This window comes from Macaca nemestrina, chromosome 16 (genome assembly GCF_043159975.1).
Source record: "Macaca nemestrina isolate mMacNem1 chromosome 16, mMacNem.hap1, whole genome shotgun sequence".
Taxonomy (NCBI): domain Eukaryota; kingdom Metazoa; phylum Chordata; class Mammalia; order Primates; family Cercopithecidae; genus Macaca; species Macaca nemestrina.
The window spans coordinates 38,146,642-39,099,285 of NC_092140.1; the positions used below are offsets into that span (position 1 = coordinate 38,146,642).

Below are 952,644 nucleotides of genomic sequence, written 5' to 3' on the forward strand. Positions count from 1 at the left end.
AGTTTGGTATCATAGGTGATAAGTCATGTTAGTATCATAAATCCCCTGATATGATGTAATGAAAAGAAACCAGGACTCTGGAGAAATGATGGATTCAGAGTCTAGGGCAGGAAACGAAAAGAACATACTGTGAAATCGATTATCGTGGAAGAAATCCGACTGTCCAAAGGTGGGATAATTTGAACACCAGTGATATGGTTTGGCTGTGTCCCCACCCAAATCTCATCTTGAATTGTAGCTCCCATAATCCCCTCCTGTCATGGGAGGGACCTGGTGGGAGGTAACGAATCATTGGGGCGGTTTTTTCCCATGCTGTTCTCAAAATAGTGACTAAGTCTCAGGAGATCTGATGGTTTTTTAAAGGGTAGTTCCCCTATACAAGCTCTCTTCCCTGCTGCCATGTAAGATATCCCTTTGCTCTTCCGTCATGTTCTTCCATGATTGTGAGGCCTCCCCAGGCATGTGGAACTGTGAGTTCATTAAACTTGTTTCCTTTATAAGTTATCCAGTCTTGAGTATGTCCTTATTAGCAGCATGAGAATGGACTAGTATAGCCAGTAGGGATAACAACTTCAATAAATTGAAATATATCAAATATATTTAAATCTGGAATTCATAATAACTGACTATATATTTGATATTAAGGAAGTATTATTAACATGTATTATTATGAGAATGATGATTATGAGAATAATGAATGAGAATAGTGACTCTTTAAAAAGAGTCACTAGTTTTGGCCGGGCGCGGTGGTTCACGCCTGTAATCCCAGCACTTTGGGAGGCCGAGGCGGGCGGATCACAAGGTCAGGAGATCGAGACCACGGTGAAACCCCGTCTCTACTAAAAATACAAAAAATTAGCCGGGCGCGGTTGTGGGCGCCTGTAGTCCCAGCTACTCGGGAGGCTGAGGCAGGAGAATGGCGTGAACCCGGGAGGCGGAGCTTGCAGTGAGCCGAGATCGCGCCACTGCACTCCAGCCTGGGCTGGGCGACAGAGCGAGACTCCGTCTCAAAAAAAAAAAAAAAAAAAAAAAGAGTCACTAGTTTCAATATTCAGGAATTTTGAAATATTTATGAATAAAATATGATATCTGGAATTTAATTTACAATGATACAGGAAAGAAGGAAAGTCAGTAGAGGGTAACTTACGCCACTGGCCGTAAGTTGGTTGATGAATACATAAAGTTGATTATATGAGTCTGTCTGCTTATATGTATGTTTAAATTTTCCATAATGATAATAAAATTTTCCAAGTCCTAATGAATTAATGGATCAAGGAAATGATTTTTCAATGTTGAGAGACAGAGAGACAGTGTTTCTTCTGTAAAATACACAACATTGCCTATTAAGTGATTTTGTCATAATAACCAAAACAAAATCAAACAAAAAACAAATACAAATGAAAACCAAAAAAATTCTACCTTCAATCCTATCAGGCTTCTAGCTCTTTGCTTTCTAATTCTATAGCCACCAGCTATCTGTGGCTATTTAAATGTAAATAAATGAATTACATGGAATAAAATTAAAAACTCAGTTCCTGAGCTTCACGGGTAACATTTCCATGGCCACATAGAGAGTGTATTGGATAGTGGATAAAACGTGTCCATCGTAGCAGAATGTTCTATTGGACAGGGCTTAGACATTTTCCAGGACATATAAGAACAGTAGGATGTATTAAATGATACCACCAGGAGGTAATTACCGAAATCTTAACCATAAGAAACACTATATGATAAACAAGCCAGTTTCTAAAATTCTTTTTAATGTAAAACAAAAGATATGATGGGGGAATCAATAGGTTAAAAGAAAATTAAGAGGGGCTGGGCATGGTGGCTCATGCTTGTAATCCCAGCACTTTGGGAGGCAGGGGCTAGTGGATCACATAAGTTCAGGAGTTTAAGATCAGCCTGGCCAATATGGTGAAACCCCATCTCTGCTAAAAACACAGAAATTTGCTGGGCATGGTGGCGCATGTCTGTAATCCCAGCTACTACGCAGGCTGAGTCACAAGAATCGCTTGAACCTGGGAGGCGTTGGTTGCAGTGGGCCAAGATCATGCCATTGCACTTCAGCCTGGGCAACAGAGCACAGACACTGTTTCAAAAAGAAATAAAAATAAAATAAAGTGGAAAGTCAGCAATTTTAAAAAAAGAGAGAGAATTGGCCGGGCGCGGTGGCTCAAGCCTGTAATCCCAGCACTTTGGGAGGCCGAGACGGGTGGATCACGAGGTCAGGAGATCGAGACCATCCTGGTGAACACCGTGAAACCCCGTCTCTACTAAAAAATACAAAAAACTAGCCGGGCGAGGTGGCGGGCGCCTGTAGTCCCAGCTACTCCGGAGGCTGAGGCAGGAGAATGGCGTAAACCTGGGAGGCGGAGCTTGCAGTGAGCTGAGATCCGGCCACTGCACTCCAGCCGGGGCTACAGAGCGAGACTCCGCCTCAAAAAAAAAAAAAAAAAAAAGAGAGAGAATTAACAGATATATCCACCTATTGCAATGCATGGAATTTAAATTCTGATTCAAGTATACTGTAAAAAAAATTGTATAGCAATTAGAGAAATGTGAACACTAGCTGGAAATTTATGATATTAAGTTGTATTTTTAGGAAAAACCAATAATAACTTGTATTTTTAGGAATGACAATTATACTAAAGTTTTAAAATCATTACAGCTGAAATGAAGGATATGAGGAATACGACTTGCTTAAAAATAATTGGGGAGAGGTGAACATGGTTGGAGGTGTAGGTGAAAGATTAGTCATTTATCAATAATCGTTAGAGTTGGGTAATGAGCTCGTCATACTATTGTCTTTTGTGTGTGTGTGTGAAAAATTTCCATAATAAATATTTTTAAATCCTAAGAATTTACCATGTATTATGCAAAATTAAAAGACATTAACCTTTTTAGTTTACAAATGTATTTGTTCATATTCCAATATGGGAAATGAAGATCTATCATAGAGGAATTTTTATGGTGCAGCTGGGCTAAATCATACACACTGCCATAATTAAAGTGTATTTTGAGCCAGACGATATACTTTTTCTATTTTGAATAGTGATACATAAACTGGTTAGCAGCTTGCTGCATAATTACACTGGCAGTGAAAGATGCTTCTTTGACTCTAACAAATTTCCAAAAGTAGCTTTGCAGTCAACTCATTGGGAAATATTAATTTGACTAAAATCTTACATTTAAAAAAAAATTGAGTGAAAGGTAGGACAGAGGAATGTGTTAAGATGAACATAATACATACTCTATACATGAAAAAAAGCGCCTTAGCCATGGTGTACAGTTGAAGGCAGGAATTGTTGCTTGACTATGTGTGAAACATAACGCTGCAAAATAATAAAATAAAGTGGTCATCTTTAAAAAATATCTTCTTACACATTTTATGCCCATTGTTAAAAGTTCAAACAATATCATTTAATAAATAAATAAGTGATTTCCTTCAACCTCAGTTTAAGTGGTCCCACAGCTAGTGGTCAGCAAAAAAATATTTTGCTAGGTCTCCACAATTTTGTAATTATTACTCTGAGATTCCATCAAAAAATGGAAAGACCTGGAAATACTGGGCCTACATTCTCCAGTTCCAACAATTGGCTACAGCTGACTAGTAACTGCTCCTTTAAGATGGAGTTTGAATTCTATCCACATACATGCGTGTGTGCACACACAGACATACATGCAATAAATGCCTTCCCACTTAGAGAAGCCAGCATCTTTCAGTGTCTTTTTCCAATAGGCATTTGAATTTGGAACCCCTCTTCTATTCAATATAATGAGTGAGCTACTTTGTTCATATCTTTATAAGTCTCATCTATGAGGAAATCTCAGTCATTTCAAACTTGACTACTGTTAAGTGTACCTTAATAATATAAAGAAAATCATGCCCATGGTCTATATACTTCACCTTAATTCTGCCATATATTAATGTTATAATTAATACATACGATTTTGATAGAAATAATCTTTGTCTATTTTATTCATTCCTTTTTTCTTTTATTGGTAAAATTTGTATTTCTGATTGAATGGCTCCTTATATACTAATAGCTTCATATTACCCTTAGTAATTCTCTGTTCTCTACTATGAGAAATATTGAAGTTTGCTAATAACCTCTTCTTGCTTCCTATTCTTCTACTCGCCAAGCATCTGATTTGAAGTAATATCCTTGTATTTCCATGTCATAACTGTAAGGCAGTCAGCTAGCTTACTCTCCTGTTTTTTTAAATTTTTTATTTTTATTTAGTTTTTCTTTTTTTTTCTTTTTTTTGAGACAGAGTCTCGCTCTGTCATCCTAGCTGGAGTGCAGTGACGTTATCTCGGCTCACTGCAACCTCTGCCTCCTGGGTTCAAGCGATTCTCCTGCCTCAACCTCCTGAGTAGCTGGGATTACAGGCACCTGCCACCATGCCCAGCTGATTTTTGTATTTTCAGTAGAGAAAATTCTATTTTTGGTCTCGAATCCCTGACCTCAGATGATCCACCTGCCTTAGACTCCCAAAGTGTTGGCATTACAGATGTGAGCCACTGCGACTGATGTCTACTTTTTATATGTCCTTCCCATTTCCCCATTTCCCACTCCTTCTTATTTTTGTCTTTTTGTTTGTATTTTAGAGACATAGTCCCACAGTATCTATGCACAGGTGAAATCCTGGCACACTACAGTGTGAAACTCCTGGGCTCATGTGATCCTCCTGCACCAGCCTCCTTTGCAGCTGGGACTACAGACACGTGCCACTGTGCCTCAGCTCCTAATTTTGAAAGTTGGACTCCCTTCATTATCAGAGCATATGGCAAATTGCATAACATACTCTCCTTTATATCTATTGTTCATAGTCCGAGTTCCACAGGTCAATGGATATTTTGGCTCGCTACCATCCCCGATGTTGATGTTTCTCTAGTCATTTTGGTTGCTAGAAGCTCATTCTCCAGGAGATCCTACGGAAAGGGATATGGAAACAATATTCCTTAAGTTCCTGAATGCTCATAACTGTCTATGATCCTTGACGGTTTGCATGGACATAAAACCCTTTGGTCAGATTTTCTTTCCTTAAGTATGCTAAATATGTTGCTCTATTATCTTCAAGCATAAAAGGTTGCTGTTAAAAGATCTGATAACAATTTATCATTTCCTTTATATGTCATTTGGGCTTTGTCTGGATATAAATAAAATATTTTAAAATCTTTCTTTTATGGGAACAATTGACACTGGGGATTCCAAAAGGAGGGAGGGAAGGAGGGAGAGCAGTAAGCGAAGGCTAAAAGCTTCCTATTGGTTACTGTGTTCACTGTCTGGCAGATGGGAACAATAGAAGCCCAAACCTCAGCATCATGTTATTTACCCTTGTAACAAACCTGTACAGGTACTCCATGCATCTAAAATAAGATACAAATTTAAAAATCAAATCTTTCTTTAAAATGCAATGGTTTTACTAGAATATATTTTAGTGTTGGCCATTTTGAGTCAATTTCTCTAGGTACATGATGTGCTTTGCAATAGGTATTTTCTTTCTTTTTTCTTTTTTTAGTGAGACAGGGGCTTGTTCTGTTGCCCGGGCTGGAGTGCAGTGGTGTGATCATAGCTTACTGTAACCTCAAACCCCTAGGCTCAAAGGATCTTCCTGCCTCACCCTCCAGAGTAGCTAGTAGTACAGATGGCCACCACCCCCCCAGCTATTTTTTTTTTTTTTTGTAGAGAGGGGTGGTCCCGTGGTGCTGTCCAGACTGGTCTTGCACTCCTATCCTCAAATGATCCTCCTGCCTCAGACTACCAAGGTGCTGGGATTACAGACATGAGCCACTGTGCCCAGCCACAAAATGTATTTTCAAGTATCTTTTCATTTTAGGAAAATTTTCTTGAATCATAGGTTTCTAATATTTGTTCTATTCCAGTTTCTTTGGTTTTCTTTAATACTTCTAGTATTTATATGTAGATTCTTTTGTTTATCTTCTGTATCCAACATTTTCTCTCAAATCCTTTCCACTTCTTTATTTCTTTTCATTAATATTTTCCTCGTTCTTTTAATCTTCTGTTTCTTTTGCTTGTTATTTAAGAGATGAGGCCTCACTGTTAATTTTCTATTTTTATTGAGACTTTTTTTTTTTGTCGAGACAGGGTCTCACTGTGTCACCCAGGCTGGAAGTGCAGTGGTGCAATCACGGCTCACCGCAGCCTCAATCTTCTGGGTTCAGGTGATCCTCCCATCTCAGCCTCCCAAGTAGCTGGGACTACAGGCGCATGCCACCACACCTGGCTACTTTTTGTATCTTTTGTAGAGACGAGGTTCGGCCATGTTGTCCAGACCGGTCTTGAACTCCTGGGCTCTAGCAATCCTCTCGCCTCAGCCTCCCAAAGTGCTAGGATTACAGGTGTGAGCCACTGTGCCTGGCCTATTTGTTGTTTTTATTTGCTCTTGTGTACCTAGTTTATGCTTCCTTAAAATTTTTAAACCTTATGTCCTGAGTTTTCTCAGTTTTCCCTACACAAGCTTTGTGTTTTAATAAACAAAGTAAATATACATATGAGGAAGACTTCTAGGACCAAATAGGTAATAGTGAAGTTACTACTGCTAAAATGAATGTTTGCCATGCACATTAAATCAAAAGAGCAGAGACTTCGAGGCACCTAAAACCCTCTAAACTCGGTACCTGGAGGTAGAAAACCATTTTCTGTTTTCTTTTACCTTGTGCTGCAAAACCAAGTGAGAACCGTGTTACTCCTAGAATTAGAGGCATGTTCCCGGTTGTTTAATTGAATCTTTCTAAGTTAACATTTAGAACAGAGACAATAGCTATAGAAGAGTTATTTCATTTACAAATATAGAACAATATCACAACATTAAAGAGGAGGTTACATGGAAATTCTTGTTACTTTCAAATATCAGACACTTTCATATTATAGTACTACAGCAGTGGAATGAACTCTATGTCACAAAGGCTTCATTCAAAAACTTTCTGTTGGTGTTTACACCAAACAAGTCTCACCGTCCTTCTGGCATCATTCTGGAGCTATGAAATCCACTTGGCTTTTTAGATTATCGGAAACATTTACTTCGTGGTTTCCATCAGATTCAATACTGCCAGCTATTCACTCAGACAGACATTCTTTTTGCTGTCAGCCACTTGGGAAAGTGGAGGGATTTAAGCCCTTGGGAGGCTACAGCAGGGAGTTAAGGGCAGACTTCCATTGCCTTTGCTTCTCTCCCGAAAGATGACTGGAGCTCTACAACAAGGGGCTGAGTAGACAATGAAGTAGGCCTACTCCATATCCTAGTTAGCTTGGGCCCCTATAACGAAAATACCATGCACTGCGTGGCTTAAACAACAATTTATTTCTCATATTTCTGGTGGCTGGAAGTCCAAGATCAAAGTGCCAACAGATCTAGTGTCTGGTGGGAGTTTGCTTCCTGGCTTGAAGACAGCTGTCTTCTCCTGGGATCCTCAAATGGCCAAGAAAGAGAGAGAGAGGAAGCAAGCTCTACTGTGTCTCTTCTTATAAGGGCACTAATCCCATCATGAGGTCCCCACCCTCATGATTTAGTTATCTCCTCAAGACCTGCCTCCAAATATACTCACATTGGGAATTAGGACTTTAACTTATGAATTTGGGAGACACAAACATTGAATCCACAGCACCTCACCTCTTATGACTTATTTTCAGTTTGCTCCTTTAAAGGTTGGTGAGTGCCTTTATGGTAGGGTATGTACATGGTAAGGAAGATCTCAGAATTGCAATGAGTTACAAGAAATGTTTTCAAGGTCGAATGATGAAACATTGTCCAGGTAAGGAGGCAGAGTTGTCTGAGGTCATGGAGTCCCAGGGAGCTATCAGTATGTATCCTATCTCGTGGAGCAATGTGAAGAAAACAAAGGAGAGAACAAGTATTGAAATTTGTGCCCTGCAGGGACAAGAAAAGGTGCTAGGTGATGATGAGTTAATCTGACTCAGTTCTGAGGTCCAGCATAGGAACCATCCCTGGGCAACCCCTTTACCTGCCACTGTACATTCTGTGGAGGCTGGCAGCTGCTTCAAGGAGCTCTTCTCTGGAGCATCCTTTCAGGACACAAGAGATTATTTCATAAGCCTTTTTCATTCCTCTTAGTCCTCTCAGTCTACCATCCCTCCTTTATTTCCCTCAGATGGCTTCATTTTTCATTTCACAAAGAAAACAGAAGCCACCTCATGAAAATTTCTCAAGGTTTGGACACCACACTTATGAAATTACCTGTATCCATACTGAGTTCCTCCTTTTTGACTTTCTGATGGAAGAGATACCCTACCTCTGGTCTATAGATAATTCCTTTACCTGGTTTCTGGAGTGAATGCCTTCTTGCCTTCTCAAGGAATCCACTCATTTATTTAATATTACTTAGTAAGCCTCTCCTTTTCATACGGACCATGCTCCATTGAGTGACTAATCCCTTTCTCTTTTGTAGATTCAACCGATTTCCCTTCACTGGTTCCTTAGCACTTAACCATGCCTAATGCTTCCTCTCAGTTAAAAACCAACAAAACCAAAACACACACAAAATTCCACCTTCCACCCATAACCCGTCTTCAGCTGTTGGCTTATCTTTCTTCTTTTCTGTAAAGCCAAGCATCTCTAAAACTTTTTGTATAATTAGTATTTTCATGTCACCATCTCTCAGTCATTCTACAGCCCACAGTAGTCTATCTTTTGCTTCCATTGTTCTCACTAACTTTGGTCACCAACAACCTACCTATGACTAAACTGAATGGAACCATTTTGGTCCTCATCTTACTTGATCTGGATGCAGCATTTTAAAATGTGGACCACTTCTTTTTTTCACGTGGTTTTGGTGACACCACATTACTCCTACGTTTCTGGTTCATCTAGCTCAGTTTTTTTGGCAAGTTGCATTTTTGTCTGTGTTTCTCTTAAATATTGGTGTTCCTTGGGGTTTCCTATGCATTATTTCCTTCATTGTTAGCACTCTTTATGGTTGATGCCATCAGTTCTTAGCACTGTAATTATCACATAAAGGACATGCTTGCTATTGTATTTAGAAATGAAGTTGTTGGAATTGCAAAGATTATCTTGTTTAAATAGGTCTACAGGGACAAAGCCAAAGCAAAATATACTATGAACTCTGATTAATAATGTATTTCATACCAATTAAATATTAGTGGAGTGAAGGAACAAAGTTATTAAGTTTATAGTTAGTGTTTTTGTCATCACAATGCTGGATATACATTACAATTTAGATGGGTAAAGTCCATTCCTACAGCAAAGATTCTAACAGACACAATTTTGTGTAACATTGATGTCCTGCATAAATGCATAATCATAACAAACATGAAAAACAAACTTCACATTATCTTTTGATTCTCATGCCTCAGCCTCCCGAGTAGCTGGGATTACAGGCGCCCATCACCACACCCGGCTAATTTTTGTATTTTTAGAAGAGATGAGATTTAGCCATGTTGGCCAGGCTGGTCTCAAACTCCTGACCTCAAGTGATTCGCCCGCCTCGGCCTCCCAAAGTGCTGGGATTACAGGCATGAGCCACTGCGCCTGGCCCAGTATTTCATATTTAAATTAATAAGACACAGAACTGGTATGTATAAATTGAACATAGCCTTCTCCCCATCTAGTTACCACTAAGTATTCTTCATGCATTTATGGTATCTGATTTACAAATACTGTTAAATCCCCTTTACCTTAAAACCTATACTAATTATTCTCCATTTGCTTATCCAGATACCTTCTCTGCCCTTTTCTCCCTTGCCTTATGCCCTGGGACAGTGTCCTCTGAGGACCGTATGTTGGAGGAATACCAGGAGGAGATGGAAAACAGGAGCACAGGGTCAGGGCATGCCTCCTCTGTCCCCTTCCTGTTCAGTGCTGTATCACCGGCATTAGCTGTGACCTTTCCCAACTACAGGTTCTGTGGGGCAGTGACTCCCATGGGCTTCCAACAACATTTCCCACTCTTGGCTTTTTAGTCCTAGGGCCAATCATGGTTTCCCACTGTTGTAAGTCTCCCAGCACCTCAATATTCCCTGTTTGTCTCATCGGTTCTGCCCATACCTTTGTTAAGAGTTCTTTCATTAAAGTCTTAATTTTAACTCACTTAGGGTAAATTTTTTTATTTCTGAGAACCTGACTGATATGACAATTTTGAAAACTAGCCCAGTGCTTTGCATTCTCAAAAGCACTTGTGCCAACAATTTTCTGCTTCTTACTCTTAAGGATTCTCATTAAATAACACCATGGTATGGTGGGGCGGGGCGGTCCCAAGATTTCACCTATATTTCAACCAAGGCTGAAAGTTCAGAATTTTAATTTTGTATTTTCACTGTGTGCTAAAAGCTCTCAGTTTGTATCTCTAGCCCAGATCTGTCTCCTAAATTTCAGAACTACATGTTCAACTCCTCTGATTTCTTTGCTCTGATATTCCACAGATACTAAAAATTCCAAATGCAATGCCTAATTCTTCTATGCCTTTTAAGCAACTTTCTCAGCCTGCTCCCTGTCTGTATAAAGTTAGGAGCTTAGAAATGTCTTTTGTAAAAAAATTTTTAGAGACAGGATCTTGCTCTGTTGCCCAAGCTGAGTGCAGTCACATGATCATGACTCACCGCAGCCTCAAATTCCTGGGCTCCAGCAATCCTCCTGTCTCAGCCTCCAAAGTAGGTTGTACTGCAGGCAGGTGCCATTATGCCTGGATAAATTTTTTATTTTTGTACAGATGGCGGTCTCACTGTGTTGCCCAGACTGGTATACTCCTGGCCTCAAGCGATCCTCCCACCTTGGCCTCCAAAGTGCTAGAATTACAAGTGCGAGTCACCTTGTCTCGCCCAGAAATCTCTTTACAATCTGAATATTCATGGTTTCTGTTAGTCCCGGGTGGCCATACTTTTGCTGACTCAATTCCTTTAAGAATTTGGGGGGGCTTTATGTATATCAGACTAGAGTTCACTCCATGCTGCAGAAGCCAAACCCACAATTAGTTTCAAGACAGGTTTTTCTTCTTTAGGTTTACTTACTGCTAGTTTGAGATTAGGCTTCCATGCGACTATGTCTTTAAGCTTTCAGGAAGTCATTTGGTTCAGCAATGGAAGCACCAACTTAATTCTCTAGAAACTTTAAAATGTGTCTTACAGTCATACTTTGATTTGATCTTCATCCTTAAACTATTTTTAAATTTTTGAGTATCTTTTATTTGCTTGAGAAGTTGGAAATAAGATATAGTTTATATTCCAGACAGAGAAATTTTAAACCTTTATAATTCTCTGAATTCAACTTTCAAATTGGCCAGGTGTTTAACGAGTCCATCTCTTTCTTAAAAAAAAAAAATGCCTTACTATACACAGCTGGTATAAATCAGCTGACACTCTCAATCTTCTGCTTGGAAATATTCTTACTCAAATCCAAAAGTTCATCAAGTTATTGAGTGAACTATTTTTCCAGTTCCTGCAGGTGATTCTCATACCACTCCACGACATGGGGTTTTTCAGCTTCTATAGCAGCGTCTTCATGACTTTTTCCAGTCTCCTGTAATAGTTTTCTTGCTCTTTTTTTCCAGCCTCCACTAACAGTTTCCTTTCCATCTGCCACATAATCTTGGAATCAATGTCACATATTTTAGAGTGTTGTTATGGCACCATCCCAGTTCTATACACTGTAGAATGTTGGAGCTGCCTTTCACTTGTCTGTGTCTCTTACTGGACAAACTCTGTAAGAATGGCAAAGATGTTTCCAGTCCCTGGACCATAGTAGGTATTCAGTAAATATTACTTAATAAATAAATAAATAAATGCGGTGATTCATCATTCCTAGAGACCTTTTAAAGGTGTCATTGCTTAGTTTGATCTAATCTCTACTGCCTTAATAATGAGTACTCTAGTTCAGCTAGTCTCTTCTTAACTATTCTCTTTAGTATTGTACCTATTAGAGTACAACCTGTACACACATGAACAGTGGCTCTTATTTGAAGCAAAATCTACCCATCTACAAAATGTGATTCCTAAAAAAGATTCTTAATGTCTGTATGACTCAGTCTTCTCATCTGTAAAATAGGATAATAGTAGTACCTACACGATTGTTGTCAGGATGTTTGGTACAGAGTAAAAACTCAACAAATGGTGACTATTACTATTTTTTCATTTTTGCATCCTTACAGAACAAACTTGTAACATAAACTGCTTCTAAAAAAAATGGGAAAGAAGTGGAAAGGAGACTTACATTTTTTGCTGTACATATTTTTTGTAACTTTTGAATAGTGTACCATCTGCAATGACTGAGCTGGGTGTGGTGGCTCACGCCTGTAACCCCACCACTTTGGGAGGCTGAGGTGGGTGGATCACTTGAGGTCAGGAGTTCAAGACCAGCCTGGCCAAAATGGCGAAACACCATCCCTACTAAAAGTACAAAAATTAGCTGGGCATGGTGGTGGGCACCTGTAATCCCAGCTACTCGGGAGGCTGAGGCAGGAGAATCCTTTGAAACTGGGAAGCAGAGATTGTAGTGAGCCGAGATTGGGCCACTGCACTCCAGCCTGGGTGACAGAGGGAGACTCTGTCTCAAACAAACAAACAAAAAAACACACACAAAAAAAACAAAACAAAAAGACAAGAAAGAAAAAGAAAACAATGCCTGATTCAAAAAGTACTACATGTAGGCCGGGCGCGATGCCTCACGCCTGTAATCCCAGCACTTTGGGAGGCCGAGGCGGGTGGATCACAAGGTCAGGAGTTCGAGACCATCCTGGCTAACATGGTGAAACCCCATCTCTACTAAAAATACAAAAAAATTAGCCGGGTGTGGTGGTGGGCGCCTGTAGTCCCAGCTACTCAGGAGGCTGAGGCAGGAGAATGGTGTGAACCCGGGAGGGAGAGCTTGCAGTGAGCCAAGATCACAGCAGTGTACTCCAGCCTGGGCAACAGAGACTCAGTCTCTCAAAAAAAAAAAAAAAAAAAAGTACTACATGTATGCATGTTCATTTTAATTTCCATTATTAATAGCTTGAATGACATATTTTAAAAACAGCAATAAAGACTTGGAATAATTCATCCATGACAAATTTAAGATAGATTTATTTTTATGGTTTTTTTTTTTAGAGCCCATTAGAAATAGCAATTAAACAAGAAGTATTCTTATGGGGGGAAGATTTTACTGTGGCATTAACACTGCTTTTAGTTATAAAGGTTTTTATTAGGTTAAAGAGAAAACAGTCAATAATATCAATATAAGTCCACATAATTCTGAACAGTATAAATGTGAGGTTTCATTCAATGGCAAAGTGTATAGTAAGGGAAATGTTTAATCACTCCACATTAGTACCCTCATACAAATAAACAGTATTTCACAACTTGTGGTTTATCTCACATGCTTGGCTGGCGTGGAACTCTAGCCTGAAAGCATGCAATAAATAAACGTTTGTTTTAACTTTATGTTTCCCTTCACACCTCAAGCAGGTTTTGTGACAATACAGTTTTCAGATCGCTCGAGACCTTAAATGTCAACCACACAGATTCCTGAATTATGCAGTAAGATAAGATGGGTATTGGTAAAATCACACCAGCCTATAATGGGAAAAAATAATCGCTTCCTCTGTAGAAATGTTTAACTTCTGAAACTAACTGATTCTGTTATTTGACGTTCAAGAGAGCTTTAAAAGGATTCATTGGCCAGGCACTTATTAATCATCCTCTCTGTGCCAAGCATTGTGTATTTGATTAGCAATCAGTCCTGGATTCCATTCATTCTCTGCAATGTTCCTTTTTTTTTTTCTTTTGAGATGGTCTGGCTCTGTCACCCAGTCTGGAGTGCAGTGGCATGATCTTGGGCTCACTGCAACCTCTGCCTCCTGGGCTCAAGCCATCCTCCCAACTCAGTCTCCCAAGTAGCTGGGACTGCAGGCACACACCACCACACCCAGCTAATTTGTGTATTTTTGAACAGAGACAGGGTTTCACTTTGTTGCCCAGGTTGGTCTGTAACTCCTGAGCTCAAGCCGTCTGCCCATCTCAGCCTCCCAATGTGCTGGGAATACAGGCGTGAGCCACTACGCCCAACCAATGTTACTCTCTTTATCCACTTAGTTTGTACTTCAATTTCCTCATATTAAAAAAATGGCACTTTTAGATTTTTAGATTTCTTGCCATGCATTTGTCTGTCAGGAACAGTAGTAAGTAGCACCCGTTTGGGGTCTAGGCTGAATTAAATGAATAATTACCTAATTTTTTGTCAAGACGTCTTTGTTTTTTTTTTTTTTTTTTTTTTGAGACGGAGTCTCGCGCTGTCGCCCAGGCTGCAGTGCAGTGGCACAACCTCGGCTCACTGCAACCTCTGCCTCCCGGGTTCAAGCGATTCTCCTGCCTCAGTCTCCCAAGTAGCTGGGACTACAGGTGCGTGCTACCACACCTAATAATTATTATTATTATTTTAGTAGAGATGGGGTTTCATCATGTTAGCTAGGATGGTCTCGATTTCCTGACCTTGTGATCCACCTGCCTCGGCCTCCCAAAGTGCTGGGATTACAGGCGTGAGCCACCGCACCTGGCCTTAAGACATCTTAATGTCAAAAGACAAGATGTGGTTAATTTCTCTGAATATTCCATGAGTGCTTGGAGAAAAAGAAATCTGTATTCTTTTTTGTGTCCACAAAAAATAACGATAAACTGGGAAAAATATGTGAAACATATGTTGGACAAAATGCTGCTATCTTTAATATAGGTAGTTTCTATCATTTGACCCGTTTTAAAAGTAGGCAAAAGAGGAGCATCAAATCCTTCAAGAAGAAATCTAGATGATCAGTAAACATGAAAAGATTATTGACAATTTGCTGTTTTTTTCTACTCTTTTCCCATTCTCTATTTTCCTGATTTTTGGAGTTCTCTTTATTACTTCTTTTCTTTTCTTCTTCTTTTATGTAGCAAGCGCAAGCAGTCTTTCTTCTTTTTTTAAAGAAAATGACAGATAAAACTGTAATATATGTATCATGTTCAACATGGTGTTTTGAAATATACATACATTGTGGAATGTATTGAGCTAATTCATATACACATTACCTGACATAGTTATTATTTTGTGGTGAGAACATTTAAAATCTACTCTTAGCATTTTTCAAGAATACAATATATTATTATAACTATAATCAATATATTGTACAATAGATTTCTTGAATTTATTTCTCCCATCTAACTACAATTTTGTTACTTTTGACCAATATCTCCGCCATTCCCCCTTCTCTAGCCCCTGATAACCACCTTTCTTCTCTCTACTTCTTTTTTCTTTTTTTTGAGATGGAGTCTTGCTGTGTTGCCCAGGCTGGAGTACAGTGGTGCGATCTCAGCTCACTGTAACCTCCACCTCCCAGGCTCAAGCAATTCTCCTGCCTCAGCCTCCAGAGTAGCAGGGATTACAGATGCATGCTACCACGCCAGGCTAATTTTTTCACTTTTAGTAGAGACAGGGTTTTGCCACGTTGGCCAGGCTGGTCTCGAACTCCTGACCTCAAGTGATCTGCCCGCTTTGGCTTACCAAAGTGATAGGATAACAGGCGTAAGCCACCATGCCTGGCCTCTACCCTCTACTTCTACAGAATCAGCATGTTTTGCTCCACTGAATAATATAAAATAACATAAAGAATTTTCTTTTTATTGAACATAGTTAGAACTTACCCTGAAGCTGTCTCCATAGGTGGCCATAAGACCCGGGCTTGGCCAACCAGAATACTGAATATTCTTGGTACCATGATTTCTCCAAGAAAGGACATTTAATTAAGCCGAGCCAATCAAACCCATTCAAAACTAAATTGAAACCTTTTCCTGGGCAACCAGGATGGAAGTGTTCTCTTTTCTGCTGTGTGTGGAGCTGTAAGAACATTAATTTGGAGCTGGTATAAGCTTTTGCAACCTCAAGGAGAGAGGAAAGAGCCTGGTTGTGGTAGGTTTATGGCCAATCCTGATGGATACCTGTGAAAACACACATAAAAATTAGAATGTGCAGCCGGGCACGGTGGCTCAAGCCTGTAATCCCAGCACTTTGGGAGGCTGAGACGGGCGGATCACGAGATCAGGAGATCGAGACCATCCTGGCTAACACGGTGAAACCCCGTCTCTACTAAAAAATACAAAAAACTAGCCGGGCGAGGTGGCGGGCGCCTGTGGTCCCAGCTACTCGGGAGGCTGAGGCAGGAGAATGGCGTAAACCCGGGAGGCGGAGCTTGCAGTGAGCTGAGATCCGGCCACCGCACTCCAGCCTGGGCGACAGAGCCAGACTCAGTCTCAAAAAAAAAAAAAAAAAAAAAAAGAAAAAAATTAGAATGTGCTAGTCTCTAATTGCGAAGCAGTAAGAATTTCTTCTAATGGTAATAGAGTGGTCCCTTAAGATTCTGAGAATCTCTGACCTGTCTGATTCCTCACTTCAGACAGGCTACTAAGAGCATCTAATTTGAGACACACTGATGTGTGTAATACTGACCTTGCAGGGTTTCTTTGCTGGCTTAGTGGTCAAAGGGAAAACAATGTCAATAAATTGCCAGTTATCATCCTTGCCAAGATTTGAACCAAGATCGACCTTTGTAGTCCAGCCTACTTTACTAACTACAAATGGGGCCAACAGAGAGGAACACAGAACTTAGCTATGAAGAAGGACTGGGTCCTCTGGAGACTGGTCCGTGATCCCCAGGGAGATTTTCCATTTTCACCAGTTCAAGGCTGTTTTTATTATCTTCTTAACTTCATTCTCTCCCATGATGCACATAAAGTTAATTTGGGCTCTGCCAGACTCCTCACTGCTTTCCCATAATGGCTGATGAACGTTTTCCACTGTTTGTTTTATAGATGAGACAGCGTGCCAGTCAGCAGCTTTTGTCTCTAATCACGGAGCGCAGTTCCAGGTCCTAACTTCTATTAGCCTCATCTATAATCTTTCATGAAAATATGGTCCCAGCTACCCACCCGTATTTTTAGATCTGATAGCCTCAGAAGCTGTTGGCTTCCGCTGCCACTGACCATTGTGGTTTTGGCCTAACTCTTTGTTTCTGGCATCTAGAAATGTTTCCTTCTAGTTTTCATAGTTGCTTAAGTTTTGTTTTTTTTTTTTTTTTTTTTTTTAAATTTATCTAGTATTTTCCTGTATTTGGTGTGTGGGTGGATGGGAAGCCCTTCTGAATCAAACTAATCATTCACAGTAGCTAGGAATTTAATTATACTCTGTATTCTATGTCATCTTTTCTCTCTGTCCAACACCACCTTTTTGCGGGGGGGTGGGGGCAGGGTAGAATTTCCTTTTGGAGGTTTCTGTCTTCCAGCTTTAGGCAGTAGGCTGGATGAGATGGTTTCTAGACCTCCTGTAGGGTTATCAATCTGAGTCTTTGCTGTATGTCCTAGTAGGTGTAGCAGTGCATCAGCGAACATAGTCACTGCCTTGTCCTCCTTGTCCTGACTGCAAGGGCTTTTCAGTTCACTGACTCTGGTTTGTCTCTGCGCTCTTCCTTGGCTGCATGAGGATATATCCAGTGCTCCCTTTGCCATGCAGGGCATTTCCAGAGGCTGTTTAAGGTCTGCTGCCTAGATGCCCCCTCCCCTTCTTCTGCTCCCTCTCCATGATGGGTGTGGGAGAAATGCTGAGGTCTTGCAGGTTTCCTGGGCTACCCTTGGTAAAGGGCAGCACAGCTTCCGCTCTGGAGAACTATGCCCCCCTCCACTGACTTAACCAGAAGAGATAGAGCCTAGGTCCCCTCCCTGGAGATCCACAACACCCAAACCCTCTTATTCCCATTCTTCTCCTCTATCTCCCAAGTTTGGGGAAATTTTCTTTAGTGTCTAGAGCAAGAGAAACTGACTCTAGGAGCATGTAATATATTCTAAATCTTTTGTCTGCCTTGCCAGGTCCTTGGGTTTTTTCGCCTGAAAGCTAAGAATGAACTCTTTTGTTCTCTGTGTTCTGCTGTGTCATCCTTTCCCTGAAGTGGGAAGATGGAATACCCTGGCTGCCTGGGCTGAAGGAAGGTCACAGCGAACAATGAGGAAAATCCCTGTGAATATCTTGAAATCCTGTTAATCACAAATGCTTGGGTTCTGTGTGTTATCCCCAGCCAGAACTCCACTACATTTTTTGGGAGGCGTTCTATTATTTTCTAGTATTTTATAATTAGTTTATATTTAGAAGGTTAACCTGAATTTAGCTCATTAAATCATTTGGCATATCACCTCTATGATATCAAAACATCCCTCTTTAGTTTCTTAAATTCGAATCTGCTATTTATTCAACTCATTCATTCATTCAGTATTTATCACCTACCTAGTGTCAGTTACTGTGCTTTTTGCTGGAGGAAAGTATGAGACAAACAAATAATCCCTTCAGAGGAACCACTGACTCAGACGTGGGGGAAAAACAATCCCTTCTCTCAAGATGCTCTTGTTGTGGTGGGAATGCAGACAAATCACCCCAAAATTATAAAGAATGATAAGAGTTATAATAGTGAAATGCACAGAAAAGGGGGCAAAGGAGAGAAGGCCATTAGCTCTGGCTGCCAAAGTAAGAAAGATCTTTGCAGAAGAGATGACTCTTGAGGTGGGTCTTGAAGAATATGGGTCTTGAAATAGTGAAGGACGAGGAAATGCAAGCTGTGGGGCAGTGGGAAGAAAAGGCAGCTGGGGAGAGGAAGAAGCTGGTGAAGCCCCATAAAGACATGAACATGTACTGTGGGAACAGAGAGACTGTGTGGAAGAGAGAGTAGGGGAATGGGGAGCAAAAATAAAATAGGTAGAAACAGTAGAGCTTTGTGCTTTAGGAAATCTCTCAGTCTCTCTCTCTCTCTCTCTCTCTCTCTCTCTCTCTCTCTCATCTGGCTCTGTTTCCCAGGCTGGAGTACAGTGGGAATAAAGTAAATACTATATTTATCTTGGCTCACTGCATCCTCTGCCTCCTGGGTTTAAGCGATTATCCCGCCTGGGCCTCCTCAGTAGCTGGATCTACAGGCACCCGCCACCACGCCCGGCTAATTTTTTGTATTTTTAGTAGAGACAGGATTTCACCATGTTGGCCAGGCTGGTCTCTAACTACTGACTGCAAGTGATCTGCCTGCCTCGGCCTCCCAAAGTGCTGTGATTACCAGAGTGGAGCCACCAAGCCTGGCCCTCTTATTGTTTTCTAAATTTAAGTGATCAAATATATAATTGGGAACTTTTCACGTGCATGTAATTTTGTAAAGCTCTGCAAGTGATACAATGGTGGTGAGAAAATAATAGCTTACCATCTAGTTAATGTGTATACTAAGTAAAATATGTATGAATGATTATAAAACAATTTGTATAACACATATTAATGCTAGAGTATAACAATTTTATTTGCAGGATAAGAGAGGTTAATAACACAGTGGAAAACAATCCACAATCTCAGTGGCTTAGTAGAAGAAAAGTTTATTTCTTACTCCTGAGGAGTCTGCTGCAGGCCTGGGAGATTCTCCAGGACAGCTGTCTGACCTGTATTGACTCAGCCTTTGGGGCTGCTTTGGTTACAAGGAGCCTCTACCTGGACATGTCTCCATGCTGGCCACTGGAGAGAAGAGTGGGCAGAGCCTTGACTACTGGCAATTAAATGTTTCTACCCAAGTCACTTCTGTTCACATTTCACTGTCAAAACAAGTCATATGACTGTGGCTAACTTCAAAGAGGGCAGGAAAGGACTATCTGCCCATGTGTGAGGATGCAGAGAGGATCAGACAGTAAAAAATGCTCATCAGCATGCAGTAAGATAAACGTAACAGGGCCGGGCGTGGTGGCTCATGCCTGTAATCCCAGCACTTTGGGAGGCCGAGGTGGGCGGACTGCCTGAGGTCAGGAGTTCAAGACCAGACTGGCCGACATGGTGAAACTCCGTCTCTATTAAAACTACAAAAAAATTTGCCTAGTGTGGTGGTGTGCACCTGTAATCCCAGCTACTCGGGAGGTTGAGGCAGGAGAATTGCTTGAATCAGGGAGGTGGAGGTTGCAGTGAACTGAGATCACGCCACTGCACTCCAGTCTGGGCGACAGAGCAAGACTCCATCTCAAAAAACAAAACCAAAAACAAAAACATAACAATAGAAAGAATAAGGGGCATTTCCAAGAAGAAAGCAATCACACTTCGCATGTCATGTATTAAAAGGCAATTCTGTTTTTCTGTCAATCAGTGAAAGGGTGTTCTTTGTTACTTCACTTTATTATGCCAGTAGGAACTGGCCTGCTGCAGCTATTAATTCAATCCTAGCTCCCAAGCTGGTTGATTTTGTAGAATCTACAAGACTTCCATGCTTTCTCTATATTTTTGTTCCTTTCTTTTATATGTCTCAGATGTGTAGCCTAAGGAAATGGGATCTGTGTAAGAGAGTTTCTGGGAAGGTTTTAGAAGGTCTCAGTCTACCTTCCAAGAACTTTTCATTGCTTCTTTGAAGACATGGGTCTTTTTGAACAAAGGTTTTTTAAGTGGTTAAACCAAATGACTTAACCTAATCAATTAGTAATGTCTCCATCTTGGAATTTAGATACCTATTAATAAGAGAGCCATCAGGGTGCAACCAGAAATTCAGCATAGGAATAATGACAGTTAGTCATATTGACCTTAAATAAACAGAAGGGAAAAAGTGGTCCCAGGGCTTTCTAGAAAGTGAGAACTCATTAAACTAAAAACCAAGAAACTAAAAACCGAGTTTTCATTCTTCTTGTAAGCACTTAGGAGAAAGTCAAGAACTTCTGTGTCTTTCCTATTTGTCTTTACTTCTTACCCAATTCTTAATTATCATTCAGTATGAGTAAAGAGAGAATATTTGTCCACCTGTTTTAAAATTACAATGATCAAATTATTCCAAACTTTTTTTTAGTTCTTTGGAAATATGTATTATCACATATACATAAAAGAACAAGAAATCTCTACATTAGCTCTCAACTGGGAATATAAAATAAATAAAATATAATTTTTCCATATTTTAAGAAGTTGGCTGCTTTAAGAACTAGGAAGATTCAAGTTGTCAATACTATGTTTTAAAGTGAAAATTGGAACTGGAATTTATAATATTGTGATTGAAAACACGAGCGTTTTTTGAGATTATTAGGAAGGATAATTCAGAAATTAATGTGTAGGTTTTAGAAGGAACTGAAACCAAGCAAATACTGTTAAAAAAAAAAAAAATCCCAGTTCTCCATTGCGAGTAGCCCCCTCTCTAGGGGGCAGCAGAGACGCCCGGGAGGAGATGGCGATCGCAGCGACCTAAGAGAGGCCAAGCGGGTCCAGGCAGTGCCCACGCCAGGCTCTAAGCTGCAGCCCCAAGGGCGGGGGTCGAAGGAAGAGGCGGAGAGGCAGTTTCTCAGATAAGCTTTTGCAGGCGACGCTCTCCGCCCGCCGGACGGGAGGCGGGTTAGCAGCCCAATTAAAGAAGCAGCCTGGAAGGAAGGAAGGAGCGAGGGAGGGACGGGAACGCCAGGAGGAGGAGCAGCGAGCTGGGCTGCAGCTGCGGCGGGAGGCGGAGCGGCCCCGCGAGGCCACATTTTGTTTTTGTTATTTTCCATTGGAGTAGTTGTCGGAGGCCTTTCCCGAGGACTGACCGCGCCGCAGCCCGGCAGCCCCGACCTTCCAGGTGACAGCCGGTCACCCTGGTAGGAGTCAGCTCCGCCCCAAGTCACCCCCTCCCGCCCACAGCCCCATTCCCCGCCCAGCCACCCAGTGCCTGCCCGAGGCGAGCGCGGAGGCTGCAGCGGGGCTGCAGCGCTGGAGTCGGCGGCCGCGGGGACCCTCGGCGTGGTCCTCTGACCCTGCAAACTCGCGACGGAGGAAGGGGAGGTCCTGCCCGAGGCGCCAGCCCAAGGAGGATGCCCATTTAACCCACCTTCGCCTATCCCTCCGGCTGCCGGGCGCTTGCCTCGGTGCCCGCCGCCGGAGCCTCCGAGCCGCGCCCGTGGAAGTGCTGCATGGGGCAGGGCTGCTGAAGCGCGGAGTTCGGGGTCGCGCCGCTCCCAGGCGGGCGCGGGGGCCTGGTGCGGCAGTTGGCACAGTTTCGGCGGCGCCTTCTGCGCGGGAGTGGGGGGCGCGGTGCGCCCAGCCGGCCTCCGCGGTGCCTTGGTGAGGTGAGAGTTATGGAGCCGCCCAGCTGCATTCAGGATGAGCCGTTCCCGCACCCCCTGGAGCCCGAGCCGGGCGTCTCAGCTCAGCCCGGCTCCGGGAAGCCGGGCGACAAGCGGTTCCGGCTGTGGTACGTGGGGGGGTCGTGCCTGGACCGCAGGACCACGCTGCCCATGCTGCCCTGGCTCATGGCCGAGATCCGCAGGCGCAGCCAGAAGCCTGAGGCGGGCGGCTGCGGGGCGCCGGCGGCCCGCGAGGTGATCCTGGTGCTCAGCGCGCCCTTCCTGCGTTGCGTCCCCGCGCCGGGCGCCGGGGTCTCGGGGGGCACCAGTCCGTCAGCAGCGCATCCCAATCCGGCCGTGTTCATCTTCGAGCACAAGGCGCAGCACATCTCGCGCTTCATCCACAACAGCCACGACCTCACCTACTTTGCCTACCTGATCAAGGCGCAGCCCGACGACCCCGAGTCGCAGATGGCCTGCCACGTTTTCCGCGCCACAGACCCCAACCAGGCAAGACTCGGGCTCGGAGGCGCGGGGGCGGGCTTGGCCCTGGGGGATCCGGGAGCAGGGCGGGAGGGGGGCGGGGACGCGACTTTAAGGACCTACTGTGGTTTGGCTGCAGGCGCGCGCGCTCCACGTGGCGCTCTCAAGCGCCGTCTCGTCCGCTTCCCTGGACTTTGGGAGGGGTAGAGAAGGCATTCGGGGACTGGGCGAGCGGCTGGAGCCGGCCGGTTGCAGCAGGGACCCGGAGGGAGAAGGACCGCGGTCCCTGGATGGAGGAGGACCTGGCGCGTCCAAAGAGCACGCGTAGAGGAGCGCGCGTCCCGGGAGGACGGCGGTATCTGGAGTGTGATCGGAGATGGCTTGCTTGCCGTGTGTGTGTGTGTGTCTGTGTGTGTGTGTGTGTGTGCGCGCGCGCGCGCGCGCGTATGAACGCAGAAGGTTGGGTTCCTAGAGGTTCTCACTAGTTCTCAATCACGGTCCTTAACCGGTTTGGCTGGTCGCGTCATCTTCGCCCCAGCACCTGCTGGTCTCCGATTTCGGAGCGGGGGTTAGGGAAAAGTTACTAGACATTGTCAGATTGTCTGCGAAGAAGAATTCTGCATTTGGATATTGAATGGAAAGAAGCCCTTCTCTTTTTTGCAGTTTTTAAACACACTTATTGGAGGCAGTTTAGTAGAACAGGTTTCTAATACAATTTTTAAATGATTTTTTTCACTTTTGTTTTTAATTTTTTTTTTAGTCTTCTAATTCGAATTACCAAACAGTAAACTTTTACTTCCTTAAAAACAGATGTGGACCTTATGGAACAGGGAGAGGAAAACTTGACTATGCAGTGATTGTGCCTTTGAAAACAAGCTTTTTCCCCTTTAATTTGTAATGAGTTTTTTTTCCCCCCATCTCAAAAGCTTCCAAAATGCTGTTTTAAAAATGGTTATTTAATGTTTGCACAGTACTTTAGGTTCTTTGGAAAAATATTGTTGTCTAAATATAAATAAAGTCTCAGGTTGCACCATGTGGCTTTCTTTTGATAGCTGGGAAATTAATAGTAGTCAGATGAGAAAAACATCCTATAAATAAGGCTTTAATTTTTTATTTCACAATTCTTCTGTCTGTAATTGAAAGACTTAGAATAGTTTTCACAAAAGGCTTATAGTTGAATTGAAGAAGAGTTAATTGTCTTAGATTTCATAACTTTGTAAAATAATTTTTTTTTTTTTTTGAGACGGAGTCTAGCTCTGTCTCCCAGGCTGGAGTGCAGTGGCATGATCTCGGCTCACTGCAACCTCTGCCTCCCAGGTTCAAGTGATTCTCGTGCCTCAGCCTCCCGAGTAGCTGGCATTAAAGGTGCCCAATAAAAAGAACTCCTGATGTGAAGAGAGCAGTTTAAATTTGTGATCACTGTTATGTTTATGGCAAAATATTGTACTAAAATTATTTCAAGATCCTAACCACGATTTAATGAATTTCATTTTGTGATCATTTGTTCAAAACTTTTTAGCTTTTACATATGTTAAAATTGGAAAGTTTCTGAAAGCTATTACATCTTTATTGTATTACATTTTTCTGGTTCTGGCGGTAAGGAGGAGCCAGTTGCATTTTTTCAGGACTTTAAGGAACTTTTCATGACTCTTAGGGGTTTATGTTTTTTTTTGTTTTTTTTTTTTTGAGACGGAGTCTCGCTCTGTCGCCCAGGCTGGAGTGCAGTGGCCGGATCTCAGCTCACTGCAAGCTCCGCCTCCCGGGTTTACGCCATTCTCCTGCCTCAGCCTCCCGAGTAGTTGGGACTACAGGCGCCCGCCACCTCACCCGGCTAAGTTTTTGTATTTTTTTTAGTAGAGACGGGGTTTCACCGTGTCAGCCAGGATGGTCTCGATCTCCTGACCTCGTGATCCGCCCGTCTCGGCCTCCCAAAGTGCTGGGATTACAGGCTTGAGCCACCGCGCCCGGCCAGGGGTTTATGTTAAAGTTATTTCCCTCCAGCCACATCTGATGCCTGACACATTGTTGCTAATCTCATTGATGGTCGTGGCACCTTGAATTCTCAATAGCTGCTGTTGAGTTCCTCCTGGTCTCATTGGTAGGAAGTCAATTATAAACATTCCTTTATTTTCCTCCATTATATATTTAAGCGTTAGAGGCTGAACTATATAAACATTAATATGTTTAAGATCACTTCCACCTTTTAGTCCAGTGGGAGCAGTGGAAGCCATAAGACTTTCTCATAAAAGTTCAAGAAAACCTCTAACTGACTTTCCTGTTTATTGCCTTTTCCCGGATGCGTGTTTGATATAAAGACAGGAATTACTATTTGCTCTTAACCAAGAGATTCCCTGGCAGAGGATTATTAATTTGAAGGGCCAGATGTAGTGTCTCTAGAGAGCATCTACAGCCATTAATCGGTGGTTACAAACTCAAATGATGAAGAAGAGGGTTGAATGAGGACCATGGAGGACTGGATGAATAGTGACTCCTTTCTCAAGGTGCTACTTAGTTCCAGTTGGAAATTGCATGAATGGAATGCAAGTCTAGCATCGCTAGAGCTGCTGATTTCCCAAGAGAAAGTGGAAATCTGAATTTTTATATATTACCTTGCATTTTAAAGTATTGGGAAATATTGTAAACATTTAAGAATCCTATCTGGGCCAAACACTACACATCTGAGAGATGGCTTCAGAGATCCATGAGCTGCTGCTTTTGATCTTTGACATAAATATTTGTTGAGTGGACAAGTGCAGTGATTGACACTATGTGCTGTTTGCCGTATTTCCTTTAGAGCATCCAGGTTCATTTGATATGGCTTTCATAGTAGGGGAAGTTGGGACCATCCTTTTTGAGGAATTTCCCAGAAAACTTCCCAGAGGGTTGATTCTGCAGTTGGACATGTTAAAGGGCTCGGTTCCACATATTATCATCCTGCAGTATGCTTCATGCAGAGTTGGCTGTGGATAGTTCTGGGTACCCTTGAAATCAGAAGGAAGACCTGCTGTTTGCTTTGTTCTGAGTTCTACATTTGAAGTGGAGAATTATTTATTTGGACTTAAGATCATTGTTAAGAGAGTCTCCTAAGTGTTTCCCTCAGTCCTTGACAAAGTATACAAAGTCTACAAAGGTAGCCTAGAGCAGTAGACCTGCAAACATCCCCTAACATACTTGCCTGTGGTTTGTCTCTCATGCCTATTCCTTTAATGCAATGGCCCTATCTGTTGGATGACCATATACTTTGTTGTTTGATATGGGACAATTTTATTGTCAATAGGGGCACCACTAATAATGACACAAGCACTGTGAGTAATAAACCTGGACTGTGCAGGACAAACCAGGATATATGGTCACCATGGCAAAGTTTGTGTTCATGCAGAGCCACTGAGTTGGAGGATTGTGGTTACTAATATAAAATGATAATGTTTTCAAGAGTATCTACTCACATATTGGAGTTGGATCTACATTTGACCTCAGAGCTGGGAGTGCTGTACTAATCGCTTGGGGGTATATTGTGGGGAGTTGCCACAGTGATGTGTTGCCTCTTGGCTGCATACCTCCCTGGTGGGTCAGAGTCAATTTAAGGATGTGTGTCCGGAAAAGCATTCAACCAGAATGGCTCGATGCACCACTGTTTCTCCCAGGTTCTAAGAGAAATGGAGATGGGGGTCGAATATATGCCAATGCAGATCTGTCTGTAGTCAAGCCTATGTAGTCTTATACAGGAGGAATGTCAGACTTAGAAATTTCAGCTAAACTTGAGTATTTGAGCTGGGAAAAGGGCTTAATCCCATTGGCATGAAGTGAGTTATAGACTTGAACTGGGGAACCAAGAATATCTGATTCTCTCCCAAAGGTCTAGGGTAGGCCACTAATACTCTGTAAATATTTATCCACTTTCAAAAAGAGTCTGTATGGCATTACCCAAATTTTTCTGTTAAAAAGTTATTTTATGTTATACATTTATTACCGCAATAAAAAATAAAGCAGGAGTTGTCATTGAAAATATGAGACTCTGGTATGTTAATTGTGAATTAACATTTGCCTGTGAGTTTTGAAGCATCATTATATTTTATAATTATAGGATGAACAATCATTTAAATGATAAAAACATGATTGTTACAATGTTCATTGCTTGTTTTTGTGTATGTTTACTGAAGCTTGCAAGAATGATTTTAAAGAGACTTTACAAATTGTATTCTTAAAATTAAAAAGGGAATTTAATGCCAGTTTTTCCCCAAGTCTCAGTTCTCTTAAAAATGTTTATTACTATCTGAACTTTATTCAGGTAACCAGTTGTTTTGTCAATATTTTTAGAAGGTCATTTTTCAGTTCTTTTTCAAAGTTGATGGTTAGTGGCTTTAGGAATATACTAGTGAGAATACCAGAGAAGAGAAATTGAAACCTGGAAGATTTCACCTCTCTGCTTTCTAAGAAGTTTGTTCTGTGGACAGATAGATCTATTTCTTTTTTTGTAATCATTTTTTATTCTCTCTCCTCCCTGCACTCTGAAGTAGAGGTTAATTTGCCTTGGCTCTGTGGTAGAATCATGACTACAGTATCTGGGGGAAAGGCACAAACATAGCCCAGAGACTCCCAGCCACAAGGGAGCATGTTATCATAGGAGCCCTAAGCTGAAAATTGAAGGTGTTCAGTGTCAGGGCTTGATTATCAGAAACCAGAGATTCTCAAAGTTCAGCGTCTGTGTCAAAATTACCTAGAGGGCTTGTTAAAAGAGACCACTGGACCCTACCCTCAATTTCTGATTTTAAGAAGTTCCCTGGTGATGCTCAAACTACTGGCCTGGTGACCACAGTTTCAGAAACCCTGTGCTAGGTTACTTCGTTCCTTTGGTTGACTGTATGACCATTTCTGTTCCCCTGGTTATTTTTGCAGTCTTTCTCAGGCTTGAAAGTTCAAGTTGAATGTGAGGAGAAATAATATTTGACTATGGAATATTTTTAAGAAGCGCTTCATCTTCTAGCTTAATGGTTTGCCTGTCCTTTTCCTGAGATAGACATTATTCTGCCAGATATCATAAGACCATGCCAATGTTGAATGAAAACTTTGCCTTTCAGCCAAAGGTTTTAAGTTCTGCAGGTGGCATAAACAGTTCATTTTGAGGGGAATACAGATAACCTAAAAATCTGAAGTCCAAAGTGTTCTAAAATCAGAAACGTTTTGAGCATCAGCATGACACTACAGGTAGAAAATTCTTCACCTGATTTCATGTGATCACAGTCAAAACACACAAAATTATTGAAAATATTGTATAAAAATACCTTGACGCAGGAGTGCACCACCACGCCCAGCTAATTTTTGTATTTTTAGTAGAGACGGGGTTTCACCATGTTGGCCAGGCTGATCTCAAACTCCTGACCTCGAGTGATCTGCTCACCTGGGCCTCCCAAAGTGCTGGGATTACAGATATGAGCCACTGCACCCACCAGAAACATAAATGAATTTTATACTTAGACTTGGGTCTCATATTTAAGATGTCTTATTATGTATATGCAAATATTCCAAAATCTGAAAAAAAAATTCAAAGTCTGAAACACTTCTGTTCCCAAGTATTTTGGATAAGGGGTACTCAACTCGTATATCCTAATTTCAAATTACGATAGTTTTTGAAAAAATTAAACCTTGATTTACAGCCTGAGAAATAACACCATTCAGTAAGGCAGACACTGCTCACATGCCCTTTACTCAGTTTGGTGTGAGTAATTGCTTAGTGAGGAAACTGATGATTTCCATGAATTTTCTAGATTATCTGGTGTATTATTTACCTCATTAGTAAAAGATACAAGTCAGAAAAATAGCAGCATGCTTAATATACTGGCTTTTAAGAAAATCATGCAAAAAGAAGTAGAGTTGGGTAATTTAGTGAATAAGATGATGGCCAGCCTAAATAATTACTGCAAGCAATTTTATTTACTTAAAAAAAAAAAAAACTCTCAAGGCTTCTGTTTGTTTAAAAACATTTGGCTGGTAGTTTCAGAGCCCCATTTCCTTTAGACTGTGTTGGCATGTTTGAACTAAGCCAACATGCAGTTATTTGGATGTGTACCCCCTTGTAAAGTGAAGAACAGATCAATTATGATTTAATGTAATAGTATATTCAGACTTATTTGACCAAGTAAAGGATTTTGCTTGACATATGGTCTGTATAAAATATTTATACAAATTGACTACTTCGCTGGGATGTGTCAGCTCTAAGGATATCATTGGCTTCTACTTTAAGGTTGGAATATAGTATGCAATATGGTATGTTGACATTGCACTGTCTAGTTTGAGTAGCTCCTTAATGCATTTCCTTAAAAGTGGATGTTTATTGAGCTCTTACTGGGTAATAGCACTACTTTCACTGCTTCTCTTAGGTGATCACATTTTAGCTTCACAGTAACTGGGTGAAGTACATACCAGTATTTCCTCCATTTTATAGATGAGAAAACTGAGGTATAGAAAGGTTAAATTATGGGCCGGGCATGGTGGCTCATGCCTGTAATCCCAGCACTTTGGGAGGCTAAGGCAGGTGGATCGCCTGAGGTCAGGAGTTTGAGACCAGCCTGGGCAACATGGTGAAACCCTATCTCTATAAAAATACAAAAATTAGCCAGGTGTAATGGCACATGCCTGTAATCCCAGCTACTTGGGAGGCTGAGGCAAGAGAATCACTTGAATCCAGGAGATGGAGGTTGCAGTGAGCCTAGATGGTACCACTGCACTCTAGCTTGGGTGACAAAGTGAGCTTCAAAAAAAAAACAAAAGGTTAAATTATTTCTCCAAGGCCACAAGACCTGTACTGGTAGAAGCAGATTTCTATTCAGGCAGATTCTAAAGCTTGTTTTCTTACCTGCTACACTAGAATGCAGTTATTGAAAATTAGTTTTTAGTTGTCGGTCTTATCAACTTTTATACTATCACTTTTTCCTACTCATGTTAAAAATCTCCACAGGTAAATATGCTTATTAAGTTTGTAAAATAATAATTAGTGCTGAATGCACACTGGGTATAGTTATGTCAGTATGTACTTTCCGTTTTAAGGGGAAATAAAAAAATCTGTGTGATTTGTTAGGCTGGTAAAGCCGAACTCTGGTGTATCTTTGATTTAGTGTCTTTAAGTATGGCAGGGGAATAAACTATGAGTCTATAGTATTTATAACCATTATAACTTTAGGTTAGCATAAAAGATCACTAGGATATATATTTAAAAACAAGTAAACCATGAATTTGAATATATTTTATTGAAATATAAAGTATATGAATATCATTTAATATGTCTTTGATATCTATGATTATATGACAGAAGGGGACAAAATATAGGATTAAAAGTTTGGTTGGTTTCATTTCGGGTACTCTTGCCATAGGTTTGTGCAGTCTCACCAGAAGGAAATCAGGGTTGTTATTACTGTTTAACTTACTGATCTCTTCCAAGTTTCACTTCTTGCAAGATGTCGGGGTTGGAAAGAGGATCTCTAAGTAATGGAATCTTTCTGGCTAAAAATAGAAGCCTACATTCGCTGCTTTAGCATTTTTATTTTGTAGATACCCTTAACCAGTTGAATAGTCTTCACTTTTAACTTTTGTGAATTTTTACACAAATTTTTAAAATTCTCTAAGTTAGGACCATGGAAACTTTGTGCTATCAATATTATATAATTTGTGAGTAGCTTATTATCAGTCTCAGATTCTAAGTCAAACACTGCTTCTGGTCGAACACATCTAGAAATCTTTTATATCTCACAATTGTATCTTCTTTTGTATCTTACAATTGTATCTTCATATATATTTTAAATAATGGATTATGTAACTTAGACACATACATTTATGGCTTGGACCTTTTAAAAATCAGTAAAAATTGGGAGGCCAAAGCGGGCAAATCATTTGAGACCAGGAGTTTGAGACCAGTCTGGTGAACACAGTAAAACCCCATCTCTTCTAAAAATAGCAAAAATTAGCCAGGTGTGGTGGTGCATGCCTGTAATCCCAGCTACTCAGGACGAGGCTGAGGCATGAGAATCGCTTGAACCTGGGAAGTGGAGGTTGCAGTGAGCCATGATTGTGCCACTGCGCTCCATCCTGGGGTGACAGAGTCTCAGTCTGTCTCTAAATAAATAAATAAATAAATATCAATAAGTAAATTGTTTTTGGTCCCTACATGGCTCCCAGCTTTTCCAACTCGACTCTTGCCTTGGTTTCAGCCATTTAATTCCCATTGGCTGGGCAGTCTGAGAGCTTTTCCTGAGTTTACCTGAATTAAACTGATGTCCTTTCTCCTTGGTTCTCCAGGTAATTATTGCTCCCAGATTTCCAGTAGCAAGTTCTTTGGGAGACCAGTTTGGATACCTCATTATTCTGTGTTGGATCTCCCTGATTCTGCCGCTGTCTTTGAAGACCACCCAATGCTTGTTGCCTAAACTCTTTACAGATTGTGCGCTACTTGCCTGATGGGATTTCTTTCTTGTCATGGAAGCTGGTCTTGTTTTTCCTGAGAGGGGATCTAGTTCTGGTCCTCGCCCCTTCCTGTTAGCTCCTTCTAAGGCTGTTAACAGACTTTATTTGCAGACAGATTTTATTTTGCACAGATTTTATTTTGGCTGTTGTATGGAATTTTATAAAAGCCCGTTGGCATGAACATAGTGGTGGTGGTGGGCATGACCCTTTTAAATCCATCCACAATTCTTTTTTTTTTTCTTTCTCTTAGATAGAGTCTTGCTCTGTCACCCAGGCTGGAATGCAGTGGCGCGATCTCGGCTCACTGCAACCTCTGCCTCCCAGGTTCAAGCAGTTTTCCTGCGTCAGCCTCCTGAGTAGCTGGGACTACAGGCGCCTGCCACCACACCCAGCTGATTTTTGTATTTTTAGTGGATACGGAGTTTCACCATGTTGACCAGGTTGGTCTCTTTTGACCTCATGATCCAACCACGTCAGCCTCCTGCAGTGCTGGGATTACAGGCGTGAGCCATGGCGCACGGCCCATCCACATTTTTTTTCTTTTTTTTCTTTGAGAGGGAGTCTGGCTCTGTTGCCCAAACTGGAGTATAGTGGCACAATCTTGGCTCACTGCAACGTCTACCTCCAGGGTTCAAGTGATTCTCCTGCCTCAGCCTCCTGAGTAGCTGGCACAACAGGCGCCTGCCACCATGTCCGGCTAATTTTTGTATTTTTAGTAGAGATGAGGTTTCACAACATTGACCAGGCTGGTCTTGAACTCCCAACCTCAGGTGATCTGCCCGCCTTGGCCTCCCAAAGTGCTGGGATTACAGGCGTGAACCACCATGCCTGGCCATCCACAATTCTTTTATCTAATTTGAGGTAGGCAGACAGGTTCAATAGGTGGATCTTTGTCTAGTTTCTTTCTTTTTTTTTTTTTTTTTTTGAGACAGAGTCTCACTCTGTCACCCAGGCTGGAGTGGTGCAGTGGCCCAGTCTCAGGTCACTGCAACCTTCGCCTCCCAGGTTCAAGCAATTCTCCTTCCTCAGCATCCGAGTAGTTGGGATTACAGGTGTGTGCCACCACACCTGGCTAATTTTTGTATTTGTAGTAAATACTGGCTTTCACCACGTTGGCCAGACTGGCCTCGAACTCCTGGCCTCAAGTGATTCTCCTGCCTTGGCCTCCCAAAGTGCTGGGATTATAGCCTTGAGCCACCGGGTCTGGCTTGTCTAGTTTCTAATAGCAGTATTAAACAATATGAAAACAGGTGGTGGTATATTCTATTTATAGATACCCCTTTATGTTTTACCTTGCTCCATTAATTTTAAACCTTCCCACTGGTCACATTGATAAATTTATTTATTCTCTGTTCATGTAAATAAAGTACATTAGTTATAACGTAGAGACTGTTACCTAATAGCTAATCCTCCATCAGGGATCTGGAAGTTAATTGGCATATCACCTTTCTTCTATTGGAAGTTAGGTTGGAGGAGATATATATATTTAAAATTAAATTGTTCATTTTAATAAGTGGAGTGTGAACATGACATAATTAAATCTGTCTTAACATGAGAAAGTAGAAGACTTCTTTGGAATAAAGAATATGTAAAAATCAACCTTTAATTTCTCCAGTATTTTCACTGAAGCCCACCGTATAGGTTTTTTTTTTTTTTTTTTTTTTTTTTTTTTTTTTTTTGAGACAGGGCCTCACTCTGTCGCCCAGGCTGGAGCGCCGTGGCATGATCTTGGCTTACTTCAACCTTCACCTGTTAGATTGAAGTGATTCTTGTGCCTCAGCCTACCGAGTAGCTGGGACTACAGGCGTGTGCCACCACACCTGGCTAGTTTATATATTTTTTGGTAGAAACGAGGTTTCACCATGTTGGCCAGGCTGGTCTTAAACTCCTGACCTCAGGTGAGCCGCCTGCCTTGGTCTCCCAAAGTACTGGGATTACAGGCCACCATGCCTGGCCAACCCATCATATAGTTTAACAGAGATTTTTATCTGTCTACCAAAATTACCCAGCATTTGACTTGATGTTTAGGAGCTATACCCTAAACTTGTAGGAGCCAGGTTAATGATGATAAAAATAGCACCTAATCACTTTATATGTATTTATGTTCTAGACCAGAGAGTCTCAAATTTGGGACTCATCCTTGGAGGTTTTGTTACAATGTGATTGCTGGACCCCAACCCTGACCTCCAGAGTTTTTGATTCAGTAAGTCTAGGGTGGTGTCTTAAATTTACATCTCTAACAGTTCCCAGTTGATATTTTAACAATTTTTTTATTTTTTATATTTATTTTTATTTTTTATTATTATACTTTAAGTTCTAGGGTACATGTGCATAGCGTGCAGGTTTGTTACATATGTATACTTGTGCCATGTTGGTGTGCTGCACCCATCAACTCGTCATTTACAATAGGTATAACTCCCAGTGCCATCCCTCCCCTCTCTCTCCTCCCCATAATAGGCCCTGGTGTGTGATGTTCCCCTTCCCGAGTCCAAGTGATCTCATTGTTCAGGTCCCACCTATGAGTGAGAACATGCGGTGTTTGGTTTTCTGTTCTTGTGACAGTTTGCTGAGAATGATGGTTTCCAGCTGCATCCATGTCCCTACAAAGGATACAAACTCATCCTTTTTTATGGCTGCATAGTATTCCATGTTTATGTGTGCCACATTTTCTTAATCCAGTCTGTCACTGATGGACATTTGGGTTGATTCCAAGTCTTTGCTGTTGTGAATAGTGCCGCAATGAACATACGTGTGCATGTGTCTTTATAGCAGCATGATTTATAATCCTTTGGGTACATACCCAGTAATGGGATGGCTGGGTCATATGGTACTTCTAGTTCTAGATCCTTGAGGAATCGCCATACTGTTTTCCATAATGGTTGAACTAGTTTACAATCCCACCAACAATGTAAAAGTGTTCCTATTTCTCCACATCCTCTCCAGCACCTGTTGTTTCCTGACTTTTTAATGATTGCCATTCTAACTGGCGTGAGATGGTATCTCATTGTGGTTTTGATTTACATTTCTCTGATAGCCAGTGATGATGAGCATTTTTTCATGTGTCTGTTGGCTGTATGCATGTCTTCTTTTGAGAAATGTCTGTTCATATCCTTTGCCCACTTTTTGATGGGGTTGTTTGATTCTTTCTTGTAAATTTGTTTGGGTTCTTTGTAGGTTCTGGATATTAGCCCTTTGTCAGATGAGTAGATTGCAAAAATTTTCTCCCATTCTGTAGGTTGCCTGTTCACTCTGATGGTAGTTTCTTTTGCTGTGCAGAAGCTCTGTAGTTTAATTAGATCCCATCTATCAATTTTGGCTTTTGTTGCCGTTGCTTTTGGTGTTTTAGACATGAAGTCCTTGCCCATGCCTATGTCCTGAATGGTATTACCTAGGTTTTCTTCTAGGGTTTTTATGGTATTAGGTCTAACATTTAAGTCTCTAATCCATCTTGAATTAATTTTCATATAAGGAGTAAGGAAAGGATTCAGTTTCAGCTTTCTACTTATGGCTAGCCAATTTTCTATTAAATAGGGAATCCTTTCCCCATTTCTTGTTTTGGTCAGGTTTGTCAAAGATCAGATGGCTGTAGATGGGTGGTATTATTTCTGAGGACTCTGTTCTGTTCCATTGGTCTATATCTTTGTTTTGGTACCAGTACCATGCTGTTTTGGTTACTGTAGCCTTGTAGTATAGTTTGAAGTCAGGTAGCGTGATTCCTCCAGCTTTGTTCTTTTGACTTAGGATCGTCTTGGCAATGCAGGCTCTTTTTTGGTTCCATATGAACTTTGAAGCAGTTTTTTCCAATTCTGTGAAGAAAGTCATTGGTAGCTTGATGGGGATGGCATTGAATCTATAAATTACCTTGGGCAGTATGGCCATTTTCATGATATTGATTCTTCCTATCCATGAGCATAGTATGTTCTTCCATTTGTTTGTGTCCTCTTTTATTTCACTGAGCAGTGGTTTGTAGTTCTCCTTGAAGAGATCCTTTGCATCCCTTGTAAGTTGGATTCCTAGGTATTTTTTTCTCTTTGAAGCAATTGTGAATGGAAGTTCATTCATGATTTGGCTCTCTGTTTGTCTGTTACTGGTGTATAAGAATCCTTGTGATTTTTGCACGTTAATTTTGTATCCTGAGACTTTGCTGAAGTCGCTTAAGGAGATTTTGGGCTGAGACGATGGGGTTTTCTAAATATACAATCATGTCATCTGCAAACAGGGACAATTTGACTTCTTCTTTTCCTAACTGAATACCCTTTATTTCTTTCTCTTGCCTGATTGCCCTAGCCAGAACTTCCAACACTATGTTGAATAAGAGTGACGAGAGAGGGCATCCCTGTCTTGCCCAGTTGATGTTGATGCTGCTGGTCTGGTGCCCACACTTTGACAAATATTGCAGTAGACAGTGGGTTGGCAAAACTATAGCCTTTATTTTTGTAAATACAGTTTATTTGAACACAGCCCAACTCATTTGTTTATGTATTGTTTATGTTTTCATGCTACAGTGGCAGTGCTGAGCATTTGTGACAGAGACTCTATGGTCCCCAGGCCTAAAATCTTTATTATCTGGTCCTTTATGGAAAAAAAAAATGGATAACCCCTGCTCTAGACTATTTTGTAAAAAAAATAGGTGTTTTAACCCTCATTTTATAGATGAGAAAACTAAAGCTCAAATAATTTTCTTAAGGACTGGAGCTAGTAAGTGGCAGATCTGGGATTCCAAACCCCATGTGCTTTCTAAAACCTACTTAAACAATTTTTATTGATGGTTTCCAGATTTATTACCGTAGCCCAGCCCTCTCCTCTGAGCCCAAACTTTCTTCAGTATTTAAATGCTTACTTGACGCCTGCACTTGAATATATACTTGCTGTTATAACTGGGAATTATATTTGAATCCTACTTTTTCACTCCCCAGTTTCAATCACTGAGGCAAGTCACATTGATTCTGCCTCCAAAACTCCTTTTTCTGGGGGAGGGGAGGGGTAGAAAGCAGATTCTTGCTCTGTGGCCCAGGCTGGAGTACAGTGGTGCAGTCGTAGCTCACTGCAGCTTTGACTTCCTGGGCTCAAGTGATCCTCCCACCTCAACCTCCCAAGTAGCTGAGACTACAGGTTCTAGCCACCATGCCTGGCTAATGTTTTAAAAAATGTTTTTGTAGAGACGGGGTCTGGCTATGTTTCCCAGGCTGGTCTCAAACTCCTGGGCTCAAGCAGTCCTCTTGCTTCAGCCCCCTAAAGTGCTGGGATTACAGGTGTGAGCCACAGCACCTGGCCACAATTCATTTTTCATATGTCCACAGCTCTCCATTACCACTGACACCACCCAGATCTCACTACCTTATCTTTTGCTGGGATTACCACACGCCCTCTCACCTCTTCTCCTTGTTCTCAGCTTGCTCTCCCATCAGTCCCTTCTTTCACGGAGCAGTAGGAGAGGTAAAGTACAAACCAGATCAGGTTTCCCTTGCATTCAGAATAATATGCAAATTCCTTATGTGATCGTGTGTGACTCTACCCCATTCATCTCTGGGTGTCTTCTTGAAGACTGCTCTCCTGCATGCATTACATTCAGATATATAAGTCATCTGCCCCATCCTTAAACAAGCTCAACTCTGAAATCACTCCAGAGCCTTTGTATGTGTGACTGCCATTCTTTGCGAGCGTAGTTTTTTATCCTGGGCTTCAGTTCTCTGTTAAATTGCAAATGTCACTTCCTCAGATTGGCCTCCCTTAGGTGGGTATCCCACTTTTTCACTTCTGTCTCAGTTGTTTTTCTTTTGACACTTACTCATTTAAAATTAATTTTCTTTTTTACCCTTCTGGGGAGCATTGTCGCCGCCTCTGGAATGCAAGCTTCACACTGAGCGTGATCTTACCTGCACATGGTTGTGTGCCCAGAACCTAGTTCTGTAGTATGGGTTCATTCCAACGAATTGAAATGAGGTTGAGTAAGAATTGATCCCTGCCCTCAAGGAATTGAGTCCACAGGAGCAGATTCATGTCTGCTGGCAAAGATACATGTTTGTTTTCGTATGGTTGCCTTTAGTTTTCTTTATGTTTAACAAGTGGTGATTGTATTCTGTTTGCCCGGTATTTTTTGTTATGGCTATTTACACATTTAGAGCCCTCATACTGCTTATAATATTAAAAAGGATTATAAAGTAACTTATGTAATTTCTGAAAATATTTTGTTGTCTAATTTGAGAAGAGCTTTTTTTTTTCCCCTCCTGATCAAAACATAGGAAGTTTACTAAAGCTACCAACAGGAGAATGTGCGTCTCCTTGTCCTGTGTGAGTTGAGGATTTGGGGATTGGAAGATGATCAGCCTTAATGATTTTGCAAATATATCCTTGCAATAATTGGAGTAATTTTTAGTTTCAGTTCAGTTCAGTTATTTAGGCTTCCCAGTGGTAACATGTTCTCATTTGGAAGGCTATTTAGTAACACAGTGCTTGAGAATGGGTTCTGTAAGTTTTTACTCCCAAATCTGAAACTGACCATTTTCTTAGGCCCAAGAAGCTGGACTAGAGCCAAGAAATTGAAACTCTGGACCCCACTCTTTTCATGTAACATGAAAAATCCAGATCATGATTTCTTAGTTGTTCCTTTGTTCATTACCCTGTTTCTTTAAAAACCAATCAGGTTAATAGCTTTTCAAGGCCTGTCTTAACAAATCGGCAGGGCAGGCTAAGAGGTGTTTCAAATGCTTTTTGAAATCAAAAAGGGAAATGAATGAATGGAGAGGAGATCCATCTGGGTGAGGTCAGAGAAGAGCAAGAAAAAAACTGGCCAATGTCCACAGTGAACTCTTGACCGATTATAAGATACAGAGTTTGTATTCTGAATGTCTTTTTTTTTTTTTTTTTGCTAAAACAGCATGTACTTGTGACAGAATAATAATCACTGCTCTTGTATATGTTTTATTTAATACTTGGAATAAGAGGTTTTGGTAGGTCGATTATAGTTTTCATGGCCACTGAGGCATGCACCAAGCTATAGGTAAGATGGCAAGTAAGACTAGTATTCTTGTGGGTTGGGGTTCTACTTTATTTATTTATTTTATTATTATTATTTTTTGAGACGGAGTCTTGCTCCTCGCCCAGGCTGGAGTGCAGTGGCGCTATCTCAGCTCACTGCAAGCTCCGCCTCCTGGGTTCATGCCATTCTCCTGCCTCAGGCTCCCGAGTAGCTGGGACTATAGGCCGCCCACTACCACGCCCGGCTGTTTTTTTGTATATTTATAGAGACAGGGCTTCACCGTGTCAGCCAGGATGGTCTCGATCTCCTGACGTGGTGATCTGCCCGCCTCGGCCTCCCAAAGTGCTGGGATTACAGACGTGAGCCACCGTGCCCGGTGGGGTTCTACTTTAAAGAAAAAAACTACACAAGGAAAGATAACTTTATTTTTCTAGGAAAACCTAACAGGTGCCATAGTCATATGCCTTTGTAAATACAGGCTCCCTGCTTCCACCTCCTTCCTCAAAAGGGCCTTTTCTGCTCCTTCATAGTCTGTCTAGTATGAGCAGTACTCATTTCTACATTTCTTCAATGTTTGGTCCCTTACATGGTGTAGGAGAGTCTCATACAGTAATAAGTTCTAAGCAACTTTTCTTTTTACACCGTTGATGAAGCAGTATGTAGTTTATATATGCGTTTCTCTGTTTTGTCATTAGTTTTTATAATAATTGAAATGATTTTTGGAAACCTGCTTTCCATTATAATCTTGGCCCAAAAACATTGACATTGCTGATGATGCATTCAAAACAGCAAACATAGCTGCTTGTTAAGGCAAAAGGCAAATATGAAAATAGACAGTTTCATAACATGTTTGCCTATTTACAAAGGCTGTTTTCTTTTGCTCTTGGAGTGGAGGATAAACACATCATTTCTGTAAAGGGACAAGCTGTAATGTACATATTGAGTATGAGAGTTACTTGTTAGCATTGATTTGAGTCATAATATATTACCCCGTTTACTTAGGAACCATTCGGGTTAATAGATTTTTTTGTGCATGTGATTGTACCAACTAGTAGTTTCCCTGGAAATCTTGTTTGCTATGATTTTTCTTCTGAAAGCAGAATTGGTTATAGATATTGGCAGTGGGAACTGACATGTATATGTCCTATAATTGTTTTTTAGCTGCTTACATTTTTCAGATGATTTTTTTTTAATTTTAATTTTTTTTCTTTTTCTTTTTTAGACAGAGTCTCACTCTGTCACCAGGCTGGAGTGCAGTGGCGTGATTTGGACTCGCTGCAACCTCCGACTCCCTGGTTTAAGTGATTCTCCTGCCTCATCCTCCCAAGAAGCTTGGATTACAGGCATGCGCCGCCACACCCAGCTAATTTTTGTATTTTTAGTAGAGATGGGGTTTCATCATGTTGGTCAGGCTGGTCTCGAACTGCTGACCTCATGATCTGCCCACCTTGGCCTCCCAAAGTGCTGGGATTACAGGCATGAGCCACTGTGCCTGGTCATCAGATGACTTATTTTTAAAAACCATGCTACTACCATGAAGGAGAATTACAACAAATGCTTTGCATATATTTAGATCTTCATAATTCAAGTGGAGACTTTGAACTGATTATTAGAAAACTGTTGATTTTAAAAAATTATTGTTCAATATCCTCAGTACCTGATAGTACATAGGGTTTTGTGTACATTTTCTGCTTTAGATTCTTGCTGTCAATGAACAAAATGTTTGTTTGTCTAATGCAGTTAGAGTAAATACAGGAAAATCCCATCCTTAACTCATGTTATTCTCTGTTTTGGACATGTTCACTGTGATCAGTCTTAAAAGAAGTGACTAACTTTTGCTGAGTTTTCATTTGCCGTTTGGAGGCTTTGCAAAGGAGAAAAGACCACTTATTATTGACTACACAAGTCTGACCCTGTGGAATAGGTGTTGATGAAAAAAGTCAAAGTCTATTAGGTATTTGAAGAGATTTATTCTGAGCCAAATAAGAGTGACCAATGGCCTGTGACACAGCTCTCAGAAGATCCTGAGAACATGTGCCCAAGATGGTGAGGCCACAACTTGGTTTTAGGGAGACATGAAACATCAGTCAATACAGGTGAGATGTACATTGGTTCAGTCTGGAAAAACAGGACATGTAGAAGTGGGGGCGTCCAGGTCACACTGAGAGTAAAAGATTTTCTGATTGGCAACTGGTTGAAAGAGTTATTTTCTAAAGACTTAGAATCAATGGAAAGGAATGTGTGGGTTAAGATAAGGGGTTGTGGAGACCAAGGTTGTATCCTGCAGGTGAAGTCTCTAGGTAGTAGGCTTCAGAGGGAATAGATTGTAAATGTTTCTTTTCAGACTTAAAAGAGTCTGTTCTATCAGTAATTCCAGAAGGGAGGAAGGTATAACGAGGTGTGCCTGCCCCCCACCCCCATCATGGCGTGAAGTGGTTTTCAGGTTAACTTTGGAATGCCCTTTGCTGAGACGAGGGGTCCATTCAGAAGGTTGTACAGGCTTAGAGTTCTGGTTTGGCTTCACACAGGGACCTCCAGCTTGAGAAGCCAGACTGGAACCAGGAAATTGAAGCTCCAGTCTCCACCCTTTTGTAGTTAGTCATGTAACATGAAAAGTCATTTGATCTGGATTATGATTTTCTAGCTGTTCCTTTGTTCATTACCTCATTCATTTATTCACTCATTCATTCCCTCAACCGTTCCTTCATTTGTTCAGTTATATTGTAAGCCGAATGCTTCCAGTGTGCCTGGTACTGTGTTGAATGTTGGTATAGAGTGGTGTATAAAGGAAATGCATTCACTGCTTCATGTATCTTAAAATTTGTGGAGGAGTGGGACAAAACTAAGTGAAAAACAGCATTAGGTGATAGCAGAGTTCCTGGACTCTGGAATCCGACTGCTGGGACTCCAAGCTCCACCACTTAGGGCCCTGCGCAAGTTCTGGCATCTCTCTCTACTTGTATGTCCTCATTTATAATGTGGGGATGTCAAAATGTGCAGATTTCATAAGGCTGTTGTGAGGAGTGAGTGAATTCATTTGTGTAAAGCACTCAGAACAGTACCATATGGTAAGTGCTATGTAGATGTTAGCGACATACCTACAAATTTTCAATTTCAAATTGTGATGAAGGCTATGAAGGAAAAGAAGGTAATGTTATGAGAAAAAAAAAGAGGAAACTTACTCTAGATTGGGTTTTGTAGTAGGTAGTTTCTTCGGTTCTCTTTTCCTAATAGAATCTTGTTTTTATTCAGTCATTTCTCCTTCTGTCTCTCAGCCAGTAGGCTACAGGAAAGATTTGCCCAGGAATCCAGGCTCAAGCCAGTTTGTAAGTTTGTCCCTGGACACACAGTGGTTCCAGGAAATGTGGCTCAGTTTGTGCCAATGCAAGATCAAGGGCATTTTCCAGGTGACGAGACCAGCCTGGTTGTGGAGACCCTAACTCAGCGGCGCTGGAGGAATTAAAGACACACACACAGAAATGTAGAGTATGGAGTGGGAAATCAGGGGGCTGACAGCCTTCAAAGCTGAGAGCCTCAAACAGAGTTTTACCCACATATTTATTGACAGCAAACCAGTGATAAGCGTTGTTTCTGTAGATCACAGATTAACTAAAATGGGAAACAAAGGGATGGGCTGAAACAAAGGGATGGGCTCTGGCTAGTTATCTGCAGCAGGAGCATGTCCTTAAGGCACAGATCACTCATGCTATTATTTGTGGTTTAGGAACGCCTTAAGCAGTTTTCCACCCTGGGTGGGCCAGGTGTTCCTTGCCCTCATTCCGGTCAACCCACAACCTTCAGCGTGGGAGTCATGGCCATCATGAACATGTCACAGTGCTGCAGAAATTTTGTTTATGGCCAGTTTTGGGGCCAGTTTATGGCCAGATTTGGGAGCCTGTTCCCAACAGCCAGGGGCTCTGAGAAAGTTTTCTAATTGGTTGTTGCATGTAGATTTAGACACTGGAACTTTTATAGTTACTTTACTACCAGAGAGATGATGAAGTTAACATACTGAGGAGGGTATTGTTGGGACAACTGGGAAAAAACTGTACCTGAATTCTGACAGAAATAAACCTGATTACCACTACCTGTGGTACTTTTTCAGTTTACATGAGTTGAGTTGGTTTTTCTGTTACTTGTAGCCAAAAGAAAGAGAAGGGTCATAGAAGGCCACTTTTGGAGGTAAACAATTCAGGATGACTTGAGATGCGCTAATTTTTTACTAATCAGTAGACTTGGGACCATGTATCAATATGAGGAAAGCTGGTTGGGGGAATGTGGGAGAAACAGGTTTTAGGGGTAAATCAAGAATTCTTATTTCTATAATAAGATGAGCTGGATGTTAACAGTGGTTTGCAAATTTTTTCATTTTCTGACCTAAGATACCTCAGATATATGACATCTTAATATCAGTAACTATGATTTCTAAAGAATTGGCAATCATTGTCACCAAGATTGAGGTTGATGAAATAAAAATCTTACTGGGGGCAGGTGGAAAGGGTGATATATCAGTGTTTTTCAACTTGATTACACATAAGAACTATGTGGGGAGTTAAAAAAATGTGTACATGTCTACTAGATTCTTGTGTCCTTTTGTAGAGATGTGGAATCAGAATCTCCAACGTGGTCCCTGGTAATCTCTGTTTAAAAATAGGTCATTGGGATGGAGTCAGCTTAGCACTTCTGTGTAGCCTGAATTTGGAGAACCAGTGCATTAGGGAACCCAAGGCCCCTTCCTATACAGGTTTTTTTTTTTTTTAATTACGACTCCAGGAATCAATTCCACTTAAACTCAGGAAACACCAAGAGCCTTAGGATTTGCCACAGTACAGTCTTGTTAAAACACCATGAGTAACATCATTACATTACTACTTCTTGACACCACCTCTGGTGAAATTGTTATGAGTTTTTTTTTTTCTATAGTGTTAGTGAAAACTCGATCTCTGCAGGAATATTGGCAATACTGTGAGTGCGTTAACAGTTACCAAATGCTTGGGTGTTTGATTGATGATTGTTAGAGTATCTGTCACTTAAACAGCAGTTAAAATATCACTTTACATATCAATAGTTGGGTAATTTCCTGGGAAGTCAGGTGGTAGATCAGCCTGTAATCATAAGGTTGTATTCTACAGTCATTGCAAGGACATTATTACCCATGCTTTGCTGAAACTAGGTAATACCAGTAGATGAAATCTGTTGTCAGATAGTAAGAAGAAATGAGTCTAGGACACATTGAAGCATAATTATGAGCAGTGTTATATGCAGTGGGGAGGTGGGATGATCTGCAATGGTGATGAGCCAAGTAGGGTACTGGCTCCAAGGCCCAGACAGAGCCCCCAAATAATGAGATGATCTACAGGAAGACATTACTCTAATTAATGTAATTAAGACTTTATTTATAGCCATTTGGGCTACATTGTTAGCCAACCAATTTGCCCAAGGTGGTAATGATTCTCTCAGCTTTGGAAGATGATGCTGTAGGCATTTGTGTAGGGATGGGGGGCGGGGGAGGGTACATTTTAGCTCTGCTTTGTCAAATCTTTTTTTTCTTTTTTCTCTTTACCCTGCACCCTCATAGGTTTATGAGTTCTGGAAGAACATTTAGTCCTGGAAAAAGGCAACATTTTAACTCTTCTACCTAGTAAGAGATAAGGTTCTGACTTGACTTCCCCAGAAAGCAAACAAGTTGTAAATATAACATTCTTCTCTTTGCTTATCTGTTTTTGAGGTAATGTACAATTTGGTACTTACCCTAGGTATCATATTAAACTTTAGGTCTGTAGGTCTGGGGTGAGGCTTAGAACACTGGACACCTTGGACACATTTGCATCTGTTCCTCTGGTTGATTTGCTGTCTCCATAATGGTACTGCCCTTCATATATATAGTTGATCTGCGAATAACAAAAATAGTAATGGTGATGGCATAGGATTTTCATAGGGTAATTCTTGGTTATGGATTAGGCAGTGAGAGCCATGAGAATTTTGTAGTTGTCACAGTGTTTTAATCATCCTTGTCACCACCATTGTCATCACCTCCACTGTGGCCATTAGCAAATATTGGTTGAGGCTAATCAAGTGTAAGATTAGCAGGTTGGTAACTGGGAATAAGCGGTGTAAGTGATTTCAACATAACAGATAAACACTGGTGGTAGCCGAAGCTCATGTTAATCATGAGGTGAAGCTGTAGAGATAGTACACATTTGTTGGGGTACTCGATAGTCTCTGACATGAGATCTGCAATTAGTTTCAAGGAATGTGGAAGTTTCAGGGCGTTGTTGAAGAGTTTCAAGGAAAAAATGACAAATAATTAACATTTAAGCCTTCTGCAGGCTTTCATTCTTTAACAAAATGTCTCAATCTGTCAGAGACTTAAAAGTCAGTCAGTATAGCTACCTGTATGTAGGACATGAAGAACTCAATGATTAGGAAATTGTAATGATAGCGCTTTTTCTGTCATTCTTACATTTCTATAAAGAATGTGGCATTTACAGGTTTAATCAAGTTCAACATTTCTTTCAATGGCTTCGTGGTGATTTCCATCTTCCTTAGAAATAATCATAGTACTTTGAAAGAGCATTTTGGTACAGCTGGAAAGTTTATAGTACCTAGTAATTTTTTGAGGCTTTAGTATTAAAGAAATTTATATGGAAATGGGATCTGGAGAGCATATGATAATTGAAATCCATGGATAGTCCTTTACTTGAAGTCCTTTCTCAGTGAGTTGAGGAACAAATAAATACAGATGGTCTTTACATCTTTTTTCTCTTAAGCCCTTACTTGCATTTCTTTCATGCCATTAGGTATTGTAGATTCTAAGACGTAAGAGAAAATAGCTTAAACAGTGGCTCAACTGAATTTGAGCTCTGATTGCTTTGCAGACATTCAGCGGCTCCCCAGTATACAGCAGAATAGTTAGATTCACTCTTTTGTAAGCGAGCGGCTTCAGTGATAATGATGGTATGGAAGATGATAATGAAAAACTACATTGGCTATTTATGGAAACACATTTTTATGTATGAATGGGTACAGCCTAATATTGTATACTTCTAGTGTCTGGTCTGTAAGATTATTGTCATTGAAGGAATAAATTTGGCTCAACCATTTACTTCATTCCTTATCTCTCTCCTTTTTTGTTGTTTTTTCGAAGCAGGATCTTGCTCTGTCACCCAGGCTGGAATGCAATGGCATGAAGTTGGTTCACTGCAGCCTTGACCTCCCAGGCTCAAGTGATCCTCCCACCTTAGTCACCCTAGTAGCTGGGACTATGGACACGTGCCACCATGCCTGGCCATTTTTTTTAAATTTTTATTTTTAGTGGAGATGAGGTCTCGCTATGTTGCCCAGGCCAGTGTTGAACTCTTGGGATCAAACTGTCCTTCTGCTTTGGCCTCCCAAAGTACTGGGATTACAGGCATGAACCACTTCATTTGGCCCCTCTCTCTTCTTTCTTATAACCAGTCCAGTTACTCAGAGAATGCTCAAGCTCCATACCATGAGTTGGTAGTTCTGATCCTTCTCTTTCCCTGAACTTCATCTCTGCTTTCCAGCTCTCTGAACTTCTCACCATTCCTCGTGCCCACCTGGCCTTCCACATCTCTCTCTACACACATTGGTCTTTTTGTTGGGAATGCCCTCTTATTCACCTGGTTTCCTGATCTTTACAAACCCCATTCAAAAGTCACTTCCTTTGCTATAGTCTTCTTGATATCAGTCCCCATCCTCCAGATGAAAGTTGCTCCTTCCTTTGTGCTTCCCTGTTTATGGCTTTATTGCGGCACTTGTGTTTTTATTGTTGATTTGCAAGCCTCTCTTCACTAGTTTGTAAACTCACTGAAAGTACAGATAGGGCCATTTTTGTATCCTTAGCATCTAACACAATGACTAATATGTATTATTATTATTTTTTCGAGATAGAGTCTTGCTCTGTCACCGAGTCTGGAGTGCAGTGGCGCGATCTCAGCTCACTGCAAGCTCCGCTTCTCAGGTTCACCCCATTCTCCGGCCTCAGCTTCCCGAGTAGCTGGGACTACAGGCGCCCGTCACCACACCCGGCCAGTTTTTTTATATTTTTAGTGGAGACGGGGTTTCACCGTGTTAGCCAGTATGGTCTTGATCTCCTGACCTCGTGATCTGCCTGCCTCGGCCTCCCAGAGTGCTGGGATTACAGGCATGAGCCACCGCACCTTGCCAATATGTATTATTTATATGCTTTGTTGAAATAATTTTAACAAAATATATATGTTGTTTTCAAGCCTTTCCTTTCTGAATAGGACTGTGCTATGTGTCCAGGGTTATAAGAAGCATAAGGATTGACCTGGACACTAAAAGGTTCATATTGTGTTTGGAAGAAAAAGAACACACAGGGAAAATGTTAAATAATTAAACACAGTGAATGGTCCTACCACTGTTTTGGGAAAAGAACACAGAGAAAGCATATAGGTCCTTAATAGAGAGCTAGGTAAAAGAGGTTGTATTTTATATAGAAGAGGAGAGACATAGAGAAGTGGGATAGATCATATGCATGTATTTTGCAGGAGAAAAATCAAGACCATTGCAGTGCCAAAGTCCAGAAACTGACTAGATGGAATTAGGAGAATTAGTAAATTCCTTAAGTCTCCCTTGTCTGTAGAATATTGGTACCTGTCTCACAAAATTATGGAAAAGAAATAATTCGTGTAAAACATTTTGCACAATGACTGTAACAAAGAAAGTGCTCACAGGATAACACTTTCTTACTGTCATTAGAATGACAATAAGAAACTATAGTTGTTATTAATAAGTAGTGGTGGCCAAGCATAAAAACACACTGAGGGAGCCATACAAACTGAAGCCACACAATCAATCAGAAACACAGTTAAAGAAGATAAAGGTTAGGTATTAGGTGAGGAATTAGTCAACAGGAAATTGAGAATGAACAGTATCAGGTCAGTGTTGAGGGGAAGGGAAAGGCAGGGAAGTCTGAAGAGTGGTTGAGAACAAAACACAAAGAACTAGTGAAAAGAACGACCTTGAAGCTAAGACATTGCTTGCTCTAGGCTGGTAAAAATCCGTGCTCTCCTTCCTGCCAGGACTGGAGCGGATCAGTGTGTGACCAACCCAGGGCATGCTGGCGGAAGCAGGTGTGCCAACGCATGAGCTGGTAATTAGGTTAAGGGGGAGAATGGGGAATTGCAGTAGAGCCAGATTGTGACAAGAGAGAGGAGTGGAGGAGGTAAGGAGGGAGACTCTTGAGGCAAAAGAATGGCAGGAAGGATATGTGAAACAAGGTCCCAGTTTACATTTACCTAGTGCTTTCTCTTTCTAAGGCCTTAGGTCTGAAAGGGAAGGCCAATCAGAGACAGTATCAGTTTCATAGGCCCCTAGGAGGGCACAGAGCCACTGGCTTGACTTGCCTTTCTCACAATATTAGCTAACTCCTGTGTCTAGTAGTTCAGTTTTAGTAGACTTTCATTTTATTTTTTAAAAGCTTGAGATTTAAAAAAAAACCATTAAAAAATTATACTTGTAGAAATGTTTAGGATTTTTGTCATGCAATATAGTTAAAAGGTTTTCTTTTTTTTTTTTTTTGAGACGGAGTCTGGCTCTGTCACCCAGGCTGGAGTGCAGTGGCGCGATCTCGGCTCACTGCAAGCTCCGCCTCCCGGGTTCACGCCATTCTCCTGCCTCAGCCTCCCGAGTAGCTGGGACTACAGGCGCCCGCCACCTCGCCCGGCTAGTTTTTTGTATTTTTTAGTAGAGACGGGGTTTCACCGAGTTAGCCAGGATGGTCTCGATCTCCTGACCTCGTGATCCGCCCGTCTCGGCCTCCCAAAGTGCTGGGATTACAGGCTTGAGCCACCGCGCCCGGCCGTGAACCAGATTTATTTAAAGATATTATGGCTTTTTTGTTTGTTTTAGTCTAATCCACATGGTTTATATTGGACACTAAGCCTATGTGAGAGCTGGGAGTGGTGCTTGCCTGTGATCCTAGCTACTGGGCTGAGGTGGGAGGATGGTTTGAGCTCAAGAGTGTGAGGCCAGCCTGGGCAACATAGTGGGACCCTGTCCCTAGGGAAAAAAAAAAGCCTATATGAGTAGCAGATTAATATTTATATATGTATTACATATATGCATTAGAAGAGAAGTCCTTTTACTTGTTAAGTTGAGCTAGGCAGTTGGTTGGTTAATATTTTCGTTAAAGCAGGGTATCAGAAAGGATACATTTCCTAAACATTTTAAGCTAACTTTTTGCTAGGCTTTTGGGGTAGGTCCACATCAAGGCCGTTTCTTTCCATATGGGTGCATTAGTGACAGTGGAGACTCTTCGGTTTTTTGACTATATCATACCTTAAAAGTACCTTTAGTGTTAGTGAGAATGTAAAGACACTTGTGAATTGGTTAGAGTTCAAAGTCATCCTAAAGTTTTATAATTTTTCCTCATGTTATTTTATGATTGTTTTGTCTGCACTTGATTTGACAATTTCTCATTTTAGTGAATTAAAAAAATGTATGTATTTTAAAAATTTTATTTGTGTTCCCAGGCTGGACTTGAACCCCTAGGCTCAAGTCATCCTCCTGCCTCAGTCTCCCAGGCAGCTGGGACTACAGGCCTGTCCCACGGCACTTGGCTTGGTGAATTTTTTGTTTTGTGTCCTGTAAGACTTTTTTTTAAACTCCAAATTTATTAGCTTACATATATTTAATTACATAAATATAATTATAATGGTTGTATAGTAAGCACAAATAGGACTGGGGGGACACACAGAGTAGACTTATAAGCACAGGGTTCAACTCAGGACAGAGATGCCTAGGTGTACGGAGTGGGGGCCCCTAGCTAACCATAGCCAGTGGGCTGTGGGCACATGGAACATGCATGTTTTACAGAGGCAGTAGAGAGTGAGGGTTAATTCATCAACTTATTTAGAGGATGGTGGATGAAGGTTCTCCAGTTCTCATTGAGCTGTGTAGTTGGAAAGATAGGATGGGAGGGGGGGAAAATAGATATTTTGATCTTTCTGATCAGTTACATAGAATCTCTACCTTCTCTAACTGAAGAAAGAATCAGAAGCAGATGAAAGAGTAGTCATGTATTTAACTAGGGAAAGCATTTATATATTCATGTTTACATTTTTCCCAGAGAGTACTTCATTTTAAAATTTGAAACAGTAGCTTGGGATTAGAGAGGAATCTAACACCTATAAAAGGTTATATAGGAGTACATTTCCAGTGTAGTTATATAAAGGACTTTACAGATCGTATTTTGAAAGAAAAAAATATACCTTTAGATCAGATCATTATTAGGTCCAGCCTGGGATCATAAACCCTGGGAAAAAGGATGGGGGATTTGTGTGTTCTTGTTAGGTCTTGCTTGTTAGTATCTCCAGACATCCTGTACTAACATGCCAAAATCCACCCCATAAATTCTGTTGGAAAGCGATCTGCTGCCAGTTTGAAGCTGCCTATTGCTTAATAATGTCTAGCAGTTTCTATATGTTTTCTGCAGAAACTGAATAAATATAGCAAGGTAGAATCTTTATTTAATTTTGGATCTGATAACATCTTTTACTTAAAAGTTGGAAGCAATTTTTGCATGCAGCTGTAATTTCATGTGAATCATATTTTTAAATATTGTAGGATAAATCTTATAAGAATTTAAAATGGAACATCTATGCTAACACTTATATTAATCTTTTTCTCAAAGCTTGGAAAGAACCCTATTAAATAGGAGGAGTAGGTATTTTAAATAACATTTCAGAATGTTAGTCTGTCTACTTTCTTTTAATAAATCACAATAGAGGCCAGGCGCCATGGATCACACCTGTAATCCCAGAACTTTGGGAATATAAGGCAGAAAGATCACTAATATATTTTTATTTTTGTTTTCGTAGAGACGGGGTCTTGCTGTGTTACCCAGGCTGGTCTTGAACTCTTGGGCATGGTGGCACACCTGTAGTCCCAGGCTCCCAGGGGGCTGAGGTAGAAAGATTGTTTGAGCCTGGAAGGTGGAGGCTGCAGTGAGCCATGATCATGCCACTGCACTTCAGCCTAAGCAAGAGAGCAAGACTTTGTCTCAATAAATAAATAAATAAATAAAGAAAGAAAGAAAGAAAGAAAGAAAGAAAGAAAGAAAGAAAAAAAGAAAGAAGAGATTTACTACAGGATGGATTATTAGAAATAATTGTATTTTACATAATATTCCTTTTATTTTCATGTTTGCTTCATTTATTATTGGCAATGCCAGGTAACAGGACTCACATATGATTTTTGTTGTTCAATATTATTAAATAAGAATTTTTTTTTTTTTGAGACAGAGATGGCAGTGGCACTATCATGGTTCACTGCAACCTCTGCCTCCCGAGTTCAAGAGATTCTCCCACCTCAGCCTCCTGAGTAGCTGGGATTACAGGCACGCACCACCACGCCTGGCTAATTTTTGTAGTTTTAGTAGAGACGGGGTTTTGCCATGTTGGCCAGTCTGGTCTAGAACACCTGACCTCAAGTGATTCACCCGCCTTGGCCTCCCAAAGTGCTAGGATTACAGATGTGAGCCACCGCGCCCAGCCAAGAATCTTATTAAAATAGAAAATGTTTTCTCTACCTAGTGGAAGTATATATATATATAACTAATAATTAATATTTTTAAGGAGATTGAATAACTTGGTTAAATGTGTCTGAGTGGAACTAACTATTTGGCAGTATTTATGAAGAAGAAAACATGATTTGAAAAATTCAGATTTAAGTTTTAATTGTATAATTTTATTATTGTATTAAAATAAAGGCTATGATATATGAAATATGTTGCTTGTTTGAGGTCCTTTGGAAATTTGAAGCCAGAAACACCTTGTTAAACTAAACATATTAGTTAAACTCTGATGTGCTGCTCAGTGCTTGAGGAAACTTGAAAGCAAGAAAAATACTACGTAAAAATCTTATTTACTACTTATAAAGTAATATAATATAAATTTAATTAATTCAAGAATTATGTATTATGACTGATTTGTGCCAGAAACATTACAAATATGAAGAATAAACCTCACAGAAGCTGACAGGAATTTTAATGCATTTGAAAATGATTTTCTTGAAATTTTGCTTATTTTTGGCAGAAAAGACTAAAACCTACCATTGCCAACATTTTTATAAATGTAATTTTATGGGTTTATTAAACCTGTATTTATTGAGCCCCTACTTTACATCACAGTGACCATAGTTGCCATTCATTTCTTTTAATTATTTTCCTTGTTTTTCTTCGTTATGATGTAGTGTCAGAATTTCCGTTTTCCTCCAGAGGTGTACTTCATTTAGTGTAATAGCAACATTCTTGACACATGTATGTTTCAGATGTTACTGTTGCCTTTTCATTTGCTTTATACTTTCAAAAAAAGCCCTTTAGTGTTAAGTCTTTTGATAGCATCTTTGACATTTATTTAAGTTTTATCACACCCATAAGATACATGCAGATATGTTATCTGGCTTTTTTTCCAGGAAATTACAAATAGAAAGGATGAAATTGGTAACTTTGACCTCTTTTTATAAGTGTATAACACTGTGATCAATACTCTAATTTTCCTCCTTGAGCACCGGTTTGTGACAATATGCAGAGAATATTGCCAACCAGGTAAGCCCACCAGAACCTAAGTACCTGGAGTTTTTATTGAGGCTTCCTTATATAGGCATGATTAATTGAGTCATTAGACATATGGTTGAACTCAATCTTCAGCCCTTTCCACCACCCCAAAGGTCAGGCTGATATCACCTGGTGGCCCAAGCCCCACCTTTAATCACATGGTTGGTCTTTCTAGCTTGGCCATTTTCCATTCTCAGCCCTCTTATTAGCATATATGATCTAGGGCCCACTGTGAGCCCCCTCATTAGCATAAACTATCAAGTATAGTTTGGGGGCCCCATCATGAATTACAAAGATACTCCTATCAATAGGAAGAGTCCAAGGATTTAGAAGTTACCACTCAGGAGCTAGGACAAAGGCCAGCCAGAATCTTATCAAGCGTTCTTCTATTTCCCCCAAAAGTATAGCATGTCTTATTTTATTAGGTGCCTGCAAAATTGAACTATGTACCATTTCTTTACCATATTTGCATTGCAGTGCGCATGAAGAGCTCTTAATTCAGAACTTTTCTCTGCCACTAATTATGTGGTTTGGGTAAATCACTTAACTTGTTTGAGACTCACTTTTCTTGTCCATAAGATGGAACGAATAGTACCTACTTATTAGAGCGAGAAAAAGTGCCTCACAGTGTCTGCACATAAAAGGTGCTCTATAAAATAATAACTATTATTATTATGTGCATCTTTTTCTTGTAATCAATTGCTGTATTTAAGAGTCAGTAGATAATTTTTTTCTGTTATTAAGCGTACATTCTAGGACTGTTTTCATTTAACTCGGCTATTTATAATATAGATATGTAATATTACATATTTTGTCCAATATATGACATACATATTAATATTTATAATACATATTTTGGGTGAGACTCCATCTCTACAAAAAATAAAAAATGTAGCCAGGCATGGTGGTGCAAGCCTGTGGTTCTAGCTACTTGGGAGGCTGAGGTGGGAGGATCCCTGGAGCCCAGGAGTCTGAGGATGTAGTGAGCTATGATTGCACCACTGCATTCCAGCCTGAGTGACAGAACAAGTTCCTGTCTCAAAATAAAAAACTCCAAAAACTTTTGTATGTATATTTATATGTGCTCTATATTATAATTTATATACTTATATACAATGTGTTATATAAATATATTTGTAATGAATATAATATACATTTATAATATACATTAAATATATTCATACAATATGTATTTTATATATGTGTATATATATTAAAAGGAGAGTTTAACCAAAAACCTGATAATATAATTGTTTTGACACTTGGCTGTTTCCTGTGAAGCAAACCAAATAATTACTAGTGTTTAAATTATGGAACTTGAATTAATTTTATATTTTTTGATGACATCTGTAAATTAATTATTTAGTACAAGATGTAATTTTAAGTAAGTACATTTTTTGGACCATATTTTGACTAGTATTGTGTTATTTTTCTTTTGACTGATTTCATTACACCACTTACTTAAGTTTTGACTTTTTTTTTGGTTGCTTACATTTTTAAAGTACATATTCATGTTCATCCTTGCTTCCAAGTAAACTCACTGTTTATTATAGGTGCTTTATAATCAGTTTATAATGCTTGGGATTACTCAGTAAATGTTATTGTCTGCCTAGAAATTGGAAATTAGATTAGCTTTTTGCATCTCCTGTATAGTAAATAAAGATACTATCTTGGAGTTTATGACCAAAAATAACCCTAATTAGTATATGAAAGCTCCATGTATCCAGAAACTGTAGATATATGACATGAACATATCTTGATAAAACTATGAGCGTATATATAAAACTGTGAGCATATCTTTGTAAAACTTGTCATATTGGTTGACAAAGCTAAATTAAGACACTAACTAAAAATGTGGGAATATAACTTAAAACCTTTATTAATGGTAGCAGTAAAAGCAATAATAATGAGAAAATTTTATAGAAAATTTATTTTTATTTCATAGTTTTCTAAGAACCTGCCAACTAATTTCGATGACTAAACATTAATCCACATTCCATTGCATAACCATTCCACAGAAGCTTTTACAAATTGCTGTAAGTAATTTTCAACAAAGAAACTGGTGGAAGTTGAAATATATGGTATTAAATCATAAAAGGCTTCAATTCCTGATATATGAGTGATATGGAGGAGTGAAGTAATTTTCTGGATCACAGGAGAGAAGATAACAATTTTAGGTGTGGTGACATAGACATGTCATATGAGAGTCTTTTTTTCTCTTTTTAAAGTGTTTCCAGCTTTTGGTGTGGCCTGTTGTGATGAGGAAGCCTGAGGCGGCCATCAGGGGATAGCGTCTCGGGGGCCTAGGCCTCTTGCTCAATGTCTTCAGCCAGAGCAAATGGTTTTATTTGATTTATGTGCTGGTATTATCTGAAAGACATCTTTCGAAAAAAAAATTCCCTGAGTTCCAGAACCAGGCTGTTTTGGAAACCACTGGCCTAACAGAATGTTTAAGTATTTTTGACATAAGCTGAGCAGCGGAAAATGATACTGGAACATAAGTAGTGGCAGGGGAGAGAGACAGTTCACATAGCAGGGGAAGATTAATTTTCTCTCCACACACCACAGTGAAAAATGAGAAGAACGTAATACAGTTGTTTCATGCTACCCATATGCTATTTTCTGGAATTATGCTGCACTTTAAAAAATTTAGGTAAAATTCTTATAGAGTGAAGTATTTTAAATAAAGGAGACGATTCCATAGCTTTTAGAACATTCGTAATGTTGTGCAAGCATCACATCTATTTAGTTCCAGAACATTTTCATCACTGTGTTGTACTTTTAAATTTATTTATGGGGTTTATTTGTGCTGTGCTTCTTTCTAAAAAAAGCTTGGGAGTGGCTTCTCGTTAAGGCTATTAATAAAATAGAAATGGAAGATCAGAACCAAGGAAAGGAGAAAGAAGCTAACATGAAATCAACATGTGTTAATGTAGTTTGTATTCAACATCAGGTTTGACGCTTAAGCTTTCCAGCAGCAGAGCATAAAGGTACATCTGATAAGTTATCCAAGAGCAGAGAATAATTCCAGCTCCTCAGTGGAAACAGGTTTTCTTGACACTGAATTCTAAATGAAATTTCAACTGGGACTTGATGTGACATTGAACGACTGCAGTTTCACAGTGTATACTGAAGAGTTTGTAATATGACTTTTTCTGTAATAACCTTCAATAAAACCAGATTTTAGAGACAGAAAAACTATAAATATTTGACCTCTACTAGCTTCATCTCAAATTAGTCCATATAATTTTTTTTTTAACAAACAGGAAAAGTGTGAGATTGCGAGGAAGCCCTTAAGAATGTCCCATCAGCAGGAATTGTGGTGGCCAAGGCAGCACCCTCAGCAGGACCTGAGGGGGTGGGACCAGGTTGTGCCAGGGATATGTTTTGAAGTTAAGGGTGGAATATTATAGATTGAAGGCTAAAATCTTTTTATATATTAGGCAATGAAGTGTAGGTGTTACAAAATAAAAGCCTCACTGTGCACAAAGATGTACAACTGCTGCACGTGGTTACAGGAGTTACTTTTAGTCAATGGACTTGGTGGGTGACAAATGTAGATATAATTGGAGGATATTTATAGGCAGAAAGTATTTAGTAGATTTGGTAAATTTATATCAATGGTAGAAGTATGGAAGGATTAAGGTAGATTTTTATTTGTTCTATACTCCTACTTTCAAGTTGCTGTTCCTAAAGATTTTGGTAATTTGGAGTGCAACTATCAGTTTATGCGAGTTCCAGTTTCATTACATACTTGTAAGCCCTAGGTGTAATCATTAACACTGTTTTTCTAATATAAATGCTGAAAAGGATTCTTATTGTTACTTATATTTTCATAGATGAGGATACTGAAGGCTGTGATGCTGTAGAAACATCAGATCATAAGCTGATGGACATGCACAGTGTGTGTGTATGTGTATACAGGCCACTGACCGGTACTGTGTGTGTGTGTATATATATATGTATATTATGTACACACACACACACACACACACACACATGTATATATAGTATATATATAAACAGTACTGGTCAGTGGCCTGTTCGGACCTGGGTGGCACAGCAGGAGGTGAGCAGCAGGTGAGGTAGCAAACTTTTATCTGTAGGTACTGCCACTCCCTGTCTCTCACATTACTGCCTGAGCTCCACCTCCTGTCAGATCAGCAGCAGCATTAGATTCTCATAGGAGCAAGAACCCTATTGGGAACTGTGTGTGCGAGGGATCTAAGTTGCAGGCTCCTTATGAAAATCTAATGCTTGATGATCTGTCACTGTCTCCCATCACCCCTAGATAGGGCTGTCTAGTTGAAAAAAAACCAGCTCAGGGTTCCCACTGATTCTATATTATGGTGGGTTGTATTATTATTTCATTATATATTAAAATGTAATAATAATAATAGAAATAAAGTGCACAATAAATGTAATGCTCTTGGATCATCCCAAAACCAGTCCACAGAAAAACTATCTTCCATGACACCTCTTCCTGGTGCCAAAAAGGCTGGGGACTGCTGTTCTACAGTGACTACTTTAATCACTCTTGTATTCCTGCTGTCTCCTACAGGGTCTTGATTGGAGTAAATGCTTAATAAAAGTTTATGGAATGAATGAACAAATGAATGAGCTGGGACAGAGGTCTCTTTCTTTCAAGTTGGATGCAGTGTATACATTGCATTTATGTGAGAATTTGTTTCCCATGTTTTAAAAAACACTTTATGGGGAGGCCAAGGTGGGCGGATCACCTGAGGTCGGGAGTTTGACACCAACCTGACCAACATGGAGAAACCCTGTCTCTACTAAAAATACAAAAAATCAGCCAGACGTGGTGGTGCATGCCTGTAATCCCAGCTACTTGGGAGGCTGAGGTGGGATAATCGCTGGAACCCGTTAGGTGGAGGTTTCAGTGAGCCAAGATCGCGCCATTGCACTCCAGCCTGGGTAACAAGCGTGAAACTCCGTCTCAAAACAACAACAACGACAACAACAACAACAACCACAGCATCAACAAAAACCCACTTTATGCTCTATAGTGAACACATTAATTAAAATGAGTATTTTATATGGTGTTTGGTTAAAGAGATGAATGGCTAAAAAATCTAAGCTCTAAAGCATGTGAAATGAGTAGACTTATTGAAAAAGAAACTTACTGAAAAAGAAACAAAATATTTTGGTAATGAGAAGGTAAATTAATATATACAAATAGGCAGTTTTCTGTAATTGATCTAATATACTTCCCCAGGTCATGTTTAGTAAATAATAAACTTCAGCAACCGCTTCTTTAAAAATGAATGAAAGAAGTCTTTGAAATTCTAGCAGATTATGTGAAATTTTATAAAAGCTGTTTCAGTTATTGCCTCCTAAAATGTGACAGTGACACTCATAGCACAGCTTTTGAAATTCACATACACAAAGGGGAGAATCATGTATATGCATTCACATATTTTAATTATATATGTATATAATTATATACATATCAGATTATAATTATATATCAATCACACTTACATTACCTAATTTTAACACGTATAATACTAACATGTTGTGTACAGTAATCCCCCCATGTCCTCATGGATACGCTCTAGGACCCCCAGTGGATGCCTAAAACTGCAATATTATTGAATATTATTGAAGCATATGTGTGTGTATACATATATACACACACACTATATATATATTGAACCATATATGTGTATACACACACACAATTTCTTTTCCTATACATACATACCTATGATGAAGTTTATGTTAGGCACAGTAAGAGATTAACAATAACAACTAATGATAACATTGAACAATTGTAACAGTATACTGTAATAAAAGATAGGTGACTGTGGTCTCGCTCTCAAAATATCTTATTGTATGCGATATTTTTAGACCATGCTTGACTGCAGGTAACTGAAACCTGAAAGTGAAACTGCACATAAGTGTAGACTACTGTAACACAGTCTTTAAACTTAAAGTGCCCTCCCTGCCTCACACACACACACACACACACAGACACACACACGCACGCACATACACACACGGAGTTTTAATGTACATAGCTTTTTGTTTTTTTTTTTGAGATGGAGTCTTGCTTTGTTGCCTAGGCTGCTGGAATGCAGTGGTGTGATCTCGGCTCATTGCAGCCTCTGCTTCTTGGGTTCAAGCTATTCTCCTGCCTCAGCCTCCCGAGTAACTGGGATTACAGGCACATGCCACCATGCGTGGCTACTGTTTTGTATTTTTGGTAGAGACTGTTTCACCATGTTGGCCAGGCTGGTTTTGAACTCCTGACCTCAAGTGATCCATCTGTCTTGGCCTCCCAAAGTGCTGGGATTATAGGCATGAGCCATCATGCCCAGCCAAACGTACATAGTTTTAATGTGTATTTTTAACATTCTGTAGTCCTTTAGGAGTAGATTGCCAGTGGTTCTGTGGTGTCCTATCATTTGATGATTCCAAATAAATGAACTCTGATACATTTTATATTGTTTTGTGTGGATACATAAACAATATAAATTGAATGTTGCATTAGTTAGGGGTTATTGTAGGGAACTGATACCACTCTGGTTTTTTGAATCAGAAGAGATTTATTCCAAGCAATTACAAAATTGATGGAAGAGCTTGAAGAGTGGTAAAATTAGGGGCTGGCATTAGTTGCTAGCATTTGTTGTTTCACCACTGAAGTTGTTATGAAGAGTTCTGGAAGATTCTGTGTGGAAAGCGAAAGGGAATGAACTTCCATGTCTCAAGTGGAGAGGATTCCAGGTGGCAGAGCAGGGACCTTTTCAGATACGTTTGAAAAGGAAAGGCCAGTGCTAGCCAGGCAGACACCAGACCCAGGATTGTACCAGGCATGTGTGTGTGTATGTATTGTCTCGAACTCCCAACCTCAGGTGATCCGCCCATCTCGGCCTCCCAAAGTGCTGGGATTACAGGCGTGAGCCACCATGCCCAGCTGTGTGTATGTGTTGTGTATGTGCACACACGTGTGTGTGCATGTATATCCTGGAGAAAGTTATTTAAGGTCTTTGTTCTTAAGGAAGTTTCTTTGGAGGTGGCAAGATTACAGGTAAGAAGCAATAGAAGTAGAAATTGAAATCCAGAAGGAACTTTAGAAATAGTCAACTCTCATTCCCTGTCTTCACAGATGAAATAACTATCACAGGAGTGTGATGATTTTTCTCGAGGTCACATAATAGAGGCCTGGGCTGAGAACAGTGTATGTGCAGAGAATCTTTCTGGACCTTACCAACTGGCCGTGACATTATAAAAGATCATTTATTTAGACAATAAGATCAATAGTATAGTGAGTTTCTGCAAAAATAGTCATAGTAACTTGATCTGATTATAAAAATACAAACACAACAAGGTTTGTTTCTGATTTAAGACTATGAAGTGTCCAGAGGTGTATAGATTGTTTACAGATTAAGTGCTACTAAATTGGGTGCCGTTTTTATCCTGCAATAAAGATGTGAGTCTGCAATTTACCTCTATTTCATTGATTCTTAAATGCACATTTTGTTTCCACCTTTTAATATAGCCACAGTCTGAATGTGTCTTAGAATGTATGGCTCCCTGGATTTGGTAAAAAACAGTAATTGTTGGCTCATGCCTGTAATCCCAGCATTTTGGGAGGCCGAGGCAGCCGGATCACTTGAGGTCAGGAGTTCGAGACCAGCCTGGCCAAGATAATGAGACCCCATTCCTACTAAGAATACAAAAATTAGCCAGATGTGGTGGTGTGCGCCTGTAATTCTAGCTACTCAGGAGGCTGAGGCAGGAGAATCACTTGAACCCAGGAGGCAGAGGTTGCAGTGAGCCGAGATCACGCCACTGCACTCCGGCCTGGGTGACAGAGCAAGACTCCATCTAAAAAAAAAACAAACAAACAGTAATTGTAGGAGAGTCTACTGAAGTGGTTCTCATAGGAACTGTAACTTAAAGTTATCTGAAATAACTTTTTAAAAACAAAAATGTCCAGGCTGTGACTCAGGCTTGTTGAATCGGCAATCATCAGATTATGAATGTGATAGTAAAGTGTTTTCCAGCAATATTTCACAACTTTTCATCTGCTTACTTTTTTTAGGGAGTAGTGTGAATGGTAAATTCTGTCTAGACTTGAAACATTTTCTGTCTTAAATCAATGTGTGTCACATGTTGGTAAATTGTAAGCTTTGCCAATACGAATTTTTTTCTTTCCTTTTATACCAGCAACAGATAACAAATTAGATGAAACTAATATTACCACTGTTACATTTTACTCCTGGTGAGATTGTTGGTTTTAGTGCTCTAGGACCTTATTTTATAGAAGATTTTATAGTTTAGAAAGTATTTTGCATATACGATCTCAGTGGATTCTTAGAGTGGTTTCTGAGGAAAATACAACAACAGATAATGTAATATTTTTGGTGCAAATGAGAAAATAATGTGCTCAAGGTCTATAGCTAATTCATATTTGAGTATCTACAACAAGCCCAGTATGTCATGTAGACAAGGAAATGTGCTATTCTAGATATTTTAAGACTAATTATTCAATAATCACTTGAGTATTTTTGAGAATAGTTCCATGCACTGTTCTATGTGTTGTATGGAATAGAGTGATGTACAGTATATACACATAGATTATTTAAATTTCTGTTAATATGTAAAACAAAGAAATAGCAGTTACTTGTGTGATTATCTTCTCTGGTGTCTGCATGATATTATGAGAAAATTCCAGTTTCAGTGTAGTATGAGGAAAAAGCATGGGCTTTAGGGTTCATCTCATCCTGGGGCTAACACTTAACTCTTCCAGTGGTTAAGTGTCTGTGACCTTGGGCGAGTGACTTTTTTGGGGGGTGTTATTTGGAAAATTGAGATGAATGTGTCTATTCATATAGATTTTATGAGGGTAAATGAGGTAATGTGCATAAAATGCCTAGAAAACTGGCTGGCCCATAGTAAGCAATTAATAAATGATAGCCATTAATATCATTTTTTCCAATATTGAAATAAAAAGTAGAGAAATATAGACCCATGAGTCATGATAAATTTATATTACAAAATAAAATATTAACACACCACCAACACAGAAGTTGAAATACAGGTTTATGAACAAACATCCAGACTGCAGTGATAAATGATCAACCCCAGAGCCAGGGGTATTTTCTTTTATTTATTCGTTGTCCTTTGAGTTGTTTTGTAAGTCTTAAGGTAGATTACAGAAAAGCTGGAGAATGTACCATATTTGTTTTAAATCCAGGATTCCAGATTTCATCAGGGTGTGCAGTAACACAAAAAGACATGAAACATGAACAACAATGTCTTATTTATAATGTGAAATTATTAAACTTTTGATCAACTTGTTTTTTCCATTCCCTTGGACTCTATTATTATCTTATCTAGATTATGATCACAGCATTTAATTTTTTACTAAAGCGTTAGAGGCCAGGCAGCCCTTTGGGAGGCCAAAGAGGGGCGATTGCTCAAAGCCGGGAGTTTTGAGATCAGTCTGGAGAGCAAAACAAGACTCTACAAAAATACCTAAATGAACCGAGCATGGTGGTGAGTGCCTGTAGTCCCAGCTATTCAGGAGGCTGAGGTGGAAGGATCTCTTGAGCTCAGGAGTTCAAAGTTGTAGTGAGCTATGATGACACCACTGCACTCCCGCTTTGGCAACAGAACAAGACTTTATCTTAAAAAAGAAAAAAGAAGAATTGTATCATTTGCTTCCTACAGGTACATTTTTCTGCCTTTTCCTCCACAACTCAATATATGTTCTTTAGCTTTTGGGTATGTCCAATAATAGCAGTTATTTTGCCTTTGTCCTCTGTTACCCTAGCATTTACAGCTTTTTTTTTTTCCCCCCAGATGCTTATATTTTTCTACTATCTGCTTATAAAATGCTTTAAGAAGACTGTGAAAGTTATCCTGTTGTCACATCTGTATCTTTTTCTGATTCCCAGTACTTGGATTTCAAAGTAGCTGGTAGTCCTAAGTGCTTGGCAAGGTAGATGGAAGACCATGTTAAACATTCGTCTTGGCTTTTCCTGATCTCCGCAGTTGCGATAGCTGTGATTCTGAGTAGGGATGGCAGATATAGGACAGTGTTCTCAGGGGAATCTGTTGTCCCTTTAAGGTGAAGGAAAGCAATGTTGACTGGAAAAAGCCTCTCTGTTAGTTTGGATTGACATTCTTCCTTTTTCCCTCTTTGAGAATCATGGATGTAGAGAGAGGGAAGATGGAACACCCCCTCCGACTGCTGCGTCAGCTGTAGCTTCTGCTTTAGAAGGGTGCCTGGAAGGCAGTGTTTGATAGGTCTATTATTCTCTGCTAGGGAATCCCAGCCCCCCTGTATATTCCAGACATGTTATGATGAGAACCCATCCAACAGTTTCCCTGATCTTACCCACACTTGGCAGTGTGCTTTGATTTAGATATAATTAAATTTTTGCATTATTTAATGCTATATTGAGTACTTGCAGAGGATTATAACAAAAATATTCAAACACTTGAAATGAGATATCTGGTCAGTCTAGGTACTTTTGTGTTTCTGATTCTTATTTTATGTTCCTTTAGAAACTCTGTGACAAATCTTGCCTTTTCATTCTTGATAGCTAACCTCTACAGGGAAAAAGGTAGTTACACAGTTATTTGTCAGTGACATGTCCTAGCCGCTATTGGCCCGTTCACTTTTGCATCTGGCTGCATCCAGCTGGGCACCTCTAAACTGAGGTAACTAATTACTTGCCTAAGCCCAGAGGAGCTACAATAAACTTCATAAAATAAACAGAGCAATGATGCATGTAGCAGTTTATCACCTCTGGTGCCTTTCTTCACGTTAAGTGGTGATTCTGTTTTTAGCATAGACTAGGCAGAGAGAAGAGGCACAGACAGGACATGGAGTTTGGACAGTTTCTGGTTTTTTTTTTTTGCTCTGTTACTCGGGGACCCTTCCCTTCCCTTCCCGTTCCTCTTCCCCTTCCTCTTCCCCTTCCTCTTCCCCTCCCCCCCATCCCCTCGACCTAGTGTCACTCTGTTGCCACACTGGAGTGCAGTGGCGCGATCTTGGCTCACTGCAACCTCTGCCTCCTGGGTTCAAGTGATTTTCCTGCCTCAGCCTCCCAAGTAGCTGGGATTACAGGTGCATACCACCACGCCCAGCTAATTTTTGTATTTTTAGTAGAGACGGAGTTTCACCATGTTGACCAAGATGGTCTCAATCTCTTGACCTAGTGATCTGCCCGCCTTGGCCTCCCAAAATGTTTTTTTCCCCTACCAAATCATTCACACTCAAATTTAAATTTAAATGTTAGTTTTAGATTATTTGATTCCAGAACCAAATTTAAGTGATTTTTAGTTTGTTTTCTATTTTGGGATATTCATTGCATTGTTTTATTTCATTATTGTTGATTATTAGAATCTTAAAAATAATCATCTTAATAAACCTCACTAATGCTTATTGAGAACTGGTTATTTGCTAGATTCTCATCTGAACACTTAAAAAATTTTAGTTTTAAAATGATTCTTTGGTAAGTTTTGTTATTAGCCCTATTTCACAGATGAAGAAACTGAGGTTTTAAGAGGTTAACTGTAAAAGAGGATTTGCCAGAAACTAACTAAATACCACTCCCTCCTTTTTGAGACATAACATTTTTCTTTTGAGGTTACCCTATACTATTGAGGAAGTTAAAAAGAGTACATACATAGTATATATTATGGTGTTTATAAATTGCCCAAATGTTTTCTGAAACCATTATTTGAGTAGCTCTGAAATGGAAATTATGATTACTCGTTGTTAATTAATTAAGTGCTTTAAGCTTAGTTCTCTTCAGCACATGAATTGAGTATAAACATTGAGTACAGCTACACCACACCATTGGATACAAAGAAGTGTTACAGAGTCTAATTTGTCTTCTTAGAGGGAAAACAGACATGTATACAATTAAGTTGTATTGTGAATCAGACTGTGATGGTTGCTGTAATTCGGAGTTGAGGAACTGTAATGGGAACAGAGAGAATGAAGTTACTGATTTTACTGGCAGGATTGGGGAAGGCTGAAGCATTGTCATTCTGTTTGTGAGTTAACTGATCCTGTTAGATCCTGCAGTTTTAAATTGGTTCAAATTTTTATGACTTCTTAGTTTTCCAACTCTATAGGTACTATATGCAATCTATACATGTGGTGCATAGACATTCCTGGGCTATGGAAGATAAGAAATCCTATTTTTAGATTTTAAAAGTAATCTTTTTAGAGATACTAAAAATATAGTGCTTTTAAGTTACTTATGGGGGAAAACTCTTTGAATTTTGTTTGGTAAAAATGCAATTTCCTTTTTAATTTTTCGAGATTGATTAGATGTTTGACAAGGATACACATAATAATTGGGTTTCTTTTTTTTGGTTCCTACTCTAGAAGATACGGTTTCCAGATGAGTCCCTTAAATTAGAAAGCTGCTTACATTGTATACATTTTACAAGTTTTTTATAGAATTCTATAGTTTCATTTATTTCAAAGGCACTAATCATGTCTTGTTCCCCCCACCCCCTCCATTTTTTTTTTTTTTTTTTAAAGACAGAGTCTCACACTGTTGCCCAGGCTGGAGTGCCGTGGCACGATCTCGGCTCACTGCAACCTCCGCCTCCTAGGTTAAAGCAATTCTCCTGCCTCAGCCTCCCAAGTGGCTGGGATTACAGGTGCCTGCCACCACGCCTGGCTAATTTTTTTGTATTTTTAGTAGAGACGGTGTTTCACTGTGTTGGCCAGGCTAGTCTCAAACTACTGACCTCATAATCTGCCTGCCTCAGCCTCCCAAAGTGTTGGGATTACACGTGTGAATCACTGCACCTGGCCTGTCCTCTTTTTAAGAAAAAATCACATAGCATTTAGTACAGCACCAGCCTGAAAGAAGGTAAATGTTCACTGAATGTTTGTAAATTAATATTAAAATATGGTGATGGTCTGGTGCAGTGGCTCACCTTTGTAATCCCAGCGGTTTGGGAGGCTGAGGCAGGAGAATCTCTTGAGGCCAGGAGTTTGAAACCAGCCTGGACAACATAGCGAGACCCTGTCTCTACAGAAAAAAATAAAACAAACTAGCTGGGTGTGGTGGTACATGCCTGTAGCCCTATCTACTTGGGGGGCTAACCTGGGGGAAATCCCTTGAGCCTAGTAGTTCAAGGTTACAATGAGCCATGATCACACCACTGCATGCCAGCCTGGGCAACACAGTGAGACCCTATCTGTATAATTTTTTTTTAATAGTAAGAATAAATATGGTGATAAAAACATAGAGCCCTTAACAATTGGTTCCCTCTTCAATATGTATTCCTTCATGTTCAGTCTAGTCTTGATGTCCTTCACAACTCAGGTTTTTTTCCTTCTAAAATTTAACTGTGTCAATTACTTCACTGCTTAAAACTCTCCTCTGTTTTCTCTTTGCTTGAAGGATAAAGTCCAGTTTTGTGCCTGGCTTGCTGCCCACTTCATGATATAATCTGGTCTAGCTTAACCTCAGACTTCTGCAGGGTTCTGCTCCCCCTTTGAAGAGTTAGCCATTTCATTTTATACAATCCACCCCTAGTGGAAACACCCTTCTTCTCCTCCTTCTCCTTCTTCCTCTTCCTTCCTCCTTCCTCCTCCTCCTCCTTCTTCCTCTTTCTTCTTTCTTCTCCTCCTCCTCCAATTATAACACTTAACGCATTATTCTGTTTGTTGACTTCTATGTCTGTTTGGAATTACGTAAAGGTGGGATTTCTGCCTTCATGTATTTATAGTATTCGTCTTTTTAATGACCAGTGCCTGACACATAGTGTATCAAAAAATGCTTGTCCAATGATTGTGTTCTGTCCTCAGAGTCCTGCAAAATTATTATGCTCATTAAGTGTACAAGAATCTTTTCATAAAAGGTACTGTTTATAGTCAGATGTTAATGAAACATTTCTTATATTTTAAGTTGTTTGGAATATTGCATGTATACCAGTTAATTTTCTTTTCTTTCTTTTTTTTTTTTTTTTGAGATGGAGTCTCACTCTGTCGCACAGGCTGGAGTGCAGTGGCGTGCAACCTGCAACCTCCGCCTCCCGGGTTCAAGTGATTCTCCTGCCTCAGCCTCCTGAGTAGCTGGGATTACAGGCGCGCGCCACCAATGCCTGGCTAATTTTTGTATTTTTTTTTTTTTTTTTGAGACGGAGTCTCGCTCTGTCGCCCGGGCTGGAGTGCAGTGGCCAGATCTCAGCTCACTGCAAGCTCCGCCTCCCGGGTTTACGCCATTCTCCGGCCTCAGCCTCCCGAGTAGCTGGGACTACAGGCGCCCGCCACCTCGCCTGGCTAATTTTTTTGTATATTTAGTAGAGACGGGGTTTCACCGTGTTAGCCAGGATGGTCTCGATCTCCTGACCTTGTGATCCGCCTTCTCGGCCTCCCAAAGTGCTGGGATTACAGGCTTGAGCCACCGCGCCCGGCCAATATTTGTATTTTTTTTTAGTAGAGACGGGGTTTTACCATCCAGACTGCGCCACTGTACTCCAGCCTGGGTGACAGAGTGAGACTGTCTCAAAACAACAATGACAACAACAAAAACCTTGCCAATTTTTCTAAACATTGGGTACAACAAAACTAGTAATTGAAATAAAGAAGCATAGATTGAGGAATATAGTCTAAGCAAGAATAAGTGAGTTATTTGGCTATTTATATGAAGATTTGAACATAGTGGTTTACAATTTCCATTAAATACTCTGGATAGCAAACAGTCTTATTGTTTTGTGTGATTAATACAGTATCTCTGAGTGAACATGCGATTTGCATTGGAGAAAGAACACAAGTTTAAAAGAACAAGCATATTATTAGGCTTACTGAATAGTAAGCAGCGTATTCAGGCAGATGATAAAATATTACATTTAAATTGTGAAAAGTAAAAATTATGAATTTTATCACAGCACTTGGCCTTAAATGAATCAAAATCAACATAAATAGAATAAAAAAACTTTATATACGAAGTGTAAAGAAATTTAGATGTGGCAAATTTTACTTAAAGTTGCCATCAATAAACTGGAATTACCTCTTGGATGAGGAACAAGGCAGTTTTTTGGGAGATTTTGTCTATGGCAAACACGTTTATAGAACTTCTAAAGGGAAGCATTAATAGTGATGTTGCTTGAGCTTATCTTCAGCTGCAGAAGCTAAGCTCTTTGCTCTCAAAATATATGGTCCACATAATACTGTACAAAATATTTGGCACTAAAATAATGTCGCTTTCCACTTAAATTACCTTAAACAGGAAATACTTTTATCTCCTCTCATATCAAAATATTTGGCACTAAAATCATGTAGCTTTCCACTTAAATTACCTTAAACAGAAAATACTTTTATCTCATATCATATGCCCTTTTGACTACATAGATACGTATCTGTAGGAAACTATTTCTGAATTTTCTAAAATGCGAATCTAAGAGACTTGTAGCCTGTTTATCTATAGACAATGTGGTCGACATTAATCTGCTTTAAAAAATAAGTGAAGAGACACACCATGTTTCTGCATGAAAATTCTTAATATTATAAAAGTTTTCCATAATATTTTACTATTTATAACTTGAATTCTCAGTGTGTTATGGCCTTGCATGGGCTCTTCCTTTTAGATCTATCATTGTTATAGAATGTAGCCACAGGTTTGCTGGCTAGACTTTCTAAAACTGACTTCCAAGTGCTTTAGAGGATATTGATTGGATTTGCCCCTTTTTATACATCTAGGATAGAGCTCTTCTGTTTTTTTCTATCCTTAGGCATTTACAAGTGACAGGGCTTTTGTTAAGGTGGGTATTTCAAGAGCAGCTAATATTGAAAGGCATATTAATGAAATGTTTCTAGAGAAAATTGAACCATAAGCATTGCTCAAGTGAAACATTTGGAATTGTTTTTAGCATAGAGATGCTTATTTGCTTTATTGTTTTTATCAGTTGTAAGTTTCTAGGAGTTACTAGGAAATGTAATTAACGGTATATGAACAAGAGTAGTATGCTTCAAGAGGGAAGCTTGACTAGAAGAATGCAACAGGTGGAAGTTGTCTTTTGAAAGAACAGTTTACCATATCAATTATTGGATATAGCAGAATGAGGAAAAGATGTTTATGACATTGGAAAATTGTAGTGTGATGGGAGAATCTGAAGATTTTATTTTTGCCATATTTGTGTAGCTTTTTGAGTATTTTCTTGGCTAAGAACATTTTCCTCAATTGTAAGAATTGCAGATCTAAAGGATTTTAAAAAACAGGTTCTTAGTAATACCAGGCAAAACTCTGTACTCTTTTGACAGACCTCTGCCAGCCACCAGAAAGAGTTAATGCATCTTCAAATAGTTCACAGTGAATAGCAGCGACTTCTCACTGGGAAGGTCAGGGCACTTAACAGCTTGCTCTGTTTTATAGAGGAATTAGCTGCTACTGGTGAGTTAGCTTTTCTCTGAGAGTCAGTTATCCACTGGAGAGCTGCCAAACTTTTAAAGATATCAGCTACTTCTTAGTGTCCCAAATCTCAAAAACTGTATATCGGTGTATTGTAGAGGGGCCAGAAATAGCTCCATTCTCTTAAAAAAAAAAATGTTTATAATGAGACTAGCACTTCAAGGAATTTAACGGAATAATTTTGCTACTCCTCTGTTCATACTGTGGACAACTAAAGTAGATTTAAAAAACCTTTTTGTTTTAGAATAAGTTCAGACTTACAGAAACATTGAAAGAATAATATAAAAACTCTTACTCCCTTGATTCACATTTTACATTTATTAACATTTTTACAAAATTTGCCTTATAATTCTCTCAGAATCTAGTTCTCCTTGTTACTGTAATTTTTTTTGAACAATTTAAAAATAAGTTGCAGACATGCTGCTGCACTGCCCCCTTAATGTTTCGTTGGATTTTTCCTGAAAACAAGGACACCGTTAGATAACCACCGTGCTGCCATAAAAATTGGGAAATAAATACCAAACTGTTGTTATCATTTAATCCACAGACCCCATTCAGATTTCACCAGTAATACCCCTTTAGGCCTAGGATCTGTATCTAATCCATATGTTTATGTTTAAGTCTCTCCTAATCTGGAGTTTTCCTAATCTTTTCTACTCTCTCATTACCTTGACATTTTTGAAGAGCACCAGTTATTTTTGAACAGGCATTTTTAGGATATTTCTCATTTTGGGTTTGGCTAATGTTTTTTCATGGTTAGATACAAATTATGCGTTTTTGGGAGGAATATCACAGAAGTGTGTTCCTATCAGTGCATTTTAGCAGGAGGCATGAGATGTCAATTTGTCCCATTACTGGTGATACTAACTTTTATCACTTGATTAAGATGGTGTCTTCCAAGTTTCTCTAATGTAAGATGAAGAAGAATTTTTCACTTGTCAATTAATAATAAGGATTCTGTAGGGAGATGCTTTTTATGAAACATTTTACCCATTAGTGTCCATTGATGATTCTTGCCCAAATCCATTATTACTATGATGGTTGTGAAATGGTTTTGTTTTTTCTTAAGGCGGAGTCTCACTGTTACCCAGGCTGGAGTGCAGTGGTGCAATCATGGCTCATTGCAGCCTCAGCCTCCTCGGGCTCAGGTGATCCTCCCACCTCAACCTCCTGAGTAGCTGGGACTACAGGCGTGCACCACTACAACTGCTTAATTTTTGTATTTTTTATAGAGTTAGGGTTTCACCATGTTGTCCAGGTTAGTCTTGAACTCCTGAGCTTAAGTGATCTGCCTGCCTTGGCCTCTCAAAGTGCTGGGATTACAGGTGTGAGCCACTGCACCCAGCCTGAAATGGTAGTTTTTGATTCCACCATTCCTTCTTCATGAACTAGTTGGCATTTGTGTTAGTCTGTTTTCATACTCCTATGAAGAAATACCCGAGACTGGGGTAATTTATAAAGAAAAAAAGGTTTAATGGACTTACAGTTCCATATGGCTGGGGAGGCCTCATAATCATGGGTAACGGAAGGTAGGAGCGAAGGCACATCTTACATGGTGGCAGGCAAGAGAGCATGTGCAGGGGAAGTGCCCTTTAAAAAATCATCAGATCTTGTGAGACTTATTCCCTATCATGAGAACAGCATGGGAAAACCTGCCCCCATGATTCAATTGCCTCCCATGACACATGGGGATTATGGGAGCTACAATTCAACATGAGATTTGGGTGGGGACACAGTCAAATGATATCACCATTGTATATAAAATAGAACTTTATTTTCTTGTCTGTTTGTTTATATCAGTGTGGATTCATGGATTCTTATTTTGGTTAGTGGGCTATAACCAGTCACTGTCATTATTTCCCAGAGTTTGCCAGTGGCAACTCTTTTACACTGACTTCTATATCTTTTTCCCATACTGTAGTTATTCTTTGAGCACTTTTGGGACAAAAATGGATTTCAGACTTATTTTATACTTACCTAGCTTGTCAGTCAGCCATTTTTTCAAGAAACTCCAGATTCTTTTAGTAGAGAATGGTATTTAGAAACCCACACCAGGATACTTGGTATATTCGTTGCCACTTGCTGTCATAGCTTCTAGGATCTGTCAGTGGACAGACATATGAAATCTATGTATGTTTATGCATACAGATTTACTATATCTAGAAACAACGTGATGTCCTTGTGTTAAAGATTGTTGCTTGCCTTAGCATTTCAGTATCTAATATTTACAGTTTGTAAAGATTAAATTAAAAACCTTGTTATAGAGTTATTTATTACTGAAGTTTTCCTTTCAAGTTATCATGACTGTATCATATTATATTTCTCTTACAAAGATGTTTTAATTATATCACTGATATCAAAGTGGTTTTTTTTAGTTGTAATTATGGTTTTTTTCTTTTCTTTCTTTTTTTTTTTTTTTTGATACAGAATCCTTCCTCTGTCACCCAGGCTGGAGTGCAGTGGTGTGATCTTGGCTCACTGTAACCTCTGCCTCCCGGGTTCAAGTGATTCTCCTGCCTCAGCCTCCCAAGTAGCTGGGATTACAGGTGCCCGTCACCATGCCCAGCTGATTTTTGTATTTTTAGCAGAGACAGGGTCTTGCCACGTTGGCCAGGCTAGTCTCGAATGCCTGACCTCAGGTGACTTGCCTGCCTTGGCCTCCCAAAGTGCTGGGATTACAGTCATGAGCCACCACACCAGGCCTGTAATTGTGTATGTTTTAATTGAACTTTTAAACTTTCCTCCTCTTAATAAGAAAGCAACCATTTTTAGGTCTGTGAAACTCTCAGAACTTTTTTGTTTTACAGATTTTGAAATACGCAACTTAAATTATTTTTATAGGTTGAATCTGTGTTATTAATATTTCATCTTATATACAAAATATTTTTAGTTATCTGAAGCTTTTTATTTATTTTGTTAACTTTTAGGTTTGGGGGTACATGTGAAGGTTTGTTACATAGGTAAACACATGTCACAGGAATTTGTTGTACGTATTATTTTATCACCCAGGTATTAAGCCCAGAACACAATAGTGATCTTTTCTGGTCCTCTCCCTCCTCCCACCCTCCACCCTCAAGTAGACTTCACTGTCTGTTGTTTCCTTCTTTGTGTTCCTAAGTTCTTATCATTTAGCTCTTACTTGTAAGTGAGAACATGTGGTATTTGGTTTTCTGTTCCTGTGTTAGTTTGCTAAGGATAATAGCCTCCAGCACCACCCATGTTCTAGCAAAAGTCATGATCTCATTCTTTTTTATGGCTGCATAGTATTCTATGGTATATATGTACCACACTTATAAAATCCAATCTGTCATTGATGGCATTTAAGTTGATTCCATGTCTTTGCTGTTGTGAATAGTGTGCCATGAACATTCGCCTGCATATGTCTTTGTGGCAGAATGACTTACATTCCTCTGGATATATACCCAGTAATGGGATTGCTGAGTCGAATGGTAGTTCTGCTTTTAGCTCTTTGAGGAATTGCTGTACTTCTTTCCACAATAGTTGAGCCAATTTACACTCCCACCAACAGTGAATAAGTATTTCCTTTTCTCTGCAACCTCACCAGCATCAGTTATTTTTTGACTTTTTAATAATAGCAATTCTGACTGATGTGAGATGGTATCTCATTGTGGTTTTGATTTGCATTTCTCTAATGATCAGTGATGTTGAGCTTTTTTTCATATGCTTGTTGGCCACATGTATGTCTTCTTTTGAGAAGTGTCTGTTCGTGTCCTTTGCCCACTTTTTAATGGGGTTGTTTTTTTTCTTGTACATTTGTTTAAGTTTCTTATAGATGCTGGATATTAGACCTTTGTCACCTGCATAGTTTGCAAATATTTTTTTCCCATTCTGAAGGTTGTCTGTTTACTGTTGATAGTTTCTTTTGTGAAACTTTTAAATTTGCCATTTTCTTTTATTTATAGTATGAATCAATATAATATGGTATAAAATGAGTATTCTGTGTATTAGAATAGATGAATCAAGTATGTTAGGAAAGGTCTGTCTCTCTTGCAGGTAATTTATATAATGGGTTAGAGAGCATTCATTGCCTTTGTCTTTTACACATATGCTTTCCTATCTGTGTATAATAGGGAAAAGCATCTTGTATTTTCATTTCTTAACAAGGGACAGTAGATTGTTTTTATTTTATGACTTATACTCTCTTGTCTTGATGCTTTGGGTAGATATATTAGATCAGAAATGGGAACAGATTGTACAAAGAATCTATGAGCCCTTAAAACACTCTACTTCCATACATACTTCGTGAGTGCTACATAGTAAGGCAGTATGGTTTGAAGAATGTTTTGGATAAATGGACAGGGCAGTTTCCTGTGTTTTCCACCGTGTGTGAGAGAATAAGGCTGAGGAATGCCACTGGCACCTGAGATGGATCTAATGAATGGGTGGCAGTCTGTGGGTCACCGTGGCATGACAGAAAATGACTCATGCGTAGTAAATATTCAGTATTTATTGAATGGCATGGAATGGTGAGAGGTGAGGCAATAAATGTAAGTGAAGTAGAGTAGGCTCTTTTGTATTTTTTTTTTCTTTCAGTTATTTGCTCTAATCCCTATGAGAGGCACCATGCAAAGAACATAGGCACTGTGACAGACAGGCATGATTTTTAGTGCCGAAGCCACTTCTTGCTAGCTGCATGTCTTTTGCAGCCTGAGAAATCTTCAATCTCAGCTGACTCATTTATAAGATGAAGATGATAATACCTACCTTATGGTAAGGTTGTGAGGCTATAGAAAGTGCATCAGACACTTGAACATATTAGTTCCTTTCTTCTGCATCTTTACTTGTAAAGAGTTATTCCGTTTAAGTATTAACTGTACATTCTAAATTGCTTTCTCTGTGCCATTTCATTTTAAACTAACAGTAGTTATAAATTCCCACACCTCCAGGTCAAACATTACCTTTTTATATTGCTGGGAGAGTGCTGGTTTTTCCCTCTTCATAGTCCCCAGTGCTTCTCTCCACCTGACCCATGATGTTTTATTTATTTATGTGGTTGTTGACATTCCTGCGGTGTCATAGACATTATTGTTTTGTCTGCTTAGAACCACAGTGAGCTACAGAAAACTGCCTCAGAACATGGAGTTTCAACTTACCTTTTAGTCATAGTCCCACAAGGTTCCTGGGGCCATAGAACATCTGGGCAGTTAATACATTTATCCTTTGGCTGAGGTGCTCGCCCCAGGGATGGGCCGCATCAAGTGGAGCTTTTCCCTGGATATTTCACACTAGAGACCATTTTCTCCAGTCACAGAGATGGAAGGGCTCCAGTTTGATTTGTCTGTAAAGCCAACTCCACACTGCCTACTTCTGGTTACACAAGGAAAGTGAGTGAATTGGGTGTCTGTTACTTTTCACCAAAGAATGGACTTGGCCTGGAATCTTCCTCCACTTTCTCACTCCAGTTGCTAAGCTTTACTGATTTCTTTAGGCTCAGTTCAAGCAAATCTAATCCTTCTAAAATGTCCATTCTTAACCCTTAGACTGGAGTGAGGCTACTCCTTCCTTTCCTGGTTCCTCTCAATATTTCTTAATAGGTAACAAGCCGTTTTAAAATTTTTATGTGCACAAGTCGATGTCTTCTTTCATATCCTATTTCTAGAATATAAATTATCTGAATCTTTAGTACCAGTACAGATCCTGATACATTATAGATACTCAGTAAATGTTAATTCATTGAAAAAGCAATGATTTGCCTTTTGAATTCCAGGCAAATAGTTCCTTAGTAAAGATCTTTGGTAAGAAGAATGCAATATGAAATTATTTTTATTTACTTTCATCATTACAGTTGTTACCTAACTCTGATCCTTAGACCAACGGACCAAAGGTTGGGATCCTTAGTCCCAACAGACCAAACCAAAATGGAGTTACTCATGCTGAAGTTCCCAGGCACCAAGTAGAAATTAAGTTGTTTATTCAAGGAAGATGTCCTTATCTCAATTTTATAGATGTGAAAAGAAGCTTTTGTACGACAGTTAGGTATCATACTGAAGGTCACCTGACAGCTTTAGCAACAGAATTGAGATTAGAACAGGGGATTAAGATCATTTAGAAAGTTAAAAAAATAGTACAAAAGAGTTTCCTATAATCCTAGCACCCATATACTTGACAGGTTATGGAACCCGTTTTTCTCAAAGTTCTCAAGAATGAAAATTGCATAGAAACAAAGCCAAAACTCCGATTGCTCATAATGATAATTTGCATGTATAATTACTAGCTTATTTATATCAACTAGCTGATTACACCAGTTATAATTTCTAGATAATCTTCTATAATTGCTTGTTTAAAGGAATTTAGTACAGCTGTTGTAAAGCCCATTGATACCTCATTTCCCTTTTATTCTCCCTGGGACACCTCCAGAAATAGCTTAGTTTAAGCTTGCCAGGAGTGTTCATTCGCTGGGCACCCCTCAGGACTTGAGTTTAAGTCTAGCTTATTTTAAGCTGGACTTTGTTCACCTTGTCTTTCACTGAATGGGTATCAGCAAGGACATTCTCAGTTACAGTGGCAAGATTGTGGGTGGAGTGGCATGGGAGGGCAAATGTGAGCAAACACACTCAGGGATGGAGCTGCATTGACCATATGAAAAGGAAGGGGTGGCTGAGACGGGTGGATCACGAGGTCAGGAGATCGAGACCATCCTGGCTAACACGGTGAAACCCCGTCTCTACTAAAAAAAAAAATACAAAAAACTAGCCGGGCGAGGTGGCGGGCGCCTGTAGTCCCAGCTACTCGGGAGGCTGAGGCCGGAGAATGGCGTAAACCCGGGAGGCGGAGCTTGCAGTGAGCTGAGATCCGGCCACTGCACTCCAGCCCCGGCGACAGAGCAAGACTCTGTCTCAAACAAAACAAAACAAAACAAAACAAAAAAAAAAAAAAAAGAGAGAAAAGGAAGGGGTGGGTGGAGAGAGAGTGAAGTGCTGTGCCCGAAGAGCCCTAATTACACATGATAAAGCCTTAAGGGAGCAACTGTTCATATCTACACAAATCAACGGGGATATAAAAGAATGGAAGATGCAAAACGGAAACAGCCATCTGCACATATAATAAACATTTGGGAAGTTGTGATTTCTCCATCTGTCCCCCGATGAGCCTGGAGTACTAAGCTGATGTAAAGCAACGACACTTAACAAGAAAAGCCCTTGCAATGTCCTCTTCCCTATTTCTGTCAGTTTCTCATTCTGCTTTATAAATTCCAGTGGTGTGACCCTTTGGTCATGTTTGGAAAGAAGATACAGATATTAGGAAAGAAAAGAGATTTTGAAGTGTGTGCTTGGGTGGGGCACAAGGGGACAGTATGGACTGTTTTGAAAATGGCCTATTTAATTTAGAATTCACAAAAAGACCACTTGTTTAATTTTTAAAGAAATGAAACAATGCTAAATGAGTCATTTTTGGGAGTAAAAGCTGTCAGCCTTTAAAGCGATGTATGTTTCACAGTGAGAAAGGAATGTCTTCCAACTTAAAAGGCTGTAATTTTTGTCATCTAGCTATAGAGTAAATTTTACAAATTTCCAGTTACAGAGCATATCCATGGTGATACGTAGCTACAGATATTGTGAGAATATTTCATATAGACTCATATTCTCAACTGTCATGTATATATTTTATAATTTTCTTTTTCTCTGTTCATTGTCTGTGTGCAATGGTAAAGGTTGTTCTGCTTAACCCTTCTCTGGGAGATTTAGAGTGAAATACCTTTATCTAGTCTTGCTCATTCTCTGTGGACTAACTCTAGCTTTTCTCCCTTTCCAGATGGGTGCTTTTTGGAATACATTATTATGTAGATTGCAAGATTCAGCTAAAAATCTATTTATTCTGTTCAAGTTTTGCAGACGGTTCTATGCTCTGAAAGTCCTATGGGCTCTCAGACTAAGGTTTTTCTAAGTTTTTCTTTGCATTTCACTGCCTTAAAGTTTTGTTTTGTTTTGTTTTTTTGGTCTAATTTTTCTCCCCTCCAGTTCTCTCATCTTTTTTCTTCCTCGATTTTTTCCAATTTCTCTCAGGTGTTTTGTTTTTTTCTTTTCTCCCCCAATACTCTTTTTAAAAGAGTAGTGGTTCGACCTAAATAAATTTGAAAAGCATTTTGGGATCATTTTAATTAAAACCTTTTATTTTATCTTGCTAAATTGATTTGGAAGACAAATTTTATCAACTTTTTAATGACAAGAATATAAATGCCTGGGCATGAAAATCTCAGCAAATGGCACCACATTTGTCAAGCCCTGAAGGCTTAAATGTTGCAAATCAGACCAGAAGATCCAGAAAGCTCTGGGTCAACCTTGACTCACTCTGTTATACATACTCATTCCTGTTCCATATTAAGACTTTGGGCTTATTCATTGAACTCTGGAACTGGATGGACTTTTCTTTGTGATGAGATGAAAATATTTACTTTCAGTGATGGAGATTATGAAGAGGGGGAATTTTACTTTGCCTTCTGTAGGTTGTTGATTTCCATATTGACTTATTTTTTAGATTAGGGTACGACAGTTAACTTTCTTTCCTATGTTACTGGAAAGATATGCTTCGTTCTTTTCTCTAACATGTGATTTTACAACATGAAAACATACATTTGGTGGTTTTAATACTTAAAACTCCAAAAAAGTTACTCACAGAAAACTAGGATTGCCACCACTTGCGACTCTGTGTAATGATAACCTGGGTATGTGGTATGAGAAATTTGTGGTGGTCAGGTGATTTAGCTATGGCAGTTTCCACAGTTAATTCTCTCTTACCTCTGTAGGATGCAGGAGTGTGTAGGGAGGGGGCCTACTGTCATCGTTACTGCTCTGAAAGTTGGCCGTGTTCCATCAAAGACCAAAGCTGTCATGGCTGGAAATATGGGAGCCTATGAAATGTGTGATGACAGGGGTTGCAGCAAGGGTGGCATTCTCCTATTTACTTCACCCTTAGTCTGCCCTGTCTATATTTGCGGCAAGCCTCTGTCCAAGAAGGCAAAGACTTTTGCAATATTGCTTCAGACGAAGAATGATTCCATTTCAAAATGATCAAGATGAACTAATCCGGGAAACTGGGTTGCCAAAAATCATTTTAGAAGCAAATTGCTCCTCATTTGTCTGTTATATTTTTATTTCTGTTGTGTTCAGTCCCCCATAGAGTGATTTAGATTAAAAGAGTCTTGATTTTATTCATAAGAACTAAAGGAAATTATTATACATTAATTCCTGACTTGTTAATTTTTCTAGAAAAATCTAGTATAGATTCATACCAGCAAACATTATACTGGTTTTCCATTACTGTATTTAATCCAAATATGACTAACAAAAGTGTAAGGGTAGAGGGTGAAACATGCTGGAAGGATGTGTAAAAAACATGAACATTGTCCAGATAAATTTTCAGCGTTTTTCCTTTAAAATCTTCTTTGGTAGTTCACCTCAGACCTTAGCATAGAATGTTACAAAAGCAGAAATGTGTTTGAGATCTGTTTCATGACATGAAACATTTTATTGTAATGTTTGAGCTTTGCTTGTTTCATCCCTTCCCGCTACTCCCCCCAAGTCCTCCCCAAAATAATAAACAAACCCGACAGTACTGAAGCACCCCCTTAATGAAGGCTGAATTTTATGTCCCCTGTTGTTTTTAATACCTGTAGAGAATGCCAGGTATTAAATGTTTGCTTCCTGACATTATTTTAAGTACATATGCTTGCTTGCTTCCTGATTTTATTTTAATTTTTCTTCCCATTATAGTCTATTCCCTTCTTTGGCCCTTCCTCCTGTTAGTAAATTGTCAGAGGAGTATTTACCAAAGTATATCAGAAATCTATCATGTATAGTTCAAAAAATGGATTCATGAAAAAGTGATTTAGCATTTTCTTTTTGTTCTTCTAAGCAACATAAAACAAGAATACGGAAGTGTGAGCTTTCAAGACTTTTCACTTAAACAGTGAATAAAGCACAGTTATAAATGTGTGAAGGATGCAAAGATCAGTGACCCAGGGATCCTAGCTCTTACAGGATCTTGCAAGTCTAGGAAAGAGGTCAGTGATTATGAGTAATTTGAGTGTGAGTATCGGGGCAAGTGCTGAGGGAGGTCTAAATACAAAAGGAGCCAGCTTCAAGCTTCAAGCCTGAGCAGCAGTGGTGTGAGGTTCACTAGCTGCTCTGATAGTTCCATGTTCTTTTTTTCTTTTTCTATTTTAATATTTAATTTAAAAATAGAGATAGGGTCTTGCTGTGTTGGCCAGGCTGGTCTTGAACTTGAGTCTAGGCTGGACTCAAGTGATCCTCCCGCTTTGAACTCCCAAAGTGCTGAGATTACAGGCATAGGCCACTGCACTCAGCTTGAAAATTCCATCTGAATAATATTGTTGATATATACAGCAGATACTTAAAAGTTTATATTTTGAAGATATTCACTCTCTCTTTTTTTTTTTTCTTCTGAGACAATCTCTTGTCTTCCAGGCTGGAGAACAATGGCATAATCATAGCTAACTGCAGCCCTGAACTCTCAGGCTCAAGCAGTCGTCCTACCTCAGCCTCCCGAGTAGCTGGGACTACAGGCATGCACCACCATGCCCAGCTGTTTTTTTGTGTGTGTTTTTTCCAGGCAGAGTCTCCCCATGTTGCCCGGGCTGATCTCAAACTCCTGGGCTTGAGCAATCTACCTGCCTCAGCCTCCCAAAATTCTAGTATTACAGGTGTGAGCCACTGTGCCTGGCCAATATTCATTCTTTCTACTTTTGTTTAAAGCTTTTTGTTTTGGGGATGCTTTTTCTTTCATTTAGTTTTGGACATGAATAGTCTCTTGTGGTTATTAAGAGACATGGGATTGCACAAGGTCGCTTCCAAACCTGTGTAGGTATTTGCTCCAACAGGTAAGAAATTGAGCCAGTGGCTGAATAGTTCCTGAGTCTCATACCAGTGTTGCTAGGGAATAAATTCAATGCAAGGTGAATAAGAACAGGTAATTTGATTTATATGTGTTTATCCTGATGTGTCTAGAATCACAGTCTTTAATATAGCCAGTAACAAAAAGGGTTGAATTGACCTCCTGCCATTTGTTAGCTGGATACATGTTTTCTGTGAAACCACTTGATAATTTCACTTATGGTTATTTTAATAAGGGGACTTGATCTGTGACTTAAGCATTATCAAAAAGGATTTTTTCCCTTTTCTACACATCCTCCCCAACACTTGTGGTCTCTTCTTCTCTTTTTGATAACAGGCTTCCTAAGAGGAGTGAGACTATATATATATCTCATTGTATTTTGCTTTGCATTTCTGTAATGATTAGTGAAGTCAAGCATCTTTTCATATCCCTGTTGGCCATTTTTATGTCTTCTTTGGAGAAATGTCTGTTCAAGTTTTTCTCCCATTAAGAATTTTATTTCAATTCATAAGTAAACATTTTATATATTTATGGTATAAAACATGATGTTTTGATACCAATATGCATTGTAGAGTCGTTAAATCAAGCCATTTAAGATATGCATTACCTTACATTCTTAACTTTTTTGTGTGGTGAGAACCTTTGAAATCTACTCTCTCAACGATTTCAAGTATATAATATGTTGTTATTATTAACTATGGTCACCATGATGTACAGTAGGTGTCTTTAACATGTTCCTCCTGTCTAACTGAAATTTTGTGTCCTTTGACTAACATCTTCCCAAAGCTCCTACACTCCAGCCTCTGGTAACCACCATTTTACTCTGTTTCTATGAGTGGATTTTTTTTTTTAGATTTCACAGATAAGTGAGATCATGTGGTATTTGTCTTTCTGTACCTGGCTTATTTCATTTAACATCATGTTCTCCAAGTCTCCATGCTGTTGAAAATAATAGGATTTGCTTCCCAGGTGGAACGGCATTCTATTGTGTATATATACCACATTTCATCTGTTGGTGGACGCTTACATTGATTTCATATCTTGGCTATTGTGAATAATGCTGCAGTGGACATGAGAGTATAGATACCTTTTCGACATATTCATGTCATATCCTTTAGATATATATCCAGTAGTGGGATTGCTTGATCATATGGTAGTTCTATTTTGAATTTTTGAGCAACCTCCATACTGTTTTCCATTATGACCATACTAATTTACATCCTGGCCAATAGTGTGGTTCCCTTTTCACCACATCCTCACCAACACTTACTTGTCATCTTTTTTTATAATAGCCATTCTACCAGGTGTGAGGCATTGTGGTTTTAATTTGAATTTTCCTGATGATTAGTGATGTTGAACATTTTCTCTTACAACTATTGACCATTTGTGTGTCTTCTCTTGAGAAATGTTTGTTCAGGTCCATTACCCATTTTTAAATTTTTTTTTTTAAACTATTGAATTGTTCCTCATATATTTTGGATATTAACCCCTTACCAGATACATGGTTTGCATACATATATATTCTCCTTTTTCATAGTTTGTCTCTTCACTCGGGTAATTTTGTTTGTTGTGCAGAAGCTTTTTAATTTGATTATATTCTATTTGTCTATTTTTGCATTTGTTGCCTGTGCCTTTGGGGTCATACCGAAAAAAATCACTGCTTAGACCAATGTCATGGAGCTTCTGGTAGTTTTACCGTTTCAGGTTTTATGTCTAAGTCTTTAATTCAGTTTGAGTTGATTTCTGTATATGGTGTGAGATAAGGGTCTAATTTTATTCTTCTGCATGTGGATATCCAGTTTTCTCAGCACCATTTATTGAAGAGACTATCCATTCCCATTGTGTGTTCTTGACACCTTTGTTGAAAATTAACTGACCATAAGTGTGTGGACTTATTTCTGGGTTCTCTCTTACATTCCCCTGGCCTATGTGTATGCTTTTATGCTAGTACTATGCTATTTTGATTACTATAGCTTTGTAGGAGATTTTGAAATCAGGTAGTGTGATGCCTTCAGCTTTGTTCATTTTGCTCAAGATTGCTTTGGCTGTTCTGGGTCTTTTGTGGTTCCATGTGAATCTTAAGTTTTTTTTTTTTACTTCTGTGAAAAATATCATTGGAATTTTGATGGGAATTGCATTGAATCTGTAGATCACTTTGGATAGTGGAAACATTTAAACAATATTATAAAAAATGATTAAAAAACAGATAAAAATGCAATATTATTAAAAGATTTTTAATTCATTAAATGATTGCTTTCTTGGAGCAATTCTGCATCCATAATTTTTTTCTTTTCTTTTCTTTTTTCTTTTTTTAAGATAGAGTTTTACTCTATTACCTAGGCAGGAATGCAGTGGCATAATGATAGCTCACTGCAGCCTCAAACACCTGGGCTCAAGGGATCTTCCTGCCTCAGCATCCTGAGTAACTGGGACTACTGGCATACACCATCATGCCTGGCTAGTTTTTTGAATTTTTAAATTGTTTCGTAGAGATAAGGTCTCACTGTGTTGCCCACACTGGTCTTGCACTCCTCCTGCCTTGACCTTCCCAAGTGCTGGGATGATAGGAATGAGTGCCCAACTCATACTTTTTTCAAACTGTCAAAAATACACGTAATATAACATTTACCATCTTAACTATTTTAAAGTGTAAAGTTTAGTAGTGTGAAGTATGTCTACATTGTTGTGGAGTCTCCAGAACGCTTTTCTTCTTGCAAAACTAAAACTCTGTACCCATTAAACAACTCCCCTTTGTCCACCCATCCCATCTGTAATTTTTAAAAATTACTTTTTATTAAGAGAGAATAAAACCTGTAATGTAAAAGCAGAGCAAGGATCCTAATAGGAACTATATTAGGAAGAGCTTAAAATGGAGACTAAACAGAAAAGTAGCTGCGGAGTTAACTCTACAATGGAAGTTTTTGTTTTAGACTCATAGAGAAGTCATTCTTCTCTTGCCTTTAATACCTAGAATCAGTAGAGGAATTAAAATGTCTGGAATTGATTGATGTCTTCACCTGCTTTGGCCTTTTATTGAATCTCTTCTAACTTTGTTATTTAATCTCCCTCTTTCCTTTTACTCCCCCTCCCCCAGTTTTAAGGGAAAACTCTCTCTCTCTTTTTCATAAAATAAATTTTAATTTCTTTAGCGAGGTGTTGGCCCTAGCAAACCATCTGTTGTTAGTAACACTGCTTCGTTATAACTTTAGTGCTGGAATAACTGGGTGAAAAACCTATTATTATACTGCTTTCTTTTGGACATAAGTTATATAGCAACTTGTTGAGATATTTCCTGAAAACTTGCCAGTTGGCTTTAAACAGAGAAAAAGAAACCACTTAAATACATAGAGATTTCGAACTATACAAATTAAAAATTAATGCAGATATATTAAAATAAAACGTTCTATGGAATGCTCTATTTAGACCTCATTTGTGATAACTTTGGGCTAATGTTTATAGTTTCTAATTGAGAGTGTTGTTGCTTTTGGAAACTTTTCCCCTAAGATTAACTCTGGTATCGCATCATTAAAATATGTTTTCTCTGTCAGCTGTGTCATTTAGCCTAACTAGTAGTGGAAGCAATTCTAAAATTGGCCTGATTTATGAAGTTTAATTTGAATAAAAACTGTAAGGTCAATTAAAATAATTGGTTGACCGATGGTGGCTTGACATAAAAACTAATGGAAAGTTAGGGCAAAAATCCATTTTTAAAAAACCAAGAGTAGCTGAATACTTGATTGAATTCTCTGTTTTGCTTGTATAGACAAATTATCAAATTAAAGATAATCCCAAATATTCTGTGACATTTAGAAATACATTGAGGAATTTTGTTTCCCCCTCACTCCTCAGTTTTACTAGGAAAAAGCTTTCATTGATATTATCTTTAACATAAATGTCCAGAGAAGATCCTTTCCATAGTCTTCCTGGCACTATCACAAAAGTGAATTCAATAAACAAGTAACAAATTTACAGCAGTTTTTAACAAGATAGATTTAAATATTGTAAAGAATTGAAGTTCGAAAGGATTTTCTTTGATAACAAGATTTCTAGAAATTCTCAATATTTTATAATGAATTTCCAATTATTTCTATGACTCAAAATTAATTTTCCATTTGCATAGTTAATGACTTTTTGCCTGATACCAAAGTAATGTGTTTTTCAAAGGATTTTATGATGGAGATAAATGAACCTGTATCTGAGCTTTGTGTTATAGCTTCTCATTTCCCTTACAAGAAAGAAATGACTCTCCGATTTCATCCTGCAGGGGCTTCCTAAATTCAGGCCTGAATTATTTTGATTTTTTTTTCACAGCCAGTTTCTTAACACTGTAGTTTTCTGGTCAAAATGACAAGGAACTCCGTGAGATTGGGGGGCAGATGAACTCATCTTTGCTCAGTATTTTGCAATCTGGATTATTAACCTCTTGGAATAAGGTTTGTGTATAGCACAACAGGTGACATTTAAAACAGTATTTAAGACCAGGTGTTAGTGGCTCACACCTGTAGTCTTGGCACTTTGGGAGGCCAAGGTGGTAGGATCACCTGACCCCAGGAGTTAGAGACCAGCCTGGGCAATCCCAGTTCTAGTTGAAAAAACAAACTTCAGTATTTAATACACGAAATGTGTATTTGAATGCACAATCTTTGTACACCATGTATGGAGAGGAAATGGATTTGTGGAACATTTGATGAAATGAAGAACAGAGAACATAAGGGATTGCTTCATCTCAGTATCAGTGATTAAGTCACAATAATTAACTTTAAAGTCAGTATTTTTTATAGATTTGGAATATGGTTGTTTTTTGTTAAGAAAGTTGTCACTTTTAAAGTACTTCTTTGTTTTTAAGATTAAAGGAAATGAGGAGCATTTGTAATCCAAAAATTATTTTCTTATAAACATAATAGAGAAGTTCTCTTTGCCCAGTCTCTGATATGCTGCTTCATTTCAGGTTTTTCTCCCAAGACTGTACACACAACCAATAGAGTATCATTAGTGCTCCTTTGAAGTATAATTGTTCTTAGCAAAAATAATTATTCTGGAGTTCTTGTTATAGAACATTTTGTAACAGGAAAGCATGTATAAATATACTCCAAAGAATTACTTAGTAACAGTTTCCCAGCAAATAAAAAGTTACTAAGGAGTCTCTCCCATCAGGGGTTGCAAAGGTGAGTGTGACCTAATGCCTGTCTTCAAAGATTCTGTGAACTCCCCAACTGAGTTCACAAAATCCCCATGCAGTTAGGGAGTGAGGGAGACTGTAAATGGGATAGGAGAGGCTGAAGCCAAATACAGCGGTGCCTTCAAGGATGGAGAGATTGTATGTGGCCAAAGGGTCTGAAAAGGCTTTGTGAGGACCATGGTTTGTTTTAACATCACTGTTCTGAGGCATCGTCTGCACACAGTGAGTGAGAAGTGCCTCAAGTACCTGAGCCGTGGGGATGCCACCCTGCTGTTCCCCTACTTATCATTTCTCCAAAAGAAACTAGGAAAGCAAACCTAGATTTTATTAGTGCTTCATTGTAGATGAGTGAATAGAATTTCCGTTGATAAGTAATCTTCTAAATTTTAAAGAATGATGTTTGCGTTCGTTTGTGTGGCTGACAGTCCAGTGTTGGGCTCTTGAGAGCCAAGGGGTAAAGCTGCCTAAATAATTCTCCCTTTTATAACTGCTTGGCCTTTTCTGTTCACTCAAGGTCCGTTTTCTGAAGGCCTCGTTCAACTCTTGCAGAGGTGTTACATTTCTTCTCTAGATTTGGTTCACCCTTTCCCCCTGAATGATTTCCTGCTTTAATATTTTCTTGAACGTACCCTACTACATTTGGCGTAACTTGTTAAATTATTGTAGGGTGGAATTTACAAGGATCCCAGGAAGCATAAATGTGTGTGGTTATTTGAAAATCACTGTTATTTCTGATAATGTTCCAGAAAGCTTTTCTAGAGATCTGATTAGGACTCCTAATTATCTTCTTGAAAATAGAAGTATCTGCATTCCATGTTGCTTGAAGCACTTCTAGATTTCTTGCTTATTTGCCTCACCAAATCGCCACTTGAGACCCACATAGTTTCACACTATAGAAGGAAGTTTATACACGTACATTTGTTGATTACTCGTTGATGTAGCACTCTAAAAAGAAAATCACACCTTTGAAAATCTAAAAATTATGCTGACTCATATTTATGATTTACGTACTATACATTCACTTTTTTTGAAACTATTTTTGTGGCTCTCTGGATTGCAGAGGCCAGGTAGGTAGAAGGCTAGCTATAGCTAGTGAGCATTTGTTGCCACTTTTCTTGGACCAGTTGTCTCTCCGATAAGAGATGTCCTTTGTCCATTCCTATTTCCACTGCTCTGCCTAGCACAAGTCTGCCACCCCTTCTGGAAGATGGCAGCATCTAACTTCTTACTATAGCCACTGAGGAATTTCCTGGATCCAGGCTCTCCAATCTTCTTTGACCTATTCTGTCTCTGCCAAAATCAGGTACTTGCCCTTCTTCTGATACATTCCTCCTTGCCCTTTCCCTTTGTGTTTGTTCACGCAGTGTTCTTCTCATTTCTGCCCAGTGACATCCTGCTCTTCCTTTAAAATCTAGCTCCAGTGCCGCTTCCCGCACGAGGCCTTCTGATCCTTCCAGAAACTGTGATCTCTGCCAGTGGCATACCATTCTTCCAGTGCTTGTCATATTTGGCATTCTACTGTGGTTATTTGTGCATGTCCTATCACCCCTGGGGAGAGATACCATATCATATCATCTATTTTTATATTCTCATAGCATGTAGTATGGAATCAGGTACATGGTAAGCACTCAGCGAAGATTTTTCGATTTAATACAATTTGTGAGTTCCACACATGTACCAGATGGAGGTGACTGGGAGACCACAGTTAATGTATGGTGCCCACTTCAGCCTCCCTCTCTGGAAGAATGTAAATTGTTATAAACCTTAACACTACTGTGTGGTTCTCATTCATTTCCTGCTGTAATTTCAGAAATGTATCTATTAGAATAGTTACAAAGAGTGTTTATCTCCTTTAACATGATTTTTGATAATATATTTTATACAACTTTGAGGTATGCCTCATCAGAACTCACATATTTGCCTTCTATATTTTCTCAAAGCTGGTACAAGACTACAACAACTAAAAAGTTGGTAAAAATCTGCGATCCTTACTACATACTTACATTGTTAGGCAGAAATCCAAGGAATAGGGTGAAAATGTTGCATACAACTTCAACAGCTCCTTTTTCATCTTCCAGCACTGGAATGAGAAGAGGCAGAACTGTAGAGAGGCCAAGTGATTGCTTAAAAACACCTCTTAGATTGCAGCAGAGCTTGACTAGCAAAATAACCTCCAGCAAAACTTTCTTAAGCAGTTATTTGAGGGAATTGTAAAAATTGGTTGGTTACAGCAAAGTGGCTAAAGTCACATTTGAATGACTGTAAAAGCACCCTGAGTTATACAGTCTCCATTTGTGTGGGTGTCTGTGTGTGTTCATGTGTGTGAAAGAGAGAGAAAGTGAAAGAATTAATAGTTACAGAGAACAAACGTTTAGATCAGTGGTCCCAACCCTTTTGGAGTTACGACACCCAAAAGGCCCCACATGTGGTTTTTGGTCCTTGGATAGTGGCTGCTCCTATTTTGCCCATCTTCAATCCACCTTTAGCACAACCAGAACTGCTGCTGTGATAGTAACAAGGTATATGTGTGTTTATTTTGTGGAGGTTGCAGCAGAGAGTAGGGAGTGAATAAAGAGTGTAATTCAAACATAGCACTTGGAGTTGTTAGAATATCTGTGATTCCAAAAATCGAGAAAAAGAAAACCATTGAAACAGTGTTTAACAGTACCGGCCCTTCTGAGAAATTATTAGCAATTGCTTATGTAAGTCTGTGTCTTCATGCTGCCTGTATTTTTCACCTTAACACTGCTTGAAATATTATTAATTAAATATTTACGTAGATAACAATTATTCTATTTTAAGAACGCAGACCTCTTTGGAAAACTTAAGGAGAACTCTTGGAGGAATTAACAAGAAGCTTTGGCCTAATAGCTAACTGTGTGCCTTTCATCGTTTGGGATCTTTTGTTTGTAGAAATTCTCTTTTCCCATTTTTCAGCTGGAAAATTCCTACTTATCTTTTAGGGCCCAGCTCAATGCCACATGCCCTGTGTAACTGTCCCAGATCCATCTCCTGTCTGGCAGGAAAAGTAATTATCCCTCCATCTGGATTCTCATTTAAACAAGTCTTTTCACACATTTGATTACAATTTTTCTTTACATTCTTATTTCCCAGTAGAAAGAATAAATACCATGGCATACTCAATGCTGTATCGGTGGGGCTTAGTAACACACACTGGTTGAGTTAAAAAATTTTGGCAATTAGATGACATTAATTTTAAATGAATCACACTAGGTGATTTTCAAGTCAGTCCTTGCCAAATCTAACATTTTATGATCTCAGGAGAAATGGTTAAATTTTAGTCACTGACAATTATGATAAAATAATAATAAAATAATAACAAGTATAGTTAGCATATCCAGATAGTTTATTATATTTCACATATTGGGATTTATATTCACTTCCATTTAATATTCAGTTTTAACAACAACTCTATGGTGGTGGTAGTATTATGACCATGTTGACAAATGTGGAAGATTATGTGACTTCCTCAAGATTGCGTAACTAGTAATTGGCACGATGTGAACATAGGACTATCAGATTTCTAAGCTTATCTGTTAATCAGCAGAGTTGAAACTAAAAGGTAAAAAGCCAGGCAGCCACCTGAGGCATTTATTTATAAGGGTTACTAACACATGAGTCACTGGAATAAGAATACTACTACTAGTTAAAATAGATTTCCATATCTTAATTCTTACCTATCTGAAAACAAAACAAAACACACTTGATTCCTTAAAGGAGGCCACATCCTTTCATGCATGCCCCTCCTCCTCTGCCTGGTCTCTATCTGTCCCTGTTCTCCACGATGAAGGCCCTTAATTAAACCTATCCTGATCCCCTATGCTAAAAACTAGAAGGAGCCTCCTATTCTGAACCCAGGCATTTTTTTTTCATTTTTATGACTCTTATTTTCTATCTGGTATTATAATTTCAGCAGGATGGTAAGATTAAATCCAGTTTGAGCTGAGGTCCTATGTGCCCATCACTCTCAGACTCCAAAGGGCAGTGTTACTCCTCCCAGGTAGCACTTACCCAGGGCAGGTGGTGCAGGACACAGGTTTGGGGATGCCGGCTCAGCACACATCTTCAGCCTGTACATGAGGCTGGAAGGGGATTTGGGAAGTAGAAGGAGGTGATGTGTCTAGGGCAAGTGGCAGTTGTGCTATGAGCCCCATCCTAGCGAGGGGGCAGCAAGGAGAGCCTGGCATGTAGGCCCTAGCTCTTGGGGGACCGGGTGTGGTGTGTGAGTCATGCTAGTGCAGAGAACAGAAGGCGGTGGGTGGGAAGTAGCTGCTTTCCTGCTAACAGTGGACCAGAGATATTGGGTGGAATTGTGAGTGACCATCCGGAGCAGGTGCTTTGGGGCATGTCAAGGAGGGTCCACCCATGAGCAGAGCAAGCAGCTTTGAGCATCTGCATGGTAAACCAACAAAGATATTTGCAGGGCAGTTTGACCTTCCTTGCCCTCTTTTCTCCTGCAGGGGTCAGAAGAAACTGCTAGTCAGCCAGTAGGATCTAGGGCTGGGCAAGTGAAGAGAGGAAGCCCACCCTGCCCTTGTGCCCTACAGTTGCCTGAGCCGGTGGAGGGTGACGCTTTCCCTTTGAATAGAGTCCATAGTTTGGTTATTACGTGGACTGGGTATTTACCGAATGAAGACTGTTTTAGGGACTTTTTGTTATCCACAACTTGGCACCTCACCATGGTGCCTGTCTCAGATTTAATCCGGGGCTAGCGTAAGGTGTCGCCTGGTCAGATAGGTTTCCAGGGGCACTTGTACAGGAGGAAAAATTGCTTTGTGACTTTTGAGTATTGCTTGTGTGTTGCTCTTTCCATATGCCTGGGTCTTATTTCTCCTTTCCTGCACTTGAGGCTCCGTGAATGCTGCAGCTTGGAAATGAGAGGGCACTGTTGTCTCAGCTGTCAGCACTTAGTTATTTTCATAAATCATACAGAGCTGAGCACTCAGTTGTTCAATACATATTTGTTGAAGAAATAGTTTGCAAAATTAAGCCAAATATAATTTTCATTAAAATTTTTTGAAAAGTACAGGCATTATTTTTTAAGGAAACTTTAATTTCAGAGTAGTAATCTTAAACTTGCAGAGAAGCTATAATGATACTACAGAGTTCCCATATACTGCATGCCTAGTTTCCCGTTGACGCCTGACTTAAGTATATTTGTCACTACCAGTGAATTAGTGATTGCTTTTTATTTATACAAATTATTCTTCTTACAGCATAAGATAATAAAGGAAAGAATGCCACAGTGTTTGTCTCAGAGTAGCTATTTTGATTTCCAGATTGAGGTTTTGTACTATTTGCTAAACTTTGTTATGCATTTGCTTTGTACAAGTAATGTGCTTCCTAATTTCAGTTACAAATCAAAGTGTATTGCACAATTCCCAGTGAGTCAGATTGCTAAGTTCTGTGACCTTTGAATTTCATAAAGTAGTTATGTTTTTCTTTAAAATGGCCAAGGAGGAACTTGATATTTATGTGGACTGTTGTCTTCAGTCTGTGATGGAGTGCTTCATGTTGTTGCCAGAAATAACATGAATTAACAGTTAAGATCATTTTTGGTACCGGTGGTTTTGTACAAAACCATAAAATATAACAGGGTGATCAAGCAAAACTTTTTCATCTAAGAAGTTTTCCCTTAAATACAGCTCACCCTTTATGTCTCTGATTTCAAGAAATTTTGTGGTCTTCCTCATAGAATAATTATAAAGCAAAAGTCAGTTAATATAAGAAAAATGCTGAAAAGGCCAGAAGACTCTAAATAAATTCAAGCAACAGAAACAGTTTGGATTAGTTTCATACATAGTTTGTCACTATTTGCAAGAACCACATTTGGTGGTCTGTTATTTAATATTTATGTGTTCCCAAGTAGAGTTTAAATTATTAAAGTGAACAATGCTGAGATTGAAGTACTCTCAGATGGTGTAACTCCTATGTGAAAATGGCTTAATAAATTTGTTTTTGCAGACAACTTAATCATCTGTAATGGAAATGTCATCAATCCAGTATTTTTTCATGTCACCCATTCTCTGCAGTATTGTAGTCACTGGGTTTACAGCTTAACAGCCACTAGCACTGGTGAATGTCTACAATTGGATGTCTTCTGTTGGTCCTAACTCAGTATGTTTAAAACCAATTCTTTTGAAGTCTTAGATATTTCTCTTGAAATCTCAATTTCAATTTATGACAATAAATCAGTGACCTATCCTCACACCTCATACTTTACTTTTTTTTTTTTGAGATGGAGTCTCACTGTGTCGCCCAGGCTAGAGTGCAGCGGCATGATCTTGGCTCACCGCAACCTCCGCCTCCTGGGTTCAAGTGATTCTCCTGCCTCAGCCTCCCAAGTAGCTGAGATTACAGGCATACACCACCAGGCCTGGCTAATTTTTGTCTTTTTAGTAGAGATGGGGTTTCGCCAGGTTGTCCAGGCTTGTCTCAAACTCCTGACCTCAGGTTGTCTGCCTGCCTCAGCCTCCTAAAGTGCTGGGATTACAGGCATGAGCCACTGCGCCTGGCCTGTACTTTTGATTTGCTTTCTTTCCATCCCATTTCGGTCTTCATATTGTTGACTTTGAATGGCCTTTCTATGCATTTTTTCCTATTCACTTTAAATCCCTATTTTAAGGATCACCTCATATCTGGATTATTGACATAGCATTCTGACTGGTCTCCCCCTCCTCTATTTTCTCTCCTCCCAACACACACACACACACCACATGCATATACACACAGATCACACCCACACAGACCACACCTACATACCATCCTGCATACCCTTTCTTCTCACAACATAAACACACACAAACACCAACATCCCCCCATATTCTTCCTCTATATAATACACACATGCAAACACACACTTCATTAATTGATCTAGTTCATGGTCACATTAATTGTCCTAAAATACTTACCCTTCATTTCAGCTTACTAAAAACTTCGTGGGTAGCTCCTTATGCTTACGGGATGTAGTCTGGACTTTTCAGTCTGGCTTTGTAGGCAATTCACCTTTCAGTTCACTTTGTTGAGAACTCTTCCTCTGCTATGCCCTTGGCTTTCTGTATGCAAGAGGAGATTTATGTGCTTGTTATCAAGACTTTCTACAGAGTGACCTGGCCTTTGTTTAACCAAGTCAGCTGTTTTTGTGCTATCATCTAGAACTCATTGGGGATTGTTCAGTGGCCTAAGCCTACCACCCTCCCTCTGACATGTCACTGACATGACATGACACTGAGAATGAACTCAACCATGGGAATGTGGATGCAGTGTCGCAGTGCCATAAAGGGACAAAATACTTCTGATTGCTAATGGAGTTGCTTGATCACTGTACATCACTCCAAACACAAGCATCACAGGTGGCATATGAAGTTTAAGAGACAATTATTTTTTTCCACCCTAAGCACAATCTCTTGTGGAACCCTTCTTGACATCATGGAATCCCAATCAAGAAACCCTGCTCTAGCTCTAGGAGAAGAGAAAGAGAACCATGTTTGGTTTTAGTTATTTCAGATCCTGTAGAGAACCACCGAAGAAGGGGCTCCAGAAATGCAAACCCCTGTGTTAAAAGCTAGGGTACTGTGAATCAGTCTTTATACACTGAGGAAGCTACAGGTTGTATAACTGGAATCTTGACAGTGTAATACAAAGTGTTTCATGCTGTGATGCTTAGTGACAGAAAGAACTCTACCCTTTTAAGACTAACAGTCTGGGGTCTTTGTTTTTGAAATTCCGTATCTGCAGATGTGGTCATAGGTTTATCAGGGGTATCCTCTCTCTCTCTATATATATATATTTATTTTATTTTATTTTATTTTATTTTTTGAGACGGAGTCTGGCTCTGTCGCCCAGGCTGGAGTGCAGTGGTGCAATCTCGGCTCACTGCAAGCTCCGCCCGCCGGGTTCACGCCATTCTCCTGCCTCAGCCTCCTGAGGAGCTGGGACTACAGGCGCCCGCCACCACGCCCGGCTAATTTTTTTGTCTTTTTTGGTAGAGACGGGGTTTCACCGTGTTAGCCAGGATGGTCTCAATCTCCTGCCCTCGTGATCTGCCCGCCTCGGCCTCCCAAAGTGCTGGGATTACAGGCGTGAGCCACCGCGCCCGGCTAGTATCCAGTATTTTTTGGCTTTTCTGGGCCACATTGGAAGAAGAAGAATTGTCTGGGGCCACATGTAAAATACACAAACACTAAGGATAGCTGATAAGCTTAAAAAAAAAAAAAATCACAAAAAATCTCGTAATGTTTTAAGAAAGTTTACAAATTTGGCCGGGTAATCCCAGCACTTTGGGAGGCTGAGGCAGGCAGATCACAATGTCAGGAGATCAAGACCATCTTGGCCATCCTGATCTCAGCTACTCAGGAATCTGAGGTGGGAGGATCACTGGACCCCAAGAGGTCAAGGCTACAGTGGTCCATGATTGCACCACTACACTTCAGCCTGGATGATAGAGTGAGACTCTGTCTCAAAAGAAAAAATAACAAAAACCATGTCTTTTAGGCCATCTGTGCATTTAGAAGCCATAAAGGGGTTACTTACGTAACTTAAACTGGATTCTCATTCATCCCGAGTAGTCCCAGCTACTTGGGAGGCTGAGGCAGAAGAATTGCTTAAACCTGGGAGGCGGAGGTTGCAGTGAGCTGAGATTGCGCCACTGCATTCCAGCCCATGGGCTGCAGGTTGGACAAGCTTGACATGGATGCTGGAAAAAATGGAATAGACAGTGTTTAAGATTTGAAGACATAATTTCTATATATATGTTGTTTAATGAATATTACCATTTGATCACTTTTTGGTATTTAGCTTAATTCAAATTTTTATCCTTTTATAAATTACCTGGTACCCAGTAAGATCTGGGTGTTTGTGTTCCTAGTGTACTAGTTTTGAGCTGAGATTAGCTTGTACATTGGCTAATGGGAATGCTGTGTAGGACCCTGCTTATCTTCTGAATCTGGTCAGCCATCAAGTTCACCCCATATTAGGGCATCAGTTACTGGGGTACAAGGGCATACTAGGTCATAGCTGTGGACATTATTTGCCCTCCTTAAGCATAATAGCATCTGTGTTTTTGACATCATTATCCATGTAATCTTAATAACTTAGTTTCCATATTTACACTTAAAATGCAAACCACTCTATTTGGAGGAAATTACTTTTCCCCCTAACTAAAAATACTAGTTTTTTGCCCGGGCGCGGTGGCTCATGCCTGTAATTCCAGTACTTTGGCAGACCCAGGTGGGTGGATCACCTGAGGTCAGGAGTTTGAGAGCAGCCTGGCCAACGTGATGAAACCCCATCTCTACTAAAAATACAAAAATTTGCTGGGTTTGGTGGCATGCACCTGTAATCCCAGCTATTTGGGAGGCTGAGGCAGAATTGCTTGAACTCAGGAGACGGAGGTTGCAGTGAGCCGAGATTGCACCGTTGCACTCCAGCTTGGATGACAGAGGGAGACTCTGTCTAAAAAAAAAAAAAAAAAATTAGTTTTTGACTGTTCAGACCTTTTACCTTCTGCGATTCTCCTCCCCTTTATGTGCTCCGACGGCACTGTCTGCTTCTCTCCTTGTGGCATGTATCACACTGTACTGTACTTGCCCATTTTCTTGTCTGTTTCCTCTACTGGAAGGTAAGCCGTGTGGTGTCAAGGGACCATTCCTGTCTGGCTCATCCTTCTCCTGCCTGGCACAGTGTCTGTCAGGTTTTAGGTCACAGAATAAACATTTGTTGAGGGAATTAACTTGGTAAATATGTCTCTTACTCGATAATTATGTTGCTTAAATGTGGTTTATGACAATTAACTTCTCTGCAACAATAAATTGAAAATTGGGGTTGTTAATAGGTTGGGAATTAATCCTGAAACTGCCATTATATGTTAAAATAAACTTCCAAATGTAGTATTTTTTTTTTCTGGTAATAACCTGGGAAGACCTAATGACTTCATTTCCTTTTTGTTTGTTTGAAATCGTGGAATCGATTTAGTTTATTTGGCTATTTGACTTTGTTTAGAGGTGACAGTAAAAAGGTATTTTGACTGGATGTGGTGGTTCATACCTGTAATCCCAGCAGTTTTGAAGGCTGAGGTGGGACGATTGCTTGAACCCAGGAGTTTGAGACTAGCCTGGTCAACATAGTGAGACCTTGTCTCTACTGAAAATAAAAAATAAAAAAATAACTCTGTGTGTGTGTGTAAGCATGTGCCTATCATCCCAGCTACTCAGGAACCAGAGGTGGGAGGATCACTGGAGCCCAAGAGGTCAAAGCTACAGTGGGCCATGATTGCACCACTGCACTCCAGCCTAGATGATAGAGTGAAACTCTGTCTTAAAAGCAAAGCAAAACAAAACAAACAAACAAAAAAACCCATGTCTTTTAGGCCACCTGTGCATTTAGAAGCCATAAAGGGGTTACTTACCTAACTTAAACTGGATTCTCATTCAGATATGTGTTTTGTGTGAGGGGAAACAAAATTAGGGTGAATAGGGAAGGTATAGCCCAAACTTCTATAGCCCTCACAAAATTTCAAGCTCTCTTATTCATTGTAACTTACAGGCTTCTCTTCTACTCCCAGACATGCGAACACTGCTATCCCCAGCTCTACTCCCCAACCTGTTTGGATTGCCTGGTTATTATTTGGAGTAGTTAGACTAGTGACATTTCAGTAAGTAAATCTTGTTAAACTGACTGATTCATCCTTAGCCTTATGAAAATTTATGGGCTTAACTAAAGTTAATACTACAAACGGAAGCAGTGCTTTTTGAATCCCAAGTGTCTTCAGAAGCTCTGTAAGCATCCATGGACTGGGTGTGGTGGCTCACCCCTGTAATCCCAGCACTTTGGGAGGCTGACGCGGGTGGATCACCTGAGGTCAGGAGTTTGAGACCAGCCTGGCCAACACGGTGAAACCCTGTCTCTACCAAAAAGAAAGAAAGAAAAAAAAATTCGAAAATTGGCCGGATATGGTGATGTGCTACTTGGGAGGCTGAGGCAGGAGAATTGCTTGAACCCAGGAGGCAGAGGTTGCAGTGAGCCGAGATCGCGTCACTGCACTGCAATCTGGGTGACAGAGTGAGACTCTGTCTCAAAAGAAAAGAGGCTCTGTATGCATCCCCGTCGTTGCTTAACTCTATAAATTGGGGCTGTCACTACAGCTTCACAGAACCATTTCAGCATTATTTTTTGAAACACTTTCACCAAACGGCCCTTGTCATTGAAGCATTTTGGGAAATGTACTTTACTCCAAATGTTTGTGGGTTTGAGAGGAATCCTAACGCCCATGTGGCAGACATAACAATAGTATTAAAGAGATTTTAGGGTAAGACCTCCTGTTTCATACTAAGTGATAACTAGTTCTATTTCATCACATTATATCATACGGTGGGGAAGAGTTTTATTATGTATTTCATTTAACTCTCATTATCAGGATTAGAATTTGAATAATTTTCATATTTTCCATGTGCTTGCCTTCTAGGCTCAGTAAAACAAAGGAGCAGTAGTGGAGAAGAGCATTTAAACAATTTGTTGGAAAATATATGGCATAACGTTTGGGTTCTTCTGGCTTTTTTATCTCTGTGGCCTGATAAGCTTTTGCCATGTGGATTCATGGTCTATGTGAAATGTCTTACATTTTATATTAGTTAAAATATTTTATGTCTGCACTTAGAATATAGGCTAAATTTTCCCCTTCAGTATTTCTAAAGTAGTGATTTTTTACTTTTAATGTCCACGCGGTATTTCTGAAAAAGAGACAGGTGTTTAATTTCTTGATAACTAAATATAGACCTGCACATCATGTAGTGTGGTGTGCCCCGACCCAACTTCTTCAGCGAATGTAGCACGTGTGGAGTTTATTTATAGTTTGACCTCTAGTCTTCATTGGCTTCTAGTTTATTTGGGGCTTAATTCATTAGTGTGACGGACTGTGATATTTAAGGGTCAGCTCTGAGGAGAAGGAGATAGAAGAAGAACCACCGTTCTGGCGTTTGTACACTACTGTGCTGTGTTCGTACCTGGATTACTTGTGTGCGTGGAGATGGGCCTGGGTTAGGCAGACCATAGCAGAGGGTAGACTGATAGCATAGGAACCTTTGGAATGAAAAGGGGGGATGGCTGTAATATAGGAAAACTCTTAAAGGGGACATGATGTGAATATATCAAACATAGTAATTATAGCTACCATTTATTGAGTGATTATCATGAGCATACATTGTTATTTACATACATTAGCTTATTGAAACCTCACAGCAATACTCTGAGAGTGCTGTTATTTCCTTTATACAAGGCAGGCAACTGAGTTTTAAGGTAAGTGGCAAATTTGGATAAGACAAACAAATTTGGTGAACAAATTTAAAAATCTGAAAGCTGGGGAAATCCTTTACAACATCTGTCAAGTGGGTCAGAATATTTACAAGAAATTTTGGATTCAAATTCATTTCCTCCAGAGATGACATAGCAGGGCAAGTATAAATTAACCCTAGTATCTTAACATCCTAAGATTAGAAGGGACCTAGAAAAGTATTTGCTAAATTTATTAATTGAAATTACATAAATGTCTAAAGAGAAGCTGGGATTGCAGAGAACATTTATTGCCTCCTTGAAAGCCTTTGTTGACAGCAGAATATAAATTCATTAAAGAGATTTGTGTTTTTGTTCCTTTTAAGATTCTGCATGTTTTACCATGAAGTTTCACCAAGGGTCAAACTGCATCAAACTGTGGAATGAACTGAACTAATTTGCAGAACTTCAAGAGAAACCCAATACTTCAAATTTATCTGTTAGCCAGGGTATTTTGAAGCGGGGGCAAAAACCTTTAATTGAGTCTTTGTGAATAAATCCACATTGGGAAGGAATGGAATGTTTGATTTGAAATGGGCTATTGAAATGGAAGAACAAATTAATTGTGAACCCAGCCATTATTTTCCTATTTCTAAATTGAGTCACTTGAAATTTCTGAGAGGGAGTGAGCATACAGTATTTAAAATGAATATAAATTTAAAATTAGAAAAGGTTTTGTTATAGAAAATACTTTAAAACAAATTGGGCAAAAAGGAAAAATTTGTCAATTAGCAGCCATTATTGTGATATAAACATTGTTGAGATTCTGGTATATACATTTATAGCCTTTTTAAAAACTCACGTATATGTATATCATTGTGTAAAGACATACTTATGTATTCATATTATAACTTTAAAGAAAAGGTTTCTTGAAGGCAAGACTGGTGACTGACCAATAGCTCTTTATGAAAAACTATGTATGTATATATGTGAGTGTGTGTCTGTATATATATATTTGCGTGTATATATATATGCACACAATCATATATCAGAGGGAACTTGTAAACTTGCAGTCATATATAGGAGGGAACTTGTAAACAGAACATGTACAGAATTTTTACAGCTTAATAATAGAGACAATCCAATTAAATAATGGGCAAAATATTTGAATGGTTATTTTTCCAAAGAAGGTATTCAGATGGGCAATAAGCACATTAAAAATGCTCAACATCATTTGTCATTAGAGAAATGAAAATCGAAATCACAATGAGATACTACTTCACGCCCACCAGAACAGCTATAATAAAAATGACTGATAATAACAAGTGTTGATGAGAAAGTGGATAAATTGGAATCCTCATACACTGTTGGTGGGAATGTAAAATGGTACAGCCACTTTGGTAAATGTCTGGCTGTTCTTTGAAAGGTTAAACATAGAGTTACCAAATAACTCAGCAGTTCCACTCCCAGGTACCTCCCCAAGAGAAATGAAAACATAACTCTGTACAAAAACTCGTACATGGCACTATTTGGTTGATGGTTACACTAAATGCCTGGACTTCACAATTATACAATATATACATATATCAAAACAGAATTTATACCCCCTAAATTTATAACAAAAAAAACCTCATATGTGAATTTTCATTGCAGCATTATTCATATTAGCCGAAAAATGGAAACAACCCAAATGTCCGTCCATGATGAATGGATAAACAGAATGTTTTATATCCGTATGATGGAATTTTACTTGGCAATAAAGAGGAATGAAGCACTGATACATGCCACAACATGATGAACCCCAAAACATGCTTAAATGAAAGAGGCCAGTCACAGAAGACCACATATTAATATGACATCATTTATATAAAATGTCCAGGATAGTTAAATCTATATGTAGAGAAATTAAATCAGTGTTTGGGGGAAGAGGGTAAGGTCCAGCTAAGGAGGTGTGATTGGTGATGGGTACAGGGTTCTTTCTGGGGTGCTGAAAATGTTTTAAAACTGGATGATGGTGATGGTCGCACAACTTTGTAAATATGCTAAAAAGCAATGACCGTATGCTTTGGAAAGGTGAATCTATGGTATGTAAATTATATATTAATAAAGCTGTTACAAATATGGTAGCTTATTTTCTGAGATTTCCCGGCTTGTTCCCCCTTTGTGTTTTATCTGTACCATCTCTTTTCTTTTTTTTTCTATTTTCTGTCTCCTGATCAAGCAGTTTCTTGTCGGTGTGAGTTCCTGTCTTAGATGTGAGTCCTGGAGTGTCAGTTTCCAGAGTTTATACCCTTAGACTTTGCTGTAGGCACTTCTGCTCACTTACTAGTTGGAATAGAGAAAAACTTGTGGTTTCAGCCGCTATGCTCCCATGGGCAGGCCATAATTGACATGAGTACCTGTTGGCTGCCTTGCAGATCTGTTCTCTGGCCCGTCAGTCATCCCGCTGCTTCGCTTTGTGTCTTTCCTCAGAGATGCCGAGATTCTGAAAGTCTTGTATGTGGTTTCTACCAAAGTCACTTTTATTTTTGGATTCAAGAGGATACTTTCTTATCTAACTTTGTTGTAAATGTTGTCCATAGGTTTTGTTTTTGATGTCGATTGTTCTGTTTTTCTGTGGAGAGTTGGGAAAATCAAAAAATTTTGCTTCCTTGCTGTGACCAGCTTCCTAGAATTCAGAAGTGTAATCTTTCTGGCTGTTTGAGGAAGGTATTTGGAGGGAATTGGTCTGACAAAAACAGAAGATATTGTCCTGGAGATTTTAATGTCCTTGAGGAAAGAACTCTTGGCCTGTTAATCTATTTAAATCTATTTAAATCTCTTTAAACCCAGGCCCTGGCATTCGTAAACACTCAAATATTCTTGGAATGTTGTTGAATTCATTGAATGTAGATGTGCAGAGAGATGAATGGCGGCCTGAACGAGGTGGGCTAGAATTTATAGCTGGTACCCACTTAACAGTGTTGTCACTGAGCGGGTTGGATGAATAGTTTCTCCTCCTTACACATGCAGATTGGAAACACTTCTGAAGCTTTGGTCAGCTTGTCTCACATGCCTCAGTTTATCATAAACGTCTGAAATGATACGTAACTATCATGTGAAGTTTCGGTCTCACTAGGGTATCAATACTAGGGTGTTGATGATCTAAATGATGCGGATCCTACATGCATCCGAATGAGTGTAACTAGAGACCCTTAATTAACCCTTAGGTGCTGGGCCTGTTTTCCAAGTCCAAGGCTTTGGATTCTGTTTTTGTACACTAAACTCCCATCAACACTGCTTGTGGGCAACTAAAGCACATGTAGTGGTTTAATCATGCAGGACCTTTCCAATTTGGTATGGAGGGAACTGCCTGATTTTTCCTGAGCTCTCTAATAATCACTTTCGTTTATTCTACTCTTACATGAATCATAAAATGTTAGTAAATAGGACTATATATGTTATGGAGATGAATACCCTAAAGGCCCCCTCAATGATAACACTGTGATGTGTGCTCCATCCTTCTCAATCCTCTTATCGTCACCAACACCTACCATCAGAAGTTTCATTTCCTTGGTGCTCTGTTTTGCAACGTGTCCTTTGAGAAAAGGTTGCTGAGGTTGAAATGAAGGACAAAGCCATACAATGTGCCGTCTGTTGAAGACAGCATATTTTTGTGTGTTGTAACAAAGGCCGGCAATGCTTTAATTTGAAGAAGTTGAGTTGGGTGGCGATTTAAGTACCTTGGACATTTTTCAAACCCGGGCGATGCCCGGTGATCTTGGTTGTAAGTAAAGTATGTAAATAATAGAATTACAAAGAATCCAGTGTTTACTTTCTGAGTGGCAGTGAAGAGGCTTAGTGTTTTCCTTCTGGGTTGGCTTCTTGGATGTGTTTCTCAATAAATTCTCTAGAGATATGTGTGTCAAGTCAGCTTGTTAAAAGGCAAAGAAACATGAAGGCATGTGGCCCTCACAGTTGGATGCTTTTAAACACTGCAGCTGTTTGAAAGGCCGGAGCGTACGAATTCAATTATGACTGAGAAACCTATCATCTCTCCCTGTTAGTGCTTGTCATGAAATCCTTCTTCAAATAATGGTAGCCAAGGGAGGAGAGATGTGCAAGGAATATAGACCGTTTCAGTCAGTTTAAAAAGGAACAAAAGACAAAAAATAAAATGACACTTAATTCTTAAAAGATAAATGAAGGATTATAATCTTGGTTCACCATGCTAGAAGTTTACTCAAACTTCCATTTTTTTTTTGGTCTACTCTTTGACACTGTGTCTTATTTTGTACCTAGTGGTTAATTTAACTCTTTAAACAAATGAGTTTTTGGCTTAAAGCTTTTCTGCATTATTATTTACAACCTTCTTTTGGTAATAATAAAAGATGATTATGGTAAAGTTTATAAAATAGAAAAATATAGAAAGTTAAAAAAAAGAAAAATAACCTCCCTTTCAATGTTTTGTCCTCTCAGGAAATTATAGATTGATGCGTACCCTAGACTTGAAAAATTCATATGGCCGGGCATGGTGGGATCCAGGCTAGGATCACGCCTGTAATCTTAGCACTTTGGGAGGCCAAGGTGGGCATATTGCCTGAGCTCAGGAGTTTGAGACCAGCCTGGGCAACACGGTGAAACCCCATCTATACTAAAATACAAAAGAAATTATTTGGGCATGGCAGTGTGTACCTGTAGTGCCAGCTGCTTAGGAGGCTGAGGCAGGAGAATGGTGTGAACCCGGGAGGCAGAGGTTGCAGTGAGCCGAGATTGCGTCACTGCACTCTAGCCTGGGCGACAGAGTGAGACTCCATCTCTCCAAAAAAAAAAAAAAAGCATATATACATGTATATATATACACACACACAAAATATAATTTGTTGTGATGTATAAATTGCATTTTTTTGCAAACATTATATGTTTATTATTCTGCAGCATGGTTTGTTTCACCTAATAGTTCATGGTCTTCTCTCCATATGGCTGAGATCTGATGCACTGTATTCTTCCTTTTTGTGTCAGTAAAGGTATTAGATACATAATGGCCCACATGTGAGAAAGATGTCAGGGGAAACTGCAGCCCTACCCGAATAGTTTGTCCTTCTCAACCCCTGGCCTAAATGGATGTGTAGTACCTAGAAGTCATTTAACAGCTGTCAAATCAATTGCACGGCTGCTGGTGTCATAGAGGACAGGCAGCAGCTGGTGGGCAAGTGTAACCATCCCCATTTCTCTGCATGGGTGGAGCGGGGACAGCAGCAGATGGACATAGTTGTACTGTTGTCAATTTTTAACTGTAATTTAAGGGCTTTCCATTAGGTGTTTAATTTTAAAGTCACAAAAATTGATTTTAGTGAAATATTTAAAAACGATTTAGATAAGTTAGAAGAAAAGAATTATCCATGGTCCTTGGCTACCCAAATGTAATTATTGTTAACATTCTGTGATTTTTCTTTTTGTTCATGCCTTTTCTTGAATCTGTTGTTAGAAATGGCACTTTACCTCTGTGGTCTTCCTCCCTAAAACCCATCACTCAGTCTAATCGTGAGAAAAACATCAGATAAATCCTGATAAAGAAACGTTTTTAACAAATTCCTCTTGAGAACCCCTCAAAACTGTCACAGTCATTAAAAACAATGAACATCCGAAAAATTGTCACAGCCAAGAGGAGCTTAGGGAGACATGATGACTAAATGTAATGTGTTGTCCTGGATGGGATTCTGAAACAGAAAAAGGACATTTGGGTGTCCATACTGAGGAGGGATGTTAACAATAGAAGAAACTGGGTATGGATTATAAGGAAACTTTTTCAACTGTCTTTACCTTTTCTGTAAATCTAAAACTATTCTGCAATAAGATCAAATACATATTTTAAAATGTATTACAATAATACTATGTATGCAGTTTTGAACTCTGCTTTTTCTTATGTGCCATCTTCTTAAAAAATCTAGTGATTGTTCACTATTTATCACAATGAATATGCTTTGATTCACGTAACTATTGCCTTTGTTGGGGAGACATTGTGTGTGTGTGTGTGTGTGTGTGTGTGTATGTGTATATATATGTATGTGTGTGTGTGTATATATATATATTCCCCCCTACAAAGCCTATTCTAATTTACAGTTACACCACCTATATATATAAATACCGGATTTCCTTGAACTTTCTCTAGCATTCTGTATAATCTTTCCTGAAACTAGTATCTTGATTTAATCTGTTATTTCTTTACTGAAGTTCAAATGTAAGCATTTCCCCATTAGGTTTGTTTTACTACTTCTCTTAAGAAGTCTCTCCTCACATTAATTGTCCCACTTGAGCCTGTGTTTTTCTTGTGAGTTTCCTTGAGCTCTTTAAATAGTACACACACAACTTTCAATAATAAGCACAAACAGAGGTGGGAAATTGGACTTAATAAGTATTCTTTTGTAATGATCCTGTAGAATGCCACTAGGAAGAGGAAAAATTATAATTTATTAAAATAAAAACTAATGTAATTGAAATTCATGTCAAAAGAAAATACAGAATGATAGTAAGTAGAAGCTCATTTTCTTTGTCTTTGCTTTATTTTGGAGCAGCATGTGTGTTTTGGAAATGTTGGATTGTTTAACAAAATTATTTATACTTCCTGCCTTTATTTTTTAAGGTATTTGCTAGATCAAAAATAATACATTTTGTAACCACATGGTAACATACAAGAAAATCTCAAAACATTTAGAATGTAATTTCTTTAAGCAATATGAATAGAGCCTATAATTAAAATATTTTGTTTAGTAATAACGAAAAACTAGCTGTTAGTAAGTGATTTTGTTGCTAGCTGTGAAACTAGAACTAAAAATTATCTTAATCCTTTCTCCCCTGCCCAAAAACCCCACAAACTTTTCCCCTAAAAATAAAGTAAGTCGTGTTGTGAAGTAGAGGATCCAGTGGAATTAAAAATGCGTTGACCCACGGCCTCCTGGTACCTGGCCATGTGCAGGAGTAGGTCTTCATCCATGGGTGAACGGCAGTTCAGTGTGCTGGTTGGGTTTATTTTGGCCCTGCACGCCTGGAACAGACTCTTGAGAGAGGGGCCCAGGAGCACGGGGGCTGCATGTTCTTTCCCCATGACTGCAAATGCCCCACATACTGTGAAACTGGACTGCGGAGCTCATTAACCCGGGCCTGATGGCTGGCAGGCTTCACAGCTTCCTCTGATTTTGACAGGGGATGGAAGATGTTCAGACACCTTGTGTGTGTAACTTACCTCCCTGTGAGCTCCATTTTTGCTTTTTGTGCTTAGGCAGTATCTATTTTTAATTATTAAAAAGTCTCTTGTATCTCTCTTACTTTTACCTTCTTTATAAATTCTACCTTTTTTTCTGTACTAACCTGAATTAAAATATGTATACAAAATGATTTGTTAGAAATCTTTTCATCACAGACCATGCGTGATACAGGGTGTGTGTGTGTGTGTTTGTGTATGTGTGTGTGTGTGTGTATGTGTGTTTGTTTACTAGGGTTGGAAGACCACATGGAAAATGAAATTGTTTTTAAAGTAAAAGTGTATATACCAAGTAAAATTTATAGATTGGGGTAGACAAATTATCTTTTAAATGGAGAATGTTTCAGGTTGCTCAACTTAAAATTTCTTATCCTTTTTTTTGAAGCTATTACCTGAGAATGGAAGTATTTATTATACCATAATCATTATTATAAACTTTGGTTAGTTCTTATATTGAAAGAATGGAGAAATGTTCTATTCAGTCCTTTGGCATATTTCAACGAAAGCTTAAGTTGCGGGAGAGAAGAATGAAGGTGTATCGGGGAGATGGGGGACAAAACCCTTTTAGGTCTGCCACAAGCTCTAAATTACTTGGACACCTTGTTATATATTAAGAAGTAATTCAGATTTTAGTTTATTTGATAATATATCTTATGTATTTTAATATAAAGATATTTTTAAAAGCGTGGCAGTAAAATTATTTAACCCCCCACTCTCCAGTCTATAAGTCAGAATGATTCTACTAGAATCTGTGCCATGTTCATCCTTGACTTTAGGGCACCCTTGGTGGGTGGTTACACATCCTACAGTGTACATGCAGCTCAGTTAATACAGCTTTGCATTAGATACAGGAGGAAGGGCTCAAGATCTACATGTTTCAGGAGATTCCAAGCAGAGTTTGTGTTTGAAGTGTTCACTTCAGCAAAAGTCGACAGGTTTTCATGATTTGAATAATTCCTCACTGCTTAATGTTCATTTTCCATTAATTGAAACATTCCTTCATTCATTTGACAAATGTTCCAGTCTCCAGGACTGAAAAAGGGTCTGTCTCAATGGAATTTACAGTGTAGCTTTTCCTATGATTTCTAGGTTGATAGATAGATTCTAAAACTAGTTAAAACTTGTTGCCTTTATTCTCCAGTAGCTATCAACAACAGCAACAACAACAACAATCAACCCCAAAGCATCTTCATTATCTGGAGAATAAACCTACTGCAGTCTGTGAGTGAGAAAATGTAGAATAATCTGTATATTCTGTTAATTCTTGCTAAAAAAGAGAATTTCTTATTGCCAGAGTATTGTATTTTTTATTTTGTACATAACTCTTGATAGGAAAGAATAGATTGTACCGTTCTTTTGTGAAGGTGAAGTCCTGTGTGCTTGTGCTTTCTGATTATATGTTACTTTCAGCTACTGAAAAAACTGCTTAATGCCAAGGTCACGTAGTATCAGACACTGACTAAAGATAGTTATGCGGGTAGACCTTGACTGAAGTACCTGATGCAAAAACAGCTCTTACTGACAAATTGAATCAGTTATTCACCACTATTGTGCAATCTCCCACAATAGTGGGAGATTTGGAGACTTGGGGTTTGGGAGATACTGTGACTTTAGAGAAAGAAAAGGGGAAATTAAGAACAAGTAAGAGAACTAATCCTGGAAACAAGCTCTCACACAAGCTTGAGGGTAGAGCTGGGTCAGGGAGAAGAGGAGTATGTCGAACTTCCTTTGTGAGAATATTTTCCTTGTTTTCAGACTCATTTTTGAAAGCATTTTGATACGAGAGATCAAGAGATCATCTCATTTTGGTCTAACACTAATATTATGTAAAAGAAAAAAACTTGTTTATTTAGAGTGACTTATCCAGGGTCACGTGGCTATTTAGTGACAGCATATATACATATAGAGTCTAGAAACTTGTTCTGGATTTTTCCTGTGAGACTTACTCTTTCTCTGGAGTGCTCATTGCTGGTGGGTGATGGTTGCACACGAAGCTGGAGAAGTGATCGACGCCATATGGGGAAAGCTTTGTGTGTCCTTGTGAGGAATTTCACTATATGTGTGTGTGCTGGAGAGCTAGTGCCGGTTTTAAGCATGGATGTGGCCGGGCACGGTGGCCCATGCCTGTAATCCCAGCACTTTGGGAGGCCGAGGCGGGTGGATCACGAGGTCAGGAGATTGAGACCATCCTGGCTAACATGGTGAAACCCCTGTCTCTACTAAAAAACAACAATAACAACAAAAAACCCCAAAGAATTAGCTGGGCATGGTGGCAGGCTCCTGTAGTCCCAGCTACTTGGGAGGCTGAGGCAGGAGAATCGATTGAACCCGGGAGGCGGAGGTTGCAGTGAGCTGAGGTCATGCCACTGCCCTCCAGCCTGGGCAACAGAGTGAGACTCTGTCTCAAAAAAAAAAAAAAAAAAAAAAAAAAAAGCATGGATTTAATGTTAGGTTTTTATTTAGAAAGAACACTTTGACTGTGATTTGGAGAATGGGGTGTATTGGAAGTAGTGGTGGTGGTAAATGGGTGAAGGGGTATATTAGGAAGCTACTGAGAGTTGTTCATGCGAAAAATGATGGGAACCATATAAACAGTGGAACTGGAAAAAAAGTGGGGCTGATTAGAGCAATATTAAAGAGGAAGAGAAATAGGATTTAGTGATTGTATATTGGTGGTAGGATGGGGTGAAAGGAGGGAGAGAAATGAAGTGTTTTGGTTTTCTAGGGTACATAACAATTCACCTTTCTAATTAATGGCTTAAATCAACAGCAGTTGCTTATTTGCCCACTCTTCTGCAGTTTGGTTAGGGCTTGATGGATGGCTCATCTGTACTCCACACAGTGTCTGCCAGAGCTGGAATTTTCAGGATGGTTTCTTTACTGGGTGGTGCCTCAGCTGACCTTGTGGTGTCATCTAGGGACTGGCTGGGAATGGCTCTCCTTTTGGTCTCTCCCCAACGCGAGCATTACCTCCCTTACAGCATGTCAGTCTCATGGTAGTCTGACTTCCTGCATGGTAGCTGGCTTTTCCCTAGAGCTCAGTAGTAGAAACTGTAGTAGAAACTTCTTCATACTGGGGTGCAGAAGTCCCAGAACATTAGTTCTACTGCATTCTATTGGTCAGAGCAGCCACAGGGCCAGATTGCATTCAAGAAGAAGGGAAATACCTCCCATCAAAGAATTTATGGACACATATTTAATCCATCACAGTCTGCCCTCTGGCCACAAATTATTTACATTTCTTCAAAGGCAAAACACAGTTGCTCACTCCCAAGATGCCCGGCAGTCTCAGCCCATTATAGCATCAGGCTCTGACTCAGATACCAGAATTACATTCATTAAATCATATGGAGGTGTAGATGAGGTGGGTTGGGTGTGGTTTCTCAGTGGCAGAGGTGTGTGAACTAAATAAAAGGACAAGTTATTTGTCCCCTAGCCCCCCATATATAAAACAGGAATACAGGGATGATATAAGCCCAGTAGACACCGCTGTTCAAAATGGATGTGTGGCAGTGGGTTACAGTACCGTAGAACAGGTACTGGTCCATAGCGTTTCTGAAATTCAGCCAATTCTCAGCCTCAGCTCTCATTGGGAATGATTTTCTGTGGTTCTTGGCTCCATCTTCTGTGTTGTCCTTTCATTCCAGTAAGAAACAGCTGATGTTTGCAGCTGACTCTTTTTTACCATGCTTCCTGCGTATAGAAGTTTGGGGGTTCAGAGGCCTCCTTTATTTTGGGAGATCTTATATCATTTATTCCAAGCTAGTGTAGTACCCCCCAAATTTAAGAACTTTCTGTATGTCAGTCTACTCTGTTTGAGAAAAGTCACACCCAGAATATCTTTGAAGATAAGATTGGTTCTTCTTTACTTTAGGCTGGGTGTCAGGTTGCTGTGGGAGAGCTCCTTAAAGTCTTAGAAACCCCCTTGTCTAGATAAGTGAGTTTGGGAGGTAGGTCCTCAGATCTTTGAGGTTTTTAGAAAAAGGAGTCTTACTTTTTTGGTACTAATCATGGGTCATTTTTACTGTCAGAGCCCTATTTTGGTCCTTGACCTGAGGCTACTTTTTACTGTGAAAGTCTTTTGCTGAGAGGGACTGCAGATAGAAGTAGCTTTACTTTTGGACCCATAATGTTTTGGGTCCTTTATATTTCCTCTGATTTCTGCTTTTCTTAGCTTCTCTTGCTTCTCTCATACTTTATCACAGGCAATTAAAGGAAGTCAGTTATACTTCCAGCTTTCTGTCTGGAAATCCTCTTAAGTTGACCCTCAAGTTCATTAGATACTCTTTCTGTTGTGTGCATTGCAACAGGCTTCCTCATTGTTTACCAGTTCACAGCTGGTGTCCTCTTCTGTCCCGCCTTCAGTTGCCTCACTAGCAGCTCCCACTTTCAAACCCACTAGCCATTTCCTCGAGGCCCTTTAGGCTCCACACAAAACCCATTCCCAAAGCCAATGCCACATGTTTTAGATTTTCTTATGTCAGCACCCACTTCTAGATTCTGATTTTTGTCTTGTTCATTGCATAACAAACCACCTCCAAATGTAGTGGCTTAAAATGATAACATTTATTTACTTAGTACGCTGCAGTTTGGATTCTCCTTGGTAAGAACGGCTTATGTCTATTTCACATGGCATCTGCCAGGACTACAACATCCAAGGTAGCATGTTCCCTCTTGTGTGTGACGCCTCAACTGAGTGGCTGAAACACCTGGGGCTGGCCAGGCATCTCTTTCTCTCCGTGTGGCCTCTATGCTGCAAGCTTGGCCTTCCTCACAGCAAGATAGTCTTATGGTAGTCATGACTTTGGATATTTTCAGAGTAGGAAAGTGGAAGTAGCCAAGCCTTCTTAGTACCTAGGCTTGAAGAGCTCAAAATGTTCATCTAATTGCTTCTATTAATCAAAGCAGCCACCTAACCAGGGAAGCAGACAGTATCACCTTTCAGTGGGAAAACTACGAAGAATTTGTAGCCATCTCTAATCTACTATAATAGGATAATTCCTAGGTTTTTCTGGTTTAGCATTGGTAGATTACGATACTGTTCCCTTGAACTGGTTTTTCTTGGAAAGGTCATGGTTCATTTACATTTCAAAGAAACCAACTCTAAAACAAACAAATGAAAAACAAAACAAAACAAAACCAAAAAGCAAATCAAATCAAAACAAACAAACAAAAAGCCAAATAGGAAAAGAAAGACCTGTTAGCACTGTAGACTGACTTATCTTTTCACTCCTTGCCGTCTCCACACAATATGTTACTGTTTTCACACCTTCTACCATTTATCTCAGTTTTCTCTTTTCAGCTACAGACAGTATCGCTTAACATTTCTATGTTAGTTGTACTGCCTTTCCTTCTCTTTTCCTCCACTTCCACTTTATAGTTTCTGGTATCTGCCCTTTATTTTTTATGTTGTTTAAATTGATATCACATCGTGATGTGTTCATAGTTAATTTCATGCTTTGTAGTTGATTTTAGGAGTTGATTATTACTGGACTAAAGGTTTTATGCTAATACGACTGTGTAAATATTCACTAAAGAGTCACTGTGCCATGACTACACTTTTTTGTTTGGCAGGTTGTTGTTTTTCCTGGAGTTTCTGCTTACCATTTTTTTCTTGCCTTCTCTGCTTTAATCAGACCCTTAAATTCTTCTAACATCTCAAGCATGCTAATTAACCTGTGAAATCCGTTCATTTCCTAGATGCTTCTCAGCTAGGACCCTCAGCTGTCCTGTTTCAGTTGGGACTGATACAATGTGTCCTCAGGGTTGGATTCTCTATTTCTTAGATTGTATGGCTTCTTGTTTCTTATTTTACTGTCTGGTTTTGCTTCAGTATATCTTTAAGTAACCTTTCTAAAATGCTTTTATGTGTAAAATCTCTGAATCTTTTCTCATCTGAAAATATGTCTATTCTTTAATCAGAATTTCTCCAAACACCGCATGTTCTCACTCATAGGTGGGAATTGAACAATGAGATCACTTGGACATGGGAAGGGGAGCATCACACACCGGGGTCTATTATGGGGAGCGGGGAGGGGGGAGGAGGGAGGAGGGAGGGATGGCATTGGGGGTTATACCTGATGTAAATGATGAGTTGATGGGTGCTGACGAGTTGATGGGTGCAGCACACCAACATGGCACATGTATACATATGTAACAAACCTGCACATTGTGCACATGTACCCTAGAACTTAAAGTATAATAATAATAATAAAAAAAAGAATTTCTTTCAGTGTTGTAGGCAAAGAAATACTCAAGCGCTCAGAATGTTATTCCCTAAGGATGCTGTAAATATATCTGAGGGTGTATGATTACTTGTTTCTGTTGTTTTCCCCAAATTTGTTTTCTGATCTTATATTCCTGCTTCATCATTGTTTAATTTTTTTCTTTTGCTTATTAATGTTTTTGAATTTTAGGAATTACATTCAGACATTAGTTACTGGGTTTTAAAAATTGATAATTAATTACACTAGATGGCAAATTTGTGAAATTCTCCCTAAATGGCTTTACTAGGAAATCATTATTGTGACACAAATACAATATGCCTATTTTAGAAAAACCTGTAAAATTTCTGGAATATCTACTCCTTTCAGTCCCTATTTAAGAATCTCTTTACTTTTTCCCTGGTGCGATAAAGTTGGATTGCTTAAACCTTTTCAGGACAGCTTTGTCTTTTAAAAACATAGCCAACAAGATCTGGAACATTTTAGGCCTTTGACCAGTGGTGCTTTTTAAGTCAGTTCTATCGCCCTTCTTTGAAACAGCTGCGGAGACAATAAAGGTTGATATATAAACTCCATTAACAGCATTCATGGCTGGAATAAAAATGTGCTTTATTGTTTTAGTATAATGAATGGACCTGTCTGGAAGTCCCGCTGATTTTTTTCTACGTCTGTAGAGATGTGAAATTTGCAGCTTGTGGTTTTTAATGAAGGAAACTGGATTAAACATTTACCCCTTACATAAATTATAAGCAGGTGAAATAAACCTGTGGAACACCTTGTGTGAAAGCAGGAGCCACATTAATCGCAGGTCATGAGAAAAATGAGGGACTTTGTGGAGAAAGTCCAGAGCCAATGGGTTGCAAAACCACCCTGATCCTGTTTATAAATAAAGAGGCGTAAACAAGCCAACCAATTAAATGGGAGGGGCACAACAACTTACTGATTGTGGAGCCATGATACTTACCAAGGTATCATTTCTTTTATTTAGTTATTTATTTTTATTTATTTATTTTTTTGAGACGGAGTCTCACTCTGTTGCCCAGGCTGGAGTGCAGTGGCGTGATCTCGGCTCACTGCAACCTCCGCCTCAGGTTCAAGTGATTCTCCTGCCTCAGCCTCCCAAGTAGCTGGGACTACAGGTGCACGCCACCATACCCGACTGATTTTTGTATTTTTAGTAGAGATAGGGTTTCTCCATGTTGTCCAGGCTGGTCTCGAACTCCAGATGATCCACCTGCCTCGTCCTTCCAAAGTGCTGGGATTACAGGCGTGAGCCACCGCACCTGGCCATATCATTTATTTTCACTGGCAGATTGTGAACTTCATAAACTCTTTATGATTTTGCTGTTTCCAGCAACTCATAGAGAAATACCAGGAATCTTTATAAATAGCCTTTGGTTGTATACAGATCATTGTATTATATGTTGGAGGAATGGATTTCATATTGTGACTTTTGCACTTTACCACTCACTTTAAAAAATATTTCAGAAAAGGGCCTTCTAGTTGGAACTCAGTCTTGTACATGTTTGTTCCTGTTTAGATATACCACAAAAAGGCACAGTCTCTGTGGTGAGGAGTTGCTAAGGAGGAAGCAGCAGTTGATACATCTGTTTTAAGCCTACCCTTATCCACTGCTGAGTAGTTACCAACCAGTACATTTCAGGGAACTTGTACCTTTGTCCTACCACATCCGTCTCAGGCCTCCTTTAACACAAAGGAATGGCAGCATTTTTTTTTAGAAAATATATACTAATTGGATAAATATTTTTTGATTTCACACATACTACCTGCAAACATACTTCTGTACTTAGTGCCTATACTCCTATTGTAAATGGTTGTTTTTATACTTGGTACCTCCTTCTATACTCAATGCATTCTCTTTTCCATGATCCCGCACCCCACCCCACCTGTACACTCTGTCAAATTGTAGCAAGGTTTTGCACATTGCAGTTGCTCAATAAATGTTTGTTGAATGAAATTAATTGGCTACAGTCTGTTCCTGTTGTTTCCCTTTAACTTAAATCTGCACAATATTCCTGTACTGAAAGCACAATAACATTATTTGCAGTGCTCAGAATCATTGCCAAGGATACATTTGATTTTCAGGTCATTCTGAGAAGTAACAATGAACAGATGAATGAACAAAATAGCTAACCACATACATTTTAATTTTTTTTAAAGATTGGCAAATCTAGCTTCTATTGTATTTGAAATATAAAATATATTTATGTTTGCTATTTAATAATAAGGTTTATATTTTGGCAAGTATTTGGCATGTAGGTGGTTCTCTCTGAGAATTCTTTTTCTTTTCTGTGTTTTCCTTAAAATTAAAAAAAAATTTTACAGCTGAAATATCTGGCAGATCTGATTTAATACACGGCCAAAATAACCATTTTTCTTTCTGTGATTGTCAGTTCTTTTGATGACCTCTTGTGTTTAACAATGTCGTTTCCTTTTTAGACTTCACAACGGTTATGGCTAGATTGAAAATCTGTGGAATCTAAACTATGGTTCGGCTAAACTTTTGTTAATAAATGAGGAAGTAAAATGAATATGAATTTGAGCTTAAAATTAATGGGTCTGAGATGACAGTAAACTTGTTTTAAATATCTGAGTTTGCATATCAGCTCTGTTTACTAGTCTCATGACTTTTCTTTCTGCAAGTTAATTATATTTGTCTTGTCTTAAAAGGTAATTGTAAGAATCATCAGTAGTTGAAAAGCACTTTGTAGCTATTAGCTGTATATATGAGATTATAATTACCAAGTCATATTATATAATCCCTATTTCAAAGCAATTCACATAGGCATTTTCAGAAACCAAATCATTCTGATAGACTGACTCATATTCTTCCTCTAAGAAAATAAATATCTGTGTTACTTAATAAAGAGTTTTTTTTTTTTTTTTTTTTTTTTTTTTTGAGACAGAGTTTTTCTTTTGTTGCCCAGGCTGGAGTGCAATGGTGCGATCTCTACTCACCGCAACCTCCGTCTCCCTGGTTCGATTCTCCCGCCTCAGCCTTATGAGTAGCAGGGATTATAGGCAAGCACCACCATGCCTGGCTAATTTTGTATTTTTAGTAGAGATGGGGTTTCTCCATGTTGGTCAGGCTGGTCGCGAACTCCCAACCTTAGGTGATCTGCCCACCTCGGCCTCCCAAAGTGCTGGGATTACAGGCATGAGCCACTGTGCTCAGCCAAAGATTTTATTTATATCATTTAAAAAAATTTCCCCAAGAATGTGGAACCTACAGATTTCTCAGGTCTGGGTAACTCTAAACCACTGTATTGTTGCACTGAAAAATTTGCTGTTTGTAGATCTGGCCTGTGCATAGCAAGCCAAGTGGCTGTGAGTGGGCAGAATATTATCTGGTGGACTGAATGCAGCAGAGGATATTCACCATCCATTCAGACTTGTAAAATGTTTGGAGTGGAGCCTGGCAGACAATATGCCACATCATACAATGTTTATTATATAGATATTAAGAACTGAGACAATATTAATTATTCTACTGAAAAGATGATTAAGTGTAACATTCCAGAGACCCGCCTGGGAGAATGAGGGGTGAAATGTGTGAATGCAAGGGTTTTAGCAGTGTCTAAGAGATGACTACCTCTTGTTTAAAGAGTTTGGCAGCAAAAGAAAGGAAAAAACAAAACCAAATGCAGTAGTAAGAGCAAACAAAGGCTGAGTGTGTGTATGTGTGTGTCTGTTGGTGTGTGTGTGTATTTTAATTTATAGATATATTTTTTGACATTACAAAAGAGATGATGCCCACAGGGAAGAAATGGCTGCAGGTCTAAATAAGGAAGGGTATACTGTAGGATTTGGAATTCTAGCAAAGTAGAGATGGATTAAGGGCTCAGCAAACTGAAAGGAATAACTGTAAATCAGAGAAAAAAGGCTAGGTACAGTGGCTCACTCCTGTAATTCCAACATTTTGGGAGGCCAAGGCAGGAGGATCACTTAAGGCTAGGAGTTCAAGACAAGCCTGGCAATATATCAAGACCCTATCTGTACAAAAACAAAAATAAAACAAATTAGCCGGTGTGGTGGCACATGCTTGTAGTCCCAGCTCCTCAGGAGGCTGAGGTGGGAGGATCAATGGAGCCCACGAATTTGAGGTTGCAGTGAGCTGTGATTCTGCAACTGCAGTCCAGCTGGGGGAACAGAGAGAGACTCTGTCTCTTAAAAAAGAAGAAGATGAAGAAGGAGAATGGGGAGGAGGATGAGGAGGGGGAAGAAGGGGAGGGGGAGGAAGAAGAAGGGGAAGAGGAAGAAGAAGAAAAGGAAAATGTCTTCAGTGGTTAAAGTATGAGAGGACAGAAGGAGGGGCAGTGAGATATTGAAGTGGAATTAGGAGCACATGAGAACATTTATGTGAGGTTGTCTTGCAAGTGCCAGTGAATTAAAAGTGGATTGTCTGCTTGAGGATCTTCTTCCAGATGACTAGAGAATACATGAAATATATGAAATGATCAGCTGAGGGGTATGATGGAGAATGAATGCTGGTAAGGAAGTAGAAATAAAGTGAGAAGGAGGATATACCAATATTAGGGTCAAAAATGACCCTAAAATAGGGTCATTTTTGCATTTATTTTGTGTGCATTTTAAAATACGGTCTTTTGGTTATTTATCCAACACATATTTATATGTTTATTTATTCAGCAAATATTTGTTGAAAGTCTTTGGTTTTATAGGGCTTCTTTTTATCATGGGAAGACATTAAAAATATAAAAAAGTACAATATTATAGCATGCTAAGTGGTGAGAAGTGCTTAGGATACAAATTTTACAGGAAAGGGGTTGGAGAGAAAGGAAGAGAAGGAGAGAGAAAAAGAAATAATGAAAGACCGGAGAAAGAACGAGAGAAAGCAAGAGAGAGTTTCAGTGAGTGCGCCCAATGGAGTTGTCACTGAAAAGACAACAGGTGAGGAAAGATCTAAGGAAGTGAGAGAGAGGAACAGGACTTCCGTGGCCCCAGGAGGAAGGCTCCTGCTGTGTGGAGGAGCAGTCAGGAGGCCATGTGGCTGGAGTGGACTGAGTGAGGGTGAGTGGCAGGCGAGGAGCTCAGAGAGGGAGTAGGGCATCAGATGGTGCAGGGTCTTGTAAGCCAGGAAACTGCATGAAATGACTAAGTGGAGCAAGTGTAAATAGGAAAGAGGAAAGGGCCAATCCTAGAGCCCTGGGTAGTCCCAAGGATGAGAGTTCTGAGAGATGAGAAGGAATAAGCAAAGGAATCTGAAGGAGAGCCAGTGAAGGGAGAATACCTAGCACAGTCAAGTGTCCTGGTAGCCAAGTGAAAGAAGTATGTCAAGGTTGAGGAAGTGCTCTTTTCTGTCAAGTGTACCCCGTGGGTCTAATATGATAGGGACTGGGAATTAACCATTGGATTTAGCAATGTGGCAGCCATACCAGCTGCTTTGCTGGGGTGGCAGGAGTAATTGCCTGATGTGGTATGGGTTCAAGAAGGAAAGGGAGGAGAGAAATCACAGACAGCAAATGCAGGCAACTCTTTTGGAGTTTAACTGCATCTAGGAGGAGGGAATTGGTCTGGTAGTTAGAGAAGGAAGTGGGGTCAAAAGAATTCTTTTAGGATGAGAGGTAAAAATAACGTGTGTGTGTAAACTGATGGGGAGGATAGAGTAGAGAAGGAAAAATTGATGTTGTAGAAGAGAGAGGGGAGAACTCCTTCATCAGTGTCCTTAAGTGTGCAGGAGGCCATGACATCTGATATACAAGTTGTTTGTGTGTGTGTGTGTGTGTGTGTGTGTGTGTGTGTGTGGTGGAGGAAAAAGTGGCCTTAGCTAGTGTGTGCATAGTATCAGGAAAGAAGGCATAGTGTAAGCACAGTTAGATGTGAAGGTCAGAACATGTGGAAGCTCTCTTTGGATATGTATCCAAAGATAATATAGATTCTCCCCTTCCCTTCCCTTCCCTTCCCTTCCCTTCCCTTCCCTTCCCTTCCCTTCCCTTCCCTTCCCTTCCCTTCCCTTCCCTTCCGTTCCCTTCCCTTCCCTCCCCTCCCCTCCCCTCCCCTCCCCTCCCCTCCCCTCCCATTCCCTCCTCTCCTGTTCCCTCCCCTCCCCTTCCGTTCCCTCCCCTCCCCTCCCCTCCCCTCCTGTTTTTCCCTCCCTCCCTCCCTCCCTCCCTCCCTCCCTTCCTTCCTTCCTTCCTTCCTTCCTTCCTTCCTTCCTTCCTTCCTTCCTTCCTTCCTTCCTTCCTTCCTTCCTTCCTTCCTTCCTTCCTTCCTTCCTTCTCATCTATCTATCCATCCTCACACACATACCTATACATGCACAGTGATTTTCACACACTAAATAGAAGAGAAAGATGAGGTTTTCCTCTTTTGACAATTGCTGCCTTATATACCTCCAAGTCTGCTGTTATTTTGTGGTCTTTTAAAAAATCTGTTTGAAGGTCACATGCAGCATCCTTAAGCTTCCATCATCCCAAGTCTTGAGGAATTACAGTTAGCAAGGCAGAATGTTAGATTCCAGTTCCCTTTCATTATTGTGTTTTAACTTTGGGGTTGCCATTACTAAATGAGAATGAGAATCTGTAAGTGAGTGAATTGCTGAAGGTGGCAGTGAAAGAGTCTGTTAGTGTCAGAAATTAGTAGTAGCACCTTTTAAGAATACCCTTTAGCAGCCATGGTGCTGGGTTCATGGGGGAAGCCCTATTTCAGGTTATTCTACATCCTAATCACTCTGGATGTAGACTTGTACCTAATCTCCTGGACCCAGACCTTTCAACCATTGAGACCTGACTGTCAGTTTAATCTCTCTTCTGACCTTTTCTTTCCTTCCTTCCTTCCTTCCTTCCTTCCTTCCTTCCTTCCTTCCTTCCTTCCTTCCTTCCTTCCCTCCCTCCCTCCCTCCCTCCCTCCCTCCCTCCCTCCCTCCCTCCCTCCTTCCTTCCTTCCTTCTTTCGCCAGAGTGCAGTGGCACGATCTCAGCTCACTGCAACCTCTGCCTCCTAGGCTCAAGCGATTGTCCTGCCTCAGCCTCCCTAGTAGCTGGCATTACAGGTGCCCACCACCACGCCCAGCTAATTTTTTTTTTTTTTTTTTTTGTATTTTTAGTAGAGACGGGTTTTACCATGTTGGCCAGGCTGGTCTCGAACTCCTGACCCCAAGTGATCTGCCCGCCTCAGCCTCCCAAAGTGCTGGGATTACAGGCTGAGCCACCATACCCAGCGTGTTCAGACCTTTTCATGTTAAGTTTTTGGTTTAGTTACCTGTCTTCAGGAATTATTGTTTCTGTTACTTCTAGGGCCTAGACTTCTGGTTTGCTGAGAATTTCTTACAATCTTTAGTGTTTTAACTTGTAAATTTTCTGGCCTTTTCTGTGCACGTTGTCTTCTAGTCCTTGTCCATATCTGACTAGCACCATCATGTTGATGCCTGGTATTGGACTGTGTGCATTAGCCAACCACAGTACCATTATTGTTTGGGATTTGTGGCTATTTTTATAAATTGTTATAATTCATATGACTAATTTTATCAAAATGATTTGCTAACACTATGGCAATATTTAATTGGTCAAAATATTATTTTTCTTCTATTTTATTTAACCAGTTTAACTGTTTCTCATAATAATTATTATTCTGTTATTAAAAAATAACAAAAACTAAAACCAATTCTAGAGATACAATAGTTACATAAAACCAAGCTTTTCTACAAACTAGTCTGTTTTTACTTACAGTGCTTTTCTGAAGAAACAAAGTACATTAAAAAAAACTACTAGTAGCCTCAGAATTAAATAAAAGTAAACAGAATTTTTGTGGCCTAACTTTAATCTGAAACAGAGAGAGTATGATGAATAGTTTTGTCTTTTTTCCCAAAATCTCCTTTCAAGGCTGTTTATAATTCATTCTGGCTACAGGGTAGCTCACTAACATGAGCATTATCAGTCTGTAGAACGAGTACTCCTGGAAATATATCGGAATGAAGTAAGCAGGGTACTGTCCTGTTTTAAGTATGACAAGTTAAGAAAAGTCTGGAATATTGCAGCAGGTCTGTTATTTTTAAAAAACAATCACATGCAAAAAATTTGGACCCAGAATAGATGATGGGCAACAATAGCTACCATTTTAGTGAGCACTTATTGGCCAAGCATATGTCTGCTGTCATTTAATTTCACAAATCCTTATAATAATAATTTGAAGCAGATATCAGTAAACCACTTTATGCATAAAACACTAAAGTTAGAGCTGCTAATAATAAGTTGTAAAAGGCCACACAAACCAGTAAACTGGAGAGCTGGTATTGGAGCCTGTTTGAACAATGTTGGAAGGTATAACATTTTAATTATAACCTATATCACATACGGTGAGCAGATAATTGAATTGGGTCAATGTTGTCATACTGTATTACTGTGGACATGTGGAAGACTTGAGAACCATAGTACTCCAGTGTGGTTTGCAGAACTCTGGGGTTCCCTGAGATACTTTCAGGGGGTCAGCAAGTCAAAACTATTTTGATTATAATGTTAAGATGTTATTTGTCTTTTTCATCATGTTGACATTTGCACTACTGGTGCAAAACCTATGGTAGATGAAACCACTGGCATCTTAGCATGATGCCATGATGGTGCCCATCAATGCAGTGGCACCAAACTCTACTAGTGATCACTGTATTCTTCACAGTCAATAATTCATAGCTAAAAATCCCAGCCAGACCCACTTCAGAATGATCTTCATCTGCTTATTGAATCAGTAGAATTTATTCAATTTTTAAAAATTTAACCCCTGAGAACACATTTTAAAAAATATAATACTTGAGAAAATGGGAATGGCATACCAAATACAATGCTGGTGTAAAGAAAAAGCATTTGTACAATTTTTTGAATTGTGTGATAGGAAGAACTATGGCCCCTTAAATATGTCCTTGCCTTCATCCCAGATACCTGTGAATATATTACCTTGTGTGTCAGAAGTAACTTTGCAGATGTGATTAAAGTGAAGGACCTCAAGATGCAGAGATTATCCTGGATTATCCAAGTGGGCCTAATCTAATAACAAGAGTTCTTAACAGGGAAGAGGAAGGTAGAAGATGGGTCAGAGAGATGTGATGTGAAGAGCACTCAACCCACTGTTGCCAGCTTTGCAGGTGGAAGAAGGGGGCCACAAGGCTGGGAATTTGGATGTCTTTTAGAAGCTGGGAACAGCCCTCAGGTGACAGCCTAAAAGAAGACCATAAAGAAATGAATTCTCCCCTAGAGATTCCAATAAGGATAACAGTCCGCCAGCATCATGATTTTAGTCTGATGAGATTTGTACTAGACTTCTGTCCTGCGGAACTGTAAGGTAATAAATGAAGCTTGTGGTACTTTATTAAGGCAGTAACAGAAAGCTAATACAAGTTGTGTGCTGAACTAGCCTCTTTTACTTGGAAAACCATTTTTACTTGAAAGAATGACTCATAACAAAATGTGCTTCTTCAGTCTTGGGTGTTAGGCAGACATAGTCTTGAAAATGAACAAAGTGATCTTGCCACTTAAAGAAAAGCAACTGACAGGGTGTGTTTAGACTTTTGGAAAAACTTCTGTTTGTCATTGTGAGCTTGATGGTTTGCTGAAGACTTTGATGAGATTAGTGGTGATATTAGCAAATGTGATGTCTTGATAATACTTAATAGAATACGTCAAAATTTGCATAATTCAGTGAACCAATATTTCCCCAAAGACCAGTGTATGAGTTACAAAATCTTGCATTGTTAAAAGATTCTTTTGAAGTGCAAAATAAAGAAATGGATTTCAATGGGACAGAATGTAGAAAGTTCACTGACACAGTTTCAGATTTCACGTTGCCACAAACCTGTAAGGAATGATCATTCTTTGGTGGATCGTATCAGAAGATAATATTAACCATTATCTGAAGAAGCTCTGAAAATTTACCCTTTTCCATTTATATATACTTGTGGGACGTTAGATGTTCTTCATGTCATGGCAGATTGAGTGCAGAAACAGATAAGGGAATCCAGCTACCTTTTATTAAGTCAGGTGTTACAAAAATGTTAAACAATATCAATCTTTGCACAAACTTTTTTGTTTTAAAAGTGAAGTTATTTTCATAAAAATAATATTTATCATATAATGATTTGTGACTCTATTAAGTGAATTAATAAATATTTAAAATTTTCTCAGTTATAATTTCTAAAATGATAAATATTGATAGATAGAACCATACATACAGAAGCCCTTAGTGGTCTCAACAGTTTCAAGAGTGAGAATTGCTGTTTTAGAAAGCACTTGGAAAATAATGATAAAGATGTCAATTATCAACAAGGAAAAATACCTACACCATGTTTTCAAGGACAAAAAGGAGATCACAAAACTTTTTGTTTAGAATGAGTCTGTTTATTCAAAATTTTATACCTATATTAACTATTTTAATATTGAGAAATGTGTGGAGAGATGTTCACTAAAATTTCAGTAGTGGTATTCTCTGGGTGAGTGTTTTTTTATTTGTACTTGTCTGTATGGTTTATTTTACAATGAGCATGTATCATGAAATAAAATAGCAAATCTGTATTAAAAGCACATTTATTATTTTACAGCATGCGTTTTTATAAGAACTGTGAAGCCATGTAAAAAGTGTATAATGTATTCATGAAAGCTTTTCTTTCATTGCATTCTTTTCTAGGGCTATTAAATGATAGTCATGGTTTTTGGTCCAAGTTTATTGCTCAAGGCTTTAATGCAGTAGTTCTGAATTTATATGTTTAAGATGTTCTCATTGGTAGGTTGGCCCAGTAGATATTGACATTCGTTAATGCCGCAGTGTGTTAACTTCACTCATCCTTTTGTTTTCTGTTTAGTATTTACAGATAAGCCTTGTAGGGTAGAATTAAACTTAATGGTGTTTATAAATATATTATAAATTGTCCCGGATCATAGCAGGACACGAGGGCTTTAGGGTGCACACTGTTAATCACAAGCAAACACTGTCACAGAAACGCAGTGTTTGATGTCTAGTTTCCGTTTTAATCTCATAGTCTTTGATGTTATCCTCTTAAGACTGGAAAATGTCATATTCATTTTCTTGATCCGGTTAACATGATTTTATGAGTGGGTTCAATAAATTAGCAGAATCTAGGACAGTTTCTTATCAGTAAAATGAGGATAATAATAGAATTACCTCAAAGGATCAAAGGATAGTTGTGAGGATTAAAGGAGATAAAATATATAAAGCATTTAGAACAGTGCCCCGCACATAAGTGCTCCATTAGTGATAGCTATTATTATCTAGAAAGTGCACACAGTAAGTTCATAGCAAATATTATTTACAAAGAGCTAACTTTCCCAGATACTCACGTTCAAATTGTTCATGTATTTGCATTAGCAATGATCATGCAGAGGCTGTTATCAACGTCTCTTTTCAGAGCAGGCACCTGCTTTTCAGGTGACACTCTTAATTTGATTAATACTGTCTTCTCATATGAAAACACTCTAGGTTCAGGCAAGAACCAGTTTAGTATTGTGATCTAGGAGGGTGAGCAGAACCACCACTTTCTCTTTGATTCTTTGCTTGCTCATTCATTGGTTAGTTCATTTCACAAACATATTGCATGGGAGCCATGTGCTAGGCCTTGTGCTCGGGATAGATAAGAGGCATGAGACACATCTGTGGGAGAGGAAGATGCCATTGGGTGACTAAATATAGTCCGTAAGTGCTGTGAGGGGGAAGCCCTGGGTTGCTGTGGGTGATTTGTAGGTGTGCATTGCTGCCACAGGCTCTAGGGTAGGGCACCATTGGGAAGGGCCATGGAGGGAAGTTTCTGTGAGGGGAATTGTGAGCAAATCAGCCTCCCAGGCTGCTGAGCAGTGAGCAGCCTGTGCTTTGTTCCTCTCTTTGTTCCTCCTTCTCTGAGGACATCTTATTATCTGCTGATGTGCCTTATGGGCAATTTGCATGGAAGATTTATTAGTCATGTTTTTATGTTCTTCATATTCTGTTTACTAGGCTGAAAGAAGCGTATGTGTTTATCCAATATTTATAGGGCAAACAAAATTTTTAGGAATATTTAATAAAGGCACAGCGGTTTCAGAAAGATTTTTCTTCAGTTATTTTAACCATAACTGGAGTTTCAAACATTTAAGGATGATTTTTGTTTGTTTATTTCAGAGTCGTGAAAGGAATAATCTTTCTGAAGTTTTTTTTCTGAATCAGCCCACAAATTCATAGACTAATCATAAGGAAACCATTTAGCTGGTATTTATGTAAAGAAATATTTTATCATAACTGAATTTTCAAATATTTGGGCTCATATTCCTATATTTTGCAGTGGCAACCTTTTTTTTTTTTTTTTTTTTAAAAGAAACTTTTTCTTCCTTTATCTTTTCTGGTTCCCAATTGAAGTAGAATTTTGGAGAAACTGGAAAGTTACTGTCAGGTTGACTGGATGTAGTGCTGCATGGTGTCCAGAAAGGAATATACAGCTCACTGGAGATGAGGTTTTTGAGATGGAGTCTTGCTCTATTGCCCAGGCTGGAGTGCAGTGGTGCGATCTCAGCTCACTGCAGCCTCCGACTCCCAGGTTCAAGCGATTCTCCTGTGTCAGCCTCCCAAGCAGCTGGGACTACAGGCACCCATCACCATGCCCGGCTAATTTCTATATTTTTAGTAGAGATGGGATTTCACCATGTTGGCCAGGCTGGTCTTGAACTCCTGATCTCAAGTGATCTGCCTGCCTTGGCCTCCCAAAGTGCTAGGATTCTGTAATCCTGGCACAGGCATGAGCCACTGCACCTGGCCTGGAGATAAGTTTTGAAACGTTTAGGAGCTGGAGAGCAGAGAAAGAATAGTTCAGGAAAACTGGTAGGCCATGTGCCCAGGAAATAGATGATGAGGTAAGAATAAGTGCTAAGCAAGGAATTGAGAATCTTGTAGGAGACATAAGGCAAGAAGACCAGTTATATACAGTAGTCCCGCCTTATCAGTGAGGGACACATTCCAAGACCCCCCGTGGATAGTACTAAACCCTATTTATACTCTGTTTTTTTCATGTACATACATACATACATACATAGCAAAGTTTAATAGGCCCAGCAAGAGATTAGCAACAATAATAATAAGACAGAACAATTATAACAATATACTCTAATAAAAATTATATGAATGTGGACCCTCTCCAAAATGCCTTATTATACTGTACTGCAGGAAACTAAAGCCACAGAAAGTGAAACTACAGATAAGGAGGGACTATTGTACAAGTCCAAATGTATTAAGTGCCATGGGGATAAAAACAAAATGTTTTAGCCATTTTTTCAGTAAATAAATAAATGTTTTGAGTGCCTACTATAGTCACGGTTGAGGTGGGGGTAAGATCATTTCTGTTTAGAGAATTCAGAATTCTGGAAACGTTTTCTTTTTTTGTGTGTGTGGGGAAGACAAGGTCTCACTCTGTCACCCAGACTGGAGTGTAGTGGTGTAATCTCAGCTCACTGCAGCCTCCACCTTCCGGGTTCAAGTGATTCTCATGCCTCAGCCTCCCGGGTGGCTGGGACTACAGGTGCTCACCACCACGCCTGGCTAATTTTTGTATTTTTTGGTAGAGATAGGGTTTCACCATGTTGGCCAGGGTGGTCTCGAACTCCTGACCTCAAGTGAGCTGCCTGCCTCAGCCTTCCAATATGTTAGGATTATGGGCGTGAGCCACTGTGCCTGACCGAAGATAGGCTTTTAATAGAGTTCATGACATTTAACTTGCCCTTAAAGGTATACAGAGATAGAATTCTAATGCAGTGCTGTCCAATTAAAATATAGTGTGAGGCTCATGTGTAATTTAAAACTTTCTAGTAAACACATTAAAAGAAGTCAAAAGAGCTGGGTGAAATTAATTTGAATTGTATATATTATTTAACCCAATATGCCCAGAATATTGTAATTTCAGCATTATAATCAGTATAAAAGTATTGAGATACTTAACATTTTTCACACTAAGCCCTTGAAATTGACTCTTCATTTTACATGTTCAGCACATAGCACATCTCAATTCAGAAGCTAACTTTTCATTGGAAATATGTGATCTAAATATAGAGTTTATAAAATTTAACAGTTGAAAAACAAAATTCACATACAGTTTGTTCCAGTCATACTTTAAAGTTTTCCAATAACTGAATAGGGCATCTGTTTTAAAATTGTAATGCATATTAAAGTTAATTCAAATCAAAAAATCTTTTTCCTAGTCATATTAAATTCAACTCCACCCGTGGCTAGAAGCTACCATATTGAATAACACAATTTTAAAGAGATTAATGAAAAGAAAGTTTTGTAGGCAGAAAGAAGGTGTCGAGGAAAAAAGTTGGAGCAGTCTTGAGGAAGCAGCAAGCAGCCCAGTGTAATTTATTTGAAATGAAATAGTGAGAGAAAAACCTGGAATGATATTTGGGAGCCCTGGATGCATAGTCTCCAAATTGGAACTTCAAGTAAACAGACATTGGGCACTCACTGGGTAAAGTTTTTGGCAAAAACTTTATAAGAGGAATGAGAGGCTGCCTGTTCTGATTTAGGCTGATTAATCTGGCTATATTGTTTAGGGTGGATTTGAGAGCCAAGGGGAAGGAGAGAGGCTGGAGGTGAGGATATTAACAAAGAGCTAATCTCAGATAGAAAGAGGTAATGAGGGGAGGCCGAGACGGGCGGATCACGAGGTCAGGAGTTCGAGACCATCCTGGCTAACACGGTGAAACCCCGTCTCTACTAAAAAATACAAAAAACTAGCTGGGTGAGGTGGCGGGCACCTGTAGTCCCAGCTACTCGGGAGGCTGAGGCAGGAGAATGGCGTAAAAACCCGGGAGGCAGAGCTTGCAGTGAGCTGAGATCCGGCCACTGCACTCCAGCCTGGGCGACACAGCGAGACTCCGTCTCAATAAAAAAAAAAAAAAAAAAAAAAAAAAAGAGAGGTAATGAGAGCCTGGAGTAGAAAAATGCTGGAGATTCCCCAGCCTAAAAAGATTCCCTTTCACTGAATCAGCTTCCCTCAATGGGTTTCCTAGTGTTCAACTATCTTCCTGTGCTGTTACAAATATTATGTTGTGTCTCTAGTATATTGCCTGCTAGTATTTCATTTATTAGTTTCCCATCCATCTCCATAGATTGGTACTGTAAACATGTAGCCATTCAGCACTTATTTCGTTGTATCATTGTAGGTTATTTTGTGTGTTTGGATCTATTTTAGAGTTTGAGCCATCAGTGAAGAGAGACCATTTCATTTTCCTGTTTGCATGCATAGCGCCTAGCACACTTAGAGCCTCTGGTGTTCTTGTTGCACTGAGAAGGAATTCAATAAATGTTTCTTGATTTGAGTGAACCTGCAATGATAGCAGTTTGTGGATGGCACAGACTTGGGGATGCCAATAACTTTGCCTCATATTTGGGCAATAAGAAAGCAACTGAAGGTGGGGAGTTCATTTCAAGGTGAATTGCCAGAGGTTTCAAGTCAAATTTTTATTGGGGAAAAGGTGAAGCAACAATATGAAGCAGTTTCTGGTATTCTGTTTCTTTTTAAGAATACAGAAGAAATTGAAATCATTGGAGAAATCCTATTACTTGATATAGGCAAATATATTACCCCTTACAATTTGTTTAAAATTAGAAATCCTAAGGCTGAAGGTGAAAAGCCAGGTATAGTTATTTCGACAGTGAAATAAATGATTGAGTGGCAGTTATAGCCCATTCACCCACTGGACAAATAGGCACCATGAGGAAGGACTGGTGTTTGTGGGACATGATGATTTCCTCATAATAAATGGGAGACTTTTTGTACATCATGCAGTTGATTGATAATGAAGAGGAGGTGGATAAAAATAGTTAATATTTATTAACAAGTTAATTCATAACTTTATTAACATTATTAAGAACCTATGTTAGAAACAATGTTAGGTGTTTTATATAAACTTTATTCTCACAGTTTTTATAGGTTACAGGTATTATCCCTATTTTATAGAGGATGATGCTGAAGTTAAGAGAGTTTGAAGTGTGCCAAAAATCACATAGCTAGTAAGTGATCGAGCTGGGAATGGAACCTGGATATGTCTTACTGTGAAGTTTGTGGCCCATTCGTAATTGGGCATAGTAGATGTTACAGAGAGAGGATTTTGGAGTTAAGAAAAGGCAGGGGGAAAGGTAAGGATCTTTTTCTAGAGCAGAAGCTCTCTTCTGTTCATTTGGATGGTGATTATGAAAACTCTTCCAGTGGCGTAACACCAGAAATTATGGGGACTGCATTAGGCTAGCTTTGTCAGGACTCCCATAGGACGTGGTCGTGTGGAAACCATGATAAAGAATAAGAAGGTGCGAATTTTCTTCCTTTTTTCACTTCCTCACATAGTGTAGATAGAGTTAATGTGTGGGAACATAAAATGCCGAGAAGGTGGAATGAAGGAAATAGGGATGGATTGTTTGTAAATTCAGTGTTTCATCCCTTGAAGATTAAAAAAAAAAATCTTACCTAGTTCATTACTATTCCAGAGACAGATTAAAAAGTGTCTGCCTCTTTTTTTTTTTTTTTTTTTTTTGAGATGGAGTTTCGCACTCAGGCCCAGGCTTGAATGCAATGGCGTGATCTCAGCTCACTGCAACCTCCACCTCCTGGGTTCAAGTGATTCTCTTGCCTCAGCCTCCCAAGTAGCTGGGATTACAGGTGCCAGCCACCACTCCTGGCTAATTTTTTGTATTTTTAGTAGAGATGGGGGTTTCACCATATGGGTGAGGTTGGTCTCGAACTCCTGACCTCAGGTGATGCACGCGCCTCGGCCTCCCAAAGTGCTGGGATTACAGGCGTGTCTGCCTCTTAATAGAAGAGTCAGATGAGGCTGGGTGCAGTGGCTCACGTCTGTAATCCCAGCACTTTGGGAGGCTGAGGCGAGTGGATCACTTGAGGCCCGGAGTTCGAGACCTGCCTGGCCAACACGGTGAAACCCTGTCTCTACTAAAAATACAAAGATAAGCTGGGCCACTTCGGAGGTTGAGGCATGAGAATCACTTGAATCTGGGTGGCAGAGGTTGCAGTGAGCCAAGACCGTGCCACTGCACTCCAGCCTGGGCAACAGAGCAAGCCTCCTTCTCAAAAAAAAAAAAAAAAAAAAAAGAGTCAGATGAGCAAAACTGATATACTTCAATACTAGCTTTCTTTTAGATATCTTAATTTTATCAATAATGGTAAATGTGTTGTTTAGTTGATTTTTATCAACTAAAACTTGGAGTTTTAGCTGACTCAGGGGAATGAAACGGCTCTCTTTGAGACTGATAATCATTTTCTGACATGAGGCTATTTAAGGCCTCAAGGACTTCTGATGTCAATTAACCATCAAATATTTTAACAGTGCTTAGTCTTTGCTCAATATCTTGGTCCATTCTGTGTTAGTAATAGATGCACGTCAAATAGACATTTTGGTTTATGAGATTCCATGTTTTGGAAGAGGCTGTTGGATTCTTAAAGCACTTATTCAGTCATTAAACGTTTATTGAGTATTGAACTCATGTTAGTCATTGTGACAGACATGGGGTATTAAGTGGTGAACAAAATACATATTTTCCTGCTGTCATATTCTTTGAAATCTAGTGAAGTTGGCAGACTTTATTTTTTATTTATTTATTTTTTTAAAACAAACTTAACTTTATTTTCTCACTTTCACTTAAAACTTGATTTTATAAAACACACACACAAAAAAACATTTTTAAGAGTTCTGTATTACAGAACATTAATGAGTACAAATATCCATTGCTTCATAGGTTCAAGTTACATAAATTAAAGTCAAATTTGGAAACTGATTCATTAGGGAAAACTATACATGAAATGAAGGTCAAAAGGAGCTAATACAGCAATATTTCATTGTTTATAGATTATTAGTTACTTTCAGGACCTCAACAAAGATTCTGAATATTTAGACTTCCTTTGCTGTATTTTATACTTAAATATCTCCCTACCTATACTGAGTCAAGCTACTTGACCAAAACATCTGATTTAGGAAAGCATTTAGCTTTATAGCACAAGTTTTTCCATCTACATTACTATCTTCAAAGGAATATACATCACAACGTTGACAAAAAAAATTCCCGGTTCCTTTTGAACAGTGTGCAATAAATTCATGATGTTAACTCCATGGTAAGTCAAATAGGTACCAAAAAGTAAAAGGAACAATTACACAGTTCAGTAAGTATCATTTTGGTTTTCTCCATGTAAAAATTAACCAGTGAAATAAAACATATTAACTATAGATGATTTGATTTCAGGAAAACCAAATTTCAAAATTACAATTACATTATTTTCCTCACGTCATCCTCAGTCATTGACAGGAATTTTGTAGGCCACCATGCTATTTACTTTGTGGATTGTAGTAGTAAATGAACGAAGGCGGACTTCCTCAGAATTGGTAATGAACTGTGGTCCCAACTCTTCCCATTTTTCAGGTACAACCAAATCTTTGTCTGTATAAATCAGGAGATCAAATGAACAGGAAACTTCCAACAGTGGCAGAAATGTCACTGTAGCTGTTATCTGTCTGATCACTGAATGAATTTCATCCTGGATAGCTTTCTGAGACTTTTCTCTGGTTGCACTGTCATCTTTTGCAGTCTTGTCACACTCAATATCAAACTGCCATCTTTCCAGGACCTCACCTCTTTCAATATTTGAGATAACTACAACCAGTTTCTGAACTGAACACTTGTATAACCAATCTTTTAGTTGTTCCACCACATTATTTAGGTATTTTATGAGCTCAAGATCAGTAGTTACAAGCAAGGTGAGTCCGTATTTCTGCACTCGAGTAAAAGTTTCAGATGGATATATGCCACGCTGATATAAAATGCTGTTGATGCCGAATGAGAAGAACTCGGCCACGATTTCAGCGCTCCCGCGCAGGGTGGTTCCCTGCTCCCGGGAGAGCTGCAGCTCCATGGCCAGGGACACAAACAAAGGCACGCACTTGCACTCGGCGGACAGCAATCACAGCGGCTCCCACAGCACTTCCCCGCCAACGAAGTTGGCAGACTTTAAAAAGACAGTTACACAAATGAATATACTGTCATACATTTTGATAATATTTGACATTTACCATATTGATCTCATTGAACATTAGAGATTTACTTTCTTTAAATAGATGTATCTTGAAAAGCTGTGTGTGTGTGTGTGCATGTGTGTGTGTATGTATAAAACCTCACATTTGTGTAAATCAAGTAATAATTTAGCTTTGTGATTTTGAGCTAGTCATTTCGTTTCTCTGGATTTTAATTTTCTTGTTTATTATATAGCAATTTATAGAAGATCTTTGTAGAAGTTTCTGATGTTAAATTCGGTCATGTTGTTATGTGATTGAGATGTTTATATACTATTTTTTTAATGTTGCTCAAAACATAAATTAGTTCATTTTGTACCTGAAAATAGAAAGTAAGACTTGTTAAATAATAAATTTACCCAACTGGCATCAATAGTTATAATGCTGCCATACTGGAAATGTTGAAAGTTTTGCAGAAGCTTAAATATGAAGCTTTGAAAATTATTGTCGAAATTCTAGATTCTAAGTTCTATTAAAAATCTGTTTATTTTCTTCAGCTGCATATGTATTCGATGTGAATCTTCTAAACTTGAAACAAACACTTCATGGCCTCTCTGATCATGAGTTTTCCAGTTTATTATTTTTTAATAGATAATTTTTTAGAGCACATTTAGAAGTATAGAAAAATTGAGAAGTTAAACCAACTTATTTTCACAGTGGGAGTAATGGGCCCTATCTTGGATAGTTGTGAGAATAAGAATTATTGAATGTAAAAGTTTTAGCATGGTCCTCATTCCTACGCAGCTATTATTGTGATCAACTTTTTCCCTTCATCATTACGCTAACTCCTACACTGAAAGAGAGCTAGGTATTTGTTTATCTTTTTAGTTAATAAAAGAAAAAATTCTATTGTCATGCCCAAATTTCTATCTGTATCACTGATGGCCACCGACCACAAATCTGTTCCACCATTTAATGTTTTCTCTCATTTCAGTGATCTTTGTTTGCTTCCTTTTTCTAACCATGGAATTTTATGAAAATCTAGAGATCAAAGGAAGCAACATAAGAATGACTAGGTGATTTTTGTATTTTTTCAAAAGCTGATCATTTTAAAACAAAACATTTAAAAAGTTTCTAGTTATTAATATAGATTTAATATGCATTTGAAGAATTTTCAATAATTTAAACCAACTTTTAGTAAAATCAAACTTTAAAATATATTGATGTGCGTTTATTACATAAGCTGGTATGTGTGGAAAACAGGCAAAGATACAAACGATAAGGAGTAAAATCATGCTGATGGATATTACACTAACAAAATGCCACATATAGCCATAGTACTAATGTACTACCCTTTAACATATTACAATAATTGTAATTTATGGCTTTGAAACTTTAAAGATACAAAACCCCCAAATCATGTTCATATTTGAAAGAGAAACTTAAGGCAATAAACAGTTTGTAGCAATTAGAACTATATTTTGCATGCCATTAATATATAATTGCATGCTACTTTTATATATCCATTGTAGCAAAGATTCCCCGGTGAACTCTATCAGGCCTGGTTTATGATAGATATGTAGATAGATAGGTAGACAGAAAGATCCTGGTTTAAGAGAGACAGACAGATAGATAGATAGATAGATAGATAGATAGATAGATAGATAGATAGATAGATACATACACAAACATACTGATAAAGACCAATCAGAAATATATATATGATATATATATTTAAAAGACCAATCAGAATATTTATCTATATTATATATAATATATAGTTTTGGGTTGGTCTTTATCAGTGAACTCATACTTGAATAGTTAGTAGAGTAACCGAATGTCTTGTTTTTGCTCATTTGTGTTTGAGGTATGGTTGTAGTGCCCATGGGATAGTGCAGTGGTATTTGCATCACATAATTGTTGCATCTGGGCCCTTTTGTTCCCATTGACTTTCAGGGCCATTTCGAAACCTGCATTAAAGACAATTTCTGAGACATTTTCTTCTAGAAACAAGAATGGTGAATGGTGTTAGTAGAGAATCAGAAAATAATTTGTATATCAGACCTTTTCGTTCTATAGTTTTGGAGAACAAAGTCTCACAAGTAGCAGATGGCCATAGCTATCATTCACGTAGAGCTCCAGCTTTCATAAAAAGGTATGTTTCCCGGATACAATCTGGGGCCTATTTGCCATTTAATGGCCTCACTGTTTGAAGTTTAAAGTTCTCCATTCTACTGCGCCAACAGTTTTCGATATTTATTTAGCAGCTGGCTAGGAACTAGAGAATCTTGTGTTGCGCTGAAGACATGATGTTCACACGTTGAATCAGACAGAAAAATTTATATTATGCCTAATATATACTGTTTATGAAGACAGAGATGTATGTACATGCTCCAAATGATTAAAATGAAAAGTTATAAACAACACAGTTAACCCTCAGTGGCTCAGTAAATTTTTGTGACAGGATAAGTGCTGCTTACACACATGATGCTGTTCTCTGTGTTTGGCCTATTGGAATGCATTGATCTATATTTCCTAAGCTGAAATGAAAGTAAGAAATTTAATTTATGTTATAGTTATTGATTAATCACATTGCTTCGTGACTGTACCAGAATAATACATGCAGAAACATATTACTGGTTGAAGTAAGTTTTAGATGGTTATTTGTGGATTATTGCCCTATTACGGTCTCTGTAGAAATGTAAAAGTTTACTTAAAAGTCACCAGAAGGTCAGGTGCAGTGGCATATGCCTGTAATCCCAGAACTTTGGGAGACTGAGGCTGGCAGATCACCTGAGGTCAGGAGTTCGAGACCAGCCTGCCAACAAGGTGAAACCCCATGTCGTCTCTATTAAAAATGCAAAAATTAGGCAGACGTGGTGGCACCTGCCTGTAATCCCAGCTACTTAGAAGGCTGAGGCAGGAGAATTGCTTGAGCCCGGGAGGCAGAGGTTGCAGTGAGCCTAGATCGCACCATTGCACTCCAGCCTGGGTGACAGAGTGAGACTCCATCTCAAAAAAAAAAAAAAAAAAAAAAAAAAAAAAAAAAAAAAAAGTCACCAGAAGAACACGGTCCTATTTGGAAAAGATATTTATAAATTTCATTATGTCTGTAGATGTAGCTTAATGATATTACCATCAGATGTGCCTTGTTATCTTTGGGTGAAGAGGAATAGTCCTACGACAGTCTTTGAAGGTTGATCATAAGATTTCTGTTTTTGTTTTTGTTTTTTTTTCAGTTTCAGAAAGTTTTGAAACACCTAGTTCAGCCTCACTTTTATTAAGGTCATATCTCTGGAACTTTGACTTGAGTTCTTTCTTTTTAGAAGCATTATATAACTTAAATATTTTGACTTGCATCTAGCCCCAGCTTTTCTTTGTTGAAGAGTTCTGATTGTATTGCCTTGTCTCGAATGCATCATTGATCATTATGAAAAGAATACAGGTTGTTCCTGATGTCTGTTCTCCCTTCTTCTTTAGTAACGGAATTTTGAACTAGGTAAATGGCTATGTAGAGTCAAGACTACGCTTCTTAGCTTCTCTTGTTGCTAGGAGTGCCTCTGGTTCTGGCCACTGGGGTGTAAGTAGATTTGTTTTGTGGCAGCTTGCTTAAGAAACCTTCCTTAAGAGAGTATCCATTATGTATGTGTGTGTGGGGGGGGAGTGGGGGGACATCCTCTTTCTCTTTTTCTTATTATTAATTCCTTCTTTGTATCCTGCTCCCTGGAATACAGTTGCAACTATTTTGAACCATGGAGTTGAGGCCCCCAAGATAGAGAAACAAGATAGAAGGCACCTGCACCTTTGATATTTAATGACAAGCAATGAAGTACCAAAACAGCCCCAAAACACTAACTACGCTTTCATGTTTCATGTGACAGGAAAACAAACTTCTGTTTTGTGTAATCAATTGCTATTTTGGGTTTCAGTCATTGCAGATGAACCCAATCCCAACGATTGGGTTCAACAGGTTATGTATAACTTTAACTGATTCTTTAACTACTTTGTTAATATATATTCTCCTAGACTCGTGTACTGGTTAGAACTCTTAGAGGCAAGGGTGAAAACTATCACCGTGTGAAAGGACCCTGAAGTGGCCCCCAGAATTGGAGGAGACCCAAGAGCTATTCACCACACCTCCAAGGATGTTCACAGCCAGGGACTGGACCCCACCTGGACTCTTTCTCTCCACAATTTGGATCTAATTTCATTTTCCTCTTGGTTTTATTTTGTTACTGCAGACTGGCTCTCTGCAGTGAAAGAGAATGGTACCAGACTAATTTCCTTAATACTTGAGACTTCAGATGGGAAACAGCTGTGTCTTGTCTTCTGTTGGAAAAATATTAGGGAACAACTCACATTGACCTGGCCTGGGTCACATGCCAGTTTCACCCGTTTACCTGTCACTGGACCAGCTTGAAATACCTGCAGTTTATTGTGGTTACTTTGGAGGCAGGTGGATGGGAAGATTGGACCTGGGGGAGGGTGCAAGGACTGGCAGCATCCACTGAAACCATTTGTTCTAAATGAAGTGGGTGCTATTTTGACAAAACAGTGTCTATTATAACTGATACATCATTTATAAATGATTTACAGTTGGGATCATCTTAGTCTTTCTTGAAAGCAGTCCATGTGTGAAAAAAAAATGAGGGCTGCGAGTTTGCTTTGAATTTGGTTTCTGACTTTGAAGTTGTGAAATTTGGCAAGACTGCAGCTCAGATAAATCCTTTGTTTGGGAATTTTGATGAAAATGATTTCAGGCCCCATTGTCACATTATACAGGCTAATTATTGGGAACCACTGAACAGATTTCCTTATTTTCTTTGATCTTCAGTCTCATTGATTATAATGGAAGCATTGCTGTAATCATTAATCTTTTTAATGTAGACCTAGGGAGGTGTTTTGGATATTAAAGAATTAAGGCTATTACGCCCTGAAAAATACTTAGTGTCACAAATTCTACTTAAAATTCTAAGGTGAGAGCTTCTCTAAGGAGTTAAAATTTGACATTTAAGGAGTTAAAATTTTATGTATGTTTGACATACATAAAATTTGAGAAGTAAAAATTCTTTTGAAAGGGCTTTAGGATACTGAGTTTCCAGAATGTACTTGAAATATTAACAAATGATGGAAGATAAATTAATTGAAAGGTCCTGGTGTCATGGGATTGAGTTCTGTTGAGGGAGAGAGGACATCTCTGTCGACAGGGCATACATTCGGAGAGTGGGCAGGGCCTGGCATGGGCTGGGCAAAAGCTAGTCATGACACAGCGCCTGCTTCCAGGTGGCATTCAAACAATATGGTGACATTTCAGAGGCTTCAAAAATAGAGGTGTATTGCTTGTGTAAGTATTTTATTTATTAATCTAATTTCTAGTCAGATATATGCGAGGTGCATAGATGAAGCGTATTCTTTCTCCCGGATGCTGAAAGTCTCAAGCTTTTTATTCTTTTCTGCAATCAAAGATGAAAAGAAAGTTGCGTTGTTTGGGTCACGTAAACCATCATACACTTTCTCTTGGTATCGTTTTGCCAGCCCACGCAAGAGAAGGGGAGGGAAGGGAGCATTTGATATTCAATGAACAAAGAAGCATACATTTCTACAGCCAGTGTCAGCTCTGAGAATGCCTTTTGTGATCAGAACGTTTTGCAGATGATGTTCACTAGAGTCCCAGACAGGAAGAAGGAACCAAGGCCAGAAAGGCAATCTTGCTGCAAGATGTCATAGGATAATTTTTCATTCCCCAGGAGCAGCCACAGCAGGCACACTCCATGATGACCCGTGTTGTTTGGAGGAGTTGATCTCTACCCTGAGGGTTGGAGGTTGTGCATTTAGAACTCCAATATGAATTATTACTATATGGGGAGACTGGTGCTTTTCCTTCACCCACAAAAAGTGCAAGTCCGGGTCGGAGATTAGCGTCTGGTTGCTTGCTGTTGCCTTTCTTTCCAGCCTGATTTTGGAGAGAGGTGAATGTGTGTTTCCATTGTTATCCCGGGGTGGCCTGCGGTTAGGATTTTTCTTCTTTGAAGAAGGGAGGTATACGCTCCTTTAGCAGTTAATGACAATGTTTATAAGGACCTGAAGTCTTCGAATAAAAGCCCAAGAATGTCATATTATTTTCATCTGCAAGGTGAATAGTCTGTTATGATGGTATAAATATCTGAAGTAATATGGAAGGACAGGACAAAAATAGGTTTCTGAGAAATGTGTGGCATTTTTTGTTTCCTGATAATATTACAGCTTTATCTACTGATCTTAGCTAGAGTTTGTCATGTTCAGATCCCTCTGGGCTGAGCCGTCACTCCTTTGCCTCCTTTTCCAAGGCCCATTTCATTACACAATTAAGCCTTGCTTAAAACCTTCTCTTCTCATGAACTCAGACATTTCATAAGTTAAAACTACCTATTAAATATTCAGTTTTAGGATTTTGTTTAGATGACATTATACTTCCTATTTCATGATGAAGGACCAAGATGTATGTTTCTTACTATATTTATTGTGTCCTGCTTTAAACTATCTAGCAAATTAAATGTCGTCGAAAGTCCTGATTTTGCTGTATTCAAATTTTTTCAGTCTAACTTTATTTTATTAACTTATTTTATTGCCAAACTTGTCTAATCAACTAAAGTTCTAGTTGATTTACTTTTTATGGGCCTAAGATGAGAGCAGTAGTAGTAATATTTTATAAACAATGGGAACATTTTTTTTTCTCAGTATTGTGAGAACCTTTAAAAAAATTTTTTTTTTGGTTTAAACTAGTCTTTGTGGGAAAGCTCCCTCTAGTGTTTCTTGCAGCAAGTACAAGTAGTATTGAACTATGCTTTTACAAAAATGAAACTTAGGGCCAGGCTGGGAGGCTCAGGCCTGTTATCCCAGCACTTTGGGAGGCTGAGGCAGGCGGATCACTTGAGGTCAGGAGTTTGAGACCAGCCTGGCCAACATGGTGAAACTCTGTTTCTACTAAAAATACAAAAATTAGCCGGGTATCATGGCGGGCGCCTGTAATTCCAGCTACTCGGGAGGCTGAGGCAGGAGAATCACTTGAACCTGGGAGGTGGAGGCCTGCAGTGAGCCGAGATCATGACACTGCACTTGAGCCTGGGTGACAGAGCGAGACTCAGTCTCAAAAAAAAAAAAAAGTGAGCCTTAAATAATAGGACTGATTTGATAAATAGAGAGCATCTTGTTGAATAAATAGATAGTAGGCTGATCTCACACTGGAAATGCTGTGCAGTTGGGTAGAGGGATCTGCTGTATTCAAAAACATGGATCTCAAAAATAAAGAACAATGTTTCAGGTGTGTCTCTTAAATAGCCCCAGAAAATGGAATATTAACTTTCTTGATTACATGTTTATGAGATGCTTTACTTTCTTGTTTTGATGACTTTGTTTCTTATTTCACCGTTTTAGAGATCATGTCCATAGAAATATCCATATCTCAGAAAAGAAATACAGGGTTATTTTTCATAAGCGACACAAATATTTTAAAATCATAGTATGATATTCTTATTTTGGGAATGTACAGAATAGAGTAGTTTTGCGTAAACACATGCAAACTTTTTTCAAAATTTATTCCTTATGTAAATATTACTTTTATAGGATAGCTCCCAGTCTCATCCTAATGGCAGAGAAGACAGTTTTACCTACATGAGTTCATTTCACATGGGCAAACCTCTCTTCTAATTAGTGGCTGATTCCTGAGTTTTACCTAAAATACTTGATGCCATGTAGGGTTCACATTTAGCAATCCAGAGAACACAGAAAGAGTAGCTCGAGGGTCCTAAGGATGCCTTCACCTCACAACTTGGTCAATAAACAGCCTAGAATTAAATTTTATGTCGATGCTCAATATTCTGTTAGATCTTCTTCCCCATCCTCATCTTAGCTAATGAGCAAGCTTGCTATTTTACAGAGAAAATTAAAGCAGAGAAGAAGTTCTGTAAACTCCCATCACCCATCTGCCTGCACCTGTGCCTTTCTATTCTGCCTTTCCCTTTCAGACTGCCAGTTCAGTTCAACCTCTTCCTTGGGCCTAGATTCTGTCCCCTCTTGTCTACTTAAGGACATTGCTCCAGTAATTCTGCCCTCTTTCTTGAGATCATTGATTTCCCCTTCAGTGTTAGGTATTCTCTATTGGAAGCTGTCATTTCTTCCATTTCTTTCAAGAGAGAACCCACTTTTGAATCCACTCCATTAAGACTTTTGTCCTTAGCTCCCACAAATTTTCTTGCCAGAGTCACCTATGAGCTCATGTTGATTATTCTCTTCTTTTGGAAACCTTTCTTACTTGGCTTCAGGATGCCATTCTCTCCTGGTTTTACACCTGGCTCTTGCTGTATTTTCTTTCATTCATATTTCTCCATCTTTCTTTTTCTTTTCTTTTTTTTTTTTTGAGACAGAGTCTTGCTCTGTTGCCCAGGCTGGAGTGCAGTGGCACAATCTCAGCTCACTGCAGCCTCCACCTCCCAGGTTCAAGCGATTCTTCTGCCTCAGCCTCCTGAGTAACTGGATTACAGGCGCACGCCACCATGCCTGGCTAATTTTTTTATATTTTTAGATGGGGTTTCACCATGTTGGTCAGGCTGGTCTCGAACTGCTGACCTCATGATCTGCCCACCTCAGCCTCCCAAAGTGCTGAGATTACAGGCATGAGTCACCACGCCCAGCCTCTCCATCTTTTAAACTATAAGCACTGTGACCTTAACGCTAGGTCCTGGAGATACCCACCTCTCTCTCTCTGCCTAGCTCTCTGTGTCTCTGTCTCTGTCTCTCTCTCTGTCTTCTATACTCACTCTCTTGATAAACCCATCTAATCTCATGGCTTTAAATACCATCTAGATGCTAATAACTTCCAATTTTCTGTCTCAGCCCTGATCTGTCCCCTGAGTTCCAGACACATATAATTAACTGCCTACTGACATCTCACCTTGAATGTCTATAAGCTTCTCAAAACTAATGTGTCCAAAACGAAGCTCCTGATCCCTTAAGCCATCACCCACCTTCAGTCTGTCCTACTGTCGATCCATTTTTTTCTAATTCCTGTGGCCCTAAACCGTGATGTCATCCTTGCCTCCTCTCCTTCTCCTAGATCTCACATTGGATTCATTAACATATCATCCTGTCTGTACCTTTAAAGTTATATCCAGAAGCTGGCTGCTGCCTAACCACTTCCCTTGCTGTCGCTTCTGTGTGAACCACCAATGACTCACCCTGGATGAGTGCAGTGGACACCTGCCCATTACATTTGTCCATTTTCCGCACAGTAGCCAAAGGGTTCCTTTGAAAGCAACTTAGATCATGTCATTTCCACACTGAGCACTGCACTAGAAAACAGGGGTTTCTGTCTCACCAAGAGTAGAAGCCAAAGTCCTTTCAAGGCCCTGCAGGATTTAGATCTCCCACATCTCCCACAACTGCCTCTCCCATAATCACATGCTCACTCACCCCCATCCAGCCATGGTGGTTCCTCACAGTTCCCTGAACACACCAGGAAAATTTGTGCTTCAGGATCTTAGTACTTGATGTTCTGTCTGCCCAGAACATTCCTCCCTCTGATATTTGTATTGCTCATGACCTTGCTCACTTCAGATGTCTACTCATATCTTACAGAGTCCTTTCTCTAAAATTGCAACTATTTTCCTCAAAATTTTATATCTTTCCAAATTTCCCCCTTCCCTGTATTGTTTTTCTCCTTGGAAATGTTCACTAAAATCCCTTATATTTTACTTCTCTTGTTTATTATTTTTTTTCTTCCCTGTCTCCCCACCCCAATTTAAATTTCATGAACACAGGGAATTTGATTTAGCCATAGCCTGTCACTTATTTTGTCCTCTTATGTAGCACACATTGGAATTATATTTTGATTTAAATGTTATTAAATGCTTTCATTGTCGCAGCACTGTGTCAGGTGTGTTTTCACATTTAATTCATTATTCTTAGGTTGCCCATCAGATAAGCCTTGTGAGTTCCATTTTGCATATGAAAAACCTGAGACCTAGGGGGTATTGTATCTTTTCTGTAGATCAACATAGATACTGGACCCAGGCTTTAAGTGGAAACCCTCTAACTGCATGATGTGTACTTTTCTAATATGTGAAGCTATGGACTGCTTCCTTTTAAAAATAATAATTTTGATTTTGTGTGTGTGTGTGTGTGTGTGTGTAGTGAAAGACAGGGTCTCACTCTGTCACCCAGGCTATAATGCAGTGGTGTGATATAATCACTGTTCACTGTAGCCTCGACCTCCCAAGCTCAAGTAATCCTCCCACCTCAGCTTCCTAAGTAGCTGGGGCTACAGGCATGTGCCACAACTCCTTCCTGGTTTAAATTTTTTGTAGAGACAGGGTCTCCCTATGTTTCCCAGGCCGGTCTTGAACTCCTGGTTTCAAGCAGTTCTCCTGCCTCTGCCTCCACAAAGTACTGGAATTATAGGTGTGAGCCACCACGCCCCAGCTGACTTTGGTTTTGAAAGGAAATTGGAAAGTGATGGTTCTTGCCTGCTCCTTTGTCATCTGACTTCTTCCCAAGCATATCATCTTCTGTCTTGTTACACCAGCACTTAGCCACTTCTGGGGAGATTTTATTCTCTCTGTCTTTTTTTTTCTCTTTTTTTTTTTTTTGAGACAGTGTCTCACTCTGTTGCTCAGGCTGGAGTGCAGTGGTACGATCTCTGCTCACTGCAACCTCTGCCTCCCAGGCTCAAGCGATTGTCCTGCCTCAGCCTCAGGAGTAGCTGGGATTACAGGTGCGTACCACCACGCCTGGCTACTTTTTGTATTTTTAGTAGAGATGGGGTTTTGCTATGTTGGCTGGGCTGGTCCTGAACTCTTGACCTCAGGTGATCCACCCGCCTCGCCTTAGCCTCCCAAAGTGCTAGGATTACAGGTGTGAGCCTATTACTATGCCTGGCCTCATTCTCTTTATCAAATCACGATTCCCCAGATTTTTTCCTGTGAGTTGCTCTTTTATGTTTTCTATCTGATCACTTTTACACATTTGTAACAGTCTTAGGATAAGAAGGCACAAGTCTATCTTTTACAGAAGGAATTCAACTGGACAAACAGTGAGACGGCATGAGAGGAGAGAACTTAGTGGAAAGGTTTAAGAAATGTCTCTCTGATAATTTGGCCTAACTTAGAGGCCATCAAAAAGGCAGCAGTTAGAAAAGAGCTGAACCACAAATGGGTTTGGAGCAAAGTAGCCAAGAATATCTAACAACTAAAGTCTGGTCTGAGAGGAAACTGTCTTGGCTCATAGCCCGAGGGTCAAAAACAAAGCTACTTGTATGACTCTGGTTTAAGTCACAGAGATACTCTTGCTTTCTTTGGCCCCAAATAGTCTAGTCTCTTGTAATCTCATTCTTTTCTTCTTCAGTGGTTTGATTTTTGGTGTTAACAGTTTATTGCCACATCTGTAAAATAAGACAATGGGGACTGGTGATTCCTTCAGGGGACCCTTAGTTTTACAGTTTTACAGTTCTAGCATTTTAAAATCAGTGTATTACTCTATTCTGTTTTGAATCTAGACTCAGTTTTAGACTCCTATTTTACTGTGGAAAATTTGCTTTAAAGTAGTAATTTAGATTTTTAACTAAATACAAAGAATCTCTGAAGTATTTTAGGATAAAAGTTCAAATGAGATTGTCAAACAGCTTCACCCTAAAAACCATAGCACGAACTGGGTGTGCTTCTAAGGCTACTGGGGCTGGAAAAATGTATAGGGATAATTAGTATTTCCTTGAATATAAATGAACTGATACTTGGCATCTATATATCTTCCCAGCATTTTCCATTGTATGAAGACGAAATTTTAAAAAGCTCATTTAAAAATTATAGCATCAAATGACCAAATCAATCATTTCTCAAGATGCTGAATTTTACTTCATACCATTATGCTTTGAACATTATCCTCATGTTGCGTGGATAGTCTGTAAACTAATCTTAATGGTTTCTTAAACAAGCAGAATTAATTACAAAGGAAATCTACCCTTCCCCTAAAGCCATGCATTACTTCCAAAGCAAATATATTTCTTTTCCATACTGTCTCTGTTTGAGTGAAACTAGTTTAAATTGCTGTTCTTCCTCATTAGGCAGTTTCTCAGTTTACTTATTCCCTAATGTTTTTCCTCAGCATTTTTTTTTTACACTTCTCTAAATCTTGCTCTACCTACTGTAGTTATTATAAAAGATGAATAATATCAAGCAGTGAAGCTTATATCAATTGTAAACAAATTGATCCAGTTCTTTTTTGTTTAAATATGTTTTAGGAAGCTTATTCTCACACTGATATCCGTCATATCTGTTTTTAAACATTTATTGAAGTTCATCTGTTATCAGTGAACCATGTGAGGAAAAAAGACATTGTACTGTAGATTAATCTATCTCCATAATTAGTAAGCGTGGGACACTTGTGATTATTTAAACAGTATAAGAAAGACTACAGTCATCAAAACTAAAATGTTTCTTTTTAAAGAAAGCTAAAGCTTTGCTCTTTAGTCCCAAACAATCTGTGTATTTCCTGATTGCAGTCAGGAAATACTTAACTTTTGAAGCAATAACGGTTACTCCTGGGAAGTTTTATAATTGGCTGCATAGTGATAACATGGACTTTAATAAATACAGTAAAAATATCGCCGGCTTATTTAGAAAGAGAGAACTTCTTCAGTGCAACCGAGAGAGCTAATACTGAGGACGACACCAGTTTGGCAAAATCATTGCTCTTCGTGACCACCTCCAATTTCCAGCTGGCTTCCTGATCAAAGGTATCTTTCTTTAGTACTTTTTCACTTTCCAGATTTTCTCCCGCGTTCGTTCAGGCCTTTGAACATCAATGTGGGTTAGTTGTGGAATTCATTTTATTCTGAAGTCAGGCAAAATGTAGTTTATAAAATGTTAATGGGTTTCTTGAAGTATGTTAAATAACTATGATAACTAATGAGAAAGAACAGCATGACATCAAGGAATCTAGAGGCAATTTTTTTTTGTCTAGAGTGAGGAATTGCTTTAATGTCTTGAGTCTTGGTACTTGAGTCTGAATTGTTTTAGTGAGGTCAGTGAAGGTGTCACAACAAAATACTAGCTAGAGGTGGCACTGTGCTTTTTCTAAATACTATGAAACCCTTATTTTTGTTGAATTGATCCCTGTGTGTTAATGGAAATGAATCATATTAACAACTCACACACTACTTCAGGTTTAATCATAAAGGTGATTTTTCTCTATCTTGATTGTACGTTATCTTGCTTTTATATTGGCATTAATCCAAAAGTTAACACACAGAATGTGAATGCCGATGAGACCTTATTGACCATCTATCAAGTTCCTCCATTCACTTTGCTCTTGAGGAAGCTATCTGGCAGATGGTGCAACAACTAGTCCCAGAGGTCCTGAGCAAAATATTGGGGATAGAATATAAACCTGTCAGTCCCTAGTTTGGTTGAGCCTTTCTGAGTATCCTTGTTTTGTGTTAAAGATTAAATGCTGCCACTGAGTAAAAAGCTGGCCTTGAATTGGTGTGTGTAAATCGTCATTAGACTCTGGGGGTTGTAGGCAGATTCCGAGCAGCGGAATTATTTGTAGCTAGAATATGTAGCTGGGGTGTGTAGCTTGAGGTGCTCTGTAACATTTGGAGTTGTTCTGGAAACATACTGTCACTTCCCAGTTTGGGTGAATTCAATGAGCAGAGTGAGAAGCCACTGCTTTCTAATTTTGGGTGTGGCAGATCTCTTGAGTCATCAACAGGAATTTACTAAATTTGTCTCAGTCCTGAAGCATTTATATCAGAGTTTTAGGTAGTTTTTTACTTCTATATATATGCCTCTGTTTGCTGACAGCATTCATTCAAGTTCTTCTGAGCCCAGATCATTTTCCTAGTGGCCACAGGGAGGAATTCTAGTAAGCAACAAAATCAGCCCAACTCAGTCTTTCACTGAAGAGCTTACGGTATGATGGTACAGGAGAAAAAGATATTGAAAAGATGCTACACATATAAGAAGGATTCGAATTCATTCAACAATATTTGTAAATGTATGTATAAATATATGTCAGTTAACACTATGTATACTACAGGAGAATCCTGTGATTCCAAAATATTGTATACATGTACAAGTACTGGATAGAAATTTATGTCTCTTGCGTTGTTTCTGATGAATCCCTTAAGTAAATGCTTCAATACAAGATTTTCATGATTCTCTGATCGCTCATTTCCCCACCATGGATATTTTACTGGGCTTATATGAGCAGTGTGACCCTTCTGGTGTGGCCTGAGCTAGTAGCCAGGGGCTGTATAATGCTATATTTTATACTGCGTGTTTCACATGAGGATAAGCGAAAAAACAGAGCTGTTGTTAGCTCAGTTTTGCAGAGTCTCTGTAACCCATGTCATTGCAAGTTGTGGTTAGTCATAACCTGAGAAAAGGTAGTAAAGGTAACTAGAACCAGTTTTGTGTTATAATATTAGCATCTTAAATTATTAAAGATTAAATTACAGACCCAGTTCAGAATTCAAGATGATGAACTTCGCTTATATAAATTAGGTCACTTATAGAATTACATTTAGGTGTTGAGTTTTTACCTGTAGTCACAGGGAAGGATCCTGGGAGACTAGAAATTCAGCCACAAATCAGTTTTTCATGTAAGAACTCTTGATATGGCGTTAGAGAAATTCAAAAGACTTGACACAATTAAGGTTGAATTGACTTTATGTGCAATCTCAATTGTAGAATGGAACTCTGAGGTTGTATGTAAATCATTTTGTAACAAGATAAAATATCTGCAGTAAAATCAGTGCTACAGGCAATATTTCTGATTCTGTACTCTGTGGAGACATTTTTGGAGGCATACTTGGGTTAAAAATTAGATGAAAAGTATTTAGTGGAAATCAGACAAAAAGATTTAGCTATACTTGGGTTAAAAACCCGATTAAAAATATTTAGTAATCAGATGAAAAATAGAGAGAAAGAAGAGATCATTCTCCTAGGGCTTTGCCCACTAGAATCATTTTACTTTTGCAGGTTTGCAGGGTTGAGTGTCAGCTAGCTCACTCTCCGCATCTTCGACCCTTGTTGAGTAAGGTAAATCACATACTAAGGCAGTAAGAAAATGACAGAGGGTTAAGGTTGCTAGTCACATGTTAACACAGATACCTGACTTTGTCCCTGAGACATGGCAAGTGTTCGGGTGAGTCACTGAAGCTATAGCATGTGGACTCTATCCTTTCATAGGAAATACTTGGTCTAGCAAGCTGAAATTCTTGTGATTTTAAAACTATGAATGCTCTAGCAGTATATCCCAAATAATTACATCGGCCCCTCCTTATCCACAGTTTTAGTCACCTGTGGTCATCTGTGGTCCGAAAATATTAAGTGGATGTGGCAATAAACTGTTAACATCGCTGAACTCAGAGACCTTGTGGGAGGAATGTGCCTTGCATGTTGGAGAAATAGCCAGGAGGCCATTGTGGCTGGAGCTGAGTGAGTAAGAAGGGAATTTAGTAGGAGATAAAAATCAGAGAAATGAGGTGAGGATGGAAAGATGAAAATCCAAGTTGTCTACCTAAAGGTCATGTGGATGACCTTTGGCCACCGTGCAGATTTAATCTAGATGGATATCATATGTGGATGGCCAGGGCCCTGAAGCACACTGTGAGCTGGTTGTCTTTTACATTTTTTTTTTTTTTGGAGACAGAGTCTTGCTCCTGTTTCCCAGGTGGGAGTGCAATGATGTGACCTCAGCTCATTGCAACCTCCCCCTCCCGGGTTCAAGTGATTCCCCTGCCTCAGCCTCCCGAGTAGCTGGGATTACAGGCACCCACCACCATGCCTGGCTAATTTTTTTTGTATTTTTAGTAGTGATAGGGTTTCACCATGTTGGCCAGTCTGGTCTCGAACTCCTGACCTCTGGTGATCCACCTGCCTCAGCCTCCCAAAGTGTTGGGATTACAGGTGTAAGCCTCTGTGCCCGGCCTTGTCTAAAATTTTACTCTTAATGAAAAGGAGAGCTATTGAAGGGTTTGCATATGAGCAATACAGGCGAGGTAAGATTTCTCCTATACTCCCTTAGGATCTCTGACTGAAACTGACAGGAGACAGGTTAACAGGAGAAAAGCATACTAATTTTATTTTGTAATTTTTACATGTACATAGGAGCCTTCACAAGAAAAATGAAGACTCAAAGAAGATAAAGGGTCTGGGTTGGATAAAGTGTAGTAACTTGTGAAAATGCGACAACACAAAGAGGTTTTGGCAAGGGCAGTTAATTGTGGAAAAGTAACTAGGAAGATAAAGGGTGAATTAAGATTTTTGTGTTAGGTTTCTCTCAACTGCAGTTTGCTGTGTCTAGTGATAAGTATGTCTTCCTTTCTCCTTTATAGTGAGGGGGAGTTTTACCTCCTGATTTTAGGAAGAAAAAAGAAGATGAGAATACCTTTCTCACACTTGCAGTTTTTCAAGTATCTTTAACTCAAAAATAATCAGCATGCCAAAGTGGCATATTTTGGGGTGGCAAATTTTGACCCCCTAAAGTAACATGACTTGTGTTAAAAAGGATCATTTTGGTTTTGAAAGTAAACTGAAGCTGGCAGGGGAAACTAGCTGAAAGGTTATTGTAGTAAACAAGGTGAGAGCTGATTAGTGTTCTCTCTTGTTAACTGTAAACCAAAAATAAAATTCCAAGTCCCTGTACACCCCAACCAGTTGAATGGACCCCTCCTCTTGTTCAAGGTCACTCGTAAGTTAACTTGAAAAACTAGTTCAGACCATGAAGGGAAGTGGGGGTTGGACATTGCTCCTCATATTCTCCTTCCTTTGATATTCAAGCACAGCCGACCAGCATTTAACATTAAAACGGCTCTTAAGACTGACAAAGCGACTCTGTAGCACTAAGATACCAACATGACAGATAACAGGCCCTAAAAGAAGGGCTCTGAAAAGGCCCTATATTTTACCCCAAAATATATTTATTTGACATGTTTTGAAATGGTCCTGCAAAGCTCTCTTATGGGGAAAATCATAGATTTTTCCTTCCCTTTCCAGGTCTTTTTCCTGGCCCAGGAGAGAATTAACTAAGAGTCTGCCACCTTTTAAAGTCTGATAAGAAACATTTACAATCTATTCTTTGTGAAGCCTGCTACCTGGAGGCTTCTACATAATAAAAACCTTGGTTTTCACATCCCCTTAACGTAGCCCGGACACCACTCCCTTCTATTGAGTCTAGCTCTTTAGATAAACTCTTACAACCAATTGCCAATCAGGAAATTTTTGAATCCACCTATGATCTGGAACTGCACCGCCCACCCCCAATACACACCCCCCCCCCCACCCCTTTGAGTTCTCCTGCGTTTGTGGATCAAACCAATGTACATGTTACATATTTTCATTGATGTCTTATGTCTCCCTAACATTTAGAAAACCAAGCTATAGCCCAACTACCTTGGGCACATGTTCTCAGAATCTCCTGAGGCTGTGTCATGGTCATGCCCTTAACCTTGGCAAAATAAACTTCTAAACTGATTGAGACCTGTCTCAGATACTTTTTGGTTTATAGAATGTACCACATTTTATTTATCTCTTCACTTGCTGATGGACATTTGGATTGTTTTCAGTTTTGGAGTTGTGAACGCAGAAAATCTGAGACAGGTCTCAGTTAATTTAGAAAGTGTATTTTGCCAAGGTTGAGGATGCGCACCCATGACACAGCCCCCAGGAAGTCCTGATGACATGTCCCCAAGGTGGTGAGGGCACAGCTTGGTTTTATACACTTGAGAGAGACATGAGATATCAATATATGTAAGAAGTACATTGGATCTGTCTGGAAAGGCGGGACAACTTGAGGCAAAGGCAGGAAGACTCAAAACAGGGAGGGAGTTTTTAGGTCATAGATCGGTGCTACACAAATGGTTACATTCTTCTGAGTTTCTGATTAACCTTTCCAAAGGAGGCAATCAGATATGCATCTATCTCAGTGAGCAGAAGGGTGACTTTGAATAGATGGGAGGTAGGTTTGCCCTAAGCAATTTTCATCTTGAGTTTTCCTTAGTGATTTTGGGAGCCTAAGATATTATCCTTTCACTGGGTATTGGGACAAAAGTGCCTTTGAATATTTGTTTGAAGGCTGTCGTGTGGGCATGTTTTCCAGTGTTTTAATCTCTGGGAGTGGAATGGCTAGGTAATGAAGTAGGTCTGTATTCAACTCCTAAGAAACTGCCAAGCCATATTCTAGAGTGGTGTGTCATTTTATATGTCTGTTTATAATGTAATTAGAGTTCCAGGTGCTCCCACGTCCTTGCTGGCAGCCTTCTTTTTATCTTAGCCATTTTAAGAGGTATATAGTGGTATCTTATTGTGGTTTTAATTTGCATTTTCTCTGATAGTTAATGCTGATGAGGGATGTCTAGGTTTTAATCTCCTCATCATCAAGAAAGGTTATTTTATCCTGATGGTTGGAACTTTGGTTCCTTTCAGCTGAGGCACAAAATAACTTTTAAAAACAATCAAAAGACATATTATGATAATAAGTTGACAGTGGCTTATATAGTTTAATGGTTTTGTTTCTGGGAGACTCACTTGAAGTGGGAAAATATAATCCTGCTCTTCAATTTCAATTAATTTTCATTACATTTTAATTTTATGTTAGTCATTTATGTCAAATAGTATAAGTGTATGCTCTGTCTTGTGTAGTGTCTATTACTTTGTATATTATTTAAGATAAAAATACATTCCATGTGGTAATAATTGGGCTAGGTAAATGTAAATTGTCTCAAAACATTCAACTAGAATCAGGGTTTTAATTTTTCCCCCCAGGTTCCTGATGTTATTAGCAGCATAAGGCAATTATCTAAAGCCGCCATGAAAGAGGATGCCAAACCCAGCAAAGATAATGAGGACGCCTTTTACAACTCTCAGAAGTTCGAAGTCTTGTACTGTGGAAAGGTGACCGTGACCCACAAGAAGGCCCCCTCAAGCCTCATCGATGACTGCATGGAGAAGTTCAGCCTGCATGAACAGCAGCGCCTGAAGATCCAAGGCGAGCAGCGCGGTGTGGACCCGGCAGAGAACCTGACTGACTTGGAGGTGGTGGTGCCCGGGTCCCCCGGAGACTGCCTGCCGGAGGAGGCGGACGGCACCGACACCCACCTTGGCTTACCTGCCGTAGCCAGCCAGCCTGCCCTGAGCAGCTCTCGGGTCTGCTTCCCTGAGCGGATTTTGGAAGATTCTGGCTTTGATGAGCAGCAGGAGTTTCGGTCTCGGTGCAGCAGTGTCACCGGAGTGCAAAGGAGAGTTCACGAGGGCAGCCAGAAATCCCAGCCACGACGGAGACACGCGAGCGCGCCCAGTCACGTCCAGCCCTCGGACTCGGAGAAGAACAGGACCATGCTCTTCCAGGTACGCCTGGCTGGGCGCTGTCTGCCCTTGCCCCAGAAGGTGCCAGACGGAAGCAGCTGGGCATCCAGTTCCTCCCAGCTCCACCTCTGTACAACGAATAATCTAACTTTTATTTGTTTTCCCATTCAAAGCAGATAAGGCAGGTGGAGGAAGAGTGCACAGCAAAGTAGGGAAGGGGCGAGAGGCAGACGTGGAGTGTGGAGTGTAAGAAGTAAGGCAGTAGGAAAGGAGGAGGAGGAGGAAGCAATTCGTGGAGCGTCCTGGACACCTGGTAGAGAGAATAAGAATCTATCACCAGCATTTGCCTTGGGGTGATTCTCGAATAAACGCTTTAAAAAAAATTTGTAGGTAGGGCGCGGGGGCTCACGCCTGTAATTCCGGCACTTTGGGAGGCCGAGGTGGGCTGATTACTTGAGGTCAGGAGTTCCAGACCAGCCTGGCCAACATGGCAAAATCCCGTCTCTATTAAAAAAATAGAAAAATTAGCCGGGCGTGGTGAGGGTGCGCCTGTAGTCCCAGCTAATCAGGTGCTGAGGCGGGAGAATTGCTTGAACTGGGGAGTCGTAGGTTGCAATGAACTGAGATCGACCCCTGCACTCGAGCCTGGGCAACAGAGCGAGACTCCGTCTTAACAACAACAAAATTGTGGAAAGTCAATCTTTAAAGATATGAATCTGAGAGAGTGCGATTTAACATGGAGAAACAAGGGAATTTTTTTCTAGAGAAGAAAAAACTCCAGAGACTCGTATAGGTATTTTGAGTTGAGAGCACACCAATTTATGCTGTCACAGCGAAAGAGGTTAACGAAACACTATTGACCTAAAAATGTACTGAATTGGATACTAAAATAATTTGATGCAAGCTGTAGTATTGGTATAAAAGATCATTCTTAATTCTAAACATTTTTGAATGTTGTACAGGATATAGAAGGTGTCAGGTTCCACTTAAAATAACTTAATTCATAACAATACCCTGTAGAGAGTCTTTAATCCTCAGCTTGTAAGATTTGAGTTTCCTTGGGCAAAAAAAGAAAAAAAAAAAAAAAAAAAAAAGGACTGACTATCTTTTTAAAACTTATTTTAAAGATTCCCTGAAAAGGAAATTCCGGAGCATTTTGGTAAACAGTACCGGTGTGTAATATCAGAAGTTTGCTTTATCAGAGGCTCATGAGGCTTTTTTCCACAAATGATAATATTTTATTATAGAAAAAACATCCCAAACGCAGGATTTCTTAAACACTGGTAGGCGAACAAGTACAGCTTCCAAAGTAAATTCAAAGTAAAGAGGCAACACTTACAAACATTTCGCCTTAAGGAGAAAACGTGATGTTCTCCTGCGGAAGTGATCCCATGCAGAACACAAATGTGGCTCCATATCCGTGAAGGCGTCAGATTTCCTTTCTGAGCTCGGTATGCCCATTTCAGCAACTGAAAATGATGGCAAGAAGTGGCATTGATTATATTACTACTTGATTTAAAAAAATCACACCCCTGATTAAAAACAAAATTAAGAGACAGGGTCTTGCTCTGTCATCCAAGCTGGAGTGCGTTGGCGTAATCACAGCTCACTACAGCCTTGACCTCTGGAAGTTCATATTTTGTTTTTTTCGTTGGTGGTGGTTTTATTTTTAATGAACTCAAGGTGTGTCATTAAAGCCTCTCTGGTCTTCGGTGACGTGTTAACTGAATTTCCCCTTTTCTTGGGGCTATCAGATTTGTTCTTTTTTTAGCTAGTCACAGTTCTTGTTGTTAATTTTTCTGAACGGTTTATTTTCAAAAATTTTAATTCATTAGCCCAATTACAGATATATCCTTTCGCTGACCATTTGGGAGACAGTATGATTATAACTTATTTTTTAAAATTACTATTTTTAGAAATCATGAAGTGAGGAAAGGTTGCACATTTTTTAAAAAGAGTTGTTTCTAATCTGAAAAATATTTGTTTGTATCTTATAATAATTGAAGACTAACTTAATTTTCATACTTTTTTTGACAGGAAAGAAACATTTTTGAGGCAGCTGATATTTGGGATAAAAAATATTGGTTGGATTAGATGTTTAAGTACATATGAAATAGATATATCTGAGATATTGCATTTGAATCTATATTATTAGTTTAATATTTGATTATAAAGTAAGATGTTAGATCCTTATGAATTGAAATTAATTGGAATGCTTTTATTTTTAAGGTTGGGCGATTTGAGATTAACCTTATCAGTCCAGACACTAAATCAGTTGTGCTAGAAAAGAATTTTAAAGATATCTCCTCTTGTTCTCAGGTATGTATCAAAGTATATCATCATATGTGAAGAGACCAATTCAGTCTTGTTTCAAAATTAACAATAAAATAACTGGGCTTGACCCCTTCAAATTTTAATTTTTTTTTGAAATTCAAATTTTTATTCTTAAAGGGAATTTGTCTTAAACTAAGGGCTCCTGGGTTTTTGTCTATGGCAGTGTCAAAATCCTGCCCAGGTCCCTTGGTGTCTGTCCTAACAGTTTGTCCTCATTTTAGTCAACTCTTTCTGACTGTAATGCCACTTCATCAAATCCCTTCCAGTGATGGAATTTTTGTGGTGGTGAGTTCTTTTGAAAATACCTGCACAGTTAGTTCCTTGGAATGCTGGCCTGTGGGACTTGTGGGTATAACTGAGTCATGCTTGCTCTTTATACCATAGTAGGTAGTAAAAGGAGAATGAGGGTTTCAGCTTATTTTAATGTGAATACTAAATTTTGAAAATATTTTTGTAGTTTTGTTCTTTTATTTATTTTTAATTCACAAACTGTGTATTTAAATGTTTTTAAAATAATCAATACAGCCAAATATGTACAAGATTATATTAGACATTGAAGAGATTACAAGATTAAAAAGAACTTTTGAGGATGTCAGATGGAAGGAGTATCTAAATCTAAATGTAGGGAGATTTAAAAATGCACCTCTAAGGAGGTTCCTGGAATTGAGAATTCACTTCTTTTCTGCCTAGTGACTTAACTTACCTTCAAGGAGTTGGATCTTGCCAAGGTCCTTACTTAGATTTTAATGTCACTTCTTCTCTGTTTAGTGACTTGCCTTTAAGGAGTTGGATCTTGCCAAGGTCCTTACTTATATTTTAATGTTGAAAAATCAGGCCGGCCTATCTTGTTTTCTTTATTTACTATCTTTTAAAAAATAATTTGAAGTTAGCATTGCTATAGGTATGATATTCAGACATTCTTCCCTTTGAAGATAACAAGACAGTTTTTGTACATTTATTTATTTATTTATCTATCTGGAGACAGGGTCTTCCTCTGTCATCCAGGCTGGATTGCAGTGGCGTGATCATGGCTCATTACAGCCTTGACCTTTCCGGCTCGAGCAATCCTCCCACCTCAGCCTCTCCAGCAGCTGGGACCACAGGCATGTGCCACCATGTCTGGCTACTTGTTATTTTTTTATTTTCTTAAATTTTTTGTAGAGACGAGGTCTCATTATGTTGCCCAGAATGGTCTTGAACTTGTGGCCTCGAGATCTTCCTGCCTTGGCCTCCCAAAGTGCTGGGATTACAAGCATGAGCCACCCTGCTGGCCAGTTTTTGTACACCTTGTTAATTGTTTACCTCAGTCTCAGCTAATACAGTTCACATCTGATATTTTGTTTTAATACACTTTCTATTATATGGAGACATAAAATTACATTGTGTAGATAAAAATTTTCTACTCTAATAACTTTGTCAGCACTTGACATAAGGAGGAATATATTGTAAATTTCTAAATTCCTACTTAAAGGACACAGAAGTTTTAACTGAAAAGTATTTATTAAGCATTCTTGTAATTACCAGTTTACTGGTGGTCCCTGGGAGATCATAAGTGCTGTGAGGGCAGGTATCTAAGTCTGTGGTGTCATTCTGTAGGACATCAGAGTCAGATGTACTCAGACAGAGCTTAACCCTGAGGTGTTCGATACATGTTGAATCAATGAGCACTTTGCACGTGGTGGGCCTTATGCCAAATACTAAAGAGAAAGTGATGTCTGAACCGAAGCAGTTCCTACCCCAGAGCACCAAGGGGCATCCTCAAAAGCTGTGCTTCCCACGCCACACTTCCTGAGCCTCCTGGTGAGAAAACTCTCAATGTTCATTGGGCAGCTGAAAGAAAAAAAAAAATAGAAAGAAATAGAAAAAAGAACTAGCCAAACCAAAAATTGGAAGTTCAGATACAATTTCTTGTTTCCACTTTGTATGTTTTTAAAGTCAAGATGTGCATTCTGATATTCTGGTTCAGAAAAAGAAATAGACAGAAGCAGGAGGGATATTTGTGGAAAGCCCTGACTTTCATCGAGGTAATTGTCAGGTTTAGCCATCTGCTCCTCACTGAGTGGCTGGCCCTGCTCTTATTATGTCTTTCCAGGGAATTGAACTCATGTAATGTGGCTGTTTTCAGGAATAGCCTGATTTTTAATAGTGCACACCCACAAATGCTTCTTTCTTCAAAATCTGTCGGACTGTTTGCCTGGCAAGCATGGGGACTACAGGAGTGGTTTTCTTTCCTGGAAACGTTGCCAGTGCCTCAGGACTCTCCGAGCTAATGAGGTCCTGTGAATTTTTCCCATTGAGTACTAAGCGAGTAAAGGATATTCTTAAGTCACTAATAAATTGTACCAAATCGAGGCCAGTGTGGCTGGACTTGTGGAGGTGAGAAGGGAATGTTATAGGAGATAAAGCCAGAGGAAAGGAGATGAGAATGGAAAGATGAAAATCGAGGTTGTGTATCTAAACGTCATATGGAGGGCTGGTAGTCACCATGCAAAGTTAATCTGTATGGATATCATATCCATACAGATTGCTTAGTTTCACCTCAAGAGTTGCAACCTCTCTCCTGTGTACTAACTTTTTCTTTTTACCAGAATTGATTCCTTTTTCTATTTCTATTGGATAGATTGAGCTTATTATAACAAAACAGGGGTTGCCATTTATCAAGCATCCTAGGAATTATATTTCTTAGTTCTAAATCTCAAACATTCCTGACAGTAGGTGCTGTTACTACTGTTTTATAACGAGCAATGGATGCTCAGAGATAGTTATGAGCAACCCAGTGCAATATCACGTATCTCACAATTAGTTGAATCAAGGTTTAAGCACAAATCCGACTTCAAAGCATGTTTTTCCTTTTCACTTAGATTTAGGTGATTTCAGGACAACTTTAAATTTTTTACCTACCTGGCTTTTCTAAGTACTATGCTTGCTATTAAGGTGTTGTCTACATACCGGTATGTATACATTTAGACTGAATGAAAATCACAGATGATTCTGATTTTTTTTAAAATGAGATATAAAGGAGGTTATTTAGCCTGGGTCCAGGAAGTACAATGATTCATCAGTGTGGATAATTGGCACCTGCAATAATTTATTTAACATATCAGTCTTTTAAGTGTGGCTCCTTGAGTGTCTGTAAAGAGACAAACATTCCAGTGTTTTTGTGCATACTTTAGGGAATTGCATGCCATTTAATTTGAGTATTGTCAGTATTAGTTTTTCTCAGATTCTTAGCCTAGATAGATAAGAACAGGGTTTATGATGAATATCAGACTGCCGTGCTAAGAAGACAGTAAGTTGAAAACTCCATTACTTGCAGACATGGAGTGGCATTTTATTACAAGACACAGTGGATCATACCATCAATATTTTTCCTCCTGTGGCCTTGAGTCACAGAGTGTTTATCAGAAGCAAAACAGTCTGCGTTGGTCTCACCTTTTATTTTGTGTATCGACAGGCCACTGTATGAGTTTGCTATGGCATTATGTCTGCCCTTCATCGCTGTAAAGAAGAAATTCATAGAACTGTGAAAGCAGAGAACTGATGTTACTTTCCATATTGTTGATTAAAAGATATATTCCCATAAATTTTGTATTGCACTTCTTCCCCTCCATCTAGGGTATAAAGCATGTGGATCACTTTGGCTTTATCTGCCGGGAGTCTCCAGAGCCTGGACTTAGCCAGTATATTTGTTACGTATTCCAGTGTGCCAGCGAATCCCTGGTAAGTAGTGTTATTGCTGTCTGCTTACTCCTGCGGACACATCTGTCGAACAGAAGACTTGCCTGTTAGGAGCCCAGGTCTTGCAAAATGGCTATCTTTGGGAAGAAGAAGGCATCTAGAAATATGTTTTTCCCCTTCAAAGCAGCACAGCAGTAGAAAAGCAAAAACATAATTGTCATGGTAAAATATATGCCTAGATACTTTCTTGGGTTTAAAAAACCCAGTCATGGAACCTTGAGCATTTTTAAAAGGTAGGAAAGGACTTATAATAGGAGAAAAGCTGTTACTTTTTTCATTGCTCATATGAGAAGATAAGGAAGGCCATTGATCTTTTATTTTCTTAATTGCTATAACATCGCAGAATAGATAATGCTTATATCAGCAGAATAGAGAGCTCTTTTCATTTTCTTCCTTTATTTTATTAGTCCCTTCTTCATTTTTAAAATATCATATTTGTTGTGGTCTTACTTTAACCTTCATTTTCTTCTTTGGCATTTAAAAGTCAGTTCTTTATCTTTAACACTACCCCTCTCCTGCTCTCAACTAAAGGTAATTGGAGTTCAAGAGGAAACATATAAGGCAGGCTTGGACATATATCTGAGTGGCTAAGAAATATGTTGACTTTTTTCCCCTCAAAGTTTTTACTTATTCTTGCACTTATGCCATCTCCCCATATCATTTTAACACAAACCTTTAGACATACGCATCACCATTTTTAGAAAAGTTTACAGAAAATTATTTTCTTAGACATGTGATCCTCCCACCAGGATTTCTTCCAGGGAAACACATAAAACTTCGTCATATGGAAATCAGTCAGGCAGCATTGTCCTTGTGCCCTTGGTGCATATCACAATTATCCCTGCCCAACTCTTGCCTTCCACGTTCCCAGTGTGGACACCGAGTTTAGAAATAATGAAGAAGTAGGAGTGAATTTGTTCAAAGGCACTTTGTGACCAGCAGCCTCTGGCCTTCATCTTTTTCTCTAAAAGATATAAAACTCCCGTCACTAACAGTTTCCTGTTCTCAAGAGTTCCATTTGAGTTTTGTCCTTCCTCTAAATAACCATACATATGAAATATCCACATGTTGATATCCAGGGACTGTTGCTAAATAGGTTGCATTTAGGACTTGAGATAGAAATTTGAGATTGTCATTGTGTAAATGACAGCGAAAGACAGGTTGGATAGAACTGGGGGAGGAAAAAGAAAGCAAGCCAAAGAAAACCGGTGACCTAACATTAGAGAATGCCAACAAAGTAAGAGTTTGGTAGAAAGTGATATCCTAGGATGTTATTCCACACACGCCCTGCTCCCCACCCATTCCCTGCACACTCACACCTCACTCCTTCTCTGTGTCCCTCCTCTACTCTAGGGCTGATCCCTCTACCACATTCTGGATCCCCCACTCTGCTACCTTTCTAAAACCTATCATATACCCCATATGTTTTATTTTGGAAGCACCATTTACCTAACTTCTCTACTTAGAAATGCTAATGTATCTCTTTCACATTTTATATGCAGTTGTTTATCAAATCCTATTGACTGAAAAAGAATGTCTCTTTTCTCCATTCTCCCACTTTTCTTCTTTGCTGCCTGATTCTAGGCATTCATCTTCTTTACTTCGGCCCTTGTGTTAGTGTCCTAACTAGTAATCCTGCCACTAGTTTAATTTGCCATCTCTTCATTTTCTTCTTTGCTGCCTGATTCTAGGCATTCATCTTCTTTACTTCGGCCCTTGTGTTAGTGTCCTAACTAGTAATCCTGCCACTAGTTTAATTTGCCATCTCTTCACTTTCTACATTGTGCTAGAGTTTTATTCTCACAAAATTTCCTCCTTGGAACCTGGTTCATGCCTCACTGTTAAGGGACAAAATCCAGATTGTGTAGCACACAGCGGGGCTCACTTCATTCTCTAGCCTCATCTGCACTTACACTGGAATGCCATGCCCTTTCGTGACCTTTCTCATACACGCCGTTCGTCTTACAAGCTCTTCTCTGGGTCAGACCACAAAGACTGCTTTGATGGTTGATGTGATACTGCTTTTAGTTTGACTTGCTACTGAAACCCACACATGTTGGTTAGTTCATGGGACTTGAGTGAGAGACTGCAGCTCTCTGAAGGCCCACTATGGCTCACAGTAGTACAGCTGAAACTCAGAGGTCCCCATTCACTGCATGGAGTGAGGAGTGTACCATGGCAGAGGATGCCAGAACCAGGGCGTGCTGCCTTTCATACTGGCCAGCTGGGAAGGAGGCCACGTCAGCCTCAAGAATCTGGCTGTTACTAAGCGAGGAGAGTGTGCAGTGCTTTAGTTATCTCTTTTTTTTACTGCTTTTAATTTTGGAAGTGAAGCAGGCCTGGCTCTGCCCTACTAAAACCTGAGTACCATTCCCTTTCTTTTCTACTGCATATTTTTCCGGCCTCAGCTTACATATCACATCCTACTGAAGTCTTTCCTGACCCCCTGTTTTGCAGGAATTGCCTCCTTTAGTTGCGCTATTGTTAGTTCTCTTACTATACTTTATTCCTAGGTCTCCAACAATTCTTGCCAGTCCCCACACTCACTTATCTGTTGCATAACCACCTACCCTACTAGATTGTGAGTTTCACAGATTTCAGACTATCTCTTTTACGTGTTGTGTCATGGAGGTTCTAGGATAGCAGGTGCTTGGTACTTTTGTACTTTGAGTGATTGAATGACTGCATTACTCTTAACTTCAGATAATCATTTTCTAGGTGCTGGTTAATCTGTGATCTCTGGAGAACTTGCACTAAAAGGAAAATGACATAAAACTTTGTTACTTCTAATCTTTTTTACAGGTTTTGTTTTGTTTTTAGTTTTCAATGTTTTCATTTTTGCCCTCATGCATGTAGAATGAGTTTTGGAAACAGGGAATCACAATAGAAAGTCTGGGCACATGCTGTATTTTTCCACCTAGCGTGATCTGTGACTAAGGCAACAGACTTGACTGGCTGTGAATGCCTTCCTACTGCTTGAAGCTGTGTCAGAATCTGAGGTTTGGCATAATTATTCTTAAGAACAGGCCTATGCTAGGATCTTTCAAACCATGTTTAATTTTATCAGTAAGCATCTTAACTGAATAGTGAGGCATCAGAACTGCAAGTCTCAAGAAAATTAAACGTAAATTTCCTTCATAATAGAGGATTGCTTAAGGAGCTGATACATAGACCAAAACAAAGCAAGTAAATATTATCAGTCTAAGCAGTGTTAGGAGTGATGTGGCTCGTGTAAGACAATGTATTGCAACACCACGCATGCTCATTTACCTTCTCTGAGTACCAAGAATACACAATTAGCATTTTCTTTTGCTTCTTTGAAATAATTGCTATGAATTTGTAAACAAGGTAGTGTTCTTACGGGCCCTGGACGGCTATGTTGGAAGTTTAGATGATCAGTTCTTCCTTTTCTCCTCCCTTTGTCTCTCCCAACCTTCTCCCTTCTTTCCTTCTCCCTCTTTCCTTCCTTCCTTCCTTCCTTCCTTCCTTCCTTCCTTCCTTCCTTCCTTCCTTTTTCTTTCTTTTTCTTTCGTTCGTTCGTTCGTTCATTGTAGCAGGCAGCTTAATCTTGTTTAACCAACCCTTGAGATTTGTAGAACATATTGTTTCTTCAAAAGTGCTTTCTCTAAAACAGGATTTGAAGAGTGTGAAAAAAGTACAGGTGAACTGCTACTTACAAATGAAGAAAATGTAAACTCCACAGATGCAGACCAAAATATTCAGGGAAAGTATAACCAAAAGACACCTACAGAACTCTCCACCCCAAATCAACAGAATATACATTCTTCTCAGCACCACATCACACTTATTCCAAAACTGACCACATAGTTGGAAGTAAAGCACTCCTCAGCAAATATAAAAGAACAGAAATTATAACAAACTGTCTCTCAGACCACAGTGCAATCAAACTAGAACTCAGGATTAAGAAACTCACTCAAAACCGCTCAAGTACATGGAAACTGAACAACCTGCTCCTGAATGACTACTGGGTACATAACAAAATGAAGGCAGAAATAAAGATGTTCTTTGAAACTAGTGAGAACAAAGACACATCATACCAGAATCTCTGGGACACATTTAAAGCAGTGTGTAGAGGGAAATTGATAGCACTAAATGCCCACGGGAGAAAGCAGGAAAGATCTAAAATTGATACCCTAACATCACAATTAAAAGAACTAGAGAAACAAGAGCAAACACATTCAAAAGCTAGCAGAAGGCAAGAAATAACTAAGATCAGAGCAGAAGTGAAGGAGATAGAGACACAAAAGACTCTTCAAAAAAAAAATCAATGAATCCAGGAGCTGTTTTTTTGAAAAGATCAACAAAAGTGATAGACCACTAGCAAGACTAATAAAGAAGAAAAGAGAGAAGAATCAAGTAGACGCAATAAAAAATGATAAAGGGGATATCACCACCAATCCCACAGAAATACAAACTACCATCAGAGAATACTGTAAACATCTCTACGCAAATAAATTAGAAAATATAGAAGAAATGGATAAATTCTTGGACACATACACCCTCCCAAGACTAAACCAGGAAGAAATTGAATCTCTGGATAGACCAATAACAAGTTCTGAAATTGAGGCAATAATTAATAGCTTACCAACCAAAAAAAGTCCAGGACCAGATGGATTCACAGCCAAATTCTACCAGAGGTACAAGGAGGAGCTGGTACCATTCCTTCTGAAACTATTCCAATCAATAGAAAGAGAAAGAATCCTCCCTAACTCATTTTATGAGGCCAACATCATCCTGATACCAAAACCTGGCAGAGACACAACAAAAAAAGAGAATTTTAGCCCAATATCCCTGATGAACATTGATACAAAAATCCTCAATAAAATACTGGCAAACCGAAACCAGCAGCATGTCAAAAAGTTTATCCACCATGGTCAAGTGGGCTTCATCCCTGGGATGCAAAGCTGGTTCAACATACGCAAATCAATAAACATAATCCAGCATATAAACAGAACCAAAGACAAAAACCACATGATTATCTCAATAGATGCAGAAAATACCTTTGACAAAATTCAACAGCCCTTCATGCTAAAAACTCTCAATAAATTTGGTATTGATGGAACGTATCTCAAAATAATAAGAGCTATTTATGACAAACCCACAGCCAATATCATACTGAATGGGCAAAAACTGGAAGCATTCCCCTTGAAAACTGGCACAAGACAGGGATGCCCTCTCTCACCACTCCTATTCAACATAGTGTTGCAGGTTCTGGCCAAGGCAATCAGGCAGGAGAAAGAAATAAAGGGTATTCAATTAGGAAATGAGGAAGTCAAATTGTCCCTGTTTGCAGATGACATGATTGTATGTTTAGAAAACCCCATCATCTCAGTCCAAAATCTCCTTAAGCTGATAAGCAACTTCAGCAAAGTCTCAGAATACAAAATCAATGTGCAAAAATCACAAGCATTCTTATACACCAATAACAGACAAGCAGAGAGCCAAATAATGAGCGAACTCCCATTCACCATTGCTTCGAAGAGAATAAAATACCTAGGAATCCAACTTACAAGGGATGTGAAGGACCTCTTCAAGGAGAACTACAAACCACGGCTCAAAAAAATAAAAGAGGACACAAATGGAAGAACATTCCATGCTCGTGGATAGAAGAATCAATATCGTGAAAATGGCCATACTGCCCAAGGTAATTTATAGATTCAGTGCCATCCCCATGAAGCTACCTATGGCTTTCATCACAGAATTGGAAAAAAACTACTTTAAAGTTCATACGGAACCAAAAAAGAGCCCACATTGCTGAGTCATCCTAAGTCAAAAGAACAAAGCTGGAGGCATCACGCTACCTGACTTCAAACCATACTACAAGGCTACAGTAACCAAAACAGCATGGTGCTGCTACCAATACAGAGATATAGACCGATGGAACAGAACAGAGCCCTCAGAAATAATACCACACATCTACAACCATCTGATCTTTGACAAACCTGACAGAAACAAGAAATGGGGAAAGGATTCCCTATTTAATAAATGGTGCTAGGAAAACTGGCTAGCCATATGTAGAAAGCTGAAACTGGATCCCTTCCTTATACCATATACAAAAATTAATTCAAGATGGATTAAAGACTTAAATGTTAGACCTAAAACCATGAAAACCCTAGAAGAAAACCTTGGCAATACCATTCAGGACATAGGCATTGTCAAGGACTTCATGTCTAAAACACCAAAAGCAATGGCAACAAAAGCCAGAATTGACAAATGGGATCTAATTAAACTAAAGAGCTTCTGCACAGCAAAAGAAACTACCATCAGAGTGAACAGGCAGCCTACAGAATGGGAAAAAAATTTTGCAATCTACTCATCTGACGAAGGGCTAATATCCAAAATCTATAAAGAACTCAAACAAATTTACAAGAAAAAAATAACCCCTTCAAAAAGTGGGCAAAGGATATAAACAGACACTTCTCAAAAGAAGACATTTATGCAGCCAACAGACACATGAAAAAATGCTCATGATCACTGGCCATCAGAGAAATGCAAATCAAAACCACGATGAGATACCATCTCACACCAGTTAGAATGGCGATCATTAAAAAGTCAGGAAGCAACAAGTGCTGGAGAGGATGTGGAGAAATAGGAACGCTTTTACGCTGTTGGTGGGACTGTAAACTAGTTCAACCATTGTGGAAGACAGTGTGGCGATTCCTCAAGGATCTAGAACTAGAAATACCATTTGACCCAGCCATCCCATTACTGGGTATATACCCAAAGGATTATAAATCATGCTGCTATAAAGACACATGCACACATATGTTTATTGCAGCACTATTCACAATAGCAAAGAGTTGGAACCAACCCATATGTCCATCAATGATAGACTGGATTAAGAAAATGTGGCACATATACACCATGGAATACTATGCAGCCATGAAAAAGGACAAGTTCATGTCCTTTGTTAGGGACATGGATGCAGCTGGAAACCATCATTCTCAGCAAACTATTGCAAGGACAAAAACACCAAACACTGCCTGTTCTCACTTATAGGTGGGAATTGAACAATGAGAACCCTTGGACACAGGAAGGGGAACATCACACACCATCAGACACCAGGAAGGGGGAGGGGGGAGGGATAGCATTAGGAGATATACCTAATGTAAATGACGAGTTAATGGGTGCAGCACACCAACATAGTACATGTATACATATGTAACAAACCTGTACATTGTACACATGTACCCTAGAACTTAAAGTATATTAATAATAATAAAAAACTTATAGGTCATTTGCGAAAAGTGATAGATTTTAGAAAATAAAGTATTTATAATTTTAGAAGTCAGATAAGTTTTTAGTAATATTTGTGTACAACAGAAGTTGGTAGCCACATTTCAGACACCATACCTCTTGTTTCACCCAGAAATAGTGAAAACATCAAAAGTTCAATATTTCTACTAGATACCTTTTACAAGGCGGTATTATTAAATGACAAATAATTTATATGGAAGCTATTTATATTACTAGTAGATTGCTAACCCCTTCCGTGTTTAAAATAAATGAGAAACAAGAAAATAGAAATAAATGAACATCTGCACAAATAGCTTTTGAATGCATAACAAGGCAAATGAAATAAAAATGCAAAGTCATTAAAGATGTAGTCCTTTTATTTTGAAGAATTAGAAATTATTACTTTTTGCTTATAGTATAAAATAACATTTTATGAAAAATTACTTTTATTAATGGAATGATAAGAAATTCATAAGCCTTAAGGTTGGTGATATAATAAAACATAATTGAATAATGACTGACTGCTCAGTGTTTGATCTCTTCTTTCAGAAATAGTAGAAGAATAGTCTCTGTTTATTTCAGTTTCCTCATATACTCAAATGTAGAAATAGATTACATTCTTTAAATAATAATTTATTCTTAAATCAGGCCATGGGGAAGGGGAAAGAGAATGTAAAAATGTGCTTACCAAGCATGGTAAATGGTTTTGAATATCAAAGCTAGTTCGGATGAGGCCCTTAGTGCTCAATGGCTCTGTCATGCAGGTTTCATAATTTGATCTAAGACCTACAGAGTGTAGGAAAATGACACCTTACATTTGTGATTGTTTACAGAAAAGGAGATACAACTGAAAACTGGTTTAACAATGCATGGGGATGAGCTGGTAATTGGTTTCAAAGAAGCATCCAGGAAGTAAAAAGGCTAGATTAAAGCTTTTTGACTGGGTCATGGATGAACAAAAAAGAAGTTAGCTGGTAATTTGCAAGCTGCCAGTCTAATGGTGAGACTCAGCTGTTAGATGCCTCTATGTAAGACCTTCTTAGTGTCACAAATCAGAAGTGGAATGATAATAAATCAGAAGTTACAGGGATAAGCCAGCATTGTTCACAGACTTTCCCCACCCTTGTTTAAATGGAACTCATTTTTATCCAGAATTGTACTTAACACTTTTTGTTTGCTTTTACACTAAAAGTAATCCAGAATAGTAAAGTGCATAGGATACCTATTAACAAAGTGAGTGTTGGACCTATTTTGTTGTTTCATATAAGTGGCAGATAAAACTTCCAAAAGGATCTTTATCTGATAAGCTGTATAATTAAACAGAAGGATTAGCCAACTAAACTCTCTGATGGCATAGCCCTCAATGCGATTTGAAAATAGCATTAAATTTAAATTAACAGAGCAGAATTATATTACACACACTGAAATAATCTTATTTCATCCAGCTTTCAATTTTGTGTATGAAATGTCTAACTACAAGACTTAGTATTTTCTCTCGGCTAGCTCACTAGTCATCAAAATTCTATTATTTTTTATTTCGTCAGCATCAACACAGGCTCACATTGCTGTTGAATTTTGAATGTTGCCATGCAAGCCAACTTTTGTAGACCTGAGTTTTGTTTCTTCCTGTAGGTTGATGAGGTAATGCTGACTCTGAAACAGGCCTTCAGTACGGCGGCTGCCCTGCAGAGTGCCAAGACGCAGATTAAACTGTGCGAGGCCTGCCCGATGCACTCTTTGCATAAGCTCTGTGAAAGGATTGAAGGTACAGTTTTATGTGGCCTTGGCAAAAGAGAAGTTTGCTTTGGCACTTGGGAAATGAGAAAGTCCCTGTTGTCATTGAATAGTTCTTTGTTTCAGTATGAAACAAGGACCCGAAGAATCATTTCTCATGTTCACTCAAATGAGTGTGCTGTCAATCTCTGCTAGGTGCTTCACACACTCTCTCTCTCTGTGTCTCTCTCTCATTTCTAAAGGCAAACTCAAGAAGGTATTTGTATTTCCCACAGTTTTTAGGACTGCTAAGTACATGGTGGGAACTGACCAAATATTTGCTGAATGAATGAAGAGAGACAAAACCATCACAGACTGTCAAGTGATTATTTAATATTTCCCTTTTTCTCCCTTATTTGATGATGAGTTCCTGTTCTAAAAATGTAGAACTTTAATGAAGCCTGCTTGGCTTTTGAAGTACATTTGTCAATGACAGAGATAATAGAGGTGATAATATAAAGCAGTTTTTAAAAAAATATGTTCTGAGGAGGAGTGAAGGGCATGAGAAAGAGATGATCCTATGACTCAACCTCATTTCATTATCTCTTACTAACAACAACATGAAAAAGCTTGAAAACTACTATACAACACAAAAAACACAATTTAATAAACACTAGTGAAATGTCTACTCTGGACCAGGCAATGTGCTAGGCACTGGGAGATACAGAAATGATTGAGACATGGACTAATCCCAAGAAGCTTACAGTCTAGAGTGGGAGACAGGTATATTAGCAAATAAATGCAATTCATTATGACAGGTGTTATAATACATGGGAAGAGTGCAAATTATTAATAAACATAGCAGAGGTTGGTCTAGACACTGTAAATGCACATCATGATTTCTGTTCAGTAGGCGGCAGAATCATAGGCACAGGGCAGAATGAATGATGAGTAACAGTATTCATTGAATATTTACACAACTGTATGATCAAACACAGATTTTTTTTTTTTTGGTTGATTGGTTGGTTGTTTTGAGGCACAGCCTTGCTCTCTTGCCCAGGCTGGAGTACAGTGATGTGATTACAACTCACTGCAGCCTCTACCTACCAGCTTCAAGCAATCCTCCTGCCTCAGCATTCCAAGTAATTGGGACTACAGATGTGTGCCACCACACCCGGCTAATTTTTAAAAAAATTTTTTGTAGAGATGGAGTCTCACTATGTTGCCCAGCCTGGTACCAAATTCTTGGTCTCAAGCAATCCTCCCACCTTGGCCTCCCAAAGTGCTGGGATTACAAGCATGAGCCACTGTGCCCAGCCAAAGACTGTTTCAATGTAATAGGCTTAAACAATTAGAATTATAATTTTGCAGAATGTACATTATTTTCAAACACATAAAGCATTTACAAAAATGGAACATTCTTAGCTGTGTGGTAAAGGAAGCATGTAAATCTGTGTGTCGGGGGGTACCAGTTACTCAGGAGATGGTGTTGGATCAATTTGCCATCCAAAAGGGCAAAGATTGCTTATATTCATCCTGCTTAGTAATACATGCTAGACAGATCAAAGTCCTCAGTGTAAACAAACAAAATATTAAAACTATTAAAAGAAAACAAGAAGATTATTCTTATTTCTTGAAGGGAGATTTATTAAGACACAGAAATTCAAGAACAATCAGAAGAAGACACTGACATATTTGACTTTATGAAAATTTAAAGTGTTTACATAACAGTAAATGTTTGGGAGTTATATGACCAGTAACAAACAAGGAGATAGCAGATTGGAATCCAGAATTTGTAAGAACTTTAACCTATAAGAAAAAGATTAAACCACACAGTAGGAAATTGTATAAGTCATACTGAAAAATACTTCTCAGAAAAGGAAATGAAAAGTTCCAAGAATGGAAATGTAAGGATGCTGAACCTTACTGGATGTCAGAGAAATGAAAATGGAAACAATAAGATACTCATCAGGTTAACTGTTGGAGAAATTGTATAGTTGTGTAATATGTTTGTGTAATACTGATGGGAGTGGAGATTGCTACAGCCATTTTGGGGGGACAGTTAATATAAACTCGTTAACCTAACATTGCACATACTCTGTTATCTAGAAGTTCCATGTCTTGATAAGAAAAACTCTTATATAAAAGTACAGAAGGTGACGTTTAAAAGGTTTTGTTATTTGTAAATGATGGAAAATTGGAAATGATCTAGATGTCGATCAATGGGATAATTAGTAGTATATTCACATAATGAAGCAATTAATAGGAATGAATTGGAACTATATGTCAACATGGATGCATCTTAAAATTGTATTATTGAGTGAAAAAATAATTTGCTTAACAACATATATAGCATATATTTGTATATATGGAAAAAAACATAGTATAATGCCGTAAATTTTTTTTCAAAAACTTTTATCTACACTCTGTCACTTTCAGGAAGACAGTGTGGCAATTCCTCAAGGATCTAGAGCCAGAAATACCATTTGACCCAGCAATCCCATTACTGGGTATATACCCAAAGGATTATAAATCATTCTGTTCTAAAAACACATGCACACGTATGTTTGTTGCAGCACTATCCACACTAGCAAAGACTTGGAACCAACCCAAATGTCCATCAATGATAGACCAGATAAAGCAAAAACAGCACATATACACCATGGAATACTATGCAGCCATAAAAAAGGATGAGTTCGTGTCCTTTGCAGGGACATGGATGAGGCTGGAAACCATCATTCTCAGCAAACTAACACAGGAACAGAAAACCAAACACTGCATGTTCTCACTCATAAGTGGGAACTGAACATTGAGAACACACAGACACAGGGAGGGGAACATCACATGCCGGGGCCTGTCGAGGAGTGGGGGTCTAGGGGAGGGAGAGCATTAGGAGAAATACCTAATGTAGATGACGGGTTGATGGGTGCAGCAAACCACCATGGCACGATGTATACCTTTGTAACAAGCCTGCATATTCTGCACATGTATCCCAGAACTTAGTATATGAAAAAACACAAAATTTTGATCTACTTTTAGATTTACAGAAGAGTTGCAGAGAGTTTCCAAATATTCCTTACCCCATTGTTTATAAGTAATATTTTCCTTCTTAAATTGTATTTTTCAAACCATACACTGTAAAATAAATTAGTTCTATGTAGGCAAAGTTATAAACATAGGAGTAAAGAAACAACTTTATATTTCTGTTTTTAAAATTATTTAAACAGACTCTAGGTGTGTTTTAAAATATATTTTCTATTACAAAACAGAAGTTTTAAGTTCTCATAAAAGTAGTCAGTCTTTGTCAGAAGCTGGCTCTAAACCTATAGGGGAGCTATCACTTACACAAAGGACTCGGTGTAGATATATAGCTGGATCTTCATTTTCTGGAGCCTGATGTTTTTATAGTTTTAGATATCTTTTTTTTTGTATTTTCATAGAGATGGGGTTTCACCATGTTGCCCAGGCTGGTCTCAAACTCCTGAGCTCAGGCAATCTGCCTGCCTTGGCCTCCCAAAGTGCTAGGATTATAGGCGTGAGCCACCGTGCCCGGCCAGTTTTAGATACCTTTTTAAAGAAAAAAGAAAAGTAATAAACAATTAAGAATTCAGAATTATTAGGGCCCTTCCCAAAATCTCGAAGGGACTCTGATACTTGAGCTTTATGCACTGCAAGGCATGCATGTATCTGAAGGGAGTGAAAAGAAGCACTTGTGAGTCACTCGGGGTTGTTTTCCTAAGGCCTTCGATCACACTGTCTGATAGGATTTGTTCCTTCCTGCTTTTTATGTTGGGGAAAGATAGCAGTAAGACAGCACAGTACTCTGATGTTAAGAGTAAGGACAAAAGTAGTCACAGTAAGGCAGATCCTCTGTAGGCCTCTCCATGTGCGAGGCACTATTGTGTTTCGCATGTATTAGCCCATTCCATCCATATGAAAAAATGGAATCTCATTTACACAGGAAGCAGCTGAGACACTGAGACCCGTAGTGGGGTAGTAACTGCTGTATTCACGTTGCTTGGAAGGGGCAGAGCCAGGATTTGGACTTGCACAATTGGTTTCCAAAGCACCTTGATACCTTCTGTCTAGGAGAGTATCCAAAGGCAGGGACCCTCAGGGCCTGGAAGCCCTGGTATCTGTGCATTTTCCGAAGAGTTACTAAGAGTTACTTAGAATTCACAAACTGTGAATTCTAAGTTTGTTTTATGCTTAGGTACAAAGTACAGAGCTTGAAGAAGGATCACATTTAGATAAACAAATTAATAAAAGTATCGTTAGTGAGAAAGATATTTTAAAGTACCATATAATCGTATTTTATTTCGCTCATTCAGAATTGGAGTATTCTGGTCAATACATTTGGCTGCATTGAGTTCTATTTTTAATGACAAAAATAAGATAAAAATAGAGTAGATAAGTATGTGTATGTGAGCCTTCACCGTCTGTCCTTGTGTTCACTCTTACTGTTTATCCCAGGAGGAACAGAGTCAGCCATCTCTGTGGACCAAAGTGAATTGAGGAGGTGGCATCAAAGGGGAACACTATTTCCCAAGGACCAGACCTCAGAATGTGAACCTGAAAAGTGATGCTGAGTATCATGGAGATAGAGTGATTATCCTAATGTTGGTTTCCTACATTAACATGCATAGTGGATAATATACATGCTTTCAATATCAGTCATTCACTAGTCAGTGATTCCAGCTGCTGAGAGAAAGGAAGTCCAATCAGCCAATCAGATTCATGGAAGAGGGAGCATGTATAGTTTGAAAGAAATAAAACTCCAGCCAATTCCAATTCTTTAACTAAAACAGAGGACTAAAGAAACTTCCTAGTTACATACTTCAAATAACTACCTTCATTTTTCTTTTCCTCTTTTCAATCTTTTATCTTCCATGTTAAGTCGCCTGAGTAATAAACAACACGAAACAAAACAAAAACAATCATGTGAATCATTATAATATATTGTCTAAGCCTCTGAAGGAGACTTTCCCAGCAAATAATAAATTGTGATAGCGGCCGGGTGCAGTGGCTAATGCCTGTAATCCCAGCACTTTGGGAGGCCGAGGCAGGTGGATGACCTGAGGTCAGGAGTTCAGGCCCAGCCTGGCCAAAATGATGAAACTCTGTGTCTACTAAAAATACAAAAATTAGCTGGGCATGGTGGTGGGCACCTGTAATCCCAGCTACTTGGGAGGCTGAGGCATGAGAATCACTTGAACCCAGGAGGCAGAGGTTGCAGTGAGCTGAGATCGCACCATTGCACTCCAGCCTGGGTGACAAGAGTGAAACTCTGTCTCAAAAAATAAAATAAAATAAGATAAGATAAGATAAAATAAAATAAAATAAAATAAAATAAAATAAAAAAATAAAGTCAGGTGCTGTGGTTCATGTCTTTAATCCCAGCACTTTGGGAGGCTGAGGCGGGCTGATCACCTGAGGTCGGGAGTTGGAGACCAGCCTGACCAACATGGAGAAACACTGTCTTTACTAAAAATACAAAAGTATCTGGGCATGGTGGCGCATACCAGTAATCCCAGCTACTCAGAAGGCTAAGGTAGGAGAATTGCTTGAACCTGGAGGCGGAGGCGGAGGTTGCGGTGAGCCGAGATTGCGCCATTGCACTCCAGCCTGGGTAATAAGAGCGAAAATCCAACTCAAATAAATAAGATAAAATAAAATAAAATAAAACTGTGATAGTGAGTGGCATCATACCATCAAAATGAATTTAGTTTTCTGTCTGTGATCACCAAGACATGCACCAAATTTTGCTGTACATTGCACAAAGAAATGTGGAGCGGAGTTTTTGGAAACTTTTCCTCTAGTTCTCATTCAATACTGCACAGTGGTTTAAAGCATGCCTGGTGGCTGTGTGGCTGCAGGATGGCAGTACTGTATGCATTCTGGCAAGTGTGAAGTGAATTCTAGATCTTTTGAAACAATGTGTATTTTCAGGTGATCCTCCTGTGTACTATCTGTAGAGATCTTGTTAGTTATTTAATTTTAAAAAGTAGCTCAAATCTATTAAATGAGTTTACTTCAGTTGCCTGGCACCTCATATTTTCTTAGAAATGAATACAATGAGAAATATGCAAAATGTACTTATAGACTAATACATTATTTTTAAATTCTGTGATGCAACTTAGCAGAACAAATTATAAGTATTTTTGGCCAATTACTTTGTCTTATTCTTTGTAAATAAACACAAAGAATACATGGAAAACATTCAAATTAAGTCATAACGTCATGTAATGTATTTAGTTATAAACTGAGAAAGATAGCAAAGGCAGCCTTGTAATGATTTTAAAATGCTGGCCTACCTATAACGTTTATTAAATATTATATATACCCAGATATTCTCTTCATAATCAAAATATAGTAGCAATACTCTAAGTGGAACCTAACTGTCATGAAAATCTCTTTTTCTCTGAATCTTCTTTTAAAGAAATGAAGGAAGAGAAATCTGTTCTTTAAAGATGGATGGTCTGTTGAATTACTGCAATATGAATTAAATTTTCTTTTTTTAAAAAAATTTAAAAACAATCTTTTCATGAAAAAAGATTTTCCAAGGACTTAGTATAAATTATGTGTAAGAATGGGATAGGTTTATGAATATCATGATATAAAGAAGTAAATCATTTCTTGATAAAATAATAACATTGCAAGTTCACTAAATGCTAGTGCTATCCTTAAAACTTTATTCTCACAGAACAAGAGCTGCATCGGGGAAGAGATCTCTGGCTAAGCTGTAGTCTTGCCTTTTAAAATTATTACTTGTTCTTTCTTCTTTAAATGTCAAGTTGTAAGCTTCACATTTTTGGCCAAGGCTAGTCTTTAGCTGTTATTTCCATGTGAGGTCTTAGGTTAATGTTAAATCATCTGTGAGTTTCTACTGTGGCTGTTAGTGTAAAGTGGTTTCTGGTTGTGCTTAGTATTGCTTAGAAATTCATTGTTAGTAATTGTTGTTGTTGTTTTTTTGAGATGGATTTTCACTTTGTTGCCCAGGCTGGAGTGCAGTGGCTCGATCTTGGCTCACTGCAACCTCCACCTCCTGGGTTCAAGCGAGTCTCCTGCCTCAGCCTCCTGAGTAGCTGGGATTACAGGCTCCTGCCACCATGGCTGGCTAATTTTTGTATTTTTAGTAGAGACGGGATTTAAAAGAACTAGAATTTGCTTCATGCTTGTCAGAATGTACACAGTGCTGCCATACTGTGGCCACACTGTCACCAGACCTGTTTTAAACCACTGCAGTACTGAATTAGAACTAGAGGAAAGGTTTCTGAAAACTCTTTTCCACCTCCCCAAGTGTTGGGATTAAAGGCGCGAGCCACTGCACCTGGCCTGTTGTTAGTAATTTTAATGCCAAGACCACTACTGGGGCTGTTGATTTTGGTGGAGAGGTTTTTCATCTAGTTTCAATCATTTCAATGATCCAAGGTTTCTTGTAGGCAGGAACACGTCTCCTTGAAAAGATTTAAGTTCAGAGCCTGCTTGGGAAGAGGTGAAGTGTAATGCATTATCTGCCCCTGAATCTCTGCTGCTGGATCTCTGTTTAATACCTTCCCTTATCATTTTCCTTAGGTCTTTACCCCCCAAGAGCCAAGCTGGTAATACAGAGGCATCTCTCATCACTGACAGATAATGAGCAAGCTGACATCTTTGAAAGAGTTCAGGTAACATTATTTGTAGGTCTCATAAATAAGACATAAGGAATGAGAATTGAATCCTGTTTTATGCATTCCTGTTTTCATTCTGCTGCCTAGAGTTAAAGATGCATGACCTACAGTACCATTGGGTAGTATAGAATGCCGTTGTATTCTTGCTTCTGAGCTAAGTTAAAACTCTTAGCTTTGTTTACGTTTGTCTGCCAGACGGAATGAAAGGAGAGAAGCTGTGTTGCCATAGTGTTCTTTTGGTTTGTCTGTTGAACAGAAAATGAAGCCAGCCGGTGACCAGGAAGAAAATGAACTTGTGATCTTACACCTGAGGCAGATGTGTGAGGCCAGGCAGAAGACGCACGTGCACATTGGGGAAGGCCCTTCGGTGAGAAGATACTTCCTCCTTCGCCGACTTTTGTTGTTGTTTATGGATTTTCTTAATTCTTCCGTTTGTACTGTCAGGTTCTTTAGGGCTAAAGTCCTATCAGAGTTTCCTGTGATGCCCCCGCAGCATTTTGGTAGTTTTATAAGGACTTTTTTTTTTTTTTTAAGACAGAGTTTCACTCTTATTGCCCAGGCTGGAGTGCAATGGCACTATCTCGGCTCACCGCAACCTCCGCCTACCACGTTCAAGTGATTCTCCTGCCTCAGCTTCCCGGGTAGTTGGGACTACAGGCATGCGCCACCACACCCAGCTAATTTTGTATTTTTGGTAGAGACAGGGTTTCTCCATGTTGGTCAGCGTGCTCTTGAACTCCCGACTTCAGGTGATCTGCCTGCCTCAGCCTCCCAAAGTGCTGGGATTACAGGCGTGAGCCACCGTGCCCGGCCGTTTTATAGGGAATTTTAGCAGGCACTGACACATTGAGCTAACTAATGATGGTCTTAAAATGTAAAAGAATTTGTGGGTTTTGGTTTTAAAAAAGTATTAATAGTACATGTTCATGATTTAGAATGAATGTACATTATTTTTAGTTATATTAATCTATTATTTTATTTCCAATTCATATGAACATTTTATTTCATCAAAAGTGGAGATAGCCCAAATGGTGAAACACCAGTAATATCGTGTAAATGGTACCCTAGCTGCAAACTGAGGGTTGGTATTTTTGCGCATGTGGTTTAGAATTTATCCTCTGCTGCATATAGAAGAAGCAGGACTACCAGCAGTAACATCAAAGGGGATATTGAAATATTTAGTCTTGATAACATTAATTCAAGTTGTGTCTTTATTTCACTATATTCAAAACAAATCACATATCGTTAGTACATAGTCCTTCATTTAGTCACAGAAAAGCATTTCTTGAGAACTTTCTATGAGTTACACTATGTGATGGAAAAGGGTGACAAAAAAATCTGATGAATGAATCATGTGCCCTCCAGAGAACAGCTCAAATATTTGAAAGGGGAATGCAAACAGATCAATAGATACATAGAAAAAATTCAATAAGTGGCTTAAAAAAAGAATCTGTATCAATTTTAAGTTAAGTTTTGTATCGGGTATAAGGTGAGGTCCAGCTTCATTTTTTGCCATTGAGTATGATGTTAGATGTGAGTTTTTTTTGTATATGGCCTTTATCACTGTGAGGAATTTTTCTTCTATTCCTAGTTCAAGTATTTTTATCATGAGAGGGTATTGGACTTTGTCAAATGCTTTTACTGTATCAACTGTCATGGGAGTTTGTTGTGCAGATTTTAGCAACACTATTCACAATAGCAAAGACATGGAATCAACCTAAATGCCCATCAGTGATAGGCTGGATAAAGAATGTGATACATATACACCATGGAAAGTTAAAAACATGTGTATATTAAAGCACATTGTCAAGAGTATGAAAAAACACCTCACAGAGTGGGAGAAAATATCTACAAACCACTTATGTAATGAGGGTTTACTATTCAGAATATATAAAGAAAGAACTCCGACTCAATGACAAAAAAAAAAAAGCATCTGTAGTGAGCACAAAAGTAGCTATGTCTTTGCTTTGGAGCTGCAGTGGAGAGTAAGAGAAGAGGAGATTCAAGAGGAAAGACATTTGGGGGAGCTGGAATTTTAGGAGAGATAAACTTAGCTGTCAGAACAGTTGAGGAACTGTTGGGCTGGGTGCAGTGGCTCACGCCTGTAATCCCAGCACTTCAGGAGGCTGAGGCGGGCAGATCGTGAGGTCGGGAGTTCGAGACTCTGGCCAATATAGTGAAATCCTGTCTCTATTAAAAATACAAAAAAATTAGCCAGTGTGGTGGTGGGCACCTGTAATCCTAGCTACTCAGGAGGCTGAGGCGGGAGAATCACATGAACCTGGGAGGCAGAGGTTGCAGTGAGCTGAGATCACACCACTGTACTCCCCAGATGACAGTGAGACTCTGTCTCAAAAAAAAAAAGAAAGGGAGGGAGGGAGGGAGGGAGGGAAGAAGAGTGGGAGGAAGGTTGAGCATAAAGTTATGTAGTGGTGTGCCCAAACTTACTCTATGCAGGCACTGGAATTAGGTGCTAGTTTTGAGGTCGTGCTTGGGGGTTGGTGGGGGAAACAAGGCTGGGATGATAGGCAGAATGAGATGAGAAAGGGCCTTAAGTTACTGGCAGGCCTGACTTTGTCATGGAAGGATTTGAAGTAAGGGAGTGAGAAGATCAGATTTGCACCACAAAGAGAAAATTCTGCTGTTCTTCTGATGGTAGATTTATTTGTTGGGTAGGTTGCTGGGTGAGGGGGTTAGGACTAAGTCATATTCTCCAGTTGGGAGAATGTTTTAATAAAATATGTGATAAGTGATTTAATTATTGCAGAAATCTTTATCGAGTACAGACTGTGTACTAGGAAACAGTGATGAATAGTGGTGACCCTGTCCTGCCATCTTAACTGTTTAGGAGGAGAAAACAACATGAAACCAAATACATTAAACTACGATATGATTGGTATAATGATGTATGCACAAGTTAGAGGTAGCATTGGTACATAAATAGCTTGAATAATTCTGTCTTGAAGCATTTATTTAACTCAGGAGAGAGATCAAGCTAGAGCCCTAGAGAAGTGAGGAAGGAACTGAGTGAAGAGCTATTTAGGCGGCATAATCTTTAGGACGTAGTGACTGACTGGAAGAATCTGTAAAGGAAGGGAGAGGGAGTTGCTGTGAACAACGTCATGGTTTCCCATGTGGGGAAATTTGATGAAACGGAGCCTGGAAATACAGAAAGCAGACAAGAGTGGGGCAGTGGATGAGAATAAAAAATAAGAGTTCAATGTGGAAATGTGTTTGAGATTCAATTAGAAAAATGAATTTGGTGCCCATAGAGGAATTTGAGGTGGTAAGTATGGAGGTTGATACATTTGGTGCCTATTGAGGAATTTGAGTATAAATATGGAAGACATGAGCTTTGATGTGGACCTGAAGTTAAAGGAGGATGTACACGAGATGTGCATTTTTGTGTGATGGATAAATCACAAAGAAATGATCATATAGGAAGAGATTTTAACATGTTAATGTTTTCTTGCTCGTAGCTAAGTTTCTGCCTCCATCATGCTCTCCTTTCCTTCATTTCCTTCCATTTATTCAACTGGTATTTACTGAGCAGTTACTGTGTGTCAGATATTTGCTAAGTGCCCATATAGTTTTTCTATTTTGTCACATTTGTTTATCTGGAAGCCTTAGAATAATGAGTGATCCCAGTGCTTTATACACCCTGAACCCTGTCCAGCCCACATCTATACCCATTGTTTTTTCTCCTTTCCTTTCTTGGTGGGGCCTTTCTTGCATCTGTAACTTCTTAACTGATTTGATGGAGCTAGTGCTAGTGTGGGCCCTTATTGCCTCCTACATAGACTGTGCTGAAGCCTCGAGTTCAGTTTGATCTTTCAGTCTGATTTTCCTGTCTTTTAGGTGTGTTTTTGAACACTCTTTTTAGATAACTGTCCCTAAAACATTACATTTACAGGGATTTCCCTCTGCTTATAAATTTGGATTACCAGTTCTTCCTATTTATCTGGCACTTAAGAACATTCAAGCCTTTTGTTTTCCAGCCTGACTTTCTCATGTTACCTTTTACTGTTCCCTTCTATTAGGCAGGTGCAGACGTAATTGCAGTTTTTGCCATTAAAAGTAATGGCAGGTAATATTTTAACTAAATACATGCACTGACTTTCTCTCCCTTAAGCAATCCACCTTTTAGGATTTTGCCAACAACTATCCCCAGTTCTGGGGAAGTCTTCATCCCTTTCTTCCTGCCTGTCTGAATCCTCTGTATTCTGTTCTTCGTGTTTAGACCCACAGCCAATCTTCCTGCTTTCGTATTTGATACTTACATGTGCTTTGTGTTGCTGTTCCCTCCCCAAGCAAATCATAAGGTTTCTCGCTTGAAAGGTTTTCGCTGCTAAGGACCATGTAGCTGCTTACTTCAATGGATAAAATACATAGAAAACCTAATATAGTGGACACACCGTAGATTCTCACACAGTTTGGTTCTATAGTTGTGATCTCAGAGATAAATGACCCACTCACAAATGAAAATGGAATTATAACAGAGGCATTACCATAATCCAGTTTTGTTTGGAAAATGCTTTGTTCTTTGGAACTTGTGTTCTGTGTTTTCCTTGGTAATTTGGATATAAAATATCTATCTTGGAAGGGATAGTTATAGATGTTAATCAGAGTAGCAGCAGTAAAAATTGACATCTCAAGTATGATTTTTGCTAAATGCAGCAGGAATGTATTCATGGAAAGGAAAGGCATGAAGGAAATATTTTACATCTGTCTTTTTATTACATACAATATGAAAAATTAAACCTCCTTCCTTGTAATCATTGTGTTCACAGTGTGGGACTTAAATTATTACTTAATAATAGAGCTACTGAAGAATTCTTGTGATTTTTAATAGCTTAGTCTTAAGCCTATAATTAAAGTCTCATTTATCCTTGAGTATTTCCAAACTAAAATGTATCTGTTTTTCTTTTTTTAGACTATTTCAAATAGTACAATCCCAGAAAATGCAACAAGCAGTGGAAGGTTCAAACTTGACATTCTGAAAAATAAAGCTAAGAGATCCTTAACTAGCTCCCTGGAAAATATCTTCTCAAGGGTAAGATTGCGCTGATGGTCTTTTAAGTATGCACATCTGTGTTTTCTAACAGTTTAGCTTCAGTCCCAACAGGTTCACGGATTTCCTTAAAAAAAAAAAAAAAAAGCCTAAGATAACTTTTAAAAATTAGTTAACAAAGTGTTCTTTTTTTGTTTGTTTGTTTTGCTTTGTTTTTTTGAAATGGAGTTTCACTCTTGTCACCCAAGTTGGAGTGCAGTGGTGAGATCTCAGCTCACTGCAACCTCTGCCTCCTGAGTTCAAGCAATTCTCCTGCCTCAGCCTCTCGAGTAGCAGAGATTTCCTGCCTCAGCCTCTCAAGTAGCAGAGATTACAGATACACACCACCAGGCCTGGCTAATTTTTGTACTTTTAGTAGAGACAGGTTTTCACCATGTTGGTCATGCTGTTCTCGAACTCCTGACCTCAAGTGATCCACCTGCCTTGGCCTCCCAAAGTGCTAGCATTAAGGTGTGAGAGCCACCGTGCCCAGCTCAAAATGATCTTTTTTTTTTTTTTTCCTTTTCTTTGACACAGTCTTGCTCTGTCACCAGCCTGGAGTGCAGTGGCACGATCTTGGCTCACTGCAACCTCCACCTCCCAGGTTCAAGTGATTCTCTTGCCTCTGCCTCCTGAGTAGCTGGGACTACAGGTGCACACCACCACGCCCGGCTAATTTTTATATTTTTAGTAGAGATGGAGTTTCACCATGTTGACCAGGATGGTCTTGATCTCTTGACCTTGTGATCTGCCCATCTCGGCCTCCCAAAGTATTGGGATTACAGGCGTGAGCCACCATGCCCAGTCCAAAATGATCTTTCAAAATAAGTTTCCTTCTCAGATCGAGATTTATTCTGGGGCCTTTATGTGAATTTGATCAATAGAGATTTAGTATTAGAAATATATATGTATAGAAAAGGGGAAATAGAATATTGATGCTCAATACTGTAAGAACTTTAAAAATCATTTCCCATAGGAAGTTATAAAGAAATTATTTTTTTGCCCATTGTATTAGTTCATTCTTGCATTGCTGTAAAGAAATACCTGAAACTGGGTAATTTGTAAAGAAAAGAGGTTTCATTGGCTCACAGTTCTGCCGGTTAGAGTTCTTCCAGAGAGGCCTCAGGAAGCTTCCAATCATGGTGGAAGGCAAAGGGGGAGCGAGACATCTCACATGGTGGGAGCATTAAGAAGAGAGAGAGAATGAGGAGATGCTGCACACTTTTAAACAACCAGATCTCATGAGAACTCACTATCATGAGAACAGCACCAAGGCAATGGTGCGAAACCATTCCTAAGAAACCCATCCCCCGTGATCCAGTCACTTCCCACCAGGCCCCACCTCCAACACTGGAAATTACAATCTGACATGAGATTTGGGCAGGGACACAGATCCAAACCATATCACTCATTCTTAGAAACTTAGAGGCTAAGTGCTGAAAAAAGTATAAATTAATGGAAATTTATATATTCCATTTAGTAAGTGTATATATTCCATTTTAAAATAAGTAAAAGGGTTCCCCTTCAACTTTATTTTCCTCTTCCTGAACAATTCTTCCTTAGAGCTATTAGGTGAGGTCAACCTACGTGGATGTTTTGGGCTGTGGCATGGGGGACCCATGGTGGCTCAGAGCAGGGAGACTGTCCCTATGGGGTGTGGAATGTGGGGGTGGCTCGATGGAGGGTGTGGGAGCCTCTTGCACTGATGAGGGAATCTGCAGAGAAGGGGAACCTGGTTTGGGAGGTCGCAGGAGGCAGCATACTGGCAGAAGGAAGGCCCAGTGCGGGTGTCAGAGTCACAGTGGAGGGGAGCGGGCATTCACAGGGATGAGTGCCTGAGCAGGCTGAGGATGTGCATGTGTTGGGATGGCAGCCCCAGCATGGAGTGGCACAGCCTGAATGGGATGAGGACAGTGTCTGTGCAGTGGTCATTGTGGAGATGGGTTATGTACACACAGGGACTGGTGAAGTAAGTAAATGTCTTAAGGAGAGTGGAATCCAGGGAGAAAGAAATTACTAATATGAAAAGGGTAGAAATTAGAATGAACCCTGCCTTGGATTCAACTTGGAGGTATCACACTAAAGAACTTACTCATGTAACCAAATACCACCTGTTCCCTCCTGGCCAACATGGTAAAACCCCGTCTCTACTAAAAATACAAAAAAATGAGCCAGGCATGGTGTTGCGTGCCTGTAATCCCAGCTATTCAGGAGGCTGAGGCACGAGAATCACTTGAACTGAGGAGGCAGGGGTTGCAGTGAGCTGAGATCATGCCACTGCAATCCAGCCTGGGAGACAGAGTGAGACCCTTTCTAAAACAAACAAACAAAAAAACCCACCTGTTCCCCCAGTAACCTATGGAAATAAAAAAATTACAAAAATAAAACTTGGAGGTATCAATATAAAATCATGCTATTTATATACATTAAATATAAACATACAATCATATAGAAATATATATGCAAATATAAAAATATGTAACTATAAACATAAGTATATATGTATACGTTCTACTAGACAGAACCAAGATTCTGAGAAACATGGCGAATTTCAGGACTGTAGGAAAAGTACAAGATGAACCCAGAATATCTTGGTGTTCTAGATAGTAGGAAAATGTTCGAAGAAAGATGGTGATGTGTCATGAGGACATAAAAACCTTGAAAGGGCTCCCACTGGGAAAATACGAGCATTGACATAAATGATAGCCACAGATAATCTAACTTATTGCATAAAATGGGAAACTGTTTTCTGATACAAAAAATAAATGAATATATTGAAAGTTTGATCATAAAGAAGATATTCGCTGTATGTAATTAATATTTATTAATTACTAATGGGAAAATAACTTTACAATGGAGAAGGCTGGCAGACACCACCAAGTGATCAAATTGAACATCATCAGCAGTGGGACAAATTGCAGCCCTGTGCCACCTGATATAAAGAAACAGCACTGCTTCTGTGGTATTCCTGACAAATAGGCAGTGCCTGAATCTAATCATGGGGAAATGTCAACAAACCCACATTGAGGTGGAGTCTACAAAATAACAAGCCTGTTATCTTCAAGAAAGTCAAGAACAGGTTAATATCTCCAGACTGAAGGACCCTAAAGAAACACAAAAACTAAGTGGAATGGGAGATTGTGAATCAAATCCTTTTGCCCTAAAAGCCATTATTGGGACAACCAGTGCAATTGGAGTGAAGTCTGAAGGTTCAATAGTATTATACTGCATCAATGTCAGTATCCTGGTTTTGAAAGTTGTATTTTAGTTATATTGGAGAATGTCCTTGTTTATAGAAAATACACAGTAAAGTATTTCAGACTGATGGAACTTTATATTGGCAACTTATGTGAAAATGGTTGTGGGAAAAAACATTTTTGTACTATACTTATAACTTGCCTCCGCATTTGAGATTGCTTCAAAATGAAAAAAGAGAAGTGATTGTTTTAAACCTGCTTATCACACATACCTCACAAAGCCCACCCAGGGTGCTTTTTTAAATTTATTTTTTCTGCTTGCTGTTTTCATGTGTTAATAAATAGCTCAGGTTATTAATGGATCAGAAACACTGCCATTGTAGGATCATCAATAAGGGCTCTTTTCTGTACCCAGCACACTGCCTGTGAAAACCAAGACTGGTTGGGTGGTAGGTGTTTTAACTCCTATGAACAAAGTTTCAAAATGTACCTTCATGACTTTTTTAAGTCTCTTGGCCTTTATGTTAATATACAAATAAAATTTCACCTTCAGTGTATAAGTGTCTTCCTTAGTGATCTCTCAGTGCCTTTAAAGAGGCAAATTAGTGATATAAATTCTTAGACTTTGAGAGGAACTTTGAATTAACCATTGAACTCTATTTGCAAATGCGTAGTTTTTAAAAACATTATTTCCACCTGTTTAACCTTAATAGCATTGTAAGAATATGTTTAAATAGTTGGATACATTTTGATTCTTTCCATGTTTGTGCAATAGAGCATTAGGACATAGTAACTTCTGATATGCCGTGTTGCAGCGTTCCTTGTTTTGTTTCTTCGTTATGGCTCAAAATACTTTTCTAGTTATTTCTCTTAATGATAGAGATACTTTTAACTTTAACAGAAGCCCTGCAGCAAGCATGATCGATTGTGAATGCCATTATTTTATTAGTGGAAAACTGAATCTCAGAAAAGAACATCTAGGAGATTTGTCAGAAGTATGCCACCACAAATTTCATAAAATATTTATGCCTTTTTCCTTCAAAATTTATAAATTAGTAAAATCCTGGTCCTTACTCCAGACCTACTTAATCAGAAACTCTGGGGGTGGGGTCCAGCAATTTGGGGTTCACCAAGCCCTCCAGGTGATGCTGATGCAATTACACTTAAGGTAAGTGTAATTCTTAAAGCACCAGCATCAGAAACAGCATCAGCTACCTGAATTGAACACAGTGTTTAGTAAAAATTTTAGCAGAGAAGACCATTTAAGTAGGTGTCAGGGCACCTGAATGTAATACCTGGCCCTAGCCAATTTTATATTTATGATCTTGGATGAATTATTTGCCTTTTCTAAGCCATAGTTTTCCCATTTGTGAAATGGATATATTAATATCCGCTTGCCTCATGTAATTGTGAGGATTAAATGTTAGTATGTTAGGGAAATATCACATCATAGATATGAGGTAGTATATTCAGTGGTAAGCTCAAAAGCTCTGTCATTTACAAAATGGCAAAGGGTATTTAGGGTGGTACTTTCTTTATCTCCATTTAGTACCTTGGCATCCTGCATAATACTTGCAGTGCCAACTTTGAAGTCTTTTTCGCATGCCTTCAATTGCTGTAATGACATTTTCGCAAGGGCACAGCCAATCTGTTTTGATCAAGGTGGATACCGTAGCTTTTGTTTCCCAGAGTGATGCCAAATGACATAAATGTTGCGACGTAACAAGGTCTTGCTTATACCATGTGCAATAGAATGCACTTTTTGGGCAGGTTGGCAGCTCCCCATGTTGTATTAAAGGTTACATAGCAAAAGGGCAAAAGGGGTTTTGTGTACTTCCAAAACTTGTCTTTTTTTTTTTTTTTTTTCTCCTGCTGAGTTGTATAGTAGAAAATTCACACTCCAGTTTTGGAGTTTAGCTCATAATTGCTGCCATTTTTAAATGTCAAAATATTTTATTTAGCTAACTATAGTTGTTTATGAAATAGGATCCATTTTTTAAATGCCAAGAAGCTCAGCTCATTAACCACTAAAAAGCGGGTCCAAGGGAAAGGCCCTACCACGTGAATTAGCGAATCATAATGTCGTACAACAGAAAAAGCTGTCTGTTCAGAGGTGAAAATCAGAATCATGTAATGGCTATCTGTTGCTTTTTTTTTTTTTTCAGTTGTTTTCCAAAACAGAAATATTTACTAATATAAATTTTATTTTATTTTTTTGAGATAGGGTCTTGCTCTGTCACCCAGGCTGGAGTGCAGTGGTGTGATCATAGCTCACTGCAGCCTCAAACTCCTGGGCTCCAACAGTCTTCCCCCCTCAGCCTCCCAAGTAGCTAGGACCACGGGCACATACCACCAAGCCTGGCTAATTTTATTTTTGTTTTTTTATAGAGACCAGGTCTTACCATGTTGCCCAGGCTGGTCTCGAACTCCTGGTGTCAAGCAATCCTGCCACCTCAGCTTCCTAAAGTGCTAGGATTACAGGCATGAGCCACCATGCCAAGCCAATATTTACTAATATAAAGTGCAAGTTATTTTGAAAATAGTACCCATTTTCTACTTTCTTCAGAATAATGTCCATTGTCTTTACTTGTTGAAATGTGTGAAGTGGTAGAGTATAGTTTTAAAGTAACTTTGTTTTTCTTTGTGCACAAAAAAAGCATATGTGGGTAAAACACCACTATGAGTAAAATAGGTGATTTCAGGTGTTTTTCTAATAATAGGAATGGTTTGATACCATCTGACTACTTTGTCTGTTATGACCAAATAACCTGTCTGAGATAACCAGGCAGGTGGGCGTGTAAGTAGCGCTAAAAATAACAGAAAGCAATCTTGTCTTTACTATATTTTCCTCTTGGCTACACACACTAATCCAATAATTTATTAGCCACAAATACAGTTTTTATTATTGGAAGAATGCCAATTATAACATAGAACTGAAGAACTGAAAAGAATTTGATGATGTTCTAGGACATTTACAAAATTCCATGTAACCTCTGTAGGCTAATTAGCTTTATCTGTAATTCTCTTTTTCACAGAGCCTTAGTTTAGGGATGTAGTAGTAGTTTAGGGATGTAGTTAGTTTAGGGATGTAGTAGTTAGTTTAGGGATGTCGTAGTAACAGCTCAGGAGCTTCACTTGAAAATTGTGCTTCCTGTGTCAAAATTGCTGCCCTTTCTTTTAACTAGCTGTGTAAACTTGGGCAATGTAATCTGTCAGAACTTCAGTCTCTGTATCTGTGAAGACGGGCTAAATAACCATACTGACCTCACAATTGGTATGAGGATTAAGTGAGCTAATGCACTGTAAAATGCTTAACGTAATATATGGCACATGATAAGCATTCAACAATATTAGGTGCAGCTATTAATTTTATTATTGTTTTAGTTATTATATAGTAAGCCATTGGAGATAAAGGTGTAATATATCAGATAAGAATAAATATTGCTTTACGAAACAAGGTCGGATGTCATAAGTAAAACAGTCATCTGAAAAGAAGAAAGAACTGTTAAACTTTCTGATAGTAGATGTAAAAAGAAAAATTCAAGAGGCTAGGAAACTAGAGTTGGAAAAAACCTTTCAGAAAATGGAGCAAAATTCAAAGAAAAGGAAAATAGGAGAACAAGGTAAAAAATTAAAGGATCTGTCAAGAACCTAAACAGTAGGAGTTCCAGTAAGAAAAGATGCGTGCAAGGAATTCTTTAAAGAAATAACTTAAAAAATTTATCAGAGCTAAAGATCATGAGTTTCCAGATTTAGTGAACTCAGAAAGTGCCCAACAGAGTGACTGCATAAAAGTCATGTTAAGGCATGTTGTTGTGAAATTTCACAGTGCCAAAGGGCAAACTTAGATTCTGTTCCAAAGAGAAGCAGCAGGTCAGACACACAGGCTCTAGAGTCACAATGGCTTTAGACTTCTGAACCAAAGGACATTTGAGCAATGCTAAGATATTTGGAAGCAAAATTTCCAACCACTACAATGTACAATATCCAGCCAAACTATTAGTGAAATGCAAGCATAGACTAATGACACTTATGGGCACGTACATTTAAAAAAAAATTTAATTCCCACTCTCCCTTTCTCGGAAAGCACCTGGAGAATGCGCCTTTCCAAAATGAGGAAGTAAACTAAAAAAGGAGAAGACATGGGACCAAGGAAGCAGAAATTACAACAGAGGAGGGGGTCAAAGGAAATTTCTAGGTTGATAGTGAAGGAAAATCCTAGGAAACTTTGTAGAGCAAGCCTACATTGTAACACATCCAGTCCAGATTGGGGCAGAAACACAGAGGTCTTCATAATGGTTGCTTTTAAAAAAAAAAAAAAGCCGGGCGCGGTGGCTCACGCCTGTAATCCCAGCACTTTGGGAGGCCGAGACGGGCGGATCACGAGGTCAGGAGATCGAGACCATCCTGGCTAACACAGTGAAACCCCGTCTCTACTAAAAAATACAAAAAACTAGCCGGGCGAGGTGGCGGACGCTTGTAGTCCCAGCTACTCGGGAGGCTGAGGCAGGAGAATGGCGTGAACCCGGGAGGCGGAGCTTGCAGTGAGCTGAGATCCGGCCACTGCACTCCAGCCTGGGCGACAGAGCGAGACTCCGTCTCAAAAAAAAAAAAAAAAAAAAAAAAAAAGGAGGGGGAGGGGGAAGGGAAGAAAGAGAGAGGGAGATTAATGGTTTATGTGGTGATGTTTGGATCATATTGTGAACTGTTGGAGAGTTCTGTAATATATTTGTGATTGCTCAAGTAGCCACTAACTCCATGAAAAACAATATACAAGATATGAGGTGTAATCAAACATAATCGTAGTAAAATATGTAGCTCAGCTGCAAACAATATTAACAGTCATAATAATCTAAGCACAAAGTACTGATTTAACCAAAATTCATGATGTAACTATATTGAAGGAAGAAGGGAAGAAAGGTGTGTGTGTGTGTGTGTGTGTGTGTGTGTGTGTGTGTGTGTGTGTGTGTGGTGGAACTGGGTATATAATGAAGTAAGAATATTAAAGTTTCATCTTCCAGAATTAGGAAGTCAATAGATAGTTTCTAAAATGGAAAGCATAAGGAACAGTAGGATAAGCTTTAATACCAGAAATATCAATATAAATAATGTCAAGGTTTGCTTTTGGGGAGTGGGATTCAGAGTGAGAGAGAGGGGGTAGATGACCACCACTTTTCATTATAAACTTGATAGCACAGTGTCACTTTGGAAACTTTGTGCTGATATTACTTTCCTTAAAAATTAAAATGAAATTCAACCCCCTCTTACCCCCAAGTAAACCTAAGAATGTTTGCAGACAGAGTTGAAGCCTGGAAAGTACTATGCAAATGTTATGCATTGTTAAAAAATTTCGCAGGGTCACTGTCACATGGATCTAACCGGTGTTTCCACTCATTCTTTTTTAGAACTTCACCACATGCTGTAGAGTTGTGTGGAACTCCTCAGTCTGTGTTTTGTCTTTTGAGACCTTGTAGATGATGAGGTTCCCAACCTGACTTGTATCCTCTTTCCTTCTACAGTTGGCCTCAGTCCCTTCCTGTTTAAAGTGAGGGGGAACAGACAAAATGATCTCTTAGGTTCTTAGGTCTCTTAGATCTTAGGTGATCTCTTAGATCTGTTTCTGAGATCATTTGTAAAATCCACATCAAAGGACTATGTGAAAAAAAACCGATAACCAATTCACTAATACTGAAGCAGACTGATATCTAGTCTTCCAAAATTAAATGATTTATTGAAATAGTATGGCATTATGGAATAATGAATGAAGCAAAACCTTTAAATTTTAGAATGTGGTTTTCTTTTCCATGTGTTTTTTCACTGATGTTTATTATAATCCTATAATGTGAATTATGATGTTTTGATCTAGGTTGTATGTATTAAGTCATTTTCTAGATAGCTTTTCTCATTTGTTTTGCTGTATCTTCCACATTTGAATCTGAGACAGAGTTAATGGGGCCCTTACTGAACTTATGGGTGAATAATGTGTAATCTTGTAACCAAACTAACTTCAAAAAGCTTGGCCTGAGTATCTAGTTATCTAATGGCAGATTTAGAAGTAATGGAAATAGATCAGGAATGGTTCTTACCGTGCTATAATGACTATTCATATAGCCAACACATTTAAGTGAACCACAGAAGGATCAATTTAATGCTAACATTAAGAGGCCAACTGGAACTACCTTTTATAGTTTTGAAGTAAAATGTTACATCACATGAAGCACTTAACTTTATTCTTTTCACTCAGGGAGCTAACAGAATGAGAGGTCGGCTTGGAAGTGTGGACAGTTTTGAGCGGTCCAACAGTCTTGCCTCAGAGAAGGTATCTAACTAGAGCTTATTTACACTAATTACAGCTTAACAAAGTCAGCACCGATATGGTAATATGCATGCTCCAGTATTTTATTATGAATGCTTTATAGCTTTTTAAAAAATAAATATTTGAGACTTTATTATTTTAAATAAGAAGATTCTAGGCATTAGCATGTAGTTCCTTATTCCCTTACAGGCTAACCGTGCTCTGTTAGGCTTTTCATTGTTTGGAGATAGTGTGCTTTGGACAACAGTATTTGAGCAACTATTGATCCAACACCTTATAAAAAATGAGCCATAGATTACTAATTATATACTTGTAGAGTGATTTTATTTGTTCCCTTCCTGTGTTACTTTTCCCCCCTCATTTTTAAAAATCATTTTAACTGCAACATCAGGAGCTTCTTTATCTCATAGACAACTCGCAGTAGGCTGGGTTTCCTGTTTCCTGCATAGTGCAGTATGTCACCTGAGGCACATGCAGCCTATTTTTTTTAAATGGAAATATATTAAAATATTTCTATTAAACTTTCTGTTGATGGAAGTAGGGACTTTAGTCCAGCTATGAGTCTATTATCAGTAACCCACGTTTATCAAGCTGAAGATTTCTACAGTGGTGCCTGTTCTGGAAAGTTTTAACAGCATACCTGTCTAAATTGAAAGATTTATGATTTCTACCCATGCAATATGAGATGCATTCCAGCATAGCTCGGTTTTCATTCATTTCCTGTTTTTCCTGTGTTTTTAAAGAAATTTACCTCAGGGAACATGTAATTGAATAGAAACGTCCACAGTGAGGGAAGACACTTAACAGATTTTATTTTCCGGAAGGCTTTGCCATGAGACTTGGACACTTAGGCATTGTAATACTGTTTTGGCAGTACAGGAAGCATGCAGTTGATATGTCACGGAAGCCAGGAGATACGGAAACACAGACTCCACCCTCTTTGGTCATGATCTTTTTTCATCTCTCTGGCAACAGTGAGAGAAGTACAGTAGCTATAGCATTTCGTGGCCAAGTGTCAGGGGAGAGAATACCTTTCACTTTTTGTCATCCCTCTCACTTTCTGGCCTGTCTTTACGGATGCTGTCTTACAGCTGCTTATCCGAAGATAAGTGGGTTGTGGTGATACTGATTACAGCTGCTTATCAGAAGATAATGGCTTGTAGTGATACTGATTAGCCTATGGCATAAATTCAGTAAAAGGGGGAGAAAAAAAGCAGTTTTGTCATGACTCAGGAGGAAGATGAGGCACACTGTCACTTTTGAGCTCTGTGTTTTGGCAGGTCTGCCATGACCCACTTGGGAAATAAAGGGCTCCCTTCTGCCTGTGTTTCAGGACTACTCACCAGGGGACTCTCCACCAGGGACACCGCCAGTGTCCCCACTGTCCTCAGCTTGGCAAACGTTTCCCGAAGAGGATTCTGACTCCCCGCAGTTTCGAAGACGGGCACACACGTTCAGCCACCCACCTTCAAGCACAAAAAGAAAGCTGAATTTGCAGGATGGGAGGGCTCAGGGTGTGCGTTCCCCTCTGCTGAGGCAGAGCTCCAGCGAGCAGTGCAGGTGAGTCTGACCCTGTCTCCAGGATGGGACCTAGATTCTCATGGCACACAGTTTGGATTACTCTGGAGTCAAGGTGGATGGCGAATTTATGCTGTCACCAACTTTCAGTTTTGAGAACCACCATAAAAACAATTTAAGTCACCTTATTTACTAGGGGAAACAGGCAAGGTTAAGGCATACCCAGAAAGAAGAGTTATTTCGTTTGGGTGGAAACTCTTTTTTTTTTTTTCCTTTCAGAAAAATGGAAAAAACGAGATAACCATGCAATTGTTTTGTCTGAAACCTGCTGATTACATGTTACTCAGTGTCTTGATGATGATTCTAGAGAAACAAAGTCAGCAGATTTGAAAATAGCATAGCAGTAGGACTTCCTGTTAGCTTACAATAAAATACCAGGGTTTTAAAAGTCACCTGAGTTACTTTCATACATGAGATAATATTTGGCTATATTTTGTTACATAATAAATTAAAGCTAAATATGAAAATTGTTATAAATTGTATCTAGAATAAGGTGATATCTATAAAGAAGAATACATATACCGTAATTGACAGGCAGTGTCCACTTAGAAAAGATCTTACACAGTATTTAAAACATAATTTAACAAAAAGTTGTTTGATATTTGGTGAGAAACAGTAAAGAGGATAAATTTGGAATGATTTTCTTCTTCCTGTGTAACACAGATCAAATTTATATCTTAGAACTCGTTTTGTTTCTCTTATTTACCTATGAATTTGATACAGAAAATAGGGTTAAGTAAAGATGCTGGTTGGAGAGGAAAAGAAAAAACACAACTCAATGTAAAAGGAGAAGGCTAATTTTTATATCATGTGTTACAAAATTTGCCAGCATTTCCTTTAAGGACACGGTTTTATTTTCATTGTTGTTTTCTGAATGATTCGAAATTTTAAAATGAGATATTTTATGATAGAAAAATAAAGTTAACAGAATTCATTATTCTCAGATTTTTTTCTGTGTATGTAAAGGATATTAAATAGTCATATGTATATCAAGATATTTAAATGATCACTTCATTTATATTTACTCAAGGCAATAGAATGCTTTTTTTTTTCCAGGAAAAATTATTTTCAAGAATTAAAGACATCTATCATTTTAGAATATAAATATCTCAATCCTTCCCTCTGTTTTCCACATTTTATAATGTATAAGTTCAAACAATTTCTATCACTATAAAAAGATGCTGTCTGTGTCATTGTGAAAGCTTGCTATGCAAAGAATCTTCTAGATTTTGGGCTTTCAATTAAACCATGGTGGCACAATTCCACTGTCTTCAGGAAAGAACACGGACATTAATGTTTGTTAAGCCAAAGGTATTATGATAACTTCCAACAACCAAACATGTTGTTCTTAAATATTTAGAAGGGTTTATATCTTTAAAATAGTCAAAGTCTTTGAACTAGTGATAATCAGTCTTTCCTTCTGGAACTTGTTTCCTGTAATTATTTGTGCTTTCCTACTTTTTTCCCCTTGAAGTGTCTTTTGCATGTGAAAACAAATACTTTTTGTCCTCAAGTTGTTAAGAATTTTTTAGAGACAAACACAGATGCTTAGAAATACTGTATAGATAAGGAATTCAAATTGTGAAAGAATGAAATTAGGTCATAGTTATCTAAATAGAGAACTGCATGCTTCTTTTTTTTTTTTTTTTCATGTAAGATCCAGCCCTGAGCCTTGAAAGGAAAGATTAAATTAATAGCAAGAACCTGTTTATATGCTTTTTCATAGTGAATTGCCAAAATATAAATTAAGACAAATTTGCTGTATTTTCTGTACTCAGCACTCTTTCGTCAGTTCGACGCATGTACAAGGAGAGTAATTCTTCCTCCAGTCTTCCAAGTCTTCACACTTCCTTCTCTGCCCCTTCCTTCACTGCCCCCTCTTTCCTGAAAAGCTTTTACCAGAATTCAGGTAGACTGTCCCCACAGTATGAAAATGAAATCAGGTGAGATCAGTGTCCTCTGTTTGCAAAGCAAAATTTTCTGCAGTGATATACTGATACATTACTAAAAAGTGGTTGATTAATTTTGGAGTGACATTTATGCATCCCTGTGTTGTGCTTGTTCTAATCTGTTTCTAATAATATATTGGTTTCAATTACAATTAATTTTATTAAGAAAACTTTTTCAACCAGTAGCTTCAAAGCTTTTTGATGACATTATTATCTTTTTGAATTATGTTTTTTTGTATTGTTTGTGTGTTTCTTTTTCTCAGATTCCAGAGTCTAAGCTTTATATTGTTAGCACAACTGATGCTAACATATACTAAGTTAACCTTCCCTGATCGTGCCTTTTTTTTCTTGGCCTTTCTAGACATATTTAATGGAATCCAAAAGCCACTGATTGAAACAACTGTACTAAACTGATAGATACAATAATATCTTTATTTTTAAGTATATAAAATATTTCCTAGGCATTTCTTTGATTTTTCAATGACAGACTTTTCTGGATCTCAATATAAATCACACAATGGTTACAAGATCATGTTGATAGCAACTCTCAGATAGCATGAGAGATCTGTAAGGGACCTCCTGAATCTTGTGAACATTCTGTTTTGTTTTGTTTTTATCTCCAGTATGGAAAAGGCATAGCCTGTTAAATCTTACTGCTTGTTCTTTTAGTAACACAAAATTAGATGTAGTGATTTTTGGAGAATTACTTTTTTAAAAAAAAATTAAAATTATACATACAATAATACTGATCACTCAAATTCTTAGTGGGGTGCTGCAACCTCTAGAAAGTAATGGACTTAGTTGGGAACCTTTCTAAATTTGTTGGTGATGTAGATGTTTGTGAGATTCGTTCCTATTTTTGTGTATAGCTTGACTTATTCACTTTTATCGCTGTATAGTATTCCATTTCATACATTATAGTTTATCCACTCTTTGCCGATGGATATTTGGGTTGTTTCTTGTTGTTTGATGATTGGCAATTCTTGTAGTCAGAAGAGGAATACATGTTATCCACTAGCCTGTGTGCCATTAACATCTTCTTGGATATTCTTTTGGCCTATTTCTCTTAGACATAGGACATGCTAAAAGTCAACATATAACTAGGTAGCACTCACTCACTAGTTAAGTTAGACTAATCCTTGAATTATTCCTGAGGATCTTTTGTCCATGTGTGCCTTTTTTTTTCACTTTAAGAAAGATAACTAATACTGGATTAATATAATTTTGATCCTGAACTGTCCTCTGAATTAGTACAAAGTCATGTTCAAACATTGAATTTGATTTATAGTGAAGAAAGTATGTGAAGAATTTAAAGTGCTTTTGGGCACAACCTTATGGAAGAAATTTCAAAGGAAATAGCCACAAAACTAATATAAGGTGTATAGAATATGAAACGAGTTTAGAGAACCAAGAATATACATAAAGATATCAGTTTGCATTATCTCTATAATACTGCCTACTAATAAGAATACAACACTTTCAACCAAACCTATTTGCATTTTCTTATTCTGTTGGTTAAACTGAGCATGTGGAGAATCCCAGTTTCCTTCCTGAGAGAACCATGCCTGAAAGTGACAATTAGCAGTACCCATTAAGAAGATCAAAGGTTAGCTGTAACTAGGATGTAAAGCACAGAAGCGGTGGCTTCTGTCTATAAAGATTATTCATATTGTTTAATGTAAGATTATTCATTTGCTTTCAGGAGTTCCTGCTTAGCTGTATGTATAATTTTTGCAAATAGCTTCCCAAAGCCCTCTATACCTCATTCTAATAGAAGGATATTGAAGTCAGAGGGCAAATATACATTAGTTTTGGGTTGAAAAATTTCACCTTTTTGTAGCTGTGTTGTTTTTGTAGCTGTAGCTGTATTGAAATATATGGCAAACTTTTAAAATTCTAAGATCATTAAAAATCATTGTTTTCTGTATGTTTTAATGTTTTCTTGGCTATGTGCAGTTCTAAAAATCAGAGAGTACTTTTGTACCATTTTCTACATTTTGTAAGTTTGATAGCATAAAATCAATAGGCCAAAATTATACTTAAAAAAATTGTTTTCCCAGAAAAGGACACCAATTAAAAGCACACAGCTCAGTAGATTATCGCAGAGTGAACACCTCTATTTCTTCTTCACCCCGGTCAATAAATGGAATGCTAGCAGTATGTGTGCAGCTCCTCCCATGTCCCCCATCTAATCACCATCCCCATGCTGACCTCAGACATCCTAGATTAGTGGTGCTTGCTTTTGAACTTTACATAAATAGAATGATACAGCCTATCTTCTTTTATCTTGCATCTTTCACTGACATTCGTTTGTGAGATTTATTCCTGTTTTAATGAGCATTTTACTTCATTCATTTTATTGCTATATAGTATTCCATTTAATATATCTGAATTTTTCCATTCTCTTGTGAATAGACATATGGGTTGTTTCTAGGTTTTTGGCTTCAAAAAGAGTCCTGTCTTCACTATTATTATACATGTCTTTAATGTACCTACATATGCATTATTATTATTATTATTATTATTATTCTTTGATATGGAGTCTTGCTCAGTGGCCCAGGCTGCAGTGCAATAGCGCAATTTCGGCTCACTGCAAGCTCCGCCTTCCGGGTTCAGCCATTCTCCTGCCTCAGCCTCCTGAGTAGCTGGGACTACAGGTGCCCGCCACCACGCCCGGCTAATTTTTTTGTTATTTTTAGTAGAGACGGGGTTTCACCATGTTAGGCAGGATGGTCTCGATCTCTTGCCCTCATGATCCACCCGCCTGGGCCTCCCAAAGTGCTGGGATTACAGGCGTGAGCCACCGTGTCCAACCCTACATATGCATTATTGATGAATATCTACACAGTAGTAAAATTGTTGGACAAAATGTTCTCTTAATAGGTTTATCTCAACCAGTAAGTCACTTCAACATAAATGTACAAGTTAGAAGCTTGGAGAGTTTTAAATTTGTATTTTGAAATAATTTCAAATTTATACTAACGTTGCAGAAATATTGCAGAGGATTCCTGTTTAACCATTTATCCAGGTTAATCAAGTTTTTATATTTTGCTACATTTGTTTTATAATTTTTGGTCCATTTACATATATATACATACATATATATGCACATCTATATTTCCTCATTCTAAGCCGTTTGTGAATAAGTTGCATGCATCGTGTTCCTTTATTCTTAGTACTTTAGGGTGTATTTCCTAAGAAAAAGGGTATTCAATTCTAGAGCATGGTTTCTGAAACCTTGTGGTTCCTGAACTCTACATTCTCATTATCACTTGGTTTAGAGAGACTATCATGTACACATAATTACCATGATATCTGAAACTATTCAGAATAGTGAGGGGAGAAGGTTGTAGTATGATCAGTTATAATTTTCTTGTCACTTGAGTACTTAATATCTTATTAGTTGCATAAAATGGATCTCTAAATATGCATTGTCAAGTAGAGAATATGGTAGGGTAGGAGATAGGCTAACAATACTATTACTTTTTTTTTTTTTTTTTTTTTTTTTTTTTTTGAGACAGAGTCTCGCTCTGTCGCCAGGCTGGAGTGCAGTGGCGCGATCTTGGCTCACTGCAAGCTCCGCCTCCCGGGTTTACGCCATTCTCCTGCCTTAGCCTCCGGAGTAGCTGGGACTACAGGCGCCCGCCACCATGCCTGGCTACTTTTTTTTTTTTTTTAATTTTTAGTAGAGACGGGGTTTCACCATGTTAACCGGCATGGTCTCGATCTGACCTCGTGATCCGCCCACCTCGGCCTCCCAAAGTGCTGGGATTACAGGCGTGAGCCACCGCTCCCGGCCTACTATTACTTTTTTAAAAGCACGTTAATTTGAAATTTTAAATTCAGATTAGGCATCCTTTTCCAGGACCACGATCCTGAATTATTGAAAACATGTTAGGTTACTGTTTTTAAGCAGGCTGAGAAAAAGGAGCCAAGATCTTTTTAATAGTTGGTTAGTAGATTTACTTGCACATAACTGAAATAATAGAGGAGAGGGAATGTGTGTATTTTTTGTTTTACCTCACTTTGAATTAATTTTTCAAAATTTAATGTTATTTCATTGTTTAGTAAACTTTAATTTATATGATATGGTATATTTTTATAACATGTTTATTAAATATTATCACAGGCATATTTGTTAGTTTTTACAATTGCTTCTCAGGTTTTAAGGCTGTGCTTAAATATTTATTAATGTTGAAATTTATTGCTCAGAAGTAAATGACAGTCAAAAGAAAGTAAATGATAGATATTACTTCTATTTATAAACCTTTTCAATGAGAAAATAAAATCTTTGATGATGAAGTACTTTGTGGTATAGTTTTTGTTCTTTGTTTCTCTTGTATTCAGTGAAAAAAATAGTATAATTATTCATTGTAGTTCATTATTGAAGTAACCTTACCATGACTTATTGATGACTTATGGGAATGTCTTTTATTCTGAATCCTGATTTAGACATATTTCTCTTTGTGTGTGCTAATTCCATTCCTTGTTTTCCTGTTGTGCCAGACAAGACACTGCTTCAGAATCAAGGTGATTAGAGGTCTAAATATTTTTATTAAAAAAAATTCACAGATTCTTCCAACTGCACATCATCATTAGTTTCAAAAGCAGTTTTGTTTGTCTCCTGAATGCATGCCATCTTTCTGAGTGCTCTGAGGTCTACACAGTAGGGAAAATGTGACCCTTGCTGTAATCAGACCGTGAATTACCATGTAAAATGTTGATTGCAAACAGAAATCCTGTTTCTACTCTATTCCATGCTGAAATTTCTTTAGAGCTGTGCTGTGGCCTTCAACCAAAGCCTAATTTTAATTTTAAATTAATAGAAGTGAATTTGCTAGTTAGGGTGTACATATATGCCTAAGTGGAGTTTATTCCAAATGCCAAGAAGATGCAGAAATGAGCATCCTAAAGGAAGCATACTCACAAAATTGAATCTGCCTTTCAACTGAAGAAGACTGTTCATTTATTTCTGTTCACCTAAATTCCTGTCACCTTGGTCGCTTTGAGACACTGCTAAAGCCGTTCAGATCTCCCATTTGTCTGGACACAGGAAACACCTAGTTCCTTATTATGGAAGTGTGACCGCATCTGTGTTGACATCTCTTGACTCACAGGCTTTTTCTGTGGTAAACATCCAGAATCACTGTTAACAACCACTACAAATAACTGTCCTCTGCTTTATTCCCGTCTCTATATGTTACTCTTATCATGAGCCCGGTGAAAAAGATACATGCCCATCTTCCTATTTGGGGCCACTGTTTAGATTTCTTTGTAGCTAGAGTAAAAATGTTAAGTATTGCGCTAGAATGAGATGTTCAAGGAGAAAAAACCCTCAGAAAATTATTTTGGCAACAATGATTAGATTAAAAAGTGACTTCTTTGAGACTTGTAATTGGCAAATCTCAGTCATGGTTAGGTGTAAGACCATTTAAATAATACTTCTTACCTATTCTTAAAAGCCTAATGGAAATGTTAGTTCTGCCTTGTGTCATTTTAGGTTTTGCTACAGGTATGGAATTAAGTCCGTTTATTACTTGAGAGATAATCTAGCCTACGATTTCCTTATTTTACATGTGGTTAGCTTGAACTCCAAAGAGCTTTTATATTTTGTGTGATTTTTTTTCAGCTTGGGTCATAAGGATATAAATAAACATATGAGATACCCAGATATGTTTTAAATTCCAATATACTGAACTTATTTTCTTAAAATCTGCAGTGTGTCGAGTTTAGGAAATAAAACTCTTTTTTTTTTCTCCTCCTTTTAGCTACACGTTGTTCCACTGACTATCTCTTTTGACTCATAGGTCAAATACTATGTATTGATTTCCACTAGAATAGTTTAATCTCAATTTTATTTAATTAGTAAATATTTTCCATAGGATAACAGATGTGTATGCAGTTGAAAGCCAGAACCTATATAAACTGTTAGTGCACCTGATACAATTATGAGTTAAATTGTACTGTGGATCCTGTAGAAAAAGTATGCTTTCATTTCTATGGTGTTTTACGTAGCATTTCTTAAGGCTTACAAAGAGGAAGGTTTTTTTTTTTTTTTTTTTTTTTTTTGAGACGGAGTCTCGCTCTGCCGCCCAGGCTGGAGTGCAGTGGCCGGATCTCAGCTCACTGCAAGCTCCGCCTCCCGGGTTCACGCCATTCTCCTGCCTCAGCCTCCCGAGTAGTTGGGACTACAGGCGCCTGCCACCGCGCCCGGCTAGTTTTTTGTATTTTTTTTAGTAGAGACGGGGTTTCACCGTGTTACCCAGGATGGTCTCGATCTCCTGGCCTCATGATCCGCCCGTCTCGGCCTCCCAAAGTGCTGGGATTACAGGCTTGAGCCACCGCGCCCGGCCAAAGAGGAAGGTTTTTCAGCTTTCGGTTGAATAGTTGCTATCACACTAATCAAGTTTTGATATCTATCTTATGTTGTAATTCATGGTGATTTAGTTATAGATTTAGCCAGTGTTTAGTCATTTATTTGGACTTTAGAGATAGAGTCTTGCTGTGTCATTCAGACTGAAGTGCAGATACTGGGAGTTTCAGCTGGGTGCCAGAGAGTTGGGGGATAGGAGGCAGGTTGCTGCTCAGCAGAATACCACCTTTGTGAGACTGGTCCTGACAGAAGAGTTTACCTTTGTGCAAAGTGTATGTACGTTGCCCTGGCAGGAAGTAAAATACGACTACATCCTTCTTAAAGTTGAGTCTCTGTGAGTGGTCATTAGAGCACCTCCATTCTGCACAATAGTCAATGAATTCTTTTAAAGCAGGCAAGTAGGCGTTACAATTCTGTGTTAAAATAAGAAGTATGATGTTAATTTAAGAGTTGATCTGGTGAAGGCTATAACTGCTTGTTCAAGGATATGTTAAAAGGCTATCTTGAAGCTTTGACAAATTCATATTATAGCATTTGATGGATGCTATATACAAAGGACTTAGAAATAGCCTTCCTACCCTATATTGGGGAATATATGTAATATGGGATATTTTCTCTCCATATAAAGGCTTAATTTGTGTTCACAAATTGTGGTTCTTAATTAATTGGTGAGTGGTAAGAGGGAGTATATATACAATATACCAGTCAAAAATGGGTGGGAGTTCTCCAAGTTATATTTCCTTCCTAGATACTCATTTTTAACTTTGTGAATTTCTGATAGAGGTAATGCTGGCACAGAATACTTTTCCTGAATTTGTGTCTTGGGAAGCAGTTTCATAATACACATGTTTAGATTCCAAAATACAAAAGAAGAAGGAAAAAGATTCTATGGAAACATAAGGGAATGGTTATAATTTGCTTCATGATTTTAAACATGTAAAGATGATTAAAATACCAGTGTCTGTATATTCAACTGTATTAAGGTGTTTTTTTATTTGGTCCTTCTATTTACAGTTAAAAGTATATACATTTTGGAATGTAATTATTTCAAAGCAAAGAAAAGGAAGTGGAAGTGAGACATTTACATAAGCGAGCACCTGATAGTACTCTGAAGTTATTTCTCTGTTGGTATAAAATTAATCCATTAAAAAATGGACAGAGAAGTACGCAACACAGAGGCTTAGTGCTAATTGGAGACTTAATTTTTCACCAGAAATGCAGAGGATCCTGGGGATCCCAACAGCTTTGTTTTTGTGGTCCTATAGAGCTTTGTTCAGAACTAATGCAGAGTATTTACGCTGGCAGGATAAGCTGCAGTGCCTAATGTCTGGATTCTGGACCACCTAGGTTTGCATCCCGGCTCCTTCACTTTATTTTCTGTGTGACTGTGGGCAAGTTACTTAGCCTCTTTCTACTTTAGTATTGTCACTAAAAATGGAAGTAGTAATGACACCTACCTTGTAAGGTTGCTGTAAGGATGAAATTATTTCCTATCTGTAAAATGTTTAGAATAATCGATACCTGGCATGAAGTGTATGCTGAGAGTCTTAGCTTTATTATTATTACAGTAAACACCGCATGTTGTTTTGTTTTTATTTTTACTCGAAAAGTAGACATTATGCTTTCTTATCTAAGTTTAGTTAAAGGAAAAGTCAATGTGATAACTAATATTGTAATAAAAAACAAACAAACCAAAAGAAATAAACTCCCCCCACCCCCATCCCAGTGTAGTTTCCAAGTTGGGTTATAGGAATTTTGATGCAGTGTTTCATTTGGTTTTGATTCTTGCAATTGCCACCTTAAGAATGTCAGATTGCTGACTAAATGTAAATCAAACAGGAAACTGTTATAAGTTGCATAATTGCACTGACTGCTTAAATGTTTATTGGGAACTTGACTTCTGAATACAGATCTTCTCTTATTAAAAGCAGAGCTGCTTTTGCCATATCTCAGCAACCAACTGCATTTTCAAGATGTCGATTTTTAGTACAAGATAAAGGGTCAATGGTTTGTTCTGTAAGTTCTTCTTTTCAGTATATTATTATCTTTTATTTTTACTGCTAATTTTTTGGCTTATTACTAGTCATTAAATTCCAGACACGGGAGAAAAATATGTCATTGGGCAGTTTATTCATATTATAGGATTTAAAATTTTAGGTTTATGAAATTTCTGAATATGTATCAGTGGGCTAATGTGAATACTGTATGTACCTCTTTTATAACATGCTGCCCCCCCCAAACTTTGTATTTTATAGGCAATCATGAAACTGATATGGGTACAGCTCAGTTTTATTTTTAGTACCTTCTAAACACTTGATATGTCATTAGCAGTGAATTGGAAGGTGATTCTTACAAGCTGTATTAATTCCAGCATTAAAATATAAACATTTCAGAATCCTTGGATTTGGTCAACTCTGGTTTGTTAGAGCACTAAAAAAGTCAAGATAAATTAATATTTGTTGATCTTTTGCCCTGTTGGAGCATTGAAATAGTGCTTTTAAATAAGTATTTCATTTAGCTTTCAAAGCTTAAATTATAAATTAGATGCCTTTATATAGGAAAGGAATAACACTTACTAGAAAAAATATGCTTTTTGTTGTTTATTAACAGCATTGCCATGGTCAATACCTACCAGTGCCATCAACAGTTCAGAACACACTTTAGAAAAACAAAGCTATTAGGACTTGACTCCCAATAAATGGTTTTAAGAAGGTAGATCTTTTATTTATTCCTGACATGTTAGCCTAGCCAATATTTTTGTCTGTTTCACTTAACCTTCAGAGTTAATATGTTATTTAGTTTTATAAAATATTAATTTATTCAGGAGATATTTTTGAGTGCTTATTATTTGCCCATTACTACACTAGAAGCTAGAAATATACCTATGAACTGGGCATTTAGCAAATAACTACCAGCAAGATCGTGTTACAAAAATGAAGATAATGAGTACTTCAACAGTATTTATTGGGTTGTCACTATTATATATAGAACATTTGAATCATATTTTTAAAAGGGAAATACTTGCATTAATGTTTTCCAAAGTGCAAGTAAAAGAAAAAAATATACATATATATTCAATATTTCAGGAATTTTTTTTTTTGGTATTGTTTTGTTTTGTTTTGTGAGACAGAGTCTTGCCCTGTTGCTCAGGCAGGAGTGCATTGACGTGATCTCGGCTCACTGCAACCTCTGCCTCCTGGGTTCAAGCAGTTCTCCCACCTCAGTCTCCTGAGTATAGCTGGGATTACAGGCGTGCACCACCACACCTGGCTAATTTTTGTATTTTCAGTAGAGACAGGATTTTGCCATGTAATGCCAGGCTGGTCTTGAACTCCTGACCTCGAGTGATCCACCTGCGTCGGCCTCCCAAAGTGCTGGAATTATAGGTGTGAGCTTCTGTGCCCAGCCTCAGGGAGTTTTTAAAAATTTTTTTTAGTTATAATTTTATTTTAAGATGGAGTCTTGCTCTGTTGCCTAGGCTGAAGTGTAGTGGTGCATTCTCGGCTCACTGCAACCTCTGCCTCCGGGGTTCAAGAGAACCTCGTGCCTCCCAAGTAGCTGGGATTACAGGCGCCCGCCACCATGCCCAGCTAAGTTTTTTTTTTTTTTTTTTTTTTTTTTTGTATTTTTGGTGGAGACAGGTTTTCACCATGTTGGCCATGCTGCTCTTGAACTCCTGACCTCAGGTGATCTGCCCACCTCGGCCTCCCAAAGTGCTGAGTTTACAGATGGTGAGCCACAGCTCCTGGCCACTGCCTCAGGAATTTTGAACAATGGACACGTATTAGGGTTATAATGTTATCCAGGATATATAATAACCAGAGTTTGACTATATTGAGATATATGTATCAAGTACTGTACTTTCTAACATATCACATCATAATACTTACTGTCTGCACAGCAGCTCAGAAGTCTTTTTTTAACTTTAATTTAGTCAGTCCAGAAGTAATGTTTCCATAACACAGATCCAGACTAGAACTAACTGAATTGACTGAGTAAATAAAGATACGATAGGCAGTTGCTGAATTGCTCTTCTCACTATTAATTGCCTCAACACTATGGAGTTCCTTTGAGTATCTGAGGGTGGCTGTTCTGGCTGAGCTTTGTTTCTGACCTCAGCACTGACCTTTTTGATTCCATCAGAAGTCTTATACCTTCATTTGTTGGTATCATCACCTGTAAATATTGGTATCCTCATCGTTCTCTCAGGCAAACTCAGACTGTGAAACTTAAAAATGTAAGATATCCCTGCCACTAACAGCACCAATTATTGTGAGGTCTTCCAGCAGCAAACATAGTTGATCTCAAAAATAATTTTGAGTCATACTGACCTTTTTTTGCAGATAGGCCATCATAACTCAAAGTGGTATTTTCTAGGAAATGAAATGTTTACAGTTGAGGAGCATTTTCCTATGCACTAATATAGAATGATGTGACACTCCTCCCTGCCCCCCCCAAAAAAAAATTGAGGGAGGTGATTCTAGAGTCAATTAATTTCAATAAGTTGGGGAATTTCTATACACTGTTTCCCTGTTGGAGAGGTACAATGCATGCCAGTGTATTAACAGTCTCTAACAAGTACTGCTATAAAGAAATCTGTTAACATTTTTTAACAGGCTGGGTGTGGTGCCTCATGTCTGTAATCCCAACACTTTTGGAGCTGAGACAGGAGAATTGCTTGAGCGCAGGAGTTGGAGACCAGACTGGGCAACACAGTGGGACCCTGTCTCTATGACGATTTTTTAAAACAAATAGCCAGGTGTGGTGGTGTGCACCTGTAGTCCCAGCTACTCGGGAGGCTGAGGCAGGAGGATCTCTGGAGCCCAGGAGGTGGAGGCTGCAATGAGCTGTGGTTGTGCCACTGCATTCCAGCCTGGGTGAAAAAATGAGACCTTATCTCACAAAATAAATAAGTCAATAAAAATTTAAAAAGATCTATTTTTTAACTTAGGCGTCCAATCTTATTTGACCCCAGTTGTTTCTTAGTATATCACCTAACAATAATCCCAAGGTTGACTGTTCTGCCTATATTCAGGTTATCTTCTGCCATGATCCAACTATTGGTGGCTGACAATTCAGAGACAGATCTTAACAGTCATAGGCAATTAGAAACAGTCTTTATTGACATGTTCTATAAGAGCTCTAACAAAAGCACTTTGTGAGCCTTTTACGGAATATTTACCTTGTTTTGAATAAGCTATTCATGTTATTTCCTTAGCAAAGCATGAGTTAATGACTTAAGCAACCTGTATTCCTCCTTATAAGTGCTTCTGTTCCTCAAATTAGAACTAGGACTGGTTGGCTGCTAAGGAATGAGTAGAAACAGGGGAGCTTCTCTTGACTGGGCTGTGGCCTAGATTGCTGTTTCCCCAGGATGTGGTGGCCTGGGTGACTAGTGTGCCTGGTGACGCATTGCTCCATGTTGCCTGTGGCTTGTGCTTGCCCGTGACGGAACTTGTGAATGGCTTGTGCTACCAGTTGGTTGTGAAGTGCCATGATGTGCAGCTCTCCTTACAAGTGATACGTTTATTTGCTTTCCACAGTGATGGAGAAGGGAGGAAAAGGACCTCGTCTACCTGCAGCAATGAGTCCCTAAGTGTGGGAGGAACCTCTGTCACTCCTCGCCGGATCTCCTGGCGGCAGCGCATTTTCCTCAGGGTTGCTTCTCCCATGAACAAATCACCCTCAGCAATGCAGCAGCAAGGTCTGTGTGGTGCTCCGCAAGGAATTCATCCCTATGAGTGTCAGAAATTAGCTAATGGAATACAAATGCTGTGTATAAAGAGATTTAAGTGATGACCGTGTAGAAATTACTTTCTGTATGTGACACAGTGGTTTGTCTTTCAGGTACCATTAGAAAACATTAGACAGTCAATACCTGATTGTTGAATGAATGAATGAGTGAGAGAGTTTCCAAAAACCTGTACTTGGGCCTACTCCACAAGGTAGAGGGAACTATGATAGTGCTAGGAAAGAAGTCATGTGTCCTTTTTCTTTCTTTTCTTTTCTTTTTTTTTTTTGCCCCAGAGATCAGGCCTTGCTCTGTTGCCCAGGCTGGGGTTGCAGCAATGTAATCATAGCTCACTGTAGCCTTGAACTCCTGGGCCCAAGCAATCATCTTGCCTCAGCTTCCAAAGATCTTTTTATTAGAAAAGCAACATAGCCTTTTATAAGAGCCACACATAAAACAAACTGATGTAGAAATATTGAGCAATAAAGGAATGTATACAGTACACTAGGCAAATACTAAGCAAAAGAGAGCACAGGCAGCTCTTTTTGATTAATTGACTTATTAAATTAAAGCCAAAGCATCCAAAGAGGCAAAGCACATGTAACAGTAAACAAAAGGATAGAACAATCACGAGAACATACATAATGATGTAATTTTGAGAGCTAGAAAATAACACCTAAAAGAATTCTGGAGTGAAATCACTAAATTAATAGCTCCCATGGGAGATTTTAACATATTCATCTTTAGAAATTAAACATAAATAGTATTTGAGTAACACAAATAAATAAGCTTGACCTAATATTTATACAGAACTTTGCCTCCTATAGAGAAAACTCACTAATTTTTAGCACACTTGGAACATTCATAAAATGTAATTATGTACCTGTCCACAAAGATTTTTAAGTAAATCATTTTGAAATTCAGATAACCATGATCGTTTATACAAATATTATCTGACCACAATGCCAAAAAAAGAAAGAAATCAAGGATTAGAAGACAAGTAGAATGACACGTGTTTGGGAATAGAAAACTACTCTTGGAAGCTAGTAGGAAGAAAATTCGATGATTAGAGTCTTACCTATTGAAATGGATCTAGGGAGCCGTTAAAAGCCATGAATATGTTTACATAAAATCAAGAAGGCCAAAAATCAGTTATACTAAGTGTTCAACTCAAAAAGCTAGTTTGAGCCAGGTATTAAAATTTTAAAACAACAACAGGAAAACATATGGAAGTAAATAATAAGAGTAAAGGCAGAGGTCAATGAATAAAAACAAAAATAGAAGGAAACAACTGGTATTAATAAAGACGAAGTTAACTCTGCCTGAGATGGTCAGAAAAAGCTTCACAGAACAATGAGATATTTATTTAAACTCATTGCTGGAAGAACCGTGCTTTAGAGAGAAGGAATGACGAAGCTCTGGAGTCATTTGAGTGAACTTTTCAGATCAGAGGATCATGAGAAATTCAGCATGATGGATGCAAAGAATGGGAGATTGATATATGATACTAGAAATCTGAGTGGAGACCAGAATCTGAAGGGACTTAAGTGTTAGTCCCAATTTGTTCTTGGGATATAAGCAACCATTGAAATGTTTTAAGAGATGTGATTATGGTTGTTAATAGGAAAATCATTGGCAGTAGGAAGGGAGAGAATGAGTCACCTGTTAAGGTAGTGTTGCACATGGAATACTGCACAGCCATGAAAAAGAATGAAATCATGTCCTTTGGAGCAACATGGATGTAGCTGGAGGCCATTATCCTAAGAATTAACACAGGAGTAGAAAACCAAATACTGCATGTTCTCACTTATAAGTGGGAGTGAAACATTGAGTACACATAGAAACAAAGAAGGGAACATTAGACACTGGGACCCCCTTGAGGGTGGAGGGTGGGAGGATGAGGATTGAAAACTACCTCTCAGGTACTGTGCTCACTACCTGAGTGGTGAAGTCATTTGTACATCGTACCCCAGAGTCACATAATTTACCCATGTAGCAAACCTGCACATGGACCCCTTGAACCTAAAATAAAAGTTGAAAAAGAAAAAGGTGTTGCAGGAGGAGTGAGCAGACGGAGTACTGTGCTCAGCCAGGAGAGACCCAGCATTGCTCACTGGCTCTGCTTCTGATGGATTCTGATGATCGATGTAGACCTTTGGAGATCACTGATCCCTAGCCACTTAATTTTCTTGTTCCTCACAGCCAGAGAATATACATAAGTAAATTGCAGAAGTGTTGGACTCAGGAGAGGCCAGCCAGTTTTGGGGCACTTATCTTACAGAGCTCTCTGGGTAGAAAGAAGAAGTGGTGAAATGACCTATGCTTTTGTTTCATCATGACAGGGAAATCTAGAAGGGGAATTCAGTCTAGTGAATTCGCTTAAATATTAGCTCCAGAAACTAAGTTACGGGGAAAGCGGCTTTGTGACATTTTTAAGTGTAGAAGATCAGATGAGAATGTGAATTCTACAGAAACTTGTGTAGTCTGGGTTACTGCTAAGGAATGCCTCTCACTGTGTTCTTCTTGGCAGATGGATTGGACAGGAACGAGCTGCTGCCACTGTCCCCCCTCTCTCCAACCATGGAGGAGGAACCGCTGGTTATATTCCTGTCTGGGGAGGATGACCCAGAAAAGATTGAAGAAAGAAAGAAATCAAAAGAACTGAGGAGCTTGTGGAGAAAAGCTATACACCAACAAATCTTGTTGCTTCGAATGGAAAAAGAAAACCAGAAACTTGAAGGTTAGCCATTCTAACAGACTAAATGCTATGATGATATGATTGAAGGGTGTAGGTTAAACCTACCTTTCTCTCCCCATACATGCCATCTGCACTCAGTTTTGGACTGTATGCACACTTTAAGAAGAATATCTGCTGATTATAATTGTTGATTTCCATTTTGTGAGGTGGTTGTAACATGGGAAAGGTCAGCTTAAGATATTTCTGGTTTTGTTTTAAATGGGTTTGTATTTTAAATAGATTTAAGACATAAAAAACCCTTAGAATATATTTAGGTAAAATAGAATGTAGATAATATGGAATCAATGTATTTGATGTGTCTGAAAGTTTATTATCTTAGTGTCACTTCTAAAAAATCCTTAAATATGAGAAAGCAAATTTTTTCTTTGAATGTGATTTTCAAGTTTCAGGTTAATTACATTCATAATGGGAGAAATATGCCTACTTCAAATAAATTCTGCTTACATTGTATTCAATTTAACTATTTAATTATAATTATCTGTTATCAAGCCAAATCTGTTCCTATTTTTTGTTAATGCTTTGTAAATTTTCTATTTAGCAAAATTATATTCAAGTTATTATATTTATAATCAAATAATTTATAATAGATTTTGTACTGTTTGTGGTGGTTTATTGCTAAGTTTATGATTACCAAATGCTTTGGAATGTGTTTTTCAGCCTTTGAAAGAATGATGTAATTTACTCCAGTACTGATAGAACCGCATATAAGGAGATGCCAAGAAATCCAAAAAATGTATACCTTTCATTCTTTTGGGAAAATCACTTAACCTGAAGGGGCCTCATTTTTACACTTGTAAAATGAAACATTTAACCTAAGTGGTCCGTTTGACCTTTAAGATTATTGGCACAAGTATAATTTAGGTATTTCTCTCACTTGCTTTTATTTTGTTGTCTTTCCTAAAGCTTTTTTAGTGCAGGTATTCCACATTGCTGAGTTTATCATTTACCTTAAAATTCCTGTTAGTACACCTATGATTCAATTCAATTTTTTATTTTAACAATATGTAGTTTGCAAGAGCACATTTTTAAAAATTGCTGTTGGCGGAATGAAAAGTACATAGGATTTTAAATATCCTTTGGAAATATATCCTCTTTTCTTTAAAATTAAAAACGCTATTGTCATTAGCATAATTTTAAAAGTTCAATGCGATAAATGGTCTGCCCACTTGAGGTTTCACAGGTTTCAAAAGAAATTGAACTCTTAATTGTAAGCAAGTGGTTATATCTTGAACTAACTCAGAAAAATAGGTTGAAAAAAAGAAGATGGTCATCATTCCTTCAAAAAATTTAATGCGTGAAACTATATTTCACTTGGGAGTATGTACAAATAAAATCTGATATTAAATATCAAAGGATAGTTTCAGAATCATAGACTATTTGAAATAGAAATAGTCTTAGAGATTACTTAGCTAGATTCTTCATTCTACAGCAGAAGTAGTGACTGGCTCGGGGAAGGTAGGGAATTAACCTAAGGTCAAATAGTGACATGTTGGCAGAGCAAGTACCAAAACTCAGGTTTATTCATCGTGGTTCTCGGGCTTTCCCCAGCACCCCACAGTATTTCTCAGCTATGTAAATATAAGGAAATGGAATGTTTTACATAAATGGCTGCATGTGTATTCTGAGGTCAGTTATATTCTCTGATTTTACAGGGTAAGAAAGGAGGTGACATTTAGAATACATTCTCAGAAACCTTTATCGGTTCTCTGTTTCTCAGCCTACATAACAGAGATAAAAAATAGTTTAAACTATGAAAATTCTAACCAATGGATAATTATTTCTTGATAGTTCTTTAGTCTTTTCTAAACAGTTAAGGGTAGATACTAACTGTCCCTATTCACCATTTTATCCTCAGGGTGTGCTGCTGGTACATGAGCAGATTCTTATGATTATTTTAAATGAAAAATAATCTAGAGAAGATTAGAGAAAAACCCTAAGGAAGTAAGTTTTGTCCATCGTGAGGAAAATAATTAGTAAAGTTATATATAGGAGTATATTTGTTTTTAGCCCTAATAAACCCACACCTTTAAAAAAATTATTTGGTTATCAGAAAAATATAAGGCAAATAGCCAAACAGCCAAGCTAAACCATGTGAGAAAGCCGTCTATGGTATCCGGAAGGAATAGTTTTGTACTGCGACTTATCTTTAGGTTATGTCTGGACTTTTAAGTAAGAATTTTTACTGCCTTGCTTGAATAACAGTTTGTTATAAGATATTTTAAGTCTTTTGAAATGGTTTCAAACACACTAAGTAAAGAGTAACTTTCATTCTGCTGTTGTTTTTGTGCTGTCGAGGACTTGGGATGCATGACAAAGATTTGTGTTGCAGGAGGTAAGGTGGCCAAGCGCTGTGAGCATGCGTGAATACAGATTGCTCTGAGACGTTCCTGTCCACCGTGATCCTAATGAAGAGAAGAAGTATACTCTTGTGTCCGCTCTTCCTTCTCTTTTCAAATCAATTTTTCACGATAAAGACCAAATCAAGATATTTTATAGACATTTATTTTAATGAGCTCTAGGCATGTATGTTCGACCATCAAATTAGAGAGAATTATTTATTATTTAAAAAATAGAATTAGTGTTAACTTCAGTGAAAGGAATTTTCCTTTTTAAGTTCATTACAAATGAACACAGGAGGACTGGGCACAGTGGCTCACACCTGTTATCCCAGTTCTTTGGGAGGCTGAGGTAGGAGGATTGCTTGAGGCCAGGAGTTTAAGACCAGCCTGGGTGACATAGCGAGACCCCATCTTTACAAAAAAGTTTGTCAAATTAGCCAAGTGTAGTGGCGCATGCCTGTAGTCCCAGCTACCCAGGAGGCTGAGATGGGAGCTCAGGAGGTTGAGGCTACAGTGAACTATGATTGCACCACGGCATTCCAGCTTGGGGTACCGAGGGAGACCCTGTCTCTAAAAAGCAAAAGCGAAAACAAACAAAAGAGAAAATAAAGAACACAGGAACACATAAGCTAGTTTTATTAGTTATTAAGGGCAGTGTGGATAACTCTGGAAACAGTTATAAAAATGTATCATGTTATCATGGTGATATATTTTTCAAATCAAGATTACATGAGTCTTTGCTCATGTATGGCACATATAAAATATTAACACTTCAGTGGTGTTTAAGATGATGTGAGCTATCATTTCTTAGGCTATCCATCACATTTGTCAACAAAATGGAAAATTATAGAATGATCAACATGGTTTACTTTTTATGCTTAGCAGAGTTACCATATGTAAGATACAGAGTAAAACCTCCTTGGGAAGTTATTCCTCATTTTTTTCTCACATGAAATGATTCAAAGCTTGAGAGTCTTTCATGTATCCTCAATTTGTTTTAAATTTTCTTTTTAAGATATACTCCCAGTTAATTCCTGAAAGTCATTTGGTATGGTTTTACAAATACAATCAAATGTTTAAAATTTTACATTTTAAAAACACATTGGTCTTATGTAAATTCTTTTTTCCTTAGCAAGCAGAGATGAACTCCAGTCCAGAAAAGTTAAATTAGACTATGAAGAAGTTGGTGCATGTCAGAAAGAGGTCTTAATAATTTGGGATAAGAAGTTGTTAAACTGCAGAGCTAAAATCAGATGTGATATGGAAGATATTCATACTCTTCTTAAAGAAGGTATTTGGGATAATCTCAATACTTTTTGTTTTTTTAAAGAAAAACCTGCGGGATTTTTTTTTGTTTGTTTGATTTGTGGAGCTCAGATGTAATTTTGTCCTTGTGTTTTGCTTAGTAAAAAAAAAGAAGTAATTTGTTTCTTCTTGTAGTTTAGTGACTGTCTGTGAGGAGGTAGCACAAACCTATTTTCAGCTTGGTGGTGTTGTTTACCAAGAAAGAAGGGCATGCATTGATACAAATCTTTGATCACTGCCATAAAATTATTAATAATTCAGTCTTTCAAACTTGGCTCATTTTCATCATTTGGTCAGAAGTATTTATTTACATATATGTGTATATTTACATGAATATGTATATATACCTGTATGTATTTATATAGAGAGAGACTTATATTCTGGCTAAGTAATCAACCACTTTTCTTTCATCCATTCATTTCTTCACTAATTTTGGAGAAGTCGCTTTTATTTAGCCATTATATTGCATTTATTCTTTTATTGCTGCTATGCCAGATAAGATGCCTGATATTTAAGAATTCTAAATTTAAAAATAAAATGAATAAGTCAACTTTTAGTTGCAGTTTCTGTGACTCACATTAAATATGTTAAAATTAGAATCTCCATAGCCTACATAAACTGTGGATGTAAAATAAAAATTCCAAAATACCCAAAGAAATTCTATAATGAATGTTATTTTAAAAGCCTATGCCAATGTGTGAGACTGTTGAACCGCAGTTAAGTTCAAATTAAGATAAGAGTTATTTTGAAAGCTGCTCCGTTGACAAACTTAATATAGTGTTCTTTATCCTTAAAGATATGGAAATCCTAAAGATTTTTATTGAATGCTTTATTTGGGAGACACAATAATGGTTAACAGAATGTCTGTGAGATGTGGATTTTTTGAAATGATTTTCAAAGATATTTTAGGAGTGCTTATCTTCCCATTTCTTATTGGATACAGTTTAAACTTCTTGGCCCTGTGCCCAAGGCCTTTGTATTAGTCCATTTTTACTCTGCTGATAAAGACATACCCGATACTGAGTAATTTCTAAAGAAAAAGAGGTTTAATGGACTCACAGTTCCACATGGCTGGGGAGGCCTCACAATCATGGTGGAAGGTGAAAGGCACGTCTTTCGTGGAGGCAGACAAGAGAGAAAATGAGAACCTAGTGAAAGGGGTTTCTCCTTAACGAACCATCAAATTTCATGAGACTTACTCACTACCACAAAAACAGTATGGGGGAAACTGCCCCCATGATTCAATTATGTCCCACCAGGTCCTTCTCACTACACGTGGGAATTATGGGAGCTACAATTCAAGATGAGATTTGGGTGGGGACACAGCCAGACCATATCGTTATTCTATAAGCTCTCCTTCCTCCTTTCTGATCTAATTTTTTATCTCTCCTTACCTTGTATTGTATGCTCTGGAGACACTGAACTGTTATACTTTGAGCACTGATATGTCTTTTGCTATTTCTTGCATGGAATGTTCGAGTCCTCCCTACTCTGCTTCTTCCTTACTTCTCTACATTCTCATTTCCCATCTCCTTTTCTTTCCACCCCATCCTCTTCTCACTCCTCTTTCCTCCGCCCTTTCCTCTGGTCCTCTCCCGGAGTGCCTGCTGCCTGCACTTTAAGCCCAGAGCATCCTATTATCCCTCAGGTCCCTCAAATATCATTTCCTCAGAGCACCACCCCTGACCCCCCAAAAAATCAATTCATTGTACTTTATCATTATTTTTCATGATTAATTATACTTAATCATAATTTATAGTTTAATAATTATGTATGTATTTGTTTAATGTTTTTCTTACCCCACCACTGCACACCTAGCACCTAAGAGAGTATATTGCCCTTGTCACTGAATGAATGAATGGATGAATGAATGAATGAATGAATGAGATGGTTTTCCTGAGAATGGATTTATTCATCACTCAATGATGAGGCGTCCTGACTGCCTTGCTTTATTCTCTGCTGCATACTGGATGCTCAATAAATGTATGTTTGACTGGAATGATGTCGCTTTTTGTACATTTATTATTGGATGGATAATAAAACTGCCCACTCATGTTATCAGTGATTCATTTAGTGGGCTGATAGTTACCTTCTAAAAATGACATTTTCTATGCTGTCATTCATTCCTTCAACAAATGCATAAGCAGCAAGGGATATTCTTGGATTTTATCATACAGAGATGAAAATATGCTTGCTATTCTCAAGGACCATTTAAGTAGGGAAAAGAGATAAAACTTCAATGTAGAGCTAACTGCAATCTAATAAGGTAATGTTACAGTATGAGTCAAATAGTATGTGAAAAGGGACTGATTACATCTGGAGATGTTAGGGAGAGCTTCAACAGAAAAGGTGGCACTCAAGCTCATTCATGAAAGATGAATAGACGTACAATGGGTAATCAAGTGAGGGAGCTTGGGATTCCCTAAAGGCAACAGTAGGTGCTAAAAACTGGAGAAGCGAAAATGACCACAAGCGTCTAGCATACATCAGGGACTGGGAAGTAATGGTGCTTAGAAAGGTAGTTTGGAGCTATATTGTAGAGGCCTCATAAATCATGCCAACGAGCCTCGGTTTCACCTATCGGACAATAATACTTTCAGCTTGTACAAACTCTGGCATTCATTCAGAAGAGATTACTGCCATTAAGCCTTTCCTTAACCAGCTGGAGCAAAGGAACCCATTGCAGATTCAATCTGTCCAAACTGAAAACTCCTAGTGAGTGAAATAAAGTTGCCTGCACTGTGCGGAGTTGAATTCTGTCCCTCCCAGTGCTTATTTCATTTCCCTTGGCATAAAAAACATAGTCATAGTGTCCTCGAACTGCTTGGGATACATTTTGGTGTTGAAGCATAATAGAGTTAATGTTTTATTATATGTGCTAAGCATTTTCTTCTCAAAGCCCGAATGTTGTTCTGGAGCATGTCAGTTACACCTTCTTATTGTGTACTACTTTTATTATTCCTTTTTTTTTTAGACAGAGTCTCACTCTGTCTCCCAGGCTGGAGTGCAGTGGTGCGATCTCAGCTCACTGCAACCTCCGTCCCCCAGGTTCAAGCCATTCTCCTACCTCAGCCTCGCGAGTAGCTGGGATTACAGGTGCACGCCACCACACTCGCTAATTTTTGTATTTTTAGTAGAGGCAGGGTTTCACTATGTTGGCCAGGCCAGTAACGAACTCCTTACCTCAAGTGACCCGCCTGCCTGGGCCTCCCAAAGTATTGGGATTACAGGTGCGAGCCACCATGCCTGGCCTATTCTTTCATTTTTAATGCCCATATAAGAATACTATTTGATTCTCTATTATAAAGTTACTTGTTGATGACAAATATTTAGAGTTGTAAATTAGGATTAGCATTTGTTGCTATCCTCATGCCAAATAAAGAGTGAAAATAGGCAGCAATACACTTTGGGATACACTTTAGGATACTTTTGGGAATACATGCCTCTGAAACCAGGCTTTTGGAGTTCTAATTCTAAACTGCCACTTCCTAGCCATGTGAAGTTGGGGCAATTACTTCATCTCTGCCTCAGCTTTCTGTCTATAAAGTGGGCCTAATAGTAATTGCCTACCTTACAGTTGAGTTGTTTTCTGAGTGCTCTGTAGCTAGGCACCCTCAATAAATGTTTGATTAATGCCCAGTCAGCGATGGGTGATGTTGTTGTTAATGTCATTATTGTAAGTGTTGTGTGAGGGTTTTCTTTTGCAAGACATCAGGAGCTATAGGATTAAGCTTGTCAAAATATGCTCCTGTCAATCATATTGCGTGGTCTTAGGGTGGCGTGCAGTACACACAGCTGCCTGTTTACCAGAATTACATAGTGAAGCAACTGGGACAACTGGGATCTACAACTTCATTCCGGAGCTCAAGGCCTTGGTTATTTATCTCCTTGATTGTAGGAGTTCCCAAAAGTCGACGAGGAGAAATTTGGCAGTTCCTGGCTTTACAGTACCGCCTCAGACACAGATTGCCTAATAAACAACAGCCTCCTGACGTATCCTATAAGGAACTTTTGAAGCAGCTCACTGCTCAGCAGCATGCGATTCTCGTGGATTTAGGTATGTTTGGCATGCGGATTATAATTTGCAAAAGTAAATAGCTGATCCTTCTGTTGAGTTGTTTTGGTTTTTGTTTGTTCTTGGGGCTGATAAAGAGCACCTGTTGGCATATGCAGAGCCATTGACTTTGTCCTTTTCTGAGGGCAAGTTGGCCATATTCCTGATTGATGATCCAATAAACGCCTGCGTATTAAATGAAGTTTTTACCCGAAAACTTGCCTCTGCAAAGGGAGCCATCTTATATTTAAATTATTATAAAGGTCATATTATGGGGTGCTCTCAGTTACTGCATTTTGAACAACTGACTTTTTAGGGCAGATAGTTGTATTTTAATCAGTGCTGGTTTTGAAACGGCTTAGAATAGGTTAAACATTTAACAAAGGTGTACTAGGTATTCCTGGACACATTGCTGAAAACCATCCTTTATATATCACTTTTAAAAGCAACATGATAAATGGTTATGTTGGTGGAAATGATGACTATACACCTATAGGGTGAGTGAAACATTAGTTGCGCTAATAGGGTAGGAGTAGGTACTCATGGCCTGGGGGAGAATTTCCAGTGACAAAATCATAAGGCAGTCTTTTTTATTTATTTATTTATTTTGAAATGGAGTCTCCCTCTGTCGACCAGGCTGGAGTGCTGTGGCTCTATCTCTGCTCACTGCAAGCTCCGCCTCCCAGGTTCATGCCATTCTCTTACCTCAGCCTCCTGAGTAGTTGGGGCTACAGGTGTCTGCAACCACACCTGGCTAATTTTTGTATTTTTAGTAGAGACGGGGTTTCACCGTGTTAGCCAGGATGGTCTCGATCTCCTGACTTCGTGATCCGCCCGCCTCTGCCTCCCAAAGTGCTGGGATTACAGGCGTGAGCCACCGCGCCCGGCCAGTAGTCTCGTTAAATGCTGATTTTCAAATAACTTGTGGAAATAAAAATGCTTTGATTTTTAAAAATTATATTGTGTCTAATTTTTCTCTAATATACTTTATTATTTAAAAATATCTACATTATTAGATTAAATATTATACATTGGCATTTGACCACTTTTTTTGTACTCCTAAAAGTTGATATATGTCAGGTGGCCAGATATGTTATTTGGGCCCATTTGGGAAAATACAAGATTACCTTATGTTTGGTGTCATCTTATATTAGGGCATATGAAACCCTAACCAAACCCTAGTTTTTAACCTCTGTTCCTTTTGGATGACAAATGGCTCTTGTTGGGAAAGGACTCAGCTCTGTTAATTATTTTTTTGAGCCCAGCAGAGTTAAAAAAGGGATTTTACAGAGAAACTGAAAATGAGTTTTTGTGCTGATTGTGCCACTAATTGTGGTCTTAGACATATTACCTTGCTTCTGAGTGTCAATCCTCTCTACTAAGTGGGGGCATTGAACAAGGCGGTCCTTGTGTTCCCAAGCAAATCTGTGGTTCTCTGACCACAAATTGGTGATACGATCAGGGGTAGTCATGATGTCCTATTAAGGAGAGAGAATGAGATCATCTTACAGTCAGACAAAAATGGAGCTAGAATCAAGTTAATGGATAGAAAGTGCATTTATAGTTTCCCTTAGCAAAAAATTTAAGGGAGAAAATAAAACCATAATTTAAAAAATTGCTTATTTGGCTCTACTTGTAGCCATCTGTGTTTCTTCAGCATGCAATTGTTATTTTCTCATATCTTCCTCTTACTGGCTCTGCAGAATTAATCTTATTGGTTCCTGGGAAAAAAAAATCACTTTTAAGCATTTGTGGGAGAAAATATTTTAAAACCTGGCCCTCTTGGAAGTTCTAACTGACAGGAGTAATCATTTCACAGGGACACTAACATCTCCCTTCATTTTTGTGGCACTAGGAAAGTCCCATACCAGTATACACAGCTGTGATGTGAAGATGGGTTTGTTTCTGGGTATAGAACTCTCCTTTTAGTGATGCAGGACTCACATTGCCAGCTCAAGTGTCTCTGTGGTAATTTTATACCTAGAGGTAAATTTTAGAGGGGTATTTATTTGAAATTGACTTGACTTGACCCTTTATTTTCCTTGATATTTTTAGATATTGAAAAAGGAAAGTGGTTTGCATGGCTCATGGAGGTATTTTAAGAGCAAAGAGCAAAATGTAGTTGAAAAAGAAGTTTTCTTCTGAATGATAGTCTGAATGTAAAGCCAGACAAACCCAAAAAGTCCCTCCAGTGTCATATTATAAGAAAAGCAGAAATAAATCTGTTTATAGACTGAAGATTTTCTTTTAAATAATATAGTATCTCTTATAGACTTCTGGTTTCATTTAGAAGGTAATCATTATATGAATTAGAATTTGCCTTGCTTTATATAGTCAGAATAAATTTTATATTCCGTTTTCCTGGTATCTCTCCTGGGTATGTCATCAGTTTGTGGATTTTTATTTTATTGTATTTTTTTTTTTTTTTTTGCTAGAAAGAAGTACTGGTTAGCATAAAATGTTTGCTCCCATATCATACATGTGAAGATGGTATGGTAGCCTCGCAGGACTTGGGATGAAAGAGAGAGAGACTCTTAGTTACATGGTGACTCCAAGCAACTCTCACTGGTTTGGGAAAGAGTGTTTATTTATTCTTGGAGGTCACTGAATTGCAATTTCACTGTGGTCTCCAAGGCATGAGGACATTTCAAAAAATATTTTTCTTCTTTTCGTCTGCAGGAAGGACGTTTCCTACTCACCCTTACTTTTCAGTACAGCTTGGGCCAGGGCAACTGTCACTGTTTAACCTCCTGAAAGCCTATTCTTTGCTGGACAAAGAAGTGGGATACTGTCAGGGAATCAGCTTTGTGGCTGGAGTCCTGCTTCTGCACATGAGTGAAGAGCAAGCCTTTGAAATGCTGAAATTCCTCATGTATGACCTTGGCTTCCGCAAGCAGTACAGACCTGACATGATGTCGCTGCAGGTGAGGCACTTGTGCTTCCCAAGGAAGGTATTAGACTATTACCAGAAATCCTGGCCCTCTCCTCAATTACTACAGTTCAGATTTAAAGAAATGGAGAGCCATTGTCTTAGAACTTGGATGAACACTGGGGCATGTTTTAGTTCACTTAGTGTGGGATTTGCTATTTAGGTAAACTTCTAAGTGTATGAGACCCATAGGCAGGATACCTTTTCCATAAAATTCCTAAAGTGAGTAAATAAGTAATTTAAGAAAGGTAGGTGATGAGGACCCAATCCTTTATGCCCTAAGTCTATGAGTTACATGGAGAAGGTATCAAGTCATCTTTATTCACTTCTCCTCAACTTCTCAATTAAAAAGGCTCACAGATCTTTTGTTTACAATCTGAAAGTGTCTTTATCGCTTTACTTTTGAGTGCACAAATAGCAGATACCATGTTATGGTTCTCTTTGAACTTATCATATCTCCCCTCCTTTATCTTCATGTAAGATAAGCCTTTACAGAGGAAAAAGTGTGAAAGCCAGTGGTGCCTTTTCAGTCTGCCTGTGTGTGTATGTGTGTGTGTGTGTGTGTGTGTGTGTGTGATGGTGTCTTGCTTTGTCACCCAGGCTGGAGTGCAGTGGCACGATCTCAGCTCACTGCAATCTCCGCCTCCCAGGTTCAAGCAATTCTCCTGCCTCAGCCTCCCCAGTAGCTGGGATTACAGGCAGGTGCCACCATGCATGGCTAACTTTTTTGTATTTCTAGTAGAGATGGAGTTTCACTGTGTTGGCCAGGCTGGTCTTGAACTCCTGACCTCAGGTGATCCGCCCACCTCAGCCTCCCAGAATGCTGGGATTACAGGTGTGAGCCACTGAGTCTGCTTTTCTTAGCAGGCTCTGAAGAATCACCATTACGATTTTTCAAGTATTTTGAGTGGGGTATTAACTGCCACTGCTGTCTTTAGCCTACCTCAGACTCCTTGTTTACACATTTCTTTCCTAGTTTATCACTTCTCTAAGTGGATTGGTTGCTAATAAGCAGTTTAAATTTTGTCTATAGATACTTATCTCAAACAAGCACTGCCTGGCAATTTAAAGCTTTCAGTGGTTAAAAATATAAAAGAAGACTTTAAAGAGGATTCTCAGGTTTTTCCTCCCTTGAAATGAGGTATACATGACTCCCAGTTCATCGTAATACTATGCTTTAGATAAGAAGTAGTACTTTAAAGATGCTTTTAAAATATACTATTTTTCCTGGTTCCCGGAGATGAGATTTTGCCTTTAATAGCTCAGTTGCCAATCTATGACAAAAGAATTGTGTTTTTACTCTGAGCATTATAGTAAATGATATTTTTTGAGAGTGAATGGAGATGAAGTATTCCATTTTTCTTCCTTTCCCAAGGTAAAATTTTGGCTGCGGATATAGGGCTTTGCCATTTTTTGCCAGAAAACCATTAGGTTTTCTGGTGTGAGTTCCTATGATTTGATTCCTCACTGATGACTATTCATAGGTTTAACAAATCAAATGACAACTGTGGAAAGTTTTATTTTTTATTCCTAAACAGTTTACCTGTATCTTTTTATCTTTTTTTTTTTTTTGAGATGAACTCTTACTCTGTCACCCAGGCTAGAGTGCAGTGGCGCGATCTCGGCTCACTGCAATCTCCGCCTCCCGGGTTCAAGCGATTCTCCTGCCTCAGCCTCCCGAGTAGCTGGGATTACAGGCATGTGCCACCACACCCTGCTAACTTTTTGGTATTTTTAGTAGAGATGGAGTTTCACCGTGTTAGGCAGGCTGGTCTCACATTTCTGGACCTCAAGTGATCCACCCGCCTTGGCTTCCCAAAGTGCTGGGATTACAGGTGTGAGCCACCGTGCCTGACCACCTGTATCTTAATATCAGATAGGAATCAGATGCTCTTGTAAGGAATTCAATAATTCTGATTTTCAGAAACAACAGCTTGGGAAGCTATTATTAGAATTTCAAAGATACAGGGAAGTACCTGTGAGTAGTGTTTGATCTGGATCCACAGATAAAAAGATATAGCTATCAGTTTAAAAATACAATGATATTTCAATTTACAAATTCTTCATCAATTTCACTTTACAAAAATTCATGTAAATTGGATTTATACATTCATTTAATATGCCCTATAAGTACCAAGAAATATTTTATGTCTATAATTTTGAAAATGCAGACATTTAAAAATCTTTGGTGACAGCATTGCTGTAGGTCACAGTATTGGGGACCTTATTCTGGGATAATAGATCCTTTTGCATTTGAAAGTGGAATATCACACTTTCTCACTTTCTAGAGCAGGAGGTACTGTTTGGGTCTAGCCAATAGGACGTTTAGAAGTGTGCTTGAATACCTCTTGCAGTGGGTTTGAACTCACTCCACAGGATTTCTGATTTCTTGCTTCTCTCTTGGTGACTTGGGTGCTCCAGGCTTCAGTTACCTTATCTGTAAAATGTGGGGGTTGAGGTCTTTTTCAACTTTAAATACCTGTATCTCATCACGTTAGTTTCTGCTGCTTTCTGTGTTAAGCATAAAGGCATCATATCTTTTCCTCTGAAGTTTTTGGTCTCCACTTTTTTTCATCCTCTCTCTCCTAGCCTTATCTCTCTCTCTGCATCTTTCCTTCTCCAGTTCACCTCTTTAATCTGAAGGTTTGCCTTGGTATCTGTAAGGTGGAACTGAAGAATTATTTGTTCTTAGCAAATAGAATTTTGTCATTAAAGCTTTCTTTAAAGGAAGCCTGAATCGTGTTCTTATTTGCCCACATATCCCTTGATGGAAGAAACTCTCTTGACCCCCAGTTGAGAATGTACGATGGGGTAGGTGGGAAATAAGATTCTCTTAAAAAAATTAAATGTTGAAGTATTGCTTCTTTTTATAATCACAAGTGAATGAGAACAGTGAGCTTTTGATGATGTGCTTTCTTTTTATGCTGCTAATTAGACTTTTTTGATTTTTGTGCTTACCAAAATACTAATTCTTTTGTTGATAGGTGCTCAAAATTTCTGGTTTCTATGATGCAAATGGTCTAAAGGAAATGTATGTGTTTTTTTTTTTCAACATGACTTTTTGAGATAATCTCATTTAGAAAAAGACTTTCTGTTTGACTCCAGCTAAGCTTCTTATTTTATAGCTATGACTGCCTCTGGCTCTTTAATTCCCTTTTATTTACAGTTTGTGTGGAAACTGAATTTCCAAAGATATTTGTTGTAGAGAAGGATGGAACAATTTTTTGTATTTATGCATAGTTTTTGATTTTTTTTCCAAAGGAGTCCGTTGATTTTTAGTTCTGTACTCTAGAAATAATTGTTGAATTCACAACATAATTGGTTATTTTTATGCATTGTCTTAAGAGTGATGTTTTAATAATTTCTTTTAGTGAAAGAAGTTCTACTAGATTTAATAAAACATTTTATACATTTTTACCCCAAAATATCAAGCCAATATAACTGATCAGGGAACCACCACTTATCTGTTCACTGTGTGGATAAAAGTTTAAATTAAAACACAATTCCCGAATTTCTTTGTTACTTACTCCTGCTTTTATCTGTAGTATCACAGATATGAGTTTAAAAGTTTCTGTGTGCTGCTTTTTTTTTTTTTTTTTTTTTTTGAGACAGAGTCTTACTCTGTCACCCAGACTGGAGTGCAGTGGCCGGATCTCAGCTCACTGCAAGCTGCGCCTCCCGGGTTTACGCCATTCTCCTGCCTCAGCCTCCCGAGTAGCTGGGACTACAGGCGCCCACCACCTCGCCCGGCTAGTTTTTTGTATTTTTTAGTAGAGACGGGGTTTCACTGTGTTAGCCTGGATGGTCTCGATCTCCTGACCTCGTGATCCGCCCGTCTCGGCCTCCCAAAGTGCTGGGATTACAGGCTTGAGCCACCGCGCCCGGATCTGTGTGCTGTTTTTATGATGTTTTCTGAAATACCAGTAACCAAGTCAGTAGCCAAATGAAATAATTTTTTCTTTTAGTTCTAGAAACATTCAGAAACAACTGCACTTTTTGCCTTAATCCCTTTTGTCATGAAAAATATGCTGCTGGAATGACTTGAATATTAGAAATAAATCTCAAGCTTCTGGCCCTGTAACATTCTAAGCTTTAATTCTATCCTAGCAGTGCAGATTGTCTGGAGAGCCAGAACTCTCTCATAAATCACATGCTGGTCACAGTAAATAGAAGTAAGCTTCTGCACTGAACATGGTAGATTCTTTAGAATGGAGACTTTTCTGGAATTAGTCCGAAATTAGGAGGGATCTTCTATGAGGTTCGTGAGCCAGGACAGTTCTCATTAAATTCCAAAAGCAATGCCTCCCTATGGAAGAAAAAATTCCATTTCTATATATATGTGTGGTACTCAAACACACGTGATAGAGAAACTTGCTCAGTCTTCTTAGATAGACTTTCAGTAACTTGCTTTATGGCTTCAGTTAAGTGAACTTGGATTTTAGTATCAACTTTAAAATCACAAAAATGAAGTAATACTGCTTATACTTATATATGTGAATTTGTTGTTAAATATTAGAATAAAATTAAAATCAGTGTATTTGATGCACATGCAGATACATGCATAATATTTTATTTTTTCTTCTCCAAATTAACTTTAGATTCAAATGTACCAGCTGTCCAGGCTCCTTCATGACTATCACAGAGATCTCTACAATCACCTTGAAGAAAATGAAATCAGCCCCAGTCTTTATGCTGCCCCCTGGTTCCTCACATTGTTTGCCTCTCAATTTTCATTAGGATTTGTAGCCAGAGTTTTTGGTAAGATGCCTGTAATTAAATGAAACAGTATTATTTATTCCAAGGACTATACTTCTACTTCTAGCCATATAATACCCCTATTGTTTTATCACGTGTTACACAGAATAGCAAATTGCTAATGGAATTTAATAAATGTGCCTGGCTCTATTCTGACAGTAACGTAAAACCATATTTGTCTTATATAAAATTGAAATTAAAAGGGAAAGAGGAACTGGGCTTCTGTATTTGAGTAAGCTGTAATGGAGCTCTTATTTTCATTTGTACCTAAAAATCAGAGCGTATACTCCTAAAATCTGGACTAGGGACAGACTCTGTATAATTTTCCAGATTTTTATATACATCTTTCTACCCCCCATTGTCTTCTTCATCTTGCATTCAGAACACAGAGAAACATGTTCTTAACTTGTATCAATGTTGTTTCTAATGGCATTTCTTAATCTGACTTTTTGTTGTTAACAGAATAACTTTACTTCCTGTTTCATTGCTCATGTGACTCTTCTTTCACGCCAATGCAGTTATGGTGGGACAGTCTGTAAGACTAATGGCTCAGGGAAAACACTAAGTACAGTCAGTAGAGCCCAGGGCAAGTTACTGAGTAACTGCCTTGCTCTAATCACAGTGTTTGCCACTGGGAGTAAAAAGAGAGTATAATATGGTTTATGTCCCCTTTGGAGGCCCTTATATCTATTCACAAGTCTTTATACTTGTCTAAGTCTGTTATTTGAAAAGCAAAAATTAAAACAACCACCACCACCAACTCTTCATCAGAGGTTTGTTCTAATGATGTGTAGGACCTCAGTTACCTTAAAAAGGACTCCCTTAATTTTTATGTTCTGATCATCTATTTAGCAGACATGGGCAAAGCAGTCAGTATTCACTCACAGCTGCACTTCTGTTAAATTGGAGCTGTTTGTCAAATTGTACTGGCGCAGTTGTAGGTCATTGTCAGTGTTTGAGAAAATGAAAGAGCATGCAGTGAAGATATTAGGGAATATTACAAATAGTAAGGAAATATGTTGTTTGGAGAAATTTGTTTTGAGGATATATGTGTAATATGTATATGTACCAGATTACAACATATGATATATTTCTTATTGAAGACTGTGGTGGTTTAAAAGTTAAACACTGCATTAGTGTTACTACAATTTATAAAATGCAACAAAAGAGTAAAGTTAAAATGCGCTGAATCAAATGTTCATCAGATTTCTCTTGTTTATTGAATATACACTATTGCTTTTCTACAGTGACATTTTCTCTGGAGCTTGGGTTCCTATTAATGGGTCTTCGGTAAATCCTTTTGTTTATATATGTTTTTCTTCCCAGAGAATAATCTATCATATCAAAATGATGTTTCAGGGCACCTCTCTTTGACTTACCCTTGGAAGCTTGATGTCAAGAGTTCAAGAAACAAATGTCATCAGTATCAGTTTTTCGTTATGAGAATACAAATGATGCTGTTGGCTATACAACAGCTGTTCAACTCTCTTCTTTGAATTTATAAAAGAATAGAGCTGGCAGGAAATAGATGCATGAGCAAGAAGAACTATGTTTGAAATAATGATTCTATGGTTCCATCTTCATTAAAGACTCTCTGTTGTATATTATTCATTAAAGAATGACATAGATTGAGAGAAACTTTCATACAAAAGTACTAAGTACTTGATTTCTTTCTTTCTTTTTTTATTTTTCTGAGACTGAGTCTTGCTCTATTGCCCAGGCTGGAGTACAGGGCACAATATCAGTTCACTGCAACCTCTGCCTCCTGGGTCCAAGCGATTCTCCTGCCTCAGCCTCCCAAGTAGCTAAGACTACAGGCATGTGCCACCACACTCAGCTAATTGTTGTATTTTTCATAGAGACAGGATTTCACCGTGTTGTCCAGGCAGGTCTCGAACTGCTAGCCTCAAGCCATCCACCCGCCTCAGCCTTCCAAAGTGTTGGGATTACAGATGTGAGCCAACACGCCTGGCCTAGTACTCGATACTTTTCAAAATTATTGCCTGTTTGTATTTGTAGGGAAGCAGGGCTTAGAGTTAGGGTAGCTCTTATATTTCTCTCCGGATTGAGGTTGTATGTTTGCCATTTGTTTTAATTTTTCTTTTAAGGTTTTTTTTTTTTTTTTTTTTTTTTTTTTCCTGGTGTGGCATAGATTTAATTACATAGCTGGTTCATTTACTTTTTATTATGGTAATGAGAGTTTGAATAGTACTCATTGGTTATGTTAATTTGTTTTTGTATTCCTGTTGTGAAGAAAAATCTATCAGTTGAATAACTGTCCTTGAGGTTTACCTAGTCTCCATTAAATTTGGCATTAAAAATTAAAAATAGTTCATGGACAGAGATATACACTTTGTCCTTTTTTACCCTGGCTTTATCTGAGATTCTTAAGAGGAATATTAAAACATCTGCTTATTTGTTTAGTTATATTACTTTTTAAAAAAAGCTGGATGCTTTTGACCAGTTTTCTTTTGCAAAACATATAAAACAAGTAAATAAAAACCTTTAGCAGAAATAGCATGCTTTTTACAAGAGTGGATGCATAATTTTGATCATGAAAATTGTATCTCTTCTTTTAGATATTATTTTTCTTCAGGGAACTGAAGTTATATTTAAGGTTGCACTCAGCCTACTGAGCAGCCAAGAGACACTTATAATGGAATGTGAGAGCTTTGAAAATATTGTTGAGTTTCTTAAAAGCACGCTACCTGATATGAATACCTCTGAAATGGAAAAAATTATTACCCAGGTATGATTTAAATGCTAATAGTATTATAGAGTAGTTTTCTCTACTGAATATATATTAAATGGTTTAGCATACAAATGTAGCTTTGCTTGACAGGTATTTTCATCAGATACATTTTATTTAGAAAGGGGACTGTTGTGAAATTTCTACATTGTGACATTGTCTATCTGGCTATGCACAGAAAATGTGGTTTAGTGCTACGTAATGAGTTTTTCAGGAATCCTTTCAATTTAAACCAATGCTAAAACTGAAGATAGAACTGACAGAGTCAGGAAGGCCTGAGAGTAAAATCAGATCGTCTTGCCTTTGTTATCTTGTTAATTATTTTGTAAAATACATGAAGAGGACATGTGGCAAGAGTACAGGCTTTGGAATTAGAAGGTATTGGGTTTGCATCTACTTCTAGCTCTTTAATTGGTTGTTTGGCTTGCACACATCAGCCTAATCGTCCAAACTCTAGTTGTCCAGAATGGTACAGTACTGGACAAGTTCTAGAATGGGATAATACTGATCTGAGAGGTTTTATGAAGCTTACATGAGGAGACTTGGTGTATCAGTCTTTGTCCTTCCAGGAAACATTCTCCCTCCAATGATTCAAATGAAGGAACTGTCTATAAAGGTGTGGGTAGGCCTAAGGGAATCCAACACAGATGTCCAGGTGCCCAGGAACTAGTAACAGGGAAACTGTTCAAACCTCTGCTGCAGAGGGGCTAAGTGGAGGATGTAATAGTGTTACTAGGTCCAGGGAGAGCTGGAACTGTGGAGGAGGGTTCTGTGCTGGTTGTTGTGGTCTTGTTGAACTAGGCAGAGACGGATCAGGGAAGAAATACCCAACCCTTTTCTCCTGCCCCTCTTCATCTTGTGCTGGCATCTTCTGTTTGCCAAACTGAACCAGAAGCCAGCCAGAAAGTAAGTGTGGGGAATTGTCTGCCTGCCAGGGTACAATAGAATGGATGAGGGCAGAGAATGGATCAGAGAAGCAAATTGAGAGTAATCTGCACACCGTATGTGTAGTCCTTGACTCTTCATAGGAACCAGGTGAGTGGTAGCTATATATTGCTGCTGTTCAGATGCAGTGGACAAGCTTAAGAGCAGATTGATAGATTTGACAGTTAAGCTTTATGAGCATTGATAAAGTTTACCACTTTCCCGAAGGCACTTTTGATGGCAGAAAGACGATAGGGTTTAGAGAAAGGGAGTTTGGAACCTTGTTCTGGTGCCCAGCCATTTACTAGCTGTGTGCCTATGGGCAAGTTACAACCTCTCTGAGTCTCAACCTCTTCCTCTACAAAATAGGAATAACAAAAGTAGATTCTATTATAGTTTTGTATTATTTTAGGAGCAAATATAACCAATATGTGAAAGTATTTTGTACCCTGTAATTCCTACTGTAATATGAACTCTTATTATATTAATACATATAAAATTTTATTTCCATTACATGGAATCTAAATCACAAATATCTATAAACAGTTTGTATTTGTTAAAATGCTCTGTAAGCTGAAAAGTATAGCTTTTATTTGTATAGTTACTGGTTTATTAATTTTTCAGAAATATCTTTCTTGACTGGAATCAGATATTATGCTTTTAGAGATTTGAAATCAGATATCACCTCCCTTCTAAAATTGATGAGGAAATTGCCTGGCTTTACAGATTACTATTAGGATTAATGGGTAGAATTTATAGGCAGGTAAATTTGAACTTGATATTGGGAGAATTTCCTAACAATTAGAGTTTGATTACTGTGGAATGAAATGCTAATATTAAAGGAGACTTTGATGAACTTTATTTATGGACACTGGAAAAAAATGCAAATAATGCAGAAAATCACAAAGAAGGAAACAAAAGTAACTATAAATCTCAACATCTAGAGATAACCTTTGAAACTTTCTATTACATGTTTCTTTGCTTATATATACATATAAGAATGTATAAAGTTATACATAAATGAAATCATACTATATATACTATTGTGGAACCTGATTTATAATTAAAAATATATAGAGTATTAGATTTTTTCCAGTAACTACAAATCCATATTATCATTTTAATAGTTGTGTAATAATCTATTGTATCCATACCCACTAAGTAAGGAAAAGATGATGGTTATTTGAGGATAACCAGTTAGTCTAGAAGTTCTCTTATTAAAATTTGAATGTTTGAGTCTCTCTAGTAGTAAGTAGTAGAGTAAGTCAGATTTTTTGTGGTTTCTTTTCTCTTCTCAATGTTAGTATAGAGACCATTGCTTGAATAGCAGCTGTAGTCTCTCCTTCCCCCTAGGAAGTTTGGAGTAACTGTCCTCTAGCTTCAAAGCAAACGACCTTCCTATTTAGTGTTGATATGGGAGAGCAGTAGCAGCCCTAATTAAACCTTACAGCCCTGGACAGTGGTCACAGTGTGCAATTTTGAGGATTCTCTGTGTGGTACAATATGTAAATGACTCTTTAAGAGGCTTACAGGGAATAGCAAATGGATGAAAAATTTTTTTAAGATCCTTCTGCTCCATTGGCAAATAAATTAGAAATGCTTTTGGTTGCTTTATTACAGTAATACCCTATGCAATTTTGCTTACTAATCAGCAGAGATTATCTCTAACATAATAATTACTCAATAACTAATGTTGTTTATATAGTATACTACATTATGAATATCTTGGCTGCAAAATACACTTGGACATTAATTTATTCTAGTGACTTGGCTTCCCGAGAATGTTTCAATTGCATAGAAATAATCTGTTCTATTTTTAAAGAAAAAATTTCTTCTTTCACAGAAAGAGCTGTCTGTTTTTATGCTGACAGTGTAAGCTATATCTAATTTATTCTTGTATTGACAGTTACACTTTTTTCCCTTTTTTATGCTTTAATGTTCTTCATTAATAAGTATTTGGAAATATACATGAAACATACCAAGATACACAAGCTGTATCTTGTTATACATACCAAAGGCTAGCCTAACCCATGATACTTTCATGGCAGGTTTTTGAGATGGATATTTCTAAGCAGTTGCATGCCTATGAGGTGGAATATCATGTGCTACAGGATGAGCTTCAGGAATCTTCATATGCCTGTGAGGATAGTGAACCTTTGGAGAAGCTGGAGAGGGCCAATAGCCAACTGAAAAGACAAAACATGGACCTCCTAGAAAAATTACAGGTAAAGAAATAAAGATTTGAGCAAAGAAGTACTTTAATGCCTCCTGCACGCACAGAACTACCTCAGGAATGGAAGGGATATGTGTGTGGAATGAACCATTGCTAAGCAAGAGCCCATGTATCAGACTGTCCAAATGCTCTGGGGCTACAAATGACATGTTAAATTTAACATTACTTGGAAAAAATGCACCCTCACAAAATAGCTAAATGGCAGTTCAAAGTGGAATCTGCTTAAATACCTGTTGCATGTTACAGATATTTGGTTAAGTTCAAGGAAGGAAGAATTGAATGTAGGAAATTGATGAAGTTGTGAAGCACCTGGGCTTGAGATGGAATCTGGAGGGTTGGTGGAAGAAATGAGTGAGGAAGGTCTTTAAGTCAGGCTGGGTAGGAGGGTGGCATCAATAAGGAGGACATGGCAGAGCAGCAGAGTTAGGCTGATGTCAATTTCAGATAGATGTTGGGGAGAGTTAGGGTAAATATGATAGAGGCGGAATTGTAAGTGACTTTCAGTGTCAAGCCAAAGAACCTGACTGTAATCCTGTCGAGAGGGAAATCTCTCAAAGTTTTGGGGCCATGCTGTAGAAAGATCAATCTGGGAACCTTGATGAGGACAGATTGAGATGGGAGAGAAGGTAAGGAGGCCTGCTAGCAGTCACTTGTGAAAATCTATTGTGGATGATGAGAGTTGTCTAGACTAAAATGGAAATTGAAAAAGAGGGAGACATGTCTAGATAAATTGAATTACATGTAAATATTACATGTAATATTAATATATCATTCCTGCCATCAGGGAGTTCACAATTATTATTTGAGAATATAAAACACTATGTATCTGTATCTAAGCACATACTTATACATGCAATAAGCAATTTATTATAATTCTGTATTTGCAACTTGTATATGTGTGCTGTGTAGTCATGCCCCGAGGGGAGGGGCTTGAGAATGATCATGGGAGGGAGGCTAGCAGGTGACCCTCCTGAAGTCTTCAGGGGAGATGACTTCAGGGGAGTTTCAGTGCCTAATGGCTGCTTGGTCTCCACTTACTCCTCCTCTCCATTTCCTCAACACTGCACCTGGCTACAGACTGGAAAACACTAAAACTCTGCTTCTATATGGTGAGTCCCCTGTCAAGACCAGTCAGGAGAGACAGGTTAGAAATGACGGGTCTCTAAAGTGGTTGCTCCCCAAGAATGGGGACACTAAACTTCCTTCACTTTGTCTTACATTGGCTCTGGCTCATAGAAAATTTAAATCTTTTTCCTATTCAAAAGAGGGCAACATAGTCTATTTTCATAAAGAAAAATAAATGGTTGGTATACTGTCCATTTTTAGTTGGATATTTCAATGGCGATTAATTGAGTATTTGCCCTTATTAGGGAAGGTGGGTTTGTACCTGTTTTATAATGATTCTTCTGAACTTACAGACTTTTTCACTGACAGTTCAGTGTAGTCATCATCAGTTACTCGACCACCCCTCACATCTGTAAAAACTGATGAAAGTCCAAGTGTATGTTTAGAGAACTCCGTATTTCAGTCAGGGAAGGAAAATCTCTTTTAGCAATGCAAGATAGTGTCAGGAATCTCCTGTTTCTCCTTCAGCCAGGCCAGATCCCTCCCGCTCACTCAGGGGAACACCAGTGGGTGCAGAATAAGTTCTGCTACTGTTGTTGAGGGGGTGATTTAGTATTGAATTATTAGTGTATTCAGTGAGAGGAGATGACTCATGATAGTTCCATAGTTACATCTTTGTGAAACCTAATAAATCATCGTTTCATGTAGGTTTTCAGAGTATTTGTTTCACATAATATTTTATTAAGTAATTCGAAGTAATTGGTTAATATGGGTAAGGACTGGCTCCTGCTATAATGAATCATGACTTTAGCAAGACATTTGATTGCAAATCAAATTTTTGATTTGGAGGATTTTTTTTCCCCCCAAAACAGGTAGCTCATGCTAAAATCCAGGCCTTGGAATCAAACCTAGAAAATATTTTGACAAGAGAGACCAAAATGAAGTCTTTAATCCGGACCCTGGAACAAGAAAAAATGGCTTATCAAAAGACAGTGGAGCAAATCCGGAAGCTGCTGCCCGCGGATGCTCTAGCCAATTGTGAACTGTTGCTGAGAGACCTAAGCTGCAACCCTAACAACAAAGCCAAGATAGGAAGTAAGCCATAATTGAAGAGGCGTGGCCTCAGCAGGAAGTGCTCCTTAGAATACTACAGAGAGGAAGAGCCTGCATGCCGCTGGCCCAAGGCTGGACCCTGAAGCTGATGGAACCACCTAATACTGGTGCTGAGCCCCTAGTCACAGCAGGTGGACCTCGTGCTCATCAGAGCGTGCCAATCCTAAGCCATTGGACATATGTAGATTGGTTTTTGTTGTTGCTATATACATATAAATATATATATAAAATGAACATAGTTCATGCTTTCAGATAAAATGAGTAGATGTATATTTAATTTTTTTAGTCAGAACTTCATGAAATCCACACCAAAGGAAAGGTAAACTGAAATTTCCCTTGGACATATGTGAAATCTTTTTGTCTTTATAGTGAAACAAAGCCAGAGCATCTTTGTATATTGCAATATACTTGAAAAAAATGAATGTATTTTTTTCTCCAAAGAACAGCATGTTTCACTCAATGGTGAAAAGGTGGAAACATTTATGTGACTTTATGTGTATCTGTCTTAATATCTACTGACATTGTCTATATGAGGAAAGTGACTGAATACTAGTCATGCTCCTATGAGTTTTTTGGGAAGGTAGGGGCATTTCTCCCTGCCTGCTTTGTGCCAACTAGCGTGTTGCATCTACATGCATTGTGAGTCTGGTTAAGAATTACTATAAACATACATAAAGAGAAAGTAGGACATTGTGGCTGAGTGTACCTAGCTCAAGGTAAAGGAGAATATTGCTAATTTTTTAGCGAACTAGATCAGCATTATTACTCAAACTAAAAATATCACACCTGAAAAATTTAATTTAGGACCTAAAATGTCTAGATTAACTTTCTGCCTTTTTAATTTAAATAACTCATTCAGTTGTGAATGAATTCCTCTTTATTTGGTGCCACAGTCACCAAATGACAAGGATTTGCCATTTTCCCACCAAATTGTGAGTGCTCATAATTTAGGTCTCTCTACCTTAAATTCAGTATAAAGAAATGTAATTATGATTGGTTTTTTTCCAAAGATGACAAGCTGTGTTGAAATACATTTTTTCTTTTGACCAATTGACAGACTCTAATAAGCTTTAATAATTTTCCCCTTTTATGTGAAAAGTTTTGAGAACTATGAAATATTTAGGAACAAACTGTTAAAATCCATTGGAAGGGAAAAGTGGTACCAGTGGCACCAGCTCAACTAAAACCTGCAGTTCTGCATTTCAACTCTTCACTTCCTCAGTCTACAAATAGCTTATTAGAGGACATTCACGCATGCTGGGTATAGGCAAGGAAAGTAATTTTCAAAGTACATTTGCAATTCTCTTTTTCAGAGATGATTCTAGGATAGTGCCTCTGAAAGTTGATGCAGCATTTTTGCCTTTCCAAAAAGTATTTATCGTCACTGCTTTTTGCAGTACTTGTATTTTCACAGATGGATTATCTGGGGTAATTTTCTTCAAAGGGAGTTTGTTATACACAGTGAAAATTTATTATAGAGTAGAATAGTAAAGCTCTAGAGGTTTCAGAAAGCTTTGATGAACAGATGACAAACATCCGAAACCCCCTGTACACTGTTACCCAGTGTGAATATAATAACTTGTTATAGCTCAGTGTGCCCTTGAATCCAGACAGTTTCTTAAAAGACAATAAAATCTTATTAGTAAAGTTAATGTAACTTCTAAGTTCTAGAAAATGCTGATTCTGTCTACCCCATTCAATTGGGGGCTACTAATTGATTTGTTGCTTGGTTTTCCTGAGAATTTCTCTATTTGTAGGAGGGGTTTTTTCTTTTTACTCTCTGTTGATGGAAAATTACTTTATGGGTGTGATGCACAGATGGTAGCCAAGGAATCTGTTGGGAAAGTTTGGAAAGAAACCTTTTCTTTCTGTTATTCAGTTTAAAGTAAACTTTATCCTGGATGTTTATAATCAATATTAAGAGTTATATTACAGCGTTCAGAGATTAAGCTGACTTGGATTCAATATTTTCTTTTGAAAATGAATTTTCTTTTTCATTTGTGATTTTTTAAAAATGTTGCACCAGTTATGCTTCATGCATTGTTACATCTTCATCAGGTTAATGTAATGTCTAGTTCCTTTGCAATAAATATATTACTGCAGCTTTCTTGACATATACTCTTTCTTTTCGGGAGAGAAGAAGCTCTTGGTTAGAGTCTTTTACTACAGGGGTCCCTGGGTACCTGTCCATGGCCTGTTATGAACGAGGCCACACAGCAGTGGTGGGCATGTGAGAAAGCATGACTGCCTGAGCTCCGACTCCTGTCAGATCAGCCATGACATTAGATTCTCATAGGAGCGCAAACCCTATTGTGAACCTGTGCATGCAGGAGATCTACATTGTGTGTTCCTCAAGAGAATCAAATGTCTAATGATCTGTCACTGTCTCCCATCATCCCCAGATGGGATCGTCTAGTTTCAGGAAAATAAGCTCAGGGTTCCCACTAATTCTACGTTATGGTGAGTATATAATAATAATAATAGAAATAAAGTGCACAATAAATGTGCTTGAATCATTTAGTCATCCTGAAACCATCCCCTGCCACCAGTCTGTGGAAAAATTTTCTTCTATGAAACCAGTCCCTGGTGTCAAAAAGGTTGAGGACCGCTGCTTTATAAGATCTGCATGGTAAAACCCCATCTCTAGTAAAAATACAAAAATTAGCCAGTCATGGTGGTGCGCATCTGTAATTTCAGCTACTCAGAAGAGTAGGAGAGGCATGTGTTGTTACTTATAGGAGGCCAAAGAATCGTCTGAACCTGAGAGGCGGAGCTTGCTGTGAGCCATTGCGCCACTGCACTCTAACCTGGGCCACAGAATGAGACTCTACCTTAAAAAAAAAAAAAAAAAATCTGCATGGTTTGGGTTGTACCTACTTAAAATTGCTACACAAATAATTCTTCGTAATAGAATCTGAGACAACAAAGATAATTCAAGAGACATTTATGTAAGTACATTGTTACCAGTTTTCAACTTACTTTCTCAATGGAGACTTTTGAAAGAAAATTATAAGCAACCACATTGACAGATTTGCATTCTATGCTTTTATTTTCCAGGCCCCCTCATAGATAGCAAGGGAGAGAAAGAGCCACAAGAAAATACAAAATTTTTCAATTGGATGCAGATAATTAAGAATTAAGGACACTTAGTGATGGATGTGATATGAATGTTTTTACATAAAATATATATCTCTTGGAGTATTCTCATATATATTTGTAATCCAATAAAAATATACTATATCTTCTTGCTAACTTTAGGACTAACACTTTTAACTATTTTTCACCTAATGTAGTAGTCAAGCATTTTGAGAATGAGGCACTGTAGTCTTAATATTACAGTCTCTTAATATCCATGTTGACTTTTGTTACTATGTCACCAATTCTTTTTTCACAGTACCAGATTAGGAATAAGAAATCTATCATCTGATGGCATGAAGTATTTAGTCCTTCTACCACAATGTGACACTCTCATTATATCACTCATTAGCTGTGATATAATGAGAAAAGCACTGGATTTAGAGTGAGAAGTTTTAGATCTATGTACTTTTATTTACTTAAAATAAAAGCACTGGATTTAGAGTGAGAAGTTTTAGATCTATGTACTTTTATTTACTTTTATTTATTTATTTAAGATCTACCACTTTTATTTACTCATTCAACAAATAGTTTTTGTGAGCCTATTCCAGGCTAGCTGCCTGAAATTCAGGGGTGGAGAAGACATACTCCTTGTCCTCAAAGAATTTGCATAGCCAAACAAGACTAAGAAAAATAACAAATCTGGAGGCATCCCATTACCTGACTTCAAACATAATACAAGGCTATAGTTACCAAAAAAAGCATGGCACTGGTATAAAGATAGGCACATAGACAGTGGAACAGAATAGAGAACCAAGAAATAAAGCCAAATACACAAACGAATCTTCCACAAAGCAAACAAAAACATAAAGTAGGAAAAGGACACCCGTTCAACAAATGGTGCTGGGACAACTGGCAAACCACATAGAAAAGGATGAACCTCATCTCTCAACTTTTACAAAAATCAAGATTTAAATCTAAGACCTGAAGTCATAAAAATTGTAGAAGATAACATTAGAAAAACTCTTCTAGACATTGGCTTAGGCAAAGATTTCATGATCAGAAACCCAAAAGCAAATGCAACAAAAACAAAGATGAATAGATGGGAATTAATTAAACTAAAAAGCTTCTGCACAGCAAAAGAAATAATCAGCAGAGTAAACAGACAACGCACAGAGTGGGAGAAAATGTTCACTATCTATACATCTGAGAAAGGACTAATATCCAGAATCCACAAGGAACTCAAATCAGCAAGAAAAAAAAATCACATCAAAAAGTAGGCTAAGGACATGAATAGACAATTCTCAGAAGAAGATACACAAGTGGTCAACAAACAAGAAAAAAAAGTGCTCAACGTCACTAACAGGGAAATGCAAATTAAAGCTGCAATGCGATACTGTCTTACTCCTACAAGAATGGCCGTAATAAAAAAACTCAAAAAATAATAGACATTGGCATGGATGTAGTGAAAAGGGAATACTTTTACACTGCTGGTGGGAATGTAAACTAGGACAACCTCTGGAAAATAGTGTGAAGATTTCTTAAAGAACTAACAGTAGATCTACCATTTGATCCAGCAAACTCACTACTGGATTTCTGCCCAGATGAAAAGAAGTCATATGTTGACTTACAAATATATATACATACATATATACACACACACGCCTATATATACATACACATATATACGTACACATATGTACATATATACATATATATACGTGTGTGTGTGTATATATGTTACATTTTCTTTATCCATTCACTAGTGGGCATTTGGGCTGGTTCCATATTTTTGCAATTGCAAATTGTGCTGCTATAAACATGCATGTGCAAGTATCTTTTTTGTATCGTTACTTCTTTTCCTCTGGGTAGATACCCAGGAGTGAGATTTCTAGATCAAATGGTAGATCTGTGTGTATGTGTGTGTGTGTGTGTGTGTGTGTGTAGTATTCCATGTGTGTATATATACACACACACACACACAGAATACTATACACATGCACACACACACACACACACACACATATGTATAAGAAATACTACTGATCCATGAGAAAGTAATGAAATAATGGCATTTGCAGCAACCTGGAAGGAGTTGGAGATCATTATTCTAAGTGATGTAACTGAGGAATGGAAAACCAAACATCATATGTTCTCATTCATAAGCGGCAGCTAAGCTATGAGGATGCAAAGGCATAAGAATGATACAGTGGACTTTGGAGACTCAGGGAAAAGGGTGGGAGGGGGGTAAGGGATAAAAGATTACACATTGGGTGTAGTGTACACTGCTTGGGTGGCAGGTGCACCAAAAGCTCAGAAATCACCACTAAAGAACTTATTCATGTAGCCAAAGACCACCTGTTCTCCAAAAACCTATTGAAATAAAAAATAATAAAAAAGAAAACAAGAGAGTTTATACATTAAGGTGGAAAAATAGATATGCAAAGTAGTACAAACAAGACTCATTTCACTCAGCCTGGATGGGGGACTGGGTAGCATTGGAGTGGGTGTCAAATGTAGTGTGAGGATGGCATGCTTGATCTGAGTCTGGAAACTGCAGTAGAAGTTGACTAGTTTGTGTAAAGCAATATGTGAAAGATAGGGGATGGCGCAGCAGATCCTCAAAGTGTTATTTTATTACAATGTTCATGAGAAAAAAAGTAGATTCCCTGCCAGGGCCACTGCTTGTGTGGAGTCTGCCCATTCTCCCTTAGTGAATTAGGTGAGCTGGCATGTCTAAATGGCCTCATTGTGAGTGATTGTAGGTAAGAGTGGCCCTGCAATGGGATGGCAAGCTGGCCAGCATTGGTTCCTGCTTGGGACCCTGAGATGCTGGGATGGACTCCAGCCAACCAAGACCCAGAGATGGAATAAATTGGTTGGAAAATGAATGAATAAATACAACTGATTGTAAAATAAAAATTGATAGACTTTACAATACATGTATGACACTAACGGATGCAGTATGAAAGTGCTCAGCGAGCCCTCCATGTTTGTGATGGTTTTTGAACTTCATGGTTGGAGGAGGTGCTCCTGACAATTTTTGCGTTTGCAAACATTTTTTCCTTGATTTTCCCCACCACAACGACAAATGCTGTCACTCACAGGTTCATCAAAAAGGGGGCAAATGATTATCTTACTTGTTTCTATGAATCTTTCTTAAATGTATGTATAATTCACATTTACTTCAGTGTTTGATATTAGAAGTGTTTGGTGACTTTATTTAGAAGTTTGGTGATGTTTTTGTGACCAGAAACATACTGTAGGAACTTAACTTTTGTGTATATCAATTAGCTTATGGTAAAATTGGTTTCCCTGTACATTGTGTCACTTAAAGTCAGTTTCCAAGAACCTTACTATTGCCAGGTCTGTCCCGTAGATGCTGACTGAGGGATGAAATGAGTACTCAGACACAGGTATGTAGTGTAAGAGCAGCTAGGGGACTGCCTGACTCAAGTGGCCAGAGTGCATCCCTAAGAAGCTGGAGCTGCTTGCTTTTTTTCAGTGCAGGCATAATGCCAAAAACCTGGAGCCAACAAAACCTGCAGGTAATTAACATTTATTGTTCCCCTTTCAGGGAACATCACACACAGATGATCAAAGGTCAGATTTTGGTCAACGTAAGTAAACAAGCCTGTTTAAGATAAATTCCCTCACACTCCCTTGTACCTACTCCTTACCCTCTGCCTCAGGGTTATAGAACAGCTGCCTTCAGCAATTCTGCCCCAGGGCTCTGCAGAACCTTCTGTGCCTTCAGAAGATTTGCATCATTTCCCTATAGTTTTTCCCGCCACTCTGACCAATCCCCCACATACGATGATGGTAAGTGATGACTTACTGTTTATAAATCATAACTCGTTCCTTAATTTTGAAGTTTAGTAAGTCTACTCAGTAAGTATAGTTACATGGGGGTGTAGTGGGAGATGAGTCCCTGACACACAAGGACTCTATCATGAAAGTCTTTGTAGACCATTGGAGCCCATGTGAGGTCATTTTGAGTTCTGCCTAGCAGACAATGGCACCATTAATGACTGATAACCTGGAGAGAGACATCTGGTTTGCTCCAATTCATTTTATACATTTGGAGAGAAACTAGAGAGTAGGAGTGTATAATTAGGTGAATGTAGTAAAAATAAGGATTGAACAAAGCAAAACAGAACAGTACAAGCCTGATCCAGGGCAGTGGGCTTTTTCTGATATATCAGTCACTGAAACTTGCTAGTTTCATCAGCAAAATATTTGTCCCCCTTTTTCCCCAATCCCTGCAGCAGCTACCTTAGTTTATTCATGTTCTTGGTCCAGTGGATTGAACTGAGACCATTACCCGCTTTTAAGGGCAAATTCCTAAGCCACAGATACTGAACTAGTTGTTTTTTGTTTTGTGGAGTGAGAAACGCAAGTAGAGGTTGGGGCTGAATGGCTCAATGGAAGAGCCAGGAAGGATCCAGAATTGAAAGGGAATTCAATGGAAGCATAGGAAGAAAGCAATAGAAAAAATAAGTGAAGATTTTTGGAGCAAAATGCTATTATCCCTTCAGTCTACTCATGACATTGAGTACAATGTCAATATCTTGGTGCTCCATGTTGTGGGACCAGATCTTTGATACAAGTTCTGTTTCAAGGTAGTGTAGCAGTGGAGGTCATGCCAAAGGGAGCATGCCCAAATATGGGTTATCATTTCTAACCTGGATTGCTCCTTGCCATTAGTGCTCCTCCCCTTGGCAAAGATAATTTCCTAAAACATAAATCTTATTCAGTTTATCCTCAGCTTAAAAACCTTCAAAGCCTTTTTCTCCCTCCCAGGATGAAGTTCAACTCCTAAAATGACACATTCAGTTTTTCATGAGCATGTCCTTAATAACCTGTCCAGCATGACCTCCTGCCTCTGGCCCCATCTTTTTCTGTGCTCAGATCAAATGGCTAAAATGCTAAAATCCATCTAGTTTCATGAACCAACCATTCTTTTGCTTTGCACAAGCCAATCCTTTCTTCCCACACTCCTTGGGGTTCACTCCTATAGGATACTCTTAGGTCTCTGTAATAGGAGTATCCAACCACACCGCCACTACAGCCTAAGGAGTAGCATCACATCACTGGCAACCTGGGAGGGGGTACTGGGGAATGAGGGAGCAAGGTGCTGCTGAAGTTCGTGGGTATCTCAACACCCCCAATAATGTTATGCATACTAAAAACCAAAAAGCTAACTTCATCTTTACCCTGCCAGAAAAGCATGTTAATGGACTTTGGAGAGACAGGTGTAGTTGTGTCTAGCACTTTATATTTCTTGATGGCCTAGTATGGATGGGTCAGACACTTTGTTAGATTGTAGGACCTCAAAAACGTCTCTCTCTGGAATTCTCTGTGTCAGTTCTCATCTGAGAAAAGCACAGTTTTTATGAAAAAGCAAAAAGGAGCATGCAGTGTAACACTCTGTAATTTGTAAAAGTGCTCTAGTGTTTCACCCTTCATTGTAAATATGTTACATGCTTGTTCTATGTACAAATTATATCCAATGCAGTATATTATGGCATATCTTATACTTCACATTAAATATATTATGATACAAGCTATGAATGTAATAGGGTAGTTGCACTGAATAATGCAGGAACATTACTTACATAGACTATAATGTGGATGGTGCTCCCTGGAGCTGTGTAATGTATCAGCTGATAAAATATATTACATATAATGTAGTACACATATTATACTGACACCTGACACCATGTATCCCACACTGTTTATGTATTAACATGCTCTTACTATTCCATTGTCTACACTGATATAATTTTATAATTCTAAAGCACTCTTATCCAGGCAAATTATTTCATTGATCATTACAGTAACATCCCAAAAGACCCATGAACTTTTCAATAGACAGTTTATATCCCAAGATTCTTTGAACCCCCTCATCTCGAAATTCACACTTTCTCTTTCCACCAATCATATTATTATTATATCATGATTGTCAGCCTGTCTTAATCAAACACTACATTGAAATACATGCCCCCAAACAAAACTTCCCCTCTGAGACACAACCAAAGCTCTGTAGAGTTGGCATTCTCCCTTACTGTGATAGGCAATAAACTCAGCTGTCTTCATAACCTCAGCATATGACTTCTTTTCTTCCTTAAGTTGAAAACTTTCACCTTTTGACTTGCAGGTAGCACTTGACAGCTTCTCTTTGGAATATCTGTATTGCCAGTATCACTATTCTCCAGGTTAGGGGCCATTATAAAGTAAAATAAGGGTTGCTTGAGCAGAAGCACAGCAATGGCTCAACAGGTGATCTGGTAACCAAGAGAGCTACTATGGGACTCACAGGCAAGTGAGGCAGGAGAACAGGGTCTGGAGGCAGGGAACATAAGCCTGATTCATGCTGACTTCCTAGAACTATACCAAATGGGAACACTTCAGCTATGACAGGGAATATCCTCTCCATTTACATAGGGTGCACACCGTGTAAATGACTTTGTAACTTTATTTCATCCTCTTTGTTGACATAAGGTGTACACCACGTAACCAATGGAAACCTCTAGAGAATATTTAAACCCCAGAAAATTCTGTAATGGGGCCCTCAAGCCCCTGTGCTGTGGCCCGCTTCCACCCTGTGGAGTGTACTTTCATTTTCAGTAAATCTCTGCTTTTGTTTCTTCATTCTTTCTTTGCTTTGTTTGTGTATTTTGTCCAATTCTTTGTTCAAGATGCCAAGAACCAGGACACCTTCATCCAGTAACGCAAGGAGTGTAGACAGCGTGGATATGCTGGACAAAGGGTCAGTTCATGTCCTAGGTGGTACAGAGTGGGACAATGTGAGATTTAATCACATGACTTAGAACAGTGTGTGATTTAAAACATATGAATTATTTATATGTGGGATTATTCATTTAATATTTTCAGACCTCAGTTGCCCCCAGATAACCTGTGGAATTTTTCATTTCATATTTTCAGACCTCAGTTGACCTCAGATAACCAAAGTCCTGCAAAGAAAAAACGCTGATAAGGGGAACTATGGTACATGCTATTGTTTTCTTATCTTTTTACTTTGCTTATCTTATACTTAATTTCTATTTTCTTTCTCCAGTCCTCTTTTCCCAAAGTTATATCTATCTCAGATCTCCCGGTAATTCTCATCATTTCCTATCATAATTGGTGGATCACAGGGATACAGGCAAGGTTGACCCTCCTAGTTTTTATTCCTACAATAATACAATTGTAGAAAACATTGAGATTGAACTAAATATTTTATTTACTATCATGTGCGTGAGGTCTATAAATATTAATAGCTGGGCGTTACAATGAGGTATTCTCCAAAACCTCATAAATAAGGGAAATGTGATATTCTTTGAAGTGAAATCAATAGTTTTTGCTCTCATCTACAAGGTCGCTTTAGACAGAATACTTCCTGGATCTGAGGGCTTTGACTGTGATCTAATTGAATATGTTTGCACAGCTAAAGAAAGATTAGGTTAATTAGAAAAGGATTGTTTAGCCTTAGAAATACAGAAGAAAGAAAATCAAGCAGTTTGGGCAGATCCAGGTGGAGGGAACCTTAGCCAAGATCCCTGGCAAAGTTGCTGTTTATTGTGAAATTGAATACGGGGAGTCCTGGCCTCCAGAATACAAGCGTTCTGGCTCCTCTGACAAGTCTGTCCCCATTGTGAGATTGATGTCATCTGTGATAGACATATGTCCTAAACATCCAATTCATTGTACTCCCCTTGTTCGAAGTCTATGCCGTCAGAGCAATCTTCCATTTACGATTTAGCTTTTCTGGATGTCATAGAGAAAGGCTAGTCTAGTTTTAAAACTGCATATATTCAAGTCCCTGAAACAGTTCTGCTTTTTAATATAAACTTAAAACAGGGATTTCCAATTTTTGGAATTATAGTAAAATATACACAACATCAAATTTACCATCTTAATCATTTTTAAGTGGCATTAACTACATTTACATGTTGTGTAGCCATCACTATCATCCATCTCCAGAACTCTTTTCAGCTTGCAAAACTGAAACTCTGTACCTACTGAACATTCAGTCTCCGGTCACCCCTTCCCCAGCCCCTGGTAACCATCAGTCTGCTTTGTCTGTGAATGTGACTACTGTGGGCACCTCATTGAAGTAGAATCATACAGCATTTGTCCTTTTGTGACTGATTTGTCTTACCTAGCATAATGTCTTCAAGGGTCATCTAGGTTGCAGCATGTGTGAGCACATCTTTCCTTTTTAAGGCTGAATAAAATTCCATTGTACGCATATACACCACTTTTTGTATTTTCATTTCTCTTAAGGGGACACCTGAGTTGCTTCCACATTTAGCTATTATGAAAATGCTGCTATGAACATGGGTGTACAAATACATTAGTCTCAGGAGCTTGGTTTTTGTGAGTCCACCCATGAAGAATGAATCTGTGGTTTGCATGCTGATGAAATCAAACTGCTGAGCCTTCAAGGGCCCAAATGGAAAAAACTTACCAGGGTAAATGACATTTTTGGGTGATTTCTTGCTACTATTATTATGTAGAAAAAAATCCTAGAATGTAAGGGTTGGATGTTGGGCAAACTGGTTTTCTTAATACTAGTGCTGCTTTTGCATACATGGGAGATTATTTTTCTAAGAGCTAGTCAAATATTGCTAATTTTCAAGTTCTCTTTTGCAGAGTAAAAGCTTATGTGGTCTGATATTCTTTGCCTTCTCAGATTGAGTTAATTTGCAAATTCACAGATATCGTTCTCAATAGACTATGATATTATATAGAAAGGATTATTTCAGTTAAAATACATCTTACACTCTATATTCAGGGATGTCTCAGAAGTGTTGACATCTCAAAATGAAATGAGGGCGTTTCCTGTGTTGACTTTTACCAACTTGGGCCTATTTATTTTTCTTTATACATTTATATTCTGTTTTTGTCTAGTGAACGGTTACTCTATTCCAGTCCCCTCTCCTCTGCTCCCTAATTTAGCCTTTGTATAGTAAATTGGGTACTTATAGGGATAAATCACCATTCACTCTTTAATAGGTCTATTAAGGCTTATGTAATTAGAGCATTCATTAGTCCTTTAATAGTACTTACATTTAAAATCACAGGGCAAGGCAGGAAGGGAGGTATCAGTGACTTGAGTGAGTTAATATGCTTGGTTTTCTTCCCATTTCCCTTGAAGCTAAATTTATCAGTTAAGTATGCCCTGGGATAAACTGTTCCACTCACTCAAAGAATCAAAATACACTTCACATACTGTTTCTGTGAAAGGATTACCAGATAAAATATTAATATGAGTGCAGATACAAGAAATTATTACAGAATTTTGGAAAATACACTTTCTTACAATTGTGTTTCTTCATCTCTTTGTTCTTCCTGAGCCTGGAGGAAGTGGACAAAAGAGTTATTAAGAGGCCGGGTGCGGTGACTCATGCCTGTAATCCCAGCACTTTGGGAGGCCGAGATGGGTGGATCGCGAGGTCAGGAGTTCAAGACCAGACTGGCCAAGATGGTGAAACTCCGTCTCTACTAAAAACACAAAAATTAGCTGGGCATGGTGGCACACACCTGTAATCCCAGCTACTTGGGAGGCTGAGGCAGGAGAATCACTTGAACCCAGGCAGCAGAGGTTGCAGTGAGCCAAGATCGCACCACTGCACTCCAGCCTGGGCAATAGAGCAAGACTCTGTCTCAAAAAAAAAAAAAAAAAAAAAAAAAGAGTTTTTAAGAGCAGAGTCCCTGTAATCCCAGCACTTTGGGAGGCTGAGGCAGATGGATCACCTGAGGTCAGGAGTTTGAGACCAGCCTGGCTAACAAGGTGAAACCCTGTCTCTACTAAAAATACAACAATTAGCTGGGCGTGGTGGCATGAGCCTGTAATCCCAGCTACTCAGGAGGCTGAGGCAGGAGAATTGCTTGAGCCTGGGAGGCGGAGGTTTCAGCGAGCCAAGATGGCACCACTCCACTCTAATCTGGGTGAGAGAGTGAGACCAAACATCACTTTCTGACTGGGCATGGTGGCTCACACCTCTAATCCCAGCACTTTGGAAGGCCAAGGTGGGTGGATCACCTGAGGTCAGGAGTTTGAGACCAGCCTGACCAACATGTTGAAAACCCATTTCTACTAAATACAAACAAATAAACAAAAATAGCTGGGTGTGGTGGCACATGCCTGTAATCCCAGCTACTTGGGAAGTGGAAGCAGAAGAATCACTTGAACCCAAGAGGTGGAGGTTGCATTGAGCTGAAGTTGTACCATTGCCTTCCAGCCTCGGCAACAAGAGTGAAACTCTGTCTCTAAATACATAAATAAATAAATAAAAATAAAACACCACTTTCTGTGAGGCTGTGCTAATTTTGTTTAGCACAAGGGATGATGGAAAGCCATGCACTGTTTCACTGTGCAGGTTAACTTTTCCCGTGGCAGGCAAACTTAGATAGCTTGAGAAATCTCTCATCCTTTTGTGGGCATTTTACTGAGCTGGTTTGTCACCAGCCCAAGCTTATTTGTGTACAAGGAAAATTACAAGAAAGAATTGGTTTACCCGTTGCACGTTTGGATTAATTACCACATGAACTGTTGGCAGCATCTGGGAGACCTAGTTCACATGGCTCTGTAGCGAGGATAATTGTATTGCCTTGGACTTTCTCAAAGTGTTTTCATGGAGAACACTTAGCGGTGCTAACAGGTAAATAGGTTCTATGACCAAGTAAGTTTGGGAGACAATGGATTAAGCCACATTATATAGAATTTTTTTTCTGCGGGGCTTTCAGGTAGCTTTAGCTTACTGCAGCTCCTTGGGAGGAGGGCCAGGAGACCAGGTAGCCCTTAGTGTTAGGAGCACACCCGCTCCTGCACTTACTTCTTGTTGACCTGGGCAAGTCATCAAACTTTTTAGCATCTGAGTTTTTCTTTTTGGTTTTTGAGATGGAGTCTCACTCTGTCGCCCAGGCTGGAGTATAGTGATGCGATCTTGGCTCACTGAAACCTCCACCTCCCAGGTTCAACCAATTCTCCTGCCTCAGCCTCCCCAGGAGCTGGGATTGCAGGTGTGTGCCACCACGCCCAGCTAATTTTTGTATTTTTAGTAGAGATGGGGTTTCACCACATTGGCCAGGCTGGTCTTGAGCTCCCAACCTCAAATGATTCACCCGCCTTGGCCTCCCAAAATGCTGGGACTAAGGCATGAGCCACTGTGCCCTGCTGCATCTGAGTATTCTTATTTGTAAAATGATGGACTTAAATTAGAACACTAAGGCTTCATTCAGCTGTGTGATTTCTGCAATAAATAATTTTCCAAAACTTCAGATAAATCATGTAAGGCACAAGGAAAGAAAATTCTGGTCTGACTTTCAGTCTAACTATGATAATTCATAATTCATCTTCATCTCATAATTTACTTTTACTTTTTAAAAAATGTCAGTACAAGGAATCGGCCGAATAAATATATTTTACCAGCCTTTTATTCCCCCCTCTGAGTAATATAAGTCAACATGAAACTGTATGGTTAGACTTGTTTTAGAAAAATAGATGAATAGACCAGGCACAGTGGCTCACACCTGTAATCCCAACATTCTGAGAAGCTGTGGTTGGAGGATTGCTTGAGGCCAGGAGTTTGAGACCAGCCTGAGCAACATGATGAGACCCCATCACTACCAAAAATAAAAAATTAGCTGGCTGTGGTGGTATGTGCCTGTGGTCCCAGCTTCTTGGGAGGATGAGGCAGGAGGATTGCTTGAGCCAGGAGGCGGAGGCTGCAATGATCTGTGATGGCATCACTTCATTCCAGCCTGGGTGACAGAGCAAGACCCTGTCTTGAAAAAAAAAATAGTAAAATGAAATTAAAAACAGAAAACAGGTGAGTGAATCATTTCACTCTCTTCTTTCTGAGTGTTGGCATATAGTTGCTGCATTTTAATTTTAGTCTTGCTTTTCATTGTTGGAGTGATGAAGATAAAAGAATGATATGTTCTTTTGAAAAAATCTAACTACAAAATAAATTTTGTCTTAAAATTCTATTTTTTGATAAAAAATATATAATCTGAAAAGATAAAGAAAGGCTTTGGATCATCAAATGCATTTCTATAACGCTTACCTCTAAAATGTTGCCTTCATGAATCTATAATACTAAATTTCTGTCGCATGGATAATGCTGATTGTCATTCTATGAATGAATAAAAGTTGGTAAATAAGAAAAGCCCATATATAATAAAATGTCTTTTTCTATTGACATTGTGCTGTACAGCATTTGTGTTCCCCTCGAGTGGGAAATGCATGATTTATTTATATAGAAAATCATAAATAGCACGCACATTCAATGGGGTGAGGTAAATTGCAGGATACATTTTTTATTAACTCAACAAACATTTATTAAAAACCTACTGTGTGCCAGCCAGTGTCCTAAGTGCTGAGAACACAGTCCTATAGAGAAGATAGACAAGAAGAGGCCGTACAATATAGTGACAATGCATCATGCTAGATTAGTTAGGCAGTGATAGTAAAGCCAAGAGGAGGGCCACCTAACCTTGTGAGATCAGGAAAGGCTCTTAATTAAATGAATAAAATTTAAATAGGCCAGGCACGGTGGCTCATGCCTGTAATCCCAGCAGTTTGGGAGGCCAAGACAGGTGGATTACTGGCAGTCAGGAGTCTGAGACCAGCCTGGCCAACATGGTGAAACCCCATCTCTACAAAAAAATACAAAAATTAGCCTGCGTGCTGGCATGTTCCTGTGGTCCCAGCTACTTGGGAGGCTGAGGCAGGAGATTCCCTTTAACCTAAGAGGAAAAGGTTGCAGTGAGCCAAGATTATACAACTGCAGTCCAGCCTGGGCAACACAGCAAGACTCTGTATCAAAAAAAAAAAAAAAATTAAATAGTCATTTGTCGTCACTACATGACCCTAAAAGAATTTCAGGCTTAAATTGACTAGTATCTTTTAGACCATACCACTTTGCTTAATAGTTCCTCATTTAAAAAACTAATGCTTGTTTATGTTTTTCCAAATGTAAAAGTTAGTATACAGGATTACTTACGAAGCCCTAAAATTTTTTTTTAAAATTTACATCATTTCTACTATCTACAAGTTATCAATAATATGTTTATATATTTCTTTTGTCTTCATTTCCATGCATTACAAAATAGATATAGACAATAATAGAATTCTGTATCTGATATTAACATCATGACGTATTTATGTCATTAAAAATCTCTAAAATATCTGTATGCATAATTTTCAATGGCTATTCAAGTAAACCAAAATGTATTAATGTTTTTCTATTTATGTAGTTTCATACATTCTTCAGGTATAATCAAATGACTTACAACATTCAACTACCTACTGAAAAAAATAATATAACATAATCAGCTGTTTTCTATTCCCTAAAATTGGTACCTCAAAAGATTATATTGTATTTGAGAGTTCCTTCATTATTCAGTAAACTAATGCATAGGCTACATCTTCTAATATATGGTAAATTAAACATATTCATAGGTTAACTAGATAAGCAATATATCTTAAATATATTTCTTTTTAAACAGAATTTCTATGCTCCATATATTGTAGATGTGTTTTGGCCCCTAGATCATACTGCAACATTTGATAACTAATGTTTTAGGATAGTTCAATGCCTCTCCGGAAAGAGTAGAGAATATATGTACCATGGGTCAAATGACATAATTTGTTGGATATATACAAAGTCATACCTCTGTTGAAATTGTGATGATTTTCTACAAACAAGCCCAAATACAAATTCTAGACCCCTGTGTAGTCCATCCTTACCTTCCTGCAGCTTTCAAAATCCACAATCAATGTTACAGAAATTTCAAGGGAAAAGAAGATCCAATATATGAAATACAATTCCCCTTCTTAAATCCCCGTAAGTTTCTTCTTTCATTTTGCTACAACTGGAGTCTTTCATTCTCAACTGTCTACCAAACTTTCCCCAACACACTCTGAGTGAGCAGCTATTCAGTTCTCTATATGTAGATCACCTTAACCTTTCTCCTCCTTTCAGTTTTGTCCACGCTTATCCATTTACTATGACCTGAGTGTTTGTGTCCTCCCATGATTGACATGTTAAAAACTAACCCCCATGGTGAAGGTATTAGGAAATGGGGGCCTTCAGAGGTGATTAGGTCATAAAGTCACAGCCCTCATGAATGAGATTAGTGCCCTTATCAAAGAGGCCTGAGGGGGCTTTTTAGCTTCTTTTGTCACAGAAGGTGCCATCTGTGAGATGCTGTTTATGGCCATAACCAGACATCAAATCTGCCAAACTTTGATCTTGGACTTCCCAGCATCCAGAACTGTGAGAAATAAATTTCTATTGTTTATAAATTACCCAGTCTGAAGTTTTGTTATAGCAGTCCAAATGGGTGAAGACGTTCAGTAAGCAAGAATTGCTCCCTCTGGAAGCCCAAGGTGAAGTAAGAGGAAGATTATATTGGATTGGTTGGTTCTATTGGGTTGGATCTGTTACCTAGTATTAATTTTTGGATCTGTCTGTTGTATAACCTTACTATAGACTCCTGGATAATTAGAGAATTCCCGCTTCCTTCACTAAAAGGGCCTAGTCAGTATGCCTGACATTCTCAGAAAGAAAGTTTGACACTACTCTTAATTCTGCCTCCCCTTCCATCAGTGGCCTTTATTAGAATACTTGACAGTGAACTGGTTTAGTTGTTCATGTTATAAAATGGAAAAGATGTACAAAAGGTTTTTTTAGGTTTTGGTTAGAATTAAGTCTATAAGCTGACCACAGGCACATAAAGAAGGCATAAAAATAACAGAGAGTGCAAGTGACATAATGGCAGTGTTTATTGTTTGTGCCTAAGTGGTCACATCAGCTACAATTATAAAGCTGTGTTTTCTACCCTCGACCCCTTCTTACACCAAGCTTTGACCTACTCACTATACACTGTGCTGTCTCAAATAATTACCGTCAACAACCACACACACACACAAATTGGCAAATACACTCTTTCCCTAAATCCAAACCACAACACAGAAGAGATTGATGAGTCAAAAATGCAACTTCATTAAATTTAGTTGTAAATTATATGATGTTTCTAGTTTGCCCCATCTCTAGACAGGGCTGCTTCTGCCACTACTGTGACTATCTGTAGCAGTTGGTTGCTGTGCAACTATGAGAAGACACAGAAGGATGATCTGATCCATTAACAATTACCATGTAATTGAAGTAAAATGTGAAAATAAGAAAATGTTCCCAGGTGAGATTAACCAAGAACATCTCCCTGTAAAGCTTTCTGTTATGCCTATCTAACTTCTTGAAAATGGTATAAATTCATCAGTTCTAATTGATATGAAAGTTGAAAGAGTGAAGTAAGATAAATAATAACTAACAAAAGGTTCTATTGCCTATGGATAACTTATTAGATTAATGCATTTTAAACATACATTATCTCATTTAATTTTTGCAGTAGTTATGTGAAAGAAAGTACAATTTTATTAATATTTTACAAATGAGAAAAATTAAATGACACAGCTAGTAAGTGAGAAAGTTGGGGCTCAAGTGCTGCACGGTCCGACTCCAAAATTTGTTATTTCAATGACTTTGCCAGGCTACTGTAGCCTTCCTTGGAGCAGTGAGCTAGTCCCAGGTTTATCTACATTTCATCATCTCCAGATCTTGCAGAGTCTTACATTGTGTTTGTTTGTTTGCATTTGTTCAAGTTAAGAGTGCTTTTCATATTGGTTCTCCTGAGATAAGCAATTTAGGAGAGTCAGAAAGGGAGGAATGTGTAAAGATTAGGGGAATCAGAAGTTTGGGGGATGAATGAAGAGAGAGGAGGAGAGAAGACAGAAAAGCTAGAATTCTTCTGGTCTCTGTTAACTTACACTGTTCAAAAGTTATGATGAAGAGAACCTTAAATACAGCCACAGAGTGACTGCAGAGTCCTATGATATCTTACTGGATTCTCAGATCTAAACCAATTTATAGCATGTAGCAATTTATTTTTTCCTTGGTGCCTGGGCACAATGAATTAGGAAAATGTCTATTTCTGTTCTAAGTGATTTCTACTAAGGGCTAAGGAAATTCCTGGATAGGAACTCCCAATCTATATTCCCCAAGTGCTGTCCCCACCCCAAAGCCCATATGTTGGGCCAATCCGGGGGCCCTGGGGAACTAAAGGAAAGGAAATGTCTTAGTGTTCTCCATCTCCTCATCTCTTTCTCTAGCCTTATACTCTGGCTCTGACTAGAAACGATGATTATTATAGGAAAGGAAGTAGATCTATAACATTTTGGTCCAATGGGCTGATGGAGGAGAAATGGAATCATGAAAACATTCTAAGTACATCCATTCACGATGGATCAAAAGTCAGATTTATCCGTCATGATCTCAGATGTTTGTGTGTCACTGAAAGAAACCTGTGTAACTTGATTGAATCCTAATCTATTCAGGGAGAGGTTTCTAGGGACATGCAAAGTTTATGATAGAAAATAAGTTTTGGCCAGGTACAGTGGCTTATGCCTGTAATACCAGCAATTTGGGAGGCTGAGGCAAGTGGATCACTTGAGGTCAGGAATTCGAGACCAACCTGGCTAACATGGTGAACCCTATCTTGACTAAAAGTACAAAAATTAGCCAAGCATGATGGCGGGCACCTGTAATTCCAACTACTCAGAAGACTGAGGCAGGAGAATTACTTGAATCCAGAAGGTAGAAGTTGCAGACAGCAGAGATGGTGCCACTGTACTCCAGCCTGGGCGACAGAGCAAAACTCTGTCTCAAAAAAAAAAAAAAAAAAAGAAAGAAAGAAAGAAAGAAAAATAAAAAGAAAAAGAAAAATAAATTTTGCTTTACTTTGAAGAACAATGTGAAGAAAGGAAGGGTCAATAGACTAGAATAAAGGATTCCTGAAATTAGGCCTATTCCTATCATTGCATTATATTGGTTGGCTGGCTGGATTAATTGATGAATGGATGGAAAAACTCAGAAAATTTTGGAGCACTAGTATTTGATAAAGTAATTATCTTAGTCTGTTTTCTGTTGCTATAACAGAATACCATAGGCTGAATAATTTATGAAGAAGAAATTTATTTCTTACAGTTCTGGAGGCCAGGAAGTCCAAGAGCCTAGTGCTGGCAACTGGTGAGGGCTTTCTTGCTGTCCTAACCTGGTGGAGGCCATTGCTTGGTGAGAGGGCAAGAGCATATGTGTTAGCTTCTTATTCTTATAAAGCCACCAGTCCCATCATGGAGGTCCCACCCTGAAGACCTTTTCTAACCCAAATACCTCCCAGAGGCCCCACCTCCAGTCAACATATAAATTTGGAGGGACACATGCAAACCCTAGCAGTAATTAAGCAATATCATTAAAAAATTTGGGGCTATTAGCCCTTGATAGAATGATTTAGATTTTCTGGGAAATGGACATCCATTTGTTTATTTGTTTATGTATTTGAGAGAGAATCTCGCTCTGTCCCCCAGGCTGGAATGCCGTGGTGCAATCTTGGCTCACTGCAGCCTCTGCCTTCCAGGTTCAAGCAATCCTCCCACCTCAGCCTCCTGAGTAGCTGGGATTACAGGCGCACACCCCATGCCTGGCTAATTTATTATTATTATTATTTTTAGACAGAGTCTCACTCTCACTCTGTTACCCAGGCTGGAGTGCAGTGGTGTGATCTTGGCTAACTGTAATCTCTGCCTCCCGGGTTCAAGTGATTCTCCTTCCTCAGCCTTCTGAGTAGCTGGGATTACAGGCGCATGCCACCACGCCTGGTTAATTTTTTATTTTTATTAGAGATGGGGTTTCACCATGTTGGTAAGGCTGGTCTCAAACTCCTGACCTTAGGTGATCCACCTACCTCGGCCTCCCAAAGTGCTGGGATTACAGACATGAGCCACCACGCCTGGCCTGGGCTTCCTTTTATTGGGAGAATAAAAGATGGAAAGTGACTCATTGCGGGTGCAACCTCTATGTTAATATCACGTAAGTGAAAGCCATTTTTAAACATTTTATAGATGTGTTTGGTTGTCTGATACCTATTTTCTCTTTCACTCAGAGTTGTATCATCTCTTTTTGTTTGGGGGAACCTATCTTATTAGATTAAAACACGCATAGTGCAATCTAGGATTAGTGTCTGTGGAACTCAGCTTGGGAGACAGTACCTTATTTTGTATGAGTAATTTCATTGTCAGAGCTTTGAATAGATGGGATAATCAATCACCCACAAAGTGTGACTTGAAGGGCACTGACTAATTTCAAGCATGTCTGAAATCTGCATCATTTAATTCAATTAAATTCATACAGCATTACCTGACTATTTGATGTGTGCCCTGCACTAGGAGAGAGAGACACACAGCTAAATATCTATATTTCAGTTTGGTGAATCCACAATAAAATACTGTATCTTTGAAACTTTATTTGCACATACATAAGGAAGCAATTAGTTGTGCCCAGGCAGGCAGGCAGGAAAGCAATGGAAAAGCAAAGTACCTTTTAAAGGAGCCTTAAAGAGTCAGAAGAGACTCAACAGAGAACCTACTGTGTGGGTGGAGCGGGGTGGAGGGAGGGCATGTGAAGGACAGAAGAACAGCGACTATTATCCAGGTTTTGATATTCCTTGATAAGTGATTCCTCAAAACACTACCTCTCTCATGATGAATTCTGTTTCCCAGATACCATGATATCAAGGAAGAAGGTAAACTGATAGGAGACACGTGTCTTTCACATCTTCTAATCAAAACAGTAGCTGTCATCTGTGGTGGATTTACTGTAAAGCCAATGTTTCAGGGTCTGTCATTTGCATGAGGTTCCTCCAAGATTCTGTATGTAATTCTGTATTAATAATTTCATATATTCCTTTTGAAGGGGAACTCCCCCAAATTCTGTAAAACTCAGATCCTATAAAACTTGGATCTGTCCCTTCCTACCATTTATTGTATGGTGTATCAATCAGGGTCCAATTAGGAGACATAAACCACACAGTAATTTGAACAGGCAATATTTAGTATAAAGATTTATAACTGTAATAGGGAATTGGAGGCCTGGGGATTGGCTAGTAAGGAGTGAAAATAACTTTAAAGAATGCAGGAATGACAGATACAGGGTGTAGCCACTAAGAGCTGAAAGAGAGAAGCCAAGGAAGGAACACATCTGAAAAAGCCGATCACCCTGCTCTCCAGCCTCGTATCAAGGCTGAGATCCAGACTTTATTGGTGAGGGCATGGCTGTGGCTCCCTGAATGGCAGAGAAGTTTGCTGAGGCTGGGAATTCCTCAAAAAGTATACCAGGGAAGCCATGTTTGGGAAGATACCAGGCCTGATGCACATCACTGAGAAGCTCTCTAAAAGAGTGTAGAGGAAAGCCATGCATGGAAGGTGCCTTGGACTTCTGGCCAGCTAGCGATGCAGGAACCCTGCGCTGGAGAAGCTGCCTTCGCTGTAGGAGCTGGGTGCTGCAGAAGCTGCATAGGCTGAAGCAGCCTGCCCAGTGGGCTATCACAAAACCAGGAAGCAGAGCTCCTTCCTCCTGCAGGGTCCCTCCAGCACCCCCACCTGACAAAGTTCAAATTTTATCATCATGCAAACTGCAAAGGAAAAATACATTTTCACAGAGCAGAGAATAAAAAGTACACTTGGATCTCAAGTAACTGACACTTGCAGTTTCCATACATAAGTCATAAATGTTACCTCATTCAATTCGTGTAAGAACCCTGTCTGTCCTATGTAAGTTTTATTGGCATGAAGTACTGCTTGTGAATATACATATTTCTGACTCTACTGACAAAACTGGATTTTTGGATCCATCTAAACAATGGGATGTCTCCATCTGAAACAATGGGATGTCTCCTGTAAGACTATGTCTGAGAGGGGTCACCTAGAAGGACCAGCAGGAGGGCAGCTAAAAAGGCCTGTCAGTCATTTTAGCTTTCCATGACTGCTAACCAGCAATCACTTTTCATTTCAGCATTTAGACTTGGCTTCAAATCTGGAAAGCCCAAGACGTACATCAGGAGTGTGGCTATTAAGAATTTAATTAAAACATTCCAATTCTTTTGGGTTTACCCTTTAAACTATGACTACCAAAGTACTTATAATCTCTTAGTTCCCTCTAGAGGGTTCAGTTATCAATCAGCCTGATGATCTGGGGGTTGTTTTTAGTGTATGTGGTTGAGGCATAAATGGGAAAATAAAATCTTGAAACAAATTTACATCTAGGTTTTAAAAAATTAATTAGTTTTCATATTTAAAGTATATAGGGATTCATTCAATCAGATTGGTGTATTGGGTGTTATGACTGAATTTTCCACTAGATGACACTGTTGTTTCAATTTATTTGCATTGGTCTTTGCCTTCTTTGGAATGGACTTCATGGGTTAGCAAACTACTTGAAGGAATTTAGTAGCTCACCATTCTGCTTCCAGGTAAAATATCCCAGTATGGCAGGATCTAGCTTATTTGGAAATGCCTTAGGGAAACTACTTAAGTCTCCCCTTGTAACATACCTAAAACTTAATTCTCTTTATTGTCAAGAAATTGTTTTTATACCAAATCTATATTTTTAATACCGCTGTTTAAACACATTTCTTTTCCCCCTGTTCTCCATGGAGATGAAGAAAAACAGATCATCTTTTTATATATAAAAGCCTTTCAAATACAGAGGACCAAGATAAAATTGCTTTTCATCTTTCTTTCCTGAAGGCAAAAATAATATAATTTCTTCTAACTTTTCATCACATTTCTTCACCAGTCATTTGGACTCAGTTTTGATGATTTTTGATGAGATCTGAATTCCAAATGGACTCCAAAATGCTCCAAGGACTTTAGATTTTGCTTATGACCAATTCACTTAGTTTCTCAAAGTTTCAGCGATATGGCCTAACACTTTCTTGGGTTCTTAAAAAAACAGAGAATCAGGCTAATATTGGTTTAAGTATCCACCCTTCATTCTGATGTTGGTGATAGAGGTTGAGTCGACAGGTGTTTATCAACTCAGACTTGTCCCAGATAAACCATCTTTGAAGCACAATCTCTTTCCCACCTGTGGACCTCTGTACTTATTATTCTCTCTACCTGAGATGCTCATAATCTCTCTGCCCTATGCTCTTTCCTCTTATGTAGTTTCTACACATTTTCAACCTCAGGCTACACATCATTTTCTCAGGAGCCTTTCCTGAGCTCACATCATCTGCTGTCTGGCACACCAGGTCGTGGACTCCATTAGAGTCTTTCTTAGCACCTTGTACTTGTCTTTTGTGGAACTTTGTACACATGTAGCCATTTAATTATTTGTGAGCATTTGTTTAATGTCTGCTTTTCTCTCATTAGACTCTATTCAGTTAGGGATGAGATCTGTTTCATTCATCTACAAAGCTGCAGCACTTGTCTGGGAATATAGTAGGCACATAGTACGAACTTGGTAGGTTACTTTAACTAACTACTGGATGAATTCTTGACAAATTGTTGCATCCTTTTCTTTTCTGAGAGATGACAGTTCTTAGTAGGGCAATTCTCATGAATCAGGAGGTAGACAGGAGCATGACTCATTCAAAGACCTGGAAGAAAGCCTGGGATGTATATCGGAAGGGAGAGAGCTATGCACACCTGTCTGGTGAAGAAGTTAAGGCCAGACTTTAGACTTCGAACTGTGGGCAATTAAGACTATTGATGGGTTTTTGAAGAGGGAAATGATATAGTCAGACGGTCCCAATTTACCAGGAATGTTGAATGGTTCATGAGGACAAAGACCATTTATGTTGAGAATTTTAGCAGTAATCTTGACATTGAGCCTGTTCTTCTTTTGTAATTTTATTTCCAGTTGTAATTTTTGAGTTTATTTTTACCACACATTATAAGTTATTCATACAGATGAAGATGATGAAAATGATGTGGACACAACCTAATGTCTAACATTTTTTGAGCACTTTCTGTATACCGTGCACTGGTCTAAACACTTTATATACATTACATTAGTGATTAAATTTTAGTATGCATAACAATCACCTTGAATGGCTTCTTGCTCAGTACTGCTAGACCTTACCCTCAGAGTTTCTGATGCAGTAGATGTGGCTGGAGCCTGATAGTTTTTGTGTTTCCAACAATATCCTAGGTAATGCTGATGCTGCTGGTCCAGGGACCACACTTTGAGGACCACTGCACTGTATCATTTAATTGTTAATACAACTGTAAAAAAAGGACTACTATTGTCTCCTCTTTAAAGATGAGGAAACTGAAGCTTAGAGAGGTGAAATAACTTGTTTAGAGTCACACAGCTAGTAAATGGCAGAACTGTCAGATCCAGATTCATCTAACTCAAAAGATGATCTTAACCCCTAAAGCAAAAGTTCTCAAACTTTGTGCATCAGAATCAATGGAAGAGCTTTTAAAAATTCAGGCCACTGAGTTCTACCCTATCTAATGAATCAAATCTTCTGGAGTAGGATGGGCTATTTGTTATTGGACAAGATTTTCAGGGGACTCTAATGCCCATCAACTTAGAAAAAGAGTGCATTTGGCCACACGTTGTAATACCTTAGGAGTTCAAAAAAATTACTGACACCAGTTAGTCTGATTTATTTGGGCAGTGGTGTGGCCTGAGAATCAGAATTTTTAATGTTGCCCAGGTGATTCTAATGTGTAGCTTGAGAAACATGATAATCACTGCACTAAAATTCTGTCTCTTGAACTTGACTGCATATGTTTTGTACACACTCGAAAATGAATTCATTATGTGAATGTGAGGTTAAAGCCAGAAGGCTCCATAGCAGCTTTAGTAGGGGGAGGAGTTCTGAAGGTAGAGGACCTGGGTTTAGGTTGTTCTGTCATTTACTAACTCCATTGTAACCTTGAGTGAGTTTCCAAAAATTTTCTGAGCCACAGCTTTCTCATATATAAAATGAGAATAATAAGAAGATTACATACTCATCATAATAATGTTAATATATAGCATTATTATGAAAATTAAATGAGATTATATTATTTTTAAGGCTTTATGAACTATGGAATACTAAACCAAGATAAGGGATTATTTTCACCCGTATTCGAGAGAGATTTAACAAGGATCTATCCTAGCTGGCAATAAGTGAGGCATATTAATTTTTTTTCTACCTTAAGAAGCCATAATGCCCAGCTCATATTTAGGTAATTATGTCAAATATATTTCCCTGGATTTTTTTTTTTCTGGCAGGCATAAACAGAGACACAATCTTTTATGTATCATTGGTATGCTTTCCTGAAAGCACCAAATTATAGGCAGGACTAATGCGTTGTGAATGCTTACCGCCAGTTTATTGTGGCATGCTTCTGACATATCACCATCTGAAAAGCCATCACAGAGGAAAGAAATCATTCACAGTCTAATTTAAATAATGGCCACATCTTTGCAATGATGACAGACTGTGACAGTTTATAGGTTTTAGATGGCGACTCCTGCACTTTGTAAAAACAGATCATCTGCCAGTGGACCTGTGATTATTGCCCCATATACATTTGTGAATTTTTAAAGGGAAATTGAGTGTGCAGCTGCCATTACAACAGGTAAATTTAGATGAGTGAATGTATCTATCAAGTGACTTTTAAGAAAAGATCATCCGCCTGTGCTGCAATTCCTGAAGCCCCATTTCCCATTTTCAAATTTCTTCTTGGAGAAGAAGTAGAAAATAATGCAGAGAAGTTGAAGGAATATCTCTTGGTAAGAATGGAACTAGGAGAATTGGAAATCGTTTTCTCTCTTCCTCATCCTTAGTATGCAAGCACCATGTTGATTCTGGGAAGCCAGAAGGTGCAGTGTAGAGGGACTGGCTTGATAGAGTGGAGGCTTATGGAATGAATTAGAAAGAATACCAGCTGGTCGTGGTGGCGTGTGCCTGTAATTCTAGCTACTTGGGAGGCTGAGGTGGGAGAATTGCTTGAACCCACAAATTTGAATCCAGCCTGGGCAACATAGTAAGGTCCTGTCTCAAAAACAGAAAAAGCAAAAAAAGTATTCCTTTCACCTTTTTCAAGGATGAGCTTTTCTAACCCCTTGCCTGCATGAATAGAGCCCCTTTTTTTCCCTATGCAAAAATCTTTAAACTAGGGAGGAGGGAAACACAGGTTGAAGACGTTGTGCAGCCACCTTCACACATGGGGAAAAATGTCCTTTCAATGGGGCAAGGACAGTTTTTCCTTTATTCTGAGGAGAAAAGGTGTGTTCAAAAGTAAAGAGTAGGTTTATCTGTGCTCTGAATTTAGAGTAAAGATGACAAAGACCCAGAGTTGGAATAACAACTACTAGTTGTCGAATACTCTAAAAGATTAGCAAAATTTCCTTAAGAAATTTTACCAAAAGGCACCTTCACTTTGAGTCCTAACTCAATGAGATTGCAGTATTTTTTTAAAAGTGTTTCTTGAGTGATTTTCCAATGAGTTCCTAAGAACCAAATTCAGTGATGTTGTGTTTATACAACTTGCTACTTGGTGAGCATGCTACTTGGTCTTGTCTCCTTCTGTTGTTTCCCTGCTTATGGTCAAAGCAGAAAAGAAGTATGAAGGAAGTGAAGAGTGGTCAGAGGAATAGGCACTAGAGCCTCTTCCATGCAGTATTAATCTGGCTTCCACAATGCTTTGTTCATTTCTCAATGATAGCACTCACCAAGTTGGGTTATAATATATTGTTCCCCCCATTAAACTATGAAACCCTTGAGGGCTAAGCAGTGCATTACTCCGTTTAGTACCCATTGTGCTGGTAAATAATAGGTGTTTCGTAAGTGTTTATTAAATGAATGAACAAGTATTTGAGCCAACGTATAATAATAAACCTAAGTTAAAATCAGCAATGTATAAGAACTTAGGTTTCATATGATGTTCTGTTTTAAAATGCATATATATTCAAACATGTTACTTTACTAACTTGGCTTACAAATACATTCACATCTCTCTTATTTCTCAAATCTTTTGTGATCCCAGAGTTCTGTTTTAAAAGAGGGTCCTGTACCTTTCTTGAGTACTATTCTACCCTGAATTGCTCAAGAACCCCAGGGATTATTCAGTGTGGAAGGGCCAGTACACAATCTGATCAGTTCAAGGGTGGGTCCTGTTTTTAGCAGTTCTTGCTTTGATTGATTGAATCCTTATATTCTCTTGCCTGCTGTCTTCCTTTGAATCTTTATTGAGTTCCTTCTCTGGGCCACGCACTGTTCTAGTTGCGCCATCTCACAAGTCCCTGTCCCCTGCCGCGGAGAGACAGCACACTCTTGGCTGCTTCAGATCTCTGCAGTGGCTCCAAACTCCATGCTTAGAATCCCCAGGTTACCTCTTTTGTGTTTGTCTAATTGGATTCACAAAACAGGTTAAGTCTTGAGGATCTTCTAGACTCAGCCACACTCTGTGCTGGGCCAATCCCTTTTCCCAGACTTCAGATCTTTACTTTGAAATAATAGAGTACCCCAGACTTCTACCCTTCTGAGGAGCTCTACTTTGGGTACTTGGTGTCCTTTCCTACCATCAGGCCACTGTCAAGACCATCCCAAATATTGTAATAATGTTGAACTTCACAAAGGGAAAAGACCAAACTCCCTTTTTTTTTTTTTTTCCCCCAGGAGGCTTCTAGACTCTTATGCAGATTTGTCTACCTTCTCCACAAATGCTACCTCTGCTTATCAAGAAATATAGGGAGACTTTGTCAGGGTCCATCAGGTTCTATCTTTCCCCCACGTAATAGCGCCTGCTAGTCTTACTTTTGTGTAACTAAGAGGAACCAGTTAAACGATTCTTCCCTGAAAAAATAAAGCCTGCTCCAAGGTGCCTTATTATGTTCATCTATAGATTCAAGAGTTCTTGGATTACATGTTCATTTTAAAATTTCTTCTTCACATGCACTTTCTCTTTATCAAGTCCACAGTAAGTGTTAATAGTAACTATTTCTGGACAATAATATTGTAAGGTATAACTTTATTTTTCTCTTATTATTCTCAATAAATACATGCTATTTGAAAAATAAAATGCTAAGAGTTAGTAAAATAAAGAAATACAAAGTAAATAAGTTCATAGCTTTAGAGTAAGAAATATCAACTGCACATGAGAGAGCTGGAATTTATCTTTGAAAATAAAACATGACATTGTCTATAGGTTTCATCCTTTGTTACTTCAAGCCAATTATAGATGAGTTTATAAAAATGTCTATTTACACCAAAGCCTGGCAGAGACACCACAAAAAAAGAGAATTTTAGACCAATATCCCTGATGAACATCGATGCAAAAATCCTCAATAAAATACTGGCAAATCGAATCCAGCAGCACATCAAAACAGCTTATCCACCATGATCAAGTGGGCTTCATCCTTGGGATGCAAGGCTGGTTCAACATATGCAAATCAATAAACATAATCCAGCATATAAACAGAACCAAAGACAAAAACCACATGATTATCTCAATAGATGCAGAAAAGGCCTTTGACAAAATTCAACAGCCCTTCATGCTAAAAACTCTCAATAATTTTGGTATTGATGGAACATATCTCAAAATAATAAGAGCTATTTATGACAAACCCACAGCCAATATCATACTGAATGGGCAAAAACTGGAAGCATTCCCCTTGAAAACTGGCACAAGACAGGGATGCCCTCTCTCACCACTCCTATTCAACATAGTGTTGGAAGTTCTGGCTAGGGCAATCAGGCAAGAGAAATAAATAAAGGGTATTCAATTAGGAAAAGAAGAAGTCAAATTGTCCCTGTTTGCAGATGACATGATTGTATATTTAGAAAACCCCATTGTCTCAGCCCAAAATCTCCTTAAGCTGATAAGCAACTTCAGCAAAGTCTCAGGATACAAAATCAATGTGCAAAAATCACAAGCATTCTTATACACCAAAAACAAACAAACAGAGAGCCAAATCGTGAATGAACTCCCATTCACAATTGCTTCGAAGAGAATAAAATACCTAGGAATCCAACTTACAAGGGATGTGAAGGACCTCTTCAAGGATAACTACAAACCACTGCGCAGTGAAATGAAAGAGGACACAAACAAATGGAAGAACATTCCATGCTCATGGATACGAAGAATCAATATCGTGAAAATGGCCATACTGCCCAAGGTAATTTATAGATTCAATGCCATCCCCATTAAGCTACCAGTGACTTTCTTCACAGAATTGGAAAAAAACTATTTTAAAGTTCATGTGGAACCAAAAAAGAGCCCGCATCTCCAAGACAATCCTAAGCCAAAAGAATAAACTGGAGGCATCACGCTACCTGACTTCAAACTATACTACAAGGCTACAGTAATCAAAACAGCATGGTACTGGTACCAAAACAGAGATATAGACCAATGGAACAGATCAGAGCCCTCAGAAATAATACCACCCATCTACAGCCATCTGATCTTTGACAAACCTGACAAAAACAAGAAATGGGAAAAGGATTCCCTATTTAATAAATGGTGCTGGGAAAACTGGCTAGCCATAAGTAGAAAGTTGGAACTGGATCCTTTCCTTACTCCTTATATGAAAATTAATTCAAGATGGATTAGAGACTTAAATGTTAGACCTAAAACCATAAAAACCCTAGAAGAAAACCTAGGTAATACCATTCAGGACATAGGCATGGGTAAGGACTTCATGTCTAAAACACTAAAAGCAATGGCATAAAAGCCAAAATTGACAAATGGGATCTAATTAAACTAAAGAGCTTCTGCTCCAGCAAAAGAAACTACCATCAGAGTGAACAGGCAACTTACAGAATGGGAGAAAATTTTTGCAATCTACTCATCTGACAAAGGGCTAATATCCAGAACCTACAAAGAACTCAAACAAATTTACAAGAAAAAAACAAACAACCCCATCAAAACTTGGGCAAAGGATATGAACAGACACTTCTCAAAAGAAGACATACATACAGCCAACAGACACATGAAAAAATGCTCATCATCACTCGCCATCAGAGAAATGCAAATCAAAACCACAATGAGATACCATCTCACACCACTTAGAATGGCAATCATTAAAAAGTCAGGAAACAACAGGTGCTGGAGAGGGTGTGGAGAAATAGGAATACTTTTCCACTGTTGGTGGGACTGTAAACTAGTTCAACCCTTGTGGAAAACAGTATGGCGATTCCTCAAGGATCTAGAACTAGAAATACCATTTGACCCAGCCATCCCATTACTGGGTATATACCCAAAGGATTATAAATCATGCTGCTATAAAGACACATGAACATGTATGTTTATTGTGGCACTATTCACAATAGCAAAGGCTTGGAATCAACCCAAACGTCCATCAGTGACAGACTGGATTAAGAAAATGTGGCACATATGTACCATGGAATACTATGCAGCCATAAAAAAGGATGAGTTTGTATCCTTTGTAGGGACATGGATGCAGCTGGAAACCATCATTCTCAGCAAACTGTCACAAGAACAGAAAACCAAACACCGCATGTTCTCACTCATAGGTGGGAATTGAACAATGAGATCACTTGGACACAGGAAGGGGAACATCACACACTGGGGCCTATTGTGGGTAGGGGGGAAGGGGGAAGGATAGCATTAAGAGATATACCTAATGTAAATGACGAGTTAATGGGTGCAGCACACCAACATGGCACATGTATACATATGTAACAAACCTGCACGTTGTGCACATATACCCTAGAACTTAAAGTATAATTTAAAAAAATGTCTATTTACCTGCCCTATTTGCTTACTTTCTAAAATGAGAGTGCTAGTCACAGATGATGCATACAATCTAAAGACATTTGCTCTGGGTTATTTACTCGGTTTTTTTTTTGTGGTGCTCTGCATACATATAAGTTTAAATTCTATTTCACCCTTCATCGTGTATTTTATTTTTTATAAAGCATATAAAAATAGAAGTAATTCTAAAACTTTTATTGTAGAAAGAGAACTAAAGTGTTGCCTCCATTTGTGTTTACATACCACTTTACTGTTAACCTAAAAATGTTCTCATCCATTGGCATTTTTTCAGGAAGGCTGGCAAAATCTCTCAGGCAATCTCCTTCATATATGTTAAATTTACAAATATGATTTTAATGTTGCTTTAATATCAAAACATATAATTAAAACAGTATAATCCCAGAGCAACACTTTACTCTTTCAATGCAAAGTAAACTAGAGGAACGCTTTAAATTACTTATTGGTTGAATTGTCCTTCATCAGTCACCTTGTCATATATGCTAAATGATATCCAGCAGAGCGCAGTGGCTCATGCCTGTAATCCTTTTCTTCTCTAAGACTTGTGTTTGAGAACTGTTCTCAATTAAACCCTGTTCCATTTAGTTGTAGATAAACCAACAATATAAACTTTTTTTTGGCACAAAGCTTGTTTTTAGCTTCCAGGGCTGGATATTCATATGTTTTGAGTCCAGGAGTTTGAGACCAGTCTGGGCAACATAGAAAGATCTTGTCTGTACAAAAAAAAAAAGATAAAAACAGAATTAGCTGGGTGTGGGTAGTCCCAGCTATTCAGGAGGCTGAGGTGGGAGGATTACTTGAGCCCAGGAGGTTGAGGCTGCATTGAGCTGAGATCGCACCACTACACTCTAGACTGTGTGACAGAGTGAGACCCTGCCTCAAACAAAAACAAAAACAACAAAAACAAAAAAAAGCTATCCAAACATTTAAGAAAGACAACAAATGTGGAATGTGCTCTTGATTGACTAAAATATGAAATCCCCTGTTATCAGTTCAAAATGGTGAGGGAGCAGCTCATTTACTCCTCTGACTTCATGGGACTGGAGTTACAACAGTGGGAACTGTGATAACTCACACTTCCTGCACAGCTGGGCGGATGAGAAAAATGCTTTCATTGGGAAGAAGATTCCAGATTGGAAGTGAGTTGCTTTTACCAATTTCATAGTAAAAACAGCTTTTTGTACTTTCTATATTGTTATTCTGCAAATGCGTGGCACATTTCTGTATGCTAGGTTAGTTTTCTCATTTGGTCCTGGTTCCTGTTCGAAACTGCTTTGAGGAAGTTAAAGGGAGGGTGCAAAAGTTTCTTTGCAGGGAGGTGGGCGCGCTCAGTCACAGAAATGTCATTATCCTCTCTAGGCTATTTGTGGCCAAATGTCACGGAATTCAGGGGCAAGAGATCCCTTGTATTAGGTCATATCTATTAGATTATTTCATGATTCAATGAGTCATAGAATCAGAGATTGTTTTAGTTGGAAAGAACCCTAGTGATTTATCTAGTCCAGCGGTTCTAAACTGGCTGGGAATTGTGGCAGAGGATGGGGTGGATGGGGTGGGTGAGGGGTGCATTGTCAAAAGCCACATGACAAACCTCCTCTTCTTGATCAAACCCATCTTCTCCCAGTCATGGCAGGTAAGAATCTCCCAGAGGTGGGAGCGTATATATATATGGAATATATGTATATACATATATGGAAACATGTCAGGGGTTCTGATAGGATTCTCTGGCTGAGAGCCATAAATTTCATAGTCATATGTTTAAGAAAATGAGAAAAGAAATTCCAGAAAAGTGAAGTAATCTCCATCACTGATAGACTCAAGCCCAGAGACCTAGTTCTCAGGCCATTCCTCTTGTAACTCTATTGAGGAAATTAAGTATTTAAATATATCTTCCAAGTAATCTCTTTCTTGTGTTATTCTTCAGAATAGGTGCCATAGAGTGCAAATGTTGATATAATCCTGTTTAGTTCTTTTCTGATTTGTGAAGGTATGTGGACAAGTTGTAACACATCCAGACAGAAACAGGCGTCAAACAGAATTATTGAAGAGGGACTGTTCCTTCGTTTTTCTCCTATTGTGGCACTAGCATCTATTCTTAATGGCGAGACTTGACTCAGTCCCTGTGTCTTTCTAAAAATGTCCCTAGATAGGTTGTTTAAATTAGACTTTTATAAAAAAAGTTAAAATGTTAAGTCATGAATCCATTAACTCATATTATTGAATGAGACCTCTCTATTTTTTTTTTTTTTTACTTTACAGATAATAACTACATAAAATATGCAGTGAGTTTTAATATTAACTTCCAATTGTTTCTTACTCAATGAATGCTGGCAATACGTAGCCAGTATACCTAGTAGAATTGCCAGGCTTCCGGCCTGGGCCAATCTCCTTTTCTTTCTGACTTTGTAGATCCTGTTTTACAGATTCATCATGGTCTATACTAGACTGGCTGCTTCAGGGTTTTTGTTACAACATGTGGAAATTTGGACTTTCCTCGTGTACTTGTTCAAGGTATATAAATATCTAGATACTAAGTCTTGTTTAAGTGCATTAACTTCTTTATAGAATGCCTTGTAAAATGCAGGCCACCTGCTTTACTGCAAAATATCTGGGATATGCTTTTTGTCTCTCTTTAATCTCAATGCCTAATATCTGTGTTCTTTTTCACCTGCATCCTCTCTGCCAAATTTGTCAAGTTTAATGCCAGCAGATGAGTTTGATCTTTCTGGGTGGGAAGCACCCCTTCCCACTTAAAGTCTCAATTGAAAGTGAATGTCTATTGGATTAAAAAAAAAAAAAAAAAGACACTTCAGGTACATACTCATGCTTGGAGGTGTTCTTATTTAAACATTTCGCATCCGGTTGGATACATAGCTATCTTCTGGCTGCTCCTAGCTTCCAGTGCACAAGCTCTTCGCTGCCACCCATATCTCGGGCCAACTAATGTGATTTTAAATGATCTAGTAGTCATATTAACAAGAGTAAAAAGGAGCACGTAAAGTCAATTTTAATAATATATTTTAGGCCAGGCGCAGTGGCTCACGGCTGTAATTCCGGCACTTTCGGCGCTCAGGTGGGCGGATCACCTGAGGTCAGGAGTTCGAGACCAGCATGGCCAACATGGCGAAACCCCGTTTCTATTAAAACTACAAAAAATTAGCCAGGTGTGGTGGTGTATGCCTGTAATCCCAGCTACTAGGGAGGCTGAGGCAGGAGAATCGCTTAACCTAGAGGCAGAGATTGTGGTGAGCCGAGATGGAGCCACTACATTCCAGCCTAGGGAACAGAGCAAGACTCCATATATAGATATCTTAGTTAACCCAGTATAGCCAAAATAACATAATTTCAACATGTAATCAACATAAAAAGTATTAATGAGTTATTTCACATTCTCTATTTCTTACTGAGCCTGAAATCTGGCATGTATTTATACTCATCTCAATGTGAATGCTAAATGCAGAATATTTATTGTCAGTACTTGATCTGTATCCAGATTTCATAACATTTCTGGTTGAAAAGTAGAGCCACACACCCAAGATTTTCCAAACATACTTAAAATATTCCAATAACTAAATTGAGTATCAAAACATAATTTTCCTCTTATATTCACATTCACATTGATAAAACCAGTTCGTGTTTTGAGAAGAATTAATTTGACTTTGAAGCCGAGTATGAATTTCAAAACAATACCTGTGTAAGTTAAGTAAATTCACTAACTCTTGTGTCAATATAGTGTTGTTAACATTGAATTCAAAGGGGGTATACATAAATTGAAAACAACTTTAAATTAATCAACATCACCAAAATGTTCGTCAAATTTTTCTTGTGGTCTTACAGCCCGTTTAGATAGCATTATAAATTGCCATTAAAATCTTGTGTATATTGATTCATGCTAGAAAAATGAGTAAAATCATTATTTCCATGTATTATGAAAAATTTAGATTTCAATATAAATGTTTGTACTTGTCTAAGTCACAAATAAACTTTCCCTTTTCTCAATAGTTCAGATTTAGCTCATTCACATGCAGTGTGAGATCTGTGAGAAATCATTAATCATATTGCCCCTTTCGTCTTTGATTTTTGAATATTTGGCAAATATTCCCTTTGTTTCAAGAACATCTTGAATAGGAGTATTAACAGGTAAATTGAGGCACATTAAAATATCAAAGAACAAATCATGCATCAGACAGCTTTAAACCAGAAGGGCTCCAGGGGTGGAGGTACTTGAGGGAAAGCTGCTATAGGGTAATCATGGACACAAAGCAAAGAAATTATTTGATTGGTTAAAGTAGAGCAGTAGCCTCATTTGGATCATCTCAGTGGACAGTCCGGGTTGGAAATTAGTTGGCAGTTTCTGATTGGTTACACTTAAATTTCATTTTTTTTAAAAGAATATGACTGTTTACACTGGAGCTACCTCAACTAATGGCCTCCCAAGTAATTATTTTAATAGAAGTTAACAGTACAACAAACTTTTGTAAAATGTTTGCACAATCCAAACAAACAGCATTCACAAAGAACACAAGGTCTTTTAATCTATTGCCTTCTATTTGTTTTAACGATTCTATTAACTGACAATGATTAATAGTTTGCACATATTTAATGAGTGATTTTAACAACTGTGTCTGCAACATGTGTCATAGAGCCTGCTTTGGAAAACTAAGTACAAATATTTTAAATACCTATCATACAGTGGTAGAAAGAAATAAGAGGGAAATGTCAGTCTATTATTTTAAAATTTCAATAAATCTGGATTTTTAACCTCACCAAGCTGAAGCACTGTTTGTCATGATAGAAACCATTTTTTTCTTATCCTGTTGAAAATTTTTTGACAGATGTACAAGATTAAAAAATATCTATTCTACAAGTTTGATTTTTCAGGCTGTCAATTGACAACATTTCTTCACAAATTTGAAAGTCCTCACTCAGACAGATGTACTCTTGAGACACTCATAAAGGACATGGCTTTACATGCTATCCATATGATGATGACTTCCATACATATGATATGCTCAGCCCTAATCTCTTTCCTGAATTCTAGACTCAAATATCCAATATCTACGTAACATTTCCAAATTCTTGATTCTCCTGCCAAACTGCCTTTTTACTTAGTTTTCAATAAATGATAACTCCAGGCCAAGACTTTGTGAATTATTTTCACCTCTTCTCTTCATACCCTATATTTAATCCATCAGCACATCCTGTGGACATTACCTTTTGAATGTATTGTGAATATGACAGTTTCTCACCAATCCATTGTTATGACATTAGTCCAACAGGACCTTTTGGGTGGACCATTGCAAAACTTCTTAAGTCTTCCTGTTTCTATTTGTAACTTTTGTCGTCTATTTTTAACACAGCAGTAAGTCAGATCATTCTAAGCTTGTCCTCCACATGTCTTGAAAAGATTCCCATCTCATCAGAATCTGGTCCATAAGTGTTGCCATGACCTATAAGGCTATGAATCTCACTCCCAGCTCCCTATCTGTCCGTAACTCCTACCATTTTCAGTTTTTGCTCACTGATTCGTTCTCCTGTGGCTTCCTTGCTGTTCTTCAAATACTTGAATCCTTGGGGTTATTTTTTTGAAACTACAACTCCTCTCTGCAACATGCTTTCACTGACAACCAATGACTCATTCACTTCATTCATGACTCTGCTCAAAGGTCGTTTTATCAGGGAAGCCTTTTCTGAATACCCGACCTAACATATGAAGCTCTCTGGGTCTCTTTACTTGCTCTGTATTTCTTTATCAGTTACATTATACATTCATTTGTTGTGGAGGATTATCTGTATCCCCCTAAAACAAAAGCATCAGCAGAACAATTTAATGCAGCTGTTACTGCTGTATCCCCAGTGATCAGACCAGCACCTAGCGCACCACATATTCTCACTTGCAAGTGGGAGCTGAACAATGAGAACACGTGGACACAGGGAGGGGAACACACACACAGGATTAATAGCTAATACATGTGGGGCTTAATACCTAGGTGATGGGTTGATAGATGCAGCAAACCACAATGGCACACGTTTACCTAGGTAACAAACCTGCATGTACTACACATGTATCCTGGAACTTATAATAAAATAAAATAAAATTCTAAAAAAAGATGCTCAATATGCAGTTGTTTGGTTAATAAATGATTTATACTTCTACTGATTAAAACTCAATCAGTAATTTGAAATCTTAGAATATCTGTTCTTTGGATATTCCTGTCTTCTGAGTGTAAATCATTTGTTTGTGGTGGCTTAAATGCATGAAAAAGAAATTAGGCTTTGAAAATAACCAGCTGTTATTTAGATTTTATGCTGCAGGCATTTTGTGGTTGTTTACAACCATGTAATGAGCATTGGCCAATGTCTCTTATGGTTTTGGCGAATAGTTCAATTCACAGAGTCCAGATTTTTCCATTGGTTATTTATTTTTCATTCTTTTCAGTTCAGTCCTATTTTTTTCCATACCAAGCTCCATGTCTATCTCTAAGCAAATCTCAGGTTTCGAGTTAGTGCAGGACTACCTTTCCTATCTTTGTACTGGTACAAATTTTATAGTCACAAACTTGAGTGTGCAAAAATATAACCTTATTGTCTATAACATTTTATTTTGAGGCTCTGAACTCCCATTCTGAATGTGGTATGAAACTCAATCCAATAACTGCTGGGAATTTCAGTCACATACATTGATTTTTTGCTGTCAGTTCAGACTTAGCCCAGCCACAGTCAGGACATTTTACTTCCACCTTTCCCCGTGGACTTGCAGATTCACTGTGTGGTGGGAAAAAGGACAAAAGTGGTGGTGGAGGAGGGGTCAAAGTTATCTTCTCTGTGCTAACTTTGTCCTGTGCCAGGAAGGAACTGCTCCTTCAGGCCCTCAACACTGGTAATGGGGTGCTTCCTCTAATGCACACTGAGACCTGTGGGTCCTGACTGGGCTTCCCTCACTGCCTGGAGCCAGCAGTCTTCTGACATGCAACTTGTCCACTCTGGTCCCCAGTAGATGGTCCACACTGTATCCTTCTGGGGGAGACTTCCCTTGTTTCAGCTTCAGTCTTGACCTTCTGGCTCAGTCTCTCTTATCAAATACCATTTGAGCCAGCAATCCCATTACTGGGTATATACCCAAAGGATTATAAATCATTCTACTATAAAGATACATACTCATGTGTGTTTATTGTGGCACTATTCACAATAGCAAAGACTTGGAACCAACCCAAATGTCCACCAATGATAGACTGGATAAAGAAAATGTGGCCCAGATATGCCATGGAACACTATGCAGTCATAAAAAAGGATGAGTTCATGCCCTTTGCAGGGACATGGATGAAGCTGGAAACCATCATTCTCAGCAAACTCTCGCAAGAACAGAAAACCAAACACCTCATGTTCTCACTCATAAGCGGGAGTTGAATAATGAGAACACATGGACACAGGGAGGGGAACATCACACACTGGGGCCTGTCGGCGGGTGGGGGATAGGGGAGGGAGAGCACTAGGAGAAATACCTAATGTAGGTGACAGGCTGATGGGTGCAGCAAACCACCATGGCACATGTATGCCTATGAAACAAACCTGCACATTCTGCACATGTATCTCAGAACTTAAAGTATATATAAAACAACAACAGAAAGCCCACATCCTATTTAGGTTTTGAACTCTTAGGTCTTATAAAACGCAAGGGATTGTCTCCACCTTTCCTGTGCTTAGAAAAGTTCTCCACTGTTTCTAATCTCTACAACCCAGATGGGGAAATTCTTTCTGAGGTTTGCTGTGTCTCTGAGCTGTACCTGAAAACCATGGCTCAGGTTCTTTCTTTTCTTGGATCCCTTTATTTAAAGGTGGTTCCATTATTCTTTCCCCTACTATAGCCCTGGTACTTAACTCAAGTGGATGGAGGTTCAGAATACCTCTGGGTTTCTGTAAAAAACTATTTCTACCCAACTCAGAGGATTTTTTTCTGAGACTTAAGGGGAAGTAAAAAAGATGTGGCAATCCTGGGTGCCGTGGCTCACGCCTGTAAGCCCAGCACTTTGGGAGGCCAATGCAGGTGGATCATGAGGTCAGGAGATCGAGACCATCCTGGCTAACACGGTGAAGCCCTGTCTCTACTAAAAATACAAAAAAATTAGCCAGGACTGGTGGTGGGTGCCTGTGGTCCCAGCTACTTGGGAGGCTGAGGCAGGAGAATGGTGTGAACCCAGGAGGCGGAGCTTGCAGTGAGCCAAGATTGTGCCACTGCACTCCAGCCTGGGTGACAGTACGAGACTCGGTCTCAAAACAAACAAACAAACAAACAAACAAACAAAAGATGTGGGGAAAGTGGTTCTGACTTATTCAGAAATTGTATAGGAGTTAGAAGTGGGCAGAAGAAAATCCTGGTGTCCTTTCAACAGAGTGCTGGGCATTGTCTAACACAGTGGTTTCAAACTGGAAGCATTTGGCAATGTTTGGATACATTGCTGATTGTCACAACTGGGTGGGATGGCCTGCCCCTGGCCTCTAGCAGGCAGAGGCCAGGGATGCTGCTAACCATCCTACAATAGACAGGACAGCCCACAAAACAAAGAATTTTCTGGCTTCAAATGTCAATGGCGCCAAGGTTGAAAATCCATGGTCTGGTGAACCGTCTGGGGATTATATGATTCTATAGCAGTGTGTAATTTTCAATTACCTTTCTATGGACCAGTCTACTTTATATCACTTTAGGGGAAGAAGTTAACTTGTTAAAAACTATTAGTAAAGCAAGTGATTCTTGTTTATAGCAATACAAATGAATTTCGACGACTGGAGACTATTGATTTCCACCTATAGAAAACATGACGTAAATTTTTTATTTTATTGCCCTCTAAGACATTATTCAGTTTCATATCTATCAGCAGATTTATTTCAGCATTTTAATTATATATATATATATGAAACTGGTTTTAACCAGTTGAGTGATTTCTTCACTAATGAATGGGTTGAATACAACCTTTGAGACATGTTAATTTTATATTGGCCCAAGAGTCATGTTTTTAATCTTTAAAAAATTATCTTTTAGCAACCTGTCCATATCTCCTTCCAAATATTTGCTATCGTACACTGGAATGGTCCCTTTTGATCTTACAGGTCACAAATTTTGTTGCTTTTATTTTCTTGGGATCTACACTGATAACCCTAAGCTATGGGATCTGACTATTGGTGTTAGAGTGAGTTGAGGGGTGTAGGGAGTATTATGATGCCCCAAGAGCTCTTTTTCAAACTTTATCATAACACCAATATTGATGTCTTAAAATGAATAATAATTCTTTAATATTAACAAATCAGATTCCTGATGTTTCATGTATTTTTAAACAGTTAGTTTGAATCAGGATCTAAACAAGACCTATACATTGCAACTGACTGTAATGTCTTTTAAATCTTTTTTAAGCTAAAGCTTCCTTTGTAAAGATTCCATATCATCCACATACCTTTTTATTTTCCTTGCAATTGTATTGTTGACAAAATGTGATCATTCATACACTAAAGTTTCTCACACCCTGAATTTTGTTGATAACGTCTTTGTGCCATTGTTGCCTATGTTTGCTATAAACATGCATTCAATTGAGAAACTTGATTAGACTCAGGTTTGATTTTTTTTTTTTTTTGGCCTGAATACTTCATAGGTGGTGCTGTGTACTTCCACCAAGAGTCTCAAACAACTAGCTGTCTCTGGTTTTGTCATATTGGTAGCTGTTGAGTATCACTGCCTAGATTGATTTTTTTTTTTTTTTTTTTTTTTTTGAGACAGAGCCTCGCCTTGTCACCCAGGCTGGAGTGCAACAGTGCAATATTGGCTCACTGCAACCTCCGCCTCCCGGGTTCAAGCAATTCTCCTATCTCAGCCTTCTGAGTAGCTGGGAATACAGGCTCGCGCCACCACGTCTGGCTAATTTTTTGTATCTTTTGTGGAGATGGGGTTTCACCATGTTGGCCAGGCTGGTCCCGAACTCCTGACCTCGTGATCCACTGGCCTTGGCCTCCCAAAGTGCTGGGATTACAGGTGTGAGCCACCATGCCTGGCCTAGATTGATGTCTTTAAATTAAGGATGTGCAGTGCATGTTTAATAGTTATCAACCTCGTTTTCCCTTAGGCTTAATCTTCACCTCTCTGTTGGCACGTTCCATGGCTGTGGGTAGTCACCTTGCAGTGAGGTAGTAAAGGTTTCCCTGAGGAGGTGAATGCTTCTTAAGGAAATGTCAGAGTTGGGCAGGGGGAAGGGAATTTAACGCAGAGGGAACAGAAGGGGCATAGACAGAGGAATATAATGAGGATCAGTCCATTAGTAAATTGTGAGTGCACCCAGGTGCGTGGGGAAAGAGTGTTCAGGGAAGAATAGATGAGAGAAAAGTTTGGGGGATAATGTAGATTGCGGCCCTAGCGTAAGAGGTTCTGTCACAGGCATTTCCAAAAGTTTTAAATTCCTGACTAGGTCAGACTTAGGTACAGTGCTCTACAAAGTTCTATGCACATGTCTCTGAAAGGGCAAGAAGTCTACACAGGGGAAAACAGAAACCCCCCCTGTATTACTTCGTTCTGGCTACTATAACAAAGCACTACAAACTGCGTAGCTCACAAATACCAGAAATTAATTTCTCACAGTTCTGGAGGCTGGGAAGTCCAAGATCAAGGTGCCAGCAGATTTAGTGTCTAGTGAAGGCCTGTTTCTTGTTTCAGAGATGATGCTTTCTCTCCGTGTCCTCACAAGTGGAAGAGCAAACAAGCTCCCTTGGGCCTCTTCTATAAGGTCACTAATCCCATGCATGAGGACTCCACCCTCCTGATCTAATCACTTCCCTCCTGATACCATCACATTATTAAACAGGTTCAACATATGCATTTTGGGGAGACACAAAAATGCAGACCGTGCACCACCAGTCCCTCCTCCTGCACCATGCCAACGTCCTCATAGTGTGCTTCTTTCCTTCCTGGGGAATGAAGTGATGAGCTTCAGGGCATGAAATGAAACATCCAAGTAGAAATCAAATCCAGGATCGCTCTTTTCAAAGTCTTTGCTACTTCTGCTGAGAGAATAATCAAGAGCCTTCAGACCCCTCACCTTTATTGTGGAATGGAGAGGAGAAATCAGGCATGCATCCATTATATTATTTTTCTTGTCATTTTAAATTACTAGGTGGCAGTTTTGAAATACTGCACATGGTTGAATGTGGCCTGAAGTAAATACCATGTCTGATGCTGGCAGACAATAGATTTCCACAAGCCTGAAGCATGCAATTTTTAAAGCTCTATTTTTCTCCTCCTCTTTCTTGAGGTGGAGGGTATGTTTTTTTCATATAAAAATAATAAGTTTTAAGAATATAAAAATAACTTAAAATCCCATCTACATTGAGGGCTTTTGATGTGATCTTCCTTTTTTTCTGTTTTGACTTCATTCCAATCACTCTTTTTGGTTTTCTATCTCATCTCACACCCTAATGATTACTATTTTTATGTCCTTTAATGGTTCTATTTCCACGTTTGTCTTTCTTAAAATGCAGCTTATTTAGTGTTGGAAAAGGGATAGCTCCATTCTTCAATGCTTCTTTTTCTGAATATCAGGACCCCTAATTCCTGTTTCACATGTAGATTTAGGAAGAATGATATACAAAACAAAGATGACTCAATTTTGGTTTATCTGCAGCCTTATTCACAGACTCAGCACTATCCCTGGGCACAGAAGTACTTATATGTGTTTTTTTTTTCCTTACATATTTCGCTAAAGTTTCTGATTGGAGTACTTTTCAGTTATTCAATCACATTAGTAACAAACGTACCATGGATCGAGCATTGGCAATACATAGTAGACCAAGAGAAATAAGTTCCCTGATACCATGAAAAGAAAATTCCCATATCTGAAATCAAATTTGCCACCTTTCTCGTATCTCTTATTTCTCTCAGCCACGAAATTGTTCTTTTAATCAGAAACCAGGTACTAAACCTTATCTCCTTTCTCTCCCTTGGCATCTTCCTAAATTGTCAGTAAACAATTTCTGCCAACTCCAGAAACAATTCCTTTTATTTTCACTCTTCTTTTCCATTCTTACTGCAGCCCCTGTTGTCTGGATCTGTATAGCTTTATCTCAACTCTGGCCAAAACCTCTTTATTGATTATTCTTTCTCTTCTCTTCAATGCTTTCTGAACTTCACATTAATTTTCCAATTGTATTGGTTTAGGTAGGTCAATTTCCTCCTTCAAACCTCTTCAGTTACTACTGCCTAACTTAAAGCAGCATTTCCCAAAGTAGGTTCCAAAAAATGTGGTAATTGTTAAAGTTAGAAAGCACTAGGGTAATGAAGTAAAATGTTCGCTCTGGGGATGGTAGTTTTCACTAAAGGACTCTTGGAAGTCTTGGATGTTGTCGAGGAGATGTTCAATGTGGTTGTTCCCATTCTTACTTGGCCATGAACAGCCCGCTCTCCACCCTGACATTTTTTTCTTCCACAGTAAGTCCCATGGGATTAGCTCTATCAGGCATCAGTGTGGGAAATACCGGTCTGTGGTACAAATTCTAAATTCCTTGATGCCTGTAATCCCAGCATTTTGGGAGACCAAGGCAGGCAGATCACCTGAGGTCAGGAGTTTGAGACCAGCCTGGCCAACATGGCGAAACCCCGTTTCTACTAAAAATACAAAAATTAGTCGGACATGTGCACCTGTAGTCCCAGCTACTCAGGAGGCGGAGGCAGGAGAATCGCTTGAACCCAGGAGGTGGAGGTTGTAGTGAGCCAAGATTGCGCCATTGCACTCCAGTCTGGGCAACACAAAGGGGTGTTAGAATGTAAACTAGAATGTAACTAGAAGTAGTTATGGTATAACTATAATCATCTATGACTATAACTAGAAATAGTTATTCAGGGGGCAGACAGGACCTTTGGAGAAGGTTGAAGTTCCTTTAATAGAGGATGGGAGCAGAATTTAGAAAATGTCATCTATATGTTATTTGATCATGTTGAATTCCCCCAGGCTAGTACGGTGTAGAGAAGAGTGGAGTGCTCCTGGCTCTCTCATTTGTCTTCAGCTCTAAGCAGGGAACAGGAGATGGTGGCCTCTTCAGCCCTTTTTGTAGCTAGCTACGTCTTTGTGCCAGTGGTATCTGATGCCTGGTGCAGGAAAGGACCCCAAACACCCACTTCCACAAAGTTGCTTAAAGACTTTTTTGCCTTGTATTTGACTCAAATAGTTTTTGTATTTGTCAGGCTGCCATAACAAAATACCATACATAGCTTAAACAACAGAAACTTATTTTCTTATAGTTTTCCGGGTGCTAGAAGTTTGAGATCAGGTTTCTAGCATGGTCCAATTCTGGTGAGGGCTCTCTTCCTGACCTGTTGATGGCCACCTTCTTGCTGTGTCCTCATCTGATCTTTCCTTGTTGTGTGCACCTTGAGAGAGAGAGAAAGAGAGAGTTCTCTTCATCTTCTTATGAGGCCATTACTCCTAACATGAGGGCCCCACCCTCATAAGCTCACCTCCCAAAGTCCCCAATTCCAAATACCCTCCCATTGTGGTTAGGGCTTCACTATATGAGTTTAGGTTGGGGGACACAATTCAGTCTACAGCAGTTTTGAATGTCAGCGTTAACCAGTCTTACAAAAGCAGAAGGAAGATTTAGCAATAGGACTCATTGAAATGGTACTAATTTAAAGAAATTCTTCTTTTTCCTAGAATCTCAAGTGGAGTAGAATTTCTTGCCAACAGAGGCTTCTGTCAGCTCATGAGCCTCCTCTTGGGCTGTGTGTATGTGTTTCCACTTTAAATCCACCTCACCTGTGCTTTTCAGAGCCTACCCCTCAGTCTCAGGATTTAAAACTGAAACCTCTTCTTGTTATTTTACTTCGTTTAAATTGCACAAAGGGGTGTTAGAATGTAAAGTTTGGGGTTGGCTCATGAAAGCAGTAGGGAAAACAGTTAAACATTAAAGGGGAACGAATCCACTCACAGAAGAAAATCACAACCCTGGGAGAACTACACTCAGAGGGCCAAATGGCTTTCTCTCACTGCTAATTCCCCTAATTTCTTGTGAATTAGGGGAAGTGCCAAGAAACATGAGGACTCAGAGCCCTCTGCCAGGATCTGGGTATTTCTTGCCTCTTAACATCTGTCTTATTTAGGCCTCACTATAAATTTGATGAGATTTCTTCCTGAACTAATCACAGAACCTTGTAGGGCAGCAGACACCATTTCTTGACTCTGTGGCTTTATATAGGAACATGACTTTAATGGGTCTTTGCCTGTTCATTCCAGTGCATAGTTTACAGTTCCCTGGTCCCACTTTTGGTCTGAATACTGGGCTGTGACGCTGCACAGAGGAGTGGCTTACCTTCATTTTGTTCAACAGATAACGATGAAGCATCAGATGCCAGGCAATGGTAGGGGGTGGGGATAAGGCTGTGAACACAATGGAGAAAAATTCCTGCCCTCATGGAGCACATATTCTTGTGCTTTGTATATTTGGCATCTTTTTCACATTATGATTGTACTCACAATGATCACTTCCGTGTTTAATTGGAGCATCAGCTCTATGTGGAGATGGTAAGCACTTTAAAGAAAAGGATTCTAGACCGGGTGCAGTGGCTCATGCCTGTAATACCAGCACTTTGGGAGGCCGAGATAGTGGGATCACCTGAGGTCGAGAGTTTGAGACCAGCCTGGCCAACATGGTGAAAACCTGGCTCCACTAAAAACACAAAAATTAGCCAGGCATGGTGGCAGGTGCCTGTAGTCCCAGCTACTTGGGAGGCAGAGGCAGGAGAATTGCTTGAACCCAGGAGGCGGAGGTTACAGTGAGCCAAGATTGTACCACTGCACTCCAGCCTGGTTGACAGAGTGAGACTCTGTCTCAAAAAATAAAATAAAATAAAATAAAATAAAATAAAATAAAATAAAAGGGATTCTAGCTGTCTTGTTTACTATATCATTGTGCCTGAAACATCATAGGTATTCAATATGCATTTGTTTAGTTAATTAATTTATGGACCACCTTCCACAGGGTATTTTTTTATTGGCACCTCTTCCCCTTACATAGTAAGCAAATATTTTCATACACGAGAGACTCCTCATTGCCTAGAATGATTTAAACTAGTAATAAAGTTTGTTGCCCATCCATAGGCCTTTAATAAAATATTGCTGACCTGCTATGAATCAGCAAAGCCGAGGACTCCCATGCTCATAACACTATCATCCTCACCACTGTTAACTTTCCCTGTACCCTGGGATCACAGCCCTATATCCAGTGGGGTACTGGAGCCAGCTCATACAATATCTTGCAATATCTGACTGAGAAATTTTCAAAAAGTTTGCAAGCCAATTGGCATCACATCAGTAGGTTGAAATTAACTACGATGGGGAGTATTTACACTGTGGAAATTGGTAATTATTACATATCAGTAGTCTCCCTCCATGCCTCCAGCCAACTGTTAAAATTTATGAACACATCACTGGACTAGATGGAAAGATAGGGTACAGGATCATATCACTGAGCCACTAACTGAGTCCTGAACTCCCTTCTAGAGTCCTTGCCAAAGAAATTTCAAATGTCTTGTGGTTTAAGTCCTTGCTACTCAAAAATGTGGTTGGTGAATCAGCAGCGTTGGCATCACCAGACAGCCTGTTAAAAATGTAGTCTCAGGCCTTGCTCCAGACTTGCAGAGTCAGAATCTGTATTTTAACAAGAACCCCAGTTAATGTAAAACACTAACATTTGAGAGCACAGGTTCACGTCAATAGTTCTCAAACTTAAGTGGGTATCAGAGTCAGCTGAATTGTTTGTTTAAACCCAGATTGCTGGGTGAGTTTTCCATTCAGTAGATCTAGGGGAAGGACCTTGAGAAGTTATATTTTTAACAAATTTCAGGCTGCTGCTGCTGCCGCTGCCACTGCTGGTGTTGTGGGACTTTTTCTTGGTTCAGCTAAAGACAGGGTCCTTGTCACACCGCCACAGAAATTTAGGCTCGCAGACAATTTGAAGAGTGAGAAAAACGGGATTTATCGGGCAAAAAAGGACCAGAAAGGGAAACAGATTCTTAGCAAAGAGAGAGCGAGTGCTTTCTGCCTCACAGTTTGAATCCCGGGTTCCACTCAGGAAGAGGAGGGGCCGGGCTCCTCCAGGCGGCAAAGGGTGTGAATTTCTGTGGCTCCTCCCCCGTGCGCATTCCTCCCAGTGCGCAGGCTGGTTAGAGTTCCGCCAGGAAGCACTTCCCACCTGGCTGAGTCACTGGTCTGGGAGCACATTTTGAGAATCACTGGTAGGTACGTCTGTCACTGGGTACATTTTTTGTTTGTTTCTTGGAGCTGAACGGTATCCTGATAGAGGCAATAGTGGGCTGGTAAATGTTTGGCTCTCTCATTAAAAAAAAAAAAAAAAAGCCTTGATTTGCGTTTGCAGATTACATGGTGTAAATACTTACCCACCGCTTGGCCAGTTGCAGGCTACCAACATGGTGCCACTGAAAGTGGAGTTGAAAATGAGTGTAGGTGGCTCTCCTGAGCCTGTGTGAGCTGACGCTTGGACAGCACTGAGGCTGGCCAAAGACAGCCGAGAAGTCAAGCAAGGAATTGTTAAAAAGCTTTCAGCAGAGTGACTTTATTAGATTTGGGTTTTAGGTGGATCTGTGTTTCCTGGCTCACTTTAACAGGGTCTAATAGAGTTGGAGATCCCCGTAGAAGACTATAGCAATATTTCCAGCTATGAAGCTGAGGAGTGTTGCCAGAGGAGAGGAACAAATGTGAAAACTAGTATATTAGTGTGCTTGGGCTGGCCTAACAAAATACCACAGACTGGGGAAGCTTAAACAACAGAAACCTATTTTCTTACAGTTCTGGAGGCTGAAAGTCTAAGATCAAGGGGTCGGCAGGTTTGGTTTCTCCTGAGACGTCTTTGCCTGGTTTGCAGATGGCTACCTCTTCACTGTGTCCTCACCTGACATTGTCTCTGAGTGTACATCCTTGATGTCTCTTCCTCTTTTTATAAGGACATCTGTCATACTGATTAAGACCCTATGCTTATGACTTCATTTAACCTCAATTACCACTTTAAAGGCTCTATCTCCAAATAGTCACTTCGAGGGTTAGGGCTCCAACATATGAATTTTAGGAGAACACGGTTTAGTCCATAACAGCTAGTTGGGAGGTAGTTTTGTGGCCTAGTAAGTATAGGGGCTGAGGGCAAGGGTGCAATCTAGGATGGCTCCCAGAATTGCAGGTTGGGTGAATTTTGGTGATAAGATTAGGAAAATGGGTTGGGTGCGGTGGCTGACTCCTGTAATCCAAGAACTTTGGGAGGCCGAGGTGGGTGGATCACTAAGGTCAGGAGTTCGAGACCAGCCTGGCCAACATGGCAAAAGCCTGTCTCTACTAAAAATAAAAAAATTAGCCACGTGTGGTGGCAGGTTCCTGTAATTCCAGCTACTTGGGAAGCTGAGGCACGAGAATCGCTTGAACCCGGGACGCAGAGGTTGTAGTGAGCTGAGATCACACCACTGTACTCCAGACTGGGTGACAGAATGAGACTGTGTCTCAAAGAGAGGTGGGGAAGAGGAGAAGATTCTAACAGGGTTTGAGTAAAGGTTAATTTTATGTCCTCTATAAAATGATATTTAACAGCAGCTTAGTTTTTGCTTTTTCCTTTGGGAACTTGCATATGGTAGAGGATTTTTTTTAAAGCTCTAACGCTATCAAAATCCAAACTATTTGGAGCCCCACATATGGTTGCCAGGTAAAATACAGGATGCACAGTTAAATTTCAATATTAGATTAATAAAAAATGTTTTAGTACACGTTTGTCCATATATTGCATGGGACATATTTCTACTAAAAAAATCCTCTATTTATTTGAAATTCAAGTTTAACTGGTAGTCCCGTATTTTTATTTGCCAGCAACCCTAGCTTCCTATGTAGTCATCAGGGAGACACTTTTGATTGGCTGCACTCAAATTATACTAAATGCTGTGAAGGTTCCTGTTGACAACATAGTCGGTGGTCATAGGTGCTTTGTAATAGGAAGTGTAGATGCGGATTTCACATGGGCTGTCTGTGAGGTTGGAATGAGGAAAGCAAGAGGACGGATGATTGCAGAAAATTCAGTGTGAGTCACTGGAAAACTGGTTACATGTGAATGTGTGTTACTGTCCATGTAAGTGCGTCTGTAGTTTTTGGTCACTGGCCTGAAATGTCTTTTTTAGAGATTATCTGAATCATTTCTCCAATGTTTCTGTACTTGCACTTACAGTCAACTGAAGTCTTAGCAAAGAATCCCATGTGTGTTTCCAATATTAGAGTGTGTGATTCCTTTACTCCAGGAATGTCCTGCTTTAAATCAAATGTTTGGTCTCGATTGTGAATCCCTCTGAGCAGGACCCAGCTGGCCCTACTCCTGGGTGAGACCATGTCTGTGCATGCTTTCCACACCTGGGGCCTGCCTGGCAGGCATTCCCCACACAGCCTGGGCTCCTGAAAGCCTCCTGGGGAGATGAACGGGAATCTGGAGCACAGATGGGTCTTTACCTCCCAGCAGATTCTGGCTAGAAGCATGGCCCCAGCTCTTAGAAGGATAATCACGTCCATGTGTAAGTTTGAAAATATGAAATCATAAAAGTGTGTGCAATTTTGTGCATTCAATGATATATATGGGTGATCCTGTGAGTAGAACATAATCAAAGTTTAGGTCAATAAAAATTTCTATGGGCCTAAAATATTTTCAGATCTTTTAGCAAATTTTTAAAGGTGCTATCATTTACATTGGGTAGAGCATGTCTTAATCATCTTTGTGTTTCTCAGCCCATACAAAAGTAAGCCTTCCCCTGCTCTTGCATCGTATTCCTAACCTTTGTTAAAAGTCCCATCATTTACCCAGTCAAATAGCACTAATCATACAGGAGCCACCCTAGATTCTGCCGTCTCTCAAATCCTCCTTGATCAATACATTACGTCCTTTCAGTTCTACTTAAACCCTCCCCAATCTTCCTTTCCTTTGAATCTCTCCTTCCTTAGTCTTACTTCAGTTGAAGGATTGCTGTGGCCTCGTCCCATCTCTGAAATAACTTGTGTTTTGTTGGGGCACAGAATCAATGAACAGACTAGGTGGCATTCATTTTGTAGTTTCATATTTGAGCTTGTGCCAAATTATCTTTGTCTACTTTCCTGATAGGGTGACTAGAAGAGCCTCACGAATGGTCACAGCCTGGAGAGTTAGTGTGGGCTGGAGAATGAGAACGTGGACTCTGGAGCCCGCCTGCCAAAGGTCAATGTCCAGCCCTGCCACTGTGGGCCTTTGGATAGGTAGCTGAAGCCCACTGTGTCTCAATTTTCTTGTGGGCCAAAGGAGATAATAACCATAGTGTTATTATAAGGATTAAATCAGTGCCTTGCACAAAGCAAGTACTCTGAGTGTTGGTTAAATAAAATGGTGGGTTTAGGGTGGATGCAGGGTCCGAACCTGTCTCTTATCATATCTGCCACAACTTGGGACCACACCAGGGGTATGGCTGTCTCCTCATGACTGGATGGTGATTCTGAAAGATCCAGAACTTGGTTCAACACCTGCTCACTGAAATGAGGCAGGCTCTGGGCAAGATATCTGGGATACTAACTTATCTTTAGATTTGTATGTACAAGGGAAGACAGGGGACAGGGGATGCTGAGACAAGATACGCAATGTACCTACCATGGACAAATTGGTTCTGGAAAGCTGCAGACCCTGCCCAAGAAGTGATGTCAATAGGCAGTACTGGTATTATCCATTTATTGATTTGTTTTCCACCTACATTTATTGTACATGTACCTCTTCCCTAGGCTAGGTACTTGGGCATACAAAGATGTGCAAAGAATCATCAGTAACAGTCAAAATCAGCAAATTGTGTACCCTTACAGAGTTCAAGGTGAGATAAGGTGGCGAAGAACCTGATTCAGAGAGACAGGGACATTTAGGGTCTAGCAGGCCAGGCAAGCATATCCTGGCTGTCACTGAAGAGCAGAGCTCAGCAATCCAGAAGGAGCACAAGATGAAACTGTGCTCAGGAGTGATGAATATATAGGCTGGAATTACCAGCCAGCATCTAGTCACAGGCCCATAATAAGAGCTCATCTATGGCAAAGCCAACTTGGGGGTGGAGGTAGGGCTAGATAGGACTCTGGGGCCACAGGAGAGATCTCTGTCCTCATTGGAGATTCTAGTCCCATATGGCAGCCAAGAGAATGCTTCTGTTCCGGACTTGCTCCTAAGATACCTGGTTCAGAGTCTGATTTGACCATGAAAGTGCCTCATGGGGCTGGCTGAGTAGTTTTCCTGCTTCCCCCTTAAGTACAGATTTGCACAGAATCAGGGCAGGCTGACCTGGCAGGAACAAGGTATTGCTCAAGTACTTACTCTTTGTAAAGCTGATGTGGTCCAGTTGGATCTGTGTCCCCATCCAAATCTCATGTTCAGTTGTAATCCCGTGTTGGAGGTGGGGCCTGGTGGGAGGTGATCGAATCATGGGGGTGGAGTTCTCATGACTGGCTTAGCACCATCTCCCCTTGGTACTGCATAGTGAGTGAATTCTCATGAGATTGGGTTGTTTAAAAGTATGGGGTCCTTCCCTCCTCTCTTCCTCTTGCTCTGGCCACGTGAATTTCTGGCTTCTCCTTTGCCTTCTGCCATGATTGTAAGTTTCCTGAGGCCTCCCCAGAAGCTGCGCAGATGTCAGCATCATGCTTCCTGTATAGCCTGAAGAGCTGTGAGCCAATTACACCTCTTTTCTTTGTAAATTACCCAGTCTCAGGTATTTCTTTATAACAGTATGAGAAGGGACTAATACAAAAGTACTGTGTTAGGTACCTGAACCATGGTGCAGAAAGAAAAACAAAATCTTTCTCTCCAGGAGGAGTTGATGGTTTAACAAGAGAGTTATGGCCAACACAGAACATGCAGAACCAAATACATTAGGACACATCTCCAGCCTCCCCAGTGGTCCCCACCTCCTCATTTTATCAACAGCACTCCACACATGCCAATATTTAGGTGCTGCTTCATTTAGTGAATCCATTAGAGATTGTTAAGATTTAGTTTCCTTAAAAAAGAAGATCTTAAGTATTGCAGAGGATTCTAAAGAAGACATTGTGTCATATAAAGAATAGATGTTTTTCAGGTTCTTAATGCCATAGATATACTAGAAATTTATATCATAACCACTATTCTTAATCCCTGCTTTATTCTTTTACAGAGATTGTCACGGGGTTAAAAGTAACTGAAAACCCAAACCCATACAATTAAATTATAGGCCCTTTCTGCTAAGTTTTGTAAGGTTGTAAAATACATTAGCAGTGTGCTTCTTTGGTTTGTGTCTTGGTATTTTAATTTTAAGAGTATTTGGCCAAATAGAGATAACCTGGGACTAATCTAATGCAGCATCCCTTGCCTTATTTTCAGAAAAAGTCATCATCTTCTTTGAAAACATGTGTTTTCTGTTCTCTTTTAAAAGATTCTCATCTTTTTCAGATGTCTTCTCCAAGTTTGTGGAGTCAAAGAATTGCCAGCCTCTGAGATTTATTGGTAGGAATTTTGCTGAAGCATAGGGTGGGTGATGGGGCCAACTTCAGACCTCCTGAGGAAAGAGTTTTGGGGAGGAGTGGAGAGAAGATGTGGTGTAAACTACCTTGCTTGTGTCACGCTCACTAACCTGATGTCACTGTGCTTTCTGTAAGTAAACGGCTTCTCATTTTGACAAAGTCACTTATCAGAAGCCTTACAGACGTGATTTGTTGTACTCTTCATCCAGCATGGTAGTTAGGAAACTATGGGCCCTGGTGTGAATTTTGGCTTTGCATCTACCAACGCTTTGAAATAGATAATTCTGTGGTTCTTTTAACTCTTGGAAGTGGAGACTTCATGACGCCGATTCTAGTAGTGGGCTACTGCCGAAGGGGGTGTCTGCCTGTGGTAGAGCACTCACTCTCTGTCAGAAATCAGTGAAGGTGATTTGACGATCAAACTACTCCCTGGTCTAGAGAAGGGTGGGGAGCTGTTGGAAGAAAGTAGGTCCTCCAAAGAGAGGCACTCCTGTGAGGGCTGGTCAGCCCCGCAGTAGTCCTGGGAGACCCAGAGGCTGCCCCAGATGGAAGCCGTCTTTCAGGCCAGTGGAAAGCTGGACACAGAGGAAGATGGGGCTTTTGCTTCTCTTGGGGTGACAGCACCTCCTCTGGCCAGGGTTTGAGAGGGCCTCACCATGCATCTCCGGCCAGACCTGCCTGCAGCCCTGTCCCACTGCCCCTTTGTTCCAGGTGGCCCCCTGAGCCCTCGGTTATCCAGCAGCCTCATTAGCTAGTGAGCTCAGCGGGTAGAGGAGAAAGCACCCAGCAAGGGTGCTTAGAAAGGCCTTTTCTAAAGCCTAGCGTGCAGAGACAGAGACAAACCCTAGTCTCTTCCCTGCCCAGACAAAATCCCGCGCTTCCCTCCCGCCCTCCCCACTGCAATTCTAAGGGAGTTTTTCCATGTCTTTCCCTCTGCATTTTCTTCCCAAGGATAATTGGAGGAGGAGAGCTAGGGAAGGAAAGGGGTGGGAAAGGGTATGCACGTTGTCATTTCTCACTGGAGCCTAACTTCGGAGCAGCTGGATTCCAGACGCCCTCTTGACTAAATGATGCGCCCTTTGCTCGCTGGCTCTGCTCCGGGAAACTTGCCGGGCGCCGGTCGCTCCGATAACCAGTAGATGGCGCTCCGCCCCCGCTCAGCCGTCCAGGGAGCCGCGGCACCCGGAGCTGGGCTCTGAGGTCCAGACTGGTGTCACCCGCGCAGGCAAGAGGCAAATATTCAACCTATTTCATGCATTTTGAGAAAGAAAGCCTTTCTATTTAGGTTCACTCCAGATTCTCTGGAGATGTGTTTGGAAAACCCCCTGCCACTGAACTCATCACTGTGGCCTTTTATTCACTTACAAAATGCTTCCCCCGAATCCCAGCTCAATTACCTTTTGTCTCCCCTCTGTCCTAATACTCTGGTCTGGATGCATGAAAAACAAAACAAAGCGGCAAGGTTAGACGTCCCTTTTCTCTTCCAAAATGGTGTGTCGTTCTTATTTTCCAGAGCCAAATGGAACTGGTAACCTTGCTGCCCAGAGATATATATACACACACACATATATACATACACACACACATATATATACATATGCATACACACACATATATATGCAGTGTGTGTGTGTTTGTGTAGTACAGTATATATGTGTGTGTGTATTTCACAAACATGTACTTTTGCCTAAAGAAAGAAATAAAAATAAATAAATAAATATTTCTTTCCCTCTGGGCAAACGTACATGCTTTTAGATAACGTTTTCACCAGTCTACTCAAACCTTATGTTTCCTTGTCATTTCAGAGGTCCAATATCTGAAAAACTATCATGAATGTCTGATAGTTAATCAATTCAACAACTGGTTACTGATTGCTGCTGGTATGCAAAGCCTTATACTCTGTTGTGGAGAATACAAATATTACATTAAATCCTTAAAGAATTTACCACCTTATCTTAGAAAAATAGCCCTTGGACAATTAGAGCTAAAGCAATGTGTATAAGCATTTGAATATATGCACAAAGGCTGCAATGTGTGTTAGTGTGTGTGCTATGGTTGATCGGGACTGAGGTCTGGAGGACTGTGGTAGACTTTTAGAGTGATATATCTAATAGTGAATGTCGGATTGTTTGATTGCTTCAGGGTGCCATGCCTAGTTTGAGCTGATAGTACGTTCTATCAATAAAGATGTGAATTAGGCTCCAAAAATAACTACATTTACCTTAGGTTGATAAAATGATTTACCTTTTCTTTTCCTTTTTTCCTTTTTTTTTTTTTTTTTGAGGTGGAATCTTGCCGTGTTGCCCAGGCTGGAGGGCTGTGGCGCGATCTCTGCTTACCGCAACCTCTGCCTCTCAGGTTCACTCAGTTCTTGTGCCTCAGCCTTCCAGGTAGATGGGATTACAGGGGTGCACCACCATGCCCGGCTAATTTTTGTATTTTTAGTAGAGACAGGGTTTCACCGTGTTAGCCAGGCTGGTCTTAAACTCCTGACCTCAAGTGATCCACCCCATTTACCTCTTCTAAAGTGCTTCCACGTGTATTATCTCAGGAATGATACTTTGCCAGTATTTCATGCTGTGACTTACATTCAGCAATAGAGAAGCAAGAGATGAACATATAGATATTAAGGAATAATGCATGACCAGAACTCAGAATGCCAGTTATACTTTCATCTATTTTGTTTCCTATGGTCTCTCTATTTTTTCATCCAGAAAATATTTGGTAGATTTGGATGGAAAGGAAAAATTCCTCTGGTGGGAAAGCAAGTGGACTCTGTGTGTGTGTGTGTGTGTGTGTGTACACTCCTGCATGCTATTAAATGTCTTCCCAGAGGTCTTGGTCTGTTGCAATAGCCTTGCCAATCCTTCAATTACTGTTTTTCTTTCATGAGAAATTGTTACTAGAATGCACTCACCCTTTTAGGGAGCTGTGAATGTGGTTATAATTGCTTGTTTCTAAGATAATTGGCCTGACTGCATAGCCCTGGAAAAGTTACTTGAACAAATGGAATGTGGAGGAGAGCCTGAGCTGCATTCAGACATAGTCTCAGCTGCGAGGCTTTGCTGCCGTCCATGGGCCACTGTCCTGGCGATCACAGTGTATTGCAAGAGAAATGAAACCAGAAATGTCTATACATAAGGCCACCTCAGAGTGAAAAGACTGCTTGAGTTTTGACATTTCTTTGAAGGAGGGATGTTCTTTTGATGGTAAAATGACCTATTCTAGCTTTTGATGGGTTCTAATCCAAGAGCTGTAGATTACTAGACTCTCAGATGGATTCCATTACCCCTTTACAGGAGGCTCTGGAGATTCAGGAACTGAATGTTATCCGAGTCTGCAGGAGCAATGGAAAGGAAAGAGAATAGTGAAAGGTTGATTGATTTCAGGCATTAAATCAATGTAAAATTTTCCAACATCTATATTATTGGTACTATCAATAACCTTTGGTGGCACTGATCAGAGTTGTGCTAATGCATAACAAGCTGACATGAAATGACCATCTTCTTTGGCTCCTGGGGAAAAACAAAAAATACTTAAAAGTATAGGCTCCTGAGGATAACAAAATGCTGCTAGTTTTGTTCCCCTCAACACTCCCCCATACTTTCTTAAAAAAAAAAAAAAAAAAGAAGGTCCTAGAAAACATTTCGTGATGTGTATCTGTTCAATAACTGAAACTTGGTTACCAAAAAGAATCTTTAGATTGTGAAGAGCAAGAGCTTAATCGTTTACTGGGAAAACAGAGACCAGTGTTGTAAAAAGGTGAGAGTAACCCAATCAAGAACACCTAATTTAATGAAGGTATGCCCAGCCGTTCCAGGATTTATGGAAAGGTGTAAACACAGTCAGGAAAATCAACCTAACAACTCAGTGTGGCTCTTCTTTTATTTCTTGTTTTCAGTTTTCTTAACAATCTTCTCTTTTTGTTAAAGACTTACAGGGTTACAGGATCGTACAGGCTGTATGTAAAGCATTGTCAGGATTGGAAACTATCTGAACTTGGCCAGTTTCAAGGAAATATTGCAAAGAGTTGTTACCCAAAGAACTTTCTCCAAGACTTGCTGGATTACCAGGCAGGGTCTGTGTCAGGGTGCTACCAGGAGCAGTGAGCAATGTGGCTCATTTTGTTAAGAATTTTTTCAGTGACTAGCAATTTAAGCATGCTTTTGCAAGCTACCACTTAATTTTTCAAACAGTTACTGCAGAACCAGGCAAATAGTATGCTTCCTTTTCAAAGTTTTTTTTTTTAGTCATGAAAACACAATTATAATTTTCTACCATATTAAAACACAGCAATTCTGCAGCCATTAAAGAGAATGAGAGACCTGAATGTAGTGACATGGAGAGATTTCAAAGATGTACTGTTAAGGGAAAAAAGCAACAGGCAGAAACTATGTTTAGGAAACATTTATTATTTAAATATAGAGAAAAAAGATGAGAAGCATATGCAGTAATCTGTAAATTTGGTTACTATTAGGGCGAAAAATGGCAGTGCATGAGGGGTAAAAAGTAAACTTTTGCATTTTACTCTCTGTACTTCTATGTTGTTTGAGTCTTTTTTGTTGAAATATATTAATGTATTATTTATGTAATAAGATACTTTTTAAAGTGTGACTGTAAATATCACAGCTTTTCAAACACAGTGAGAAAAGCAGTTATTTCATCTTCTAGTTTGTGTCTTGAGTATACATACATATCTTTTTATTTCATTTACTGTAGTGCAGGTAAGAAGGGGTTAAGCCATCTAGGTCATTTTTAAACGTCTGGATTCTTGCAATCAAAGCAATCAAAATCCATTTCCACCTTAGCCCTCTGCCACCATTCATCAAATAGGTCCCGCTCTGTTGGGAAGACAATGTTGTTTCACAAGTAGGAAAAAACCCAGCTGCAAATGGTTTGCACAGCGCTGGTAGGGAGAAGTCTGCTGAGGATTCCAGGAGAAAGCGGTCAGCGTGTCTGGTCCTGTGAGGGTTGTGGAGTGAGCTTTGTTTTCCTACAGTGAAAGCTTCCCTGAACATCCTGGAGAGGAATGAAAAATGTTCCGACCTGCAGAGAGGGCATCAGGAATGAGTGTTAAACTAATTCTAACATGGAAGAAATAAGCATCAGGAGTTCTCTCTGAAGGAATGGGAGCTGCAGTTCCAAAGGAGCCTGCCTCAGCTGTCTTTCTGGTTTCATTTGTGTTGTCAGAAACTCCACAGTCACTTCTTTTGATGTCTCACTTTCCTACATTGTCTGTTTCCAAACCACATTTTTGGGTTAGGGGAATTCTATGCTGGCCTGGGTGTATATGGGGATTCTTGGTGAGGGTGTGAGAGGTTTTATATTTTTATTTTTATTTTTTTTCTTTCTAGCCCTACCTACCTTTCACCTCCCTTATGGGAAGACTTTATGTACAACCTCCACAAGGTAGAGAGAGATGTCATAGAAGAGGGACATATGGAACCACAGTGCTGTAATTTTCCTGGCAAAGAGTAAAGCTTATTACTTTGTCAGTATCTAACAGAATCTTTGTTTTTTCCTCTTTAAATATGATTCTGAGGCTCATGGGTGTGGCCAGGTCATTTTTTGGGTTCATGCAGGAATAAGAATTGCTAAAGGAATTTGGGAAGGAGTTGGAGGGAACTACTTCTTCACAAAACTGTCCCCCATGTGGAAGGGTTTGCTTATTTTACCCTTCCTAGATTCCTGCTGGATGGCCAAGTGAGTATCAGTGTGAAAATGTTTTAGAAGAGGTACCGGCTATTAGGTACTGAAAGCGGGCATAAGCCATGGAGCATCACCAGGTCATTCTCCCTTGCACAGTTCACGATTCACACCTTTCCCCAAATGCTTATAAAGCTCCCAGTTTCATACCTAAAAGGAGACTTTAAACTGGAAAAAAAAGTACATATATAAAAGCTATAGTTCAAGACATTGGGACATAAAATAAAATGTGGAAAGTTAAAGAAGCAGCACTATTTAATATATATAGAAAATTATCATCATCTCCAAACCTAGAGAAATAGTAGTAGATGTCTTAGTGTGTGCTTCTCCAGGCATGTTCACTTTCTCTGAGAACAGACACCACTCTTCACTGCCCACAGCCAGCGCTAGCCTTCTGCTCCTGTTATGTGGAGCAGACCCAGATGGTGGACACTTGACCCAGGAATGTTGCATCTAGAGACTGGGTTAGGCCAACAGGTTCCTTAATGGGGGTTTTATTTTTGAAATACACCCGATGTGTCTCCACTTCTCAGCATTCTCTTTCTCTGAAGTCCTTCTGCTGTTTTTGCCCTGGGGAAGAGGAGGGGGAGAAGCATTTCTAGGCTAATAGGTTCAGGTTCAGGTGTGTGTCTTGTCCTGTAGAGAAGCCCTTTATTCATGTTACTAGAACCACAAGGTGCCTCTTAGGCAATTGAGTAGAGATAACTGAGTAAAGGGTCAAGGCGGATGGGCCAAGCAACAAGCCAATCGTTTGCCTTTGTGGGAATTAAGAGAAAAATTCTCTCTCCGAGTGGAAGAATTAGAAAAAGGCATCCCTCTGCATGGAGAAAGACTGGCAGGTGCATGCTTGGCCAACTGACCAATGTCTTTTTGCAAAAGTCAAAGGCTGTCTTTTTCCAGACCAAAGCAGCCCAATGCCAGGGAGCACCACTTGGCAAGCATAATGCAGATTGTTTCAGACTCTTCTTGCTCCTTTGGCCTTTGTGCAGTGCACGCATGGCTCAACCATACATAGAAACCCTGAGCCTGATAATCACTTCCCAGAGACTCCATGTTCCAGCCTGATGTCCAGAAAGTGACTGAGATTTCCTAGGCCATTGAAGAGGGATGAGGAATGAGGAGGGACATGGCTGATGGGTGGTAGAACCAGCCACTCTTGTGCAAGGTACATGGAGACCAAGGAGGACAGAATTAATGGAGAACTCAGGCAGGGCCAGGGCTTCATGAATGCCAGCTTGATAAACACGTACCTGTAGCTATCACTGGGTTCTTGGAGTCTCATCATATTCTGGATTTTGAAATTTGTTATAATTGGAGTTCTGGTTTTTCATGCAAATCGGGTTTCATGAAATAGAAGTTACGTGGACAACATAAGGAGCTCCTTTTATTCCCACAGTTTCATTTTCCATGTAGACACAAGCTTCTCCCACATTTTTCTGCAACCAAACCTCTTATGGTTTTATGCAAGGTTTTGGTAATCAATGGTCTTCTCATTTACTCAAACCAATGTAGTCAAAGTTGTATATATGTAATATTTTTTTGCTAGGCTCATGTACTCTGGTCTTCATTAGGTTCTGGAATTATTAAATCACCTATACTGATTAATTCATGGTGTTTCTAGATAAAGATGAACCATGTTAGGCCCATGAGAGGCTTCAAGACAAAAATAATTCTGTAGTCAAGTAAGCTTAGAAAAGATTGCATAATATATTCCTCTCTTCGTATTATCTTCTCTTTCATATTATTATCATTATCATATTAGAGTTTATGAAAATTTCTCTAATAACTTTTTAACCTTGTTTGATGCAATATGCTCTAGACTTATTTGACTGTGAAACATTTTGTTGATGTCGAATAGTTCTATGAAAATATTTTGGTAAACACCCTTCTAGATTTAAGATTCCCAGAGCTGAAGATAATTAAGCAACATTTTTCTCTGGATGTTTAAAAATGTAGCATACTTTCTAATTGGTTTATTTTCCTATTTGTAAAATTATTTCTCCCTGTGTTAAAACAACTGACTGTGGGCTTCCATCTTCTCAAGTGCCCTATGCTAGTCTGCCTTTTGTTTTTAATGCTTCCTTTATTTGAATAAGTTATGATTGTTTACCATCTATTCTTTCAAATTACTTTCATCTGAAAAATAATTTTAAAAAATTTTCATCTTTTCACATATGCTAGCGTAGCTGTTTGCCATGTACAAAGTATTTTCACATTCATTATCTTATTGATTGTTGCTATGACACAGTCATTTTAAACAACCTTGCTGATGGTATTTAAAAATCATTAGGGCCATTAATATTCTATTTAGTCTGCAAAAAATTGAAATAGCTGACTCCTCCATATCACAGAACTAAGAGAATATAAAATTTTGCCTGTAGCAAAAATGCTCAAAGGATTTACTTAAACACAGATTGCTAGACTTGAATAACAAATAAAGAGCAAGGAAGGTAAAGAGTGGAAGAGTTGTTTGCTATTGTTATTGCTAGAAATACTGCCTTTTAAAACATTATGCTCCTTCTGATTGATTTTAAATTCTGGTCATGCCACTTTCCAACACCATTATAGAAAATATATCCCCAAAGACTCTGGGACTCAAGTCATTATATTTTCTGGCAATCTCAGGAAATAAATATCTGAATAAAAACATTTTGTTATCTTTACAAAATTTATGAGAGGGAGTATTATTTTAAGGGTTAATTTTTAGTTACAAGTTGTAGAATTTCTTAATTGTTTTATTTGCCTGATTCCTTTATTTTTATTTTAAGTTTCTCGGTGCATGTGCAGGATGTGCAGGTTTGTTATAAAGGTAAATGTGTGTCATGGTGGTTTGCTGCATCTATCAATCCATCACCTAGGTATTAAACCTAGCATGCATTAGCTCTTTTTCCCGATGTTCCTCCTCCTCCCTGTCCCCTACTAACAGGCCCCAGTGTGTGTTGTTCCCCTCCCTGTGTCCATGTGTTCTCATTATTCAGCTCTCATTTATGAGTGAGAACATTCAGTGTTTGGTTTTCTATTCCTGCATTAGTTTACTGAGGACAATGGCTTCCACCTCCATCCATGTACCTGCAAAGGACATGATCTCATTCCTTTTTATGGCTGCATAGTATGCCATGGTGTATATGTACCACATTTTCTTTCTCTAGTCTATCATTGATGGGCCTTTGGGTTGATTCCATGTCTTTGCTATTTGTGAATAGTGTTGCAATAAACATACATGTGCTTGCATCTTTATAATAGAATGGTTTATATTCCTTTGGGTACATACCCTGTAATGGGATTGCTGGGTCAAATGGTATTTCTGGTTCTAGATCCTTAAGGAATCACCCCACTGTCTTCCACAATAGTTGAATTAATTTGCATTCCCAATGTAAAACTCTTCCTATCTCTCCACAGCCTCTCCAGCATCTGTTATTTCTTGACTTTTTAATAATCGCCATTCTGGCTGGCATAAGATGGCATCTTATGGTTTTGATTTGTGTTTCTCTAATGATCACTGATATGGAGCTTTTTTTCATATGTTTGTTGGCCACACAAATGTCTTCTTTTGAGAAGTGTCTGTTTATTGGACTAATTTCTATTAAAAATAAGATATATTTGTTGAATGACTAAATAATGAACTAATAGCAAAATCCTGGAATTTGTATCCTTTTCATATATTTTCTCTGACATTTTTAATATATATTATGCTTACATTCAGATCTTAATAATTCCTACTGAATTACAAGCTTCCAATTTTATTAAGGTATAATTGACAAACAATAAGTTGCCTATGTTTAAAGGATAAGGTTGATGTTTTTTGACATATGTACACACATATAAAATGGTCACCATAATCAAGATAATAAACATTTCCATCACCCAACAATTTTCTTTTGTTGCTTCATGGTAATTTCTCACAGATCGCACTGTCCCCCAGCAATCACTGGCGTGCTTTCTGACACTATAATTTAGTCTGGATTTTCTAGAACTTCATACAAATAAGATCATACAGCATATACTTTTTTGTTTCTGGCTTCTTTCACTCAGCTAAAGATTTTTGAGGTTCTCTATGTTGCTGCATGTGTCAATAGTTTATTCCTTTTTAAATTATCTTTTGAACATAAAATATATTTTTGAGCATAATTATTGCAGAGTATTGATTTATTATATGGATACTTCACATTTTATCTATTTATCTGTTGCAGTGCATTGGGCTGTTTCTAGTAGTTTTTTGGCTCTTATAAATAAAATTGCTATAAAAAGTACCTAGCAGTAGAATAGCTGAATAAAATGATAGGTGTAAGTTTCCTGTTTTTTTTTTTTTTGAGAAGTTTGAGAAGTTTGAAATGTCATTTGTGAAAGCATCTCAATAAATGATAGATTACTAGTCACAAATTCAAAAAATACCTTGGGCATGTGTTATGTGCTGGATACAGTGCCAGAGCTGAGGGTATAATGGAAACAAAAATCAACAACTTGCCTGTTTTCATGTACCTTATAGTATGGCATAGGAAACAGAAGTTAATTAAATAACTCTCCTAATAATTGTATAACTACATATTAACATATTTACTCTGAAGAAAAGGAATGTGATTCTATGAAAGGATATCATACAGGGATATCTCATTTTATCAGCTTTATGTGCTTTGCAGAAATTGCATTTTTTAAAAATTGAAGGCTTGTGGCAACACTGGCTCGAACAAGTCGACTGGCACCAATTTCCCAACAACACGTATTCACTCTGTGTTTGTGTGTCACATTTTGGTCATCTTTGCAGTTATTTCATACTTTTATTATCATTATTATATATATTGTGGTGATCTGTGATCAGTGATCATTGATGTTCCTATTTTAATTGCTTTTGGGACATCATGATCCATGCCCATTTAAGACTGCAGACTTAACTGGTAAATGTTGTGTGTGATCTGACCACTCAGCCAACTGGCTGTTCCCCTATCTCTCTCCCTTTCCTTTGGCCTCCTTATTTCCTGAGACACAAGATGGAAATTAGGCCAATTAATAACTATCACAGCCTCCAACTGTTGAAGCGAAAGAAGAGTCATACGTTTCTCACTTTAAAATCAAAAGCTAGGAATGATTAAGCTTAATGAGGAAGGCATGTCTAAAGCCAAGGTAGGCCAAAAGCTAGACCTCTTGTGGCAAACAGCCAAGCTGCGAATGCAAAGGAAAAGTACTTGAAGGAAAAGATAAGTGCTACTCCAGTGAACACATGGATGATAAGAAACTGAAAAAGCCTTATTGCTGCTATGGTGAACATTTCAATGATCTGGATAGAAGATCAAACTAGTCACAATATTCCCTTAAGCCAAAACCTAAGCCAGAGCAAGGTTTTAACTCTCTTCAATTGTGTGAAGGCTGAGAGAGGTGAGAAAGCTGCAGAAGAAAAGTTGGAAGCTAGCAGAGGTTGGTTCATTAGGTTAAGGAAAGAAGCTGTTTCCATAACATGAAAGTGTGAGATGAAACGGAAAGTGCTGATGTTGAGGTTGTAGTGAGTTATCCTGAAGATTTAGCTGAGATAATTGAGGAAGGTGGCTACAGGAAGTGGCAGATTTTCCATGTAGATGAAACAGCCTTCTAATGGAAGAAGATGCCATCTAGGACTTTCCTAGCCAGAGAGGAGAAATCAATGCCTAGCTTCAAACTTCAAAGGACAGGCTGACTTGTTAGGGTACTCATGCAGCTGGTGACTTTAAGTTGAAGCTAATGCTTGTTTACCATTCTGAAAATCTTAGGGTTTTTAAGAATTGTGTTAAATCTACTCTGCTTCTGCTCTATAAATGAAACAACAAAGCCTGGGTGACAGCACATCTGTTTATAGCATGGTTTACTGAATATTTTAAGCCCACTGTTGAGACCTGCTGCTCAGAAAAAAAGATTCAAAATATTACTGCTCACTGACAATGCATCTGGTCACCGAATGGCTCTGTTGGAGATTTACAAGGAGATTAATGTTGTTTGGATACCTGCTAATACAACATGCATTCTGCAGCCCATGAATCAAGGAGTCATTTCAATTTTCAAGTATTATTTAAGAAATACATTTCGTAAGTCTACAGCTGCTGTATATTGTGATTCCTCTGATGGATCTGGGCAAAGAAAATTAAAAACGTGGAAAAAGCTCACCATTCTAGATGCCATTAAGAACAATTTTTGATTCATTGGAGAAGGTAAGATATCAATATTAACAGGGGTTTGAAGGAAGTTGATTCCAACCCTCATGGATGACTTGGAGGGCTTCAAGTGTTCAGTGGAGGAAATAACTGCAGATGTGGTGGAAATAGCAAGAGAACTAAAAGTAGGAGTGGAACCTGGAGATGTGAGTGAATCTCATGATCAAACTTTAATGGATGAGGAGTAGATTCTTATGGATGAGCAAAGGAGTAAATTTCATCTCAAGAAACCACTTCCTTTGCTCATCCAATTGTTTTAAACTGGATGATAACATAATTGGATTTGGATTTTGAAATGATCATTCTGGCTGCAGCATGGAGAACAGGCTACAGGAGGGACTAGGATGGGTGTGGAAGACCAGTCATGAGGCTGTTGAAATGGGCCAGCGTGACCTGAGGTGGTGTGCAAGGCAATGGAGTCAAACATATGGATTTGAGAGCTGTTTGAAGGATAAAATTGACATGTCTCAGATATATTGTCTTATTTCTTTCTCTGTTGCTATAACTGAATACCTGAGACTGGGTACTTTATAAAGAAAACAATTATTTCTTACAGTTCTGGAGGCAGAGAAGTCCGGGGTTGATGGGCCACGTCTGACTTTTGGATGGGACAAACATTCAAACTGTAGCAATGTGTAAGGTACAGTGTGCAGTGCAAAGAAAGGTCAAGGTTTCTGGCTTGTACAAGAGTGCCATTTGGTCACATAGAGATCACTAGAACAGGGCCAAGTTTATGGGAAGATGCCAAGTTTGGTTTTGAAAAGTTGAGTTTGTACATGGCATGTGAGACATATCTGTGTAGATGAGTCTTCTTTCTTTCTTTGTTTTCTCTTTTTTTTTTTTTTTTTTTTTCAGTAGGGTCTCTTTTTGTTGCCCAGGCTGGAGCACAGTGGTGTGATCACAGCTTACCACAGCTTTGATCTCCTGTGCTGAAATGATCCTCCCATCTCAGCTTCCCAAGTAGTTGGGACCACAGGTGTGCAACAGCATACCTGGTAAATTTTTAAAACTTTTTTTTGTAGAGATGAGGTTCCACTATGTTGTCCAGGCTGCCCTCGAACTCCTGGGCTCAAGCAACCCTCCTGCCTTGGCCTCCCATGTATATGGGTCTTGAGTTCAAAGGAAAAGTTTGGGCTAGGGCTATACATACATATAAGGAGATAACAATCAAAATGATAGTATTGAGTAAGGAGGACCTGGCACCATGCATCACAGAGTGCTAAATGCAAAAACAATAGCTTTTGAGGATTTATAGATCCAGGTGTAATGCTTTTCTTTCTACCTTTAAAATTGAGCAGCAGGCGGTATCTTTCATGTACCTCCTCAAAGTGATATCCCTGCTAAAAATGAAATTTAAAATGCTGTAATTAGGTAGGAAAAAACTCTAACTGTAACATTTTAAGTGCTTCTCTTCTCAAAAATTTAGTGACTATATCTCACAAATTCAAACTCTAGTTCAAGATTTTGGTGTTGAATTCAAAGAACAGATGAAGAACTCATGAAGTCATGGAAGTTCACTGGTTTTGCCATAGGATCATAGTAATTAATGGTAAAAGTGGCCATATGTTAAAACTTTCAAGGGCAAGATGGGTGGGAGCCAATTTTGTGACTTAAATTCAAGGACTTGGCCTCATATATCTGTTTTCTTTCTCCCTGTGCATTTTACTATTTCCATCTTCTTCTGGATAATTACCAGAAGCACTGTACCACTCACTTTGAACAGCTTTGTCATCTTTTCCTCCTTGATCCTGCTGTAGAGTTGAAATTCTGAATTTATGACATTGCAATCATTTTCATGGCAACAGACTGTGGCATCATAAAAATTGCCCAATAGAAGTGTCTGAGAAATTGCCAAGATGGATTTTTGGGCAACATAATCCAGTAATTACTGGAATTGATGTTGACAGCCTGCCTTCTGTGAATGTCCTAATGTCAAACTATACCTTAAGATTTTTGCTGGAATGTGTAGAATAGGGTGAAGTTCATGTGAGAGCTATATTCGTTTCTAATCTTCATCTACTTTTGGAAGTATTTAGCTAAGGAGCCTATGCATAGATAGAATCTGAGAATAAACTTGGTCGTCCAATAAATCTGATTTGAGTCCCAGTTTTGGGTCGTACTCTCTGTGTACCATTAGTAAGCATTTTGTCAGATATTAAGATGGTGAATCCAGCTTTCTTTTGGTTTATGTTTTCTTGTTATGTCCATTTGAATCTTTTGTTTTCAGTTTTTAATCTGACTGTTGTTGCATTTGAATCTGATTCGTGTAGATGACATACAGTTGTATTATTCTCCAGTTCAATCTGCCAGTCTCTGTCTTTTGGTTGGTAAATGTAACCCACTAACATTTAGTAACTTAAATATTAATATTTGTTATAATTTATTTGGTCATTTTATGTTTTCCATTTACTCATTTTTTCCTTTTGTTATTTTAGTCCTTACTTTTCTTTAGAAAGATCAAATTTTCTTGTTCTGGTTGCTAATGTACACATTCTATTTTAATACTTTGGTCATTGCCCTTAAGACTCATTCTTTTTTTTTTTTTTTTTTTTGAGACGGAGTCTCACGCTGTTGCCCAGGCTGGAGTGCAGTGGCGCGATCTCGGCTCACTGCAAGCTCCGCCTCCCGGGTTCACGCCATTCTCCTGCCTCAGCCTCCTGAGTAGCTGGGACTACAGGCACCCGCCACCGCGCCCGGCTAATTTTTTGTATTTTTAGTAGAAACGGGGTTTCACCGTGGTCTCGATCTCCTGACCTTGTGATCCGCCCGCCTCGGCCTCCCAAAGTGCTGGGATTACAGGCGTGAGCCACCGCGCCCGGCAAGACTCATTCTTATATTTATTTACCCATACTTATTTTTAAAAACTTAATATCTATGCTAATATCTGTATATTCTTTTTATTTTTAAATCTCCTTATCTTCCCAAATGCCCTCTTGGAGAGTTTCTCAATATAATATTCCAGCTAACAAGTTTATACTCTCTTTCCTCCTATTGTTTATCCTGTTGCTCTATTTTAAAATCTCAACTACCGTATTTTTTTTTTTTTGAGACGGAGTCTCACTCTGTCGCCTGGGCTGGAGTGCAGTGGCCCGATCTCAGCTCACTGCAAGCTCCGCCTCCCGGGTTTACGCCATTCTGCTGCCTCAGCCTCCGGAGTAGCTGGGACTACAGGCGCCCGCCACCATGCCCGGCTAGTTTTTTTGCATTTTTTTTTTTTTAGTAGAGACGGGGTTTCACCGTGTTAGCTAGGATGGTCTTGATCTCCTGACCTCGTGATCCGCCCGTCTCGGCCTCCCAAAGTGCTGGGATTACAGGCTTGAGCCACCGCACCCGGCCAACTACCATATTTTTATACTTAATATTTACAGTGGGTTTTTTTCTTATAACTTCCTGTTTATGTCTCATGTTACTAATAACTTTTCTTATCTTCTGAAAGACATTTAATGTCATGCTGATATGGTTGGGATCTGTGTCCCACAAAATCTCATGTCAAATTGTAGTCCCCAGTGTTGGAGATGGGGCCTGGTTAGATCACTGGGTGGATTTCTCATGAATGGTTTAGCACCATCCCCTTGGTGCTGCTCATGTGATAGTGAGTGAGTTCTTGTGAGGTCTAGTTGTTTAAAAGTGTGCAGCACCTCCCCCGTCACTGTTTCTTGCTCCTGCTCCCACGATGTGAGACACCTCCCTCCCATTTTGCCTTCTTCCATGATTCTTAACTTCCTGATGCCTCCTTAGAAGCAGAAACCACTATGCTTCCTGTACAGCCTGCAGAACTGGGAACCAATTAAACATCTTTGCTTTATAAAATACCTAGTCTTAGGTATTTCTTTATAGCAGTGCAAGAACAGACTAATACAGAAAATTGGTACTGAGATGTGGGGCATTGCTATAAAGATACCTAAAAATGAGGAAGCAACTTTGGAATTAGGTAATGGGCAGAGGTTGAAAGAGTGTGGAGGGCTCAGAAGAAAAGAAGATGAGGGAAAGCTTGGAACCTCCTAAGAGACTGGTTGATGGTTATGAACAAAATGCTGGTAGTGATATGGAAAGTGAAGGCTAGGCTGAGCAGGTCTCAGATGGAAATGAGGAACTTATTGGGAACTGGAGAAAAGGTCACTTTTGTTATGCCTTAGCAAAGAACTTTGATGCATTGTGCTCTTGCTTTAGGGATCCGTGGAACTTTGAACTTGAGAGTGATGATTTAGGGTATATGGTGGAAGAAATTTCTAAGCAGCAAAGTGTTCAAGAAATAGCCTTGTTGCTTCTAACACCTATGTTCATATGCAAGAGCAAAGAAATGACCTAAAGTTGGAACTTATATTTAAAGGGGAAGCAGAGCGTAAGTTTAGAAAATTTGCAGCCCGGCTATGTGGTAGAAAAGAAAAGCGCATTTTCAAGGGAGGAATTAAAGAAGCCTGAAGAAATTTGCGTGAGTAAAAAGAAGCCAACTGCTAATAGCCAAAACAATGGAGAAAAGGTCTTGAAGGCATTTCAGAGACTTTTGCAGCATCCCTTCCTATCACAGGCCCAGAGGCCTAGAAGGGAGGAATGGGTTCATGGGCCAGGCCTAGGGTCCCGCTGCCCTGTGCAGCCTCAGGACACTGCTCCCTACATCCCAGTCACTCCAGCTCCAGCCATTGCTCAAAGGGTCACAGTTATAACTCATGCCACTGCTTCAGAGGGTGCAAGCCATAAGCTTTGGCAGCTTCTATGGGGTGTTAAGCCTGTGGGTGCACCGAGTGTAAGAGCTGAGGGTTTGGAATCCCTGCCTGAATTTCAGAGGATGTATAGAAAAGCCTGGATGTCCAGAAAGAAGCCTGCTGCAGGGGTGGAGCCCTCATCGAGAACCTCTACTGAGGCACTGAAGAGGGGAAATGCAGGATTGGAGTCCCCACACAGACTCTCCACTGGGGCACTGCCTAGTGGAGCTGTGAGAAGAGGGCTACCATCCTCCAGATCCCAGAATGGTAAATCCACTGACAGCTTGCACACTGTCCCTGGAAAAGCAACTGGCCACTCAATGCCAGCTCTTGAGGGCAGCCTCAGGGCTGAACGCTGCAAAGCCATAGGGGTGGAACTGCCAGAGGACTTGGGAGCCCACTACTTGCATTGGTCTTCTCTGGATGTGGGACATGGAGTTGAAGGAGATTATTTTGGAGCTTTAAGGTTTAATGACTGCCTTGCTGGGTTTCAGACTTGCATGGGTCTTTCTTTTGGCTGATTTTTCCCTTTTGGAACGGGAGTATTTACCCAATGCCTATACCCCTATTGTATGTTGGAAGTCACTAACTTGTTTTTGATTTTACAGGCTCATAGGCAGAAGGGACTAGCCTGTCTCAGATCAGACTTTGGACTTTTGAGTAAATACTGAAATGAGTTAAGATTTTGGGGGACTGTTGAAAAGGGGTAAATGTATTTTGCAATGTGAGAAGTATATGAGATTTGGGGGGCCAGGGCCAGAATGATACGGGGGATCTGCGTTCCTCCAAATCACATGTCAAATTGTAGTTTCCACTGTTGGAGGTAGGGCCTGGTGGGAAGTAGTTGAAACTCATGAATGATTTATCACCATCCCCTTGGTGGTGTTCTCAACATAGTGAGTTCTCATGAGATCCAGTTACTTAAAAATGTGTAGCACTTCCCCTGTCCTTGCTCCTGCTGTCTGAAATGCCTTGCTCCCACTTTGCCTCTCACCATGATTGGAAGCTTCTCAAGGCCTCCCCAGAAGTAGAAGCCACTATACTTCCTGTATGGCCTGTGCAACAGTGAGACCATTAAACCTCTTTGCTTTATACACATGTTTATTTTAAGTTCTTTGTCATTTTCCAGAACACTGCTTTAGATATTTCCCTTTGGTTGTCTTTACAGTAGTCATGTTCCTCAAATATCTAGTTATTTTGTCTTATGAGCTCATTTTCCTCTAGGGGTATCAGCTTCTTTTCTCTGCTTAGGGGAAGGGTCCAAGGCTGTGCCCAAATCTGTGTCCACTCTGGTGGGCTTAAAAGAGAAGAAAGATTGTATTCCTTAGATCCTTAGATTCCACATGGTTACCCTTGATGACATTTTACCAAATACTTGTGTTAAGGTTTTACCTTCAGGCACTCAAAGACAAGCATCATTGGGAGAAAGCAGTTGGTATTCTACATGCAGAGGAAATTGAAGAGTGGAGGTTCCAGAAGCATTTGCTCTAAGCTAATGTTACCATGAGGCGAGTGTTGGGATAAATATCTGTGGGGAAGTCCCAGGCAAAGCTTGTCCTTAGGGAAGACTTTAGAGAGATAAAAGCAGAATTTAAGAGCTTCCCTCATCCAGGTGCAGTGGCTCATGCCTGTAATCCCAACACTTTGGAGGCCAAGGCAGGTGGTTGGCTTAAGCCCAGAAGTTTGAGACCAGCCCGGGAAACATCATGAAACCCCATCTCTACAAAAAACCAAATATAAAAATTAGCTGGGTGTGGTGGTGCATGCCTATAGTACCAGTTACTCAGGAGGCTGAGGTGGGAGGATTGCTTGAGCCTAGGAACTTGAAGCTGCAGTGAGTCATGACTGTGCCACTGCACTCCAGCCTGGATGGCAGAGCAAGACCTTGTCTCAAAAAAAAAAAGCTTTCCTCTACTAGAGCTTCTCTATCACTAGTTTTGAGACAAGAAACAAACACCATTTTGGTGGCCACTCTCTCTTTTTGACTTCATAAAACAGGTAGTTCTGGATTCTGGAGTTTTTATTCCTGTAGAGTCTATGTCCCTTGAAGGCAGGGATCATGTCTGTCTTGTTGCCTATTTTCTCTTACTTGCTTCTGCCATTATCCTTTTATTCTTGACTTTTCTATTACTTAGGGTTTAGGTTTAACTGTGACTCTCAAACAAGTAGAAGTTTCTTTTCCTTTCATGCCAAAGGCTAGTGGAAAATGATCTAGGGCGGATATAGTGGCTTTACTTCATAGAATCCTCTTACTGGTGAGGCCCAGTCTCTTACTGGTTACCTCCCTGCCAACCCTGAGCTGTAGTTCAAGATGGTGACACCACCTTCTATGCAGAGGATAGGCAAGAATGAAGAAGGATTAGTAAAAGATACAACCTGGCTGTTTCCTGGGGGGATGTTTCAGGAAGCTGCCTCATAAAACTTGTCTTTACATATAAGTCACAACTTCAGGGAAACTAGTCTTTACTGTGTCTAGCCACATACGCAACTAAAAATTCTACAATTACGGAATAAAGGAAGAATAATTGCTGGGAACAACCAGTGGTCTCAGTTACATCTTCCTTCTTTTCTTCTTCAATGTAGCTTGTTTTTCTAGTTTCTTTTGTTCCTGACTTCTTTTCATTCCTTCCCCAAACATTATTTAGTGTCTAGTGTGCACTAGGGGCTGTATTTTGGCCTGCATTTCTATCATTTATTTGGAGGACAAAAATACTTTACTATACAATGAGGAAATCTCAGGGAGAAACATATAGGTTGGATACAGAAGTTATACTGGTATGAAAATGGTTTGCTATTTACAGATAAAGAAACAGATCAAGGACTTTCTAGGCAGGAGAAGAATCATGACTTCAGTCACAGAGGTAGAAATAATGTGGAGGTAAATAGATGAATTTGACCAAATACTAGGCTACATTTAAAAGAATAGGGGGAGGAACATTTGGAGAGGTAGGTATCGAACCATGACGACACTTTAATGGCAGATAAAGGTGTTTAGAGTTAGGCAACAGGGAGCCTCTTCAAATGTATACCTAGGAGAGTAGCTTATGAACACAAAATTTTAGGAATCACATGGCCTGAGAGGAGCCTGGAGACATTTAAGTTTGAGGTCCAGAATGTTGACATAGGGAGGGAAAGTGGTAACTGGTAGACACTGTCTCCTTGTGCCACCACCATATTTAGAACATGCTTTCCACTTTTCAGTTTACCTCAGAGTCCAAGATGGCTGTGGGAAATCTATATGTTGCCCTTACATTCCAGGAATGATGGAAAAAATGGGACTCTATGGATCAGTTTCCTTTATGTATACCTCTTGGTAGTTGCCTATAACACTTGCATGTTTATCTCATTGGTCAGAACTTAGTTATGTGACTACATCTATCTGTAGGGGAAACTGGGGAATCTAATATTTTGTTCTGAGTGATGATATACTCAGCTAAAAAAAAATTAGTATTTAGTTACTATTAGGGTGGTGTCCCAACCTTGTAATTAAGAAAGAAGTAAGGACTGAATATTAAAAGGCAATCAGCAGTTTCTTCCCTATCTTACATTAGCCTGCTTAAGGGAAGTATGTCCAAAACTCTGTGGCTGGCGAAGTGGGGTAGTGGTTACGGGACTTTATGCCAGGTAAATGTTATAAGAGGAAAAATGTGTGGAGGGAGAAGGAAAAAAGGACATAGAAGGTCAGAATATTTTCAAATGAACTACTCTGGGAAATCTCCTGTCTACAGTGTCAACAGTTGAGCATTGGCAATGTGACAACTCATGCCAAGGGAGGTGGGTAGGGCTGTAGCCCTGCTGTGTACTTCTAGGGAGCACCATTCATGTGGAATATATGAGTGGTGCCTCTGAAATTGCAATACAATCCAGCAGCAGCCTGGGCTGCTGTCGTGGAGTGGGGGTGGTCCTGACACTGTGGCCTGACCCTATTCTTTTATTTAAGGGGTCTTAGTGGCAGGCAGCTCAAAGCAGTCTTCTCAGGGCTCAGTTCATTGTATTCTCTGTTTCTTCAGCAAGAACACTTACAGAGTAAGAAAGGATGAGAGAAAGGGAAGGGGATGGGATGTCAACTAGACTCCTGTTTTAAGAGTCTGAATGACTAGTGGTCTTTATTTGATTCACTTCATACAACTTGGGGAAGAAATTCGAAATCCTAGCTGGACACTTTAAGATTTTATCAGCAATTTTGACTTCCGACTTGGAACTCTTGATTATAGGCAATTTTAATAAAAAACCGAGGGGTTTCACAGAGGCTTAGAAAGAAAGAACAAGAGTAATGAGAGCAACAGTGATGTGGTGGGAAAATTCTATTGAACTTGGAGTCATACAATGTGAATTTTAATTACAACTTTGTCACTTGTGAGCGGGGCGATCTTGGTCAAATTATGTAATATCTCTTGAGTTTCAATTTGCTTATCTATAGAGAGTAATTATAAAAGAATAATCCCAAGGTTGCTGTGAGGAATAAAGGAGTTAGTGAATAATGGACACAGAGGCTGCTGCTAGTGTAACAGGAAAACTAAAGGGCAACTGGGAAAATCTGACATTGGTGATAAAGTACATTCAACCTTTTCTTGCCAATATCCTCAGCCCCTCCTGAGTTACCTCCCTTCTATGTGACTGTAGGGCTCTAGGCGTGCCTTTCCTAGGTCCGCATCTGGGAAAATCACACAACCATGGATATTTTCACCACAAAATTGTGTGGTCACCAACCTCAATTTGGCCTTTAAAACTGCTCACTGATTCTTCTATGCTTTGTTCTTTCTGGTTTTGTATCTTTTTTTTTTTTTGAAATGGATGTTCCAAAAATGTTACTCCCCTTTCTCCCCTCCTGCCCTGGCTTCCCCTCCCTTGGCCCTTATCAAGTGACATCACTTCCCATTTCACAGAGAAATTAGATGCCTTTTTAACTCTCTGTCAGCACTTAACCAGCAAGCTTAACTTTCTTCACATCCATCCTTCCTGCCTTCCTTCTTGTTAATGGAAGAGGTGACCTTCATGTAATGGGCAAGTCCTCTTTATTTATTTTGGAGGTCTAGCCCTGTCTGCTTTCTCAGGATTCTGGTTTCATCAATCATCCCTTCTCTTCTGTATCTTAAAGTTTTCCTTTCATACTGGCTCTTTTTTGTAAGCATTTAAACATCCCTTACTTTTTTCCATTTTAAGAATAAAATCTGGCCGGGTGCTATGGCTCATGCCTGTAATCCCAGCAATCTGTGAGGCTGAAGTGGGAAGATTGCTTGAGCTCAGGAGTTTGGGAACAGCCTGGGCAACATGGTGAGACCCCTCTCTCTACTAAAAATATTAAAAATAATTAGCTGGGCATGGTGGCACGTGCCTGTGGTCTCAGTTACTCCAGAGGCTGAGGCAGAGGAGGATTGCTTGAGCCTGGGAAATCGAGACTGCAGTGACCTATGATCAAGCCACTGCACTCCAGCCTGGGCAACAGAGTGACACCCTGTCTGAAACAAAACAAACAAACAAAATAATCAAATCTTCCTTGACTGAATTTTCTATACCAACATCTTCCTTCACACTACTCATATTCCATGTACAAAGTCATCTACATGGCTAACTTCAGTGTCAACAGGACAGACAGAGAAGTACTCATCTCCTTCAGAGAAGCATTGCAAGTTACAAAGTAATGGGTAGGGATGTATAATGATCCTATAACAAGGGTAGTGAATAATTAAAATGCAATCTACCACATCCTCTTTATTGCCAGACTTTTTGAAAGAGTTGTCTCTATTGCTAGATTTTTTAAAAAATCGATTTCTTCAATTTGGTTTCTGCCTCCACCGCTTTAGTGAAACTGCTCATGCCAAGGCCCTTGATGATTTTCTTGTTGCTAAAACCAAAGCACATATTTCCGTTATACAGTACCCAGCTTTTACCAACATTTGAAAACGTAGACCCCTCCCTCCTATCAATTCTTTCCTTGGCATCTTGACTTTACTCCCCTGGTTCCCCGCCTCTCTCTCTGGCTGCTTTTTCTCGCTGTCTCTTGTGGGCTGTATTTCCTTGGGCAATTCCTTAAATGTTGGTTTGTGTCATGTCAATTCCCTTCTGAATCCCTCAATAATCTCTACTTCCAGTTCTCCAATCATGTTCTACATTTTGCAGTACATCCTAGATGTGCCAAAGTATAGCTTTTCTTGTTTTTAATAACAGATAAAATTGTGCTCAACCCTCTTCCCCCTAGAAAGGGGTAGCAGGGAAAAACAAATGAATTCTATTAAAAAATTAAACAAATTAAATTAATTCATCTTCTAGTTTTAATGTCTCTTGCAGGTAAATATCATGTAAACTCAATCTTCCTTTAGTGTGATTTCTTATTTCTCAAGAAGGCTTCTTTCTTTGTCACTGCCTGCCTCTCGAGGGAGTGTGGATGCAGAGGTGCATGTAAGCCTTTAGCTATTGATGGAAGCATGGTCATCTAACTGGCTTATTGAAAGTACTGAATTCAGTAGGGTGGAAGCTGAAAGCCACTTTATTTTCTCTTACCATTACACCATTTAAATCAGCTTTCTCTTCTTGTTACTCTCCAATAACTGGAGGAAATTTGGGGTAATATTAAAGATTTTTGTGGTTATATAATTAAAAAAACACAGCCTAATCTAGTAATCATACAGTACTAATCTCCAATCCAGTTTACTTCTCCGCAAACCAGTTTTGCTTGCCTAGAATCCTCCAGTGGGAGGAAGAAATAGTTTCTTCTCTGTTTTTCATTCATTGGCTAGATGTTTTTGAAGCCTGCCTAAGGGAGGAAAGAGGTAAGGAAAAAAAAGAGATTTTTCCTTAGGTTCATTTTATCTTGTGTTGATGCTCTCTGGCTGCAAGAGATAAGTATAACAAACTGACTCTCTCACTGGGCTCTTTGTGCATTTTTGGAGATGTTCCCATGGCTGAGAGTCGCAAAATTGCGTTTTGCTTGACTTTGGGCTTAATTGCTCTAGCAGTCACATCTGCTCATCACCTCGCCCCTGCCCTCATTCCTAGCTCCCAGCGTTCACTGCCCTCTAGATTCTGCTATCCACAGTGATCCTGGGACCACCGCTCCCTGGTCCTCTGTGTTGCTCCTCCAGGGTTCTCTTGGAAGAAAACTTTTATCAGAAATGTGCTTTTTAGAGAGAGTGATGAGGCTCTTCTTCTTCTTCCTTCTCCTCTTCGTCCTCTTTCTTCTCCTTCTCTCCTTTTTTTTTTTTTTTTTTTTTACATTTTGAGGATGGGTTAGGTTTCAGTGGAAATCAACAGCAACTGGGAAAGAAAGTATTAGGCTATGAATAAGTATGGAGCTACAAAAGATTTATTACAAGCCTTAACTGCATTATTTGCAGTGAAATCTGTAATACCTGCCCATTAAGCAAATCCAAATAAAACAAATACATGATATTAAGGAGTAACAGAGGAGGGAAGAGGTTAATGAATGACTGTCAATAAGCAGTAAAAATTAAATGGATACTTAGAATATTCATTCATCTTTTGGCAAAAGTTAAATGTTTTAACAGTCTGAACAAATGTTCAGGAAAATATAATGCTCTATTTTTAACTGATACTCCTTTTAATCAAAGATATGTTAATCTGTTTTTAGTAAATGAGTAAAGGTAGAACTTTTTACCTTTTTGTTATTGAAATCACACAAAACATGTTGAGATTCAAACCTGTGGTTTTAAGGAAAATCAGCTTAACAGATATGGTCACTTTGGGATGTAGGAGTTGTTCACAACCTAAGCAATGTATCAGAGTTGAGTTAGGGACGAATGAGACATTTGCCTTTCTTGTAAAACAAGGGAGAAAGGCTTCTGTGAAATGGAAAGCACGATCCCTTTCATAGAATAATTTTAAGAAGAAATATGTACGAAAGTTGAGGATACAGAGATTAGTTTCTTGAAACCATTTTGCCCATTTTTTTCTTTGGAAACCCTAGTATACCCTCCAAGGATATGTGTACTTCCAGTTACTGTTTTAGGGAGTGACCTCTCCATTTAGGATGTGAGGGATTCTTGATGCTCACTGTATTCGCTTTCTTTTAGGCTTCTGCCAAAACTCTGAGCTACAGGGAGTATCATATTTAACTTCCCATTTCACACATATATACATTCTCTTGGGAGGAGAATCTGTAGCTCTCATTAGCTTTATAAGGGGTCCACTTTACCCAAAAGAGTTAAGAAATGCTGACCAACAGATTGACTAACTTTTGCAATCCTATTATTAGGCCACTATAAATGCGGCATATGACTGTATATTGCATACCATACATAACATTCCTGCCTTGTTTTGATTCTGCAGACCAAATGGTCTGCTTCTGTCAAGTTCTTCTCATATCCACTGGGGACTCAGCTGCCATTCCACAGGGCATGAGAGTGCAAATTAGTTATTCAGGCTCCTTTGGCAAACAGCGAGAGCACTGTGCAATCTGTTACCCCATTTAAATATCTGTGGCACAAACAATCACTTAAACGTGATTATAGTTATTTGATGCTACAACTTAATTTCATGATAAAATTGTATGTTTTAAAAGATCTCTTTGCCAGTTTTTTATAAGATCGTGTTGTACAAAGGACTTGCTTTGCTTGAAATCAGATATCCATTGGTAATTTGCACAACATGCACACCAAACATGGAATGTTTTTGTGGGAGGGCAAAAAGACCAATAGCAAGACTATGTTTTGTTTACTTTAGAAAAACGCTGCAAAGCAAGGACTGTTTAAGGATTATGCTTTTGGATGGGTGCAGAGGTAGTGGGAAAGAGGGGAAATACTTATCTGAAAAATTCCTGAACCGCAGCTGAGACCTACACAGGTAAAAAGATGACACAAAGGAAGACAGAAAAGTGCATCCTAATCTAACCGAACTGAGAGAATCACCAAACTGTCAATTCACCGAGCTGTGGATGTAGAAACAGAATGGAGCCTTTCAATTCTGCTGCCTTCTCCCTGGGGTTAGAGACTGGTTGCCATGGATATTCTGGATTCCTGCAGCTAATGGGAGGCAGTTCTGTAGTGTGGTATCCTGGGGACCTGCCAGGGTGAAACATGAAATGGAGGCCTGTGGGTGTGGTGGTGGAGGTCTGGGAAGCAGAGGTCACAGGGTCGCCTTCCAGCAGAGTTAAAGCTGATTTTATTTCAAGTCACATTCATTTGGCAATCTATATTTTCCGGAAAAACAGACCTTTTTGTCCCTCCCCTACTGAGCAAAGAGAATCTTCATCTCCTTAAAATGGTTGTGATCACAGCACTAAGTAGTGGATGCTATAATTAGATGTGCAACAGTGGTTCAGAGAAGGAATTTTTTTCAATGTAATTGTGGGGGCCAGGGGGAGAGGGGAAATAATTTTAGTTTGGTTCAGAGATTGAACTGTTTAGAAATGCCCCATATATGTATGTAGCAAATAGGGTGAACCAATAAGAAAGTTTCTGATTTATTCTGTCATTTAAAAAATGAATTGGTATTTGGCCTCTTCTTTCTTTCCAATAACTCATGGCAATGTAGCCTTTTCTCCAGGCTGCCTCAGTTTTTAACCAGGTCACAGTGAAAAACACTTTCTTTCTCTATAATCTTTTGGAGAATGTCCCTCTCTGGCTGGATAGTCAAGCACTTTAAAGTCAAGTTATTGGACAATGGTGGCTAATGCTGATAAGTGGGAAGGGTCTCTGCCCTGACCTTTGAGACTTCTTCTCAGCAGAGCATTGAGATGGTGATGGGGTCCTCCTTACATGATTTCAGTAAGCAAAATATTCAGCACCAACTATCAATGCCGTCTTTCTGTTCAAAATTCTTTCAGTCCTCACTGAAGGAGTTGCTTTAATGGAGATTAAATAAATCACAGTCACCAGTGCTGCCTGGTAAGGTGGAGACGTGTGGGTTCAAAAATAAGACTGTTTTTGGTGTTTAATATGTTACTTGCTTTTAAAACATCACATGGTTTTTGCTTGGCACTCATTGTGTAGCTGGTTGGCAAGGGCAACAGAGGAAGGTTGGCCTCTGCTGATCCCTGAATCCCAAGAATAGAACTGCAATTTAATATTATCAGCCTCATGGAAAGCAGAGACTTGGAAGCGTTTCCTTGTGGGCCAAATGTAAGGGAGTTTCGTAGTTTGGAACCTGGGAGAAGTAGCTTGCCGGACCCAAATGAGCATGTTTTGGCCAAGGAAGCCTATCAGAGTTTTGCCGATCCTCAAGTACTACTGCTATTCTTCTATTAAAAATCTCTTTCTTCCTGTTAATCAATCTGCTGCTTTTTCTACCTTATTTGCTTAATCCATCAGACATTAAGTTAAATACCTAGTGATCATCTACTAGCAAAGCTGTATCTTTTTCCCCCAAATGAAGGGAGATGTGGTGGTTATCACAAAACTCCACAGCTGTAGCTATCAGCACTCATCAGTGGCTGTCAAAAGACCCCATCTTGGCCAGGTAGAGTGGCTCACACCTGTAATCCCAGTGCTTCGGGAGGCTGAAGTGGAAAAATTGCATGAGGCCAGAGGTTCAAGACTAAACTGGGCAACATAGTGAGACCCCATTTCTACAAAAAATAAAAAATTAACAAGGCATGGTGGTGCATGCCTGTAGTCCCAGATACTTAGGAGACTGAGACAGCCGAATCACTTGAGCTCAGGAGATCCAGGCTGCAGTGAGCTATGATTATGCCACTGCATTCCAGCCTGTGCAACAGAGCAATACTCTGTCTCTAAGAAAAAAAAATACCCCCTATTTTTACCCAAGGGATGTTGCATGGCATTTCCAGGTCTCTATGGATCAGGCACCATTCGGAGGATTGGGAAGCACAGGCTGAATCTGTGTAGATAGTATAGGAAATGAGCATGGAGATTCCACCATCCCCAATTGTTGACAGCCAAAGCATCTCATTCACGCTTTTTCAGAGGAAAACAGATATTTAAAATCAGTTGGATTCTTTAATAGCTGGAGGTATCAAAAGATCTACATTTTAGTCCTGGCAGTAGTAGAAAGGAATGGTATGGCTAGGGGAAATTAATAAAATTTCTCAAGAATCTTTCTTTTCATAACTGTAAACTGGAACTGTAAGATGTCTCAGTACAGCTTCCAATTCCTGATTTTATATGGGAGAGTGTGTACCCTAGAGATGAGGAAGAAGAAATCAAAAGAGAAGTCCAATAAACTTTACAGCACAAAGTAGTAAATATCTGTATATCTGATAAATATATAAATATTATAAGTAAAATTAAAAGTTGAATATTCAAACATGTGACAAAAGATTAGTATCTTTATCACATAAAACGTAATTATTAAGAAAAATGGGTTAAAGACACAGACAAAAAATATTGAAATATATAGAGGTGAAAATAATGTTCAAATTCATCAACAATTTAAAAAGATAAGAGCAACAATATACTATTTTTAGCCTGTAATTTGGCAAACATAAAAAATATAATATTGGGTGATGGTAAGGATGCATGAAGGTAAGGACAGAGTTATTCTCCCTACCGTGGCTTTTTGAAAAATCATTGATGATATTATAAATTGCTATATATTTTCTCCTAGGTATTTTGTCAATAAGTTATTAAGCAATTCCACTTTCATGAATGTATCCTAAGGAAATAAACAATAGTTTGTAGAATATTTAGCTTTAGTCCTGTTAATTGTAGCAACTTCTTGAAAAAAAAAAAAAAACAAGCAAAATATTCAACCATTGGGGATTTATTGAATTAATTAAGGTTCATTTACATAATGGACTACCATATAATAAGTTAATAAGATAGTACATATTAAATGCTTCTCTTTAAATGAAAATATGTCTATAATGGACTTGGCATGGTTACTCATATCTATAATCCTAGCACTTTGGGAAGCTGAGGTGAGCGGATCATTGAAGCCAGGAGTTCGAGATCAGCCTGGGGAACACGACAAAACCATGTGTCTACTGAAAATACAAAAATTAACTGGGCGTGGTGGCGCGTGCTTGTAATCCCAGCTACTTGCGTGGCTGAGGTATGAGAATTGCTTGAACTTGTGAGGTGGAGGTTGCGGTGATCTGAGCTCATGCCACATGCCACTGCACTCCAGCCTGGGTGGCAAAGTGAGACTCTGCCTCAAAAAAAAAAAGTTTCCAGTGTATTTTTATTTGGAAACAAATTATCAAATATTATACAAGATATTATAATTTTTATTAAAATAATTATGGATACATGTGAATATAGAGCCAAATGTGTTCACTGTCAGTTTCTATAGATACAAAGATTTATGGATTTATTTGCATTTTAATTTTTTCATCTGCATTTTTTGTAATGGGAATTTGTTGCCCTTGTACTAAAAAGTTTCATTTAATAAATAAAAGACTTAGAATGCTACAATTTTAGAGGAATGTATGGTTAAATAAACTAACTTCTAAACTGGCACTTTGTATAGAATTGTGACAGTGGGGGTAGATTAAGGAACAAATCTGTAGTTATGATGTCAATAAAGGCAAAACATTTTTGTTCAGATTGATATAATCGACACAGACATAACTGATGTTCATTTAGTAATATAAAAAATACAACTGGATGCGGGTTGGTACTTATATTGCAGTGAGCTATGATCTTGCCACTGCACTGCAGCCCAGGCAACAGAGTAAGACCCCATCTCTTAAAAAAAAAAAAAAAAGGAAAAAAACAAAAAGCACGTGAACAAGTATTGCATGTTGAGCGTAAAGAGAAATAAGTTCCCAAGAGTCGCAAGTGTTCTCAGGTACGCAGAACAATTGCATAGGAGCAGCAAAATGAAAAACATGTTATTGGATTAGATTCTAAATAAATAAAAAGTATCATGTAGTAAAATGCATATGCAGTATTAAAATTAATATTGTAAATGCTCTGGGAGTTTCAGAAGCATGTACTTCACAGTGTTTATTTAAGTTTGTCTCTATTTGAGAGCAAACACATATATTGGAAGGAATTTAACTGACACAAATTCACTGTGTCTACAAAGCAAAACAGTGGTTGCCTCTCACAGTGTAATAACATTTATCTATGTAGATTAACAAATCACTTTGAAATATTCACTGAAGACTTAAACTATCCAGTCCAGCCTACTTTTCTTTTTTAACAATAGCAATTTCTTTTTTAACAATAGCAATTTTACTTATTTTTAAATCTTTTCTATTTGAGAGTTTTCAACTCCTTGCTTTTTTATAACCACATCCATCTCCCTTTTGCCCCTTGACCCCACCCCAACCCTAGTCCTAACCCTTCCTAACCACTAATCTGTTCTCCATTTCTAAAATTTTACCTTTTCAAAATGTTCTATAAATGGAATCATACGGTATGTAACTTTTACAGATTATATTTTTTCCCCTCAGCATAATGCCCTGGAGATTCATCCAAGTTGTTGCGTATATCAGTAGTTTGTTTCTTTTTTGTTGTTGTTAAATGATACCCCATGTGTATTAGTCAGGGTTCTCTAGAGGGACAGGACTAATAGGATCCAAGTATATATGAAAGGGAGTTTATTAAAGAGTATTGACTCACATGATCACAAAGTGAAGTCCCACAATAGGCCATCTGCAAGCTAAGGAACAAGGAAGTCAGTCTCAGTCCCAAAACCTAAAAGTAGGGAAGCCAACAGTGCAGCCTTCAGTCTGCAGCCAAAGGCCTGAGGGCCCCCGGCAAACCACTGGTGTAGGTCCAATAATCTGAAGCTGAAGAACTTGGAGTCTGATGTTTGAGGGCAGGAAGCATCCAGCACAGGAGAAATATGGGGGCCAAACGACTCAGCCAGTCTAGTCCTTCCATGTTCCTATGCCTGCTTTTATCCTAGCCACACTGTTAGCTGATTAGATGTGCCCACCCAGATTGAGGGTGGGTCTGCCTCTCCTAGTTCACTGACTCAAATGTTAATCTGCAAATTTGGTAACACCCTCACAGACACACCCAAGAACACTACTTTACATCCTTCAATCCAATCAAGTTTACACTTAATATTAACCATCACACCATAAAATCCACGCATCACAGGTTTTTTTTTTTTTTTTTTTTTTTTTTTTTTTTTTTTTTTGAGATGGAGTTTCGCTCTTGTTGCCCAGGCTGGAGTGCAATGACATGATCTCGACTCACTGTAGCCTCTGCCTCCCAGGTTCAAGCGATTCTCCTGCCTCAGCCTCTCGAGTAGCTGGGATTACAGGCATGCACCACCACACCTGGCTAATTTTGTATTTTTAGTAGAGATGGAGTTTCTCCATTTTGATCAGGCTGGTCTTGAACTCCCGACCTCAGGTGATCTGCCCACCTCGGCCTCCCAAAGTGCTGAGATTATAGGCATGAGCCACCATGCCCAGCCTACAATTTGTTTAACAATTCACCTGTTTAAGGGCATTCGGCTTCTTTCTGGTTTTTGGTTATTATAAATAAAGCTTCTATGATCATTCACGTACAGGTTTTTATGTGACATAGGTTTGTGTTTCTTTGGGATAAAAATCCAAGTTAATTGTTTAGATTGGTGAAACCACCCAACTAGTTTCCACAATGAGTGTACCATTTTACATTTCCTCCAGTAATGTATGAGTGGTCCAGTTTCTTCTTCAAGTGGCAGTTGGTGTCACTATTTTTTATTTTAATCATTCTGATAGTTGTATAGTGACTTCTCATTGTTTTAATTTGTATTTCCCTGATGGCTGATGATGGTGAAATTTTTTCATGTGCTTGTTACCAGTATACCTCTTCAGTTAAATGTCTGTTCATGCTGCTTACCTCTTTTCTAATTGGATTTTTAAAAAATTATTGAATTTTGAGAGTTCTTTATATCTTCTAGGTACTAGTCCTTGATTAGATATGTGGCTTGCATGTATATTACCTGAATTTGTAGATTATCTTTTCACATGTGTCACAGCAGATCAGAAGTTTTAAATTTTGATGAGATTCAAATTATTTTGTCTTTTCATAAAATGTGGTTTTGGTGTCAAGACTAAGAACTCTTCACTTAATCCTAAATCCTGAAGATTTTCTTTTATTTATTTTTCTAAACATTTTCTAGTTTATGCTTTACATTAAGCTCATGAACCAGTTTTAATGTTTTGTCTAAGGTGTGAGGTTTAGGTCAATGTTCATGTTTTTGCTTATAGACGTCCAATTGCTCTGGTGCCATTTCTTGAAAAGGCTTTCCTTTCCCCATTGAATTGCTTTCGTGCTTTTGTAAAAAAATAAAATAAAATAAAGTAATTGAAACAGCTGACTATATTTGTATGGATCTATTTTTGGGTTCTCCATTATGTTCCATTGATCAGTGTCTTTCTCCTTCTGCCTGTATCACATTGTTTTTTGATTACTGTAGCTCTACAATAAATTGTAAAATTGTGTATTAATTTCCCAGGACTGCTGTAACAAATTACCACAAGCTTGGGGACTTAAAATACAGAAATTTATTTTCTCACAGTTCTGGAGGCCAGAAGTTGGAAGTGAAGGTGTAGGCAGGGCTTCATTCTCTCTGGAGGCTCTAGGGAGAATCTTCCTTTTCCTCCTAAGCTTCTGGTGGCTGTTGGCAATTCATGGCTTTCTTGGCTTCCTTTAATTTCTGCCTTTGTCTTCATGTCACCTCCATCTCTGTGTATGTTTTCTTATCTGTACATCTGTCCCCAAACTCCTTCTGCCTCTCTGTTATAAGGATACATGTGATTTTAGGGCTCACCTACACAATTCAAAATAAATGCTTTCTCTCAAGATTCTTTTTTTTTTTTTTTTTTTTTTTGAGACGTAGTCTCGCTCTGTCACCCAGGCTGGAGTACAGTGGCGCGATCTCGGCTCACTGCAAGCTCCGCCTCCCTGGTTGACACCATTCTCCTGCCTCAGCCTCCCTAGTAGCTGGGACTACAGACACCCACCACCATGCCTGGCTAATTTTTTTTGTATTTTTTAGCAGAGACGGAGTTTCAGCGTGTTAGCCAGGATGGTCTCGATCTCCGGACCTCGTGATCTGCCCACCTCGGCCTCCCAAAGTGCTGGGATTACAGGCGTGAGCCACCGCGCCCGGCCCTCTCTCAAGATTCTTAATCACATTTCGCCATATAAGGTAGTATTAACTCATTTGCCATATGTGATGGTTAATATTGAGTGTCAACTTGATTGGATTGAAAGATGCAAAGTATTGTTCCTGAGTGTGTCTGTGAGAGTGTTGCCAAAGGAGATTAACATTTGAGTCAGTGGACTGAGAGGGACACCCTCAATCTGGGTAGGTGCCATCTAATCAGCTGCCAGCATGGCTAGAATAAAACAGGCAGAATAAGGTGGAAGGACTTGACTTGCTGAGTCTTCCACTCTTTATCTTTTTCCCATGGCTGGATGCTTCCTGCCCTTGAACATTGGTCTCCAAGTTCTTCAGCTTTTAGACTCTTGGACTTATAATAGTGGTTTGACAGGGGCTCTCAGGCCTTTGGCCACAGACTGAAGGCTACTTTTGAGGTTTTGAGACTCGGACTGATCTACCACTGGCTTCCTTGCTCCTCAACTTGAAGACGGTCTATCATGGGACTTTACCTTGTGATTCTGTGAGTCAAGTCTCCTTAATAAACTTGCTTTCATATATACATATATCTTAATTTTTCTGTCCCTCTAGACAACCCTGACTAATATACCATATAAGACAATAGTCAGAGATTCCAGGGATAAGAATGAGGACATATATTTTAGAAGGCTAATATTTAGCCTACTACAATTGGATAGAGTAATTCCTCCTGCTTCACTCTTCTTTATCAAATTATTGATTGTTTTAGTGCTTCTAGGGCCTGTGCCTTTTCACCTACATTTTAGAATAAACATTTCTTTGTCTTGCCTTGTTGCAATGGCTAGAACTTTCAATACTACATTGAATAAGAGTGGTAAAAGTGGGCGCCCTTGCCTTGTTCCCAATTTTATTAAGAAAGCATTTTTTTTTAACCATTAAGTGATATTACCTTTAAGTTTTGTAGATTATTTTTATCAAGTTGAAATATGTTTTGTATTTCTAACTTGCTGAAAGTTTTGTCATGAATTGGTGTTAGATTTTTCTCAAATGCTTTTCTTGCATCAATTGATATGACTATGAGTTTTTTTAGATGATTGACATATATGGATTACACTGACTGATTTTCAAATGTTGAACAAGCCTTGCATACCCAAAATCAACCTCCATTGGTCACAACTATAAATTTTTCTTTTTTTTTTTTTTGAGACGGAGTCTCGCTTTGTTACCCAGGCTGGAGTGCAGTGGCCCAATCTTGGCTCCCTGCAAGCGGTGCCTCCTGGGTTCATGCCATTCTCCTGCCTCAGCCTCCCGAGTAGCTGGGACTACAGGTGCCCACCACCACGCCTGGCTAATTTTTTTGTATTTTTAGTAGAGATGGAGTTTCACCGTGTTAGCCAGGATGGTCTGAATCTCCTGACCTCATGATCCACCTGCCTCGGCCTCCCAAAGTGCTGGGATTACAAGAGTGAGCCACCGCGCCTGGCCAACTATAATTTTTTTAAATGAATTCTTGGATCCAAGATTCTATTATTTTTTGAGGATTTGTGTATTGATGTTTATAGAAGCTGTTGGTTTAGTTTTCTTCTTTTTTACTGTCTTTGTTTTTGGTATCTATTTTGTCTTGATTGAGTTTTAGTAGTTTGTGTTTTTCAATGAATTGGCCAATTTCTTCTAAGATACTAAATTTATGAGCATAAAATTGAGATATTCCCTAATGATCATTTTAATGATGGCAGAATATGTAATATCTTGTATTTCATTCTTGATATTAATGATTTTTGTTATCTCTTTCATTTTCTTAAGTTTTATCTTCTTTTTGAGTGACAGACATAATTATAAATATTTTATTTATGTCAATATTCTATGGTTTTATCAACTTTGTTGACATTTTAAGAACTACATTTTGTTTAATTGCTTTCCTTTATTGTCTTTCCATTTTCAATTTATTGATTTCTGATATTTCTTTATTTCCCTTCTTCCACTTTTTTTGGGTTCATTTTGTTTCTTTTAGGAAAGAACTTAGATTAATTTATTTAGAAATGTGTTATTTAATTTTTACATATTTGGTGATTTTACTGTTGTCTGTGTTATTGATTTTATGATACTCAGAGAACATACTCTGTATAATTTCAATTCCTTTTTTGGGTTGAGTTTGTTTCATGAAGCAAGATATTGTAACTGTAGTATGTTACTTACAATAGGCAAGTCAATATGCCAAGACACCAGGTTGCAACAGAGAAAGAAGTTTGATTGTAGGGCCATTGAATGAGGAGATAGGAGGAAACCTCAAATTCGGGGAGTTTGGGGCTAGGATTTTTAAGGGTTTTGGAGTGGGCCAAGGTGTGAAAATTGTCAGTTGGTCAAAGGATGAAGTCATGGGACAGGGAGATGAAGAAACTGTATTCGTAGGCTGATTTGGTTCCTCTGTGGGCAGATCTTTAAACTGGTTAGTGTCAGCTGTTCTGCTGAAATTCAAGATCTGCTTAGGCAATTCTTAAACTAAAGCCTTATGATTCCAACCTCAGAAATCCTATATATAGGAACAGTGAGGATGCAGATGGTCCATATCTAGTGTTATTTGACTTTCTGTTATGAGGAAATGGGTCTGTTATAGTAGGTACCTAGGCAGACATGAGCAGGGCAGGAGAGACATCCCAACCTCGTGAATGGCAGGTGACCATCATCTGATGGATGTTAAACTATCTCTCTCAAATAATAATTGGTCGCAGCCAGCACCAGGGAAAGGCAGTTTCCCAATAGATAGAAAACACGTGAAGCTGGTGATCAGCGCTTCCTGACAAAATCCCAGGAGTTGGGTGAGTGGGCTCAAGCATATGCACGAAGAGATAAAATGGCAGAGTTAAATTGGTATATAACCTTTCTCTAGAACACTTAACTGGTAAGGGAAAAACGCCTCAAGTGAGCATACACACAACTCCAGTAAACACATTGTGCATGTGGCCGCTCCCAAGTGCTGGCAGGCTAATGTGCATGTGGAGAGACTGCTTCAAGAGAATAATCAGGGGAAAAGAAATGCAAACCCTGGAACCGTGCCACAGTATAAAACCCAAAGTCAAGGGTCGCATGAAGCACTTGGATATCTCAAGTCACCCACTTGACCCTCTTCTAAGAGTACTTTACTTCCTTTTGCTCTAAAACTTTTTATTAAACTTTCACTCCTGCTCTAAAACTTGCCTTGGCTGCTGCCTCTGCCTTAAAACTACTTCTGCTCCTCTGCTAAACTCTTTCCTCCAAGGAGGCAAGAATCCATTTACGGCAGACCTGTATGGATTAACTGCTGATAACGGGTCAATGTACAGCCTGATTAATGCTTAATTATAGCTATAGTTCTGTAGCTATTTAACCCTTTGAGGATGGCTTCAATATTGTCTAAGTTGGTAATTCTTCCATGGGTGCTTGAAAAAAATAAGTATTCTGCTGTCTTTGGGGTGAATGGTTCTATATATGTTCATAAGATTCTGTTGGTTGATTTTGTTATTTGGATCTCCTATATCCTTGCTGAGTTTCTGTCTGGTAATTCTGTCATTTTTGAGAGGAGGGTGTTGAGATCCCCAGCTACAGTTGTGGATTTGTCTATTTCTCCATTCAGCCCTATCAGTTTTTGCTTTTCCCTCTTGTGCTTCTTCCTCTGTTTCTCTTTTTTGCTTTCTTCTGGGTTACTTGAAAAATTTTTTTAGGAAATCATTTTGATTTATTCATAGTGTTTTTGAATATAACTCTTTGTATAGTTTTCACAATGATTGCTTTGGGTATTATGATATGCAAATATCGTTGATCACAATTTATTGATATGGAAAGCAGAAAATTCCCTTTCCTGGAAGATGTCTGCTTCCTAATCTTCAAAATGATGAATACTTTATGTGGCAAAAGGGACTTTGTGAATGTAATTAGATGAGAATCTTGAGGAAGGATGATTATCCTGGTTGCTCTGGGTGGTCCAATGTAACCACAGGATTTTCTCAAGAGGGAAGCAGAGAGTCATAGAAGTGATGTGGTGATGGAAGCAGAAGTGGGAAAGTCACATAGAGATCTGGAGATGTGCTGCTGGCTTTGAAAATGGAGGAAGGGGCTATGAGCCAAAGAATGCAATTGCATCCTAGAAATTTTGTCTATTATGTTAGGAGGTTCTGGATCCTCATTAAATCTTTTATTTTAGCAAACTGTCAGTCTGTTTAGCATTCAGATCCTAGCCTACTTTTTGAGGTTGTTAATAAAATGACAGCTTAATTTTTACAGTCTTTGCAGTGTTATTTTGGTTGGCTTGATTTTTCTTTTGCTGCTGGGGCTCCCAGTAGTACTTGCTGGTGCTGGCTGAGGGGATAAAAGAAGTTTCCCCAGGCTGGGCTTCCAGGTGTCTCTCAGAGCGGGGGGGGAGTCTTATGCCTGTGGAGGTCCCAGGGGCTTCCTGCACTGCACCTCTTGCTGTGCCTGTGTCCCTCTTCCAGACCTCCTGGCTATCTCTAGTATCTCTCAGTGAGGGAGAAGAGCCTGAGGCCCAGTGAAAAAAGAGTGAATTCTCTCCTGGGCTACTTGTCAGTGAGGCTCCTGGTGGATCCCACCTTGCCTATTCTTCTGGGTTTGCCTAATGTTGTTGGAAAGGCTCCCATTCAGTCAGGGGATGGAAAGAGCCTACCCAGGCTGGTTTAGTTGTTGGTTGGGGTTCTGAAAATGCTAGGTCTTGGTGACTTTCAAGTTCTGTTGGGGAGGAGGGTAGGCATGCAACACCCTGCCACAATGTTGATCTCCCAGTTGTTATTGGACCAACAGTTTCATATTCCTGCTGCACAGTAAGAGATCAATACACTGAAATGGTAGGGTTTGTGGCAGAGAAAATTTAGTGATTGCATAGCATTGAGTGAAGAGATGGGAGGATACCCTCAAATCCATCTCCTTGAGGAATTCTGGGCTGAGGTTTTTAAGGGAATAATGGAGGGTGAGGGGCTAGAAAATTGAAGTCATTGATTGGTCAGAGTAAGGGGAATGAAATCATCAGGATGTGGCAACTGCATTTATTGGTTAGTCAGTTTCTCATGATGTCTTTCTGACCAGCGGATGTCAGTAGTTTTGCTGGTACACAGGACCTGAAAGAATGTCTCCAGTGGAAAACTTAACATTTCATAATGCCGAAGTTGTTATCTGTAGAGCAGTTAAGGGAACCATAATGTAGGGTCTATGTGATTCTAAGGCAATAGGCAATTACAAGAAAGCAGGTCAGAGAGTGAGCTGACCTAATGATTAATACTGAGTGCGCTGTAGGCTGGGTTTATTTTTGTTTTTCTCCCTTATTGGGGGACCCCGTCCCCAGTATGTCAATGTAGGTTCTTTCTATTTTCCCTAAGTGTAGGCTGGTCTGAGAAATAAAGAGAAAGAGTACAAAGAGAGGAATTTTACAGCTGGGCTTCCGGGGGTGACATCACATTTTGGTAGGACGATGATGTCCCCCAAGCTGCAAAACCAGCAGGTTTTTATTAAGGACTTTAAAATGGGAGGGAATGTACAAACAAGGAGTAGGTCACAAAGATCACATGCTTCTGAGGCCAGTAAAGATCACAAGGCAAAGGGCGAAGCAAAGATCACAAGGCAAGGGTAAAATTAGAATTACTGATCAGGGTCTGTGTTCAGCTCTGCATATATTATCTTGATAAACATCTTAAACAACAGAAAACAGGGTTTGAGAGCAGAGAACTGGTCTGACTTCAATTTCACCAGGGTAGGGTTTTACCCCACCCTAGTGAGCCTGAGGTTACGGAAGGAGACCAGGGCATATTTCAGTCCTTATCTCAACTGTGTAAGACAGATACTCCCAGAGTGGCTGTTTATAGACCTCCCCCCAGGAGTGCATTCCTTCTCCTGGGTATTAATTATTAATATTTCTTGCTGGGAAAAGAATTCAGTGGTATTTCTCCTACTTGCACGTCTGTTTATAGGCTCTCTGCAAATAGAAAAATATAGGCTCTCTGCAAGTAGGCTGTATTCTGCCTGACCCCTCAGGCAGTCAGACCTTGTGGTTATTTTCCCTTGTTCCCTGAAAATTGCTGTTATTTTGTTCTTTTTCAAGGTGCACTGATTTCATATTGTTCAAACACACATGTTTTGCAATCAATTTGTACAATAGTGGTCCTGAGGTGATGTATATTCTCAGCTTACGAAGATAATAGGATTAAGGGATTAAAGACAGGCATAAGAAATTATAAGAGTATTATTTGGGAACTGATAAACGTCCATGAAATCTTCACAATTTATGTTCAGAGATTGCAGTAAAGACAGGCATAAGAAATTATAAAACTATTAATTTTTGGGAAATGATAAATGTCCATGAAATCGTCACAATTTATGTTCCTCTGCTGTGGCTTCAGCTGATCCTTCTGTTCAGGGTCCCTGACTTCCTGCAACACTCCTTTCCTTCTTCCCTGATTAATTTTATGAAGTTTATAGGGGCAGTTTCATAGTCTTGGGATTCCAAACAAGTTTGCCTTCTTCTTACCACCTTTCAGAGTTCTCCTTTGGTTGCTTTGCATTATGTCCAGGGTTTATGGTACCTAGCAGGAAGAAACAGGGAGAGAAGGGTTTGTGCCTTCTTGTCCAGACTGCAAGTCACTGTTCAACTTTGATAACGCCAAGTTGCTTTTGCTCATGACCTAAAAGAAGGACTAGTGTACCTGAGTTGCTGGAAGAAGGCACCTGAAAAACAATGAACTAACGAGTATGGAGTCAGATGAGGTTGGTGTATTAGGAAGGGTCAGGTCATGCAAAAACAATGCAGATCACGTTAAGGAGTTTGGATTTCATTCTAGGTGCAGTGGGAAGCCATGTAAAATTTTAAGCAATGGAATAACTTGATCCGTTTTAAATTTTAGAATGATCATTTCAATTTCAATGTGGAAAAGAGGTGTCAGGGCTTATGAGTGGAAATATTGAGACATAAAACTATTGTCTACTAGATTGAGACAGGATGGCTACTGAACAGAGGTAGAGCTGGAGATAAGTAAAATGATTAGAGATAGATTTTGGAGGTATTACCTGTAGATTTGGGGGTGGATTGACCATGGAATATAAGTGAAAGAGACATATCACACATGCCTCTCAAAGCTCTGGCTTAATGAACTCTGTGGGTAAGGATAGACAAGAGAAGGAATGGGGTGAGAGGTATATCAACGGTTTATTTTGAGATAAATTTTACATATTAAAATAGAGATGCCAAATAGATGCTTATGCTTATAAATATCAGCTCTCAAGCTCAGAAGAGAAGAATGGACTAGAAATACAAATGCAGAGAATATCAGATCATAGGTAATGGGAAAATTGTGGGAATGGATGAGATCACCTTGGAGAAAATATAGAGTAAGAAGAGTAGAGTGCTCAGTTCAGAGCCCTGAGGCAAACTAACATTTGGTTGTCAGAAGAGGAGGAATGTGCCAAAGAAAATAAGTAGCAGCAGCCAGAAAGAGATAGGAAGAAAGCCAAGAAAATTTCCCATCTTTATAAGAATTTCTTTCACATTCTCATCACATTAATCACCCATAAGGATGCTAAACTAAGCAGAAAGTCACAAACACGCTCCTCCACATAATGTAATCAAGTTCCCTAATTATTCAATTACTTTATTGCCAATTCACATTAAGAAGTTATCTGTAGGAGAAATTTCTATATGCACACAAACACACACAAAAATCTGGAAGATAATTTAAGAAAATATTAGCAGAGATTATATCTGATGATAGAATCATGGATGTTTTTTATTTTCTTCTTTTCATTTTTCTAAAGTTTTAATTTTTTCTATAATAGGCTTATCAGAAAAATTATCTGAAGTTGTTCTTTTTTTGAAGGGGGAGAAACTATGTTCTATTATTTGGAACAAGGGAAATTAATCTGAGTGTTATGGCATACCATGATTCTATGACACATCTCAAATGGTTCTTTGAGTTAGATACATACAATTTATTTTCCTCTGTGATCCTCAGGGCTCTTTCCTTACAGATCAGTACATAGCTCTCTATAGATAATAATGGGAGACCATGAGGCAAAAAGAATATGAAACTTAAAATTATTTGTGTTTGAATTCTATCTCTGCGGCTTCGTATCTTTGTTACAAGGGATATGCTGTAAAATGGGACTATTAATGTATATGTTTTGAGGAGTAATCAGAGGATCAAAATTAGATAAAATAGATAAATGGCACAGTCCAGTTTTTGACACATGGTAGGTTATAGATAAGTGGTAATGGTTAATATTGCAGGCTATGGAGAGAGAGAGCCTAGGTTTGAAATTTGCTCATCATTTACCAAATGGGTCATCTGCAAATTACTCAACCTCTGTATGCTGCATCTTCCTTGAGTGACAAATGAAGGTCTTAATAGCACCTCTCACAATAGTATCTATTACTTTGTAGTATCTATCACAATGGTATCTATGACAAGGGTTTTATGAAATAATATATGTACAGCATTTAGAATAGTATGAGGAATATTCACAAGTACTCAACAAACAGCATTTTGCATATTTCTGCTATGATTAAGTTTCTGTAAATTAAATGGTTATATTTTAAACTCCTTAAGGGGCAGGAACCAGGACTTGCTCTTTTTTATACACAATGACTCATGTGCTCAAAAATGTTTATAATGTAGGATTGTCATTCCAAATATTAATTCCCATGACATAAAACTAGAGTTGGAGCTCTCTTAATGTATCTTCACTTAACAAGTCTCACTGAGTTAACTGATGCTCTCATTCTCTTTTGGTGCATAAGGAATCATGCCCAGGTGAGCATTCCTTGTATACTTCAGGTAACTATTTTTATGTGTATTAGCACATTTCTGCTTCTAATAGTAGTTTTATTACCAAGAGACTTGTGTTTATTTCCAAACCAGTTAATGCCAAGGGTGATTATCACAGTGGCATAATTTATTTAGATATGGAATACATTGTTTGACTTTGAGTGTGAAAAGAAAAAGCCATGTTTCTTATGAAAATTAAATTGAATGTTTTGGAAAAACTTAATAAGAATGAGTTCCTGGCCAGGCGGGGTGGCTCACGCCTGTAATCCCAGCACTTTGGGAGGCCGAGGTGGGTGGATCACCTGAGGTCAGGCGTTTGAGACCAGCCTGGCCAACATGGTGAAACCCCGTCTCTACTAAAAATATAAAATAATTAGCTGGGCATGGTGACAGACACCTGTAATCCCCGCTACTTAGAAGACTGAGGCAGGAGAATCGCTTAGACTCAGGAGGTGGAGGTTGCAGTGAGCCAAGATTGTACTACTGCACTCCAGTCTGGGCAACAAGAGTGAAACTCTGTCACAAAACAAAACAAAACAAAACAAAAAAAGAGTTCCTAAAACTTGCTGTCAAATCAGATGTGGGCAATGTAACAGAAAGATATTGGCAAATCTATCTAGACTCATATTGCCTCATAGAATATCTTTAGATTCTCTTTCTAAGAAATGCAAACTAGAAATCACAGACAATGGATAATGGATATGATTTATGTGGGTGATTTATGGAGGTGTGTGTCTCCTTCAGTGGACCTATACTGAAAAAAGAGGTCTTTGCCCAACATCTGAAGATTGGTATGTGTGTATGTATGTATCGCAAGTTAAAACGAAATATTTAAGGCTTACATTCATCCATTTTTAAAGACCCATGCCTGCTTTAATCAACAAATATTCATCCTGAATGTGAAAGAATAAGTGGTCTTCTAAAATTAGATGGGTTGAGCAGAAATTAACTGAATATCTACTCACTTGGGATCCCATGATAATCACTTGCTAATGTTAAGATTTTGAGCAGGTTACTTATCCTCCTGCACCTGAGTTCTTCATTTGTAACAGTTAATTTTTTTATTAATGAGTTTTTTTTTTTTTATTGAAAGAGAGCATATAAACATAGCAGCGTTTTTGGAAGGTAATGAGTGCTTTAAAAATGTATTTTCTTTATTCTGATGACTACTAAATATTTTATTTTCAACCTTGACCTCTCCTAAGCCCTGTACCCATATTTCCAGTTACATCTCAAGACATCTTCACTATTCTCTCAGACTGAGTTTCAAACTATTATCAACGCATTACTTTTTCTTCTATCTAATAACTCATACTCACAAAAAACCTGGGACCACATATGTTTGATTTTGAATTTTAGAAATGTCTCTCTCTATTCTCTCTCTTTCCTTCACTAATATTGCTCCCTTTCTTCCTTTTCCCTTCCTTCCTTCCTAATTGCTCCAGTTTATTTAGTTTAGTGAGATGTATCCTATTTTTATTATTCCAAAATGGGTTTAAGTGAAGTTTATTTCTATTTACTTAAATAACATTTGCAGTTGTTCCTTTAGTTCAAGACTTCATTACTTTTCATAGTACATTCCAATCTCTCTCTCCTCTCTTAGTATGTCCACTGCAGATATTATCTTCCCAGGAAACAAATCTGATCTGCCCACGCACGTGCACGTGTGCGCACACACACACACATGCACACTCTCTTAGACACTCATGCCTTGTCATTACATCCAAGTTGAGATCCAGTCTCCTTAGCTTTGCATATAAGCCCATCGCAATCCTGCTGGAACCACTTTCTATAGATTCAGCTCCTGTTCCTTCCAACCAGACTCACCTTCCTGCTGTTCATGATTCTATACTGTCCTTGTGTTTGTTCTGGTGCTTACATCATGCCATCTTTTGGAGTACCCATTCAAGTGGATTAACATTTTCTGTCTAAGAATTCTTCCCACTCCGAAATGTACAGTAATGAAAGTATCTGGGTGATTTTAGAGGCTAAAGCTGTATCTCTATTATTCTGTATGTACACACGCAGCTGGTTATTTGCACATTTGTGGGCAGAATGTAATCTTACCAGAGTTCTCTTAGGTTGACTTGGTGTCTTCTCCCTAATTACTCCACACAGGGCCTCAAGTGACAATAACAGCTGGTTATGCAATTAAAACCTTTGGGCCGTGAGTGAAGAGCTCAGAGAGGATGACTGGAAGGGCATAGTGTATAACTTACTCATTGGTTTAATAAGATGGAAAGTGTTTGGCTGCTCAGTTATGCAATTCATTTTAACTTGAATGGAGAAATCAAATTAACTGCAGGCAGGTATTATAAGAGCTGACAGCTCCGACATCCTCAGTGTTCCATGAAACCGGGAGATTGTCCTTGTAGAGGCACAGGTCTGCTTTTTCTTCCTTCTTTTTCTTAGAACATTTCTACGTGCTAAAATAAATGTTCAATATACATTTTTTAGTAGCTAAAAGGATGTTTTGATTTTGGCTCTATCAACTGCAGAATTTGCAACAAATTAATGAGAACCTCAGCGGCAGAGGCTAAAAAAGTAATCCCCTGAACCATTACTGCACCCATCAGTGTTCTAAATTGCTGGGTATCTTGGCACAAAAAGAGTAGTGATATACGAGCGTGGTGTTTCCATCTCATTTAGACTCATTCAGATAATTTTGGATTCATGTTTCACAGAAAAATAGATTGTCCATGTTTTCCAACATTACTTTGATAAAGACTGGTGCGGTGGATTTGCTTTCTAATGGCTCATACGATAAGAAGAAAATAAAGAACAACTTTAACTTCCTTTCAAGAGATTTTTTATTTTACTTCCTCAGTGATTTAGGATGTTTTCTTAAAAGCTTCAACACATGGGTTAGAGATAGAGAAAGCAAAAATTAATAGTATAAATTAATAATAGCAAGTTTAATATTCAAAGCTTCTTGAAAACATGCTTTCAAATTATGATTACATAGAAATGCCACCCTTTCTTAATTTGTTGGGTGTATAGTTTAAGGGAACAAGTAAATAGAAGTAGGAGAAAAACAATTACAGAAAAATTAAACCACTTGGCACAATCATTCTAATTGTTGAAACATTTTATGTTGGTATAAGTGTACTGAAATATATACATTTTAATGGCTAATTAAATCTATACGTGTGTTGTGGAAAACACATCAACTAAATATATGTTTATTTCTACCCTCTTCCCCCTCAATGTGAGGCTACTAAAGGGCAGGGATCACATGTTTATCATCTCAGTAATCTCAATTCCTTATCAAGATCCATCTCATTGTATGTTATGCATACCTTTTGTAAGGAAATTAATTATATAAGCACTTAAGTAATATCTATTATATGCCATGCATTATTCTAAACACTCTCTACATTAGTTAAAATATTAGCCATTTTTATCCTTATAAGCATTAGTATTAGTTACCTATTGCTGTGTAACAAATAATCCCACAAGTTAGTGGCTTAAAGGATCAAGAGACATTATCTCACACAGTTTCTGAGGGTCAGAAAATTGGGAGCACCTAGATAGGTAATTCTGGTTTCCTGGTCCCTCAGAAGGTTGAGGTGAAGATGTTGGTTATGACTGTAGTCATCTGAAGGCCTGACCAGGGCTGGAGGATCTGCTTCCAAGGTGACTCACACAGTCACATACATGGCAGAAAACTTAGTGCTGGTTGTTGACAGGAGGTCTCAGTTCTTATTATGTGAACCTCTCCTTAGGGCTACTGGCAGCTGACTTCCTCCAGAGGGTGGATAATCTAAGAAAGGAAAGTGGAAGATAAATACTTTTTTGACCTAGCCTTAAAAGTCATACTCTGTCACTTTTGCAGTCTATTGTTTACACAAGTCAACCTATTCTATGTGAGGGGTACTGTGCAAGAGCATGAACACCAGGATATAGTGGTCACTGTGGGCCACATCGGAGGCTGGCTACCACAACAGGTATATACACTAGGTGCTTTCATTATACCCATGTTACAGTTGGGGAAAATGAGGCACAGAAAGATTAAGTAATTCGTGTATGGTGGGGGTTAAATGAGATCTCACATGCAACACACACACAAGATGTAGAACATTATATGGAACATGCTAAACATTCAAATATTAGCTGTTATTTTTCTCTAAACGCCAAAATTATTGCCTTTGGCATTTGTTTTTAAATGTCAATGGGTCAGGATGGCCAGCTATGGGTTTCATTTTATGGAAACACATTTTGCAGCTATTGAGAGGGAAAGCTGGCATGTGACATGTATTAGTGTCCTATTGCTGCTGTAACAAATTAGCACAAACTTAGTGGCTTGGCCTAGTGGCTTAAAACACAAGTTTAGTATCTTACAGTTTTATAGGTCAGAAGCTTGACCTAAGTCTTACTAAACAAAAATCAAGATGTTGGTAGGGCTACATTTATTTTGAAGGCTCTAGAAGAGAGTCCATTTTCTTGCCTTTTTCAGCCTTTTGAGATTGCCTGAAGTCCTTCTCTCATGGAGCCCATCCTCCATCTTCAAAGCCAGCAGGGTAGCATTTTCCAATTTTGCTCTCTCTCTCACTTCTGCTTCTGTCACTGCGTCTCCTTTGCAATTTCTGCTTCTGTGGTCATGTTGTCTTTTCTCCTTTCTCTGTCCTTTGTGTCTCTCTCTTATAAGGACCCTTGTGTTTACATTAGGTCCACTTAGATAATATAGGATAACCTCCTCATCTCAAGAGCCTTAACTCAATCACATCTGCAAAGTCCCTTTCATCATGTAAGGTAACATTCACAGGTTCCAGGGATTTGAATACGCACGTATTTGGGAGACCAATCATTATCCAGCTTACTACATGATGAGTGCTTAGTTTTTGTTTGGTCAAAGCTTTTGAAAAAGAATACTTTTGTTATGGTCACTGAACTATCTCAGGCAAGAGGGGGAATTGAATCTATCTGCCTCTCTCTCCTGGGGTGGTTTTAAGGTTTAATCTCTTCATATCCTGAGAATGATTCATGCCTCCTCTTACATTGCATTGTAGGAAGCAAGACTGTAGCAGAAGCCACGTCAGGATAAATATCAGAGTCTGAGTTCTTGTACATGTTCTGCCATCTTCTGGCTGTGGTACCTTGAGCAAATTAGCATTAGAATGGTGATCATTAAAAAGTCAGGAAACAACAGATGCTGGAGAGGATGTGGAGAAATAGGAATACTTTTACACTGTTGGTGGGAGTGTAAATTAGTTCAACCATTGTGGAAGACAGTGTGGCGATTCCTCAAGGATCTAGAACTAGAAATACCGTTTGACCCAGCCATCCCATTACTGGGTATATACCCAAGGGATTATAAATCACTCTACTATGAAGACACATGCTCACATATGTTTATTATGGCACTATTCACAATAGCAAAGACTTGAAACCAACCCAAATGTCCATCAGTGATAGACTGGATAAAGAAAATATGGCACATGTACACCGTGGAACACTATGCAGCTATAAAAAAGGATGAGTTGATGTCCTTTGCAGGGACATGGATGAAGCTGGAAATGATCATTCTCAGCAAACTAACACAAGAACAGAAAACCAAACATCACATGTTCTCACTCATAAATGGGAGTTGAACAATGAGAACACAGGGACGCAGGGAGAGGAACATCACACATCAGGGCCTGTTGGGGAGTTGGGGGCTAGGGGAGTTATAGCATTGGGAGAAATACCTAATGTAGATGACGGGTTGATGGGTGCAGCAAACTACCATGGCATGTGTATACCTATGTAACAAAACTGCACGTTCTGCACATGTACCCCAGAACTTAAAGTATATATTAAAAAAAACATTGTATATCTGTTAAGGGATAAAGAGTCAACATCCATAAACAAATATCTAAACAATGTTGTGACCAAAAATACCTGCCTTGCCTACTTGACAGATTGCTGTGTTCATCAGTTGAATAATATGAAAGGACATATTTTGAAAGACATAAAAATCCAAACAAACATAAGATCTCATTGGCATCCTTGCTGCCAGCGATCTGAGCCCCCGACAAATGAAGCTAGCATAGTTGTGAACATGAAAACAAACAAACTTGGACATTCTGAGGGTCTCTGTGAGTGCGCAGGACTATGAGGGGAATGTTTTTTATCCCATGCCTTTGGGAGTTACATCATTTCCTCACTCGGTGGAGTGAGATGGAAAATGAGAGAGATTTTCTAACCAAACAACATTTAGACCCCTTGCAGTCTTCCATGCTCAAATGAAAACAAAGCCTTTAATTTGTGAACGTGGGCTTAAATATCATGTTAACCAAGTTAATATGTTATTAAATGACTTATATATGTCAAGTGGGGAGGTAATTAAGAGTTGAATATTCTTCAGAATTTGTTTTTTATTCACTTATCCCAGGTATGTTTTACAAATAGGCCTTTTGGGGCCAAAGGAGATATGTTAGGTGAGTGGATGACCACAAATGAGGAGGAAGACATCCTCAAGTGTGATCGCGTAGTATTCATGTCATTCTTGCTTCATGAAAAGTTCTCTGAGCTGCTTTGTGTGAGGCTGTATCAGGGCCCTGACAACCCAGGGCTTTTATTGAGTAATCCTTTCAGAGTCAACAGATACAAATCAAAGATAGCCTGGTCCATCCCATTTACTCCCCTTCTTTAAGCAATTGTTCATACAGGTAAGGCTGATAGAGTTGGGGGATGGTCACACAGAATCAGAGAGCTCAGGATTAGAAAACCCCCAAGAGGTCCTTCAGCAGGTTAGCACCTTTATTGCCACTTACAGCCTTAGAGCTTTACAAGCTATTCACCCCTTTTCAGCCAGGGTTTAATTTTCTTAAAATCACTATTGATTTGCCTCAACCACCAATCTGTTTTCCAGAGTTGTCAATTTTTCTACCGGTGAATCCATCTTGCTCTGTGCCATGGGGTATACAACTTTAGGCCCCTCCCCAGTGAGTGCCTGTCTTCCTACCCACTGGGGCACACTCACTGTGGTGACATCAATCACCCCATGGGAGGTGGCTGTAGATAACTGCAGCCTCTACCCCACCAGCATTGTTTAACAAAAGGCAGAGAATACTGAATCTGCAGCAAACATCCTGTATCTTTGCCTTGTCCTTCTTCAAGTATAGATTTCACAGAAGTCAATCTTGCTCAAAGAGGGGAATTACTGCCTGTCTGAAGGGGGAGTCAGGGAGTCTCCTACCCCGCTGTTCATTTGCCCTTCCTATAAAAGACAGTGGGGAAAGGTTCAGTTTTCCTCATCTTGAGCAATCATGTAAAGAGAAGTGGAAAAACAACAACAAGAAACCACCCAGTCTTTTCAAAGCCTGCCTTCTATACTGAATGTCAGTTTTTCAGGGAGTAAATTGTCTTGATGAAAATTATTCTGATTCTTTCATTTTTTTCCAGCCATTTTGCTGCCTGACTTTGAGGCATTTCAGTACTCGTTAAAAATTTCTCTTTCACACAAAACAGAGAAAATGAGAGATTTTACTTGAACCAGGCAATTTGACTCTCTTTTTCAGGGTAGTTGATGTATACACAGGTATATTTATTTAATCTCTTTTCCCCATACATCATTGCTTAGATACAGATTTTCAAGAAAGGAAATCCATGTTTCATTTGTTAGGTATGCAACATAACTAATTGGTGCATATTATTTGTAAGAATTTTAACATATCTATTAAATAACCCATCTTGAATTGTGGCATTCAAAAAAACTCTGAAACTTAAGATGCTAACTTCATTTTTAAAAATAAAAGCCCCACTTTCTTAGATGAAAGTGTAAATTTTTAGTGACTGAGGTGGTTGCCCTCTCAGGCATCTTTCAGAACAGAGGATGTGTTGTTTAAGGGACCATGTCATTGGATATGCAGGATAAGTAACCTCATTAAAGATGTAATATGAAGGCAATACATTGGCATATAAATACAGTCAAGAGGCCTATAAAGGAAAACCAGGAGAATTAGCTGGAAGTATGGCAGTCCACTTACATTACTTATTTGCTAGATTGCTTATATTTTTTGTGCTTTATGATTCCTTTTAGTCATTTATGCATTTTGATTCCTCATAGTCAATTTTTTGACTTAGAATAAAAGTATCTAAGTGATTTGCCTGAAATAAAGTAACTGGTAATTAGTATGTGTGTGTGTGTGCTTGTGTGCATGTGTGCACTTATAAATATAAGTACAGTTCAGGCAGGGAAGGGGCAGGGGGCAGGCATAGCCAGCTGTAGAGGAAAAGACACTAATCTGGGCATTGAGCTGTTTGAATCCAAAAGCAACCCCTTGAACCAGCCAAGTTCAAGGTAAGAAAGATGAGCAGTTAGCTAAGGTCTGGAGTAAGAGTTCATCTTTGGGTGATGAACTTTAGAATGCAGGATGTTGCATGCACTTCACTTAGAATTCTACATGTCTTTCCCAAGAATTCAATTAGTTACCTAGAAATTTGAAACTACAATTGACAAGGTGATACAGATGTGGTTAATAAATACTCCATGGATATAGAATGGAAATGTAAAATAAGCAAGAGAGGTGATTTATAAGATGTTAAGGAACACTTAATTGATCATCGAGCGTCAGTCTCTTAAAGACTGGGCAATCTTAGGAATAGTTCAAGGTGATGTTTTCTTGAAAATGTTAGGTCATCCTCATGGGTTTATCTTGAGGGTTAAATAATAAGGTGGGAAGAATTCATTTATTCTCTTTTTTCTCCATTTGACAGATATTTATCCTGTTCTTACTAGCTATCAGCATGGTGCCAGGTACTAGGGTTATAGAAGCAGTTTGAATAAAACTTTGCCACTGCCCTCAAGGAGTGCACAAATTAAGTGAACGCTTAGATCTTAGCAAATTGCTTAGCATGTATAAGGCTCAACAAATAGTTTCTTTACTTTATCCATTTTTAGAATCTGGTGGATGTCTTTTTTAAACTTTAAAACTGTGAAGCTGTGAATGATCTTTGATGTGTGAAAATATAATGTTCTTTTATTCACCCACTAAATAGTTACTGAATGCCTATTGTGTGAATATGGATTATTACTAGGACCTATGTAAAATAAAGTATTATTCTTGGTTGAAAATTCATAATATGTCTATGCGTCTGGCATGACTGAGTGATTTAGGGGACATAAGAGTTATTTGAAATGGTATCTATTCTTAAGATAATTCATTATAGTGTTATACACAATTTTGTTGTGTTTGAATGACGTGGTGGGTTGCCATGAATTTTGTGTTTTGAGTCCAAAAAGCTGTCATGATCTGTTCCTTGTCTTTGCTGTTAGTACTCTTTGCTGTTAGTATGCCTTCTCTTGTCCCGTCCCATCTTCTGATGGACTTGTTTGCTGCCCTGTTGGAATGGAAGAAGCTTCCTGGGAGGAGACTTGCCTGTTCTCCAGGCTAGGTGAACCCCCCAGTAATCAACCAGTCTTTTAAAGCAACACCCAGAAGCAAATCTTGACTGGTACGATGCTCATTGCCTTTCATTATAAATACTTCTTTAATGCGTGTCTTTCTGGTTTGAGTATGGTCAATATTTGTTGAATGAAGAAAAGAAGAATAAATGAATTCTGCCTAGCTCATAAAATACACATGGTATTCTGACTACCACAGAATATATCAGAAATAGAAGACATTTTTCCACTCTTGTGTAGCACACGCTGGCTGCCCTGAGGCTACCAAACCCCTTTGATGATTGATTGTGCCTTGCTGTATTCTGATAATCCCTTTTTGGGAGCAATTTGCACAATTTATGGGTTGCAGTGAAGCTGAATTAAATTGAAATTTTGTGTTCACCTAAGTTTCGGAAATATCGAGTTAAACCATGTTAAAGTTAATAGTTTTAACAGTAGGATTTCTCAGGAGCTTTACTACTTAATGTGCATGGTGCATCTCTGACAAGATAATGTGATGTGTAGCATTTTAAAAAAATATTTGACTTTTGAACCCCTTTTGTTTTTCTTGGAGCATTTTGTGCAAACTTGAGGTCTTCCATACACCCGTTGAGAAGCTCTGAGTTTGGCTGTCCTAAGAAAGAAACACAGTTCTCCCAAGAGGGAGGACAGGTAATTGAACTCAATTACTTTCTGCTAAATTTCTGTTAAGGGGAACTCAACTTTTATTGTTCTCAAAGAAAGGAAATATAATCAAATGCTAACTGATAAATGATAGGAAATGAACTTCCAAGGGTTAAGAAAAGCCAGACAGCCTTCCCAGCAGCATCCTCCCCACATGACCGACCTCAAGGCCACCCTAAAGCTGCCAACCAAATGCCTGGGGAGATTCCCATGGAAGCAGATGGTGCTGCCTGGAGACATTTGTCCACAGCTTGGCATCTGGGCTTTGAGTGCTGTCCAGCTGAGGACCAATCAGGCAGAATACTGGGCGACAGGCTTCCCACTGAAATCCATTAGCACTCAGGCACTGCCCATCCTTCTTTTTCTTAAAAAAGGAATTTGTGTTCTCTGAAATTGTATCAGAAACACTGGCCAATGAAAATGTGTAAGGCAAACTGTGGCCTTCAAAAGAACACCTTTAGAAAAGGCAGAAAAGTATTAACATAGGGTCCACCCATTTAGTCAATCTGATAGTAGGACCTAATCCTGAAGTACATGGAGAGAAGGTTTCCATGTTGCTTTTCTACATTGAATACCTTTTAAACAAGGATTATCTCCTTGAACAAACTTTAGTTAGGCTCCTCTGAGCCCTCTTCTTGACTAGGCCTAGACCTTGTGCTTCCATGTTTACCTTTGTCAAGTCCAGTTTTAGCAGAAATCCTGCTGAGTCGGTTTAGAGAAAATCCTCCCATCCTTGATATCTGATTACTCCGGTGTGCCCTCACTGAGAACCCTGTAAGTTGGTTTAGCAAAAGTTTCCCTGCCCTGCAGGTCTTACCTTAGTCCGCTGGCCCCCCTCACTCTGTTCCCTGGCTATAAATTCCTACTTGCCCTTGCTGTATTTAGTGTTTAGCCCAATCTCTTTCCCCTATTGTAATCATCTTGGATAAAATCTTCCTTACCATTTTAACAAGTATCAGAATAATTTTTTCTTTAATATTACACATGCCTTTTCTACTGCGAGGCTCTCTGTTTGGGATCCTTTGTGCTTAATTGTAATTAGCAAAGGTAAAAAATAAAATGCTTTTAGAAGGAATGGCTTGAACAGAGATACTAGTTTTATCTTTGGCTAATTCAGAAACAGAACTATGGTACTATAAGAGCTAAGAGGAAGGCTCCTCACTAGGAGATGAGAGAGGAGTTAGTCCCTGAATTAAACCCACAGCCAGAAGAGATTTCTACATTGTTTAAAATATAATGGCCCAAGAATAACAATAAATACAGGATATTACACATACAGCATATCATTTCCATGGCTTTATCTAATGATTATTTTTAAAATTAAGCATCATATTAAAATTAATTTGAAAAATTTTATAGAAAAATGATATACTCATTAAAAAAATCATTTCCCATGCCTCATCTAAACAGAAGTTTTACTTTTTCTGGAGTTCTCCTAGCTGGAACTAAAGATATCATACATCTTAGTTTGTCTGGGGCAGCCTTAGTCTGCAGCAATTGTTCCAGAGCCCTATCCAGCTTAGCATTTGTCCTGAAAAAAATGTCCATTTGGACTGTGAATTGTGTGAATCCCTTGCCCTACCTGATATTAGATATGCCAAAATCGCAGTGCACACACCTGTGTTCACCCACACTCCTTGTCACTTACTCTATCAGATACTTCTTATTCAGCAGCTGGGATTCTCTTGGTTTTGATTGTTTTCTGAGCCTTTGGCCACTTGTTTTACCCCAGTCACTGTAAGGCCGAATTCGTATGACTCTACCCGGAATGTCTGAGGCAACTGACTTCACTTGAGTGCAACCCAATGGTGCCTCTTGTCATGCTTGACCATCCACCTTTCCCTCCTTGTCTTGAACTTTCTCTGCAGCCCTTAAGGAGTGAAACTCTGCAAGACTCGCTCTGCCCCCAGTGCGTGGGCAACGTGGGATGTGGGAAGAGTTTACGCCGTGGCTAATGGGGGACAAGAACTAGTAATCTGGCCAGGCGTGGTGGTTCACACCTGTAATCCCAGCACTTTGGGAGGCCTAGGTGGGTGGATTACCTGAGGTCAGGTGTTCAAGACCAGCCTAGCCAACATGATGAAACCCCATCTCTACTAAAAATATAAAAATTAGCTAGGCACAGTGGCAGGCGCTTGCAATCCTAGCTACTCAGGAGGCTGAGGTAGGAGAATCGCTTGAAACTGGGAGGTGGAGGTTGCAGTGAGCCGAGATGGCACCATTGCACTTCTGCCTGGGTGACAGAGCGAGACTCGCCTCAAAAAACAAAACAAAACAAAACAAAAAACAACCCTTCCCCCTCCAAAAATATTGTACTCCCTTATTTCTCCTGAGACACAGTTTATAGGCATCTGGCAGACAGAGCACCCACTTGCACATGATACCAACTGGTGGGCAGCTTGATAACATGCTGCTACTTCCCCTTCTTCTTTTCCTGCCACATTCTGCTTTTCTCTAACTCCTGCTTGCTTAAGACAGAATGCTCTAACAAAATGGCAGTCCCTAAGGTTTTGTCTGGGGCTCCGCTTTTCGAGGAACTCAGGCTATTAAATGTACTCTAACTCTTTCAGCTCCACACCTCCCTTTTCACTCTTCCCCATGATTCTGGAACTGGGACTCTGCAAACAACATCTCCCAGACTCCTTTGCTAGTTTGCTTACAGGTTCTGCCAATAGGAAGACTAGAGAGAAATCTGAAATTGGAATAGAAGAAGCAAGAAAAAAAGGATTTGTTATTTTTTTCCTTTTTGATGTGTGGCCCCAGCATTGGCAGTTAACTTCAACTGTGGTTAAAGATCCCGGCCTCCAGCTTCTTTTGCCATTCCCCAAACCAGCCTCATGCATCCTCAGAAGCAGCAGTGGTGGGTGGCAGCCCCTCTGAGCACCAACTCCAGGAGCTCTCCTCTAAGTTTTGAGGTGTCAGGTCCCAGTAACTGTATCTCTTCCTTTATGTATGCCCAGACCTTGGGAAGGTAGCTGTTTCCTCCAGTTCTCATCTCAACATTGTGTCAGAGGATTTGTGTGAGGATTAAAGGAGTCAAAACCATACAGTCACATACTGTCAATTCTCATTATTCATGGTAGTTACATTCCATAAAGTTGTCTGGAACACTAAGTTAGTGAATACTGAAGCATTGCTTTACACACACACACACCCCTACCTCTTTCATATCTTAAGTCTTTATTTTATTTTATTTTATTGAGACAGAGTCTCACTCTGTCACCTAGGCTGGAGTTCAGTGGCACGATCTTGGATCACTGTAACCTCTACCTCCTAGGTTCAAGCAATTCTCCCACTTCAGCCTCCCGAGTAGCTGGAATTACAGGCATGTGCCACCACGCTCGGCTAATTTTTTTAATTTTTATTTTTACTAGAGACTGAGTTTCGCCATGTTGGCGAGGCTGGTCTCAAACTCCTGACCTCAAGTGATCGGCCCGCCTCGGCCTCCCAAAGTGCTGGGATTACAGCCATGAACCACAGCGCCTGGCCCATATCTTAAATCTTAAAAGCAATTTATTCCAGTAGATGTGTTCTCTTTGTTTTACAAAAAAAGAAAACAAGGTTCAGAATTTAGTGACTTGCTTTGACTTACATGAGGCTGCTCCACTAACAGGTGCCACTGTTGAAATTCATACCCAATCCCACTGACCCAGAGCTGGGATCTGGCAATACACTGCACCACTGTTAGCATCATCAATGCCCTCTGCTCACTTCTGTAGGAGAGCTGAAACAAGAACACGGAGCCTTGTAATTCCGCTAAAGGTTACAGAAATTTTATTTTATATTGCAAATATGAAATCTGCAAATAATGAAGGTGGACTGTAATAAATTTAGAATATTACTTGTACACAGAAAATATTCAGATATTCACTGTGACCTTGCCATTTCCATTTTATAGTTGAGAATATTTAGTTCACTTAAATATTTGTGTGTGGCAGAGACAGAATTCAATTCTGGACCTGGTTCCTTTTATTTCAATACTTGTATTTTCAACTATTGTGTTGTTTCCAAGGTTCTAAAAAAATCTTTAAAGTTATAATATTTTGTGACCATGTAATATTTTATCACTTTGATGAATAATTATTGTCTTAACTATTCCTATAGTATAAGGATATAGTCAGGTTTCTGGTTTTTGTTTTTTTTTTTTCCTTTATAAAAAAAAATAATTCACTGGGCGCAGTGGCTCACGCCTGTAATCCCAGTACTTTGGGAGGCCGAGGCTGGTGGATCACAAGGTCAAGAGATCGAGACCGTCCTGGCCAACATGGTGAAACCCTGTCTCTTCTAAAAGTACAAAAATTAGCTGGGCGTGGTGGTGCATGCCTGTAGCCCCACCTACTCAGGAGGCTGAAGCAGGGGAATTACTTGAACCTGGGAGGCGGAGGTTGCAGTGAGCCAAGATCGTGCCACTGCACTCCAGCCTGGTGACAGAGCGAGACTCCGTCTCAATAATAATAATAATAATAATAATAATTCACTAGATGTATGTATGCTTTTATCATTTTGCTTCTCGTGAAACTCTTAGGAATAATAATTGATCTCAGGCAATATAACTATCTTTAAGACTTCTGCTGTGTTAGAATTTTATTTTCCACAAAGGGATTACTTTAAGTCCATGTAACCAGCTTTAGTTCAGAGTATCATTTTTGCCAAAATCACACCTGTTCTAAAATTGTTATCAGCATAACATTATTTCTTGAAATTGCCTTAAGTTATTCAAAATATTTTCCCATATCTTTTTTTGAAGTATCTGTGATATCTTTTTTACCTTTAATGATTGATATTTTGCTGTTTGTCTTATACATTTGTATTTTCTATATGTTAAAGAGACACTTTAATCTGTTGTATTTAATGCAAATGTTTTTTAGTCTGTTATTACCCTTTGAAAATTAGGTTGGTTGTATTTGTATTGTAGAAGTGATCGCACAATTGAATTTTTCATGAAATTCATTATTTGTTTTGTTGTTCTGGTCAGAGGTCAGAATAAAGCCGGTAACAAACCAGCAGCTTCAATGGATCATTGTGGGGGCGGTGAGAGTGGGAAGAGAATTTGATCTGCCCTTTTAACCTTTTCATTTTAAACCTTAACCTTTCTCATTTGTAAAACTGAGTGAAATTGAGAAGATAGTCTCTAAGGCCTCTTCTGCCGCTAAAATCATTTGGTACTAACTTGAATCAAGTAGGATTTGGGATCAATGTGGGGGAAAATCTCCTTATTTTGCTAAATCTGTTTGTGATGTGGAAACTGTGTTAGTCTGCTGAGGCTGCCATAACAAATGCCATAGACTGAGTGGCTTAAACAACATAAATTTTTTTCACAGTTCTAGAAGCTGGAAGTTCAAGACCAAGGTACCAGCAGTTGGTCTCTGGTGAGGCCTTTTTCTGGGTTATAGACAGACACTTTTCCCATGTCCTGACATGGCTTTTCTCTGCGTGCAAAGAGAGAAAGATCTCTGTTGTCTCTTCCTCTTCTTATAAGGATGCCAGTCCTATTGGATTAGGGCCCACCCATATGATCTCATTTAACTTCAGTTCTCTCCTCAAAGGTCTTACCTCCAGATAATGTCATTGGAGGTTAAAGTTTCAACAGATGGATTTTTGGTGGACCTAATTTAGTCCCTAATCGTAGCCAACTTCATTCAATGAATGGTGTCACACCAGTGCAATAATGTTGTTAGAATTCTGACATCAGTGGAGTTGTGGATTGAAGGTTCTAAAGTGTGTGGACTTTTCCAATCTCTTTCCTTAGCTTCCCCCCACCATACCTTCCTATTCTAGGAACTGTATGCAGGCCTTCCTTCCATGTTTCCTTGAGCAGACCACCACATTCTACCTTCAGGCCTTTGCATCAGCTCTTCCCCTGCGTGGGTACTTGTCCTCCTGGTCTTTGATGGCCCAGCTCCTTCATCGTTGTGGTCTTAGCTCCTCAGTCCAGCCCTCCTCTGTACCAAACTGTTTTTTTGTTCTTGCATAGCACTGCCCTCTCCTGAAATTAGCTCCGTTGTTTATTTGTTTACTTGTGTACTGATTGCCTGTCTTCCTAGTCATAGAATATGAGCTCCATGAGGGTAAGGGTCTTTTACTACAGTGCCTGTTACATATCAGACTCTCAAAATTATTGATTGATGAAAAGCTGTTACAACCATTTCAAGTTATTCCAAACACAAATGGAAAGGGGTAACTTTATGTCAAATATAGCAGATATTGAGGTGACCATTAACACCAAAACAAAGTCTATCAGTGGAGATTTAAGCTGGTTATAAGCATAGGACATACAAAGAGGACAGTCTTGAGTTATCCTTTAGGAATTCTCCTTCACTTTCCAAAATGTCAAGGCATTTATACCCAAATAGTCTACTCTGACTCTTGTCTGTGACAGCAAGAAGGAATTACCTTGTGAGGTTAATAGTTAAGAAAACAAAACTTTATTAGAACACAGATATCATACTAGGATTCAAGATGATTTGAACTCCCTATCAAGTTTTACAATACAACAAAAAATTCTAGCCTGCAGGTGCCACTGATTGGCAAATTATTCCTAAGGAATTATTTATTGGGTGCCAGAATGCAGTAAGAAACATACAGACTTGGTCTCCATTTAATGGCTGTTCTTCTAGACAGGAAATACAAAACAACTAAGGTAGCCAAAACACAGCACCTGAAAGAAGGAAACAAGTTAAAGGTGAGTGGCTTCTTAGTTGGTATTTATTTTACTTGTACAGAATATTTAATCATTTGACCCTGTTTACTTTTTGATATACAGAATTGAATTGTTCCTTCTAATCCCTTCAATATTTCAATGGCTGACTTGGTTTTATTTTGAAATCTGTATTACATATATTAAAATAATTATGTTTTGAGGACTAAGCCATGTGTGTACATGCAGAGAATTAGTAAAATCTATCATGAAAATCTTCGGTTTACATTATATTAAATTTTTCCCATGCATTTTTATTTAGCCTTAAGCATATATGTAGTACATTCCAGGAAAGATAGATAATTATATCCTTTTATCTCTCTTGTGTGGGTTATAAGCTTTTACTAAGCTAAATTAGGTTCATAAGCAAGCTGAAATATATAATTTATTTTATGAAAATAATCTATGTTTAGTTATAAATTATAGGAAGCACAGATTCTTTTCTAATAGGGTTTTGAGATGATAAACTGATAACATAAAATTGAGTGTCTTTATTTCGGTACTTTCAAATGCATTTTATGTTGAGAGGGAAAATGGGGTAATAAATGTTAAAAAATTTGAGTGAAACACTAATCTTTCAGTTAATTCAAACTAGGACAGTTTCCTTCCATATAGGTTTGGAACTCTTTTTCATTGATTTGGGAATTCAAGAATAGTTATTTCACTGATTTTCTTTAAATTTGTCTCAAGCGATGCTAGAAGATGTGTGGCAGCAGAAAGGGTTAAAAGCTCAGGGAGAAGAACTCATGTCCCCCAGCTGTGAGGGGACTTGAAAAGCATGAAGGACATTAACAAGTTTAGGGGGTTCTCCCCTTACAATTCTTGATCTTTGCAGCCTGGATCTACATGAAACATAAATCAACCAGTTAATGCAATAAGTTCAAGTGAACAATTTGTCAGTTTTAATAGAAAAAGAAACTTAAATCATAGCTTGACTAAATTTGAATCATCCTGGTTAAATTAGTCGAAACAGCAGTTAAATTATATGCTCTCATATAAGTTCACTAATGGGTGACTTGAGTTACATGGCTTCAGCATCTATGTCTTACTTCTCCATTGCTGCTGCTTCTCCTCTGAGGACAACCATGGCTGCTACAATGGCTTTTGTTCTCTCTCTTTCTTTCTCTGTGTATGTATCTTGGGGAGAGGACACTGCCCTTTTCATAGAATGCTCCCAGTCCAATCCCATCAGTATTTCAATGGCTGACTTGGTTTTGTTTTGCAATCTGTATTATTGTAAAGTGTAAGATAAACCTCCTTTTTTTATCCTCTAGTGGGTAGTAGAGGTCAGCCTGTAACTTTACCCCCACCCCTGCTCCCATCACCATCCTGCAAGTTGTACAGACAAGAAAAGGGAAAAGCAAGTTTAGATCCCCTCTCTGGTAGCCCACTGCCTGGATCCATGTGGTGGAAGCCAGAATTCCACATTTACCTTCCTCTTCCTCCACAAGTAATGCTCCAGGTGTCTTCAGACCTTGGTGTTCCCAAATATACTGACTCCCAGACCCAGAAAAGTGGACCAGAGTTCCTTTATTTGAATCCAAGCCCCACTGAGTTCTCATTTCCCATCCTGTGAAGGGCTTCTCCCCAGGGAGAGTGACCGTAGGAATTTTTTTTCCATGGAGAAAATCAGCCCTTACCTTTAGAATGTTAGTCTGTTAGTCTGGATTCCAAAGAGGTAGTTATTTTTTTTTGTTAAATTTTCAATTTTTGTTGGTACGTAGTAGACGTATATATTTATGGGGTATGTGAAATGTTTTGATACAAGCATGCAATGCATAATAATCTCATCATGGAGAATGGCGTATCCATTTTTTTCAAGCATTTATTCTTTGTTTTACACACAATTCAATTATATTCTTTGTATTAAAATGTACAATTAAGTTATTAATGATTTCAGTCACCTTGTTGTGCTATCAAATAGTAGTTCTTATTCATTTTTTAAATTACTTTTTGTATCCGTTAACTGTCCTCACCTCTCCCCACCCTTCTAGGACCCTTTCCAGCCTCTGATAACTTCCTTCTACTCTCTATAACAACAGTCCCCAACCTTTTGGGTAGAAGGGACTGGTTTTCTGGAAGACAGTTTTTTCAAGGATGCGGGAAGTGGTGGGGGATGGTTTGGGGATGACTCAAGTGCATTATATTTATCAATAGATTCTCATAAGGAGCACACAACCAAGATTCCTTGCACGTGCAGTTCACAATAGAGTTTGTGCTCCTAAGAGAATCTAATGCCGCAGCGGATCTGACAGCGGGTGGAGCTCAGGCAGTAATGCTCACTGACTGCTCACCTCCTACCATGTGACCCCGTTCTTAACAAGCCACAGACCAGTACAGGTACCAGACCATGGCCTGGGGGTTTGGGCCCTACTCTACAAAATAGTTATTTGAAGTCTGCATCAACTCATGTTGCAAAATCTGTTTTATTCATACATGCATGATACCACGTATGGGATACCAATAATCTAGGTTGTAGTTCAATCTCAAGTTTTCAAAATCTTGGTGCATAATCTCACCTATGTAGTTAAGACTGTTAGAAGTATCAGTGTGTATTTTACTTAAGTTAACCTCAGATCCTACCTATACCACTCACTTTCAGTTTTTCATTATGCTCTTCATCAAAAGGTTCACAAAGAATTTTCATATGTTTGTTAATATTTCTGTTATTCTTTTGAAATGTGTTGCTCTACTAATTCAGCGCATGATGCCTAAAAAAGCTTAAGCTTTTTGATTTAACATGACAAGGCAAGGAAAATAACGATTGAAGTAATTGAATCCCCAAATGCTGATTTTAACGTCTGTGTTTACAATAGAAATTGCTTTTCACATTAGAGAATGAATGCCAATGAATCTTTTATATCCAAATATACTAATATTGCTTTATTAAAAGATATTTGAGAAATGATTGTTGAAACAAAAAAAAAATGGAACAATGGTACAAAAATAGAAAATGTATGTCAGGCAACATTGTCACCTTGTATCCAGTCTGGGGATTAATATCACACAAACAGCCTGAAGCTTAAGTTGAATGCTCTTTACAGCCTGCTAAGTAGATTCTAAGAGCAGAACTGCACGATTGTGATGAGTAAAAACAATTTAACTCGTTGAATTTGCAATCAAGAAGGGACCTTGAATGGATTCAGATTCTTTTAAAATGGAGGAAAGGTGATTCACCGGGGCACATCCATCACTTATGGAAACCTAATTGTAAATCTGAATAAAGACTAAAGAAATAAATGCCTTTTCAAGCCCTTTGTTTCTTTGCTGTATTCAATGTTCAATGAGGATCGCACTGACTTAGTTCAAGACATCAGAGAATGGAAATATATTCCAAGGTTTAAAGGTGTTTTCAGCTATGCCAGATCCAGAAGGAGGGTGGGCTAGGCAGATGCACTTCTTGCATCCAAGGCCAGTGAGTGGAAGACAACTGGAAAGACTAAGACCACCGTTGGAAGGGCAATCCCCAATGTGCTGGTGGTCAGTCAGCGAGGAGAAAAGGAGATCTGAGCCCTCTAGGGAGGGATGCAGAGGCAAAGAGGTGAGCAACCTATTTAATAATGATGTGTGTTTAACAGGGAGTCTAGGTTTCTTCCTGTCCCTGCTTCTTGGCCTACTGGAGACAGATTTGGCCTGTTGGAACCCAGTGTGATTTGGGGTGATAATCTCCTGGAACTTTCTGCATCAGACCCACCCCTCTGCGTGAGAGTGTCAGAGGCGTGTGAACCAGAGCAACTCCATCTTCAATAGGAGCTGGGTAAAATGAGGCTGAGACTATTGGGCTGCATTCCCAGACAGTAAAGGCATTCTAAGTCACAGGATGAGATAGGAAGTCGGCACAAGATACAGGTCATAAAGACCTTGCTGATAAAACAGATTGTGGTAAAGAAGCCAGGCAAAACCCACCAAAACCAAGACGGCCATGGGAGTGACCTTGGGTTGTCCTCACTGCAATACTCCCACCAGCGCCAAGACGGTTTGCAAATGCCATGGCAATGTTAGGAAGTTACCTTATGGTCTAAAAAGGGAAGGCATGAATAATCCACCCCCTATTTAGCATATAATCAAGAAATAACCATTAAAATGGGCAACCAGCAGCCTTCCGGGTTGCTCTGTCTATGGAGTAGCCATTCTTTTGTTCCTCTACTTTCTTAATAAACTTGCTTTCACTTTACTTTATGGACTCGTCCTGAATTCTTTCTTGCACAAGATCCAAGAACCCTCTCTTGGGGTCTGGATTGGGACCCCTTTCCTGTAATAGGAGGAACTTAGCTCCCAACCTTATCTCGCGGCACAACAACCCTGGAAGACAGTTGGAGGAGAATAGGTTATGGGATGTGATTAGGAAACGTTTTGTAGAACAACTTAGGTAGTAATAACTGTTAACTGTTATGGAGTGTTCACTGCTGGATGATGTGTGTCACAGACATTATTTCTGTGAGGTCAGTTTGATGATCTTCATATTAAAGATGTAGAAAATTTTGGCTTACAGAGGTTAAACCACATATTCTAAATAAAACGTGGGACTGAGATTCAAATCTAGGTCTGATTCCAAATCTTATGTTCTTAACAACCATGATCTATTTCTTCTAACTGTGGCCACTAGACAAGTTAATGAATTTGGCTAATTACTAGATCCCAGACTGTATTTCCTCTCCTGAAGCCCTTCAGCTGTAACATAGCTTTCTGGGGACCCATTCTGTTCTTTGGTTTTAGCCAGTACAAGCTAGGCAATTAAGAATATCTGGAATCAAAGAAAAATTCTTCTGTCACTCACCCAGGAAAATATGTTTCAAAATTGATTGCAACCTTATGATTTTTTTTTAAACTTTTATTTTAGGTTCAAGGGTACATGTGCAGGTTTGTTATATAGGTAAACTGTGTGTCACAGAGATTTGGTGTACAAATAATTTTGTTACCCAGCTAATAAGCGTAGTACCCGATAGGTATTTTTTCTGTTCCTCTGCCGCCTCCTACCCTCACAGTAGGGTAGGCCCCAGTGTCTGTTGTTTGCCTTCTAGTATCCATGTGTTCTCATTTGGCTCCCACTTAATAGGTGAGAACATGTGTTATTTGATTTTCTCTTCCTGCATTAGTTTGTATAGGATAATGGCCTTCAGCTCCATCCATGTTGCTGCAAAGGCCATGATCTTGTTCTTTTTTTATGGCTACATAGTATTTCATGGTGTATATGTACCACATTTTCCTTACCCAGTCTACCATTGATGGACATTTAGGCTGATTCCATGTCTTTGCTATCATGAATAGTGCTATATTAAATGTACACATGCATGTGTCTTTGTGGTAGAATGTTTTATATTCCTTTGGGTATATATCCAATAAAGGGATTATTGGTTTAAATGGTAGTTCTGTTTTAAGTTCTCTGAGGAATCACCACACTGCTTTCCACAGAGGCTTAACTAATTTACACTCCTACCAGCAGTGTGTAAGTGTTCCCTTTTCTCTACAGCCTCACCAGTATCTGTTATTTTTTGACTTCTTAGTAGTAGCCATTCTGACTGATGTGAGATGGTATCTCATTGTGGTTTTGATTTGCATTTCCCCAATGATCAGTAATGTTGAGCTTTTTTTCATATAGTTGTTGGCTGCATGTATATCTTCTTTTGAAAAGTGCCTATACATGTCCTTTGCCCACTTTTTAATGGGGTTGTTTTTTGCTTGTAAATTTGTTTAAGTTTCTTATAGATGCTGTATATTAGACCTTTGTCAGATGCATGGTTTGCAAATATTTTCTCCCATTTTGTAGGTTGTCTTTTTACTCTGTTGATAGTTTATTTTGCTGCACAGAAGCTCTTTAGTTTAATTAGGTCCTCTTTGTCAATTTTTGTTTTTGTCATAATTGCTTTTGGCATCTTTGTTATTAAATCTTTGTCAGGCCAGGTCCTATGTCTAGAATGGCATTTCCTAGGTTATCTTCCAGGGTTTTTATAGTTTTGGGTTTTACTTTTAAATCTTCAATCCATCTTGAGTTGATTTTTGTATATGATTGTAAGGAAGGGGTTCAGTTTCAATCTTCTGCATATGGCTAGCCAGTTATCCCAGCACCATTTATTGAATAGGCAGTAGTTTCCTAACTGCTTGTTTTTGTCAGCTTTGTCGAAGATCAGATGTACAACCTCATGAATTTTTATAAATCCATTTACATCATGTTTAAAAATTGATTTTGAGACCATAATATTTTTCCATAAATAAAAACTGAATGACAGAAAATCTGATCATACTGTTATTATAATTGCAAAGTTTAATAAGATTATTGAAAGATAGCCAATTTTTGTAGGTGGGTAATGATTTTTATCCTAATTTGTAAACCTTTTCTCATAATACCAAATAATTCCAGGTGAATAGTTGGCCCTTCTGCAGAATTTATGCAAGCACATGGACTACTTATGTTCCAATTTATGCCATCTTTTGTAGATGTAAATAGACATCCTTCTTCTTGCTTGCTGGTGAAACCCAAATTTTGTTCAGGTTTCTACCCTTTCCCCTGGCAAACATGGTTATCCTAGTCCTCTTTTCAGAGTTTAATTTAAGACATGGTATATGATCCAATTTTATTTTATTTTATTTTTTATTTTTATTTTTTTTTTGAGACGGAGTCTCGCTCTGTCGCCCAGGCTGGAGTGCACTGGCCGGATCTCAGCTCACTGCAAGCTCCACCTCCCGGGTTTACGCCATTCTCCTGCCTCAGCCTCCCGAGTAGCTGGGACTACAGGCGCCCGCCACCTCGCCCGGCTAAGTTTTTGTATTTTTTTTTAGTAGAGACGGGGTTTCACCGTGTCAGCCAGGATGGTCTCGATCTCCTGACCTCGTGATCCGCCCGTCTCGGCCTCCCAAAGTGCTGGGATTACAGGCTTGAGCCACCGCGCCCGGCCTGATCCTATTTTAGACACTGAGATGCAAAGTGAAATCTGTTGAGTGGTTCTTGGGAAGGTCTTGTTGCTGTTAAAAATGAGACACACAGGAAGAGATATGCTTTTCTTCCACTGGATATTCTTATGTCTGGATGTGATCACTGGAATAGTGGTAGCCATATTGCAACCATGAGGGAGTCTGTCTGAGAATAGTAGAGTAGAAAAATGGGAAAATATTGAGTCCTCCATGGCCTGCTTGAGTTTTTAATCCTGAAGCCAACAGACTTATTAATATATAAAATGAGTATTCTTGCTCTGAATCACTTGTCATTTTTTTATTTGCAGCTCAAAATATTCTAAGTGATATAGATGATATCCTGATTTCATTATCATTTAAACACATTTTTATTATAGAAGGAACTTACATTCGGTTGATATCAGTATTCAAGAACAAATTCAAGTTTGCTATTGTTTATCACTGTGAATTATGCACTCCTTTAGGTAAGTAGATGATGACATGAACATCTTACTGCTAAGAACACAAGAAGAAATAAAAATGAGTAGATAGACAGGCAAAAATCGGAATATAGGATCTGACATTAAAGGTTAGTATACACTTTATATGTAATTCATTCATTTAGAAAAGGTTAAATAATATTCCCTTTCCACAGCAATTGGAAAATTGGCTCAGTAAAGTGATTTATTTAATCTTTTTGTCAATTAGTGTTTACTATATTTTAGCATTTACACTGGGCACTGTGCTACCATCTAGTTTTATCATTTAGAGTTTCTGCCTTGGGGAGACAATAGCTAAGTAGGTGAGGTAAGAGATGTGTATTTTATTCATTTCTGTACAACAACTTACACCAAAATTTAGCAGCATAAAAACAGTTATCTCACAGTTTCTATGGGTCAGGAATCTAGGCATGGTTTAGCTGGCTCCTGTGCTTCAGCGTTCTCATAAGGCTGAAATAAAAATGTTGGCGAAAGCTGTCGTCTCATTTGAAGGCTTGACTGCGGAAGGATCCACATCCAAGCTCACTTACATGGGTATTGGCAGAATTCAGTCCTTGAAGAGCTGTTGGTTTGAGGGCTTCAACTCATTTTTGGTGTCTAGCCTCAGGCAACCCTCAGTTCCTTGCCATTTGAGCCTCTTTAATATAGTGTCTTACTTCACCAGAGTGTGTAAGCTGAGAAGCTAAAAGGGAGTCCTCTAGTAAGATAGATGTCACGGTGTTTTATAGTCAAATCATGAAATGACATCCCATCATGCTTGTTGTGTTCTATTCATTAGAAGCAAGTTACTAGGTCTAGCCGCACTCAAGAGAAAGGGATTACATAAGGTCATGAACGTTAAGAAATGGGAATCATTGAAAGTCATCTTCTAAATCCAGTACAATACAAACATAAATGTTGTCAATGTACAGCAACAGATGAAGGGTTCCACGTGAGTAGAATAAAATAGGAATGCACAAGGAGAAGGAACCAATTCTGACTGGAGGCACAGGAAAGAGATAATATGTATAGAGCACGGTGCTAGAGCCAGATTCCATACTCTACTTATGTTCCAGCTTGAATGTCACACACATATGTCTCATAGCAGAAAACAATTGGAAAATTGTTCTTGGCAATAGAAACTGATATAGTTTTGATGTGTGTCCCTTCCCAAATCTCACATTGAATTGTAATCCCCAGTGTGGGAGGTGGGGCTTGGTGGGAGGTGATTGGATCACGGAAGTGAGTTTCTCATGAATGGTTTAGCACCATCCCCTTGATGCTGTCCTCATGATAGTGATTTCTCATGAGATCTGGTTCTTTACAAGTGCGTGGCATCTCCCCTTCTCTCTCTTGCGCCTGCTTTCACCATGTGAGGTGCCTGCTCCTGCTTTGCCTTCTGCCATGAATAAAAGCTCCCTGAGGCCTCCCCAGAAGCTGAGTGATGGTGCCATGCTTGTACAGCCTGAAGAACCATGAGCCCGTTAAACCTCTTTTTAAATAAATTACCCCATCTCAAATATTTCTTCATAGCAATGCAAGAACAGCCTAATACAGAGACTCATTGAAGTGTTGTGAACAGGAGAATGACCCCTCAAAACAGAACTTACAGCAGATTTGAGTGGGATTCATAAGGCTGAATGGAGGAGAAGGCTAGAGGTATAGAGGCCACATGAAGCAGGACTGAAGTATTGAGAATGCAGAATAATGACTCTGATTGTCTTTGGGTTGTGGAAATGCAAAGAAAAAAATGTGAGAAAGAGACAATGAGAAGAAAGAACAAATTGGTCTTAGTGACAATTGAATTGCAAGTTAAGTGGAAAGGAGAACTTGAAGATAACTAATTTTTGCCCTGGAAATATAGGCTAATGCTAGTCTTATTAATGAAATAGGAAAGTCAAGAAGTTGATTTTTTTTTTTTTTTTTTTTTTTTGGTGGGATGGGAAGATGATTGCTATTTGAGATGCTTCTAAAGAACCCATCAAGTTGATACTCAAAATAGGTTTCTCTCTTGACCTTACTTAGTATTAGTAAAAGTCCTGTTTTAGGACATATGGGCAAAGACAAAGCTTACCAAACCACACTAGTATCTGCTATCCTAGTAGACTTTGAAATGTATTACCATCATCATTGCAGTGCTGGGATTTTGTTTCTCAAATTCCTCAGGCTGAATTTCTGCCTAAATAAATAGCCATCAGATGATATTATGGGTCAATTTATCATAAGGTATTATAGATAATCAATTTACAAATCACTTGGGGAAATTTTCCTGTAGCTGTTTTATTGGCTACTATTAGTGTCACATGTCAACCATCTATTATTTTGGATTTGCAACGGCAGCTATTCTTTTACAAGAAATCTAATCAATTTGGTGCACAGAAGCTTATTATTGAGGTAAAATTCACACAATGAGGAAAGCTGCTTTTGTTCCAATAAGACTATGCCATGGTTTGACGTTCCATTAGTGTAGCAATATATAGTTACAATTGTACATAACTTGGCAGAGCAATTCTGATCAATAAACTATGATGGTTTAATTCAAGAGTATGTTAGAAAATAAGAAAAATGCAATTTTGGAAAACTGCATTTTGTCCTTACAGTTGTAATACTGTACATGGAAACAATCATCTCAGTTTTTTTATGAAAGTCAAAATTGTCAGCCATACGACACAAATTCCTCAAACACTGTATGAACAGACTCCAGGGCACAATGGATGCCAGGGATAAAGTTGAAAGCAAATTTATCCATCTCGTTCCCAGGCTGGTAACAGAGTCTGTGTATTCATTGGAACTTTGCCTCTGCCAAAACCAAGAATCTCTGGAATACAAAACACAGGCAGTTCTTAAAAGAAGCTTAACAAAATGAAATAAAAACCAGTAGAATGACATTTAATTTGTGGTTCTTGTCTTGCTTTTAGCCACACAAATTAATTGATGCATAAATAACAAAAGGAGGCCAGAAGCCTAGAAATGGTCTGGAAAGGGCTCAATCAAGACATCAGATATAAATGAAGATAAGGCTGAAGACAAAGGGCTTCTTTAGATTTCCTGGGTAGGCATCCCTCACCCTAGCAGGCACTTGGAAGGCTGAAAGAAGCCAGCTGGAGCCTATATGCCTGGTCAGTTGTGAGGAATCTCCTTATCCATTTGGGGTGCTGCAGAGAATATTCAGAACAGGAGGGTGCTATGAACACATGATGACAAAAGTGGAAAGCTTGCAAGGGAGAGGGAAGTTGCTGCGTGGTTTCTGGTGTTGAAATGCTTCTCGCATAAAGCAGTGTTTTTTCTTCACTTTTGTTTTTGGTTTTCATTTGACCATCCTGGCTCTCCCCAGTTCTTGTGAAATTGTCTCTATAGATGGAAAGATTAGCATTCATCCTTTCCTAAAACAAATGTCTTAATTAGGGAGTTCCTTTAACAAAATGTGACGTCTGATAGATTTGTGTTTTTGTGGGAGTTTTACTATGAGAGGAAAACACTATCTTACCAGTTATCAATGGAGAAATCACATCCGTTTTTTCTTTCTTCAAAAAGAAAATTCCTGACTATTTTTCATAATTGAGCCTGTTGAAATAGACGTGGAAACAAATGTGTCCATTGGGTTCATTGACTGTAGTCTTTGCTATGTGAGGAGAAGCACACATTGAGATGGCTGGGAGGAACCTTGATGAGTGTGAAGCTTCACAGCTGTGAATTGTACGAAGCATTTATGCCAAGCTTCAGTCCTCCACCCAACCCTCAACACATGTTAAAAGCACAGTTTCCAGAAATCAAGGGCATGTTAAGTCCCAACTGCAAATTGAGATGAAACCCCTAATCAATATATTAAGAAACATTTAAACCAGAAAGAGTAAAAAAGGTTTAATTTTTAAAATTATTACCTTTTTAAAAAGATGTAGATATTTTAATAATTTTCCTAAAGAAAAAAGAAAACTGATGTGATGTTCATTCAAATAAACAACGTGCACTTACTAAGATCGACAGTGCATGTGATGTCCTCGTAATTGCTAATGGGAATGTAATGAGAAGTTTCCCAAGGGGAAACAAGACACAAACGCATACACTGTTGAATAGTAGTGAGAGATTTTAAAATAGCTGAATAAGACATTCTGGAAAAGGTGAAACTATAGAGACAGTAAAAAGATCAGTGGTTGCCAGTGGACCAAGGGGAGAGAAGGAGGATGAACAAGTGAAGCACAGGGAATTTTTGTCACCCAGGCTGGAGTGCAATGGCACGATCTTGGCTCACTGCAACCTCTGCCTGCCGGGTTAAAGTGATTCTCCTGCCTCAGCCTCTTGAGTAGCTGAGATTACAGGTGCATGCCACCACACCCAGCGAATTTTTGTATTTTTAGTAGAGATGGGGTTTCACCATGTTGGCCAGGACAGGGGAGTTTTAGAACAGGGAAATTATTACACTCTCCCTGAAAATGTAAGGGTGGATACATGACATTATGCATTTGTCGAAACCCGTAGAACTCGACAGCACCTGGAGTGAATCTTAATGTAAGCTATGGACTTTAGTTAACAGTCACATATCAGTATTGGTTCATCCACTATAACAACCGTACCGTGGTAGTACAAGATGCTAATCTTAAGAGAAACTGAGGGCAGGGGAGAGAGGGAACACTGTACTTTGTTCAATTTTCTGTAAAACTAAAACTACCCTAAAAATGTAAAGCCCATTAATTAAAATAACATAGCTGAAGAACCCAGTAGCAGAGACTTCACAGAGCAGTTTTGCAAAATGCATAGTTTAGACAAAGCTTATAATGGGAACTCAGAGGAAGGTGGTATTACTTCAAGCAAATGTGGTCAGAAAGGACTGTGCAAATACATAGGCTTAGTGAGATTTTGAATGATCAGTTCAGGTTGACGAAGAATTGCTGATTGGGCTGTGCTGGGAGGCTGGTGGGTGTGAGAAAATAATGGAGGTGGAGAGGTGTCATAAGAGGGCTGCCAAACAATGGCTCAAATACAGCATCTTTTCTTGTTGTGGAAGGTAGGCTTTAAATGGAGTTTAAAATAGTATTTTTGAAGGCCTTTGAATTAGTCCATTTTCATACTGCTATGGAGAAATACTAGAGACTGGGTAGTTTATAAAGAAAAAGAGGTTTAATGGACTCACAGTTCCACGTGGCTGGGGAGGCCTCACAATCATGGTGGAAGGCAAAGAAGGAGCAAAGGCATATCTTACATGGCAGTAGGCAAGAGAGAGTATGCAGGGGAAGTGCGCTTTATAAAACCACCAGATCTCATGAGACTTATTCATTATCCTGAGAATAGCACCAGAAAGACCCACCCCCATGATTCAATTACTTCCCACCAGGTACCTCCCATGACACATGGGAATTATGGGAGTTACAATTCAAGATGAGATTTGGGTGAGGACACAGCCAAACCATATCAGCCTTGAATGTCAGGCTAAAGTATATGGGCTTGACCCTCTAACCAAAAAGAAGCCACAGCAGGGAAATAATAGGGTCAAGGTGAAATTTGGGTATGTTTTTTAAAAGTATACTACTACAAGGTAATTGCAAAAGTCCAATGAAGGTACAAAGGGAGGAAAATATCCCTCTCCCATCCCATTCCTATAGGATGGCACCTGTGGAGTTAGACATAGAATTCCTAGAGCAGACACTGTTGATGCTCTGCCCAGATTCCCGTGGGTCCCTTTTCCTTCTGTTTGCAGCTGCCCCCAGCTCCTGTGTGCTCTTGCTTCTAATGGCCCACACCTTCGGACTGCCTTCTGCAGACTGTCAGCTCCTGGAGGTGCTTTGTCTGCACATACACAGAGAGCCAGAAGGGCCTGGGAAATTGTGCTCCCCACTGCTCCCATCCCTCCCTCTTTACCAGGCAGGCCTTACTTACTGACCTCAGCAGCTTCTCTTGGGTATATTTCTTTACTCTATCATTTGCACATGAATCATTGTCTCAGAATTTGCTTTTGGGGTCTCTGACCCAAGAAAATTCCCTAGTAACAACATCTGCAAGAGTTTAGCCTTAAAACTCTGGAGACTCTCTGGGTATCCATCTTGTTATCTGCATGATGAGGTCGTTGGTCTGTGACAATGACTTCTAAATTTCTCTTTGGCTTTAGCCTTCTAAGATCTCAGCCCTAAGTCTTCTACTGTGGTCAGGGTTAAAACTGAAATTCTTAGCAAATAATCTCTGTCCTGATTCCAGGAGTGGCCCCACTACTTTTATCCAATTTTTCAGTTATCACCTGTATTACCAGCCGAGATGAAAGCAGTCAATATACCAGCAATTAAGAATACAGTGACTTTATAAGAACCACTTGCTTAACCAGTACAGGTAATTTGGGAGAAAGAAGAAATATATACAGATTAATGGGAAATTGTTAAATTCGAGAAGAATAAGGTGAAGGTAAAGAATTTTCATCCAAAGAAAAAGAAGACAATGTTTGAGCAAAATAAATGGAAGCTAGACTCAAAGACCAAAAGAGAGAAGTAGGGACACATTTAAAACTTTCGTAAGAAATATTTACATGGGAGAAGGGTGATCAAAAGCCAGTTTGAGCCAAGAAATATAACCAAACTCTCTGTCTCATTATTTTCTCCACAAAAGGCATTACAAAGGTTCTGAGGGATGTAGTGTCTATGAAGACTTAATCTTCTCGGGAGTGTAAAAATAGGACAACTGCCTTAAGAGGCAAAAATGGAAAGTCTAACATGTTAAAAACAGAATTACTTTTGGGCAAAGTTATGAAGAAAGCACAGGGCCTGTGGGGTACTCTTCTACCATTTCTTTTAACATTGCTCCTTCACATCCCTTCATGGTGTCCACCCCTTCAGATGCCAAGGCCAGCCAAACCCTCTCTCCAAGTGACACCGTGCCCCACCCTCCGACAACCTCCTCCCTCCTCATTGTGGTCTCTACCCATTTGGGTTCTTCTCATCTCCCAACATATGTTTTCTTCCTCTAGATCTCATTCTTCAATTATGTATTAATGGGTGGAAATGGCTTATTAATTACTTTAAGTAATCTGTCAATGTGCTGGCTAGATAACTGATCACCTTCTTGGATGGCTGGCTAGATACCTGATTACCTTCTTGGATAGCACTGTTCTAACTTTTAAAGATGAATACTTAGCATTGCAGTCAATTGTAGGTCTGGCCAGGGATGGGGAATATTTTTGAACAAAAGTGATGTTTTTCTGGCCCCTTTTCCTAAGAGAGACAATGACACAAATCTGTTCAAATAAATTAATGTTGCCTTTTTGAAGACTGCCCCATATGGCAGGAAGAAGTTTACATGCCAACATGTAGGCTGCCTCATGTGCTCCATCACTCCTTTCATTGTATATTTGCACTAACAGGCACAGAATGGAGTAAATTCATTTTTCTGTTTTTCAGGGTGATATTAATTGACCTATATACCTGCCAAGCTGTGTAAGAAATTGCAGGAAATTGAGGTTTAAAAGAGATAGGTTTAAATTTATCAAGATAGGCAACGGATTCTTTCATTGTTCCTCAAGTCGCACAAATGGCTTACTTATTGGTAAGAATGATCCCAAAAGCTTTGGAAAATATGATAAAACACATAGGTGACATTAACAAGTATAATTTTTGTGAAGTTGTAGGAGCAAAATCTGGATTGCAATAGGCTCAAGCGCAAAAGGAGAAGACAGTGAGTTTGATAAATAATTGGAGGAGCTTTGCTGTAAAGGGAGGAAAAAAATGGGCAGCAGCTGGAGGGTAAAGTGGGATTAGGAGAGGGTGGTCTTTGCTTTACAGTGGGAGAAATATAGCATTTTGTATGTTAGTGCAAAAAAAAGGTAAGAATGATACGTTGATAATGCAAAAGAGAGAGTTACTAGAGCAATGATCTTAGGTAAATGAGAGAGGGATGGAGCACATAAGTTATTGAGGGCTTTGCCTACTTTAGGAGCATGGAAAGAGCATAGGGATAGGAAAGAGAGTAGAGCATCTTGGCCCAAGTGCAGGAGAATGGGTAGATGTGATGCTGGGAACTTGTGGACCTCTCTTCAAATTGCTTCAATTCTTAGCAAAATCAGAAGCAGGATCATTGCTGAGAATGAAGATGCAGAGATGTGGGAAGACCACAGGGTAGGAATGAGCTAACTGGTGATGAAAGTCTTGGGGACAAGGGATGACTCGAGTATCCTAGGCATCTCGTGGGGACTGACATGATATGACTGTCTTGATGGTCCCAGATAGTTAATGGTGGTTGGGCTATAAGTGTTGGGGAGGAGAGTTTTCCAGAATTCTGGCTGTCCCTCTTGATCTTTGCTGATGGAGACATGAGCCTGTCAGATGAATGAGTTATATCCAGTGCAAAGACCCCCCTGTTGACTTATGACAGCTATTATACACAATATCATTTCCCATTATACTGACATCAAAGTTGATTCTGCTGACTTAATGATTTTGATCAGACTTGCAGTGATTCTAGACTGGTTGTTCTGTGGTTCTTAGAATAATAATGCAAGTGGAGTAAAACTTAATTTTTAAAAAGACCTTTACTACTAAATCTTGAAACAGCTGCTAAACACAATTTAGTGTTCTTAATTTTACAAAATTATTAATGCAGATAATTATGACAGTTAATAACAAAAATAATTCCTACCACCTCAATGGGAGCATGTTTGTGGTTACCAGAGGCAGTTCTCCACGTCATACAACCTCAGTGATTTGTGTTCTTAAACCATGTCTTTGATGAGCTGGGTCATGGGCAGAACATTTGAGAACACTTTAAAACAGCAGGGGCGAATCCAATCCAGAAACAAATGAATATAACAGCTTTCTCCTACGATAAGCATATCAGATTTTTATCTTTAAATGGTGTTAATTTCAATCAAGGTGGACTGCTTAGTTGGTGAAGAGATGTCAGTAACCACTGATTTTGGAGTCCTGAGGAAACTCTCTTAGCTGTTGGCCAAAGTGGACCTAAAGGAAGCCAGAGAACAAATGCCTTTAGGGTGACTTTTTCAATCCCTGCAGAATTCTTCAAGTGAAGTGGATGTTATTTAACCATCTGCTGTAGGTCATTTAACACACAATCTATCCTCAGAAGGAAAGTCGTGCCATTCCAGAACCAAAAGCGGGGAACAATATGTCTTCATAAGATCAATTCAAATCAATGCTGGCTGCTCTTGTAACTTTTAAATATAAGACAGGATCTCAAATTGACAAATATGCAAATGCGTAAGAGATCAACTTTCCCCAGCTCTTCTTGAAAGACTGGGGAGAGAAAAAGGTGGGAAAAGACATTAAAAGGAGTAACGAAGCACATTTCCCTCTTTTGAAACATGTTCAGGCTCTGAGAGCATTTCTGTCCCGTCTGTAGATGAAGCAACTCTGGAGTGAGCGTGCACTGGATTTCCATGCAGTCACGTGGGCAAGTGGCTGCCACCTTTTCATGGGGCTGCCAGTATTAATTTTTGTCTTTCTGAACTCATAGAAACAAATTATTACTAGTGAAAATTTCCAGATGTAATAAAATCTTGAAGAAAAACTCTTACGAAGAAAAGACTGAGCAGTTGCAACTTAGTCCTCACTTATGGTTTTGGAGTATATTTTAAAAATTAAATGGCCGGGCGCGGTGGCTCACGCCTGTAATCCCAGCACTTTGGGAGGCCGAGGCGGGCGGATCACAAGGTCAGGAGATCGAGACCACGGTGAAACCCCGTTTCTACTAAAAATACAAAAAATTAGCCGGGCGCGGTGGCGGGCGCCTGTAGTCCCAGCTACTCAGGAGGCTGAGGCAGGAGAATGGCGTGAACCCGGGAGGCGGAGCTTGCAGTGAGCCGAGATTGCGCCACTGCACTCCAGCCTGGGCGACAGAGCGAGACTCTGTCTCAAAAAAAAAAAAAAAAAAAAAAAAAAAAAAAAATTAAATGAAAAATTTAGTCAAGAACTGTGTCCATTCAAAAGTAACTTCATGTTACTGGAGTTTCAGGTCTCTATAGGACAAAGTGAGCATTTGTAAACTGGTTATAGGTTTCAGGATATAGTTGTCATAATAGTTAGATTCATGTTTTATTTTTGTTTTACCTGATGGGACAGGTAAGTTTAAGGAATGGGACAGGTTAGTTTAAGGAATCAGTATATGATGGATGATTATATCGATTCAATAGCATATTATTTTCTTATATGCTGTCAAAATCAAATGATCACAGTGAAGTAAAAATTTGGTTCTAATACCCTGCACATCTATGGCAGTTATCAGCTAATTCACAGTTCTTTTCATCCATTCATTCATCAAATAGTATTGTATTGTGTCATTTGTCAGGAAGTATGCAGAGTGCCGGAGAATGTAGCAGCAACCAAAGCAAACACATTTCTTGTGCTCAAAAGCCATTCTGGAGTCAGGCAGACTGACATGAAACAAGCAATTATAACAAAGTGTGGTAGATCTTTTGATAAGGCAAGTAGAGTTGTTATAGGAATACACAGGAAGAAACATATAGGAATGTGGAAAGAACAGTCTGGGGCTATAGTGGATAGTCAAGGAAGCCTTCCTTGGGGAAGTAAGAATGAGAGACTGGACTAAATACACTGGCATGCACAATGCACAGCAGCCCACATTTCTCCTTTGATCTTAGTGGAGGCGTTTCCACTCAGAGGCCATCAATGAGCAGTACCACCTATGGGCCAAAGTTCTGTAACCCTCTATTATTTAACTGTAAGTTAACTCATAGTCTTTAGCTATAAGCCTTTCACCAGAGGACATTTTCCTTTTCTTTGCACACCCCAATAACTGCAAAGAAAAGGAAAATACCCTCTGGTGAAAGACTTAAAATTAAAGCAGATGTCCAGTGTCTGTGCACTCAGTGGACAGACACCTAGACATTCCTGTTCTCTGTCCAGCCAAGTCGAGAAATAGGCTGGGATCATGATGGCATCAGCTTATATTAATGGTGGGTGGAGGAAAATGAATCATTACACTACCCACTGGGCATATAAAGTCTGGCACCAACTGTGTTGCGTATTACTCCTTTTGTAAACTCATATGTGAAATTGAGATTATCTTCCTCTAGCTGCAAAGAATTGAAATGTATTTTAATTGCTGATATTCTGTTATTCTATGTTAACACTGCCCAGGAAGAGCTATGTGCCCAAAGGAGATGTCTGGAGTAGCGACCTCCTGAGGGCAGGTGTGATTGTCTTGGAGAGGCAAGTTGGAGTACTTGATAAGGATGCTGAAGTCGGTAGTTGAAAAACAATTTGGAGGTTTTTCTTTGCAGAAGCAAACAGCTTGGGAAGAATCAGGAAGAGTTGTTCCTGATTGGCAGGATTTGAGCAATCAGCCCATTAGAAAGATATCCTAAAGCAGGAACAGATGTTTAGGGTGGAAGGCATAAAGTCATGAAATGCGGGAATTTGGCTATGGGTCCAGAATAAAAGAAGTTGAAGAATTACATGCCGGACATCGGGAACACTGCAGTTTGGGGGATTTGAATTGCTACAGGGGAAATTTCAAATGGAAACCCTCATGTGAATCTGGATCTGGATGGCAAAGGGCCCCATGTCTTTAGAATGAAATAGTTCTGCCTTTGACTGAGTGCAGAAATTTAAGGGGAGTTGTAAGTTAGTTCCAGAAACCCATATGTCTCTATAGTTGTAGCAGAGCTATTTTACCAGCTGTATGACAAAAAGAGTGGCTGAAAGAGGCATAAAAAACAAAACAAAACAAAAAAAAAAACCCTTCAACTGAGCTGAGTAATGATGTGAAATGGAAAAGAGCAGAAGTATTTGGTCTTTGGAGAAGACATAGTTATAACATTCCGATGATGGCACCAAATTGTTATTTATATAAGAATTCTCTGTCCCTGTCATGTTCTGGGTCCATGTGTCATCTCCAGCACCAAGTCCAGCCACTACCCCAGTTGTTCCATTTCGTTTAGCACCATGATGATGACTTCATGGGGTCTGTTGGGTTATTCTGTATTGTGAGAGGAAGGAGACTTAGCGATCCACAGTTGGTCCTCATGGCTTGTCCATGGCCACCAATAGACAACTGTAAAGTATGAAGTGCAGCTTTAGATACCAGGAGACTATTTCAGGAAGGGATCAAGGCACAGAAGTGTATATTACTGTGTCTTCCTGAATGCGAAAGGCTGAATCTGTGTCATAGAAATAAAACAAGATAAAAACTTTCTAGTTAATTGAACTTAACTGGAAATAAATACGTTTCCAGGAAAATACTTTCAACGCAGCAATTCAACTCCTAGGGTAATCTTGTAAATCAAGAAGTTCTCTGGGCTCATGCTGGCCATCTTTGGATGTGTGTAAGGTGCCCCCTTGGGCAAAGGGTGGAAGATGCTGCCTTCTATTCCCAAACCAAATAAGAAGGACTTTCAGGAGGATCCTCTTTGAGCTTTGAAAGACATGTCTTGTGGTTGGGACATGCAGAGGACTGGAGCCAGGCTGAGGCTTGAGAAAGCTCAAGTGGATTATAGTCTTGGGTGGGTCTGACTGCAGGAGGCAATCAGAAGTGAAAGCTGGAGGTGCAGCTTAGAAAGCCGTTTGCCTAACATTGAGGAGTTGTCTGGGACATGGGACTTTCAGCAGTAGAATGGGTACAGTTTGGGGCAAACTAGGATGGTTGGTCACCTAGGTGTTGTGCTGGGATTGAACTGCATTTCCAGCACTTGTAAGGCAAGGGTGGCCTGAATGTTTCCTGTGGGTCTTCCCACATGGGAGAGAGAGCAGACATTGTGTTATCCTAAGTCCTGTCCAGGAGGGCCACCTGGAGCAATGAGGGAACATCAGTAGGAAGTGTATTTCTTTTTTGGGAAATGGGGGTCTCACTCTGTCACCCAGTGAGTGCAGTGGCGTGATCTCACCTCATTGCTACCTTGGTCTCCACGCCAGGGCTCAAGTAATCCTCCAACCTCAGCCTCCCAAGTAGCTGGGACTACAGGCACATGCCACCATGCCTATCCAATGTTTGCATTTTCCCCGCTAGTTTTTGTATTTTTTATAGAGATGGAGTTTTGCCATGTTGCCCAGGCTGGTCTTGAACTCTTGGACTCCAGTGATCTGCCAGCCTTGGCCTCCCAAAGTGCTGGGATTATAGACAGGAGCCACTGTGCCCAGCTGGAAAATATTTTAAAGTATACTAATAAATTGAGAAAGAAAGCATTTTGAAGTTTACTCGAGAGTGGCATCTTAGAATAGGATACTTATTTGGCCTAGTGGCAGTGCAATTGTAGGACAGCAGGATCTAGCAGGGAACCTCTGAAGCCCATGTAAGCCTCCCTGGAGGGAGAAAGTCACCTTTATCAGTAGGCAGGGTACCACCCAGGGTTACAGCTTTCACCACCTAGCAGGCCAGGGTGTAGAAAGTCACTCATCCAAGGCCTAACTGATCTGTCCTCACGCCCTTTTGCTTTGCCTGTGGCCAGGCGTAAAACAGCAACTTGATGTCAAGTAGGGGCAGAAGTCCCTCAGGTGAAGTTGCAGAGAAGTGTCATACTTCCTTCCCTTTGCAGGAAAGGGAGAAGATATACTAAGTCAACTATGGCCTTTTGATATCTCGGACTGGACATTCTTTTTATTGCATTTGCTGCTGCAATAGCTTAAAGAAAGCTGAGTTTACTTATTACTCAAGGATCAGCAATAATGTCTCACAACAGTTTTCATCTAGAGGCAAAGTTTAATGATGTCCACTGAATGCAGTTTAAAAGGACCTGGGAGACAAAAATAACTAAGCTGTTACAGAAATTAGACTACTAGTATCCTAATGAGAATATGTGCAATATATACAGAAAATGCCAGCCGATTTTGAGACAGTAGCTTCTAACCCTGTCAGTATAATTATATCCTGCATATCAAGCACGGTTCTGCTTTAGCTTTCTCTTTCCATTTGGAAGCCCCCAGAGTTGATGTCTACGTGCACTGCTCTTTGGGCTCCTCACATTGGGTGAATCTGGTATTTTCAAGGCCATATTTCACAGCTGTTTGTAGGCTTTAACTTGCCACGGAAGCAAATTTGCAGGTATCTGGAGGACCCACACTTTTAGAAGGACTGCTAAAAAGCCTCCCTCTGCTAAAGAGGAGGCCAGACCATTTATCACAGCCAGAGGCAATGCATGAAATGACTGTAACAAACAAATGAGTGAGTGCCCAATAAATCACAGTAGCTTGATTAATCAATAAAGATATTGATTTTCTTAGTGATATTTCACATCCCTTCCCCCTCTCCCAACTAAGGGATTTATGCAGGCCACTGAAAGATAAATTTATCTTCCATTCTTTGGGGCTTGGATTTGACCCAGTGTAATAGGAATTGATCATTATCTAAATGTTGTTTTGGCTGGAATGTTGTAATTTGCTGTATGACAAAAATGTGTAGAGTTGCTTGTACATGTACCGTCATCTCTAGTTACATGTTTTTATAATACAGACTGATGTTTCATATCAGGGATCCCCTTGGAGCTCTCCTTTCCCAATTATATGCCAATAAGGAAATATAATACCAATTAATAGTAACTATCCTACGTAGAAGTGTCCACGCTGTGAAGACTGTTGTTTACCAGTTTTATGCAGTCTCTATAAAAATCTTCCAGGAATGAGAAGGCCAGGTGCTGTGCTAGGATGCCTAGTGCATCAGTTATTTCCTTCCAGAGGTTCCCAGTTCCACAGTGGGAAGCATGGCTTCCTTCTAAAACCCCTGCTTAGGTTGCATGTTTGTGCGCTACTCCTGAGGTAGAAGAAAATAGGAGGGGAGATCGCTATCACTGGCACTGTCCAGGCACAGTCCAGCTCCCTTCTGCTCCACACTGGCCTCCCTATGAGAGATGCTCAGCCTGCTTCATGAAACTCGGGTAGCCACCTCATTCTGTCCTTGGCCTTAGGCAACCTTAGAAGATTCAGTACCAATTTATCCAAAGTTTAAGTTAGTGAAACCTAAAAGATGAGCAGTGCAATCTCATGTGCTTTTTTTTTTTTTTTAGCATGGAAAGTGGCCCTGGATATTTGCTAGTGGGTACTGATCCCTCATAATGCTGATTATATTTCATACCTTTAATTCTTTTAATTAAAAAATTCTCAGTCTATTAGCTGTTTTTTTAATGTTTGACTATACCTTTAAATTCTGATGGGCATCTTTTTTTGTTTAATTTAAAAAACATTCCTTAAATCTCTTCCCAATGTATAGTCTTTCCCTAGGTGGTCCTATCCAATCCCATGATTTAAATACCAACTTATGCTGGGGACTCTCAAATACATATCCACCGTTTTACCTGAGCCTCAGACTTACATTATCCAGCTGTTAATGTTGAATCTCCACTTAGATGTTTCATAAACATCTATACGTTTGCATGTCCAAAATATTCATCTACCCTGAAACCTATTCTCACCAGGGATTTTTCATTTCAGTGAGTAGCATCAGTATTGACACAGCTTTCTAAGCCAAGACTTACTGAATCAGATATTCACAGAGTTGACAGAGATTTTAAAAGGTTAATCGAATTGTATTATGTTTAAAGTCCTGCAGCGTTTTTGTGCAGAACTTAGAAGATAATTCAAAATTTTTCTTGTGGTCTTCAAGGCCAAGCAAGATCCGATTCCTGCCTACTTCTCAGACCTCTGTTCATCTGCTATACTCTGGCTACTTCAGCCTCCTTTCTTTCCTTGAACACACTAAGGTCTTACCTGCCTCACAATCTTTTCCTTCCTATTCCCTCTGCTTGGAACTCATTTTACTCCATATTTCTTATCTCAGGTTAAATGTCGCTTCTTCAAAGATGCAATTTCTAACTTCTCTATCCAAAGTAGATTATCTTCTTGTTACTCTCAAAACGTCTTTATTTCTTGCAGATCACTAGTCTCAATATGTAACTATTTTGTTCATTTATTCATGTGTTAATTTAGTGACTTCCGTAGTCTCTTCGAAAAGTATTTTTGAGGACAGCGACCACATCTCTCTTGTAGATCACCAAATTCTCAGTGCCTAGGTCAGCTACTGGCACCTACAGACACTCAATGTGTTCCTTGTTGAATACATAAACAGAAAAAATAGTAAACAAACTTAGTGAACAACTAGCTTTCCCTCCCATCAAATGATTAACAGCAAATAATTGATAATACTTTGTGCTGATGTGGGTGTGGGCAATTGCATGCTCAAGCATAGTTAATAGAACTATAAATAGATATAACTTTTCTGGAAGGCCATGTGGTAATGGAGGATTAGAAAATGTGTATCCTGTATGATCCAGCAATGATACTTTTAGAAAGTAATCACAAAAGGGGAAGAGATTTATGTCCAAGGAGTGTATCATAGAGTTATTCATAATGGCACCAAATTGGAAACAACCCAAACATCCATTAAACTGGTTAAGTAAATTATAATACATATATACAATTGGATAATATGTGACTGTTACAAATGGTATAGGTCTATATTTATTGACATGGATGAATGTCCATGACAGATTGTTGAGTAAAACTCTCAGATTACATATATTATGTACATATATTATGATTCCCCTCATACAAAGTTGTTTAACTATATATACAACTATATCTAGAGAGAAAATGGAAGGATATTTATCCAAATGTTAGTTGTGGCTATGTTACAGTAATGAAAATTCAAGTGATTTTTGCTTTTCCTGAGTTGTATGGTTTTTACAAGAATGTATACTTTTTCTCCTAACAATAAAACCATCAATCAATATAACTACCTTACTTGACTTTATTTGCTCATATTTTATTTGGCAATATTTAATATATATCCATAAATAAGTTTTCTATGTTTTATGGTTGGTTTGTTGGGTTTTGGTAGCAGGTACTTGGTAGCAGATTTAGCTAGTTACATTAAAAAAAAACTAGAATAAGCTTTCTTATTTTGTTTGTTTTTTCTGTGCTCTGGAACAGCTTAAATATTACAGGAATGATGAGATCATTAAAGCATTAAAATATCCAGGTTAGATGCACAGAAATGGGGGTGATTGTATTTCTTTGACAACACTTTAAATGCCTTCTTCAGTTATTAGGCTATTCTGAATTAACCCCTGTTCAATTAATCAGTTTTGGTGCTTCATGTATTCCTAGAAAGTTTTTTATTTTCAAAGATATTGAGAAAATTTGATCATATTTTAAAAATAAAATAAAATATAATTTTGGCTATATAATTTTGTTTTCCCATTTTTTCTCAGTTAGTCTTACCAAGGTTGTATCTATTTTTTGTGTTTGCTTCAAAGTAATAGCTCTTTGATTATTTGATTTTAACGAATTCCTATGTTCTAATTGAGTTTTTATCTTTATTAATATTTTTCTACTTTTCTTAAGTTTATTCTATCTTTCCTTTTCTAAGTTTTTGAGGTAAATATTTTGTTTACTTATTTTATTCTGTTCTTTAAAAAGAGCAGACTAATGAATCTGTGTTACGGAAAGTGAAAGTTAGTAAATCTCATTTCCAGTTTTCATTCATATAGGTTCCTGCTGGTAAGAATGATCAAACAGAAGAAAATCAACAGGCAAAATGCAGATTTTATCATTTAAAACTTGGGAGTCTGTCTGGTAAAATTCAGATAGATGATTGTTTATTTTTTAAAAGCTTAGGAAACCGTTTACAATATTTATTTTTCTCAGTGAGACCCAGGAGGATGTTGCTTTCCTAAAACAACTGGGGTGATGTAGAAAGGGAGCAATGTAAGAACACGAAAGATTTCTTAGTGTGTTTGTCTATTTAGAAAGGCAAGAGTGAACTGTAGATTGCATTCCATGGAAACTAAATTGCTTTAAACCAAACTCGAAATTTTCTACAAATTCTACAAGAACAGTATATGGAAGTTCAGGAAGGGAGACACGGACATAGAGACAGAGACATCTAATATGCATATAGCAAGAGATCCAATAAGCATATAATGTTGAAACTGCCTTTGCAATATTACCACAGAGCAGAAATCTAACACAAGCTGATTTTGTCTTGCTTTTAACCACACAAGCTAACTGTCCTGGCCATAGGCCAAGCTAACTATGGGAGGAATTATAGTTTAACTTTAAAGCAAGGATGATAATAGTGCCTTCCTGGAAAAAAAAAAAAAAAAAAACAACAAAAAAACCTTCTCCTTGTTTGGGGACACAAACTACCTCTGTAAAATTAATGAAAGGCCACAAAGTTAGAATTATGGGAGGTGCCTCAATTCCGCTAAGAACTATGCAGAGTTAAGTGATATCCTGCCATTGTTCCCTAGCTTGCTTACTGCTGGGGCATCAAGTAGCCACAGGCCACAAAATTTGCAGCTTCCCCAGTAACTCCTATGGATAAAATCATTATTGTAAAACCTAAGCTTGGTTTTTGAGATATTTGTTAGAATTCTGCATTCTGGAGAACTGACTGATGCTACCTGGACCCACTCAGACCTGTAACTCAATTAGCCGGTTCTATGACCTCCACCCAGAAACGGACTCAGCACAGAGACAGTTCCAACACTCCTGTGATTTCATCCCCAACCAATCAGCAGCATCCATTCCCTAGCCCCCAACCCACCAAATTATTTTTGAAAACCCTAGCCTCCAAGCTCTTGGGGAGGTGGATTTGAGAATTATCTCCTGTCTTCCCACTTGGCTGGCCCTGTGATCATGGAATTCTTTCCCTGCTACAGTACCTGCCATTCTCAGTGCAGTGGCTTTTTTGGGCAGTGGGCAAGGTGAATGTGTTAGGCTGCTACAATGTGAGAAAACAGGGAAAATGAAGTAAAAATTGTCAAAGAAATTTGAAAACAATCTACAATGTTGAAGATTTAAGTATAAAGCAAAATGATGAAAGCTGACCTTCAGTTAGATAAAACTGATTGACATTTTGGAACTTTAAGGATAAATATGAAATGACTTGGTATTTAGGCAGAACAATTAGATTGTCTGTGATGGTAGAAACACAATGGCAAAACTCGTCTGTGGTTCTCACTGGCTGAGAGTCCTTACTTCTCCCACTTGAAGGTAATTGGCCTCCCTGACCAGCGAATGCACCCATTTTAGGAACAGTTAACATTCCCTGCTTTCTCCATGTACTATTTTGCTGATGCCAGGTGGAAGTCAGGGATGCTTCAGCTAAATCTGTGTGGATTCTGGAAACTGGCCACTTCCTGAGGCTTTAGTGTGACAATTAGAACTGCCTTCTATGAGCTGATAACCCTCTTCCCTTTCTGTTTTGAGTTGTGGGAGTGGTGAAGGAGGCTAATTAAGTCATGTTGGGAGATTCTTTCCTTTACTCCCTGCACAGGGCTTTTTCATCATCTCTAGTGGTTGTGGTTTGGTAGGGTCTTTGCTGCAGTATAGTTTAATTTGTGTTATACTTTATGAAAATTCCTTAGGGCTGCTGGCATGTGGATGGCACTCTTTCTTAACTTCTGGTGATGATTGCTTATTTCTGCATTATTTTTAGCTGTCTGAGTGGGAATATGTAGCGGAAATGGAGTTAAGTACATGAACTCAAATTGCCATCTTTTGGCCCGTACTTGGGCCAGAAGTCTTCAAGATGACTTCTTGTGGAGGCACTTGCTGTCTGTCAGGGCTCCGGTGTCCTACTTGCGGGGAGGCAGGGAAGGCAAAGGATAACTTTTGATTTAGGTGTGTGTCCCTGAGGCATTTTTTCCCCCAAGGGAAATCACGTGATTATTTTTTATACAGTAAGTGCTATAATATATAATTAATGTATTTAACATTTTATGAAACCTAACACATTTTCTGAAACTTAAAAATGTCTATTAATTGGTGTTTATTTAATTGTAAACATTTTATAAATTATTCTTACTTAACTCAGTGTTTTTTACTTAACCCCAAATTAGTCTCCAGTGTGTGTGTGTTTTTTTTTTTTTTGGCATTCTTTTCTTTTTTTTCACAAAATAAATACCAGATTTATGTAGCAAAGTCAAAAGAAATGTTTATTCTTCAGAATTTTTTTTGCTAGAAAGGTCCCAAAATTTCTTGAACCCTTGGGAAGATCTTTCAAGGGGAATCAAGAGCAAAAGAAAAAGACAGTAACAATTTCTGTTGCTAAAAATCAGCCATCCATGCTTGTGCCTTTGGAATACTCGTTGTAAAACAACAACTACCACTGTACACAAAAGGCTAATCTGTGCCCTTTATATGGATTTGAAACTATTCACAGGAGAGGTAAATTTTTATCTTTCATGCAGTTCTAGGCATGAAATCTACCATCATGTTGGGCATATATATAGTGTATTTTGGGAGAGACAATATCAGAAATTGTCAGTAAGGAATGAGACACAAGACACTGTATTTAGTATCCTAAAGATATACTTCAAGTTGTTTTCCCAATGATTCTGATGAGACCAACTGCTTACCTACATTACACATAGGCACATGTCAATTATAGTAGTGTTAGAAAGGCAAATTTGTGACTGTAAAGACATTAATGTGATGCATTTTTAGCAATATTGTTACTATTGACTCTGATTTCTCAGAACACACATCGTTTGCAGCCTTTTATGGTGATACGGCTGCTCTGTGCTAACTTCTCTAAAACCACAAAATTTGGGGGCGGTTAAATCAAGGTTGAATTGTCCAAAGAAGCATTTGCCTACCAGATGCCATTGATCTCTTCTGTGCCTCTTTTCTGGGAAAACTTCTGAGTAAAGTGTTATCAATCTGATTCAAAGTTTTGTGAGGAATCAACTCATGTTAGCATCATTTGGTTTGATGTATCCATTTCTATTTTCTGTATGGGTCTCTTTTGTTTTCTAGATTCTAAGAGCAGATGAAATCCAGTGACAGCCAGTATACCAAGACTAGCAAGAAATATGTACAGAAAGATCATTTTTTTCTTTCATCGATTATAAATATTTGATCAAAGATAGCATATGGAATATGTTGCCATTGAAATCTTTGAATTCAGATTCATGCTTAGATTAAAGGGTCATTCACCCATGGGTCTCAGGGAGAAATAAAAAGGGCTCCAGGGTTGCCTGTCTCTGGGTTGGCACTACAGTTTTTAGAATAAGAGCTATGTTACTGTGGATATAAAACTGGAAATTCTGAGGGTGATGGAGTGAGACATCCAGGGATTTAAAAAATCTTCTGTACTCTTGTTTATAAAGTCTATCAGAAACCTCGCATTGCTGCTTGATTCGTCTCCTTTTGTAAATAGGGTAGTTCTATCTGTACTTGGTGAGGCTTCAGGCTCACCAGAAGTGTGTAGTGTCATATTTTCCACTTCAGCTTCCTCATTTTTTATTTCAAATCTTCAGTGGTTCCTCATCTGCTCTAAGACTTGAGCCATTGGTAATCAGGTTCTAGATCCTCTCATCTGAACAAGAGGGTGGCAGGCAATATAAGAAATACCTGAAGAAAGAGAGGAGGAGCTTTGTGTGGACAGTTGAATGCCCAATCCTTGCCCTGGGTTCTCTTGGGGCTCTGGCAGTGGCAGTGGTGAAACTGCCTCTTATATACTTTATAAAATTAATCAGAGAAGAAGTGAGGGGGAGAAATGAAAATGAACCAAGGTTGCAGCATGATTGGCATTAATCATGAAGTCAGTGTGCCCTCTGACTTGCTTCCTCATAGCTGTGTGGTGCCTATTGTAGGATAATGTAGACTATGATACAAGATTATAGTTTCCTTTGACTGCTCTATAGATAACAATTTGAACATTATAAAATGCTGAATTTTTCCTTTGAGATATTATCTCAGATCCTGCATACCAGTGAAACGACTGACGTCAGCTGGTCTGAAGGATTCCATTGATGCCAGCTGGTCTGAGGAACTCCACAAGAAGCTGACTCATCAAAGAATGCAGTTTCCACATCCTGATGATTTCATCCCCTTTACCCCAACCAATCAACAACCTCAGTTCTCCAGCTCCTCGCTCTCCGTGATCCTTAAAACAACCCCAGCCCAGAACTTCTCAGGGAGATAGATTTGAAGGTCTTTTTACATCTTCTTGCTTGGCACCCCACAATCATTAAACTCTTTCTCTGCTGCATTCCTGCTGTCTCAGTGTAATTGGTCGGTTACTGCACAGCAGGCATATGAATCAATTGGTTCTATAACAATGATGTTTCTTTTTATCTAGGCTGTGGTCAGAAGGGCCCCACTGTGGTTATGATTCTCTGTGTAAGAATTTAAACTATCAATCAACTTGGAAAACATAAAAATCAAGATAAAGATCATTTGGAACTTTACTGAATAAAGAACACGTTCTTTATTACATAATGGGCAAATGTTATATCCATTTTGTTCTGGTAGAGTTTTAAATTGTAATTCTCCACGCAGGGTTGAGGTAAGGCAGTCTCTGAAATTCCTATTATCTGTAATAAATTTTTGTGATATTCTTCTAAATATTAATAATATATTATGTGCATTTTTATCATAGCATTTTTTATTCCTTGGGCTTTGCTCAAGGGATTGATATTCTTAGTCCAGGTCTTTATGTTGTGACCAGTGAAAAACAAACCAACAAAGTCAATAATCCTGAGTTTTACAGCTTTTGGGAGCACAGATTGAATTCTCCATAGAGGAGATGACACTCATTCAGCCCTTGGTGTAGACAAGTTGATTCCTTGGCTTATAGTCAGTGGAATCAAGCTTTGCTTTCCATAGGTCCATTCTCCTCAATTTCAGCTTACATATCTCCATAGAAAAGAAAAAAACTGTCAATGCTTTTCTGCCTTTTATGACAATATTAATCCAAACCAAGGAGAGAGGCACTGTGTCCTTCCCACCAAATTAACACCAAAACATTCTTTCCTTTGCAAACTGAAAACAACTACAGGTTGAGTATAATCCAAAAGTCCAAAATCCCAAATGGTCCAAAATTAAAAATGCTTTGAACACCAACATGATACTCACAGGGAATGCTCATTGGAGGATTTCAGATTTTGGATTGGGGTGCCCAATTGATAAGTATTGACAAACATTCCCAAATCCAAAAAAAAAAAAAAAAAAAAAAAAAAACCTAAAATCCAGAACATATCAAGTCCTAAGCACATTGCATACACTATATATAGTTGTAAAACCTGACTAAGTTTCCAAAACCTTGGGATGAGCCCTACAAAGTTAAATCCTTGTTGAGTTCCACTGGGTATGCAGTGAATTATTTCCTTATCTCTGGAACAATTTCCTGGTCTCCAGGATGGGTTCTTATAATGGGACCTGAATGGAACCTCACTTCTCTGAATTCAGGCTGCTTGGTTGGGACTTTAGAGAGATTGTAATCTGGTCTATATCTCCCTAGCCTCTTTCTGGAGTTCTCATTCCTACAAATAGCCTCAGAACTATTGTCAGTTTCCCCTGGTACACATCTTTGCTGGATTTTCTCACTAAAAAGTGATTCTTGTGATTCACTCTTTAGCCTTCTCTATCCTCCTCTGTGTTCTTGCAGGCTGACGTTTGTGAATGTCATTGTCTGGTCGTCCTTTCCCAGTTTGGGTTTGGGTGATGGGAGGCATTGACGGAAGTTGGAGTGAGGTTTGGGTACTTGTTTCCCAGACTCTCTTTTTGTTTGGGCATCTCTTGATGGTAGCTGCATTCTACAACTACAGACCACATCTCCTGTACAGCAGCTGCTGCTACAGGTCTCCCAGACTCCAGCAAGAGTTCCAGCTCCCTCCTTGTCATAGGCTGAATAATGGTCCCCAATGATATCTGTATCCTAATTCCTGAAACCCATCAATATTATCTTGTATGGAAAAAAGGTCTTTGCAGATGTGATTAAGTTAAGGTTCCTGAGATGGACAGTTTACCTTGGATTATTTAGCTGGATCCTGAATGTAATTACAAGTATCTTATCCGTAAAAGAGAGAGAGAGTGGGGCATTTGACTACCCAAGGAAGAGAAAAAAGCCATGTGATGGGAGCAGTCAGAGAGAGAAGTTGTACATTGCTAGCTTTGAAGATAGAGGGAGAGACCCTGAGCCTAGGAATTCCAGTTCTAGATTCTGGAAAAGCCAAGGAAATGGATTCTCTCTAGAGCCTTCACAGCGAGAGCAGCCCTGCCAACAACTTGATTTTAGCTTTGTAAGCATCACTTTGGACTTCTGGTATTCAGAAAATAAGAGAAAAACTTTCCGTTGTTTTAAGCCACTGAGTTTGTGGTCAGATATTTTCCAGCAAGCCTAGTGTAAATTGTTCCACTGTTGTGAAATCCAGGTTGCTTCATGGCCCCTCAATTGGTCTCCCTTAATCTGCTCCCACCTTTGTGAGAGGTCCCATTCATCACACTCTGTTGAGTCACCTTTTAGAGCATGGCACTTGTGCCTTGCTGGTACTCTCACTGGTACTCCTCCCTTCCTTTGCCAAGGCCAGGAGAATTATGGCTGGAAGTTCTCATTTAACTTTCAGTGAGTTCTATGAGGGCAAGGACGGTGGGTTTTGTTTTGTTGTGTCTGTGTTTATAAATAGATTTATTAGTGTAGAAACATTATCAGCCTGCATTTGGGAAAAGTACCACTGGAGCAAGAAACAAAAGGATTCTTAATGGCTGTCATTTACATTTATGCAAATATACCATATGATCTGAGCTACACATGATCTTACAAGTCTTATATAAATAGTCTTCATGTTGTCAAAGCAAGGGTTTACCTTGCCAACCATAATATGAAAAAATGAAATAATTCAATACTGAAAGAATTCATTTTTAAAATGTTTCAAATAGTATGTGTACTTTTCAACACAGACTTTCTGAACACATTTTCTTCTTTGTTGCTGTCTTGTAAGTAACCAGTCTGGAAATTTAGGATTGTCAGAATACATTACACACACACAAACACTTACACACAGTCACACATATACTTGCACACAACATCTAACAGTTTATCTTGTGATATTTTAGTCCCACTAAAGAAATTGAAAGTCAGCTTATGGTTTTGCAATTGTAGCACATAAGTATATTAAGTGATATTAAGCTGAGGTCCAGAATTAGTCTGTAAGCTGGCAAACTTCTACATTTATCTTCTTATAGCATAACAAAATGTGTTATCCTCTATAGGATTGATTTAATAGCTTTTATAGATCTGAACCAAGCAATTATTTCCAAGCCCCAGCTATTCTGACCTTTCCTATCGTTGTTGTTACCACCATAAAAAATATTTTGTACACAGTGCTGGGTACTGAACAGGTATCTTGAGCACACACTATTCCTAAACTCTCAACTTCAATCGTTGCTATATTCTTCTGTTCTGAACTGAAAGGAGGTTTGCTAACAGAAACTCAAAAGCAGTGGACAGGATTTGAAAGTATGTGAAAGAGTTCCATGTTTTCAGTGAAATACTTATTTATCTTTCTTTTTACTTATGGGGCCCTTGATTGGTTGATTTTTTACAGTCCTCCAAATAATAAAGTTTCTGCTATTTACATTAGCAATCGATTTCCACCTAACCATTCTCTTGAATATATTTTATTTTCTTTATAGCACTTATTACTTGCAAAATTATCTCATATAATACATTTATTTGTTTTTAAAATCTATCTTCTACACAAGAATGTAAACCCCATGGGGACTGTTACCTACTGCATCCCTAGATGAAAGTTAGAAAGTGCTTGACATATAGTAGAGATATGCCCCAAAAAAGGTTAAATGAATCATGATGAAATCAACTTTGCTGCTTAGGTGGTCAAATAAATAATGTCACAGGTTATTTTGGTGACAAATATATTTATAGCACTACATGTTGTTTTCTGAAAAGAAATTCCCTGGGAAAAAATAACTTACTATGTTGGACCAATAAGTATGTCTCAGATGTATTTCATCATCAAAGCAGATCTGGAGTCAAGGCAATGCACCGTCCATTCACAGAAGTTCCATTGTCCAGGAGCCAGGGATGAGTGCTTGTTAACACCAAAGCTTTACTTTAAACACTTTAAAAACATGCTATAACTCCCACCTCTTGTATTCCCGAACTGAGATCAAGGATTAAAAGGCTCCAAGAGTTTCCAATCTCTGTGGAAAATTGGCTGTCACATGGAACGAGATATATACTGACTGATTTTGCCGTGCAATTGGGTTCTTAATGAAAGCAGTATAAAACAAAACTGCATCCTTCTGTATTTCATTTGTGCATCTTGTACCTGGAATAAAATGTAACTGCTGTAAATCTTTAAGTTAGGTTCAATAAAGCAATAATACTGTACTGTGCAAACTGACCATTTAGCTTAACGACTGATTTGTTACACCATTAACTTGTCCCCTGCCTTGTCTTAGGGCTCTTTGCTAACTGAGTAGTTGTTAACTACTGTAATGAACAGATTCTTCTAAGAGGAAAAACAGCTTAAACTGGGAAGTTGGTGATATCGCTGACTGATACCTTAAACGTGGCCATGGAATAATGCATAGATTTTAAAGTTATTAATGTTTCATCATGGAGGTATTGTAGGCCCTCAAAAATAGCTTTAGAAATGAAATCAGCTAAAGAAAAGGTATGTAGAATCATGTCGAGGCTTTGTAATTTGCACCTTACATGTCAGATTTCTTAGCTGCTACTTTAAAAGATCTCTGTAGTCAGATTACATGGTTTGGAAAATGTAGTACTATCATTAAGAGTAGCATTCATGACATTTATTTTCTCTTATTGACCAGTATACTCTCTGATGTAAAAGTATCCCTTGCATCCTCTGAAGAAACACATGAAACTATGGAGATGGTCAATTCATAATTAGAATAAACTGATGGGAAGACGCAGTGTCCTCTGAGACATCCTGGGCACAGGAAAGAGAATGGATAACTTGAAGCCAGTCCTTAGAACTGGAACAGGGAATGAATGTACTTTGCTAGTCTCAGGTAGTCCAGCCTGGACTTCAACATCGGAGACAGTATTTCCACATCTATATGTAGTACAACTTCATCAGCTTCTAGAGAAATGTAATCCAAACCCTTCATCTTACACAGGAAACTCCACTGTGGTCTACTTTGAAATTTTATAATGTACAAAGGCTGTTTGTTGTCTTCTGTAAGCAGACTCATCTCAGTATTCTTTTAGAAACCAAGCTATCTGGCAGTTTTTGATGTGTGATTTGCCAAGATCATATTAGTCTCCTCTTTCACAGAGATGTTAAGTGAAAAAAAATAAAGCCATAAAAATTTTGGAGGAAAATGCCCACAACTATTTCTATAATTCTGGGGTGGAGGGTATTTTTGAAGAGCTTCCTCAGCATGGCACCAAAGGCAGAATTCACATTTGAAATGTTCATGCAATTCTATGGTATGAAAATTAAAAACAAACTTCTGAATGCAAAGCCACAATGTTAAAAGGCCAACTAAAAACTGCGTAGAAATATTTCAATATAAAAAATACAGGTTAATATGCTGACATATGACATGCCTGTAAATAAATAAGGAAAATAACCTAGATTCCCAATAGTAGGGGACTGATAAATAATTGGCATTCATTAAATAAAATAAAAACATGTAGTCATGAAAAAATATAATTCTATATGGGACATGAAAAGATGTTAACATTGATAAATGAGAAAGGCAGTTACACAGTAGGCTGTATAATATGATAAATATATTTCTATTTTTACAAAAAATTAAACAACTAGGGCAACATTTTGGAAGGCTAAACAACAAAGTATTTATAATGATCATCTCTGGTTGGTTGTATTTTAGGTAACTTTAAAATGTTCTAACATCTAAAACAAGCATGAATTACTTATGCAAAACTATAAATAATTGCATAACAATGTATTAAAAACATGGCAGATATACCATAAGTCTCAGGCTGCTGCTTTTTTTCTTCTACTATTTTTTTTTTTTAAATTTTGGATGAACTGTCATCAAAAGTCTTTTTGTGTACTGTAAATACCTTTGGAAACAACATTAAATCTTTCAGATCTCTGGGGACGTAAGTTGATATTTAAAGTTTGTGTGGATAGGTTATATGACTATCTAGTATATGGAATTCTGGCACCCAGTAATTTATAGATCAAGGGGAAAATGATGCAGCTGCTACTTGTATCTGTGCACCACGGAGTACTTCAACCCAGAAATGATGCTGGCCATGCACCACCATTACTCACACTGGGCAATAAAACCTCTGGCCATAAACTCCCTGCTCCTGCCATGGCTGTGCTGATAGAGCTTTATGCCAGGAGCATAGTCAGAGGAATGACTACCAAAGACAATTAAATAAAAAAAGGTGCTGCTATGCTTTTACTAGGTTCTGTATCTGCCTCACTGTGGTCTACCACTTATGTTCTAAATAGGTATTGAATGAATCAATTCTTGCTCTTCCATGGCTTTCTCTATTTTTTTTTCTCCCATAGAGGAAGTATGATATTATGTGTAACTAAACTGTCAGTGTGGGCTCTGGAATCTATGTTCAAACTCTGGCACTGCCACTAACTAATGTGTAATCTTGGGCAAGTCACTTTTCTGTTCTTTGGTTTCCTTATCTGTAAAATGAAATTAATTTCAACCTTATAGGATGAGAAGATCCAATGGGATAATATATTTAATGAACTTAAGACAGTGATTGATCCATAAGTCTACAGTGAATGTTAGCAATTATTATTGCCAGTGTGCATAACCTGTTGAAAGCTCCCAAGGTTAGATAATATGTTTGGTCATTGTAACATTTTATAAGTAGCTGAAGAGGCTAGTTCATTCACATCCTTGGAGTTCTATGTGCTATCCACTTTATGTTCAACCTTTTCAACAACCCTAGCAGCTTACATTATTTTCTACTATCCAAGTGAAAAAAACTGAGCCTAATCAGGACTGTTCTTCTTCAATCCTTCATACTCCCTCCCTTTACACATCCTATGTTGCTTCTGGTTATAGCACGCCCAGAATTCACAGGTGGGGTCTTCCAACAATCCTCCTGCCACCTCCTCTTCATTAGACTTTGTACTCTTCAAGGGGTTTTGAAGAGCCTTGAATGAGTAGCATATAATACAAATTGCTGGTGGTTCTGCTCTGGCCTTTTACTGAAATACTAATAAGTAGATTTTGCTCAATCTTGGTGAACAAGTCTTGTGTTGAGCTTTGTTTCTTCTTGATTTTGGGTACTGCCTTCTGCTCAACCTTCTCAGGACAGATGTCCTGCTGAACTTGTTTCTGCATCCTGCTGCCATACCACACCCATATAGACTGCCTGACCAGACCTCTACCTATTGTGTACCTATTGCCTTTTCCTCCTCCCCACACTCTGCTTTGTCCACTTGTAGGCCCTCCACTGACAAAAACCACCTGCTTACTAGAGCCTCTGCCTAATGGTTGTTGGCTCTTTCAGTGTGCCAGTGGCCAAGGCAGATTTTGTCCCTGCTGGAGTATCATCGGATCTACAGCATGCTCCCTGTATTAGCTCTGTCAGAACTATTGGTCCTTCCAAATCTGTCCATCTTGCCAAAAACAAAGCTCTAGTTCTGGGATCTGAAGTCTGTTCATGTTGGAACCCTCTTAACTCCTTTAGTGACCATTAATGCCAGCTGATAAGTGAATATTTCACCCCCATCCTATGAAGACAGATGTGGATTCCATCATGGAACTGACTTACAATCACCATAGGAGCATTTTCATATCTGTCCATGTGGAGAACCTGTGAATCTGGGAATTTATCCATTTAGAAGATGCTTCTTGCTTCTGAATGGAGAGTTTCAAATGGCCATTTTAACTCATGCTCCAAAAAGCCAAAATGAGCACAGTTCACTCTGAAATAATAAAATTATTTATAAAATTGTATTGACTTCTCAAACTTTTAATGTTTGAATATTTTTCATCAGCTGTCGAGATAAAGATGCACACAGAAAGCAGAATTAACTAAATAGAAAAGTCAATTCTCTGACTAGAGTGGAAAACTGCATTATTTGAAATTCTCTTGCCTGTCTCCTATAAAAATGAAAACATGCAAAAATAACTTCTTATTTGCATATAAAATGCTACATAAAATTGGTCTACAGCTTATCTCATGCTGTAAACACAGGGAAAGGAGAAAATACACATTTCTATGTACAGCTTATATTGAAAAGTCTTATTAAACCCAAATTATGCATTTCCATTCAGGAAAAACTTCCCTAATAGAAAACTTGCAGCCATTTTGCTTGACAAGACATTCCAAAGGTTCACATGGTAGGAGGTATTCCACTATGTTTATATGAGCTGTTGGTTACATTGCAAAGAGAGTGGTGTGATTAAAATACTGCTTACTACTTGGGATCCTGAGGTGGGAGAATCACTTGAACCCAGGAGGCACAGGTTGTGGTGAACCGAGATCCCACCACTGGCATCCAGCCTGGGTGACAGAGTGCGACCCTGTCTCAAAAACAAACAACAAACAAACAAACACAGCCTCCTGTGGAGTGTAGCTACACTACTGTGAAAGTGTCATCATTTTTGGGGTATGTAAATGTGAATCTGGGCAAACTCTTTAAATCAAGATCTCAACTAAGACTGGCTGATACCCAGAACCTACAAAGAACTCAAACAAATTTACAAGAAAAAAACAACCCCATCAAAAAGTGGGCAAAGGATATGAACAGACACTTCTCAAAAGAAGACATTTTCGCAGCCAAAAGACACATGAAAAAATGCTCATCATCACACGCCATCAGAGAAATGCAAATCAAAACCACAGTGAGATACCATCTCACACCAGTTAGAATGGCAATCATTAAAAAGTCAGGAAAAAACAGGTGCTGGAAAGGATGTGGAGAAATAGGAGCACTTTTCCACTGTTGGTGGGACGTAAACTAGTTCAACCATTGTGGAAGACAGTGTGGCGATTCCTCAAGGATCTAGAACTAGAAATACCATTTGACCCAGCCATCCCATTACTGGGTATATACCCAAAGGATTATAAGTCATGCTGCTATAAAGACACATGGACACGTATGTTTATTGCGATACTATTCACAATAGCAAAGACTTGGAACCAACCCAGATGTCCATCAATGATAGACTGGATTAAGAAAATGTGGCACATATATACCATGGAATACTATGCAGCCATAAAAAAGGATAAGTTCATGTTCTTTGTAGGTACATGGATGCAGCTGGAAACCATCATTCTCAGCAAACTATCACAAGAACAGAAAACCAAAGACTGCATGTTCTCACTCACAGGTGGGAATTGAACAATGAGAACGCTTGCACACAGGAAAGGGGACATCATACACTGGGGCCTGTTGGGGGATGTGGGGAGGAGGAGGGATAGCATTAGGAGACATACCTAATGTAAATGATGAGTTAATGGGTGCAGCACACAAATATGGCACATGTATACATATGTAACAAACCTGCACATTGTGCACATGTACCCTAGAACTTAAAGTATAATAAAAAAGAGAAAAAAAAGACTGGCTGATACCTTTAAAAGACAACTATAAGATATTTCTTGTTTACCTGAGTATACTTTGAATTTGATTTTTTTGTTATAAAAATTATCTTACTATTCGATTGTAGCATCCATACAGAAAATTGCACAACTTGGAAGTATGTAGCATGATGAATTTTATGCTGCAAATATGTAATATCCACTCAGATAAAAGAAAAAAGAACATTACCATTCCAAAAGCACCCATCTTATTCCTTCCTTATAGAATCCCTACTTGCACAATGGTAACCATCATCATGATTTTGAACTCTATAAATAAGTTTTGTCTGTTCCTCGATGTTTATGTAAATATGAAATTTATATATAAAAACACAATGTATTGTGTTTTTGTTTCTGGCTTTAAAAAAACTCAATAATATATTTTTGACATCCATGCATGTTATTTTTAGCAGTAGTCTTTTATATTTTTGTTATTTTGCTCTATAGTATTCTATCATATGGAGTTATCAGAATTGATATTTGCATTCTATTGTTGATATTTGAATTGTTTTAATTTTTGCTATTACATTTCTTTTGGAGCACATATTGATGTATTTATTTTAGGCATTATATCAAGAGTAGAATTATTGGACATAGGGTATATGTATAATCAACTCTAATAATATTGACAAAAAGTTTTCCAGTGTTTGGACCAGGTTAGACTCTACAAGCCGTTCTAATTGCTTCACATCCTTGCCCACACCTAGTGTAGTCAATCTTCTTAATTTTAGTTATTGTGGTGGATATGTAGTGGTATTTTATTATTATGTTTTTATATAATTATATAATTATTATTTTACTGATGACAACTGTTTATTTTACTGATGACTAATGACGTTGAGCCGTTATATGTTTTTTTTGGCCCTTTTTGTAGTTCCTCTTTTCTGATGTGCCTATGTAAGTCTCTTTCCCAGTTTTTCTATTGCATTGTCATCTTCTTGTTGGGTTTCAGGATTTCTGACTACAACTCCTTTGTTGGATAGATCCATTGTAAGTACACTCTTTCATTCTGTGGATTATCTTTAACGTCTTAGTTTTAAAGCTGCTTAACATAACCATTATTTCCTTGCTTTGGTCATTAGTAGTTTCTGTATCCTGTTTAAGAAATCTTTGCTTACCCAAAGCCATTAAAATATTCCCTTATGTTTTCTTTTAAAAAATTGTGAAAGGAGTAGAGTCAAGATTAATTTTATTTCTATACGGATATCTAATTGACCTAGTACTATTTGCTTTATCATTGTAAAGACCATTATTTCTGTAGTTTACTGTGGTGTTACCTGTTTTATAAATCAGGTGATTTGTATATGCATGGGTCTATTTCTAGATTTTTAAATTCTCCTCCTTTGGTCTCTTTGTTTATCTTACAATCTTATTATACTTCTATGATAAGTATATTAGATAGTAAGTCTAAAACTTAGTTCTTTATAAAGATTACCTTGACCACATTTAATCATTTGTATTTTCACATAAATTTTAAAATTATCTTGTGAATTTGCAAAAAAAAAAAAAAAAAAAAAAACCTGCTGAGATTTTAATTAGAATTGCCTTGTATATATAGATCAATCTGAGCAATACTGAATTTGCTTTATCTCTTCATGGATTGAGGTCTTTAATTTCTTTCAATACTTTTTTGGTAAATTTTAATCTGAAATTTATGCATATTTTTGTTAGATTTAGTCCTTGATAGTTAATGTTTTGGTTGGTATTGAAAGTGGTTTGAGTTTTGACATTTTATTTTCAAATTGCTACTTTGAAATTTTTAACTTTATTTTTTTCTTTTATATTTTTATATACTTTAAAACATTTTTATATTTATCTTGTACCAGTGAATGTAAAAGTGACCATGTAAAATTTACTTTTTAATTCCAATAGTTTATTTGGAAATGCTTTTGAGATATGTACATATAGAGTGATGCCATTTGCAAATAACAGCAGTTTAATTTTTTTCTTTCCAATTCTTACATCTTTTATTTTTCTTGACTTAGTTTACGAGCTATGATTTTCTTTTACAATGTTGAGATAGATATAATGTGTAAAATAAATGATCTTTGTCTCATTCCTAATCTCAGAGAAATGATACCATATCCTTTATCATAGTAAGAAAGCTTCATTCCATTGTTAATTTTCTAAGAATTATTATCATATATAGATGTTGACTGTTAAAAAGGTTTTTCAGTATTTGTTAGATGATTTTATGATTTTTTTCTTTTATCATGTCCATGTGATAATTTACAATGATTTTAGAATATTAAACCAACCTTGCATTCCATAAGTATAGCCAATGTGTTTTTTAATTTTATTTCTTACATATTTTTTCAAGATATATTCCCTGGATTTGTCTGCGAATGTTTTATTCAAGAATTTGAGATCTCTGCTATTCATCTTACCACAGATAGAATGTCACTGCATGCCCCTGATCACTGGATTCCTAAAAGCTTTACTGCAGTGGTAGATCCCTGAGTCTTCATAGCGTTTATCTCCCAGACTCTGGAGCATGTGTGTCATGCCAACACCTCCAATGGACTAGCTATATTTTGCTCATTTTGCCTGATCAGCATAATGTTATTAATATAATGGATCAATGTAAATATCTGATATGTCCAGATTTCTATATTGTATACTATATAATGCTAGATGTTATACTATGTTGTTCTACTAAATAAATTTTCAGTATTCCTTAGGCATTCTGCAGTATCTATCTAGTTTTTGCAGGAGCTAGATGGGTGAATTAAGCAGGGATTTAATAGGGACCACAACCCCTGCAATGTTTAGATCTTTAAAATTGTTATCCATGGCGTGAAATTTTGTTGTTGGTTTACCATCTTGCTATCTTCACTATCAAGATCTGTCCTTCTCACTTTACCAGTTGTTGTAGTACTTGCAACCTTCAGATTCTCACAATTAGGCACTACCACCTTGCATTTTGGTTTTAGGTCTCTTCATTCTCATTGATATTAATAAACCATGCTCTATAACTGCTCTGTTACTGTCATCCCTGGCCTGCTGAGAAAAGCCACTGAGGACTTTCTTAGTGTTGCTGGTGCCCATCTGCTAGCACATTCTTTATGTTCTTGGTGAATTGTTTGTCACTTGGGCTCTTCTGTAGAACATAATTCTCTTGTGGGTCTTCTGGACTCATATAATATATTCATTCCACCAGGCTCACTTTACTCAACTTCTTTACTTCCTTCTAGGTCTGCTACAGTAACTCCAGCATTTCAACTTAACTCAGGAAAAAGTGCTATCCTTTTCCCCAAATTTCTAAGAGCCACTCTAGCAGAGAATTTGCCTTAACCTCTGGGGTCTTTGCCAGGGTGCTAAATCCTGTATTCCAAGAAAGTGCCTACAATTTAATGAATTCTTCATATCTCATCTTAAGTTCTAGCCTGCTTGATCAAGTACCCTTAATATCCAACCAAAAGATATTCTTCTGGCTCGTGTCAGTACACGATAGCTAATTATTCCTTCTGCCCTCAGGCTTTGGTCTCTTTTTTCTCCTATTAGGCCCATAATTATTCTGTGCCAGGTTACACAGAGATTTAACTCTAGTTATCGGCCTGATGCCCAGCAGAGGTGTGGACAGATCCTGAGGAGCCTCCCCTTGCATTATAGGGGAGAGGTCTCTGCAGTAATTTTCTGCATAAGGAGAAGTGATATCTCTTAAAAAGTGAGGGTCTGGCTAGCTCTATAGTCTCTAAGGATTTATGGAAGTCTACAGAGCAAAAATCCTTGGGATCAACCACCTAGGTGTCCTCATACCACATGTCAGGTCCCTAGGTTTTCCCAAAAGTATCCTGACATTAGCATAACAGGCTTCCCTTGCTTCAGCACTTAAACATCTCTGAAGTACCGCTACCTTTAATATCAGATTCTGAGTTTGCTTCTCAGCTGTTTCTGCTCTGTCATTCTAAGAGATAACGGCCCTCTCAGCTATCAAAAGGGCCCTCTCTAGCCTCACACTTAGCCCTGTTTGTTAACTGTTAAACACTATAAGTCTCCTATTATCTCTCTTCTGGATATCAGTGCAACTGATTAATAAGAAGACATCTTAACTGTCCTCCTATGTCTCATTTCCCCATATTTCTCAGATGCTAAAATCATCACACTGGAAAGGGTGTTGTTCACCCTTAGGACCTTTTTCCATGTCACTATGGGCAAATTCTTTAGCAATTGGATTACCGTCTTGTGCCAAGGATTTATATGCCACTTAGGTTGGGGTTTTCCACCAGACAGTTGGTGAATAATTCAATCCCAGAATCTTATTTTATATTGAGATTTTACTGTATTTTCTTTGATTAATCTCAGTAACAGCTGTGTCACTTTCAGTCTTCTGGGAAGCTGACTCCAAGACAGAATTTGAACTGCAACAGTTCATTGGGGGAAATCCTTGTGAAAGATATAGGGGATAGAGAGCAGGAGTAGGCAGAGAGAGACTGTAATACAGATCTGATGCCTATTAGAGGAGAGGAGGAACAAAGGAGGAGGATTGAGTGAAAAAGAATATCAGACCAGTACAGTTCTGAGATAGACTCAGCTAGGCTGTTAGGGAGCTGCGGGGAAAAGACTGCTTATTAGAAGGCTTCCACATTGGACTGGAGCAGGCTGGGAGAGTATATGGCCTCAGCACCTAGTGCTTCATTAGATTCCCCAAAGTGTGGCATTTGAAAGCTCTCTCTTGAAGGGAGATTATAGTGCATACCTCTTAGGCTATCCTTGCTTTCATGGTAGCCATTTGCTGCCTTCAAACAGATGTTTTTATATTTTATCTATCTTTTCTAGTTGGTCCTAGTGGGAAGATTAATGTAACATACTATAATTTGCCATAGCCATAAGCACTCTTTAATCTGATTTTTTTTTTCAGGTGGGAGTGCAGTGGGATGATCACAGCTCACTGCATCTTTGACCTCCTGGGCTCAAGCAATTTTCCCATCTCAGCCTCCTAAGTAGCTGGGACTACAAGTGTGAACCACTATACCTGACTAACTTTTGTAGAGATGGGGTTTTGCAATGTTGCAAAAAAGGTTGGTCTCAAACTCTTGAGCTCAAGTGATCCATCCACCTTGGCCTCCCAAAATGTTGGGACTACAGGTGTGAGCCACTGCACCCACCCAAGTCTAATTTATTTTAATAAAAGTTTAAATATAGTTAGATATCAAAGATTGGCAGTCATAAACCATTTCTATCTGGAAATTATTTGCAAAATGACATAAACTTAGTTAAACAAGAAAGGGTAAAGACAGTATTTTGGCTGATAATTTGGGTTTCTTTTTTCTTCTTTCTTAGTGGGGCCGAGCTTCTCTTGGACCTATTACCCAACACAGCCTAGCAGTCCACCAGAAACAGAACAACTATAGGGAGAAATACTGCTAGCTCATGAAATTTTAGCCCTCAAATATCTTTTGTATTAGTCTTTCCTAGTTCTACCCTTCTAATTCCAGATAATTTCCTCAATATTGAGGTTACCAATGGCTTTGTAAGGACTTGATGTAGAGGAGGGATTATAGGAGGGCAGAAGGCATGTAAGTAATCTCTACCCATACAACATTGAGTCAGCTGAGGTCAAAAATTATTTTTTTAAAATTATCTTTGTTTATAGGTTGAAGTTCATAATATATACCAGTTTCTGAAGTATTGAATGGAGAATGATGTAGTTGTTGAATAGGAGTAGGGTACAGTTCACTTAGGATGTATCTGGTAGTAATAGAAGAGACATGCAGTGGCTTCTGGACTGTAGTTCTCTTTCTTTCATGAGCTTCTACACAGGGACATTTTATTATGGTAGGTAGTTGCTACCTGAAAGATACAAAAAGCCTAACTTTAAAGTGAGAAGAAATTGTGAGGTTAGTTTTGAAGAAGGGGAACATAATTACAAAAATCATGAAATTACTGGGACGCTGAATAGTGATGACAATGGTGCATTGGGTAATGGGGCAATAGTTAGTGGGAAATGTTAGAGAGAGAAATACAATGTAGTAAGAGTGGAATACTATGGATGGTTGTCCAAATCTGGCCTCCTGCCTGTTTGTGTAAATAAGGTTTTACTGGAACACAGCCACACCTGTTTGCCTGCACGTTGCCTGTGGCTGCTTTCATGCCACAGAGCAGAACTGAGTAGTTGCAAAAACAGGAATCATTTACTATCAGGCTCTTTACAGAAAATATTTATAACCTCAGAAGTGCTGGCTTACAGTAGCATGATGAAAATCAACATTACCAATTTCCAATTTTGTCTCAAGACAGAAAGACTTGTTTAGAAATTTCTTTTAATATAGCTCCAATATTTTGGCAGCACTGGTTCTTACCTCTTTTACTCATCTAGATATTTCCTCCTCCCATAGCCTTGACTTTTTCCTGCTTCTTCCTTTTTCCTTCTTCATCTCCTCCTTCCATGATGTCTGCTTTCCTCTTTACATTCTTGTCTTCTTTTTATTTTCCTTTCCCCTGCCATCTTTTTCTTCTCTTTCTAGTTAAGACTCTTAATTGCCCAACATTTCTGCCATGTTGTTAATAACCTGTAAAAAGGGTTGAGATTGCAGATCCAACATACTTAGCCTTTAACATGTCTTTGTTCAAGACTAGGATTTGCAATACCACATGTTCTGAAGGCAGAGCACCCCTCTGCCTGCCTTTGAAGTACAGAATCCCACAGTGAATTTCACACTAAATCCACTCACATCACTCGCTTTGGCTGCATCTTGCTATACCAGTTTATGTGAGTGTCACCACCTGCAGTTTAAATAATGGACAATTTCACTGGCTCAGCAGAGCCTCTGGCTTTCATGTCATATTTCTTCCATGCCTCCTATAAAGAAATGCCTATTTTTTCTCCCCTAGGTTATTACAAATCTAGTCACTATTACAGAAGCACAATTTTCTAGTCACTTCAGTTTTGCTTGTATTGATTTTTAGCTCTATTTTATTTACATTGCTTTTAAAGTAGTATGTGGGCATTTTCATTCATACAGGTGACTTGATAAAAGAACATTGTGCTCTTTGTACGTACAGTAGTAGTACCCCTTTTTCCAAAGGGGATATGTTCTCAGACCCTCGGTGTATCCTAAAACCATAGGCAGTACCAAACTCTCTACATATTACGTTTTGCCCTATACATACATACATATGATAAAGTGTAATTTATAAATTAGGCAGAGTAAGAGATTAACAACAATAACTAATAATAAAATAAAACAATAATAATAATATACTATAATGAAAGTTATGTGAATGTAGTCCCTCCTTCTCTCAAAATATCTTACTCTACTGCAGGTAACTAAAACCATGGAAAGTAAAATTGTGAATAAAGGGGCACTGCTGTACTCAGCTAGCATTTTTTTCTTATTTGAAACCCTTATTTTAATTCAGTAGTATGGTATTTTAAATTTAAGTAGTAAGTGCTTCCTGTAAGAGATTTTATTATCGCATGACTTATATTATGATTACTAGCATTTATCGTGAACTACCAAAATAAAGAGGATCTGTGGACTGTCATTTTAGTTAACCTAAGTGCAAAGTACACAACTCTATGTTCCCGCACATGCTGGCCTCACTTTCTATTCAATAAGCACCTACGTTTTGCTTAGCAGATTGAAAAGAAGTCACACAGTACCACAAACTTTTTCTTCAATCATTTTTGGAAAGATTAAGTTATAAACAAAGAAAAAGTAAAATGCATAGTACAAGCAATTAGAGATTCTAACACAATTTAAAATAACATTATTTTTAGTAATAGGCCCCTGTTAAAATTTCAGTGTAGGTCTCCCATTAAAGTGTTAAAGGGATTTCAACGACTTAGGCAACAACGATATGCAAGATGTCTTCATTGTATGTTCTATTGGACACTAATTTTAGAGGTGTTCATGAAGAGGCTTAACTGATGTTAGGTCTGGTGCAAAAGAAGAAAAGGTTACTTTAGGGATGTTGCTTTTGGAATACTGAGAATTTCATGAACATTCCAATTTGAAAGAGGGGTGGTCCAGAACGGTCATGCAAGATTACTTCCTTCCTCCTTCTATGGATTTCTGAAGTTGCTTTGGCTAATGCCAAGCAATTTTTGGAGAAGCCAATAGGAGAGCTTCAGGCACTGAGTATGAACCAACATTGACCCCGAGAACCTCATGAACTCCCTCAAATAAAACAAGGTCACCTTTCTTAAACCCTTTAACTCCCTTGAATTAAGGTCCCAGAAAATATTAATATTTATATGATTTATATATATATTTTTAAGATGGAGTCCTGCTGTGTCTCCCAGGCTTGAGTGCCACTAGTGGCACAATCTCAGCTCACTGCAACCTCTGCCTCCTGGGTTCAAGCAATTCTCCTGCCTTAGTCTCCTGAGTAGCTGGGATTATAGGCACGCATCACCACACCCAGTAAATTTTTGTATTTTTATTAGAGACGGGATTTTGCCATGTTGGCCAGGCTTGTCTTGAACTCCTGACCTCAGGTGATCACCCACCTTGGCCTCCCAAAGTGTTGGGCTTACAGGCGTGATCCATTGTGCCAGACCAATTTCTAATTTTACATTTAAATATTGCTTTAATCAACATCCGTGTCCATTATTTTTTCCCTAGAGTAAACTCATAGAAATGGAACTTTGAGGTAAAAATGTATACATATTTTTGAAGCTGTTGGTACTTGTTGCAGAAATGCACATTAGAAAATTTGTAACAATTTACTATCCACTAGCGTTATGTGAATTAAGGCATTCTATTCCCTACTCCTCATCCAACCTTCTGATGTTTATTACTTTTCAAAAGCATTTGTCAGCCTGATAAAGAGATTAATTTAATTTATTATGTACTTAGTATATTAATTTATGTATTATATTAATTTGTGTGTCATAATAATATAGTCAATTTTCATATTTTTATGGCACATAAATATTTCTGACTTCTCTTGTGGCATTTCTTCAATTTGTTTAACTTTTTCATTGCTTTTCTATTGTTCGTCTGTGTCTATCTGCTCTAATCTATGTTTAGAAGAACTTCTTCCAACATATTAAGAATGACAGAGTTGGTCAGACCAACAAAGCACTTTCTAATAGTTAGGATTATTCAGAAGTAGAATAGGTTATTTTTTGAGGGAGCAAACTTCTTGCTGGAAGCATCTATCTTTGGAGATTCCTCCAGTTTCTAGGGGTTTGGAATAAATCATTTCAGCTGTCAATTCTACTTCTGAAGCTCTAAGATCCCTTTGAATTTTCATACGAAACATTTTATGCTTTAGTGCCTTGTTTGTTCTCTGGATGAATTAAAACATTAATATGTGTCCATATAGTTGAGTATAGTTTGGAAACACTAATCCCTTTATAGGAAGTAAGAGCCAGTAAGATAACTTTTGGTAACTTACTTGAGCTTGGACTAATGTCCACCCATAAACCCAGCAAGTGAGTTGCTCTTCTTCCATGGAAGCTCAGACAATGACGCAGCATGTGCAAAGCTTTGCTTTCATTTACACACCCATTTGAAATAATACAGTAAGGCAACACCAAAGGCAATTATCATTTTGACATGAAATGTAACGTTAGTTTTTTCCACTTTCAACATAAACAGTGCATTTCTAGTCTGCTTAACACTAAAAGGTAATTTTCTCCTAATGAACAGAAGAGTTGTAAAAAAACAGTGTTATGATATAGGAAGAGCGGTGACTAACTGTTTTTAATGGAATTATGCATGCTTGATTCTTATTATCATAATTAGCTTTTCTCATGTTATGAGTTTTGTGGGTTTGTATTGTAGTAGAGTACTAAATCACTAGCAGCCTCATCGGGGTCTGGAAAAAAAGTTCAAGCCAAATGAACTTTCCCATATGGATATAAAAGAAACTGCCAAAAGTTAACATGAGAGTTTTTTCCCCATGCTCATGTAGTGCCTGAATTCACCTTCTCTTTGCTAATGGCTACAGTTACATCATATTTGGAGAAGACAAAGTTACCAAGGTAAAAAAAAATAATTGAATGTGCTATCATGTCACCTTTTCTTATCTCTTTCCCTTTAATTCTTATTTTCTGCGAGTTAATTTGGAATCCTTCCTATGGTGGGATGAATTATTTTATAAGTTGAGGCAAGGAAGGAAAATAAAAGTATATTAAAAAGATAAGTATACATAAAAATGAAATTAAAAACACAGAGGCCAGGCTTTGCCTACAGGTCTCATTATATACCAAGGACTATTGCAAGCATTCTTCCAATGATATAAAAAAAATTCTCTTGGGGCATTTTTGTCATTTAGTTGGCTCTTGTATCACCGTCATTTTGTACCGTTAATGCCATCAACCATCACTTAAGGTGCTATTCTGTATAAAATATGTTAAAATTGATGCATTTTTGAAATCACAGTTTGATGTGGATGCCAATGGTAGTGATAAATATTAGGTCCTTACCTAATTAGGTCATATTAGGACCAGTGTACCAGGGTCCTGGGCTTTGCTATTTACACATGTTACGTGATCTCATTTAATTATCATAACAATTCAATGAGGTAGATGCTATTATTAGCATTCATTTAATAGATGAGCAATCTGAGGCTCAGAGTAGTTTAATAACTTGACCAAATAAGAAATAGAATGGGGATAGGAGCTTAGTTCTGATTTCAGAGCCTATATTCTTTTTTTTTTTTTGAGTTGGAGTCTTGCTATTTTGCTCAGGCTGGAATACAGTGGCACAATCTGGGCTCACTGCAACCTCCACCTCCTGGGTTCAAGCGATTTTCCTGTCTCAGACTCCCCAGTAGCTGGGACTACAGGCATGTGCTGCTATGCCCAGTAATTTTTTTTTTTTTTGTATTTTTAGTAGAGACAGGGTTTCACCATGTTGGCCAGGCTGGTCTCGAACTCCTGTCCTCAGGTGATCCACCCACCTTGGCTTCCCAAAGTGCTGGGATTGCAGGTGTGAGCCACAGCACCTGGGCCAGAGCCTATATTCTTCATCAGTATGATTTATTAACTAGCCACCAACCATTCCAGAGGGAAGAACTTGAAAACTGACAAACATAAAGGAAACATTAAAAATGTAAACCGTTTACAATCCCACCAACAGTGTAAAAGTGTTCCTATTTCTCCACATCCTCTCCAGCACCTGTTGTTTCCTGACTTTTTTATGATCGCCATTCTAACTGGTGTGAGATGGTATCTCATTGTGGTTTTGATTTGCATTTCTCTGATGGCCAGTGATGATGAGCATTTTTTCATGTGTCTGTATGGAAAACAGTATGGCGATTCCTCAAGGATCTAGAACTAGATGTACCATATGACCCAGCCATCCCATTACTGGGTATATACCCAAAGGATTATAAATCATGCTGCTATAGAGACACATGCACACGTATGTTTATTGCGGCACTATTCACAATAGCAAAGACTTGGAATCAACCCAAATGTCCATCAGTGACAGACTGGATTAAGAAAATGTGGCACATATACACCATGGAATACTATGCAGCCATCAAAAAGGATGAGTTTGTGTCCTTTGTAGGGACATGGATGCAGCTGGAAACCATCATTCTCAGCAAGCTATCACAAGAACAGAAAACCAAACACCGCATGTTCTCACTCATAGGTGGGAACTGAACAATGAGATCACTTGGACTCGGGAAGGGGGACATCACACACTGGGGCCTATCATGGGGAGGGGGGAGGGGGGAGGGATTGCATTGGGAGTTATACCTGATGTAAATGATGAGTTGATGGGTGCTGACGAGTTGATTGGTATAGCACACCAACATGGCACAAGTATACATATGTAACAAACCTGCACGTTATGCACATGTACCCTAGAACTTAAAGTATAATAATAATAAAAAATAAATTAAAAAAAAATGTAAACCGTGTGTTCATTTAGAAAGTCAAGGGCTAGCATGTAAGCAGATGAGAACACAGAATGGGGCTTTGATAACAATGGTGATGGATCACATGGAATAAGCCACCCTGGGCAGTACTGTTAAGTAGGCTCAGTTTCAACTTGGAATCTTCTCAAGTTTTCCTTTCATCCGTTCCCCATGTCTGTCTGTCTCTTTCCCTCCCTCCCTCCTTTCCTCCCTCCCTCCCTCCCTCCCTCCCTCCCTCCCTCCCTCCCTCCCTCCCTCCCTCCCTCCCTCCCTCCTTCCTTCCTTCCTTCCTTCCTTCCTTCCTTCCTTCCTTCCTTCCTTCCTTCCTTCCTTCCTTCCTTCCTTCCTTCCCTCCCTCCCTCCCTCCCTCCCTCCCTCCCTCCCTCCCTCCTCAGGGAGATGTCCCCTAGAATTCAAAGGTCTTTGCTAAGTTTTGGTGATAATATTGAAGGTTTATACCATGGTAATATCCCTGTCTGTATATTCTGTATATTTTTGTTAAGCTGTATACACGAAGCATAACAGTTTATATATATAAAAGTCGGCTGGAAGTTTTCAGTCCCTCTCTCTAAAGCTCCCAGAAGTGAATTCAAATTTCACAACATGAAAGAAGCTTGGATCATATTCAAGGAAGTCATTAAGGATTTATTAGAGCACAAATGCATCAACTTTTAGTTTTCTTAAAATGGGCTGTGAACTATAAAGGCCCCTAAAACTAAAATAGAAGCTGGAGGAAGAGATAATAGGGAGTAACTTATGTAAAATCAGGAGACAGGGTATTTGTAATTGTTCTAGAGATTGATCTGAAGTAGTGAGAGGAATATGGACAAGAAAGCCCACTTAAGTGGATTCTCATTCTGGTAAGATCAGTGACAAGTTAAATGATCTTGAGCAAAGTAAATAACCATGGTTCATCTGAAAAATGAAGTTCATAATGTATTCCTCATTGCATTTTTTGAGGGCTAAATATTTTAATATCTAAAATATTTAATACTAAACAGTGCCTAGCAAATGAAAGATGCTGAATGATGGTTTCCACCTTCCTTTGCTTTTTCATATCTTCCTGGTGGTGAAAATAAGATGCTCCTCACAAGCAGGAGACTGGTGACTGCTTGGTTCTAAAAAGTATTAGTCAATTTGTGAAAGATTATCAATAAAATTATAGATAATATGCACTGAAGGCATTGCATCCTTCCTGAGCAGTTCTGTGCTAGCTGTTCTTATATATAGCTCCTAATTCAAGCTTACAATGTGCTTGCAAGGTAGGTGCAATCATTCCCTACTTACAGAGGAGAAATAGAATGTGTATAACATGCCCCAGATCACTGAGTGCACACCTGGGCTTAACCAGGGCCAACATTCATATCCAGATACTACTAAACTGTAAAAGTAGTGTTCTTTCCACTCAAACATGTACTTGCATTAAAGACTGTTTTACTAAAATATTAGTGGTCAACTGAGATTACAAGACTACATTTTGTTATTTACCTTATTCTCACTTTTTTCTAAGCTTTTAATTTTTTAAAATTTGATTTTGTAATATTTGACTCACGTAGGAAAGTCATATGCATCATACATGGTTATGAAGCAAGATAACAAAAACACTTGTGAATCCATCCCCGGCTAAGACATCTCTGAACTTTTTTTTTTTTTTTTTTTTGCATTTTAAAGATTTTGTTTCTTTATTTCTTCTAAAAAAAAATAAAGGGATATATGTGCAGAGCATGCAGACTTGTTACATAGGTCTACATGTGCCATGGTGGTGTGCTGCACCTATTGACCCATCCTCTAAGTTCTGTCTTCAACCCCTGGTGTGTGTGGTTCCCCTCTCTGGGTCCATGTGTGCTCAATGTTCAACTCCCACTTATGAGTGAGAACATGCAGTGTTTGGTTTTCTGTTCCTGTGTTAGTTTGCTGAGAATCATGGCTTCCAGCTTCATCCATGTCCCTGCAAATGACATGATCTCATTCCTTTTTATGGCTGCATAGTAATCCATGGTATATATGGGCTGCATTTTCTTTATTCAGTCTATCACTGATTGGGCATTTGGGTTGGTTCCATGTCTTTGCTATTGTAAACAGTGCTGCAATAAATATACGTGTGCATGTGTTTTTATAGTAGAGTGATTTATATTCATTTGTGTATATACCCAGTAATGGAATTGCTAGGTCAAATGGCATTTCTGGTTCTAGATCCTTGAGGAATTGCCATACTGTCTTCCAGAATGGTTGAACTAACTCACATTCCCACCAACAGTGTAAAAGCATTCCTATTTTTCCATCTTTTGTTTCCTGACTTTTTAATAATTGCCATTCTGTCTGGTGTGAGATGGTATCTCATTGTGGTATTGACTTGCATTTCTCTGATAATCGGTAATGTTGATCTTTTCTTCATGTTTGTTGGCATAAATGTCTTCTTTTGAGAAGTGTCTGTTCATATCCTTCACCCACTTTGGATGGGTTTTTTTTTTCTTGTAAATTTCTTTAAGTCCCTTGTAGATTCTGGACATTTGACCTTTGTCAGATGGGTAGATTGCAAAACTTCTCCCATTCTGTACGTTGCCTGTTCACTCTGATAATAGTTTCTTTTGCTGTGCAGAAGCTCTTTAGTTTAATTAGATCCCATTTGTCAATGTTGGCTTTTGTTGCAATTGCTTTTGTTGCAATTGCTTTTGGTATTTTAGTCATGAAGTCTTTGCCCATGCCTATGTCCTGAATGGTATTGCCTACGTTTTCTTCTAGGTTTTTTATGGTTTTGGATTTTACATTTAAGTCTTTAATCCATCTTGAGTTAATTTTTGTGTAAGGTGTAAAGAAGGGGTTCAGTTTCAGTTTTTTGCATATGGTTAGCCAGTTTTCCCAGCACCATTTACCGCATAGGAGATCCTTTCTCCGTTGCTTGTTTTTGTCAGGTTTGTCGAAGATCAGATGGTTGTAGATGTGTAGTGTTATTTCTGAGGTCTCTGTTCTGCTCCATTTGTCCATATGTCTGTTTTGGTACCAGTATCATGCTATTTGGGTTACTGTAGCCTTGTAATATAGTTTGAAGTCAGGTAGCTCGATGCCTCCAGTTTTGTTCTTTTTGCTTAGGATTGTCTTGGCTATATGGGGTCTTCTTTGATTCTATATGAAATTTAAAATAGTTTTTTTTCTAATTCTGTGAAGAATGTCAGTGGTTGATGGGAATAGCATTGAAACTATAAATTACTTTGGGCAGTATGGCCATTTTCATGATATTGATTCTTCCTATCCATGATTTCCATTTGTTTGTGTCCTCTTTTATTTCCTTGAGCAGTGGTTTGTGTTCTCCTTGAAGAAGTCCTTCGCATCCTTTGTTAGCTGTATTCCTAGATATTTTATCCTCTTTGTAGCGATTGTGAATGGGAGCTCATTCATGAATTGGCTCTCTGCTTGCCTATTGTTGGTGTAAAGGAATGCTTGTGATTTTCACACATTGATTTTGTATCCTGAAACTTTGCTTAAGTAGCTTATCAGTCCACGAAGTTTTTGGACTGAGATGATGGGGTTTTCTAAGTATACAATCAGGTTGTCTGCAAACAGAGACAACTTGACTTCCTCTCTTTCAATCTGAAAACGCTTTATTTTTTTCTCTTGCCTGATTGTCCTGGCCAGAACTTCCAATTCTATGTTGAATAGGAGTGGTGAGAGAGGGCATCCTTACCTTGTACCTGTTTTCAAAGGGAATGATTTCAGTTTTTTTCCCATTCAATATGATATTGGCTGTGTGTTTGTTATAAATAGCTCTTATTATTTTGAGGTATGTTCCATCAATACCTAGTTTATTGAGAGTTTTTAACATGAAGGGATATTGAATTTTATCGAAGGCCTTTTCTGTATCTATTGAGATAATCATGTAATTTTTTTTCTTCCGTTCTGTTTATGAGATGGATTACATTTATTGATTTGTGTATGTTGAACCAGCCTTGCATCCCAGGGATGAAGTCAATTTGATCATGGTGTATAAACTTTTTGATGTGCTGCTGGATTCAGTTTGCCAGTATTATATTGAGGATTTTTGCACTGATGTTTATCAGGGATATTGGTCCGAAATTTTCTTTTTTTGTGGTGTCTCTTCCAGGTTTTGGTAAGAGGATGATGCTGGCTTCATAAAATGAGTTAGGGAGGAGTCTTTCCTTTTCAATTGTTCGGAACAGTCTCAGAAGAAATAACGCTACTCAGAAGCTGGTAGCAGCTCCTCTTTGTATTTCTGGTAGAATTCAGCTGTGAATCTGTCTGTTCCTGGGCTTTTTTTTTTTTTTTTTTTTTTTCTGGTTGGTAGACTATTAATTACTGCCTCAATTTCAGAGCTTGTTATTGGTCAATTCAGGGATTCAATTTCTTTCTGGTTTGGTCTTGGGAGGGTATATGTGTCCAGGAATTTATCCATTTCTTCTAGATTTTCTAGTTTATTTGTGTAGTGGTGTTTATAGTATTCTCTGATGGTAGTTTGTATTTCTGTGGGGTTAGTGGTGATATCCCCTTTATCATTTTTTATTATGTCTATTTGATTCTTCTCCCTTTTCTTCTTTATTAGTCTAGCTAGCAGTCTTTCTATTTTGCTAATTTTTTCAAAAAACCAGCTCCTGGATTTGTTTTTTTTTTTGAAGGGTTTTTCATGTCTCTATCTCGTTCAGTTATTTTCTGATTTTAGTTATTTCTTGTCTTCTGCTAGCTTTTGGATTACTTTGCTCTTGCCTCTTTAGCTCTTTTAATTGTGATGTTAGGGTGTTGATTTGAGATCTTTCTACCTTTCTGATGTGGGTGTTTAGTGCTATAAATTTCCCTCTTAGTAGTGCTTTAGCTGTGTCCCAGAGATTCTGGTACATTGTCACTTTGTTCTAATTGGTTTCAAAGAACTTCTTGATTTCTGCCTTAATTTCATTATTTATTCAGGAGTCATTCAGAAGCAGGTTGTTCATTTCCATGAAATTGTGTGGTTTTAAGTGAGTTTCTTAATCCTGAGTTCTACTTTCATTGCACTGTGGTCTGAGAAACTGTTTGTTATGATTTCAGTTCTTTTGCATTTGCTGAGAAGTGTTTTAATTCCAATTATGTGGTCAATTTTAGAATAAGTGCCATGTGGCACTGAGAATAATGTATATTCTGTTGATTTGGGGTATAGAGTTTTGTAGATGCCTACTAGGTCCACTTAATCCAGAGCTGAGTTCAAGTCCTGAATATCCTTGTTAATTTTTTGTCTTGTTGATCTGTCTAATATTGACAGTGAGGTGTTAAAGTCTCCCACTATTATTGGGTGGGAGTCTAAGTCTCTTTGTAGGTCTCTAAGAACTTGTTTTATGAATCTGAGTGCTCCTGTATTGGGTGCATATATATTCAGAATAGTTAGCTATTTGGTTACTTTGTTCACTAGTTGTTGCAGTTTCTTCATAGTGTCATTGGTCTTTATATTTTTGTTTGTTTTTGCAGTGGCTGGTACTGGTTTTTCCTTTCCATATTTACTGCTTCTTTCAGGAGCTCTTGCAGGGCAGACCTTGTGGAAAAGAAATCCCTCAACATTTGCTTCTCTGGAAAATATTTTATTTATCCTTTGCTTATGAAGCTTAGTTCGGCTGGATATGAAATTCTGGGTTGAAAATTCTTTTCTTTAAGAATGTTGAATATTGGCCCCCAATCTCTTCTGGCTTGTAGAGCTTCTGCTGAGAGGTCCACTGTTAGTCTGATGGGCATCCTTTTATAGATGACCTGGACTTTCTCTCTGGCTACCTTTAACAGTTTTTCCTTCATTTTGACCTTGGAGAATCTGGCGATTATGTGTCTTGGGTTTATCTTCTCATGGAGTATCTTAATGTTATTGTCTGTGTTCCCTGAATTTGCATGTTGGCCTGTCTCTTTAGGTTGGGGAAGTTCTCCTGAATAATATCCTGAAGTGTGTTTTCCAGCTTGTTTCCATTCTCCTCCTCTCCTTCTGGTACTCCCATCAATCGGTCTTTTTATGAAGTCCCATATTCTTGTAGGCTTTGTTCATGCCTTTTCTTTCTTTTTTTTTCTCTATTCTTGTCTGCACATCTTATTTCAGTAAGGTGGTCTTCAGACTCTGATATCCTTTCTTCCACTTGTTCTATTCAGCTATCGATACTTGTGTATGTTTCACGAAGTTCTTGTGCTATGTGTTTCAGCTCCATCAGGTCATTTATATTCCGCTCTAAACTGCTTATTCTACATAGCAGTGCCTCTAACCTTTTATCAAGGTTCTTAGCTTCTTTGCATTGGGTTAGAACATGCTCCTTTACCTCATAAAAATATGGAATACTTCACAAATTTGCATGTCATCCTTGTGCGTGGGTCATGCTAATCTCTGTATTGTTCCAATTTTAGTGTATGTGCTGCCAAAGCAAGCACACATCTCTGAGCTTTTAAAACTTCTTGCCTGTTCCTCCCAGATTCTTTCTCTTCGTTGTTTCCTTGTTTGTAAAAAAGTTTATTTACATATGTAAATATCTCTAAACAATGCTTAACTTTGTTTTTTAGCATTTTCAAATTTTTCATGCCATCTTCAGTCTTCTGTGTTTAATGTTTTGACTTAACATAATGTCTCTCAGATACTTTCATGTTATTGCTTATGGTTATATTCATTTTCATCACGACATCATCTTCTATTACATACATTTTTCAAATTTTATTTGTCCATTGTTTTTAGATGGATATGGATTAATTTTTTTAAAAAAATTATAATTGTAATACACAATGTTGAATACCCTTTGCTTAATGTTATCCCTAAGACTTGGAAGTAATGTACTTATAAAAATTTTCTCAATCGAATGAGCATTAAATATTGGCTTATTGTGGTGTCAGGTTCATTTTCCTAATTATTAATGAGGGTGAACTTCTTTCTCAGTTTAAAAATACTGTTATTTTAAGTTCAGGGGAACAAGTGCAAGTTTGTTACATAGGTAAGTGTGTATCATGGGGGTTTGTTGTACAGATTACTTCATCACCCAGGTATTAAGCCTAGTACTCATAAGTTATTTTTCCTGATCCTCTCCCTCCTCCCACCCTCCACCCTCTGAAAGGCCCCAGTGTGTATTGTTACCCTCCTCACCATGTGTCCATGTGTTCTCATCATTTAGCTCCCACTTATAAGTGAGAATATGCAGTATTTGGTTTTCTGTTCCTGTGTTAGTTTGCTAAGGATAATGGCCTCCTGTTCCATCCATGTTCCTGTGAAGAACATGATCTCATTCTTTATGGCTGCATAGTATTCCGTGGTGTATATATACCACATTTTCTTTATCCAGTCTATCACTGATGGGCATTTAGGTTGATTCCATGTCTTTGCTATGGTGAACAGTGCTGCAATAAACATATGTGTGCATATTTCTTTATAGCAGAATGATTTATATTCCTTTGTGTATATATCTGGTAATGCAATTGCTTGGTCAAATGATATTTTTGTCTTTAGGTCTTTGGGAAATCATTACACTGTATTCCACAATGGCTGAACTAATGTATAAGCATTCTTTTTTCTCCACAACTTTTCCGGCAACTGTTAGTTTTTAACTTTTTAATAATAGCCATTCTGACTGTTATTTGATGGTATCTCATTGTGGTTTGATTTGCATTTCTCTAATGATCAGTGATGTTGACCTTTTTTCTTATGATTGTTGGCCACATGTATGTCTTCTTTTGAAAAGTGTGTTCATGTCCTTTGCCCACTTGTTTATATTTTTTATTTCTTGTAAATTATTTAAAGTTCCTTATAGATGTTAGATATTAGACCTTTGTCGGATGCATAGCTTGTAAAAATTTTCTCTCATTCTGTAGGTTGGCTGTTTACTCTGTTGATAGTTTCTTTTGCTGTGCAGAAGCTCTTTAGTTTAATTTGATCCCATTTGTGAATTTTTGCATTTGTTCAATTGCTTTTGGCATCTTCATCATGAAATCTTTAACTGTGCCTATGTTCTGAATGGTATTACCTTGGTTGTCCTCCAGGGTTTTTATTGTTTTGGGTTTTGCATTTAAGTCTTTAATCCTTTAATCTGTCTTAAGTTAATTTTTGTATATGGTGTAAGGAAGGAATCTAGTTTCTTCTGCATATGGCCAGCCAGTTATTCCAGCACCATTTATTGAATAGGGAATCCTTTTCCAATTGTTTGTTTTTGTCATGTTTGTTGAACATCAGATAGTTTTTTCTCATTTTATTAGCAGTTAGTGTTTTCTCTTCCATAAAATCACCTCTTCTTAGTTTTTGGCTATTTTCTGTTGGGTTGTTAGACTTTACAAAAATTAATTCGAGTGAGTTCTTTAGATATGTTAGATGTCAATCTCTGTTTGTCACATGTGTTTAAAATATCTTCTCCTAGTGTTGATTTGCCTTTTTACTTTCTTTTCAATGCTTTGAAATGTATTATTATTATTAATTTCTGTGTTGTAGAAATTATCAATCTTTTATTGTATGATCAGTATTTTTAACTTTGATGAGGTTCAATTTATTAATTTTTTCCTTTTATGGATTTTGCTTTTGGTGTCAAGTCTTAGAAATATTTGCCTAGCCCTATATCCTAAATTTTTGTACAATTAAGTGTGTGATGCATTTTGAGTTAAGTTTTTTAAGCTGTGAAGTTTAGGTTGAGGTTTACATTTTGCCTGTATTTTTCCAATTGCTTCAGCACCATTTGTCAAAAGACTTTCCTTCCTCCACTGAATTGCTTCTGTACCTTTTTAAAGAATCAGCTGAGTGTATTTGTGTTAGTTTATTTTGGGGTTCTTTATACTCTTCCATTGATCTATGTGTCTGTCCCTCCACTGATACCATGCTCTTGATTATTGTAACTATAGAATAAACATCAATATTGGTTAAAGTGATTTCTTCCACTTTAAACCTCAATAGGATTTTGACAGGCATTGCATTAAACCTACATCTTTACTATGTTGAGGTTTCCAATCCATGAACATAGTATGTCTCCATGCTTTTTATCAAGGTGAAGTTAGCACCTATCTCTCTTTTCCTCACTTGCTGACAGTTTCTAACATGAATGATGTTGGATTTTGTGAAATGCTTTTGCCATGTCAGATGATATGACTAATTTGATTAGCATTTTTTTGTATTAAAAGATCCTTTTCTATTTTGAGATCATAAGGATATTCTATTTTGTTTTCTAAAAGTTTTGAAGTTTTACCTTTTACATTTATATATTTATTCCATTGGGAATTGATTTTGCCCATAGTGTGAGAAAGTGTGCAACTTAATTTTTTATAAGGATTGTTGATTGTATCAGCCCGTTCATTGAATATGTATTGTTTTGCCGTATCTCTCATATGATTGGGTCTGTTTTGTTCTGTTGCACTGACTGATCTCTCTGCTCTGGGTTAATATTGTATAACTCTAATTATGTTAGTTCTGTAAGCCTTGAGATTATGTTGGGCAAATCTCTACACTGGACTCTTCATCAGAAGTTTCTCCCCTAGTTTGTGATATTCATTTTCCATGTAAGTTTTAGAATTGGCTAACATGTTTCTTGAAAAGCCTATCAGATTTTTAATCTGTAAACAATTTATGGAGATTGACATCTTTTTGATATTGAGTTCTGATACTTTCCATGAAAATAATATTCCCATTTATTTAGAGATTTTTAAATATCTCTCATAATGTTAAAAATTTTCTCCATAAATGTCTTGTGTTTATTTTGTTTGATTTATTTCATGGTAGCTTGGTACCTTAAAGGGTTTTGTAAAAAGTAGCTTTTTAAAATAGTATCTTATTTTATAATATTTGTTTGTCGTTGATATATAACTAATTAATTTCTATGTATTAATCTCACATTCAAGCACTTTACTAGACACTTTAACTAGCTCTAATTTTTGGCAGATTATTTTGGGTCTTCAATGTGGAAATCATATTATATATGAATAAAAGGGGTTTTGTTGCTTCCTTTGCAGGCCTTTGCATTTTTTGCCCCTTTGTCCTTATTACACTATTATGTTAAACAGAAGTGATGATAATAGACATTCTTTTCTTGTTCCTGATTTTAGCTTACTTTACCATTAAAATTTATATTTACTGTAAATTTTTGGTAGACAAATTTTGTCAGGTTAAGAAAGCTTTCTTTGATTTTTATTCTGTGTTTAAACACACATACACACACACACATACGCACACACGGGTCTTAAGTTTACGAAATAGTTTCTACACATTGTGACATAATAACTTGTTTCTTTAATCTGGTAGATCATATGTATAGATTTTTTGCCAATGTAAACCAACTTTTCCTTCTTGAAATTCATCTAACTTGGTCATGATATATTATCTATCAATGCAAGTACCCTTAACCATCATTACCAATCAATTGGAATCACCAAGTAAACTGGAAATTATTTACCAACTCTGACTTAAGTGAGCTTCCTTTATTCTCTCCTCCACCAGAAATACTTCCATTTTAGTACACAGATTCATCGATTCCAAAAGTACATACACAACATGAAATATAAATTGTTTATGTTTAAATTCAGGTAAAGGAGATATTTGCGAAAGAGGCTTGTTTTGCTGCATCTCCTTCAAATCATCCTACGTAGGTAAAAGTCTATTTAATCTGTTCAAAAGTCAGGCCTGCTCAGAAGAGTTGGGTGTGGCTTAAAGTTCAAAGGAATCCTCAGTTTGTGACTAAGTGGACAGGCACTGGAAATATCCACAGGATAAACTAACAAGTGTCTATTTTAACTCTAGAAACCAAATGGGGTCAGGCGCAGTGGCTCACATCTGTAATACCAGCACTTTGGGAGGCTGAGGTGGGCAGATCACTTGAGGTCAGGAATTCGAGAGCAGCCTGGTCAACATGTTGAAACCCTGTCTCTACTAAAAACACAATAATTAGCCAGGTGAGTAGGGCATGCCTGTGGTCTCAGCTACTTGAGAGGCTGAGAATCACTTGAACCCCAGAGGCGGAGGTTGTAGTGAGCAGAGATTGTGCCACTGCACTCCAGCCTTTCAGCCTGGGTGAGAGAGCGGGACTCCATCTTAAAAAAAAAAAAAAAAAAAAAAAGAAAAAATCAAATGGTAAATTTTTTGAGTTTCTTCTGAGAGGATATCTCATTTATCTCTCTTTATTCAGCATGTTTTTGGAAACTATGTGTTCTTCTAATTTTTGCACTTGATTCATTAGTAGCAGACTATACATGCTTAACTCATGTGGGTTTCTGTTTCTGTATTTTTCCTAAAAGGCAGAGGAGGAGGGAAGAGAAGTTCTGGGCTAAAGACCCAAGAGCCTTTCATTTAAAGGCTTATGGCCAAACTGCAAACCTGTGGTGATCTAGACCAATTAAATCAGAAACACTGAAGTTGAGACTCAATCATTTATATATTACAAACCTCCCCGGGTGATTCCAACGTGCAGGAAAGGATGTGAATCAGTGTTTCCAGCTATCAGAGTCAAATGACTATTAATATGTATCTAAGAACATAGCAGACATTTTGTAAATATATTAATTCACTTAGTCTTGATCCTCTTTAAATACAATGGAAAGGGAAGTGTTTTAATGTTTTACTCTCTAAAACTTTTACTGTCTTGGAACTTTTCCTGTGGTACACTAGCAATGAGAAAATCATGGAGGAGGCAGTGACAGCAGAATGACAAAAAACACACACACGCACACACAGATTCAAATATTGTAAGTAAAAGGAGAGAATTTGGGGATCCGTAATTTTCTACTATACTTTGGTGGTGAATGAGACATAAAAACCTTTTTTTTCTACTGATCGCAGCATGATTTTCTTTAGGTTCAAGCCCGGTGCTCTGAGTAAGTTGATTAACTCCAACCAGGTGAGTAGTTTCACTAAAGGTAACATTCTCCTCCCAGAGGAGAAATGCTGTCTATAACCTGCCATTGATTGAAGTGGCTGACCCTGTAGAACACACACACAAGTTCTACCCATCCTGCATCCTGCACCAACCCTGAAGCACAGGCACTTCCTGCAGGAGGCAAAGGAGAAGAAACAGCCTGCACTAACTGCTGGGCTTTGCAGGTGACAATAGCAAAGGTTTATTATAGTTTCTGAACAAGTTAGAAAGTAAATCTCTATTGTAGATAGCCCTGCAAGTCCAAAACCGTAGGAGGTTTAGGAAAATATGGGTTTTAGCAGCAGGTGAAACAATGATGACAGTCTAATATAAGTCTAATGTTGAATTTTTCTAAGTTTCTTAAACATGACATTGGCCATGGGTCAATCATATGTTTCAGTCTTTAAAGAGATGGAAAAGATATTTTGTCCCCAGGTTCTTTTTCTGTGACTCTGATTGTACTGTGGCATCATATAGTTGGTAGACTGAGTAGAAAGTAGTATGGATTTTCATCGTTATTAACCATCTATAATTCAATTTTTTAGGAAGATGCAAAGTGTTAGTGAAAAGTGTCTAGAGCCTGATACAGTGGACTTTTTGAAGTTTGTTTCTGCTGCATACCAAGTGGTGTCTTCCGTATCAACTTCAAGCCATGAAAAGTTACACAAAAAGGACTTCATGTATACTTTCTCTGTGGCATTCGTCCTCACTCATTCAGGCGATAGTGACTGGTTCCTCTTCTGGGCAGGCCTTGTGCTGGGAAATGGAGAAAATGCAAAGGGACATATATGAAACAGTCCCTGATATTAAGGAGGAAGAGACACTCAAATAACACTCAAAGGAGGAAGATTGTAGTTACTGTACAGCTAGGACATAGATGAAAAGCGACAAAGCAAGGCATTCAAATGTTCATTTATATGATAACACAAACCCATGTGTTTGAACTAATCAGTGTGACAATCAGAACCTCTCAGTTTCCATCTGGATATCTGTTGTATTGTCAACACTGCCCAATTTTGAGGGTCATTTGGTTTTGTAGCATGATAGATTCTTTGAAGGTCATTTGTTTCCTTTCTTGTAGCATGTGTTGCTGCAGCTCCAATAATACCCTTTTGATGACATCACAGATGATGATTCATCCTTAGGTCTTATTCACTCAACACACTAGGCTACACTGGCACAAATCCTCATTTCATTTTTGCTACCTAATTGGAAAACTACTGTCAAATACTTCAAGAAGGAGAAAGAAACCCCAGGAGAATTAGGTGATAATATTATTCAGCGCTATCTATTGAGAGCATTTATCTAATCAAAACAAAAGATGTAACACCTGGTATGTATCTAGCACTTTCCCCAGCTGGTGCAGATGGATGCAGCCAGCTTGAGCTCTGAAATCTCTTCCATCCCTCAGTAGTCCCTGAGTGGTGGTTTGAGCCAGACTGTGAGGGGAGAAGCGGGGCAGGCCAGCTCAGCTCAGCAAGATCTCAGGCTGCCTGGCAAGTCACTTTGATGTGCTGTGCCTTTGAAGTCAGTTCTTTCATATGGAGCTCTCTTCTCACCAGTCTCTTTCTTAGCCCCTGCAGTTTATCAGAGGGAGAAGAGGCCTCCAATAATTACTTCTTTGAGGGAGGCAGAGAGAAGTGAGACATGGAAGGAAGAAAACAAAGACAGGCAGAGTGTGAGAGAGCAAGAAAGCCAGAACCAGGGAGTGAATATTAAAGGCAGTTGGCATTATCTTTATTTTAGTGATGAAGGAATCAGGACTCAGGTAACTCAATCATACAGATAGTAAAAAACAGAGATGAAATTTGAATCTAGGCTATGTCAAGACAACACCCACACTTTTAATCACTAGGCTAAGTTTGCTTCCTCAGTGACAAAATTGCCCCTTTTCTGTATTGAGAGAGTTGTCCAAAACTGTTGGGACATGTGCCAAGACTAGTGTGTTAGTATGCTTGCTGTGACAAAGAGTATTGGCCATAAGAGTTAAAAGGAATCTAAATCCTGTCTATCTAGTACTCTTGAAGTGTCCACATTCACATTTGCTCTTCATGCTTTTTAAAGACTTTGTTAAAGTCATTCATTTTCAATGTATATGAAGAAGTTCATTACTGAAGAGAATCTATCCCAATGACATATATGGACATAGCATCACATTTTAATAGCCATGAGTGCAAACAGTCCACATATCAGCTGCTTGAGGTCATCTTTCAGAAGCCAAGGGTTGACCATGCCTCTTCCCAATGACCCCCAGCAAAGCCCCTCATTTTCCCCATGCCGTCTTCTCTAGAGTGGCAGGAGGCCAACTGGGTGTGTCATAATGAGCAAGTTTGTCCTGCGTTATGAGTGTGAGGAATTAAGGAAAGCTGCAGAGTTGAATTCATATGGGTATTAATTTGGTCTATTTTCACAAAGAGAGTATTCATAAGTATGTAGCTGGAGAAGAGATTACTCAGAGCAGGCAGGTCTATTAGAAAAAAAGTGGGAAGGGAATAATAACAGTAGTGCAACTATATAAATAAAAACTTTTCATGCACCTGGGAGAAAATAACAATAGTAATGGCAATTATTTTAAGTGAAAACTTTCTATGTACCTGTTTTTTTTCCACAGGCACATTATTTCATTTAACTATAGTCACAACACTTTGAGCTGTCAGTCATTTTGTTCATTTTTCTAAAGGAGGAAATGGAGATTGAGGGTTATTATGCATTTAAACCAGTAATACACGGCAGAGCCAGAATTCAAATATAGGCATGCCAAACTCAAAAGGTGCAGGCTTTTTCAACTCAAGCCTCCTCAGTCATATTCAGCTGAATGCATAGAAGCCGTGCTGCAGGTTAACTCGTGGCTTAATAGAAGACCACTAACAGAGCTGCTTTGTGTGGTCAATAATGGCAATAATTTTGAAGAAAGCTGATCATGTGTATAGGGAACAAACCAAAAGAAAGTTCTCATCTAAATGTTAAAAAAATTAACTTATATTGTATATTAGTTTTACTTTTTCCCCATAATGAGCAAAGTTTCCTCAGGAAAGAGGCCATGAAGGAAGAAAACTATTAACTTGATGACCAACAAATGCTGAAAAATATGTCATCCAGAAAGAATTTTTTTTCCAGAATGAATCTGCAATATGACTTTTCTGGACATTGAGAAAATTCAATATGCAAGAGGAATGTGGTGTAAAGTAAAATTTAGAATTTAGTAATGGAGGGAGTTAGAATAGTGAGAGAAACTATATCCCTCTCACTGTTAGCATAGATCACTACTCTCTCAATGTTTTATTATGTATTTCCTATAAACAAAAATACCGTTCTATACAACCACACTTACAATTATAAAAATCAAGAAGTTAAGATGGGTACATTAACTAACTGAGCAATAACTATCTAATGCTCAGACCCCATTCAATTTTTGCCAGTTGTGTCAATAATGTCCTTTACAGAAGAAGAATTCAGTTAGGAATCACACATTGAGTGTCTTTTTAGTTTCCTTAGTTGTGTCTCTTTAGTCTGTTTTTGTCAGAAACAGTTTCTTTCTCTTTCTTTTCTTTTCATTTTGGGATCTTGACATTTTATAAGGTCGTAGACCAGTTATTTTGTAAATTTTCATTCACTTTTGGGATTCTTACACATTTCATTATAGTCTGATTCCAGTTATGTACCTTTGACAGCAGTATCACGGAGGTGATCCCGTGATCCACCCAGTCACCAGGTAGTGCAAAATTTGTTCTCTCTGATCACTTGATTGAGGTGGTGTCTGCCAGGCCTCTTTATTCAGAACTTACTTTCCTTCACCTTTGTAACTAATAAGTATTTCATGAAGAAGCACTTTGAAGCTATGTAAATATCCCATTTGTCATTAAACTTTTTTCACTTATATATATCTCTACATATTCATGGGTTCCTATTTTATTGAATGATTTATAATCCATCACCATCATTTACTTCAATGCTAAAATAATCCCAGACTTTTCAGTGGCTCCTGTGTTATTCTGTCCCCATGTAATATGGTTTGACTGTCTCCCCACCCAAATATCACCTTGAATTGTAATAATCCCCATGTGTCAAGTATGGGGGCCAGGTGGAGATAATTGAGTCATTGGGGGTGGTTTCCCCCATACTGTTCTTGTAGTAATGAATAAGTATCACCAGATCTGATGGTTTTATAAATGGGAGTTCCCCTGCGCAAGCTCTCTTGCCTGTTTCCATGTAAAATGCATCTTTGTTCCTTCTTTGCCTTCTGCCATGATTGTGAGGCCTCCCCAGCCATGTGAAACTGTGAGTCCATTAAACTGTTTTTTCTTTATAAATTACCAAGTCTCAGGTACATTTTTATTAGCAGCATGAGAACAGACTAATACACCACCTTTCTTTGAGCACTTCCCTGTTTACTAGACAAAATGTTCCAGACTCATTTTACTTTCCCTGTCCAACCTATTAGCCGTTTCCATGGATTTCTGGTTCCTTTTAGTGGAGAATAGCATTTAGAAGCTAAGATCTGGGCACTCAGGATGCTCATCGCTATTGGGGTATCACTGCTCCAGGCCTTCACGGTAGACACACACACAGGCAAACACACACATACCCGCACACTTGCACTTATATTTTTTGCTGTGCCTCTCTCTATCTCTCAAGCTAGCTTATTAACTAGCTATGGGAAATCATAAACTCATACTGAACCTACCAACATTAATTCAACTCAACAGCTTTGTTACAGTTTTCTCACATTTTGTATTTGTAATTCTTATGATGAAAAAAAACCAAACAACAAACTTGGTTTTCATTATCTTTAATGTATTTATGTGATTACTTCCCCTGTATGTGACACATTTTCAATGGATACACCACTTCTCTCCCCTGCCCACATGCCTTTCTCATTCCACCTGGGCTCTGACTCCTTCTACCAGGTTGTTCTCCATCCTGCTCGGGTGCTGGCTCCCTATGCCTGGCCAACCCGCACCCCATATGCTGTCTTCCTCACATAGCCTAGGCTCTGCCACCCTGTGCTGGGCAGCCCCCCGGCAGGTGCCCTCCTCACACTGCTCAGTGTCTGATTGTCCACCCTGGGCCTCCCTCTGCAGAGTCACCCTCTCTTCTCCCAGCCTGTGCTCCAACACCCTATACCAGCCCACACTCCAGTGTGGATGCCCTCCCTGCCCTGTTTGGCTTCTGACTTCCCCTTCCTGCCCCTCAGTAAACACCCTCATCACCCTGCCTGGGCTCTGTCACTCCATGCATGCCACCCCTTTCCCTGCATGGACACGTACTTTGCCTTGCCCCATTGAGTGACTTTTGGACTGAATTGCTCAGAAAGGAAAAGGAAGGAAATGGAGGGGAATGGAGGAAGAAGAGAAAGCTGAGGAATTAAAACGATGAACACTTTTGAATGAACATCATTAAAAGTATGGGCTGTTTTCTAGTAGAATTTCATCCTCCTGAAGTCTTTTTTTTTCTTTCTTTCTTTTTTTTTTTTTTTTTTTTCATTTTTTTTAGGAGGGGGTGGGTCTCAGTCTGTTGCCCAGGCTGCAGAGCAGTGGCGCCACCATAGCTCACTGCAGCCTTGAACTCCTAGGCTCAAAGGATGCTCCACCTTGGCATCCCACATCCTGAGTAGCTGGGACTACAAGTACAAGCCAGCACATCCAACTGAGCTCTTTGCTAGCAGGGTTTAGCAGGGGCGTTTTTACTCAGTTGCACTTACTATTTATAATTCCAAAGAATCACAAATGAATTTCTATTCTAATAAACAAACACACTGATAGTCAATCCAACTGTGAACTGTCTGTTAAAAGGGCTTGGATTATAATCGAACAACTATAACTCTGTTTCCTTATATATATAATTGTGTTGCTAAAGAGTTTAAAAGTAAGAGACTATAATGGGTATCCTATCTTTAACCAGCTTGGAGTTTTAACTGGAATCCAGTTAAATTCTAGGCAAAACTTACAGTGCCAGCTAAATGGTCTTTTAATTTTTGGCTGCCTTTATTTAAAAGGAGACTTCAGAGTCTTGCAAAAATTTATCTGGCAGCTGCAAATAGATGATCATGTTCACTTTAAATGTAGGGTCCTCTTCCTAGCCCATGTTTTTGAAGAAGCACTTGTAAGAATGATAAAGGTTAGTCTAGATCATAACCAGCTTTTGAATCCTAGTGCCTTCCACTCAGATAAATATCTCTATGGCCTTTTATTTCCATATTCTCATTTATATATTTTATGATAACTAAGAAACCAAACTATAGAAACACTTTGTAAGTTTTCTTCAGGAAAAAAAAATGTAAAAAAATATTTCCAGATGTGGAACAGATGCACACAACATGCATTGAAAATGGTATGAAAACTGTCATTTCAGCCTGCACGATCACATTTTTTCACCTGCTTAGGGAATTGTACATCTCTGGCTTGTTGAACACATTCTTGACTGTAAAATTGAAGAATGTCAGATCAAAAATGCTGCTTTAATCATGTTATTTCATAGCTTATATTTTACATTTGGAAGCAAAGCATTAAACTACATACTAAAGCACAATGAAATGATGTTAAAGAACGGAATTGATTTCAAGAAGACACAAGTTGCAGAAATAACTTTGTAGGTCAATCAAGATTAATTTATATAGCACTCTTCAAAGTCTAAATATACTGAACTTGGACAATCTAAGCCAAACTGAAATAGTTAGTCTCTTAGACCACAGGCCCCGATAATCCTAAGAGTATTTCAATATTTGAAAAAGTACCTACACTAAAGTATTTCAGCTTATATTATTTAATTCTCATTCTGCTTATTAAAAAAATCTTTACTAAAAGATAAAACTTCCTTTTATCTGTAGACTTCTGGCTTCTTTATTATTATTAATATTATATTAAATGCACCAGTTTTGAGAAACCGAAAAAAATATGTTCAATATTTGTGTATGAAGGCACACAATTCTAAATACTTATTTATTTATTTTAGAGAAAGGCACTCTGCCACTCAGGCAGAGTGACATGATTGTAGACTCCATATTAGTCCATTCTCATGCTTCTATGAAGAAATACTTGAGACTGGGTAATTTATAAAGAAAAGAGGTTTGATTGACTCCCAGTTCTGCATAGCTGGGGAGGCCTCGGGAAACTTACAATCATGGCAGAAGGTACCTCTTCACAGGACAGTAAGAGAGAGAATGAGAGCCAGCAGGGAAAATGCCAGACACTTATAAAACCATCAGATCTCATGATAACTCACTCACTATCATGAAAACAGCAGGAAAAATCCCCCAAGATCCAATCACTTCTGACTGGGTACCTCCCGTGACACATGGGGATTATGGGGACTCCAATTCAAGAAGAGATTTGGGTGGTGACACAGCCAAACCATACCAGCCTCAAACTCCGAATCTCAAGCAATTCCTGCCTCAGCTTTGCAAGTAGCTGGGACCGTAGGTATGAACTACCATGCCTAGCTAATTTTTATTTTTTTGCTTTTTGTAGAGACAAGGTCTCTCTATATAACCCAGGCTTGTCTGGAACTCCTGGACTTAAGTGTTTCACCCACCTTGGCCTCCCAAAGTGCTGGGATCACAGGCATGAGCCACTGTGCCTGGCACACTTCTAAATTTTTAGAGCCTAAAAATACCCCAAGAGCAAAAAATAGTTTTTCAGTAAAGCATCTATACCTGACCTTTACCAAGTGCTCACTTTATGTGCCTCACATGTGTTATCTCATTGAATCAGTCATCACCTTCATCCTAAGGAGCAGACATTTTTATCATCCTCATTTTTCAGATGAGGAAATTGAGGCCTGGGGAGGCTGAAGAGTTTGCCCAAGGTCACATAGCTGGTCTAAGGTGGAATAGGAATTTGAACTCAGTAATCTGATTCTATGGTCTATGTTTCTTTCTTTCTTTTTTTTTTTTTTTTTTTTGAGATGGAGTTGCAACCTCCACCTCCCAGGTTCAAGCAATTCTCCCACCTCAGCCTCCTGAGTAGCTGGGACTACAGGCACATGCCACCACACGTGGGGCTAATTTTTGTATTTTTAGTAGAGAAGAGGTTTCACTATGTTGGCCAGGCTGGTCTCGAACCCCTGACCTTGTGATCCGCCCCCAGCCCCTTGGCCTCCCAAAGTGCTGGAATTACAGGCATGAGCCACCATGCCTGGCCTATGCTCTTAACCTTTATGAGTGAGGGACCAAAATAAAGTGGAGCCCACAATCTTCGAAGTTGTGTTACTTCCCTTATGCTAAATATACTCTATCAGATTAAGATTATAAAAAGAAAAAGTGGCATTTTTGCAAGTTCACTATTCTCTGGAGTTCTAGAAAGCAATGGAAGAGAATACAGTTGAGATTATGGTTTAGCTGTTCATGGCAATAGGGGGAAATTAGAGAGAGAGCCCAGTCTCCTCTCCCAGGCCACTGCTTCTACTCTGGCTCCAGAGCCATGCCTGCCCTTCCCACTGGCCAGTTCCAAGTGCAGACTTATAGGTAAAGGCAGTTTCTGGATCTAGACACTGTTGAATCCTAATTCCTGATGGAACATTTATCTGTAGGAGATTATGGAAAAGTGGCAACCTCTCTAAGCCCCATTTTCTTTATTTGTGAAAAAAAGATACCTAATAAAATAACTCCTTGAAGTGCTGATTTGGGATTAAATGAGTGAATACCGGTACATAATGTAATCAGTCTGTCTTGCACTTCTCCAGTGGCTGCTTGCACTGCCCTGTTGCTGACCTGTTGCTGTCTGAAACTCTTATCTCATCATATGCTATGATGAGGTCTTACTTGTTGAAAAATTCACCCTCGTCTTCCCACATCAAAATTCATGTTTTGTCTATGAAGGTTGATCTCAGTTTGAATTTAGAAATAAAGTGGTCAAGCGAGCCTCCTGAAAGTGTTGGCACCTTAAAAGCAAATGTTACCCACATAAATCTAGCTTACAGACTATCAAGCTGTGTGACAATGTGCAGGGGATTTTAGGTAGGTGGAGAAGGAGAGACTGTGGTGAGCTTCCTCAGGGCAAAATGTATCCGAACCTTCAAAGGAGTGGAAGAAAAAAAAAGTAAAATGTATTAGCCATGGCCTGTTCTGTTAGAGGGTTGGCCTCTTCCTGATCTGCCCCCTCCTCATTCAAAGGCCCTTTCAAAAGCCTGAACCCTTCCTGCTCTGAAGCCAGAACAAGAGGGTCTGAAGACTGGCTGGCCTGACTGTTTTAAAAGGTTACTGGGCTCACCTTGGAGGTACATGGGGGCATTTTAGAGCTTGTGAGAATGCACGTGTGACTGAACAATTAAATTCAAATCAAGTGCTGTGCTGGTTGATCTATGTAGATCTAATGAAACAGAAAGAGCCAGTTATTGAATGGAGAAATACTTTCAAAAGTAGATCAGCAGGGATTGCTTTGCTGAGATAAGAGGGGCTAAAAGTAAGAGCCCTTAAGAATAAGATTCACTTAGCTCAAGTCAGAGAATTTACACATGCTGGCATAGCTCGCAGTAGCATGAGTCTTGTTACTAGAATCTCTCTGTTGGTCACAATATGAAATATGTGATCTTTTCTCTTCCTGACTACTCAGCTCCCAAGGACTATTCACAGATACACGTATTTACAGTGGCTTGTGCACTATGTACTGACCGTTGACATTGCTAACACGTAAAGGCTAGGAAGAAAGAAAGAATCCATCAATTTCTACCTACACATCATCCTTTAGAAGGAAGAATTTATAGAGCTGAAGCAGAAACATCCACTGCCTTTGTGTTTGCTTGGACTTTGTCTGTAGAACTTGCTTCTTTGTATTTGCTCTCTGTGGTTCTATAAGAAGTAGCTTAAAGGATAATTTTATTAGTATCCAGTCCAGAGAGAAGTTCTTTTAAAAACTCAGTGATCTTTAGCACTGCTTTGTCTTTCTCATAAATTCAACATAAGCCCATTAACAATACATTTGCCTGGAAAGGAGCAACTCCCCTTAAGGCCAGGGCTGTCAAGGCTGTGACTTCAACCACCAGGCAATGCAGCTGGTTAAGTCCTTGAGGAGCAGAGGGTAGGGAGACTCGGAAACCTAAATCCATTGCAGGAGAAGAAGTGCCCCATACGAGCATGACTGTAATAGAATAGGGAGAGAAAGGAATGCAAATAGCCAAGAGTATGAGATTATGCCCTTTTAAAAATCATTTTACATTTGTAATTTTCTGTTTAGTGAATGATGAGATTGACAACCAGGCCATATGTTCAGCAGAAAAAAATAGGTCAGTATTCAGAAGCAAAAATGAGGAAGAGTCTGGGTAAAAGACAGGGCTAAATGGACTATTTTAGACCCATGTGAGAGACATTGATTGCCTTGAGAAAATAGAAGTGCCAATTTCTGATGAGCGTTGTCTGTTGGGAAAAACTCTGTTGGGAACATGATCTTTGATTTTTGTTTATAGGATGGACTCTTCTTATTTTATGACCTCAGGGGGAGGAGAGTTACTTTACCTGAGGTTTCAGATTTTGCTTCTCTTAATCCTGGTTTGTTCTCTGCCTTCTGTGGTCAGGGATTTTATTGTTTAGGATGAGGCATGTTAGTTTGTAGAATTGTCTGTCTAACATCCCCATCAATATTCCCTGCTTAGTATTCCTGGCCTTCCTCACTGTGTTCTGTGAATTGTTATCTGATTCTGTTTATGCCACCATCATCTGCACCTCATGATTATATTGGTGACCTTGGTTATATCACTCATTCTCTCTGTCTCAGTACCCTCCTTTGATAAAAAAGAATGACAGTTACTTCTGAGCTCTTTAGAGAAAAATGTATGTCCTCAGTTATTTGTGAAATTATCAGTCCTAGGAACTGTGAAACTGAGAAAGTACTTAAACAAAAAATATAGCATTGGAAATTCTACATTTTTGTTATTGTCTATTTTTTTTTTAAAAAAAACTAAATGTAACACAGTCATAAGCTGTTGCTATGTATTTGAACATGTTACTGTGTTCGATTCTGTATACTGTAACTAAGACATGGCTCCTTTTCTTCAGAAAAAGTGAGAATAATGTGCCAGGATATTTGAGACACATAAATGAATGAGTGACATAAAATATAATCATGTATAATTGCTCTAATCCCAGATAAATTAAAATATATTTGAATCAAATATATATTTAAATCCCAGGAATTACCCACTAATTTCAACCAATACTCAAACAAATCAAACCAATACATCTTTTGTCAAATGTTTGTGTTTCAGACTCTTTGCTGACCGCAAGGTTTACAAGAAGAATATGAAGACCCTTTTGTTGCTGAGATTATAGTCTGATGGGGAAGACAGACCTTGTCATAGGGAAAGAACAGTCATTAAATGTCTTACAGCAGAGAATGCTTTGTGTAGCCTTGTATTTTAGAAACATAATTTTGAGTTTCCTGTGAAGAACATTTTGTGGCAGATATCAGAACAAAACTGAAGACTGAAGAACAGTTTGTAGGCTCTGGAAATATCGAGTGCCTACAAAATACAAAATTCTGTTAAGCACTGAAAATTCTAGAACAATATATATGACATGGTTCTTGCCTCCATCAACCTAAATAACTGAGAGAGACTTTCTAAAAGAAAATGATATTTATTTGGGAATAGAGCATTGCAATGGGTATAAATATGCCATAGTAAACTATTTCATATGTGTACATTCAGGCAGGTAAAGGAAGACAAGGGTTTTTGAAGGAAAAAGGAGGAAGATTACATAATTGTTTTGAGATAATTCTCCTTGGTAACCAGGATCAACAACAACAGTCCAAATTTGGACAGGTGATTGTCCTCTCAGAAGTATTGTTTTGTAAGGTTGTGATGACCTTTGTGCAAGGTTGTGGTTTTTGTAGTCTTTTGTGACAATTCTTATTAGTCATTTATGCATGAGAATGTTCCCTTTGTGCCTTCTCAGACTCCAGTTTTTTTTTTTTTTTAAACACAAGTGGCTCCATTTTGATTCTGACATCTTTCACATCTCCAAGTAGTTAGCGTATATGTACAGACAGATGGCATAAAATCACAGGAAGGTAGGTAACAATACTGGCTTTGTATCCTTAGAGGCTTGGAGTGTTTTTATCTTTCTTTGTATTTCATATTTGGAGCAGAGTTGTTGCTCAGTAAGTATTTTAAAGAATGAATGGGCTTAAAGACTATCAAACAAATGGTAAACAATTTTAAAGGGATGAGAATTTCACCTAAACAAATAATTACCACTGAGTGTGATGACTTCAGGGATCAGGTAGAGACAGCAGAGAAGAGGGAGCGATTAACTCCCTTCACATGAGACAGGATATCTTATCTGAAATGGACCTGAAGGTAAAATTGTTTTCCAGATAGGCACAAGGAGATAAGAATATTTTACAGAGAAATCCATGTACAAAAGCATGGTAGTTGAGAAAATATTTGCAATTCTCCAGCTTTCTGTGAATTAGTCTGCCTGCGGTATATGCAGGAAGGGATTAGGGCCAAAGAGAAGAGGGGTTAAATAAACAGAGACCACATGTCGAAGAGCTTCATATACTATGCAAAGTAATTTAAATCATACTTTGTAGTCCCTTAAGAGATTTTGAGCAGGTGAGAGGAATGGTCAGATGTGTTGGTAGTTCACTTCAGCAGCAATATGGAGGATGCATTGGAGTAACTGACGCAAAGTCAGGAAGAGTAATTAAATTGTTATTGGGAAACTTCCATTTAAGGGCAGTTAAGATGATGGTTCTGCTTTCCAAATTCACCCCAAACAACAGAAAACTGAAAACTTAGACTCTAGTATTGACAAAAAACAAAACAAAACAAAAAACTCTGAACTACCATTTATGAGGGGGATGGAAGATTATGGGAAAACACAAAGAAATAATCCTCTTGACCGAATATTGTAGACATTAGAGCTGAGTACTATACTTTCAAGCAGGTGGAACACACTGAAGCAAGGTTATAAGCCATTACAGTATAGAAACATAGCATCTGAGGGCAGAGAAGGGAGAGAGAGTTATTGGGAAATAGTGTAAGTATGCTATTATAGTCATATAGCTCTCAATAAAATAAAGGAATTTGAACTAGGATTGTCATTTTACCTCCTTTAGGGCAGAATGCGTAAGTGGCCAAGAAAATCCAAGAGTTACACTAAAGAAATTCTCCACATTGAAGAAACATGAGTGGTGGGTAAAAATTGTTCTGCTGAGAAATATGGGTGAAAAAAGACCCTCATTTTATCACAGCATTCTGAAAACTTATGTGATGAGAAAAAGGACAACAACTTCCAAAATTAAGGTCTAGTTCAATATATGATAAAAGTCATCTTTTTAAAGTGTACAATTCAGTGGTTTTTAGTATATTTACAGAGCTGTACAATGATTGCTATTATCTAATTTCAGAACATTTTAATCACTTGTAGAAGAAACTGTATACATAGCAGTCACCCTCTATTTCCCCACTCCTCCCACTCCTGGCAACACTAACCACCTTTATGTCTCTATGAATTTGTCTATTCTGGACATCATATAATAAGTGGCTTGTTGTGCCTGGCTTCTTTTACTTGGCATTTTTTTAAGGTTCATCCATGTATGTATCAGAAATCCATGATGTTTTATAGCACAACACTGTATTATATGGATAAATCACTTTGTTTATTCAGTCATTAGTTGATGGACATTTGGATTGTTTCTGTCTTCTGGCTATTATGAAAAATGTTGTAATGAACATTCATGAACAACTTTTTCTGTAGAAATACATTTTACTTGTCTTCGGTGTATACTTGGGAGTAGATATACTGCGTCATATGGTAACTCTGTGTTTGATTTTTGAGGATCTGACATTGTTTTAAAAGTGACTGCACCAATTTACATTCTCACCAGTAATGTATGGGTACTGTAGGTCTTCTTTGGAGAAATGTTTATTTAAACTCTTTGCTCATTGTTCATGTCATTTTATTGTTGAGTTGTAAGAGTTCTTTACATATTCTTGATATTAGTCCCTTATCAGATACATGATTTAAAATCATTTTCTTCCATTCTGTAGGTTGTCTTTTTATTTTTATTTTTAATTAATTAATTATTTTAGAAATTAGGTCTCGCTTTGTTGTCCAGGCTGGTCTTGAACTTCTGGTCTCAGGGAGTCCTCCTGCTTTGACCTCCCAAAGTGTTGAGATTACAGGCATACACCACTGTGCAGCCTGATTTCCTTGATAGTGTTTTTTGAAGCACAGAAGTTTTAAGTCTGAATAAACTCTAATTTATCTATTTTTCTTTGTTCTCATGCTTTTAGTTTCACAGCTATGAAACCCTTACCCAACCCAGCATCACAAAGATTTATGCCTATGTTTTATTCTAAGATTTTTATAGTTTTGGCTCTTATATTAAGAATTTGATTCATTTTAAGTTAATTTTGTGTATGATGAGAGGTAGGAGGTCTAGCTTCAGTTTTTGTGTGTGGAAATCTAGTTGTCCCAGTGGCATTTGTTGAAAAGTCTATTTTTTCCCCATTGAAGTGTCTTGGCACCCTGGTGAAAATCAACTGACCATAAAAGTAGAGTTTTTTTCCCTGGATTTCTATCATATTCTGTTGATCTATATTTGTATCCTTGTTCCAGTATCACATTGTCTTGATTATTGGAACTTGTAGTAAGTTCTGAAATCAGAAAGTGTGAGGCCTCCAACTCTATTTGTTTTCAAGATTGTTTTGGTTATTCTGTGTCTTTTGCACCTCCATATTAATTTTAGGATTAGCTTGTAGATTTCTGCAAAGATGCCAGCTCAGATTTTGATGGAGATTCTGTTGAATCTGTAGATCAATCTGGGGGAGTATTGTCATCTTAAGAGTATTAAGTCTTTATATCCATGAACACGGGATATCTTTATATTTATTTAGATCTTTAATTTCTTTCAAGAGTATGTAATATTTTTAAGAGTTCAAGTTTTGTACTTCTTTTGTTAAATTTATTGCCTCATATTTTGCTCTGTTTGATGCTATTATAAATGTAATTTACTCTTCGATTTTATTTTTGATTGTTCATTGCTAGTACATACAGATACAATTAAATTTTGCATGTTGAATTTTTTATTCTGCAACCATACCTGGTTAGTTTATTACCTCTAGTAGGTTGTGTGTGCATGTGCATGTGTACTTTTCTTAGGATTTTCTACATACAAAATCAGGTCATCTGCAAAAAGAGAGTTTTACTTCTTCATTTCCAGTCTGGATGCTGCTTATTTATATTCCTTGCCTAATTGTCCTACATACAAACTGCAGTGCAATGTTGAATACAAGTGGCAAGAGCAGATACCTTGTTCATTACTGATTTTAGGAGAAAAGCTGTCAGTTTTCATGACATGTGATTCATTAAATATGATGCTTTCAGTGTTTTTTTTTTTGTAGATTTCTTTTATTGCTATTATGTTATTATGAATGTAAATAAACTCTGCATTCTTGGGATAAACTTCAGGTCATAGCCATGATGTATAACTCCTTTTTATGTGTTTCTGAGTTTGGCTTGCTTATATTTTATTGAGAATTTTGAGTCTTTGTTCACAAGGCAAATTGATTTTTGATACTCATTCCTTGTGATATCCGTGTCTGGATTTGGTATCAGAGTCATACTGGCCTCACAGAATGAATTAAGTATTATTCCCTCCTCTTTTATTTTTTTGGGGAAAGAGTTTGTAAAGGGTCGGTGTTAATTCTTCTTTAGATATTTGGTAGATTTCATCAGTGAACCTATGTGGTCTTGGTCTTTTATTTGCAGAAAGATTTTTAATTACTAGTTTAATTTCCTTGCTGGCTATAGATCTATTCAGAATTTCTATTTCTTCATGATTCAGTTTTGATAGGTTATATATGTCTAAGAATTTATATATTTCATCTAGGTTGCCCAATTTGTTGGAGTACAATCGTTTGTAATATTCTGTTATCATAATTTTTATTTATATAAAATGGATTGTAATTTTCTCTTTTTCATTTCTCATTTTAGTTACTTGAGTCTTCTCTCTTCATTGCTTCATTGATCTAGGTTAAGGTTTGTCATTCTTTCCAAAACTAAACTTTTGCTTTCATTGATGTTCACTGTTGTTGTTCTGTTCTTTGTTTCATTTATTTCCATGTTAATCTTTATTATTCCCTTATTTCTTCTTTGTTTGCTCTTTGTTTTCTAGTGTCTTATGATGGAAGCTTAGGTTATTGATTTGAGATCTCTTTTTAAAATATAGATGTTTACAGCTATAATTTTTCCTCAAAGCACTAATTTTTCTCATGCTTTCAATTATTGAATATAGTGTTTTTTTGGTTTTCATCCATATCAAAGCATTTTGTAATTTTTCTTGTAATTTTTCTTTGACCCATTAGTTATTTTGGAATGTGTTGTTTTATTTCCACACCTTTGTGGATTCCCTAAATTTCCTTCTGTTACTGATTTCTAATGTCATTCTGTTGTGGTCAGAGAAGATATTTTATATAATTCCAATACTTTTAAACCCATTAAGACTTGCTTTAGGGTCTAATACATGGTTTTTTCATCTGCAGAATATTCTAGGTGCACTTGAGAATAATGTGTATTTTATTTTTTGATGCAGTGTTCTACATATATCTATTGGGTCTAGCTGATTATAATGTTCAAGTCCTCTGTTTTCTTGTCGTCTTCTGTCTAGTTGTTCTATTCATTATTGAAAGTGAGATATTGAAGTTTTCAACTACTATTGTTGAATTGTCTGTTCCTTCCTTCAATTCTGTCAGTTTTTGCTTCGTATATTTTTGGACTGTGATTGTTAGGTGCATATACATTTAGAATTACATTTTTCTGAAAGGTAAGTCCTTTTATCATTATGAAATGTTTTTCTCTTTCTCTCTCTCTCTCTCTCTCTCTCCCTCCCTCCCTCCCTCTCCCTCTCTCTCTCTTTCTTTCTTTCTTTTGTTCTTTCCTGTTTTCAGGGTCTCACTCTGTCATCCAGGCTGGAGTGCAGAGGCGTGATCTTGGTTCCTGGCAGCTTTGACCTCCTGGGCTCAAGTGATCCTCTCATTTCATCTTCCTAGTAGCTGGGAGCACAGGTGCATACAACCATGTCTGGCTAATTGTTTTATTTTGAGTAGAGATGGGATAACATTTTTAATATTACAGTCATTCCAGCATTCTGAGGATTGTTATTTGCACAAGATAGTTTTCTCTTCATCTTACTTTCTATTTGTATCTTTGAATGTAAACTGTGTCTTTTGTAGACAGTACAGAGATGGATCATATTTTTAAATTCTTAATCATTTTTTACTATATTTTGTTGAGTTTCTTTTTTAATGGTTGCCCTGGGGATAATATTGGCACCTTATTAATACCTTATAACAACCCTGTTCTGATTATTCCCAACTTTATGTTAACAGTATATAAAACTTGTCGTTCTACTTAGCTCTGTTTTGTCCTCCGTCTTTTGTATTATTATTGTCATACAAATTACATTTTTATACTTTCTGTGGTCATCAATACAAATTTATAGTTGTTGTTTTCAGGTTATTTTTAAATCAGGTAGGAGTATAAAAGCCTTACAGACAATTATTTTTGTCATTCAAATTTACCTATCTAGTTACCTTTACCAGTGCTATTTATTTATTCATATGGATTCAAGTAATTGCCTAGTGTCCTTTCACTTCTATTTGAAGAAATCTCTTTAGTATTTCTTGTAGGAGAGGTCTGCTTGTGATGATTTTTTTTGGTTTTGTTTATCTGAAAATATATGTTAATTTCTCTTTCATTTTTGAAGGATTGTTTTACTGGCTACAGTATGTTGGTCAATAATATTTTTATTTTATCACTTTAAATATGTCATCTCACTGCCATCTGGCCTCCATGACCAGAAGAGAAATCAGGTGCTAATTGTATTGAGGATAAATTGTATGTGGTAAATTGCTGCTCTGTTACTACTTTCAAGATTCTCTTTTGTCTTTAGATTTGATAGTTTGATTATAGTGTTTTTAGGAGTTGATCTCTTTAAGTTTATTCTACTTGGAGTTTGTTGAGTTTCTTGAATGTGTACATTAATGCCCTTCATCAAATTCAGAACATTTTTGACAATTATTTTCTCAAATATTCTTTCTGCCTCCTTCTTATTCTCCTGGGACTTCTGTGATGCATATTTGATATGCTTAATGGTATTTCAAAGGTCTCTGAGGATCTGTTAACTTTTTTCATTTTTATTTCTTTCTGTTCTGAAACTGGACAACCTTAATTCAAGTCAGTCAATTTATCCTTTTATTGACACATATCTGCTGTTGAGTTCTCTCTAGCAAATTTATTATACCTTTTACTCCATAATTTCTATTGGTTCTTTAAAAGATAATATCCGTGTGTTTGTTTGTATCTTGTATTTCACTGGGTAGTGTTCTCATACTTTCCTTTAATATTTTTAGATGTGATTTTTGAGAACATATTTGAAATAACTGATTTAAAGTCTTTGTCTCATAAGCCAGTCATCAGCAAATTCTTAAGTGGCAACTTCTATTGATACTTTTTTTTCTCTGTATAGGCCATACTTTCTTGATTATTTACATGTCTCAATTTTTTCGTTGTTGAACACTGAACATTTAAAATAATATAATTTTGGGTTGGAAACAGTGGCTTATGCCTGGAATCCCAGCACTTAGGGAGGCCAAGATGGGAGGATCACTTGAGGCTAGGAGTTTGAGACCAGCCTGGGCAACATAGTGAGACCTCTATTTGTCCAAAAAGTAAAAAAAATTAGCTAGGCACAGTGGTACATACCTGTATTCCCAGGAACTCATAAGGCTGAGGAAGGAGGATTGCTTGAGCCCAGGGGGTCCTGGCTGCAGTGAGCTGTGTTGATACAACTGCACTTCAGCCTGGGTGACAGAGTAAGACCTTGTCTCAATAAATAAATACATACATACAATCGTAATGTAAATTGACAACTTTGTAACTGAGATTTTTCATCTCTCCTGAGGTTCACTGTTGCTCTATATTGTTGTGTTGCTGTTTCTTTATTTAGTGCCCCTTTAAGCTAACTCTGTAGTCAGCTAATGACTGAATAGAGATTTCCTTAAATGCTTTGAATGGATATGACATCCATTCTTTGCAAGAGCTTCTGTGTATGTTTCAGGACATGCCTTCAATGCCTTCAGTCAGGAAGCGTACATCTCTATATTTGTCTTCATTCTTCCTGCCTTTACAGTGCCTAAACATCAGCTTAGGACCTTCTCAGTTTTTTTCTATATGTATTCACAAGCTTGAGTATGTGTTCAGCCCTATACATTTCCATGGACTTCTCAATTTCCTGTAATATAGTGGAGTTTTCTAAAGATATGCAAAGCTTATACATACATCGCATACCCCAGCTTTTTCTTTTAGAAATTTTTGGCTAGGCTCTTATTTACTGGTGTTACTGTTTTAGGCAGTTTCAAGGTTAAACAATTGCTGCTGACTGCATTGGGCAAAGGTTCCATGGAAAAGGCTACTGGCACTGACCAAGGTCTGAATCAGATCAAATAACAACAAACCCTGAGAATGGGTTTTCCAGGGACTTTCCAGACATGGAAAAAAGTAACAGTTCTCTGAATGTGGTTTTCTTAGTTTTGTTCTGCTATAACAGAATACCACAGATTGGGTAATTTAGAATGAACAAAATTTTAGTGACTTACAGTTCTGGAGGCTGGAAACTTCAAGATCAAAGGACCAGCATCTAGCAAGGACCTTCTTGCTGTGTATCCCATGACAAAAGGTCAAAAAAGAGAGAGAGGCAAAAAGGGCTGAAGTTGTCCTTTTATAAAAAAATCCACTCCCACAATCATGTCATTAATCCATTTATGAAGGTAGAGCCCTCATGTTCTAGTTACTTCTTAAAGGTCCTACCTCTGAAAACTGTTGCATTGGAAGTAAAGTTTTCAATGCATGCTTTTTGGAGTATATATTCAAACAATAGTATTCTGCCCCTGGCCCCCCAGATTTACTGGAGAAAGATCACTGAGACTCTCAGAGGAAAGTCTTAGAAAAAAATGAAAACTTATGAAAAATATAGAGTTTTATGATGAAGACTTTTTTTTTTTTTTTTTTTTTTTTTTAAGCCAGAATTTTGTTCCATTGCCCGGGCCAGGGTGCAATGGCAAAATCTTGGCTCACTACAACCTCTGCCTTGCAGGTTCAAGCAGTTCTTCTGCGTCAGCTTTCCAAGTAGCTGGCTACAAAAAATTTCTACCAAAATTTTTTTATTTTTGGTAGAGATGGAGTTTCACCATGTTGGCCAGAATTACCTCAAGCTCCTGACCTCAGGTGATCTGCCTTCCTCGGCCTCCCAAAGTGCTGGGATGACAGGCATGGGCCACTGTGCCTAGCCTGAAAATTTTCATGAGGAGGCTTTTTACACAGATGGTAAAAGTATGAGGGGATATAGCCTAAGATACAGAGAAATCAAGCAAATGAATATATTAGGGATATGTTTTACACCTAGAAAAAAAGGATGTTAAAGAAAGGGAATCTAGTTGTAGTTTGTTACTTGGCTCAGTCTTAAGTAATAGCTTGCATACTCATAGCAATACAAACATGGAAATGAAAATAACCAAAATTTGTGATATAACAGTGTAATAAGATGAGATATAGAGAAGGGTGTAAATTCCCGTAATAGCAATTTAACAGATATTGCCTGAAATTGATGTAGTGATAGCAGAATACACCTGTTACTGAGAAGTTTTGAAGTCAATTCCACAAGTAAAATTTGAACATAGTTGCTCCTGAAGAAGATGAAGGTTATAGGAGATTGTGTGTGTGTGCGCGCATGTGTGTGTATAAAATGTCTCATAATGATATTTACTTTTATCTAGTAAATACTGACCACATTCAGCCCAGTTTTGGTGATGTGTTTAGTATGAAGCTTTATGGTAAGGGGTTGGAAACTGAATGAGAGTAAGAAGTGTAGTCTGTTTTTCAAAAAAAAATAGTAAGCTAGTTTTTCAAAAAAGTTGACTGGAAGAGTGGGGTAATAAAGCAGAAGGGTGAGGCAAATGTTCATTAATGATTGGGTGACTTTATTGGCCCAATATTTGTTTTCAGAAAAGTTTTTGAATGTGTGTAGACTGAGGGAAAAATACATGGTAAGAAAATTTTAGAGAATAAGGCCGGAGAGGTTTGAAAAGATGCTTCTTTGAGATTCTCATCCCTTCAGCTAAAGGGATGAGAATGAATGTAAATAGATTTCTATGAAGACAGATAAGGAACTGAGGACTTTTTTTTTCCTGGTAAACCTCTAGAATAAAAATAAAACAAGGTTATTCACTGTGAAGTGAACTGATTGGTTTTTGAAGGGAATGATGAGGATTTGAAATAGCTGCTTGGGGGATTGGCAATTGGCATGGACATGTATAAAATGCAAGTGGTGCTGAAAAACCAAATGATGTTTGAGCCAATATGAATTCATTATCACTCAATATACACAAGATTATGCCCACTATCCCTGAATTCACTATCAGGTATTTAGGAGAGAACAGTAGTGCTCAGTAGTTTGGGTGTGAGAGTGGAGAACAGCGATTGCTAGTTAGGATCAGGGGTGAGGAAGTTAGAGTTAATTTGGATAAAAGGACCCTGTTAGGAGAGTTAGAAAAAGAGTGGCCCAAGTGGGTATGCTTGGGTAGGGAAAGAGGCAAAGTCAGGAAAATGGTGCGTTCAAGAGACTAATAGTATCCATAAGGTTGAAGAAAAGTTTTAGTGAGATAAAATGGATTTTGAGAACTTACACAAAAAAAGAAGTTGAGATGTAAATTTTCAGTTAACCAAATAACTTGCTTTGTGTAGTCTCTTGAGGTTTAAGTGAAAAGCAATTTAATTTTTATTTATGTAATTATATTATCTGTAAAGACAAGCTATTTGCATATTTAGATGGGGAATGATGTATTGATGTTGAATAGTAGGACAAATGGCCTCTACTCCTTCAAATTTGAGGAAGAATTTCTTAAGGAAATGTGGTTTCAGAAGATTTTTAAAGGATGGTAAAAAAAAGAGTTTTTGAGAAGGTAGGGTGAAGAGGGCAGTCCAATTACTGCATAGGAGAAATGGACTGAGAATTGGATAAAGAGAACCATGAGTTTTAATTCTTAACATTCAGAAGTGTCTTTCCTAGGAAAACGAGATCCAATTGGGCCTATGTTCTTAATCTCCCCTTGGGTTAAATCTCTTTCTTGTTATCTCTGTGAATAACGTATGTGTGGTTGGATGTTAAAGCTCATGAATTCTCCTGAATGACATATTCACATAGATAATCAGCTTCCTTTCACTCTGCCCCTTCCAGCTCTGCTTCCTCAGCCACAGCTGCTGATTTAACTGCCTCTGTTTCCAAAGCAGGAGCTGGAGAGTGAGGTGGGCCTGAGAAAGTGTACCCCAAAGAGGAAAATGTAAAGAGTGGAAGAGGAAAATTTAAAATAACAAAGTAACTAAAAATGAGAACGAGAGATTTGAATAAAAATATTATTTATGAAAACAATAGAGTTTGTGAAAGGAAGGAAAATGGTATCGGGGGAGGAGGAAAGGTGAGGAAGAACATGAACAAAAGGATGACAATGTCAGAAACTGTCTTAGTCGCTTTGAAATTGCTGTTTTGCTGGTTTGTATGAAAACCAATACATGTGGGGCCTTTATTCAACTATTTGTTCTTACCTCTTTTTCCATTATGAACGTGTTTGGGAATAGATGTCACATGGAAGGCACACTCTCATGGACATACCCAGGTTTGTGTGTCATTTATAGCACACTAATTTTAATTTTATTCCTTTCTCTTTCAGCTAAGAATGTATACATTGTAAGCAAATAGGTAAAAGTGATCTTGTTCCAGAAATAACCACTTTATTTATTTATTTATTTATTTATTTTCTTTTTCTTTTTTTTTTTTTGAGATGGAGTCTCGCTCTGTCATCCAGGCTGGAGTGCAGTGGCGCAATCTCAGCTCATTGCAACCTCCACCCTCCTAGGTTCAAGCCATTCTCCTGCCTCAGCCTCCCGAGTAGCTGGGATTAAGGCGTGCACCACCATGCACAGCTAATTTTTGTATTTTAGTACAGATGGGGTTTCACCATGTTGGCCAGGCTGGTCTTGACCTCAATTGATCCACCTGCGTCAGCCTCCCAAAGTGCTGGGATTACAGACATGAGCCACCGTGCCTGGCCACTTTATTTTTAAAATATAAAATCTTTCATAACTTAATTGTTATCATAGATCACTTTTCAGAACTCTCACAACCAGCTAAAACACCTAGATCAAAGACAACCATGATAAGTTACTTCTGAAATTTTGTATGCCAGTTTGCTGTGTAATACAGAGTAGTTTCTATATATATACATAAGTAGCTGGGGGGAGTAGGAGTTGCAATCAATTTGGCGAATAATTCTTGAGCATCTCTAATGTTCTAGGCACTTTGATCTTGATCACTCATCATAAACTCTCTGAGAGCAGTATCCTTGTTGATTCCATCACCTTTTCCTTCTCCAACTTTTCCTCCTCCTTCTGACAGCCATTTCTGTCTAATATATCCTATGTGTTCTACAAATAAGTGCATAAATTATGGGTGCTTTGGTGCTAAAGAAAACAAATGATATAGAATCTTTCTTCAAGTACCATTCTAAATGAAGAAGAAGAAGACATATACAATTAAAATGGTGATGGTTGTAATTTCTTCATATGTGAGTGTTATTTATTTTCTCCCTGCACTATACTAGTGTTATTCAATTCCCGTGTCATCCAAAAAGAGGTATCTTTTCCAGGGAAGTTCTAAATTTTGGAAGATGCAGAATCAGGAGTGTCTGAAGTCTGGAGCAAAAACCAGATAAATAGGAGGCTAATTCAATCTAAAAAAAGTAAAGCAAGAAATGCCATGGGTACTGGGTAAATGAAAGAATGTAGGAAGCTTTAGCATGTGAATTATTTTAGAGCAGCCTGAAGATATGAGAAAGAATTAGGAAAAGACAGAAGAACTTTTTGAGAAGTGTTCTTGTGGGTTATATACTGCAAAGCACTTACAAAGTCAAGATGTGAATACAAATTAAAATTATATTTTAAATATTTGGATTGCTGGTCTGTCCTTTGAACATACTTTGTGTGTGGAGTGAGTCATGTGGCGCCCCAGCTTTTAGACAGGCTACATTATTATTTTAAAGAGATAAAGCAATTAGTTTCAACGGAGGTGGTAAGGTATTTTGGGGACCAGAGTAAAATTCTAATGAGACATTGAGAAAAGCTTTAAAAAGAAGGTAATATTTTAATGGGTCTTTGAAAGCTGTGTAAAGTCCTTCTTGCGTGAGGGAACGAGACATTCCATGATGAAGATACTGTCTGAGGAAATACCAAGTTGTTGTAGGAAAGCATAAAATCTGTGTATTGGAACATAAGTTTTATGACTCCATGTGGTAGGAAATGAAGATGAAAAGATTTTTTATAACTACTGCTATTTATTGAATGCTTAGTAAATGCCAGGCATTGTATAATTATCTTAATTGTTGCAACAAAGTTTAACTGCATTCATCATTATAGCCAAGGATGAATAATAAAAGAAGACTGGGAAAAGAATCCTAGTCAAAATTGTTACTTAAAAGATAGGCAGAGAAATAGAAGACTAAAATATGAATGATCATGGGTAGTAGAGACTCAACAGAAATCAGGGTTCCAAAGCAGAGAAATATTTCTAAAAGGTAGGTGTAGGCAACAGTGCCAAACTTCAGTAGTTTGAGGCTGAGAAGAGACAGTAAGAGCTAACCTTTAGGAGGCCATTGTTGATATTTTGGGAGAGCATCTTCAGTCAAATATTGGAAATAGAAATGACAGTACAGGAGGCTTCAGTGAATATGTGATGAGGAGGTAGAACCAATAAAGAACCAGCTGCTCTTGAGGATTAATAGCCCTTTAAAGAAGGAAATGGGAGAGTGACTCAAGTTGTCAACAACAGCTGAGAATCTAACAAATGAAGAGGGAGGAAAAATAAAGACAGAAGAATTGATCTATGAGAGATAAAAGATCATGGATGCAGACAAGTCTGTGGGAGCGGATGGGCTCTAAAGCCAGGTGAAAGAGTTGGGCTTGGTAGGGAGGGAAACTGCACCAAGGCAGAGCTGGAGGGAGGTCTTAAATGATGATGTGATTCTAAATTGATTTCTTGTTTTTACTGTTTTGCACCGCATCTCCCTATATTTCTGTAGGGGTAAGCAGCCAAATCAAATAACTAGATTATTGTAATAATTCCATTGCAGCCCTGTAGGATCCTGAGTTTGCTCCCAGTCTTTGGCCAGAATCAGTAGTTCCAGCCAGGACTTCTTTATAAAGTAGCTGTGGCTTCCCTGACTATAGGAAGTTGCTAGAGTAATGTAGAAATACGACTTGTGCATCAGGTCAGCTATGTTTATGTGTAGGAGCCCAGCATGGACAAAACAGGACACAGTATGAAACACCGGCCATGCAGGGCCTTAGGTGTGCCTTAGCCCCCACCCCTGACCCACTCTCTGAGCAAACTTTCTGCAGTGGATCCCTTAATTAGAACACCAATCACATCAAATAAGAATTTTAATCATTCAGCCATCCCATAATATTCCCGGTGTGTGCAGTTGCTCAGAAGCACAGAAATCTGTCCAAGTGCATTCACCCTGTAGTCAGCACTCGCTACATACAATTAATGTTGGACTACATTTTTGGCATGCTACAGTTAACTTTTTTTGTAGGGGACAGTTTTTCCTTACTTAATTGAAATCTACTATTCAGGCAAGGAAAAGAATTCACTAATTTTCAAAACATAAGAACAGATGCTCTGTTAGGGCTGGCTTCATGAATTGGAAACGAAACATAAATTACATGGTGTTATTTGAGTGCCTCGCCAAGCAGTAAACTGTCTTCTCTGACTTATCTGCTGTCTAGTACCTCAAACACTGGAATTAGAAAAAACAAAAAATGAGGTAGGTGGTAGTGGTGAGGGAGTCCTAATAGGTTAACCCTATAGAGAAATTCCTTTAAATATGGCATTTCTCAAGATATTCCACTTTATTTAATCAGACTCTCAAAAGCTCCAAGGAAAGGAAGACCCACCCCCCATTTCACAGATGAATAAACTGAGGTTTAGAGGTTTAGTGACAACCCTGTTTGAGGAAGTGGCTAAGACAGAAGGACAAGCCAGGTCTTTGCAGTTCTCAAAGCTTTCTTATTCAACCCCTCACTTAATGGAGAAATGAATTTGCCTAAGAGGCGGGACAAAATGGTCCTGGGAGCATAGGCTTTATACAGGTTTGAAGCCTGGCATCTCTGCTTCACATTAAGAGTTACCATTTCTTGAGCACTTAAAATGTGTGAGGCACCATGCTGTTTGCTTGACAACTGCTCTCACTTATCTATCATGCACAGAGCTGCAGTGTTGGCAGTATTATCCACTTTTTAATAAACACAAAACTGTTACTCAAAATGATTAATTCACTGGAGGTGGGCCAGCTAATGGGTGATGGAGTCAGGATTTGAACCCTAGTCTGCCTGGTTTACTCCATTCTGCTTTGCTGGAGTTTGTAGCTAACATGCCATGTGACTGTAAGAAATTCACTTTAGCTTCAGCCTCTTTATCTTTTGAATAGATATTTTAGCACATACCTTGTAGTATGTTTTGACAATTAAATCAGGGTACAAAGGAAGCATCTACTATAATATCTTTAGCTGCTTCAACAGCAGTCATGGGCCTATTTGTCACTCTAAGTTGCTCGGTTAGTTACTGTTGGAGTTGGAGCTACACACTAGGTTCTCCGATTTCCGATTTTCCTTATGTTGCTGTGCAGGGCTGAGAGAAGAGTCTTGTGAGGCAGACAAAGAAACACAAGGAGGAGGAAGAGCAAACAGGACAGAATAAAAGGGAGAGTTGGCAGTGACAGTCACAAATGTAATGATGGGCACATGGCTAATCAAGAAGGGACCCTTGGGGCGGATTCAGTCATGTGTGCAGGGGAATGGCTGTGAAGCAGAAATAGCCCCAGTGGGAAGGCAGGCATTGATGGATGTGAAAGCAAGCAGAGCCATCCTTTGGCTTAATTTCCCATTTATTTGACTTGAGGTAAACTAGAAGAAAAGATCCATTTAAAATGGATTTCAAATTATGAAATTAAAGAAGCTGCAAATTGCAGGTATAGAAATTACAGATGATCTGACCGCATCCAACTAGAGAAAGGATCAAATAAATAAGACTAAAAGATAATTGGAGTTTAAAACGGATATAGTGATTGTAAGAAAGGACCAGGCTGTTTTGAATGAGTTCACTCATCCATTTCCTGTTCATTAAGTACTACTCAGCCCCAGCCAAACGGGAGGCACCGTGATAGCAGTGAGCCATACAGAACTGAATAAAGAATGGCCCTTTCCTCAAAGAGTTCAGTTTCTGGGAGCAAAACATATGGACACAAGTAGTTATGATACAGCATGAAAAGTCCTATTAAAGAGCCTTGTACAGAGCATTGTTGGAGAACAGAATAGGAACATTTAATGTAGCCTTGAAGAGCAGTTTAGGAAGCACTTCACTCGTGAGTTAAAATGATCATTTTCTTGAAGAATCAGTAGCAGTTATTCTAATGGAAAAGAGGGAGAAGGCCCTTCCAGAAAGAAGAAATACATACAAAGACACAGAAACATCCTGTGCTCAAGGATACGCAGGATGTTATGGCTGCAGTGTTGGCTCCATTGGAAGTGGTAGAAGGTGACACTGAGAGCAAATGTTAGGAGTTTGGAATTCTACCTGTGCATGATGGGACAGAACAGCAGAAGCAGGTGACTTAGATCTCTGCATTTGTCTAGGTGAGAGGGGAAGGCCTGAAAGAAGGAAGAGCAATGAAGAGAAAGGCTGGAGAATAATATCTTTAGCCTCTTCAACACTGTTTTTTTTTTCTTTAAGGTCCCATATAACTTGCTATTTAAATTGCCTAAATAAAAGTTCCTATGTACTGTAACTTGTTATTTCCAAGTACATACCCAAATAAAAGAATTCTTTTTTAGATCACTGGGCAGCAGCTTCCTTCATTCGTCCACTTCTTTGTCCAGTCTTCCTCTGCTGTCCTCTCCCTGGACCACAGTCCTCCTCTCAGCTCCTGCAACAACTCTAGGCCCTCACCTCTTCCCCAGCCCAGTCCCTGACTCCAAAATAGGGGGAAGGATAAGCATGGAGGTGGTGGGAGAGATTCTCTGAAATGGGTGGATATTTCTGTTGGGAAAAATGTAGACTAAACCAAGGCCAGGCCCCATGGGTTGGTGGAACATTGAATCGTAGTTTTGGTAATATGGCTCCACTTTGCAGAGCAGAGTTACAGTTGGGAGGCAGCAGTCCTGACAAATCTATGCAGGAAGTCAACTCAGGTGAAAGGTTCTGAAGCTCATTCCGGTCTACATTAAGAGGCAACAACGCCAACAGCTCCTGATTTAGAGGGTGCTGAGTAGAGGGAAGCATGAGAGCCAGGAGCAACTAATTACATATACATATACGTGTATATATATATGCATAGATATAAAATGATAATGAATGTTTAACATTTAAATTTTAGTAATTTCCTTTTTTGTATTGTAACATTTAGAAATATTTTACTTGCAATAAAATGCACTATTTTGTTTAGTTGCTTGTCCAGAACTCATAATATTAAATAAATCACCTTAAAAGATAAAACACCATCGAGACCATCCTGGCTAACATGGTGAAACCCCATCTCTACTAAAAAATACAAAAAAACTAGCCGGGTGAGGTGGCGGGCGCCTGTACTCCCAGCTACTCGGGAGGCTGAGGCAGGAGAATGGCGTAAACCCGGGAGGCGGAGCTTGCAGTGAGCTGAGATCCGGCCACTGCACTCCAGCCTGGGCGACAGAGTGAGACTCCGTCTCAAAAAAAAAAAAAAAAGATAAAACACCAGTGTTTCTATAGGTATCAATATTAGAGATAGAAATACCATGGCAGTTACTTTGCTCTGGTGTTACAATCACTAAATGAAACAGCTTTCCTATTTGAGGAATTGCCGTATGTTATAGAGAATGATAGATATTCCAGAAAAATAAGGTAGACCCAACTTCCAAAAAACGGGTAAAACATTTTAAAAGCTATAGATTGATGATTCCTAGCCTTATTTTAGAATGAGAAAAATACAGGAAAATCTAAACAAAATTAATTTCATTTCCTTTTTGGAGATGCTTTGAAATTCTACAGACCAAGAGAATGCTGTGGATTTAGAGTTTTTCATTTCAGCAGAATGGCATTTGAAATTTCTTCATACGACTGACAAAGGAATGATAGTTCCATCAGGTGGCATTTAGACCTGACTGACCCATCTGTCACTTAGAGCAACAGACAGCAAACTTTTGCTGTACATTTCCAGAAAGCAGATAGTGTTGGTTTTATGGCCCATGGTCACTGATGCAACTATTCAACTCTACCACTGTAGCAGAAAAGCAGCCACAGATAGACATAAATGAATGAGCATGCCTGGGTTTCCAATAAAACCTGCTTTACAAAAACAAATGGCAGGTCACATTTTGCCTGCAGCTTGCAGTCTACCAATTCCTCCATGGCTTAGGGTGTTAAATAACTGGTTGAGATCAACCTGGACTGATGTTTTCAGTGACATGCTGTAGGGTCCCAACTGTGACTGTTTTGTTCCAAATACTATCTACAATGTTGATGAGATGGAAGGCATGTTTATCATATTTGTGAGCAATAAGCACTGATGAGAAATAGTTAAAGTTTTAGAAGACAAGGTTCAGAATGGTTTTGAGGGACAAGTAGTGAACAAAAATAAGAAAGGTGAAACTTAGTAGGGCTAAATGTCAAGTTGTACACTCAAATTTAAAAAGAGCCCTAGATGTATGGGGGGCTTTGCCTGACAATAATTCATGTGAAAAAATTCTGTGTGTCACTGACCAAACTGTTTACAGTCAGCCAGTGATGTGAGGTGGTTACCAAGAATGCTGAGGATACCTTTGGCCGTATTAACAGAGCACAATATCCAAGGCAAGGGCAGTTGTGATCACATTGGGTTTGGCATGGACCAGAGTCCCCTGGTGGGCTGTATTCAGTGTTAGGTATCATGCCTTATTAAGTATTTTGCCATGTAAGACAAATACCCATTGGTTTGAGACAGACATAAAAATCCAAGATGTTTATTCCTAGAACTGGCGTACATACTTTATAAATATGTGTTTAGTGGAGAAGATATTTAATTTTTTTGAATTGTTGAAAGCTGTCATTTGGGGAGTTTGTAAAAAATTTCTACCTTTTTTAGAAGAGATGGGGATGGGGTATATAATTCCTTTGTTCTAGGAGGAAATATTTTGAAAACCATTTTTAGTCACATATGACCTAATTTTAGTTTGGGAAGCTCTAAATTGGTGAATTAATTCAAATGAAGATATTTTAGACTGAGATCTTAAGGGTATCGTTTAGGAATGTGCACTTGGATATAGTAGAAGAACCGTGGCATTAAAGAATTAGGTAATTTTCTCCCAATCTGAACTCAAACCTGAAGTTTGACTGCTGTATGCTTGAAAATTATTTTCTTGAGGGGGGAGATATATGTGTGATATATGTGTAGGTACATATGTATGTTCTTACCTAAGTAAGACTTTGTTTACTAGGGATTGGGAGTTAAGGCTAGACTACAAAGGCTATGTTAATTTGGAAGACAGGCTGTGACTTGAACTTGAACTGGGCTTAGTCAGTTAAGTACCACCTGGCCTGTCTCTGTATGTTCTCATGTTACTGAAGATACATAATCCTGGACTATTGTGATATTCTTGTCCTGATTATGCAGCTCAGTTCACATCCTTATGGACTGGAATGGAGTTTCCCCTGAATGGAATGAATGGTCCCTCTGTCAACAATCTTGAGAGACAAAAAAAAAAAAAAAAGGCAAGCCTTGGGCTGGAGGAAGGAAAGGTTCTCTGTTCTTCTGGGGGTGAAGAGAGTTTGTGCTAGAGCCGTTCTGTGTGAAGACTTCTACTTCATTTGTTTGGGTTCACCTGGACCTATGAATTATTTGCAGGAAGTTTCCAGGGACTTAGGTTCGGGTTGACCTCGTGGGCACTGAGGCCCACACACATTTATTGGAAGTTGTTAGTTCTCTGTGTTGCTGTCTGTTATCCTCGGGCCTTCTGTAATACCTAGCTGAAACTATAACTTGAGCTCAGCAGGTCTATGAGAATTAAAAAAGATATATGTGGAAAGTGGCAGTAACCTGAAGAGGTTAGTTATGAGTTGGCAAAATGTAAGCTATAGGAAGGGAAGAAGCAACCTAAAGTGAGACAATTGCCCAAGATGACATACATCAAAGAGGATAAATTTGTGGAACAAGTGGTAATTCCCCCAAAGTCCCAGAAATATCCAGAAATCACAAGGAATAATTTTCATTAAAAACTGTGCTTCAAGTGGTCTTAAATCACTGGAACTTGATCTCTTGCTATTTGAGTACTAAAAGGAAGAACGGGCATCCATTTTGAGTGTGGCAGAGCAAAGCTGTATTTCCCTTTCTCCACTCAGAAATTATTCAACAAAAAACACAAGGAGGATGACATACAATTCTGCCTCCAACAAAACCAGAAAACATCTGAAACACTGACCACGTCAAGCACTATCAAAGAGCTATCAAATGCCGTGAAAATCAGGTAGAGCTAGTGGAAGAGAGGATACTATTGGTTACAGTCCTAATGGGCCAGCAAAGCACACTCTTCCAAGGTAAGAGGTACTTTTCTTCTTTTCAGAAATGGGTAGAAGGTACATAACTTGTGGGTGGGAGACTTAGAGAGGATCCTCCGTGAAGGAAGTAATGTTAAGTGGAGAATCACACAGACAAGCCCTCTCAGCTTGAGGCAGTCTTATCACGGGGCAGGAAGCTTGATGGAGAGATGAGACTCTTTCCATAGTGAATATTTCCAGTGCTGCCTGCCTATCTAAGTAGGATGGAAGTAAATACTGAAGAACCTAACTGTATTACTAGCGAGATATAAAACAGCACAACTGCTTTGGAAAAAGTTTGTCAATGTTAAATAGAAAAACATACAACTATCATTCTGCTCCTAGATATTTACCATAGAGAACTGAAAGTCTATGCCCAATAAAGACTTGGGCAAGGTATACAAGGCAGCTTGATTTGTAACAATCTCGAATTGCAAACAGCCCAAATATCTATCAACAAATAAATGGATAGATGAGTTGTGGTATGTCCTTAAAATACTACTCAACAGGAAAAGGAATGATACACCCACCAAAATGGATTATATTCTTAATCCACAAGCAAACATTTGTGGATTATGAATATGTCTATTATCTAGCTTTTTATGATAGTTTTACGTGTCTGGGTGTATACATGTGTGTGTGTATATATATGTACACTCATATATATGCAAATGTATCAAATTACATACTGCAAACATTTATAGTTAACTCTATATAAATTATATATCAATAAAACTATTTGAAAATAATAGGGCTGTGATACCTCTGGACTAAATATGGTGATTGATTATAATTCAATTGAGAGCAAGTAATTTGATCTCCTGCGTTGTTTTAGAATAACTAACATTCATCAGAATACCTGTAATAATGAAATTTAAGTTGAATTTCAATGTCATATTTTAAACAAATGTTCTCATGCTTCAGAAGGACTTACATGCTATGAGAACTGTTGCCATTTCAGCTTTATTTCTTAATTGGCTTGGGAGAATAAACAGCCTTAAGGGGCAAGAGATATTTGTTTGGTTTGGTTTGGTTTTGGTTTTTAATTCCCATGCCCATCCGCCATCTCTTTATGCCTAGAACAACAGTGCTTTGATGATAGTGGATGTTTGACAAATGTTTTGACTTCATGTATAATTTAAGGGCCTCAACAATGTCTTAGTTGCTTATTAAAACATCTGGGAGTATAAATCAGTTCAACCATTGTGGAAGACAGTGTGGTGATTCCTCAAGGATCTAGAATTAGAAATACCATTTGACCCAGCAATTCCATTACTGGGTATATGCCCAAAGGATTATAAATAATTCTACTATAAAGACACATGCACACGTATGTTTATTGCAGCACTATTCACAATAATAAAGACTTGGAACCAACCCAAATGGCCATCAATGATAGACTGGATAAAGAAAATGTGGCACATATACACCATGGAACACTATGCAGCCATAAAAAAGGATGAATTCATGTCCTTTGCAGGGACATGGATGAAGCTGGAAAGCATCATTGTCAGCAAACTAACACAGGGACAGAAAACCAAACATCGTATGTTCTCACTCATAAGTGAGAGTTGAACAATGAGAACACATGGACACAGGGAGGGGAACATCACATACCAGGGCCTGTCGGGGGGTTGGGGGGTGTGGAGAGGGATAGCATTACAAGAAATACCTAATGTAGATGATGGGTTGACGGGTGCAGCAAACCATCATGGTGCATGTATACCTATGTAACAAACCTGTGTGTTCTGCACATGTACCCCAGAACTTAAAGTATTAAAAAAAAAATCTACTGATGGGGAAAACTCTACTAAAAGTATAACATAATCTTAAAATATAAGATAGAAAACATTGAAAGTAGTAGAATATAGAAGTATTTTCAGCCTTCAGGTAAATAACTATTTTTTCTAGGTAAATTGAACTCTCTGAGTATGAAAACAAAATTTTGTTCTGTTTAGTAAGCTTGATTAAAAGAATGTAGGCATGAGTGGTAAACAGTACAGGTGTTGTTGCTAGTAAGATGATATGATGCTGGACAAATTGTTTAACCACTGTTGACTTTGTCATTTGATAATAGCAGTATATTCCTTATAGGGTTGTTGTAAGAATCAGTGAAATAATGTTTATGAACTACTATAGTGGGTGCTGTGGTATGACCCCAAATCCCTCTTTCTGTCCAAGGCACTTATTTTTCCAGTTGCCTGAATGTTGACTGCTGAGGGCTCACAGATGAGGCCCTCTTCAGAAATTGTTCTAGACTAAAGGCCTAACCCAAGGATACACCATCCCCCCAGGAGCTGCCTGTATCCAATGACTAATCCTTTTAGGGATAATGGGCCTAGCTCTCTTTCCACAATTAGGGCAATTTTCAAGGGCCATCCTAGCTCCAGACCTCCCTTTAGGATTAGCTGAATATATGGTGCAATTGCATTGCAGTTATAATTCCCATTCTGCCCAATACTTTGGCGCTTCCTGAGAGTTGTTCTTGAGAGTAGTCCCTAATAAGTTGCCTGCATGTAAATCTCAGAGTTTAAGCTTCTGTTTTCCAGGGAACCCTACTGCTGTGGTTTGAATGATAGTCCCCTCTAAAATTCAGGTGGAAACTTAATCCCCAATGCAACAGTAAGTGTAGCCTGTGGGAGGTGATGAAATGATGAAGACTCTGCCCTTGTAAATGGAATTAGAACTCTTATAAAAGGGCTTGGGGTTGAAGGCAATACCCTTCTGCCTTCCATCATGTGAGGACAAGTTGGTTCCCTCTGGAGGACTTGGCAACAAGATGCCATCTTGGAAGCAGAGATTGTAGACCTTACCAGACACCAATCGTGCCAATGCCTTGTTCTTGGACTTCCCAGCCTTCTGAACTACGAGAAATAAATTTCTATTGTTTATAAATTATCCAATCTGTGGTATTTTGTTATGGCAGCATAAATGGAGTAGACACCTAATTATCACAGTTAGTACTAAAAGTTGATATAGAAGGCAGAGGCACTAATTCTGCCAAGATTTTGATTGGTATTGTTTTAAATCAATAGATCAGTTTGGAAGAGAGTTGATATCTTTACATATTGAATTTTCCAGTTCATGAGTATGATATATACTTCCATTCATTTCTTTAATGTTTCACCACAAAGTTGTGTGTGTGTGTGTGTGTGTGTGTGTAGTGAATGATAGAAATTTAATTGCATATTTATTCCTGAGTACTTTATATTTTGATATTATAAATTGTTATATAGAAATATAACTGTTTTGTACTATATTAACTGTGCATCTCACGTTGTTAAATTCATTTCTTAATTCTCATAATTTTTTTTCTTTTTTTTTTTTTTGAGACAAGAGTCTTGCTCTGTCACCCAGGCTGGAGTGCAGTGGCTCAATCTTGGCTCACTGCAAGCTCCGCCTACGGGGTTCATGCCATTCTCCTGCCTCAGCCTCCCGAGTAGCTGGGACTACAGGTGCCTGCCACCACTCCCAGCTAAATTTTTGTATTTTTAGTAGAGATGGGGTTTCACCGTGTTAGCTAGGATGGTCTCTATCTCCTGAGCTTGTGATCCACCCACCTCGGCCTCCCAGCATAATTTTTTAATAGATTGTTTTGGAGTTTTTATGTCACAATCGTAACTGAGATAACAATATTTCTATTTCTTGCTTTCTACTCCTTACAATTTTTGTCTCTTTTCTTACATTATTTCAATGGCACGGACTCCTATACAACGAGAAAAGGAGTAATATTAATGAACATCTTTGTCTCATTCCTGATTGCAGGGAGAACTCTAATATTTGTCATTAAATATAATTTCTATAGCTTTAAAATAAATACCTTTTATATTAAGGAAGATCATTTATGTGCCTAATTTGTGAAGAGTATTTAACATCCAAAGGGTTGGGCTTTATTAAAGACTTTTTTTTTTTTTTTGCACCTACTAATATGACCATATAACTTTGCTCCTTTATTCTGTTAATAGAGTAAATTTCACTGATTGGATTTGTGTAAAATATTTTTTTCTTTTAACGTTGGGAAGAAGATAGTGGTAAAGCCATCTGGTCCTGACGTTTTCCTTGTTAAGAAATTTTAGTTACAGATTTAACTTTTAAATAGGTAGATAATTATTAAGATTTTCTATTTTTCCTGTTCTAGTTTTGTTGTTCTTTCGAAGGAATTTGGGCATTTGAATGTTCAAGTTTATTGTCTTAAAGTTGTTTATCCTCTATCCCTTTTTAATGTCTTTAGCATATAGACTATAATCCTTTTTTTTTTTGGACTTCTGATAGTGCTAATTTGTGTTTTCTTTTTCTCTCCTCTCAATCGTTGTACCCTTCCTTCCTCCTTTCCTTACTTCCCTTCCTCTCTTCTTCACTTTTTCCTTTCTTTCCTTACTTTCTTTTCTTTTCTTTTCTTTTTTTTTTCTTTTCTTTCTTTCTTTCTTTCTTTTCTTTCTTTCTTTCTTTCTTTCTTTCTTTCTTTCTTTCTCTTTCTTTTCTTTTCTTTTCTTTTCTTTTCTTTTCTTTTCTTTTCTTTTCTTTTCTTTTCTTTTCTCTTCTCTTCTCTTCTTTTCTTTTCTTTTCTTTCTGACAGAGTTTCACTCTTGTTGCCCAGGATGGAGTGCAATGGCATGATCTCGGCTCACTGCACCCTCCACCTCCCTGATTCAGGCCATTCTCCTGCCTCGGCCTCCCAAAGAGCTGGGACTACAGGCATGCACCACTACAACTGGCTAACTTTGTATTTTTAGTAGAGATGGGAGTTTCACCATGTTGGTCAGGCTGGTCTTGAACTCCTGACCTCAGGTGATCCATCCACCTTGGCCTCCAAAAATGCTGGGATTACAGGCGTGAGCCACCGTGCCTGGGTCTTCCCTTACTTTCTTTCTTCTTTCCTTCCTCCTCCTCCTTCTCTCTTTCTCTATCATGCTTGGTAAAGGTTATTAATTTTATTTATTTTTCCAAAAAACAAATTTGTAAGAACTATCTTTATTATACATTTAGTCTCTATTTCATTAAATTCTGTTCCTTATTAATTTCTCCCTACTTTCCTCACATTTAGCATACTATTCTTTTCTAGCATCTAGAGAGGAACACTTAGACAATTAATTTTAAACTTTTCTTCCTTTTCAATATGTTCATTTAAGGCTATTAATGTTCCTATAAACTATATGTTTAGCTGTATGCTACAATTTTTTATATCACAGCTTTACTTTTATTCAGTTCAAAGCATTTAACAATTTTCATTGTGATTTCTTTTTCTACTTACGTGTTAATTAGAAGTCTATCACTTATTTTCTAACTATGGACATTCTAAAGATATATTTTTTAAAAGTACTGATTTCTAGTTTAATACCACTGTGGTTAAAAAACATGTTCTCTATGAATTCATTTCTTTCAAATTTGTTTAAAATTGCCGGATGACTCAGTGCATGGTCAGTTTTGGTAAATGATCTTTCTGTATTTAAAAAGAATGTGTATTCCTCACTTGTCAAGTGTAATATTGTATATTAGGATATATATTCAAATTTGTTAATCATATCGTCATAGTTTGTTTATCGCTACTAATTTTTGACTGCTTTCTTTTTTGGTTACTGAGAGATGTAGGTTGAAATTCTCCAACAATGACTGTGGATTTCTTTATTTCTCCTTTAAATCCATCAGTTTCAGTTTTATATATTTTGAAAACATGTTACTAGACACTTGCACAATAAAAAATTTATATTTTCCTGTTGAATTGATATGTTTATTGATATTTTATTGATACTGACACTGGTTCTCCTATTATCTTAAAGTCTATTTTGTCTAATATGAATATAGCAATACTGGCCTTCTTTTGGTTAGCATTTGTGTGGCATATATTTTTCCATCACTTTATTTTTAGCTTTTCTGTATTCTTGTATTTAAAGTGTTTTTAATAAGCAATGTGTATTTGGATTTGATTTTGCTCAGTCTAATGATCTTTGTCTTTTAATTGTAGTATTTAGTTTATTTTCATTGTATGTAGTTAGTGGGTTTAAAACCACATACTTTTTTCATGTGATATTTCATTACATACATAGAATGTCTAATAATAATTAAGACAGAATATATAGAGTATACATTAGCCTTAGCATTTATCATTTCTATGTGGGAACATTTTGAGTCCTTCTAGCCTTTTTTGAAATATATACCATCTTGTTATATCTGCTAATGTTTCATGGCAGGGTCACCCTACTCTGCCATGGAACATTAGAACTTATTCATTCTATCTAACTGTATGTTTTAACTCATTAATCAACCTCTCTTTACCACCCCCACCACACAACTCATGCACCCTTTCCAGCCTCTGGTATCTATCATTCTACTCTCTGCCTCTATGAAATCCACTTTTTTAGCTCCCCCATATGGGTGAGGACATACGATACTTTTATTTCTGTTACCGGCTAATTTCAATTAACATAATAGCATCCGGTTTCATATATGTTGCTGTAAATGACATGATATCCTTATTTTTTATGGCCAAATAGTATCCCATTGCTTATACCATTTATTTGTCCATTGATAGGCAGTTAGGTTGATTCTGCATCTTTGCTATTGTAAATAGTGCTGCAGTGAACACAGAGTAGGGGGCAAGTATCTCATTGATATATTAATTTATTTTCCTATTGATAAATACCCAGTAGTGGCATTGCTGGATCATACTGTAGTTCTATTTTTAATATTTTGAGAAATCTTTCTACTACTTTTTATAGTGGCTATAGTCATTTACATTTCTACCAACAGTGTAGAAGTGTTCCCTTTTCTCTGCATCTTCACTAGCATCTGTTATTTTTCTTTTTGTATTTATAGTAATAGCTAGTCTAACTGGGGTAAATTGATATCTTATTGTGATTTTGACTTACATTTATCTGGTGACTGGTGATATTGATCACTTTTTTCATATACCTGTTATTTGTATATCTTATTTTGAGAAATGTCTATTCAGGTCCTTTGCCCACATTTTAATGGGATATATATCTATATAGCTCTCTATAAATATATATCTATATATGTATATCTACCTATCCCATTACATATATTTACTGTTGAATTATCTGAGTTCCTTGTATATTCTGCGTATTAGTCTCTCGTCTAATGAATAGTTTGTAAATATTTTATCCTATTCAACAAGTTGTTTCTTCACTCTGTTGATTGTTTCCTTTGCTGTACAGGAGCTTTTTAGTTTAATATAGTTCCATTTGTCTATTTTTGGTTTTGTTGCCTATGCTTTTGAGGTCTTGGCCATAAAATCTTTTTCTAGAATAATGTATTGAACTGTTTCCCCTGTGTTTTCTTCTAGCAGTTTTATAGTTTTGGATCTTACGTTTAAGTCTTTAATATATCTTGACTCGATTTTTGTATGTGGTGAAAGACAGGGGTTCAGCCTCATTCTGCCACATATGAATATTCAGTTTTCCCGGCAAAATTTATTGATGAGGGTGTCCTTTCCCCACTGTATATTCCTGGCACCATTGTTTAAAATAAATTGGCTATAACTATGTGGATTTATTTCTGGGTTCTTTATCCTATTGCATTGGTTTATGTGTCTGTTTTTATGTCAATATCATGCTGTTTTGGTTACTATAAGCTTGTAATATATTTTAGGTCAGATAATGTGTTGCTTACAACTTTGTTCTTTTTGCCAAGGATTGCTTTGGCTGTTTGGGTTCTTTGTTGATTCCATACAAATTTTAAGTTTTTTTTTTTTTTCCTGTTTCTCTGAGATGACATTGATATTTCGATAAGAATTGCATTAAATATATGGATTGCTTTAGGCAATATGGTCATTTTATTAATATTAATTTTTCTGATCCATAAGCATGGATGTCTTTCCATTTGTTTATGTCTTCTTCAATTTATTTCATCAGTGTTTTATAGTTTTACTTGTAGAGGTCTTTTATTCTCTTGGTTAAATTTATTTCTAGGTATTTTATTTTATTTACATATTTTTTGAGACAGTGTCTCACTCTGTTGCTGAGGCTGGAGTGCAGTGGTGCGATCTTAGCTCACTGCAATCTCCACCTCCTGGTGATTCTCCTGACTCAGCCTCCCAAGTGGCTGGGACTACAGGCACTGGCTACCATGCCTGGCTAATTCTTGTATTTGTAGCAGAGACAGGGTTTCACCATGTTGGCCAGGCTGGTCTCAAACTCCAGACCTCAAGTGATCCACCCACCTCAGCATCTCAAAGTGCTAAGATTACAGGTGTAAGCCACCTCCCCCGGCCTGATATTTTGATTTTTTGTAGCCATTGTTAATGGATTGTTTTCTTGATTTATCCTCAGCTAGTTCTTTATTAGTATACAGAAACATTACTGATTTTTGCCTATTGATTTTGTGTCCTGCAACTTTACTGAATTTATTTATCAGACAGAGTTTTTTAGTGAAGTCTTTAGATGTTTTTTATATATAAAATCATATTGTCTGCAAAGTGGAACAATGTGATTTTCCGTTTTCCAATTTGAATGCCTTTTATTTCTTTGTCTTTACTGATTGTTCAGGCTAGGACTTGCAGTATTATGTTGAATAGAAGTGGTGAAAATGGCATCTTTGTCTTGTTCCAGATCATACAGGAAAGATTTTCAGCTTTTTCCCTATTCAGTATGATGTTGGCTGTAAATTAGTCATATATGGCATTTTTTAATGTGGAGGTATGTTCCTTCTGTGCTCAGTTGGTTAAGAGTTTTTATCATGAAGGGTTGTTGAATTTTATCAATTTTTTCTGTGTCTATTGAGAAGATTATATTATTTTTCTCCTTCATTGCATTGATGTGACATAGAACATTCATTGATTTTCATGTACTGAATCATCCTTACATCCCTGGGATAAATTACACTTGATCATGGTGTATTATCTTTCTGACGTGCTGTGGGATTTGTTTTGCTAAAATTTTGTTGAGAATCTTTGCATCAATTTTTGTCAGTGATATTAGCCTGTAGTTTTCTTTTGTGTATGTTTACCTTTTGGAAATGTTATGCTGGCCTCATAGAATGAGTTAAGGAGAATTCCCTCCTATTAAATTTTTTATTATAGTTTGAGGGGAATTGGTATTAGTTCTTTATAAGTTTGGTGGAATTCAGCAATGGAGCCACTGGACCTGGGCTTTTCTTTGTTGGGAGACTTTTTATTACTGATTCAATCTTCTTCTTATTGACTGGTCAGATTTTCTATTTCTTCTTGATTCAATCTTTGTAGGTTGTCCAGGAATTTATCCTTTTCCTCTGGGCTTTCTAGTTTGTTAGCATAGTTCATAGTAGTCTCTGATGATCTTTTGTATTTCTGTTGTATCAGTTGTAATGTCTCCTTTTTGGTTTCTGATTTTATTTATTTGGTTCTTTCTTTTTTCTTTGTTAGTCTAGCTAGTGATTTATTAATTTTGTTTATCTTTTCAAAAAAGGCAACTTTTTGTTTTCATTGATCTTTGGTATTGTTTTGTTAGTCTCTGTTTCATTTAGTTCTGCTCTGATCTTTATTTCTTTCCTTGTACTAATTTTGGGTTTAGTTTGTTCTTGCTTTTCTAGTTCCTTGAGGTGAATCATTAGATGGTTTATTTGAATTCTTTCTACTTTTTTGATGTAGGTCCTCATTGCTATAAACTTTCCTCTCAGCATTACTTTTCTTGTATCCCATAGGTTTTGATATGCTGTGTTTCCATTTCCATTTGCTTTAAGATTTAAAAAAATTTCTGTCTTAATTTCTTCATTTACCTAATGGTTATTTAGAAGTATGTTGTTTAATTTCCATGTATTTATATAGTTTTCAAACCTGCTTTTGGTATTGATTTCTAGTTTTATTCCATTATTGTTTCAGAAGATGCTGTATATGATTTAATTTTTTTTTTTTTTTGGGATGGAGTCTTGCTCTGTTACCCAGGCTAGAGTGTAGTGGCATGATCTTGGCTCACTGCAACCTGCTCCTCCCAGGCTCAAGCAATTCTCATGCCTTAGCTTCCCAAGTAGCTGAGACTACAGGCATGCACCACCACACCTGGCAAATTTTTGTATTTTTAGTAGCGATGGGGTTTCACCATATTGACCAGGCCAGTCTTGAACTCCTGATGTCAGGTTATCCAACCACCTCAGCCTCCCAAAATGCTGGGATTATGGGCATGAGCCACTATGCCCAGCTATTTATATATAGATATATATATATAGACAACGTCTTGCCCTGTCGCCCAGGCTAGAGTGCTGTGGCATGATCTGGGTTCACTGCAACCTCCACCTCCTAGGTTCAAGCGATTCTCCTGCCTCAACTTCCTAAGTAGCTGGGATTAAAGGTGTGTGTCACCATGCCTGGCTAATTTCTGTATTTTTAGTAGAGATGAGGTTTCACCATGTTGGCCAGGCTGGTCTTGAACTCCTGACCTCAAGTGATCTGCCCGCCTTGGGTGCTGGGATAACAGGCATGAGCTACTGTGCCCGGCCCATGATTTAGAATTTTAAAAAACTTGTTGAGACTTCTGTGTTACATAACATGGTCTATTCTGGAGCATGTTCCTTATCCTGATGAGAAGAATATGTATTCTGCAGCTGTTGAATGAAATGTTCTGTAAATGTCTGTTAGGTCAATTTAGTCGGAAGTCCAGTTTAAATTTACTGTTTCCTTGTTGATTTTCTGTATAGATGATCCACCTAATGTTGAGAATGGGGTATTGAAGTCTCCCACTACTATTGTATTAAAGTCTATCTCTTACTTTAGATCTAGTAATCTTTGCTTTATATATCTAGGTGCTTTAGTGTTGAGTGCATACGTATTTAGAATTGCTATTTTTTCTTGCTGAATTGATCCCTTTATCACTACATGGCCTTGTCTTTTTTATTATTTTTGACTTAAAGTCTCTTTTATATGATATAAGTATAGGTACTTTTGTTTTTTCTATTTGCCCATATGTTTATGGTTGCCTTTTTTCCTCCCTTTTTTATCTTCTTTTGCTGTTATTCCATTTTCCATGCTATACTAATTTGTTAGTTATACATTTATTGACTACTCAACTAGTTGTCATTCTAGAGAATTAAACTTGTATACTTGAATTATTATGTATGTTTTAAGTAACTTTTACTTCTGACAACTTTTGTGCCATTGTTGTCATTTATGTTAAACTTACATATATTTTTAAGCCCCAGGAGAAACTATTATTGCTGTTTGAAACAGTTAATATTTATTTAGATTTATCAACATTTTAACTGTTTTCAGAGATTTTATTCTTTGTTTTTATTTACCATATTTCTATTATCATTTTCTTTTGCCTGAAGAACTTCATTTAGGATATATTTTAAAGCACCTCTGTAGGCACTGATTTCTTTTTGGTTTGCTTACTTAATAATATCTATCTTTAGTCTTCTTTATTTTAAGAATATTTTTAGTGAGCATAGAATTCCGGGTTGGTAGTTTTTGCCTTTCATCGATATTCCAGTCGTGGAATGGGGCAATGAGGAATTAAGTGGTTATTGAAATAATCCAACTGAAAAGAAATGAGGCTCTGAACTGAAGAAATGGAAATGCAAATGAGGGAACAGTTGAGATGAAGGTTGAGAACAGAATTAATCAGTCTCAGATATGAAGGGTGGATAGATAAGAACACTTGTGCTATCTTTGCTTTTAAATATTTCTTTCTATTGTCTCATGGCTTCCCTCATTTGTAATAAAAAGTTAACTTTAGGCCTTATGGATGCTCTTGTGAAATAAAGGTGTCCTTTTTTTCCTGCTGGATCTATCTTTCTTTAGGCCATTATCTCTTTAAACATTTATTACATTTTTCTCTCCTTATGTTAGACATTTTTACCTTGTCCTGTATATTCCCTACATACTTTTATTTCTATTTATCTCTCTGTGTTTTCATTTGGATATTTTTTCTCTCTGTGCTTTCAACTGGATATTTTATACTAATCTTTCTTCCAGTTCACTAATAATCCTTTTTGCTTTGTCTCTTTGGTTGTTAAACCCATCCCTTAGTTTCTCAGTTTCATTTCTAGATTGCTCATGTATTATTTTTAGACATAGGTTCACGTCTCTACTTGATTTTCTGTATTTTATACTGTTCTATTGTAAGGGGACAGAATAACTGTCTGTACTTGCATCACTGTAGCTGTTAGTATTATCTCTTTTTTCTTTTTCTGTTTGTAATTTGAGCCTATTTCTAGTCATGCTTGGTAATTTTGGATTGCATGCTTGATAGTGTATGTAAAAGATCTTGATAATATCTTTCTCCTGTGATTTTTTTTTTTAGAAGGCAGCTAGAATAAAGGCTAATCATCTTGATCCAATCAGTGATGAGGTGAACTGAGACTGCTTTCCAGATTGATCTCTTTCTGGTTTGTTCTTATCACTAGTCTGTTGTCTTTCCAGGGTCTTACCTGAAGCCTGAATAGTTTACCATACCCCTGTACCTTTAAAGTCCCTAAACTCATTTTGACTGCCAAGCTCTGTGAGAATGTAAAGTTCTGCTTAGCTTTTACAGATCTTGGCAGCTGCTCTATGCTGACTTTTTCTACTTCTTGCTCCATTCAGCCAATTCCTAACGGGTAAAATCCAAGCTCAACATGATTTTTTTTTCCCCTTGATTTTGGTTCCTCAATTTCTGGTTGGCTTGAGAGTTCTGAATCCAAAGTTTTCTGAGTATAATTTTGAAACTTTGAATTTTAAGATTCAAATTGTTTGTTTTTATGTACCATCCTGGAAATTGGCAAATGTATCAAAGAAAAAAATGGTAGTAAGTGTGGGGCTTACCTAAATGTATATCCCTTCTCTCCTGGGAATTAATTCCTCAAGTCCAGGCTACCTTGGTTGTTGTCTGATTCCTTTAAATAGCTGTTTAGTCTTCTGTATTTTATGTATGTTCTATGATTGTCCATGGCAGAAAGTTTGGTTTCATGCAAGCTACTCCATTATTGATATAAGTGAAAGATCTCTATTTTTTCTTAAAGGTCAGAGGATGTGAGAATCATTTGAAGTCCTTGAAAAATAGCTTTCTAGGTTCCATATCTGAAGATTCTGATTTATATCTCCATGTTTAACAAAGTACCAGATAATTTTGACATAGTTGGTCCTGTAATGAAATTCTACATCCTTTAAATTCTATATTTCAAAATCTACTATTTACCTATTCTATTGTGATAAAATGTTTATGTTTTATTGACAACAGTGTTAATAAGAAGAAAGCTAGCATTATCACAAACTTGTGAATTTCTTTTTGCGTGATAAGAGTATGTAAAACCAGGGAATATAAACTTATTAGGAAAGGAAAATGAGGGGAGAGTCTATTTAATGGGGGTGGAAAACTCACTAGGTATGAAATTAATATATAATCCATTAGTCATAAACTTTTCAGTAGCAGTATTTGGTAGCTCCATAGAGGATTCATATTCAGGCTATTGGGATTCATTCTACATAAGCCTGCCTTAAATGTAATTATCACTGAACTGACTCATCCTCTATCAAGACACATTTTCAGATACATTTTGATGTAGAGATCTTGTAACTTCTTTCCTTATTATGATTTATAAGATGAGATTGTGTTAAACTGGAATGATTTTCGTGTGTATGTGTGTTTGGTTTAATTTTGTTTTATAGTTATTGTATGTAGCTATATCTCTGCTAGGCTGTTCCTATCAACAACTAATATCTGTAAGTCTCTATTTACTCTTCTGTTTAATGGAAAGGAAAATGCCTAGTGTATACCTCTATTTATATCCTCTTTGAGGGCCTATTGACACAATTCTTAAAAAATTGTTTTATAAATAATAAAGCACTAAAATTTTTATTGGTTATTTAAAGAGACAGAGAGAGAGTGCAGTCTATGACATACAGGGAAGAAAGCTCAAGATTTGCCAGAAGTCACTGGTTGTTCCATATGGCTGAGTTGATGCGAATGTAAAAATAAACTAGTAAAATGAGGTTGGGCCAGATGATGGAGGTCTTGATATTCTGGCCAAATTTGGTCATTTCTTCACTAGGCAATACAAGTCATTGCCTTATGAAGAGAGGGTTGGCATGAAAAGAAAAATTATATGACATTAGGTATAAGATGTCCTGGAATGGGGCAATGAGGAATTAAGTAGTTATTGAAATAATCCAACTGAAAATAAATGAGGCTCTGAACTGAGGAAATGGAAATAAAAATGAGGGAACAGTTGAGACGAAAGTTGAGAACAGAATCAGTCTCAGATATGAAGGGTGGATAGATAAGAACATTTGTGCTATCTTTGCTTTTCCTAAGTTTTGATGACAGAGAAAATTAATAGAAATAGGGAACACAGGTATGGCCCCAAATCTCAAACTTAATATGGCTCAATAATTGCTTTTTTACTATACAGTTACGAAAGAGATTTTCCATGTCCCCAGGCACTTCTTTTTCTCAAATTGCCACTACATATGGGCATTAATTGCTTAAAAATTATAACTATTAGATATTCAGTAGTATTTCTGTGTCTCCTATGGATGAGCCAACATTCCAACTTCCAAATGTTCACTTTTAAATAAAACACATTTACAGAATTTTTCTGACACAAATTGTATTACATATGTAAGGGCTAAATCTGGAAAAGTTTAACAGATAAAAATCCAGTTATGCACAAGGGATTAACACAGGCAACTCCCATTAATGTTAATCATCCAACTCCTAGGACATTAAAGTTTCACCACATTCAGAGAAGAGGTCACATATGAAGAGGAAGTAGACAGGCAAGTAAATCGTTTCCATACAATCCATTGTATGAGCTGTTAAAAATTTTTACAAAAGACATTTGTAAAATGAAGGGTTTCTTTTTTAAACATAAATACTAAAGAGCAGCACTTCCTTCTTAAGGCTTGCAAATTTGCTTTGGCTGAGATGACCATCCACCTGTGTTGAGTTTTCAGGACTTGTGCTCTTGGTTATGTCTCCTGTGGTTATTCAATGCCATCCCCATCATCTTGCATTTCTTGCCTTCTCTGCTTTAGAAATAATAATAGCCAGTACTTACTGAATGGCCATTCTGTGATAGTTGCATTAGATCATAGGTTTTCAAAGTGTGGTCCCTAGACCCTCACATCAGCATCATCTGAGAACTTGCTGGAAATGCAAATTCTTGGCCTCCACTCCAGAACTACTGAATCAGAAAGTCCAAGGATGGGGTCCAGCAAGTGGTCTTTAATAAGCCCTGCTGGGGATTCTTAGGAACTGAGGACCACTGTGTTACGCTTATCTCCAATCACAATGTGTCTGCTGTTAGGAATCACCTTTTCATGTGTCAAAACTAAGGCTGAGAGAGGTAAGTAATTTGCCTAAAGTTGAGCAGTGCCTAAGATCTCAAAAGCAGATCTGTAATCTACTTTATTACCTCATCACACTGCCTCTTTGTAGTGTGCATTGACTGAAGACTAAATGCAGGCTTGTGTCACAGAAGAACAAGGCCCACGTCATGACTCCTGATGTTATGTTATGAAGCTGTGGTCAAAGCATTTTGCCCCTTTGTGCCTGCTTTCGTACATGTAAAGTAGGCTTGAGGATCATTTATCACTCTCTCTCTCTCTCTCTCTCTGTGTGTGTGTGTGTGTGTGTGTGTGTGTGTGTGTATGTATGTATATGACAAGCCAACCAACCCACTACCACCCAGGGCTATGAGACAAAATACTAAGCTATGCTAGGTGACTAGAAAACATTATTTCCAAAAGAAGTCATGCAGATGATAAAATAATATGCTTTGATAAATTGATTTGACTTCTCTTTACAATCCCTACCATGTAAATCTCTACTGAATAGCATTAAGAGCTTTCCATGGTCCTAGACTGAGTTGAAACATTTGGCCCTTGTGGTGAATTCACCATGGACAGGTTGAATTTTCAGCACCTAATTCCCAGCTTGCTCCCCTTTCCTCTAGCAGGAATTATGTTTTCTTCTCTTTATACAAGATTTCATTAGCATAGTTACTCTCAGCTAAATCCTGTGCATGCCACTAATCCCACTACTCCTAAGAAACTGGCTTCTAAAGTTAATGTTTATTCATTTTATAAATATTTATTAAAAACCTATGTTCTTAGTACTATGCACTAGAAAGAATATAGATGATAACCATTGGACAGCATACATTCTCTACTTTATGGCTTTTACCTGGAGTGCATGTAAATCATATACACATAATAAATGGTGAAACAAAGCAACAATATTAAGAAATCTCATGGAAGAGGATGTTGCTATTACAATTGCTGTGAATTCAGAGACCAGAGGGAGATGATTTGGTTAGCCTGATCTCAGAAGAATTCATCCTGAGAGTTTATAATCTAAGGAGAACCCAGAGAAAGTGAGAGGAGAGAAAAGAAGGAAGACATGTTATGCTTAGACAAAGCGTATTTCTTCCCACCACTTCATCTCCCTCTGTAGTTCTTTTGGCCCTACTCTCAGTGAAACATTGAAATGGCAGTGTGCATCTGTGTGGCCCAGAAATGGAGGGCTAGTGCTAATGTACGTGTGGGTTATTTTTTCTATTCTTTTTTCAGTCTGCTTAACTGAAATCTGTATTCAGAGTTAAAGAGTTTCACACTTCTCTGAGAGCACTGTTGACTTGTGTAAAATATTAACTTGACTTCATAAGAAAGGAATGATGTGGGTGACAAAAATGCTAATTGGTGAGGAAGGAGTAGAGATAAGATTTCAAGCTGGCATGGATCCTTCCAACCTTGGGAAAACTCTGCAGCTGGGTGGCTCTCTGGGCGCTGTACTCATCTATATGCAGTGGCAGTCTGTGTTCCCGACATGAGTGAACTGAAGACCCTAGAGCTTGTGCCAAAAGCTCCTTCTGAAAGCAATTATCAGGATTCACCATATGACTTCAATTCTTTCTGGACTATAAAAGAGACTCTTCACCATTTTTCGAAAAGGGATATGAACAGAAATGCTGGTGGCTTATGCATTATTTAGAGCCTGCCATCCTGCCTTGGTCTCACAAAGGAGAATGACAGCGTTGTCAGAGTGGTTTCAATGTATGTGCCGGTGGAAATAGAGATGCTAGATTTTGTAGCTTCTCTGAATTACCTGTAATCTGATGGCCTATAATTAGCTTCTTGAGGATATTAAATCCTCATTTTTTTTTTTTCACTTTTCACTGAAGAAAGGTGTCTGGTATCTCATTGTATTTTAAAAAATCACATTATGCATATATTTGAGAAAGGTAGTTTAATGATAACAAAATTATTAACTCTGCTCATAGTTTGTCCACAGTCATGCATATAAAAGTTTAAAGGACATTGCATGGATACAGCTGATAGCAGGATTTGACTCACTCTTTTTTCTAATACTGCCGCATAGAGCTATCTTGCTTTGTTTTGAGACACTTTCAGTGAAGTACTTAGGAATTTGGATAAGACTGTTACATCAAGACACATTGATAAAAATGCTTGGCAGTAGCCCCATCTTATAATTTAATAGCTCCTTTACCTCCTTTCCTTTTACCATACATGGATCTCTTTTATCTGTTTATGACAGGAAGCTTAGGTTTGAAACCTTTGAGTCAACCCTGCCCTTCTATGCTGACCAGTTACTAAGCCCTTTTCCTTCCACTGGCACATGCCTCTGGAAATTGCTCCCACTATGTATTAGTCAACCTTCTCCAGAAAAACAGAACCAATATGATGAATGTATAGGATATAAATATGTGTTTATATGGGTATATGCACATACACCATACACACACAAACACACACACACACACACACACACACACACACACACACACACACACACACGTAAATAAGAAGAGATTTATTATGGGAATTGGCCTGCATGGTTATGGAGGCTGCAAAGTCCCACGATATGCCATCTGCAAGTTTGAGAACCAGGAAGGCTGGTGATGTAATTCAGTCTGAAGTGGAAGGTGAGTTCTGAAGCTGAAACCCAGGGTTGGTGTATGGATTGCGGAGGACAGCTGATATAAGTCCCAGAGTCCAAAAGCCTGAAAATCAAGAGCTCCAATGTCAGACAGCAGGAGAAAATGGATGTCTCAGCTCAAGAAGGGAGAGAAAATTTGTGCTGCCTCTGAGATATGGTTTGGATCTGTGCCCTTCTTAAATCTCATGTAAAATTGTAATCCCCAGTGTTGGTGGTGGGGCCTGGTGGCAGGTGATTGGATCATGGGGGTGGAGTTCTCATGAATGGCTTAGCACCATCCCTTGGGTGCTATTCAAATGATAGAGTTCTCATGAGATCTGGTTGTTTCAAAGTGTGTGGCACCTCCCTCCCCAACTTCCTTATGCTCCAGCCATGTAAGACAAGCCTGCTTCCCCTTTGCCTTCTGCCATGATGGTAAATTTCCTGAGGCCTCCTCAGCCATGCTTCCTGTTAAGCCTGTGGAACTGTGAGCAAATTAAACCTCTTTTCTTTATAAATTAGCCAGTCTCAGGCATTCCTTTATAGCTGCATGAGAACACACTAATACACTCTGTCTTTTTGTATTATTCAGGCCCTCAAAGGATTGGGTGATGCCTACTTGCATTGTTGAGGGTTATCTTCTTCAGTAAGTGTAAGGACTCAAATTTTAAGATCTCCTGAAGACACCCTCACAGATATACCCAGAAATAATGTTTTACCAGCTATCTGAGCATTCCTTCACCCAGTCAGGTTGACACATAGAATGAATCATCACACACTTCAATTCTTCCCCCCTGATCCCCTAATCTAGTCTCTTCTTACCTCAGTTGCTCTTGATTCCTGTGGTCTTTCTCCTTTCTCCAACACAATGCATAGGCCTTACCTTACCAGACTAATCTCTGAACACTTCTTCCATCACATCACTGCCAAACTTAAGTTACTTCTAGTTGATACCCAAATAAAGTACAAACTCCTTTGTGTACTAATTAGGGTTATCCTGCAAAATGTAGCCAGATTGGTTACTTCTTCCTGGTTACACCTTATGCTCTAGGCAGCCTGGGCTATAGCTGTCTCCTTCTCTTTTACTGATAGATATTTAAGGGGTAAGTATAAGTGCAGTTATGTTACATGGATATATTGCATAGTGGTGAAGTCTGGGCTTTTAGTGTAACCATCACCTGAATAGTGTACATTGTATCCATTAAATGCTTGCTCATTCCTCATCCCCGTCCCACTCTCCCACACTTCCAAGTCTCCAAAGTCTACTATTCCACACTATATGTCCTTGTGTACACGTTATTTAGCTCCCACCTGTAAGTGAGAATATGCAATATTTGACTTTCTGTTTCAGTTTTTTTAACATAAGATAATGGCCTCCAGTTCTATCCATGTTAATGCAAAAGACATGGCTTTATTTATTTTTTTTTATGGCTGAGTAATAGTCCATTTTATATGTGCACACACACATACCACATTTTCTTTCTCCAGTCATCTTCTGATGGACACTTAGGTTGATTCCATATCTTTGCAGCTGTGAACAGTGCTGTGATAAACATATGAGTGCAGGTTTCTTTTTTATACAGTGGATTCTTTTCCTTTGGGTAGATGCCCAGTAGTGGGATTGCTGGATTGAATGGCAGTTTTATTTTTAGTTCTTTGAGAAGTCTCCATACCGTTTTTGATAGAGGTTGTACTAATTTCCATGCCTACCAACAGTGTATCAGTGTTTCCTTTTCTCTGCATCCTCACCAACATTCGTTATTTAAAAAATTTTTAACAATAGCCATTCTGAATATTGTAAGATGGTATCCCATTGTGGTTTTAATTTGGATTTCTCTGATGATTAGTGATGTTAAGCATTGTTTTCATATGCTTGTTAACCATTTGATGTCTTCTTTTGAAAAATATGTTTATGTCCTTTGCTTACTTTTTAATGGGGTTATTTGTTTTTTTCTTGTTGACTTGTTTGAGATCCTTGTAAATTCTGGATATTAGTCCTTTGCCAGATGCAGAATTTGCAAATATTTTCTCCCATTCTAAAAGTTGTCTGTTTACTCTGTTGATTATCTCTTGCTGTGTAGAAGATTTATGGTTTAATCAAGTCCCAATTGTCTATTTTTGGTTTTGCTGCATTTGCGTTTGTGGTCTTAGTTATGGATTTTTTACCCAGGCTAACATCCAGAAAATTTTTTTCTAGGTTTTCTTCTAGTATTTTCATAGTTTCAGGTCTTACAGTTAAGTCTCTTAATATGTCCTGAGTTAATATTTTTATATGGAAAAAGGTAGTGGCACAGTTTCATTCTTCTGCATGTAGCAATTCAATTTTCCCAGCACCTTTTAATGAATACGGTATTCCTTTCCAAGTGTTTGTTTTTGTCAACTTTGTCAAAGATCCATTGGCTACATGTACGTTGCTTTATTTCTGTGTTCTCTATTCTGTTCCATTAATGTATGTGTCTATTTTCATGCCAGTACTATGCTGTTTTGGTTAATATAGCCTTGTAGTATAATTTGAAGTCAGCAATGTGATGTCTCAAGCTATATAAATGTTTCTTATTCACATGTCTTTATTTTAGTAATTTCAAAGTTTTAAATTTGAATTTACATCTCCCAAAATTAAGAGATAGTTGTTGCTTTAATAACTTAGGGTTCAAATCACAACCATTCCTTAAAAATCCATAACATCTATAACTAGGCAACCTCTGCAATAAAAGCTGTCCTATTGCTCATTATTAGATATTCTTTCCTTTGAAACTCTATGCATAAATTATCTTTTGCATAACAAATACCTCAAATGTAGTGACTTGAAATAACACACATACATTATCTTATGGTTTATGTAGGCCAGGAGTTCAGGTACAGCTTAACTGGGTCCTCTGATTAGGGTTTCATAAGTCTGAAATTAAGGTATCAGTCAGGATGAGTTGGGTTCTCATCTGAAGGCTTAACAGAGAATGGATCTACTTCCAAGCTTCCTCAGGTTGTTGGCAAAATTCATTTTCTTAAAGCTGTAAGATTCATGGCAGCTCACTTCTTCAAAGCCAGCAGTAGAGCAAGAGAGACTTCAGTAGGATGAGCTGTATACGTTCATGTAATACTGTATATGTAATCAATCCCCTCTGCTGTGTTTCATTGGTTAGATGCAGGTCACAGATCTTACCAACACTCAAGGAGAAGAAATTACACAAGGGTGTGAACACATTAAGAATCATGGGGACCTCCTTAGAATTGGTCTGCCGCACTCTATATTTTCTTCTTCTCTTCACTATTTTTATGTCTCTCTTACCTTTTAATGACATGATTTTCTGTTCATTAGATGTTTTAGCTACCTAGATTCAATGATAGCCTATTTGTGCCTTATCATGCCTGCACTGTTTGGTGCAAAGTATATGTGGGTTAAATAACATATAAGTTGAATTGATCACTGGATGCTATGTTTTTCTGTAGAGTCTATGTTTTTCTGTGTTTAACAGATTATAAACTTTTAAAAGGCAAGAGCAATGTTTGTAACCTACTTTGCATACTAGCTAATTAGGAAAAAATCAACATTTAATATTATATTATTATCACTCATTAAATACACATTTTAGAGCCTGAAAGCATTAAACACTTAAATTTGTAGTATGAATATAATACTGCCATCAAAATTATGTAAGTATTATACCCTGTGAGGTACATTGCATGAAAGATACCTTGATGTCTTTGGTTTTCTAGGAATCTCATGCCATTGATATTAGGGCACCATGTTTTTCTTAATTCTCTTTTCTTAACTTTGCCTGAAACATTAGCTGTTGTGGAAAGATGGCAAACATCTTAATAAGGGGAACTAAATAAGAGATGTATTTCTGGGCCACGGCAGAGTGATGGGCCCTGGTAGAAAGGTATGAGGGAAGAGTCTAGGAAGAAAGAGTAAGAAAGTAAAAGAATTCTGCCATTGATGAAAGGATTTGCCAAAGGGTTTCCATAGGACTTATTTTTAAAAAATATATCTTAAAGATGTTATAATGAATTAAAAATTCTATTGTCTAAGGAGTTGAAGTGACATTAAACAGATTTCCTTCAAAATGTACCTTTCAAACTCTTAATATGCTAATGAGCATTGTTTGCATCCAAGAGGAAAATTTTAAAAAATAATTTCAACTTTTATTTTAGATTCAGGAGGTACATGTGCAGGTTTGTGTATATTGTGTGATGACGAGGTTTGGGGTACAATTGATCCTGTCACCCAGGTAGTGAGCACAGTACTCAACAGTGAGTTTTTCAACACCTGTCCCCCTCCATTACTATTGCTGCAGGAAGAGAAAACCAAATAACAAATATTCTCACTAATAACTGTGAACTAAACATTGGGTATTCATGGACATAAAGATAGCAACAGTAAAAGCTAGGGGCTACTAAAGCCTTCCCCTCTCTAGTAGCCCCTAGTTTCTATTGTTGCTATCTTTATGTCCATGAATACCCAATGTTTAGCTCACACTCATAAGTGAGAATATTTGGTATTTAGTTTTCTGTTCCTGCAGTAATTTACTTAGGATAATGGCCTCCAGCTGCATCTATGTTGCTGCAAAGGACATCATTTTGTTCTTTTTTTAAATCACTGCATAGTATTCCATGGTGTATATGTGCCACATTTTCTGTATCCAGTCACCGTTGATGGTTCTAGGTTGATACTATGACTTTGCTATTGTGAATAGTGCTGTGATGAACATATGAGTACATGTGTTTTTTTTGGCAGAACAATTTATTTTCTTTTGGATATATACCCAGTAATGGGATTGCTTTTTCAAATGGTAGTTCTCTTTTAAGTTCTTTGAGGAATCTCCAAACTTCTTTCCATAGCAGCTGCACTAATGTACATTCCCACCAAGAGTGTATAAGTATTCCCTTTTCCCTGCAGCCTCACCAGCATCTTTCTGTGTGTGTGTGTGTGTGTGTTTTTTTTTTTTTTTGTTGTTGTTTTTTGTTTTTTGTTTTTTTAATAATAGCCATTCTGACTGGTGTGAGATGGTGTCTCATTGTGGTTTTGATTTAGATTTCTGTGATAATTAGGGATGTTAAACTTTTTTTTCATACGCATGTTAACCATTAAATGCCTTCTTTTGAGAAGTCTCTGTTCATGTCTTTTGCACACTTTTTGATGGGGTTATTTGTTTTTTGCTTGTTGAATTATTTAAGTTCCTTGTAGATTCTGCACATTAGACCTTTGTTAGATGCATAGTTTGTGAATATGTTCTCCCGTTCTGTAGATTGTCTGTTTACTCTGTTGATAGTATCTTTTGCTGTGCAGAATCTCAATGGGGCTTAGAATTTGACATGAAATTTTGGTGGGGACACAGATCCAAACCATATCACTAAGAATTCCAGTATTATGTTGAATAAGAGTGGTGAAAGTGGGCATTCGTGTCTTGTTTCAGTTCTCAGAGGGCATGGTTCTAGCTTTTGCCTGTTCAGAATGATGCTGGCTCTAGGTTTGTCATAGATGTTCCTTCAATTTATTATCCTTATTATTTTGAGGCATGTTCCTTCAATGCCTCGTTTGTTGAGGGTTTTTATCATGAAAGAGGATTGGATTTTACAGTAAGATTTTTCTTCCTGTATTGATATAATGATATGGTTTTTGTTTTTAATTCTGTTTATGTGGTAAATCACATTCATTGATTTGCCTGTGTTGAACCAAACTTGCATGTCAGGAATGAAGCCTACTTGATCATGGTGAATTAACTTTCTCATGTGCTGCTGGATTCAGTTTGCTAGTATTTTTTTTTGGAAGACGCTTATGTCTGTGTTCATCAGGGATATTTGTCTGTAATTTTCATTTTTCATTGTGTCTTTGCCAGGTTTTTGTGTGAGGGCAATGCTGGCTGTAGAATAAATTGGGGAGGAATCCCTCCTTCTCAATTTTTTTGGAATAGTTTCAGAACTAATATAAGCTCTTATTCATATATCTTGTAGAATTTGGCTGTAAATCCATGAGGTCTGGGACTTTTTGTGGTTGGTGAGTTTTTGATTACTGATTCAATTTTGGAATTTGATATTGTTCTGTTCAGGATTTCAATTTCTTCCTGATTCAATCTTGGGAGATTGTTTCCTGAAATTTTACATTTATTCCAGATTTTCTAGTTTGATTGCGTAGAGTTGTTTATAATATTCTCTGAGTAATTACATGTGATATGGGTCTCTTAAAGACAGCAGACAGATGGCTCTTATCTTTTTATCTAACTTGCTACTTTGTGCCTTTTACAGGGGTGCACTGAGGCAGTTTACATTCAAGGTCAATATTGATATGTGATGTGTTGATCCTATTGTGAGGTTACTTGGTTGCTTTGTACTTTCTATTGTGTGGTTACTTTAGCGGGTCTGTTCCTTTTTTGGTATTAGGTATCATTCTTTCGTTTCCAGGTTAAGAACTCCCTTAACAATCTCCAAGAGAAAGATTTAACATGTAACTTCTCTGAAATTAGTTTTTACTGGAAATGTGTGTGTGTGTGTGTGTGTGTGTGTGTGTGTGTGTGAAAGAGAATTGGGAAATTTCCTGGGTGGTTAAAAAAACAAGTTAAGTTGAAAGGAAAAAAACCAAAAGGGCATTTAAATCCTCCATTGACTCCTACATTGTTTGAGAGGACAACATTTAGATCATAGCCGTATGGATGTGGGTGGGAGAAGTGACACCTGGGTGCAAAAGGAAGGAATAGAAACACTTTCAAGCATCTATGTTTACAACTTGAATTTAGTTAGCTTGAATGCAGCTTTTTCATTAGTCAGCAAATCTATGATGAAAAGGTCCATGGTCAATGTAGCAATTTGATCAAGTTTCTACTAAGTCATTTGAACAAGTAGTGAAATTATCAAAATCAGTTTTTTTTTAAACTAATAACAAAATAGTTAATATCCACATGTACCCATATGGTGTTAGAAGCTAAATATGCACCTCAAATTTTAAGCTAAATTTAATTGTTTTGTATCTTGTCATCTTAATGTTGAATTCCTGTCAATCTGTTTACTGAAAAGGATATAAGGCTTTCCTATAACAGTCTAAGGTTTGTTTTACTAGGTTTAAGGATTGATGTTTTATAAACTTAAGATGGATTTTTTAAAAAAAGAAACCCAAACAACTACATTTTCTAGAGTGTTTACTCTAGAGAATTGTGTTTGCTGTCTTAGAGGAGTAAGCTGTGTTTGTCATAGGAGGCTGAATCTGCTCGGCCACCTTCTGAAAAATTGACTTGCTGAATATAATTTTACTTATCTAGTTAGAACTACGCAACTGATAGATGAGATCTGAAAATTCTTTTAATGTTTGAATGTTACTTAAAAGCATTCCTCTAAGCATACATCTTTATAAGTAAATATTAATGTGTTTTTAATGGAATAACTTTAAAAAAACCAAACAAAGCAAAAAACCATTTTCTCAAAGATGATACTGAAGTTCTAAATTTAAATAAAAGAGATAATGGTGATACCCTTAATAGATAGTAAAATAAAGCAGGAGTATTTGGTATGGAGGAAATTTACCAATAACCAACAGGTAACAGCGTCAAAGAGAATCTATAAAGGTTTCCTTAGAAAAAAATTTAAATAAAATAAAGCAAGGCAGGCAAATTTCGTCAAATATACATAGAGTTTTCTATTAGTGCTCTCCAGAGAAACAGAACACCATAGGAAATATATGTGTGTGTGTGTGTGTGTGTGTGTGTGTGTGTGTATAAAATAAGGAATTGGCTCAAGTGATTGTGGAGGCTGAGAAGTCCCATGATCTGCCATTTGCAAGCTGGAGACCCAGGAAAGCCAGCGGTATAATTTGAAGGCCTGAGAGAACTGTTGGTGTAGATTGCAGTTCTAGTCTTAAGGGCTGAGGTCCAGGAATGGTGAGCACGGTAGCAGATTGATGTTCAGCGTAAGCAGTCAGGTAGAGGAAGAGGGAATCCAACTTTCCTCTGCCTTTTTGTTTTATGCAGGCCTTCATGCTGAGGAGGGCCATCCGCTTTACTCAGCCCACCAATGCAAGTGCTAATATCTTCCAGAAACACCCTCGCAGACACACCCAGAGATAATGTGTAATTAGATATTGAGGTATCCCATGGCCCAGTCAAATTGACATGTAAAGTGGACTAAAAAAAGGTTCTTAGAAAAGTCTTCCAGTGGACAATCTGGAAGGGATTGTGGAAGGGCTCAATGAGTGGAAGGGCTCATTTTTAATATTTTAACAGTTCTTTTAACAACAACTGAAGAAAAACAAGAATGAAATTCCTAAGTGTGTGCAATGTCGAAGTTTTAAGATATATCTCTTATGATGTGGTGACTTGTAAAAAATTATTTGAAGACCTCAATTACTGGAACTCACAAATGCTAACATTCCAAACATTTGAAAACCTCTATTTCGTAGTCCTTTCTTTTGACAAATGAATGAGTGAATGAAGAGATTTGGAGGTGGATATGGGCAGCATGCAGTATTGAGTTATGAAATTTAAAAATGTTTGCAAAAGTACAAGATGCACAATATTTTATTTTATAGGTGAGATTTAGGTAGCAATTGATCATATCTGATTCAGTAACTAATAGTGTATGAAATTATTCTATATACTGAAATTTTAAAAAATTAGGCTTATAAATTCCTCTCTTTTTCTCATCTAGTTTTCCTCTTTTAATTGCTATTCTTTTGGTTATTTATTTCTGTCAGTACTGAATTCAATGCCAGTATTAATTAAATCCCAGCTTTGACTACTTTATACCAAGACAGATGACAGTTACAAAGGTAAAGAGGGCATGACCCTCAGCTCAAGCTCAATATAACTCCAAATTGAGTTTGATAATTCCAACGGAAACATGGATGAGAGTTTGGAGCAGTACAGTATACAGAAAAATATTCCTGCTTCGGAGTCAACTGTCAGAGGCATTCAAACTGGAGCAATTCTGTCTTGAACAAGGACTGGGTAAAATACGGCTAAGACCTACTGGGTTGCATTCTCAGGAGGTCAGATGTTCTTAGTCACAGGATGAGATAGGTGGTTGGCAGGACTGGTATAACAAGATACAGAGCATAAAGACCCTGCTGATAAAACAGGGTGCAGTATAGAAACTGGTCAAAACCCACCACATTCAAGATGGCAGTGAAAGTAACTTCTGGTTGTCCTCACTACTCATTATAAGCTAATTGTAATGTATTAACATTTTGTTGGAAGATAATGTTAGCGAAGTAGGTAGCGAATACAGGTTGTATTCTTTCATCTTAATCTTTAATTAGATAGATTGTGAAACAGATAAGTAACAAGTTTAAACTATGTTTAATAGAATGGCGCCTCTACCTCACTTTTCTATATTCATTCTTATAAACTGATGCCGAATGTAGACTTTGGCTGTGAGGATGGATAAGGAGCCAATGGATGCCTGAGGGAATTGATGGTGGACTTGATAGAGTTCAGGAAATGGAACTCAGATATTACTGAAGATGCTAGCCCAAGCGAGTGGCTCCATTAATAATGGCACAGACTGAAGGAGAAAGGAAGGTGGGTTTAGGAAGCAGAGACAGGATACTCAGTTTTAGAAACTGATTTTAGAATAAGAGCAGGAAATTCCCTTGATGATTACCAATAAGCAGATGGCATTTTTGGTTTGAATTTTCAGAGAAAGCTTAAAGCTAGAATTGGAGAAGTAGAAATCATCAGTTCAGATATGCTGGTTGAAGCCAGCATGGGGAAGATCAACAGTAAGTGTTTATAAAGAGAAAGGACATCAAAGTACAGACTTTCTTGCTGAATAAAATCACACTCAAACAGTCTAGGTTTTATCACCAAGTTAATGTCTTTTTGGTTATCTCCTTCCTCTGGGGTGCTCTTTTGTCCCTAAAGCTTGGGAGTGCTATCTTTTCTTTTAGGTTTCTATCTAAAGGCCATTAAGTCCTTATATTGGCCCTAGGATCTTCTATGAATCCATCTATCCATCTAGATACCCAGCTCACAAGTAGATATTAAATAATAGATAATAAAGATACATAGATGAATAGGGCATAGTCCCTGTTCTCATTGGATTTAGTCTCATGGCAAGGAAAGACATACAAATTGTTAATTAAAATGTGATAAACATCATGATAAATATGTGTGTGGGCTATTGAGGAAAAGGAGCAAATCACACAGTCTGTAGGGGAAGTATGAATGGGAAAGCTCTTTTGTAGAACATGAGGCCTGATATAAGTCATAAAGAAGGGACAAGAGTTAACTCAGAAAGTATCGCAGCAAGGTAAGGTACATTGCAGAGGATTTCCTAGGAAAAGTATGAAGAAGAGTAGAAAATTGAGATGCATAGTGTCATCTCATACACAGTTTGTACCTAAATCTTCCCATTTGTCCCAGGAATGTTTTCACGGCTGTTTTCTTTTCTAAAGCAAAGACTCAATTTAATTTTATATATTACATTTTTTTTTGTGCTTTTTCATAACTTTTAGTCTGGAACAGTTCTTTCACTTGCTTTGTTGTTTCAATGGTCTTAATCTTTTTTGAGTAATTTAAAACTTGTAGAATTTTTCAGAATTTTTCTGATGCTTTCTTCATGATGTCTTTTAATTAGTTCCTCTATCTCTATACTGACTATTAACAAACTGGGAGGTAGCTCACTAAGTCTAGAAGCTTGATGAGGTTCAGGTTAAAAATTATGACACTTCATAGTTGATGTAGAATACTTCATATTGTGTAACACATCTGGAGGGATATAGTATCAAGTTGTCTCTCTATTCATGATGCGAATTTCTGTCACTCAGTTAAGAGGCCGAGCATTAGGCCATTCCATTGTAAAGTTGGTATTTTCTTTCAGCAATCATTAAGCAATCTGTGGAGTGATACATGTTAGGAGACTATTCTTCATAGGACTCTTCTCTTTCTGACCCTTATGCAAGCAGAGGATTGATTGTTTTCACTCTGGGCTGTCTTTTCAAATATATTTGTATAGCAAACTGCCTTGGAAGATTGAGACAATATCCCCTTCTGGAACAAAAGGCAGATTTATTTCCTGTCCAAGATAATAAAGATAAAATCTCCTTCTAAGGCAAAAGTTGAGTAGGTTTGCTAGGAGTCCCTTTTTCCTAGCCCAAGAATCAAACCCACTGTGTGTATAGCATGCACCTGGATTAATCTGAACACCATAAGGAACAAAGGAAAATAAATGCAAACAGTAAGCTAATGTTTCCTGCTGTGCTGAATAATAGTCATTTCACTCTGACCTAGGAGTGTTGTGTCTTTTCCAGTACCCACTAAATTGGCAGGTTAACAGCCTGCAAGCAGCATAATATCTCAGATACTTCACAGTTCTTGACTGTAATTATACTCACTATCAATTTTTCCCTATGATGAAATTTTAAAATTATTGCTTCTGCATTTTTAGTTGACATTCATTCTTCTATAAAGAGAAGCCTCTTGTTTTCCTCTCTTAAAATTTTCTTTTTTATGTCACTGTAGGCTCCCTGATTTTTATTTATTCAAAATACATAAAATAAATAAAAAGTTTTCTTCAAAGAGCCTTGGTTCCTTGAATGGGAATTAGTATTTAGAAATTAAGATCTAAGCTCTAGGTATTTCTAGGCCTTATTATTAATGACATTAGAAAATATAATCTTAAAAATTATGAATTTATGTTGATATTTCCATTTTAAGTTTAAATTTAATAAGGTTTTACTCATAAAATCTTTTATTTTATGTTTGCATCTTTGTCTCTTTTTTGATTATTTATTTATTTTTAATTTTTTAAATTTTAAGTTCATGGGTACATGTGCAGGTTTGTTACATAGGGAAACTTGTGTCATGAGGGGTCGTTGTATAGATTATTTCATCACTCACGTATTAAGCCTAGTACCCATTAGTTATTTTTCCTGATCCTCTCCCTCCTCCCACACTCCACCCTCCAATACCCAGTGAGTGTTATTCCTCTCTATGAGTCCATGTGTTCTCATCATTTAGCTCCCACTTATAAGTGAGAACATGTAGTTTTTAGTTTTCTGTTCTTGCATTAGTTTGCTAAGGATAATGGCCTCCAGCTCCAACCATGTCTCTGCAAAGGACATAATCTCATTTTTCTTTATGGCTGCATAGTATTCCATGGTATATACGTACCACATTCTTTTTATCCAGTCTATCATTGATTGATATTTAAGTTGATTTCGTGCTTTTTCTATTGTGAATAGTGCTGCAATAAGCATATGTGTGCATGTGTCTTTATAACAGAATGATTTATATTCCTTTGGGTATATAACCAGTAATGAGATTGCTGGCAGAGTGATATTTCTGTCTTTAGGTCTTTGAGGAATTGCCACACTGTCTTCCACAATGGCTGAACTAATTTACGCTGCCACCAACAGTGTATAAGCATTTCTTTTTCTCCATAAACTTGCCAGTATGTGCTATTTTTGACTTTCTATTAATAGCCATTTGACCAGTGTTAGATGGTGTCTTGTGTTTTTGATTTGTATTTCTCCAGTGATCAGCAATGCTGAGTGTTTTTTTCCTGTGATTGTTGACTGCATGTATGTTTTCTTTTGAAAACTGTCTGTTCATGTCCTTTGCCCACTTTTTTATGGGGTTGTTTGCTTTTTTCTTGCAAATTTTTAAGTGTTTCATATAGATGCTAGATATTAGACCTTTTCAGATGTGTAGTTTGCAAACATTTTCTCCCATCTGTAGGTTGTTTGTTTACTCTGTTGATGGTTTCTTTTGCTGTGCAGAAGCTCTTTAGTTTAATTAGATACCATTTGTCAATTTTTGCTTTTGTCGCAATTACTTTTGGCATCCTTGTCACGAAATCTTTGACTGTACCTATGTCCTGAATGGTATTGCCTAGATTTTCTTCTAGGGTTTTTATAGTTTGGGGTTGTACATTTAAGTCTTTAATCCATCTTGAGTTAATTTTTGTATGTAGTGTAAGGAAGCGTTTCAATTTCAATCTTCTGCATATGGCTTGCCAGTTATCCCAGCACCATTTATTCAATAGAGAATTCTTTCCTCATTGCTTGTCTTTGTCAGGTTTGTTGAAGATCAGATGGTTGTTGTAGGGGTGTGGTCTTACTTCTGGGTTCTCTATTCTGTTCCATTGGTCTATGTGTCTGTTTTTGTACCAGTACCATGCTGTTTTGGTTACTGTAGTCCTGTAGTATAATTTGAAGTCAGGTAGTATGATGCTGCCAGCGTTGTTCTTTTGCTTAGTATTGCCTTGGCTATTCAGGCTCTTTCTGGTTCCATGTGAATTTTAAAATAGTTCTCTCTAGTTCTGAGTAGAAGGTCAATGATAGCATGTTAGAAACAGCATTGAATCTATAAATTGCTTTGAGCAGTATGGCCATTTTAACAATATTGATTCTCCTATCCATGAGCATGGAGTGTTTTTCCATTTGTTTGTGTCATCTCTGATTTATTTGAGCAGTGGTTTGTAGTTCTCCTTGAAGAGGTCCTTCACTTCCCTTGTTAGCTGTATTCCTAAGTATCTTATTTTTTTTTTTGTAGCAATTGCAAATGGGAGTTTGTTCATGATTTGGCTCTCTGCTTGCTAGTCGTTGGTGTATAGGAATGCTAATGATTACTGCAGATTGATTTTGTATCCTGAGACTTTGCAGAAGTTGTTTATCAGTTTAAGAAGCTTTTGGGCTGAGACTATCAGGTTTTCTAGATACAGGATCGTATAGTCTGAAAACAGGGATAGTTTGACTTCCTCTCTTATTTGGCTGTGCTTTATTTGTTTCTCTTTCTTAATTGCTCTGGCCAGAACTTCCAGTACTATGTTGAATAGGACTGGTGAAAGAGGGCATCCTTGTTTTGTGTAAGTTTTCAAGGGGAATGCTTCCAGCTTTTGCCTATTCAGTACGATGTTGGCTGTGAGTTTGTCATTTGTGGCTCTTATTATTTTGGGGTATGTTCCTTAAATACCTAGTTTATTGAATTTTTAACATGAGTGGATGTTAAATTTTGTTAAAAAATTTTTCTGCACCTATTGAAATAATCATGTGATTTTTGTCTTTAGTTCTGTTTATGTAATAAATCAGATTTATCTATTAGAGTATGTTGAATCAACTTTGCATTCTTATACTTTCAGTCTTAATAAACTTTTCTTCAGTCATGAATTCTAAATTCTCTTAAGTATCTTTTTGAGTCTCAGGATGCCTCATTCTGGACCTCTTGATGGCTCCACAGGCTGACCATTCTAGCCGCAAACATGCAGGTCTTACCTTCTAAGATCTTATCCAAGATGTTTTCCTTGTAGGAACATGGTCGGCAGGCTAAGAAAAGCTTCATTCAACTAATTTCAATTGTGAATCCAGGCTCCTAAACTTAACTGCACTGAATCTACTCATTACCCTTTCATTTCTAAAATATCAAAGCAAGCTCCTGATTGGTTTGCCTGTTTCCAGTCTTGTCTCTGTAGACAAGATTATTTTTAATAACAGTGAGTTAATCGTCCTACTGTATTTATACAAATCAGAGACAGGGTTGATTTTTAGGTGGTACAATTATTTTATTCACTACTAAGAAAGAAGTTTAGCCATTAAAATAATGACCCAATTTTTAGCACTTAAATTTCTATTTTCTATGAAAATATCTTTTAAATTTAATGAGACATAGGGTTACATCATATATCACTATAGAGTCATAAGATTAAAGTTTGGTTTCTGGTCTGACATGTAAACAGTTTGGAAGGTTTCTGGTCTGACATGTAAACAGTTTGGAAGTTGTTAGTCATATTCTAACAAGAAAAATTTGAACAGGCTGGGCACAATGGCTCATGCCTGTAATCCCAGCACTTTGGGATGCTAATGTGGGTAGGTCACCTGAGGTCAGGAGTTCAAGACCAGCCTGACCAACATGGTGAAACCCCATCTCTACTAAATACAAAAAATTGGTGAGACATGGTGGTGCATGCCTGTAATCCCAGCTACTTGGGAGGCTAAGGCAGGAGAATTGCTTGAACTCAGGAAGCAGAGGAATCTTGGCAGTGAGCCAAGATTGGCAACAGAGTGAGACGCTGTCTTGAACAAAAACAAAAACAAAAAGAAAGAAAGAAAGAAAGAAAAGAATAAAAAGAAAAAGCTCAACAAACTGAAAATCAACAACTGTTTTTTTTTTTCACATTTTTTAAAAAAAATTTATTTATTATTATTATACTTTAAGTTGTAGGGTACATGTGCATAACGTGCAGGTTTGTTACATATGTATACTTGTGCCATGTTGGTGTGCTGCACCCATCAACTCGTCATTTACATCAGGTATAACTCCCAATGCAATCCCTCCCCCCTCCCCCCTCCCCATGATAGGCCCCGGTGTGTGATGTTCCCCTTCCTGAGTCCAAGTGATCTCATTGTTCAGTTCCCACCTATGAGTGAGAACATGCGGTGTTTGGTTTTCTGTTCTTGTGATAGTTTGCTAAGAATGATGGTTTCCAGCTGCATCCATGTCCCTACAAAGGACACAAACTCATCCTTTTTGATGGCTGCATAGTATTCCATGGTGTATATGTGCCACATTTTCTTAATCCAATCTGTCACTGATGGACATTTGGGTTGATTCCAAGTCTTTGCTATTGTGAATAGTGCTGCAATAAACATACGTGTGCATGTGTCTTTATAGCAGCATAATTTATAATCCTTTGGGTATATACCCAGTAATGGGATGGCTGGGTCATATGGTACATCTAGTTCTAGATCCTTGAGGAATCGCCATACTGTTTTCCATAATGGTTGAACTAGTTTACAATCCCACCAACAGTGTAAAAGTGTTCCTGTTTCTCCACATCCTCTCCAGCACCTGTTGTTTCCTGACTTTTTAATGATCGCCATTCTAACTGGTGTGAGATGGTATCTCATTGTGGTTTTGATTTGCATTTCTCTGATGGCCAGTGATGATGAGCATTTTTTCATGTGTCTGTTGGCTGTATGAATGTCTTCTTTTGAGAAATGTCTGTTCATATCCTTTGCCCACTTTTTGATGGGGTTGTTTGTTTTTTTCTTGTAAATTTGTTTGAGTTCTTTGTAGGTTCTGGATATTAGCCCTTTGTCAGATGAGTAGATTGCAAAAATTTTCTCCCATTCTGTAGGTTGCCTATTCACTCTGATGGTAGTTTCTTTTGCTGTGCAGAAGCTCTTTAGTTTAATGAGATCCCATTTGTCAATTTTGGCTTTTGCTGCCGTTGCTTTTGGTGTTTTAGACATGAAGTCTTTGCCCATGCCTATGTCCTGAATGGTACTCCCTAGGTTTTCCTCTAGGATTTTTATGGTATTAGGTCTAACATTTAAGTCTCTAATCCATCTTGAATTAATTTTCGTATAAGGAGTAAGGAAAGGATCCAGTTTCAGCTTTCTACTTATGGCTAGCCAATTTTCCCAGCACCATTTATGAAATAGGGAATCCTTTCCCCATTTCTTGTTTCTCTCAGGTTTGTCAAAGATCAGATGGCTGTAGATGTGTGGTATTATTTCTGAGGACTCTGTTCTGTTCCATTGGTCTATATCTCTGTTTTGGTACCAGTACCATGCTGTTTTGGTGACTGTAGCCTTGTAGTATAGTTTGAAGTCAGGTAGCGTGATGCCTCCAGCTGTGTTCTTTTGACTTAGGATTGCCTTGGAGATGCGGGCTCTTTTTTGGTTCCATATGAACTTTAAAGCAGTTTTTTCCAATTCTGTGAAGAAACTCATTGGTAGCTTGATGGGGATGGCATTGAATCTATAAATTACCTTGGGCAGTATGGCCATTTTCATGATATTGATTCTTCCTATCCATGAGCATGGTATGTTCTTCCATTTGTTTGTGTCCTCTTTTATTTCACTGAGGAGTGGTTTGTAGTTCTCCTTGAAGAGGTCCTTTACATCCCTTGTAAGCTGGATTCCTAGGTATTTGATTCTTTTTGAAGCAATTGTGAATGGAAGTTCATTCCTGATTTGGCTCTCTGTTTGTCTGTTACTGGTGTATAAGAATGCTTGTGATTTTTGCACATTAATTTTGTATCCTGAGACTTTGCTGAAGTTGCTTATCAGCTTAAAGAGATTTTGGGCTGAGACAATGGGGTTTTCTAAATATACAATCATGTCGTCTGCAAAGAGGGACAATTTGACCTCTTCTTTTCCTAACTGAATACCCTTGATTTCTTTCTCTTGCCTAATTTCCCTAGCCAGAACTTCCAACACTATGTTGAATAGGAGTGGTGGGAGAGGGCATCCCTGTCTTGTGCCAGGTTTCAAAGGGAATTTTTCCAGTTTTTGCCCATTCAGGATGATATTGGCTGTGGGTTTGTCATAAATAGCTCTTATTATTTTGAGGTACGTTCCATCAATACCGAATTTATTGAGCGTTTTTAGCATAAAGGGCTGTTGAATTTTGTCAAAGGCCTTTTCTGCATCTATTGAGATAATCATGTGGTTCTTGTCTTTGGTTCTGTTTATATGCTGGATTATGTTTATTGATTTGCGAATGTTGAACCAGCCTTGCATCCCAGGGATGAAGCCCACTTGATCATGGTGGATAAGCTTTTTGATGTGTTGCTGAATCCGGTTTGCCAGTATTTTATTGAGGATTTTTGCATCGATGTTCATCAGAGATATTGGTCTAAAATTCTCTTTTTTTGTTTTGTCTCTGCCAGGCTTTGGTATCAGGATGATGTTGGCCTCATAAAATGAGTTAGGGAGGATTCCCTCTTTTTCTATTGATTGGAATAGTTTCAGAAGGAATGGTACCAACTCCTCCTTGTACCTCTGGTAGAATTTAGCTGTGAATCCATCTGGTCCTGGACTTTTTTTGGTTGGTAGGCTATTAATTATTGCCTCAATTTCAGAGCCTGCTATTGGTCTATTCAGGGATTCAACTTCTTCCTGGTTTAGTCTTGGAAGAGTGTAAGTGTGCAGGAAATTATCCATTTCTTCTATATTTTCCAGTTTATTTGCGTAGAGGTGTTTATAGTATTCTCTGATGGTAGTTTGTATTTCTGTGGGGTCGGTGGTGATATCCCCTTTATCATTTTTAATTGTGTCGATTTGATTCTTCTCTCTTTTCTTCTTTATTAGTCTTGCTAGTGGTCTGTCAATTTTGTTGATCTTTTCAAAAAACCAACTCCTGGATTCATTGATTTTTTGGAGAGTTTGTTGTGTCTCTATCTCCTTCAGTTTTGCTCTGATCTTAGTTATTTCTTGCCTTCTGCTAGCTTTCGAATGTGTTTGCTCTTGCTTCTCTAGTTCTTTTAATTGTGATGTTAGAGTGTCAATTTTAGATCTTTCCTGCTTTCTCTTGTGGGCATTTAGTGCTATAATTTTCCCTCTACACACTGCTTTAAATGTGTCCCAGAGATTCTGGTATGTTGTATCTTTGTTCTCATTGGTTTCAAAGAACATCTTTATTTCTGCCTTCATTTCGTTATGTACCCAGTAGTCATTCAGGAGCAGGTTGTTCAGTTTCCATGTAGTTGAGTGGTTTGGATTGAGTTTCTTAGTCCTGAGTTCTAGTTTGATTGCACTGTGGTCTGAGAGACAATTTGTTATAATTTCTGTTCTTGTACATTTGCTGAGGAGTGCTTTACTTCCAATTACGTGGTCAATTTTGGAGTAAGTACGATGTGGTGCTGAGAAGAATGTATATTCTGTTGATTTGGGGTGGAGAGTTCTATAGATGTCTAATAGGTCTGCTTGCTGCAGAGATGAGTTCAATTCCTGGATATCCTTGTTAACTTTCTGTCTCGTTGATCTGTCTAATGTTGACAGTGGAGTGTTGAAGTCTCCCATTATTATTGTATGGGAGTCTAAGTCTGTTTGTAAGTCTCTAAGGACTTGCTTGATGAATCTGGGTGCTCCTGTATTGGGTGCATATATATTTAGGATAGTTAGCTCTTCCTGTTGAATTGATCCCTTTACCATTATGCAATGGCCTTCTTTGTCTCTTTTGATCTTTGATGGTTTAAAGTCTGTTTTATCAGAGACTAGTATTGCAACCCCCGCTTTTTTTTGTTCTCCATTTGCTTGGTAAATCTTCCTCCATCCCTTTATTTTGAGCCTATGTATGTCTCTGCGTGTGAGATGGGTCTCCTGAATACAGCAGACTGATGGGTCTTGACTCTTTATCCAGTTTGCCAGTCTGTGTCTTTTAATTGGAGCATTTAGTCCATTTACATTAAAGGTTAAGATTGTTATGTGTGAACTTGATCCTGCCATTATGATATTAACTGGTTATTTTGCTCGTTAGTTGATGCAGTTTCTTCCTAGCCTCGATGGTCTTTACATTTTGGCATGTTTTTGCAATGGCTGGTACCGGTTGTTCCTTTCCATGTTGAGTGCTTCCTTCAGGGTCTCTTGTAAGGCAGGCCTAGTGGTGACAAAATCTCTAAGCATTTGCTTATCTGTAAAGGATTTTATTTCTCCTTCACTTATGAAACTTAGTTTGGCTGGATATGAAATTCTGGGTTTAAAATTCTTTTCTTTAAGAATGTTGAATATTGGCCCCCACTCTCTTCTGGCTTGGAGAGTTTCTGCCGAGAGATCTGCTGTTAGTCTGATGGGCTTCCCTTTGTGGGTAACCCGACCTTTCTCTCTGGCTGCCCTTAAGATTTTTTCCTTCATTTCAACTTTGGTGAATCTGGCAATTATGTGTCTTGGAGTTGCTCTTCTCGAGGAGTATCTTTGTGGCGTTCTCTGTATTTCCTGGATTTGAATGTTGGCCTGCCCTACTAGGTTGGGGAAGTTCTCCTGGATGATATCCTGAAGAGTGTTTTCCAACTTGGTTCCATTTTCCCCCTCACTTTCAGGCACCCCAATCAGACGTAGATTTGGTCTTTTTACATAATCCCATACTTCTTGCAGGCTTTGTTCATTTCTTTTTCTTCTTTTTTCTTTTGGTTTCTCTTCTCGCTTCATTTCATTCATTTGATCCTCAATTGCAGATACTCTTTCTTCCAGTTGATCGAGTCGGTTACTGAAGCTTGTGCATTTGTCACGTATTTCTCGTGTCATGGTTTTCATCTCTTTCATTTCATTTATGGCCTTCTCTGCATTAATTACTCTAGCCATCAATTCTTCCACTTTTTTTTCAAGATTTTTAGTTTCTTTGCGCTGGGTACGTAATTCCTCCTTTAGCTCTGAGAAATTTGATGGACTGAAGCCTTCTTCTCTCATCTCGTCAAAGTCATTCTCCGTCCAGCTTTGATCCGTTGCTGGCGATGAGCTGCGCTCCTTTGCCGGGGGAGATGCGCTCTTATTTTTTGAATTTCCAGCTTTTCTGCCCTGCTTTTTCCCCATCTTTGTGGTTTTATCTGCCTCTGGTCTTTGATGATGGTGATGTACTGATGGGGTTTTGGTGTTGGTGTCCTTCCTGTTTGATAGTTTTCCTTCTAACAGTCAGGACCCTCAGCTGTAGGTCTGTTGGAGATTGCTTGAGGTCCACTCCAGACCCTGTTTGCCTGGGTATGAGCAGCAGAGGCTGCAGAAGATAGAATATTTCTGAACAGCGAGTGTACCTGTCTGATTCTTGCTTTGGAAGCTTCCTCTCAGGGGTGTACTCCACCCTGTGAGGTGTGGGGTGTCAGACTGCCCCTAGTGGGGGATGTCTCCCAGTTAGGCTACTCAGGGGTCAGGGACCCACTTGAGCAGGGAGTCTGTCCCTTCTCAGATCTCAACCTCCGTGTTGGGAGATCCACTGCTCTCTTCAAAGCTGTCAGACAGAGTCGTTTGCATCTGCAGAGGTTTCGGCTGCGTTTGTTATTGCCCTGTCCCCAGAGGTGGAGTCTACAGAGACAGGCAGGTTTCCTTGAGCTGCTGTGAGCTCCACCCAGTTGGAGCTTCCCAGCAGCTTTGTTTACCTACTTAAGCCTCAGCAATGGCGGGCGCCCCTCCCCCAGCCTTGCTGCTGCCTTGCCGGTAGATCACAGACTGCTGTGCTAGCAATGAGGGAGGCTCCGTGGGTGCGGGACCCTCCCGGCCAGGTGTGGGATATGATCTCCTGGTGTGCCTGTTTGCTTAAAGCGCAGTATTGGGGTGGGAGTTACCCGATTTTCCAGGTGTTGTGTGTCTCAGTTCCCCTGGCTAGGAAAAGGGATTCCCTTCCCCCTTGCGCTTCCCAGGTGAGGCAATGCCTCGCCCTGCTTCAGCTCTCGCTGGTCGGGCTGCAGTAGCTGACCAGCACCGATCGTCTGGCACTCCCCAGTGAGATGAACCCAGTACCTCAGTTGAAAATGCAGAAATCACCGGTCTTCTGTGTCGCTCGTGCTGGGAGTTGGAGACTGGAGCTGTTCCTATTCGGCCATCTTGCTCCGCCCCCCCCTCAACAACTGTTTTTAAATCCCACATAAAATTATTGACACAGGTCAAACTGCTACCCTAAAAACTAGAGAGATTGGCAGATACAGAGATCAGAGAGCTTACTGGGAGCAGAAGCCATATCTGGAGACTTAAATTTTTTTTTTTTTTTTTTTTTTTTTTTGAGACGGAGTCTCGCTCTGTCCCCCAGGCTGGAGTGCAGTGGCCGGATCTCAGCTCACTGCAAGCTCCACCTCCCGGGTTCACGCCATTCTCCTGCCTCAGCCTCCCGAGTAGCTGGGACTACAGGCGCCCGCCACCGCTCCCGGCTAATTTTTGTATTTTTTTTTTTTAGTAGAGACGGGGTTTCACGTGTTAGCCAGGATGGTCTCGATCTCCTGACCTCGTGATCCACCCACCTCGGCCTCCCAAAGTGCTGGGATTACAGGCTTGAGCCACCGCGCCCGGCCCTGGAGACTTAAATTTAAACACTTAAAAGATGATTAAATAATTGCTGAAGTCTGAAAGATTAAAAACCCTGGGAGCCCAGGTTTTGGAAGGCAATACCCATACTTTTATGAGTTTTACCTCTAGGAGCTTTATCAAGCTCTCAGGGTCAAGGTCAGAGGAAAATTACCTCATGCTTCTAATACCAAGAAGAGAAGAGTAACTATTTTGAAATATACCTAGAGCGTTCTGTGCCCTCGAAGGAAACTATTTTATCAGCTTCTAACCAATGTGAGTTTTACCAGAGCTTAATAAACCTATGAGGGAAAGTAAATACCCAACTCCTGCACCCTCTGGTCTTCTTTCTCACGTGAGGCAGAAAAAACTAGAAAGTATGTGCAAAGATCACAGTCTAGGGGCATAGTCTCACTAAAAGACTAAGACATGGTAATAAGATTGTAGAGTACTTTCTTCCCTCCACCCCCACCATATCAATAGGGCTCCTGTATAACCCGAGATTATAGCTGAGAGCAATTTCAGAGCACAAACTCTATTTAAGAAGGATTCTCTAGAGAAGCCCAAAGGCAACAAGGAAAAGAGAAACAAAGACACTAGAGGAAATGTTAGTCTCTGATACCTATAGGTACAGCAAATAGTAAACACAGTCTAATTCCTATACAGATAAACATGAAACCTCACTCTAAAAGGCCATATGCCTCAGTTCCTTCAATCTGATAAAATGTCTAGCTGTTAAAAATAATTACAAGGTGTACTAAAAGGCAAAAACAAAGCAAAACAAAAACAACAGCAAACAAAACACAGTCCAAACAGACAAACCAAACAACAGAACCCAATTTAGATATGGTGGAGATTTTGGAATTATACTGGAAAATCAAAATGGAAAATATGGACAACATGTCAGAACAGATGGGTAACCTAAGCTGAGAAATAGAAACTCTAAGAAATAATAGAAAGAAAATGCTAGCAATAAACAACACTAGCAGAAATGAAGAATGCATTTAATGGGCTCATGAGTAGAAATTCACATTTATATAGAAGAATAATCAGTGAGCTTGAAAATATGCTCATAGAAATTTTCATAACTGAAATGCAACGAGAAAAAAATAAGGAAAATGATGGAAGAGAATATTCAAGAAGTGTGAGACAACTACAAGAGGTGTAACATATAAGTAATGGCATTACCAGAGGAGAAGGAAGAATGAGAAAGAAGAATAAATATTTGAAATAGTAATGACTGAGAATTTTCCAAACTTAATGACAGACAGCAAACCACAGATCCATGAAATTTAAGCTCATGAAGCTCAAATCATGAACATCAAGCAGCATAAATACAAAAAACCCTATATTTAGGCATATAATATTCAAACTGAAGAAAATCTAGGATATTAGGCATATCATATTCAAACTGAAGTAAACCTAAGATATTAGGCATATCATATTCAAACTGAAGAAAATCTGATAAAAAGCAGAAAACATCTTACCTAGAGAGGAACAAGGGTAAAACTTTTATCAGACTTCTCTTCAGAAACCATTTAAGCAAGAAGAGAGTAGAGTGAAATATTTAAAGTGTTGAAAGAAAAAAAGACAACCTAGAATTCTGACTTCAGCAAAGGTAAAGGTAAAATAAAAATTTTCTCAATCAAACCAAAATTGGGGAAATTTTTACTAATAGACGTGCCTTACAAGATATATTAGTTTTTTTAGAGAAAGGAAAATAACACAGGTCAGAATATTTTATCTACATAAAGAAAGAGTGTTACAAAAGGAATAAATTAAAGTGAAATAGAATCTTGTATTTTTTAGAATTGATCTAACCAATAACATTTATTTAAAACAATAACAACAATATATAGCTTATGGGTAAGTGAAATGAACGACACCAGTGTTCTAAGGGATGGGAGGGAGAATTGGGAATACTTTATTATAAGATACTCTTACTACCCATGAAGCAGTATACTGGTATTTGAAAATAGACTTCGATTGTGAAAATTATTTTATAATCTGTGTAATATCAATTATCTATTGTTTTAAAAAAGGCAAAATAAGGTATTTCTACACCTTCTTCATATTCAAGGCCAAGTCTCCCGATCACGTTTCAATTCAGTCTCTTATATACACAGTATTGTCCTTCCAGTTATCAATAACATGGTGATGCAATGTATCTTAAAGGAAGTCATAGAACTAAAACCAAATTGTGCTGGCATTTAACATGGCTTTGGAATTACTATATGTAGTTAATCTACCTTGGACTCTTCCTTTAGGAATTCTGGAATGCTGCTAAATTTGTCTGATGCACCACCTTCTAACTCCTTCCCACATCCATTTGGTTCTTGGGTATAAAAGGACTGGTGCTTTTATTGTGCTCAGGTTTTGCTTTTATACTGCTGAAACCTATTCTATAAGTTTTAATTCATGCACTATTAATATTTGCACATACAGAGGCAATGATGACGGCTTGATCCTCACATGATACCAATAATTATAAGATACAATCTAATTTTAGAAATATTAAAATTTAGAAAAAAGAGTTCACTGCAGTATTGATGAAACAAAGTAAATTATTTGGATGACTCTTGTGCTTAAACCTCCTGTATTAATCTGTTTTCATGCTGCTGATAAAGAGATACCCAAGACTGGGCAATTTACAAAGGAAAGAGTTTAATGGACTTACAGTTCCATGTGGCTGGAGATGCCTCACAATCATGGTGGAAGGCAAGGAGGAGCAAGTAACATTGTACATGGATGACAGCAGGCAAAGAGAGAGCTTGTGCAGGGAAACCCCTCCTTATAAAACCATCAGATCTCTTGATACTTACTTACTATCATGAGAAGAGCATGGGAAAGACCGGTCCCCATGATTCAATTACCCACAACTGGTCCCTCCCACAACACCTGGGAATTCAAGATGAGATTTTGGTGGTGACACAGCCAAACCATATCATTCTGCCCCTTTCCTCTCCCAAATCTCATGTCGTCATATTTATAAACCAATCATGCCTTCCCACAGTCCAACAAAGTCTTAAATTATTTGGGCATTAATTCAAAAATCCACAGTCCAAAGTCTCATCAGAGACAAGGCAAATTCCTTCCACGTTTGAGCCTGTAAAATCAAAAACAAGTTAGTTACTTCCTAGATACAATGAGGGTACAGGCATTGGGTAAATATAGCCATTCTGAAGGGGAGACATTGTCCAAAACAAAGGGCTACAGGCCCCATGCAAGTCCAAAATCCAGTGAGGCAATCAAATGTTAAAGCTCCAAAGTAATCTCCTTTGACTCCATGTCATATCCAGGTCACACTGATGCAAAAAGTGGATTCCCATGGTCTTGGGCAGCTCCACCCCCGTGGCTTTGTAGGGTACAGCCCCACTCCTAGCTGCTCTCACAAGCTGGCATTGAGTGTCTTCAGCTTTTCCAGGCACACAGTGCAAGCTGTTCATGGATCTACCATTCTGGGGTCTGCGGGATGGTAGCCTTCTTCTCTTGCAGCTCCACTAGGCAGCAGCGCAGTGGGGACTCTGTGTGGGGGCTCCAACCCCACATTTCTCTTCTGTATTGCTCTAGCAGAGGTTCTCCGTGAGTGCCCCCCACCTACAGTAAACTTCTACTTGGATATCTAGGCATTTCCATACATCCTCTGAAACCTAGGCAGAGGTTCCGAAACCTCAGTTCTTGACTTCTGTGCATGTGCAAGCTCAACACCACGTGGGAGCTGCCAAAGCTTGGGGCTTGCACCCTCTGAAGCCGCACCCTGAGCAGTACCTTGGCCCCTTTTAGTCATGGCTGGAGTGGCTGGGACAAAGGGCACCAAGTCCCTAGGCTGCACACAGCAGAGGGACCCTGGGCCTGGCCCACAAAACCATCTTTTCCTCCTAGGCCTCCAAGCCTGTAATGGGAGGGGCTGCTGTGAAGACCTCTGACATGCTCTGAAGACATTTTGTTCCTTGTCTTGGTGATTAACATTTGGCTTCTCATTACTTATGCAAATTTCTGCAGCCAGCTTGAATTTCTCCTCAGAAAATGGGATTTTATTTTCTATTGCATTGTCAGGCTGCAAATTTTCCAAACATTATTTCCAAACATTATTATTTGCCTTTTAAAACTTAATTCCTTTAACAGCACCCAAGTCACCTCTTGAATGCTTTGCTGCTTAGAAATTTCTTCTGCAATATACCCTAAATCATCTCTCTCAAGGTCAAAGTTCCACAAATCTCTCTAGTAGGGGCAAAATGCCACCAGTCTGTTTGCTAAAACATAACAAGAGTTACCTTTGCTCCATTTCCCAACAAGTTCTTCATCTCCATCTGAGACCATATCAACCTGGATTTAATTGTCCATATGATTACCAGCATTTTGGTCGAAGCCATTCAACAAGTCTCTAGGGAGTTCCAAACTTTCCCACATTTTCGTTTCTTCTTCTGAGCCCTCCAAACTGTTCCAACCTCTGCCTGATACCCAGTTCCAAAGTTGCTTCCACATTTTTGGATGTCTTTTCAGCAGTGCCTCACTCTGTTTTTACCAATTTACTCTATTAGTCTGTTTTCAGGCTGCTGATAAAGACATACCTAAGACTGGGCAATTTACAAAAGAAAGAGGTTTGATGGACTTATAGTTCCATGTGGCTGGGGAGGCCTCACAATCATGGTAGAAGGCTGGGGAGGAGCAAGTCACGTCTTACATGGATGGCGGCAGGCAAAGAGAGAGAGAACTTGTGAAGAGGAACTCCCATTTTAAAAACCATCAGATCTCATGAGACTTATTTACTATCATGAGAACAGAATGGGAAAGACCTGCCCCCATGATTCAATTATCTCTCACTGGATCCCTCCCGCAACAGACAGGAATTCAAGATGAGATTTCGGTGGGGACACAGCCAAATCAAATCACCTCCCCAGTTGATTGTGTGCTGAGCACTGTGATTTCCCAGTCTGATCTTCTGTAAAGGAAGTCTTTGCTGCCAAGCTCGTGGGAGTGCTCAGAGGACAGTCGGCAGCTGTCCATCCATCTGGGGACTTCACAGTTGCAAAGAGACCCCATGTGCCAAGATAATTCCCCTTTCAGAGTGGCCCACATCCACTGACTGATGGAGATAGGAGTATAAAGGCCTAGCTATATCTGCTCAGCATGTGACCACTCTTATTGGCCATGTTAGCTCCCTGTGGGTTTGGCTGAAGATGTTAGATCTTGCAGTCCAACTTCTCACTTAGCCCAATTTTGCCTCCCTCCCTACTTCCCACCAGTATTAATCCCAAGGACATTTCCTAATAATCCTCTTATATACTGAACTTTATCTTGGAATCTACTTCCTGGAAAATTCAAAATATAACAACTTTCTATGGCACTTAGAAAAAAAGTCAAAACTTTGCTGGCTGCGGTGGCTCACACCTGGAATCCCAACACTTTGGGAGGCCAAGGCTAGTGGATCAATTATGGCCAGGAAGTTGAGACCTGCCTGGCCAACATGGCAAATACCTGTCTCTACTAAAAGTACAAAAATTAGCTGGGGTGATGGGACATGCCTGTAGTCCCAGCTACTTGGGAAGCTGAGGCATGAGAATCACTTGAATCTGGAAGGTAGAGGTTGTAGCACACTGAATTGCAGCCTGGGTGACAAAGTAAGACTGTCTCAAAACAAAACAAACAAAAACAAAAAACAAAGCTCAACAAAACTCTTTCCAGGGAACGTACAGTTTTCACCCTACTTCTTAGCTTCATCTCCTGCCACTATCTCCCTGGATTCCCAGGTTCTAGACATACTCACTGCTATAAACTCAATGGTGTCACCCTCAAAATTTACATGTGGAAGTCCTAACCTTTAATGTGATGGTATTTGGAGATGCGGCCATTGGGAAGGATTAGACTTGGATGAAGTTACCAGGCTGGGGTGCTCATGATGGGATTAGTGCCCTTATAAGAAGGGACACCAGAAAGCTTACTTCCTCTCTTTCTCTCTGTCAAGTGGGTACACAGCAAGAAGGCAACCATGAGCAAGCCAAGAAGAGAGCCCTCAAGGGGGAACCAAAAGGCTGGCTGGTACCTTGATCTTGGACTTTCCAGCCTCCAGAATGGTGAGAAATAAATTCTTGTTATTTAAGCCATACCATTTCTGGTACTTCATTATTGCATTCTAAGCTAACACAACACCTGCTTTCTACTTTTTGAAAATGTCAAGCTCATTCTCTCTTCTCCCCACCGTTCTTTGCTATGTGTTATTCTTTCTGTTTATGCAGGTCTCCTCTTGAGTGGTGCTTGTTTAGCAAGATCTCTGACCACCACATTCAAATTAGTTCCACTCTCTTATTCTCTTCATAACATTTATAGCACTTATATTAAATCAACCAAGTTACCATATTTGATTGTTAATTAATTTGTCACTTATCGGACTGTTTCCCTCACCTCCCTACATAAGAATATCAGTTCCATGAAAGCATGCTATGGTAGCTTAACAAATATTTATTGAATGAATGAATGAATGAATCATGATTTAGAAAGATGAATACATATATGCTACCACCACCCCACATAGTCTCCTTCTAGGTGATCTGAGAGACCTGAGAAGACTGTTGCTTTAAGCCATGATTCTCTCAGATCTGGCTTGGCTTAGAAGAAGGTATGTACAAGGCCTAATCATTAGCTATTTTATTTCTGTCATTGTTGTGAAGTGCTTGCCCAGTTAAGGTTTAAACACCAATTAGAAGATGCTGCAACAGCCATATTGTGAATTTCTCAGTGCGGTCTGAAAATTAACCCAGTATTTGGGGTGGCAGATGTCACTCAAACTGGGTTGTTTATTTAAAGGACCCTCCTGAAGAAAGCAGTCTGGCCTGGATATCTTTCAGACTGGATTGGAACGAGTCCTGGCCCTTCTGCTTCTGGTGGTTACTGTTCTGAAAGACATCCAATTGCAGCACTCTACAAATAGTTTAGTGAAAAATGCCGAGAGTGTCTCTTTATCTTTATCTTGTGTTCTTGCTAAACTGACTGAGTTCAGTATCAGCTTCTGGAAAGCATTCTAATAATCTCCAAAGTGTTTAAGAAGCATTACTCACATTATCACAGAAACATGTCTTGCTCCAGAAATGTATTTACTGTTCTTTTTAGAAACACAGATGCATTGTAGGTAAATAATACAAAACAGTTACTTTCTTGCCAAGGGAAAATGCTGTTTTTGTATTTATCTGTTTAAGAAGCAAATGAAATCACTCATGCTGGAGGAAGATGTATGATAGATGAAGATCTTAGACTTGCTCACTTCTTAATCTCTATATTTTTTCATAACTATATTTTCTAGTTTATGGTTTTTTTGGTTTAACTGGGGAAGTCCTATCTTCTTTCAAGTCAGCCCGGTTTTAACAAACAAAAATATATTACCTTAACTCTTCCATGGTTAGGAGTCATGGCTTCTGTTAATTTACCATCTGGCAGCATGCTGGGAAAAAAATAAGTTTGTGTAAGTCTTGGAATGAGGAATTTAATGTCTCAGCATTTAGAGATTATCCATTACTTTATAAAGTTTTAACTTGTTTGAAATATCAAATTGCGAATGATTACCCTTTGATGACAGAGAATTTGAATGAATTAACAGCGGCAGCAAAGAGCATGCCTCCTCTTGCTTTCTTCCCTCTATTTAATGGTATAACAGCCATACCATTTACAATTAGATGGTCATTTTCAAAATGGCAATTTTTTTTGTTTGTTTTTTTGAGACATAGTCTCTGTCACTAAGGTTGGAATGTGGTGGTTTGATCATGACACGCTGCAGCCTTGAACTCCTAGGCTCAAGTTATCCTCCCACCTCAGCCTTCCTACTAGCTGGTACTACAGGCTGGCACCACCATGCCTGGCTAATTTGTGTGTGTGTGTGTGTGTGTGTGTGTGTGTGTGTGTGTGTATATATATATATATATATGTAATAGATACGGGGTTTCATCATGTTTCCCAGGCCAGTCTTGGACTCCTGAGCTCAAGCAATTCCTTGCCTCGGCCTCCCAAAGTGCTGGTATTACAGGTGTAAGTCACTGCATGTGGCCTGGAATGGCAGTGTTTTAAGTATGCTGACTCACTCTTGTTGCACCTCAACTACACGTGCATGATTTAATGTATCTCCTGCGGTTGAAGCAGTTTAACCTTCAAGTTATTGATGGAAATCTATAAAACACTTAACATGAGCCAAGTGCCTGGCCCATGGTATGTACTCAAGACATGAATATTCAGTGAATGTGCCCTACTTCTTTAATTCTGTTTCCAATATTGAAATTGCATGTAAATTCCACTGAGACTCACTGCTCTGGAGGTTAGGGTGGGGAGAGGCATTTTCAATCAGGATCTTCACAGTATATTTGTCAAAGAGCGCTAAGTGAAGTCAAAGCAGCAGGCTAAGGTAGAAACCCTTGATATTGTTATTGGATTCATCTTGGATATAGAAGGAGGGGAAAGTAGTTTAATGTGGGAGTTCTGCTGATTCTCAAAGGAGCTTTTCTCTTCTGTGCATAGGCCTAGAGTCTATGGAGACCCAGGTGTTTGAGTTGGTTTGAAATGAGTGTGCAGATTTCTGAGCCCCAGGCATTCCTTGTTCTGCTGTGTAGTTTCATAGAGAAAATCCAAGAATGAGCCAGTGGGAGGTTTTGAGGTTGATAGAAGCTACATTTTGGGCTCAGCTGTATGAAAATAGGGAACAGTAAGAATTGCTGGCCCACTGATGTGGTATTGAATCTGTGTGGCATATGTTATCTGACATCACAGTCCTGGAACACTCCTAATGGCTGCCAGAAAAATACAAAATCTAATGGAAAAGTAACCCACTGAACCAGAATGAATCAGCTGTTCATTCCTCCTCTATTGGAATTTATCTTAAAAATGGAAATTAAGCCTGAATGCATATAATTTAAAAACTCAAAGCAAGAAATAGAAAAGCTTTTAAAGGATCGTTAATCTGTCCCTCTTGCGTATCTAGTTAGTTACGTAGATTTTATGAAAGAATTTGGAATATAGATGAATCTTTAACTTACAGTTGTTCTTTTTTGAAGAGATCTATTGTTCTCATCTAAATGGTTCAATGTTTCATTGACACTCATTAATCTCTGTTACATCCTGTGAGTTAGGTAAGTGGAAAATGTTTTCCTTCCACTTGTACAACACAAAGTCCTATGGTGAACTCCTCTATTAATTTCCACATTCACCCTCTGGGCATAGAAGCTAAGTATCCATTAGCTGTGCACTCCACCTCCCTCTTCATCTCTCTACCTGAATCAGAGACAGTTCACTTTTTATGAAAAACTGGTTTTGGCATGGGGTCATGATTAACGTATTTGCATGATTGTTGCTGGCACAGAGCATGATGGTTAGACATGTGCACTGCATTTACCTCTTACAAAAGGTGGAATAATGTAAATGACATATAATCATAAGACTGATATGAAGATTAAGTGGGATTTATAGAAAACATCAAAGTTCCTGGCACACGCTAAGTGTTTCATATGAATGTTCATCAGAAATCCCAATACTAATGGTCTAGAGCTGGCTGTACTTTCTAAAGATGTTAATTGGGTTTTTAAGTTGTAAGTATTTTTAATATTATAATGTCTTAGTTCAGGCTGCTATAACCTAATACCATGGAGTGGATGGCTTCAGCAACAGAAATTTATTTTTCATGGTTCTGAAGGCTGGGAAGTCCAAGATCAAGGTGCCAGAAGATCTGGTATCCTGGTGTGCAGATGGCTGATTTCTTGTATCCTTACAGAGTAGAGAGCAGAGAGCTAGAGGAAGCTCTCAAGTATCTTTTTCTAGGGGCATTAGTCCCATTCATGAGAGTTCTACCCTGATGACCTGTGTACCCACTAAAGGCCCCACCTCCAAATTACCATCACATTGAAGATTTGGATTTCAATGTATGTATTTTGAAGGGACATATTCAGTTCATGTGAAAAGAATAAATTTCTTCATTTGAATATAATACACAGAAAGCACATTGCAATAGAATATGAATAGTCTTTTTTTTTTTTTTTTTTTTTTTGAGATGGAGTCTCACTCTGTTGCCCAGGCTGGAGTGCAGTGGTGCAATCTTGGCTCACTGCAACCTCCAACTCCCGGGTTCAAGCAATTCTTCTGCCTCAGCCTCCCGAGTAGCTGGGACTACAGGCATGCACCACCATGCGTGGCTAATTTTTGTATTTTAGTAGAGATGGGGTTTCACCATATTGGCAAGGCTGGTCTGGAACACCTGACCTTGTGATCCACCTGCCTCGGCCTCCCAAAGTGCTCTGGGATTACGAGTGTGAGTCACTGTGCCCGGCCATCTCTTTTCTTAATATTATATTATATTATTTGTCTATTGTCTTTCAGCATTTCACACGATCAGTGACTTCCAAAAATTTCAATTGAAAGGAGTGTGTAGTGAACTTGAGAGTATAGGACAATGAGATATGTAACTGCCCATGTTCCATTGCTACTTTGAGCAGAATCCTTGGGAAACACTATGGAGTGATGGAGAAAACACCATCTGGGGAGTCAGATGACCTGCTCTCCATCCCAGCTCATCAGGAAGTCTCTGAGACAAACACTTAATCAGGTTAGAATTTGAAGCTCTTTATCTGTAAGGTAGAAAAAATGGTAATACTTGCTGTATAAACCTCATGAGGTTGCTGTAATGTCCCAATGAGATAATATATGGGAAAGTACTCTGAAAACTCTAACCATTTTAAAAGTAAAAGCATCACTGTGGGTGGAGACTCATAAGTAGATTCTTCCTAAAAAAACGTAGTCAAAAGGAAGTGGTTGTTTTAGAGAATCTTCCACATATGATGACATTATTCACTACTGTCATTTGAAATTTTACCAAACAAGTTATTAGTTTCTTGATACATTAAACAATTTTAATCTGTTTTCACTTTATGAGATCCCAACTTTAGTGACCTTTTAAACCAGAAACTTCTAGCATATTACTGGGAAAAGTGAGAAATCTAGTTCATAGATTTAGAACAGTTGTAATTTTAGCTAACTCTGAATACAAATGTACAGGAGACATTGCAGTTTCAGTTGCCCAATACCTAGCATTAGAAAGTAAAAATTTAGACCAAATTACTAGACAGTATGTCAATAATGAATAAAGCTTGGTTCTTTTTTTTTTTTTTTTTTTTTTTGAGACAGAGTCTCACTCTGTTACCCAGGCTGGAGTGCAGTGGTGCGATCTTGGCTCATTGCAACCTCTGCCTCCCGGGTTCAAGCGATTCTCCTGCCTCAGCCTCCCAAGTAGCTGGGACTACAGGCACATGCCACCACATCCAGCTATTTTCTACTAAAAATATAAAGCTTGATTCTTAACTGAATAATGTATAACAGTGTTAGAACACACAGATGACTATGTTAGGATTAATAAATGGTGTTGAATTATCAGACTGCAAAACAAATTGCTGTGATTTTTGGAGACACAAATGTTATTAGCTTGTACATGTTAGAAATTATGTGCATCTATATACCATGCTTTCATTCAACAAATATTTTTCTGATCACGTTCTATATGGCCAGCGCTGTGTTAAGTCCTAGGGATACAGAGGAATACATAGTACCGTCCCTCTATTTTGGTAGTTTTAACCAAGGTAAATCATGGAGTGTGTTTAAAAAATTGTATACAATTCTAGGATTCACATTCAGTAGCCTGCAGTGCAAACTGGGAAAGTAGAGTAAGAAACACATCGCTCATAATAGAAACAGCTTCCCTGAGATTTTGATGTGTCACTCTGGTTAATAATCACCAATCATCACCACTAATAGGTGGGGACAGACACAGCATGGTAAAAACAATTTCTGAGATGTGGACAGGATATTAGGGAAAGCCAAGTAGGGACATTTCATGTGTCCTCAGAGGGAGCTGAGTAAGGATGGATTCTGGGGAAGGTGACTCCTAACCTTTCCAAATATTTTTTCTAATCACAAACCTAATGCAGTAAACCAATGAAGAACATGAGAAGCAAAAGTCATCCATTATTTACAGTTTTGATATTCTTAAATTTTGCTATTACATATATAGAGTAAATTTTCTTTTCTTAAATATTCCATTTTGAATTGTATAGATTTTTGAATTTAAGATCTTTAATCACTCTGTAATTCAGGGAAATATGTCATAATTACCTTCAAGTATTTCTCTCATCTATTTCTTTGTTATTTCTGGGATTTCTATTATGTATATGTTGGCATCAAATTCTGTTCTTCGTATCTCTTAATTTTCATCTCTTATTCCTTCTTAGAGTTTATAGATTCTGCAATTTATTCATTTATTACGTTCTGTTTTCAACTATCATATTGAGTCTAAGAAGGGATAAGAGATGAATATTCAATATTCAGTATTTCTACTTGGCTTTTCTTTTTGACTTTGAGTTCCTGTTTCATATGAGCACTAACCTGTCCTATTAGTTTGAGAATTTAATTCTTATTCTTAATCTTACATTGTGTAATAAAGCTCTTCTTTGTAGTAAATGCACTTGGAATTAGTTATACATCACTACAAAAAAATTAATGACAAATTATCTTAAAATATAGTGGTTTAAGAAACAGTAATTTTTTTTTTTTTTTTTTTTTTTTGCCTTTCATGATTTCTGTGGGTCAGGAATTCAGACACTGTACAGGGATATGACTTGTTTCTACTCCACCTTGTTGGAGACCCCAGCTGGAAGGCTAGAAGCTTGGGGACTAAAATCATGTGACTTGCACTCACTTGCATTTCTGGTGGTTGGCACAGGTGTTACCTGGAGGACTAACTGGGGCTATTTACAAGAATCCACGTGTGACCTCTCTATGTGGCTTGAGATTCCTCACAACATGGTAGCTGAACTCCATGCATGGGCATATGGTGCGATTTGTTGGGGGTGGGGGGGGAGAGAGAGAGAGAGAGAGAGAGAGAGAGAGAGAGAGAGAACCTGGCAGAATTGTATTTCTTTTTTTTTTTTTAAATTTTTTTTTTTTTTTTTTTTTTTTTAAAGAAGCAGGCTATTGCTATGCTATGTTGCCCAGGCTGGTCTGGAACTACTGTCCTCAACCGATCCTCCCATTATGTCCCCCCCACCCCCAAGTAGCTGGGATTGTAGTCTATAGACATGTACCTGTATTCTTTTCTTGACCTAGCCTTGGAAGTCACATAACATCACTTTTGTTCTACTCCATTGTTTGATGTAGGCAGGAGTCTCTGCCCAATTCAAGAGGAAAGAACATAGACCACATATCTTGGTGGGAGGAATGTCAATTACATTGTAAGATGAGCATGTGGGAATGCATAAATATATAGGTGTGGGCATCTTTGTGAAACACGATTGTTCACATATTCCTTATTGTCTAGCTATTTTTGCCTATGAGCTCAGCTTCCCCTGAGGCTGTAACTATACTTTCTGTAATATATGAGGAGGCGTGGGGAACCTAAGTGCTAGCTTGTGTATCTTTTGGTGAGTTTAAGGCAAAAAAAAAAAAAAACAAAAAACCAGAGATGCACTCTTTCTTTTTGTACAGGTGGAAGTTTCCAGAAGATTACTCTTTTGTTTTCCTATAAGAGATTTTAATAGATTAGTACTTTGGATTCAAGGTTTCTCCTTTCATTACTATTTGATTCATAATTAAAGCATTTTCCTAGGAATTCAACAGTCCAAGCTAGTTCTCTACCTGTCGAGAACCAGAGGTTACCCATTATCCTTATTTTTCTAAATAGTTTGGAATTTTAGTTTTGTTTTCTTCTTTGCCCTAGGAATTATTTAGTACAGTGTGGTTTTGTTTTCTAAAATTTTTGATTGGGTTTCAAAATTTATACTTCAAAAGTTTTTCTTTTTTTAAAAAAATTATTAAACTTTAAGTTCTGGGATACATGTGTACAACGTGCAGGTTTGTTACATAGATATACTTGTGCCATGGTAGTTTGCTGCACCCATCAACCTGTCTTCTAAGTTTTAAACCCCACATGCATTAGGTATTTGTTCTAATGCTCTCCCTCCCCTTGCCCCCTACCCCCAACAGGCCCTGGTGTGTGATGTTCCCTTCCCTGTGTCTATGTATTGCCATTGTTTAACTCCCACGTATTTGTGAGAACATGAGGTGTTTGGTTTTCTGTTCCTGTGTTAGTTTGCTGAGAATGATGGTTTCCAGCTTCATCCATGTCCCTGAAAAGGATGTGAACTCATCCTTTTTTATGGCTGCATAGTATTCCATAGTGTATATGTGCCACATTATCTTTATTCAGTCTATCATTATGGGCATTTGGGTTGGTTCCAAGTCTTTGCTATTGTGAATAGTGCTGCAATAAACATACATGTGCATGTGTCTTTATAGTAGAATGATTTATAATCCTTTGGATAGATACCCAGGAATGGGATTGCGGGGTCAAATGCTATTTCTGGTTCTAGATCATTGGGAATGGCCACACTGTCTTCCATAATGGTTGAACTAATTACACTCCCACCAACAGTGTAAAAGTATTCCTATTTCTCCACATCTTCTCCAGCATCTGTTGCTTACTGACTTTTTAACGATTGCCATTCTGACTGGCGTGAGATGGTATCCCATTGTGGTTTTGATTTGCATTTCTGTAATGACCAGTGATGATGAGCTTTTTTTCATATGTTTATTGGCCGTATAAATGTTTTCCTTTGAGAAATATCTGTTCATATGCTTTGCCCACTTTTTGATGGGGTTGTTTTTTTCTTGTAAATTTGTTTAAGTTTCTTGTAGATTCTGGATATTAGCCGTTTGTCAGATGAATAGATTGCAAGAATTTTCTCCCATTCTGTAGGTTGCCTGTTCACTCTGATGATAGTTTCTTTTGCTGTGGAGCAGCTCTTTAGTTCAATTAGATCCCGTTTGTCAATTTTGGCTTTGGTTGCAATTGCTTTTGGTGTTTTAGTCATGAAGTTTTTCCCATGCCTGTGTTCTGAATGGTATTTCCTAAGTTTTCTTCTAGGGTTTTTATGGTTTTAGGTTTTATGTTTAAGTTTTTAATCTACCTTGAGTTAATTTTTGTATAAGGTGTAAAGAAGGAGTCCAGTTTCAGTTTTCTGCATATGGCTAGCCAGTTTTCCCAGCACTATTTGTTAAATAGGGAATTCTTGCTTGTTTTTGTCAGGTTTGTCAAAGATCAGATGGTTGTAGATGTGTGGTGTTATTTTTGAGGCCTCTGTTCTGTTCCATTGGTCTATATATCTGTTTTGGTACCAGTACCATGCTGTTTTGGTTACTGTAGCCTTGTAGTATAGTATGAAGTCAGATAGTGTGATACATCTAGCTTGGTTCTTTCTGCTTAGGATTTTCTTGGCTATATGGGCTCTTTTTTGGCTCCATATGAAATTTAAAGTAGTTTTTTCTAGTTCTGTGACGAAATTCAATGGTAGCTCAATGGGAATAGCATTGATTATTTTTTTTTTCTTTTAGCAATCTACATGTGATTGTATTTTTTATCATATGACTTTGGTCCCATTGCCATAACTGTTTGGACTAGAGGTATCTGAAACCAACTTATAAATTTACAGACTGAATACCAGTCTATGTGGTGGCATGAAAAATAAAATGAGTTGAGTCAATTTATCTCTTTTGCAAGTTTGAACTAAGAAAATCTAAGTAAATAATCCAGATAGCCTTGCAATTGTTGGTTGAAAAATTCATAAAGAAGAATCAAAGCCCTATCACTTTTGATGTGGTACCTTACAGACTAAGTAAAGAGGGAACATGATCTAAGAGTAAGTAGAGGACACCAATTGGTAACTAAGGGTCATACTGCAGGAGACAGAACTTGCCGCCTGTGTAGAAGGTAGAACAAGTAAGGTTAATAGCGTCTCAGTTACTGGTGTCATTACAGTCCAACACTATGAAAATGCTTAATATAAACATTTATTTTTAATTTATTTACTTTACTTACACATTTGTTCATTTATTTTCTTGACGTAATTTCTTGAGATAAAATTTTGTTACTTACAACTAAAACAGTGTAGTCTGAAGGCTTGATAGAAGTTTTTCTTTATTTTATATGTTTGGTTCTCTTGGGGAGGGTGTGGTGATTAGATATCCGTGCTCATTTCTTCTGCCTTTGTGAAGATTACCTGAGAAGTGCGCATGCATGCTTGAAGGGTAGATGGGAGAATATTCAGGCAAGGAAAGTAGTGGTGAGAAAGGCACAAAAGCAAGGAGCAGCAGGATGTGCCTTGGCAGTTAAAGCAGTTTGTTGTTTTGTGAATATGAATTAAGAAGCAAATAGCGGGAAGAAATGAGGTCTTCTGCTTCCATGTAAAGCAGAATAATGTTTTGAAATGTTGATTTGTGTTTTGTTCTTGCTGATATTCAGAGATACAGATTAGATGCATTTTCCTTCCCCTCTCCATTCAGTTAGCTCATTCCTTTGTTCGTTCCTTTCTCCAACTGTATCACTCTCCACCCATGTCTCCATTCCTATAACTTCTTCATCCCTTCTTTCACTACCTCCTCCCAGGCAGCCTACAAACCATCTCGTTTACCTCACTTGAAAATCAAGAAAAAAATAACATTCCTTTCTCTCTATTCTACTACTTCATTTGACACCTTTTAGTCTTCACCAAACACATTGAAAAAAATAGTCTAGACTCACTTTGTCTCTTCCCAATCAGCCATTAACCTCCTGCACTCCAGTTTCTGACTCTATGACTTAAAGTACTTGACACATTGTATTATAGTTTATTTTATCCCCTCCTAGACAGTGTGTGCCTTAGAGGGAGGACTGTCTCTCAGCATATGTAGTATCTGGCACAAAATGTGTACTTAAGAAAATCAACAAACATTGTATGATGAAGCCTTATTCATTCTTCACTTAAGCTTACAAAACTAAATTTATATTTCCTTGGCTTAGATGGTGACAGAAATGCAATATACCTTTTTCTAGGGTTATTTTATATATCCATATTTTACTTCCTTTTTCTTAAAATTCAGTAGGATTGTCTGCCCCTCTGTCTGTCTGTGTATCTTTCTGTCTGTATATACTCACCTACCTTTCTTCCTGTCATGTATCTATTATCTAAAAATGATAGATTATACATCCATGTTTATTTAAACCATGAATTTTTATCAAGTTTACATAAATTGTCTTAATAATTATATACTCTAATGATTCTCAACCCAAGGTAATTTGTACTACAGATGCAGGTAAATGGTACTTTCTCATTAAGATAATGTTCCCATTAATACAGGAATAGAGCACCAGCATCACATAGGCCAAAGTGGCTGAGGAGGTTGGACAGAACGTAGTAACCACTTGCTACTCCTGCACAAAGTGTTTGTGTCACGTTATTTCATCTCTAAAAAGAGGATACTGCTAATCTTCTTTTAGCAGTTTTAGGGGGCTGGGTGCAGTGTAATCCCAGAAATTTGGGGGGCTCAGGTGGGAGAATTGCTTAAGCCCAGGAGTTCAAGACTACACTAGGCAACATAGGAAGACCCCATCTCTACAAAAAATTAAAAAATCGGGCATGGTGGGTGCATAGCTATAGTCACAGCTCCTTGGGAGGCTGAGGCAAGAGGATTGCTTGTGCCCTGGAGGTGCACCCTTGGGTGCAGTAAGTTATGATTACACCACTGCCCTCCAGCCTGGGCAACAAAGTGAGACCCTTTCTCAAAAAATAGAATCAAAGAGAACATTGTGTGTGGTACCAATAGCAAAATAAATAAAGAAGTTCCTTATCTGGAGATATTTTTCTAATAGGAACATATACATAAGCATATCACCAGAAAAATGTACACACAATAATTTGGGGGTTGTGTCCTCCACCAAACAATTGTTGAAATTATTATGAGATCTTGAGTGAGATGCAATTTATCAGGAAAGGCTCTATGGAAGAGGTCAATTTTAAATCATGTTAAGTGCTTGCATCTTTATTCAAGAGAAAGAGGGCCTGACTTTGAAGGAGGGAAAGGACTTTAGGATAGAAAGAAAGGTATGTTAGCTCACAATGAAAGTGAGCAAGCTGGTAGACAGTTTTGATGTTGCCAGTTATCGGCAGAGACGGAGTTCTAGATCATTTCTTAGCTGAGAGAAAAGTGCTGAAAATGAGTACACACTGACAGGCAGAAAATTTGAGTCTTGAAATACAATTATGTATATAAGACTGAAAAGGAAAAGAAATAGGCTGGGCGTGGTGGCTCACACCTGTAATCCCAGCACTTTGGGAGGCCGAGGCAGGTGGATCAAGAGGTCAAGAGATTGAGACCATCTGAGCCTTAAAGTCAGCAAGTTTTATTAAAGATTTCAAAAGGGAAGGTGGTGCAAGAACAGGGAGTGTGTCACAAGACCACATGCTTCAAAGGGCAAAAAGAAGAACAAAGATCACATGCTTCTGAGGAAACAGGACAAGGGCAAATTCAGAACTACTGATAAGGGTCTGTGTTCAGCTGTGCACGTATTGTCTTGATAAACATCTTAAACAGCAGAAAACAGAGTTTGAGAGCAGAAAACCAGTCTGACCTCAAATTTACCAGGGCAGGGTTTTTTTCCCACCCTAATAAGCCTGAGGGTACTGCAGGAGACCAGGGCATATTTCAGTCCTTATCTCAACCGCGTAAGACACTCCCAGAGCGGTCATTTATAGACCTCCCCCCAGGAATGCATTCCTTTCCCAGGGTCTTAATTATTGATATTCCTTGCTAGGAAAAGAATTTAGCGATATCTTCCCTACTTGCACATCTGTTTATAAGCTCTCTGCAAGAAGAAAAATGTGGCTGTATTCTGCCCAACCCCACAGGCAGTCAGGCCTTAAGGTTGTCTTCCCTTGTTTCTTGAAAATTGCTGTTATTATGTTCTTTTTCAAGCTGCACTGATTTCATATTGTTCAAAGACACAAGTTTTACAATCAATTTGTACAGTTAACACAATTGTGGTCCTGAGGTGATGTACATTCTGAGCTTATGAAGATAACAGGATTAAGAGATTAAAGTAAAGACAGGCATAAGAAATTATAAAAGTATTAATTTTGGGAACTGATAAATGTGCATATTAAAATGAAATTTTCACAATTTATGTTTAGAGATTGAAGTAAAGACAGGAGTAAGAAATTATAAAAGTATTATTTGGGAACTGATATATGTCCATATTAAAATGAAATCTTCACAATATATGTTCCTTTGCCGTGGCTCCAGCAGGTCCATCCATTCAGGGTCCCTGACTTCCCGCAACACTAGTTGGCAGGTAGCTGTATCCAAACTCACAATGAAGGAACATAAGTGCTTGAATAATCATCTTTATATCTTGGAGAATATGCTGTTTCTAATATGCACATATTCACTTTCTTGGGGTCTAGGTTGGATTTTTGTCTTGCTCCATGGCTAAGTGTTAGCCACAAGCCCCAAGGAGTCAGAACCGTTTAATTACAGCAGTGATGCTCTATTGCAAATTCCTGGTTTACTTTGATAATTAGCTGTTTGCACTTGGCCTCTTAAAAAGCACTGGCCTAAAAATCAATCAGGAAGTTTACATGAAAAAATGGAATTGTAAAGGCTATACTATTCCATCTATTGGAATTTTAAAAATTTGGTCTTTTGTAAAGAATGGGGTTAAAATTGACCTTCAATTCTTGATGAAAGACTATTACTATGTTCGCATGAGTTTTAAATTTAGATGTAACAACTCACTTGTGTTATTTGGAAAGCTTTGAAGAAATGTTTTTAGTTTGTGAAAGTAAGGTGTATAAAATAAATAAAATTCTTTATGTACTTCAATTTCCTTTTTACTATCTAGAAAGCATTTGGAGACTATGCCCATGAACACTGCATATTATTGATTATCCATAATGGATATTATTCAGAATTTGGTTTTAAACGATTGCCCCTACTTCACATATACTCCCAGCTGCTACGTTAGTCATCAGAACTATTCAGAGGTGAAAACATTTTAAGAATCATAGACTTTCTGTTGAGGTAGCCTATCATATTTTAAGACAGGCATAATCATGATAAAGTTATTTTCTATTGAATAGAAATTCACCCTTTGTAGTTCTCAGTCTCTTCCATCTTCACACAGAGGCAATCTAGAACAATTCTCTTTATTCCTTCCTTGAAAGCAGGCACAGATGGATGACTGTCTCAGCCCTCCTTTCCCACTTAAACAATCTTTTTAAAGGCTGATCTTTGAATTGTTCGTAAGGACATGGCGTTACATTCTTTTTTCTGCTTTCTTTTAGTTAAACATAAATTGGTGACGTTTTGGTAATAAGTGATCTAGAACCAAAACCAAAACCAAAACCAATACTCTAAGTGTGTCCTTGTATGAAATATGGTAGAACTAGTGACTCTCATAGTTTTTGAAGTTGTTTCTTGATATGGGGAAGGTTGAATCAGGAAATCTCTGGTTGGAGACAAACTATAATAAAGAGTTTCAAATTTTACATGTGCAATGGGAATCATGAGAGGTTTTAGGAGGAAATTATAAAATCAGGTGCATCTGTTAGAAAAGAAACTTTGGTAGCAGTAAAATATCTATATTACAAAGGGAAAATAACAATTTTGGACTGGACTTATTCTACTTTTATATTGTTTATAGGTTTGATCAATAAGCAATCAATGTCTTACATCTATGACATATTATATACACTTGTTGAGCAGGAACAGGAGGAAGATAGAGTCCTGCATGGTCCACCAAGCTCTCCCTTCCAAGTCACTTAAACCTTCTTAATAAAAGTATGATCATTCAGCCACTCACTCTCACCTCGTGTATCTTTGTCTCGTACATAGGGCTGCTCATAAAAACAATGACTGATTGCACATCATAAATGATAAAAATGGTGGACACTCTTCTACACACTCTATCAATGTTAACTGATTTGCTCCTTCACTCTTTGAGATAGTATTATTTTCATCATCATTTTAAAATGACAATGTCAGGAGCAGAGAATTTAAATAAGGTGTTCAACATCTTACAACTAGTAAGTGGCAGAGCTGCACTGCACCTCAGAGGTTTGACTCCAGTGTGTCTGTTCGGAACTTCTTCATTATGCTATTTCAGTAGAGCCAGGACAATGTAGAATAAATGTCATCTAACTTAATCTCATAGAAAGTAACCCCTACTTCACGGCCTGTTGTCATAGATGTTTGTATTACTTGTGAGCAACCTCATTACATGGGAATAATGACCGAAAGATAGAAATAGCAAGTGTAGAATAGCAACCTGGATAGCTTGCTGCTGTTTTGAGAGTAAATATGTTTCAATTAAGAAACATATTAAATAGGTAAAGAAAGTTCTTCTTTTACCAAAAACAAATTAAAAGTGGGATTTAATTTGCTTTTCTTTTTCAGCAAACTCAGAGTTGTCTGTTTTGTTTCAGCAACTCAGAGTTGTCTGTTTTAAAAACAGTTGAAACTGTTTTTAAATCTAATTTACATTGTATTTAATACAATTACCACTTCATAGCTAGAGTTTTAAATCTGAAAATATCGGTATTCTGCTTGATGTTTGATTTTAATACTTGTCCATTTATAGTCAATTCTCATTATTTATGGTAGTTATGTTCTATAAAGTTGTCACCAACACTGAATTAGTGAATACTGAAGCTTTGCTCCAAGGGGAAAATAGGGTTAGGTTCCTGTTGGTCTCTGGGCATGACATTTTTGCCAAACAATTAACATGAAACCTTCTTTTATGTGCATTTCTGTTTAAAGACACCTTATTTAATGTATATTGATTCATTAACAATGAACTCACTGTCAGTAGCACTGTAACTCATGCCTGAATGAAGCTTGTCTAACGCACATATTTCTTCCATGAGGCACATTATAGCCTTCTTGGGCTTAGGGGAACTAGACAGCACCTTAGCATTAGACTTGAGGGCCATTTAAAACAGTAAAATCACAAGAAAATGCACAAAAATGAAAAATATCTAGCAGTAAATAGGTTGTGAAAAATGATACTTGTTTACAGTATGAAAACTAAAACAAGAAGGCAAAGTTTCACTTTGTTGGACTTCAGCTGAAAATGTGCTGCTCATTGGGTAACTCAAGTTTTTGGCTATTTGTGCATGTCCACTAATGACCTTGAAAGAGCCATGAGTGTTGATTTTTGGGTTATAAATAAATTTTAGCAAGTAGGTAAATCCCCAAATGCAAAATCTGTGAATAACGAGGACCAACTATATATACTTGCCTTTGTATTTGATTAAAATCCAAGAATTGCAAATTTTTTGAGGGTATCAATTGAGGATAGACTTCAAGATGACATTGATAACTGACAGGATTTAGAAATCTCTAGTATTTTCTCATATTTCGAGATTATTTCTCGGAAGTCGCAATGCTTTTAGATCATCTTTTAAAGATGAGATTAAGGATTGTTCTAATGGCTAAGAACTCTCTTGCTGAAAAAGGTTAATGGTATTAACTGGGTTTGAAGTCTACAATTTTCCATTTCTTTAGCTCTTGGGAACAGTGAGGATTACAGGTATTACAATTATATAAACCTTTATAAGAAAGGCTTGAAACATCTCTGTTTAAAGACCTGTTATAAAAGCAAAATTAGTAAAACTACTGAAGACCAAAGACAAATCTTAAAAGTAGGCAGGAAAAAAAAAGACACATTTCCTAAAAAGCGGCAATAATAAACCTGATGGTCAGCTTTTCAACAGAAACTATAAAATCCAGAAGACAGGCCTGGCGCAGTGGCTCCCGCCTGTAATCCCAGCACTTTGGGAGGCCGAGGCAGGCGGGTCACAAGGTCAGGAGTTCGAGACCAGCCTGACCAACATGGTGAAACCCCATCTCTACTAAAAATACAAAAATTAGCTGGGTGTGGTGGCGGGCGCCTGTAATCCTAGCTACTCAGGAGGCTGAGGCAGGAGAATTGCTTGAACCTGGGAGGCAGAGGTTGCAGTGAGCCAAGATTACGACACTGCACTCCAGCCTGGGAGAGACTCCGTCTCAAAAACAACAACAACAACAACAACAACAACAACAACAACAACAACAAATCCAGGAGACAATGAATTGTCATTTTGAAAGAGCTGAGAGGACAGAACTGCCAACCTGGAGTTATAAATGTTGTGAAAATATCCTTCAAAACTGAAGGTGGAAAAAAAAAACTTTTTCAGACAAATAAAATATTAAATAATTTTACACCGGCATGTCTACAGTCCAAACAATATTAGCAGGAGTTCTGTAGGCTGACGAGAAGTGATTCTTGACAGAAACTGCAGAGAGAAGTAAAAAATAAAGCAATACAATGCAATGGAAGGATACAGTGAAGGCTCACCCCAATAATCCAGCTAGGACAAGCCTAATGGTCAGTGGTTAATGTCCCACAGTATCAATTATTCAGCACTGTTTAACTGTTATCAGCATTACAGTCCACATTCACATTTAGAAAAAACATTTCTGCTTCTTCTAGGGGACAGTCTGGCAAAAGACAAAATGATTCACCTTAGTATCTCAGTCTGTGGCCCCTGTGTTTAGTTTTCTCTGAGTCCAAAGGGTGAGAATTTGTCTTTCATTTGAGCCAAGAGGCTCGTCTTGAGGACTCTTCTAAAACAGGAGGAACAACTCCAGTCCACAAATTGTTGTTGTTCAGCTAATAAACAATTAAGGAAGAAATAAAGTAACGAAGGAACAAAGGAAGGAAGGAGGGAGAAAGAATAGACATAAAACGAAGGAAAGCTTTCTACTGGGCTCCCACCTCAAATTATTTTAATTTTTATTCACTTCTCATTTTAAATATTAGGTAGATATTGTGCAGATTTTTTCCCTTCAAATTCAAGAAGTGTTTACAGAGTCAAAATATCATGAGATCAAACACCTGCAGCCCAGCACTGTAACTATTTTAAATCAAGAGAAGTAAAAAGCATGGAGAGCAGAGGACCTTGCTTTAAATCTGAGAGATAACAGACAGCATTCCAACAGGACCACTGGGTGTCATTTTATCTACAGGGAAATTTCATCCAAGTGCTATACATCATTCTGCTTTAGGAAAAGGGGAAAAGTGTACAGAAGCACATGCCATGATTGTAGCCACAACAGAATGTCAATATTTTCCAATTGTCCATATACGGAAGCCTGACACTGGATATTAATGTGAGTCTGTGAAGATGGGAGCCACACCTCCTCCCCACACAGGACACTATCACCCCCTTAGCCAATCCCTTCTCCATTTTCTCTTCTTTTAGTTTTACTGTCATTATATTGCCCTCTGGGAATGGGGAAATTCAGGAGGATTCATAGGGACTTTAAGACAGGGAAGGCTTTTTGCTTCTGTCTCAGGGAACTGGTACTTTCCTCCTGTGAGAGGCAGCAATTCTATTTTCTCCTCCAAGGTCTGGGTAAATGTGGCATTTCGATTTGCTGATATGACCCCTACCTTGTCCCTGATAAGGGTTGTCACCTGTGCTTGATGTCCTTCCCAGAACAAATGAGAGCATGTAAGGGGGGACACCGAGGAAGATGTTGGAGGAGAAGGCCAGATTCCTCATTTATTTATATGATATTAAAAAAAATTAAACCTTTGATTGTCTCCGCTAATATAAACTGCTCTGAAGCCCTGTGCCAGAGCTACTTACTGCCTCTGAGCATGGATGTTGTCTTTGTTGGTCTCTCGATGCCCAGAAAAGACAGAGGAAATGGGTTCACTGCTCCTGAGGCTGCTCTAGTCCTTCCTCTTAGTCACAGGCGAGGCTGGACTTTTCTCACCTCGCTTGTGACTCCTCAAGTGATGGGCTCCTGCCTCCTCTCAGGTGTCCCATCTGTTTCAGTGCCCTACCTGTCACGAGCCTCCTGGCCCATGCTGGCCAGTTCTTCTCTTGTCAGGGAAGTTAGAGAAAGAAGCCACCTTCCTGTCCTCCTGCGTGTGGTGTGGAGAGAGGCGCCTTACAAGCAAGTGTCTTCATGGTGAGGATAAACTCACAGGCTCAAGGAAGAAACACGATTGTAAGAACAACAGTGGGGAAAAGGCAGGATCCAGGTATTTTGGCGAGTATAAAAGGCTGCCTTAAAATAGCTATCCATGTACCCATACAGAATGGAGTGTACACACACAAACCAGGACAAAAACAGCTCACAGGGTTCCCTAGGCAAGGAAGGAAGCAGTTCAACCTGGGAGAAGGTGGGAGAGGGAATATGGGCAAATGATACTGTGAATGCCAAGATTATTGAGTGGACACTCAGCCAGGACTGATGGCTGAAAAGAGATGATTTGGGGACTTACAGAACTACTGTAGAAACAGACTGAATCAGGTGATTATCCAGAGTGACCTAAAATAAGGAGTCCCTAAGTGAGGACTCTGATGAATAAAGCAGTATTTTAATTACTCTCTTAGAATGGCCTATTTTTGTATAAAAATATGCTATATTTTCCCCATGCCTCTGGGTGAAACAATTTGTGCTATAATCAGAATATCTGGCCTGAAAATAGTTTGCTCTTCATGGCTACATTGTGAGATGGGATGTAGGTATAATGACCATTTTTTATTTTCAGGAAGCCTCAATTTGTAATATTCTGTCCCAAAAAAGAAAACATGTTTATCTAGCATGGTTTTTGATTTGGTGCATCAGAATATGTGACCTATATATGGAGCATAAAAGATAATAATAGTATTTCCAGAATCACACCCTCAAAAAAGAGCTTCAAGACTCAATGTGGCACTTGGAAAGCCGAGTCACGATGCTGTTGGTGTGGGCTCACGCCTTGTGTGCACAGTGCACATGGCCATGTCTTGCCTCCAGAGGCAGAAGGCCTCATACTGTGTGGGGGGCACATAGGGAGCAGGGGGAGCTCCACAGGGTAAAGAAAAGGCTCTTACCAGATGGAGCGTGGATTTCAGATGAAGATGACCCAATTAGCCTTGATTCCAGCATGTGCACAGATGCTATGACTGAAATAAAGTAGGAAGTGGTGCTGGTGAAATGTTGCATAATGAAATACATAGGTTTTTATTGAAGAAAAATGTTGAGATTTTAAAAGACTTTTAAAAAGGCTTTTAAGGCTTGCCCCAATGGTGTGAGGCTTTTCCAAAAGTCTTTCTTCCTTATTGATTAAAATGTAGCCTCCAGAATCCCACTCAATGCCCAAGTTCACATCTCAGCTTTATCACTCTGACCTTGGGCATGTTATGCATCCTGACTGCTCCTCAGTTTCTCATGTGTATACTAGTGGTGTGATTATACCTAGAAAACAATTGGCGCAGTGGCTTGGCACAAAAAAGACTTTCATCTAATGTTATAATTATTTATGTGTGAAACTAAATAGGGAGAAAATTCACTTATACTCTTCTCTTCTAATTGTTATTAATATGTTGACAGCTTTATTTTCTTATATATTTATTTGAGAAGGGTGTGATTCAAGATTTTTGTTTCCTTAAAGATACTTTGGTAATAACCAACTTAACTGCTAGTGCATAAATGGAATCTTGTGTGTGTAAGTGTGACTGCATGTTCATGATTGTGTAAATGAGTGATGGCTCTGGGTGTGTGTGCATGGTTGGATGAGTGTGTAAATCTGTGAGTGTATGAACCTGTGTGTATATATTGATAGATGTTGTATAAGTTTCCTGAGACTGCTGTAACAAATTACCACAAAGTTGGTGGCTTAAAACAGCAGAAATTTTTTTTTCTCACAACGCTGGAGGCCGAAGCCTGAGATCAGTGTCACTGGGTTGCAATGAAGGTGTTGGCAGGGCAGCACTCCATGGAGAGGCTCCAGGGCAGAATCTAATCCTTGCCTCTTCCAGCTTCCGGGGACTGTGGGCAGTCCTTGAGTTGTGGCCACATCACTCCTATCTCTGCCTCTGTCTTCACACGGCCTTGTCTTTTCTGTGTGTATGTGTGAAATCTCTTCCTGTTTCTCTCTTCTGAAGACAGTTGACTTGTGATGCCATTTAGGGCCTATCTGGATAATCCAGGATAATTTCCCCATCATTAGATTATTAGTAATGTTAGCAAAGACCCCTTTTCCAAGTAAGGTAACAGGTACCAGGGGTTAGGACCTGATATTTTGGGAGCGGGGTGCATTTTTCAGCCCACTGTAGGTGTCTATGTGTATGTGCATATGTATGTATGGGGGCATATGGATGTGTACATAGATGAGTATGTACGGGTATATGTGTAATTGGTATGTGTTTGTATGCGTGTGTGAGTGTAAACATGTGAGTGTAGGTGTGTATGTGAATATGTGTGATGAGTGTATGTGCACGCATGTGGGCCATGGGTGTATATATATGCATGTGTGTATATATATGCATGTGTATATGCGTGTGTGGGGGGGTATGGATGTGTATATATACATGTATATACATGCATGTGTTTCTGCATTATGGGTATGTGTTGGTATATAAATATGCATATGTGTAAGTATATGCATGCATATATGTATGTGAATGGGCGATGGGTATGTATGTATATGTATATTTTTTATGGAAAGTAAGTTATCTATCTGACCTTTGCCTAAAATATTTTATTACGGTTCTGAAATAATCAGTTGCGAGTCTATTGTAATGAACCAGTACTCTTGTAACAGATGGTCAAATAAACACAATGTTTCTACCTTCTCAGAAATCATCTTAAGCACAAAATTGTTATAGTTTATGAGAAAAGAGCAACCCTGTTTAAATGCTAGTAAACAAGCAAGCACATACCTCTCTTACCTCTCTCTGAACCTCAGAAAGAGGACCCAAGTGGGAGTTCAATTTAATGAAAAATGCATTAGGAGCCGTTCTGATGGCAAGGAGCATCTATTACTCATTTTAATCTCAGCCAACCAGGTAGATCGGCACTGGTCCATGAACCCCGGCTATGAAAAAAAGGAGAGAAGTCTTAATGAAAGCCAGACAGTGGCCCTAAATGAGACGTTTCAAGCTTTCTTTTTTTCTGCATTTAAGATCTGTCTGTGGAAATCACATTTGGGTTTTATGAGGACTGGAAGGTGTTATAATCTGCTTTGGAGTTTGGTATAAGGAAGAGACTAGGAAAGAGAGAGCCACGGTTAATTGCACTAGGGCAACTTTTAAAACGCCCAATATGAATTTATATATGTTATCATATTATATATATGTTTTCAATAATTATTTTAAATATCTATATATGCTATAGAAATAGAAAAGAGAGCCCATTCAATAGTGTGCAGCAACTATGTTAGCTACCATGGAGATGACTAAGGTGATGAAGTAATGGTATCCACCTTGGTCAGTTAACAGTCTATTTCTGGAATATAAATGAAGGCAGGGTGTATGGGAAGAGAAGTGCATATAGGGCAATTTGGAGGAGGGATAGAGCCTATGGGAAGGGGATCTAGGCTGCATTCATGGCAGCTGGTGCATCATCAGAACTTTGATACATGCCTGAGAAGCCAGTCGACAGAGCTGACCAAAGAGGGAGGATCAGAACTAATTGTACCACAGCAAAGATAGGAAAATGAAGGGCATACTGGAATAACACGTAATCCAGTTTTTCTGGAGCATAGGCTACCTCTTGAACAAGATTTCTCCACCTCATCATACTGATATTTTGACTTGGATAATTCTTTGATGTAGGAGGCTATTCTGTACGTTGTAGGACATTAAGCAGCATCGTGGGCCTCTACCCACTAGATGCCAGAAGCACCTGCCTTCCAGCTCCCCCACTGCCCATGTTACAATAGATAAAAATTCTCCAGACATTATCACATGTATCGTGAGGGGCAAAATGGGCCCTATTTTAGAACCACTGCTCAAGAACCTTGCTACTCTAGGGACTCACATGCATGTTAAAAATCTGAGAACTGTTACTCTGAGGAACAGTAGTAGAAGGGCTTGTAATTATAGTTGGGGTTAGATTATAGAAAGATTTGAATGTTTTGCTACACATTTGAAGTTAATTTGATAGAAAATGAGGCTGTATTGAATGTTTTTTTCCCATCACAAATTTATTTCAGAAATACTGGACTAGTCATCTACTATTGCCTACTTAACATTCTTCTCACCTTTCTTACTACTTCAATCTTAATTGTAGGGGAATGCAAATGATAGTTAAAAACTATATTTTCTCGTTTACCCTGTGGGTGAAGGGGTCATGAGACTATATTCTAAACAGAAGTAACTTGAGGGTTTTCTAGGGAAGCTCCCTAAAAAGAGAGCTCTTTGTCCTTGTTTTCCTTAGATCTTTCCTCTTACTTCCTAGAAATGAACATAATGGTTTGAATTCCAGATGACAACTTTAAAGTTTAAGGAGAGGAGCCCCTGTACAAATATGGTAGAGAACAAAGTTAGAAGGAACCTGAGCCAAAGAGAGAGAAAAATAAACACCAATCTTATTTCAACCACTATTTTTCAGAGGTTTATTACTTACAGCTGAATGCAATTCCTAACTGATTAAGATTGTTATTGATGTGCTAGATGAATTGGAGAAAAGGCAATCGTGCAAAACTATTAAAATAGTCTAGGTAGAGGATTCGGAGAACATAAATGGAAATGAAGAGGTATTTATAATCTGAGTTTGTTTGAAAATATGATAATTTTTATGTTTGTCCCTGGAAAAATAGTGATATAGTTTATAAACATCAGAAATCAGGAAGAGGAGTGGGATTGGAATAATGCCGTGAGTTTGGTTTGGGGCGCATTGAATGTGAGGATTAATTAGACGTAAGCTAGATGTGTATATCCAGCAGGAGAGAAGTTGCCTGTGAAGATACAAGGATACTAGCAGTGGAAGCTGAGCAGGAGTGAGGATTGGTAAAATAAAAGGAGAAGAAGAAAGGGATGATTGTGAGCATATTGTTGAGCTGGAGAGGGAAACCTGGAGAAGAATAAAGGGCTAAGTGTTGTTATGGGATTGCTGTTGAGCAGGTTGCCCAGGAGCGATTTTACAATAGTGTTTAAACAGGGAATTCAGTTGCTGGTGCTATTTTATGGGAAAGCCCACTTACTCCAGGAGCAGTCTCCTCTGTGGTGGCCCTATAAACCAGTGAGATCGAGTGTTTATTCTCTTTCAGCAGTTAGGTTGACTAACAGAGGCATACTCCATCTTTTATAGACTCTTCCCAGGCTGCCTTGACTCTTCAGATATCGCTGTTAGTTAATGCTATCATAGAAATTGTTGACCCATGCTGCATATGATATGAAGAAAGTTGCTGCCTTCTGGAAAATATTTTCTCCTTTCTCTGCTCAATATCTTTTGCATATGCAAAAAAATTCCACGAAAGTTGATTTATTAAACAGGTGTAAATATAGATCATATGCTAGGGGTTTTCATGGATGCAAATATAATAAAGCTATAATATAGGCCTGGTGGAGTTTATGCCTGGGATGAAAATCAGATAGGTGTGATAAGTACTACAGTATGGTTTACCTCAGTGTTCTCTGGTCATAGGAATTAAAGGCTTACAAATACATCTAATGATAGGGCTCTTTGTAGTATAGTTGAAATCAGATAGTGTGATGCCTCCATGTCATGTTCCTTTTGCTAATTTTCCTAGGTATTCAAGTTTTTTAAGGTTCTATATGAATTTTATGATTTTTTTTTCTGATATCTGTGAAAAATGACATTGAAATTTTGACAGGGATTGCATTGAATCTGTAGATTTCTGTGGGTAGAATGGACATGTTATTAATATTACTTCTTCCAATCCATGAACATAAAATATCATTTCATTTATTTGTGCCTTCTTCAATTTCTTTCATAAATGTTTTATAGTTTTCAGTGTACAGGTCTTTCACCTCCTTGGTTAAATTTATTCCCAAGTATTTTTTTGTAGCTACTATAAGTGGAATTGTTCTCTTGATTTCTTTTTAGAAAGTTTGTTGTTAGTTTAGAAAAACATTGATTGATTTTTGTGTGTTGATTTTGTATCCTGCAACTTTACTGAATTTATCAGTTCTAACAGTCTTTTGGTGGAATCTTTAGGGTTTTGTATATATAAGCTCATGTCATCAGCAAACAGGGACATTTAACTTATACCTTTTCTATTGGAATGACTCTTGTTTCTGTCTCCTGCCTAATGCTCTGGCTAGGACCTGTAGCGCAGTCTTGAATAGGAGTGGTGAGAGTGGGCATTGTTGTCTTGTTCCAGATCTTAGAGGAAAAGCTTTCAACTTTTCCCTGTTAAGTATGATGTTGGCTGTGGATTTATCATAAATAGCCTTTATTGTTTGAGGTACATTTATTCTATAATTTGTTGAGAGAGTGTTTATCATGAAAGTATATTATATTAGGTTGGTGCAAAAGTAATTGTTGTTTCTGCCATATACTTTTAATATTCTGTCAAATGATTTTTCTGCATCTAATAGTATAAGAATATAATTTTTGTCCTTCATTGTGTTAATATAGAATATCATGTGTATTAATTTATGAACGTTGAACCAGCCTTGTATCCTAGGGGTAAATCCCACTTGATCATGGTAAATGATCCTTTTAATGTATTGTTAAATTCCGTTCGCTAGTATTTTGTTGAGAATGTTTGCATCTATGTTCATTAAGGATATTGGTCCATAGTTTTATTTTTTTGTGATGTTCTTATCTGGCTTTGGTAATTCTGGCCTGATAAAAAGTTTGGAAATGTTTCACTCTCTTAGATATTTTGGAATAGTTTGTGAAGAATTGATTAAAGCAGCATGGTACTGACATAAAAATGGACACATCAACCAATGGGACAGAATAGAAAACTCAGAAAAGAACCCAAATGTCTACAGTCGATTGATCAAAGGGGCAAAGAATATATAATGGAAAAAGGACAGTCTCTTGAATGAATGGTGTTGGGACAACTCAATATCCATATGCAAAAGAATGAAAGTGCACTCTTATCTCACACTACATGTATAAACGTCAGTTCAAAATGAGTAAAAAACTTCAACGTAACACCTGAAACTGTAAACCTACTAGGAGAAAACAAGGAAAAACCTACACAACATTGGTTTGGGCAATGATTTTTTAGCTTCAGCCACAAAAATGTAAGCAACAAAAGCAAAGCTAGACAAATGGGATTACATAAAAATAAAATGCTTCTCTACATCAAAGAAAACAATTAACGGAGTGGAGAGACAACCTACCAATTGGGAGAAAATGTTTGCAACTCATACTTCCCAATTAGTGTAAGAGACTAACATCCAAACATATATAGAACTCAAACAACTCTATAGAAAGAAAACAACCTGATGAAGAGATAGGCAAGACAGTATCCTAGGTGAATTAACACCAAAATAGAAAACCAAATACTGCAGGTTCTCACTTATAAGTGTGAGCTAAACAATGAGTACACACAGACAAAAATATGGGGAAAATAGACACTGGGGACTCCAAAAGGGGAGAATGAGGGGGGAAGGGTTGAAAAACTACCTATTGGGTGCTATTTTCACTACTTGGGCTATGGGATCATTAGAAGCCCAAATCTCAGTGTCATGCAATATACCCATGTAACAAAACTAAAAATATACCTCTTGGATCTAAAATAAAAGAAATACAAAAATAAGAAATGGGCAAGGGATCTGAATAGCCATTTCTCAAAAGAAGACATATAAATGTGAAAAAAAATTAAACACTACTAATGATTAGGGTGATGCAAAATAAAACCACTGTGAGATATCACCTCATATATGTTAGAATAGTTATCAAAAATACAAAAGAAAACAAACGTTGGCTTGGATGTAAGAAAAGACCATAGTGGGAATGTAAATTTGTACAGTCATTATGGAAAACAGTATGGAGGTTCCCCAGACAACTAAAAATAGAATTACTGTATGGCCCAGCAATCCTACTTCTGGGTATTTACCCAAAAGGTTTGAAATCAGTATGTCAACAGATATCTACACTCCCGTGTTCATTGCAGCACCATGCACAATAGCCAAGATGTAAAAGTAACGTAAGTATCCTTAAAGGGATGAATGAATAAAGAAAATGTAGATATACACAATGAAATACTATTCCATCTTTAAAAATGGTGGAATTCTGTCATGTGTGACAACATGGATGGAATTGGCAAACATCATACGAAGTGAAATAAGCCAAACACACAATGACAAACACTTTGTGTTCTCATTTGTATGTGGAATCTAAAACAATGGTATTCACAAAAACAGAGAGTAGAAAAGTTATTATCAGAGGCTGGGGGTGGGGAAAATGGGGGCATGATGGCCAAAGTGTACAAAGCCTCAGGTTCAAAATAAGTTTGATTTTTACATTTTTCCTTTTTTGAGATTAATATACAGCATGATGAATATAGTTAACAAGCACTGTACATTTAAATTTCACTAAAAGAATAATTTCAATGTTGGTATAAAAATGTGAAATATTTGAGGTGGAGAATATGTTCATTAGCTTGATTTAACCATTGAAGATTGTAATAAAATATCGTAACATATGTACCTCATACATATATACACCTATAATTTGTCTTTTAAACAAAAAACTATTACTCTTCTTTCATTTGTCCAGAATATGTGGGTTCTGGGGGTCTGTGTGTTTTCACCCTTTTGGGGAACGCCACCTCAGTCTTCCCTTCTCCCTTGTCCATACAATTTCAGTCTCCTTTAGCGTTTCCCTCCTCTACATGTAAACAGTCTCCAGTATCATCTATTTTTCTCTTTTCAAAAAAGATGACCATTATATAGCCTCTGTTTCTTCCTTTGTTGTTTTCACAGTTGCCTATCTGCAATTATGAAATCTCAATGGTCTGAAAATCAGAAGTTTTTTTTTTGTTTTGTTTTAATAGCTGATTTTGCAGCAAAACCTGCCCTAAATTGGTATGAGGTGGTAGAGAGTGTTTATTCATCCCTAGAACATTCATTTTATTTTTGTTAAAGAAATGTTAATATGTTTGTTTAAGGAGCCCTGCTTTATACCTTATATGAGAATAGTATTACTACATTTAAAATTTTTAAAATTCTTAATTCTAAAAACATATCTGGTCCCAAGAGTTTTGAATGAGGGAATGTGGCTCTGTCTGTTTTTGAAGCTCTATTCAATGCAAAGAAGATGAGGAAAGGAAGTTATAATAATTGGGAAAGTGGAGACAGCATGATGATCATTTGTGAGTGATGCCATATGCTAACTGAAAAAGCCATGAGAATCAACTGAAAAGCAAGTAGACATAAATGAGATACCTGAACCCAAAATAAGCATACATATCAAAAAGCCAGCCTACACTACCTTCTGGGACTAATCTCACAGTTAGAAGAATTTGAGGAGCCCCACTTAGCTCATTAATTTAAGTGACTAAGATCAAATGGAGATTATGGACAATTTTGGCTTGATTTGTACTCCAAAATGAGGAGCTGGGTTCCTGCCTGTACTTGGGGCCAACTTCCCACTTTGCCTTCCAGTTTTTCCTGACTCCCAGAGACTGCAAATCTAACCCTCAACAGCAGCTCTATGACTGGGGAACCACAGCCTGCTTGGCAAACTTTTTAGTTCAACCTTCCTTTCTTTTTTTTTTTTTTTTTTAAATTTATTTATTATTATACTTTAAGTTGTAGGGTACATGTGCATAACGTGCAGGTTTGTTACATATGTATACTTGTGCCATGTTGCCGTGCTGCACCCATCAACTCGTCATTTACATCAGGTATAACTCCCAGTGCAATCCCTCCCCCCTGCCCCCTCCCCATGATAGGCCCCGGTGTATGATGTTCCCCTTCCCGAGTCCAAGTGATCTCATTGTTCAGTTCCCACCTATGAGTGAGAACATGCGGTGTTTGGTTTTCTGTTCTTGTGATAGTTTGCTAAGAATGATGGATTCCAGCTGCATCCATGTCCCTACAAAGGACACAAACTCATCCTTTTTGATGGCTGCATAGTATTCCATGGTGTATATGTGCCACATTTTCTTAATCCAATCTGTCACTGATGGACATTTGGGTTGATTCCAAGTCTTTGCTATTGTGAATAGTGCTGCAATAAACATACGTGTGCATGTGTCTTTATAGCAGTATAATTTATAATCCTTTGGGTATATACCCAGTAATGGGATGGCTGGGTCATATGGTACATCTAGTTCTAGATCCTTGAGGAATCGCCATACTGTTTTCCATAATGGTTGAACTAGTTTACAATCCCACCAACAGTGTAAAAGTGTTCCTATTTCTCCACATCCTCTCCAGCACCTGTTGTTTCCTGACTTTTTAATGATCGCCATTCTAACTGGTGTGAGATGGTATCTCATTGTGGTTTTGATTTGCATTTCTCTGATGGCAAGTGATGATGAGCATTTTTTCATGTGTCTGTTGGCTGTATGAATGTCTTCTTTTGAGAAGTGTCTGTTCATATCCTTTGCCCACTTTTTGATGGGGTTGTTTGTTTTTTTCTTGTAAATTTGTTTGAGTTCTTTGTAGGTTCTGGATATTAGCCCTTTGTCAGATGAGTCGATTGCAAAAATTTTCTCCCATTCTGTAGGTTGCCTGTTCACTCTGATGGTAGTTTGTTTTGCTGTGCAGAAGCTCTTTAGTTTAATGAGATCCCATTTGTCAATTTTGGCTTTTGCTGCTGTTGCTTTTGGTGTTTTAGACATGAAGTCTTTGCCCATGCCTATGTCCTGAATGGTACTCCCTAGGTTTTCCTCTAGGATTTTTATGGTATTAGGTCTAACATTTAAGTCTCTAATCCATCTTGAATTAATTTTCGTATAAGGAGTAAGGAAAGGATCCAGTTTCAGCTTTCTACTGATGGCTAGCCAATTTTCCCAGCACCATTTATTAAATAGGGAATCCTTTCCCCATTTCTTGTTTCTCTCAGGTTTGTCAAAGATCAGATGGCTGTAGATGGGTGGTATTATTTCTGAGGGCTCTGATCTGTTCCATTGGTCTATATCTCTGTTTTGGTACCAGTACCATGCTGTTTTGGTGACTGTAGCCTTGTAGTATAGTTTGAAGTCAGGTAGCGTGATGCTTCCAGCTTTGTTCTTTTGACTTAGGATTGTCTTGGAGATGCGGGCTCTTTTTTGGTTCCATATGAACTTTAAAGCAGTTTTTTCCAATTCTGTGAAGAAACTCATTGGTAGCTTGATGGGGATGGCATTGAATCTATAAATTACCTTGGGCAGTATGGCCATTTTCATGATATTGATTCTTCCTATCCATGAGCATGGTATGTTCTTCTATTTGTTTGTGTCCTCTTTTATTTCACTGAGCAGTGGTTTGTAGTTCTCCTTGAAGAGGTCCTTTACATCCCTTGTAAGTTGGATTCCTAGGTATTTGATTCTCTTTGAAGCAATTGTGAATGGAAGTTCATTCCTGATTTGGCTCTCTGTTTGTCTGTTACTGGTGTATAAGAATGCTTGTGATTTTTGCACATTAATTTTGTATCCTGAGACTTTGCTGAAGTTGCTTATCAGCTTAAGGACTTACAAAGAGACTTAGACTCCCATACAATAATAATGGGAGACTTCAACACTCCACTGTCAACATTAGACAGATCAACGAGACAGAAAGTTAACAAGGATATCCAGGAATTGAACTCATCTCTGCAGCAAGCAGACCTATTAGACATCTATAGAATTCTCCACCCCAAATCAACAGAATATACATTCTTCTCAGCACCACATCGTACTTACTCCAAAATTGACCACGTAATTGGAAGTAAAGCACTCCTCAGCAAATGTACAAGAACAGAAATTATAACAAACTGTCTCTCAGACCACAGTGCAATCAAACTAGAACTCAGGACTAAGAAACTCAATCAAAACCGCTCAACTACATGGAAACTGAACAACTTGCTCCTGAATGACTACTGGGTACATAACGAAATGAAGGCAGAAATAAAGATGTTCTTTGAAACCAATGAGAACAAAGATACAACATACCAGAATCTCTGGGACACATTTAAAGCAGTGTGTAGAGGGAAATTTATAGCACTAAATGCCCACAAGAGAAAGCAGGAAAGATCTAAAATTGACACTCTAACATCGCAATTAAAAGAACTAGAGAAGCAAGAGCAAACACATTCAAAAGCTAGCAGAAGGCAAGAAATAACTAAGATCAGAGCAGAACTGAAGGAGATAGAGACACAAAAAACCCTCCAAAAAATCAATGAATCCAGGAGTTGGTTTTTTGAAAAGATCAACAAAATTGACAGACCACTAGCCAGACTAATAAAGAAGAAAAGAGAGAAGAATCAAATTGATGCAATAAAATGATAAAGGGGATATCACCACCGACCCCACAGAAATACAAACTACCATCAGAGAATACTATAAACACCTCTACGCAAATAAACTGGAAAATCTAGAAGAAATGGATAATTTCCTGGACACTTACACTCTTCCAAGACTAAACCAGGAAGAAGTTGAATCCCTGAATAGACCAATAGCAGGCTCTGAAATTGAGGCAATAATTAATAGCCTACCAACCAAAAAAAGTCCAGGACCAGATGGATTCACAGCTGAATTCCACCAGAGGTACAAGGAGGAGTTGGTACCATTTCTTCTGAAACTATTCCAATCAATAGAAAAAGAGGGAATCCTCCCTAACTCATTTTATGAGGCCAGCATCATCCTGATCCCAAAGCCTGGCAGAGACACAACAAAAAAAGAGAATTTTAGACCAATATCCCTGATGAACATCGATGCAAAAATCCTCAATAAAATACTGGCAAACCGGATTCAACAACACATCAAAAAGCTTATCCACCACGATCAAGTGGGCTTCATCCCTGGGATGCACGGCTGGTTCAACATTCGCAAATCAATAAACATAATCCAGCATATAAACAGAACCAAAGACAAGAACCACATGATTATCTCAATAGATGCAGAAAAGGCTTTTGACAAAATTCAACAGCCCTTCATGCTAAAAACGCTCAATAAATTCGGTATTGATGGAACGTACCTCAAAATAATAAGAGCTATTTATGACAAACCCACAGCCAATATCATCCTGAATGGGCAAAAACTGGAAAAATTCCCTTTGAAAACTGGCACAAGACAGGGATGCCCTCTCTCACCACTCCTATTCAACATAGTGTTGGAAGTTCTGGCTAGGGCAATTAGGCAAGAGAAAGAAATCAAGGGTATTCAGTTAGGAAAAGAAGAAGTCAAATTGTCCCTCTTTGCAGATGACATGATTGTATATTTAGAAAACCCCATTGTCTCAGGCCAAAATCTCAACCTTCCTTTCTAATCCCTTTTCAAGGTTCTCTGACCTGCTGGAACCCAAGCTTCCACCTGGATGGATTCTGCTCCCTGGTTGTCTCTGCTCTGTTGCTTCCAATACTTGTTGCCTGCTTGTCTCTAGGATGCTGTCCCTTGTGTCATTACAGCTGCCAACTTTGGTCTTTGTTAGAGATGACATTCAGACAGCTTTGTTGAAATTTTACCTACAGAGTGATTGTGCAGCATGTCATATAAACAACCTCAAAAATCACAGAAACAGAATGGCACAGCTGTGCCTCTATGCCCAGAGAAGCCATCGAGTTTTGGTGACATTTTAAATCAGAGCAGTGACTAATGATGCAAGTGGGATGTAAACTCTGAATCATACAAAATCATTAATTTAATTGTCTCTGCACCAGGCAGAGCTGAAGCAGTGGGATCTATTTTGTATGGCACATGTTTGGGCTTCACAGACAAGAAGGGTCACAAAAGGAATCTTTTCAGAGAGGCCAACTTCCATATTCTGAAATATTCTTTCTTTCCTCTTTCTCTCTCCCCTCCCTCCTTCCCTTTCTCCCTTCACTTCTTCCATTTCTCACTCATGTATCAGGTTTTGTCATCTGAAAGTGAGAGATAATAACAGTATCTTCCTTATAGGGTTATTGCCTGAATTAAATAAGTTGACAGTACTTTATATATGTATGAAGTGCTTTGAGTGCCTGGCCCAAAGTAAGCATTTTTTAGGTGTCTACAATTATTATTGATACTGACTCTATGTCTGGCCCTGTTATAGGAGCTAGGGATACAAACATTAAAAACACAGGTCCCTTGGAAGGCCGAAGTGGGAGGATCACGAGGTCAAGAGATCGAGACCATCCTGGCCAACATGGTGAAACTCCGTCTCTACTAAAAATACAAAAATTAGCTGGGCTTGGTGGTGTGCACCTGTAGCTACTTGGGAGGTTGAGGCAGGAGAATCGCTTGAACCTGAGAGGCGGAGGTGGCAGTGAGCCGAGATTGCACCACTCCACTCCAGCCTGGCAACAGAACGAGACTCCATCTCAAAACAAAACAAAACAAAACAAAATAAAACAGGTCTTGCACTTAAGTATCACAAATATACAGGTATTTGCAGGATGTGCTGTTCTGAAGCACTGGCTTTGGCATGAGGGGTTGGATTTGAGAGCCAGCTCCATTGCATCTCTCATTAGCTATGTCACCTTGGGCGAGTTACTTAATGTTTCTAAATCTTAGTTTCCTCCAGTGAGGATAATAATAATTCATGTTTTATAGATTTGTTTTTAGAAATACAGGACACAAGGCAAGTAAACTGCTTAAGAGAATGAATATTCAGCTAGGTCATAAATACTAAATTCCTTTTTCTGGAGGTGCTACTCGTTATGGGTCAGCAGATGATCCTAGACAGGACTTCACATTAGAATCCCTGTCCTTCCAGATGAGATGAGAAGAGCATGGGCTTCATTGTGCTCCTCTGAATCTGGTACTGGGGCATTTGTCAAGTTGAGTGCTTTATCCTCAACACATTGGCTCTGCCAAGACAGCTGAGGGTCTATAAGAAAGAGACAGGGGTTCTGTAATAAGAAGACTTGGGTGCTTTCTCTACTTCTCAAATTCTGTTTTTCCATCTGTAACATGGGTATAAGTATGGTCTCTAACTCACACTTACAGTGAAGGTCAGTTGAGATCATCTAGGTCAGGAATTGAGCACATCAAACATGCCTGACATACGGTTGTGTTCTATTAAATTGACAGCTATTATTGTTTTGCTACTTTGATTCATAGTTAATTTTCTGCTTGGATAAGAGCTTGCATAGCTGGGGCTCTAGTTATCTACTTTTGTTTTGGAAGATTATCTTAGTTTTTAAAAACCACTGTTTTCTTATTTCAAGAGCAATATATGTTCATCACTGGAAGAAATCTCAGAATATTCTGTTTTGTATTTTCTAATCCTCCATCCCTGGGCAGAGTGGGAGTCATACTGGGTGAGATGGTGCAGGCTGGCTAGACTTCCTTGCCTAGCATATCATTTTTGGTTGGCATGAAGTTTCATAAGGAATGATCACCAAGAATCACTTAATTGCTACCCCATTATTGGTTGTCCCCAAAGCAAGCACAGGCTGAAATTACTAAGTTTATTATTTCTCTCTGGAGAATGTATTTTTTTAAGTTTTGGGGTGAAATTCAGATTCAGTGATGTAATAAAATAATAATTGAAAATAGATTAATACTGTCTGCCATTGTCTTTGTTTATTTCTATAATAGCGTGATTTCACTCTAAGCAATGGGTGATGCTTCCAATAACTATCATTTATTAAACACCAGACACTTTCCGTGCATCATCTCATTTGTTCCAAATGACAAGCCTATGAAGTAGGTATTCAGTTCCTCTGTTAGCCATGAAAAATCTAGACCCAGATTATATAACTTGCTCAAGATCAGAGAGTTAGGATTTAAACCAAACTCAATGTGCCTTCAGGCTTTTTAAAACTTCTGTGCCCCCAAAGTTAGAGTGGATTTAAACAAATAAATGAAGAATTAAAAAGCTTTAAACAGTAATCTTTACTGAAGCAAAAAACTTCATAAATATTTCTTGTAACACAAAAGAATAAAAACAAAAAATGCAACATTAAACTACAACTTAAGCATACTTTTCCCAAACTCCCAGCCTCATCCCAGCCTACACACTGAGTCCTGATATTTAAAAATCTAATACAGCCAGCCAGTGGGGTTCATAAAACTGTGACCTTTATTTAAATTGTCAGGAGGAAGCAGCTTATAATAAACAGGCAAGAGCAACCAAAAATTGCATACAAAGAGCTTTGGAAACATCTGAATACAAATCATTTTCTAAATGTAGGTTGCTCTTATCATCGATTATATAAGAAACGCAACCTTAGACCTTCCCTGCATTGCAATAATAATGAAGGAAAACCCTTATGCTCAAAATGATTAAAGCATTTAACACACAAAATGAACACTAGGGAGAAAGTCTTGTCTTCATTATACTCAGCGTTATGCCACACAATAAATGTAATCTCCCTTAGGTTTTACTAAACCCCCAAGCTCTTTAATTTACATTATTTTATTCATTTGAATTCACTTCAGATTTATGAAAGGAAAATAAGAGATCTCACAATAAATGAAAAGGTGTAGTTAACAAGATACCTTAATGAATCTTAATAAAATCCATGTGGGAGTGAAGCGAACATCAACTTACCCTGAAGTCACATCGGTTGGTGGTCAAATATTTTTATGGGGTGTGAGCAAGTGTATTCATCATTAGAAGATAATGATTAAAATTACTGCTTGTATATGCCCTTCAATTAGTTGTGATCATGCACCATCTCCCAATTTTTGCTTCACATTCAAAGCATTTTATAAAAGGGAAAATAAGCTAGAAAGTAAATGATAGTATTTTATTTGATGCTTTGCATACAAGCACTCAATGAAGGTAGATGACTGGCTGAAGAGAAGTGAACACTTTTCTTGTTTTTAATCACATTATACCTTAGATGCTGTGAATATCTTGGCATCTACTTATTTAGCATTTATGGTTTCAACATTCTCAAGTAATACAATGACCATGATATATACACTTGTTACATTTTGCTGAAAATTGTGTCTTTTTAATAAAGTGGCCAGGCACGGTGGCTCACGCCTGTAATCCCAGCACTTTGGGAGACCACGGCGGGTGAATCATCTGAGGTCAGGAGTTCAACACCAGCCTGACCAACATGGATAAACCCTGTCTCTACTAAAAATACAAAATTAGCCAGGTGTGGTGGGGCATGCCAGTAATCCTAGCTACTCGGGAGGCTGAGGCAGGAGAATCGTTTGAATCTGGGAGGTGGAGGTTGCGGTGAGCCGAGATCGTGCCATTGCACTCCAGCCTGGGCAACAAGAGTGAAACTCCATTTCAAAATAAATAAATAAATAAATAAATAAATAAATAAATAAATGTCAAGCATCATTATTTTAGCAAATGTAGCAAAAGGAAGAAAAAGTTTTGCAGTTCTATTATCAAGAGTAATGTGTTTTTATGTGTTGTCAAAAGACAAAATTACAACAAATTTAGTTTTAAATCTAATTTGTGATTCATGAATTGGAGCAAACTTCATTCTACAAAATTGAATGAGAGTTCTGACTGGGCAATGCAGAACCGTGGGTTTTGTAAGGTGGAAGTAAGGAAACAGAGCAGTAGAAGAAAAGCTAATTGGTTAATGTTGGGTTACTTCAGGTGCTTGCTTTTTTTTTTTTTTTTTTTTTTTTTTTTTTTTTTTTTTTTTAAATAAGGGTTAAAGCAGAGAGGACTTTCTTATTACACTGACCCAGGTAGACTGGAATCTCCTGTTTATCCAGAAAACCTGTGCTGTTTGGAAATCTATCTGCTTTCTTAAAGTTTCAGTTTGATTATGTGGCATTTAGCATGAGTATTCCATTTTGGTTTGGTCTGATCTGTAAGGGCCTAGTGTAGGAGCTCTGTCCAAAACAATGGCCTCCCATTGTTAACAGTGTGTATTTATATAAAATGATATAAAAAATTAAAATTTACGAAACAGATGCCTTTTTCTTGTATTTCTTGTATTTTTTTTCTCTCCAGGTCAGGAGTTCTATCTTCATCATCATCGAGAATCTAGGACCCAGCACAGCACAGTGTCTAGACCATACTAAGCAGTGTCTAGAACATAAGATACTTCCTGAATAACTATGTTAAGATCTTTCTGTATCATTGCATATTCCACCGCATCTTTTTGATGACTTTATAGTTTTCCACCCCATGGATGTATTGTGATTTATTTAGCTAAATTCTTGTTTTTTGCTTAGCAAAGAGGTTACTGATTTTTCACTATTTTAAGTGGGAGTAAACATTCACGTAGTGAAATCTTTTCTTAGAAGTCCACTTGGACATCTTTGGAATTGTTGGTGTGAAGAGTAAGCACAAATATATCATTTTTAATACCTGTTATCAAAAAAGTCACCAAATGTATTTAAATATTTTACTTTGGCTTCTATAAATATATGAAAATGACTATTTTCCACTTTTCCTGACTTGCAGGTCTTTGAATCTAGGTATGGGGAAAAATCTAGGTAGTAAGGCTAATTGATCAGTATTTACTCCTTAATGAGGTTTTATTTTTCTCAAGTGTACATTTTATGAAATGAATCATATCCTCAAATTTGTAAATTGTAAAAGCTATTGAAATGATCCTCTTTTGAATGTCAATTGTCAGTGGATACCACTAGTGCCATTAGATACTAGTGTCATTTAAAGACCACTCTTTAGTCAGTGAAAGCCCGACTCCTTTGTGAGTTCGGGTGAATAAAATTTCAGTAGATGAAGTCATTTCACTGGATTGTGAAGATCAGTAACTCATCCCAAATCTCATTTTAGAAAGTAAATGCAGCTGGAGGAATAATATATACCCTAGAAGTGTCAGGTTAGAAAGGATTTAACACCACACAATAAACTATAAATAACAGCATTTTGAAGAACTACAGCACATTCATTAATGTCAAATAAGGAATTTGGAAATAACCATCAACCAACCATTGTGGTGATAGGACCATTTCCGAATTCTTCATTGGCAGGGAAAGAGAAAATTCATGATCAAAAAAATGGAAATGAAGAGATTTTTCCAATTATCTGTTGACACTAAGAGAGGATGTAATTTACTCTCTCTTGAATATGACCCTTTAAATGTGTGAAATAGGATTGTTCCTCGTATAGTCCAAGTGTTTCAAAAAACCCATGAACTCTTTGAAAGTAATTCACTTGAGTTTTCAAGTTGCATGTAACATGGTACTAAACAATTTAATTTTAAGAAGCATGAAAAAGACAAAGCCACAAAAAATTAGTAAAAAACCTTACAGTGGTGAATTTAAATGGTGGCAGAAAAAAATCTTTTGGAACTGAGAAGACCAACCTTGGTATGTGCTCAGAAACAGTAAAAATCAAGTCTGAGTATAAAGATCATGGATGGTCACAAACTCCTGAGAGTGATGTTCAATATGACGCTTCACCTAAGGGGGCAACAGACATGACTTTTCAAAATTCCAGATGAAGCAACTTACCATAACATTATCGATACATAGATAAGAACATAAAACAATTCCTTTTATGGTGTGTCTCTCAAAGAACGGAGGAAAAGAATAGCAAATGGTGGTAAAAGTCTACCAACTTTTTTGCTACTGCATTAGCTGTCTACATGCTAATTGTTGTTTGTGTATTTTAACTCAATTGTTATGAAATAGACCTATAGACACGTCATTCTATGGATTAGAATCTTCATGTATTGTGGTAATTATATTTTGAGAACAGAATGTGGATTATCTTGCAAGTTTTTAAGGATCCAGAATATTGCTTTCTCTAGAAAGTTACCTAGATTCCTTTTGTTCTGCCTACCTCCCCTTTATTCTGATTTTATTCACTTTGGAAAATTGATATATGCATATTTTTTTCTATCATATCTGTGAGAAAATTCTACAAATTGTGTTTTCCAGGGAGAAGTTTGAAAGGGATTCCATTTCTCACAAACATAAAGACAGCTCAAAGATCTAATGATTCCAGGTTTTATTTATTCATTCATTCATCAGATATTTGCTAAAAGCCATGTGCTATATTGAGTACAAATGATGCATGCTTTATACTCATGGAGTTCCCATTTTAGTTGGAAAGCAAAAAGTGAATAAATGAATGCACATAAGACTAAACAAACATAAATATTTACAAATTGTGATAAGAGTTAAGAAAAACAAGAACAATAGCCTGAGATTAAGAAGAGAAGACAATTCTACTATTTATAGGGTGATAGATAACAGTTTACTTTTTATAGGGTGGCAGGGCAGTCTTCCCCCAGGAAGTGAAATTAAAGATGAGAGGCAAAGGATGAGCAGGAGCTAGTCATCCAAACAATGCCACATGTAGGAGAAAAAGGAGTTTGTGCAAAAAGCCACGAGTCAAGCAAGAGCCTGTTGTGTTGGCAAACCTCAAAGAAAATCAGTGTGAATGGGATGATGAGTGGGGAAGATAAAGGGCTTGAGGGAAGCTGGTGAGGCAGTCAAGGCCAGAACACGAAAAAGAAGTTTGAGTTCTACCTTAAGTATAATCCCTTAAAAGATTTAATCAGAAGTGTAACATGAGCTTGACAAAATTTATGTTTTAAGAAGATGACTCTGGCTACTTAATATGGAATATAGTGAAAGAGCGGAAGAGTAGAAGCATACGCATTGTCAAGAGTTGTAGAAATGTTGGCTAGAAGATGATGGTGTTAACAGAGTAGAAGGCAAGAGATTGATTATTTGAGATATAAATTGATGATGGGATCAAAGGTGTGGGTAGTGCATTGTATACAGGAGCGAGGGAGAATGCAGCATTTCTAAGACTTTGGCTTATGCATCAGGATTAATGGTGGCACCATCTTACTGAAATGTAGATGACTGTAAGGGCAGATTGCAATTTATGGATTAGATGATACAGCAAGGTTTTTCTAAATTTCTCTGGTGATGGGTCACTTGGGGTACTTGTTAAAAATACCTGGACCCTATTCCAGGCACTCTGAGCCAGAGTTTCTCACTGAGTGGTCTAAGAAGTCCTAGTCTTAAGAAGCATCAGAGAAGACTTTTTATCACCATTGAAGTTGGGAAAACATTGTATTAGAGAATGGAATCTCCATGGAAGAGGGTTCCTGTATGACATAGTGCAGAACCAGAAGATGGGGAAAGAGGAGGCTTGATTTCAAGGAAGAGGAGATTAAAGGCCATTGGACTTCCATTGGTTAAGAAAAGGACCCTAATAGGCCAGGCGAGGTGGCTCACACCTGTAATCCCAGCACTTTGGGAGACCGAGGCGGGTGGATCACGAGGTCAGGAGTTCGAGACCTGCCTGCCCAATATGGTGAAACCCCGTCCCTAGTAAAAATACAAAAATTAGCCGGGATTGGTGGCATGTGCCTGTAGTCCCAGCTACTTGGGAGGCTGAGGCAGAAGAATTGCTTGAACCTGGGAGGCAGAGGTTGCAGTGAGCCGAGATTGCACCATTGGACTCCAGCCTGGGTGACAGAGCGAGACTCTGTCTCAAAAAAAAAAAAAAAAAAAAAAAAAAGAGAAAGAAAAGAAAAGGACTGTAATCAAAGTACTTAGCATAGTATCTGGCACACCATACATGTTGATTAGTGTCAGTGTAGAATAATCAAAATTTTGTATGCTATATTCAGATGTGCAAAAAACCACCATCTTTATTTTTCATAACTGGTCTAATGTTACTTATGGAGGTAGTAATGGAGTAAGGGAGAAAAAGTATTGGTCAAATCCAATACATCGAATCTGATTTGTTTACTTAAATAATCTTGTTAAATATTTCTCTTTCTGTCACTTTTTAAATAAAACCTCATTTTAAAAGGATTTTCTCCTCCCTTTGCATTTTTCCAAGGGAACATCTTACTGGGAGCGAATGGCTTGTAAGACTTCAGGTAGTAGGGAAAGGAGCTATTATTTTGTAATGTCCTCTGACTTCTCTGGCCTCTGTAGAGATAATCTTTTTCTGATGTTCATGTCTGTGACTGGTGAACTCATTTGTTGTTCTTTAGGCATCAGAGCTGAGGCTTCACCACCACTAACTAAGCCCACGTCAGCTCTGAGGCCTGGCTTTGATGCCTCCCATCAGCCTGGGGTTACAGCGTCTTCTCACCTGGAGAACATCTGGAAAGCTAGTCCTATAAATTCCTTTCCACATTGTTCAAGAGATATGTAGGATGTTTTGCATCTCTTTCAGGATGCTTGAGCACCAATGAAGGCTGTAAGATCGTCCTTTGCCCACCCTTGCCACTTCACCTATGGTGCTCTGCTACAGCCACCCTGGTTGATGTCAATACATGATGCAGTCTCCGTTCAGAGCCCCGTAAAGTAGAGCAAAGTCTCCTCCTATTTCTGTTTTGTCCCTATCCCACATGCTCTCTCCTTTCACTCAGTCCTTAGCCCAGAGAGGGAAGGTTAAAACACACATATCTGCTCATCTTTGCCTTCCTCTGACTTTTCTCCTCCCCTCTATGCTTCTCTGGGGGTCAGAAGTATGGACTTTCTTCTTCAGATAACTTTCTTCAAGAACTTTTCCACATTATGTCTTCTTTTCTCCAGATGCGACATCTACTTTTCTCACTGTTCCCTTCTCCAGGGTAATAGTGAAGAATGACCAGCAAGGAATGGGATTTATGGCAAAGTAACAAAAAACATATTGTTTTACAATTTGTAATATAGTGTTTGAAAACGTGAATTTTCCTTGTTGCTTTTGGTTATCCCTGATTTAAATTCAAATAATGTTAGTACAAAATCTCTCAAAATGTATACTTAGTTTCCTGGATCACATAAAAGTAGAGTACTAGGGGTGGCTTCCTATTCTATACCTAGTTTTGGTTGGACGGAAACTTAAGAAATACAGTAGTTGTACCAGCTGTAAGGAAAAGAAAAGCAAGCTCACTCTTGTGAAGAAGTGAGGGGGAAAAAATTGGGAGCCAGATTAGGAAGAAGTCATGTGAGAGCCTTGGGAAGCGGTGTGCAGGCTCAATTTATGTTTAGATATATAGAGTGTTAGGCCTGGAAGATACTCTAGCAATAGATGAATGCCCTCTTTTGCAGATATGTAAATCAGTGCTCAGTAGTGCAAAGTTATCTGTATGGATTTTAGAGCTTGTGAGAGACAGGCTTGAGACTTACTCACATCCTTGGAGCATCTGCTTCCTAATCCTGAGCTCCCCATCCTCTGGTTCTGCACTGTGTCACACATTATTTTCCAAATATCCTAGCAAGCATCAGAAATTACAATTTTAATACTACTTTCAAGTAACCAAAAAGACTAAGATTTGTGAATAAATTATAATTCCTAATTGATCATCTTTAATCACAGCGCCATCCCAAGGATTGCCTTCGAATAGAAATTCAATTTATTGTATTAATTTAAATCATAGTATTAGTGACATTAGCTGCTACAGGTAACATTAGCTGCTGTAGGCAACATTAGCTGCTAAGGTAACATTAGCTGCTATAACAAAAAATTTCCAGAACCACTAATACAGGTGTTAGATGGGTTCCTTCTGTCTTGTACCTCTGCCATCCTGCAGTGGAGAAGTTCCCAAACTTTCTCAGTTCACAGAATCCTTGTCGCCCCTAGTATTTTTTTTCACAGTGCTCCTAAGCCAAAAGAAATAGCTAACAGCACTGTTGATTAGGTAGTTTGACTCCCAAACTGAATAAAGATATATGTTCTAGCAACTGAGTACCTTCTTGATAAAAAAATCATACACATACATGGAAAGAAAAATATTTTTATTAATACATTGTTCAATTATTAAATATATTCTACAGTTGTATTAATTGGAATGTGTATGCCCATTGAGTACTGCACAACCTCTCAAACCTTGAGATTCTTGAGTTTCTTTACATAGATTAAGAACCTAAAGATAGAATGTGAGGCTGAGTGCAGTGTTTTCAGATTTTAAACACTATTTTACACTTGTGTTGCCACATCTAATTAAAGAGCAATTTTAGTTAGAGACTCACTTTTACTAATTTCCCTCAGATCATTCAACTTAGTCATAGTAACAATTATTTTCCTTACATGCTCATATTATTTGTTTACATACTATTTAATTCAATGACATAATTACAATTATATATAAAACTTACATAATTAAGTTTGGGAACAAACACAAGTAAGTGTAAACCCACTGGATGAGTAGAAGTCTCCAGGTGTGTAATAGCCTACAAGGGGCAATCATTTAGCAGCTGCAGACATCACTGTGTTTGACAATACAAAAGCTTAATCCACTGAGCTAGATAAGTAGAGGACTCAGGGCTGCTAGATCTATGCAGATGAAAGAAATCAAGGGTACCTAAGGCTTTATTCTTGTTTGACCAGTGCTGAACTGGTCAGAAAATCTAAACATAATTGTGTTGCTTCCAGAGACCCAATGTCTTCCAGGTCCTTTATTGATAGGTAAGGAAATGGAGACTCAGATAAATTGTCTTGGCCACAGCCAGTGTTAAAATCAGGTTTCTGTTTTTTTTTTTTTTTTTAAGACAAAGTCCCACTCTTTCACCCAGGCTGGAGTGCAGTGGCGCCATCTGGGATCACTTCAACCTCTGCCTCCTGAGTGATTCTCCTGCCTCAGCCCCCTGAGTAGCTGGGACTACAGGCGTGCACCACCACACATGGCTAGTTTTTGTATTTTTAGCGGAGTTGGCTTGCGGGGGGGAGGTTCCGCCATGTTGGTCAGGCTGGTCTCGAACTCCTGACCTCAGGTGAGTCAACCAACTTGGCCTCCCAAAGTTCTGGGATTACAGGCATGAGCCACCTCGCCCCACCTGAATTTTAGATCAATATTCTTTCTGGTATAATATACCACAGACCCAGACTAGACAGATCAATTAGGAATTATTTATTCACAAATCTTAGTCTTTTTGGTTACTTGAAAGTAGTATTAAAATTGTAATGTCTGATGCTCACTGTGATGATTGGAAAATAATGTGTTCTGGTACTTCTTTAGTATTCAGAACTGTGAACCACTTTACCTGACACTCCAATCAAGCTAAAATTAACTAACTGTGAGGTAATGAGGATATAGGTAAACTAGTTCACATATGTAATTGTGAAAACAGCTCTTACCATTAAATAGCAAGCATTTTGGTTTGAACCACACTATCATGGTTTAATTAATGCCTGTTCTATGCAAGCCTTCTCTAGAGATTACAGAAGAAAATAAACTGTTCTTTTCATTTTTTTTCAAAAAGAAATGATAGAAAACAGTTTCTTCCTTCGTCTTAGTGGAATCGACAGGAATGGAATTTCTAAAAAGATTTTTTTTCGCCTACATATTAACTGCCTACATATTAACTATGAAAATTCCAATCTGGTACAACTGCTCCTTTATTTTAAAAACACCAAGTCAGTAGCCCCCTTGGTTTAAAAATATAAGCACTGTGATTTCTTTTTAGATCTTTATTATATAAAATGTGAATTTTTGAATTAATTTTTTTGCACAGAATCTTGCACAAAATTTTGCTGCACAAAATTAAATTCTTCTTATTTCCTGAGTTGTGTGTATATACATACTTATGTTCAGTTACATACACACATGCACACACACACACATGTGTCTCTGTGTATAATACATATGTGTATATATGTGTGTATGTTCAATGTAATAGTTGTGGGACATACATATATGTATATATGTGTGTGTTCAATTACACACACACAGACATACATACACATGTGTATGTATAATGTGTGTACATGAGTGTGTGTAATTGAACATATGCATATACACATATGTATTATACACACAAATATTAAAACTTAGACACAACAAACCTCTGTTTTAGGGAAGTGAATTTTATATCATTTGAAAATAAATTGTAGGCAGATTAATTATTCAGGATACATCAACTAAAGAAAGTTTTAGTTAATGTATGTGTAGATAATATTCAGTAAAGCACATCACTTAATTCAATGGACCAAACGTTCTGGGCTTTTAGATAGTTTTTAATTTTTTGGCTATTACAAATAGTACTGCTGTGAATGCACTTGAACATATCTTTTAGTACACATATCTACACGTTTGGTTTTATACTTAGGCATAGATTTGCTAAGTCATAGGCCTTTTACATGTTCACTTTTAGTAGCTACTGCCAAATGGTTTTCCATAGGTGTTATACCAATTTACACTCTACCAGCAGTGAGTTACTGCTGTGTACCCTCACCCACTTAGTCTTCTTTATATTAGCTACTCTGGTGTATGTATATTATTTCATCATAGTCTTCATTTGCATTTCTATGATGACTAGTGAATGAATGCTTTTATATATGCTTATTAAACATTTCAAGTACTTGTTCAAATCTTTTATCCATTCTTCTATTTTCTTGTGTATCTTTGTCTTATTGATTTGTAGACGGTCTTTATATATTCTCCATATGAATTAACTGATTTATAGAGGCTCTTTATATATTCTCCATATGAGTTCTTTGCTAGATATGCTTATTGCAAATATCTTCTTCCAGTCCATGGATAGGCCATTCTTTTTGTATCAACCCTGATGCTGTTAGATTATTCTATGGTCAATCAATTCTAAAAGAAAGGAAAGAACACTGGCTTTTGTTAAGAGTAGCCTTGAGGTAAATGCCTGAACCATTACTGTGTGATTTTGGGCAAGTCTCCTAACCTTGAAGAATCTCTTTGCTCACCTTGTAACGTTAATAATAACCACTCATAATATGTTGTGAAGATTAAATGAGCTATTTTATGTGACAGAGCCTGGCAGAGTGCCTGGCACATATTAGATCTAGATGCTTAATAAATTTTACAGGATGGAAGGGAATAAAATACTCTTTGTTAATTTCATCTTGGGTATCTGATACTGGCCACAAACTTTTAAAGATTTCAGTGGCAAGTTCGGTGTTATTGCAGAGCCTCCCTGAGGCCTGCCTTACGTGCGTTATGTCTTCATTATCCTTTCTTGTAAACTCAAGGGAGTAAAAAAGCCTTAAGAGCAGGGGCTGGAAACCACCAGCCCCTGCTCTTGCTTCCTGAGATGGGGGGTCAGAATATTTGCTTTTTTTCTGTGAAAGTGAAACACGTTAGATAGTTAGATTTTTAGGAGTGTAAAACACATTGGAAGTAAGATTAAAAAAAACAAGGAACACATATTTCTAAGAGAAATAAATTGAAGTGTGTCCAATTGTAACTAATTATCTTTCATATCTTTTTCTCAATGAAAGCTTTCCTTGGGTTCAGATGGATACATTACAGGCTACGTGTATACCTATATATTCTGCATTTTATGTATATATACATATATAGACATTATGTACATATATTTCTGCATTTTTAATATGTAAGTATATATACATATGTACTTATATATGTGTATATATACTTATAAGTATACTTATATATGTATATATTTATAAGTATTTATATATAAATATATATACTTATAAGTATATATTTATAAGTGTTTATATATAAGTATATATACTTATATACTTATATGTATATATTATATATTTTATATATACACTTATATTTTTATATATACACTTATATTTATAAGTGTATATATACTTATAAGTGTATATATACTTATATTTATGTGTATATATATAAAAATATATAAGACATATAATTATATATATAAAATGCAGAAATATATATACATTATATATATACATATATACATGTTCTTCTCAAGTGTTAATGACATTTATTTCAGTTATAAAACAAATGAAATTGTGGCCTGCTTGGTGAGACATGACTAATCCAGGAGCAGCCAGATGGCAGTGCCAGTCAGTTCTCTTGAGTGATGTGACATCATGATCTCTTCCGAACACCTGGGTACAGACTTGTAAAACAGTAGGGAAAAACAGCACTTCTGGATTTGAGAGTTTTCTAAATCAGATTAACAAATAGAAGCTTAGTATTAATTTATGCCATTTAAAAATCTACCACTCAGCATTTCTATAGTAGCCACTGACATTATTCATTTCTACCACAGGTAAGGCAGAGAACGCCCACTTCAGTGGTGGCAAACAGAAAAAGTAGAATTGAACAAAATTCAAGTTATTGTTGTAATCATCAGATGATTGTAAATCATCAGAGGAGCTACAATAATTACTCTCCATATTCTAAAAAGGTAGATTTACTCAGGTGAAAAGATATAGAATTCTGCCCTTTGCTTTTCAATACATGTCAACTGTGACTGAATATGTGGAGGGATTATCGGAGTTGGTATTTCTCTCAAGCTATAAAATGATTTTACAAATCCCCCACTTCCATTCCATTTATAGGTCTTTGTTCCCCCCTCCCTGAGGAATTCATTTACAATAAATGGTAAAGTGCTGGGAGTAGAACACTTACTTTTACAATCTGTTACTATATAATTAAACCAGATCCAAGTGGCCTATTGACTTCCAAGGTTTAATGGGTTAGTGTGGTTCATGAAAACTCCAGGGGGACGCCTGTAAAACCTGATTTGGGACCACATCCTGGTTTTTAACAATGTTATCCTTTGAGGAATTGTCATTGAACAAGTCGTATATTTTCAGTGTTCTGCAGTGCAACGAGTACTTTCTATTGACCAGCAACAAGGCATACTGTTTACAGCCAGTTATTTGAGGTGACTTGTTAGTCAGCCCTGGAACTCCTATAGCAGAATCTTGTCCCCAATCCTGTCTTCTCCAAGAGTTTGTTGAACATCACTCATGTGCAAGCTTTCTTATGTTTATACTTGATGATATCCTGAATTCTCAAATTTGGATAATACTTACTGGTTTAAAACTGAAAATAATAGCACTTTTTAGGCACTTTAAAATGGAAATTTCTGTACTTAAATTGGACGGAATCAAGGGGTTTAGATAGATGTGTAAAGTGTCCAGGACAGATTTTGATAATTATATAATCTGTTTTGAAAATTCTTTAAAGGGGTTGCTTTGTAGGGCAAAAGCCCAGGGAAGTTGCTCTAAGTAGATCTAGAGGTCTTGAGAGATGCAAAGAAACATTAAGACTAATGCACTGGGTTCTTCCAGGTCTCCTGGGAGCAGAATCTTTGGCCTGGAAGTCGAGAGGAAGAGGAAAAGGCAGGTTTTGTGAGTTTCATTGTCAGGCATGAAAGCTGTGGGTGGAAATTCAATGGAGATCTTATTAATCATCTCAGCAATTAGTCTGTGGACCATGAATTAGTAAGATACTGTAATGTTTGTAATTTATTTTGGTTATGTTTGTCATCTTATATATTTCCTATGATGATCAGCGGTGCAATCATTGGAATGTAAAGGTCTGGATATATTAGTTTTGAGGAGGAGTGATGAAAAGAGTTATTTGTTTATTTTTTTTTTCAGAGCCACTCTTGATGATAGAATGGGTGACATGACAGCCACCAAAGTAATGTGACATGAAGTAGAAATGAGACCTGAGATGTGGCCTGGACCTTTACCTTGGAAATGCCCATAAATCGTGTCCCTATTCCTTAAGATTTTACTTAAAGTTATTTTAAGAATGTTGTGAAGTTTCCAATCATACTAAAATCTTCAAAAAAAAAAAAAAAAACCCACAGAATTTACATTTCAAAAGCACTATTGTTTTCATGATAATGGTGGCAAGTAATTTTCAAATTTGGATTATTTTAGAAACAGATTAAAAGACGACAACTATAATATAATCCCAATAAACAAAAGCAAATAAAAAGGCTAAATCATGGGACCATCAGTATATAGATTCTACTTATTACTGTGGTCTTTATTCCTTATCTTTATGATGTAGTTCATATTTTTTATTATGCAAGTTTTTGAACAAACACAAAAGTTCAGAAAACAGTATAATGAACAGCATATACCTATCACCCAGGTAATCCAGATTTTTCACACTTACATCATCTATCTTTTGTTTGGGACTGAAATATTTTAAAGCACATCTAAGACCTTATCCTGACTTATCTTTTCATTTTAGTGATCTCCTTGCAAGTAATTGTAACAGATAATACTATCATCATTTGATAGGAAAAGAAGCTGAGTTCCATACTTTTAATTTGCCTAAGGTCACCCAAGAAGTTAGTAGCAGAGCTACGATCGCCTCTTTCTTAACTCCATTAGACTTGCTGGCATAATTTCACAGTTCCCAATGCCCCTTGTCCTTGAGAACTGTTCCCTGTGTAAGACTTAGTTTTAGCAGCTCTGTCCTTTTACTATGTGACAACCCTAACACTCCCAACCAAGATGTAATGGATAGACCGTGATGGACACTCAAGCTCTGATGGGCCAGTCAGATTCCTTCCTTTTGGAAGTCACTATTGGGGCTATAAAACAAGTCTGTCTTCCAGGAGGTGTTGAGATACATGCTACTTTGGAAATGATTGGTCAGAGAAAATCTCCCTGGTAGGAGATACCTGAATAAAGTCCAGAAAGAATAAAGTGGGGAACTGATATGGTTTGGATCTGTGTTCCTACCAAATCTCTTGTTGCATTGAAATCTCCAGGGCTGGAGATGGGATCTGGTAGGAGATGACTAGATTATAGGAGAAGATTTCTCATGAATGGTTTAGCTCCAGCCCTCTTGGTACTGTCCTTTTGATAGTGAGTTCTCATGAGATCTGGTTGTTGGAAAGTGTGTAACACCTCCCCTCTTCTCTCACTTCCTCCTGGACCAGCCTGTGAAGTGCTGGCTCTCTCTTTGCCTTTAGCCATGGTTGTAAGTTTTCCTGAGGCTTCGCCTAAAGTTGAGCAGATGCCAGCATCATGTTTCATGTACAGTCACAGAACCATGAGCCAATTAAACATCTTTTTTTTTTTTTTGTAAATTAGTCTCAGGTATTTCTTTATAGCAGTGTGAGAATGGACTAAAACAGAGACCCATGCTGACATCAGGGAAAAAAAGGTGATCCAGGCAGAGTGAACAGCAACAGCAAAGCCCCAAGGTGGGACATGCTTGGATGTTCAAGGGAGAGGTGAGAGTAGGGCATACAAAGGCAAGCATGGCAGGTGATGGTGGCAAGGGAAAGATCATAGAGGGCCTTGTGGGCTAAGGTAAGGTCTTTGGAGGTTTGTCTGAATTTGATGGGAGCATTCTGCAAGGTTTGGAGCAAATGGGTGATAAAATCCAACTTACAAGTTGAAGGGATCCCAAGTAGCCATGTGGAGAATAAACAGTAGGGACCAGAGGGAAGAAATGGGGAGAGTTGTTTGGACATGGCAACAACCCAGGTAAAAGATGATGGTGGCTAGGATGAGAATGATAGTTGTGGCAGTGGTGAGATACAGTTCCTGGAAATTGTCCCTCAAGAGACCTAACTTCCCCAGGGTTCTGTGAGAAGATACAGAAAAGTTTCTAAAAATTTCTTTTCGGTTTGTTTAACTAGTTTGAGCTGTTTTCTTTGTCTTACAGTAAAAAAGTCTTGCTAAAGACTGTGTAGTCTTTGCCATTCCGTAGTGCTTAATGAATGCTTACTATGTGCATAGTTGACTATGGCAGGTTGTAGTTCCAAAAGAAGGCCAAGCAATACTTTCCATCCCACCCAGTCTTCTTACAATGTGACCTTGCCGTCTCCTATTAACAGCTGGAGTCTATGCCACCTCACCTTAAGATGGGACTGCCTGGATCATCAATAGAATCTGGTGGAAGTAACACCATCTGACTTTCTGAGACTACATCATGAAAGGCAAGATGGCATTCCTCTGGCTCTCTCAGGAGGCTTGCCCTTGGAATCTGGCCACCATATTATGAGGTGGCTCAGGCCACATGGAAAAGCCACACATAGGTGTTCAGCCCCAGCAGAAGTCTTAGCTGACATGGATTGTCTGCATAACCTGTTAGTGAGGAAACCGTTGAGATGACTCCAGCATCATCCAGTGTCTGACTGCAAGCACATGGGAGACCTTTAGCAAGAGCAACCTAGCTAAGCCCAGTCAGCTCCAGAACCATACAAATAAAACAAATAATTGTTTTAAGTCATTAGTGTGGGGTGGTTTGTTACATAGCAATGGATGACTGATTTTGTTACCATGTGTATTGCATTATCTAGGACATCTGATTTAAACCATTATACTTTTCTAATAATAGTGAATAATTATACAGTACTTATTATATGCCAAACATTGTTTTGTATGCTTTACATGTAATAACTCTTTTAATCCTCACAATGGGCTTGTGAATTAGGTACCATTATCATCTCATTTTACATATGAGAAAATCGAGGCATAAAGAGACTCAAGGTGAAACACTTTATAAATATTGTGCCAAGTTTTGAACCGGATGGTATGAGCTCCAAAGCCCATATATTTAAACATTACCCTAAGCTGCCTCAGATCCTGATGGACTATTTTTCAGGAGCTTTGCCTCAATTCTGTGTCCCTGATAGCCAGTAGTTATGACAGTACTTAGAGAATAGCAGAGATAATATAATCCAGAATAGTTGGTCTAAGAAGTATTTGTGTTTGCCATTCTTTGCCTAGAAAAACCAAATGCAAAACTAAACATCCAACAGATGAAACAAAGCAAAATAAAACACATTGACCCTCCTAAAATTATTTTTTCTCAAAATCAAATAAAAATGTATTTCCTGGGCCACCCAGATAACTTTAAGCATCCTAGTCAATGCACTTATGTGCACATACTTAACAGAAACCATATTTCTTACTGTGCTGTGGTTATTTTACTCTGTCATGGAAACAAGGACGTTATAGAAATTTATGAAAATGGGTCTAAATATGCATTTAGGCATGGCTCAAGACAATAGTTTAAGTAGATCAAAATTTTTTTTGTTATTTCCACCATTCCTTTTTTTTTTTTTTTTTGTCTTTTTCTCCTCAGGTGACTCTTAGCCTACTTGATGACTTCCCCTAAATTTAATCCAATAAACACTTATTGAGCTCAGAACTTCTTTACAGGCAGATATGTGATTAACCAACACAATGCACTCTCTCAGAATGTGACCAGTGGAGGAAGGCTGGGGGCTGGGGGTTTGTGCTTATAATGAGAGAAGCTTCTAAAAACTTCATAGAGAATGTGAGAGACAGGACTTACATTTCCAAGCAGGGGCAGGAAGAAGGACATTGCAGATGTATGGACCAGCATGGGCAAAGGCTATGAGGTATGTTCCTGAAGAGTTTAGATATCAGTGAGTGGGCCCCAGGCTAGAGAGTATTTTCAAGAGAGGAGTAGCAAGGAACAGTTGAATTGAATTGGAAGAGAAGGAGTAAACACTTACGGGGCACCTAATCTTAGTATATAAAGTCAGGCACTTGACTATTTCACTTTATCTCCACCCAAATCTGTGAGACATGGGAGAGATGCCTATACCCAAAGAGCTCTAGAAAGTGCCAGAAACTCAATTTCAATGGGTAAATGAACTCCAGAGAGGCATTAGCTCCAGGTTCTTTCATTGTGGAATGGAAGGTTTGGACCTCAGTTAAATTTCTGTATTAGGAGAAATATTTTTAGAAGTGGAGAGTTGAAAGCTGGCTCTATTAGGCAGCACATATCACTTTCAGAATTACAACCTACACAACCCAGTCCTGGTATCTCATTTCCAGAGAAACTCACCCCAGCACTCTCTGGGGTTTGCTCTATGGTGAAAGGCAGGATAGGATGCCTCCTAGTTCTGAATTGGCAAGAAGAGCAGAGTGGCCTCGAAGTCACCAAAGTGTCACAGTGCTTCACCAGCAGGACTGTTTCCTCACTTGCCATGTGGGACATATTCCTTATCCTCCTTGCCTCAAAGGATGTTAGTGACAATTAAAAACAACTAGACAAACATTTCTGATACAATTAACTTTGCCTTTTATCCCACTCAATTCCATTTAATTTTAATACCATTTTAAATTTTCAGTCACTTCTCAGAGGGTTGTGGGTGGGCAGGGAAGGGTTGATTTTTGTTTTTCTTATTTTACCAGGATGATAACAGTAGAAAGAAAACTAAATTTGGAAAGAAAACCAAGTTTGGGATCATAGCTTAACCATTTATTTGTAAACTGAGCGGTCTGGCGGGGGGAACCTCAATCTTTTGAACCTCAGGTACCTACAATTAACTCATCATCTACCTCACTAGGCTATTATAAAGATTTACTACCTTAATTAAAAATGCTTTGAAAATCACAAACTACTGATATTTGCTATGATATGTAGAGTTGTTTTTGTGTGATTGTATTACCCTAGCTCCCTATAAATAGTCGAACAGGATCTGAGGCAGTTTAGGCTAATAAACTGCCTCAGATCCTGTTGGACTATTTATCAGGAGCTGCATCACCCATGCATATTTACAAGAGATTTTTGTCTCTAACCTGACTCATTTAACAGGAACAACATGTCCATATGCCAGAACATAGGCTGGCCCATAAATCACATCCTGCCCTTCTCTGAACAATCCAGTGTGTCTGTCATGTGTCGAGCCTAACAAAACACTGAGAAGCAGTCCATAATCCTAAATCCATTTATTTGTGTAATGTCTCCATTTACTGAGTTCCTGGCATTTTGTATAATACCTATGTACTAACACTTGGAAGTATAAGAGTAGTAGTTGAGGTTTTATCAAGATTTGTGTATTGAAATCTCATTAAGATATGAAAAAAATGCACATTCTTCCTCTGCCAAAAGAGATCTAGGTACCAAGATAAAATATGGCTTCTGTTTTCCACATACATAAAATTTCCACGTGCAGTGTTGATAACTTTGAGGATTGTATAGATAATGAAAACTGCGCTAGTTGCCACAGGTCTACCTTTAGTCAAGATGAAAAAGAAATCACCACTAAAGAATATAGATGGGAACAGAGACAAACTTTAGTCCTAGTAGACTTGACTTTATGTAACCCACAGTTTTTCTTTACTTTATTTGCAGCTGAAGTTGATCCTGGAAAGAGAATCTTTAGGGAGAGAACATTGTTTTCTTTCCCAGAACATCGTGTCGGGCAGGTAAGCTAGGAGGCACACTTCATTCTTTTTCTCTCCTTACCTGTAACGTTGATATAAAGAAGTTCACAGAGTAAATGCTACTTGGGAAAAGTAGCATTTTCAGCATTTTCATTTTAATACACAGAAATGACTTGTCATCCAAAATTTAAAGTCATGTTACTTCAGAGAGTCTAAAGCACAGGAAAATAGTTATTTTATCAACTAATTGCCTGCCGCTGAATTTGATTTAAGCCTGCTCTACTGCTCCCATAACATTTTACAAATCACTGTCTGCACTTCAATAGGCTCCGTGCAACGTGCTGGTAGAATCTATTTCTTTCCATAGGACCTTCCTGTCTTAGAAGTGACATTGATAATTATCTCCCTTTCACATGGGCGCCCACCAGCTGAATTGCCTTGGTGACTTCCTGCCCACTCAGATGATTAGAGTTTTGCAGCTCACATTGACTCAGGCAGTGGGATCAAATTTCCCACCTCCATCTGGCAGTTCCCTCTTCGGTCTGCTGCACCCTAAGGACAAAATGTGGGCAGCTACGTCATCCTTACCTACCTCTCTCTGAGGGTGAGAATTTCTCCTTGAATGGCTGTGAAGGCGGCAGGGCGTTGCTTCATTTTAGGTGAACATTAATATTAAACAATGGCTCTCCCTGGGAGTAGGTGGCTGCAGGTTGAATGCTAAGCTGCTTCAATAAGACTGAAACTGAACAAGAAATAAAAAAGAAATTAAATCTAGAAGAGGGCTGAAGGAAGAAAGTACCGAATTTTTAAAGACTTGCCAAGTGCAGAAGCTTAGCAGGATGAAGATCATTTGTGTGTAAACGATGGCAATTATCATGCAGTCTTTCAGTACATTGAATTCAGCTTAGAAACATGTTTGTGATTTCATTCAAAACCTTAGCATTTTGTATTATAGTGAGAAATACATTATTCACGTTTTGATGGCTTATATTAGAGGATTTTAGTAGTTGTTGCCCCAAGTTTTCACACTGTGTCAACATCTTTTGCAATGTGATTTTGTGGTTCCTCCCAAGAGATGGCTTCCATTTTTCTACCTCCTGAATACAGATTGGCTTTTTAACATACTTTGGCCAAAGAAGTTGGTGAAAGCGACCACATACCATTCTAGCTTCGAGCACTTCCTTCTTCTCTTGGAACCTTGCTACAGCCGTGTGAATAGTCTGCTGGAGGATTAGACACCGTGTGGAAGGGCTTAGTTGTTTCAGCTAAGGCCATTTTAGAAACGCCTATAGCTAGCTGAACGCTGCCTAGCAAAGAGTGATCCACAGCTGACCATAGATGCATAAGTGAGCCCAGGTGTCACAATGACCTGAGTGATAATATAAGACTATTCTTTTAAGATTCTGAGTTTTGGGTAGTTTGTTATGCAATGACAGCTAACTGATGATGCAACCACCAAGAATATAAGGCATATTATTTATTTTTGTTTTAAATATTAATTTAAAACTATTTTAGAGCTTTAAATGAATAAAACAACAAGAAAAATGAATTTGGATTCACTGACCCACTTACAGGCAAATCACCTGAGTGGCAAACAGTGAAACTTGAGATGCAATCTGAGGTCAGGCTCTTCAGTCTTATGAATCATGATGATGCAGTTGGATTTGTTTTTCCTTTAGGGCAATGACGATTCTTTGAAATGTTTTTTTTCCTTGGAATTAAAAAAATTATAGGATGTTGCAAAAATAGTGCACAGAGGCCATAAACTTTTCACCCAGCTTCCTCCAATGCTGACATCTCATGTAACTATAGCACAATATCAAAACCAGGAAACTGACATTGATACAATGCTGTTAACTAGAGTATAGATTTTATTTGACCTGTTTTTAAATTCACTAATTGTGTGTGTGTGTGTGTGTGTGTGTGTTGGCAGTTCTATGAAATTTGATTCCATGTATATATCCATGGGACCACTGATCAATCAAGATGCAGAACTATTTCATTACCATGAAGGAAATCTTTTCAAGTTGTTCCCTTTCAGTTGCACCTACTTCACCATCCCCATCTCTGTCCTCTGGCATCCACTAAATCTGTTCTCATTCTTTTTTGTTTTGTAATTTATTTTTAGAATATCATACAAATGGAATAATACAGCACACAACCTTTTTGGATTGCTTTGAAACGCTGTAAGCAGTGGAGGAATGTGGTTGATTTTCATTTTAGTAAGACCACTACAGAACTCAGATTGCACTAAGAAGACGGTTTTGGAGAAATGGGAGACTTGAGGAAGGGGAACAGGCAATATATTGTTCTAGTAATCCAGGTGAAAGATGATGATGGCTTGAGATAAGGGGGTGGTGGTGTGGACAGAACAAATTGTGAATGATATTCAGGAGATTGAATTGACAGGATTTATATCAGTTAATGTAGAGTAAGAGTCAAGGAATGAGAGAAGTTGAAAATTCATCAACTCATTTGATCATTTGTTTAAAAATATTTGAGTGCCTGCAGTTGTACCAAGTGTGGTCAATACAGCATGAACAAGACTGTGACCTCATGGGAGTTTACATTTTCATTGAGATGCAAATTGCTAAACACATACATACATACATATGCACACACATATAATACATAGATACCACTTGCAAAGTAGAGGATTAAAACTGGATAATGTAAATAAAAAAAATAAATCTTATTGTCATTCATTATGATAGGAAACTCCAGAATAGAAGGTTGAGAAAGGAGAAGAGGATAACTGAGAAACTTGCTAGTTGAAGGTGTCTTTGCAGGATATCCTGAGGGCAGTTGTATAAATATCTCACCTAATTCCTCAAGATGCTCTCAGATAGCAAATCAAGAGTCTTTGAAATTCTAACTATTGTTCTCTATAGGAGTACACACTAAGAAGAGTTAGAGGAATGAAAGAATAATAAGACAAGTTAACATTCATTGGATGTTCACAGTGTGCCTGGCACTTTTCTAAGCTCTTTACATAGATTAACTCTTTGCCACAATCCTATACAATTTAATTAATTGATCTTAGCAGCAATCCTATAAAATAGGGAGTTATTATTGCCATTTTCCAGATGAGGAAACTGCTAAGGAATAGAAAGGTAGCTAGTAAAAGAGCACTCCAGGCCATTGCCCTAACCACTATTCTATGCCATCTCTCTTTCAAATGTGTACCCTTACTGAAACTGTGTAAGCGCATGTTTTACTCTAATTTTTATCATTCTTGTATTTGTGGTAGTTTTACTTACCAACCTATCTAAAGTAATTATACTTAATCTCCCAAGTGCTCCCTTTAATAAAAGAGAGTCTGTTTACATCATATAAAATATTTAATTTCCCATTAGAGAGGATCGTGGTCTCTAAGGCTCTACCAATCTTCACTGGGATCGTTTCACAAATGACTCTTAGTATATATGGGCAATTTATAATTTTCCATCAGGGCCAGGGCTAGGATGAGGTGCCTAGGAAACAAGATTTAAGGATGTGCTCATCTCAGGTGCTCACCCTACACTTGCATGACTCTAAGAGTTCATGTCTCCTTAAATGTTGTGCTCTAAGCACTTAGCTTGTTTCTCCTTAGTCCCTGCCTCGTTTTTCATTCTGTCTTCCTGGTGATTAAACCAGGAAGTTTCGCATGTGCTTTTATATATGGTGTCTGAACTTACACTATAACAGCATTTTGCCCTTCTGGTCTGTGGTTCCTAGCTGCTTGAGGGTGAACAAAGTTCTGTCATCTGGGCAATTGTATCTTCAGCACACAGCACACAGTAGATGCTTAATGACTATTTTCCAAATGAATTAAGAGGAGCCTATTCAGAAACATACTCTAAAAATCTGGATTACATTACATTTTCTGTACCCTTGATGTGTTCAAATACCGAAAATGGAGAGATATAAATCAACTAGTTACACAACGATGAGCTAAGTTCTGTGATAGAGGCATGGACAGAGGGCTTTTCAAGCAGAGAGGAGGTTGTAAGAAAAACTATCTGAGAACTGTCGGGTGAGATCTCATATCTTGAGTCAATTCTGACCATCCCACCAACTTCTTCCGTGCACACACAAGTCTGCAGGGCAGCCAGGCTGATTCGTTGAAAGCAATGAGGCAGTCATTTCTGAACATGAATTACCTAATGGAGGAGCTGGGGATGGAGTACAGGAAGGAGGAGGAGGAGGAATATGCCTTCTAAAAATTTAATTTGTCACGCCATCAGGACACCCAAATGGAGTATTCTCTGGAAGACTTGAAATTCTAGGGGGCTCAAGAGAGAATCAAGGATAAAGCTGTAACTTTGGAAGCTGTAGCAGAACGGCAATATTTGAAGATTTGGAAAAAAGTGAGATCACCTAGGTACAGAACAGGGTAAGGAGAAATAAGCAGGGAAACACTGATAGAATGTGTGGTGTCCATTTATAATCATCATGCTTCACAGTAACATCCCGTCTTTCTGTGTAGGAACAGTTTGTCTACAGAAATGCCAAAGCACCCTTCCGGTTAGAGTTGTCACGTGGCATGACAGCTGACACCTTCTTCAATAAGAATGCATTTGGGCTATAACATAAACACCAGAGGGGGTAAGCCCTGAGCATACTACTCTCAGAGGACACCTTTTTTGTTTTGTTTTGTTTTTTAATGGACAAAGGCGTTCTTTGGTTTTTCAGAAGATAAATTTGTACCCAACCGTCTATTCTTAGGAGACAACGATATTATTCCTGGAAATATTTGTAAAATTCCATATGAACAAGACCGGTGTTTCTTGCATTTTAATTGCCTCTCTCTCTCTCAAACCCCTGTGATAGCAAAATGTTGTTTTTTATGAGGTTTTTCCGGAGTACTAAATCTTGACATAATCAATACTATATATGTTAACTATCTTCAGGCTGTCTGTAGTAAGTTTGAATTATTAGATTCCTCTGAGGTCTAGACTATTTTTCTTTCGGCTATCACTTACCATTTATCTATCCATCTATAGTACATAGATGTTTTACAGGAATATTTCTAGGTACATAAATAAATTATGTGGCTGGTGGCAAAGATTGGTTGTTATAGCAAGGCTCTAGTGTATTATATTTAATAACCCAAACTGTAATAAAAAAGAGAGAGAGATTGAGAGAGAGAGAAGAGGAGAGACTGTGCGCTTCTCAGTCCTTGCTGGTGCCTTCTTGAAATTGCCAGAAAAGACACTCTGTAATGGGACTGTGTTGTCTGTGACGCTCTCACATCACAGACACAGTGACTTGGGAAAGCAATAGTATACTGCAGATATAAAGTGTTATTAATTAAACGTCCCAATACAGCAGTTCCCAGAAGCTACGATCAACTAGATAGAGCATATTATGTTTTTCTTTTCACAAGTGCCTATGAGCATTTGTGGAAAAAATATTAGATTCATTCTCTTATCCATTCTCCTCAAATCTTCTCCTTCCTCTTCCTCCCTTCCCTGCTTTATCCTCTGAACTCTACTACTTCTCTCCACAAAGAATTGAGAACAGCTTAGATGAGGGCACACATGTTTAAAAGGTAATTAAACATTAAGATCAGGGAAATTTTAAATAAAGCTAGAAAATCAATACCAGGGAAGGAAGAATACACATTCACAGTGTATCAGGGTCAGCCTAGTTCTTACAGTTGAGCCCCAAATTGGCTCTGAATTTTTTAGCAGGTGAAGCAAAATGGAAGACAAGCATGGCTACATAATTATTCTTTTAAAAAAGGAAGTATCACAGTTTCTCAGGGGAAGCAAAGTTATCCTAGCACAGATTATTTTTTCTTAGAGTCTCTTACGGGGGTACCAGGCATTTAACATTTTTATTTAACCTTCACAACAAGACAAACATTATTTTAAATAGGTTGCAGTTGAAGAAACTGAGAACAAACCCATAAAACAGTTTATTCAAAATCATACCAGTACTAAAAGGTGGTATCAGGATACAAACCCAGGTTATCTGATTCTTATTCTGGTTCCAGAATGCAGCTATTTTCATTGCATGCATGCCCTCTTCTAAGACATTGTAACCTACTCTGCTTTCTTTAATAGATGCATTCCTAAAAGGCTTTTTTGTTAAATATATGTATGTATGTACCTGTAAAATATCAAATAGAACATATATATCCAATCAAATTGTATTTTTCCATTGACAAGATTCATGATTTCAGGGATTTTTTTTTCTCACAACTAATATTTAGCTGGAAGTAGCTCCCAACTTTTAAACTTATCTTTGTTAGCAACAGAACAATTTTTCAATTGAAATTCTCCACAGAACCCCATGTACAAGAACAAATTGAAACAGAGCTGCTCTGGAGGAGGCTGGGGTGGGCCAGAGGGAGCACTATGCTCCCAGAGACCACTGGAGCAACTCCATCAAACACAGTCTGAAACAAATCCCTTTAGAATTTACAAACAGCTGCCATAGTCACTGCCTCATTTAATTGTTTAATTTGTAGTTTGAAATAATCCTGTTGAGCAGATCAGTTTGGACTTTCCTTCATTTCAAAATTAAAAAAACTGAGGCTCTAAGTTAGTGATGTCTGGCCACTGTTCATCAGCTGGCATCTGTGTTCTTCATTGCTCAGGTTGAGTAGGTCTAGAAAACAGGGAGGACAGCAGGCAGTGTGAGAAGTTGGTATCAAAGAACGAGTTGCTTCCTAGCAACGTATCTTAGGAGTCTCATCTGATTGTTCAAGAAACCCTAAAGCAAAGAGTGGAGGAGCCCAAGTGACTGATGGTGATATATGCTATGGTTTAACCAAAAGTCAACATTTGTCTTACTGTTCTAAAATAATTTTTCATAACCTCCTTGAACAAGTGAAAAACCAGGCCAAAGGGACTTTTACAATGAAATAAGAGGACCAAAGAGCTATTGTGGTCATGTAGAAAAGAACAAAGAGAGACTTAGAAACCCCCTTCATTCTAGAGTGGTTGGGAAGAAGGTCATACATTTCTGCTCCTCTGTTCTACCTGGACTGACTTCTTTTGAAATAAACATTTAAGTCCCTTTCTGTCTTTATTTTTCCATTACAGAAAATTCAAATATGTAACAAAGTAGAGAGAATTTATTCTGTCATCACTCAGCTTCAGTAATTACATGCTCGTGACCAATTTTGTTTTATTCATATACTCCTCCCACCCTGGATTATTTTGAATTGAATCTATGACATCATTTATGTATTCTGTAAATGTATCAATGAAGTCTCTTAATAGAAGCAGTGTCTTACTTACTCAAAGAGCATCAAATTCTACCTTCTCAATTGAGAGAGGGGGGTGGCCTAAGGGACGTTTCTGCTGTCACAACCACAGATGGCGATTCTGTAACTGATTGTGAGATTCATGCTTAGGAGTTTGTTTCTGTTCTTTCACATTTGGGAAGAGAGACTGGAGACATGCCTGTCTCAGAATAAATAATGCCTGAACATCAATGGTTTGGGAAGTCAGAACTTGGTGACTATGCCTTCAAAATACCTTTGGCTACTCTTTTATGCTCTCTTGCTACCTCTGATTGAAGTAGTTTAATGCCATAATATCAGAGCATTTATTTCCATAATCGGGAACAGGATCCTCCAAATGGGGTTCATAGACTCTTAGATACTCCAAGAATGAGCATTAGGAGGTCTATGGACCTCCTGAAATTAGGTACAAAATTTTGCATCAATGTGTGATGTACAGTTTTCAAGGGTTCATAGTTTCTGTCTTCTCAAAAGTACCTGTGACTCCCTCAAAATATTAAAATTGCTGCACTAATCTTTGTACTTGTGCATAGAGAGGCCCATCTGCTATTGTAGTGGATCACAGTGAACCGTGAGTGCAGGAGTCTATGAATGCAGGTATGAGTCATGCCAAAGAGTATGAAACCAAAGTCCTGTAAATGCCAGAGAAGGGATAGAATTTTCATTTTGATAGAAGGCGCCTTGTAGATATTAGGTAGGGAAGGCCTTGCAGTCAGCACTTGAGGAACTATTAGATAAACTGTCAGTTGACAATCAACCTCATAGCACACAAGTCTTTAATAGGGCACTTCATGCCATAGTTAGGTCGTTACTTCTTCCAGGAACCATAGTGTTCACTGGGCTCCAAAGGCAACTTTTTCTATTTATCTGTTTGGGGTGAATATGGTGATATGAAGCACTGTAAAATGGAGGTTGATGGTGTTGAGATTTTATTCAGAGATATTAAGGTGATTTTAGTTCAAATATTTTTTAAATACGTATATTGCAAAAATGGTCACAATCCTTTACTGTTCTCTGGCCATAACCTTAATAATGTGACTTTGCAGCCTCTGTCATCAAAAGGTAGAGACCCTGCCATCCCCTTGAATCTGGACTGGCTTTGTGACTTGTTTTGGCCAACAGACACAGTGAAAATAATAGGTTTTCATTTCAATACTAGTTTCCAAGACACTTTGCATACCACATTTTTTGTTATCTCTCTTGGGACCCCTCCTGTCCCATTCTGTTCACCTGTGAGCACATCAGTGCTAGCTTGCTGGAAAATGACAGACTACATGCTTCAGGACTGTGTGAACCCTGCTTTTCTAGCCAAGTTCTCATGTATGAGAAGGTGGTAGCAACTATCAGCAAAACCTCTTACCATTGCTTTCCCTGGTCCTGCTGAGTGAAGATGCATGGGAGAGCTGACTGAGACCTAAATAACCCAGTCTAAATTTCTAACCCACAGAATCATGAACTACGTAAATAGTAATTATTTTAAACTATTCAATTTTAAGAGGGAGGGGAGCTTGTTATGTGGCAAAAGCTAACTCATGCATTAGGAATCACATCTTTTCAAAATAGAATCACATTCTCATTATCTGCAGAGATTTTGGCGCCCCTGAATCTCTGACATTTAACTCAAATTTCTGTTTATTTCTATATCTTGTATTCAAGTGCACAAATTACCTTTTTGTTATTATTTTTGAAGGAGACGTATCACTATTAGAAAAACACGCTTACTCTCATTTCTCCATTTCTGCACTAGGAATTTTTATCTGCTGTAAGATGAAAAAAATTTGAACAGGCAGGTATTCTTCCAAATGTATTAATTATGTCAATAAATAAGTTTTGAAAAACCAAATGCCAAATAAAATTTTATTTAATAGTATATTTATTAATTTATTTTGCTGAAGCTTCCCCTCCCTGAGGCAGAATTGCAAAGTCATTTTATTTACAGAAATGCAATAAATAAAACTAACTACTGTGAATGAAAAACATTCATTAATATAGCAAAATATGATCCTAGTATGCATTCATTATTAATAGGAAAACATTGATTATAATGAAAGGAGGATAGTAGAACAAAACACCTTAAGGTCCTCATTCAAATTCCTCTTTTATCTAGGGGCTGAGTTCATAGCTTTTGTGTCATATTCAAAGGTATTTCACACTCCAAAGAGACTAAGAACCCCTGACTTAGTATAAACCTCCTTCACAGTTTATCAGTAGGTGTTTGAATAAATTTACCTTTTTCTATGTTGACATAGCTATACCTTTATTCTATGTAAAACAGAAAATTTGGCTCTATCTTCCTGCTCTTTGCTGTTAACTAGTCGAGAAGGCACCTCAAATTGCCTTCATTCACCCACAGAAGCTATGACGACTCTGAATACAAACAAGATGAAAAGTGACTTGTGAATATTAGTCCTGAAGTCTGAAAGCATCTGGAACATACACAATAGAGAAAAATGGTGATAGAAACAAAGAAGTTCAAATGGCAGTAGTGACAACAATACATTGAGAGCTAAAGAATGGAGTGTCTCAGCAGGTGGGAGACAAAATTATTCCTCTTTGTGTCTAATCTCAGATAAATGGGGGAAGTGCTTTGCAGGTCTTGCTTCTATCTTTTTCCAGTTTTTCTTTTCTTTGCTTTGTTTTTACCTAAACCGTAGTTTGATTTCCCATCGAGAAAGCTAAAAGCATCATTTTGCTTTTTTATGTTCCTGTGTTATTTGTGTCCTCTAGGTAAGAGACACAGAGATGAATTGAGAGGCACACATGGGAGTAATACCCGTGAAAGGCAAGATGGGAGGAAGAGCCTTCTACCATGATGCAGATCAGAAAACATTTCAGACATGTCAATTGAAGCTCTGTAGTAAAGACTTCCCATTAACGGAATCCTAACTAGGCACAAATAGCCGAACCTTGCTACCCTGCCATTCTTCATCATTGACTGGGGGCTGCTTGAGAAGACCGTAGCCTTGATTTGAAAGCCGAGACAGATCCTGAATCGGTACTTCTTGAAGCTGAAGTCAAATTCTTTCTTGAGGGGAGACCTAAGTAACACATCTCCACACTGCCTCTGCCATTTTCCATTTACACAACTCATAAATGTTAGCCATTTCTACAAGGTCTGAGATAATCCAACAAGTAAATTAACAAGTAATTGCTTTGCTTTGACCAAGGGTTATTTAAAATGACAGAAAGGGAGTCTTTCTTTGTGTTTCTTAACTCTGTGATAGGGAGACTGGAAACGGACATTTAAAAAAAGATACAGCATGGCATAGTGGAAAAAGAATAGGGTTAGATATAGTTGTATGTTATGACCCTTCTGGTTCCTACCAATGTCTTAGCAAACTGTATCCTAGAAACCTCATTAAGAAATGAAATATTGCTGTAAAAATCACAGTTCCCACAATGAAGTTTCATAGTTGAATTGAGGTGACTTAAAAGCCATCATTCTCAGCAAACTAACACAGGAACAGAAAACCAAACACTGCATAGTCTCACTCATAGGTGGGAGTTGAACAGTGAGAACACATGGACACAGGGAAGGGAACATCACACACCGGGGCCTGTTGGGGGCTAGGGGGCAAGGGGAGGGAGAACATTAGGAGAAATACCTAATGCATGCAGGGCTTAAAACCTAGATGACAGGGTGATAGGTGCAGCAAACCACCATGGCACATGTATACCTATGTAACAAACCTGCACGTTCTGCACATATATTCCAGAACTTAAAGTAAAAAAAAAAATCAGTAGTTACAAAATTATCCCAGAACTTAAAGTAAAAAAAAAATCAGTAGTTAAAAAAGTATCCCAGAACTTAAAGTAAAAAAAAAAAAAAAAAAAATCAGTAGTTACAAAAGGTCCTCTAATCATCATATAACCTCAATGTTCTTGTCAGCACGGTCATTGTCATCATCACCATCATCATCATCAAGTGCTTACGGTGTGCTGTATTCCATTCTAAGTCCTTTAAATGCATTATCCCATTTAAACCCCATATAAAAATTCTAAAAAATTAGTTAGGTAGCTCAAAAATATTTGTGGAATGAAGCCTTTCTAGGAAGAGGGAATGAAAGTGGGAAAGCATGGGAACAATGAGAACACTGGTGCTTTCAGGATTCTACCTACCTGTCATTCCTTGTATCAGAAGTACAAATTCCATATTGGGAAAGTGTGCAGAATAGAAAAAACTGGCAACAATGGGGGAATGAGGCAGATCTTGAATAACTTTGTGATGTAAGCTATGACATTTACCTTTTGCATTAATAATGATGAAGAACCACTGAAGGAATTGAAGTCTTAGCTTCCTGTCTTTCTTCCTGGGCAAAATGGTATCCTTTCCCAGCTCTCAGGATTTTTATGGTTTAGTGTAATAGGATGTCCACACTGAGAGCATTAGGCAATGGTACCATATAGTATATCAAGCCTTCTGTAGTGCTGCCACTTACCTATACATTGGCAACACCTGTGAGCTTGTCAGAAAAGCAAATTCTCTATCCCTACTCCAGGTTGACTCAATCAGACTTTCTGAGGGTTCAGCTCAGGGATTTGTGTTTAACAAGCTCTCCAGGTGATCCTCATCATAGGTTTGAGAGGCTCCACTCAAAACCAGAGCTACTTGAAGTGTGGAGGTCTTCCCTCCGGAGCAATCGGTCCAGTGTTTCTGGCTTGTGAGGAAGGTGTGGACAGAAATTGAGGGTAAGTGTTTAGAATCACTTAAGCCATGAATCAGAGGATTTTATTTTAGTTGACTCTAATACTTAAAGTTTGGGTTTGTATTTTGTATGTCTTATTTATTTCATTTTCCTGAATTATTTAGTGTGTTTTACGAAGTAACAATTTGTGATGAATTGGGTGCAGGTACACAAACACACAGACACATACACTCACACAAATCAGTGCTTTATCCCAGAAGTGTAAGAAGCAGTCTTCTATACTGGGCCATGGTGGCTCTTTGGGCTCTTTTTCAAGTGTGGACACCTTGTTTATAGAGGACATTGAATATTCCAATTTGGGAAAGTAAATGTTAACATATTTTGCACTTTGAATATGCCATTATCATTCCCCAGGGCCCCCTGACTTCCCTGCACTGGGGCCACTTGACAAATGAGTCTGTTTTTCCTGACTGCTGTTGCTAGGAAGCAACTTGCTTGGATACCAGCTTCTCACTCTTCCCACTGACTTCACTGTTTTCCAGATGTGTTCAGACCCAGAGATTAAACAATAGACAAAAAAGACAGAAGGAAAACAGTTTACTGCAATATGTTTTGGTGGTGTTATCATAAACAATTTTTGAATTGGCCTATTGAAACAGAGAAAAATATATAGATAATTCTCACATTGTAAAATTACCAGAAGTATTTAATTTTCATGGAAACAAAATACCCTTTAAAAATATCATTAGAAGGCTGTGGTGGTGCTATATAATGCTTCCAATCTTTCTTTGGGGAGCCCTTGTGTTTTACAGTTTTGAGGGGGAGTTTATAGTACTTTTCTGCTTCTGTTTAATAAAATAGACAATGAGCTGTTTTCAAAAGGGGAAGAATTTTTTCAGTAGAACATAAGTAAATGAAATTAATGAATCTGTTTTTTATACAAAAAAATCCATAAGCATGATTAAAAGACAATTTAATGATGGAAGCGGACTCGAGTTGTTATGGCAACTAGGATCTTAAAGTACCTGGCTGTGTGTGTGTTTTCTTTCCTCTTCCCTCCCTGATTCTTTAAAAAAAAAAAAAAAAAAAAAAAAAGTTGTCTTCCATCTGGTTTAATCACAGTGTTAAAATACCAATGTCACAGAAAAGTATCTAATAAGGATAATTTCACATCTCTTGCAAGACAAGTGATATTTCACCTTAATAAGAAATAAATACAATAATGCAAAAGTCTTTTAGGAGAAAAGAATATGATTGTACATTATCATAAATTGCTAAAGAGTCCTTTTAATTATCTTAGGCTGTCATTCTTTAACTTGAATTATGGTAGTAGGCTCATCTTCTGTTTTCTTTTTTTTTCACCATAAGAGGAGAACGTGGATGGAGTTGTGGTTGGAGAGAGTTGGAGGTGGCATTCAGTTATCTTATGCTCCTTACCTAAGTATCCTCTATCAATTGTCATGTAACAGCTGTTTTCTTTTAGTTTTGTGTTCTTTTAATGTTAAAGAAATAAGGCTTTTTTTTTTGAACTGAAACTTGGAAATTATATGTCTTTAGAAAATAAGAATCTTATAAAAGGGTTTATTTTGCTCTGCTTATTGCAGTTGGTCGCTATTTAATATCACACCATTCTCCTTAGTACGTATTTGAAAGGTGAGATTTTATGAAATCCACATTGGCAGCCAATCAGTGAGAAGGGCTCAAACCAGAGTAGCTCCACTGGAAATCCATCTCTTAAGCTGGGAGAAATATGTAGTAAATAGGAAAGCACTGTTTTTGCTTTCTTTTGAAAGTAAGTTATGGATTTTTAGGAATATACTATAACAGGTCCATATGGAGGAGTGAGCCCACTGACCTGATTCCTGCTGCCATGTTGTTCCAATAGAAATCAAATGCAATGTTTTATTTTTATTTTTATTTTTTATTATACTTAAGTTCTGGGATACCCGTGCAGAACGTGCAGGTTTGTTACATAGGTATACATGTGCCATGGTGGTTTGCTGCGCCCCTCAACCTGTCATCTACATTAGGTATTTCTCCTAATGCTCTCCCTCCCCCAGTCCCCCACCCCCTGACAGGCCCCAGTGTGTGATGTTCCCCTTCCTGTGCCCACATGTTCTCATTGTTCAACTCCCGCTTATGAGTGAGAACATGTGGTGTTTGGTTTTCTGTTCCTGTGTTAGTTTGCCGAGAATGATGGTTTTCGGTTTCATCCGTGTTCCTGCAAAGGATGTGAACTCATCCTTTTTGATGGCTGCATAGTGTTCCATGGTGTATATGTGCCACATTTTCTTAATCTAGTCTGTCATTGATGGGAATTTGGGATGGTTCCAAGTCTTTGCTATTGTGAATAGTGCTGCAATAAACATGTGAGCATGTGTCTTTATAATAGAGTGATTTATAATCCTTTGAGTATATACCCAGTAATGGGATTGCTGGGTCAAATGGTATTTCTGGTTCTAGATCCTTGAGGAATCACCACACTGTCTTCCACAATGGTTGAACTAATTTACACTCCCACCAACAGTGTAAAAGCGTTCCTATTTCTCTATATCCTCTCCAACATCTGTTGTTTCCTTACTTTTTATTGATCACCATTCTTACTGGTGTTAGATGGTATCTCATTGTGGTTTTGATTTGCATTTCTCTAAAGACCAGTGATGATGAGCTTTTTTTCATGTTTATTGGCTGCATAAATGTCTTCTTTTGAGAAGTGTCTATTCATATCCTTCACCTACTTTTCGATGGGGCTTTTTTTTTTTCCCTTGGAAATTTGTTTAAGTTCCTTGTAGATTCTGGATATTAACCTTTTGTCAGCTGGATAGATTGCAAAAATTTTCTTCCATTCTGTAGGTTGCCTGTTCACTCTGATGATAGTTATTTTGCTTTGCAGAAGCTCTTTAATTAGATCCCATTTGTCAATTTTGGCTTTGGTTGCAGTTGCTTTTGATGTTTTAGTCATGAAGTCTTTGCCCATGCCTATGTCCTGAATGGTATCACCTAGGTTTTCTTCTAAGGTTTTTTTTTATGGTTTTAGGTCTTACATTTAAATCTTTAATCCATGTTGAGTTAATTTTTGTATAAGGTGTAAGGAAAGGATCCAGTTTCAGTTTTCTGCATGTGGCTAGTTTTCCCAACACCATTTATTAAATACGGAATCCTTTCCCCATTGCTTGTTTTTGTCATGTTTGTCAAAGATCAACTGGTAGATGGAGATGTGTGGTGTTATTAATGAGGCCTCTGTTCTGTTCCATTGGTCTATATATGTTTTGTTACCAGTATCATGCTGCTTTGGTTACTGTTGCCTTGTAATATAGTTTGAAGTAAGGTAGTGTGATGCCTCCAGCTTTGTTCTTTCTGCTTAGTATTGTCTTGGCTATATAGGCTCTTTTTTGATTCCATATGAAATTTAAAGTAGTTTTTAACTAATTCTGTGAAGAGAGTCAATGGTAGCTTGAAGGGAATAGCATTGAATCCATAAATTACTTTGGGCAGTATGACTATCTTCACGATATTAATTCATCCCAACTATGAGCATGGAATGTTTTTCCATTTGTTTGTGTCTTCTCTTTTTTCCTTGAGCAGTGGTTCACAGTCCTCCTTGAAGAGGTCCTTCACATCCCTTGTAAGTTGTATTCCTAGGTATTTTATTCTCTTTGTGGTAATTGTAAATGGGAATTTACTAATGATTTGGCTCTCTTTGTCTATTGTTGGTGTATAGGAATGCTTGTGATTTTTGCACATTGATTTTGTATCCTGAGACTTTGCTGAAGTTGCTTATCAGCTTAAGGAGTTTTTGGACTGAGATGACGGGGTTTTCTAAATATACAATCATGTCATCTGCAAACAGAGGTAATTTGACTTCCTCTCTTCCTATTTGAATATCCTTTCTTTCTTTCTCTTGCCTAATTGCCCTGGCCAGAACTTCCAATGCTATGTTGAATAGGAGTGGTGAGAGAGGGCATTCTTGTCTTCTGATGGTTTTCAAAGGAAATTCTTCCATCTTTTGCCCATTCAGTATGGTATTGGCTGTGGGTTTGTTATAAATAGCTCTTATTATTTTGAAGTATGTTCCATCAATACAGTTTATTGGGAGTTTTTAGCATGAATGGGGTGTTGAATTTTATCAAAATCCTTTTGTGCATCTATTGAGATAATCATGTGGTTTTTGTCATTGGTTCTGTTTATGTGAAGGATTATGTTTATCAATTCACATATGTTGAACCAGCCTTGCATCCCAAGGATGAAGCCTACTTAATCGTGGCAGATAAGCTTTTTAATGTGCCACTGGATTCGGTTGGCCAGTATTTTATTGAGGATTTTCGCATCAGTGTTCATCAGGGATACAGGCCTGAAATTTTCTTTTTTTGTGTGTTTGTCTCTGCCAGGTTTTGGTATCAGGATGTTGCTAGCTACATAAAAAGAGTTAGGGAGGATTCCTTCTATTTCTATTGCTTGGGATAGCTTTAGAAGGAATGGTAACAGCTCCTTTTTTTACCTCTAGTAGAATTTGGCTGTGAATACATCTGGTCCTGGGCTTTTTTCGGTTGTTTGGCTATTAATTACTGCCTCAATTTCAGAACTTGTTATTGTTCTATTTAGGGATTCACCTTCTTCCTGGTTTAGTCTTGGGAGGGTGTATGTGTCCAGGATTTATCCATTTCTTCTAGATTTTCTAGTTTATTTGTGTAGATGTGTTTATAGTATTCTCTGATGGTAGTTTGTATTTCTGTGATATCGGTGGTGATATCCCCTTTATCATTTTTTATGGTGTCTATTTGATTCTTCTCTTTTCTTCTTTATTAGTCTGGCTAGCAGTCTATTTTGTTAATCTTTTAAAAAAAACCAGCTCCTGGATTCATTGATTTTTTTTTTTTTTTTTAAAGGTTTTTCGTGTGTTTATCTCCTTCAGTTCTGCTCTGATCTTAGTTATTTCTTTTCTTCCGCTAGCTTTTGAATTTGTTTGCTGTTGCTTCTCTAGTTCTTTTAATTTAGGCTGTCAATTTTAGATCTTTCTCAACTTTTCCTGTGGGCATTTAGTGTTATAAATTTCCTTCTACACACTACTTTAAATGTGTCCCAGAGATGCTCATACATTGTGTTTTTGTTCTCATTGGTTTCAAAGAATTTATTTATTTCTGCCTTAATTTCGTTATTTACCCAGTAGTCATTCAGGAGTAGGTTGTTCAGGTTCCATGGAGTTGTGTGGTTTTGAGTGAGTTTCTTAATCCATTTGATTGTACTGTGGTTTGAGAGACTGTTATGATTTCCATTCTTTTGCATTTGCTGAGGACTGAGGAGTCTTTTACTTCCAATTATGTGGTCAGTTTTAGAAAAAGTGCAATGTGGTACTGAGAAGAACGTATATTCTGTTGATTTGGGGTAGAGAGTTCTGTAGATGTCTATTAGGCCTGCCTGGTCCAGAGCTGAGTTCAAGTCCTGAATATCCTTGTTAGTTTTCTGTCCCATCAATCTGTCTAATACAGACAGTGGGGTGTTAAATTCTCCCGCTATTATTGTGTGGGTCTCTAAGTCTCTTTGTAGGTCTGTAAGAACTTGCTTTATAAATCTGGGTGCTCCTGTATTGGGTGCATATACATTTAGGATAGTTACTTTCTTGTTGCATTGATCCCTTTGCCATTATGTAATTCCCTTCTCTGTCTTTTTTGATGTTTGTTGGTTTAAAGTCTGTTTTATCAGAGACTAGCATTGCAACCCCTGCTTTTTTTTTTCCTTTCCATTTGCTTATAACATCTTCTTCCATACCTTTATTTTGAGCCTATGTGTGTCTTGTGAGATGTGAGATGCGTCTCCTGAATACAGCATACCAATGGGTTTTGACTCTTTATCCAATTTACCAGTCTGTGTCTTAATTGGGGCATTTAGCCAGTTTACATTTAAGGTTAATACTGTTTTGTGTGTATTTGATCCAGTTGTTATGACACTAGCTGGTTATTTTGCCTATTACTTGGTGCCGTTTCTTCATAGTGTTGATGGTCTTTACATTTTGGTATGTTTTTGCAGTGGCTGGTACTGGTTTTTCCTTTCCATATTTAGTGCTTCTTTCTTCAGGAGCTCTTGTAAAGCAGGCCTGGTGGTGACAAGATCCCTCAGCATTTGCCTGTCTGTAAAGGATTTTATTTCTCCCTCACTTATGAAGCCTAGTTTGGCTAGATATGAAATTCTGGGTTAAATTATTTTCTTTAAGAATGTTGAATGTTGGGCCAACACTCTCTTCTGGCTTGTAGGGTTTCTGCAGAGAGATCTGCTGTTAATGTGATGGGCTTCCCTTTGTGGGCAACCTGACCTTTCTGTCTGACTGCCCTTAACATTTTTCCCTGCATTTCAACATTGGTGAATCTGATGATTATGTGTCTTGGGGTTGCTCTTCTCAAGGAATATCTTTGTGGTGTTCTCCGTATTTCCTGAATTTGATTGTTGGGCTGTCTTTCTAGGTTGGGGAAGTTCTCCTGGATAATATCCTGAAGAGTGTTTTCCAACTTGGTTCCATTCTCCCCATCACTTTCAGGTACACCAATCAAACATAGGCTTGGTCTCTTCACATATTCCCATATTTCTTGGAGGCTTTGTTCATTCCTTTTCAGTCTTTTTTTCTCTAACTTGTCTTCACACTTTATTTCATTAAGTTGGTACTCAATCTCTGACATCCTTTCTTCCGCTTGATCGATTTGGCTGTTGATACTTGTGTATGCTTCACGAAGTTCTTGTGCTGTGTTTTTCAGCTCCATCAGGTCATTTATGTTCTTCTCTAAACTGGTTATTCTAGTTAGCAGTTCCTGTAACCTTATATCAAGGTTCTTAGCTTCCATGCATTGGGTTAGAATATGCTTCTTTAGCTTGGAGGAGTTTGTTATTACCCACCTTCTGAAGCCTACTTCTGTCAATTTATCAAACTCATTCTCTGTCCAGTTTTGTTTCGTTTCTGGCGAGGAGCTGTGATCCTTTGGGAAAGAAGAGGCATCCTGGTTTTTGGAATTTTCAAACTTTTTGCCCTGGTGTTCCCTCATCTTCGTGGTTTTGTCTACCTTTGGTCTTTGATGTTGGTGACCTCCAGATGGGGTTTTTGAGTGGTCTTTTGTTGTTGTTGTTGATGTTGATGCTATTGCTTTCTGTTTGCTGGTTTTCCTTCTAACAGTTAGGCCCCTGTTCTGCAGGTCTGCTGCAGTTTGCTGGAGGTCCACTCCAGAGCCTGTTTGCCTGGGTATCACCAGTGGAGGCTGCAGAAGAGCAAAGATTTCTACCTGCTGCTTCCTCTGGAAGCTTGGCCCCAGAGGGGAACCTGCCAGATGCCAGCCAGAGCTCTCCTGTGTGAGGTATCTGTCAGCCCCTTCTGGGAAGTGCTTCCATCAGGAAGCATGGGGGTCAGGGACCCACTTGAGGAGGCAGTCTGTCCCTTAGCAGAGTTCAAGCTCTGTGCTGGGAGATCCACTGCTCTCTTCAGAGCTGGCAGGTAGGAATGTTTAAGTCTGTTGAAGCTGTGCCTACAGCTGCCCCTTCCCCCAGGTGCTCTGTCCCAGAGAGATGGGAGTTTTATCTATAAGCTCCTGTCTTGGGGTTGCTGCCTTTCTTGCAGAGATGCCCTGCCCAGAGAAAAGGAACCTAGAGAGGCAGTCTGGCTACAGTGGCTTTCCCAGGCTGTGGTGGGCTCTGCCTAGTCCAAACTTCCGAGTGACTTTGTTCACACTGCAAGGGGAAAACTGCCTACTCAAGCATTAGTAATGGCAGACACCCCTTCCCCAACCAAGCTCAAGCATCCCAGGTTGACTTCAGATTGCTGTCCTGGCAGTGAGAATTTCAAGTCAGTGGATCTTAGCTTGCTGAGCTCCATTGTGATGGGATCCGCTGAGTGAGACCCCTCGGCTCCCTGGCTTCAGCCCCCTTTCCAGAAGAATGCATGGTTCTGGCTTGCTGGTATTCCAGGCTCCACTGGGGTAAGGAAAAACAAAACAAAACAAAACCAAAAAAACCTCCTGCAGCTAGCTTGGTGTCTGCCTAAATGGCCACCCAGCTTTGTGCTTGAAACCCAGGGGTCTGGTGGCGTAGGCACCCAAGGGAATCTCCTGGTCTGTGGGTTGTGAAGACAGTGGGAAATGCATAGTATCTGGGTTGGATAGCTCTATCCTTCGGGGCACAGTCCCTCAGGGCTTCTCTTAGCTAGGGGAGGGAGCTCCCTGATCCCCCTTGTATTTCCCAGGTGAGGCAACGCCCCACCCTGCTTCGGCTTGTCCTCCATGGGCTGCACTCACTGTCTAACTAGTCTCAGTGAGATAAGCTGGTACCTCAGTTGGAAATGCAGAAACCACTTGCCTTCTGCATCGATCTCACTGGGAGCTGCCGACCAGAGCTGTTCCTGTTCGGCCATCTTCAAATGCAATGTCTTAGTACCTTCTTTTTCATTCTTTATAGAACAGGCATTAATCCAACTTAAGTATCTAACAGACTGATTTCACATGCCCTCTATTCCAAACAATCTTTTATCTGTAAAGAGGCTAATCTACGGAAAAAGTGTCTTTGTGGCTATTAGTAGTTATACTTAGCTAGAAGTGTTGAAACGGACAATGCAACCCATTTAACACAATAAAATCAGGAGTTGTATGTGTGCTCCTGTGATCCCTGTATGTTACTCCATAAATGACAAAATAGGGCTATTTGTGAATATGATGCTACTGATCTGTGATCAATGTGCCCTTTCATCCTGAGTCACTTTTCTGATATTCCAATAAAAAGAGGTTCATTAAACAAAAAAGCTGAATGTGCAGAAACCAGGCAGTGAACTAATCTTGAGGATTTTCTTTAAATATAACCTCCCTAGGTGAAGTTGTGAATTAATATTTAACACCAGTAATTAATAAATTACATCAAATAAACAGGTGTGTTGTGGCAGGTTGTATAAGTCAGCTGCTCTAGGTACGTACAACTCTATGCCTGTATTAGTCTGGATTCTCAGCTTCCTCAGGAACAGAAAGAAAAATAATAACTGAAACAGAAATTCATAAAGCAGCAGTTAATATATTCAGTAGTAGTTTGTAGTAAACCGTATAGTTAAACATCTTCAGATTATAGAATGCCAGAAAACAATAAGTTACTTGGACCCTAACTACTAGAATGACTCAAGTTTAACCATGCATAAATTCCAGGTAGAAAATATTTTCCTCAAAAAAGAAAAAAAAGGTAATTCTTAAACCTACTGTGGCTTTCTGTATTAGGAGAAAGATTCTAGATTCTCAAAAGTTTCTTTGACCAAAACCTGATGAATAATTACTATATATAAGACTCAAAAAAGCTAAGTGATTTAGGTTTATACTGTGAACAGTGGCAAATCTAGAACTCCAAAGAAATGTAACCTTCGAAACCAACTCTCGGAAACTTTAGGCTTCTGTGAAACTCCTTATTAACGGGATTTATCTACATTTGAAATCCTGTTCGTGTGGAAAATAATTATTTCAGATTGTTTATGCTAGTAGTAGGTTGACTATTAGCCCAAGAGGTCATGCCTTCTTTTGTTGAGATATTATTTTCCTACCGCATAGCCCAATAAAGAAATTCCTCCTTTCTATAATTCCACGCTGAAGTAAATTTCCAAACCCAGAGAACACTCGGGTCGTTTTGTATGCCTGGGTTCCATAAGAGAGTCAACCTCTGAGGAAGCTTAGGATAAAACTCCCCTGCAATGGGGGCAGTATTTCTGTGTAACAAATTACCCCAACACTTACCATCTAAAAAAACAATACATATTTATTAGCGTATACTTTTTGGTGGTTGAGAATTCAGGGGCAGCTTAACTGGCTTGAGGCTGCAGTCAAGATGTTAACTGGAGCTGTTTAAGTCATTTGAGGCTTAACTGGAACTGGGCATCATGGTTCACTCACATGGCCAATGACAGGAAAACTGCTCCTCACTGGCTACTGGGAGGAAGCTTAGTGCCCTTCCATATGGACCTCTCCATAGGGCTGCTTGAGTATTATGACATGATGATGGATTTCTCTCAAGGCAGGTGATCCAAGAGCAAGATAACAAGGAGAAAGCTGTGATGCCTTTTAAGACTCAGTCTTAGAAGCACAGATCATCACATCTGCCATATTTGAGTTGTTAGAAGCAAGTTGCTAATTACAGCCCACATTCAAGGGGTGTTGAATTAAGTTCCACTTCTCAAAGACAAGTATGAATACATTTTAGGATGTAATTTTAGAATCACAACAAATGATAATTAGCTGGGCTTCTCTAATTCCTGCTTTTAAGATATTGATCTTGAGATGTAAAGAACAGATAGCAAAGATAAAATGAAGATACTAAGAAGACAAAGAAGCCAAGACTATATTACAATTTTAGACTTGGTTTTCTTTTCCCCTTGTTTATTCCCTCCCCCACCTCAAAGTTTCTCTTCTTGGCTTGCAGATAGCTAACCTTTCTCTATATCTTCACGTCATCTTCTCTCTGTATGCAGCTGTTTCCTAATCTGTTTTTCTTACAAAGACATAATGTCACAGTGGATTAGGTCCATCCTAATAACCTCATTTTAGCTTAATTATTTCTATAAAGAAAGACCTTATCTCCAAATACAGTCACTGAGGCATGGCATGGGTTAAAACTTCAACATATAGGCCAGGGATGGTGGCTCACACCTGTAATCTCAGTACTTTGGCAGGCCAAGGCGGGTGGATCACGAGGTCAGGAGTTCGAGATCATCCTAGCCAACATGGAGAAACTCTGTCTCTACTGAAAAATACAAAAAATTATCCGGGTGTGATCGCACATGCCTGTAATCCCAGCTACTCAGGAGGCTGAGGCAAAAGAATTGCTTGAACCCAGGAGATGGAGGTTGCAGTGAGCCGAGATCCGCGCAGCTGCATTCCAGCCTGGGTGATAGAGTGAGACTCCATCTGAAAAAACAAAACAAAACAAAACAAAACAAAAAACTTCAACATATAAACTTGGGGGTGATGGTGGTGAGGAGACACAATTTAGCCCATAACAATGTGTTTACATTTCATTATACATTATTTAAGAAAGTATCTATTCAAATTTTTTGCGTTTGCTGGATTTTTAAAAATTGTAAAAATTCTTCACAAGTTCAGGACACAAGTTCTTTTATATATAAAATATACATATGCAATATATAATGAGGGACTTTTATCCTTATATGTAGTGTAAATGTTTTTTCCAAGTCTGCGGTTTGACTGTTCATTTCCATAATTGTGCCCTTTGAAGAGCAAATGTTTTCAATTTTGATATTTAACTTATCTTAAATGGTTCTTCTTGTGTCCTATCTAATAAATCTTTCCTTATCTTAGGATATGATTTTTTTTCTCTTTTCTTCTGGAAGTTTTATACCTTTAGTTCATACATTTAGGAGTAGGATTAATTTTTCATTACAGTATGAGTTAAGTATGGGTTCTCTCTCTCTCTTTTTTTTTTTTTTTTTGAGATGGAGTTTCACTCTTGTTTCCCAGGCTAGAGTGCAATGGCATGATATCACCTTATTGCAACCTCCACCTCCCGGGTTCAAGTAATTCTCCTGCCTTAGCCTCCCAAGTAGCTGGGATTACAGGTATGCGCCACCACGCTTGGCTAATTTTGTACTTTCAGTACAGATGGGGGTTTCTCCATGTTGGTTGGGCTGTTCTCCAACTCCTAACCTCAGGTGATCCACCTGCCCTGGCCTCCCAAAGTGCTGGGATTACAGGTGTGAGCCACTGCACTCAGCCTGGGTTTTCTCTTTTTACATATAGATATTTATTTATTCTAGCATCACCTGTTGAAAACACTATCCTTTTTCCACTGATTTGTTTTGGGACCTTTGTTGAAAATCAATTGACAACATATGTGTGAGTCTCAATACAACATTGCCTTGATTTCTGTAGCCTTCTGGTCATTCTTAAACTCATAATTTGGGTCCTTCCAACTTTTTTCTTCTCCTTAAAAGTTGTTTTGCCTATTCTATGTTCTTACAATTTCATATGAGTTTTAAAATCAGCTTAACAATTTATTTACAAAATCTTTCTGGGATTTTAAGTGGCATTTTGTTGAATCTATATCAATTTGGGGAAAATTGACAGCTTAACGCTATAGAGCTGAAGGGGTTAAAAATATGCTTCTTTGGCATGTTGACTATTTCTAGTTAAAGACAATCGAAAAACAGCAGGGGGAAGAAGATCACTCATACCTTTTTTTGTGTGTCTTGAAAGCAGGTGGTGGAATTCCTATGTAAAAGATCATCATTAAGGACAGGAAATTAAGGATGAGGAAAATTTGTACAAACACTGTTAGATTAATCTTTATCTTCCTAGCCCCTTCTCTACACAATTAACTACCTTAGCCCAAACCCCTTTGCCTTGTCACGTTTTCATAATTTACTACTGTAATTCAGTATGTAAGTGTTCATGTCTGTGTCTTTGGGTCTTCATTTCTTTATGAGGGCTCCCGTGCCATGTAAAACTTGTATTAAACAGATTTGTATGCTTTTCTCCTGTTGATCTGTCTTATGTCAATTTAATCCTCAGGCCCATCTGAAAAGTCCTAAAAGGGAGGAAGTAAAATTTTGCCTCCCCTATAGAGCCTTCCAATTCATCATGAAATAGAATATACCGTAGAATACCATGGAATTCACCATGGTATATCCTTGCATTTTTTTGGGTCTTCTCTAATTTCACTCAGCAATGTTTTAAAATATTGTGTGTAATTGATTTTCACATATTTTGTTATCTTTAACCTTAAATATTATATACTTCTGATAATCTAAGTTATGTTTAAAATTTTTTTAAGTCCCTTTTTATTTTGCTAATAGATGTGAATACAACCGATTTGTATATTAAATTTGTATCTTGCAAACTTGATAAATTCACTGTTTGGAACGAATGCTTTTTTTGTACATACTTTAGTAATTTCTGTGTGAAAACTGTATCTTGTTGATTAAAGCCAGTTTAACTTTTTCCTTTCTACTGTTTATTTTATTTTTTTCTTGACTTATTATCATTGCCAGGAGTTTCAACACACTTTTACATAGAGGTGATGTATTTAGAAATCCTTGCCTTGTGCCTGATTTTGGAAGGAACAATTCTTACACTATTGAGTATACTATTAGCTATAGGTTTATGTAGTTGCCCTTTATTAAAATAGAAAACTTCTATACCAAAGAGCGTAAAAGTTTGTCATGAATGAGTATTGAATTTCATCATATGCTATTTCTGGATTTATTGATATGATCATATAGCTTTTCTTTTTCAGTTTCTTAATATGGTTAATAATGTTGGAGCTTTGAATATTAAAGTAATCTTGGTTTCCCACTTGTTATGATATGCAAACCTTTAAAAATAGTTTATATTTCCATAGGAATGTTTTATACTTAGTTCTTTAGTAATATTAGTCTAATTTTCTCATGTCTTTTTCTGGTTTGGTAGCAGGGAGATGCTGGTCTCAAATAATGAGTTAAGAAGTGCTCCCTCATCTTTTATTTTCTGGATGACTTTTCAGAATTGATCTCCTTTCTTTCAGAAATGTTTGTAAGAATTTAGCAGTGATCTCATCTGGACCTGATGTTTCCTTTGTGAGAAAGTTATAAATTACATATTTAATCTTTAAAAATACATATAAAACTATTCAGATTAACTGTGTCTTTTTAGTGAGTTTGGTGGTTGTACTTTTTAGTGAATTTGTCCATTCCATTTATATGGTTAAATTTATTGTCATGAAATTCTTCAAAATAGTCTTTTTATCTGTAGTATCAGGAGCAGTGTCCCCTCGTTCATTCTGATATTTTTCCTTATCGGTGTGGCTAGATTAATTTTATTAAACTTCTGGAACCAGCTTTTATTTATATTGTTTTCCCGTGTTGTTTGTTGTTGTCGTTGTTGTTCACTGATATCTTTTATTTGTATTTGTTCCCTCAATCTTACTCTAGGTTTAATTTGCTGCCCTTTAGTTTCTCATAGTTGGATCTTAGAACATTGATCTGAAACTTTTCTTCTTTTCTACATAAGCATTTAATGCTGTGGATTTCTCTCCTGTCACTACCTATCACAAATCTGATATGTTGTGCTTTTATTATCATTCAATTAAAATATTTTCCACTTTTTATTTTTTCTTCACTCCATATATTTTTTAGAATAATATGACTTATTTTCTAAATCTTTGCAGGTTTTCTATATTCTATTGATTTCCACTTTAATATTCTGGTCAAATGACATTTTCTTTTAATGAATTCAATTCTCTCAAAATTAGTAAAAAAAGTAGTTCAAGACCTACAATACTGTCTATATTGGTGAATGTTTTAGGCATACTTGAAAATAATGTATATTTTGCTGTTTTGGGGTTGAGTGTCCTTTTAAGTGTCTATTACAATAATTTGGTCGATTGGGCTATTTATGTTGTCTACAACTCTACTGATTTTCTGTCTGCCTTTTCTAGCAATTAATAAGAGACAAATGTTAATCTCCAACTATAATGTTAGACTTGTTTCTTTCCCCTTTCCTTTCTTTTTTTGTATTACATATTTTGTAACTGTCTTGTTATGTACAAGCACATTTAAGATAACTGAGTCATCTTTATCCCATTAGTCACTGGAAACAGTCTTCATGCTGTAATCTATTTTGTCTGGATTAATATAGCCACTGTGACTTTTCAAAAATTACTGTTTGTATGATAAGGCTTTTGTACGTTCTTTTAATTTCAATCCATATCCTTATGTTTAAGATGATCTCTCAAAGACAGCATATAATTGTGTCATCTTTTATCCAGTGACAATTGAAGAGACTATATCATTTACATTTAATGTAATTATCAACATGGTTGACTCGAAATCTACCATTTTTCCAATTCATTTCTATTCTATTTCTCTTTATTCTTTTTGTTCCTTATTTTGAGTAAATTGAGTATTTTGTGATTCTAATTTATCTTTGTTATTGGCTTTTGATCTTAAATCACACATTAAGAAACTCTTCCAAGGTCTACAATGTGCATTTTTATTTTATCACAATCTCCTTTAAATAATGGCAAATCATATCATATTTAAGTATCTTACAACAATATACTTCAATTTCTCACCTGAAATCCTTTGTCCTATTGTTGCCACGTTTTGCTTCTACATATGCTATAAGTCCCACACTATACTGTAAGTATTCTTGCTTTAAGCTGCCAATTATCTTTTTCAGCTCTATTGAGGTAGAATTGACAAATGAAAATTGTATATATTCAATGTGAACAACGTAATATATATACCCAGAAGTGGGCTTGCTGGATTATATGGTAATTCTATCTTTATTTATTTATTTTTTTTAAGACTTGTTTTTTATTTTTATTTATTTATTTATTTTTTAGGTATTAAACTTTGGTTTCTTTTTTTTTTTTTTAATTATACTTTAAGTTCTAGGGTACATGTGCCTAACGTGCAGGTTTGTTACATATGTATACTTGTGCCATGTTGCTGTGCTGCACCCATCAACTCGTCAGCACCCATCAACTCGTCATTTACATCAGGTATAACTCCCAATGCAGTCCCTCCCCCCTCCCCCCTCCCTATAATAGGCCCCGGTGTGTGATGTCCCCCTTCCCGAGTCCAAGTGATCTCATTGTTCAGTTCCCACCTATGAGTGAGAACATGCGGTGTTTCGTTTTCTGTTCTTGTGATAGTTTGCTAAGAATGATGGTTTCCAGCTGCATCCATGTCCCTACAAAGGACACAAACTCATCCTTTTTTATGGCTGCATAGTATTCCATGGTGTATATGTGCCACATTTTCTTAGTCCAGTCTGTCACTGATGGACATTTGGGTTGATTCCAAGTCTTTGCTATTGTGAATAGTGCCGCAATAAACATACGTGTGCATGTGTCTTTATAGCAGCATGATTTATAATCCTTTGGGTATATCCCCAGTAATGGGATGGCTGGGTCATATGGTACATCTAGTTCTAGATCCTTGAGGAATCGCCATACTGTTTTCCATAATGGTTGAACTAGTTTACAATCCCACCAGCAGTGTAAAAGTGTTCCTATTTCTCCACATCCTCTCCAGCACCTGTTGTTTCCTGACTTTTTAATGATTGCCATTCTAACTGGTGTGAGATGGTATCTCATTGTGGTTTTGATTTGCATTTCTCTGATGGCCAGTGATGACGAGCATTTTTTCATGTGTCTGTTGGCTGTATGCATGTCTTCTTTTGAGAAGTGTCTGTTCATATCCTTTGCCCATGTTATGATGGGGTTGTTTGTTTTTTTCTTGTAAATTTGTTTGAGTTCTTTGTAGGTTCTGGATATTAGCCCTTTGTCAGATGAGTAGATTGCAAAATTTTTCTCCCATTCTTAAGTTGCCTGTTCACTCTGATGGTAGTTTCTTTTGCTGGTGCAGAAGCTCTTTAGTTTAATGAGATCCCATTTGTCAATTTTGGCTTTTGCTGCCGTTGCTTTTGGTGTTTTAGACATGAAGTCTTTGCCCATGCCTATGTCCTGAATGGTACTACCTAGGTTTTCCTCTAGGGTTTTTATGGTATTAGGTCTAACATTTAAGTCTCTAATCCATCTTGAATTAATTTTCGTATAAGGAGTAAGGAAAGGATCCAGTTTCAGCTTTCTACTTATGGCTAGCCAATTTTCCCAGCACCATTTATTAAATAGGGAATCCTTTCCCCATTTCTTGTTTTTGTCAGGTTTGTCAAAGATCAGATGGCTGTAGATGTGTGGTATTATTTCTGAGGACTCTGTTCTGTTCCATTGGTCTATATCTCTGTTTTGGTACCAGTACCATGCTGTTTTGGTTACTGTAGCCTTGTAGTATAGTTTGAAGAGAATACTATAAACACCTCTATGCAAATAAACTAGAAAATCTAGAAGAAATGGATAATTTCCTGGACACTTACACTCTTCCAAGACTAAACCAGGAAGAAGTTGAATCCCTGAATAGACCAATAGTAGGCTCTGAAATTGAGGCAATAATTAATAGCCTACCAACCAAAAAAGTCCAGGACCAGATGGATTCACAGCTGAATTCTACCAGAGGTACAAGGAGGAGCTGGTACCATTCCTTCTGAAACTATTTCAATCAGTAGAAAAAGAGGGAATCCTCCCTAACTCATTTTATGAGGCCAGCATCATCCTGATACCAAAGCCTGGCAGAGACACAACAAAAAAAGAGAATTTCAGAGCAATATCCCTGATGAACATCGACGCAAAAAGCCTCAGTAAAATACTGGCAAACCGGATTCAGCAGCACATCGAAAAGCTTATCCACTGTGATCAAGTGGGCTTCATCCCTGGGATGCAAGGCTGGTTCAACATTCACAAATCAATAAACATAATCCAGCATATAAACAGAACCAAAGACAAGAACCACATGATTATCTCAATAGATGCAGAAAAGGCTTTTGACAAAATTCAACAGCCCTTCATGCTAAAAACGCTCAATAAATTCGGTATTGATGGAACGTACCTCAAAATAATAAGAGCTATTTATGACAAACCCACAGCCAATATCATCCTGAATGGGCAAAAACTGGAAAAATTCCCTTTGAAAACTGGCACAAGACAGGGATGCCCTCTCTCACCACTCCTATTCAACATAGTGTTTGAAGTTCTGGCTAGGGCAATCAGGCAAGAGAAAGAAATCAAGGGTATTCAGTTAGGAAAAGAAGAAGTCAAACTGTCCCTCTTTGCAGATGACATGATTGTATATTTAGAAAATCCCATTGTCTCAGCCCAAAATCTCCTTAAGCTGATAAGCAACTTCAGCAAAGTCTCAGGATACAAAATTAATGTGCAAAAATCACAAGCATTCTTATACACCAGTAACACACAAACAGAGAGCCAAATCAGGAATGAACTTCCATTCACAATTGCTTCAAAGAGAATAAAAGACCTAGGAATCCAACTTACAAGGGATGTAAAGGACCTCTTCAAGGAGAACTACAAACCACTGCTCAGTGAAATAAAAGAGGACACAAACAAATGGAAGAACATACCATGCTCATGGATAGGAAGAATCAATATCGTGAAAATGGCCATACTGCCCAAGGTAATTTATAGATTCAATGCCATCCCCATCAAGCTACCAATGAGTTTCTTCACAGAATTGGAAAGAACTGCTTTAAAGTTCATATGGAACCAAAAAAGAGCCCGCATCTCCAAGACAATCCTAAGTCAAAAGAACAAAGCTGGAGGCATCACAGTAATTCTATCTTTAACTTGTGAGTATTCCTCAGAAAAATATCTATTCGGGTCCTTTGCTCATTTTTAATCTGATTTTTAAAACTATTGAGTTGTGTGAGTTCCTTACAAAGTTTTAATATTAACCTTTTATCAAATATAGCTTACAGATTTTTTTCTCCAAATCTGTATGTTACCTTTCTATTTCGTGGATTGTTCCCTTTACTGTGCAGAAACTTTTCGTTTGCTGTAGTATCACCTATTTAGTTCTTGCTTTGGTTGCTTGTGCTTTTGTCATCATACCAAAGTTTTTTTTTGCCAAGACCAATGCCATTGAGCTTGCCCTCTGTTTTCTTCCAGTAGTTTTACAGTTTTGAGTCTTATGTTTAAGTCTTTAACACATTTTCAGCTGATTTGGGGGGAATGGTGTAAGATAAGAATCAATTTCCTTTTTCTGCATGTGGACATTCAGTTTTCTGAATACCGTCTGTTGAAGAGATTATCCTTTCCTTACTGTGTGCATTCTTGGTGCTGTGATTAGAGATTAATTTCCTATATATGCATGGGTTTATTTCTGTGTTTACTATTCTGCTCCATTGATCTATGCATCTATTTTTATGCCAGTACCATCCGATAGCTTTATACTATACTGATTACTATAGCTTTTTAATATAAATTGAAATCAGAAAGTAGGGTGCCTCCAGTTATGGTCTCCTTGCTCAAGATTGCTTTAGATATTTGCAGTCTTTGCTGGTTCTACAGAAATGTTAGAATTGTTTTTTCTATTTCTGTAAAATTGCCATTGGAATTTTGTAGAGATTTCATTGAAGTTATTGGTTGCCTTGCATGTCATGGCAAGACTGACAATGATTCTTCTGACCCATGAACATGCGATATCTTTCCATTTACTTATGTCCCATTCAATTTCTTCCATTAACATTTTATGGTTTTCACTATACAGATCTTTCACCTCCTTGGGTAGATTTATTCCTAAGAATTTTATTGTTTTTGATGCTATTGTAGATGAGATTATTTTCTTAATTTATTTTTTGGATAATTAGTTGTTAATGTATAGGAACAGTATTGATTTTTGTATGTTGATTTTGTATCCTGAAATTTTATTGAATTCGTTATTGTAAGAATTTTCTGGTAGAGTTTCTACAGATATATATATATCTCTTAAGAAGAAAACTTCCTTAAGTATTTTATGTGGTGTAGGGCTCTTAGCCATAAATTTTATTTTCTTTTGTTTGTCTTTAAAAGTATTCATTTTGCCTTCAATTTTAAAACACATTTTTCTAGGTACAGTATTTTATATATATATAAATATATATATCATATATATGTAGTCACTACAGCAGATCTCTAGAACTTTTTAATCTTGCTTGACTGAAATTTTATGCCCATTAAATATTAAATTCCATTATCTCATTTCACTCTTTGATTTTACAAATTAAACTATTTTGGTTTATAATTTCTTTGTGTTACTAACATTCCAATTGTATTTTCTCAGTTATTCCACAATGTACAGCAAATTATTTCTGGCTGCAGTCACCCTGTTGTGCTATCAAATACTAGATCTTATTCATTGTATCTAAATATATTTTTATACATGTTAACCACTTCATTTTGGCCTCTTTCTCCACTACCCTTCCAAATCCCTGGGAACCATCATTCTACTCTCCATGAGTACAATTGTTTGAATTTTTAGCTTCTCCACCACTGGGTGAGAACATGCAAAGTTTGTTTTCCTGTGATTGGCTTATTTCACTTAAAGTAATGGCCTCCAGTTCCATCCATGTTATTGCAAATGACAGGATCTCATTCTCTTTTTATGGCTGATTAATACTCCATCGTGTATATGTACCACACTTTCTTTATCCATTTATATACTAAGTTGTTTTCAAATCTTGGCTATGATGAATAGTGCTGCAATAAACATGGAATTGCAGATATCTCTTCCATGTACTGATTTCCTTTCCTTTGGGTGTACATCTAGCTGTGGGATTCCTGAATAATATGGTAGTTCTATTCTCAATATTTTTTGAGGAACTTCGATGGTATTTTCCATAGTGGCTATAATAATTTGCATTCCCATGAACAATGTATCAAAATTCCCTTTCTCCACATCCCTCGCCAGCATTTGTTATTGCCAGTATTTGCATAAAAGCTGTTTTAATTGGGGTAATATGATAGGTCTTTGTAGTTTTGATTTGCATTTCTCTGATCAATGATGTTGAGTATCTTCTCATATGCTTCTTTGTCTTTAGGAAAAAAGTGTCTATTCAGATCTTTTGCCCACTTTAAAAATCAAGTTATTGGGTTTTTTCCTGTAGAGTTATTTGAACTCTTTTTATATATTCTGGTTATTAGTCCTTTGTCAGATGGATAGTTTGCAAATATTTTTTCCTGTTCTATAGATTGTCTCTTCACTTTTCTTTTTCTTTGCTGTTCAGAAGCTTTTTAATTTGATGTGATTCCATTTGTCCTTTTTGCTTTGGCTGCCTGTGCTTTTGGGGTAGTATTCAAAAAATCTTTACCCAGACCAACATCCTAGAGAATTTCCACAATGTTGTTCTTTAGTAGTTTCATAGTTTGAGGTATTCGATTTAAGTATCTAATCCATTTTAATTTGATTTTTGTATCTGATGAGAGATAGGGATCTAGTTTCTTTGTTCTGTATGTGGATATCTAGTTTCAACAGCACCCTTTGTTGAAGAGACTGTCCTTTCCTCAATGCATGTTCTGGCACCTTTGTTGAAAATGAGTTCACTATAGATCTACAGATTTATTTCTGGATTCTCTATTCTGTTCCATTGCTCTATGTGTCTGTTTTAATGCCAATACCATGTTTTTTTGGTTGGTACAGCTCTGTAGTATAATTTGAAGGTATTATGATTCCTCCAGTTTTGTTTTCTTTTTTCAGGGTGGCTTTGGATATTCTCAGGCTTTCATGGTTCCATATAAATTTTAGTATTGCCTTTTCTGTTTTGGTGAAGATTATCACTGGGATTTTGATAGGAATTGCATTGAATCTGCAAATTGCTTTCGGTGGTATGAACATTTTTACAATATTGATTCTTCCATCCAAGAACATGGAATATCTTTCCATTTTTTGTGTTCTCTTCAATTTCTTGCATCAATGTTTTAGTTTTCATTGTGGAGATCTTTCACTTCTTTGGTTAAGTTTATTCCTAGGTATTTTATTTTATTTGTAGGTACTGTAAGATTAGTTTCTTGATTTCTTTTTCACACTGTTCACTGTTGGCATATAAAAGTGCTACTAATTTTTTATGTTAATTTTTATCCTGTTACTTTACTGAATTTTTAAAAAATTAATTCCAACAATCTTTTGGAGGAATCTTTAGTTTTTTCCAAATATAAGATTCTATTGTGCACAAACAAGGATAATTTAACTTCTTCCTTTCCAATTTGGATGCCTTTTATTTCTTTGCCTTGTCTGATTTCTCTGGCTTAGACTTCCAATACTATGTTTTATAACCGTGATCAAAACGGGCATTTTTGTCTTGTTCCAGATATTAGAAGAAAGGCTTTCAGCTTTCCCCATTTAGTATATTAGTCATGGGTCTATCATATACAGACTTTATTTTATTTAGGTGTGTTCATTCTATTTCAGTTTTTGAGGGTTCTTTATAATGAAAGAATGTTGAATTTTATCAAATGCTTTTTCAGCATCAAATAAAATGTTAATATGGTTTTTATCTTTCATTTTGTTGATATGATGTTTCACACTGATTTTGCATATGTTGAACCATTCTTGCATCCAGGGATAAATCCCTCTTGTCATGATGAATGATCTTTTTAACATATTGTTGAATGTGGTTTGCTAGTATTTTGTTGAGGATTTTTGCATCAGTGTATATCAAGGATATTGGCCTGTAGTTTTATATTTTTGACATGTCATTGTCTTATACTGGTATCAGTAAAACCGGGTTTGTAGAATGAGTTTGGAAGTATTCCCTCCTCTATGTTTGGGAATAGTTTGAGTAGGACTGGTATTAGCTCTTCTTTAAATGTTTAGTAGAGTTTAGTAGTGAAGCCATTGGGTCACTGACTTTACTTAGATGCCCTTTTATTGCAGATTTGATCTTATTGGTCTATTCAGGTTTTAGATTTCTTCATGGTTCAATTTTGGTAGGTTGTAGGTATATAGGAATTTATCAATTTCTTGTAAACTTTCCAATTTATTGGCATATAGTTGCTCGTATTAGTCTCGAATGTTCCTTTGAATTCCTGTAATATCAATTGTAATGTCTCTTGTAATCTGATTTTACTATGGAGTTCTTTCATTTTTTCTTAGTCTGGCTAAAGATTTGTCACTTTTATCTTATTTTTTTAAAAAAACTTTACATTTTGTTCTTTTGTATCTTTTTTCACTTCAATTTCATTTATTTCTGCTCTGATCTTTCTTTTCTTGTACTAATTTTGAGTTTGATTCTCTTGCTTTCCTAGTTCTTAAAGATGCATTGTTAGATAATTTATTTGAAAATTTTCTATGTTTCATGTAGGCACCTGTTGCTACAAACTTTCCACTTAACACTGCTTTTTCCCCTCCCTTCGTTGCCCTCCCCCTCCAGCTTTCGTATGTTGTGTTTCCATTTTTATTTGTTTCGAGGAATTTTTAAATTTCATTTTAAGTTTCATCATTGACCCACTGGTCATTCAGGAGCATATTGTTTAATTTCCATGTGTTTTTATGGTTTCCAAAGTTCCTCTTGTTATTAATTTTTAGTTTTCTTTCCATTGTAGTCAGAAAAGATACTTGATATAACTAAAAATTTCTTGAATTTTTAAAGTCATATTTTATGACCTAACATCTGGTCTAGTCTTAGAATGGTCCATGTGCTGAGAACAATGTGTTTTCTGCAACCATTCGATGAAATGTTCTGTAAATATCTATTCGGTCTATTTGGTCTGTAGTGTAGAGTAGGCCAGATGTTTCCATGTTAATACTTTTGTCTGGATGATTTGTTCAATGTTGAAAGTGAGTTGTTAAAATCACTAACTATTGTATTGGAGTCTATCTCTTTCTGTAGTTCTAATAATATTAGCTTTATGTATCTGGATGCTCTAATGGTGGGTGCATATATATTTATAATTGCTATATCCTTTGCTAAATTGATCCCTTTTTCATTATATAATGATTTGTCTCTTTTTATAGTTATTGTACTGGAACCTATTTTATCCGATAAGTATGGCTACTCTTGTTTCTTGGTTTTCATTTCCATGTAATATTTCTTTCCATTTAATTTTCAGCCTGTGTGTATCTTCACAGGTGAAAAGTGTTTCTTTCTTGTAGGCAACAGGTTATTGGGTCTTGTTTTCTTAATCCATTCAATCACTCTATGCCTTCAGATTGAAAAGTTTAGTCCATTTACATTTAATGTTATTGATAAATAAGGACTTATTTCTTCTATATTGCCATTCGTTTTCTAGTTGTTTTTTGGTCTTCATTCCCTCCCTTCCTTCATTGCCCTCCCCTCCCTTCGTTGCCCTCCCCTCCCTTCGTTGCCCTCCCCTCCCTTCGTTGCCCTCCCCTCCCTTCGTTGCCCTCCCCTCCCTTCGTTGCCCTCCCCTCCCTTCGTTGCCCTCCCCTCCCTTCGTTGCCCTCCCCACTCCTTTCGTTGCCCTCCCCACTCCCTTCGTTTACCTCCCCACTCCCTTCGTTTACCTCCCCACTCCCTTCGTTTACCTCCCCACTCCCTTCGTTGCCCTCCCCTCCCCCCCTTCGTTGCCCTCCCCTCCCCCCCTTCGTTGCCCTCCCCTCCCCCCCTCGTTGCCCTCCCCTCCCCCCCTTCGTTGCCCTCCCCTCCCGCTCCCTTCGTTGCCCTCCCCTCCTCCTTTCCTCCTTTCTTCATTTTCTTCCTGTCTTTGTCAAAGTGATTTTCTGTGGTATGTTCTAATTTCTTTCTTTATATTTTTGTGCATTTGTTGTAGGCTTTTTTTATTTGAGATTACCATGAAACTTGCAAATAACATCTTATAACTCATTATCTTAAACTAATGACAATTGTACTCTGATAGCAAAAACAGGCAAAGAGAACCAACAAAAACTCTACAGTTTAACTTCATTCCACCATTTTTTAGGTTAATCTTTTAGTCTTCCTACTCAAGATACGAAAAGTATACACACCGTAATTACGTAATTATCTATTTTTGTACTTACTGTACCAGTGAGTTTTGTATCATCAAATGATTTTTTTTTTTTTTTTTTTTGAGGGGAGAGGAAGTCTCACTCTCTTGCCAGGCTGGAGTGCAGTGGCACAATCTTGGCTCACTGCAACCTCTGCTTCCCTGGTTCAAGCAATTCTCCTTCCTCAGCCTCCTGAGTAGCTGGGATTAGAGGTGCCCACCACCACTCCCAGCTAATTTTTTAATTTTTAGTAGAGACAGGGTTTCACCATGTTGTCCAGGATGGTCTCGATCTCCTGACCTTGTGACCCACCCACCTCAGCCTCCCAAAGTGCTAGGATTATAGGTGTGAGCCACTGGGCCCCATCAAATGATTTCTTATTGCTTATTCATGTCCTTTCTTTCAGACTGAAGAACCCTCTTTAGCATTTCTTATAGAATAGGTCTGGTGTTGACAGAATTCCTCAGCTTTTGTTTGTCTGTGAAAGTCTTCATTTCTCCTTCACGTTTGAAGGAGATTTTCACTGGATATATTATTCTAGGGTAAAAGGCTTTTTCCTTTAGGACTTATATGCCACTCTCTCCTGGCCTATAAGTTTTCCTCTGAAAAGTCTTCTGTCAGACTTATTGGAGTTCCATTACATATTATTTGCTTCTTTTATCGTGTTGCTTTTAGGATTATTTCTTTATCTCTGACCTTTGGGAGTTTAATTATTAAATGCCCTGAGGTAGTCTTCTTTGCATCAGATCTTCTTGGTATTCTATAACTTTCTTGTACTTGAATATTGGTATCTTTCCCTAGGTTTGGAAAGCTCTCTCATCATTTTGAGTAAACTTTCTACCCTGATCTCTCCTTCTCTACCCCCTCATTAAGGCCAATAACTTAGATTTTCCCTTTTGAGGCTATTTTATAAGTCCTAGAGGCATGATTCATCATTTTTTATTTTTTTCAGCTACTCTGACTATGCATTTTCAAATACTCTGTCTTCAAGCTCACTAATTCTTCTGCTTGATTCAACTCTGCTCTTGAGAGACTGATTCTTTCTTCAGTTTGTCAATTGAATTTTTCAGCTCCAGAATTCCTGTTTGATTCTTCTCAATTATTTCAATCTCTAGAGATACCTCTATACTGTTTTGTATAGTGGCTATACTGTTGGCATTCTTCCCAACCGTGTTCAAGGGTTCTAATATCTCTATATCCTCACAAACACTGATCTTTTCTTTATTTCTTAATGTACTTTAAGTGTATCTCTCTACTCTTTTCTTGTTTGTATAATTTCTGATACATAGTATGATATTTTATCTTTGTTCCTTTCTGGATTCTTTTAAGATTCTTGTTATCACTGATTTTTTTTTTCAGAAATTTGATTATGATGTGTGTTGGTGTGATTTTCTTTAGAATTCTTTTGTTTGATATTCATTGACAGTTTTACCTTTGTGTATTTATTAATTTTGGTACAAATTTGAATTTTTTTGCCATTATTTCTTCAAATACTTTTGTTGACATCTGCTCCCTAAACTTTTTAATTTTCTTTTTCTGGGACTCCAGTTTTTTTCTTTTTTTTTTTTGAGATGGAGTCTTGCTCTGTCACCAGGCTGGAGTGCAGTGGCACAATCTCAGCTTACTGCAACCTCTGCCTCTCGGGTTCAAGCGATTCTCCTACCTCAGCCTCCTGAGTAGCTTGTAGACACTTGATGTTGCCCCACAAGCTCACTAATGCTCTGTTCATTTTCTTTTATTTGTCTTTGTGTTTTATTTTGTATAGTTTTCATTACCATATCTTCAAGTCACTAATCATCTCTTCTACATTGTCTAATCTACTGCTAATCCTATCCTGTGTATTTTCTTTTCATTTCAGATATTGCATTTCACATCACTAGAAGTTATATTTAAGCCCTTTTTACATTTTACATTTGTCCTATGCTCATGATTTACTCTATATTCTTAAACATATGAACCATATTTATAATAGCTGTTTTAATTTCACTGTCCACTAATGTCTTTCATTTATCTGTTTCTATTAATTGATATTTATCCTAATCATAGATCTTATTTTCCTGCTTTTTCTTTTCTTTTCTTTTCTTTTCTTTTTTTTTTTGAGACAGAATCTCCCTCTGTTGCCCAGGCTGGAGTTCAAATGATTCTCCTGCCTCAGCCTCCCAAGTAGCTGGGATTACAGGTGTGCACCACTACACTTAGCTAATTTTTATATTTTTAGTAGAGACGTGATTTTGCCATGTTGGCCAGGCTGGTCTCGAACTCTTGACCTTAAGTGATCCGCCCACCTCAGCCTCCCAAAGTGCTGGGATTTCAGGCATGAGCCACTGTGCCCAGCCTTTCCTGGTTTTTTTGAATGCCTAATAATTTTTGACATCAGACTTTTTCATTACGTTCAATTTTGTTACATTACTTTATACATTGTTGGATTTTTGTTATGGTTTGCAGTTCAGTTGCTTGGATTTAGTTAAATCCTTTAGAAGCCTTTAAGCTTTGTTAAGAAAGGTACAACGATGTCTTCAATCTAGTAATAATTTATTCTCTCCACTAAGGCAATATATTTTGATGACTCTACCCATGCCCCATGGATTTTGATGTCTTTCTATTCTGGCTTATTAAGGGCCAAGAATTGTTCAGTCCTGTATGAGCATCAGAAATTATGATGCCTGTTCCTTTCCAGTGGTTATTTCTCTGGGCTTAGGAAGCATTCTCTTACACATGCACAGATCAATCTTAAGCCAAAGACTTTACTAGATCCTGCTGCAGATCTTAAAGGCTCTGTATGTGTAGTTGCCTCTTTTCTGGTACTCAGGTCCACACATCTTAGCCATCTTGCCTCCTGACATTCTTTCTCTTTAATTCAGCAAAACTGTAAGGTTCTTTTACACTCTCTCCAGTGTACCATGGCCTGGAACTTGCTCATAGGCAGCAAACTGGACCAACTGTAGGATTCACCCAATTTGTTTCCATCTTCTCAGGAATCACAATCCCGATCTGCCCATTATCCAGTATCTGAAAATTGTTTTTTTCATATATTTAGTTTTCCAGTTATTTAAAGTGTAACAGTAAACTAGGTCCTTATTATTTTTCTTAGCTAGTAGTAGACATTCTATCCTCATTATTTTAACTGTTGCATTTAAAATAACCCATGTTTATTAATGACATAATTTTAATAATTTGGTTCCAAATGTTAGAGATTCAAGTTGTTTCCAATTTATTAAAACTGTTGCTTTCATAAACATCATTGTACATAAAGCTTTGAATTAGTTATTTTGTTTAGTTAGCTTCCCTAGAAGAGGAATTACTAGATAAAAAAATTTGAACACTTCTTATATTCTTGATAGATATGGAGCAAATTGCCTTTTAGAAAGCAAGTTCCAACTTACATTAATCTCTACTTATACCAATTTATTGAGCTTTAAATGTGTCGCTATTATAAGTATGCTTAAAAATACTGATTTGTTCAATCCTCACAACAAACTTATGAGCTAGACACTATTAATAGCACCATTTGAAAGATGAGAAAACCAAGGTACAATATTTAAAGACTTAAAGACTTCAATAGCTGATAGGTGATGTGTCCAGAATTCAAACAAAGGCAATGAGGCTCCAGAGCCTCCATTCTAACTAACTCCATATTCTACCTCCTTTCAAACATTATTAGTTAAAATCTTTGCAAATTACTCACAAAATGGTATCTCATTCTTTCAATTTGATTACTAGTAAAACTGAAATGTTTTTGGTATTTCCTAGCTTTTTATTTCCTCTCTAATGGAGTAAATATTTGTGTCTTTTGCCTGTCTCATCCCTTTAAGACTAGCTGCCTTAAAGCGGGAAATGTGAGTAAGAAGTTACGGAACTATGAACTTCCAGAAATGCACAATGCTAGTGCTGTAAAAATGGTTCAAGATCCTGACCCTAGGGTTGCTCTGTAGATAGGGGGTGAAATGCCAGGTTTGCTCACTATGGTCATATCTATAGTAAAGACCTGTCTTAATGGTTTCTACTCTTGGTAGTCTGAATATGTTTCTGGAAGGACAAGCAAAGAAGAAGAAAATTAGAGGATCTCTAGTGTTCTTGGAATTAGTAGCTTAAAAGAGAACTCAAAATAGTATTAAGGGTAGCCAGCACTACTCTTCTTTGAATGAGGAAAACATTGAATTTGAAGGATTATTTGGCCAGTAGGTAATCAACATCATTCCAAAAATAGGTTTTAAGGCTATATTTATGGTGCTTTTTGGCAATTCTAAGCAACTACATTTGGCTTAAAGATAATCTTGACAAAATCAAATTATTTCAAATTCCTTTCAGAATTTTTTTCTCAGTACATGTGACACAGGGAAAACAAATATTGTGAATGCTTTTACATTGAAAAGGAATTATAACTACATTAATAAATTGTTATATTTCTTTTCTTTTCTGAGACAGGGTCTTACTCTGTTGCCCAGGGTGGAGTGCAGTGGCACAATCTTGGCTCACTGCAATCTCCACTTCCCGGGTTCAAGCATGAACTCATGCCTCACCTCCTGAGTAACTGGGATTACAGGTGCGTGTCACCATGCCTATCTAATTTTTGTATTTTTAGTAGAGATGGGGTTTCACCATGTTGGCCAGGCTGGTTGTGAACCCCTGACCTCAAGTGATCCCCCCACCTCGGCCTCCCAAGTGCTGGAATTGCAGGCATGAGCCACCATGTCCAGCCTCATTGTTATATTTCTAAAGCATTTTTTGTTATTATATAATAAGAAATTTTAATTTCCTTAACAAAAGAGACAATCTTTTAGAATATAAATGTACAAAGTCAGTAATTTTATATGTAATATGAATTTAGTACATAATACTAGGAAAATAAGGAAGCCTTTAAAAATTTTTGTAGATCTGTATATTCAAGATATCTCACTATTGATGATTAAGATAGACTGGCTGACCCAAATATGAATGTCACATCAGCAATTTAACCCATCACTTACTGAGAATCTACTTTATGCCAAACAGGAACTTTGCTAGATGTTGAGTGTTCAGCAATGAATATGAACGTAAATTTCTAGAACCAGAATGCTTGGCTTCAAATCTTAACTATGTGACTGTTAGCTATGTGACCTATGAAAAGTTATTTCTCTGTGCCTCAGTTTCTGTTAGTAAAATAGTGGTAACCAACGCTGAGGGGCTCCCCACCCTGGGAATGTAAACAAATGCCTTCTATTTTTTTTTTTTTTTTTTTTGGAAATTCATGAGAAACAAGGGACATTTCCAAGTGGCAATGGTATTAAGGTTATAGCAGTTTTGTGCAATGAATAGGGGGATGCTCTCTTTTCATCTTTCTGGAAGAGTTGTACATGGGGATATATCAATTAGAATACTTTTTTTTTTTGAGTCTGGTTGGGACTTTTCTGTAAAATCCTCAAGTCCTGATGCTCACTTTGAGAAAACTTTTACAACTACTGATTCAATGTCTCCTAAGAACACACTACAGCTGTAAAGTGTCCTAACAATCCCTTACTTTGGCCACTTACCGAGGAACCTTATTCTTTAAAATTATAGACTACCAGCAGCTTTACTGTTTAAACTGTTATCAGTTAAAATTCCAGATCTTGCCAGGACAATCTAACTACCCCAGAATCAAGATATAAAGCATTTTCTGTAGTCTAAAACTTCTCTTTTGCCCCTTTGCATTAAGCCCTCCTAACACTACCAGTCCTGGTCAGATCAGCTTTCTGCTGCTACAGATTCATTTTGCCTTTTTAGAATTACAAACAAATGGAATCCAAAATTAAGGACACTTATATATCTCGTTGTGTATATTATCAGCGCATTATTGCTGAGTGGTTCTCTTGTATAGCTGTAACACATTTTGTTTACCCATTCATCAGCTAGTGAACATTGGGTTGTTTCCAGGTTTTGGCTATTATGAATAAACTTCTATGAACACTAATTGATGTTCACATCTTTTTTTTTTTTTTTTCCTCTGAGACTGGGTCTCACTCTGTCACCCAGAGTGCTGTGTGATCATGCTGTGGCATGATCTCAGTTCACTGCAACCTCTGCCTCCTAGACTCAAGCAATCCTCCCACCTCAGCCTCCTGAGTAGCTTGGACCACAGGTGTGCACCACCATGCCCTGCTAATTTTTTGTATTTTTGGTAGAGATGCGATTTCATTATGTTGCTCAGGCTGGTCTCGAACTCCTGAGCTCAAGCAATGCACCTGCCTTGGCCTCCCAAAGTGTTGGGATTACAGGTGTGAGCCACCATGCTTGCCATGTTCACATCTTGGTATGAAAATATGTATTCATTGATCTTGAGTAAATACACAGAAGTAGAATTTTTGAGGTGTATGTTAAGTGTATGTTTAACTTTATAATAACTGTTGAACAGTTTTTCGAAAAACTTGTACCATTTTATACCTTCACAAGCAATGTATGAGAGTTCCAATTTTTCTACATTCTTACCAAGAGATGTTTTTATCTGTCATTTTGATTATAGCCATTCTAATGTACACTGTGAGAGGATCTAATTAAAGAGCTTGTGCACAGCAAAAGAAACTATGATCAGAGTGAACAGGCAGCCTACAGAATGGGAGAAAACTTTTGCAATCTACCCATCTGACAAAGATCTAATATCCAGAATTTACAAGGAACTTAAACAAATTTATAGGAAAGAAAAACAAAACATCAAAAAGTGGGCAAAGGACATGAACAGACACTTCTTAAAAGAAGACATTTATGCAGCCAACAAACATATGAAAAAAAGATCAACATCATTGATCATTAGAGAAATTCAAATAAAAACCACAATGAGATACTATCTCACACCAGTCAGAATGGCGACTATTAAAAAGTCAAGAAACAATAGATGCTGGCGAGGCTGTGGAGAAATAGGAACGCTTTTACACTGTTGGTGGGAATGTGAATTAGTTCAACCATTCTACATGACTGTGTGGCAAGTCCTCAAGGATGTAGAACCAGAAAAAAAATTGGACCCATTAATCCCATTAGTGGATATATACCTGAAGGAATAGAAATCATTCTACTATAAAGATACATGCACGTGTATGTTTATTGCAGCACTATTCACAATAGCAAAGACATAGAATCAACCCAAATGCCCATCAACTATAGACTGGATAAGGAAAAATGTACATATACATCATGGAATACTATGCATCCATAAGGAGGAATGAGATCAAAAAGCAAACACCGCATGTTTTCACTCATAAGTGGGAGCTGAACAATGAGAACACATAAACACAGAGAGGGGAACAACACACACAGGTGCCTGTAGGTGGGGTATGGGGAGGGAGAATATCAGGATAAATAGGTAATGCATGTGGGGCTTAATACTTAGGTGATGGGTTGATAGGTGCAGCAAACCATCAAGGTATAGGTTTACCTATGTAACAAACCTGCACATTCTGCACATGTATCCCAGAACTTATAATAAAATACAATTAAACATAAATTGTTGAGCCTTATTTTATGGCCTAATATATCTTCTTTTTTGACTGTACATGTTTGTTTATTTTATTTTCCTATAGGAAAAGCTTCTTAGAAGATCAGTTTCAAATGTTAGCATCTTTTTAAAATTTCATGAATATTTAACTATTCATCTACACTTTTAGGTTGATTCTAATATTTAAGTTTTAACTGACAATGTTTTTCTTTTTTTTTCTTTTTTTTTCGAGACAGAGTCTCGCTTTGTCGCCCATGCTAGAGTGCAGTGGCACAATCTCAGCTTACTGCAAGCTTTGCCTACTGGGTTCATGCCATTCCCCTGCCTCAGTCTCCCGAATAGCTGGGACTACAGGCACCTGCCACGAAGCCTGGCTCATTTTTTTGTATTTTTAGTAGAGACAGAGTTTCACCGTGTCAGCAAGGATGGTCTTGATCTCCTGACCTTGTGATCCGCCCGCCTCGACCTCCCCAAGTGCTGGGATTACAGGCATGAGCCACCGCGCCCGGCCTTTTTATTTTTTTATATATATATATAAATATAAATATATATACTTTTATATATATTTATATATACACTTATATATATTTATATATACTTTTATATATACTTATATACATATACTTTTATACATATATACTTTTATACATATATATGCTTATATATAATCTTATACATATATACTTGTGTATATATACTTTTATTTATATATATACTTTTATTTACATATACACTTTTGGCCGGGCGTGGTGGCTCAAGCCTGTAATCCCAGCACTTTGGGAGGCCGAGACGGGCGGATCACGAGGTCAGGCGATTGAGACCATCCTGGCTAACACGGTGAAACCCTGTCTCTACTAAAAAATACAAAAAACTAGCTGGGCGAGGTGGCCGGCGCCTGTAGTCCCAGCTACTCGGGAGGCTGAGGCAGGAGAATGGCATGAACCCGGGAGGCAGAGCTTGCAGTGAGCCGAGATCCGGCCACTGCACTCCAGCCTGGGCGACAGAGCGAGACTCCATCTCAAAAAAATAAAATAAAATAAAATATATATACACTTTTATTTATATATACTTTATATATATACTTATATATATATACTTTTATATAGATATACACACACATACTTTAAGTTCTAGGGTACATATGCACAATGTGCAGGTTTGTTGCCTAGGTATATATGTGCCACGTTGGTTTGTTGCACCCATCAACCCGTCATGTATATCAGATATTTCTCCTAATGCTATCCCTCCCCCAGCTTCCCACCCACTGACAGACCCCAGTGTGTGATGTTCCTGTGTCCATGTGTTCTCATTGTTCAACTCCCACTTATGAGTGAGAACATGCAGTGTTTGGTCTTCTGTCCTTGTGATAATTTGCTTAGAATGATGGTTTCCAGCTTTATCCATGTCCCTGGAGAGGATATGAACTCATCCTTTTTTATGGCTACATGTATTCCATGATGTGTATGTGCCACATTTTCTTAATCCGCTCTATCATTGATGGACATTTGGGTTGGTTTCAAGTATTTGCTATTGTGAACAGTGCCACAGTAAACATACGTTGTGTGTGTGTCTTTAGAGTAGCGTGATTTATAATCCTTTGGGTATATACCCAGTAATGGGATCGCTGGGCCAAATGTTATTTCTAGTTCTAGATCCTTTAGGAATCGCCACACTGTCTTCCACAATGGTTGAACTAATTACACTCCCACCAACAGTGTAAAAGCGTTCCTATTTCTCCTCATCCTCTCTGGCATCTGTTGTTTCCTGACTTTTTAATGATTGCCATTCTAACTGGTGTGAGATGGTATCTCATTGTAGTTTTGATTTGCATTTCTCTGATGACCAGTGATGATGAGCATTTTTTTCATATGTTTGTTGGCTGCATAAATTTCTTCTTTTGAGAACTGTCTGTTCACATCCTTTGTTCACTTCTTGATAGGGTTGTTTTTTTCTTGTAAATTTGTTTGAGTTCTTTGCAGATTCTGGATATTAGCCCTTTGTCAGATGGGTAGATTGCAAAGATTTTCTCCCATTCTCTAAGTTGCCTGTTCACTCTGATGATAGTTTATTTTGCTGTGGAGAAGTTCTTTAGTTTAATTAGATCCTATTTGTCATTTTTGGCTTTTGTTGCCATTGCCTTTGGTGTTTTAGTCATGAAGTCTTTGCCCATGCCTATGTCCTAAATGGTATTGCCTAGGTTTTCTTCTAGGGTTTTTATGGCATTAGGTCTTACATGTAAGTCTTCAATCCATCATGAGTTAATTTTTGTATATGTTGTAAGGAAGTGATCCAGGTTCAGCTTTTTACATATGACTAGCCAGTTTTCCCAGCACCATTTATTAAATAGGGAATCCTTTCCCCATTTATTGTTTTTGTCAGGTTTGTCAAAGATCAGATGGTTGTACACGTGTGGTGATATTTCTGAGGCCTCTGTTCTGCTCTATTGGTCCATATATCTGGTTTTGTACCAGTATCATGCTGTTTTGGTTACTGTAGCCTTGTATAGTTTGAAGTCAGGCAGTATGATGTCTCCAGCTTTGTTCTTTTTGCTTAGTATTGTCTTGGCTATATGGGCTCTTTTTTTGGTTCCATATAAACTTTAAAGTAGTTTTTTCCAATTCTGTGAAGAAAGCCAGTGGTAGCTTGCTGGGGATAGCACTGAATCTATAAATTACCTTGGGCAGTATGGCCATTGTCACAATATTGATTCTTTCTGTCCATAGCATGTCCATTTGTTTGTGTCCTCTTCTATTTCACTGAGCAGTGGTTTGTAGTTCTCCTTGAAGAGGTCCTTTACATCCCTTGTTAGTTGTATTCCTAGGTATTTTATTCTCTTTGTAGTAATTGTGAATGGGAGTTCACTCATGATTTGGCTGTCTGTTATTGGTGTATAGGAATGCTTGTGATTTTTGCACATTGATTTTGTATCCAGAGACTTTGCTGAAGTTGCTTATCAGCTTAAGGAGTTTTGGGGCTGAGACAATGGGGTTTTCTAAATATACAATCATGTCATCTGCAAACAGGGACAATTTGACTTCCTCTTTTCCTAATTGAATACCCTTTATTTATTTTGCCTGATTGCCCTAGCCAGAACTTCCAACACTATGTTGAATAGGAGTGGTGAGAAAGGGCATCCTTGTCTTGTGCTGGTTTTCAAAGGGAATGCTTCCAGTTTTTGCCCATTCAGTGTGATATTGGCTGTGGGTTTGTCATAAATAGCTCTTAGTATTTTGAGACACATTTTGAGATTTTTTTTTTTTTTTGTTAGCATAAAAGACTTGAATTTTGTCGAAGGCCTTTCTGCATCTATCGATACAATCATGTGGTTTTTGTCATTGGTTCTGTTTATGTGGTGGATTATGTTTATTGATTTGCATATGTTGAATCAGCCTTTTATCCCACGGATGAAGCTGACTTGATAATGGTGTATAATCTTTTTGCCGTGCTGCTGGATTTGGTTTGCCAGTATTTTATTGATGATTTTCACATCGCTGTTCATCAGGGATATTTGGCCTTAAATTCTCTTTTTGTTGTGTCTCTACCATGCTTTGGTATAAGGATGATGCTGACCTCATAAAATGAGTTAGGGAGAAGTCCCTCTTTTTCTGTTGTTTGGAATAGTTTCAGAAGAAATGGTATCAGCTCCTCTTGGTACCTCTGGTAGAATTCGGCTGTGAATCCTTCTGGTCCTGGACTTTTTTGGTTGGTAGGCTATTAATTATTGCCTCAATTTCAGAACCTGTTATTAGTCTATTCAGAGATTTAACTTTCTCGTAGTTTAGTCTTGGGACAGCGTACGTGTCCAGGAATTTATCCATTTCTTCTAGATTTTCTAGTTTATTTGCATAGAGGTTTTTAGAGTATTCTCTGATGGCAGTTTGTATTTCTGCAGGATTGGTGGTGATATCCCCTTTATCATTTTTTATTGCATCTATTTGATTCTTCTCTCTTTTATTCTTTATTAGTCTTGCTAGCAGTCTATCAATTTTGTTGATGTTTTCAAAAAACCAGCTCCTGGATTCATTGATTTTTTTTTTTTTTTTTTTTTTTTAGTGTTTTTTGTGTCTCTATCTCCTTCAGTTCTGCTCTGATCTTAGTTATTTCTTGCCTTCTGCTAGCTTTTGAATTTGTTCTTGCTTCTCTAGTTCTTTTAATTGTGATATTAGGGTGTTGATTTTAGATCTTTCTTGCTTTCTCTTGTGGGCATTTAGTGCTACAAATTTCCCTCTACACATTGCTTTTAATGTGTCCCAGAGATTCTGGTACGTTGTGTCTTTGTTCTCATTGGTTTCAAAGAACACCTTTATTTCTGCCTTCATTTTGTTATTTACCCAGTAGTCATTCAGGAGCAGGTTGTTCAGTTTCCATGTAGTTGTGTGGTTTTGAGTGAGTTTCTTAATCCTGAGTTCTAATTTGATTGCACTGGGGTCTGAGAGACAGTTTGTTGTGATTTCTGTTCTTTTACATTTGCTGAGGAGTGTTTTGCTAGCAATTATGTGGTCAGTTTTAGAATAAGTACAATGTGGTGCTGAGAAGAATTTATATTCTGTTGATTTGGGGTGGAGAGTTCTGTAGATGTCTATTAGGTCTGCTTGGTCCAGAGCTGAGTTCAAGTCCTGGATATCCTTGTTAACCTTCTGTCCCGTTGATCTAATATGACAGTGGGGTGTTAAAGTCTCCCATTATTATTGTGTGGGAGTCTAGGTCTCTTTGTAGGTCTCTAAGGACTTGCTTTATGAATCTGGGTGCTCCTGTATTGGGTGTATACATATTTAGGATAATTTAGCTCTTCTTGTTGCATTGATCCCTTTACCATTATGTAGTGGCCTTCTTTGTCTGTTTTGATCTTTGTTGGTTTAAAGTCTGTTATCAGAGACTAGGATTGCAACTCCTGCTTTTTTTTTTTTTTTTTGCTTTCCATTTGCTTGGTAGATCTTCCTCCATCCCTTTTATGTTGAGCTTATGTGCTTCTTTGCACCCTCAGCATTTGCTTGTCTGTAGATATTTGGAGAGTTTCAGGCTTATTTCCTTGACTGTTTTTTTCTGCCACATTGCCTTCTTCTGCTACTCCCAATTATACAGATGCTGCTGCTCTTAGTTCTCTGAGGCTCTATTCATTTATTTTATTCTTTTAAAACTTATCTTCTTCACATTAAATCTCTGTTGATTTTTATTGGGGTTCTCTGATTTGTTTCTTCTAGGTCAAAGCAACAGTGAAGTTTTTCTTTATTTATGTCAGTGAATTTTTCATTTCAGTTATAGATTTCAACTCCAAAACTTCAATGTTTTAATAATTTCTAAATGCTTATTAATATTCTGTATTTGAATTCTATTTTTCTTTATTTTATTCATGGTTTCCTCTAGTTCTTTGTACATATAGTAACTTTAAATCTTTGTCTAAAATGTCTAACATACAGCATCTTTCAAAAGTATTATCTATTGCCTGCTTATCTTTTCTTAAATATGGATCACACTTTCCTTTTTCTTTGCATGTTTCAAAATTTCTTCCTAAAAATTGGGTATTTTATATAATGTAGTACAGTCATTTCTGACTTTCACCCTGGGGCTTGTTATTGTTGGTTGGTTTTCTTTATTTGTTTAGTGGATTGCTTGAACTAATTCTATGAAGTCTATTTCTTACAAAGTATACAACTTCTGATGTCAGTACTTAGGACTTTTGTTGTGTTGTTCTTTAAAAAAATTTTAAACTTAGAATTCTAGAAGTTGTTCCTAGGCCAGTATAAGTTAGTTTTCAACCAGTGACTGATGGGTTAGGGATTGTGATTAAGTTTTCTGAACCAGTAAGACTTCTACCTGTTTCAGGAAGATTTCAAACCTACACTGCTGTTAGCCAGGGATTAACAGTTATCCAATTGCTTCAGTGAGTGTGTGTACACAGCCTTCCAAACCACTAGGGATGGGTATGATCTTGTTAGGGTCTCTTGAGGCTTTTCCCCTCATGTTCTTGTTAAAATTCTGGCAGTTCTGTTGTTTTGTTTGCTGCTACCAGTGTCCAGTTGCTTCCCTAATTGTTTAAATTGTTTACCATTATGACATCGTTTTATTTATTTTGTATTTTGTATTTTATTTATTTATTTTTTTTAAGGAAGGTTGCCTCCAGACAGGAGTTCCTATACTCTGTTTCAAATTAAGTCAGCTCCCTCAGGCAGTGCTGTGGAGTTGGCAGTCCTCAATTCTGGCTTCCCCAGAGCAGAAGCTCTGCTCATTGTGCTGGAGCTAAGTGCGGGGAAGGGATGGGATACAGTCTGCTTTTCCTGGACTGACTTCTTTACCCTAAGTTGGAGCTAGGTGGTATGGTAGTCCCTATTTTCCTTTGGAAGAGTATGAAACTTCTGCCCTATTATAAGCATGGCAATAGAAGCCTTAAGTCTCTTTGGCCTACAGTTCATGGCTTGCAGCGCCTGACCAGGAAAAAGCCTTCACCCTATGAGTGAGAGCTGGACAGAGAGCTATCTTAGCTGAACTCTCCTGGAGTAGATCATAAGGAACATAGATCTTGAAGGAGATTGTAAGGGAGCCTTATCTGCCCCTCCCAGGGTGAAACCATTGCCCTATAGCTGAGAGGTGATGGAGGAAGTAGGGTGAAAAATGCTACCCTCTTCTTGGCCTTGCCCACCTAAAATAAACCTGTAACACTGAGTAAAAGTTGGGAGTGGTGATGAGAGCAGTTTCTGGCTCAGGTGTCACAGACTACCGCTGTTCTTACTGAAATTTTGAAGTTTTTTTTAAAAAAATAAATGCTTCTCAATTTATTGCCTGTTCTTAGCTCAATTTCCAGAGATATTATTAAATAGTTGTATTTTTGGTAATTTGTGCCAGTTTTAGTGATTCCTTTATTAGAAAGAAGGTCTGCAGTCTCACACAGCCAACGTCTCATTTGTGTGTGTGTGTGTGTGTGTGTGTGTGAGTGTGTGTGTGTGTGTGTGTGTGTGTGTGTGTGTGTGTATTTCTGTATAATTCTACTCTTCTGAATCCATGGCTGGAAATCAGGACTTTGACTTCTCACCTCCTTTCTTTAACCTTCCTTAGTTCTCCTTACAAACATAGAAGGGTTACTACAGCCTCTTCTATTAGCGTAGCATTTCCCTTATGATAAAAACATAAAGGGAAGCTTCTAGAATTAAAAGCAAACATGTTTTTCAAGATGACTGTCATATGCTTACTTTCTAAAAAGAAAGTTCAGTTTGACTATTAAAGCTGAACAATGTTGTTGTTCTAGTCCAGTACATCACTTTCTCAGAAAGCACAGAAATGCTTCTATTCAACAAATGGGGAATTGCAGGATATCATGATTTAAGTTGAATTGATCACAGGATACTATGATTTAAATTTCAACTATAGCAGAATAATGACATTGGTTTAGATAAAATAATAGGCAGATTAATTTTAGCTGAGGAGGTTTAAGATGATTTAGAAATGAACTGTGCCAGCAGTGAGTAGATGACTCACTTTGATGCTCCAGATCTATAAAAAAGCCCAACTCCTGATTCAGTTGGCTGATCATCAACAGATGAGTGACTCAGGAGGAGTAATCATTAGAGGAAGAATGGCGGGGCAGATTGGCTGAAGACAGGCTGACCCATGTCATAACATGACATGTCATCTGCTTTTAAGTCCACTGTTTTAATTAGGGACACTATTACTTCCCCAGCCACATAAAATTGAAAAGCAAATCAAATGTTCTTATTATATCATATTTGAGGCATATAAGAGCTTGTATGTTTGGCAAGAAGCATTCTTATAAAATTAACATGCATACATCTACCATATTTAATAATAAAAACATTACCATTAGCTTTGCATATACCTTTATGCTACCCCCATGAGTAAATATATTGCTGAATTTTATTTTATTATTTATTTGGTTTTTAGATTTTCTGTTTAATTTTTACAAAAGAAGGAAACATTTGTAGCCTTCTATTACTTAATTTTTTAATAACTCAAATTACTTTTTTTTTTTTTTTTTTTTTTTGAGACAGAGTCTTGCTCTGTCGCCCAGGCTGGCGTGCAGTGGCCGTCAAATTACTTTTATAAGCATTATATTATAGGTAGCTCTAAGTCATTTAAAAATATTTTAATTATTTTTGAAATATAATTCACATACTATAAAACTCAACTGTTTAAAGTACACATAAACTGGTTTTTAGAAAATTTAAAAGGTTGTGCAACCATTATGATTATATAATTGCAGAATATTTTCATCACCACAAAAAGAAACCCATACTCTTAGCAGTCACTCCCAATTTCCTCCTTTTCCCAGCCCGTGGCAACACTTTCTGTTCCTATGTATTTTCCTATTTGAACATTCCATTTTGTTTCTGTCTTGTTTTATGAATCTGTACTTAATTTCTTCTTACAGTTGAATAATATTCCATTGTATGGATATACCATATTTGTTCATTCATCAGTTGATGGACATTTGAGTGTTTCCACTTTTTGCCTGTAAGTAATGTTTTCACAAACATTCATGTACAAGTTTTTGCGTAAACATATGGTTTTAATTATCCTCGGTATGTTCCTAAGAGTAGAATTTCTGGATCATATAGTGACTCTATATTTAACTTTTTGAGAAACTGGCAAACCATCTTACAAGGTGACTACACAATTTTCTATCCCACCAGAAATGTATGAAAGTTCCAATTTCTCAATATCCTTGCCAACACTTGTTTTCTGTTCAAAAATACTGTCAATTTAGAAAATGTGAAGTGGTGTCTTATTCTGGCTTTGATTTGCACTTTTCTAATGTTGAACATCTGTTCATGTACTTACTGGCTTTACTGGTTATTCGTGTATCTTTGGAGAAATGTCTATGCAAATCTTTTGCCCATTTAAAAATTGGGTTATTTATCTTTGTAATGCTGGATTATAAGTGCTCATTATATATGGTGAACACTAGTTTCTTATCAAATACATAATTTGCAAATATTTTCTCTTATATTGTGGGCTCTTTTTGAAAATATTTTCTTTATAGTATCTTTTGGCATATACAAATTTTAAGCTTTGAAGAAGTGTAAGTTACCTATTTTTTCTTTGGTTGTTCATGTTTTTGATGTTACTTCTAGGAAATCATTGCTTAATTCAATGTCAAAAAATTTATGCCTACATCTTTTATGACATTTATAGTTCTAGCTCTTAAATTTATGTCTTCGAATCTTTAGGTAAGATAGGGGTCTAAATTCATTAATTTGCATGTGTGGATCCAGTTGTCACAGAAACTGTGTATCCCTTTGTTGAAAAGACCATTCATTGGCTGTTAGAAAGGCAATAAACAACATGCTGGCAAGGCTGTGGAGAAAAGGGAACACTTACACACTGTTGATGGGGCTGTAAATTAGCTCAAAATTAGCTCAGCCATTGTGGAAAGTAGTGTGGTGATTCCTCAAATAACTTGAAACAGAATGACTATTCAACCCAGCGATCCCATTGTTGGGTATATACCTAAAAGAATATAAGTCACGCTGGGCGCGGTGTCTCACGCCTGTAATCCCAGCACTTTGGGAGGCCAAGGCAGGAGGATCACGAGGTCAGGAGATCGAGACCATCCTTGCTGACATGGTGAAATCCTGTCTCTACTGAAAATACAAAAAATTAGCCGGGCGTGGTGGCGGGCGCCTGTGGTCCCAGCTACTCCGGAGGCTGAGGCAGGAGAATGGCCTGAACTCAGGAGGCAGAGCTTGCAGTGAGCCGAGTTCACGCCATTGCACTCCAGCCTGGGGGACAGAGCAAGACTCTGTCTCAAAAAAAAAAAAAAATATATATATATATATATATATATATCACTCTACTATAAAGACATATACATGTGTATGTTTATTGCAGCACTATTTACAGTAGCAAAGACATGGAATCAATGTAAATGCCCATCAATGATAAACTGGATAAAGACAATGTGGTACATATACACAATGGAATACTATGCAGCCATTAAAAGCAATGAAATCATGTCCTTTGCAGTAACATGGATGGAGCTGAAGGCCATTATCTTAATCAAACTATTAGGTTGTTGCAACATAATGGCAAAAACTGCAATTACTTTTGCGGTAACCTATTAAACAGGAACAGAAAACCAAATATTGCATGTTCTCACTTATAATGAGAACACGTGTTCACAAAGAAGGGAATGACAGACACCAAGGCCTACTTGAGGGTAGAAGGTGGGAGGAGAGAGAGAGGATCAGAATTAATATCTGTTGGGTACTATGCTTGTTACCTGGGTGTTGAAATACTCCATACACCAAACCCCTGTGAACATGCAGTTGCCTATATAATAAACCTGTACATGTACCCCTGAACCTAAAATAAAAGTTAAAAATAAATAAATCTTAGCTAACAACAACAGCAAAAGACCATTCATTTCTCTATTGCATAGCATAGTGGGTCAAATAGTAACCCACCCAAAATATGTGTTCATGTCCTAATCCCCAGAATTTGTGAATAATACTTTGTTTGAAATCCAAATGCTGTATTTGGAAACTTAAATACCTAGTTTGGATCTTGGCATATGCAATTAAATTAGGGTTTTTGAGATGGGATTATCCTAAATTACCCTCATGGATCCTATATTCAATGATAGTTATCTTTAGAAGTGACAGAAGCAAAGTCACAAGCACATAGAGAAGAAGGTGTCATGTGAAGATAGAGATAGAGATTGGATGGGTTGAGCTGCAAATCAAGAAAGGCAGTAACCACTAGAAACTGGAAGAGTCAAAGAACAAATTCTTGCTGAGATCCTCTAGAGTGAACTCCTGCTAACACCTTGATTTCAGACATTTGGCCGCCAGAAGTGAGAAAATAAATTTTTGTTAAGTTACCCCATTTATGGTAATTTGTTACAGCAGCAACAGGAAACTAATACAAATGGCCTTAGCATGCTTGTCAAAAATGAATTGAGCATAGATGGATAGGTTTACTTCTGGATTCTTAATTTCTGTTCCTTTGATAGACAAGTCTATTCTTATGCAAGTCTCACACTGTCTTCATTACTGTAGCTTTGTAATAGGCTACAAAATCAGGCAGTGTGAGTCCTTTAATTTTATTCTCCTTTTTCAAGATTGTTTTGACTATTCTGATTCTCTTGCAATTTTAGAATCAGTCCATCTTTGTATAAAGGCAGATGAAATTTTGATAGGGATTTTATCAAATCTGTAGATCAATTTGGGAAATATTGCCGTCTTTACAATATTAACCTTCCAATCCATGAACACAGTTTTCATTTATTTTGGTCTTATTTTTTTCAACAATATTTTGTAGTTTTCAGTATGTATGTCTTATGTCTTTCATTAAATTCTTATGCATTTTATTGTTTCTGATGCTATTATAATTGGACTTTGTCATCTTAATGTTATTTTTAGATTATTCATTGCTAATAGATATACACTGATTTTATATATTGATTTTTATATCCTGCAACCTTACTGAATATGCTTATTAGCCCTAGTATACTATTAATTTTTTGCAAATTCTTTGAGATTATCTATAAGAGTATATCACATGAAAATAAATATAGTTTGTTTCCTTTCCAATCTGGATGCCTTTCTCTGCCCTACCCCTCCTCCCCAGCATCCTGCCTTTTAGAAATGTTTCTGGCCTAATTTTGCCCCGACTAGAACCTCCAGTAGCATGTTGAATAGAAGTAACTAGAGTGGAAATTTGTCTTGTTCCTTGTTTTAAAGGGAAAGCTTTGCCTTTAAGTATGATAATAGCTGTAGTTTATTGCTTGTTTTTTTCTTTTAGATTACCTTAATTAGATTGAGAAAGTTCCCTTCTATTACTAGTTCGAGTCTTTTTTGTCTTTAAGTGGTGTTAGATTTTGTCAAATATTTTTCTGTGCCTATTGAGATACTAATGCAGTTTTTTCCCTCCTTCATTCTATCAATGTGGTATACTACATTTATTTTTCTTCTTTATCTTTTGTATGCTGAATCAGTCTAGCATTCCTTGGATAAATCTCACTTGATCACATGGTGAATAATCCATTGTACATGCTACTAGTTTTGTTTATTAGTAATTTTGGGGCAGATTTTTGCCTCTGTACTCATTAGGGATATTGGTATGTAGCTTTGGGTTTTTTTTTTTTGTGTGTGTGATGTCTTTGGTTTTGGTATCTGGCCTCATAAAATGAGTTAGAAAGGTTTCCATTCTCTTCCATACTTTGGAAGTGTTTTTAGTGTATTGGTAGTAATTCTTCTTTAAATGTTTGGTGAAATTTACTGATGAAGTCATGTGGACCTGAGCTTTTCTCTTAAAAGTTTTAAAATTACTAATTCAGTCTCTACTTGTTCTAGGTCTATGTAGGTTTTTCAGTTTCTTCATGAGTCTGTTTCAATAATTTGTCTCTTTCTTGAAATTTGTGTATTATATCTAGGATATCTAATTTATTGGCATATAATTGTGTATCTTATTCTCTTATAATCTTATTACATTGTATTCTATAATGTCACCCTTTTCTCTTTCCTGTTTATGTAAAGTAATAGAAGGTAGCCATGTCTTGCTATTTGAACATTGTTTCTCATTCACACCTTCTCCAAAAGGCTTTCAAGTTAAAAATGACTATAAGACAAAGACCACCTCAAAAGTATGCCTATAAGACCCTTTATGAAGATTTCAGAAAGACTTAAAGGCATGTCTCATAGAAACTCTCAGTTAGACAAAAAGCCTTCCAGAAAATTTTAAGGTATTTTCCTACAGCATTTTGACCCTATCCCAAATCCAAGAGAGCCTGTGTTGAGAGATCTGTGGTGCAGCTTTTATTTAATATAGTGAACCTTACTAAGATTCACAGGGATCCCACAAAGTTTATAAGAGAATTGCATTAGTACTGTGAACTTGAAATAAAAGGAATAGACATACTAGAAAGAAAAACAAAATAAAACCAACCCATAAGCCCTCAACTCTCTGAGAGTAGAAAGAGAGCTGAAAATGTTACACAACAGCCAAAATGTTTTTCTTCTTATGGAAAACAAAAAATAAACAAGAAGTGGGTTCCAAGAACTCAAGAGGTAAATGAAAGAGCCAGAGAGAATGATTTAATATTTCCAAAGTAGGACTGGCACCTAATCAAGACACTGCCAAATGTGCTTCTCTTTTTCCCCATTTTTAAATGGGAGTGTCCACTGCAATTATTTAGTCTGTTATTCTATTGTGTATTAGTTATTGTGGAGGGGAAGTAGGGTTTTTTTTGTTTTTGTTTTTAGTTCACAAACCTTCTGGTTGAGAAGAGCCACACTCAAGTATCTTCACTGAAGAGAATCATCTGTATTTGCACCTAATATGGATGACACTATCTAGACTGTAAGGTCCTGTTTGTCTGAACCAGAGTTGAGGTGAGTTAACTCCTTTTTAGAAACTCTGAGACTCCATGTAAGAAGTTCAAGAACCCTGAGATGACCATGCTGGAGAGGCCATGTGAGATATCTCTGGGTACTTGCTCCTGTTGAGCATAGTCTTCCTACTTTCCCTATGAGGGTGCTAGATGTGTGATTGAGCCATGGTGGACCATCCAGCCATTATGAGATATGAGCCAAATTATGAGATATTGCCATAATTGTTAGTTTAAAATTAGTACTAAGTTTTGGGGTAGTTTGTTATACAGCAATAGATGATGGAAACAGAATTCTAAAGATATAATTGTGCAGGTGTAAAATAAAACATATGAAAGGATATTTATTATAGCACTGAAACAATCTCAATACCCTTGAATAAAGACCAGTTAAATAAATCATGGTACATATATGCACTGGACAATATGTGCAGCAGTTTAAAAAAGATTGAGGCCGGGCACGGTGGCTCAAGCCTGTAATCCCAGCACTTTGGGAGGCCGAGGCGGGCGGATCACAAGGTCAGGAGATCGAGACCACAGTGAAACCCCGTCTCTACTAAAAAATACAAAAAAAAAAAATTAGCCGGGCGCGGTGGCGGGCGCCTGTAGTCCCAGCTACTCAGGAGGCTGAGGCAGGAGAATGGCGGGAACCCGGGAGGCGGAGCTTGCAGTGAGCCGAGATCGCGCCACTGCACTCCAGCCTGGGCAACAGCGTGAGACTCCGTCTCAAAAAAAAAAAAAAAAAAGATTGAGGATGCTTGTATTTCATTAATATAGAAATATCTTCAAGATATATAATGAGGAAAGCAAAATGCAGAACAGTATGTTGAATATGTGACTATGCATGTAAAAAATGGAGTGCAGGAGTATGTGTTTTAATGGGCATAAATATCTCTGGAAGAACAGACAAAAGGTAATCATATCAGTTGCCTGCAAGCCTGGGTGGCTTATGAATAAGAGCATCTATAAAACTTCTTTATATTCTTTTATAATTTGTCATTTTTGTATCTTGAACAATGAAACTGAATTATAAGATGAAATTAACACACGGGTAGGATTAGAGAAACTTTGGGTATACTAGTCCAGTAGTTACAACGTGACTGCTCACTAGCCTTCTTGACTTCAATCAGACCTTCACTTGGTTGCAATTATTTTACTTCTTCTCAGTATGAAACTTGATCTTACTGTTTTTCTTTTTAAAATTCTTTAAACCTCTACCTTTCTGTCAAGAAAAACTCCAAATTCCTAACTATGATATTTAAGGTTTGTCTTAATTTGTTCTATACGTCATTCTTCAGCCATGATCTGCCATCACTACCTACTCTCAACATTTTACCTTCTGGCAATAATTAATTATTTGTAGTTCCTTGATAGCTTCATAATCTGTCACATCTTCATGCTGTTGTATATTCTGTGCCCACTGCCCCTGGAATCACCCCCTCCTTCTTTCTCCTTTCTCCTATGAACTACACCCTATCCTCTCAAAATAATACTCTGGTATCACTTTCTTCACAATCTAGGAATTAGAATGAATCATTTACTCCTTTGCACAAACATAGACTCTTTTTTTGTAATTCTCAGTCCATAAAAATATTTATTTTATTCATACACCTATCTTCACTTTTAGATTAGGATGTCCTTGAAGGAAGAAATAATCTTTCTGTGCCAGTTTCAAACTCAGCCCCTGACATACAAAAAGTTCTCAGAAGCCCATTGCAAATGAAACTAAAAAAATTTGACACATACAATTTGGCACAGTCTTCCATCTTATTCTAGAGATTTTGTGTTAAGTTTGAAAACACTATCAGAACTAGTGTCTCCTAATGGTAGTGTTGCAGCCTTTTTACTCCTGTAGTTCGGTGGGCAGGAGTGTTACAGCTCTGCCACCTGCAGCTCAGTGAGCAGGAGTGTTACAGCTCTTTCACTCCCACAGTTTGATGAGTTCTGGGTTCTTGTCCCACAACCAAGAAGAATAAGGTATGCAGACACTAGAGAGGAGATAAGGGAGAGTATAATTTATTCAGTGAAAGAAAAGCTCTTGACAGCAAGTGGAGACCCCAGAGTGGCTAGCTGCCTGTGAGGCTGAGTTTAGCGTTTTTATGGGCTTAGAATGGTGGAGTGTGTGCTGATTGGTTTATGGGTAGGCTTGGAAAAGTCACCATTTGATTGGTTAAAAGGCATCATTCAGAAAGAACCAATCAAGAGAGTAGGTAAGATGAGGGTGAAAGTTCTTACTCTTGTTCGTGGATTCTATCCAGAACTGGTAGCTAGGTTTTTAGGCTTTAAAATGTCTTTGGCTTGAAGGTCCAGTTTCACTGGAAACCCATCTCTATCTTCGTAGGAATTTGTCTGTCTCCTGTCTCTATCAGTCACATTACTACCATCTATATTTGTATGTATTTATTTACATATTTATGTATGTTTTCATGTATGGATTCTTAAATATTTATATGTATTTCTTTTTTACCTTTTTTCTCAGATACCACAAATTTCCTTTTGACTAAACAGTTTTTCCCAGGCAGGTATTTTTTTTTTCTTGAGACAAGATGACAAAGTGCCAAAATTGAATACAGCTTTTTGATAGTATAGCTAGAATTCTAAACAATGATAAAAGGAGTTTGTAAAAAAAAGAAATATGATAAAAAAGTGTTTTCTCATTTTACTGTCAGAATAATCAATTAAAAATGCCTGTTTTCTAAGGGTTTACTTGGTAATAAGTAAGTCCTGATTTTTTTTTCCTCCAGAAAGATAACATAGGTATCATTTGTTGCTGAATAACTATGAAGCAAGGGAACAGTTCACCTATAGAAAAGATATATCACACATTTGTATATCATGCCTGGATAAAGAGGCTGAGAGGGAAAGTTATTATCCTGAAAAATCCCCTGATAATCACCTTAGAGTTGCATTTGAGAACTCTAGTTCAAGTGTGGAAAAATCGATGTGCTAAACTTGTTCCTATTCTGTTAGTGAGGGGTTGTGTAGAGGTTCATTTTTCTCTGAGTGTGCTTCATAGCTTGTGAATGTATGACGTGGAGTCTTCCCTATTTTATGTTATTTCACAAGTCATTATACTTTAAGGGTATTTATGTAGCCTCATTTTGCTTTTATGCATTCAATCAATTAGAACCATGATTTCATTTAAATACCTGGATGCCTCATAAATTCAGCTTTGCTAGAACTAAAGCAAAATCTTAGAGATTGCAATGATATTCTTCTGGAGTCAATTAACACCTAAAAGCGTTTTACTTTTAAGCAAACATTTAGTGGCTGTTTGATAGACATATGCAGTATATCATTCTAGTACTATTATCTGATATATGTGGTGCATATATATCTATATGGGATGGCATGTATATGTGAATTACCATGTCATTTCGAAGCTAGCTCTTTATTAGTCAGTGGTTGGCTCCTGCGTGTGTTTATTTTTCTGTTGTACCTCACATCACACTGAGTGCTACTCTAGGTTTTCTGTAGTCACTGAGCTCCATGAGGCCCAGGCTACTTTCAGATTGACCAAGCCTTCATCTTGATGCTTCTTTCTATGCCTACTGCCCCCTGGGAAGTCCCTGTGAATGGGCACCCATCTCATTCTCCCAATCTTTGAGGCTTCTGTTTCCTGTGGCATCCACTGAATTACCAGTTTTAATACCAAGAGGAGATTAGCTAGTCCAATAAAGTGTTTACATGAGATTTAGAGACACAAGGATACTTAGAGTTAATTTAGACAAAGTGCTGCATTTGGGAGAAAAGGGAGGTAAGGCCCAGAAAATGGGAGTAGCATGCCGAAAGTCAGAGTTCACAGAAGTAACTCACAGCCAGGGCTACTGCACTCCAGCCTAGTTCTACTTGCAGGAAACCACAATTCACATCTTCTTAGGCTTGATGGAGTTTCTAGATAGGCAGTATTTATATAAACATGAACTCTCCTCAATAATGACTTGGAGATGGTCAGTGCGGATAGCTCCCCATTGTCATCAACTTGCCAGGCCTCTTTTATCTTTCTGTTATACCACTCTTAACATATTCTCAAAGTCACACAGGATTATAGAAGTGTCACTGTCATTCATTTTACTTATAGTCTCCTAGACCAAGGCTTTAACCCCCAGTGAAAACTCTTAAGGTGAGAACTTCAGATTCCTATGGCAAACTGGACAGGCCCATGTCAACCTGAAAAAAAAAAAAAAAAACACACACTAGAGAAAATTATCTGTAAATATGTTGTGTTTACTCAGGAATAGAAATAAGGATTATAATCCAGACTGCATGAAATGGCAAGGCATTCCATGAGGGGAAGGCTAAAGGGAAGCTTTTATTCTCAAAAAGAAATTTGCATAAGCTGCTTAGAAACAGAGTTCACTGGCTCTAGAGGTTCAAAGCCAGAACTGTCAGTTCACTGGTGGAGATGTCATTATTCCTGGGCAAGTGTTCTTCCGAGAACATCTTATCTGAATAACTGCAGTCCTGAAGCATGTGTAGTGATAAACCTTTTCAAAAGAGGAGATGTGTGATGGACGTGAGTTTTTAGGAAGTCCTTGGACACAGTTCTTATCTCAGATATGTAAGCGTGAGCCTCTTTTCTTCTGGGCTTTCATAGCTCTGTTTTGCCCAGGTCTGACCAATGGGATTTCATCCTGGTATCTGTATCTTTCATACAAGTATTTTAAAAGTAGGTTTGGGTGTGTTCCAATCCCTGAAGTTATAGTAGAGGAGGGTGGTCTTTTACTCTGGAAAAAGCTCCCTGCTCTGTGGTATCAATATGCCCAACTGCCGATTTACATTTCTCAGTCCTCATTGCAGATGGGACGAGGTGTGGTTGTGAGATGTATCAGAGAGTCACTTGGAGAGGGTTTTAGGAAAACACTTACGCAGCTGTACAGCAATATTTCTCTTTTCCCCATTCATTGCGACCCCTCAGGGACAGTTCTCTAATCCTGTGTGACTTTGAGAACATGTTAAGAGTGATATGAGAAAGATAAGAGGCCTGGAGTGTTGATGACAATGTGGAGCCACCTGGACTGCCCATCTTTGTACTGTGAGTAAAAAATAAGCTTGCACCTTGTTGAAGCCCTGTTGTTTCGTGTCTTTGCTGCAAGCAGCTGAATGCAGTTTCCACCTGGCACAGTCACATTTCAGGAGCACATCTGTTTTCTCACTCTTTCCTCCAGCACCCCACCTTGACTCCGGTAGTCCTTTAGAATGCTCATATCTCTATCATTCAGAAAATATGAAAAAAAAAAACCCAGAACTAAATCCTTTCCTTACACCAATTCTGATTTTAGAAATCTCCCCCTTCCTTATAGCTCTCTAGAGCCACTTTTCTCAAAAAAAAATTGTATACTATTATATACTAAATTCTGTCCGCTTCCCCATCTCCTATTCCTTTTTAAAAATGTGCCAATTTCTTTAGCAAGTTAGCTATAAAATAAAGCTCTTATTTTGAATAGTTGATATATATATACATATATATGTGTGTATGTGTGTGTGTGTGTGTGTGTATATATATATATATAAATATATATATATAAAATTTGGTACAAAATTCAAAAAGTGAAATATAGCCCGGTTCCCATCTGTGTCTCCCCATCCAGTTTCCTTCCATAGAGTCAACTAAATTGCGAGTTATTTTTATGTATATATTCTTTCTGAGTTATGTGCCAATGAAAGCATACACATAAGTGTTTTACTTCTTAAAAATATTTTTTCACATGACAGCATACTATACACACTGTTCTATACTTAGGTTTTTCACTTATACATCTTGGAGATCGTTTCAGAGTTGACTCTGTTTTTTTAACAACCATAGAGCATTCCATCATCTAAGGGGCCAGAATGTGATTATTTAATGAATCTTACATAGATGGACACTTAGATAATTTCAGATATTTTTATTGCTAGCAGCACTATAATACATGTCCTTATGAATATTTTCCTAACACATATAGGTATATCTGTGGAACAAATTCTATAGTGTCCTGGTTTTAGTTTTGATAACTATTACCTAAATGCCCTGCACAGAGGTTTTAAAAGGGTATGATATTAAAGTTTATGTGATTGATATGTTTAATTAGCCATTTCTTTAGAAGTTATTGAATGACTTTGTTTTTGAAATGAAAACAATTGTGATATTGACTGTCCCTTCTTCCCCACCACTTCCAACCACTTGATTTTTGTTGATTATATTTATATTTCTTTATCATTTTATACCTTTAAGTATACTTCAGCCTTCATTATTTGGTTTATAAACTCAATGATATATATTAGAACTTGGTTATAAAAGATGAAGAAGTCTGCATGCATTATGAACTCCCACTTCCTATCCTTCTTTTTCCAACTTTTACTGGATTTATTACATTTATAACCTGTCCCATAACCACAACCCTAACACTTATTTTGGTCTTAGTCTGATGCCTAAAAAAACAACACCCATAACTAGTTCTTTTCCAATAGGTTTCTCTTCCTTACTTAAGTAAAATTTGTGTTTATTAGTTTTTATCAAGTGGAGCTCCTGGAAACTCTATTTTCAACTATATTTATTCTCAAATGATAGGAAGTTACAATATTTTGGGGTCTTTTGTTTCATTGAAAACTCAAGTACTTTTCCACTGTTTTCTGGCATTGAATGTTGCTGTGAAATCTGAGGTGGGCCTGCTTACTTTTTAACTTTCTCTAAAAATGGTAGCTTGATCTTTTTGTCTGATTGGCTACTTTCTTCTCATTCCAATAGCTTTACTAGGTAGGGTATCTCTTGGTGTACAGCTTTTTGTGCTAATGCCCTTGTGAAAATATGTCTTTTCTTGTCTATAGATTAAAGCTTTTATTCTGGTAAGGTTTCTTGAGTTATATCTGTAAATATTTTTATGGTCTATCATTTCAATTCTTCTCTTTGGGATACTCATTATGCATATTTAGATGTCCTTATAATGCTTTTTATGTCTGCTATTTTTTCTACATTAATTTTTAACTATTTTTCTTTGTTTAGTTGCTCTTTTTTCCCCTGTACTTTATGATTTTCACCATGTTTTCACCATGTCTATTTTCCTTCTTGGTCTGTTATCAACGTCCCAATTTTTCTGTGATCATAACTGCGAAGGTTTTATTTTTCTCTCTGCAAGCTGTTGTATTTCCTTCTCTCTCAGCTTTCTTGGGCTTTTACATCCCCACTTTGAACTACTGCCTTTTACCAGCTCTGTGAACTGGTAATTTTTCAGTGCCTTAGTTCTTTATCTCAGAATGGGGATAGTAATCGTTCCACTTGATAGAGATATAGTGAGGACCAATGAGTTAACTTATTTAAAGCAATTAGAATAGTGCCTTATACATGGAAAGCACCTTATAAATGCCTGCTATTATTATATTTGTGGTTTTAGAGAGGCAGCTTATTTAAGAGTGTTTATTTTTGATTCAGAGAAATCTGGTCCTAGTTTGTATCCACTCATTTTTCTGGTGGGTTCTTTTTTTGGGGGGAGGTGCTACCTTTTGTTTTCCAGTCTAACAGCTGGTTCTTTGAAAACAAACATACCTGTATACAATAAAGTATATACATCCCTAAGTGGCCTAATCAAGGAAAAATGTGAGTGAATGTTAAAATGGAATACCAGGAAATAGCTAGAGATGTAAAAGAAACTTAAGACTCGGAAAAGTATACTTTGCAAAACTGCATACAAACACATTTGAAAGAATCTACAGATCAGAGAATTATCTGAAAATATATTTTATCTAAATGAGGCAGAAAGGGAGGACAAATCCAAATAGATGGATAATCATAGGGGAAATTGATTAAAATCAGGCCTCAAATGATTTCACAGGTATTTCTAAACTTTCAGGGTTTGTTTTTTTTTTGTCTATCTTTTTAATGACATACAGAAGAAAGAAAAATCTTCATTTTTTCATATTTTAATAGGATCAGTATCACTTTGAAATCTAAACCTGAAAATAACACACACTTTCACTCACAGACATATGCATAAACATTTTGGTTACAGCAGCAACTGTAGGTGTCACCACTATCACAAAACCTTCAAAACTACCGAATGTGCTTAAGTATGGGATTAAAAGAATAAAGCAGCACCAATAATGGGGTTCATCTCAGGAATACAGTAATGCTTTACTATTAGAAGATATGCTAATACAATTCACCATATTAATAAGATAAAAATCATATCATTTCAAGAGTGTCTCCAAAAAGCACTTGATAAAACAACTTATATTGTCTAAAACTTGTATGAATATTTTTATATTTCTTCCTGGTGTGCATGTGTGATAGATTTAGTGATAGTTATTTATAGCATATATATATAAATATCTTAAATATATAACATATAAACACATATATCCACGTGTGTGTGTGTGTGTTGTGTGCGCACATGCATGTAGATCAAACAGAAGCCATTTTGCTTAATGGCAAACACTTAGGGGATGTCCTAGTGACAAGTAAAGTATGCTTTCATCACTTCTATGACTTCATCTCTCTGGAATTGTGAGCTGATATAACTGAACACGAGAAAAATAAGTAAACAGGTTAGAAAGTAAAGTTAAAAGCATCATATGTAAGTAATGTGTTTTAATAATTGAAGAGCATCAACTGAAAATCTATTAGAAACCAGAAATAATAGTGCTAGTTACAAATAGACACATATCCACACAAAAACATATGTACACAAAATTGTAACAAAATACCAAAGAATAAGTTGAATGAGAAATATGTAAGAGAACCTTAGCTATCCATTCATTTATTAAATAATTGAAAAATATACCTTATTCTTAGAGAAGATTGAATAGTATCTTAGTTGTAAAAAAGGCAATTCTCAATTTTATTTATAAGTTAAATGAGATCTCAGCTAAAAATAACCTCAAGATTAGAAAAACAAACATGAGAGGCTGGGCATGGTGTCTCACACCTGTAATCCCAGCACTTTGGGAGGCCAAGATGGGTGGATCGCCTGAGGTCAGGAGTTCAAGACCAGCCTGGCCAACATGGTGAAACCCTGTCTCTACTAAAAATGCAAAAATTAACCAGGTGGGGGTGGCACACACCTGTAATCCCAGCTACTCAGAGGCTGAGGCAGGAGAATTGCTTGAACCCGGGAGGCAGAGGTTGCAGCAGATCGTGCCGCTGCACTCCAGCCTGGGCGACAGAGACTCCGTCTCAAAACAAAACAAAACACCAAACATGAGAAAATTATATAAATCTTACTCAGAAAAATTAAATATAACAATGGCCATAAAATTGCCTGAAGGAAAATGACTTTCAGAAATAATTAAAATGCTAAATTAATTAAAACTTTGTTTTTATACTGCAAAAGAAATGGATACATGAATATACCAAAATTTGATATTCCAGAGGTAGAACCAAACATGTGAATCTAATTTATGATAGTATCTTTAATCAACAGCTAACCAGGGATTTCTTCTACTTCTATGTCACCAGTTTACTCTATGCTTGTTCATATTATATTTCACTATATTTTTTCCTCTTTTTCCTCTTACTCATTTTGTTGTATGTTGTGGTCATTGCTTTTCAAAGGAATATTCTAACACTGATTTAAATTCCTTCAGGAAAAAGCCTTAATGAATATTTTATTTTATCCCATTATTAAAGAATTAATGTTTTCTACTACATAGTGGCTGAAGTGAGTAGGAGAGAGAGACCAGTACTAATTGAAAGCTAGGGAGCCAGCCTCACTTCTGGAAGGTGGGATGACTGGTCAAATAGCTTAAATGCTCTTTGGCTTTGAATGTGATCTTGTCTCTATAACAAAGGTGTACTGTAACCTACGTGTGACAGTTCTTCTAGTTGAGGAGGCTGGGAAGCAGAGCCCCGGCACAGTGTGAAAATGAAAGCCACAGATGTACACAGTTACTTTCACTTCTAACATTTCAAAGTTGATTATTTGAAGTTTTTCTTCTTGAGAATCATTTCTAGAAATAAGGGAACACTGACTCAGAAAAATCCCTCTTATTTTTGTTTTGAGGATGATTTGTCATGAAATTAAGCTACTCAATGTGCACACTAAATTTTATATGAAATCTCATAATGCAATTTTATGTTAACTTATTCACTAGTTATATAATAAAATTGCTAGAATAATTATCCAACTCATATTTTATTAATGCTTAATTAAAGATATAGCTTAAGTAATTGTGGCACATTGCAGTACTAGTGAACCAGAAACTTATAATAAACAATACAATGACAGAAAATTACTAGGTAGAGTACTTTAGTTTTATGGATCTTTTAGCTGAATTCATAAATAGATTACATTATTTTAGGATGCTTTTTGGTTCCTTATTAACCTTTCTTTTTTTTTTTTTTTTTTTTTTTTGAGACAGTCTTATTCTGTTGCTTATGCTGGAGTGCTGCAATGGCATGACCTCGGCTCACTGCAACCTCCACCTCCCAGGTTCAAGCTATTCTCCTGCTTCAGCCTCCCAAGTACCTGGGATTACAGGTACCCTCCACCACACCAGGCTAATTCTTTGTATTTGTAGTAGAGATGGGGTTTTGCCATGTTGGCCAGGCTGGTCTCAAACTTCTGACCTCAGGTGATCCACCCACCTCGGCCAACCAAAGTGCTGGGATTACAGTTGTGAGCCACTGCGCCCAGCCCCTTATTAACCTTTCTAACTAAATTTTTGCCATGGGTATAGTATATTCATAAAAGTGGCTTTCATTGACAGCCTTAAAACAGGTATCCACATGGCGTTTGGGTTTTTTTTTAATCCAAGTTTTAGATCTTATGTCAATAGTGGTTTGGAAATAAATTGAGAGAAAGATTGACAAAAAGTCATAAATTGAATAACCACCAGGACTTTGGTTTAGTGGCCTCAGGAGGCGTTGTGACTTATTGAATTATTACCTTAAGCAGAATTAAATGGTAACTTCTTTTGTATTTTCCTGCCAGTCAAAAACATGAGACTGTAGTTCACACTGCAAGCCAGAACACAGTGATTGCTTGCAATGTGACTCTGTATTTCTAAACATCACCGGTCCCATGCACTGTGTGGTAACAATGTAAAATATTAAGCTGATTGTATAGACAACAGTGATGAAAGTTCATTGTTCTAGGTTTATCCAGGCAGTTGCCTTATTTATTTATATTTCACTTTGACTTGCATAAGCCAACAGATTCTTTAGGAAAATAATTGGATTAAATAATAAGCAAAAAGCAAAATCAAATGTGTTAGCTAAAGAATTACAAATTAGACCTGACTCTATAATTTTGCCTAAAGAAAACTATTACATAGAAAGTTATTGTCACTGATCTGGCGTGTCAGAGCCTGGAATAGCTTTCTTCATCTGCAATTCAATATGTGAACTTTGGGAAGAACCAAATCTTATTTCTTTAATTCCTCTCTTGAAGTGGGAAGGTTGTCTCCCCCTGAAATCTTCTGGGAATGAGGGAGAAATGAATTCATACTAGAAGTAGCTCACACCAAGCCCTTCAGGGTGTGTCCCACTCGACTCAGTTCCAGTTGGCGAGGCACAAGGAAAGCATGCAAAAACAGAAAGAAGTTTCCAAATGAAAGCACTTTAGAAAAGCAAGATACCTGTGTCTGACTCTGCAACTCATCATTCTCTGATGATTTACAGTATTGATGTTGATTTACATGGGGTGTGACTTACGTGCCTGCAAATGAAAGATGACGCATGGTTTACATTAGTTGACATTGAACAAGCTGCATATGGCTGGCTCAGAATCCATGGTATCATCTTTGTCAGGACTTCTTGGCAACTCTTTCACCTAATTAGCACAGCGCTTCACAGTTTTATTCGCAACTATAATGTTCACTGTAAACTTCTTTCATTATCTCTTTATGCCTCCAGCTTTTTTCCCCCAACAAGTTAATTATGTTTACTGAAATACTTAGGATATGGTAGAAAATGATACGTAGTCAAATATAGCCTTGCCACCCTCGAACTGTCCTGAAAGCAGAAGACCAAATACAGATGGGTCAAAGGGAAAAAAAGTTTGACAAAACAGATTCTTCAGAGTTACCTGGACCTTTTTAGACATTTCTGGGAAGAAATGGGTCGACAGGTATACCTAGAGAACTCCTGTATTTCTTGGGTATTTCTAAAATGAGTCCAGTCATCCCAGAGATTCCTAAAGTAAGAGTCATAGACTGAAAAACAGGGCTGCAGGTCCTTCCTTGTGTTTTCTTTTTTTTAATTGAAACTTTCATTAAGATGATTGTAGATTTACATGAGGTTGTATGAATAATAAATAGAGAGAGTCCTCCTGTATCCTTTATCTGGTTCTCCCCAGTGGTGCCATTTTACAAAACTATAGAACAACATTACAACTAGGATATTGAACTTGATCCAATCCATGAATCTTACTCAGATTATTTCAGTTTAGCTTGTACTCATTTGTATGTGCATGTGTTGGGGAGTGGTGTATAGTTGTATACAACTTTATCACATGTGTAGGTACATGTATCCATCATGAAAATGTTGAACAGTTGTATTACTGCCAGGATCTCATTATATACCTACTCCTACCTCCCTCTATGTTCCTTCATCCAAGTCCTTGCAACCACAATCTGTTTGACCATTTCTAAAATTCTATTGTTTCAAAAATGTTATAAATGGAATTGAATCATGACATATGTAACTTCTGGGGATTGACTTTTTTTTTTTTTTCTGTCCACTCATTGCAATTCACTGGAGATTCATCTAAGTTGTTGCCTGGCTGCTAATTGTTAGAAAGGTTCCTGATGGAAACTTGTTATGAGTGGCTTGGATTTGCCAGGTGTTTTCCCTGGGGCTCCTGAGGAGTCGAGGAGAAGAATGGGCCTATCTGGGCTGCCTCCTGTCTCTATGTCGAGGATTGGAAATGCCCAGTCTGGTTGGCTGCCTTCTGTTAGGAGAGGGGAAATAACACGCCTGGCTGCTGAGTTGTTCTTCCAGTCTTGGCGTCCCAAATTAGTGTGTCTTCTTACCATCTTTTAGACATTTTCTTTGATCGCCTTGTGAATTATTTCTAGGGTTTATCGTTGTGCTGAGTTGGGGAGACAGGGCGAAATAGGTCTATACCAGCTTGTCCTGAGTAGAAGTCCTCATGGTAGCTTGCATATTCCTATTTGTTCATATACCTCTCTGAGCTCCCCATAAACACACATTCTCCCTCTACTTTAAGAGTTAACATATTTGCCCTATGTGTGTTTGCAACTTTTGAAGGAAACTTGGATCCAATCTAGTTTGCTCTTAGGCCTGTATTGGACCTGGAATTCATGGGTTAGGATGTTTTGGGCTGTAAATACATAATAACCAACTAAAATGGACTTGAAGCAATAACCAACTAAAATGGACTTGAAGCAACAATGAAGCATGCTGAAGGTATAGGGGTTACAGGTTTGTTTGAGCTCCAGCTCAGTGTCTTAGAAATTCTCTTGGATTTTGTTCATGCTGGCAAGATGACTACTGTAGCTTTAAGCATTATATCATTTACAACTTCCAAAATTAGAGAGGCACAGGTCCCTGTTTTTTGCCCTTGAAAGTACATTTTCCTTGAAGCCCTCCAATAGATTGACCCTTTGTCTCATTGGCTAGGGATGCATCACCCACAAGCTTGCCCACAGTGGAAATGGAACGACTAATAATTGTTTTGGAGCAATTAACATTCACTTACTCTGTGGCTTGAGACATATCCCATAAAGTACATGGGCATTTAATTTTTGAACATTATCACGTTTATTTGGAAGAAAGTGGGCGGTAGTGGCAATAGTTAAGTGATACTAGGCTAATCTATATTAATTGCCTTATTTTAATAAAAAAATCATCAAATTGTGGAAATATAAACTGATAGAAATAGGATGGAAATTAGAACCAAGCAGGATAGGCTTCTGAGATAAATGGATTCAGCTACAGAGTTGGGTCCTTAAGCTGCAAAATTCTGTTTCTAAGACAGGAACTTGTTTTAAGCCTGAGGGTCAATGTTTCAAATCAAGGCTTCAGTCATAATTGATAATGGAATTAGCAAGGTGGTAGGAAAGCCTGGGAAGGTGGAAACAATGACCCAGTGTTCAAACAAGAAACCAGATTTCACCCAAATCATAGTAGGCCACAGGTGACTAGGAGGGGTTGCTGATAGACTCTTTTCATTTAATATGGATTGTTTTGAAAACCAGGAAGTCTGAGTTACTAGACACAGGACATCAGTAATGCTCACGGGAAGGAAAAAGCAGGGGCTCCCATTGAAAAATCTGGTCAGCAGGCATACTTGCTATCCTAAAGTTAAGTAACTCCGCAATGCAATTTTAATCCTGGAAGATGCCTGTCAATTAGAAATATTTCTGGTCTTTATTTTAATTTGGACACTGATACAATTCAGTAGCAGAGAACTATTGAAAATGAGTTCATTTAGCAAAGCACTGTTTGATATTATTTTGAAAATAATCCAGGATATGGATAATGGTACTGACACTGAGATGGAAAATAAAATTTATTTAATTGGTTGAATTGTTAAACAAACATCTATTAATGCTTAGGTTATTCAAAAACTACTATGTGCCAGATTCTATTCTAGATACTGATGGTATGAGTCTCTATTGCTGAGAGAGCATATATTTGATTGAAATTATGCTAATTAGATGCTAGGCTTTAATCTAACCTGAGGATGCAAAGATAAACAAGACATACTCTCTAACCAACCATAAGCAGCTGAGTCTAGAAGGTAAAATAGGACAAACTCTGTACCTATCTTGCTTATAATTAAATTTGAAGGAATTAGAGAACCTGGCACATAACTGATGCACAAAACCTTTTTTGCATAAATGAATATGTAAACAACTAACTACAACATTGTATAGTAATGCTATACTAAAAGTATAAAGGGAATCCTAGGGTAGTGAGGATATATGTAAGGTTAATTATGCTCTTGGGAAATGCAGGGCAGGTAAGAGAAAGCCTCAGAGGAAATAGTTGAACTAAACCTTGAAGGATGAGCAGGATTATGCTAAGTGGAGAAACAGAATGAACATAGGTGTGAACTTACATTGACGTTTTGGGAAATGGGTAGAAATGTACATGTAACAGAACCTATGGTGGATAATGAGTGGGTGGAGATGACCTTGGGAAAGTAGAATACAGTCTTCTTGGAAGAACTGAATGTATCCTTCTAAGGAGTATACACTTGGTTCTGTAGGTAATGGAAAAACTAAGTATATAAACTTTGTGATTAGGTGTGATTCTTGAGAAGGACCCTCTGGCAGCTTTATGGAGGATGGGTTGGAGACCACCACAAGCCTGAAATTTAATTCCAAAGGCGTGAATAGTAATCCAAATTTTAAAAAATTGCTGAGAGCCAGGGTTAGAGCACAGGCGTTAGGAATAAAAAGGCATTTTAGTGTCCTTGAGAGATATTTAGAAATAGAGTTAACTAGACTTAATAACTGATTGGATATTTATGATAAAGGAAATAGGGAATCAATTTTTAATTTGGTTTCTAGTTTGGGAATTTGAGTGGAGAGTATTATGGTTGGCTTATCAAGGGAAAGTATTCTTGGTGAGAAAATTGAGATAAGCTCCCTCTAACTGAATATACTATGGCAACAGACAGAGCAGCTTTAACATATAGGACAAACATTAATAGTGCATTAATCCCTTGGATAAATAGTTTTTTTTTTTTAAGTATTGTACTTTTATTGAAGTACAGCATTCACAAGTCAAAAGGGCATAGTACAAATGAACTCAAAGTGGCACTTGTATAAACCATTGGCCAGGTTAAAGAATAAAATGTGATTAATGCCTGAAAATTAATAAATCTATTGTATGACTGTCTAGCAATCTGCATACTTACCAGTTCTCAAACATAAGGTATAAAATCTTAACCAAATAAACCAACAAAAACAACAAAAAAACTGAGTCTATTTATTACCTCATCAATCTATCAAAGAAATAGCTAGATCTTTTCCTCCTCAGTATTTGAGAGTGTATTTGACCTGATTTGACTTAAAATTGAGACTCTATCATATACGTTGTAGGTGGCAACTCAAAGAAGTAGGTTGTTAATATCCAGAGTAGGTGAATTTGAAATAGTTCAAGAAGCCCTGTAACTACTGGTGGGAATGTGTGTTAGACATATTAAGGAACCGAGGACAGAGAGAACAAATAGTGTGCTCAGATAAATTAAATAGTGTTTTTAAAAAATATTGACAGTCATTAGGGCAAAGCTCTAACTTATTAGCATTGATTTTCTGCCTGTTACTTGGGTAATAACTATAGCTAATATTTATTGGCCATTTACTACATGCTGGGACTGTTCTATGTTCTTTATAGGTATTAAACAATTTAGACCTTACTGTTCTTATCAGAAGAGGCACCTGAAGCAAAAAGCTGCTGTGTAATTTGCCTGAAATCACAACTAGGAAGATATGGAGTTGGGCTTTGAATGTGGGCTCTTGGCTACAGAAGTACTGCTTGATGTTTACTCCAATAATGCTAGACTAGGAAGTAAGCCACAGGATGAGAAGCAGTGTCAATCTATGTAATTAGTGATGAATAATAATGCTCATAAGCAATTGCTAATTCTTATGGCATAAGTAGAGAAGGCTCTGATGGAATAATTTAATCAAGAGGCAGTATATGGTATATAAATATATGAAGATATTTAACCTCTACCAATTCCTATCTTGTATTAATTTATTGAACACTTGTTACAAATTAGATAAGTCCTTCCTCAGAATTCTGACTTTCAGAAGGTTTAGAAATGCAAACTTATCAGAAAATGATGACAATGTGATGACGGATCTTGTAAAGTTGATGGCAGCTTGGAACGGGAAGTGTTGCATCCTGCCTGGAAGTTGCGCAACTCTCTATGGAGAAAACATCTGAACTACCTCTTGAAGAATAATCAGATACGTGTGTCAGATAAGATAGGGGAAGACTGTCTTTGAATATCGAAGGCATGGGGATGAAAAAGCCTGGTTGAACGAGCAAAAGAAAAGGCTGATGACTGGAAGGGCAGGAAAAAGCCAGTTGAAGTGGGTGTTATAAATCAGGCTAAAATTTGGTTTTAACGTTGTCCAGAAGTAGCTTTCAAGCTTTTCTGACCCTGATTGACAGTAAGAAATTCTAAACAAATTTCAGTTAGACAATTGTTTAACCGTAGTTAAAATGTGCTTCCTGACAGGAGACTTTCTCATTAAGTCTTGCCTTTCCTTTTTTCTCTTTTCCTTCTCTTTCCTTTTCTAATTGTCTAGTCTTTTCTATATTTCATTGAACAAAAAGTCATATTTGAGAGCCACCAAATTGTTTTAATGGCCTGGCAAGAGATAACTTCCTATAGTAAATGAGAATATCTGAAATGACCTATTATATTTACATTTTTAGAAAACCACTTGATTTCAGAGTAAGGATTAGAGCAAGCTGATCCTGGCAGATAGACTTGAGGTAGGGATCCAATTAGGAACTATTCAAAAAAACTTAGGAAGGAAATGGTGAAGGCTTTGATAGAAAAATTGGACTAAAGAAAACTTGCTATTATGATTATTATGATATGGGAGGAGGGCAGGGAACTGCTGGGTAGAGAAAGGCAGGGTCCCTGGCAAGGGCTCCAGCCTCGGACCTGTGCCCATGAACCTAAGTGAGAAAAAGTAGTCCTGTTTTCATGCCCAAATGTTGCCTTTTCCAAGACTACTCTGGCCCACCATGCCCCCCATCCTGTGCCCATGTAAACCTGAGACCTTAGCAGGCACAGACACAAGGGACTGAACATTGAGAGGAACAGAGGACCACATGGACAGACACCAGCAGACACCAGCAGACCAGCGACCGCAGAATGAGGTGGCAGAGAAAGAAGAGGAGGGACGTCTGGATGCTGAGATGAATTTGGCCAGGGGTGGTCCAAAAAGAGTCTGGCCACTGGGCATCCCGACTCGATGCAAATATCACCTTCCTGCTCCATCCCCTGCTTCCAGCTCCTCATCCATCCGACTTGCTGAGAGCCACCTCTATCACTCAATAAAACCTTGCGCTCATCCTTTGAGCCCACATGTGATCTGATTTTTCTGGTACCCTGGGCAATAGCTCAGGATACAGAAAACTGTCACACTGGCCCTGTGCCCTTGCTATAAGGCAGAAGGTCTATTGAACTAGTTAACTCAAGCCATCTGCAGATGGAAAAGCTGAAAGAACACACTGTAAGGCAAGACCACTTGGGCTTCAGGAGTCGTAGACAACTACCCTAGATGCTGCCATGGGACCAGAGCCCAAAAGTGCTCCCCAAGGCCTCTGCACCTGCCCATCTGCGTGCTCCCTCTAGGAGTTTGAGCAGGGGGGCGACCGAAGGAGCAAGCCACACCCCTGCGGCACATCCTGCAAGGGGGATAAGGGAACTCTCACATTTTAATGACAAGGAAATCAGTCTCAGATTCAGAGAGAGTTTAGATATGAAATCTGAGAGAAGGAATCCAGAACTAGAGATGGAAATGTTTGTAATCTATATATTGAAATACTAGATGTGTGAAAACCTAATAAATTCCTTTTTAGCTTCAGAGAACTCCTTCCTGAAAAATACCAAAATGATCCATCCTTTACATGTCAGATTTTCTTCTGTAGAGGTTCCTGATTAAATGATCTCATTCAAAGGAATGTTCTTTTCTACTTTTATGACCTAATGGCAGGCTTTTAGTTTTTCTTCAAGCACTTAAAAATTTCTATCTAGTAGGTTATGTACAAAATCCCATTAGGGAATTATTCAAAAATAATAAAATGTTTGACCCCTGTAAAGTTTTATGTAGAAAGAAATTAAAACAAAAATCTTTGGCTTTAATATACCCTAACATTGAAAAAAAAAATGTTCAGATGATTTAGGGAAGAAGTGGTTTTGCTCTTTAATGAGGATATATTACTGCTTAGAAGCAGTTACAATTGGGCTGTTTTGCAGTAGTGTGATGCATTAGATGGGTTAATCCCCACACAATCAGCTTGTGTGGCACTGCTGGACTTTATTAGATTTGTGACTGTACCAAGCCAAGGGGTGGGGGGCAGCATTTCTTAGGAGAGGAGTAACAATAAAAGTTTTTTCTTCAGTTTTGTTTCATTCTGCTATCTCTGTTTTCATTCCATCTGAATTGCCTTTTTAAAAAATTGAGATAAAATTCCTTTAAGATAAAATTCACAATTTTAACCATCTTAAAGTATACAATTCAATGGGTTTTGATATATTCATAGTGTTGTTTAAACATTGCCAGGGATTCCAGAATATTTTCACCGCTCCAAAAAGAAGCCCTTATACCTGTTGAGCAGTCATGCCACATTCCTCCTTCCCTCCAGCCCTGGCAGTCACTAATCTACTTTCTGTCTGTGTGAGTTTACCTGTTTTGGATATTTGGTTTACATTGAATCATATATCTTTTTTTGGGGGGGCTTCTTTTACTTAGCATAGTGTTTTCAAGGTTCATCCATATTATAGCATGTATCAATCCTTCATTCCTTTATTTGGCTGAATAGTATTCTGTTGTATGGATATACCACATTTTGTTTATCCATTCATGTGTTGTTGGACCTTGGATTGTTTCTACTCTTATGAGTAATGCTGATATGAACATTCATGTTTTTGCTTGTCTTGGGTATACACCTAGAAATAGAACGGCTGGAATCATATGAAAATTCCATATTTAACTTTTTGAGGAACCTCCCAAACTCTTTTCCACAATTATTGCATCATTTTACATTTCCACTAGTAATGTATGAAGTTTTTCAATTTCTCTGTATCCTTGTCAACATTTGTTATTTAAAAATAAATTGTAAACATTGTATATTAGTCCATTTTCACACTGCCATAAAGAATTGCCCAAGACTGGGTAATTTATAAAGAAAAGAGGTTTAATTGACTCACAGTTCCGTATGGCTGAGCAGGCCTCAGGAAACTTACAATCTTAGCAGAAGGCGAAGGGGAAGCAAGGCAAATCTTATAGGGTGGCAGGCAAGCGAGTGAGAAGGGGGAAGTGCCAGATGCTTATCAAACAACCAGAACTCATGAGAACTCACTAAACATTAGAACAGCATGGAGAAACCTCCCCCATGATCCAGTTACCTCCCTGGACACATGAAGATTACAATTCAGATTACATTTCAAGATGAGATTTAGGTGGGGACACAGCCAAACCACATCTCATTGTGTTTTGTAATTTATTATTTTTAACCCTATATTCACATTTCAGTCTCCTATACCTTGATCTCACTTTTCTCCACTTATGTTGCCAGCCACATGAGGTCATTTGTATGAAAACCTACTTTAACCATGCCCTTTATTCATGGGTGGAATCATCACAGTCTTTTCCTAGTATATTTCATATGTCAGTGGGAAATAATTGGTATATTAATTATCTATTGCTGCATGACAAGTTACTGAGAAACTTGCCAGCTGAAAACTACAAACATTTGTTCTCTACAGTGTCTGTGGGTAAAGAACTCACGCACAACTCTAGCTGAGGGTCTCTCTCAGCACTCATCTAGGTGTGGGTCAGGGCTTCAGTCTGCACTCAGGCTTCACTGGGGCAGGATGCTGCCCCGCTCACTTATGTGGTTGCAGATTTCAGTTTCTCACAGTGGTTGGACTGAGGGCGTCAGTTTCTCACTGGTTGCTGCTAGAGATTCCCTCAGTTTCTTGCCATGTGGCCCTCTCTAGAGGGCAGTGCAGAAGATGATAGCTGCTTCAGAGTGAGCAAGAGAAAGACCAGGCAAGATGGAAGATACAATCCTTTGGAATCTAATTTAAACTCAGAAGGATGATAACATCTCATCAATATTATCCTATTCTATTCAACAGTAAGTTGAATTACTTGATCCAGTCCATCTTCAAGGGGAAGAGATTATACAGGGCCTGGAATACCAGGATGTGGGGATTATTGAAGGCCATTTCAGAGGCTGCCTACTAGAATTTTTTAGGGAAAGGGACAAAGACTTTAGGCATGAACACACTCTCATTTTACAAATGTAAGTACTTTGACACAAAAATTTTTAGTGTTTATTTAAATATCGCTAAGGTATTTCTCCTTTTTTGCAACAAGATCTGTCTGTCACCCAGGCTGGAGTGCAGTGGCTCACTGGAGCCTGGAACTCCTGGGCTCAAGTGATCCTCTTAGCTCAGCCTCCCAAGTAGCTGAGACTACAGCCACATGCCACCATGCCTGGCTAATTTTTAAATTTTTGTGGAGATGGGATCTTACTATGTTGTCCAAGCTGGTCTCAGACTCCTGGGCTCAAGCAATCCTCCAGCCTCAGACTTCCAAAGTGCAAGGATTATATGTATGATATCAGCCACTGGGCATGGCTGATACTTCTTAAAAATATATATATTCTCAAGGTTCTGATCACTTGGCAATGCAGAGAAATTTAGCAGAAAAGAAAAATTTGGAGTGAACCAGGAAACCTGATTGCTACTTCAAGACCTAATATTAACAAAAATTCATGATATGCTTATGCAAAGCTTGTAAACTCTTTGGACTAAAGTTTCATTATCTGTAAAATCAAGGGGTACTTCCTATCAGGGGCTTTTAATGTTGTTTGACTGCAACCCGTAATAAAAACAATGATTTTACACGGGAACCAATCTGCTACATACATATTTGGAACCAGTTCATAGATAATGGAAACAAAAGGTTCAGATAACTGAAATAAAAAATAGCAAAAAAGCAGTATTTACTTTTACAAAATACAAAACTTTCTGGTATTTTCCATGACATTCTATTTTATTGATATACTTTATTTTATTTAATTTTAAAAAACGGGTTGACCCAGTTAAGTGTTTTCATTACCTTCGAATGGATTTCAATCCTCAGTTTGAAAGCACTGTGATTTCTACAGCTGCTTCCAAAACTGCAAGACAACTCTAGGATTATTTGCTGTATCTGTGAAGATAATGAAAAGAGAAAGGTATACATTTCTCCTTTGCCTTAAGCACCACGTTGGCCAGTTAAGAATATATTAGCAAGCTGTCTGCCTCTCCGCTATTACCAACATGCGTGCGCATTACTTTGGTAAAGAGGTCACGGGTAGCTATTTCAGAAAGCTAATGACTGCATGGCACAAATAGCCCTTGGCTTTGCCTCAGGCTATCAACTCTCTCAAAAGTTCTTAATCCCCCCAAAATGACCTTTTTTTCCCTATTCTAGTAGGTTCAAGGGGTTATTGATTCTGTCACATATATGTTTTTGCTTTCTCTGGTGCATTATATTTATTTATTCCTCATCCCTGTGGATGCATCACAGTTGGTGTGATGGGCAACGCCAAGTTCATCAGGAATATTCACTGAAAGGGAACGTTTCCTAGATGGGGGCCATATGTACGTTGCTTCTAAAATTTTTCACCAAATTATTCCTAATGCAAGAGCAGCACAAAATCTGTGACAACTCGCTGAACAAGTCAACTTTCATTGAAGATTTCTGCTTTAGCTTAGATATTCATGCAAATTTTGAACTCTATGATACGTGCTTGTTTTAATAGCTAATCAATGTTTTACATTATTTATGAGTCAATTTGTAATTGACTTTAACTTCCGTCACTTTTCAATCTCAGAATAAAATTTATGTTCCAGGAGGCTGCACCATGATTTTCCTTGGCTGAATGCAAAATACTCCAAGGAATTTTGAGAAACATGAAACATGTTTTTTTTTTTTTTTCCATATGATCCTCATAATCACCCCCATGAAATAGGTTTTATTGTTCATATTTAGCAGATGAGGATTAAGAATCTCCAGAAAGTTATATAATTTATAACAGCGTTAGAACTTAAAAGTAGCTCTGTATCTACAGCTCTTGCTTGCCTTATCATATCATAATGCCTTTAAACCTTCAGGAATTGAAGAATGCAGATAATTCTGAAATATTCACTGCAGAGAGTTAAAGGATCCTATATATATCCAATATAAATACTTTGCCTCCTGAGGGAGAATATACAAAAAGTAAGAATTAAGACACTTGCTCCTTCAAAGAAGGAACTTTAATATACCTGAAGATCACTGTCTTCTAAAGTAAGGTTGAGGAGAAGTCTAGAAGACTATTATGAAGATGAAATATCTGAAGTCATAGGACATAAATCGTGTTATAGGAACTAGATTGCTGATAACAAAGATTTGATTCAGATGATGTTATGGCCAGGGACCATGAGTTTCCAGATTTCTTCTTTGTCAGTTTTCTCTACCCAAGCTGAGTTTCTCTGATTTGCTCCAAATCTAAGTGTAGAACCAGAGTGCATAAGAATCCTTATTTGCAAAAAAGTAAGATCAGCTTGGTGCTGTGGCTCATGCTTGTAGTCCCAGCACTTTGGGAGGCAAAGGCAGGCAAATCAACTGAGGTCAGAAGTTGGACACCAGCCTGGCCAACATGGCAAAACTTCCCTTCTCTACTAAAAATATAAAAATTAGCCAGGCGAGATTGTACCATTGCACTCCAGCCTGGGCAACAAAGTGAGACTCCATCACAAAAAACAAACAAACAAAAAAAACACCCTCTGACTTTACTTACCTTTTCAACTGCTTGCAGCCCTCTCAGTGGTTGCAAGAAGGTATAGATATACCTGTTACATGAAGAAAGAAAGCTGGAAATGAAAGAGCAGAAAGAATGGATGCATGTGTTTTAAAGCATGTTATACTTCTAAACCATTATGAGATGAAATATTGAAATGGATGTCAAAGTGGACACTCTCAGTCTTAGAACTCTAATTCATATATCCCTATATTATCTAGTGTTTTGTTAGCATTTTTTCAGGATTTAGCTTTTGTCAACATACTAGATACATTTTCCCCTCTACAGACATTTTATATCCATAAAGATTTCTTAGCCCGATTTGTATCATCTACAAAATAATTACTGGTCCTAATTTCCTGAGAGCCAAGTAATCACTGCCATATGTTTTTTGTTCTGGCGTTCTCATAAAAAAATAGGATGCCTTTTTTTCCCCTGTAAAGGTCACCTTTCATACCACTTCTCAAACACCTTCTCCAAAAGAAGGATGATGCAAATATCTCATCTCATTTTTTCTTCCTCCTCCATTGTCTTCAGCATGTGACTTTTTTGACTTGGAAGTAAAATGGCTGCTGCCCTGCCAGGCATCCTTGAAAGAAATTCAACTGCTATGTTTTTATCATTTTGCACCTGAATGGTAGACATGATGCATGAAATAGCAGCCATCTTGCTACTATGAAGACAAAAGCTAAGAATAGAGGAGAATGGAGCAGAAAAAGCAAAGAGCCTGGTCCTCGATGACATCATGGAGTTACTGTACCAGCTGTGACTGCCGACCCAAGATTTTTTTTGCATATAACTCTATAGATATCTAAGATTTTAAACTTAAAAACTATCCTAATATGTCCTTTACTAGTCACATTTCTCTTCCTTCTATCTACAAATAACCATTATCCTGACTTAAGATAATCATTCCCTTACTTTATAGCTTTAATACCCATATATTAGCCATGTTTTTTGTTGTAACTTCATAAATCAGAATTTTATTTTCTGTGGCTTGCATTGTTTTCTCCACATTATGCTTGAAAGATTGAGCCATGTGAACAAATACAGCATTTCATATAAATACAGGAGTTGGCTGGAATTTATTTTGTAATGTTGTATGTATTCCATATAGCATGTAGCTTTCATTTATTTCCATTTCTATACAACATTTTCTATAGCATGTGGTTGTAGTTCATTTATTTCCATTGTTGCACAGCATTCCATATAGCTGTACTTCATTTGTTTTCATTGCTGTACAGTATTCGTGTATTACATAGCTGTCCTTCAATTGTTTTCATTGCTTTGCAGGATTCCATTTGTGAGCATTCAACAGTTCCTTCAATGGACATTTGGTTTGTTGCCACATTGGAGCTATTGTGAGTGATGCTGCTAAAAAGGTTGTTGTACGTGTCTACTAGTGTTCCGTGTGCAAGTTTCCCTAGGGTATATACCTTGAAGTAGAATGTTGGGTCACAGGGATTGTGTGTTTTTTAGTTTATTAGAAAATGCCAAACTGTTTTCCCAAATGGCTATCTACTTAAGCTTCCTTCCATAATATATGAGAAGTCACATTGTTTCACATTATTTTATTCCTTTACTCCTCCATATCTACTTTTTATTTTACAATGAGTGTATACTTACTAACAGAAAAAATGTTTTCCTAATTTATTTTTTAAAAATTTATCCTTACAGAGAGAATAAACATTGTTATTTAAATATATACACATAATGAGTTTTTAATCCTTTGAAAATGATGCAATTGAGCTTACTGATGCTTAACTATGACTTTAAAATATACTTATGGCTCTTTGCTCACACCCCAAGTTAACTGATTGCTTTGTGTCTCTGATATAATGCACACATGAAGTACAGAGTTTTTACCAGGAAGTCCCTGATAAATAACTAGGACAAGGAAGAGGATGTGAATTCCATATCTGATTTGGGGATAGTAAGAAATTTACTTCTCCCTTTCTTTTCTGTAATAAAACTGCTATGTGGCAACTGTGGAGAATTCTTGAATTGTAAGATAAATGGCTGTGATTTTTATAGAGTGTTGGTATTTAAACAGTAGCATGAACTACCTCAAGGCTTGAGAAAATAAAGGTCTTGTTCTCTCTGGAGAGCACTGTCTCATTTTGGAAAATTATCTATTTCTGAAATGTGCATTGCTTTCCAATGCTCTGGCTGGACTATGAGCTGCAGTGAGGATCCGGGAACTTTTACAGCAGCAAAAACAATTTGTTTCAGACAGGCACAACACAATTAGGAGAAACAATATTTTGCTTTGGAAAATATCTCCTTATGATGTAATCCACATAACAAATACATTGATTTAGATGTGTTTATTTATAATATGAAATACAACTTTCCTTGAAATGTTCCCTTGATGCATTCAAAGTTTTAAAAACTTCTTTGACACACATCTATCCTCTAGATCAGGGGACTATATTTTTAAAAAAACGTATTTTATCAGTTAAATTTTTATAACCCTCAATAAGTAAATACATATATACACCTATATATATATAAATACATTATTTACTTATATATACTATTGAACTAATATAATGAAATAGCATAAAACATACCTGAAATAGAAATTTCAAAACAGAAAAAAGCTGAAAAACATTAGGTTTTAAATTTTAGTTTTTATTACTATAGGATGCTTTTGTATTCATAAAAATGTGTTAAAACTAGAGTAATGTAGTTGGACATGATTTTTTTCCAAACTAAAAAAAAAGCTCCTTTTAACACTTCATGATATAGTAACTTAAAGTCTGTTTCTGGGGCTACTTATGTTGGTAATAGAGTTTAAGAACAAAAAGTATGTTTTACAAATATACATAGATCTAAATAGTTTGTCTACTAAATAATAAAACATATTTTTATCTCTTACCCTCATTTTTGTAAAGCATTTGTTAAAAATAGAGTGACAAGTGTCCATTTATTCTAATTAAACCCAGTATGTGCTATATTTTAATAATTTAAACTGATACTCATTCTCTATTGAGATTCTATTTGGAAGCTGTTAAAACAGGTTAGAGAGGCCTATTTCTGAGTTTTTCAAGTGTTTAAATAAGATTTTCTGTGAGACCTTTTAGTATCATTTTCAATAACAAAATCCCATAAATATGGAAACATTTTTAAACATCAATTTTTGAAATACTTATACCATGAATCTCCTTTAAATAAAAGGACTTTGTGACTTACTGTTTAAATATTATTTTTACCTTGAAAGTACAGATTAGGTAGATTAACTTTTTTTTTTTTTCATCCCAAAAACATTTTCTGGGCTGGGTGCTGTGGCTTACACCTGTAATCTCAGCACTGTGGGATGCCAAAGCAAGAGGACTGCTTGGGCCCAGGAGCTCCAAACCAACCTGGGCAACATAGTAGGGCTCTCTCTCTACAAAAAGTTTTAAAAAATTAGCCACATATGGTGACCTGTGCCTGTAGCCCCAGCTTCTTGGGACGCTGAGGCAGGAGGATTGCTTGAGCCAGGAGGTTGAGGCTGCAGTGAGCCATGATCACTCTGCAGTACTCCAGGCTGGGTGACAGTGAGATCCTGTCTCAAGAAATAATTCTGGGTAATATATTGCTGATTACTACTTTTCGTCACATTAAAGGTTGGCAAAACTGACACTTTTGCCTTTTGTAAAGTAAAAATACACAAATTATTCTTTGATACATCTTTTAAATATTTTACAATGAAATACCCAGTGATTCTGTGTGCTTTAAAAGAGGCATATGTTCATTCCCCATGCAATTAAATATTTTAAGTATTTCTCCATGTTTAACAATAAACCCTCTTTGGTGATACAAAGCTGGGGCAACCCCTAAAGATAGGGTCCCTCTCTTGCCCAGCTTGAAGGTTCCTCATTTATATTGTATTACAGGTGATCAGAGTTGTGCAGCAGGTGAGCTAGCTGGCATCTTGTAGCATTTTGTGCACTTTGCTTCTGGTTTCAATTACTTGCTGCAGTAACGTGCCTCAGAATGAGGCAGCGGATGCATTTCACAAGCTGGAGTATCTCTGAGCTCTGAATGCAGATTCCCATCTCCATTCCAGTCACAGGCATATATATTCTATGAATGGTTACATTCAGACCAAACAACCATCCTCAGTGGCTCACAAAAAAGTAGTTGTTCGTATATTTCATTACTGAAACAGCATACAGCAAATACCATAGACCGAAACATAGCATAATCCATAGCTTCATCCAGAAAAACAAATCTCCCACAATGTGTGATTTGTGGTATGTTTCTTTTCATCTCCAGCAATATTTTCTGTTTTCCAGCAGTATATGTTGAAAAACAAATGGTTTTAGATCATCTCTCTATTATTTTTAGCCCATTATTGCGGTCCACTCTACTATCTATTGCAGGAAGGAGACTTTCTTCATTGGTATGTGGAATTCGGTTTTCACAATGAAGTGAAAGAACCTTAAAAGAGACTTCAAACAGTTGCCATAGATTTAATAGAGTAATTTGATAAAATACTGCAGTGACGATGACATGACTTTTTCCCTTAAAATTGTCATGGTCTGTTTTTATATCCTGGCTGTTCATTTTTTAATATTTTTATTAGTATGATGGTTTTATACTATCATTACTATTTTAAAGCCAAGAATACACGTTGAATGAGATTAACTTATCAAGTGTGAGTATACACACACATATTCCAAATAGTCTTCTTGATTACTTTGACTTATCCGATGGTCATTCCTTCTAAGAGGGCAATGTAGTCCAGTGGAGATCTCAGATAAGGAGGGGGAGATGTCAGCTCTGTGATCTTATTATTTACTTGAGCATGAGTGATTAATTTTAGTTGCTATTGGTAGTTCCTTTGCAAGAATATTTAAAGACACCTGTCTATTTTGAGCGGGTCGGCTTCCTTTAGTTTCATCAAAATTAAGTGATATAATTATGAATTGATTTAACTTGGCCCAGCAAGCTGCAATCACTTGTAATTATTCAAAGAGGAGATATGATGAAGATATCACTGTTAACTCTCTGTGTTTAAAAAAAAAAAAAAAAAAACTCTACATTTTCTTTGTTTTGCCTTAACGACTGTGTATCTCTAGTTCATATTTCACTTTCAGCCACTAATTCACCAGGTCTTTACATTATTTTCAGAATCCTGAAGATACAGTATCACTCTCCTAGTGTGTTTTTAACTTAGCCTTTCTTTTCAAGGAATTTACAGACATACCCTTTGTAATCTTAGAATTTTTACGGTTGCTTATACATCTATTTCTCTATTTTTAGGATACTTACCCTGATTATATATCATAGTTAATGCCTGTTATACAAAAATTGGAAGACTAAAGTATAAAGAAGGAAATTTAAAAGGCCCATTATCTAACCACACAGAGAGAAACCGACTTTTTGTCAATGCACACAACAAATACACATTTGTCACTATATATTATAATATGTTTATATTTAAATGAGATGTGTGTGTACTGTTTTGTAACTGTTTCCCTCTTCTTAAAATATTGTATACATCTAATAATTTCTGTGGGTTGTTTTCTCCAGGAGGCTGTATCCACTTACACAATTTTTAGGTGACTGCAGTCTTGCTGACAAGTCACTAGGCTCCACAAGAGTCTAGCTTAATTTTGTGGCTAGGCCATAATTTACAGAAAGTCATGCAGGGGATATGTCATGCCAAATTAACTGTGGTTTCTTTTTGATTAAACATGAGACAGGAAACATTATAATGATCTTTGGACATTCTTACAATATGGGGCTACCCACTTATGATTATGAAAGGTCTTGAAACTCAGAAAAATATTTTTAATTTGGATAACTTGGGTGAAATGTGGTTGACATTTTGGGGCAAGCAGGCTGTGTGATTCCTCCTCAGCTTCCTCAACAAAGTTTTGGAGTCATTTCACAAAAAAAGTCTTGGCATGACATTAGACAAAGCTCTGCATGCCTTAGTAAATGACAAGAAGTACTGATTTGAAGGAAGACCATTTAGTGACATGTGTAATGACAAGAAATGAACTAATGGTCGCAGTGCTGGAGCAGTTCCAGTGATTGATAAATTGATGTCAGGCTGTCCCAAAGATCTGATTTTCAGATTGGAAAATTTACCTTCATGATGCATGCAAAACATATCTCTATTACCAAATCCAACTCGTTTATGAAAGGACTAGAGATATCTGGTGTGATAAGGAACTGTCTTACTATCGGAATTGAGTTAAATGAGAGTAGAATGTGGAAACAGCAGTTAAAGGGGAATCCTCTCTCAATGACTAACTTTACTTTTTTTTTTAATAATCACTCACTATATAAAACTACATTTTTCTACTGGCAAAATAGATATCCTAGTATTTTCCAATTAGAAACATACACAGGAGCTAAAACAATTACTGACATTAAAATTTCAGGTAAATACAGAGGGCCATTTAATTGCTAATGATATGCTTTATGTTTTGAATATGTAATTTTTGATGACATGGCATGAAACAACTGTAGTATCCTCCAGGATGGTAATTTGAGGGCAGAAATAAAGAAGAATAACATGCCTCATTTAACTTATTGGAGAATTTGAGCTACATTAGGTTTATATTACCTTATAGTGTGACTTAGTATGCCAAAGAACCTAAAGCAATTTACAAAAACCAAATTCTTCTCAATTCTGGTTGACCTGTCCTGTTCTCATAAACTGGTCACTTAAAATGGTCTACCGTAGAAAGCTTAGATGTTTAACATTGACAGCTGATGCTAAAGTGTCATAAAACTTAATTTAAGCATCTGTATCCAAAGTCAACTTACTCAAATAAAATGTACGTATACAATATTTTGTAATATATGTTAGTATAAATACATACCTTCTCACACCAGTCAAAATGGCAATTAGTAAAAAGTCAAAAAAAATAACAGGTGCCAGCGAGGTTGTAGAGGAAAAGGAACACTTTTACACTATTGGTAGGAGTTCATTGCAGCAGTATTCACAATAGCAAAGACATGGAATCAACCTGAACGCCCATCACTGATAGACTGGATAAAGAAAATGAGATAAATGTACACCATGGATTACTGTGAAGTCATAAAAAGGAATGAGATCATGTCTTTTGCAGGGACATGGATGGAGCTGGAGGCCATTACCCTTAGCAAACTAACGCAGGAACAGCAAACCAAATGCTGCATGTTCTCACTTGTAAGTGGGAGCTAAATGATGAGAACACATGGACACATGGCAGTTGGAACAACACACACTGGGGCCTATCAGGGTGGGGGGATGGAAGGACAGAGAGGATCAGGAAGAATAGCTAGTGGAAGCCAGGCTTAATCCCTCGGTGATGGGATGATCGGTGCAACAAGCCACCATGGCACACGTTTACCTATGTGACAAACCTGCACATTCTACACATGTTCCATTGAACTTAAAAGTTGGAAATAAAATTACACGTGTTATATATTTTAAAAGAATAACATGACACATATATAAAAAACATATTCAATGACCACTTATAGTAATAACTATCTTTGCCTTATTAACATTGCCAGAAAATGATTGTTAATAAAAACTTGAAAGATGAAGATGTCTAAATTTGATAAGGAAGTGAAATGTATTAAGATTATGGAGAAGAGAAATACTGTTAACTTCTCCCCAAAAGGGAATTCCATGTAAAACGTAGCTCTCTCTCCTTCCTTTTATCCGTTTTTAAAACTCGGAGTAAGGATGGACATTCCCACTTTCCACTGTAGCAAAATTTCTGCACCAGAGTGAGGGTCCATAATGAAATTTACCAAACTAGAAGGGTGTTCACTCAGAGTGACATCTCTAATGTATTTCCTCTGAATTTCTCTGTATAATACAGTGAACTTTTCATAGCAGTAAAATGTATTTGATATTGAATTAAGAAGGGATATCCTCACAAAGTCACTACCTTTTCCCTCTCTCTTCCCTAGGCTTCTGTCAGCACTGATTCCCTGTCCCTTATTTAAATACTTTACATAAGCAATTACCTCGCAAGAGTAAGTTAAAACATTGCCCATGTTGGCAGGTCCACATGCTTGAAGTACAGATGTGGCAAAGATGGAGAAAATTTCCAGATTCTTTGCATTGAAAGTGTGTATGTGCCTGTAAGGGGTGTTTTAATGAGCAGGTGGAGCCAAATGGATGATTAACAACAGACAGAAACTAATCTGTTTTCTAAGGGGTAGTCACTGCTAATACTAGGTTTTTGTGCAAGTTTGGGGCAATGGCTAATGGCTTGTAACAATCTGAGAAAGATTGAGCACCGAATCAGGAAAGATTATGCAAATATAGCCCTTGTTGATAGCAAAAGCAGGGTTATCTGGGCAGAGACATGTTAAAATTAAGAAATTGGTTAAAGGATGTAAAACCCTCCTTATTATCCTTGATTTGATTATACAGAAGTATCTCCGTTGCTCTTTATTGTTTGGTGTTGGTTGATTATTTCTGGTGGTTTTCGAAGAACTCTGGAGCCCTGTGTGTTGGTGGGCAAAGACAAAGCAGAAACAACATGTGGAGAAAGAGCATGGAAGAAGTATCACAGAAATCAGACTACCAAGTTAGGGAATTGGGAGGAAGGAACTTGGGACACAGCAGTAAAAGGAAACTTCTGATTTCTTTTTCTGGAACCCTTGCAGATCCTTCTATGTTTTTTTTTTTCAGTGTCTCCAACTGCTGACATTTTGGAAACCAAAGCCAAAAGCAATACATCAAATCAGCAGCTCCAGGCAGAGGACTGTTTCAAACCAAAATGATGTTTTAATCTTTAATCAAGTAAGAACGGCATGTTGTGAATGTTTCTAGGGAGTAAATTTACTAGAGCTGTAAGATTGGCCCAACCTAGGTATTTTATAGGGATTTGGTTTCATTTTAGTCCCTGGTCAAAACAAAACAGCATTGTATGCAATTTATAAACCAAAATGAAGCATAACACAGTGTAGACATTCATCATAAGTTCTTTTATTAAAACTCCTAAAGTTTAGTCCAGATCTGTAATCAGATCCTACATGTAGAGTATGCCATTACATTGAGGAAGTGAAAGTAAAAGGTTTTAGAAACAAAAAACCAAGGAGGGCAAAGGGGAGTGCTATGATTTTTCTTTCCATGAAAAACATGTAGTACTGTGGAACTGATTTCAGCTGAAAACGGGGGGAAAGCATTGCTTGGATGGTTCTGTTTGTCTTGAGTCCTTCAGCCTTCCCACTCATGCAGAGGTGGATATTTCCCTAGGTTCCTCTTCTCTCTCCTGTATCACCAGAGGTGACCCCTCTGTAGGCATTTCCTAGCAGTAAATGATTGGCTAGTTTAAGGGCCCTGGGTTTTGCCTCTGGCCCTTAACCCACATCTCGTTAACTGGCAGGATGTATTTCCTTTCTGTTATTTACTTTTACATATTCTTAATAGAACAGAAGGTACCTTGGCTGATGCAGACAACGTTACCCTTTCAGCGTCTCATTTGTAAATAACCCTGTTCTGAGTAATAGGAAGTGATCCAGCTGGTTGTAAAAAGACACAGGTTTAATGGGCAATTCCTGGTGGACTAATGGTTTTGCTGGGGGAAAAAACAATCGCACTTGCAGGACACATTGCTCCAGTGTTGGTTCTGAACATAATGAGCCTGCATTCAGACAGATGCACACACACCTCTCTGGGAGTTATAAACCTTGAAATATACAGGAGGAAAAAATATTAAAACATATCTAGCTCATTTTTCTCCCTAGAGACAAACATTATTCTGTCTGAACATCATTCTTTCCTCAGGTTCAATAATTTCCAGGTGCAAGATACAGCCACTTTTACATACAATGTATTGCCCCTTTAAATTTTTACACCAGGTCCATACAACTTATATATGTACTGCAGTAATACAGCCACTGTTGCCTTCTGTGGTCATTAGAGCTCTGCCTTTTCCTGATACTTGAATGGTATCTGATATGGTAGTTCATGGCATTTAGTTCATCAAAATTTGGTACCTGTTTAACTTGATGGCCTAGTATTTTATGCTTGCTTACTGCAACTGAACGAACATTTCTGGGGTACTCACCACAGTGCTAGATTTATTCCATATATGTCTAATACCTACTGAAGCCAGGCACCATGTCTGCTGCACTATTTTATCCCCTGGACACAGTGCAGTGCCTGGTGTTGGCTACTATCCCACAGTAGCTAAGGGTCTGTGTTCTATTTCAGCACGGCAGAATCTCTAGCTCAGTGACTTGGGCAAGTTAGTTGACCTTTCTTTGCCTCAGTTTCCTCATGTAAATTTTGGAAAATAACAGTGTCGACATCAAGATTAGTAGTAGTATTAGTACTCTACTGAAATAACCTATGTTAAGTGCCCAATGTATTCACTGGCTTATTGTTAGCATCACAAATGTTAAATATATTATCATTTATAGTGGTGCTTAATGTATTAGGGTCTCTAGAGGAACAGAATCAATAGGACATGTGTGATGAGAGAGAGAGAGAGAGAGAGGGAGAAATATTGATTTTAAATAATTGGTACATGGAATTGTAGAAGCTTGCTGAGGCCTAAATCTGATGGGGTAGGACAGCAGGCTGGAAACTCAGGGAAGAGATGCACTTCAAGTCCAAAGACAGTCTGCTGTCAAAATCTCTTGTTCCTTAGGGGAGGTCGGTCTTTGTTCTATTAAGGTCTTCAACTGATTGGTTGAAAGCCACTCACATTACGGAGGGTAATCTTCCTTACTCGAAGTCCACAGTTCTGAAGTCTAGAAGTCCAAAATCAAGATATCAGCAGGGTTAGTTCCTTTTGAGGCTGTGAGAGAAGGATCTGCTCTGGGCCTTTCTCTTTAGCTTGTAGGTGTTAATATGCTTGTTATGCCTCTTCACATCTTCTTCCCTCTATATGTATCTGTGTCCAAGTTTTCCCTTTTTATGAAGACTCCAGTCATGTTAGATCCAGCCCATCCTAATGGCCTCACTTAAATTTGATTACTTCTGCAAAGATCCTGTCTCCAAATAAGGTCACATTTTGGGGCACTGGGGTTTAGGATTTCATTATTTGAATTTTGAATGGATGTGATTCAATACATGATAGTTCTGTATTTTCTGTAAAAAAGTTTCTGTATTAAAAATGGTCTCCTTTTAAAATGATATTATGTGGCTAGAATAAATTGGCATTATACTTGACCCCTAAGAACTCAGTGTTATATTTGAATAAATATACAAAGCAAACAATTCCTTAAAATGTAAAAAAAGTGAAAAAACCTTAAAGTTAATATAAATAATATAAAACAAGTATATCTGATGGCAGTGAAGTTTATAAGCATGAAGGATAATTATGCTGAAAGTTTTCAATTAGAAAAAGCTACAGTTATCTTTAAAGAAGATTATAGATATGCTGATATTTTAAGTAGGGCTAAAAGTTATAACCACAGTTCTCTTTCTAATTCACTCTGTCATTCTGAAATGAAATGGTCATCGATAAAACATTTCATATGGGCATACATTCTATGATTTTTGGTAGACTTTAAAGAGCTTTTATACCTGAGTAGAAGTGACTGATATGAAAGGTTGCCTGGAGTCTCATATTGTGAAACAGGTTGGAATTAAGCCAAAGAACATCCTGTCCAGACAGGGTGTAAGTGCTCAATATGAAGCAAAGAACAAAAATGAGGGCAGGAGGGAGATTGGGAGAAGACTAATCAGTGCTTACAAGAGACAAAAAAATTGATTTCGTGACTCTCTGGAGATCGCTTAAAAAATCAACTTAGATTCTAAAGAGGTAGTGGCCTTATCGCATGCAGTACACAGTTTTATGCTGTGGTTTTACACTGTTTATATGAGTGTGTTGCTTCATTGATTTATAAGACTGTGCTAAGATTATGATGACACTGGGGGAATATCATACGTGCCACTCACTTTGATTTAGACCTGTGTTAATGGCCTTTTCAAGAAAATATACTGAATGTTATGGGACTTGGGGGAGTCTTTGTCTTGTCCTTTTTTGGGGGGGTGTTCCTATTGGCTCACCTAATTGTCATTCAAGAATGAATTTTCTACTCCTAGTTTTACCCTTTTTGCCAAAAACATTATTCTTTATATCTTTAAAGTGTTATTCAATTGTAAAGGCTTAAAATGATAGGTGTAAGCACCACCTTGGAGCAACATAGAGCTGTTTCTATCTACTTGCAACTGAGCTCCAGTATTTTTGAAATATAAATAAAAATATTTTAGATCAAACACAGAGCAGCATCCAAATTCCTGCACATTTCATACTTGTATCTAATCATCTGCTGGTGCACAGTTATACTTCCATGGAGTTTCAGGACTTTCCCAGATCCGACCTTGTCTGGTCCCTTTGTATTCCTTTAAGATTTCCCTTTCTCCTCTATGGGATTGATAAGCGTTATCTGTAAAAAGGATGCTGTAGTGTATAAGTGGTATTGAGACCTTCAGAGATTTCCTCTTTAATGCTATACCTTGTTCCATCTTGGCTTTTCTATTGGTCAACCACTCTATATCTGTGTGGCATACCTTTCTCTTGCTTGAAAGACTGATGCCTTACTCTGGAACTAAGGACTCTCTTCTCTGAAGCCTAATCTTGCCCTTTTCTCTCAAACAGAATCTTTTTGAATCATAGAACAAGAAAGAAGCTTGTTTGGTTCAGCCCTAGAGCCTATGACATTCGTGTGCCCCTTGTGATCCAAGTTTCTGTCAGGCGTTGCCTGGCACTAAGTTTGGGCAGTCCTGGCCAAACACAGTAAATTACTTTTCCGTTTCTCCACAGGAAGCAAAATGGCTCATAAAAACAGACATCATCATCATCATATACATTAATGTGAAATGGTAAATTCATTATTGCTACAAAGATATAGATATAGCACATCAAGAGCTGATCAGTAATTTTGATTGGGGCATCCTTGAAGGTTGCATTTGTAGCCTCCATGAGCTGACCATACCATTGTACTCAATGAGTGACATTTGATTGATTGCCTACCCAGCATTATCTACCTTGGCTCCTCTAGGATCCTTTCAAATGTGAGGGATAAGGTGACTTCCTGGGAGCCTAGTCCAATCTTATTTCTTTTGGCTGGCAAATTTTTGGGGGAATAAAAAAGAATTTTCAGTGTTTAAAAAACAAATGAGCTTATAAAAATCTAAATGTTATACTTCTCTTCAGAAATTAATAGCAATAGCAACACTGCGCTGCTATCCTATTATGCTTAATTGGCTGGAGCTGAGCAGAGACTGAGGTCTTTAAGGACTTGCTGTCCATGGCTTGTCATGGGTCCACTTACTCATTTTTGTTAACTTCTTGACTGCTGTCAATGTAGCATATTCCCCAACAGAGGGAATATCCTGCCACTTTTGGTGAAATATGCCCCCTATCACTAGTTATGATTGTACTTTTTCATGTCCAAAGACATTAATTGAGCATACACACACACACACACACACACACACACACACACACACACACATATATATACATATATATACATATATATATATATAGTTCCCTTTAGTTAAATCATCTAAATATCAAATTGATTTTGTCTTTCTCTGATCTCCTATCATTAGACCATTTAATATGCTTTCCTCCTTGTACAATTTCCAGTGTAATATTATTGACAATGTCTTAAACTTTGAAAAAAGCTCTCTATCTTTTAGTGAAATATAAATATTAAATTTCTTCTACCTTTTCTTATGCAGGTCTAAAAATGTAGAGTCTGTTTCCACATAATTCTTCTAATACCTTCAAAATTTCAGATTCTGAACTATAGGGCACTGTGTATTTCAAGGTTAATAATAACTTTAACCCATATTATGTGCCTTTATGCCAAAGAAAAATTGATTTCCATTTAAATAAAACCTCGAATATTGCAAGAGAAAGTGTTTACCTATTATAAATGTGTAGTAGTAACAGCAGTGGAATACCAGGGTAGAGAAAAGATTGGTCATTGCTAGGTAGTAATTGGAAATATGAAAAGGAGTATATCATCTGAACTTGCAATGGCTCCTGTTCAATTTAAGAACTGGATAAATATGCACAAAACACATCCTAACCAGCTTTGTCTTTCTCAATTAACCTTTGTTAATTGATCATGAAATAACTCTGACCTAAGTCAATTTTGATCAAGTCATTTTCAGAGGAAGATGTGCCACATCAGTATTTGTAAACAATGATAATCAGATTTTCTCTTTACATTTCTAAAGAACCCTTTTAAATATAGGGCTTCAGAAGTAATGGAAATGGGACAGAGAAGCGTGGTCTCAAAAGAGATGGCACCCTCCTGGATCACTGTTACAAGAGTGCAGGGGAGCTGGGTAATTGGCAAGGAGCCAGGCACTCCTGATCTCTGACTTTGCTGCCCCTACTCTGCTTTCCTAACCAAATAATTTTATTTCTACTGCTCACTGGAATGAAGTAGAATTTCAAACAGCAGCATACAGGACCTCTTTCATCCCAGAGGCTTTCTGAGGCAAAGAGTGAGTGCTTCCTGCCAAGACAGGTTTCTCCTCTGATGTTACTCAGTTGCTGAATGAAACTGTTTTGAAATTACTGCAAACAGAGGAGCAAGAAGTGTGAGTGCTAGAAATGTAAGAAGTTGGAGTATTTTTTTCCCTGCTCCATGTAGAATACCTGCACACTTGCAAATGAGAGAAAAATAGTGGTTCGTTCTCTCTCTCTCTTTCTCTGTCTCTCGTGTGGGGTGTGTGGGGCGTGTGGGGCGTGTGTGTATGTGCAGTTTTGCTTTCCAATACTCATACTTGTCTGATGCTGCTTCAAATGTTTCCCTGCCTGGGAATATTATGGGATGGATGACAGTGAAACAAAAAAGCAAGGGCTTTCATTCGATGTACATCATTGTGTTAATTGGGAGTCAGGTGGTGTGTTTCCTGAAGTAAGCAAAGAGAAAATAGTATTTATGGAAGCTGTCAATATACAACATGTACACTTCAGCTTTGGCCCTGTGCGAAAAATAGTAGAGATCCTATTTCAAGAAATATTAGAAAATGAAACCCTTCTTTGACTAGTAGCTTGTCAAATCTGATGACTCCACATATGAAATAAAAAGAAAAGCAGACTTTCTTTACTGATGAGCTCCCCACCCACCCACCACCACCACATTCTTCCAACTCTGTTGCCCACCTAGTTTAAGGTTCTGGAATTGTCCCTCTTATAGTTATTTTCTGATTCTAATCATAATATGATGGTTACCTCTACAACCTTAGCTTTTGTTTTCTTAATTGGAATAAATAGCAATCAAGCCTAAAATTTGTCTTAATAAATACCTTTAATTCGACATTATTTCTGTATGGAGCTGGCCCAGTACTTACATAGATAGCTCAAATGTCCAAGAGCTAAGGATGAATGTTCTGGTCTCAGTAATTATTATATACACTGTCTGAATTTGTTATGTAATTACTTGATATTCTGCTTCATTTTGACTGCTAAGACTTGGCCTTTGAGCACTTGGCATTTTGCTCACATAAAGGAATCTACAAACGCATCCCTTGGCTAATAAATGTAATAGTACATGATGGGGTGAATTCCAATTAGACAATCTCACATCTTTAGTACACTAGGGTCAAGAATTTCAGGTAGCAGAATAGTGTGGTGTATTATTAGTATATGCAGCTTTGAAATTGATTATTGCAATAATAACTTAAAAATTTAGGATAAGTAAAATTTGCAGTATTTCCTTTTTATGTTGAGCAAATGTTAGTTTTTAAAATTTTAAGATAGTATACAAATTAATCTTTAGGGTTTTGATTTTGTAAAATATGTGGCTTTTTGTAAATAAGCAGTGTTTTGGGAAAGGCCAGAGGGTCACAGATGTGATATTGAAGAATGAGAAAAGTTGATGTAAACAACTCTTTACCTCTGAGAATTGTCTTAAGACTATCTTTTTCCTTAAGTGTGCTCATATTCCCCTCCATTTCTCAAACATTTCTTTTTCTTTTGCCTTGAGACCTGGAAAACTGGAAAAGGAAATTACCTGGCTGAAATGGTTTTTATATAGATTAACCTGTGGTAGAAAGACACGTCTGTTTATATATGATCTCTCTACTTATCTACCAACAGGTATTCAACAAACATTTGTTACATTCAATGATCTTTGCTGGCTGCTGTTGAGGAAAACAAAGGAATTCTACACAGCATGTGCCTAGATTCAGGAGTCTACAATTTGGTAGAGGGAGGGCAGAAACTTTCTTAGGGTAGAGGTTACAGGAACGTTAACTTTGGCCAGGCATAATGACGCACGCCTGTAATGTCAGGATTTTAGGAGGCCAAGGCAGACAGAGGGCTTGAGCCCAGGAATTCAAGACGACTCTGGGCAATGTGACAAAACCCCATCTCTACAAAAAAATACAAAAAAAAAAAAAAAAAAAAAATTAGCCTAGGGTGATGGCATGTGCCTTTGGTCTCCGATACTCCAGAGGCTAAAGTGGAGGGATCACCTGAGCCTGGGATGTAGAGGCTGCTGTGAGCCATGATCGTGCTACTACGCTCTAGCCTGAACAACAGAGTGAGACTCTGTTTAGAAAACAAAACAAAAAAGAATGTTAACTTTGAGCAACAAAACAACAGAATTTGATTATAAAGGATGAGACCCATAGTTATATAAATAAATGATTGAATAAATAACTCAATGGGAGGAAAGAAAAAAGTCTCCTTTATAGAAAAATTGCTGTCTCTCTCTCTCTCCTCTCTCTCTCTCTATATATATACACACACATACACACACATATATATACATACATATATATATATATATATATATGTTCCATTTCCAGGAGGTAGATCTTAATTTCTCTCCCTTTGAGTATAGGCTGAACTTAGTGATTGGATTCCAAAGAACAGAGGACAGAACTGATAAAATATAAATCTTATAATGAAGACTCCTGGAAGACACCGCCTTAACCAAGTGACCAAAGTTTCTATTACTAGTGATAAGTCACGTTGCTATCATGTGGCCCCTGGTATCTATCTTATCATGAGAGAACGCCTTACCTCTGGGTAAAAGGTATGAAAATTATTCTTTCTATAATTCTACTGTAATTGGGAGAAAACACCAGAGAAACACAAATTGAAGAATATTCTACAAAATACCTGGACAATACTCTTTTTGTAAGAAAAAAAATTTCTATTTTAACTCTTTGCCTATTACACTTCTACTGGTCAATACTCTTTAAGACTCAAGATCATAAAAATCAATGATCTGTATGGAATGGAGAAACTGTTAAAGACTACAGGGAACTAAAGAGACATGACAACTAATTGCAACTTGGTAACCTGAATTGGATCTTAGAACAGAGAAAAGATTAATGGAAAAACTACTGAAATTGGAATCTAGTCTGTAGTCTAATTAATGGTACTATACTAGTGTTAAGTTTTTAGTTGTGACAAACATACCCCTAATTAACATCGTGAGGGAGTGGGAGAAAGTATATATGTACTTTCTGAGCTATCTTTGCAACTTTCTCCAGAATAAGAAAACATTTGTTTAATGAACGTTATTATTGTTCAACTGTGTGTTACTAAGAGCTACTAATATATATTTTTTGAGATGGAGTTTCGCTCCTGGTGCCCAGGCTGGAGTCCAGTGGCTCAATCTCCACTCACTATAACCCCCGCCTTCTGAGTTCAAGCGATTCTACTGTCTCAGCCTCCTGAGTAGCTGGGATTACAGGTGCATGCCACCATACCTGGATACTTTTCGTATTTTTTTTTAAAATTTTTTTAGTAGAGATGGGGTTTCATCATATTGGTCAGGCTGGTCTCGAACTCCTGACCTCAGGTGATTTGCCTGCCACAGCCTCCCAACATGCTGGGATTATAGGCGTGAGCCACCGTGCCCAGCCAGGAGCTACTAATCTGAAGGGAAAGTAAAGTAAATGAGATGCCTTTTGGGGGAAATGAACTATAGGACAGTCCCCAAAGGATGGGTAGAATTTGAGGCTCAGTCACTGCTTCTTTGAAACCATGAAGTTTTGTCCCAGATATTTTTCTTCTAATCTACTGAATAAGGCAGAATTCTCATAAACACTGGCTCAAGTAATTTTAATACCAAAGCAAAGTAATTTTGAGTTAAGTTTAAGAGTGCTGAGATTAGCTAACTCCATCCATGACTTCATTTATCCAGAGTCCCCTGACCATTGTCCAAATTGCAGGACACTTCTTCCCTTTCCTGAAGTTCCACCTTCCACTGTTCCTCTGTTCATTGATTCCACTGTGCTCTCTGCATGAAAATTGTCTGCATTCTTAGCTTGATCTTAGACTGTTCCTTTCACCTTGAGGCTTTTACAGAATAAGGCATCATCCAAAATCAAAACTTATCATTTACCTTTTCCAGTGTGCTCTCTTTATTTCCCACTACTTCAGAAGAAAACCACTCAGACCCATATGGATTTTAAACCATTTATTTCATACTTTAAAAGGAAAAAGTAATTATCATATAGTATATTGAAACAGAAAACTGTGGGAAAATGATGAAAAGGTAGATACTCTTTCAATTAGTTTAGATTAACCCTAGTACTAACATCTAATAACAACAGTGAAAAAACAAATATAATTTCACTTATGTATAAGATGCAAAGGTGCCAAAAAAAGTATGTATAAGATGCAAATGTATGTATAAGATGCAAAGATGCAAAAAAGTATTAGCAAATGTAGGTAGCAGTTTATTGAAAGAACAACATCATAATCATAAATGCAGAAAGATTCCTCCTTTTTAATGACTGCACATTTTATAGTATCCATGTACCACAATGTATTTAACCCTCTCTCTGTTGGTGACTATTTGGGGATTCTCTTAATTTTGTTGAATATGATAATGTAATATTAAACATTTTTGTACGTATATCCTTAGGAGTTACATCTTATTACGTCCATCTTTAGGAGTTATGTTAGGAAGTGGAATTAGTGGCCACAATGATATCTGAATAACAGTATAATATCTACTTGATAAAAACACTTAGTAATCTAGAAAAGAAAGAAAAATGTCTTAATTTGATAGAATATATTAATGAATAGACAAACATACTTAAAGTTATATAAATTTTGCAAAAAACTTTTAAAAACTAAAAATTATGTAAAATATGCAAATAGCACTGTGTGTTGTAAATATTCTATTAATAAAAAAGGTTTAGCAGGCTGGACTGTAGCAATCTGGACTGTATTAAAACATGAGTGTGTAGATGGATAAATGTATAGGCAGATGTATATGCACAATTTAAAAAAACAGTATAATACGCTATTCTACAACTTAAATTTTTATCAATAACATAGTAAGCTCCTTCTGTATTAGTACATACAGTTCTTCCTCATTCATTTTTAACACTTGCATACTTCAAAGTGCAAATCCACTGCAAGTTATTTAATTCTTCTACTTGGGATGTTTTGGTTTTCTCCAAATTTTATTTTTATTATAATGTTGCTTTGAACATTTCTGCATGTCTCTCCTAATGTTCATATATTTTCAGGGTGGATATCAAGAAATGGAATTTGTAGCCTAAACAGGATGTGCATATTGAATTTTGGTAGATGCTGTCAAACCCCTTTCATAATGAAAGTGTCCATGTATACTACACTGATAGTTTATAAGAGTACTTGCTGCCTCAAATCATTGTCAGCACTTTTTACTTTATGATAATCTGAACAGCGAAAGTAGCTTCAGGTTGAGAAGCATTTGTGTGTGCTTTTCTGTGAAGGATGAACTCTAGACTAATCCCCATGGTTCCCACCCCTGGTGTTTACTCCTGTGTAATCTTTCCTCACATGTGGGGAGGACCTGTGACTTGCTTGTAGTCAATAAATATTGCAAAGATGAAGTAACACTGAAGATCTGTTTATAGTCCCAAATCAGTTGATTTTGAGTTAATCAAATGGGAAGTCATCCTGGATGGGCCTGACTTAAGAAAAGCCCTTACAAGATGGACTAGGCTTTCCCGCAGGTGTGAGATTCTCCTTTTGGGCTCAGTGAAGTAAGTGGCCATGATGGAGAAGCCCATGAGGAAGGAATTGCAGACAGCCCCCTGTGAACTGCAGACAGCCTCTTAGACTCAAGCTGCATAGACAGCAAAAAGCAGGGACCATCAGTCCCACAACCCTAAGGAATATATTTTGCCAACAACCCATATAAGCTTGAAAGTGGGTTCTTCACCAGTCAAGCCTCCAGATGAGAACACGTCTAGCTGATGCTTTGCTTGCAGCTTTGTGAGATGCTGAGCAGAGGCTCCAGCTAAGCTGTGCTGTGCTCTGATGCCTGACCTATAGAAACAGTGACATAATAAAGGTATGATGCTTTAAGTCATTGTTTGTTGTAATTTGTTATGCAACAATAGAAACAAGTAAGTCTTCTATGAATTGTTCATATTCACAGACTATCATTTCTTTGGGGGCTATTTTTTCTTGATGTTTTTAGAACTCTTAATTAGCAGACAAAAAATATCTTTATTTTCTGTCTGTTGTTTTCTCCCAGTTACTATGGGATTTTTAACTTGCTTTACAGTGAAATTCATTATTACATTCTAACATGTGACCCAAGTTTACAGCTTGCTGAAGAACTACTTATTACCTTGAGAGTACAAAAATAAACCTTCATATTTTCTTCTAGTATTTAACCTCCACTTCCCAGGTTCTAGCGATTCTCCCACCTCAGTCTTCCAAGTAGCTGGGATTATAGGCACGCACCACCATGACCAGCTAATTGTTGTATTTTTAGTAGAGATGGGGTTTCACCATATTGTCCAGGCTGGTCTGGAACTTCTGACATCAAGTCATCTACCCACCTCAACCTCCCAAAGTCCTGGGATTACACATGTGAGCCACCGTGCCTGGCCCAGTTCTTAAATCTGTTTATTTTGTATATGAGATGAGACAGGGATGCAACTTTATTTATCATTCAACATTAGTTTGATAAGAAAGCATATACCACTTTACATTAGTCCAGCAGTCCCTTAAGTAGTTTATAAATATTAGATTGACTATATAACAATCCTTTGAGATGGATTTTACTATCTTCATTTTATAGGTGAGGAAATTGTGGCACAACAATGTTAAAGGACTTTCTCATGGCCACGCATTGGTAAGCAGTGAGCCTAAGGATTTTGACTCCAGAGTCTGTACCCTTAAACTTTATAAAACTTTATTAGAATAGGTTAAAGAAGTTGGGAGGGGGGGAAATGAGGACACAAGGTTTAGGTAAAATTGTCAGAAATTTTATGAGAATTGGAAGTGGTGAAATTGCAAGGGGAATGAAGGTATATCAAAGGAAGAATATTTGTTTTGTTTTTTTAGAAGGAAAATATTATAATATGTGTGTATGTTAATGGGGATAAGAATATTCCAATCAAGAGGAAAAAACTGATTATGAAAAAGAGAGAATGGAAAATAAAAAGAGTGATATCTTCAAGTGTGAATGGGCAGGTGGGGAATGTTGGAACCAAGTGCATAAGTGGAGGAGTGGCTTTAATATAAAAGCACAGGCACTTTATCCATGGCACCTGAGAGAGAGTCAGAATGTGGATCAAGATGCAGGTTGGTTTTTAGATTGGCATTGGAAGACTTACAAGTTCTTTCCTGATCGCATCTCTTTTCTCATTATAACGAGAAACAATCCTATCAGCTGAGATTAGCAGAGAGAAAGTGGTCTTGGAGTTTTGTGGAGAGGGTTGATGGTGAGAGATGGTCATTTAGGATAATGTGAAAGTAAACCCACTAGGAAAATGCAGTAGGATTATCAGATAGCACTAGTGTTCACTTGGAGGTAGAGGTCATAACTTTAAAAGGAGACTGTTGACTTTGTTTTGATTCTTTCCTACCCCTTACAGCTATTCAATGGGCCATCATGAAATAGGCAAAACATGGGATTTTCCCCTAGTTTCACAATTTGCCTGTTGGGAAAAATGCAGGGTAAAGGGACTCCTGTGAGTTGAATTGTGTGTCCCAAAATATGTGTTCAAAACCTAAGCCCTGGTATCTGTGAACACGAACATTTGGAAATAGGGTCTTTGCAGATGTAATCAAGTTAAGATAAAGTCAGATGGATTAGGATGGGCACCAATCTGATGACTCATAAGAAGAGGGAACTTTGGACACAGACACACAGGAAGTATGCCATGTGAAGACAGAAGAAGAGATTAGAATGAGGCATCTACAAGAAAAGAAATCAAAAAGATCATCAGCAGCCACTGTAGGGTAGGAAGAGGCAAGAAATGATTTTTCCTCAGAGTGTCCAAAGAGACATTGGTTCTGCCAACACCATGATTTCAGACTTCTGGACTCAGAAAAATTGAGAGAATACATTTCTGTTGTTTTTAAGTTACCCAGTTTGTGATACTTCGTTATGGCAGGCCTAGGAAACTAATACAGGGACAAAGCAACTTGAAGGTTATATTCAAGGAAGTAACTAAAAGTATGAGCCATAACTCTAAGCTTCTAAATAAGAGTCAGTTGTGGTTGGGGAAGGGTAAGAGATAGAGTAAATGTAGTGGGGTGAATGGATTGAAGATCCAGTCATATCAGAGCATTCGTGGAGCTGGAGTGTTAAAGGAGCAGCAGGAAGGATAGGAAATAATGGAAAGAGAATGGAATAACTGAATTCAGTTATGAAAAGGATCCACTCTTCAGGGCTCTTTTCCTCTCTTCTCCAAGTTCCAGCAGCCTGACTTTCTCAGATGGCATTAGCCAAGCTCACCTGTGACCTCTGGTTTTTAGTTGGCTCAGACAATGGGGACTATTGGCACAGAATTGGAAATGATCACTTATTCCATTCTATTGTGTCCTTCCTTCCACACAGTTTATAAAAGTGATCCAATCTTTCTAACGGAAACAAAAAAAGAAACAGGTTAAAAGGAGCTGAGGAAGCAGAGATGAACTAATTTAAATTTGGGGGACCCTGGTCAAGCAGAGAAGGAGAAAAAAATAAAGCATTATCTAAAACTGCTGAAAGAAGCCTGGGCAACATGGCAAAATCCTTTCTCTACAAAAAATACAAAAATTAGCTGGGGCTGGTGGCAGATGCCTGTAGTCCCAGCTACTCAGGAGGCTGAGGTGGGAGGATACCTGAGTCCAGGGAGGTCAAGGCTGGAGTGAGTTGTGATCATGCTATTGCACTCCAACCTGGGCAACAGAGTGACACCCTGTCTTAAAAAAAACAATAAAAAATTTTAAAATAGTGTTGAAAGAGGTGTTATATATTTTTTGAAATAAGAAATGATTTTATTCGTTCATTTTCATACTGCTGATAAATACATACCCAAGACTGGGCAATTTACAAAAGAAAGAGGTTTAATGGACTTACAGTTCCACATGGCTGGGGAGATCTCACAATCATGGCAGAAGATAAAAGGCACATCTCACATGGTGGCAGACAAGAGAAGAGACCTCATTCAGGAAACTCCCACTTATAAAGCCATCAGATCTCATGAGATTTATTCACTGTCGTGAGAACAGCATAGGAAAGACTTGCCCCCATGATTCAGTTACTTCCCTCCCAGTCCCTCTCACAACACATGGGAATTCAAGATGAGATTTGGGTGGGGACATGGCCCAACCATATCAGTGACATATACACATGATACCAAAAGTGCTGAAGAACTCATAATGAATAGCCACAATCCCCTGTACTCTTCATCCCACTGTGGTTAGGATTTAGGCATTTTCCTTCTCCGAAAACTGCTCTGCCCATGTTCACCAAGGACCTTGCATTCCACTGGACATTTTCCTCCATAACATTTGGTTTGTTGGCCACCTTCTTTTTCTTGAAACTTGGCCTAACTTGGATTCCATGCAACATTTTCCCTAGAGCAGCTTATAGGCCTCTGACTTCCCTACTCTCCTGTTGCTTTTCAGGCCCCCTTTGTTCCCTCATGTGATAAATATTGCAGATCTCCAGGCTTTGTCTTCACCCTCGTCGCACTCAGCCTGTTCTTCCTGCGTGGTCTTATCTGCTCCCTTGGCTTTAAGTGGCACCTAGCTGCTAAGGATGTACAACTCTAGTGAAAATGTCTCTCCTGAGTTCTAGGATCATCTGTCTGTATCTGTTGACTAGACTCGTGGAAACCCCACAGGAGCATCAAACTCAACAGGTCCAAAAACAAACTCATCAGCCTTATCCTGTTCCCAAATATTTCCTGTCCTCTCTTTCAATTATTGGTGTTAATAAGTTAAAAGTTGTCAATTGAAAACACCACTTTCATCAAATCCCACATCAAAGTGCATCAGCTGGGCACCTCAAGTATCAAAGACATAAAATAATGGCATTTTAAACAAGTTATAATTTATTGTATATTTGAGGTTGTATTTCCACAAGAAAGTGATTTTGTGACTCTAAAGTGTACAGTTTATTGTCAATGATTTGACTACTTACATATATCAAATCTATCATTTATATTTAATAAAATTTATGTGAAAATATATTTGAAACAAAACTAAAGATTTTATTCCTTTATCTAGAAAAAGAGGCAATTTTTCAAATACTAAGTATTGGTTTTGATCTGTTTTCTCCATATTATTTATAGATCTGGGCATTTATTGTAAAATACTGGGGGAAAAGAATGCACATATATGGATCAGTGGGAAAATCTGATTAAAACCCTCAGTTTTTAAGGTTTCTGTTTATGTGCATTTATAATGATAGATGGTGCCCTTAATGAAGACTACCTCTATTCTTGATTCATCTTGGGTTTGGGGGTGGTAATGAGGAAAAACATGGAAATATATTCCAATTTACAAAAGTCCATCTTTTCCTTTAAATATGTAAATTATCAATGGAATCCTACATTCTATTTTTTTAAATAAATGGAAAATTGTTCATGATCATTAACATAAAATCTTACATAGTCCTTAGGGCACAGTACAGAAGGCAGTCTTGGAATGCAGGAATTCTAACCTTGGAAGAGACCTGGGAAGTGATATATAGCTTAACAGTCATGAACTTGTGCCACAGGGGCCAAACATGGCTTGTTAATATTGTGTGTGTGGGTGGGGGTAGAGTGCATGCATGCTGAATGCCATCAACTGGGTGGTTTGTGGAAGTATCTCTCTCCAGTGTGCCATGTGCCGTATCCTCCTATTAGTACATTTCTCATCAGCCTCACCTCACCTGCCTGCCTAGGCCTTTGAAGACATCTGAGTTTGCTACTCCAGCTAGTTCCTCTTACCTTCCAATTAAGCACATCTGGCAGGTGATGCTCCAGTCTCTGCTTGAGCACTCTCAGGCAGGGGGAACAGAGAGCTTATTAAAATTTCAGGCAGCTTTCCTTGTTAGAAAGTTTGCTGAGACTGAGCTGCAACTTGTTTCCCAGTAACTTCCACCTAATAGTTGAGCCACAGGGAACAAACTTGACCCTCTTCCACACAACAAAACTTCAGATAATTGATAGGACCTATTGTCTCCCCATTTCATTCTAGGGCTTTTCTTCTCAAGGTTAAACACCCTCAATTTCTTTAATGTCCCTCATTTGGCATTCAGCATCTTGATAATCCTCCTTCAAACAAATGTAATACTATTTGTCAATGACCCTTATAAAATGTGTTTCTGAGAGGGAACACAGTGATCTACACATGGTCTGCCCAGCCCAGGGTAGAGAGGGGCTATTAACACCCATGTTCTGGACATTACACATCCATTAATGAAATTGAAGGTTGCATTAGCTGGTTTTAAGCAGTTAGTAACAGTGATGAAAATGATGGTTAAACCATGAAATGCAGCTTGACTGAGTTCAAAGAAAGTAATGGAGGTGCATATTAACATTAAAGAAGATTCTCCTCTATTTCAAAGGACACAGGGAATTATATAAGCAAAGGTATATATTTTTAAAAATCTGAGATGAACAAAAGCAATAATGGAAGTATCTGGGTTGAAAATGATTGATCATTCTTTTTTATCTTCTTCCTGTAATGTGGTTATCACATATGTTTTATAATTTTAAAAACTTTAAAATATATTCTCAATCTATGCATATTACCGCTCTATTCCAGTATATATTTTATCTCCCACATTTCTATATACTTGAATTTTACTTACATAAAAATAATGCTCAAATACATATACATATTTACATTACTATGTTTTCTGTTATCCAAAGCCATCTTTTGAAATTTGTCAAGGGAAATAAATATTTTCATCTCACTTTTGTAAATAAAATAATTTCTTATATGAATTTATTGCTTCACTTTCCCCAGTTGCATCTTTTCCACATTTCCACAGTTGGCCTTTATGATCACGGATCAGAGGTAAGGCCCACTTTGATTACGAGGCTATTCAGATAAGACAGAAAATATGCAAATATTTTAGTGTCAATACTTTAGGACCTGGTAGGTGCTTCCAGGGCAACAGCAGAGTTTTCACATTGTCTCCTTAAAGCCCCTTTCCCCTTCTCCTCACTCACCTTCTAAGGTGAATGTGCTGTAAAGCTAACAGAGTGTGAGCTACAGAACCCCACTTACATGAACCCTTCTAAGGTTCTGAGAGGCAGATTAACTTTGTATTAATAACTTTTATGTTCTTTTGCTTAAAGAGGGCCTCAAAGTTATATGAACCATGGGTCCCACAATACCTGGATTTACCCTGCCTATCCTCTTTCCAAAATATCTTTTGCACACCTGGCAGCTTTTCATTATCCCTGTATTGGCTTAATTTTGGGTTGTGGGATTCTGCTGTGGTCCTTGATCCTAAGTTCCAACCCAGCATTTAACCCAGCACAGCATTTCCGTGCTTCCTTTCAGTGACTCAGGATGTGTGTGTCCTCTCTTATTTTTTCAAGTCTTCTGGTCCAGGGAGTTGTTGTCCTGGTCATTGCCATCTGAGGCTTGGATGTTTGGGATGAATAATGCCTGCCTGCTAGTCCTCAGTCTAGAATGCTTTCTCACTGTTCTTTAATGCCCAGAAGAGTAGCTTTGCTCATTACCTTTCTAAAGCCCTGTGCCTGACCCTTCTGCTATACTTCAGTATCATGTCATATGGTCTAAGTTGTTTTCTCCAATGAGGTTCGCCCTAGTGGGCATTTGAATAAGGTCTGGCCCATTTTTCCTACTCACCTGGGTCACCATAAAGAGTCTCAAAAGCCCTATACCAAAGAAACGACATGTATGTGAGATACATACATTTCTGCATGTTGAGAATGGAGACATAGTTTCAATAGAAAGAGCTCTAGTGCAATAGAAAAAGGAGATATGATGAGATCAAGTGAATGTGAGACCATTGTCAACTTCTGCTCTTTTCTAAGATTTTAGCATTGACTCTATATTCTTTTCATCTAATTTCTAGCAAGATTCCCAGTGACTTCAGTATAATCATGGGTGTCTCTGCCAATACTCTGGCTTGCTTAGTTTATAACATCAACTTCAGTGATATTTACTTTCTGCTTTGCTTTAGAGTCCCATATGCAGGTACTATTGTCATCTTGATCCTTGATGGAGGAATAAAAGATGCTGTAGTAATCATATACTTCCAATCATGACTAGCATGGTACTTTAAATACACATTAGGAGCACAATAAATGTTTGCTGATAAAATGAATCAATAAATTTTGGAAAGTGTAGCTATAAAATCAAGAATGATGAATGAAGCTGAAGTGAGGTAGTGTCCTGGGAATAATAATGGAAAGTTATGATCAGAAAGACATTTTATCAAATTATCATTCAAGTTCAAATAGTATTCTCCTTTTTGATGTATTCTAAATATGAATAGCATTAATAAAGTTTAAGAATTATAATTTTGCATCTGATTGCAGGGTCTATCTATTTGCATTAATATTATTTAATGTATTTTAAAACTATACAATATTGCTTAATGATCCAGCAATACCTTGTACCTCATCCCTCAAAAAGATAAGTTTCACAAAGCAATTCAGATCATATATAAAATTCTATTTTAATAAATAATTGATTAAGGTAATGGTATTTACATTGTTAGCTGAAATCTTGTATTATCCAAAGCTATTTCAATAACATGATATATATGTAATATGATATATATCTAAAAGACACAGGGCTAAAGGGAGTTATCGTAATGGTTTTGCATATTTGAGAATGCAAAATGACTGAGACTGTCCATATTGTTTTTGAAGGATGCTAACAAGCTGGCATTATGTCCTGGTCTTTCCTTTGAGAGTTGTGAGCACACACATTATCAGAGATCTGACTGCAGATTTTGTCCATAAAAATAACTCTGATGTGGCTTGAAGCACAACTTTTATGAGACTCTTTGATTTGTTTCCCAAAGGTCAAGTTCAATCCTGGTGGCTTGCTGTAGGAATGTTTTAATTTTTATTCAGTAATCCCCACTTCCTCTAACTGCCTTGCACATCCCATCACCCAGCAAATAAATATCCAAGCAGTAAAGTTGGTTAGCTAGGCACACTCTGTAAAACATGATGATTTATTCTTTCAGTGACCTTAATGATAGTTTTAGTGTAGTAAATTTTTTATTACAGTAAATTATTTATTGCAGGAGCGGCATGTAAGACAACAAGGAATGCGGAAATAATAGTGGAGAAATTTATGTTGTTTTTCTGAAGAGTCTTGTTTCCACCCATCACCCCTTTTGTACTTCTAATAAAAACCTACCATTATACAAAGTAAATGCTCAAAATAACATGGGATAGTTTTTGGTTGTAAAGAGGGGACACTACACACACTATTTCCAGAGTGGTTTCCCAATAGGGGCTCCTTGCATTCTTCCCACTTGTTCTGGAGTCAATTAACTCACTAGCTGACTGCCAGAGACCCTTTTCAATTGTGACTGTCTAGCAAACATTAGAGTTCTAACATTTTCTAGGCTATTAATATTCTTACAAGAGACATAAAGGCCTTCAATGCTTTATCAAGAACATGTCTAACATAGGGACAGTGGGGCAGACGACCAGAAAGACCAAATATCCCCTCCTTATACTCCTTGTCTTATCATTAGCAGAACAGATTGTGACAAGTGAATTGTCACTTGAAATTAAACATCTATGTAAATTATCCATTATTTAGAATTATAGAAATAGGCATCTTGACATCTATTGTACAATGAAAGCACAAGCTTATAGCAAGACCCCTGAGGCTCTCTAAAATCTTGGTCTGTTATGAATCATAAAATGTAGATGATAGATGACTTTATAATCAAATGATTTTATGTATTTACTTATTTATTTAGTAATTGGTTACTCCCATTTAGTATAAGTGGTAAATTACACAAAGTTTCTATGAATCATAGTTCTGGATTACTCAGGGCTGGCAGTGACCTTGCCAAATAAAAGTTACCATAAAACATATTACCAGTAAGTAAATTCTATCCTTTAAATGAGAAGCATTATTTAATATTTCAAGAATTCATGATTAATGATGCATTTTAAGGGCCAACATTCATTTTTTTTCACTTTATATGAGTTGTTTTGTTATTTTGTGTCAATAAAAGGAAGTGATACCTTTTTCATAGTTTCTCGGGATCTTGAACACATTACCTGATAGATGACAACTAGTCAACAAATATTTGTTAAATAAATAAGCAGACAAAAAGTAAATTTATGTTCAGTTTAGTGAGGTATGTCTGTGTTTTTCAAAGAGAGTATGTGTTTTACCAACTTTCATAGCTCTCACGTATCTGTGAATATCTTTTTGTTGCTTTCATGGGTAAAAGTCAATTTGGCTGGCATAAAAGTCTGGCATCATGAACATTCCCTTCAAACATTGAAAGATACCTCTTCCCTTGTCATTTGGCACAGTAGCTCTTTAATCTCCATCCAGTGTCTTTTTGTGGTTTTCTGCTCCTGTTCTACCTGATCATTTTATTCTATGTATTATCAAGGATCAAGCAGTTTTCTGAAAACAGTTCTTCTGGTTCTTAAATACAGGCTTATCCTTGATTTATTGTACTTCACTTTCTTATGTTTTTCACAAGTTGAAGTTTTGTGACAACCCAGTACTGAGCAAGTCTGATGGCGCCATTTTTTCCAATGGCATGTGCTCACTTTGTGTCTCGTGTCGCATTTTGGTAATCCTCACAATATTTCAGGCTTTTTCATTATTATTGTGTCTTTTCTGGTGACCTGTGATCTGTGTTCTTTGTTGCTATTGTAAGTGTTTTGGGGCACCATAAACCACACCCATGTAATGCCAAACTTAATTCATAAATATTGTGTTCTTACTGCTCCATGGATGAGTCATTCCCCTATCTCTCTTCTTCCCCTCCAGCCTTCCTGTTTCCCTGAGACCCAACAATATTGAATTTAGGCCAGTTGATAACCCCACAAGCGTCTCTAAGTTTTCAAGTAAAAGGGACAGTCACAAGTCTCTCACTTTAAATGAAAAGCTAGAAATGATTAAGCTTAGTGAAGAAAGCATATCAAAAGCCAAGACAGGCTGAAAGCTAGGCCTCTTGTATGAAACAGCTATGTGAATATGAAGGAAAAGTTCTTGAAGAAAACTAAAAGTGCTACTGCAGTGAACACACAAGTGATAAGAAAGCAAAACAGCCTTATTGCTGATATGGTGAAAAAGTTTGAGTTGGCTGGGTAGAAAGTCAAACTAGTTATATTTCCTTAAGCCAAAGCCTAATCCAGAGAAAGGCCTCGACTCTCTTCAAATCTATGAAAGTTTAGAGAGGTGAGGAAGCTACAGAAGAAAAGTTGAAAGCTAACAGAGGTTGGTTCATGAGGTTTAAGGAAAGAAACCATCTGCATAACAAAAAAGTGCAAGGTGAAACAGCAAATGTTAAAGTAGAAGCTGCAGCAAGTTATCCAGAAGATCTAGCTAAAATAATCGATGGAGGTAGCTTCACTAAACAACAGATTTTCATCATAGATGAAATAACTTTATATTGGAAAAAGATGCCATCTAGAACTTTCATAGCTGGAGAAAAGTCAATGCCTGACTTCAAAATTTCAAAGAATAAGCCAACTCTCTTGTTAGGGGCTAATGCAGCTGGTGACTTTAAATTGAAGCCAAGGCTTATTAACTATTCTGAAAATTCTAGGACCCTTAAGAATTATGCTAAATCTACTCTGCCTGTGCTCTATAAATAATAATAAAAAAAAAAAGCCTGGATGACAGCACAATTGTTTGTAGCATGGTTTACTGAATATTTTAAGCCCACAGTTGAGACCTACTGCTTGGAAAAAAAAAAAAAAGATTCTTAGTTACTCAAGATCTCTGATGGAGATCTACGAGGAGGTTAATGTTATTTTCATGCCTGGCAACACAACATGCAGTCTGCAGCCCATGGATCAAGGAGTCGTTTCAACTTTCAAGTCTTATTATTTAGGAAGTACATTGTATAAGGCAATAGCTGTTTTTGATATTGATTTCTCTGATGGATTTGGGAAAAGTAAATTGAAAGCCTTCTGGAAAGGATTCACCATTCTAGCTGTCATTAAGAATGTTCATGATTCATGGGAGAATGTCAACATAATATTAACGAGAGTTTGGAAGAAGTTGATTCCAATTGGTATGAGTGATTCAGGGTTGTAAGATTTCAGTGGAGGAAGTAACTGCACATGTGGTGAAAATAGCAAGAAAATTAGAACCTGAAGTAGAGTCTGAAAGATGTGACTGAATTACTGAAATCTCTTGATAAAACTTAAGGGATAGGAAGTTGCTTCTTATGGATGAGGAAAGAAAGTGGATTCTGGAGATAGAATCTAATCCTCGTGGAGATACTGTGAATATTATTGAAATGACAGCAACAGATTTAGAATATTACATAAACTTAATTGAACAAACAGTGGCAGGGTTTGAGAGGATTGATTTTAATTTTGAAAGTTTTTCTGTTGGTAAAATACAATCAACCAGCAACACATGCTACAGAGAATTTTGTTGTTGTTGTGCTTCATAGGTTGAGAAATACAGAGAAATTTTTATGAAAGCAGGAGTCAATCGATGTGGTAAATTTCATTGCTGCCTTATTTTAAGAAATTGCCACAGCCACCCCAATCTTCTCCAACTATCACCCTGTTTACTCAGCAACCATCAACATTGAAGCAAGACTCTCCCTTTACAGCAAATAGATTATGAATCACTGAAAGCTCAGATGATCGTTAGCATTTTTTAGCAATGAAGCATTTTTAAATTAAGGTATGTACATTGTTTTTATAGACATAATGCATTTGCACACTTAATGGACTACAATATATTATAAATGTAATTTTTTGATATGCACTGGGAAACCAAAAAATTTATATGACTTGTTTTATTGTGATATTTGTTTTATTGTGCTGATCTGGAACCAAACCTGAAATCTCCAAGGTGCACCTGTAATTTCTTAAGAATACTTTCACTTTGACCTTTAAAGATATAATTTCTTATTTTTTTTTTTTGCACCTATAATATCGTGTTGCTTTCATTTACTTTTATGATTTTGGTTAAAGGGAGACCTGGGCACTTCTGATATTTCCCATTAGATGAGTTCTATGGCTTTTATTTAGTTGAGCCATTTGTGTGTAGAGATCATAGACTTTGAAGCCCCAGGATATCTGCATAGAAATCAAAGCCACTGTTTCCATTATTATCCCAAGAAGAGTAGTGAAAAGTGCTCAATATCATTAGTCATTAGAGAAATGCAACTTAAAACTGTAATGTGATACCTCTATATACCTATAAGAATGACTAAGATAAAAACTAAAACCAAAACAGTTCCTGCCAGGTGTTGCTGGGGATGTAGATGAAGTAGAACTCTCATACACTGCTGGTGGGAATGTGGAATATTGTAATCACTTGGTAAAACAGTTTAGAGGTTTCTTTAAAAGCTCCACCTGTGTTTACCATATGATCCAGTCGTTTTATTCTTACTTACCCATGAAAAATAGGATATATCCACCCAAAGATTTGTGTATGAATGCTCATATTAGCTTTGTTTGTTAGTAGTGAAAAACTGGAAACCACCCAAATGTCCACCAACAAGAATGGATAAACAAAGTCTGGAATATACATTCAATTGAATACTACTCATCAATACAGCCAATGAACTACTGAAGCATGCTACATTGTGGATGAATCTCAGAGTAATTATGTTGTGTGAAAGAAACTAGACAAAATAGGGTAAATACTATATAATTTATTTAAAATTTTAGAAAATGCAAACTAATCTTTCATGACAGAAAGCAGACCATTGGCTGTCTACAGGTGATCAAGGCATATAGAGACAGGAGGGAGAGAAGGATTACAAATATCCATGAGTTGGGGAGTCAACAATATGTTCATTGCTTTGATTGTGGTGGTGGTGGTTTTTATGGGTATACCAGTATATCCAAGTTTATCAAATTGTATACTTTAAACACCATTCATTTCATGTCAATTATATCTCAAAAAACTATTAAAATATAGACAGAGAGTTAATCCTTACCAAAAGTTTTGAAATATGTTACTTTCATATAGCTTTTATTCATGAAGCTTTATGGTTGCCCACAACATGGGATATAAAAGGTTTTTTCCTTTTAAAAATATCACTGTGATTTTAGCCAGCACATCCAATAGTGTGTGAGAGAAAAAGAAAGAGAGAGAATTTACTGAAGAAAAAAAGAAAAGAAACCAGAAAAAATATATATATATGGTTTTAATTCCAGCAATTCCTGGAAAGCAACTCCAGAGAAACTTGGCCAGGAGTTGGGAAAAGACCATATAAATGCTTTAGGGCAGCTCTGCCAGGAAAAAGTTATAAATGACTGAAGGAGTATGACATTTGTGATGAGAAAGGAAATTAATCTAACTTGTGGCTTATGCTTTTAAAGTTTTTTAATTAGAAATGTCTACTTTAAAAGTCCAAAGAAATGATTAAGAAGTGAAATTGTGTCTTTAACTGTTTTCTAAGAGTAACATGGTCAGAATATTTGTTAAAATAGTTGAATTTTGGAAACGATCATTTCAAAAACAAAACCAGCATTTGGTCAAAGTTGAAATACACTCAAACAATGTTTCCTTGAAATTTACTTTGAGAAAATTGAGTGGCCAATTATAATCATTTATAACTGAGGGTGATAAAACCATTTTCTTCATATTATAAACTGCCTAAAATGTTGGAAAAAGTACTATATAAGGGGAAGGAGAACTTATTCTTCTGTTATATGGGGAAAAAAATGACACCATCTCTGGGCCAGAAGCCAAGTCATGTAACTTCTATGGGTCCAAAATTCATCCTCTATATGTCAAGTGATTTAATTCGACTCTCTTAACTTCATTCCAGCTCTGTAATTTATGATTCTATATACTCAGATTAAGGGATATAAGCATATTCAGACCATATCTTAATTTTCTAAAGATAGAACAGAAGAGGAATACTGCATAAGTGATTCCTCTTATGAAAAGGAAAATGATGCTGGATTGGCATGAAATTAATTTGTAAGCAATATAACTATAATAGTAATTGTTAGTATTTTCTTGATCAGTTATTTCCTAAAATTTATCTTTATTTTTAGAGAAGGCTGCCTACAAATTATGGTGCATGCCCTTCTGAGGTCAAATGTGTCTCATGATGTGCAAATAGGTCACTTCTCTTAATCATAGACCTCTATGTCATTGAAGTGTTGGTTTATTTTGAATTCGCAGTTAGAAGTACTTTTTCCTAACAAATTCACTCTACAAAAGAGAGATGGATGGATGGATGGATGGATGGATGGATGGATGGACGGACGGACGGACGGACGGACAGATAGATATCATGTGGGATTGCTTGGGTTAGTAGCGCTCAAATATTATAGAATGCTAGAAGTAAAGTAATTAAAAATAAATGTGGAAACATAGACTATGGGAAGTTTATGGGGAAAACATTTGGAAAGTCATACAGATCTATCTTATATAATTACAATGATGGATATATGATCTTTTTTGTACTATGGCTGTTTTTTTGATAACATGGCAAATCACACCATTAACATTAAACAGAAAGAAACAATCAATTGACAAAACTATCAGGAAATTAATTTGATACTATATATCAAGAGCATTAAAAAATATTTCCCTTGAACAGAATAAACTCATTCCTGGGACCTTTTCCTCCAAAAATAGATGTAAAGAGTAAGATATGCTTTCATTGCTAGGCAAAACTTTTGAATCTCAAACCATGTGACTCTACCACCCTGTTCCTTCCCAATTTTGTCATGAATTGACCTTTACTTTTATTGTGGAGTTGATCTCCTGACTTCCATTCTTCCTCTCCACCCCTCCTGCCTTCATTTTGGGACATTTCATCATCCATGTAATTTATACATTTAATGTTTCATATTCATAGATCCTTGATGTCCTTCTCATGAATGAGTTTAACACCAATCATTAAAAGCAACCGACTTAACTGAGTAAATGGTACCAGTACAAACCGAGATTTCAACTGAAATCAACCTGCATAATCCAGAAATCTTTCTCCTCCATTTCTGTTTTCAATTCTTCTTCCCATTATCCATGCTACCAATTCCAAACCAACATCACTCTTCTGAAATCCTTCATCTCATCTGCATTCCACTTACTCTCATCAATTCATTTCATCTTAAATTTAAAAAACCATCAACTTCCAACCTTATCTTGCTCTCTACTATAGGAAGAGGTGTCACCTTTCCTTCTATGTACTTCCTTAATTCTCTGTTGTTTCCATTATTACATATTGTCATGTAACAAATCACCTTGAGAATAAATGACTTCAGACAAAAATGATTATTAATTCTTAAGGTTTTGGAATAATCTCTCATGTAGTTATAGTTGGATAATGGTCAATGTTGAAGTCATTTGAAGGTTTGACTGGGCTGGTTGTCAAAGATAGCTTCTTCCTCATACATGTGTCTGATGCTTCACCGGAGATGGCTCATTTGGGAATTTTTCTTTCTCCATGCCTCCCTCCATTCCTCTTCTCTGGCCAGCTTCCTCACAGCCTATGGTTACTAAGGAGTTGGTCTTCTTAGATGGTGTCTGGCTTCCTCTAGAGCAAGCATTTTAAGTGACAAGGGTTCTTCTGACCTATATTCATAAGAAGTCATGAAGTTAGGCCGTGTCAGCTCTACCTCATCCTTGTCAGATTCAAAAGGAGAGAACTATAGAAGGATATATTTATATTGGGGTGTGGTTCTTTGGGCAACTATCTTTGGAAACTACCACTTGCCTTTATAAATCCTGAGAACATTAAAAGCTCGTGCAATTAATCAATTAATGTATATCCCTCCTTGTGGCTGCCACTACTTACCTCTTGGTCATGCTCCACATTTACTTTCATGTTTGGGTGAAGGTATTCCTTTCTACTTTAATCTCAATAATTTTCAAAGTCTTTGTGGATGACTCAGTCCAACACAGTTCTTTGACATTAATTCTGATGATCTTCTGACACATAAAGCCACATCTTGAAATATATTAAAACCTAATACTACACAACGTAGAAAAATATTAAATTCTAATTTATTATGCTATCTTTAACTGCAACAACCTATTGTTCCAACCTTGTAACACTCATAGACCTACTCTTTGACCTTAGGGAAATTTCAGGCCCTGAGCTACTTCATTTCCTTTTAATCTACCTATTTCTTTCTGGATTCACTTTCTTCCTAACCTATATTCCAAGGTTTGTCATTTTGATTACTCTGAATTATTATTACTCTGCCTTTTTGCCCCTTGCTCTTCTGTAAAAAGCCCTTGTAAAATCATAACTTTGGATTGATTCAATGGTTATGCTTCTTTACTCTTTCAAAAATAAGAACTGTAGAAAAAAATTATGCAATGCAATGTCACTGCCATCTTCAAAATACCCTCTTGATACCACATCATATCCCCTTTTAGTTATATCCAAATTCTGGACTTCTTGGGAAAAATCAAGATTCTTTAAAGAAAAATAAGTATTTACTTACCACTTTACTACAAATACATTTCGTGTTTCTCTCTAAGTTAACAATGCCCTGTAAAATAGACCCTTATCTAACTTCTTGTTGTTGGCCATTCTTTCCTTTAAGGAAGAAATACCTCCATGATTTCTATGACTTTATTTTCTCCTGGATTCCATTCTCTCTCTTTATACTTTTTCCCTTAGTTTCCTCTGTGGGCTCATGTTTTTCTGCCCATTCCTTAAATATTCACACTCTCCAAGTCTGTCATCTTTGGAAATTACCGTCTTTGGAAACTTCCATCCTATCTCTCTATACTTTCCTCCTCAGTTTCCTTTGTGGGCTCATGTTTTTCTGCCCATTCCTTAAATATTCACATTCTCCAAATCTGCTCCATCAGCTCTCTCTTCTTTTTACTATTTACACTCATGAAGTTATTTCAATCACATTTGTGGTTTCAATTACCACTTATATATTTAGCCCTAAATTCTTCCCTGATCTCAACTCTTAACTCCAACTGGTTTCTGGAAATCTCACATGTCTTACAAGAATTTTGAGCTCTGCATGTTCTAAAAATGTGCTAGTGATTTTCACACAAAATTGATTCTCAACTGTATTCTCTTTCTAAGTGAATCGCATAAAAATTTTCTCATTCATGGAAGCCAGAAATATAGGAGTCATCCTTAACTACTACTTCTTAATCTCTATTATTCACTCTTTCTCTAGGTTCTGCTAATACATATTCCTTTACCTTTGTCACATGCATTTCTTCTGATACTAGTCAATTACAGTATTGTTAAATAATCATGGTTGAAGGCATCATTCTTAGTTTTCAGAAGCATTTGCAGATAAATAGGTCCTCATAAAAGCCAAGATTCCAAAAAATAAAGCAAAAACATGATGCTGTATGCCTTAAATATATACGTTTTTTTCTTTGTCTTAGTCTATTTGGGCCACCATAACAAAATACCATAAACTAGGTTGCTTGTAAACAACAGAAATTCATTTCTCACAGCTCTGGAGGCTGGGCTGTGCAAGACCAAGGTGCCTGTAGATTTGCTGCTTGATGACAGCTCATTTTCTGATCCATAGATGGCACCTTCTCACTGTATTCTCACATGGTAGAAGGGATGAAGGGTCTCTAGGACCTCTTTTATAAGGACACTAATCCCATTCATGAGAGTTCTGCACCCAGGACTTAAGCACCTCCCAAAGGCCCACCTCCTAATACCATCACCTTGAGGACTAGGATTTCAACATATGAAGTTGTGGGGGGAGCAAAATAAACATTTAGCCCATGGCAAATTTTAATTTAAAAAAATTTTTAAAGCAGATGACTCTAACCTTTACTTTTCTACACTGTTGCTACCAACTATTAGCAGCCTTAAAACCATCCTCCCCTTTAATGGAGTATCTAACTAAATGCTATTATAATACTTCAGAAAAGAGACGGACCTCACATATGATTTTTATTTCCAGGGACAGTATTTACAATTAGGATGGCCTAGAGTGAGAAGAGTATAGTTTTCAAAGTGAAGATAAGACTTATGGAAATTTGCTAAGTATCCTTTTTCCTTATTTATAATAGTAGATAATACTTACTTTGTATATTTTGTATGGGTATATGAAGATTAGGTAAGATAATGAATGTGGAGATGCATAGATGCCAAACTTTTTTCTAATTTCTTTCATTTTTGCTATTAATACTTGCCTGAGTATTTTCTACATGTCAGACTGATCACTCTGAGTGCTATTTGAAGAGGAAAGAGCTTCAAAAACATTATTAATTACATGTATACACAGAGGTACCATGTTAATGCCATATACATTCTTACTAGTGAGGCGCCACCCAAGACTGGAAACATGAACATATTTTTAAAATACCATACAAGCAACTTCAAAAAAATTAACATTGACTATTTCATAGTTGGAAAAAAAGAACTCAGTGTATTGAAACTAACATATATTTCATCAGATGACAGAAGCCTAACTCTTGGAATTATAATAGGGAACATTGGTGAGAGGATTGGTAATGACAGCTACACAAGGAAAGAATGACATTAATAAAAAAATAATTGAAGAGATTTGTTGCTTGTCATCCATAAAAAAGCATTACTTCTAACGTAGTTAAAAATGCAATCAATCAACACAAGCCAGGACATTCTCCTGGGAGAGATGGGGAAACTATTGTGAGCAATGTGCTAACTGACCTAGAGAAAAGTGAACCATTTTTTGAGCTTTGAAATACAATTCATGGAAGCTTTTCATATTACCATTGGTGGGGAAATTTGCATTCCCTGAAGGCCATGTTCATAGGTGACCACTATAGTAGGTCTTTGTAAAATTTGCAAAGCATTTTAGAGCGGTCTCTTCGGTCTTACAACAAAAGCTTGAGAATTAAAGAAAAATCCTGGGTTCCCCCTCCATGAATAGACACATAAGTCAAACCTTTAAAAAAAACATTAAAATAAGAGTTACATTCATAATCAGAGAAAATTTGTTTAATCTTTTTATGCAATAGCAATATAGTGTTTATATCTTAATGCAACTTAAGATAAAAATTTTTCATGAAGTAAATGATTCTCCAAGGTATCAGAATTTTCAGAAAGGCATAAAAAGTCATTTTGGTGTAAATAATGCATAGTTTAATAGCAAATCATAAAGATACATTTTGTATTTACAGTTTGACAGTTTATTTAAAAAATATTAAATTAATCACATCAGTTTATTAAATTGAATAATTATTTAATATACTGTGACTTTATATCATCTGTTTCATCATTTTTATAAATCTGATGTTGTATAAGTGGTAAATATGCCTTCAAGGAAAAGAAAATGCTCTAGAAGGAAAAGAAGATGATAAATTGATTTCAGCTACGTCACAGTACAAGAAGAAAGGTAAATCATACTTCGTTTTAAAGAAGCTATAATTCTAGAAAACATTTGATTAGACAATTGCAATCAATATTAAGGTTCTAGAAGTTCAGATACTTCTTGTAGTGTTTGAATTACAGGATCATATGTAATTAACCCCTTTGAACTACAGCAATTCCTTTTGATTATGTAACAAGGAGAGTAAGTTTGTGGAAGATTCACCACCTTATGTAAACTTTTTAATGATCGATAATTGGTCAGAGAAAAATGAATTTCCAGTGTTCATTCAGAGTTGTTAAAATGATACTTCTATTTGACTCTCTGCTGCTCCCAGGAGGGTCGTTCTGTGCCTTCACAATCTTCCCTAATTAGCTTATGCTTCATATGGGACTCCACCAGTCTCCAAGCCACATCTAAAAATAGTCCTATACATACTAAGCTTATTGACGGTGGTAAGACTCTCATAGGGCCATAGGACACTTGCTGCAGATAGTAAATGAAAATTGTGCCTGGATATCTTTTGCATTCTACTTTTTGTGTCTTGTAATGTTATCTATAATGTGATCATATCTGGATATCACTACTTGTTCTCAGAATTATTGTTTCTTTTTTCTCATAGTCTTGATACTTTACATTTCAAAATTACTATATAGCTAATTGTAAATATGTCCCCTTTATATTTATTTATTTTACTTTAAGTTCCCGAATACATGTGCAGAACATATAGGTCTGCTACATAGGTCTATGTGTGCTATGGTGTTTTGTGGCACCTATCAACCTGTCATCTAGGTTTTAAGCCCTACATGCATTAGGGATTTGTCCTAATGCTCTCCCTCCCCTCACTGCCCATCGCCTGACAGGCCCCAGTATATATTGTTTCCTGCTCTTTGTCCATGTGTTCTCATTGTTCAACTCCCACTATGAGTGAGAACATGCGGTGTTTGGTTTTCTGTTACTGTATTAGTTTGTGAGGATGATAGCTTCCAGCTTCATCCATGTCTCTGCAAAGGACATGATCTCTTTCCTTTTTATGGCTGCATAGGATTCCGTCATGTATATTTACCACATTTTCTTTATCCAGTCTATCATTGATGGGCATTTGGGTTAGTTCCATGTCTTTGCTATTGTAAACAGTACTGCAATACATGCACATGTGTCTTTATATAGTAGAATGATTTATATTCCTTTGGGTATATACCCAGTAATAAGATTGCTGGGTCAAATAATATTTCTGGTTCTAAATCCTTGAGGAATCACCACACTGTCTTGCACAATGGTTGAACTAATTTACATTCCCACCAAAAATGTAAAATCATTCCTATTTCTCCACAGCCTTACCAGCATCTTTTGTTTCTTAATTTTTTAATAATCACCATTCTGACTGGTGTGAGATGATATCTCATTGTGGTTTGTATCATCCTGATACCAAAACCTGGCAGAGACACAACAGAAAAAGAAAACTTCAGGCCAATATCCCTGATGAATATCGATGCAAAAATTCTCAGTAAAATATTTGCAAACCAAATACAGCAGCACATCAAAAAGCTTATCCACCATGATCAAGTTGGCTTCATCCCTGGGATGCAAGGCTGGTTCAACATACACAAACTGATAAACATAATCCATCACATAAACAGAACCAATCACAAAAAAACACATGATTATGTCAATAGATGCAGGAAATGCCTTTGATAAAATTTGACATCCCTTCATGTTAAAAATTCTCAATAATCTAGGTATTGATGGAACATATCTCAAAATAATAAGAGCTATTTATGACAAACCCACAGAATATCATACTGAATGGGCAAAAGCTGAAAACATTCCTTTTGCAAACCAGTACAAGACAATGATGCCCTCTCTCACCACTCCTATTCAACATAGTATTGGAAATTCTGTCCAGGGCAATCAGGCCAGAGAAAGAAATCAAGGGTATTCAAATAGGAAGTGAGGAAGTCAAATTGTCCCTGTTTGCAGAAGACATGATTCTATATTTAGAAAACCCTATCATCTCAGCCCAAAAACTCCTTAGGCTGATAAGCTGCTTTGGCAATATTGCAGGGTACAAAATCAATATGCAAAAATCACAAGCATTCTTATATACCAACAGTAGATAAGCAGAGAGCCAAATCAAGAATGAACTCCCATTTACAATTGTTACAAAGAGAATAAAATACCTATGAATACAGCTAATGAGGAACCTGAAGGACCTCTTCAAGGAGAACTACAAACCACTGTTCAAGGAAATAAAAGAGGACACAAACCAATGGAAAAACATTCCATCCTCATGCATAGGAAGAATCAATATTGTGAAAATGGCCATATTGCCCAAAGTAATTTATAGATTCAATGTTATTTCCATCAAACTACCACTGACATTCCTCACAGAGTTAGAGAAAACAAATTTAAATTTCATATGGAACCCACAAAGAGCCCATATAGCCAAGACAATACTAAGCAAAAAGAACAAAGCTGGAGGCATCACACTACCTGACTTCAAACTGTACTACAAGGCTACATTAATTAAAACAGCATGGTACTGGTACCAAAACAGACATATAGACCAATGGAACAGAGCAGAGACCTCAGAAATAATGCCACACATCTACAGCTACCTGATCTTTGACAAACCTGACAAAAACAAGAAATGGGGAAAGGATCCCCTATTTAATAAATAGTACTGGGAAAACTGACTAGCCATATGCAGAAAACTGAAACTGGACCCCTTCTTTACACCTTGTATAAAAATTAACTCAAGATGGATTAAAGACTTTAAACCCCCAAACCATAAAAACCCTAGAAGAAAACCTAGGCAGTACCATTAGGACATAGGCATGGGCAAAGATTTCATGACAAAAACACCAAAAGCAATCACAACAAAAGCCAAAATTGACAAATGGGATCTAATTAAAGAGCTTCTGCACAGCAAAAGAAACTATCATCAGAGTCAACAGGCAACCTACAGAATGGGAGAACATTTTTGCAATCTACCCATCTGACAAAGGTCTAATATCCAGAATTTACAAGGAAATTAAACAAATTTACAAGAAAAAAAAAAACCCATCAAAAAGTGGGCAAGGGGCATAAACAGACACTTTTCAAAAAAAGGCATTTATATAGCCAACAAACATGAAAAAAAGCTCAACATTGCTGATCATTAGAGAAATGCAAATCAAAACCTTTTTATTTAATTAATAAGTAATAATAGCCAATGACATTTTTTTCACCAAGAATGAGAAGAACAAATATGCTTTTCTTTAAAAAGGCTATCTTGAATTCAACTTCTAATTTATTCTTTTACTCAGTTATATTTTGGGGCGAGAGAAAGAGAGCTCTTTGGAATTTCTCTTACAAATCTCAGATCAATAATGTGATACTTATTCGAATTCATACACGTTTAGAAAAGCCCCTCATGAATTGGATGTATATGCTGCCTGTATCCTTTACCAAATAACAGTTCTTAGAATTTCTTTTTGTACTCCATATTTACTTAAATACAAACCTATATTTATATTTACAAAGTTGAAGATTATATCTTAAAATAATTGAATCTGGAAAAAGCCATTTGGGAGGTGGTAAATGGAATTTCAGAGCTAAAGGAGGGATGTAGTCTGAGGATCATACCTCTTTTCTTGTGGGAGGGTCTAGGTTTTTTGTGAGCAGTTTTAACCAACCAGATATAAAGCAGATGTCTAATTCATGGTACTTGGGAAACCCAGAACCAAAGAAGTAATTCAAATACAGATGCCCTGGGTCAAAATGTTAAATTGAGTGTATACTTATTAAGGGCATGCCCTTGAAGAATCCAATATATTTTCCCCTAAATATGGCTTTTGGCTAGACTCGCTCTGAAAATTAATATTTGTCACTGATAGATGGTCTAGTCCCTCTCGCTCTCACTTTTTCCTTCTTTACTCCACATGTTTGTTCACTGGTGATCAGAAGATTGTAAAAACATGTAAACATAATCTTAAAATACAGAAAAGAGTGTGAAGAAAAACTGGTTGTGACTTTCATGTGATGGTTTCCAACCTTGGGAAACATACCCTTGCCTATTATCATAGCTTTTTTCTGGATGCACCCACCCTTCACTATCATTTAGGCTGGCGGGAGGCAGACCCACCTTGCATGGAGGTGTTAGATTGTGGAGAACAGGACTCAATGGTCTACATGAACTTCAGTTGGGAAGAGGTAGGCTGGTATCTATAATATGATGGCAGGTAAAAGACTAAGGAACACTAGTTGAGGGGCTAAGGAGAATGGGTGAGCCCCTGTGAAGGAACTAATGGAAAGTTACGTTTTTCTTTCCTGCATTATAATCACATTCCATTTGCCTATGGCTTCTTGGTAGTCTTTGGGAGTCTAAGGGAAGGTTACCTATATCCTTGAGAAGAAACAACCCAGAGAGAGTAATGGTATCACATGCGTGCTTTTCTCATTGAGTCTGCAGTGGTGGGGAAAACTGTGGAACAAAGGGTAAGCACTGAAACTACTGCTACTTGTGTAAAAAGGAAGAATGACTTCCTAAGGCTGGAGAAAATGGGAAGCAACTGGATGACATTCATATTTGAAGAATGTGTGACCATTATCATTATCACCATTGTCACCAATGACAATGTTGCCTGAAATTTGTGGAGCATAGTGTATTTTTGAAAGTACTTTGCCCTAGAATCATCTAATTTGCTTTTTAGTTAAAATTTTTACTGTAGATATAGCTGGGAAAACTCTGCTTCATAAGAAATCTGTATAACAATAAAATAAGACACCCCAATTTAAGATACTGGGAAATTTCAGAAGCCACAAATCATATATGATAATAGTGTATAGTTTGTGAGTTTATACTATGGGAAAGAACTATTTTTTTACATTTTTAAATTTATTTTCGCATGTATACATATAAAATACACAGATATATATACATGTCCTATGCAAATAAACATACAAAAATACACTAATACAAAATACATTTATTTTCTCATCTCATCCTCCCAACGACCCTATAAGATATAAACTGTAATTACTTTCATTGAATAGATACTGAAACAGAGACATAAATAGATTAAATAACTTACTTTAAGAGGTATACTGGGATTTTAATCCAGACCATTGAATTGCAGGAATGTCTTGCTTCGCCTCTGCCACATAGGACAATGGTTTGCTCATGCTCTCAGTCAGTTTCAGAAATAGTTCCCATGTATTAAGAATTGGTTGAAAAATGCTGAGATAATCTTTAAGTTGTATTGCAAGGGAAAACCCTTCCCACTTGTTTTATATGCATCATATTTACAGTCAGTCAGTATTTGTATTTGTAAGTGGGGATACATTTAAATGCAATGTCATACACTTTGAAAGTGCAATACATTTTTGTTACTTGGTTAAAATTCATCACAGAAGTCATTTTTCTCCCAAGAAATGTCTGAGTACATTAACTTAAAAGATGATATTGGCAAGCTGATAGCATACATATTTTAAATAGAATGTTCAACTGTATTTAATGTGTATTTGTGAGAAATAGCTGTGTATTCATGGAGTTTATGAAGAGCTAAGCTTGCTTATCACTTGCCTCCCAATAGTGAACTGTTCCTTCTTTGCAAATACTCAGTCACCTAACAGAAGGAAGGGGAAAAAAAGACTGTTTTTTAATTAAAGGTTTCTAATATGTAAACACTGTCCCATAAATGAGACAGAATTTACCTTTATTAGGTACAGACCTTATGTTGTAAGTGAGATATTTGACTGAAGAGAGAAAAAAAATTACATTTTGTTGTACTACTCTGCCTTGATTACATAATGGAAGCCCAAGTCATGATTGAAAAGGTTTTAAATGTTAAGGGACATCATCTTACTCTTTAGGTATTAACAGTAAATACTGTCATAAGCTTTGAATAACTGAAGGACTGACTTGAAAGGGGGTTGGAAATGCACCAGAAGTTTATGCAGGTTTGATAATTAAATAAGTAAATAGGAAAAACTGGAAAAGGCAAAAAAGAGCAGGAGAAAGAGAAGTTGAGTATGATGCATTACATGAGCAGGCATTAAAATTAAATAAAGTGGAGGTGCCCTGATTTAAATTTATTAAGGAAAACAGAAATAACTGCTGGTTATATTACATAATTGACCATAAAAATATAGATATTAAAAGCTGCTTATCCATTAAGAATTCAAAAAATGATATCTGCAACCCAGGTGCATGGGAGTGAGGAGCCCAGAAACAATGGGAAAGGTGAGATAATACTACTTACGGTGCAGCCCAATGCTACAAGGCAGGAGAACCATGGATGGTGGGAAGTATTTTGTTAGGTAGTGAGTGTAAGTCCCCTATGAAAGAGTATTTCAATCTTCTTTTTGTTAATACTCAGCGGCCAATAAATGGAAAGACAGAACAAGAACTAAATCAGTTTAACAAGGCAATCACCAGGACCCTTGGGAAGCAGGCTTGTTAAGTGGACTGTTTGCAGATGTAGAAACTTATACAGGAGAAGGTGAAGGTGCCTGATGAATGCTCTGGGTTCTAGTGTCTTAAAATGTAAAAGCAGTCTTTTTCATTGTGTGTACCAGGATCAACTGCAATGTTTGTTACAAATGTTGATCCTCTGCTCTCAAACTAGACTTACTGAAACAGAATTCTCAAACTAGACTTACTGAAACAGAGCCTACATTCATTTATTTAAAAAAATGTTTCTAAGTGATTGTTATGTCCATTAAGTAACAATCATCTTATTATGGGATGTTTAGATAGAAGGGATCTTACAAAATAGAACTCTGAGTGTGACAGTAAATCTGTTGCAAGAGAGGTATGGAATAGTCAGAGAAGAGAGAATAAGAAACTCTTTATCCTTGGACCTCTAAAATAGATAGGATATTTTTTCCATTAACAGTAACTTAGAACATCTTGAAAAAGATTCATTGCTACTTAACCATAGGAGGTTTCAGGCAAGAAGGCCCAGAACTACAGGTGGGAGAGGTCCTGTCAAGACTAGAAGGCACAGAGGTTGGTGATGACTTCGCACCAAGAGGCTGCAAAGATATAACGTGACATCTATGCATAGCAATACTTCAGTGACTGCATTCCTTGACTTATATTTTTTAATGTGCATGAAATTTTGGTAATACATTACTGAGTACTACTCATTTTGCTGAAACAAGTGGGAATGCCTCTTACATTGAGATAAAATATCTGATAGAACTCTAGACATTGACTATTTTGAAAGAAAAATTCTAGGATTGTCTGGGTATGGGGAGAAAGGAGGTACCAGTGACAATTTCAGTTCTTCTGGTTGGTGATTACAATATTTGTGAAGAATAAAATCGTGAAAAGGAAACAGTAGGGAATGTGGATGGTACTGAATGAAATAAAATGAGTTCCTGGTATGGGTTCAGCATATACTTGGTTAAAACAATGAAAAGTATGTTTGGAAGAACTTTAAGAGACCCCATCTCTTGCTTTTAATCTGAATTCGATGGATAGAAGTAAAATTCTGGATAAAACAGCCATACAAGATTGCAAATAGAGGATAAAAATGAGAATCAGGAGTTGGATGTAGTGGTGTATGCCTGTAATCCTAACAACTCAGGAGGCTGAGGCAGGAAGATACCTTGAACCTAGGGGGAACCATGATTGCACTACTGCATTCCAGCCTGCAAGACAGAGTAAGACCTTGTCTCTTGAAAGAGAGAGAGAGAGAGAGAAAGTAAGAAAGAATGAAGGTAAAGAAGAAAGAAAGAAGAGTCAGATCAAGAAGAAACATAGCAGGAACATTTTTTCATAATTTTAGATGGGTATAATGGGGAAATAATATTTCTGGTTTCAGGTATCTGTGTATTAAAGGCACCCAGTATAAGTGATTACCAAACAAAATGGAACTTTTTTATACATGAATGCAAAATATTATGATAGGCATAGCCAAGACTTCATTTGAGACTCAACAAATATAATATGGCATTGAAAGGAACAATTTGATCAAAGATCTTAAGTCTAATTAAAACCAAGAGGAAATAGTTTTGTAAGATATGAATACATTACTTCTGATATAGATCACAAAACTGCCATGCAGCTCAGCTATAAATAGGGAATTCAGAAAATATAATGAATCTTGTTAACATTCTTCCTTCAAAATAAACAAAATTTTAATTTTTAGCTGATATATTTACCGTTAAGATATTGGGGCCGGGTGCGGTGGCTCATGCCTATCATCCCAGCACTTTGGGAGGCTGAGGTGGGCAGATCACGAGATCAAGAGACTGAGACCATCCTGGCCAACATGATGAAACCCCATCTCTACTAAAAATACAAAAATTAGCTGGGTGTGGTGGCAGGCGCCTGTAGTCCCAGATACTCAGGAAGCTGAGGTAGGAGAATCACTTGAACCCGAGAGGCAGAGGTTGTAGTGAGCTGAGATCACGCCACTGCACTCCAGCCTGGTGACAGAGTGAGACTCTGCCTCAAAAAAAAAAAAAAAAAAAAAGATATTGGTGTGTCTTTTTCCAGAATGTTTCTTACACACTTTACATTGTTATTGAATGGTAGATAAGAGTTTTACACTGCATGTTTCATTAATATTACATAACAAGAGTTTTTGTATTATTAGAATTTTTAACAAATGATATTGGATAACCCATAAATGTATTTAATCATGTTGTTGTGCTTTTATGTTCTTTTGAATTTTTTTCCTACTATACAACTGTGATGAAGGGGCTTCATTAAGGGGCTTCATAGAATTCTGGAAAAGAAAGAAGAGTCAGATCAAGAAGAAACATGGCAGGAAAAATTTTTCATAATTTTGAAATAATATTTCTGGTTTCAGATATCTGTGTATTTAAGACACCTAGTATAAGTGATTACCAAAGCAAATGAAACTCTTACTTTGGGGTCAAATGTTAGAAACACTTTTTAGTTTCTAGAAACAATTTGGACATCATTTTTCAGAAATGTTCCAACAGTCTTACCAGCAGTTTGTGTTCATCTCAGTGTACTTTCTTGTGTACTAAATCTTATGATATTAGTAATAATTATTATTTTACCAGTTTTAAAGGGCAAAATGGTATGTGATTATAGTTTCAATGTGTACCTTTTCATTTGTGTTGCGGATGAAATATTTACGTTTATTAACTATTTTATTTATCTACATTCATGTATACGTGTACAAAATAGTTTCTTTTACTTATTTAACCATCAAAAACTTTTTTTTTTCCTCTTCTCTACTTATATGTACTCATCGTGTAGCTAAGTCTCAGTCGATGGTTTGTGACCCAGTTTAGTTCATAGGGTCTTTTGGAACCTCTAGGATATTGACAGGGGAGTAGCACCTAACTTTGGTGTTGTGCTGTTGTATATTTCCTAATTTTTAACTATTATGTTGGCCATCATATGACAATTTTAGGTGAAGGCATGAAAGCTATTTATTTGCATACGCACAGATGCCTCATCCAACAGTGGGTTCTTGATATATTGTTGAGTTTTCTATGTGGGCCTCCAAAGATGGTAATTTCTTCATGAGAGAAATTTTGCATCCTGAACAATAGAGGAGTCTCCTCTGGATCTGATCTTTGGGGATATTTGTAAGCTCTACTTGGAACCCTAAAGCACTTCTCTCAAACCTCTCATGTCACATTTGTGAACCCTGAAAACAAAACTCCTACATTTAGCAGGAAAAACTTTAAACAAAAGATTCTTACAGGCCAGGAGTGGTAGCCCATGCTTATAATCCAGCATTTTGGGAGGCCAAGGCAGGAGGATTGCTTGAGCTCAGGAGTACAAAAATCTTCTTTAATTAGCTGGACATGGTGACATGTCCTGTATTACCAGGTACTTGGGAGGCTGAGGCAAGAGGATCACTTCAGCCCAGGAAGTCAAGGCTGTAGTGAGCCGTGATCTCACCACTGCACTCTAGCCTGGGTGACAGCATGAGACCCTGTCTCTAAAAAAAAAAAAAAAAAAAAATTCTTATAGACATCATCACATACTGGATAGTTAGATAGTTCTTTGAATACCTTTTGTTATTCTCATTTTACTTTTATCAGTGCTCAGTAATTTTTCAAATTCACACTCTGGTTTGATAAACAGATCTTCTTAATCATTGTGTTTGACTTAACTAGCTGCTTCAAAGAACTGAATATTTTTGGATTAGATTTGATACACACTGGGATTTTTTTTTCTTTTAACAAAGTAAATTTTGTTGGGTATGTAATTGCCTGATTGTTTCTTGTTTGCTACACAAAGAAAACCAATCCTCTGAAACAATGGTATTGCAGTAGAGAAATAGTTTAATTATCGCAGGGCTAGCCCAGCAAGAGATGGGAGTTTATTCCTCAAATCAGCCTTCCCAGGAACTCAGAGCAAGGGTTTTTATGGATAATTTGGTGGGCAGAGGGCTAGGGAATGGGTAATGCTTATTGACTGGGGACGAAAACATAGGGGTGTGGAAAGCAGTCCTGTGTGCTGAGCCAGCCTCTGGGTGGGGGCCATGGGACAGTTTGAGTTATGAATCAAGGGGCTGGGTAGAGTCAGTTGGTCACCAGAATGCAAAAGTTTGAATAATATCTCAAAAGAACAATCTTAAGGCTCTAAATAGTGACGTTATCTATAGAAGCAAATGGGGAAGTCACAAATCTTGTGACCTCTGGCCACATGACTCCCAAGCAGCAAGGAATTACAGAGAAGCAAGCTAGGGAATAATGTCTGGTTACTCTTTACGCTGACATTTTAGCAGAATTCAGGCCCCTCCCATAATCCCAATCTCATGGCCTTTCGTTAGTTTAGTTGCAGTCCCTGAGCAAACAGGGGGTTAGTTTTAAGGAGGGACTATTATCATCCTTGCTTCAAAGTTAAACTATAAACTAAGTTCCTCTCATGGTTAGCTTGGCCTATGCCCAATAATGAGTGAGGACACTCAGGCTCTGAGGCTAGAAGCAAGATGGAGTAAGCCATGCTAGACTTCTGTCACTGTCATAATCTTTGCAAAGGTGGTTTCAGGTATATGAACAAGGTTCTATCCATTATACATGCTATGAATAACTTTATGCAAACATACCCAAAGGGTGTAATTATAAGAACTTCTTTCTTTCTTATTTCATAGGTGAAAAAGGTTTTAATATATTTTGTATATTAACTCCTCATCTGATGTATGATTTGCAAGCATATATATTCTCCCATCCCATAGGTTTTGGGGTCATAATAAAAATAATCATTGCTTATAATACTGTCATGGAGATTTCCTATGTTTTATTGTAGTAGTTTTAGAGTTTCAAGTTTTATGTTGAAGTCTTTAATCCATTTTCAGTTGATTTTTGCATGTGGTATGAGATAAAAGTTTAATTTCATTCTGCATGTTCATATACAGTTTTCTCAGCACCATTTATTGAAGACAGTTCTTTCCCCATTGTGTATTCTTGGCACCTTTGTTGAAAATTAACTGACCATGTGTGGGTTTCTTTCTAGGTGGTTCTCTCTCCCTCCCTCTCTCTCTTTTTTTTTTTTTTAAAGACATGGTCTTGCTCTGTCATTCAGGCTGAAGTGCAGTGGCATGATTATGGCTCACTGCAGCCTCAACTTTCCAGGCTCAAGTGATCCTCCTGCCTCACCCTCCAAACTAGCTAGGACTACAGGTGTGTGCTCCATGCCCAACTATTTTTAAAATCTTTTTTTGTAGAGATAGGGTCTAACTGTGTTGACGAGGATGATCTTGAATTTCCAGGCTCAAGCAATCCTCCTAACTTGGCTTCCCAAAGTACTTGGATTACAGGTGTGAGCCACTGAACCTGGCCTCTTTTTTTTAAGTGTTAGTTAGGAATACATCTTGGTTTCCAAATAATGTCCTTTCTACATTTTTACTATTTATTTCTGTATTTGTTGGATTATGATTAGAAAACATGACCTCTGCGTTTTAAATTTGTTAAAGTTTTCTTTGTGAATAAATTCATATTGATTTTAATAAATATTCCATATGTATACAAAACTTTTGTATTATTTGTTCCAGAGATGTGAATACGTATGTCTACTAAATTTTTTTCTTAATTGTATTATTTTTGTATTTTAAACTCCTCCATACTCTTTTTTTTAGCTTACTAAAATTGTTTAATTCTGAATAAAGCATATTGAAGACTACACTTTTATCTGGTTCTCCTGGAATATCTTGAATATTTGAATTTTCCAGTTAGCTTCTATTAGTATGTTCCATACAGGTTTATTGCTATTATGTTGTCTTCAAAATGTTGCCTTTTTTATTACAAGTATTTTTCTGAGTACTTTATTTTTTATTTTTGTTTTTGAGACAGGGTCTTGGTCTGTCATCCAGGCTAGAGTGCAGTGGCATAATCTCAGCTCACTGCAGCCTCAACCTCCCAAGCTCAAGAAATCCTTCCACCTCAGCCTCCCTAGTAGCTGGGACTATAGGCACATACCACCATGGCCAGCTAATTTTGTTTCTTTTTTGTAGAGACAAAGTCTCACAATGTTGATCAGACTGGTCTCAAACTCCTGGACTCAAGTAATCCTCCTGCCTTGGCCTCCCAAAATGTTGAGGATTACAGGCATGAACCACTGTGCCTGACCTGAATATCTTATTTTGTTTTAAGCTCTTGCATCACATATTTCTGGATGGTCCATTATCATCTATTCCAACTTTGTGTATTAATTGTAAGGTTCATTGCTAAACACGGTTTTAGGTCTTCTTTATTTTCCTCTATTGCGAAGTCTTGGTTTTGCTTCATTTATGTTAAGAACTTACACAAGTATTTCCTTAAGATCTTTTATGTGGGTCACACCCTCTCAGACTTCTACATTCTCAAATACCTGCTTATACCCTGACAGATGAATGACATCTTGGCTGTCTACAGGACTGCTGAATTAAATTTGTTTTTCTTAGCAGTGATTCCAGTATTTGTAGATTTTAGTGTAACAAGTGATACAGTAAGTGTCAATATGAAATTTATTTCTTTGAAGTTAACTTCTCTCGAAATACTTGTAGATTTTTCTCTTGACTCTTTAACTTCATAGATTTTACCATACTATGTTGATTTTGTTTCTTTTAACATTGATCAGGACTGAGAAACCTATAAACTCAGTCTGTTTTCAGTGTAGTCATTTTATCCTTCTTTTGTTTATTTACTGCCTGTTTGTCATTACTTTATTTTTTTTTCTAGCACTGTAGTAGCCACATTTCAGGATTCTTGGACTTATCCTTCAAGGCTTTTTAATTTTCTAAGATAATTCCATCATTTTACATTTTTAGATATGTCTTTCATTATTCTACTTTTGGCTCTATACTTGGCTCAATGGTGGACATATTTAATGTCCTAAACTGTGTAGTGGAGAAGTCATGTTTCTTTTTTATGCAACAGAAACCACTTAGTATTATAGTTTGTTCATCTTGCTATCTTTCTCCTTGTAGTAGCAGAATTCTAAGATGGTCCCTGTGACAGTTGATCTTGGATGTCAACTTGACTGGATTAAGTGATACCCAGATAGCTGCTTGTTAATGTTTTCTTAGACAAGGAGTTGATTCCTTTTCTGATAAGAAAGAAACCCAGTTAGTTTGGCATTTGGTTAGAAAACTTGAGCTGCCCTAGGTGTGTCTGTGAGGGTATTTATGAAAAAGACTGGCATTTGAGTTGGCGGACTGAGTGGGGAAGATTCTCCCTCAATGTGAATGAGCACCATCCAGTCAGCTGGGGACCCATAAGGAACAAAAAAGCAGAGTGAGAGTGAATTGGGGTTCCCTCTTCTTGAGCCAGAACATCCTTCTTTTCTTGTCCTTAAGATGTCAAAGTTCCAGGTTCTCTGGCCATTGTATTCCAGGATTCCCACCAGTGGCCTCCCAGGCTTTTGGAACTTTGACCTCAGACCGAAGGTCGCGCCATCAGTTTCCCTGGTTTTAAGGCCTTTGGCCTTGGACTGAGCTACACTACCAGATTTCCTGGTTCTTCAGCTTGCAGAGAACCTATGGTGGGACTCCTCAGCCTCTATAATCATGTAAGCCAATTCCCCTTCTCATTTCTCTTTCTCTCTCTCTCTTTAGAATGCGTTCCCATTCTAAGTATAAGAAAACTGAAGCTCAAAGATGTAGGAACTGTGCTGAAACTCACAGAGAGAGAGAGAGAGAAAGCTATATGTGTATGTATATGTATGTGTATATATGTGTGTGTGTATATATATATGTGTGTGTGTGTGTGTGTGTGTGTGTGTATATATGAAATTTCCTATTGGTTCTGTCTCTCTGGAGAATCCTGACTAAAACAGTCTCTAAAATTTTCTACCCTTGGTGTATATACCCAGGACAATCCCCTTACCTTTGTGGGCGTGCAGCCTGTGAATATAGTGGCATAGTTACAGCCTTGATTAGATTATGGTCTATGAGAAGTGTGATGAGAAAGTAACTTCCAAGATTATGTTACGTTATTCTTCTGCTGGCCTTACAGAAGTAAACTGCCAGGTTATGAGAGGGCTATGTAGCTAGGGTTTGAGGTTAGTATATAGGAGCTGAGAGTGACTCCCAGCCAACAAGAAAATAAGTGAAACAACTTCAAGGAACTAAATTGTGACAACCACCTGAACAAGCTAGGTAGAGGACCCTGAACTTCAAATGAGATTACATTCTTGGCTGACACTCTGAAATCAGTCTGGTGAGACACTCACCAGCTACTCAGGGTAACAGTAATTCTCCAAGAGATGGCTTACAGCTTATATAGCTTATATATCTTCATATATATATATAGATATATTACATAGATATCTATATATATATCTTCTTATATATATATCTTATATATATATAGCTTATATATCTTCATCAGAGAACAATAAAGTTTAGAGGTGTTGACAAGACAAAGGCAAAGAACCTTGAGTCTCCAGGGGCAGCAAATTGTGGGAAGGCAAATATAAGGGAAACTAATGATGGAAAGGCTAGTTATTGAAGTTTCTTGTATAGTTTTGTCAGTGCTGTCTCTAGGCTGGTAAGGGTCTAAAGTCTGATAATTGTATTTGTCCTTCCTTTCAGAAATGAGAGGAGAAATGTACTTGTAAATTTATACCCTGTTTTTAGGCAAATAGGGAGAGGAGAGAGAGCTTTTCTTGTATCTGCTTCTTCTCAACTGTGTCCAGCTCAAAGGAATCCTTATGCCAAAGTGGCAAAGTGGCACATTTTGGGGTAGCATATTGTTACTTCATTCTAAGATGGGAATGTTAGTCTTCGGAAAAGATACTGCTGTTAGTTTAAAAAAAGCAACATAATATATGTATGTTTACATGTGTATACGTTAGTTAAAGAGCATGAATTTTTTACTCAGATTGCCCAAATTTCTCCATCTACTGAGTATGTGACCTTGGTAAATTACATAATCATTTAGTGCCTTGGCTTACATATTGATGCAATAAAGAAAATAGGATCTACTTTACAGGTTATCATGAGGATTAAATGAGTTAACATATGTAAAGTACTTAGAATAAGAACTAGCACATGTACAAGTTCAGCAAATATTGTCATTAATTGAAAACATATGCTAAGATATTACACAAAAAAGATGTATTCAGCCATTGGTTAATTATATCTTATTTGTTATATACAAAACATTGTTCTTAATGACAGAATATTAAGTTTTATGGGAGAGTGGTTTATTGAATATGTTGTGATTATCACTATTGTTTATTTCTTCATAATGTGACTGATAAAGAACAAGTATTTGTAATAAAAGAAGTATCAGTTTTCCATTTCCTTGGTGTTTCCTTGTGCTTTCATTATCAGTGTTACTTCAATCCGTGATATGTTTGCAAGTTGTCCTTTCGGGTTGTTAAAAGGTTATTATAGATAACTCTGCTGAGCACTTCTAATCAAAGCACATACTAGATGCTTCAATTGCTATGTCATTTAATTCTATTGGTAGTTTTGATAGTTGTTTGGGGAAGGGTGTAAAGCAAGTTTACTATGCACTGATTACAACTTCAGCCCACTGCATCTTGGACTACAATTTCTGCTACTTACCTGAAACTAGTGAGACAGAAGACTGGCCCACACAACAAATTACATGAAGCTGGTTAATTACTTAGAGATAGGCAGAAAGGGACAGTAGAAACCTAGGAATCAGGGCAAGTGGGCACCCCAAGGCTCAAAAGAACTGCCCAGGATTAAATGGAATTCCATCTGTGTGAGTCCTACTTTCACAGCAGCTGAGGAACCCAGTAAAGGAGCCCACTCTCGGTTTTATACCTGAAAGACATCATGGCTTGCTGGACTTAATGCATTGAAGGGCATCATGTTTCTGAGAGCGACTGGACCAGAGTCCAGGATGTCCTGGCCAGTTCCTCCTTATATCAGTATGTAGCATTCCCTGCACATTTTATAGTTATTTTTGAGAACTACAAGCAAGAAGAAGTGAAAATAAGTTGCTCCAAGACCACCTGGAGAACTGTCCTGCATAGCTATGCTTATAGACAAACAGAGAGCCAAATCATGAGTGAACTCCCATTCACAATTGCTTCAAAGAGAATAAAATACCTAGGAATCCAACTTACAAGGGATGTGAAGGACCTCTTCAAGGAGAACTACAAACCACTGCTCAACGAAATAGAAGAGGACACAAACAAATGGAAGAACATTCCATGCTCATGGATAAGAAGAATCAATATCATGAAAATGGCCATATTGCCCAAGGTAATTTATAGATTCAATGCCATCCCCATCAAGCTACCAATGACTTTCTTCACAGAATTGGAAAAAACTACTTTAAAGTTCATATGGAACCAAAAAAGAGCCTGCATTGCCAAGACAATCCTAAGCCAAAAGAACAAAGCTGGAGGCATCATGCTACCTGACTTCAAACTATACTACAAGGCTACAGTAACCAAAACAGCATGGTACTGGTACCAAAACAGAGATATAGACCAATGGAACAGAACAGAGCCCTCAGAAATAATACCACGCATCTACAACCATCTGATCTTTGACAAACTTGACAAAAACAAGAAATGGGGAAAGGATTCCCTATTTAATAAATGGTGCTGGGAAAACTGGCTAGCCACGTGTAGAAAGCTGAAACTGGATCCCTTTCTTACACCTTATACAAAAATTAATTCAAGATGGATTAAAGGATTAAAGACTTAAATGTTAGACCTAAAACCATAAAAACCCTAGAAGAAAACCTAGGCAATACCATTCAGGACATAGGCATGGGCAACGACTTCATGTCTAAAACACCAAAAGCAATGGCTTAAACTGCCTCTGAAATATTCAAATAGATAGGTAACATGGACAGCTGGGAATATGGAAATATGAGTGTGGAGCTCAATTTGGGATTTAACAGCATATAGGTATAATTGAAGACGTGGAGATAAACTGGAGAGAGTATGAATTGAGAAGAGAGAAGAATGCAGGGTAAGAACTCTGATTAGGTAGAGGAAGATGTACCAGGAAAGAGAAAAGACATTAAAAATGGAGAGTATTCTAAGAAGAAAAAATATGGTTAGTAGTATCAATATTTCTAAGCAGCCAATAAAAGAAGATAATTTAAAAGTTTCTACTGGATTTAATAACATTAAGTCACGCATGGTTTTAGTAGGAATTTAGTAGAATTGAGGGTTGCTAATGCCAGATGACCGTAGGCTCACACATGAGTTGAACATGAGGAAATGAAGGGAATTAAAGTAGAAATTTGACTAAGAAGCCTATCTAGAAGTTCTAGAAATGACTACAACCTTTTCTCCAAAAGGACTTACTCGTTCATCAGAGGACTATAGTAAGCAGCTCTTATCAATGTCCTCTATCTACCTGGTCATGGATGGTCAGGGCCTGTTAGCATGATCACTAGATAAAAAGAGGGGATTAGTGGAGGCTTTAAATTATGTTTTATTTTTTATAAATTGCAAGAGTTGAAACATATGTCAGTGCTGATAAGGAGAAATAAGCAGAGAGGAAAATATGGTTCGCTGAGTCTTCAAGATCACACAGCCATTTACTGATAAAGCTGGGATTAGCAGTTCTAATACAGGGATTCTGGTTATTTTACCTTACTCTCCTAGGATTAAATTATGAACTTGGGTTTAACAGAGGAAAAATATAAATCGATAGCATCTGATAGTTTTTTATACATACTATGGAAGAGGGAGACACTACCATCATAGCTGCCAGATTAATATTGCAGGTGGTAAAGTTATTATGAAGTTACATGGGTATTTTTGTTTGTCAGTTTGTTTTAAAGGGTGAAACCACAAGCATATTGGGTTAGTGCTCTGGGAGGAGAGAAGAACAAAGCTGGTGACATGCATGGAGCACTTGCATTAGTCTGATGGAGATTTTGGCAGAAGATCTAACCTCAAACTATGTCTTTTGTTATTGTTATTTTTGATGTTGTCATCAACTTTTTATGTTGAGTTTTAGGATTTGAAATACCAGAGGCAAGCTAGGCCTACTTCTAATCCCCTCTTTTCTAGCTACTGATATTCTAAAGAGGGATAATTGCTCATCTTGATGGGCAGAGGTCCAGAATATTCTCTGAATCACATTTTCTCCATGAGTAAAGGTTCCTGTGTTAAACATATTAACAATCTCTTCTCTATAGCCTTCTCTCCAAAAGGACTTACTGATTCGTCAGAGGACTATATTAAGCAGCTCTTATCAATGTCCTCTACCTACCTGGTCATGGATGGTCAGGGCCTGTCAGCAGTTATCAATAAATGAATAAATGAATTCCATTTTGCCATGGGCTCTTTGTGTAATCATTCTATAAGATCCCACGGACAGGAATGAAAAGAGGCATAGATTTAGAGGGAAGAATTTGAACTTTCTCCAGTCCCTGGCAGTAACGTTTGTGGTCCCTCAATTGATTCTACTGATAGACATGATGAACTCTTTTAATATATTTATGCAAAATGTCACCTTTAACAGTTCACCATCAATTGGAGATTGCTTCCAAACATGGCTGCAATTTCCTACCCTTATCTATATCTATGCCCTTTTGCTATGTGATCTTACAGCTCCTCTAATCATGAGGTGGAGTCTATTTTTTCACCCTTAAATCAGACTTAACCAATAGAATTCAGTGCCACTGATGGTGTGGCAGTTTCATGTCCGGGCCTCAGTAGGCCTTAAGTGCTTTTGCTTGATTTCTTATGCCCAGGCTAGTCTGCTGGAGGATGAGAGGCCAATCACCAGAGCCACGTAAGCTTAGTTGCCCCAGCTGAGGTCTCAGACATGGAGAGACCCCAGCCAAGATTACCGACATGGTTTGCATTTGTGTCCCTGCCCGTATCTCGTCTAGAATTGTGGTCCCCTGTGTTGGGGGAGGGTTCTGGTGGGAGGTGAGTGGATCATGGGGGCAGATTTTCCCCTTGCTCTTCTCATGACAGTGAGTGAGTTATCATGAGACCTGGTTGTTTAAAAGTATGTGGCCACCTTCCCCTCCTCTCTCTCTTCCTTCTGCTCCAGCCACGTAGGATGTGCCTGTTTCCCCTTTGCCTTCCGCCATGATTGTAAGTTTCCTGAGGCCTCTCCAGCCATGCTTCCTCTAGAGTCTGCAAAACCATGAGCCAATTAAATCTCTTTTCTTTATAAATTACCCAGTGTCAGGTAGTTCTTTATACAATGCAGAAATGGACTAATACAATCAGCAAAGCTATCAGCCTAACTTACAGCTGATGACAACACGTAAAGGTGCTCTGCCATGACCAGATGAACAGCTCAACCGAGCATAGCCAACATTGCCAACACTTGGGAGCTGAATCTTTTTTTTTTTTTTTTTTTTTTTTAAGTGACTATGTATTGATATAATTTGTTAGCCAGTCACAGCTGGCCGATATACCATTCTGTTGTATTTCTGTATGTTAATGACGTCTGTCATCACCCAAGTGATGTTATCGCTGGGGACAATGAGTAGTTACTAAGTGACTATACACTCACCAGGCTGAGCTATTCACACTACAACACAATTTACCCACAGACATGTTTAAGAACTCAAATTTAGCTGACATCTCCAAGGTTCTCATTTAAATATGCAACTACACTGATTTGAAATCCTATTATTTATCACCAGTTGTTTGTATGCAATATGTTTCTAGGCACAATACAGATTGCCTGTGTTATAAACCACAGGGTGTGACCTACAGGAAATAGCACATTTTTTCTTATTTTACACTATAATTAGTATGTTTAAATCACAGAGTGAATCCAGAATATCAATCTGCTTAGTGTGTCTCCATTTAATTCACTAACAACATAAAATATATGTGCATTTGGCAGTTGAAATGAAAAATAATGAGGCACTTAGAGAAATTAGATTACTACATTATAATATAATAAGATTTTAATGATACAAGTAGCATATACCCCTCATACATTTTGGTATGTGAGAAGCTATACAATTATCAACAGTGTGGATTTTTTCCTTTCGGTTACCAGAAAGTATTCATGTGATTTATGATAGGATGTAATAATGTTGTTCTATTGGAATAAAATCTATTATGACACACATCACTTTTATTAATTCTATTCTATTGGATAATTGGAGACCTCCCCTCTTTTTTAAAATGACAGACTAGAGACCTCAGCTCATTTTACAGTTTTTAATTTCTTGCTTGTCTTTGGCTAAATCTTTTTCATAAATTTCAATTCAACAAAACATAAATGCAGCACCAAGGTAAAGCTTGATGAATTGGTTAGAATTAGCCCAGAAATCAAAGAAACTGGTTTAGTTGTTGTTGTTTAAATATTTATTCTGAATTGATTTGAAGTTTAGTTGATGAGAGCCATGTCTGAGTCACTCATATCACTGCTAACATTGAGTATGTATGGGTTTGCTGCTAAGATGTCAGAGCAAATAGAAGTCGCTTATGAGTAGTGGGCAAAGTTAAAATCACATCTGCTGAGAGTTTCAAGGTCCCTTGGCATGCAGTCTTCAGCAGATACCTGGCAGAATTGTTAAATGCCACACAGGAGTGACTTTTGGCTATGGCATACAGCACTGTCATCTCTTTTCCAGAATGACAGTGACACATACTCATTTCAGTAAATTGACTTTGCCAAGTGATACATTCATTGGAAAAGTTCAAGCCCAGAAAATAGAAAAAAAAAAGACAAGGTAGCATATGGACATGGAGAGATTTGCATGGCATTTCATAATGTATCAAGATAAGATTAGCAGCACTGTATTTTTCTCCATTAAAAACAAATTCCGGGTAGGCGTGGTGGTAAAGCCTGCAATCCCAGCACTTTGGGAGGCTGAGGTGGAAGGATGGCTTGAGCCCACAGGTTCAAATTCGTCCTGGGCAACATAGTGAGATCCTTTCTCTACAAAAAGTTTAAAAAATTAGCTAGGCATGATGCACATGCCTGTAGCTCCAGCTACTTGGGAGGCTGAGATGGGAGAATTGCTGGAGCTTGGGAGTTAGAGGCTGCAGTGATTTGTGATCCCATCACTGCACTCCAGGCTGGGTGACACAGTGAGACCCTGTGTCAAAAAAAAATTCAATATGAGTGCTATCTTGGCACAGCTGGATAGAATTATCTACCTAAACACTCAGCCAAAACTAATAGTTAGCTTTGCTAAGGTCAGATGATTTCATTGTTCTTTTCGGGAGTTTTTTTGTTTAGTTGCATGTACCACTTTAGATTGACAACCTAGTACCATTTTTCCTGAGCTCTTTTAAAACAGTTTTTTAAGTTGAAAACCACAAACTAATAGAAAATCAACTCCCCAACAAAACTGACAAACTGACAATAACATCATCTTATGGAATCAATGGAATCATCTTTCCTCCTGCTGTGATCTGGATATCTGCATCCCTCCAAAATAATATGCTAAAATGCTAACTCCCAAGATGATGGTTTGGAGGTGGGGCCTCTGGGAGGTGATTTCTCATGCCTAGGTTAATGCCCTTATAAAGTAGACACAGGAAGCCCATTAATCAAGAGGACAACACAATAAAAAGGTAATATCTATGAGAAAGTGAGCCTTTGCCAGACACCTAATCCACTGGTAGCTTGATCTTGAACTTCCCAGCCTCTGGAACTGTGAGAAATTAATTCCTATTTTTTATAAGATACCCAGATTAAGATAGTTTGTTATAAGAGTTCGAACCAACTAAGACACCTTCCTTACTTAAACAACATGTCTTACAAGGTCTAATACAAATAGGAGACATAGGAAGCTCTGTCTTGAATGGAAATGATCTGACTTATACAATTTAGTGTTAGAGGGAAAAGAATGAGTTTCCTAGCTTCTTATCTGAGGTGGGGGAGGTAGAACACAAGGATGGAGGTAAAGGTCCAGGATGGGTCAAGCTTTGGAAGGAGTTTAGTTCTAACAACTTTTAGGTACAGGTGGGCATCTGAGACTAACTGTGCTATCCAGTGGCAGAACACAAAGAGGAAACTAAAATAAGATCCTGTACTTTAGTCAGACCAGAAGTCTCAAGCTCCCAAACTACAGTTACCAAATGATGCAAGGCAATGGGTTAACCAGGTAGGCAGGTGGGACACATGAGAAGAAACTGTGTCGGAAGCTTCTGAAGGAAGTCTTCAGTTATTGAGCAAACTATAGGTCATTATATACTGAGCAGAGTGATTCAGAAACATTTAACAAGTTGGACCACAGCAGCCACTTCCTTCTTCAACCAGGAGGAAGCTGCTAATATATTTCCCACTAAGTGTATTAGTGAGCCAAGCTCAAGTTCAAATATATAAAGCCCCAGGGTTGAATGGCAGTAAATTATTCCAAGAATATATAATAGAAATACAACTCATAGGCAATACCTTTTATTCTTCATGCTACTCTCTTGCACAGCATCACAATTTGATCTTACAATCACTCTGCATCATGTGCAGTCCAATGGAACCCAATTTACTGATATAAAAAGAGAATCAGTGTTGGTGACTTGTCCATAGTGCCCCAAGTAGGAAGGGGCAGAATTGAACTAGAATTTAAGGCTTGTAACAGCTGGCTGAGCCTTTTCCCCTCTATTCCAGGCCTCAGCACACTGTATCTGTAAAGGGCCATTGTTATGGGATGAATTGTGCCTCAACCCCTGCTAATTCATATGTTGAATTCCTAACCCCTACTATTTCAGGATGTGACCTTATTTAGAGATAGAGTCTTTACAGAAGTAAGTTAAAAATGAGGTCATTGGGAAGGGTCCTCATTCTATATGACTGGTGTCCTCCTAAGAAAAAGGAAATGTGGACTTAGGCAGAGAAGGGAGACAATGTGAAGATACAGGGAGAAGATGGCCATCTACAAGCCAATGAGAGAGGCCTGGAACATATCCTTCTCTTCCAGCCCTCAGAAGGAATCAACCCTGGCAACACCTTGATCTCAGACTTCTAGGCTCCAGAACTGTGAGACAATAAATTTCTGTTGTTTAAGCCACCCAGCCTGTGGTGCTTTGTTGCAGTAGACCTAGCAAACGAATAAGGCCATAAAGTAAACATCTTTGGCTTTATGGACCATAAGGTCTTTTCACAATTATTCAACTTTGCTGTTACAGCACAAAAGCGGCCATAAACAATATGTAAATGACAGGGTAGAGATATGTTCCAATAAAACTTTATTTACAAAAACAACCAGTGTAGGCTGCAGTTTGTCACTGCTCTTCTGCACTTTGTTGCCCTGAAAATGGATGCTTAGAAGGTTTTGAATGGCCAAATGTAGGCCCAGAGGCACATGGTAATGAATGAATTTGACTGGAAATCCGCAAAACTGAAAACAACAATGGCAACAATGATCTTCAGATTGTTCTCAGTCCCCCTTGGGAATTACTTTCTACCTGGTTTGTAGCGACTGCCAAACTTTATATGCAGGCACATTATTGTGGGTTAAAGATGGCTACTTTATTTTATTTTTTTGGCTACTCTTCCCATCCAACAGGTGGAATCTATTTACTTCCCCTTAAATTGAGGGTGGACTTGTGATTTGTTTTGACCACTATGAATGCCACAGAAGTAAAACTATGCCAGTACCAGGCCTAAGCCTTAAGAGACCTGGAACTTCTTCATTCACTCTCTTGGAGCTCTTATAAAGAGATCCAGCTACCCTTCTGGAAAGACTGCATAGAAACAGGGAGAGAGCTGTCCAACAGGTCCCTACATATTCCAGCCATCCCAGCTGAGGCATCAGACTGTTCTTGCAGGCTCAGCTGAGCTTCCACTGAATATAGCCTCTTCTTTTTTCCTGCTTCCACTCTACTAGGAAAATGTAACCTCTTGAGTGCCCCAGCTGATGCCACATGGGAACAATCCATTCCTACCCAGCCTGTCTAAGTTGCAGAACCACGTGCAAAATCGTGATTGTTGTTTCAAGGTACTAAATTTGGATAGTTTGTTATACAGTGATAGGTATCTGACATAGACAGCACGCTGCCCTCCAGTTACCCAGGATATCTACTCTTAGCCCATCATAAGCTTCCCTGATCAAGTAGCATTTAGTGTTCCTAATGCCTTGTGTCCAAGCGTTCTTGGACTTACCATCAAGACTCACATACCTTGAGGAAATTTCAGACATTATAGTAACTGGCTGGGGTGGGAACAAAGAGGACTGTGGGGTAAAGACCTGTATATTAGACCTTACATCCTTGACCTAAATGCCCTACTGAGGTTACAAGACATTTTTGGCAGAAATGTGGTAAGGAGAAATATTCTTAACCTAAAGCACAGTATCAAATTATCCTCACCATCATCTTACTTTTAGGCGCTACAAAGACATAGCATGAGCATGAAGTTATCCAGTTCATTCTCACTCCAGTTGAGTCATTGGCTCTTTGGCCTTCTGCAGAGGGCACCCTCATATGTCATTTTTTGTAGCCTTTCCTATTTTATCAGTCTAAACTGTGTTCTAAAGTAAATTTTGTAGCTGAACATCACCCATGCTTCTTAAGATGCAGAGTTAGATTATATGCCTCTTATTTAAGTAAGAAAATGGCTGGCCTTTTCTCAAATAGGAGAAACTACGGACTTGAATAATTGACTTGATTCAATGACTGAATCATTTTCTAGAATGACTTGAATTATTTTTCAGAGCTAATGTTTTTGTATGGCTATACTAGAGACTATAGTCAGAGTGACCACTTGGGTAAGACCATTCATTCCTTACCATTGACAGATGACATTTACTACTATCGCTTGTCATCTTCTCCTCAGAAACCACTGATAGAAACTCCCCTAGAAATACATGAAGTCTCATTTGTTCTTGCCATAAAACTATATATATGTATTACATATTCATATGTACTCCTTCAAAATTACTTTTTTACTAAATTATATGTATTTCAGTTACTTCTAATTTATAAAAGGTATGTGTGTAAAAGAAATATATATACATGTATATAATATACATGTTGCAAATAAGAAGTAATTTTGGAAAAAAGAAAGATAGAAATAAAATGAGAAGTTAGGATGAGCTTCTGGGACCCTGACGTTGGCAGACTCTGAGGAGCTTACTGTCTAGATGATTTATCGCTTGCACAAAGGAAATTTCTTCCAAATTCCTGACTCTTTTTCACGCATGCTTATAGGACTACCTAAAATTTTACCAATTAGAGATTCATTAGGGTTAGTTATTATCTGCTAGCTAAAATGTATAGAATTATCAAAGTGTTAATAGGCTATGAGTTCTTCACACATTTGTAAATTGGCACAACAAAATAATACTTAGAATTTGGCTTGCAATTTAACTGACATCATGCATTCCTATGGTTTATATTTTAAATTTTATTCTTCATTATCATCATGTAATTTAAGCAAAGGACTATTACAATTTCTTACCAGACGAATATCAGACACAGGGTTTAATTGTCTTTTTTCTAACTTCAACCCAAGAGTCATCCCACAAATAGATTCTGAAATGTGGTTTCAGGAAAATGAAGTAAATGGTTTCTGGGAGTGAGTCTGGAGAAGAGGATAGGGAATACAGAAGGGAAGTGAAGAACAGCAAGGCCCTGGGTTTGTGGTTGTCAGTGGAGAGGGGTGCCATGCGCCAAGAGAACAGTATAAAAAGTGAAGTGAGAAAACAATTTCAAAACTCTTTCAAATAATCCCTACCATTAGCAATGAGGGGGAAAAGCTCTGTTTTGTCATCCTTCTCCTGTCCTCTCTGAATGACTGGGTCTGCTCTCAGGACATAGGTTGTCGGCCACATTTCAACTATATTAATAGTTGGGTGTATTTTGTGTGGTATCTTAGCAACATGATAGCTATGTGTGTGTGCAGTTGTATTTTTTTAAAGTGGTCTCTTGAAACAACTGCTCTTTAGATTTTCAGAATAAAGTCCATTTTTAAATTCAGAATTCCCTACGTATGTTTCAGCGTTGCTTTCTTGATGTTATGTCTCTAAAGAGAGTGGACCACATCTTAAAAATGGACTCGCTTTAGAAAGAGCATCTTGTGTCCATCAGTTCAATGAACTGGGGGCAGACTGAGGAATTACATCATAAACTCATTTTAAAAATGAATTAAAAAGCAACTTTTTTGACAGGTGACTTTGCAATTCACAGATTTCCTGATACTGCTCTCTAAATCTAAAGCATCCTCATTGTACATGCTCATTAGCATCTATAAATATAAATACTAGAGCATATTTTCAGTAAACTGAGGGAAGATAGTTATAAGCATACCTTGGAGATACTGTGGATTCAGTTTCTGATCACCATAATAAAACAAGTCATATAAATGTTTGGTTTCCTAGTGCATGTAAAACTTATGTTTATACTGTAGTCTTAAATATGCAATAGCGTTATGTCTATAAAAACAATGTACCTACTTGAGTTACAAAATACTTTAAAATGTTAGTGATCATCTGAGCCTTCAGTGAGTCTTAATTTGTTTGCTAGTGGAAGGTCTTATCTCTATGCTGATAGATGCTGACTGATCAGGGTGATAGTTGCTGAAAGTTGGGATGGCTGTGGCAATTTCTCAGAATAAGACAATGAAGTCTGCCACATTGATTGATCTTCGTTTTACGAACAATTTCTGGGTAACATGTGATGCTGTTTGATAGCATTTTACCCACAGTAGAACTTCTTTCAAAATTGGAGTCAATCCTCTCAAATCCTGCCACTGATTTTTCATCTAGGTTTATGGAATATTTTAGTGAGTTCTCATTTTCAACAATGTTCACAGCATCTTCACCAGGAGTACATTCCATCTCAAGAAACCAGTATTTTTGCTTATTAATTAGAAGAAACTCCTTATCCCTTCACGTTTTATCATGGTATTGTAACAATTCAGTCACATCTTCAGGCTCTACTTCTGATTCTAATTCTCTTGCTATTTCAACATCTCCAGTTACTTCCTCCACTGAAGTCTTGAGCCCCTTGGACTCATCCATGAGAATTGAAGTTAACTTCTTCCAAACTCCTATTAAAGTTGATATTTTGACCTCCTCTGATGAACCATGAATGTTCTTAATGGCAGCTAGAATGGTGAATCCTTTCCAAAGGTTTTTCAATTTATTTTGCCCAGATCTGTCAAAGGAATAATTTTCCATGGCAGCAATTACCTTACAAAATATATTTCTTAAATAATACATTTGAAAGTTGAAATGACTCCTTGATCCATGGGAAGCAGAGTGGATGTTCTGTTAGCAGACATAAAGACAACATTAATCTCCTTGTGCATCTCCAGCGAGCTCGTGGGTGGCTAGAAGTCTTTTTCTGAGTAGTAGGTCTCAACAATAGGCTTAGAATATTCATTTAACCTTGCTGTAAAAGGATGTGCTGTCATCTAGGCTTTGTTTTTCCATTTCTAGAGCACAGGCAGGGTAGATTTCGTGTATTTTTTTTTTTATTATTATACTTTAAGTTCTAGGGTACATGTGCACAACATGCAAGTTTGTTACATATGTATACATGTGCCATGTTGGTGTGCTGCATCCATTAACTCATCATTTACATTAGATATATCTCCTAATGCTATCCCTCCCCGCTTCCCCCTCCCCACAATATGCCACGGTATGTGATTTTCCCCTTCCTGTGTCCAAGTGATCTCATTGTTCAATTTCCACCTCTGAGTGAGAACATACGGTGTTTGGTTTTCTGTTCTTGTGACAGTTTGCTGAGAATGATGGTTTCCAGCTGCATCCATGTCCCTACAAAGGACACAAACTCATCCTTTTTTATGGCTGCATAGTATTCTGTGGTGTGTATGTGCCACATTTTCTTAATCCAGTCTGTCACTGATGGACATTTGCGTTGATTCCAAGTCTTTGCTATTGTGAATAGTGCTGCAATAAACATACGTGTGCATTTATAATCCTTTGGGTATATACCCAGGAATGGGATGGCTGGGTCAAATGGTATTTCTAGTTAGATCCTTGAGGAATCACCACACTGTTTTCCACAAGGGTTGAACTAGTTTACAGTCCCACCAACAGTGGAAAAGTGTTCCTATTTCTCCACATCCTCTCCAGCACCTGTTGTTTCCTGACTTTTTAATGATTGCCATTCTAACTGGTGTGAGATGATATCTCGTTGTGGTTTTGATTTGCATTTCTCTGATGGCCAGTGATGATGAGCATTTTTTCATGTGTCTGTTAGCTGTATGCATGTCTTCTTTTGAGAAGTGTCTGTTCATATCCTTTGCCCATGTTTTGATGGGGTTGTTTGTTTTTTTCTTGTAAATTTGTTTGAGTTCTTTGTAGGTTCTGGATATTAGCCCTTTGTCAGATGAGTAGATTGCAAAAATTTTCTCCCATTCTGTAGGTTGCCTGTTCACTCTGATGGTAGTTTCTTTTGCTGTGCAGAAGCTCTTTAGTTTAATTAGATCCCATTTGTCAATTTTGACTTTTGTTGCGGTTGCTTTTGGTGTTTTAGACATGAAGTCCTTACCCATGCCTGTGTCCTGAATGGTATTACCTAGGTTTTCTTCTAGGGTTTTTATGGTTTTAGGTCTAACATTTAAGTCTCTAATCCATCTTGAATTAATTTTTATATAATTTTTAAAGGCCCTGGTACTTCAGAAATCATAAATTACCATTGGCTTTAACTTTAAGTCACTAGCTGCATTTAGCTTCTAATAAAAAAGTCAGTCTGTCCTTTAAAGCTTTGAAGACAGGCATTGACTTCTCTAACTATGAAAGTCCCAGATGGCATTTTTTCCCCAATAGACAGCTATTTCATCTACATGGAAAATCTGTTTTTTAGTGTATCTACATTCATCGACTATCTTAATTAGATCTTCTGGATAATTTGCTATAGCTTCTACATCAGCACTTGCTCCTTCACTTTGCACTTTTTCTTAAAGATAGTGAGATTTTATTTTCTCAATGCTGAGCTAAAAATTCCACACATTTGGCACATGTGTTACAAGGAGGGGGAAAAGCAGAGAAACATCACTGTATAGCTCTCAGGTTTTGGTACTGCAAGTACAACCATAACTTTGTTTGCTATTGGCAACTGGCAATCACCTCTGTGTTTACATTGAAGGCAGTGGGCATTGGTGGTATTCACCATAAAATACTGGTAGGCATGAAGCAGCTTTCTTTCCATTCTTCTGAATGTGATCTTCATTCATTGTCTCCAAAGCTTCTATCTTAGCTAAAAAAAATCCCCTTCATTATCTGCTGAGATGTTTAAAACAGCATTGAAGAGGTCTCATTCATTAATGGCTTTCCTTACTACTCCTTTCTGGAAAAACTGTGAGACATTTTATAGTCATGGAACAATGATTCCAGTCCATTAAGACAAGTTGATTCTCCTGACTGACTGATGTCAAACAACCAGACCTTTCCAGCATGCCAAAGTGTGTTATACTTGTTGAGGTTGATATGAAAAAGTGTACATTCATTACATAACTGCTGCATCAAATGAAGAGTTTGTTAGTAGGTTTCTTTCATTCCTTCACTATTGAGCTTTACTTCTTTTAATTTAGGGGCTGGAACATAATCATGGCCAATAAAAGACATAGTTAAAATGTATTTCTTGTACTCAAGTTGTATAACTGTTGGACAAGGGATTCTAGTTCTCTGCATTCTTGTGAGATTGTGGATTTCGCTTTCTGCCCACATGTGGATAATCTTATGTGGACTTAGTTCACTGAAGTGATCTTTATACCTAAGATCATCTTTAACTTATTGATCATGATTCTTCCACTCTTTAAGGGTTGTTGTAAATACCATGATGGCACATTGTGTAGGTATGACTTTACTATATTCATCCTCCATGCTCTTTCTGTATACATGAAAGACAATGGATTTCTCTCCTGTACTAAAAGTCAGTGACTGTCTCAAACATTCCGGAGTTGACCTTTTCATACATAAAAAAACATGTCTCAGGATCAACTGCATTTTCTTTGGTAGAGTGCTCCTTTTTCTTGTGGAGGAAGGCACTTTGATGTTCTTCTGAATAGGTATGTTGTTTTGAAGCCTCAGAAACTTTGTTTGGTAGTTTTGAATCCATTCTGTCTTCTACCTGAAATGCAGGTGCAAAATTTTCCATTCTTGCTGGATTCTTTCTCCCACATACTACTTCATGATGTTTGGTGGTAATGCCCTTTCATTTTCCAATAAAACCCTTTTTGGGAGTGGGAACTGGTTTTGCTAGTCGGTAGAGATCATCATGAGTATCCTGGCAGTCAGCCTCATCTTCAGAGCTATCACTGTCTTCATCAGGATGGACTTTTCAATAATTTTCAAAGGACATGGAAATTTTTTTTATCTCCATTGAATCTTCTTTTCTTTATGCCTAAGTTGTGCATCATATTCTTTGCCAAATTCCATCTGTAGTATCTGAGCCAACATTAGGTCACTGGAAGTGTCAATGTTTTCTCCAGTAATAAATGGCCTTTTAGCAATAGCTACTTGAGGAAAAGTGACAGTTTCTACCTCTAACTGCAGTTCTTTGACCAACTGTTCACTCATTGTATCAGCCAAAGAACAAGATGTTGTCATTTGAAGGATAGTCCATGGACACTTACTGGGTCCCCCAGCCCACTGCTGGCTTGGGCTTAGGCAATGTTACTCCTGCCAGATTTTTGGGGGAAGAAGTTCAGCAACAAGAACAGAGCAGAGAGGTGGTAGGATGGGAAGCAGGCTCTAGCAAGGAGATAGGTGGAGCCAAGGCAACCAGAGCTGAAGTGACAGATCCCTCTCGCATTTTTATTTAATAAAGATAGCTTCTGTCCCTAAGCTTCAGGAATGAACCTCTGCCAGCTTCAAGCTTTTCTCCTTTGCATCTTCCTCACCTCTCTCAGCCTTCACAGAATAGAAGAGAGTTAGGGCCTTGCTCTGGATGAGGCTTTGGCTTAAGGGGATGTTGGAGCTAGTTTGATCTTCTATCCAGACAACTAAACTTTCTCATATCAGCAATAAAGCTGTCTTGCTTTCTTAACATTTGTATGTTCGCTGGAGTAGCACATTTAATTCCCTCCAAGAACTTTTCCTTTACATTCACAACTTGGCAAACTGTTTAGTGAAAAATATCTAGCTTTTGGCCTATCTTGGCTTTCAATATGTCTTCCTCATTAAGCTTAATTATTTCTAACTTTTGATTTAAAATGAGAGATCAGTGACTCTTCCTTTTACCTGAATACTTATAGGCCATTGTAGAAATTTTAATTTGTCTCATTTCAGTATTGTGTCTTAGGGAATAGGAAGGTGCAAAGAGAAGAAGAGAGATGGTAACAGCCAGTTCGTGGAGGTGTCAAAACACACACGATATTTACCTACTGTTTTTGCCATCTTATGTGGGTGGGGTTCATGATACCCAAGAACAATTATAGTAGTAACATCCAAGATCACTGACCACAGGTCGCCATAATAGATATAATATTAATTTTTAAAGTTTAAAATATTGCAAGAATTACCAAAATTTGACACAAGTGTGCACATGACATTGGAAACATTGGGGCTGATAGACTTGCTCAGTTCAGGGTTGCCACAGTGTCTATGAAGCACAATAAAATGAAGTACAAAAAAATGGAGGTATACCTGTAATTAATGTTCACTGTGTAATCTAAATGGAAATTAAATGTAGGAGTTCACAAGCTAAATACATCTTAGAGACCCTTTAATCCAAGGAGGTAAGAGGAGAGAGACCATCCACTTGGTAACCAGAAAGGTGTATATGTACCTTTATCGTGTTCTTTTTCCACTAGACTCAACTGGGAATAATGTTTAACCGCATGTCTTTTCTTACATGCGTAGTTTGAATAATGGTTATGCAACTGTATGCTACTTGCAGCTCTTGATCTTCATTATCAACATTTAAGTGTTCTTTGGGGGCTGTTTTAAGACATGCTTTAAATTATGGATACTGATGTCACCTCTTTTTCACCCTCTGATTGAAGCTGCAGCCTTCCTTAGATAATAAGATTTTCCAAATTCTAACCTCTAGTTAGATGCAAATCAGAGCTTTTTGGGGGCATGTACCGTGTCTTGTTTTATAGTTAAACAAGTTAAATAGATAATTAGTGTCTTAGTTTGGGACGCTGTAACAAAGTACGATAAACTGGGTCACTTATAAATAGCAGAAATGCATTTCTCACAGACTTGGTGGCTGGAAGTCCAAGATCAGGGTGCCAGCATTCTCAGTTCTGGTGAGGGCCCACTTCTGGGATGTAGACTGCCAGTTTTTCCATTGTAGCTTCACACAGTAGAAATTGATTGAGCTAACTCTATTTCCCTTTTCATAAGAACACTAATTCCATCATAGAGGTTCCACCCTTGTGACCTAGTTACCTCCCAAATGGCTCACCTCCTAATACCATTATGTTGGGGGTTAAGGCTTCAACATACAAATTTGGCAGCAGGGTACATAAACACACAATCCATGATAGTGGAGTAATGGTGAATTCTCCCTGTTTGCATTTAAATGGTTTGTAAAATCCCTCTAGGTGAAATAGCATATTGTATGGAATCACAGGAGGAGATTTTAGCATGTGAGCCACAGTAAGACGGAAAGCACATAGGATTTGTCTTAAGACAGACATGAATTCATTTCCTACCTCTGCAAAACAGGTTCAAGATTCCTGAACCTTCTGAATTCCAACAGAGAAAATCTGGTCCTAAACCAATTGTCTAGTTACATGTTTATCTATAGAATATATATCAACTTGTCTGCTTCAAGAAATTAAATTGGGACAGTTGACATTGATCATCAGCTGCTTTCTATAAATCAGTAAAACAAAATTATTACCTTTTTCTTAAATTCAAAAATTATTTGTATTCTATAGATCTTACTTGTTTTCCTCCAAATTTAGTATTGATTTGTATGATATTGAGCAAATTAAAATGCTAGTCCAGCATATCAAATCTACCTTAGCAAAATTTGACAGATCATCTTTTAATATTGCACTACTCCTGCTTAACAATCCTCAGTATCTCTATTGTCTCATATCTGCATGTGGCCTCTGGGTGAAGGTAGATTAAGGTATAGGGAGAATCCTATTTTCTGGACTTTTATTTCTTTATTTCTGACTCCATCCTACATCAAACCATCAATATGTAAAGTTCTTTGTGACAGTTTTTGAATTATTCCATGTCTGCATTTTGACAGCAGGAATAATGGTTTTAATGACAGATACTCATCTTCCCAGGAAGTAAGAGAAGATGGGAATACAATGTTTCTCTTTACTTTATAAGAGTGTATTGTTATTTGTCATTTATTAACATTGTTTTGACTATTCTCATCATCAATCATTTTTCACGACCAGACTTTATTCTTTGGCAACACATCTCCCATTTTCTGTTGAGGAATCCCCTCTGGGAGATATTTGTTCAGCTACTGAGGGATATTCTGTTTCCTTTTACAGGCAATGACTGCACAGCCTGCAAGAGGCCTGTTTTGGACATTAGTTGTTAATGTAAGTAATAATGATAATGAATTGCCCACTTCAATGTGTTATACATATTTCTAAAAGGGTTGCCTTTTAAAAATAGATAATGAATAGAATAGACTTTGGACAAGTGTGATCTCTGAATGAAAGCATCTTCTTGTTTATTAACAGCCACAGGTGTTCTGAGTCCATGTCTTCCAGGCCAGTGACCCTGATTGTAAAGGTCACTTTACATACTGTCATTTCATGACTTCTGGCTTTCTCATGATGGATTAAAACAACAAAGGAATCAGAAAGAAAAAAAGGGAGGGGGAGCTGATGGGAGGCAAACTCAATGAGACACTGCATTACTCTTTCTGTAGTCTCTGGTTCCTGGTGAGAGGTGAGAGCAGCATCCTGGTGGCCTCCCGTAGAGATGGGGGCTGATTGGCCGAATCCCTCTCTCCGCTTGAACAGCTCACAAAGAGCTTGTGTGTGCCATGCTGCTGGTCATCCAGCTCATCTGTTTCATCTGCCTCCTGTGAGATAGGGGAATAAAAAATAGGTAAAATACTCTAGAGAAGCTTGAAATGACTGATGCTATTGTCATTTGGTATTGCTTGGGCTTGCATGTTAAGTCATGCTTCTCTCTGCTACGTCTCCCACTCCTTCTGGAAAAGAATTTAAAGTCAAACAGGATAGGCTGATAGGTAGAAAGCAGAAATGCGTACATTACAGGTTAAATCTGATTTTTTTTCTCTGGGAGAAATAAACTAAGAACATGAAATTCGGGGCTCACAACCCAGGTTTTCCTTAGCAGGACTGATTTTGAGAAAGTTGTAGAGTTAGAGAAATCAATACCCTTTGGTTTGGGTGTGTACTCTGTTTTCAACATTACAATACAATTTAATGTATAATGTCTATGTGTCATTTAGTTGTTCTTATGTTCCATGAATTAATTTATTATTCAAAAACAATGTCAATTATTTTTACCCAGTTTACAAGTGACATAGAATTTGAGGAAAAAGAGTAAAGCACAAACTTATTTGAAACTATAAAGTTGGGATGAAGTCAAACTCTGAATGGATCTGAACATTGGGCATTTTCTGAGGATTGATGACCGGCTAGGAGTTGATGGTCCTTGGCTGAAACTCGGGCCATTAACTCCAGCCAGTCATTAATTGCCTAGAAATGTCCTGGGCTGAGGTCATTATTGCTATTATAAACTAAATTAATGCCCTATGCTTTAGCCAATAGGATTATTTGAATTATCTTTATTCTCCATTCAATTTATAATTATAAAAATGTACCAGAAGCAATCAGACCAGATGATAGATTAATCACATGCAAAATTACATTCTAAATGAATTGTTTTGGATTCATACAGCTACCCAAAGCATTTGAAGAAGTTGATTCCTCTGTGTTGGCATTTTTTGAAGTTGATTTTCTATGCTGCACCCCAGTTCCTCCACGCTACTTCCTATGATTGGTTCAAATTCAAGTAAATACAATGAATGAGATTTTCAATTCACAATGTATAGATTCAACTTGCTGGAAGATATAATAGTTTGATTTTTGGGTATGAAAAATTGGGATGGTGGGCATGGGGATAGCAGAGTGGGTAGATGTGGGAAGAATATAAATACATGAATAAAAAGCTATATAAGACCTAAAACATATATACACAGACACAATTTATTGACTTTGTGTCATATTTTGCAGTTTACAATTATTTTTATATTCATTATTTAACTTTTTCAGTAACATTTTCAGTGAAGTATGGCAGATATTATGATTCCATTTTTTATAGGAGAAAATTGAGGTCTGAACGTTTAAGCAATTTGCCTTGTGTGGCATTGTTACAGATGACCACAGCTGTCCTCAATCCAAGTTTGTTTCTCCAGTGTTAGTCTATAGCAAGGATCATTATTTTGTCCTGGGATGTTCTTTTAAGTTTTTATGCTGACAAAGACTCAGTACTACTAATAAGTATTAGAATGTCTTTAAAAGCCTTTTTCAAGGTATGTCCAAACTTCTTGAGTTCTTTAGAGGAAGAGTGCTATAGAACTAACAAGTAATAGAGCATTTTGATACTTCAGGATGAGAAGATCCATTTGCTGCTTTATCTTCTCAGGGTCTGCTTGAGTATTTGTTTTGTTCTTAAGCCATTCATATTTGTGTTAACCTATAACCTAATTAGGTAAATTATTGTATTTATATGATGCTTTTATATATCTGTATTCTAGTCTATATGTGGAAAGCCTCTTAAATAAAGAAACCTGCTATGATATAATCAGAATTTTACTGGCATACCACAGCAAGGAAGAACAATTAAAAAGAATTTCTGAAAAAATATTTGCAAATTAATTCACCAAGAAAGAATGAGTTTTTCTTGTTTATGGATTGCCCTAGGAAGTCCTTAGGATATGATATCAGCAGCAGAATGAACATTTGGATGAACTGGTTTTTTTTTTGTTGTTTTTTTTTAAGGCAAGGGTCAATTCAAACTAGATGATACCGTGAGCTAAGAAGTATTATGCAAGTTATATGGCATTCTACAGTTACAACTGTAAAGCGATTGTTCTCATTCTTACATACCTAGTGGGGGTGATTGTTCCTATTCTTCCTCCTGAACTTCTTCTTACATCCAAGTTCTGGCCAGACCTGAGGGGCAGGCAGAGAAGACTCTCATTCCAGATCTACACTACTGTTAGAATCCCTAGATAATACGTTGTCTCAGAAACAACAAACAATAGTTTAGAGTCAGACCTGGGTCTCTTCTTTGTTTCTCCTTTCATCAAATGAGGAGTTGGATTATGTGATAAGATAGTGACTATGCAGAAACATGTATGACTCCAGGAAGTCCACACTTGGCAACTGCAACATTCACAAAAACTGAGAGCAGAATGATTAGAATCTAGACCAAGGAAACACATCACAGTCTATTGGGGTCTACCTTGAAGAGCCAGGTGAACATCTCAGAGGTGAATTGTTCTATTTGACCAGTTGTGTTTCTCCAACTGCACCTGAAGTGTTAGCAGTGACACAGATACCACATTGATAAACTGAGAGAAAATCTAAAACTGTGATTTTTAGTAATTATCAAAATCTAAAACAGTGATAATTACTTCTTGAACTGAAGAGTTTAGATTGGTCCAATGAGCTTTCAGAGCTACGAAAATATCATTTATAACATCAGGTAAGATTTAGTTTCCTACTACCTTTCCAATTGTATAAATTTCTCACTATCTTTTCCAATTGTATATACCCCATTATAGGAATTATTACATTAATAATGCATATACAAAAGTAAATTAGTGATTCTTCTGTATAATTCTTCAGAGTAGCCTGTGTGGCTTCATTTTGTAAGTTCCTGGGCACATGCTGTAAGGAGACGTGTTTCCTATGGGATGTCAAGCAAAACCAGTAATAATTACCTGAGAGATGCAACCGGTTTATTTGTGAGAAACAAGCAAAGAATGGGTTCCATAAATAAAATAGTACTTAAGAGGGCACAGACTATGTGGTAGTCTAGGAATCATTTAACATGGCAGGTGTGCCAATTATCTGTTTTGGAAAGGGCAGAGTCTCTGGAGTTGAACAACTCCTATAAAGCAGTTGAAGAGTCCCTGAAGAGTAAAAGTGAACTGTACAGAAAAAAAAATAGCTCCAATATTTATTCCTTGCCCTGTTACATGCCTGGCCTCTATGGACAGCACTGTAATGATTTTTACAGAAGCACTTTGTTCTTCTAGTCAGAGTCTTTTTTTTTTTTTTTTTATGATTAGAAGTTAGGGTTAACAATGTGGGGATATTTTAGGTACCAGAAGGGGCCACTGCAAAGAAGATGACTCTCTGACTAGTTTAGGGTCATGACTAGTAGATAGAATTGTATCCAGAGGATCAGGCAATCCTGGAAAGTAAGCAAGGTATAATCATTCTAGTCATGACCCTACGATTTTGAACTCCCATTCAAGGGAGGTTAAGAGTATTGCATGGGATAGTGCAAGACATAATAAATCCTATTTCTATTGGTGGTTATACTATGGGCCTCAGTCCCTCCTTTGGTTGTGGTTAGAAAGGGTATTTTACTAGTTTGGGTAAAGGGTTGGTTAGTATAGTCTGAATGTTGATGGGCTCAGTACCCTCAAATCCTACCAATATTGGTAAAATTTTTGGACCACATGAAACCTGGTATCTTGCAAAGATCTTCAAGTTATGTCTGCTATATGCTTCTCTATAAGACAGTGTCCAAACTAGCTATGACCCAATTATGGAATGGGAAATCCTCTGGAATGTCAAGGAATAAGCCTTTTAAAGAGCATTTAAACTTTTAGTTTCATTTACATAAGAAATCTCTTTACCTAGCAAAAATATTCTGCAAAACTGGAGACACAGTGAAGACTTTTTACTAATAGCTGACCTATTCTAAGGGAAGTACTAAAGAGTGTTTTTCAAGTAAAGGGAAATGATTCCAAAGGGAAACTCAAAGATTTAAAGAGAAATGTAAGGCAACAGAAAGAGTAAACATGTGGGTCAATTTAAATGGTTGTTGAGTCAATAAAACCATGATAGCAATGCACTACGGGATCTAAAATACGTCGAGCCTTTCCTGTTAGCAAGGCCTGGGGTCCTGGCACTGGTGAATCTCAGGATGTCTGTTGCATTTCACAGGTGAGCCACTTGCCTTCTGACCTCTGAGCAAGCTCTTCCCGCTTTATATTCTGGTTGCCAGAGTTTTGAGTGGTGAGGGAGTTCTCTTTGCTTTCCAGTTTTGCCCTCTGCTTTCTATGCCTTGGGTGATCCTTTTCATTCCTGCCACACCACTCTTGGCCTCTGGAGAGTGGATGTAGCCCGTAGATGCTCTGTGAAAAAAGAATTACTTGAGAGGTCTCTCTCCAGTCTTCTGCTCCTCCCTCAGTCTTAGTGAGGTGAATGCCTGGAGTTAAGCCTAGGGGTCTAATTTCTCCCTGCCACAATTTGAGGTCTCCCTAAGATGTGAGGGAAAGAACTAGAGGGTGGTGTAGTCTTCCTTTCTATCTTGGGCATCCCATTATCATTCACACACAGCCCTAGAAGGCTTGCTGAAAGTTAGACTGGATACTCATTACCTTTTTCAGTGGCCCTTGCTCCCCTCACTCTCCATTTCAGTCAGGCACACAGGAGCTGTGGATCTTTCCTTTTGCCCAGGCTGGAGTGCAGTGGTGCAATCTCAGCTCACTGCAACCTCTGCCCCTCAGGTTCAAGCGATTTTCCTGCCTCAGCCTCCCAGGTAGCTGGGATTACAGGTACACACCTCCACCTCCAGCTAATTTTTTGTATTTTTAGTAGAGATGGGGTTTTGCCGTGTTGGCCAGGCTGGTCTTGAACTCCTGACCTCAGGTGATCCACCTGACTTAGCCTCCCAAAGTGCTAGGATTACAGGCATGAGCCACCATGCTCAGCTTTTTCTTCTCTTTTGAGGGCTTGTCACTTTCTGGAGTTTGTTTCATTTAAGTTTCTTTTAGTGCTCAGCTGTGTAATGGATTTCAAGACAAACTACACTTACATAGTTCATCTGGATTGTTTTTGGTTACTAGCATGTATTACTTATTTTGACCCTAATTTACTGATGGTATAATAAGCTTTGCTCTTACAGTTGACAAGACCTGCCTTCTTTGAATATGGCAGAAGTAGTAGACCAAATGGTGATGGTAGTGTTGGACATGATTTCAGAGAAAAGAAGACCAATACTAGTTTTACTCCAATGTTAAATTCAAAAATATTCTCTATTATGTGATTCTATGAAGACTGGTCATGTACAATTGTTATTATATGCTCAGATGTGATTGTTATCAAGGGTTAAAATTCTGTCAAGAATGTATTTCTCCAAGATAAGAAAATAATGTGGTTCTGGGTTTTTAAACATATGAATTGTAGACTAGACTTGCTTATTTGCCTGATATTTTGAGAATTATTACTGATCTTGTTGCATAGTGAATTAGTCAGCGTTCTCTAGAGGGGCAGAACTAATAAGATAGACGTATATATAAAGGGGAGTTTGTTAATGAGTGCTGACTCACAAGATCACAAGGTGAGGTTCTACAATAGGCTGTCTACAAGCTGAGGAGCTAGGAGCAATGAAGCCAGTGCAAGTCTGTCCCAACGCTGAAAAACTTGGAGTCTGATGTTTGAGGGCAGGAAGCATCCAGCACAGGAGAAAGATAGAACCAGACAACTAAACCAGCCTAGACTTTCCACATTCTTCTGCCTGCTTTTTTATTCTGGCCACTCTGGCAGCTGATTAGATTATGCCCACCCATATTAAGGGTGGGTCTGCCTTTCCCAGTCCGCTGACTCAAATGTTAATCTCCTTTGGCAAAACCCTCACAGACACACCCAGGAACAATACTTTGCATCCTTCAGTCCAATCAAGTTGACACTCAATATCAACCATCACACATGCATACAGTGAAGGAATGTAACAGGTTTTTCAGTGGCAGATAAGACTGAAGAGCAAAAATTAAAGTTAGAAGCTTGAAAGAAAAAGCTTCCTTACATTATTACAGCGTATTTCATAATTAGATAACCAATCAATAAAGTAGGTGATGATCTAGACACTGTATATCCACAAAATTGTACCATCAAATCTCTCATGAATGTGATAAAATACTTTTAATTTTATTTTCCATCACAAAAAGATCCAACATAGGCAATTCATTCCTTTCATAAAATTAAATAACAAATTTGACTATCAGCTTATGGGATAAATTATCAGAACTGGTTACCTATGAAGGACTAAGTATAAATTTTGAAACTGCAGTTAACACTAGTGTGATTTTAGATAAAAATAAAAAGTTAATAATTTGAGCTCATTAAAAAAAGTTTTTAAAAAAGTCTAGCCAGATGCAGTGGTTCATTCCTATAGAGGCTGAGGTGGGCAGATCACTTGATGTAAGGAGATTTAGATCAGCTTGGCCAACATGGCAAAACCCCATCTCTACTAAAAATAAAAAAATTAGTTGGGTATATTGGTGCATGACTGTAATTCCAGCTACTTGGAAGGCTGAGGCAAGAGAATCACTTGAGCCTGAAAGGCAAAGGTTGCCGTGAGCCAAGATTGTGCCACTTCACTCCTAGGTGACAGAACAAGACTATGTCTTGAAAAAGAAACAAAAAAGAAAATATCTTCTTCCATTCCCATCGACATATTTGTTACACTGTGGTTTTTTTGTTTTTTGTTTGTTTTTGCTGTGGTTTTATGCTTATTAAAAAAAATAAACAGTTTAGATCTATATAGTCTCTTGCAAGAAGCATTACTGTCAATTTAATTTAGATTAATTAGTAAGAACCAAGCTCAATTGTTACCTTAAGCATAAATATTAATAAATATGCTGTTCATTAAAAGTGTCCATAAGGTGTTTCATATGTTTCATATGGGGAACCATATTTCAATCATTATTTTTTCTTTAGTTATGATTGCAGAATGATAAAACTTCATGAGTCTTGTAGTGTTCCCATGTATTACTTGCCTGTATGTATACTTCAATGAACAACTTGTAGAAGTTTTGAAATTCTTTTATTTTTCTATATGGTCATTTTGATTGTATATATTCACAGTCACTTTTATATGCACTTAAACTAATGATTTAAAAAGTAGGCTTGAAGTTTGTATATTATTTTTGTCTACTTAATTTCTCTTACTTTTATTGTACTTTCTAAAAGTATCATTTTGTGGAGGACTGAAATTTAAACAAGCAAAACTGGTTCTTTATCACAGAGAGTTTGGAAAGCATCATTCTGAAGCACAATTACAGATTTTCAAAATTTAATATTGTATACAATTTGAGCTCTTATTATTCAATTTGTTCAATTGCTCCCTTGTGATTAAGCAAAACATTTTACTGTCTTCCTGTTCCCAAGATTTGTTTTCAATAATAGCAATCCAATGAAAGCTTTAAAAGCTGAAGTAGTTTGGCACTTCATTCATGGAATATTTTGATTGAAAATTTCAAATGATTTTGAACAAAATGTTGCTGAAATTTAGAGGGCTCATTTGCAAAATGTTCAATACCATTTTAAGACATTTAAAAAGTAATTCTCTAGATTCTCAAATACACTAAAGTTTAATTGACATTGGCAGAAAATAAAGTGCATACTGCCATAATGAAATATTTATTTTATATTCAAGATAAGTCTAGTAACAAAAATCGTGTTGCTCAATAATTCTATGTATATGTAAAAACACTCATAAATTTGGGTAACTACAACTTCTCTTTTAATTGGCAGAATACCAAAACATATTGGATGCAATTTTGAATTCTGTGTGTGCCACGGACAATTCCAAATATGTTTTTGCTATACAGCTTTTCTTATTTAATAAAAATATTTTATTATAATGCTTTCCTCCATCAAAATTTATACAGTATTTAAAATACCACATAAATGCATAATTTTATCTATATTTTTAATTTTTAATTTTGTGGATGCATAGTGGGTGTATATGTTTACAGCTTACATGAGATATTTTGATATAGGTTTGCAATATGTAATAATCGCATCAGGGTAAATAGGGTATCCATCAACTCAAGCCTTTTTCTTTTGTGTTTTAAACAATCCAATTATACTCCTTAAAGTTATTTTAAAATGAACAATTAAATTGTTTTTTACTATATTCACCCTGTTGTTCTAGCAAATTCTAGGTTTTATATATTCTGTTTTTTTGTACCCATTAACCATTCCCCTTTCCTCCACAATCCCCACCACCCCACTACCCTTCTCAGCCTCTGGTAACCATCCTTCTACTCTCAAGGTCCATGAGTTCAGTTGCTTTAATTTTTAGCTCCCATAGATAATTAAGAGCAGGTGATGTTTCTCTTTCTGTGCCTGGCTTATTTCACTTAACATAATGATTTTCAGTTACATTCATGTTGTTGCAAGTGACAGGATCTCATTCTTCTCATATAAAATTCATATAGCTGTTTGACTGAACAGTACTCCACTGTGTATATGTACCACATTTTCTTTATTCATCTGTTGATGGAAACTTAGGTTGCTTCCAAATCTTGCCTACTGTCCATAATGCTACAATAAACATGGGAGTGTAGATATACTGATATTTTCTTATAGGTATATATGTAGGAGTGGAATTTCTAGATTGTTTGGTAGCTCTATTGTTTTAACCAGTTTTATTGCTATAACCAGTTTTTTGAGAGTTTTTATTATAGAGAGATGCTTATCAAATGCTTTTCCAGCATCAAATGAAATGATCATATAGTTTTTGTCCATTCTGTTCATAAAATGTGGCACATTGTTTGATTTGCATATGTTGAAACATCCTTGCATCCCTAGGATAAATCCCACTTGGTCATGAAGAATGATATTTTTAATGTGTTTGTTGTTGAATTTGATTTGCTAGTATTTTATTTACGATTTTTGCATCAACATTCATCAGGAGTATTGGCCTGTAGTTTTCCTTTTTGGTGTGTCTTTGTTTCATATTGGTATCAGAGTAATATTAGCCTCATGGAATGAGTTTAGAAGTATTCCTTCCCTCTCTATTTTTTGGAAGGTTTTCATAGGATTGGTGTTAGTTCTTTAAATGTTTGGTAGAATTCAGCAGTGAAGCTACTGTGTCCTGGATTGATTGATTGATTGATTGATTTTTGCTGGAAGCTTTTTATTATGATGTTGAACTTGTTACCTGCTATTAGTCTGTTCAGGTTTTGGATTTCTTCCCAGTTCAATGTTGATAGCTGTATGGGTCTAGTAATTTCTCAAGTTTTTCTAGATTTTCCCATCTATTGGTGCATAGTTGCTCATAATAGCCACTAATGATCCTTTTAGTTTCTGCATTATTAGTTGTAATTCCCCCTTTTTCATCTCTAATTTTATTTATTTGGAATTTTTCTCTTTTTTTCTTAGTCTGGCTAAAAGTTTGTCAATTTTGTTTAACTTAAAAAAATGTTTTGTCTTATTATCATTTTGTATTTTTTTCATTTCAAATTCATTTATTTCTGCTCTGATTTTAATTATTTCTTTTCTTCTACTAATTTTGAATTTGGTTTGCTCTTGGTTTCCCAGGTCTTTAAGATTAATCATTAGGTTATTTAGTTGAAGTTTTTCTTCTTTTTTGATGTAGGCACTTATAGGTACAAATTCTCCTCTTAGTACTGCTCTTGCTGTATCCCACAGGTTTTGGTATGTTGTATTTCCATTGTCATTTGTTTTGAGAAAATTTTTGATTTTCTTCTTAATTTCTTAATTGACCTACTGGTCATTCAGAAGCATATTGTTTAATTTTCATGTATTTATAAAGGTTCTAAAATTCTTCTTTTTATTGTTTTATAGTTTTCTTCCATTGTGGTCAGATAATATACTTGATATTATTTTAGTTTTTTGAATGTTTTAAGACTTGTTTTGTGACCTATAATATGGTCTATCCTTGAGAGTGATCCATGTGTAGAGGAAAAGAATATTAACTCTGCAGTCATTGGATGAAATGTTCTATAAATATCTAGTAGGTCCATTTTGTCTATAGTGCAGATTAAGCCCAATGTTTCTTTGTTGATTTTCTGGCTGGAGGATCTGTCCAATGCTGAAAGTGGGGTGTTGTAGCCTCTAGCTATTATTATATTGGGACCATCTCTCCCTTTAGCTCTAATAGTATTTGCTTTATAAATCTGAGTCCTCCAGTATTGGATACATACATATTTCGAAGTATTACATCCTCTTGTTGAATCAACTCCTTTTTCATTCTATAGTGACCTTCTTTATCTTTTGGTTTTCATTTGCTGGAATATCTTTTTCTATTCCTTTATTTTCAGGCTATAAGTGTCTTTATAGGTGAAACGTGTTTCTTGTAGGCAACAGATCTTGGGGTTTTGTTTTTTAATCCATTCAACCAGTCTATGTCCTTTGATTGGAAAGTTTAGTTATTTATATTCAAAGTTATTATTGATAAGTGTATTAGTCAGTGTTCTCTAGAGGGACAGAATGAATGGAATATATATATAATTTATATATATATATTTTATATACAATTTCAAATATATAATATATAAATATATAAATAATATATATTTAAATAAATTTATGTTAAATTTATATTTAACATATAATAAATAATTAATTAAAACAATATATATTTAATATATAAATAATACATATTTATATATTATATAAATTTATATAATATATTGCTTCCTGTTCTCAAGACATTATGTTCTGCTGGCCTAGAGGTCTTAGTTCCAGAAGGAGAAACACTGCCACCAGGAGACACAACAATCATTCCATTAAACTAGAAGTTAGCATTGCCACCTGGACACTTTGGACTCCTCCTACCTTTAAGTCAACAGGCTAAGAAGGGAGTTACAGTGTTGGCTGGGGTGATTGACCCAGACTATCAAGATGAAATCAGTCTAAGGTAACTTTAATTTTACAACAAAGGTAAGGAAGAGTATACATAGAATACAGGAGATCCATTAGGGCATCTCTTAATATTACCATGCCCTGTGATTAAGGTCAATGGGAAACTACAACAGCCAACACAGGTTTGGGTTATGCCACCAGGGGAAAACAAAAACAAAAACAAAAAACGAAACACTACCTGCTGGGGTGCTTGCTGAAGGTGAAGGGAATACAGAGGGGTAGTAGAAGAATGTAGTCATCAATACCAGCTATGACCACGTGATATATGGGAGTTTATTAAGTATCAACTCACATGATCACAGGGTCCCACAATAGGCCACCTACAGGCTGAGAATCAAGGATAGCCAGTCTCATTTCCCAAACTGAAGAACTTGGAGTCCAGTGTTTGAGGGCAGGAAGCATCCAGCATGGGAGAATGTAGGCCAGGAGGCTAGGTCAGTCTCTCTTTTCACATTTTTCTGTCTGCTTATATTCTAGCTGCACTGGCAGCTGATTAGATTGTGCCCACCCAGATTAAGGGTGGGTCTGCCTTTCTTAGCCCACTGACTTAAATGTTAATCTCCTTTGGCAGCACTCTCATAGACTCACCCAGGATCAATACTTTGTATGCTTGAATCCAATCAAGTTTACACTCAGTATTAACCATCACAAGTCTACCGCTTGTCAACTTGAACCCACACACACCTCATGACATCATACATAATCTTCAAATAAAGATAATAATAAGGTCATAATTATGCCTAACACAATACAACTATCCTTCATACAACCGGAAATGCACCAATCCACAACCCAAATACTATTACATAAAGTTAACAATACTTAAATGCTGATGTGAAGTTAATCAATCTTAAGTCACATGATAAAGGAGAAAGGAAATATAATAAAGATATTTTCTTAGTATAAGTATATACATGCACAAACATGTTTTTAACAATAGAAGCAGGAAATGCTCATGACAATTACAGTCCTCATTTCTGCAGCTGTTCATGTGGTCATAGCTGGTATTGATGACTACATTCTTCTACTGCCCATTCTGTATTCCCTTTGCCTTCAGCAAGCACCCCAGCAGGTAATGTGTGTGTGTGTGTGTGTGTGTGTGTGTGTGTGTGTGTGTGTGTGTGTGTGTGGTTTTTTTCCTGGTGGCATAACCCAAACCTTTATTCCTGAAGGGTCTGGGTCATTTGTAGTCCTGCCTGTATTGGGCTGTTGTAGTTTCCCATGATCTTAATCACGGGCATGGTAATACTAAGAGATGCCCTAATGGATCTCCTGTATTCTATACATACTCTTTCTTACCTTTGTTGTGAGATGAAAGTTACCTTAGACTGATTTCATCTTGATAGTCTGGGTCAATCACCCAAGCCAACACTGTAACTCCCTTCTTAGCCTATTGACTTAAAGGTAGGAGGAGTCCAAAGTGTCCAGGTGGCAATGTTAACTTCTAGTTCAATGGAATGATTGTTGTATCTCCTGGTGGCAGTATTTCTCCCTCTGGAACTAAGACCTCTAGGCCAGCAGAACATAATGTCTTGGGAACAGGAAGCAAAAATTGTGCTAGTGGATCACTAGGGGTATTAGGGGGTGGCATCACTTCCACCCCTGATTCCTGGACCCATGAATCAAGGCTATGAGAGAAACAGTACCACATATTGGACTCTGATTCAGAGTATACACAGCCTTCTGGAGAACTTTGCCCCAGCCCTGCAAAGTATTGTCACCTAGTTGGCATTGTAATTTTGACTTCAAAAGGCCATTCCACCATTCTATCAATTCAGCTGCTTCAGGGTGATGGGGAGCATGGTAAGATCAGTGAATTCCATGAACATGAGCCCACTGCTGCACTTCTTTAGCAGTAAAGTGAGTGCCTTGGTCAGAGGCAATGCTGTGTGGAATACCATGATGGTGGATAAGGCATTCTGTGAGTCCACGAATGGTAGTCTTCGCAGAAGCATTGCATGAAGGATAGGCAAACCCATATCTGGAGTAAGTGTCTATTCCAGTGAGGACAAACCTCTGCACTTTCCATGATGGAAGAAGTCCAGTATAATCAATCTGCCACCAGGTAGCTGGCTAATCAAACTGAGGAATGGTGCTATATCAAGGGTTCAGTGTTGGTCTCTGCTGCTGGCAAATTGGGCACTCACCAGTGGCCATAGCCAGGTCACCCTTGCTGAGTGGAAGTCCATGTTGCTGAGCCCGTGCATAACCACCATCCCTGCCACCATGGTCACTTTGTTCATGTGCCCATTGGGCAATGACAGAGTTACTGGGGAAAGAGGCTGAGTGGTATCTACAGAACGGGTCATCATATCAACTTGATTATTAAATTCCTCCTCTGCTGAGGCCACTCATTGGTAAGTACTCACATGGAATCCAAATATCTTCACGGCTTTTCACCACTCAGAGAGGTCCATCCACATACCTCTTCCCCAAATTTCTTTGTTATCAATTTTCCAAGCATGCTTCTTCCAAGTCCCTGACCATCCAGCCAAACCATTGGCTACAGCCCATGAATCAGTATATAATTGCACATCTAGCCATTTCTTCTTCCATAAAGCATCACAACCAAGTACACTGCTCTAAGCTCTGCCCACTGGGAAGATTTCCCTTCACCACTGTCCTTCAGGGATCTCCTAGAATGGGGCTGTAGTGCTGCAGCTGTCCACTTTTGGGTGGTACCTGCATATCATGCAGAACCATCTGTGAACCAGGCCCTAGTCTTCTCTTCCGCTGTCAACTGATCATAGGGAACTCCCCATGAGGACTTCAGTGCAGACTGAGGAAGAGAAGGCAGGGTGGCAGCAGTAGCGACCATGGGCATTTGAGCCACTTCCTCATGTAACTTACTTGTGCCTTCAGGACCTGCTCAAGCCTGATCACATATATATCACTTCCATTTGATGATGGAAAGCTGCTGTTCCTGACCCATTTTATGGCTAGATGGGTCAGAAAGTAACTAGTTCATGATAGGCAGTTCAGGTTGTGTGGTGACTTGATGACCCATAATCAAACATTCAGTTTCCACCAAAGCCCAATAACAGGCCAAAAGCTGTCTCTCAAAACAAAGAGTAGCAGAAGATGGCAGGGCCTTGCTCCAAAATCCTTGAGGCCTCCACTGTGATTCACATATGGGGGCCTGCCAGAGGCTCCAAACAGCATCCATATCTGCCAGTGACACCTCAAGCACCATTGGATCTGCTGGGTCATGTGGCCCAAGTGGCAGAGTAACTTGCACAGTAGCCTGGACCTGTTGCAGAGCCATCTTCTGTTCTGGACCCCACTCAAAACTGGCAGTCTTTTGGGTCACTTAATAAATGAGCCAGAGTAACACACCCAGATGAGAAATGTGTTGCCTTCAAAATCCAAATAGGCCCACTAGGCATTGTTCCTCTTTCTTGATTATAGGGCCAAATCCAGCAACTTATTCTTCATCTTTGAAGGAATATCACAACAGGCCCACACCACTGGACCCCTGGAAATTTTACTGAGGTAAAAGGTCCCTGAAGTTTAGTTGGATTTATTTCCCATCCTCTGGCACACAAATATCTTACCTATAAGTCCAGTGTGTTTGCTACTTCTGGTTCGCGGGCTCCAATTGGCATAATGTCATCAATGTAATGAGCCAGTGTGATATTTTGTGGAAGCAAAAAGTCATCAAGCTCTGTCCGAATAAGATTATAACACAAAGTCAGAGAGTTGATATACCTCTGAGGTAGGACCATAAAGGTATATTGCTGGCCTTCACAACTGAAGACAAATTGCTTCTGATGCACCTTATGGACAAAAATAAAGAAAAAGGCATTTGTCAAGTCAATGGCTGCGTAACAGATACCTGTAGTTATGTTAATTTGCTCAAGAAATGAAATCACATCTGGTACAGCAGCTGCAATTGGAGTCACCACTTGGTTAAGTTTATGATAATTCACTGTCATTCTCTAAGATCCGTCTATCTTCTGCACAGGCCAAAAGGGAGAGTTGAATGGGGATTTAGTGGGAATCACCACCTCTGCACTTTTCAAATCCTTCATGGTGGCTGTAATCTCCAGTCCCTCCAGGGATGCGATATTATTTTTGATTTACTGTTTTTCTAGGTAGAGACAGCTCTAAAGGCTTCCATTTGGCATTTCCCACCACAATAGCTCTCACCCTACCAGTCAGAGCCCATGTGGGGGTTCTGCCAGCTGCTAATTATGTGTATGCCAATTACGCATTCTGGCACTGGGGAAATGGCCACAGGATAAGTCTGGGGACCCACTGGACCCAGTGTAAGTTTGACCTGAGCTAAAACTCCATTAATTAACTGACCTCCATAAGCCCCTACTTTAACTGGAGGACCACAATGACGTTTTGGGTCCCCTGGAATCAACATCAGTTCAGAGCCAGTGCCCAGTAGTCTCCAAAATGTCTGATCGTTTCCCTTTCCCCAGTGCACATTTACTCTGGTAAAAGGCTGGAGGTTTCCTTGGGGAAGCATGGGAGGAAAAATTCACTGCATTAATTGTGAGTAATGTAGTTAGGTCCCTGCACAAGGGTCCCAGCCTCCCCTTCATTATCTGGGTCTGTAAACTGGCTGAAGTCTGGAAGTTGATTGAGGGGCTGTGATTCTTTGTTTCTATAATTCAAATTAGTCTTTCATCCATTCAACCTAGAAGTTTCTGCTTGTATAAATTAAGTAGGAATGCAATAGGCTTCCTATCAATTTCACTTTTAGGAACACTGTGAGTAACTAGCCAATACCAGAGCTCTACAAAAGTCAGACTATTCTGATTGCCAGTTTGTCTTTGCTGTTTATTATGGTAGTTATGCCTACCTTGCCTTTGATGGTTGAGTGCCACCACTTGGCCCCTGCCACCTTGGGATCCAATTATTCTTATTGTATTTAAATGTTACAGTTGAGTGACTGTGGTTCCCACTGTTAGATATGACCTACAGAGAAGAACAATTACAGGGATCTTCAAAGATGCAGGTGCTGCCTTCACAAATCTGTTTTGCAAAGCATTGGTCGAGGGCATATCTTCTGGATCCTCCCAGCTGGAATGAGTAGGTCTAAAGTGACTAATCCACTCCACTATCCCAACCTCCCTAAGCCTTTGGATCCCTTCCTCTGCACTAAACAAAGAGAGATCAGGCATTTACAGCTCACTCACGGTGGGCCATCTTTTAATCCATATTTCAGCTAACCAAGCAAATAAACTATTAGAACCTTTTTAACTCCCAGAGCTGCAACATTAAATGCAGAGTCTCTACTTAGTGGGCCCAAATCAATAAATTTAGCCTAATTCAACTCTATGTTCCTTCCACCACCAAAGTGGTAGTCTTCTTTTGGTTAAATCTTCTTGGTGTTCTGTAACCTTCATGTACTTAAATATTGGTATCTTTTTCTAGGTTTGGGAAGTTCTCTGTTACCCTTTTGAACAAACTTTATACCCCATCTTTTTCTCTACTTCCTCTTTAAGGACAATAACTCTTAGATTTACCATTTGGAGACTATTTCTAGATCTCATAGATGTGCTTTAGTGTTTTTTATTCTTTTTTCTTTTGTCTCCTCTGAGTATGTATTTTCAAATGGCCTGTCTTCAAGATCACTAGTTATTTCTTCTACTTAATACATTTTGCTATTATGTGACTCTGATGCATTCTTTAGTGTGTCAATTGCATTTTTTAGCTCTAGAATTTCTGCATGATTGTTTTGAATTATTTCAATATCTTTGTTAAATTTATCTGATAGATTTCTGAATTCCTTCTCTGTGTTATGTTTAATTTCTTTAAGTTTCTTCAAATAAGCTATTTTGAATTCTTTGTATAAAAGATTCCATTCTCTGTTTCTACAGAATTGGTCTCTGGTGCCTTATTTGGTTAATTTGGTTAGGTCATGTTTTCCTGCATGATCCTGATCCTTGCAGATGTTTTTTGGTGTCTGCACATTGAAGAAGTAGGTATTTATTGTAGTCTTCACAGTCTGGGATTGTTTATGCCTGTCTTTCTTGAGAAGGCTTCCCAGGTATTCAGGGGGGCCTAGGCCCCAAACCCAATGTCACTGTGGTTTTTTTTGAGACTCGTAGAGGTACTGCCTTGGTGGTCTTAGATAAGATCCGGAAGAATTCTCTGGATTACTAGGTGGACAATCTTGTTCTTTTCCCTTACTTTCTCCCAAACAAATGGAGTCACTCTCTGTGCTGAGCTGCCTATGGCTGGGTGTGTGGTGATGTGAGCACCCCTGTACCTACCACCACTGGGACTGTGCTGTGTCAGACCTGAAGCCAGCATAGCATTAGGTCTTGCCTAAAGGCCTACTGTAATCAATACCTCACTACCACCTATATTCACACAAGGCCCTAGGGCTCTATGATCAGTAGCTGGTGAAGACAGCAAGATTTGTGTCCTTTCCTTTAGGTTGTTGAGTTTCCCCAGGCCCTGAGCAGGTCTACAGATGCTGTCTGGGAGCCAGAGTTTGGAGCCAAAAATAACCTTAGAAATTTGCCTAATGTTTTATTGTACTGAGGCTAAGCTGGCACTGAAACCACAATATAAAGTCCTTATATTTTTTCTATGGGACAGTAGTGCTGGTTTCACTTTCTTTCTTTTTTTTTTTTTTGAGACAGAGTCTCGCTCTGTCGCCCAGGCTGGAGTGCAGTGGCCCGATCTCAGCTCACTTGCAAGCTCCGCCTCCTGGGTTTATGCCATTCTCCTGCCTCAGCCTCCTGAGTAGCTGGGAGTACAGGCACCCGCCACCTCGCCCGGCTGGGTTTTTTTGTATTTTTTAGTAGAGACAGGGTTTCACCATGTTAGCCAGGATGGTCTCTATCTCGTGACCTTGTGATCCACCCGTCTTGGCTTCCCAACGTGCCGGGATTATAGGCTTGAGCCACCGCGTCCGGCCTCTTTTTTATTTTTTGTTATACTTTAAGTTCTAGGGTACATGTGCACAATCTGCAGGTTTGTTACATATGTATACATGTGCCATGTTGGTGTGCTGTACCTGTTAACTTGTCATTTACATTAGGTATATCTCCTAATGCTATCCCTACCCCCATCCCCACCCCAAGATAGGCCCCAGTGTGTGATGTTCCCTTTCCTGTGTCCAAGTATTCTCATTGTTCAATTCCCACCTATGAGTGAGAATTTGCAGTGTTTGGTTTTCCGTCCTTGCGATAGTTTGCTGAGAATGATGGTTTCCAGCTTCATCCATGTCCCTACAAAGGACATGAACTCATCCTTTTTTATGGCTGCATAGTATTCCATAGTGTATATGTTCTTGTTCTTCCTTCCCCTTGCCATAAGCAGAGAGCCTCTCTCTGTGCCTACTGCCACCACTGGCCCATGGAGGGATTCTGCCAAGCCACCACCAATGTTTACTTAAAGTCCAAGAGCTCTTTAGTCAGCTTGTGGTGAATGCTGCTTAGCTTGGGACTCATCCTTCATGGCAGTGGGCAGCCCTCTGACCCGGGGCAGGTCTAGAAATGCCATCCAAGAGCCAAGGCCTAGAATCATGGACCCCAAGAGCCTGTCTTGTGCTCTACCCTACTGTGGCAGAGCTGCTGTCTATGGTGCAAGACAAGTCACCTTTACTATTCCCTCTGCTTTCCTCAAGGGCCACAATGTACTACCTGGGTATTGCTGCTGTTTATTCAGGGTCAACCCTTCAGTTAGCAGATGATGAATCCTGCCAGGACTGGGTCTTTCCCTTCAAGGAAGTGGGTTCCCTTCTAGTCCAGGACATGTCTAGAAATGTTGTCTAGGAGCTAGGACCTGGAAAGGGGATCTTGCAGCTCTGACCAGTGCCCTCTCCTGCTGTGGCTAAGCCAACATCCAAGATGCAAGACAAATCTTTCCCACTCTTCCCTCTCCTCTCCTCAAGTGGAAAGAAGGGGACTCTTTTAGAGACATGAGATGTGCAGTCTGGGCTTAGAGGCGACGTGGTGCCAGCACTTCCCCAGCTATTCTGCCTGATGTCTCAGTAGGTCATGTGTTTCCCTAGTCCACTGGCTTCTGAGCCCAGCTCAGCCCTAGGACTCACCTAGGAGTTGCAGCCCTTGTTGCCTAGGCTGCCTTTCAAGTTTATTTATGGCCCCAGAGCACTCCAGCCTGAGTTAGTGAGGCTTGTTGGAACTCAAGTTCCAGCTCTTGGGATGGGCCATACTCCTCTGGCTATGGCTGGTTTAAATACTCCCTCTGTGGGCAGGTGTCAACTCAATTTGGTCTGGCTTTGCTTTCTGCTGTAACAGGGCGGTACAGAGTTCAATACGATATCTCACATTTGCTGCACTTTCCGTGTCCCAAGAGCACACATTTTTTCTCTATGCCACACAGCCACTTCTGGGGGATGCGGACAGGTTGCCATTGGCTATCCAAGACTGTTTTTTCTACCTTTTCCATGCCTCTTTCAGTGATATGGAGTTAAAACCAGGTATTTTGAGTACTCACCTGATTTTTGGTTCTTATGGAGGCACTTTTTATATAGATATTTGTTAAATTTGTGCCCTTGCAGGAGGGATGATTGGTGGAGCCCTCTATTTAGCCATCTAGCTCCTCCCCTCCTTCAATATTATTTTCTATATTGAAATTTATAACTGAGTTTATAACAGCTTCCAGATCACGTTGGATATTTGATTAAAAGAATAAACTTAAAAAGGGGTCTTGAGTTTATAGTTTGGATGAAGAAAAATTAAACTAACTGCTTTTCTGTTTGAGTCCTCTTATGATACTGATATAAAAATGGCTTCATTTAAATTATTTTCTAAATTTAATTTCAGTTAATGAAGCCAATGTTTTAACAGCTATTGCTGTATTTATATGCATAACAAACCTGGGAACTAAAAATAAATTAATTCAGAAGAAAAATTGTTTGATCTGATTAGTGATATGCAAGTAAATCTTACGGGGTTTGTGAAGTGATTGTCTTCAGATAGATATGTTAAACTGTCAATAAAACTGCTAAATCTTGAAGTAGGTACTAGTAGTTCTTTAGCACATTTGTGTGTTCTGATTTTTCCAATTTCTACTGTTAGAATTGCCCCCATATTGGATGGTAAACATAGACAAACAAATTATTTACTTGTCATCAACTGTCCAGAGAAATGTAAATTCACTACTTAATTTTTCATTAAACATGTACTTTTAAATCTAATTGCTATTGAAAGGATTTACTTCAAACTAAAAGATTACTACCAAGCAATAAAACATATGTAATACATGACAAATGACTTTAATGACAGCAATAGGCTAATATTTATACACTCTAGGGTAGGGTTACTTAACCTTTATGTAAGACACACACTTTTCCCATCACCTAACCCAAAATTTCTCATTTTTCTCAAAGACCTCACCAACTGCATGATTGGTGGTTTAGTGCAACTCTCAGAACATGACACATCTGCTCCTGATACAAATTCATCTGGCAGGATACTAGAAGAAGGAGTTAACTATTTAGGCATTATCGCCATGCTCCCAGGACATGAAGAGGTTGGTTGTGTTTGGAATAGCTTCGGTAATGGCAAAGTAGATTGAATTGGATTAACCCTACCAGGATAATAATTATAGACCAGTCAACATGAAAAAAACAAATAAACCAACAAAACAGCTACTTGAAGGCCACTGAAGAGCAAACAAAAGTAAAGCAGATGATATGACTTTTGAGGAAAAGCAACTTATATGATACACAAAATCATTCCAGGATGGATAATAAACCTAAATAAAAAGCTAAAACAATGAAGCTTGTAGAAAAAAACACAGGAGAATATCTTCTTGATCTTGAGGTGGACAAAAGTTTCTTAGGACTTGGAAAGCACTGCCTCTAAGAAGAAAGAAACATTAGAAACATTATACACTGTACTTTATCAAAATTTAAAATTTCTGCTCATCAAGACACCTTTAAGAAAATGAGAAGATAAGTCAGATAAGTGGTAAGGAATATTTATAATACACAAAGCTTTCAAAGGACTTGTCTCCAGAATATATAAATAACACTTATAAATTCAAATAAGTTTTCAGGCAAAGAAAATCATTAGAGATAAAGGGGGTGAATATAATATTAAATATTTCCATATATGTACTAAGTGACGATAATAATTCTAAGCATGTATGCTCCTTAAATATAGCTGGAAAATATACAAAGCAAACCTTGACTAACATACAAAGAGAAATTGACAAATCCACCATAACTAACTGTATAACTTTGTTTCTTAGTTTCCTCTTCTGCAAAGCTAAGATGATAATACATACTTTATGTACAAGTGACTTAATACATTTAAAATACTTAGAATGTTTGGCACATACTTTGCTGGATATGATAACTATCAGTAATAAACATACATTATTATTAGGTGACTATATACCTACACTGAAATAGTGCCTTGGCCGTGACTTCAATGGTAATGATTCAAGAATATAGTGCATCCAGAAAAAGGAAGGGAAATTTTACCAATCTATACATAAGGCCGCTCTGGAAAATACTAAGGTAACATCTATGGTGTGTGATAAAGTTACAGAAAATGGCTAAATATGTGAATTCATGAGATGACAACCAATAAAAGAGGATATATTGGGGATATCCCTATATCTTCCTCTCACCTTTGCTGTGAAACTGAAACTACTTTTTTAAAAAAGACTTTAGAAAAGTGTAGTGGACTTCAGTATTGTGAGCCTAAAATACAAAGAAATTTATAGTCACATTACCCAGAATCAGGGAAATTTAAACCCTTTTATAAATATTTCAGCCACTTTTATAAATATTTCTTGTCACTGTTGATCTGAAGAATTCATGGAGTGTAACTAACAGATTTCAGGGTTGGTCTACACACCCTGGACCCACCCTGAAACACCCCAGAGAACTATGTACAACTAGGCAGAGAGAAAGTGACAGAAGATAGACTGGGGTGACTGTCTTAGGTAAGGACATATTAGGATGATGCAAAACAATGCGGAGAGAGAAACACAGATATTCCAAGGATATTAAGAACTCTTTTCCTCTCCTAGATCTGCAAATTTCAAGGTTAAAAAAATACATTTACAAAATTGGGATTAGGTCCTTTGGGTTGAAACAGGATTAAAATTCAGATATAATGAAAAAGGCTTCTATCAAGCTCCGAGGATAACACTCCCTTTTTTGAGTGTTAAATACTTCAAATTACATAAAATCTGGATTGGTTCTTTTTAAAAATGTTTAAAGTAATTGTAGCATTTTCTAATGTTACCAAGACAAAATCCAGGATGCCCAGTTAAATTTGAACTTTAGATAAATAAAAAATAATTTTAAAATATAAGTATGTTTCATGTTAAAAATATTTGTATAAAATAGGGGAGTTTTTATTTTTTTAAAAAAAGAGAAGACAGGATAAGTAATTGTGTCCACTGTAGAAATACAAATTTCAGCTGCCGAGAGTCAACCTTAGTTTTTGTTTTAAGCAAACACAACTGCCTTGCAGTCTTTTCAGCATGTCCCATGCAATATTTAGAATATAGTTATACAAAAATAATTTGTTTTTTCCTGAAATTTGAACTTAACTGGTGTCCTATATTTTTATTTGCTAAACTATTCAATCCTATTTATATTATCAAATCTGTCAAATATCATTTCTATAAATTTGATCTCTGAGGAAATATCTATAATTTTTATTCCTAAAGCCTGTAAATGCTTTAAATAAAAATATATGAGGATCCATTATTATTATTATTATTATTATTATTATTATTATTATTACTTGTGACAGCATCTCAAGCTGTTGCCCAGGCTGGAGTGCAGTGGCATGATCACAACTCACTGCTGCCCCGACCAACTGGGCTCAAATAGTTCTCCCACTTCAGCCTCCTAAGTAACTGGGATCACAGTTAATATATATGCTTCGTTCAGAGAAATGAGGTCTCGCTATGTTGATCAGGTTGATCTCAAACTCCTGGATCAAGAGAGCCTTGCACTTCAGCCTCCCAAAGTGCTGGGATTATAGGCATGAGACACTGCACCCAGCTTGATTGCCCTAATTTCTGGAGATATTAAAATATAACTTTCTTTTTTTTTTTTTTTTTTTTTTTTTTTTTTTTTTTTTTTTTTTTTTGAGACGGAGTCTCGCTCTGTCGCCCAGGCTGGAGTGCAGTGGCCTGATCTCAGCTCATTGCAAGCTCCGCCTCCCGGGTTCACGCCATTCTCCTGCCTCAGCCTCCCGAGTAGCTGGGACTACAGGCGCCCGCCACCTCGCCCGGCTAGTTTTTTGTAGTTTTAGTAGAGACGGGGTTTCACTGTGTTCACCAGGATGGTCTCGATCTCCTGACCTCGTGATCCACCCGTCTCGGCCTCCCAAAGTGCTGGGATTACAGGCTTGAGCCACCGCGCCCGGCCTAAAATATAACTTTCAAGTTTGCTTGCAAACTCCTTCCTTTCCTGCCTAGAATCTCTAGAATCTGCCTTTCTCCCTGTCCCCTGTCTACTACATATGTCTATTTGTGTACACACACACACAGACACACACAGACACACAGACACACACACACACAGAGTGAGAGACAGAGAAAGAGAGAAAATCATATTTAGTGACTTTTTTCATTAAACTCTTAACAGAATGTTACATATTAACATGCCATGCATTCTTGAAAATAAATAATGAAGGACTGAATGGATGGTTACTAAGCAATTTCAGCCCAGTTGTTCTCTCCTTAATATCTGTGTAATCAGTCACCCAACACATTCTTCCTGCCCACTGCAAAGACCAAACCAGTTCACTGAGACCACAACATTGCAGTAGAAAAAGTTTTTTTTTTTTTTTTTTTTTTTTTGAGACAGAGTCTTGCTCTGTCCCCCAGGCTGGAGTGCAGTGGCGCCATCTTGGCTCACTGCAAGCTCCACCTCCTGGGTTCATGCCATTCTCCTGCCTCAGCCTCCTTAGTAGCTGGGACTACAGGCGCCCGCCACCACACCTGGCTAATTTTTTTGTATTTTTAGTAGAGACGGGGTTTCACCGTGTTAGCCAGGATGGTCTCGATCTCCTGACCTCGTGATCCGCCCGCCTCGGCCTCCCAAAGTGCTGGGATTACAGGCTTGAGCCACCGCGCCCGGCCATAGAAAAAGTTTTATTGTCGCGAGGCAGGAACATGCAGGAGAACCGGAGTTATCACTTGAATAAGTCTCTCTGAAGGCTTGGAGGTCAGGGTTTTTATGGACAATTTTTGTTGGGCAGAGGGCTAGGGAATGGGTGTTGCTGCTTGGTTGGGGAATTACAGGGTTGTAGAAAATGGTCCTCATGCACTGAATCTGCCTCTGGGTGGGACCACAGGACCAGCTGAGCCATGAGTCACAAGTCCGGGTGGGGTAGATCTGAGAAACATATCAAAAACCAATCTTAAATTCTACAATAGTGATATTATCTATAGGAGCAATTGGAAGTCACAAATCTTGTGACTGCTGGCCACATGACTCCTGAGCAGTACAGAGTTATAGAAACTACACCCTTCTTGTGACCTCTGGCCACTTGGCTCCTGTGTCCTGAGCAGTAAGGGATTATAGAAACTACACCTACATTTTAGCAGAGTTCAACGCCTCTCTTAATTTATTCTTGTGGCCTTTCATTAATCTTACAAAGATGGTTTTCAGTTCCTGAGCAAGGAAGGGATTCGTTTTAGGGAGAAACTATTATCATCCTTACTTTCCCAAAGTTAGATTGACCTATTCCTAGGTATGACCAAGGACAGCTTGCAGGTCAGAAGCAAAATAGAGTAAACTGCATCATATTTCTTTTACTGTCATAACTTGGCGAAGTCAGTTTCACCTATTTTTACGAAAGTTGCTAGTAACTTAAAATATTTTTAATTCTGCATTATTCTTGCTGTGTTTTTGTTCATCTCTTTGCTATAATCACATTGGCTCTTGCTGCTTGGTCATAGGCATGGATTTCAGATAACCAGGCCCAATTCATTCCCAGTAGAAATAGATAAAAGCACCATTGTTTCTCTTTGCCTTTAAGAAAGAAATATCTAGCCAAAGACAAAGGGAAACCTTGTCCATTAGCAAGTGAGGTAGAAGACTTTAAAAAATGAAACAAAAGTTCCAGAGATATTAAACAAAGAGTCTTCTGAAAAGAAGAAAAAGATATGTTTGCTTGGAACAAGAATTAATGATGGGCCCCTGGCAGTTGGAATTCAAACTTAAGTAATAGGCACACAATTACTTATTTTAAAGTCTTGTCTGTTCATCTCTAAAATGAACACTCTCTTGTTTTACTTGAATATCTATCAGCATTTCTTTCTAATCAAACTTTATCTTGATTTTTATTTTATGCTGTGATACTTAGCTGTGCTCCTAGAAGTTTGCTTTGGACAAATGGGGTGTTTTTAGCAACAATGACAACAAAATTAACACAAGCATATTTTTTCCTTACTTAAGCCCCAAATTATCATTTTACAATAAGTATTTTTTTCCTTCACTCAATGTCTTCTCCATCTTTGGAAAAATAAACTAAGAAGCCTAGGGATTAGAGATTTAAAAAAAGTTTCTGAAGTTCCCTCCCCATTGAAAGAGGGCCCTTGCTTTCCTCACTTTGAATTCACAGTCAACGACTGTGTGGGTGGCATTCTTCTATACCCTGGTAGACAAAGACAAAGGTCACAATCTCATGGGAGCTCTATAGCCCTGGCCACCACCTGACAAACCTGAATACTTAACCAGGTGTCCCTAGGGCAAGTCTGTATCCTCCCTATAGGACTGCAGCTGATGAGTTCTTGAAAGTGCCACCTCCTGGCTGGAGGGCAATCAACACAAAAGTAGTCCACTAAACAAAAACACAACCAAGGACCCTCACAGAGTCCACTTCACTCCCCTGCTACCTCCACTGGAGCAGGTGCTGGTATCCATGGCTGCAAGACCTGAAGATGGATCACACCACGGGACTCTCTTTTAGACACTCCCCAGTACCAGCCTAGAGCAGGGTAGCTCCACTGGGTGGCTAGACCCAGAAGAGCAAAAACAATCACTGCAGTTCAGCTCTTAGGAAGCACCATTCTAGGGTATGGGTGAGAGCACCACATCAAGAGAGCATCTCATGGAACAAAAGAATCTGAACAGCAGCCCCTGAATTCCAGATCTTCCCTCTGACATAGTCTACCCAAATGACAAGGAACCAGAAAAACACTTCCTGTAATATGACAAAACAAGGTTCTTTAACACCGCTAGAAGATCATACTAGCTCACCAGCAATGGATCTAAACCAAGATGAAATCTCTGAATTGCCAGAAAAAAAAAAAAAAAAAATTCAGAAGGTTGATTATAAGCTAATCAAGGAGGCACCAGAGAAAGTTGAAGTTCAACTTAAAGAAATAGAAAACATGATATGGGATATGAAAGGAAAAATTTTCAGTGAAATAGAGAACATAAAAAAAAAAAACAGTCACACTTTCCGGAAATCAAGGACACACTTAGGGAAATGCAAAATGCACTGGAAACTCTGAGCAATATAATCAAACAAGCAGAAGGAAAAACTTCAGAGCTTGAAGACAAGGCTTTTGAATTAACACAATCCATCAAAGATGAAGAAAAAAGAATTAAAAAAAAGAATAAAGCCTCCAAGAAGTTTGGGACTATGTTAAATATCCAAACTTAAGAATAATTGGTGTTCCTGAGGGAGAAGGGAAATCTAAAAGCCTGGAAAACATAGTTGAGGGAATAATGGAGGAAAACTTCCCCGGCCTTGCTAGAGATTTAGGCATCCAAATACAAGAATCCCAAAGAATGCCTGGGAAATCAATTTCAAAAAGATTATTACCCAGGCACACAGTCATCAGGTTTTCTAAAGTCAAGATGAAGGAAAGAATCTTAAGAGGCATGAGTCAAAAGCATCAGGTAACCTAAAAAGGAAAACCTATCAGAGTAACAGCAGATGTCTCATTAGAAACCCTACAAGCTAGAAGGGACTGGGGTTCTATCTTTAGCCTCCTTAAAACAATTATCAGCCAGGAATTTTGTATCCAGCAAAATTAAGCTGCATAAAAACAAATATCTAGCAAAATTAAGCTGGATAAAAATAAAGGAAGGAAAGATACAGTCTTTTTCAGACAAACAAATACTGAGAGAATTTGCCATTACCAAGCCAGCACTACAAGAATCATTTAAAGGAGCTCTAGATGTTGAAACAAATTCCAGAAATATACCAAAATAAATCCTACTTAAAGCATAAATCTCACAGGACCTATATAACAATAACACAGTGAAAAAAGGGTATTTTGGCAACAAATAACATGATGAATAGAACAGTACCTCACATCTCAATACTAACATGGAATGTAAATGGCCTAAATGCACCAATTAAAAGATACAGAATGGCTGAATGGATAAGAATTCACCGACCAAGTTTCTGCTGTCTTCAGGAGACTCATCTAACACACAAGGACTCACATAAACTTAAGGTAAAGGGATGGAAAAAATATATTTCATGCAAATGAACACCAAAAGCAAGCAGGAATAGCTATTCTTATATCAGACAAAACAAACTTTAAAGAAACAGCAGTTAAAAAAGACAAAGAGGGACATTATATGATGATAAAAGGACTAGTCCAACAGGAAAATATCACAGTCCTAAATACATATGCATCTAACACTGGAGCTCCAAAATTTATAAAACAATTACTACTAGACCTAAAAAATGAGATAGACGGCAACAAAATAACAATGGGGATGTTTAGTACTCTGTTGATAGCACTAGACAGGTCATCAAGACAGAAAGTCAACAAAGAAACCATGGACTTAAACTATACCCTACAACAAATGGACTCAACAGATATTTACAGAACATTCTACCCAACAACTGCAGAATATCAGTTCTATTCATCAGCACATGGAACATTCTCGAAGATAGACCATATGATAGACCACAAAATAAGTCTTAGTAAATTTAAGAAAATAGAAATTATGTCAAGTACTCTTTTCAAATCACAGTGGAATAAAATTGGAAATCAACTCCAAAAGGAACCCCCAAAACCATGAAAACACGTGAAAATTAAATAACCCTACTCCTGAATGATCGCTGGGTCATCAGTGAAATCAAGGTAGAAATTTAAAATTCTTTGAACTCAATGATAATAGTGACACAACCTATCAAAACCACTGGGATACAGCAAAAGCAGTGCTAAGAGGAAAGTTCATAGCATTAAATGTCTACATCAAAAAGTCTGAAAGAGTACAAATAGACAGTCTAAGGTGACACCTCATGGAACTGGAGAAACAAGAACAATCAAAACCCAATCCCAGCAGAAGAAAAGAAATAACGAAGATTGGAGCAGAACTAAATGAAACAAACAAACAAAAAGGAAACAATACAAATGATAAATGAAACAAAAAGCGGTTTTTTGAAAAGATAAATATATACACCATTAGCAAGATTAACCAAGAAAAGAAGAGAGAAGATCCAAATAAGCTCAATTAGAAACTAAATGAGAGATACTACAACTGATAGAAAAACAAAAGATTATTCAAGGCTACTATGAACACATTTATGCACATAAACTATAAAACCTAGAGGAGATGTATAAATTCCTGGAAATATACAACCCTCCTAGATTAAACCAGGAAGATATGCAATCTCTGAAGAGACTAATAAGAAGCAGTGAGATTGAAATGGTAATAAAAAAATTGGCAACCAAAAATGTCCAGGTCCAGAAAGATTTACACCTGAATTCTAATCAAATGTTCAAAAAAGAATTGCTTCCAATCCTACTGACACTATTACAAAAAGTACAGAAAGAGGGAATCCTCCCTAAATCATTCTATGAAGCCAGTATCACCCCAATACCAAAACCAGGGAAAGATGTAACAATAGTAACAACAGCAAAACAATATCCCTAATGAACATAGATGCCAAAATCCTCAACAAATACTAGTGAATAAAATCTAACAGCATATCAAAAAGATAATCCACCATGATCAAGTGGGTTTCATACCAGTTATGCAGGGATGATTTAACATATGTAAGTCAATGAATGTGATATACCACATAAACAGAATTAGAAACAAAAATCTCATGACCATCTCAATAGACTCAGAAAAAGCATTTGACAAAATCCAGCATCCCTTTATGAGTAAAACCCTCAGCAAAATCGGCATACAAGGGACACACCTTAAGGTAATAAAAGCCATCTATGACAAACCCACAGTCAACATTGAACTGAGGGGTGAAAAGTCAAAAGCATTCCTCCTGAGAACTGAAACAAGACAAAGATGCTCACTTTCAGCACTTCTATTCAACACGGTACTGGAAGTCCTAGCTAGAGCAATAAGACAAGAGAAAGAAATAAAGGGCATCTAAATCAGTAAAGAGGAAGTCAAAAGTCACTGTTAGCTGATGATATGATCATATACCTAGAAAACCCTAAAACCTCAACCAAAAAGCCCCTAGAACTGGTAAGTGAATTCAGTAAAGTTTCAGGATACAAAATTAATGTACACAAATTAGTAGCTACGCTATATACCAACAGCAACCAAGCTGAGACTCAAATCAAGAACTCAACCCCTTTCACAATAGCTACAAAAAATTTAAATACTTAGGAGTCAACTTAGCCAAGGAGGTGAAAGACCTCTACAAGGAAAACTACAAAACACTGCTGAAAGAAATCACAGACAACACAAACACATGGAAACACATCTCATGCATGCCCATGTATGGGTAGAATCAATATCGTGAAAATGACCATACCACCAAAAGCAATCTACAAATTCAATGCAATTCCAATCAAAATACCACCATTGTTCTTCACAGAATTTGAAAAAACAATCATAAAATTCATATGGCACCAAAAAAGAGCCAAAGTAAGACTAAGCGAAATGAACAAATATGGAGACATCACACTACCTGACTTTATACTATAAGGCCATAGTCACCAAAACGGCATGGTACTGGTATAAAAATAGGCACATAGACCAATGGAACAGCATAGAGAACCCAGAAATAAAGCCAAATAATTACAGCCAACTGATCTTCAAAAAGCAAACAAAAACATAAAGTGGGGAAAGGACAGCCTATTCAACAAATGGTTTTGGGAAAATTGGCATGCCATATGTAGAAGAATGAAACTGGATCCTCATCTTTCACCTTATACAAAAATCAACTCAAAGTGGATCAAAGGCTTAAATCTAAGACCTGAAACCATAACCATTCTAGAAGATAACATCAGAAAAACCCTTCCAGACATTGGCTTAGGCAAAGACTTCATGTCCAAGAACCCAAAAGCAAATACAACAAATCAAAGATAAATAGATGGGACTTAATTAAACTAGAAGGTTTCTGCACAGCAAAAGAAATAATCAGCAGAGTTAACAGACAAGCCACAGAGTGTGAGAAAATCTTTGCAATGTATATATCTGACAAAGGACTAATACCCAGAATTATGAATAACTCAAATCAGCAATAAATAAATAAATAATCCCATCAAACGTGGGCCAAAGGCACGAATAGACAGTTCTCAAAAGCAGATATACAAATGGCCAACAAGCAAACGGAAAAATGCTCAGCATCAATAATTATCAGGGAAATGCAAATCAAAACCACAATGTGATAGCACTTCACTCTTGCAAGAATGGCCATAATAAAAAAATCAAAACATAATTGATATTGGAGGGGATGTAGTGAAAAGAGAATACTTTTAAACTGTTGATGAGAATGTAAACTAGTACAATCACTATGGAAAACACTGGAGATTCCTTAAAGAACTAAAAGTAGTTCTACTGTTTGATCCAGCAATCCCACTACTAGGTATCTACCCAGAGGAAAAGAAGTCATTGTACAAAAAAAGATACTTCACACGCATGTTTATAGCAGCACAATTTGCAATTGCAAAGATATGGAACCAGCTCAAGTGCTCATCAATCAATGAGTGGACAAAGAACATATATTATTTATATATATAAAATATATAATATATAAATATATATTACATATATTTTTATATATATAATATATATATATATGCAGCAACTTGAATGGATTTGGACACTATTATTCTAAGTGAAGTAACTCAGGACTGAAAAAACCAAACATATGTTCTCACTCATAAGTGGGAGCTAGGCTATGAGGACACAAAGGCATAAGAACGAAACATTGGACTTTGGAGACTCAGTGGAAGGAATGGGGGTTGGCGAGGGTTAAAAGACTACACGTTAGGTACAGTGTATACAGCTTGGGTGGTGGGTGCACCAAAATCTCAGAAATAACCACTAAAGAACTTATTTATGTAACTAACCACTACCTGTTCCTCAAAAACCTACCAAAATAAAAAAATAAAAAATTTATGAAAAGTAGACAGAAATGTAAAAAGGTACGTTATATATGCATGAAGTACACATATGCATTGTTTTATTAATCAGATAAAGGAAGAAATTTAAATTAAAAAAAATTCCCAGTTGACACATGTACTGATCCCCAGCACAAAGCACAGATAGAAATTTTAGTAGCCACGGTGCACTTCTAAGGAGCCCTTGTCAATGACCCTCAACTTCAAAGAAGTCATGTTTGAGGGGCCATCAAGGAAGTGATTCATTGATATAGGGGGCAAGGATCAGGCATGGTTTAGAATGAACATAAAAAATATCCTGTTCTTTTAACCAGCAGAAGACACTCAAACTTCCCTGACATCTATATCCAATGTCCATCCTTACTCCTTCTTTTCTGACACCTTGTATCCTAGCTTATCACTCAAGAGGAATTCAGTGAGCACTTACTATATACTCCTATGTGTCCATGTCAGTGCCACCCATCAGACCCTGAACAAATATAAAATCTAGAAAAAATAATGTTTGAGGTGATGGATATCTTAAATTTCCCAGATTTATCGTGACAGGTCCCCCAACAGGTTACTTAAGGGTGTATGTCCGCTGCTTGAATCCTTGACAGCTGGATAATAAGCCAAAGCCATGGTTCCCAGCCAAGGAACCGGTGTCTCTGAGAACTCAAACATCCAGAGAGTATCTGAGAACCTACCAATGCTCAAACACAGTAGTAAAAGAGCCAAAATATTACCTTAAAAGCAGTTTAGAGACAGGAGGTAGGGCAGATATCCAGCGCTCTCCTGTAGCTGTCCAGGAGTTCCCCGTATATAAGCACGAATAAACTCATCTACTTGTCAAACTGGACTTGCTTTAGTCATTGTTTGTTCTCTTGGTTCCTTCCCAGTTTGAGGAAGACATTACACTTCCAAGTTTTTCTCACAACACTGGATTTTTTATTATACATTTAATGCATGTATCAAAGTATCACATGTATTCCATAAATATGTGCAATTATGTATCAAAGTCTCAATTTTCTTATTTTTTGCATCAGGTAAAGCTAGAATTTAGCTTACCCTTTTCAACTGTTACAGTTTTTAATGTTAGTTATATAAATAATTAAAATGTAAATGCCTACTTTGGGGTAACTCCTCTATCAAACAGAACAGATCATTTGGTAATCTTCAATAGGGTAATCCTTTAGTATTATAACTACACTTGGTATAATAACTATTAAAATAAACTTAGAATTCACTCAGCAGTAGGAAAGTTGAGAATTATATACCTATGTATTTCTTATTATAACATTTAATAGTATATTGAAAATGCATCACCTTTGACAGAAACAAAGCGAACACTGGGGAATAAACACACTGGTCTGTTTCAGTTCTCCTAAACCAAATAGAATTTGTGAATTAAAATTTGTGTTGCACCTCAGAGAACCAGAGATTACCTGATTGTTGGGTTATTGGTTAGTTTATTGGGACTCAAGGTGAATCTTTTCGTGTGCAAAAGTAAGCAGCTGATACGATGCAGAAGACACTAGCATATCCTAATTTAAAACAGTTAAAAGAATATCTGTTGACTGCAAATGATGACTACATGAGTAAATGGTATAAAATCCCTGAAGCCATGCACTTAGGCAAACTCCCCTGCTAGGTCTGAGATACCACAAACCTAATAAGTAGTGGGCAGAAGAATACAATGTCTTAGATATGATTGGCCATGAGTTTGTCCTTTGGTCTGCGATGCATTTGGCAGGGTGAAGATGACTGTAGTTGGGATGTAGATGTGCTGTGTTTCAGTGGTACACACTTCACTGGGGTCAGTGATAACCTCTATAGCTATATCAGGGAGACAGGTTTCCAAAAAAGAGGCTAATTTTGTTTCTAGTAAGAAAGGATTCTGAAGCTATCCATCCATATAAATTTTTAGTTAGTGTTAAGCAATTGTTGTAATTGTAATTGGTTACAGTAATTTACTAAATAAATTAATTACTTGATGAAGTAATTAACTACTTTGGAGAGGTAAATATTAAAGAAATTAGTAATAAGGGTGTGCTAAAGAACAGAACTATTTATTGAACTTGCTAACCTCAACAAGAACAAGCTCCTCACATGCCAGCAGTACACTTTGATAAAATGGTTTCTTTTCCCTCCCTCCCTCCCTCCCTCCCTCCCTCCCTCCCTCCCTCCCTCCCTCCCTCCCTCCCTCCCTCCCTCCCTCCCTTCCTTCCTTCCTTCCTTCCTTCCTTCCTTCCTTCCTTCCTTCCTTCCTTCCTTCCTTCCTTCCTTCCTACCTTCCTTCCCTTTCTGAGACAGGGTCATACTCTCTTGCCCAAGCTACAGTGCAGTGGCGTAATCATTATTCACTGCAGCCTTGACTTCCTGGGCTCAAGCAATCCTCCCACCTCAGCCTCCCAAGTAGCTGGGACTACAGGTGTGCACCACCACATCTAGCTAATATTTAAGCTTTTTATATTGCCCGGCTGGTCTTGAACTCCTGGACTCAAGCAATTCTCCTGCCTTGGCCTCCCAAAATGCTGGGACTACAGACATGAAATACTATGCCCAGCTAAATTTTATTTTCAGATGGAACAGTTTATACTTTGTTCTATAGAATCATTTTGAAAGTTTTCTATTATACAGCCAGCTATCATATTGGTGGTCATGAATACACTGGTTACCTGACATGTGCATTAAGTGATTCAAAGCTCAGTGGGAGTGAAAGTTGGGATAACTAACACATTTTCCATGGAGTCTCCTTTCAATTGTGAACTAAATTTCCAGGAAAGAGCTTTCCAGCCATTTTAGGAAAAGGAGGAGGAATAAAAGACACACCCAGGTAATTTCACTTACGCAAGCTTGGACAGAGAGTCCCTTCATTCATGTAAATCAAAGCTTGTGATTATGGCAGTGCTATCTCTCTGAAATGAATAAGCATCACTATGGGAAACAATTTTTATCCTTCATCAGGATCTGCAGATAGGAAAAAAATACACCAAAAATCGACAATTGCTAATGCTGAGGCTAACTTAGCGCCTACTCTTAAGGCAAAACTTCTAAACAGTGTCACTTGCCAACAACAAATTAGCACTGACTGGGTGCAGTGGCTCAAGCCTGTGATGCCAGCACTTTGGGAGGCCAAGGTGAGCGGATCACTTGAGGCCAGGAGTTCAAGACCAACCTGGCCAACATGGTGAAACCCCATCTCTACTAAAAATACAAAAAAAAAATTAGCTGGGCATGGTGGCACACGACTGTTATCCCAGCTACTCAGGAGGCTGAAGCACAAGAATCTCTTGGACCTGGGAGGCAGAGGTTGCAGTGAGCCGAGATCACGCCACTGCACTCCAGACTAGGCAATAGAGAGAGACTCTGTCTCAAAAAAAACAAAACAAAACAAAAACAAAAACAAAAATAAAAAACAAACCAAAAACAAATGACACACACACACAAAATTGCATTGCTCACTTATCATAATTTCCAACAAGCTTTGATACTCTAGTGAGATTTTTATTCAGAATAACTATTTGTTACTGTCCTAATAAATCAGCAAATATCATTAGAGACCATGTTACAAAGCTCCTGAGGAATGCTGTTTCTCTGCAATAAAAAGGATGCAATGTAGAACTATTGAATTATGCTGCTAAAGTAGTTTATATTTCCTTTTACATGAAGCGTAGAAGAGAGGGTGCCCTCAGAGAATATAAACAATAATGATGGTTTCTCTCTAAGACATTGGAATTTTGGTGAGCAGTAACATCTTACTAGTTCTTTCCCTGAGTAGTGACATTTCTCCTTTTAGAAATGTATTTACCATGTTGGCCACATAACTTTCTCCTATTTGGGCCTCAGGCCCTTCTGCATTTCTCCCGATTAGAAGTGATGAGCTTTAGTTAACCGAAAATCCCAGCGGTAAAGGGATTTTGTTAAGGGCTGTGATCAAACCCAGCTATCTCCTTCTTTACTTATTCTATATTCAGTGTCAGACTCTTGCTGCAAATCTTTGTTACTTTTATGATTAGAGAGTTTTCTCAAGGGAGATGGTCTTCCATGGAAAGAATTAAATGCGCATTAGCAAGTCTGACCCTTTAGGGTATGTTTATACGAACACTATTAGTTCTTGGATAAAATCTGTAAGGCTCAGAGCAGGATTAAGATTTCATATATAGACCTCAATCTCTCAGGGCATTATAAATCATTAAAACTGTCCTGGAGGCATGCTCAAGAGCCATGGGATATCTATTAATACTTTTTATGGGTGTGGTTTCAATGGAGATTTTAAATAAATGAGCTATTATTTTTGAGCCAGACAAAGTGCTTTTTCACATGTGATAAAAGTGGCTGCACAAAAATGCTGGAGACTGTGTTTAGGCTCATGCTTACACATACTGTAGATTCAAATTGTTTCCACTTTAAGAATGCAGACACTAGTAATCATTTACTTTTATTTAAAAATAAATATTAAAAGATATAATTTATTTACGAAATTTTTTTTCAACAAGGAATTCTAAAAACGTTTTACTCAGGAAAGTCATTTTGATTCCCTGAGAATCCCATCTAAAAATTTATGAGAAGAATTTAGTAATTCATTCCTTTGAAAAACATTGCATTATATTTCCCTTCTACAGGGAGATATGTAGAACAATTGTGTGCTTCTTCAACTTCCAAATAGTTTATATCCAATTAAAATGTCCTTGAAGGAGAAAAGTCAAAGAGTGGCAGAATTCAGACTGGATAGATGGTGTAGCATGGGTACGTCAATCAAATTTATGGAGAGAGAAATATGAAATGTGACTCCCACCCTCATCCATTGTGCATTTTTGTAGTATTGTTGGTGAAGTTATATTCCTTTTCCATGCCTGCTAGTGCTGTGAGATTCCTCTGCCCCTACTCCCATCTCACAATGTGGTTTAAACTGGGTCATCAGTCAAACCCTGAGGATAAATCTGTGTTTATGATGTAGAAACTCATGAACGTCAATGAATGTTCATTACCCACTGTGCCCTGCTCTTTCGGTTACGTGCAGTTGAAAACACTAATAGTTTTGTGGGACCCACTTGGACCTCCAGAGTCAGTATAATAATAATTTTCAAGTGAAAACGTTTGAGCTAAGATACAGAAAGAAATCATACCTGAACTTCTTTTATTGGGCTAAAGCAGAACTTCCAGAAAATGCAGCTGCTCTGCACTCCCCTCCAAGGCAGTTTTCTGAGAATTCAGCTGCCGTGGAGACAGAGTTTCCATTTTCCTTAGCATCAAAAGCCCAATAGAACCCTCCATGCCTTCCCATGGAAGCTCTCCCTCCCTTCCCTGCCTCCACATTTTTTCAAATGTGGAATAAAAATCCTTTATCTCTGGCTATTGACTTACTCATCACTGAGTCTGTATAAATAAACCTTGTCTTTTCTCCTCTCTTTATCTTTCTTTTTCTTTTCTTTTTCTTTTTGGAGACAGTGTCCCACTCTATGACCCAGGCTGGAGTGCAATGACACAAACACAGCTTATTGCAGCCTTGACCTACCAACCCCCCAGGCTCAAGTGATCCTCCCACCTCAGTGCCTGAGTATCTGGGACTACGGGCACACACCATTATGCCCAGCTAATATTTAAATTTTTTTTTTTTGTAGAGACAGGGTCTTACTGTGTTTTCCAGGCTGGTCTCAAACTCCTGGGCTCACGAGATCCTTCCACCATGGCCTTCCAAAGTGCTGGAATTACAGGTATGAGCCACCACACTCTGCGTCTCTTCTTTTAATCTATTGTCAGTTAATTTGCAAGCTTCCAAACACTGGACGCAAGTTGGAAAATGACAAGTTTTCCTCTGGACAGTGTTTTCATATAAAGCAATGAATGGGTCATTGTACAAGGAAATTGCATGGGATGGTTCTCCTTGGTAGAAAGCCCAGTGGACTATCCCTTTTTGTAGAGTTAAGATTGATTCTGTGTTTCTATGTCTGTTTCTTTGTTCCATACCTGTGGCACAATTAAAAGGCAAAGGATAGCTTATCATTTACATTGTAAAGCTAGAGAAAATTTGTTCAATATATCAATATATAATATTTGTCTCATACAGATGAAGCACTAATTATGCTTCACTTTATAGAGCATTGGTTTTATGATAACAAAGTTAACATTAGCTTATTTTAGAACATTGTTATGATGCATATAGATGACTATAAAGGGATTACTAAACTAAGGCAAGGAACATTTGGCTCAGTCTTCCTTGTGTCTGCACAAATCAAAATGTAAATACAGGCGCAGTGGCTCACGCCTGTAATCTCAACACTTTGGGAGGCCGAGGTGGGTGGATCATGAAGTCAAGAGATCAAGACTCCACCTCTACTAAACTCTGTCTCAACTAAAACACTACAAAAAATATCTCTGGGCATGATGCCGCGAGCCTGTAGTCCCAGCTACTTGGGAGCCTGAGGCAGGAGAGTCGCTTGAACCCGGGAAGTGGAGATTGCAGTGAGCCGAGATCAGGCCACTGCACTCCAGCCTGGCAACAGAGCAAGCCTCCGTCTCAAAAAAAAAAAAAAAAAAAAAAAAAATTAAAAAAAAGTAAAGACCCCGTTTGTGGCTGGAAGCTAATCAAGTATCAGCTATAGGGAGGAATATTGTAGCGATTAGGTGAAAAGAAATACAGAATACAACCCCTCAAAATAGAGTCCAAAAGTGATTAACTATATTCAAAATAGTTTGAGGGTATTAAAGTTGATTTTGGAACAACCAGCAGACACTAAAAGGAGGGTCTAGAGAACAAGAGGAATCAAAGGTTCATGAACACAATTGGTTCAGGGGTGAAGGGTGTTGGGCAAACCAGGAAGGGAAGTGATTGCATCAGGAAGATACAGTTGACAAGTAGCTGGAAATTCATTTGCTTTATCACCAGTTAGATTTAACCTAGAGAATTCCTCCTTGAGTGGCAGCTAATTTTTCTTACATTTGCTTTCCTTAAAATGATTCCACTCTAGGTTTCTAAGGGAGATTATATAGTCTTTATCCAGTAGACATAAAAATAAACCTGGAGCCCATATAACCTAAAGTAAGAATATATAGTCAACCTACATAACAAAAAGGGAGAGGTTCCCTAAAAGGAAGTGATGTTTGTTCTGGAATGGGACATTGCAATGGGACATCTGCAATGGGACATTGCAATCATTTACTATGATGTGCATATTGAGGGAGGTACTCCAAATTGGAGTAGAGGATCTCTTAGGTCAGATTCTGATATCCTTTGGCAAGATATCCTTTATGTGACACATGAAGTAGAGGATCTCTTAGGTCAGATTCTGTCAAGTTACCAGCAGAAGCTACAGATAATAAAATTTTAATAATACCATTATTCTGTCAGTGAAAATGGTAACATTACAAGGGGTAAGAGTCGTATTTTGGTATGGAGTCTTATTCTACATCTTGAGAAAAGCTGCCTGCATCATGAAGTCATCAATTTCTTGTCCTGGTTTGCAGTCTCAATGTCTCTGGTTATGGAACCAAACAGCCCGATGAACTTTCTGTGTGGCTTGTACATCATGCATAAGACTTGTTCTTTAAAACTAACTTAAGCTAATAGGGCTTTAGAAACAGAGCAGTTCCTGTTTTTAATAATTCCATGGAAGAAAGTTGGATAGGAGGGAGCTGGAATAATTTAGAATTTAGTCTAGTCTATAGGTAGATAACAAGAACTTGAAACTAATGCACAGGCCTATAATCTAAAACTGGTGTATAATGGTTTTTCTTTTAGAAACATAACTTTTTCTCTCTACTTGATTACACAGGAATCTCAGATTCAAAAACCTTTTGAAGCTAGAAAGCCAAACCAGGGCAGATTTTCAATTTTACTACTGTTTTAAGATTCCTGGACCTGCTAGGCAGTGACAGCTTTCACTCACTCACTGTTAAGACTGGGAACCCTTGAAGCCAGACTTTCTATGCACATTCTCAAATACTATATTCCAGTCAAAGCCTTAGTAACATAACCAATGTTTCTAACTGTGCTCTGTTGTAAAGAGAGATTTTTATTGAACTTATGCAAATATCCATATTGCCATAACAGTACTCATAAACAATTCCTGAATGTCAGAGGGATCAACTAGGGAGAAAAGGCAAATGTTTCCATCTTTGTTCAAAAAGTATACTTTACCAAATGGCTGTAAGCTATAGATAGCTAAAGAGAGAACATTTCCTTAGATCTGGAAAACAAAACATTTAAGTAATGATCCAATAATGTTTCAAATAAAAGTCATAAAAACAATACCTTCATCAATGTGCTTAATCACATGTACTTAATTTTTATTCTCCTTGATTTTGATCAGCAGCTTCCTAAATCCATCTGTTCTTTATTAGAGTTTTGGAAAATTTTTATTTAGTCCATTGATCTTAAAGTTATTGGAAACCCGTATATGAGAGTACGTATGGTCTCAAGTTAATGGAAGATAGTGTTAGCATTCTGATATTCTCTTTCCCTTCTCCGGGAGGTGAGAATGATGGGAAGAAAAGGCAAATTGGAATGTTAGGCTGTTGTGCCTTCTGTCTTGTTGTCTTTTGTAGCATGGCCCTCTTGGCTACCGAATGTGTGACATTTCCTGCCAGCATTGTCAAAACTGCAGTGTCTACTCAGATCATGATCAATTGCAGCTGAGAGAATTGACTACTAAGTTGCATAAGAATAGGGTAAAAATTGTGTTTTTTAAAACAAGCCAAATAAAAATGTAAATGTCATCACTGGGCGTGAATCCATATTGATGGTGGTATAGTAAAAGACACTGGAAACAATTGTGAAAAATGTATTGTCCTGGGGATCAGAAGACCAATTTAGATCCACCCCCTTCGTTACTAGTTTGTGCCCTCAATCAGGCTGCTTTTGAGAGGCCTCACACTCAATAATTGTACGTTGCTGAATTGTAGCACATACTGTCGGAATGTGGAACTCCAAATGTCATTCTGCATAAAACGAGTAGAATTGGCATGACAGACATAAATACTCTGTGGATTAGGAAATCTTACAAAATAATTTCAAAACAGGTTTCTGGCGTTGCTATTATGAATTGAGGAAAGGTAAAGTTCTCTTTAGTTGAGTCCTTCATTTCATGAGGTGTAGGCAAAAATTAGAATTTTTCCTGAAACCTATGCATCAAAACTTTGCCTAGCTCAACACAAAACTATTAAGTTTGAGTGTATTATTACTGTTAATAATTATAGTTTGGGGAGAAAAAGTGGAATGATGGAGCTGGACTAAATTCCTTGCCTTGAAGACTTGGAAAAATAAAGGAAGTTGAGGCAAAGAGTACCCAAGGTTTAGAATCATACTCCTGTGTCTGCAGTAATAAGAAGGCCAGGGGCAAATGTCCTGCTGTGTGTGATCTTCTCCGGCATGAGTTTGTACTAAGTGAACCTAAGGCTAAATAACTCAGTCTCAGTACTGGGACAGAGATTAAGAAACTGCCTTGGCTCTACCAAGCATCCCAGTTACTTTGTGTATCTGATGCCCAGGATGAAAACAAGTCTTTGACTTCTGAAGCCAAACAAGTTTTTCTTTGTTTGTTATGACGCATAGATATTAATGTTCACAAGTAAAAACTCAACCAAAATTTTCTACACAAGACGTTGGACTTTTTTTTTAAAAAAAAAGAAGCTTATTTTTCTTAGCATATTGGAAAGTTTTTGAAATGAACAAGTCAGTCATCTTGGAAATCATACTGTCTCAAGCTCAAACTCCTCTGTGGAGTTTTGTTAGACCATCTTTTTAGCCATGATTCAAGAAAGACACTTCTAGCCTAACAAATAAACCTTTTAACAAATATCTGAGCCACATTTCTTTCATAACAATTTTATTTCATGATTTCCACATCCAAAAGCAGTTGGGGTAACAGTAAATTTAGATAATATCCTGGAAAAGATGTTACTCACTTTTTAGTACTGATATGTATGCAATATTTAGCATCTATCATTTTTTATTTGTTGTTTAAAAATCAGAGCTAAATTTATTTAAGTTATTAAACTGGTCCAGTACAACATAATGATGAAAATTCTTATTAGGTTACCATCTCTGATATGTTACATAGTTTCCTGCTTAGAAGAATCATTTTGTGTCAATTTTTCTAAATTTCTCATCACACTCAGTTCCTTATGTCAAACAGCATGTGATGGCCTTTGATCAAAGGCAAAAAAATCTGAACTGTTAAAACAAATAGAAGAAATGGGCAATGATGCTTCAGAAATATTTGTTTGCTTACTTAAGTGTAAACTGGATTGTATCTTTTAAACATGGCTTGCATCCTATTATGAATTGCTATTTTAAAGATTAATATCATTTTATCCTAATATTAAAGACTTTCATATTTTGTTGACATCAGTTACACTGCAGAAAAAAAATTTTCTGAGATAAGTTACACAACCTTGTGGATAATCACTATGATCTTGTAGAACAGTTTATTAGCTATAGAAGATTAAGTGACAGTTTAAAAATATTGCTTGGGATCATCTAAACTCATCCCATTAGAAGATAAAAGCAGTGTACATTTAACATTGAAGCTGAAGGTTTTTTAATCAGGTGATTATGTCTATGGCTATGTGACCTTCTTAAATAAAGCAATATGGGAAGTTCGATTTTCAAATCGTAGAGAATATTGAGCTATCGAGGGAGAATCTGGTATAAGGTCAAAGAGCAATAGGACTGAGAAAATTGTAATGATTATAGAATAATTAAGCTCAGTTTTTTTCTACTTGAAGACAGAGAGGGCAAAACCATAAAACTATTCATTGGCTATGTCCTTAAAACTTTTCTTTTGTGGTTATTCTTGAGAAGTAAGAGGCACTCAGCTTAAAAATGAGATATGAATTTCAGGGATGATACCTTAATTTTACTACTATTTTTGTCTTTATTTTACTATTTAAGATGTTTTATTTTCCCACATTCCAGAACTTCAACTTTTCCATTAATCCATTTGTGCTTTTTGGTGACATAATCATTCTTAAATTTGAAGAATAATCACTTATAATCTCGTTTACCTAGCCCATCTTTGCATGTGAAGTGTTTCTTCATAACTGGTCAACCTTTATACTTAGTGAACCAGACACTCTCCATCTGAAAGCTTCAGGTACTCCTACTCTTTGTATTCTTCTCAGGCACTGTGAACTTTCCTGAGGATTATTCTGTCGACTGTAGGGTGAACATCATGTGGATTTTTTCTGTCTTATTTTAGGTGTGCAGGAAAGTACACACATAGGCAGTCCCTAGTGGAGAGGGCACTGATTAACCTCTGCTCACACCGAGGCTGCCCATTGCTAATAGTTTAAAATTTCTTATTGTTACTCCTTTACTCAAACACTTGCAATAGATCTTCATAATGTATAGACAAGGGGAAAAGTTCTCTGTCCAGCATTCAAAGGTTCTCAAAATGGGCCCTCTCAGCTTCACTCCTCACCCAAAGAAATCTAGCCTCTTCTTTGGGTTTGATCTTAGCCTAGAATCTGTCTCTAGGTAAAAAGAAAAAAAAAAAAAAAAAAGAGTCCACCATCAATTTCACTGCTTTGGGATGAAGTCAGGCTCATGCTAGATCCTTGCCCTAACCTTTTGCCTCACTTCCAGTGGCTTAGTGTTGCCCCAAAACAACTCCAATCTCCCTGTCCCTGGGAACATAAACATCTCTAATTTTCCTTCCAGCTGGAGGTGGGTATGTGACTTAATTTTGGGCAATAAGATGTAAGGTACATCTCCCGTGAACTTCTCAGAAATATCTTCCCCATGATTAAAAGGCAGAGGATCACAAAAACAGACCAGTGCCTGTTCTCCATTCTTTCACTTTCAGACCATGTGTGAGCTGGTGTGACTTTCGCAGCTTAAACAACCAAGTTGCAACCCAAAAGCAATAAACAAGAGTCCCAAAGCCAATATGAGGAAGGCAGGAGAGGTGGGAGAGGATGGCGTGGGGAAATTCCTGGGTCTTGATCTCCATGCCATCTTTGGGAATGCTTAACTCCACACTTCTTGCCAAGTAAACAATAAATGCCAGAATGGTTAAAGGGAACAATAAATGCCGGAATGTTTAATGAGGGAACTACTGTATCCAAACCATGTTAACTAATACATTAAGGTTCTGATCCATTCACCAGCCCTATATCTGCATTTCTGTTTTGGTTCTTTGCTAGATACCAAAATTTTTTCAACACTAGACTTTTTTCCAAGTATCTCCACATTCCTAAAATTTGCTGATGGACCTCGCCTATGCTTACTTCAAGTTTACTTGCTCAGGTTTCTATGTACTGGTTGTATATCAGTGATACAGAGTCCACCCATGCTCTGGCTCTCAGGAACATTCCCGGATGGCTCTGCTCGGTTCTGCCTTGCTCAGGGAGTGGAGTTCCCTCTTCTCCTGAGTTATCCAAGTTCCTCACCCCCAGGAGCTTCCAAATGTCCGCAGTTGTTGGGCCACGGTGGATCATAGGAAGTGACATAGTGAAGTCTGGCTGTACGTGTGTAAACAGTTGGGTTCTAAGTCCTTTCCCCTTTTCTCCTGGATCTATGCAAGAAAGAAAAAGAAAGAAAGAAAAAAAAAAGAGATAATCTTTCTCCGTTTTTATTTATGATGTCTCACTATGTTGTCAGGCTGGTCTTGAACATCTCATGTCAAGCAATCCTCTCACCTTGGCCTCTCAAAGCACTAGGATTACAGGCATGAGCAACCATGCCCAGCCTCTCCCACTTTTAGAAATTGCATTGTTTTTAGAAATTGCATTGTATCTGCTCTTTCCTCTCCAGAATGAATAACTCCTCTACTTTATCTTAGCTCTTTCTTTAGTCCCAAATTTGCCTTGTCTTTGAGGAAAATATACTTTACAAACATGTATCTGAACTAAATGTAGGCAAGTGTCTTTGAGTCCTTGTTTCTCCTTTGTTGTGGGTTAGGGGAAAGAAAACTAGCCTTCAGGGTATCAGCAAAAGAACATAGGATAGAGAACACAGAACCATTCAGATAACATAACTTTCTCCCACTTACTACTCTCTTTATTACCTAGTCCCCACTACAGTTTCTCATGTGTGAGTTTAGGAATTTCTAGTTGATAAGGCAACTAGGATAGCAAAGTTCTAGTGTCCAGAGCAGGCCAGTGATAGCCTACACATGAGGTAGCTGGAGTAAACCGAGGTACGGATCTTGTTTTTAAAGTGCAAGGCTATAATACGGAAGGCGTTGCTCTTTGTCTTAAGGTGAGTTGTCATATGAAATAGGTGGGATGATTTGTGAGGCTGGCCACCAAGTGGGATAATATCATTCCCAAACAATTTGTGAGTAAGGGCTGAGACAAATGAGTTAGGCTAGATGTAGGGACTGAGCATATTCTATCGAGTACATGTATGAGAGTGAGAACAGCCCCTTAAAAATCAGTCACATGATATTCTCTATAGCTGTGCTTTTACTATGGCAGCCAACAGCTACAGGTGGCTATTAAGCCCTTGAATTGGGCTAAATTCAAGTTAAGATTTATGCATACGATACACACTATGCATAAAATACACACTAGATTTTGAAGATTTAGTCTGAAAAAAAGAATGTAAAATATCTCATTAATAATTCTTATTTTGTATTAACTACATGTTGAATATTAATTACACTGTAATCAGTGCTTCATCTTTACCTTCATCTTCCCAAACTGTTGTTGACAGGTTGATAAATATTATTGTGTGGCCAGGTGTAGTGGCTCATGCCCGTAATCCCAGCACTTTGGGAGGCCGAGGCAGGAGGATCACTTGAGCTCAGGAGTTTGAGACCAGCCTGGACAACACAGGAAGACCCAGCTCTACAAATAAATGTGAAAAATATTAGCAAGGTGTGGTGGTGCCTGCCTGGAGTCCCAGCGACTTGGGAGGCTAAAGTGGGAGGATACCTTGAGCCCAGTAAGTGGTAGTTGCAGTGAGCTGAGACCCTGCCACTGCACTACAGCATGCGTGACAGAGTGAGAAATAACACTTTGGATATATTAAGTTGAAATAACATTTTGGATATATTAAGTTAAATAAACTATATTATTAAGTTATAAAAAATCAGTCACACGGATTGGAATTGCAAGCACCCACCAGCTTAGAGCACTGCCTGGGCCAACAAGGAGATCTCACTGTGGGAAGCTATGTTGCCTACTTTGAAAGCTTAGAATGTAAACTGTGGAGCCCAGGAGCCTATCCATCTCCAGATCCTAGAATAGTGCCTGGCACATGTTAAGTAAATAAAAATATTTTAATTAATTAATTAATGACCTTCTAATAATGCCGAGACAATATTTCTCCTAGTTCTATTAGCCTCTGAGCTCAGTTCCAGCCATGACTCTCCTGGGCCATGTTGTCAATGACTAGCTACAATAGATGGGTAGAGGGATCCATGGAGAGACTGACAGACAGCGTAAATCAAAAAGTGTCTGAGACAGATTTTAATTGATTTAGAGATTTATTTGGTCAAGATGGAGAATGTGCCTGGAAAAAAACAAACACACAGAAAAAACAAACAAAAAAACACACAAGTTACAAGTAGGATCTGTGGCCTGTGCTTTTTCCAAAGACGTTTGAGGACCAATATTTAAAGAGAAAAGAGGGAAAGGAGGAGAAGAAAAAGAAAAGGAGGAAAGTAGGCAGTAGGACAAGTGGTTACTTTGATTAGTACTCACCAAATCTATATTTTACATATGAAAAGAGGAGTGGAGGGGAAGTGATTATGCATTCTTCTCACTCTTGGTAGATCTACATTTTACATAAGACAAAGTAAGCATGTGAAATTTACAGCTGTTTGGGAAGAAAAGAAATGTAGCTTTTGCGTGACTCAGTGCTCAAGCTGAACCTTCCCTTTGTCATAGTGAGTTTGGGTTCTGATATTTTATTTTTCTTTCGCAACAGACAAACACGTGGAGTATGGGCTTTTTTTTTTTTTTTTTTCCTTTTTTTAGCTTAATCTTCTGTTCCCTCAGTTTCTTAAATATATTCACAAAGACGGTGCTTTCATAGATAGAAAGGTGTTTTTAAAATGTCTGTAAGGTATAAGTTTCCAGGGAAAACTAGAAATTTATTATGATACCTTACATATACACACAAAATAAAATAAAGTGGTTTTTACCCCTTTTCTCTTTGGGTTGTCTAATTTCAATATGAATTAGAGACAGTTGCAGTAGGATCATTGTAATAGCTCTTTATTTGTCCACCTGGCCCTTGCTGTTGCACAGAGAGATGTATTTTTCATCCTGGCGTTCCTGATTCACTTTCCCCGTTTCCCTCCATGGTGCCCTTCATATTCTTCATACTTTGTGTTTATTGTCCATCTCCCTTACCTAAGTTTCAAGAAGGCAAGCGCTGTTTTGTTCACAGTGCCTATGGTAGAGCCCAGCAAGTGGTAGGTGGTCAACATATATTTTTGAAGTGAATGTTTCAATGAACGATTAAAATGGATGTGTGCTCAGCATCTATAAGAAGAGTTTCAGAAGGAATTGTAAAGAAGAGCCATTCCTTGCCCACAAATACAACACTAGGCATGGAATGTTACCATAAAGGAAATGTAAGAAAAGGTGTGAAGAAGGGAGAAATATAAACTTAGACAAATTGTAATTTGATTAAATAGAGAAGGATAAAAGTGTCGAATTATTTTTATTCCAGAAATAAAATACATCCTTGGATTCATGAATTCTCTAATTTTGTGTGTTGCCAAGTGAAGTTCAATGTGCAATAAGCATAAGGAAAAATATTCTCTCATAATGTTTAGCTGAATTTATAGAAGATAGTGAAGATTCAACTCTATTTTTGTCACACTGTGATGCAATAGCATTTTGCATTTCCTTAAATAAATGCCAAGAATATGAGGCACATGATAGAGGATCCCAAAGGATGCAAAATCTCTCCTGGCAGACACTGAGGGAAGATAAAATTAAAACAAGGCAACTGATTAACCTTGACTGGTTTATAGCTAGAATAAAATTAGACAAATGTTTGAATAAAAGCACACTCCGGTTTTTTCTTTTATTTTTTTGAGGCAGTGTCTCGCTCTGTTTTCCAGACTGGAGTGCAATGCAGTGGTGCAAACACGACTCACTGCAGCCTCTACCTCCTGGCTCAGACAATCCTCCCGCCTCAGCCTGCTGAGTAGCTGGGATCACAATGCAGGCCACCACATCTGGCTAATTATTTTTATTTTTTTGTGGAGATGGGGTCTTGCTATGTCACCCAGGCTAGTCTTGAACTCCTGGGCTCAAGCAATCCTCCTGTCTCAACCTCCCAACATGTTGGGGTTATAGGCATGAGCCACTGCGCCCAACCTCTTAATTTTTAATTGTATGGATTTATGGTCATTTCAGAACCTTCCATTTTCAAGAATAATATTTTTCATATCTTCCTTTCCTCATTCTCTTGTAACTTCCCTTGAACTTTTTCCACAGAATAAGTCTTGTTTTCGGCACAGTTTATAATTTTCATGAAAAAGCAGAAACAAAGACTTGAAGAAGACACTTGCCTAAATTTAATGTGGGAGATTCAGATACATGTTTGCATAGCAATATTTTATATTCTCAAAGAAAAGGCAAACCTGACACCAGAGGAAGGGGAAGAACAAAGCAGAGGAGTTACTCACTCTGCAGAGGAGGGAGCAAAAACATGATTCCCAATAGCTGGAGGAAAAGGAAGGATTGTTTCTTGCATAGATCCAGGAGCAGAGTGAAAAGGACTCATAGCGAAACCTGTAAAATTAAAGGAAGTTGAACCAAATGGTTACAATGTTTGAGTTCACACTTAGATGAGGGTGGATCCCTCGGGCCTGGCGTGACAGTGGTAGGAAAAACGGAAGTGAGAGAACTCTAAAGAGCAGGTTATCTTGGAGACAGAGGAACGTTGCCATTAGTGTGTGGAACTGCCTAGAATTTGTGTCCTCTAAGAACTTGGAGGATTCAACAAATATTTATCAGGCATTTTTCAGGCTCCTGAGCTGCTCTGATAGGGCAGAGACTGGCACAAGGATGGGACACAGTCATCCCTGACCTTGAAGAATCTGATGAGTCCTAGGTTGTGGAATTTGTTTTAATAATAAAAATTTCATCTCAGAAGTTAAAGTCAGATGATTCACAGTAAAGAAAGAATTTATCTAGACCATAGACGATTTCAAATAAAATGAAAATCCTTCTTTGCAGACATCATCATTGACCACAAAATGGTCCTTGTAATATATTTTGTTACTCTGCCATCCTCTGGTAATCTGAACTACAAAACCAGTTAAAGCTAGTGACAGGCAAGATCATTGTCTACTAATAAACACTAGTATTTTTCTAGATACAGGAAAACAGAAAATGGCAATAGAAAAAATATTCTTTAAGAATATAAAGAGCATATATTTAACAGGAAGTAATATGTGGCTTTGTAAAATACCAGACTTCCCAGAAAGCAGTACTAATGATATGCATGCTAATTAGATATTTTATGGAATGATGTTGCTTGCCCAAGGTTGAGAAAAACAACCATCCTGTCTTGAAAACAGACTAGCACTAGAGAGAAAAAAAGGCTTACACCTGGAACTGCATATAATGGCATGATACTGTTACCAAAATTTTCTATTTCTATTCAGAACCGAAATTTAATTCTGACTGTCTCATGCTGTGGGAACCATGGACTAAGCCAAAATCCAGTCATGATCTTCAAGAAACTTCTACTTCTGTCATTTATTTATCAAATAGACTAGAGGTTAAGGCAAAGCACTTTGTAATAAGAGAGAAAAATGTTAGAGACATAACGAGAAAACAGGACTTCTATCATAGATTTTTTAATAGTTTAGTAAGTAATAATTTGATTTGACATAGTGTTTTATTTTTTAATACTTCTGTATTTAATAACTCATTTGATGAGGGACAAAGCCGTGTAATAAAACGAGTACAGGTTTTGAGCCCCAGCTCTATGGACCTTGAGAAAATAACTTAGAGTCTTCTGAACATCATTTTCTTCCTCTGTAAATGGGGAATATAACCTTGAGCATAGAATTGTAATGAGGATTAAATGGGATAATTAATGTTAAGTGCTTATTTCAGAGCATGCTATTAAGTCTTCAATAACCATCAAATGTCATTCTCCTCATCATCCTCATTGCCATATCGTCATCTTCTTCCTCTTCATCATCATCCTCATCAGTACTGGATTATGTATCAGTTATGAGGATTATCAGTATCAGTTATCAGTATTAGTTATACAGATTATCATAGATAAAAAATAAAATATCCTTGGCATCTAGTGGTGCTTCAAAAGTGGTAACAGTTCTATCTGCACAATATGTATCTTTATTTGTAATCAATAAGTTACACTGGATTGATATTCTTATTTATAATTTAAAAATGGAAAAACTAAGAAAAATTCAATAATTAAAGTGCTGCAAAGGATTAATACTGACACTACTCAAATGGCCCACTGTCATGGTTAGGAGTGTGTATTGCAGAGCCATGTTACCTGGGTTTAACCCCAGATCTAATCTCTTTGTGACTTTGGAAAAGTTACTTATCTTTCTATACTTCAATTTTCATCATCTCTAAAGTGAGATAAATATTAATGCCTACCTGTTAGTATTATTGTACATTTCACAGAACCTTTGCAGTTGGGCCATGTGACTAGTTCTGGCCAACGAGCTGTAAGACCATTTTCACTTCTGGGCCAAAGCCTTTAAGACCTGGTAAGTGACTTTCCACTTTTCTTCCCTTATTGTGGTGATTTGGAACTTGCATGTTGCTATGGCAGTTTCATAGATCAAAACAATCTGGATTACTGAGTCACTGCATGGAGGATAACTCTCTTGGAATGTTACCTGATTTGCATTAGAAATTCCCTGGGCAAGAAATAATGCAAAGTCAACTGAGATGTTTGACTCACATTTTTATGACAGCATAACAAACCTGTCCTAACTGTACAATCCTGATAATAGTTCCAGACCTAAAGCCCACCTACTGTATGTGTATTAAGAGCTCAGAGTAATGAGAGGATTATCTTTGAATGAATTACAACCCTGAGGCTATTGACAAGATCCGTAAAAGTTACATTTCCATCCTCAGTTCTTCATATTTGACACTGGCCCAAAATTTCTCCCACTGGAAATTGCTGGCTGTAGTATCAGATGCAGTTAGTAATGTGGCATCAGTGAATTTTTTAAGAGCCAATTTTCCTAATCATTCCCTTGCCCAGAAAGCAAGGATCAAAGATTCCCTAAGATATTTCAGCAGCCAAAAGCAAGTGACTTATGTAGGGAGAAAGGAGAGGAGATGTATGTACAAATTAGGCATGGTTATTCACTTCTATAAAATAGTCCTTGATTAGTTTCAGAACTCAAGTAATTTGGTGCCTTGTACACAATAGTACTCAATAAATGTTTGATGATGACAGCTCTGACGTTGGGGGAACATGATCCAAAAACACTCAGGAATCTGGAAATACCAGAGCTGCTTAGAAAATAGGAATAGAATCAATTAATGAAAATGTTTATTGGACATTAGAGCATTCATTGTGTCATTTATTAAGATTTAAAGCTCTCTATTATTCTTTGATTTTAATCTAGGTTTTCCAGCATGACAAGAAATTTCCTGTTTATCAAGGGACCAAGTTAACAAACAGAATAGAACGCAGGGAGCGCAGAGGATGTTACATTATGATTTTCAGAAAACTCAGAATGCAAATTTCTGACTGTCTTTCTGTACTTCCAACCCCTCCCCCCACACACATTTTATTTGGCAGCTTCCAGCGAAGACCAAACTGAATAATATCTCGAAAGTTCTGGGGTCTAGCAAAAGTGCAAGCAAATGCATAATAGAGTTTATGAGCCCAAAGCTGCCTTTTTCTGTCAGGGCATAGCTGAGTACGTGAAATCATGAATTTTCAAGTGAATGAGAATAGCTCTGTTTTTGTTTTTGTTTTTTTAAAGATGGAGGCTCCTTTGGTTGCCCAGGCTGGAGTACAATGGCACCATCTCAGCTCACTGCAACCTCCACCTCTCAGGTTCAAGCGGTTCTCCTGCCTCTGCCTCTTATGTATCTGGGATTACAGGTGTGCGCCATCACACCTGCCTAATTTTTTTGTATTTTTAGTAGAGATGGGGTTTCACCATGTTGGCCGAGCTGGTCTCGAACTCCTGACCTCAGGTGATCCGCCCACCTTGGCCTCCCAAAGTGCTGGGATTACAGGCATGAGCCACTGTGCGCCGCCTGAACAGCTCTGGTTTAACAGAGGAAGTTCACGGTGATTCCTGGATGCTTCCTTTGCTTTGTACTAATGGGTATTCCTGAGACTCCAATCACCTACCAACTCATTAACCAAATATGAGAACTGCAAGGTTAAAAAATAAATAAGCACCAAGAATGTTTAAAGCTGCCTCAGCTCATGAAGACTCGGCACACAAGATAGGCGCAAACAGCTGTTGTCTCCATTCTAGAATTGAGTGAAGGGATCCCTCCCTGAAAAATAAAACGAAACATAAAACTCTATGGATTAAGAAGATTCCCTTATCTACACCATAAAATACATTCTTAAACTGTAGTTTAGCTTCATTTGATACAATTTCCTAAATCTCTTACGGATGATACAGTTTTATTATGCAAATACATTTGTTGAAGTGTTTATTTTATAAACCAGCCAGAGGCTAAAATTCCCCACTGAGTCTTATTCTTTAGGTTTCCAAAGATACTCTCTTTCCTGTAAAATGCCAGACCATGAAAGACTGTTTGACTGTGATTTGCATGAGATGAGGGCTGAATATGAAATAAATATTCAATAAGGGGTCCAGAGGGAATCAAGATAGCTCTAAACATGTATCTATTGATCCACCGGGTTCATGATTGTCTAACTGATCATCGAACTGGTTACCTGAGTGGAGCATCTGTTCTTAGAATGACAAGTGAGTGTTTTGGGGAAATGGCCAGAGCAACCATTATTTTGAATACTTTGCAGCCACCTCTGCCAGAAACCTGTTAAGTTCACTTATAGTATACTTTCCAACACCCATATGGTGAGGGACATCATTCAGCCAACAGATGTGGCTTTATGGTTTCAGTGACTGTCTCTGCACATAGAGGGGCCAGGGATACATAAAGGTGAGTGGGAACAGTCTTATGTCAATATACTGATTATTTGTTGTTGTGTATCAGCTCCCTGGTGAGTTAGCAGAATCTGTAACTATATATCTGACACAGAGCACATTTTATGCTTTAAGTACCACAAATCAGCTGTTAAGAGCCACTGATTTATTAGTCTTTTATATACCCTTTGCTAAGCTAGTGCAATGGGTACATTGGCAGTCCCTTTCATTAGTATCCCATAATAGAAGATTTATGATGCTACCATTGACTCATAGAGATGTATTTTACATCTCTGCATTGCAAGTTAGAATGCAAAATAGATGTAAGCTTCATGATAAAAATGATAATTATTATTTTAAAAAAGAGGTTTGGTTACAATTGCAACAGTATTATCATGGCATTGAGGAAGTCAGTGATAACCAAGCTAGAAGGTCCCTAAACCTGAAGAAAAAAGTGCAACTAAGAGTGTGGTGTTAGAATGTTTCCTCAACCTGCCTGGTATAAGACATAAAGTCTCTGACACCAGAAACATGGTTAAGTAGGACTTTATAGGGTAACTGACTTAGAAGCCTGAATGAAGAGAATTCTTAAAGCTTTTTCCAGTTACTGATTTGTTTTCTCTTAGGAAAATGGCTTGTAAATGTATGATTTCACAGATACCATATGTCATCTTTGCATTTTCTATAATATTTAGTGTTTCATGAAAAATATCACTTAGGATGGGTTTCAAATTATTTTCATTTTAAAAAATTAGGTTTTTATTTTAAAATTCTATTATTTCTGGGACTATTCGCCAGGCTTGATTTGCTTTATTAGGCTAGTTCCATAGCATCATGCACCAATACATCCCATTTAGTTGAAATGGGATCATCTACCTCATTTATATACAACATTTAAATTGCCACTTATGATGGAAATGTTGGTTTGGCATATGGCCTTCTTAGTCACACTAGAATTGCAAAATAATGCCTTTTTTTTTCTTTTGAGTCAGTATCTCACTCTGTCTTCCAGACTGGAGTGCAGTGACACAATCATGGCTCGCTGCAGCCTCAACCTCCTGAGCTAAAGTGATCCTCCCACCTCAGCCTCCTGAGCAGACCACAGGCATGCACCACCATGCCTGGCTAATTATTTTTATTGTTTGTAGAGATGAGGTATCACTGTGGGGCCCAGACTGGTCTCAAAGTCCTGGCCTGAAGCAATCCTGTCACCTCAGCCTCCTAAAGTGTTGCAATTACAGGCATGAGCCATCACACCTGGCCTGCCAAATAGTGTTAAAGGAAGATATGCAACATCCATGGTTAAAAATATAGGTTCATCTATAGGGTTAAGTTATCTGGGATGTTATTGTTCTGCTATTCTTGTGGCTCTTGTCTTAACATTAATCCCTACAAGTTAGAGAATATCTGCTGCCTTCTCATTTATCAATAAAGAAATGCAGATATAAAGAAGTTTGGGACTTGTGAGAGCTGCTGACTAAATTGGAGTCTTTTTTGTTTTTTTTTTTTTTTGAGATGCAGTCTTGCTCTGTCGCCCAGGCTGGAGTACAGTGGCGCGATCTCAGCTCACTGCCAATTCTGCTTCCCAGATTCAAGAGATTCTCCTGCCTCAATCTCCTGAGTAGCTGGGATTACAGTCGTGTGCCACCACACCTGGTTAATTTTTGTATTTTTAGTAGAGATGGGGTTTCACCATGTTGGTCAGGCTGGTCTCGAACTCCTGACCTCATGATCCGCCCACCTCGGACTCCTAAAGTGCTGGGATTACAGGCGTGAACCACTGCGCCCAGCCAAGTTGGAGTCTTTTAAAACCAAATCCTTTGCTAGTTCTACCAGCAAGACTATGTTGAATTGTCTCACAGCTTCACTCCATTGCTACCATTGTTTTACAATTGAGATTAGCTACATGAAAACATTTGGGACTTTTTGGATACTAGTAAAAGTTGTAGTTGATAATTACAGAGGCATCCTATGTTTCTCAGGTCACACACACACACACACACACACACACACAAACCCAGTTATATCACTTTTATGAACAGCACTCTTCTGGCTTTTGTGTCTCCTCTGTGGGGAGACTGCCCCCTCCTGTTCAAAACCCCCATATCTCAGGGGCTGTCTTGGGGTGAAGGAAGCCTCACATGGGCTCATGAATGCTATTCTCAACTACTAAATGATATGCCTGATTTTCCTTCCCTCCTTTTCCAGCTCCCATTTTTTTTTGTCTGTGATAATCCCTCTGACTCTCCCAGCGTCTCCCAACCTCCCACTCCAGTGTCACTGTTCCTTGCCCAGGTTGACGGCTATCAGGTCACGTGTTCTCAGGCTCTCCAGTACCAAGCCTTTCCTTGGGCCAAAGCCTGCATGTGGTACGAAACTGCAAGTGCTGTTAATTATGACAACGCCCTGGGACCCTTGAAGGGTGTCTCATCCAATAAGAGCCCCTCTCCCCATCACCTTCAAGTTGCATTATGATTTAACAGCATGAACTTTGGAGGCAGAGTGACTAGGTTCAAGTCTCAGTTTTCCTACTAACTTGCCATCTGACCTTGGACGAGTTTCTTAACCCCTCTATATTGCAACTTCTTAAAATGTGAATAAGAACCTATCACGTAGACGTGTGAAGATTTAGTAACTTAAAGTACGTTTGGAACAGTGCATGGCATATGATGGGCATTCTAAATGTCAGCTGACTTGGCTTTTAAGTGCCAAATCAGTGCCACCTGTGTTGCCAGAGCCTTAAGATGATGTTTAGGAAACAGTCATTCTCATTTTTACTTTTAGTAATGGCATCCTCACTGTAATTTCAGATTTCATCAGGAGTCCATAGGGTCTGGATTGAAAGACCATCTAAATGAGACATATCCCTCTACTTTGCTTTTAGACTACAGACCGTAGTGTTAATATTGAACAGGGCTAGAGTGTCTCCTTCAGATTCATTCTTTCCAAAATGTTACCCATTCCCCACACTAATGTCTCCTAGTGGGCAGAAGCCCAACAGACTTAAAGACATATCTGAATTCTAGAAAGTTTCAGAAGAATGATTTCTTTTAATTACAATACTCCTACAGGACAGGTTTTTTACAATGAACATTTATTCTGGGTGCAGCAAGTCTTCCCATACTTTTAGGAAGATGTTCTATATACCCAAGCTTTGAGGAATCACATGTTTTCAACTAGATAAGTGCAACAGAGTGTAAATATCTCGAGAAAGGCAATTTCTTGTCACTCTTCTCCCTTGCTCATCTTCTGCAGTATTTATTTCATAATTTAGGCAAGCCAAGGCAACATCAGTCAACTTAGAAGAGCTTATCTCATAAAAATTGGATAAGCTTTTAGCAAAACTCCTTCCTGCTAGCTAGCCTAATCTATAATATTGTCCATTCAGTAAGAAAAATTTGCTCTCACACTTTAAATCAACATGTATGTAACCTACTATGTCCAATATTTTCTACTGTTTATTTATTTCTATTTTACTAAGCCCTGCCGGCCTTATTATGTAAGGTTTCTGACATTTAGCTGTTCTCCGTCTGATGCTCTCCAAATTACAGTGACTCCTTAATTAGAATACTTAGAACTCTACAAATGTACCCTTTCTCTCCCATACTCTCTTGAAAATAATAGTATCATCTGTGGTTTTTTACCAACATCTGAATTCACATGTGACAATTTGGGTCCCTTGGCTCTTGGGCTTACCTCTTTGGACTTCCCGTCACTTGCCAGTGCTCCCTGCACTCACGGCAGCCTGAACAACTTGCAGTTTATGGAGAGTGTACTGCATTTTAATGGTACGCGCTTTTGCACACACTACTGTCTCTTTCTGTGATGCCCTCTGCCTCTCCTTCACCTTCTTCTGCCTGATTTACTTTCACTCATCCATCAAATCTCATTTTGAGTATCAGCTTTTCAGAGTCAGCCAGTCTGTTTAGCACTAAGGCAGTACATTGTTCAGACCCCATCACAGTGTATGTGACCCTGTGATAGAAACAGCTAGTTTCCTTTTTTTTTTTTTTTTTTTCCTACCAGACGATGGTCTTCTTGAGGATAGAAGCTCCGTCTTCTGTGTGGCTAGCATTATGTTAGTACATAGTGGCTGCTCAATAAATATTTGAATGAATAAATGTGTAAGAGAGGAAAATTAACTTCCTTTCACCTTTCTGGGTTCTTTGGCTAGTCTACAAATTAAATTGACATGAGACAGATTGACAGGAAGAAAACAATTTTAATTAGGTGCCTATACATGAGGGTTCCACAGAAATATGAGATCCAAAGAAACAACTGGAAGACAGAGGCTTATATACCATCCCAAGCTACTGAAAGGAATAGATATTTTGGGCTTCTAGGGAAGTGGAGGCAAATTATGGGAGGTTTGGGTGAGAAAATGTACGGTGAGCAAAGATTGCCTTGTTTTGGAGATAAAAGTTTCTCCATAACAAGGTGGCTGGTTGTAATTCCAGCATTTTTGGAGGCCATGGTGGGAGAATCTCTTGAGTCCAGCAGTTCAAGACCAGCCTGGGCATAGTAGAATGAGATCTTCATCTCTACAAAAGTCTTTTCTATTAAGAAAAGTATGAGTTTTGCTGATTAGCAAATACTAAATCATATTTGAGAGAAAATAGAAGAAAATTATGTAGAGACTCATACATATTGGCATATGCATAAGGAACAGATATGTGTGTGCATAAGGAAGAGATATAATTTTCCTTTCTAAGTTTATAGAAGTACTAATGAACATGAGTAGAGTAATTGAAATTTCTTACTGTATTATAATTCAAACAATGGTCCTAGAGCATAGGCATGTTTATTATTTATTATATCCATTTTTTCAAATGGAGAAATTTGATATCCTGTAAATTAAGAGTCTTGTCCAAGGTTACAAATTCATAAGTGGTGGAGTCAAACTTCAAACTTGGCCAGGCACAGTGACTCATGCCTGTCATCCAGCAGTTTGGGAGGCCGAGGTGGGCAGATTCCTTGAGCCCAGGAGTTCCAGAGCAGCCTGGGCAACATGGCGAAACCCCATCTCTACAAAAAATACAAAAATTAGCCGGGTGTGGTGATGAACGCCTGCAGTCCCAGCTACTTGGGAGGCTGATATGGGAGGATCTCCTGAGCCAGGACATCAAGGCTGCAATGAGCCGTGATCATGCCATTGCACTCCAGCTTGGGCAAAAGAGTGAGACCCTGTCTCAGAACACACACACACACACACACACACACACACACACACACACACACACACACAGACACACACACAGTTCAAACCCAGGTCTTCTGGAATCAAACATCAGGCTGTATTACCTGTTTTGTGTGAGAATAGTAACAATAATATTTAAGACCAGATGTCGCCCAGAGAAACAAAGAAGATAGGTTTGTAAAATCATGTGTAATAAACAGGCGTGCTCTGAAGAGCACAAATTCTGATGTCTCAGTGCCCACAGGACAAATCTAGGAGCAAACATTTACTACCTTCATGGCCTTGGGGAAGGAAGTCATTTAGCTTGTCCTGGCATCACTTTTCTCATCATTAAATTACAGATAGTAGTCACTATCCTGAGCAGTGTTATGAAGGTTAGAAATAATGTGTATAAAGTTCCTGGCACATAGTAGACACTCGTAAGCTGTTGTTACTCTTACTATAGTCAGTGCCTTCCAAAGTTAGCTGCATAGCTTTGCACTGCATGAGGATAGCAACATAGAGGTAGACGTTCATTAACGCTGAACATTGCATGAAAGTGTATGAGAAACATTCATGTAAATTAAGAATACTGCTTTCATCCTGTTGCATTTTTTTTTTTTGCCCTTCTTTTTGGGCAAAGTATATTTTACATTTTGGAGCTTCCTGTTTGTACAAATAAGAGGAACAAAAGTATCTTCCAAGTATGTGAATGCTTGATGACACAACAAAGGGAGCTTCCAAAGCAAATTTATTACTGTGCATTTCCAGGTAATGTAAGCAGAGATAATTATTTGTCATCCTTTGAATGTACTAAAGCAGATAAAAACACGTTGTAATTTGCACAGCTATTGGAAAGATCTTCAATACAGAACCATGTGAACTTGATGTTGGCAGCCCCCTACAGTGGAGACAATACTCAGTTATGTTTAAAAAATTGGCAAGTTCAGGGCAGCACATTCCTGCATACTTGAGGCTGCCTTGTTGATTTTCTTTCAACTCCAACCCAAGTCAGGCCAAGCTCCTTCACTGCAGAACAACAATGTGGCAACCAGGAATGAATTTTTCCCCACCCTTCATCCCCCAATTCCTCCCTTCAGACAAATCATCCTGCCCAGATTTCAAAGAAATCCCAGAGAGGCATTCTTGCTGTTATATCTCCAGGACTCCAGCCAGCACAAATCAAGAAAATGGTTTCCAGGTGCAGATGGTCTTCCCCTCTTCCCCCCCTCACTTTAAAATCTAGTGATTGTTCCAAGCTTTAATCTGGAGATGGACGATAGGGGGAACAGGAGGGTAACCTTAGGATTCAAAAGCCCATAGAAAATTATTTTGCCTTTTTCATTTTAGAGGAGTCATGTCCATTCTCCAAAACATATCGCACAACCCAGCATGATTAATTCTGTCTCTTTTGATAAGCCTCAGACCCCAAATAACTAGGATACATTATCTGAACTACAGAAGGAGCCCTACAGAGTGAAGCTTTCAAAAAGGCACTTCTAATCCAATGCTATTACTATCTCCTAGTCACTAGCTCCATTTTCACACAGAGCTGTAATTGGTGGAAAAATTGCATACTTTTCACAATAGTCGGGGATTTGCTAAATTCAAGTAAAAGCAGATAATTATTGATAAACAAGAAAAATGGATTTGAAGGAAAATGTATTTGGGGAACTTTTCTAGACATAATAATATTCATAGCAGTATAACAGCAAATGAGAGTGACAATGTTTAGAGCAGGTACCAGTGGCTCTGTTTCTCTCTTCTAGTCTGAACTGTAATAATTTCTCCTGTGTCCAAATACTAGGATATTCATTATTATTGAATACTTCTGGACCTATGTTCATGAGGTTTTCCATTTTCAGATATAGAATATCATTTTACATTGTCAAAATATAAAAACCTTTACATTCTAATATAAAAACCTATAACTGCAATGGAATTTTCTATATTTTTCTATAGATCAAGTCTAATATTTTAAAACATGATTACTTTTGTTTGCCATATCATTATTATGTAAGTATTATGCACTGACTGGTGAGATTTAGGACTTATGAAGAGGAAAATGTAACTTGATCCAATTTTGCAACTTGGTCTACATGAAGGCCATGTTTCACGTGTCAAGTTGAAGTTTTTCTTTTTTGTTTGCCCCGTCAGCTCCTCAAAATCATGCAGATTATAATTTGTTTTATTCTTGGAAAGAACCAATTTGTACAGTTTTTTTCTCCTCCTTGAGTTCCTAGTTTTATTATTATTCTGTTTTTCCCTAGGTCATTTTGTTTATATGTCATCGTTATATTACTTTTTCTTGCTGGGAAAAAATGTATGTACGCTTTTAGAACTGTATTAGTAAAATTTTCAGATTGCCATCAGTTTGTTGAGTTGAAATCCACTTAACTCTTTTAAAATGTATTCCTCGTGGAACCTTCTGAATTTCTATCTTTCTTTGGACTTAGTGTCAGAAACTTCTAGTGCTTGCCAATATTCTCTTTCTCATCTTATTTAGCACATAAGGAAGATGTCTGCAAGCCCCTTGCAGTTAGATGGACATCTTGTGCTAATACAATTGATGAAACTAATATGCAAGCCTCCATGCTGAGTGTATAGGCCTCTCCCATGTGTAATCATCTTTCTCTTTCTCTGTCCACCAACTGAAGAATGTCCCCAGGAGACAGCAAAGCCACAGGATGGAAGAATCCTGGTGCCTGAATGACAGAGTGGAACATACATCCCATGTACACCAACCCACATAGGCATATGATGGGAGCAAGAAAAAAACATACATTCTGCTGGGCCACCAGGATTTACAGACTATTTGTTAGAGCCTTTAGCCTATCCTGACTAATGTAGAAATTGATATCTTGAAGTGGGCTGTTGTGGAAATGCAAAACCTAAAACACGGCATAGCTGTTGGGTAGAAGACTGAAAGAAATCATATCAAAGGCTAGAACCCTATGAAGACCTGCTATGCAGTAGTAGCTCCTATGGTAAACTGTTATTTATGTCCACTTCAAGAAGACCATATGCTAGCGGACCCTGAACTTCCCAGGAAGTGGCTGGGAGGAGTCAGAGTAAATATGTGTTGTCTATTATTGGCTAAGGTATTACAAGAATGAGATAAGTTCAGGTAAGAATTGGCTGGTTTGCAAGCAGAAATGAAATGAAATATAATACAGAAATTGGGTGTCACATAGAAATGGAAAGACCAATTATTTTCTAGAATACAAACACTAGGAAATAAAAGTTAAAGAGTATTTAATCCATTGTAACTTTTAAGGAGGCAGGTGTCACCTTCCCATTCAAGCTTGATGGCCTCAAAGTAGCCAAGAAATCAAGCATGAATACTATGTCTAGGAATAATCTTTGGATGTAGTTACTGGCGTCCAAACATGATTGATAACAAATAGATCAATAGTTTACATATTTTTGCAAGAAATTTTATTGCCAAAGAAACCACTAATCCCATGGTAAAGGCTATTAATCCTCTAAAACAGTGTTTCTAAACCAGGGATGATTTTGCCTTCCAGGAGACAATAGTTATTACTGGGGGAATGCTACTAGCTTTTGGGGAGTAGAGGTCGGGGATGCTGCTAAATATCCTACAATGTATAGGACAGCCCCACGTAACAAAGAATTATGCAGTCCAAAAATATGCAGCCCAGGTTGAGAAACCCTCATCTCAAACAACACCAAGATCCCTAAACTTTCATGAGGAGGAAGTGAATTTTCAAAGCTGAGGGTCCTATGAAGAGCACAGAACCCATACCCACTGCAGAGGGGGCCATGGAGGAAAATTGACAAAGCAACGCCTTCCAACGAACAGAACTAGAACTATGTGATTCTTGATTTGGCAACACCCTGCTAATGTATACGGCACTCATTCACTCATTCACTCATAGTGAAAACCTGGTAGGCCATAAACTCATGTCTGCCATATTTGAGACTGTCTTGTTGGTTTTCTTTCAAGTTACACTTGATTGGTTTGACTGACAAGAATTAGTAGTTCAGACTAATTTTCAACATGCTAACATCTTGCTTCTCTTTTCTCTGACATTCAATATTGCTGGTTAAATTCTAAAGCCCATTTGATTCTTGTTCCTTTGCGGGTGGCCTCATTTTCTCTCTGGAAATTTTTAGGGTCTTTCCTTTGTCCTTAGTATTCTAATATTTTACAAAGTTCTGTGTAGGTTGGGCTCTTGGTTCATTTTCCTTTCTGGGCATTGAAAGGGTCCTGTCTATAAAGTTCTGTGACTTTCTTCTGCTCTGGGAAATTATCTTCTATTATTTATTTAATTATGCCTCCATTCTCTTTTTTTCAAGAATTCTTATTTGATAGAGATCGAAACTTGTGAACCAATTCTCCGTATCTCTTAACTTTTCTCTTGTATGTTCTCTTTTGTATTTTTGCTCTACATTTTGAAGAAACCTACAGGATACCACAGATGTCAAATTCCTTCTGTTGCTACCTTATGCTTAGCATCAGGCCTTAATTGCCAGAGGTTTCTCTCAGTGTTCCCGCTCCTGTGGCAGCTTTCTGCAGGTTTAACAACATGTGCTACAGAGAGGATCTCTCTCTGCATTCCTGCTTCCTACAGGCTGCCAGAGCTTGGTAGGGGGCATTCTCAATTTCCTGCTCCTGCCTCTGCCATACGAAGGTTCTAGGAGCCGAGCTGATCCTCCGGGCTGTGTTCCTTTAGCAATCCTGCCCCTCCCCAGTAGCTACAATCTCCCCTCTTACAACAGAGCACAGTCAGCAGGGGTGGGTTTCCTGATCCTCCCCAGGGTCAGAGGGCTTCTGCCTTAAAGCACTTGTTAACATTGTGATTGTTTTTTTCTCACCTGCTTCTATGGTGGCCAACTCTTTTTGTCTCTGTTCTGGGCAAAAGGAAAGAGTTTGTGTGTCCATCTCTCCTTGGAAAGGCGCGACACTGTTGGGATTTCAGTTCACAAATTGCCTTGTGATCTCAGCTCTCTGATAGTCCAGGGAGGAAAAAAAGATTTTGTTCTTGTTGTTAGGGTGAGACCGATACTTTCTAGTAGCTTTCAATATCCTGAGTAGGAATAGAGGCCCAATGTTTGTTTCTGAAATTCTAAAAACACTACTATTTTCCTGAAAACTTTTTCTGCAGCAACCTATTTTATTTTAGAGATTTAGCACATTCTTGGATCTCACTAAATTTACTATAAGTGTTTGTTAAAATCTCTTATCTTTTAGTTATTTCTGGAGTGAATTGTTCTTTGAGTCCTTTGTTTGTTTTGAGGCTATTAATTTTTCTCTAATGTCTGGTGATTTTTGGTTTTCTGTATGTAAAAATGAATAAAAGACTCCACTGATTAATTATTTAGCTCATATGAGTTCCCTGCCCTCATATGCTGCATTTCTGAATGAGAAGGATGAGTGGATAGGACAGGGCAACTATAGCCTTCACTTTAGTTTGATGGCTGAGCCCTAATTCTACCCTTACTTCAGAAAGTTTTTAATTGTTTTGAGATTTTCCTGATGATTTGTTTTTGGAGGGGAGGGACTTCATCATGTAACCCTTGCAGTTAGTCCTAAAAATAGTCAGTTAATTACCCTGGTTTCTGTCCCAACTCTTTTGCTTTCTGTACTGAAAGGTGTTCTGCCCAGGATGGAGAGGCTCCATGGGTTCAAGTGATTCTCTTGCCTCAGCCTCCTGAGTAGCTGGGATTACAAGCATGCACCACCATGCACAGCTAAGTTTTGTATTTTTAGTAGAGACTGGGTTTCACTATGTTGGTCAGGTTGGTCTCGAACTCCTCACCTCATGATCCGCTCACCTTGGCCTTCCAAAGTTCTGGGATTACAGGCATGAGCCACCATGCCCAGCTGACAGAGTCTTATATACTTCAGTAAAATCAAAAGAATGATTTGTAGCTGAGGACATGCAAATGGACAGAATAGTATAAGAATATTTTCATTTATCCTTAATAGTGTTACTTTTGAATAAACAACTGGATGAGTGAATGAAAGAGTGAGTTCTAAAGATGGATATGCATGCCTGTTAAACATTGTTTTTTCCTTTGTATTGTGTAAAATTTGTGTTGGAGGAAGTCATGTCAACCCATTTTCTAATGTGGGTGACAGAATATACTGGGTTGTGATCACTAACGAATGACAGTGTTAAGAATCATATTGCAAATAGATAACGCATTTCTGATGCTATTATTCATACTATGAAATAAGTGCCCCTTGAATCATTCAAATTCAAGCAGATTCAGGTTGCTGTTGTTGTTGTTTTTAAGAGACAGGGTCTCGCTCTGTCACTCAGGATGGACTACAGTGGCACAGCATGATGGTGGCTCACTGCAACCTCAAACTCCTGGGCTGAAGTGATCCTCCCATCTCAGCCTCCCAAGCAGCTGGGACTGCAGGTGTGTGCCTCCATGCCTGGATAATTTTAAAATTCATTTAGACATGAGATCTAACTCTGTTGTCCAGGCTGGTCTTGGACTCCTGTGCTCAAGTGATCCTCCTGCCTTGGCCTCCCAAAGCACTGGGATTATAGGCGTGAGCCACCATGCCTGGCCTCAAATTCAAATTTTGGTGACTTGATTTTTATAAACTATCACAAAATTAAGGTAACCTGTTTTTATTTTGGTGCCGTATCATTTACCTCATGCTTGGGAGAATCCCACAAGTTTATTAAGACAATAAAACACATACATTCTTTTCTTCTCACCAACAACCCTGCTTTGATATTAAGTTTAATATTTCTCTTTAATTCAAACCAACAAATACTTGTTGAGAAACTATTATGCTCATAGTGCTGTACTTGGTGCTTTTGAGGTAGATATAAATAAGATATGGTTTATGCAAACAAGTAATTTACATTTTAGTGTGAGAGATGGGCATAAATTAATTCTAAGTCAAAATACAAATTGCTCATTGCAGTAAAAATGCTGTAGATAAAAGGCTGTGACAGCCAGCATGGATTGAGGGAGTTTAGTTCTGCATAGGGAAATCTGGGTTAGCTTCTTAGATGAAGTGGGATTTGAACTGGGTCTTTCAGGAGGATTAGGACCACAGCAGATGGAGATGGATGAAAATGGCAATCTGAAATGGGATCATGGTTTATATAAAGGCAGAAATGAAAAGTTTAAAGTGCTCAGGAAGCTACTAAAGTATAATTCATAATGTGTGCTATCAGGAGGAACAGGGCTGATTAAATGCAGGCAAAGGACTGAATACATAGAGAAAGGAAAAATCATGGCTAGCTTGGATACCAGGATGGAAAGGTTTCTGGTTATTCCATATGTGATCAAGCTCCATTGAAGGTGTATAAATAGGAAGTGACAGGAATATTCTTAGAAATAGGTCTCTGATGGCAGAGAGAGAAAGACAACTGAAAGTAGGGAGCTATGTTTGGAGAATGGAATGAAACTGATTTAATTAATATTTCTTGATTGTCTATAATCTACTCAAGGATGTGACAGCACTAGAAATCTGAAAGAAATATTATGCAGTGCCTACCCTCAAGACAAACTATGCGACTTTCTGATGATGTTGTGCTGTTTCACGCCTCTGTGCAAAGGTATGGCCATGGTACCAAGAGGATAATAAAACATAATGGGAGGAAAGGCTAAAATGATGTTAATAATTTGTAAAGGGTCTGGAATCAAACACTAGGCTTTGAAGAGTTGATATGAAAATTTAAACCATGATTTTAGAAAGATAATTATAATGCAGGCCAGGAATGTAAACAGGAAAAGAGAAAATCTGGCAGTTGAGAGTTTTTGTTGTAGGCCATGACATATTTATGTGGAAATTGATCAGAGCCTAAATGAGGGGAGAAATGGCATATTAATAAATGAGTTCTGAGAGTGGGGGAAGTTAAGAGCCAGGTGCAAGATTTAGCTTCGGAGATGATGAGGCCTCCCCACATTGAAGACCTTTGTAGATGACCAAAAATGGGAGACTTGGAAGCTGTAAGAGCTCATACTTGCTCACGTACTTTTTCTCTGTTGAGAAAACAAAGTCAACCTTGTGGCAACATGTGGATTCTTAGGAGGGTGATGAAGACTGAGTAGCTCCTTTTGAAGGTATTATGAGCAAAGCCTGGGACTATAATGTCCCCCAGCCCGTCCAAACTGGGAAGAAGCCAAGAGATGAAAGAATGACTTGGACAAGTCCAACTTGGTAAGCAGATAAGTTCATTAGGACTTATAAGCAGGGTTGTAGCAGGACAACTCCAGAGATCTACCCTGTCTCCCATCTCTAAGCTGCTTTAAAGTTGATTTTCTGGCTCTTTGCCTACTGTGTATGAGAGCAATGAGACTGTTTTCCTTAATATGTTCCCAGCTATGCCTCAGGATGTTTGGGTTCTCAGGGACACCTGCTCCTCAGCTGGGCACCATGGCCTTGGCCCACTGCCAAGCCTTCAGGATTCAAACAGCAGACATACACACTTAAGTATGCTGGTGGGGAACCCGTCATACTACAAGCCATCAATCTATCCTGTCTCCCAGCTCTTACATTCTTTCTACCAATCTTGTGTATGAGTCTCCTAATAGGATATGAGGGGAATAGCAATATGGGCCTATAATGCATAGCCGTGGCTTGTGCATTAGACCACATCTACAGTATACACAGTAGAATGAAGAGCAGAAGCAAACTGAACTTATGATGCCTTTTAGAAAAACATAACTCCAATGAGTATATAAGGTATATAACCAATTCGAGAATGAGTCAAAGAAACCTAATTAGGTTGTATTATGGATCTGAATTGACAAATGATTTAAAGCATCTGTGACATTACTTTCTTTTCTGTTTTTTTCATTTCTTCTCCTTTTTCTTTTTAGAGATAGGGTGTCTCACTCTGTACCAAGGCTGTAGTACAGTGGCACGAGCATAGCTCTCTGTAGCCTCGAACTCCTGGACTGAAATGATCCTCCCAACTCAGCCTCCTGAGCAGCTGGAACTAGAGGTGCACATCACCCAGCTAATTTTTATTTTATTTTATTTTATTTATTTTATTTTTGTAGAGATGAGATTTCATTATGTTATCCAGGCTGGTCTTGAACTCCTGGGTTCAAGAAATCCTCCAATAGGCACAACAGGTAGTGGCTATAAGGGCACATGTTATTGTGTCTCTGTAGCATTGGCAATTGGGCCTCTGGATGGAGGCCACCCTCAGTGAGCCTGGGTTGCCTTAGTGGTGCTGTTAAACCAGTCACTTTGGTGTTGTCAAGAAAAAGGGAGAATATTCCAAAGCATATTATTACCATTTGACGGGGGTAGGTATTCATATGGCCAGCAGTCAGACTGGTTGCTGACTGTAGCTATAGTCACAGCCCAATCTAGGAAGACATTACCAGCTTCCATGGATAGCAGGAATAACAGCCAATAGACATAAACACAGGTATATAGCAGGGACCCTCATGAGTATATCCATTTTTCGTAACATTATTAACCCTGTGTTTTCTCCCATTAGTCCTATTAGGGAGGCTACTATAGGCTTCAGATCTCACTTACAGTACCACACATGGCTTTCCTCCCTGGAAGGGGGCATAGTAGCCAATTGGTAATTTTCTGGCCCTGTCTATGTACCCACACTATGATGGCTCTAGCAGGTATTGGTGCTGCCACATGTTGATATAATAAAGCTTTTGGATTTCCATCAAGGAGCACAGCGGGGACCATATCCCCTCTGGCAGTCTTCATGGTGCACTCCAGTGCCGTAAAACCAATCCAGTGTGGAGGCATTTTCCAGCTTAACTTCAGGTCCACATAGCCATTGTTGCCTGGTAGACCCATTGGTGCTCTCAGGAGCATGGTCTGGCCATCTGCTTCAGGAGCATGGCTCAATGTCTCAGATGTAACCCTGAGAGTTTGTAGGGCCTGTTTTATAGGCCTTGCCAGTCATTTATAGGAGTGATACCATGTGTGGTACAGGGGGCTTATTTAAAGTTTGTATGGCTTCAGGGAGATCCTTAGTCCAAGATCTTAAAGAGCCATCCTGGGACAGTGCACATAATAGGGTTTTAACAGGCCTTTTTTTTTTTTTTTAATGAGGCCTGTCCCTGTTGGGTTATATGGTAACTGGAACCTCCAGTCTATTGTTTTTCCTGATGCCCAGGTTGAATACCGTAGCCTGTGGAATGGGAGCCCTGATCACTATCTATTCATCTTGGCATGCCATACATGACGCTGAGAGCAGTGAGACACGTGATGGCCTCCGTTTGTTGTAATACCCTATATACAGCCAATAGCTATTGCTCTATTTGTGTCTGGGCCCATTTTTCACCTTTCCTTATCATGGTGTGTAATGGGTGGAAGGTTTCTGCCAAATGAGGAATAAATATCCTCCAGCAACCCAGTAAACCTAGAAAAACCTGAAGTTGCTTTTCTGTCTGGGGAACATCTTATCAATGACAGCTCCAGGTATGTTTTGCATCTTACCCAACCAAGTAACTCTTAGGAATTTGACAGCTATGCTGGGCCCCTGTATCTTTTTGGGGTTGATTTTCCACCCCCAGTCTTTCAGGCCATCTAAGATGGTGTGTAGGGCATTCTCCAGATCTACAAGAGACTCTGAGTTTAGCATACTATCATCAATACAGTGAAACAGGGAGACTGAGGCCAGCACAGAGGTTCTACACAGGTCCTATGCCACCATGCCATGAGAGATGGTGGGGCTGTGTAGGCATCCTTGCAGTAGCACCTGGAAAGTCCACTCTTGGCCTTGCTAAGTGAAGGCAAAGTGGTCTTGTGAATCTTCTGCTAAAGGAATTCCAGAAAAAGCATTAGTCAAGTCAATTACAGCACTGGCACTTCCCAGCGTAAGGACTACTTACTTGCTCTAGCAGTTGAGCAATATTGGGTACAGCTGCATGAACAGGGGGCCACACTTTGTTTAGCTCATGGTAGCCTAGTATCATTCTCCGGGCGCCATCTTAGCTTCTTCACAGGCCACACAGGACTGTTACAGGGGCTCTGGGCAGGCCTGACTATTTGTACCTTATATAATTCCTGGAAAGTGTGGGTGATTTCAGAGTGTCCGCCTGTCAGGCAGTAGTTCATGTTTATTGCCTGCCTGGGCCAGGCAGGTGTACAGGCACCTATTTGGACCATTCCCTTTTTGTTCTTTGATTGCTTTTTAGACTCTTTACTTGTTCTTATACAGCTCACTGAGGTCCACCAAAGTTTTCCCCACATTATAGATTTTATTATGTTTATTTTCCATTAACAGTCTCAGAAGTGTAACCACCGCCCCATATTATAACCTTTTTTAATTGGAAGTGACCCAGCCATCCAATAAGTATCTAAAATAAAGTTTATATTTTAAAAATATAAACTTTACAAAACGTTTACCTACAAGCATTCATCTCATTCACATTTATTTAGTTTTAGCAGTTTACCTACATTACTCATGAGAACCGAGACATTAGACAAAGCTAATCATTGTTCCAAGTTATTTCCCTGTTTGCCATTTGCATAGCCTGTGAATATCAGGTATTCACATAAGTAAGTAAATGTAGCTGATTTTATTGAACCAACAGTATTAAATTGGTCTTGCTTGTTAAAAAATTACAAAAGATTCTGTTTTTGGCTGGGCGTATAGTCTCATAATCTTTATATCAAATCCTGCCTTTTGTTTTGTTTTGTTTTTTGAGATGGAGCCTTGCTCTGTCACCCAGGCTGGAGTGCAGTGGCATGATTTCAGCTCACTGTACCCTCCACCTCGAGGGTTCAAGCGATTCTCTTGCCTCAGCCTCCCAAATAGCTGGGACTACAGGTGTGTGCCACCACACCCAGCTAATTTTTTGTATTTTTAGTAGAGATGGGGTTTCACTGTGTTAGCCAGGATGGTCTTGATCTCATGATCTCGTGATCCACCTACCTCGGCATCCCAAAGTGCTGGGATTACAGGTGTCAGTCACCACACCCGGCCAAACCCTGCATCTTAAAACATCTAGTAGTGGCAAATATAAAACTTACCTAATCAGTAAACCCAGAAAAAATTGTATACTGACAATTTCAAAGACATTTTCATTTTTATTTTACTAATAATTTTAAAGCCAGCTTATTTATTAAAGATTATTAAATTCACATGAATCTGAAAAGCATTTGGACTTAATTCATGAGTACTCATTTACTTATAAGCCAATTTGGTTGCATATTAGACATAACACATATATGTAGCATATATAAATATATCTAAACATGTGTACACACAAATAAAGATCCAATAGCTTTTACCTTGGAACTCTAGCCATGAGACAGTATCATAAACTTATCAACTTATAAACAGAGATGAATCCAAATTATATTTCTGAAAAAAGTGGGACCTGCTAACATGGCTAAACTTTATTTGCCTGATAGGTAATCCAAACAAATCTGTGGATCAAAATTTTGGGCAAAGCAGTTTCTTTGGCAGTCTGATTTTAAAAACCCCTTATTATTATTATTTTTTAATTTAGTTTCAAGTTAGTTTCCAATGTTTACATTTTATTTAGAACTGGCTGAACTGTATAAGAAAAGTAAAATCTCCAAGTGATTTTGAATTAGCAGTACCATAAACAGTGAGTTTCATCTCAACACTGGTAGCTTAATGACAGCAGATTAAAAGCAGGAAGAAAAGAAAGAGAGACAGAGAGCTTCAGAAGACTCTATTTAATTCTATAGTTGCAGGTTAACCATTTCAGCTCTGAACTTTTCTTGTTGTAATTTGCCCATCAGTTTTAAGATGTGCACAAGAATGGGTCATAACATGTAACCAGTGGGAGTCCTAGAAAGCCTGGCATGCCTTTGAACATTCCCATGTTTTTAAACATGTAAGCCACCAAAGTTCTTACCCTTTTATCTAGCTTCTTTGCCAAATCCCTCGCCAGGGTTGACATAAACACATGAATGTCCCATGTCCTTTTTTTTTTTTTTTCTTTTATTTACTTATTTATTTATTTATTTATTTATTTATTTATTTATTTATTTATTTTGAGACAGTGTCTCACTCTGTTGCCTAGGCTGGAATGCAGTGGTGCAATATCCACCTATTGCAGCCTCCGCCTCCCAGGTTCAATTGTTTCTCCCACTCAGCCTCCCAAGTAGCTGGGATTAAAGGTGTCCACCACCACGCCCAACTAATTGTTTTGTATTTTTAGTAGAGACAGGGTTTCACCATGTTGGCCAGGCTGGTCTTGAACTCCTGACCTCAAGTGATCCACCCGCTCATGCCTGTAATTCCAGCCTCCCAAAGCACTGGAATTACAGGCATGAGCCACTGCTTCCAGCTGTCCCTTTCTAAGTGCAGCTCCTCCTTTAACTTTTCTATCTCCTTCTCCTACTCTAATGATTTCTCAGTAGCCAGCCTCACCCAAAGCAATGGCCAGCCTGCTGCAACAACACTATGTTTGCCATCCTTATTGTATTTTAACACCTTAGCTTCCTGTAGTACATGTTCAATCCCTGCCTGTGCTTTCAGAGCATTCCCATACTCACGTGGCAGCCCACAAAGGTCAAGCAGCCAGGCAACTTCACCCCACATGGTTGGTGCCAGTCACCTCAGGGTTCCCTCTGCAGACACTCCTGCCTAACTCATTGTTTGATCTCTGAGGTCCTGTTCATGAAGCCAATTATTCTAAGAAAATCTTCGGACTATAATACCCACTCCAAACTGGGAAGGGGCCTGGAGAGACCAAAGGACAGCTCATACAAGTCCAGCTTGGAGAGTAAATGAGTCTATTGGGACTTACATGCAGGACATTCTTGGGTGGCAGCAGGACGGCTTTGGAGATCTGCCCCGCCTCCCATCTCTAAGCTGCTTTAAGTTGATTTTCTGACTCTTTGATGACTGTGTATGTATGATGAGTCTGTTTTCCTTGGTATGTTTCCAGCTATGCCCCAGGATGTTTGGGTTCTCAGGGACACCTGCTGTTTGGCTGAGTCCCATGGCCTTGGCCCACTGCCCAGGCCTTCAGAGTTCAAGGAGTGGACATGCACCCTTAAGTAACCTGGTGGGGGACCCATCACGCTACAGAAGGAAAGGAGTGGTACAAGACAAAGGACAAGAGAACCAATCAACAGTGATTGGAAGCTGTGTCTTTGTGGTAGTTTCTATTTGCCTATCTACATAATATTTTTCATTTGTGCCCTGGTACATTGAATATTTGAGGACGTTCTCTGTCAGAAAGTCAAATGGCTTAGTCCTCGAATACAGGTATAAGTCTTAGTCCTTGAGTCCTTCCAGGTCACCAATTTTGGCTATGCAGGCTGCATACTGCCCAACTCCAAGGCCGCCATTCACAGAGACCACAATGTCAGTGGTTCACCTGAAGTCATCCAACATGGTGACCCCAGGTATAACTAAAGATGAAGGTGTTATGAAGACATCCTCGTCCTTGGATGATGAGGAGCTCTTCTTTGTCTCTTATACTCTAAATTGGAGTGGACGAGGAACTTCTCTGCATCTGCTGAGGCCTTAAGTCTTACTGCAAGAGAACGTGAAGATCTCTCTTAGCTTAAGGTAGATGGTGCGTTGAGTCCTGGGTATAGACAATGGCTTATGTCTCTTGCCTTTCCTGTAGGTAGCTCACCTTTGGTCTCAGAAAAGGAAGAAATCTTTTGTTTTTTCTAACAGAAAAAGTATTATACAATTTTACACAAAACAAAAATAAAATGTGTATTGCTGAAGTAAGGTGTGTTTTGTCCAGCTGACTGTCTTTGGCCACACATTCTCTAGACCTGCTACATTTCCTGGATCCCTTGATTGTTAATTGCACTGCCCCAACAAACCCTAGATTTCGTTTAATCTGACTGCTTCAGGAAGTGGCAAGGCAAGCAGGAAAAAAATGGAAATTGTATGCCTGAACAATTTTGATTCTGCTACTTAATGGTTATATATTTTTCTAAATCTTGGTTTTCCAACCATTATAAAAAGCAGTAAATATGACTTGTTTTACAAGTTCAGTGTGAGGAATAAATGAAATTACCTGTATACAATGTCTAAGGATGACAGACAAAAACAATTTAAAAAATGTGAGCTCCGTTTCTTTATTCCTAGGCATGGGTAGCACTCTTGGTATTAGTCAAGAAAGCCTTCTATGAAATCAAAATGGTAGACCCTCTTGAAGATTCAACTTGGACTTACCTAGATAATACTGTCAGTGAATGGGCAAAAGTAAGGAATCATCTTTCTCCATTTTATCTCAACAATCAGAATACTTTGACTTCAGCTCTGGAATCCTGAATTTCCCAAAGACATTCCTACCTACTCTAGCAATTCTTGGCTAATCATCTAGGGGAATTTCCTCTTTTACTCTTTCTTTACTTCTTTCATTTTCTGTATAGCTGAAACTTCCTATTCCATGTAACTCTCTTTAAGAGAACCGTCACATTGGTATCTTGTCATTAAGTTTAGAAAGTCCATCCACCTAGATCCCCTTGGGATCTTTTACAATGGCAAATAGACGCCAGGGGGAACAATGGCAGTGGTATCTGAATCTATCCCTTGTCGAGGTCTAACTTTTATACCATAGAATTGCATGAACTTTGAATTTCCTTTGCTTTTGGGATCTGATGCCTGGGGTTGTTTAAAAAAAGTTCAATTTGGTGAACAGAATCATGAAAATGTCTTAGGGCTGTCTTATAGAAAGTTTCAAGAAAAACAGAACGCTAATACCATATACGCAGGTTTAAAATACTGCTTTATTTGTAATACAGTAATAATTTAGTAATATAAATTACGTATAATTTATATTACTCTAGTGCAGGGATTTTATTATTTGGATTCTTGGTAGAACATGTTTTCTACAAAATACCCAGAGCCTCCATGATCAACTCAAAACAAAGAATCCAGGACAAAGATACTGAGAAGTTCCACCCATTTTGCTACAGGACTATGGCCTGTGTTACTTATACCTTTACTATTATAATACATCTGTTTTACATTTGAATATTAATAGTGAGGGCTCTAGGCGATATTATTATAACTAGTGTAATAACTTTCTGGGAATAGAATATCACACTAACATATCCTCAGAAATCATTATGTCCATTCTCCAAGGGACAGTCCTGTGATTCAAAGAGATTAAGCATCTATTCTAGTGAGTAAAAGTGCAAAAACAGAGCCTTGAGCTCTACAGTCTTTCTACAATGTCATGCCCCACTTTTAGGTATATAGTATCAAAGTCAAATCAAACTGGAAATAGGATTTGAAGCTGACAAGAGGATTGTGTAGTTACAACCCTATAATAAATACCAAAATCAATTTCATATGTGAGATTTATTTTTTCCTGTCTTGTTATCTTACATCATTTTATTGTGGTATAATCATAGCTGTAGAAACACTGCAAGTCTTCAAAAAAACAATGGTGATTCTGTGTTTACAGAGAAATCTAAAAATTGGATTTGGCTTAAGCCTTCTAAATCAAACTAATTCCCTTTCTCAGGTTAATGCCCCAAGGCTAACATAATACATGGAGCTTACGAGATAGTGTTTGTGTTGTATTTAAGATGAATGGTTTATTCAAATCCAAAGAGCAGCATCTTTAGTAAAAGTTTTAGCTATGTGACAGTGAAATTTAATTTAGTATAATGAAAATATATCGTATCAATTTAATAATTTTGTCAAATTTGAAATTTTCCCTTTCAAAAAACTGTACTTATGCAAAAAAGTCCAGCAAGGCAGCTGTTAATATTTGTTCTCTTTGTAAAGTAAATGGTTGTCTTTTCTCTACCATCCAAATCAAATAAAGCAGATTGAAAAATCAACTAAAGCAGAAATTCACACTTGCAAAAGTTTAAGCATATGAAACTATACCAACTGATATATGAGGTTTTCAAAAAACATATTCCCAATGCGTCTCTTTGAAGCTATATTTAATATGGGGCTGTAAAGATGCTATTCCCAGAGACAGGAAATATGACAATAATCAGAATTCTTCCTGAGAATTTTGCTCATTAATGATTAAAACTTCTCACAATGATCTGATGAGATCACAAGATCAGGCTTTGAAAATCCGCCTTGTGCTGCTTTCCCACAATCAACACATACTTTACCACCTGCTCTGGGGAAGCTTGACCCTGTCTGGCAATGCAACAAATCTCCTCTTCAGGAACTGGAATTGCCAACAACATCTCTAAAGGGGAAATTAGAACATCTCTAAAGGTGAACTATGGCTCCAGAAAGGAAATGCTAAGCATCAGCCTGGGCTTCAGGTCAAAGTAATTTAATTTCAGGCGCTGTTCACTGAAAAGCTTGAATGCTAGGATCTGATTTGAATCTTCTGGCTTTGTGTGTGAAATCTGTCACTGATATAGAGATGCTAGAATTTTTAATGTGTATCTGACACGATGTCTGGATACATTACAGAGTTGTAACTGTCCTGCTGGGCTGTAAGCATCTGAGATTATTTGGAAGTTTCTTTGTGCAAGCCCTAAGGATTCAGATTTAATTGTTTAATTACAGTGAGATACCGTACTGCATGGAAAACAGGATCCTTCTCAATAGAATTGAAAGAATTGTATAGAAGCTTGTAGTCATTCCAAGCTAAAGGGGCCACAGACATAGGGCTTTGTTACAAACTTTACACTAGGAAAAGAATTCAAGGTAAGACTAGGCCCTTACATTTTCAACAGGCTGGAGACTGGTATTGGGATCATAACCTGTGTATATAAGATGAGTACATCTTGTGCAGGGCTGCAAAGCATTTAGAGCCTTCCCTGGGGGCCAGGGGGAAGTGGGGGCCTAAGTGGCTTTTCTTGGGTTGGCAGAAATAACCCCTTAGGGAATTTGTAGTCAATGAATTAGTTAGTAATCTAAATGTATGATGAGAAGAAAAGGGCCCATTAGTCTTCAGGCGATCGTTTTTAGGATCTTAGTGTGAGTCTTAGTCATAGAAGACTGCCTTGTTGCCCGGGACAAAAGAGTTGGCAATGGAGAAGTGGGAGTCATGATCTGATGCACGAAGCCCAGGATTCAATAATAGGCTGAAGTTTTCTGCGGGGCAATTCAGTTCAGCTTAAATCCAAGGAACAGACTCATCCCTAAGAACTAAAAAGACAGCAGTGAGCCTGACATTTTCTGTGGCACCTTGAGCAGTCTGGGGCTTATAAACTAACCCATTCTTGTTAGAGAACAAGTCCATGGCAATAGAATTAACTCAACACCTTGATGGATCTGACTGGATTCATATGTCTCTTCTCCTAACAGGATGGCATATAGTGGGCGCTCAGTAATTATTTCCCTAAACAACATGGAACCTGGTGTTTGGAAATCCTACATTAGAGTTGCACATTATGAAATTGATGAAATACAGACACTGTTCAGTACAAATTAAGATGTTTGGTTACAGTCCTTTAAAGGAAGTTCTCTTTGTACATTTTGCACACCATTTTCAGTGTAGGCACAAGGTGTAGGCAGTGCTATTTGTCTCATGTACTTATTTCTACTGGAAAAAAAAATGAGGTCAATAGGGTTGAACTGCTAATTCGATATCACAGTTGAGATGGAGCTCAAAACCTTACTTTCATGAGTTCTTCTTCTTTTTAACCCCGAGTTCTTACCCCTGAATTCTCTGTGGCAGCAGAAACTTTGAGACATAGATTAGAACAAGTATCACCAGCATCTTCTCTTGCCCCAGCACAAAGCCCCGCTCTAATCAGCCTGGCCTCATGCTATGCTAGGCTCATCTTAAAGGATTTCACTCTCAGAATTTCTGCTCCTGGTTTTCTTCTCTATCTTCTCCTACTGATTTTTATTTTTTGTATCTTTCAAAGCCCAACTTAACTACTGTGAGAAATGCTAGGAGTCACAGCATCAGAACTAGAAGAGTCATCCTACTCCTGCATTTCTGGATTTTACAAAACCATCCTACACCTGTAGGATGACTCTCCTAGTTCTGATGGTGAGATTCCTAGCACTTAGCACATATTTTCCTCGGGTGTTTAACAGCTTTTTTTTCCCCAAGCCTTGGAAGATATACATAGTATCAGAAATCTTACTAACATATGTATTCCTTGAGCATTCCTTTGAACAAAAAGTATGAAACAAGGTATATAATATTAGACTATCCTCGTTGCTATGAGATTTGGAATACATGATCTGTAAGAGTTCTTTTATATCTGGACGTGTGTCTCATCATAAGAGGGTCCGTTCATCAACCCTTTGAAGACAATGCAAAGCTCAGCCTAGATGATTAGACAATGCTGGCAGTGGTTATGTTGCCCAGTCAGTGACATGGAAGGCCTCTGAGGAAAAGGTAAAATCTAGAGACCAGGCTGAACTGTGGAAGTAGAACAAATGATAGGGAGCAACTTGCAGAGCAGGCATGGAAGTTAGCATCAGGGAAGGGAAGGGATTCAACAGGTGGCAAAAAGTGTGGACCTGGCAGGAGGGTATCTCATGCCATTAGGACGTTGAGACAGCAGGTAGCAGGTACCTACACATAAAAGGATGGAGTTCATGGGCAGAATGACAGCAATGAGATGACATAGGGAAATGGAAAAATTGGGGATAATTTAGTGAAATGGGGCAGAGAGAAAAAAATAAATTGTGAGCCTAAATTCTTTAGTATGCTTTACGGTCAGAGCCAGACATTTTTGTTCAGCAGTTCTGGACAAAAGCAGAGACAAAGCGCTGTTGGTTTTGCCTCCTTATAAGTCCCAGGAGGCGAGCCTAGACTAAGAAACTGATCAAGGCTGAGTCTCTAGGGTTTTAGTGACCTCACTCTGAAGGTTATATCAAGGCAGGAATGGGGAACCAAGCAGGTAGTTAGAATCTATTACCTGCCTAGAAAAGCAAAATAGATTTGAATTTAAGACTTGCATGCTTCTTTGAAGACGAGTTAATATTTATACAAGGCAGACTTTGATGGAACCACTGCTGATTGCAAAAGAGAGAATGTGCTCTGAGAGGGTGGGCAGGTCAGATTATAAAAAGAAATTATTATAATACAAGCTTCTTTATAATTCACAGATTTCTCTTCCAAGGCATATTTTATCAGCTGATTCTGTCATAACCTGCAGTTATCTTTCTGCCTTATTTCTTTCTAAACACACACACACACACACACACACACACACACACACACAGTTATTTAGTCAATTTCTTCTGTAATCTTTATATTTTCAAAAACATTTCCCTTTTGCCTCTTTTTTTATGGTGAAATGTGCCATTTTTGGACTTTTTTAAAGAGAACAGTTTTTACTATCTCTAAAGCTTATGTAAAACAAAATCATGTGTTTCAAATCCCTTACATTCCAGGTTCCTATTCTTCTCTTTTGTACCAGAAACTATTTCCCCTTCTAGTGTTTCCCTCATCTCTATAACCATGCTTAAAAATTCTTCCCAGATAAGACAAAATTAATGTACAATGCTAGTTAGGAGTATTTATGTAGGCTGTGCACATCATTATTTACCCCTCATATGCCATGAAAATACATATACCTGTATATCCTAATTTAGTTTATTGTAAAGAGGGAAGTTTAGCCAGAGCAGTAGAAAAGATTCCATATATATGTAGAAACACACACACAAAATATGTATGATATATTTATAATCTATATCATATATCTATATCAACTATATATATGTTTTTCATATGTATATATAAGAGGAAGGATGAGGAGGGGTTTTACAAGACTTTAAGTAATATACAACAGATTGAGAAATTGAGTTAAGGAAGTCAGGAGGTGGAGGGCATCAGACTGAAAAATTGAAAGAGGCTAGTGAAGTATGAAGAGTTTGAGGGCCTTGACCCAAAAAGGACAGAGCGATGGCCCAAAGAACTGCCCAGAAGAGTGGTTGTGTTCAAGAAGGGAGCACTCTAGAGCAATCAGACATGCCTGCCTTGCTATAAAGACCAAGAATTAGAGAGGAAGAGAAATGTCTTCTTTGGGTACAAGCAGGAAAAAGACCTAGACATAGCTAATCAACTGGATTTTGATGGACATCTTGATTGTGCTAGTAGCTTTATTTTGTTGCTGCATCCCAGGAAAGATCCATTTATAAACATTAGGGATTGGCAGTTTGGCTATTTTCTGGCTCACTTTATTTTTAATCTTAGAGAAAAATTCAAGTGGCACTTCCTATTATTAGAGAAATCTGAACGGTGCTCAGGCTGATTTTAAGTTCCTTACGAGCAGGGTGTGAGTTTTCCGCTGTTACATGCTCAGTACCTAGCACGGTTCCTAGAGTATAGAAAAATTCCAAAAATATTTTTGTTCTGTCCTTCCTAGAAGAACAGTGGTAATAAGGAGGTAAAATGATAGAGCTGCTTCTTTTCTGAGGCCTCTTCTCTGAACCAGCTGCCACAAAATATTGTTTTATTTTGCATGCATTCATGAAATTATAAGATCTCATCAGTGAGTCAGTCGTTTGCAGCTACTTGGATGGACAGGTCAGAGAATTTTGAAATTTATTCATACTGACAGACTCAGAGAGAAGGTAGCCCCATCTTCCTATGAAATGAAATGTCCCACAGGGTCAAAGTAAAGATTTTGGTTTTGCGTTTTGGCTTTGTATATGTATTTGTTACTTTTAGTCACCAAAACAATCAACTATTATTATGGCACCCAGCATATTTTTTCGGTTGCATTCATAATAGAATTTAAGGTTCAACTAACAGTTATACAATTGCTGTGAAAAACCCAAAGATCTTTTATTGTCTGAGATAAATATGGGTTCTATATACATGTTATATTAGTAGTAAAGGCTCATGTTATACGGTAGAAGCCTTTTTGAGCAAATAAATTCATTCTCCAATCTTCACAGTTGAGGATAGCTTTACCTTTCTTATTCCAGGTACATCAGGCATGTAGAAAGACGATTGATTGATTGATTGATTGACCACCTACTAACGTGTATTTAAAGTAGCTCATATTTGAAAAAGGTGATCTAATAGGCTATTTAAATACTCTGAGGTCATAATTGCTCTAAGGAATTTATTCTGAGGTTCTTAATCCACAGCTCTGTATTCTTTTATGAGATCATAACAGAAAAAATAGAGGGGCAATAGAAGAACTATTCACTTCAACAATTTTCTGTATTTTACCAAACCATATTTGAAACTAACATCCACTTTGATTCTCAGGTTTTCTTAGACAAAGACCTACAAGAAACATTTCCACTTGAGTTTACCCCACATTAACAATAAAATCCACAGAGCATATGCCACACATTTGCTCTCCCCAACCCCTTTTGTAAATGTGATCATAACCCTTAGAAATAAATGTCTAGGTAGAAAGCAGTTTTTCTCAGGAAATCAGTAACATCAATTTTCCTTCAATCTTTGTGCGGTCTCTATTGTGATGTTCCAAATTGCCACATTTTGTATGAGAGTCCCTCATATATATCTTCCTATATCCTTTCAGAAATAGCCTGTAAGCAACATAAAGGCAAAAACTGTGATCTAATCCCCTAGCATAGTGCCTAGTACAAAGAGGGACTATATAAGTGTTTACTGAATAAGTTAATAAAAAAGATATCAACATATATCCATATATCACATGGAATCAGTAGCCAGGTATCTCACACTGTGATAAAATTTTCTTCAGTTTCAATTTGATGAGTGCAATGAACGTTTTATATAATTCTCTATGCAGAAGGCGTCCTGGGGAAGGGGCATGCATTTTAAACACCGGTTGCTTTGAAGGAGCCCCCACTACATATATATATTTTTCTTTTAATCTCTTAGAGGGTAGCAGTGGACAGGCCACTACATGAATGTGGGGAGGTGGAGTGAGGCTTTATTTGGAAGTATGTTTGCCTTTTATCCTAGTAAGTAATTTGTATAGAGCATTGCACACACAGCTCAGGTATGGGCCTGAGTGAAGTCAGGGACAGGCTGTTCGGCACTTGCCACTGCAGCAACAGGAGTCTTTATCGGCGGTTTCTGAATCTGTTTACCATCCTTGTGTAACACGTCCATTCTAGGCTTCTTCTTTTTTTTTTTTTTTTTTTTTTGACAGGGTCTTGCTCTGTTGCGCAGGCTGGAGTGTAGTGATGCAATCACAGCTCACTGCAGCCTTGACCTCCCAAGTTCAAGCAATCCTCTCACCTCAGCCTCCCAAATAGCTGGGACTACAGGCACATGCCACCATGCCCAGCTAATTTTTAAACTTGTATCGTAAAGATGAGGTCTTGCTATATTGACCAGGTTGGTTTTGAATTCCTGGTCTCAAGCAATCTACCCACTTCCGACTTCTCAAAGTGCGGGGGTTACAGGTGTGAGCTATGGTGCCCAGCCAAATTCTAGGTCTTAACAATCTATAATTAACAAATATGTTTTTCTTTCTTTTTAAAAAATCTCTCTTTTTAAAAAATCTAGTCCCAATGGCATCATTGTTGGAAATCTGCCCCCACAAAAAGTGTCCCCCAGCTGTTTCTAGGAATCCTCATGGTGCCATCTTGAATACATGTTTGGTATCAGGTCTCCCCGGCTCTTCCTCCTCCATTTATCCTGCCACCTCAGACTTGGTTGACTCTTGTGATTGATTAATTAATTAATTAATTTGTTGAGACCAGGTCTCACTATTTTGCCCAGGCTGGACTTGAACTTCTGAATTTGAGGGATCCTCCCACCTCAGCCTCCTGAGTAACTGGGATTACAGGTATGTGCCACCATGCCTGGCAATGACTGGTGATTTTGTTTCTTTGCTGAACCAAGTCACAGTCTGATGCTTCCTACTCCCCTTTAGCCCACTACCTGCTCCCTTCCCTTCTCAATGCACATTAATGTGAGAGGGGTCAGGCAGTACCTCTGCACTTCCTCATGGGGCACTAGCTTTACTGAAGGATTAAATATGAGAAAAACATTGTAGGCAGTCACTATGACCACCATTAGATGTGGCTACTGTTCGAGTCTAAATCTGACATTGTCATTCCCCACTCAGCCAGCTTCTTGACCAACTTGTGGAGTGTTTCCATGCAGCAGGGGGTAGCTCACACTTACCACCATGACCACTGCAAAGGCCAGGCAACACTCAGACCCAGTGAAAATATAAAGAAGGCTTCCCAAAGCAAGACCCACTTCATCATTAAGTCTTTCCCAGGACAATTTACAATGCAGAAATCCATACAGGAAAAATCTCACCTCCTACATCCATAGGCTTGATCTGACCCCTTGACTTTGACAAAACAGCCTCAATAGTAGATGAATACATTACCTTCTAATCTGGTTTATTCTATCTATCCCACTCAAGTTGAGCAGCACGAAATGTAATTCTTTTCACTAGTGTAACATGAAGAGAAGTTAAGGTGTGAGTCAAATTATTTCTCCCAAGCTCTTGTCATCAAAAACTTCATGCACATATACCTGGCAACCAAGAATGGACCACAGCATTTAGGCATAAATGATGCACATACAGATTAAGAATGGACAAACTCCTCTGAGTTTTAGGGGCACACATTTACTTTACTGAGTAGAATGCTTACTATCTCAGCCTAAAGTCTCTGCCTGGGGTGAATTCACAGAATTTATGGCATTCCCAGGAATGCAGGGAACTTGCCCTTAGACATGCTCAACTAAATGTCCATTCAAGCAATTTTTCTAAAAGAACAATAACCTCTAGTCTCCACCCTAGGAGAAAAAAATCCTATTACTTTGGAAATAATATTTTTAAATTGTAAAACTGTTAAGGTCAAGTCCTCCTAAATAATCTTCTCTGTCTACCCCCTAATATTCTGTTCCAATATCCTGAAAATGCAAAATGTTATCTAAATTCTGTTAATTAATCTCAGATCTATTCAGTTATCTATTCTCAGGTGATTTTAAGATTTTTGTAAAACTAACAGGCCCTTCTTATGTAACAAAAAGAAAATCTGTAGTCAAGCATAAAAGATATACACAAAAGAGAGTTGGGAGATAATAAAACATAAGCAATGCAGTCAGATCTGCCTTTGAGTCCTTGCTCTACCTTTTACTAACACCATGATCTTCAGAAAGTCATTAATCTTCCTGAGTCTTATGTAAAATACAAATAATAATAGACATTTCATCATACAAATTTTGGAAGAATACATGAGATAATTTATGTCAATTGCCTAGCTCAACACTAACATATTGTTATTAATAGTGATTGCATGTTAGCTTCTAATAATCTATATTATGAAGACTTCCATCATGCTCTCTGCTCTCTTAATATGTTTATAGACGTCTTCCTATAATTTCTGTCACAATCTTCTTATTTTTAAGATAGATTAGCTGGAGGCTAACATTTTGGGTTATACAATGGCTAACACTTAGATAATTACAGAGGATCGAAGACTAAGCACAGATGCTAAACCTTCCTCTGAGGGGACTTAGGGAAGTAACCTCCCTGATTTGATTAGAACATGCCTATGACACAAGGAAAACCATGAATATGAGAGTGAGACACCCTGGTTTTTCAACTTGATCTCATAGATACCATAAAGGAATGCGAGCTATAGGCCCCAAAATGAATCTGATTGGAAGTTTCTTGGATGCTGAGTTAGTCTCTCAATTGAGTATCTAAGAGGCTCACCATAGGTAGGTAAACAATGGATGTTTGTCAAATTTGGCTGAGATGATCAGAGCCTGGTTTTGCAGTTAGTAAATTTGTGCTAGCTTCCCTCTGGTTGTATACCCTGAATTTGAAGGGCTGATGAAGAGTATGATTATTTTAAGTGAATAATTTGACATACAGTATTTTATTAATATCCATACCCAAGTTAAATAAAACATGAGGAAGGAGTTTGATTGAGGTGCTGGGAACAAAACATGTGACACTCAAATTTTAAAATAGGATTTTGAGCTAACTTTATGAAGGCCAGTCTTTAGTCAAACAATCAGCTTAATTTACAGAGAACAAAAGTGCCCATAAATATTTGACCATGTCTATCCTGAGTTTAGTTACAACTCATTATTTTAGGGTCTGAAATTCACTCTCTCCAGCAGAAGCACAACTTCCACAATGCAGGAATGATATGTATGTGTGTGTGTGTGTGTTTTGCATTGACCATATTTTCCAAAAGTACATGTATTAGTCTGTTCTCGCATTGCTATAAGGATCTTGGGTAATTTAAAAGGAAAAGAGGTTTAATTGACCCACAGTTCTGCAGCCTGTACAGAAAGAATGGCTTGGGAGGCTTCAGGAAACTTGCAATCATGGCAGAAGGCAAAGGGGAAGCAGGCATGTCTTCACATGGCACAGCAGGAGAGAGAGAGAGAGCAAAGGGGGAAATGCTACATACTTTCAAACAACCAAATGTTGTGATAACTCATTCACTTTATTGAGAACAGCAAGGGGGGAGTCTGCCCCATGACCCACTTACCTCCCACCAGTCCCCTCCTCCATGAGATTTGAGTGGGGACCCAGAGCCAAACCATATCAGCACACTTTGTTGAATTACATTGGATTGAATCAGACACATATGAATTGAATTTACTTGAAATCATGGTATTGAACATTAAGAGCCTAAATGGCTTAATGACATATTTCAGATTTTGACAACATGACAAACCACAGCTTTTAAATATTGGAATAGGTGTGCTCTGTCTTGAATACAAGGACGTTCTATTAACAGAAGTCCTTGCCCTAAAATGTACCCTGCGTCAGTGGTCAGCAAACTTCTGTAAAGGACCAGAGAGTACATATTTTACACTTTTTGGGCCATAGTCTCTGTGGCAACTACTTACCTCTATTGTTTTGGCACAAAAAGAGTTATAGACAATGCATAAATGATTGTGGCTGTGTTCTAGTAAAACTTCATTTACAAAACTACTGTATTTGGTACAGGCTACATACAGAAGTCTGAGGACACTTGCTCCAGATGAAGAGAATCCCTAATAAGAACTGGAAGTATCCTCTGGTAGGGCAGATTCTGAACATGTGCCAGCTCCCCTTTGTGCCTGAGCTCCAGGGCATCTCAGGGTCCCCTGAAAACTGGTCTAAGGTAGCCTGGAATATGTGTTGTGCCCTGTTACCTTCTTTCACTCTTTATTGTTGTTTTAATTATGTAAGTAATAAGAGTCCAGAAAAAATCAAAAAGTACAGTTGAACAAAAAGAAAATAACACATCAGAATCTCACTCCTCAGAAAAATTATTTTGTTTTATATCATTTTACGTATTTTACTATGTGAAGGAATGATATGTATTTGTAAATACATAATTTTATTTATATGTATTTATATGTATACAAATTATATATGTGTATGTGTGTATACACACACACATACACACACACAGACCATTTGATGGACTTATAATGAATTTGATTAGCCACTAATAACTCTTACTAAATCAATCATGTAGCAGTGGATTTTCCTAACTGTTCTACTATTGTCAAGTATAAGTAAAAAAACCCAAAAAACTGTCCTTTATTTGTTACAGTGGAATATAGAGATAGAGAGATAAAAATAAATTAATATACCCCCTTGTGATCCTAGCTTCTAATTGTAATGGAAAGCAACTTAATTTTCATGCTGTGTTTTATTTTTAGATCATTTTCAAGTGCACAATATATGTATTTTTAAACTGTATTGATCCAGTTTCCCTTGTACCAAATCATTTCCAGGTGTCAAAGTTTTACTTTGGAAAGCAATGACCTAACTTCAGTTTTAATTCCCTTTCAAAATATCCCAAAATTTGGGAGCAGATGCACGGATTCCATTGAAAATCTTGACTATCTTGGCTCTTTGGTATAAATCTAAATCTTGGCTTGAAAAACATTTTTTAAAATTTTTGTTGGGGGGTGGTGAAAATTCAATTTTAGAACTTGCCTCGTATAAGGACTTCTTAAATCTACTTTCAGAATCTAAATACGGAGTATGCCTTTAATGATATCCATTTAAAAATCAAGGGAATGGAGATGCCCCAGCTGGGAGGGTATGGGCAGAAAAAGCTTCCAGTGGCCTCTTTCATTTAATCACAGTCAGCTTTCCTTCTAGGGGGTTCCAAATTAGCAGTGGGACAACTTTTATTTTTTATTTTCCGGTTTGAACAAGCAGGTGTTTCTTTCATGAGGCCCATATGTTCCTTCACAAGCTTTATCCAAAGCACCTACAGTATAGCCTATGGCAATGTGGCACATGGCCAATTTCCTTACAAGACTTTCCTTTTTATTCCAAGGAGAATATGTGGCAAGTGAATGTAAGTGTGTACGTGCATGTGTTTAGGTTCATGTGTGTGTGTGTGCATGTGTGTTGGAGAAACAGAGCAAGAGAACAATAGCATTCTCTTTGGGTTGGTGAAGCATCTGCTCATTATGCCAGAAAACCACAGTGAGGATGAGCCGACAGCGAGGCCTGAGGTCCAAACTGACCCCACGCCAAACTCCCGCTCATCGGCATATTTCCCGGCAGGCTGTAACATGGTTCTGGCAGACCCTGAGAGCAGCTGTCTCTGCCTGGCAGACAGGCAGTAGTTCGACCAGGTGGATTTCTTAAGTTAAAAGTAACAATCATTCCGAAGAAAGAAGAGCACCACTCAAAGTTGACTGCTCCTTGTTCAATCAGGATCACCCACAGGAAGCCAAAGGAGCGAGCCAGGGTGAAGTGATAGAAGTCTGTAGAGGTGAGAATATAGACAGCCTTCTACTGTAACTGTGGGGAAATGGGAAAGGCCCGGGAGCCGCAATAACTGGTCAAGAGGTATGCGAGAAATGATTTTCTGTAGGAGTATAACTTCATGATCATCATCAAAGTTTATGAGTTGCTAGGGAGGAAGTGAACAACGTTTGGGAAAGGAAAAAGCTTGCCCTTCAGAACAAGCAACTGGTCTAACACTTATGACAGGGATATTAAATAATCGAGAGCAAAAAGCTGTGTGCTGTTTGGTCCTACAAACTTGAAAATGAACCTGCCATCTCTACTCATCCTGTACTCACCTTTGTGTCTGTGTTCACAGGGAAGTGAAACATATGAGTCCCTTTATTCTATATTCTAGAAATATGGGAGTATGTTACCACCAAAAGATACTACTACAAAAATTCTTAAAAGTTGACAATTAATAAATATGAATTGAAACATGCCAACAAATACAGAAATTGCAACAACTTGTAAGAGTAAAATCACTGGCAATGCTTTGCCTGAACGTGATATTTAAAACACACACACACAAACACACACACACAAACTATTTTCAAATAAAGAAGATGAAGAAGACCAAACAGTTACCTATAAATAATTTTGCATTTGGTTTTCTTTCTTTCCCAGCACAATGCCTTCTGGTGATTTGCTTCCTGAAGTGCTGTTTGTGTATTAGCAGTGTCTCCTTGTTAATTGTAAATTGTAAATTTCTGTTAGCAGCATTTCTTTGGAGCTTGCGAGAAATGCAGAATTTCTAGCTCCACCCCAAACCTACTGAATCAGAATCTACATTTTAACGAGACCCTCAGGTGATTTGCATGCACATTAAAATTTGAGAAACTGTCCTGGTTCCATTCGGAAAACTTAATTTCTATAGTTGGTTACACCGATTATTTATTCCAGGCAATGCTGATTGTAATATTTATCCATGGTTGCTGGGTAATGAAACCATCAGTCACTATCTCAACCTACGTGGGGATTCCGAAATAAAAGTTAAAAACCTTTCTCAGTGTTTTGGCTGAAATTGACAATTCTAGAAGAATTCAATTTATAGGAATAAGAAAAGCAAAGCCATATGTAGTCACACATTTTGAACCATTGAAGTTCAAATCTGTTTGCTATCATCACATTAGACCCTGCTCTATTACTCTAGGACAATTATTTCAAGGAAATGATGACATCACGAAGCATCTCATTAAAGGTATTGATTAGCTGTCATAAAGTCAACTCAGAATGATATTCGGTGCCAATTAAGTTGAAGTCTTATGTCTCAAGATTGTATTAGCCAATCTTAAATTTTATCTATTAGACTATGTGATAATTTATTAATTTTGTCTACTAGCTAAAATTTACAAAGATACAGTAATCCTTGATTGCTACAGTCTCTTCAAACAATGGTGAAAAGTGATTCACGCTTCAACTTTGTGATAAGCAGACAACATGAGATTCGAGGCACCAATGCACACACACAATGAAGCATAATGCATGGAAGAATACCGTGGTGACAGGGGCAATGTGATCTCTGCTTCTGTAATCTGAGACTGCATCCTGCTATTGACTTACTCTCTCAACTTCACCTAACACCAATGGAAATCCTGTACGTGAAACAATGACAGGATATCTCTGGAAAAGTTATTAAAAGTCAGGGCTCTGAAGAGAACTACTCAAAACACATTGTTCATGAACTCATGAAATCTTTACATAACACCCACCAAATAACAATATTTTTAAAATATCTAAGGAAATTCCTTACTTATCAAATTCAATCAGCATTTACTTTAAAAGAAAAAAGTAGTTTTGGCCTCTAGGCATAAAAGATTTACAATTTAGATATTCAGAGGAAAAATTTTTTTAATGAACTAATGTAGCAGTTTTTGAACTTTCACATGCACCAGGATCATCTGCAATGCTGGGTAGAACACGGGACTCCCCAGGTTGTACTCCAGATTCTATAGGTCTGAAACAGGGCCTGGAATTTATATTTCTAACAAGTTCCCAGATGATGGTGATGCCACTGGTCCAGGGACCACAGTGAAAAATTCCTGAACTAAACTATATTACCGATTACTCTCATTGCTAATTTTATGTTCATTTATTCTACAAATATTATTAATTATTTTCTGTGCACCCAGGAAAATGCTAGTTGTTAGGGATGCAAAGTTGAATAAGTCATCCTTGCTCTCCATAGTCTGATGTAATTTGCCATGTCCCCACCCAAATGTTATCTTGAATTGTAGCTCTCATAATTCCCATATGTTGGGGGAGGAACCTGGTGGGAGATAATTGAATCAAGGGGGCAGGTTCCACCATACTGTTCTCGTAGTAGTGCATAAGTCTCATGAGATCGGATAAGGTGTTTCTCCTTTTGCCTGGCTCTCATTCTCTCTTGTCTGCCACCATGTGAGACATGCCTTTCGCCTTCTGCCATGATTGTGAGGCCTCCCAGCCATGTGGAACTGTGAGTCCATTAAACCTCTTTTTCTTTATAGATTACCCAGTCTCAGGTATGTCTTCATCAGCAGCCTGAAAACAGACTAACACATAATCAAATAGGACTACACAGTCCCATAGAGAAGGACCTACTTTCCTTAGGCCATAAATTAGAAGTGGAAGCCCTGCCTCTGCCTTCTGTATCGGTGTAGAGACTGGTGTTGCTCATTCCCTGTGCCTCCAGTTCCCTCTACCCTCAAGAGGTCTTCACAGTACAGGGAGGGTTCTCTCTCAATTCCTTCCTCTTCCAGGACCCAGGAGATGGTATTCAACATTAGCTGGCCATCCAGACTCCACATCCAGCATGGACCACCATTCCCATGTTGCTCACTGAGTCTTACTTTCTGTTATTTATAACGTATGGGACCTACCGGGTCATTTTCTTGCAAATTGGAGCTTGAGTCAGCCTTGTGCATCACAGTAACCAGACCTAGGTTTCCACTTTGGATCCTCCTCTCCTGATTTGCTCTTGCAAATCCTTGCCTCACAGACTGAACCACTGTTCAAAAAAATTCAAGCAGTGGCTGTGATCCTGCTGCCTGTGAAGTAATGTCTCTGCCCACCTGTCCACCTAACTCGGCTTTGCCAGTTTTCATCTTCTTGACTGGAGCGTCACTGCATGCTCAAGGGGCACCCTGGTGTTGATGATTATCACCCATTACTCGAATGACTTGCCAGTGTCCTTTGGGAAGAGCTTTCCCCACGTATTGCTCCTCCTACTATAGTCCTTGTAGTTGGTGATCTGGTGACAGTGCCCGGCTGCCTCTGCTGTTTCTGTCTGTGATGTTACCAGTCTGTTTTTAGGTCACAGTCTGAGCTATAACAGCGCACACAGCAGGCATATTCACATGGAAATTTCCTTGGAGCTTCAAATCCAACACTCCTTCACACAACCTCTCTTCACCAAGTTAACTTCCCAACCTCTAGGTATCCGTTTGGAAGTCACTTATTTCTAGAAACCTTCCCTCAGTCTGTGTTGGTGTCTCTACTGTGTGTTCACCTGGTACATCATACTATCCTTACTTTAACATTTGCCATACTTACAATTTTTATTAGTTTATCTACCTCAATAGATTGAAAATGTCACATTGTAACATTTACAGCATTAAATAAATAAATAAATCCAGTCTGTCTTAATTGGACAACTACCAGATTCCAAACACTGTCTATATGTAATGGGAACAATGTGAATCATGTTACTTTTTCTGGACAGATGTACTCAATGTGCCTCATGTTTCACCTTGATCATCTGAAACACTCCTACAATCATTCTGGACATCATATCTAGCTGGTGGAAGGGGAAAGGGAGTTAAAGAAAGCATCCTGATAGCTAAGCATCTAAGCCAGGAAGGAATTTACCTTACTTATAATCATTTTTGTAACAATGCAATTACTTTCATTTCATTGATAATAACTATTCAAGTAGCCCACCTGGATATAGGAGGAGCTAGGAAGACATGTCCCACTTACATTTCTACAGTAGGGAAGGGTGGCGCAAATCCTTGGCAGGCGATGTGTCATCTCTTCCAGAGTCCAGCTCTCAAACATCCACACACACCTTTCATACAAAACACACTCACCACCTCAAGAGGACAAACCAGAGTTCATCCAACTCTAGTTCAATCCTAGCTCAAAGTCCAGGATTTCTGAATAATATCCTCAATATTCCATCAAGAGTGTATGTGACTTCATTTAGTTTAGCAACTTATATAAACAAAATATCTTCATCATACAGATGAATAAAGACAAACTTAGATGGAGTAATGTGCTTAGGTCATGGGTGGCAGAATCAAGCTTCATACCTGGTGACTCTCACTCCAGAACCCATGCTCTTTCCCCTCTGCCACTCCACCTCCCTGCAAGGAGTGCCAGAATTAGTGTGAGCAGTTACTCTGGAGTTGGCTTCCTACTGGGGATAAACTACTTTTAAATCTGCAAATTTTTTTATATCTGCATCACTTCTTTCAAGGAAAGAAGGACTTCTACTGAAAACAGTTGAAATGAAAAATTCACCTGAGGATATACAGATAAGCTAACACTTGGACAGGAGAGCGAGAGAGCTGAGAGTGGGTTATAGACAGACTTGGGAGACCTCTCTCCAAGGCCACAAGTCACTCCTGAGAGCAAAGAGGGATTATCTGGCATCCACCAACCCAGTCCCACTTCAGAATGCCCTCTAGCTAACGCTCACAGAGCATGTCACCGGACACTGGGCCTGAAGGGGCAAATTGGCCTGAAAGATTAGTTGGTTAATCATGACCAACCAACTGAGAATCATAGCTATTTATTCTAGAGAAAAACATTGCTGCCAAGCATAACTAGTCACTGAGGGCTTTCATTTAGAGTAATAGGCTTACTCTTTTCCTGTGTTTCCTATGGGCCCAGTTTTGTCTTTTCCATGCAGTTGTAGGTAATTCACCCTAGTATTAGCATGGGACTAATTCTTAGGGAAATATGAAGCAAGTCAAATATTTTTCTGATTTAAGTTAACCATAGGTTTTTGTTTTTATTTATTCAATTAAAATTATATGTTATATTTTAATTAAAACTTTAAAAAATTAACACATTTTCAGCATGTTTTCTCATGTTATCCTAAAAATTATGAGAATGGTTGTAATTATTTCAATATGCAGAGTGAGCTGGAATAGAAAAAATTGAGTTTATCATGGAACTGAGTATGAACCTTTAAGTTCAAAGATTGTAGGCTTCCTCAGAAGCTAACAATGAGAATGGGATATGAAATTGTGATAAACTTGTCTCAAAAACCTCTTACATGTGACCAAGTAGAAAATTAGCTTCTGCATGCCCTGCATGATGTGACCCACGAGAGGATGAAGGGACAGATACTGATCGCCTAAGCTGAAGTCATGTACTTAGGAAAGATAGCCTTAGTTCTTAGGTCAGAGACTCAAACTTGTTTTTAGTTGACATTTTTTGACCCCCATTTCCAATTTTAAAAGACCTATATTTCCAAGCATAGCTGCCCTTACTCCCAATATATACAATTGTGCTTATAATCCCAGTGGAGTTGTGTAAGTCTTTGCACAGGCAAGACAAAAACATGTTACCCACAGAGTTCACATTTATCTGGGCCCAGATAGGGATAGATGGAGCAATCTGAAGGCAGGATTGAGAAGGAAGTAATATCGCACTATAATGAGCCTGGATGATCTTCATCCATTTCTTCCTTAGTGACATCCTATCTCCAGGATTTCAGTGCCTGGAGAGTTTGTCCCTTTCCTGATTGTACATTGGCTTGAATAGATCCTCTTAATTCCCCTGACCAGATCAGAAACATCCCACCCATAGCCTTGCTTATCCCAGGCCTCAGGATCCATAGTTGTGGGACCCAGCCTCCAATCATTTTGGAGGTAGAATGAACTTATGTCCTCTTGTTTCTATAATAATACACTGAGTGTCTGCCTTGCTTTCTCACCCACAGTAACTTGACTGTGTTAATTATCATTGTAAATTCATGCATTGGTTCTCTGGATTGTCATATTTCATCATATCCTTCCTTCCCTTCCTTCCTCCCTTCCTCTCTTCCTCTCCTCCTCCCTCCCTCCCTCCCTCCTTTCCCCTCCTCTCTCCTCTCCTCCCTTCCCCTGCTCTCTCCTCTCCTCCCTTCCCCTGCCCTGCTCTGCCCTTCCCTTCCCTTCCTCTGCCCTGCCCTCCCATCTTCTCTCCTCTCCTCCCCTCTTTTCTTTTCTTTCCTTTCCTTTTGTTTTCTTTTCTTTTGTTTTCTTTTTTCTTTTTCTTTCTTTCTTTCTCTTTCTCTTTTCTCTTCTTCTCCTTCCCTTTTTCTTTCTTTCTTTCTCTCTTCTTTCTTTCTTTCTTTCTCTCTCCTTCCTTCCTTGCTTCCTCCCTTCCTTCTTTCCTTCCTTCCTTCCTTCCCTCCTTCTGTCCTTCCTTACTTTCTTCCTTCCTTCCTTCCCTCCCTCCTTCCCTTCCTCCCTCCTTCCTTCCCTCCCTCCCTCCCTCCTTCCTTCCTTCCTTCCTTCCCTCCTTCTGTCCTTCCTTCCGTCCTTCCTTCCTTCCTTGCTTCCTTCCCTCCCTCCTTCCTTACTTCCTTCCTTCCTTCCCTCCCTCCGTCCCTCCCTCCCTCCGTCCCTCCCTCCCTCCCTCCCTTCCTTCCATCCTTTCTTCCTTCCTTCCTTCCTTTCTTCCTTCTTTCCTTCCTTCCTTCCTTCCTTCTTTCCTTCCTTCCTTCCTTCCTTCCCAGGGTCTCACTTTGTTGCCTTGACTGGAGTGCATTCTCTCTCTTTTCTTTCTGTCTCTTTCTCTCTCTCTCTTTCCTTCTTTCTTTTCTGTTCTCTTCCTTCCTTCTTTCCTTCTCTCTCTCTTTCTTTCTTCTTTCTTTCTTTCTTTCACAGGGTCTCACTTTGTTGCCTTGGCTGGAGTGCATTCTCTCTCTTTTCTTTCTCTGTCTCTCTTTCCTTCTTTCTTTTCTCTTCTCTCCTTCCTTCCTTCCTTCCTTCCTTCCTTCCTTCCTTCCTTCCTTCCTTCCTTCCTTCCTTCCTTCCTTCCCTTCTTTCCTTCTCTCTTTCTCTCTGTCTTTCTGTCTTTCTTTCTCACCCTGTTGCTTTGACTGGAGTGGAGCGGCACAATCATAGCTCACTGCAGCTTCAGACTCCAGGACTCAAGTAATCCTCCTGTCTCAGCCTTCTGAGTAGCTGGAAGTACAGATGTGTGCCACCATGCCTGGTCATATTTCATCATTTCTAATACATGTTGTTTCACTTTTTAAAATTTTATCTTTTAAAATATTTTAACATGTGTCTTATATCAATGGCATCTTTAGGCAGGTGGCATTTGTGACATGGCTGGCATTAATCATACTTGGTTGTTATACCTGGTGTCATGAGTAGACAACTACCACCACTTGTGTTTCAATCAACAAACTATTTAGGATCACTTCAAAATGAAGTAAGAGTTCAAGCTCTTGCCTGAATACCGCCTTCATCTGGCACTTTCAATGAGCTTATGAAAACACCAATATCAAAATATGCAGAAAGTGTGCCAGGAGTTTAGAAGAAAATGCCGAAGACAAAAGTAATGTATTAACATTTAAGACATGCTTCATCACCAACACCCTTCACATAATAGAGCAGGGGGGCTCAAACTCAAGTATGTATCAGAATCAACTGCAGAGTTTGTTAAACACAGATTGCTGGACTCCAATCCAGAGTTTCTGTTTCAGTAAAGATCTGGTGTTGGGTCCAACAATGTGTGTTTCTAACAGGAGAGTCCAGATGATGCTGATGTTGCTTGTCCAAGCATTGCATTTGCAGAACCAGTGTCCTAGAGAATGATTTAAAATGAAAACGTTTCTCCATCTGCTAGCTGTTAGGGCAGCACGAAGACCGCTTGACACTGAGGCAGCTTCCAGAGTCAGCTGTCTGGAACTCTCAAGCAAAATTTCCCATTTCCTGGACCATAAAGTTATCTCTCCACCATACTCTATGGACTTTCCTCTTTTTCTCCCCAAGCCTGTGGCCATTTCTTCACATCTCCCTGGCAGATGCATTGGCCCTGCAAACATCTTTCAAATCCTGAGCCATATTTGCCCATTTCTGTTTTTCTTCTCACAGTGGTTAGTCGCAATTCTTGATGTGAATGGGTTGCAGAGGAGGGGGCATCTGGAAGGGTGGGTGAATCCACCTTTGGGATTCATTTAAGAGAGTTCAGTGAGCTGAAGAGAAGATTTAATGCAAAAACCTAAAACAGAAAACATTTTTTTTTCATTTCTCTACTGCTGCACATCCTTCCCTAGTTAATGTTAATTTTTATCTTGGGTTTTCCTCCCCAAGAATTGAGAAACTGGAATCTATATCTCCTAAATAGATAGGTTTAATTCCCACATGCTCCAAAAGAAGCAATGAATACTCCTCCAACATGTAACAAGTATGAATTTTACTTTAATGAATCAGATGTTTGCAAACAAGGATTTTGCTTTATTTTGCACCTGATATGCTTCTCTCGACTTTTGATCTCATCGTCTGAGCCCTCTATCTGCTTGGAGCAAGTTAGTCATGCTATCCCATTTCAGTCAACTCAATGTAATCCAAAAATATTCCAGCTGAAACTAGGCATTAAGACTGTAGGCGTCATTAAGTGCAAAGCTTCCTCCAGGGTGCGTGGTGTCCTTGCATGCCTGCACACAGCTACCTTTCAGAAAAGGGGCAAAGCCAAAGCCCAGCACTGTCCTAGGGCTCTGGTGATGCCTGACTGCAAAGCCTTGATGGTTGCCTCTATTACTGTAGATGGAACTAATTGCTGACTCTGTCATGAGGCATGTTGGATACTCTTAGGACCATCACTTGGGTTCTCCTCAGTAACTACTTGGACATGGTAATCCTGATGAGATATGGTTGGGGTTTCTTCACCTCCCCAACTCTCCCCTCCTGCCAACCATGAGCTTTCTATCCATCATAGCTCTGTTAATCAGATCTTCCTTCTTGGGCAAGTTTTTGTTTGACAACAAAGTCATGCTCCCTAGGAGAAGCTAACACCTGCCCCTATACTGTTTGTGGCCATAGGAATCTTGGAAATTCCTGCCTTGCACACATGAGGCAGTCTTTGCTTTCTTCCACCTCAATCTGTTACTGCCCACTTTCTGGTGCCCTTCCCTGTTGCTCTCCTGTTCTACCTGGATCTGGGGTTCTGCTAAACAGCAAACACCAGGAGAGAAGCAAATCATGTATTTAAAATTACCCCTAAGCTTGGGAGAAAATCCACCCACTGTCTCCATTATTGAGATTACCCAGGAGGCTGTGCACTTCATTCTTCCTTTCCTTATGTTTCCAACTCTCGTTCCTCCAACTTCTCAGACAAAGGTATATAGCCATGGAGTGGGGTGGGGGAATCGTGGGAGGGGGGTGCTGGATTGGGAGAATTAGAGTCATTTATTTTACTTGTTCACTCTGCCTTGGGGCTTTGGGTAGGGTGTCTGGCTACCAGGAAAAGATGCTTCACTGAATTTAAGAAGTGAAATAACATAAAAATATTTGTTCTCTGTACTTTCTCTTTACCTATGAGTGGAAGGGGCCAGCAGGTAGTCTGAAGACTCAAGAAGGGGCATTATTCATTGATACTTCATACTATTTTGTCACCCACTTCATTTTCTGGTGAGCACAAATTTGCAGGAACACACTTCTCAACTGGGATTCAACCAAATTTACAACATAAATGTTTGAAGCCCTGCCTCTGAGCCAAAGTAAGTTAATTAAGATAATTAATTACTCCAACAGTCATTGAGCACTCCAAATATATACATATATAACATATAAAATATATATTATATATATATGGTACTGACTAGATAATAATACATGGGTGATCATGGTAGGAGTACAGGAGTTGGGCAGAGAGTCAAGAAATATTTCTTAGAGGAGGCTGGGTATCAAAATATGAAGACCAGCTGGCCAGCATGTCGAGAGGCCACATGGAATGACACCTTTATATGACCCAAAATAATAAACATCCTACTTCAATCACTGTAGTTAATAAAACTTCATGGTGCCTACTTGTGTCTATGCTTGTCTCTGCTTAAAACACAAGCACCTTGAGGGTGAAGTCCGTGCTTCGCTCTTTGCCAAAATCTCACACCTTACCTGGCACACATCAGATGCATTATGAGAATCAGTAATTTGTTGGAGCATTATTATTATTAATAGAATGCTGAGTAACATTCCAAAAATTATTAAACCCTGAGAATTATTTGACAGAAACAAAATATAATCATTCTTTAACTACTGGTGTAAAAATTGCACTCTTATATCAACCACTCACAGTTGAAATTAAAATGGAATCTCTCTCATAACAATATTAGAAGAAGAAAATTAATGGCTTTGCATTAATGAGCCTCCTGGTTTATTACTTAATAAATTACTGTTAGTTATAAGAAATATTTTAGAAGACTGTAACTGTTACATACACTATATTCCATGCATATTGATGTCATGTGAAATTATTTTGACTTCCTCTTACAAAAGACAAATGAAAAATCATTTAAACAATTATAAGGATGCAAAATGCTAGCTCTGGTAACCTGATTTTTTATGATTATGTCATATATATCACAAGTAAATCATAGCCATTGTATTGTTGCATCTTGTTAAATTGAATGAAGATTTAATTTAAGGCCAATGTTGATAACATTGTAGATAAATGAACCATGTTCTTTGCATGGATGGTTTTATAGCAGAGACTCAGTGGTGAGGAAGTTAAAATTCTGTCAGAATCACCATTATAAATTTTCAAAGCATCTTGTTCTCTGATTGAAATTTAGTAGCAAATCCTAAGACTAGAACTGTCTTACTAATTAAAAGAAATTATTTTACCCTGGTTAAAAGATGCAAAGTTACAAGGAAGTTAATGCATCTATATTGCCTAGCATTATTAAAAGATCATGTCTACCCATACAAAATAGTAAATCAGGACAGAAAACACCACATACTACAAAAATGAATAAGAAATTATGAAATCAAACCCAGGCAAAAACAGCAATTTGGCATCTCTGGACCTCTCTTACTTGTCAGTGAAAAATGGAGTTTGGATAGGAAGATATCTAAACTCTTTCTATCTATTATCTACCTATGATCTATCACTTACATTGTATTATCAGTCACATCCATCGTTTTTAGTGTTAACAGGCCAAACACAGAACTAAAATGAACATTCCTTATTCCGTCTCCCCACCAACATGCTACAATTTCTTAGGCTCTGTTGCAGACCATAGGAATTTATTCCCTTCTTCAAGATTGCCAGGAAGACCATCCCAGTTCAGTTCACATACTGTGTAAGAATTCTCATACAAGCACATCTTTAAAAAGCATTTAAATTGGCAAAACATATAACTTTGTACTTAGCAACATTAGACTTATAATAGACACATTGTAAATAACAATTAATGTCTATAGCACGCAAGAATATTATACTTGGTATAACTTAGATCCTGAAAGATTAATTTGCATAATAGACTATGACCACATTAAAAAAAAAAAACCCGACAATTATGCCTAGCCCAAAGTACTTTATCATAAAAGCAGACACTTTCACATGGGAACTAATTTTCTATTTGGCTTCTTTCTGTAAATCAATATCCAAAGAAGCCTAAAGTTTCTTAAGCTAAAACCAGAATGAATTGCTTCAGGGAATAAGATTCCACACCTGACCAATATTCACTGGCTACAAGACAGGAAAATCTTTGTTGTTTATTACAACATCCAAATACCATATTAAGTGCTTAATTGTGAGTAGTGTTATGTTAAATACTAATATGACAGGACTTGGACTTTAAAAAAGAACTTGAATAATATGATCAGGGCATGCCTTCAGCACACACAAGGCATAATTGCACTTCATAAATAGAGAGTGAATTTTTCCAGTTTGACTGAGTAGATAGGAAATTATAAATCTCTCTCAGACTGTTATAGTTTAAGCCAATTTTCTTTGATTATGTCAACTGTAGGGCAAGAGAACTGCTTATTGCCAGTCTCTGACAGCCCTTTTTCTATCGAATAACTATAAAATATTTCCTAAGTTTTATGTTTTGCCAGCAGGAAAAAAACCTTGTTTTTTCAATATTTCTTTCTGGTGTGATATCCAATTAAACCATGTTTGCTGCTCTTCTTTGAACCCTCTCTGTATTCTCTATAACCCTCATTCATTTGGTAAGTGTATGCCAAGAATGTTTTGATTTCCCCCCCAAGAGAATGGCTCATATTCTTTTCTGTGTTTTTTGTTTTGTTTGTTTTTGATACATTCGGTGTTGTGCTTGTGTTTTACACTGCAGACAGGTCTTCGTTGCAGACTTGAAGCAAGCTCATCACCCATCAGGTCCTACTTTCCTATCCAACCTATGTTTTGTCAAACCTTTGCCTATTTGAACTTGTGCAAAAGCTCTTTTCTTGGGTGTTATATAACAATTATCCTGTGGAAACCTATTCTATTAATTCTTCAGTTTACAAGATCACTTTAGCTCTACATTTGTCTCCTGAGATGCTGTGCATGCTTATTAAGGGAAGCATTCTTTGAAAAGTCACTCACTTATGAGCATTCACTCAGGCCACTCCCTTATTTAACTTGGAAGAGACAGAGCACAGAAACGAGCACTGTGTAATAGTATTTTCTTGATGCCCCTCCAAATTGACACTAACTTACTCACAGACATTTTATATGGTAGAATCTTACAACTGGTTGTATAGCCAGTGAATGATGGGTGTTGTCTCTATTTTGACATAAATACCCATGCCATGTGATACTAAATTAAAATCTTTGCTGTTACGAAGATAGATTGAGTCTCTGATTTCCCGTAAATCTCTCCAGGCTGCACAACAGCAATTTTTTCCTAACTGAGAAAAGACTTTAGCTTTGTTAGAAGAGGAGATTGTCACTGAACTTCATGAGGTGGCAGGTCAGCTTCACCATTTCCCCTTTAGGCTTCCCCCTAAGGTATGGTGAGCTGCTCATCTTGTTATGGTTCTTATCTCAAGACCATGATATTCACCGGCTAGTTTTTGCTAGAAGTGTTAGGGAAATGGGAGCATAGGAGAGCCAGGGTGACTCCATTTTAAAATCAGCTCCATCTTAATATTAGGAGGGCCCTCAGACCTCCTTCTCCCCCTCCCTGCTGGTGCTCTCTGTGTTCATGTGGGAACAGATCTAGTCAGGTCTGCTTCAAGAAAACTCCACCTGATATTTTGTTTCTTCTCTTTTTCTTCCCCAACCTTCACCTTCAATATTCAACCTTCAAAGATGTCATTTTCCTTTCTGAGCCTGCAGTCACACCTGAGCTTTCTGGATCTAAGATTTATATTAAAAGGGGAAATAGGGGGCTTCCCTTTGGTCTCAAGTCAATATTATACGCTCCAAATACCGTGTCAAAGACTCCCTGTGTTGGGGCATCAGGTACTGGCTTAGTTGCTACTAAAACAGCACGGTGTTTCCTATTTTTCTCTTATCCCTTGTGTCTGTAGTGTCCTAGGGGCTGTCCATGGAAAAGAGAGGCCAGGTAGGTCACAAACACTTCAGGATCCCTAATAGTAAAATCATAAAGGAAACAAACTTCACCTTAACGTTTAACATTGACACCCAAGTAGAGGCCGGTGGATGCTGTTGTTGGGAAACAATTTATCAGACAGGGAGGTGGTGTGATGCGTTTTATCTTGTACAGTCCATTTTGCTTCTCTGAATAATAAAAAAAGTATTTGTTTTACAGTAAACAGGCTTTTCTAAGTGCTTAAAGTGTCTAGCTGCTGAGTGAACAAGAATCTAGCTCTGGTTGAGTATGGAAATCTCTTTCCTGGGAAAATGTTTTCGAGGTGGTGGTTTTTCCTGGGAAGAATTTTAGAGATTATTAGTTTTTCTTTATTTCCCAAATGCTCATTTTCTATTCTGTGATGGAGGATCAGGAATCTCAGCATACACAGAAGGGCTTCATCAGATATAGGACTGTACATAAGCCTGGCTATGGAGCCCAGCAGAAAAAAAGAGAACAGGTGGTGTGGACACATTGAGGGGAAGGAGCATTGGTACTCATTTTCCCATTCCAAAGGCCTACCCTTGCCCACCATCCTGTCCTCTCTCTCCAGTTGATTTCACAGTGCATTACAATTCTGGTTCATTTCCTGATGTCCTAAATTATCCTTTTCTGTCTATCTCATTGTTCTCCACTAATTCTACTTCTAAGATTTGGCCCTGGCCTTCTTCTCACACTAGTACATTCTCTTTCCTGGAGACCTCAGGAACTACCATCCAGGGTAGATCCAGGTTTTGTAGGACATAAAACTTATCCAGTTTGGAGCAGCTCCATGTACATCCCCCAAGTGTCTTTGTTTTGAAAATTTTAGAGACACCATTGACCATGGGAAATGTGGCCCTCAGCTTCAAACCTACCCATTTATACTCCATTTTCTGAGGCTGAGGCTGAGGCTGGCACTGTGAAAACCACATTTCTGTATAGCCAGGTGGCTCCCTGTTAGGCTGCTAAAGCATACCTTTAGAAATGCTAGAGGAAAACTGGATGCCTGGAGGAGGGCTCCTACCTGCTTACCTCTTGATACTGATCCTATCATCCCAGCAGCACTTCATTCAAGAGTAACAGTTGATTCCAGTGTGTGGTTTTTCCTATAGTCTTAGAGAAAATGTCATCACATGATTTCAGAGCACCAGCGAGCTGTTCTCTACAGCAAAGATTTGAGTTCTAGCTTTCTGGAGCTCTCTTCTATCTTCTAAATTTTAATAATTCTAACTTTCCCTTTGCTTTTCAGCCCATAGTGAGGTAGAAGCTTCCTGAATTTAATTCTCCATACACTTTGGAGTCTCTTTTGCCTAAGTATTGAGGTATGATTTACATACAATAAAATTCTCCTATATTAGTATACAATTATATGAGTTTGGATAAATATATAAAATCATGTAGCAACCACCAAAATTAAAGATTTGAATAACCCCATTGGCACATATTATTTTTTAACAACCCCAACATATTCTTTACATCAACAACACCCCACCCTACCACAATCCTTAGCCTCTAGCAACCACTATTTTTTTTTTTTTTTTTTTTTTTGAGATGGAGTCTTGCTTCGTCACCCAGGCTGGAATGCAGTGGCGCAATCTCGGCTCACTGCAACCTCTGCTTCCCGGGGTTGAAGCAATTTTCCTACCTCAGCCTCCCAAGTAGCTAGGACTACAGGCGCATGCCACTACGCCCAGCTAATTTTTTGTATTTTAGTAGCGATGGGGTTTCACCATTTTGCCAAGGCTGGTCATGAACCCCAGAGCTCAGGCAATCCACCCACCTCGGCCTCCCAAAGTGCTGGGATTACAGGCGTGAGCCACCAAGCCTGGCCACTACTCTATTTTCTATAAAGCAAAGTTTTGTCACTTTTAGAATATCATAGAAAGGAAGGCATATAGTATGTAGTTTTTTTCGAGCCTGGCCTCACTAAATTAGCATAACGTATTTGAGATTCACCTACATAGTTGCATTTAGCAGTAGTTTACTGCTTTTTTATTGCTGAATAGTATTCCTTTTTAAGACCATAACATTTTGCCAGTTGAAGGACTTTTGCATCATTTTCAATTTTTGGTAATTATAATTAAGGCACCAGAAGTTGATGTATAAATTTTTGCATGAAAATAAGTTTTTATTTCCTGGGGTCAATACCCAGACATGGGATTTGTGAGTCATATATAGTAAGTGAACATTTAACTTTATAGGAAACTCCAAAAATGATTTTTCACAGTGGCTGTATCATTTCTATTACTACCACCAGTACTGTGTAAGAGTTTTAGGTACACTGCATTTATAACAGCAACGGATGCTCTGTTTTTTGTGTGTTTTCTTTCTTGTCATTCTTATAGATGTACAGTAGTATCTAACTGTGGGTTTCATTTGCATTTTCTAATGACTAGCGATGTTGAAGATATTTTTAAATGATTATTTAGATTCAGCATTCAATTCAAACCATTTCTCCAGTAATAATATAGATTGTTTCCTAACTAAATCTTCTAACATTTTTTATTTAAATCCAAGAAGAGTAACACTCTGTAAGGTGAATGAAAAGAGAGATTCTTGTATTAGGAAGTAATTTAATGTATTACCTCAAAGGATAAATGATCATATTAACTTGGTATATATATAAACATTTTCTCTCTCTCTTCCTGTACGTGTGTGTGTATGTATATGTGTGTATTATATTCATTTATTTAGGGTTCCCAGAACAAAGCTTAATAGAAGAGGAAATAGGTGACAGAAATATTTTAATATATTAACAGATAATTTTCCCCTGTATTTCTATAGATCCCCATATTCCATGACCCTTTCCCAGGTCAGGCATCTAAAACACACATCGTCACGAAAAAATGCAACTGATAAAGGGATAAAATTCCTGGCTTTAGAATATCAAAAACCTAGGATTTCAGGCAAGAAGAAAACATGTGGAAGAATATATGATAAGGCAGTATCTGTTTTAACCTTTGCTCAAACTAGGTAAAAGATGTTTAGGATAAGAGGAGAGGTGGAGCCATCAAGGAATCAAAAAGAGCTAAGACATTGGCAGGCATCCTCTATGACCCACTGCCTTCAGCCAAGACCCATGGGGAAGACAATGGATCTCCCAAATGGGTCTAAGGATCTGAAAGCACAGAGGGATAGTCATAGAACCATCAGCTCCTCAGTTCCCATCCTAGTGCTAGAAAAGAGAAAATGTCTGTTTTGTGATCTTAGGGCTGATTCAGCCTCATAAAATCTCCCAATGCTTAGTAGAATGTTTCTTGCATAACTGAAAACAATGTGGCACTAACAGAGAGGTGGAAGACCAGAAGAGGTCTCAAGTGGGAGTGACCTACTGACAAAGCCCATGTTGGAAATAGGACGATTGATGACTCTGAGGACCAGATACGTGCCAGTGGCATGTGGAAGCTGGTTCACATTGACCTGCAGAAGCCGATTGTGTGCATCTCTTCCAACTCTGCACCTTTAATTTGGCCTTCACAGAAGCATTTGCATTAGGAAATTGGCAAATACTGCTGTAGGAATACCTCATTTTATTGCACACTGATTTGTTGAGCTTCACAGATATTGCATTTTTTTAATACAAAGTGAAGGTTTGCAGTAACCCTAAGTCCAGCAAATCTATTGGTGCCACTTTTCCAATAGTATATGCTTACTTCATGTCTCTGCATCACATTTCAGTAATTCTCACCATGTTTTAAACTTTTTTTAAATCATATCTCTTATGGTGATCTGTGATCAGTTACTGTTGCAATTACTTTGGAGTGACATGAACAGCACTCATATATGATGGTGAACTTTGATAAATGTTTTGGGTGTTCCAATTGCTCCACCAAATGTTGTGGGCATTTCAACTGCTCCACCAAATGGCCACTTCCTTGTCTCTCTCCCTCTCCTGGGGCCTCCATATTCCCTGAGACAAACAATATTGAAATGAGGCCAATTAGTAACCATACAATGGCCACTAAGTGTTCAAAGCTTCAAGTATTAGGTTGGTGCTAAAGTAATGGCGGTTTTGCCATTACTTTTGCACCAACCTTATACTTTTGTATTACTTTTGCATCAGCCTAATGAAAGAGTCACACATCTTGCAGTTTAAATCAAAACCTAGAAATAATTAAGTTTAGGCAGAAAAGCATGTTGAAATCCAGATAGGCCAAAATCAAGGCCTTCTACACCATTTTGCCAAGTTGTGAATGAAAAGGAAAAGTTCTGGAAGGAAATTAAAAGTGCTACTGCAGTAAACACATGAATGATAAGAAAGCAGAACAGCCTTATTATGGTTGATATGGAGAAACAACAACAATGAGAAAGTTCAAGTGGTCTGGACAGAAGATCAAACCAGCCACAACACTCCCTTAAGCCAAAGCCTAATCCAGAGCAAGGCCCTAATTCTCTTCAATTCTTTAAAGGCTGAAAGAGGTAAGGATGCTGCAGAAGAAAAGTCAGAAGCTAGCAGAGTTTGGCTCATGAGTTTTAAGGAAAGAAGCCATCTTCATAACGTAAGAGTGCAAGGTGGAGGAGCAAGTGCTGATATTCTTTACTCTAGGAGTGGGCTAGCCTCATAAAATCTCCCAACACCTAGTAGAATGTTTCTTGCATAACTGAGAGGACTGTGGCATGGATGTAGAAACTGTAGCAAGTTATCCAGCAGATCTAGCTAAGATCATGGATGAAGGTGACTACACTAAACAACAGATTTTCAGTGTAGACAAAATGGTCTTCTATTTGAAGAAGATGCCATCTAGAAATTTTATCCCTAGAGAGAAGACAGTGCCCAGCTTCAAAGCTTCAAAAGATAGGCTGACGCTCTTGTTAGGGGCTGATGCAGCTGGTGACTTTAAGTTAAAATCAATTCTTATTTACCATTATGAAAACTCTAGGACCCTTACAAATGCTAAACCTATGCTGTGTGTGCTGTATAAATGGAGAAATAAAGCCTGGATGATAGCATGTATGCTTAAAGCATGTTTTACTAAATATTTTAAGCCCACTGTTGAGACTACTGTTCAAAAAAGAAAGAGTTCCTCCAAAATATTATTACTCATTAACAATGCTCCTAGTTACTCAAGAGCTCTGAAGTTGTAGAGGGAGATTAATTTTGTTTTCATGCCTGCTAATGCAACATCCATTCTGCATCTCATGGATGAAGGAGTAATTTCAGTTTTCAGGTCTTATTATTTAAGAATATATAAAATGTATTTTTTAAGACTATAGCTGCCATAGACAGTGATTTCTCTGTTCACTCTTAAATGGAAAACTTTCTGGAAAGGATTCACCGTTATAGATACCATTAAGAACTTTTGTGGTTCATGGATGTCAAAATGTCAACGTTAACAGGAATTTGGAAGGAGTTGATTCCAACTCATGGGTGACTTGGGGAGGTGGTGGTTCAGGATACCAGTGGAGAAAGTAACTGCAGATGTGATAGAAATAGTAAAAGAACTAGAATTAGAAGTAAAGCTTGAAGATGTGACTGAATTGCTGCCATCTCGTGGTAAATTTTCTTTTTTTGGGACAGTCTCATTCTGTCACCATCTCATGGTAAAATTTAAAAGGACAGAGTTGCTTCTTACATATAGACGAAGAAAGTGATTTCTTCAGATGAAATCTACTACTGGTGAAGATGCTGTGAATACTTTTGAAACCACAGCAAAGGATTTAGAATATTACGTGAATGTAGTTGATGAAGCAATGGCAGACTTTGAGGATTAACTCCAATTTTGAAGGAATGTCTGCTGTGAGTAAAATGCTATCAGGCAGCATCACATGCTACAGAGAAAGCTTGTTTGGAAAAAAAGAGTCAATTGAAGTAGCTAACTTTATTTTTGTCTTATTTTAAGAAATTTCCACGGCCACCATAACCTTCAGGAACTACGACCGTGAGGTGGCTGTGGAAATTTCGTAGAATAAGACATTGCAAAAATATTACAATTTGGTGAAAATTCAGATCGTTGGGTTTTTTTTTTAGTAATACAGTATTTTAAAATTAAAGTCTATTCATTTTTTAGACACAGTGCTATTGCACACCTAGTAGACTGTAGTATATTGTAAACATAAGTTTTATATGCATTGGGAAGCCAAAAAATGTGTGTGATGAACTTTATTGTGATATTTACTTTAGTCCAATAATCTGGACCCAAACTTGCAATATCTCTAAGGTATATCTGTAATAAGGGGGCTTTTTCCCTCCCAGTGCTTGTCTACTGGCACACCACTGGCTATACCTCTACCCCCTGTAGCCTCAACACTATACAGAATCTTAAGAATTACATCAAATTTCTATCATCTAGTAAAATGGTAGCTCAAAGTAACTATTAAATCATTATCATAAAATTATGATATCACATTTTGTGCACAACTGAGATTGTGAAATGAGATTCATACTCTATATATGTAGCAAGCTAGCGATCACAAAAAGTATTTAGAAATGCTGTAATAAAATAACTGGATGTATACATATGTAACAAACCTGCACGTTATGCACATGTACCCTACAACTTAAAGTATAATAATAATAAATAAATAAATAAATAAATAAAAATAACTGGATGTTCTAAACAAGTCTTAAAACTTATGTTACCTATTACTTGATTTGAAGAAAGGAATCACCCAGCATTTGGCATAGCACCAGAGATGCATATATTTGATACCTAATCTTTTCAATATAATAGCATATTATACCAGCAGTCATAATTATTGCCTGATGTATGCCTTTGAAAATTGTTTAATTAAAACTTTTTATTCTCTCATTGTCTTTTGAAAAACTTCTTTGGCGGAGGGTTGGGGGGTGCCGTGGCTCATGCCTGTAATCCCAGCACTTGGGGAGGCCCAGGCAGGAGGATCACTTGAGTCCAGGAGTTTGAGACCAGCTTGGGTGACATGGCAAAACCCCATCTCTATTTAAAAATAAAAAAATTAGCCAGGCGTGGTGGCACATGCCTGTGGTCCTAGCTACTTGGGTGGCTGAGGTGGGAGGATTGCTTGAGCCTGGGAAATCAAGGCTGCAGTGAGCCGAGATCATGCCACTGCACTCCAGCCTGGGTGACAGAGAAGAAACAGCATAAAACAAAAAAGAAAAACTCTTTTTCTTTCTTGTTGATTCTTGCATCACTATTGCTTCTCACTGTTTGCTAATTTGTGAGGGCAAATACTGTTGAGCTCAGCCCATGAGAAATCTGTGGGTTGTAGAAAAAAAACATAATTATTTGGACCATTTTGATGTTGTGATATTTTAATGGATTGAATATCTCTAGGTGCCATTAGAGAATTTCTATTTCAATGGTCATGGAATGCCATCTTTACCAAATCTTATCTGCTGTGATGCTGTGATGCTGCATGCTGGATAAGGGGAGACTGAGTACCACCACTATGCATAGGCGTTTTGTAACCCCAGAATGATCAGCGTTACTTGCTGATGGACATGGATTTATATTTTAGATTTTAGATGTAAGTTTTCATATTACTTTATTACAATAATAAGCAGGTTGATATACTACTTAGGCTTCTGTTATCATCCTGAGATATATAATAGGAGTTTAAGATATTCTTATAATCCTGAGACTAAAGGCCTATTCAGACTAGTAAGTTGTTTTAACAGAGAGAGAACTAGTGTAAGAATGTATTAATCATCATGAATTTTATACAGAGAAATAACCATTTTTCTAAAGTTTTAAATTACTGTCTATGATGAAAGTAACCTGTTTCCATGGCATTTTCTTCTAAAATGTTAGTGAAGAAAGAAGGAGAAGAAAGAAGAAAGCTCTAGAGAATTATTCAAAGCAACCAAAGGGACTTCATAATAGGAGAATAAGTCATTCATTTGTTTCTAAAGCTCTGGCAAGAGGTGGTGATGTCTAAGAAGACAGTTCTGTTAAACACAGAGAATCAAGTCTGAGCTGAGGTTCATACTCAACCTGAAACCTAGGTTAGAACATTTATTCTTCTCTTGCTTCAAGCAACTCAGCTGAAAAAGGGATAAGCCATCATGAATAAATAATAATAGATTTTTTCAAAATGGATATAAAATGAACTGTTTCAAGGAATATCTGTTTCAGGTTCCTGGAGGTTAGGGTGTGGGTGGGAAAATGATAGTCTGTGGCCTATATTCGGAGACATCTTTCTAAATCATACAAAACCATTGTATCATTTACAAACTTAACTGATAAACATTTCTGCAGCTACAAAAGTATTGATTTATTTATTTATTTTTGAAATAGAGTTTCACTCTTGTTGCCCAAGCTGGAGTGCAATGGCATGATCTTGGCAACCTCTACCTCCCGGGTTCAAGCAATTCTCCTGCCTCAGCCTCCCAAGTAGCTGGGATTACAGGCGTGTGCCACCACACCTGGCAATTTTTTTGTACTTTTAGTAGAAACAGGGTTTCACTACGTTAAGCACGCTGGTCTTGAACTCTTGACCTCAGGTGATCTGCCCACCTCAGCCTCCCAAAGTGCTGGGATTACAGGCATGAGCCACTGTGCCTGGCCAACAAAAAAAGAGTACTTAAGTTTACTTTATGCTACAGGAACCATGAATCGACTGGATAGGTTATGTCCAGTGCAGTTTATTCATTCGGCTGATGTCAAAAGTCAGAAGCATTTCAGAGTTAGCATGATCAAATCTATTCAATTGCTATTTCTCGCTGAAATTTTACTCATTTTTTTTTATAAATCACTGTGAAAGCATAGTAAGCAGATAAATTTGAACCCTCTTCCTTTGTACTACCATATACCATTAACTTAAAGAGAACCTGCCATAAAGTATGGTAAATTTGTCTTCTATAGTCTTGTCTTTTCCACTGACTCTGAATACCTTGAGCTTAAGGTCACACTTTGTTCAATGTTATATGACTAGCACCCAATATAGTTCTAGCATCCAACAGGTATTCAATACTTAATTGTGTGCAATGACTTAGCTTGAGTATTTTTATTTTTACCCTTTCTTCCAAATGTTCATATCCTATTGCTACATGGTTCTTAAATGCCCCTTTGATACTTCTTGTACATAATTAAAGAAAACTCATTCCTTTTCTTGCATTCCCATCAGGAAATCCTTGCATAATACCTTTGTCCATGAGTCATCAGTTTAAATACTCCCACCAAAAAAGAAGTTGCATGAATTAAAGAAATTTTTGCCTTACCCCAACCACCCTTCCCCAACTACTGAGGAATAATAGAATATCTGAAATATACGACAGTGATTTTAACAGAGTTTCTAAACAGAAATTTAAGATTCAGAAAGAAAACATAGCAAACAGCATCGGCAATTCATGTGGAAGCTCAAATCCCTGTGCTCCTCAGATTTTATTCTCCACATATTCTTCACTCTACTTGCATGGCTGAGGCATGGACAGGTGAAGGGACCTAGGTCATCTTCCCTGGAGCTCAAGGTGTGGGCCTTTTCTCAGACCTTTCCAGAGATGGAGAAGTTCTCACATCTGTGACATATTTCTGTGTGCTTCCTGGTTTATGTTGAAATCTTACTGTCATAGCCAGTCATTCTTTCCCAGCCTCTTTTTAGCTGAAACCTTGGAGGATGCTGTTTTCTGTTTTATTAAGAGAGGCATGTCCCTTGTGGCACTCAGAAACAATTTGGTTTGCTCTACAGCAGACTTGGAGTGGCCAAGGGTCCCAACAGACACAAACACCTGAGACCATGACAGAGTACCCTAAATCACCAAGGGGAATAAGAGGGAGGAGAGGAGAAAAAAGTAAAAAGAAAACAAATGACAGTTATCTAAATAAACCCCACAAAATCAGAGCAAAATGACTTTTGTCAGCGTTGAAGTGTTATATTTTGTTTCATTGACAGATAAGTAACATTTACAATGCCAATTATTCACATTTAATTAATCATTGTCCAACATCTGCTATGTACATGGCAATACACAATCCCTTTTCACATTGTTACCCTTGGGTGGGGAGTGGGAGGGAGAGTTTATGTTTACATTTTTTATATTTGAAGAATCAGCCCTGTGTGTGTCAGTTAACTGGCTGCTCCCATCTGCAGCATCAATTTGTTAGATGACTATCTTTTCTTGAGAAGAGAAATGGTAAAATATACTTGGCTTTCCTTATCTTCAACAAAACAATGAGTGTTTTTACAAAATTGGCCAGTATAATCTATGTCTCATAACTGGATTTTATACCTTTTTTTTTTTCTTTCATGTTTTGGCTCGGTTGATCCTGACAGCAGACTAAATAAAATGTAACAGAGATGTTTGAAAACTGGTCAATCTCAAAGGCATGGGGGAGTGTGATTTAGAAATTGACAACTAGAGCATGAGCAATAGTCTGTTTCCAAGGTTAAGGTTGCAGAAAACCCCAAAGGTCATTGCTTTCAGCATGAGATTATAGATGTGTTGCTTAAAATAAACAGAGAACTCACATCAGTTTCAATAATATTATGCATCCCTGTCCAATGCCATTTTTGCCAAGTTTAGCTAGAAATTTTCTACTTATAACTTTATTAAATTTGCATTAATCACAGCCTGATTCATCTGAATTATTGGTAATTATGGCTACCAAATATTCTCAAAATACCTGTATAATATTAAAATTGACCAATCATGTATGGTCAATAAGTACCATTTATTGGTATTGAATAAAGTTTCCATAATTTCATCCATTGTAAATCTATTAGAAATGACGCATGATTATGTTATGAAATATTGCTAGTAATAATACTTCAAATTGGTACATGTTGACATTTATTAGAGGATCTAAAAGTGACTTCTTTTCCTTCCGTATTTTAGTTGTTGTCAATAATTTTTACATTGAGGAACAAAACACTGATATATATATATATAATTAAAATCATTATAATGAGCTATGTTACTTGACAATTGTAAATTCACACTGTAATGGGGCATATAGTATTCTGAACATTAAAACTTTGCCTTCATACAAAGAAACATCCATATGTAATATAGAAATATGTTATTCACTAAAAACTATCATCTCAGCTAGGTTAACAAATCATCTGCAGATGTCCTACCTTCTGTGAGCTTACATAGACTTTTCTTTTGATTCTCATTCTTTCCTCCTCTTCCTCCTCCTCCTCCTCCTCCTTCTTCTTCTTCTCCTCCTCCTCCTTCTTCTCCCTCTCCTTCTTCCTTTTCTTTCTCTGTCTCTCCCTCTTTCTTTTTCTCTCTCTTTCACTGTCTCTTTCCCTACAGCCACTAATAGTCCTTTTCAGTCTCCTAAATGCTATGAGGTTTGACTGCCAAGGACTGAAATATTTATCTAATTCAACCCTCTCAATAAAGAATGGGGAAACTGATGCCAGAGAAGGGAAATAACTTTGTGAGAGTCACATGGCTAGGCATGAAGATGGGCTGGAATTCACATTCTTTCAACTTCCCTTCAGTGCTGTCTTCAGACTCATTTTTACTTAGGTTTCTAAAATATAAATATCCTTTCACTCTGAAATGATGCATATGAATATATGACAATTTATATCATCTCCATGAATATTTTCTTATCAAACATTGTTTATAATATTTGATAAGATATTTAATATAAATATAATATTTAATATAATACAGGTATTTGAGAATATTTGGTAGCCAATATTAAATATTGGTACAAAATAAAGTTTATACTTCTTAGTGATTTCTTCTTTAATCTCCAGTTCGCTAGATTTTGTATTCTAACATTGGTAACATAGTCATATGTATTTGGCTGGGTTTAGACACTAACTCACTGGCGAATGTGGAAGGATCTATGTATTTAGGATCAGGACCACAAGGAATACCAATCTCCATGGATGCCAATGTTTGATGGTTGAAAACATGACCTAGACCCTAACTGTGACAAGGAGGAGAGAGAGAAACCCTGGTTTTAATGACTAAATGCCAAATTAATTTAGGAAACTCAGAATTAATTCATTACCTAGAATTAATTAAATCTTCTTGTGGATTAAAATGATATTCAAGACTCAAATGTTACAAAAAAATTTAAAAGTTGGATGTCTTATACTCTTGAGTTTTGTAGATCAAGGTGTTTCTTTTCCTGCCTGCTCTCTTTGTATTGTTTGGTGTTGCAATGACTTTATGTGACTGTCTGTCTTACCAGACTATAACTCTATTTATTAGAGAGAACAATTTAGTCTTCTTTATATTCCCAGACCTTTGGCATACTGGAGATGATGAGTGAGTGTTTTTGATTGCACACGTGGCCCCAATGACTCCCACCCTATAGCCACACTCCTTGCTATGTAACTTTATAGCTTTCCTATTAAGAGGTGGAGTCTGTTTTTCCACCCTTTGAACCTGGGCTAGACTTTTCAGGTGCTTTGCCCAATAGAATGTGATAAAAGTGCTCTAATTCTGACCCTTGGCCTACAGAGGTCTTCCACATTTCTGCCTCTTCCTTGGGAACTCCGCCACCACTCTGTCAATGAGATTTACATTATTGTAGCAATAGACAGCTAATATAGTTTCTTAAATCAACTAATCACTCAAAAACAACAAATGACTCACATAATAAGAAAGTGGTTAAGCGCTCAGTCTCCAGGGGCTGAAGGCTTCTTGGTTTTTCTGGTCCCTTTCATTTTTCTGTCTAATGCCTCATTGACCATTAGTGTATTCCAAAGTGCAGTGATTCAGAAAGAAGTGTTATCCACACATTTGCCTCTTTCTGGATGTGTGACCTTAGACAAGTCACTTAATCATGGTTTCAGTTTTGTCTTTTACAGAAGGAGAATGATCCTACCTTGTCAATCTCAAGGATTATTATGCTGTAGAAAATATTTGGGGAAGTGTTTTAAAAGCTATTGCATGTTCCTCACATGCTGAATGGAAAAACACAGCTGCTAGCCTCTTTGTGAAGGGTGAGAGGAGAGCGGGAAAATGAAGAAGTGAGAGAAATGTAGGATGATTGATAATCCTGGGGACTCCCAGGGTCAAATGGTAACTGTGAATCTGTACGCACATGCTTCATTCTCCACTAGCGTTATCAAGCTTGGTGATGGATTTCTTTTCTTGACAAATTGCCATTGCAGGTTATTTCCTAGATGATATTTCCACAAATGGAAAATCATTCTCTATTGCCTGAATGGCACTAAAGAAAGTTATTATTTCCCATCTGATCCCATAGAGCCTGCATTCAGATTTACCAGCAAGAGGGTTAATAAAAACAGAACTACAGCCAATAGCAATTGAAAAATGTTACTTCTCTATCTGGCTACAATGTGTCACCTTATATGTTGCATCCTCTGAATGATAAAACATAATTTACTGAATCAAAAAGTAAATCTGAAATCCAATTCTAGATTCTCAGTAACGTGAGACCTGTTTAAGTAGATTTTTCTATTGACTTTGAAATATAAAAGAAGTGGTGAGAAAGACAGGATACAAAATAAGCATATGTTTAAAGATGGCCCTTTAATATTTATGTCAAAAGAACTAGAAATATAGTTACAATAGTCTTGTCTATTGATTTCTAAGGTGATTTACCTATAAAAATATTTAATTCCATTTTCAATGTATTTGAAGAAATTGTGGGTGAAGCTGGATGCCTTTATGTAATTACTGAGTAAGAAGAAAAGAAGTTTAATAATGGTCATTTCCTCACTATAGCATTTGATGAAAATAAAAAATCTCTTCAAAACAGAGTTATGATTTTCTCTTTTAATCATTTTTTTAAAAATGCACATGTGATGTGGCATTTTTAATTTTAAAAATTACTATAAGAATCTCTTTAAAAATTACCTTTTGATTACAATGTTCACTATTTGGGTGATGGGCACACTGGAAGCCCAAAACTCACCATTTCCCCATATATCCATGTAACAAAACTGGACATATACCCCCTGCATTTATTAAAAAACAAAAACAAAAAAAACAAAACAACTCAGTGGTCCTTTTACTTTTTATCTTAGATGATCAAGTGGTATTAAAGAAAGGTCTGCAACATGTCACTTCTGCTGGTAACAAGACAATGGCTGAAGCAGGATTTCTGTGTGGTAATTGCAAAGACTGCAACACATTCCTTTATTCATTCATTCACCCATAATTGAGCGCATGTATTCAAAAATATTTACTTACACTAAATGTTAGGCACAATGGCAAATATATATTTATTAAGACATAATATATCCTGACTCATTTTATATTTATATAAATTGGTAGGCCCAGTAGCTTATAACATCTCTTTCCTCTTTCTCTTCTTCATTCTCTTCTTTATCTTCTATCTTCTACTTCATCATCATCATCATCATCATATGTAATCTTTTATTGATCTTCATATTCTCTCAGTGCTTCATACATACTAGGTAGTCAACAAAAGTTTGTTCAATTAATATGAATTATTAAAGTAACTTTACTTTTGGGGAGGTCAAGTGCTATATTGTTTGCATTAAATGCAATATTTACTCAATTATTTCAATAAAACGTAAAATATATATTATCATTTCCAATTTACAGATGAGAAATTCTACACTGAAACATTAAATCACTGACTCAAAGTCATACAAGTGGTCAGGTACGGAGCTTGCCTTAGATCTCATCAAATGGTGTACAGGTTGTTGTACTGAGGGAAAAATAGTATAACTTCTATTCGTATTTTTATCTAAGAAATTTAAAAAGTTTTCTTGACATTGAATAAACACATTAATATTAGTAGATGTATGCCACTTTAAATAAATATACATATACTGGCCGGGTGTGGTGGCTCACACCTGTGTTCCCAGCACTTTGGGAGGCTGAGGTGGGTGGATCACGAGGTCAGGAGATCCAGACCATTCTGGCTAACATGGTGAAACTCCATCTCTACTAGAAATATAAAAAATTAGCCGGGAGTGGTGGTGGGCGCCTATAGTCCCAGCTAGTCAGGAGGCTGAGGCGGGAGAATGGCGTGAACCCGGGAGGCGGAGGCTGCAGTGAGCCAAGATTGTGCCACTGCACTCCAGCCTGGGCAACAGAGCGAGACTCCTCTGTCAAAATAAAATAAAATAAAATAAAATAAAATAAAATAAAATAAAATAAAAAATAAAATAAACATATACCTAGTCAGATTTTTCAAAAATTTTTACTTGAAGGGGAATACAACTAAAATATTTTTTAATCCATTCCTACATACCAGAGTTATAAACTGGATTGTGGCCTATTGATGGCAAGAAAAATAAAATTAGAAGATCTGGCTCTAGATTCTATTTGACTGTGATAGGATAGAATAGGATAGGATCATATTGGATAGGATAGGATCAGATCGGATCGGATCAGATCAGATTGGACAGGACACAGCAGGGCAGGACAGGATAGGATAGGATAGGTGTCATAAATTTGTTTAGTATACTTGCTGCCTCGGCATCTATTTTTAGGCCTACATAGTTGCTTAAAACCCAGTCACCTTTGGCATGGTTAAAACTTTCTCTCCTTCTGTGGTTGTTTGCAATATAGCCTGCTTGTTCCTCATCTCACTGACCCAAAACACAACCTATTCCACAACTGGTAACCAGGATAAAGCCTAATGGTCAACACCAGAGTCAGGAAAATGAGGTCGCCTTTCACGTGGGTTTTCTTTAGCCAATCCACAAGTCCCACAGGAAAGCCTAAGGGGTGGGCCTATGGAGGTTAATAAAGAGATAGTCCCACAGGTTTCCCCCAACACCTCTCTCTGTCTATCTCAATCTCTCTAGATCCCCACCTGGTAGTTGAACCTTCCGGACTTCTTGTTGCCTCTTGTTGGCACCCTTAACCTCTCTGACTTGTGAGTAATAAATTTATTCTGTCTCGTGCATTTTATGTTCACTTCCTCATTCATTGTGTCTCACCTGACACACACACCCAAGTCACACCCAAGTCTGACTTTCCTCTGGTCGGAGCTCAGCTAGTGAATGGCTATCTGGGCTTAGGGCCACTCTTGAGGCCAAATTAAGAAGAAACCATAACAAATTAAAATCACGATAGGATAGAAAGGAATATAAAGACATGGAGTGAAATAGGATGGACCAAAATAAGAGTATCAATAAGACATACAAATTTTAAATAATGTTTTGAGAAATTTTAGCACATATGTTCTTTTGTAATATATTAAAATATCCTTCTAACCATAGATCACAATCTAAAAGTTGTTCTAAATCACTGCACTTTATTTCAAAGAGCTGCAAGCTCAGATACCCTAATCATTTTGTGTGGTCAGAAAAAAAAAAAAATTAGTTATGGGATACATTCTTCAGTGGCCATAAGTCCTACTTGGTGTTAGTTTCATCTGGTTCAGTTTATGAAACTTATACCTTACCTCCAGGTACGCAACTGAGTTTTGAGACTCTGATCTTCAGTCTTTCTTATCTTTTGATTTCTGTTGTCTCCATAACTGATTTCAAAATAACCATAAGACAAATCCTCTGGCTAGTAATCTTAACAGATAAACAGGACCCAGTTGTAAAGACAGATTTATCCCAATCACATTGTTTCATGTTAATGCATGCTATAAAGTCACCACATAAGAATAAAAGCTATAGCAAGATACTGATCATATCTACTGTTTCTGAGAACTTGCTAAATGTCTGGCACTGTGCTACACCTTTTATACAACTACTAATTTTGAAAATGACCTATAACATGCATATTATTATACTGGTTATATTTTATAGACAAGAAAATTGAGGCTTAAAGAGGTAAGTGATCTTGTTCAATGTTACACAGCTATGTGGCAGAACCAGAAATCAAGTCCAGATATATCTAATCCAAACTCTTCAACTATTCTCTTATCAGTATTAGGTGCATGGCTAGAAATTTTATTCTCAGAAACTTCAAGACATCATCTAAATTCAAAAAAGAATGCAATCGATTTCACTCTTTCTGTGGCTGCTTTCTGAGCATTGATTCCCATGACCTTCCCCAGGACCATAAGAATAGATTCCCAGAGGCCTCCAATTTTCCTTCTTCTAACCCAGCCTAAGTGCTGATGATCTTCCCTATAACACTTTCTAATAACTTTCCATGGTTCCCTTTTACCTGTACCACTTGTAGTTGGTAGAATAATGGTCCCTTATAATTCCAAACCACCCCCACTGCTATCATCACTATAGCTTATCTTTCATTAACCTTGTATCCTCTTAGTGTCTGGCAAAGGGTGAGTAACTAATAAAAATTTGGTCAATTAATATTAATTTTAAAATAATTACATGTCTGTTAGTACAGAACCAAAACTCCAGCTCAAAACTCCCACCTGCTTTCATTATCCTTCCTGGTGGGTTTCTCTGCTTCCCCATTGGATTGTAAGCTTCTTGTAGCCCCAGGATTATGTGATACTTCATTGTGTGAGCATGCATATAGTTGATACCCAGTATTCTTAAGAATTGAAATGTAAATTATTATGATTACACAGGGCCAGCATAATTAATAGGCCACACACTTAAAGAACTGAGAATGCAAGAGATAGGTTGTTTGCACTGAAGATGGTATTTTCTAAAAATGAATAAAGTGGCATGAACTGAATGCAAGTTTATGTTATCTCTAGCTGAAATGAAAAGTTTCTCTCTTAAGCACTATTACGCCTTCTTTTGGTAGCAGCAATAATTTTCTTCTTAAATTCACAAAAGTCCTAATTCTTAAAAAAGTATGCTAAAGCAATGTGGTTTGCTCAAAGAATAGCAAGCGCTCTCTGCATGATTCCTTTTGAAACTTTAAGCGTGTCGTCCTGTCTCTGTAACAGCTTTTTCTCATTAACAGCATGTGTTGAATTTCAAGGTCTGATTCTCAATGGACTTAGGTGAGCAGCATTTAGCCAGAGGGCAAAGGTGCCACAGCCTGGAAGTTGTCAGTTCATAGTAAACTGACATCTAGAATCAGAAATGGGAGGAGTAGAGGGGGCTAGGTACAAAAAAATCAAAAAAGAAAAAAAGAAAAAAAAAAGGCAAAATGTCCTGTGTTAAGAAGTTGCAATGAGTCAAGACAAAAAATTTTTTTAAAGAAATCAAGTCCCTTGGAATGGCTTGATTGGTTAACACCTGTGAAATAGGTAAACCAAAGAGGGAAAGATGGCATACAACTCACCTAATTGTGGACACCACTGAAAAAGGGAACAGATTCAGACTCACCCTACATTATAGAAGGGGGATAGGGTGGGTGCAGGGGCTGGGAGCAGTAGCTAGCATCTGTTCCCAGCACTTCATGGACTGAGGCAGGAGGATTGCTTGAGCCCAAGAGTTCAAGGCTGCAACGAGCTGTGACCATGCCACTGCACTCCAGTTCGGGCAACAGTGAGATCCTGTTTAAAAAGAAGAAAGAAAAGAAAAAAAAGAAAAGAAAAGAAGGAAAAGAAAGAAGGAAAGAAAGAAAGAGAGAAAGAGAGAAAGAAAGGAAAGAGAAAGAGAAAGGAAGGAAGGAAGGAAGGAAGGAAGGAAGGAAGGAAGGAAGGAAGGAAGGAAGGAAGGAAGGAAGAAAGAAAGAAAGAAGGAAGGAAGGAAGGAAGGAAGGAAGGAAGGAAGGAAGGAAGGAAGGAAGGAAAGAAAGAAGGAAAGAAAGAAAAAGAAAAACGTTCCTTTCCCCTTTAATTTCACAAGAACATTAGAATGGGGAATTAGGTCATTTTGTGTAATCCCGTAGATATCAATAGAGAAAAATAAATGTCATGTGAACCCAAGTTACTGCTTTCTTGCCCTACCTTTTCCAGGGTGAATCGCAAACACACTTATGCACAATAAGCATCGTGAGTGATGATGAACATAAAGCCAATTGACCTTAATGAACAGAACAGGCAAAACAATCCTTCTGGAATTCCACTGCATAGAAACACTATTCAGAACACCTCTTCAGAGCAAGCAACAGAGTTTTGGAGTATTTTTAGATACCGCTACCTAGGCAGGATTTTCACTAGAAATATGGGCAATAAAACACACAGTGACATCTTTGGGATTTGTGTGGATGCTTGGAGGTGATTAGACAGGTTAGTAGGATAATCTGTTATGGGGACAGAGCATATTTGGGAGATAAAATGAGTGAGAGCAAAGGACTGCTTAGAAATTGTAGGTACGTTTGATACTTGGTTTACAATCTTTCCAGCTGTGAAAGGCTCCGCTTGGGTAGCCCAAAGCCAGTGCTGTCACTTTGTGATGTGTGAATTGAACTGAGCTCCAGCTGGTCGCCATCAAGGCTAATATAAGAGGCAGTATGGTGCCTCTACCTGGCCGAAGACTTCCCCTAAGTGTGAAATGTCACGTACCTCTTGTTCAAAGTCTGCTTGTTCCTCTAATTTCATCACTGTCTGAGTTGTATTGCACTGGGGACTTCTTATTCCTGTCCTCCATACAAATAGGCTTTTAGTGAATTAACTGAGTGGGTGGGCAGATTGGAAACTATTGGAGAACAGGGTTATGAGGAAGGGGAGACATTTTTCTTCGGCCCCGTTCTGTTCTCCCAGCTGCTGGAGGCTCTCAAGGCCCTGAAGCCTTGTTTGTTAGCTGGGGGTTTTGAGATCTGCATCAGTGCTGGTGGGTGTTTTTATTTGATGTCTGCTGACTCACTTGTATTTTGAAGTACAGTCTGTGTCATTTCTCCAGTGTGCTTTTTTTGGAATGAGAGGGAATTATATTTTTAAAGAAAAAAACTTGATATTTCCACGAGCTTGATTTACCCCCTGTCTGTCTGTAACGTTAGTCGGTGTTTGAATGTCAAGGACAAGCAATTAACAAAACTGTTTCTGCACTCTTTATTTTCAGGTTTATTTTTCTACCTCAGAAATGCTTTTTGGTATAAAGCAATAGGGTTTGTTATGGTTGGCGTACGTTGTAAACTTCAAAATGTTACCTCTGCTTAACACAGCATAGTTTAACCCTTTATGGTTTAGAATGAAAGGAGAGTAATGTCATTTACCTCATTATTTTTAGGGTCTTTGCTGTACCAAGCACTGTGCTAATGCAATGAGATTCTTTGATTAAATAGAGGTTATAGCTAGTAAAAAAAAATGGTATATCAATAAATAAGAATGATATGTAGTGCTGTCCATTTAACAGTTGAAGTAAAGAAGGCTATTCGTTCTGAGTCAGTGCACCCTAACGCCAATCCAATACCCATCCCTTTATGCAATGCATGCCCCATGCCTCGCTGTTTTGAATATTTATATTTGCATATTGCATACTGGCAGATTTCAGAAAGTGAGGAAGAAATAGTTCTAAGAATGAGAGTTTAGTTCAACCATAAATAATGTGTTGTTGAAGTGAATACAGGTTAAACATAAAAAGCAGAGTAACACTCTATCAAAAAAGAAACAAAACGACAGCCTGGAGATTATTTCCTGAATGAGTTACAACTGGCCATTTGAGGAAGCCTCAAAAGACAGAGTACTATCTCAGTATCATTCAACTTGATGTGGCTTTAGGGAAATAGGAAGGGGATAAATTTGCTGGTCTGGTCTAATCTGTTCCCACCCCTCTAAGAGCTCGGGTGGAAGAATGGCAGGCACGTGTAAATATACGCTGAAAAGTAGTTCTGAGAACCAGGTAGTAGGTGGTAAGCCGGGTGATTTGCAAACTGTTCAGTGACTTTTAATGACCCTTTAAAAATGTCCTAAGACAGTGTCTCTGAAACTTTAAAATACAATCATCCAGTGATGATATTGTTAAAATGCTGATGCTGATTTAGAAAGTCTGGGAAGAGGCCCGTCAACTTGCTTTGCTAACAAACGCTCAGGTGGTGCCTAGGCTGCTGGTCTCAGGACTACACTTTGAGTAGCAAGAACCTAAGAAACTGGGGCTATAAATGGGCATTTCCAATGGGAATGGTGAGACTCGCAAAGGAGCCCTCTGATAATGCTATTTCTACTGACAAATCAAAGCTAGAGAGTATACACAGGCTAGAAGTCAGTAATTAAAATTCAGGAATGTTTTAGAGGAATTAAAATCAGTAGGGGGGGAAATCCCTCTACAATATAAAGGTAGACTTCTGAAAAAGAAAATACAAACTAGATTTTGAAATAAATGTGCTAAGGAGAGTAAATGTTAGGGACAATATGTTAGAAAAGTAATTGTATAAGAATTGATAGGTAAGCTTGGACTATCATTTTAGACCACATGTAAAATGGCCTGTTCTAATCAGCAATTGGGAGAGTAGGTACAGAGAAAAAAACGTATTAAACAGTTTGTCTCCAGTAAGCATATCATGAAACATCAATTGGTATGGATACATTGACTGTCTCACTTACTAGTTATAAAATAAACATAACTACAGTCATTATGTAGTATATCAAGTACATGGAACACATCCTTTTCAATTCTGTGAATTTGTCATTAGCTTTAGGAAACCCAGGATTTTTTGTGTGTGTTTACTTACTTCATATCCTAATACTACTAGAGATGTATTCATCACATTATTTTACTGCATAGTTTATGTTAAACGGCAATGGTGGCTTTTAAATTCTAGACCTTACTTAAACGCAATAGAGAGTCTCAAAGTTTTAAGATCTCTTGCTAGATTTTTGAATGCTTAAAAAAAAAAGTCCTGACCATTCAATGTATTCTTTAAAACTTCATTTAAATAGAAACTTATAGAAAAAAAAACACCCAAAATTATAACACAAAATGCCTAAAAGAAACTTTTTTTTTTTTTTGGTCATAGTACTTTAAAAATCAACAAGAAAAATAGTGAAAATAGTAACAATTGTAATGATGGTGAGAAAACACAAAATCCAGAAAGTCACCAGCCAGTACATCAGTTTAAGTGAAAGAATGCCTGTAATCTAAAACAGAGAATGAGCATTACAGAACTCACATGATTAGAATCTGAGCCCAAGCTGAAGAAGTATGCTTTGAATAATCAAAAGCCTAAGGTTTATAATATTGATATATGCTCAGTTGCTTTCACATTAATTTCAATTTAATTCAATAAATATTTTTGAGGCTGTTCTGAATACTAGGAATTTTTCTAAATACTAAAGGAATTCTGCTAGCCACAGATCAGAAAGGTACTCTAGAATCAGTTGCCACCTTCATGGTAAATTCTGTACCTAACTGTCCCACTTCACTTTATTGAACCTTACCCTCTGTTTCTAAGCATATGCAATCCCTGAGATAAGAGCTACATACAAATATATAAAACTGAGACAGAGCTGGGTGCAGTAGCATGAGCCTATAGTCCCAGCTACTCAGGAGGCTGAGATGGGAGGATCGTTCGAGCCCAGGAGTTCAAGGCTGTAGTGTGCTATGTTCAGGCCAGCAAATAGCCAATTTATTCCAGCCTGGTCAACATAGTGAGATCCCATCCCTAAAATTTTATTTATTTATTTAAACAGTCTTACTCTGTCACCCAAGCTGGAGTGTGGTGGTGCAATCAGGGCCCACTGCAGCCTCAACCTCCTGGTCTCAGGCAATCATCCTGCCTCAGTCTCTTGAGTAGCTGGGACCACAGGCACATGCCTGGCTAATTTTAAAATTATTTGTAGAGACCGGGTCTCACAGTGTTGCCTAGGCTGGTCTGTAACTCCTGGGCTCAGGTGATCCTTCTGCCTTGGACTCCCACAATGCTGAGATTTACAAGTCACCGTAAATCCCACTCTAAAAATTAAAAAGAAAGTAAAAACCTGAGTTAGCTAGAGCTTACCAAGAAACATAAACAAATTATGCATATAGATACAATCTTCAGTATAGAATTTCTATAAATTTGTTGGAAATATGTCATTGATCAGATTGAAAGATATTATGAAGAAGAAAAGTCAATTCTCCTCAATTCCCATTTCATTTTGAATGAGCTTCAGTCTTTATATACAATAAATGTCTTAATATTCTGTTTATGATTACCTAATTGTGATGAAGAAAGTTGTAGTCTTACCTTGTATACTGGGATTTTTCCTACAAAATATATGATGAAGTTTTCCCTTAGAGAAAAGAGAGACACGTGTCATAGTATCTATGTTTGGTAATAAAGCAAATGTCAGTATGGCAATATGCTTTATTTTAAGATTTATCATGAGACGTGAGTTTGCCTTAGTGAATAAGATGTGGCCAAATGGTTACGCTGAAATGCTTGTTCTCCATTAGGAAGATCAAGCAGATGAGTCACAAATCTTCAGAGGCCCTCTCCACATAACCTCATCCCTTCTCTCACCCCATCCCCTTCCCACACACACTCCTCCAACAAGAGCTTAAGAGGAAAGAAGCCCTGGAGGGTCTGTGACACCCCTGCTTCTGAGGGAAGGAGTAGTTGGGGTAGGCAGATGTCCTTTGCAGGCCTCGGGACTCAGAAGATGAGGCAATTTCAAACCTGTTGACCGTCCTCAACAAACAAGCCAAGCAACCAAGAAGATAGGGGCATGATGGAACTGAGATCCGGAGTGACTCTGATGAGGTCATTTATTATGGATTCCCTTATTTATTTTTTTCATCACATTCTTGCCAGGGGATCTGCCTCAATAAAAGAAAAAGATTCTGTGGGCAATTAATTTTAGCAATTGCTGCACTGTATGATTTCTACCCCTCTTGGAGATTCATAAATGCATCACTGCATTAAAGACTAAGGGAAGTCTGAAGTAAGGGAAATAAACATTGATTAACCCACAATGTCCCACACTTATTTGACTATTAATAATATCTGGAATTTGTTCTGCAGAATATACTTTGCTCGCCTAGCCTGGCCACCCTGGGAAAGTTTTCCTAAGAATAACTTCAATAGACATATAAGTCGACCTCTTGTGTGTGTGTCTGTGTGTGTATGAGAGAGAGAGACAGAATTTCAAAGACTTGATGACAACACATTTGAGTGTATGAATCCAGCCTTTCTTGATTTCTCAGTGCTTTTGAGCAATTATATCTGATTTTTGCTTAACTTTGAGATTGGCCTTTGAAAATGCCCTAATAAAGTCATTAATTTAACTACAATAAAGACTAAGAAATTAATAGCATTGTCGCAAACAAAGAAAATCTCAAATGACAAATATAAAGAACGCATTTAAATTATTTCTGTTAATTTTCACTTTTTGAAATGTACTATACAGTTGAATTCATCAATAACATTACCTCTAGTTATTTATATTTAAATAATGAGATTTCATTTTAAATGGAACCCAGAAATAAGTTTCACTTTTTGCTGAATGTATCCTTTAAAATAATTGAAATAGTTTTGCATAATGATTGCATTTAGGTATTGGTAAGCTGGCACATTAATGAATGCACTGGAATTTTTTTTTATTTTCAAGAAATAAAACATAATTATGATGAATTCAATGCATATGGTAACGTAGAAGATTGCTAATAACACGGCATGACCATTTAGTATACTTAACTCATAGGCACCTCTATTTCTGGATTTCTTTAGAAAAGTAGAAACTGCCTTTGGACTTGACATCATGTTATGACATGTTTGTGTTATGTGTGTGCAGGATGCGTATGTGTGTGAGAGAGAGAGAGCGAGAGAGAGAAAGTTAATATTTGAGTACTAATGAAATAATATTTGAGTCCCTGAATCCAGGTATTTATGAGGGAGCTGGTGAATTGGCTAACAGTAACTCTCAAGTAAATAAAAACATATTTGACCCAAGTCATCTCTTTACTAATGTTATCTTGTATCATTAGTTTTTAATTTTCACCTTCATTAAGACTCAGCTCTCCAAAGGGTGGTAGCTAACAATTCTTTCTGAAAGCCATTTCAACAGAATCAGGTTGTTGCTATTCTCATATTGATAATCCAGTTCTAAGACATGATTCTGGTCATGTAAAGAACCAAAAGACAAAAAAAAAAAAAAAGAAAGAAAGAAAGAAAAATGTAGACATCTGGTAACTAAAGGCAATCTGATTCTCTAGTTGTCAAGCCAGATTTCCTCTTTTCTCAGCAGACCTATGTTGTTGGTCTGGCTTCAGGAGGGAACAGTGTACCTCTCAAGGTAAATGATATGCTCGATCTAGGAGAGTAACATCCTATTTAAAACATATTAAAAAGGCTTGGGTTTTCCTTTATTACAGGTTGTAGAATGTTACACTTTGTTACATCTGCTTTCTAAACCCCAGGGGTTCAGAGGAGCTCAGTGGCAAATGTGCAGCCTTCTCAAAGAATCATTCCCCAGATATTGGCAGAAACCATTTTGGCTTCCTATCCTTCTCAGTGATATCTTGCTCCTTTGGGATTTATTCCAGCAACCTGTTCAAAAGAAGAGGTTTAGTGGGTATAACACAATGCAATAGTGTATGCTACACATCACAATATTTCAGCTCTGATGTTTTCTTTTTTAAAAAAAAATTATATTTGTTTTACGGTATTCGAGTACTTTATTTCTTGTGACAACCTTTTCCTAATAAAACACCGGTTGTTTCATACAAAGTTCACAGTACCTTCTAATTAATTTCTAAAGAACAATCGTTATGACCATTGAGTAACTTATCTACTTAAAGATGTTTGTGCTGCAACGAAATGGTAGCTTCAAAATCTCCAACATATATATGATGAAAATGTCCTTTCCTGTGCTGGACATTGTTACTGGTTAGTCTACTCTCAAGCTTCATTCAATTGAAGAAAAAAGCCATTGGTTTTCTGTGTTTCCTGTTGAGACACATTTACTCTTCAAAACGGCCACACCACAATTCTAGTCATGTTCACACAAAATCACACAGGTTTTGTTGCCTCCAACAGTATAATTTCTTGTTCTATATCAATCAGTTGCTTGCATCTGGGATGTTGAGCAGGACATCCTAGTTATCTTTGTAAGGTGGCATATTTGCATGTCTTCAACAGAGAAAGCAGTTGTGTTGGCCTTCTGATCCTAGGCTGGACCCGTGAAACCAATCTGGGGACAGGCACTGCCAGAACTCTTGGTGATATCCTGAGTTATAAGGAAAAGAGCTATGGATTTAAAGAACATAATTTATAGCACATAATTGTTGGTTTCAGTCACCACTAAAAATAGATTATCCAAATGGCAATCAAAAGTCAGAGTAATTGAGGCATGGGGAAAAATAGTAGGGGGCAGAAAGGCATCATGGCCATCGGTGCCTGATTCTTTTCTGCACATTTATGATTAGACTGTGAGATATTTTGTAAAATATCATTTGTAAGAATTCAATTTTCTCCCTTTCTGTATAGGTATAAACCTGTGGTTTGTGGGAGTGGGTTGAAATAGTTGTGTCTAGGAAAAGAATATGAAGAAAGGTAAAAAAATGAACATTCCTCCATCTATAGGAGACATGACACTGGTTGGACACTTACACTCTTAAGTAAAAGAAAAAACAGCATTGCTCATTTTTTACCTGATGATTTGCAATTGGACTAAATAATACAAAAGGCAAAGCCTCAAAAATTGTTACCAGGATGAATATTACTTGTGGCAAAGCAAAACACAAGACACCCACACACTCCATTGTCTATGATGTGAATATGCATTGCCTAATAATGTCATAGGAAAAATTAATATTCCAAATTACATTTAAACAGATTTTGTTAAACCTCTGAACCAAGAGATTGGTTTACAAAGTATGCCTCAAAACAAGGTTTATATAGTGAAATTCAGAATTAAATGCCCTTAACTCTCAAGGTCGCTTCTGACTTCCTTTCAAGAATCAATACTAAGAAAGGTGTTGGTAGACCAAGGGCATGAACTCCCCAGGAAGCTTCTGAAGGATGTGAAAGAGGATAAATTGCTTCCCTTTCCTGCTGGCTCCAAAGCGCTCCTGTGTTTTCAGCTCTGGAAATGCATATGGAAACAATTGCTCCTGGACAATTTCCTCTCCCCTCAAGGCAGCTGGGCCTCTCCAAGTCTGTATTGTAAGCTTTGCAGCTTTGCACAGAGGTCAAGGGTCAATGCAGCCAGACCTGCAGGGACAATGCACCAACCCTAGCTCTTGCTGTTCAAAGGAAGAAAGTATACACACAGCATTTCTGAGTTCCATTAGTTTCATATATCATCTGATCCAACACCTCATTTTTCTGACGAGAAACTAGCAAAATTAAAAACTTTTGCTCAAGGTGAAACTGCGAGTTAGGAAATGAAAGGGACAGGATTAGACCCTGGCTGTCCTTGCTCCAGTTCTGGACAGCTTGTTCTGTGTTGGGCCACGTCTGTCTCGTGAGTGGCCTTGCAGTCCCCTGAGAACACAGGCTTCCAGATTTAGAGGGGTGAGTCATGAAAGATTTTCATCCAGGCCATTCCATCAGGGTCCTTTTCAAAAGAAGGCAGCCCGGATCTTTTATTTGAATTGAAAACTGATGACATGCTTAGCACTTACACACATGCACCTTGATTAGGGTTTCTCAGTGGAGCACAAAGTTCTGTGGAGCTGGAAGTATTATTATTTTAAAGTACGTGAACAATATAGTAGGTGTAAAGTCTTCTCCCCTTTACCCCTATTTTGTATGCTTTCGAGAGAAAAATACAATTTTAAAAGTGATATTATTGTTTGTTAGAATGAAGCAGCATTCTTCCTTCTTTAAGTTCCAGCATAACTAAATAGCTAAATATCCCCCAAAAATGACTTCATTAAAAAGAATTTTAAAACTATTAACCTTATTCATTGAGGAATCCATTAAGCTCTTCCAAATTTATGTGCGATATAATAGAATGTAGCCATTGGCATTCCTATTGACTTGGATTGTGTATTTTGCTTGTTTGTGGAATTGTAGGAGTACCTACGTAATTATTTGGAATTCTGCATTTATCGATTAATTTAATTGCTCATGTATATGGGTATGGGTTCATATGTATTTTATACTTTGAACTATAATCTAGTACTGCTTTTTACATTTTATTGTTCAAATACTTCCAGCTTTAGCCATTAGAAACTCAGTTGGCTCCTGTCCCTTTGACATTCACCTATGAATGTAATTATTAATGTTTTTGAGCACTTCCCTAACTTCTAGCATTACAAGATGTCCTGGACTCATCTAGTATATGATCTGCCCCAGCCATAGAATTATCCACTTCTCTAAGAAGCCTTGGTTCTTTTGCTGAAGAATGGTATTAGAGAACAAAATCTGGGCACTAGGTATGTTTATTGCTACTGGGGTGTTTTTGCTTCTAGGTCTTTTTCATTGGCAGAGAAAGGAAATATACGTGTGCACACTGACCTGTGTATGTACACATACTTTTAAATACTTTTTATGTATCTGTATTAAGATAAATATCAGTTCATATATAATGGGGTACAGGGCATGCTTCCCCAAAATATGATACCTGGGCATGTGAGAAAAACAGCAGAAGCAAGAAAATCACTCTCACCTTCCTGTCATCCTTCTCCCATGAAGCAGGTTGTAAGACCCTTATTCCAGAGGTGCCCTCCCTCTGGAGGAAAAGAAACATCTTTATTTATGAAGACATAAGGACATGGAGAAGAATCTGAACAAACTGGTCCTACTAAGCACCTTCCAGTTTATTACCATTAGACCATACCTTCTCTGTCCAATCATACTTCTCCATGACTATCTACTTTTTCATCAGACCTGGTATTTTTTAAAAATGCACATGTTTAACTGTTTCTTTGGGTCTTCATTTCTGAAGTCTCTTATCTCATATAAAATGTATATAATAAATTGTATGCTTTTCTCTCATCCATCTGTCATTTGGTTTTAGGGGTTTGACCATGAACCTAAAGTGGGAAGAAAAATATTTTATTTCCCTGACATACTGACGCCTCCAATTCTAATGCATTACCACATGGATCATTCTAGCCTTCTCCTCTTGCACATCTGTAACTTCTTAGTCCAATAGTGAGACACCTTGTTCCCACCATTTGCCATGCACTTAATTGCTCATTTTCAATATACATAACAGTTCTTTTAGAACTGTGAATTTGTACTTCTATGGGGAAAATAACCTTTATCCAGTAGAGTACAGTGCTTATGTATTGTTCTATTTGTCTTTAGTTTTACAGTTTCTACCCATTTCATAAGTTACTCAGAGCATCACCTCTTACCCAATACCCTTCAGTGAAGTTATTTCATATATTCATAACACAGATTTATTTTTATCACAGTCTGCATTCTCTCCTGGGACTCCTTGACTTCCTAAATGATTTTTTTAAATTTTCATAAATTAAGGTTCACATTTGGTACTATAAAGATTTATAGGTTTTGACGAATGCATAGTGTCATTTCTACCATTATAGTATCATACAGAATAGCTTCACCTTTTAAAAAATCCCCTGTGCTTCTTTTTATTTAATCCTACCCCTTTTCCAAACCTCTGGTGACTACTAAACTTTTGACTGTCTCTATAAAGTATATAAGTTTTTCAGACTGACTTCTTTTACTTGGTAATATGCATTTAAAATCAAGCCATGTTTTTACATAGCTCAATGGGTCATTTATTTTTACTGCTAAATAGTAATCCATTGTATGGATGTAGCATACCTTTTGTTCCACCTTTTGAAGGATACATTTGCCTTTTGAAGGACATCTTGGTCATTTTAAATTTTTGGTCATTATAAATAAAAGTGCTACCAATATTTGCATGCAGATTTTTGTGCAGACGTAAGTTTTTACATTGGTTGTTGGCTAAATACCTAGGAGCATGATTGCTGGATTATGTAAGTCTATTATACTTAGCTTTTTAAGAAACTGTCAAATTGTCTCGCAAAGCCATCCTATTATTTTTCATTACCATCAGCATAATGAAAATTCTATTTTTCTCTATCCCCATCAGCAGTTGGTATGGTCAGCTGTTTAGATTTTAATCATTCTAGTAGGTGTGTAGTGATATGTTGTTGTTTTAACTTCATTGATAACAAAAGGTAAGCATCTTTTCATATGTTTATTTGCCATCCACATATCTTTTTGGTGAGGTACCTGTTCAGAAGTTTTGCCCATTTCTTTGAGGGTTTTTTTTTATTGTTTTCTTATGGGTGAGTTTTAAGACTTCTTTGTATATTTTAGATCAAAGTCTTTTATCAGATATCTGTTTGGCAAATATTTTCTCTCACTTTGTGGCTACAGAAACTGTGGCTACAGATATACATTCAACAGTATTTCTACATTAATGAAGACCCTAAATTTGCTATTTAAAAAAACTGAAGCAGGTAGAGTTGAAGTCCTGAGAAGGGGCAAAACTTGAGAAATTTTATATTACCTTTAACTTGCAAGTGGTTATGACTCTTAAAATTATCAACAACATTATTTCCTTTTGATAAATCTCTCAATAGCTGACACTATTTGTTTTTTACCTAGCAGTCATTCTCCTATATTTCTTGCTAACTGCACTTCTGTTTTCTTCTATTCGGGTGGCAGTATGCCCACCCCATGAATGTCCAAGCTATTCATGGTAGTCCTATTCCCCTGCATCAATGTCCACATGAAAGTAACATCATTCTAGTCAATACTACATAAGGGAAAGTATAGTAGATCACTTTAGCAAGCGGTTTCCTCCCTTAAAAAAGAGAAGGCCACATGAGAAATGATCACTTTCAACATCTCCCTCACTTCTTCAGTTGCTCCCATTTAAAAATGTGAAACCTAGAATTTTGTCAGCCATTTTTCAACCATGAGGTAACCAGCCTAGAGACAAATGTCAACATGCTGAGAATGCTGAAATAGAAGAATGAAATGAGATTGGGTCTTTGATGACATTACTGAGCCATGGAACAAATTTTGGAAAGCTTGCCCTTAGATGTCTTGCTTGCTTTAGTGAAAATTCAACATCTATTATTGAGCTAATGCTTTTCGATCTTTACACATATGGCTCCATATAGAGTTATATTTGTATGGAACACTGGAGTATACAGGGCAGAATCTTCTCAGACAGAAACAAGTTGCTCAAGGAGTTCAGTGGTCTCAGGCACTCCCTCCTGGCCACTTTTACAGTGCCTGCGATTAGCACCTCAGCGACTTGCAACCTACTCATGGCAAGCTGTAGCACACCACTTAAGAAGTTCTTTTGGTTTCAACACATCATATAGAGATTGAACACATCCTAATTAAGTTATATACTGAGTACTGATTTAAATTCATGCAAAATATTTCTTGTCATGGAGGTCAACTAACCAACCTATCAAATAATGTCTAGTAAGAACAGGCTCACCTTTGCACTACTCTAATGGCCCAAATGTGAGCATAGCTGAGGAGCTTCTTGGTCTTCTGGAATATACCTAGAGAGTTGGGTCATAAAAGGAAAAGATATTTTACCTCTGTAGTTTTATTGTAGTTTAAATTTAATTCCTTTGACATCTTATAATAGGCTAATGTATTTAGAGGACATTATCTTTACAGCAAAAACACCTTTAAAGTGTGTGTCTAAGTTACTGTTCGAACATCTGGATCCAATTCATAATATGGAAATTACATCAAATCAACTAACTAAAAAGAATAACTAAAAACAAGTCCTGTAACAAAAAGTTCTGAGAATGCAATGAAACCTCTATGTGTTCTCATGACCATCTTTCCAATGTACTAAGAAGGTCTGGAGTTATTCCAGTGCAGAGTTCCCTAATGATGAACTAAGATGACAGTGTTGTACTTATGATGGGTAATTTTTAAAGGGCTTACAAGGTCTTGTGTTCCAAATAAGGACTGTGTTCCCTAAACAGGGAACATTTCTAAGCATTTCTTATTCATTATTAAATAGGTTTTCTGGCAGCAGACAATGAAATTCACAGGATTTATATTGACTCCTTGTGTTTGGGAATGAATTGTAGACTCCGGATATCTCTGAATCACATTCTAACCCTCAGATTTTTATTTATTGTTACAAGGGCTGCTGAAGCATAAATTTCTTGGAAACCAAGTACTTTCTTCAGGGAAAATGAGGCATGTATCTGGGCTGTTTGAATAATCTTTTCAGTTTATCTAAAGCATGTGGTCTATATATATGGATACAAATACACATTAAATATACATATATTTAGAATGTATTTTAATACACATTTCTATGTATATTTTAATATAAATTTCAATTTTTATTTAATTTAGATATAATCACTTACCTATTAACTTATTCAGTGAAATTATTTAACTCAGGCACCACCACGTGAAAGAGCGTCTATCACTAGTTAAGTCTTAAGGCTTGGATTTGACTACTAAGATTAACATAAGGTGTTGTTGTTGTTGTTGTTGTTGTTGTTTTTGCAAATGTCGGATCATCAAAGTTGCAATTACTTTGCAACAATGTTTGCAAAGTATGAAACTGTTTAAAAGTTGAAATTGGCATTTTTCCTGGTGTTAGTGATTTTGGGTATAGTGTGTCCCATTCTTAATGTATGGATGGGGAGAAGCTCGTGAAAGCAAGACGCCTGCAGTCATGCCAGCTGGAAACACAACAGTAGCACACCCTGAAGCCAGCAATACTGCAAGAACCACCAGGGGTGCAAAGGCTCATCTTCCGTGGCTTTCTGATCAGTGCCAGTTCTTCTGCATGGGTATTGGCTAATTTCCAGAGCAGGCCACAATATCGACTGGCTTTGTGGTACAAAAAAAGAGCTAATGTTTTGCCTTCTACTCTTCATCCATGGAGTAGATCTAGTAGGGACAACTATGCTCAGGTTCTCCTAGACCCCGTGCAGAAGGTGACAGCTCAGGGAAGAAGCAATCACATCTAATGGGACGATCTCAGCCTGAGGAATATGGAGCCCTTGGATTGTGGGCACTGGCTTTATTCGGATTCAGAACAAAATTCAAATACACTTCTGTTTTTGGTTTGTTTTTTTTTTCCAACCTCGAAGATAGGGCTCATTTTAACCTCCAATGGAAAAAATGGGAGATGAGAATAAATGATGTTTAAAAATGTGACAAATGCTCTAGTTCAAAGCATCAAAGTCCGTATCCAGCTGACGGTTGCTCCATTACCTGTTGAAATAGACATCTCTCAGGTGGCTTTACTCAGGGGGACATAAGCTTAATTGTTTTACAGGAAGAACCGATTATGTCTAATGACTCCCTCCTCCAAAGGACCACGTTTCCACATTTAAAAAAATCAGTCTTTCACATAAAACCTAGCAGTTTTCAATTGAGTTTTGAAGATAATTTACCTAAACCTCTCTTTCTAAGGCAAGGATTTAAGAAACCTGAAAAGAAACTGTCAGTGAAATATGACAGAAAAATACAAGGTTCAAGAAAAACAACAGGTAGAATGTTTTAAAAGGGTAGTCAAATGCATTATAATATGATAATATAAAAAAGGAATAAAAAGTGTCCCCTGGAACTGGCAATTAGGAGGCAATTTTTATATTTTTAAAGGCAGAAAGCTGGAAAACCCAATTTAAAAGTAAAACGTAAGGAAGAAAGAGTAAGGAGACACCACCTTTTTGAGAATTTAGATGAACAGATGAAGGAGATGGTAGTATATTAATGAAGATTACAAATATGCAGCCAAAAGATTTTTTTTTTTTAGAATGAAAGAAACTTGAGCACTTGATGAGGACAAAGAAAGGTGCAAATAGAACTGGAAAGGAGCAAATTTGGGAGCAACAGAGAATACTTGGTGGCATTAAGATTCCTAAAGAAATGGGAATGGATGTTATTGAGGGCAAAGATGAAGGGGTTGGCTTTGGCAAGGAGAAGGTTAGCCACTTCCTAGTCTGGAGGAAGGGGTCAGGATGAGAGAGGAAGTTGGGCTTGGTGAGGATTAAGGTAAGGAAACAAACAGAAGGTGAATAGAGGTCACAATTGGTGGCTTAATTTTCCTCATACTAAAGGTATCTTGGGTGAAATTTTTCTTAAAAGGTGATAAAATTCTTGAGGGAAATTATTCCTTCCCCCAAAGAACTGAAATGAAGTCAAGTCCTTGTGCTTCAAATGATTCAGTGTGTGGCATGTGAGACTAAATAATATTCATGGAGGATTGTGTACAGTATCTCTAAGTCCGAATGCAACAGCTTCAAGAAACCTTCCATGCTGAAAAAGTATATGCAGACCTATAACATGGGCATTGCAAATATATCCCTTTAAAATCTAACTTTTACATGTTACCAATTTGTTTTACTCTCTAAGTCCAGGAAGTATTCTTTCAGTGCAACACCTGAGCCCATTCAGCACTCACAGAGAGCTTCCCGTGATGCTCAGATGCATCCTGTGGCAGACTATCAGCCCACACCCTCAGTATTCTTGTCAAGTGCACTTTAGCATTCCAAGAAATTTATTCTATAGTCAAGAAACCGCTGGAGATTTTTCTTCTCCTTGGTACTTTTCTGTTTCCTTTTTGCCTTTGACCTATGTTCTTTTATCAGGAACCTTATAAATATATAATTTTCCCATAAGTCTGTAAGTGGGTCCTGAATTATAGGCTTATCAATCCTCTTTTATATGTCTCAGGGAAAAACTAGAATTCAGTCTGAAAACATTGCCCTTGGATGTTTTAGTACAATTATGACCTTGGAGAAAATACAGTAGCTTTTCCCTAGGAATTGCATCTGACTGCCACTGATATCGTATAGATATTTTATATGAGAAAGAATAGAGGGTCACTTCAAACTTCATAAAGTACGTCCTAATAGTCACTTAAATGCAGGACTAGAAGATGACTGGGTTAGTAACCCACTTAGGCCGAGTGATAATAGATTTTCAAAGCTGAAAATGGAGAAAATATCAGGCTTGAAATATTGGTCAGAGGCTAACAGGCAGAAAGAATAATATAGCCATGTTGATTTTTATGATAGAGATGATTTATAATAAAAAGAATATAAAAATTGAATGTTCCTTTCACATTAAAAAAAGATTAAAAATGAAATCTTCTCATTTCATGTAAAACATTTTTTGATTAGGACACTACAGCAATGCTCTGACAGGCATAAGCTGTTAGTAGGGAGCATAGGGCAAGCAAAGAGAGGGCAGGAACCCAGCAACTGCTATGAGGTTGATCCCAGCAATGATGGTGGAAGGACTGGATCGTTTTCATCAAGTAGGAGAAAATACGTTAAATCCAGCTGGCCGGACTTGGCTGTTGAATCTGTTAATTAGCTTACAATATTAAAACAATATATATTTTTATATTAAGACTGACTCTTTAAATTTTTATACATTAAAGCAAAATTAAGCTTTTGTGTTATTTCCAAAAGACCTTTATTTGTCAATTTGTCCATTTACTTAGCAAATGATTTCCTTCTTATTGTACATATAGCCATTTTCTCATTTCAGAAATGTCCCATTTTGGGTTATAGGTCAAAAGTCTTGTCTAAAAATGTTGAAATGGACTATTAGTGAACAGAAAACTGAAAGTAGGGTATTTTTCACTTCTCTGCGTTTTTAATATTTGCAGAAAGTTTATGTTTAGTTTTCATTTTGCAGCTTTATTTTTGTGCTTTCTTTTTTTGTTGTTATTTAGGGATTAAATATTATTTGAAATGCAATCACCTTCCAAGTTCCTAAACTTAGTGTTAAAACTTTTAGTTTACAATTTTTGGTTTTAAAACTAAAACTTAGTTTTAAATTTCCCATATGAATCTCCATAATTTACTGTCAAATTTTAGAATTGTCTTTATCACTGTTATTTTACTTTTTTCATTACAAAAAGCAAGAATATATTTAGGGATTCCAGGGTTGCTGTTTTTAATCACTGAAAATGCTCTTTTACTTACTAATAAAGAAATAGGTTATTGGAGATAAGAAAGGACACAGAATAATACAGAATTTATTTTCTAGAACATGTTCTCTTGCATCAGTGGCGCAAGTGGCTTCACAAATTAAATTGGAACGGAACCAACAACTTTTTCATGGTTCATTGAAAGGCCCTATGAAGAAACTCTAATCCACTAAGAAGCAGTGTTTAATGCATCAAAGTGTGTCATATCCCACCATTTAGCATTGTAGTTATACACAGCTCTGTCATATAACTCTGTGCATCCAGCCAAGGGACTCACAAAACATTGTACCAGTTTAGTTGGGGTGGTAGGATGCCTTGAGATGAAACCCTTTATGATCTTTTCTTCAAATACCCTAGACATTAGATTGTAGAAGGCTGGAATGTTTAAGTCTGTTCTAGTTCTCAGGCATGTAACATGAAAGAGAGTCATAGAGCTTATTTGTCCATTGATGTCTTCCAGATGTTGTGGTTTTGGTTTTTTGTTGACTGATGAGTTAATTGTTGTTTACGTAAAAACTCTCACTGCCCTGGATGCTATAGTCACATCCACCTTTCCGTCAGTGTTGCAAAGAATAATACTAAGAAATTAAAGCCAAAAACATCTAAAAGTAATTTTCCACAAAAGAAAAACCCACATTTTACTGTGAAAATAAAATACACATAAAGTACACAAAATAAAAGATGTACACCTCATTGGATTATTATAAAGCAAACACTCAGGCTAGTAAATTGACTTCTAGAACACCATTTTCTCCATGTGTTCTTTCCCCAGCTGAATGTCCTCCTCTTCAAAGATAAATGCTCTCCTGCTTGTAATAGTATACCTTCCCTTGCTTTGCTTCATTGAAGATACCTCATAAATAGGAATTCTTAAGGACTATAGTTTAATCTGTTTTTATTAAAAGAATCAGAGAGCACGTGTTTAATTTCTGACTTCTTTTACTGATTGTTGTGATTGCAAGATGCCTCCTTGTTGTTTGTAGCTGCAGTTCATTACTTTTCATTCTTATATAGTATTCTAGTATATTCAAATTTATTAAATCCACTGTTGATGGGCTTATGAGTTAATTCCAGTTTTGGACTATTATGAATTATACTGTTATGAGTAACTATGTATTTACTATGATATTCTTATAAGCATTTGGTGCACATGTGTTGTTTTATGTATGAGTGGGACTGCTGGGCCATAGAAAATACATACGCTCAATTTTAGAACTTTTCCTAAGTGGCTGTGCCAATTTACCCTGCCAATAGGATTGTAGTGTAGTTGGTTTTGGCTCTATGTCTTCATCAACTCTTAGAGTTCTTTTAATTTTATTGATCCTGGTTGGATTCTCCTTGTGAATGTAAGTTGCATTAATTTTAAATAGTTTGTGACCATTTGGATGTCCATTTTTAACTGGTTGTTCAAGTCTTTTGCCAATTCCCCCTGTGAGTTGTTCTTGTTGATTTTGAGGAGTCTCCTATTATTCTGGCTATAATGGCCCTACCAGTTGTACTTGCATATATTCTCTCCCAGTCTATGGCTTACTTTTTCACTGTCATAATAGTATCTTTTGAAGAAAGAGCAGTTTTTATTAATTACTCAAAACTATCAATCTCTTTCTCAATATATTTGACAACTTTACTGAATAATTTTTAACACCTCTCCCTCTATAAATTATTTTCATTAAGTATCAAGAATTCAAATGAACTAATGCTTGCCAGGAAAGAAATATGGAAGGCAGACAGTAAAAATTTTATTGAACTTTGATATATAATTATGTAGTAAAAATTAAAGGAAAATCAAGAGTAAGCATAAAAATATTACTATTCAAAAGGAAAATTAATATATAAATATTTTCAATTATATTATTTTATTTGGGGGATTATTTGTGTTGCTGTTGTTGCACTCTGCTGAGTCAATACTGTTTTATCATAATGTCAGTATCTTACTTGAAATTCCTTTACAAAATTTCCTTACAAATTTCTTTACATATATATTGGTTTTTCAACAAAAGTATAAATAATTTCAGGGCAAAAAACCCACACACCTGTTTATTCCACAGCTTTCCTGCCTACCTATTGAAACTTTGGTTTGTATGTTTTTTGTCACACAGCTCTAATAATGTTCTGAGTAAATAATTGTATAGCAACTAAGTGAATTTTCATAAACCTGAAAAATAAAAAGATAAAATGTTATGTCAGTAACATGATTTAGTTGTAACTATAATTGCAACTATATGTATTTGTTTTTTAAAAAGTTACTGGATAGTTACTACTAAAAATCATTTACATAGAATATTTTTATATTAGACTGTAATTAAGGGATCAAACCCAATTTCAAACTATTGGGTTTTAAAACACATAATAATTTAAAAGAATATATTTCAATTTGCATATGATTTTTTAAAAATCTAAGTTATAGTACTGCTTGTTAATATCAATTATGGTTCCTTTAATCAACACAAAATCGCTATGAGCTATCATTACCTAACTTTCAGATGAGGGATCAGAGTCTAGAGAATGTAAATAAACTGCTGAGGACCACACAGTTTATACGAAACAGAGCAATTATTAAAACATAGATCTTTTTAAATCTAAAATTCATGCCACATTTACTATTATGTTCTGTAGAACTACCTGTTTTTTGTCAAATGGAAACACTATAACCAAAAACAGTGGAAAGGAAAAATATTCTAAGGACACTCAGAGGTCCAATATTAAGAAATGTCTAAATAGTTACAGAATGCTGGGAAAAAGGAAGGATATACCATGACAGACTCCCTTGCCATGCAATTCTGAGACCATCCAGGTGCAAAACCAATTAGAAAAGGTCAGAGATCAAACAGCAATGTTGTGAACATTGTTTTGTGAATAACATAAACACAGGGTCTGTTTGTCATCATCTTTGATAATTTCTGAAATAGACTGCATTAAGACAGATTATATGCAGGTACTGAAGTGCTTTTTTTTTGGTTTTTTTTTTTTGGTTTTTTTTTTTTTGCATTCTGTGGGTTGTCTTTTTCTTAGTGTCTTTTTTTAAATTTTTTTAAATTTTTTTATTTTTTATTATTATTACACTTTAAGTTCTAGGGTACATGTGCATAACATGCAGGTTTGTTACATATGTATACTTGTGCCATGTTGGTGTGCTACACCAATCAACTCCTCAGCACCCATCAACTAGTCATTTACATCAGATATAACTCCCAATGCAATCCCTCCCCCATCCCCCCTCACTGTGATAGGCCCCAGTGTGTGATGTTCCCCTTCCAGAGTCCAAGTGATCTCATTGTTCTCATGAGTGAGAACATGCGGTGTTTGGTTTTCTGTTCTTGTGATAGTTTGCTGAGAATGATGGTTTCCAGCTGCATCCATGTCCCTACAAAGGACACAAACTCATCCTTTTTGATGGCTGCATAGTATTCCATGGTGTATATGTGCCACATTTTCTTAATCCAGTCTGTCACTGATGGACATTTGGGTTGATTCCAAGTCTTTGCTATTGTGAATAGTGCCGCAATAAACATACGTGTGCATGTGTCTTTATAGCAGCATGATTTATAATCCTTTGGGTATATACCCAGTAATGGGATGGCTGGGTCATATGGTACATCTAGTTCTAGATCCTTGAGGAATCGCCATACTGTTTTCCATAATGTTGAACTAGTTTACAATCCCACCAACAGTGTAAAAGTGTTCCTATTTCTCCACATCCTCTCCAGCATCTGTTGTTTCCTGACTTTTTAATGATTGCCATTCTAACTGGTGTGAGATGGTATCTCATTGTGGTTTTGATTTGCATTTCTCTGATGGCCAGTGATGATGAGCATTTTTTTATGTGTCTGTTGGCTGTATGAATGTCTTCTTTTGAGAAATGTTTGTTCATATCCTTTGCCCACTTTTTGATGGGGTTGTTTGTTTTTTTCTTGTAAATTTGTTTGAGTTCTTTGTAGGTTCTGGATATTAGCCCTTTGTCAGATGAGTAGATTGCAAAAATTTTCTCCCATTCTGCAGGTTGCCTGTTCACTCTGATAGTGGTTTCTTTTATTGTGCAGAAGCTCTTTAGTTTAATGAGATCCCATTTGTCAATTTTGGCTTTTGCTGCCGTTGCTTTTGGTGTTTTAGACATGAAGTCCTTGCCCAGGCCTATGTCCTGAATGGTACTACCTAGGTTTTCTTCTAGGGTTTTTATGGTATTAGGTCGAAGTGCTTTTTAAAGCACAACAGTGTCTGTGAATAAGGAGTGTGACCCACATAGATGTATTCCTAGAAAATCTAATCTATGAAAATCTGACTTTTCCATAGATGAAATAAAAATTGATGACTCATATTATAAAAAAGATCTTACTAAGAAAAATGATTCTTCAGGATTCCTTTAAATCCAAGCTCTTCTTATGCTTTTAGAAAACGATTCCATCTGCAATAGTTGGATTTATACAAGATTTCTGAGGAATATATATGCTGCACAAAGTACTATAAACCACATATAAACTTGAATGAATGTACTATTTAGAGAGGATTCAAGAACAAATAACTTGGAATAACAAAATATGCACAACCCAACTCATCCAAATATTTGTTTAATTTTAATTATTTATGATGCAGAATAAGGACAAATATATTATTGTAATCAAGATTTTTAAGCTGAAGTGCATACTCAGCAATCTGAAATTTGAGTTTTGGCTCATTCAGACATGAAAATCCATGTCAGAGTTGGTTTCTAAAGAAAATGTGTCCACCACTGTAACAAATACATGTGTCAAAAGCATCAGCTTAAGGACATGACCTAAATTGAATAAGGCTGTATTTTCATGTCAGAATCTCATTGCTTGAGCAGTCTGAATATATCATAATGACTTAAAGGAAAAGGAAAGGATTTCTGCAATTCCTCACAACTAAGAATGCAATGATTCATATTCTATTCTGAGCGGAGATACAGTCAGGTGCATGTATTAACATGTGATTAAACATTCACAGATGAATTAAATTTACAAAATTTAAAGTGAATAAATCAGCACATTTGTATTTGCCAGACAACAGCAACAGTATAAAGGCAAATAATAATATCATCATAATACAGTAACAGCAATAATCTGGAGAAATGCTTTTTCATTTAAGGAAATTAAATGCATTTTAAAGAAAATTAAGGATGTTTATCATCATTTAACATGACTTAATCTCTCTTTGCTCTTGTATATAGGCATTTCTGAAACCAATGAATGATTGTATATTGACGCAAAAATCCTTTCCTGTAAGAAGAGCTTGCTGTTCTTGGAATAGATGGCTCCTTGTTGTCCCAATACCAACTCAAATGCCACCTCCTCAGACCGATTATCTATAATCCCTTGTCTAAAGCAGTCTTTCCTTTCCATTGTTCCCAGTAACAACCTATCACATGATCTTTTATTGTATGTAGCACTCATCCCTATCTGGAATTATTTTTTGATGTATTAGCTGATTTGTCTCCTTTTTAGTCTTCCTCCCTCTGAACAGAAGCGTCATGGGAGAGAAAGAACCTCATACATATTCCTACAAGCACAAAATTCCCAGCCTTTAGAATAGGTAGCATACAGCAGAGGTGCTCAGTTAACACGTGTTGAGTGCATGAATGAATACAGAAAGGGATTTTAGTTGGCAGTTTAACTGGTTAAATATTTTGATATTATATAATTAACATATCCCTGGAATATAGCTATGGCTAAATGTAATGATCAAACATTAAAACAATATTGGTAATTAGAATAGTCTTTCATCCATTTTTTTAAATTTTAAACATAGTTATTGCCTTTGTGGAAGTTTCATTTTACGTTGGAAGAGAGTGTTGAATAGGTATCATGTAAGAAAAAGTTCAAAACATAAGGGGAGAGTGTAAAAGATGAAATGGATTCTGCAGTGTGTTCAAAAAGCACTCTAGAAAGAAATGCTTTTTAAGCTAGGACTAGGGTAACCACACAAGTTATTGTCCAAATAGAGACCCATTTGAGGGCAAATAGTGGTACTAAGCATAATTAACTTATGTGACTGATAATTTTACTTTATTATATAGATGGATTTATAGAATAGTTCTCTAACACACTGGTTTTAAAAAGTAAATCTGGTCTGGCATAGTGACTCATGCCTGTAATCCTTGAACTTTGGGAGGCCAAGGCAGGAGGATCACTTGAGCCCAGGAGCTCAAGACCAGCCTAGGCAACACAGTGAGACCTCATTTCTACAAAAAAAATTTTAAAAATAAAAACCACAATTAACTGAATGTGTTGATGTACACCTGCAGTCTCAGCTACTTGGGAGGGTGAGATGGGAGGATCACCTGAGCCCAGGAGGTCGAGGCTCCAGTGAGCTGAGATCATACCACTGCACTCCAGCCTGGGCATTAGAGCGAGACCCTGCCTCAAAATAAATAGATAAATAAATAAATAAATAAATAAATAAATAAAATTTTTATTTAAAATAGACAAAAAGAGACATAACATGGGTGGTAGCCAGCCTTTGAACTGGCCTTCAGTCTTCCTGGTATCCACATTCTGTGAAGTCCCTCCCCACCTTGAATCAGGGTTGGTTGTCAGGATTACAGAAAGCAGCAGAAGTGGCAGTGTGAGATTTTCAAGTAGATAATAAAAGGCATTGCCACTTCTGTATATTGCTCTCTTGGATTGTTCACTCTGAAGGAAGCCAGTGGCCAACTCAATCAGTTTGAGCAGAGGCCTGTGTGGGAAGGAACTGAGGCCTTCTGCCAGCAACCAGCACCAACCGGCCAATCCTGTGAGTGAGCCACTTGGGAAGTGGATCCTCCAGCCGCAGGCAAGCCTTCAGATGATTGCAGCTCTGTCAATACCTTGGCCGGAATCTCAAGAGAGACTCAGACAAACTGCTTCCAAATTTTTAACATACAGTAACTACATACAATACATATTTATTGTTTTAAGTCACCAAGTGTTGGAGTTACCTGTTATGCAGTAATAGATATTAATAATTATTACAACAAATAATTCAATATGTGATCCTAGACTAGATCCTTAATCCTGCCCTGGAAGAAAAAAAAAAATGCTATAAAGACTATCATTGGGTCAATTGACAAAATTATTATATGGTGGTTAGATAAGAAAAAGGTATCATATGTGTATTGAATTTACTGGTAGTGATAACTGTATTGTGGTTTTGTAAAAAGATATTTCTTACTCTTGTTTTGATCAAGGTAATAATTATATAGGTATTACTCTTAGGCAATACATGATTAAGTGTTTAGAAGTAAAAGGCAAAATTTATGACACATACACTTTCAAAAATTTTAGAAGCAGAGATAGAGAAGAGAGAGATAAAGAGAAGGCTTTAGAGAGTATGCAAATGACTAAAGCAAATGGAAAATATATTAACAATAAATGAATGTGGTTGAAGTGTATATGGCTATTCTGTGTACAATTTTTTTTTTTTTTTTTCCAAGACACAGTCTTGCTCTGTCCCCCAGGCCGGAGTGTAATGGCGTGATCTCGGCTCACAGCAACCTCCACCTCGTGGGTTCAAGTGATTCTCCTGCCTCAGCCTACCCAGTAGCTGGGATTACAGGTGCATGCCACCATGCCCTGATAATTTTTGTATTTTTAGTAGAGATGGGGTTTCAGCATGTTGGTCAGGCTGATCTTAAACTCCTGACCTCAGATGATCCACCCACCTCAGCCTCCCAAACTGCTGGGATTACAGGCGTTAGCCGCCATGCCCAGCCTCTGTGTGCACTTTTTATTCTTTCAAATCTTCTATATATTTGACATTATTTCCTAATAAAAAGTTTTAAAATGTTTCCTAACAATGGAAATATATAACTTGGTACCTTAAAGCAAAATTTGAAATCTTTAAATTAATCATATGAATATTAAAAGTAACATAAGCAATTAAATACTTGGTATATAGTCATATATTTTAATCAATTTCTTAGCTATATTTGTATCTAATACCACAACATTAGTATTTTTCTAAAGAATATATTTTTACTATGATCTATTATTCTTAATTATTTTCACAAAATTGCTGGTAATACTTAAAAAGTTGTATTTTGTTGTTGATTAATACCATCAACTGAACTATCTCTGTAAAGCATAATGATATTTTAAATTGAGAAATTCTCTCTGTTGTTTCTGAGGTACCTGGTAAAGTCAGAGCTAATTCTGCTAAATAATGGATATGCTTATTTCTAATGTTGTATATTAAATAATGTAAATATTTCAGCCCCAACAATTTGGTACCATCTTTTTGCCTCCTTTTGAATACCTTTCTTGATAATATTTTCCATGTAGCAAAAGACATCAAGTAAGTTTTGTTAGTTTGTGAATTTTTAATGCTTATCCAAATTTAGATACTCAAAATCATGAGTCTTATCAATTACATTGTATTCTGGGATGAAATATAAATTTATACAATTAAAAATAGCTCCATCAAAAGTACCTTGAGATATCTCAAAAGTGAAATATTTAATTTTAAAATGAAATTTTGCAGAGAAGTATGAGGGAAGCCTATGGGGTATTATAATATTCTGTATTTTGATCAAGATAATTATATAAGTATTAATGTGTGTATGTATATATATGCATACATAAAAATCAAGCTATAACATAATCATAAAACAATAAAAATATATAAGACTATATCCTTATGGTCATTTTACACACTTTACCGTATGTATATTATACCTGGAAAAAAAAGCTAAATCTTGTATACCAGCAGAATTCTCATTATTTAATCTGTTCAGTTCCTTTCTTGCTTTTGTGAAGATAAATATTGATGTCTTTCTGGTTGTAAGATTTGGTTGTAATCATCACTGCAATTTTTAAAAGCTTCAAAACTGAAATTTTGGGCATATCCTTGGTTAAACACTTCACTTAAAAATATTCAACCGATTTTAAACAAATGCAACCAAAATTTGAAGACTGATTTAATTTACAAAAAGATTCATTACTATTGCAGGTTACAGATTGACTTAAAGTAATTAATCAAAGGTGAAAACATTTCTAAAATCCAAACAATGGCAAGCAGCAATGTGGGAAAGTATGTACAGCTCTGGTGGAGCTTTTTCGTTTAACTCACCATCTGCTCCATCAACACAATTTTATCATTCAGTTAGATTGTTTGTGCATATATATAACGATATTGTAAAATCTGACATCTACAGGTTCTGTTTTGATTAGTAGATATTGCTATTTGTTTGAACATAATTATTACTTATGTGTACACCACAGCAGATAGAGGAAAATTTCTTGCACCGTAAATTCCTTAATTTAGTAAAAATATTGTTTTTATCAACATGCTATGCTCTACCACACACGTATTTTGTTCCTATTATCACCGCAAAACGAACAACTTTTTGCTCAATTTTTAACTTAATCAAATTCACAATAACATTCACAATAATAAGATAATATGTTTCACTTTCAGCAGAATGAACTTCTTAAAGCTTTTCTTTGATTGCATGAATTGTATGAAAAGAAAAACCATTATTGGAATTCACTTATTTTCTACCTGAAGCATTTAATGATGCTAATGTTATCCTCACATCATTTAACTGTCTGTGATTTTTTTTTTTCTCATAAAGCCACCACAGTAACTACCATCACTTTAGGTTTCAAATATGTTAAAGAAAACTTGGAATAGACATAAACACCACTAATTTAAAATAACAGGTAACTTTATTTTAGATAAAAAGATGTGTTTCATGGATCGATATATAAACACACCTTCTGTAGTTGCTTCTGTACCATCCATCATAGTGAATAGTAAATGTCAACAATGTTTGCAAGTTACACATTCATTGTCAACTATCTGGAGAGATGGAAATTCAGTATTTAATTTTTCATTAAACATGCACTCTCATTGCTGCTGAAATAATTTATTGCAAAATAGAAGTGCATCATAAGACATAAAAAATAGTAACTTGATTTATTATTTATAACCAATAAAGGACAAAACAATTCTAGCAAGAATTTCCAGATTCTTCCATGTGAGTGCTATGGCCATACTATTTATCCTCTATTTCGTTCATGTCTTGGTCTTCTCAGGCTGCCAAAACAAAATACCATAAATGGCAACTTAACAGAAATTTTTTATTTCACAGTTCTGGAATCTGGAATTCTGAGATCAGGGTGTTAGCATAGTCAGGTTCTAGTGTAAGCTCTTTTTCTGGCTTATAAATAGCCACCTTTTACTGCAAAGAAAGAGGGAAAAGGGAAGAAAGGAGGGAGGGAGGGAGGGAGGGAGACAGAGAGAGAGAGAGAGATCTTTTTCTCTTCTTCTAAAGTCACAGTTCTGTTGATTGGGGCTTTACCCTTATGATCTCATTTAACCTTAATTATTTTCTAGAGACTGTATCTCCAGGTACAGTCACATTGGAGTTTAAGGCTTCAACATAGGAATTTAGTGGGAGAAGGGGAGCATCTCTGACTACCCAAAACATGTCCTCATGACAGGCAAAATACATTAATTCCATCCCAACAATCCCCAAGTTTTAACTCATTCCATCATTGACTCTGAAGTCTAAAGTCTCATCTAAATATTTTCTAAATCAGACATGGAAGAGGCTAGAGGTTTGATTCATCTGATGCAAAATTCCTCTCTAGCTGTGAACCTGTGTAACCAGGTTATGTGCGTCCAAGATACAACAGTGTGACAGGCATAGGATAGCCATTCTCATCCCAAAAAAAGGAGAATTAAGAAGGAAGGAAGGGGTGATGGGTCCCAAGCAAGTCCAAAACCTAGCAAAGTAAATTCCATTACATCTTAAGACTTTGAAACAATCCTCTGTGGTTCAATGATCTGCCCTTCAGGCACACTAAGGTACCAACTTTATCCCCATGGCTCTACAAGGTAGAAGCATCCCCTTGGCTCTCTATGAGGGTTCCACCCACACAACTGTCTGCGAGGTCCCACCTCCTTCTCCCTAAGAAGGGCCTGTCTACCCAGCCCTCCATAAGGGCATCCCAATCCCTGAGACACTAGCAGCATTATCCTAGCCTGCTAAAGCCAGAGTGATGACTCTACCCATTAAAACAGAGCAGGAAATAGCTTTGTCCTTTGGGTCTGTGGTGGACTTGGCAGCTCTGATGATCTCTGACTTGCCCTCAGGGTCAATCTTCCCTTTGTTGCATAGTTCTATCATCTGGTCCTGTAGAATCCAAATAGTCTGACAGTGTTCCTTTATTCATCCTTCTTTCTCTGTTCTCTTTAGTACAAACTGGCAGTATTTTGCTGGCATAATCCCCTCTGTATCTCTGGCTTCTTAAATCCATGAATAGCACTCTGGATCTCTTTATAAAATGGTTGTTTAGCCACACCCTGAGTGTTCTTTTGAAAACAAACTTTCTCATTGTTTGCAATATGGATAGGCTTCCAATAAAGCAGTAAAAAAAATAGTAACTGTTGATTTATTATTTATAACTAATTCTTATTTTTCAATCCTTCAAATACTGATTATTTTTGACAATCCCTTCTTTAATTCATCTTTCCCCTTTTGTATTTTCCTATAAGTAATCAGGAGGAACCAAGCTGCTCCTTCAATACTTTGTTTAGAAATCTTCTCTACTAATTTCATCCAATTTTATCACTTGCACAAAACACTCCAACACCATTTGGCCAAGTTATCTGCTACTTTATCACGGGATTATCTTTTCTCCAATTTCCAACATGTGTCTCATTTCTATCTGAGACCTCGTCATAATCATTCTTGATATCTATATTTCTTGGATGCATCTCAAACTCTTTACCCTTTACTTATTATCTGGTTCCAAAGCCACCTCCACATGTTTAGGTATATATTGCAGCAGCATCCTCATTTACAGTACCAAAATCTAGTTAGAGCTCTCAAAAGAAACAGAACAAGCAAAATATGTGTATGTATGTGTGTACATATTTTGCTGTGTGTGTTTACACATAAACACAGACACACACACATAGTTGGGGGAAAGAGAGATTTATTATAAGGATTTGGCTCATATGATTATAGATGCTGAAAAGATCTGTAGTTGGCAGACCAAGGAGAACCAATAATATAGTTCCAGTCCATGTGTAAAGGCCAGAGAACCAGGAGAGCTAGTGGTACAAGTTTCACCCCGGAAGCCTGACACCCAAGTAGAGCCAAAGTTTTAGCTTAAATTTGAAGGCATGAAAAAAAAAAAAAAATCCCAGCTCAGACAGCCAGGCCACAGTTCCCTCTTATTCAGCCTTTTTTTTTTTTTTTTTTTCTATTTAGATCTTCAATTGATTGGATAAAGGCCACTCACATTAGGGAAGGCAATCTGATTTACTCAGTGTGCTAATTCGAATGTTAATCTCATTCAGGAATACCCTCACAGACACACCCAGAACAATGTTTGGCCGTGGCTGGATGTCCCTTGGCCCCATAGCGACGTCAAGTTGATGGACAAAATTAACCCTTACACTGCATATATTTTGCATACACCTAGCTTGTAATTTCCCATGAATCCAACACTTGGTGGCTTGCCAACTTCATGAATCCACTAGCCTTAACATGTTCTAGGCTCAAATATTAAGTATTCCCCAAGCCTAGCTGATATTTAACCTTCAGTTCCTCATATGTAATTGTTCTCTCACCACAAGGATTTTACACATGATGTTCTTTATGTCTGAAAACACTATTTTATATGCACTTTACTTTAATTATTTTAATCATGTATATTAAATAACAAGTGCACAAGACAAACCAAAAATGAAAGAAGAGACCACCATATCATGGAATATCTGATGTGTCATGTCGAAAATTATCAGATTCTTAAGGACATTGGGACATCACTGAAAGAGTTTAAGAATGGGAGGTACATCATCAGATTTGACATTTTAAAGTTCCATCTAGTACTGTTGTGAAAAATAGATGAGCGGGAAGTAAAAGTTGATGTGAAGGGACTGTGAAAATCTCAGATGACCCAGGTAGGAGGATGCATTAACTTCTAACAACATGATAGAGGTGAGGATGGAAAGAAATTGATTTGAACGATATTTAAATGTGGACTTGATCGAACTTGTTGGGTCCTCAGGAGGGGAGTGTGGGCTGTGTGTGTGTGTGTGTGTGTGTGTGTGTATTTAGTCTTTGTGTGTGTGTATATATATATATTTAGTGTGTGTATACATATACATATATTTAGTCTGTGTATATATATATATTTACACACACATATACATAAAGTTTGAATAGAGAAGGATGTGTCAGCTAAGGAGACTATGAAGGAGCAGATAATGGCAAGAGGACAACTAGAAGAATGTAGTATTCTGGAAGAGAAAGGATGTGAAGATTTCAGATGGGAAGGCTCAAATGGAGGGAAAACTGCTAGAAGTCAAGCAAGTAGGGAGCAGTGAGTGATATAAATAGTCACTAGTGATTTTAACAAGATTTTTGATGCTGAGATGGGGCAAAATTCATATTGGAGTAGATTGGGGAAGGAAAGAGAGATAAAAATAGCAAATGGAAAAATTTTTTAAGTTTTTCTGGGGAAGCGTGAAGTAACTGAAAAAGAGTTGGAGATATGATTATTATTTTGAATTGAAATTTATACATACAAATAAACACTGACATTTTCCCACCACTATTCCCCAAATTACATGTGGTGATTACAATTTAGAAAAGAAAACACAAATTGCCAATAATACGTCCTCTTAACATTGCTTATTTAACTAATATCATTCATAGAAATATTCCAGAGGATTTTAAGATGAAAGGGAAACAATGCACTGATTTCTTAAATTGGAAAGTAGTGACATTAACTCACAGTATTTCTTAAGTAACTTTTTAAAGCTAAATGAATCCTTGCTGAGTATAGCCATATGGTATACACTTTTGGGCTATGGGAATTAGGGTGAGAGGTCTTTAGGATTCCCTCACCTCACACAGAGGTGAGTAGCTCAAAACGAGAGCCTGGCCTTCTTCACACATCTGGAGTTGGTACATGGTTTAAGTTCTCAGTTTGCTAGTGTTTTGCTAATTTATAGTCACAATGAATTATTGTATCAGATCCCCTTGATGCCAATTTGTTCTTTGGGTCTGACACCACTTCTACTGTTTATTGATCTCTTTTTGTCCTTACTGTTCTAGTTGGGGAATGCTGAACTATGACTCTTAATATATAAATGTAGAGACTATTTCATGTGCAATTTATTGATAAGTTTAGATTAAGTATAGGTTGCACAGTGGCTCCCAAAGGGCTAAACCAGAGCAGATAAACAGCTATATTAAGTCAAATTAATTAAATTAAATTAAATTTCATTGATGAAAAGAGATTGCCACATTTTTTGTTCTAATAACTTACATTAACCACTGAAGTAGTTGTTTCCATTTGAATGATAATTAGTATTGCATTAGAACAATGGGTATGAATTTTGGGTTTCAAAATGCAAAAACATTTTCCCCATCAAAACAAATATTCATTACACTTGGGCATTAAAGGAATTCAGTCTTCAGCTATCCTTTTCCATAAACAAATTCACTGTGTAGGCAAGGAAAAACTGTTCTAAGTTACTATTTAGAGGAAATAAGAATTTATATCAGATTCAGGTATTTTTTAAAGTGAAATATTCCTTTTATTATGGAATATGTGGAGGTCAATAAATAATGTGTTCTAGTGCAGAAACAATAACAAACTACTTCTTATAAGAAACTGCTCATTTTATAATGAAGCACGTTTTTTATATGGATGTGTACCATTTGGTGGAATATACTCTCTCTAGAGCATTACATATTCTTTGGGAAAATGAGGGTAGTCATTCAGTGAATGTTATAGAAATCTTTCAAGAGTCCAGTTGAATGTTTCAAAACTGTATGTTTCACTCATCCTAAATTTAGTGGAACTTGAAGACAGTTGATGTTTGGATATAGGTGATAAACATCTTGAATTTTTATTAGAAACCTAATAATAAAAGGCCAGTTAACAATTATGTAATACAGCTGTTTGGGATTTTTTGGCTTTCTGTCATTCACCAGCCACAATATTTAAATTCTGGCTCAGACATGCACTTAAGTATTCATTAGGAACAAATCGATAAAACATTTACTGCCAGGTTGTATTAAATAGTAGAAAATTGCTACAAATGAATACATTCTACAGTGTTCTTCTCTTCAGTATTCTAGAAATGTACCACCAAGATCAGAATTCTAATTGATATTTTATGTTAGAGAAATAAGTTAATATGAGTGTCAATTTGTAAGTAAAATTACTATCTTCCATTTAGAAATAGTTTACTTCAGGTTTTACACTGATTTCTAATATTTTTTTCCCCAATAAGAAGGTAGACCAAAAAAGGAGATGCTCTGTTAATTATCTCATTTTACAATAAATTTACTTTTAATTATTTCATAGTTCCCATTTAAAAGGTAAGGCTTTAGTTTATTATAGTTTTAAAATGAATGTATGTGTATATATTTAAGTATACATGTATACATACAACCTTTCATCTCCACAAACCTAAAAGTCTTTTATAGGCTGGGCATGTGAGTCACACCTGTAATCACAGCACTTTGGGAGGCAGAGGCAGGAAGATCTCTTGCGCCCGGGAGTTTGAAAGCAGCCTGGGTAACATGGCGAGACCCCGTCTCTATAAAAACAATGTAAAAACTAGCAGATAGTGGTAGTGGATGCCTGTAGTCCCAGCTACTCAGGAAGCAGGAGGGCCACTTGAGCCTGGGAGGTTGAGACTGCAATGGGCCAAGATTGCAACACTGCACTTCAGCCTGGGTGACAGGGCGAGACACTGTCTTACAAAAAATTAAATATAAGTATTTTATAAACCTCACATTAAGGACTGTTTCTTATTTCAGATGATAAACTCAGATAATCCCTCTTCCAAGTTAATATAATGAGTGGTTGGTTGTAGAAAGGCAATGCATTCCCTGAAGTGACTTTCTCTGTAAACACCCTTCCTTCCTCTGACACATCATGCTTACTCCCCTCACCCCTGCACGTAAGCCCAAATAGTTCATTCCCAAATCCAAAGTTTTACTCGGGCATCCGATTCAGATCAATCACATCTCGTCGGGTGTCTATACCACTGAGGTGACAAGGGAGAGTCTATGTGCCATGAAGAGGGAGCAATTTAATGGGTCAGAATCTCTCTGAAGATACCTACAACACCTCTGCTTACAATTTGCCCCTTATGTTGACCACAATACTCAAAAGTAATCAATCTATCAACTGTAAGTTTTTCTAAGGAGTTGAGAGAAAAGATATCATGACACTCATTGGGTAGTTATTAGCACTGCTAAACTGAGAGTCATCAAAGTATGACAGTTAAGAATAAAGTGCTTAACATTGGAGTGATTGGCTTCTAATCCTGCTTCTGGATTTTATTAAACTATGTGACCTCGAATAAAATTGATACATTTCTTGGACCTCAGGTTTCTCATCTTTACATTAAGCATTATAATCACTACTTCCCAGGGTTGTCATGAGGATTAAATCAGAGAATGCATGAAAAACTGAGCATGTAATGAGAAGAGTGCTATTTAGTTAGCTCTCTATAATGGTACCAATGTGGGGCTGATGAATATAGTCCTAGGAAATAATTAGAGAAGGAATTTATAAATTTAGGATGATTCTAGATTTGGTAGAAATGGTCAAGTGGCTTTGAAAGAACAGAGAATCTTAACTAAAATATTGGTTAACTCTTACAAGAATCTGCAATATATCTCTAGTGATTACTTTTATAAAATCTTTATTAAAAGCCTGTAAGCAGCACAAATGCCTTGCATATTCGTTTGTTGTATTCTGGAAATCAAGGAAAAATGTGCTCAATTCCACATCTGGGGTTGGGTGTGGGAGTAGGGTGTGTGTTTGTTTTCTGTCGCCACATAACAAATTATAGCATATTTAGCAGCTTAAAACAGCATCATCTTATTAGCTCACCAATCCAGTTAAGATGAATTTGAACGATAAACACTCATGTATTAGTTCACAGTTTATATGTCAGAAGTCTAGGCAAGTTTGATGGAGTTCTCTGTTTAGGATCTTCCAAGGTCAGAATCAAGTTGTCAGCCCAGCACCTTTCTAATCTGAAGGCTCTGGAGAAGGATATGCTTCCAAGCTCTCAGACTGCTGACAGAATTCACATTCTTGCAGTTGTAGGACTAAGGCCTTCTCTGCTTGCGGGCTCTCAGCCAGGTGTTACTCTCAGCAATTAGAGGTCACTTTCCAGTCCTTGCACATGGCCTGCTCCATCTCCAAAGCCAGCATTGAAACCTTCTCAGGCTTTAAATCTCTTTCCTGCTATCTTTTGGATAAAACGCTGCCTTAAGGGGCTCATGTAATTAGGCCAGACCCACCCAGATAATATCCCTTGTCATTATCTCAAAGTCAACTAACTTAATTACATCTGCAACGTCCCTTTTACCATGTAATGTAACATAACCACAGGAGTAACACCAGGGACAAAGGTTAAAGGGCCATTTAAAAATTGGAACCAACCCAAATGCCCATCAATGATAGACTGGATAAAGAAAAGGTAGCACATATACACCATGGAATACTATGCAGCCATAAAAAGGGCTGAGTTCATGTCCTTTGCAGGGACATAGATGAAGCAGGAAACTATCATTCTCAGCAAACTAACACAGAAACAGAAAACCAAACACCGCATGTTCTAACTCATAAGTGGAAGCTGAACAATGAGATCACATGGACACAGGGAGGGGAACATCACACACCAGGGCCTGTCGTTGGGTGGGGGGCTAGGGAAGAGATACCATTAGGAAAAATACCTAATGTAGATGACAGGTTGGTGGGTGCAGCAAACCACCCATGGCACGTGTATACCTATGTAGTAAACCTAAATGTATCCCAGAACTTAAAGTTTATAAAAACAAAACAAAACAAAACAATTCTGCCTACCACAGAGAAATGGGGATAGTTCTGGGAGCTGAGACCTAAGAGAGATCACGAGTTTTATCCAAGTACAGAATAGAAGTGATCATGAAGACACAAGCCCCAAGGGGACCCAGCAGAGGGACTTGGCTGACATCTGCCTTACACAACCTTGTTACAGATTATTTCAGGGCACCAGGAACCCTGACACAAAATAGATTTCACTGCCAAACCCATCAGTCGTAAGAGGGAAATCCAGAGCTCCTTAATGGCAGGCAGCTCTTAGTGAAGGTTTCACATGCCCACTGGCAAATCGTGTTTTCATCAGGATGGAACGCCATGGACACAAATATGCTGTAAATAAAATTGGAGACATATGTTGCTGGAAACACAAAATAGAGAAACTCACTGTGAATTGAGGAAAATAAACCTTAAGATGGTACTTTCAAGATATTGTAAAAATGTTGCAGCTCTTGACTGTGATTTTTATAACAGTGTAAGAGGATGACTATCTAAAGCTGTCACAAAGAGCTTCTTGAAAATAACTGAATTCAGAACATGACTAATAAAATCTCAGGGATGTATATCAAAGGGGAGACCCAGGAGACTCTCACCTTTCATCCTCCATCCTGGAGGGCCACTTGTTCCTAGTTAGGGGTAGGGTATGGAGATTAACAGGGGAATATAAGTTAATTTTGTTAATAAAGCATAATTTATATTGAGTAAAGTACACAGATAATGTGTCTGATTCAGTTAATTATAACAAAATGAACACAATGTAACTCAGTTACTTATCACAAAATGAACGTAAATGTAACTCAGTTAATTATCAAAAATGAACACACACATATTGTTCTAAATCAATAAAGAGACTGTCATCTGTGTTTCAGAGGCCTCCCCAAGCCTCTGTCCATTCACAGTGCCCCATCCCCTCCCTTGATAACTCTTTCCCTGACTTTTAATATCCTAGATGGATTTTGCCTGGTTTTCAATGCTATTTAAATGCAGTTATACACTACAAATTCATTTGTGCCTGGCTCTTTTGATCAGCATTATGTTGTCAAGTATAGATGTAGCTCATTCTCACTGCTACATAATATTCAATTGGATGAAGTCACCACAATGTATTTATCCATTCTACTGTGGTACATTTGGGTTGTTTCTAGTTTGGCTACTAAGAGTAGTGCTGGTATAAATATCCACACACAAATCCACACCTTCTCACACCCAATTCTGTTTGTTGTATGCCTAGGAGCGGAATCGCTACATCATAGTGAATGCATATATTCGGCATTAGTAGATGATAGCAAACCCTTTTCCAAAGTGGCTGCACCAATACATCCACACCTTCAGAAGTACTGTATGGATCTGTCCAATATATGGTATTGTCCATCCTCCTAATTTTAGCAATTCTTCCCTATGTAGTGGTATTTCATTGTGGTTTTCTTTTGCATTTCTCTGATAACAAATAAGGTTGTGTACTTTTAATATGCTTACTAGCTATTTGGATATTCTTTTTCTTTTTTTTTCTGAGATGGAGTTTCACTCTTGTTGCCCAGGCTGGAGTACAATGGCATGATCTTGGCTCACTGCAACCTCTGCCTCCCGGGTTCAAGTGATTTTCCTGCCTCAGCCTCCCGAGTAGCTGGGATTATAGGCATACACCACCACACCCGGCTAATTTTGTATTTTTAATAGAGACAGGGTTTCTCCATGTTGGTCAGGCTGGTCTCGAACTCTTGACCTCAAGTGATCTGTCCGCCTTGGCCTCCCAAAGTGCTGGGATTACAGGCATGAGCCACGGCACCCAGCCTATTTGAATATCCTTACGTGGAGAGTGCTTATTCACTTTATTCACTTTCGCTCATGTTTCTATTGGGGTTTCTGTCTTTTTGTTATTAATTTGTGGGATTTCTATTTTTTTGGATTTGAGCCCTTGGTTGATTATAAATGATGTACAAAATATCATCTCCCACTTTTTGGTTTCCTATTCATGCTGTTTGTGGTGATTGATTGATTGATTGATTGATTGATTGATTTTTGACACAGAGTCTTGCTCTGTCTCCCAGGCTGGAGTGCAGGGGCGCGATCTCGGCTCACTGCAAACTCCGCCTCCCTGGTTCATGCCATTCTCCTGCCTCAGCCTCCCAAGTAGCTGGGATTACAGGCGCCCTCCACCATGCCCAGCTAGTTTTTTTTCATTTTTGTTTGTGTTTTTTTTGTTTTTTGTATTTTTCATAGAGATGGGGTTTCACCACGTTAGACAGGGTGGTCTCCATCTCCAGACCTGGTGATCTGCCCGCCTCAGCCTCCCAAAGTGCTGGGATTACAGGCGTGAGCCACCGTGCCCGGCCTGTTTGTGGTGTCTTTCTACAAATAAGAATTTTTAATTGTAAAGTCCAGTTTATTATTATTTTTTCTTCATTCTGGTTAGTGTTATTTGCAAACTGATTGTGCCATATTTCCTGGGAGGTTCTACTTCCACTTAGAGACTAGAAAGCCACAAGATAGCATTGCTCCCATCCTGACAAAAAGAAAAGGCTGAATCATTTACAAAGCCATATTTTTTTGAAACCATCAGAGATCTGAGATTGCATGACAACCAAGTGAATTTAATGCCAAAATGACAGGCCCCTTTGAGGAAAATCAGGAAATTCAAACTGTTTCAGATTTGGCGAGGCACAGGAGAAAGCGGCAGAAGCAAGTAAGAAGAAATCATTTCACATTTTCACATATGCCTAAGGGCTGCATGTGAGCTCATATGTCACTTTAGAGTAGGGGTACCCATGGTACGGTCTGGTCTGTGGCCTATTAGGAAGCAGGCAGCACAGCAGGAGGGTGAGCAGTGAGAGCATTACCACCTGGGCTCCACCTCCCATCAGATCAGCAGCAGCATTAGATTCTCACAGATTCCACAGGATCGCCAGCCCTACTGGGAGTGTGAGCTGCACATGCAAGGAATCTAGGTTGCGTGCTCCTTAAGAGAATCTAACTGATGCCTCATGACCCGAGGTGGAACAGTTTCATCCTGAAACCAAACCTTGCTGCCCATGGAAAAACCGTCTTCCACAAAACTGGTCCCTGGTGCCAAAAAGATTTGGGGACTGCTGAATCTGGGAGCCCAGACAGAAGGGGAGTGCACACTCACTCTTAGGCTCATTTTCGTGGGTCTGCACTTGGGACTTACAGGACAGATTGGAGGCAAGCAGTAGAGTGAGAGAGTGGATCTCACTGGAGCAGGCATTCAAGGAGGGATCCACTGCTGCTGGGGTATAATACAAAACTTCATCCAGTTCCCTGGATCATTCACTCACAGGAAGCGAATGCCATAAGGGCAGGCACAGCAATCCTCCTTGCACCCCAGGCTACCAGATAAAGGGTGGAAGTGAAATCAGCCTGCTTCTGCTAGTAGGATCCTGGGTTCATGCCATTCTCCTGCCTCAGCCTCCTGAGTAGCTGGGACTACAGGCGCCCCCCAACATGCCTGGCTAGTTTTTTTTTGGTGTTGCTGTAGGTTTTTTTGTTTGTTTTTTGTATTTTTGTATTTTTAGTAGAGATGGAGTTTCATCACTGTAGATCCTACAGTGATCTGCCACTGTAGGAGAGACAAAGAGGAGAACAAGATGCTGCCCACAGTGGAGGTACATAAATTGCTAAAAACCAGGGGTATGGAAAGAATAGTGAGACAACCCTTCTGGCATCTGTACTTGATCAGCTGGCTGTAAGTATTTGGCTTTATCTCTGGGGCCTCCATCCTGTTCCATCACTATGTGCCTATTTTTATACCAGTATCATGCTGTTTTGGTGACTATGGTCTTATAATATACTTTGAAGTTGGGCAGTGTGATTTGTCCAAATTTGTTCTTTTTGCTTAGTCTTGCTTTGACTATGTAGGCTCTTTTTTGGTTCCATATTTGTTTTAGGATTATTTTTTCTCATTCTGTGAAGAATGATGGTGGTACTTTGATGGGAATTGGATTGAATTTGTAGATTGGTATTGGCAGTGTGGTCATATTTACGATATTGATTCTACCCATCCATGAGCATGGGAGATGTTACCATTTGTTTGTATCATCTATGAATTTTTCATCAGTGTTTTGTCGTTTTCTTTGTAGAGGTCTTTCACCTCCTTGGTTAGATATATTGCTAAGTTTGTTTGGTTTTTTGTAGTTTTTTTTTTTTTGGCAGCTATTGTAAAGGGGATTGAGTTCTTGATTTGATTCTCAGCTTGGTCACTGTTGATATATATAGCAGTGCTACTGATTTGTGTACATTGATTTTGCATCCTGAAACTTTACTGAATTCATTTATTTGCAAACTGCATATGTAACAATGCACTAATATCTAGAACAAATAAAAACACTCAACAATTAAAACAAACAATCCAATTAGAAAATAAGTAAAATATATGAGAAGACATATTGTCAAAGAGGATTAGAAATGGGCACTTGTCCCAGAGAAATGAAAACTTGTTTTCACGCAAAACACTGGGCACTATTTTTTTTTGATAGCCTTCTATATAATAGCCCCAAAGTAGAAAATATCTAGATGTCTTCAATAGGTGAATGGTTAAATAAACTGTGGTATATCCATACCGTGGAGTACTACTTAGCAATAAAAAGAAAGGATCTATTGATTTATGCAACAACATGGATGGATCTCCAGGGAATTATGCTAAGTGTAAAAAGCCAGTTTCCAAAGATTTCATGCTCTGTAATTCCATGCGTACAACAGTCTTAAAATGACAAAATTATAGAAATGGAGAACAATTTAATGATTGACAAGGATTAAGGAGTGGTTGGAGGTAGAAGGGAAGCAGATGTGGCTATAAAAGAGCAACATGCTGGGTGCTTGTGGTGATGGAAATGTTCTATATCCTCATTATATTAATGTCAATATTCTGGTTTTGATATTATACATTATTACAATTGGAGGAAACTAGGTAAATAATGCATACAGTCTCACTTTATTTTTTCTTACATGAATCCACAAATCTCTCTGTATTATTTCTTTCAAGTGCATTGAAAGCACAATTATCTCAAAGTTTAATTAAGAAGAAGTATATAAGAAGAGAACACGACATGACTTAGCAAGGGCATTAGAAAAACCCAGAGATTTCAAGTGATATTTTGCACTATATAGTGAAATGATATTGTGTTACCAAAAACACCAAACAAATAAAACTCATGTAATTTTAGGCTTTATTCAGTGCCTAGAACATAGAAACTCATGGTTTCTATTTTTAGCTGGCCATTTTTAAGTGGTATGTTGCTAAATTCTGGGTACTGCACTTTAAGAGGAAGTTAAAGGAAATTCAAAACCAAGATGTAGAATGAAGAAGACACTGGAAACCTTGCCATACATAAAATATTTGGAGAAATGACAGAGGTTACCCACAGGAGAGGACTCAGTGGTCACAGCACTGTACTCTTTAATTATCTGAAGAATTGCCATATGGAAGAATTACACCTTCTCTGTAAGATCCTAAGAAATAAAAACAGGACAAACTGGCATAAGGCAAAAGGGAGATTTCAATTCAACATACTCTGCCCCTTACCTGGAGTGAGTGGGAATCCTCCAACATAAAGTAGGCCTATTACACTTGTGTAACTATGAACAGGCAAATGTGGGTTGGTATATTACAACAAGAGTGTGGGTGTGAGGCATGATTGCAACTTCTCAACTACATTGGCTTTCCCTGGGGGAGAGTTATCACCACAGACTTTATTCAGGATATTCATTGGTGGGCTGGCCAGCTTGAAAAAATATCCAGTGGTTCAGCTTGAGTCTGTGTCACTCAAAATCCGGAATGACAGCATAACTTTGGTGCAGCTTGAGTAGAGATAGTTTATAAATATCTGCTTATGTCTCTAAGGAAAGTGGATCTGCACCAGATACACAACTCTATAGATGTGATAGAATATGATCTGCTGGTCTCTCATTACATTTAGAATGACCAAGGATAAAATTGGCCTATTTCATACATAGGGATCTTCTTCTGAAAGTGGTGTTCACACATTACAGAAGCAAAATGGTGATGTACAAAGATTATGGGCTATGGGACATTCTAAGCTTGATCTCAAATTCTGGTCATTATGCATTACTAGTTGTATGGACTTGATCCATAACCTCTCGGGAACTCAGTATCCTTAGTCTCTCAGCAGAGATGATAAAAATATCTACCTCAAAGGGTTCATGTGAGGGACTAGATAATGTATGCAAAGCACATAGCAATAGCAGAGTATCTAGAATCACAGCAAGCATGCAATAGATAGTATTACTTTTCTTTCCCTTTGCTTGGTTGATGAAGTGTTAGGTATGTTAGAAATGAAATTTGGTCATGTAATGGACTTTTGAACTAAATGAATGGCATTTAAGGCCCATCTATGCCCAAAATAATTATTACTGATTAGAAAGAGAGAGAGAGAGATGAAAACCAGTAAGCTTAAACTTTTCCTGGGAAAATCAAAATGTTAATAGGATATTATTCAACTACCATTACTTAAGTGTGTGAGTAATCCCCTAACTTCTAATCTTCCACTGGCTCAAGTGGTGAGCGGTTCTGTGTGTGGCCTGGGAATAGGCCCTCATTCCCAACCCCGTGCCACTCCATGATCAGGTCCTTGAAGGGCCTTCTTCTGTCCACAAGCACACGAAATCACTTTAAAAGAATACCATTAGCTTTGGTGCTACCTTTTTCCCTGCCTGGTGGCATCATTCCACCTCTCCAGCCTTCTATCTTCCTTTCTGACTTTTCCTTTCATCCAACCTTTCTCTTCTCCCAAGAGTTCTTACGGAAATAATTGAAGACAAATATTAGTGTATACAGATTGGTATTAAGTATCTAACAACAGTGTGGTACGGCATCAGACAATCAGAGTAAATGCAAACAACAGAAACACTGGAACAAAGTCTTGAAGTTCCTCTTCCATGAGGCATTAACCTTTTAGTTGCTGGATCCTAGAGCAACCTTGTAGAGGGGCTGGGCAAGAGTAAATAACACGTAGGGGCCCTGGGAAGAAGCTATATATCGACCAATATGAATATTAACAATCTGTATAGCCATCCTGATGCATACATGCTCAATATCACCCCTAATCTGAGGGAAAGGGTGGGTGTATATCAAGTAAGGGTGTATGGGACAGGGGAGCAGTGAAGGTAGGATGCGTTCAACAGAAGCCTCAGGTACTTATATATACATTTGCCTGTGACTTACTCATAGTGAATCTTTAATCTTGTTGGGAGGCCTTTTCCCAAAATTTCTGTGGGCTTCCAGACAAGAATCCTCTATTTTTAACCTCCCTTCACATCCACCCACCTAATTCACGTGTACAGTTTAAGAATGCAAACTTATTCAAGTTTTAGCCTACAAAAATATAATTAGGAACCTCCCTTGCAAATCTGCTGGAGAAAAAAAAAAAGCATTAAACAAATTCAATTTCAAATAAGTTAAAGTATATTTAATTTTCCTCTGCATGATATCATAGCTAAAAGGCTGTGATGCAATGGATGGAGAACAAATAGAATTGTGTTGTTTCTTATTGTCCTGCTAACTATTTATGTTGCTTAACTTCCCTGTAAAGTGAAGGAGTGTGGCTAAGACTATAAATTAATAACTGTTTAAAAAGCACAAAAAGGGGACAGGAGTAGGAAGACAAATGATATATTGAATTGCCGGTAAAATAAGAGTGAACAAAAACATTGCTGAATTTAGGATATTTCTTAGTTTTGTAAGTTTTGGGAAATTTTATTATAGCTTGTATTTAGATTTATTATGCTGAATATATGTCATGGCTAAAGTCCATCATTATTCATTGGGATAGTAGGTTGAAACTACATTAACTCTTATAGCTAAATGGTTTATTTTACTGATGTTTGGTATTCTCATTAAAAACAATTAACATTCAAAGGTAAGGTCAAGAGAAAAGTCAATAAGCCTTAGGATAAATGAAAGTCAAAGTAGAATCTATCATTTACAACCTTCAAGTAGAAATTTGCAGCTTAAAGATAATCAGTGAAAGTCTTTGCTAACATTGGTTATTGCTTGGTACTAAGCTTAAGGACATTTTTCTTCTTTATTCTCTTTGAACTTTTCCCACAAGGAGTATACATTAATTTTATTATCAGAATAATAAAAAATTCATTACAAATAATTAGAAGACCAGTAAGTAGAAGATAGAATACTCATCTAGTAATTTGATGTATTTGATGGATATTAGCCAGTTGGTAGCCTTGGGTCATTTTTGGAGGCTAATACATTGAATTTATATAATATAGCATATAAGTAATCAAAGTGATTTGAACTTTAAGTATATATGTGTATATTTTACAATGGGCTATAATATGACATAATGTAGTATAGAAATGGGAAAACAGGCTCTTGGATAAGTTAAATAACTTAATCAAACTCACCGTCTAGATAGTGTAAGAAAGAAAGATACATTTAGATGTCACATCTTTTTATTCCCACCTGGATATTGAGATCTAAAGCAACCTCTTCAGTCTTACAAATGTCACTGGGGTCACCACAGAGATGGACAGGTTCTTTAGATGACCAGAGGACACTTGTATCTCACTCCTTTTAACATAATGGAAATTAAAAAGCAGTCTAGATGAGGTGAATGCAAGAAATATGTTTCCAGGAAGCAAATCAAATAAAGGTCCTTAAAAAGAACCTAAAATTCCCAAATGACAGAAAATGACAATTTACTGCATTCTTTTCTCAGGAAAGAGAAAACAGTGGTATATGAGTTTCAGACAATAAGGAGATGTCACCCAAGAGGTCAAGAGCAGGCTTAGGACATGTGGGTGCTAAGGCAGGAGCAAGGAAATTTGGAAGTAGGCGAGGTGTGGAATTCAGGAAGGATTTTTCAGCAGCTTGTAGTAGGACTCCATCTTGGAGCTGAACTCCAATTTTAGTGTACAAAGAATAAAAAAGGATAGAAATAGAATCTCAATTTGAAGAAACTAGGTTACTAAGAAGCTTTTATTGCTTGTCATCAGACTCTATACAATAAGGTAAGAACTCAGTGATGGATTTTGGCGTACAAGCAGAAAGCTACATTTAGGATGGCTCAGCATTTCCCAAGAGTTTTTAGACACTAACCTATGTAGCAAAGAGGGGGTTATAGCTATGCTTCTTATAATTATAGCTACAATTACTAAGATGTATACAATATCTGCTAAGCTTCAGACACTGTATTTTATCTTTTAATGTTGATTATTTAATCCATTCAACCATCTTCCAAAATTAATACATAAAATTTTATTAAATAGTAAAAACACATATCTTGTTCTCATCTTGATATTCTGATATTTTATGTTCATTTGATTTCTAAAGAAATAAGACTCAATGTTACAACATCTTCTCAGCCATACAGCATTCATTACAAATACAAGTTGTATCTCAAGGCTAAGTATCACATTAAATACCTACTGAGATGTGCAGGTCTTTATAAAACTCACCATTATTTGAGAGAAAATAGAGGCTGGTGAGGAGGCGTAAACTGACCAAGGGAGATGTGCACCATTCTGTCTGAAACTCAGAACCATTTTCTATATTTGATGCCTTTATCATTAACTTCTTGGCCATTGCATTGTGTCTTGTTTGCAATAGAGATTCCTAGGGAAAAAAATGCTTTTATTTATGATATTTGAGCTCTCTCTGTTGATCTGCATTGCCATCTTTTATGTCCTTCCCACTATCACTATTTTGTCCCTTCCTACTGCCATGCTGAGAATTTTCTACTATCCTTTAGGTTCTTACTACCTTCACTCCACCCTAAGAATAATATACATACAGATAGATGCACATAGACACACATATGCAACTTTCCTGACAACCACAAGTATCTTCTGCTTTACTATGAAGATCTTAACTCCCTCTTAACATTCATCCCCTATGAAAGAACAACAGTTATACTTTCCTATTTCTGCTTTACAAAAATAAACACAAAATATGCATTCTAATTTTTGTGGTTTTATATATATATATATACACACACACTGACCTATACTGACCTACTGACCTAATAATATCAAGCTTGACAATTCCCATACAAAACTGTTTAATGTTTAATAAATAATTCAATCGTTTTGTGGCTGAGAATACTCTGAAAAGATCTACACACTCTTTCCTAATTTAACACACAAAATGGTACACATAGTCCATTTTGGAATTCCTGCTCTTGAAACTGGAATTAATTCAATACCATATGGAAAAGTTCCCTTATATTCTTTTTGCATATGGCCATTCTGTAGATAAATTGATAGACACTTTTTATAGAGCTTTCCTGCACTGGGATGATTTAAGTGGTATATACATTGCATAATAACAACCTGAGCTTCATTTTAATGCACACTATTGAGGAAAGATTTTATTGCTTCTCATCAGGTTCTCTATATTATTACTAGTACTGAGAGTTAAAAATGACTACAATTCCCCTCATTATAGCCAAATAGATATTTTTAAATTGATTTATCCACATATAAGTGATTCATAATCATCTCCATGATGAGCTATTTTTTACCATCCTTATATCATAAGAGATAAATATAAATCCCCATTTTATGGATTAGTAAGCAGGCCACCCTTGAAATTAGTAATTTAAATGCCAAAATGAGCTCTCTCTATTCTGAGGTATTATCGATATCTCTTAAGCTTTTGAAATACTTTTAACTGATTTGGCAACCTAACCATGAATGAGCATGAGAAGTTGATTCAATCTGTAAGTTGATGGGGAAGACTGTGAATTACACGTGAGGAGAGAGACTCCATCTGTTGTGCTCTTTGCAGTGTCTCTCTCCCCAGGACTTGTTGCTGACACAGCGTAGGCACTCAATAAATACATATGGAGTAAAATAATAAGCCTCAATGCTGAAGTAGTCACATTGTTTTAAAGTGTTTTTTATTAGCATAATGAAAAAAATTACCAACCGGAATAAATAACCAATGCCTAAAACATTTTATTCTAAAGCAAAGATTTGTTTCTTCCTCCCCGTGCTAAGGTACACATCTATAAAAGCTGGCTTCATATTTAACACTTAAACATAGAGAGTGTATCGGTCAGATACAATTGCATCAGTTAGAGTCACTGGCAGAAAACAAAATTCACTCTACTAAGATTAAGCAGAAAGGATTTATTCTAGTGTAGTAAACAGCAAAAGAATTGTTAAAAGGACTGCAGAAACAGGTTTTAGACTGAATTTCCAGGAAGAACAGTGACAAACTGGGCTGCCATGAAAATTTCGCCTTGACTAGGAAGCCGTAGAATCAGAAAGTTGACAAAGAGATTGAGAAATTGGTCATTACAGTTGTCATAATCTGCATAAAGAAAATCGATATTACTGACTCCGCCTCTTTTCCAAACTAATTTGGTTCTATAGGCAAGACTCACAGAAATATATCTGATTGATGGAATTTAATTCACATCAAGAATGCTCGCTGCAAGGGGCTCTGGGAAAAATAATTTTAGCATTCCAGCCTCAGCATTATATCAAGGCACACAATATAAGTGGCACAGAACTTTCGTGTCCCCGTGACATGGTCCTCCACTGAATTCAGTTTTTAACTCCTTCCTACAAAATTAGAATTTCAAGCAATATGACATCACACATTACGCAAATCCAAGGTTACTGGATATGCAAAGTCTGACCACGTTCCTCATCACCTGCCGTCATAGATGAAATGGTGCTGCCACATTCCCAAAACAAAATGCCACAATTTAGTTAGAAAGTCATACTTAATGCAACACTGCTCTCAGATTAGACATTTTGCTCAATTAACAGTTACAAAGCATAGAAGATAGTAGAATGCTGTAACTGAAATACACGTATAAACAGAACAGCAGAAAAGAAAATGCATAAGAAAGAATAATTTCTGAAGCTGTAACACAGCTGTAGCACAACAGAGACTGCAGCAGCTGGCAGAGCAGCCTGGCATTCAGACAATACTAGCTCTATGATCTTGGGTAAATCTCTTAAATTCGCCAAGCCTCAGTTTCCTCATCATGAAAATGGAGTAAATAAAGGTACATAACTCATAGAGTTTTCTTAGGATTAATTGGGTTAGAATTGTGCCTTGAAGATTGTAAGTATACAATAAATGTTAGCTGCTTTAACTAATCAGTTAACTAATAAATCACATTTTCATCTAATACCTCCTCTCAGCAGTCCGGCCTGAGATGGATGCATGACAAAATACGACCCAATCCTGAGTCCCAAGTGTATTACTCAGGGTTTTCTAAAGGGACCGAACTAACTGGATAGATGAATATACAAAGGGGAGTTTATTAGGCAAATTGACTCACACAATCACAAAGTGAAGTCCCACAACAGGCCATCTGCAAGCTGAGGAGCCAGGAAGTCAGTACGAGTCCCAAAACCTCAAAAGTAGGGAAGCCGACAGTGCGGCCTTCAGTCTGTGGCCAAAGGCCTGAGAACCCCTGGCAAAGCACTGGTGAAAGTCCAAGAGTCCAAAAGCTGAAGAACTTGCAGTCTGATGTTCAAGGGCAGGAATCATCCAGCACAGGAGAAAGATGGAGCCCAGAAGACTCAGCCAGTCTAGTCCTTCCATGTTCCTCTGCCTGCTTTTATCCTAGCCACACTGGCAGCTGATTAGATGGTGCCCACCCAGATTGAGGGGTATGTCTGCCTCTCCCAGCCCACTGACTCAAATATTAATCTCCTTTGGCAACACCCTCACAGACACACCCAGGAACAGTGGTTTGCATCCTTCAATCCAATCAAATTGACACTCAATATTAACCATCACACCAAGATACTTTGAGTCGAATTTATCTTAGAAAAAGATAAATTAGTCTGGCAACATGCATGGGGTAATCTGGATGGAGGGAGACAAGGCATTAGAAAGTGTTATATATGACTAGTGAACATAACAGAGAAAGTTTTTGTTTTTCTTTATTTTTAGGAAAGGCCTTAGGAAGACGAGAAAGTAGAATATTCATAGATAGCAGCAGCTTTGACCAGTAGTTGCCAGTATAAGATCAAGGATAATCTAGGGGGCAGTGTGGAAAACTCGGTTGAACTCATGTGGATGTTTCCAGCCGAAGTAAAATCTAAAAACAGAAACCATCACAGGACATAGCATCATCTAGGACTCACAGGAAACATGGTTTGAGATAAAATGGATGAAGCATTTTGGTTTTTGTTTTGATGCTATTTTTCTATAAACAAATAACATAAGTAATCAGGCATCTATTCAGAGGCTCTTATTCAGCATTTGTATGATAAAGAAGGAATTAGACAAACATTGAAAACCAAAAATATATCAAAGCAAGTGACTTCCAAAAGTAAATTCAAATTATACCTATATGGTATAGCATTGAAAATGCCCACAGGAGATGTGATCATAAGTTCATTGAAAGATGCATAACTATGGCAATGTGAGTCTGGCAAAGAAGAGTCCAATTTATGTAGAATTTCATATTTTTGTAAAAGTCTTAAAAGAATATTCATTTTGATTAGTCATTGTTTTGGAAGATATTTTAAAGAGGATATGTATGATTTTTCTTCCCAAACCCTGTTAGAATGAATAAACTTACCTCTTTTTATAAAGCCAGGTACTTCACAGAAAGGAATACTCTTTTAGGATTAAGTTAGCCTAATAGAAGTTCTTTATCTGGTGTTGCAATAAACATCAACTTCCCCAAATTCAGGAAAAACAGTATGTTCAACATACATTTACTGAGCCTCTATTCCAAGCTTGTCCCTTACCAGATGCTGTAGTGGGGGTACAAAGTTTAAGATGAGATTCCTGTTTGTAGAGATTATTCAATCTAATTGGGAGTCAAATTATATATGGATGAAAAGGTGAATAATAAAAGTAAAGTAAATCAGACAAAAATACAAGAGATATTGTTGGGTAATGCATGAGTATACACATGCATACACACGCATGCACACACATAGACACTAGGTTTTACAGGTGAAGTGTTACTATTCAAAGACGTGAGATTACTAAGAGCTGACATAGACAAAATCTTATTTGTGTTGGGTGAAAGGATGACAAGAGTTGAACAGTTTTAATAGAGAGAAAGAAAGGCTACATTTCAAGTGTTGGAAACAGAATGACCCAAATGCATTTTAAGAATATATGAGGCTAATATTTCTCAAGTCTAGAATATTTAGAGGGAACCAATGAAAATAAAAATGAAAACACAGTTTGGGGATGGATTGCAGAAGTGCTTGAGTGCCAGGATAAGGAATTAGTATTCATAGACAAGGGAACAGAGCACCACTGCAATGTTTTCAGCAGGAGAAGAAAAAGATAAATTAGTCTGGCAACATGCATGGGGTAATCTGGATGGAGGGAGACAAGCTGGATGAGAATTTTACGGAAAACCAGTGTCACATGCTGAGGGTCTAAACTAGACTGACATCTGTGAGTGGAGAGAGGAGAGTGCAGAAGTGGAAGACATTCTTAAAGGAAAAAAAAAAAAAAGATGGTGCTTATTAGGAAATAACTGGTCTTGTAAAAGTGATGAAAATATTTTTCATTTCTGATGAAATAGAAAGAGAAAGAGCAAGACAGAGACCAGGAGACAAAGACAGAAATTTGGCCTCTCTTCAGACTGAATTACAAAGGGGAAAAATATTAAAAATTGTAGTCACGATATTTGCATCTTAATTCTCTAAAAGAACAAGCTGGGGCAAATGCGTGTTTTTATCTTCTAAATAGAAACAAACTGAGAGGAGCTTTTTGACGTTACTCAGTCTGTCATTAAGGCTCTTGGATTAACACACTGCAGAGGTCCACTAATGGTGCTTTTGTTAAAAGAATTAATTGAAGAGGAGAAACTAATTGCTACACAATGGTCATCTAAAATATTCATCCATTACTGGCTCAAGGGATGGCCCACTGGGATGGCAATCACGGCACCAGTGGCTTTCTAGAATACTTGTTGGAGCTTACTCTAATTCCTAAGAGTCTTCTGGATCATTTACAAACAACTATCAATTTATCATCAAATAATCTCAGTAAATCAGCCTACAATAAACATTATTAGAAAAAGAAAGAGAATACTTGCAATAAAGTGGATTTCAGAGAGGAAGAACTTGAAGCACTCTGTATTGGCACAACATTCCTTTATGGCCAGTACTGTGGGAGCAATAACAGAAACGTCGGGCATTGAATGGAAACTACCTATGCATTCTCCATTTAAAAGTGTTTAATTTAGCATGAGAATTAACATATTCAAGTGGCATTATCAAATATATTCTCTGAATTATTTGAAAGGCATATTTTCGTGGGTTAAAAAGCTTCACTTGTGACTATGCTTACTATAAAACCTAGCACTAACTGATACATCTCTCCAAAGCCAAATGAAATATTAAATAAAGACTCAACACAGGGGGGTTTAATTCTGGTTTCTCTGATAAAAGCTGTCTGCTGACAACTATCAAGGGTTCAATGGTAGGAGAAAGATACACTTGCAGGAAAAAAAAAAATGAATGAATGAATGAATCCTCCTTGCTGGAAGTTCTCCACAATGTAGAATCTGTACAATTTTACATTGTCACCGGGCACTGTGAGCTCACTCTCCAAGTGGTGCCCTTTCAGTTCTGATACAAATCACTGTAAAGCAAAATGCAGTGCCCAGCTGGGAAAGCAGGTGTAAAATGGACCAACTAATCACAGCCTTGTCAAGTAATGGCTACAAGGCAACCAGTGACTGCCCTGCTAGTGAATTTTGGGTGATTTCAACCAATTGGATTAAGAAATAACACAAAGGGAAAGCATATAAGCCACAGAGAGAGACGAGACCAAGATTGTAATGTTCTTTGATCAGAGAAGAGAAAGGGCAGAAGATTTTAGGAAATGGCCCATTAAGCCAAACGTGGAAAGAAAAAGATGGATAGCTTGTTTCAGGGCAACTTGGAGGTCTCTCACTCTAGTTTATTTGCTGGAACTGCTGAGTTAGACTGGATCAAAAAAGGAGCCCCAGATGGACGACACTGCTTGCTCATTCGCAATCCACACTGGTAGATTTAATAGGCTTCCCAACAATCTTTTAAGAAGCTATAACTATGAAAACTTCTATAGATTGCAACCAGAAAACAATCTCTAGTATCCTGAAACATTCAACAGCAAACAAAGCCTGAATGGGACAACAGCCACATTTCAATTTCCAGACCTTAGGCCTTTACTTTAAAATCTTCACAAAATGCAAATGGACTCTAACTCCCAAAGGGAAAAGAAAGTTATTACCAGGATCTACAAGGCTGCTCACTCTCCCCAGTATTCTTTGCCTGGGGGCCAGGAACACAGCATTTTAGCAGAATCCTGCTCAGTGAAGTGGAGGACATCGTCCAGATGGAGGAGTCACCTGCTTCCAGGCAATTCATAGACACAATTATTATTGTCTGGCTTCTATCCAGAACCAAAATAAGGAGTTTAATATGCTAGGTCCAATAACTATATTCCAGTTGATTCAGGAAGTTTTAGAGAAATAGTACAACATTTTCAGAAAGGAGTTTCATTTGGAACTACGATGGCAAAAAAAATACCATCAATACTTTTAGTAAAAATTGTACTGCATTATTACATTGACATCAAATCATTCCTTTAGAAAATCTCCAAGTCAGTGTTGTCCTATAATATTTTAGAGTTTGTCTTTATGTATGTCAATAAAGATGCCAACAACAACTTCAACAAAAGAGACTGACCTATAAGGCAATCAACTGCTGCAAACATAAGTATGTGCACACTTGGAAAATAGATTATTTCAACTAGAGCCAAGGTTTCTTGAGAATAACTCAACATCTGGGTAACTGTAATTCCTGTCTTACTAAGCTAATCAATGATATGTGAACTAAAGATTTCTTAACAGAAATTATTTTTCCATTAGATTTGTGACCATAAATTGCTTATTGTTTCCTACATGGTAAGTAGTTTTCTAACATAATAATTATTTTTTAAATAAAGAAGAAAAGTGTTCCTCTTCCTACACTGTTCCAAAAAAAGCATTTAAAGAGGTATACAAGATTTAAAAAACAGATGAAAAAGTTGGGAAGCATAGCGACAGACATTTCCAGGTTGCAGTTCAGAACTATTGAGTCATACTTTGCTCCTTCCCCAATTCTGTATTCTCCCTCTATTCTATGATGTTGTCGCTAAAGAAAGTGTGCTAAAACATTATGTTTGTACCTACCATCCCTAGAAATATCCAGAACTATTGTATCCATGAGCGATATATGACATGCCATCTTAAACGTTAGCCAATTGCATTCTAATATTCTTATGGGCATGAAAGACTCTTCAGGCTCAATGCACCAACATTTAGAATAAAAGCATGCTAAACACCATGTTATTGGTAAAGTCTTAACAAATGAAATTTCTTTATATTTTCAGGATAATGTTTTGAAGGTGTATGAAAGACTAGCCTAAAATATTTTAGTAAAATCCTTTCTTCCTCTTTTTCTCACTCATTTAAATCACAGTCTCTCATGGACTAAGCACCTGCCCCAGGAGTCCAAGATGTATTTAGTTCCTTGACAAATGTCTATTGAGTGTTGAGTATGTGCTAGATAGTATGTGCTAGATAGTATAGTTCCCAGATGCGTGGAAGAAGCCAACAGCCAACTAGTTTCCTTGTGCTACCTCTGTCACGTTCACCGACTCTATCCACTTTTGTGACCTCCCTTCCTAAGGATTAGTACAGAATTTGAGAGGCAAGAGCTGATACTAAACCAGAGGCAGTAGAAAGTAGAGAGAAAACTGAGGGCACTTAAAGCTAAAAATAAACATGTCTTGCTTATTGCTCACCTGATGGGTCATAGAAAGGGAGCTACCAAGATTCATTTACAGATTTCTAATTTGTGTGACTCAGAGCACGATGATGCCATTCAATAAATAGGCAACACAAGCAGAGTAATTGGGGGACAGGGATAGCAAATGTGAGCTCAGTTTTCTTTTTAACGTGACATTTAAACTGCATTAAAAAATTTATAGCAAAATGTCTGCTAGAGTGTGAGATGTAGTTGTACAAGTCAGAAGAGTGAAGTGGATGGGAGGAGCAGACTGGGAGTTTTCAGTGATTAGATCATGGTTAAAGTGGGAGAGCATGTGAGATGAAACAGGAAAGGGAATGGAGAAGAAGTAGGCCAACACTGGAGCCCTTTGACATATCAGCCCTTAAAGGACAGCCAACAAAAGAGGAGTGCATGTAGGAAGCTCAGAAAAAAAAGACAAGAGAAATCTGTCTAGCCTAGGTTCCCCCCATAACCAGAGCCTGAGACAATGCCTTGGAGCAGGTAGTTTATTTTGTTAAATGATTCCAAAGAATAGGGATGGGGGACTGGGGACTGTAGAACAAGGAAGGGGAGAAAGTCAGTCCAAGGTGTCTTGTTGAGCTCACCACCATTATGGGCAATGGGGAGTCGGTCCTACTGTGAATCTCTAAGGAGCCATGCAGAATGCTCCTCAAAGTTGCCCATGCCTTAGGACAGAAAAAGAGGGCATTTACCCATTCACAGGCTTCTGTCCCTAGTGGTTAAAATGTGACCTTTGGTTGTTAATTCCCTTGCACTTTTAGATTTGGTGGTAAGAGGGAAGATGGTTCGTGTGGTAGCAGGAAGGAAGCTCTGAGATATATACATATATATAAGGGAAGATGCTTTCAGTTCAGCAGTATGTGCAGGTAGGTACACAGTCATAGCTGGAGTAAAAAAGAAGGGCCAAGAAAATAAGAGGTGGGGCACAAAAAGGTTTCATATGATCTATTCCTTACTCATGCCCCATCCATCAAACACACTTTGATTTAGCAGCTGTCTGCAATTGCTAAAAAATACTCAATATTACAAGGGTAAGTAGAACAACCTACATTCCCAGCTAATGTCATCCTTTTGCCTTTGTTAAAATTTACCATATCTTTCTTCTACCATCCATTCTAGATTTCCCTCATCCCCCATCAGCACTGAAGTGGGCTTATCTTGCTCACTTGCGGATGGGCTGACTTCATCCATGAGGAGATGGAGTTTAAAGCTGTTTAACTCCGGTTGCATTGTGATTGCTGAAATTGCTCATTTATAGTTGTCATTAGGCAGGAGCATAGGTGTACTTCATGGAGTCTAATGGCAATCAACTTGTCACCAAATGGCTGCCTGGAATCCTCAAGGATAGAACCACAATGTGATCCGAGCTTTAGCTTTTGGTGCTGTAAGTTAGCCACTCAGCAGTGCCAGTAGCATTGATGGACATTAGTAAGAAAGAGCCCATTCAGTTGGACCCATGCATGTCTTCTTCCCCTGCTACCATGGTGTATTAGGCTAAATCCAATCAGGGAACAAAAATCATACTATAATTTAAACAGGGAAAGTTTAATATAAAAATAATAAGGGGATATTTAGGTAATGAGGGATGGGCTAGTAAGAAATCAAGAGAATCCTAAAGAATACAGGAATAGCAGACAAAAGGAATAGCTACCACCCCTAGAGGTGAGTTAGAGAACCAAGAAGAGGCTTCCCAACCTCAGGGCTGAGACCAAACCTTGGAGAGGATATGCATGTGTCTCACTGGATGGCAGTAAAGTCATTATGGTATCGTACTAGGAGAACTTGCTGGAAATCTGCCCCCTGATACTTGCAGGGAATCTGCTCCCTAGGGTTGTGGGGAAAGTTGTTTATGGACAAACGTACCCTGTAGGCACTAGGCTATAAAGCCATCAGAGTGGGGGAAGCTGCTGGCTGCTGGGTGCTGTTGGCAGCCCTGCACTGCTGGGACCAGAGCTGGAGAGACCAGCAAGCTATAGGAGTCTGCCAAGCAAGTTCAATGGAACCAAGAAGGAACACTGATTCCCCCTGCAATGTCTCTCCCACTCACTCCACTAACAAAGCTTATAACATTGTGCCACCTGGTAAAGGAAAACTATTTAAAGGGACCATATCTATAGTCACAAAGTCAGCAAAAAGGGTGAATTTAGAGCTGAGAAGCAATAACTAGATAACCAGCATACATACCCACACTGCTCATGAGCCCATTGCACAAGCGTTCGGTCTCAATAGGAAGAAGCAGGCTGACATTCACAGCATGAGCCTACCTGGCTATCAGGTTTGTGAATGGTCCTCTGTGGAGGGCAGTCTCTGATAGATATTAACACAAAATATAAACATCTCCACACTTTGGGTCCATTCCCATTGCCCATTCACATGCTTTATTCAAAGACATCCTTATTTCCAGTCTTTCAATATTGCTTCCTCCTGTTCCTGGATCAAGTGGCTAATGCATTCTTTCCTGTCCAGGAGACTTTGTGCATCTGTACCTCGAATCATATCTACTTCCATATAAACTTGCAGTTCTGCCCACTAGGAAAATTTCGCTTTACTATCATTCAGGGTCACCTCTGAGTCAGATTGTAATGTTACAACAGGACCAAGATATCAGGAATAACTCATCTGTGAATCAGTCTGATGTTGTCCTTCTCTATTCAATATTCAGAAGGACTCCCACTGAGAAGCCACAGTGCCAGTTGAGAGAGAATCATCAGTGGAAGAGTATAGCTGCTATAGGAATCTGGGCCATGCCACATGCTTGCAAAACGTACTTATGCCCCCCAGGCCTGTTCAGTCCCATTTCTAAATGAAGCATCTCCACCGTAGTATAATTGATTGCTACTGCAGTAGGCCAAACTTATGAGTTGTTGGAACTGATAACATCCAGCTCATGATGTTGCCTCTGATCTCACAGTCACTTGGTTTCTCATGGTGAGGCACTCAGTCTTACTAATCCCAGGGGCTTGCCAAGAACTGCTTCTCAACATATGAGTAGTTCTCTGCAGCAGAAAGCGTCCCCTGCTTCAGAACCTAGGAATCTGTACTAAACTCTGTACAACTGGGGCCGACCAAATGTGTGCACAGAATGTTTTTTCTCACTATAAAGTCCTCTAGCACCTTAGACCTTCTGAGTCACATGGCGTGAGGCTGGAGCTGATTATTACAGCAATTGCTGGGATAAAAGTGAGCTAAGACGATGTAAGGTACTGAACAGAATGTGCTCAATACAGGCACAAAAAGAAGTAAAAACTGGGATCGCAGAAAGAGACACAAGACTTTGCAGGAAGAAGTGGTCAATAGTGACAAATGTTGCTTTAAATTAAAATGCTTATTTTACATAAAATAAGGACAGTGAAAGGGTATGTTATGTTTAACAGCAAATAAGTCTTAAGTGACCTTGAGTGGAAACAAGTCAAGTTTGTGATGCAGGCAGAAGGTAGGTTGGTAAGAGCTGAATTGAGCAGAGCTCAGCAGCAAGCCTTGGCGGGTTCCAGGAACACCATGTTATTGATTTTCTCAGCACTCTGGAATAACCAGAGGGTCCTGGGACAGCTGGATCCTCTGGAACCATCCCCATAGCCGCTGATAGGCTTAGCCATTTATCATCTTCTCTGTATGCTATGACATGAAAAAAAAAGTGAAACACTGGGAAGTAGAAAGCAAATAAAATGGCTATGGGAAAATCTTTTTATTTTTATTTTATTTATTTTTTTTTTTTTTGAGACGGAGTCTCGCTCTGTAGCCCAGGCTGGAGTGCAGTGGCCGGATCTCAGCTCACTGCAAGCTCCGCCTCCCGGGTTCACGCCATTCTCCTGCCTCAGCCTCCCGAGTAGCTGGGACTACAGGCGCCCGCCACCTCGCCCGGCTAGTTTTTTGTATTTTTTAGTAGAGACGGGGTTTCACCGTGTTATCCAGGACGGTCTGGATCTCCTGACCTCGTGATCCGCCCGTCTCGGCCTCCCTAAGTGCTGGGATTACAGGCTTGAGCCACCGCGCCCGGCCGGGAAAATCTTTTTAAAAGATTAGTACAGATGGACAGAGGGAAAACAGCTATAGCCAGAAGAAACTCAGGATTTAAAGCAGTTTGCCTGAATATTTAATATAAACATATTTATTAGTATGTCCATGTGCTTGCAAGAGACAAAAAAAAAAAAAAAATAGAAGAAGAAAAACAGCCATTAGGAAAAAAGAGGTAGAAGACCCAGGAATAAGTCAGACATGAGGAAAGTTCATTGGGAATCCATCCAGTACACTTGGTAGATAGATTATCCTCATATACAACGAAAGATTGTTTTTACAAAGTGGAAGTGTTCCAAATAAGATTTCAGAACATACTTTTTGAATCTGAATTGCATTCTTATGTAGCATCCAAACAAGGTGAAAACTTCCGAGGTTTTCCTAAGTGTGACTTGAGTGGGTTAAACAAGATGTTCTCAGTTCCTAAACTGTTCCCTGGATGTTAATTAGAAGTTCATGGAAATAGAATTTAAGGTGTGTCATTGAGCTGGATAAAACTTGAAACAGTTAATACACACTCCAGCAATATCTAGGGAAGACAACGGCCTAAAAACTAGCAGCAATATGTTGAAGAGGTAAAGTCATGGTAACCCCATATAAGATCTTGGTAAATCTAGAAAAACTGGCGTAACTAACCGCAGCTGATATTCTACTGGGATGGAAAGATTATTATCTGAAAATGTATTGGCTGTTTCTGTTATCACAGCAGTTTTATTTGGCTCGATTTTCTGAATTTATTGATATAATTGGGGCCTTATAGGCCAAAATACTATTATATTAGATACCTGTTTTTCTTTCCATTTTATTATAGCTATGTTTGCTTCTAAAGAAGTCATTATTCAGAAGTTTTTTAAAAATCTATTAACTAATAGCTCTGTGGTTCAAAGTCCTTCTCTGCATAATTTTTGTAATGTTTGTAAAAATTAGTATCTATTTTTATTAGCCAGCATAGATTATATGTATACACTATATAATAATATCAGTGCTGATTTTATTAATATGTAATATTAACTAACAATATTAATGTAATAATAGCCAGGATAGACTCTATGTATAATGTAGATATATGTATTTATATGTTAACCTATTATGCTATATATGCATGTATCATACACTGTTCCAAGCTTTTATTTTTGAATAGGCAGAGTTGACAAAAGTTCTAAAGATGGGACATTTTCACATTGGACATTTTAGTCAGATTCTGCTTTCATTATCTCTGTTGATAGGTTCTGTTTTTAATCTTATTCCATCAATTCTCTTTTTCTGTTTTGCACACTGACACTTTATTTGATTCTGGAAAATGCATCTTTTTTTGTTTGTTTGTATTCTTTGGTATTAGTATCTGTATGCTCTGCAGAGCTTATGAGAATTCCTCACTCCTTGCACCAAATTAGATGCACCAGTCTCTATCCTGTGGGGCAGCTCAACTAGAATCAGTTTACCATAATATAATAAATACAGTGTACTAGTGAATATGTAAAACATCATAAGCAAAATGACAGTTATGGTGAAATCTGACTATAAAAAACAATTTACAAAAAAAATCGAAGAAAAATGAGGTTAATTTTGAAACTGATCGTCATTAGAGGAAGACAGTTACAATGGAGAGTGGAGGCAGAATGAGAGGGGAATTGGCAGGAAATAGCCACAGATTAGCTGGGAACACATTAGCTGGAATTGTAGAATACTAGGACTGAAAGAAACTTAGAGATTATTTGGTCTGCTCGCATCAATGCACAGAAGATGAAATAGGTGAAGAGAGAGATTTGCTGTGTTATTTCTAATATCAATCAAAGAACCTGATTTCAACGTGATAGTCTCTCCCTATCAGTGGGGGAATATGTTCCAAGACCCCCAGTAAATGCCTGAAACAGTGGATAGTACCAAATCCTATATATATTATGTTTTTTCCTATACATACCCATGATAAAATTATTTTATAAATTAAGCACAAAAAGAGATTAACAACAATAACTAATAATAAAAAAGAACGATTATAGCAATATGCTATAATAAAAGTGATATGAATGTGGTCTCTCTCAAAATATATTTTTCTATGTTATTTTTCAGGTGATAACTATTATTATTTCCTCACTGTAGAGAAAATATACTCATGTATATTTGTGCATAATTAATTATAATGAAACAAATTGATATATACATATTGATAAGCCTTTTTTGAACAAAAACATAACCTTACATTCACATATTGTGCATAAAGGATAACTATATCAAATTAAAAAAATATTTTTGGTGTAAAGTGTTAACCATGTTGTGTTAGGGCCAAATTTTTGAAAATATATTAATGACTAGACTCTCTATGACATGACTCCTGATAATTTATTGATCATAAATGTAAAATATTAGTCTTTAAATTGTATTCATCATTTTAAATTATGCCAGCCAAGGTCTGTGTGCTATTAAATCCATAACATTTAAAAATATTTCCTCATTAGTGACACTGAGGTAGTTATTGCTTTCATTCATGATCTTGGTTTATATTAATAAATGTTATATAAAGTTCAATATCTGTTGCTGCTCATTATTTTTAGTCATGTAGAAGTGAGCAACATAATTTGTTGAAATATGAAGACCAGAGCTTAAATAACAAAAGGCTGTGCCTTAAGACACTTGAAAGTAAGAACTCTTACAATAACCTTATATAAGATACACATTGATTTAAGTATACATACATACATATGCTTTACATTCTTATTATTATTAGCCATAAAGGGAGTGGTAAGAACATTATTTCTTACAGTTATATTATATAGGCCTTCTCCCCCCAACAGTCCAACCATCACTGCCTAATGTGGGGAGAATATCCTTTTGAGACTCCATCTCAAAAAAAAAACGGTGGGGGCGCTTTTATTTTCTTTTGGTGTGTGTGACTCAATATCAAGACTTTCATGCTGGCTGGGCGCGGTGGCTCATGCCTGTAATCCCAGCAGTTTGGGAGGCGGAGGCGGGTGGATCACGAGGTCAGGAGATCGCGACCATCCTGGCCAACATGGTGAAACCCCGTCTCCACTAAAAATACAAAAAATTAGCCGGGCGTGGTGAGGCGCCTGTAGTCCCAGTCACTCAGGAGGCTGAGGCAGGAGAATGGCGTGAACCCGGGAGGCGGAGCTTGCAGAGAGCCAAGACCACGCCACTGCCCCTGGGTGACAGAGGGAGACTCCGTCTCAAAAAAAAAAAAAAAAGACTTTCATGTTTATAAAATAATGACCAGCTCTAGAGTAGTGGCCAGAGTCGACTAGGCCTTTTTCATGCAGTTTAAAACTGCTTCCTCCATAAATATATAAATTACTGATTTTTTTTTTTTTTTTGAGACGGAGTCTCGCTCTGTCGCCCAGGCTGGAGTGCAGTGGCGCGATCTCGGCTCACTGCAAGCTCCGCCTCCCGGGTTCACGCCATTCTCCTGCCTCAGCCTCCCGAGTAGCTGGGACTACAGGCGCCCGCCCCTGCGCCCGGCTAATTTTTTCTATTTTTAGTAGAGACGGGGTTTCACCATGGTCTCGATCTCCTGACCTTGTGATCCGCCCACCTCGGCCTCCCAAAGTGCTGGGATTACAGGCGTGAGCCACTACGCCCGGCCTAGTTTTTTCATAGTTCCTATCATATCAGCTTTTGGTGTTATATGAAGACAAAAGTTAATGCTGCTCACATACAGCATTTTAAGCCCGTGAGAAGGAGAATATGTTTATAAGAAAAATGCTTTCATTCGGTTCTCAAATTAAGTTCTGAAAACAGTTGAAGACGCCTCTCCAATCTGGACAGGGAAATATAAATAGAGAGGATTCTGTCTCAGCCAATACCTGTGATGGGAGATTTATGTCCTCCTTTAGATACTCAATAAACATTATCATAAATTGGGAATCAAACGTCTAAGACAGTATAAAAGGAGTTGGTCTTTCTGATGGTGAAACAGACTTTGCATTACATCTGTGTGGGGCAGCCTTTGCAATAAACATCATTGAAAATTTTAAATTAAATATAGTAAGGAGATATTATAGCCTTATTTTTGATGTTCATACATCTCAGTACAGACTAGTGCTTCTAGATAAATATCTGGAACTGACTGTGAATTACAGATCATGTGTATTCAGTGTTTGTTGCTTTGCATATAACCAGTGCATTTTATTTTATTTCATTTTATTTTTTGAGATAGAGTTTCACTCTTATTGCCCAGGCTGGAGTTCAATGGCACAATCTCAGCTCACTGCAACCTCTGCCTCCTGGGTTCAAGCAATTCTCCTGCCTCAGCCTCCCAAGTAGCTGGGACTATAGGCACGTACCACCATGCCCAGCTAATTTTTGTATTTTTGGTAGAGACAGGGTTTCACCATGTTGGCCAGGCTGGTCTCAAACTCCTGACCTGAGGTGATCCACCTGCCGTGACCTCCCAAAGTGCTGGGATTATAGGTGCGAGTCATTGCGCCTGGCCAAGCAGGGCATTTGATCTCTGTATTTACAAAACCTGATTACAGTATCTTACATATTTGTGTCTCAGCTCCACTTCTTTTCATTACAATATAATCCTTAAGTTATATTTTGTATACTACCTCAAGAAATGGTAAAAGAAAATAATTATTTCTTTAATTCTTGCTTATGAACATAAATTCATAAAGTTCAAAGAGAGGACTTTAAAAATTAAGTGACAAGCAACAGCGGGACTACTCATCCAATTGAAAAGTTTTGGGTTGTTTTATTTGTTTTATTTCTGTTTATTTTCTTATGAGACATGTTTATATTTTCACTTAGCCTATAAGAAGTGTTTAGTCCAAGTAATATATTTGCAAGTCAGTAAAATTTTTCTTACAAAAAAAGCCATTGAGTTCATGATTACATTTTAGCCTGTAACTGTCAATCATTAAAATTCATGTTATTACAGTTATTTCTAAATTCCCAAAAAGATCCCTTTGTGTGCAATGGCCTGGAGAAGTATGTAATGTAATATATAATTATGGTCCTTCTGAAAGCTCTAATTACAGGATGAAGCTAAATATCTTCTCTACCATGACTAGAATAGCCACATGATTTCCCCCTATGTCACAGCTAATCAGGGACACCTACGTCTGGCTTTTAGCAACAGATCCCATGTAAATTAACTGAATTAAATGCCTTGATATAGATTCATACATATGCTTGATGTGACAACCCAATTATATATTTTCAGTTTCTCATCTATACTTCTCAAAAACTAATTTCCCAAATAAAATCAAAGTAGCATACAATAAAAAAAAAAAAAAGCAGAATCGTTAGAATAAGGATCAAAACATAACAATTAAGCAATGAAGGAAGAAACATGTTTGAAAATCTAGGCTAAAATAACTACTCCATGTAATCATTAAAGTCACTTCCAAAGCAAAAGGAAACTAACAAAGAAAGCAGACTGATTGATCAGGAGAAGCTGCTTTTTCTCAAAATTATACTGCCCATGGCAAAGTCTATTCCCACACTGTTTTCTGTATTAGAACTGATGGATATGTTTGCAGAACTTATAATTCCTATAGGATTTGATAAGTTACAATTATGCAAACCTTCTTTCTTTTCTGAAATAGCTATTAGTTCCAGGTAAATATGTACAACAGCACTTGGCGGGATGTTGTCAATCAAAGAATAGCTGTTTTGTTAATAAAAGGGAATAAGATTTACCTTCAGAATCACAGTCCTCATGGCCAGCCTAGAAATTGTGATTTTTAAATTTATAGTTTGGTTTCTACAATACCAAACTCATATTGCTATCATTTAAAGTTTGGAAAAAGGGAAAAGAGTACTTTGCTACAAGATTCAATCTTACGTTTCCTACACATGAAGCTACTATGTGGTCCATATCAGACATATTTCAACACAAGATAAATGAGTGGATTAATTGGAGGCATTTGTGAACCAACTACTGTGGAACAGGAATAGGTAAGATATTCCAAATTGGGATTTATAAACTTTTTCTGTAGAGACAAATAACAAATATTTTCAGCTCCGTGGGCTGCTCAACTCTTCTGTTTTAGCACACAAGTAGTCATAAACAATATGTAAATAAAAATAAAAATTGGCATGGCTGTGTTCAAATAAAACTTTATTTAAAAAACAGTCAGTATCTAGGCCTGCCTCCTGTAGAGTGCCAACCCCTGATCTAGGGAAATAGAACAGACAGTTAACTTCAAAGTGCTATAAACAAAGGTTTTTTTTTCCTGCATGGAGTTATTTTCAAGATTATTAACCACCTTGTGCTCCATTGAAGTGTACTATAATTTCATACTGGGTTGAGAGGGCTGTCAAGAGAAGTACAATTGAAGAGTTCTTCAAGGAGAATTTCTCCAAATCCTTGCCAACTTTTTTCTGATATGATTATAGAAATACAATCTTCAATGAGATATTTTTTATCTTCTATAAAGTTTGGAAAAAATAAACATGATGTTTTCTCATATAACCTCTTTGTTCTCATAATTACTCAACTAATCTAATATAACTAAGCACCAACTATGAGTCAAGCATTATGCCAATTTTTTAATAATAATGTGATGAGTTTTTAGTATAACCATGGCATTAATACATATAAAAGTATTCCAAGACAATACAGTAAAGAAAATGAAACAAAGATGTAAATTATTACATTTCAACAAACATTCAATTTATGCCAAGTATTACATGAGTTTTTATAGGAGATTCTAGTAGGGTTCTCCAAAGAAACAGAACAAACAGGATATATGTGTGTATCCATATGCACACAGACACACACATGCCAATAAATATACACACACATACATATATAAAAATAAATTTATTATGAGTTGACTCACATGATTATGGAGGCTGAGATGTCTCACAGTCCAGCCAGAAATCCAGGAATGCTGGTGGCTTCATTCAGTCTGAATCTAAAAGTCTGACAACCAGGGGATCTGAGGTGTGAATCCTAGTCTGGGCTATGTCCCATCTCTCAGTTTGAGAGATATCCCAGCTCAAGAAACAATGAAGCAGAGAAAAAAAAGGAAGTGGTGTGGCCAAATTTCTTCTTCTTTCACCTTTTTAATTCCAGTCCTCATTGGATTAATTGATACCCCAAAACATTGGCAAGGGCAATCTACTTCGCTGAGTCCACTAATTCAAACACTCAGCTTATCCAGAAACACTCTCACAGACACCCAGAAATGTTTAATCTGGGCAACCTTCGGCCCAGTCAGGTTGACACATAGAATTAACCATTGCAGAGACTTTTTCAAAGTAAGAACAACATATTGTGTTTATTTTCAACAAGTCTATCCTTTCTTTGTTGAAACAAAGCAAACATACAAAAGAAGATGACTATAACCCTGTATTTAATCACTGATACGTTGCATCTTGTGCATATGCTTTAATTAAGAAAGGAGAGTTATCAGTAAGGTCTGGACAAATAAAATAGGGAGGACTTAATAAAAGTGAGAGAAAATTAAACTTGGAAACATTGTTAGAATACAAATATGAAAGATGTATGGGTCCTTAAAAGAATAAAGATGGCTTTGAACTTAAGACTTAGGAAATTGGTATCTATTTCTGTGTCCTGAAAAAGAGAGTGATGAAACAAGTTGATACTTGTTTACTTATGTCATCTCCAAGCTAAAAAACAATTAAATGATAAAAACACATTTATGTATGTATTAAGTTCTTAGCATAAAACAGAGCCTAATACATCTAAGCTGTTAATATTATCATTTAATATAATTTCCTCAATTCACAGATATGAACACCAACTCCCTGAATGGTGTAGTGACTTGCCCCATACAAGATCATTGCTTCCAGGGCAGGTCTCTTTCTCCTAATCCATGATTAAGAGAGATTAGCCTAGACTATTCTCAATGTCTTTTCCTGGAGTTCTACAATCTTCTAGGTTTAATGGACTATATAGTGGCCTTGCATAATAACAGCTTAAAAATAGAGGTAGAATTGAAGTGGAGAAAGAAAAGATAACAATCTGACTTCTACTTGGGCCACATCCTAACCACGAATCCCTGTCCCCAAAGAAGATACTAGTATGCTTCTATCTCAGATCTAAAGCCGCTTGGGGTTGAATTCCACCTCTACCATTTAGAGGCTCTAAGACCTCTAATTTACAGAACCCCTCTGTCTGAATTTCTTCATCTTTAAAATAGAACATACCTTATATGGATGTGAGGATTAAATTATTTAAAATAGAGATTAAAACAGAGCCTGGCTCAATAAGTGATAGCTATGATTGTTTGCCTTTATTGAGCCCAATGTCTATCTTACATTTTGCTCATTGGCTACAGTATTACATGGCTTTAATGACCTTAAATCATACCTAACTCAGCATCATAGTTTCTCAGAGACTTAGAAATGCTATAGAAGGAATGCAGTGGAATATGTTAGATAAGATATATTTGTTTTTCTCTGCTATATCCTGAAACTCCACTATTACAAAATTAAAGGGATAAAGAAGATTTAAAGGTATAAAATTTTTATAACAAGAGCAGTGATAAAAGAAGAGGTGAAAATGGACAAGAAGAGTTAACACATTTTGAAAGATGAAAGCAAATAGTTAAATGGTAACTATTATCAGAGCAGCGATATTGAATCGTAACTTCCTACAGTGAAAGCCAATTTTCATCCCAGGATCCTAGAAAGAAGCAGAAATTGGAAGCACCAGTTACCTGTCGGGTGGGATTGAAAACAGGATGATTTTCTGAAGGTTTATCTAAGGAACAGCTAAAATGCCTATGCAGCTGGGCAACCCCAAAACTCCTGCTGCCATATAAGACTTGAGGAATTCTCACAGAGGGCTCCAGACACACACGGCAGGGTCTAAAAATAAGACATCATGAAACTCATGGCTTTCATCAGCTAATTAAACAAATTTGCTTTTTATGCATAAAGTTGATTGAAGGATTGTGAAGTCCATCATAATCCAATGCTCAGAACGAGAGCTTCTATAAATATATGTCCATTTTTAAATCGCATTCAATTAAAAGTTTTGGTCAGTGAAAGTCTTTCAAAACGTATTCATGCTCTTCACCATCTTTGATTCCGGTTAGTAGTTTATATGAGCAACTATTATAGTAGTTGGTAAGCAAATGGGCATCCTCAGAGAAGTGGACAATTCTTGAGTAGCATAGATTTGTGTTCTTCTTGTCTGATACCTATATGTCTGTAGCCTAAATAAGTTTGCTCTGCAAATATGGCAGGAATACACGTGGCTGTTTTGAGTAGTATTTCTCAGAGGGGGCCTAAGGCATCCTCAAAGATTATCCCTCAACACTAGAGATACCTGCTTTCTACAAGACAGAAGAAATTAGTTGAAATAGGGCTGGAAGAAGTAGTAGTGATATGCTGGTCAGGTAAAAGGAGTTCAGACATCCCGTAAAGAATGAAAGTCCACCATATCCCACATGGACATATGGGTAAACCCTACCTGAGGTGCACAAGAATCAAGTAGTAAGAGTTACAGCTTGGCCCACTCTGACAACCAAGCACTAAATGCTCCCTCCCCACTAATGCCATGGCACCATGTGAGCCTTCAAGGACTAAGATGGCTCCCAGGGTGGATTAGTCCATTTTCATGCTGCTGATAAAGACATACCTGAGACTGGGCAATTTATAAGAAAAAAAGATTTAATGGACTCACAGTTCTGCATGGCTGGGGAAGCCTCACAATCATGATGGAAGATGAAATGCATATCTTAAAACATGTCAGCAGACAAGAGAGAATGAAAGCCAAATGAAAGCAGATCAGATCTCGTGAGACTTGTTCACTACCACGAGAACAGTATGAGGGAAACTGCTCCCATGATTCAATTATCCCCCACCAGGTACCTCCCACAACACGTGGGAATTATGGGAGTTACAATTCAAGATAAGATTTGGGTGGGGACACAGCCAAATCGTATCACGGGGTCTGGCATAAGCAGGGAGAAAGATGAATTAACTGAATATTAAACATGAAATGACTGAAAACAAACTGGAATTTATTAGCCACAGTAAGGTTTCAGAAAAAAATGGAAGTTCGAGACATCTATTAAGTATGGAAAAGTAATTTTTTTGTTTTTATTTTTTACAAAAATGGTGTTTTTTGACTGAAAAATGTATACTCAGCAGTCTGGTTACTCTTTCTCTACTCAACTTTTACTGGAACCCATTTCACCAATATTGCAGCATAGATCATTTTCCCTCTCTACATTTTTTCCTTTCAGTGACATAATCTTTCTCATGCCATTAACTCCACCTCTATGAAGATGAATCTAGACTATCTCCACTTTTAGCCTCCCTCTTTCCCCTGAATTCCAAATCCAATTTCAAGCAGTTTGTCTATATGTGCACCTCAAGCTCCCTCATAAAATGCAAAAGTGATTCTCCTATTTTGGTTCTTTAAGCTGGTCCAAGTTCACCCTGGCCAGTTGGGACTCAGTGGCAGCATTTCCCCAGGACCTCTGCCCTCCTCTTCTTGGCTCACGCATACTTGCTGTTTCTCCTGGGACCTAGATTTCTGACTTCGTACTCTGAATTTGGTACTTTCATCTGACATCTTAGCACTCTGTACTTCAATTTTGTACCCTGACTTTCTGTGTAATCCCCAAGTTTTTTACAATGCCATCGCCTCAAATGTCAATCTTCCTTTCCCATTCCAGTCCCAAGTGCCAGCCCAGAGGTGGCAAATTCTGATAATCAGAGCCCCTATGTGTGCAATTCTCTTACGTCCTCATCTTGGAATGGAATTCTCTTCAGAAACTTTCTTCTCAGAAACATCTGGGTCTCCTTACTCTTTCCCTCCCAGTCTTCATGCTCATTTGGTGGCTGTATTAGTCCATTCTCATATTGCTAATAAAGATATACCTGAGACTAGGTAATTCATAAAGGAAAGAGATTTAACTGACTCACAGTTCCACACCATTGGGGAGGACTCAGGAAACTTACAATCATGGTGGAAGGGAAAGCAAACATGTCCTACTTCACATGGCAGCAGGCAAGAGAACATGTGCAGGGTAACAGCCCTTTGTAAAACCATCAGATCTCATGAGACTTATTCACTATCATGAGAACAGCATAGGAAACCTGCCCCCATGATTTAAGTACATCCCACCGGGTCTCTCCCATGACACATGGGGATTATGGGAGCTACAATTCAAGATGGGATTTGGGTGGGGACACAGCCAAACCATATCCGTGGCTAAGTGCTCTTAATTCTGTCCTCACAGTGTCTTTCATATTGATTTTCTTCTTTGAATTCTCATTGCTTTCACCTTAAGGCTGTCATTTAGATAACTGAAATGGCATCCTGACTGGTTGCTCTACTTCCAAGTCTCTACTACTAAACTGTAAGATTTATTGTTGTTAGAATAACCCTTCTAAAACATCTTTATTTATTCTTAATTTTATTACATAAAAGATTTAAGTGAAAAATCCAAACAAAAGAACATTACTCCTTCCACCAATTTTCCTCCTATTGCCCACAGTACACAATTCAAACACTACTGTTTTGTAGTTATACCCCCACCATAACTCCATAAATTCAACTTTATGGCCTAACATACCCCTTTCCTTATACAACCCAACATGTACTGTTATGTTTCTAAGCATTTTCCCCCACTTTTCCATCTGTGAAGAAGCCTGTTCCTCCCAGGTCTGCCTGTCAAAATTTTGCCACCCTTCAAAGTCAAACACAAGTGTCCCTTGCTTAAAGTTATTACCTAGGATGCTCTTCTCATCCACCCTAAACTTTGCAGATACCTCTCCTGAGCATGGATCTCACTTCAGGGGCAGGGAACTTATTCATGTACATCTTCATCACTAGATTATTGCCATCTTTAATGATGACGCCCATGTTTCCCCCATGGCATTTAAGACTGAGTCTTGCACATAACAGATGCTCAGTATATGTAAGTTGAATTGAACGTACTAGAATTTCAGAAAAAAATAATACCTACAGAAATCTCTATCTCTGGTTAAATACAACTGTTCACCCTCTCTATTCTTCCCCCTCCATTCTGCCTCCGCAACTGCATAAAGCTAGAGAAAAAGGTACAAATACAATGAAATTCTTACCTTGGAGGCATATCTCAAATGGTCCCTACAGATCTCAGACAGCCAAAATGAGATACATATCATTAACATAGAGACCAAGGAAGTAGTATCCGATTTTCAAAGATACTACTTAGAATTTACAGGGAGAAGATATTAACTTAGTCTAATGATTTACTTATAAAGAAGGAGTTTGCTTACAGCCATTATGTTTAGGATAACTCCATCTCACCCTAACATTCATTCCAAAAACAACTCAAGCGAATTTGCAAACTGAAAATGACCCATACTGCACATATAAGGCCGTGACTTTAATCAAACCCAATAAAAATCATGATTTTATCTGAATTGATTTTGGTGCAAAAACTTTCATAGAGTGGATAAATATTTAAAATAAACTCGTTGCTTACAGTAGTTTTAACTTAGAAGTTGAGAAATCCCCACATTTATTTTTGTTAAGTGGTTAGGAATATATATAACTTTAAGAACTCAGGATATTTATTCAGGAAGAAGAGTTTAATTGGGCATACGTAGTTTCTAGAAGTAAAAAAAAATTACAGACAGATTATTTTTGATGTTTTCATTCTGAAAGTATGGCTAACTTCAGTTATTCATTAAATATCCACAGTGTATTTATGAGACAGCTCCCATGAGCTAGAACCTAAGTGAATGTTCAAATGGCTACAGTTTACTCAGACTTCACCAACCTTTAAATAAGTGCCTCAAGCACCTAACATGCTTAATACACTTTTCATATGTTGCTTAAGGAAGATATTACTGAAGTGGATTGTTTTTATTTCCCACATTTTGACAACAGAATGAAGTATATTAAATCAGAATAATGGAAGGGATATTTACAACTAAACCCTAGAGAGTTTGTTTAAACAAAAGATGGAATATAGAAGTTAAAGTCTCTTATATTAGTACAGGGCTTTTGTGGCACCTCCTTCACACAAGCCTTTCTGATGTGCCAGTAGACCCTGTTTCTTCTAATAAATTTGCTGTGACTCCTCTCTCCTTATCCTCATAGCAAGTAAAATCATGAGTTTCCCCACCTTAGCCCAGGATTAGTCTCTTACCCATTTGTTCCATGAAATCCAGCAAAAGATTCAGTTAGTTGTGATGAGGTGAGAACCCATGGTGACCACTGTTCACTGTGCAGGTGGAGGATTAGAGAAAGAAATTAAAAGCTGTGGTTGCAGCAGGTAAAAGAGGCTCTGATCTCCTGTCAATTATTGTGGAAACCTCTTGCATGGTTGTCCATATTCTGTTTGGGCTTAATCTTTTAAAACAATGCAAAACAACAAAACAACTTAAATGCTATGTATAAGACACTCTTCATGCAAATGTACTATATATGGGAATAGAATGATGGACCAGTCAAAATCCCATCCCCAAGAAACTTGATTCTAGTGAAGGAGATAAATTTGAACAAAAAGGACTATAAAATGAGGCAAAATGGTAAATTCTGTGAGAGTAGTGTAAAAATGCTATGGGAGGGAAGAACAGTATTTGTGTGGTTTTTTTTGCAGGGCTAAGATTTGGGGTGTTTTGTTTTGTTTTGTTTTTTGAGAGGGAGTCTCACTGTGTCGCCCAGGCTGGAGTGCAGTGGCGTGATCTCGGCTCACTGCAAGCTCCACCTCCCGGGTTCACGCCATTCTCCTGCCTCAGCCTTCTGAGTAGCTGGGACTACAGGCGCCTGCCACCACGCCTGGCTAATTTTTTTGTATTTTTAGTAGAGACAGGGTTTCACCCTGTTAGGCAGGATGGTCTCAATCTCGATCTCCTCACCTTGTGATGCTCCGACCTCAGCCTCCCAAAGTGCTGGGATTACAGGCGTGAGCCACCGTGCCCAGGCGGTTAGGGGTGGTTTTAATGAGAAGTTGGCTTTAAACTGGGTCCCAAATAATTGTTAAGACCTCAGGAAGTGGAGGATGGTGTTGGGAGTGGAAATTCAAAGGGAGTTTCGAAGCAAGGGGGCCACAGTGGGAGAAACAAATCAAAGCAGAGTGTAGAGATTTTAAACCATTATCTCTCTTCAAGTAAGAAAGGACAAATGAGTTCTATAGGTCATTTCCATCTATTTTCTGGAAGAAATTGAACTTGTTAACCTCTAACTATATAAGATATTCTTCTTCTAATATGAATATGAAGTATATGTTGATATGCTCCCATGCATTATGTAGAAATTTAGACTGAATTAATAGTTATCAATTTATAAGGTATTGAAGACATTTTCCTTTTTTCAAATGAAAATGAACTTTTTAATAAGTATTGAATGGTGCCAGGCATAGTGGCTTAAGCCAGGCCTGTAATCCCAGCACTTTGGGAAGCTGAGGTGGTAGGATCACTTGAGGTCAGTAGTTCAAGACCAGGCTGGTCAATGTGGTGAAACATCTTCTGTACTAAAAATACAAAAATAAACCGAGTGTGGTGGTGTGCACCTGTAGTCCCAGCTACTCAGGAGGCTGAGGCAGGAGAATTGCTTGGACCCTGGAAGTGGAGGTTGCAGTGAGCTGAGATAGCGCCACTACACTCCAGCCTGGGCAACAGAGCGAGACTCTGTTTCAAAACAAAAACAAAAAACAAAACGAAACAAAAATACAGTACAGAATGGGTAAAACATTTGGTACTGATAAGAACCTCAATAGTATCCCTGATCTACTTGGAGTCTGAGCCTTCCTAGACCCTCTCTGTTTCTGGTGGGCGGTAGTCCTCAGTGGACGCAGAGTATAAAAGAATGTTGCAGTCACTGCGCATCTGGACTGAGAAACGTGTGATGAGAGGCTCATAAGCCAAAACATATGTGCTTTCCAGCTGTGAGCATGTTGGATCAGGCTGACTCCTAGTTTTCTGATTTGTATGTAAGATAAGAATTTTCTTAACGTAAGCTTGTGCATTCATTACTGTAAACATATAGTACTATATTGGTACTATAAGTTCTCCTAGATATGTAGCATCATCTTTTATATATTTGGAAAATGTATAAGCTCAGAAAAATGCTGGGTTGGGAAATTATTTGAATTCATTTTAGATTTCTCAGAATATAATCATGTCAAACCTAAATATAACCACATATAGGACAAGTTTTACAATTTCTGTGTATGCCAAGTCCTTTAAATACTTTTTTGAATGAATTTGTGTATTTCAAGGTTTTCAGAAAATTATGTGAATAGTAAAGTAAAACAGCAAAATGCATGAATATAATTACTATTTCTTTTAAAAATAAAAAGCTAACATGGAACATTGGAGTATTTCCATAAATATCTGAACCCCTCAAATCTACAATGAAATAATAAAAAATATGCCAGCCTGGATTAATAACAGACATTCCTGAATATAACTTGCAAATGACATGTTATAGCAGATCTTCTTTATGGCGATTCTTTGAAAAGTATTATGGTGCAATCACTCCTCCAATAAAGTGGGGAGGAAGATTAGGAATTAGTCAACCTGGCTTTTGCCAGTTAATGGGGCAGGTTTCTGAAACCCTCTGCTGTGGTCTGAATGTGCCTTCCCAAAATTCACACGTTGAAACTTAATCACCAATGTGATAATATTAAGAAGTTGGGCCTTTTAATAAATGATGAAGTCCTGAGGGCATGAATGGGATCAGTGACCTTATAAAAGAGGTACAAGGGAGTTGTTTGCCCTTTCCCCAACGTGAGAGCACAGCATTCGCCTTTTCTGCAGTGTGAGTGAGCACGAACACACAGCAAGAAGTACTATCTATGAAGCAGAAAGTGAGCCTTCCCTAGACACGGAATTGGTTGACACCTGGATCTTGAACTTCCTAAGCTTCAGAACTGTTAGAAATAAATTTCTATTATTTACAAATTACTCGATCTTTTCGTTATAACTCTTGTTATAGCAGACCTCTCCAAATCAGTTTATTCTTGCAGAGTTAAGTAACAATTTAATGACATAAAATAGATACTGTGTTAATTTAATGCTTGGTACATACTAGGATTCATAAAATATGAGTTTCTTTTCTTTCTTTTGTAACACAGCTGCAAACAGAAAGGGTTGAGGCTTGTCCTAAGGGCTCTTTTTTTAAGACAGTGTACAAGGAGTTAGCTAGTTAGGTACACATTTGCAGCTCATTAACAAGAATTGCTTGCAGGCCAACTTCTTAAACCTCAACAATGTAATCTTTAGCTTACCTTTCAAGGAGCCTTAAGTTTAAATATAAACATCTTCTGTTCATCCATGAACCTACCTACTTGCTGACCCAATTATTTGCTGTATGAACAGATATAGAATATATGTATATTAGTCTTTCATATCCACCTTCTCTCAATGAAACCAAAAGTCTTTCTATTACCTTTGGCAGGACATAAGCAGCCCACCTTGTTTGGAATTTACCTTTAATTTTTTCTTGAGATCTTTAGATTATAAATGGTAAAAAATTAGAAGTGATTATAGAGAACAGAAATCCTAGGTAGGTTATTTCTTTTATTATTATTATTATTATTATTATTAACAGGGGTCTCTGCAACATCTGTTCTATCTTATTGAAATTCATCAAGCTAAACACAGCTGCTATTTCATAGGAAAGTGGGAATAAGGGGCGGAGGAAGTAAGAAAGAAATTTTTTCCAAAGGAGGTCGCTTGGAGAAAGTAGAAAAATTTGCTGTTGGTTTTTTTTTTACTGTTGCCTAACTTGGGTGTCCTAGGATTTTCTTGAACTTCCTGAGAACTGTTGTGTAACAGACAGATGTAATAAGTATACATTCAAAACACCATTCAGAAAAAAATACATTTGAGGCATCTTGTAAACCAGAAAAAAAATGGCACTAAAGTCTATTTTGTCTATTTCTGTTTCTCAAAAAATATTTATGTCTTTGAGTAATAATTTACAGTTTCTCTTTTCCCCTAAAAGCATAAGAATTGGTCATATAGCACGACATTTTCTCAATAACTGGCATTCATAGGCAGCATATGAAATGGTAATCAATGGCTATGGGCCAGGAGATGGCCAATGATATCATGAGAGATAACTGAGAAGCCATTTTTAGCCACTAAATCCGTGTTTCTTACTCTTTCCTATCCTGTTTTTCCCGCTTAGTAGCACACCTTGATCTGTATTAAGAAGCTCAAGCACATTAAAAGCCATTTTCTTTACTGAGCAAATGTTTTGAAATAATCTGCAAAAGTGTACTAACAGGTAATATTCAAATTTTACCTCCTTTTAAAATGTGACCAGTGGATATTACCAGAGTCACCATCTTTCTCCCCACATTTCTTCCCTGAGTTGATTTTTAGAAAGGCAAAGGCAAGGCAAGTTCTTGCTTTGTCTTTTATATTACAGCACCAATGAATGAGAAGCCAACGTCATTCATCTCCATACCCCCGTTAACAACTCAGCATATTTGCAACTGTAACACTAAACTCAACAGCAGCATTTATCATGTTTTTATTTGAAATCTTCATACAAATAAAAAAAGATGAGATGATCTATAATATATTTAGGAAATGTTTCAAAAAGTGAATAAAATCTTGCTCAAGGGAAGGCTCTATTCTACACAGCTTAGAATCCACTGCAGTTGGAGCTGAAGTTAAAATTATTCAAATGATGATTTAGCACCAAATTTCAGAGACTTGAATGATCTTGATAGTAGGTGAAAATCAGCACCATGACATAAATTGTTTAAAGCGTCAAGATTTTCTTCGATTTCTCTCTCTTTCATTGTAAACGTGTCCACTCTATGTGAGTGCTAACCCATGAGACGCTGAGAAACAAGGTGATCAGAAATTTGTATGGTTTAAGCACTCTTGTTCATATTTTTAAGTGAGGAAAACTATTCGGAACCACACTGATGGGCTGAAAAGGCAATGTAAATGGGAGAACAATTCTAGCAAAGCTTTCCACATGTATTGCTAAGGTTCTTCTTAACTTGATGACATATTTCTCTTGACACCCTTGGACACACCTGCCATTACATTCCCATTTTCCTAATCTCAATAGGATCATTAGGAGAGTCTCTGAATGATCAGACAGGCAATTATTGTAGTGTATTATCAACACTAGCTGGTCAATGTGGCATCAACAGCCTGTGCACTTAATTCAAACAGCACCATTGCCAGAAAAGGGTTTAATGCTTGCAGAGAGTGAGAATATGCAGGAGAAATGAGGTTCAAATGCTTTGCAAGAGCCACCCACCCCCCTGCCTTTGCTAATTTCCATGGAAGGGTTGGCTGTGCTGAATATTTAGGAAAACAATATTAATGCTGCTGCTTCAGAGGATCCATGGGGAAATCTGATAAATATCTGATTAAATTAGTCTCCAACATAATTACATTAAAGTCAAATTTGTTTAACTTTTTCTATGCTTGGTTGTCCCTGCACAGCCAAAAAGATGTTAATTGGCAACCTAGCTTCTAATGTATTTATACCACTGGTAGTTTATTAAGTTCAAGTTTTATAATGCAAATGAAAAGGGATTGAAGTCATTTTTTTATAGCTAACAATTAAACTTTGAGGTTTTGGTTTTAAATGGAGCCTGTGAAGTCTTTAGTTTACACTGATAGTTTTACTATAAATCTGTTAAAGAATATCAATTTTAAAAAGATATTATGTGTTCATAGAAGTTTTCTTTATACTTCTAGACATTAGAAAACAGAGCTAAGGAAAATTGAAACCATGAAAGACCTTACCCTACTGACTCTGCAAGTGTGGCATTAGAATTGAGAAGGTGCCATAGGGAAAGGTTCTTAACATGTAAACTACCTTCTTCAACTCTTTCATTGATTATATCTCTTAAGCATGCCCACAAAGAACAGAAAGTTTGAGAAATGAAAAATAATACAAAAATAGTGTTTTAAAAATAGAAACTCAATTCATTAAATTACTGTGTTACTCCGTTTGCATTGCTGTAAATGAATACATGAGGCTGGGTAATTTATAAAGGATTATCAAGAAGCATGGTGCCTGCATCTGCTTGGTTTTTGGTCAGGTCTCAGGAAGTTTTTACACATGGCAGAAGGCAAAGGAGAGCAGGCACTTCACATAGTGAACGAGGGAGCAAGAGAGAGAAGGAGACCTGTTGGGCTCCTTTTTAAATAACCAGATCTTAGGTGAACTTGTTACCATGGGGAGGGCATCAAGCCATTCATGAGGGATCTGCCTCCATGACCCAAACACCTCCCACCAGGGCTCACCTTCAACACTGGGAATTGCATCTCTACATGAGATCTGGAGGGGACAAACATCCAAACTCTATCAATTACTATACATGCAAAGAATATAATTGATATCTATACTCCTAAGTTTTGCTGAGAATCCTGGTGGATTTTCTTTTCCCCTAGTAGATTTTTATATGCCAATGAAGTGGGATGTTCAAATTGGACTTATCCTATCCTAGCCTTTGTGTTGGATGAAGCCCTAAACTTAAGATAATTGGTATTTGTTCAGTGCTCATACATTTGTAAGAGTCGTGCATAAACATACATGTACAATTTGCTAAGGGGTGACACGAAATCCAGTCTGGTATACCATAGACCATTGTTACTTCCAGGATATAAATGGGGACATAACTGGTGAAGGTGTGTTGGTAAAGAGGATTTCTTTACAGAGACTATTGCCAGAGCATTGTATTCTCTTTCACCTACACACTGGGGGATAGTGACACCAGTCTAAAAGAAGCAAACTGGAGGAGCCTGGGGCTCCACAGCTTAGAGACAGTGCTACACTCACGGAGTAGCCTATAATCCCAGAGTGTGGCCAGAGCAAGAAAGCTTATGTTTCCTGTGGGTCAGATCTCAACCCAGTAGAAAGGTGGGGAACTTGGCTCATTTCAGAGGGACTTTGACCATGAGGACTGCTCAAAAGAATGATGCAGACCTTGCAGGGATGGACTGAAGGAATCCAGAACCATATGGAGAGTTGTAGGCAGTCAGCATAGGAGACATCAACCTATCATAGAGCGGCAGGTGGAAGATTCCCACTAGGGATTACTGAAGAGCCCTCAGATTGTCCTGTACCCAGCTAGACAAGGGACCGATTGAGATCTGACACTCCTAGAAGGCATGAGTGTCAGATTCCAACTGGAAATTCAAGAGCTTTCTGAACCTTACCTCTCCTCCGTCTCCACCTCTCCAACAGAGGAGGGGCAAGAGGTTGCACAGTGAGAAGAGCTGGCTGGGGAAATCATAAAGAAGGTACTGTAAACCCTTTCCCCACTGGAGTGTTCCCATTCTGAGCCAGGTTTAGCTTGGGGGAAAAGGGAAGCTTTAATCTGGCTGAGAACAATTTTGATATGACATTGGGCTAACAGAAATAAAATAAAATGCAAGGTACCTAGAAAAACTTTAGGACTAGCCTAGGATTTCATCCAAGACCAGGCAAGGAGACTGCAAAGCAGGGAGAAATTAGCTGTCCTGAAAAAGGAAACTATTTGAGCGCAAGTTATACGCTGTTATACAAGATTTAAGAGGCAAATCCAAGGGCAGCCGAATGACTCTGTCTTACAGTGAGAGAGGAATTTGAGGTTTGTAAAGGGAAACTTGAGAGAGGGAGAGGAAATGGGCACTTGTCAGGGAAAAAGGTACAAAATCAAAACTGTTGTTGACAGAGCTGCTAAGAAGGACCTTGACAGAATAGAAATGTCTAATAAGAATTTTCTTTTTGTTTTCTGGAAGGCATATCATATCAGCCTCTTTTTTCTATTACAAAATCTTTCATAAACTAATGTGTGTAAGTGGAATTGTGTAACAGAACTTAAAGAGATGAAGTGGCTGGCCTCTGGGTCACTGTGGGGCAGCACTAGCATAAAGGCGGACGGGACCAGGACAAGGTAAGTCATCAATATCAGGACAGAGGTGCCTAGGAAAGCATCCTGAAGAAGGCGGTCTTTCAGCCGATTCTCCAATAAATAGGGAGCTTCTCTTGTGGATTCCACAATTAACCTTTTAATTTGACCAGGCTTCATTGATCTTTGTATGTACAATATTTTCCATCAATGCACATTTCATTGTGATGTGATCATGATTATGGTGCTGATGGTGGTAATGGCGGTGGTGGTGATGATGACGAGATTGGTGATGAAGACAACCCCTACCACTTTTATGGATGCGTAATAGTTGTACATATTCTGGGGATACGTGTGCTATTTCAATACCTGATGCAATGTGCAAAGGTCAAATCAGGGTAACTGGGATATCCATCACCTCAAATATTTATCTTTTTTTGTGTTGGGAACATTGTAATTCTTCTCTTGTAGCTATTTTGAAATATACAATAAATTATTGTTACTATAATTTCCATGTAGTACTATTGAATATTAAAACTTATTCCTTCTATCTAATTTTATTTTTGTACCCCTTAGTCAACTCCTACCATTTTAGAATGCTTAATGTACTAAGTGTTTTTCATGAGTTTTTAAACTTATTTCTTGCAATAAACATGAAATGAGAAAATTGAATCTCAGAGAGATTTGATGACTTTTTGATGCTACCAAGATATGAAATGGTAGTTACAGAATTTGAACTTTTTTTCAAAAATACAGTAAAAATTTCACTTGGAATTTTTTACCTCAATGTTCTATGTAATGGTACTTCTTACGAATGCAATATATGCCAAATCTCTTATTTCTTTTCTTTTCCCTACTCATTTTCATTTTATTTTACTCATCTTTTTATAGTTTCTTAAAGTAGAAGCCTAGATTATTAATCTTAGATTTTATTCTAATATAAATATTCAATACTGTGTATTTCCCTCTAAGTACTATTTTTACTGCATCGCACACATACTAATGGTCTGTATTTTATGGCCCAGCATTTGGTCTGTTTTGGTCACTGTTTCTTGTGAGCTTGAAAAAAGTGTGAACTCTACTGTAGTTGAATGTCAATTAGATCTGGCTGATAGATGGTGCTGTTTGGTTCATTACATCCTTACTGATTTTCTGCTTGCTAGATCTGTCAATTACCTAAAGATAGTATTAAAGTCTCTAACTGTACCAACTATTATAGTCAATTCAATTATTTCTCCCTGCACTTCTATCAGATTTTGCTTCACATTTTTAAAAACTCTGTTTTTAGGCACATATATATTAAGGATTGTCATGTCTTCTTGGAGAATTGACCCCTTTATCATTATACAATGCCCCTCTTTATTGCCCTTGCCCTGAAGTCAGCTTTGTCTGTAATTAATATTGCTACTTCAGCTTTCTTTTGATGAGTATTAACATAATATATCTTTCTCCATCCCTTTATTTTTAATCTATTTGTGACTTTATATATCATATAGTTGTCTTGTTTTTTTTTATTTTCTACTCTGCCAGTCTCTGTCTTTAATAAGGATTAGACCATTGATATTTAAAGTGATTATGAATATATTTGTGTTAATATCTATAATATTTGTTACTGTTTTCTGTTGATTCCCCCTTATCTCTCTCTCTCTCTCTCCACCACTCTCTTTCCCTCTCTGGTTTCAACTGAGCATGTTATATAATTCCATCTTTTTATCCTCTTAGCATATCAATAATACTTCTTTTTTATGCTTTAGTGGTGCCCCTTGTGTTTGCAGTATATGTTTATGACTATAGCCAAGTCTTCTTTCAAATAACATTGACCCACTTCATGGGTAGTACCAGTACCTCATAACAGAGTATTTTCAATTCCTTTCTCCTATCCCTTATAACATTTCTGTCATTCATTTCACTTATTCATAAGCAATAATCACTGAATATATTGCTGCTATTATTCTTTTGAACAAACTGTTATCAGTTAAATAAAATAACAATAAGAAAATAAAAGATTTTATTTTACCTTCATTTATTCCTTACCTAATTCCTTCCTTTATATAGATCTGAGTATCTGACCTACATCAATTTTCTTTTCCAAAAAATTTTTGAACATTTCTTGCCAGGGGGGCCTACTGGTGTCAAATTCCCTCAATTTTTGTTTGTCTGAGAAAGTCTTTATTTCACTTTCTCTTTTGAAGGACAGTTTTGCTGGATACATAATTCTAGGTTGGTGGATTTTTTCTTTGAAAACTTTAAATATTACACTCCACTCTCTTCATGCTTGCATGGTTTCTGAGAAGTCCAGTGTAATTCCTATCCTGTTCCTTTATAGGCAAATGTTTTTTCCTCTGACTTCTTTCAAGATTTTCTTTGTCATTGACTTTCTGCAGTTTGTTTATGATATGCCTTGGTGTCACTGTTTTGGGATTTATTCTGCTTGGTGGTCCCTGCACTTCCTGAATCTGTGATTAATTTTGGAAAATTCTCAGCCATTATTAGTTTAAATATTTTTGGTTGTTTTCTTTCTTCTCCTTCTGATATTTTCATTATGCATATGTTGCACTTTTGAAAAATATTTTTGTTTTTTTTCTTTCTTCTCCTTCTGATATTTTCATTATGCATATGTTGCACTTTTTTTTTTTCTTTTGAGACAGATTCTCACTCTGTCACCGGGGCTAGAGTGCAGTGGTGCAATCTTGGCTCACTGCAACCTCCGCCTCCCGGGTTCAAGTGATTCTTCTACCTCAGCTTCTGAGTAACTGAGATTACAGACACCTGCCACCATGCCCAGCTAATTTTTTGTATTTTTAGTAGAGATGGGGTTTCACCATGTTGGCCAGGATGGTCTCAAATTCCTGACCTCGTGATTCGCCCGCCTTGGCCTCGCAAAGTGCTGGGATTACAGGGGTGAGCCACCGCGCCCAGCCTGTTGCACCTTTTTTAAATATCCCACAGTTCTTGGATACTCTGTTCCATCTTTTTCATTCTTTCTCCTGTTTTGTATTTCAGTTTTGGAAGTTTCTGTTGACATATCTTCAAGCTCACTGATTCTTTGCTCGGCCATGTCCAATGTCCATGACCATGTCCACTGAGGTGTTCTCTGTTTCTGTTAGTGTTTTTTTATTTCTAGCATTTCCTTTAATTCTTTTTGGAGTTTCCGTCTCTCTGCTTACATTACCCATCTCTTCTTACAAGTTGTCCACTTGTTCCATTAGAGTCCTTAACTTATTAATCATAGTTACTTTTAATTTCTGGTCTGATCATCCCAAAGTCTCTGCAATACCTGAATGTGGTTTGTGTGCTATGTTGTCTCTTCAGGCTGTATTTTTTGCCAGTTAGCATGCCTTGTCATTTGCTATTGAACACGAAACACCCACTTCCTCGGGTAAGAGGAACTAAGGTAGATAGGCCTTTTGTATGGGATTTTACCTTTATCTGGCTGGGAGTGGGACTATTTTTCCTGTTCATATTAGCTGTGATATCAGAGGCTGAAATTTTCTGTAATGTGCTTGTTTTCATCTCCACTGTTGTCTTTGAGTTTTCCTAGGTACTTTTTAAATAGACTCTGAGGTTTGCAGGTTTTCTAAGCTATGATCCCCTGTCATTTTTCAGGAGCTCTATTAATGTGGTAGTAAGGTGTACAGGGCAGAGAGGCATTATCGGTTTTCTTAGTGAGGCCGAGTTGGTATTTCCCTTTCCCTAGGTTGGTTAGATTTGGGTAAAACTCCAGTTAGTTAGGTTCTGGTAAAGCAGTTTTCCCTAAGGTTCAGCCTTGGTTAAAGATAACGGGAAACTCTGGTTATATTTCGGAATGCTTACATTTTCCCTTCTCTTGCTGGAAGCAAGTGAGGAGTTTCCTTAGATTTTCACAGTGAGAACCTAGTAGGGCATTTGGAGGAAGATAAACTCTCAAAAGTGTGGGGGTCCCCTAAGATTGGACCCCATGAACGTTTTTAGCTTTCAAGCTAGATCACACTGAGCCTCCAGCATTTCATGAATTGGAGTTTAAGGTGTTCCTACTGATTCTGGCTTCAGCTGTGGGCTTCCACTCCTGGGCTTCTGCTAAAGGTGAGCTGTGACTCTTCCCTGTCAGTCTTTCCAGTTTTGTGGCAATGGTTTGCTCCACGTACCCAACTGTCTGATGGATCTTAGAAGGGCTGTTGATTTGCAGTTTTTTCAGCATTTTTCTTGTTATGAGGGCAGGAGTAACAATTTCCAAGCACTTTACATGTTGGTTTGGAATCCCTAAGACTCTGTCCTTTTTTATTCTTCATTAATGAACTGAATTTCTACTGTGTGCCGTGGACATTTATGGTTGCTGATACTACAAAGGCAAACAAGATATGATCACTGCCTTCAATGGACATACAGTATGAGAATCCTAAATTATTCACTTCTATATCTTTTCTTATTTTTACCATATTTATGTTTGCTTTGCTTCACTTCCTGCAAACATCTGAGACCCACTTTTTGTGCTTCTTTTATATCATTTCTATTTTGCAATCAGACTTCCACCCTCCACCTGGTACGCATTCACTCGTTCTCTCATTCTTACATTGGTTGAGTACTCTTCTGTCTTTAAACTCTGTATCGCAAAGGCTCTCTCTCATTAGTGCTTTACTTTAGTTGCTATTAGACACTGTGGCAACAAATGACTGGCTAAGTCTCAGAGATCAGAATACTAAGAGATGTACTGAGACATGGCCTTACTCCTCAGAGCTGCAGCAGCACGTAACTTATGGATACCAAGCAACTCATCAAACTGAAGGCACTGACAGCAATTTTGGAGGTAATCGGTAGTGCCCAACAGGTAATCACCTCTTGCTTTTGAGTTGTTATGAGTAGACAGAACTTGGGAAACCACTTTTTTTTTTTTTTTTTTTTTTTTGAGACAGAATCTTGCTGTATTGCCAGGCTGGAGTGCAGTGGCGCAATCTCGGCTCACTGCAACCTCCACCTCCCAGGTTCAAACAATTCTCCTGTCTCAACCTCCCAAGAGTAGCTGAGAATACAGGTGTGCACCACTATGCCCAGGTAATTTTTGTACTTTTAGTAGAGACGGGGTTTCACCATTTTGGCCAGGATGGTCTCAATCTCCTGACCTCGTGATCTGCCTTCCTTGGCCTCCCAAAGTACTGGGATTACAGGCATGAGCCACTGCACCCTGGTGGAACCACATTTTAAACTTCTGAAAATAACATATAGGCCTGGTGTGGTGGCTCATGCCTGTAATCCCAGCTACTCGGGAGGCTGAGGCAGGAGAATCACTTCAACCTGGGAGGCAGAGGTTGCAGTGAGCCAACATTGTGCCATTGCACTCAGCCTGGGCAACAAGAGCGAAACTCTATCTCAATTAAAAAAAAAAAAAAAAGGAAGAAAGGAAGGAAGGAAGGAGGGAAGGAAGGAATGAAGGAAATAAAAATGATTTTATTTATATACGGGATGCCCAGATGCCCTAATTACACTGAGCGATAATGTATTTTAGGAATATGTACTCTTATCAAGCATTTCACATTAAATGGATTAAATGGGTTTCATTTCTCTGCTCCTCATCAAATTTTTCCTCATGTGAGCTTCTTGAGAAGAAAATATGAACATAATTTTGAAATTTTTTGATAATTTTAATATATATTTTCTGATTTACTATTCCATTTCCACTTTATAAATCCAGAAAAGGTATTACCATATTTTATCAGTCTTTGTAAAAAGTCTTATAATCAGTGTTTTGTCATAATTGAATGGACAGTGGCTTCTTTTCTGATAAGTGGCACATACGACTAATGTTTTATAAAATATATACATTACATTTAATGAAATGTACTGTTTTAATATATATCCTGAGCATTTAATTTTTGTCACACTTTTCATTTTCAAATATTTCACTCCTATGAAAAAATTTACACCTAATGAAAGCTAAATGAAATAAAGTTATTACATGAGACAAATGCACCCTGAGAAAATTAAATGTTATTCTTTAGGCCTCACAAAAACTTCACATTGAAAGGATGAGACATATTAAGGAAAGAAAAGAAAGTAAATATATAGATAAGTCTAAATAAATAGTCTATTGTGGATTGTACAAAATGTTATACGTATATATAATTAAAATATATGAAAATAATAGCATCCAAATTGTGAGATTGGTAAATGGAGTTAAAATTTTTTAAGCTCAATATAGTGTCTGGCACGAAAATAAAAGTAAAATTAATATTAAATTTTTATAAGTCAAGAATGCATGTCGTAATCTCTAGGGTAGCCATTAAAAATAGTAAAAAGCATTTATACTTCAAATGAGAAAATAGTGAACTGACAAAAATTACTCAAACATGAAAAATATTTTAAAACTTTAGAACAAGCAAGATGGACAGAGTAGTCCCAATAACAATTTTTAAATAAGGTAATAAATTTAAACCCAACTATACTAGTTAATTACATTAAATGTTAAAGAATTAACTGCTCCAATACAAGCAGGAAAAATATTCATCTTATTAGGAAAAATATTCATCTTATTATCAGTGACAAAAGGAAGCTTGTATGTTCAAAAGTTTGAGAACAAAATCAGTACCAATTTTGCGAATACTCTAAACTGAAGTGTTAGATAAGACTAACAAAGAGGATGGCCCCAAATTGGTTCATCCAGCATTATCTCAAACCTACTTCTAAACTATGGATAAAAAGTGGAGAATCCAGGAGTGGAGATAAAGGATCTGGGGAGAAAGTAGATGTTGTCTGTGTACATTATGTTTATCTAGTTTCTCCTTCATATTCATGGTGTGTGGTGGTATTTCTTCTACCCTCAACTCAAGGCAAATCACTAGTGGTAGTTGGAGGGGGTAGGGTCAAGAAAATCTCTTAGGGAGTTTGATTTGGTGTACTTAGCATTTATTGAACAGCAGTGCATGATACTGGATACTTGTCTTTTACCTGAAGAGTCTAAAAGCAAGAGCTATTCTGATGGCAGACTTTCTTGGAGCCATGAAAGTGTAAGTTTTCTGTGCACCAACTATAGACCCAGTTAGAGGAAATTAGATTGGTCATTGTGAAAGGAATTTCACTTGAAGAATGTCAGGAAAGGCAACAAGTGTTCCACAGTGGATGAACCATGGAAAATAAGAGACTGAGGATGGAGTTATAAGTGTCCGACTTGAAAACATCACATATATTAAGATATTTGCAGGTGAGGGGTCTGCAACAGGAACCCATAAAACCACAAAGAGGTAGACCCACCATTTAGAATCCTCCATAGTCAGAGGGCTTTCAGGCCTGTACCAATCAAGTAACCCATTTTACCCTATGTCCTATGTCACATTTGCTTCCTAGTTCAAATTCTGGAGCAGCTAGGTGAAGGCTGGTGAGTGATGAGAAAGAGTAGAGAGTTAGGTAACAAAATAAAGACTTATCATCATACCTGCACATCCCCAAATATAACTGAGAGAGGATAGAAGATTTAACAAAGATGGTTTGGAGTCATATGATTATTAGACTGGGTTAAATTGTTTATTATCTAAAACTGACAGAAAAACTATGAAAAATGGCTGAGATTTCATCTAAAGGATTGGCTAGTGGGGATGTGGTATAAGTTGAGAGAATACATTTAAAGGAGTCATCTTTGGAATGACAGGAATTACCTTGTGCTTATGTCCTATGAAGCCCAGTTAATTCAATAAGCCAGTTACACTTACAGTAAGACCACACTCAGTAAACATGAACACTTGAGTTAAACTTGATTGTGTTACAGAAGGATCTGGGTATACAGAACCCCTAAGAATGCAAAGGTCCATCATTTTAAAATGTGAAATAAAGTCACAGTACTACTGGGTCTTTTGTGCATTGTTGGGACCAATTTTTGGCACAGAAAATAAGTTCTCCCTTTATGGGATGAGACTGCCAATTTTTCTTTAAACAGATGGCTGTTATTTCGTTATTCAACATACCTTCCCTTGACACTTCTGTCTGCCAATTATTGTGGCAAATATAGTCTTTTATTCTGGATAAATTACTGAGGTACTTTTTGAGACACAGTATCCAGAGGGGTGAAAGATTTATATTTCTTTACCTACCAATCAATCTACACCTGAAAGTAGGTGTGAGATAAACTGGAACTGATTTCAATTATTGATAAATCACAAAGAATAACATAAACCATTACATGATTGATCTTGGAGACTTTTTCAAACCCTCTTTGGAGTAGAATAAGATACCTACTTTAGATGACCACTAATTGGCTAGTGTATTAGTCCATTCTCACTCTGCTATGAAGAAATACCTAAGACCGGATAATTTATAAAGAAAAGAGGTTCAATTGATTCATAGCTCTGCATGACTGAGGAGGCCTCAGAAAATTTACAATCATGGTGGAAGGTACCTCTTCACGGCGTGACAGACGAGAGAATGAGTGCCAGCAGAGGAAATGCCAGATGCTTACAAAACCATCAGATCTCGAGAGACTCACTCACTATCATGAGAACAGCATGGGGAAACTGCTCCCATAATCCAGTTACCTTCACCTGGTCCTGCCCTTGACACATGGCAATTATAGTTCAAGATGAGATTTTGGGTGGGGTCATAGCCAAACCAAATCATTCTGCCCCAGCCCCTCCCAAATCTCATGTCCTCACATTTCAAAACACAATCATGCCCTTTCAACAGTCCCCCAAAGTCTTAGCCCAGTCGAGCATTAACCCAAAAGTCCAAGTCCGAAGTTTCATCTGAAGATAAGGCAAGTCCCTTCCACTTAGGAGCCTGTACAATCGAAAGCAAGTTAGTTACTTCCTAGAGACGATAGGGGTACAGGCATTGGGTAAATAAACCCATTTCAAATGTAGAAATTGGCCAAAACAAAGGGGCTACAGGCCCCATCCAAGCCAGAAATCCAATAGGCAGTCATTAAACCTTAAGGTTCCAAAATGATCTTCTTTGACCCCATGTCTCACATCTGGGTCACACAGATGCAAGAGGTGGATTCCCAAGGCCTTGGGAAGCTCTGCCTCTGTGGCTTTGCAGGGTATAGGCCCCCTCCTGGCTGTTTTCCTGGGCTGGCATTGAGTGACTGTGGCTTTCCCAGGCATGTGATGCAAGATGTTAGTGGATCTACATTCTGGGGCCTGGAGAGCGATGGCCCTCTTCTCACAGATCTGCTAGGCAGTGGGTACTCTGTTTTGGGGCTCTGACCCCACATTGCCTTTCCACACTGCCTTTGCAGAGGTTCTTCATGAGGGCACCGCCCCTGCAGCAAAATTCTTCCTAGACATCCAGGCATTTCCATATTCTCTGAAATCTAGGCAGAGGTTTCCAAACCTCAGTTCTTGTCTTCTGTGCACCTACAGGGCCAACACAATGTGGAAGCTGCCAATACTGGGGTCTTACACCCTCTGAAGAAATGTCCTGAGTTGTACCTTGGCCCCTTTTAACCATGACTGGAGCAGCTGGGATGCAGAGCACCAAGTCCCAAGGCTGCACCCAGCAGGAGGGCCCTACACTCAGCCCAGGAAACCATTTTTCCCTCCTAGGCCTCTCTGCCTGTGATGGGAGGAGCTGCTGTGAAGCTCTCTGACATGCCCTGGAGATATTTTCTCCATTGTCTTGGGGATTAACATTTGGCTCCTCATTACTTATGCAAATTTCTGCCATTGGCTTGAATTTCTCCCTCAAAAATGGGCTTTCTTTTCTACTGCATCATCAGGCTACAAATTTTTCAAACTTTTATGCTCTGTCACCTTTTAAATGCTTTGCTGCTTAGAAATTTCTTCTGCCAGATACCCTAAATCATCTTTCTCAAGTTCAGAGTTCCACAGATCCCTGGTCTCTTTGCCAAAGCATAGCAAGAGTGACTTTTACTCCAGTGCCCAACAAGTTTCCTCATCTCCATCTGAGACCACTTCAGCCTGGGCTTCATTGTTGATATTACTATCAGCATTTTTGTCAAAGCTATTCAACAAGTCTGAAGGAGGTTCCAAACTTTCCCACATTTTCCTATCTTTTTCTGAGCCCTCCAAACTGTTCCAACTTCTGCCTGTTACCCACTTTCAAAGTCACTTCCACATTTCTGGGTATCTTTATAGTAGCACCACACTCCAGGTGCCAATTTACTGTATTAGTCTGTTCTCATACTGCCATGAAGAAATATCTAAGGCTGGGTAACTTATAAAGAAAATAAGTTTAATTGACTCACAGTTCCATATGGCTGGGGAGGCCTCAGGAAACTTACAATCATGGCAGAAGGTAACTCTCTACAGGGTGGCAGGAGAGAGAATGAGTGCCAGTAGGGGAAATGCCAGACACTTATAAAACCATGAGATCTCATGAAATTCGCTCACTATCATGAAAACAGCATGGGGCAAACTGCCCCCATGATGCAGTTACCTCCACCTGGTCCTGCCTTTGACACATGGGGATTATAATTCAAGATTAGATTTGGGGTGGGAAAACAGCCAAACCATATCAGCTAGATACCAAGGCAGACGTTGCAATAAAAACCTAGACCTCCACAATTGAAAGGAATTATTAAGATCATCTATCTCCCATCTAATGAAGAAATCCAAATTCAAAGCTATTTCAGGTGACTCGTGGATATTTTGTAAGCAGAGTAGAAAAAGAGGAGGTTGACATCAAAATGCTTTACTGAGAATTGTTTTTTTCTAGATAGACTGTTTCTTGGACGATAATTTCCCACAAAATGGAAAATAAGGTTAGGGTAACTCTAGGCTTGTATCATCCTGCAGGTAACTATCTAAGAGAAGAGAGTGCCATTTTCACAATAATCCCCAAAAACGTCCTGAGGAGGACTCTGACTTGTGTCATGGAGACTCTGCCTGGAGCCAGAGGTGGTATTTGGTTTGGATCCAGAGGTGGGGGATGTGGTATGACTTAGGGGAGTAGATTTAAAGGAGTCATCTTAAGAAAAATGGAGTTACTTTGTGCTCGCTTTCTGAAGGAGTCCAGTTAATTCAACAGACCAGCTGTACTTATACAATAGCACCACAAGCAGAGAACAGGAAGACTGAGGTTCAAGTTGAATATGTTACAGAAGGATCAGCCCCACTTGAACTACAGGAGCTAAAGATGAGAACAGGGATCTGATCCAAAGAGATTCTTACTAAATGAAAGCTTATGTTTACTATGCTAACATAAGGGATATTTTTGGTGACTTTTATTTTAAAATGTTCTTTCTCTCTTGCTTATTTAATCTTTCCTTCCTCCATTAAATTTCTTAAATGTCTCCCAGAACCAAGTGGATGAGTGGCACCTCCATCAAATGATATCTCTTGCATTTTGGTTTCCAAGAAAAGAAGCTTCTAAAAACATTCCAAAGAATTTCTTGAAAGGTAGAGAAATTCCTGGGATCTCAGGGGTTAACAGGACCTAGTATTATTCCTAACTTGATCACTCCTTTCACTGTGGATTTGGAGATGATAACATTGTGGTTTAGTAGCAGGTTCATGACCTATAGGTCTTGAGACCCTGATTCCATATTTTTATTTCAGGATTTAACAGTTTAAATGAATTAGAGACTCTGATTAAGGGTATCCTCTCAAACTATTGTTGAACTTTGCCTCATAGTTTCAGAAAAGACACTTAATGCCAAAGAAACACATAGGACATCTCTAGGGTATTGAAAATTCAGAAGTGAGAAATGATTTTACCAGGAGACCAAAGCCCTTCAAATTAAAGTGAGATTGACTGACCCTTCTGTAGAACATGCAGTCTTATAGTATCTAAATGTATGGTGATCACATATTCCAGATGTTAAGGATCAATTCTAATTTCAAATATTTTATTCCATTGTCCTTATAAGTGTATTCATACTGTCAGACAATGTATCTGGGACAGGAACTCATATAATATGGCCCATAGAGTTAAAGCTAGATCCTTGGTAACTTTATTTAATCAGAAGGTCCTACATTCTATGTTTCAAGGGAACTCATAGTCCTTATTTCTAAAGCAAATGTAAAGGTTTCTGTGGAAGCAAGCACTATGCAGTTTTACTTGATGATAATTACCCTGAGTCTCTAGCGTACACCGATGCATCTTTGCTGTGAGAGACACATCTTGTGTCATTTCCCTGACTCAGAGAAAGGTTTTGAGAAAAGGTCAGTGACTACCCAGGTGAGTTCAATCTTTATAGGCAAGTGAATGAGAATAAAGTTGAATGCAGTTGTCTTGTCCAAGTAATCCTCTATCTTGACAGCATATTTGAATCACCTAAGAGCCTTTGAAAATTACCGACTTATTCCCATCTATTTCCACCCTAGACCATTAAATGAGAATCTTTGGGGGTGGGGAACCTGATAGTCTTCCCAGGTGATTCTAATGTCTGATCAGGGTGGAAAACCAGTGTTTGACAGATATACAAACACCAGATAAAAAAATCTGTGTTAAGCTAATTGAAATGTAAGTTGCCAATTGAAGTATAGATTTTGGTAAGCTTTTTCTAGCACTTATTACGCGTGTAATATGTGTGTGCACTATTCTAGAGACTCTCTAAAACATGCCTGTGACATAGAAATAATTATCTTCCTTTTGATAACTGAAGAAACTGATGCCTAACCAGAACAAATGGCTTGAACAAGATCACACACTAGTAAGTGGCAGAGATAGGCTGTGACTTCATAGTTGATTGACCCTAAGGAGCCCATGGAAGGCAGGGTCTGTGTCTTACTCATCTTTCAATTTCCCCCACTTCCTATTGTACCCAATAACAGCCTCTAGCAGAACATCTGCTCTAGAATAGGGCTTTGTAAAAATACACTTGATTTAGCAAAATGGACTGTGACTGTCTTGCCATGCATACATGGGCATGGATAAGTTAGTACTTTTTTTTCCCCCTGCATAATCTACATCAAATACCTCTATCAGTCCAACTGATACCTGACTAAGAGAGAAGTTTTGGTGTCTTCAGTACCGCTTTGGCCTAGGCATGCTATCATGACAAGGACTAGGAAGAAGGCTGGTCAGTGCAGGACTAGGGAAGGTCTTGGACATTGGTAGAGATAAGGGCACATCTAGGAACACATAGCCAAGGAACAGTAGATTCAAGGCCAGAACTCAGTTTGAGAGTAGTCATGAGTTACATGAAGGCCAAAGTGAGATCAAGATCTCACGAAGTCACTGTTTGAGAAAACAACCTTGAAGTCAATACTGATATTGGCAATACATTTCCAGAGTATATTTATAATATTTGTTGAAGTTGTGTGACATGAGAAAAAATTGTTGGCTATTTGTTGAAGGTTTATTGTTTCTATTACCTATCTGAGCTTCCTCTGAAAGGAATCAGAATATGCCATTCCAAAATTATGCTACGTTGGCATTAGGATTACTCTGAGCTAAAGACAACTGTGACTCAACAGAACAAGAAACGTTTTCTACCCTTTAAGGCTATCTCTACCTAAAAGTAAGGCATGTATTGCCTTTGTGAAAGGTGCCTTCCTTAAATCAGGGAGAGAAGAGCTACTGTTCTCATTGAAGGCAGAGACATCATCAAGATGAATATGCACAAACAGACTGTAATAAAATAGCCCTTGTCTTCATTACTTCACCCGTATACTTTTATACTTCCTAGTCACTTGAAACCTGATTAGAAACAAAGATCAAAATCATAAAAAGTTTGTTATAAACATATAATTGGCTTTTTCTTGAATCATTTCAAAGTGAATTACCTTAGAGTGATGACACAGAAGGGACTGTCTTATGCCGGTTCAGGCGTCCCTTCAGACTGGTTGCTGTGAATCTTCTGCTTTTTGGAGGACTGGCCCATTTTAAAAATAGATTACATGACACCTAGTTCCAGAAACTCCATTCTGGTTTGGTTATTTCAAACAATGGCCTCCCATAAACTTTGTTGAGCAAATCTAAATGTGTTTTCCTGCATTAAGAAGGTAAATAAGCCCCTGAGTTTAATCTCTTCCATTCTAATCAACATATTATCTTTGTGAACCCCAGTGCATGTAAATATTAATAAAAGGCATGTGCTTTAAAATACAATCTCACCGGGAAGGTGAGGAGCAATTGTTTTCCTACCAATTTTAGGTAATCAGCATTAGGATGCTATAGTAATCAGTTCAGGAGCCAAAGAGCCCAGAAACAAAAGCCAGGTGCTAGGAACCTGAAAGCATTGCAGTGACCCCACAGTTGGGATGCAGGTCAGGATACTGGGAGATCAAATAAAATTAAATCCTGTAAATATTTGTCACATAGCTATTATGTGCAAGCCACTGGGTACTGTAATGCAAATGCAAAAGTGAATGAGACACAGACTTCATCCTGAAGGAGAAAATAATCGAATAGAGGGACAGAAGGAAAGGATATTATGGAATACCATTGAGGAGATAAGTGAAGATGTGTTAAAGAGTTACTAGTAATTAAAAATGTTTCATGGAAGAGGTGAAATAAGAAATGTGCCTTAAGGCTGGGTGTGGTGGCTCACGCCTGTAATCCCAGCACTTTGAAAGGCTGAGACTGGTGGATAACTTGAGGTCAGGAGTTTGAGATCAGCCTGGCCAACATGGTGAAACCCCATCTCTACTAAAAATACGAAACTTGTCCAGGCATGGTGGTATGTGCCTGTAATCCCAGCTGAGATGGGAGGATTGCTTGAACCTGGGAGGCAAAGGTTACAGTGAGCCGAGATTGGGCCACTGCACTCAAGCCTGGGTGACAGAGTGAGACTCCATCTCAACCAAAAAAAAAAACAAAAAAAACACACAAACAAAAAAAGAGGAAAGAGGAGGAAGAGAGGGAGGGGGCAGGGAGAGGGAGAAGGGGAGAGGGAGGAGGAGGAGGGGAAGGAGGAGGAGGAGGAGGAGGAGGAGGAGGAGGAGGAGGAGGAGGAAAGAAATGTGCCTTGAACAATAAGTTATATTTTGATAGCCATGCTTGGGGTGAAATGAGAATTTTTAAAAGGTAAATGGAGATCTCAGACCTGTTAAATAAAATTTGAAGGATAGGCTTCAGATTTTGGAAAACTGTTATTGTCAAAGTCAAAGACATCAGCAGCATGGCTGACTTAAGTGGGAATTTTGAAATCAATACAGGGAATGGTGGGAGGCAAAGGCAAATGGCCAGGTTCTTGCTTTGAAGGGACTGTGCTTTATCCCTGAGCCACTGGTGTACCCTCCAGAGCACAGTACACATAGGACTCAAGAAAGTTTGATGGATAATTTTTTGTCAGAGATCAGAGAACATACGAGGACACGCAAAATTCAATGTTGCTTAAAAGTTTGTTTTTTTCAACCACTGAAAACACTAGCATCAGAGCATCTTTGTGAGAGGATGTATATTTTAGACAACCATCTCCTTCACATGGTGAAAAGAAATTATTTCTTTTTCTGCTCCCTTAGCTTTCTAATGAGTTTAGTGTCCAGAGCAGCAACTTGGGGAATTGTTTAGCTTAAACATTTTAAACTAAGAGTAGAGAATTTTTACACTTGCCTATGACTTTTAGCCATAAGTCAAACTGTCATTACTGCAACAACAAAATATTTTTATCTGATCTTACTATTGTTAAATTCTGATTTGCAGTAATCAATAAATGAGTAAGTAAAATTAAATGAATTTTTAAAATTAAGATGATATTTTAATGGTCATAAGTGATCTTTTCCAGGGATATTTTCTATTCAAAACATTATTTCTGCATGTTTGAGATGTATACCATCATTGTGAGTTCTCGATTTTTATAAGTTAGCCATATATCAGGAGACTCTTACCCTTGTGTGATAAATATGGACATTTTGGACACCATTTTTCTCTCAGACATTGAGATTACTTTTTATATTTCATCACGTCACAGCAATCTCAAAATTGGTAGCAAGTACTTCCTGTGTTACCATTGAAAAAACAGTGGGAATCTCAGTTTGATATCAAATTGTAGCCATTCACTCATTTACCATTTGGCAAAGGATTTCATCCATTGTGATTGTACCCTAGCAACTATACTGATTACCTGTCATTTTCCTAATTCTAAACCCTAGGAAACCTTGGTTACCATAGAAATTACTTTTCCACCTATGTACAATTTAACTCAGCTAGGCTATTTTTACTAAGAGATCCCAAATTTGAGCATTTTTAAGCCACCTTCATATTTCCCTTAAAGAATTCACATTTCTAGAATTCTACTCTTTCTCTGGGTAAAGTTACAATTTATATGACTACATAGTACATTTGTAAAGGTCAGCCATGGAAGAGCTTTGTGAACTTGGATGTGCGTTCTGATGACCTGGAGACCTTGTTCAAATGCAGGCTCTGATTCAGTAGATCTGGAATGGGGCCTGGAATTCTGCATTTCTAGCAGGTTCCCAGATAATGGTGCTGCATTAATCCTCGGATCACATTGTAAGTCTCAAGGAGGTGCTGGATCCGTTTTGTTGTTCTTTAGAAATTTTAATTGATTTACATTATTTGAATAGCTTTTTATATTTGATATTTGGAAACACAAAAGTTTTATATGTTTCTTCTTTCAGTTGGTCATGAAATAAGTTAATAGAGCAAAGATACTTATGATTATGTTAGTTTGGAAACTGAGAACAATGCAGATTAAAAACAAAGTAAAAAACACCATATGGTTGTATCTACCACATGAGCAAAGAACAAGTCATGACATCTTCCCTTGGAATTTCAAGAACAGCATTTATCATAGGTATAAATTCTGCTAACATTCATCGTAGTATAAATTCTGCTAACATAGTCTCTGCAGTGCAGGACTGTAAGAAAGAAGTATCTCTAGTAGTAGAAATGTTTATTTCATCATTCAAAAAATACAGAGCTCCTTTGAATTTTTTTCTTCTGATCCCAAATTTAAATATAGAATACTGATTTTCATAGTATTAATAATGAGGTTGGTATCTGACTCCAAAATCATTCTTTTAGTGTTAAGCTGGTAAAGTGTTATTTCTACAAGGATAAAAAATATTTATAACTCCGCCTCTGCAAGACAAGTAGAGATGTACAGGTAAGATTTTGTAGTTGTTTGGAGGCTGAAGAGCTCTTCTCCAAGGAATAATTTATAGAGCTTGGATCAAGGCCCTTTTCTCAGTGTAGCTGGAGAAACCCATGCGAAGACACTAAAATTGACAGACACAATTTTGAGGATCTGCCAATCACTGTTGGTTTTTGTTTTTTTGATGTTGTTTGTTTGTTTTGTTTTGTTTTGTTTGTTGAGATGGCAGCATCTAGCTGAATGCTTCTAATTCTTGTTTTCTGTAACTAAATCTTCAGTGGCTCAAATTTAAAATGTAAACAAGACCATTAGAATAAACAACTCAGCCTTTGGCTCTCCCAGCTGGAATAACAGTAATGATTTTAGATACTGCTTGTTCAATAGCTTAACACTGGTAATGTTGCGTCCCATTTGAATTAATGTTCTTATGCAGTAGAGACTCTAAAGCACATAAGGCCTCAATGCCATGTACTTAAATGTAAACATTATGAACTGTTCCTTAAGGAATTATGAAGTCAAAGATAAACACATTGTGCCAAGACAATCTTTGCTTTAGGTTTACAGCGAGACTATGATGCCTTTAGCAAAATCTTCTATCGCACCCTAGTCTATCCAAAGCAATCTTCAAAGATCCTACTATCAAAAAGAAGGAGAAAGAAAATCTTCTACGTATTCATATCTAAATCATGTGCTCAATTTTAAAAGGGTCAAAATTTTGATGATGGTTTAATTTTTCAACGTTGCTTTCATGGCTCCCCATCATTTTCTGTTTTTATGCTCCATCTCTTGATAAGCTTCATGCTTGCCTTTTCTTTTCCTTTACCCCCAAAGACATGTGGCTTTACCTTGGCAGTGCCTATTTGAAATGTTTTAATGGTCCTCCATCAGCTAGAGTCCAAATACCATAGAACAGTGTGACAACTGTCTCCTTCAAAATCTTTGTTCCTAGAAAACCAGCTGTAGTCATATTTAAGAAATTTGATAATGCCTTTTCTCCTTAAGAAGTAAGCTTTTGGGTTTTTGGACATTACTTAAATATTATCAGGGATTTGAAAGCAAGCATAGATCATTGTTTTGCTTGCAGAACCAACTCAGCTCTCCTACCAATTTATTTACATCCTTTTCCCTCCATCAAAACCTTGTCCTTCTTACAATTTCATGTGTATTTTATTCATGTCAATTACAAAAAGAACTAAACTGGATGCAGCATAAATTATTTTTTTAAAAATCTTTAATGCATACATGAATATAATTCTTTTTCTTTTGGTAGATTTTGTGGGTGAGAGTTAGGAATTAATTTGTCACTGAAGGTTTGTCAACAATATGTAGACCTTGAAAAGACTTGCCTTTAAATACAGTACATATTAGTTACATAATGCTTTGAAATGCTAGGCATTTTTTAAATTATGAAATATATTCATACCTTATCAGAGTATGTAAACCCTATATGTTTTTTCTTCATAAAGACAACATCAAAGTAGCCAAAATCCTCATTAGATAATAAGCATTACCAATAACTTAGAAGCTTCTGATCTCTTTCATTGCATATCCTTTCCTTTCTATCCCTAATAATTACCATCCTCACTGACGTGAGACTTTTTATGATTTTAGTATCTATGTATGTGCCCCCAACAATATATTGTATGGTTGTGCTTACTTTTGAACTTTACTTAAATGGAATTGAGTCTCATATTGTTTACTCACTATTATGTTTGGGAGATTAACCACTGGTGATACTAGTAGCTGTCGTTCATTCATTTTTATTGTTGTTTTATGCCACCAAATGATTATATCTCACTTTGTGTATGTGATCTACTCTATTTAGATCTATGCTGCTGTGAACTTTCTTATACATGTCTTCTGGTACACATAAATAAAAGTTTATCTGATTCAATTTATTAAACCTAATTATAGAAATAATGGGTCATGGGGCATATGTGTTTCATATTCAGGTAAAATCAAACTTTTTTTGAAAAGTTCTGTGTGGAATCTAAAATAGCCAATCTCATAGAAACAGAGTAGAGTGGTGGTTACCAGAGGCTACTAGTGGGGAGAGGTGGGGAAGGGGGAGATGTCAGTCAAAGGCTACTAGTAGGGAGGGGTGGGGAAAGGGGAGATGTCAGTCAGTTAGATAGGAGAAGTAAGTTTTAGGGATCTATCACACAGCATGTAGCATGGCGACCACAGTTAATAATATGTATTGTATAATTGAAAATTGCTAAAAGAAAGATTTTAAATGTCCTCACTACAGAAAAATAAGGAGATGATATTGCCTAGGTTGTCTTCTGGGGTTTTTATTGTTTTAGGTCTTACGTTTAAGTCTTTTATCTATCTTGAGTTAATTTTTGTATAAGGTGTAAGGAAGGGATCCAGTTTCAGCTTTCTGCATATGGCTAGCCAGTTTTCCCAACACCATTTATTAAATAGGGAATCCTTTCCCCTTTGCTTGTTTTTGTCAGGTTTGTCAAAGATCAGATGGTTGTAGATGTGTGGCATTATTTCTGAGGCCTCTGTTCTGTTCCATTGCACTATATATCTGTTTTGGTACCAGTATCATGCTGTTTTTGTTACTGTAGCCTTACCATTCAGGACATAGGCATGGGCAAAGACTTCATGACTAAAACACCAAAAGCAATGGCAACAAAAGCAAAAATTGACAAATGGGATCTAATTAACCTAAAGAGATTCTGCACAGCAAAATAATCTATCATCAGAGTGAACAGGCAACCTACAGAATGGGAGAAAAATTTTGCAATCTATCCATCTGACAAAGGGCTAATATCCAGAATCTATAAAGAACTTAAATTTACAAGAAGAAACCAACGCCATTAAAAAGTGGGCAAAGAATATGAACAGACACTTCTCAAAAGAAGACATTTATGTGGTCAACAAACATAAAGAAAAGCTCATCATCACTGGTCATTAGAGAAATGCAAATCAAAACCACAATGAGATACCATCTCATGCCAGTTAGAATGGCAATCATTAAAAGTCAGGAAACAACAGATGCTGGAGAGGATGTGGAGAAATAGGAACGCTTTTACACTGTTGGTGGGAGTGTAAACTAGTTCAACCATTGTGGAAGACAGTGAAGACAGTGTGGCAATTCCTCAGTGATCTAGAACCAGAAATACCATTTGACCCAGCAATCCCAGTACTGGGTATAAACCCAAAGATTATAAATCATTCTAGTGTAAAGACACACGCACACGTATGTGTATTACAGCACTGTTCACAATAGCAAAGCCTTGGAACCAACCCAAGGGACCCTCAGTGATAGACTGGATAAAGAACATGTGGCACATATACACCATGGAATACTATGCAGCCATAAAAAAGGATGAGTTCACATCCTTTGCAGGGATGTGAACCTGCATGAAGCTGGAAACCATCATTCTCAGCAAATAACCCAAGAACAGAAAACCAAACACCGCATGTTCTCACTCATAAGTGGGAGTTGAACAATGAAAACACAGGGACACAGGGAGGGGAAGATCACACACCAGGCCTGTCGGGGGTTGTGGGGGTAGGGGAGTGATAGCGTTAGGAGAAATACCTAATGTAGATGATGGGTTGACGGGTGCAGCAAACCACCATGGCACATGTATACTTATGTAACAAACCTGCACGTTCTGCACATGTACCCCAGAATTTAAAGTATAATTTTTTTAAAAAAAGGATTTTTTTTAAAAAAAAGGAGATGAGGTGATGGAAATGTTAATTAGCTTGATTTAATCTTTCTACAATGTACACATATATCAAAATGTCAGATTGTATGCCATACATATATACAATCATTATTTGTCAAGTAAACAAAGAAAGATGTTTTTCAATTTATGGTCCATCTACTAATATACGAAAATTTCTGTTGATCCATATCCCCTCCAATATTTACTAATACATAGACTTAAAATTTTGGCTCGTCTGGTGGGTGTGATATGGTAACCCCTTTTACTTTTTATTTACATTTCCTGATTATTACCGATCTAGTACATTTTTCAGTGTTTTTTGTTAATTTAAGTTTCCTCTTCTTTGAAGTGCCTATTGCCCAGTTTTCTATTGAACTGTTTGAAATTTTCTTTCAGGTTTTAGTCCTTTCTACACTTTATGCAATAAAACTATGTTCTTAGAGTTTGTAGCTTGACTTTTCACTTCCTTTAGGGTGTCTTGATGGGCAGAAAAATCACATTTTTAATATAAACGAACTTATCACTCTACATGTTGTTTTTCACAATTAGTTTTTTAAACTACTCAAAATTAATGTTTTGGTTTGGTAAGACTTTGAAATATAATTTTTCTTGTTTTTTCAGTGCATTAGCATCATTTATTGTAATGACCATTGGACTTCCCCCACTTAATTTCCAATAGCAAATCTGTCAAGCAACAAGTGTACTTATATGCATGAGTTTGCTTCTGGGATAATTCAGTTTCATTGACCTCTTTCCTTAATACGATAATTTAACTGGAGAAGGGAGAAGTAGAACAGGAAAAGAAGGAGAAAAAACATAACTAATTTTATGATTGTGATACAAGTATTTGGACTCTTTATTTTTTAACACCAAATGCATCAGTATATAAACCAATTGGGCAGAACCAGATAAACAGATAAACAGAACCAGATATGTAACTTGGAGAGTCCAGTGTAAAATGAAAATTCAAGGTCCCTTGTTAAAAAATTACAGAGGCCGGAAGCGGTGGCTTATGCCTGTAATCCCAGCACTTTGGAAGGCTGAGGAGGGCAGATCACGAGGTCAGGAGTTCAAAACCAGCCTGGCCAACATGGTGAAATCCTCTCTCTACTAAAAATACAAAAAATTATCTGGGTGTGGTGGTGCATGCCTGTAATCCCAGCTACTGAGGAGACTGAGGCAGGAGAATTACTTAAATCTGGGAGGTGGTCATTGCAGGCAGCCGAGATCATGCAACTGCACTCTGGCCCAAGCGACAGGTCAAGACTCCATCTCCAAAAAAAAAAAAAGAAGAAAAGAAAAAAAAATTATGAAGAAGTTCAAGGTGGCAGCAGCAGAGCATTAAACCAAGCCTGGGACCCTTCTGAGTATGGGGTCTCACGCATCTGCATGTATCACACATGTAGGAAGTCAATTCAACAGACAAAATATGATGAGATTGTTCCCTTTTTATGAAATAACTATAAAATTATGCAAGAATAAGCCCCAGCTTCTTACAGAAAGATATTTTTAATCAGGAAAAAGATGATGTAAAAGAAATCAAGTATCTAGCATGGAATTGGATATAATTTGTCATACAAAATTGAATTTAATACTAGTAAATATACGTGTAATGGCAAGGGCTCCTGGTTTTAACACGGGGAGGAATTCATCTTTAATTGGTCTGCTTTTATTCCTCATTCTCTAATTACAAGTTTGACTTTCTCACCTTTATGGATCCTCATGCTTTTTGCTTGACTGCAGGGCCATGTTACATGTAACAATCTTTCAAGATTCAGTGCTGTAATACACTAAACTGAACATTCTCTTTACACAGTTTCCTGCTGTGTTTACTTTATGATATTTTAAATAAATGTTGAAGGGAATTTATAGCTACTTAATACTAGTTCATGTGCTAGAAGTACTTAACTGAAAGACTATTTGAATAGGTGCCTGTGGATATATCCACTTATAACCTCATATTGGATGTTTTTTATATTTGTCAAAAGAAATGAACTATTTTGTCTTATTAAAGTGTGGCTCAACTCTACATAGAATATATTAAATAATGCCTCTATTATTCGTCATTATCAGTGACTCTAGGATTTCATGTAATTGAATTTTAAAGGATAACAAAAATTATAATATTCAAAAGTTCAAGTTTTACCATTCTCTTTTTCTATAATTTTTTTAACCGAAGCTTTCTCATCTTTTTGAGTCACTACTTTGCCTCACTACTTTGCCTCACTAAACGAAGTATTTTAAACATTATTGGCGCTTTCTCTGATTATTTGTAACTGCTATTTTGGACATTAATTTGTTGAGCTACATTCTAACCAAGATTGCTGTATCATCAACAGCTTACCCTACTGTGTATATAGTTGTACCTCTCATTGCTTTTTCTATCCGCTGACTCTTGGTTATATTGTCAGCTGCTACTTGAGTGTATCCACGTGCTTCCCTCTACTCTTAGTTTGCTTTCTATATTTTCTTTCTGAGTAGGCTTTCCTCTACTCTTAGTTTGCTTTCTTAATCTGATGTGGGCTGGGAAACCACTAACTATTATATAATTTATAGAATTCTGTGTCAAATAAGAGTTGGAAGCTTCAAGCAAGAAACCAATCCAGAGAGACGTGTATGAGCTTCCATAATCGCATTTTTGAATGCTCTTTGACACTAATAGACCTGTACTTAAGTTTAGATTCACTGTTTTCGCTCAGAATGAGCCTAAGGAAGAGCTGTGTTACTGCATGGGGCACTGCAATGAGTAGTCAACGCTCACTGTTTGACCTATTATCAGCTTGCAGACTCCTTATTCTGCTATTGTTTTTTATATTTCCCACCTGCTGCTGGAATTCCTATAGTTATAATGCCCAAATGGAGGCCAAATAATTCAAGTTAATTTGTTCATGTGTATATATAATTTCAAGGAAAATAACAGTCATTGTATATGTATTATGTACCCAATAATAAACTGATTTTTAATACAGTGAACATGTAAAAATTAAAAACTACCTTATAAATAATAAAACTGGGGCTCAGAGAAGCTATAGAAATCATGCATGCTTATTCATCAAAAAAAAAAAACTCGCAAAGCACATACTGTTTGTAAGTAGGAGAAGTTAAGCAAACATTTCTTAAATAAATGAATTTTGCTGATACAGTCTGGCTTCAAAACACCAGTTATTTTCACAACATTAAAGATAGTGAGCAGAGATGGTGAATTTAAAGTGAGCTTTGAGATCATCTTGGTTTTCACTTAAAAATTATACTTTTTGTTTTACAGAGACAGTACCAAGAATTGATCTAGGAAATAATAAAATCTTAAAAGAAATCCAAAATTAGTGTCAGAGTATAACCCACAACATTCCACAGCAATCAAACAAAAAGATAATCTAAGGTTTGTACTTATGATGCTGACTGATGTATACAAATAAATAATCCATAGTTCTAGGTGGGTTTCATAACAGCAGAATTAAATTAAATTCAGAAATGTCCATTTTCCCATGCTGCAGACTGCTAAGTAAGATTGAATAGTTCCTGTTAAGATCAACAGAGACTTAGAAAGCTTAATTTATAAAGAAATATTTTAAAAGAAAGAAATCACAATCCTTTGCTTGTTTATTAATGGTGGCTGTTAGGAAGAGGTTGTTATACACTGTTCTTGTCTGTCCTAGGGGCGGAGCCTCAGGAATACACTTCTGAGGAAAGTCCACTGTCATAGAAAAGAAAAAGTGACTTCTCCAGATCACCTTTCAGGTAAACCCAATGACTGGCATTCTCTAACTTCCATCTCATTCAGGAGTGATTTATTAGTAAGGAATAGAAACACACCATCTTTCCTATAACAAAGTGGTCTTCAGTCCCTGGTACCACAGACTGGTACCGGCCCGTGGCCTGTTAGGAACCAGGCCACACAGCAGGAGGTAAGCGGTGAGGAGCATGACCTCCTGAGCTCCGCCTCCTGTCAGATCAGTGGAGGCATTAGATTCTCATAGGAGCACAAACCCTATTGTGAACTGCAGATGAAAGGAATCTAGGGTGCCCACTCCTTATGAGAATTCAACTAATACCTGATAATTTGAGGTGGAACAGTTTCATCCTGAAACTAACCCCCCATCCCCTGTCCATGGAAAAAAAGGTCTTCCACAAAACCCGTCCCTGGTGCCAGAATGGTTGGGGCCCACTGCTATAAGTGATAGAAAAAGAAAAGGGAAGGGAAGGGGAGGGGAGAGGAGGGGAGGGGCACCAAAACTATCTTAAGTAAGAGAAAATGCTCATAGAATCCATTTAAGAGAAATTTAACTAAAAGAATCATGTGTCTGGGTCTGTGTGTGTGTGCAGCTCTGGGTTTGTCTGACAATGGCTCTTTTTACGTATTGGTTTCCGGTTTATTACTCCATAAACTGTCTTCTTATTTGTCTGTATATACATGTCCCATGATGGCTGCATGTTAAACCTTAAGTCTACAGAATATTCCTTTTAGATCACTACCTTTAAATAACTTCTTCAATGTAGGCCAGTTCTAAATTTCTAGGAAGAGGATCGGATTGGCCCAGCAAGAGTCAGGTGTTCATTCCAATGAATCCTCTGTGAACTGGAAGATGGGTTTCTGTGATACATAGAATTGTATGTCTAGGCTATGGATGATATTCATATTGAGATCATTAGGCTGGTGAGTAACATTAGCAGGTTATTACTACTGCCTCCCAGTTTTGATAGCATTCTCCTTAAGATGTTTAGACAAACAAAAATATCATTAGAAGTATCTCTCCCATTGTCTATCTGATTCTGATTCTTCAACTATGTTTCCTGAGCCACTAAGTGAAGGAATCAAAGCATCTTCTCACAAATTCTAAAAATAAACAAATGAAAACCAACTCCATAGTTCTACATCAAGCAAAATAATGTTTACACAGCTGAAGATTGCATATCTGGGAAAGAAATGTTATATTGATTATCTATTACTGCATAACAAATTACTCTAAAATTTAGCAGATTAAAACAACAAGCACTGATTATTTCAGTGTCTGTGGGTCAGGAATCCAGGAAGAGTTTAGCTAGATATCTCACAATCAGGGTGTTTCATAAGGCTACAATCAAGATACCGGACAGGGCTGTACAATCTGAAGGCTGAAGTGGGGAAGGATCTGCTTCTAAACTCACTTGAGTGGGGGCTGTTGGCAGGTCTCCAGTCTTTATTAGCTGCTGATTAGAGACATCATTTCTTTGCCACGTGAGCCTCTCCAGTATTGCTTTATCACAAAATTTAAATAAACAATCAACTATTAGGACAACAAATATTTTTTAAAGCTGAATCAACCAATATACTATGATAATTTATTTTTCTATTCTTCCCTTTTTTCTTTAGTTTTCTATAAAGTTTTCACTATTTTTTCTAGATACTCAACAAAACTCTCCAACAATTGTCAATGTTTTTCCCTGTGAGCAAATTATAAAATAAACTATTAGTTTCTTTTTCTCTGTTTTTGGGAACATTCTTCCAGCTATGTCCTGTCATCTGATTCAGATATGTATTGTTGGTCACTAACCCTGGCACTTCCCTTCACATTTCTGCTGAGTTTGATGGTCTTTTGTTTCTTGGATCTCCAGTGTTCTTTCTTGAATTTGTCCTTGTTTTTTCGAAAAACATTCTCCAATAGTTTCCTAAGAAAGAGCAGATGATCTTCTCCAGTGTTCTGACCTTCACAGTTGATCCGTATTTTTGCTGGATATAGAATTCAAGGTTGAAAATATTTTCATGCAGAAAGGCCTTTTAAAGGCAATACTCCACCGACTTCTAATTTTCAGTGTTGCAGTTGAAAAGTCTGAAGCCACTGTCATTCAAATTCTGGCACATGATTTATTAAATTCTTGCCTGATTCTTTCAGAATCTCGTTTTTATTCCTGGTAGTCTGAAATGTATGCTTTAGGATAGGCATATGTTTGTTGATGCAGGGCATTCATTGAATATTTCCAATGAGGAAAATATGGTTTAAATTTCTGAAAACTATGTGCCATTTCTTAGATAATATCTGGACTTCTTTGGTTTTTTTTCTGGATTTCTAGGGCTGTAACACCTTTTATTTAAGTAGTGGGCCTTCCTAATTAATCTTTAATTTTTAATTTATTTTCCCAAATTTTCTGTTAAACATTTGTTTCATCCTGAGATTTTGATATCATTAGCTAAATCTTACACTGAATTCTATGTTTTATATCTACTTTTCTAATTTCTTTTTTATGTCAAAGGCTTTCCTTAAATTCTTGGGAATTCTTTAACCTGGCTATTCATTCTTACTTAAAAATGAGTCACTAAAATCCTGATTGGTGTGAAATGATAAGGATGAGGAATGAAGGACCGGCAGATGTTTATGTTATGGAAAAGGACTTATTTCTTAAGCTGGGGCAGTCAATTTCTCCATGCTCTTGAATTTGACAGGGTGGGGAGAGAAGAAGCAAGATAGCGATAGTTTCTGTTTTGCTAGTAACATTTTAGGTTTTAAATGGGGGAATGGTGAAGAAGGTCCCAGAGTAGAGTATCTCGATTTTTACTTACTCTGCCCTTTTCTCAACCTAGATCTCAGTGCAGTTTCGCTAAGTCTGAAGACATTTCTCCAAAAGCTTAAATCTCAGTATCCCCTGGTTGGTGTGAAAGTTTTAATGTTGGAGAGTAAGGGAGAGGAGGGCTAGTCTTGAGATGTGTCAGGTGAGATGTGAGATGTGTCAGGAGCCTGCCCTGTATAGATCTTCCACCAGTTCTATTGTGTTCAGCTGCATTCTTGTGCTTCCAAATTCCCAAGATTAGATGCTGAAGAATCAGAATTCTCAGGAATTTTTAGACACTTCCCAAATCATAAATTAATCTGTATTTTTCATAAAGCTTTATTTGCACATTTTTAAGTAATAGTGAGTGACCTTAATAATAAGCAGTAAACCACTTTTTTGTGATAGGACCAAACTGAACTTGCAGGAATTTTTCACAGAATTTTAACAAGAGTATTAAATGCATGACTTAGGATTATTATGAATCAATATTATTATGACAAGATACTTATTTTAATAAGCTATAAAAATCATCTCTATCCAACATAATCATTTGATATTAGAAAACATCAAAAGAAACAAAATAAAATAAATACTAAATAAAAATAATTTAAAGCATTGAAAGATAATACCAAAAATATGTAAAATATTTAAAAGTACTTTTCTTAATATAAAATATTAAAGCACACAAGGTTTTAATAGCCCTACCTAGTAGTCTTGATTTTTATAACAAATATCCTATTTTTTTGGAAAAATTGCTTTCATTTTGCACTGATGGCTTGATAAGTTCAAAGATCTTCAAGTTGTACATCAGAGTATATGTTGCTTCATAAAAGTTTATCTCTTTTTTAATGATGAAAGTATTTCATCTGCCTTCTCTGAGTTTGGTTTTGCCATTGAAATTTATGTTGCTTTTGCTGATTCAAATTTTACATTAGTTACTAATTCTATGTCAGAGTAGTCTACAACAATATTCATATATTTTTCTCCTTGCATTTCTTCTGTTAAGTTATTTACAAACAATTGTAGCCTATGAAGTATTTTAAACACTGGAAAACACGAGCTAACATTGTTAGGTCATATCACAATAATATAACATTGTGATATTCTAACACAGTTAACAATACTATGCAGAATTACATGTCAAAATTGTCAACTTAAGAACTTACTTTGCTTCCAGACTTGTTATTTCTTAGAACAACATTCAAAGTATTTGTATAAAGTATACTATGCATATAAATGTATTAACATTCATTTTATTTACAAGAATGATTCATCTTTAGCAGCAGACAGGGCCACGGATACCTAAAACATGGCAACATGATGAGACAGTGATTGCTGCTCATCTACGTGCTCCTGTCCCGGTCCTGGAAATGTCCATGTTATGCTTCCATTCTGTGTACCAGTGATTCCTGCTCTTGCTTTCAACTTGACATCAATCTATTCTTTCAAACTAATAACATTGCTATGGTGATTATTAAGCTTTAATTCTAGCAGAGGAATTGTAATTTGTTTTCCCAACTGATTTCTCTCTGAATTCATAAAAACACATAAATTTCCCAAAAATTCCCCAAAAATTCCAGAAAAGAATCCCACATGGAAACACTACTCTATGGTTAACCTTCATTCTCTGTGTCTGGGATGCCTCTAATCATTAAAGCTCTCAAAATTCCATGGAGTAATAGATAACACCCCCACTATGACTCCCCCGTAGAAAATTAGGTTGAAACTCTTCTACCTTCCTAAATTGCATGTTTTCTTTCTTCTTCACATCTCCTTGAATTTCTTTCTAGGTTATTTTATTCTTATGGATTCATATCTTTGCACTAATATCAGTGAGATTTGGGGGGTTTGAAAGAAGATAAATGAGAGACATGAACCTAATATTTTTACTCATGCTTCCCCTTGCCCTTGGTAGTTAACTTGCCTACCTACAGCTGATAAGAGAAAATCTTTAAAAAGAATGAATAATATAATAAAGGGCCTGGGAGGAAACTTTTTGAAGTGATGAAGATAGTCATGGTCTTGATAGAGGTGACCATGTATACTTATCCCCAAACTCATTGGATTATATACATTAAATATATATGGCTTTTCACATGCCAATCATATTTCAATAAAATGGTCTAAAGAAAGAAAGAGAAAAAAACACTTTATGTATCTCACAACTCAACTCCACGCCACATCAGTCACAGATTAGAGGACAAATAATGAACTCTATATTCAAGCCATGTCTGTCAGTTTATCTCACCCAAATATTTGAAATTGCTGTTGAAGCGTGAGAATGGTAGCTCATTCCTGTATTCCCAGTACTTTGGGAGACCAAGGCAGGAGGACCACTTGAGGCCATAAGTTCAAGACAAGCCCAGGCAACATAGTGAGACACCATCTCTATCTACACACACACACACACACACACACACACACACACACAAAAGAAAGAAAGCCAGGTATGGGGGCTTGCACCTGTAGTCTCAGCTACTCAGGAGGCTAAGGCAGAAGGACCACTTGAGCCCAGGAGTTTGAGGATGCAGTGAGCTACGATTGCACCACTGCACTCCAGCCTGGGCAACAGAGCAAGACCCTGCCTCTACAAATAAAATAAAATAAAACAAAATAAAATAAAATAAAATAAAATAACTACCAGGTTAAAGAATAGAGAATGAAAATCTACAGACTAAAGTTTTATTTACTATCTTCTTTTTAATTTTATTTCCCTTTTTTCATTTATGCATTCAGTAATCAATTAATTGACTGCCTCCTATGTACCTATCTTTGAGCTAAGTATCCTGGTGATAAAATGAATGATTCACAGCATTTTTCATCCAGGAATTCAAGTCCAGTCTGGAATAGATAGATAAATCAACAAATAGCCCATCATTTCTAACAAATATATATCCACCAAATGTTGTAATGAAGAGAGAAAAGTGCTTATCTGCCAGCAAGGATCTAGAAGGCTTCCCAGAGGACCAAAACACTGAGCTGCAATAGGTAAGATGGAGGTAGTCAATCCCAGGACAAAAATATCTAAATAGAGAAAAGAGTATGTGAAATACCCTGAAGAAAATAGCAAATGAATCCTAAATATCCTAAATGAAAGAGAAAATGTCATGTCTGGGATGAGCAAGAAGTGTCACAAAACTGGAGAATAAGGTGTTCAGATAGACAGTACATGTGGAGAGGTTAAAAGTGCAGACTGGGCCGGGCGCGGTGGCTCAAGCCTGTAGTCCCAGCACTTTGGGAGGCCGAGACGTGCGGATCACGAGGTCAGGAGATCGAGACCATCCTGGTTAACACGGTGAAACCCCGTCTCTACTAAAAAATACAAAAAACTAGCCGGGCGAGGTGGCGGGCGCCTGTAGTCCCAGCTACTCGGGAGGCTGAGGCAGGAGAATGGCGTGAACCCGGGAGGCGGAGCTTGCAATGAGCTGAGATCCGGCCACTGCACTCCAGCCCGGGTGACAGAGCGAGACTCCGTCTCAAAAAAAAAAAAAAAAAAAAAAAAAAAAAAAAAAAAAAAAAAAAGTGCAGACTGGAAAAGATTGTGAAAGGGAAGTTTGGCATTTATGCTGAAAGTAGAGATGTTTTAGGCATAAGAGTGATGTGATCATATTTGCATTTTTATCAGAGAATAGCATGATGTTTTGGGGTTTTGGTGAGGATCTGAGAGAGGCAGCAGGTAGAATATTCTAAGGAAGCTCTCATACTAATTCAGAGGGAAAGGACACCAGCCCAAAAGTTATGGGTTTGTTTGTTGTTTAGTGGAGAAGTCAGGAAATTAAGTGGACACGTCATGTCCTCTGAGAACACTTTCCCAACCACCCTACACATCTGGGCTTTGTCCCTTTATTTTGTTTCATAGCATGCTCACAACCATCACACACTTGGTCAGAATTTCATATTTAGTTATTAGGTACCTTGACGGCAATGGTGATCTGGTTCTTATTTACCAGTTTAGGACTTAGCAGTACTGTATAGGCACCCAGTATTTGTTGAATAAATGAAACCCAACTCTCTGAGCCTTTTCAAGCAGATTCTTACACTCTCCTTGCTGCTAGCAAATGGAAAATTGCCTTACTGACATCCACAGCATACACACCAGAGGAGCCCAAGAGTGGTGGCTAGACCAGCAGCAGCTGTATCAACTGGGAACTGCTTACAAAAGCAGTCTTGGTACCTACGCCAGACCTATGGAATCACAAACACTGCAGTTGAAAGCCCAGGAATTGGTGTTTTAACAAGATTTCCACATCATTCTGATGCAAGCTAAAGTTTGAGAGCTTTAGATGATATATTCTGTTCCAGTAATAACTTGTCTTTGCAAAGAGATCATGCATCCTAAGTTCTTTTACTGTGCTTTAAATCTAGTTTTGGTGCTCGATAGCCCCAAATCTGTAAGCATGTGTCTTAGTTTTGGCTGCTGTAACAAGATACCATAACTAGGTGGCTTACAAGCAACAGAAATTTACTTCTCGCAGTTCTTGATGCTGGATGTCCGAGATCAACCAGGGTGCTATCATGGTTGAGTTTGGCGAGGGCTCCTCTTTCAAGGTCCAGAGTGTTGACTTCCTGTGGTATTCTCACATGGAAAAAAGAGGGCAAGAGAGCTCTCTGGAATCCCTTTTATAAGAGAATTAATCCCATTAATGAGGGATTTGTCATCTCCCAAAGCCTCCACTTCCTAATACCATCACATTAGGGGTTAGGATTTCAACATATGAATTTGGAGGGGGACACAAACATTTCATTCATTGCAGTAAGGTTATATAGGATGAGAATGGTGTGAAATGAGGACTTCTTTAGTTGTTCTGGTAAAAAATGCAATAATCAATACTTATATAGTTATAAAAGATCTCCATGCTTATAACTTTATTTCATGAACAAGTACTTGTTTCATGGAACCAACCCAATGACTCTCCTGGGAAGTACAATAGACCACACCCCTCTTTAAGGGTACGGTTCTGACATGCAATGAACAGAGACGCAGCAGGTTGGAGCAGATTGCCATATTGTCATTCTATGGGTTTCTTTGGTCTAATTCTCTAATAAATGACAATGTGTCGGTTGCTGGGTTGGAATCAGTAATATTTCATCAAAATTTATCCTTGATTGATTTTATTTCTGCCAGAATTCCTGCTCAAGTCCAGCATTGGGCCTTCAGTCATCCAGGCCAGCAGGGTATCCTAATTTCAATCTGAGTTAAGGTCTTAATAAAAATGCTACCAAGATGGACACAATTTTTTTATTAAGTCAAACAAAAATGATAATGTCAGTGACAACATGCTTGTCTCATGCAACAGTGACAGTAAGTCACTCTAGGAGGGCTTACACATACATACACACACACACACACACACACACATATACACACACAAATCCTCTTGCTCAGTTTTTTGCATTCTTAGTATTGTAATCATTTCTTGTTCTACTATGTCCCACCTTCACAGAATATACATTATACAGCCCAAGCATACTGATTTTCACTTCATGAATCTATAAACCCTATAATTCTTACCCAGAACCTTGCAGTTTAACCTGTCTTTGGAGGAATGATTTAATAACAGAGACTTGTAATGAGAGCTCTTATCACTAAAATGTCACTGTATTTACAAAATATACTACAGGGCACTTACTAATATACTATAAAGTGCTATCATAAATCATTTAGCCTAGGCTACCCTTTTAAAAATACATTAATAAAATAGAAATAGTTCAGTATCCCTGACTTTAAAAACATCTATTCTTTCTACTCTGAAATATTGTGAGTGCTCTCAGTTGCTATTACTTCATGGTGTCTTTCTCATGTTTAACACTCTCTTAATAGCCTTAACCAAACATTCATTTAAAAATAGCCTACTGTACAGTTTTACTATATTAATAGATAACGATACAATATGTGGGGAGTTAAGGAGGTGAAGAAAGGCAGGAAACTACTATTCACTGAATAAATAATAAGTATGTTAATAATGACAATACTTCCATTTACTATTATCTAATGCGTGATAAGAACAATCTTGCTTGCCTCTTGTAGGCAGGATGCTAAGTAGATATTAAGTACCCACAGGAGACTTGCGAGGTAGGTGTTATGATCTGCAGTTCATAGGACAGGAAACGAAGGCAAAAGACAAATCAGAATAAGAGTGGAAATGGAAAAAGAACTGTGTTTTAATTACCTTTTAATTTGTTATTTCCCCCAACTCCGGAATATTCTGTATTCTTAGTTGGAATACATAAGGTATAATAAGATAAGTGACCTGCCCAAAGCAACACAGCTCATTGGTGACTAAGAGCAGATTTAAACTCTATTCTGTTTGATTCTAAAATTCATGTACATTCTACTGTGCTGAGCAACCTCTCACTCATGTTTTGGGTATAGAGAATGAGGAGTTTTCTTTTGCCCTTTGAATGAATGGGAAAATGATTAAATGACCTTAAGTCAGTGGCAAGAAGATATCTTTCCAATGTATTTTCTGAGTATAGTCAGAGAACTCTGAGATATATAATCTCAGAAGAATCAGAGAGAATGTTTTGAAAAAAGAATTCCTAATAAATTTTCCAAAGAGCGGGGAAAGCATTTGTTCTTCCATGACATCTTTGAAAGCAGAGAGACAAGCAATCACAAGCACTGGCATCGTGAACCTAGACATTCAACTCTCTGCTGCTTACCAGAAACTCCCTTTTAATATCCACATTTTCATTCTTCAGGCAAGAAGACAGAATAGTCTGGGGTAGAGGAGAACAGCAAATTCAAAAGAGCTTTTTAAAACACAGTTCTTTCTCCACTTCCATGCTTATCTTGATTCTTCTCAACCATTGTGCAGACTCAGATAACCTTAAACCTTTGATTTTCAAAATTATTGCAATCAGACCCTGTTGGGAGCAGGCCCCCCAAAATCTGGCCGTAAACTAGCCCTAAGATTGGCCATAAACAAAATCTCTGCAGCACTGTAACATGTTCATAATGGCCTTAACCTTCCCCCACACTGGAAGGTTGTGAGTTTACAGGAATGAGGGCAATGAACACCTGGCCCACCCAGGGCAGAAAACCGATTAAAGGTATTCTTAAGCCACAAACAATAGCATGAGCGATTTAGGCTTTAAGGACATGCTCCTGCTGCAGTTAACTAGTCCAACCTATTCCTTTAATTCGGCCCATCCCTTCGTTTCCCATAAGGGATACTTTTAGTTAATTTAATATCTATAGAAACAATGTTAATTACTGGCTTGCTGTTAATAAATATGTGGGTAAATCTCTGTTTGGGGCTCTCAGCTCTGAAGGCTGTGAGACCCCTGATTTCCCACTTCACACCTCTATATTTCTGTGTGTGTGTCTTTAATTCCTCTAGCGCTGCTGGGTCAGGATCTCCCCGACCAAGCTGGTCTCAGCAAGGCCCTAATGATATTTTGACCATTAATGTTTCTTTCTTTGAAAAACAAAGAAAACCAAACGTTAACTGCTTCCTAACAAAAAGACAAAACTTTTAAAACACTCTTGCCAAAAAATCAAATCTGATTCTGACCAAATCTTTAGCACTATCCACCAATATTAAGACATGTAAGGGATAGAGGTACATGTTAAATGATAAAAAGAACAAACTCAGGAAAATGCAGACTATGAGACACTCTATGGAACAAAAGACCCAGTTTCTTCAACAAGTATATCACAAGAAATAAAAAAAGGGATGAAAAAGAGACAGAGTCTCACTCTGTCTCCCAGGCTGGAGTGTAATGGCACAAACTTGGCTCACGGCAACCTCCACCTCCTGGGTTCAAGCGATGAGTAGCTGGGACTACAGGCATGCACTGCCACACCCAGCTAATTTTTGTATTTTTAGTAGACACGGGGTTTCACCATGTTGGCCAGGCTGATCTCAAACTCCTGACCTCAAGTGATCCACTTGCCTCGGCCTCCGAAAGTGCTGGGATTACAGGTGTGAGCCCCACACCCGACCAGAAACTTTTACATTAAAAGAGACTTATCAGCTAGTTGCAATGTATCAACATTATTTATTTAGATACTAATTGAAACTTTAGAAAGAAGTTATGAGAATATTGACAGAACATTTGATGACATTATGGGATTTGTGTTAATTATTTTAGATATGTTTATGGAATACTGGAAATGTTTTTTAAAAGAGTCAAAGTTCTTAAAATTATATACTGCAGTATTTATCCATGAAGTTATATGCTTTCTGGTACTCTAAAAATAATAATAATAATTTTGCTGGGCTGCAGTGGCTCATTCCTGTAGTCCCAGCACTTTGGGAGTCCCAGTCAGGCAGATCATTTGAGCCCAGGAGTTCAAAACCAGCCTGGGCAACAGGATGAAACCCCGTCTCTACAAAAAATACAAAAATTAGCTGGGTGTGGTGGCACGTGCTTGTAGTTTCAGCTACTCAGGAGGCTGAAGTGGAAGGATTACCTGAGCCCAGGAAGTTGAGGCTGCAGTGAGCCATGATTGTTTGGAGACCCTGTCTCCAAAAATAAAAACAAATAAATAAAATTTAATAAATAGAGGTAAAAACAGTAGAGGGAAGTATAGATGAAATATTCTGTGTGGTGATGATTATTGAAGTCAAATCACAAGTAGTATATGAGAGATCATATTATTCATTATTTCCTCCATTTGTATATGTCTGAAATATTTAGTAACACAGTTTTTTTAAGTTTATTTTAATCTAATATAAAATCAACCTGTAACTTATTGTGTGTTTCACATGAACTGGATAGTGCTCTGAAGGTTAAAAGATGTTAAAATCTCACCAGAGATAGGACATATAAATACATGCAATAATTTACAACTTAGTTTCCTGAGTGAATTCTAGTATACTATTTTACTATCTTAAGAAGACTAAGAAAATTATTCCCCTAAAGTTATACAGACCACCTGCCACTCCAAGTTACTTCTCAATTGACTGAAGTAGCATCAACTCAGCGTGACTAACCTGGTTATCTCATTTTCTAAATATATTAGTTAGTATTTGATAGGGAAAACCTTCCAAAATAGATAGTGTTCTGTGTGAGATTTGGAGATTTAAAAATAGATTCTCTTTAATTGTTATAAAACCTTACTGCTATGAACTCAATTGTGTCCCCTCATAATTCATGTTGACACCCTAGCCCCTAATGTGACTATATTTGGAGTAAGGAAGTAATTATTGTTAAATGAGATCATAAGGGTGGATCCCTGATAGGACAAGTAGCTTTCCAATAAGGTATACCACAGAGCTCCCTAGCTCTGTCTGCATCTGTAAGAACCCAGTGAGAAGGAGGCCATCCGAAATATAGGAAAGGAGACCTAACCAGAAATTGAATCCACTGGCCCCTTAATCTAGACTTTCCTCCTTCCAGAAATGGTAAGAAAATAACTTGCTATTGTTGAACCAAGTAGTGTATGGTATTTGCTATGCCAGCATGAGCTAACTGTGATGCTTGGTGTGTATAATAATCACCTCTAGAGATCATTAAAAAGAAATGAAAAAGAAACTATAAATTTATAATTGTAAATTCAGATACTTGGATTCCACCAGGTCCCACCCAAGCATCTGTAGTTGTAAGAGGCTCATAGGTGATTATGGTGCCCCTAAGAGATGGTATTTATACTCATACCCCATACCAAGTAGGTGTGGGAAACTGCAACAGAGGGAAGAGTCTCGGTCCTTGTGCTGTTCTGCCCCTGCTCCCCTGCTCCCCTTCCCTGCTTCACTCTGCATTCCCAGCAAAGCAAGTGGAATGGCATTCTTTTCTCTTTCCAAATCAGATGGCCAATTTAATAATGTTTAAAGAACTTTTCCAGCCAAAGCAGCTATGGAGCCCAAAATGTTCTCACTAAGTGGAAATGTCTGTGAAGGTTTCTGTAGTACTTTATGCACAACACTTTGTATCAGCCATCCCCAAGAGAGCAGAACTGCACTCTTAGCTCATGTGCTATTGATTGATAAATGTATGTACAGAAACTTGTAGATTCCTGCATCTGAATAGAACAATCAAGCTTTGTGGGCGTAGAAAAATGGGTCTGTGTTTCATTTTAATCATTTTCACTAGTAATACTCCAGACTACTGTCCCATTGAATCAGTGGTTCATTAAAGAAGCTAGATTTACGAAGTTAGAACTAGAAATTCCCCATAATTTTAAATTACAAAATAATTCAAACATATAAAAAATGTAAAAGTCAATAAAGCACTAATGCATCTACTGATAAAAAAAAAACGCATGCTATCATAGTTAAAATCTTCATTTAAGTGAACTTATTTTGTACAATTTTTATATAATTACATTAATGAATTTTAAGTATAAATTCAGGTACATTTTGACAAATATATACTGTCATATAAAGACCACCACAGTTGTTATATAGATTATTTGTATCACTTCCAAATGTTCCCTCCTTTCTCTTTGCAGTCAATTCCCTCTCATTTCTCCTAGCTCCTGGCAACCACTAATCTGCTTTAAATGAAATGGCAAGTCATAAAATTTTCACAAGTCAAGAAAATTTTTACAAACTATTTGTCTGTTTTATACCTAAAAAATAACTCTTATAACTCAATTAGATAAATAGCCCATGAAAAAATATTTTCAAATGATTCTAATAAACACTTTTCCAAAGAAGATATATAAACAATAAATGAAAAGATATTTAGCATCACTAGTCATTAGGCAAATACCTATTGAAATCACAATGAGGTATCACCAAGTCCATTCTACTAGCTAAATTCTAAAAATCTGACAATACCAAGTTTGCATGAATATGGAGAAACTGTAACAAGGCTGGTGGTAATGTAAAATTGTGCACTTTGAAAATTTTCATTATTTTTATGAAGCAAAACTTATCATAAGACCCAGCAATCCCACTCCTGAGAACTAAGAAACCGCCTGTACATAAACTTGTATTTGAAGGTTTATAGCAGTTTGTCAAATCTCTTTATTTAAAACAAAAAAGTAAAACCACCACATTATAGATGCAAATGAAGGCAATTCCTCTATGTAGTTCTGTTTCCATTCTCTTTTCAGAGATAACCACTATCCTGAAGTTGATGTGTTTTCTTTTTACAAGGGAGTTTATTCTGTTACTATACATGCATGCTTCCATGAAAAAGTAGGATTATTTTAGAAAAAATATGTCTAAATTATATAATTTTGGATGTAGCCTTTAATAAATTGCTTTATTAATGTAACAGCATTATTATTATTATTTTATTATTATACTTTAAGTTCTAGGGTACATTTGCACAATGTGCAGGTTTGTTACATGTGTATACATGTGCCATGTTGGTGTGCTGTACCCATTAACTCGTCATTTACATTAGGTATATCTCCTAATGCTATCCCTCTTCCCCCGTCATCCCCACAATAGGCCCTGGTGTGTGATGTTCCCCTTCTTATGTCCAAGTGATCTCATTGTTCACTTCCCACCTATGAGTGAGAACATGCGGTGTTTGGTTTTCCATTCTTGCAATAGTTTGCTGAGAATGATGGTTTCCAGCTGCATCCATGTCCCTACAAAGGACACAAACTCATCCTTTTTTTATGGCTGCATAGTATTCCATGGTGTATATGTGCCACGTTTTCTTAATCCAGTCTGTCAAACTGATGGACATTTGGGTTGATTCCAAGTCTTTGCTACTGTGAATAGTGCCGCAATAAACATACATGTGCATGTGTCTTTATAGCAGCATGACTTATAATCCTTTGGGTATATACCCAGTAATGGGATGGCTGGGTCAAATGGTTCTAGTTCTAGATCCTTAAGAAATCCCCACACTGTTTTCCACAATGGCTGAACTAGTTTACAGTCCCACCAACAGTGTGAAAGTGTTCCTATTTCTCCACATCCTCTCCAGCACCTGTTGTTTCCTGACTTTTTAGTGATTGCCATTCTAACTGGTGTGAGATGGTATCTCATTGCGGTTTTGATTTGCATTTCTCTGATGGCGAGAGATGATGAGCATTTTTTCATGTGTCCATTGGCTATATAAATGTCTTCTTTTGAGAAGTATCTGTTCATATCATTTGCCCACGTTATGATGGGGTTGTTTGTTTTTTTCTTATAAATTTGTTTGAGTTCTTTGTAGGTTCTGGATATTAGCCCTTTGTCAGATGAGTAGATTGCAAAAATATTCTCCCATTCTGTAGGTTGCCTGTTCACTCTGATGGTGGTTTCTTTTGCTGTGAAGAAGCTCTTTAGTTTAATTAGATCCCATTTGTCAATTTTGGCTTTTGTTGCCATTGCTTTTGGTGTTTTAGACATGAAGTCCTTGCCCATACCTATGTCCTGAATGGTATTACCTAGGTTTTCTTCTAGGGTTTTTTTGGTATTAGGTCTAACATTTAATTCTCTAATCCATCTTGAATTAATTTTCATATAAAGAGTAAGGAAAGGATCCAGTTTCAGCTTTCTACTTATGGCTAGCCAATTTTCCCAGCACCATTTATTAAATAGGGAATCCTTTCCCCATGTCTTGTTTTTGTCAGGTTTGTCAAAGATCGGATGGCTGTAGATGTGTGGTATTATTTCTGAGGGCTCTGTTCTGTTCCATTGGTCTATATCTTGTAACAGCATTATTTTTAGATTTATCTATGTTTCAGTGTAGCTCTAGTTCATTCATACTTATTACCATATAGTAGTTCATGGTATAAATACATGATATGTATGCAATTTTCTATTAATGGACATTTAGATTGTTGCAAAATTCTTTGCTATTACAAACAATGTTTCAAGGTGCAAGAATGTTCACATTTTCTTGTCTGTGTGAAAGTCTCAGTATATCTCTAGAAATGGTTATAGGATATGCATATATTCATGGCTATTAAATATTACCACATTTCTCTTCAAAGTGGTTGTGCTGGATATTTGTCATCTGTCCTTTGTGACAATGTCCATCCTTTTCCACACTGCTCTGCAACCCCAGAGACTAACCTTTATGAACTTAGTTCCCATTACTTCAGGTTTCTATTGGGTTTGGCCAATGGGAAGTAGATATTAGAGGGCAGAAGTTGGAGAGAAGTAAGTTCCCTACCTGGTGGGATGTGGTTTATCAGTCTTGGAAGTCTTCTATAAGGATCATAGTGTCAGCTGGATGGCTATTTATAATAAGGATGGCTGTCTGTGTCATTATCCTTCAGGCCTAAAGGTAGTAACAGCTTCCTGCAATTACTAACCCTATGGTGCTTCAACATCCCTTGTCAACTCGTATCCCTTACTCTCAGCTTTGTAAATAGTCTAGTCATTAAACTCTCTTCAGTTACTTCTTTGAAGTGTGACATCTGTTTCCTGCTGGGACCCTGACCAATATGGTGATTTTCCAATTTACATATCCACTTATGAGAATTCCTGTTTCATCCTTGCCAATACTTGATATTAACATATTTGTTGATTTTTGACAATTGGATGAGTGTGAAATGAAAAATCATGATAATCTTAAAGTGAATTTCCTGATTAGTATAAGTACAGCATTTTTCACATTTACATTGGCCACTTAGATTTCTTCCTCAGGGAATTTTCTGTTCATCTTCATTTATCATATCTTATTGAATTGTTGATCTAATTGATTTGTAGGAATTTTGTAGATGTCCTGAAAACTAATACTGTATCAATTATGAATGTTGAAAATATCTCTCCATAGTTTGTGGCTTTAAAAAAATTATTATGGAAGCTTCTGTAGTGCAAAATTTTAAATTAAGTCATTTATCAATATTGATATATTTTAGCTTGCTTAGGAAATATTTTCATTCTCCATATCATTAAATTCCTCTCCTATTTTTTTCTACGTTACATTTTTTTCCTCATGTATTTTATGCATCAGGAGTTTATTTTTGTTTATGGTATGTTGATATAATGTTATTATCTTCCATATGGATAGCCAATTGTCCCCAAAGCTTTCCATGAATGGCCTATACATTTCTCATTAAACTGTATTGCCAAATTTGTCATTTCACAAGTTTCTTATGTGCATTGGTCTGTTTCTTTGCTCCACACTTTATTCCATTTTTATTTGACACTAGACCAGTATCAGAAAGCATGAATCATTCTAGCTGTATAGGTTTCTCCTAGTAAGAATGCTTTCATTTTATTCTTCCTTAAGTTGTTTTTTATTACTTTTGGCCATTTATTTTTTTCACGTGAATTTTAGAATAAGCTGGCTAAATTCTTCAAACATAAGCATTTTTAAAATTATTTTTTATCAGAAGTACATTAAATCCTTAGATTAAATCTGGAGCTGGCTTCCCTAATATTGACTCTTCTTATCCATTCATGGATGTAGTGTGTGTGCACACATATGCATGTGTGCATGTATGTATATTTATATGTATACATGCGTGTGTGTGTATATATGTATATGCGTATATCCCTCATTTACCTCTCAAGTTTGAGAACTTTTTCCATAGAGATTTTGGATGTGTTTTGTTAGATTTATTCCTGAATACCCCAGCTCAAGCAGATTTATTATTCAATACCTTAGCTTAAGCTTGTCCAACCCATGGCTTGCAGGCTATATGTGACCCAGGATGGCTTTGAATGTGGACCAATAAAATTTATAAAGCTTAAAACATTATGAGCTTTTTTTGTGATTTTCTTTTTTAGCTCATCAGCTATCATTAGTATTAGTGTATTTTATGTGTGGTCCAAGACAATTCTTCTTCTTCCAAAGTGGCCCAGGGAAGCCAAAAGACTGGACACCCCTGCCTTAGATGTTTATGTTACTCTTGAGGATGAGACCATTAAATTCTCTAATTGGTTGTTGCTGTTACGTAGAAATGCTAAGCATCAAAAATTCTATTTTGAAATTTATTTCCGCAAATTTTTTTAACACTAGTAGTGCTGATTCAAATTTTTTTAAATTAATTTTATTTATAAATAATCATATCACTTGAAACAAAATTTAATTTTATTTCATCCTTTATAATTCTTATACCCCATCTTTAAAAAATTTTTCCTTCTTTTTCTGTCATATTACATTGTCTGAACTCTTTAATAAAATGTTGAATAGTAGGAGTAAAAGCAGATATCCTTGTACTAGCCCTGACTTTAGAGAATGCTTCTAACCTCTCACCATTAAATATGATATTCCTTTCAATGCATTGTCAGATACCATTTGTAAGGTTAAGGAAGGTTTTTGTTTTAACAGACTGCTAAAAATTTGTATCATGAATTGGGATTGAGTTTTTTACATATTTTTCTACATTTATTTATCATTTTGGTTTGAATGAACTCAGTTAATATTGTCTCATATGAATTATATTAATATATTGAAATTAAACTATTCTTTCACTGATTACGAACATGGTTTAGTATTTTTGATGTGCTATTTTTTTTTTTTAATCTATGATCATAAGTGGGATTGGTCTACAATGTTCTTTTCTTATATTGTCCTACAAATGTTTAGTAGTAAATAATTTTGGATGGAAGGTGGGGGTATAGGAGTTGCTTATAAGATATTTTTTATTACTTTTTGTTATTTGAAGCTTTACTGAATCTAGATATAGACTTGGTTTAATTTATCTTTCTCAGAATTAAGAGGGCTTTTCAATATGTTGATTCATATCTTTCACTAATTCTAAGATATTTTTTGCCATTATGTGAGCTGAGCCTACTCTTTTACCACATTTTCTGTCTGTTCTCCTTTTAGAATTCCATTTTTGGTTATTCTTATTCCATCCTGCAGGCTTTTTGACATATCATTTGTCACATTTCTTTATGTACTAAATTCTAGTTAATTGTTCAGGTCTATTTTCCAATTCACAAATTTTTCATTCAGCTGTGTCATTTCAATGTCCTTTTTCATTAATAGAAAATCTCTTTTAAAATATTCTATTTATTTTTCATGGTGATCTGTTCATTGTATGTATTCTATGTTTTTTCTTCTTAAAAATTTTAAAAATATAATTAGGTTCATGATTTTCAGATTTCTCTATTTTCTTCTAGCACTCTTAGTTTGTTTTCTGTGTTTTCTGACTTGCTGCCATGGTCTATTCTTATTTCACACAGTTGTATTTTCGAAGAAAGTCCAGCAGAAAAATATTTGCCACAGCATCCCTACAGATTTATGTTTTCTTTTATACCCCATTAGGGGAACTACCAGCCAAAGATCTTTTTTGTGTGTTCATTTCACAAATCTGGAGTCCCACCTTGTATTAGTCCATTTGCACGCTGCTGATAAAGACATAGCTGAGACTGGGAAGAGAAAGAGGTTTAATTGGACTTATAGTTTCGACATGGCTGGGGAGGCCTCAGAATCATGGTGGGAGACAAAAAGCACTTGTTAACATGGTGGCCCCAAGAAAAAATGAGGAAAAGCAAAAAGCAAAAACCCCTGATAAAACCATCAGATCTCATGAGACTTATTCACTACCACTAGAGCAGTATGGGGAAAACCGCCCCCATGATTGAAAATATCTCCCATCAGTTCCTTCCCACAACACATGGAAATTATGGGAGTATAATTGAAGATGAGATTTGGATGGGGACACAGAGCCAAACCATATTACACCCCACATAGGTTGTGAGTAATGTACAGGCTGACTTTGGACACTTGTAATGAGCAGTGTTGTTTCAACATCTCAGACACTCCACATCTTCCTTGGTCCAGAGGGAAGGATTTCTCTAATCCTCCTTTCATGGAGTAGGCAACCCTTCCTAAGTCCTGGCCTTATGTAACAACAACATTTCTACCCCCTTTCCCTGCACAAGTTCCTTGTCATGCCTTTGATCCTGCATGGGAAATGAAATCTCAGGCCTCAGCATTGGGCTTGTGACTAAAACTTATATCACCCCAAAGCTGCCCCAGTGTAGGCTCATATGCTGACTTATCAAGCTTTGAGTTTCCTCTTTGCATCTGAAAATTTCCATTATTCCTTTCAAAGATAGATAGATACAAAGATACAAGATAGATAGATAGATAGATAGACAGACAGACAGACAGAATATTATACAACATATCTACATGTTAGAGGTTATAGGAGGCAGGGCAGTCCACTTTATCTCCTCCTGCCATAGTGCTGGAAGCAGATGTCTGGTGTACTTTTGTCCTCCACTGTTGTCTCTAGCTCTTTTCACTCCTAACCTCTGCCAGGTAAACTGGGCATTTTATTGCTACATAGCCAGTATGGTGAAGGTCCTGGCTAATGATAGGAACTATTAAAAAAAGGAAAAAAAAAAAAAGCTTGCATTTTATTTCCCAAGCTTAGAACTGGACTAAATTATTATAACAGGGACCAACACAACTTTACTATTCTTATTGAATCCTTTAACGTACCACAGCCTTCTCTACCATAGTTAAACACAGATTAGCACTTTGCAAGTCAAGTAGCTTTGGCCCTCTCCTAATCCAACCAGAAGCAGGAAATCCCAGTGTATTCCTAAGATGGTCTGTGAAATTGTCAGTGGTGTTTCAAATACTCACAGGATTAAGATTGTTTGGTTGAATTACAAAAAGCATTTCAGATTTAAAAATATGTTTTTATAAGAAAATAAACACAGTTCAGTTGTATTTAAAATCATAATGTATTTTTATCAAGTACACTCTGTTCCTCCTAAGCATACTCTGTTTTCATTAATTTGTAGTAGGAACCCAGCACAGCATAAACTGGCTTTGCTTCAGATGTCTTTGTTCGTCAGTGGGAAAACAGTCATCAGGATATTCAAAGGGCATGAAAATTTTCAGAAGCACCAAAAGGGACCTTTGTAGTGATTCTAAATTTTCCATGGATTTCCTCTCAATGGTTGTAAATATCCTTGAAAGGCCATAAGAATTGTATCACAGTAGTTCAGGGGGAATGTTTGCTTGTTTCTCAGCTGAGATATTTCTGTAAACAATAGGTCCCCATGAGAAAGCCAGATCCCCAATGTGGCTGATAATAGTTTGCTATATTTGCCAAATTAGAGAGTTTGGCAACGTTATTTTCTCTCTCTGATGGGAACTATTTCTTCTTCCTTTGAGAGAATGAAATTATTTCAGAGTTGTATGTGAAATCAACAAGATGTTCACTTTGGGCCCCACAGTTGAAGAGACCTTTGGGTCATATGTCTTTATTATGCTTCCAGGTCCTGTATTTAATACCTACTGAATTGAAGGTCTGTGGCTAAAGTCAGAAGATGTATGGGTTCTATTTTGAACATTTTGCCTATACGCGACACCATTGATTTTCTTGGCTTCAATGAAATATTCCTAGTTTTATGTTTCCTCTTGAGCGAGTATAAGCATATTCATTTTGAAAGCATCTAGGACAGTATTTACTAAGTCGCATTTTTAGAGAGAGACACTAGTTTAGGCACTTTCACACGCAGTGTATTATTTAATCTGAATCTATTCCTTTTGCAGGAGTGTGAAAGAAACATCAATCCAAGCTGTTATTTTTAATGGCCAATTCCATTATCTCTTCTCCCATAATTTGTCTGCACCTTTTCTTTGCCTCTCATTCCCTAGCGCTAAACTTCTCATTCATACCTTGGTCGGAACACACACATCAAGTGGCTTTGACACTCAGGTGCAATTACCAGTGATGCATTTGCCTCCATGCAAATGTCAGGATGTAGCAGCAGAAAGGTTACCTCCTTGCACTGCAGGGATAATCACTCTGTGAAGTGCCAAACCTCTATTCACTTCATGTCCTTTTCAGATCCAATTCGAGGTTTCTCGCATCCATCACAGAAACTGAGCCCTAAATCTGTGTCTCCTGGGACAGACACACTAATTGGTAATCCCAGGTTTTGTTTTCTCTTAAGGTTCAGGAAGAGATGTTTCCATATGGAAATAGGAGGTGGGTCTGACTTATTGGGACCCATCCTTGCAGGATTTTTAACCATCAGGCTTTAGAGTGGTCAGTCATCTAGTTGACGTCTCAGGGGTTGAAAGTCAGGGGAAAGTGCCATCTGAATTCATTATGACTGTCTGGAATCTCTATCTCTTTCAGCTTGTGAAGGTCTCATCTCTTTGTCCTAATCTTTAATTATCCCATTAAGAAGAACAGGTGAAGCAAGGGGCGCTTCTGGGGTCTTTGGGAGAGAGTGGGAGATAGGAAAACAAAGAGACAGAGGGAGAAGATGAAGAGCATTTGGGCTCTCCTTGTCGCTGCTGTTTTGCTCATCTCACCAGTTTGGAAGAGGGGGTAGGGACACACAAGCTGGCTTTCTCTCCAACGCAGCTGAGGCCTTTATGAAATCACTGCAGAGGCAGGGGCGGCAAGGCACTATTTTTATCTCCAAATTGATTCAGCTGCAGTCGCTGCTGTGCCTCTGACTTCATTGCTTCCCGGCCCTCCCCCTCGCTGTCCCCACTCCCAGCTTAGCCCGATTTGGGGACTTATCTTCAGCTTCCTGCGCCGCGCCCTCCCCCTCCTCCGCGGCCTGGGGCCGGGCCGGGCCGGGCGAGCTCCTGCCGGATACTGATACTGACAGCAGCAGATCGTGCCGCTGGCGCTGACGTCCCACGGAGGCGCGCGGCCAGGCATCCGCGAGCCTCTCCGGGCCGCGCCAGCATCTAATTGTTCACTCTCCAATTTTCCCTGCCCTTGGGACCAGGGTTCCACAAAGAAATTTCATCAATTGAAATGCTGCGCACCTGAACATTTGCCAAATGCGTCCCATCTGACTAAGGTCTAAGCTTTCAAATGTTGTTGCTAGGAAGAAAGGACAGTTACACTCTGGGCTTGTCATCTTCCCTTCCTCCTGGGTTGATGCGGCTCCAGACCGAAGCTCCTGGAGAGACTGGCTCGCCTCAAAAGACTGGAAGAGATTTTCTTGTTTGGGGAGGCAGAGGGACAGGGCAGGTTATGCCACCCACCCTTGTTTTGCCTGTGAGGTTCCGAGTTGCCTCTCTCCTCCCTCTCTTTGAGATGCTGGGAGCTCTTCCAAAGCGGAGTGGTTTTCTGTGTCTCTCCATCCTCTGTGCCTAGAAAACAGGGGACTGGTCTTCAGAAATGTTTGTTACAAGAAGATCAGGGAGTGTAGGCTTATTTTAAGTACCAACAACTTACCATTAGGAAAACAAAAGGATGTGTCAGTGGGCTGAAGATCCGGTGTCCCAGCAACTCCTTGGTTAACTGTCTGAACTCTTTGATTTAACATGGGCCTAACAGCACCCAGAGAAGACAAGTGGCAGGGCTGGTTGAGTAAATGAGTGATGGAGTGATCGTCACTCGGGACGGGCAATGATAGTCTGTCTCTCCCCAAATGTTTTTTGTGTGTCAACGTTGTAGGAATGCTAGACTAGATCAGATTCCACCAGAAGGATTCTATCACCTAATAGGGAAGATGAGATAGAAGCAAATTCAAAATGCAACTTACAAAACAAATACCAAGATAGAATTAAACAGAAGATGTCCAAGGAAGGGCACAAATGGAGGCTTTTAGGATGACCTGACCTATGTACTGGATAATGATAAATGGGTATTATTTGAACATTAAATGATAGTGAAGAACAATTTTCTAGGCCTGTGGTGTGCAACGTGATAGCTACTCTGCATGTGGCCATTTAAATTTAAATTGGTTAAAGTGGAATAAAAAATTCACCTCTTCAGTCACACTAGTCAGTACTCAAGTACTTGATAGCCATGTGTGGCTAGTGGTTACTGTATTGGAGAGTGCATATCAGTTTTATCATTGCAGAAAGTTCTCCTGAATAGTGCTGCTTTAGAGGAAGAAAACAGCATGAACAAAGGCACTGAGGTAGGAAAACTCAGGATAAGTAGAAGGATCACTCAGTAGCTTGGAGTGAGTGGAACAGCAGATGAATAAAAGGAAGCAATCAGAAATCAGGGGACCAGAGGAAGCAGGCTACCAGATATGAGGTTCAAACATTAAATGTATTTTGCAGGTAATAGGAATCTTTGAAGGTCTGAAAGCAGAAAAATGACATGATGAGAGCTACGCTTCTGAAATATAAATATGAATACCAAATATAAGAGAGTTGTTTGAGTGTCTTTTAGTTTTCAGAATCTGTACACACCCATTATCTTGTTTAGTTCTCAAAACAAGCCTGGGAATAGGCAGAACAAATATAGGGGGAAAAGCTTCCTAGGGCTTGTGTGACCTGACCAATGTCACTAGGGAGACAGAAAAATACTGAAAAGAGTCACAAACAACACAAAATTCTTCCAGCTGTGAAAGACAACCTCATTCCTCCACCACATTGCCCCATTGGTGAATTTTCCTTTTTATAACAGGAGCTCCTGATACACATTACATTCCCTTCCAAGAGTTGAATTACAGTATTAGATTACTGATAACCCTGAAGAGGAGGCAAAAGGCCTTGTGACAAAGTGGCTTCAAATTTGACATCCGTAAGACCCAATCACAACAACAAATTGGAACCATTTAAAAGAAAAGCCTAAGGAGGATTTACTGTCCCCACCAAGGCCGCCTTAGGCTGTGTGCACGGCGCCCCCTGGAGTTGATCACTCATAGAAGCCCAGATCATCACCAGCGAGAGAAGAAAGCAGGTCTCATCTAAACGCAGAGGGAAAGATAGAGCTGAGAGAAGCTTCTGGTCCCTTAACAGAGCAGCCTGGGCCTGCCTGGGAACAGTATTAAAAAGAAAACATGGTGCAGGCATTCCAGAAGAGAAAAGCTTGGAGATGCTCAAATCATACTTCATGGTTGACTTTGAACTCTGTGCTTGGGAAGATGAGCGTGAATCTGGCCATCAGACCAACTTAAGATTGCTTTCTAGCCTCTGCATTCTAGCAGAGATAAGCTAATTAATTGCTCTGACTCTAAATGTTATCATTTATAAAAATCTATAAAATAAATATCAGGATTGTTGAGAGAATTCAATGTGAGATGTATGATGTGTACAACATGCGAAGTGGTACAGTACGTACCCAATACACCTAATTTTTAACTCCCCCGAAGACAGGTGTATGCTTTTTAAAACATACGTAAAAAAGCAAATGGGATCTTGCGGTTCCAGACCAGAAAAGTAAAGAACATTTATCAGATTGCAATATAGTTTGTATTTCAGTTCCCCAGGAATTATTATCCCTCTGTCGGAAAAAACCAAAATTTTTTTCCACCTCCCTAGTGAGAAACAGTAAATTCACACACAGAATATTGTCTGTTTCCTTGCCATCCGTCCAGCTGTGAAGCCGAAATACAAACTGAGTTCAGGCTTCTGAGAGACGGTTTATATGGATTTAGTAAGGTGCAAATCCCGACCCAAAGGTAAAGTTTGATTTTTGTCACTGATAAAAATGCACTGCTTCAGGCCTAAACTTCTGTCTCTTCCTGCTTTTAATCCTGCTTTCTTTCAAAACGCCAATTAGTGGAGCAAATTTTACCGGTCACCTCATTCCCTATATGTTATTACCTCATTTATACAGTTTGGCAATATATTCTGGATATAAATAAGCTACAAATATTTATAGGGCAGGTCCCTCTTCGAGTTGCACCATGTAACAATCAGAGCATAAAATGTCAAGAAGTCCTAACTATTTTTCTTTCTTGGTTTCTTCTATTTGGGAAAAGGTTTTCTTCTAATGTGCATCAGAACAGCTGCCTCTCCCAATCCCTTAAGTAGCAAAGTAAATGGAAAAAGAACATTCTCAAACAATCCAAATCAAGACCATCGTTTTAAAAGGATTTTTTAAAAATGAAGACGACGATATTTGAAGCAAGAGAAACAAATGCCTTCTAAGGCTTACACTAAATCCCCTAAGGGGTGGGGGTGAGCAGACGTCTTTTCTTCCCCAAAAGCACCTCCAGTGACTTTAAGGATCTTGCTGGCCTAATCCCTTGCTGACCCACACTAGCAAGGAAATAAGAAAGCCTTCGTTTAAAACTGTAGTCATCTTCTTCGAAAGGCAGCTGAGAGCTTTGAATCCTTTTTGTTTCATCATCCTTTTCCTTGCAGCCCCAATTACTCAAGGTACTTCTGAGTTTCTGGCCATTGAAGATTCTTTTCAAATAGAGGTTGAGTGGTCACGGGAGCAACCTTTCCACGGAGCTCGGGTTCTTCGTGCATGAAACAAATGCCTCTTTAGCATACTGTGTTTGAAGGCGTGGGAGCACTTTTTAGGTCGAAATGCAACCTTTTATAGCATTGAGGGTGGGAAGAAAAAAAGAAAAAGAGAGAAAGACAGAGAGGTTCATTTAACCTTTCCGTAATTATGCTTTCAGTATTTTCCTGCTGTTATTCAGTGCACCTCCCCGTATTCTCAGTAGTTCCTCAGTCTGAAGTGTACTGATGAAGGGAGACCACCTTGCCTGGGGCAAGAGAGACCTGGCTTCGCTGAGCTGGAAGTTAGGGTGAGGTGATTCATCACAGGCTGCATCTTTCTGTGTCTCTTAAATTTTCTGCAGAGAATGCCAGATAGGGCTGCATTACATAGTTGTTTTTTGTTTTGTTTTGTTTTGTTTTGTTTTGTTTTTTGAGACAGAGTCTCGCTGTGTCACCCAGGCTGGAGTGCAGTGGCCGGATCTCAGCTCACTGCAAGCTCTGCCTCCCGGGTTTTTACGCCATTCTCCTGCCTCAGCCTCCCGAGTAGCCGGGACTACAGGCGCCCGCCACCTCGCCCGGCTAGTTTTTTGTATTTTTTAGTAGAGACGGGGTTTCACTGTGTTAGCCAGGATGGTCTCGAACTCCTGACCTCGTGATCCGCCCGTCTCGGCCTCCCAAAGTGCTGGGATTACAGGCTTGAGCCACCACGCCCGGCCTACATAGTTTTTAATAATAGAGCCCTTGAAAGCCTCCAAATGAAGGTAGGGTGTGGTTGAGATGAGGACTGCTTGTTTTTGACAAGGAGAATTGTTCCTCCCGCCCCAGCCTCTCGAGTAGCTGGAACTACAGGCACGCAGGAGCCTAATTTTGAAAAATTTTTAATTTTTGTAGAGACAGGGTCTTACTAGGTTACCTAGGCAGGTCTCAAACTCCTGGCCTCAAGTGATCCTTACACCTTGGCCTCCCAAAGCACAGGATTATAGGCATAAGCCACTGCACCTGGCTGCCTTTTTTATAGAGTTGTAATAGGCTGGTAGACGCTGTTATGTAAAGGTAATTCAGACATGGCTCCTGCCCTCAAAAAGTGAATGATCAAGACATTAAGCTTCAATTTTAGATTAAGTAATGACCAGTCTTTGTCCTTTGTCACTTTACTACCAGGGCATCATTGCTTACACTCCGCCCAACATGTGACTCTTTTGTGCACAGCTCCATTTTGAGCCCACCTCAACATTTACCTAGAAGATGCAATGTGGCTATTTTCCTAAATACTAAAATAATTTTGGTATGTATCTAATCTGTTCTCTAACTGGCCAAAGGGTGAGGGGGACAAGAATCTAGCTCTTTCTGTTCCCTTCTTCTAAACTTCCTTTCACTAATGAAATGGTTTTTAGGTGTATTTTTAATGCTTAAAATAAGGAGGAAACAATGATTTGAAAAACTTTTGAAAGTTTTTCAAAAGTTCCCTTTATATTTCTGAGTTAAAAAACAAAAACAAAAGTAAACAAACAAAAAAGATTTCTAAGTTCTGAATACATAAAATGCTGACATGCTGATGCCAGGACAGAGCAACCCACAGTTTCTGGGTTGGAGATTTAATCCCTGAGTCACCACATGCCCTGCTCAGCATGTGCTGGGGGAAGCACACAGTTACTACCCTTGCTCTTCTTTCTTCCCTTGGCTTAGTCCACCAGTGTCTGATATGGTTGTAGTAAGAACTTAGAGTCCCACCTAACCACACCTCATGCAGTAGAATCATCCATGGAAATAATTGTATGTCTAGTAGTTACAATACTAGGCTGACCCATGCTCTTAAACCTGGAACACACACACACACAGTATGGATTAAGAAAAGAGGAGAGGATACGTTAAGGAAAGGGAGGAGTAAGAAGTAAGGTCTCAGCAAGTAGATCTATTAAAAGTGGAAATTAACAATTAGCCGTTAAAGCTATTATTGCGGGTTAAAACAGCACATGTGGCCTAACTCAGAAATCCGTTATTTTATTTTATGGTGTTTCTCTGGAACGTGCATATATCTGAATGATTAGAATACAATGGGCATTAACACTACCATATTCTCATACTAGCTGGAATGTTGACAAAGATGCCCTTACAGGCCCTGATACAGGTATTTGCCCTGACATTGGTATTTAGTGACTTTCTGTCTCCTGGAAAGGGCCAATGGCCCTGCAGTTTTATCCCAAGTTCTCTCTCTTGACTTTATAGAGTTAGGCTGCATATATTTGTGTCCTGCATTCTCTCCTATTTATTAATAGCAGAATGACTTTGGGCAAGTTGCAGTTCCCTCATCTGCAAAATGTAGATAATAGTAGTGCTTACTTTATAAGTTGCTTTGAGCATGAAATGACTCAATACAAGTGACGTGCCAGAATGGTTCCTACCAAATAGTAACTTTTATGTAGTCATCATCCTCATCATGCTCATGTTGCCTCCTCACTGGCAACACCTTCCCACCCTCCTACCTCCGTGGTCTACACCTTGTCATGGCCACCTCCTCCTTTCCGTTCCTCTAATCCTCACAGTACCTGTCCTCAGCGACCAAAGAAATTTGAGATTTTTTTAATACTCATGTATTCTTCTCTTCACTATTTACATTCTTTCTCTGGATAATTTTAGTCTCTCATGCCTTTAAATCTCAAACTTATGTGAAAATTTCCTCATTTATGTTTCTAAATATGTCTTTTACTCCAATATCAGATTCCATATATCCAACTGCTATTAACTATTTCCAAGATGTAACGCAAAAGTCTCAGTCAAAATCTGCATAAGTTGAACTAACAGTTGATGTTCTCCTACACCCTCTCAGCTTCCCAAAGCAGCTCTTCCTGCTCAGAGCCCTAGTAATGATGCTATCATCCCGATCTTCCACAGTCCATGTGACCACCCCCCGCAAGAAAGCACTGAAGTCTCCTTCCTACCTCACATAGTTAAGATACTTCCAGTTATCCACATTTGAGACCTATGAATTTTCTCAGAATGAATGATTTCAAATGAAAATTTGGCAAATTATATAATTGACATATTTAGTTGTTGTTGAAAATGAATTATCTGTTGTAATTTATTCCAATAAGGAAAAAATAAGTCATAACTTGAACATTTGTGAGTATTTGCCCTACTTAGACTTACAATCGTAGTGTTATAAGGATTTGGGCCTCTGCCATCTATTTTGTAGCTTTAAATATCAGTCACTGAACTCAGTGTTGGGGTTACAAAGAAATCCAGACAGACACTTTCTTTAACCACATGATGGCTTCTTGAACAAAGAAGATGTACAAGCAAATTTAATGCACTATTGCGTGGCAAACTCTAAAACAACCAATTATTTAGAAGCATAAAAAGGGCAAACTCAGGGAATGTTAGACCAACATCCCAACAGTATACAAATATTTCCAATTTGGGAAAATTAAAAAGATTTGAGCTGATAATTCAGAGGAACCGTAACTTTCTTATTTTTTCTCTCAGTCTTAAGTTTGTTCACCAGGGAAATTTCTTGTGGTTCATTCTGGCATCTAGTGCATATCCTCCTGAAGTTAAAATTCTTCTTTTTTGCTAAATAGGAGTGGTTATACAGTAGTTAAAAATGTCTCCCTCTAAGCTTGATTTTTTTTAGTACACAATTTTCTTCTGTTGTTATCCCCTGTCTAATTAACTAATCAGGATTGGCCTCCTTCACCACATACTTTTAAGAATGGCTCTGGGTCAGCTATAGTTTAAATCACCCCATGACAAAAACAGCCTTCGTGTTTTTCAGATTGAAATCACTCATACGTTTGAATATTTAATTTTTTCTTCATCCAAATGGTACATTTTTATAAACATATCTAAGCAACTATGTTTGTCCTGCAAGCCAACTCTACTATATAGAACCCAAGGTAATTTAGTGGGTGGGTAGTTCTTAATAAGAACTAGGTGGTTCATTTTGCGTGAACATTATTCTAGCTTTCTTACTGTTTTCGTAATGTTCTTTCCGTTGATATGTTTCCTTTGCATAATGGAAAACAGAGTTAGACATATCATCCCATCCCACCTTATAGACATATTATAATGCCTACCCCTTATGTTTTGGTCCTTTAGTGTGGAGTTAAACCATACTGTAAATTCCTTTACTCTACAGCACAGGTCTGGCTCCTGTGTGCATAGGGCCACTGTCACCAGAAGTCTTCTGTCCTGTTACTTTAAAAATTCCACTCCAAGATCTCCCCTGGCACTGAAGCTTGATGTTACCATTTTATTCCATTTTGTAAGCAGCGATATTCATTCAAACTTCAAAACAATCTTCTAATCCCCCCAAAATTTGTAAGTTCTTACTATGTCAAGGCACTAACCCATATGCTATAATTGCCATCACAAAAGCACTGAGTGCTGAACTTCCATAAAATAACAGGTGTGTTTCAGCGTTACTCCTGCCCCACCTTCACCATCATAGCACTATGATCACAGGGGAATTCTTCTACCTTTAGCAAGAAAGGAGAAATGGCCTCTTCTTTTCTACACTTCTGGATCAAATCAAATTTATGAATTCACTAATGCCCAGCAGATAGAGAAGATGGTACCACAGTTTACATGGGATCTCAGGTATGCAGCAACAGTGGCATTTACTACCAACTGTGCCAGCTGCCCCAGAAGGAGCAGTGTGACTTGGGCAGTTACCCTATGCCAAGAACTATACCAACAGCACCTCTCTTATGTTTAACTAGTGAGAGGGAGGTTTCAGAAAGCGCTTACCCCTTCAATCACAGGAAGAGGCCTATCTGTGCCATTGGAAGTAGAATTATACTTAAAGACAATTTCAAAGCTCACCTTTTTCCTAATCAATTGCATAATGCTCACCCTCAAATCGCAAGTTTGCTCCAATATGTTGCTGCTTCTAAACATTTATAGACATCAGGAACTGAGTTTCAATATAATTCCCCGCAAGACCTTTTGTAATGGAGTGTTAATATTTTTCAAAAGAATAATTCTGGGACATTTCCCAGATCAGCATCTGGCTTTTTCATAGTTCCCTGAGGAGAAGACATACAAGGGGAAACAGTGGAATAATTACATTTATTAACAGTTTATTTTATGCATGATTTTTTTTGCACATCTGCACATAACCCACACTTTCTCAGGTACCAACTGGTTCTGCTTTCTTTTATTTGTCTCTCAGTACCTGACACGAATGACAATACCTAGCAGTGCACCATTCACACATACCCATACATACACATCAGTGAGGATTCAGTAAGATTCAGTTCTATAATGCATATCTGTAGTTTGTTGGGTGGAACTCATTTTTCCAATACATAAACTCTCCTTTTATAATGGAATTATCTTTGGGAACTGTCACTAGTCACACTAATTACAAATGGAGGAACAATTAAATAGGCAGAACATGGGGATGAGTTAAACAGCCCAGACATAGAAATAGAAATACCATGGGGAACAGTAGTTCTCTAGCTCCACCGAGGCACCAAAAGGAAACAAGTGCAACCTTGCAATTGATTGTAAAATGTGGGAAATATGCTGTTTTTCTAGAAAGAGGATCTATAAAATATCTATAAAATGCATTGTGTTCTCAGAAAAGTTTCCTGTCCTTTTATATTATCCTTTAAATAGGTCATTATTGAATTTCAAAAGACATAACGGGAATATAGATGATATTTGGTTATCTAAATCTGGGTAACAGTAAGTTGCATTCTGTGTTTCAACATATAATTTATTAAGTTGCTGGATAACCTTAATGTGAATAAAATTAACTCTTCCCCAGGGCCAAATGTACCCTCATAATGGAGACATATGTAGACATAGACAAATATAATTCAAGACACAATAATGTAAATGACCTAAGTGGGGCATAGATGAACCCTTCTGGAATTCTCTGAAGACAATACTTGGTTGAAATCAGAACAGGAAAAAATTCATGAAGAGGATGGCATATAAGCAGAATTTTGAATCATTGATTGAGATTTCAGTTGGTGGAAATGATGGGAAAATGCAATCCGATTAGGCAAGTTTTAATATCATAGAAGTAAAATGAAAAAAGTAAATGAGTTTGCCTCACCAGAATGTGGGATAATCTTAGAATAAAACACAGGCAAGGCAGTTTGGGATAAACCTGTGTTTAAAAAAAAAAATAAAGATGACACTTTCATATCTGAGCAACTAGCTATATAAAATATAAAGAAGTTATAGAAGGGTGAGTGAAAAGCAAAAAAAAAAAAAATGTATTTAAGTCATAAAATATGTCTGCCAAACTGCAAGGATAATAAGTCCTACTAATGGGAAATATCATTGTTTTATTACATGTATTAATAGATTTGCAGATATAAGTGTCAAGGTGTGAACTGAGAAAGAACTATTCTGTATAAAGGAGGAGATAAAATGCATTTCCATTTTTGAAAAATTCAAGAAAAAAATTCAGAGAAGTCTGAGATTAAGTATGTTTGGAAAGAGGGTCAAAGGAGGGAAAAAATCAAGAAAAGTCAAAAAGAGACGTAAGGATTTAAAAAAGAGAGCTACATCTAACAAGATATTTTTAAGTTATTTTCTCAAGGCCTTGTGATATTGGTAACTTTTACTGTCTCTCCTATATTTAGGACATTCTATGGTGGATGCACAGCAGTGCTGAGTTCTGTATCCACAGGGGCAGAAGTCTTAAGAGAAGTTCTGAAAGCTGGAGTCTGTGACGATTTCACTTTACCCTGCAGAGGAGGACCTTAACCTGCAGGGAAAGAAGTCTGGAGTTCATTGAGCAGATAATGAGATGCCGTTGAAGTTTGGTTTGGTTTTGCTTGTTTATTTTAATCAAATATGTGCTTTAGAAATATACCTCTGGCAGAAATCTAGAAAATATCTTGGAAGGGGAGATTGGGATGGAGAGAGACAGATTATGAGAACATTGAAATAATCTGATCCAGAAGAATTGATAACAAACAAAGTCAAAAGAAATTCGCATACCACTGATGTGAGTAATTTGAAAAATGGGACATCAAAAATGGCTCCTGACAATGAAAATGCAAGCTACCTTCAGTAGTCTTATTGTTAGTAGGGATATTATATTAATACCTATTTTAAAACTTTCTATGAATAAGTTTTATGAATAAGTTCATTAATTAAATTAGAAACTACTATTTTTCATTACAAGAGATAATATTATTATTCAATGAACAATATTATTGTTCATTCAATCATTGTTCATTCAATGAACAAAATTAAGTAAAACAATGCTATCTTAAATTTGATTATAAATATCACTAGAAGCTCATTTTTTTTCTTGTATACACATGTATATTTAGCTCTATTTTCTTAAAAATGCCTAGGAATATTGACAAGCAATAACACTGAGCACTCCAGATCCTTGATCATTGTCTCTCAATACCACTTGCACATCAATAGGAAACAAGATCCAACGTGAAGATGGTTTCCACTGGTCCAAGATGAAATCCTCTAGCAGCAAGCAGCCACACTCAGAATGTGGAGGATTCAGCAAGATGGATGATACATTTTCTCCAACGAATCAATGGCATACACAAAATAAGATCAGGATGCTATTTGTAGGATTAAAAAAAAATTAGGAAATATAATGACTAAATACAATATATGGTCCTCATTTAGATCTAACTAGAACAACCTGACTGTTAAGATTTATCTTTGATACAATCAGGAAGACATTGGATGTTATTAAAATTGGCCCATATTTCTCTTAGGTGTACTGTATCATAATAGGAAGAAGAAGAAGGAGAAAGAAAAATATCCTTCTAAGTTTCACATGTATTCTCAAGTTTTGTTTGTTTGTTTGTTTCTGATGAAATGATAGGATGTCTAGAGTTTGCCTTAAAGTACTCCAGGGAATAAAGTGAAGCAAAATGTGTGTGGAGGTGAGTTGGGGGCAGGATAGAGGAGTGGGAGGGAATCAGCTTAGGAAAATGTTAAAAATTATTTGAAGCTGAGTGATATGTACATGCAATTTATTAAACTGTTTTCTGTAACTTCATGTATGTCTAGAAATTTGCACAAAAAACATGTTCAAAGAAAAGATAACCCTGAGTTTTAAGCTACCAGGTAGACTATTTTAATAACCATATAGCTGATCTCTCCACCTCATGTATCTCCCTATTCAATTCGTTGCCTAAACTGTTACCGTTTTCTTTGTTTTTTGATCATGTGACTTCTCAGCTTCCATAGATTTCACAGGGCTCACATTGCTTGACAGGTTAAGCAGAAACACATATAGGACTTGCCTTTGAAGTCCTTCTTGCTTTTTTTAAATTTTCTTTTTTTTTTTTGAAGTATGATTCACAAAACATAAAAGTATTATTTTAAAATGAACAACTCAATGGCATTTAGTATATTCACAGTGGTATAACAGCACCTCTACTCTAGTTCCAAAACATTTACATAATTCTAAAAGAAAACCCATTAAATAGTTACTTTAAAGTCCTTTTTAATCTGGCCCAAAGTAGAGAGCTGGATATGTCCTGGAATATGGCCCGTACCTTTCTCATTTCATTTGTGCTCACATTGGTTCTTCAGAAATGCCTTCCTTCATTACTGTCCTTAATTAGAAAACCCATTTAAGACCCAAACCAACTCCACATCATTCATGAAGTCTCTGAAATGACATTGGTTTGATCTACTTCTCTCAATTCTAATGCTGACAAATCTAACAATGATGACAGACTATGTTTTTATGGAATTACAATGAACATACAATTTTATTCCATAATTATTTTTAATGATCATAGAGTCAAAGAACCTTAGAAGACAGACTGTTCAAATCCCAACCAGTTCTTTAGGCCATTGCATCTAAGGGGAGAAAAACTGATTTTGGAATCAGAGAAAAACAGAGCTCACACATCTGCACTAGGTAAATGCTCTGGAAAGAGGCTAACTCCACATTAAATCAGTGTGGGAGAGAATGTTACCATGATTGCCAATACTGTCAAAGTTTCTAGTAATAGAAAGTGTTCCAAAACAATTTTTAAAACAAATTGAAACAAAACGTGCAGTGAGGCTGAAAATAATAATGAGAAGAATCTATGAGTGTAAATGTTCAGCATTTGAAAGCTCTCCACAAGGTCGTTACTGGCAAATGCATTTATGTTGGTTGGACCTGGCATGTGAACTAGGCAGGAGAGCCAGAGATTTCCATCCCCACCTGGTTTTACTCCATGGCTTCATCAGTTTCATGGTCCCCATTCCTGCCAGGAGCAAAGCCTGGCACAGGTGAGAATGAATCACAGGAATCAGGAATACTGGAGCTGTAAAAAGCCTATGTGCTTTAGAGGTAACCAAGCCCTATTTCATCATTGTATAGATGAAGAAATGAGGCTCTAGGAAAAGTAGACTGACTTCTGAAATTTACTTAACTGGTAGAGCAAAGTAAGTCTTAGAATCCAAATATTCTGGTGCTGATTCCAAGGCTTTTTCTGCTGCAGAACCTAAATTATTTATTTATATTCATTAAATTTTAATTAACTTACTTATTTCATTTTTGTGTGTAAAGGGTTTTCTTTAAAAGTTCAGTTGGTGAAGGTCAAGGAAATCAGACTCCTTGAAGGTCAAGGAAATCAGACTCAAGGTAAGCATCAAATGTATGTCTATGTTTTCTAAGAAAGTCAAAGATTTACTTATAGGAATTTGCTGTAGTTTCTAAGTCCTGTTATTTCCATATACTATATTGCTAAGGGAGTAAAGAGGAAAGCAATAAGGAATAAGATAAAAGCCCCACATATGAAAAGAGGGGACAGGGGTAATGTTGTAAGAAAACCGACAGCCAAAGTCTAGGCTGCAACAGACACACATCCTGTCCTCAGGATAGGTTTCAGATCTGACTCCAGTTTCTGACTTTCCTATAGATATGCACTCAAATACAGGCCCGGTTGGGCTGAAGGCCACAGAGAGTGTCTAAGGTCTGTGCACCACCATGACCCTTCAGTTATGTGTTGTGTTAATTTAGTAGGGCTGCTCTTACAAAGTTCCACAAACCGGGGGGCTGAAACGCACTGTCTCATAGTTCTGAGGCTAGAAGTCCAAGATCAAGATGTCAGCAAGGTTGGTTCCTTCTGAGGGCCATGAGCAACCTCTGTACTATGCCCGTCTCCTAGCTTTTGGTGGTTTTCTGGCAACCTTTAGCATTTCTTGGCTTGTAGACTCATCACCCTTGCATTAGTCAGCTCAAGCTGCCAGAACAAAATACTACAGACGGGGTGACTTAAACCCCAGAAACAAATTTCTCACAGATCTGGAGACTGAAAAGTCTCAAGATCAAGGTGTGGGTTGATTCCAGTTCTGGTGCGGGCTGTATTCTTCCTTGTGGGTGACTGCCATCTCATTGTGTCCTCACATGGTAGTGGAATGGTTGTAGGGCAGGGAATGAGAGAGAGAGGGGGAGAAAGCGAGAGAGCCCTTTATATAGTGTCTCTTGTTTTCAGAACACAGATCCTTAAAAGAACTAAGGAGGTGTGAATACTGAGACATCACCTAAACTGTCAGATGTCCTGGTCCCGGTAGCTCCTGGTCCCAGGAGAGGGTCCCAGGAGATGCTATGGGTCAAAATTCAAATGTTAAAATTCTACCTTGCAGTTCTTCAGAATGTGATCTGACTTGGAAATGCAGTTGTTTGCAGATGTAATTAGTTAGGGATTAGGGCCCTACCCTTATGAACTCATATAACCTTCAATACTTCAGTGTAGGACCTATCTCCAAATACAGTCCCCTCAAAGGTTAAGACTTTAGCATGAAAATTGTAGGGGTATACAATGCAACACATCACAACTCTGATCTCTGCCTTTGTGTTTACATGGCATTCTTCCAGTGCGAGTGTCTATGTCTGTGTCCAAATAGTCTCCTTTTTATAAGGACTCCAGTCTTATTGAATTATTGGTTCGCTTTAATCTTAACTAATTACATCTGCAAACAACCCAATTTCCAAATAAGGTTACATTCTGAAGTACTGCAAGGTAGAATTTTAACATTTGAATTTTGACCCATAGCATGTATATACCCTCTCCTGCTACCAGGACATCCATCAATTTAGGTGGGGTTTCAGTATTCACTCCTCCATAACAGACCCTGAAACAAGACGTTGTGTGCATGAAGTTATTTGGGAAACACAAGAACTTGAGCAAGGAGTGGGGAAGAGGGCGTGATTAAGTCAGCCTCCACAATGGTCACTTGGAGAATCCCATTAGCCCCATGGGAAAAATACAGGGAACATTATCCCTCCAGGGAGGAAAAGGAACAGGGATATTTAAACACCGATTTCTTTGTCTGTTGGTGGCCAGTGGCTGTTGTGTCCTCCCTCTCTCTTTTTCTTTCTTAGTTATTTGCTTTAGCCTTTTCCAACTCTCCCTGGGGAGAATTCATATTCATGAGCAAAGACACAAATCACCTTCATGCAGCACTTCTACTCCTGCTCCCTTTGAGTACTAATCTGGATTCCTACCAGTCTTCATTTGCCATATTCAGGACAATACTTAGAAACATTCATGTTAAACCAGATTCTCTCCGAAGTCTCACATCTGGCATCATAAAATCACCCGTAGGTGAGCGCTGTTCTGGATACTAAGCTATGTGTTCCCAACTTAGGATCTTACTCTGGGAACTTGCACAGAATCTCTCTACATTCTTTATCTGCCACTAAAACAGAAAAACAAGCATGACTGATATGAAAAGTATAGATAATTTGCTTATTTATAGCATTTAGCAATCTTAATTTATGTTTATGTCTTATCAGTGAACCCCTGCTAATAGAGATTCCATTTTTGCTTAAATTATTTTGGTCTTAGACTGTGGCTTTCCAGGTCATCTCTAAATGTCCTTTTGTTCCCAGAACATTTGGTCCATGAACATGACTGTAATAAAAGCAAAACAAAATAATCAATCCCAAACCCTCTATCAAGCTTTAAATAGACACAACAAAAAGCACAAAGACAAGAGTGAGAATTACTAGCTCCTCAAAAAATGTCATTCCCCAATTATTTCAACTTGTGATGGCAATAATAACAGGTAAGATTTACAAATGCCTGAAGCAGGAAGTGACAGGAGCGAGTGGAGAACTACGTCAACTGCTGCAAGTTTGAGGAAAGTGAAAACAGAGAATTAGTCATTGGGTTTAGCAAAATGCAAGACATAGAGATCATTATAGGAGGTCTTTCAGTGAAGTGGTAGAAAGAAAAACTTGATCAAAGTAAATTGGGCAGAAAAGGGGAAGTGAGAAAGTAGAAATAATAAATATGAACAGTTCTTTTAAGGAGTAGAACTGTCAGGGGAGCAGAGAAAGTAAACTATTTGGAGAGGGGTATGAAGTCAAGGTCGAAAGCATGTACATGTACAAACACACACACACACACACACTTTTAAGACAGACAATATCAAACCATGTTTTTAAGCCAATAGAAATGATTCTAGTAGACAACTGATGATAGTACAGGACAGAGGAGGGGGTAACTGGGCATACATTATTAGGTTGGTGCAAAAGTAATTGTAGTTTTGCCTTTCCTTTCAATGGCAAAAACCAATTACTTTTGCACCCAATAATAGTCAAATAAAAAAGATTAGTGGACAGGGGTCCTTTGACAGAAAAGGAACCCCAAGGCAAGAAAAGGCAGATGGTGTATACAAATGAAGGTGGATATATGGGAGTGATGGGAACAAGAGATTGTTGTCATCGGATTGCATCTATTTTATTAATAAATACAACTCATCCAGGGAGTGGGGGCAAAGGTGGGGAGTGAGAGAAAGAGAAGCGATTGGAGTTTTGAGATGAAAAGTTGTATTTGTTTCCTACCACCATAGCAAATTACCACAAATTGAGAGGCTAAAAGCAACTGAAATTTATTCTGTGACAATTCTAGAAGTCAGAAGTCCAAAATCAAGGTGTTGGAAGGGCCACGCCTCCTCTGAAGACTCTGTGAAAGAATCGTCTCTTGTCTATCCCAGTCTTTGATAGCTCCTGGCATCCCTTGGTTTGTGGCAACGTAACTCTAATTTGTTTTCGTTTTCACACGGCAGTCTTCTTTCCTGGGCCTCTGTGTTTCCAATTTTCCTTTCCTATGTCTTATAAGGTCACCTGTCATTGGATATAGTGCATACCCTAAATCCAGGATCATTTCATTCTGAGATCCTTAATTATAACTGCAAAAAGACCCTGTTTTCCAAAAAGGTCAAATTCACAGGTACTGGGAGTTAGGACTTGGACGTATTTTGGAGGACACCATTCAACCCACTACAAAAGTGTTATATCATAATCATCCAGAAGAATCAGGAAAGTTATATAACTAGGAAAGTGTAGAGAGACTATCTCTCAATGTCAAGGGTCCATATGAACTTTTGATAATAATTTGAAATAAGACCATTCTACATACTGTTGTGATTTTCCTTGGCAATATTCTGCTGCTTGAATGCCAACATGAACTAAGTGGGTAATTAACTTAACCAAAGTTGAAATTTTGTGAGGCATGCATAATAAATAGAATGACCAAAATATTATGAACCCTGAATAGAAGTGGCTATGTAGTGTCGAACTATAGTGTAGTACATAAAAGGTGAGGACAAGAGAAGAGAGATGAATTGTCAAAGTGTCAATGGATTAGAGGTCATTATAAGGTTAAAAAGTAATTGAAATGGGGATGGGGGTGTTTGAATGAGAATGAGTAGAAAGTAATGGCTAGGGGATAGGATACTTAAAATTGAGATTTTGGAGATTAGGGTTTCTCAATTCTAGCTGCCCGTTAGAATAACCAGAGATTCTGAATTAATTGTCTGGGTAGGGCCCTGGAATTGGTATTATCCCAAGAATTACTCACGTACAATATATATGTCCATGGTCCTATGAACATGTATGAAGGTATTGTGGAGGAAATAAAAATCAGTGGAGGTGAAATAAGAGATCAGAATATTACAAAGGTCTCCCCAGGAGTAGGAGGAAATGTGAAAATCTCAGGGGATAGGGGATGATTCTTGGGAGGAAGACATGATGTAGGGACCTCAGGACAGTGGATAACTCTCTAGGATAGTTTTTCGTGGCAAGCAGGAGTACCACAAAGCCTGAAAGATATGCTCAGGTCTAAGAAAATCATCCTTCATATCATTATTTGCTATTTTAAAATGGCACATATATTTAATAAAATGATCATTTTCTAGGGAATAACTTGACAAAAGAGCAGCTGGCTTATACCTTAGAATTAGGCCAGGAATTACCAAACAATTCAAGAGACTCTGACCTACCACCGCGTCTCCCAAGTTGCTTCTGTCAACCTGAAATAATCAAAAGGATTAGAATTTTAAAGTTTATTTGATTGAAAACCTGGGAATTGCCATCCAGGAGACACAGACTTCAGATAAATGAGGTCAGTGCCCCAAAGACAAAAGTTAAGTTCTTGCTTATACAGGCAGAAAACAAAGAAGTTTAGTAAGATTATAACATTTTATATGCAAGGCTGGTTTATGAGTTACAACAATTTAGTTAGTTTGTTTTCTTTTCTGTAGGGTTGGCTTTCATGTTTTCCACTGTAAAAGTGTATTTAACATTTCATCTTAAGACAATGTGATAGCCACGAGGTCTTTGTGTGAGAAAGGTAAGAGGGAAGTTAATCTATAATGAAGATCAACGGTGAAGAGGGAAGGAGGCTTCCCTGGTGCCCTTTAGTCATTTACAGCATTTTACAAAACAACATAGGTAAGGAAGAAGGCTAATCTATAATCAGAGGAACACAGATTACAGGTGCTTAGGTTGCAGCTGCCTGCCATGTAACTCAGGCCTTGTAATCACATTCCTTTAAGGCTCAAAATAATTTATAATTCCAACAGCTTAGACTTTGAATTACTTATTTTCACACTTAAAACCTAAGACCACTGCCAACACCTCCCTCCGTCCTCCAGGAAGGGAGGACAGGGCTTATGCTGGATTGTTAATTATTATTGCCACTGCCTCACTCTGTGGCTGCCATTATCAAATGATCCCAAGAACCAACTCTTGGGCCTCTCCAACTATGTTGTCTTCTCTTCCTTAAACACTCCTTTATCTTTAAGAGATAGCCTGTGATGGCTTCAAAGATAGCCCCCAAGTTCTTATTCCCTTTCTTCTTGAAGTGGACTGGATTTAGTGATTTACTTCAATTAATTATCTAAAGATGGAAATAATGGAATAATACTTTCGAGATAGAATTATACAAAGATTTCAAGTGGGGCTCACACCGCCAATCTTATTTTGCCTGTCAGCTCTGCTTGTTTTTAGGTAGTCTTTTGCAGAATGCAAGAGTTTTTTGGCATTTATATGATATTGGAGCAGACATACCTATATTCTTTAATCCAAATTAGCAAAGTGTCTATCTTCAGCAGGCTAAGTTACCAACTCTTCTCTGTCTCAGTGCTGCTTACTTTAATTATCTGTTTGTTATATATTAGTTTGTTTCCTCTAACAAGATCTCTTTACAGGTATGAATGTCTATCATAAGCTACTGAAGGTCAAACACCACACTGTACATTTTTCTTTTATGATTTGTTGTCCATATAGTCAAGATATCAGTTGAGAATGCATCTTCATGGGAGGACAAGGTATAGAAGCTATACCTTAAAATAGCTTTGCTTTGAATATTTTATATAGCATAAAATTGCATTCTATTAATTTTAAATACCTTTAGACAATAACCAGGCCAATTGTTTGTACAGAAAAAATACCCCCGAACCCAGTGTTTCTCTCCTTCTAAAGATGGCTAATTTTTCATATCTCATCACAAGCATGCCTGAGTGGATGAAACAGAAGCATATGCATATATAATCATCATGTATTTCAGTTCCCCATTCTTGGTTGAATGAAATGAGGATTTAGTTCAGTTTTGGGCAGGTGGTCTTGAGAGCCCCCATTTATTATGAAGGTTTTCATTTGTAAAGACAGAAGCCATTGCCTAGTTTTTAAGTAAAACTGTCTGTTCAAAAGATATCACATTTTATCATTCACTAAACATCAATTGATCTGGAGCACTAATAAAATAATGTCTTATATTTACATGGTTCTTTATATTTACAAACATCTTTTCATATCCTTTCTTCTTTGACCTCCCAACAGATGTGGAGCTAAATATACAGCAGGCTCTTCTATTTCTGCTTTTCAAATGAGGAAACAGAATCGCAGTGAGGTTAAATGACTTGTCCAGATCCCACATCGAGTAAGTTATGGCACCAGAAATTGAACAAGGACTTCTGAGGCCATGACGTGACTGACTGATGTCCTCATGCATTAAATCACCAGAAGGAAAGACTATCATTTACACATGAGCAAACTCAGGTCTGATAGTTTTTGTTACATATGCTTAAACCTTCTTGGGAACAGTCCCCATGCTGTATATTATGTGAAAAGCACAGAAAGCCTGTTCTCCGGTATAACAGTCTGTCTTTCATCACACTCATTTGTGTTTCACATGACTGAGTTTGCTGTTTAGGGAATGCCAAATGTAGAAAAATCAGATAAAACCCAGTGTCCCTGGTTTCAGTCTGTGTGATTATGAACACAATACTGTACTTACAGTAGGATGCCAGAGTGAATAGACGCTGTTGCCTTTGAAAGGATGAGCATTCGTTCTGACCTAATAACTACCTGACGCTGGGTACAATTATCTTTCTTCGAGTGGCACATTATTATTTGACACATTAATTGTTGTGTCATTTCTCTCTGAAAGGCATGTTGGGTGTCTCATACAAGCCAGAGGCTTCCTGAATTAGCCATGTCCGAGTGGTGCAGCACTAATTTACTTTTCCAAACTAAAATCAACCCCATCTCATCACCCGTTTTCAATTACCACAGGCGGACCTGAGCTGCCCTGTGACCTCAATGCTTTCTTCCTGTGCCTTGGCATATCTGATGAACATCAGCGAGGTCCCCCTTACTCACTACAGCTATGAAAGGCCCCTCCTCTGAGGCAAACCACAGAGAGAGAGACATGGCTTTGCAGAATGGAACATTCTTTATGACATAATTCCTGCCCAAGAAGCATTGCACAAGAGTATTAGCATGGTCTCCTTTCTCTTGTGCCCATTCTACCTTGGTTTCTTTCCACTCTTTTCTAGGAAGGGGTCTCTGTATGGAGGACTGTTTCCAAAGCACAAAGACTCTATGGTCTTAGCAAGGCCCAAACATTCAAGTCTGGATGATCTTCTTCCACTGCTGCAGCTGCTCTCTGACATCCTGCACAGGCTGATGGGCTGGCGGCCCTGGGTGTGCCTCTGGGCCTGTCATCTGTCGTGTTGTTAGACCACTGATGAGCTGTCGCTGCTTGCCTTTAAAGTCTGCACTTCTCTCTTTTCCAACTTTGGCTGCCACTAGACAATGAAAATCAAGCAGCCACACAGCCCTTTATCCCCTTCCAGATCCAACTGGTTGAATCAGTCTTGGAGCAGAAAACAGAACCTTCCCATTGTCTTCCCAAACACGTGGGGTGTGCCTGTCCCATGGCAAATTACTGTTAAAAAAAATCAGAATTAGAATGCATTTGATACTGCACACTTTGCTGCTAGTGAATGCCATGTCACCCTGAAGACTCATCTCCCCTTTTGGTTTTAATTGGGTCCTTTTCTGTCGCTTTCTTTTCAGCTTGCACCTGTCCCTGACATATACTGCTGCTGACTACCAAGTGAGTTGTTCAGTGAGCTAGAGGTATGATAAATTAAATATGATATGTATCACTGAATCTGTCTTTGGCTGCTTCATCGTACATTATAATTTGGGAAGGGACTATTAAAATAAAATACTAAGGAATAAGCAGAAACAGCCCACTGTTAACATGTCCAATGGCAAGAGAAAATTACAGGTTTCATTGTATATGCGGCACCATCTGCCTCTTTCCGAGGCTGAGCCTTCGGCTTTCCCAGGGGAAATAGCTGTGGATAAGTTATTCAATTAGAACAGCATTATTGGCCAGCTACCTTGGAGAATTGAGTTGATGATGTTGCGATTATCCTCCTGTACATTCCTTCATGTCTCCGGCAGGCTGCAGTGCACGGCAACTTCCTTAAGTGTTTACTGAGCCCTACAGTAGAGGTGAACAATTGGAATGAAGAATATCAAGGATTCCTGAAAGAAAATCAATTTTGAATGAACTTTTCTTGCTTAGCCACAGCTCCAATATTCTGAGTCATACTGTATTTTTGTGGACTTCCATTGACTTAAGTGACAGAAATGGCAATCGGGGGGACAGTGAATTTCATGATATGCATTTAACCTATGGCACTGCACAAAATAATTACTCATGTACAATTGTAAGGTAAAAAAAAAAATACTCAGGTCTCCTCAACTGTGATATTAATCTTAGGGAATGGGGAAATCTCATAGGAGCATAATGCCATTTTAATGAAGACTTTAGCTGTTCTTCAAAAATATTTGTATCATAAAAAATAGTAATTATTTATGAGTCACTCTCTCAGGAGGTCAGATCCCTTCAAGGGTCATGCCATCAACCAAAAACTTCCTAAATGGGAGCTTTTGGGAGTGTTCATTGTTATCTCTAGGATCCTGTGGTTTGTAACTAGAAGACCCAACAATATTCCTTTTGCCTCACAAAAATATTTATAATATTTTTACATTTTTAAAACTCATTGATGCTTAAAGAAAGTTAGACATAAAGAAAAATATTAAAATCTAAAACAATTTATTTTCACATTTCTCACAAATATGTATATACACATCCAAGTATGCTCTGGTATGTCAAATATTTTCAGGGTGCATATCCACACCCCAGGGGCAGTTCAGGCGATCTTCTATGACTGTTAATTGGGCAGGAAAGCCAACGTGCTCCTCTTCACTGGTTCAGATTCTGATGGCTTTGGAAGGTATCTGTCTGTATTTCTGTTTCATAAATTGGAAGAATTACGTTTATATTCTTTGTCTTTGCGTGTGTGTGTGTGTGTGTGATGCCGATATTTTAAGATACTCATTTTTAAGGGCCTCTTATATATTAGGACATAAACCCTCTATTGCAAAAAATGTTTTCCCCAGCATGTCATTAACTTTCATTTAGTTGTTGATATTTCTGATATTCAAAAGTGTTATTTGCAAGTAATCAGATCTACTTTTTCACTTGTGTTGTTTTCACCACATTATGTGTAAAGTCTTCACTTGAGATAAGTTAAATATTTACTTACATTTTCTTGGCTTAAAAGTTGAAATGTATTTTCTTTTAACTAATGCATTAGATATGTATGCATGTATGTTTGTGTGTATTTAGCATAGAATGGTCTAAGATAAATGTATCTATGAGATCCAGTTATATTATCAAAAACACTAACATCTCAGTGTCTAAACACACATTTTTTTCCTTGCTCATGTAAAGTCTATGTGTGTCCTGAAAGCTTTTGGACAGATGCCCTCCACAGCAACAACAACAAGAACAAATTAAGAATTTGGACTGCACGTTTACCTGTTAAAAACCTTTAAGCTCCGTTTTTCAGAGTACTTCCATATTATGGCACCCCCATCTCAACCCAAAGCTCTGGGTTCACTGTGGAAGAGGAGGAGAATGTGGGAAATGAGTCCATCAGCTCTCATGTACTTTGGGCCGGAAAATAATGCATTGCCTCCTGATAGACACAGTCAGGCTATGGGACCCGTCATCTAGCCCCAGCCTACTGACTAGAGGAGTGAAAAAGGAGAACTGGAAATATTGCTAAGGACTGGTAGTATCTGCCACAATTTACCCTTTTGTTTCTCCAGATATTCAGTGCAGTCTCCCTGTGGTATAGATATGTATGACAATTATACCTACCTCCCGTCTAAGAGAGAAAGCCCCACGGTCTTCCTCAGTTATGGCACTGAGCTCAAAGTCCAGAATCCAGAATCTCTGAGTGATACAATTGTCCCTCCGTATCCATGGGGGTTTGGTTCCAGGACCCCCATAGATATCCAATCCACAGATGCTCAAATCACTGATATAAAATGGTGCAGTATCTGCACACAACTTATACATATCCTTCCATATATTTTAAATCATTTTTATATTACTTACAACACCTAATACAATGTAAATACTATGTAAATAGTTAATGCTATATTGTTTTGTTTATATTAGTTTTTATTGTTATATTGTTTTTATTGAGTTTTTAAAAAATATTTTCTATCCACAGATGGTCGAATCCTTGGATACAAAATCCTTGCATACTGTACTCTCCATGTCAAGTCTACAGGTAGCTCCCATAGCTTTGGAAACCTAGCAACTAAAATGACAAGTTATCTGGCACTTACACATGTCATAATTGAAAAAGGAAACAGGAGTCCCTGTTCCTGAAAAATTCTGAATTCCTTCCAGGCAGACGTTTTTTGAGTACCCTACCTTCATGAGGCCCAGACTCTGCTCTCCTGGAGGATCCAGCTTGGTTCTTGGTCTCTGTGTCTTCTGTCTCCACCCTCAGGGAGATATTTTTCCTTTCCTTTCTCCCTTCTTGGGCTCATATAAGATGGATCCTAGAGAATATGAAGTTTTCTTAGCCTACTTCCTACTCAGGGCCTGAGAGGTGTTTTAGCACGCCGCCCAGGGCCGCTCTGAATGCAGCCTAACACAAATTTGTAACCTTTCTTAAAATATCACGAGTTTTTGTTGTTGTTGTTGTTGTTGTTGTTGTTGTTGTTTTTGGTTTTTGGCTTTGCTCATCAGCTATCACTAGTGTTAGTTAGTTTGACAATTCTTCTTCTTCCAGTGTGGCCCAGGGAAGCCAAAAGATTGGACACCCTTGTTTTAGAGTCTCAAACACTTTTAGTGCAGGCTCACAGTTTCTTAAGCAATACAACTCTCTTAAAACTTTGTTGGTTTTTCTAACCTATTGAATTCCAATTAATTCCATGTGCCAATAGCTACAGCTACGATTCTTTATCTAACACACTTCTCACTTCATCTGTATTTCTTTACACTCGTGTGCCTGTACCTCTCCCAGCTTGAAGACCCCGGTAGTTTTCTTGAGTCTATCTGGATTTGATGACAGAATGGAACCCTTAAGCTCTTTTACCTGAGCTATTTTTCCAATTGAAAAGATTACTGGGCCTCAGGCCCTTAGTTTGATCTTTCCCTAAGGCATTTTTATCTCATTAATTCCTTTTTATGAGTAAAAGTACAGTCTAAATCTATTATTTATTTTTGTTGCTGTTGCTTGTTTGTTTTTGTAAACAGCTCAATTTTAACGTCTTTTAACATTTTCTCTTTTACTATTTAGGATTGAAAGCAATTACTGGTTTAACTCATTCAAGACCCCAAATATCTGAACTATTTTTTTCATTCTTGCTGGCAAACAGATAATACTTTTCAGAACTGTTTTTCTTATAATTCCTTATCAAATACAACCCATAGTGACCAGCACAGATTAATATCTGCTTTGCGAGTTCTCATGCTAGAGACACACATTCATTGGGTACACATTCTGCCTCGCACATTATCGGAGGGAACAGTCTTACCAAATGAGTTCCCGCTGCAAAACCTGGAGCTCCATCTTTCTAGACACAGGCGTCTGCAACAGAGGAAAGAGCATGGACAATCATTCACTGGCTCCTAATTAATTTATCAGAGCCCGTTGATCAGAAAGGGACATGTAGCTCTGCAACATATAGT

At 38.0% G+C, this 952,644-nt stretch overlaps 2 protein-coding genes, 4 long non-coding RNA genes, 1 other non-coding gene and 2 pseudogenes across 41 annotated transcripts; 2 read left to right on the top strand and 7 right to left on the bottom strand.

Moving 5' to 3' along the window:
• Positions 1-21,422: 21,422 nt before the first annotated feature.
• On the top strand, positions 21,423-229,393 carry LOC105481744 (TBC1 domain family member 4). 9 transcript variants are annotated; one of them, XM_011741474.3, is made up of 21 exons: positions 21,432-22,583; positions 147,611-148,192; positions 150,380-150,469; positions 154,100-154,204; positions 163,112-163,244; positions 170,768-170,859; positions 171,119-171,229; positions 175,796-175,915; positions 185,354-185,428; positions 186,759-186,985; positions 188,782-188,946; positions 193,459-193,482; positions 200,869-201,029; positions 203,587-203,796; positions 207,286-207,444; positions 211,357-211,515; positions 214,192-214,436; positions 219,040-219,199; positions 221,776-221,945; positions 224,918-225,094; positions 227,040-229,393. In XM_011741474.3, exons 1-21 carry the CDS (start codon positions 22,086-22,088, stop codon positions 227,271-227,273), a joined length of 3,897 nt encoding a protein of 1,298 aa, XP_011739776.2. In that variant the 5' UTR covers positions 21,432-22,085; the 3' UTR covers positions 227,274-229,393. The 9 variants fall into 9 exon arrangements, 8 of the variants coding, with proteins under 8 accessions (XP_011739776.2, XP_011739777.2, XP_070937313.1 ...); XM_071081213.1 differs by lacking the exon at positions 21,432-22,583 and adding an exon at positions 141,265-141,576 and having other exon boundaries at positions 227,040-228,537; XM_071081214.1 differs by lacking the exon at positions 21,432-22,583 and adding an exon at positions 146,349-146,804 and having other exon boundaries at positions 227,040-228,537.
• Positions 43,775-72,976, bottom strand: LOC112426648 (uncharacterized). Of its 2 annotated transcripts, none has more exons than XR_003018030.2 (3): positions 72,930-72,976; positions 69,988-70,111; positions 43,775-43,880 (listed from the first exon to the last, which is right to left on the bottom strand). It is a non-coding gene; the product is annotated as an uncharacterized lncRNA (long non-coding RNA). The 2 variants fall into 2 exon arrangements; XR_011614722.1 differs by lacking the exon at positions 43,775-43,880 and adding an exon at positions 69,501-69,600.
• On the bottom strand, positions 127,509-128,805 carry LOC105481745 (mitotic spindle assembly checkpoint protein MAD2A pseudogene; annotated as a pseudogene).
• Positions 229,394-275,183: 45,790 nt separating the features above from the next.
• On the top strand, positions 275,184-947,214 carry LOC139359089 (uncharacterized). Of its 25 annotated transcripts, none has more exons than XR_011614724.1 (12): positions 275,184-275,261; positions 313,010-313,162; positions 478,048-478,156; positions 531,477-531,550; positions 620,593-620,703; positions 685,272-685,322; positions 905,257-905,338; positions 937,654-938,934; positions 939,802-939,923; positions 940,563-940,637; positions 945,203-946,615; positions 947,127-947,209. XR_011614724.1 is itself a non-coding variant. In XM_071081229.1 (11 exons), exons 6-11 carry the CDS (start codon positions 478,072-478,074, stop codon positions 932,272-932,274), a joined length of 462 nt encoding a protein of 153 aa, XP_070937330.1. In that variant the 5' UTR covers positions 400,716-402,229; positions 402,471-402,664; positions 412,093-412,895; positions 413,949-414,023; positions 432,351-432,545; positions 478,048-478,071; the 3' UTR covers positions 932,275-933,242. The 25 variants fall into 25 exon arrangements, 16 of the variants coding, with proteins under 16 accessions (XP_070937337.1, XP_070937322.1, XP_070937323.1 ...); XR_011614726.1 differs by having other exon boundaries at positions 945,548-946,615; XR_011614727.1 differs by having other exon boundaries at positions 946,496-946,615.
• On the bottom strand, positions 395,361-395,464 carry LOC112426655 (U6 spliceosomal RNA). The gene has a single exon (XR_003018047.1). It is a non-coding gene; the product is annotated as a U6 spliceosomal RNA (small nuclear RNA).
• Positions 680,937-682,615, bottom strand: LOC105481749 (serine/threonine-protein kinase RIO3 pseudogene; annotated as a pseudogene).
• LOC112426651 (uncharacterized) lies at positions 685,665-688,125 on the bottom strand. The gene is made up of 3 exons (XR_003018040.2): positions 688,044-688,125; positions 687,873-687,938; positions 685,665-685,813 (listed from the first exon to the last, which is right to left on the bottom strand). It is a non-coding gene; the product is annotated as an uncharacterized lncRNA (long non-coding RNA).
• Positions 690,056-722,104, bottom strand: LOC105481748 (uncharacterized). Its single transcript, XR_011614736.1, has 3 exons — positions 722,054-722,104; positions 700,238-700,347; positions 690,056-690,139 (listed from the first exon to the last, which is right to left on the bottom strand). It is a non-coding gene; the product is annotated as an uncharacterized lncRNA (long non-coding RNA).
• A 344-nt stretch (positions 947,215-947,558) lies between the features above and the next one.
• On the bottom strand, positions 947,559-950,875 carry LOC105481746 (uncharacterized). Of its 2 annotated transcripts, none has more exons than XR_011614734.1 (3): positions 950,815-950,875; positions 948,980-949,083; positions 947,559-948,516 (listed from the first exon to the last, which is right to left on the bottom strand). It is a non-coding gene; the product is annotated as an uncharacterized lncRNA (long non-coding RNA). The 2 variants fall into 2 exon arrangements; XR_987157.2 differs by having other exon boundaries at positions 948,980-949,127.
• Positions 950,876-952,644: the final 1,769 nt, after the last annotated feature.

Coding starts and splice junctions, on each gene's coding strand:
- LOC139359089 (XM_071081221.1), top strand. CDS start 313,040: ATGGTCTCGATCTCCGGACCTCGTGATCTGCCCACCTCGGCCTCCCAA. Junction 685,323..905,256: donor TTTGGACATTAGTTGTTAAT/GTAAGTAATAAT, acceptor TGTCTGTCCTAG/GGGCGGAGCCTCAGGAATAC. Junction 905,339..932,215: donor TTCTCCAGATCACCTTTCAG/GTAAACCCAATG, acceptor CTTTACTACCAG/GGCATCATTGCTTACACTCC.
- LOC105481744 (XM_011741474.3), top strand. CDS start 22,086: ATGGAGCCGCCCAGCTGCATTCAGGATGAGCCGTTCCCGCACCCCCTG. Junction 148,193..150,379: donor ACAGGACCATGCTCTTCCAG/GTACGCCTGGCT, acceptor TTTATTTTTAAG/GTTGGGCGATTTGAGATTAA. Junction 163,245..170,767: donor GCTCTGTGAAAGGATTGAAG/GTACAGTTTTAT, acceptor CATTTTCCTTAG/GTCTTTACCCCCCAAGAGCC.